General features: G+C 45.8%; 31 protein-coding genes, 2 long non-coding RNA genes, 3 other non-coding genes and 1 pseudogene across 215 annotated transcripts; 22 read left to right on the top strand and 15 right to left on the bottom strand.

Annotated features, from left to right (window-relative positions):
• Positions 1-1,250: 1,250 nt before the first annotated feature.
• On the top strand, positions 1,251-36,822 carry AGBL2 (AGBL carboxypeptidase 2). Of its 3 annotated transcripts, XM_026511904.4 has the most exons (18): positions 1,251-1,733; positions 1,917-2,049; positions 2,317-2,380; positions 3,430-3,564; positions 7,598-7,651; positions 8,341-8,520; positions 13,692-13,799; positions 14,913-15,066; positions 16,990-17,772; positions 21,016-21,172; positions 23,133-23,259; positions 23,863-23,963; positions 24,991-25,121; positions 28,603-28,669; positions 30,649-30,771; positions 31,258-31,365; positions 34,297-34,380; positions 36,100-36,822. In XM_026511904.4, the coding sequence occupies exons 2-18, from the start codon at positions 2,014-2,016 to the stop codon at positions 36,271-36,273; spliced, it is 2,586 nt and encodes an 861-aa protein (XP_026367689.2). In that variant the 5' UTR covers positions 1,251-1,733; positions 1,917-2,013; the 3' UTR covers positions 36,274-36,822. The 3 variants fall into 3 exon arrangements, with proteins under 3 accessions (XP_026367689.2, XP_026367690.2, XP_026367691.2); XM_026511905.4 differs by lacking the exon at positions 7,598-7,651; XM_026511906.4 differs by lacking the exon at positions 31,258-31,365 and having other exon boundaries at positions 1,258-1,733.
• A 492-nt stretch (positions 36,823-37,314) lies between these two features.
• Positions 37,315-37,416, bottom strand: LOC113265136 (U6 spliceosomal RNA). The gene has a single exon (XR_003319929.1). It is a non-coding gene; the product is annotated as a U6 spliceosomal RNA (small nuclear RNA).
• Positions 37,417-55,252: 17,836 nt separating this feature from the next.
• On the top strand, positions 55,253-90,175 carry MTCH2 (mitochondrial carrier 2). Of its 5 annotated transcripts, none has more exons than XM_026511907.4 (13): positions 55,254-55,432; positions 58,268-58,352; positions 58,511-58,617; positions 63,574-63,600; positions 63,949-64,011; positions 65,366-65,423; positions 65,670-65,721; positions 66,127-66,186; positions 67,467-67,560; positions 68,606-68,653; positions 69,384-69,451; positions 71,067-71,142; positions 72,945-74,459. In XM_026511907.4, exons 1-13 carry the CDS (start codon positions 55,346-55,348, stop codon positions 73,029-73,031), a joined length of 912 nt encoding a protein of 303 aa, XP_026367692.1. In that variant the 5' UTR covers positions 55,254-55,345; the 3' UTR covers positions 73,032-74,459. The 5 variants fall into 5 exon arrangements, with proteins under 5 accessions (XP_057173379.1, XP_026367692.1, XP_044244848.1 ...); XM_044388913.3 differs by lacking the exon at positions 72,945-74,459 and adding an exon at positions 89,980-90,175 and having other exon boundaries at positions 55,255-55,432; XM_057317395.1 differs by having other exon boundaries at positions 55,255-55,432; positions 71,067-74,459.
• C1QTNF4 (C1q and TNF related 4) lies at positions 90,155-95,622 on the top strand. 2 transcript variants are annotated; one of them, XM_057317394.1, is made up of 2 exons: positions 90,155-90,228; positions 90,313-95,622. In XM_057317394.1, exon 2 carries the CDS (start codon positions 94,408-94,410, stop codon positions 95,380-95,382), a length of 975 nt encoding a protein of 324 aa, XP_057173377.1. In that variant the 5' UTR covers positions 90,155-90,228; positions 90,313-94,407; the 3' UTR covers positions 95,383-95,622. The 2 variants fall into 2 exon arrangements, with proteins under 2 accessions (XP_057173377.1, XP_057173376.1); XM_057317393.1 differs by lacking the exon at positions 90,155-90,228 and having other exon boundaries at positions 91,776-92,017; positions 94,403-95,622.
• A 380-nt stretch (positions 95,623-96,002) lies between these two features.
• On the bottom strand, positions 96,003-98,910 carry FAM180B (family with sequence similarity 180 member B). 3 transcript variants are annotated; one of them, XM_026511911.4, is made up of 3 exons: positions 98,224-98,892; positions 97,328-97,398; positions 96,003-97,106 (listed from the first exon to the last, which is right to left on the bottom strand). In XM_026511911.4, the coding sequence occupies exons 1-3, from the start codon at positions 98,489-98,491 to the stop codon at positions 96,711-96,713; spliced, it is 735 nt and encodes a 244-aa protein (XP_026367696.2). In that variant the 5' UTR covers positions 98,492-98,892; the 3' UTR covers positions 96,003-96,710. The 3 variants fall into 3 exon arrangements, with proteins under 3 accessions (XP_026367696.2, XP_026367697.2, XP_044244850.1); XM_026511912.4 differs by lacking the exon at positions 97,328-97,398 and having other exon boundaries at positions 96,003-97,141; positions 98,224-98,910; XM_044388915.3 differs by lacking the exon at positions 97,328-97,398 and having other exon boundaries at positions 98,224-98,901.
• Positions 98,911-99,483: 573 nt separating this feature from the next.
• NDUFS3 (NADH:ubiquinone oxidoreductase core subunit S3) lies at positions 99,484-104,561 on the bottom strand. 3 transcript variants are annotated; one of them, XM_026511919.4, is made up of 7 exons: positions 104,431-104,561; positions 104,253-104,318; positions 102,828-102,925; positions 102,470-102,619; positions 101,277-101,402; positions 101,023-101,142; positions 99,484-99,729 (listed from the first exon to the last, which is right to left on the bottom strand). In XM_026511919.4, the coding sequence occupies exons 1-7, from the start codon at positions 104,495-104,497 to the stop codon at positions 99,562-99,564; spliced, it is 795 nt and encodes a 264-aa protein (XP_026367704.1). In that variant the 5' UTR covers positions 104,498-104,561; the 3' UTR covers positions 99,484-99,561. The 3 variants fall into 3 exon arrangements, with proteins under 3 accessions (XP_026367704.1, XP_048071316.1, XP_057173380.1); XM_048215359.2 differs by having other exon boundaries at positions 104,473-104,512; XM_057317397.1 differs by having other exon boundaries at positions 99,484-101,142; positions 104,431-104,551.
• On the top strand, positions 104,500-110,680 carry KBTBD4 (kelch repeat and BTB domain containing 4). Of its 5 annotated transcripts, none has more exons than XM_026511914.4 (4): positions 104,500-104,683; positions 105,610-106,227; positions 107,628-107,734; positions 108,194-110,680. In XM_026511914.4, exons 1-4 carry the CDS (start codon positions 104,506-104,508, stop codon positions 109,052-109,054), a joined length of 1,764 nt encoding a protein of 587 aa, XP_026367699.2. In that variant the 5' UTR covers positions 104,500-104,505; the 3' UTR covers positions 109,055-110,680. The 5 variants fall into 5 exon arrangements, with proteins under 5 accessions (XP_026367699.2, XP_026367703.1, XP_057173362.1 ...); XM_026511918.4 differs by having other exon boundaries at positions 104,605-104,767; positions 105,557-106,227; XM_057317379.1 differs by having other exon boundaries at positions 104,612-104,767; positions 105,614-106,227.
• PTPMT1 (protein tyrosine phosphatase mitochondrial 1) lies at positions 106,689-115,756 on the bottom strand. The gene is made up of 4 exons (XM_026511922.4): positions 115,335-115,756; positions 115,142-115,222; positions 112,712-112,903; positions 106,689-111,386 (listed from the first exon to the last, which is right to left on the bottom strand). Exons 1-4 carry the CDS (start codon positions 115,725-115,727, stop codon positions 111,228-111,230), a joined length of 825 nt encoding a protein of 274 aa, XP_026367707.1. The 5' UTR covers positions 115,728-115,756; the 3' UTR covers positions 106,689-111,227.
• Positions 115,663-122,298, top strand: LOC130544657 (uncharacterized). Its single transcript, XR_008961093.1, has 2 exons — positions 115,663-115,908; positions 118,456-122,298. It is a non-coding gene; the product is annotated as an uncharacterized LOC130544657 (long non-coding RNA).
• Positions 122,299-126,655: 4,357 nt separating this feature from the next.
• LOC123001758 (small kinetochore-associated protein-like) lies at positions 126,656-139,834 on the bottom strand (annotated as a pseudogene).
• On the top strand, positions 133,281-203,135 carry CELF1 (CUGBP Elav-like family member 1). Of its 17 annotated transcripts, XM_057317383.1 has the most exons (18): positions 134,385-134,544; positions 150,256-150,392; positions 170,074-170,113; positions 173,497-173,568; positions 174,832-174,983; positions 184,385-184,572; positions 186,144-186,226; positions 186,601-186,649; positions 189,553-189,687; positions 190,234-190,313; positions 190,643-190,804; positions 193,507-193,582; positions 195,055-195,183; positions 195,524-195,634; positions 196,390-196,575; positions 198,569-198,712; positions 199,169-199,335; positions 202,648-203,135. In XM_057317383.1, exons 5-17 carry the CDS (start codon positions 174,913-174,915, stop codon positions 199,294-199,296), a joined length of 1,542 nt encoding a protein of 513 aa, XP_057173366.1. In that variant the 5' UTR covers positions 134,385-134,544; positions 150,256-150,392; positions 170,074-170,113; positions 173,497-173,568; positions 174,832-174,912; the 3' UTR covers positions 199,297-199,335; positions 202,648-203,135. The 17 variants fall into 17 exon arrangements, with proteins under 17 accessions (XP_057173370.1, XP_057173363.1, XP_057173365.1 ...); XM_057317387.1 differs by lacking the exon at positions 150,256-150,392 and having other exon boundaries at positions 133,281-134,544; positions 193,519-193,582; XM_057317380.1 differs by lacking the exon at positions 150,256-150,392 and having other exon boundaries at positions 133,281-134,544.
• Positions 203,136-215,844: 12,709 nt separating this feature from the next.
• RAPSN (receptor associated protein of the synapse) lies at positions 215,845-224,836 on the top strand. Of its 2 annotated transcripts, XM_026511859.3 has the most exons (8): positions 215,849-216,403; positions 216,881-217,219; positions 221,440-221,598; positions 222,121-222,219; positions 222,296-222,418; positions 222,914-222,967; positions 223,936-224,135; positions 224,532-224,836. In XM_026511859.3, exons 1-8 carry the CDS (start codon positions 216,149-216,151, stop codon positions 224,602-224,604), a joined length of 1,302 nt encoding a protein of 433 aa, XP_026367644.1. In that variant the 5' UTR covers positions 215,849-216,148; the 3' UTR covers positions 224,605-224,836. The 2 variants fall into 2 exon arrangements, with proteins under 2 accessions (XP_044244858.1, XP_026367644.1); XM_044388923.3 differs by lacking the exon at positions 222,914-222,967 and having other exon boundaries at positions 215,845-216,403.
• A 1,071-nt stretch (positions 224,837-225,907) lies between these two features.
• On the top strand, positions 225,908-232,157 carry PSMC3 (proteasome 26S subunit, ATPase 3). Of its 2 annotated transcripts, XM_026511942.4 has the most exons (13): positions 225,908-225,971; positions 226,206-226,283; positions 226,536-226,619; positions 227,200-227,325; positions 227,753-227,857; positions 227,970-228,032; positions 228,295-228,432; positions 228,881-229,024; positions 229,141-229,289; positions 230,399-230,495; positions 230,718-230,863; positions 231,699-231,780; positions 231,976-232,157. In XM_026511942.4, the coding sequence occupies exons 1-13, from the start codon at positions 225,966-225,968 to the stop codon at positions 232,084-232,086; spliced, it is 1,329 nt and encodes a 442-aa protein (XP_026367727.2). In that variant the 5' UTR covers positions 225,908-225,965; the 3' UTR covers positions 232,087-232,157. The 2 variants fall into 2 exon arrangements, with proteins under 2 accessions (XP_026367727.2, XP_026367726.1); XM_026511941.4 differs by lacking the exon at positions 225,908-225,971 and having other exon boundaries at positions 226,157-226,283; positions 226,539-226,619.
• A 2,269-nt stretch (positions 232,158-234,426) lies between these two features.
• Positions 234,427-242,096, bottom strand: SLC39A13 (solute carrier family 39 member 13). 3 transcript variants are annotated; one of them, XM_026511945.4, is made up of 10 exons: positions 241,991-242,096; positions 240,220-240,528; positions 238,379-238,492; positions 237,969-238,093; positions 237,462-237,569; positions 237,257-237,346; positions 236,450-236,500; positions 236,044-236,176; positions 235,755-235,854; positions 234,427-235,645 (listed from the first exon to the last, which is right to left on the bottom strand). In XM_026511945.4, the coding sequence occupies exons 2-10, from the start codon at positions 240,518-240,520 to the stop codon at positions 235,570-235,572; spliced, it is 1,098 nt and encodes a 365-aa protein (XP_026367730.1). In that variant the 5' UTR covers positions 240,521-240,528; positions 241,991-242,096; the 3' UTR covers positions 234,427-235,569. The 3 variants fall into 3 exon arrangements, with proteins under 3 accessions (XP_026367730.1, XP_048071429.1, XP_048071448.1); XM_048215472.2 differs by having other exon boundaries at positions 235,755-236,176; XM_048215491.2 differs by lacking the exon at positions 234,427-235,645 and having other exon boundaries at positions 236,048-236,176.
• Positions 242,097-266,121: 24,025 nt separating this feature from the next.
• SPI1 (Spi-1 proto-oncogene) lies at positions 266,122-280,841 on the top strand. 2 transcript variants are annotated; one of them, XM_026511951.4, is made up of 5 exons: positions 266,122-266,361; positions 269,236-269,332; positions 278,502-278,689; positions 279,546-279,708; positions 280,120-280,841. In XM_026511951.4, the coding sequence occupies exons 1-5, from the start codon at positions 266,317-266,319 to the stop codon at positions 280,437-280,439; spliced, it is 813 nt and encodes a 270-aa protein (XP_026367736.1). In that variant the 5' UTR covers positions 266,122-266,316; the 3' UTR covers positions 280,440-280,841. The 2 variants fall into 2 exon arrangements, with proteins under 2 accessions (XP_026367736.1, XP_026367735.1); XM_026511950.4 differs by having other exon boundaries at positions 269,233-269,332.
• Positions 280,842-282,449: 1,608 nt separating this feature from the next.
• MYBPC3 (myosin binding protein C3) lies at positions 282,450-298,460 on the top strand. The gene is made up of 34 exons (XM_057317509.1): positions 282,450-282,540; positions 283,591-283,857; positions 284,328-284,441; positions 284,521-284,613; positions 284,702-284,850; positions 285,588-285,705; positions 286,199-286,247; positions 286,423-286,452; positions 286,614-286,667; positions 287,353-287,364; positions 287,589-287,752; positions 288,002-288,134; positions 288,381-288,383; positions 288,512-288,636; positions 288,739-288,844; positions 288,955-289,121; positions 289,478-289,643; positions 290,349-290,455; positions 290,548-290,577; positions 291,680-291,819; positions 292,084-292,164; positions 292,837-292,996; positions 293,303-293,407; positions 293,496-293,684; positions 294,793-294,927; positions 295,090-295,257; positions 295,959-296,047; positions 296,181-296,376; positions 296,487-296,626; positions 296,836-296,995; positions 297,109-297,245; positions 297,533-297,719; positions 297,960-297,997; positions 298,149-298,460. Exons 1-33 carry the CDS (start codon positions 282,516-282,518, stop codon positions 297,968-297,970), a joined length of 3,810 nt encoding a protein of 1,269 aa, XP_057173492.1. The 5' UTR covers positions 282,450-282,515; the 3' UTR covers positions 297,971-297,997; positions 298,149-298,460.
• A 1,267-nt stretch (positions 298,461-299,727) lies between these two features.
• On the bottom strand, positions 299,728-342,384 carry MADD (MAP kinase activating death domain). Of its 50 annotated transcripts, none has more exons than XM_026511961.4 (36): positions 341,074-342,384; positions 337,740-337,885; positions 336,319-336,915; positions 335,504-335,807; positions 334,963-335,094; positions 333,998-334,111; positions 333,244-333,324; positions 331,056-331,234; positions 330,533-330,768; positions 330,184-330,340; positions 328,898-329,001; positions 328,616-328,806; positions 327,969-328,222; positions 327,582-327,721; positions 326,685-326,786; positions 325,338-325,397; positions 324,875-324,977; positions 324,318-324,504; positions 324,071-324,221; positions 323,556-323,762; positions 321,772-321,825; positions 320,695-320,795; positions 320,042-320,125; positions 319,543-319,701; positions 316,657-316,765; positions 316,312-316,374; positions 315,960-316,080; positions 315,749-315,854; positions 313,733-313,843; positions 311,782-311,889; positions 305,768-305,932; positions 305,451-305,523; positions 305,206-305,312; positions 303,025-303,094; positions 301,069-301,115; positions 299,728-300,738 (listed from the first exon to the last, which is right to left on the bottom strand). In XM_026511961.4, the coding sequence occupies exons 2-36, from the start codon at positions 337,799-337,801 to the stop codon at positions 300,634-300,636; spliced, it is 4,944 nt and encodes a 1,647-aa protein (XP_026367746.2). In that variant the 5' UTR covers positions 337,802-337,885; positions 341,074-342,384; the 3' UTR covers positions 299,728-300,633. The 50 variants fall into 50 exon arrangements, with proteins under 50 accessions (XP_026367746.2, XP_044244861.2, XP_044244862.2 ...); XM_044388926.3 differs by having other exon boundaries at positions 320,045-320,125; XM_044388927.3 differs by having other exon boundaries at positions 320,054-320,125.
• Positions 342,385-342,488: 104 nt separating this feature from the next.
• Positions 342,489-349,886, bottom strand: NR1H3 (nuclear receptor subfamily 1 group H member 3). Of its 17 annotated transcripts, none has more exons than XM_026511963.4 (11): positions 349,462-349,562; positions 348,713-348,853; positions 348,169-348,249; positions 347,458-347,646; positions 346,801-347,119; positions 346,349-346,557; positions 346,063-346,242; positions 345,816-345,915; positions 343,296-343,409; positions 342,989-343,083; positions 342,489-342,791 (listed from the first exon to the last, which is right to left on the bottom strand). In XM_026511963.4, exons 3-11 carry the CDS (start codon positions 348,178-348,180, stop codon positions 342,645-342,647), a joined length of 1,365 nt encoding a protein of 454 aa, XP_026367748.1. In that variant the 5' UTR covers positions 348,181-348,249; positions 348,713-348,853; positions 349,462-349,562; the 3' UTR covers positions 342,489-342,644. The 17 variants fall into 17 exon arrangements, with proteins under 17 accessions (XP_026367748.1, XP_026367751.1, XP_026367754.2 ...); XM_026511966.4 differs by having other exon boundaries at positions 348,169-348,244; XM_026511969.4 differs by having other exon boundaries at positions 346,801-347,067; positions 349,462-349,561.
• Positions 349,887-352,489: 2,603 nt separating this feature from the next.
• On the top strand, positions 352,490-362,308 carry ACP2 (acid phosphatase 2, lysosomal). Its single transcript, XM_026511975.3, has 11 exons — positions 352,490-354,927; positions 355,521-355,616; positions 355,920-356,006; positions 357,054-357,206; positions 357,316-357,414; positions 357,496-357,585; positions 358,033-358,165; positions 358,935-359,017; positions 359,140-359,246; positions 359,366-359,541; positions 361,376-362,308. Exons 1-11 carry the CDS (start codon positions 354,814-354,816, stop codon positions 361,507-361,509), a joined length of 1,272 nt encoding a protein of 423 aa, XP_026367760.1. The 5' UTR covers positions 352,490-354,813; the 3' UTR covers positions 361,510-362,308.
• An 83-nt stretch (positions 362,309-362,391) lies between these two features.
• DDB2 (damage specific DNA binding protein 2) lies at positions 362,392-383,979 on the bottom strand. Of its 2 annotated transcripts, XM_026511974.4 has the most exons (10): positions 383,646-383,969; positions 382,361-382,494; positions 381,806-381,997; positions 367,238-367,383; positions 365,844-365,943; positions 365,535-365,712; positions 364,868-365,010; positions 363,313-363,477; positions 363,122-363,167; positions 362,392-362,812 (listed from the first exon to the last, which is right to left on the bottom strand). In XM_026511974.4, the coding sequence occupies exons 1-10, from the start codon at positions 383,770-383,772 to the stop codon at positions 362,763-362,765; spliced, it is 1,281 nt and encodes a 426-aa protein (XP_026367759.1). In that variant the 5' UTR covers positions 383,773-383,969; the 3' UTR covers positions 362,392-362,762. The 2 variants fall into 2 exon arrangements, with proteins under 2 accessions (XP_026367759.1, XP_044244910.1); XM_044388975.3 differs by having other exon boundaries at positions 362,392-363,477; positions 383,646-383,979.
• Positions 383,980-396,263: 12,284 nt separating this feature from the next.
• Positions 396,264-404,036, top strand: PACSIN3 (protein kinase C and casein kinase substrate in neurons 3). Of its 6 annotated transcripts, none has more exons than XM_026511980.4 (11): positions 396,264-396,362; positions 399,292-399,363; positions 399,620-399,709; positions 399,863-400,019; positions 400,763-400,998; positions 401,100-401,255; positions 401,837-402,012; positions 402,147-402,267; positions 402,427-402,563; positions 402,981-403,102; positions 403,498-404,036. In XM_026511980.4, exons 3-11 carry the CDS (start codon positions 399,656-399,658, stop codon positions 403,611-403,613), a joined length of 1,275 nt encoding a protein of 424 aa, XP_026367765.1. In that variant the 5' UTR covers positions 396,264-396,362; positions 399,292-399,363; positions 399,620-399,655; the 3' UTR covers positions 403,614-404,036. The 6 variants fall into 6 exon arrangements, with proteins under 6 accessions (XP_026367765.1, XP_026367767.1, XP_026367766.1 ...); XM_026511981.4 differs by lacking the exon at positions 396,264-396,362 and adding an exon at positions 396,797-397,037; XM_026511979.4 differs by lacking the exon at positions 396,264-396,362 and adding an exon at positions 397,079-397,340.
• Positions 404,037-404,517: 481 nt separating this feature from the next.
• ARFGAP2 (ADP ribosylation factor GTPase activating protein 2) lies at positions 404,518-415,293 on the top strand. 4 transcript variants are annotated; one of them, XM_026511976.4, is made up of 17 exons: positions 404,518-404,812; positions 404,980-405,098; positions 405,665-405,737; positions 406,256-406,387; positions 406,475-406,555; positions 407,396-407,477; positions 407,783-407,839; positions 408,543-408,584; positions 408,961-409,013; positions 409,476-409,612; positions 409,715-409,846; positions 411,650-411,778; positions 411,859-411,993; positions 412,990-413,116; positions 413,277-413,370; positions 413,491-413,609; positions 414,061-415,293. In XM_026511976.4, the coding sequence occupies exons 1-17, from the start codon at positions 404,741-404,743 to the stop codon at positions 414,079-414,081; spliced, it is 1,605 nt and encodes a 534-aa protein (XP_026367761.1). In that variant the 5' UTR covers positions 404,518-404,740; the 3' UTR covers positions 414,082-415,293. The 4 variants fall into 4 exon arrangements, with proteins under 4 accessions (XP_026367761.1, XP_026367762.1, XP_057173512.1 ...); XM_026511977.4 differs by lacking the exon at positions 408,543-408,584 and having other exon boundaries at positions 404,532-404,812; XM_057317529.1 differs by having other exon boundaries at positions 404,532-404,812; positions 413,491-415,293.
• On the bottom strand, positions 415,287-597,522 carry CSTPP1 (centriolar satellite-associated tubulin polyglutamylase complex regulator 1). 2 transcript variants are annotated; one of them, XM_057317532.1, is made up of 9 exons: positions 597,262-597,522; positions 554,374-554,476; positions 517,350-517,480; positions 437,980-438,064; positions 422,907-422,992; positions 421,114-421,309; positions 420,353-420,462; positions 417,722-417,785; positions 415,287-415,505 (listed from the first exon to the last, which is right to left on the bottom strand). In XM_057317532.1, the coding sequence occupies exons 1-9, from the start codon at positions 597,305-597,307 to the stop codon at positions 415,346-415,348; spliced, it is 981 nt and encodes a 326-aa protein (XP_057173515.1). In that variant the 5' UTR covers positions 597,308-597,522; the 3' UTR covers positions 415,287-415,345. The 2 variants fall into 2 exon arrangements, with proteins under 2 accessions (XP_057173515.1, XP_026367768.1); XM_026511983.4 differs by lacking the exon at positions 415,287-415,505 and adding an exon at positions 416,720-417,466.
• On the top strand, positions 485,759-485,862 carry LOC113265131 (U6 spliceosomal RNA). The gene has a single exon (XR_003319925.1). It is a non-coding gene; the product is annotated as a U6 spliceosomal RNA (small nuclear RNA).
• Positions 597,523-607,013: 9,491 nt separating the features above from the next.
• Positions 607,014-659,606, top strand: LRP4 (LDL receptor related protein 4). Its single transcript, XM_026511985.4, has 38 exons — positions 607,014-607,252; positions 620,420-620,566; positions 621,762-621,878; positions 622,141-622,254; positions 622,585-622,701; positions 623,043-623,171; positions 623,411-623,530; positions 623,940-624,065; positions 624,665-624,790; positions 624,982-625,116; positions 625,500-625,625; positions 625,984-626,214; positions 627,056-627,212; positions 628,215-628,432; positions 628,593-628,769; positions 629,168-629,290; positions 630,892-631,100; positions 631,274-631,355; positions 631,906-632,011; positions 632,878-633,079; positions 634,592-634,781; positions 634,869-635,000; positions 635,934-636,074; positions 636,393-636,479; positions 636,586-636,757; positions 637,416-637,578; positions 637,700-637,925; positions 638,287-638,590; positions 640,000-640,218; positions 640,384-640,518; positions 641,380-641,488; positions 642,909-643,053; positions 643,325-643,438; positions 644,104-644,239; positions 648,180-648,247; positions 648,770-648,857; positions 650,416-650,557; positions 653,051-659,606. Exons 1-38 carry the CDS (start codon positions 607,201-607,203, stop codon positions 653,381-653,383), a joined length of 5,718 nt encoding a protein of 1,905 aa, XP_026367770.1. The 5' UTR covers positions 607,014-607,200; the 3' UTR covers positions 653,384-659,606.
• A 3,123-nt stretch (positions 659,607-662,729) lies between these two features.
• CKAP5 (cytoskeleton associated protein 5) lies at positions 662,730-770,609 on the top strand. Of its 3 annotated transcripts, none has more exons than XM_026511986.4 (44): positions 662,730-662,818; positions 699,866-699,959; positions 700,671-700,864; positions 702,306-702,512; positions 706,390-706,561; positions 707,522-707,654; positions 707,898-707,998; positions 709,791-709,904; positions 715,041-715,145; positions 717,634-717,723; positions 717,837-718,001; positions 718,580-718,708; positions 719,268-719,450; positions 722,198-722,311; positions 722,858-722,968; positions 723,926-724,018; positions 726,669-726,854; positions 727,306-727,400; positions 729,835-729,892; positions 729,981-730,106; positions 730,877-731,016; positions 731,195-731,369; positions 731,971-732,084; positions 733,113-733,241; positions 743,345-743,539; positions 743,909-744,044; positions 745,354-745,442; positions 747,297-747,422; positions 748,637-748,786; positions 749,071-749,274; positions 749,484-749,619; positions 750,059-750,252; positions 751,196-751,368; positions 752,565-752,738; positions 752,959-753,079; positions 763,642-763,821; positions 764,317-764,504; positions 765,016-765,091; positions 765,793-765,981; positions 766,074-766,211; positions 766,671-766,754; positions 766,849-767,008; positions 769,661-769,812; positions 769,905-770,609. In XM_026511986.4, exons 2-44 carry the CDS (start codon positions 699,903-699,905, stop codon positions 770,148-770,150), a joined length of 6,102 nt encoding a protein of 2,033 aa, XP_026367771.2. In that variant the 5' UTR covers positions 662,730-662,818; positions 699,866-699,902; the 3' UTR covers positions 770,151-770,609. The 3 variants fall into 3 exon arrangements, with proteins under 3 accessions (XP_026367771.2, XP_026367772.2, XP_044244912.2); XM_026511987.4 differs by lacking the exon at positions 662,730-662,818 and adding an exon at positions 686,733-686,847; XM_044388977.3 differs by lacking the exon at positions 662,730-662,818 and adding an exon at positions 686,744-687,107.
• Positions 749,746-749,854, top strand: LOC113265144 (small nucleolar RNA SNORD67). Its single transcript, XR_003319935.1, has one exon. It is a non-coding gene; the product is annotated as a small nucleolar RNA SNORD67 (small nucleolar RNA).
• A 2,397-nt stretch (positions 770,610-773,006) lies between the features above and the next one.
• On the bottom strand, positions 773,007-794,776 carry F2 (coagulation factor II, thrombin). Of its 2 annotated transcripts, none has more exons than XM_026511988.2 (15): positions 794,673-794,776; positions 788,302-788,439; positions 787,761-787,927; positions 787,068-787,092; positions 786,796-786,846; positions 785,258-785,363; positions 785,021-785,157; positions 783,284-783,598; positions 782,839-782,964; positions 782,630-782,756; positions 782,055-782,222; positions 781,369-781,542; positions 780,985-781,166; positions 773,424-773,494; positions 773,007-773,272 (listed from the first exon to the last, which is right to left on the bottom strand). In XM_026511988.2, the coding sequence occupies exons 2-15, from the start codon at positions 788,378-788,380 to the stop codon at positions 773,129-773,131; spliced, it is 1,872 nt and encodes a 623-aa protein (XP_026367773.1). In that variant the 5' UTR covers positions 788,381-788,439; positions 794,673-794,776; the 3' UTR covers positions 773,007-773,128. The 2 variants fall into 2 exon arrangements, with proteins under 2 accessions (XP_026367773.1, XP_048072842.1); XM_048216885.1 differs by lacking the exon at positions 794,673-794,776 and adding an exon at positions 789,028-789,141.
• Positions 794,777-804,424: 9,648 nt separating this feature from the next.
• On the bottom strand, positions 804,425-808,830 carry ZNF408 (zinc finger protein 408). Its single transcript, XM_026511989.4, has 5 exons — positions 808,670-808,830; positions 808,094-808,371; positions 807,326-807,387; positions 806,841-807,100; positions 804,425-805,985 (listed from the first exon to the last, which is right to left on the bottom strand). Exons 1-5 carry the CDS (start codon positions 808,716-808,718, stop codon positions 804,475-804,477), a joined length of 2,160 nt encoding a protein of 719 aa, XP_026367774.2. The 5' UTR covers positions 808,719-808,830; the 3' UTR covers positions 804,425-804,474.
• Positions 808,831-809,082: 252 nt separating this feature from the next.
• ARHGAP1 (Rho GTPase activating protein 1) lies at positions 809,083-827,039 on the top strand. Of its 2 annotated transcripts, none has more exons than XM_026512004.4 (13): positions 809,083-809,223; positions 812,807-812,988; positions 813,209-813,304; positions 819,219-819,306; positions 822,428-822,559; positions 822,929-823,015; positions 823,221-823,319; positions 823,661-823,768; positions 823,851-823,927; positions 824,170-824,247; positions 824,703-824,831; positions 825,012-825,115; positions 825,248-827,039. In XM_026512004.4, the coding sequence occupies exons 2-13, from the start codon at positions 812,856-812,858 to the stop codon at positions 825,434-825,436; spliced, it is 1,320 nt and encodes a 439-aa protein (XP_026367789.1). In that variant the 5' UTR covers positions 809,083-809,223; positions 812,807-812,855; the 3' UTR covers positions 825,437-827,039. The 2 variants fall into 2 exon arrangements, with proteins under 2 accessions (XP_026367789.1, XP_057173193.1); XM_057317210.1 differs by lacking the exon at positions 809,083-809,223 and adding an exon at positions 809,461-809,472.
• A 2,377-nt stretch (positions 827,040-829,416) lies between these two features.
• Positions 829,417-880,285, bottom strand: ATG13 (autophagy related 13). 29 transcript variants are annotated; one of them, XM_044388978.3, is made up of 21 exons: positions 879,906-880,242; positions 879,397-879,512; positions 872,041-872,126; positions 866,620-866,674; positions 855,360-855,441; positions 854,321-854,401; positions 853,763-853,882; positions 851,540-851,586; positions 850,241-850,381; positions 845,204-845,244; positions 844,325-844,421; positions 843,881-843,979; positions 842,993-843,086; positions 839,533-839,631; positions 838,670-838,780; positions 838,126-838,262; positions 835,954-836,068; positions 835,259-835,336; positions 834,939-835,055; positions 834,264-834,392; positions 829,417-831,751 (listed from the first exon to the last, which is right to left on the bottom strand). In XM_044388978.3, the coding sequence occupies exons 5-21, from the start codon at positions 855,426-855,428 to the stop codon at positions 831,674-831,676; spliced, it is 1,653 nt and encodes a 550-aa protein (XP_044244913.1). In that variant the 5' UTR covers positions 855,429-855,441; positions 866,620-866,674; positions 872,041-872,126; positions 879,397-879,512; positions 879,906-880,242; the 3' UTR covers positions 829,417-831,673. The 29 variants fall into 29 exon arrangements, with proteins under 29 accessions (XP_044244913.1, XP_057173192.1, XP_048072876.1 ...); XM_057317209.1 differs by having other exon boundaries at positions 880,117-880,242; XM_048216919.2 differs by lacking the exon at positions 879,397-879,512.
• A 250-nt stretch (positions 880,286-880,535) lies between these two features.
• On the top strand, positions 880,536-890,251 carry HARBI1 (harbinger transposase derived 1). Its single transcript, XM_026512016.4, has 3 exons — positions 880,536-880,657; positions 881,614-882,432; positions 888,514-890,251. The coding sequence occupies exons 2-3, from the start codon at positions 881,763-881,765 to the stop codon at positions 888,888-888,890; spliced, it is 1,047 nt and encodes a 348-aa protein (XP_026367801.1). The 5' UTR covers positions 880,536-880,657; positions 881,614-881,762; the 3' UTR covers positions 888,891-890,251.
• A 6,412-nt stretch (positions 890,252-896,663) lies between these two features.
• On the top strand, positions 896,664-1,061,252 carry AMBRA1 (autophagy and beclin 1 regulator 1). 25 transcript variants are annotated; one of them, XM_048214001.2, is made up of 20 exons: positions 896,664-896,769; positions 923,952-924,205; positions 924,566-924,624; positions 925,128-925,311; positions 925,940-926,112; positions 927,038-927,104; positions 927,887-928,033; positions 928,304-929,340; positions 957,633-957,719; positions 961,778-961,957; positions 973,605-973,685; positions 974,099-974,199; positions 1,020,704-1,020,814; positions 1,031,098-1,031,286; positions 1,032,143-1,032,297; positions 1,045,973-1,046,112; positions 1,052,842-1,052,934; positions 1,054,246-1,054,439; positions 1,055,345-1,055,445; positions 1,059,687-1,061,252. In XM_048214001.2, exons 2-20 carry the CDS (start codon positions 924,071-924,073, stop codon positions 1,059,744-1,059,746), a joined length of 3,294 nt encoding a protein of 1,097 aa, XP_048069958.1. In that variant the 5' UTR covers positions 896,664-896,769; positions 923,952-924,070; the 3' UTR covers positions 1,059,747-1,061,252. The 25 variants fall into 25 exon arrangements, with proteins under 25 accessions (XP_048069958.1, XP_026367797.1, XP_026367794.1 ...); XM_026512012.4 differs by lacking the exon at positions 1,055,345-1,055,445 and adding an exon at positions 1,010,135-1,010,170; XM_026512009.4 differs by lacking the exon at positions 1,055,345-1,055,445 and adding an exon at positions 1,010,135-1,010,170 and having other exon boundaries at positions 927,887-928,147.
• Positions 1,061,253-1,065,193: 3,941 nt separating this feature from the next.
• CHRM4 (cholinergic receptor muscarinic 4) lies at positions 1,065,194-1,072,956 on the top strand. Its single transcript, XM_026512017.4, has 2 exons — positions 1,065,194-1,065,284; positions 1,070,369-1,072,956. The coding sequence occupies exon 2, from the start codon at positions 1,070,398-1,070,400 to the stop codon at positions 1,071,832-1,071,834; it is 1,437 nt and encodes a 478-aa protein (XP_026367802.1). The 5' UTR covers positions 1,065,194-1,065,284; positions 1,070,369-1,070,397; the 3' UTR covers positions 1,071,835-1,072,956.
• An 85-nt stretch (positions 1,072,957-1,073,041) lies between these two features.
• Positions 1,073,042-1,076,172, bottom strand: MDK (midkine). 4 transcript variants are annotated; one of them, XM_026512020.3, is made up of 5 exons: positions 1,075,741-1,076,068; positions 1,074,686-1,074,762; positions 1,074,371-1,074,538; positions 1,074,089-1,074,250; positions 1,073,042-1,073,398 (listed from the first exon to the last, which is right to left on the bottom strand). In XM_026512020.3, exons 2-5 carry the CDS (start codon positions 1,074,759-1,074,761, stop codon positions 1,073,373-1,073,375), a joined length of 432 nt encoding a protein of 143 aa, XP_026367805.1. In that variant the 5' UTR covers position 1,074,762; positions 1,075,741-1,076,068; the 3' UTR covers positions 1,073,042-1,073,372. The 4 variants fall into 4 exon arrangements, with proteins under 4 accessions (XP_026367805.1, XP_026367803.2, XP_044244928.1 ...); XM_026512018.4 differs by lacking the exon at positions 1,075,741-1,076,068 and adding an exon at positions 1,076,073-1,076,172 and having other exon boundaries at positions 1,073,066-1,073,398; XM_044388993.3 differs by lacking the exon at positions 1,075,741-1,076,068 and adding an exon at positions 1,075,539-1,075,717 and having other exon boundaries at positions 1,073,066-1,073,398.
• A 212-nt stretch (positions 1,076,173-1,076,384) lies between these two features.
• Positions 1,076,385-1,117,352, bottom strand: DGKZ (diacylglycerol kinase zeta). 10 transcript variants are annotated; one of them, XM_026512024.4, is made up of 32 exons: positions 1,094,062-1,094,220; positions 1,088,777-1,089,526; positions 1,088,323-1,088,431; positions 1,087,794-1,087,889; positions 1,087,397-1,087,474; positions 1,086,220-1,086,276; positions 1,085,729-1,085,797; positions 1,084,759-1,084,830; positions 1,084,534-1,084,650; positions 1,084,362-1,084,433; positions 1,084,003-1,084,098; positions 1,083,651-1,083,733; positions 1,083,490-1,083,550; positions 1,083,292-1,083,405; positions 1,083,052-1,083,192; positions 1,082,404-1,082,482; positions 1,082,173-1,082,228; positions 1,081,936-1,081,998; positions 1,081,765-1,081,838; positions 1,081,566-1,081,677; positions 1,081,010-1,081,209; positions 1,080,719-1,080,819; positions 1,080,537-1,080,616; positions 1,080,380-1,080,449; positions 1,080,196-1,080,236; positions 1,079,567-1,079,706; positions 1,078,724-1,078,755; positions 1,078,493-1,078,536; positions 1,077,922-1,078,042; positions 1,077,794-1,077,827; positions 1,077,472-1,077,571; positions 1,076,385-1,077,173 (listed from the first exon to the last, which is right to left on the bottom strand). In XM_026512024.4, the coding sequence occupies exons 2-32, from the start codon at positions 1,089,505-1,089,507 to the stop codon at positions 1,077,057-1,077,059; spliced, it is 3,360 nt and encodes a 1,119-aa protein (XP_026367809.2). In that variant the 5' UTR covers positions 1,089,508-1,089,526; positions 1,094,062-1,094,220; the 3' UTR covers positions 1,076,385-1,077,056. The 10 variants fall into 10 exon arrangements, with proteins under 10 accessions (XP_026367809.2, XP_048072250.1, XP_057173297.1 ...); XM_048216293.2 differs by having other exon boundaries at positions 1,087,397-1,087,471; XM_057317314.1 differs by lacking the exons at positions 1,088,777-1,089,526; positions 1,094,062-1,094,220 and adding an exon at positions 1,117,126-1,117,352 and having other exon boundaries at positions 1,087,397-1,087,471.
• Positions 1,108,695-1,113,984, top strand: LOC130544645 (uncharacterized). Its single transcript, XR_008961071.1, has 3 exons — positions 1,108,695-1,108,832; positions 1,110,288-1,110,343; positions 1,110,500-1,113,984. It is a non-coding gene; the product is annotated as an uncharacterized LOC130544645 (long non-coding RNA).
• Positions 1,117,353-1,118,783: the final 1,431 nt, after the last annotated feature.

Below are 1,118,783 nucleotides of genomic sequence, written 5' to 3'. Positions count from 1 at the left end.
AATAAAAGCTACCAACTAGCAATTAAAGCTTTTGCTTTAACTGCCTAGCAGTTTTCTAGACTTGTAGGAATTGCTGCAGAGCACCAGTACCTTTGTCACTCTTTTCTTTTTTTCTTTTTTTAGAAAGCAGAGTGAGCGAGAGAGAACGTGAGTGGAGGGGGGAGAGGCAGTGGGAGAGGGAGAAGCAGGGCACTGCATGGTGCTCTATCCCAGGACCCTGGAAACATGACCTGAGCTGAAGGCAGACGCCTAACCAACTGAGCCACCCAGGTGCCCCTCTCTGTTACTATGTTAAAAGAATGGAGCACTTTGAAGTCTGACAACTTGATGGTCATAATGTGTGGTTTCAGTTTCTTTGTAATTTTTCACATCTAGCTATGGGGTGGTGAGATACAAGGTCAAAGGAGAGGGGAAACCGCTCCCTTTGAGCAACACCTGACAGTTAACCTAAAGCTAAGAAGTGGCAAAGAAGTGGGTTTTTTAAAAGATTTAATTTTTAAAAAAGATTTTATTTGTCAGCGATTGCAAGCAGGGGGAGTGGCAGGCAGAGGGAGAAGCAGGCTCCCTCCTAGCAAGGAGCCTGATTTGGGACTCAATCCCAGGACCCTGGGATCATGACCTGAGTCAAAGGCAGACGTCTAAGGACTGAGCCACCCAAGAGTCCCAAGATTTGTTTGTTTTATTTATTTTTAATTTTTTTAAAAGATTTTATTTATTTGACAGAGACAGCCAGCGAGAGAGGGAACCCAAGCAGGGAGAGTGGGAGAGGAAGAAGCAGGCTCCTAGCGGAGGAGCCTGATGTGGGAGTCGATTCCACAACGCTGGGATCACGCCCTGAGCCGAAGGCAGACGCTTAAGGACTGCGCCCCCCAGGCGCCCCCCAAGATTTGTTTATTTTAAAGCACGAAAGGGAGGGGCAGAGGGAGAGAAAATCCTAAACATACTCCTCAGGGAGCCGGAGCAAAGGCAGGGCTTAATCTCACGACCTTGAGATCACGACCTGAGCCCAAGCCAAGAATCGGATGCTTAAGGAAGTTTGGGATATTTCTGAGGACCACTAACTGGCATTGTATTTATCAATACGATTTCGGTGCCCCAGAAGCTGGCCTGCAGCATCGTATGAAAGGAAGAATGGATGTGAGAAGTTGGAGGCGGGCCGCACCGGCCGACATTTCCCAGGGACCCACCCATGCCCCGGAGGCGGGGCCTCGCTCCCCGGAAGCGTCCGGCCGCCCTGCCCTCCCGCTTCCGCCTCTCGGTTGCTAGGCTACCGGGGCCCTAGCAGAAAGCGGTGGCAGGCGAGGGCCCGAAGCGTGTTCACTGCCGGCTGCGAGGCTTCTCTGCCGCCGCAGGCGCCGCACACAGCCCTGCTGCCCCAGACGGGCCGGGGAGCGGAGGCGCTCGCACCCTTCCCTCTGCCCTCCTAGGAAATCTCTACGCCCCCTCTCCGACTCTTCAGGGAAACTACCGCTCACCACCTTCCCCGGCACCAGAAAGCCCTGAACCCCTGAATTCCATTTTCAGCGCCCACTTTCTGGGCCCCTGACCTTTCTTTTTCTTACCTATTCTAAGGCAACTCCATCGGATCCCTCCACCCCCGTTTCTTTCACTTTCCTGTTGCGTCCTGGTGGTGGGCCTCTCCCTCCTCGGAGAGGGAAGCATGGGAGTTGCAAGGGTCCAGGCGCCTCTGGAGGCGTAGACTGGAAGACAAGCCGCCCTCCCTAATTCCTCAGGTGTGCCTCGGGGCCTCAGAGTGGGAACCAGGAGACAGGTGCTTGTGTGTTTGAGAGGCTGGATTGGCGGGGAAGAGGGAGCGCTGAGACAAGGTTTCTTTAAGTCGCGTGAGAGCAGCGCAGGTGGAGGAGGGTGCGGTGAAATCGGCAGTTTTTTTCAGTTGTCCTTTTCTGGTTTTTTAGTTTCTGTGTAATCAGCTGCCCTTTTGGAAATTGGGCAGGGGGTGTGGCTGGATGCCGGTGTCACTGACTTGTCTTCAGCGGACCATGCAGAAGTAACATGTTCCCAGCGTTGGAAACAGAGCTCAAGCAGGAGGTCGGTACACTCCCCTCTCGAGGAACTCCACAGAAATCCAATACTACTAGATCAGAAGGTATATTCTGGTGGCACCCTCTTCTGGCAGGAGATCTTGATCCTCAGGATAGAATAATTTGCATGAATGTCTTTCACTTGGTTTGTTTACAGAAGTCCTCAGAAACTCAAGAACTGTTGTCGTTTGCAACAATTCTTGTGTGCCTTTTGTTAAGAGTTCCGTGTTCTTTGAAAGGACTGTCCTGATTGATACGGCTTTTCCTTTCACAGTCTCTTCCTGATCCCTATGAAGACTTTATGTACCATCATCTTCAATACTATGGCTACTTTAAAGGTAATATCACATTCTTACCTAGCATCACCTTTCCTGCCTTCATGGAGTAAATGGTTAGGTTAACTGGAGTGTTACACTTGGATAAAGTAATGACAGATTTTTCTAGCACCATGAGGGAAAGATGAAAGAAAGTGAAACGTACTTCCTTTCCCCATCGATCTGCTATGTCACCTCTTTTGAGTGCCTGTGTGTACAAAGGTCTGTCTATCCTTGCATCAATACCACCCCCCTTTCTTAATTACACTATATGGCATTAAAATAGTCTTGATAATCTGGAAAGACATGTCCTCTATCTTGTTCTTCAGAAGTATCTTGGCTATTCTTGCCTTTGCCATGTAATTTTAGAATTAGCTTGTGATGTTTAAAAAATTGGGATTGCATTGCATCTACAGATCAAATTTCACAAGAAATGAAAGTTTTCCAATACTGGGTTCTGCAATCTCTTTTTTATTTTTATTTTTATTTGGGGGGGGTGTTCTGCAACCTATGAATATACTCTATTTCTTTGTTTACATAGAACTTGCTTAATGTCTCCCAATAAAGATTTATAATTGTTTCATGGAACTTCGTATTGTTATGCCACCATAAATGACGTCTCTTTATATTTTGATTTTCTAACTTTGTTCCTGGTATTTAGAAAGAAAATTGTTTCAATGTTGATTTTCTTTCTATCAACCTTATTAAACTTTCTTACTATTTCATTTTTAAAGTGATTCCTAATTTGTTGAAAACTGAATTTCCAGTTTGCCAGATTCAGCAGAGCCCTTAGGACAAAGCAGCTTTGGGCACCTTTCTCTTTCCACCCTACCATGCTGCTTCTCAAGTCTCTCTTCACTGTAAAATGGAGAAAATGATGCTTAACCCACGGAAACTGGAATATGAAAGCTCTTTGGAAAATGGGATGTATTCATTGTAAAGGCCTGTGGGGGTGATGGGTGGTAACAGAAGTAGCAGCAGTTTTGGTGGTAGTAGTGCTTTTGGTATTGACCTAGATGTTACAGGCGATGAACCCGGCTTCCAGCACCTTTAATTACGTTGTGTATTTATAGCTCAGAAAGGCAGTTTACCAAACTCAGCCACGCACCAGCATGTTTGGAAGAATAATCCTCGCTACCTGCTGAGTGGCTCTTTTGGGGAAAGAGAGGATGTGTTACCAGACCCGCTGCAAAAGGAGAAGCTACTGTGTGAGTAATGATCAGTGTGTGTGAAACCCAGAAACCTCACTGCCTGGAGACACTCCTTGGGGTATTTGGGAGACCATGGCCTAACACAGGAAAAGACAGAGGAACATACTTGGCCAGATTCTGACACCACTCAAAAATGTTATATCTAGATCCACTTGGATTATAGGTCTAAATTAAAATACTATACATTCCGGATTATTTTTCTTCAAATTGTTGGGAAATTTGTTAAAACTCTGTGGTCAAGAGTAGTGCATTGATTTTTACATAGTTTTGGCGGGTATATTTGTTCAGGCACTTTGTGTAAGAGTGGAGTAAATCAATTTCAGCTAGCTTAAGCAAAAATAATTTTTTAAAAATATTTTATTTATTTTAAGACAGGCAGAGAGGAGGAGGAGGAGCAGAGGAAGAGGGACAAGCAGACTCTCCACTGGGTGCAGAGTTCAAACAGTGCTTGATCCCACAACCCTGAGATCTTGATTTGAGCTGAAACTGGGAGTTGGACACTCAACTGACTGAGCCACCCAGGCAACCCCCCAAAAATAGTTTTTCAAAAGGATTTCACAGGTTCCTTCTGGAATCTAAGGGTAGGAGTGCAGTTGAAATTTCTCCCAAACATCAATTCACTTTTCCCTATATCCTCCCTGATCCCAGTTCAAGCTACCATCATTTCTTACTATTGAAAGAGCCTCAGTAATTGGTCTCCTGAATTCTTCTCTTGTTTCATGCTAACCCCTTTCAATCCATTTTCCACACAGCATTATTCTTTTTTATATGCAAATCTGATTGTGTCCTTTTTCTAGTTAAAACGTTTGAGTGACACAAAACCTAAAAGCTATAAAATACCATTAATAAAGTAAAATAACAAACTGAAAAAAAGTTTGTGACAAATACGTTAAAGGATTATTTTCTTTAACATGGTAGCTCTTACAAATCAATATGTGAAAGATGGCCAAATACAGCACGCCTGGGCAGCTCAGTTGGTTAAGCATCTGCCTTCAGCTCGGGTCATGCTCCCAGGGTCCTGGGATCCAGTGCCACATTGGGATGCTTGCTCTGCAGGGAGCCTGCTTCTCCCTCTACCTGCCACTCCCCTGCTTGTGCACGTGCGCTCTCTCTGACAAATAAATAAATAAAATCTAAAAAAAAAAAAAAAAAGAGATGGCCAAGTAAAAAATGGGCAAAAGACATGAGCAAGGCTTTCATAAAAACAAACACAGTCAGGGCATTTGGGTGGTTTAGTGGTTGGGTATCCAACTCTTGGTTTCAGCTTAGGTCATGATTTCATGGGTCATGGTTTTGAGCCCTGTATCAGGCTCCATGCTGGGTGGGGAGTCTGCTTGGGGTTCTCTCCCTCTGCCCCTTTTTGTACACACACGAGTACGCAAGTGGGAGCTCGCTCTCTCTCTAAAATAAATAAATATTTTTAAAAACCCACACAGTTAATAAGCTTATGAAAAGATGCTCAATTTCACCTCTAATTAAAGATATAAATCAAAATGTTAATGTACCATTTTTTTTAATTAATGGAATTTGGACAAAAAAACTTTTTTTTAATTACACCTAGTACATATAGGTCAGAGTATGGGGGAACACTCTCCTACACTGCTGTTAGGCCTGTGACTAGGCAGACTATTTTAGAAAGGCAATTTGTCAGTATCTGGGAAATTTAACACAGTGCATAACCCTTGATGCAGTAATTCCACTTTCAGATAGATGTTTGCTTACACCCTGGTGCCCTGAAGGCTCTTCCATTCTGCGTCCCAGAGCTTCTGGCAGGAAATAGAAAGGGAGGTGTTGAGCAAAGGAGACTCATCTGGGTAGGATCGCTTATGAGCCAGCTGATTGCCCCCCTTCCGTTTCCTCCTGCCACATTTACTGATGCTCAAGGTAATATTAATAAGAAACAATTGCCAGCCTCAATATCATAAACACCATGAAATTCAAAATCTGCTGATAGAGGTAACACAACAATGTGAATGAGTTTTAGTGTGTAATTGATAATAGGACTTCTTTAATTCCTGTTTTGACCATTGGCGTGAAGAAGACATTTTTCATCATCTTAGTAGCAAAGCATTTTTTTTTTTAAGATTTTATTTATTTGAGGGGCGCCTGGGTAGCGCAGTCGTTAAAGCGTCTGCCTTCGGCTCAGGGCGTGATCCCGGTGTACCGGGATCGAGTCCCACATCGGGCTCCTCTGCTATGAGCCTGCTTCTTCCTCTCCCACTCCCCCTGCTGTGTTCCCTCTCTCGCTGGCTGTCTCTCTGTCACATAAATAAATAAAATCTTTAAAAAAAAAAAAAAGATTTTATTTATTTGAGAGAGAGCAAGTGAGAGAGAATATGAGCTGAGGGAGGAGGAGCAGTGGGAGAGGGAGAAGCAGACTCTCGGCTGAGCAGGGAGCCTGATGCGGGGCTCGAACCCAGGACCCCAGGATTGTGACCTGAGTCGAAGCAGACGCTCAACCAACTGAGCCATCCATGCACCATGCAAAGCATTTTTTAAAAAAGATTTTATTTATTTTAGAGAGAGAGGACATGAGCAGGGGGAGGGGCAGAAGGAAAGGGAGAGAGAAAATCTCAAGCAGACTGTGTGCCCAGCATGGAGCCTGATGTGGGACTCAGTCCCACGACCCTGAGATCATGACCTGAGCCAAAATCAGGAATCCAGTGCTCAACCAAATGAGCCACCCAGGCACCCCAGCAAAGCACTTTTTAAAAAATATATTTTATTTATTTATTTGACAGAGAGAGACAGCCAGCGAGAGAGGGAACACAAGCAGGGGGAGTGGGAGAGGAAGAAGCAGGCTCCTAGCGGAGGAGCCTGATGTGGGGCTCGATCCCATAACGCCGGGATCAGGCCCTGAGCTGAAGGCAGACACTTAACCGCTGTGCCACCCAGGCGCCCCAGCAAAGCACTTTACAAAAAAAAAAGATTTATTTATTTATTTTAGAGAGGTAGAGAGAGAGAGCAAGAGCACGAGGGGCAGTAGGAGAGAGAGACTCATGCAGACTTCCCACTGATTGTGGAGACTGATCCTACAACCCTGAGATCGTGACCTGAGCCGAAATGAAGAGTCGAAGGCCTAACTGACTGAGACACCCAGGCACCCCACCAGTTTGTCTTCTTGCCAGCAGGTTCTGAGAGTACGTGTTTACTTACACCTGTGCCAAGATGAATGTGAAAACACATAAATGTTTTCCATGTCTGTTAGGTAAAAAACTAGTATCTCCTTGTCATACTGGTTTACCGTTCTTTATGAGTTAGACTGAGAAGCTTTACCATCTTTTCAAATGTTTATTGTCTCCTCACCCCATTAAACTAGGGAAAAGAGAGAGAAAAAATAGGGCTCTGAAATTTAAAAAAAAAAATTTTTTTTTTAAAGAAAGAAAAGGCAGGCATCTGGGTGGCTCACTTGGTTAATCCTCAGATTCTTGATTTTGACTTTTGATTTCAGCTGAGGTCATGATCTCAGGATTGTGAGATCAAGCCCCATCTTGGTCTCTGCCCTCAGTGTGGAGTTGGCTTTTCCCTCTCCCTCTGCTCCTCCCCCTCACCACACTCTCTCTCTCTCTCTAAAATAAATAAATAAATAAATAAAATCTTAAAAAAAAAAAAAGAAGGGAAGAGGGCGCCTGGGAGGCTCAGTAGGTTAAGCGTCTGCCTTCATGGTCCTAGGGTCCTGGGATCAAGTCCCGCCTCGGGCTCCCTGCTTAGCGGGGAGCCTACTTCTCCCTCTCCCTCTGTCCCCCCCTTCTCTCGCTCTCTCTCTCTCTCAAATAAATAAAATCTTAAGAAGGAAGGAAAAGAAAGAAAAAAGAAAGAAGAAAGAAAGAAAGAAAGAAAGAAAGAAAGAAAGAAAGAAAGAAAGAAAGAAAGAAAGAAAAAAGAAAAAAGGGGGTGGAGGGAAGGAGGAAGGGAAAATGGGGCCCTAACTGGGGGTTGGGGGGGCGGTGAAAGGGACACGGAAAGAGAGCAGAGAAAAGAAAGTCACAGATCCCTAGGACAAACCATGCCTCCTCCTTCCTCTTTCTAGGGCCCACCTGTCTCTCTTCAACGGTGCACAGACAGATAGAAGCTGTGAGCAGAGGTATTCCATGTCCTTTCAGACCCGAAAACGCAACACTGCTTTCTGGGAGGTGTCCTCACTCACTGCTGTCCCCACCAGATCTGGCGCTCACCTCACCCAGGGCCTTCCACCTTTCCTCCCCCTCGCCTTTCCTTTCTTCTCCTTCCTCTCATTTTCCTTCTTGTTCTCTTCCCTGGAAGCCTCTTTTCCTCCCTTTTTTCTCATTCTGTTTGCCAAGAGCTCATCTCTCCTGCCCTGCTTGCTCCTCTGCCCTCCCTTTGCTCCCCTCTTCATTGGTCTCTCTATCCTCCCAACCACTGCTTTTCGACCTTGAAAGTTAATTTCTAGATTGTTTCACTGTAGTTAATAAAGCCTTAGGTATTTTTCCTAAAATGCTCATGGCTGAAATGAAAGTTTCCTCTTTGGCCTCTAAGCAAAAATAATAGACATAATTTGATTTAAAAAACAAAAAATGTTCTTCGAGCTTTACGTCTAAATATTTAATAGACTACGCAGAATGTTAATGTAACTTTTCATAATTTCGATGTTGTTATCCTGGACTGAATCTTCTTTTTGAAGGAGACACGTGTGCGGGGTTGTGCCCCTGTGCTCATATCCTGACACTGTGCTTCACGTTGGTCGTCACAGGCGAGCAGTGAAGTCCCCAAGGAGGAAAAGCAAGCCATGCACTCCTTCCATTCTCTCTGCAGATTCCCTCATGCTTAGTTCACCACTTCTGAAGAGCAGACAACTTCTTCATGATGGCAAAGTAAACCCGTGTCTTCGAGAACCCCGGGATCTCTTTTCCTTCTTCTCCAGTGGCGGGCCGCTGCAGCCTCCCAGGTGGCCAGTAGAATGTGAGGTCATCAAGGAAAACCTTCATCACATCGGTAATGTGACTTATGTGTCCCGGTCGTGCTGTTCTGACAGACATTGTTATGAGAACTCGTGAAGTCCAGCGTAGTGAGTGAAGCACAAGGCAGGACAACACATATTAGCTCATCTCGAAATGATTAAGCCCTAGGAAACTGATACATACTGGTCACACTACTGTGTAAACTCAAATGCTTCTGAGGTTATTGGAATGAGAGGATATCTTTCTAGAGGCCAAAATATATCAATACTTAAATCTGTTTTCTAGTATTCCTGTCTCAATATTAATATGCTTGGTTGAGTTTTATGAGTTATATTTTTACCAGCCTCGGTATAACTGATGAACACTATATATACCAGGACATAGTGTTTATTGTTTTTAATTGGATTTTGAGTTCATTGGAGTTTTTTTCTGGGAATCGTGGAGACTGTTTTTGGGAGATTGCTGGTTATATCTTTGAGCTGTTGGTGGTGCAGATACAGCCTTTAGCGTTCATTAGATGAGACATCTCAGAAGTGGGTTCCATTGAAAAGTGGGGACTTTTCTAATGGCTGCAACAGTTGTGCTATCAAGCATTGTGTCTCTGTTTTAGACTGCTAGATAGACCACTGGATGTTTCTTACTTTCACACTTCCCTCTTTCAATATCCACTCAATATGTATGTATGAAGCCTCTAGCATATGGTAAGTACAGTTGGTGTTACAGATACAACGAGGAACAAGATGGAGACACCCAGAGTTCACGTACTGGTAGGGATGCTGAAGATATAACCAGGCAACTGCATAGAGTTCGGTCCCTCTGGGGATGCTTAACCTGAGCCTGGGAGGTTGGGGGGGTTTCCGAGGTCGGATGGTAAGTTACAGGTGATCCACCTGAGAGGGTCAAAGAAAGTATTCCAGTTAGAGGACATGGAAGAAGAGCGTGGCAAGTCTGGGCAACCAGGAAGCACTGAGCCTGAAAGACAAGAGCTGAAGCTGAAAGTATAAGAATGTGCTCAGTGTCTTCACTGGCACAGAACTGCGCTTCAGGTGTTTGGAAATGTGGGGGAGGGGTGGCGTTTTGAGTTGGCACAATAGCTGAGAAGTCCTAAGAGCATTTGTCCCTACCCTGTACGATTTTTAGATAAAAGTCCAAGTTGATCTGGATGAACAATAGGATTTTGCTATTCCTTATATAAACTAGGCAAAGCAAATTCCTGTGAGGGTTTTGGACTCAGTTCCAAGAGAGGATTGAAAAAGTGGGAAACTGGAATTTAAGAACCACATTATTGCAGTGGTAATCCACTAAAGCATGAGATTTTTTTTTTTTTAAGTAAGCTCTATGCCCAGCATGGGGCTTGAACTCACCACCCCAAGTTCAAGAGTTGTATGCTCTACTGAACGGAGCCAGCGAGGTGCCCCAGCATTAGATCTTTTAAAAAGCATTTGTTTTTAATTTCAAGGAAATTTAATAACAAGCACCTTATGGTTTCAACCAAATTGACAGCCTCATCACTCCCTATCACCTTAAAGACAAGAAATTAGCATTGTTTTATTACTGAGCTGTGTCTTTATTATTTTTTCTTTATTTTTTTTTTAAGTTCAGCCAATCAAAGGATAATATTAGAAGCAGTAAAGAACATTTTAAGCACAGACTTTGGAGTAATTCCAATGAGGTTCTGGGCGCAGATCCACCACCTACTTGCTGTATGACCTTGAGCTAGTTTTTTTTTTTTTTTAATTCAAGTTTATTTAAACTGAAAAAAGAGGGGCGTCTAGGTGGCTCAGTCAGCTCAGTGTCCGACTCTTGGTTTTGGCTCAGGTCATGATCTCAGGGTCATGGGGTTGATCCCCACATGAGGCTCTGTGCTCAGCAGGGAATCTGTTTGAGATTCTCTCTCTCCCTCTGCCCCTCCCCCCAATAATAAATAAATACATCTTTATTTTTTTTTTAAACTTTTTTTTTTTTAAAGATTTTGTTTATTTATTCGACAGAGATAGAGACAGCCAGCGAGAGAGGGAACACAAGCAGGGGGAGTGGGAGAGGAAGAAACAGGCTCATAGCGGAGGAGCCTGATGTGGGGCTCGATCCCATAATGCCGGGATCACGCCCTGAGCCGAAGGCAGACGCTTAACCGCTGTGCTACCCAGGCACCCCAATAAATACATCTTTAAACTGAAAAAACAAAACAATTTACCCATTTCTCCCACCCACCTCTGGCAACCACCAATGAGCTTGTTTTTTTGGTTTTGTTGTTTGTTTCTTTTTCTTTTCTTTTTTTTAAAGATTTTATTTATTTATTTGACAGAGAGAGAGACAGCCAGCGAGAGAGGGAACACAAGCAGGGGGAGTGGGAGAGGAAGAAGCAGGCTCCCAGCGCAGGAGCCTGATGCGGGGCTCGATCCCAGAACACCGGGATCAGGCCCTGAGCCAAAGGCAGACGCTTAACGACTGTGCCACCCAGGCGCCCCTGTTTGTTTCTTGACTCCAGTGTGTAAGAGAGATTATACAGTATTTGTCTTCCTCTGTCTGACTTATTTTACTTATCAAAATGTATGTCCTCAAGGTCTGTCCATGTTGTTACAAATGACAAGATTCCATTCTTTTATGACTGAATAATGTTTCATTATATATTTATACCACAATTTCCTTATCCATTCATTCATTGATGAACACTTAGGTTATTTCCATATCTTTGCTATTGTAAATAATGCTGCAGTGGGGGTATACTTATCTTTTTTTGAGTTAGCATTTTTGTTTTCTTCAGATCAATACCCACAAGTAGAATTGCTGGGTCATATGGTAGTTTAATTTTTAATTTTTCGAGGAACCTCCATACTATTTTTCTATAGTAGCTACACTGATTTACATTCCCACCAACACAAGGGTTTCCTTTTCTCCACACCCTCACTAACACTTGTTATTTCTAGTCCTTTTTTTTTATAAAAATTTTTTTATACATTTTTTTTTTCATTTAGTTTCTTTTTTTGATCTCAGGGTCATGAATTCGAGCCCTGTGTTGGGCTCCAGCATGGAGCCTACATTAAAAAAAAAAATCGGGGCTGCCTGGGTGGCTCAGTTGGTTAAACGTCTGCCTTCAGCTCAGATTATGATCCCAGAGTCCTAGGATCGAGCCCTGCATCAGGCTTCCCTCTCAGCAGCGAGCCTGCTTCTCCCTCTGCCTGCGGCTCCCCCTACTTGTGCACTCTCTCTTTCTCTCTCTGACAAATAAATATATAAAATCTTTTTTAAAAAATGAAAAAAAAAAATTCAAAAAGAATCAGGGACCAGGAAGTCTCCAGCTTTGTTCTTCTGTCAAGATTTCTTTGGCTATTCAGAGTCTTTATGGTTCCATAGAAATTTTAGGATTATTTGTTCTATTTCTGTGAAAAATGCCATTGGACATTTAAAAAATATTAATTCTTCCAATCCATGAGCATGGAATATCTTTTCACTATTTGTGTCTTCTTTAATTTCTTTCATTAATGTCTTACAGTTTTCAACATACAAGTCTTTCACCTCCTTGGTTAAATTTATTCCTAGGAATTTTATTCTTTTGATACAATTGTAAATGAGATAATTTCCTTAATTTCTTTCTGATAGTTCCTTACTAGTGTATAAACATGCAATATATGTTTCTGTATTGATTTTGTATCCTGCAACTTTACTGAATTTTTTTATTAGTTCTAACAGTTCTTTTTTTTTATCAAGTCTTTAGTGTTTTTTACATATAGTATCATGTCATCTGCAAATCTTAATGATTTGACAGTTTTACTTCTTCCTTTCCAATTTGGATGCCTTTTATTTCTTTTTCTTGCCTAATTGCTCTAGCAAGGACTTACAGTACTATGTTGAATAAAAGTGGCAAAAGTTGGCATATTTGCCTTGTTCCTGATTGTAGAAGAAAGGCTTTCAGCTTTTACATTTTGTTTTTAAGATTTTATTTATTTATTTATTTGTCAGAGGGAGAGAGAGATGTGGGACTTGATCCCAGGACCCTGGGATCATGACCTGAGCTGAAGGCAGATGCTTAACCAACTGAGCCACCTAGGCATCCCACAGCTTTTCACATTTGAGTATGATTTTAGCTGTGGACTTATCATATATGGCCTTTATTATGTTGAGGTTCCCTCTATACCCACTGTGTTGAGTTTTTATCACAAATGGATGTTGGATTTTGCCAAATGCTTTTTTTTTTTTTTTGCACCTATCAAAATGATTATATGATTTTTACCCTTCATTTTGTGAATATAGTGTATCACATTAACTAATTTGCAGAGGTTGAACCATCCTTGCATCCCTGGAATAAATCCCACTTGACCAGGTATATGATCCTTTTAATGTATTGTTGAATTTCAGTTGTGTCTTTATCTGCCCTTGGTGTTCAATGGCTACTATACTTAAAATGATATGAAAAGTTGCCTAAGTCCCATATAAGAAATCTTTTAGAATTGAATGTTAATGAAAAGTTTTGTTTCCTCTGAAATAATTGATATACTTGTTCCTCTATAGTAATAAAAAAGTACATAGCTAAACATATTTTCCTGACTTTAAAAAGAGGCTCGGCACATGTGGCTGGCTCAGTCAGTGGAGCATGCGACCCTTGATCCTGGAGTTGTGCATTCAAGGCCCATAATGGTTGTAGAGATTACTTAAAAATACAATCTTTAAAAAAAAGAAAAAGAAAAAGAAGCTCAGGGCCAAATTTTGAAGCGTTGTTATAGCAACTATATTGACCTTTCTGGCTTATTTTTAAGTCTTCTATTTGAAGTTTATACTTATGTTGTGTATGCTTTTTGTTTAAAAATCTCCTCATAGGGGCTCCTGGGTGGCTCAGTCGTTAAGCTTCTGCCTTCGCCTCAGGTCATGATCCCAGGGTCATGGGATCGAGCCCCACATCGAGCTCCCTGCTCGGTGGGGAGCCTGCTTCTCCCTCTCCCACTCCCCCTGCTTGTGTTCCCTCTCTCGCTGTCTCTCTCTCTGTCAAATAAATAAAATAAAATCTTAAAAAAATAAAATCTCCTCATAGTCTTTATGGAAAGAAGCAAGACATAATTAATTTACAAACAAATTGGAAACTTAGGGTGGGAATTTGGTTTGATTCAACCAAACTAGTCACTTGAATAATAATTATTATAATTGTATATTACTTTTGGATAAAAAACCTTTTATATTCTTATTTTGTGCTTTTTTATTGTTTTCTTTCAGAGTGGGTTCCACCTCAACCAGAATATTTCTATCAACCTACAGGAAATGAAAAGTTACCAGAAATTGTAGGAGAAGAAAAAGGCACAGTTGTCTATCAATTAGATTCAGGTATTGTTATTACACTGAACAGTTAATGATTAATCATGACAAAATTATAATAAATACATTTCTATAATATCGGTGGTTTTTAAAAATCTGTAGTTTAATGATAAATAAACTGTCTTTCCAGACCAACCGGAATGGGAATCCTGATATTCATGGCCAATCAGCTTTAAAATTTAATTGTTTTGGGGCGCCTGGGTGGCACAGCGGTTAAGCGTCTACCTTCGGCTCAGGGCGTGATCCCAGCATTATGGGATCTAGCCCCACATCAGGCTCCTCCGCTATGAGCCTGCTTCTTCCTCTCCCACTCCCCCTGCTTGTGTTCCCTCTCTCGCTGGCTGTCTCTATCTCTGTCAAATAAATAAATAAAATCTTTAAAAAAAATAAAATAAAATAAAATTTAACTGTTTTTTTAAAATGACAGTTTAAATAAATAAATAAATAAATAAATAAATAAATAAGATTTTTTTTAAAGTTGCAACCCCACTGAAAGGATAGAAAGAGGTGATTATAATCTAAATTTTGTTAAATAAAACAAACTTTATAATTTTTTTGTTTTAACATTACTTTAAAGATAAAATTTCAATCATAACCTTTTCTCTAATTACTACAATATTTTTTTTCCTTCTTAAGTTAATTCACCCATTCCAATTCTTCTCAAACTTCTGATTTTTTTTATGTTTAAATCTGGAAGGATATACCAAAAATATTATATGGCGTATACTTTCTCTTTTTTGTTTTCTCCTTTACCTTTTTTAAAATTAATAAATAGGTGCTATTTTTTTTTTAGAATTAAGATTGTAAATGTTTTCAGACGTTCTGTGTGGAATATCATTTGTTTGTCAACATGCTTTTAAATTAGAGCTTACGTGGGTACAAACACTATGTGTGAAGCCAAGGGCACAGCCATGCAGCAAAAGGAAATGCGCTATACCACCTTGAAGGTCTTTACAGAAATCTGATGTTTAAAATTAAAAATCTCAGCAAGGACGGTTGAAAATCTGAATATTCATTATTGTTAATCTAGAATGGCATCGGACACACAGAGTTCAGTAAATATTGGCTGGATGCATGGAGCCTAAGTGGAACGTGCCCTAAGTATGTCCGTCTCATCCGCAGTGCCCACTGAAGGTTCCTATTTCACCAGTTCCAGAGTGGGAGGCAAGCGAGGGATCATCAGGGAGCTTGCCGTCGCACTGCAGGGACCCGAGGATAATACTCTCCTGTTTGAGTCTAGGTTTGAGAGCGGGAATCTGCAAAAAGCCGTCAGAGTGTGAGTAACGGGAATTTCCCGAAGGGGGATAGCTGGAGTGACTGACCCATGTCTTCAGGAGTCACGCTAGGAGTCAGGAGTGTTTGGGGGAGCCTGGGTGGCGCAGTCGTTAAGCGTCTGCCTTCGGCTCAGGGCGTGATCACGGCGTTAGGGGATCGAGCCCCACATCGGGCTCCTCCGCTGGGAGCCTGCTGGGAGCCTGCTGGGAGCCTGCTGGGAGCCTGCTTCTTCCTCTCCCACTCCCCCTGCTTGTGTTCCCTCTCTCGCTGGTTGTCTCTCTGTCAAATAAATAAATAAAATCTTTAAAAAAAAAAAAAAAAAAGGAGTCAGGAGTGTTTTTGAAAAAGAGAGAGGTGGTGAGAAATGGTCATGAGGAGGAAGAAGAGTGGAATAATTGTGACTCATTTTCCCCCAGAGCAAAAATTTATCTACATTGTTTTTTCTGCTTGTCAAAGAAATTAGTGCTCATTTAAAATTTGTATTAATAGAGGCACCTGTCAGGCTCAGTCAGTAGAGCACATGACTCTTGATCTCGGGGTCATGAGTTCAAGCCCCACCTTGCGAGTAGCAATTACTTAAATAAATAAAACCCTTTAAACATTTTTTGTATTAATAAACATGCATAGCATTAAAAAAATGAAGTTCTATAGGGACGTCTGGGTGGCTCAGTCATTAAGCGTCTGCCTTTGGCTCAGGTCATGATCGGGGCATCCTGGGATCAAGCCCTGCATCAGGCTCCCTGCTCAGCAGGGAGCCTGCTTCTTCCTCTCCCACTCCCCCTCCTTGTGTTCCTTCTCCTGCTGTCTCTCTCTGTCAAACAAATAAATAAAATCTTTTTTTAAAAAAATGAAGTCCTGTAATCATACCTCTCCAGATACAGCAACTGTTAATAGTTCAGTATATATGCAATAATTTTCCCCCTCTTTCTGTGTATGTATAATATACAGAAATTATTTATTTATTATTTTTTAAAAGACTTTAGTTTATTTGACAGAGAGAGAGACAGAGAACACGCAGGTAGAGCAGCAGAAGGAGAGGGAGAAGCAGACTCCCTGCGGAGCAGAGAGTTGGATGCGGGGCTACATCCCAGGACCCTGGGATCATGACGTGAGCCGAAGGCAGACGCTTACCTGACTGAGCCACCCAGACCCCCCAGAAATTATTTATTTTTAAAAATAAGATAATGATATGCATACTGTTTTACAAATTGCTTTTTGCCACTTACTAAATTTTAGATGTTTTGCTATGGCAGTACCACAGATTTATCTAATTATTTTTAATAATTCGTATTATTCTTTTTCTTTTTAAAGATTTTATTTAGGGATGCCTGGGTGGCTCAGTTGTTTTATTTATTTGTCAGAGAGAGAGTGAGAGAGAGCATAAGTGGTGGGGGGAGGCGGCAGGCAGAGGGAGAAGGAGAAGCAGGTTCCCCGCTGAGCAAGGAGCCTGACAAGGGCTTGATTCCAGGTCCCCAGGATCACAACCCAAGCCCAAGGCAGATGCTTAACCAACTGAGCCACCCTAGTACCCCCCAAATAAACTTTATTTTTTTAAAAGATTTTATTTATTTATTTGACAGAGAGAGACAGCGAGAGAAGGAACACAAGCAGGGGGGAGTTGGAGAGGGAGAAGCAGGCTCCCTGCTGTGCAGGGAGCCTGATGCGGGGCTCGATCCCAGAACGCCCGGATCATGACTGAGCCACCCAGGAGCCCCCCAAATAAACTTTCTTTACCCAAATTTCTGTCAGCCTAATAGTATGAGTTGGGGAACTACGTAAATTAGAGAATTAAGGCTTGATATAGTTGACTTTCCTGTTGTAATATGATCTATTTTTGCCAGGGGGAAACAGCACTGTTTTGGACTTGTTTTTTGAGGGGGGGATGTGGGGTGACAGAGATACTCTTCTATTTTCTCCATTACAGAGATACCTATGAGTATGAACTCACCTTGCGAACTGACCTCTACACAAACAAACACACTCAGTGGTTTTATTTTCGTGTTCAGAACACTAGAAAAGATGCCACCTACCGCTTCACCATTGTCAACTTGCTAAAACCCAAGAGCCTTTATACCACAGGGATGAAGCCACTCATGTACTCCCAGTTGGATGCCGACACCCACAACATTGGCTGGAGGAGAGAAGGAAACGAAATCAGGTACTACAAGAACAACACGGGTGATGGGCAGCAGCCCTTTTACTGTCTCACGTGGACCATTCAGTTTCCACATGACCAGGACACTTGCTTCTTCGCACACTTCTACCCGTACACGTACACGGACTTGCAGTGCTACCTGCTGTCGGTGGCGAGCAACCCCGTCCAGTCTCAGTTCTGCAAACTCCGAACTTTGTGCAGGAGCCTAGCAGGAAACACCGTCTACCTGCTCACCATCACCAACCCATCCCGGACCCCGCAAGAGGCGGCGGCAAAGAAAGCTGTGGTCTTGAGCGCCCGAGTCCACCCTGGAGAAAGTAATGGCTCGTGGATCATGAAGGGCTTTTTGGACTTCATCCTTAGCAACTCCCCAGATGCCCAGCTCCTCAGAGATATCTTTGTCTTCAAAGTGGTTCCCATGTTAAATCCAGATGGAGTGATTGTGGGGAATTACCGGTGTTCACTGGCGGGAAGGGACTTGAACAGGCATTATAAAACCATTCTGAAGGAGTCTTTCCCTTGCATCTGGTACACCAGGAACATGATCAAAAGGTGAGTCCCTTTATCTGCTGATCTCCCTCCGAATGCTGTGAGCACCGTCTGATGGTGTGAGGGCCCTTCTCATGTAGGACTCAGGCGCGGCTTCGGAGACCATCTTTACTGCTCTGTTTGCAGTCATATGGGTGTGTCCAGTTTCAAACTTTTAAGTCCTGTTTTATTTTTTTATTTATTTGTTTACTTGAGAGAGAGCGAGCGAGCACAAGCAGGGGGAGAGGCAGAGGGAGAAGCAGGTTCCCCACCGAGCAGGGAGCCCAAAGTGGGGCTTGATCCCAGGACCCTGGGATCATGACCTGAGCCAAAGGCAGATGCTTAACCGACTGAGCCACGCAGGCACCCCAAGTCCTGTTTTATCTTTGGGTTGAAACTGAACATGCAACATTTCAGCTAGAGGCATTTCACTTAGAAGTGAAACAATGGCATAGAGAGTTCAGAAGTCAGAGAAGTTTATAGGCCTTTGGCATGATGCCTGTGTACCTAACAATTAGGCAGTGTTTGTGTAGAGGCAAGAGGTGGTACTCTCAGTGCTTTACACATGGGACCCATGTAGTCTTCACATTAACCATCTGATGCTGGCACAGTCAGTATCCCCAGTATGTAAATGGTGAGGAAATTAAGGTCCCAAAAGGTCAAGCAACTTGCCCAAGGTCATAGAGCTAAAAAGTGACAAGAGTAGATATTTGAACACAGGCTCTCGGGTCCCTGAGTCTGAGTTCTTTATTACCTCTTATATTGCCTCTTGTAAAGAGAGAATAGTAAATAAATCAGTTAATATTTTCCAAGCTTCCGGGGCGCCTGGGTGGCACAGCGGTTAAGCGTCTGCCTTCGGCTCAGGGTGTGATCCCGGTGTTCTGGGATCGAGCCCCACATCGGGCTCCTCCGCTATGAGCCTGCTTCTTCCTCTTCCACTCCCACTGCTTGTGTTCCCTCAATTGCTGGCTGTCTCTCTCTCTGTTAAATAAATAAATAAAATCTTAAAAAAATATATATATTTTCCAAGCTTCCGTGAAAGCAGTTGAAGGCTATGGTGTCATGGCACCCACCTTACCAGAAATGGAACCACAGCACGGAAGAATATGTGGACGGGCACGCCTCATCACCATATCTGCGTGAGAGGGTGGGAGTCGTGTGGGGCTGGCGGGCAAAATGGCTAAGAGCACGTGTTGGGGAGTCAGACAGGCCTGGCTTTGAGACCTAGTGTTACCACGGGCTGACTCTGTGACCTTGGAAGTGATTGTACCTCTCTGCGCTTCAGTTTTCCCGCCCGTCGAGTGCGGCTAAGCTCGCCTGCCTTGGGTGGTTAGCTGTGAGGATTAAATGAGAGGATCCATGTCATCTGTTTAGCGCGGTGCCCTGCACGTTGTAAGTGTGTGGCATTACTGTCCTCTTCCTATCATCATCATCATGGAGAAGGTGACCGTGTTTGCAAGACTGAGTACGTGCCTGGGTGAGGAGGAGATAGAGGAACTGAACCTTACAGAAACGGGCCCTGGAAAGTCAGGGACCCAGGCTTTCTTTCTCATTTTCATCCCGACTCTTATAGCCCCTCTACTTCGGTCCCTTTTTCCCCAGGGCTGCCCCAGGGTGGGCTTTCTTTTTTTTTTTTTAATGATTTTTTTATTATATTATGTTAGTCACCATACAGTACATCCCCGGTTTCCGATGTAAGGCTCGATGATTCATTAGTTGTGTATAACACCCAGTGCACCATGCAATACGTGCCCTCCTTACTACCCATCACCGGTCTATCCCATTCCCCCACCCCCCTCCCCTCTGAAGTCCTCAGTTTGTTTCTCATAGTCCATAGTCTCTCATGTTTCATTCCCCCTTCTGATTACCCCCCCTTTCTTTATCCCTTTCTTCCCCTACTGATCATCCTAGTTCTTATGTTCCATAGATGAGAGAAATCATATGATAGTTGTCTTTCTCTGCTTGACTTATTTCACTTAGCATTATCTCCTCCAGTGCCGTCCATGTTGTAGCAAATGTTGAGAACTCGTTCTTTCTGATAGCTGAGTAATATTCCATTGTATATATGGACCACAACTTCTTAATCCAGTCATCTGTTGAAGGGCATCTCGGCTCCTTCCACGATTTAGCTATTGTGGACATTGCTGCTATGAACATTGGGTGCATATGGCCCTTCTCTTCACTACGTCTGTATCTTTGGGGTAAATACCCAGTAGTGCAATGGCTGGATCATAGGGTAGCTCAATTTTTAACTTTTTAAGGGACCTCCACACTGTTTTCCAGAGTGGCTGTACCAACTTGCATTCCCACCAACAATGTAGGAGGGATCCCCTTTCTCCACATCCTCTTCAACAATTGTTGTTTCTTGCCTTGTCTATTTTTGCCATTCTAACTGGCGTAAGGTGGTATCTCAGTGTGGTTTTGATTTGAATTTCCTTGATGGCTAATGATTTTGAACATTTTTTCATGTGTCTGTTAGCCATTTGTATGTCTTCATTGGAAAAGTGTCTGTTCATATCTTCTGCCCATTTTTTGATTTGTTTATTTGTTTCTCGTGTATTGAGTTTGAGAAGTTCTTTGTAGATCTTGGATACCAGTCCTTTATCTGTAGTGTCATTTGCAAATATATTCTCCCATTCCGTGGGCTGCCTCTTAGTTTTTCTGACTGTTTCCTTGGCTGTGCAGAAACTTTTAATCTTGATGAAGTCCCATAAATTCATTTTATCTTTTGTTTCTCTTGCCTTTGGGGATGTGTCATGAAAAAGGTTGCTTTGGCCGATGTCGTAGAGGTTGTTGCCTATGTTCTCCTCTAGAATTTTGATAGATTCCTGTCTCACATTGAGGTCTTTCATCCATTTGGAGTTTATTTTTGTGTATGGTGTGAGATAGTGGTCAAGTTTCATTCTTTTGCATGTAGCTGTCCAATTTTCCCAGCACCATTTATTGAAGAGACTGTCTTTTTCAGGGTGGGCTTTCTTTCAGTAGATTTCCTCCACTTCCTTGTCAGCTTACACAAGGCCTATCCACCACCCCCCTCCACATCGGTGCATTTTCCTCTCAAGTCCCTCTGACTGGCAGGGGTGAGGAGTGCTGGTAGCATGTTTACAGCAGTGGCTGACAATGGGGATAGGGTCTTCTGAAGGGGTTGACATTTTCTTTAGAGGGACGGTAGCAACAGACATACTTACAGAAGAGACTGTAAAAGATCCTTGATTATCGTTATGCATTTGGATGGCCACTGAGTCCTTTGTTTGCCCCCCTCAATAGGCTTCTGGAAGAAAGGGAGGTTGTCTTGTATTGTGATTTCCATGGCCACAGCCGCAAAAATAATATCTTCTTGTATGGCTGTAACAGCAACGATCGCAAGTACTGGCTTCACGAGCGTGTGTTTCCTTTAATGTTAAGCAAAAACGCACCAGATAAGGTAAGCACATACGGTAATTTTCCATCCACTAAGGAAGAAAAGGACTCAGTGAATCCTATACGCCCTTTGCATCTCTTTTCATTGTCTTAGATAAATCCCAGCAACCTGGGCCTCAAGAATTTACTCTGGTTTTGTTTTTGTTTTGTTTTTACAATATAGTAACTCAACAGTTTTACACATTATTCAGTGCTCATCGCAATAAGTATACCCTTAATCCCCTTTATCTATTTCATAGGTCCTTCCACCCACCTCCCCTCTGGTAACCACCAGTTTGTTCTCTGTACTTAAGACTCTACTTTTCTGTTTGTCTCTTTTCTCTTTGACTGTTTTGTTTCTTAAATTCCACATATGAGTGAGATCATATGGTACTGGTCTTTCTCTATTTCACATAGCATTATACCTTCTAGATCCACCCATGTTGTTGCAAATGATAAGATAGCATTCGTTTTTATGGTTGAGTCATATTGTAGATATAGACCACAGCTTTATCCATTCATCTATTAATGGACACTTGGGTTGCTTCCACATCTTGGCTATTATAAGTAGTGCTGCAATTAACATATGGGTCCATATATCTTTTTGAATTAGTGTTTTTGTTTTCTTTGGGTCAATACCCAGTAGTGGAGTTACTGGATCATATGGTGATTCTATTTTTAATTTTTTGTGGAACCTCCATTTTGCTTTCCACAGTGGCTGCACCAGTTTGCATTCCTACCAACACTGCATGAGGTTTCCTTTTTCTCTACATCCTCGCCAAAAAAGACATCCTTTCTTGTCTTTGAGTCTAGCCATTCTGATGGGTGTAAGGTGATACCTCATTGTGGTTTTGATTTGTATTTCCCTGATGATGAGTGATGTTAAGGATCTTTTTATGTGTCTGTTGGCCATCTGGATGTCTTCTTTGGAAAGGGACTTCGAGAATTTAGGAAGGTGTGACTTTAAGAATCACTCTGTGTAGAGGGCACCTGGGACACTTTACTGACTGAGCCACCCAGGAGCCCCAGGGATCTCTTTCTTTAAATAAAATGACATCCAAATATGTGTCTTGTAAAAAATAATAATAAAAAATAAATTTTTTAAATGATATCCAAAACCCAGTATCTAAACCAATTAAAAGCAGAACTACCCTAATTGAAGACAGAGGGCTTGGGCTTGGAACCTTGCCCATTCTGCCTCTTTCAGTCCTTGTGGGAGGCTCCTCAATAGAACCCCTGGATCCCAAGGTGCATGACTTAAAAACCACTAGGTGGTGAGATACCTACCAACTGTAAAGCACTTTCAGCAGGATAAGATAGGTTGGGATGGGTGCCAAGTATATGTTACAAAGCCCAAGTAAGGAAAGAGGGTTGGGGTGGTCATAAAAGACAGTGGAGGATACTGAACTCCAAGCCGAGAACATTATGTAAGAGGGAGTGAGAATTCCAGGCAGAGATTACAGGGGTGAGGCATACCCGAATCCTAGATAGAGGATAAACCCAACTGGATCAAAAGGCTCAAGTTGGGGAGGGGTAGAAATAAACCTTAGAAAAGTCAGCTAGTGTCTTGAATGCCAAAGTAAGCCAGCATTCCCAAACAGGAGTTCAAGGCACCCTAGTCCTGCAAAATGTCCCGGGAAAGGTGGGGAAGGGAAAGAAAGGTCACGGGCAGTAAGAAACAGAATCTACTCTCTCCCCTTTGGAGACTCACAGTCTACGATAACACACTAAATGCTCTGAGAGGTCCTGCACAGGAAGTCTGTGTAATTTGGTTAGTCCTTTCTCCTCCTGACCAACATGACCACAGAACTCATTTTCTCCTCTGTAATACCTGTTAACATCCCGTAGAAGTACTATTTTATGGGACATACTTTAGGAAATGATATATAGACCCCCAGGAAACCATTCTTATATCGTATTAATGAATGTTAGGCATCGTATGTTTGCCAATTTATGTTTAACGGAGGGTTTGGGTTTCTCTTTAGTTCTCTTTTCATAGTTGTAACTTTAAGGTGCAAAAGTGCAAGGAAGGAACGGGCCGAGTTGTGATGTGGCGCATGGGGATCCTCAACAGCTACACCATGGAGTCAACCTTTGGGGGGTCCACCCTGGGTAAGCTCTCTTCTGTACGTCACAGGTCAGCACGACAAGGGGAAGGCAAGCAAAGCACTGAGGGCATGAAATCCCTTTGAATTCTGGAGAGATGATTGACCTAGAGGGTTTTCCCAACTGCGCCTTCTGCTGAATCTGACCAACCTACATAGGAGGGCGTAAAGTAGCGTAATACTTGACGGGACAGTATAGCGTAGTGGCTGCTCGGGACCTGGAATCAGGCAGATGTGGGTTTGACTTTCAGCCCCATTTACAAGTGGTTGATCCTCGCCGAGTTACTTAACTCTGTGAACCTCTTTTTTTTACCTGGCAATAACAGTAGTACCCGCCTTGTAGGTCCTGCCTAATGAGATATTGCATGTAAAGCCCTTGGCATAGCACCTACCACAGAGTAAAACTTCAGCAACTATGGCCATCACGATTGCAGACTTATTCATTGTCAAAGATTCTTCTGAACCAAACCAGAACTAGAGGGAGAAAGACTCTGTCCAGAAGCACAATATTCTAGAATCAGAGGTGGTGGTGTTTAGGAGATATTCATAAATTAGATTGCATTTGCTCATTAGGATTCAATAAGAAATGTTTACGGATTTTTTTTTTCAGGCAATAAAAGAGATACTCACTTTACCACTGAGGATCTAAAGTCCCTAGGTTACCATGTTTGTGACACCCTTCTGGATTTCTGTGATCCCGACCGAACCAAGGTAAAATGGGCTTTCAAGAAATGTGGTGATGCTACTGTGATCAGTTTCACATGGGTTCAAGGTCAGTTCAGTGAGATTATAGGTGGTCTTTATTTTCCTCCTAATATCATTCTGAAGTTTTTATTATCGATAGAAGTAAGAAAGCCCCCAGGCTGCACACTGTCCGTAAGTGGTAAGACCTCATAACTCCCCAAGAAGGTGGAAGCCTTCATGCCGACTATCTGTCAGCACACCTCTCCCTCACTTTGCTTTTCAGAAAAGCAAGAGTCCCTTCTCTTCTCCAAAACGAACCCTGCCCTTTGCGCACCTGCCAGCCCCCCACTCCATGGCCTCCCTAAGGTCATGCCTCATTCGTTCCTTCCTCCTTTTTCTGTGTCCTCCAGTTTTTTCATCTTACTTCTTCCTCTCAACGTGTCCTCTCAACACGTGTTCGCAGCTGCCCCTGTCCTGACTCATACACGGGTTTCCTTTGGTTTTGTTTCTCTAGCAGAGAGTCAGGACCGTATTTCTATTGCCCTTCATCGCTCAGCTTCTTAAAAGGGAGTCTGCGCTCCTGGGCTCGATCTAACTCCCCTCTCGTGCCCCCTCTCAGATGGCCCTGGGGACACTGATACAGACGGCTCTGGATGCAGCTGTTTAATAAAACATATTTAAAGGAGAATTCGAGCACAACATGGCCTGTTAAATCTCATCTGCTGTGGCCCAAAATCTGAACAACCCCATTCTAATATTTCCTTCCTTGCTATTCAAAAAAAATAAATCAGACCTTTGCATTATTTAAAAAGTTTATTATTGCCTGGAGCCAGGGAAAAGTGCCTAAAGCAGTGTTCACTTGCTGTTCTGCCTTACAGACAGTTACTACAGCTCATGTAATTTGTATGATAACATGTCCTTACTAGCAGAGGTGACAGCCCACTCATCTTTATGTCCCCAGCAATAAATAAAGTGCCTTTCAGCATATACCTAGTAAATATTTGATAAATAAATAAATGAATAATCAAAAATGTTCTTTTTTTCACTTCCACAGTTCATGCAGTGTTTAGCAGAGCTTAAAGAACTCTTACGAGAGGAGATCCATAAGAAATTCAATGAACTTGGACAAGATATGGATTTAGAAGGAAGTTGGAGTGACATCTCTTTGTCTGACATTGAATCCAGGTAACAAACTTCATTTCAAAAAAAAACCAGAGAAGTTCTGTATTTTTTAATTGTTTTTGTTTGCTCTGTTGTTTCATTGGTTTTGAACCTCAGGTGCAAAATACTGAATAAAGCATGGCACACTTAAATATATTTCATTTCTTCAGCAACGATGTATTGAGTACCTGTTCTTTGACGGCCTCATTTCTAGGTTAGGGAGATGGGCAGGCAGTATGTGTAGGGCCTTTAGGCAATTAATTGTAAAGCCTTTGTCTTTTACTCCATGGGAGGTGGAGAGCCTTTGGAAGGTTTTAAGTAGAGAAGTGTCATGTTCTGACTTGGGTTTTAGTTCAGTAGGAATATCCTGGCTGCTATGTGGAAAAGAGATCGTGAAGAGGAAAGGCGTAAGCAGGAAGATTCATTAGGAGGGTCTTGCAATGATACAGGTAAATACAGATGGTGGTCTAGACCTGAGTAGTGTAGTGGTTGAGGGTGTATGAATTGGTTGGATTCTAGATATATTTTGAAGTCTCAAACATTAGGATTTTCTTATGGATTGGATATGGAGCATAAGAGAAAGAGAATGAGTCCATAATTGGTTAGATGAAGTTGCCTTTTACGGAGATGGGGAAGATAAAGGGGGTGGAGAAGTTTAGGGGCACAATGAAGATCCGGAGGCTAGTGTTAGGCACGTTCAGTCTGAGATGTCTTTTAGACATCTAAATGGAGATGTTGGATGGGCAGTTGAATATATGAATCTGGAGTTCAGTGGAGAGGTCAAATAGGGTCATCATTGGATAGATGATATTTAAACTTGAGACTAGGGGTCCTGGGGTGTCTCAGTTGGTTAAGCATCTGACTCTTGGTTTTGGCTCAGGTCATGTTCTCAGGGTTATGAGATCAAGCCCCACATTGGGCTCCCTGCTCAGTGCGGAATCTGCTTGAGATTCTCTCCCTCTCCCTCTGGCCTTCCCCCCCTCCCACCTCCCCACTTGTGTGCACACACTTTCTCAAATAAATAAATAAAATATTTTTAAAAAATACAAAGATAAATAAACCTTAAGACTAGATGAGATCCCAAGGGACTAAGTGCAGATAGAGCAAAGAGGAGGTCCAAGTCTAAGCTGGATACCACAGGTCTAAGAGGTCACAGAGATAAGTAGGAGCCAGGAAGTGAGGTAAAAAGTCCAGGACCCCACAATGGCCTCCAGGCTATAGGATCTAGCCCCCCGATACCTTATAACCTCCACCCTCACCCTCTCACACACTGCTATAGCTACACTGGCCTCCTCACTCTTCTTCAGACTTGCCACACCCTCTTCTACCTCAGGGCCTTTGCACTAGCAGTCCCAGCTGCCTAGAATGCTCTTCCCCCAGACATCTACATGGCTCATTCCTCAGACCTCCTTCAGGTCTTTGTTTAAATGTCACCTCTTCCAATATGGCCTACCCCTGTTACTCTAATACTGCCACTTGCTTCCCAGCCTTTGCCTTCCTGCCATTCATTCCCTATCCCCCTGAGGTGCTCTACTTTTTCCCAAAGCCTTTGTCCTTAGATGTCATTTACATCTTTATTGTGTTTATTATGTATTGTCTGTTTCCGCCTATGAGGATATGGGTTCCACAAGGTCAGAGATCTTTATTTTGTTCATCTCTGTATCTCATGCACCTAGAACAGTACCCAGTCTATAGGGAGAGCTCAATACATATTTGTTGAATTAATGTAGGATCTCAGCCCCACCCTCGTAATCTCCACAAGTATTTTAGGAAGCCCCCAGGTGGGGGGTATCTCACAAGTGTGCAAGAACACCTTCTACTCCAGCTTACTGGCCAAGGTGCCCCAAGCCTGCCCCTGGCGGGCCTCAGTCAGGTTTCTGGGCTGGACATGGCAGTCCTCGGCCAGAGGTGGCGCTGTAGACTGCAGTGGACAGGCGAAGGGGCTGGCTGTCCCTCCTACTCTATGCGGCACATCGACATCTGGGCCCTGAAGCAGTTCTGCTGGCTGAGTTTCCCAAGCGTCTCCTTGGGAACCTTAAATCAGAGCGTCAGGCTAGGCAGTGTGCCCATTCACCAAGTTGCCTCCTCCACTCTCCCAGAATTCTCTGCCTCGCCCTCCGGGATCACTGCACGAACCACGCTTCACTCTCAGCCTCAACAACAGAATGCCCCTGCATGTCAGCCCATTAGGATAGAGCCCTGGGGAGTCAGCTCAGAAACAGGGAGACTGCATCCTAGCCGGCTCAGCGGGGGCGCTCTGATACATTCAGTGAAGAAGTATTGAAACCGGTTTGCCGGCGTCTGCATCAGGGAGCCAGCTATCACAAGCCTCCACGGGGCTCCACCTGTCCATTCTCACCATGACGCAGAAAAGCAGACTGAGTGTCCAAGCCCAGTTTGAGTGTGCCCTGGGTGTGCACCTACATGGTCTTCAGCATTTCCTGGGGCACACTGCATAGACTGCTTTTATCCTGTTTATTAAAGTCTTCTGTTATCTCCAAAAGGGACTTCAGAGGCTATTATCCAGTGGCCTCAAAGGCTACTCTTCAGACTAGAAAAGCCTTTCAAGAACAGGGAATTGGGAATTAGATCAGAGAAAAGAAGGCTTTCTTCCCGCTGTCTTACTGTGGGGTTCCTCATTGTGCACCAAAGGGAAGGAGGGGGAGCATGAACAGGATGAAAGGTGTGAGCAAAAGAATGGTTTGAAATGCCATCTTTTCCCAGGAGATCTGAGTTTTGTGCCTAAGACATTTTTTTATACATGGAGGCCATGTGGCAGAGCACAGCTCCCAGTTCCAGCCAGCCACCCCCCAGGAAAGGGGCAAACATAATGTGACACTTGAGCAATGGATGTGACAAAGGCAGCAAGGGTGGATTTTCTGAGCCCTTGTTCATCCTTGCCCCTGTAGGCAGGGGGCCGACAATTTGTGGGGGAAGACTTTCAATCAGGCTGGACACGCATCCACAACTTTTGAAGCAGGAATTGGGATATTGAAAGTAATACTCCTGGTCCTCGACCTACAGATTCCTTGTTATCAAATATGTTTCTGTATATATTCAACACAGTTTTAAAGAGTACCTGGTAGGATCCTTGCTGTCTGAACTGCTACTGGCCAGACAGGAATGAATGAAACAAATCCTGCTTTCAAACAAATCACAGTCCCCTGGTATTGTCCATGGCACACTAAGAATCTTCCAGCCTCTCACGGTCACTGCCGAGGGCAGCTTTGCCCAACTGGCCAGTATTTACTTTGCCACATGGATTGCAAACTCCTTGGGGTCAGGGGCTCTGCCATGTTCATCTCTGTGCTTGATGCACTGGCTGGCATGCGGTACATGTTCAGAATGAATGAATGAACGTGCTTGTCAAGAATTCTTAGTCATTGAAATGCAGGCACTGGGGGCAAGTAGCAGGCTGGATATCCTAATCCCATGCTGCTGGTCTGGTCAATGTTCCTAGACAGTAATAATGGTATTTCCTTTTCCTCTTTCCTTCTGGAAACAGCACCAGTGGTTCTGACAGTTCCCTCTCAGACGGTCTTCCTGTTCACCTACTGAACATAGCACATGAGGTAAGATGGTAGAGACTCTCACCCCCAGGAAGTAGCAGCCATAAGGAAAGTATGACCTTCCTGGATCATTTGGTGGAATGTTCCAGCTAAAATCTATAGAAAAGGGGCTCCTGGGTGGCTCAGTTGGTTAAGCATCTGCCTTCAGCTTAGGTCATGATCTCAGTGTCCTGGGATCAAGCCCCGAATTGGGCTCCCTGTTCCACGGGAGCCTGCTTCTCCCTCTACCTGCCCTGCCCCCTGCTTGTGCTCTCTCTCGTTCTCTCTCTGTCAAAATTAAAAAATAAAATATTTTTTAAAAATAAAATAAAATTTGTAGAAAATATAGCAATGGTATCCTAACATGTTACCCTGCCCTGGAGTCTTTCATTTTGTCCTTTATAACTTTCCTTTTAAAAACTAGGGGAAAATCTAAGGGAAAAAATGTGAGGACTCCATGTTTATTACAAAGTTTACTAAAATGAAAAAAGAAGTTTAACTTAAAGTGAAAACCATCTTAAGAGGTAGAGGTTGTTAAAAATGACCCATACTTATTTATTTATTTAAGATACTATTTTGGGGGGGTGCCTGGGTGGCTCAGTCGTTAAGCGTCTGCCTTCGGCTCAGGGCGTGATCCCGGCATTCTGGGATCGAGCCCTGCATCGGGTTCCTCTGCTGGGAGCCTGCTTCTTCCTCTCCCACTCCCCCTGCTTGTGTTCCCTCTCTCACTGGCTGTCTCTCTGTCAATAAATAAATAAAATCTTAAAAAAAAAATAAGGTACTATTTTTATACTTATATCTCTGTACCCCAACATGGGGCTCGAAATCACGACCCCAAGATCAAGAATTGCATGCTTCACCGACTGAGCCAGCCAGGCGCCCTGACCCATACGTTCTTAAAAAGTGTTTCTTTATTCACGTTGTTGTAGATAGTTTTTTATACTTTCATATATTAAGGGTTTTTTTCTTTTGACCCATCTTGTTCACAGACTTTTTCTTATATAGATGACATAAATCTTTAGAAACAACAAAATATTTGTTGTGGTTCCTTAGGCACATGATTTCCTGGTTGCATGAAGAAATATGTCCATCATAAGTTGAGCTTAAGGCTGTGTCAGGTGCAGCTCAGCCCAATCAGACTGGACCCTATAAGTTTTTCAGCTAGATTTACGACCACATCGGTATAAGCTTCAGCACACCATAGGTCCCTGGATAATTAGTCCCGAGATTCACTTGCTTAATTATTAAAGCCACCTTGTGGTAGTAGCCTAACTGAATCTTTTAAATTTTTTTAAAAATTTTTTCTTTTTTTTTTTTTTCAGATAGAGGGTGAATGCAGGCAGGGGGTTGAGGGGGAGGAGAGAGAGCCAGAGGTAGCGGAAGAGAGAGAGAATCTTAAGCAGTTAAGCTTAACTGACTGAACCACCTGGGCACCCCAGCCAAACTGATCTTTTTTTTTTTTTTTTTTAAGATTTTATTTATTTGAGAGAGAGAGAGAACATGAGCAGGTGGAGGGGCAGAGGGAGAGGGAGAAGGACAAGCAGACTCCCTGCCGAGCAGGGAGCCCAATGTGGGGCTCGATCCCAGGACCCTGAGATCATGACCTGAGCTGAAGGCAGATGCTTAACCAACTGAGGCACCCAGGCACCCCCAAACTGAATCTTTTAACAACACACCTCATAATCAATAGTGTTTGTACCTGACATTAGTGCCATAAGTAATCTGGTTTTATATTGTGAAACACAGATACTTGGCTATCGGTATAGTTGCCCCTTTGGTGGTATACCTGTAATAGTGGGATTTGGGGATGTTAAATGGGGAGTGGATTCTGCTACGGAGGTAACTCAGCTGTTTGTTCCCCAAACCAGCAGCAGTTCGGCACCATGGGGTCCACGTACTGGGTTAGCCATCGTGGCTTGAGTGTCGTGTGGAAGAGGGCTCCATGTGGGTGGGCGTACCTCTGGAATCCTCAATGACGACTTTCTCTGTGCTTTCTGGAATAGGTGAATCAAAAGAAGATGTATAAGAAGAGAAAAAAGAAGCCACTTCAGACGAGGAAACAGCGAAATGAACAGTATCAGAAAAATAGTTTGATGAGGGAGTTAAAGTTAATAGACGATGTCCCGGTAAGAAGGCCCTGTTGCCTACTTCTGCTCTGTGGTCAAAGAGCGTTCCATGGAGGGAGCAGGCCAAGGGGATAAAGTTTACTCTAAACCAGAAAGGGAATGTGGAATGGGGATAGAAGGAAGCTGTTTTGAGTTCAGAGCTCTTCCATGGGTCCTCTGGACATCTCTGAGCAGATCTCAGCCTCGGCCCACAGATTCTGTACTACACTCGGGCATGGGTTTTGACCATGGTGGTTACTGGAGAAGTGGTGGCTGGAGCCAGTCCAGACTTGCAGGGTAGCTGAGGTGTCAGGCCTCGTCCAGTATAAGGATGCCAGGCCCCTTTCCAGTCTCCTCCCAGCTGCCACCCCCATGCCATGCCCCCTGCTTCCTAATGACGAAAATGCTTTCAGACATGGAAGTTTTATTGTTGAGTGAATTGGGTCAATTATGACTAATTGCAATGGATCAATTAAAAAATATTCTCTTTGCACTCAATCCTTCCAGGAGAGGGCAGGGTTTGCTTCTACTCTGCAAAAACAGCCTACCTTTTTCAGAAATTCAGAGAATGCCAGTTCTTCCACAATGCGAAATGAAAACCCAAGGTTGAATGAGGTAGTAGTTTTGCTTGCCTTTTTTTTTTTTTTTAAACTCATTCATGGAAAATTTATCAAAACTTTTTTTGGTAATATATTTAAAGTGTACAATGTGGTATTTGATATATTTACACACCATGAGAGGGTTCCCACCGCTGAGTTTAATAACACATCTACCACCTGAAGTAGTTACTTTTTTTTTCTTTTCTTTCTTTCTTTCTTTCTTTCTTTCTTTCTTTCTTTCTTTCTTTCTTTCTTTCTTTCTTTTTTTGCTTCGTTTGGTTTTCTTAATGATTTTTTAAAATTAATACATAATGAATGTGTTATTTGTTTCAGGGGTACAGGTCTATGATTCATCAGTCTTACATAAGACCGAACGCTCACCACAACACAGACTCTCCCCAATACCCATCACCCAGCCACCACATCCCCCCACCCCCCTCCCTCTCCAGGAACCCTCAGTTTGTTTCCTAAGATTAAGAGTCTCTTATGGTTTGTCTCCTTCTCTGGTTTCGTCTTGTTTCACTTTTTCCTCTCTTTCCATATGATCCTCTGTCTTGTTTCTTAAATTCCGCATATCAGTGAGATCATATGATAATTGTCTTTCTCTGATTGACTTATTTCACTTAGCATAATACCCTCTAGTTCCATCTATGTGGTTGCAAATGGCAAGATTTCGTTTTTTGATGAATGCGTAATATTCCATTGTGTGTGTGTGTGTGTATATATATATATACCACTTCTTTATTCATTCATCTGTCGATGGACATCTGGGCTCTTTCCATAGTTTGGCTATTGACTTTTTTTTTCTTTAATGAAAGTTTATACCCTTTTACCATCTTCTCCCTATTTCTCCCACTCCCAGCAACGACCATTCTACTCTCCGTATCTATGAAGTTGACCTTTTTTTTAGGTTCCACACATAAGTGATACCATGCAGTATTTGTCTTTCTCTCTCTGGCTGCTTTCACTGAGCATAATGCCCTCCGGGTTCATCCATGTTGTCACAAATGGCAGGATTTCCTTCTTTTTAAAGACTCAACATTATTTGCAGGTGTTTTCTCGCATTCCATAGGTTTCCTTCTGATTCGGTTTGGGGGGGGCTGTTAAAAATTTTTTAAAAGTAAATTCTATCCCCACCATGGGGCTTGAACTCACAGTCACATGCTCTACCAACTGAGCCAGCCAGGCACTCTTACCTTTTGATTTTGTTGATTTCCTTTGCCGTGCAAAAGCTTTTTAGTTTGATCTAGTCCCACTTGTTTATTTTTGCTTTTGGTGTCAAATCCAAAAAAATCATTGCCAAGACCAATGTCAAGGAGCTTATCCTCTATGTTTTCTTCTAGGAGTTTTATGGTTTCAGGTCTTAAGTTTTTAATCCATTTTGAGTTGACTTTAATGTGTGGTACAAGATGGGGTATGGTTTCATTCTTTTGCATGTGGGTATCTAGTTTTTCTAATACCATTTATTGAAGAGACCATCTTTTCCCCATTGTATATGTTGACTCTTTTGTGAAAAATTAATGGATCGTATATGCATGAGTTTATTTCTGAGCTCTATCCTGTTCCATCTTTGACTCTTTGTTGCAGATTCTCTGATTTTTCCAATTAGCACGTCTCTTCCAGGCTGAAGAACACAATAGGCCTCTATCTGTGTCTCCCTCCTGTCAGTGCCACCAGGAGCAGGGGAACATTAAAATTACTGGGGACATTGACACTACTTTAGATTAGACTCTACTGAAGGCTGACAACCGATGCTGGTGATTTGTGATTTTATACCTAGAACATAAGAACAGGCTGCTGCATGGTCTGCCCATCCCTCCATTCAACAAATTGAACTGTGTAACCACTACATGCTACACCCTCTACTGCCGGAAATGCAACACTGAACAATGTGAGGGACCTTAGAGTCTACTGGGGGTTTTAATAAGGAAGCAGGAAATTACATCACAGAGTAGAATGAAGTAGGAGCACAGAGGAAAGGTGCCCAATCACATTTTAGTACTTTGGAACTGTGTGACTATAATATCCTTGTTTGGGGTTGGTTTTTTTTTTTTAAGATTTATTTATTTGAGATTGAGAGAGAGCAAGGGGAGGTGTAGAGGGAGAGGGAGAGAGAGAATCTCAAGCAGACTCTCTGCTGAGTGTGGAGCCCTATGTGGGCCTTGATCTCACGACCCTGAGATCATGACCTGAGCTGAAATCAAGAGTTGGATGCTCAACTGACTGAGCCACCCAGGTGCTCCTTTGGGGTTTTTTTATGTATAAAAATAAGTTTCGTGGGTGGCTTAGTCAGAAGAGCATGCCACTTTTGATCTCGGGGTCGTGAATTCAAGCCCCACGTTGGGTGTAGAGATTACTGAAAATAAAAAATAAACTTTAAAAAAATTTAAAAATAAGTTTTGATATAATAGTAGATAACTCTTAGTGGGTAGGGTGCAAAATAGGCCCTTCTCATACAAAATGCTGCCCTGTGGTTAGCAGTGATTTAACGTGGTCCCACTGTGTACTCTGAAGAACCCCACAGAGCACGGCCTGCACTGAGCGCCATTTGGTGTCTAGTGTGGCAGTGGCAAGAGCACAACTTTCAAGTCTGTCTTGAGTTCAAATTCCAGCCTCACTATCATTTTTCATAAGTTACTTAACCACTCTGGGACTCAGTTTCTGTATCTAAAATATTGGGGTAATAATACATACATCATAAACGTTGTTGAGAAAATTAGATGTGAAACTGTGTAAAGTACCTGGCTTTACCTGGTAGGCACTCTGAATATTAGTTCCCTACTTTTCTTCAAATTATTATTCATCTGTGTCTTGCCTGTCTTTCCGTGTGACAGTAGTGTAATGACTTATCATTCAGGAATAAAACACCCTCAGTGTCTATTCCGTGTAATCCCACTTGTGCAAGTGGAAACTATAGTGAGAATGTGTTCCTTTTTCTCCATCACAGCTCCATGGAAGAGACAAGGGCACCTCCCTGGACCCACCAAAAATGACCTCCTTGATTCCGACGAAGAGTAGAGAGAGAATGCAGGTATTTCATTCTACTGTGTATACATCTGTGCCAGCAGCTAATGTGATTTGGCTTTCAGGTGTGTGGCGTGATTTGGAGGGATGGTGATAGCAGTCCACAGTTTCACCTTCTAGGCTTTGCTCTGTCAGGTGAACGTCCAAGCCACCGACCACCAAGGAACACAGCCCACAGGGTGCCGCGGGATGGGAGGAAGCCCACCTGGAGCTAAGAGCTTGCCCTGGAGAATTGAGTTTCATTTTAGCACACAGGTGTTAGGCGGCTGGTATTTCGCAAGCCCATGGCAGCAGTTGAGGTCACGTGATAGTGAATAATGCAGCGGTTCTCAACCCTAGGAGATGTTAACAACACACCGGGGTGCCGCCATCGGTCGTGAGCTGTGCCTCACGTCCAGAGTTACCAGAGATCGTTCAGTACTGAGGTTTGTGAGTGATTTGCTTTTTTAAAGGAGTAAGTTAGAATGAGTTAGTATTTATCCCGCTAATACCATCTCTCTTGCTCATTTGCATTTTCTTTCTTGAGAAGGAGGAACAAGAGGTGGAGAAATAGCTAGCAAGCTGTCGTGTCAGATAGCCCTGGGGATGTCTATGGGAGGGTGCTGCTCGCATGCGTCCGGGGCGAGCAAAGATTGAGAACCACTGGACTAACGTGGGTATACTAGATAGAGAATGGACAGTTCTCCCAAGGGGAGGTCCCTCCGGTCTTCCCAAGGCTGTTGTTCGGGACTTCTCAGATCGGTGCTCCCGCTTACCCATCAGTATCTTATGGAGACCCTACGAGATGCGGGGCCCCTTGAGGACTGTAAGACATGACCCCTCCCTTAAAGCAACAACCCTCTAGGAGGAGTGACAAGATATAGTCCAATCACCATGGCATCACAGAGCCTGGAGAGCAGTGGGAAGACAGGTGTAGGTAAATTCAAATCAAAGAGGATTTTTGTCCCAAAAGGCAGGTGAGCCACGAACTGCCCCCTCTCCTCTGAGGCATTCACTGCAGGAGGTCTCCAGGTTGCTGAAGCCACATGCCACAGTTGGAACCTGCTAGTTAGGCCACAACATGTAACCAGGGAATCAGTTAAACCTGATGTAGCAGGTGAACGCCATCCAGGCTTTTACCTTTACTTCCAATTTCTTTTTTTTTTTTAAGTATTTTATTTGTTTAAGAGAGAGAGAGGAAGTAAGAGAGAGCACAAGCAGGGATGGGGCAGAGAGAGAAGCAGACTCCCACTGAGCAGGGAACCCAACATGGGGCTCAATCTCAGGACCCTGAGATCATGACCTGAGCCAAAGGCAGACGCTTAACCTACTGAGCCACCCAGGCATCCCCACCTTCCATTTTCTTACGATTTCTGGTGGAGCCTTTCTCTAGCAGAGACATAGGCATTTAACTTGCAGGCACAGTCAGATAAGCAGAGTCACAAACAGTGGGGCAGTCTCCTATCTTGATAGATCATATTCTCTTTGTGTAATGTCTCTAGAGAGCTTGTGAAATGCAGTCACTGAACTCAGGGCCATCAAGAACTTTCCTCCAGCTCTCTGGAGGCCTAGGCCAAATGCTTGATTCAGCTCTGCCCTGGAACCACATCAACTACTTTGTACTTTGGTATTTGGGGGAAAATGCAAATATTTCTCACTAACTCCTTGTAAAACCAACCCCAACCCTAACTGTAACTTTAGAAATTGCAACCTAAAGTGATTCAACTTTTATATCTTGTTTGCACAGACTGAGAAGCCAGGATTCACAGTGTCGTGCTCTCCAAAGAGAAGCACAAATCCCAGCCAAGAGCCGGTTCCAGATATGAAGCCAAACTGGTCCAGGAACAGATATCCTGCCACAAAGAGGGGCCGCGCCACCATGACACTGTACCCATCCCTGCACATATACACGTACCCATAGGCGGCCATGTTTTGGGTTAGACACACTTTGCAATGAGGGGAGTTGTGTGATCGGGAGTCGCGTTAACGCGCTGTACTGCGTTGTGTGTCCGTCGTGCGCTGACCTTACACTATGTGCTTACGTCTCGTGCCTGCCCTCACGACACATACCTCGTGAATTAGATGACTTTTTTCATGAAGTAAAATTTTATAATGTATAGAAAAGCTTCCTTTATCAGAAATTGAAGTGTGTGCTCATGAACCTACAGCACAGACGTACCTCATTTTAACCAATAGAAATTCTCTCTAAAATTATGTGCAAATCCATTTTAACAGCTCAAATTCTATTTTAAACATATTCTGGGAGTGCGCTTTGTTTAAAAAAAAAAGTCTTGCTTGAACGCTTTCTGGCAATGATCGGTCAGTCAGTGATTTATCAGCTGGCTCATGCTGAGGTGTTACCACAGCGAGAAAACAATTCACGTCTTAGCCGGAGTTTCGTATGACATATATTATGTTCAACACGGTTACATACATTTTTTAACCCACTGATTAAAATTCTTTCTCTCCAGCCAGTTGTTTCCTTTGATCGGTTAACTACATCACCTTATGTGAATGGGTGTTTTATATTTTTAGATCTCTCGCGAGCACCAAGCACAGCCTGTCGTGTCCACATGCCGGGGCCGTGTGGAACGGTCACTCTAGTTCATCCCAGGCCTCCTGCTTTCACTTTCCCCTCTGCCTGTCACCTTGGATTGAAAGTTTCCCGGTGTATTTTTCACGATCACTTGTAAACTCCTTCAGCCGCCACCACGACCTGGATGACTAATGATGAGAACCACATGGCAGCACAAATTTTAGTACAATTCCAGTGTCTGTGCCTTTTTTTTTTTAATTAATAGATTTTATTTTGAGAACAGTTTTAGATTTACAGAGAAATTGAGGACACAGGACAGAAAGTTCCCAAATACTGCCCACCCCACCCCATGCCTCACACACTGCGTGAGTCTTTTTCAAGGTGATGATACCTGCCTGAGCTCTTTTTTGTTTGTTCGGTTTGGTTTCTAATATGGAACGCGTCACGAATTTTCGTGTCTTCCTTCTGCAGGGGCCATGCTCATCTTCTATCTCTCTCTCCTTTAGTGTGTGTGCTGCCAAAGCCAGCCTCTGCCCTTCTATTCCATACCTTACACCCTAAACCCTAAACTCACACCCGAAAACTCCGCATTTTAAGTATCTAGAAAGCACATAGCCAAAACCCTACTTTTTGTCCCTAAGAAGAAACCCTCCAAGGACAAGTCCACAGTTAAACAACTGCTGAGGGCAAACCTTCGAAAGTTGTTTGGAAATACTTGTTTTTGCTTCAGATAATTTTAAAGAAAGTTTATAAAGAGCACCCCAGTATGATAATATTTTTGGGATCAAAAATCAGAATATGCAGGGGCACCTGGGTGGCTCAGTCAGTTAAGCCTCCAACTCTTGATTTCAGCTCAGGTCATGATGTCCACGTTGTGGGATCGAGCCCTGCATCGGGCTCTGTGCTCAGCAGAGTCTGCTTGTCCCTTTCCCTCTACTATTCTCCCTACTCATGTGCTCTATGTCTAAAATAAATTAAAAAATAAAATCTTAAAAAATAAAATAAGTTAATCTAAAAAAAATCAGAGTATGTGATCAGATTTCCCCCCAAACTTATATGAGATTTATTTTTCATAAAACATGCCTTTTTATATTCAACACTGAGATTTTATGGTCTGAGATGACTGGTAATAGTGAGTTGGTGACAATGTATAGAAAATAATCATAATATAGTTATTGTACTTCACTCATTAGACTATTTTGAGTGATGGCATGAAATTTTGGCTGCTAAAGCCATCAAGATCTGTGGGGTTATGATCAGATTTTTTAAAGTACTTTTTTTTAAAGATTTTATTTATTTATTTGACAGAAGTAGTAAGAAGGAACACAAGCAAGAGGAGTGTGAGAGGGAGAAGCAGGCTTCCCGCCGAGCAGGGAGCCCGATGTGGGGCTCGATCCCGGGACCCATGACCTGAGCCGAAGGCAGACGCTTAATGGCTGAGTCACCCAGGCACCCCTAAAGTACTTTAAAAAAAAAAAAAGATTTTAGGGGCGCCTGGGTGGCTCAGTTGTTAAGCGTCTGCCTTCGGCTCAGGGCGTGATCCCGGCGTTATGGGATCGAGCCCCACATCAGGCTCCTCCGCTGGGAGCCTGCTTCTTCCTCTCCCACTCCCCCTGCTTGTGTTTCCTCTCTCACTGGCTGTCTCTGTCTCTCAAATAAATAAATAAAATCTTAAAAAAAAAAAAAAAAAAGATTTTATTTATTTGAGAGAGAGAGAGCAGAGTGGGGAGAGGGGCAGAGCTGCAGAGGGGGAGGGAGAGGGAAAGGGAGAGAATCTCAAGCAGACTCCAAGCTCAGCACAGTGCCCAACACAGGGCTCGATCTCACAATCCTGAGATCATGACCTGAACCTCAATCAAGAGTCGGACGCTTAACCGATTGCGCCACCCAGGCGCCCCTGTAAGTACTTTTTGAAAGTAAAACCTTCCTGAGGTGGGGCAGGGAGGAAAGCTTCGTCAGATGTGGTTTGGACACTCAGATATTGAAGCGGCAAAAAGGAGAGAATCCATGCAGCCCAGGCACAGCTAGTAAGCTAGTCATTGCCAAAATGCGGTGCAGTTCAAGTTTGAGCCGGGCTCAGCTCACGGGCCTGCAGCAGAGCAGCTGTTTGTTTTCTCTAGAATAGAGTCAAGCTTTCCTGCTCCGATGATTAGGAAGAATTGCCCCACCCAGCATTTACATGCTGAGCCCCTGGTGCCTGTCATTTCCCATTGTGCTTTTCCTTTTTAAAAAAACATTTATTTGAGAGAGAGCACAAGCAGGGGGAGTGGCAGGCAGAGGGAGAAGCAGGCTCCCTGCAGAGCAGAGTTAGATGCAGGGCTCGAGCCTGGGACCTGAAGGCAGATGCTTCATGGACTGAGCCACCCAAGTGCCCCTCGTTGTGCTGTTGGTAGGAGGTTGCGAGGGTACCTCTAGCTGGAAACTTTAAAATGACAAACTAAGGGGCACCTTAGTGAAGCGTCTGCCTTCAGCTCAGGTCATGATCCCAGGATCCTGGGATACAGTCCCACATCGTTCTCCCTCTACCTCTGCCTCTCTCTCTGTCTCTCGTGAATAAATAAATAAAATCTTTAAATAAATAAAATGACAAGATCATTGATTCTGTGTGGACATACAAACCTCATTCTGCAGGACAAACAACGGAAGGCCTCTTGATCACTAAGAGTGAATCATGAGAACGGGAATCAGGGAAAAGTAGAAAAAAGAGCATTTTAGTCCGGTCAGAGGCCAAGACCAACTTAACATTCAACGGTTGTCAACAAAGGTTAGGGTGGGGGGCGGTGCCTGGCAGGTTCCATTGGTAGAGCAGTGACTCTTGACCTCAGGGTCATGAGTCTGAGCCCCACGTTGGGCACAGAGATTACTTAAAATATACACATATTTTTTTAAAGGGAAAAGGGAAAAATAATGGATTTCATACTCTGTTTTCTTTATAAATTAAATGCATAGTCACTGATAGCATTTTTTAAGATTCAAGACGGATTTCAGGTGAACATGTTTTCTTTCGAAGTCTTACTTTTGGGACCACGTGGTCACAACTGAGGTCCGGTGTCAGTACTCCTTTCTGTCTTTGGAGAAGTGACAACACCTCTTGAAAGCGGTAGAAACAAGTCCAAACAGGTAAGGTGATGACAGTAAGCATTCCCCTTAAGTTTCTGATGGAACATTAGATACAGGAACTCTCTATGGACATAGAGGCTCCTCGAAAAAAAAAAAAAAATTCTAGGTTTTTTGGTTTTTTTTTTTTTTCCATTTGTCATTTAAAAAATGCAAGAATTTTGGAGATCTCCCAGTACCTGGCCACTCTGATACTACCGGTGATCTCTGGTTTAGTTATGTTGTCACCAGTGTTGATCCCAGCTTTCAGCAAAAATACCATACAAAATGCTCTGCTTTACAGAAATAGAGCTGCTACTTCTGATTTTCCAGGCTGTTCTCAGACTAGTTCTGCTTTCAGTACCTAGAATAGCAGAGATGTTTCCAGAGCTCAGAGACTTGACACCTTCTGCGCAAGGATGCCTTTGAGGCCACAAAGCCTACTCCGTCCTTTAAACTACAAAGGCAAACTGTAAGGCATGGCTAGGTTTTGCCGAGCTACATTCCACCAGGGACCTTTCTGTCTATTTCTTAGTGGAATATTCCTGGGGATGATAAGCCCACCTCTGTTAGCGCTTGTGGAAGCCCAGCATCTTTGTCCCCTTTTCCTCACCTTGATGCTGCCTGATCTAATAAAAGGAAGCTCCAAATTAATTTTCCCCTTTAAGTGGGTTCCAACTTAACTTTGTGCAGCCGAGTCACATGGTCTTCAAGAAACAAGCTTCCTTGTGAAACTGGGCTCAGAAAAGCATTGTTTTAATTAGTACGTCTACAGACAAGGCTCTGGTGACAAAGCGTACACCACGTGTCCAGAGCAATGCTTGCCTTCATAAGAGTCAAAAGAAAGGAAGATCCCCAAGAATACAGAAAGAAATAACACTACTTGGAAATTCGGACTCCCTGGGATCCTACAGATCCATCCATCAGAAAGAATGCAAGAGCAGTGACTGTCTTGGGAACGTGGGAACGCCATTCCTGCCCCTGGGCTCCAAACCCATGTAGAAAAGCAGGACTCATCCTGCACTAACACAAACCAGTCGGGAAGACATCATGTTAGCTTCAGAACATGGTAGTGGGCTAGAGAGAGCCACCAACTTAACTTTAAAGCCCCTGAGTCTGAACCCCCCCCAGGGTGGTGGGGGAGGGGGTGCGGTTCCTTCACAGCTCTGGACCTGTTTCCCGCCTTTAAAAGTGAAGCTGATTTTCCCAATGAGATAATCTCCAAGGTCTCTCCTCATTTTTACAAAATCATATTTATTTGAACGCTTCTCACAGATGTTGATCAGACACTATTGTGCCTGAGACAGCCTCCCTCTTCAGCCCGGACCAGTGTGGTCTTCTCTCTCAGCCTCTGCTCCTTGGGGAAACAAAGGTTCTTTGGTTGCTCGAAGTCCAGCCCCTTCCATCTTGCCCCCAGCCAGATTTGGTCCAAGCCATCTCTCCTCCCAGTCCCTTGAACTGGCTACTCCTAGACCGTGGGATTCAGTGACCAGAAATTTTGCAGCCCAGCCTGAGCCCCAATCACTCTCCTTTCTCCCTCTTGGCTTCACTTCCTCCCCCATTCAGCCCAGACTGCAAGACACATATGTCAACCACTCTCTTGCCAGCACCCCGGAGTCCTCGCTCTCTGTCCTTCTGCCACATCCACCTGGTAGTTCCCCAATGTTGGATCAGTCTAGCCATCCCAACCATCTGTCTTCTCTACTCCTATACCCAGCCTGCCAAGATGGCTGCAGGAAAACATGCCCTCAAGTGAACTGGGGCCACTGCTCATGGATCCCCTCCGGCCTCTGAAATTAACTTCCTGCTTCTGAAACTGAAGTTCCCTCATTCTCCCCCTTGCAGGGCTATTTCACACCCCCTCTATTTCCTCAAGTGCTCTGCCCCTCCCTGTTACCATCACCCTGGCAGCAAACCACCTTGCTAGGAGGTGGTGGTGAAGAAGCCAGGTGCTGGTGGGGTGGCGGGCGGGGGGGTTGGAAGAGAAAGTCAAACAAGTTCTGAACTATCTTTAGTAGGTTTGTGTATGTGCTGGTATTAGCAAAAATGATTCTGAAACTCTTTAAGATATATGACTGAGCAAATGAATACATGAGTTGATGTTAAGAGTCGGGCTTCCCAATCTGGAAGAAGAAACACACACATATTTAATGGAGGGAAACAAGAAAAACCATGACAATGGATTGGAATTGGAGACATCAGTGTGGACTCATGATTTCTAGAATATGTATAGGTGAGTACATTTGTCTGTGTATAGACACATGTATGCATGTATATTCAGCTCTGTCTGCTAAAAGGGCCTAAAATCAATTCCACTCTATTAGCAATAAGCATATTTTGCCTGGAGATCTTGTTCTCTAATACCATTCCCACCTAAAAGCAATCAGTTTTTTTGAAGATTATTTATTTATTTGAGAGAGAGAGAGAGGGGTGGAGAAGGACAGAGAGAGGGAGAAAGAGTCTTAAGCAGACTCTGCACTGAGTGCAGAGCCCGATACAGGGCTCAATCCCAGGACCCTGAGATCATGACCTGAGCTGAAACCAAAGGTTGGATGCTTAACCATGCGAGCCACCCAGGTGCCCCCTAATCAGTGTTTTTTTTTTTTTTAGAGAAATGGCTGATTCCAGGGCTGGGGCATTGTAGATATGAGATGAGGAGCCTGGAACATTGTGTTATGCCAAAAAGTAAGAAAGTACTTAAAAAAAATAAAAGTAGGAGGTATGTCACAGGATATAGGAGCCAGCTTTGAAGGGGCTGCCAGCAGCCAAATCTGGGATATTAGCACCAAATGAATAAGGCATTAATAAATTATACCCCATTGAAAAAATCAGAATCAATGAGTTCGTGTCCTGAAAGAGGAGAGAAAAGAGGGCTCTTGCTCAAGTGGAATGACACCGAGAGCCAAACGGGGGGCCGGGGGAGTGGAAGGGGAGTGCTGGAGTTTTGTAGCCATCATGGTGAAATGGACAAGAATCATCCCTGGAGGCTAAATTTAGGAGGAAGCGTGATGAGGAGCAGGATGAGGTTTTCAAGTGTCCACTCGGGGCGCCTAGGTGACTCAGTTGGTTACGTGTCTGACTTCAGCTCAGGTCACAGTCTCAGGGTCCTCAGATCGAGCCCCACTCAACAGGGAGTTGGCTTCTCCCTCTCCCTCTGCCCCTCCCCCCAAACCCTCATGCTCTCGCGCCCCCCCCCCAAAGAAATAAAATCTAAAGTGTCCACTCGAATTGCTTATTAGTTGAAAGGGAAACAATGTTAACTCTGAAATGGAGAAATTGGACACACTTTGGCGGAGTGACCCCCGAGGGGCAGAGAGACATTCCGTGCCTTCTGATGTGATGCTTGAGAAGGATGCTTCACTTATGTAGTATTCCAGTCAGAAATGCATACCCTGAACCTGATCACGAAGAAACATAAGGCAAAGCCAACATAAGGAACATTCTACCAGAAAGAAGGATCTAGACTCTGGCCTCCGAATTCCTGGGTTCTAATGCCAGCTCCACGAGCTCTAGAACCATAGGAGAGTTACCCTCATGGACTCCATCTCCTCACCTATAGTCAGGATCATTACCAGGACCCACCTTTCAGGGGAGTTGGGAGGATGGGATGGGAAAGTGCACACAATATAGGGTGCCCTACGTACAGAACGCAATGGGGAATGCTTAGCCAGCCCGGCTCCTGCCCACCCTGGCTTCCTTCCCTTTGCTCTCAGAGAAAAACCGCTGCCCAGCTAGGGTTTAAGGCTAATTTTCAATTCCATCTCCCTCCTTATCTTCTCAAACTTTCTGCATTGCTTTATCCCTTCTTCTATTTGTCTCCCTCTTTACTAGCAACTTCCCTGAAGTCTAAAAGCATACCAAGCCTCTACCATCTTTAAAGAAAACACAAAACCGTCAACCCTTTCTTACCATCTCCACTGCCTCCCCTGCCCCAAAGCTCTCCCCTCCCTTCATAAAAACCACCACGGATTAGAGGCCGGCTCTGCGCCATGAACTTCACCCTACATGACAGATAGCCATGATACCCGTTTCACAGATGAGAAAGTTTGGGCCGAGAGAGGATTTGAACTTAGACCTGCCTCACACTAGAACTGTCCAGTTAGGTGGCCATGGGGCAACTGAAATGGGGCTGGTCCAAACTGAGATGTGCAGTAGGTATAAATACATACCAGATTTCAAAGACTTTGTACAAGAAAAAAACACCTCCTAAGTAAAAGATCTCATTGATGTTTTTATATTGATCACATGTTGAAATAATTTGGGGGATATTTCAGGTGAAATAAAATATATTATTAAAATTAACTTTTGGGGCGCCTGGGTGGCTCAGTCAGTTAAGCGTCTGACTTTGGCTCAGGTCATGATCTTGGGGTCTTGGGATCAAGCCCCACATCGGGCTCCCTGCTCAGCGGGGAGTTGGCTTCTCCCTCTCCCTCTGCCTCTGCTCCTCCCCCACACTCATCCTTTCTGTGTCTCTCTCTCAGATGAGTAGATAAAATCTTTTAAAAAAATTTTTTTAATTAACTTAACCTGTTTCTTTTTACTTTTCTAACGTGGCTACTAAAATATTGAAATTGTGTGGCTGGCATTATATTTCTATTGGACGAGCGCTGTTCTAGAATATTCATCTTGCCATGAAATATGACCTTTTGTCTTCTGCAATACCACTTAATCTCAGCTCCCGGAATGTACGCCAGTGTTCTGGGGCTTCTCCCTCTACACACCCTACCTGGGTGATCTCCACCTGCCCTCGACACCTGTATGCCATGATGATGCTGGGTCAGGCTTCTCCTACACCCAGGCCACTAGAAGCAATTGTCTCCCCTCCATCTCCATTTAGTTCCCTTCTGTACCTCAAAGGCAAAATGGCCAAAGTGAAATTATTCTGTTTTCATTTTCTTAAACCAGAGCCCTCTATACCCTCTATCTTGATAAGCAGTAACACCATTGTTGTTACCATGCTTATAACTTCTCCCTCCCCTGCACCTTCACGTCCAGTCAGAGACCACATCCAATGGACTCTGCCTCCTAAGTAAATCCAGAAAACCCTCCCATAACCTTTCTGAGAACTTCAGGTTATCGGTGTTATCCTAAACTATTCAATCTGGTCTCCCAGCCTCCAGTCTTTCAGATCCTGACCCTCCTTTCATAGAGTGGCCAAGGTGAGCCCATTATAAGGCAAATCTGGTCATGCTGGTCCCCTTGCAGGACACCTCTCTTCTGCGGGACAGCCCATCTCTGACATGGCCCTGCAGCCCCCTCAGCCTCCAGCTCTGGGTTCCGCTTCTTCCTTATGAACCTGGACATTAACGGCCTCTCGCTGCTCGCTCCATGCCCACTGCCTCCATGCCCACTTCCCAAACATCTGTCACTTTTCACGACTCAGCTCAGTTATATGTCAATTATATATCAATTTTTAAAAAAAGACTCGGGGGTGCCTGGGTGACTCAGTCAGTTAAGTGTCTGACTCCTGGTTTTGGCTCAGGTCATGATCTCAGGATCGTGAGATCAAGCCCTGCATTGGGCTCCGCACTCAGTGAAAAGTCTGCTAAGGTTTCTCTCTCCCTCTGCCCCTCCGCCACCCTCTGCTCTGTGACTCTCTCTAGCTGTCTCTCAAATAAATACATCAATCTTAAAAAAAGAAAAAAAGACTCAGTTGGGGAGCCTTGCTGGCTCAGTTGGAAAAGCATGCAACTCTTGATCTTGGGGTCATAGGTTTGAGCCCCATGTTGGGTGTAGACATTACCTAAATAAGTAAGTAAACTTAAAAAAAAAAGGGGGTGTGGGGGAATGGGATAGGCTGGTGATGGGTAGTAAGGAGGGCATATATTGCATGGTGCACTGGGTGTTATACACAACTAATGAATCATCGAGCCTTACGTCGGAAACCGGGGATGTACTGTATGGTGACTAACATAATATAATAAAAAATCATTAAAAAAAAAAAAAAAGACTCAGCTCAATACCAGCCCACTGTGCCGAACTGGTCTTGACTCTGCTTCCCAGACAGACCTCAGCAATCCTTCCTTCGCCTCTTACAGACGCCTACCTCGGCCTCTGGGCCACTTCCGTGTACCAGTTTGTGTACTTGGCTGTCTTTCTTAACCAGAAGGATTTCAACTACAGTGCGCAAGAGGGAGGGAAAAAACAACAACAAAACTCAAAGAAAATGCGACTATTGCTTCACAGAAATAAGTAGGGCAGATGTAGGTCTGCTCCAGGGCTGGTTTGTTTACTCGGAGGCTCACTGGCATCGTCAGGGATCCGGGCCTTACCGTCCTCCAGCTCTGCCACCTTTGGTGCCAACTTCGTCCAACGTTGTTGGCAGTATAGCAGTAGCAGGTCCAGCCAAACCACCGCACTTGACAATGCCCAGTGGAAGAGAACATTCTTCTTTTTCTTCTTTTTAAGAACCTTTTAATTTTGGAACAATTTTTGATGTATAGAAAAGTCACAGGGGCGCCTGCATGGCTCAGTCAGTGGAGCATGTGACCCTTGATCTCGGGGTTGTGAGTTTGAGCCCCAAGTTGGGTGTAGAGACAACTTAAAAATAACTTCTTTCTTTTTAAAGATTTTATTTATTTATTTATTTGAGAGAGAGAGTGAATGATCATGAGCAGGGGGAGGGGTAGAGAGAGAAGCCGACTCCCCAACTGAGCAGGGAGCCCGACACGGGGCTCAATCCCAGGACCCTGGGATCATGACCTGAGCTGAAGGAAGATGTTTAACCAACTGAGCCACCCAGGTGCCCTTAAAAATAAATTCTTAAAAAAAAAAAAATGTCACAAAGATAATAGAGTTCCCACATACCCCTCACTTGTCAGTTTCCCCTAATGTCATCATCTCCCATTACTGTGGCCACTTTTGTCAAAATCAGGAAAACATCAGTACATTACTATTAACTAAACCCCAGACTTTCTTCAGACTTCACCACTTTTTCCTTTAAAGTCCTTTTTCTTTCCCAGGATCCCATCCAGAACACCATATTGCATTTTGTCATCACGTCTCCTTAGCTTCCTCTTGTCTGTGACTATTTCCCAGACTTTCCTTATTTTTTCTTTTTAATGTGTGGTGAAGTTTACTTTGAAGATTAATCTATTTATTTGAGAGAGAGAGAGAGAAAAAGAGTGGGAGCAGGGGGGAGGGGCAGAGGGAGAGGGAGAAAATCTCAAGCAGACTCCCCACTGAGTACACAGCCCAACTTGGGGCTCCATCCCAAGACCCCAAGATCATGACCCAAGCCAAAACCAAGAGTTGGATGCCTAACTGACTGAGCCACCCAGGCACCCCTGGACTTTCCTTATTTTTCATGACTTTGCCAGTTTTGAGGCATACCAGTTAGGTATTTTGTAGAATGGTCCTCAAATTGGGTCTGATATGTTCCTCGTGATTTGACCGGAGTAACAGGCTTTTGGAAAGAATACCACAGAGAAGTGCCCTCTTCATCACGTTATAGAGGCTTTTAAAATTTTGTGGGCAGGTGTGGAGATCTACTTGTCTCATAGCCACCCAAGACAAACTTCATAGATAAGTTCCCTCATTAAACAGCCATCTACCAGCCCACAGTGTCCCCCCTCTTTCCTTGGTCTCTCCTCGCCCTCGGAATATGGGGGGCCGGTTTCAGATTTCACCTGGGAAGCCAACACCATATTACTAGGTCAAAACATAAAAACCATATGACCATCTCAAAAGATGCTAAAAAGCCTTGTGGTAATATTCAGCATTGATTTTGTATTTGTAAAAATAGCCACTAGAATAGAGGAAATGAATACTTTCTTAACATGATAAAATGTAACTTTTCGATTCAAAAACTAGCATCACGCTCACTGGGAAACACAAGAAGTATTCTCAGTAAAGTCAGGAACACAAGATATCCGCTGTTAGCATTGTTACTTAATATTGTTCTGGAGTTAATATCCAATTCAATTAAACAAATAAGCTAAAGAAATAAATATTTATTTCTAGAAAAGGGGGTAATAGTAAAATTAATATTTGCAGATGATATAATTCAATACTTGGAAAACCCATGAGAATCAGCTGAAAAACAACTACAAACAAAAAGAATTCAGCGATTCAGCCATATACAACTTTTATATACCAAAAAATTAAAATCTTTCATATATATAAGCAGCCAATTAGGAAATACAATGGAGTAAAAGACCCCATTTACAATAGCCATCTAAAACAATGTGACACTCGGGAAGCCTGGGTGGCTCAGTTGGCTGAGCTTCCGATTCTTGGTTTCGGCTCAGGTCATGGTTTCTGGGTCATGGGATCAAGCCCCAGGTCCGGCTCTGTGCTCAGCACGGAGTGTGCTTGAGAGATTCTCTCTCCCTCCCCCTCTACCCACCCCCGCCTTGTGCTTGCTCGCGCACTTTCTCTCTCTCAAATAAATAAAATCCAAAAAAAAAATGTGACACTTAACCAGAATGTGAAATCAGAAATATGAAATGTCCAAAAGAAGAAAAAAGTTAAATGCCAGGAACACAAAAGTGTTGACATATGGAAATATTCTTGTATGGGAAGACTAAATGTCATGAATATGTCAATTCTCTTTAACTTCAAATGCTAATTTCATGTGAATTTAAATTTCAAGCAAAAATACTAATTAAAAAATTTGCTAGGGCAAGCTTATTTTGAAGTTCAAGTGAAAAAATTGAAAAAGCTGGAAAATTCTGAAAGCAAAGAATAATGAGAGCCTGGCCCTACCAGATATTAAACCATAGCCTCCAATATTTGCAGTTGGTACTGGGTTATAAATGGATAGATAGATAGTGAACCAGAAAGTCCAGCAATAAGAAACAAAGCAGTTTAATGAAGGAAAACAGTTACAACCATTAGAAGGAAAGGAAAGGAAAGGAAAGGAAAGGAAAGGAAAGGAAAGGAAAGGAAAGGAAAGGAAAGGAAAGGAAAGGAAAGGGAGGGAGGAAGGGAGGGAGGGAGGAAAGGAGGAAGGGAAGAAGGGAGAAAAGGAGGAAGGTAGGGAGGGGAGGGAGGGAAAGGAGGGAGGGAGGAAGGAGGGAAAAGAGGGAGGGAGGGAGGGAAAGAAAGTCCAGCAATAGAACACAGTGCTTTAAAAATTGTATATAATTAAGGGCCACTTCAAATCAATGAGGAAGAATTCTTCATTAAGAGTTTTTGGTAGGGATGCCTGGGTGGCTCAGTTGGCTGAGTGTCTGACTCTTGATCTCAGCTCAGGTCTTGATCTCAGGATCATAAGTTTAAGCCCTGCACTGGGCTCCACACTAGGCATGGAGCTTACCTAAAATAAATTGTTTTAAAAAATCAAGTTTTGGGAACATGTAGATAGATATTTGGGGAGAAAATGAATATATACTAGAGTAAACTCCAGGTGAATCCAAAGTTTAGATATATAAAGTAAACCCATATAATACTTGGATAAACTATTAAGGAATTTAAAATATATAGAGAAGTCTCTATAAATATATGAGGGCTCTAAAAAGGATGTTTGAAACAAAATATGCTTAATATTCAAATTGTGCGTTCTTATGGTGTGTGTGTGTGTGTGATTGTGCTCCTGTCATTGTTAAGATTAGGTACACTGACACCAGGGTATTTCAGTCTCAGCACTGTAGACATCTGGGTCAAATAATTCTCTGTTGGGGAGCCTGGGGACTCAGTCGGTTAAGTGTCTGACCTTGATCTCAGCTCAGGTCTTGATCTCAGGTTTGTGAGTTCAAGCCCCCTGTTGGGCTCCATGCTGGGCGTGGAGCCTACTTTAAAAAAATTTTTTTTTAATAATAATTCTTTGTTGTGGTAAAAGGGACTTTACAGACATATTAAATTACTGATCTTGAGACAAAAAGGTTAAGCTGGGTTACCCGGGTGAGTCCTATAATCACCGGGAAGATCAGAGTCAGAAGAAGGAGCTGTGATGAAGGAAGAAGAGGCTGGATAGATGGAAGAAGGGGCCACGAGCCAAGGAACGCAGGCAGCCTCTAGAAGCCGGAAAAGGCAAAGAAATGGACTCTCCCCTGGAGCCTCTAGAAGCAATACAGCCTTGGCAACAGCCTGATTTAAGACTTATTTCAGACTTCTGACCTCCAGAACTGTAAGATAATAAATTTGAAAAAAAAATAAATAAATAAATTTGTGTCATTTCAAGCCACTAAGTTTGTGGTAAGACTTTATAGCAACAACAAGCAACGAATCCAGCACCAATACGTTACACAATAACTCTCATAGCAGCATTGCGGTAAGAAACGCGATACTGTTTTCCCCTGCCCAGTGGTCATTTGCCCTTTCTCCCCCTCAGCCTGCCCCTGGGGTCCAACAAGGTGTCATCACTTTCTCAGCCCCTCTCACAACTCCATTTGCCTTTCCTTTGATTTCAGCACCTCAATTTCCCTTTCAGGGAAACCGTGCCACTCAATCATGTACTTTGGGTGGGCTCCCCACTAGATATAATCTGCATTTCAGCTCTAAAGGAGGGCATGTGGCCTATGCCTCAGGAAAGCGCACATCCCAACCCTCCGATCACAATGAGCAGTTCAGGAATATGTATACAATCCAATCTAGGACAGCCCCCCGCCCCCGCCAGGATGTCTATTGGGCCTTTTGGGTTGAGAGTAGCTCCTCTGTCTGGTCTTAGGACTACAACAGTATAAGATGGAAGCTGGAGGAGACCTCCCCGAAGAGTGACCCTGTCTGGGAATAAAATCAACAAAGAAGAAATCAGAATTGAGAGATTAAAAGAAGCCCAGTCTGGGTAACATCCTCTAAAATCCTGGACGCAGCCATGCCTGAAGCCATCTACTTACAAAAGTCAATACATTCCATGGGGCGCCTGGGTGGCACAGCGGTTAAGCGTCTGCCTTCGGCTCAGGGCGTGATCCCGGCGTTGTGGGATCGAGCCCCACGTCAGGCTCCTCCGCTATGAGCCTGCTTCTTCCTCTCCCACTCCCCCTGCTTGTGTTCCCTCTCTCGCTGGCTGTCTATCTCTGTCAAATAAACAAAATCTTTAAAAAAAAAAAAAAGTCAATACATTCCCTTCCTCCCCCACGTGTCCACAACTTGCACATAGAAAGTCCTAATTATGGGATGCCTGGGTGGCTCAGTTGGTTAAGCGTCTCCCATGATCCGAGGGTCCTGGGATCAAGTGCCATGTAGGGCTGTCTGCCGGAAGCCTGCTTCTCCTTCTGCCTGTCGCTCCCCCTGCTGTGCTCTCTCACTCCCTCTTTCTCTCTCTGTCAAATAAATAAATAAAATCTTTAAAAAATTGAGTCGTTTTTTAAAAAATTAAAAAGGTATTTAAAAAAAAAAAGGAAGTCCTAATTAAGACAACTGATGACAGGTGCCTAGGTGGCTCAGACTGATAAAGGTCCCACTCTCGATTTCAGCTAAGGTCTCAGGGTAGTGAGATCCAGCCCCATGACAGGCTCTGGGCTCCATGCACAGCACCAGCTCTGCTTGCGATTGGCTCTCTCCCTCTCCTGCTGCGCCTCCGTGCCTCACACGTGCTCTCTCTCTCAAAAAAAAAAAAAAAAAAAGAAAGAAAGAAAGAAAGAAAGAGAAAATAGATGAGTATTTCAGCAGTTGGGACTAAGGCAATTTAGAAACATATGAGGAAGGACTATAAAATACAAAATCTCATCTATAATTAACTGAGGAACATGAAGGAACTCAGGAATAATAAGCAGGCTGGGCCTGGAAAGGAAACTGACACCCACTCTCTAGAAATTCCAGAGGTTTCCACTGGAATAATTATTCCAACAACTATGTATTGAGTGCCTAGTATGTGCTTGGTACTGTCGTAGGCACAGAGAATACTGAGGTGAACAAAAAAAAAGGACAAAATCCCTGCCCTCTTGGACATAATTCTAGAATGTTGGGGGCAGGGGAACAAATTTAAAAATTATATAGTACTTCGAAATGTGATAAAGGCTACAGAGAAAAATAAAGAAGGGGGAATAGGGAATGCCAGGTTGCTTTCGAAATTTTCACAATGAGCCAGTGAAGGAGGGCTTATTTATCCCAACTTCAGCACAAAGGGCTTACGTGATTTGCCCAAGGTTGTCACCTAGCAAGTGGCAGAATCAGAATTTTCTTTTTTAAAGATTTTATTTATTTATTTGACAGAGAGAGACAGGCAGCGAGAGAGGGAACACAAGCAGGGGGAGCGGGAGAGGAAGAAGCAGCCTCCTCAGCGGAGGAGCCTGATGCAGGGCTCGATCCCAGAACTCCAGGATCACGCCCTGAGCCGAAGGCAGATGCTTAACGACTGAGCCACCCAGGCGCCCCCAGAATCAGAATTTAAAAATGGCGGGGGGGAGGGGTTACATGACGTTTGATCTCTCTTGTAGGTTAGGCTGCCTCCCAGCCCAGGAGTCTGTTCACTGGCAAATCCACTCATCTTTCCCTGGGCTTCGTTATTATTATTGGCCTCTTAGTGGCTTTTGACATTCCTGAGCGTCCTTCCTTTTCCAAACCTTTTTCTTGACTTCAGGGACACTGCTGTTCTAGTTCTGTTTCCCTTCCCAATTAGTTCTGCCCCTTTTGACGTTTCTATTTTTCTTTTTTTTTCCCCAAAGGTTTTATTTATTTATTTATTTATTTATTTATTTATTTATTTATTTGAGAGAGAGAGAGAGAACACAAGCAGGAGGAGCAGTAGAGGGAGAGGGAAGAGCAGGCTCCCCACTGAGCAGGGAGCCCATTGTGGGGCTCCATCCCAGGACCCTGGGATCACGACCTGAGCAAAAGGCAGACGCTTAAACGACTGAGCCACCCAGGCACCCCTAAAGATTTTATTTTTAAGTAATTTCTACTCCCAACATGGGGCTCGAACTCACAACCCCGAGATCAAGAGTCACATGCTCCACTGACTGAGTCAGCCAGGCGCCGCCTGACTTTTTTATTCCTCTCACCACTTGAATATGGGTCACCAACTACAACTCCCCATATTGAACCCTATCGGGGAACACCACTCATTCAGATCATAGTCTTTGTGAGTTGCACAGTACACAGCTCAGGCAGATGCATGTAACAACCCTACACCTTTTGCCCTTCTCTTATCTATGCTACTAACTTCAGTTCCCTTTCTCCAGATTCTCCCAAAACTTTATGGGTAGCTTCTGCTTTGCACCGCTGGAGAATATGGTAGAGCAGCCTGCATCCCCCACCCACCATCCTTGCAAGAAGCTTTTTACCTCTCAGTGCCCTCAGGCGTCAGTGGGGCAGAGAGTGGATGTTTTCTTGGCACCACCAATGCACAAAACCTAGAACAAAGAGTGCCCTTGGTAGATGGTCTCTATTGGTAATTATTGTCTAGACACTATTGTTAGTTATCAATTGTATTGATGTCTAAATAATTTCTGGATTTAGTTAGAAGCAACTTGTAAGTTTCTTATAACTCTAAAAGCTACAATACACACACACACACACACACATATATATATATTTTTAAAGATTTTATTTATTTATTTGAAAGAGAGAGTAAGCACAAGCAGGGGGAAGGAGCAGTGGGAGAATCAGACCCCCCACTGAGCAGGGAGCCTGATGCAAGACTCCATCCCAAAGCCCGGGGATCATGACTTGAGCTGAAGCCAGACACTTAACTGACTGAGCCACCCACGCGCCCCTATAATTTAATATATTTTTGTGAGCCAAGCTGGGTAGGCATATTATTTCATTCAATCCACACAATTGTGTAGAATAGACATTACTATACTTATTTGTCTAAGAAAATTCAAAGAGGTCTTGTGACTGCCTACCATCACAGAGTTAATAACTAGTAGAAACGGAATTTAGACCAGGTCTACTGGCCTTCAAAGGCCATGCTCCTTCTGGCTTTATAAGCTGCCTCCCAGTACCACCTAGCACCATACTGTGTACAGGATAATAATAACTAAAACTATTTCAGGGGCTCCTGGGTGGCTCAGTCGGTTGAATGAACAACTATTGGTTTGGGCTCAGGTCATGATCTCAGGGTCCTAAGATGGAGCTTGGCATCAGGCTGTGCTCAGTGCAGGGTCGGCTGAAGATTCTCACCCTCCCTCTGCCCCTCCCCCCGGCTCATGCTTATTTTCTCTCTCTCTCTCTCAAAAAAAAAAAAACTATTTCAAAATACAGTTTTTAAAAAATCTTATCCTATACATAATTCCAATTGTCAGTCAATAATAAACCTGAGGAGCGCCTGGGTGACTTAGGTAAGTGTCCAACTCTTAATTTTGGCTTGTGTCATGATCTCTGGTGGTGAGATTGAGCCCTGCACCTGGCTCCCCACTCACCCCAGAGTCTGCTTGAGATTCTCTTCCTCTCCCTCTGTCCCTCTCCCTGCTCTCGCTCTCAAATAAATAAATACATAAATAACGCTGAAAAGTAGGTAGTAGTGTTCTCCTTAGATACAAAGACTGAATAATAGAAGATCAAATGTTTTTTGATTCATTTAGATACAAAGGAGAGCCAGGATCCAAATACAAGTCTCTAGGTACTTCATTCTCTGAGCCATGCTCTGCCTCCCTAAGTGTTGTTTGCTACAGAACATTTCAGCTGGGGGCTGAAGGGTTAAGGACAATGCCTTTTCCCTTTTGCCTTCACTAGCCTGTAGCTTCCAGGGCACTTTAGTATTTGTTCATTCGTGCAATATTTACTGAGCACCTAGTATGTGCCAGGTGCCGAATAGACAACAGTGAACAAAGGCTGTCCCAGTTGCTGAACTCACAGATCTTGCATTCTGGTGGAAGACACAAACAAATAATTTCAGACAATAAGTGCTACCGGACAATGTGGTAGGAAATAAGGGGGAGGTAAATTTAAATTGAGGTCAGAGAAGCCATTTCTGAGAAGGTGACATTAACTGAATGAATGAATAGCACCCCCCTGATTAATTAATTGCTCGATATCAGACTTAACTAGTTTTTGTTGGCCACTGAGTTGTTTAGGGTTCTGAATACCCTTATACCTTATGTTGCAGATGCCCAAAGGGCAATTGGTAGAGGCAAAGCATAACGGAGAACTCTGTTTCAATTCTTTCATTCCTCTGACCTTGCCTTTGCTGTCAGGGTCACACCCCCCATGACCACGCCCATTCTTCTCCTTCGGACGCTCCCGGCCTGCGCAAGCGCAAGAGAAACTGCCATTCCTAGTGGCGGGCGCGGATCCCACTATAGAACGCATGCGCACCCGGCCCGTAAGCCCCGCCCCGACCCCTGCTCTGGCTCGCGAGCGCCTGCCGTTTCTCGGGGCGGGGCGGTGGGCGAGGACGGGGCGGGGAGGCGCGCGCCGGTGCGTGCGTGCGCGCGCGCCGAGGGCGGGCCAGTGAAGCCGGCGGACCTGGCACGTGATCCGGGAGCGGCTCGGTCGCTTGGTGGCTCTGTCTTTCTGTCCGTCCGCGGGTGCCATCATGGCGGACGCGGCCAGTCAGGTGCTCCTGGGCTCCGGCCTCACCATCCTGTCCCAGCCGCTCATGTACGTGAAGGTGCTCATCCAGGTATGAGTCGTCGCCATCCCCATCCCCGCCCGGCGCCTCGTTGAGACGCCGCTGCCCTCGGCGCTTGGCGATCGGCTCCAGCCTTCCCGGGCCTTCAGTCCCCTGAGATGCTGCTCCTTCCCTGCTGCCCCTTCCTTCCCCTTAGGGACAGCTTCCACTGCCCGCGGCTCTTCTTCCCCTGCCCGTGGGCCTTCCCCGGTCTCGCCTCCCTGCTAAGCGGGGAGGCCCGATCCTTTCCCGGTAGCCAACTGCCGTCCTGCCCTGCCCGTCCTGGTGGCTCCTCTGAACTTTGTTTTTTCTTCCCTGAGGTTGGTCCTGGCCAGTTGCCACGACGAGCTTCCCAACCCTCCCCTCCTGCCCCTCTGAAATCAGCATTCACCACCTCCTCCGCCCCAAACACAAGACAGGAAATCTGTTAAAGACAAATTTGAAATTCGAGGGAGCCAACACTTTATTAGCTTTTTTTTTTTTTCCCCTTTCATTTTTACTTGCTACTGTTACTGCTGCTATTCTGTTCCGAAATTTTAGCACCAGATACCCAGGTAAACACAGGGAGCTCTTTCAGAAGTGGTAATGAAGTGGTTGCTGATTCAAATTTCGGAAGGATTCACTGAGCTCACTGAGCGCTCTCCAACAGCAGCCCCTGTGGCTCATGACAGTGAAAATCACATCTGTCTGAGCTGGAAATAGTTCCGATGAAAGAGTTCAAGCATTTGTGTTAGTTTCTGATTTGCTGTGAAATAATCTTTAAATGGCTATTTTATATTCACAGACAAGTAAGCCAGGTTTTAACTGATGATACACCCTTTGATAGTATTTTCAATTGCCTTTCTAGAATTCCCTGTGATGGGCGTGTCATTCATTTTTTTTTTAAATCTTTGTTGAAAGTTGACATAATTATGTCATGCATAGTACCAAGGAAGGAGCAGTTGTTAGAACCCCTGTCCTTGCGTGTCCTACCTTTCTGTCAGAAATATGCAAGACACTAGGGAGAGCCACATTTCTTATTCTTGAGTTGATGCTTCTCCAAAATGTTTTGCTTGGTTGACCCATTGGATTCAGATTCCATATGTAAAAGGCTGCTATAAAATAAATTATTTGAACTAAGAAGGAAGACTTTGATTGAAATGTGCTGTGATGTCTAAAACAGAATTGGCACATTTGTAGCTAGATCATGTCTTGAGGTGACATTTCACAGTAAATCTGACATGAGCCCATTACTCAGAACTTCTTCAGGAGGCAGGGTTTTCTAGTGACGTTTAGATCTCTTGCCTCAAAAATTCGAATATCCTTAACCCTGATTACACAACTTCTATGTGTTGCCAAGTGTCTTAAGAGTTTTGGTGTAATTTCCAAATACTGAGTTTTAAAAATAGTGATATGGTAATACTTTCAGGGAGCTCAGTCAGGAGTTATTTAATTGAACAGGTTAAGAATCACAGCAATAGCGGGTCAAAACCAAGTCCTATGGCATTCATTCGCTCACGTTTCCCTGTAGTACTATGAATGCTGAATATATTGTAAAAATAAAATGATACATTAACTCTAAAGTGGCCTTCATTAGGTTGTTAGTGACAATCTGCTTGTTTAACATGAATTTAGCTTATAATTATTTCCCACATGAATTATCCAGCTCTCTCTGCATTTGCCTTTTGAGTGTTTCATCTTGCTAGCCAAATGCAGAGTTGATGGTGGCTTAGTCTTCTGTTTTGTCCAAATACAAAAAGTGCGTTTGGGGCACCTGGCTGGCTCAGTGGGTATAAGGGTCTTTTGATCTCCCAGTTGTGAGTTCAAGCCCCACATTGGGTGTGGAGATTACTTTAAAAAAAAAAAAAAAAGTGTTAGAGGGGCATCTGGGTGGCTCAGTAAGGTGAGCGTCCCAATCTTGGTTTTGGCTCAGGTCGTGATCTCAGGGTTGTGAGATTGAGCCCTGCGTCGGGCTCCATGCTCAGCACCCAATCTGCTTGAGATTCTCCCTCTGTCCCTCTCTCCCACTCCCCACCCCAGCGCATGCACTCTTTCTCTTTCTCTAAGATAAACAAATAGAGGCACCTATGTGGCTCAGTCGTTAAGCATCTGCCTTCACCTCAGGTCAAGATCCCAGGGTCCTGGGATCCAGCCTCACATCAGGCTCCCTGCTCAGCGGGAAGCCTGCCTCTCCCTCTGCCTCTCCCTCTCCCTCTCCCCCTCCCCTTCCCTCTCCCCCTGCTTGTGTTCCCTCTCTCACTGTCCCTCTGTCAAATAAATAAAATCTTTAAAAAAAAAAAAAAAGAGAGAGAGAGAAACAAATCTTTTTTAGGGTTGCCTGGGTGGCTCAGTTGGTTTAGTATCTGCCTTCGGCTTAGGTCATGATCCCAGAGTTCTGGGATCAAGTCCCACATTCGGCTCCTTGCTCAGCGGGGAGCCTGCTTCTCCCTCTGCCTGCCACTCTTCCTGCTTGTGCTCGCATGCTCTCTCTCTGTCAAATAAATAGATAAAATCTTTTTTAAAAAATCTTTTTAAAAAAAGTGTTAGATTTTCTTTAGAAAATATTTTTGATACTCCTCAGTAAACTATAGCTTTCCTAACACAAAAGTTCCCTTATTTTATTTTCATTTTATATTAGTCTATCTCAGCTACATGGTTTACTTTGTAGAATTTGAACCAAAAGAAAGCTTGGAGTTTATTGAAACTAGTCTTATCAGTTGACAGAATAAGAAACTGACAAGGATAATACTTCTTCCTTGCCTTGGAAAACATACACTGCATTTTAACTGGTGTTAAAAATTATAACCTTGCAGCCAAGACATTGTGGGGAATGTTGCTTGGTATTGATATATTCTCTTGTTTTTAAAGGTGGGCTATGAGCCTCTTCCTCCAACGATAGGACGAAATATTTTTGGGCGGCAAGTATGTCAGCTTCCTGGTCTGTTTTGTTATGGTAAGTGTTTTTGATTTATTTGGAATTTGGAGACATTGAGGACAGCGATAGGTAGACAGGAGTTATGGAAAGAAGAGACACAGAAAGCCTGTTTACATGAAATTTCTATGTAACCATTTCTTTCAACTGGAATTTAAATCTCTGACTTGTGTTCTTAGCTCAGCACATTGCAAGCATCGATGGGAAGCGTGGGTTGTTCACAGGCTTAACTCCAAGACTGTGTTCAGGCGTCCTTGGAACTGTGGTCCATGGTAAAGTTTTACAGGTAAGAAAATCAAGTAATCTTCCCAAAGACTTAGATTGCCTTTTATGCAATCTTGTTCTACTGACCAAGAGCAATTTCAAAGATATATTTATGACCATGTCCTTTCTTGAAAGCATTTACTTCAAATACCCATTCTTAATTCTTTCCTGGGATGCAGGGGGAATTTGTATAAAATGAAGTGATAGATCTTGATCTGCAAGCCTTCTTCCTCGGAACCAGTCATTCTGAGCAGAAACACTTACTTGATCTCCTGTACAGCTCATTTTATTTCTTTGAAGGAGGAAGGAAGCTGATTGAAGCATACATATTTCTTTCTGAAGTTATTTTCCTTTTTTTTTTTTTAAGATTTTATTTATTTGAGAGAGAGAGACAGCATGAGTAGGGGGAGGAGGGAGAGGGAGGAGAAGTAGACTTCTTGCTGAGCAGGGAGCTGATGCAGGGTATGCAGGATTCCATCCCAGGACCCTAGGATCATGACTGAGCCACCCAGGCAGCCCTTTTCCTCTTATTTCTAACATTACTCCTCGTAAAATGTTCTCTGTTACAAACTTATTTTTTATGTATTTATTTTTTTAAATACTTTATTCATTTATTTATTTTTAAAGATTTTATTTATTTAACAGAGAGAGACACAGCGAGAGAGGGAACACAAGCAGGGGGAGTGGAAGAGGAAGAAGCAGGCTTCACACTGAGCAGGGAGCCCGATGTGAGGCTCGATCCCAGGATCCTGGGATCATGACCTGAGGTGAAGGCAGACGCTTAACGACTGAGCCACCCGGGTGCCCCTAAATACTTTATTCATTTTTAAAGTAAGCTCCACTCCCAACGTGGAGCTCGAACTTACAACCCTGAGATCACGAGTCGCATGCTCTATGGACTGAGCCTGCCAGGCACCCCGGAAACTTATTTAAAAGAAAAAAACAACCTAACAAGATGAACATAAAAGTCAGGATAGTGGTTATTTATGGGGAGGGAGAGGGTAAAAGGGACCATGCATGGTGCTCAGGGGTAATGGAAATGATTTTCCTTGACCTGAATCATGACTATATGGATATTTGCCTTTTCGTTATTTATTCCATTGTACATTTGTATTTTGTGCACTGTTTCTGCGAATGTGTTATGTTACATAAATTTGGGGGGGGGCCTTTTTTTTTAACCTCACCAAAGTGCACATCAGTTGCAGGTTAGTGGTTACTTTTGGGAAGTGGGGGAAGAGATGAGAGCTGGAACTTCGCTCTCTATTTCTGTGGCATTTTATTTTAAGAAGGCCAGAGATCTGACACAGTAAGGGCAAATGTTAACATGCTTAATCTTGGTGATGGATATGTAGGTGAATTATTAATTTTTCTTATGTTTGCAGTGTTTCATAAAATGTTTGTTAAAACATCAAGGTTACATTTCTTTCTTTCTCAGTGATCCTTTTGTTTTGCCATCTTTTTTTCACCTCAGACGCCAAAGCTAATGCTTCTGGTGGTGCTGGTTTCTCAGTTGTACGAATTACCATGTAGGTCAAACAGAATGACCCTTTATTATATTTATAAAGGTGTTATGAATACAAATTCTGTACCATTTAGAACAGTCCCTGGGAAGGTATTTAGCATAAGTGTGGTGGAGAATATAAAACGAAGGCATTTCTAGTTCAGTCTCCTACTGGCACCTAGGTATGTTACCCTCTGTGCTCTTAACTCTCAAGAAATGTCACGGTGTATACTAACCAAATTTATATAATATTATCAGCCTATGTAATACATCAGATATATTCCAAATGGTTACTAACTGCTTCTTTAAATAGTACTTGGCGCAATCCTTCATTTACTTTTGTAAGCTTTAACATTAACCCAGTTCTAATGTTTTATCACCGATGAGCATGTCTTAATTTTGTTAAACAGTTTCATGATCTCATTGGCTTAGTTTTTTTTAAGTTTTTATTGGAATTCCAGTCAGTTAACATACAGTATAATATTAGTTTCAGGTGTACAATATAGTGACTCAACACTTCCTTGCAACACCCTGAGCTCATCAGGACAGGTGCCCTCCTTCATCCCCATCACCTCTTTCATCCATCCCCCCACTCACCTCCCCTCTGGTAGCCATCAGTTTGTTCTCTCTGGTTAAGGGTCCGTTTCTTGGTTTGCCTCCCTCTGTCTTTTTTTTTTCCCTATGATCGTTTTGTTTCTTAAATTGCACATATAAGTGCTAATTGGCTTAGATTTTAAATTCTCTTCAGCCTTCCTTGATTTTTGAGTCGGAGATGTTCTTCAGTAGGTTCCTCACATGGAAGCTGTTTCACCCTTCAGTCATTTTGTTATTCTTTACGTTTACTTTTTTTTTTTTTTTTAAAGTAGGCTCTATGCCCAGCGTGGGGCTTTGTGGGGCTTGAACTCTCAAGCCCCATGACACCGAGATCAAGAGCTGTGTACTGTACACTTTACACTTACTCTTCTTGTCATGCCTGTGGGCCGAACGTGGAAACATGCAGGTGGCCCATGGGTCAGAGTAATGGAGTCTTGATGGGCCCATGCTTTTGGTGGGTTGATGACTTTTGTCCCCAGCCACACCATCCCCTGGGCTCAGTGAAAGTGTTGCCCTCACTTAAGTGAGCTTTACATGTGGAAAGGCAGCTGTCACCTAGTCAGCCAGCTTTGTGTATAGACTTAGAGCAAAAGTGAAAGTACTGCTTGAGAACAGGTTCCTTTACGTACAGGAAAAGCAAAATAAAGTCAGTTAAGCAGATACCCTGAATATGTGTTTCACATGTGGCCAGATCAATATAACGGGATTGTACTACACGTAGTATCAAAAGCAGCTTTATGCAGTCAGGGAGAAAGACCAGTTCGGGGTCGGTGAAATCGTTAGCCTTTATAAGAAAGAGTTCTGTATATCTGAACAAGAATGGAATTGAATTCTGTTCAGAATAATGTAGAAAGGACAGGTAGAAAATTTTATTAATGGGGTTAAAAAAAGCAAAGTCTAGAAATGAGTGAGAATTTTTAAATATGCCTGAAATTGAAACTATTAGAATTACTCTAACTAAAGACCTGGAATTTGACCCAAAAACATCATTTTGCTTAGTCTTGAAATTTCTTCTCTTCTGATTTTTTTAAAAATCTTTTTACAAAAGAAAATGTCTGTTTTTTTAATCTGGTATGACTAGCAGCTCTGTTGTCTGATTCTTTTATTTCACCTAGCCCATCTTCTGTTTTTGAAATACCCCACAAATTATATTTCCTCTGCCAATATAGTCTGAACTCTGGCAGTATTCAGTATTTTAGAAGAGAACAAAATCTCTCTTGCTTGTTTTAGAAACAGTCAGATACAAGCGGAAAAGTGAGGCGATTTGAGCTATTCGGACTTGGCACCAATTCTCTGTTCTTTTGTACGGTGGAAAGAGCCTTGCCCCAATTGGGTATTGGTACCATTTTTTTTAAGTGAGGTAAAATCAGTACATAACATTTTATGTTTCAGGTGCACAACATTAGAATTTGACATCTGTATTCATTTCAAAGTGATCTTCTGGTTACCATCCATCACCGTACATTTGACCCCCTCTCCCCATTTCACCCATCTTCCATTCCCTTTCCTTCTGGTAACCTGTTCTTCCTGTCCGTGAGTTTGGTTGGTTGATTGTTTAGAGTCCACATGTGAATGAAATCACAGCTTTTGTCTTTCTCTGATTTATTTCACTTAACTTGATACCCTCAAGGTCCACCCATGTTGTCACAAATGGCAAAATTTCTTTTTCTTTTTCTTTTTCTTTTTCTTTTTTTTATGGCTGAGCTGTATTCCATTGTGCGTTTATACCATGATTTCCTTATCCATTCGTCCATCGATGGCCATTTAGGTTGTTTCTGTATCTTGGCCATTGTGAAAAAATGCTGCTATAAACATCAGGGTGCGTATATTTTATCAAATTAGTGTTCATATTCTTCAGATGTGGAATAGCTGGATTTTATGGTAGTTCTATAAAAATTAAGTAATCTCTGCACAGGGCGCCTGGGTGGCTCAGTTGGTTAAGCGTCTGCCTTCTGCTCTGGTCATTGGGATCGAGCCCATGTCTGGCTCCTTGCTCGTGGGGAGCCTGCTTCTCTGTCTCCCTCTCCCTGCTGCTCCCCTTGTGTGTGCTTTCTCTGACTCTCTCTCTCTGTCAAAGAAATAAATAAAATCTTTTTAAAAAAAATCTCTGTGTACAACATGGGGCTTAAACTCACAGCCCCAAGATCAAGAGTCACATGCTCTACGAACTGCGCCAGCCAGGCACCCCGAGATAGTTCTCTTTGTAACTTTTTGAGGAACCTCCATACTCTTTTCCACAGTGGCTGCACTAGTTTACATTTCCAACAACAGTATCAGGGTTCATTTTTCTCCACATCCTCTCTAACACTTGTTACTTTTTGTCTTGGTGATAGCCAGTCTAAGTGGTGTGAGGTGCTATCTCATTGTGGCTTTGGTTTGCATTTCCCTGATGATGAGTGATGTTGAACATCTTTTCATTTGCCTGTTGGCCATCTGTAAATCTTCTGTGGAAAAATGTGTATTCAGAGTCTGCCCATTTTTTAATCAGGTTGTTTGGCATTGGTCCTGCTTTTTCATGAAAAAACCGTGAGACATAGTCTTAGTGCTAGGCTATGTTTTTACCAGCTTATTTCTGCTAAATGTGTATATGTCGTAAATAATGCCCTTGGATTTTTGTTTTGGTTTGTTTTCCTCTTTCTTCTTTTAGATAAGAATTTTCGTGAGCATTTGCTTGTTCCTCCATTTAACATTGCTATGTTAAACTTAGCAATAAGATCATCTTAGAGACATTTCTTTCTAATAGATTAATTAGAAATAGAAATTATTGGAGATATGCACCCAAAAAAAACCCCCAACTGTTTTATTCTCATTTTATATCTTCTCTCAGTGACACTTTGACGGCCCTAATCATCCTTTCTTTTTTTTTTTTTCTCTTCTTTGTAGCATTACCAGGAATGTGACAAGGTTGAGGTATGTTGGAGCTGATTTGTATGCATGGGCCCATTTCCCTTGCAAGTTGTCATTGCTCTTTGGTCCCCTTTTGGAGAAGGGACAAGCGGTCAGTTCTCCTTTCATCTCAGTGTTGGCATACAGGGCAGCCACCGGTTTGAATAGTTCTGTTTAAAACCGTCAAGATAGGGGTGCCTGCCTGGCTCAGTCGGTGGGGGGTGCAACTCTTGATCTTGGGGATATAGTTTCGAGCCCCACATTATGTGTAGAGATTACTTTAAAAAAATAGAACCTTTAAAAAAATAACAATAATAATAAATAAAAAATAAAACCATCAAGATACCTGTTTTCTTTCATTTTGATTTTCAGGATTTAGGCCCCGGAAATGTACAGAAAGAAGTCACACCTTCCTTCGACCAAGTTATCAAGGAGGTAAGAGACTGATTATGTGCTGTGCTGTTTCCCTAAATCACAGTGTATGCAGCGCAGCAGTTTGTAGAATCAGGATCATCAGGCCTGTGGTTTGGTGTTATTCCCAATGAAATTAGACCTTCAGTTTAATTTGGGCTTTTCTACATGTGAACCATAAAAAGAAGAAGAAAGCATTGCTTCCTATTTGGATTAGATGCATTTCAAGGAAACTAATTTTGTCCACTCCTTTCATCTTTAAAATTGAAGAGGTTTCTACTGCAAGTCTTCTGATAGACGTGTCCACCTCCGGCACAGTTGTGTTGAAGCAGTGGCCAGGCCCTTCGTGTGTGGGGTATTTTCTATCTGGAGGTGCTTTTACAACGTGGTTCCAACTTGGGATTCTTCCTCATACCCAATGCCCATTCCCTTCTTCTGCCATTGGAGTTTGTTTCACGCCTGACTTAATATTTATGGCTTTCAAAACTACTCTCTTATTTCTTAGTCTTTACATTGTTTATTTGTTTTTAGTGAGATCACAGTCTTCTGGTAAAGAAGAAGGATGATGCCTTCTAAAGTATGTAGTCCAAAAGAAGCAGGCCTAGATGTCAGATGAATCAACTTTGTTTTCTGTAAATTTTCTACTTTTATTTAAAAGTAGAGGTACATGGATTAATTACGTTTTTGTATTTTCTTAACTTGAGTTAACCCATCCTGGCCCAGAGGCTCTTCTCAGGACTATCATTAGTGTAGGGGCGAGTGATGTCTTCACTAGATGACTGAAGATCGTGTTTAAATGCATAAATGAATAACAGACCTGCTCTATTCACAACCTGTCTCCCCAGTGTTGGAATTTAATTTTCAACAGTTTTACTTCTTTACAGAGTCCTGGACAAGAAAGATAAACTAGGATAAATAGCACCTCTAAGATACTGCGCGGTTACAGGGTTGGGTGGAAAAACTAGTCAGGGTTGTTATGTTGGCACAGATTAAACAGAGCCTGATATTTGAATAACGTAGATCTCAGGATCTCTGAAATCACTCACAGTGAGAAAGCAACTTAAAAATCTAAATACCAGGCCTCATAGTTTTATTCCACCTTGGTTACTGTTTGCTAGTGACCCTCTTCGTCTTTTTTGGTTTTGTTTTTTTCAATCTGTAAAATTGAGAAGATAACAGAAATCTGCTTTGTACATCAGTTTTGAGGAGTAACCATAACAGAACATTGAAATCCGTGAGGAGAAAGTATGAGAGGGTGACTGTGTTATATTGTATCACGTGAATTCAGGGCAGGAGTGCTGTGTCGCCCACATTACTTCTCACAGGAATCTGAGTGTCGTTTATTTAGATTTCAGACGTGTGTGTTGATTGTTTCTAGACAACTCGAGAGATGATGGCCCGTTCTGCTGCTACCCTCATCACACATCCCTTCCACGGTAGGTTTACAGTTGGTAATTGGAATCTGGTTTGTGACCTCACTTTCATAGCATGCTCTCTCCTGACCACTTCGGTAGATACGGGAGTTCACTAAAGTGCCTGTGTGCGTGTTTTTTCTTTGCTTGCTTGTTTGGGCATTTATCCAGAGAGCAAAGTGTCTTTAGATGGAAAACTTTTTTTCTTTTGCAGGGCTATCAAAATTTATCTCGACGTAGTTTTAAAAATATTTTCTCTATGTTCTGCAGTGATCACTCTGAGATCTATGGTACAATTCATTGGCAGAGAATCCAAGTACTGGTAAGTGCTTTTGTTTTCCAGTATTCAGAGATCTGTTGAAGTGCTTTACGTTTTTATGTGCCTTAGAGTTTACAGAACAAATTGATAGATCATTCGATCTGCACAGAAATGAACCAAAAATGGTAAAATAGAAGAAAATGGCCCAGGCAGGTTTAGAAACCTACCCAGGATCTCAGAGTAAGTTGCAGAGCCACTGAAGCCAAAATTCACCCTGACTCCGTGTGACTACACCCTTAGGTGGTAACATCCCCATTCCTGTCTCTAAATGCAACTGTCGTTGAGTGAGGGTGGCAGAAAAGGGAGTGGGGTGTATAAGTTTCCTTGTCAAAAGCGTAATTGGACATTTTTTTTAATAGCTCCAAAATAATCGTCATGTATTTTTGCTTTTCCATCTTCTGTACCTAGTGGACTTTATGACTCCATAGTAACCATCTATCGTGAAGAGGGCATCCTAGGATTTTTTGCGTAAGTAAATTGTTGATTTACGTGTGCAATTATTTGTGGGAGTGGAAAGCTTTAACGAAAATCAGGACATGACTATTTAATCCTTAGAGAAGATGTACTCTCTGGGTTTACTTCGTGTGAAGCTCTATTAAAGCCCCTCTGACTTAAATTCTCTTGTAAAGATCCATAACTTTTGCTTCTGGACATCTGAAACATTGGATATTAGAGTTTTGTTTTTTGTTTTGGGGTTTTTTGTTTTGTTTTCAATTCTGTTAAAATTTTGTTGAATTCATTCCAAGTTTCTACCTTTATAGTAGGTTCCTACTGATGTACAGTGGATAAGCTGGGGAAACTTAATTTTTGAAAATGGGGAAATTATCTTCCTTATCCTGAGAGTCATACATTTTTGCAAAGCTGTATTCATTTCCTTGGGTTTCCTTTGGAAGAATTTAGACTACCACTCTCATTCTTCTGTTTAATAACAGAAACTAGAAATGGTCCTCTTTCATTTTCAGAGCGTTTCCATGTAACTGTTCTTATTTGAGCGTCATAGCCTGGGAGGGGGCGCCTGGTTCACTCAGTTGGTAGAGCATGTAGCTCTTGATCTCAGGGTTGTGAGTTCAAATCCCAGGTAGGGCATGGAGTCTACTTAAAAAGAAGAAAAAAGAATAAAAATAAATAAGTAAATCGTCTAGGAGACAGGATAGCTAGTACATTCTTATTTTAGAGTTTAGAAAAAGTTGGTGCTCTGGGAAGTTCACTTGCTACTGGTCACGCAGCTGATGAGTGATGGAGATGGCATTTGAACCCCGGACTTCAGTCTGTGGGGTGATATTCATCCCTCTGCTCCATGCTGCCTCACCTAAGCCACCTAGGCCCTGGGAATATGTTTTTTGAGGTCCCTCACCTATGTCTGGGCCATTCTCGTTTTGTGATTTTGTAGTCATTTTCGGCCCTATCATATTAGCCAAACCATATGTAAGTTTCTTCTCCAAAACAGGCACATTTTTGTCCCCCCTGCTCATAGTTATTTATAGTAAGGTGAGCCTTTAGGTATAGATTTGAGAGGGTATAGCTGGCCTGCATTTGAAAAATGGGAATGAAAGTCATTAGAGATTAACCTCAAGTACAGTTATATTAACTAGAATGGACTAGTTAGTGCTAGATTCTGGCATTCAGTGTCTTTTCAGTTCTCTCGAAGACTTTGAAATCTCTCTTTGAGAAGTGTTTGCATTGAGTGGATTATCTTTTTACTGATCACATTTCTTGGTTCTTCTTATTTTTGTTGTTTCTTCATGTAGGGGTCTTATTCCTCGCCTCCTAGGTGACATCATTTCTTTGTGGCTCTGTAACTCACTGGCCTACCTCGTCAATACCTATGCACTGGACAGTGGGGTAGGTGTGATCTGGATAAGATGTGCTGGTGCTGACTTTATTGTATTCACTGGGCGGCTTGGTTAGCTGTAAAGTAAGGTCGTGGGGCACCTGGCTGGCTCAGACAGTAGAGCACGTGACTCTTAATCTCAGGGTCCTGAGTTCAAACCCCAGGTTTGACATGGAACCTACTTAAAAAAAAAAAAAAAAAAAGATAAGGTGACACTTTGTTATATGTTTGCCAGACTCATCGTTATATGGCTAAACATTATTAGTCAAGTTTGCAAAGGCTAATGGGATGACCTGTACTATTTACCATAGAAAGATGCACCTAAAAAGTCCCTAGGTTATAGCTGAATAAGCCGGAGAAATCTACCCTGTCTCTGTGCTGCGAGGAGATCGCCTCTGTACTGATACGGATTTTCGAGGACACTCCGAAGCAGGACGGTTTTACAGTATATCAAGGGTATTTCATCTAATCTGAAAAGGACTCCTGGATTGGGCTTTTTAGAAACCTCAGCCTGGGAGGTTTTGAGAACTAGCCTGTCCTGGAAGCTGCGGGCCTCTCTGTAGAGAGGCAGCCCCGTAGCGTGGTGGGAAATAGAACACACAGAGGGAAGACTAAACCCGTGCAGTGCACTTCTGAGTACAGAGATGGGTCTGTGCAGCATCGGGCACCCAGCTGGGCGCGTACAGAGACAGTGACCTGTCCCTCGGATACACCGTAAATGTCATTTCCAGGGATTGGATTTCTAGGACATGGGAAAAGGTTACCAGTCTCACTGCTCCCCCCCACCCCAGTCCTGGGGCTGTTCTGTTTGTTCCTCAGCCACCGTAGTCTCGTGTGGATTTGTCTCTTCGTGTTGGATCAAGTTGATCATTTTGTCCACTGCCTTTTTATGCTCATTATCAGTATTTCATGTTCTCATCTTGAAATTAGTTTTCCAGCTGTCAGAGAAGCTAAAAATTTAGAGATAGAATAGATTGATATGGTTGGGGACAGTTCACTGCTAACATCATCTTAATTTTCTTACTCGTTCTAACACAGGCTTTCTTCCTGTTTTAGGTCTCCACCATGAGTGAAATGAAGAGTTATTCCCAGGCTGTCACAGGAGTGAGTTTTTTTAAATCCTCTTAACCTAGAGATAGATAGTTGTGTTTTGTTTCATTTTCTTCTAACTTTCACCTGGATCATGTGTTATCGCTGCTTTAGGACAACGAGATGTCTCAAAGGAGAGTCTCTTAAGTTTGTTAATGGTGGTCAGAGGTGTGACTAACCCAGAGTCCTTGCGTCACAGGAACGGCACTGACAAGCCCACATGGTTTGGTCTGTTTGGCTTTCGGTGGTGGGGGGCGTTTCTCCCCGCAGTGGTGCTCTCAGGTCTCAGGCCTGCTTCCCCCTGCGCCCTGCTGATCCTGCCCCAGGGAGGTTCACCCTCTTGAGTCGTGTGGAGTCTTCCAGGAGTTTACTTCTGAAGTAGCTTCCGTCGGCTTCGGAGGGACGCTCACGTTTGCCTCCTGTCTCCGTGGGTGTTTTGAAATGCTTCCTTGTATTTGATTGCGTTTGCCTTTTCTTCCGTTTCTTCTCCAGTTTACTTGAAAGAGGACTCAGTCACAATAAGAGACGCCTTCTGACCTTTTGTTAATTGTTGGATGCAGTGGTATGTTAGGAGGAGGCATCTCCAGGCTCAACAAAGTAATTTCGTCCTTCCTGAGATGCTGAGAAGGCACAGTCAGGGTTGGAGTATTGACCACGGTGGCACTAGGACTTGAAGGGAGAGAAAAAAAGAGACTGTGGATTCGGAATGACCTAATAACTTAGCCGTCTTTTTACCACTTTACAGTTTTTTGCGAGTATGTTGACCTATCCCTTTGTGCTTGTCTCTAATCTTATGGCTGTCAACAACTGTGGGTAAGTGCCTTGTATTTCTTTTTTTTTTTTTTAAGATTTTATTTTATTTATTTATTTGACAGAGAGAAACAGCCAGCGAGAGAGGGAACACAAGCAGGGGGAGTGGGAGATGAAGAAGCAGGCTCCCAGCGGAGGAGCCCTATGCAGGGCTCGATCCCAGAATGCCGGGATCACGCCCTGAGCTGAAGGCAGACGCTTAACGACTGAGCCACCCAGGCGCCCCAGTGCCTTGCATTTCTTCTCCTGGTAGTTGACTGCCTGTATGCCTGTAGGCAGAGCAGTCCAGGGAGAGTTGAGAAAGACAAGTACAGTTGATGCCATTAGTAGATTCCCTGAATTTTTTCTCTGCTCCACACACCAGCCATGGTATCAATTTATATTATAAGCAGCCCCCTCGTATCCTCTTTTAGGATAGAGACGGGCATAAGAAATATTTCTCAAGTACTTACAGATAGTGTACACCTGCCTGGAGTTCAGGCGGCATTGTGATCAGCTTAGTCTATTTCCACATCCTTCCTTTATTTTAAATCTTTATCCTCCTCTTCATGAAAGTTACAAAGGATTTGTCAGGGATGGAATGACCACCTGTACCTGTTTTTCCTATAGGGGCTGCATGGAGAAAGTAAGTTCTAAAGAAAGAAAAGTAGGAAATTTCGTCCATAGAAAGGTTCTTTTTTTCTCTTCGTCATGGACAGTTTCTTAACTTTCGCTATATTGGTTGGGAAGGGCGGAACGGCAGCAGACACCACTGATCTCCAGCTTCTCGATGCCAAGTGCCTGCACCTCACTGGGCAGACATTTTGCCTCGGGCTTTCATTCAGGACTGTTCGAGTACAGTCCCTGACACAGTGTGCCGTTAGACCTGTCATGGTTTTCAAACCAATGTCAAGCAGAGAGCTGTGTGGTGTTTTGAACACAGTTACCGTATTTCATGTCGCATTCTGTTTGTTTTGTGATTGGTAGGGCGGCGGCCACATTTTAGCCCAGAGCATACCTGAAGGATGAGTTGAATGTGTTACCACTCCTTACACATTTTTCGGGAGGAAATGATCGTAGGCTATGTCTGTGTAAAGCGTGTGGTCGCCGCGGGTTGATGCAGTGTCCCGTTTCAGTTCTTGAACACCACTTAGTTTTTGAATCCCCTTACTCCGTACTTTAACCCTGTAATTGCTATATTCTAGAATTATATTCATTCTCAAATTAAAAACCCAGATATTTTAGGAAATTCATAACTGGTTGAGTTTCTGTTTACTTGTTGTTTCAAAACCTAAATATGAGGGGCCCCTGGCTGGTTCATTTGGTAGATCATGCGACTCTTGATCTCAGGGTTGTAAGTTCGAGCCCCACAATGGGCGTAGAGATTACTTAACAACAACAACAACAAAGACCTAAGTATGAGGGAAGGAATTCCTTTGGATGCTTTTTCTTTTCCCTGCTCCAATATAATTTGTTCCATTAGAACTTAAATTGCCTCTTGGGGAACTTTTTAGGTAGGAGAATATTTTGACAAAGATTTATCAAACTCTTGAGCGAATGCTTTGGAAATGTTAATTTGAATAGCTCACCTCTCTCTCTCTCTCTCTTTTTTTTTTTTTTTTTTTTTTTTCTGATTCAGGCTTGCTGGTGGATCCCCTCCTTACTCCCCAGTATATACTTCTTGGATAGATTGCTGGTGCATGCTACAAAAAGAGGTACTTCTGTCTTATTCTCTCCTCTCCCCTCCCTCCCTCCTCACCTCCTCTCTCTCACACTTTATTTTATTTTGTTTTTGTTTGTTTTCTTAAATAATGTCTCTGGAATCCCAGGTTAATTTTTGTAGGTAACCCTTTAGTTACCAAGTAATGTACCCTTTATGTCACTCCAGCATAGCGGTAATGTGCTGCTTAGAAGTGTAAGGAGGGGTAATGGATTAAGAATCCCTAGATGTGACCTAGAAGCCACTTGAGTGATCACATTCAAATTATAAATAGGGTCTGGGTAGACACTTATCCTGGTTGTTAAAACGATGGCCTCAATTTCAGATTATTTTTTTCTAACGTCACCTCTTTTTGTAACTTCTCAGGATCTCCTTATATATTCCTGTGTTTTCCTCCAGTATAGTAGAGAGGAAACTGAGAAACAAGAGGTTGTTTATAACATTATTTGTCACAGTGATGATGTTGGAGCTGGTAGGTTTCTTCTTCTAGAGTCTTTTCAGAGGATGATTTTGTCCAGACTCCAATTTCTGCTTTGTTATCGCTGTGAGATATGTCCTCTGCAACCAAAAATTCTCAGTCTAGGTAAAGCTTTATCAGGAACCAAAATAATGGGTGGCTGTGTGCTAAATTTGACACAGGATCACATTAAATGGCCATCAGTTTAAAACTGTTTTTAAGTGGGAAGCACTTTTTCAAGGATTGTAGAAGATAGTGTATGAGGAATCTCTTCGTCACATTATATTATAGCACTAGTTACGCGTGCGAGAAAGACCTCTGTTCACAGAGCTCAGTCTTCCCCAGCTGAACTCCAAATGAGAAGGCCTAAGGGCTGCTGTAGTTGCCTTTGCTCAGCGTGCATGCCAGGCAAGCCCCTCTGTGAATCCAGCCTGGAACACTTGAATGATTTCCATACAGACCCAACGTGAACATTCTCGGTTTCATTTTGAGTCTTACACTCTATTGAGCAATCTCCTGTTGTGGTCCCCATTTAAAAGGAAAGACGGCCCTTCTTTCCTTACTTTCTAACTAACCCCCTACTGTAGCAAGAAAGCAGATAGAAAATGCAGTAGGGTATCAGACACCTTACCTGGGGAGTCGTCAGTCCTCTAAGTGCTTAGGACAATAGCAAATTTTGATGGGGTATCTACTGCATATCAGGCATCGTGCTGAAAGCCGCCTTTGTATCAGCTCCTATAATCCTCAGAATAACCATATGAGGGTAGGTACCATTATCGTCCCACATCACATCTGAAGAAACTGGGACTTCAAATCGTTAAATAACGCTGATTATATAACCCAAGGTTACACAGCCTGTATTTGTGAGAGCAGGATCTGTGTGCAGTCCAACTTCAGAGTCTGTTCAATTAAGCTTGCAACGTTATTACTCTAATTGTAAGATTTTATAAGTACTTCCTAGAGATCTGACCATTCCATTAAAAAGTAAATAAAAGCCAGCCCTTAGCGAGTGGTGGGACCATCTTAGCACTCTGTATGTATTGACTCTTATGATAACCTAGCTAGCAAGTGGCAGAGCCAGAATCCAGACTGGGAGTTCTGTCTAAATAAGAGAGCCTTGCCTTATCCATGTGGCAACATTGTAGTTAGTTTCCAGAAAGCTGGGCTGGAGTCAGAGTGCACACGCTGCTCCCGCTTTGTTGTGATAGCCCCAGTCCCGACCTGGCCCTTTAGTCACGTCTCCAGAAACATGTCCAGTTGCATCTCTCTACTGATTTGGACTGGCGGACCTCATGTTCACACTAGACTTTATTTGTTTTTATTTTATTTTTTTTTTCCAGGGAAATATGAGCCGAGGAAATAGCTTGTTTTTCCGGAAGGTCCCCTTTGGGAAGACTTATTGTTGTGACCTGAGAATGTTAATTTGAAGATGTGGGGCAGGGACAGTGACATTTCTATAGTCCCAGATGCACAGAATTATGGGAGAGAATGTTGATTTCTATACAGTGTGGCGCGCTTTTTTAATAATCATTTAATCTTGGGAAAATGGAGGTGTTTGGTGTCTGCCTTTTTTGTTCTTTTTATCAGCACTACATAATTTACCACTGATATTCCCCCTTTAGTTATTCTGAAATGGGACATTTTTGCTCCAGACTTGTTCTTTAAACAGGGTGGGAAAAAGTTGCGTTTTCCTGGAACATATAGGCAGGATGTCATGTGATTTGAGTCTTAATTTTAAGGCTTTGTAAAATGTAGAGTACATTCTCAAGAAGAAAGAGAGAATTCTATAAAACTTAAGAAACGTAATAAGGTAAACTATATGGGAGGTTATGAATTACCTTTTCTCTAGTAGACCCTAAAACCTCAGCATCCACCAGAATCTCCCTCCCATTATATGCTTCCAAGCACGTTTGATTAACCCTGTCTCTCGTCCACAATCCATTGCTAATGACCCTGGAAAATCTCTACACAGGGTATCTCCTCCTTCAGTCTCTTACTGCAAAGTAATAAATTATTGCCAACAGCAACAAAAAAGGAAAATTACAGAGAACAAACAAGATTTGGAAAGGAAGCATATTGGTTTCTTTTTCTCCCCAAAAGAAATTCTTGTCATATAAATATGAGAAGTGAATACTGCAGCAGTAGCCCTTCTCTAAGAGCTAAGTGTTGGCCAGTCCCTAAATTGTATCATTATACAGTTCTACGTGTATATAATATTTTCTGTACAAATTATCATAATCTTTTCTTCAGTTTTTAATTTTGCTTCTTTGTTGTTGCAGAAGGTAAGTAGTTTGCTTTTCCATCCTAGTGACGCCCTTGGAAAGTGTATTTAAAACTTCATACCTGGTAATGCACACTTAGGTCCACAGGGCACTTAGGATATTGACCACCTCGCATGTCATACCCTCAGGCATGTTAGCATTCATAGGAGGAAAAAAGCATTTTAGAAGGAAATCATTTCAACTCAAGCATAAAGTTCTGATTTACTCAGGCCTTTTAAAAGCAGGTTCAAATGCTCTAAGATGAGAAAGCATTTGGTTTCACTTGTTTAAATCCACTGGGATTTTGCCAAATGAGTAAGCACTTAATTTGCTGCTGCTCAGATTTCTCTATCAGAAGAGCAGCACCCATAATACTGGAGTGAGTCCCCCCCTCCCTCGGGATTTAGGAATACAGCCTGGAGCTCAGGAGCAGCCTACCTTGAAATGTCTTTGATGTCTCTTACTTTGTCTCAAAAAGTAATGTAAATTTTATATTCTATTCAATATTATCTGCATTTGTTTTAATATAAAAATGTTTTGCATTACCCACTTTTTTCCCCAAAAAATATCTTCAGTAAAGATGATCTAGGAAAATGTGCCATGTTCATTATCCTGTGGCTTCTCTGCTCATAGATAACTGCCTGTTCCTAGTCGAGCAGCTTATTGGACTGTAAGAACCAGTCTGCCACCAGAGGGCGCCAAGGCTTTGGTGTTTGCCTATGCAAGTTGGGCCATGGAAGAATCTTAGGAAGACCTGAACTGTCCAGTCAGTCAGACTTCCTTCAAGCTATAGATCCAATGAGGGTAGTATACCAGTGGTCCTCCGTAAAATTATATAGGCTGTTAACGTAATCAGACATCTAAAGTTTATTCAAGGGTTAAATGCATGTAGGTACTCTTTAAGATCCATCTGCAAGAAATAATGAACTGACTCCTGTGTAAATAAGAATGTAGATAAGGATCATTTGGTCAGTTGCACCTGTGGAACTGGGCAAGTGGTTTGCCTTGGCAGTGCTGAGCTGAGTTGTCAGGAAATAGTCCCCCAGGGAGTGTGATGGTCACTGAAACCTTGATTGAAGAAAAGAATCCGGGGGTTTCCTGCAACTTTTGGAGTGGCTGTAAAAATAGGGCATAAAAGCAGCCTTCGGGTGCAAGAAACTTTAAACATAGCCCTTTGTGGGGCTCCTGGGTGGCTCAGTCGGTTAAGCATCTGACTCTTGATCTCAGGGTTGGGAGTTTGAGGCCTGGGTTGGGCTCCACGCTGGGCATGGAGTGTGCTTAAAAAACAAAAACCGTAGCCCTACATTCCAACTTCTTACTGAACCTAAACACAACCTCGGCTTTACTATAATTTTCTACTCTAAAAATAGCCTCCTTTCCCACTCCGCATTGAGATTCTCCCTGTACAGTGAGATTCCATCCTAGTGCCATCTCTCTGTGAAGTCTCTCAGTCCTCCCGACCAGATGAGGTCCACCTTCAAACTCCACCCCCTTCCACGGCTTGTAATTACAGTACAGACTAGTCTGACAAAATGGAAACTGCATCTGTTACTGGACTTTTTCTGTTCAAGGCTTATGCAGCAGTGGCATTACTTCTCTCTGATCTGAACATCTCTGTGGGGGGGGGGGTCATATTTAGCCTTTTAAAAAAGCAGGCCCAACAAAACATCAGCCTTGCTGGGCTTTAGAGAAAAAGCTAGCCTGTCACATCGCAGTCCATGCAGCTGGTCACCTTAAGGTGCTGTGGCAGGTAAAAGGAGCAAGAAGAGAGAAAAAACATTGGGAAGGAATGAAAGTTATGACTGTCAGGCCTGTCGTGTAAGTTTTAGTTCTCAGACTCTTTGGTAAAGGAGGTATCCCCACTTCAGAAAGAAATTTTAGGAATAAGGAAAATTAGTAGTGCATTCAAAATTACAGTTAATTCCGAGCTGGATTCACATCTGAGTCTTTCAAATCCAAGGTATGTTTTCTGTTTCACAGAGGCTATGAAATGCGGAGAAAAAAAGTAGCCGCTGAACCAAATGATGAATAATTTAGCCATCTAAGCAAAAAGGCCCTGCATTTTGGTCAAAGCAGTGAAACCAAAGAACATGCCATCCACTGAGTAGAGTAGAATGGTCTTAAATCAGGACAGACCTGGTTCTTGCCTCTGCAGAACGACAAACAGGTGTAACAGCCAAAAGGAGAAATCGCCATTGCTTTTCCCGACCATTCTGATAGTTTATGCAGATGGCGGGCTGAGTTTTTGTACAGTGAGGATTCCTAGGAGTACCATCAGTCCATGTGTGTGGACTCCCTGCTACATTGTGGGGATGACATTTCTTGAAAGTGATTGACGTGTCAGCTCCTCTGATGGATTCTTCTAGAACATCCTTGCATATTGAATGGATTCATTCAGGCTGCCTCCCTAAGTGCCATAGTGATTTATATCTTCAGAGGTTTTGGTTTTTGTTTTTTAGATATAGACAAAGACGTGTTTTATCTCCTTTGCAGAGATTTTTAGGCTTACCTAAGGATGTCACATGTGACCTCTCATTTTATTTTTTTCTCCCTCTATTGATCCCTCATCTTGTTGTTTCTTCAGACAAGTGATCCAGAATCTTGCATTCTGGTTTTTGCTCTAGAGGGAAAGTTGTGAATGAAAGATTCTTCTGTCTCCGACCAAAAACTACCCTCTTTCAGAAAAATATCTTTGGCGGTAACAGCAATTAATTTTCTAAGGCAACCGAGAGTGTTTTCTTTCCAACCACCTCTGTGCATATAAATCAGCTTCCTCATCTGTTTGCTGCCTAAAGCGTTGTCTGGAGGGGCCCCTCACTAGGGGGCCTAGGGATGCATGTGTTTAGTCTCCCCAACAGGCCTTGCTAGTCTGCCATGATTGCATGGCCAGGAGACAGAATCTTGAAAAGCCCATTTTTCCTTGGTCTCATAAGTGAATTCCTCTGCAGGCCAGGCCCCAAATGTCCTGTCTGGGACCAGTTAGGCAGATTTTGCATTAAAACCACAAGTGTTCTGGAACCTGAAAAAGAATGTTTTCGGGTAGATGGAGATCGGTGCCATACACCAGAATGTGGGCGAACAAACAGTGCTTCAGAGAGTGGCAAGGGAGAGAGGGAGAGAAACAGAACTCTGACCCCGAGGTGCTATTCAAGATTCACCACCCTCCTGAGAGGGAGAGCAGGTCATGAAAGAAGCCCTACCCCTCCCAAAGTCCGCAACAGGACGGTGGGTGAGAATGTTTTCTAGCAGCACCAGCTCCTGCCTCACTAAGGCAGCCAGGAGAATGGACCCTTCTCGGGTAATGCCGCATTTTCATGGAAAAGCTATTAGGTATTGCAGTTTATTTCCAGAGTAGCATAAGGAGCCAGAGGTTGGATAAGGACACGAGAGAAAGTACCTACTTGCTTTCTATCCAGTCTGGGGCCCTGCCCTTCTGGCGTCAAAAGACTGGAGAGAATGTGCTTTGGCTGGAAACGAATAAGGTGGGTGAAAACGGAAAGAGCAGAGCTGCACCTCACTTCAGACTGCTCACCTCCCACTGGAACGCAGTATCGTGCTCCCTCCCCCCCCCACCAGGGGCCCGCATTTAGAGTCTGTAAATGGCAGCGCTCAGTTGTCAAGTGCGCAACCTGCACACAGTCCTAATGGGGGCCCCGGGGGACCAAAGGCGTGGAATAAATCCCGTCCCACGGGGCTGGCTGGGCAGCGAGGGAGGGGTGCAGCATGGCAAGGACATAAAAGCTAGGAATGTTGGGAGGATTAAATGGAACCATGTGTGGAACAGCAAAGCCTGGTCCGCGGAAAGAGCCCTCCCCGAATCTCCACACTCACTGCGGTGGCTCGTGCACAGCAGCACGCGCCCGCAGAAGCCGAAACCAAGCACCGTGGGACCCACCGGAGGGCACGCTCACATCCCGTCAGGGGAGCTCGGGGAAGGCTTCATGGAAGAGTGGCATTTGAGTTGGGCTTTGAAGGACAGCGAGGATCCTGGGAGCAATTTCCAGCTCTCACTTTGCAGCTCTGGCACTTAGCAGCCACGTGAACGTGGGCAAGTCGCTTGATCGTTTGGGGCGTTGGGCTCCTCATCTTGAGAAGGAGAATACTACTTTTCTTACTGGAGTGTTAAATTCAGCATAGTGCCTGAGGGGTACATTTGGTATTGGGAGCTGTTGTTACTTACGAATTAGAAGCGGGGGTCACCTGGCGAGTACAAACAGTACGGGCAAGGTCACGGAGGCAGCAGAGGTTAGAGTCAAGGACAAGGGAAATGGCATCTCCAGCCGTCCTAACGTCTTCTCAGAGCTGCACTTCTGCCATGTGATAAGCACCCAGAACAGGAACTAACACGTAGTACTGCGTAAGTATTTGTGCACTGAACGGACGTCCTTGACGATCCTCAGACTGAGTTACGTCTCAGCCCCTCTCCCCAAGCCTGCCTCAGTGGAACTTGCGTTCTCAATCTGGACTAAACCCTTCATTGTGGCCTGGTTTCCCAGACTAAAAACTCGAGATGACCTTGAGTCCTCTGTACCCCTCCCCCTACTTCTAAGAAGTCACAGCTGGATTCCCAGAAATGCCTCTTGACTTTGTCATCCCCGCACCCCCAGCGCCCGGGGGGCGTGTCTCTGCTCGGCAGCCGCCTTCTATCTCTTCTTCCCGCCACCAGTGCGGGCCAGGAGGCACGAGATAAGCTCGCCCGGGTCGTGGCGGACGCTACCCCTTTTCTCTGCCTGCACAGGCTTCCAGCAAGGCATCAAATGCTCGTTGTGACCCGGTTGCTTACGATTTCTTGCCATTTCATCCTTAAATCCTTAACTCTCTGCGCCCAAGCCAGTCCCAGTTCTCCTCCTACGACCTCCTCTGCGCTGCGCATTTGTACCTACCAGCAGCTGCTCTGTGTTCTCTTCCGCTGAAGCTTCGTGCCGGCCGAGCCAAGCTGAGAGACAGATATTTATAAGTACAAAGTGGGTGTAAACTTCTGCAGCCGCAAACGTTTTAAACAAGCCCCATCCCACCTCCCCTCCATTCGAACTTTGAAATTCCTGTCCACCTCCTCATCTGCCATCTCTTCCCAAAGCCTGGGAGTTCCTTCCCTCTTCATACGCCTGGGAACCTTGGTGGCTAAGAGCTGTGACCTGGGAAGACGTGTGGGAAATAGAAATTAATTCAGCATCTATAGACAAGTGCACATAGGAAAGGGTTTTGAGGTGACATAAATGTACCTACCACCTAATAATAGGTTATTTTTTCGGTGGCCTGTCTCATGTCCTGCCTATAGATCCATTAGCTCACACCCCATAAAACACCCTCATAAGCAAAATATTACCCCCATTTTACTGAGAAAAGTAAAGCTCAGAAGGGCTAAGTCACATCCCCAAAACTAGTAAGTGACAAGCCAGGATTCAGAGCTCGGTCTGCAAGTCTGAGAACTTCTAATAGTACGCCACACGCATGTATCAAGTCCTGCTTTTTTTTTTTTAAGATTTTATTTATTTATTTGACAGACAGCCAGCGAGAGAGGAAACACAAGCAGGGGGAGTGGAAGAGGAGGAAGCAGGCTCCCAGCAGAGGAGCCCAATGCGGGGCTTGATCCCAAAACGCCGGGATCATGCCCTGAGCCAAAGGCAGACGCTTAATGACTGAGCCACCCAGGCGCCCCTATTTTTTCTGCATTAAAATAGGGGAACAGACTTAAGAATTTAAACACAAAACTCCATGCAGAACTCGTGACTTTATAATAGCGAAAGGGTCAATGTCGCATGTTATGTTTGCATACTGAGAAACCCAACAAACTGGCTTAATTAAGAAAAGGAATTTATTGGCCCAAGTAACAAAAATGGCCAGTAGTTAATCCAGTAATTGGAACAAGGGCATCAGGAGTCCCACTGTTCTCATCCGTTCTGTCCATGGGCCTCTGCCTGGTTTCCCTCTCAGAAGGGCTCACTCAGTATAGCAGCAAGAGGCCAAATGGCAGCTCTACTCACATGACTTCTTAGAGCTTGTAATTCCAGAGAACAAGTTATCTCCCAAGGGAGCTCCAGTAAAAATTGCGTGGAGAACTGGCTTGAAACACATGGCAGTCATAAACCATTCAGCGTGTCTGGAGAACCCCGCGGCTCTACCGGCCAGACCGGAGTCACAGGCCCAGCCTGAAGGGGTCAGGATCCGGGGTCCACCCCATTGGAACCATAGACTTGGAGCTGGAGGGGCATGGCTCATCAGCGGAAGGTTCTCTGGGCAAAGACACTGCATCCAGGCCAAAAGAAAGAGTTTGAATAGAAAGGGAAGGAAAACAACGCGGTCCATCAAGAATGCATAACCTCTGAAAATCCGTGAACCGGAGATGAGCACAGGGGTCGATGAGAAACCTATGCGCTGGTGTGTCCATAGATCATCTCAGCCACCCCAGCAAACAGATACTATTCCCATTTTTTTTCAGGTGTGAAAAATTGAAGCTCAGATTGAAACAAGTTGCTAGGAAGGGGCAGAGCTAGAATTCAGCCCTAGATATGTTTGACTTCAAATCCTGCGTGCTTTCCATGGCAGCGCAGTGCCAGGCTGGGAGGAACAAGTCACAAGGAGCCTTTGGGTACGACTGATAGAGGAACACTTGGGAGCCACGGCCCTGGGGGAGTTCACTTCCGACTGTCCAGCCATGCCCTGAAGTCAGGATGACCCCAGGGTGGGAGGGTCACAGCCACAGCCCTGCACCGCTACCGGCTGAGCCACTGAGCAATGCTTGATGGGCATCAGTACGGTGTCCTCTCAGTGGGAAGAGAGCTACCAGGGAGCTGCTCCACATCCTTACTTCTGACCAAGGCAATGAATTACCTGGTGCTGTTGGTATCACAGGAGCCACAGGAGAAAGTTGGATCGAGAAGGAAGGGCCATGTGGGGGGGCATAGAATGAATGAATGAATAGTCCTAGAAAAGAAGTTGAAGGAATTAGAGAAAAGTTATGATCCCGTGTTTAGAGACCAACGTGGGAATGTGGCCTGAGAGGGATAGAAAGCTCTTAAAATGGAAAATGAGGACAGCCCATTTGCAGAAACCCTTGCACAGCGCAAGGCGGTGAGCTGAAGAAACCAGCGTGGCTCTACAGAAAGCCCTCTGACACTCGAACGTGAAAAGGCAGGCTATAAGACGTGGAAGGAAGGGAAGGAAGCCCTGGATAAACTGAGACTTGGAAAAGGTGCGACAGTACAAAGACACCTTTGGTTATGTGCAGAGCGTGAGGAATAGAGGATTCATTATATAGGGTTCCACTTGGGGGTGGGGGTGTCAGGTTAGCAGTCGCCAGAAAGCAAAATACTCAGCCCCGATTTGCTTCATTCTCCCGCAAGGAAGAGCATTTCTAAACTGGGTCGAGTAAAGCAAAACATGATTTAGAGGATATTGAAACTCCAAGTAGAAGATAGTAAGGGAAGACAACCTAAGCACCTAGCCATTTACAATGAGCTGCAAATCCCAAAGCATCGAAAAACCTTTGCAGAGAAGATCCTGGAATGCTTGCCGAGGTAGGTGAGAGAGCTGGGGAGAGAAAGAAAGGGGCCACAGAGCCTGAAGGCTGCTGATGTCCTGACACTGAGAAAAGTAGAAAAGGTAGATTCTGGAAACTCAAGGTGGGTATATTTGGGGTGAATTCCTCCCCCAAATTTATTCTAGCATATAATATTAAACTATGGGTTTGAGAACCCCTAGAAAAAGAATCAGTATCTTCACTAAGAGCAAGATAAGGTAGATGATAATACCAACAATAATTTACCATTTATTTGGATGGCCACTAGGAAAATTCCCTGAACATGGTGTGCCTCGTTTCCAGTTAGACATCAAATGTTTCCTGATTGAGGAGACAACTAGGGAAACGGTGATCTCAGAGACTGCCTGTCAAGTGGATTTATAGCCACATTCACCACCGTGCCCCTCTCCCCCCAGTTGGTGACTCACCGGATGCACATCTGGGGAGAAGTCTTAGAGTTCCATGCGCCCGACTCTGCATTCGGTCAGCTCAGTAGTTTCCCGTGCCTGCCACACTCACCATGTTTGCAGATGGCACTGCTATTGGGAGGGAAAGTGAACATTCAGATGTCAGAACCAAGCTTCTAAAATATCTTGAAACGGGGCTGAGAGCAACAGGATGAATGAACAACCAGTGGAAAGACTTGCATTTATTGTATCTATTTATTTTAGCTTAAAACAGTGCAATTTCATCATCTTACAGTTCTGTAGGCCAGAAGTCTGAAAACGGGTCTTACAGGGTTAAATTCCAGGTGTTGGCAAGGCTGCATTTCTTCTGGGGGCCCTCAGGGAGGTTTATGCCAATGCCCAGTCCAAGTTTCTGGAGGCTACTGTGTTCCTTGGCCTCTGGCTTGCTTCATCCATCCTCAAAACCAGCAGCGTAGCATTTTCCAGTCTTGGAAAGACCTGCATTTATATTTAATTCGATTTTTTTAACAAGCTGCACAAGCACAAGATGAAGGAAGTTTGGCTTGACAGTGGTGCCTGGGGGAAAGCCTGGGGGCTTTCCGCCGATGTTGGAACTGAAACCAGGAGGAATGGAGCAGCTACCAGAAAAGATGGTCGTTCTCCCCATCCCTTCTTATTGTAGGTGCAAAAGGGTGAGACTGAAAAGTTCGTCTCTTTCCCTATAACCATTCCTCTCCCCAGGGGGAATCAGCCTCCCGTTAAGGACTTACAGTAGACCCTCCAAGAGGTATTCTATGCACATAAAAGCAAATGCGTAACTTTTTAATGTAAATGATAGCATACTCTACACCTTGCTTTTTTTTTTTTAATTTAACAGTAAATCTTAAAGATTATTTTAGGTCCCTTATATGAAATAATTCCTCATTCTTTTATAAAGGGTGCATAATATTCTATTGTGTATATATATAGAGAGAGACAGAGATCAGAATTTATTCAGTGGGTCCTCTGTTTCTGGACATGTAGATTATTTTCAATATTCTGCTATTACAAACAATGCTGCAGTGAACAATGTCATTTCAGTCATATGTATCTGAGAAGCAGCTTTTCAAGAAGTGGAATCGCTGAGTCAGACAGTGTACGGTTTTCAGTTTGGAGGTATTGTCCCATTGCCCAGTTGTTCTAGTTGACTGTCCCACTAGCAAAGTATGAATGTGTTTTTCCGCCTCCTCACCAATAGAGCGTGTTATAAACCTTGGTGTTCTCTGACTGCTTGCGAGGTAAAAAAAATGATGGCATCGTATTATGATTTTCTTATTCTAATAGTTACTTGTATTTTCTTTTTTATTAACTGTTTATATCTTTTACCCATTTTTTACTGAGTTGTCTTTTTCTCAGAACTCTTTAAATATTAAAGAAATTTGCTGTTTGTGATATGAGTTACAAATGTTTTCCATTTTTTAGTTTGTCTTTTGATTTTTTTCTATAGGCTCCACACCCAGTGTGGTGACCAACGTGGGGCTTGAACTCGACCCTGAAATCAAGTCCTGAGCTGAGATCAAGAGTTAGATGCTTGACCAACTGAGCCACCCAGGTGCCCCTCTTTTGATTTTGTTTCTGGCCATTTTGCCATGTAAATATGTTTCTCTTTTAAGCTGTAGGAAAACATATCCATCATTTTTTTTTATGACTTCTGGATTTTATGTCATACTTCAGAGTTCTTCACTCTGAAAATTTTTTTTTAATTATCACTTGATTTCTTTCAGTACTTTTTAAAATTTTTACATTTAAATATGTGATCCATTTGTTATTTATTTTGGTATAAGACATGATGTACGGATCCAACTTCTCTTTTTTCCAAATGGCTACACATTGTTCCCATACAATTTATTGAATCATGTATCTTTTCTTCTCTGATTTAAAATCCCACTTTCAGGGGCACCTGGCTGGCTCAGTAGGTGGAGCTTGTGACTCTTGATCTTGGGTTATGGGTTCGAGCCCCATGTTGGGTGTAGAGATTACTGAAAAAATAAATAAGTAAACTTAAAATTCCACTTTTGTAGTATTCTAATACCAGTATGTATTTGGATCTAATACTGGTTTTTACATTCCATTCCACTGATCTACTTCTTTTGATACATTTGAAAGAAATTATAGTTTATTGATATTTTTAATTACATTTCAAATGAAAGCAATAGATTTGTTGGAAAAGTTAGGGAAATAAAAAAATTATACAGAGAAAATAAATATCATCCCTGAACCTACCAAAAATAACTAAATATTTTGGTGTTTATTCATCCAATCTTTTCCTGTGGAATTGTATTTTTTTTTACCCAACTGAGATGATACTATGTAAGTGTAATTTTCCATCCCCCAAATCTAGTGTGATCTCAATGCCCTAAGTGGAACCAGTGATCATCTTACCCAGACTGAATCCACCCCTCTTTTGCCATCCTCCCAGATACTGTGCAAGAGGTGGACTCTTCCAGCTCCTTCCTAACCCCCTCATTTTAGTCACCAACCCCTCTTATTTTCCCTTAGACTCACAGGCTCTAGGATTTCTAGTGAAATCCTCTCAATATACTCTTGAAGAAGACCAAGAGAGGGGAAAATAATCTGTAAAAGTTAGACTGCTTTTAACTGCAAGCAACAGAGAATCAACTCAAAATGGTTCAACCAAGAAGTGGATTTATCATCTCCCACAACGAGAGGTCCATAGGTAGGGTAAATCCAGAATGTGTTAACTCAGTGGCTCAGTGATATCATCAGGGACCATGATCCTTGCCATCTGTCCATTCTGTCATCCCCAGTGTATTAGCTTTTGTCCTCATGCTTTTCCCCACATGGTTGCAAGATGGTGGCAGTAGTCCAAGTGTCATCTTCTTGCACAACATTACAGAAAGCCCAGAAGAAGGCATTCCCCTTTCTAATCCCACATTGCTCAAAGCAGGAGCTGAGGGTAGTCCGGAAAGGTAGGAGAGCATTTTTGGTTGTCACAATGATTGAGGGACACTATTGGCCTCTAGTGGCCAGTAGCCAGGGATAGTAAGATGTTCTGTGATGTTTAGGACAGTTGATTAAGTGAAACATTAACTCTCATTCTTTACAACATTAATGCAGGTAAAAAGCAAAACCTCTTTTTCCATACAAAACAAGCTTCTTTGCATGGTTTCAATGTACACTGAATTTTCCAAGGATGTAACTTCCCTGTAAATTGGGGAAGAACTGTAATTTGTTTTGTTTACAATTTGACCAAGAGTTGTTCATGTTGGACATCATAATGGTATTGGGGCTTTGGACAGCACACCCCTGTATTGGCACGTGTTTGTCGCTGCTGCACTTGTGGGGAGTGTATGGAAGATTCTATACTTCTAGAAGTATAAACATCCATCTTATTTGGTATTCTAGTGTGGCAATGTGCAAGTTTTACATACTTTAAAACATTTTATTAAAATTACTTTCTTCTTTTCTCCTTTATATCACACTTGGAGCATTATATTGATTTTTTGAAACTATGTGTCAGTAGATTTCATTCTCTAGGAGTTTCATTTCAGTGTAGGAAAGGAGGCATTCCAAAATACTTGTAATAAAAGAAATTAGGTCAGACAGGATTGAGATCCACGGGCTAGGAGAATAAAGTCTAGACAGCTTATCCTGGCACTTAAAATCCTTCGTGATCAAATTCAAAACCCGTTTTTCTGGACCTGTCTCCCGGCAGCATCCCTGGCTTTCATACTTCAGCCACACCAAGATTATTCGTTTTTCAAACACACCAAGCAGTAGTCATAGCACATACTGAGTGCTTCCCGTATGCTCTGTGCTGAGTACTTCACATTGAGTATGTCTTTCAATGCTGTCGACAAGCCAGTGAGGCATAGATACGTTTCTTGTCCCCATTTCACAGGTGGGGAAACTGAGGTCACACAGTGATGGAGCTGGGATTCAAACCCAAGCAGTCTGATGCCAGTCACTGCTCTTTACCATGACTGTATTGCCTCCCAGGGGGATACCCCTGCTCCCTGTCCTTTCTGCCAGGCTGCCTTTCCCATCTCTTGCTACCTGTCAAGGTCTAGTGCAGCCTTCATGACTTCTTTAGGTGTCCATCTGTTCACTAACTCTTGCTGGACCCTTTCACTTGGAATTAACTTATTTTCCCAGTGCTTCCATTGCACTTTATCTGTGGTTTTTTACTATGGCTACTCTTTAAAAAAACGGAGGTGGCAGTGATAAATTGCTCTGTGCCACTCATGTCTCTCCCTGCCCCTTCCCCCAGCCGTCCCTCGGCTGGGTTGTGGGTTGTGTTTACATCCCCAGCTGTCCCCCTGCACAATCACTCCGGACTCTCCCGATCCGCCCACTGGCTCGCGCTGCACTGGGTAACACAAGCAAAGTGATTCAACCCCCACCCCACTGCTGCCATCACCACCACCACCACCACCACCACCACCACCACACACACACACACACACACATGCGCGCGCACGCACACTCACAATCAGAACGTTATCAAAAGACACTATTGTCAGAAACAGGGACCAGGATGCCATGGGGCCACAGGGATTCTCTCCCTTACCCACCTTGGTAGGACATACCTTTCCTTTCTTCTCTCCAGTCCTCTTTTCCACAGCTGTCACTCCCTGAGGTTCCTGCTGGCCATGGAGACCTAACCATTGTCTCCTGCCAGGGCCACTGCCACCATTGTGTTAGCTCAAGGAAGAGTGGGTTTTTTCCAGCCTCCTCCAATTGAAAGGCTGACATTCTCCCCCAAGGGTGTGTTGATCGTGGTGTCAACATGTATTCCATGGCCAAACATACGGGATTTGGGTCTCCGACAGTCTGGAGTTATTTGTACCTCCAGTTCCCTCTATCAACATGGGTCAGAGAATTTGCAACAGTAGCTCAGAGAATGAGTTTGGGGAGAATGGGTTTGGGGAGAAACTCAGTGACTGTCCTACATCTTCACCCCAGTTTTGACCCCCCAGTGTTACAACTATCTGCTGCTCCAATAACCCAAAAGGTATGGTTTAGAATGATCCTATCAGCATCCCTGGGTGGCTCAGTTGGTTAAGCATCTGCCTTTGGCTCAGGTCACGATTCTAGCTAGGGTCCTGGGATCGAGGCCACATCGCATGGAGCTCCCTGCTCAGTGGGGAGCCTGCTTCTCCCTCTCCCTCTGCTCCTCCCCGCTGCTTGTGTGCACTCTCTCTCTCTGTCAAATAAATAAATAAAATCTAAAAAAAAAAATCTGTTTTCTAAAAAAAAACCATAAAAATAATAAAACAATCCTTTCTATCCCTTGCCAGCCCGCCACACAGTTGCAGTCAGGGTGGCTGGGCGGGATATGGTCTTGAAGGCTTCCTCACGCTGCGAGCAGCTGATGCTGGAACCTCCACGGGGGTCAGGGCTGGCTTCCTGGGATGCAGCTTTTGCAGCTGCACGAGCCCCACCCTTCACAGGGCTCAGTGCCTCGTTGAATGCTCTATTGTAACCATTTACATTCTTAATTTTCGAACACGAGGCCCAGCATTTTCATCTTGCACCAGACCTTGCAAATCTGATAGCTGGTCCTGACCAGGGCTATTGGCCACCATGTCTTCACATATGGCCTTTCCATGTGGCCTGGGCTTTCTCACATCAAGAGAGTTTCGAGAGAGAGTGAGCGCCAGACAGAAGCTGTATTTCCCTTTATAACCCAATCCAAGAAGTCCTCTTAGGAGGGGAGTGGCAAGGTCACAATATAAAAAGAGCATGGGGGATGGGAGATACTGTCATAGCTGTCTTGGAAAATGCCATTTGCCACATCTGCTAAGAGCAGGTCACCTCCCCATCCAGGGCCTCAACTTCCCCATGTGCAGAAGAGGGCTGGGGGGGCTCTGTCCCCCCTGGGAAAAGGCCAAGGCGGAGCTGGGAACCTGATCCTCACAGGCGCCCCCAGCTTTCCCATTCTGGGGTCACTTACCAGGCACTGAGAGGAACTGGAGCTCTGGGTGATGGGGCTAGACCCCCCACCCAGAAGCTCTAAATGTCTGTTCCCCCGGAGGGCTGAAATCTCTGAGGAAGGCAGACTCCACGCCCTGACATCTGTTTCTCCTGCTGGCATCTCTGCTGGGCTAACAATTCCTCCTCTCTTATTTCTCCCTGGGGCATGTTGTTGTCTTTCTCATTAACTTCCCCTCAACTCCCAGCAAGGCCCCTAGACTCAGAGCTCTGCTAATTCCCCCGTAATCCACTGGCAAGCCAGGAAGCTAATTAAATTGTGAGCCTGTGCGGGAGCTCTCTCTGTCAGTCTCTGGATCTCTCCGGCTCTCTCCTGTCAGTCTCCTCCCTTGCTCTTCCTTTCTGACTAGCCCTGAGTGGTTTAGATTCATCAGCACACTGTCTTCTTGTGGGTCTCCCTGATGGCTCTTCTATCTCCTGTGTTTCAGCCGGAGTAATCTTAAAATACAGCTCTGAGTTCTGTCTCCTCTGCTGCAGGATCACCCGAGCCCCTTAGCCAGGCATTTAAGCGCATGTGCCTTACCTGCCCTAACTTCCAATCACAAACCCCTCCCTCCAGAACTGAGTCCTGGAAGGTCTCCCCCCAAGCCCTGTCTATGCCACCTCACACTTTTGCTCATATTCTTACCTTTGACGGGATCCCACCCCCTACTCTTCCATCTGTCAAATCCTTGCCATTATTTAAAAATAGCCTTCTCTGTGGGGCACCTGTCTGACCCAGTCAGTAGAGCAGCCGACTCTTGATCTCAGGGTAGTGAGTTCAAGCAGTGCGTTGAATGTAGAGCTTACCCAAAAAAAATTTTTTTAAAGAGCTAAATTAAAAAAGAAAAAAAGTAGCCCCCTCTGTGACCTCTTCCCTACACCCCCCCTCGACTACTGGTGGAATTCCTCCCTCCCTGAGCTCTCATAGCACTTACCAGCTCAGCTCCTGAGGCTGATCTCTTTCCACCTATTATGCTTCTTTCTATCCATGTCCAGCCACTTCCACTAAATGATTAGCTCCTTGAGGGCAGGGTTTCTAGGTCTTTTTCATCTCAGCTTTTTCCTGAGCACCTACTTAAGACTGTGCCTTAAAACCCTTCATTGGTGTTTCCTGGCCCAAGATGGCAGCTGGGGCTCCAGCCTTCATGTATACATTCCAGGAAGAGGGAAGAGAAAAAGAGAGGGCCTCCTAGCTGAGTTGGTCCCTTTCAAGCACTTTCTCTCCCAACAGCTTCTGTTCATGGAGTATGCCTAGCGGCAGGAGACTGGATACATTGTTTCCCTTCAAGCTCATGAGCCCAGCCCTTGTTTTACAGATGAAAATATAACCCAGAGAGGATCATAGAATTAGGGAGGCTGCTGAACGTAGTGGTTAAGGATCAGGTTTTGGAGCTAAACACACCTGGGTTTCAATGCCACCCCTCCCTGCATATAACCTCTTCATTCCTCATTTGTAAAATTGGGTTAATGGTAGCTACTTCAGGGGATGTTAAGAAAATTAAATAAGGTAACGAATGTGAAAAAGCACTTACCACAGTTTAAGACAGTTTTTGTTCATTGTCTTAGTTTGGGTTCCCCCAAAAGCACACTTTGAGACAAAGATCTGGGTGCAAGTGGTTTATTTAAAAGTTAATCCCATGAAGCAGGGTGAAGTAGTGGGGAAGTGAGACAAGGAAGGGAGAAAACCAAATAAAGCAAACAGAGAAGAGAGGGTTTTTCCCATGGGTGACTTTGACTCCATGATGGAGTCTCTCTGAGACTGGAACGTGTCTGGCAATTGAGGGCCTGAAACCGGGAGTGTTTACTCTCTAACTCTGGACCCTGCTTGCTTGGGGGTTCCCCTGGGGCTTTTAACTCTCCACTTGCAACCTGCCCCACACTCACCTCTCCAGCCAAAAAGGTCCCCGGAGAGATAGGGGAACCAAGCTCGGGAACTGTCAGCAGGTGACCTCCAGGTTGGCCTGGGGTGTTGGAAGGGGGCACTGATAGTACCTGCTACACTCAGTAAAAGTATATTAAAATTATTATTATGTTATAATCGCTGCACAACAAAGTCGGAGCAGACAGGAAGTACAACCTAGCCTGGGCTCTTTTCTCTGAATACTGTGCCCCCTCCTCCTTCCATTCTGGCACCCCCCGTACCCCCCCACTCCAGCCTGCCCTAGTCACCCACCAGCTCATGGCATTCTCTTTCTCCCTCTTTCTTTTCCAGTGGCCCCTAACGCAAACCCTGCTGCCGTCTGTCCCAGCCACCTGTCTCCCCGACCCTACTGCTCCAGTGAAATGGCTTTCAGCCTGAGCCAGGCCTCCACCAGGACTTAATGGTTTTGCCTGGAGAACCCTGCTTTCCTCCCTGCCCTCCCACCATTGGAATCACCTTCAAAAGTCACTTTCAAGATGGCAGCCCCACCCTTCTGATCCAGAAGAGTACCGATGTCCTAGAAGGGTTGTGGCTGACCAGGTCAGCATCCTGCCTTCCTCAGCCCTCCTGCCACATCCCTGCATGGCTCATCCCACCCTCACCCTGCTTCCTGCCTTCCCACAGGCCCGTGACCCAAGCTTTTGAAACCGGTGAAGGACACAGTTATGATCTAACCGGGGCTAGACAGGTACTTCACCCCAGGCCCCAAATACTCCCGAAATGCCAGTGTCCAGCCTGAAATGCCTCCATTCATTTCTTTCCATTGAGGCACATACTCATTCATCCTTCACCTAACACCCTGAAGAAAACTTCATGAGCCCATCATCATCAGCGCCTTCGTGAGGACTAACCTGCATCAGACTAACTGGGGTCACATAAGTTTTGAGAGTTCCAGAAGGAAAGCTCCAGAGGGCAGAGGGCTTCCCAGGGCGCCAGGTTTCTCTGGGTCCACACACAGGGTCTGTGGCAGAGCTGGGACCAGAGCGCAGGCCTTGTGCATCAACCAGGGGCAGATGGAGGGCACCAGCTCCTGGCAGCTGAGAGTAGGGCCCTTCTAGAGCCATGCACTCAGTCAACAGCTACTGAGTGCCAGGCAGATGGACACCTCCAATCTGTTGGAAGAGATCCCCACAGTTGTTGGGAGAGATTCTCCAGAGCTGCTGGGAGAGATACCCACAGCTGTTGGGAGAGAACAGCAGCCCTGATGAAGGGAGTCCAAGATGGCTCCGGGGGTCAAAACCCAGAGTGGAGACCATGGGGGGGCCTCTGATGAGTGCTGAGGTGGGAAGACAGCTGTTCTGGGCCCTGATGTCCGACTGGATCCTGCTACCCTAGCCCCAGCTAGGCAGGGTGTCAGTGTCCCTCGGCAACAGGCCCTCTGAGCTCTCCCAGTGTCTTTCTCAACCTTCTCCCTTCTTGTGGGCACTAGGGAAGCAGCCTGCTCAGCCAAAACTCAATCCTGCCCCCAGGATGCCCTTCCTTTGCATACCCTCCCCAGGGGGTCCAGGCTGACCCTCCAAGTCTGGGGGCTTGGTCTTCCTCCTTCCTTCCTAACCAACTACGGGAATTTTCAGATTCGGAGGCAAGGAACAAAAACTAGGTCACTTCAAGCTCTTTCTTTCCTGGTGACATTGACCCATTTATCCTTTTCTTCCCTCAAACCCCCTCCCCCGGTGCCACTTAGCCTGGACATCTGTCCCAGCCAAAATCTCACCTTCCACTGTCCTTGCCGCCCACGGGCTTGTCCAATCTGTGTGTTCTGCGGCAGTCCCCTCTCCTCAAACCCGGGAGGAGGCCTGTCTGGAGAGTGCCCTGGGCCACCCCCAGTTTGTCCTCTGCCTCAGGCCTCAGTTTCCCCGTCTGCTAACTTGGGTTGATGATGCGTGTTTCGTGGAGCCAAAGGATGAAGCTCCAGGGAGGTCACGCATGAGGAAGAGCCCAGGGCTCGGTGCAGCCTGCGCAGGGGCCTCCTCCGAGCGCTGCCCCTAGGCCCTGCGCGGCTCCCCTTCCTCCGCGCGCCCCTCCCTCTCCCTTCTCCTCCCCTCTCCCCCTTCCCGCCGCTCCCCTGCCGCTCCTCGCGCCGGTCAGCTCGCCTCGCTCTTCTGCTGTCTTCGTTCCCTGGCGCCTCGCCTCGCCGCCCCGCGCCCACCCCGGGGTCCCGGGGTCCCAGCGTCCCGCCGCCGCTGCCGCCGCCCCCGCCAGGCCGGGCCCCGCCGCAGCGCGGGCGGTCAGTGCGCAGCCCCGGCGCCCGCCCGGAGCCGGGAGCCGGGAGCCCGGAGCCGGATTGCGGGCTCGGAGAGGACCCGACCCGCCCGCCGCCCCCAGCCAGGTGAGGGCAGCTCAGGGGCGGAGAGCCAAGCTTTCTCCGCGTGGAAGCGGGGGCGGGCGACGGCGCGGGGGGATCGGGTTCCTTGTTCGCTGAAAGCAGGACCTGAGAGCTTGTTCATGAAAGAGGCTCAAGGGCTTTCACTCGGAAGGGATGGATGAAGGAAGGTTGGCATGGGGGCGGGGGGAGGGGGCGTCTAGGGTATCCCCTCCTGAGGGATTTCTTTTTTCAGGAGGAAGGATCAATTGACTTCTGTAAAAGGGTGGCTTATCTTTTGGGGAACATGAGGGGCTTTCAAGGTGGGAGAAGGTTCTGGCGAGGCTTGAAGGAGGGGGTAATTGGGGAGTGGGGTTTGGCGGGGAGCGGGGCTCTGAGACCCCCCCTTCGCCTGACATCGCGGCACCTCCCCCGTCGGTTCCGGGGCTCTGGGTCTGCCCAGGTCTCTGTGTCCCAGTTTTGTCTCTTTGAAGATGACTATTTTGAGCCTCACCTGGACAGAACTAGGAACAGCCATTTCTTCTCCTGGAGCTATGAGGCCCACCTGACACCATCTCACCTCTGACCTGTCCAGGGAAGGGGATTTAAGGAAGGATGGGGACTTAGGGATCTGGGAAATGGCAGTGCTGGGTGAGAAATGGGCAGAGGCTGGGTAGTGGACACACAGGAGGACCCTCTGGCCCTTGTGGGGTGTACCAGACTCTGCAGGGAGATTGCTGAAGGTAGGGTAGGCAGGTGCTCCTGAGGCAGGACCTGCCAGGGGGAGAAGCAGGGGCAGAGAGAGTTGAGATGTTCCCATACTCCCAGAAGGCAGAATGCTAGAGTTTTTGCTTGTTTTGCTGTTTTTATTTTTATTTATTTATTTATTGCTTTTTGCTTTCTTTCTCCTTCACTGTGGATCCCAAGATTCATTCCACTTATCTCCCCTCTTATTTTTGCAAAAAAGGGAAATCGAGGCTAAGGACAGGTTGGCTTGAAATATCTGTGTCTACGAGGGGAAAAGATGGTGGAGAAGAAGGCGTACCAAATCTGGAGTCAAAAGACCTTGGTTCAAGGTTGCCTCAGTGTGCATGATTACCTTAGGCCAAAATCCTTCCCTTGTTTGGGCCTGACTTTCTCATCTATAAAATGGGAGAGGGCCCACCTGTCTCACAGGTTTGCTGCCAGACCAGATGTGTCCAAAGAGCTTTATGAAAGGGAATAGTCAGGAGGTGCAATCTTCATCACTGTAGATGGGTCCCCTCCTTCCTCCCTGCCCTCATCAAGGCTCTGACTAGCCCATGGGGTGCCTTTGTAGGAATTACAAAAGGTCCCTCCTCCGGAGGGAGAGAAGGTTCAGCTGGGTTAGGGACTTGGGGTCTTTATTATGAAAATTAGAAGAAGGCACACTTTTCCCCAGGTGCAGCAGCTCCACACTGTAGGGCAAGGAGAATGTGGGCTAGATTCCAGTGCCCACCTACCCTACGGTGAATGTCCTTGTGGAGAATGCATCTGCCCCTGGCAGCTCTTCTCAGCAAGATCCCAGGGTGTTAAGAGACACAGAGCTACACACACTCCCAGGGTACTTCCCAGAGAAGCCCACATCCCAGGCTGTTGCCAGCTCATTTTCTCTCTTACTTTGTTTCCACTTCAGGATCTTTGGGTATTCAAGCCCCAAAGCCCAACCGTTCTGGCTTCTGTACTGCAGGAAGGGCCCCTGGGGAGTCCAGAGGTCCAGAGTGGTGGCTGACCCTTGTGGGTCAGAGGCCAGGAAAGGGGTCAATGAGCATCTGTTCCCTTTCCTGTCCATATGGGGACTGAAACAGTGGCCATCAGTACAGAGATGCCTGTACTGATGCCTGAGTGAGGGGCAGGCCAAGATCCGCAGAATAGCCACAGGAAAATTCAGCAAACCAGGCTGAAAGAAACTCAGAGAGGCCCTGGGGAGGGGGTAAACCCAGCTGACAGCCTATAGGCCCCTCCCACCAGAGCATTTCTGCTCTTATCTGTGGTACAGGTGTGTGAGCTTTCACTTGAGAAAGCGGTTCGTTTCTTACAAAAAAAGAGACTCACTGGCCTAATCTTCTGGTTCCCAAAGTGTGGTCCCTGGACCAGCAACATCTGCATTACCTGGAATTTGTTAGAAATGCAAATTCTCAAGCCCCATCCTAAATCAACCTAACGGAAACTCGGGGGGGGGGGGAGGGGCAACAATGTGTGTTCTAGCAAGCCCTCTATAGGACACTGAGACCCGCTGAAGCTTGAGAACCAAGGACCTAGTCCAAGTGTGTAGGAAGCCGAGTCCTAGTTGTGGGTCGGGGCAGGGCTGTGAAAATAACGCGTCTCCCAGTCTCGGAACTCTTGGCATTTGGGGGCTACCCCTGCACAAGCCTCCTCTCCTTCCCCTCCCAGGCACCATGCTGCTGCTGCTGCTGGGCCTGCTGGGCCCTGCCGCCTGCTGGGCCCTGGGGCCCTCTCCAGGCTCGTCGGAGCTGCGCTCGGCCTTCTCGGCGGCACGCACCACCCCCCTGGAGGGCACGTCGGAAATGGCGGTGACCTTCGACAAGGTGTACGTGAACATCGGCGGCGACTTCGACGCGGCCACAGGCCAGTTCCGCTGCCGCGTGCCCGGCGCCTACTTCTTCTCCTTCACGGCAGGCAAGGCCCCGCACAAGAGCCTGTCGGTGATGCTGGTGCGCAACCGCGACGAGGTGCAGGCGCTGGCCTTCGACGAGCAGCGGCGGCCCGGCGCGCGGCGCGCCGCCAGCCAGAGCGCCATGCTGCAGCTCGACTACGGCGACACGGTGTGGCTGCGGCTGCACGGCGCCCCGCAGTACGCACTCGGCGCCTCCGGCGCCACCTTCAGCGGCTACCTGGTGTACGCCGACGCCGACGCGCCTGCGCGCGGGCCGCCCGCGCCCCCCGAGCCGCGCTCGGCCTTCTCGGCGGCGCGCACGCGCAGCCTGGTGGGCTCGGACGCGGGCCCGGGGCCGCGGCACCGGCCACTGGCCTTCGACACGGAGCTCGTCAACATCGGCGGCGACTTCGACGCGGCGACTGGCGTGTTCCGCTGCCGCCTGCCGGGCGCCTACTTCTTCTCCTTCACGCTGGGCAAGCTGCCGCGCAAGACGCTGTCGGTGAAGCTGATGAAGAACCGCGACGAGGTGCAGGCCATGATTTACGACGACGGCGCGTCGCGGCGCCGCGAGATGCAGAGCCAGAGCGTGATGCTGGCGCTGCGGCGCGGCGACGCCGTCTGGCTGCTCAGCCACGACCACGACGGCTACGGCGCCTACAGCAACCACGGCAAGTACATCACCTTCTCCGGCTTCCTGGTGTACCCCGACCTCGCCCCCGCCGGCCCGCCGGGCCTCGGGCCCCCGGAGCTCTGAGCCCCGCCCGGGGAGAGGAGCCCGGGGGCGGCCCGGGGCGTGCATGCCGGGCCGAGGCCCGAGCGCCCCGCCGGCGCGAGCATGACGGCCCGCCCAGTGCGGCTGACTCTGCCAATAAAGTGGGCCTGCGTCGGCGCCTGTCTGCCTGGGGCCCTGCGCTCTGTCTGGTCTGCGCCGCTGTGGTCTCGGGCGGGGCGGGAAGGCACGGACTACTGCAGACCAGGGGATGGGGGTCGGAGGGCTGAGGGCAGGATTTGGTCAGGCCCTGGGAGGGCGAGGAGATGGGAATTTGATTGAATTGAACCCGACTCCCCAACCCCTTGCGGGACTCCCCTTCACGTTCCTTTCCAGTCAGACCCTCTAACTCCTTCCCACTGACGTACGACGTCACTTAGGGTCCAGCTGGTTCTTTCTTGTGGCAAGGGACCACACCCTGCTCCCTTTCTGGGGGTATGGGATTCAAGGAAACAGAATATTCCGTTTTCTAGCAGGGTGTGTGTGGGATGAGCCGTTGATACCTGGTTGCCCCAACTCTTGCCCTCCCAGGACAGGAAGGGTGATTCGCCCAGGGCAGGGGTTAAGCAACTTACTTTGGCATAAAAGGACACAGGCTGCAGGAGGCCAGAACAGAACATTTTATGGGACAGCTACACAGGATCAGGACTACACCAGCCAGACTCAGCTTCTTTCTCTGTCAGCCCCCTCGCAGCCTCACTTCCCCCTCTGAGGTGTTCATCTGAGGCTTGTTGAGATGGACTAAAAAACCTGCTCCCCCCCACCCCCGGCCAAAGAAAGGTAATGTTCTTCCACCTGCTTTGCTCCATTCCTCCAACAGACTAAACTAAAAATGTCCAGTCTGTTCTAATCCAGATGGGGAACTTGGGGCACAGGGACTCCAGAGCATTGGTTGGGATTTAAAAGGGGTATGTAAATGAGGACAGGGTACCGCACATGCACAAGGTTCCCATAGATTCCACAGGACTTGTCACAGACTGCCAGGGTAGGAGTTGGAGCGTCTGACTCGGCCTTCCTTGGGGGCATCTTTCTTTTCAGTATCTCTTGAACACACTTCTCAACCCCGACCCAACACACACCTGCAAGTCCTGCCTTTAGCTCTGTGCCTGCTGCCTGAGACCCAGGCTCTTAGCCTACCAGGGCTCAGGGAAGAAAATGGGGGAGGGGTAAACTGGGTTCCAGGGTACAATCCAAGCCTAGAAACCTGAACACAGTGGGAAGGACCACGTGTCAGATGGAAGCCACTGCCCAGGATGTGTCTGGCTTGGGCCATGAGTTGGGGGAGTGGTGGGTTGGCAGGTGAAAGGGGAGGGTCAGGGAAAGGGGTCAAGGATCAAGGCCCAGGGCCCCAAAGATGGAGGCTGCCCCTGAGGGCAGAAGCCCTTGCACAGGTCCCAGAGTGTTTCCTGTGCCAGCAGGGCGAAGACCTGGGCCCAGCGACCCCTCTCCTCAGCCTCACTAGCCTCATGGAGCCGGTAGACACAAGACAGGCCTGTGAGGAGCAGATGTTCAAAGTCCCAAGGGCTAAGAGGAGGCCCTTTCCGCAGGTCCTGGAACTGCCGCAGCCGCTGCTTAGCACCCTCCAAGTCACTGGGCACGTGGTGCTGCAGGAGGAGCCTGAGTCGGTGGCCTGGGCGTGTGGATGCCAGCTCCTCGTCCTGGATGTGCAGCTGCCCCATGACATCCAGCTCCAGCCCAGCCCAGAGCAGCTGCAAGGGGAGCCATGTAAGGGGTGGGCTGGAGCCTGGGGGGCAGGGCAGGGAGCAAGAGTCGGCGGGGGGGGGGGGGGGGCATAAGCAGGCAGTAGGACCCATGCTGGGTTGCCCCCTCCCACACGCATCAAGCCTAGCTTGAGACATCCCCCTTCCCAACCCTGAGCTTAGGGACCTCTGGACATTCCCTCCCCCATATCCCAGGCTGGAGAAAAGACCTCGAACATCACTTCCGGGGCCTCTGGCTCCTGCAGGCCACCTCCCACGCTGGTGCTGTCCATGGGCTGCCCTGGGGCAGCAGAAAGGAGTCAGGCCCTGGCAAACTCCACCCTGAACACCCCAGCCTCCCAGAAGTGCCCCTTAGCTGTGTGGTAGGGATGCCTAGAGGTTCTCTGTCTACAAAAGAGCAGGAATGCCATCCCATGTCCCCCTTCCCTTTACACACACATGCATGGTGACATTCACCCTCCCAGGCATAGGTCTTGTGATCCCCAAATCATCATCCCAAACCCAGATACCACCTCGGCAAATGTCCAGGACTCCTCCTTGAACTTCTGCAGTTCCCTTGGCAAAGAACTCCAGACCACTGGGTCACAAGACACTTCACTTCCCACTTCCCCTCCCTGTAATCATCTGGGACGATGTGACCTAAAACAGTGCCAGTGACTCTCCCCAAGGGTTGAGGACCCCTTTAGGAGGAAATTTACTCCTTCCTTGCTCCTCAGTAGTGATCACGCAGAAGGTGGGGAAGCAAGGCGAGGCAAGTTGTCTGCTGCAGCTTCCTTCATCGCACACTCTGGTGTGCTGCCCAGCCCTTAGAATGATGGTCCTGAGCCCAGGGCGGGTCCAGAGGTCCTGCTTTGCGTATCTAGAATAAGGCCACTGCCCACCTCTGTCCACGGCTGGCATTGAGGGCACTTGGGGCTACCTCCCTTCACTTGGACCTTTCTAGTTCCAGGGTTGGGGCCCAGACTATTACCCCTGCTGCATAGGTCAGTCTGGTACCATGCCCACAGTGCCTAGGCCATGCTAGGTTCAGATAGAACTAATTTTAACTGCTATCAGCCGGCAGCATTACTTGGCTCCCATCCACCCCACCCTAAAGCCCCGGTACCTGGATGGTGCTGGGTTGTAGTCACCCCAGGGAGAAGGCAAATGGCTACTATTAGCCAAGCCAGGAACTGCATCGTCCCAGCCATACCCCACCACGTCCTCTGAGTCTTCCTCTCCCCAGCTGCTCTCTGCTTCTGCATCCGCCCGCCACACACCACTGCTCCAACTTTCCACTGCAGGCTGCTCAGGCGTTCCCTACTTTGTGTGTCAGCCTTCAATGCTGAACAGGGAGGGGCTGGCTCTGACTTCCCAGGACCTTTCCATCCCATGGAAATGTGGAATCTTTAGTTGTTGGCAGTAGGAGCCTGGCTCCCTGCTTGTCAAGCCCTCAGCCTGTTCCTGTCCAGATGGGCGGGATGCTTGCTTACTAGAAAAATGGTGCTTGGTAGCCAACAGCTCTAGCTTGGCCCTCCTAAGAGGTACAAAAGAGCCCAGGCAGTAACACTACCTTACTACTTGTCCTCACCCCCAAAACATGCTGCAGCTGAACTCAGGCTCTAACACCCAGTCCAACCCAGCCCAGCCTCCAGGGAGCCCCTCAGCAGCCAAAAGCATCAGCTGCAAAACTTGGTTCTGGAACTGCAGTGGTTCTCCAACTACATGGTGTGCTGGCTGGGTGGTCCCACAGACCAGCAGAGCTGAACACTTCCAGCTCGGGGACTCAGACATCAGCCATACAGACCCTAGAGTCCTGTCACCTAGAAGACAGTTCTGTAGCTTCTAAGTATCTTTTGCGTCAGCCCTGGGACGGCCTTTGCTTGCTTACAACATTCTCAGCTCTGGCTGGAGTCTGGGAAGATTACCTTAGCCCAAGGGTGACGGGCTATTAGCTTGCAGGGAGCAGGATGCAGGGTTCAAGACTCAAAAATGAACTATGGCTCATGGAACCCTGTGGATGCTTGGTGGGTGGGGGTTTCCCTGGTTCCACCCAGACTCGGTCCATCAGCTGCCACCAGACAGTCTGCTGTGACAAGAGGCTTTCTCCTGCAGTTGCTGAGGGCCCTGCAGTTTTTAGGAGATGCCATGCCATACCCACCCTAAGCCCTGTGGACAGTGAGGACTTTCCATTTCAGCTCCAGAAACCCCCTCTCAGAAGTACATCCAGACCTGCAGGTCACCATGTCTGCAACTGTACTACTTAGTCCCATTAAAAGAGGCTCCTGGGTTGGTAGTCTCTTTAAGGAAGAGGGGAAAAATCCCTGCTGAATCTCCCCTCTCCCGAGTCACGCTTCACTTCTACCCACAAGCACACAAGACATGATTAGTCTAAGGATTTTATTTACAGGGATGCTCAGTTATAGATAAAGCGCTTTCTAGTATCCACATGCCTTCCCTGGAGCTACTTGGTTTCAGGTTTCTTGTCTCCGGCTTCAAGCTTGAGACTCTCAGGGGGCTGGCGATAGGCAGGGAAAGCCTCCCATGGGCTGTTCAGGTCAAACTTGCGGAACTCCTGGGCCAACTCCACTGGCTCAGCCACCACCCGCTTCACCTCATCGTCATAGCGTAACTGCAGAAGAGAAAGACAGGCTTAAGCACTGAGGAAGACCTTGTTCAGAGCTACTGAGCCGCTAAGGGGCCTACTTTCCCAAGGGCACGGGTGACTTCACCAACTCCATTACTTCTCTGTCCTTGAGTGCTTTTCCAGCCTCTGTCAGCAAGTCTCCACGCACATCAGTATTACCGATCAAGTCACAGCCCACCCTTAGTCCAAAATGGGCTGCCATCACTCAGCCAGGCTCCCCTGCTCACCATCCCCACATCATAAGCTCTGAGCTCCTTTTCCAGCACAGCTGACTTTGTTCACCCATCCACTCTCATAAGGAAATGGTAAGCATTGGCCCAGGATTAGGAAGCAAGTTAGTGGCTGAAAAGAGTGAACCTAAACTGCAAGCACTCAAGTTCAGACCATGTGGCTTTGGCATTACCGCTGTCAAGATGCAAGGCAGTAAATTTGGCATTGCTTTTCTTGGTGGGAGGATCAGCTGGATAAGGTAAAGACAAACAGGTGATGGGGTGAAGAGGCAAACCAGATAAGGGAGACAGTGAAAACAAGAAGAGGGAAGTAGCCCTAACCAGAAGTAGCTGGAGAAGCAAATGGGACCATGCACAAAACCCTGAGAAAACAGGCATATTTGGGTACTGAAGAGAAAGGGTGATTGACACTATCTCAACATTTCAAAAAAGTTACTTTGCTACGAAATCACACGTGTATGTATGCAATAGACCATTTTCCTGCTCACGAACACTCTGTAGCACAAGGATGGTAAAGCAAAGCACTGAAATTCTTCAGAAGGCCCTGCAGTCACAGGTTACTGATCCTGCCTTTGACCATTTTCAAGGGCTAACCGTTTAGTGTCTTTCCTGTCAGCTGCCTTCTCAGGGGTCCAGGGCAGGGTAAAATGGTCCTTCGCTTTTCCATCTTGTGGACAAAGTGTGTCCTCAAGGTTGCCTTGGTCATTGAAATGATCACTACGATAATGGCTAATGTCAACTGAGTATTTACAGGACACCAGGCTGTTTAAGCATACATCATTCGGCTCACTATAAATCTTATTAGTTAAGTACTATCGTTCCCATTTTGCAGCTGAGAAAAAAATCATGGAGAAATTAAGTAACAGGCCCCAGATTATAAAAGTGATGCTAGGATTTGAATCCGGAGCCTATGTTCTCCCCGCCCCACGCCTATGCTATTAAACCAACCACAGTACACAGATCCTATTTCCTGCCATGCCCAGGATATCCCAGGTTCCCTGCCAGTCTTTCCCTGAGGCTGCTGCCCCCGTTCCAAGGTTCCTCCTACCTCAACGTAGCCAGACAGGGGAAAGTCTTTCCGGAAAGGATGTCCCTCAAAGCCATAGTCTGTCAGGATCCTTCTTAGGTCAGGGTGGTTAGCAAAGAAGACTCCAAACATGTCCCAGATCTAGGAAAAAAGACGCCCTCAGGCAACTAGTCCATCATGGCCAACACAGGGGCGAGGATGCCCTGCATGCAACAGTTTCAACCAGTTCTGCAACTCTGGCCTAGAGGCAGGATCCACCATGTCCAGTAACTTACCTCCCTCTCATACCAGTTAGCAGCCTTATACACAGAAACCGTGGACTCAATGGGTGTCAGCTCATCTGTATAGGTCTTCACACGGATCCGAGAGTTGAAGCGCAGAGAAAGCAGGTTGTAAACAATCTAGGGAGAGCAGAGGGAGCTGGAGGACCAAGATGGACACAGGGTCTGGGTGGGAGTCCCTGAGTGAGAACATCAATGACGAGGATATAAGGTGGGTTAGGGTTCTACCTGTGAACATGTCTTCTGTCCTGAAGCTAACCTCAAGATCCTTCTGTATTTACGACTACTTCCGAAGGCCTAAGCCCTGCTATAGCTCAGCATATCAGCATGCTTGTCTTTGCTCATGCTATTCCCTTTGTCTGGGAGGACTCTGGACCCCCCTCTCCTAGCCCCAATCCTGACTGGGCTACTTCCTGGACTCTTGGTCATGCATGAAGATTCAGCACAAACATTCTCTCTCCCTTCAAAGCCTCCCAGACAGAACTGAGTTCTAGCATCTAACATCCCATGCATTGTGTTACCACAGTCAGATCTTTATGTGTCCTTCTCCCTCACTAGAGTTGGGGGGACTCCTTGAGGGCAGGTATTGGGTATTACTTCTCCCTTGATCCCAAGATCTGGCAAATAGATGATCAGTAAATATCAATAGCTAAACGTACTGAGAACATATCATGTGCTGGCAGTCTACCTCTACTATCTCACTTCACAACCACTCCATGAAGTAGGACAATTTTATGCTTATTTTGCACATAAGAAATCTAAAGCTTAGGGTGGGTTGATAGGTTAAACATCTGACTTTGGCTTGGGTCATGATCTCAGGGTCCTGGGATCAGGCTCCCCACTCAGCAGGGAGTCTGCTTCTCCCTCTCCCTCTGTCCCTACCCGTTTGTGCGTGTACGCTCTCTCTCAAATAAATAAGTAATCTTAAAAAAAAAAGAAAGAAAAAAATAAATCTTAAGCTTAGAAAGATTAAACAGAATGTCTGAAGTCACGTAGCCTATTAGTGGCAGAGCCAGGATTCAAACTTGAGGTTTGCTTGATCTGAGGCCTTAGTTTAACTGCTGTGTTGTACTGTTTGACCTGAACTAAAACTAAGGAGGCCTATGGTTCCCACTGGTAGCCTTCACCCTAAGACGTGTATGTCCCTTTTCTTTACCCACTAAATCTTCTCAAATTTCCTGACTGACCTCAAAACGATTCTGCCGAGTGGGGATGTCCACGGCTGTCAAGTCAGCCAAGGATTTGAACTGTGCATTGGTGTGATCCCTGAGGAAAGTCAGCACTGGGATGACTCCATCAGGATGGATACAGATCTCCAACTCATTGAAGCAAGACACCTGCAGACACGGAAAGGGAGAAAAGAAGGAACAAAGAGCTACTGAGAGAACAGCTAACTTCAGCTGGAGTCTCCTGGTTTAAGACAGAGAAAGAAGTCCAAGTGGGATAGAAGAGACTGGTTTCTCTGACACCAGGCTGCCTACTCCTACATGCCCTGAGAACATGTTCTTTCTTGACCCATGACCAAACAACAGTTGTGAATATTACCTGAACTTGTTGGACATACTTGGGCAGGATTTCAGCCACATACTCTCCAAAAGCTGAGAGCTGCTTGTGGGCCACATCATCCCGTGGTCTGACAGTGGCTGGAAGGAGAAGGCATATTTAACAAAGGAATGGAGAAGGCAGCAGCCACACCTGCATTCAGTCTCTTGGGCTCGCAAGGGGTGTTGTCTCCTGGCAGGGCTCCCTGCAGAACCTTGAAGAAGGTGAGGGTGGAGGGTTCCTCCTCCAGGAAAACTTAGGAAAAATGTCACCTACAGAGTCCACAAAGACTCTCCTTATTACTGCAATTGCGGTTATTTGCCTCTTCTCAAAGCTATTCGCTGGTTCTTCCTTCACAACGCCTGCATTTCTGCTAAAGCAGCATACATTTCAACTCTTTTACCAGACCAGGGACTCTTTAAGGGTGGGAACCAGAACTTTTGCTTCTCTGTACCTCCTTAGGCACCTGGCTCACAGCAGTTTCTCAAGCTAAGAACTTCAGGGCTGAAGAGCCCTCAAAGATTATCTAGTTGAAACCTTTTTGGGGGGGGGCGCCTAGGTGGTTCAGTTCGTTAAGTGTCTGCCTTTGGCTCAGGTCATGATCCCAGGGTTCTGGGATCAAGCCCCATGTCAGTCTCCCTGCTCAGCGGGGAACCTGCTTCTCCCTCTCCTCCCGCTCATGCTCTCTCTCTCTCTCTCTCTATCCGTGTTATCTCTCTCTCAAATAAATAAAACCTTAAACAAACAAAACCTTTTTTCCCCCCACTGATGAGGAAACTGAGGTCCAAAAGGAGAAAAAGCCAGGTCTCCTGACTCTCAATCCACTTACGTTGATTGTAATATATCTCCCTACACCCATTCATGCATCCCTCAATCACTGAGTACCCACACATCACAGGTTGCACACACCACGGCTAAGTGTTCTCTGCCTTTGGCAGCAGGCAAGCCTGCTGTGTCACTCACTAGTTCTGTGACTGTGGGCAAGTTACTTCTCTGAATTGTTTCCTAATCTATAGTAAGAGGATCACAATGCTATCTACCTCCTAAGATTGTTCTGAAGACTAAAAAAATCATTCACTATATCACTTAACAAGCTGCCTAGCACACAAGCAGCACTCAATATGAACTATCTTAACAGGCCTCTATGACTCAAGCATTGTTTCCCGCTCTCAAAGAGCTGACAGTTTAATCAGAGAGAAAAGGAATCATGGAAACGGACGAGAGGTAATCCATAACAGGGAGACATAAGGATACACAGAGAGCCCGATTCTGCTCGCAGAATGAGGCCCACTGCAGTCAGGTCTCCACAAGCCGAGATTTGCCAGAGGACACGGGGAAGGGCATCCCAGGCAAGGGCAAAGACCTGACGAAAAGAATGAAGGGTCCCCCGCCTGTAGTCCCGACAAAGGCGCGCACGCACATACTCACGGCGCGTATCGGCTGCGGCGCTTTCCCTCCTCACCGGCAGCAACGGCACCGAGGGTCGCCCGACCCCTGCACCGGAAGATAAAAAAAGACACAAGCGCAAGGTGAGGCTTGATGGGCTCTCTGCACTAAGCGCGCCTCCGCTCCCGCCCCGGGCCTCAGCCAGCTGCCTCCGGCTTACCCCTGGCCAGCGTCATGGACCCCACGAGCCCCCGCCACCAACCCCTAGCCGCCGCCGCCGCCGCCATGTTTCGGGATGCAACCAGGCACCCAAGGCGGGACCCACAGGACACGGACCCCCAAGGGCACGGACCGGAAGCGGAAGTGTGCGTCTGATTTTTCTTCCGGGCGGACGCGGGGCCGAAAGCAGTGGTTCCGGATTCTGGGCTTCGGAATGAAAGGAGGGCAGGCAGGCGAAAAACCGAGGCAAGGAGGTGGGGAAACCGCGAGGTGAACGTAGCCATAGTTTGGTGTAGCAGAGGCTGGAGAGAAGGCGAGGACCCTAGGGAACCGGACGGGTGAGAGGAGGGGAAGGGGCGGGGGTTCTGGGTTCCACATTCCACTCCCCTCCCCAGCTCCCAGAGCTAAGCTTTTGATCAGGGCCGGCGGGCGCCGGGAGGGGGCGTGGAGAGGAGCCGGGGGCAGGGTGTTGGGGGGAGGGGGAGAGAAGGGAGAGAGAAGGGTCGCCTAGCGACCGTTTCCTAGGCGACTCCGGGTGGAGCAGGGACACAGCTCCAGGCGATGGGCCTACTTATGCCCCGGGCTGGGGACGGCTGGGCTTCGTCTCGCGTTCTGGGACGGAGTCTTGGGAGTCGTTAGGGCGAACCGGGAAGTGTAGGGGAGAAGTAGAAAAGACAAAATGTGGGGCTAACAGATGTCCCAGGCCAAGCCTTATTTTGGAAGGTCTGAACTCCATGCGCGGGGGAAGAGGGACTTTGGCCACAAGAACGCGGGGGTCTATTTTGTCGGGTTCTGCTGCCCAGAGCCTCACTAGTTTTATGCCCAGTAGACATTTGGTTAGCAAGGCTTTTTGCCAGGCTTAAGATCATAGGCTTCCTCCAGTGCCTTGCTTTCACGTATTGGTCTAAATACCAAGCCTCTTGTTACATCATGGAAAGGTATATTTTTTTTCTTAGGGAAACACCGAGAGTAGGAAATTTCATTGATTTCATTAGGGTAGGAGTGCCACTGCGGGAGAATGAACTCAGCTTTGGTTTTAGGAGCGCTTCCGGGATGTCATTAGGACTAAGGCCAATCTCTGCTCACTTTGCTATCACTTTTACCTTCTCCCTCCCTGAATTGAACAGTTGGATTCATAGACTGTGGATTCCCCACTATTCAGGGTGGTGTTGCTTTGCAGACAGGTGGCAGAGAGAGAAGTTGGCTACCATGGAATCACCAGAGGAGCCCGGGGCATCCATGGATGAGAACTACTTTGTGAACTACACTTTCAAAGATAGGTCACACTCCGGCCGTGTGGCTCAGGGCATCATGAAACTGTGTCTGGAGGAAGAGCTCTTTGCTGATGTCACCATTTCGGTGGAAGGCCGGGAGTTTCAGCTCCACCGGCTGGTCCTCTCAGCTCAGAGCTGCTTTTTCCGGTCCATGTTCACTTCCAACCTGAAGGAGGCTCACAACCGAGTGATTGTACTGCAGGATGTCAGCGAATCTGTTTTCCAGCTCCTGGTTGATTACATCTACCACGGGACCGTGAAACTTCGAGCTGAAGAGCTGCAGGAAATTTATGAGGTGTCAGACATGTATCAGCTGACATCTCTCTTTGAGGAATGTTCTCGGTTTTTGGCCCGCACAGTGCAGGTGGGGGACTGCCTTCAGGTAATGTGGCTGGCAGATAGGCACAGTGATCCTGAGCTCTACACTGCTGCCAAACACTGTGCCAAGGCCCACCTGGCCCAGCTGCAGAGCACAGATGAATTTCTCCACCTGCCCCACCATCTACTCACTGATATCATTTCGGGTAAGTTGAGGGAGAGGGGCACATCATACTCAACTACTTAGGTATGATTAGTGGCGGTTCTAATTCAGGAGAAAGGAATCTTCAGGCTTCCTGGTATTAATTTACATTATTATTCCTGGTAGGGATTTAAATCCTTTTTGAGAGATTGAGGTGAGATTTAGCTGCTGTCATAGGCAGTCCCTTCCAGAGGAAGAACCCTGGAAAATAAAAGCAGTACTTTGCGACTTACAGTTAACCCTTGAACAACGTGGGGATGAAGAGTGACGTCCACATAGTCAAAATCCATGTATATTTTTGACTCTCCCAAAACTTCACAAATACCCTGCTATTGACCAGAAGCATTATCAATAATGTAAGAAATCCATTAACATGTATATTCTATGTTGAATGTATTATATACTGTGTTCTTTAAACTACAGAAAAGAAAATGTTATTAGGAAAATCATAAGGAAAAGAAAATACATTCACAATACTGTACTATATTTATTGAAAAAAACCCGCATATAAGTGCACCCACACATTTTAAACCCATCAACTATATACAAGTATTGAATCAAAAAAAAAAAAAAAAGCAGTGCTCACCCCCAAAAGGTAGTGAGGAGCTGTTTTGTGTATTAATGTTCTCATCTGTCTTGCACTTTGCCTGTACCTGTGGGACTGGTTACCTAAGTAAATTGATGATGAGTCAAGATATTTACCTAACAAACATTTTAAGTGATGGGCCAACTTTAGGTAACAATCCTGACCCTTGGGGGCGCCTGGTCTGCTCAGTCGGTGAGCCTTGTTCTCTTAGATTCAGCTCAGGTTCTGGTCTTGGTGTTGTGGGATCAAGCCCCATGTGGGGCTCCGCACTCAGCAGAGTGTGCTTGAGATTTTCTCTCCCTCTTCCTCCTCCCCCAACTCGTGCATTTGCGTGCGCACGCCCGCTCTCTCTTTCAAATAAATAAATCTTTTCTTTTTTTTTTTTAGATTTTATTTATTTATTTTAGAGAGAATGCATGCACGAGGCTTCAAGTGGGAAGGGGCAGAGGGGGAGGGAGTTTCAGCTGAAGCAGACTGCACTGAGCAGAGAGAGCCCCATGTAGGGCTCGATCCCATGACCACGAGATGATGACCTGAGCGAAAAGCAAGTGTCAGATGCTCAACCAAATGAGCCACCCAGGCGCCCAGTAAATAAATCTTTAAAAAACAAACAGAAAAAACAATCCTGACCCTGCCAGTGAGGTATGCAATTTAGGTTAATTTCTTACACACACACACACACACACACACACACACACACACACACACACACGATGGTAGTCTAAAAAGTGATTCATATCTTTAAAGGTACTGGCTCTAAATTTCTCTTTTAGATTGTTGGATTGCCATTGACCATGTCTTTCCTCTGACTGTCACAGATGGCGTTCCATGTTCCCAGAACCCAACAGAAGCAATAGAAGCCTGGATCAATTTCAATAAAGAAGAAAGGGAGGTTTTTGCAGAGTCACTCAGAACTAGCTTGAAGGTAAGGCAGATTTCTCTTTAGCGTTGGGACACCATAGTATCTATGCATTCCAGCTGTTGATCTGGCCTCTTTGATAGCTGGTGAATGAGTCATCTCTGACTCAAAGTTAAGAACTGGGGAGGAGGATGTGTGCATGAGCCCAGAAACCACTAGCCTCTGAGCTCCACAAAGTTCCTTGAGAGAACTACTGTCACCATTGCATTAATCCTAAGCACCTTTTTTCTAAAGCACCTTTTTTTCTAAAGCACCAGTTCGGGATGAGAGCAACAGATTCTCTGCCCCAGCTTAATGTCTGAAAGAAAGTGATTGAAGGACAGTCAGGATGGCACACAGTAACTCGAGGGAGGTAGGTTAGAGCAGGATGCAAGTGTGTGGTCCAGAACCTTAAGGGTAGGTGTCTCAGCTGAGCCTTAGCCTAGAACTGATAGATGTCATCTATGATTTTAATTTTGCCAATAGGAGATCGGGGAGAATGTGCACATTTACCTGATCGGGAAAGAGTCATCTCGTACCCACTCGTTGGCTGTGTCCTTACACTGTGCAGAAGATGACTCCATCAGTGTAAGTGGCCAAAACAGCTTGTGCCACCAGATCACTGCAGCCTGTAAGCATGGTGGAGACTTATACGTGGTGGGAGGGTCCATCCCACGGCGCATGTGGAAGTGCAACAATGCCACCGTGGACTGGGAATGGTGTGCACCTTTGCCCCGGGACCGGCTCCAGCACACCCTGGTGTCTGTGCCCGGGAAAGATGCTATATATTCACTGGGTGGCAAGACACTGCAGGATACCCTCTCCAATGCAGTTATCTATTATCGGGTAGGTGATAACGTCTGGACAGAGACAACCCAGCTAGAGGTGGCTGTGTCAGGGGCCGCTGGTGCCAACCTTAACGGGATCATCTATTTACTTGGGGGGGAGGAGAATGACCTGGACTTCTTTACCAAACCTTCCCGACTCATCCAGTGCTTTGACACAGAGACAGACAAATGCCATGTGAAGCCCTACGTTCTGCCCTTCGCAGGTCGCATGCACGCAGCTGTGCATAAGGATCTGGTGTTCATCGTGGCTGAAGGGGACTCCCTGGTGTGCTACAATCCCCTGCTAGACAGCTTTACCCGGCTTTGCCTTCCTGAGGCCTGGAGCTCTGCCCCATCCCTCTGGAAGATCGCCAGCTGTAACGGGAGCATCTATGTTTTTCGGGACCGATATAAAAAGGGGGATGCCAACACCTACAAGCTTGACCCTGCCACTTCAGCTGTAACTGTCACCAGAGGCATTAAGGTGCTACTTACTAATTTGCAGTTTGTGTTGGCCTAAGGCTGTGGGGGGAGAGCAGCTGACTTTTGCCCTTCCGTTTCCAGCACCTACCCATCCAAATTCGAAGTCTCTGGGGCCCCCATCAGAGGGGGCACATGTTGGAAAGGGCAGCACTACAGTCCTTCCTGCACCCATAGGGGTGTTCCATTGGGGCTTTTTAGACTGCTTCTGCTCATCTGGCTGCTCCAAGAGTAGGCCAGCCTGTCCTCTGCTGTCACCTGGGAGCCCCGTGCCTCACTGCAGACGGCCCGAGTAAGCCATCTCTCAGACCGTAGGCACATCCTCCTTTCATCCCCTCATCGGTGTTAAGTGGAAGCACCTCTGGTCCCAGGACAGAAGGAAAGATGCCCCCGCCTTCCTTTTTTCTATAACCTGCAAAGTGGCTAGTTGGTAATCTTCCCTCAAAGAAATAGGTGTTAAGAGTTTTCCTTCAGGCTTTGGTTGGGAGAATGGTCTAAGCTGAAGGTGTCCTTCACCAGCAAGCGCCGACTCTTGAATTCAGGACACCACGTCTCGTGTTTTCTCACTTCTCTGTCAGGAAATGAACACTTTGGGTTTTTTTGTTTGGTTGGTTGGTTTTTGTTTTTTGTTTTTCTTTTTTCCCTCAGGATACATGCTATTTATTTATCTATTTTAAATTTTTCTTTAGACTATATTGTTTCAGGGGTACAGGTCTGTGATTTATCAGTCTTACACAACACACAGTGCTCACTACAACACATACCCTCCCCAGTGTCCATCACCGGCCACCCTATCCCCCCACCCCCCTCCCCTCCAGCAACCCTCAGTTTGTTTCCTAAGATTAAGAGTCTCTTATGGTTTGTCTCCCTCTCTGCTTTTGTCGTTTCATTTTTTTCTCTCTTCCCCTTTGATCCCCTGCTTTCTTAAATTCCACATATCCGTGAGATCATATGATAATTCTTTTTCCGATTGACTTATTTTGCTTAGCATAATACCCTCTAGTTCCATCTACGTGGTTGCAAATGGCAAGATTTCATTTTCTGATGGCTGCGTAATATTCCATTGTGCATCTATATGTGTGTGTATGTATACATATACATACATATACATACACACACACACACACACACACACACCATTTTCTTTACCTATTCATCTGTCGATGGACACCTGGGCTCTTTCCATAGTTTGGCTATTGTGGACATTGGTGCTATAAACATTGGGGTGCAGATGCCCCTTTGGATCACTACATTTGTATCTTTGGGGTAAATACCCAGCAAACACTTTGTTTTTGGGGGGGGGTTGTTTTGTTTTTAAGATTTTATTTATTAGAGAGAGAGAGAATGAGTGGGGGGAGGGGCAGAGGGAGAAGAAGATTCGCCAAGGAGCAGGGAGCCCGATGCAGGACTCGATCCCAGGACTTTGGGATCATGACCTGAGCCAAAGGCAGACGCTTAACTGACCGAGCCACCCAGGAGCCCAACCCTTTGGTTTTATTTTTGGCTTACTCCAAGGACTAAGCCAGAAAGAAATAGAAAGTATTACTTCTGATTAATAGCAGAAACTTTTTTCAAATTTAAATATATAAGGTCTTTACTCTTTTAAAAGCCCTAAGGTAAGCCAAGAGATAGGAACTGTTCATACAAATAAAAGTTTTGGAAGGGATGTGTGTGTCTGTTTTGAATTCGAAAGGAGTGACTTGCTAAGGTAAATGGCTTATATACCAGCCACAATACTGATTGGATCCTGAACTTCCTTTTCTACATACAGGATCACTGCTCCAAAGGGGGAGGAGAGCCCCATGGGGCCAGTGAATTGGGAGTCTGACAGTGGCAAAGAGTCTGAGCTGAGATTTCTCCTCTCTTTTCCCAGTGTTAAATGTTTTTGAGTCGTGCTAAATATCATTAGGCACAGCGTTACATACACAATAGATTTCTTTGACCCAATTCGAGAAAACAAGGACCCTCATCCCATATCCCAGTGATATGAAGCCACATGAATTGAAGCCAGTGAATTGAAGCCACACTAAATCTCTCTAGGCATACAACAGTGTTACTTCAGGAAAGTAAAACAAGACAAAGGGAGCAAAATTATCCATTACTTAGCACATTGCTGCTCTGTCAAGTCTGGGCTTAAACCCCCTTGGTCCTGTTAAAACTATTTGATTCGGTAGCAAGCAAGGTTGTCTTGAGTTCTTTCTAATCTGTGTATTTCACGTCTGTGATGTGTGACCAGTCTTATCCTTTGCTGCCCCTGCAGTAATCTCCTTGTGGAACTCTTTGAGAACTTCCAACTGGCCAGATCTGATGTGGATGTGTGACCGGATCTTGGTGATGGCTCTTACAGCCTCCTCTGGACTCCAGTTGTACACCTGAAGTACAGGATTGGGAAATCAGAGAAAGAAAGGAGCAGGTGTTAAGGTGTCCTTGACCTAATAACAGGTGCTAATGGACTCTCAGAATTTCATTATTTTAAAAACTTCATCTGGCCGGGGGGGTGGGTGTTAAAAAACATGCCCCATATATTATAAACGGTGGGGGGAGGGGTACTATAACCCCCTCAGTCAACCAGTCCCACAATACTTTGCAGTAGGCTGAGGGGACATCAGTCTTTCTACCTAATTCTTGCTCTGCCAAACCCTGGAAAAAGAAGGTTGAACATGCAAAGCTGAGATCCTAATTCAAGCTTGCATAGGCCTATTAGATGTCCTCTGGGATCTGGGCTGTTGGTTATAAGTTTCCTGGAGAGAATATATGGTAGATGTTTTTATTCAGCTTGTCACCAGGGCACGGAAAACACTTTTTAGATTTAAGTAGGAGGGTTATCTTTGTGTTCTAAGGATACCTATTGGTTTAGAACTCAACAAAACCACGAAACTACAGATTGCAAGCCCAGCTGGGTCAATTCTCATTAAGTCCAAAATATCCTCCTGAGAACCCAGTTCCAGTAAATGGAGTCCTAATGATCAAAGCTTTAATACTGTTAAATCACATACCAGTCCACAGTAACTCAAAGCCAGGCCTGTTATCTCTACATTTCCTTTTTTCTTAAACTAACCACATAACTTAGTAAATGCTCTACAGGGGCCAGACAGGTAACAAAGATGAGTCAGGTTGGGAGCTGTGTAACAGGAAGTAATGGACTAGAGAGTATTTGCTTATAAATAGTTTTAAAAGCCTCACACCTGCCAATCATAAAGTAATAGACAAAATTCCATTGGATCCTCTGTTTCTAGAAATTAATGTTCTGAACTTTGATCTGAAATACTTCAAGAAATCTTGAGTCCTACAGAGCAGTAAGTGCCCAGCATTGTTATCTACGGTACTAGGTTTTCTGACATACTATTTATAAAAAATGCTTTTATTTTAGCCTTTTACTGGTGTTAGCATCCTTTGCAACTTCATTTTTTGAGTGCCTGTTGCAGGTAGTCAGTGCTTGACATACTTTCCATTCAAGCTTCATGACACATTTAGTTTGAGGATCAGAGAGGGAAAGCCACTTTGCCTAAGGTCACACAGCTGTTAGGTGGCAAAGCCAGAGGTCAGCCTATCTGCAAACTTCAGGTGCTTTCCACCTCCCAACAGCCTGAAATTGGAGACATGGCTCCTTCCAGGAAGGCCTTCCAGTAGACCAACCATGCTACTGAAGTTCTAGAAATAGGCTGTAAATAGACCAGTCCAGAAAGACCTTTCCTACCTGAATCAGATATGCTGCCACCATGGTGGCACTTCTGGAGCGCCCAGCCTTACAATGCACATAGACACACTGGCCCAGCGCCTGGTACTTGAGAGCAAACTGGACTCCTTTCTGGAGGTTAGCCAAGGTTGGGACTCCAGTCATGTCTACTGTACTGAGCCGCAGCTGCTCGACTCCTGCTTTCCTCCATTCCTGCAACCAGGTCCGGCAGCGTAAAAAAGAAAATGAAAAAAGCCTGACGTGAGTGGTAGGACTACAGGCTCCCAAGAGACAGCAAAACAACAAAGAAGCTTAGGGTTTACTACAATGTGAGTATACTGTTTACTATTTTCTAAACAAGAAACTTCTTACAGAGATGTCTTTTAAATGGCTGACCTGCATGGTTGGTCTTTCATCAAACAACAGCTGTGCTACTGAGTTAGAATCATGTTCAAGATTTAAAATGTTCTTAAAGTACCCTTTGGGTATTTGAATCTTTAGCTGCAAAATTAGCTGTATAAAATTGATCTACAAAAGTTGTGTAACTTTTTGCATAATCTTGGCACCCATGCAGTGACCCAGCTGCAGGGCTGGGCTACTATATTTTGCAAGAGCTTTCTATTTCTCTGTCTATAAGTCTCTTTGCCCCTTTTTTTTTTTGAGAGAGCACATGGTACAAAATAGAGTTACCATTTTAAAATTAAAACAACACACCTACCTTTGTTAATACATTATCACTTCAGAAGAAGAAAAGAATAAGCAATAGAAGAAATAAGGCCTCTGGCATATCAAGCAATTTTTTTTTTTTCCTTAAGAGTCCAGATAAGGTGGTACCTGGCTGGCTCAGTTGGTAGAGCATGCGACTTTTGATCTGGTTGTAAATTCAAGTCCCACCTTGGGTATAGATTACTTAAAAAGTAAAATCTTAAAAAAAAAAAAAAAAAAAAGACTCCAAATAGGCTCCAGCTAATGAGTGAAGGTGTTTCGCTGGAACCAAAGACTTCATGACTGAGTGAAGGTCAGTATTTTATACTGCTCATGAAACTAACAAAACCCCAGCAGTTTTGCAACGTGGAGCTTTGCATCAATTATGCCACAAATACCTAGGGAGTTTGCTAAATATTCAGATTCCTGGACCCCACCCTAAAGTTCCTAAGTCAGAATTTCTGGGGGGTGGTACCTAGGAATTGCTATTTTAACAAGACTGCCAGATAATATTTATGCTTATTAAAATGGGACAGCCACTGCCGTGGAGATTTTTCTCTAGGCTAGTTGGGTAATATAGCTGCATCGTACACGTGTCAATACCTCAGACCCAGAGATCGTGCACTTTTTGTGACTCTTTATTGCACAGGACTGACCACACTAGGGAACATTTAACATTTTGGCTAATAATTCCGGAGGCCTTGTAGCAAAGTACTCCGGGAAATCCAAGGAACTGTTATCCGTTTCTTAAAAACGTATGTATGTCATCACGAATGAATACATTTTAAATGTAAGTCCATTTCTAAGGTTACAAAAAAACCTACTCGTTGAAATAATAGCCTCTTCATCAGGTTATATCAGTACAGTAACGAAGAAAAATGAGTGTGTCGTGCTAATAGATGTCAACACAATAAAGACAGGGCGACATCATTATTTATTTGACATGGGGAGAGGAAGGAGAGAGACAATCTTAATCAGGCTCCACACCCAAAAGGGAGCCAGAGGTGGGGCTGATCTCAAGACCTGAGTCCCATGCTTAACTGACTTAGCCACCCAGGCGTTGCAGGGCGACATCTTTATATGAAGATAGTGCAATGTCTAATAACCGTTGCGGAGAGTTCCACAAACAAGCACTGAAACTTAATGAAAATTATGTTTGAGGTCTGAACTCTGTTATGACAATACTTTGGAGTTCCCCTTTATCGCTAACATATGAATAAAAATTCCCTCAAATCAATACCAAATGAAGCCTATGCAATTTTTCAAGGGGTTGTTTTATGATAAATTACTCCTGGAGACTGGGGGGTGGCCTTTCTTCTTAGAGTTTATAGGGTCTTCGTCTTGAATGCCTGAGGGAATGCTTGACAGTGCTCAGTGTTGCATGAATGAAATCAGCAAGCCATAGAAAAATTGCCTTTCGATTTGGTTACTGACTTAAGTTACGGAAATTAAGAATACATTTGTGCACAAAGAAGTAGACTTTGTCAATTCTTTAAAATGCCTTTCACCTCGGTTTCTCTTTCACAATTAGTTTCTACCTACAGCTACAGCCATTTAAGCTTAGAGGGCGGAACTGAAGAGGCAAAAAAGCCTGGGGCACGTGTCTCTGGGGCACGGTCACCTGCGGCTCCCTCTCCCCCAACCAATCCCCCAAGGCTGTCCCAGGCCCAGCCAGGGTGCCGAGGGGGCTGGCGGGCGCCCCTGCCCTTGTCCCTGACCCATGCCCCGCTCCCAGTCCGTCGTCACCTTTGCGGAGTTACACAGGAACCGCGTCTCATATTCCTCGTTCATGGTGATCACCCCGCGCACGTTCTCGTCCTCTACCAGCTGCCGAGGCAAAACGGGGCTCAGAAAGGGCCAACGAGGCGCGGGCGGCTCTCGCCGGCTCCCAGTCCCGCCGCGGACCGGCCTCCCGCCCGGCTCCCCCGCCACGGCTCACCCTGCGCGTCATGCCCCGCAGCGGCAGCGCACCCAGCAGCACCGTGGGGTCGATGCGGTGGTACCAGTCGCGGTGCGCCCGGCCCGGCACTTTCCCGCGGAACACGGTGTACAGCAGCGTCGGGTAGAAGAGCACCCGGGCCAGGCCGGCCTCCAGCAACGCGCCGGCCGCCATCCCGCCCCACCCGGCCTGGCGCAGCCGCGACCTGCCCACGCCCAGGCTCGAGGTCGGCGGCCGCGAGAGCCCCGAGGGCGACGGGGACGAGGGCTGCGAGTCTTCCGCCGCCTCGAATGAAGGCGACGCGGTCGGCGCGGGCCCCTGGGGCGCCGAGACGTCTGGCCCGGCGTCCGGGCGCTCGGCGGGAGAGCCCCGGGCCCCTGGGCCCCGCTGCATGGCTCGGGAGGAGGGGCCGCCGGCCTGGGGGAGGGACCAGGGATTCCCCGGCCGGCAAGTGGGACCCGGCGGTGGGAGGGCGCGTCCGCGGCCCGAGGCCTGCGACTCTGCGGCGTGTGAAACCGGGACGCCTGCCCGTGGCCGGCGGCCTCCCTCCCGAGGGAGGAGGCTGGGACCCCAGGTGAGGGGGGCCTCTGACCCTGCGAGTGGAACCGGGCCCCGGGCCGGGCCGAGGAAGGGCGGCCCTGGCCGCTCTTCCCAGTCCCCGGCCGGAAGGTGGGGGGCTGCGACCCAGGCGAGGGTGGGACCCCACAAACGTAAAGACTAGTCCAGGAAGAGACTCTGTGGTAGGGGCAGTCCTGAAGGGGACAGTTGAAGAATGGGCTTTGAGCTTTTAGGCGGCGGGGGGCTGGGGGGTGGCGGCGGAGAGGGCTAGCGGGGCACCTGGGTTGATATGGCCCTTCCCCCACCCTCCCCATCTGCCAGAACTCGTGCTCCCTCCTCCTGCCCAAACCCGGGTGTGTGTGTGTGTGTGTGTGTGTGTGTGTGTGTGTGTGTAAAGAAAAAATATATAAGTATATCTAATAAGTTATGGAAATATATTAAGAAAGTGTTGTGATAAGTGTAAATATAAAAACCACACCCTACAGAGAGGTAAGAGGAATTGTGATGCTGCTTCTTTACATTAAGTGGAACATGCATCTAGTGCTATTTATTTCTTTATTGGTACCTGATGCTCTTTAAAAAAGGTTTCTTTTCTCCTTGTAGAAGTCATAATACATACTTGGGGCGCCTGGCTGGCTCAGTGGGTGGAGCTCGCAACTCTTGATCGTGGGGTTGTGAGTTCAAACTCCACGTTGGGGTTAAAGTTTACTTAAGAAAAAGCTTAAGAAAAACTTAAGGAAAAAAAAGTCATAGGTACTCATCACAATTGGAAAATACAGTGAAGTAGAATTTGCTCTAATTACCCATAATTTCACCACTTCAGATACATTTCTTTTTTCCTCCAATTTCCTGTGTGCACCACTAGAAAACTTCTTTGTAACAACTTTATTGAGATATAACTCAACATACCATACAGTTCACCCATTTAAAGTGTACGATTCAATGGTTTTTTAGTATATTCAGAGTTGTGCAATCATCACAACCAATTTTGCTCATGTATTTAGAGAGAGCACGAGTGGGTGGAGGGGTAGATCTCATGATCCCGAGATCACCACCTGAGCAGAAACCAGGAATGGGACGCTTAACCAACTGAGCCACCCAGGCGCCCCACCACAAACGATTTTAGAACATTTCATTATTCCCTTGCCCCCAAATCCCATATCCCCTTACCCCCACCCCTAGGCAACCACTAATTTGTCTCATAGATTTGCCTGCTGGATGTTTCAAGTACATGGACTCCTACAATATGTGTCTTTTGTGTCTGGCTTCTCTCACTGAGCATGTTTTCACGGTTCATCCATGTTGTAGCACGTGTCACTACTGTGTTCGTCTAAGTAGGCACCACACCCAGCGTGGAGCCTCGAGGTGAGGTGGAGAGTCAGACGCTTAACCGACTGAGCTACCCAGGCACCCCACTACTGTATTTTTAAAAAATTGCCAAATAATATTCCGTTGTATGGATATATCACATTTTGTTTCCTCATTTATCAGTCAACAGACATTTGACTGTTTACACTTTTTGGCTATTTTGAATAATGCTGCCGTGAACATTCATACACAAGTTTTAGCGTGAACATATGTTTTCATTTCTCTTGGATATCTAAGAGTGGAGTTATTGGGTCATATGATAACACTATGTGGTCTATGTGTACCATTTTTAGAAAGTGTTGTAGGGGCACCTGGCTGGCTCAGTCAGTTGAGCGTGCAACTCTTGATCTTGGATTTGTGAGTTCAAGCCTCATGTTGGCTTTAGAGATTACTTAAAAATAAAATAAATTAAATCATTGTAATCATGTTGACAAAATTTTGTATCAATTTTTTCACAAAATGTGCCATGAGGACTTCCCATATTATTACATTGTCTTTACCATTTGGAATGAACCTAGTTACCACACCATAATGTGATCATTCTCCTGTTATTGGACATTCAGGATATTTCCAAATATTTTTTTATAATTCCAGCATGACATTTTTTTCTATATTTCTGTATTTTCCATATTTAGAATTACTTTATTAGGATAGATTCTTTTTTTTTAAAAGAAGATTTTGCTTATTTGACAGAATGCGTAAAGCGAGAGCACAAGCAAGGGGAGTAGCTGGCAGAGGGCGAGGGTGAAGCAGGCTCCGCACTCAGCAGGGAGACCAATGCAATGCCGGACTTGATCCCAGGATCCTGGGACTATGACCTGAGCCAAAGGCAGCTGCTTAACCGACTGAGCCACTCACGTGCCCCTATTAGGATAGGTTCCTAAAGTGGAATTACTATGTCAAAGAATCATTTACAATTTTTGCTTTACACAAAGTATATAACCTGGAAAATTCCATCCTTACCCCCAAACCCACTCTTCAGAAATACAAATTTTTATACACATATTTTTCCAACATTTTGTGACGAACATTTTCATGATAAAGTAACTGAATAACTGAATAAATTGAACCGGAAAAACCCATATAACCACCATCTAAATTCTACAATTAACACTTGGTTTTATCACATATTCACCTGTTAATCCGTTCTATTTTTTAAAAGATGTTTGTTTGTTTGTTTGTTTGTTTGTTTTAGAGAGAATCTTAAGCAGGCTCCACGCCCAGCCATGAACCGTCGCAGGGCTGGATCTCACAACCCTGAGATCATGACCTGAGCTGAAATCAAGAGTCAGACACTTAGTGGACTGAGCCACCCAGGAGCCCCTAAGATTTTATTTTTGTAAGTAACCTCTACACCCTACATGGGGCTTGAACTCACAACCCTGAGATCAAGAGTTGTATGCTCCAATGACTGATCTAGCCAAGTGCCCCATTCCATTCTATTTTTGATACACTTAAAGTCTATTTTGTAAAAATTGGCGCATTCTATATTTACTGTTGTGTCACCTGCTGTTTTACTCAACAATTTTCATAAATATTATGCCGTGTCACTGTAGATACGTATACATTTACTTTGTGCTTTTCAAAGCATTAGTATTCCAATATATGGATTTCTTTCTTTCTTTTTTTTTTTTTTTAAAGTAAACTCTACCCTCAATGTGGGGCTCAAACTCACAACCCAAGATCAAGAATTACATGCTCTATGGACTGAGCCAACCAGGAGCCCCCAATATATGGCTTCCAATTCAGTTGAAAACTATTTTAGAAGCCTGTATATTCCAGACAATGTTCTAGCACTTGGGATATGTCAGTGAATGGTATTCCTGTATGGACTGTATTTCGGGGCAACCAAATATCCCCAGTTGGTAAGGGAAATTTCTTCTTTACAGCAGACTTCCTGTTAATGAATGCGGAAGGAATAATAAAATTAGAAATTCAGTATTTTGTATTCCAGCTAGTAAATGTGAAAGAATGATAGAAACTCAGCATTTTGCATCCCTAGTCAAATAATGGATCCAGTCAATGGTCATCAGTGGACAAAAGCATTAGGTGAAACCCTGAAAGGAAACGTTACCTGGAGGAATTGGGCTGTAGCCACCCGAACCACTCACTGATTAATCCCCACATTGTTAAGAGCAGGACAAACTGCCATTATACATCTCCAGATGCTCATAGCCTCAGCCTCAAAAAGTCCAACCTGAATTTAAACAGGCCTCAAGATCTTGCTTTTTTCTTTTTTTTTAATGGCAACTCTTTATTTTTATTTCCATTTCACTAACTACTTAAGAGACTGAATATATTTTATTTTTACACACATGTATATGTCAAGTTTTTCTAATTAATTAATTTTTATGTGCATTTACATACTCTTTTATATTTGTAGTTTGATCATACACATGCACACACACTTGGGTCTTACATTGTTTATGCAGTGAACCCAAAATCTTTTCCTCATGCTCTTTGTTGTTGTTGTTTAATTCCAGTGTAGCTAACAGATTTATAAGGAGCTAACTTCTTTTTTTAAGATTTTTAAAATTTATTTATTTGACAGAGAGAGAGAGAGAGAAGCAGGCTTCCTGTTGAGCAGGGAGCCTGATGCAGGGGTGGATCCCCGGACCCTGGGGTCAAGACCTGAGCCGAAGGCAGACGTCTAACGACTGAGCCACCCAGGCGGCCGGGGCTAACTTTTCATTTCCAGCAAATATAGACGATAGAAGGATAAGTGAAATGTCATCACATGCAACAATAGACAAACCCAGAGCATAGATATCCTACAGGAACAGTTGACTCTGTTTCTGCAAGGCAAAAGCATGGGAAAAAAAAAACAAAACAAAAAGAAGAAGAATGGGAGAGCAGCTCTCAGATCAGGAGTCCTAGAGACATGGTAACCAGAAATTGTGTGTGGACAGCGTGGATCCTGAGTGAAACGAATCCGCTATTAAAGCCATGTTTTGGGGACACCGGGCCGGCTCAGTCAGAAGAGCACGGGACTCCTGATCTCGGGCTCATGAGTTTGAGCCCTACATTGGGGGTATAGATTACTTAAATAAAAATAAAACTTAAAAAAAAGTCATGTTTTTGAAATAATTGGAGACATTTGATTATGGACAGAGATAATACCAAAGAGTTATTGCTAACTTTGTTAATGTGGTCATGACATTGTTGCTGTGTAAGAAAATGCCTATAAATTTGCTTATTACATTCTTACTAAAGTATGTAGACATACGTGACATATAAGGGATTTGCATCAAAATACTGTACCAAGAAAAAAAGCAATTACACAAATATGCCAAAATATTAATCATTGTTTGAGTGATGTTCTGTGGGGAGTCATGATGCCCTTCGGCCTATTTTTAAAAATATTTCATAATAAAAATTAACCATGTACTTTTTACCATGTAAATGTATGCTTTATAAAATGGTAAATACAGCAACTAAGTCTTTAATGAGTTTTTCGTTGTAAGTTCAACCACATTGTTGTGTGTAGATATTGTTCATTAGTTTTTACTACCCTAATAATAATCCCTTATATGATTATACCGTTTATTTTTTATTTTTAATTTATTTTTATTTTTATTTCTTTAAAGATTTTATTTATTTATTTGACAGAGAGAGAGAGACAGCCAGCGAGAGAGGGAACACAAGCAGGGGGAGCGGGAGAGGAAGAAGCAGGCTCCCAGCGGAGGAGCCCGATGTGGGGCTCGATCCCATAACGCCGGGATCACGCCCTGAGCTGAAGGCAGACGCTTAACAACTGAGCCACCCAGGCGCCCCTATTTTTTATTTTTTTAAAGATTTTATTTATTTGAGGGAGAGAGAGTGCGAGTGAGGCAAGCAGGAGGGAGGGGCAGGAGGAGAGGGAGAAGCAGACTCCCTGCTGAGCAGGGAGCCCCACACGGGACTCGATCCAGGAGCCTGGGATCCTGACCTGGGCTGAAGGCAGATGCTTAACCAACTGAGCCCCCAGGTGCCCTATACTATCATTTATTTACCCATTCTCCTGTGATGGAAATTTAGGTTGGTGTCTGATTTTACTGATTAAGTGGTTTCAGCTTTTTTTTTTTTAAACAAGGAGTTTAGTAGTTTTTTTGGTTTATTTTTATTTATTTATTTTTTTAAGCAAGGAGTTGGCATGCCCGAGTGGCTCAGTTGGTTGAGCGTCTGCATTTGGCTCTGGTCATGATCTCAGGGTCCTGAGATCAAGTCCCATGTGGGGCTCCCTGCCCAGCGGGGAGTCTGCTTCTCCCTCTCACTCTGCCTCCTCTCCTCTGCTCATGCTCATGCTCTGTCTCTCTCTCTTAAATAAAATCTTTAAAAAAATAAAAAATAAAAAAATTAACAAGGAGTTTAGTGGGGTTTTTTGTATGTTTATTGATTTCAGCTTTTATGCAAACATTTTACTGTCATTCCCTCTACCCTGGTTTTGGCTTGCAGTTTCTGATTATAATAGTAACATATGCGTATTATAAATGCAAGCACTTCAAAATTATATATAAAAAGTGAGAGTTTCCAGTAATCTTACCTCTGAAGATAATATTTCAGTTAGATGTATATTCCCCCAGGGATTTTGGTTTTTTTCTTTTTAGAAACTTAACTGTCCACCAAAATTCTTTATCCACTTCTCTTACAATATCTGAGCTGTCATATGCTCAGTGTCCCTTGAAGTGGGAGGTGATACAGGACTCAGTCACCTCCAATGGAGTGTGAGAGGAAGTGATGTGTGCCAGCCTCAGGACCAGCAGGCCCCGTCCATAACTCCTCCACGAGTCTTCTTCACACTCTTTTTCTCCTCTTGGGGGCTAGAGTGGTGATGAAGATGGCAGGAATCATCTCAGCAGGAATGAGTTATACGTGGCAGAGTCCCCATTACTCTGGGTCACTAGGGGTACCTGGGTCGGTTAAGGATCTGCCTTCAGCTCGGTTTGTGATCTGGGGGTCCTGGGATGGGGAGTCAGCTTCTCCCTCTCCCTCCGCCCCTTCTCCCACTTGTGCTCTCTCTCTCGCTTACTTACTCTCTTTCTCAAATAAATAATAAAAATCTTTTTAAAATATCTGGGGTGCATGGTTGGCTCAGTCGGTTAGACGTCTGCCTTCAGCTCAGGTCATGGCCAGGGTCCTGGGATGGAGCCCTGCGTCCTGCTCCCTGCTCAGCGTGGAGTCGGCTCCTCTCTCTCCCTCTGCTCCCCCTTCCCTCGCTCGTGCTCTGTCTCTCTCTCTCAAATGAATAAATAAAATCTTTTTAAAAAATCTGGGCCACTAAATAATTACTTAAAGTAGAAGCTATCTCTCTTCATCCTCCCACTAACTGGGAACATCTTCCCCAATCTGTTGAGGCAGAGAGAACTAAGCTATTTTGTTTCAACTATTTACTTTAGGTCTAATTGTTTCAGCAGTTTGACGTATCCTACCTAATATAAGTGCATGTGTCAGTTGCAGTGTGAAGCCCAAATCTTTTTAAAAAATTATATCAAAATATACATGCTATAAAATATGCCATCTTGGGGCACCTGGGTGGCTCAGTCGGTTAAGGGCCTGACTTAGGCTCAGGTCGTGATCCCAGGACCCCCTGGGATCCAACCCCACATGGGGCTCCTTCCTCGGCAGGGAGCCTGCTTCTCCCTCTCCCTCTGCCTGCAGCTCCACCTGCTTGTGCTCTCTCTCTGACAAATAAATACATAAATACATAAATAAAATCTTAAAAAAATATGCCATCTTAACCATTTTTAATATACTGTTCATTGACATGAAGCACAATGACATTGTTGCCCAGCCATTACCATGGTCCATCTCCAGAACTTTTTTCAATTTCCCAAACTGAAACTTTGTACCTGTAAGACAACTCCCCATGGGGTGCCTGACTGCCTCAGTCCCTAGCGTGCATCTGATTTCTGATCTCAGAGCTGTGAGTTCAAGCTCCACATTGGGTGTAGAGATGACATAAAAAGTAAATTGATTAAGGGGCGCCTGGGTGGCTCAATCAGTTACCTTCAGCTCAGGTCATGATCTCCGGGTCCTGGGATGGAGCCCCACGCCGGCCCGGCTCCCTGCTCAGTGGGGAGTCTGCTTCTCCTTCTGCTCCTCCCCGCCCCCTACTCATGCTCTCCCTCAAATAAATAAATAAATAAATAAATAAATAAATAAATAAATAAAATATTTTTTTAAAAAGTAAAATAATTTAAAAAAAATAAATAAACAACTTCCGATACCACCGTCTATCCAGTCTCTGGCAACCACCGCTCCACTTTTTTCTTCTCTCTCTCTCTTTTTTACATTTTTAAATCTCCTTTTCTTTATTGAATTATAATCAATATACAGTGTTGTATTAGTTTCAGGTGTACAATATAAGGATTAAACAACTCTTTTATGATCAAACAATTCTATTCAGTGCTCATCATAGTGTACTGTTTTTTTTAAGATTTTATTTTTTATTTTTTAATTTCGGACTTTCTTTCTTTCTTTCTTTCTTTCTTTCTTTCTTTCTTTCTTTCTTTCTTTCTTTCTTTCTTTCTTTCTTTTCTTTCTTATTTGACACAGAGAGAGATAGCAAAAGAGGGAACACAAGCAGGAGGAGTGGGAGAGGGAGAAGCAGGCTTCCCGCTGAGCAGGGAGCCCGATGCGGGGCTCAATCCCAGGACCATGATCTGAGCCGAAGGCAGACACTTAATGACTGAGCCACCCAGGCGCCCCTTATGATTTTATTTTTAAGTAATCTTTATACCCAATGTGGGGCTCGAACTCACAACCCTGAGATCAAGAGTCACATGCTCCACTGACTGAGCCAGGCAGGCACCCCTCATCATCAATGTACTCTTAATCCCCTTTATCTATCTCACTTCTCTGTACCCCCCTTCCCTCTGGCAACCATCAGTTTGTTCTCTTTATTTAAGAGTCTGGTTGGGGTGCCTGGATGGCTCAGTCGTTAAGCGTCTGCCTTCGGCTCAGGTCATGATCCCAGGGTCCTGGGATCGAGCCCTGCATTGGGCTCCCTGCTCGACAGGGGGCCTGCTTCTCCCTCTCCCACTCCCCCTGCTTGTGTTCCCTCTCTGGCTGTGTCTCTCTCTGTCAAATAAATAAAATCTTAAAAAAAAAAAAAGAGTCTGGGTTTTTGTCTGTTTTTTCCTTTGTTCATTTATTTTGTCTCTTAAACTCCATATCTAAGTGCAGTCATATGGTATTTGTCTTTCTCTGACTGACTTATTTCACTTAGCATTATACCCTCTAGGGCCATCCATGCTGGGGCAGATGGTAAGATCTCATTCTTTTTTATGGCTGAATAATATTCCAGTATATGTATACCACATCTTCTTAATCCATTCATCTATGGATGGACACTCAGGTTGCTTCCATATCTTGGGTATTGTAAATAATGCTACAATAAATATAGGGGTGTATCTATCTTTTCAAATTAGTATTTTTGTTTACTTTGGGTAAATACCCAGTGCTGGAATTACTGGATCATATGGTGACTCTATTTTTAATTTTTTAAGGAACTTCCATGCTGTTTTCCAAAGAGACTGCACCAATTTGCCTTCCTACCAACAGTGCACGAGGGTCCCTTTTTCTCACCAACACTTGCTGTTTCTTGTGTTTTTTATTTTAGCCATTTTGTCAGGGGTGAGGTGATATCTCATTGTGGTTTTGATTTGCATTTCCCTGATGATGAGAGATAGTGAGCATCTTTTCATGTGTCTGTTGGCTGCCACCATTCTACTCTTTATTATTGGAATCTTAACTACTCTCGATACCTCATAAAGTGAAATCATGTAGCGTTTGTCCTTTTGTGACTGGCTTATTTCACTTTGGATAACATCCTCAAAGTTCATTCATGTTGTACCAGGTATCAGAATTTGCTTCCTTTTTAAGGCTGAATAGTATTCCACTGTACACACACACACACACACACACACCCTGTTAGGTCCAGAGATGACTTAAATAAATAAAAGAGTTGGGCAACAGCCAACCCAAGTGTCCATCAGTGGATGAACGGATAAGCAACATAAGTTTATTTATATAAGTAATCTCTCTACGCACCAGGGGTCTCAGACTCAAGCCCTGGAGTTCAAGAGTTGCACGCTCCTCTGACTGAGCCAGGCCAGCGCCCCTTGATGCCCAACTCTTAACTAGCTTGGGCAACATGGGTGATCTACATGATAAACCTCAGAAAGGGCAAGTAAGCAAGTGGCAACAATCCAGGGACTCAAGTGCCGTAAAGGCTTTTTGTCTCTCGCTATTCCTTCCCAGGCCCACATCTCCCCATATTTACCTCCTACAAAAAACTACCTCCCTTCCCTTAGTTGTTAACAGCATGGAAGATTTGAATATATATATGTTTTTCTTTCTTTCTCTCTCTCTCTTTCTTTCTTTCTTTCTTTCTTTCTTTCTTTCTTTAAGATTTTATTTATTTGACAGAGAGACACAGCGAGAGAGGGAGGGAACACAAGCAGGGGGAGTGGGAGAGGGAGAAGCAGGGAGCCCAAATGCGGCTGGATCCCAAGACCCTGGGATCACGCCCTGAGCTGAAGGCAGACGCTTAACGATTGAGCCACCCAGGTGCCCCTAAGGATTTTATTTTTATGTAATCTGTACACCTAGCATGGGGCTTGAACTCACAACCCCGAGATCAAGAGTCACATGCTCCACCGACTGAGCCAGCTAGGCGCCCCTAGATAGTTTTCTAATAGCTTTTGATAGACGAATGTGTAATAATTGTACTATCATTTTTTCATTTCTCAAAGTTATAATGTAAATAGTTACAGAATATTACTTTAAAAATTTTACGTTTTACAAATATATATAATATATATGTAAACAGAAGTGACTTAAATGAAAAGCTCCAAGGCACGCAGTTTCATTTAGGTATTATTACTATCTATACCTTCACTCCATTTATTAAGCTGCTTCAAGTTCATAAATTTACAATGAGGTAGAGCCCAACCAGGATGGGACAGAATTTGTCCCAAGTTAGAAGGGGAGTGCATGGCTCCTCAGTGACGGCTCTCCTAGAGCGCAGTGCTCTATCGCACGGTTCCAGTGTTCTTCCCACGTATCTGAATGGGACCTTCTGGATCCCCTGACTGTGGCTGGTTTTGTTTCCTGATTCTTACAAGCACCCTGTTGTTGCCTAGGACATTGATCCGAGCTCTCCTTGGGGCCCCTTCCATGCCCCTCAATTACACGTGCGTGAGATTTCAGGAGAGCTGAGCCTTTGGAAGGTTCGGAACGCTGGCTGAAAGGCGGCACCTCCGTGCCAGCATACACGATCCTGAATCCTACTGCAGAAACTGTTTCCTTCTGGGGATGGTGAATCCTAGATCATGGCCAACAAGCAGATGTTCTAAGTGGCTTCCTCTGAGACTTTCTCCCCAAGAGGGAGCCATCTGGCCACTTGCTTTTTATCACATTTCTAATAGCTGCTCCATTTCCTCAAGGGCTGTTTTAAAATCATTTACTTGACTGTTATGTAAAATCTGCTATTCAACGAACTGGGCCCTCTCCTCTTCTTTCATCTTCAACTTTACTTTCAGGTCCTGGAACTCCTCCATCTGTCTTTTGGCTGTTTCTTTAAAAAGCTTCAGCTCATCTTGCAAAGTTTCTAACAACAACATAGAGCCCATGGGATCCATGTGGATTCTTGCTCTGATGCCAGGGTCTCGCTGCCTAAATTGGGTTGGCGCCCTTGCCCAACTGTTGGCCTGCAGCAGCTCCAGCAGCCCCGCCTATTGGGTCGGGTCCTCCAGTTCTTCCTGAGTTTCAGTCAACTTCTGGGCAACTGCCCCCGGAAAGCCTCCAGGAGCTGGTTCTTAGGCTTGAGCTCCTCCTCTGATTCTGCTTACTCAGCGGTTCGCAGGGCATTCTGACCTTTCTCCTCATGGTGGTGTCTGCAGCTTCCACCTGCCCATTCTCTTGCTTCAGTTTGATGATTTTTTAAAAATATATTTTATTTATTTGAGAGAGAGAGAGCATGAGCGTGAGCAGGGGCAGAGGAAGGGGCAGAAGGACAAGCGAACTCCCTGCTGAGCCAGACTGGGGCTGTATCTTAGGACCCCAAGATCATGGCCTGAGCTGAAGTCAGACGCACATCTGTTTGATGATTTTTGTACCGTCATTCTTTGAACCTCCTGAATGAAGAAGTCTGGAAACATTGACTTCTTTGGACTTAACAGATCATAGGCTCCGAGAAGCGGTTCACATTTGTGGGCAGGGGGTGGGGGGGCGGGGTGGGGGGGAAGCACTGCTGAGCTTGGAGGGAGGCTGCAGAGCATACACTATCTTAACCATGCAGGTCATTGTAGAGGCCACACTGGCTGTCCCCCAGTGCCTGCTGCTCCTGCCCATGGCTCTGGTTGCTCTGGTTTCCAGATATTCCACAGCAACGACTGGTACCGTCATATCCGTAACCATTTCCCTATTGATGGATGGGGAACCCAGCTGGGTTGCACCTTTTTTTTTTTTAACCAATAATAAATAAAGTTGATTCCATGAGGGCAGAGACCTTGTCTATTCATGCCTATAACTCCATTGTCTAGCCCAGTGTCTGACATAGTTGGCATTAAGAAATACTAGTTGGCTGAAACAAAGAATGCAGCAGAAAACACCTTGTAAATGCTTTGCCTACTTAACATTTCTGAAGGAAGCATTTCTAGAAATACAACAGCCATATTAAAGGATATGTGCGTCTTTTTTACAGTTTTTTTGAGTATAATTGACATACATGAACTACACATATTTAAAGTATACACTTTAGGGGCGCCTGGATGGCTCAGTCGTTAAGCGTCTGCCTTCAGCTCAGGGTATGATCCCGGCATTCTGGGATCGAGCCCCGCATCGGGCTCCTCTGCTGGAAGCCTGCTTCTTCCCTTGCTTGTGTTCCCTCTCTCGCTGTCTCCCTCTGTCAAATAAATAAATAAAATCTTAAAAAAAAAAAAGTTACATGTGTGGAACACATCTTTAAAAAAATAAAATAAAGTATTCACTTTAGGGTCACCTGGCTGGCTCAGTCCGTGGAGCGTGTGACTCTTGATCTCAGGGTTGTGAGTTCCAGACCCATGCTGGGTGTAGAGATTTCTTAAAAAATGAAATCTTTTTAAAAAATTAATTTATTTTTATTTATTTTTAAAGATTTTATTTATTTATTTGAGAGAGAGCGAGAGAGAGCCCGTGAGCACGGGCAGGGGCAGAGGGAGAGGGAGAAGCAGACTCCCAGCTGAGCAGGGAGACCAACAGCAGGGCTTGATCCCGGGACCCCCAGATCATGACCTGAGCTGAAGGGAGACACTTAACTGACTGAGCCACCCAGGTACCCCAAATATTTTTTTAAATAAAATATACACTTTAATACATTTTGATATATGTATGTACTTACGAAACCATCACCGTAATGGAGATACTGTAATGTATCCATCACGCCCAAGTAAGTGTTCTCACATTCCTTTGCAACCCCTTCTCCCCCAAACCTCTTTACTCCCTCACCCTATTCCTCAGCAACCACTGATCCGCTATAGATTAATTAGCATTTTTTAGAATTTTATGTAGATAGACGTGAATGTTTTTAATTTTAACGACTATTGTTAGATTTCCCTCCAGTATGGCTGTCTGTGTATACACTGAGAGAGCCTGTTGCTCACGACTCATCAACTTTTTAAATTTAATTATTTAGTTTATCTCCCATTTGACAGTCCAAAAAATCCATATTGTTTTAATTTTAATATCTTTATTTATTTGTTAAGATTGAACTTTTTTTGTTTATTGGCCATTTGTATCCTCTCTGTGAATTGTATATTCATTTCCTTGTCCATTTGTCTAATAGGTTGTTTGTTGTTATTCTTCCTGGCCATAGAAAACATGCAAATTCCAAGTGCATGGTGTGATAAATTTCACATATTTATACATCCATGAGACCACCACTCAGACTAAGATGTAACACATTCCAATATTCCAGAAAGTTCTCTCCTACCCCCTTCCGTTCATAGTCAATCCCCTCTTCCTGGCAAAGATTACCTCTGTTCTGACATGTCTTATTATTTTTGCCTCTTCTCAAACTTCAATTAAATAGACTTATACAATATATGCTCTTTTTTTCTGACTAGCTTCGCTTAATAGTATGTCTGTGAGATTCATCCACGTTGTTACATATAGTAGCAGTTTCTTCCTTGTTATTGCTATATAAGTGGTCCATTATAAATATATTCTACAATTTACTTATCTATAATTTACAGTTTGGGTTATTATTTTTTGGGAGGTTATTATTAGTAAAAGTGCTACAAACAATTCTTTTTTTTTTTTTTAAGATTTTATTTATTTATTTGACAGAGATAGAGACAGCCAGCGAGAGAGGGAACACAAGCAGGGGGAGTGGGAGAGGAAGAAGCAGGCTCCCAGCGGAAGAGCCCGATGTGGGGCTCGATCCCGGATCGCCGGGATCACGCCCTGAGCCGGAGGCAGACGCTTAACGACTGTGCCACCCAGGCGCCCCTGCAAACAATTCTTTCTATACTCCTTTCTGTTGGGAATGGAATTACTGCATCATGGGGTATAAGTCCATTTAGTTGTTTGGGTTTAGTAGATACAGTCCAACAGTCTTCCAAAGTGATTGTACTAGTTTTTATTCCTAGTAGCAATACATGAGAGTTCAAAAAAAGAAAGCTTCCAGGCACCTGCCTTGCTCAGTTGGTGGAACATGTGACTCTTCATCTCAGGGTCATGAGTTCAAGCCTTGGGTGTGGAGGCTACTTGAAAAAAAGAACAGAGAAAAAAAGAAAAGAAAGGACAGAAAAGAAAAGGGAGGGAGGGAGGGAGGAAGGAAGGAAGGAAGGAAGGAAGGAAGGAAGGAAGGAAGCAAGCTTCACTGCAAATCTCAGTGGGAAAAGATGGTCTTTTCAAATGGTGATGGATCAACTGGATATCCACACAGAAGACAAAAGAAAAGAAACTTGACCCTTATCTCACACCATACACAAAAACAGCAGATGGCTCTTAGATCTAAGTGTGAAAGATTAAAACAGTAAAGGAGAAAATTTTCATGACCTGGGTAAACAAAGATCTCTCAAACAGAATACAGAAATCACTGACCATAAAATAAGGACCAAAAAACAGGGCCTTGGAAAAAAACAAAAACAAAAACAAAAAAATAGGGCCTTATTAGAATTAAAAATATTTTTCATCAAAAGAAACCATTAAGATGGTAAAGGCAAGCCACACTGGGAGAAGACATAAGCACTACACATATCCAACAAGGAGCTTGTATTCCAAAATGTAAAAAGAATTGGGGCACCTGGATGGCTCAGTCAGTTAAGTGATCTCACCTCAGGTCTTGATTTCATGGGTCTTGACAGGGTTGTGAGTTTGCTCACATTGGGTTCCACGCCAGGCATGGAGCCTACTTTAAAAAAAAAGGGTGTGTGTGTGTGTATGTGTGTGTGTGTGTATCCCCCTGCTCTCTCGCCGTCTCTCTGTCAAATAAATAAAATCTTAAAATTTTTATTTATTTATTTGACAGAGAGAAAGCACAAACAGGCGGAGCAGCAGGCAGAGAGAGGGAGAAGCAGACTCCCCGCTGAGCAGGGAGCCCAGTCCAGGGCTCGATCCCACGACCCTGGGATCATGACCTGAGCTGAAGGCTGACTTAACCCACTGAACCACCCAGGCACCCCTCTTTAAAGATTTTTTATTTTATTCTTTTTAAGAATTTAAGAATTCTTTTTAAGAAAAAACCTTACTCTTTTTATGATTTTGGTGTGACCATCTTCATCCACTCCCCCTCCCCCGTCAATAAATATTGTTGAATTCATTAATAAGCATATCTAGGTGCTCAGTATGAAAAAGGAGAATGAGTTGCTTAGCCTTCGGAAGCTCCCTGGAGCATACCCATGAGTTAGATGAAGGTAGGGATTGCAACCGTTTTCTTATTCTCTTGTCTCTCCAGGTTTTTTTTCTTTTCATGGGGTCTGACTTAGTAGATATTTCTTGAAAGGCAACCAGAAACTTTTCCCTATTTTATCTGCCTCTTGACTTAACAGCTCCCATTGGCAGAGAGGAAGGAACACTTGTTGCAGGGTACTAGTGTTACTCTTGCATCTAGTTACCAAGGAGGGCCATAGCCCATCAGCCCAAAGTGGTGGGTGGGTGGAGAGCCGGCATGATAATTATATGAAAAGCACAAATAGGCTCTTAGAACTTCAAAGGGCTTCGGGGCACAGACAAAATACTAAGCAGTCCAAATACAAAAAGCCTGAGATGCAAACAAGTATGAAAAGCTCCCTATTTCACTTAAAGATTTTATTTTTGAGTGATCTCTACACCCACCGTGGGGCTCAAACTTAAAACCCAGAGATAAGAGTCACAGACTCTACCAACTGAGCCAGCCAGGCGCCCCTCTTTCATTTGTTGCCTTCCAAATTGATTAAGATTTGTTTAAAATTAAATAACAAAACAAACAAGTAAATAAACAAATAAATAATTTTTAAAAAGGAGTGCCTGGTTGACTCAGTGGGTAGAGCATGTGATGAATGACGGGAGAGGGGGAGTGGATGAAGGTGGTCAGTTATAAGATAACTAAGTATTAAGGACGTAATATACAACATGCTGACTATAGTTAACACTGTGGTATGGTATATGGGAAAATTGTTAAAAGAGTAGATCCTAAGAGTTCTCACCACAAGGAAGAAAACGTTTGTTTGTTTTTTGTATCTATATGAGATGATGGATGTTAACTAAATTTATTGTGGTAACCATCTCACAGTATATGTAAGTCAAATTTAAAAACTAATATTTATTGAGCATCTATTCTGGGTAGGTGTTTTTCTAGGCCCTGAGGATGTAAAACAGACCAAGTCCGTATTCCTGTAGAGTGTACCATCTGAATGGGGTGGGTACAAATAAAGTAAGTAAAATAGGAAGTTCAAAATATACTCTGTTAGATGGTAATTAGTGCTTTGGATCAAAACAAAGCAGGAAAGGGGGATTAGAAGAATGGCTGTATGTGTGTGTGATTTTATTATTTCTGTCTTTGTGTGTGTGTGTAATTTTATTTTATTTATTTATTTTTTTTAAAAAAAGATCTTACTTCTTTATTTGAGAGAGAGAGCATAAGCAGAGGAGGGCCAAGAGGAAGAAGCAGACTCGGGAGCCTGACATGGGGCTGGATCCCATGTCCTGAAGACAGACGCTTACCTGACTGAGCCACCCAAGCACCTCTGTGTATGTGTAATTTTAAATGAGGTGGTCAGAGAAGGCTCAACTGAGAATGTGACATTTACCTCAAAACCTGAAGGAGGTAAGGAAGTGAGCCAGGTGTATATCTGGATGATTCTGCGGCCCACAAAGACAGTCTCTGTTTACAAAGTTTGTACAGGGGTGCCTGGGTGGCTCAGTTGTTAAGCGTCTGCCTTTGGCTCAGGACATGATCCTGGCATTATGGGATCGAGCCCCGCATCAGGCTTCTCTGCTGGAAGGCTGCTTTTTCCTCTCCCACTCCCCCTGCTTGTGTTCCCTCTCTCACTGGCTGTCTCTATCTCTGTCAAATAAATAAATAAAATCTTAAAAAAAAAAAAAACCCAACAACAAAGTTTGTACAATCTATGGCAGCTGGGAGACAAATATAAAATTAATCGTGGTAATGTATATGACAACATTCTATAAGTTGTAATGATTTACAAATATAGGATGTTTTCAGTAAATTATGCATATAATTACTAACAAGATCATAGATCAGCATTATAAATGTATATAAAATCATAAACTATATGGTACAATTAGGGAATATTATAATGCATAATTTAGGGGCTAATTGTTCCTGTCTGTATGGTACCAGAAAAACTGTGGTTAGTTACCCCCGCCCCCGGCCAAGGAAGAAAGAGGTGTTTCCAACACATGGGAAAACCCTTGAGGCTTCTGCTTGGGAGTGCCTTTATTTATTTATTTATTTATTTATTTATTTATTTCATAGAGAGCGCGTGCAAGCATGAGGGGGGGGGGTGTCAGAGGGAGAAGCAGACACCCTGCCCAGCAGGGAGCCTGATGTGGGGCTAAATTCCAGGACCCTGGGATCATGACCTGAGCTGAAGGCAGATGCTAACCAGCTGAGCCACCCAGGCAGCCCTATTTTTTATTTTTTTTGTGGTGAGGTAGGGTATAATCAGTATTTGTGGATACAGGAATTATTTGCTCTGGGAAGCCAGATGATGTTACAGAGAAATCATTTGCAAACCTATGAGTTAATTGCCTGTTGCTTGGGCCAAAAGGTCCCAGAACTAAGTTTTCTTTTTTTATGTGTATTTCACTGTCATGTAAGGTGTAGGACCTGCATTAGCCTTTCTAAACAAACAAAAAAACAACAAACAATTGTAGTTTGAATTCCACCTAGATCTTGGGATTCCTGAGTCATTCTTAAGGAAGTCTTTCAGGACCTAACCTGGGTTGTTTAAATGTTTTTTTTTTTTTTTTTCCCTGGGAAAAGTAGATTAAGGCTGGACAATCAGTGTCTTAATAAGAACCCCTATGAGCTTCCTGGCGCTGCAGGGATTTTCGCAAGGTTGTGTGTTCACACAGCGGATCATCCTGCTAGAAAGCACTCTTCTAACTCTGAAAGCTTGCAATATACACTCACGTTCCACGTCTCAGCAAAGAAGGAAGAAGGCCTGGATCCCATTGCTTGTCGGTTGGGGCAGAAGGAGGGTGTGTCATGTGCCTAAAGCTGGCCCAAGCACCATTCCATTCACTCATTCATTCATTCATTCATCAAATATTTTATTATGCGCCTAATTCAGTGCCAAACAGAGGTCCTCGCCCACCAAGTCATCCAGAACTCCTGTGGGTACGGTGCTCAGGGCCGAGAGCTTCAGATTCTCAGGCCAGGTCTTCCTACCCTTTCCATCAGTAGAGCTCCAGACAAAGAGATGCGCTCCTGCAGCTCCCCGGGCTGAGGGTTCCGCCCGCAGCCCCCGGGGCTTCGGCGCGGCTGCTTCTCCACTCCCCAGACCGAGGGGGCGCTGTAGCGCCGCGCGGTCCGCTCGCCCCTGCGCCGCTCTCCGCTCGGCTCGGCGCTGCGGGCGGCACCGCGGTGGTACGTTCCCTCTCACCGCCCTCCCCCTCCTCCTCCTCGGCCCTCCCTGCTGGTGGTAGGTGCCGGAAGTGCCGCCATTTTGGGGTGTTCTGCTTTGGCGGCAGCGGCAGCGGCGGCGGGACGCGGAGGCTCCCCCGAGACTCGGCCTCAGCAGCGAGGCGGCGGCGGCGGCTGCGGAGGCGCAGGCAGCAGCTGAGGCAGCGGTGGGCTCAGGTGCAGCCGCTGGTGAGTGGGGCGGCCGCGGGTTAACGGGCCGCGGGTGGGAGGGAGGGAGTGAGGGAGGGAAAGGAGGCAGAGGGAGGCGCCGCGGGGCGGGTCCGGTCCTGGCGGCCGCGGGTCACAGGGCCCTTCGGGCGCGGCCGCTCCTGGCTCCCCGCGCCCCGGGGGCAGGTCGGTGATCTCCCGCGTGTCGGGGCCCTCCGCTCCCTGGGTCCCGCCGCGCTAGTCCGGCGCGTGCCCCCGCGCCCAGGGAGACCCGCCCTCCTCGTGGCCTTGCCCCCTCTGCCCGCGCCCTTTGCCTTCACCCTCCGGGCCCCGAGGGCTTCGTTCCCTTCCCAGGGGTAGCTCCGTTCTCTTTTTTCCGGCCGCCGTGCCAGACCCAGGCTGTCTGCCCGGGACACCCCTTGCTTCCTCCTGATGTCCCACGTGTTCTTGGTGCCGACCCCTGGAGGGGGGCCCAGGACCCCTGCCTTTGTAGGGGGCAGCGCTTCCTCTCGAGAGCCCCCGGTTCCCCGCCCCAGATCCGCTAGGGCCTTGGCTCGCCCTCCCCCCACATCAGGTGCTCACCCAGTCGTGGCCTAGTAGCAGGGCTGGAATCTCGCACCCGAGAGCGCGGAGAGCACATTGAAGAGCTTTTTTCTCTAGGGACCCGGCTTTGGATTTAAAGCCGGTGGTGTCTTGGTTGCGGTCTTTGGGGCAGGGTGTTGTTTTAATTCTTAAGACTATAGCACAGGCTCCAAGGAGCTTCTCGTTGGTTCAGGCTCAGCCTCCTAGTTGAGGGGAGGGTGGTGAGATTTTGGTCGGAGCCTGTTTCAGCAAAATGGAATCTTTTTCTCTCCAGCAGAGTTAAAGCTGTGCTTGTATTACCCTCGAGTAGAAAGGCTGTATAACAGTTTTAAATAACGGCAGTGCTTTATAATGTCTGCAGTGTAAGAGGTTACAGATACTCAGCGAATCCTTTACAGGAACTTCATCTTTTAAAGGTCTTTTCGCTGTCTTTGATTCTTTGTAGATTGGAGAGGCTTTAATTGGATTCTTTTCACCTCTTCCACAAGTGTTGGGTCGGTTCTTTTCCTTAAGTGTGGCGTCTCTTAAAGTGCTATGCAAGTTCAGATTCTTTTTAACATTTCTTGGTGAGGAAGAAGGGTCTCCACATAGAAGCACACAGGGTTTCTTTCTGTTTTAACGTTAATGAGTCCACTCGGAAGATCGTGAAGTTACCATAGCAGGCATAAACTATTGCCAGAGTGCTCCCCCCATGCCAGTTTTTATACTTTTCTAGCTTTACTTACAGTGTGTGGTTTCTGATTATAAATTAGCCAAGATTGAAGCATTGCTGTTAGTAAAGCAAAGCTGGAGCTTTCAGCTGTTGCTTTAACCAGGAAGTTTGTGGTTCCCCCAGTGGTTTTTTCCTCTTGACTGTCCACCACCTGTTTCCATTAAGAATGGCTCTTGGCCCAGAGCATAGGTCTCAACTTTTCTCCAATCCTTCCTTCTTGCGCGTAGGGTTTTCTTATCCTAGATGGTATCTAGGCTTAAAATCCATTATCATGTGGGGCTATTAGAGATCAAATATCTTTTCCATCTTGCTTTTCAGATGAGGAAACTGAGGCCCCCAGAGGTTAAGTGACTTACTTGCCCAAAGTTACATAGCAAGTATTCTTAAAAGAGTCTCATCATAAATTAAAAAAAAAAAAATTAGGAGCAATAATGCAAATTGCCTTTTAAGATGTGGTGGAATGGAAAGGGCTCTGGGATTGAAGTTAAAAGGCCTGATGATTCTTGCTTTGTCAGTTGCTAGCTATACAACCTTGACCAAGTCACTTAACTGTTCTGAGCCTCAGTTTATTCTCATCTGCAAAATGCAGGGTATAGTGTCTTATCTCCTAGGGTGCTAATTCAGCTTACAGTGCAGTACGTGTGAAAGTGCCTGTGGTGTAAGAGGCAGACAGTGAGATTTTGAGCCAGAATGTTTATTTTTCTAAAGATTTCCACTTAATTTTCTTTTTTTTTTTTTTTAAGATTTTATTTATTTATTCGACAGAGATAGAGACAGCCACCGAGAGAGGGAACACAAGCAGGGGGAGTGGGAGAGGAAGAAGCAGGCTCATAGCGGAGGAGCCCGATGTGGGGCTCGATCCCAAAACGCCGGGATCACGCCCTGAGCCGAAGGCAGACGCTTAACCGCTGTGCCACCCAGGCGCCCCTCCACTTAATTTTCTTATCACAGAAGCTAGAGATTCATTATCAAAAATACGGAAAAGAAATGAAGAAACTCACCCTAGTCCCATCACTCAAGTGATTGTTAGTCCTTGGTCTTTATCTTGTCCTTTTTTTATACTAGACAGATGTTTATTATTTTACCAAAATAATACATTTATCCTACTCACAGTTTTGTGACGTGTTTTTAAGATTTAATAGTATATGATAGGCATGGTTTAACAAACACAGTTAATTAATTTTTTTTAAACACATTTTAAATGGTGCTGTGGATTTAATAGCTGCAGCACATGTGAGGTGGACCAGTGGAGGTCCGGCACAGGCACAGAAAAGTTGCTCTTTTACTTACTTATTTTTAAGATTTTTATTTATTTATTTATTTTAGAGAGCGAGAACACCTACGTGTGTGGGCAGGGGGAGGAACAGAGAGAAAGGGACAAGCGGGCTCCACTCTTGAGTGCAGAGCTGGATGCCGGGCTCAATCTCAGGATCCCAAGAGCCGGATGCTTAACCGACCAACCGACTGAGCCATCCAGGTGCCCCGGAAAAGTTGCTCTTTTAAACATTTGTTGGGATGAAAGAAAAGGAGGAAAGGAAGGGCAGAGACCTAACACTTATCATATGTCTACCATGTAAAAAAAAATCTTTTTTTTTAATAAAGATTTGGGCTGTCCTGCTAAATGTAGATGGTGAGTTCTGAATTCTGTCCCCCTTCCCATGATTGCCACTGCACTTTCTTTAACTTAATTTTCCTGTGAGACTGTACCAAATAAGATGAGGTTAGAAGGTGATGGTGTGGGGCGCCTGGGTGGCACAGCGGTTAAAGCATCTGCCTTCGGCTCAGGGCGTGATCCCCGCGTTCTGGGATCGGGCCCCACATCAGGCTCCTCCTCTATGAGCCTGCTTCTTCCTCTCCCACTCCCCCTGCTTGTGTTCCCTCTCTCGCTGGCTGTCTCTATCTCTGTCAGATAAATAAATAAAATCTTTAAAAAAAAAAAAAAAAAAAAGAAGGTGATGGTGTGCCTTGGGAAGGGAGAGAAGAGCTGTCACTTGGCCCTGGTGAAGAAGTTGCAGGAAGTAGGAGCATAGTCACCTCTGCTCAGGGCTCAGGGTACTTTGAACAAATTGCTCTTTTTAAGCTTACATGGAATCATAGGATTTGGGTAAGCTATTTCCTCAGCTTTTTTTTTTTTTTAACAGCTTTATTGAGATGTAATTCACATACCATACAGTTCAGTGGGTTTTAATCTATTACCTTATTAATTTTAAAAAATTGTGGTAAAGACAGCTCTTTCTGCCCATGGGTCCTGTCCCTTTGCTTTAATAAAACCACCTTTTCTGCACCCCCCAAATAAATAAATAACAAGTTGTGGTAAAATATATGTAACAAAAATTGTCCATTTAAACCATTTTTTATATTTGCATTTTTTTATAAAGATTTTATTTATTTGACAGAATTCAAGAGAGGACAAGCAGGGGGAGCGTCAGAGGGAGAGGGAGAAGCAGGCTTCCCACTGAGCGCGGAGCCTGATGCAGGGGCAGGACTGGATCGCAGGATCCTGGGATCATGACCTGAGCTGAAGGCAGACGCTTAAGCAACTGAGCCACCCAGGCCCCCGGATATATTTGCCTTTTTTAATGTAAAAAATACAACATAAAGCTTACTATTTTAACTATTTTTGAGTGTGTAGTTCTGTGGCATTAAGTGCGTTCCCAATGATGGGAAACATATCTTCAGAACTTTTTCCGTCTTGGAAATCTGAAGCTTTATACCCATTAAACAACAGCTCCCCTTTTCTTCCTCCCCCAACCCCTGGTAACCGCCAGTCTGTTTTCTGTTTCTATGAATTTAACTGTTTTTGGATACCTCATATAAGTGGAGTTATATAGTATTGGCTTTTTGTGACTGGCTTATTTCACTTACCATAATATCTTTAAGGTTCATCCGTGTTGTAGTATGTGACAGGATTTCCTTACTTTTAAAGGCTGAATAATACTGGGGGACCTGGCTGGCTCATAGGGCGGATCATGTGACTCTTAATCTTGAGGTCATGGGTTGGACCCCCATATTAGGTATAGAGATTACTTAAAAAAAAACCCAAAAAGCTGATTAATACTCTATTTTATGTATATACCACATTTTTTTAATCCATTCATCTGTTGATGGACACGAGTAGTTTCCACCTTTTGAGTGTTGTGATTAGTGCTGCTCTGAGTGTGCACATATCTCTTAGAGACCCTTCCTTCAGTTCTTATAATTGCCAGAATTGGGATTGCTGGATCATATAGTACTATTTTCAATTTTTTGAGGAACCTTCATACTGTTTTCCATAGTGGTTGCACTATTTTACAATCCCGCCAGCAGTGCACAAGAGTTCCAGTATCCACATCCTTGACAATATTTGTTTTTCTGTGTGTATGTGGTTAAGTAGTAGCCATCCTAATGGGGTGTGAGGTGATACTTTTTTAAGTTGAAGTATAGTTCATGTTCAATATTATTTTAGTTTCACGTGAATGATACGGTCATTGGACATTTATGCACATGACTTCATTGTGGTTTTGATTTGCATTTCTCTTATTAATAATTGAACACATTTTCATATGGTTGTTGGCTATTTGTATGTCATCTTTGCAGAAATATCTATCCAAGTCCTTTGCTCATTTTTGAAATCAGGTTATATGATTTTTTTGTTGAGCTATAGTTGTTTTATATATTGTGAGTATCGATCCTTGATCAGATATATGATGTGCAGACACTTTTGCCCGTGTCTTTTCAGTGTTGGTTTTGTCTTTTGTCTGTTTTTGCTTTCGTTGCCTATGCTTTTGGTGTCTTATCCAAGAAATCACTGCCAAGTCTAATGCCATGAAGTTTTTCCCCCATGTTTTCTTCTAGGAGTTTTATGGTTTTGGGTTTAGGTCATTTAAACTTTTTTCTTTTTTTTTTAAGAGTACAATTTAGTGGCATTGAGTACATTCACAATGTTATGCAGTCCTCATCTCCACTGTTTCTAATATGTTTTCTTCAATTGAAATAAAAATTCTGTAATCATTAAGCAATAACTCACCATTCCACCATCCTCCTGGCCCCTGGTAATCTCTAACTACTTTCAGTCTCTGTGAATTTGCCTATTTTAGGTATTTCACGTAACTGGAATCAGAATATTTGTCCTTTTGTGTCTGGATTATTTCAGTTAGCATGATGTTTTCAAGGTTCATCAGTGTTGTAGCATGTATCAGGATGTCATTCTTTTTTGTGGCTGAATTTCTCTGCTTTTTTGAGGTCAGGGATGTCCCTTTCATCCTTCTTTTTTTTTTTTTTTTTTAAAGATTTATTTGTTTATTTATTGAGAGAGTGCAGGAGAGAGCATGAGCAGAGGAAGGGGCAAAGGGGGAGAGAGAGAAATCTCAGGCAGTCTCCTGTCTGAAACAGAGCCTGATGCGGGGCTCAATCTCAAGATCCTGAGATCATGAACTGAGCGGAAACCAAGCGGTGGACGTTCAGCTGACTGAGCCATCCAGGCGCCCTAGGGATGTCTCTTTCATCTTGATACCTCACCCTCTCTTGGAGCTCTCTCATAAAGGCTGTTGAACTGATTAGAATTCATGCTCTTCATGTGGGTTGCCAGTCACAGGGGGATGTCCACTGACATATGCAAAACTCTCGAAATTCAAACATATCAGTGTGTGTAAAAGTCTATAATGGTAACCCAAGTCATAGTTATTGGCATCATTTCTAATCTAGTCTAATTATAATTTCCAATCTTTGAATGTACATCATTTTCAGAATATTTTGTTGTGTACAGAAAAAGTGTCACATGAAGGGAACAAGAGTAAAGAAAGAATAGGCACATTTCTGCCTTTGCTTCATAACTAGGTAGTGGTTTTGGTAGAGGCGTGGATTGATATCCAGGTATTCCATATTGTGTAGGGATAGGTTTTTTATAAACATGGCGTTTAATGGCCTAGTTAGAATAATTAATACTTTTAGGGTAAGAGCATTTTTAAGGTAATCATAAGGCTTCCTGGTCTGTTTCAGTATGAACAGAGCTATTCAGAGTATTCTCATGCACGAAAAGCTTTCTTTTTAAGATGAACTTCTGCTTGCTTTTTTTTTTGGAGGTTCATAACTGATTTTGATCTGCTTATCTACTTCTCTTTGCTTTTTGGACCTAGCCTCCTACTCCATTTTCCTCCTCTCCAGTTATTGAGGGAATTTTAATATTAGTCTTTGGGGTGTGGGATGAAGGAAGTTTTATTCAGTCAGACACTGTCCCAAAGAGCTATTACAGCCCTCACAGTACTTACGTCGGACTTTATTTAGTGTCAGGGAGGACGTACGTACATTTTCTTCGAACAACATGAAACCATTCTTTTGTTCAAAACTATTTTTTGATTCTTGGTTATTTTAAATAATAGAATGTATTATGAAATTTAAGTATTTCAGAAATATAATTTGAACCAGAGATTAAATCCAATGTAGTTTTTCTGAATGGGACTTCTTTTCTTTTTTTTTTTTAATTTTATTTGTTTTATTTATGTGAGAGAGTGAGAGAGTGCGCATGGGAGAAGGAGCAGAGGGAGAGGGACAAGCAGACTCTGCGCTGAGTGGAGCCTGATGCAGGGCGCTCAGGGCTCAAGCTCAGGACCCCGAGATCATGACCTGAGCCGAAATCAAGAGTCCACTTAACTGACAGAGCCAGCCAGGTGCCCTTTGAATGGGACTTCTCACAGCTGCCAAGGTTGATTGCTGTTGGTATAATCCTGTATTAACCTGCGCATTTCTTCCTAGAGGTGCTATGGCATGCTGAAATGGTCAAGTAAAATAGAAACAAGAACTCTCCCCATAATTGAGATTTGATCTTTGATTTTCTAGTCCTTAAAATGGAAACTTGTGACTTGAAAGAATGATGTTATTTGAATGGGATTTATAACCATATCCTGGGAGAGATAGGTGTGACTGCTGCAGTCAGTGAGCTTAAAAATTGGCACCTTCACTGTGTCACCTTTAACATTTCTGGGCCTGTTTTTCTTCCATCTTTAAAATGGAGATACCAACTTGGAATGGTAATGTGAGAATTAATGGAGATAACTAATGCTTAGCACTGAGCAGTGCCTGGTAAAGTGCTGATAATATTTCCTTTTTTCATCTGTAAAAATAGGCATATATTTATCTCATGAGTCAGTAACACAGTTCAACCAAATAAAACAACACAGTTAAAATGCCTAGCAGGGCCATACATAAACAGGCAGTAAGTTAGTGTTCATTTTGTTTCCCCTTTTGGGTGTATTTTGTTTCACATTTTCCTTTTTGCAGGCTTAAGGGATAAGATTGTTTCCTAAAGTCCAATTTGTGCATCTGAAATGTTTTGCTATACAGGGCATCCTTCCCCATAGAAGCTTTTAGCTCATTGTTCCCTCTGGAATACTTGGGTAATGTGGTTTCCTAGATTATCTTCACTGTATTTCTCACATGAGAGTCTCTTGATAGGAGTCTCATGTTCATAGAAAACTGAAAAATACAGGTGAGTATATTACTGGATTTGTAATAGGATCACCTGAGTCTCTTTCTAATTAGCTAACTAGTCTTAGGCATGGAGGGAGAGAGAGCAGGCTCTAGTATTTAGAGTAGTAATGTAGATGAAAGAGTTACTCAAAATCAGTTTAGTTGTTTGCTTTGTAAACTGTGTTGTAGGAAGAATCCTTGTTTGAGCTTTGTAATTTGCTAAAGACAGTTTACGGGATGAGTTCTTTGTAATTCTAACTTTGTCCTTGTAATAAAATTGGCTGTTAAAATGTCTCTATTATTTTTTTTTTAAAGATTTTATGTATTTGACACAGAGAATGGGCCAGTGAGAGCAAGTGAGAGAGAGCACAAGCAGAGGGAGGGGCAGAGAGAGAAGCAGGCTCCCTGCTGAGCAGGGAGCCACATGTAGGACTCGATCCCAGGATCCTGGGATCATGACCTGAGCTGAAGGTAGACACTTAACTGACTGAGCCACCCAGGCGCCCTTAAAATGTCTTTAAAGTAGAGGTTTCCTTACAGAATTAATCAGAACTGCTCTATAGTTATTTTTTAATCTCTGCTATGTTATGGAGGCCGTAAATATCAAAATTTTCTTGAGGCATTGAGGCATGGGTGTTTTTTTCCTTCAGAATGACCATTGTTTTACCTTTTTTTTTTTTTTTAAAGTAAGCTCTACACCTGATGTGGGGCTTGAACTTACAACCCCGAGAGAAGAGTCCCATCCTCTACTGACTGAGCCAGCCAGATGCCTCTGATTGTTTAAAAATTTTTATACAGAGACCATGACTTTTATAAATATGAAAAGTAACATTAAAATTAGACATTGTTCCCCCTCAACGGATGAGAAAGCCTAGTTAGGGGAGACTGAGTACTGCATAAGTTATTTCAGTATCTAAAATGATTGAAAGCACTTTAGTGCTTAGAATTTTGTGAAGTTCTGATGTAACCCTCTATCAGCTGACCTCCCCACTTTATGGGAAATGGACTCACTTTCAGAACAGCTTTTAGATTGTAACATTTTGATTTTTCTTTTCCTCCACTTAGAAAATAATGGCAGCATGTAAAGAAAAATGGTGAGTTCTAGTTTAGAGACTGCAGTGAGATCTGATGGATCTCACTTAATTTTAATATGCCGTTTTGGGATGTGTTCATAGGTGCAGAGTGGCCTTTGAAGGAACTGTTCACTAACTTTCCTTTTTTTTTTTTTTTTAAAGATTTTATTTATTTATTCAACAGAGATAGAGACAGCCAGCGAGAGAGGGAACACAAGCAGGGGGAGTGAGAGAGGAAGAAGCAGGCTCATAGTGGAGGAGCCTGATGTGGGGCTCGATCCCATAACGCCGGGATCACGCCCTGAGCCGAAGGCAGACGCTTAACTGCTGTGCCACCCAGGCGCCCCTGTTCACTAACTTTCTGACCTCCATGGACTGTCTACTCTTAACAGCTGTGTTCAGCTTTGACAAAATGGAGTTGAATATCACTTTTGCCCTATGTTGAAACTCTATTGAAACTTTATTTTCAAGTTGAGAAATGTCATTAGTTTGGGGATTATACAAAATGAAGTTTTTGGATTCCAAAGCTGTTTAATTTTATAGTGTTATACTTCTAATTTTGGAAGGTCAGTAGTTTCCATTTACATGACATTGCTACTCTTCAGCAGAAGAATCACTAAATTAGAAACTGTCACCACTTTCTCATTGTTCTTTTACCTTTTTGTTTCCTGTGAGATTGAAGCAAGCTCTTGCTGAGACTGTGGGAATGTGTGATATTTTGGCGATAATGTGGGTAACTAAGAGCCTACAGTGAGTAGACTGTCTTTTTTAACCCAATATTATTTGGACATCTGTTAAGTTTTTGCTAGTTTGTTTGTTTCTTTTTCTTTTTTTCTTTTTTTTGAAGATTTTTATTTATTTGACAGAGAGAGAGAGAGAGAGCGAGACAGGGAACACAAGCGGGGGGGAGTGGGAGAGGAAGAAGCAGGCTCCCAGCGGAGCAGAGGAGCCCGATGTGGGGCTCGATCCCAGGACTCTCGGATCACGCCCTGGGCCGAAGGCAGACGCCCAACGACTGAGCCACCCAGGCGCCTCTGCTAGTTTGTGTTTTGTACAGATAATTTACTGTAGGCTTTTCCCAGTTTCTTTGTGCTTGTAGCTCTTGTATGTGGAAAACATTCCTCTTTTTTGCTCCAGTCCCCTCCCCCACACTACCATTACATAGCTTGGCTACTGTTTCTTTCTCTCCTGCATGACTTCTGTCTGTGTGATGCTGCCAACTTACCTTGCTAAATTGGGTGGGATATTACTAGTGAGAAACACCTGTGCCTTCTATTGGCTGCCTGCCTGATTCTGAATGCTGCTGTCTGATCAAGAATCTTAGGGGTCTGGAGAGTGAAAGGAAGTGAGGGTAGTGGTGACAAGCAACTTGCAAATGTGTAATTGACATCTTCAGCTAGCTGGTTATTACTGCATATTGAAGCAGTACTGTTTTGTGATCATACAACCATTTTAAGCCTTATAGCAGGTTTTCAGCAAGGATGTTTCACTGGAGGTTGTTTATGTGATAGAAGACTATTCCTTAGGTCTGTATTTCTTAGATGGCTAACAGCAAGAGGAGCAGGCATTGCATTTTTCGTTTGTCAGCCCTTCCCTGCTCATGGTTAAATTTCTGTTTGTCATTTAGTGCACAGTTTCTCATGAAGCTTTTCCTGCCCATCCATTCTAATACTGTATCGTAGGATATTTAGTATTTTACTAGAGACTTTTTTTTTTCATTTCAGCAAGATTTTAAGCTTTTTTGAGCATGGAGATTCCTTGCTTAGTGTATTACATAACTTAAAAAAAATTTTTTTTAAAGATTTTATTAATTTGTCAGAGAGAGCACAAGCAGGGGAGTGGCAGGCAGAGGGAGAAGCAGGCGCCCCGCTGAGCAAGGAGCCCAGTGTGGGACACGATTCCAGGACCCCAGGATCATGACCTGAGCTGAAGGCCGGTGCTAAACCGACTGAGCCACTTTGGCATCTCCCCAGAAAAATTTTTTTAAAGTAAGCTCCAGGCCTAATGTGGGGCTTGAACTCACGACCCCAAGATCAAGAGTCACATGCTCTCCTGACTGAGCCAGCCAGGCACATCATGTATTATATAACATTTGAGGAGTAAGGCATACAGTCCCTACACTAATTATACTCTGACCTAGCCATTCTTTTAACAGCTTACTGGACCAGAGGTAGACGCCTGACTCAAGCTGGGCAAATCAGTTTCTCCTAGGAATTTGAGATTGTGACTGAGACTTAAGTCTTTTTTTTTTTTTTTTTTAAGATTTTATTTATTTACTTGAGAGAGAGAGAGAGAACACAAGCAGGGAGGAGAGGGAGAGGGAGCAGAGCCCCTGTTGAACAGGGAACCTGATGCAGGGCTCCATCCCAAAATCCTGGGATCATGACCTGAGTCGAAGGCGGAAGCTTAACTGACTGAGCCACCCAGGTGCCCTGAGATTTAAGTCTTTAGGGAACAAACAGATAACCTGAATTCGGAGAAGTTGAAACATATAAATTCACATGCACAGTCAAGTCCAAGCTAATCATATATCAGGAAGCAGTGAAGGCCAGTCTGCAAGGAGGGATAATTAAGTAGATTCATCCTGAAAGAAGTGTAGATGAGAAATGCACCTCTGGAGAGAGAGGCAGCCATCCACATGCAGACTAGAAACCTAGGTGTTTAAAGCCTTTCCAAAGTGTGGCCTGTTGTACTTTCTGCCTTTGGATTCTTTCAGATACTCCAGTATCCTTTCAATTAGTTCCATTTTTTTGCTTAGGCTAGCTTGAAGGTTTCTCTTAATTACAACCAAAAGCTTTGAAAAGAGTACAGAGCTCTAACATTTCTTAAATTCATTCGAATTTTAGAATAGTTAGGTCTAGGATCATGGCTCCTTAGAAGATTGCCCTTTGCCCCCAACAGGTGTCCCCCACCCCCCAGCTTCCCTTAGACTGCTTGAGGTCTTGGCTCCTCTGTCTGTAGTGTAGAATTTCACCTATGTTGTAGCTTTTGGTGTATAGAGCACTCTCTGGTGCTTTGCCAAGTCAAGATTGAGGTTTTGTTTTTACACGTTTTTAATGATTATTTGTTTAGTTTATTTAGTTTATTTCAGCATACGCAACTGATAATAAAATACTGCCATTTCAGGGAATCTTAAGGTGAGCCATCATTTTAAAAGAATTTTTTGTGAGGCATATGGATTAAGTTCTTCTTTTCTAGTTGAGTAACACATTTGTTTTAGTTCCTGATTGTTTCCTCTTAAGGAAAGTTGATGGACTTGAATGGAATACAATAATGTGAGTTGAATGGCAGTTGAGACTTTAAACAAAGGGTAATGGTGAGTGGCTGTGTGCCCAGTTGATGGAGTCTGTCTGGTCTCGGCTCAGTTAGTAACTTCATGAATGATCTGTAATAGGAGCATCACAGTGGTGTTTTTCTCTTTGAGAAATGTTAATGAGGGAGAGAGGGAAGTTCTGAGAAATATAGTTTAGGCTTCTAGTTTTTTTTCTTCCTATGATCATTTGATATTTAGTAAGTTGAAAGACTTTATTCCAGAAAAATGTGAAATTTCCCTGTAATACTTAGGAGCAGAAATTAAGAGACTAGAGCCAGCTTCTAAATGTGGGTTTGCATACAACCAGGAAGGAATGGATTTGCAGGGTAGAAAAAACTGGAAGACATTGTTTCACAGTGGAGGCCAACCTGATTGTTGTGACTGTGTACCTAACCAGTGTTAACCCTTCATGGAGTGCACATATGATATTGAGCTGAATGCTCTGCAGAGAGGAAGTTTTGTCCTTAGTGCTCAGTGATATTGGGCCCTTGTAACAAGTAGAGACTCAATAAGTATTTTTTAAATATTCCATGTCTTGTCGAATGGCACTTTAATGTTTTGAAACCATTCAGTACTGAGGAATAGGAAGAAAATCTTTTAAAATTGAAGTTCTAAGAATTTTATTTGTTCAAATCATTGTCTTTTGAAGATAATCAGTACTTCAAGAAGTTTTCTGAAAAAAATATAAGGAGCTTTCCATTGAAAGACATTAAGTTGGCTAAGATTTGTACTATAAAAGCCTTTGTGTACCTCTGTGATCTTGAAACCTCATATTGTATATTGCCTGGACAAAATCAGAAGGCTTCTAGACAACCCTGATTCTGGCTCTGTTTTCTCTAGCTCCAGAGAATAAGAAAAGGAGAATCTGATACTGCTGGCAGTCTGTGCTCTCTTGCTTTTCTGGGCCAAGACATGCATTTAAAAATAAAATCAAGGAAATTGTAAACCAGTAGTAAAAACGAGTAAAGCCCTCAGGAGTTTGCTTCCTCTCATGTCCTGTGGCCTGAGTCTCTCTTTTTTCAAGCCTTTAGGCTGGTATTAAACTAATGTGGCAAAACTGTGCTCTGGCTTTGTCCTTCTGTACTTCCCCTTTAAGATTTATGGGAAATAATCATGGAAAGACACGGTGTTTATTATGTATTTGTTTTATCATATACTATTTCTGTTTAATTCCCTCTGGATACATTTACAAGTGCAATAAAAATAAAAAGGCTGCAAACTTCTTTATTGAAATCAAGTGCTATTTTTATTTATTAATGTTCATTTGTCTGGTGTAACTTAGCTCTGGCCTAAGTAAGACCTAGAGAAAGACTGCATTCTGTTCCAGGAAGCGTACAACTTAGAAAAATGTTTTCTTTTGAATTCGGACTGCTTCAACTTCTGTGAACAAACCAGATCCACAGATCAGGTTTGTAAACGATCTGTTTTCTTAAGGTATCTTCTAACAGAATGGGTCTCAGGGGAAGCTGAGTGGCAGCACACATTTAGCTGGAAGTAGCACTTCATCTCCCTGACATACATCCCCTTTGTCCACGCACAGCAATTTTGGAGGCAGGCTTGGAATTTAAATGTACACTTCTCTGTTCTGGTCCAGTTTATCTTATTTAATCATCCATTTTATTTATTATATTTTGTATGTTTGATACATTTCTAATATAATCATGTAGAAACTTACTTTGGAGAACTCTGAAGTCTGGATAGGAAAAATTCTAAATACATTGTATGCAAAATGGTGATCTGGAAAGAAATAGCATACATAAGTCACTGAAACTATTGAGTTTGTATTTATTTGTTTTTATAAATGGGGGAAGGTTAAGACTTGAATATATTTCATCCTTTTGCAAGAGAGTCACTAAAACAGTTTCTGATATTTCTTCAGCATTGTATACTACATGATAATATTTGTTGAAGATAGCTTGCTGAAGAAAAAATTGAATCAGGCTTTCTGAATTGCCAGATCCAGAATATCAAAAAATGCTTTGGACAAAAAAAAAAAAAAAAGGAGGCCTGCTGGATCCACCCCCAGGAATCCTAGTGGGTCCCCATGGTAACAGCCTCCTTGCTTACAACTTGTCACTGTGTAACTGTCACTGGAGTTCAGAGAAAAGCCAGTATATCAAGAACTGTGTGGCATTAACTACTCCTTGATAAAATGCTGTTGCGCATTTGAAACGAGACAGAAATAGAAAGTTAAAGGTTTTAATTTCTGTGTTCCATTAATTAGATGCTTTAAAAAGCTGCCTAATTATGGTAAGGTGCAGCAGTGGGAAGGTGGTGGGTGGCCAAGGCAGGCATAGGAGGAAGCCATAGGCTCAAAAGGTTAAAATCTTGAGAGATTTTTCTTCTCTAATCCTTTCATTTTGCAAACGAGGGAAGTGAAATGCCTTACTTAGGTTCACATAGAAGCAGACGCAGGATTCCAGCCTAGGCCTTCTAATTTTCCATTATAATGTTCTGCTCTCTCTACTTACACCTTGCATTTACCGTGCCTCTACTTTTCATAAATGAAGTCTCAATTTCTGAGGTTAGGAAAGGACCTTAGAGGTTATGCAGAGAAACTTTCTACCCAGCAAAGGAGTCCCTACTGCACCATCTTGGGCAGGCAGCCTCTGCCTCTTCCCTCAGGTGGGGGTTATCTGTTTAGTTAGCAAGAACCCCACTGCCTGAGTTCAAAGAGAAGATAGTTTTACATGGGAAATTTTTAAGCTATATGCTTTATTTTTCTCCTCTAATAAAATAGTAATCGAAAATCAGACCTGAATGTTTTTCAATAGCCTCTTTCTCTCCATTTAAGTCATGCTTGTCAGTCATGACAAGATAGATAATTCTTTAAAAGAATTATGTCCTGCCTAAACCCTAGAACTTTGAAAAGGTAATGCCATATTTGGAACAAGCTAGTCTTCTAATGGGTGGGAGGGAAGAGATTGATTAATGTTATATTAGCTTAAAGTATTTTATAATGTGCTTAATAAGATGAAATTGATTGTAAGCTGGAGTATCAAAAGAGGCCTCAATATACTAAAAGCAAAAGCCAAATAGGCAAGTGGTTTTGTATTTTGTGGTGCATTTATGAATGCTTTTGTATAGAGTAGGTTCATTTACATAAAAGTGAGTTTTGGGTTCAAAACCAACATTATTTAGGCATTTATTAATCACATATGCCAAAAAAAGCACTTTTTGGTCTACTTTTTTGGATGTCCTGTTGCTCACTATGCCAGTCATCAAATGCCCTTGTCAGAGAGGGCTTCAGCTTTTTATTTCACTTTTCCTCTTTCAGACTTGCTTGAAAGGTAGTAATAGGTAAACATTTAAAATTAGAAGCTTCAGGGGCATCTGGCTGCCTCAGTCGGTGGAGCATGTGACTCTTGATCTTGGGGTCATGAGTTCAAGCACCACTTTGGGCATAGAGCCTACTTAAAAAAAATTATTAGACTGAGGTGTTTTTTTAATATATATACCTTTTAAGAAAAGCACATATGCATATTTTCTAAGATATACAGAAATGTTTTCAGTTTCTTATAACACAGATATTTTTTCCTCGAAGAATTTACCATACCTAAAAATGGAGAATTTGGCTCCAAGATTAACTTTTCTTTTTGTCTTACCAGAAAATTAAAGTGAAAATGCTGTTGGCAGTCTTTTGCTGTCTTGACTTCAACACAGTAGAGAATGCTATAATGAAAATGTGGCTGAGTTTTTAATATTCTGGAATTTCATGACCACCAGCACTTGTTGTGCAGCCAAGGTAATTAAGGTAATCAAATATTTTAGTCATTAGTAGGTATGGCCTGGCTCCGAAAGAACTCTCTAATGCTAGCTTTATCCCCCGTGCCCTTTTCCTTTTTATTCTAAAACATATTTATTACTTAGTTGTTGTGGCTCCTAATTTGACCAGTGAATTTTTGCATAAAAGTTCATTTGCGAAGTTTTTCTTGATTAGAAAATATGCCAAATTGTAGTGTAATGAAAGAAGTTGTTAGACTTCACATTGATGGGGGAGGGAGGAGAGAGACGGAGACAGGGGTGGGATGGAAGAAGAGAGAGATGGTTGTATCCTTACCATTTGGCAGACAAGGAAATTTGAGGTGTTAGTAACCTCACTGAGGAGAGTAACTTATTTGGGGCATGCAGCTATTAAGTGGTAGGACAGTGCGAGGCTGCCCGTCCACACTACAGATACTGTGCTCTTTTCCTGTACTTTTCTAGAATGCTTGTTGAGGCCCAGTCTCATAACAGTAATAATTTATTTGTAGCCACACCTTTTCATGTGGTAATATAATTTTTAACTATTAAATCAGTGATGTAAATTCAGTATCTCATTCTAGAAGTTCTTGGGTGGAAGAGTTAGGAAAGTAGGCACATCTATTAACTGCCCTGATGTAAGATATTTTTTGTGTACCTTAACTAAACTGTTCACCTGTTTTCCTATCAAAAAGTGGGAGTAATTTACCCGTAACAGAAGTGACATGGAAATCAGATTTTAAGGTAGGTAGCATTCATAGCATCCTCAAGTCTTCCAAAAGAAATGCATGGATCATAATAAAGTTCCTATTGGCAGATAGGTGCAGGTATCCCTCTCAGGGGTCATTTAATAGATCAGAAAACTGCATGTTACAGCTTTATTTGGTTCCCTGTGAGACATGATGTGACATTAAAGATTGTCATCTCCTCCCACCCCCCTTTTTAAAAATCAAGTCACTCTCTCCCAACTCTAATGCCCCACAGCCATCCTTTTGGCTCTGATAATTACTTCATAATTTTTTTTTTTAAGATTTACTTATTTATTTGAGAGAGAGAGAGAATGCAAGGGAGAGGGAGAAAGAGAATCTCAGACTCCCCACTGAGCACGGAGCTCTGTGTGAGGGCTCATCTCATGACCCTGAAATCATGATCTGAGCCAGAATCGAGTCTGGCGCTCAACCAACTGATCCACCCAGGTGCCCCAGAAAATTACTTCTTAATGCTAAGCAGCCATAGTCCATGAGCTCCTAGAAAAGAGAGAGAAAGAGAACCCCAGTCTTTCCAGGGGGCCTTTCAGTCAGTGCCATATTTACCAAGCAGTCTGTCTGGTCTATGACCATGTCCTCTTTTGTCTGGGCCCACATAAAAGAGTGTCCCAAATGCTATCTTGATATATGTCCTCACTAGCAATCTTGTTTTTTAAGCCTCCGTTTACAGGTTGATTCACAGTAGGGGAGTCATGTTCAGAAACTTTTTCCGATAGCCTGAATTTTCTTGTCTTTTATCTCTTTGCTTCTATTTATGTTCTTTGTACCTCTTCTTGAGCTTGCACCTTCTGCATAGTTGACTCTATTATATCATCTCTGGGGCTGCAGAATAAAGTTGGAAGATTTTAAAGTTAAAGTTCCCAGAATAATGTAGTCGCCCACATTGCACATATGTCACATTTTGAGTTTACTAGTTAAGCCTCTAAATATGTGCTTTATATACAGTATGTGCAGTGTGATGACTTACGTTGCCATGAGAACCTAAAAATTTTAGGCTTAAATTGTTCAGCAACAGACACACATTTTTCCCTTATTGTCTTAGAGGGAGGCTAATTTCTTCTTTTGTCTAATATACTTTTTACAAGTTGAGATATTAGGCAGCGGCCATTCTCACATATTGCCTCTTGCTAACAGGATGGGTAGCTTCTTTGATTGCCTATTATCAGTCTTCTTCACTGCAGTCTTCCATGCTCTAGTTTTTTTCCCTCTGTACTTGTCTCCTATTACTTTCTTTGCTACAGGATAGAATTGGAAGTAGGAAACTGGAGGCTTTACCTTTTAAAAAAGTGCAGCTGGTAAGAGGGGTTCGAACTATATAGTGGGATATCCCTAACACACCTGAGGAATTCTGGTCTCATGTGAGCCTCCTGAGATGAGCTATAGTGGTAACTTGCTTGAAATCCTTTTTTTTTTTTTTATAAGTATTGTAATATTAGTCTGTCATCTAAAAACAATTCAGGTTTAGTTTGAATTGGAATACGTTATTTTGTGTAATTTTTGGCCAGGGTAACTTGTTTATTCTTGACTGGGTTTAGTCATGAGGACTCCCTTTTTTTGGACCAGGAAGTACGAGAGGAGATAAAAGGATGTTTTAGGTGGAACAGACCGTATATTGTTTAGTCTTAAATCTGTAAATCTGTTTTGGATCATGGACCCCCTTTTGAAAATCTCGTCAAAAGTTACGGACCTATTTCCCTTATAAATAAATAAGTACAGTTGACCCTTGAACAATGCAGGGATTAGGAATGTGCTGACCCGGCATAGTAGAAAACCCGCTTACAACTTTTGATGTTCCAGAAACTTTACTAATAGCCTATTATTGACTAGGAAGCCTTACTGATAACATAAAGTTAACACATATTTTGTATATGTATTACATACTCAATTCTTACAATAAATAAACTAAACTGCAGAAAAAATGTTACTAAGAAAATCATAAGGAAGAGAAGATACATTTATAGTACTATGCTGTATCAAAATCAAGCAAGTGGATCTGTGCAGTTCAAACCCATGTTCAAGGTTCAACTATATATAAATACAATCTACATATATATGTAAAATTTTGCACATAATATAAGGGAGTTTATGGAATATCCATGAACTATCTGTGAATTCTGAATCCTTAGATATGGACTGCTGTACTGGTGTGGTACTATTTTTCATTTGAGGAAATGGGAAATGAGGAAGAAATTAGTAGCCCAAGGCCACACAATAGGTGTTTATAGCCATTTTGAGGTTGTACTGTAATCATCCTTGGTATATACAGTTGTGGTCTTTTGCATCGTGTTCTTTATTTTTACCTAGTTGCCTTCACATAAGTAACCTCGGTAAAGTACGTAATAGATAATTGAAGTTGTGCTCTTATCCAAAAAGTAGCATATTAATTCACAATAAGTTACTTTTTGGGAAATCAAAACAGGCTGCTCAGAAAAACTATATCTGGGGCGCCTGGATGGCTGAGTTGTTAAGTGTCTGCCTTTGGCTCAGGGCATGATCCCAGGGATCCTGCTTCTTCCTCTCCCACTCCCCCTGCTGTGTTCCCTCTCTCGCTGACTGTCTCTCTCTCTCTGTCAAATAAATAAAATTGAAAGAAAGAAAGAAAGAGAGAGAGAGAAAGAAAGAAAAGAAACACTAAATCTCTATAAACCACTATATGCAATTAAGAGATTTTTAATAAAATGTTGAATGCTTGCATGTCTGTGTTTTGTTGGACATGAAAAGTGCATCTACTGCTGGAATCCTGATGTGTTCTTCTCTTTTTCAGTTTATCAGACGGTGTGGACAAGGCTCTGCCTTGCACTAGGAGATCTAGGTAGTGGGATTGAGAAGTTTACTATCATTTAGCTTTCTTTGCTCATCATTACTACATTACCTACAAGGGGAAAAGAAAAAATGTCAAAATTCCAAATGGTTAGTTTGCTGACAAAATATATTAGAGCAGGTAATTATGGTGGATATGTTTTATCTTGAGAATGTGAAGAGTTTTAAGTTTCGGGGAAAGTGCCTTACTGGGGGGTTCCCTAGTGAATTTTTGTATTTATTCCCCATAAGCTTGGGCTCATGCACACATATATTATCAGACAGTTCAGTGATGGGGAAGGAACTAGGCAGGGCTCTGTTCTCTGGAGCTCTCCTTCATGGCTGACTGACTGGCAGTATTTTGTAATCAAAGATCTCAGAGTATATCAGCATCAACATTTTTTTTCTTTTGGGGGGGTGGGGAGTCAAGGGGCGGGGGGGGAGAGAGAATATCATCTTAAGCAGGCTCCATGCCCAGTGTGTAGCCCGACGCAGGGCTCAGTCTCATGGCCCTGAGATCATGACCTGAGCCAAAATCAAGAGTCGGACTTTTAACTGACTGAGCCACCCAGGCACCCCTTTTTTTTCTCCTTCTTTTAAAGGTGGTGTAAAATTCCCTCAAAAGGCTAGGCAGAGATTTCTGAGATAGAAGAATATGTTTCCTGAAAGTGTGATATGAGAGATGTTAGAGTGGATGCTGAGTTATGGTCTGAATTCATTTTTCTTTTTTTAGAATATATTTTCTCTGAAGTCGGCAAAAACTATACATTTTTTTTTAACTTTACATTTTTAAATTACAGACTCAAAGAATTTCAGGAATGGAGGGACCTTAGAAATCATACAGTTCAAATATTATAGCCTCATGTTTAAGATAATGATGGGTGCCCTTAGTGAGTGCTGGTAGGTGGGGCCTGTGGAGGAAGATCTAGGTCTGTCTGTCCTGTCTTTTTCTTAATTTGTATAGCGTTTATAGTTGGTACCCCACACTTTAGCACTAGTCAGATGCTATCAGCCCTTACTATCTCATGGGTTAGTCTTACCTCAGAACTAGATAGTAAGTGTTGGGAGTCAGTGATTACGATTGTTGTTTAACCTCTGTAATACTGAATATAGACAGTGCATGGTAAATACTCAGTTGATTCACTACGAGCTAAAGTATGGAATCATGGATCCAATCAGCCATGTATTTTTTTTTTTTTTAAAGATTTTATTTATTTATTTGACAGAGATAGAGACAGCTAGCGAGAGAGGGAACACAAGCAGGGGGAGTGGGAGAGGAAGAAGCAGGCTCATAGCAGAGGAGCCTGATGTGGGGCTCGATCCCAGAACGCCGGGATCACGCCCTGAGCCGAAGGCAGGCGCTTAACCGCTGTGCCACCCAGGCGCCCCAGCCATGTATTTTTTTAAATCTTGGGAGAGCTCACTCTGGCCAGAAATTGAGCTTTTCATACACTTTACATTGAGATAAATCTGAATGAATTGTTCAAAGCAATTTTTGGAAAATAAATATTTGGCTTCCAGTTATATAAACCAGCATCTTGGGAAATTATGTTTTTAAAATTACATCAGAGGGGCACGTGGGTGGCTCAGTCGGTTGAGTGTTTGACTCATGATTTTGGTTCAGGTCATGATCTTGGGGTCATGCGATCTAGCCCTGCATTGGGTTCCATGCCCCGTAAGGGAGTCTGCTTGAGTCTCTCCCTCTGCACCTCCCCCCTCTAAAATAAATAAATAAATATTTTTTAAAAATTACATCAGAGTTTAAGTTGTGTCATCTGCTGCCTCCCCCCCAAAGGGACCCCAAAACATAGTCTTAGAGTTGGAATGAGATCTTGATTCTGAAAACAGCAAAGGGCCAGTGAAGGTTAGGGTTGTTCACACAAATGGGGAATAACCCTTTTTTTCCATGTTCAGTTTCATAATTTAAATGATAAATTAAGCCTCACGGCTACTGCTGATCTGGTGAGAATCTGACCTAGTAAAGTTTTCACACTGTCTTTTCTGTTCCCGTGGCTGGGGGATTCTTGGTGTAAGTGACTGAGATTATTGGGAAGTTCCTTGACTGAAATAGAATCTCTCAATCCCTTCTTCAAGTACCAGCCTGTGTGTGTTTCTGGTTTTTGTCTGGAGCATGTGAACAGAATGCATGTGTGTGAGATAATTGGGCTTTTACTAATGGCCCCCTTTCAGCAACCATGTATGGGTAAAGCTGTTCGGGTCCCTGCTCCTCCCTCTCTGAGCTCGGAGCAGAATCTGTTCTGCTGAAGCTGCTGCTCCACTTTTCAGCTTTCTATATTTGTACAGCAGCAGCAGCAGGGGCAGCCCACTAGCTAGGCGCTGGGGCTGCCCTGTGCACCCATACTGGCTCAGGCCTGAGCAGGGCTTGCAGTTTGTGTTCTTGCGTGCGTCCGTCTGTCTGTCTGTGTACATTTCTGTGGAGGACTGAGGTTTTCAAGTGAAAGAGGTGATCCGTTTGTCTTTTCTGTTTTATCAGTTATAAATTGTAGAGAATGTTTCAGAATCTTGGGGATGGGGCAAGGAGGCAAACATATTTAAACCAAATATGTTTTAGGGAGGAAAGCCAAACTGGTAAATACAGGGTCAGAAATGGTCTTTGGGTTCTCTTAGAAACTGATCTTTTTTAAGAATTAGTAGTTTTTTGGGGCACCTGGGTGGCGCAGTCGTTAAGTGTCTGCCTATGGCTCAGGGCGTGATCCCAGCGTTCTGGGTTCGAGCCCCGCATCAGGCTCCTCGGCTGGTAGCCTGCTTCTTCCTCTCCTACTCCCCCTGCTTGTGTTCCCTCTCTCGCTGGCTGTCTCTCTTTCTGTCAAATAAATGAATACAATCTTAAAAAAAAAAAAAAGTGTTTTTTTTTTTTTTCCCTTTTATTTTTTACTGGTTACAAAGATCAGTTCTTAGGGGTGGAAATGAATTCCTTGTTTGGCACACAAATTTCCTGATACAAAGTCTGGGTAGAAAAGACTGAGACACCTCTACCTCCTTAAATGATTTTGTATACATCTTTTTGGAAGAGGGTGTAGTAAGGGCTAAGTCTCTTAACCTAGCCCTTTGCTGGGAAAGGAACTGTGGGAAGTGCCCTCTTGTTTTGGGCTTTGCAGCGAGCGCCCCATACTGTGTTGCGCGGATTCAGAGTGCTTTGTGAAGTGTGGCCTTATAGAGGGCTTGTAATGTTTTTTGGTGTCATGTCTATTTAAGGAATAGTAGGGGATGTGACATGTAGCCAGATTTCAGGCTATTTTCAAAGAGTATTGGGTTTGTTACTCTATTTTTAAAGGATCATTTTCTTGGTTTGTTATGAGATATTCTAATTAGGCAGAAATGAATTCCGCACTTTTGATCAACTTCAGTCTAAATTCAAGTTTGTTTCTTTGTTTTACACTTTCCTTTTACTCCCCTCCCCCCCCATGAGTCATACGCATGCAGAGTTGGGAATAGAACTTGTCAGCTGAGTAAGGATGAGACAGTTCTCTGCACATATTTGTTGCTGTGGCTGATGAAGGGAGAAAAGGAGTTTAAATGCTGGAGAAACACAGTTCACTGAGGCAGCTTTTTCCTGTGGCTGTGTGGTATGGTTGGAGAGTTCGTGTGACTATTTGCTGATAGATTCTGGCTTTGAATCACTTTGGAATCTGTTCAGTGACTTGTCCATTGTTGGCTTTGGGTGTATGTGTTTGTTTAGAGTTTGAGACCGGGTGCTGAGTCTCTGGTGGGTCCTGCATACTTAATGATTTTCTAAAATTCTGTAGAGTGTGGCTTTAAATTGGCTTCACCCTCCCCTTCTTGGCAACTCTTAGTGCCTGTCTCATTTTACTGTCCTAATGTTTTCCCATTTATACTATGAATCACTGTACACCCTCTGTAGGGGCTGTCATTGGAGATTAAAATCAGTGGCAGCTCTTTGATTTTACAGCTCAACCTGGGTAAAGGACACTGGCTAGCACGTCTCAATTCCTGCTTTCCTTTTGTTTTTGATATTTAAAAAAATATATGTATATGTAATTTCCCTGGTCTCATTTTATTTATATTTTTTTCGTTGTATGCATTTTGAAAGGGTCCACAATTTTTTTTTGTATGAGGGGGCTAATAAATGCTTACAAATAAATAAGTAAATGCGGTTAGAACAAGTGGTTCAGTATTTCCTAATGAAGGTTATACTTAACACTGGTTGCTAATAGGCCTAGTTGGAGGTTGAAGATGGGTCAGCCAGTCATTGCTTTCTTATCTATTCCCCCACCTTTTGTTTTTTTAAGGAGGCTCCGCCCCCAGCATGGAGCCCAATGTGGGGCTTGAACTCACCACCTCGAGATCAAGACCTGAGCTGTGAGCAAGAGTCAGACGCTTAACTGACTAAGCCACCCGGGCGTTCCAACACCCCACATTTTAATAAGAAATATTTCTGTAGAATCTTAGGTACTCCATTAGGTAAAGATAAAATCATTTTGTCAAAGAATAAAACTCTTGGGACTCATCCTTTTTACCACAGACACCAACTTTAGTGCCTGTGAATGACAGCAAGTGTTTATTGAGCACTTTGTGTGTGCCGGGCACTGTTCTAAATGCTTTATGTATATAAATCTGTTAATTCTAACAAACACCCTATAGGGTACTGTTATACAGCCATTTTCCAGGTGAGGAAACAGGTATGACAAAGTTAAACAATTTGTCCCTAGTTACCTGGCTAGCAAGCAGCAAAATTGGGATTAGAAAGTGGTGGTGGTGTGACTCCAGTGTCTGAGGATAGGGAATGTTATAAGGTAATACTTGTCTATTAATTTTAACATATATGGAATATTTGGAGTTATGAAATAGTCTAGCCCATCTTAATTTTAGAATTTCCTTACGAAGATGATTATGACTTTGGTTTTGCAGCTCGCCATCAACTAACTCATTTATTGATGATAAAACGCTGCAAGGCAAATAACAAGTTCATGGAGTATCCCCAGAATTACTAGTTTATCTCTGCTAGTGCCTGCCTGTTTACTGAAGATATTGGAAACAATTAACTTTAGCTTCTTTAACTCTTGTTACCTGCACTATACATTATCAGATGTCTTGATAGGAGGAGTATGAGAAGGGTGGAGTGGGCAGGTTTTGCCTCATCCATTAACTGTGATCTGTGTGAGTGTAACAGGGTAACGGAGTGAGTAATTTCAGTGGAGGATAGCAGAAATGTTACTCTTTCCTAGACGGTGTGCTTGAATAGCACAAAAATTTGAGTTAGGGAAATAGGAATCAGCTCTCCTGAGATGTTTTAGTCTCTCAAATTGATGGCAGATTTTCCCTTGGCATATGTGTTTTTCCTTGGATGTATGCTGTCCTATGCTTTTTGTTTCTTGTTCTTTTTTGTGTGTAGGTCCTGTCTTCTGAACAAGACTAAAAACTCGTTAAGGACAGGTATTGGGCTTTTTTTGTGACCTCTCTAGTTCTGAATATATAGGGGGTGTTTTCTGTATGCATTTTTGATTGATAGAGTTCCCAATTTATAAAGAGCTTGTTTTTGTAAAAATGAAGTGAAAGTACTGACAAGTTTAATTTTGTGGAACAGTGGGATTTTTTTTTTTTTTTAAGTGTTTGAAGGAGGTGAAGGAGATCATATAAATAGGTATTTAAATGTGAGGAGCACAGTTCAAGAGTGATGAAAGCATGATAATTGAAGTCACTTTTTAAAAAAGTGACAGTATTAAGGAGATATTTAGAATTTGCCCCAGGGCTGTGTATCCTTTGGGATAAATCAAGCTATGCCAAACATACTTCCTGATTGGCTGAAGCAAAGGTGTAAGTTTTGTACTTTCTGGCTTACAACCTAACTGTCTCAGAAAGCATCTCCACAAAGAAGTTGTTTTGTAGGATTATGATATTAAGAACAGAAAGATGAAATAAAGTTTCCTGGTATTCAACAAAACAAGATAAACTTCCTGAGACAAGACCATATGGAAGCATCCTGCTTGAGTGCCCATGTGTTTGGGGTGAGGTTGGGGCAGATGGTACAGGCAGGGTTCTTGGCTGCTTGGTCAAGGGTTTTGGAGATGATAGAAGTTAGATGCTAGGTACTGTGGAGGGGCTGTTGTATGTCGTGTGTATTGGGCATGTTTGCTTAAGAGGTGGAGTGAGCTCAGTGAAATGATATTGATGTGTTAGGTAGTGTGGGGGTAAGATTAGGGGAGAGGCTGACTTGGAATGATACCTGCAATTCGATCTTAACCTCCCTCAGAGATTAGGGGGAGAGAGAGACAAGATATGGTGTGAGAAACAAGATTCCAGATCCCTGGCCTCTTCTGTTCTCTAGAGTCTTCAAGTAAGATATTGCAGGACTGTAGGATTTTTCTATTTAAACTTGAAGCTGTTTTGATTCCTTTTTGAGATACTAGGCCAAAAGCTGTATTTATAGAACTTGTTTTGACATATTATCTCACCCTGTCCCTTGCCTTCCTTACTGGAAGCCAGCTAATGTTGCGCTCTGCCTGGCAGGAAAGGTTGATTGAAGAAAACGTACACATAGATATACAGCTGAGTGATTGAAAATAGCTCCAAACTTTGTAAATAGGCCAGCCATAAGGTTTGCAGTCCAAGCTGTGTGAACATCAGTGGAGTTGCTGGGATAATTTCAGATGGTGTAATGCCCTTACCCAACTCACATGAGGTGTGGATGCTGCTTCACCTGGACAATGGCTGTTTCCACACAAAAGTTTCAGGCAAGACAGGAAAAAATGCAAAACAAAGTGCTTGTTCTGGAATGGAGCTTGAGTTCGGATTTTTCTTTACCTTGTCCCTCATAATTTCAAGTTTTCTTTAACAGTGTGTGTGTGTGTGTGTGTGTGTGTGTGTGTGTAATAGGTAACATCCATATTCAGACAGTTCAGCCAATATTCCACTTCTGCAGCCTTGTTAACAGTTTCTTCTTTATCCTTACAGACCTGTTTTGTTCCTATACAAGCCATGCGTAATTCTTTTCTTATTATAGACTTATAATCTCGATCAGTCCTTAGTGTAGTGTATTGCAATTGCTTTCGTCTCTTTAATAGCTGCAGCATTCCATCTCAGTGTTATACTATAATTTATTTAACTAGCACCCAGCTGATGGACATGTGTGTTTCCGGTTTTTGCTATTTTAAACAATGTCTCATTAATGCCCCTTTGCATACTTTGTGTACATCAGATACAAGTGTATTTGAAAGCTGTATTTCTAGAATTGGAATAGCTGGATTGAAAGGGCATGTGCAGTTTTCAGTATTGATAAGATACTTGAGATCTTTTTTTATATTTTGCGATGGTATTATCCACTGAAGAGTGTTATTAGTGGACAGAAAGATCTTAATGCAATGACAGACTATCACCCCAGTTACTTGAATGAACATGTATGACCTGAAATGGAAAATTTAAGAAACCTTCTTTGGATAAGTTTAATTATCAAATCCAGCAATTGTTATTGTCAGAGAAGAGGCAGATTGCCCAGAGTAGGGAAGTCCAATATCTCTCTTACTCTGAGAATGTTTAGTTTCACCCATTTATGATCTCTGCCAATTAGAAAAACATTTGTGGTCTGTGGCTCATTCCGGCCTCTCTTAAAACAACTTAGATGGATATCATGAGACCATTTGGTCATCAGAATTATTTGCAAGTAGTTGTGATATCTGAAATTTAATAATCACCTCAGAAAATAAAAGCAAAGTAATATTTTGAACACCCCCCCCCATAAAAAAAACATTTTGCAAACTGACTTATTTTACCAAATAGAGTGCTGTGACTCCAGAAAGTACAAGCTTCCCTGGCTGGTGGTGGAACTTGGGTCACTTAATCTGTGCTCTTCACTTTGGTTCCCTTGTCTGAAAAATGGGAGTGAAAATCCTGAAGAATCTCTGAGTCCTCAGAAAAATAATTATGAAGTCATTTCCAGAAGGTTATGCATTATAGAAATGAATCTTTAGAGACATCAAGATTATAAGGTAATTTTAAAAGTAACTCTGACAGTGTTTTAGAAAAAAAAATTAGTCACATTCTGCCTACATGGTACTAACATATGGTGCAGCCCTGATGAGCCGCACAAGTGGGCTGAAATCAAAATGCATTTGGAGAGAGGAGCAGTAGTGACTCACTAGATGAGACAGATTTGGCCTTATGGCAGGGCAGGGAAACTAAGGCGGAACTGGTGGTCTTAGAACATGCCAAGTTTGAGCAAGTGATACATGAATATTATGGGAAAGTAGAATGACTGAACCCTTGTGTTTGGATTAGGTGCTTTGTCCAGGGTCTCAGTCCTTGTAGCTAGGCCCCGTCTGTGTTTGTAGAGCCCCTACTTCTGCACACAGTGGGGAATTTTTGCTGCCTCTGACTTCTGTGTGTATGGTTCCCTGTGTCTTTGAAGGTAGAAGCCACTAGGCAAATATTTAACATTGATATGCCTGGGGTTCAAACGAGAAAGATATATGGAAGAGTTAGCAGTTCTGCCCAAGGAAAGCTGCAGGCTAGCTTGACTACCATATGTAAATTGCTGCTGCTACATCCAGCAATTTGTTGCCCAGTACTGACAGTGCTGCCAAGGAAACAGGAGGAGCTAAAGGCAGAATGAGATTCCTACACCCCACTCCACCCCCCAATAGAGAGCTGTGTGGGGAAGAGAAGGGGAATACTTAATGGGGATTTGAGAATTACTTTGAGGTTATAGGTATTTTGGGATGATGTAGGAACAGAGATTTTTTGTTGTTGTTAGTGGGCTCCATACCCAGTGCAGAGCCCAGTGCAGGGCTTGAACTCATGACTCTGAGACCAAGACCTGAGCTGACACCAAGAGTCGGACACCTAACTGACTGAGCCACTGAGGTGCCCCAGGAACAGAGATTTTTAAGAATATATTTTGCATTCCCTATATGCCTCACCTGACCACCTCCAAAATGGGATGCTTCTTATTTGGATATGTATATAGGCATATGGAAAGATAACTAAACAGATGATGAGATGGCTGATCAGGATTTTTTTAAAAGGATTTATCTATTTTATTTTATTTTTTTTAAGCTTTGTGTTAGGGAGTGAGTGAGCACATGAGTGGGGCAAGGGGCAGAGGGAGAGAAGCAGACTCCCTGCTGAGAGCGTGGAGCCCAGCACCAGGCTTGATCCTAGGAGATCTTGACCCTAGGAGATCATGACTTGAGCCTCAAGACCTAAGCCAAAACCAAGGGTCAGGACGCTTAACTGAGCCACGCAGGCGCTGGGGGCAGAGGTGAGAGAGTCCCAAGCAGACTACCCAGTGAGAAGACTGACATGGGGCTCGATCCCACGACCCTAAGACCACGACCTTGAGACCACGACCTGAGCCGAAAGCAAGAGTAGGATGCTTAACCAACTGCACCACCCAGGCACCTAGAGATGGCAGATCAGGGAAAGGAAGAACCAATAGCCCAACTCATCCATCCCCATCCACCTTTAGTGTACCCAACTAAAGTGAAGAGTGTCAGAGGATTTAATGATTATGTTGGCTTTATGAAATAGGTTTTACATTTATTGGTTGTGACATAAAGGTAAGGATGCTGTTGGCAAAGTTAGTTAAGGCCAGTTGTGACTCTTGATTCTTAAATATGGGCTGTTCACAAGAAAATGTTTATAATTGTTAAGTGAGAAAAGTATGTTGTGCAGTGGTATATACAGTATGATCTGTAATTTGATAATGATTGTCTGTATTTGAGTATGTGTGCATAGAAAAAAGCCTGGTAGGGAATGAACCAAAATGTGGTTTTATGTAAAAATGAATAAATAGATAAAAAAACTTTAATTGAGGAAATAGAAAAGTTAAGGGAGAATAAATACTTAGTAAATATTACTTCTGTTAACAAAGGACTGCTCACAGTGTTGTTTTTACCCAAATGCCACAATTTAAAGTGGGCTAAAGAAGACTTTTTACTGAAAATTGCAAATATTTATGTGTAGCTATCTCAGTTTAAGAATATGTTAGTGTAAAATTTATAAATTAGAGCAGATAAGCTAGGGAACTCATTTCAACAGTTGAAGGTCTAGAGATATGTCATCTTTTTTTTTTTTTTTTTTGTAAGATTTTATTTATTTGTGAGAGAGAAAGCATAAGCAGAGGCAGCATCAGGCAGAGGGAGAGGGAGCAGCAGTCCCCCAGCTGAGCAAGAAGCCCAGTGCTGGGCTCGTGACCTGAGCCAAAGGCAGACGCTTAACCAGCTGAACCACCCAGGCGTCCCTAGTATGTGTCATCTTTATTCCAGGTACCCTGAAGATATATAAATAGAAAAGAGAAGGAAGGACTCGTTCCTTGTTCTCAAAATGGTAGCATTTGAAATCTTTTTCATTAACAAAAATTTAGAAATGAGGTTTACACATAGTTTCTCCCAGGTGTATCTCACATGTGGTAAGGACTGAACTAGAACTAGAGCTGTTTGAAATCAGTTTGGAGAAAATAGAATTAAGCTTTTAGATGATTTAGTGATAGTCTGGATTAATCTAGTACCATCTTGTAGTTTTATAGATCAGGAAACTGAGGCCCAGAAAAAAAGTGACTCACTCAGGGGCATGCAAATGGCATCAGATCTGGTCTTTAACATACTGTTTTGTTACCTTGCTGCAAGGAGAGTCAGAAGGGAACATTGTAACAGTAATTGTAAGGGCCTTAGAGAATCTGATGAATGCTGTGGATTCTCTCTTTAGGAAACCTCATGTGTCCATCTTCATGCAGGTTAGCAAAAAAATATCACAGGGTTCATAGACCTACTCCCTCTTCCCCAGAGTCCATGTGTGGGCTTTAAAGAGATGTGAGGGTCCCTCCCAGTCTTTTTTTTTTTTTTTTTTTTTTTTTTTAAGTAATCTCTACATCCAATGTGTGACTCCAGTTTACTCAAGAGTCGCATGATCTACCAACTGAGCCAGCCAGGTGCCCCCCAGTTCAAGAATCTTGATGAAAAAGGAAAAATTTTAAAATTGTTGCTGCGTTGCACAATAAAACTAATACTGAACTGTACACCTAAAAATGAGATGGTAACTTTTATGTACGTGTTTTTTACCACAAATTTTTTTTAAAGATTTTATTTATTTATTTGCCTGAGAGAGAGCTCATGTGTGCACACACAAGCGGGGGAGTGGCAGGTAGAGGGAGAAGCAGACTCCCTGCTGAGCAGGGAGCCCTGTTTGGTACTCCATCCCAGGACCCTGGGATCATGATCTCAGCTGAAGGCAGACGCTTAACTGACTGAGCCACCCAGGCGCCCCTGACCATAATTTCTTAAAGCTGGAAAAAAATTGTTACCACTAGGAAGTGCATACTGGCCATTGGAGAAGGAGTTGAGATTGAGATCTGTTTATAAATTTCTCTACTAGGGTCAGGAAAAGGAGCACACATTGATAACTCCATCAATAAAGAGTCAGAAGCACCACACCTAAGCCTGAATCACGGAAATGGTATCCACAAAACAAGTGTCAAAAGGGGGAAAAAAGATTTTTGTAGACCCCACAGAGGAAGTGTTATGTGTTATCCTTGCTAACTTAGGCCAGAACTAAGCCTGATGTAGTGCAGGACCTGGACTGTTCAACATCAAGCAAAATTACGATGGAAGGAGATGCTCTGAGAATGAGTGACTAGCAGGGAATCTACTGTATGCTCCAGTGTATCTCTTTAATCCACCTAACCACCTCAGTGTTACAGACGAGGGAAACAGTTTGATTTCTCTACAGTCATTGTCTTAGGTCCACCTCTTTGTTGCTGAGTGCTCTCGCACATTTTATTTCATTTAACGTTAGATTCTACCTACAGCTAGTCGTGATGCATGTTCCCATGATCCTAGATGAGAATCTGGTGGCAGTTGTTCCCCTGCTACAGGTTCCTAAGGAAGGTAGGTGGATTGGAGTATTAGGCAAACTCTGGATTTTAGCATGAGGCCCTCGTGCAGTTTCGCATCATGATGAGCTTGGCTAGTCAGGAAATCTTCCCATTTGATCTTTTTATTGGTTACTTGGCTTTCTAGGATATATGGGCGAGAGGACATGCAGATTCCCAATGCACTAAGCCCAAACTTTTTATTGAATCCACCATTTAATAGGAAAAAGAAAGAAGCAAGAGTATTGCAAAGCAGTCTAAAAGGTAACAGTTTTTAAAAGAGCACAGTTTTCGTAAGTAATTTCTGTTGTTTCTTTCCTCTTCCATTTAGAAATTTGTACAGTGGCTTGGTGTTGTATTCTGGGCATCCATTTGGTTCCTTTGGCGGTATGTAGTTAAGTCCTCTAATTTTACAGGTGAGGAAGCTGACATTTCGAAATACTGATGAGCTTGCCCAGAGTCACACATCTACTGATTAATGGCAGTAGGTTTTCACTACCCTTAATCGTATTTCTCTTGTAACGGTTGAATCTTTGGGTGTTTACCTACTTAGATTTGCCTTAGAAAAATGGTCAGACTCTGAGTCAACTTATGGTCCTCCATATTTAAACAGTCTTTTCTGTGGTTTGTGTGCGTGATCTTCCTTGTGGACAGTTTTAACCTGCGTCAGCTTTTCACTCAAGGGTCGAACTGCTTGACAATATATTCCAACTTCGTCATTGCCTGGATTTATGTGATCTTGAGACTTACTTCATTTGTGTCTTTTCTCATCTGTAAATGGAGATAGGCACCCAGAACACTACATGGCATAGAGTAAGTGTTCAAAAAATGTTAGCTCTTAAAATTATGGCTGTTTTATAAATGTCTGGACATTTGTCCCTACTTCATGTTGTGATAAGGTTTACATTTTTTTTTTTTTTAAGTAAGCTCTACGCTAATTGTGGGGCTTGAACCAGAGATCAAGAGTTGCGTCGTCTCTACCAGCTAAGCCAGTCAGGCACTGCAAAGTTTATAAATTTTAAATACTGTATTCTGTCATCTCAAGGATGCACATATTTATTACCATTGATGGCTTTGGAAATTTCTTGATTTCTGATAACCTATTGGATTCTAAAGATAGAAAAATCTGTTCAACTCAATAAAATAATAAAATTGGTGAATTATCTATTGTTTTGAATTGTCCAGGCCTATTTTCACATCTACCAGGAGACCTGGGGTTACGCTGAGCGCAGGAAAGGCAAAAGGTGGGGCCTGCCTTGCCCTCCTCTGTCTTCAACCTGAACAGCTTCACTTTTATGTTTAGGGGAGAAGCACTTCTGCCTTCAAAAACATTTGAAAGTCTCTAATCTGGATAGTTGTTAGAGTTCTTCATTAGCTCCCTGCCTTACACTTTTTCAAAGTATCGAGGGCATTTACTAACAGTTGTTAGTAAGAGTTGGTGAGTCGAACTCATGAGGCCAAGGTCATGAGTTCAGGCCTTAATGTAGGTCATTGAGCATTACTGTGCTTGGGACCAGCCCCTGTATCTAGAGTTTGTGATTCAGTGCATACTTTGTAAGATGTGCTGATGGTGAGTGAGTCAGTGGTCATCTTTCTGGGAAGGATGGTGTTTTGTCATTTACTCAACATACAGGCTCTGTAGGCCAACAGAAAACTCTGAGAAGTAAAAAAAAAAAAAAAAAAATTCATTACCTTGCCTATACTAAGGAAAGTGTGTAGGAGATGTGAGTGCTTTTGTATCAGAGAGGGAATGCTGTTCGTTAGCTCTTGCATCTTTTTTTTTTTTTAAGTGATCTCTACACCTAGTGTGGGGGCTCAAACTCACAACCCCGAGATCAAGAGTTGCATGCTTTACTGACTGAGCCTGCCAAGTGCCTCAGCTGTTGCATCTTTTTTTTTTTTTTAAGATTTTATTTATTTATTTGACGGAGAGAGAGGCAGCGAGAGAGGGAACACAGGCAGGGGGAGTGGGAGAGGGAGAAGCAGGCTTCCCGCAAAGCAGGGAGCCTGATGCAGGGCTTGATCCCAGAATGCGGGGATCGTGACCTGAGCGGAAGGCAGACGCTTAACTGAGCCACCCAGGCGCCCCTCAACTGTTGCATCTTTGAAACATGTTAAGATCATATAAATTCCAAAATATATTCCAAAATATTCCTTTATACATCCCAGTATGGTGGCTGAGAAAGGTGGAGATAACGTTAACAGAAGCAGACTTCTGTGGCGCTCCGAGGAAGTACAGGATAGATATGGTTCAGGCTTCCTCAGGGAGCGCATGCATTTTGTTTGGTTCCCTGCAGAAATGAAAGATGTGAAAAGCAAACCTAGAGCTTTTAGTTTCCATTCAGTTCTCCTCTCTCTCCAAAGCATCTGTTTTCTTACGGACCAGGCAACAAAATGTTCGAAAAACAAAAGTGGGAAGGCAAAGCTTTTAAAGAAAATACCTTCTTGTGTGTTAAGCTTAAGTGACAAGGGTCTGTGTGGAAGAAGACAGTGCTGATCCTGTGTGTCTGTGTGTGTGTGTGTGTGTGTGTGTGTGTGAATTTTCCTTTAAAAAAAGTCTTTGGTGACTTAGAAGTAGGATGATTAATACCTTACTTATGTGTTTGGTTTTTTAAATAATTCATTTTTCTCTTTCTCTTGGCTAGGCATTTAGGGTCTTCCTTAACCCCATTAGGGCTGCTGTGTTCTCTAGGACCTAGATATGTGTCCTTCACTCTTATACATTGGCCCTTCTTAATAATCCCAGGCCTCTTTTTTGCTCTCTGCTCCTGGAGATTCCCTAGCTAGCATGCAGTCTGAGTCTGGTCTCACAGCTTCATGCAGCAGCAGTGTTTCTCAACTGTTTCATGCACATTTCATACGACATTTTGGGAAACATGACTCTCTGGTCTTTTCTTTGCCCTTTACGTCTTCCAGAATAAAATGAACAAGTAGAAAATTAACTTACTCTCTACCCTCCAAGGTGTAACCACTATTCCAGAGCCCTCTCCACACACTGTCTCAGTAAAAGTTTGTATCTCCTGGATGGTGGTCACATTTCTCAAGAGAGACAGACCATGGGCTCTGCGGTTAGAATCCCTTATACAGATTATTTTAACATCCAATTCCCTAGAGAAGTGCCCACCTTAAATGGTGATAATGATACAGGATTAGGTGAGGTACTGTGAACTTAGTAAATGTTAAGTTCCTTTCCTCTTAATAACTTTTGATGACGTAGGCAGCTCCAAGTAAATACTTTCAGAAGTTTTTTTGTTTTGCCTTAAAATGATTGGAAGCATTACTACTTCATTAGCAGAATTGGAAACCAATTAGATCCATATGAAGAGTCAAGTACATAAGCACCTATTTTGTGTTAGGCAAGAAACATCTTTGTCTTCAGGAAGGGCAGGTGGAGGGTAGTGTCTCCTAGTTCTGGTTCTGGCTTTGTCTTTCAGAATTCTTACTTTCCAAAGTAGACTTCACCCTTGATGACTTCCAGTGACTCTTTGTCTTTAGCCTGGGCCAAACAGAAGTCCATCTGGCAGGGGGTGTAGAAGAAAGTTTGTGGAAATTTGGGCAGCTTTATAGAATCAGTCTTTACTTGCAAGATTGTTCGATAATGTTTAAAAATAAAACAAATCAGTTTTGTGGTTCCTCTGTTTGCTTTTAGCTTCAATTAACTTCCGCATCTTCTGATTTTTTTGTTGTTGTTGTTGTTTCAGTGGTTCACCACCGCCCTAGGGCCACTGAGATGCATTTACACAGGCAGGAACTTGGTTGCTTTTGAAGAGTTTTATGCCTGGCACCTACATATTCAGGAAGGTTGCTTTGGGGAAATAGCATGGTATTTCCATATTAACAACATGATCCTTGATTGCTAAAAGAATTATAAGGTTTTTAGCTCTATTATAGTTTCTCATCCAAAAGTAGATGCTAAAAATGACTTTTTTGGTGACCTAAATGTTCTGAAATTCAACCTCATAAGTTGTAATCATTGTTTTGCTATTTGTTGTGACATTTGGGGACAAGCCTGTATTAACTTTTCAGTATTTTCATTTCCCCATCTTTTACATTGATGGTGTTTTTAAGTTAACTTTGAGATATTAAATGCTATTTATATTTTAAGGTATTATGTACTTCAGAAATGGGAGAGGGAGGAGGTTTTTGGGTTTTTTGTTTTTGTTTTAATTCTCGGCCACGGTGACAAAAGGGGGCTTTTCTTAGGACAGAAGCTACATATCTGGAATTATGAGAAGTATAGGCATGGCCCACTTATTTTTCTTTCCTTGGTTTTTTAGAGTGAAGACATAGTCCAGAAAGGGAGGTGTAAAGCCACAGGTATGGGCTAACTGCTGGATGAGTGTGCTCTGTGGTCATCTCTTTAACCTTCTTGCATGAGGCCTGTTGTGCAGATTTGAAAACATTGCATTCAGAAAGGTGATGGCTTTTTTCCTACATTGTGGGATGTAATTTCCTGTTCCTAGGAAGCTAGAAATATTTTCTTGTTCTTTCTCACCTCTTTCTCCTTAGCTGTTTCCCAAGGCAGGCTTATCTGCCACTTGAATTAGCTGCTGCCTTGTTCTCATAGAGAGAGAGAGAGTGTGTGTGTAGCAAGTATTAGACACACAGCAGCTACCCAGCTAACTTTCTTTCCCCATTCTACTTTGTGCCTGAAAGACCCCGAGTAAACTAGAATAAGGATGAGGACAGAACTTCGTGGATTCCACACAAACATTACCCTCATGGAACCAGAATTTGTTCAACATACTGATTTTTTAATTGGCACTGGAGCTTAAATAAAGTTTAAACTTATATAGTATATTGTTACCAACTAAGAATTACCCTTAAGTTCCCAAACCAGTTTGGGATCTGAAAATATGACCTGATTTGAAGGGTGGTCACCATTTGACAGGACAGTTTATTAGGTCAGAGTTAGTTTCAGAAAGTCCAAGGGAGGCTCTGAGTTTATACTTTTGTTGACAGCACTAAGCACAGAAGAGTGTCTTTCTGCCAGTCCTTATCTTTCACAGTGATTGGGGGAGGAGGTAGTAGTGATTAAGGATATAGGGGGAGGAAGTGTAAAACTTTTTAGATTTCAAAAAAGTGGTAGGTGGGTTTCCTACCTTCAGCCTTGTCATAATCCTCTAAGTGTACCGTAAGTGATAATTTTTATAATCAAACCAATTTGAGGGGCGCCTGGGTGGCACAGCGGTTAAGCGTCTGCCTTCGGCTCAGGGCGTGATCCCGGCGTTATGGGATCGAGCCCCACATCAGGCTCCTCCGCTATGAGCCTGCTTCTTCCTCTCCCACTCCCCCTGCTTGTGTTCCCTCTCTCTCTGGCTGTCTCTCTCTCTGTCAAATAAATAAATAAAATCTTGAAAAAAAAAAAAAAACAGTTTGAATACAACAATGACTAAACTTAGTGCTTTTTGTCTCACATCGATTGTAGATTCGAAACAAAATTTAAAAAAGGTTTATTTGTTTATTTATTTATTTATTTATTTGAGAGAGAGAGCGTGGTGGGGGGGAACAAGGGGAAAGGAAGAGGGAATCTCAAGTGGACTCCATGCTAAATGCAGAGCCCTATGTGGCTGATCCCAGGACCTGGAGATAATGACTTGAGCAGAAACCAAGAGTCAGATACTTAATCTTCACTGAGCCACCCAGGTGCCCCAGAAGTATTCGATTTTTGAAGTGAAATTCAAGCCCATAAAGGTTTTAAGTTAAAATTTTAAGTTAGTCTGGTTGGTTATTTTCAAGTAGTATCAATTGCTTACTTCTTTTCTACATCCCTTCTGTCACTTAACTGCTAGAAGCTTTGGGGAGGAAATATCTAGTCCATTTAACTGTCTGAGGTGTCATAACTTCTCCCTAGATTATTACACTTTTCCTTACATAGACTGATGGTGCTTTTTAATGACATAGGTTCTCTTATAATTTGGCAGTAGGCTCTGATTTCCTCTATGCTCATATAAACAGACTTCACATTTTTGCCCTTTAAAACACATTTAGATTATTGGGGTAGAAGTATCAAATCCCATCACTTGTCATTGAACTCCCTGGTTCTGTCAGTCAAGATAGGCAGCCTGATGTTTGCATGTGCCATGTGGGCCTTTTTGCTCAACTATGCTTTTCTTGGCTCTTTCACTCTTCTGACAATACAACTGCTATGAGTTCTGGCATTTTTCTCTTCTAATCCAGTTTTTAAACTGTTTATTCCATTCTGATGTTCTAAATGCAGTGTGTGCTGTTCTTTAGAGGGTTTCCCTTATCTACCGATCAGTTTTAATGATTTTGCTTTTTAATGTTACAGCAGGCTGATTGCCCCTACCCTCTCACATCATTGAGCTTTTGAATTGCTGCCCTTAGAAAGGAAGTAGAGAATATTCAAGGCAAAGAAAACTAACACATACCATCAGGGAAAGAAGAGGAAACCATGAATGTAAATTCATAGTGAGAGGACAGATGGTAAACAGAGAGTGAGGGAAAATGAAAACCTGTTGCAGTGGACCCTTGGTTATAACCTTTCCTTCCATCTCTTTACTTCTAATGCATTCTTGGTGGGAAAAGCCTGGAATGTGTTTCTGATTAAGAGATTTAAAAAACAACTTATGGGCAGTTTTCTGTGAGTAACTGCTAATTCTACTTCTTAATTTTCCCTTAACATCTGCATTTTTTGTATTTGAATAATTGTTTTTATCATCACTTGACTTTTTAATCTTTCTCTAAAATTGTGACTTGTGATTAATTTCTGTGCTTTCTTTTCCCGCAAGCATGTTGAATTTAATTATACTGAGGTGACTCTCGTGACCTGCCTAAAAGAGAAGCGCCCTCCTTCATGTAATTACATTTCCATCTTTTAAGTTTTTAAAGCAGTCTTGTCTTATAAATCATAAAATGGATTTTAAAACCTTACTCTAAAACCAGTGCTTTTCAGCCTTTGGCTTGGAAAAAATTACTGTAAGGAGTGTGCATCCTTTCATACGCTCGCTGAGCAGTGCCTGGCTGCTCAGTAAAGTCTTCCCCATTAAGTACTCTCTTGTTATACATGTGATTCTGATTAAAATGGAAATGGAACTAGATATATTTTTAATGAATAGTAAAAGCGTAATAATAACCAGTGAGATTCCTTAAAATTTGTTGATTCCTTTTTAATGGAACCCTGAACTAAAAAAAACCAGAACCCTAATTTGGTTGTTGACCAACCTCACGAAGTTACTCCTTGGTCCTGATAGCTTCCTATAGGAAGAAGCATGTGATCAGCTCCAGGGTACATAGGAGAAACTAGGACAAACCTAACCAGTAACTTAACCAGTCCCAGCTACAGTTACTGTCCTCTGCCCGCCTGGCAGTCAGCACTTGGTGAACTGTGTGCTGTGTGTGCCCGTTGCAGTCTCCTCTCACTGCAGCCTGGTGGAGCGTCCCCCTAAGTAGGTGGAAGAGAGCTGCTGCAGCTTCTGTCTCTAAAGTAGTAGGTCAGAGGAGCCAGGGTCTCTGACAAAATAGAAAAACGGTTAGCTGCTGTTGTAGTTCTAACTTCTGGATGGTTTTGCCTGTTTATTAGAAGACACAGTTTCTACCTTCCATGGTCAGATGCAGACAGGGGTCAGGCGCTGTTAGGCTACAACACTTAGGCCTATGCAATGACATGTTGCCTTTCGTTATTTTTGTTTTTAAGTAACCCTATACGTTTAGGAGTTCATTTGTTTACCTCTTTACAGGCTGAACATAACTTCCTTTTTTCAAAATACCCTGTGTTGTGAACTGAGCTTGAGTGAAGTGAAATCTTTGAGGTAAGGCAATCCTAATGATAAAAATGGAAAGAAGGCCTGCGCAATTTGGGAGCCTTCAGAGATATAGTTTTAGAGTCACTGCCTAAATATTGAAATGCCACCATTTGTTGTTTGGAGGATGGGAAGCTAAATTGAGAACGGGAGCACCACATCTGCCTTGACTGCTAAGTATATCCATTTCTACTGCTCACCCATAATAGAATTTTTATGTGTGCGTTCATTAATCTAACCAGCATCAGTTTAAAGGAGGACGGAGAACAAAGAGACTTAGTTTACATTCCTCTGTCCTTCCTTACATATTCAAGTGTTTGCTGCTAGTGGACCCCCCTTCTTTCTCATTATTATCACTCTGGTTGTTTTTGTTTGTTTCTCTAGAAAGGTCAAACAACAGAAAAGACATTATTTCCTAGTACTCTTTTATCAAAAGGCAGAATATTATAATTTTTGCTTTTTAAATTTTCTGGTAAAATAAGATTCAGAGTAAGATTTTGCCTATCCCACCTAATGAAGATCACTGAAGCAGGGATTTTTAAAAAGTCCTTTACTCTGATGAGGAACCATTAGGGAGCACACTTTGCTCTCAGTACACCCACACCATTGAGAAGTCGGGGTTGGTCCAGTGCAGGTGGTAGTGTGTGAGCCCTTAAGTTTTTGGTGACTGGTTCTTCAGCCAGCTTGCCTCTGGCCTGCTTCTGATGGTCTGAACCATTTCCTTATGTGACTGTGCTGAGGTTGGTTTGGACCCAGCACTGTGTGCTCATTGCTGTCTTTGGCACATGGAAACTAAGTTTAAACCAAAGCCAACAACCCAGTTTTCCTTTCTAAAAACATTTTCAGACCACATGAGGTGAGCTTTCTTTTTTTTTTTTTTCCCTTAGCTGTTTTCTTTTGTTTTTGGTTTTTTTGCTTCAGGTAGTTTTAGGCTTTGGGGCCCCTCAAAACCTGATTTGCAGAAAGGAGTTTGGAGGATGTGAAACAAGTTTGTGTTTCTTCTGCTCTGTTAGCCACTGCTATCTTCATGGATCTGACACTCTATTTATCTGACAGTGCACTTAGTACTGCTTCGCCAGGGAAAATCACACAAACCCAGCCTGGCGCATCAGCACTTTCATTGTGTGCCGGGCTGAGCCTCCCTTCACATGCTCACATCCCCCTTTTAATCCAGTACTCCCTTTCCCCTCCCCAGTCCTGCCTGTTTCTGTGGCACTTATTGCTGGTTTCCCTGAGCTCCTGTTTCCACTTTGTGTTTTTTGTGGGGCCCAGGAAGCTAAAGCTGTGTGTATTTGTGGATCAGACAAGTGCAGCAAGTTAATATCATTGGCTTCTGAAGGGGAGAGTGAGGTGATGGCTGCGTTTAAGTTGGATTTCCTTCCAGAAATGATGGTGGATCATTGCTCTTTGAATTCCAGTCCTGTGTAAGTATTTTTGTTGTCTAATTTTTATCATAAGCAGAGGAACTGGGCTATTTTCTTTGTTATTTAATGAAACTGGTCCCTTTCCCTAAAAGAGGGAAGAAAAAATTGGGTGAGGAAGCCAAAGTCCACACTATTATTAGTTTCTATTGTAGTCTGATTCTGTCTCCTTAACTGCTGATGTCCTTGGGGCTGTAGCTAACTCTGCAGAAGGGTGTATTTGATATATGAGCAGCAACATCAACTCAAGTATGTTGGCTCCAATCCTTCAAGCTGTAGTGTTTTCCCATATGATAGATTCCAAGGTATTTTTTTTTTTTAACCTTAGCTTTACTGCTTTGCTTTGGGTATGCAATTTCAAATAATCTTGGGAAAGTTATTTATATCAAATTCTTAGACTCAGATCATAGAGGAGACTGGTTACTAGAGTGTATTTAGTAATGTATGCAGAATCCTGTATTGGCATCTAAACTGTAACCTTGGGCTCTGATTTTTTCCTAGTCTAATTGAAAATGCAACACAATACATGATTTCAGGGATGTCAGATTGACCCCCCCCCCAAAAAAAAGCAAAACCGGATCAATCTTGATTGGCAGTTTGCCCAAATTTTCAACATGGGGATGAGAAATCTAATCAGTGTGCAGACTGTTCAGGAAGCGACACTGCTGTTGTACACAGCTAAATTGCTAACCTGGCCCAGAGCTGTAGCTTCAGGGAACCTAAATTCTGCACCTTCGTAGAGAAGAACACATTTCTAACTCCTGATTTCAGTTACTTTAACCAGGCTTCAAAATATCTTGAAACCTCAAGCAGATGAGCTTTAGGTTATTCAAAGCCAGGAATATTAAATGGTAGAATAGTCCCTAGAAAACAGAGATCAGGCCTCCATTGGAAATCAGTTTACCTTGGTATTACGCATAACAGGTGTGGACAATAGCAGATTCTGAACAGTTCTCTGTGGAATAGTTTGGGGGACCTCAAAGTTAGCTGGCTTGCTCCTTTGAAATGGATGCTATGCCTTCTCTGTAGTGTCCAAACTAATGGTAATTTAGATGTGTCTATTTATGCATGTTCTTTACTGCTAAAATTTTATTTTAGCTTTAGATAACAGGTGAAATCACAATGAATGCCATCATAAAGACTTAATACATGATAGCAGTACTCCCGTGTACCAGATATGTCTCCTTAGAAATAGGACTTTGTGGCCCAGATTGTCTTTCATTGTAACAGTTTCTTTTTATGCTTTGCCACTGCCTTTGTTCAGTCCTCAGATACAGCATTTTTCCTCAGCCTGATTTCTCAGCTTTCACGAGGTTAGACTAGTTTAGTGTCCCATGAAATCTGGATCACAGACGCTGCATGAAAGTTACGTGGAATGTAGAAGTGCTGGTTCCTGGACCCATGCCCAGATATTCTTATGCTTAGAATAGGGCCTCAGAATCTCAAGCACACTCAAGTTTGAGAGCTGATGGACTGAATGCAGCTCATTCTGTTAGAGGCAATGGGGGAGGACTCCATCTCATCATTTTTTCCAAAGTGCATTTGCATCTGTTTTAGTCCTCCATCCTACAGAAACTTCGGGAAGTTAATTGGGCACAAGCTTTTGCCCCTGTTGTACAGATGAGAAACCCAATTGAGAGAGGCTGTAACTGACTTGCCTGAGGACAATTGGTGTCAGCCTTGAACCTAAAATCAAGTTTAATGATACCCTTTTTAAATTTTTGCCCCTAGACCAGGCTGCCTCAGGTGTCATTGAGCCAGGTACCCATCAGCTCCTATCATTATTACAAGTCCTCGGGCCCACGCCCCTGGGTACTATATGCCAAAACACCACAGAGTTGAGAAGAAGGAAGTTCTTGAATGCTATGTTCGCCACTTTTTTGTTGGATTCTCAGCCCTTCTTTTAACTCATACTCTATAGCAGGAGACTTGACATCAGTGGTTTTCTCTCTCAAGTGATTTTGTTGGGATGTAATCTAGCAGTGTATCTATTTCAAAATTTCTTTACAACAAAGAGGAGAAGAATGGCTGGTGGAGGTGTGGAAGCGTTGGGGGACCTGAACTGTAGTTCCTATTCTTAGTTTTAACAATGTCCTTGATTCAGCTCTGACCACTCTTCAGCTTCCCTGGTTCCTCTTACTTTGCTTGTACCCTAGGAGATGGGTGTTGTTCAGGAGTTGTAGCTCAGGCCCTTTTCTCTTGGCTTGCCCCTGGCTGAAGGGGGTACTGATGTCCTTCTCGGATTCTCAGATCTCTGTATTTATCCCCCAAATGTCCCCTGAGCTTCCCATGCAATAACAGTCTCCCAGATTGTCCATACTAGAACCCAAGAGTGATCAGTAACTTCTTTCTTTTTCCTCAACTTTTTCCTCATGGGATCTCCAGGTTCTAGTGAGTCCTGCCCCCAAATTTGTCAGCATTACCTGAGACTGGGCGCTAATCTTAGGAGCTAGTTTGTGTGGAAATCTCCATGTTTTCCCATTTTATTTCATCCTCTGTATTATTGCCAGGTGTCTTTTATTTTATTTTTTTTCTTTCTTAACATTTTTATTTATTTGACAGAGCACAAGCAGGGGGAGCAGCAGGCAGAGGGAGAGGGAGAAGCAGGCCCCCCTATGAGCAGAGAGCCCGACATGGGGCTGGATCCCAGGACGCTGGGATCATGACCTGAGCCTAAGGCAGACACTGAACCAACTGAGCCCCCTAGGCACCCCTGCCAGGTGTCTTTTAAAAGACAAATCTGATCACTTCCTTGTTTAAAAATCTTAGAATAAAGTCCAAGTCTGTCAGTATCACATGAAAAGCTCTTCACTAGGTCTCTCCAATCTATCTGTTTATTCGCATTGATTTTCTAATGTTTTCTCTTTTTTCTAATCTTCTAAAATGTTTGTGCACTCTTCCCTTGCTTTCTCAAGTCTTTCTCTACCTTTCTAATGCTGTTTCGCTCTCCTCTCTTTTTTCTGAGTTCTTACCATGTCCTCTTCATTACATGCTATACAGCAGTGTTTCCAGCCCCTCTGTCCATTCAGCTTAAATCCCTGCCCTCCCCCCTCAAAAGACAAAATTATCCTAGCTACTTTCTTTCACAGAACTTTTATATAATTGTGAAAGTATTTGTGGGGCATTATAGTTGTGTCCTTCCAGTTGTTCAGTGCCATTGTCTTCAGGGCAGTATTGCTCAGTCCCCTTTTATAGCCCCCTAAATGTGTGGTATCTTGCACGTAGTGGGAACTTGGGAAATACAGTTGAATGAATGATAAGCCCTGTGAGTTTTTTTTTAATAATTAAAGGTAGTTACTGAAATAAAGTCTCCAGACGTTATCTCCCTTCCTCAGAGAAGGCTGAAAACCTTTGCAAGCAGATTGTTGGCCTGTTCAGTTATTGAAAGGTGATTTAAAAACCTTTATTACTAGCTTTTTCTGGCCTAACACTCCAGCTAACAGGAAGATTTCCCTTTATCCAAATGGAAATTCTTCCATCCAGCATACATGTATTTTGTCTTGTTTGCACTAGAGAACAGCTGGTAAGTAATTCAGGCCAGTGTTTCTGGGTCCTTTCTGTTCTCATGTTCTTCTGTGCCATTTTCCACAGCACAGAGAGGGACCTCATTGGGGTGGGTGGGTGGCTGGAGATCTGGAAGCAGCAAATATTTATGCCCCTTGGGGAATTGGAAGGATTGGTAAGTATCTGAAATTTTTCTGTTTATATAATGAACAAATGGAGGTCAACAGGTAGTGAGAAGGGGTGAGAGAAAAAAAAATGACTAATGAAAGGTTTTGGAAATGAGTTTTAAAAATTTATTGAAGTATAATTGACATACAATATTATATTAGTTTGAGGTTTGCAACACAGTGATTTGACACTTGTATTGTTGTGAAATGGTCGTGACAATAAGCCTAATTACTATCCGTCACCTTGCAGAGTTAATACTTCTTATTTTTCTTTTTAAGATTTTATTCATTTGAGAGAGAGAGCACAAGCAGGGGTAGTGGCAGAGAGAGAGGTAGAAGCAGGCTCAAGCCCAACGTGGGCCTCCATCCCAGGAGACTGGGATCGTGACCTGAGCCCAAGGCAGACACTTAACTTTCTGAGCCACCGAGGCACCCCGAAGGGTTAATAGCTTTATTTACTATATTCCCATGCTGTACATCACATCCCCATGACTGACGTATTTTATAACTGGAAATTTGTACTTATTAATCCCATCTACCCATTTTGTTCCCCCCAGGGAAATAATTTTTAAACAGATATAAAGATGTAGTATTTTCCAGCCTTTTTGGCTACAGGGAACAGATACTCACTTGAGCTAGCATATATTCATATATTAAAGGGTTTTCTTGTAAGGACACACACAGACCGGACTGTAATGTAATCAGGAACTCTACAGCCGGAAGACCTGGAAGCTTCCATCTTTTTTTTTTTTTTTTTTTTAAGATTTTATTTATTTATTCGACAGAGATAGAGACAGCCAGCGAGAGCGGGAACACAAGCAGGGGGAGTGGGAGTGGAAGAAGCAGGCTCATAGTGGAGGAGCCTGATGTGGGGCTCGATCCCATAACGCCGGGATCACGCCCTGAGCCGAAGTCAGATGCTTAACCGCTATGCCACCCAGGCGCCCCTGGAAGCTCCCATCTTTCTGACCCTGGACACATGTTCTGCTCTTTCTGCATGTGCTGCTACTTCTGCTTTTCACCCACCTCATAACTGTGGGCACAGCATAGCTTTGCCTTGCCACTTACAGCCTGTCTTCTCACTCCTCTTGCTCTGTCTGTATGTGTCTCTCTCTCAAATTAAGATACAATTCACACAACATAAAATTTACCCTTTTAAAAGTGCACAGTTCAGTGACTTTTACTATATACACAAAGTTGTGCAGCTTGTCACCACTGTCCAATTCCAGAACACTTTTATCACCCCAAGAAGAAATCCTGTACCTATTAGCGGTCATCCTCCCCACCCCCAGTTCCCATTCCTAGGCACCTGCTAACCTGCTTTCTGTTTTTATAGATTGGTCTGGGTTCTGGAAATTTCACATAAATGAAATCACACAATGTGTAGCCTTTGGCGATTGGCTTCTTTCACTCGGCATCAGGTTTTCAACCTTCATCTATGTGGTAGCATGACCTCTGTGATCTCTTGCCACCACCCTTTTATCTTGTTAATTTATGCTGTCTCTAGTTGCAGCTTTCCCACTTCTGACTTTGCCACTGCGTATTCCTGTTAACAAGTTCCAGATTCTTTAGAGCAATGTTCTGTGCCATAGAACTTTCTATGATGATAAAAATGTTCTCTACCTCTGCTGTCATGTGCAGTAGCCACATGTGTCCAGTGGCTATTGACTTGCTCCGTGTAGTGGTAAGGAACTTGATTGGCCAGGCCTGTCTTTCTGTTTTAGGCACAGGTCTTAGTTTTCCGGCTAGCCAGTAGATCAGTTTGTTGGGTTAAGATCTACCCCCTGGTCTAGTTAGCTGGCGTCAAGGGATGGGAGAAAGGGACAGAATGTCAGTTCTGCCCCCCTGAGCTGGGCCTGGGGCCAGGAAGTTTTGAGAGAGAGAGAGAGAGAGGAGAAAGAACAGAGGGTTCAAGAATTCTGAACAAATGTGTGCTTTGAAAATAAAGCTTTTTGTTTTCTTTCTCCTGACTTTCTTCCAAATTGGTTCTTTGTTTTATTTTCCTGTGGCATGTTCCATGAAGAATCAGGGTAGACAAGGCAGCCTCTGGTCCTGATTTTTCATAATTTCTCATTTTTAATGATTTGCCAGTTGTTGCCAGAAGCAGAAATGTAAAAAGAGGTGGGTTGGTGCCGTGCCTCTCCCTTAATTAACACTTGGTGCTTCCTCATCGCTCTTCTTTCCTCACTGCTGGGAGCCCTGCTTTTCCTCTCTTCCATCCTGCTCTCAGGTCAGTACTTTCACAGAGGATAAGAATTTCCATAGACTTGCCTCTTGGGAATGACAGGGACAGTATAGGTACTTCTCCATGGGGCTGCTTAATTCATGGGTTCTTGAGTAGGCATAATAAATACCAATAATTTATGATCACTGACTCTGAAGAGCCTCTCCATCAATGGGGAGGTAAGGCACACATTTGAGAGTGCTTTTAGTGATACATAGAGTAAACGCCATCCATGGATGACATGGGGTCCTTGCCATATCACACTGAGAGCCTTGTCCCCAGGTGCCTTTTTCGTGCAGTGGTGACTTTTAACTGAAGACAGCATGCATACTGGAACTATGTATGGAAGGTTGAGGATGGAACATTGTTCTCCTCCGACACGGTAACAGTTGATACCCACATTTTCCTTATTCACTAACATATACCACATTTCACACAGTGTCTGGCCTGTATAACTAAGTGCCCAATATTTGTTAGAGGAAAGAATAAGTCAGTGAAAAATCTCCAGTTACCGGACGTCCATGGCATCTTCAACCTGGCCTGATAATTTGCTACACTCCAGAAGTGCTTCTCAGATTGGTGAAGGACAGTGTTCTATGCCTGCTGCCACCCAACTTAGAAACCACAATAAAAACAATTTAGTAGGAAAACAAGGCGTAAGCTTGCATTTTGAGTTTGTATCTTTTTATTATAACTCAATTGAATATATATAAAATTACTTAGCTCACTTGCTGTAAAAGTTTCTAAAGGGTTAAGTTTGAAGATTTCTCCTGGTCCTTAGGCACTTTGAATAGCACTGGTCTAGGGGATTCTTCTGGCTAATGAATTGGTATACATGGGGGAAAGGGTGATTCATGGAGTGGGTGGACATGAAGAAATGGAGAAGGATTTGGAGAGTAAAGAGAGAAGGGGAGGGCATTTGTCTAGAATGCCGAGTCTCCACTGTACTTTTGGATAAACCGTAATTCATATATATTGACTGTGCTTATGCTTTTGCACTAAGCTGTGATGTAGAAAATTTAGAAATGGCACACAAATGCAGAAGGAAGGGACAGACTGAGAGCTGTTGCCTCCAGTGTAATTACGAATTGATAAACCCCCACTATTTTTTAAAAGAGGTAAACATATAGATGGTTTTACCTGTAGGTAAACATATTCTGAGCACCATTTGGGTTCTCTGTTAACCCTCCCTAGAATAGAAATGTGATTAAAGACAGCAGCATTTTAATAAAATGATATTAAAGCTGGTAAATAAACTTGGAGGCAAGTTGTAGGGAGCGACAACCATTGTTTCATTAGTTATGGGGCTTTTTTTTTTTTTAACCAGAGTAGGATGATTTCTGTTAGAACATTGCGATTAAGCTTCTAAAAGTAACTGCAAGTGTGTTTTTACAGCAGCTTTCCGCACGAGGTTTTGAATTAGTAAAGGAAAGCCAATAAAACAATGTGTTTCAAAACACTTGGTCAAAAAAAGGGTATTGATCCTGTGAGAATCAAATAATCACAGAAGATAGTAGCTGCTCTTTTAATTTGTGAGCCCTCTTTGTACACAACATCCATTTTTATCAGGATTAGTTGCTTAAATTAAAGGGGGAATTATTAAGAACAAGAAATTGCGGGGCGCCTGGGTGGCACAGCGGTTAAACGTCTGCCTTCGGCTCAGGGCGTGATCCCGGCGTTGTGGGATCGAGCCCCACATCAGGCTCCTCTGCTATGAGCCTGCTTCTTCCTCTCCCACTCCCCCTGCTTGTGTTCCCTCTCTCGCTGGCTGTCTCTATCTCTGTCAAATAAATAAAATCTTAAAAAAAAAACACACAAGAAATTGCTCCGATACCACATCTCAGCGCTTCTTTGAACCATGTGCTGTATCAGGTGTGGCTGTAAGAATGAATAGCAAATAAAACAGTTTCTGCCTTCAAGGAGCTATGTCTAGTTGGGAGAGGTAGATATAGCCAAATGATGCTGAAAGGTGGTAAATACTATAACGAAGGTGGGAATTTAGTACTGCTTGAGCCCTGATGAGACTGACTAACCTGAAAGAGTATGGGAAACCTTCATAGACATCGTGACAAGAGTTGGTCTATATATGTCATTTGTCTTACACTTTTGATATTTAATGCTAGATTCAGGCAATGTGATGTGTGGTGTTCGGTTATAAGAAATTTAGGAGTTAACGGGGTGCCTGGGTGCCTCGGTCTGTTAAGCATCTGACTCTTGATTTCCGCTCAGGTCATGATCTTGGGGTAGTGGGATAGAGCCCTGAGTCGGGCTCCACGCTCAGTGGAGAGTCTGCTCGAATTTCTCCTATGCTCCTCCCTCTGCCTCTCCCCCTGAGCTTGTGTGCGTGTGTTCGCAAGAAAAATAGCATTTTATTTAGTGTTGATATTAGGACATGGCAAATTTGAATATTATTAAGTGATTTCTGGATTAAGTAGACACTCACAGAAAAGTTAACCATACTAGCTATTTGGAATTTGTTAGTGGTTGAGATGAATACTAAGAGTAAGATCTTGGGCAGTGGTAGGAGAAGGACTTTGATTCATTCTGAGTGGAGACATTTGTAGTCCAGGAAGGAATCTCCCTAGATTCTTGGCAGTGGGAGGGGTAAAAATGAAGATATTAAGTAGGAGCATTACAAGTTTGATGTGATAGGATTGTGACAGTTTAAAAGCAAAGCTTTTTTTGCCTTCTTCCCTCTTCCCACCCTCCCCTCCACCAAAGTGGGGCTCAAACTCACAACCCTGAGATCAAGAGTCATATGCTCTACTAACTGAGCCAGCCAGGAGCCCCAGGTCGACATTGCTTCACTCTTAGCTCAGGCCTTGGAAATCAAGGTCTTCTGTTCTACCATCTACTGAAAGAAAACTTTGTCATTGTATACATTGGGAGTCCTGAATCTTTATCCATAAACAATAGTCCCTTGTGATTTTTATGTACATTTTCAAAAGCTTTGTTAACTGTGCTTGAAAACTTGCATTAGAAACTTTACCTCCTCTTAAGTTCTTCTGAGAATTCTTTTTTTTTTTTTTTTTAAGATTTTATTTATTTATTTGACAGAGATAGAGACAGCCGGTGAGAGAGAGAACACAAGCAGGGGGAGTGGGAGAGGAAGAAGCAGGCTCATAGCGCAAGAGCCTGATGTGGGGCTCGATCCCATAACGCTGGGATCACGCCCTGAGCCGAAGGCAGACGCTTAACCGCTGTGCCACCCAGGTGCCCCATCTTCTGAGAATTCTTATGCTAGACAAGGAATGAATGATGCTTGGTTCCTTGGTTAAAACCCAGGATGTCCTAATCAGAATGTGACTTCAGTTTGGGATCTAATGGAAGTCATGGCTATGGGTGAAGGGGAGGACCAGGAAACTCTGGTATATTGAATGGCAGTAGTAAAGAGAAGTAGACTCTTCCCCCTACTATTTCAGGATGTAGTTGAAATGTTTAAAGGAAAGAAACATCCCACTGGAGAGCACCATGAATACATAATAGAAGCTGTATTTTGTTTCATGCAGCTCAAAGAAAATGAACGGCACCCTGGACCACCCAGATCAACCGGATCTTGATGCTATCAAGATGTTTGTGGGCCAGGTTCCGAGGACCTGGTCTGAGAAGGATTTGAGGGAACTCTTTGAACAGTATGGTGCTGTCTATGAAATCAATGTCCTAAGGGATAGGAGCCAAAACCCTCCTCAGAGCAAAGGTAAGGGCTTTGCGTTTTATAGGTAATTTCTGCCATGTGCTTGCTGTTTCTCATTGCCAGAATGCTCCTCTGGTCACATTCTAAAGGGAGGAAATATGTCCTTTTATAGTAGTTACATCTTCCAGTCCAAACACATTTAATGGCATAAAAATAAAAAGTTAAGGTGACATCATGAGGATAATTTGTAAATTGGATCGTAGGCGGTCCTTTGTGAGAGCTCTAAATTCAAGAGACAGACTCGTGAGTGTGTGTGTGTGTCTCTCTCTCTCTCTTTTTTTTTTTTAAATGTGAGTGTCTCTTGATCTTGGGAATGGAATGACAGAGTTGAAATCAACCAACCACATAAGGTTTTCTGTGGTATTTTGGCTAAACTAAGCTGAAAGAAAAACACTGTCCACACAGCACCGGTGATGTCTGTCAGTGTTACAGAGGCCTTGCAGGATGGCTTAGCAACCAGGAGGGACCTGTTTGTAGGTAACCTGTTTGTTGTAGCCTACAAGATGAATGGAAGAAAGGCTGAGCTACTTCCAGAAACACCTACCAGAGTAGAAGCTTTATGGAAGCAATGCCATTAGCTTTGCCCTGTACGCGCACATACAATATTCTTTTCCAAATAACCTGTTTCAGAATAATTTTCTGTGGAAGCTGTTTTCCAGTGCGGATGTGAGCAAGTAGGATTGTTATGTTTGAAGCCAGCTTAATAACAGAGGATCTAGAAGCAGAGAAATTATTTTCTTTTTGTGGCATAGTTAACCAAAAATATAAAGTAGTATAGTTTCTGAAAATGACTGGTGGTGTAACATGCAGTGATTTAGAATCTTAATTGCAGTGAGTTTGAAAGGAATCAATATTGTATCTCATGGGACTAGGAGCCCATATTTGCAAGACACACTTCTCCCCTCATTTCCCTAATAAAGATACAAAGCACAAAATCTGCAGATCTCTTCAGTCAGGGCCATGTGCTGTTAGAAGCTTAATTATATTTGATGAAAACCGAGGGTCCAAAAAAGATATTAAGAGTTTCTTGCTCTTTAGTCATTTTATAATTTAATAAGAGGTAATTATGTTTGAGGCATATGGTAGAAATTCGCTACAATGTAAGGAGTGATTTATTCTGAGAAAGAATGAGTTCCTGGTAGACTACAAGCTGCAAGAGTGCAGGGCCCCTCTCTTTTGTTTGTTTCCGGAGTGTCTTGCCCAGCACACCAACTGGTTCTCCAGCTAGGGTGGGTTGAATGGCATGGTACCATGACATTTGTAAGGGAAGTCATCTTTCCTAGAGAAGTTTAGAGGAGCAGCTAAAGAATTTTAGTAGAACTCAGAGACTATAACAATAAAGCAAATGCATAGAAAGTAAAGTAAGGTTTTTTTTCTGCTTTTCTCTCTCTCATTGTCTCGCCTCCTTTTCTCTCTCTCTCTCTCTCTCTCTCTCTCTCGGGAGGGGGGTTGCTAATTTTAATAAACCTAGCCTTCTCTTTGAAGTTCCAGTATGTCCATGGAGGCGGGAGTCCTCTAGGAATTATCTGCTTTCAAAGGACTGGTTTGATTTGGTGAACTTTTGTTTATTGCAGGGTGCTGTTTTGTTACGTTTTACACCCGCAAAGCTGCATTAGAAGCGCAGAATGCTCTTCACAACATGAAGGTCCTCCCAGGGGTAAGAAAGCTCCTACTAGTAAGTGGAACTGTGGTGGTTTTGACATATGGAACATACTTACACATGTCAGGCACACCCTGAAGACGATTTGGGGGAAAAGGTGACTGCCACAGGGATTGATAAAGCAGGACAAAAGGGAACATTTCAGAGAAGGTAGGCTGAAAGTGGTTTATTCTTTCTTAGCCAAGAGAATTTTGCCTTCTTGATGCACATTCTGTCTATTTTGATATTTTGGGAAGAAATGATCATGAGGCAGACATAAGGTCAGAGAGTACTCTTAAGGCTCTAGTTTCAGTATTTCCTTTAGAGTCCTCACTTATATTTCTGAATGCTTTCAGTGTGTCCCGTGATAAAATACATGTTTTCCTTTTCAGATGCATCATCCTATACAGATGAAACCTGCCGACAGTGAGAAGAACAATGGTAAGCAAGTGTGTAAAACCCTCCCCTTACAAGGTTTCTTCTAGTTTACTGTTCGTTCTGATGGCATCTGGATTGTATTTGCTTTAAGCAATCGTTTGTTTTTGTGTTGTTTTTAACTGACATCTAAATGACAAAATATTAAATTTGTCTCAGGTGTGCAACATCATGAGTCAGTACTTGTATATATTAGAAATGATCACCCTAGTATCTGTCACCGTACAAAGTTCTAAAATGTTTTTCTTTTCTTTTTTTTTTTTTTTAAAAGATTTTATTTATTTATTTGACAGAGCTAGAGACAGCCAGTGAGAGAGGGAACACAAGCAGGGGGAGCGGGAGAGGAAGAAGCAGGCTCATAGCAGAAGAGCCTGATGTGGGGCTCGATCCCATAATGCCGGGATCACGCCCTGAGCTGAAGGCAGACGCTTAACCGCTGTGCCACCCAGGCGCCCCTAAAAATGTTTTTCTTTTGATGAGAATTTTTAAGATCTACTTTCTAAGCAACTTTTAAATATGCAGTATAGTACTATTAACTGTAGTCACCGTGCTAAATTATTTTATAATGGGAAGTTTGCACCTTTTGATCCTTTTCGTCCTTTTTGTCCACTCCCTTATGCCTGACCTCTGGCAACCACCAGTCCTGTTCTGTACGTCTGTGAATTTGTGTGTGGGGGGTGGTGTTTGTTTCTTTTTCTTTTCTTTTCTCCTCTTTTCTTTTCTTTTCTTTTTTTTTTAAGGTTTTACATACAAGTGAGATCATATAGTATCTTTCTCTATGTGACTTACTTTGCTTAGCATAATGCCCTCAGCGTCCATCTCTGTTGTCACAAATGGCAAGATTCCATTCTTTTTTATGGTTGAATAATATCTGGGGTGTGTGTATGTGTGTACCTCACATCTTCTTTATCCATTCATCTGTCAGTAGACACTTAGGTGGTTTCCATCTCTTGGCTGTTGAAAATAAAGCTGCAGTGAACATGTGTGTGCAGCTTTTTTTTTTTTTTTTTTTTTACGATTTTATTTTTATGTAAATCTCTACGTCCAATGTGGGACTCGAACTCACAACCCCAAGATTGAGAGTTGCATGCTCCACTGACTCAGCCAGCCAGCGCCTTGGGTGTGCAGCTTTTGGAGTTAGTGTTCTCATTTTCTTCAGATAAATACCCAGAAGTGGAATTGCTGGATCATATGGTTAGCTCTCTCTTTAATTTTTTGAGGAACCTCTGTATTATTTTTTACAGTGGCTGCAACCATTTTATATTCCCACCAGTAGTACACAAGGGCTCTCTTCACATTCTCACCAACTCTTGTTATTTCTTGTCTTTTTTATTATAGCCATTCTGACAGGTGTGAGGTGATAACCTCATTGTGGTTTTGATTTCCATTTCCCTGCTAATTAGTGATGTTGAGCATCTTTTCATACGCCTGATAGCCATCTGTATGTCTTTGGAAGAATATGTTCAGATCATCTGCCTATTTTTTAACCAGGTGTTTTGTTTCATTTGCTGTTGAGTTACATGACTTCTTTATATATTTTAGATATTAACCTGCAAATCAGATACACGATTTACAAATATTTTCTCCTATTCAGTAGGTTGCTTTTGCATTTTGTTGGTGGTTTTCTTTGTACAAGCTTTTTAGTTTGAGGTAGCCCACTTGTTTTTTTGCTTTTGATGTCTTTGTTTTTGTAGTCAGATCCAAAAATCATCTGTAAGATCCATATTAAGGAGCTTTACTACCTATGTTTTTAGGAGTTCTGTGGTTTTAGGTCTTTTCGGTTTTATGGTTTCAAGTCTAAGCCATTTTGAGTATGATATAAATAGTAGTCTAGTGCACTAAGTAATCTGTCATCTAAATTTTTTTTTTTCGGGGCACCTGGATGGCTCAGCTCGTTAAGCGTCTGCCTTCTGCTCAGGTCATGATCTCAGGATTCTGGGATCGAGCCCCGCGTCTGACTCCTTGCTCACTGGGGCGTCTGCTTCTCCCTTTCACTGTCCCTCTGTGCTTGCTTGTGCTCTCCCTCTCTCTCTCTCAAATAAATAAAATCTTTTTAAAGATTCTAATATGTTGGGGGGGAGAGAAAGAAACAGCATGAGCGGGGGGAGGGACAGGAGGAGAGGGAGAAGCAGACTGTGCGCTGAGCAGGGAGCCCGATGTGGGGCTTGATCCCAGGACCCTGGGATCATGACCTGAGTTGAAGGCAGACGCTTCACCGACTGAGCCACCCAGGTGCCCCTCAGTAAAATCTTAAAAAAAGAAAAAAATTTTTTTCTTTAAATATGGTAAATAATGAGATAAATGGAGTTGACAGGTAAACAGTGTAAGAATATTTTCGAGTAAACTGGGATGTCTTTGATCAATATAATTTCTTATGGACAGAAATGGGGGTGGGGGGATGGACAAGTTAAGAAGGAGAACTTCGTCCTCAGGAGAATAATCAGAAAAGGAAAGTGACAGTTAAACTCACTGAAAGGTGTGTTTTGTTTCTCTTGTCACATCAGTTACGTGTGAAAACTTGTCCTTTGGTACACTAGTACTGCTAGTAAGAACAAACTTCACTAAGTGCAAGATGCTGAGTGCTTTGCATTTAATACCTACAGCTACCTTTGAGATAAACACGGTTATCCCTGTTAATCAGAGGTGACGGTCATGGGATGGTTAAGTAACTTTCACAAGATCACAAAACTGCTGTATGTCATCTAAATGCTTCCAATTTTAGTTGTAAGGTACAACTGCTTATAAGAGGAGGTGCTAAATGATGAAAAAAATGTTTATCTTAGAATCCAAGTAATATGGTATAGAGGCGTAGAGCCAGGATTCAAACATAGACAGTCTGACTCCAGAGTCTGCGCTGCACTGCCTCTTGTAGTAGTAATGTTCAAGCCTTTTGTGTTTTACTCTCTTAGCAGTGGAAGACAGGAAACTGTTCATTGGTATGATTTCCAAGAAGTGCACTGAAAATGACATCCGAGTCATGTTCTCTTCATTTGGACAGATTGAAGAATGCCGGATATTACGGGGACCTGATGGCCTGAGCCGAGGTGGGTGCATTTTTAGCTTTTAAAGAGACTTAAATTTGGAGTCTCTTTTAGTTGGACCAGTGGAAACCAGTGATCCCTAGCCAACATGGCCTTGTCATGATGGAGAGGTTGGGCTTGGTGTTGAAATCTAGGTCCCATCACGGCTCCTCCTAGCAATTGATTCCATTAGAATTGTCCCAACCCCCTAAGGAGTCTACATTCTGCACTTCAGTTTCATGGGTTAAAATTGTCTATTTTTGTGCTTGGAGAGGTCCTTAATGCCAAAATGGAACACTTTCCTCTCAAGAGGAACTAGAGCATTGTGATTCCTCCTTTATCCCTTCATCAAGTACTTTCTTTCCTATTGTGCTTCCCTGGTTTTTCATGAAAGCACTTAACACTGTTGTGATGTATCTGTCTCCTCCACTAGATCTTAAACCCCCTGAAGGCAGGAACCATAACTGTATTGTTAGCATAGTACTTGGCACATAGTAGGTGCTCAGTAAATGTCTGTCAGCTAATTAATAAGCAAATGAATGAATGAGTTATTGACACTTCTCTTACCAGGTTGTGCATTTGTGACTTTTACAACAAGAGCCATGGCACAGACGGCTATCAAGGCAATGCACCAAGCACAGACCATGGAGGTAGGGAGCAGATGAATGAGAGGGAAAGTTGCTTAGCCTGAGAGTACTAGGACAGTTGGCCATCAAAGTTCTGCAGCATGTACAGCATCTGATTGCCCTAAAGGTCAAGCAGGCTAAACATCTTAAAGTTAAAAAATGATGTTCTCTTTGAAATTAACATATTAGAAGTAGCCCTTTTAAATTTGTCTTTCGCCACTTGTGTCTATCAGGAAGAGAGTCATTTGGCAGTGAATGAAATTAGAATGCATCCTGTGTGTCGCTACAAAGGAGGATTTTTTTCCTTCACATGGAAGGAGGAATTTGACCCTTTGGCTTTGGTGTTTTCATAGGGTTGCTCATCTCCCATGGTGGTAAAATTTGCTGATACGCAGAAGGACAAAGAACAGAAGAGAATGGCCCAGCAGCTCCAGCAGCAGATGCAGCAAATCAGCGCAGCATCTGTGTGGGGAAACCTTGCTGGTCTAAATACTCTTGGACCCCAGTATTTAGCAGTGAGTCTTTGTGGTTTGCTTTGTGCAGACTGTGCAAGCTCCCAGCTGTTTCTTCTTGTGCTGTCCCTAGCTAATAGATACAATGGCATTTACGACTTTAACATGTCCAATTTTTTCATGAAACTTCAGGCAGTGCAATATTCTTTAAGTTATGTTAGTATATCCGTGTCACCATCTCTCTTTCTTTCTCTCTCTCTTTCTCTCTCTCTCTTTTCGCATCACACATCTTGGGTTATAGCTTGAGACTTCCACTACTATTAAAGTGAAATCCTGATTCCCTGATATAAAGATTTAGCAATATCTCATATATACATCCCTGTCCTTTTAGTTTTTTGAAAAGAAAATCTTGAGGGAATCTTAACTACCAAATATCTTTCTCTGTAGTTCTTTCTCCCAGATGTAGAGGGCATCTTTAAAATACTTATTTGGGTCTTCCCTGAAGAGTATAATAAATGTTTCTTTCCACTGACTGAGAGGTCAAGATGTTGACATGGACATTATTGAATGAGTATTACAGGTGTATATTTGAGTTTACTGCATTGTAAATAGATAGATCCTTTAATTTGAGCTCTCTTTTGTTGAGTTTGAGTCATGTAGTCCAAAGGCTCCGGTTTGTTATTTAGATTTACTAGATCTATAATATATGTTACAAGGGATCATCACTGCTTTAACCCTTAGAAAAATAGACAGCACAACACACTTAAAACTATCTCATCTGTGAAGCTATCACTGAAGGAAAATCAGTGGTGAAACCTTAGATTTGTATGGACAGTCCCAAAAATATACACAGAAGGGTAATTATAGTCTTTCACTCCTTATCCTTTAAAACATTATTCCATACAGAAACAGAAGAAAGGCAATGATTTCTGTCCCTCAGTACTGAGTTTTGGCTAATTTGATGCCAGATATGGTCTTCACATTTCTAAAACATTAGAAGAAATCCCAGTTTTCCAGCTAGTATTTCTCTGAAGTCTCAAAAAGTGTAGATGGGAGGGTGCCTGGGTGGCTCAGTTGGTTAAGTGTCTGCCTTTGGCTCAGGTCATGATGCTGGAGTCCCAGGACTGAGTCCTGCATTGGGCACCCTGCTCAGCGGGGAGTATGCTTTTCCCTCTGACCCTTCCCCCTCTCATGCTCTCTCTCTCTCATTCTCTCTCAAATAAAATCTTAAAAAAAGATCATCACACACCATTTAAAAAAATGTAGATGGTTCGTATATCTCAACAGATTAAATTGTTTCTTAGTGCTAGAACGTTGCTTTTAAGTTCAGAAAATTCGGAGAGATTTTATTTTAGTCTTTTGCCAAAATGATAATATGTTGAAAATGATTTCCATGATATGCATTTGCTTTTCTTAGAGAGTTTTGAAGCTCTTTTTAGAGAAGACTCCCGTTTTTATTGCCATTGCTGTATCCAGCAGTGCATGATGGTACTTGTTGAGAGCTCTGGTCTGTTTTAGTTAGACATGATCCCTGCTCTCAGAGCTGTTCGCACTTAGGGAGGATGAAGGTGCCAAGTACAGTATGCACAGTCCACCAGTTGGAACGGAGCACATTGCCCAAGGTATTTCAGATAAAAATAAAGACGTGGGTGTATAAATGGTATATTATCATTAATTAGGAGGTTCTTTCTGGAATAGGAGGACTTTGAACCTGATCTCTTTTGGACTAGAGCAGTGGTTCTTAATTTTTGTGGGGTGTGGACCCCTCTGAGAGGTTGATAAAAATTATGTGCGTGCACATTTTCTTCATTCTATATCAGAGGTTTGTGGGCCTCCTGAAACCTGTGTGGACTAAAGGGGTTTATGTTGACAGAGGAACCAGGTCAGGTGTTTATGGGAATGAGCAACAGGTTGAATAAAGGATCCAGAAACAAGAGTATCAGTTGTCCATAGGAAAAGTGATTGGCTTTGAATGGAGCAAAGGTTTTCAGCAGGTTCGTTAGACAAAGGTTGCTGTATGTTAAGATAGAGAATAAGGTCCCGAAGATCTGTAAGCTCATGGACAGGCCCTCTTGTTTTATTTGTTAGGGGACAACGATTGAGAGAGACTATACACTGGACTGATCTGTCAGTCTGTGTCAATCATTTGGTCATCTGCAGCAGTGGAGACCAATTTGCGGGGGAGGAGATAAATGGGGCTGGGTGGATGTTTGGAGAGCGTGGAAAGACTGATTAGTCATGGGTCCATTGTGACCAGCAAAGAATGACTCCAAGAAATACCCTGAAATGGTTACAGTTGATATTTAAAATAGTTGTGTGAAGTAGAAATTGGGTATATAGATGGAAACAATCTGCAAAATAAGATGTGTGGCCCAGACTAAGGAGAACTTGGGAGAGAGGAACTAGAAGTGGCGGTCATCCATGTGCGGACGCTCATTGCAGTGGATTGCATAGCTGCTTGAGTTGAGCTTAGTTCTCTGCTCTCCTCCTGTCCTCTGCTGTGCTGCCTTCTGTTGCCCAGGGACTTGAGCCTGGCTCAGTACTCAGTGAATGTAGCTGTCTTCTGGGCCAGGGCTTTAGCTGTGTCGTACTGTCCTGTGCTGTCAGCAGCCTCATGTTTCTGTTGTGTTGGCTTGGGTTCTTGTCTTCAACTCTCTTCTCTCTGGGGGCCTCTGCACTCTCGCTTTGCTGTGCTGTAGAGTTATCCCAGATGCAGAACCAGCCCTCACTCTCACTCTTGTTCTGTTTTTTGGTGTAATGTCTAGCTTTATTTGCAGCTCCTTCAGCAGACTGCCTCCTCTGGGAACCTCAACACCCTGAGCAGCCTCCACCCAATGGGAGGTAAGTGTTTCGCTGCTGTGGAGGAGCAGCGGCAAGCAGGCCACCAGACCCAGCTAACAACAGTCTGAGAGTTTTGCACCGTTTGTACGGAAAACAGATGTTTTCCCGCTCATTACATAAACCTAACGTAAGATGAACATCCCAGGACTCACCTGCCTTGTCTCTGGAAGGTGGCTCTTCTAGTTGCTGATACAAGATTGCTCTGGGGTTGCCTGATGCTCCCCACCCCTTTAAGTCTCTGTTGAGGAGGAAGGTGGAGAAGAGCTGTTAGCACGACTATCTGAGGCCATTCTGATAAGGAGAAAATTGCAGGAACTCTTGTTTTCCCTAATAAAGTGACTTCCAGTGACTCTTTGAAGCCTAAGAAGGCATCCATGCAAATGGCTTACCCAGAAACTGCTAGAACCAAACAGTTAGTTTACCTCTGTGTCTTATACATGTTATTTCTTAGATGAGTTACCCTTGTTGCTATTAACGTGCACGGAAAACTTAATTGACAGATACCTGAGTTATGACAAACTGGGGCTCCACAGACAAACTTGAAGGTGGGGCTGTCAGACAAGTTAGTGGAGGTGGGGAGTGAAGCATTTCCAGAGCCCCCTGCCCCTTCTGCAATGGACTAAGGCTCTGCAAGTGCAGTTGAGAAAGGGGTAGTCTTAGGTGGACTGCGTTTTGCTGTTTGAGAAATCCTGATAGTGGTTCACTTTGTCTCAGGGACTTGGAGTTTGCTCTGTTTTGGGAAATTTGCTAGATTGTAAATCTGTGTTGTAGTTTAGTTTTTATTCTTGCTAACTCTTCCCCCCAACCACCACCAGCCGTGTGCTTTTATATCATCTAGTAAATGGTCTGCAACACAGTGTCAGTGCAGTTCAGATTTCTTGCTCCTTTTAACTGTTGCTTGGAGGTTTTTTTCCCTCGGTGTTTTTCTCTTCTCCTTCTGATGAATAATCTGCTCTTCAAGTGGTGGTTTTTCTTTAGTCTTTCTCCTGTTGCTTTCCTCACGTGCATCCTCCTGTGTCATTACCCCCTTGGCCACCTGGATCCTGCTGCATTTTCTGTCTGTCCACCTCCATCGGAAAGAGCAAATCCCCTATAAAGTATGAGTGAGGGGCTTAGATGCAGTTCCATTTTGTGCCACAAGTTTTGTCGTTTGTTCTCTTGGACACCTGGCTTTGTGGTAGACCACAGACCTTACCCTCTCTTGGTTTCCTGATTACCAGTCCCTGTTATGAATATTCACTTGGGGTGGCATGCTACTGGATTGGATATGTCTTCTCTGGAAGAAATGATGTCAAGGTTCTTAATGCGTTGAGTGATACCTGAGTCTTTTTAGAGCTTTGTAGTGTTGCTTGTAAGGCTTATCTAGAATAGTTCCTCTTTGGGACCAGCCTTCACCAGTGTGTGCTGTCATTGCTGGAACGGATACAAGGAACCCTTATGTGCTGGCTGATCTCTTGCTTTGGATATTGCAGGGTTAAATGCAATGCAGTTACAGAATTTGGCTGCTCTAGCCGCTGCAGCTAGTGCAGCTCAGAACACACCAAGTGGTACCAATGCTCTCACTACATCCAGCAGTCCCCTCAGCGTACTCACCAGTTCAGGTAAGTGTGCCGCTGGAACTAACATGCCCTTGTGTGCCTTGGGCAGAATCCCCAGAGAGGGGTCTATCATTCTGGAGAGTAGTGAACATCTATTTCCAAAGGGGTCAGACTATGAACAATTAATTTTCACATGTCATTTTCTGACTTAAAAGTAATCTCGTAATTTTTAGTTTGTTACAGCTGTCATTTGACTTTATGTCCTGTTGTGACAGTTATTGAAATCAGTAACTGAAAACCTCTTTATGAAGAGAATACTTTAGTATCAGTCTTGTGCTTTGGTTCTCGTTGACGCGCGAAGTAAGTGTTGGCTCGAGTTTAACACCCAGGTTTCTGATCACAGGGTCCTCACCGAGCTCTAGCAGCAGCAGCTCTGTCAACCCCATCGCCTCCCTTGGAGCCCTGCAGACATTAGCTGGAGCAACGGCAGGCCTCAATGTCAGCTCTTTGGCAGGTGAGGGACAGCCCCTGGATGTCATCAGGCCATTCGTTGTGCAGGTAGCACATTTTAAACAATCCTGGTAGGTCACCATTAGAACGAACAGGGTGGCCTGGTAAAATTAGAAATAATCACAAGATTTCAAGTCAGACCTGAGTTAAATCCCACCTCTGCCCCTTAACTAGCTGTAACGTAATACCACCTTTCTAAGGTCATTTTCTCATCTGCGAAGTGGGAAAAGAACACTTTGAGGGTTGTTAAGTAAATGAGAACATAGGTAAAGTGCTGAGCACATGGCTTAGTACAGCGTCAGGCATGGAGAATGTATTCAAATAAATATTCGCTGCTGTTTTGACGATAGGGTTTACCCCCATCTTGTCCTAGAACACACACTCCTTTAGCACCCAAACCTGGGATGCTTATCTTGCTGCATTCCAACTCTTGTGTGGGAAGGTGGCAGAAAAGTCAAAGAGAAAATGGAGCAGGTCATGTGTAAGTGGTGTCACTTCTCGCAGGGGTTGAGAAAAGACAATGGGGAGAGCCACACGTGGGTGTGGCATTTTTTCATGTTCCCATGAGGGATGCGGCCTGGGGAGTGTCCTAAGATCTGACCAGTCAGATTGGTGGTCCTCCTCAGGGCGGAGCTGAGAGAGAGAGAGAGAGAGAGGGAGAGAGAGAGAGAGAGGAAGAAAAGGGAGAACTTTGGAGTTTCTTTTTGGTGCCACTGGAGTCTTTGCAATGTGTTAACCCTGCTCTTCCCCACCACCAAGGGATGGCTGCATTAAATGGTGGCCTGGGGAGCAGTGGCCTTTCCAACGGCACCGGGAGCACCATGGAGGCCCTGACGCAGGCCTACTCGGGAATCCAGCAGTACGCTGCTGCAGCACTCCCCACTCTGTACAACCAGAACCTGTTGACACAGCAGAGTATCGGTGCTGCAGGAAGCCAGAAGGAAGGTGAGTAGAGAAGGGAGACTGCAGTTCGGGGTGGAGGCCGGGGGCGGGGGGGAGATTACACTACCCGCCACAGAGATGAAGGCAGGGCAAAGGCCAGGAGGACCATTCAAGCAGTCAGAGCGATTCCCTTTGGCAGTGTCAAAGGTAGACTGATAAGCTCTGTAAACTGTACTCTGCTTTTGGAACGTTCTCTGGATGTGGCTCAGATCAGAACCTATGTTTGCCCTCCTGTGATGAGGCTGCAGGTTTAGATGAAGAAACATACTGACCTTACTGTGTGACAGCATTTCATAGTCTTTTTTGTTGTTGTTAGGAAGTCATCTTTGTGGATTACAAATCTGTCAGAGGATATTTTCTGTCTGGGTGTCCCTTTTAAGCCTTCTTGTTTGGCATTTTCCTCATTTTCTAATCTCTGTTTTTCCTAATTGAGGACACACTGAAGGTGTCGGGACAGAAAGAGTTACGGCTCATGTATTGGTGAATTGGGAAGTGTTTGCTTTGACATAAATGATACTAAATTCAGGAGCGACTTTCTAGGCAGACGGAGGCCTGACAGTGGTTTGTATGAATACAGAGTCCTGTTGACACCTCTGTTCTCGTAGTTGACTGGATTTCTGTAGCCAGAAGCTGCACGGCTTAAGCACTAATGTGGGGGAAAGACATGTATCCTCTCTTGCCATGGCAACGAGGATTCCTGGTGTAGTGCGTCGTCACCTGCTCTGAATCAAGACGCTTCTGTGCCCTAGGATGCGGTAGTGGGGGAGCTGAACGAACTGAGGAGACAGACAATAAAGCAGGAAAAGCATCAGATGTTCCACATAGTGCTCCAAAGACTGATGAATGGGAAAGAGGGATGGAGTATGCCGGAGGCACAGCATTTTGTTTAGAATGGTCAGAGGTCTCTAATTTGACATTTAAGCAGAGTCCGGAGGAAGTAAGGAAGCGATGCATATATCTAGAGGAGGGAGAGTAATGGGGGCAGAGGAACACCAGGTGCAAAGGCCCTGAGGCAGCACTGTTCTGTCATATGTTTGGCAACAGCAGGGAGGCTGGGTGGCTGGAAAATGGCTGGACTTTAATTGTAATAAGGCTGCTTTGGTTAGAAAGTCATTGAGCATAAGTGGTTAGAAAAGGAAAGCATATTCTATTTTTGAGCTCAGTGTTAATCATAGGCACTTTTTAAAATGTAATTTCTTTTTATTGAGGTGCAGTTTACATAATGGTAAAATTCACCCTTTTGGGACTATATAGCTCTGTGAGCTTTAATGAACGCATACAGTCATGTAACCACGTTCACAGGTAGAGAATGTTTCCATCACCCCCGGAAATTCCCTCATGTCCCTTTGTAGTCATTCCCTACCCCCACCTCCTGCCTTGCAACTGCCAGTCTCTTTGCTGTCCCAGTAGTTTCTAGCACAGTTTTGAAACCTGTTTTGTTAGTAGTCTCTTTCTACCTCTTTTTCTGTGTTTCTGTACAAGCCTTTAGTCTCCGGTTTTATTGCACCACACAAGAGTCTGCCTACTTTATTGTCCCCGCACTCACTCCTCCCACAAGGTTGAATTCTGATACCCTCAGTGGGAAGGAGTCTGTTTCAGTGATTGCTCTTCAGTTTCCTGGTTTGTATTTGGAGAATCTTTAGTTCTCCAAATGAATCTGTTTGTTAGGACACAGACAGGTTCTGTTTTTTGTTTTTTAAGATTTATTTATTTGAGAGCGAGGGGGAGAGAGGCAGAGCAGAAGGAAGGGCAGAGGGAGGGAATCCTTAACCAGACTCCCTGCAAAGCTCATTGCGGAGCTCAATCCCAGGATCCTGAGATCATGACCTGAGCTGAAATCAAGAGTTGACTGCTTAACTGACTAAGCCACCAGGTGCCCCGGGATACAGACAGTTTTAACGCAGGTGGAAATGAGAAACAGTGGTGGGGGCGGGGGGGGGGGGAGTAGAGGGTAAGCTTGACACTGATGCCTTTTCCATCAATGGGTATTTTGAAGGTCCAGAGGGAGCCAACCTGTTCATCTACCACCTGCCCCAGGAGTTTGGAGATCAGGACCTGCTGCAGATGTTTATGCCCTTTGGGAATGTCGTGTCTGCCAAGGTTTTCATAGACAAGCAGACAAACCTGAGCAAGTGTTTTGGTATGTTGGCTTCTCTTCTGGGGTTGGAAGGGTTAAGTATCGTTAACCACTGAGAATGAGAAGGGGCTGACAGCAGCAAGAACTGGGTTTGAGTTTGGGTTACTATTTAACTTTGAGTTGGTCAGATAATATGACTTGTTGTTGAGCCTCAATTTTTTCATTTCTGTAGCAGGGATGATGGGTTTCTACCCACACTGTTGTTCCAGAGGTTTAAAAAAAAAATTATATATATATATATGGAAATAGCTTGGTCAAAAAACTTTAAAAGTGCCATATAGATGTCAGGTGGTACAGTCAGGAACCTAATTTATCTCATTTGATATAATTTCTGGACTTGTCCCTGCTGAGAAATTTGGGATTTCAACCTCTGCTCATAAGGTGTCTCCTGTGTAAGGAGGACTCAGAATCTCTTTGCCTCATCATGTCCCTCACCCAGGGTTCTGCTTGGACACACAGGTTTTGTAAGTTACGACAATCCTGTTTCGGCTCAAGCTGCCATCCAGTCCATGAACGGCTTTCAGATTGGCATGAAGCGGCTTAAAGTGCAGCTCAAACGTTCGAAGAATGACAGCAAGCCCTACTGAGCGTGCTCCCCTCTGAGACTGGAGTGAGAGGGTCTTCTGGTAAGTGGGGGAGGAGCACCCTTAATGATTCGAAGCCCTAAGGCTGTGTGTTGACAGCCCTGGACCCTGATCCCTGCCACTCTCGCAGGCACAGCTTGCCCTGAAGACTCGGCTACTGCCTTCTGTGGGAGTTTCGCTTCGTACAGAGGACGAGTTTGTGCTTTGGTTTCCAGTGTTTTACTTTGGAGTTTAGGTGCCATATCCTGAGTTTTTTTCTTTATTTAAAGTTTGCTGTGTTTGTAACCAGTGTGTGTTGAGAAGGACCAACATCAAACTGCCCTGGGGGAGGAGGGGGAATGGAGAAACATTAAAAAAGAAGATCAGAGCTTTCCCCAAACTACCCCAAGAGAGAGGACTGAGTGAAACCAAAAACCGACCCCAGAATCTACCTTAGCACAGGAGTGGGTGAAATGAGAACTGGCGCCCAAGAGCCTTGGGGGGCGGAGGCAGGGCTGCCTTTGGAGGTGAGGAGAGTTGACCCATAGCCAGCAGCCCCGGGAGCTGGAAACTGAAGCACCTTCCTGCCTGCCGAGTTCTTGCCACCTATGTTTCAGATTCTTGTGCAAGATTTCTGCTCCTCTTCCCAAGAAGGGGATGACAGTTCTCTGGGAATAAAGCACCTGTTAAATTAGCCTGACATATGCAAAAAGCAGGGAGACATCACCCGTTACTGGCTTTTCCAGCCACCCGTTGGTGTTGGATTAGCTCTGCCTGGCTGGTGGCTGGCTGTTAGGAAAAAGCAGCCAGTCAGAGAGGTCGTTTTTAGTTTATTTCAACACCACATGGCCCATTTCTAACAGGTCCCTTTTAAACAAGGCCTCTAGGGAAGACACTGTCTGGTTTCCTTCCTTGTAGTTGACCACAACAAAGAGTGTCACTTCCATCCCAAGGCACAGTTTCTCTTGAGGGTAAATCAAAGAAGGGCTTATAGAATCTAGCTGAAGGGGGCACCTCTCCTGAGCAGAGTGATCAAAAGCCATTGAATTAGGGGAGGAGGAGGAGCCTGCTTCTTGGTGTACCTGGATCAGAAGGTCTTTTTAAGCCAGAGTGCTGCATTTGTCAGTGGCCAGCACTTACTACTTAGGAGGATGAGAAATATACGCCTGCCTCCTTGGTTGAGGGGTCCCAGATGTAGTATTCCCCCCAAGGCCCCTCTTCTCACCCCTCCAGCCCCTTCTGCTCTTGGGGACAGAGGAGACAACAGGACGTTTACAGCCCCCATGTGGATTTAGTGTTCATTTACCTCAGTATTACCATGTTCATTTTCGTCCTCGTGCTTACAGTTAGCTCCCTGCTGCCTCATACAGGTCTTACTCTGGCTCTTGCCTGTGACCCACACAGCGTCTGGGCCCTGCCTCTGTTCCAAGAAATGCTGTGGGGGTGGAGAGCCAGAAAGGACGTGCTATGGGGAGTGTGCAGCTGGGCAGAGGTAGCCCTGTGGGATCTGACTCTTAGCCAAGGCCAGGGACTGGGTCCCTGGGATCTGAAACCTCACAAACATCAGTCCTGACCCCTAGCAGCAGAGATGAGATTAAAGGGGTTGGTTTGGTATTAAGTCAGTTGGGGGGCTCTCTCCTTGTCATGCTGTCCGTTTGGGTCACAGACAGGGATTGACCGTCTTGCTGTTGTACAGGTAGTTTGGTGGTGTTGGATTATCCCATTGAAGCAGGGACAGCTGTTCCCTTCTCATAGTGATATCTTGGGTCTGTTGTCCTCTTAAGAGACGTGAAACATACTTCTTAAGCTGAACCACGTAAACTTGAATTCCGCGCACTGGGAGAAATGTGTCCTGTGTTTCAAGGATAAAACTGTTCCAAAGGCTTCCAGGGTCATGATGGGATTTTTTAAATAAATGCAAAAAATAAAAATAAAAAAGAAAAAAGAAAAAAAGAAAAAAATGCTAGGTTGGGGAGGCGCTGTTCTGAATCCCAACCGGCTGGAACCAAGAATGTCGTTTCTATTTTTATAGAAGTTTTATACAGCTCCGGGGTGGAGAATATTTATTACCTAAATTATATCTCTGGAAAAGGCCAGGATTTTGTAGAATCCAGAATGTGATTGTTGTACACACAGGGTGCTGTGTATGATTGAAACTACTGACTCTCTGTGGCCCGTTTGCAGCCCAGCTAATAATCTGCCAGAGGGGAAGGAGTTAATGCTGTGAATTGGCAGAGGAGAGAGCTGTGCTCCCCAGGGTGCTGCCGGTGCTGCAGTGATAGCTGACCTTCTGTTCTGTCTTCCTCCTTGGCCATCGTGGGGTTTTCCAAAGCCCAGAATTCCACTCCCTTCCTACTTTCTCTCCCCTCCTCCTCCTTCCTCCATTTCACTATTATTTGTCCTGGGCTCTGGGACCTTATGAAACGCTTTTTCAAATAACATGAAAGGCAAAGGTGCAATCAGCCTGCCTTTGATAGCGGACCCAGAGGTTTCATACCTGCTTGTGGGTTCTCTTTTCTAAAAGGAGGGTGTGCCGCAGCAGAGCCCCGAGCTGCCATAGCAGCCAGCTGGTGAGACCAGGCACTTCTCTCTGCTCTCCTCTCCCCTGCCCAGTGAGTGAGCATAGGAGCACTGCCCTTGAGCACAGTTCTCTCCCCAGGCCAAAGATGGTTTGTGAAGAAGCTGCTCCCCTACAAGTCTCATGGTGTGGAAGGGTTCAGCTCGGAGAGTGGAGACTAGCAGTCAAGTCTTAATCCTTTTCTGTTGTGTGGGGGTTTCACTTACATAAATGTGTTTTCTGCCTATAGTTTTGTTTCTTACTTGGGTTTCATCATGAAATTGATTTGCCTTGAATGCAGCCAGACACTGTCTCCTGGGTCCCACATGAGTGGCCAGGGCCTGCATGGAAGCTAAGAGCTTGGATTTCTGGAAACAAAAGGCCATCCCCATAGAATTGAGGAGAAATCCTGGCCCTCTCCCCTAGAGAGTTTCCCCCACCCCAGCCATTGTCTTACACTTTGTTCTGGGTATGAGGAGGGGAGAGGCTGAAGCTCTGCTCCACCAGAGACCTATCTTCTTCTCCTCGCACTACGGACTTGTTTGGGCGCCTCAGGGGAAATCCAAGCCTTAGGTTCCCTTCTGTCTCTGGCGGTTGGATGTTTTCTTGGTGTCCTCCATGTCCTTTTTGACTTTTCCCTGTGTCCATTGTTAGCATGTGCAAAAGTTCCCTGTCATTACCCAGCCCCCGCCCCGCCCGCCTCCTCATTTCAGGGCTGTACACAGTGAGTGTTCCTCCTCTCTCTCTCTCTCTGTTTGGATGTATTGCTCTGTGTAACTCAGTGGGTCTCCCTCTTTCTGGTTTGTTTTTTTTTCTAGATTCCTGCCGTTTGTTCATCGTTGTGCCTAAAGCATGTCGATGTGGCGTCAAGTACATCGTCCAAATCCCTGTCTCTTCAGCTTCTCTGATGCTTGAACTCTCACCTTTGACCTTGTGTTGACCTTTGATGCTGACGTGTATTTTTATTATGTTTGTTTCTTTCTTTGTTATTTCTTTTTTCTTTTCCTTTTTTTTTCTTTTGTGCTGCCAAATTGGTTTTGCTAGAACGACTGCTGAAGGGGAAATATTTAAACTTGCATTTGAATATAAAAAAAATCTATTTTTCTAGAACTTCATAAGATAACCACTTGATTTTGTGATTCCAATTCTTTGTAACTGTCTTCAGAGCAGCCCTACTAGCACATACCGCGTGGTGTTTGTATTTCTGTGAACACACAGCCAGTCCGTTTCTAGGCTTTGTTTCTCTGTGTGCTTAGTTTTAAAGACAACTTTGAAGTAAACAATGAAATAAAAGATGTCACTAAAACCTTTGAGGCTCCTGAGCACATTTTGCTGATACAGTTTGTGGGGCTTGAGGAGACCGCATGTGTTCTTTTGTTTTTCTGAGTTCTCAACTGCAGAAAACACCTGAACCCCCTTTCCTTTTTGACCGCAGGCTGCAGTTTGGGCCCCAGCCAGCCGTTTTTCTTTTTCTTTTGTGGTTCTTCCCTGTAGTGACCCTGCAGGGAGCCTTCAGATCCCTCTGGCCCCTTCCCCTCAGCCCCGCTGTGCCCACCTCCATGCTTGTTCCTACAGTCTCCACAGCAAAATGTGATGCTTTGATTTTTGTTTTTGTATTGTTTTTGTGTTTTTGTTTTGAATTTTTTCCTTTCTTACTAAGATTATGCCCAGAAAAAACAAGTTTTGCATGTTTCCTGCTGTTTCTTCACACCTTCGTATATATCACCTTCACCTCTCTGTTTTCTATAGTTTGTGCAAAAACTGACCGATTTAAAAGGGTTTCAAAGAAGCTGTTTTAAATTGTTGTGGGGTTGATTATTTTTTTTCAAGATTGTATTGTTTTATTTTGAAGTGGCAACTTTCTCCTCTATTGCCCTTAGAGCGTTTGCCTGTGCACTTAGACTGTCACCTCATGTGGCCTCCAGGCCTTGGCGGCGGGGTGGGGGTGGGGGGCAGGAGGCTGGTTGCTCTGCTCAGAGATGGGTGGGAAGGGGGCCTGGAGAGGCTCGAGGAGCAGAGATAGAACCCAGAAGGTGGCTGTGGGGGTTGGGGTGGGGGGCGGGCAAGAGGTTTAGTGCATTAGGGGTAGCGAGTGCCCCTCAGCCCCAAAGAAGGAGGGTGCTCTTAACCACTCGGAGGGGGCCATCCATGCACTAAGCGGCAATATACCTGCCAGCGCTTTTCCTAGGTGACAAGCACAATACCACAGTCTTCACACTGTTTACAGCCCTGGGCACCAACTACCCCACACTGGCTCTTCACCACAGCTCTGCTCTTGCTTAGCTAGTGGGGTGGGGGTGAGGGCAGGGATTTCTTTTTTTTTTTTTTTTTTTTTTCCTCCTTCTCTTTTTTTTTTTTTTTTTTTTTTAATTGAGTGAAGAGCCAAATAGCTACTGTCCCTGGGTGCCAGGCAAGCCAGTTTCTTGGTTCCCTGAAGGGAACTTGCTCTCCTCTCTTGTGGCACCATCCAGCCTCAGGGTCTTAGGGACTTTTGAGTAAGAATGTGAATGGTGGAGGGAGAGGCCAGAGGAGACTAGAGGTCAGCAGGATGGATCTGTGGAGGTAAGAGGTTGCAGAGGGAGGAGCTTGTGATGGATTCCACCCAGACCTAAGCTGCTGGTGGGTGGGAGAGCTGGGAAGTAGGATTATCCAGGGAAGGGTGGAGAGGGGGTAGCCAAGGGACTGGGGGGGGGGAGGGGGGGTGGGGAAGGTAGAAGCACTGTTAGCATCATCCATGCAGGGGTTGCTGAAGGAAGGGATCCTGGCAGAATTTCTGCTCTGGGACCCACAGGTTGCCTAGTATTCTGCTTGAGGGCACTCTTACTAGGAAGAAAGGGCAGCCAAATGGAGACCCAGTGTATGGTAGGCTGCTTAATTTCCTGGAAGGGGTGATTGGGTGTAAAGAGGCCAGGAACCCCAGCCTGAGCAAGATTGCCGTGCACCCCACAGTCTGACTGCACAGAGCCGCCTCTGTTGGCAGAAGGCGCTGAGGCTCCCCTTCCTGTGTATTCAGAATCCGTGTTTGCCAATATATTTTGCTTTCAATTCCAAGAGGAGCTCTGGGAAAACCTGTGGATAAAACCAAATGCCAAACGTTGGATGTTGTTCCCTTTTCCTTTTCTCTCTCTGATTGTTTTAATTGTTCTGTGGTGGTTTTAATGGATTTGAGACCCTGGAGCGGCAGCTGCCTTTCTGATTTCCAGCTGCTTTTTGTGAATAATTTAAAAAGAAAAAAAAAAAAAGAAACTTTACATTTTGGAGACAAACCTGTGTGAGTTTTTTATTGGTACAAACGTTGTATTTAACACTAGGGGTTTTGTACAGTTTTTTGCCTTTTCTACTAGAAAACAATGTAAAGTGATTTCACAATGTGAAGAGAAAAAAAAATTGCCACTATGACCAAACGCACAGTCTGTTCTGCAGCAACAACGGGATTCAATCAACTCAAAAGTCGTGATTCAGCCGTAGAAATGCTTTTCCTTTACCTTGTTTGAGCTTTTCCTTTCTTTCCTGTTTTGATTTGCAAAAGAAAATGTCTTTTTTGTGTGAACTTGTGTTGTACTATGTAGAAAATTATGGATTTTACTTTAATGGTTTAAAAAAAAAAAAGGCAAGAAGAGCCTTTGTCGCTTTTCTGACCTGATCACAGAGTTTGTGTAGTGGATTAAAAAAGAAAAAAAATTGTTACAAGTTTGGAGCAAGGGAGTATGTGTTTAAAAGGAATCTCCTTCCTTTTTTGTGTGTTTTTCCTTTTGTCCCGATGGGGAACCTAAATCTGTTTTAATTGCACAGACACACGGACAAAAAGTCATTTTGTATCTGCCAAGTGTGGTACCTTCCTTTGTTTATTTGCTATTAAACTGTTTGAGAAGAACTGATGTTGTGTTCAGAGTTGTTACTGATTATCGGGGTGGTCATTGGGGTCCTTGGAGCTGGTGCGGGTTGGTGGCATCCCTGAGGAACGGGTGGGGATCCGGAGAAGGTTTCATTTTGGTGTGCCGGTTTCATGCAACCGAACTCACCTAAGCCTCCTGCAAGGACATAATTTCCCCCAGAAAACTACCTTCTGCTTCATCCTCCATTCTTCTGACAACGTCCCTGCTGACACAGGAGCACCTTCAGACTTCTTTGGCAACCTTAATTTTTGTGCTGCTTCCATTGCTAGTATAGGGGCTGCCATATTGCAGAATTGGCCAAACTTGTGGCTGCAAATCCCCTCTCGGGGCTGAGGAGTTTCTGTGCCGCAGGGGGGCAGTCTACCAGCACGGAGTCCCGGAGCAGGGCCTCTTCCTCTGTGGGCCTTCCATGCTCCACCCCAGAGTGGTTCAGCAGCTTCCCCCCCTCATCCTGAGCTCAGAACAAGGTCATAGAAGGGTATTTCTAAGATTAACTTTACTACTTACTAATTCTAGATCTGTCTCCAAGTGAAGGCCAACACCTGAGTCTCCTCAGGCACCCAAGAACTGCAGCTCAACCCTGGGCTGGGAGTCTAGAGGCTTGCAACCAGCACACGGGCTGTGGGGTGTGGGGTGTGGCCGGGTCTCAGCCTCCTCGGAGTCCCTCTTTGTGGGGTGCGTCTGGACGAGCATTTCTCAGTGGGAGTTGCACGGGGTACTAGCCCATGAAATGTTCTATGACGTAAGAGTTATTTGGGAATAGTGCTTCCTCATTTGCTTTCATTAAAAATAAGTTTAAAAGATAGGGATGCCTGGGTGGCTCAGTTGGTTAAGGGTCTGCCTTCAGCTCAGGTCATGATCCGGGCATCCTGGGATCGAGCCCTGCATCGGGCTCCCTGCTCAGCAGGGGAGTCTGTTTCTCCCTCTCTCTATCTCCGCTCATGCTCTCTCTTGCTAGCTCTCCCTCTCAAATAAAATCTTTAAAAAATTTTTAAAGTGAAAACTTTGTATTACTCTGTAGTAATTATCCTCGCTAATGTTCATTGTTTACCACAGTCCAAGTGCTATGGGAAACCCTTGATATATGTTACATGTTTTAATCTTTATAACATCCCTGGGAGGGAGCTACTCTTCCCGTCCCCATTTTGTAGATGAGCAAACTGAGGTTAAAAGAAATTGAGCTGGGGCGCCTGGGTGGTGCAGTCGGTTAAGCGTCCGACTCTTGGTTTCAGCTCAGGTTGTGACCTCAGAGTCTTGAGGTGAGGCCGGGCTCAGCGCTGAGTGTGCAGTCTGCCCGAGATTCCCTCTCCTTCCTCTGCCCTTCCCGCTGGTGTTCTCTCTCTCTCTCTCTCAAAATAAATAGTAAAAAAAAAAAAAAAGGAATGGTGTTGCCTATTAGAAAGTGGTGTGCACTGAGAATCAACCCAGGTCTGCCCACCTCCCAAGCCCTTTCTCTTAGGCACGACTGAGGGAAGTACTGCAGAAAAGCAAATAAACATGCTTCAGTTAACCTGTGTCTTCTCATCACACGATTGCACGGTGTCCTCCAGGCTCTAGTGAAGGGAAGCTGGGGGGCCTTCCGCTCTTGTGGCTCCCTCAGGGGGTGAACCGTTGCAGCCTGGCCCTCCTTAGAGCAGCTGTCTTGGTGTAGAAGGGATTTACTGGTAACTCCCTGCTCCCAGGTAGGTGGTCAGCACGGTCGATGAGGTTTCACTTCCCGTGAGGAGCGGGGTGCTTCCTGCATCATTCCTGCCACTCAGGTTGTTCCGTCATTCCTGTCCACTCAGGTCCACCACTATTCTTTACCTAATTGGTTTTTTTTCCATTGTGGCAAAATACAAAAATTTTTTTTAAAGATTTTATTTATTTATTCGACAGCGATAGAGACAGCCAGCGAGAGAGGGAACACAAGCAGGGGGAGTGGGAGAGGAAGAAGCAGGCTCATAGCGGAGGAGCCTGATGTGGGGCTCGATTCCAGAACGCTGGCATCACGCCCTGAGCCAAAGGCAGATGCTTAACGACTGCGCCACCCAGGTGCCCCCAAAATTTTCTTCTTAAACCGTTCGTAAGCAGGTAATTCAGTGGTATTCAGCACTTTTACAGTCTGGTAAATGGTGGCGTCAGTTACACCACCTGAGGTTTTAAACCAACTTGAAATGCACTTATTTCAACTTCACGTCATTCTGACCATTAATATTTATGAAATCACAAGTTTCATATTTTAATTGTTTTTAAATGTACATTATATGTGTTTAAGTACACATTAAACCACATAACCAACATATATGAAATGCCCATAAGGTGCCTTCTCAAAGAGGGCATTTCACACTCTGGGAAATGGGGCCAAGATGGAGAGTCGGGGGCTTTGAGGACTCCCTTCCTGACTCGTTTCCTCTGTGCGGACAGGGTGGTTGAACCTGAAGTGCTCTCCCATCTAGCAGATTCTCCTGTCACTCAAGATCAAGGTGGCAGATCTTGTCTTTAAGTCTTTGCTTTGGGACTCTTGCTCTCCGGAGGTAGAACTTGATATAAAAATAGAATGTGAAGTACAACTTCCATCTTTCAGTTTGACCTTGTACTTAGGCTTTTGTTTCTGTTTATAATTTACCAAAAAGAATATGCCCAAAGTACTGTTTTTAACCTTTTAAAAATGTAGGCTTGTGCACCTTTGTAATCATATAGCTTTGTCTGAAACTGTATTCCTTTTTGAAACCCACATGCGGTCACCTTTTATTTTTGAATAGATTCCTCAGCACCTAGTTATGGCCACACTCCTGGTTCCCGGGTCACCACAGAGGCAGCCCCTGTGTCGGCTTTCTTGGCCAGCACGCACCTCCCCCGACACTCCCAGGTCTTCCACACACTGTGTTCCCCTGAGCCTCTCAGTCCCTGATGAAGAAAGGCATCCAGAAGGAAATGAGATCAGGTTTGTGACTTCACCGCTGGGAATGTCACACAACTGTCAGCGCTGCCCTTCCAGGAGGGATCAGAGATGGCTGTTTCTTGCACCTTCTGCCTCTCTCAAGCATCTTCTTCTCTCTCAGGAGTCCTTTCCAGCCCCCACCATCTGGTGTTTAATTTCTTCTGCATACATTGACTTTCTCTTTTCCTGGTAAAGGCTTCAGCTCTAGGGACGGCTCTTGCTTTTTTAAATCAAAGAATCTTGGGAGGGAAAATGAAACACGGTTCAACTGGGAAGAGCCGTCCTGACATCCCTGCAGCCACGGCTGCAGGGCTTGAGGCCTGCCTGCATCCCCACTAACGCCCCCTCCACCCCCAAGGGGGTCCCACTGTCCTGAGGCCTCCTGATGAGGTTTTGGTGTTTTTAAACCCATACAATTGACCCACTCAAAGGGGACAAGTCCTTGGAGTTCAGTGTTGTGCAACCATCACCACAACCTAATTTTAGAACATTTTCTTCACCCCTCAAAGAAGCCCTGTACTCATTAGCAGTCACTCCCCTTCTCACCTCCCCCTCGTTCCCAGCCCCTGGCAACCGTGAATCTTTCTGCTCTAGAGATTTGCTTATTCTGGACCTGTCCTGTAAATGCGGTCGTAGAATATGTGCCTTTTGTTTCTGGCTTTCACTGAGCCTACCTCCCAAGGCATGTTCTTTCCTCCCCCTCCTTGAGAGCAGCTCACCGCGCTAGGCTTGTGCCACCTGCTGCTGCCGTTCCTGGTCCTGAGCCTGCCGCCTCGAAATCCAGCCACGTTCCTGCCGCCCCTGCCCCTTCGACTTCTGCAGCTCCTCCTCTTTACCCACTGCACGGCCGCCTCACCCTGCCTCTGGCTGCCTTCTGGACCTGCCTGCCCTGTCCAGTTCGACGAGCCACTAGCCACTGTAGCTGTGTAACTAAGAGTTTTCATTCCTCACTTTCACCACGAAGCCACATGTGACCGGGGGCTCCTGTACTGGACGGTGCAGGGCCTACAACATTTCCATCGTGGCAGTCACTTCAGTGGTCACGACTGTTCTAGATGTTACTCTGCATTAGGAAGACGAAATAGGGGCGCCTGGGTGGCTCAGTCGGTTAAGTGTCCGACTCCTGATCTGGACCCAGGTCTCCATGTCAGGGTGGTGAGTTCAAGCCCCGTGTTGGAGCTGTTCTCCTCGCCCGCCCCGCACCTGACAGCATGGGAAGGCAGAGACTGAGGCGCGGAGAAGCTGCAGTCCCTGTCATACAGCTGGGAGTAGGCGAGGGGGGTTTTTAAGCCAGGTCCGCCTGATTCCGACGTGCCCCTAGAGCATATTCCTTTGAGAGCGTCTAAGGTGGGCCCCGGGTTAAACTCCATCTCTGGAACGGAGCTTCATGAAGGCAGGGACCCTGCATGTCTGGTTCCTCGCCGGAGCCCCCGGGGCTGGCAGGTAACAAGTGTTCAGGAAACGTTTAACGAATCAATGAGCAGATGCCACAAAATGCTGGTGGTTTTGTTCAAGAGCCTCCTGATGTGCTTCCCTCTGCCCCACTACATTCGAGTTGGAGCTGGAAGTTTCCATCCATTCCAGAAGAAAGGGAGTAATTTCATAGCTCGTTATGGATTGCTCGCTAGTTCTCCGCAGGCCCTCAGTGGCCATGTAACAAGACAGCCAAGTCCCTTAGAGCGACTGCACAGGAATTCTAACACAGGTTCCAGGCAGTGGCCAGGCGTGCCGTCCCACCAGGAAATTGGTGCCAGCCCCTGCGTGGCCCTGGGCTGCTGGAGGGTCCCTTTGGCAGTCTGGGAACTCCCCAGAGAGGGGCAGCCACCTGCGGTCCTCCGGCCTTGAGAGTGCCGCTGACCCAGTCATCCCTGAGGTCAGGTGCGCCCAGAGGCTTACATAACACAATGACCTTTTACAAAATCATTTTAGGGCGCCTGGGTGGCACAGGCGGTTAAGCATCTGACTCTTGATTTCGGATCAGGTCATGATCCCAGGGTTGTGGGATCGAGTCCCACATTGCGCTCCCTGCTCAGCGGGGAGTCTGCTTCTCTCCCTCTCCTTCCGCCCCTGCCCCCCCCCCCCCCCCCCCCGCTCTCTCTAAAGCTTTAAAAAATCATTTTAGGGTTTGAGGGTTTTTTAAATGCAAAACAGTAATACAGTTCTGTAGAAGAGACTTCAGAGTAAGGCGGGAAAAGCTTTGTTCAGGAATCTCTTAATCTGGTTATCCCACCAGTCCCTGTGACCTTGGGCAAGTGACTTGTTCTGTCAGCCTCAAATTCCTCATCTGCCAAATGGAAGTGAAAACACCCACCCAGCAGAGCCGGGAAGATGAGAGATTGGCTCAGGGCCGCCCCTGGCAGACACTCGCTCAACTTGCTAACAACCCTAAGTATATAAAAGTTAAAAGTGAGCGTTTCCCCATCCCACAGCCCATTGATAACTGTTAAACAGATGGGGTAAGTATGCTTCCAGAATTTTTCTCTCTATAGACAAAAAATATGTACATATATAATTTCTGTTAATAAAAATGAGATCGTGCCATCATGTACAGAATATTCTGCATGCGTTTTTTCAGTTACTATGTCGCGGGCACCTTTCCATCTGGGTGTGGACACCGGGGTCGGCAGCTTTCATTTGAGAGGCTATATAGCATGTCATGGTTTCTTAACCACTTTCCTACTGGACATAGATTCTTTCTCGTTTTCCCACTATTATGGACAGTAAAAGCCAATTCCAGGAAGGTTCAGGAGGCCCATGATTGGAGCATTAGTTCAACGACTTGTTTTCAAAGCAAGGTCTTGTTTTATCTTTTCATTTGGTTTTCATAGAAACATTACCAGAGAGGTGATAACCCCATTTACAACCAGGAAAATGAATTTGTTGTGAGGACAAACTGCCCCAGGACCCCACGGCTCGTGGCAGAGGGGGCCTGGGACAGTCCCCTCGGGTTACGTTTGTCATGCTTTGGAATAGGGGCCGGGCAGGTGATGCAAGGGAGTGGAAGGAGTCCCATCTAAGATGACAAGTGACACTTGGCCTCAGTGTCAAGGCGACCACAGTGGGAGTGAGATGCGGTCTGCACCGTGCAGAATCCCAGGGCCCGGTGTGCCTGAGCCTCTGGTCTTCAGGAGAAGCACGAAATGCAGAGTTTTGTCTGAAGTCTCCCAAGTGACAGATGGAGCCCAACCGACGTGGAGCTCTTCAGCGCTCACATGCCAGATAGACACACAGAGACCCCTGCTTCAGGCCCAAACTTCAGATTTTCTACTTCTGATTAGAAAGCAGGGGTCTAACCTGTGAGGCCTGAGCTGGTGCCTGACACGACGGCACTTGGAAGAAGCCTCTGTGCCCCTGTGTCGTACCCCAGCCCCCCCGGGAAGTTAAGTGGCCCAGAAAAGACGGTTGGGTCTTGTGGTTGTCCTTCCAACTTCCAGGGGCCATTCGTCTGCCTCCACCTTAGCCTCCTTCGTATACAGTTCCTCCAGCCACCCTGACCACAGTCTTGGCCAAGGTTCCCAGGGAGCTTGTGTGTCAGGTAAAGATCACTGTGATTTCTGAAAATGGGTGTCCCATTCCCCTTTGCTTGTCTCCCTCTCCATCCTTTCTGGGACAGTGTCGTGGTTAAGAGTGGGACCCCTAAGTCACATCGCTCAGATCCAGTCCCCGCTCGGTCTCTAGCTGTGTGGTCTTGGGCAAGTCATGTTACTGCTCAGTGCCTCAGTTTCCTTATCTGTAAACTGGAGGAAATGCTTGGCTCAGAAAATGTTAGCTGTCATCTGTTGGTCTCTCACTTTGCCAGGGGCCGTGCAGGTGCTGGGGTACAAAGACAAACCACAGCACTTGCCTCAACGGAGCTTGACTTTGACATAAGTTTGTGCAGTAGTCAGCGAAGAAGGAGGAAACCTTTCTCCTGTAAAGTTTTCACGTTTTGAGATCATTTGAGTTCTCAGGTACCCAGAAGGCTCCCAGACTCCTTTGGGGCACGGATGCGGGCTGCCCGTGTCCTTCCCGCCAAGCTCCGGTCTGGACTATTGAGTGGAAGAGAATCTGCGAGCCCTTCAGCACTTTCCGTGTGGGCCCAGCTTACTTCCCCTCTGGAGGTTAACTTTCACCAAGGACCCACCCTCCCAGATGAGAGGAAGATCCCAGCCAACTCCCCTGCACCTCTCCCCCTCGCCCCCTCTCCCACCTTCCCGAGGTGAGGGTTCAAGAGCACTTCCCCTGGGGAGCCCTGATGGCCTTGCCTAGTCCCAGGGGTCTACTCCTAAATCCTCTCCACCTCTGCTGAGCTGTGACCCCGGGGCCTAGACCCCTGAGCTGGTGATGTGCCCCCTGCCCCAGATCGCCCTTCTCTGGACCTGCTCGGCTCACAGTAAACAGGAAGCCGTCTCTGCCCCCGGGGCTGGGGCAGGAACATGGCAGATAGGCTGTGAAGCCTGCAACAGTTGCTTTAAATTTCAAAAGTACTTTTGTTCCTCCCCTTTGGCCCATTCATTCCTTCAGCACGTTTATTGAGTAACCCCTGTGTGCCCGGCCTTGCCCTGGAAGTTGGTGAGACAGTCACTGCCCATCCGCCTGAGTAGGGGAAACAGATGTTAAGCAAATAACCTTATGGATGACCATAAAACTATAGAGAGAAGTCTTGTATCAGAATGGAATGTAATTCTGCATGAAAATATAATAAGCCGATTCACCCTAACTAGAAGGTCACTAGGCAGAATGCTGGGGTAGAGAGGAGGAAAAGAATCAAGAGGCACAAAGGCCCTGGGGCAAACAGGTTGGCCATTCTTCAGAAGGGGAACACAATAAAAACGAAAATAAGAAGATTTGTACACACATGTTCATAGCACTGTTAACTCTTTACAGCCAAAAAAGTGAAACAACCCCCAAATGTCCAGCAGCTAATGAACGGCTCAATAAAAGGGTAGGTCCCTGCAATGACTGCTACTCAGCCATCAAAAGGAATGAAGTACTGATTTACAGTATGGTTGAACCTTGAAAACATGAAGCGAAGTGAAAGAAGTCAGTCACCAAAGGCCACAGGTTGTATGATTGCATTTCTATGAAATGTCCAGAATAGAGAATTCCATGGAAAGCAGGTATGGGCCATGCGCTGTGTGAGTGCCGACGGGGCGCCAGACTGGCTCAGTGGAGCGAGTGGTTCTTGATCGCAGGGCCGTGAATTTGAGCCCCATGCTGGGTGTAAAGATTGCTTAAATAAATACACCTAAAAGACAAAACAAAGGGCCACAGACTGAGTGGCTTAAACAGTAGAAATTTATTTTCTCACAGTTCCAGAGGCCGGAAGTCAGAGATCAAGGTGTCCAGAGGGTGGATTCCTCCTGAGGCCTCTCTCCTTGGCTTGGAGATGGCTTGTGTCTTTCCTGTGTCTTTATTTGGTCTTACCTCGTCTGTGTCCTGATCTCATGACACTAGTCGTACTGGATTAGGGCCCACCCTCATGACCTCACTTTACCTCTTTACAGACGGGGTCTCCAAGTACATCCCATCTGGGGGTTAAAAAGTCAGCATATGAGCCTGGGTTCCTGAGTCGGTGAAGTGTCTGCCTTCGGCTCAGGACATGATCCTGGGGTCCTGGGATCAAGTCCCGCATCGGGCTCCCTGCTCAGCGTGGAGACTTCTTCTCCCTCTGCCTGCTGCTCCCCCTGCTTGTGTTCTCTCTCAAATAAATAAATAAAATCTTAAAAAAAAAAAAATACACATACCCACACACTTAGAGGAGTCTCTGAGGTTTTGAAAACAAAAACAAAAGAATTCAACTTACGAGCCTGGGCGCTCAGTCGGTTAAGCAGCTGACTCTTGATTTCAGCTCAGGTCATGATCTCAGGGTTGTGAGACAGAGCCCAGTGCACTAGGCTCCGTGCTCAGCAGGAGTCTGCTTGAGCTTCTCTCTCTCCCTCTTCCTCTGCCCCTCCTCGGGGTTCATGTGTGCACACTCACACACACACTCTGTCTCTCTCAAATAACTAAATAACTCTTAAAAAAAAAAAAAAAAGAATTGGGGCACCTGGGTGGCTCTGTTAAGTGTCTGCCTTTGGCTCAGCTCATGATCCTGGGGCCCTGGGATGGAGCCCTGCATCGGGCTCCCTGCTCAGTGGGGAGGGTGCTTCTCCCTCTGCCCCTCCCCTGCTCATTCTCTCCCTTTCTCTCTCTCTCTCAAATAAATTTTAAATATCTTTAAAAGGAGAATTCAACATATGAATCAGGGAGGACATCGCTTCAGCTATAACAGGAGGAATGGAGTGACTGCTTATCAGTATGGGGCTTCTTTTTGACGTGGTTAAAATGTTCTGGAATTAGTGGTGATCTATGCACAAATTTGTGAATGTACTCAAAACTCTGTCCACTCTGAAGGTATGAACTTTGCCTAGGGCAAGATTGAGCCTGGTGTGCAGAGAGGAAGGAGAAAAATGGGGGCGGGAGGAGACGAGCTGGTGGAGTTGGCGGGATCCCATTCCCTAGAGCCTCTCCACACTAGGAGCCCCCATATTTCAAGAGTTTGCTCCCTGCATAAGACGTTGCCCTTCTCCACAGTGTCTGGCATTAAAGCTCATTGTTAGGGACCCTTTCAAACTGGGATGGGGATTGGACTTGGGACACTTCTTAACCCTTCAGGGATCAGCTCCTGTCCCTGTGGGCAGTGTGCCAGGGAGCAGTCGGACACAGCTCGGGATGACCTCTTGCTGTTCTGTGTCCTCTTCAACTAGGAGGTCATTCGTTCTAACAATCCGCTGCGGGAGGTAGCAGTGCGCTCTTGCCCACAGTCACACGGCCCACACAGCTAGTAAATGGCAGAGTCAGCCTGGCTCCAGGGTCCACACTGTTCCCCACTACCCTATGCTGCCTCCAACAGCCCCCTGAGTCAGGGCTTACTAGCCTGTTGTTATCCTCATTTGACAGACGAGGAAGCTGAGGCGCAGAGAGGTGAGCGACTTGGCTTGGGAATGGTGGGGGCATGCCCACGGATAAGAGACCTCGGTGCCCAGTGGCCAGCGAATCCCAGAAACAAAGCCTGGGGGAGGGTAGGTCTAGGGGGAAGGTTATGATGGGGAGAGGCAGGGCTCAGGGCCGGCCACCTGCCTCGCTTCGTCCCCACTCCTCCAGGCCCTCAGCTCGTCCCTGGAGGCGGATCCTTGGCCAGGCTGCCGGGAGGGCCCGCACTGCCAGGGAGGTCGGGACCGGTGTCAGAGGCTCTGAAGGGACACCAAAGAGGGTGCCCGGGGCGCAGGGTGCCTGCATCCCTGGGAAGCCGCCTCCCAGCTTGGGGGTAGGTGCGGCAGAGGCCCGTGTGACACTGTGGCTGACATTCCTCAGCGGCCACGTGGCCCCAACTGGCAGGGACAGCTGCGGAGAGGGGCCGGACGAGCTTTGTTCTCAGGGTGGCGCCCGCTCTCCATCCAGGCCCTGCTCGGCTCCTGCCTCACGCTGCTCTCCTTCCTGGGGCTCCGTGGGCAGCTGGCATCGGGGTCCCCGCCATGAATGCCTAGAAGCCCAGAACCACCCCGGTCTCTCCATCCTTGGGCGGCTCGGGGCTCCAGAACGATGGGGCAGGACCAGACGAAGCAGCAGATCGAGAAGGGGCTCCAGCTGTACCAGTCTAACCAGACGGAGAAGGCACTGCACGTGTGGACGAAGGTGCTGGAGAAGAGCGCCGACCTCGTGGGGCGCTTCCGCGTGCTGGGCTGCCTGGTCACAGCGCACTCGGAGATGGGCCGCTACAAGGAGATGCTGAAGGTGGGCCCGGGCTTCGGACCCTCCCGCCTCTTCAGGCACCCCCCTGTCCCGCAGGCCAGCCGCCCAGCCCTGCGGGGCTCTGAGTCCAGTCTAAGGCCCTCGTGGCCTTGCTCTTCGCTCTGAGACTGAGCTTCTCAGCTGCAGGGTTCGGGAATCTCCAGGCCGAGTCTCGGAATCTAGGTTCAGCCTTCCTGTTTGCGCTGCCGAGTCGGAACCTGGGGGGGCATGAGCTCCAGCTCTGGGGCTGGGGGTAGGCGGGTGGGCGGGTGGTGCCGCTAGGGGTCGAAAGGTGAAGGCTATAGGTCTGAGTTTGGCTCCAGGCCTCTGACGCTTCTAGCCTATGGCTGCGAGCGGAGAACTCATCTGAGGCCTCGGCCGTGAGCGCTGGGTCCGAGGCCTGGGCGGCGAGGCAGGGAGGAGGCCCGGGTCCGAGGCTCGGAGTCCAGGCTGACCGCCCCGCCCCCACCCTCCGGGCAGTTCGCCGTGGTGCAGATCGACACCGCCCGGGAGCTGGAGGACGCGGACTTCCTTCTGGAGAGCTACCTGAACCTGGCGCGCAGCAACGAGAAGCTGTGTGAGTTCCACAAGACCATCTCCTACTGCAAGACCTGCCTCGGCCTGCCCGGCACCAGGGCAGGAGCCCAGCTCGGAGGTCAGGTCAGCCTGAGCATGGGCAATGCCTTCCTGGGCCTCAGCCTCTTCCAGAAGGCCCTGGAGAGCTTCGAGAAGGCCCTGCGCTATGCCCACAACAATGACGACGCCATGCTCGAGTGCCGCGTCTGCTGCAGCCTGGGCAGCTTCTATGCCCAGGTCAAGGTGGGCCTGGGCCCGGGGGCGGGCGGGGGAGGGTCCCCTGACACCCTCCTGCCAGCAGCGCTCCCCATTCAGGACCTTGCTCCGTCCTCCCACAGAGGAGAGTCTGAGAGGGAAGACTCACCCAGGAAGGTGGAGACTTCCCAGGAAGGGCAGGGCCAGAATTCAAACCTTGATTTGTCTGCCTTCCTGGGGGAATGGGAGGCTGGCTCTTGTGAGGACTGGCCATGAACCCGTACTGCCCCGTGTTTGCTATGTGGTCTTGGCTCCTCTCGTCTCTGAACCTTGGTAGGTACGTCTATAAAATGAGGGAGGATAGGGCCCACCTTCCAGCGCGGTCGTAAGGACTCGTTCGTCAAGTATTTATTGACTGTCCACTCTATGCCGGGCTCTGCGGGCTTGGGATGCAAGCAGGGAAAACAACAGCCAAGCCCCTGGCCTTGGGAAGCTTGCATTCTGGAAAAAGTCAAATAAACACAATCAGTAAGTCAATCATAGCACGCTAGAAAAGTGCTAAGGAGAAAGGAAGGCAGGAAAAGGGGGTGCGAAGTCCCGAGGACGGGGTGTCGCAATTCCAAATAGTGTGATTGGAAGGCCTCATAGAGGTGCTGTCAGTCTGATGACGGAAGCACATGAGAGGGTAAGCCATGCAGAAATCTGGCAAAAGCTTGAAAAAGAGACAACAGTTAAAGCAAAACCCTGCCCTGGATGAGGAGGGGGGCATAGCTGGCCTATTCCAGGGATGGGGGAGCCAGTATGGCCACGGCAGGTGTGTGAGAAGGAGGTAGGAGGTGGTGAGAACGAAGAGGTAAGCGGAGTGGGGTGGGGAGAAGGCAGATCGGGATGAACTGACAGAGCCAGTGACGATGACTTGTTTCTGGTCGAGTGTTTGTTCTCCTGGGACCCTGAGGCAGCCAGGCTACGCTTGGGCCATGGGGAATGTTGATGCCCGGCACAAAGTAGATGCTTGATAAATCTTGGGGTAAATGGGCGTATACATGCTGATGAATCAGAGGCGGAGTGCAAGAAAATGAGAGTCATCCAGGACGACACCGAGGATGTTTTCAGCAACCAGACGTAGGAAGAACCCACTCAGTGAGATTCGCTAGATGGGAGAGGGATGGGGTGTTTTAAAACCTTTTCTATTATGAAGACAATTACCCATACAGGAAAACTGAGAGAATAATATCATGAACCTCCATATCCCCACCACTTAGATTGAGCGATTATTAATATTATGCCATATGTGATTTACATATTTTTAACTGAAGTGTTGTGACATGAAATTATAGACATCGTGGTATTTTACCCCGAAGTAGTTCAGTATGTATCTCTGAAAGAAAAAAAAAAAGACATTTTCTTATATAAGGACACTTTCTTACATAATCACAATTATCTCTTGTATTTCTCCGCTTATCCTGAAAACACGCCTCTACCCTCGGCTTCAGTAAATTGGAACCCAAACGTGCACACCAGTAGGGGGCATTCTGTCTCCTCTAAGTCTCCTTCAGTAGAAGATGGCTCCCCTCCTCTTTGTTTTCCAGGATTTATCTAACAAGGCAGGCTGATTGCCCTGTAACAGGTTTCATTTCGTTGTCCCATTGCTTCCGCGAGGAGTCATGTGACTGGGTTTTGTTTTTGTTTGTTGGCCTGGAGCCAAGTGCAAGCTTTCCCCTCCCCTTTGCTCCCTGCGAACTGGAACTTAGTGACCTGGGAAGACTCGGGTCCCACCTCTTTGGTGAGACGACCGTGTCAGTGCCTCATCACATCCGATAGAGGGGGCGACAACCCCATCTCTCGGTTTTAGGGTTAGCGTTTTTTCCTTTCCTGACCAGCAGGTGAACTTGGGGGGGCGTGACGCTCCAGCCCCCTGTAGAAATTCAGCTCTGAGGCCCCAGTTTTCGTAATGGATTTAGCACCCAGTGATGTTTGTTGCCCCAATCAGTTCTCTTCTTCCAACTGTAAGGAAACGGCAATTTCCAACAACTTTCCTTCTACAGTTGTTGGCTGGATTTTTCTCTAAGGAAGAACTCTCCCCCATCACATGGGGCTGTTTGGGTCCTCTGAAATGCAGTTCCTACAGGAAAGACAGAATAAACACTTCTTCCTCTAGCTACCACTTTGATGATGAGGAGTTAAAGTCACAGCTGCCTTCCGTGATCATACGTATTTGTTTTGATTTCTTGGGGTGGAGTACTGTTATGAAACCCTGCATTTTTAAAAAAATAGTCAGTCTTCTTCAGTTAATTGCAATATTGTGCCTTGTGATGCTCAAATTATCTTGACTTTAGCTAATGGAATTCCTTTAATACGGCTCCTGTGTCCTTTTGGAGAGACCTTATTTAAACATTGAAAGCGTTCTTGTTTTCTGCAACGATGAACTGACCCAGGCTCATTTTGTATATTCCCTGCCCCAGACCTGGAATCAGCCATTTCTCTGGGCTCTTTTTGGTGGGAAATTGTATTAAAGACCAAATGTGGGTTCTCAAGGTGCTCATTGCTACTAGGTTGTGATGGCTTCTAAATCTTTTTAGTTGCCAAGACAACTGAAGTTTATGCTAATATTTGCAATTCAAATCTAATGTTTCAGGATTTTCCTTAATTTATTTTAATCTTGATTCTCTTTTTTCTTAGACTGAAAATGTTGGCTTTTAGCAACGTATTTACATATTTATTTTATCCTACAAAATACTTTCCAAAGACAATACCAATATTACTTAAAAAAAAAAAAAAAGACAACCGAAGGAAGTTTAAGATTTCTTTGCTGTTCTTTTGTCTTTATCAAATATCCCACTATGGATGAACTGTCCAAGGTCATACATTGAAATAATTATTTTTTTCTGTGTGGTTATATTACTGTATTGCAATATAATTCATTATAGTATAATGATATCTTATCGCATTATATTTTTATAGTATGTTGTATTATTATTTTATACTAATTCTATAATCAAACTTTTTATAATTAATTAATTATATTAATTTGATATTTTGCGGTTAGGGTCATTTATTTCCATTTTCTATTTTTAGGGTTTTTAAAAAAGTTAAATTAAAAAATTTTGAAGCAATAGAACATTTACATGGCTTCAGATTTTAAAATTATGTCACAAGGGGCACTGAGCTGGCTCCGTTGGTAGAGCGTGCGACTTTTGATCTCAGGGCTGTGAGGTCCTGCCCCATGTTGCATATAAAGATTACTTACATAAATAAAACTTAAAAAAAAGTACATAACAAAATTTGTGAGAAACAGGTTTTTATTGGAGTTCTTTTTGGTCATATTAACTTGGAGATGCTTGTTAGATACTAAGTGAAAGATACAGATTTTCTATGAGAAAGAACAGAGCAATGGGGCTATAGCTGAAGGGGACACGAGGTCAAAAGAAGGTTGTTTGATTTTGATTTTTTTTTTTTAATGAGGTAAGAAATGCCAGGATGTGTTTATACGCCAACAGGAATAATTGAGTCCGAAAGAGACGGGGGCTTTGTTCCAGCGCCCCTTGGGGGGACTCACATCTGTAGGAGCAGGGATTCCTCCTCCGGAGTGGCAGGCAGGAGGCAGAAAGGTCCGTCTTGAGGACTTGGTGGAGAAGGGAGTCCTCTCTGACTTTCTCCTGTTTTCCCTGTGGAGTATGAAGGAAGGTCATTAGCTGATAATGGACAGGTAGAAAGAGCATTTGGAGGTTTGAGGAGAAAGAAGGGGTGAAGGAATGATTTCATTGCCTCAGAGAGTCTGTCCCGATGTTCTTGGGAGCTCACTGTGCTGGCAATCAGTCACTGAGCCTTTGCTGAGCACCTGCTGCTGGGTACTGGGGGGCAAACACTAGTGGGGGGCCTGGTACCCCCTTTTGTGTGTCTCTGAAGATAAGGGGCCCAACTGGGACTAAGAAGAGAAGCCAACTGTATTTTTGTGCCCATTCATTCATTCATTCATTCATTCAACAAATACTCATTGTGCATCTACTAAGTGCCAAGAACTGTGCTAGGCTCTTGGGATGTTGAAACCTGATGAAAATCCCTACGTTCATGGAGCCCACACCTTTTCAGTGGCTGTTCCCTCTGCCCGGATCACTCTTTCCTGGGACACTTGCATGAATGAGTGAACACCAGCGGGGCCTAGGGGTTGACGGAGAAGCCAGGCAGGCCCTGGAGCCCTTGACTTAGGGGCAGCTCTGGCCATTCAGTGTGCCCCTTCTTGTCCCCCCTCCTCCCTGTGTCCCCCGCAGGACTACGAGAAAGCCCTGTTCTTTCCCTGCAAGGCCGCAGAGCTCGTTAGCGACTACGGCAAGGGCTGGAGCCTCAAGTACCGGGCCATGAGCCAGTACCACATGGCCGTGGCCTACCGCCTGCTGGGCCACCTGGGCAGCGCCATGGAGTGTTGTGAGGTGGGGCAGGAGGGAAGGCGGGCAGGCGGGGGGTGGCGGTGTGGGCTCGGGGGTCCTCCTTCCCCATCAGCCCGCTTAGGGCCCTGAGATTTGCCCTTGGCCCCCTTCTCCATGAGCCCCTGAAGGATGCATCAGTTCTGCCCACCTCCCTGCCCCAAACCTCACTCCCTTCCAGTCCATTCTCAGGGGAGGGGGCTTCCCTCTGCCCTCCCCCCACACACTCCCTCTGTGGGGACTCTAAATAGGAAGAGAGCCAGTCTCTGGAGCGCCACTGGCCTGGGTCCAAATCCTAGCGCTGCTACTTACTAGCCAGGTGCCCTTGATCAAGTCACTTCCGTCCACTTCCCTGGGTGTCGTGAGGCCTCAGTGGTTCCGTGTGGGGCCTCGGCATTGCGCTAAGTGTACTGCGCTCCGAGGACGCTGGCGGTCCCTGCGCTGCCCTGTCAGAGTGGCGCACTGAGTACTGACACCCCCGTGGTGGGGGGCAGATGGGAAGGCTGAGCGGCCCGCCTCCCTTCACAGGAATCTATGAAGATTGCTCTGCAGCACGGGGACCGGCCACTACAGGCGCTCTGCCTGCTCTGCTTTGCCGACATCCACCGGAGCCGCGGTGACCTGGAGGTGAGGTCCCTGGGGTGCGGAGGGAGGGGCTGCAGGCCTGGCCCAGTCTGACTGCACCCTTCCCCTGGCTGTGCAGACAGCCTTCCCCAGGTATGACTCCGCCATGAGCATCATGACAGAGATCGGGAACCGCCTGGGGCAGGTGCAGGTGCTGCTGGGCGTGGCCAAATGCTGGATAGCCAGGAAGGCGCTGGACAAGGTGAGGTCTCTCCCCAGGGCTCCCATTTGGGGCCGGTAGGTCAGCCAACAATCTGTGGGGCTGGTCCTGGGCAAGACTCGTGCAGACGTTTTGTCTAACATCAGCCTCACCGGAATCCCATGAGGTGAGTACACTCCAAGTCATCTTCCAGACTCAGAGAGGGCCCATGACGTGCCCAGACCCACGACTAGTAAAGGGCCAGAGCTGGGTTTGAACTCAGGATGCTTTAACGGCTTTCACGATTTCACAACACCCAGTGAGACAGGAATATGCTTCCCATTCTGTATCTGAGTAAACTAAGGCAGCAGGTAACTTGACCACACAGCTGTGTGACTGGGCTCCAGCCTCCTTTTGCTACCTTCACACACACGCAGGGTACCTGCCCGGCCATGCTGTCCTCCCCAGGCCCGCCCCTCCCGGCCCCTTCCTTTCCTGTGAGCCAAGGCCTCTGTCAGACAGCTGTGCCTGCAGCCCTGGCCTGTGCTTGCCTTCCAGGCTCTGGAAGCCATCGAGAAAGCCCAGGACCTGGCCGAGGAAGTGGGGAACAAGGTCAGACCTGATTCTATCTTCTGGGTCTGGAGTCAAGAGCCCAAGGTGGGATCTCGGGTGTGTGGGGAGGGCCGCCCTGAGCCTGCACATGCCCTGAGCCCTTCTGGACCTCCGGGAGCTGCCCCCACCCATTCCCAGACCCCGGCTGTTTCTCTTCTACCCACTGAGTGCTTTGGAGGGCAGGGCAAGAATTCCGTAGCTCCCAGGACATCAGAATTCCTCAGAGTTTCCTGATGGTCATTTAAACTCCCAACGGTGGGTTCACTCACTAAGAGCGGGGCACACACACGTTCTTCTAGGTATTGGTCCCAGTCCTCACTGTCTCCCTGCAAAGGGTGCACAGCGAGCCCCATTTTACAGTTAAGGAAACTGAGGCTCAGGGAGGTGCTCCAGGTCCCACACTTTGTACCTGGTCTGTCTTAACTCCAAAGCCCTTGTTCCTCCTGGAGTATGTGGCCTCTCAAATTCAATCATTGTATCCAAACCTTTAAAAGTTGAAAATAGGCTCAATGTTTCTTCTAGAAGAATACGAGTTTCTCTGGGATCCGGTGCACACCCCAACGAAAATGTCAAATTTCTTTGTTTTTGGATAGATTATAGCCACTCAATTTTACCCAAGTATCTCAGGTCAGTCAGAAATGCTGATGAGCTGTTGTATTTAATTAACAAAAACAGGAGAGCAAATTAATTATTATGGAGTCAATGCAGCAGATCTGGTCAATAAAATCCTTCAAAAACATGGGGTTCCCAGCTCCTTCTAGGGGTGAGGACCAGAGTCTACCTGTCTCACCTCCTCATTCTGCACGAGGGCAAACCAAGGCCCAGAGAGGGCGGGGCGTTTTTCCTAGGCCCATCGGCGAGGCAAGAACGCGGCTGGGACCAGACCCGGTGTGTCCTGACTGCCCGGCGGGCCCTCGGGGACAGCGTCTGGGGCTCTCCGTCCTGACTTGGCCTTTCCCCGGCCGCAGCTCAGCCAGCTCAAGCTGCACTGCCTGAGCGAGGGCGTCTACCGCAGCAAGGGGCTGCAGCGCGAGCTGCGCGCCCACGTCGTGCGCTTCCACGAGTGCGTGGAGGAGACCGAGCTCTACTGCGGCCTGTGCGGCGAGTCCATCGGCGAGAGGAACAGCCGGCTGCAGGCCCTGCCGTGCTCCCACATCTTCCACCTCAGGTGAGGGCGGCACCCGCGGTCTCTTTGGGGTACGCGGGCCTACGCACAACAGTAACAGCGAATGTAGCCTCTCTGCGTGCTAAACGTGTCCTAAAAGCTTCCCCCATAATAACTCATTGAATCCTCCCAGCAGCCCCATGAGCAGGCCATCATTCTTCTCCCCAAAGAGAAGTGAGCGAGGCCCCTCAAAGGCCATGGGATTCAGACACCCAGGGCCAGACCCGCCCTATGGGACAGAGTGCCAGGGGCAAGCAGGGCCCTGGGGAGGAGCCTGGGGGCCCTACCCTCTCCCTTGACACCTTCCCAGCTCCTGCAGGGGGGAGGGGAGGAGAGAGAGCCCAGGCCCAGGATGGAAGCCTGGGTTCAGTGAACGGACAGAGTCCTTTGCCTCCCAAGGTGCTTGCACAACAACGGGACACGGAGCTGCCCCAACTGCCGCCGCTCATCCATGAAGCCCGGCTTTGTGTGAGTCCCACCAGCCGTCGTGGGCTTCTGCCTCACGTCCCCCTGCTCCCCGTCCACCATCATGCTGCGCCCCCCCCCCCCCCCCATCGGCCCTGTTTACTCCTGGGGCAGCTGCCAGGGCCTCCTCCAACCTGTCAGGGCCCAGGGCCTGCCCACTGTTGCTCCTCCAGGCTCCGCTGCCCTCCCTGCCTCTTTGTACTTTGCTCTTTATAGAAAAATAAACTGTTTGTACCTGACTGCAGTGATTCTGACTCTTTTTTGCGTGTGCTGGGCAGCACAGACAGGACAGCTTCTTCCCCAACTGGTCTTCTTGACTCCTGTCAGGCGACTCTGACAAGTGTGAATTTGGGCTCAGCAGCTCCTGTGCTGACACTGACTCACTGAACAACCTTGGACAAGTCACTTAGCCTTTATGATCGTCGGCGCCCTTATCTAACACGGAGAAGGATAGGGGACCTGGCTGGCTCAGTGGGCAGAGCGTGCAGCTCTTGATTTTGGGGTTGTGAGTTCGAGCCCCACATTGGGCACAGAGCTTACTGAAAAGTAAATGAATAAATAAATAAAGTGGAGAATGATAATCCAAGCTGTCCACAGGGCAGGGCTGTTGAGAGGACGGAAGAAATGCTGTTACAGAATGGATTTGCCAGCCTGAGTGGGCAGCTGCAAATGCTGTTATTTAAAGAAATTTCTGCCTTCAACTGCTTTCAAGAAAACCACTAGTCAGATTCCCACCAAGTTTAGGGGTTATTTGCGAAGGCTTGACTGAAAATATATGCTATGTGGCTTACAAGAAGTTCATTTCAGGGGTGCCCTGGGTCTCTCCTCAGGCGTGAGCAGAGATCCTCCAGAGCAAGGGACACAGATACAACAAAAACGGGTCTCATATGATCCAGAGATCTGCCCTACTCCCTGAGATGACAAGAAACGATCACAGGTGCGAGTTCATAACGTCTTTAATTGTAGAGGCTGCTGTCAGCTCAGCTCTTCCCACGTGGGCAGTTCTGTGGCACCTGCGCAGAAGTTAGCAGCAGCGGCGATTTCTCTTTAAAACTGCTTGATGATTCTCTCTGGTAACCTTGGGCATGCCTTTTTTTGGCTCTCTGCACACTGCTGGCGTATGTTGTCTATGGTTTGGGAAGCAGAGCCACCTTGCGAATCCCCTGATTCCTAGCTGCCCCAGATTCTGAGGTCCAGTTTTCCCTTCCAAAGCGCCCTTTCAATTACTGGCCAGTTTAGGACTACATTTCCCAAGGGCCCTCGAGGTTCCCATCGCTTCTCCCTCCCCTTCCGGTTTTACATCCAGGCTCCGCCCATGGCACGCACCGACCAATAGTGCATCCACCTGTTGCGCCCCGCTTAAACAGGATGAAGGTGGTAACGTTTCAGGAGCGGTGGGGGAGTCGGGGGGCGGGTCCTGTGTCCCGGGCTTTGTCTTTTGAATCGGAGAAGCAGATTCGTTGCGGCAGTGGCGGCCTGAACTAATTCGGTCAAGAGTCAGGAATTGGAGAGCGAGTCCGCCACTGGTCAGGAGCAGACGTTCAGAAAGATAGGATTAATCTCTGGCTGAAGTTTCCGTCCAGTCCGATTTTCGGTCTTCTCCTTCAGGATATGAATCTGCTGCCGAAACTCAAGAGTCCAGTGACTCGGCAGGAGAAGATGGCGACCGTGTGGGATGAAGCTGAGGTGCGCTCTGGGAGAGTTGGGGGTCCTGGAGCCGGGTCCAGCGGGAAGATGCCTTTGGCGGGAGGGTAGGAAGTGGCTGGGGGTGGGGGTGTCAAGGTCTGGCCTGGTCCCGGGGTCGGGGCCGCTTGGGATGTGGGCAATAGTCTCGACTCCTTCATTTTGGTTTTATGGGCGGGGAAGCTGAGGCTGTGAGTGGACTCGGAGGATGCGGAATCCTTGACCTGAATTAAAACAAAATTTTTTTTTTAACAGCAGGATGGAATCGGGGAGGAGGTGCTCAAGATGTCCACAGAAGAGATTATCCAGCGCACACGGTTGCTGGACAGTGAGATCAAGGTGGGCTCACAGCCCCCGTGGCGGACAGCGAAGCCCCCACAGGACAGGCCCTGGAGATCCATCCCATTGGCTTCTTTCACGTTGTTCTCGGCCTTTGCAGGAAGACATAGGGCCCGCGGATTAGAAAAAGAGAAAAGAAAAGCCTTAAAAGGGACCCGAAGAGGGACAGGATGGTGGGAGGGCAGGTCGATTCATCAGACTGACTTTTCCAGTGAGGTCTTTAAATATTCCTCTTGAGAATCTTTCTTTTAGAAAGTCCCCATTTTTCAGATGAGGAAACAGAAGTTTTTACTGTGGTGAAGTACCCAGCCCTTAATTAGAAGCAGAAGCTAAAACGTATATTTGCTTGATTCAGAGCCCTGCTCTTTTCCCTCTGCTACAACTACTTCAGGGGGTTTCCAGACTGGCCGTTTTGACCTCTGCTGGATTTGGACACAGTCAGGTTCACCCTTCAGAGAGCCTTAGAGCTGAGCGAATGGATGTGGGAAGGTCCCCGGGCGGCCTGGGCCTCACCAATTACAGGGCCCTAGGATAAGCTGAGCCAAGGCTGAACATTCGCTTCCACTCGCCCTCATCCCAGATCATGAAGAGTGAAGTATTGCGAGTTACCCACGAACTCCAAGCCATGAAGGACAAGATCAAAGAGAACAGTGAGAAAATCAAAGTGAACAAGACCCTGCCATACCTTGTCTCCAATGTTATCGAGGTGTGTGTGTATGTGGAGGGGAAGAGAAAGGGTCAGCCAGGCTTGGAGGCAGCCTGTGATGGGGCCATTGAAAAAAAGAGCGGGTGAAAGTTTTGAGGCCCAAGTTGCATGTTAGAACTACACCTCCTGGGGCCCCCTCCCTAGTGTGCATTTCCAGGGTGCTATATATACTTGCTTGTAGATACTCTGAAAAGATCTCAGAAGCCACACATGTTTCCTCTTTACTTGGGAGGTAGAGAGCTCTTGGGGGGCAGAAAAGCACACCTGAAGGGATCTTATCAATCCCCTGGCTTATCAGCCACACATTTGCTGGGCCTGGGGCTAGTCTGAGAAGGGAGGTGGATTGTCTTGGTCTGGGAAGCACTAGGCTCTGAGGAGTTCAGAGGGCTGAGCAGGGCCTCTTGACCTGAGATACTTCCCTTCCCAGCTTCTAGATGTTGATCCCAATGACCAAGAAGAGGATGGTGCCAATATTGACCTGGATTCCCAGAGGAAGGGTAAATGTGCAGTGATCAAAACCTCTACACGACAGGTGAGGCTAGCTCAAGGATAGAACTAAGGAGGGTGAGGGGTGGATGTAGGACAGGACTAGGGACCTTTATTGAGGGCAGTAACAGAGACTGAACCTGGACTTTTTCCTACAGACATACTTCTTGCCTGTGATTGGGTTGGTGGATGCTGAAAAGCTAAAGCCAGGAGACTTGGTGGTGAGTGGTGTCCCTGAGCCTAGGCAGGGCTTTTCCAGTAAGGTTTCTCCCACTGACTAGTTGAGCCTCTGCCCCAGGCCCAGGTCACTGTCGGCCCTGAATCTTGGTAGAGTGGCCCTGGGAGTCTGAGCTCGTCAGCTTGCTCTTTGGTTCTTGTCTTTCCTAGTCCTGTATTTTCCTTTCACTTCAGACACCTGCCACCCAGCCAGTTAGTTTGGTCTTGAGCTGGGACCAATCTGAAGGCTTTGTGTTCTATCCCCAGGGTGTGAACAAAGACTCCTATCTGATCCTGGAGACCCTACCCACAGAGTATGACTCTCGGGTGAAGGCCATGGAGGTGGATGAGAGGCCCACAGAACAATACAGTGACATCGGAGGCCTGGACAAGCAGATTCAGGAGGTGAGGGAGACACTGGCTGCTAGTAGCAGCCTCTTCCGCCTTTTGTGTTTTTCTGCTTCATTGACCAGAGCATTTAACAGCCAACATGCCTCTTATCATAGTATCCCAGAGAGGTAAGGAGAGTGCCATGTCACAGTTTAGGAGACAGGTCCAGAGAGATTAAATGACTTCTCGAGGGTCACAGAAGGTTAGGACCAGAGCCAGGACTGGAACTCAGGCTCCTGGTTCTTACTCTGGTACCTTTCTACCATGTCCTGCTGTTCCTGGAGCAGCTGGAGCCAGCTTTGGTGGGAGTGAGCATTCTTCGTCCTTTTGGTGCAGGGGAAGGAGAGGCAATGTCCCTTACTTGGCGTTAGGAGGGTTGTGGGTTGGGGTTAAATTAATTAAGTGTCGGGCTGTAGGAGCCCTCCAGGCTTCACTCTCCTCACCCAGGACTTCTTCCTGGCAGCTGGTGGAGGCCATTGTCCTGCCAATGAACCACAAGGAGAAGTTTGAGAACTTGGGGATCCAGCCTCCAAAAGGGGTATTGATGTATGGCCCCCCAGGTACGGGGAAGACGCTGCTGGCCCGGGCCTGTGCCGCACAGACCAAGGTGAGTGCTTTGGGAGGGAATGAGGAAGTGGGCAGAAGCTAAAGCTCTACCAGGTGGGCTCAGAGGGACCTCTCTTGGTGCCTTTGGCCTGACTCATCACCGTGCCCCCTCGCCAGGCTACCTTCCTGAAGCTGGCTGGCCCCCAACTGGTGCAGATGTTCATCGGGGATGGTGCCAAGCTGGTCCGGGATGCTTTTGCTCTGGCCAAGGAGAAAGCTCCATCCATTATCTTCATTGATGAGCTGGATGCCATCGGCACTAAGCGGTAAGGGGGTGCTGAGTGCCACCAAGAGATTGTTCAGAATTCCAGCTGTCCCACCCTGTTCCCTCCTTCCCCTGGAAGAGTGACAGCTCTACTGTTGTGGTTCTACTTTCTGAATTTTGTTCTAACTTGCTTCCTTGCTTCTTTTCCCCTCACCATCCATTCTCCTCATGGCTGCCAGCATGTTCCTTTCATACCTGCTTGCTTCTCTCACGTGCACCCACACTCCCTCACACAAACATCCTACTTGAAACCCTTTGTGGGCCCCCATTGCTCCTTGGGATAAATGCTGGACTTACCACGGCCTGCCTGGTCCTGTGGGTGGCTGTCCCTGCTCCCCTCCACTTACTTCATCCTGGACCTGTCCCTGTCCCCACCTCTTCCCAGCATCCATTTGGTTTATTTAATTTTTTTTAAGATTTTTATTTATTTATTAAGGCCATTTATTTGAGAAAGAGAGACCAGTTGAACACATGTGCTTGAGGTGGGGGAGGGGCAGAGGGGGAAGGAGCGGAAAAGGGAAAGAATCCCAAGCAGACTGCACCCTGAGTGCAGAGCAGAAGGCGGGTCTTGACCTCATGCCCTTGAGATTATGACCTGAGCCAAAACCCAGGGCGCTTAACCATCTGTGTCACCCAGACTCCCCAGTATTCCTTTGGTTTACAGGTCCACTCTAATCCAAGTCCATCTGACCCTGGTGGGAGAGATTTTGCACCTGTTGTTCCTTTTCTAGAATGTATTTTTCCTGTTCTTTCTTGGTTGTTTGCCTAGCCTATGTGTTCTCAGCCTGAGGGATACTTGCACAGAGATGCCTGCCTGGCCTCCAGGGTCCCGTATTTCTAAGTTGTAGCTCAGTTTGCAGTGGCACATGCATTGGGGGATAGCCCAGGCAGTGGCTGGTTTTGCTCACTGTTTTATTCTCAGCCTGGCTGGTCCCAGGAGCCTCTCCAGTCTCTGACACCCGTTCTGTCAGTCCTGGGCTGGGGGCCCCAGGTTGAGCGAGACCTTTCCTTACCCTGGACATTTGGGTTAGGCTTCTGGTGGCTGGAGGAGGGGAAGGCTCTGCCTGAGTTGTGGCCTCACCAGTGTCTCGGGCCTCTTGTGTGCCCCAGCTTTGACAGCGAGAAGGCCGGAGACCGGGAAGTCCAGAGGACAATGTTGGAGCTGCTGAATCAACTGGATGGGTTCCAGCCCAACACTCAAGTAAAGGTGAGTATTGTCATCACAGGTGAAGAAAACGGAGCTTAGAGGGCAGGGCACCTTCTTGGTCACCCAGCTAGTGCAGCTAGAATTAGAATTGAGCTTGTCTTTAACACTCTTGCTGTTTGATCTGGACCCTGGGCTGCCTCTCTACCTGTCGCGGCCTTGACTGTTGTCTGTCTGGGAGCCGCGTCTTCCTCGGTTCACGTTGCTGCTTCTCCCCTTGCTCAGGTGATTGCAGCCACCAACAGGGTGGACATCCTGGACCCTGCACTGCTCCGCTCAGGCCGTCTGGACCGGAAGATTGAATTCCCGATGCCCAATGAGGAGGCCCGGGCCAGAATCATGCAGATCCACTCGCGCAAGATGAACGTCAGGTGAGCAAGGACGTGAGCAAGGCGCTGAGACCTGAAGGGGCAGCAGCAGAGCGGTCTCTGTGGTCTTTGTACTGAGTGTCCCCAGATGTCCGCCCACCCCTTCTCCCTTCCTGTTCACACAGAACTGTTCCACATGCCGGCCTCCGTTTCTCCCCAGAAGCCTGAGATAGAATCTTGCTGGGGTCCAGGCCCTGATTCTGGGTGCTCTGTTCCTGAGAATCACCCTGCCTCTTCCTCCCCCATGGTCTGAAGGTGCACAGGCCGGAGGCCCTCAGTTTCCTTGACTCCCCCACCCCCACAGATGAACACAGCCTAGTGTGGGTCTGGGGAATCCAGCCAGGGGCCAGATGGACTTGGATTCGGATCTGTGTGATCTCCAGTAGATGGTATTACCCGTCTAAGTCTGAGCTTTCTTGTCTGGTACTTGGGGATAGTGGCGCTGACCTCATGGGGTCATGGCACTGTCAGGGGGTTCTTGGCACATGAGACCAGGGCAGTTCTGTGCTGATGCAGGGCCTGCACTACTCCAGAGAGGGGTAGATAGCTGTTTTCTTGCTCCTCCGCCCCAAGCGGAATCAGTCCCTGCAAACTCAGGTGCAGATTTCTAGAAGGCTAGAGCTCAAGAGACACAAATAACCCGGTCTCAGCTTTGACCTACCTGTCCTCTGTCCTGTATCTCGTACTGACAAGAGAATAAGGGGTTTGCCGATGTCACAGGACGAGTGCACCTCGCTGCTTGATGGGGAGTATAGGGGGACATCATCTCCCGCCCCTCCCCATAACCATAAGTAACTGAGTCCTGTGGTGTCTGTCTCCCCTCCCCGCTGCCCCCCAGTCCCGATGTGAACTATGAGGAGCTGGCCCGCTGTACAGATGACTTCAATGGGGCCCAGTGCAAGGCCGTGTGTGTGGAGGCGGTGAGTGGTGGCATGGAGGAGTGGGTTACTTCATGCCTTCTTGCCCCCCTTCCCTGAACAGGATGGGGCGTTTGGCTAGTGGAGACTGCTGGGGGGAGGAGGCTCAGAAGGCCGAGGCCTCTGGGGGCTGAGGCCTCTGGGAGCCAGGCCAAGGGTGCGGGAAGGCACCCTAGAGCCTGTCTGTTCTGGGTGCAGGGCATGATCGCACTGCGCAGGGGCGCCACGGAACTCACACATGAGGACTACATGGAGGGCATCCTGGAGGTGCAGGCTAAGAAGAAGGCCAACCTGCAGTACTACGCCTAGGAGCTTGCCCACCACACCTGCTTCCTGGTCTGGTGCTGGTTAAAATTCATAATAAAAGATGGTTTCAGGTCCCTGCCACTGTCTGTTGCACCTTTCCAGGGCCCAGCTGGAAGAGTGGGGCCTGTGTGGGAGCCTCCCTCCCCAAGTGCTGCTGCCTGGAAACCCCCGAAACCACTGTGGGCCTCAAAGCAGTTGTCAGGCGGGGCCCTGCGGGAAGGATGAGCGCATGCTACAGCTGCTCCCTGGGGTCTTCTGGCCTCCCCTCACCGTACCTCTCCCAGCCCCGTCCGTGCTCCGTGCCCCACTCCTCTGCTTCAGAGGCCAGGGCCCTGCAGCTCCAGAACCAAGGCCCTGAATAGAAGCCAGCCTTTCCCCTTTCGCGTTTTGGTGCCCTCGTGCTTGTTTCCCTGTAAAGCCAGGCTCTGGGTCTTTGCTCCTTGAAATTCCTCCCCTTTCCTGGGACCTGAGCCTCCTGTTTCTCCACATGTACCCATTAGTGCTCTTGGCTCATTCCCTCCTGCTGAGAAATGAACCTTGAGCAAGAGCACTGAGAACCCTTCTAGGCCTAAACTTTGGTCACGGTGTGTTCTCCCCCGCCCCCCAGTTCCGCCGTCAGCCCCACTCCCCATCAGGCCCCATGTCCTGTCCGTTTCCTTGAGGATCTCGTTGGTCCTCTCTGTCTACTCAACCTTCCAGCTCCCCCACATCGTAGCCGGCCTCGTGTGGTTCACTGAGGGCTTGTTCTGGGCCCCAGGCCCAACGGATCTTGTGCAAAATTTGATCTAGTTATCTCAGAGCCCCCAACGGGACAGTCCCATTTCCTAGATGTGTGTGAGCAGCTGGGCCAGGATGCCTCTGAGGTGGCGTAGCTGGGTTTAAACCCCAGACAGGAAAGCACATCTGCTTTCCACTGTGCTCTTAGCTGCTTTGGTGGGCCCTGGAATGCCTTCCAGAGTAAGAACCCCTCAGAACTGTTGGCTCTTACTTGCTCCCTAGCAAAAGCTCCTCCACCCTGCTTTTCCGGCCCTCTCCCCGAGTGGACAGGCTCATGAGCTACTGACCGAGCCAGTCTATCTGGAGGGCTTGACTCCTGGCTAGCTTTCCAACGCTGGAGTCCTGTCCCCTCCAGGCCGCCTTCTAGAGTGTGCTGGTGCTCCCAGGGGTGATCCCCTTGGCAATCCTATTGACTTCCACTTCCTGCCCAAGGCGCGCTCCCAGCACAGCCTCCCAGGGCTTCTGGTTTCTGTCCCCTGGTTGGGGACAGACGGCTGGGGACAGACTCTGGTCGCTGTTGCTTCTGCATTTTGTTCCCTCTCCTGACCAGTCAGGGCATTCACCTCTTGGCCGTGGCACTGCAGTGAACCCACAGTCCCCTCCCCTCACACCCCACCAGCTTCCTCACTCATAAGTGAGGGCCTCACTGCCTCCCTGAGCAGGCTGAGTGCCGTGATGGCGTGTGTACCTGCCGCCCAAAGGGCTCAACACTGGTGGGAGCCCCAGTGTCACCAAGGAGAGGGTGGGGGCAGGTGAGACAGCTCGATTCCTTCCTCAGCGCGGTCAGGCCTGGGCTTCCAGGCCCTGGACTGTCACAGCCAGGTGGGGCGGCTCCCTTTTTGCTAACAAGCCAGTGGGTCAGAGCCAGGCCCTGCCCGCTGAGGATGCAGCCGACGGGCTTCACACACCTGATGCGGACTGCAGGGCGGCATAGACGGGGCTGTTCTCAGCCAGTGGGCTCCTGAAGGCTGTCCTGGTTGGTCCCTTTGGCTTGGAGAGCAGTGGGCCTCCACTATCCCTTTTCTGCTTTCTTGGGCTAACACTGTGGGGAAGCAGCACCCCCTGGTACTGAGGCTGCCTTCTCAGACATTCAAAGGAAGTGAGAATGTGTAGAGTAAGGACTGCATAATCTTTCTTTCTAATTTCATTGAAGCAAAGCTGGAAATGACTTTGGAAGGACCACCCTTCCTCCATTTACTCAGGGGACAGACTGGGGGAAAGCCCCTGGCTCTTACGTCTATAAAATGAGGACAACCACCTGGGGGGTGATGTCGGCTACGACGGCACAGTGCCAGGCTTGTGCAGGGCTGCAGAGCTAACACGCCAGGTAAAGCATGAATGGCTATGCCCTGTTCGACAAGCACTGCGAGGGTAACTGCTCAGAGAGGAGCATGAAGCAGAAGAGCTGGGGCGGGGGGGGGGGGGGCAGCTAGGGATGACGAGATGGGCGGGGTGGCCAGATGAGCTGGGAGGGGGGCCCACACAGCCACCAGCCTGGCTGGAGCAGGGGCGTCCAGAAAAGCCCTGCTTGACCATGGACAGTGCTGTGCAGAAGAGAGGAGCCAGTTTGTATATAATATTTATTTGCATCTTATCTATAGAATAGTTATTTACAGATAGAAACGGAACCACAGCGAAAGTGCTGTAAACCCATTCAGACCCTCTTGATGGCCGCTTCTCAGAACGTCCACGGTGGAGCAGCAGGCTGAGCCCGGCTGTGGAGTGGGCCAGCTGAGTACCTGGGTGTCAGCCAAGGGAAATAGCTGGGGATTATGGCTTCAGCATTCTCCCAGAGCACATTCCTGAGTGCTGACAACGCGGAGCCCTCACCACCCCCAGCCCAGCCTCAGCCGCAGTGGGACAGGAAAAAGGGCCTGGGCAGGGAGGGGCGGCCACGCCCACGCTCCCTGCCCCCAGGGTATCTCTGCCTGGACCCTGGACTGGCACGAGCATCCCTGAGCTGGACCCAGAGGCCTCTGTGGCCCAGGGCTGCTCACTGCCCTGCAGGCTGCTGCTTGGCAGCTGGACGTGGCAAAAGCTGCTGGCGCTGCCAGGGAGCATTTACTAGGGGAACAGGAGCCGGCCCAGAGCTGGCAGCCACGAGGAAAAGGTCTTGGAAAGCATCTCCCAGCTCCAGCCTGGGCTGGGTAGGACTGTCAGTGCTGAGTGGGCGAGGGGCTACACGAGCACCTGCCTCTTCTTTCTTTGGCCTTAGAACTGGCACAGGAAGGGCCAGGACAATGGACACAGCAGGAGAGAAGGCTCCCCAGCCTCAGCCCTCAGGCTGATGGGAAGGCCAGGAACCCCAAGACCCCAGAGGGAGACAGCTTTGGGCTCCCCGAAGCCCTGGGGCTGTTCTCACTCCCCCTGTGGTCTTGGGAAGAGGCCTCCACTTGGGACCGGGGCTGCTGTTCCTCACTGGCACGGCGCCAAGTGCAGGACGACGGGGTAAGGAGACAAGACCACAGCGCGGCTGGGGGAGACCCTGGCATCGGGCCCTGGGCCCAGCGCACGATCACAGTGTCGGTCTCACAAGTACCTCTGGTCACACGTGTGCACGCGCACATTCGCGCGTGCGCGCGCACACACACACACACCCCATCCTCTCATGTGGTCAGAGGTGCGCTCTCAGGCACTCTCCCTCTGCCTCACACACGGTCACAGAGTGAATCCGAGTCTCTTATTGCTGTGGGGGGGCGTCAGGGACGGTCAGTCCACGAAGAGCGAGAACAGCACCATCACCACGATGCCTGTGCAGAGCAGCAGCACTTGCTGCAGGGAGCGCCTGCGGGGACAGGGGCCAGGCCCGCGGGGGGGCTGAGCATGGCCTGGAGCCCAGAAGCCCTCCCCCCCCCCCCCCCAGCGCCGAGGGTGATAGGGGTGAGGGCGCTCACCACGGGTCATCTTCCTCCAGGAGGTCGGGCAGCACGTTCACCAGGGCAATGTAGAGGAAGCCGCCGGAGGTGAAGGGCAGGATCCAGGCCACGGTCTCCTCTGCGGTGGAAGGAGAGGTCCCAACTGGCTGGGAGGCCAGGGCAGCCGTGTGCACCGCACCTGCTCCCGCTCCCGCAGGGTAGGCTTTGGGCAGATCCTGGCCTGGACACCGGGGCGGGGCAGCTGTGCCCTCTGCCTGGGGCCCCTCCGCTGACCACCACCGGCCGCCACCACCCACCACGCCCGTACCTACTCCCTTGGGGGACTGCGTACAGATGGCGAAGCAGGCGCCCAGCAGGCCCCCCAGTGCCGTCGAGAGCTGCAGCTTGGCTGCGCTCCATCGGTCAAAGCCGGCCCGGAGCAGGATGGCAAAGTCGCCCACCTGAGGGGAGGTCCAGATGATCACTCTGGGCCCCAGGGGGTCAGGTACAGACCTGCACACTGCGCCAGCCCTGCTGCTGGCCCCCAGCCCGCATTCCCCCTCTCCCCCGGAGGATGGAGCACAGCGGAGAAGGTGACTGCAGCATGGTGGGCAGAGCCGCTCCAGGCCTCCAAACCCCAGCCCCCAAGGCTGCCACTGCTGGGCTTCCCACCCCAAATCCCTCTCCAAAGCCCCACGCCCACACTGCCGCCATGGAAACCCTCTGGCACGCACCTCGTGGGGGATCTCATGCAGGAGGATGGCCATGGTGGTCAGGAGCCCAATCTGCAGGGAAGGGAGTCTGTGGGGCTCTGGGCCGAGGGCCAGGCACCCACTTGTCCACTCAGTCTACAAATATTTACTCTGCTGGGTGCCCTGGCTGGACACCATTTGGCTACTAGAAATACAGCAGACAAGAAACCTGTCTTCACAGAGCTAACAGTCTGGGGGGGGGGGGTGAGGCTTGAATGAACACACAAGGAACCACAAGATCACACAGTGACAGGTGCTATGCTGCGGGGGAAGAGACGGACCGGGTGGCATGGGCAGGAGTGACAGGGGCCTCATTTAGATGAGGGCTCAGCAGAGGCCATGTCAGCTGAGGCCTGAAGGATAAGGAGCCAGGATTTCAAAGAGTGGGAGGAAGAACATTCCAGGCAGACAGAATAGTGTGACGTGGAGGCCGTGAGAGGGGAAAGAGCTAGGCCAGCTCAAGAGTAGGCAGACCACTAAATCAGAGAAGGCAGAGGGAAGAAGTGGGTGAGAAGCATCTAGAAGCAGGCAGGGCCCAAGCCTAGCAGCCTGGCAGAGGTCCGCAATCCCAACAAGGAGTGTTCGCAGTAAGAACAGACCAGGGGCTCAGACAAAAGGCGGCCACGTGCTGGAGCCCTCAGGGCTTGGATGAGGGTGTTGGTTGATGGAAGGAGTGGGGAAGTGCACAGACTGGAGACCTATTTTTGGAGGCAGAGCCAACTGGTCAACACAGGCACCATCATTCCCACCAGAAATGCCTGGGGTGCGCCTGTTCCAACCCCCACTCACCTTCTTGCTCACAAGGAAGCTGGCAGCTACAGCCAGCCCGTGAGCGAAGTTGTCTATGGTGTTGGCCAGCAGGTTGAGATAGCCACTGACCTGTGGGAGGGGAGAGGAAGCCAGCTGACCCAAGGGGCAGGGGTCAGCGGGCCTGCCAGTTTGGGGGCGGGGGGAAACAGCTGCAGGGCGAGGGGGCCCTGAGTGGGCCACTCACTTTGATGGTCTGGACCACGGCACTCACGCCGGGCTCTGCAGCCGTCTGGGCCAGAGAGTGGCCTCCACTGAGCGCGGCAGCAGCAGCAGCGGGGTCTTTGCTGGGGGCCTAGGGCCAGGAGAAGGAGGGAGAGGGAACATTAGATGTTCCCAGACTTGGCCAGGGTAGACACGGGAGGGGAGTGAGAGATGGAGAAACAGAGGAAGGAAACAGCCCTTTTGTCTAGCTAGACTTCTCTGCTATGTCCCCCAGACAATCAGCTGTGTCCCCTAGACTCAGCCGACCACCTTCCACACTGCTGTCACGCCAAGTCTATGAGAACAAGCCACAGCGGCGGCCAACGTCGTCATTCCCTGGATCTTCCCAGTTGGCCCAGCCTCCCAGAGCCCCGAGCGAATGCCCAAGAGACCGTCTTTTCAGGGCTCAACTCAGAATCTGGGCCTCCAGGCCCCGGCACCACCACATAACAGAGGCTGACCTATCCAGGCTCCGGGGCTTGGGGCTCACCTGGCTGGTCCCCTCCTTCTCCTTGCTGTCCAGGAACATCTTCTCCAATGCCAGAAAGGTCAGGAAGCCAGCAATGACCCACAGTCCCAGTTGCTGTTGCTGCTGCAGGCTCTGCCCTTCACCACCTGCAGGGGGCAGCACTGACAGGCCAGGCCAAGCCAGGGCCACAGAAGGGGGGGCCATTTGGAATGGGACCTAGTCAGGGGCAGTGACAGGGGAAGCGGGACAGGACTGCTGGTGGGGAAGGTGGGCCCTAGAGGCTCCCACAGGGGCCAGGGTGCTGGACCAGGACAAGTTCCTTGCCAGATGCCCAGATGCCCTCTCCCAGTCATTCTGGCGGAGCAGGCAGGCCTTGGGCGTGGGCACCAGCTCCCTCTGCCCTCCTGCCCCCTGACTGTGGCCTCACTCACCAGGGCTGGCACTGCATGTGTAGGCCCACGCCTCAGGCAGCAGGTGGAGAAACACATTGCCCAAAAGTCCCCCCAAGGCAAAGCTGAGCAGCTGCTTCAGGCGGCGGGCCCCAGCTACAAAAACGGAGAGGCAGAGATGCGGGCCTTGGGGGCTGACCTTTCAGAGCCCCTGGCCAGACCTCTGCCCCACCCAGCTTACTGGGCGCTGTGTTTTTCCAAACACACTGCAAGCCTCCAGAATGTTGGACTTGGCCTGCTGCCTTTCCTGGATCGCCCCCACTGCCCCAGGCCCAGCACTGGCTGGGTGCTCAGCAAGAAATACATCACACCTGCCGGACGACTGTGGAACCACTACTTCGTGGTTAAGAGACAGGACTCCGGAGCTCGACAGGTCCCAGCTCCACAACCCACCAGCTGGTGACCCTGGGCAGGTTACTTCTGGGACTCAGTTTCCCCATTTGTAAACTGGGGATGATTGTTATCTGATAGGGACCTTGTGGGAATTAAATAACAATACACATAGCAAGTGCTCTTTAAGTGGGAATTTCTCTTTTCTCAGCCATTGCTACTCTCAGAAAAGTGACAGAGAGAGATTTGGGGACTTCTGCAGACTTATAGCATCAAGAGTTGGAAGTACCCCAAAGGAGGCTTTCTCCAAACGCTGGGTTCGATAGAGAAACAGGCCCAGAGGGCAGAGGCTGCTTAGGGGAGTCGGGTGGGATCCCAGAGGAAATTGCTGCTTCCAGGCTGCGTGACCTCAGCCTGGTCAAAGAACTCCTCTGTGCCTTTGTTCCCCCATTTGTGAAATGGAGCTAAAAATCCCAGTCCCCCCTAGGCTGACCTCACAGGGGCACTCTAACAGGGGCTGAGATCATGCACAGGCCATAATAGCAGGGCCCCACGAGGGCTCTCTGTACAGCTGTGGCGCCAGCCCTCAGCCTGGCGTGGGGCACAGACGTGCTCATAACCGTCTGCTGAATGAACAGTTCCGGGCCTAGCAGGCAGCAGAAACCCCTGGAGCACGCATTTCCAACGGATTCCTGGAGCCAGGGTCCAGACCTACGTTGCACTCCTGGCTGGGGCAGCAGGCACCCGTGTTTTTAGCAGCGACCCATCTAGTCTTCTTTAGCTTTCATGACAACGTGTCATTTGTGCACGGACAGTGCACAGACGTGTCTGCGGCGCGAAAGGGGAGCCTCTGCCCCGGCCTGTGCCCCACCCGCCAGGTCCCCTCCCCAGAGGTGGCCCGCCCCCAGCCTCTCGTGTATTCCTGGGTAAGGCAGACCCACCGGCCCTCGGCCCTCGGTGGGAGGGCTCTTCTGCACTAAGGGAGAGGCAGAGCTCCGCTCGCCAGCACACGGCAGTGGCCAGTCCGGGGCTTGCTGCCCCTCCCCCCACACCGGGCACCCTGCTAAGTGCTCCACCGGTATGAGCTCCTCTCCTCTTCACAGTGGTACCTATGAGGTCGATACTAGTATAATCCCCATTTTTAAGGCTGGGAGCCTAAAGTTAGCAACTTGCCCGGGGCCACCAGCTGGTGAGCGGCGGAGCCAGGTGTGGAACGCAAGCGGCCTGGCACCCACGTTTCCATCCACAATCTATATTGTTTCTTGGTGAATGTTTGCTGGCTTTTATTCTTTCAGAATAAACAAATGCGCAAATGAACGAACAAATGAGCACGCGCACCCTGGTCTCACCAGGTGAGAAGTCAGGTGTGCTGTCCCTGTCCTCCACCCCAGACAGGCTGTATCCTGGGCCCTGGGCCCCCACTCTCCCGGGAAGAGCAGCATGATGTTCCCCATGCCACCGGCTGCCCTGGGCGCCAGAGGACGGTCACCTACCTTCTGAGCGCAGCATAGTCCCCATCTCCAGGGGAATCACGAGCAGTGGGAAGACCCCGCTGAGCCCCACCATGAGTGAGCCCAGGAGGGAGCAGATCCAGGTGTCCAGCCTCTCCCCGCTCAGCAGGGCCCCCCAGGATTCGCTTTCTTTGTTGTCCAGGCGACAGGCAGCTGCAGGCCCCCGGCTCCGGAGGGCCTGCTGGGAACCCCCAGCCCCTCCCAGGAGCTCTAGGGCAAGAGCAGTGAAGAAGAAGAGCCTTTGGCTCGCCATGCCACAGCCAGGGCAGGGACATCCAGGCATGCCACGCGCTGAAAAACACAAAGGCCTCTTACGTGAGCTGCCGCCCTTGGCTGCACACCTGCTTAGCAAACGTGGCATCTTAACCCTCCCCCCAGACAAGCGGCCATGGCATCCACTCTCCCGCCTGCCTTGCCCAGGGCCTCTGATGTGTCCAATGATGGGTGCACAGAGAAAAGGCACTCTACCCTTCCACACCAAGGACCACACATTTTTTCCTCCTGAGCCTGCTCCAGACAGTGTGTCAGCGTGTCTGCCTGAGGCTAAACTTTCCCTAATGATGGGGTGAGGCGCTGGCTGGGTTCCTTTCAGCCACCGGCAGGCCCAGCCCAGCCGGGTGTCTCGAGCTGCCAGGGGAGGCTCTGCCACCAGGATGTGCTCGAGTGAGGACACCCCAGGGGACTGAGGCTGCCGCTGTCTAGCCTGATGGGCAACACTGGACGGTGCAGGTGGGGCAAGAGAGCAGCGGAGCTAGGGCAGAACCATCAGAGCTTTGTCCTGGCAATGAGCCCACTGTCCCCAGGGCGCAGAGACAGACTGGAGGTAGAACCAAAGAGAAAGATCCTTCAGTCGGGAGCTGCCTCGCGGATGGGCAGTGCCCAGGCTTTGGGGACCTGCCCCGAACTCTGTGCTCTGCACCTGCAGCTTTTTGAGTGCGGGCAAGCCCTCGAAGCCCCTCTCTGGGCCTGTTTCCTCGTCTGTAGGATGAGAGAAGAACGGCCTCCCTCACAGGCTGCGAAGATGAGATGAGCTTCCTAAGGCAGGTGACGGTGCCTGGCAATGGAGGAGGCACGGGAAAGCCCTCCTTATATTGCATGAGGCCTGGGGCACCGGCAGCAGGAAGGTTCCCAGCCACCGGATCACAGGACGTGGATGTGAGTCAACCGACAGAGAAGTTCAATCTGGAAACTCGGGCATGAGGTTTAAATGTGGTCTGCCCTGCCTCATCTGGCCGTGACCTTGAGCCAGCGATGTCCCTGCCTCAGTTTCCTCATTCCCTGATGGAGGTGGGAGGGTGGAAAAGATGCCCGCATCCAGGGCCTCCAGGCCTTTACGGGAGACCCTGACGAAGCCCACCGGGGTTCCCTGGGGCCCAAAGGCAGGACTGGGCCAGTCCGGAGTTGGAGGCCACGGCAGGGGCACACGGAGGTGCGGGTCCTCAGTCTGGGGACAGGGGAACGGGGTACGGAGGGTGAGAGGGGAGAAGGAAAGGAAAAAGCAAGAGAAAGTCAGGAGTGAGAGAGCCAGAGAGTGGGAGACGGACGCGGAGGGGGGAAGCGAGGAAGCGATGGGCAGCGACGTGCGGGGCGACAGGGGAGACGAGGAGCCCAAGGAAGTTGAACTCCCCGGCTCTGGGCCAGAAGGGAGGCCAGAGGCCCGGGTCTGCCCGGGGCCGGCAGGGCCGGGCGTCGGGGGGATCGGCCGGGGCGTCCCGCCCGGGGCGCGGGCCCCCAGGGCCGGGCGGTCACTCACCGTGCGGCGGCGGCGGCGGCGCTCCGGGCGGCCCCGGCCATCCAGCAGCGGCGCCGCGCCCCGCCCCGGGTCGGCCCCGCCCGGCTCTGCCTCCCGGCCCCCAGCCCGGAGCCGCCCCCGGCGCGCGGCCACGTCACACGGGACCCGTCCGGAACCCGACGCGCCGCGCGCCGCGGGGTCGGGGGGGAGCGGCGGTCGCGGCGCGCTTCCGCCTCGCGGCCGTGGGGGACCCGGGAGGCCGGAGCACTTCCGCCCGGGCGGACGCTGGGCGGCGGGGAGGGCAGGGCGGAAATGGGAGCCCCAGGGGCAGGGCGCTCAGCCCGGCTGGGGAGGGCGGGGGCGGCGGCCCCGCAGGGACCGCGAGCGGCTGGGTGGCTGGGCTTGCGGGTCTGGCCGCCGCTTCCTCTCTCGGGCCGCAGTCCCGCCCGCGGCCGCACGGGGGCGCGCTCGGCCGCCAGCCGGAGCAGCCCCGAGCCCGGCCGGGGTCCGCTGGGTTCCTGGCTCGGGCGCTCCAGCTCTGAGTCAAACCGGCCTGGCTCCTCCATGAACAAGGGAAAGGGGAAGTGCCTGCCGCAGGGAGGGGCCTAGGCCCGGGAACCTCAGAAGAGGGAATTTTATTCTTACTCATCGAATTATTTTTATGCTTTGGTTTTTCACTGGGAACCTCAGGCCTTTGTCTCCAGGCCTTGTAACCCTTTGGGGTCCAATGCATGGTGTCTTGACACTGCTGCTCGGAACCCCAAACCTGGGGGAGCTCCCGTTTGTGCTTCCCTCACCAGGAGGAAACTAGGTCTGACCCCAGACTAAGGCAGCAAACGATAGCATTTTTACGGGACACTACTAGGAGCAGTTCACTCCACTGGCACTGTCTCGCTGAAGCCTTTTACCCCATTGAGGTGCGCACTGTTAGCCCAGGGCCACACAGTGGCGCGGATGACAGAGCCAGGTTTGAATCTGGGTGTCCCTGAACCCAGAGCATGTGATAGCACCTGTCACTTCTAGGGGGTGAGAGTCTGGCTTGGAGATTCCATTTTGCATCTTTCTCTGAGGATCAGGCGAGACTATAATATTCAGGACGGGGCATGTGGGGACTCGGGCAGAGATTGCCTTGGGATGGGGGTCTCCAAGCCTCTGACCCTCTCGTGTCTCCCATGGTAGCTCCCTTCAACTGTTCTGTGTTGCTCTCGCCTACTGAGGGCTCCGAGGGCACACTGGGCCCTCACATACTGCACCTGGTGCCCTGTTCCACTTCACACTCCGACGTCTGCCCTTCTTAGATGCCGCTCCCCAACTCCTTCCCGGTGGGATCAGCTTTCCTCTGAAAGCCTCTTGTCTGCCTCACCACACCAGGCCCATAGGTCTGCCAGAACGCCCTCCAGTGCCTGTCCCTAAGTTCTGAAGTGGAAGCCCTGGGTTGGTTTCTTTGCAAAGGGAGTAAGCCCATCAGGGATGCTGCTCTGGGATCTCAAAGATGCCACCCCCCCCCCCCAACCCTGTATGCAAATCACTCCATCGTATGCAAAGCACTTCACAATATACAAATGATTTCACAATAACACAGTCAGCATTCCTGCCTCTGGGGGGCTGAGGGCTGCTGGCCACCCACAAGAGGGTAGGCAAGACCCAGCCCGAAATGTCACTTTCTGCCTTCTCACTGTCCTTTCCTCTCACCTGGCCTGGAATTTCCACCATCAGATTCCCTAATGGAGTCAAGAAACAAACACATTGGTAAGCTCTAGAAGAGGACCTTGAGCAGGGAGGACCAGGTGAAAAGACATGGTGGGTGGCCTGATGTGTGGCTGTTAAGAACAGTGAATTAGGTCTGCCAGGGGCTTCCAGATAAAGATGAATGAGAGAGGGGCGCCTGAGTGGCACAGCGGTTAAGCGTCTGCCTTCGGCTCAGGGCGTGATCGTGGCGTTATGGGATCGAGCCCCATATCAGGCTCCTCTGCTATGAGCTTGCTTCTTCCTCTCCCACTCCCCCTGCTTGTGTTCCCTCTCTCGCTGGCTGTCTCTATCTCTGTCGAATAAATAAATAAAATCTTTAAAAAAAAAAAAGATGAATGAGAGAGAAAAGAAAGGTGTGGAAATGATTTATTTAATATCTATTTTTAAAAAGATCTTATTTATTTATTTGACAGAGAGCATAAGTAGGCAGGGGGTAGACAGAGAGAGAGGGAGAAGCAGGCTCCCCACTGAGCAGAGAGCCCGATGCGGGTCTCCATCCCAGGACCCTGAGATCATGACCTGAGCTGAAGGCAGACGCCCAACCGAGCCAACCAGGTGCCCGGATCTACTATTTTAAAATAATGACAAAAGGGGGGCACCTGGGTGGCTCAGTCAGTTGGGCGTTGGACTCTTGATCTCAGCTCTGGTCTTGATCTCAAGGTCGTAAGTTCAAGCCTTGTGTTGGGCTCCACGCTGGGCATGGGGCCTACTTAAAAAAATGACAAAAAAAACCTTAAGTACATGTGATTTTAGGTATCAGTATATGTAAGTCCATATATAATTGTGAATAAATAAAAAATATACATCATACATTGGGTGATAACATGTATTCCATGGTTGGGAGAGGAAAAAATTGTAAAGGAAAAATTTAAAACACATTAAAACATGTATATGATCACATTTATGCAATTATGTAAATTTATGTATATACATTTGTGTATGTATAAAATCTCGTGTGTGTGTGTGTGTGTGTGTGTGTGTGTGTGTGTTGTAGCCTCCAACTTTTTCATTAAGACTGTCAGATTCTGTACCAGATTCCTGGAGCAAATTATTTGACTTCCTAGGGCACCTGAGTGGCTCAGTAGGCTGAGTGTCTGACTGGGTTTCGGCTCAGGTCACAATCTCAAGATCGTGAGATTGAGCCCCTCGTTGGGCTCCATGCTCAGCTAAGAGTCTGTTTCAGATTTTTCCCCTCCCTCTCCCTTCCCCTCTACCCCTCCCCCTGCTCAAGCATGCACACGAGTGCGCACACTCTCTCTCGCTCTCAAATAAATAAATAAATCTCTTTAAAAAAATTGCTTGACTTCCTATGCCTCAGTTTCCTCATCTGTAAAATGGATTTGTGCATCAGATTGTTGTGAGGAATAAATGAATGAATACACATAGAGCATTTAGAACTGGGCCTGGCGTATGAGAAGTTCTACTTCAGGGTTAGATATTAGTATTATTTATACGTGTGAATACATGGGTATAAAGAAAATGTTACAGGGGCACCTGGGTGGCTCAGTTGGTTAAGCGTCCCAGTCCTGACTTCAGCTCAGGTCACAATCTCAGGGTCATGAGATCGCACCCTGCGTGGGGCTCTGCACCGGCTGTGGAGCCTGCTTAGGATGCTCTCTCCCTCACCCTCTTTCCCTCTGCCCCTCCCACCCGTCTAAAAAAAAAAAGAAAGAAAAAGAAAATGTTACAGCAATGAACAGATACCTTAGAGACAGCGGATGGGGACCATCCTCTTTCCTCTCCTTGCTGAACACAGATGAGCGTTTTCCAACACATTTATCAATCAGTTGGGAGGCCCCAGGGACATTCTGGTTCGAGGCACTGGGCAGAAAACCTTTAGCAGGGCACATGAGCCTAGACAGTGCGTGTATCTGAGTAGCTGGGAGGCATCTGACTGGGGTGTGCGGGCTGCAGACCCCGTTCTCTGACTTCACTGGGTCTGACTTTAACACATTCTTCCTGGCTCTGGTAACTTTAGTGGGGACTTTTTCAGCAACCATGTCTCAGCCCTCTATTTCCAGAAGGTAGGACTGGCCCTGGACCCGGGCCTGCTGGCGAGGCGGTGCCTGCTAGACCATCGTGGCCTAGCATTGTCAATGTTCTGACGACTTTCCCCTTCCTCTGGCCATGCAGAGCTAGGCGCTCTAGGCTGGGGGTTGATGCACATTTTCTCTGCTTCCAGAGTGTGGCCTTCTCCTTCTCAGGGCTTTTCGTGGGGTCCACAGGCTGGCAGCAACCTCTGTAGAAAGGCAGCTGAGGCTCAGGGCCCTGATCACCTTGCCCAAGGTCACAGCTGAAATGAGGCTGCTCTTAGAATGGACTTGGGCTCCACCCCTCCACACCAGACCTGCCCTGGGGAAGCCCTGACCTTAACCCTCTCTCAAGTCATTCTTCCCAGGTAGCCTTAGCTCCCTAGTGAGTTTCTGAGGTGCTTTCTCCCCCACATCCTGAGCCCCTGGCCGGAGAATGCCCCAGCAACGCCATAGCAACCGTTTCCCCGGCAGACCCTGTGCAGCCAAGCCTTACTACTTTCTGTCTGGCCTCTCTGCCTTTGTAACCCCCTTTACAACCCCCTCCACATCCCCTGGCAAGCCTGGCATGATCTTCCCCTTCTGCCATCTACTGATTGAAATCCAGCACGTTTACAAGGCTGCCCCTCCCTGAAGCTTTCGGGATCTGTCCAGGCTGAAGGCCTTCAGTGTTGTGTGCCTTTGGGGTTCCTAGCCCTGTCTCCTGCATGCACAGGCATTGCCCCCCACCCCTTGTGGGCTTCTGGAAAGAAAGACAAGCTCTTGCCTATACTGTGAATAAAAATCTGTCCAAATTAATTTAATGACTTTCTTTCCCCTTCGGGAACGCCATCTGGGCCTTTACAGGGCCCTCTTTTCCTTAATTTATGTGTTTATTGAGGTATTTGCTTACTTGTCACCCCTCCCCCATCCCATCTCCCTGTCTCCTTCCTGGGGGAACCTAAATTTTGTGATGATCAGTTTTTTTTTTTTCTTTTTTAATGAGGTGTTTTCTCCTATACCTGTATGCCCGGACAATATTGTTTGATTTGGCTTATTGCTTGCTTGCTGGATTCTTAAAGATTTTATTTTATTTTATTTTTTTAAAGATTTTTTATTTATTTGACAGAGATAGAGACAGCCAGCGAGAGAGGGAACACAAGCAGGGGGAGTGGGAGAGGAAGAAGCAGGCTCATAGCAGAGGAGCCTGATGTGGGGCTCGATCCCACAACGCCGGGATCACGCCCTGAGCTGAAGGCAGACGCTTAACCTCTGTGCCACCCAGGCGCCCCTAAAGATTTTATTTTTAAGTAATCTCTACATCCAATGTGGAGTTTGAACTTACAACCCCAAGATCGAGAGTCGCATGCTCCACTCTCCCAGGCACCGCTTGGCTCTTTTTAAAACTAAGGAAAATAAAAGTTGTTATAAGGTTCTCTTTTACATTATTCGGTGAGCTTTACAATGGTTTTCATATAAGACCTGCATAATTGTTAATAAGTTTGCTTTAAAGTCTCTTTTATTTTTGCTGATATTTTGAATAGGACAACTCCCATTACATTCTGGATGATTTATTGATAGCCCACAGGAAGGCAAATTATTTTTATGTATTCCTTTGATACCTAGTAAACGAACTACTTTTTTTTTTTTTTTTGCCGGTTCTCATAATTTCTCAGACTTACTCTTAAGTCTTTTGTCATCTCCTAATAACAAAAGTATTAGAAGGAAGGAACCAACATTGCTATTTGTAGAGATACGGTTTGGCTTGGTTTTGAACTTCACAGGAAGGGCAAGTGTTTGTTTTCTGGGACTGGCTTTTTCACTCAACAGTATGGTACTAAGATTCATTCATGTATTATGTGAAATTGGTTCATTTGCTTGCTTAACTGCTGAACCACGTGCGGCTGTGTGGACGAACCCCACTGAAATTTATTTACCCACGCTCTTGTTGGTGGACTTTTTGGGTTACTTCGAAACTTCTGCTATGAAGAACTGAGCGGCTCTGAACGTTCTTGCGCGTCTCTCGGAGCACCTGCCAAGGTCTCTCTTGATTTCACGCCTGGGGGGGTGCGGGGGTGGGGTGTGGATCTGCTGGGCCTCCGCTTTATAAGATAAGGCCAGATTGTTTTCTCTGGCGGTTACAGAGTTGCTGACTAGCAAGGCCCTGGAGATGGCGCGTCTCCACCTCTTCTCCAACACTTGGTGCTCTCCGGCTTGTTCATTTTTGCCCCCCAGGGGTGTCAAACGGCATCCCACCCTCGTCCGTCGCTGGGGTTCCTTCAACACCAACGAGCCTGAGCATCTCTCAGATGTTCACTGAACACGTGTGCTTCCTCTTCTGAAAAAATGCTGAAAAATGCCCGTTCATGTCTTCTACCAATTTTTCTGCCGGATTCCTTGTTTCTCGCCCGCCCTCCCCCCGTCGGACTTGCAAGAGTTCTTTATGTATTTCTGATGCTTAACCTTTGCCGGTTGCACGTGGCGGGCGTCTCCTCCCGTTTTTGTGGCTGGCTTTTCACTTTCTCCAAGGTGTCTCCACTTCTCTCCTCCCTCCCACATCTGTGCCAGGGACGCCCATGGGCGTCGGTAGTGAGCGCGTGCGTTTGGGGGGCTCGAGTCCCTCAGAGCCCCGCGCAGACCCACTCCGCCGCTCCTCCTGCTCCCGGGGCTTTCGGGGACCCGGCTCCTCTCCCCGCGCAGCTTCCCTCCCAGCCTCGGCAGGGGCGGCCCGGGGCGGCGGGCTGGAGGCAGGAGGCCGCCCCGTGCCGGTGCCCCCGCCCCCCCCCCCCGAGTTATTGATCACTTCCGGCTCCTCACCTGGGGGCCGGGCCCCTCTCCGCTCGGTCGGGCAGCGGCCCGCGGCAGCTCGGCGCTCCCTGGGGGCGGGCGCCGGGGGAGGGGCCCTCGGGCCGGCGCTCCGGAGGCGGGGGCGGGAGCCTGGCCTGCGGCGGGGGGCTGGGCTGGGGGGCGGAAGCTGCCCGAGCAGATAAGCGCCGAGGTGGGTCCTGCGGTGAGACAGTGCGGGACGCCGCCTCCTCCCCCTGCCTCCGCCGCGCCGACCCCGCACCCTCTGTTCCCCACTCCCCCCACGCCGGGCTCGGCATCCTGGGTGGAGACCGGGGTGGGTGGGGGGGAAGCCGTGGAGGGAGGGGCTCCGGCCTGCGCCTGCAGTTCCCACCTCAGTTATCTCAGCTGCAAAGTCGGGGTAGGAGGCTCCACTTATTCCACGGGGCTGTGGGAGACGGAACAAGCGCAGGCTGGTGAAAGCCCTCTGAGGATTGGAGCCTTTTGCAAAGGATGGGTGCCCGGAGCCCTTCTCATTGCCCCTGCTGTACCCGCCTGATGCCAGGCTTCATCCTCCTCGCATAGATGCGAAAGTGGGGGTCTCACATAAGGTCGCAAGGGCCGGGAGCACAATGCCTGGGGACAAAGCTAGGCTTGGTAGAGCCTGATGCTCATACAATTTGAGGTCCTCTTTAAGAAAAAGACTACGAAACCGCAATACAAGCTTGCTGAGGCCTCTCCCAGGGCCTTGGAAGGTGCCTAAACAAGAGAGAAGCTCAAGTCCGGCTTCTCCGCTGTGCTGCCTTAGCGGCAGGCCCCCTACAAGAACTTACACCCCTCCAGGGGAGAGAGTCAGACACCCATCATGGTTAAAGGGGAGGGTGGCCCCAAAGAATATGGCAGGGGAACCGCCTGGAGGTGTCCCTGCTGCCGCTGGTCCCAACCCCTTGCGTGTCCAGGAAGCCATCCGCAAGCCCAACCCAAGAGCAAGGGCAGTCAGGCATTTGGGGACCGCACCACAGCCGGGCAGGGCCATGCAGTCATGGTTGAACTTGTCACTCGGGGCCCCGACCCTGTGGGTTGGCAGTGGCAGAGAACAACAGTTCCTAGGAGAGAAGGAAGGGGGACCTCTCTGAAGCAGTATAAATGCGTCTGACTTGTAGTTACACAGGATTGGGGTTCAAGCCCCCGCCAGGCTGTGTGACCTTGGCACCTCAGATGCTTCATCTGTAAAATGGGAGTAATAATAATAGTACCAACCTGTCAGAGCTGTTGCGAAGCTACATGAGACCATGCATGAAGAGGGGCTGACCCTTGGCTTTTAGAAACACACTTCCCTTCTGTGAAATCTCCAGGCCAAAAGAGGCATTTTTCTCTCCATTTTAGGGTTAACTCCCTTACCCAGAGCTGAGATTTAAACCCATGAATTTCTGGCACCAATGCCTTGCTTCTGACTATCAGGGAACACTGCTCCCCTGGGGCTTTCTCCCCAGGGAGTGAGGTGCCTCTGCTAGGTGTGCCTGCGCAGGGCAGGGAGCCACGGAGAGCAGAGAGCTGCTCCCCTTTCTGGCTTTTATACTCTCTCTGTTCTCATGGGCACCCGAGGCTGAAATTTTTCCAACTCTGACATCCTACAACCTGGGCCAGGAGAAGCAAGAGACTCTGGAGATGGAGACAGGGCAGGGTAGCTGGGAAGAGCCCATGACACAGGGCCTGGGCAGGAGTGACACCCCAAAAGGCTCAAAGTCTTTTTCCAAACAGATGCTGCTTTGCCTCATGGTCTGTGCAGGATTTCCACCGGCTTAGCAGACAGAACTGAGTTCTCATCTCAGAGCTTCTCCTTTCTGGCCAGCTGACCTTCCTCCCCTCCCAGCCTCAGTTTTTCCATATTTGAAATGGGGGTAAGGAAGCCGCAGCTGTGAGGATCATGAGATGTTATGTGTATAAAGTGCCTTGTGGATGCCAGCCGTGGTTCAGACCAGTGTGGTTGTCTGCCGATGGAAGTGGGGTGTTGTGTGAGGGCAGGAGGTGTGGGAACAGCAGTGGGGAGTCCTGCCAAGGCAGGAGTTTGGGCCTCCAAGGTCTCTGTCACAGAGGGAGTGCCTTGGGGTAGGGCTGGGAACCCCAGCTCTCACACTCTCCCAGATCAGGACAGGTCAGAGAGAGGCCAGGGGCCCGGGGGGTGCAGAGAAGAGCAGGGAGCAGAGGTTCTCACCCCACCTCAGGCAGGTGAAAGGGAAAGGAGGGAGGAAGTGGGTGCTTCTGGGAGGAGATGGGAGTGGCGGCCACTGTGTGATGCAGGCCCCACCAGCACCCTGAGGCCCCATTCCATGACCTTCTTTGTCTTTCTTGGCAGAATTTCAAGGTAGGCATTTTCCAAGTAGGGAAACTGAGGGTGGGAGGTGAGGTCACTCGGCCAGGGTCACGCACTGCCTGCTGTCAGATCTGTCTGGCTCTGCAGCTCGGGCTCCCAGCAGTCACCGCGCTTTCTTATCTTATCTGCCTGACAAGGTTGTGAGTGAAGCAGCGTGATCTCAGAGGCTCAGAGAATCCGGACACTGCCACGCTCTCCGGTTAGCCCTGAGCTCCCGGCTGGCAGCTGTCTAGGAGACATCATCTGGAGACCCAGGGCTGAGGCTGAGGAGAATTTGCTCCCAGGGACAGCAGAGACCCCTGGAGGAAGGGAGTGAGCGCACCATCTCGGGAGGGCTTCAAGTGGAGGCATTCTGAGTGCCCATAGTGCACTCCAGTGGCTGAGGTGCTGGAGGAGGCTCTGCTGGGTATCTGGGGGCCTGGCTCATGGTGTCCCCAAAACTAGCTAAAATGCCTCTGAAATTCCTTGTTTTATCTTAAAAATTCATACAAATTTGTATCCTTCTTTTTAATATGTGAGCTCTCTTCCTGCCTTTAAAAAAAGTATTTTGGGGGGCGCCTGGGTGGCACAGCGGTTGAGCATCTGCCTTTGGCTCAGGGCGTGATCCTGGCGTTACGGGATCGAGCCCCGCATCAGGCTCCTCCGCTGGGAGCCTGCTTCTTCCTCTCCCACTCCCCCTGCTTGTGTTCCCTCTCTCGCTGGCTGTCTCTATCTCTGTCGAATAAATAAATAAAATCTTAAAAAAAAAAAAAAAGTATTTTGGGGGTGGGAGGAAAAATAAATTCCCCTCTCAGTCTCCATGGTGAGTGGACACTCCAGGAAGACGTGCCAGGTGCAAACAGTGGCCCCAGGCCCTGGGACCCTGGGTCTGGTTGGAGAGAGCGCAGGAGCTGAGTTGAGGTCAAGGCCCTGCCTGCTCTCACAGTCTAGGGCTTCCCCACCTCTGCTCTGTACTCCTGCCTCTTGCCTTGGCCCTCCTGTGTGCTCTCACAGACATCTGTCCAGCCAAGCCCAACTGTCCGCTAGGAATTCCCAGAATGCCCCACCCTGCCTTCATCCCCTTGATCCCTTTGTCCTGTCCGGAGGGTCACCACCCATCTTCAGCCCTCTCTGCTGGGCAGCCTGACCATTCATTCTCCAAACCAGCACACATGCCAGGGATTTCTGTGTCCATGAGGAGCAAACTGAGGACCCAACCCTTGAGGTACCTGGACCCAGGGTGTAGAGCGGGAGGTGTTGTTGGGCGCCCAGGAGGTCTCTGGGCAGGTGGGGTCCCTAGGCCTGAGGAGCACGTACCAGATCTGGGCCCTGGCCAGGGAGGCAGGAAGGAGGAGGGAAGGCCGTGGGGAGCCGGGGGCTGCTGCCTGGCAGGTCCCTGTGCCCAGGGTAGGGAAGTTTCTTATTTCTCCTGCTCTGACTTCCCCCTTTGATTTATTATAGCCATGAAATGCTCTGCTCTCTTCTCTTTTCCTTGCTGTCCACGGGGCTGGAGGAGCACAGGGCTCCCCAGGCACGGGGCCTCGGCATTGCCGCACTCCCATCTCCTTCCAAGGGTTGAGGCCAGGTGGCCAGAAATGGGAGGTGAGTCGGGACAGGCAGGGCGGGATGAGGAAGGGCCCAGGTCTCCTAAGGGCTAGCCTGGGCAGGACCCCAAGGGCCAGCATGGTCTCGGTTGGGAAGGGCTGGGGCTGGTCAGAGGGTGTGGCAGGTGTGGACTTGACAGCAGATGGCTCCCTGGGGTCGTGGGGGTGGCAGGATCTAGGCCAACTGCCTTAGCGGGGCTTGGGGATCAGGCCCTGTCAGGGTCTGAAGGCCAGGCACGGAGTCCTCCAGTGCCAATCAGCAGGTCAGAGAAATGGCTTCCTTATGACCCCTGACCCCATATTCTTATTTAATGATGGCCAAAGCAGGCCTAGCCTAGGCCAGCCTGGGCTTGGGCTGAGAATCCAGAGTAAGGCATGGGGCGTGAACCCTAGGAGACCCTGGGCTCCTCGAGGCCACAGCTGGACATTCACCCTGTGGCCTGGCCCAGGCAAGTGAGGGCTGGAGTCTTTCTGTCCGGTTCTTCGGGAGGCCTGGCGGCCAGAGCGTTTCTGCCCGCCACTGTGTGGTGCCTGTGGTAATGGGGCTGTTGGCGTTTTGCAATGGGCCGGGGGTGGGGAGGCTGCGCACACACGCTTCCTGTGGTGACTGGGCGCTTCCTGTTTTCTCAGGCGCCGGACTTGCTACTGCCGATGTGGAAACAGGGGCAGCTGCGGCCCCGGGGCGGCTCTGGGCACCCCGACCCTGCCCAGAGGGGCCTAAGTAGGCCTGCCATGCCAGGCCCCAGACCTGGGTGGTGGATGGCCTGAGGTGCCCCCCATGCCAGGTCCCCGTCCTTCCCATCCCCACAGCGTTCACCAAGTGGAAGGGGCCAGGCGGGGCCGTCACGCAAGGCCAAGCTGGGGCCCTGGGGTTCAGAGGTCCGGGGGTCAGAGCTCTAGGCGAGGAGTCGGGGCATGTAGTTTTGGTCTCAGCTCTGTCCTGTGCTCACTGAGTGCCTTTGGCCATCCCTGACCCACACCAGGCTTTGGCTTCCTCTTTCGTGTAGTGATTGTGGCACCCACGATCTAAAATCTCTCACCCATTTCTGCTCCCATTCTGACATCACGCTTGAATTTTATATTTCAAGAGCCTCTGCTTTGTGGACAGGCGAGCACTGAGGCTGGGACCCCCAGAGCAGGGCTTGGCATAGGGGACTTGGGGAGACTCGGGGGAAGGAAAGGGCATGCCAGGCAGGGGGCAGACTGCAACAAGGCTTGGAGGTGGGAAGGCCGGGACCGAGTTTGGGAGACAGGGTGTTGATGGGACAGCGAGTAGTAGGTGACAGGGTTGATCCGGGATGATTCAAAAGTGGGAGAAAGATTTTAGGAACCTCTTCATTCCTGCAAACCTTGGGAAGGAGATTGACAGCCCCCCCCACCACCACATTCTTAGAAGAAAGTGGTCTTTTGGAGGGTGGGGGTAGGGCCAGGGCTTCCTGCCCAAGAAGGGTGGGTACCCATGTGGGGTGACGTGGGAGGCTCAGGAGGGACCCATATCTTTCCTCCTCTGTCAGCTGCCACCATTAAGGCCAGGCCTCAGGAGCTGGCATTGCCCCCTTCCCGAACGCATCGTTTTGTTTTTGAGCACTGCGATTGCGAGAAGGGGAGGGGAGATGACTCTGCTTCTTGTTGAGTGTGCTGACAGCGCCTGACCTCTGGAGGAAGCGTTGCTTTGCAGGGAGGCCAAGGCATGAGCTCCTCGGGAATGACCAGTCCACTGACTGAGTTCAGACACCGTCTTGGTCTAGGAGGTTCTGAGACACCCACCTTGCAAGTAGAACCCCTAAACCTCAAGGCCTGGTCAACACAGAAAGCACAAGGACTTGTTCCGGCCAGGAAGGCCTTGGCGATCCCAAGACCCTGAAGGCCAGACTTGGGGGCCATCAGGCCAGCCTCGCCCCCACTATTCTGTCCCCTGCCTTGGTGCCCTGGGCCAACCCAAGTGCTGAGTCGGCGGCTCAGCAGCTGCTTCTGCCCACGGAGGCCCAGTTATAAATAAGCCCAGTGTGGCCAAGTCATCAAGTTCTGTCCCAGCTGCATTACCTCAGTGACCACAGGTTGGGGCTGCCCAGTGCTGGGCCCACCAAAGCTGCCCACCCAGGCGAAAAGCCAGGCCAGCCTCGATGCCTCCTGGGGTCGTAAGGTCCAGGCTTTGAGCATCTCCAGCTGCTCAGACCTGGGCCTCCCTGGACACAGGCCACAGGAGGGGCCGGGCCCATCCCGCCTGCACGGAGCCAGGCAGCTATTTACAAACCGAAACCGGGAGAAGTGAAGTGGCTGCGGCGACGTGGCTCCAGGCCCCCAGCCCCCACTCCCACTCCATCCCCATCCCCCTCTCCCCATGGCTTCCTCTTTCCTTCTCCACACAGCTCCCCAGCCTCCCGCTGCCCGGCCAGCTCTGTCTGGACAACCTGCAAATACCTCTCGGCGAGACCCCCCCAGCCCCACAGTGGCTGGCCAGCAGGGCCCCTTCTCCTCTTCACCACCCCCCCGGGACCCCGTGGGTCTGGACTCCTCAGAGCAGGCCCTCCCACCCGGACCCAGCCCACTCGGGCCTGCCCGAGGCACATTCCCACACTTCTCAGTTCCCCTTTGCGCTTGGAAAAGCTCCAACGCCAATGGCCGCCACCACGCTGCCTGTCCTTCCTGAGGATGGCCTCTCTGGGCGCCCTTCACCTCCACAGGAGCCGAGGAGACGGGGTGCTTCAGGGGGACTCAGAGGGCATATTTCTGGACAGGAGGACCCAGCCACTACTCTCCTTGAGCTGAGTTTCCGCTCAGTCTCTGGGCTGGTGTGGGGCACAGGCCCTCATGAGGGGCAGAACGAACCGGGACCGAGGGGCCCTGGGCCTGAGGAACCGGCAGGCTGGAGGGCCCTGCAGCAGGCGACTGCTCCCAGGAGAAAGGACAGGCAACAGAATCAACACTCATTACTAGTAACAAACTCCCTCACATTGGTGCAGAGTTTGAGTTTCCATCAGTCCGTTCTTTCTGTCCCCAGAAACAAGCCTATTCCACTGCCTCCGTCATTAAGTGGAACCCAAGGCCCAGAGGGGAAGCCACATGTGCAAGGCCACATAGCTAGAAAGTGTCTGGATTGAGATTCGAGACCTACCCCTTGTCTCCCTGACTGCTTCTTGCTCCATCTGGTACCCCAGTCGCCCTGGTGGCCGGACAGATGTCTCCCAGTGCTGTGACAAGGGCAGGAGGAGGGCCGGCCTGATGCTGGAGAGAGAAGCAGGCTCTGGAGGGCACGGTTGTCAGATGGCTACCTGTGGCCAGGCTGTCAGTGCCCAGGGCTCCTGCCCGGCTCTCGGGGAAGAGCGCCTGCCCCATTTCTTCTCTCCCACCAAGTCCCAGCTGAGGCAAAAGCCCTGGTCTGAGCCCCGCTGCCAGGGGCTCCTAACTTCTCTGAGCCTCGCGGTCCCCTTCTGTGGAATTGTCATTTCACAAACAGCAAGCCCCTACTCCGTGCCAGCTCTGTGCTGGGTGCAAGTTGTCTCTAAAGCTAGAATGTGGCCCCTGACCACAGTCCTCTGGAGAAGGCAGATCAGTTACAGAATCCTGAGAGCTCCCAGAAGGAAACTGAGGCCTTGGGACATGGAAAGGGAGAGATGTTGCTTCCTAGGGTGGGGAGGGGTATCACACGGGATGGGCCCTGAAGGACAGGAAAGAGTTCCCCAGAAAAAGCATGGGGGACAGACTCTCATGCTGAGTCACACCCCTATGCTTTGGTGCCAGCAGTTCCCACGGCCTGAGTGCCCTTCCTTCCTCTGGGCCTAGTGAACTCCTACCCATACCTCACGGCCCTTGGGCACACCATAGAATGGCCAGGCCTGGCCTGGTCTGGCGGCTCCTCACGTCCCTTTTCCCACCCAGGGCCTAAGCAGAGCCTGAGGCCAGGCGTCTTTGGTCACCAACACCCTCGCCAGCCCCACCCGGGCAGGCGTCTGCTCCCGGGCTCCAGCCCCCGCCGTCCCCTGCTCCGAAAAGCACCATTTCCCTTTTCTGGGTGACCACACGCCATGCACAGGGAATTTCCATCGCAGCCTGCGGAGCCTCTGATTCACTCAGGCCCCTCATGCAGTTAACTCCTTCCAGGCCCCATGCCCTCTGCTCTGCACCTTGGGCTGCCCACATCTCCACCGGAGACCCCAGGGCAGCCTCAAACCGGCTTTGGGTCTCACAGCTCAGAAGTTGAAGTTGCCCCCTACCACTACTGCCCTCAGGGCCCTCCCGTCATATGCACGGAGACCCTTCCCAAGGACTCATGGCACACACACTGGGCAGCTTTGGGCTGAGAGCGCGGACTTTGGGTTAAGACAAGCCTGGGTCCAATCCGGAGTCTGGCCCTCTCTGCCCTGTGACCTGGAAGAGTATCCGCTCTGAGCCCCATTTCTCATCTGTGAAATGGAGATCGTCCCTGTCCTACAACCTTGCTGTAAAGATCCAATGTGCTGGGCCCACGATGGTGGCTGTATAATTATGACTTTTTTCTTTTCAAAAGGCACCCTCACCCTATCACAGGGTCCCAGCTCCAGACCTGGGCCGCTTTTCTGTCCAGCTTTCTCTTCCTGAGAGCTGGTTGCTCACTCGGGGAGGGTGAGAGCCAAGTGCCAGTAGGGCTGAGGGGGGAGGGGCACGGCTATCTTGGGGCTCGGCCCCACCAGCTTCCCGGCTCCCCGCATTTCTGTTTTCCCAAGGAGGCTGTGGAGAGGAGCTGTGCTGGGATCGTGAGCCCTCAGGGACAGGGCTGAGCCTTCCTCCCTCTGGAGGGACGCCGGGCATGCACATTGCCCACGAACATCGTACTTGCTATCTCACTGAATTCTCACAACGCTGTGAGGTGCCAATTACTGCCCCCATTTTATAGATGGGGACACTGAGGCCCTGAGAAGTGACTTGCCCTCAGCCACACAGAGAATGAAAGACAGGGACAGGATTCATATCAAGGTCTCCAGAGCCATACTCCTAACCTCCACAGAGCTCAGTAAATGTGTGTGGAGGTCAGTGAGGGAAATGGGCACTACATGAACCCCTACTGTATACCAGGTAAAGACTTACACAGATTATCTCTTTCAGTCCTTTGAACAGTTCTGGGAAGTGGGTCTTGTTGATCCCTCTATAGAATTGAGTTGTTTGAACTTCCCTAAGGAGAAGGAACTTGCCCGGAGGTCACACAGCCAATCGTGGGGAAGGATTCAGGGGTACCCTAGATAGAAGAGGACAGTGGAAGGGGCTTCATGGAGGAGGGGGCCTATGCCTGGAGGGGAAGCCATCCTGTCCTCAGTGAGTGAGCAGGGCAGGGGTGGGGGGTGCTGCCCGCGGTGAGCAGAAGGAAGTCGCTGTGGGTGGCGGTGGGTTTGAGGTGCCGGAGGCTGAGTGATGTGGCCAGGAGGTGAGCTCCCAGTCTACAGCCCTGGTCAGCAGGAGACAGGGGTGAGGAGAGGTGGCCGAGATTCAGGCCTCGGAGGAGGTCGGGCTACTCTGGAAAGCTGTGCCTTTTGGCTGCTGGGGCTGGGGAGCTGGGGTGGGGGGGCTGGTGCAGAGTAAGAGGAGAGACTGAGGGGGCTGGGGAGAGATGGAGGTTAAGGAGAAGGGTGTGTCTGGGGGCACCCTGGAGGAGGAGAGCCCATGAGAGACTGAGGCCTTAGGGTGTGGAAGGGGTGGGCCTGTGAGCAAGGCCTGGGAGATTGAGAAAGAGGTTCTGGGAATGTTGAGTAGTGTCTTCTGGCTGGAGGTGGGGGTGGGGCTGGTCCGTGGGGGTGGGGCTGGTCCACGTGGGTGGGGGAGGGTGGAAAGGCGGGTGGACCCTGGGTGTTGGGGGTTCCGGCAAAGGCCTCAGAGCTTTGTACTGCAGCCTGTGGACCAGCAAGACCTAAGGAAGATTTTTAAGTAGGGAAATACCCAGGGGAGAAACTTGAGGTAGGGACAGTGGCCCCAGGGTCACTGCAGTCACCTCCCACCCACTCACCATCTGTATGTCCTTGGGTGCACCCCCCAGCCACCCTTGTCCATTCAGTAGCACCTGTAATAAACATCTGCCTCATAGGACTGAGTGAGGGTGGAACGAGTTAATGCGGGTAGACAGTAGGGGCTCAACATATGCTGGCTCTTTCCCCTTGCCTTTGTCACAGCCCACAAGCACTTTCGGAGCGCCTGCTCTGAGTAGGGGCTGGGGTCTCAGGCCGACCTGGGGTGAAGCCTCACCTGTACCGCAGATGGGCTGAGCCGGGATGTACGGGTCATGGGCCACTTCTGAGCCTCAGTGTTCTCATCTGTACCACGGGGATGGGACGGCACCAACTTCAGGTGCGAATGAGGGAGAATGCACCCTGCCTGCGGGGTCTCCTGGGTTTCACTCAGACTCAAAATGAAGTGTCACACAGGCTTTTCCCCTCAGGCCCTACCTGCCGGTAGCTTCTCTCCCCTCACCTCACACCAGCCCCCTGCTGCTCCTGGCTCGCACTTTGTGTGGCCTGGGGTCCCTGCCTGGAGCTCTTCTCCCAGATGTCTGCTTAGCTTGCTCCCTCACTTGCTTCCAGAGTTTGTTCAAATAGCCCCTTGTCTTCGAGGCCTGCCCAGCCCACTCTGCTCCTCACCGAGCTGGCCACTCTTTCCCAACAGCGCGCGTCCCCTTCTAACCTGCAGGGAAACACTCTCGAGTACGTGCTTATCCCTGTCTTTCCTGCTTGAGAACAAGCCCCACAAGGGCAGGAGTCTTGTTGGAGGTCCTCATGCACTAAAGAGCCAGCCCAGTGCTCTGACCAGAGCTGGGGAGCTCTGAGGGGCCCAAGCAACGCAGGCTGTGGCCCAAGGAGCCTCTCCCAGTGTCTCAACTGTGAGAGGAAGTTGCAAGACGGCCATTTCTGTACACGGGCTCGGCTCTTTTTGGTCAACTTTCCCAGCTGTGGGTCTGAGGCCTGAGTTTTCCCACAGACTCTGTCACCCCCCATAGGGACCAGTTGCTGGGAAAGCAGAGAGGGGGTGCCATTCCCTTCTCTTAGAGTTCTTTGGGGCTGAGGTTAAGGGGTCTGCGAGGTCAGGGGTCGTGTCCTCCTCTGTGGACTCAGCTTCTAGGACACAGCACCCACGTTTCCTGTTGCCTGTTTACCCTGAGATTGCAATAGTGCCCAGCCTACCCCCTCAACAGCCGCCCAGGCCAGTGAGGGCAAAGGGCTGCCTGGCTGTCCACTACCCAGGCCTCCCCAGCCTCCCTGTCACTCCACAGGGCTGCCCACTTGTCCAGTGGAGTGGGGAAACAGCAGTGTCACATGCTGCTGGTAGGAGAGTCAGTTGGTACAACTTTGATCAAGGGCAGTACGACAATATGTCTATCTCAAGATTTAAAATTCAGTACAACTAAAACTAATATAATAGTGTGAGTCAATTATAAGTCAAGAAAAAATACATCTCCTTTGACATCAAAGAAGGGAGTCAAAAATTCTTGTGCATCTACGTTATAAAATCCAAATAGATTATCTGGTCTTTCTTCTAATGAGTTAAGGTATGAGAGATATTTTTTTTTAAGATTTTATTTATTCATTTGAGAGAGAGAGAGGCAGAGAGAGCACAAGCAGGGGGAGAGGCAGATGGAGAGGGAGAAGCAGACTCCCTGCTGAGCTGGGAGCCCAACATGGGACTCGATTCCAGGACCTGAAGATCATGACCGGAGCCGAAGGCAGACGCCCAACCATCTGAGCCACAGAGATACCTCAGAGATAACATTTTCAACACTACTTATAATTTAAGGACTTTTAATTTCAATTTTAGGTAATTTCTTTTAAAAAGTTTTTTAAAAGATTTTTGTTTATTTATTTGACACAGAGAGAGTGAGCACAATCAGGGGGAGCGGCAGGCTGAGGGAGAGGGAGAAGCAGGGTCCTTGCTGAGCAGGGAGCCCAATGCTGGGTTCCATGCGGGGCTCCATGTGGGGCTCGGTCCCAGGACCCTGGGATCATGACCTGAGCTGAAGGCAGACGCTTAACCTACGGAGCCACCCAGTCTCCCTAATTTTAGGTAACTTCTGACACTATTTATTAGTGTCTCTAGGGAGGTCACAAGGGTTTTTCACTCAGCCTCTATTTAGTTGTGGTGACTTTCCAGTATCAGTCTCTTTAAAAAAATTTTTTTTAATTAAATGATTTTTTTCTTTAAAGAGTCTATCCATTTGGGGTGCCTGGGTGGCTCAGTCATTAAGCGTCTGCCTTCGGCTCAGGGCGTGATCCTGGCATTCTGGGATCGAGCCCCACATCAGGCTCCTCCACTGGGAGCCTGCTTCTCCCTCTCCCACTCCCCCTGCTTGTGTTCCCTCTCTTGCTGGCTGTCTCTCTCTGTCAAATAAATAAATAAAATCTTAAAAAAAAATAAAGAGTCTATCCATTTATTTGAGAGAGAGACAGAGAGGGAGAGAACGAGCAGGGCTGAGGGGGCAGAGGCAGAGGGAGAAACAGACTTCCCACTGAGCTCTGAGCCCAACACGGGCCTCGATCCCTAGGACCCCCAGATCATGACGCGAGCTGAAGTCAGACACTTAACCAACGGAGCCACCAGGCGCCCCTCCAGTACCAATCTCTTAACTGTCAAAATTAACCTTGAAAAATTAAATATAGAAAAAAGAGAATTTATAGCATTTTAATTTTCCTTCAAACATTTACTTCCAGAGGAATAGGTCTGTCCCCTACATTGTTTTCATTTAAAGCAGAAAAATATGTTTTGTTATTCGCTGTTGAAGGGTGCTTTTTTTAGAGACAAGCAAACATAAAAGCATGAGAAGAGACATCCTGAGCCAACATTACAAGTCCATCCAGCCCAGAAAACATGTAATTCAAATCTACCCTATATTCCCCTCTAGCTTCCCTAAAAAAAAAAAAAAAAAAAAAAAAAAAAAAAAAAAAAAAAAAATACTGCCTTTGACCCAGCATTTCAACTTTTGGTGAATTTCTCCTAGACATACACTTGCATATGTGTAAACTAGTAAATTTTATTGATTGTATTATGATTTGTAATAGCAAAAGACTGGAAACAACCTGAGTGTCCATCCCTGAGACGGTTTAAATAAATAGATTTTTAGACAATGGGATGAAATACAGCATTGAAAATGGACCACAGGCACATATATGTAGCAACCAGATGATGGGAAAAAGAAGTAAGACCCAAAAGAATATTTACACCATGATTCTTTTTATATGCAATTAAAATCTGTTATAATACAAACCAACTCTACAGATGTTTACATAAGTGGTAAAACTATAAGGAAAATACAGGAAATAATGACTGAAAAAGTGAGGATAGTGTTATTTCTAGAGAGAGGGAGAGATCTGAAAGCGGACATTTGGGGGACGCTTCTGGAATGCTGGATATCTTTTATTTCTTTTTTTTTTTTTTTTAAGATTTTATTTATTTATTTGACAGAGAGACAGCCAGCGAGAGAGGGAACACAAGCAGGGGGAGTGGGAGAGGAAGCAGCAGGCTCATAACGGAGGAGCCTGATGTGGGGCTCGATCCCATAACGCCGGGATCACACCCTGAGCTGAAGGCAGACGCTTAACCGCTGTGCCACCCAGGCGCCCCATGGATATCTTTTATTTCTTGACCTGGATGGTGGTTACAGAAGTGTTAGCTTTTTTTTTTTTTTTTAATCAGTTCCACACCCAGCGTAGAGCCCAATGAGGGCTTGAACTCACGACCCTGAAACTAAGACCTGAGCTGAAATCAAGAGTCAGTCAGATGCTTAACCAACTGAGCCACCCAGGGGCCCCAAGGGTTAGCTTTATAATTACTCCTTAAACTCTACAGAAATGTTTCGTGCACTCTTTTATATGAATGAGGCCCCTCATGATTTATAAATATCACTGTCTAGGGGCACCTGGCTGGCTCGGTCAGTGGAGCATGGCACTCTTGATCTCGGGATCATGAGTTCAAGACCCATGTCAGGGGTAGAGCCTACTTTAAAAATAGTCCATTCAAACAGTGGAATACCATACAGTGTTAAAAAGAACCAGACAGCTCTCTATGTCTGGGCATGGGAGAGATTTAAGGGAAAAATAGAACCAGAGGGAAGTGCAATGTGTTTGGTATGCTACCTTCTGTGTAAAATTTAAAAAATAATGTATTTGCCTTTATTTTCAAGTCTGCTCAGACTTCTCTAGAAAAATGCACAAGAAGTGGGTAATGGGGAGGGAGCCCGTGGAAGGGGAACCGGGCGGTCGTTTCCCTTTTCATGCCGTTGAGTTCTCTACCATATGCATATGTTACCTATTCAAAAAATAAAAATAAAATAATTTCAACAAATGGTTTTTTGCCTCTCAGTCCCTGGAGCTCCCAAGATTTTTTGTTTCCAATTCGTTTCTTACTGATGGACCCTCTCTGATCTCCCGTCCTCCGCTGCAGAGGGAGGAGGCTGCCCTGGCTTCTCTCTCCCTCCCCTTTGCCCTCCTCTTCCCCCACCATCCTTGCTTATTTTCTTCTATCACCTCTCTCTGCTCCCTTCCTTGACTCTTTCTCCCACTTTTTTTTTTCTCTTTTTCTTCCTCTCCAATCCCCCACACACCGCCTCCATCCACCTTGCCCTCTCTGTGCTTGGCTTCTCAGTCCTTTTCCTTCTTTCTTCTGCTTCCTTCCCTCTCCATAAGGACCCAGAAGGTAGATCTGATGCCCCAGCTCTCCACGCACACACTTGACTCTGGGCAAATCACTGACCTCTTGGGCCTCAGTTTAACAGATGGTTGTCTTGGTTACGTGAGATCACGAGGGTAGAAGCACCCAGGACAGTGCTGGGCACTCAGGAAAGTATTGCCCGGCCCCCCTTCCCCCCACTTTCAGAGCTCTTAGCTCTGGGTGGTGGGTTATCAGATTATCAGACCCTTCCTGCTGCTCTGAATTGCTCAGAATCTGGGTGCTAGGATTCCAAAGGCTTCGAATAACAGTGGTGGGTCCCTGGGGGTGTAAGGAATCGGGAAGAGCCCCCCCTCCGCCCCGTGCATTTTGGGAGGAAGGGAAGTGGAAGAAGGGTAGGGAGCGCTTGATGCTGTGTGGATGGCCACGGATACTCGTACTTACTGCACAGAGCGGGAGAGTCATTCCGCCCATGTTTAGAGATGGGCAGCCCTGGATCTTATTTGGGGGCTTCCAGATCCAGGTCCCTTGGGCTTGGCCAGATTTGGGATAATAGAATCTCTTTCTTTCGCTGGGGCCCCTGGAGACTTAGGCGGCAGGAACAGGTAGCTGACGGGGTGTGCTGCCTGCACCCACGGAGCTGAGAACCACCCTCCCTGCTTACCCTCGGCGCGGGCTCCACCCAGCCTCCTTGGCCGGATCTTCAAAGCTCTTTGCTTTCATGTCTTGTCCTGTTTCTTGTCACAGGATGGGGGCTCCCTGTTCCCTTGTTTTCTTGCACCTTCTTGCCTTTGCTCAGGCTGCTTTCTCAGCCAGATGTTCCCTTTTCCTTGCGTGTTTTCCTGCTGCGGACCCGACCGAATGAATTGTCCCCCTGTGCACCTAGCATCTCTCTCTTGTTCCCTCACCTCCTCGGAGACCATACTGTCTGTTTACATGTGTGTTCTCTTTGCAGGCCCGGGAATTCCTGGGGTCCCAGGACATGCCTCATTCCTATTTGTGTCCCCTTACCAGGCCCGGCCCATGGAAGACCTTCAATAAAAAGTTAGTGATTAAATGAATGAATTAATAGATAAATAAGCATATGAACAAACTAAACCAAGACAGGACTGACTGACTGACTGACTGAATGAATGAATGAATGAACGAACACATCAAGCAGGACCTGGGTCTCATGAAGTAGACCTACCCCACACACATGCAGTCAGCTGGGACATGGCCTTCTTGATGGGGAAGTGGGGAGCAGGGATGGAACTGATGCCAAGTCAGCCGCCTCTCCCCTACCCTTGGGGAGGGGCATTGGTCAGGTTCCTAGGGAGTCCTGAAGACTTGTGACCTGGGCCTCTTGGAGAGTCCCAAGTGCGGATGCAAAAAATCAGTGAAGATGGAAGTGAAATAGATCTGACAGTGAACCCAGACCCTGCCAATCCCTGGTCTTTGCTGCCAGTGGAGAAGTACTTGGGGGCCTGGGATTCCACGGACGGGAAGGAGGCAGGCTAGCTGAGCGGGAAGGGGGTGTAGAACAAAGAGTTAGACTACACACGGAAGGAAACTGAGTGCTCAAGTAGTTCTTCCGCAGAGGAGTGGATTCACCAGAGATCAATGGATCAAATAATGTCTCTATTCATCCCTGTCTTCCCGACTGGATCAGGAGCTCTCCGAAGGAAGGGATCTTGTCCAATACTTATTTTCCCAACACTCAGCATATGGCCTGGGGCTCAGTTAATATTGGCAAGATGCAGAGATGGATGAATGAATAGATGGGTGGATGGATAGGTGGATGGGTGGATGGATGGATGGATGGATGGGTGGGTGGGTAGATGGATGGGTGGGTGGATGGATGGGTGGATGGGTAGTTGGGTGGATGGATGGATGGATGGATAGATGGGTGGATGGATGGGTGGATGGGTGGTTGGGTGGATGGGTGGTTGGGTGGATGGGTGGATGGATGGGTGGATGGGTGGGTGGGTAGATGGATGGGTGGGTGGATGGATGGGTGGATGGGTGGTTGGGTGGATGGGTGGATGGATAGATGAGCCAATGGATGAACAGATTGAGAGCTGGATATACAGCGGGTAAACAGATGAAAATATAAAGTGATGGATCAATAACAGATGGATGGGATAATATACGAGCATATCGATGGCTAGATGGACAGGTAGATAAACAGATGAGTGGATGGATGGATGGACGGACAGATAAAGGGATGAATGAGTAGACAGCTAAATAAACTGATAAATAAATGAATGTATGGTTGGCTTGTTGGGTGAATAGGTGGATGGATAAAAAATGGGTAGTAAAATGAATGGATGGACTGACAAGAAATGTTTGTAAACTAGGAAGTCTAGATTGATATTCGGGCATTGGTAAGTGGTGGGGAAACTGGGAAATCTGATTGGAAATAGAGCCCCTGGGGATTTGGAAGAAGCAGTGGTACTCGGCAAACTGGGAGGGGAGGGTGTAAGAGCCCAGGACCTTCCTCAGGGGAAAGGGACGCTGCTGTGAAGGAACCCAGAGGGAGGGGAAGGTGGCACTGTGCTGAGCCCCAGGCTGGATAGAACGTAAGTGTCGGGGTACCCAGGACCCAGAAGAGCCAGGCCTGGTACTTTGCTAGATCAGAGCTCTCAGCCAGCCAGGCTGACCCCAGAAAGTGAAGGTCCCGAGAGGCCGCCCCTACCAGCTCTGCCCCCAAGCAAGTGACTGTTGGCCACACGGGGATCTCAAGAGCGGTGGGCATTTGTGGGCTTAGGGGGCCACAGCAGGGCCGGGGGGCAGCAATGGCCTCCCTGTGGTAGAGCTAGCCTTCTTCCGTCCCACTCTTTCTCCCTACCCCAGCCTCCAAGACCGCCCCTCACAGCTCCAGCTTCCTCTGGGCAGGGGGCCTGGCCCCCATGGCCTCCCAGGCCAGCCCCTTGGAGCACCACCTGCCCCAGCCGGGCCTGAGACTTCCTGTATGTAGTGCAAGAGATTTATGCAAACGGGCTGGGGCGGTGATGTCACCCCAAGGGGACTATCTCCCAGTGGCAGGCCCTTCGATAAAATCAGGAACTTGCGCTGGCCCTGCAATGTCAAGGGAGGGGGCTCACCCAGGGCTCCTGTAGCTCAGGGGGCAGGCCTGAGCCCTGCGCCCGCCCTGAGTTCGTCCAGCCCCTGACGGGGCGCCCCATCCTGAGGGGCTCCGCACTGGCCCCCATCGAGGCAGGGGACCTGACCGGCTCGGAGTTCGGCTGGATGTTACAGGCGTGCAAAATGGAAGGGTTTCCCCTCGTCCCCCCTGTGAGTACCGGGACTCCTCTACTAGCCTGACCCGCGGCCCTCAGACGACCGTCCGGCTGCCCACCACCCCGCCAGCCAGCCAGCTGCCCTCCTGGGCTTGCTATCAGTGGGAAGTTGGTGTTTCCTCCCTGGAGCTCCTGGCCTGAGACCCAGCGAGAGGGCCATTGGCTTCCTCGGAGCATGCCCTGGCGGGCTGAGGGCTGGGCCCATGGTGGGGCTGTGATCGGTGGGGCCTGAAGGGTTATTTATAGATGGGGCTCGGGTGGCAGGCCGAGCTCCTGGGCAGGGTGCTGGGCTGAGGATGGTGAGCGCGGCGGCTGAGACGTGGTGGAAGAGGAGATGGGGAGACTGGTGTGGGGGGAAGCGGGGGCCCCGGACAGTAAAGGCTTGAGGGCAGGAGGCAATAGGCCAGAGGTCTCACCCATGGCCCGGGTGCTCCTGGAGATGGAGGCTGGTTTATGTCTGGGTCCCCAGTGCCTGGTCTGGGGACCGGCACGGGGGACATGGTTGTTGACCCAAGGGTCTGGGTCTGGGGCTGGCAGGTCCCCAGGGGCTGGGCGGCAGCAAGAAGTAGAGCAGAGACCAGCGGGGCAGTTGGGCCATGGGCCATGGGGCAGGGAGGGGAGGGCAGGGCTGGAGCTGGGCCCAGCTTGGGCTGAGCTCAAGGGCGCTGGGGTAGGAGCCCGTAGAGAGGAGGCTGGAGTGAGGGCAGGGGCTGAGGGTGGGACGAGGACCAGGGCTGGAGGTGAAGCAGCAGGAGTCCCAGGGGAGCCCTGGCGGGGAAGGGCAGCAGGCCGGGGGCAGAGCCCCACTGCCCCTGCTCTCCGTGACAGTTGCAGCCTCAGGCAGGTGCAGACCTGGGCCCCTCAGAGAGGACCCCTCCCTCTCTCTTTCCCACCCCCATCCCCACTTGGCTGGGGTGGGGAGCCCTGGGGGAGCCGGGAAGGGTTTGGCAGGGCCTGCCCACCTGACTCAGCTTTCCCGGCCTGGAGGCAGCTCCCTTCCCCCGCCCCACCCCAGCCAGGCCTCAGAGCCCCGAGAGGCTCCCCAGGCCTGACATCCTGCTGCGGGGCTGCACGCTGGAGACCCAGGGCTGGGATCCCGGCCTTCTCAATGGCTGGACGGCCTTCTCACTGGCTGGACGCAGACAGCTCCCTCCAGCGCTCCAGACGGAGCCTTGTCCCGCCCTCCCGGTCCACCACGAAGAAGGTGGGGCAGGGGGCAGGCAGGGAGGGGATGGAGGTGGTCCCAGGAAGAGCCAAGTCTGCCTTAAGAAAACCACAGGCCCACAAGCTTGAACACATTGTCTCTGACGCTTGACCTTTCATTCCCTGGACTCCAGACGCAGCTAGGCAGGAGACACATCTTCTTGGGCTGCTACACCCAACCCCTTAGGGCTACTCCTGGGAAGGTGGGCTCCCAAGGCACCCTGGCACCCCCACCCAAGCCTGAGGGCCGGAGTAGCTGTTGTGCAATCACTGGGCACACACTGCGGGGGTGGGGAGAGGCCTGATGACTGTTGTGAAGACTGGGTGTGCTGTCCCTGTGCCTGCACCAGGACAGGGAGGAGTGAGGGGTGGAGGGGGAGGAGGGGGAGAGGAGGACAGGAAAGAGTGAGGGGGTGGAGGGAGAAGGAGGGGGAGAGGAGGACAGGGAGGAGTGAGGGGTTGGAGGGGGAGGACGGGGAAGAGTAGAGAAGAGGACGGGAAGAGTGAGGGTCTAGAGGGGGCAGAGGGGGAGAGGAGGACAGGAGAGAGTGGAGTGAGGGGGTGAAGGGGGGAGGAAGGGGAGAGGAGGACAGGGAGGAGTGAGGGGGTGGAGGGGAGGGGTAGAGAGGAGGACAGGGAGGAGTGAGGGGTTGAAAGGGGAGGAGGGGGAGGAGTAGAGAGGAGGAGAGGGAGGAGTGAGGGGCTGAAGGGGGAGGAAGAAGAGTGGAGGACAGGGAGGAGTAAGGGGTGGAGTGGGAGGAGGGGGAGAGGAGGACAGGGTGGGTGGGAGAATGAGAGGTGAGGGCAAGAGGGAAGGGAGGAAGAGAAGGGAGTGTCCCAGTGGGTGTGTCAGAAGGAGGATGGAGGAGGGAGAGTGAGAGGACCAAGGCTCTGGCTGGCCCATGGCCCCCAAGCCTGCCTGGTGACACAGTAGAGCCCATGAGTGTGAGCGGCCATTGGTCATCATGGGCCCCAAGCGTGCCTTGGGCCTGGAGAAAGGCTGTGGTGACAGTGGCAGGAGGACACGTTTGTGTGCCATGAGGATGGGTGTGCAAGCAGAACGTGAGTGGCCATGAGCCTGAAACACAGGTGCCTGAGGCAAGTGTGAGGAGACGTGTGTTCATTCAAGTGGCCGAGGGTGCCTACAGTGTGAGTGTACAACGGTGTGTGTGCATGTGACCACACGTGTGTGACTGTGAGTGACCCGTACAGTGAGTGTGGGCAGGCATGTGGGTGTGAGTTCATGTGTGGGAGTGTGGGTGTCATGGGGAATGTCTGGACGTTTGGAGGTGTAGGTGTATCCGTGTGAACTTGAGAGAGTTCGGGGAACTGGGGGTGCAGGTGTGAGAGGGAGTGACGCTTGAGGAGCCGCCGTGTAGGGGAGGGGGTGGAGGGAGGCCATGCTCTCCTCTCAGCCTGGGTTCTCTTTTGACCCCTGACCTTTGGAGTCCCTGTGAGCCCCTTTCTGCAGGAGCCAAGTCTCTTGCTCTCCTGGGTCCCCCTGTCCTCACTGTGGCCTCTCCCAGTTCCAGGCAGAGAGAGGGCTGTAGGCCTGACGCCGTCCCTCAGTGTGGGGGGGTAGTGTGGCCCCAACATTCCAGAGGCTGCCAACCTGGCTGGGGTTTTCCCGCCACCATCGAGTCCTGACAGCCTCCTCTCTCAGCAGCCATCAGAAGACCTGGTTCCCTATGACACGGACCTGTACCAGCGCCAAACGCACGAATATTACCCCTATCTCAGCAGTGATGGAGAGAGCCACAGCGGTGAGTCCTGGGCCCTCCCGCCCCCCACGCCCCAGCCTGCGGTCACTGAGCATCGTGGTGGGCCAAGGCCCGAGGTCAGCTTCGTCCCCATTTATCTTCTGGTCCAATCTGTGTGTCTTTTCACAAACAAGGAAGCCGAGGCTCAGGGCGCGAAGTGACTTGTACAAGGTCACTCAGCTGGTCAGGGGACCCCAGTCTGTTTGCTCCAGTCCGGTGGGCCTCTCCTGCTTTCCTCTCCTGCTCCCCCAGACCCCCTTCTTCCTCTCTGGCGTTGTCACCCCCTTCACCCAACATGAATTCCACATTGGTGCAGCTCCTGCTCCCTGCTGTGCTCTCAACCTCTCTTGCGAATTTCTCTGCTGTGGGGGCCTGCCCTGCACATTGTAGGATGTCCTGCGGCATCCCTGGCTTCCACCCATTAGATGCCGGAAATACCTCCAGTCACGACAACCAAAAATGTCTCGACATGTTGCCAAATGTCCCCTGGGGGACAGAATCCCCCCTATTTGAGAACTGCTCATTAAGGGGAAGGCTCTGAGGGCCCCTCATTCCGCAGGGGCTCAAACTCGGTTTGCTGGTGTGGGAGTGAGGTTGGAGCATGAGCCAGGGGTCCTTCCGTCTGAGTCTCACTGCCCATCCCAAGGCCCAGCCTCCACCCCGGAGCACATTCAGGGCCGGCGGGGACACACACTAGGGGCCTGGGACCTGGGCAGTGCACTGGGATAGGCCACGCAAAGGGTATCTTGGTATATGGGTGGGACACCCCTGAGGCACACTGAGAAGGCCTAGCGAATAGGTCTTCCTTGCGGGATTCTCCGGGAGTTCTGAAGTCTGGGCGGAGGACATGGGGGGTGTCTGCAGCCCCGGAGGGAGAGGCAGGCTGGGTGCCACTGCGGGAGAAGGCTTCACACCTGGGGGCCAGCCCCACCTGTAGCTCCATTCCTCAGGCGCATGCCTGGCCATGCCCCTCCCCCCCCATGGCACCTGCAGCGGGGCCCTCTGAGGACGCTCACATCTGGATGCCTGATCCTGCGAACTGTTGCACTGGGAACACAGCGCTGGCAACGATTATAAAGACCATACCTGGGAGCCACCGCTAGGGAGTAGGTGGGGGAGGAGCCTCGAGCGCGCGTGTGGGGACACAGAGACTTCTTTCAGAATCCCGGGGCTAGGAAGGTTTTAAAGCTCTTCTTTTTCATCCTTTCAAGCTAATTTATGGTTCTGCAAGCAATGCATCCTTCCTGGGGAAAAGCCGGACAATTTAGAGAGAGTCTCCCTCATCCATCTCTCTCCCCAGCGCCCCCAGCCAGGATCAAGGGCGGGTCTCCCTGACCTAGAGAGCAGCCCTTGGTGACCCTTGCACCTAGCAGTTCAGAACCGGAGAAGGTCCCTCCGCACTTGAAGACTGGCTCCCCCTGGTGGCTCCGGGCAGCAGGACAGCCAGGTCCCCGCAAATTCAGCATTGCCTGGGACTGCCCGTTTCCCTTCTGGCCTAACCTCCTCTCAGTTTCACTGGTGTTGGGGGCATTTCCTTTGGGCCTGTTACAGCCTCAGTTTCCCCTCCTGTAATAGGAGGGCGTGTGCATACATCTAGAAACCGGCTAGACCGGGGGCTGGGGATGATGGAGTGAGCACTTTGGAGAAAGCCTGTGCTTTCCTGGCCCAGTGCCCAGGCAGGTCCCTTGTATCTGGGCTGGGGCTCTAGGAATGACTCCTGATTAGACGCACCTGTTTTGGTCATTCCTCAATTGCTTCAGAGACTCCTCTGGCGTCCCCAGGTGGCCCGACTCCCACTCCCTGCACCCCTGCTCCCATCATTGCTAATCTGACCATCTGTGCTGACCTGTGCATCTGTTCTGTCCTTTCTTTATTTCTTTCTTTTTTTAAGATTTTATTTATTTATTTGAGAGAGAGAGCGCACGCGCGCAAGAGAGAGCATGTGCAGGGGGGAGGGGTAGAGGGAGAGGGAGAAACAGACTCCCCGCTGAGCAGGGAGCCGATGTGGGCAGGACACTGGGATCCTGACCTGAGCCAAAGGCAGACGCTTAACGGACTGAGCCATTCGGGCACCCTGTTCTGTCCTTTCCTAATACCTCTTGGAAGGTACTGTCTGAAGACTCAAGGGTAGAGACACCCCACGTTGCCCCACCACTTCCTGCATGTCCTCTGTGTCTACATTTTCAGGTGGCTGAAACTTACTAAAAAGGCGCTGGGGCTGGACCTGGGGCTGGTTCTGGCTCTGTCACTCACCAGTGTGTGACCTTTGAGCCAGCAAATGACAGCCTCTCCGAGCCCCTGGCCCCTCATATATGGAAGTGAGAGCATGGAAACACTTACCTCGTCACGTTGTGGCGATCTGCTGAGGTCAGGCGTGAGATGTGCGAGGTCCTGAGTCCAGGGCCCAGGGAGATTTCAGGGCCCAGTACGTTCGCGTAATGGCATCCCCCAGGGAGGAGAGAGGAAGCGGCTAGGAGAGTGGGAGAAGCCCAGAGGGCTCTGTACCAGATCCACTGCGTCAGTTCAACTGACTGAGGTGACAGGCAACCAACCAGCCTCCCACCCTTGCAGCCGCCCACTCATCCTTCCAACATGTATCTTCTTTCCACATGCCCACTCATCCCCCACTTGGCCACCCACCACATAGCTTCTGATTACATGCCGGGTGCCGGGCACTGTTCTAGACACTGGAGGGTCCATGATGAGTCAGACAAGGCCACGGCTCTCCGAGAGCTTCCATTCCGGTGAGGGAGGGGCCGGTAAACGGTCACATGAGCAGACACACAATAATAAGTCCTGTAAAAGGGAACGTCATGTAATGCAGATTGCTGATGTTGGGGCTGCCTTCCCTTGGGTGGTCACGGAAGGCCTCTGAGGAGGCTTGAGGTGGTAAGGACCGTGCACGCAAAGGAGAAAGATGGTCTAGGTGGAGAGAAGAGCAAGTGTCTGTTCTATTCCCGCAAAATGAATTGCGGCATCACGCTCTTCTGCAAGTGGCTTCTTTTTACTCAAGCCTACCATAGACATTTCTCCGTGACATACGCGGCACAGCAGAGGCGGAGAAAAGCTATTTTTCCAGTCTTCCTAGTCCAATGTTAAGTCAACGTACACGTGATGATTTGAAATGGAGACTTAGAACGTTGTCCATTTATTCATTCGTGGGCATTTCCCGAGCACCTTCTTTGTGCTAGGTGGAGAGGAATCTAGCTTGAATCTTCAATTTGAGATATTATCTAATGTTCTGTCTCGTTCTATTGAAGATGAGACTCTGCCTGTAGCCATTCAGAACACATACACACTCACACACACTCACACTCACACTTCACACATTCCAAAACGAATATACAACAACTTTTTTCCAGTTTCATGGACGTAACTGACGTACGACACTGTGTAGGTTTAAGGCGCACGGCGTAATGACCTGACGTACGTAGAGAGTGTGAAATGGTCACCACAGTAAATTCAGTTAATATCCTTTACCTCCTAGAGATACAAAACAAGATTTTCTCCTTGTAGAGAGAACTTTGAGGGTCAATCTGTTGACAGCTTTCAGATACACCATACGGCATTGTTAATTGCAGTCACCGCATTGTACATCGTGTCCCCAGTACTTATAACCGCAGTTTGTCCCTTTTGACCACGTTCCTCCAATTCCCCTGACCCCGACCCCAGCCTCTGGCAACCACAAATCTGATCTCCTCATCTCTAAGCTTGGGATATTTTTGTTTTTTAGATTCCACATACAAGTAAGATCATACAATATTTGTCTTTCTCTTAAGTAACTTATAAAATCAATATCTGCATTTTCCATTATTATGACCATGTGAAGATTTCTCAGCTGAGCCAAGTGGTATACTTTGATTACCTGTACTTTCTCGTCCCCGAGAAAGAGGACGCGGGGCCGGGTAGCAAGGAGATAGAGCCCTCGTTCTGGAGCCAGGCTGCTGAGGTTCACACCCCATCGTCCCGTTACTCTCTGCGGTGACCATGGGCAAGATATTTCACTGCTCTGTCTCAGCTTCATAATGGCACCCCCTTCTCAGGATTGCTCTAAAGATTGAGTGAGTCACTGTACATAAAATCCTTAGAATGGTGCCTGGCACACGATGAGTGCTACGTAATGTGGATGGGAGTGTCCTAAGAGAGGGTGTGTGGGAGGTAGTGTTTTGTTGTTTGCTTGTTCTCATGTCTTCATGGTTAACAGTAGTTTGGCCGTGTACAGAAATCTAGGTTGAAAACCACATTTTCCCTTAGACATTTGAAAGCATTTCTCTATCTTCTGCTTACTAGAGTTTTTTCTTTGAAGTTGGATGCCTTTTTATGTCCTCTTTTTTGAATGTAACCTTATTTTGTGTGTGTGTGTGTGTGTGTGTGTGTGTGTGTGTGTGTGTGTGTGTGTTTCTGCTTGTTTAGTTTCGTTTTGTCTCTGGAAGTTTTTAGTACCTTCTCTGAAAACTCGGTGGTTCCACTGAATAAGCTTTTTAAAAAAATCACTCTGGCGGCTGTGGGAAAATTGATAGAGTGGGGCCACGGTAAGAACAGGGCGTAGGCACTGGGAGGGGGCTCCTGGAATAATCCAGGCAAGAGATGACAGTGGCTTGGCCAAGGGTGGTAGTAGTAGAAACAGAAAGGAGTGGACAGACCAGGGTAGATTTTGAAAGTAGGGCTCATAAAATTTACTATTTATTCTTCTTATTTTTTAAAAAAAAAGATTTTATTTATTGGACAAAGAGAGAGAGCACAAGCAGGGGTGCATCAGGCAGAGGGAGAGGGAGAAGCAGGCTCCCCCGCTGAGCAAGGAGCCCATTGTAGGACTTGATCCCAGGACCCTGGGATCATGACCCGAGCCAAAGGCAGTCGCTTAACCAACTGAGCCAGCCAGGTGCCCCAATTCTTATTATTTTAAACTGTGGTAAAATACTCATAATATAAAATGGTGGTTCTATTTTTAATTTTTGAAGACCTCCATATTGTTTTCCACAGTGGCTGCCCCATTTTACATTCCCACCCACAGTGCAGAAGGGTTCCAATTTCTCCACATCCTCACCAACACTGGTTAGTTTCTGTTTTTTGATAGTAGCCATCGCAATGGGATGGGATAGGATTTGCTCTTTGTGAGGGGATTGGTGAAGGAACTAGAATTCCAAAGCATGACTCCTCACCATCCTTCCATCTTTCATCCTTTCCTACCACTGACCCTCTGCCCATCCCCCAGTGTATTCACACGCCCATCTAATGATCCACTCATTCACCTTTCCAATGGTCCTTCTCTTCACCTGTCAAACCCTCTAGCCCTCTCGCACGTACCTATCCAACTAATAAATATATACAAAGCATCTCTCGTACACCAGGCACATTGCTAGGTACTGTGGAATCAATAAAACACAAGTCCTACCAGATTTATTATTTTAACAGGGGAAATAACTAAAACTTTACTACTTAGGATACAAGGTAGAGACTAACAAGTGTGATGAAGCCTGGAGCTCCACACTCTCTGGACCTCTGTTTCCCTGATCTGAGCGATGGGCTAGGCTTCAGGAGCTCATGTCCTGTGGTCTCTGATTGCCTAAAGTTTTTTCTCAGCCCTTGTCTTCTTAATTCCTCATCTTCCTTCTCTGTCTTGATCTTACTTCTTCTCCCCCGGGGGGAGCCCTGGGCTGAAGGCTGGGATTTCTGCTCCAAGAAGATAAGGTCAGCTGAATGACACTTTAGGGCTTAAGTTTTATGTATGCGTGGGGTTGTTTGGAATATGATTTTGTTTTTGTCCTGGTGACCTACAAGTATTAGGGACACCAGAAATACTGAGTAAGAATAGGGACGGGTGGGTAGGACTTTGGTCCCAGATTGGGAGCTGGTTTAGAAGGCGGTAATGAGAGATCAGGATGAATGGGTTATTGCTGACTGGCTGGCTGATGGATGCGTGATGGCTGGGTGGATGGTGGCCGAGCGATGGATGGATGGAGGGCAGATGCCGAATACTGGGTGACAGACAGATGGACACAAGCAGGCAGCAAAGTCAGTGGCACCATGGGTCCTCATTAAAGCGTTCGTTAACGGGCTTGTCTCTCAGAAGTCGTACGGTGTAATGGTGGGAGTTCAGTCCCTGGAGGTAGATACAGGTGATTTTACCAATGCCTGCCTGTGGACAAGGGACTTAAGATCTTCGAGTCATAGTTTCCTCCTGTGCAAAAGAGCTTGTCATAGCTAAGGTGAGATGGAATGAGAAATGTGGTGTGAGTACTCAGCATAGTGTCTGGGACATAAAAATACACGTTAAAAGCTAACTTCTATTGATCGTTTGACCGAATGTTGATGGAGGCCCCCTGTGTGTTGGGTGGCCTAACAGGCTATGCAAAGGGGGGTCCAGAGCTCACTGCGGATATGCACGTGCCATCATATTCTTTTGAGGCGCAGCGTCGTGCTAAGGAGGCATATTGCGGGATGACCCAGGGAACCCAGTGATGGGTGAAGCAATGTATTCGCCAACAGTCTTCTAGAAATGAGGTCCAAAGAGCCCAGGAGTGCTGACTTTGGCACTCTGAAGGATTCCTTGTATTGCGTCCCTTCAGAGGGCCCCATATTTGGAACGTTTCTGCCTACCAGACAGTGTTTATTACATAATTGCCTGAGCACCCAAATCAAGGGTGAAGGCGAGGTTTCCGTTGGGCCTTTTGAAACCTTCGAGTCCCCTTTGCAGCTTTCAGGGGACCCTGGGGCAGAGTTTCAGAGTTTCAGTGAGCAAAGGAACCTCCTTAGGGCCTGTTAAACTCCAATTCTTAGGTCCCCTCTCAGTGATTCCCAGGGTCTCCAATGGGGGCCCCCAGAGCAACTCTGCAGAAGATGTCCTGAGACCCCCACAGGAAATGCTGGCCTCAGGCTGGGACCGCTAGAGTGAGCTCAGGGGTCTCATGTGGAGCTAGAACAGAGCGGGTGGGGGTAGGGCAGGAGGGAAAGAGAACAGTGGGGGTGCTGCACACATGCAGGGTCCTCCAAACCCTGGAAGTGGAGTGGGTTTGAGGGTGGGGGGTTGGTAGGCAGGATAAGGCATTCTGTCAGGATCTGGACAGCGCAACCTGGGTGGGCAAGGCGAAAATGGGAGGGGCCAGGAGTGGGGTCGGAGGGCGGATCTACCCCTAAAGAGGACCCCGGATTGGCTCACCAAATCCCGGAGCCCCCCAAAATGGCCTGTCTCTAAAGCACAGAGCCAACTCTCCCAGGCAGGTGGAAGGCTCTGGGTCCCGTTAACTCGCTGCAAGATGAAAGTACAAATGAAGTGTTGGTTTGTTTTCCCTTCAGATTTAGATAATTTCGTGGAGGAGAGTCGGAGAGAGTTCTCAGGAGGCTAGGATTTATTCATTCATTCATTTGTTCGCTCGTTCAGGAAGTTCGTTCAGTGGCTACTGTGTTTGGCACTGGGAGTAAGGGGAGAACAAAACCCGTCACTGTCCTCATGGGGCAATGCTGAGGCCCCAACTCTAGCCTCTGGGAGAAAGTGACAGCCAGGCCCCCAAAACGATTTCTCTGGGCCACTGACCCAGGTGGCAGGGAGCGGGAGGAAGAGGAGATAAACATGCATGAAGGTATCTGCCATTTGCTCAAGTGCTGATCTGGGTTCTTTAGAATGACACATTAGTACTAATAATGGGTAATGTTCATTGAATGGAATTTTGCGCCAGGTTCTATTCTAAGCACTTTGCAGGCATTAACTCGTTCAACCCGCACAAGACTGGGATGGTGTCATTATTAGCCCCATCTTACAGATGAGGAAACTGAGGCTTACAGACATGCAATGACCTGCCCAATGGCACATAGCGGTAAATGGCAGAGGTGGGATTTGAACCCAGCTCTGCCTGACTCTCAAATCATGTATTTTCTCTCCTCTGTGCCATGAAGCCTTGTAGAGGTGGGAGTGTGGGCTGGCTGGATTGTGGGTTCAGGTATTTCATGTGTGGACAGGACCTCTGTTAACTACCTGGTCAGGTCTCTGACTTTTAGATTGGGGAACTGGAGGCTCGGAGAGACAAAATGTCTTGTCCAGGGTCACACAGCAAAGCCACCACAGAGCAGTATTAGAAAGCAAGTCTTCTGAGAACTAGTCCAAAGCCAAAAAAACACATGTCATTGTTTTGGGGATGTGTGAGTAAATGAGTATATGCTTGTGTGAAAGAAAAAAAGAAAGACAGACAGACACACACCCACACACACACCCACGGGGCTGGTGATGGTCCCCATGTAGCATCCCAGAGATGCTGGCTTGGCCTACCATCTTGGACGCTCCCTCTTGGGTCACATGAGAAAATCCCTCTTGTCACTTTATCACCACATCTTCTTTTGGACCCCAGATTGTCCCCAGGAACTCCACAGACACGTGGCACGTTTTTTGTTTTGTCTTTTTCCTGGAAAAGATGTCCAGAGAAACCATGTCCTAGTTCCAAGACAGGGCTCCCGATGGCATGCGGCTGTTCCCCAAACTCGAATCCACCCCACCGCAGACTCTGAAAGCACCTAGGAGGGGGTTTCCAGCAAAACCCGTGTCCTGGCAGCCTGGCTGGGAGACAGAGACAGCCGCCCAGGGGCATGGCTTTGAAGGGGCAGCGCCCCGGGCCGGGACAGGCTCTGGTGTGTGAGGAATGTCAGCCGTGTGACTTCGCAATCACACCTTGGCCATGTGACAAGACCGTGTGCGTGTGACTGTGGCCTCAGGAACCAGTCTGTGGTTTCCAGGGGAGTGGAGGGCGGATCGGCATTCCCTGAGGGCCTCCTCTGGGGCTGGGAGTTTTTACCCATGTGAACCATTTGTATCCTCCCAGTAACTCTTATCCCCATCTTGTTAGTGAGTCCGCTGAGGCCGAAGAGGTCCGTGCATGTGCCTGCGGTCACACAGAGAGCACTGGCAGAGCCAGGATTCAGACCTACGGGTCTCGGCTCTGCCACGACCGGGGGCGCTAACTGCAGGCATGTTCTGCAGCCTGGCCGAGCCTCGGTGTTCTCATCTGGCAGATGGGGGTGGGAGCTAACGAGGTGGGCGTTGGGACATGCACGTCCCCTCGGAGCCCAGCCGGGTCTGTGATCGCAGCCCCCCACGGCCCGGCCTCGCGACATTTAGAGGTATGCCAACCTGCTCCCGCCCGAGCACCCGGGCTCACCCCGCACTGCCTGGCTGCCCCTGCAGACCATTACTGGGACTTCCACCCGCACCACGTGCACAGCGAGTTCGAGAGCTTCGCCGAGAACCACTTCACGGAGCTGCAGAGCGTGCAGCCCCCCCAGCTGCAGCAGCTCTACCGCCACATGGAGCTGGAGCAGATGCACGTGCTCGACACCCCCATGGCGCCCACCCACGCGGGCATCGGCCACCAGGTGCGTGCGGCCGCCGGGCCCGCGGGACCGGGCTGTGGTGAGGCGGGCGCTTCACAGGAAGCTGACACAGGCTCTTACTCAACTCGGCTTCCTGCCCCACAGCGCCAACGGCGGCCGGAGCCCCAACGGCTGCCTCCTGACCCTCCGACTGACCTCGTGACCCCACACCCCTTATCTGCCTTCGCCCGGCGATGGACAGAGCCCCGATAGTTCCCACCCTCCGCTGGTCCACCTGACCACGGTGGCCCCCCTGGCCCCCACTGCACCCCCCCATCCACTGGCCCCTTATGGACCCGGTATCTGAGTTGCTGGACACTGACCTCCACTGGCCTCCCTGTCTCCACTGACCCCCTTTATTGACCCTCCTCAGCCCCATGGACCCTAATCCCCATCAGTGACCTCTGTTAACCTCTACCACCCCTCACTGACCTCCACTGGCCCTTCCCTCTCTTCTCACCCACTTATGAAGCCCCATTCACTCCCTAACCCAACCTGTCGGTCCCTCTGCCGTGCCTCCCCGACCCCAGGAATGCCAGGCCATACGGCACCGCTGTGCATCTGGGGAAAGGGCGCCCTTTCCCCTGGCCACGCAGCCATGAACCAGGGGGCCCAGGGTGGGCCGGATTCCAGCAACCGCTGGCCCCCCTCAACCCACGCCCTGTGTGGAGTTCACCCTGCCTGACCCCTGTAACCTGACTGACCTCCAACTTCCCCAGCCTTCTCCCAGATCTTTGCCCCTTGCTGTCCTCCTCACCCTCCTTACTCCCTCTTCTCTTGCTAGGATGACCCCTACCCAGCAGCCCTGAGCTGTGAACTGGGCCTCACTGACCTCAACCCTCTTTCCCTGCCTTTCCAGGTCTCCTACCTACCCCGGATGTGCCTCCCATACCCCTCCCTGTCCCCGGCCCAGCCCAGCTCGGATGAGGAGGAAGGCGAGAGGCAGAGCCCCCCGCTGGAGGTGTCTGACGGGGAGGCCGACGGCCTGGAGCCGGGGCCTGGCCTCCTGCATGGGGAAACAGGTAGGGAGGCCCAGTCATCCGGCCCGGCCCCGACCCTGGCCATTACGTGCCCCCTGCACCCCAGCCAAGGCCACAGAAGTCATGCCACAGAGCTGAGTGTGTGTCCGGATCTGTGAGCGTGGGAACGTCAGCCCAAGTGTGCGCGGCCTCTGTGACCGTCTGTGCCCGTTCGTGTGTCGGTGAGCACACGCGCACGGGTGTGTTACAAACACGCACAGACAGCTCTGTGACGGGGCGTGGGAAGGTGTATGCACGTCCGTACCTCTGTGGGTTGCGTGTGAAGGGGTGTGAGCAGGTGTGAACGCCAGGGTCCCCGTAGACCACCCCTTCCCCCAGTCCTTCCCCAGTGACCGTCCCCCAGGGGGTCCCCATCAGGGAGAGGTAAGGACGCTGACCACCTCCCGCCCGCAGGCAGCAAAAAGAAGATCCGCCTCTACCAGTTCCTGCTGGACCTGCTGCGCAGCGGGGACATGAAGGACAGCATCTGGTGGGTGGACAAGGACAAGGGCACCTTCCAGTTCTCGTCCAAGCACAAGGAGGCGCTGGCCCACCGCTGGGGCATCCAGAAGGGGAACCGCAAGAAAATGACCTACCAGAAGATGGCCCGCGCCCTGCGCAACTACGGCAAGACGGGTGAGGTCAAGAAGGTCAAGAAGAAGCTCACCTACCAGTTCAGCGGGGAGGTGCTGGGCCGCGGGAGCCTGGCCGAGCGGCGCCACCCGCCCCACTGAGCCCAGGCCCGCAGAACCCACTGGGCCCGCCAGGCCTCCCCGCTGGCCATAGCATTAACCCCTCGCCCGGCCCGGACACAGGGAGGCAAGCTCCCAGGGGCCGGGGCAGGACTGTGGCGGGCCGGGCCTCGCCTCACCCGTCCACTCCCTCCTCCAAGCCCGCTACCCACACCCTTTCCTCGCCTCCCAGCGGGCCTCCGGCCCGGCTCCAGAGGGCCACCTGGGCGTCTGACCCCAGGGAGGGGTCGGCCTTGCTTAGTGCGACCCGGGGTGCTGCCTTGGAAGTTCGAAGTCACCACACTCGTGTACATTGAACCCTTCTTCTTAGGCGTCTGTCCCTTGCCACACCTCCTCCCCGTTAGCTTCCTCAAGGAAAAAAATTATTAAAGTTATTCTCGGTGAGTCCTCTCGTAGCACAGAGTCTCTTTTACAATTTTTTGTGCGTCTTGCCTGGGCGTCCCCGTCTGATCTCGTTTTTTCTCATTTGTCCATCGGGCATTTACTGAGGACGCCACTCAGTGCTGGACGCTGGGGACATCAGGACAACAGGACAAATGACACACGGTAGCTGACCCGGAGTTAGAGCTGGTGGGAGAACAAGTCCTTGGTCGTTCTTAGGAGAATAAATCATGAAAAAGCCCTTTCTGCCTGGTAAATGGGCTTTTTAGAAATGCCTCAAAGAGGCTTAAACTCTTGGTGACGGCTCCCGTGAGGATGAGAATAGGAAATTGTGGCCGCAACACTGGATTTTCTGGCTATTTATTACATGTCAGCCTTGAGAGGCGAAGTCTAATATCATCCCATTTTATAGACTGGGAAGCTGAGTCTTGGAGAGGTCAAATGATTTGTCCAAAGTCACACAGCTGGGTGAGGGGTGAACCGAATCCCGCCGCATGCGGGCTGCTAGGTGAGTGTGAGGCAGGAAGCCCCAAGTGTCTGGAGTGGGGTGCTGGTGAGCACGGACCCCACGTACATAGCGGCTTCTAGTCCGCAAGGGAGAAGCAGAAAAGGATGAGCCTGGAAGGCTCAAGCATCTTGCTTCCAAGATGTGGTGGAAGACAGCGGGGAGAGAGGAGACGTCCCCATGCAGCCGGCAGGCCTTAGGGAGCCCAGACTTGGGGGCCCTTAGCATCAGGGCAAATACCCCCAAACACCTCCTTGCCCCGAGGGCTAAACCGTGACCTCCCTTCTCAGGTCTCCAGGCCCCAGGAGAGGGTAAGTGGTGCTCAGTCCTCCTTAAAGAATGTTAAGGAGCAGGCAATACAGTTACAAGTAGTTGAAAAGCCCTGGGCAGGGCAGAGAAGAACGGATTGCGCGGTGGAAAGGAATGGGAAGTTTGGGCCACGTGGCAGTGCTTCCGGAGAGAATTCCTCCCTCTCGGCTGCGAGGGGCACCTGTTCCTGATAATGGATCTTGCTTGGAGAGAGTCACGGGTAATTTGCTTCTTTCTGTGCCTCCACCGAGGCCCTGATGTGCCAGGGTGGGGAGGGGGAGGGGCAGGGGGTGGGGAAAAGCAAAAGTTCATAGAGGAACAGTGTGTGAGGGGGTACAAAATATTCTGACAGTATTTCTTGTGTGAATCCTTGTTCCTTTGGCAAGAGCCAGCCCTCCCTCTGACTTCCACTTCGGGGTGTATTTAGAGATCTACCCCCTGCCCTCACCCGCAGGCCCTCCCAGCCCTTCCCCTTGGGGGGACACCAGCGCCCAGTATTGCCCTCTGCCCCCCTGGCTCTGGACTGAGCCCACCCAGGACTCCACTGCATGCGGCCAGCCCAGGGCCCTGCGAGCTCCAGTAGCAGGGGAATTGTTATCTAGCACTTTCTACGGACAGAAGCCATCACCTGGACTGGCGGGGGAAGGCACAGGAGCTAGCCGGGAACAACGTGGCCCTGCCATCTCCCCGGAGAGCCTCGCTCTCTGGAATTTGTCTATATTTAGCAGGTGGCTGGGCAGGAGGCAGATAAGAAATCCTGGGCAGGGGGAGGGCCCCTTATATAGCGGTGGGGGGACGGGTCCTGCTCAGATCCTCCTTGGGTGGCCTGTGTCTGCTCAGTTCCTGGTGTGACCTCTCTCAAGATGCCTGAGCCGGGGAAGAAACCAGGTAGCTCCCGGCCTGGGATTGGGGCTGGGTGTGGGGCAAGGAGGGCTGCGGCAGCTACAGTTGGGGGACAGGCCTCAGAGTGAGTTCCTGAGAGTGGGGGCTGTCTTCCAGGTCTTTTCTGATTCTCAGTTTCTCCCTTCCATGTTTCTGATAGAGTGAGGGCAAATCAGAGGATCCCCTCCCTGTCCCCATCCCATCTCTTCTGTAGCAAGATGAGGCCCAGGCTTGCCTTTTGGGAAAAAGCCGCCGCAGGCAGGAGCCCAAGTTGAGTCTAGACTTGAGTCCGTCTCACTAAATGCTCTTGAGCAGGCCCTTTCCCTCTCTGGGCCTCAGTTTCCCTATCTGTACAAGGAGGCGTTGGGTTGGTTCTCTCCAGCTGTGAGATTCTCTGCTTTTTGAGCCTGCCCCCTTCGTGGCCCCCAGACCAGGCGCGACTCCCACGTTGAGGCAATGCAGCCCCTCTGTTCTGGGAGATGATGTTCAAGAGGCCGCTGATCCTGGGCCAAGGGCAGAGAAAGTCACAGCCCAGGGACCTGGCTCTGGCCTGTGCTCTTACCAAGGTCGTGCAGGGCAGGGATCCAGCCCTCCAGCCCTCAGCCCCTCCCAGGCCAGCTTTATCTCAGTTGCTGATTCTCAGCCTAAGGCCCTTGGAGAACAAATTTAGCTACATTCTAGTAGGCGGAGTACCTGCCCCTTGCTAAGGGCCCCGAATGATGGAGGGGGGGGAGAGGGGGCTGGGCTTCTCCCAGCAGGGAGGTTGGGGTGTCCAGGGACACACCTAACAAAATTCTTGTGTGGAGGTTAGGAGCACAGCCCTGGCTATCCTGCCTCCTGGCTGTGTGATCTTAGATAAGTCACTTAACCTATCTGAGCCTCAGTGTCTTCATTGGAGAAATGGGCATAATAATTGCATCTACTTCACAGAGCCACCGGAGCATTAAATGAGGTGATGCATTAAAGTGCTTCTCACCATAGTTAGGAAGAGGGGCTGCAGGGGTGGGGTGCATGGGAAAGCCAGGGGCTCCTGCAGCCTCCATGGGCCTATCTCAGTCTCAGCCTTCAGCAAGAAGCCGAGGTCAGCGGAGGTGGCCGCCGGCAGCCCTGCTGTGTTTGAGGCCGAGACAGAGCGGTCAGGAGTCAAGGTGCGCTGGCAGCGGGGGGGCAGCGACATCAGCCCCAGTGACAAGTATGGCCTGGCAGCTGAGGGCACGAAACATACTCTGACCGTGCGGGACGTGGGCCCTGCCGACCAGGGGTCCTACGCAGTCATCGCCGGCTCCTCCAAGGTCAAGTTTGACCTCAAGGTCACAGAAGCAGGTAAGACCCTGGTCCACCTTCCCTGAGGTTTGAGCTTCTGGGGGCAGCCCTGCCGCCTCTCCATCGCCCAGGATGGAATGTCCCCATGTGCCTCCCTGGCCTATTCCAGCCATGGTGGAAGTAGGGGAAATTCAGGGATGACTAAGGCACAGGGCCGCCCTCCCTCTGGACACCCGCTCACAGATGGGGACTTGGCGGGCAGCTGTGTGTGCTGGCAGGGAAGCCCTGGTTGCTGGGGGTGTGGAGGGAGCCCCAGCCCAGCCTGGGGAAGGAGAGGAGGGGTGGAGCTCGGAGCTGCCGGGGCAGACCCGCCAGGACCAGGACGGGGGCACACCGGCTACAAGGGGGAGGAGAAGGCGAGATGCTCGCTGCTGATTTAGTCAGCCCACAGAGACTGAGGGGGACCAGGGACAAGAGGAGGGCTCTCTGGTGAGAAGCTGCTCCATAAGCCCGGGCCCTGCCCCTTCCAGAGAAGGCAGAGCCTGTGCCGAGCCCTGCTCCTGCCCCTGCTGAGGCTCCTGGGGCCCCCGGAGAAGCCCTGGCCTCAGCCACTGAGGAGAAAGGAGGCTCCCTGGGTCCCGAAGGTGAGAGGGGCGGTGCCGGGAGGGCCAGGGCCAGCGGATGGCGTGTCTCAGGGCAGGTCTCAAAGGCCTCCGCTCACAGGATCAACCTCAGCAGCCCCTGATGGCTCGGGTGCCCCGGAAGACCCCATTGGCCTCTTCGTGACGAGGCCCCAGGACGGCGAGGTGACCACAGGTGAGTGTGGGCTGCGGCGCCCGGGGGTGGGGTGGGGAAGGGGGCAGTAATGCGTGTCCCAAGCCCAGCCTGTCGCCCCTCTCTGTAGGTGGCAGCATCACCTTCTCGGCGCGTGTGGCCGGGGCCAGCCTCCTGAAACCGCCCACGGTCAAGTGGTTCAAAGGCAAGTGGGTGGACTTGAGCAGCAAAGTGGGCCAGCACCTGCAGCTGCATAATAGCTACGACCGGACAAGCAAGGTGGGGCCGCGGCGCGGGGCGGAAGGAGGGCGGGCGGAGCCCCTGCGGGGCCCCGGGGCACAGGGAGTCCTGAGCCTGAGGCACACGGAAGGTGGGAGGAAGAAACCTGGGGAGGCTGGGAAGCAGGGTGGGCGGCCAGGGGTGCTCGGGCAGACCCGTGGGCACTGGGGCGCTTGCAGGGTATGATCATCTCAAGGGGGCGTCATAAAGTGGGGAGGGGGTGTGGGCATCAGCCAATGAGAATGTAAAGCCCCTGGATAGATGTGTCTCAGAGCCCAAGCGGCCCGTCATTATACAGATGAGGATACCAAAGCTTGAGAGGTTATTTTTGCTGGTCTGAGGTCACTCAGAGCCAGGCCTCGAACCTGTGCTTTGACTCCCAGCTTCTGCTGCTCCTCCCACTCTTCCACAGTCCTGGCCCAGGCAAGTGGGCCTCCTGTAGGGCAGAGCCAACATGTTCAGTTGTGTGGGTTGTGCACTGCACCAAAGTGCCTCATCTTTAAGTGAATGTCATTTGCCCTGTAGGCATCACAGATTTATATTTTATCACCATCCTTTGCCAGCAGATGGCAGTCATGTGTCTTGAAAAGGGGCTCCTTTTTCTACACAAAACCCTCTGGGTTAACTAAATCCCGAGGGCTGAGAAGGGTGGTGGCCATTAGCCACCTCCAGCATCCTTTAGGAGTGAAGGGCCTCCCCTTCTGACCTCTGGTCTCCCCTGACACCACCTTCCACAGGTCTACCTGTTTGAGTTGCACATTACAGATGCCCAGGCTACCTTTGCGGGCGGCTACCGCTGTGAGGTGTCCACCAAGGACAAATTTGACAGCTGCAACTTCAATCTCACTGTCCACGGTGAGGGGAGCCTGGCGTCTGTCCTGGGCTCAGGGTCCCCATGGGTCCTGTCTCCCATGTCTGCCCCCATTTCCCAACATGAAGGAGGGTACCTGGTCCTCCCCAGAGAGCTGCTGACCCCATGCCCAGTGCTGCTCATGCAGGGCCATGAAAGGAACCCATGGAGGCTTCCAGGGTTGGGGTGGGATCCGACGGCCACGTCCAGCTCTCACCTGGGGTCTCAGTCATCGTGGTGTCCCAGGCTCCTGGCACAGGTGGACAGGTGAAGGGTGAGCTGAGAGCTGAGTGGGAGATCAGGCACCTCTAAGGGACTGGGGACCATCAACTACCCCATCAACCCCAGAAATGCTCAGAGTGTGGGGTGCCAGGATAGACGCCCACTCTTCCAGGTCATGGATGGGCAGGTGTGTGCTCCTCAGACGTCCCAGGGCCAGGCCTCTGGGATGGCTCCCCTGAAGCCCTTTCCTTGTCTCACCTCTCTCTCTGCGCCCAGAGGCCGTTGGTCCTGGAGACTTGGACCTCCGATCGGCATTCCGCCGCACGTGAGTGGCTCTCTCTCCTTAGGGCCTGGGGGAGGCCATCGCTGGGGTCTGAGACCGCTTGGGATCAGGGCTGGGAGTGATGTGGGGGGAAATGCGGGAACAGGGATGAAGCTGGTAGGGAAGGGGGAGAGCAAGCTCCCCTGGGCAGGTGAGGAACTTGTTCTAACCCCCACAGGAGCCTGGCTGGAAGTGGTCGGAGGATCAGGTACCCCTCTCCCAGCCCCTACCTGCCCAGTACGCAGACCCCGGGAGCCCCCTCCAGCCAGCGTCCCCTCCTCTACAGTACCTCTCCCCACTCCCACACCCACCCGCCAAGCCCATTCCAGCTGGCTCCACTGCAGCCTTACTGGGGGTCCCTCTCCACAGTGACAGCCATGAGGACGCTGGAACTCTGGACTTCAGCTCACTGCTGAAGAAGAGGTGAGCCCCTGGGTAGCAGCACCTGGGGCAGATGGTGACGCCCCATTTCAAATCCCGGCACTGCGGTATTCCGACTGTGCAGCCCCGAGCCGGTTCCTGACCTCTCTGAGCTAGTTTCCTTGTCAGACGGTTTAGTCCTGGTGTTGGGAAGAGGCAGAGGGCTCTGCAGACATATCCTGTGAACTCACATCCTCGCAGGGTCACCCACGGCCCCGACCCTTGAGTGTCTGATAGCTTAGCTCAGTAGGCTGCGGGGACGAGCGGGGAATTGCTCCCCCAGCCCTCCGACGACTCTGTGTGCTCTCCCTCTCTCTCCCGCACCCTGCGTCATGGCTGGTGCTGCGGCGGCCCAGAGAATAAGGCTTGCGGGCGGGTGCTTTGGGGCAGCAGGGCGCTGGTGGGCCCCTCTTGCCATCTCTGGTGAGAGACAGGGCTGGGAATCAGACGGACCTGGCTGTGGCTCCCCGCTGCCCAGGGCGTCTCTGAGCTCCGGGGTCTCCTGATACCCACCCGCCAGAGCTCAGGAGGAGCAAACAAGGCAATGTGTGCGGTGCAGTGTGACCGGAGTGGCGGGGGTGTGGGGGGAGGGAGGAGGCGAGGGCCCAGGGGCTGTGGCCCCGGCTCCGTGTGGGCAGGTGGCCCACGCCTCTAACGCTCCACCGCTTTTCTGCCCTGCCCCAAACAGCAGCTTCCGGAGGTGAGTGCCTGATGGAGCCCGCACCCCCCTTCCACCAGGACTCCCCCATGCTGAACCTTAAGTCCAATGCCAGCTCGAGCTGCGCCCCCAGAAGGAAAGGGACACGGGGGCGGGGGCAGCTCTGGCTCCTTGGTCCTGGGCCCCGGGAAGCCCCACCCCAGGCGAGGGCAGGGTGGGGGCCGCCGGGTGTCCCTCGAGGCCTCTCTGTGGGACTGTGGACGCAGGGACTCGAGGCTGGAGGCGCCAGCCGAGGAGGACGTGTGGGAGATCCTGCGGCAGGCGTCCCCGTCCGAGTACGAGCGCATCGCCTTCCAGCATGGCATCACGGACCTGCGTGGCATGCTCAAGAGGCTCAAGGGCATGAAGCGGGACGAGAAGAAGAGCACAGGTGAGCTGGTCCCTGCCGGGCAAGAGGAGAGGGCACGCTCGTATGCACACACGGGGGTGGGGGAGTCCAGCTTAGCCCCGAGACACACAGCAGAGACACGGAGAGAGAAAGGGGGGGCAGAGGGGGCGGTGGGAGGACACGGCTCTCTGGCACAGCCCCCGGCCACCACGGCCACCACCACGGCGGGTGTGAGCCTCCTGGGGGAGCAGGGGTGGCGGAGCAGTGGGGGGCAATGACGGTGGTGCTCAGCCTTTCAGAAGAAGCTGGAGCCGGCCTACCAGGTGAGCAAGGGCCACAAGATCCGGCTGACCGTGGAGCTGGCCGACCCCGACGCCGAGGTCAAGTGGCTCAAGAATGGACAAGAGATCCAGATGAGCGGCAGGTGCGGTGGGGTTGGGGGGTGGGAGCTGGCGCGGGGGCTTGGGGGCCCTGGAGGCTGTCCCGCCTGCCCTCCCTGCCTCTCACCGGCCCTGTTCTCTGTCTCTGCCCGCTTCCCGCCCCGTCTCTCCCTGTTTCCCTGTCTCCCGGTCTGATTTCCCATCTTCCCATTTCTGCCTCTGTTCTCGCTTTTTCCCTTCGTCTCGCTTCCTCTCATCGGGATGCTCCCGTGGCCCCTTCTGCTCCACAGCAAGTAAGGCTCAGCTCCTGGAGGGAGGGCTTGGGGTGGGGGTCTAGGGTCCCAACAGGGGTTTGGACGGGGCACCCAGGGCCCAGGAGGTGAGTGACGGCTCTCCCTCCACTCTCCGTGGCCCGGGGCAGGTACATCTTCGAGTCCGTGGGTGCCAAGCGCACGCTGACCATCAGCCAGTGCTCGCTGGCGGACGATGCGGCCTACCAGTGCGTGGTGGGCGGCGAGAAGTGCAGCACGGAGCTCTTCGTCAAAGGTGGGCCTGGACCAGGACTGGGGACCGGGGAGCCTGGGAGCCTGGGAGCCTGGGGAGCGGGGCTGCCGCGGACCAGGCTGTCACGTTCTCCCTCCTCGACAGAGCCGCCCGTGCTGATCACTCGGCCCCTGGAAGACCAGCAGGTGATGGTGGGACAGCGGGTGGAGTTCGAATGTGAAGTGTCCGAGGAGGGGGCCCAGGTCAAATGGTGAGTGCCAGCGGCGTGGGGGCATGGGCAGGGCAGGGGGGCGTGCAGCAGGCACCCCCGAAGGAGGCCACAAAGGAGGCCACGGCACTTACTGCCCGCCCGCCTGCCAGGCTGAAGGACGGGGTGGAGCTGACCAGGGAGGAGACCTTCAAATACCGGTTCAAGAAGGACGGCCAGAGACACCATCTGATCATCAACGAGGCGACGCTGGAGGACGCCGGGCACTACGCACTGCGCACCAGCGGGGGCCAGGCGCTGGCTGAGCTGATCGTGCAGGGTGAGGCCGCCCAGCCCCACGCCGCCCCCAGCCGTGTATGGGGACCAGGCCAAGCCAGGATGGAGGCCTATGTGACGTTGGGCCAGTCACTCTGACACCCGGAGCCTCACCTTGCTCATCCGTAGACCAGAGCTGCTGAGGCGGCCGCCTCCGAGGGCACTGGGAGGGTCAGATGGGCCTGGTTGGTGCCCCCCCACCTCGAGATTCCTCGTGTGCACTGTACTCTCATATGCACACACGCACAACACTCATGCACGCACACGTGTGTTTTCACACGCCCACGAGATTGCCACGGGGATTCGCGCCCACACCCGCACACACCCTCCCCAGCTCACTGGCGCTGCCCCGCCCCCCAGAGAAGAAGCTAGAGGTGTACCAGAGCATCGCGGACCTGACGGTGGGCGCAAAGGACCAGGCGGTGTTCAAGTGTGAGGTGTCCGATGAGAACGTGCGGGGCATGTGGCTGAAGAACGGGAAGGAGCTGGTGCCCGACAGCCGCATAAAGGTGTCCCACATTGGGCGGTGAGTGTGCGGGGCTCGGCCCCCGCGCAGAGGGTGTAGGCAGATGGGGGAGGGGGACACTGCGACAGAGACAGAGAGAGAGACAGAGGGAGAAGCAGAAAGGCAGAGACTGAGATAGAGACATACAGAGAGACAGGGAAAAACACAGAGACATAGAGAGAGACAGAGATGGACAGAAAGACAGACACGCAGACACACGAGACCAAGATAGACAAAGAGATAGAGACAGAGACAGAGAGACGGAAGCATACAGAAGGCAGTCCTGCAGAGGCAAAGGACAGAGATGGGGAAGGAGTGAGAGAGACAGACAGGCTGGGAGCCCCCTGGACCCCTGCCCCCAGCTCATGACCGGGGCAGGGCAGGAGGCCACCTGGAGGCCAGCCCTGGCCAGGGACCCTCACTCTCTCCTACTCTCTTACTCATGCCTCGAGCATCTGGGCTGGCCCGTGCTGGGCCCAAGGTCACAGAGATTAGTGACCAGCCCCTGCTCAGTCTCCAATGGCCCAGCCAAGGGGCACTCGTTCATTGTCTACCTCTGAAAACACGTGAGGGGCTGCAAAGTCAAAAACAGAGAAAGAACGCATTTAAAATACCAGACCTCCACTGAGCCAGGGCAGGGGCAAGGGCCCTTGGAACCCTGACTATGGTGAGGCTGCTGGGGGGCGGGTGGCCCAGGGGAGCCCCTGAGCCACCACTTCTCTGCAGGGTCCACAAACTGACCATTGACGACGTCACGCCTGCGGACGAGGCTGACTACAGCTTTGTGCCCGAAGGCTTTGCCTGCAACCTGTCGGCCAAGCTCCATTTCATGGGTGAGCTGGCACCCCGGCCGGGGTGGGGGCCCTGTTGCTGGGCTCTGCCTTTGCCCCCCGCCCCGTGCCACTTGCTCTTCCTTCTTTTGCAGAGGTCAAGATTGACTTTGTGCCCAGGCAGGGTGAGTGTCAGGACCTCTTCCTTGCGCCCCCCTCCACCCATGCCCCCCTCCAGTTCCAGACAGAGGGAAGAGCAAGGAACCTGGAGTGGGGACCCCAAGACCCAGCCCCAGCTCTACCACTCACAACCATGGGCCAATTATAAAAACCTATAGAAACCTCAGTTTCCTCATCTCGAAGGTGGGAATCCTGATAGGGCCTCCTCCATGGGGGGGGCAGGAAAGATGAGAAGATGTAAGACTTCATTATGAAATCTTTCTGGCTTTATTATTATTATTTTTTAATTATTTTTTTAGAGTGGGGCGGGGCAGAGGGAGAAGGAGAGAGAGAGTCTGAAGCAGGCTCCACAGCCAGCGCAGAGCCCGACTCGGGGCTCCATCTCACAACCATGAGATCATGACCTGAGCCAAAATCAAGAGTCGGATGCTTAGTGGACTGAGCAACCCAGGCGCCCCAAATCTTTCCTGCTTTTAGAAGTACCCATCCTGCTTGTAGATTAAACATCTGTTGGGCATTTTAGGACCCTTACTTCAGGAGAATAGTCCCGGCTGAGGCCCGCTCTAGGTCAGTGCTTTCCAAACTAAGTTCACTGAATAGGATATGCCATTTATAAAGGGTTCCACGGCAAAGTAAGTTTGGGAAACCCTGAACCCTTACTCCAGCTCTTGCGGATTCAGAAGGCGTGATAGCATGTCAAAGGCTCTAGAAAGTCCCAAGGTAAAGAAATGTGCTTAACTTTGATTAATCCAGGGTTTCCTACTTGATTTGGCCATGGAAACTTCTTTTTCTTTTTTCTGGCGGGACATTGGTGTTCCCCCTAAACACAGTGTGAGAAATGCTACAGGAGGCGACCCGGTGTTACCAGCCTCCCCGGGGACTTCCGGTGGGGGGATGGAATCGTTCGATTTTGCCTGCGGGCTGGTTGCTCAGACTACACAAGTGTCAGAACTTGTCAAGCCGTATGCTCAAATCCTGCATTTTATTGCGTGTACATTGCACCTCCGAGGGATTGAAAAACCACAACCAGGGACACATGCTCCTTCCTGTTTCTCCCCCTTCCCCTTTCTCTGACCTATGCCATCTCCCCTCCTCCCCCCGCACCAGAACCTCCCAAGATCCACCTGGACTGCCCAGGCCGCAAGCCAGACACCATTGTGGTTGTGGCTGGGAACAAGTTACGCCTGGATGTCCCTATCTCCGGGGACCCTGCTCCCACTGTGATTTGGCAGAAGACCATCACACAGGTACTGTGGATCCCCCTCCACTTGCCCATCTGTCAAATGGGTGCGTGGGACCAACGGGTGTTGGCGCCTATTCCCCACCCCAATGGGCACGGCCTACGGCTGGTCACTGGCTGGGAGTGCAGTCGCTCAGCTGGCTGGGAGGTGGGCAAAGGGGGCAGCAGAGTGGGGGTGGGCAAAGGGGGGACAGAGGGGCCTCTGGGCAGAGATTCCGCCCAGGCTGAGTCAGCCCCCGTCCCCCCTGCTTCCCTCCTGCTCTGTTCCCAGAAAAACAAGGTCCCAGCAGGGCCAGCCCCTGAGGCCCCGGGGGACGCAGGTGACAGTGACGAGTGGGTGTTCGACAGGAAGGTGAGTGAGGCTGATGGTGGGCTCGAGCTCGTTGGCCGTCTGTCATTTTCTGCCAACACGGTCTCACCCCTCAGTGAGGTCTCTGTGAAGGCGCCACGTCTGGCCAGCTGTGCTCCTGCCCTGCGCACGCTCTGTGGGACCCTCATGCCTCAAAGTCAGGCACAAGTCCCCTTCGCATTGCTGGGAGGCCCTCCTGACTGGGATGTTCTCTGGCTCCCGTCTTCCCGAGCCGACCTTCACTTTGTCCTCCTTCCCGACCGGGGAGTGGGTTTCCCTGTAAGACCAGCTGCCTGGGCACCACTCAGGGCAGCTTCTCCAGGCGCAGTCGGCTTCTCCGTCCACCTGAGGCCTTGCAGGATCCTCAGCTCTGTAAGGTCATGTGATTCCCATCAGCAGATACTACAACTGAGGCACAGAGAGAATAGGGGATCGCCTGAGGTTCCAAGACAAAGCGAGAGCGAGAGCCCGAGACCCTCGCCCCAGTGCTTTGCCCCCAGCAGGCACTAAATCGAGGTTTTGGACCAGGGCTCACATGAGTGGTTTCCACTCAGGCTGCGTTGGCTCCCTGGACGCTGCTCTGAGCTCTCTTCCTATCTCGGGCCATTGGAGAGGCTGTCAAAGCCTGTGGGGTCCGACTGGGGCCCTTCTCCCCAAGGTCCCCTTTCCCCCCAGCTGCTGTGTGAGACCGAGGGCCGGGTCCGCGTGGAGACCACCAAGGACCGCAGCATCTTCACTGTCGAGGGGGCAGAGAAGGAAGATGAGGGTGTCTACATTGTCACGGTGAAGAACCCCGTGGGCGAGGACCAGGTCAACCTCACGGTCAAGGTCATCGGTGAGGCTGGCTGGCCCAGGGCCAAGAGGGGAAGACAGAGGGTAACCAGGGAGGGCCCATCCATTCACTCGTTCAGTCATTGGACAAACGTCACAGGGCGTGCTCTCAGCTCTGTGGAGAGGATTGGGATTAGGGCCTGGGGTGAATATGGGCAGCGGGGAACCATAAAGCGTTGGTCACAGGCTGGTGACATGATCAGAGCCGAATTCTAGAAATGTCCGTGGGGCGGTGGAGGCGGGCTCTAGCTGTTGGTTGGGGTGGTGAAGGACCCACGCAGGGCTGATGTGGGTCCCCCCTCCCCCCCAGATGTGCCAGATGCCCCTGCAGCCCCCAAGATCAGTAACGTGGGTGAGGACTCCTGCACGGTGCAGTGGGAGCCACCTGCCTACGATGGTGGCCAGCCGGTCCTGGGTGAGTGGAGGGCACGGGCGTAGAGCCGAGGGCCAGGGTGCAGGTGTGACTGGGCCCCAGACCAGAGCTCCTGCCTTCCCTTCGTCAGGCTACATCTTGGAGCGCAAGAAGAAGAAGAGCTACCGATGGATGAGGCTGAACTTTGACCTGCTGCGGGAGCTGAGCCACGAGGCCCGGCGCATGATCGAGGGCGTGGTGTACGAGATGCGAGTCTACGCAGTCAACGCCATCGGCATGTCCCGGCCCAGCCCTGCCTCCCAGCCCTTCATGCCGATTGGTGAGGCTGCCTGGCCTGGCACTGCCCCACCCCGGCCCTGGCTGCTCTGCAGGTGGCCACCACACTGGCATTTACATCATGGTCCCCTTGAAACTTCAGTCGAGGATAATCCTCTTCATTTCACAGATGAAGAAAGTGGGGTTCCCAGAAGTTAAATGACTTGCTCAAGGTCACCTAGCTGGTAGGGGTGGAGCCGAGACTCACACCACTCTGACTGCTGGTGCCTCTCAGGCCTCACTTTCCACATCTATACAATGGGGATAATGACAATATCTGTTTTGTGGAACTGCTGTTAGGATGGCATACAGCAGGTGCTCAATAATGTTAATGGTCCCCTCTCCCCCACTCCCTTCAACCAGGGTTTGTCCTATATGGGACAGAGTGAGGGCACTGGCTGTCTGGGGGTCCAAGGGGCTTGGGGCCGTGGGAAGGACCCTGGACTGGACTTAGAGATGGAGAGGGCCATCCGGAGTCACGGCCTCCCCTGAAGCCTCTGTTTCTTCCTCTGTATCAGGGGGGCCGAGAGGGTGGAACGGACGCTGAGGGGGCAGTGAGGAAAGCTGTCCCTACCAGGAAGTGACAGTGGGAGGGGCAGCTGTCGGTGGCAGGGGAGGCACCCCCTTCTGGCCCCAGGACTGGGCACAGCTTGGGGAGATGGCAGCAAGGAGAGGGGGTGCCCGTGGGGAGAAGGCTCCAGGCCTCTCTCTTTAGGGACTGACTTCCAGTTTGCTTAACTCTTAGTCAACTCATCTAACCATGCAGCACCAGGAAATGCCCTGTTTTAGGCTAGTTTTTCCTTAAATGCTGCGTTTATAGCATTTCTTCTGTTGGCTGACAGAAGTGGCTCCTTGTAAGCATGTTCTTTCGGGCATCTTTTCCTATTTAGGGCTCTCTTCTGTGATTGCTGTTGTGGTTCGTTTGTTTTTAAACCTATCTAGAGACACGTCTTTTCACGGAGCTGAAATATTTCCAACAGGGCTTGGAAGCCAGATGACAGGGAAAGTGGCCCTGTGTGACCCGTGGCCGGTTGAGGGTCTGGGTCATGGCCTTTGGTTTGCCGGGTGGTGCAGGCCCACTCGGACCCCTCGCTGACTCCCCCTCTGCCTAGGCCCCCCGAGTGAGCCCACCCACCTGGCAGTGGAGGACGTGACCGACACCACCGTCTCCCTCAAGTGGCGGCCGCCGGAGCGCGTGGGAGCCGGAGGCCTGGACGGCTATAGCGTGGAGTACTGCCGGGAGGGCTGTGAGTGCCCCGGCCCGGCCCTGGGCCCTCACCCGGCACCCTCCTCTGAACCACCCTCCGGGCCAGGCACCTGTCACCCTGCTGGGCCCCAGACAGCCACGGGAGGGTGACCGCGGGGCGGGCTGTGGATGCTGACGCTGCCCGTGGGCGTCCCCCGACCAGGCTCGGAGTGGGTGGCTGCCCTGCCGGCGCTGATGGAGCGCACCTCCATGCTGGTGAAGGACCTGCCCACTGGGGCGCAGATGCTCTTCCGTGTGCGCGCCCACAACATGGCAGGGCCTGGAGCCCCCGTCACCACCAAGGAGCCTGTGACGGTGCAGGAGATACTGCGTGAGTGGCCCTTGTGCAGTCACAGGACAGACCTACCCCTGACACCCGGGCCCTTGGGGTCAGTGGAAGTGGGGACATCCAGGGAGGCCGTGCTGCAAAGAGGGACTAACACTGTGCAGGGACAGGAGGGTTGGAGCCTTTATTCATGCCCCGTGGCCAGGGCAAATATTGGGCTCCCTGTGGTTTTCTGGGACAGGGTTCTGGGAAGGGGAACATGTAGGTCATCACACCGTTGTCTTTCAGCTCTGTTCTATGAGCCTCTCAGTTCAACAGGTATTGTCTCTGTGCTCATGACTCGGCATCAGATTGGCCCATCTGGGATCCACTTCCCGTTCTTCTATTCCCAGCAAAGGATCAATCATGTAAAGATTAGTTCTCAAAGTGGAAGGAGGCAGCAGACTGGGGTGGAAACAGCCTGGGGGATAGGGTAGAGACCAAACCCTACATTTGCATCCTGGCCTGTGACTTGCTAGCTGTGTGACCTCGAACTAGTTGCTCACCGTCTCTGATCCCTGTCTCTTAGAGCGGTGTGATGAGGCAGGGGTGGGATTTTGTAGACCATCTGGGGCTGGGGCTGGGGGAGCTAAGGGAGGGGCATTTTCCTTAGCCCCAGCCTTTGGCCCCGCCTCTGGAGGGGAGGAGCTCTGGAGCTCCTTGGGGCGGAGCTTCCCCTTGCTGAGCTGCCCACTTGGCACCCACAGAGCGGCCACGGCTCCAGTTGCCCAGGCACCTACGCCAGACCATCCAGAGAAAGGTTGGGGAGCCCGTGAACCTCCTCATTCCTTTCCAGGTAGGGCTGGCCACCCTCCCTGTCCCCCAGTGTGTCATCTGTGCTTAGCGGGGAGATGTGTCTTGGGGCTGACCAGACCCTGAAATGCCACCCAGTCGTACCAGGCTCGGGGGTGAGCTGTCCCTCCCCACAGGGCAAGCCCCGGCCTCAGGTGACCTGGACCAAAGAAGGGCAGCCCCTGGCAGGCGAGGAGGTGAGCATCCGCAACAGCCCCACGGACACCATCCTGTTCATCCGTGCTGCTCGCCGTGCCCACTCTGGCACCTACCAGGTGATGCTGCGAATTGAGAACATGGAGGACAAGGCCACGCTGGTCCTGCAGATCGTGGGTGCGTGGCACGGGGGCCCCTCCTCTGGGATGCCTGGAGCCCCTGCAGAGGGTGGCGGGCCAGGTCAGGCTGTCAGGGGAGGCACGTTCAAGTGGGGCTCTCTCCTGCAGACAAGCCAAGCCCTCCCCAGGATATTCGGGTCATTGAAGCATGGGGTTTCAACGTGGCTCTGGAGTGGAAGGCACCCCAAGATGATGGCAACACAGAGATCTGGGGTTACACAGTACAGAAAGCCGACAAGAAGACCATGGTGAGCCTGGCGTTCTGGGCCCCCATATACACCCTCCCTAGGGCTAGGCAGACCTGGCCCCAGCTCCCTCCCCTGTCTTTAGAATGGGCCTGGCTCATCCTCCCTCTCTGACCTAGTTCCCTCCGCAGTTGGGGTGCAGACACCAGGGCTGCCCCGGGCAGATAGTAGGCCCAGCCCCCAGAGAGCCTCCCTTTCCTCCACACCCCCAGGAGTGGTTCACGGTCTTGGAGCATTACCGCCGCACTCACTGCGTGGTGTCAGAGCTCATCATTGGCAATGGCTACTACTTCCGGGTCTTCAGCCATAACATGGTGGGACCCAGTGACAAAGCCGCCACCACCAAGGAGCCGGTCTTTATCCCCAAACCAGGTGCTGTACCTTTACTCTCACCCCCAGGAGGAGATGGGGCAGGGAGGCGGTGGGAGCAGGGAGGGGACCTAGCGTGGGGTGGCACTCTTGGTACAAAGTCCTATCACCAACAGGCATCACGTATGAGCCACCCAACTATAAAGCCCTGGACTTCTCTGAGGCCCCGAGCTTCACCCGCCCCCTGGTGAACCGCTCAGTCATCGCTGGCTACAATGCTACCCTCTGCTGTGCTGTCCGGGGTAGCCCTAAGGTAGAGAGCTTGGGGCCCTGGGCCAGGCAGACTGAGGAGGCAGGGTTCAGAGCCTCCAACCTCCATCGGGCCTCTCCCCAGCCTCTCCCTGCGTTCTTTCCCTCGGGGGCTCAGGGCCAGGCTCCTCTCCCTGAAGAGGGCCTTGGCCGTCTCCATGGGCTCCCTGTTCATTCCCTGCTTGGGCATCGTGTGGACTCCAGTGGGAGCCACTAGAATAGAAACAGGTTCCCATGAGGTCTCTTGTCCACCTGAGATGGTCTCCCTTCCTCCCATTACCTGATCTACAGCCCAAGATTTCCTGGTTCAAGAACGGCCTGGATCTGAGGGCAGATGCCCGCTTCCGCATGTTCAGCAAGCAGGGAGTGTTGACCCTGGAGATTAGAAAGCCCTGCCCCTTTGATGGGGGCATCTATGTCTGTAGGGCCACCAACTTACAAGGCGAGGCACAGTGTGAGTGCCGCCTGGAAGTACGAGGTGAGGAGCCCATGGGACCCGGGGTGGTGGAGAAGGCAGGGAAGCAGCCGGGACTCTGCTGGCCTGGCCCACGCAGCTGCTCTGGCTGAAAAAGCAATGAGCCTGTCGTGTCGAATGTGGGTACTGGCTTCTGGGCTCTGCTGCCACAGCTGCCTCCTCGGCCTCCCAGGAGGCTGGGGGGACATGCAAGGCACTGGGAGGGGAAACACACATGTGGCATGGCCTCCTTCTCCCCTGCAGTGCCTCAGTGACCTGGCTGGCTCCCCGGAGATGGCCAGGTACGTACTCCAAGCCATCCCGACGCCCATGGCTCGTGTCAGAGTCCGAGCCCTGGCCTTTGGTTTGGGGGCAGCCATCAGGAAACGGAGGTGCAGGTAACTCTTCACAGGGTTTCGGTCCAGCGCATTCACAAGGGAACCTGTGTTACAGGTGCCGCAGGATGCCGGCCCGGGTCCCGGGAGCCTGGAAGGACGCTGGACGAGCCGCCTTCCCGCTGTTGGATGGGTGTGTGCAAGCGTGTATGCGGGGGCTGGGCTGGGGGAAGCATGAGTAGGGCAGCGCCGTTCAGATGAGCAGGCTTGGCGCTCTGCATAGACAGAACCGTCCGAGCTCCCCCTGGAAGCTCTCAGGTCTTTGGGAGAAGAAGTTGGTGGGCTCAGGAAATGGTGGCTGGGGACAGACCTTCCTGGCCTGCCACATCTTCTCAATGTGTAGGGGCAATAAAAGATGAGTGCAGTCACAGAGAGCTGGCTCTTCTTGTCCGGTGGGTTTGTTTTCACAAAAAGCACACAGAAATGTACTTGCCCTTCCGAGGCAGGTATTCTGTCTCCCAGGTGGGTTAAAGGAGGCTGAGAGTGGAATCCTAAATTCATAAAACACTAGAAGAACCCTCAGTCTTCCCCCACTGCGTATGCTCTTCCAATGAGGAAAGCGAGGGCCACTGATGGAGGGAAGTGTATCAGCAACAGAGCAGAAACCCCAGGCTCTCTCGCCTGGTCCTGTGTCCCCTGTACGGTCTTTGTCCTGGTAACCTGTGCCCACAGCAGCCTGGATGTGGGGCGGAGCCGAACTTCAGCGTGGGTCTGTGCCCATAAGGCCTGGAATGGAGATGCACCAGGCTGCCTTGGGGTCCAGTGCGCAACAAGCCCATGGCCCCTCCATACCCGTTTCCCAGTAGGAGAGGGCGGTCCTGTCCAGTACAAGATATTGGGAACCAGGGCCCTCCTCTGCTCTTCCTTCCCCCATGGGAGCCTAAATCCAGTCATCACTTTACTTTTGGGAAGAGCAAGCCAACAGGTCTCAGAGGTGCCCTAACAGAATGTGGATGGTCTTGGGGTGCGTGGGTGGCTCTTGGTTAAGTGTCTGACTCTTGACTTGGGCTCAGGTCAGGATCTCAGGGTCGTAAGATCAAGCCCTGCATGGGGCTCTGTGCTGGGCATGGAGCCCTCCAACCCTGCACAGCTCTCTTGAAAAAAACAAAAACACGGATGGTTTTTCTTGCCTAGGGAGTGCCTGAGGTTTCCCCATGGCACAGAAAAAAAAATTTCAGGAAGGCTGGTCCCAGGGTTGCTTCTGTCGGAGTTCTCCCCAACCCAAGGCACTGCTGGCCAAGAGCTCACAGCCCCTCTCTGGACCATGCCCGTGAGGGGCAAGGGAAGCCTTGGTTTTTCCTTCACTGCTACATGCCTCTCTGCTCAGGTGTCTTAGCTGGGTCTGGCTGCTTCCTCTGGTGGCCAGTTCTTAGCACAGCAGCCCCCTGCAGGGCTAGGGGGCAGAAGGCAGGAAGTCCCTCCCCTAACCTCTCCCTGGGAGCCCAGGAAGCCAGGTGAGGGGCCCTGCTGGGTCAGTGGGTGGGAGGCTGGGGGTTCAGCATGCCGGGACTCAGATGGGCATGATCTCATCTCTCTCCTTCTAGGCCTGAGGTGCCTTGGTCGAGTCCGGGGACAGCCTTCCTCAGGCCTGGGTGGAGAGGAGGCATCGTTAAATACAAGGCAGTTAGGAGCCCAAGGAGAGTTAAGGACGTTTATTTCACATTCACACATCTGTACATTTTCTATAAATAATGTAGAGCTGAACTATGTACAATCATCTCTTGCCCACTCCCAGGCCAAGGCCATCTCTCCCTTCTGGCACCCAGTGCCCGGAGATACTGCCTGCAGACACTGACCGCGTATACTGAACCTGGCCCTGCCCCACCTCACCCTGCTTCCTGCGCACAGTAGCCAGTGGTCTCCGGGACTCTCCCAGCCCAACCACTTTGCTCTCTCATGCCAAAGGCAAGCAGACCTTAGGGAAATTGCTGCTCAGCAAAGAGAAGCCCCTCGGCGCTGCCCCATGGCAGTGGTGGGGGCCGCGGCGGGCAGCAGCTACCAGCCTGGGAAATGCATAAGGAAGGAGGGAGGCTGCCACTCACCCTGCTGCCCGTGACTCTCCCTGCCTCTCCCTGCCCACCCCTCATCTGAGAGGATAGGCCCCAAGCTTCCCTCCCTCTGTACCGAGTGGAACTTCGCCCAGCACCCAGTCACACCGGATCCCAGAGGACGGAGAGCCAGAGTCCTGTACTGGAGGCTCAAAGTGCCAAGGACGAGCAACCACAACACGAATGTCTCTGGGACACGCAATGGTGGGCTCCTACTGTACTCAGAGTTCTCAGAAGCCACTGGCCCAAAAGACAGACAGACATCACTCTTGAGTCCTGAGGGGACAGTGAGCTGGTCTCCTGGGAGTGGAGAGGGAGCAGGGGGAGGAAACCGGCTGAGCCCTGTGACAGACACTGAGACACTCTGAGACACACAACTGTGAACCAACTAAGCCAAGGCGAGGGGCTTGCAGAGAACACATACGCAGCGTCGTGCCCTTGAGAACAGAAGACGCAAGGGCATCCTCTCCACTGGGGGGCTCTTAACCCCTCCCATCAGCTCGAGACGGGCCGGGGTGGGGTCCTGAGATCTTCCTCACTGCTATGAACTGCAGCCACATACGAGAAGAGACACAACACAGAGTAGCAGATCTCATGGGCCTAGAGGGGAGAGAAAAACCAGACGGATCAGATTCCTGAGAGTCCAACATCTCCGAGGGGAGATCTGCCCAGCAGGAAACTCTGCCCTCGGGAGGGGCTCAGGCCTCACAGCTGGCTGGTGGGACAGGGGATCTGTGTGTGTGTGTCTCTCCCAGGGCTGAAGACTCATTTCGGCTTCAGTTGAATCTGTGGCATCTAGACCACACTCAGCTCTCCAATCATCCCTAGTCCGCCTGACCCCATGCTCTCAGAGAGCCCGCCCCGCGCCGGTGTGAAGGTCCCCGGGGAGCCTGCGCAGACGGGCCTGCCGGGGCTGGGTGCCACACTCACCATTGGTGTCTTGTACTTGTGGCTCACCACTTCTTTAATTTCAGGAACTAAAACCGGACGGGCAAGAGACAAAACAGAAAGTTCAAAACTAAGAGCGATAGTGCCAGGCTCCCCCAGGCGGCAGCGCCCGGCACCGGGGTCCCCTTCCCCACGGTAGCCTGTCCCAGTGGCTGCAGCAGCTTACGCTCTGACAGCTCCTGCCCAGCCACTGCTGGACGAGAGGACACTGCCCCAGACTCCTCAGCCAGACCTGTGGGGTCTGTTGTGGCTCCCTGCTCGATGGCTGCGACACTAGCCGCTTCTGTGAGAGCCTCAGCATGGGCGCGGGCGGGCCTTTCACCGGCCTGCTCGCTGCTACTGTCCAGGGCCCCGAGGAGCTGCGGTGGGGCGTCCCCTCATGTTGGTCGGGTGAAGAGAGTTGTCTCTAGCCTGCGCCTCACCTTGCTGAGATGCCCGAGAACTCATCCCTGTCACCAGCCCGACACTCTGTTCATGTTAAGCATGGTTCCCTGTACTCCCAGCCCCTACGCAGAGGGTCCTTAGGCTGGATGAAGAAGTGGCATGATACTAAAACCCAGCAGACTTGTAAGCTTCCTTCCCTGAGTGGCAGGAGAGGCCCAGGCCTGCCTGTGTGAGGGAGAGCGTCAGAGGGCTCTGGAGCAGACACACCGAGCAGAAGACAGGCGAGTACAGCACCCGGGGAGGGAGGTGACAGGGAGCATCAGGCAAAATACACACATGTCCACAGCCCGGAATGCAAGACTAAGTCACCCCTGCTCCAGCCATGCAGGGGTTCTGCTTGGCCAGAGGAAGGAGGAAGGCCCCCCGGGGCTCAGCCATCCTGATGGCCCCTGGAGATGGGAGCAGAGGGGTGTGGCATCCCCCTGGGGGCCAGAAAAGGTAGGATGAGAGTTGGCCACACCTTCTTCTGACCCTGGGAGGTAGAATTCGGGGGACCCAGGGTTAACAGGGAATAAACTCATCATAGGCAGAGCAAGAAGCCCAGGTCCTTCTCCTGAGTTGAAAGATTCCCCCAAATATCTCTCTGGCAGAAGAGAGAAGGGAGCACACAGGGGAGAAAACTCAGAACCAGTGAGCCAGCACGAGTAGGGGGGGGGAGGCTGGGAGGAAGAGGGTGGGGAGAAAAGGGATGAGACAAACTGGCAATGTGAGCAGCTGGTCTGGTTGAAGGGAGCCCATCCCACCCGCGGCAGGGCCCAGGCGGGGCCTGGGGGGAGGCAGCACGAGCCGAGGTCACTTTACCTGCTGGAGAACGAAGGTTTTCATAGCAGCGATGAGGGGCACAAAAGAATGAAGCACAGACACAGCAGGAACTCAAAGCCCCGGGGTGAGAACCCACTATGCCACCGGTCAGCGTCAGGGCCACCAGTCAGCATCAGCGCCTGGCTGCGGGGACCAGCGACGACTGCCCTGCCTGCCTCTGAGGCCCACTAGGCTTCCTGCCCTCTAGCATGAGGCTGCCTGGACCACCGCACGCCCCTCCTCCAGCACAGGGGCCAGGCGGACACCTGGATGGCACTGGGGTGGCCGGATGGAGCACTGGGCTGCTGGGAGGAGCTCAGCAGGTGACATGAACACATCAGAGCTTGGAAACTGCCTGTCTGCTCTGCCCCAGAACTTTCTGACCACCAGCTGGCCAAGAAGGGAAGGTGGCGCCAGCTCACTGAGCCTCCGCAGGAGTGTCTCCGAACTCGAACCCTGGCTAAGGCTATCTGCTCTTCTGGGACCCATTCCCTAGAGGCCACTGTCTGGCTCTTCTTTCTTCCTCCTTCCCCTCGCTCATCGCGGGTTCCCTTTTCTTCCCTATCACTCCTAAGCCTCCTGACCTCTCTGCAGAGGTGGCTCTTCTCTCTGCCTCTAGTCCCTCCTCTGGAGCGCCGAGGTTTGAGTTACTGCCATGTGAGTCCAGACCTAAGAGCAAAATAGTGTAATTACCAAATTCCTCCAGGACAAAGACGCCTCGGACTGTATTGCACTTTTTAATGTGATTCAGCTCTATGAAAACCTGCAAGAGAGGGAGGGAGGGCGGGGTCAGGCCCAGAGGCTCTCCCCCTGCCCCACAACTGCCCGCTCTCCCAGCTACAGCCCCGCCCCCGCACAGAAGACCTAGTTCCCAGAGGGAGGGCCGGAGAATCCACACACACACAACTCAAAAGAGCTAAGAAGCGAAGACAGCAGAAAGGGCATGTACCTTCCGCTCCTGGCCGGAGGAGAAAGCATGGGAGAGAAATGAAGGCGTTAGTTTTAATGGTCAAACCCAACCCGAAGGCCCCTCTGCTGTCCTGGGCTGCCCGCCCATACCCTCTGCCCAGGGCAGCGCTTGGAGGACACGGTGCCCCGGGGGTCTCCCCGCTCAGCCCATCAGCTCTCCACCCTTCCATGCATCGTCCTCCGGCGCAGAGGGCTGGCACGGGCGCAAAGCTCCCCTCGGACTGTCCTTGGGGTGGGAGGTGTTCATATCTTCCTTGAAACAAAATCCAGGCTCTCCCAAGAAGCACACGGTGAGAGAATAACGGCTATCGCTTAGGAGCAACTACGAGAGTTCTACGAATCCTATTTGCAATCCTCACATCCACGTGGCCCAGTGTGCAGTACGACCCTCGTTTTATAGAGGAGGACACAGGATCAGAAAGTTTATCTGCCCATGAGTAACGAAGCTGGGCTCTGAATCCAAGCACATCCTGACTCCAAAGACCCGTCTGTTACTCCACCCTGCAGGACTCCACAAGCGGGTCCAGTGCTTCCTCAACTCCAACGGACTGCTCGTGGTGGAACACGGACCCCATGGCCATTCTCTTGTGATCAGTCGGGGCCTGACTCCCCATCTCTGCAGGATCTGTCTTCTAGGGCAAAGCCTTAAACTACCGACCAGCTTGTACAAATCCGTGGACTGGTCAGACACTGGGTTTGTCCAGAGAGGGGGACCCAGAAGGGGGCTGGCTGTTGTTTAACAAGATCTCCTCTTCGGAAGGTGAGGCATCAGGGGGAGCCATGGCACTAAAAGGCGGTCAGAAGCCTGCTCCCCAAGAAGTGCTGGCACCTTCGTGATCCAGAAAAGTATTTCAGTAAACCTCTCCTTGGGCTGACCCTAAGGTCTCAAGTATGCTATTTAATATATTAAAGTCACGGATAGTAAATACACTGCCCGAGCAGCTGTTTCCCATCACACCAAAGCTGCCTGGTCAGGTTCCTGAAAGAAGAAACTAAAATGGCGAGGGGAGGAAGAGAGGCACGGAGTCCAGAGGGTCACCTCCCCTCAGTGTCTGCTGCCTGGCCCGGGGCTGTGGCGCTCACACATTCAGACCTGGCTCACAGCCTCAAGGAGAGGAACCAGGACGTCAGGGGAGGGTAGGGAAGGCACTTGTGTGAAGAGTCAGAACTGGGAACGGACCTGAGATGATGCGCTGGCCTCAGAAAGGAATTAGCTTAAGGAATGTCCACTGAGAGGAAAAGTAACACTGTGTTAAAAGACCAAGAGAAAAAAAAAGTCAGCTCCTCTGGTGGAATCACAGTGAGAGAAGGATGTATTCTGAAGGGCTCCCCAGTCAAAAGAAGGGGATGGGGCCTGTGGGGCAGGGGACAGAGTGGGGACACTCAGAGGGATGAAAAGAATAGGAAGAAGAATCAGCAGGAAAAACAGGCAAATAAACACACATACTCTAGATAGGACAGACACACACACACACACACACACACACACGCAGACGCACACGCACACAAGCTTCACGCACACCGGAAACACGCGAGGAGATCAGCTGGTCTAGACTCTCAAAGCAAAACCACCAAGCAGAAGCACACCCTGGGAAGAGGGGAAGGCAGACACTGTGCGAAGAAGGGCCAAGTGAGACGCTCCCACTCACACTGTGCTGAGTCTAATGGACGGAGGCAGCCTAGCCACTGAGGCTCCCTCTCTTTCCCCGCCTCCCAGAGAGGCTCCCCACTGCACCTTCGCCAACGCACTGTGCCCCCCCGACTTCTCTCTCTGGTCCAGCTGCTCCCATCCTCCCACTAGGCCCGCAGGCTCACTGGGAAAGCACCGGGACCCGGAGACCGAGCCTGACTGCAGGTGGGACGGAACAACAGGGCCAGGCGGCCGGTGCTGCCGCTCACACCTACCTGGTTGTGCATGAACTTGAGACTGATCCCTTCTAGGGTGACCTGCAGCAAGCCACCCTCACCAGTCTTCATGTCCTGCACTGGGAACTCGCCACCTAGTTCAGGGCCTGTGGTGGGGGAGGAGGTCATCAGCTAATGGGGGAGGTGGGGAACCCCGTGCCTGACCTCCTTGTCAGGCCTCTGACACTCAGAGGACGGATGGAAACAAACAGAAGGCCTGGCTCGGGGAGTCCGTCCCTTCTCACCGGGTTTGATGCTCTGCTGTCGGGCAGCGGCTCGCTCCATGCTGTCCTTCACACAGTAGTACAGCTCCCGACACTGCAGCACCGGGGAGAGAGCTGTCCTGTCATCCAAGCCTTCCAGGGTCCCCCTGCTCGGCTCTCCACCCGCTGCCAAGCGCCGGGGCCGATGCCGGGGCACCGGACAGCTTTATGTGTCCCACACAACCGCCGGAGGCCAAAGTGGGGCTCTCGACATGGACTGTGGAATTCTAACTTCCTCGCAAGAAACTCAACACTTTGCCCTCAACACCCACCCTCCGCCCGGCAGAGCTCCTGGGTACCTTCTTAGTATAGAACTTGTTGAGCTGGGTCTCCGAGCCGTTTCGACGCCACAGGCACAACACCTTGGTCTTGGGGCAGTAGGTCATATTGATGAGCTTCTCATACCACCAGCGCTCGTACACCGTCCCGATGTTGCTACGTAACACCACGCAGTCATCGCACACCTGCAGGAGGGCACGGAGCGCTTCAGCGGTTCTTGTCGCTGCGTCTCCGTCAGCCCAGGCCACGCTACCCTGTCTCCCAGGCGGAAAGGATGGGGCAGCCGGTCCTGGGAGGCTCCCCGTGGCCAGCTTCTCCGCTCATGCTCACCGTCTTCCTTTGCTGGGGACACAAACACTGACCTGCTGGACCTACTGTCCACTAGGAGGTTTACTGCAAGAAAAGGAATCACTGAGAGGAGCTGCGAGCAGGGAAAGACGCACAATCAGTGTTTCTACTCTCACTTCAACCAGCGTCTATCACCTCTTACATGCTCTAGACATAAGAGGGTGACTCACGCCATGTGCCAACCTTAGGAATCATCTCTGTGGATGAGCGCAAGGGCAGGGGATTATGGCAGGCTTAACCAAGGAGAAAAAAATGGAACCAATGCATTTTCTAATGCTGGCTCAGCCCTAGTTCTGCATAAATCTTTTAAATAATTCATCACCTAAGTGACACATGGGCAATGCTTATTGCAAAAAATATATAATACAGGGTGATATAAATTAAAAGGCAAACTCCTCCTTCACATTCTCTTTTTAAAACTATAAGTCCTTTTAATTTATTTATTTATTTACTTACTTACTTAACTATTTAGAGAGTAAGCCTGTGTTCGCAGGCAAGTGAGCTTGAGTGGGGGGCGGGAAAGGGCAGAGGGAGGAGGGGAGAGAGGATCGTAAGCAGGCTTCACGTCTGGTGTGGAGCCCGATGTGGGGCTCCATCTCATGACCCTGAGATCATGACCTGAGCCAAAATCAAGAGTCAGACACTCAACTGACTGAGCCACCCAGGTGCCCCCTTCCCATTCTCTTCTTGTTCAATATTCTCCCTCTTAAGATCAGACTATGTTAGGTTTCTAGCTGTCCCATTACTTAGCTGTGTCACTTTGAACAAGGTGGACTGCATCTACATATGCTCATGTGCAGATTAAATAAGTCAATGTGCAAAGAATTCTTAGGACAAAGCCGGGCACATAGGAAGTACCCTAGAATTAGATGCTGTAACAACACTATAATTATAATATAAAAAATGTAACAAGGATATTATGACCCCATTGATGATTCTCAAGTCTTTCTCCATACAAGACCCATTGTCCTGAGCTCCTGAACCTCTCTCTATCTGGATGGCTCATGGCAGTGCTCTGATCTCATCATGTCCAAATCTGAAGTCAGCATGTCCTCCGGGGCAGATCCTCCTTCTGAGTCCCATAGTTGAGTAAATGGTATCGCCATTCACCCAGCTGCCCAAGCCAGAAATGAAGGAGTGATGCGAGACTCCTTCTTTTCCCTCTCACTACATCACTGAGTCTGTTTCACCTCAAATACCCCGGAACTCTCCCTTTCCTCCACTCTAGTCATTAATTTATACTTCTTTCAAGTCTAAGCTCAAAGGTCACTTTTTTTTTTTTTAAGATTTTATTTATTTATTTGACAGAGAGACAGCCAGCGAGAGAGGGAACACAAGCAGGGGGAGTGGGAGAGGGAGAAGCAGGCTCCCAGCGGAGGAGCCCGATGCGGGGCTCGATCCCAGGACTCCGGGATCACGCCCTGAGCCGAAGGCAGACACTCAACGACTGAGCCACCCAGGTGCCCCTCAAAGGTCACTTCTGAGGAGTCATCCACATCTCCGAGACCTTCTGCTATGTGCTCTCCTACCGCCTGCCCCCTGCGCATCTTCTCTCATAACGCTCATCATACTTTATGACACTTTGTTTCGTAAGCTGACTTCCCCAAGGGCCTGTCAACCCCATAAGGGCAACCGAGACCGTGTCTCCCTTAGTCACTGCTATAACCACATACCCAGCGCACCTTGGCATATACTACGTGCTCCATAAATATGAAGTGAACGAAAAAGGAACACACGAGACTACCAGGGTTAATCTACGACCTAAGAGTTATTGTGGTTCTGGGGCGCCTGGGTGGCACAGTGGTTAAGCGTCTGCCTTCGGCTCAGGGCGTGATCCCGGCGTTATGGGATCGAGCCCCACATCAGGCTCCTCCGCTATGAGCCTGCTTCTTCCTCTCCCACTCCTCCTGCTTGTGTTCCCTCTCTCGCTGGCTGTCTCTATCTCTGTCGAATAAATAAAATCTTAAAAAAAATAAGAGTTATTGTGGTTCTAAAAGCCTTACGGAGAACAAGGTCATAAAGCAGCTGAGCAGAACTCAGAATTCCAGCCCAAGTCTGACTCTAGTTTTTGAAAAATGAAAACTACTACCCCCACTTTCCATAATCTTTTAAGAACACCATGGCAAGGAGAGGAAAGGACAGGTATTTAAAACACATGATTTCTAGGCTAGAGAGATGACAGTAATAACGTACCATACTCGCCTCTGCTGCTGGGGGAGATATAAACTGCTACAGTCTTTGGGATGGCATTTGGCAGAATCTATAAAAACTTTAAATCTATATAAGCTTGATCCCGAAATTTCACACTAAGAATCTAGCCTATAGAAATTCTCATGCGAGGGGCACCTGTTGAGCGTCCGACTTCTGGTTTTGGCTCAGGTCATGAGCTCGTGGGTCGTGGGACTGAGCCCCGAGAAGGGCTCTGCACTCAGCGGGAGATGCCTGAAGATTCTTTCCCTCTGCCCCTCCCCCAGTGCACGCTTGCACACACTGCTCTCTCTCAAAATAGAAAAATAAATCTTAAAAAAAAAGAAATTCTCATGTGAGTGTGCAAAGACATATGGCCAAGTATACTCAATGAAGCAGTATTTTTTTAAAAAGTGGGAGGGACTAGTTGAATAACTTATGGTATACAACCATCTAACACCTAATGGCTAAAAAAACAAAACAAAACAAAATTAGTCATCCATTTAAAAAACAAAGACGGGGGGGGGCGCCTGGGTGGCACAGCGGTTAAGCGCCTGCCTTCGGCTCAGGGCGTGATCCCGGCGTTATGGGATCGAGCCCCACATCGGGCTCCTCTGCTGGGAGCCTGCTCTTCCTCTCCCACTCCCCCTGCTTGTGTTCCCTCTCTCGCTGGCTGTCTCTATCTCTGTAGAATAAATAAATAAAATCTTTAAAAAAATAAAAAATAAAAAAAAAAATAAATAAATAAAAAACAAAGACGGGGTGTCTGGCTGGCTCAGTTGGTGAAGCATGCAACTCTTGAGCTCAGGGTTGTGAGTTCGAGCCCCACATTGGGTATAAAGCTTACTTAACAAAAACAAAACAAAACAAAAAAAGAAAAAAGAAAAACCAGAGACAGATTTAGATAATATGTAGACATGGAAAGACGTGCGTCATAAATTAAATGAAAAAAATCAAATTATATAACAATATTTGTAGTTTGATACCACTTTCGTTAACACTGAAACAAAATTACATATAAGTAAATTGTATTTATAAAAATACGCATTTTCAAAAATCACACCAATCTCTTTAACGGTGGTTGCCTCTGAGACATAGCATTGGAAGGAAGTGAAGGGAAACTTATACTTTTTATTTCATTTACTTCTATAGAGTTTGAAACTTTTACATATAGTGTTCTACTTCTGTAATTTTTTATTATTTTTTTTTTCGAGAGAGCACGCATGCGTGCACAAACAGGGAGGGGCAGAGGGAGAGGGAGAATCTTAAGCAGGCTCCATGCCCAGTGTGCAGAGCCCAATGCAGGGCTCGAACTCAGGACCCTGAGATCATGACCTGAGCTGAAATCAAGAGTCAGACTCAACTGAGCCACCCAGGCACCCCGTCTACCTCTGTAATTAAAAAAAAAAAAAAAAGTAATAAAGAAGATTTTTAAAGGTCTTTGCAATCGCTCTCCCAGCGCTCCTGCAGCCAGCAGGCTGTGCAGAGACGAGAAAGGCGACGTCAGGCTAAGCGTAGTGAGTGTGGCAAACAGGGTGAGTGAGGTACGGTCTTATTTGGCGCTTTAAGGGAGAGGTAGCTACGAGGTGGTGGATCCACCCAAACTCCAGGGACTTCGTATGAGGCTCCCCTGGATGGTGGTGAGAGTAGTGCTATACTTCAAGGAATCTTCTGGATTTATTTTTTAAAATGGAAAAGGAAAGGGTGAGGATCACCCGCCACCTCTTTGTGGTGCAGATGTCCTAAGTCAGCCCTCAGCTCGAGGAGACACCTAGCCAAATTCTAGAACTTTATAGTGACATGAACATGACTCTCTTCGCAGCTACACCAACACACATGTTTCTGCTTCGGGGAAGAACCCCCACCCCATGTTTGATAAACCACTGGTTTAAAAAGCTGTGGATGTAAAAATCAAACTCAACTAAACCAAAAGGAAACAGAATACTTGTAAAATTATTTAATTTTACTACTTTATATAGGAGTTGTACTTGGTTCCTACAATTATGTAGAAGAGATTCATTTTAGAATTAAAAATACAGCAATAAAGAAATCATAGCCAATTTCCTTTACAATTCTGGAATAAGGAAGGATTTTTCTACTTATAACTCAAAATCTAGAAGCTATTTAAAAAAAAAAGACTAATTAATTGAACTATATAAAAGTAAAAAGATTCTGCCAAGGGCCGGAGGGAGGATTAAAAAAAAAAAAGTAAAAAAACTCTGCATGGCAAAAAAACCCCACGGCAAACTCAAAGGACTGATGAGGAACTTCACAGGGAACAGCTCAGACTGCCCACATCTAAACCCAGTGATCACTGGAGAGAGAGAGGTGGCCATATGGGGCAACAGGCAAGACACAGCACCACCCACGAAGCGTTCTTGTCAAAATACTGAATCTGAAACTCATCAAACCCCCAGACTGAACTACTAGTTTATCAAAAATACAAGTGGTAGAGAGACATGTTAACATCAAAGAGACGCAAACAGCAAAAAGTCTAGAATGTGAGATACTCCGTGGGGCATACTTCGTCAATGAAATAAATGGCAAAGTGGGAGGGGAACCATTATATGCTAAGAGACACTTCAGAGTCCCATCAGCCAAAGTTATCAATGTATTTTTTCTTTGGAGCATGACAGCACCTGGGAGCGCTTACAGAGTCTGTGCGTGTACGCAGGGAAGCAGATGCAGCCCCACGCACGGCAGCCTGTTCGCAACAGCACAAATGGGGAAGAAAACCAAGGGCACCTAGACACTGACTGAGTCAACTACGGCACAGCCACACCACGGAGCACTGTGCAGTTGTAAAAGGGATGAGAGCCAGAGGAAATACAGTGAATGACATCATAATGATGTCTGGTGACAGAAGGCGACCACACTTATCATGGTGAGCCCTGCATAATGTAGAGAATTGTTGAATCACTACGCTATACACTTCAAACTAATATAACATTGTACGTCAACTCTTCTTCAACTAAAGAAACATGAGAACCCTCTTTTTGTACTGACATAGAGATCTCCAGGATATGTTCAATGAGAAAAACAAGATACAGATCAGTGGTCATGACGTGCTACCTTTTTTTCTGTAGAAAAAAAGAAAAAGAACTTATGTTCATATTTTATCATGTTTGTATAAAATACCACTGGAAGATACAAAGGAAACCAATAGAGGTGGTTACCTATGGGAGGAAGGGGTGAGGGGGATAGGAAATTGAGAGGAAAGGGATAAGAAAGAGAGCAACACTTCCCAACGCCTACCATTTTAAGTTGTCCTGACTTACGGACAATGGGACAACATCATCCATTCAACGTATATTTAAAAGAAATGATGGTGAATCATCTATTATATTATTTGCATAAGAATCTGACAATTTAATGATAAATGGATCATGAAGATGAATGAGATTAAGTGGGAGAAATAGTCTGGTATCAGGTCTAGGAGTTCCCTGTGACTCTCAAATGTCCATTTGAGACATACCAACTAGCATGAACTAGCATTTACCTCCATGAAGAAGATATCTCCATTTGTGTCTGTCCCTGCATGTACCACAAATGTCTGCTTCTTCATGTGCCGGCTGCCACTGGACCGGATAGAGAGATCACGTCCATTCTGAGAAAAGAGAGATCTGTTACGGACATCCACGTATCTCTATCACAGAGCTTTCTGGGCCAAGAATTCCGCCCCCCACCCCCCACTTCAGCTATTGAAATCCTATCAGTTAACTTAGCACAGTGCCATCTGCTGGCCACAGGCCACAAGGGCCTGTGTTCTCAAACTTTTTGGTCTTAGGACTCTTATACCTCTTAAAAATTATTCATGACCCCCAAGAGCTTAGGTTTATGTGAATTATAGTTAGAGATATTTACCATATTAGAAATTAAAACTGAAAAAAATTAAATATTAATTCATTTTAAAGTAATTAATAATTCATTTATAATACACCAATTACATGGTAATATAAATATTTTTTTAATAACATGTTTCCCAAAACAACAAAAAAATGAGAAGACTGGCACTGTTTTACATTTTTTCACATGTTAGTCTTTAAAAAATAGTTGGATTCTTCATACCTGCTTCTGCATTCAATTCATTGTATTATGTTGCTTTGGAAGGTATATAAAGAAAATCTGGTCTCACAGATACGTATTTGGAAAAGGGAGGAGTATTTTAATAGCTTTTCCAGATAAATATGCGTATTTTTCTTTGGTAATTATACCAAAATCTGAGAAGTAAGTTTCTGATAGTTTGTTGCAACAATATGAAGTCTGAAAACCTATCAATGAACATTTTGTACTTTGTTACATGAAATCTGTCTGTCTGCCTTGCATTTTGAGTGGATCTTTACTCCTACTTGAATTTGTAACACCACACAATGGTCTTCTGTAAAATACTGGTTTAAGGAGTAATGCAGCTCTTCCAAATATTGGCCCATTTCATTACAGAATATCAAAAAATCACATTGATTAATATCAATCTCATTACAAAAGCCTTTAAACATCAGGAAGCTTGAAGCTTCAAAGTCTGCCAAATAAACACCCAACTCTGAATAACCACAGTTAGTCATTCTTCCAAGTAAAAATGATGTCCCATGGACAAAACTGACAGTTCACCTTGCAACTCAAACTGTTAAAATCGCTTTTCCTTGAAATAATCATCCTATTTTGGTTTACAGCACAAATACATCCTGTATATTTCTCATTTGGTCACATAAATTATTAAAAAGATGTATAATCAATTATCAGATTTAGTAAAATTGGTGATTTTAATGCTTTCATCAAGAATATTCAAAAGTGCAACTAATTTTCTTTCTCTATTTTAAACAGCAAGTGCACGCCAATGGCTCCTAGCATGGTTTAGCGCCAATGCCTTCACCGGGTGAAGATAACCAGCAGTTTTATCCATCACTGCTTTTGTACAATCAGTGCAAATGCCAACCCAGTAAAAAAAGGCAAACATTTTAGTACTATTATGAAAAGTTTCCAGCTCGTGGATCCTTAGGAGTCCACAGACCACATGCTGAAACAGCTGTAGCAGGATGGTTTTAATACAGAGAATCCGATCAGAGAACAGAAGGACTAAAGCCTCATCTAGACTCAAAGCCCTATTTTCATTTTTTTTTTTTAAGATTTTATTTATTTATGTGACAGAGAGACAGCCAGCGAGAGAGGGAACACGGCAGGGGAGTGGGAGAGGAAGAAGCAGGCTCCCAGCGGAGGAGCCCGATGTGGGACTCAATCCCGGAACGCCGGGATCACGCCCTGAGCCGAAGGCAGACGCTTAACGACTGCGCTACCCAGGCGCCCCAGCCCTATTTTCAAAACTGGGGGTCTTGAAGATATACAGGCCAAGCAATGACCCACGGGGAAGCCTCTGCATTAGGTGACAAGGCCCCAGCCTGGGAGGCGACAAGTGCAGTGTGAGGGGAGCCTAGGGGACGGCGCAACATGCTTACCAGGTTCGCTAGCTGATCAAGCACTTCGTTGATTTGCTGGCTGTACACAAGCCCAATATGGGACTTTCCCATTAGGCGCCTCACCTTCTTCCGGATGTCGTTCTTATTTACCTGGAAAGCCAAAATGGGATCTTAATGAGGGATCTGCTCTCCCTGCAACTGATGTAGAGGGAATGTACAGCAAGTTTCCTACCATTTGAGACAATTCTGAGTCCACATCACAGAATATGAGAGAAAACATTCAATTGTCTATTCTGCCAACAGGCTGGGAAGGAAAACCCTGGGTGTCCCTGGGTGGCTTCCGTAGAAACGTAGCTTTTAGAGCAGGTGTGGTTCAAGTGGACTGGGGCTCAAGGAGACACTTCTTCCCTATCCCCAACCAATACTGTAACATTCACCCCTGAAGGGGCCTTAGAACCCCTGGGGCTCCTCAGACTATAGTTCAGAAACGAGGCCTTAGAGTAGCGACATTCTGGCTCGGCTGTAGCAGAGGCACCTTCCTGGGGTTCAGGATCACCACCCTTTCCCAAACAGAGTTCTCTGGGACCCCTGCAGTTCAACAGAGAGCAGTGAACCTTACCACAGAAAAGAAACAAACTAAGTCAGCCTGTCAGGTGTTTTCTGCATCTGATCAACTAATCCCTTCTTACTTAGAGAGGCTGGGAAAACAGGAGGAGGAGACTCAGGGGCTTACTCTCAAAACAACTCTCTTCTACCCATCAGCCCCAAACTTCTGTTTCCCTTTCAAAGCAGGACTCATCTATTTGGTAACATACTTCTTCCATGGCCATAACAACCAAGTACAACCAAGTCAATCTAGAACCTACCATTAATTTTTTAACAAGTAGCTCTTTTTACGTCTATGGAAAACTCTATATGATAAAGGACTAGTGCTGAAAGATGAATTCTGACTATCCTTTCTAAGGTTTTAAAAACAAACACTTAAAACATTTTTAAAATTCATTGTATTCTGTAGGGAGTTCTACTGGCATCCTAGAACTACTGGGCAAAGGAAGCCCATTTAAAATTCAAAATAGGGGCGCCTGGGTGGCTCAGTCGGTTAAGCGTCTGCTTTCAGCTCAGGTCATGATCCCAGGGTCCTGGGACTGAGGCCCCCGTCAGTCTCCCAGCTCAGTGGGGAGTCTGCTTCTCCCTTTCTCTCTGCCCCTGCTCATGTTCTCTCCTCCTGCTCACATAAATAAAATCTTTAAAAATAAATAAAAAATAAAAATAAGATGAAACTCGGTAGAGTGTGCAACTTTAAAAACAATATTTATTCATTTTAAAGATTTATTCATTTATTTTTGAGAGAGAGGCAGCACGCAAGCGTGCATGGGCGGGGGCAGAGGGAGTAAGAGAAGCAGACTTCTCGCTGAGTGGGGAGCATGATGCAGGACTCGATCCTGAAACCAAGAGTCGGACGCTCAACCAACTGTGCCACCGAGGTGTTCCGAGTGTGCAACTCTTAATCTTGGGGTTGTGAGTTCAAGTCCCACGCTGGGTGTAGAGATTACTTAAAATTTTTTTTAATTTTTTATTTATTTTTTAAAAAATATTTTATTTATTTATTTGAGAGAGAGAGTGAGAGAGAGAGAGTGAGCACAAGCAAAGTGAGGGGCAGAGGGAGAAGCAGACTCTCCGCTGAGCAGGGAGCCTGATGCGAGGCTTGATCCTGGGACTCTGGGATCATGACCTGAGCTGAAGGCAGATGCTTAACTGACTGAGCCACCCAGGTGTCCCCCCCAAAAATTTTTTAAAATAACAAAATAAAATTCAAAATAAACAAATGGTATGGAATCACCAATCATCTTTACAACATTCCTTAGCACAACAGCCTGGCAGCTTCAGACAAATGGAGCACGTGTGAGCGGCAGAGAGACCCCACACTTTCAATCAGGAAGAGAGCCCTAGTAAGATGCTTGGCAGCTTCCCAACTGACCCAGAACTTAGGTCATGGGAACAAGCCTCGCCCTTCTGGCATCGGCAGAAGCTGGGCATAAGCAAAATCAACATTACCTTCATCAATAGCATGTAGGAGATGAGGTTGTGCAAAAGTGTGGCCAGCAAACGATCTTCATCATCCTCCAGGCGCTTCCGGTCATGTTCTCCCAGGGACAGGTACCTAAGCAGGAGACCAGCAACAAGTCGGTCCTCTGTGTGGGAGACCACAGAACTAACTTGGAAGAGGCTGAATTTGCATCTTCCAAGCGTTTACTAAGTGTCATACCTGTCGATCATTTCCTGGGGACCCTGGTCCATACCCATCCCTTCTCTCTCCAACATCACAGCATCTAAGAACGCATCTTCCCAGAACTGCATTTGGTCCCATAAAGTAGAACGTTCTTTGCCTGTGTGGAATAGAATTTTTCTAGGGGCTTATTTAATATATAAAGAATACAGCTGCCAAACCAAAGTAAAGAGTAAACTCTAGATAAAAGGGACAAATTCTAGGACAAAGCAAACGTGAGCCTCTCCACCCCAGAACTAACATTCCTGCCACCAGCCCCAGCTCCTCCAAGAGAGGCCCAGCCACTCCCAAGAAGGAGGGATGAACACAGCACACAAAGAAAGGTGGTTACTTATAGAAAAGGTCTCCATAGCCGCATCCTCTAACTGGTCCCACATCGATCCTTTGTCCCTTCCTGCCAATTTGTTAGCAGGAAGGACCATGGTAGCAAGAAAGGAAAGACAGACAGACAGAAAGACAGAGGCTGTTGATTAATACCAAAATCCAGTCTCTTCTAGTGCTCACCTACTGCTTTTTCCAGACCCAGTAAGTCGCCTTCTTCAGATATAAACACGCCCTCTAACATCAGCACTGAGATCAGCACAGAGCTAAGCAGCTACGTATTCAGTGCTACCCTCTTCCCCAGCTGAGTCCAGCTTTCTTCCAGTGCAAGAGGCCTTCCCAGTCTGTGTCTCACCTAGGAGTCCCTCGTAGAGATAGACCCGCTGGCTTACATCTTCAGACGAGCGAACTGGGCTGCCCACCAGCTTCTCCTTGACACTTGGCTTCAAGCTATGGGCTTTCCCCTACGAAGAAGAGGTGACAGGTCAGCTGCCCAAGGTACTGACGGACAAGGCAAAGTAAGCCGTGCAGCCCATTAAGAGGTCCACACACCCGTTACTCTCCGTTAGCAACATACACTCCAGCAGTCCTGCTTTTGCTACTCTGCTTGCCTCAAGGATTTGACCGGAAGTCAATCTGGAAGTGGTCCCCCACCCCACACTCAGTGCACTTGGGGTGGGGGACCACCCTGTCCGAGGTGTGTGGGGTAGGTGTGTGGGGTTGGGTGTCTTTATGATAATCACCTGTGACCAACAAAGAATAATCAGCCCCTAAAATGAAAGTAAGGTATTATCAATAAAGGTATCGAAGGTATTATCAATAAAGATGTTAAAAGGATTTAAGTTCCCTGGTTAGCTTTCTATAAAAGACCAACCCTAAAGGCCTTCGTTGGCCACCCTGTCGCAACCCTGTTGGGACCCCTCTCACTCTTGACGGCTTTTTCTGTGTTTTCATTTAATAAACTTCTATTGTTTTACTCAAGGAAAAAAAAAAGTCAATCTGATAATGCTGTTCTCTGTTACTGCCTCCTAAAACATGCAATCTTGTTTTCATTTTGCTTATCTCTACCCTTTAGTCTCTGTAAGACTATTCACTCTTAAAAATAAATCAGAGGCAAATCCTCTGTGGCAGCATAATGCAACAGAAAAAACACTGATTTTGAAGTCAGACTTATATAATATAATATCTACCTCGTAGGACCATTATGGGAATTAAATTAGAAAATACATATAAAGCACATGGTTGGTATTGGATAAATGTTAATTTCCTCTTTCCTACCATCTCTTAGAAATATCTGCCTCTTAGAAAAATCACTAACTTTACCTGCCATTTCTGCAATATTAGACTTTCTATTCATTCAAAAAAGATTTCAAGTGGGTAAGAGGCAAATTTCATGCCCATTTCACAACTCATGCAGCAGCATAAGCAGAGAAGCGACCAATCAAAGGTTATTAGGCAACACCTAATTAGTGTGTCTACACACCAGTCTCCAGGTTCACAGCCCAGTTCTTTGTTCAATGGACCATGCTGACTTAATATAACTTATTTCTTGCTAAAACAGCCTTTTTTTTTAAGCCACGAAATTTAAGTAATTGCTCTCAGCAACTCAACTGTACAAAAACAGCCCTTGCCCACCAGCACAGAACAAGTAAGAATTTGTCCCAGGAAGGTGCCAGGAAAGGCAGCACACAGCTGAATGGCTTCCTGCAAGACTGCTATCTCATAATGTCTATCTTAATGTCCAGAACGGAAGCACACTAGAAGGATTTAAAATACTCTCATTAAAATGGTCTATTTAGACTTAAGGAGAGCTAAGGTCCATTAACTTGAATGGTTCTGCTGACTCTCAATCCCATTCTCTACCTTTGCTCAGGGATGTCATTTGCTCTATTAGAAACACATACACAGAAAGCCCGAGGGTGGGAATGATCACCAGGGTTATACACTAGACTTCACTTAAATTTCATCTTCCATTCTCCCCACAAACCAAAGCTAAGGACTTATAAGCTCCTATAACAAATATCCATTCTCAGGGCTCCTGGGTGGCTCAGTCAGTTAAGCGTCTGCCTTTGGCTTAGGTCATGCTCCCAGGGTCCTGGGATCAAGCCCTGCATGAGGCTCCCTGCTCTGCAGGGGGGTCTGCTTCTCCCTCCCCCCACTCATGTTCTCTCTCTCTCACACACACTTTCTCTTACTCAAATAAAATCTTTTAAAAAAATTATTATAAATAAGAATATTCATTCTCAGCTCTGTCTAATCAAGTGACAAATGTATCAGAGTGCTTAATGTTGCATAAAGAGGCATGTATACGCCAAAAAGCAGTGTGTCTGAAGGCAAGGACTAAATGGAATTACTTTCATTTCAACCGATCACTGGCTTTTTGTAGGATGTAGGGCAAGTTCTTTTTTTCCTAAGGCTTTGTTCCTGTCACCTGTCAGAAGACATTAGTCACAGCAACATACTGAACTGCAAACTTCTTGAGAGTGAGAATGTCTTATTCACCCTCTTTCTTTAGTACAGAATATAGGACTTAGTAAATCACTTAATAAATATTTATCAGTGAAGGAAAGTATCAAATAACTGTTAGAAATATACAAAAATAAAATGCTATTTTAAAGTGCTATATAAATAGGGGCGCCTGGGTGGCTCAGTTGTTAAGCATCTGCCTTCAGCTCAGGTCATGATCCCAGGGTCCTGGGATAAAGCCCCACGTCGGGCTCCCTGCTCAGTGGGGAGCCTGCTTCTCCCTCTCCCGCTCCCCCTGCTTGTGCTCTCTCTGTCAAATAAATGTCTAAAAAAAAAAAAAAAAAAAAAAAAAAAAAAAAAAAAAAAAGTGCTATATAGAGCAGTGACCAGAATAAAACCAAACTATCCCACAGCAAGAGGCAGACTGATACAAAACGACAGCTGTCTTTGCCCTGGCATTGCCACAAAGGCACCTATCACCTCGTCTACTGTAAATATGGGGATAATTGCTACATAGGATTTGAAGCCCTGATCTGACTGGGCAGGGATTCCGACTCATCAGTGATTCAGGAGAGGGTCCTAAAAGCCCCAGATCATGGAGTAAAATCACTCTGAAAAAAGCCTTAAGAAACATTTTCTTTGAAGCCAAAGTTTTGGGGATAATCTATTCCTTACTTCCTCTTTTCCTTCTAATTGCCCCTAACATTTCCTTCTTTTCTAACCCATTCCCTCCCACGAAAGAAATGATCTCCTTCCGTTAGTAAACAAAACTTACGAAGATGGCGCTGGTAGCAGAGTTGGTCTCAATTTCACTATCGGACAAGGTGCCCCGAGAGCTTGCCAAGTGGGCGCTGCCCTCACCGCCTGGTCCATCACCTGCATTGCTGCTCAGGTCACTGTCTGCTCCAAGGGTCTCTCCAGAGCTATTACTCACCTGGAAAGGAAAGAGAGGTAGTAAGGGATATTCCCCAGTGAAGGGTTCCCAGAAATGCCCAGCTGTTAGAACTTTCTACTACAATTAAAAAAAAAAAAAAAAGCACTGAACTTCAACGGTGTGTCAGATAGCCTCTGGAAGTACCTTCTTTACAAGACGAGTAGCCCTGGGTAAAATCTCAGGGTCTGATCCCACGCACACAGACTATGCCAGGTGAACATCTCCACCGTGAGAACCAAGCTGACATGAGACTAAGAGCCTCCAAAGGAGAAAGCAGCCCCCTCTTCCAAGGGGGGACTCACACCCCACCCACCAAGATGCCAGTGTGGTGTTCCCCTACCACGGTGCTAACTTCAGAGTCCTGACTTGAGCTTCGGATCATAACAGCTGGACTCACAGCAATGACAGAGTCTGGATCAGTCCTCTGAAACGACACGGGGACTCAGATACATTAGAGGAGGTGTCCCCTCTACTCTCAGTTTCCCTAAGAAATACTGTATCTTCTTCCTTCTCCTCAACCCCTACCTACTATTATCATCCCTAAACAGGTCATGAGAAGTTTTTTTCATGAATATAAAATATACATGACTTGATGATGAAAAATAATAAACATTAAAGAAATACATGCTCGCTACAGAAAATACATGAAATAATAAGGAAACTAAAATAAATCATAACCCTACCACTAACATTAATCACTGTTTAGGTTTTACTATACTTCCTTTCAGTCTTTTCTACATACATTTTAAAAATTAAATGGGAATCATACTACATATAGCTTTGTAAAACATTTTCCCATGTCACTAGATTTTTGAAAACACAATCTTCAGTGGATACTAGTATCGTACTACGTAGACATATTACACTTATTTCATCATCTTCCCATCACTCGGCATGCATGTTGTTTTGGCATTGTCTTTTTTTTATAACTTAAAGAAGTATTCTGAGATAGCAAATTTAATGCTCGCAATTCTCAATATAGTTGTCACAAACCTGGGAACCAGATGTCAGGCTCACGCCACTGTCCGCACTGATCTGGGACTTCTTCTCCTCTGTCTCACCGAGGTCAAAGACGGGTTTGATTACTTCAGGCCCTGGGTAGGGGAAAACCTCTGTCACTCCATACACAAAGGCAAGGGGCAGGCTGGTGAAGGGAGTGGGAGAGCACACAGCCAGGTCCCAGACCTCAGCATGTCCCAGTCACCTTTCCAGGGACTGCCCCCACATCAGGCCCTACTGGAAGAAGTCCCCAGATGCCTTAAGAACCAAGTAGGACAAATTAAACCTGGTCTCAAGGGGTTCTGCAGCCATCTTCACAACCTGAGAAGATTCTCAGCAGATCATTCTAAAACAGAAAGTTCCATAAACAAATGTCTAAACCACATTCCCCTATACTCAGAGTTGGAGCTTCACTGGTGTGTGAAACCAATTAAGGGTCCCCAGGTCACTCAGTGCTTCCCCAACAAATGTGTCTAAAGGGGCTAGAAAAGGACAGGCCCAACGAGATACAGAAATACCAGCTGTTTCCGTGGACACTGACTACCTCAACCCTACACCTTTCTACACTTGAGATAAAAACCACCCTCGTTTTTTCCCCACCCACCCGCAATGGTATGGCAGAAGGACAGAATGACAGAAAGCAAGAAAGCGTGCCTAGGCAAGCCACCAGAGAGAGCTGGGAAGCTACAGACTCAACACGGAGGGACAGCAACCATCTCTGCCAACTGTGCCCACAGGCCTTCTAGTGGGTGAGGGAGATATCAGCCAATGAGGGGCACTGAAATAGGCAAACATTCTCCCCACCAACTCTGGAGCAATCGAGAACCAAGTTCTAAGGGACTTTACTCAGTAGACGCCCTGATTACAGCCTGATTGCTAGGAGGAGAGGGGGAAAGAAGCAGCCTACAAGTCACGTACCTGGGAGTCACATACCACCTACCTGCTCTCATTCCAAATACCCCCCAAGAGCAAATTTGGGGTGGGGCTGACAAAGGGAGCCTGCCCCAACTGGGCCTGGGGAGTTGGCAGGTATGGGAGATTTGGGAACGGGAAGGGGCATTTGTTCCTTACTCTGTTTTTCCAAAGCTTTTTGCTTTTTCACTTCCTGGTGCTTGTTCCACAATTCTACCCCAGATGCAATGTAAGCAGGAGAGAAAGACAGACAGAGTCAGAGGCTGGTCAGACAGAATGGAAACCCACCCACCCAAGCTGATTCAGTCTCAGGCACAGGATTACAAATCAAGAGATAAAAAGAGATCTTCTTTTCGGGGAGTTAAAAATCAAGAGATCTAATGCCTTCCCCCCACCCAACTAATGAACTAAAGACTCTAAATTCCTAACCCGAACCTGAAAGTGGTAGTAAAACGCTGCGGACATTGGCGGTGGGGCTGCCTTCACTCCAGCTCCCCCATTTTGGCATGAGGAAACTGGTCCTAACGAGGCTGGAGCACTTCGCTCGAGATCGTGTAGCTTAGGACCAGTTTAAACATCCACCACGCCATGCTCTCTCTGCCAAAGGAGCTGGGCAACGACAATTTTGAAAGATTCCAGACAAGACAGATGATCACCCCAAGCAGCCAAAGGGGTTCGGAAGCATGAGCACCAATCTATTTGATTTGCCGGGCTGGACAGAGGCCACTCCTGCAGGCAGTTTGCACCCCTCCTTGCCGTCACCAAAAAATCCAAGGCACCCTCACAACCAGTGTCTGCCCTGCCGAGCGACCCATTCTTAGCCAGTCACAGGGAAGAATGCTTCTTGTAAAGGTGACAGAGAACACGAAATGGTCAAGAATAAGAGGTAAAGAAGAGCGAATACTGATAGCATTCTTTCCCTGGAAGAACTTGAGAATCGATTTAATCCGATCTCCTCATTTCCCAGATGAAGAGACAGAGACCCTGATAGAGGAAGTGCTTTGCTCCAAGTCTCATTCCTAGCTGGAGGCAGATACGGGACTAAAACTCCAGGCCTTCCGACTTGCAGGCGGGGACTTTTTCTAGAACATCACATCAGGCAGGAGGAATGCAGGGTTGATCGCCTCTAGGACACTATTCTGCTGGCTAGAGAAGGGAAGCTCCCCAACGAAGGAATCTGGCGGCGCACCACCATTTATGGGAGCACAAGACAACTAATGTGTGGCAAAGAAGCATCCGTTAGAAGCATCCTGCCCACGGAAACAGGATCAGAAAAAGACAGACACAACCTCGATGACTCAAGGTCAAGTACAGAGGGAGTCAAGTGGAGGTGCCACCTGGAGCTCAGGAAGGCACTGCCTGAGCGGGAATGGAGACACACTCAACACAAACAAGCTCTTAATCAAGCCCAGTAAGGAAAGGGTTAAAGAAAAACTGATTCAGAAATCTATACCTTGAGGTCTGGAGCCCTGGGAAATGGGGTTGCTGGACACCCCCCCAAGAAGCAAATTTGAGGGCAGTGTCATGGTTGGATGAGAGTAAACTGGCCCAGACGATCATAATTTTATAGACCAAAGATGCATCTATAAACTTTCTTACAGCTTCCAGGAGCTCACATGGCTCTCCACAGTGTGAAGAAATCCAGATGTAAATAAAGACGGACCAGGAGTACAGGTCAGACTCCCTGCACTAAACCTCACTGGGCCTTCTAAGTAAAACTTCCACTCTTCCTCTAAGATGTCGGTGGGGGTGACTGTAAAGGAAGCATAAGGGATAAAGAAGTACAAAGAAATACCATCAGAAATGGATGCAGACCTATCTCCCTCTCTAGAAAGCAAAGCATGGGAAACAGAAAGGCAGGATTCTGGATGAACTGAAAGGAGGGAGAGGTATTTAAGAAGCCAGAACCCTCCCTCCACCACACCAAACACAGTGATACATACCAACGGATGCTACAAAGTTCTCTTCCTTTAAACTTCTGGTGTCTAGTTCTTTAGGACCCTTTCCTGCAGCACTTGGAGCCCGAGGTCCCAGCTGGGGAACTCTCAGCTGTGCCAAAGCCTTTGGGTCCCCCCGGCCGGCCAGGCCAGGATCCTTGCCAACTGGGGTATTTACACTCTCTGTTGGACTTCTCTTCCGCTTGTCTGGTTCTAGGGAAAGATCGAACAGAGGAAGAGGTCAAAAGAGACCGCGAGGGGGAATCGAGCTATCGGAGTGAGGCAGGAGAAGCAAGGCTACAGAAGGATGTAGAATGGAAGAAGTGCAAGGAAAGAAAAGTAGACATCTTATTTTTCGTGACAGAAAAGTACCCAGTACAAACGTGCATTAAAAAATAAAATCCCGAAGCCTGATGGGAAGCAGCTTGGCCCCGGGAAACTTGTGAAAGAACAAGTTCCCTTTCCTCGGAGATCAGTGGGAGAGTTGTGGACGGCGCCGGCCCAGCCGGTGTGATCCCTACCTTTACTATAGTAGTGGGTCTGGGCGATCTCCAGAAGCCCAAAGATGCTGGCCATGCCACCCAGACCCGCGTGGGCATAGGACTGCTCCAGGCTGAGTACCGTGCACTTGAGCAGGTCTAACATTCCCTTGTACACCTTTCGACTGATCTCCTGCAACAACGAGCCAGGGGCTAGAGTTGGCAAAACTGCCGTTGGTGTCTAGGTCCCTCTTCCAGCTGATTCCAGCTCCCCACCCCAGACACTGACCACGTCGGGGATGGCGTCCTGCCGGGCATCCTCCTCTGACTGCACTGTGCGGCTCAGCTTGCTCAGGACAAAGACTCGCAGCTGCTCGCTCTCCAGCAGCCGACGCACCTTCTTCATGTTGAGCCAGCCAACGCCCTGGCCATCCAACACACTGTGGACCACCTCCTTCAGGAACTGCTGGTTCTCACTACAGGGCCCACACACCACTTCTGTGGTCATCAGCTTCTTTGCAGAGCACCCACCCTTCACCAGACTCGGTGTTTGCCTCCAGGGGCGAAACACAAAGCCAAGTCTCCAGACGTCCAAGTCCCCTGCACCCCTAGCCCCCCACAAATGGCCTGGTTTGCCCGCGTACCCAGCACTGCGGTTTCGTTCTCCTCGCCGGCGTGGGCGACTACCGCTGCGTGGGCATTCAGTCAGAAAGGGCAGTGTGCGCAAGAACTGATTTCATCTACCCAACTGAGAGGTGCTCTCCCACTCCTGAGCATCCCTAAAGTGTGGTACAGGAACCGCTACCTCTATCGCAGAACTTTTGAAATAGCTCAGCCAGTTATTACCTAGAATTGCTGGATCGCCCCTGAGGTGATGGAGGCTCTCTTTTCACTGTTGGGCTGTGTTTAATAACAGATGACTTCTGGTCCACTAAGGCCCTCCTGTTTCCTATAGCCAGGAAGGTAGGAATGAGAGACATCACTACTGGGGTCGCGTAGCCTGCGTCAGCACCGCCCTGGGGAGCCACGGTCCACACCCATTCCCCAGAAGGGCTGGGTGAGGATGGCCCCGGGGCATCACGCAGAGGTAGAAACCAGCCATGGCAACGTGGAGGAAGTGGGGATGAGACTCAGGCCACTCCCCATGCAGCAGCAGCGCGTCCCATGGGCAAGCACGGGCGTCACGGGGGACGGGGCAAGGCAGGTCACTCAGGTGACACTGCTTGCTCCATGAGGAGGGTGGCCCTCAGGCAGGCACGGAAGATGCTAGGAAAAGAAAGATCATGCACAGCTCACGGGCAAGACCCACCTTCACCACTCCCGGGGCCGGCTTCAGTAACAATCTCCATTAGAGTATTTAGCCCAAATACTGGGACACAAAATACACAATTAGTAGGTGCACCGTGATACCACAACCCCTGTTCCCCTCAATGGAGCTGTAAGTCAGACAATCTGAGGACTCTCCCAAAGCTTAGTGCACATAACCTCAGTTCTCAGGCACCTCACGGCTGGAAGCCAAGAGATCAGGAAACCACCAAGGCGCTAGGAAAGACCGTCCTTAAGACTATGGTCTCTAAAAGCCAGGGGCAGGGTAAACGACACAAGGGACCTTCAGGTACTAAACAGGCACATGCATGAAAGAGGGACTGCTGGTTTTCACGAAACATCTAGCGCAGGGGTCCAGAGGGCCTGCCGGTGTGCAGGGAGCAGAGACCCATCTTGCAGATGCTGTCATGGGAAGTGGGGTGGGGGTGCGAGGATGGGAGGCGGATGGAAGTGAGAAGGGCAACAAATGACATGAAGCATCAGCATGCGATAAAGGCATTTCAACTGCTTCCGCCCCAACTGCATCAAATGAAGCCAGTGACCCTAACACCTGTCCACCCCTCAGCTATGGAGTCAGGCGTGGCTTCGTGCCACAGTGCTAGGTAACCCCTACACCACTAACTATTATGTCCCTTTGACCGCCTACCCTATGTTCCCATCCCTGCCAGAGAACACTCCTTCGATTCCCGGAGTTTTTAATCACTGGGGAGAGAAGTCCGTTAAAATATACACGGGGCTGCTTCTCACTATGCTTTCTACTGTAATTAAATATTTCATCCCAATATCTAGAGAAAACAAACGTCAGGAGAGTAAATTCCAAAGAGCCCTTTAGATTCTCAAATGAAAATTAAATAGGTCTTAGTTGCCCTTAGCTGTTCAATACTACCTGGCCCACCCACGGGGCCCATCGATGTGAAGCCAAAGGAAGGGGCTTCTTGGCTCTATAAACACCGCCAGGCTCTTCCAACAGTCCCCCAATGGGCCAGCTCCCTGGGATGGAGCTCCTCCTCTGCTCACGCAGCAGGAACCCGGCAGATGACCCGTGGCAGCTGATGGTCCCTGTGTTAATTACGGATCCCCCAGCAGCGGCAGTAATCTCACAGTTGCTCTTATCCTAAATGACATAACAGGGCCTTCTCTTCAGCTACGAAGGTCGTTTCCATCTGAAAACCAGTCAGGCCCATCATGTGCAATGAAAGCCATGAGAAGCGGCATGAGGGGCAACAGCCAGATCAAATGAGTCGTCATACACAGAGCTCCTGACAAGCACCCAGAGGCCTGAAATATCTCCCGGAGGATCCTGGTTCGGCGGAAGGAGGGCTGTAGTTACCTTTCAGACTGGGGAAGGGTGTGGTTTTCTCTCGGGCACCTTTGGTGGGCAGTGTGAGGTTTGAAAGACTGAAGCTCGTACTGTGGTTTCGATACAGGCTGCCTGTCAAGGGGAGGGCATGAGAGCAATGAGTTAAGAGCATAAAGAATCACAGCGGACGACTGTACCGTCATCTCCGTCATCCTCCTTTTCAAACATAATCCCAGTACCTCTGTACCCTACAAAGGGCCTAGTCTATAACGGAGGGCAACCACAGGGGCAACTGCCAGGATTGTTCAAAAGCCAGTAACAACTTCCTCTGACCACCTCCCATGTCTCTCATCAACTGCTAACTCAGCATGAAAGCTGACATTAATGCACTTTTAGTCAGAAGTTGGTGCTGTCCCTACCTGGCTTCTGAAAAAACTCACAATCATAATTATCCCCGATGTTGGCTTCTCTGGTCCCTGGTCCGTCCTCAATCTTTAACTGACACCACCCCTCATTTCCGGAAATATTCTCTAGGCACAAAAGTCAACCTCATATAGATTTCAAAGCACGTTCATGAAAAAGTCCTTCACCAGGCAAAGAAGGTTATTAGATACAGAACCCAAATCAAATTTGACCATTATATTTCCACAAAATATATGATGCTTAATACAATGACTATTTTTCAGTTGACCAGCTATCTTACCTGAGATAGACGGAAACCTCTAGGGATAAAGATAGCTACTACTCTGTCCCTGTCCTTTACTGACCTCCCTTGAAAATACCTCATTCACTGTCACCCAAACAACCTGGATTGGGGCTTGATAATGACAACCCAGCCCTACATCTGAAGTCCTAGGCAGCATCCACCATGGCCAGACCCTACTGCAGAGAAAATAGGACAGAGGCAGGAGAGCTGAAGGCACTTACTGGCAAAAGACATGATGCCCCCGAAGCCCTCGGTGCTGTTGTTGGAGACAGTGGAGGTGGGTGAGCTCGCTCGAGAGTCTGACTCTGCGTCTGAGTCGCTTGCCAGTTTCAAGCTGTTGGGCCGCAGCAGCTTTTGAGCCCTTGAATGCACAGTGGCACCTATGAGCCCAGGCAGGGGTACCTAGTCTTGGAAGTGTGGGCCTTATGCTACGCTGCCGTCACGGCTCCCTTCCCGCAACTTCTATATGCCTAGGTCAAAGCGCCACCTTGGGATGGTGCGCCACCAGAGCATTTGGACTTCTCCAACTTTCTGATTAGCCCTCACCCGGGGTCCACTGTAGTGAGGTCCTTCAGTCACCCATCTAGAAGGAATCCCCAGGCTCTCACCGATTGCCACTGACATGTTGGCTGAATCGGGGAGTGTAACTTTCCCCCTGCTCATCATCATCTTCCTCAGGGGGAAGGCCATACTGGGGCTCGAGGCATGGATTGTCATAGGTTCGCCGGCACACTGACCCCTCTCCAATTTCTGTCTGGCGCCTGTCCACGTTCGATTTGCCGATGCTGGCAGGCACGGTAGGGAGGGGCTTGGGGACGCCTACTGCCGCCTTATCATCAGCCTCCGTTGAGTCGGCAGGTTCCTAAAGGTCACATTAGATAAAAACTGCTCACCCAGTGCCCAGTGGTACCTTCCTGTGTTCTCAGTTTAGCAGGGCCTAGCCAGGCCTATCAGGTTCCCAACTCTCATCCTAAGGGAACGTGTGAGAAAAGATCTCTGTGACACCCCTGTTCTCTGTGCCCACAAACTATGCAAGGGGGATCTTAGGTAAGTCCTGAACAGAGCCCAAGGAGTTCCTTCTGGAGTCGAAACTGTATCTCCTAGGCTCTACACTAGGAGACCTATGGAGAGGAAGACAGGAAGAATGCGAAGAAAGAGGCAAATTAACAGCTTCAGCCTTGTCTGCCTAACAGAGGTATGGCCCACATCCCAAGTAACAGCTCTCACTTATCCACCCTTCCAAGTCCTCGCGTACAGAATTAGCTCCGTGGATGACGGTGCTGGGGCTACTGCTGGCGGTGGTGCTGGAGCTGGAGCGCAGTGGCGGGTTCTCCTGGGAGTTCTCACTGTCTGGGCCTGGCTCCTCTGATTCCTTCTGGTTCTGCAGCTCAGCAATCTCCACCTCACTGGCATCCCCCAGGGCCGCGTGTGTCAATGGATCCACACCTGCCAAAACCCAAGGTGGCACGTACAGACCACACGGTCCCAGAGACCATAAGCCTGCCCAGAGCCGATCAGTCTCCCCAAGTACACTTACTAGGAGTATCCCCATTGATGTCACATTTCATCATTTCACTGACAAAGTCACCGAGGGAGGAGTAAGAAGAGCTTGAGTCATCATAATCCATGCTGTCACTGCCACTGCAGAGTGAAGAGCATGAAAATAAAAACAAAAACAAAAACAAAAACAGAACAGAAGGAAGGGGCAGGCAGAAGAATCAGTGATCAGCATTAGGAAAAACAAAAAAGGAAAGACTCTCATACAGACACACACACACATTCACACACACACACACACACACACGTGCACACTAATGCACACACGCAGGAATACTACTCAGCCATAAAAAAGAATGAAAGCTTGCCATCTGCAACAACAACATGAGTACAGCCAGAGTATAATACTAAACAAAATAAGCCAGGGAAAGACAAATTCCACATGATTTCACCCATATGCAAAATTTAAGAAACAAAACAACCGAACAAAGGAAAAAAAAGAGACAAACCAAGAAAGGAACTCTTTTTTTTTTTTTTTCCATGATTTTCTTTATTTATTGACAGACATAGAATGAACACAGGCAGGGGGAGCAGCAGGCACAGGGAGAGGGAGAAGCAGACTCCCCACTGAGCAGGGAGCCCAACACGGGACTCGATCCCAGGACCCTGGGATCATGACCTGAGCCAAAGGCAGATGCTTAACCAACTGAGCTACCCAGGCGCCCAAAGAAAGAAATTCTTAATAATATAGAACAAACTGATGGCTACCAGACAGGAGGAGGGTGGAGTGGGGGATGAAATACGTGATAGGGATCAAAGAGTAAGTTTATCATGTTAAGCACTGACTAATGTGATTTGCTGAATCACTGTATTGTACACCTGAAACTGATATAACGCTATATGCTGACTACACTGAAATTAAAATAAAAACTTAAAAAAAAAAAGCGGGGGGAGCGCCTGGATGGCTTAGTCGGTTAAGTGTCCGACTCCTGATTTCAGCTTGGGTCATGACTTCAGGGCCGGGGATCAAGCTCCGTGTCGGTCTCTGAGCTTAGCAGAGTCTGCTTCTCTCCCTCTCCCTCTGCCCCTCTGTGTGCTCTTTCTCTCTCTCTCTCTCTAATAAATAAACCTTAAAAAAAAAAAACTTAAAAAAAAAAAAGAGGTACACACTTAACTCAAGATAACATAAGTAAACTAACACAAAACGACCCACCAGAATATAACCAAGGCTTCAAAGACTAACGTCTAAGTCCTAGAGACTTCGTCATTGGGCTCAGTCAGGGCTAGTGAGAGCCTCCTTACCTTCCAGAGCGGTTTGGTGCTCACCTGTCGTCCGTAGGGTCAGAGTCAGAGCCGCGCTCTGGCGGCACACTCAGAGCCTCAGCCAGCTGGGAGCTGCTGTCGTAGACGCGGTAACGGATGGGCTGCAGCTGGTGAGTGTACCACTTCGGCTTGTCGCCAATCAGCGCTGGATCAAACATGTCTACCCAAGAGAAAAAAGAACAGAGTTAGCAGCAAGGAGAAAAAAACAAGCAAAACATAAAAGAAAGATAGGAAAAGGTCTAAGGGGAAATAGGAATGGAAGGGGCAGGTCGCAGATGAGAAAAGGCAAAGGGAAGAGCCATCAGGGGACAAAGGCAGAAGGTGGGGCAGAGCAGGGGGCAGGTGCACTCACTGTTGTGAATTCGCTGGAAGGCATAGTTGGTGGGGTTAAGGATCCATTCTCCAAAGTACTCCACAGCCTGAGTCCTGGCCAGCTTCTCAGCAAAAGGAGTCTGCCGGGGACGTGAGGCTAGAAAGGAGCCAGCTTGAAAAGCTACCACAGGCCGAGGGAAGAGACGCAGGGTACGTGTGTGCATCTGAAAGCCCTGCAGCACGTTGGGGGAGTTGAAGAAACGGACCATGGCCACTCTGGGGAAGAAGGGGATGGTGAGATAAGCCGAGTCCCACACCCTGCACTGTAAGGATGGCTGCAATCCAAGGTCTCAGACCACCTCCCCAAGCCGTCACTTCACAGGCTTCCCACATCCACGGGAGAGGGATCTTAAACAATCATCAATCTCTTTTTTCACTCAAGGTCTAAAAGGCCTGAGAGTATGAGGAACAGTTCTCTTTGCTTTTACCAAGGTGGCAAATACAACTACTGAGAGCAGAACCCAGTTCAAGAGCTTGTGATCATCCAGTCAACTTGGTCGTACCTGGTTGCAACATCCACAGAATCCACATCATTGCCATAGATGAGTGGGTTGAATTCAGTGGAAGGTGTGGACTGCAGGTCATTAGAAGGCCTTCCCAAGAGAAGTGGGATCTCTTGGCCTTCATGGAATTTCTCCAGATTGAGGATGGGCTGGGTGTTGAGACTCATGCTGGCAAGGGCCTGTGGAACATCAAGAAATCCCCTATGGAACGCAGATTCCTGGGCAGCTAGCCAAGCTCATCTCCTAGGAAAGAGCCTTTGACATAAGAATCCAAATACTTTAACCTTTAGAAGATAATCTGAATTATGTAGCCTTTCAGTTTAAGTCAACCTGGCTCAAGGCAACTTGATAAAATCTAGACCCCAGAGCAAGAGTTTTCAAATTTATTTTAGCCATGAAATGTTGTTTCAGTTGAAGTCTATATGAAAATAGAAACAGCTGAAACACGTAAAAGTAAAGCTTCTCTGAAGGACATAAGGAACCCAGAACCTCACATGCTCAGTGTTCCCAGCCTAAATCCGCCCCTCAGAGGCTCCATGGGGCAGTTTGAAAACCACTGGTCTAGACCAGCACTGCTTCTTAGATATTAATGAGCACACAAGTCACCTGGGAATGTTGTTAAAATGCACACTGTGGTTCAATTTATCTGGGGTGATTCCGCACATTTAACAACCGCAGGCAATGGTAATGTTGCTGGTCCGTGGACCACACTTCAAGCAGCAGGGGTAAGAATACACGATTAATGAGCCCAGGGATTAACTCCTATGAACATTTAAAGTACAATTCTACATATAAACCTCTCCATATCATCAGTCATACTAAAGCAATCATCAAGAATGAAAACCCAGCAAAGGCAGGCAGAGAACTTTCTCAACTTGCAATTCTCCTCACCAGTCTCTGCAGTAACAAGACACCATATTACATCAGCAGGGATGAAGCAAGTGAGAGGGAGAGGGAGGCTACAGAATGACCCATTTAAACCCAAACAGATCTCTAGAGGTTCAGCTGAGCAACTCAGACAGCACGGAGATTCCTGAAGACCCTTCAAATGAGAACAAGGATTCCTAAAGAGAAATACAGAGCTATCTACTGGTGGTCCTGTATCACACACACAAAAGGGTGAAGGAATGGGGCCCTGTCATATTTTACCTTCAGGTACTGTGTTCAGCATGCAGAAGAGGAAGAAAATCAATCAATGAAAAATGTATTTAGGGACCACCCGGGTGGCTTAGTCATTAATTGTCTGCCTTCCGTTCGGGTCATGATCCCAGGGTCCTGGGATCGAGCCCCACATTGGGTTCATTGATCAGCAGGAAGCCTGCTTCCCCCTCTCCCACTCCCCCTGCTTGGGTTCCCTCTCTCGCTGTTTCTTGTTCTCTCTCTGTCAAATAAATAAATAAAATCTTTTTTAAAAAATGTATTTAAAGGATTACTCAAAGAGAGGAATTTTTTTTTTTTAAAGATTTTATTTATTTATTTGACAGGATAGAGACAGCCAGCAAGAGAGGGAACACAAGCAGGGGGAGTGGGAGAGGAAGAAGCAGGCTCATAGTGGAGGAGCCTGATGTGGGGCTTGATCCCATAACGCTGGGATCACGCCCTGAGCCGAAGGCAGACGCTTAACCGCTGTGCCACCCAGGCGCCCCAAAGAGGGGAATTCTTGAGGAAAGCATTCTACAGGGACCCAGAGATCAATTCAAGAGGAAAATAAAAAAGGAGTCAGATTGTCCAAATTACTAGCTCCTTCCTTACAAGACTGACAGAATGCTCTAAAGCCATAAAGAATGGTAGACATGAGGGGCGCCTGGGTAGCTCAGTCGGTTGAATGTCTGACTCTTAGTTTCGGCTCAGGTCATGATCTCAGGGTCATGGTATTGAGCCCCACGTCGGGGCGGCTCTGCACTCAGTGTGGAGTCTGCTTGAGAGTCTCTCCGTACTCCTCCCCCTTCCCGTGCACTCTCTTTCTTAAAACTAAATAAATCTTGAAAAAAAAAAAAAAAAAAACACCTAAACTAAAAGCCCTTTTTGAGATTCATCCTGACACCTAGAAATGGGACACACCTCTCCTTAGCTAAGAAAATCTATTCCCCTTGAAGACTGAAAGGAAAGTGGCTCTTACAACAGCTACAGCCTACAGGCTGCCCCAGAGTAGCTACTGCTCCCCTCATTTTCTTCACTCTTCACCCACCTGCTTCAAATGCTTTTTCAGCTCTAATGATTCCGGTTCCGGCAGGGTTGGTAGCACTTCTGCATTGGTGGGGGCAATCACCTACACCAGAAAAAGGATAAAAGGCATGACCTTAGAATTAATTGCTCAGGAGTTACTCTTCCATAAAAGTAAGTAACAAAACTAGTAAGTTGTATTCACAATATTTTCACCTATATGTGAACACATGTGTTATGGATACAGATACATATAAAATATGCACACATGCACCTAAAATGAAATACACCTCAATGTTACTGGTGACTAGCTCTACACGACAGGACTGCTGTCTTTATTTATTTCTTTATACTTACTTGTATTTTTAAAGTTTTACAATGAACACATATAAGGGTTCCTGCTGAAGTTTGAATGTATTCACACCACGGAATATTAATATAGATTTTAAGTCTAACAAAAAAGACGCTTTCTTGTTAAAAACGATACCCCAGGAAAACCATTAGGTGAGCTATACTGTATGTAGTGTTCCCACAATCACAACTGTCCTACTGCTCCTAGAGGCAGGGGAGCCCTTCTGGCAAAATTAAATCTTACACTCCTTTGAGTCCTAACCAAGGGCCTATTAAGCCAATTAAGTAAAAGCTAAGCATTTAAAAAAAATTGTTTCAATGAGTCACACAAGAGAAATCACCTAACCAAGGATCTTCCTGGGAATAATCTAGAAAAAGAAAACACAATCCTATTCTAGACTCTACAATCCCTCAGCCAAGAACCTCACCCTATTGCTGTCCAGATCCACCAGCCATACATCATCAGGCATTTTGAAGTCCAGTTTGTAGAGGAAAAAGCTGGCAGGGACCCCAATGATGTACGGAGTTGGAGCCAACAGCAGCTGTGGAAAGAAAAAAGAGGGTAAGAGACAAAAACTAAACCTATTTGATCACTTAGAGAATCAGGATCCTGGGGTGCCTGAGTGGCACAGCGGTTAAGCGTCTGCCTTCGGCTCAGGGTGTGATCCCGGCGTTATGGGATCAAGCCCCACATCAGGCTCCTCCGCTATGAGCCTGCTTCTTCCTCTCCCACTCCCCCTGCTTGTGTTCCCTGTCTCGCTGGCTGTCTCTGTCTCTGTCGAATAAATAAATTAAAAAAAAAAAAAGAATCAGGATACTTTTAGATAAGGAAATGCAGGTCCACAATCTCTTTTCCAAAACTCTTGAGGGTAGGTGTGTTTCAGTATTCACAATTTTTCAGATTTTAGAAGGGTAACAATGTATATTCTGTATATTATGTGACACCTGCAACAGTGTAGCCAACAGCCTATAATTATTAGCATTTACTTTTTTTTTTTTTAAGATTTTTCATTTATTCATTTGAGAGAGAGAGGGAGAGGGAGAGAGAGAGAGAGGGCTCGAGCAGGGACAGTGGCAGACAGAGGGAGAAGCAGGCCCGATGCAGGCCTCCATCCCAGGACCCCGCGATCATGACCAGAGCTGAAGGCGGATGCTTAACCGATTGAACCACCCAGGCGTCCCCAACATTTACTTTGATAAATAAAAACCATAAACAACATAGATTTTGCCATCAAATCAGTTCAAGTTAGGTCATGTTTTACAGACAAGTCAGTTATAATAAGGGATTGAAGATGAGTACTGATTTACAACTTCTGGTATTGATCATTCTCCCTCAGAGCTGGACAGAGCTGGAAGACAGAGGTGACAAAGCCAGAAAACATCTGAAACTCACCTGTTCTGCTGAGGCCATGCAGGTGGGCAGCAGCGGGATTACAGGAAACATATACTCCAGTGGGTAGATCATTGCCACAAATGCCATCACAGACATGGAGAGGGCATTGTAGTCTCGAGACTGTAGCACCACCTGCCGCAAGCCATACCACAGGTATCATTCAACAGCATAAATAAGGTTGCTGAGAAAACAGTTTCCAGAGCTGTAACTTAATTTCATTTCACCACGCCTAGGGCTCCATGAGCATAGCTTCCACAGTGATCTCTGCCCCTGTCTTACCTTCCCGGTTCTTGTTCCCCCAATTCCAGGACCACTCATTGGAATAGAAATACTGATATTTCCAGAGAATTAGGTCAGTCTAGTTAAGGATAATTCAACTGCGTGGCAAACCCTCTGAATACGTTCCTCTGAGAGTACCTTAATTCAACCCACACCTACGGGATACCTGCTGTATACCTGGCCTCATGTTACCTCCTAGGGACAAAAAGATGAAAAAGATGTAGTCCCTGTCTTTAAAGGTCTAGAAAGCTGGCTCTCTCACCTTGTGCTCTAACAGGATGCAGGTTAGCACCTGAAGACAGGCATCCACACCCAGAAGTTCCAAGGGAAGGTGCAGTGGGAAATCCACTAGGGTGAATCGAGAAGGGTCTGGAAGAGCGAAGGTCAGAGCTTGTTGGAGCTCCTGGGGTAGGACCTCGATGTCTACTCGCTTCTGCCCAGAGACGGGCACTGGGGAGCGCAGCAGTCGATATATCCAGGCCTCAATCTCTCGAAGGTCATGCAGAAGGGCACTTGACTTCTCCTCCACTAGCAATGATCCAGTAAAGATGCGCCACATAGTGTCCCTGAGGAGCAGACAGCAGGAAACAGACACATAAACACCAGGAGCTGATACCCCACTGCAACACAGTACAGTAACCATACAGTAAAAATGATCAAATTGGAAAAGCCTACTCTTTGGGCTCAGCTAGGACCAGAGTGTATATACAAGAGTAAGAACAAATGTAAAAATGTATACATAGCAGGACTTAACTGTCCCACCTGCCATGAAACATCGAACTCCAAACATTATTATGTTAGGAAGTCTGACTGCAGCAGTCTTTCCCTTAGGAAGGACTAATATGATATGCTTAAATAGGTGTATGAAGGACCTCAGGCTATTTTTTTAAATGATTTTTGTGGGTTTTTTTTTAAACAAAATTTATTCTTAAATGTACAACAGAATCTAAGACAAGACTTCATTCTAGCTATACGAAGTACCTCAGGCTTCAGAGGAAATTTCCTGCCCCTCATAGACCGGATATATGTCATCTCTAACTGCTTCCCTCTCTTCTGAGCGTCAGTGGCAAACCGTACCTTTGTAGGCCTCGAGGGAGGCCCAGTTTCTTGCCCAGCAGCCGCTCACTGCAGCAGTCCACCAGACGTTTGAGGGTGTACAGACATTCCCGGAAGGTGGAGAAGAAGGGATAGTGGCTGAGCACACACAAGGATGTCAGAGTACTATTGCGGGAACGGCTCCCCACCTTGGCTCGGGGTTTGCCCCGAGGAGACTGATTCACATCAGGGGCGGAGTCAGCACTGGGGGGCTGTAGGGACAAGCCACTCTCTGAGCTCTCAGTGCCAACCTCTTCTGAGGCACAAGTGGCACGGGGTCCTTCCTTCCCACGGGACCCTGCCCCACCTTCCCCCTTTTCCTTAGGCATACGCTTCTGGAAGGAGCGGTAGAAGTTAACACAGATGCCATAACGAGTGACCCCAGTGTCCTTGTCAGTGAGGGTGAAGACAAAAGAAGTGTCATCCCTCAGGCTCATGCGCCGCTGACGCACACTCAGACAGCCCTCGGGTTGGCAGAAGAACACCACGTCTGGGGGCAGGGGAAACTCCGCGTGGTCCTCCAATGGGTATCGCCGTAGTAATTCAGGAGTCTGGGCCACACTATCACTGCTCGGGTGCCTGAAGAACATAAAGACGAATTCAGCAGCTGAAGGGATAGGATGCCCTTTAAGATGTTAACCACAGTCCAGAAATAAAGCTCAAAATGCCATTTTGTCTTAAGTAACCTAACTGCAGGACCTTGGAAAACATGGGTGCGGCTTGCAACATTTAGCTAAATGAGGTCTGTACTGTCACGAAGATACCTATCTTGAAATGCAAGGAAAATTGCAGCAATAGAATTATTACTAATACCCTAAGATGATTAGCACTTTTTTTTTTTAAAGATTTTATTTATTTATTCGACAGAGATAGAGACAGCCAGCGAGAGAGGGAACACAAGCAGGGGGAGTGGGAGAGGAAGAAGCAGGCTCACAGCGGAGGAGCCTGATGTGGGGCTCGATCCCATAGCGCCAGGATCACGCCCTGAGCCGAAGGCAGATGCTTAACGACTGAGCCACCCAGGCGCCCCGATGATTAGCACTTTTGAAGGTATATTAGCTAATGAATTACCAACAGACTGTATGTAGGGAGAGAGAGAGAGAGAGAGCACAGCCTACTTTTCTTTACTAGAAAATCAGGAAACTGAGGTATACAGAGTATATTTGCACAAGAACACAAAGATGCTAGACAAGAGCAATTCTGCTCTGTCTCTCTTCCTCTGGGCCAATACTCTCAATCAACCTGACTGCTGTTTTCACTACTGGCATCAATACACCTGTCAAGGTAAAGTAATAGGGGAAGAGTGAGATATGTAAAATGATGTGGGTGTTGGTAAGGGGAATAATTACACATGTTGTGGTTATTGCAAATGACAAGACAAAAACCAGACTCTTCTTGGTTACCTGGCCCCTACGATCACTAGATAATCAAGTAACCGAGGACAGAGCTTCTTCTTTTGCACCATGGTTCCAATTCATCAGTTCATCTCAGAGAAACTTCAAGGCACCAGACAAGGAGTCAATGTTCCCAGGAGGAATTCTGATGTTATCTGCAAATTTAAGTCCAACAGGGAAAAAGTACTGATAAAATCCACTGCTATGTCCAAGGGACTCATCCCCCTCAGCTTTATTCCAGCCAGGGTCAGAGGTCAGAAGGGCTTCTGTTTTAGTCCTAAAGATGGGAGAACATGACACTTTTCCTAGTCTAGAGCTTGGTCTAGGCTTATGAAATCACAGAGTCAAGTGTTAAGAAGTAGGATAAATAATGGCTCACCTCCCCCATCCCTACAAAGCAGCCCGTTTCCAGCCTCACTCCTGGTGCTCTGTTTCAAAAAACAGACCCAGTTAGTCTCATCTGGACTCAGTTATTATGATAACAAAAACTAAGTCACTTTTAGGACAGCTCCAGGGTGGATCAGGATCAAACCAGACTCTAATCAGCACTAATCTATACTCCTACCTCTAGATGAAAACCTAATTATTTTCTGTTCCAACATTCTGCATTCAGCTTCATGTGAAACTACCATAAAAACTGTATACTTCATGCACTCAGACGATAACAACAGTGGGCTACTCTACCCTGTGCACTCTCAGATGAAAAATATCTATGCCCCAATTGCTTTGTCTAAACCATTTTTTTCCTCCCTCTTCAAGCAAGAAAGGGCCCCACTGGCTGACTGTTACTAGCTCTGCCCTTGGTGCTGAATCATAGTCTTTCTCCTTTATTTTACTCCCAGGACTGGAACCAGTGATACAATACACACAGATGAGACTTTGTCCTTGTACCTCTTATAAATTAAGAATTAGATGCAGAAACAACAGAACCTCTGCAAGGTCAGGGAGAGGTGCTCAGAGGAATTTCTAAACCATAGTCCAAAAAGTAGGAAAAGCTTACATGGTCTTAATTATAATTTATGTCCTCTTGAGTCTCCATACACGTCTCTAAGTAATATGTTTCACTCCATTACAAGGCTATCTTCAGTGTGTACAGGATTCTACCTCTGTACTCCACACATGGTCACACTAAGACCTCCTTCGCTATACACACAGATATTCCCATTACACTACATACACACACGCCACTCCCTTCTCGGCTGCTGCGTGCACTCCCACACCCAGACACGCATAATCCCTGTATGCTTAAGGTTCTATTTGATTTAGATAATGAGAAGTTCTATCTTTTTTCTTCCCTACTTAATAATACATAGGCTGCTCTGCAATACTCTCGAATCCTCAAAATACTGCTCCCTCCCTTCTGTTGCTGCCAATAGAGGACCTGCAGGTAATAGGATTCGGTATTGTCTCCATAGCGACTCTGGTGCCCAGGACTATTTATAGCATAGCCACAGCCCCTCCCCTGCTTGGTGACCGCACAGTGCTAGCAGCTGCTACTCCAGAGTCGGCCAAGGCCCATAACAATTCATTCTCCTTGAATCTAAAGACAACTCTTCCACTGACAGCATCTGCTAATTATTAGGTTATCTTTTCCCCCATCTATTTTTAGTTTATACTTTGTCCTAGCTCTGGATTTTGAGAGAGAGATCATCTATCCATACAACCGAAACCAAGTTTCTATGCATGCCATATACTCATTTCTAGGTATCACTACCACCCAAAAAGTCGTTTGGTTCTCTCCAGTGCCATAGAGTCGTGAGCAAACTGCAGAAGGTGGAGCACTGTTATAAAGTTGCTCTCTGCTCCTCCCAAGCAGAAATGAAAAGGGACATGGGTAAAAAGCATAATTCTTTAATTATATGGAAAATGCTTATAGTGAGAGCCAATGTACCTTAAAATAAAACAGAATTTACAGGGCCAGAGCTCAAGGCTAAGCCTAGAAATCTACGTTTACACTGAAAACTAAGAGCCCTTTTCTGCCAAAATCTCAACAATCACACCTGAAGTATCTTCTACCATATTAGGGCATCAGGCCTCTAGGCTTGGTGGGATCTCAGCCCTGCCACTGAGAATCATTTGATAAAACTCCAGTCATTATCATGCTCTACCATGTTCACCTCCCTCCAGAATCACAAAGACCCTGAGATCTTGTGATTGTTGAGCACTAGTGATAGGATAGATTTTTAGCCACACTTCATATCTCATTAACAGCCACTACCTCTGGTTATTCAGACTGCAGAGATGGGCTTTTATCCACATTCTCTCCCCTCCCCACAAAGACTAACATCACCTATAACTCACATCCTGTCTTCATATCAACCCAGACTCAGACTCTGCCTTCTGCCTCAACCATGTTTACTAATAGAGAGTCCCTGGTTCTCAGCTCCTATATTCCAAAGGCATCAAGCTCAAAACGCATACCTATCTGCTGAAGTCCTACTTCCCCATCCACTCCATCCAGACTCCGATTTAGAATCCACACACTTTTAAGTTCTCTGTGTCTTTTCAGCCTACAAATGGCCACGTTTAGCAACGCTTTGGATTAGTCCCTCGTTAGGGGCAGAATGTCATAGTAAAACCACAGGAACCGGAGAGCTAGATGACATCTTTGCTGACGTGAGCACAACAGAAGGCTCTCTCCCCTCCTACCCAGGCAGTGACCTTGCAAGCGCATCACCACAGACCCGTCAGCGTCGGGGAGAACGAGAGCAGTAAGACAGGCAATAGGCAGGGTTGGAGAAGAGGGGAGAACAGGAAGAGGAAGAATTTAGAGATACACGAGGATGGGGAGGGAAGCAGTTGCAGGAAAGATGAAATGGTATCTCGACTCTCCCAACAAGCCAGTTTTGAAACACCAAAAAAAATTTTTCCTTTTTCAAAAAAAACCAAACATGATCTCCAAACCGTGATCAAATATAAGGTGTGCACACGCGCGCGCGCACACGCGCGCTCGCGCGCACGCCAGGTGCTTATCCCGGCTCGGTCCCCGGCAGGACGCTCTGCCCGCCCCCTCACCTGCTGGACAGTTCTCCCCCGCCTACGCCCCGAACCAGCGGCACCCGCCAACCCGGCAGGAATCGAGCCCAGCCGCCGCGAGCCGAGCCCAGTCCGGCAGCCAGCACCTCTTCGCGGCTCCAAGCGCCCTCACTTCTAGCCCCGCCCCCTTTCCTATGGAGCCCCCCTTTCCCCTGCAGACCCCACGCTCCCCCCAAAACACTCCTTTAGGGCCTCTTCAGAGGCGGCTTCCCCCTAGAGCCCCAGTTTCCTCTCAGAGCCCGTTCCCCCCGGGGAAGCCCTGTCCCAAATATCCTTCCAGGACCCCCAGTGGCCCGGACCCTCCTACCTCCCGAGCTGTGAGGAACCGGCCAGGCCCAGCCAGACGGCCCCCAGCAGCGGAGCGTCGGAAGCTCCCCGGCGCCACCGCCGCTTCGAGCGCGCGCCAGTTCCGTGTCTGCACCGGGGGGCGCGTACCACTCGGAGTCGGTGAGGGAGGGGGAGGTTGAGGGGGCCGGGGCTGTACCACGCACCACAACGGGGGACAGGGCTGCACCAAGCCGAGCGCTGAAGGGTGGAGCCAACCTCGGGAGAAAGGCGGCTACGCACACACCTATCCGTGTGGGAGTGGGAAGGCGATGGGGCGCGCTGGGCCAGCCCAGCGCCAAGCGTGCCACGGGGAGGACCTAAAGGAATACCTTTTGTTTAGGTTGCACAAAGAGATTTTAATTTGACATGGTAGTTGAGCCCATTTCGACGAGATGTGTATTAATCTGGAAGCGACTTCTCAAGATAAAACTGCTTCTGAGACTTTCTGAGCGTCTCCCACACCTCATCCTTCCTCCCCCCGCTAGCGGCTTGGAAGTGCCCAGCAGCCTGGGCTGCAAAGCCGGCTGCCCCGGAGGTGGAGCCTACCAATTCAGGGACGGCGGGGGGGGACCGAGGGCGGAAGGCACGGCCGGCGTCTCACCTACACCGGAGCGCGCAGAACGAAGGGGGCGTGAACGGTGCCGCGGTGTCCACTGGGAACTGGAGTCCAGCCCTTCTAACAGGCCCAACCTACAACAAGGCAGCCTCCCCTTGGCCTCAGGGCATTTTTCTTCCCGTCCCACAGGGCCAGGAGCCCCAGATCACGGACTGTTCTGCCCTCTTTTTTTTTTTTTTTTTAGGTACCAACGGAAAACCCCGAGGCATTATGGGGACGCGCACGAAGACAGGTGCATGGCTGGGGTGTTAGTTCTGTAAATTTATCCACACTCCCCCTCTGAAAGACAACTGATCCCACCTGGATCATTAAACGGGAAAAGGGTATCTAAGTCTCATCATTTCATTTACCCTCATGGGACTAGTAAAAGGAGGTCCCCTCTCACTGCCAAGGCTGTCACTTGTGACTTGTCTCCCTCTTCTGCGTCTGGAGGCAGATCCTAAAAGACGGTTTCCTCCTCTGTGGCCGTGCCCCACCCCCAATCCAGAAATGGTTTCTCTCGTTCTATCTTTCCTTTTGGTCTCTCTGTACAAATAGCGCCAGACCTATCAGTGAGGCAGCCCCGAGGCATTTATGGCCAAGCCGCAGAGTGACAGTGGAGAATTTCTCTCGGGGCCCTGTGGGGAAAACAGGAAGTGGTGGAGGCAGGACTGGCAGGGCCCTGGAGAACCTTGTGCAAATTGGCCCCCAGATCCATCCATTTGGTTGGGGCTGTACAGTCTTCAAATGCAGCATAGTTTTAGCGGGACCCTCCACTGCCCAGTAGCCACAAACTCCCAGCCCTTTGACTCTCCTTTAATGCCACATGAGGATCTCCTTTGCCCAGCTCCCAGGAATGTTTGCCCTTCTCAGTCTGCTTCACCTCTAGGAAGCAGCCGGGCCCCTCAGTCTTCCAGCCCAGAAAACAGAAGATATTGAGGGATAGGGAAGAGCCGTCATTCGTGCACATCCCAGATCTCAGAGAGCAGCGGGGGAAGCTTTTTGTCCTGCAGGCGCAGTGCAAACACTTGCTCTGAATGGACACTACTCAGTGTCCGGAGGCTCACCAGTTTCATTAGCATCCGTGGGAACATCAGTCGGTCCTGGGGGAAGGACAGAGACAAGTACAGTTTTCATCTCACCCCCAGGGAAGGGGGCAAGGGTAGGGGAATTGTGGGAGAGGTAGAGAATTGTCTGCGAGATGTAGTCAGGGAAGGATTCTTGAAGGGAAAGTAGGTGTATCAGGGGATAAGCCTGTAGGGAGGAGGGAAAAGGGGGGGAGACTCATGGGGAGACTCACATGGGGGTGGTGGATGGAGACGTAGGCATGCAGGGCCTCCACATATGTGTGTTGCAGCTTTTCTACCTGGAGCTGGTCCTGCACGTTGGGCCGGTCTATAGGTCACCAACAGAGTTGAGGAGCAGGTCTGGCCAGGGTCTTATTTCCATACCCCAAATCACAACCCCCCAAAGAGGGATATGCCCCACCCAGCCTCTCCCAAAGTAGCAGAGCAAGGGCTTCCACTCCCATAATTCCCGCCCTATAGGGCCTGCAGCCCCCTTGGTGCAAATCTCTGGCTCATTTTCCCTCCTGCCCGTCCTCGCACCTGCAGAGAAGATGCTGATGGCAATGAGCAAAGCAAACTCGGCGTCGTTAAGCTGCAGCTCATTCATGGCTCTGGAGAACTCGAAGATGGGGTTGATGAACTCCACCTGCAACCCTGTGGAGGAAGAAGGGAGGCTGGGGCGTGCAGCACGGGCAGCAGGAACTTCCTTCTCTCCAACTCCTCAATTTAGGGGAACTGTAAGGAACGCCCTAAGAAGTCTCCAGGGCTCTGCTGGGTATCATCAGGCAAGTTTCTTAACCTTTCTAAGCCTCCTCTGTGAACTGGGAATCCCATCTGAACTTATAAGACTGTTGTGATTGTGAAATCATAAAGCAGACAAAGCATGTAGTGCTGTGCAAGGCACATAAGAGGTGCTGGATTCAATGATAATACCTGTTCCGCTGGAATCTCCAGGGCCCCACATTACTAGAAACAGAGGCAATGCTTGTTTTTGTTTACAAAGAAAAGTTTTTCACTGGCAATTGGCCTTACTTCTTTGAATACCAGAGATACATTTCATGTTTCACGTCCCAGCAGGAACATAGCAACGTGGTCAGGGGCATGGACTCTGGCATCACACTGCCTGGGTTTGAGTCCTGGCTGGACCTATTTATTAGGCTGTGTGACCCTGGGTAAGTTATTTACACTCTCTGGGCCTTGGTTTTTCCATCTGTGGAGATAGTAATAGTAGCTACCTCATAATGGGTCCTCAGAATGGTAACTACTATATAAGTGTTCATTAAATTAATGAATGAATAATAAAACTGAAAACATAGAACCAGTCTTCTTGCTGAGGAGGGTGAAGTTCAACAAACCATGGCCTACAGTCATGACATCTAAAGAACACTTCTCCGATCACAAAAATCTCCCGACCCCACCCCGTCCCCTAGGCTTTCTCAGATTTCTTTCAGCAGCCATCTGCTAGCGTTTCCATTCGAGGCTTCCTGATTAGTCACTTCCTGCACTTTCACCCCGATGTTTATCAAGTGTGTGTTGAGACAGTTGAGACATTTAATGGACAAGCGCCGTTACATAAAGCCTTTCTTGGTAAGGTGTTGAGCCGCAAAATGTGCTGAACGGCCTCTTTGTACGGAGAGGATGAGGAGGTTCTGGAATTGGGCCACGCGCCCTGCCCGGTCCTCTCATGCTCGCTAAACGCGCGCCTCCACTGCGATGGGTCCACATCCTGAGTCGTCCACCGCATGCGGCACACGGTAGTGGCTGCAGAGATGGACGGACACCTGACAAAAGACAGCCCCCGCTCCTCCTCCCCAAGACCTCACTGACAAAAAGAAATGAAAGGCAAACATGATGGCATCCAAAGTGCTTACACCAACGGATCGATAAACAGGGGCTGATTCAGACGGCACGAGTGCGCAAGTGCTGAAGGAACATCCAGACGCGAGAACGGCCAAGGGTTCAGAAAGGAGGGTGTTAGGAAGGAGGCAGCGACCATGCTTTGGGGAAGCATTTGGGGAACAGGCAGATAAAGAGAGCAGGGCTGGGCTTTGAAAGCTGGAGAAGGTCATCGAATTGCCCCATGAGATGCCTGCACACTCCAGCAGCACACGGGGCACTAAAGAAGGCGGGAGACGAGCTCTGCCACGCCCGAGAGTTTGAGGGAGGCCTTCCTAGAAAGCTCACTGGGGGGGCCTGTGTTGGAACAAGAGGCACATGTGCTGCTCTGTGTCACCAGAAACTAGAGAGGACTACGAGCTCTGCCCTGGAAACCAGGACCTACCAACCCCGAGAATGGAGTCATAGCCTCAGCCTTATTTCACAGACCCACTCCCACAACACCAACGTTACCAGCAATCGAATATGAGGAACGCAAGGCCACTTAGCCTGCAGGATGGGGTGTGAGGGTAGACAGGCAGCTGAGCCTACATGAGCAGTACCATGAGCGAATTCGTGGAAAAAACACTCCAGGTACAGCACGGGGATGGAAGTGTTCACTCTTATCTGAAAACTGCCCTAAAATTGCCATGTTTCAGCATGTTTTTAGCTTTAAGAAAAAACAACTGAAAAAGAGTGGTGGTGGTGGGGGAATCAGTCCCCATGATCCTTCAAGAGCACAGCCAAGTTCGTCAGTAAATACTAAAAGGCTTGGGGCAGCGGTTTTCAAGCTTTTTTTCTGAGCTGCGAAATCGTTTCTTCAAGCAAAACATTATGTAGAAGCACAATATTAAATGGAGTTTCTTGTTTGGCCAGAAAGAGGATGAAGGGCATTCCCGTGCTTCTCTGTTCCTCCTCTAAGGTGACACTTCTATGGAGCCCCACCCCCCTCAGGCTCCCTGAAACACTGAAAACCACCAGCCAAATGAAACAGAGGACAGGGGTCTCTTTGGAGCAGCTGAGAGAGGCCTATCACCACTCCAACTTTCTGTGTAGGACAAACAAGTGGAGCCTTCCCCATACAGCCGCCCAAACCCTGGGCCTGTGTCTCTGTAGTCACTATGAGCCCGATGGCAACAAGCATCTTTCCATCCAACCCAATCCTTTTTTGATCTCAGTTCTTACCTGCTTTGGCAAAGTCTTCCCGGTTATAACTGAAATCCTTGAGGAAGGTGATACTCTCACTGCCAGGGTTGTACCTCCGAGATGTCTCCAGAAGCATCACCTGCACACAGGTAGCAGACCTCAAACAGGGACTCGGAAGGCTGGTCTTGGCATGGGGCACCTTCGCTCCCCACCTGGCTGTCTGGAAGCCCCTGCCAGAGACAGTCCCGCCCTGGCTCTCCCTTCACCCCTCAGCCTTGCCAGCCACCTCGATCGCAGAGGTCTTCAGCAGGGCGATCTGATCCTCCCGGCTGAGCTGCAGGAAGCCAGGCAGCTGTTTGGCAAAATCAACGATCTCCTGCACGGAGACGATGGCCAGCTCGGTGAAGTGGGCAAAGCGCTGCTGACGGGCCTCCCGGCTCTGGGGATCTGGGGCCACAGGCCAAGGCTACCCAGCCGGGCAAGGACGGAAAGAACGAACTGCACTGAGTCAGCTAGCAAGAAGCCACCTGGGGCTCTGGGGACAGCCACCTCTCCCCAGTTCCCTCGGTTACCGTGACCCGAAGCCGGTCAGAGAACGAGCGTCTGTTACACTGCTGCTGGGCAGCCACCAGCTTCTCAATCATGCCCCGCTGCTCGGGGCTGAGCTGGGGCAGGACTTGGGGAGGTGAGGACACCCTGGGGGTCATGGACGTGGCCTGAGCCTGTTCCTCCTCTTGCCGCTTCAGTTTCTTCAGGCGGATCTGCTCTTCTGACAAGACACCTAAGGACAGGGTTGGACATGAGGAGGGGAGAAGAGGGGGAGGCAAGAAGCAGGGATGGGGCAGAGGGGTAGTTTGAGGCTCTAGAAAACCAGAGAGAACTGGGTAAAGTCAAGGAAGAGGTTTTAACCCCTACTTAGGGACCGGGTGGGAAGGCCCTGTAGACTCAGCTGCCTGTCTACCCTCACACCCCAGCAACCCTTTCCCATCAGCCTCTTCCCCCACTCCTGTCCCCAGACACTCACATTCTTCCCGCATGCCGGCCTGGCGGCATTTTCGAAGACGACACTCCTGGCACTTGCGACGCATGTAGGTGTCCATGGGGCAGTGGCCCCCACTGTGGCAGACATAGCGCGCCCCTTTGATGACACTGCGGCGGAAGAATCCCTTGCAGCCCTCACAGCTCAGCACGTTGTAGTGGAACCCGGAGGCCTTGTCTCCACACACACTGCACAGCTCGTTCCCCAGCATTTTGGGGGCTGGCCCCTTTTTCCGCTTTTGTGGACGGAGCTCTGGATACAGGGGAGGGCCTTCGTGTTCTTCTCCAAGGAAAAAGCTTGGTGCCTAGTTGGCCACAGCCCTGAGCACTCAGTGACCCTCATTCCCTTCTGTTACGAGAAAGCAGCTCTCATGCGCCAAGTGCCATTCTGTCCTAGGTACTGCCTGAGCCCTTTCTATGCATTGATCCTCGCAACCGTAACAGATAGGTACTGTTATTATTTCCATTTTACAGAAAAGAAAACTGAGGCTCAGAAAGGCCCAAGGCAGAGACAAAATTCACACTCAGATGACTCAGACCTAGTCGAATCCAAAGCCTTTGGACTTCACCATGATCTTATAAGGTAAATAGCCCTCCCAGATCCAGGGGGCCCCTACCTCCTCCAAACCCAACAGCTCCTCACCTGTAGACTCCGGAGGGGTATCCACCCCAGGGAACAGGACTGTGGGCTCTGCTGCCTCTGGCCCTGCCCCCAGAGAGCCCCCCACAGATTGGAGAGTGCTGGCTTCCTCCCTGAGGATGCACGCGTTGCCTCCCAGCGCCTGGCTGCCGGCATCTTGCGTATCTGGCTCCCACAGCTGCACTGCAGAGTCTGAGCCCCGAAAGAGAGGCACAAGGGGGTCTCAGGTCCCTCCCACGCACTTCCTCTGGTAAGTTACCTCTGGGAAGTTACCTCTGGGAAACTGCAAATTTATCTCTACCCCTAGAGGGCAGCAAAAGTTGGCTCAGCCTCCAGGACCCTGGGGTTTGTATGGGCTCTAGGGCTAGTCACTTGCAGTCCCCTGCACCTCAGTACCTTAGATGAGGATGTTAACCTTTGTCCCCTTGAGGGGCTGACTTGCATCCACTTCAGAGGTCAGACAGAACTCTTCAAAGCCAGTGCTGGTAAGCACTAGACAAGCCAACTCTCCCCAGCAGCAAGCTCACATTGAGAAGGACCAGCACCAGACCCAGCGTAGAGGCAGTCTGGGCAGAAGGAGGCAAGCGATACCAAGAACAACTCTGGACTGCTCTCCGGGGGATGGCAGAAGGCAAGTAGTGAAGGGGTCTGATTCCCGAGGGAGGAGAGGAGCTGGGACCTGAGCTCAGAGGAGAGGGCTGGAGTGAAGCTTACCAGGAGAAGCATCAGGCACAGGTGCCTCCAGCCACAAGGACATCTCTTCCTGGAGCCCTGGACATTACCAAGGGGGCTGTCCTGCGGGAATGACCCATGTTACAGTCTTCAGAACTGCGCTTTCTGGCCTCAGCAACCTTCTCATCCTGATCCTATGAGTACTAATATACCCGCTAACATTTACTTGCTATGTATGTATATATCAGCCTGTGCTAAAGGCTTTATATGCCTAACTCTTGATATGCCTATGGTGTCATGACTATTCTTAAGCCCATTTTATAGATGAGGAAACTGAGGATCAAAGAGATTTAGTAAATTGCCTATAGCCACACAGTTAGGCAATGGTAGAGCTAAGATTCCAACTCTGGTCTCTCTGACTCCAAAGTCTTAGCTTTGGCTAAGGTGGCCACCTTTTCTTCCCTAGGGACCCCTCCAGGCCATCACAGAGTGTTTGGGAACATCTGTCCAGCTTTTGTCAGAGCCCCTTCCCCTCCCCCCAGCCAAAGTTGGTCAGGACTAGGGTAGGGGATTGAGGATCACTCACCCAGTAAAACTCACTGCTTGTTAGATAACTTCACTGCTGTCACTTTCCAGGGACCCAGCACAAACCTCCTGCCTCCAGGAGTTGTTCCATTTCACAGCCAGGACCCCCACCTCCAGAACCCCTCAGGAATTATTCTGGGACCTAAATAGAATCCTGTTGCTGCCTGGGCTGCCATCACTATCATCATCCTTCACTTCACCCCAGAGACCCCTTTCTAAGATCTACAGGGTACCACCCCCTCCATCCCAGACTCACACACAGAGCCCCAGGCCAGTGCTGAGGAGCAGACCCACCGAATCCCCAGGCCACCAGACTTCCTGGCTGGGGTAGTCTCTGGACCCCCTTGCTGGGAGGGGAGGACGGAGCAATCCCCCGTCTGGAGGCCTCGCGCTGGCAGAGACGGAGCTGAGCAAGTGAGGGACCGGAGCCCCAGGGAAGTAATGTGGGGAAGGCTGAGGGGAGGGACTGCCAAGGGGTCGGGCCACTTCTCCTTCCTGCTAGGCAGACCGGAGACGACTGACCAGAGCCCTGGCTGCCGTTCCCCACACCCACGGGGCAGCTTCCCCACCATGTTGACTCCTCCCCAGCCCGCCCACCCCCTCAGCCCAGCCTCACCCCTGCCCCCCTGCCCCCAACCATGACAGTTGCATTTCCCTGTAGACCAGCCCAGTTCCACGTCTCTCCCCTTCCTCTCCTCACCCCAGTGGCTCTTAGCTGCTCTTACAGGACTGCCTCCCCGGCACCCCTACCCCAATCCCGGCAGCCTCCAGAGTCGGCATTCCCTCGGCTCCATAGACACCTCGTAGAGCAAAGGTCCCGGCACTGCCCAGAATTGCGACACTGAGCCCCAGCCTGCCTTCCCAGCCTCCCTCCTCCTCCCCTGTCTCTGGGAGGGGGCCAAAAAGCACTCCCTACTCACCCCAGGCCTCAGCCAAACTAGTGTAACTCCAGGGGTGGAGAGGCAGGTGCTTATCCTTCAGGGAGTCTCCGAGTGAGTGTCGAGTGCGGTACACTGCAGGGGACCACTGAGATGCGAAGAGGCCAGGAGAGAGGAGCTATGGCAGGTCTCGGCTGAGGGTAGGGGCAGAGATGGCGGGTGACCCAGGTGCCAGCCCAGGATGGACCTGGGAAAGTCTGCAGGTTCTCACATCTGGGAACAGTTCCATCTGAAGTGATGGTAGGTTCTATTCAGCATCTACTGAGACTATAGCCATAGCCGTCCTGCCCTGTTGCCTGGAACGTGAGAAGGGAGACACCATGTTTTATTGATTTTATCTCCCCTGTAGCCTACGGAACAGGGCCTAGCACAGAGCGGGCAACAGAGTAGGTACTATTCTCCTGTTTGATAAATGAATAGGTGAGCAAGAAAAATAATACGATCCTCTTCTACACCTGTTAACTCTAGTCCATTTCATTTCATCATGTTGATTTAGCTCCTGAGCTCTGGGCCTGGCCTTGCCTCTGCCTCTTAGTATCTGTGTGATCTTGATTAGATAAGTTACATAATGTCTCTGAACCTGTTTCCCTACCTTTAAAACAGGGATGATAATAATAATGGTTTTTGCCACATAAGGTTGTCATGAGAAGTAAACAACGTATCACACAGCTCAATGTGTGGCACAAAGTAAGTGTTCACGAAATGGTAGCAGTTTTCATTCACCTCTCAATCCTTTCATCTGGAGGTCTTCCCATCACCTCCAGTCTGTACACTGTTAACCTTCCAGTGCTTGTTTCCATATACAAACCCTACACTATCTCTTTTGGTCCTTAAAGCAGCCCCAAGAGGGAGGGAGGGTCAATAACAGGAGCACCATTTCACAGAGAGCACTGAGCTCATGGGAGAGCCTCTTCCAAGACCACACACAATTAGTGACCAAGCTGGGATCAGAATCCAGATGTCCTCACTTTAGTCCCTGTGCTCTTTCTTTCTCCTGTGTCAGAATCCAGGAATACTCTCGTCTGTTGTCTCTCAGGTCTGCTGGACCAGAGAAGCACAAAGACGGAAGAAGCTAGGGCTGGAGGGCTGCAGTGGGAGAGACAGAGAGCCCTGGGGATGCTTCGGTCCAGATGTGGGAGGCGAGGAGCTGAGGTTACTGCTGGTCGTTCACCCCCTGCCCTGCTCCCAGTTTCCTGCTCCCAGGCTCTTCCTGTTTTGCTGTGAACTCCAGTTCCCATGGGCCCCACATTAAAGGACAGAAGGACAGAGGGCCAGGGCAGGCAGCCAGAGGGATTGAAACAGATGAACAGGGCACCAGGGAAGAGAGGGAAAAGGGAAAGAGTGGACAGAGGGTGTGGAGGAACAGGATGGGAGAAGGACAGAGAAAGCAGAAACAGAGAAGGAGCGTGGTGAGAGATGGGAGGAAGCACAGGGTGGGGCAGGGGAACAGGAGGGGGTTGGAGAGCAGAGACTTGAGAAGACAGCAGGCTGCATGGTGTTGCAAAATCCACCCATGTATTCACTTTCACATTCCAGAAAAGCCCCTCTGACACCCCCCCATCTCAAAGTTCTGCCTGCGTTTTAGCTCTTGTTCCCTCTTATTACAAGGTCATCCCCTCATAAGGCCACCACCCTTGTCTGAGCATCTCTGAGTCACGAGCACAAGGCTCTCCATTCCTCTTGCATGGGTTCCTTTCCCGATTTTCACAAGGCCCCAGCTGTCCTGGGAAAGTAGACACCAGGGACTCCAACCCCTGGGAAACTGCAACCATCCTGTCCCAGCACCCACACCATCCATCCAGTTCCCCCCTCCACCTTTCCCCACCCCCAGAAGCATCAGCATAGAAGTACAGCCAGAGATGTCACTGCAACACCTGGTTATAAGGAACGTGGGATGTAACGTGGTCTGGGGCTTGATGACCTATCTTCTGGGAGTTGGAAAATACCTCTCTCATCTACCCCTGATCCTTAGCTCCCTCTCCTGACACCTTAGTCTCCTTGCAGCTGAGGACCCACAGCCACACATGAGCCCCATCTGGAGCCCTCCTGACCCAGGCTAGCACCAGTTGCTCAACAAACAGGTCAGGGCACCATCTCTTCCAAGCCAGGGAGTCAGTTCGCTTTATCTCAAGTAGAGAAGGAAGAAGCATCAGCAGTGCTTTACTGCCAGAGCGACCCCTCAGGTTACAGGGATTCAGGAGCCCCCCCGCCACCATGAAAAGGGAAAGGGAGAGGAAAACTGGAGAAGACCAAAACCTGTTGGCACTATCTCCACAGAGTTTTTGCAGACCAACCACTAGGACTTCTCTCCCAAACAAGAGCAAGTAGTCACATGATCAGCAGCTGGGGTCACATGTCTCACTTTGCCAGACCCACTACCCACAGAATGGTCCCACCAGCCCACAGGTGTTAGATGCAAAGCTTCCCAGCGCCATAGGGCCTTTCCTAGGTTTCTTTGGCTCCTAGGGGATCCTAGAATCTTTGGGGATCTTCCAGGTCATATTTGTGACCACCTAGGCTTTTCCTTGCAGCAAGGGGAAACTTGAAGCAAAAACAGAGGAGCATTCACCATTTCACAGTCATATATACAACTTGGTAATTCCCCTGACAGTACTCCCAATTCCTGTCAAGCAGGCCACAAGGTACGGTCTGCAGGAACAGACTGGGGAAACTGGTTCTTGCTCCCTCCTTCACCATTCTGGAAAGATGCAGAGTGTGGAGGTCATCCTGTAGGGCACCCAAACAACTCCTGCCCAACCTCCAGTCACGAGATAGAGAAGAACCCAGGAATTTCTGCTTCCCAGGCCTATGAGTTGTGATGACATACCAGGCAAAAAGGAAAAAAAGTCACATTTATTACTACATATATTTATCTTTGCATGTGTTATTTTATTCATCCTCATGTATAACCCTAGGAGATAGTTACTAGCAAGCGGGCAAATATCAAATTTGAATACAGGTATAACGGACTCAAAAGTTCAAACTCAAAAAAAACAAAAAAACCACCTCACTCCATAACACAAAACTGTCTCCCTAGATGGAAAAAATGGCTAACTCACCAGGATTTAGATTTGCTTCTGACAACACAGGGTGGAACAGTGGTTTCTAAACCTGGCCTCATTTTCAGAGATTCTGATTTATTTGATCAGGGGTAAGCCCTGTATTTATCTTCTATCTATCTATCTATCTATCTATCTATCTATCTACCTAGTTCTTTGCATCTGTAGTTAGGAACCAAGGTATGGAGAGCACAGAATCATCTGGTAGAAAATATGCAGAAGCTGGGGGTCAAGAAGCCAGGGTTTAGCTCTTGGTTCTACCATGTACTTGTGATACACCCTTCCTGGATTTGTTTCTCCCTACAGAAATGAAATAATATCTGCTCCATCAATCCCTCCTACATAGGATACTTGCAGGCACAAAGGATATAGACATACTTTAGCAAGTGGGAAGAAAAGCAAAAGATGAATTTGTTCTACTCCCCAAAATTTAGTGGGCCCAAGATTTACATTCTGAAATCACAAAGGTCTGGCTACATTGCAAGAAGACTAAGGGATATATTAAAAGAAACATTCAAGAACTCCCACTAACATAAAGAATTTTGCCCATTAGTTGTGCCCCATTCAACCCCACCAATATGAAAAGGTTTCTGTTGTCAGAAATCTCTATTCAAAGTATTTGGGAGCCACGAAATATGGTTTAGCAAAGCAGTTTGAGTAGCCCGCAAGAAGTAGCCTATTATAAAGACTAATTGGGAATCAGAAAACTTGAGTTTTAAACCCTTCTCCTAAACTCTGTGACCTTGGACAAGTTCCTCTCTCTGGCTTTGTTTCCTTATCCTTTAAAGTAAGGGGACTAGGTTAGATTGGGGATTCAGAGATGCTGACTTATGAAAACTACTGACATTCTTCATGAACCTCTTGAGATTATATGCAAAACTCCATTTGTGTGTGTGGACATTTTTCCGGAAGACAGGGGGGTAAATCTTCATCTGATTCATAAAGGTCCTTGTGACTAAGTAAGATTAAGAACTATTCGACTACCTATCCTTCAGCTCTCAGTTTCTATTCACTCTTCCGTAACAGCTCTGTAAGGTATATATAAATAATTGGATCTGAAGTCCTAGGGCAAAATTATGACCCTGCTTTCTCCCATATAGTTCTTATCAAGTTTTATTTCTCCAACTATCTGAGATGATTTTGCTTCCAGTGGGCAGATCTGAATCAAAGCATCCCAAGGGCCTGTGATCCTGGAGCTGTGAGTCACACCAAGCTCAGTCACAAAGCCATGAAGCCAAATTGGCAGCACCTGGATGCTAATGACCAATGCCTAGAGGGCCTCTAACTACTCTCACTTCCCCTTATCCCTATATATCCCCGCACAGGTCTGAAATTCCTCCCTATGGATTCACTGCTTTGGTTTCGCAAAGTGTGAACATACTCTGCAACCCACTCGTTTCGGAGGGAGCATGACACCTTGCAAGACATTCAAAACTCGGAAGTGGAAGGATGGGAGGGTAGGGAAGGGACTGGAAGGGAAAGTGAGAGGTCTTCTGGAGCTTTGCTCAAAGGCACGAGCTGTAGGCTACACTGGGACCAACCTCAAGGGCACAGGGAGTCCAAAGAACTGTTGACACGCTGTGCCCTGCATCAAACGGGGCCTCCCCCGGGGAACAGAGCCAGGGCTAAGGCTCAAATTCCACCAGAAAGGCAGGGCCGTGGTGAGGGGCGTCCTACACTTCCCAACCCTCGCCTCAACTCAGCAGAGGCTCCGGCTCTCTGAGCTAAGGCCCGGCAGCACCCCGGCCCGAGGGGGCGCTCGCTCTCCCATCCAATGTCCGGCCCACAGCAGGCGCCACCTTGTTACTGGGTCTCCGTGGCAGAGGCCAACCTGAACTCGGTTTTGTCTTTACAAAGACGAGGTCTTCAGCATCTTCTGCCGCGCGAGGTTGCACTACACTCCCACGCTCCTCCGCCGCGGCCACATCGCGAGCCTGCTACACGCATTCCCTTCCAAATTCTGCCTTCTCCCACCATCTCTGCGCCTCCTTTAGCAAGATGGCGGCAAAGGCACTTCCGGCGTGTGTCCTTACCGGTGCGTCCGGGCGGCAGCTGGAGGTGCTACGCAGCGGGTTCCAGCCTTTTTGCAGCAGTCTCTAGCGGTGATGGCGGGCAGACAGTTTTCGTGGAGTGGGGCGGCTCTTCTCCAGCTCCTTCTTGGCGTGAACCTGATAGTGATGCCCCCCACCCAGGCCCGGAGTCTGCGCTTCGTTACTTTGGTAATGAGAGGTGGGGTGGCCCAAGGGCTCGCCAGAGCTGGAAGGGCACAGGCCTGCTGTTGGAGGGAGGGGCGGGGCTTGTGCTGGGGTCGGGGTCTTTGATGGATCAGGAGCCGGTTTAAGGGGAGACGACTGCCCTGGAGGGCTGGGGGCCTGGTTCGGAATTGATGTGGAGCCCGACTTATTTTGGGGGGTGGCGGGGTGTACGTAGTTCTATATCAGGGCATAGGTCGGGTGAATCTGTCTTGGGACATGGATGTTATAGAACTAACGGTCAAGAGACTCACCCTTCACTCTTAAGCCTTTGGTGATTTTCCCTGCATTTCCCCCACCACCTGCATTGCTTTCATTTCCGTTTTCCTTTTCCACCTGTATCTTTGGCTTTGCCTATGGTCTCCAGTGGTGTTGGTTGGACAAATTAGAATCCCTGGAACCGTTCAAAGTTACTATTTCTGAGTTGGGGGTCTTTTGCAGTGGGCAGAGTTAAGGCTTCACAGAAGGAATAGGGCTTCCCTTCCTAAAAGGGCAGAGGTGGGCTCTGTGTCCCTATCGAGGAACCTTCTGACCTGTAGGCAAACCATTTGTTTCCTCAGCTGTACCGACATGGAGACCGTTCACCAGTGAAGACATATCCCAAGGACCCCTATCAGGAAGACGAGTGGCCTCAGGGGTTTGGTCAACTAACCAAGGTGGGTCAGAAGCCAGCCCCCACTCCGGATGTGCTGTGGAATGAGTGACCTCGAGAGCAGGCTACAGAACTTGGGAGCCCCACCATACTGTCATTTCCCCTGTGGGTGCTGACTTTGCCCAGATTTCTTAACCTTACTTTCCTCTGTGCCTAGGACAGGTGTCATACACAATCGGCCCCTTAATTAACCCCAGATTAACCCACTCCTCCTTCCAGCCAGGGGAAATTTGGAAAGCAACAGTGCCTAAGCCCTGTGGGACTTGCGAGCTGTCCCTTCCCTGGTAACCCTTGGGTGTGCCCACAGGAGGGGATGCGGCAGCATTGGGAGCTGGGCCAGGCTCTGCGGCAGCGCTACCACGGCTTTCTCAACACCTCCTACCACCGGCAAGAGGTAAGGCTGGGAGCTCAAGAGGCAAGGGGAATGGAACCTGCTGTTCTCACCCTCTGCCCTCAGGGAGCCTGGGGCACTCTGGCCTCCTTGCATGCATTTTTGGTTACACCTACAGGTCAAGACATCCAAGAGCTGTGTAGGACAGTCCTAGAGGCCAAGTTGCCCCTCCTTGACTTGGAAAGGGCAAAATGGATCAAGCATCCAAGCTCAGACTTAAGGGCCTGGCAGAGTCTTTTCTGATTCTGTGAAATGACCTGGATTTTCCATCCAAGATGCTTACTGAGTACCTACTAAGGGCAAAGCACTGTGCTAACACTTTGCATTAATGGTGCACCACACAGATATGATCTCTGTCTTCGTGGAGCTTAGAATGTAGTGGGAGTGACAGATGATAAGACTCCCAGGGCCAAGAGATAAAAGAGCAGGGATCACATGTAGAGAAGGCGTGTCAGGGAAGATTGGCAAGTGTTCCAGCTCCTTGAAGCCCTCTACCCCAGGGATGGGGATGGCTGTTCCTCTGGTTACCACTGTTGGCCACAGGCATCTCAAGAGTCTCTCAGTGGTATTGTTCCCTTGAGGGCCAGCTCTATCCTGGTCTTGCCCTTCCCCACTGCTTCCTCCTCCTTTTGCACAAGCAATTATCTCTGTTCCTTATTTCCTCTCCCTGATCTCTAAGCCATTTCATAAAGGGGTGTGTGTTGTTGGAGACAGTTTCTGCCCTCAAGGACCCCGATGTTGATAGGGAGATAGGCGTTGTTAGAAAACGGGACAGAACTGACAGCCTTAGTGACTAAGCACTTGGGACTGGGAGGGCATTTGAACTAGAGCCATTCCTCCAGGAGTTCTTCACAGAGTGGTGACAGTTAGCCCCTAACTGAGTGTTTGGGCCTTTGCTGAGAAGAGGGACAAGGAAGGTCAGATTGGGGGAGAGGGCCACAATTTGCTGGGTAACAATCAAGAACAGGTTCTCCCCCTATAGTCCCACCCAGGGGCCAAAGCTCCCCCGCCCCACCCCCAGAGGTGAGACTGGTGTTGTAATCTCTGCAGGTTTACGTGCGAAGCACAGACTTTGACCGTACTCTCATGAGTGCTGAGGCCAACCTGGCTGGACTCTTCCCTCCCAACGGGATGCAGCGTTTCAACCCAAATATCTCTTGGCAACCTATCCCCGTCCACACTGTGCCCATCGCTGAGGATAGGGTAAGACTGGCGAGCCCTTCCCTGGAGGCGGTAAGAGGGACGACTCTGGCCGTGAGCCTGTTGATCCCCAACTCCTTCTCTGCCTCTGTTTCCCCCCTTCGGTCTACAGCTGCTGAAGTTCCCGTTGGGCCCATGTCCCCGTTACGAGCAGCTGCAGAACGAGACCCGACAGACACCAGAGTATCAGAATGAGAGTATTCAGAATGCAGTGAGTGGGGCTGAGGTGGAGGTCACCACACTGGTCCTTTCCCCCAGGGCAATGCTGATCCCCTTGATCCATTTTTCATAGCAATTTCTGGATATGGTGGCCAACAAGACAGGGCTTACAGACGTGACACTGGAGACCGTCTGGAATGTCTATGACACACTCTTCTGTGAGGTGAGCCCACCTAGGGTCCCCGGTATGGCCCTTCTTCCCTCGCACCTCCACAGGCCCAGGTGACCAGGACAAGTAGCATACAATGCCTGGACACCACTCCCACGGGGAGGTCCAGGCAAGCCGCTTCTTGTGAAACAAAGGAATTTCCCTCACGGGTGAAAAAGAACCTCAGAGTGGGAAATGGTTTATTACATGTCAGCAGTTCTTGCCCCTCTCCACCCAGAACTCTCATGGTACCCGACTCCGTTCTGCTGAGTCACGCTTTTCGTGCCTGAGCTTCCTTTCCTGTGTCCTGTCCACCATGTCTCCTGGTTCCAGTCCCTCAGCCTCATGTCTCCTCTCCCTCCCTCACACACACACAGGCACCTTCCCGCTGGGGAGGAGAGCTGTCCCCGGAGAGGCTCTGGCCTAGGCCTGGGGAGCTAACCTGCCCGCTGCGCTACACAGCAAACACACGGGCTGGTCCTGCCGCCCTGGGCCTCACCCCAAACCATGCAGCGTCTGAGCCGGCTAAAGGACTTCAGCTTCCGCTTCCTCTTCGGGATCTACGAGCAGGCGGAGAAGGCCCGGCTTCAGGGGGGTGAGTGACAAGAGCTGCGCGTCACTCCCCTCCTCAGGACCCTTCAGCATTAAAAATCTGCTCTGGAGGGCTTCTCACACACTTCCCTCTCCAGCTGTAGTGCTCTCTGCCCCTTCACAACCGGACCTCCCGCTAGCCACTGACGTCTTCCCAGTTCCTCCAAATGCTTAGCTCCTCTGTCACTGTAGAATGACCACGGTCAAGTTTGTGTGCTTCTTTTCTACCATTCATATTCTCAAGTGTCAGCCATGTCAGAAGACTCTCTGTCTCCTTCAGTGAATACCTATCTCCAGAGAATCACCGGGGGTCACTTTGCAAGAAAGCTGAGAGTAACACAGATGCCAGTTTCTTGATGCGAGCACCCAAGGGAGGGCCGGCTGGCACCGCTGCCCGAGCCCGCACGTGGCAGAGCTCGCATACGCAGCCGCCATCTTGTGTGTTCTGAAGCAACCTTAAGTTTACATTTGTTCCAGTCTGGAGTAATTGTTTGGCTATGGGCAGGGCCTTGCAGCTCATTTTTAAATGGGCAGGTCTCTGTATCTGTGTGGAAATACGGATATCTCATTTTATCTTGCTTCCCTCTGTAAATGTGAAAGCTCTTAGAGAACAGGGGTGCCGAGAGCTTCCTGCATGGTTCCCATGCCCCTAAGAAGAGTTCCCCATGCAGGTGATCAGACTCAGGACTAGCAGAGGGTGAAGGGGCACAGATAGGTCTGCTCAGAGACAGGGGTAGGTGGCGCCACTGACACTGGGGACTCTTCTCCTTCAGGCGTCCTGCTGGCTCAGATACGGAAGAACCTGACCCTGATGGCAACCTCTTCCCAGCTCCCTAAGCTGCTGGTTTACTCTGCGGTAAGCTCCCGTAGTCCCCAGCATGCTGACGTCAAGCGAGGAGCTGGATTTCCTCTCTCTTCAGCGCCGGTATGGGGGCCAGGGGGTGAGCAGGGCTGATGGGGAGCTCCCCTCTCTTACAGCATGATACCACCCTGGTCGCTCTGCAAATGGCACTGGACGTCTACAATGGGGAACAGGCCCCGTACGCCTCCTGCCACATATTTGAACTGTACCAGGAAGATAACGGGTGAGTGCAGCTCCCAGTCCGCCCTCTGGAGGGGCACTCGTGTGGTCACTGTGGGCAGCCCAGTGGCTCAGTTACAGGCCTGCTGAGCCGCTTCCATCTCGTCTCCTCTCAACCCTTAGGAATTTCTCAGTGGAGATGTACTTTCGGAATGAGAGTAATAAGGCTCCCTGGCCACTGGTCCTGCCTGGCTGCCCTCACCGCTGCCCACTGCAGGACTTCCTTCACCTCACAGAGCCCATCGTGCCCAAGGATTGGCAGCAGGAGTGCCAGCTGGCAAGCGGCCCCGCGGACACAGGTGAGCTGCTGCCTGCCTCTGCGAGGAACATCCCAGAACAACTTTCAGTTCCCACAGGTCTCCAGAGAGCTGCTGTACCTCTCACCCCTATCGCCCTCTGACTCATTTCCCTAGATGGTTCACTTCCCCACCCTGAGACCATTCCTCACCTTCTCCCTCCTCGTTCTCAGGCGATGGCCTCCCTTCTCATATCACTGAGGAAAAAAGTGGTGTCCAGGAGCGTACGGGTTCATCCTCCCACCAGCAGGTCTTCCAGCTTACTTGCTGGTATAAGCCACTTCCTAAGGCCAAGCTCTCCGCAGATGCTCCGGGTCCATCTCTTCTCCCTTCCACAGGGACTTGCGGGGCCTCAGTGTTTCCTGTTTACTGGGTCAGTCCCATCTTGAAAGCGTAAGGAAGACCCGTCAGGGCCCCATCTTCCTCCAGCCACCGCTCCGTTTCTGTTCCCTGTGAAAGTGGAATCCTTTGCCTAGACTCTGGTTTCAACTTTCTCAGTGCCCATTCTGTCAGACTCATGCTACACAGCCTTGTGTCACCTTCTCCAGGGAAGCCACTTTCATAAAGGACCAGTGCTTCCTATCAAAGCCTGACTGGTTCTTAGCTTCTCGCATCTCTTAGTGGCATGATATAATCGACCCTTCCTTCTTTAGACACTTTTTTGGCTTCTCTGGTTTTTCTTCGACTTATAGGTTGCTCCCTTACTGGCTTTTTCTGCCCACTAAACAATGGATGGCCTAGGTCTTATCCTCGCCCTTCCCCATCTGTGCCCACGCCCAAGGCGGTCCCATCCAGCCTCATGGCTTCACATACTGCCTCCATGCAAGGTCCCATCCTTTGACGACTCAGGTTCGTGACCTTTTCTCTGAGCTACAGACTCACATATCCAACTGCTAACTTGAGGTCTCTCCAAATTGATACGTCTGAAACCAAACACTCTTACTCCTAAATCCTTTCTTCCTCCAGGCTTGCCCATCTTAGCAAGTGCCACATTAGTTACCTGCTTGAATACTGTGACCCTATGAGTCATCTTGAATACCATCTTTCTCAGACCCCACATCCAGTCCACTAGCGGATCCTATCAGCTTGACCTTTAAAATATATCCTCTTGGGGCACCTGGGTGGCTCAGTCGGTTAAGTGTCTGCCTTCAGCTCAGGTCATGATCCCAGGGTGCTGGGATTGAGCCCCACATTGGGCTCTCTGCTCAGTGGAGAGTCTGCTTCTCACTTTCCTTCTGCCTGCCTCTCTCCTCTCTCTCTCTCTGTCAAATAAAATCTTTAAAAAAAAAAAAAAAAAAAAAAAAATATATATATATATATATATATATATATATATATCAGTTTACATCAATACCCTTCTCAAAATCTTCCAGCGGCTTCCCATGACATTTAGAACGAAATCCAAGTTCTTCCCCATGGCCTTCCAGGCGCTTCTTGTCTGATCCTCTGCTCTGGTCTGCCCCTCACTCACTCTGCTATAGTGATCCTGATTTCGTAGCTGATCCTAGAATTTGCCAAATTTATTCCCACGTTAGGGTCTTTTATACTTGCTTCCTGTCTACCCACATGCTCCGCCCTTGCCCCAAGACCCTCTTCTCTCAGATTCAAGTGTCTCAGTGACTCCAGGTCTCTAGTCAATTGTCCCTTCCTCAGTGATTCCTTCCCGACTGGCCTACCTTTCCATCCTTTTCTCTTTGCTTTGCTTTTCTTTAGAGCATCTGTCACTAACTTGTGTATGTCTCCGTTGGAAGAGCACCTGGTGTGTGGTAGACAGTCAGATATTTGCCCGATGAACACTGATATGCCCTTTCTCTCCCCCTCCCCGTCCCGTGCCCAGAGGTGATCGTGGCCTTGGCTGTATGTGGCTCCATCCTCTTCCTCCTCATAGTGCTGCTCCTCACCGTCCTTTTCCGGATGCAGGCCCAGCCTCCTGGCTACCGCCACGTCGCAGATGGGGAAGATCACGCCTGACAACCACTCAGCCCCCTTCCCTCTGCCTCCTAGGGGAGGTGGGCTGGGCTCTTGCTCCTGACTGTTGCTGCTCCCCAGCCCATGGACAGGAGACCCTGGGTTGGCCTCCCTCTGATAACCCCAACCTAGATGAACAAGTGGGACTCGGCTTGGCCTGTGGCACCTATCACTCAGCATTCACGTGCCTCCCTGTTCACTAAGTACTGTGTTGGACTTGGGCTTTCTCCAGACAAGATTTGCCTCCACCATGCTTACTAAGGACCAGGAGTGTAGACAAGTATTCAAGTTTCACTCAGGACCTGGGATTGAAAAACTGAAGGACTTAGTGCTTGATCTGCCTCAGCCCCGCCGATCAAGCCTTGCCCTCTCTTGCAGCCCGCAGTCTTTGCAGACAGTTCAGAGGACACAGTCTTGCCTCTCAGTGCTTATTTTAGTGGGAAAAACTGCACAACATTGGGGGTACAGACACCGGCCACCAAGGAACCGAATCGCCCAGAGGTCAGCCAGCCAAGTTTTCCTTTGTCCCCCTGAAGCCACCATTAGAGTCAGACATAATGCTTCAGGCATCTCTGTCACCCTGCAGTTGGAGCAGGTCAGAAGGGTGTTTGGACCGGGGAAGGAGCAGGGGGTGGGGGAAGGGGCGTGAGTTATGGTACAGTCATGACACTACAATCCCTCTCAGCTAGTCTGGGGTCTCCACGGACCAGAGGCAAATGCAGGTTGTGAGCTGGACAGCTTGTGACTGTGGTCCAGAATAGGGCTAAGGCAGCTGCCAGAGAATGAAAGTTCTAGACTCTTAGCACTGTTTCTGTGCCTTTTCTTCATTTGGGGGCCCCAAGGAGCCCTTTGACCAGGTCAGTGCTGGAAGATCCACTCAGCAGCTCAGTTGGGTATGGTTTTATTAGCCACGTCAATAGTGAGCACAAACTGAAAACCACTACCTGACCACTCTGTCACTGCACGTCAGAGAATGGAAAAGTACCTTGGCTCCAGGACAAGCTTGGCTCCAGGCTAGACAGAGCAGGGACCCTTGGGGCACCTGGCGCACCAACCCTGGAGAAGTTTCTGGAGCTAAGCCCAGAGCAGTAACATGCCAGTGTCCCAGTCCCACAGTGTCCCATGCCACAGTGTCCCTGCTCCAACCCTAAGACTTGGATACCTTTGGCCCTTTAACACACAGCCGCCTCTTCTCACAGGATTTGTTCCCAGGCGGCGCCAAGCTCTGGCTTGGCCCACACCTTCATTAATGTCTCTCATGTCCGCCTTCCAGCTTCCTCCTGGCTCCAAATGAGAATGTGATAACCTAGGAGGAGTGAGACCAGTCTGACTTGGACCTTCCATGATCAGTCTCTGAGAATTTGGGGGGCTGGCCCAGGGAACCTAGGACTTGGTCAGGAAATACCAGGAAACAGGACAGCAGCCAGGCATTGTCACGACCAAGACAAGGCAAGAGGCATGGAGGGCCTAGGCCAAAGAGTCCACTGTCTCCTGGAAATCTTTACTGACTCCTACCCTGGGGTGACTGGCAGGGCTAAGCTGAGGGGGGCCTGCACTCAACCTGGGGGAGTAGGGTAGGGCTTGGCCAATCTGAGATACAGCCTGCTTCACTCACCCATCACAGAGGCCAGCGTGTCCCCCATGGAATTGAACTCATTGAGCTGCAGAGACAAGGGCATAAGCATCAGGAGGAGGTGAGGTATTGGGAGAAGCGCACGTGAGGACTAATTTCTGGTCATTTTTGGTCAGTGAAGGTAGGTTGAAGCCCTGCTTCCTCCCATCATTATTTGAGGGCCCAAACCTCACCGAAATGATACCAGAAGATTCTGGGTCATAGAGCTGATACATCATCTTCCCTGAGTTTCCATCAAACACATCAATGGTCCTTAATTCATGGGGTGTACAGCTTTTGAAATTAGGATCTGGGTACCGGCCCACGACAATGAGGTTGTACCGAGGATGCCAGGTTGCCTAGGAGATGGAGAGTTATCATGAGAGTAAATGCGGAGTGCTATCAAGAGGGACATCAAAAGTATTCTTTGCCACTCACAACTGTTAATACAATTGCCAGCAATTTAATAATGGAGATAAGACCCACACGAAACTACAAGAACAGCTTTCAAGTGCTTACGCATCCACCATCCCAAATTTTTAATCCCAAATTGGCCTCTCTGGACCTTGGGACACCTTCTTTTGTGTTTCCTGAGATCATACCAAGTGATAAATGTTTTAACATCAGCTTGACCCAGACATTAATCAAAGAGGTAAGCCTACAACCAAGCAAAAAGTCTCTGGTAACCAAACCAAATAGGATATAAATTCTGAAGTAATCCCACTACTGCTCCTCCTCCATCAACGCGAATGAAGAGTTGAGCAGAAAATGGCTAGTGGCCAAGAAAGGGAAGGAAACCTATGTTGCCAAATTACCGCCCTCAACAAATCTGGCAGTTGGAGTGACAGAATCACATGGGGTTTTCCTAAGAAATCGCAAGGAAGTGTTGAAGGAGGAAAGACATGGTTAGCAGGAAGGACAGAGTGGTACGTGCCATGGCTTGGAAATAAGTCACAAGTCTCGCCTGGGCAGCTGGAAATTGTCCTGGCTGAATACAAAGTGGGAGATGACACATGGATCAGTGGGAGCCAACCAGTGAGGAACCCTTGTTCTTAAGAGCTTGGATTTGATTTGAGGTATGTGGGAGCCACTTTAAGATTAAATGATCACTGCTGACGTGGTACTTCCCAGGCACTGGACATGTGTTTTAAGTGTACGGATTCTTCCAACAACCCTGCCTGTCAGATACTGTCATTTGCTTTTTGGAGATAAGGAAACATCAAAATTCAAGCGGCTTACCCAAGGACTCTAACTGGGGGTGTCGGCCTGCCTGAAGCTGGTGCCCCCACCACTATGCTGTGTTGATGAAAGTACAGGCATGAAACCCAGAGGTCTGAAAAGGGGCTGCGGTGTTAGAAAAAGAACAGAAACCGGGAGAGCAGAGGAACGGGCAGAGTTGAGGCTGCCTGGGGCGTGGGCAGGAAGGAATCTGAAGACTTAAAGACTGTCAGCCTTGGGGGCTGAGGTCAGCTGGGGGGCCAGCAGCACACACAGGTAACTGGAGGTGAGGGCAGAACAGCTGGGAGGTGGGCTGGGACGAGGAAGAGAGCTCATAGGAGACAAAGAAAATACAGCACAGTGGGATTGCAGAAGGGGGACAGAAGTTGCAGAGAGTGCCCGGAGAGAAGAGACAGCTTCGTGTGGGTGCAGGATGAGATCTGGGATTAGGGATTCCTGATCCGGCCTCTCCCAACCTCGGGTAGACCCGGTCCGTCCAAGTGATCACAGTTCCCTGCCTCCCTCACTTACCTTGATGGGCGTCAGGTGCTGGAAGTGGCGGTGAGGGTGTGGGATCAGGCTCGGGGGGCAGTCCCACTGGGAGGCCGAATAAACCCGGAGCTCACTCTTCTGGTCAGTGGTCAGGAGCTGGGCTCCATCAGGACTAAAACAAGCTGGCAAGTGAAAAGCCCCAGAGCTGAAGGAAACCCAGGCCCTTGTTATCCTGGCTGCCACAGGCCCTCTCCTGCAGGGGCACCCTCTCTCCCACTCCTCTCTAGATGGGGGTGGAAGGGAGGAGGTGAATCTGGACTCTGAACAAAAACATTCTAGAAACTTGGGGCGCCGGGGTGGCTCAGTCGGTTAAGCTGCTGACTCTTGATTTCGGCTTGGCTGGGTTCGTGATCTTAGCATCCTCTCTCATCGGGAAGTCTGCTTGTCCCTCTCCCTTTGCCCCTCCCCCTGCTTGTGCTCTCTCTCAAAAAAATAAAATAAATCTTAAAAAAAAAAAAAGCACCACCATTCTGGAAACTTAGCAGCTGTTGGAGGCAGCTAGAATCAGAAAGTTTCCAAGACATCCACTTGGCCGATGCTCTTAGGGTAGAGGTTTAACCTAGCAGCTTCTGAACTTTGAGGGAAAACGCCAGAAGCGGTTGGACAGGCAGGGTCTGCAGGAAGGGTGAGGTCTGGTATATCACACCTGCATTGACAGGATGGCTATGCGGCAGCGAGTGGAGGAAGCTGGATTTCCCTCTAACCTGGCGCAGGTCCCAGATTTTCACTGTTTGGTCTACGGAGGCTGTGGCCAGGAACCAATCACAGCATGGGTTCAAGGCCACGTGGGTCACTTTCTTTTTGTGCATTCTCAGATTCCAAAGCTGCAGAGAAGGGCTCCCTTCAGGTGGGGCGCAGGGAGGCCGGGGCAGGGGGGTGGGGTGGGGGGGGGTGGGTGGTGGTGGATGGGGGGGTGAGGGAGAGAAAGGGAGGACCTGGGCTCCAGAGAACGCACCTCCCTGCCATCCATGTTCAGCAGGATCACGTGCCCCACATTGTCTCCCGTGACCACCATTCGGCTTCTGGCAGACACATCCAGACTGCAAAACCAGAAGCTGGAGGGAGAAACTGCTGTAAGATTCTTGGGGACAGAGGCAAGGTCCATTCAGTCACTGTTGCAGCTCCAGTGTCTAATCAGTATTTGCTGAGGGAATAACTGTCTCGCCACAGACTCCCAGCGAGGATCCCTCAGACTTGTCTACTGTCCGACAGAGGGGATGGGGCTGACGGGCTCAGAAAAATGTCCAGTTACTCAGCTAGTAAGGGTCCTTGAAGCAGCCACGGCTCTGAGCCATGAGGCAAATCCCCAGGCTAGCCTGCCCCTACAGCCCTGGGTTCTGAGGAAGACCTGCTTATTGCCCTCTCTCTTCACTCTCTACCCTTTGGGCCAAAGGAGATGACAAACCCAACGGGGACTGCCCAGTTCTGTTCCGCAGATCTGGTGACAAAGGAACTTCTGCCCCCTTCTGAGCATTTAGGGGAAAAAAGCATACACAACTTTAGAAGCATACACAACTTTAGGAGCTCTGTCTTGCTCTTTTGTCTCTCAGACGACTTGAGGACGAAGGGGTTGGGTTGCTTCAGGGAATCCTAAAACCTGGCCAGGAGAGCTCAGATTCATATTTTTTTCTCCTAAACACTCAAATCCTTGCTACAGTGCTTACAAATCCCCTACAAATGTCTTTCAGAGGGAGGGTTTCTTGTGGAAGAATGACATGGAACTGAGTCTATCCCGTCTCCTGCCCTGACCTCAGTGGGGCCGCCCAGGAATAACATCCAATGCCAGTTAGACCCCCCACACCCTGGATTCTTCAGAGAACAGTAGGAGTCAGGTCTCTGCCTAGACATCCAAGGGGCGAGCATTTTGTCATGTCTCCAGCCCCTTGCTTTTGGGGTGTCCCACGTGCTCTGTGGACTCGACTCTCTCCCTTTAGGCTTCCTTCCATCAGTGAACTGGTTGCGACATTACACCCCAGTGACGTAGGGAACGAAATTTTAAATTCATAGCTCCTGCTCCAACCTTCCAGTGGCTTTCCAGGCCAATGCCATGTTGATGACTGAGAATCCAGGTCTAGTCTAATACAGGAGTGCCTCACAGTAAGAGCAGAAGCCCCTACCTCGCTGGGAAGAGCGGAGGTTCTAGACCACCTCACTGAAGCAGTAACACCCCCGGAATGCAGGAGGAACAGCTCCGGAAGCTCTCAGACAGAGAGGGGAGGCTGGGAAGTGGCTACCACCTCACAGTTCTTCCCCGTGCCAGGTTTGGGGAACACACGTGAGGTCTGGATGCTCTCACCAGAACTACGCCGAGAGCCCAGAAGCCCTTTCCCTCCTAGTGAGGTTACTCACTTGCAGGTGCCTGAGCTGGTAAAAACTCGGAGCGTGTTGCCTTTAAAGTCTTGCAGCCTAGTTGTTCCCTCCATTGAGGAGGTGAAAAACTGGTTGGTATCAAGAGGGTTAAACTTCAGCCCAGTGATGCTCCCTCCAGCTCCAATCTAACACAAGGAAGAGAAAAGCCAGTGAGTGATGACGGCCCAGGCGGAGGACGAGGCCTCGGTACACGGACTCCACCGACCAGAGCCAGGCAGGCCGCAGGTGCAGCCAGGCTAGCCGAGGGGCCCGACACGGGGATGCGCTCCATGACGCTCCCTCTTACTTAAGACTTTAGTTTTAATGGCGTGGGTAAAAAATTAACATACGGTACATGTGGCTGTTTTTAGAATACAGTTCTATGAATTTGAACACACGGTAGAGATTTGAATAGCCACCACCCAAATGAGGACGGAGAACAGTTCCATCCCCTCAAAAAACTCCCTGTGCTCTCCCGTCGGTCACACCCCCTCCCCACCTGTAACCCCCGGGCACAGTGGTTCTGTTCGCCATCATTCTGCTGTGGCCTTGCCTTGAATAGAGTCACAGAAGCAAATCCTACAGTACGCGTCCTTTTGCGACTGGCTGCGTTCACCTCACTCAGCATAATGGCCCTGAGATGCAGCCAAGTTGCTGTGTATACCCTCATTAAGTGCTTATGAAACTCTACAGCTTCCAGAGCTCCTTCTCCACTTCCCATGCTGCCGCTATCCCAGCCTTACAGACTACAGGGCCTCTGACCCAGCGTCCACTTAGCTCACTCCACATGCTCACTGGCACGTCCGTCCCCCGTACAAAGCATTCTAACTGGTGCCCGTGGTCTGCCCAACCCTTGCTGCCGGGATCATTGTCTGCTCCCAACAGCTGAGTCCTGTGCTCACCGAGGCTTTGCGGTGAGCTGTTCTTAAACCCATTTATGCCCATTGTACTTTTTGTTGTAATTATGTGATTTAATTAAACATGTCACTTAATTACATGTCGTTTATTAACCGTGTCATTAAAAATTTAAACTTTAAACATTTCAACGAAACATTTAAGCATTTACTTAAACATGTAATTTAATTAAACACAGGAACTACGTGCAGAAAGGAAGACCACAGTTATTTCTATAGGAGCCATGTTGAATACTTGGAAAAACTAGGTAAAAATGAATTGTTAAAAATGATAATTGTCAAATTAAGCATGGGTGAGATACTTATAAACACTTAAGAAGTGGGAAATAATAACAATTCAAAAAGAATCTGCAATCGGATTGCTTCACAACTGCCTTTAAATTATGTCTCCATGGGGCACCTGGGTAGCTCAGCTAGGTGTCTGACTCTTGATTTCGGATCAGGTCATGATCGCATGGGTTGTGGGATCAAGCCCTGTGATGGGCTCTGTGCTCAGTGGGGAGTCTGCTTGGGATTCTCTCCCTGCGCCCCATTTGTGCAGTCTGTCTCTCTCTCTCTCAAATGAATAAAGAAAATCTTTTAAAAAGATTTATTTTTTTTTAAGTGGGAGGAGAGGCAGAGGGAGAGGGAGAAGCAGACGCCCCACTGAAGAGGGAGTCCGACACAGGGCTTGATCCCAGGACCCGGAGATGGTGATCTGAGCCGAAGGCGGATGCTTATTAACCATCTGAGCCACCCAGGTGCCCCAATAAATAAATCTTTAAAAAAATTATGTCTCCACTTTCAGGGAAGGGGAAACTAGACCCTATAAAGAAGACGTTATGGGTGTGATTTATGTAAGACCAGGTGAGCCCTAATCAGTGAACGGTTTCTCCCAGAAAAGGACTGGTCTTATGTCAGAACATTAGTAATAAACACATATATAAACATTTTAAGTTAAAATGCATGTGTGTTCTTCTTCTAGTAAGGGTAGACTTCAGTAGTTATGAACAACTCTGAGAAGGAAGAACAACAGGTCAAAGTATGATAAAGAAATAAATTGGAGCTTCCAATCCCAGAGATGGTGGTTAGCTCGTATTGGGCCAGCCCTCTGTTGAGCACTAGAAAAGGGAAACAAAATCGTATCTTTAAAGAAAAGTTTTTGAAGTCAATGGAGAGCTATGAAGGCACCAGGGACTTGAAGACCGACATCCTAGAGAGAGAAGCAGAAAGGTAGGCCTGACTTTTGGATGCTGCTTTTCCCCTCCAGGCCTATGCAGCCCAGAAAGCTGTGGCTTTGAAGCAGAGGAACCGAACTGCAGAGACGCTGAATGGAAAGCGGTGGGTGGCTTCAAGGCTGAGAAGCCGGGCTGAGGTCTTGCCAGTCTCGCAGGGCAAAGGGGGCAGAACTAGACTTCTGACCTGCCAAGGAGGGAAGGTGTTGGAAGAAATCTAGCTTTTACTTAGGATCCCTGACATGCTAGAGATAAGAACAAACTGGAAAGAGCCTGACCCCAACAAAGACTGAAGTCCAGATTCAAAACATTTCTTTTTTCTTTTTTTTAAGATTTTATTTACTTGACACAGAGAGAGAACAAGCAGGAGGAGCGACAGGCAGAGGGAGAATTAGGCTCCCCGCTGAGCAGAGAGCCTGATGTGAGGCTCAATCCCAGGACCCCGGGATCAGGGGATCACGACCTGAGCTGAAGACAGATGCTTAACCGACTGAGCCACCCAAGCGCATCCAGATTCAAATCATTCCAGTCTCATTGGACGAAGATGATCTCATTCCATCCTACCCGCCTGTCAGAGGGGAAAAAAATGGTCTCTGGAGGAAAATACCACCACTCAAAACTCCAAATTACCTCTACAAGTTTTCATATGCAATATTTGGCATTAAATCTAAAATCACCCAGCATATCAGAAGATAAGACCAAAACCAAAAACTAAGAGGAAAAAACAATAGTTGAAAGACATAGGAGATCTAGATATTAGAGCTATTAGATACAGGCTTTAAAATAATTGTGATTAATATACATTAAAATAAACAGAACTGGGGCGTCTGAGTGGCTCTAGTTGGTTAAGCGTCTGCCTTTGGCTCAGGTCATGGTCGTGGGGTGCTGGGATTGAGCCCCACATTGGGTTCCCTGCTCATTGGGGAGTCTGTTTCTCCCTCTCCCTGTGCCCCTCCTCCCACTTGTACTTCCCCCCAACTCTCTCAAATAAATAAGTACATTCTTTTTTAAAAAAACAGACCTAGGGTCACCTGGGTGGCTCAGTGGTTAAACGTCTGCCTTTGGCTCAGGTCATGATCCCAGGGTGCTGGGACTGAGCCCTGCATTGGGCTCCCTGCTCTGTGGGGAGCCTTCTTCTCTCTCTCCCACTCCCTGTGCTTGTGTTCCCTCTCTCGCTGTCTCTCTCTGTCAAATAGATACATAAATAATCTTTAAAAAAATAAAAATTAAGAAAAATAGACCTAATTTAAAAATGGACAAAGGATTTGAACAGTTTTCCAAAGACATGCAAATGGCCACGAGCTCATGAGAAGATGTTCAACGTCATTAGTCATCAGACATACCATTTCGCACCCACTCAGAGGGTGATGATAAAAAAGATGGACAATAACAAGTGGTGACAAGACAACCCCTGAAATGGAAGAAAATACTTGCAAACTAGATCTGATAAGAAGTTAATATCAAAAATATATGAGGAGGGGGCGCCTGGGTGGCACAGCGGTTAAGCATCTGCCTTCGGCTCAGGGCGTGATCCCGGCGTTCTGGGATCGAGCCCCACATCAGGCTCCTCCGCTGGGAGCCTGCTTCTTCCTCTCCCACTCCCCCTGCTTGTGTTCCCCCTCTCACTGGCTGTCTCTGTCAAATATATAAATAAAATCTTTAAAAATATATATATGAGGAACTCAATAGCAAAAAACAAACAAAAAACCCCCAAATAACCTAATTAAAAACTGGTCAAAGGACCTCAGTTGACCTTTCTCCAAAGAAGACATACAAATGCCCAACTGATATATGCAAAGGTGCTCAACGTCACTAATCCTGACCCCAGGGAAATGCAAATCAAAACCACAATGAGCTATCACCTTACACTTGTTAGAATGGCTATTATTAAAACAACAAAAGATAACAGGTGTTAACAAGGGTGTGGAGAAAAAGGTACTCTTGTACTCTGTTGATGGGAATGTAAATAGGTTGAGGCACTGTGGAGAACAGTATGGCGGTTCCTTGGAAAATTTAGAAAGACCACATGATCCATTAATCCCATTTGTGGGTATATAGCCAAAGGGAAAAAAAAAAAAATGAACTTCTCACTGTGTTATCTTCCCTCCTGTGTTCACTGTAGCTATTCCCAACAGCCAAGGTAGGAAAACCACCTCAGTGTCTGTCGACAGATGAAGGAATAAAAAAAATGTAGTACGTATATATGATGAAATATTAGAGAGCCTTTAAATAGAAGGAAATCCTGGCATTTGTGACAACCGGGATGCAGTTATGCTAAGTGAGCTAGGTCGGACTCAGACAAATACTGCAAGATCTCACTTTATGTGGAATCTACAGATGGGGAATTCATGAAAGCCGAGAGTAGGATAGTGGTTGCCAGCTGCTTGGGGATGAAGGAGATGGGAGATGTGGGTCAAAGGGTGCAAAGCGTCAATTATGCAGGATGAGTAAGTTCCAGAGATCAATGTACAGCACGGTGACCATAGTTAATACTGTATTGTATATTTGAAATCTACTAAGAGAGTTGATCTTAAGTGTTCTCAGAACACACAAGGTAATATGTGACGTGATGAATGTTAATTAGCTTGACTGTAGTAATCATTTGCAATGTACCTGTGTTAAAATTCATACTGTATGCTTTAAATATGTGCAACGTTTATTTGTCAGTTATACCTCAATAAAGCTGGAAAAGAACACAAGCATTGTTAAGGATATGGAAAAGTTGAAGCCCTCCGACATTGCTGGTGGGAATGTGAAACGGAGTAGTCGCTCTGGAAAATGGCTTGGCAGTTTCTCAAAAGCTTAAACATAAGGTTACCATATGTTCCAGCGATTCCACTCCTAGACGTATACCCGAGAGAACAGAATATGTATGTTCACGTGAAAACTTGTACACAAATATTCATAGAAGCATCCCCAGTGAAAGAAGGGTAAAGATCAATGACTCAAAACATGCATCTCAAGGGGTTGTGAAAGTAACAGGAAAAGAAAGTAGGAGACGGTGGGTGACTCAGTAGGTTAAGAATCTGACTCTTGATTTCATCTGGGGTCATGATCTCAGGGTTGTGGGATTGAACTCCGTGTTAGGCTCTGCACTCAGAGTGGAGTCTGCTTGTCCCTCTCCCTCTTCTTCTCCCCCTGCTCTCTCTCTCTCTCTCCCTCTCTAAAATAAACAAAATCTTTTTTAAAAAGTAGAAAAAAAGAACAGAAATTAATGAAACAGAAAACAAATATAATGTGAGAGAATTAAAAACAAAAGTTGGGGGGTGCCCAGCTGGCTCAGTCAGTAGACCACACGACTCTTGATCTTCAGGGTCGTGAGTTCAAGGCCCACGTTGGGCAGGAAAACTACTTAAAAAAAAAAAGTCGGTTCAACGAAAAGACTAATAAAATTGATAAATCCCTGGTGGAACTGACCAAATGGAAGTCACCAATAACCAATATGATAGATCAAAAAAGGGACATCAATATAAATCCTAGACATCTTAAACAATTATTAAGAGGATATAATAAGCAATCTTATGCCAATAAATTTGAAAACTTAGATGAACTGGGCAAATTCCTTAGAAAAATACAAACTTGCTAAACTGACAGAAGATGAAAGAAAATCAGAATAGTCTGATATCTACTAAAGACACTGTATTCACAACTAAAAACTTTCTTTCAGAGTAAATTCCAGATCCTGGTAGTTTCACTGCTGAATATACTAAACATTTAAGGAAGAAATAATATCAGTCTTTTTTTTTAACTTTGTTTTCCAACTATCTCAAAGTCTTAGAAAAGTTGCAAAAATTATACAAGCACTGCTTTTCTGTAAAAAAAAAAAAAAAAAAGCTTTTCTGGAATCATTTGATAATAAACTGCCAACATGATGTCCCATCACCCTCAAATACTCTACTGTGTATTTCCTCCAAGAACATGCTCCTATGTAACCACAATAAGACCATCAAAACTTAGGGGCATCTAAAGTAGTTCAAACTCATAGAAACAGGAAGTATAATTGTGGTTGCCAAGGGCTGAGGGAAGGGGGAAATGAGGAACTTATTCGGTGGGCACACAGTCTCAGTTTTAGAGGATGAAAAAGTTCTACAGTTCTGCTCTACCATAATATGAATACAGTTAACACTACCATACACTTAAAGATGGTTCAGTGATAAGTGTTATGGGCTTTTACCTCAATTTTTAAGAGGCAATAGTACTTGCTAGAGATAGAATTGGAAAGGTTAAGAAAAGGGGGGGGGGTGAGAAAATTTAAATGAAAAATTCAAATATAATAAACTAAAACAAACATACAAAAATTACTCAGTGTAGGGGCGCCTGAGTGGCCCAGTCGGTTAAGTGTCTGCCTTCAGTTCAGGTCATGACCTCAGGGTCCTGGGATGGAGCCCTGCAGCAGGTTGGCTGCCTGCTCAGCGGGGAGTCTGCTTCTCCTTCTCGCTCTGCCCCTCCCCACAACTCATGCTCTCCCTCAAATAAATAAAATCTTTTTTTTTAAATCAATCAGTGTAACATCACATTAGCAGAATAAAGGGGAAAAACCATATGCTGATCTCAAGAGATACAAAAAAGGTATCTGATGAAATCTGATTATCATTCATGATAAGAACTTCTGGTAATTTATTTAGAAGTAAAAGGGGAACTTCCATAGTTTGATAAAGGATATTCAAAAACAGACAAGTTTTAAAACACAAACAAGCACCTATGTATATACCTAAGAGAAATGAAAACAGTTTTCAAACAAAAACTTGTACATGAACATTCACAGCTGTTGTATTCATAATAGCAAAAGGTGGAAACAACCCAAACGTCCATCCGCAGATGAATGGATAAATAAAATGTGGCATATCCATATGACGGATTATTATTCAGCTCTAAAAAGGGATGGAATACTGAGACATGCTACAGCATGGATGAGACTTGAAAACATTATGCTAAACGAAAGAAGGCAGACCCAAAAGGACAAATATTGTGTGATTCCATTTATACGAGGTACCTAGAATAGTCAAATTCATAGAGACAGAAGGCAGATTAGTGGATCTAGGGGAGGGTAATAGAAAGTCATTGTTTATGGGTACAGAGTTTTATTTTGGGAAGATGAAAAGGTTTGTCAGATGATTGGTGGCGACAGTTGCACAATGTGAATGTACTTAATTGTACACTTGAAATGGCTAAAATGGGGGGATGCCTGGCTGGCTTAGTTGGAAGAGCATGCAACTCTTGATCTCAGGGTTGTGCGTTCGAGCCCCATGTTGAATGTAGAGATTACTAAACAACAACAAAAGACCCTTAAAAATGGCTAAAATGGTAAATTTTATGTTAGGTATAGTTTACCACAATAAAAAGTAGAAGAAATCGTACTTAATGATCAAATATGAAAGCCTTCTATGGTCAAGAACAAGACAAGCACGTCTGCTATACTTAATATTCAACAATATACTGGAGGTCTTTGCCAATAGAATAAGGCAAAAAAAGAAGTATAAGAATAAAGAAAGAAATTAGGGGCGCCTGGGTGGCACAACGGTTAAGCGTCTGCCTTTGGCTCAGGGCATGATCCCGGCGTTATGGGATCGAGCCCCACATCAGGCTCCTCCGCTATGAGCCTGCTTCTTCCTCTCCCACTCCCCCTGCTTGTGTTCCCTCTCTCGCTGGCTGTCTCTATCTCTGTCGAATAAATAAATAAAATCTTAAAAAAAAAAAGAATAAAGAAAGAAATTAAATTCTCATTATTTGTCGATGACAAGATTGTGTAGGAAAAAATTTTAAATCCTCGGAAAAACTATTAAAATTAGTAAGTGTGGATTTCTGCTTCCAACCATGATGGAGAGTCTTCTTCTCCTGCCTTAAACAAGTAAATAAATGTATAAGATACGTGAACTAGATTCTCAGACACTGGACAACAGGCAGCACAAGACAGGAGGGAAATAAAGGAGTTAGCCCTGCAATTGCCCCAACATAACTGCTTGGAGAGAGTACTCAGGCTGCAAGACAGGAAGGAACCACACAGCCTAGCAATCTCACTGAGCTGAGGAAACAAGAGTTTTAGGAAAGCCAACATAGCAAGAATTGGGCAAAATGCTGGGGAGGAGAGAGACACACAGAAGGAGCATTCTGGAGATTTTCCCAAGGGTTCCCTCAAATCTTTGAGGGAAGTATTAATGTATAAATGTGTCTGAGGAAACCACCCAAGACTGGGGGATAGGGGCAGGGAGAAACGCCATAAAAAAGTAGGGGAGAAATCCTCAGAACAATCTGTATTCTCAATGTCCAGGAAGAAAAGACTTAATATACAAAACATCAAGTCCTCAGAAGGGTATTGCCTCAGGGTGAGGACAGCTTGTATCTATAGGCTGCCTTGAACTCATGCTAACTGGGGTAGATTGAATAATGGTCCCCAAGATGTCTATGCCTTAATCCATGGACCCTGTGAATAATACGACAGATGACAAAAGGAACTTTACATACGTGGTTAAGTTAAGGATCTTGAGATGGGAAAATTATCCTGGATTATCTGGGTGGGAGAGATATAATCAAAATCAAAATGGTCTTCATTAAGAGGAACACAGGAGGAGTCAGTCAGAAGAGAAGGTGATGTGATGACAGAAACAGAAATTGGAGTGATGCACTTTGAAGACAGAAGAAGCAGCCATTGGGGCGCCTGGGGGGCGCAGCGGTTAAGCGTCTGCCTTCGGCTCAGGGCGTGATCCCGGCATTATGGGATCGAGCCCCACATCAGGCTCTTCCATTATGAGCCTGCTTCTTCCTCTCCCACTCCCCCTGCTTGTGTTCCCTCTCTCGCTGGCTGTCTCTATCTCTGTCAAATGAATAAACAAAATCTTTAAAAAAAAAAGAAGAAGAAGAAGCAGCAGCCATTGCCCAGGAATTCAGATGGTCACAAGAAGGTGAGGAAAGGAAGGAAACAGATTCTCCCCTCAGAACCTTGAGAAAGAACCAGCCCTGCCAACACCTTGACCTTAGCCCAGAAAAAATTATTTCAGACTTCTGACCTCCAGATCTCACCGTAAGAGAATAAAATTGTGTTGTTTTAAGACAGCAAGTCCATGGTAATTTGTTATAGAGGCAATAGGAAACGAATATAGTAACTATATTAACAAAGCTTAAAAGCGAGCCTTGAAGGTCTCAAACTGATTATAAGTAACTGCTTCCCAGAACAAAGCCCAACAGTATGTAAAAGAATACAACACAATCCAACATCCAACAATGTAAAATTCACAATGTCTAGCATCCAATGAGAAATTACCAGGCATGCAAAGAAGCAGGAAAATAGAACTCATAACCAGAAGAAAACTAAATGAATAGAAACACCCTCAGAAGTGACACAGATGATAGAATTAACAAAAACATTAAAATAACTATTATGAACATACTCTGTACGGTCAAGAAAGTAGAGGACGTAGTGAACATGAAAAAAGAAATGGAAGATATTGGGGCGCCCAGGTGGCCCAGTCAGTTAAGCATCTGCCTTTGGCTCAGGCCATGATCCTGGGGTCCTGGGATCGAGTCCCACATCGGGCTCCTTGCTCAGCAGGGGGCCAGCTTCTCCCTCTGCCGCTCCCCCTGCTTGTGCACACGCACTCCCTCTCTCTCCATCAAATAAATAAATAAAATCTTTTTAAAAAAAAGGAATGGAAAAGATTTAAAAAGGCCCGAATCAAACTTCTAGAGATGATATACGGTATCCAAAAAAAACCCCTAAACATCTAATACAGATTAGATAATGCAGAAAATCAGTGAACATGAGAGACAGCAATAGAAGCTATGCAAAATAAAATGAACAGTTTATCAGTGACCTGTAGGGCAATACCTAGGAGCCTAACATATATATAATTGGAGTCCCAGAAAATAAAGAGGGGGGAGAAAGTACTTGAATAAATGATGGCCTAAAATTTTCCAAATTTGATGACAAACCCATAGAGCCAAGAGATACAATGAACCCCAAAGAGGAGAAACATAGACAAATCACAATCATTTTTAAAGCAGCCAGAAGACAAAAAGAAAAGAAAAATAATGTAAAGAGGAACGTAAGAATGAGAAAAGACTTTGCATCAGAAATCATCTCTAAAGTAGTAAAAGCAAGAAAACAAAAACAAAAGCCCGTGAACGTAGAATACCTAGTAAAAATATCTTTTCCCCTAAAAAAGGCAAACAAACAAAAATGTATCACCAAACAACCTACATTATAAGAAATGTTAAAGGAAATTCTTCAGGCAGAAGGAAAATGTTACAAAAAGGAAATCTAGGGGCTTCTGGGTGGTTCAGTTAGTTAAGCGTCTGCCTTCAGCTCAGGTCATGGTCTCTGGGTCCCGGATCGAGCCCCACATTGGGCTCCCTGCTCAGCGGGGAGTCTGCTTCTATCTCTCCCTCTACCTGCCACTCCCCCTGCTTGTGCTCTCTCTCTCTCTCTCTCTCTGCCCCTCCCCACTGCTTGTGCTCCCTCTCTCAAATAAATAAATAAAATCTTAAAAAAAAAAAAAAAGGAGGGGTGCCTGGGTGGCGCAGTCGTTGGGCGTCTGCCTTAGGCTCAGGGCGTGATCCCGGCGTTATGGGATCGAGCCCCACATCAGGCTCCTCCACTGGGAGCCTGCTTCTTCCTCTCCCACTCCCCCTGCTTGTGTTCCCTCTCTCGCTGGCTGTCTCTGTCAAATAAAAATAAATAAAATCTTTAAAAAAATAAAAAGGAAATCTAGATCACACAAAAGAATGAAAACCACTGGAAATGGCAAATATGTAAATATTAAAGTTTTTCTTCTCATTTAAAAAAATCCTTAAAAAATACCTACTCTATAACCCAGTCATTCCACAACTAGGTACTTACTCAAGAAAAATGAAAACATATATCCACACAAAGCTTGTACATAAATGTTCATAATAGCTTTATTTTTATCTGGAAAAAATCCAAATCATCTTCTGCAGGTGAATGGATAAATTGTGGTACATTGATATAATGGAACACTACTGAGAAAGGAAAAAAAAAACCCTACTCATACACGTATAAATGTAGGTGAATCTCAAATAATTATAGAGTGGAAGCCAGGGGGGAAGAAAAGAGTATATATTGTGCTATGTCATTTATATAAAAGTCTAGAAAATGCGAATTAACCAATAGGGGTAGAAAGCAGATCTATGGTTTTCAAAGGTACGGATGGGTGGACTACAAAGGAAACTTTGGGGCTGAAAAAAAGACACAAACAGCCCATATTGAGAATGTGAGGGGAGGTATCACTAAAGATCACGTAGACATTAACAGGACAGTAAGGAAATACCATGAACGAATTCATGTCACAAAACTCAGCAACTTAGTTAAAATGGACAAATTCCTTGAAAGACAAACTACCAAGCTCATTCACAAGAAACAGAGAACCTAAACTACCCCATAGCTATGAAAGATATTGAATACATAGTTAACTTCCCAACAAAGAAAACTCCAGTCCTAAAACTATGACAAAAATCTTAAGGAAGAGATAGTATCAATTCTACACAAATAATTCCAGAAAATACAAGAGGTAGGAATACCTCCTAACTCTTTTTATGAGGTCTGCATTACCCTGATACCGAAGGCATTACAAAAACAAAGGGATAGGATATTTTCAGTGGTCATCTGGTATATGATTTTAAATGAGAATACCTGACATAATAAGCAAAAGACAACAGATTCTAGGGTAGAATATTTAATCATCTAAGCAGAAGTATGGGTGTGTGTAATAGTGTATACACACAGAGAAAGATCCCCAAATGGAGATTTCAAGTCATCTTTATTCTCTATGCTTTTCTCTGTATTGTTTGAAATTCTTATAAGCATGGATCATTTTACAATAAGAGAAAAACCAAGTTATCTTCATTTTGAAAATGTCATACGTGTTTCCTTGCCAAAGGCCTGCAAGATGTAAAGATCAGAGCCAAGGTCAGAGGACTAAAGAAGTAACAAAATGAGGGGTGCCTGGCTGGCTCAGTCAGTGGAGCATGTGACTCTTGATTTCGGGTCGTGAGTTCAGGCCCCACATTGGGTATGGAGCCCACTTAAGAAATAAAAAAAAAATTAAAAATTAAAAAAAGAAGTAGCAAAATGAGGCTCCTTCAGTCCCTGTTCTGAAATCAACTTTCTGTTAGTATCTGGGAGTAAAAACAGATAGCTCTCCAGACCACCATAGCCTTCCTCTGCTCCTGTCTAGCCTCCTGCTAGTCAGAAAGTTAGAAGCTCAGCTCAATCTCCGAGACGGTGTGAGAGGAAATGTCCCTCAAAGGCGCATTATACTAAAGAGTGGTATAAACCAAAAGGCAGCCTCAGCCTGGCACAAGTTGAAAGCAGATGTCTTTCCCTTTTTGGTCAGGAGGCTCTTCCCCTAGGACACCCTTAGGCTACTTCTTAAATTTCTCTATTCCCATGTCCTAGATTCCTAGGGAAAAAAAAACAACAAAAAACAAAACCAAAAAACAAGTCTCTTCCTGTCTGAGCTCTGGGTTTTGACTTCAATTTAGAACTGCCCCTTCTGGTGGTCACCTGTCTCACCGGCTGGGCAGGAAGCCGAGCTCTGTCCAAAGCATTTTCCCTGGCTGCCTTTCTTCTGGCTTCAAGCACCTGTGTTCTTGAACACCCATCTCATCTCAAGCCTGTCTAACCTGGCCTTTTCTGCTGGGCTGCTTTGGGTTCACCCTTGGCCTCATCTATCTCTTCTGTTCCACTTCTGGGTATATGCCCCAAAGAACTGAAAGCAGGGACTTGAAGAGCTATCTGCACCTCCAAGTCCGTAGCAGCATTGTTTACAATAGCCAAAAAGGTGGAAGGAGCCCAAGTGTCCATCAGCAGATGAACGGAGAAGCAAAATGTGGCAGATGCATCAAGTGGAGTATTACTCAGCCTTAAAAAGGAAATTCTGACACCTGCTACAACACGGAGGAACCTAGAGGACGTTATGCAAAGTGAAATAAGCCAAAGGATAAATATGGTATGATTCCACTAATGCAAGATACTCATGAGAGTGTCAAAATCATCAAGACAGAAAGTAGACTGGTGGTTGCCAAGGATGGGGAGACAGCAGTCAGTGTTTAGCGTGTGCAGGGTTTCACTTCTGCAAGATGGAATTCTGGACACTAGCGACACGAGAACCCCAGGGTACTTAATGCTGCTGAACTGCTCACTTATAAATGGTCAGGATGTACATTTTAGGTGTATTTCATCACCATCTTTAAAAATCAGAACACTTCATGTAAAAAAATTAGGACTTCAGGCTTCATTTGAGCAAATCAGTCTGATACCGTCATGGGACCTAGATTCTTCCATGTCGGCCGTCTCCAGTTTACTACTGACACCACCCCCCATCATTTTTTTTCCTGTTTGGCTTCGTTAAGCATGTGAGTTTGTGGCTTCTGCTCTAAACCCAGAGCCTCACTTTTTACAGTACGACCCTCCACTATCAGCCCCCTGCTGGGCTAACTACAGGTCTTCTCTTTGCTGGAGGGGGCGACATCCTCACCCCTCAGCAACTGGTGATAAATACTACCCATCCCTAAAAAACGCTATGCCAAGCTTTGCCCCAAACACACGCTGCCTTTCCTTTTTCTCTCCATTTACCTAATTATTGCTCTTCCTCGCTCCCCACTCACCCATGAGCCTTCTCTGTTGACTCCAACTCACCAGAGGTTCTTCCTTCTCTCACGTTTTGTAGCATTTAGCATCGGTACTGCCAATTATCTTGCATGTATACGTCCCATCTACCCAGTTACACTTCAAGGCCCTCACTCATCCAACAAACATAAAGCAGCTACTCTAGGCCAAACATTGTTGTAGGCACTGAGGATACGGTGGGGACCCGAAAGACAAGGTCCCTCTCATCATGGAGCTTGTTTTCCAAAGACATTTGTATGGGCACAGACATACAAATGAGTAAAACATTTTGGGTACTGAAAAACATTGTGGGGAGAGGGGAGCAAAGCAGGGTAAGGGGATAGGGAGTGAACGAGGGAAGCAGAGGCTCCTTTAGACAGAGTGGTCAGTGAAAGCTGTTTGAAGTATATTCAGCCAAGACCTGAATGGTAAGAGGGAGTCAGCCGTGAGAAAACCATGGGAAAGAGTACCCCAGTCAAAGAGAAGAGCAAGTGGAAAGACCCCGTTTAAGGGATAGAAACAGCTAGTGTGGCAACAGCATAGGAAGTGAGGAAAGAGAGTAGTAGAAGACGAGGCCAGGGGTTAAGAAGAGGCTCAGATTCTGTTTTATGTGATAACTTACAAGAGAGTGATCAATATTTTATGCCTTCTAATGTGTTAAGGGCTGGCACTCAAGGAAGATTTGAGTAGCATTACCATTTACTTGTTTGAAAATACCCAGTTCCTTCTGATCCCAATCATCTCCTCGTTCCTGGATAACTTTTCATTCCTTCAACAAACACTTCTTCAGCACTATTGACTGGCCCAGGGAACTGCTCACCCCTTTAATGAAGGTGGGTTTGTCCTTTATGCCAAAGTTCCAGAGCATGATATCTCCCCCTTTGGAACCCACAGCCAGGGTGCTGGGGTGAGTTGGGTGCCATGCCAAGGATGTGGCCCTCCTGTCAAAGGGGGCAGCCTTTTGGAATATCCGGTAAGAAGCCAGAGAGTGCAGAAAGGCCTGCTGGAGACCCTGACACAGAGGAAAAAAAAGAATTAAGTTGAATTAAAACCCAAGTCCTGGGCAAATTGCCAATCTCTGTCTCCTCCATAGACGAGCTCTAGGGCCAAGTCCTCCCACCAAGGGAAAACTAACTGCCTGGCTCTATGCATGAACTCATCCTGGAAAGCAAGGGGGCAGAGTGCCTTCCAGATGAGACCTTTGCGGCCTGAGACTTCTACCTGGCTGAATGCCCAGTAGGTCAGTCACCAAGGTAGAGGTGATCTGACCATGTCGACAACTGACTGACCCAACCCAGCATCTAAATTGAGAACATCCCAGTAGTGAAAAGGTACCAGGCAACCCCCTGAGCACTTCAGCCAGGAACCGCCTCACCTGTTGCAGCGATGGCCAGGCAGCGTTGCCCAGCTTATGCTGGTGGAGGGCCCTGACGATGCTGTATGATGGCGGGACCTGCAGGCTAGCCAACCCCGCCCAAAGGCAGCCCGAGTCAAATCTTCTGCTAGAACCTGCCAAGCAGAACAGACACATATTTTCCTCTCTCTTCTCACGCACGGAAGAGCTTCCTGCTGAAATCTCAGAAAGAAAGCCTTGTTTTTCATGCGCCATAGGCAATCTCTCCCATTACCTCCTAAGGCCTTTCCAGGGTCTGCTCACTCTCACCCAGCACAAGAAATAAATAGTGAGTAGGGGTTCAGCCCCTTGCCCCAAACACTCCCCAAAATAGTAATTCTGAAGTGAAACTAAATATGAAATCATATGAAACCAAACCCTTGCAGGGTTTCTGAGCACGAAGCCAAAGAGACACGCAGGAATAAAGTTTACGCAGAACTTTTCCCAGTGGCTTGGAAAATTCATACTAGGGTTGGGTGGCAACTTAAAATTACATATGATACACAATAAAAGGATTTTAGGATAGCACAGTAGAAGTGGCCTGGGGAAAGAAGTATCTTTAAATCCTGTATTACTATAATGTAGAGGTGACCAGTTGTTGGCCCTGAGTCCAATCTGTTCTTTCGGAAACCAGCAGGATCCAGAGGGTCTGGAATGGCTCTACATCAGCTAAGTCGCTTTTGGAGAGGTGGATACACTTGGAATAGAAATAAAGATGTATTTGAGGACCTGGTCTCTATGAATCTGGCCTCTTGACAACCCATTCCTTCTTCTTTTGGACAAAAAGCGCTTCATCAACAACCCCCTGCTCCAGTCTTCAGTGTTCCCCCACGCTCCTTATCGCCCCAGGTTCAAGCCCCAATAAACCGCAGAGAATGAATTTTCTAAGGAAGGAAATTGAGGGTTCTTACAGCGGAAACCAAGAACACACAGCTAGCAACCATGACTATCGAAATTCAGCACACACACCACCAGGCAAGGTAGGATTATTTTAAGCAGTCCTCCGTGTGTAAAAATCCTGGTACAAACAAGGAATTTGAAGGTCCGTTGTGTGTTATGTAATGGAGCTCATCTGCCTCTTCCCGTCACCTGAGAGGGGTTAAGCCCAAGCTCTATGATGTCAAAGGACCTGCAGAAAAATGCACAGCCCGAGGCATCCGAAACTTGGGACAGCCTCGAGAAACCAGTAGCACCCATCCCCCACTCCAGCCTCCTGCGTGAGAACCCCAAAAGGCGGAATTATTAAAGCAGCAGGCGCAGGCAGTACCGGGGCCCTTCACACAGAGCTTCTTGGCCTCGGGCTCCAGCTCCCGGGGGCTTCTGCTCCTCTTGCTCTTGGGGCGCACAGACACCTCGGGGGTCTTCTGGGTTTCTGGGCGTTTCCTAGGAGCCATCGCGTCCTCCGTGCGAAAGGGTACTATGCCCTATGCCGAGATCGTGGAGGCAAGATTGTGAAGCCTCTGGGGAGAAACAAGGCGGGGACCAGGGAACTAAGCCAACTTCCCGCCAAACAGCCTCACCGCTTTCAATCTGGCTTCTAGCTCTGGCCCCGCCCCGCTCGGAGAGGCCCCGCCCCTCCCGCGGAGGCTGGGGCACGGGAGGGGAGGAGCTCCTGGGCTCCCTAGGGAAACAGGATCGCGCCTACGTGCTGGGCCAGCTTGTGCCCGTCAGCTGATCTGCCAGAAATAAAGATGGCCGCCAACGCTAGGCCACCCAACTTGAAGCCCCTTCAGAATCGGCGCTGCCCGGCCTGTGCGGGTCCGTGAGACCAGGTGCCAATCAAGGCTCTGGCTCCGCCTCCTCTGACTTTTAATTGGCGATCCCGCCCTCTCGGGCTTTAGGATTGGCTGGTTCTGGAGATAGGCAGCTTTGTAGAAAGCTGGCCACCTCCCTGCGGTGAAAATCAAACTCTTCCCGCCAGCCAGCTTTGCCATAGGTGTCGAGTACTTCTGTATGCCCAGCTCCCCCGAATCTCAGTTTCTCTGTGCAGAGTGGTTGAAACTTGAAGCTCTTAAATACGGTTTCCCCAAACCTGCTGAGTGTCCCGCCTAGGGAGTAATGATGAGCTGGAGGACAGGCAGGCTAACCCGTCTTAGAGGTCTTGTGCCCTGATTTAAGCCAGAGGCCAAGGCATTGACTCTCATAGGTAACTCTCTACCCGGCCCCAGAGGAGACAGTTCGGATGTACCCTGCTTTCTGCGACAAGCCAGACAGGAGCTGCGGCTAGTGGAGGACTGCTGGGCCTTTCCTTCTATCCGCTAAACTCCGTCCCAGGAGCTATGGAAGGGCGAGAGGAGACAACAATGCATTAACGGTAGGTCCCGCACTAACGGACAGGTAGTGACAGAAGACATTTCCAGAAATAACTCTTGGGAAGAAATGAATGCTCCAAAAGAAAAATTCAAGCATGGTTTCTTGATGGGAAGATGGAAAGATAAGGTCAGAGTGTTAGGGGAAAGGCAAGCCTGTGGCTTCTCCCCTGCTGGCTTGTAGCTGTGTTTTCAGAGCTGTGTCACAGAAGCGGCCTTGCCCCCTTTACTCAGACCTGCCATTAGTTTCACTCGTCAAGGTTCTCAGTTCTAGGGGGATGCCGAAATGTAAGAAATGACCTAGGAAGGCTTATAACCTACAGAGCAGAGAAGAAAAATACACGTGAAACTAGTCAAACCATTCCAGAGAGAAGGCGGTTGAATACTAAATTGTGGTATGCTGGCCAAGACTTTTAGATGCATTCAAAAAAGATAATTCAATGGAGAAAGAAGTATTTAGGAAAGCCTCACGGGGAAGATGGGATTTTGTGGAGTTCAAATTGAATTTAAGTAGGTTTGGCTGAAGGACGGAGAAGAAGATCCTAGGCAGGAGAAGAGCTTGGTAAAAGTTAGGAATGGGTATGAGTTATGAGAAAGAGAGAGGCAGGCCCTGGCATCTGGACACTGGCCTGGTAAATCAGTTAGACCTTGGTGTTCTGTCGAAATAAACAATTGCACAAAACAACACCAGACAAGGCCACTCTGTGACCATGATCGATCAAGACAACAACATGATCACTCATGTCTGAACACAGGCAGAAGTAAGAATATTGTCCAAACCACAAAAATAACCAAATATCGCCCTATTAGTTTGGCTAAAATAAAAGCAGCTTCTTTGCCAATCACGGCTTTAACTTTGCTTTTGCTTCATTCCTCCCACCTTGTGGATAAGATTTATTATCATAGAATCACCCCCATTTCCTGACAACCTCCAATCCAGAGCAATGCCCCGCTTTCCTGAACCCTTATGCAAATCATCCAACACAAACCAAATCCTACAAGTCCCTCCTAACACCTTCTTACAGAGATGTTCCACCATATGCAGTCTCTGCTGCATCGAGCGGTAAACCCCAAGTTCAACTACAGGGATGTTCTTGATGCTGTTTGATTGGAGGCATTGACATTTATGAGTAGGGTAGGAGGCAGCTTGAAGAGGAGAAAGTTCGTCATATTGATGATCTGTTCCGAGAGGCCAGATGGACGGGGAGGTTGAATGTCAGGCAGAATTCAAATTTCATTCATTCTACTGACATTTATCAAAACTTACTCTGTTCCTGGCACTATTCCAGCAAAAAAGAATGCTGAAATGACAAATGCTCTTTGCCCCCATGGAGTGTGCTTTTTATGGTGGGAAAGACAGGTAATCAATCCTATAGCTACAATTGGGCGTGATGAGGTTAGCGAGAGAGGAAGCATTGGGTTCAGGCAGGGCTGGGGGTGGGCACGGAAAGAGGACGCTAACTCAATGTGGAGTAGCCTTAAAAAGGAACAGTATCAGGGGTGCCTGGGTGGCTCGGTCGTTAAGCGTCTGCCTTCGGCTCAGCTCATGATGGGATCGAGCCCCGCATCGGGCTCCCTGCTCAGTGGAAAGCCTGCTTCTCCCTCTCCCACTCCCCTTGCTGGTGTTCCCTCTCTCGCTGTGTCTCTCTCTGTCCAATAAATAAATAAAGTCTTAAAAAAAAAAAAAGGAACAGTGTCAAAGAGGTTTTCCCAGAGAAGGGGCCCACTTAAGGTGAATCTTTTTTTTTTTTTTTTTAAAGATTTTATTTATTTATTTGACAGAGATAGAGACAGCCAGTGAGAGAGGGAACACAAGCAGGGGGAGTGGGAGAGGAAGAAGCAGGCTCATAGCGGAGAAGCCTGATGTGGGGCTCGATCCCATAACGCCGGGATCACGCCCTGAGCCGAAGGCAGACGCTTAACCGCTGTGCCACCCAGGCGCCCCATACTTAAGGTGAATCTTGAGAGATAGAAGGGGTGGGGGAAAATATTCCAGGCAGAGAGAGTCGGAAATGGGAAGGCAGGGATGCAATAATAAGCCGTGATGGATTCATGAGCAGAGGAAATGTCCTGCTTAACTCCAGGATTTCCCAGAATCTGTTTTTAGGATTGGGAGGTTCTCCATGGTGAATTAAAACAAAACCAAAACAAATACACGTGAGTAGTGGACACCCGCCTTGAACATGCCAGGAAAGTGTTTTGTTTCAGGTTGTGATTTGCAGCATTCTTACCCTGGGTTTTGCTGTGTTTCACCACGAAACAACAGTCTAGGGACTTAATGTCATCCATTCCCATCTGATGAACCATCAGGGGCAGGTGAACAAAAGTATTTAATACATATTTTTTGATCCGCTAATCTGATAGGGAAGTGAATGGTGCAGCCTGGCTCTGGTTTCCTGCCACCGCGAGCCTGTGCTATGAAGCCCTGTGTATAAATGTTTTGGTCTTATCTGTGACACTACCTTTGACATAAGGCATCACATGGCAATTCATTCGAAAGCTGCTGGTGACAGCAAACGAAGGTCTCGTGTTCACACTGGAAGCCGGGCACGACCCACGAGCATGACCCTAAATAATGCCAGTTTCTTTGATCTGCAAAACAATATGTGGCTTACGTGTTTTCTGGAACAAAGAGTATGGCACAGTGGCAAGAGCATTGTTCTTAGATGATGTCTCTTGGGTTCCTCCTTTCACTTTTAAGTTTCGTCATCACAAAGTCAAGAGGAGGTACTCAGTGGTCTTTTGCCCAGTTTTAAAATCTGGGATCTTGTGAGCTGCTGTTAAAGCAGCAGAAACCAGTGCCTGCTTTCCACTCTGGCCTCCCTGTGGGAAATTTCCATGTAGTAGGAATCATTTCTCTGGTGCAGGCCGGTACATGACTGATTCTGATCGAGCCGTCTATGGGTCCAAAAGCTCTGCTGAGTCTGCAGAACCATCTATAATCCACGAGGATGGTGTGTGCAGGCTTCCCACGCTGTTACTGCTTCCAGTGATTTGCAAATGACAGCCTCAAGGATTCTGCAGAGCTTGCAGGGAGCTGAAGTTTAAATTCCTCCTCAAGGATCAGAAAGACCTGAATACAGCCTCCAACGTCCTTGTTCCTTGGCCTCTCCAATACATCGTTCAGTGCCCAAATAGAATAAATTCTGGAATGGTGCTAAAGGAAAGCATGGCTCCCACCCTCTAGGGAATAGCATCCATTTTCAAAAATATAATTTGGGATAGCTTTGGAAGTGTCAGACAGTGGTGTAAATACCAAAAAAAAAAAAAAAAAAAAAAAAAAAAAAAAAAAAAAAAAACCACCCCCCAAACCCCACTTTCTGTCTTCACTGTGGGGCATAAGGCACCATCCACACTCTAAATCAATATCATGTCATGCGAAACCGTAGGTGCGGGATGCCAGGTAACTTCCCTAGGCAGCCAGATTTGCAGGGCAACTGTCAGGGTGCTGAGATAGTCTGTGTGAAAGTACTCTGCATGCTGTAAAGTGTTCTACAAATAGCAGTTGTTATGTACTCTCCTGGCAATATGCTATTGACCGATAAGCTCTGAAAGGGGTGGTGAAGAAGCTTCTTTGCCATCCTCAGGAGTTCGCACCAGGCAGGTAGCCATCATGGGGAGAGCGGGGCCCAGAGAATCGGAGAGCAGGGGTTTGAATTCTGGCAGTGCCTTCCACTCCCTGTCTTCCAAAGACTCTCAAAATCCCCAGTGGCAGAAATAAAAATGCTTCTGTCTGTGTTAGAGCCAAGCCGGTTGCCTATGGGGGGATGAATCACATGCTCGTGGGACCGGGGGAACTGCATTTATATTCCCCTTACATTCCCATCCTCCCACTCCAGTCTCCACTGCCCCGCTTTTGGCTCCTGTCCCAACTAGGACATGGACGCTCCTGGAGCATGTGACAGAAAACTGGCCCAAGGAACCGCAGCGAAGTTTCTCTCTGTAGAGGAAAGCAGGGGGCTGCTTGGGTAGCTGTGGTTCTTTCTGGTGAAGCCAATGGCCTGGAGGAGGCTATCTTGGTCCAAATCCACTCACATCCTCCCCAACACTTCAGACTTTCAGGGCGCATCCCCGCAGACACATTTACTGTACATTCCCCTTCGTGCTTGGCTTTCCCTGTGACATAAGGCCCCGGAGTCTGAGAGCTTTGTCATAATTATAGGTTGCCTAGAAGACCAGGCCACATTTGTGTTGGCAGCATGGAGGCGGCTCATCTATTCTGCAAAGAGGCACGTTAGCGAAACTGGACGAAGAACATCTCTGAAAGGCAGCCTGCTTTTTTAAGTTCATGTCGTATTTTACTAAATTTCCGAGGCTGACAGCTGTGGCCTCCTCCACGCTGGTGTGGTGGGTTGAGTCGTGGTCCCTGAAAAGAGAAATCCATATGCTAATTCCCAGAACCTGTGAATTATCTAGAAAAAAGGATCTTTGTAGGTGTAGTTAAGGAGGAGATCATCCTGGATTATCCCGGTAGGTCTTAAATCCAGTGGTAAGTATCTTTGTAAGAGCAAGGCAGAGATAATAGAACATTGTGTGTCGATCACACTTCAATTAAAGACAACAACAGCCGCAAACGGTAGCATGATGTGTTGAGTTGTGGAGTCACGGTATTGCACACCTGCAATTAATGTAACATTGTGTGTGAGCTATACTTCAAAACAAAACAAAACAAAAAAAACCCAGTGAGGCAGAAGGCGAGTGAGACCCAGACAGACACACAGACACACAGAGAAGACAACATGAAGATGGAGGCAGAGATGGGAGTGATACAGCTACGTGCCAAAGATTGCCAGATTGCTGGCGGCCACCAGAAGCTAGGAGAAGGGCAAGGAAAGCGGAGACCCCAGAGCCTGGGGACGGATGGCATGGCCTTGCCGATGCTTTGATTTTGGATTTCCGGTCTCTGGAACTCTAAGAGGAAGACATTTCCGTTGTTCTGAGACACCTAGTCCGGGGTGCTTTGTTAGCCCCAGGAAACCAACACACCCAGTCTCAGCCGCGAGTGCGCTGAGAGAGAGAGAGAGAACACAGGCAGGGGGAACAGCAGGCAGAGGGAGAAGGAGAAGCAGGCTCCCCGCTGAGCAGGGAGCCCGATGTGGACCTCCATCCCAGGACCCAGAGACCATGACCTGAGCCGAAGGCAGACGGTTTAATGAATGGGGCTCCCAGGCACCCCTCTTTGAGCAAATCTTAATACCTCTCTGAGTCTGTTCCCTCCTTTGGAAACTGGGAAGAATTAGGCCTGCTGGCTAGGGTTGTCGCAAGGCTTGGGTACCAAAGGGCCGAACGCAATGTCTGCTGTGCTGCAGACACTCCATACATGTGCACCCCCGTGTCCGCCGTCACCCGCCTTGGCCTGCCTCACCTCAGCCACAGAGCTCCCAGCCTGCGGTCAAGTTGCATGGTTTTGCTACCTTCCTCTGGCTCGCGGGTGATGTCCGGCCCCGCCTTCTTGACACACCCACTTGGACATCTCAGCGTCTCAACCTACGATATCCAAAAGAGAAGTCTTGACTTTCCGCTCTTCTCCTGCCTTTTTCACATCTCCACCGCCTGGGTAAGTGGCACTTCTGTGCCGAGACTCAAGGTAAACACCCGTGAGGCATCTCTATTTGTTTTATGTTTAAACTTTTCCCTTGGACAGAATTTCAGACTTAGAGTTGAGAAAAGGTTACAAAGAATTTCCATATACTCGTCCCTAATTTCCTGAATGTAACATCAGATATGAGTACAATACAATGATCAAGAGGAGAGAATTATGGATTTCGCGGCTGGCTCAGTCGGTGGAGCATGGGACTCTTGATCTCAGGGGTCATGAGCTCAAGCCCCATGTTGGGTACAGAGCTTACTTAAAAAAAAAAAAGATGAGAAAATCAGTACTAATGATACTATTATCTAATCTACAAACTTTATTCAAATTTTGCCAAGTACCCCAGTCCTGTCCTTCTCTGGTCCAGAATCCAATCCAAGATCACAGGTTGAGATTCATTTTGAAATGTACCTTTCCCTTACCATCCACATTCAACCGATCCGCAAGTTCTACCGATTCCTTCCCCCGGGTACTTCTTCAGTCCCCGTCCTGAGCAGCTGCACCGTGACCAGCCTAGAATAAGCCCCTGTCCCTGGTGCCTGGATGACTGAAGGGACCTCCTAAATGGTCTGCCTCTTTTTGTCTCCCTCTAATACAGGGGCCACGTGGTTTTTGGGTAAGGGGCTTGATAGCCAACATTTTAGGCTTTTCTGGCCCTGTGATCCCCACCCCAAGCGCTCCACTCTGCTGTTAGACAGCCATAGCCATAGATAATACGTAAACAAGTTGAGTGTTACTGTGTTCCAATAAAACTTTATGGACACTGATATTTGTCCTTAAAACCTTCACACATCACCAAATCTTCTTCTGATTCCTTTCAACCGTTTAAAAATGTGAAAAGCATTCTTCGCTCGTGGGCCATCCAGCCTACTGTTTGCTGGTGCCCTGTTCTGATCCGTCCCTCACACAACCTCCAGAAAGACACTTGGTCACTCCTCTGCTTGAATTCTGCACTCAGAATAAAACAAAGCCTGCAGTGTTTGGGTGCTGCCCGCCTCTCTGACCTCACCCTCGACCTCTCAGTCTCTCCTTCACCACGCCCTACTCACTCCACCTTCTTTCCCAGGAGGTCGAGTTCCCATTTCTGGGCCTTTGCACATGTTAGTCCTTTCATGTGGAATGCTCTCTCCCAGGTTCCCTCTTTACCCAGCTTATTTCCATTTGTCTTTGGGGTCTCTTGGGCTGTTTTGGGGTAGAGAAGCTGAGACTTCCTGAAAGAGATCTTCTCTGACCCTCCCCTCATTGAAATTATGCTCCCCCTATTCTCTCATAGCACTATATCTTAAATGTTTTTTTCTTTAGAACTCTTACCACGATTTGTAACTACGTATGCAGGCCTTTATTTGGTTTGAGTGGAAAACCCCACAAAGCCAAGGGGCGTGTCTGCTTTGTTTACATTGCGGACCAAGCACCCAGCCTGGTGTCTGGCATCATGGGTGTTCCTTGAAAGTCAGCTAAATAAATGGAACCTCTTTGGCCAATCAGGAGGCCCCCAGGGGACTTTAGAGAAGGGCCCAAATGAACCAGGGCAGGCTTCCTGAACAGAACCCTTCGCCTACTGAGCTGATACCTGGGCTGGGCCCTGGCAGCTCAGGGCACCTTCCAAAGAATCTGCCCCGGGGAAATTCCTGACCCTGGAGAAGCCTGCTATGCCTTTTGACTCTAATGCCATCCATCTGCTGTTCTTCCTGCCCAGAATAGCTTCCCCCACTGAGGGTAGCCCCTCTCAAGAACTCTGACCAGTTTTTCTACCTGGGGTTGCCTGAGATCTTAACAAAAACATAGCCATTGAACCAGAATACTTTACTCAGCTGTCCGTCAGGAATGCTGGGGCAATGTCCAGAGGCCACAAAGAGTAACACAGCAGCCTTCCAAAAAGACAGCCAGCCTGCAGCCCTCTCTGCCTGCTCTCCTCGGCGTCTTCTCAGGGCTGCGTGCCAGACTTCTTCAGAGAAATCTCCTCTAGCCCCTCCCTCAGGCTCTTCCTACTGCCTGTAGGATAAAGTCCGAACTCCTCAGCCCACCTCGCAAATCTTCACTATTCCATCTCAACTCATTTCCAGCTTCATCTTCCGTCTGCCTCCACCCCATCCTGAACTCAATATTCTAGGTAGTCTAGATCGGAACCGCCCAATACAATTGCCACGAGCCACATGTGGCTGTTAAAATTTTAATTAAAATTAAATTAACTTAAAAATTCAGTTCCTAACTACAAGTGTGAAATAGCCACAGGTGACTAGTGGTTACTGTACTGGGCAGTGCGGCTATAGAACATTTCCACCATTGCAGAAAATTCCATGTGGACAGCCCTGTGTTAGACAATAAGACCCACTCATGATTTCCTTTTTTTTTTTTTTAAGATTTTATTTATTTATTTGACAGAGAGAGAGAGAGAGACAGCCAGCGAGAGAGGGAACACAAGCAGGGGCAGTGGGAGAGGAAGAAGCAGGCTCCCAGCAGAGCAGGGAGCCTGATGCAGGGCTTGATCCCAGGACTCTGGGATCACGCCCTGAGCCGAAGGCAGACACTTCACAACTGAGCCACCCAGGTGCCCCCACTCATGATTTCCTAAAAACTCTTTATTATACACTTTGCATATAAGTACATGCTCATTGCTAATTTTCTAACACTAGAAATCTCTTTTACCAATTCTAGACCTCTCCCTAGAGATAGCCACCAAAGTGAGCTTGGTATCTAGTCTCTGAAGATTTTGTGTGTTCTGCATTTTGTCTTTTTCATTCGGCAGGGTCTTGGAGCTCTTCATATAAGAACACATCTCGGGGCGCCTGGGTGGTGCAGTTGGTTAAGTGTCCCACTCTTGGTTTTGACTCAGGTCATGATCTCAGGGTCATGAGATCGAGCCCTGACTTGGGCTCTGCACTCAGCCTCTGCCCCTCCCCCTGCTCTAAAATAAATAAATCAATCTACAAAAAAAAAAAAAAAAAAAAAAAAAGAACACATGTCTATCTACCTTGTGCTTCAGAGTTAGCCATAGTATGAATGAACTCTAGGTTATTCAATCTTTTTTTTTTTTTTCTTTCCTACACTTTGGTGTTTATCGTTATTTCCAAATCTCTGGTGTATATACAGGATTTTTTAAGTGGCCACATTGGTGGGCCACTCTGAGGGGTAGGGCTTGGGCCCCACCACCCTGTCCCTGGAGGGAGTTCCTGGGCCGGGGCCTCTCGACACTGTCTGACCTATGAACCTCGGTGACAGGCCAACCAGCAGGCTCTTGATGGATGTTTGCTTCCAGTTTTCCCTTACTGCAAACAATACCGCATGCAAGCCTCCTTGTACCCTTTTCTGCACTTCTACACATGTTTGTCTAGGGTAGGTTCCAAAAAGCAAAATTGCTGGATCACCAAGTCATATGCTAACACCTCTGGGGCTTGGCACACCCTGGTGCTCAGGCCTGCAATGCCTCTCCACATGACTAATTCCTGCTCATCAAGCCCAATCACGTGTCATCCCCTGGTGAAGGGTGGTCTCTTCCAGCTCTGTTTCCCAAAGTACTTCCTACCCACACTGTATCATTAACCTACACTTAAGACTGTGCCTTATTTATCTTGTATTCTCAATACCTAGCAGAGGGCTTAGCATAGAACAAAAATTCAAATGATTTCTCGACTGGTTGACCGAATGAATAAATAAACAAATAAAGGTACAGTGGTTAGGACATTCCAGAAACTCAAGGTGAGCAAGTCTGTGAGTGCTGTGGGCTTAGGCTTTGGACCAATGTGCCAGCTGGTGCCCTGAGCCAGGCTGCCTCTCGGTTTCTGTCTATCCAGCCTCTGACCTCGGGCATCTCATCTTGAACCCTGTTCGAGTTCAGGATTGTGCGGATGGAGCCGTATGGGTGTGTAGGGGCTCTCTGGCCGCAAAGTGCAGAAATCTGAGCCCTGGGGACAGCACTAGCAGGGGGTTAGTTTTCCAAAGGCGGCTCTGTCTCCTTTCACCTTTGAAACAGCTCCGTATGCTCTGGGTTTTAGTTTTTTTTTCCCTATGGTACCTTAAGGGCAATTAAAATCAGCTGCAGTATTTCTGCTTTCTACCTCCAGATTGAAATCTAAGAGAAGCCAGATGCTTTCCAATCCATATCCCCTTCTCCTTGTGATCTGAGGAACAGCCCTGTTTCCTGAATCTCTCTCTGGCCTGGCTTTCCCAGATGCCAGTCTGGCTTGCAGCCTTTGTTTTTAATGGGGTTTTAATAGGCGGTTCCTGCAATTAATTTCATTCTTGTGTTTTCACACTTTCTGTCTAGGTGCCTAAAGGCCCCCGGGCACTAGGTGGGATGTTAACTGATTTAAAATAATACAGAACAGTATAGCTGTCATTGTAGATTAGCCCAGCTCCTCTCATTTACAGCTTTTACAATCAGTAATTAGCTGGGGCACACGGTCCATTTGGGAGGTCAGCTGGGTCACCTGTCATGTTTCATAGAGGTAGAAACAGAAATATGGAAAAAAAGGGACTTTTTCATGCCCCAACAGAGACTGGGCGTTGAATCTGGTTTCAGAAGCCACATCCTGCTGGGTACACACCCTATGAGCAGCCAAGGCCAGGATCCACTACGCAGGTAGGATTTGCCAAACGCGGTGCGTCCTGGATGTCCAGTTTCACCCTCCCACTAGGACTGTGGAGCAGCCCAGTCCTCAGCAGCCAATACTATCACCTGAAATTACCCTCATTCATTCTCTCAGGGCCCTTTTCCATTGTATGAGCGGATTTATCTGCATAAAGACCGCATCAACGATTCCTCTCGGATTCAGAAACATACTTTTGCTATTTTTAAAGTTGCAATTTAAAAATCCGCGCACACGCACTCACACTCCTCAGGGAGTGGTGGTGGGGCGGGGAGTGGGGACGAAGAGTACGTGCTGGGGAGAGAACAGCTTGGCTCTTGGCTTCCCAGAGCGCCACGCCGTCCCCCTGGGGGCGCACTCCTCGGAGCACGCTGGGGCTCTCCAATTCCCTGCGAATTTGCGCCATCAGGACCCTCCGAGCGCCGGGGGCGTTAGACCCTGCTAACCCGCTCCCCTTCTCTCCTGCCAGGCCGAGGGCTCGGTGGTCGGGTCTCCCGGCCCAGGAGGGATCGGGAGGGACGGAGAGGCCAAGCAGGTGGCGATTAGGTCAGCCTCGGAACATTCTTGGACCGCTCCAGTGGATAAAAATAACAGACAGGCAGACTGCGAAAAATCCCAGGGTGGGGGCAAAGAGGGTGAGGGAGAAGGGATTTATTAAGGGTGGGGTGGCAGCGTGGCGATCTGGAAAAATCTGCCAAAGCTGATGAATGACAAAGCGGGTGGAGGGACGAAGGGATTTAAGAATGAATCGTGGTACAAAATCTGGGAATAAGAACACTGAGGGGGAGGAGCTCCTGACTTTTTGCCCCACCCCCACCGCGTGTCCCACGCAGTCCTCAGAATGCGCCTCGAGATTGGCAGAAAGGGCTGTGCATGGAAAGGGCACGGCTTTGGAATCCGGGTCTTGCCCGACTACAGATCTTTTGCAAGCTGCCTAAGGTCTCTGGGCCTCAGTTTCCGCATCTGTACAATGGGAATCCTAATGCTTAAAAGGGGGTGGATGTGAGCCTCGCCGGAACTAACTTATAAAAAGATGTGCTTGGCAAAAAAATGTTAAGGCAGCGTAGCCCCCACCCCCCACCCCCACCCCGGCCAAGGCCTCCCTCCAAGGGGTATCCAGGCAGGCCCAATCCCTTCCCGCTTCCACCGGTCTCCCAGGCTCTGCAAAGGCCGGAGCGGCAAAGCCGTAATCCGACTCCCTTTTGCGGCGCGGCGCCACCCTGGGGAGCGGGCCCTGGCGCTTCTCCTGTTGGAGCCGATACCCCACGGCCCGCGCTCCGGGAGCCGCGGGTCGCGGAGATGTCTGCAGCCCCTGCGCCTCAGCCTCTGGCGGGTGGGGTTGGGGCCGCTGCGGCGAGGAGAGGGCGGGGCCGGGGGCCGGGCTTCCCGGGGGAGGGCCGGGCGCGCTCCGGGAGGCGGCGGCCCCGGCCCGGGAGCGGCAGGACTCCGGCCGGAGCGTGGCCGGACCCCCACCCGCCGAGACGCCCAGGAAGAACGCGGTGAGTGCTGCCGGGACGCGAACCGCGGGGAGGCGGCAGCGGGAGCCGCGAGTCGATCCCGCTCTCTTCTCCCGCTCCTGAAGTTTGCAATGGGACCGACTCCCGCCCTGGGCGCCCCCGGCTACCCCACTCAGCGCGAGGACGGGAAGAGCTGCCGCCGAGCCGAGCCGAGGGGGTGTCTCATCCGCTGAGCCACGCACCCCGCGATTTCCAGGCCCGAGGAGGAGAAGGGGGCGTCGGGGCTGGAGGGCCACACCATCTCATAGGGCTCCTCAAAGGCCCCCAAACGCCCCGGGCACCCCTCGCTCTTTGCAAAGAGCCCTAATTTCTGGGCCGCTGCCCCGGGTCACCTTCTGGAGTCCACGGCCGGGTTGGCCCAGGCAGGGTGCGCCCCCTCCCCTCAGCGGTGAGCGGCTGGCCCCACCCCCGCCGAGACCAAGTTCAACAAGTTTGTCCAAAAAGTCCTAGAGCCTCCATGGCTGGGCCTGGCCCGGCCGCTCCGCGTGGGCTCCACCGGCTCCGAGTTGTGCAGCTCCGGACCGGCAGGAGGGCCGGTCGAAGGGCGCCGTCCATAAGGGTTGCGGCCAGAGACGGGCAGCCACTGGGCTCCGAGGTTTGGTGTGGAGGCTCCGGGTTTGGAGTGCGTCATCAGGGAGCAGGCACCTCAGGCGGCAGGTCGGGTTTCCAAAAGTGCCCCTTTGTTATGCCCCTCCCTCGCCCTGCCTCCTCCCCTTCCCTGCGCCACCCCTTCCCCCACCCTCTGGGCCGGCTCTGGCTGCTGGTTCCAACCACTCTAGCCTAGGCACCTCTCTCTGGACCAATGGGCCGCCCGCAACTGTACCTCCACATCCTAGGGCTGCCGGACGGCCGGGAGGGGCCGCTGGCAGAAGCCCCTGGGCGCAGCCTGTGACTCAGGAGGACGGGCAGGGCAGGATGGCAGTGCTCCCTCCCAGGGGCATGCCCCCAGCTTCTGGGAAGGTGGGGGCTGGTCTGCGCGGAGTGGGGGTGGAGGGGTACCTACTTGCCTTAGGTAGGGAGAGTGGGTTCTTCCCTGCGTCTCAGGACTTTCTGCTTTGGCCCAGGCAGCTCTGAGGAGACCCTGCCAAGCCCCCGCAGACTTCTGCAGGCCCAGTAGGTACTGGGCTACCTGGGCTTCCCAGCATTAATTATCTGCCTTCCGGGCTCTTGCCTGTGGCAGAGTGTGTTCTGGGGACCAGAACTGGGTCTCTGCTGAAGTCAGGAGGCATAGGGTGCTTCTCATGGCATGCAGGCCCCACCCCCATAGCTCGATCCAGCCAGGGCTGTGGGTCCTGGCTGTGCCTGGGACTCGGGCTTGTGTTTGCTCTGGGAGGCCGGAGGGAGCAGTGCCAGCCTTGCACACACAGCTTGCTCTGTTCTGGGGCCAGAGAAAGGGAACGGGTGGGGGGCAGCTCTCCCGGGAGCCAGAGCCAGAGCCTGGAGGCTGGAGCAGGCAGGGGGCCCAGGCCCCTGGATGCCTGACTGGGACAGCTCCGAAGGCCCTGTGATTTACAGCTGCAGTCCTGTTTCTCTCCATCTGGTTGGCAAGTCCTTTCTGGGTAAATGGGGCAGACTCAAGGGGCAGCAAGGGGAAGTGCTGAGGAGCCTGGGGGCCAGCCGTTCTGTCCCTCTCCTGCTCTGTACCCAGGCCCTTCCGCTGCACGCCACAGCTCTCTCTCTAGCTCAGGGCTGGATCCCACCTAGACAAGCTTTCTCACAGCTGCCACAGCCAGCAGGTTTCCTGGTCCTTAGGTGGGTGTCATTTGTTTCTTCATTCAGCTACCAACTCCAGTGCCCGAAGAAATACAAATTGGACCCTCTCTGTCAAAGACTGGGGACAGATCCTCTCCTGTTAGTGACGATCCATTGGAATATATAATATATAGCCTGATGGAGGGCTCACAAGGGGCTGTGTGAATGGAGTCCGGGAGACTCTGGAGAAGATGCCTCAGTTTGAGTTTTGAAGGATGGATAGTGGCTTGTCGGTTTGGAGGGGAGCAGTGTGATAGAGCCCTGCTTTGGGGGCAGCGGGCATGTACTCTGTCCTCCTGGGCTCGGCGGTGTCCCTTGGGCTTGCTCAGAGGAGGAAGCGGTTTCCTTCTAGGGGCTTGAGTTAGTGCTAGGGACAGCTGAGCTGCCGCCAAGAGGCAGGAGGGGAGTGGCCGCGTGCCACTGTGTCCTCTAGCCTCTGGGGTGGTGGCTCTGGGGTTGGAATCTGCCTTGCCCTCCTCTACGGTTCTGGAGCACACTCTTAAAATTGGCTGATGGCCTGTCTGACTCCCCCATGCTGCCCAGACTCTGGGCTCTTTGAGGGCGGGGCTGAGTTACTCATTACCCAGGGAGGCTTGTGGGACCTCACTGGATGCTGTGGAACAGGATGAATGTCCCTTGCGACTGTCAGGCCCCTCGCGCTTCTTGCTCATTGCCTGGTGTGAGTCTGAGACCAGCCCTGGCACAGAAGACCAGGAGGCGCCGCCTTACCAGGGAGCCGAGGCTTCCTTAGGGGAGGGCAGTAAAATACACTTGTTCAGCTTCTTGGCCAAGATCGGACTCAGGCCTCCTGGCTCCCAGTCTGTTCTTGTGGGCAAAGGGAGTCACTGGAGTGTGGCCGGGTATCCTCCGACTCTGCCTGGTCTGGTAAAGGGTGGTCTTGTTGTTCGGGGAAAGGCAACAGGGCCCGGCGTGGGCAGGTATCCTCCCCTCTCATCTGTAGTGTGGAAGGGGGGCAGCGGGGCCCTCTGCCCACCACCCACCCCCGCCCGCCACCTAATCCCCAGCTGGATCCTGTGACCCGCCTGGCATTCTCCTGGCTGGAATCCGGCGCTTCTGACAGCAGTTGCTATATCGGGGGGCCGGGCACCGCCCTAGACGCTCTAGGTCCCCGCCCTCACCCCCGCCTTGCTTTTGTCAGCCTCAAGGCAGAACCACAGCGGCAGCTTTGAGAGTTGGACATCAGGTCCCTGAAGTGATCTCTAGGGCCCAGGTAGGTGGAATGAGGCTGGGTCAGGGAGGGGATGGGCAGACTCAGGGCCCAAGGAGAAGCTCTGAAGTGGCCATCCTTTCCCCTATCCCAGCCCCTCCCGGTGCCTTCCAGACTCCCACCTGTGGAGTCCTAGCTCTGACAGTTCCTTGGATGGTGGGGATAGCAGTGGGGACAAAGTCCAGGGATAGGAGAGGATCTTTTCCTCTCCCCAAAAGTGTGTATCTGGCTTCCCTTCTTACCTCTCTGCCCTCCACAGCCCCCATCCGCCACCATTCCGTGCTGCAGGGACACCATGGCTCCAGAGGAAGACGCTGGAGGGGAGGCCCTGGAGGGCAGTTTCTGGGAGGTGAGCAGCTGGGTCCTAGGTTTGGGGGTGGCACTGAAATGCCCCCCACCCCCCCGGGCCCAGCCACCTGTCCAGGAGAGGAGCCTAGCTGTCAGCCCTAGCCCTGGAGGGGTCTTCTCCCCGGTGACACCGCCTTTCTCCTGTCCGCCCCAGGCTGGTAACTATAGGCGGACCGTGCAGCGGGTGGAGGATGGGCATCGGCTATGCGGGGACCTGGTCAGCTGCTTCCAGGAGCGTGCCCGCATCGAGAAGGCCTATGCCCAGCAGCTGGCTGATTGGGCCCGCAAGTGGCGGGGCACCGTGGAAAAGGGTGAGCCAGCGCTTGGGCCTCGCCGGGAGCAGAGGGCTGTTGAGGGTGGGGAGATCAGGGGAGGCAGCTTCTTTTTTGTACCTCTTACGGGAAGTTTGAGGATTCCGTGTATGCCTTCCCTTTGAAGAGGGAAGAGCTTCCTGGTTATTCTTACAGTTGTTAAGAATAACCTAGCTGTTAAGAGTTTGCAAAGTATGGTCATGAGTTATTTTGATGTTTCTAACAGCGCTATGATGGAGAGGGTCCTGTTCTACCCATTTTCTAGAGGAGAGTCCGGAAGTTCAGAGAGGCTAGGTGACTTGTCTGAAGTCACACAGCTAGAAAGCTGAAACTTGAACCTAGGCCTTTTGACTCAGGAGCTGGGGATCTTTCCATCCTAACAAGCTCGTTCTTCCCTCTGAAGCATAGAGTGTAGTGGGTGATGCCACAGATTTGGGTTTGAGTCTCAGCTGTAGTGTTTTGGGCAATTAACTTGTAGCTATAATGCTTTGGGTAATTAGCTTCCCTTTTCTGGACTGCTGTTTTTCGCCTGTTGAATGTTGATCGTGACACTGTTTTCATGGTGGTGGATAAGGATTCAGTGAAATCTCGTATATCCATAAGTAGCTGCTGACATCTTTGTGGTTCATCTTTGCATCCCCTGCTGCGGGCCTGGCACCCAGGGCAGCACCCTGGGGTGGGGGGTGGGTGGGCTCATTTCTGGCCATGTCCCTGGCCTGGTCCCAGCCCATCCCTCCCCGCAGGCCCCCAGTACGGCACGCTGGAAAAGGCCTGGCACGCCTTCTTCACGGCAGCCGAGAGGCTGAGCGCGCTGCACCTGGAGGTGCGGGAGAAGCTGCAGGGGCAGGACAGTGAGCGGGTGCGCTCCTGGCAGCGGGGGGCCTTCCACCGGCCTGTGCTGGGTGGCTTCCGCGAGAGCCGGGCTGCCGAGGACGGCTTCCGTAAGGCCCAGAAGCCCTGGCTCAAGAGGCTGAAGGAGGTGAGCCTGGGAGGGATGGGTCCCTTCCGGAATCTGCCCCGGGGCTGGAGCGGGCTGGGGCTTGGCGTTGCAGGGTCCACATTGGTCACCGTGCGTGCCAGGTGGAGGCTTCCAAGAAGAGCTACCATGCAGCACGGAAGGAGGAGAAGACAGCCCAGACTCGGGAGAGCCATGCAAAGGCCGACAGCACCGTCTCCCAGGAGCAGCTGCGCAAACTGCAGGAGCGGGTGGAACGTTGCGCCAAGGAGGCCGAGAAGGTACTGGGTGGTGGTGGGAACGCCTCTCCCAGGCCCAGCACTCGTAACGCTCTCATCCTCATGGGACACCCGCTCTCTAGATCATCGTTTAAAAGAGAAGCCAGAGAAAAGCTGATGCTTTACCCAGGGGAAGAAATGGTTCAGTTTCAGACTTGGGGAGGATCTTAGCAGTTGAGGAGACCTTCCAGCTCCTTTCCCTCCGCTGTGTCTCCCTGCCAACCCCGGCCAGGACAAGCTCTCACGTTGCCTGCTCTACCAGAGCACCCTGTCCTCCAGCTCTGCATAGCTGCTTCTCATTTTCTACCTCCTCCATGAAGTCTTTTCTGATTTCTCCCACCCGCTCCCTCGAGGTGGACCTCATTTCACGCTCCATCTTCACTCACCAGCCTCTGTGACTCTGTGCCCAAGTGTCCCCTCCCCTGTTTGGCTCCTGGGCTTTTGGTGGGCAGGAGCTGGTCTGCGGCCTGATTGCGGCTGGGGCCTGGCCCAGGGTCTCGTCCGTAGCTGTGCTGCGCAAATACTAGCGGTGTCCTAAGTGGGTGAAGGTCTGGTCCTCACCGGGCCCCTCCTCGCCCACCCAGATGAAAACCCACTACGAGCAGACGCTGGCCGAGCTGCACCGCTACACCCCGCGCTACATGGAAGACATGGAGCAGGCCTTTGAGACCTGTCAGGCCGCGGAGCGCCAGCGCTTGCGCTTCTTCAAGGAGATGCTGCTGACCTTACACCAGCACCTCGACCTCTCCAGCAGTGAGAGGTACGGCCTGTGAGGCGGGCGTGGAGGTCGGGGGTAATGCTGGGTCTGCTCCATCTCTGGCCAGGCGGAATGACTTTGGGGGGGGCGACTGGGGCCCAGGGTTCCCCAGGTTGAGGTTGTGCCTTGGGCCACAGGTTCCATGAACTGCACCGAGACCTGCATCAGAGCATCGAGGCGGCCAGCGATGAAGAGGATCTGCACTGGTGGCGCAGTACCCACGGGCCCGGCATGGCCATGAACTGGCCGCAGTTCGAGGTCAGTGTTCTGGGCCGGCTGGCGCTGGGAGGTGCGGTGGGCTCAGCCTGGACCTCAGGAGGGAGGCTAGGGCTTGGGATGGAATAGGTGAAGGTCTGAATGGCTCTGGCTGCCACCACAGCCTGCAGCCCAGCCTGACCCTAAGCACTGTCCCCACAGGAGTGGTCCTTGGATACACAGAGGACAATTAGCAGGAAGGAGAAGGGTGGCCGGAGCCCTGATGAGGTTACTCTGACCAGCATCGTGCCCACAAGAGATGGCGCTGCACCCCCACCCCAGTCCCCGGGGTCCCCAGGGTGAGAGCCAGAAACCTGGCTGTGGGAAGGAAAGAGCTCTGCCCCCCACCCTGCCCTCTTTCCCTCTGTCTCCTTCCCTTCATTCCCCTTACACCTGAAGTGGGTTGAAACTTGGTGCCAGGAACCTTAGGACCTACTTAGTAGTTGTCATGATGCCAGTGTTCATGGTGGTTTAGCTTTGCCAGGCGGTTCCCACATTCGCGCTCATCTACTGCTCACGTCAGCCCTGGGTGGCGGGAAGCATGCCAAGCTCACGGGCATGCGTGGCAGAGGTCAGACTAGGATCTTTCAGTTCTTTCCCACCTGCCTTTCCCAGGGTTCTTCCAGAGGGCGAGCCCTTGGCCCTGGGTCCTAGGCTCTCTTGCTCAAGGTGGTCCTCATGCCCTGAGCCCGCTGCCTTCTGTCTCCCCTCTCTAGTGGTGGGCATGATGAGGAGTGGTCCGATGAGGACAATCCCCGGAAGGCTGCCCCTGGGGTGCGGGTGCGGGCGCTCTATGACTATGCCGGCCAGGAAGCTGATGAGCTGAGCTTCCGAGCAGGTACCCAGGGACCCCTTTCCTGTTCCTTTCCAGGCTTCAGCTACCCCCTCCCCTCCTTTACAGCCTGAGCAGGGGTGTGGAAAAGGGAAGCCTGATGCCTATTTCCCAAGGGCCAGTTGTCTGATCTTAAAGGCTGCTCTGGGTCCAGCCCCCAGGAGTCGGAGTGTCTGCTCTGAGCCCTCCCCTCCCTCTCAGAGTCACCAGCTGGGGCCTGCTTGATGCATTCAGGGTCTGGGGGTGGGGTGGCTTGCTGACTGTGACCTCTCTTTGCCTGAGGCATGTCTCTTCTCCTAGCTGGGTTCTCCTACTAACCCCCTCCTCCTCAGTCCTTGACCCAGTTGCAGGATCAGGGCTGGGAGAGGGCAATGGGCAGTGACGAATCCCCTTTCCCCCAGGGGAGGAGCTGCTGAAGATGAGCGAGGAGGATGAGCAGGGCTGGTGCCAGGGCCAGCTGCAGAGTGGCCGCATTGGTCTGTACCCTGCCAATTACGTGGAATGTGTGGGGGCCTGACCTCCCGTGACAGCCCTTCTGCAGCGTTTCTCCACCCTGCATCAGAGCCCAGCTTCTCATGGACAGCCGGACCCGAGGGCCCTGGACCATGGTGCCCCTGCTGCCCTTCTGTCCACTGAGGAGGGAGGAAGTCCTGGGATCCAGGGAGGGGAGAGGCCTGCATCTAGGAAGGGACTGGTAGGGCAGGGTCAACTGAGGCTAGGCTGAGGGGAAGATGGGGAGGTCAGGAAGTGACAGAAGGGCTCAAGGGTGCCAGGGCCTCTCCAGGAATGGGTGGGTCTCCCCAGGAGCTGCGGACCCAGTTCCTGGTCTCAGTGTTTTGAGGTTCCTGGGGTGGTCTTGGGGTGAGTGTAGTTCTGGGCTAGCAGCACTCTCTTGTGGTTTGTTCTGGTGTGTATTAAACTTGGAAGAAAAAAAAGCACTGTCAGGCGTGAGTGCATCTTTTCTGATAATCCACCCTCACCAGGCTGCAGAGGGCATCTGGAGGGAGGCACCGAGTGGGGAGGTCTGTGGGCCTAGAGTGTGTTATGGGCAAAGGTTTGCCAGCTTGGTATCTGCTCTGGGGATCTTAATCTGGGGTGGGAGGTACTCAAGATTGGGCTTGGTGTGAGCCCGCCGAGGTTGGAGGCTGGGTACTGAGTTCTGGGATGGACGGGAGCCCAGCCGGTTTGTCTTCCTGTTCATGCCGGTGGGACCAGGAGTGCTTGGTAGAACTGTTCATCATTACTCATCCCTCGGGAACTGGCCCCAGCTGAGGCCCCCGGCCACCTGCCCCGGGCCTCGCAGCCCTGGCCTTCTGGGAGGTCGCGCCACCTGCCGGGGGTGGCGGGGAGTCCGGGCGGCGCTCGCGCGAGGTTTGGGTCCGCCGGTGAGCCGTCGCTCCGCCCTGGCTGCGGATTGGCCCCGGCGAGGTGCGGCGTGGATCCTGCGACCATCGTGGAGTCCCGGGCTGCCGCCGTCAGCGCTCCGGTTCCGCCGGCGGCTCATTGGTCCAGATCGGGACAAATCGCCCCACCCCTCGGCTGCCGAGGGCGCTGGTGGCGCTGATCCGGTGTCCCGCCTTCCCGGCCGCGGATTGGCCCGCAACAGGACCCGTCGGTCGCGCTGGTGTCTGGGAAGGAGAGAAAATGGCGGCGGAACCGAGCAAGACCGAAATCCAGACTCTTTTCAAGCGGCTTCGCGGGATTCCGACCAATAAGGTGCGCGAGCGGGAGGCGTGTGGGGTCCGGCGCTGGTGGAGACGGATTCTGTCTCCCTTGGGGCCTGAGGGAGGGAGAGAGGCGGACGTGGGCTGTTTCCTTGGCGTGTCTTCGCCCGGCCTCGACTCGGGGCCCCTGACCATTGGCTCATCGCCTCCTCCACCCAGGCCTGCTTCGACTGTGGCGCCAAGAATCCGAGTTGGGCCAGCATCACGTATGGTGTTTTCTTGTGCATTGACTGTTCTGGGGTGCACCGCTCCCTGGGCGTCCATCTCAGCTTCATCAGGTGGGGTCTTCTTGCGGCTGCTGTGCTGCTTCCCGGCTGGGGCTATGGGCTCATCAAGGGAGAGTGGCTGTCTCAACTGGACCACTTGGCCCGGGAGGGGTCCGGTGGTCGCCCGTGGGAGGGAGCCGCCTGTGTGGGCCCTTTGCCACACAGCCGGTTTGTGTCTGCCTATAGGTTAACATTGCCTTCTTTCCTGTTGGTTAAACTTGACACTGTGAGTATTAGTTTCAGGGGAAAAGTTAGCTGCATTGACCTTGTTGCTGATCTTTTTGGTCGAGTATGTCTGGAATGAGACTATGACCGTCCTTAAGGGGAAAGACAAATCCAAGCTTGAGTGCTTGAGAATTCGATCTCTTTTTGGATCTCAACAATAATTAGTAGTGTTTTGACCAGATAATTGAAGAGCAAATCTTTTACAGACCAGGTAGAGTGGAGGAAATAGGGTGGTGGCTGATTAATGTTTCCTGGGTGCCTACTGCAGCCCGAGGCCAAATGACAGGTATGGGTCTGCCAGGGAAGCGTCTCCTGATATCTGCTGGTGGGTGACATGCAGCCCTTGCACGCAGGTCCACAGAGTTGGATTTCAATTGGAACTGGTTCCAGCTGAGGTGTATGCAGGTCGGCGGAAATGCCAATGCGGTAAAGCTCCTTCTTACCATCCTCCCCACCCCCATTCTTCTGCCTGGGTACACTAATTTTACAGTGTCTTCCTAGGAGGCCCTGTCTTTCCTCTTTTCAGAGGATTTTCTGGTCTTTAGCAACACTGTACACTATTATCTAAACTTGGAAATTGGTTTTTCTTAAATGGGCTTCGGATTCAAACTAAACTGGACAGAGGTTCTTGGGGAAAGGCTAAAGGAGTTGGGGCCTCCACATTCATTCAGATCTTGTGAGCCTGGATGAGGATGGGCACCATGAGGATGGCATGCTATCTTCAGGCAGGGTTGAGTGAGGGCTGAGGGCCAGTCAGTCATAGCAGAGGATGGGAGGCCGTTTTTTTTGCAGGTGTTTCTGAGGATCTTTACCTCTGTGAAAAAAACTGCTGGTGTCAGTAGGTTGTATTTATCATGTATAAATAATAACCGGCTGTTACAAGGGGATGCCTCTTTTGCCCTGGGCAATCACCTGTAGCATGCTCGCTCTTCCTGGCTCTCCAGACAGCTTTCTTCCGCCAACACGGATGTACGGCCAGTGATGCCAACACCAAATATAATAGCCGAGCCGCCCAGATGTACCGGGAAAAGATCCGGCAGCTGGGGAGTGCAGCCTTGGCTAGGCATGGTACTGACGTAAGTGCCTGTTCCCCGGGGCTAAGGTAGTGGGGTGAGTGGGAATATTCAGAGCCCTGTGTTTCAAGGGTGTCTTCTTCCTTCTAGCTTTGGATAGACAATATGAGTAGTGCTCCCAGTCACTCCCCAGAGAAGAAGGACTCTGATTTCTTCACGGAACACACTCAAGTGAGTGCCCACAAGGAAAGTTTCACATGATTGTTGCTGGCAGGTGGCCTGCTTACCAGGCCAAGGCCTGTGATCATGTGGCTTGGAGTCCATTCACCTTGGTATGAGACCTCAGCCAGGGAATGTTTATGTCCCACTACTGGGTAGACCCAGGGGTTTCCTCCTCCTATGAGTAGGTGTGCAGTGTGGCCCTCCTTAGGAACGGACGCCTATACACTGGGATAGTAGGGAGGAGGAGAAGCAGCTTCTTGAGAGCTCAAGAGGTGTCAGGAGCTCCAGGCAACTTTTCCTGGATTCTTTTCCCATGAGAAGGGTACTGTGGTTAGGGACAATGAAAGGGTTCCCTCCCCAGCAACGCGCCTCTGGCAGGAGGTTTCCTGTCTGCTGGAACTGGGTGCTGAAGTCAGACTTTTAGTTTGAATTCCTTCTCCTCTCCGTAGCATTTCTACGATGGTGGCCAAGTCACTTAACCTGTCAAATCCTGTGTCTCTAAAAGGGCTACCGCTACCTCACAGGGTTTGTCATGATCATTAAGGGTATTTCTATGTGAAAAGCCTTTAGACTTGTGCTTGGCAGGTGGTAATAGTTGTTCGTTGTTGTGAAATTAGGGGAATGAGCTCTGGCTCAGAGTAAGTAGCGGAGGGGTGGAGGTGGCTGCGAATTCCCTGTTTCTTTCTTCCATCGTCAGTAGCAGCTATCCTTTTACTCACTAGCCTCCGGTCTTCTTTTCTCATGGGCTTGCAGGAGTGTCTCATACCCACAAGGTACCTGTGGGTTCTTGGCGCTCCTTGCCAGTAGGAGCGGCTCATCCAAGCTTCTGTGATCTGGCTTCTTTTTCAGCCCCCTGCCTGGAAAGTACCAGTCCCCGACCCAGCAGAGAACCAGCAGCTAGCCCCTTCTACAGAGATCAGTAGCCTGGCACGTGAGTTCAGTCCAGATTTCAACCAGGTGCCCTGGTGTTGGTAGAGGACTTGGGGCTAGGAAGGGGACACCTGGCCAAGGGGATTGGAGTGTGTGTGTGTGTGTGGCGGGGGGGGGGGGTTCCTATATTTCTCGGTGGGCTAGGATTCATTTCAATCCCTTGGAAAAAGTGGTGGGCATTCCTTTTATCTTTTGGTGGCCTCAGCAGGCTGAAGAAAGCCAGTCCTTCCTACTCATCCCATCACTTAAGGGGAAGTCGCTGCAAGCTTTGTTCCTTGTACCTAACTCCTACCATTGCATCCACAGAGCCGGAGCACGGCCCCAACATGGACCTGCTTGGTACCTCACCCAAAGCCTCTCTGGGTCAGTATGCCACCTGGCAGGTGCAGACTCACTGGGAGAGGGTGGGCCTGCAGGGCTCTTTTCAGGTCTGCTCTTGCCTGGTCACGTGGACTGAGGCCCCAGGAGACTGAGCATCTGACCTCTCTGGAGTCAGGACTGGGATTGAGTTTATGACTGCAGAATTAACTGCAAGAACTTTAGAACCAGGCCCTTGGAATTGATAAACCTGGTAGCTGGTAGCAGACCCCCAAGGCCTGGGGTCTGCCTCTGAATGTGGAGCTGGGTCTAGCCAAAGGGTGGGGAGGCCAATATGAGACAGGACACCTAACCCTGGAGTCTGTGGCAAGATTGGCCTTTCTGGTCTATTTCATGGGATGGGGGTACAGCTTTCACAGCTGGAGGCAACACTGTCCTTTCTCAGCCTATCTCTGGCCTTTTAGTTCTTTTTTTCTTTTCTTTTTTTTCACTTTCCTTAGTGTTCTTTAGTTTTGATTCAGCATTAGAACTGTGTGTTTGCTGACCTTGGTTGTTCTGTTGACCCTTGGGGGTTGGGGCAGGAAGCTAGTAGAATGACTGTAAAACTGAGCCCATGCAAAGGATGGCATGGCTTGGTCTAAAGTGAAGCTCTTTAGAGGCCTCTGGGAATAACTTTGGCCTCTGGGCTTGGGAGCTATATGGAGGCTCTGGGGTGGGCCCCTTGTTAGCCATAAGTCTTTCTCTCTAGAGTCCATGTGTCTGTCACCTAAAGGGGTCCTCCCTGCCAGAGGTAACCAACCGCTGCTTGGGCAGCCCAGCCCCTTGCATGTCAGCTCCCTGCTGTAGGAGCTGAGGCTGGTATTTAACATCTGCCCCCTGCCTAGTAGTCTTCGTGTTGGTTCAGGGACTGTGATGGTCTCTGGTGCTTTGGGTCTAGGTTCTTGTCTTAGTCTGCTGGGAGTCAGGAGCCTCGCCTAACCATGTCTGTCTTTGGCTTGGACGCTGCCAATGCCATTGGTTGGAACTGGTGGGTGGCAGCCTTGCCTTCCTCTGCCTGAAGCTGTTCTTTGTGGAAGCTCTTGCCAAGAAGCTGCATGATATGGAATGAGCCGCTGCCGCTGACCTTCCTTTGTCTCCACTCATGCCCTATCCTCTTTCTCACACAGAACTGAGAACCTCCCTCATCGGCAAGAAGAAGCCGGCAGCAGCTAAGAAAGGGGTAGGTGGAGGGAGGCAGTATGGTAATGGTTAGGAGCTGGGTATCGGGCAGCCTGGATGCCCCCTTTGACCCTGCCACTTACTGGCTCTGTGACTTTGGCAAAGGTACTTTTCTGAACCCTGTCTATGAAAGGGCTGTCAAGATGCCTGTCTTTAAGGGGCTCCTGGGAAGAGTCAGTGCGATTATGTACACCGAGGGCCTGGCACAGCCCGGTCCTGGTCAGCATTGCCTGCTGTTTGCAGGCCCGAACCCCTGCTGGCATTGTGTGAGCCACCTCATGCCCAGCTCCAGCAGAACCACTCTTCTCCCTCTTGACCATGCTGGTTGGGCTCCCTATTTTTTACCCTAAACGTTAAGAAGGAATGCTTCCTTTGGGGGTGTGGCTAGAGGATCCGTACTTGGGAGGGAACAGAAGACACTGTGGCTGTTGGTAAGGCCCCCATCCCATCATTCTCCTCCCAGCTGGGTGCCAAGAAAGGCCTAGGGGCCCAGAAGGTGAGCAGTCAGAGCTTCAGTGAGATCGAGCGGCAGGCCCAGGTGGCAGAGAAGCTCCGTGAGCAGCAGGCAGCTGATGCCAAGAAGCAGGCCGAGGAGTCCATGTGAGTGTTTGCCCAAGGGGCCCCGGCTCACGTGGGGTTGGGTGGGCAGGTAGGACAGGTCAGGATGTGAGCTGGCCTCCTGACAGGTTTATTCCTTTCAAGGGTTGCTTCTATGCGCCTGGCCTACCAGGAGCTCCAGATTGACCGGAAGAAGGAGGAGAAGAAGCTACAGAATCTGGAAGGGAAGAAGCGAGAACAGGCGGAGAGGTTGGGCATGGGCTTGGTGTCCCGCAGGTGAGACTCAGCTCTGGGGTGTGGCAGGGAAATGCCAGTGTTCTCCTGGGAGCCGCTGCGGATTCCTCCCAGCAGCTTGGGTTTTGAGGCTTAGTCTTCCTCCGAGGCTGAACAGATAGATAGATGGCTTTGCTCATTGTCTTAAAGTGCCGAGTATAGTGCTTGTCACAGAGTAGGTATGGGCTCACCGTGTTTGTTAAATGAAAGAAACATAGTATTGGGTGCTTTCTCGAGCTACTCAAGAGGGTAGGCTGCTGTTGCTCAATGGGGGTGCTAACCACACTTTGGTGGGACAGTTCTTTATCTTTTAAGATCTCCCTGAGAATTGCAAGACTCTCAGCATCCCTAATCCTTGTCCACTAAATGTCACTGCTGCCAGGCACGCCAACACCCAGAAATGCCCCTAGAACAAATGCCCTTTGGCATTGACAGTGTCCTTCCTGTTTCAGGACTACTGCGCTTATGTTGCCATGGTTTTCTTGAAAACAAAACAAGGACTGCAGACCGGTTCTCTTACGTATTTTGTTTGCTCTACACTAAGAGCTTCCCTCTAGAGATTTCAGTAACACTCGCCTCTTGAACTCTCTTAAAAACCAGAATATTGGACAACACCAGGTCCTGGGGTTGCTGTCTGGATTCCTGGTGAGAAGAGGCAGAGTTGGGCAGGTGGTACTAACTCTTGATGCCTCGCTTTCCTCCTCGGTCACTCTCCACAGAGGCATCTTAAGGGTTCATTTCACTAAACTTATTACAGAATATCTACAGCTTTTAGCTGGCAGAACCCTAAAGAGTGAATATTTTATGGTAGGGTTTTAAATAGGGTAGGCTGGGTTTAAGTTAAAGTTTCTACTGCCCCACGAAAAAGAACCAACCAGCTGAAAAAATTGTTCAGGCGCTTTCACCCAGTAATTCCTGTGACCGAAACAGGGAAAGGGAGGAGACCTAAAGTCCTTTCTGCGATTAAAATGTGATGTTCCCCCGATTAGCTGTGGGTTACACAAGTAGCACATGGACGGAAATGGAGTTGCTTAAATCTGGCTGGCACGTGTTCTGAAAAGATTCAGCAGAAACAGCCAGCCTTATCAATTCTTTCAGAGAAATAGAGGAGAAAGGCCCAAAATATTGAATTTGGAATCAATAGTTCTCTATGTTCAAACTCTAGTTGTGCCAGTTACGAGATCTGTGGGCTTTAGGCAAGTTGCTGCATTGCTCGGAGTTCATTTTCTCACCTGTAAAAATACCTAGTCCTACCTCCTGCGCGGGACTGCCATAGTCAGTGAGGCCACGGCGGAGCTCGCTAGCCCGCTGTAGCCAGGGTTGCTGTCCAGTATTCCGGTTTTTAAGAGACATCAAAACTCTAGAATTCCTGCTTTGATACCATCAGACTCCTTTCCCTGGTTCTGGGGTATTTTGTATCTTTTCCATGTGAAAGTGTCCGTCTTGGCAAAGGTTATGGCTCCCGGTGCAGCAAGTCTGTAGAGTTGTTTTTAAGGACCAAGAGCACTACCATTTGGTGCACATCATTATTAAAATAAGAGGCAAACGAACAGTCCTTTGCCAGGGAAGCCCTGCTTTGAGAAAACAAAGCTGATGTGCTGACAGTTGTGGGGTGCTCTGGCTCCGCGGGGCTCCCGGCACTCCCTGCAGGGTCTGGCCCAGCCCTGGGCGCAGGCCCAGGGAGAAGGCTCTGGGTGGGGCCGGGTGAGAGAGAACCCCGAGCTCTGCCAGCAGCGGGGCATCGTCTCTGGTGCGGCGACACCACTGCTCACAGCCGCTCTCGGGCGGCTCTGCTTGTTTCCACAGCTCCGTGTCTCACTCGGTGCTGTCTGAGATGCAGGTGATCGAGCAGGAAACCCCTGTGAGCGCAAAGTCCTCCCGCTCGCAGCTCGACTTGTTTGATGATGTTGGTACTTTCGCCTCGGGACCCCCAAAGTAAGGCTGTTGTTGGGGGTGCAGACTTGGCCACCGTGCTCCTCATCAAGGTTTTCTAAGCTCCTGTGCTGTCTCACCAGGTACAAGGACAACCCCTTCTCCTTGGGGGAAAGTTTTGGTTCCCGCTGGGATACGGATGCCACCTGGGGTATGGACCGGTTGGAGGAGAAGGAGCCAGAAGTGACCATCTCAAGCATCCGGCCTATTTCAGAAAGGTGGAGTGGGCTAGGGCAGCACGGTCCGGCAGGATTTTCCTGGCACGGGAACATTCTGTGTACCTGCCCTGTCCAGTGTGGCGGCCACTAAGTCTGTGCCTCCTGAGCTCTCCACATGTGGCCGGTGCAGCTGAGGGACTGGAGCTTTAATTTCGTATTAGTAAGTGTAGCCACACGCGGCTGGTGGCTGTCAGACGAGGTGGTGCGGGCATCGGCTTTGGGTTGAGCTGCGCCTTATCGTCACGGAAGGTGTAGCAGCCGCTTTGTTCGAGGTCTGTTTCTCTGGCAGGAGGGGCCTGATTTCATGCTCCAGTCCTGACCACCCAGGAGTTATGTGTCTCTGGTCACCTTGTTACTTGTTTGTTTTTTTTTTTTAAAGCTCATTTTATGTTAATCTGGGCAATATTCAACTGATAAATGACCGAATCATTTGTGAAATGGGGACATAAGTAATGACTTCACACAGTCCCTGGAAGGATTAAATGTAACGAAACTTAGAAAGCACCTAGCCCAGGGTCTGTGCATGTCGGCGGGAGGTAGGAGTGACTGACACTTTTACATCCACACTGGGATGCTTTTGAGAGTGAAAATGCCAGGAGAGTAGATACGAATTCAGGCAGGCAGAGACCTATGGTCACCCTAGTGTTAGTCCAGTTGTCACTTGGAGGAGACCGGCCGTAGTGATGTTCTGACACCCTAGACTTTGCTGAAGCTCTAGAGGTTTGGCACGGGAGACTAGGCCCCTCGAGACCATGTGTCTGCGCTCCCTGGTGGAGGCACTGTAAGCTCTCTGGTGCCCGGATTTGGTGGGGAGGAGAGGGGCCTCGTCCAGGGAAGAGGGTCTATGAGTCCCAGAGCCATAGCCAGACGGGGCCGTAGCGAGCCGCCCCAGAAGGCCGCTGGCACTTTTCTCAGGCTCTGTTAGTAACGGGGTTGGTACTACTAGGCTCTGATAGTAATGGGAAGGATCAGAGGTATCCCACACCCACCCCTCAGAGTCACAAACAGAAGGGAGGTGGAAAGCCGGAGCTCAGGCCTCGAGTCCAGTGAAGCGCGCCAGAAATTCGCAGGAGCCAAAGCCATCTCATCGGACATGTTCTTCGGGCGGGAGGTGGACGCAGAGGTAAGGAGAGTTGTCCGTCCTGAGCCTGGAGGCAGCAGGTGGCGTGGGGGCTTCCTCCTTGCCACTGCTTTGGGCTTTAGCACCAGGGTGTCTCGGCTGATAAGGAGTGTTTGAGTCGTCGGCCAAGAGATCCCCAGGCATTCCCCTTTCTTCACCACAGCATGAAGCCCGGTCTCGCCTCCAGCAGCTGTCGGGTAGTAGTGCCATCAGCTCTTCTGACCTCTTCGGGGACGTGGATGGAGCTCATGGAGCAGGTAGGGCCGCGAGGGTAAGGTGCACACTGGCACACGGCCTGTGAGCAGAGCTGGAAGACCCCGTGGGCTGGGAGGGGCTGCCCACAGGGCTCTGAGCCCCCCTTTCCCTTGCTGTTACAGGTAGCGTATCACTGGGCAATGTGCTCCCCACAGCTGACATTGCCCAGTTTAAGCAGGGTGTCAAGTCTGTGGCTGGGAAGATGGCTGTGCTGGCCAACGGAGTGATGAATTCTTTGCAGGTGAGGCTGGGCCTCTTTGGCCTGGGGCAGGAGGGTAAAGCAGTAGAGAGTAGTCATTGGAGGCTGGCCTTCACCACTTCAGGCACTGCTACTGGCTAGCTTCCGAGCCCGAAAGAGAGCTTTTTCTTTTCCTGGAAGGGCCGCTTCTTTCCTTCGAGCTGGGTGCCGGGGCTGGGCCGCTCCCTAAGAGGATGCCATGTCTGCACTGATTTCTCCAGTCTTGTCACCTTCCCTCTCTTTCTCCTTCCTCCCTGGCTTCACGATTGGGCAGGGCTTCCCCCTTGGGATCTGGCCACAACCCCTTCCCTGAGTCATAACAACATGTAAAACTATGTCTGCTATAGTGAGATTGAAGCCCGATTCCCCGGAGTACCCCAGTCCTGCAGGGGTGTGGTGGGGGTTGCTGCTGCAGGTGAGAGACTTGACTTTGTGTTTTCTCCCCCATGTCCAGGATCGCTATGGTTCCTACTGATCCGGGCGCCATGGCTCAAGCATATGGTGGCAACAGCAGCAAAACCCCCATGACTTCAAGGCCAGGGGCGCTTGTCTTGTGGAAGCTGGGGAGGAATTGTTACTTTATATGTGTTGTGTGTGAGTGGGGTGGCCTTTGAGGATCTCGGGTAAGGGGGATGGGCGGTTCTAGCCTTGACCTCTGCCCGTAGACTGAGCCCTGTATTCTCCTCCCCTCACGGCCCCTGGCCCGTGTGCTAGATTACTGTCCTCTGATCCTGCCCCCCAAGCTGCTGCTCCCTTGTCCTGCCGCACTGGGAGCGAGGGGAGGAGTTCCCTCAGGTGGGCTGCTTCTGGGTCCAGCCTTTCCCCAAGTAGGGAAAGTGAGACGTATCAGGCTTTTTTGCCAGCTCTAGGATCCTTCCAGGTTGGCTGGGGCTTGGCCCCCGTCCTCTGGAACCCGTGGGCAGGTCTGGAAAGAGTTGTGCTGTAGACCAGCCCCCGGAGGGGGGGAGGCTCTGGACTTGCTGCTGTTGCTGCTCCTGTGGCGGCCTCTGGGTGCCGGGAGATGGCAGGGGAGGGGAAGCGCCTTCGTCTGGGCCTTACTAAGGGCTAGAAACTTTACCCGGTACCTAAAGGTTTCATTTGGGATCAGACTGGAGGCCCGAGTGATCTTCTCCTGTCTCACCACCCCTTTTTACAGTGATCACTTGAGGGATACTTCTGAGTGTCTCGGAGTCCTTCCATACCATCCATTGTGGAGCACAGGACCCTCTGTCCCTTCATCCCCTGCTTGGTGGCCATGGTGGGTCTCATCTGTCCTAGGCCCTGCTCTGGATGCTGTGAGTGTAATGCTGGCCAAGGAAGCAGAGGACATGAGGGACAGAAACAGGCTCTTGGGGCTCAACTTTCTTCTGTATCATCCTGGGCTTGGGGGGGGGCCCTGGACAGCACCCCCCAGTGAGAGCTTGACCCACCTACAGAGTTGCAGGCCTCGCCGCCAGGCCACGCACTGTGTCATCCTTGGTGCCATCTCCCCCTGCTGTGCCGCCAGTCTGGGCCCACCCTGCCCACTGTGGGGTGGGGGTAGGGCTCCGAAGCAACACAGACCATTCTTCCCTTGTCCCCCCCCCCCCCCCCCAGAGGGACTTGACTTTCTTTCTGGACTGTTTGTATTGAAACAGAGTGGTGTCAAATAAAGCCTTGACAGGGCCGTGGGCCGCTGTTGGTCTGAGTGAAGTGTCCTTTCTGGATCCTGCCTCCCTGCCCAGTGTAGGCCCCTGGCCTCACTCTCTGGGCTCCCACCGATACGGGTAGGGCGATGACGCTGAAGCTGAGGCCATGCTCTCCGGGGCCTCCAGCGTGTCTCTTCTCTGAAAGCCGAAGGCCCCTGGCTCCTCGGCCCTGTGCTGCCGCGAGGTCCGGTGTAGCCTCGACCTCACCACCCTGTTGCACGCGGAGGAAAGAGCTGGTATTAGTTGGCCCTTTCGCTCCTCCAGTGAGCCATACTGCTGTGGGCAGGCGAGCAACCTAGCAGCCCTGTACCTCATCCCAGTAGGAGGCTTGACTGGGGTGTGTTTCTCAGGGGAGTTTAAGGACAAATGAAATCTGCAGCCTTAATGGAAGCCTTTTAAATACAAAAAGAAAGGATGTGTGTGTGTAGAATTCCCTAGCTTGGTTAACCTTTTCCCCCAGTAGGGGCTCCTGGAATATATTTGCCACCTTCGGGGTCCTCAGGGTACAGGGGCCAACCACTGGTCTGGGAGATGTATGATTAGAAAGAGGCAGAGGGGCCGCGGGACTCTAAGCCATTGATTTCCAAAGTGTGGGTCTGGGCCTTCCAGCTCTGGAATCATCTGGAGTGTTCATACTGCAGATTTCTGTGCCCACCCCTCCAAGCCAGAACTTGGTCAGTTGTGTAGTAAACTAGCTCCCCAGGTGATTCGGATGCCCCCCAGGATCTCCACCCTGCTGTCAGTCAGCCAGAGGCTGGAGATGGTGGTGGGCCTGGAGAGTTCACAGGACTTGCAGCTTCCAGGCCCGGCCTGGCTCTGCAGGGCTTTGGGAGCCCGTTCCTGAAACTATTCCAGGGGACGCTGGTCTGGGCAGAGAGGAGCCCAGGAAAATGGGTGTGCCCAGTGTGGTGACCCCCACCTTAGAAGGCAGCCTGTTCTGCTTGGGTCCCTGGGGGGCTTTTACTTTCTGGACAACCGCTGGCCAACTCAAGGAAGTTGACCACCGGTCCTTACCTTCCTCCAGTCTTGGCTGGAAGCTTGTCTTCCTCAGGCCCGTCATTCACAGCTGCATCCCCACTGCCCCAACCCGGAGCTTAGCAAACATTTAATGAAACTCTGGCTAGAAAAGACTGCAGTGCTAACCCTTTGGGGCCAGGGTCTTTAGAGTTAGGGGAACCTGGCCTTGAACCCTCTGAACTTGTTTTCTGAAGGCTCATTCCAGCTGAAAGCGCCTTTGAAAGCCTGCTGTCCTGTGCAGGAGGGGAGTCCCTCTTGGCGCATTTTCTGAGGTTGGTCTCCAGGCTTGAGTGGTCCCCTGGCCCCTACCTCCCAGTCCTGCCAGAAAAGTTGGGACTCAGCACCAAAAACACAAACTCTCCCCTTCCCTTTACGCCCTCCTCCGTCTAGTGGCTTTTGATTCACCACTTACCAGATACAAGGGACTTTATTCATTTAACATATTGAACTGTTAGACACAGAGGGGACTTGGAGCAGTTTTTGAAAGTGGACTTGTCTTCTTGCCTACCCTTCATCCTATCATGCTAGTGGCTCTTCCTCCAGCAGAAGGCCACTGGGTTTATGTCCACCCTATATTTGCACCACAGGCGTCGCCCTTGACCATGCAAGGCCCTGCACCGTTATTCATGGTCTCCTCTTCCTAGAATTACTGTGAGGAGATCACCCTTACGTGGTGGGGACTGTCAGCAAGTCACCTTCCTGATGGCCTCCGCTCAGTCTGCTGTCAGCTTGGGGCCTGACTAAAGTGCAGAGGCTGACAGGGCCAAGGAGAGTAGGCTGTTACTTTCCAGAGTCACTGCTTGACTTGGCTGATGATACCGGAACCCCTCTGGCTGGTCTTTGGGCTTGGCCTGTTATTCAGGCTTTTCACCAGCAGAGGGCAGCATGGCACAGGAGTGGGGGAGGAGGTTGGGTGGGAGTCCCAAGGGCCGGGTGGGAGCTGGATACAGGGGCGATGTGGACAGGACCCTTCAGATGCCTCAAGTCTCGGACTCGTCCGTCTCTTCAGTGGAGCCATCACTCTCTGCATCCACCTTGCGGGCGTGATGAAGGGGTCTCCAGGGAGAGCCAACCCGGGGAGGGGTCCGGGAAGGCAGGCAGCTGGCCTCTGGATTGGCAGGGGCCGAGTTGACCAGGCCTGGAACCTGGGCCAGCCTGAAGGAGGGAAGAAGCCCAGAGGGCAGCTAGATGCCTCCTGTCTAGAGACCAGGACCTCCATGTTCACTCTTGCATTTGGATGAAACCACGGGCTGTATTCCCAAAGGACTCGAAGAGAGGCTACCTCAGGCCTCTGCTGGAGCCCAAACCCTTCCCTGACTGACAATCGCGTGACCCACAACAGGGCACTGTCATGTCCAAGGGACGCATGGCCTTCCCCACAAGGGGGCAGCGTCACCCCCCAACACTTACAGCCGTTCCAGCTCCTCGTCCATGGCTGGGTCGTGCATCAGGTCCCCTTTGTCAGGCAAAGCTCCTATGAGATAATTGGGGGGCACAAACTTAATCTGAGCGTCTTTCAGGCAGGCTCGTCAGACAGCCGCATCCCCAGCAGATGCCACCATGCCCCTCACCTTCACGTCTACCTGCTCTGCTGACCCTGGGAGGGCTCACCTGAAAGATCAGAGAAAGGGCTCTTTCTAAAAAAAAAAGTTTTGAGTACAGTGGACACACAATGTTCTATTAGTTTCAGGGGTACAACATAGTGGTTCACCATCTTTATATGTTACACCGTGCTCACCATCTGTCACCGTAAGACACTATTACAATGTCATGGATGATAATCTCTACGCTGTGCCTTTTATTCCCATGACTTGTTCATGGGGAAGAGCTCTTAAGAGAAGTTTTAAGAGGACTGTTATGGGGGCAGGAAGTTGTGGCTACTGCTAGATAAATTCAGTGAACTCATGCCTACCCTCTTCAGCTTGGGGTAGGATCCACAGCTATGAGACATCCCCACACCTCAAGGTCACTGCACACACAGGGTGATCTCCTTCCAAGACTGGGTGGAGGGTTGTAGGCTGGTGTGGGCTTGGGGGGTTCAGTTCCTTCCTTGAGGCCCCAGATACTGGGAGCCAGACACATAGAGTATGTCCACTTATCCCCCAAATCAGAAATTATCCAGTTTTGTGCCCCCCCCCAAATCAGAGGGAGCCAACTTTGGAGACAGTATGGTCAAAAATGCTGTCTCAGCTCCTCAGAGACTCTCTGAGGGGCGAGAAGAGCAGGCTGGGGCAGAATTAGACCCAACTCTTCTTCAGGGCAGGAGCCGCCAGGAGGGCAGCTGCCTCATCCCTGTGGCAGCAACTCTCTCTGAGCTGGTTTCCTCAGCTATAAACCAAAGGAAGTCATGCTGCGATACTGGGGAAAGGTGAGAGGAGACCCTCCTGGATTCTCCCTGGAGTTGTCAACAGTGGAGAGAAGGCGGAGCCGAAGTCTGCAGATAGGATTCTCACCAGCAGATTGTGACGGAAAAGGCTCGCTGGTGGTCAGAATGTGGATCTGGCAGCTAACAGTGCTGGTCTCTAGAAAGCCGCGATCTTAAACTTACCCATCTGGCTCTAGTTCAATTCCCTACTTTTCCAAAGTTTTTTCAGATGGTGCCTCCTGGCCCCTTTGGTCTTAGTGGTTTTCAAACTGCATTCCATGGAGCCCTCTCCTTTCGTGTGTGTGAGTGTCTGTGTGAGTGCCTTGAGGACTAAGGGAAAGGACAGCCCCTCTCCACAACTGGCTGCACCCCAAGTATCTCCAGGTCTCTATTCCATACCCTGGAGATGCGGGTGAGGGCAGAGGCTCCATCTCCCACTCCACCCAGCAGTCATGCTTGGTCAAAGCGGTGGACGCAGTGATCGCCCTTTTTAAAGGCCCTGGAAAAGTGAGGGCATGAGGTTGTCCAGGCTCTGACCCTATGCTAGTTAGCTTTTCCTTTTCCTTCCTGTGGGCTGACTGGTGGAAAGGAAGGGAGGGCGGTGAGTTACCGAGGTGTGAAAGGAAACCTAAGCCAGTCTCCACCCACTGCCCCCTTAACTCCTGACTTCTGGCTCCTATTTGCCTTTCTACTCTGGTCCAACCAGTGACCTTGGCGACACTTATTGAGGGGTCCCTAGACATGTGCATACCCCAACCATCAGTTCAGAATAAGGAGGTTGCTAGGCAGCATCGTGCCTCAGTGGGCCTCAGTCAGTCCTGCTGGGGCTGGCGCTCTTGGGTGCATTCCCAGCGCGCTTTGTATCGTGAAAGATCTATGGCAACTTGGCCTACTATGGTTGGCATTTAAAGAATGTTAAATTTCCTTCCCTTGACCTCCTTCTCTCAACTGGGGGAAGGCTATGTGTTCTTTGGGACTCGGGAACCTGGGGCCTCAAGCACACCTGGATACCTCTGGAAGAGGGAGACGAATAACAAGCCCTCCAGCTCTGCTGGATGGTGGCCTAGTGGCTCTTCCCTTGGGAGAGCAGCAGGTGTGAGAGGGAGAAGAGCGGGGTGGGTGGAGAAGGCCAACCAGAGGAAGAAACGACAGACAGGAAAAACTGGGCCAGTGCAGGCCTCTCCCCTCATTTTTCACTCCTTTTCAGATTAATCAGTTTTCTTTTTTTTTTTCCAGCTGGGAATAAAGGCTGCCTTGGACACACCTTTGCCCTGCTTACAAATGGGATTCAGGTCTCTTTGATACATAATCTCCAAAGCCACTGAGTAAATAGCCCTGTGTCTGCCGAGCCTGCAGGCCACTCCCCGAAGCAGGGCTGGGGATTCTGTGGGGAGGCAGTGGGCACACCCCTGTCACCAAGAGGCTGCTTCATGTTGGGGCAGGGCCTTGGGTGGGGAAGGTTGTCCCTTCCCCCCAGAGTGTGAGAGGCCTAAGCCAGCACGGTCTTTGTTGTGCACGTTCTGGCTCCCTAGACCTCCGAGTCTGACCGTGAGAAGTCACAGTGGGGATGGTGATGCCCCCTCCTCCATGGGACCCTGTCTGCCAACAGCAGCTGCCTCCTACGTGGCTTTGTGCTGGAGGAGAGGGGAGGCTAGCCGTGGCCAGCTCTGGCTTACCTAGGGCTTGGTTGATTCCATGATGCTTTGAAAGAGCCACAAGGAATCCATAGAAGGTCAGTCTCTGAACGTTGCTTAGTACCTCCTTGACAAGTGCTGGGGGGGGACAGCTGGAAGGGAGAGTACAGAAGCCAGCTTCAAAGACCAGCAAGTCTGAGTGCCATCTTTTCATCCAGTCCTTCGCCTTAGGAGGGTGCCCAAAGCCAGGACTGAGGAACCCTGTCTGCCCCAGGGGGCCCTAGACCCTGGGAGAGCATGGCAGAGCTCCAGAAGTAAGGCATTGACGGGGGACAGAAAGGTCTGGTATGTTCGCTAACCGGTGCTTTCAATTGGGTAGTGGGAGGAAGGGAATGGCGAAAAGGCAATGGGCGGCAGCCTGGCGTTGGAGGAAATGCAAACGGGCTGCTCTGTCTCTAAGGAGACCTTGTGCTGCACTGGACAGCTTCGCCCTCCCTTTCTGTCGAGTGAATTCTTTGTACAGTGAATGTTTTCCCCTTCTCTCTAAAAAGCCAAGGCCAATCTATCTCCTGGCAAGGAGAAGGGGGCCAAGCTGGTCATCTACAGCTGGTCTTACCACATGGAAGCATCCTCCCTAAGGAAGCCCCCTGGGAAGCCTTCCCATCAGCCACAGCCTGGTCTGGGCAGATGGCACCGTGCTTATTCAGCCGTCGAGGGCCCCGGGAGCCGTGGACCAATCAGAACATCTGTTCCAGAGCCAGCAGCCCAGTCCCCGGGGCTGAGGTGGGGCCTCCATTTCTCACCTGTACTTGTGCCGGTCACACAAGTTCTCCAGGCACTGGGAGAACAGCGAGGCCTCCACTCCCTCCAGCATGCTAGCCTCGCCCAAGGGAGGCCGCTGGCGGTGCTGCCCGCTGGATGACGTTGGCACAATCACGGTATTGGGGTTCTTGCCTGCCAACAGGTCCTGATAGATGGCGGCCACACTCTCCAGGAACTCTGCATAGTGTGATGGGGAAGGGGCACGGGTCAGGCAAGAAGGACACATGGGGTCCCTTGGCCGCATCCTCCCTTCTCTGTTAGCTCAGCACCCCACCAGCCTCAGTGCTCAGTGCATGGCGGCCTGGGAGCAGAAGCCCTCGACCTCATGGGACCAGTGCCCTCGGGAGCGGTGACACCACCGTGTGTGTTTCCACTCCAGCACCTCCTAGCCCAGGCAGATGCCCTATTCCCTACTTTCCGAGCACCCTGTACTCCTTTGTGTTTTGGGTATTTGCTGTGCCTTTTTGCTGGAGTGGAAGATTCTGAACAAAGGCAGGGGTCGTGCCTCGCCCCTCTTCCTGCCCCGTTATCTAGCACAGTGCTGGGCACACGTTAAGTGTTAGAAATATTTTTTAGAGCGTGAACGTGTGCACACTTGCACTGGTGAGCCCCATCTCACTTGTGAGGCCACCTGCCTCCCTGCCTCAAGAAAGCGTGGTGGAAGGCCAGCATGGAAGAGAAAGCCTCAAGTTGCTAACTTATTACATGTTTGAAAGGCAGGAGGGGAAGTTTCTCCCAGACGTAGCTGCTCCCTCTCCAGGGCCCAGGAGCTTCAGAGAAATGGGAAATAGATGCCTGCAGCCGCTAAGAGCAGGTGGCAAGACCCCAGGCTCCACCCCTGCCGGACCAGGCCCTTGTGCTGCCATCAAGAAAACAGAATGTGGTGCCTGACAAAGGCCAAGGCTGGCTGGGGTCACCAGTTGGCAGGGAGGCCACGTCCAGGCTCCAAGGACAGCCTTCTGTTTACTGGAAGAGCCCATTTTAAACAAGTCTGTTTATGGACATAGTCAGCAATTTCTGACCCTAGCATTCCGTCTGTTGCTGTGTGCACGGTGTGAGCTGCTGTGCATTTGTATTTATGCGTCTATTTCTGTTACACCTGATTCCAGAAGGAATTTCAGGACATAGCCAGTGTGTATGGGGAGCAGCACAGGCGGGTGAGATAGGGCTGGTGTCTGCTTAGGAAAAGCTGTGTGGGTGGGAAAATGTGTGCCCACACACATGAGCCGGGGCCGAGGGAGACCCCTCTGATGGCAGTAAGAGCGCTGTGTGGCCAGGAGCCCCGGCTTTGGAGCGAGCCCTCTGTTCAGGTCTGGGCTCCACCATTAATCAGCTCTGCGACTTGGGCTCCTTGTGTCTCAGCGGGTCTCTGAGAGGACCTATCGCCTAGGGCTGTCGGAAGCACTAAAGTCAGTGCTATGCCTGGCACACACAGTGAGTACTGGACACACCGTGGGCGTGTCGTGTGTGTTACAGCAGCGTGCATGGCTCTAGTGACTGTCCCTATCACTTAGATGGATTTGCCGCGCGCTGGCTGGAAGCGCCATGGCTTTCGTTGTCTCGAGAAGGCTGAGGGAGTCAGCTGTCAGACCGAATCTTGTGACCAGCAGTGGGAACGAGACATCCTGTCTGTGACCCATGGTGAAGCACGCCACCGAAGGCAGTGGGGGTGGGGGGAATGTGCGTGCCAGGCAGCAGATGGAAAGGACGCCGGGGCAGGACAGGCAGACATGCCCCTGACAGGAGCCCACATGGGACCCTGGAAGGCTCTCACCTGAGTAGTAAAACTGGATCTGGAAGGCAAAAAGGAAGTCTGAAAAAGACATCAAGCAGTCCATGGCGTCATCCATGAGCACAATCCTGAGGGAGAAAGAGGGAGAAAACGTGAGAGAACGTGTGGGGGGGGGGAGGGTGGGGGGGGGCTAGGGAGCATGTCAGTGAGCTGTTTGTGGGGCTCCAGTCTTTTGGGGACAGCAAGACATTTGGGAGAGGGAATCCCAAAGGCCAGCTCCTCCAGTCACCTCACTTCTCCATCAGTGGGACTCTGCCACCAAGCTGCACGACCAAGGACAGGCTCCCAGTTCAGTCTCGGTGGCACCAGCTAGTGGATGGAGCGTGGGGGTGGGCAGCAAGGACAGGGTGCAACTGTAATGCGGCCAAGATTTCTTTTCATATACTCAGCAGCAAATCCTTTCATCCTGCAGCGAGGACCATTTAGTTCAGAATAAATACAGCCGAGCAGAAAAGGCAAAAAGAACAGCCAGGAAGCTTAAAGAGGTCTTGGCAAGTGGCACTGAGATTTAATAAGCTACCAAGGGCCCAGACGACTACAGGCACCTCCGTCCTGGGACACGGACGGCAGACAAGGGAAGAGGGTACCGAGCTACTGGGGACTCTGCCCTTGACAGGGTCTGAGACACACCCCATCTTGTGTCGCCATGGCGGCTGTGCCCCTCCTTGCTGTCTGCTCCCACAAGCGGACCACCCCCTGCGAGGCCCTCCCACCTCAGGAAGAAAGCCATCTGATGACTGAATGGATCAGACCAAGGCCATGTTCACACTCTGCTCAGGGCCTCGTGCAGGAGGGCACAGGAAGGGAAGGAAATTAGCACTTGCTGGGCTCTATCCAGGTCCCAGGCAGGGCGCCAAAATTAGCTACTGAAGGGGAGCGGGGCCCCCAATCTGTTTCTGACTGGCCCTCCTGGCTTTGTCTTTCCTGTTTGGCAAAATTGTTTTATTCTGCTCTCTCGTGTATTTTTTGAAATCTCTCTTTACCTCCTTGTGTCAGAGGGTCCCCGAACAGGCACCTGGATCGGCTCCAGAGAGAGCCGACCCTGCACACCTCTGGGGGGCGGCGTTCGAGAGAGGAGAGCGGCAGGCGCCCCTGCAGTTGTGCGAGGCAGCCAGCGCTGCTTTCAGAGCTCCCCGAAGAGAGAGAGCGCCCCTCCATCCAGTCTCTAGTCGTAGTAATGGCAACGACAGGAACGGCTGACGTGCACTGAGTACCTACTTCCTGGCAGGCACGGTGCGAGGCATTTAATATAGCGGATTTGATCCCACAACATTCCTGTGAGGTAGGTCTTGCAATTATGTACATTTTGCATGTGAAGGGACTAAGTCTCAGAGAAGTTGGATTGCCAAGACCGCCTAGCTGGGGAGTTTGCTCTTCTCCACAGGCCATGGTACTTCCATTAGGCCACACGGCCTCTTTTAATTATTATCATTATTTTTAAAGATTTTATTTATTTATTTGACAGAGATAGAGACAGCCAGCGAGAGAGGGAACACAAGCAGAGGGAGTGGAAGGGGAAGAAGCAGGCTCATGGCAGAGGAGCCCAATGTGGGGCTCGATCCCACAATGCCGGGATCACGCCCTGAGCTGAAGGCAGACGCTTAACCGCTGTGCCACCCAGGCGCCCCTCTTTTAATTATTTTTTAAAAAGATTTTTATTTATTTGAGAGAGAGAATGTGCACAAGAGGGGGAAAGGCAGAGGGAGAGTGAGAAGTAGACTCCCCACTGAGCAGGGAGCCTGATGTGGGGCTCGATCCTGAGCTGAAGGCAGACGCTTAAGCGACTGAGCCACCCAGGTGCCCCTCACACTGCCTCTCTTAAAATAAAGATACAGAATATAAACACTAACATTTTATTTTGTAATCTATGTGGCTAATTTATTTTCTTTCTTTTCACCTATATTTTAAGGCCTTAACATTTCTCATGTATCTCTGGGGGAAGAAAAACATCTGCCCCAGATTTGAACGTTAAAATTTCCGCTGGAAAAAATTCAAGGCCAGAAGCAATGCTACTGATGGCCACATGGGGGCATCCTGGTCTCTCCATCAGTGGCTCCCGGGACCAACATAGACCAGGTAGTTGCCCCCATTTCTCCTAACCCAAGAGAACCCAGGCAGGCAAAAAGGAAGAGAGAGGGCACAAAGCCCAGATTGTGATATCTGGATGGGGAGGGAGAGGCGACAGAGGGCAGAGAGAAGGCAGGTGGGGCAGACTGCGGTTAGCAAAGACACCCAAACTACAGAGGAAGAGAGAGCTCTCCCAGAGCACTCGGGGGTCGAGCCACCTCAAAGCTTTCCCAGGCGCAAGTAGAGAAGAAAAAGGTCTCTGCGGAGGGAAGCCAGTGACCTTTCCTTCCTGCCCTACTCCCAGGACAGCTAAGAACCCGAATGGCCTGAAGTTAATTACTAGGGAAGAGCACTGGGCTGAGAACGTCCCCAAGCAGGAAACCACGAAGGGGAGCCAGAGCCTTTGAAGATGTTACTTGGCTTCTCTTCTTTATCATCAACCTGGACCCAGTGCTCCTGTTTACAGCAATGACCTCCATGTACCGTTTCTTTCTTTATTTCTTCATTTATATTGCAATACAATTCAAATGCCATAAAATTCCCCCTTAAAAGCGTACAATTTTTTTTTAGTATATTCACGAAGTTGTGCAACCATCACCATTGTCTAATTCCAGAAGTTGTAATTCTTGCTAATCAGCATGCTCCCGAGACGGGCGCTGCCATACCAGGGCTTTGAAGCCAATTGCCATAAGCATCTTCCTCTCGCAGCCGCAGAGAGGACTAGACGCTGCAAACAGGGCCCGCCCTTCCAGTCAGACCTGGCCTGCAGCCTCTGTCGGGGCCATTCTTTACTGTGGACATTAGCAGCCTCTTTTAAGATGCGCAGCTGGGGAAGGGGGCAGCCGTTGGAGGGCAGGAGACCCACCGCACAAGTGTGGCAGGCTCCGCGGGCAGGGCGGCTCGTTGGCTGAAAGGTGGGAGAGATCAGCAGGGTGGTTGGGGGAGGCAGACCGTGACATGAGGGGCATGTGCCTGGAAGCCAGCAGCATGCGTGCAAAGGACAGAGGGTTTTTTTGTTTTTTGTTTTTTTTTTAAAGATTTCACTCATTTATTTGACAGAGAGAGACAGCCAGCGAGACAGGGAACACAAGCAGGGGGAGTGGGAGAGGAAGAAGCAGGCTCCCAGCAGAGCAGGGAGCCCAACGCAGGGCTCAATCCCATCACGCCCTGAGCCGAAGGCAGACGCTTAACACTGAGCCACCCAGGCGTCCCACGGAGGGGTTTTCTTGGCTGCCAACTGGATCTTAGCTCTCAGGAACAGCCCGAGACCTATTCTGCTCAGCCCGAGACCTGAAGTCCTGCAGGCCTCCTGGAAATGCCCTCCCTTGCCCGCCCCACAGCAATCAATCACCAGGTCCCAGCCATCCCACTCTAGCATGGTTCTCGAACCTGCCCACTGCTCTCCACACAGCCACCTCCGCTGCCCACCTCTGCGTCTTTCTTGTGCGCCCCTGGATGACCTCCTGCCCAGCTTCCCGCAACGACTCTAGCCTCCTTCTAGTGGACTCTCCACGCTGAGGTCACAAAAACTTTTTTCAATGTGATTTTGACCACTTTACAACTCTGTTTAAAGCCCTTCACGGGCTTCCCGTTGACCTCAGAACAGAATTCCCATTCTTACTCTGGCTTATGAGCCCACATGCTCCGGCTCCCTGCCTCCCTTCATCCCTCTAGACACAGTGGAGGCCACAGGCAGCCTCCCCCACTGTGTTCCAGTCACACTGACCCTTAACAATCTTTCCAATGCTCCCTCCTTCCTCGTGCTTTTCAGACCAGCTGGTCCCCCCACCTGAAACGCTCCCCACCCTTCCTGCCACCCTCCTCCCCTGACTCCTACTCCTTCTTCGCATCGTAGCCTACAGAGCACGTCCTTGGGAAGCTTTCTCCACTCCACACTAGAAGTAGGCCTCCCTGCTACCAGCTTCCGCAGTTCCCTGTGACCTCCTCATCCTGTTCACGTCTGTCTTTGCCCCAGGAGTATAAGATCCATCAGGTGCCACCTCTGTCTCTCAGCTTGTGGCTTGACTTCAGGGTCTGGCATGTGCAGGGCACATAGTAGGTGCTCACTAAGTATTTGTTGAATGAAGGAAAGCATGAATAAATGCATGAGAGGGGCCACGTACTGTGGCCCCTTTCTTCTCCCCTGGCTGGCTGACATCTGGGTACTCCGTTCAGGTCTGGACAGTGCATTTAAGAGAAACAAACTAGAGTCATGGAATAGGGGTAGTGAGTCACAAACCACGACATCAGACGAATGACTGCATTTAGATCCTTCAGCTTAGAAGAAAACACTAAGGAGGAGGAAGTGTGGGCTGAGACCTGACTCTTCTTTTTTGCGGGGGGAGAGGGGTGGGCAGAGGGAGAGAGAATCACAAGCAGGTCTCCATGACCCTGAGATCATGACCCGAGCCGAAATCAAGAGTCAGATGCCCAGGCGCCCCATGACCTGACTCCTGAAGACCTGCCTCTGAGGACGATGTAAGAGCGATCTAGAGTCTGGCTCCAGAAGTCCTTCAGCCTGCTCAGCTCTGTGGCTAGGCTGCTCTGTGAGGGCGTGAGATGCCTCCAGCTAGAGTGATTTAAGCAGAAGCCTCGTGCTTCCCAAAAGCATGGAGGGGCTTCTTCCAGCTCCGACAGAGTGTGCTGTCCCAAGAGTGGGACAGACGGACAGCTTCTCTGTTAGTGCCGGCTCTGCCATTTGCTGTTCGAAGGGCCTGTGGCTGCAGAAATGTCTGAAAGACCTACAGAGAGAAGCTTTTAGAAACGTTACATGTCCCACTGTCCATCTCCAAACGAATGCCTGGACCCATGAAAGTTCTGGGTATCTGGCAGTGGAATCTTGGCAGAAGTGTGGGGAAAGGCACGGGTCTGTCTTTGCCTTTGGTGACAGGGACAACCCTGGGCTGTAGGCCCTGCATCCCACAGGCAGCTCCTTCATCCTGGACTCACACTTGTCACCACTCCTAGAGGGCGCAGCAAGGAATCTCTTGGAAATGAGGTCATCCACATGTGTGTTTTCTAGTCGATGGCAGTTGGCTCCGCACCCCTTGCTGCCAGAGGCCCCCTGCTAACGAGCCAGCTGCTTCTGACACCTGGAGGAGCCCGGCGGCCACTGCTGTGAGGTGCAGCCAACAGGGAGCCGTGGCCAACAAGAGTCCGTATGTATCCATTGGATCATGGAAGGATCCTTGCAGGCGATGCCGCAGGCGTGGATAGAGGGGCTGTAGGAGAGACGTCAAGGCAGTCAGTTCAGGTTGGCTCTGAGCAGAACCGTGTGGGGGTTGGAGTCCGGGGCAGGCAACCTTCTGGAATGAAGAAAGGACACTCGGCAGGGTCGGAGCTAACCTTGAGGGGGCCGGCCCCTCTCTCCCTCCTTTGCCCAATTCCAGCAGCTGGGACGGGCTGGCTGGCCGGGGGTTAAGTGGGCGCCGAGGAAGCAACAGCTTTCAGTCTGAACCTACAGGCTTGCCAACTTTCTATTCACGCCACGGGTCAGTGTCCCCGGACTCACGGCTGCCGGGCGCTCTGCGTTGCCAGCAGCCCGGGGATCGGATGCCAGTCCACTGCTCCCTGGCCATGTCGTCGTGTCTCTCTGCACTTCAGTGTCCTCGTCTGAAGAGAGGAGATGATCACAGTTCCAATTTCATAGGATTCTGGTGAAAAGTCCACATGACGATGCACTGTGTTTAGAGTATAATGAACACTTAAAACAAGCGTGAGTTGCTATCAATAAGTGTATTCTAGTTGGCTGAAGGTGCTGGAATAGCTCAAAATAGCAAGTAAAAATAGAGCTCAGAGGAAGTGAGTGCTACCAGCACCCAGCCACGCGGAGGCTCTCGGGCGGAAGCCAACTATCTAGTTTCGAGCCCACTTTGGGGGGAAGCCAGCCCTCAGCCGGGGCCGGAAAGAAGAGCCACCTTCCTTGACAGCACCTCTTTTGGGAGGTCGGACGACTGGGGTCTTTCATGGGTGAAGCGAGTCCCCAGGTGTGCTGGGACTCAGCGTGCAGCTCGGCGGGCTGTGCTTTTGTACCCCCGAGTGAGGGTAAAACCACGCGGTGGCACCTTCAGTGAGGGGGCGGGGGGAGAAGCTGCTGCGGAAGTTGCCTGGGACGCTTCCTTAGGGTTGCCCCTCTTCTGGACTGTGGGGGTGCACCCTCATGCTGCGCAAGCTGCCGCAAGTCCAGACCCGCAGAGCAGCTTGGGACGTCCGGGTCATTGCTCTCGCCTGGCTCCAGCCTGCCCCTCTAGGGTACCCCAGACCCGAGCTGCCCTGCAGAGCCTAAGCAGCTTGATCCAGAGAGTGCTGACAAGCAAACAACAATGGCTAATACTCATTAGGGGCTCACTGTGTCAGTAAGGAACATGCATCCGTCATTTCCTTTCCTTCTCATATTAATCCTATGAGGTGAGCTCAAGGAATATCTTCATGGAGAACACACAGGTTCAGAAAGATTCAGAAACTTGGCCGAGGTCACAGGTAGAAATGCAAGAACGGTCATTCAGACACAGGTCTCCCTGACTCTAATCACAGCCACACCCGGAAAGAACAGAGGCTCTGTGGTCTCTAGCGGCAGTAATACCGGGGGCGCTGTCCCTTCTCCCACTCTTGGAGATTGTTCGCAGTGTTGAGTACCCGCCCCCGAAGCGCTCAGAAGCTGAGGCCTCATGCTGCTTCTCCCTGCACAGAGCCCAAGGCCCTAGCACAGCCATTTAAACCCCATTGTCCCGCCCCTCCCGAGAAGCCTGACAGCGGGGCACCAACTGTTTCTTGCTCTTAGGATAAACACCAAATCCCGTGCATGGCCTCGTGAGACCCTCATTTCCTCTTTTGGTCCCCAAAGTTCTCAAACTCCAGAACCACTGGCTTCTCGAAGCTCCTCTAGGTCATCGCTGGTGAGAGCCTGGCGTCTTTTCCGGGATGTTTATTTCCCTTCGGCTCCTCTTCTTGCCCATCGCTCTCTACCTCCATCCTAACCATCCTTTTTGTTGTAAATGAAATATTTAAAACTTCAGAAAATGAGTCAGAACAATATAAGAAACTCCTGTGGACCCCTAGCCAACTTCATCAAACCTTACCATTTTGCCATCCTTGCTTCAATTGGGAAAAGCTTTGTAAAAGATTACACACACTGTTCAGGCCACCTCTGCACCGCTCCCTCATCCCTTCTTCCTCCAGGAGCACCATGGAAACCTGGGGGTTGAGCATCCCTCTGCATGTTTTTTATACCATCATAAGTCACACAAATGCCTCTATTCTTAAAACGTTGTCTGCTCTGTTTTGCTTGTTTTCAAACTCTATCATTTTGGAACTTGGTATTCTGAGACATATCAGTGTTGACGCATGTATTTCTACCTGCACCCATTTCCATGTTGTACAGCATCGAGCAGTATGAAGATACCGCGCTTTGTTCTTTCTTCTGCCGAGGGGCTGCAGAGCACTCCGACGGTAGCTCTCGCCAACAAGGCTGCGTATTTCCTTATAACCAGGGATAGCTGTGAACTAGGCAGGGAGCCTGACACCGGGCTCGATCCCAGGACCCTGGGACCATGACCTGAGCCGAAGGCAGACGCTTCACTGACTGAGCCACCCAGGCAGCCCTACTTGTGAACTTTTTTAGATTTGCCTAAATGGCCTCAAGGTGATGGTACCAATTTATACTCCTGCCAGCACTTCATGAGAGTTCTGCAGCCTCACCAATGCCCTTGTTATCAGACTTTAAATTTTTTTGCCATTTGATGTGAAGAAGGATCTTGATTTAATTGGCATTTCCCTGATTTCCTAGTGAGTTTGGGCATGAAAACACGCCCATATGCTTATTAGCTATTAGGGGTTTCCATGTATTGCCTGCTCAGATCCTTGGACTATTTTTCTACTAAGGTTCTTCATCTTTTCCTTATTGATTTGTAGGAGTTCTTCATAACATTTTTTTTAGACTAACAAGTCTGCAGACCAATCTGTTGTTAGTTATATGCATAAAAATCTTCTAGTCTCTGGCTTCTCTTTCAACTTTGAGTATGCTATCTTTGGTTGAACAGAAAATTTTAATTAAAAAAAAAGATTTATTTATTTCAGAGAGAGAGAGAGAAAGACAGCGAGCAGGGGGAGGGCAGAGGGAGAGAATATCCAACCAGACTCCCCGCTGAGCAGAGAGCCCCAACCTCAGGACCTGAGATCATGACCTGAACCAAAAGCAAGAGTCTGATGCTTACCTGACTGAGCCACCCAGCTGCCCCTTGGCTTTTTGTATCTTAAGGAATTCATTTGCTACCTGCTAGCCATAAATATATTTTCCTCTCTTCTAAGAGTATTACAGTTTTGCCTTTCACACGTAGGTCTGTCATCTATGCGAAACTGACTTCCGAATAGGATATGCAGTAGGACTCTAACTTCATTTTTTCCTGTGTGAGTAACCAATTGCCCCATCAATGTGTATTGAATCATCCTTTTCCCTACTGCTCTGCAATATTACCTTTTTAAATATCACATTTTTATAAATCTGGGGGTCTGCTCTGGCCTGTCTGCTATGATGCGTTCGTCTGTCCTTACTCTAGGACCATACTATCTTAGTTAGGATGGCCTTGTTCGTAACCAAGTCTTGACAGCTGTTAGGGTGTGTTCATCTCTAACTAATCGTTTAGGCCCCAAACTCAACATCTCTTCCTCATAGAAAAGCCTTTCATGGTTCCCCGGGTTAGGGCTGGTCTCCTGTTTGTTCCTATAGCACTTGGCACTTCCTTCATTTAACGTCTGGGCTCTATCAGTCTGTAGGTTCCTTGAGGGGCAGAACGACATCTAATTTCCTTACCATTAGCCTCTCCACAAGCATAACGACAGGCACATAAGAGGCACTTATAGGGGCGCCTGGGTGGCACAGCGGTTAAGCGTCTGCCTTTGGCTCAGGGCGTGATCCCGGCGTTATGGGATCGAGCCCCACATCAGGCTCCTCCGCTATGAGCCTGCTTCTTCCTCTCCCACTCCCCCTGTTTGTGTTCCCTCTCTCGCTGGCTGTCTCTATCTCTGTCGAATAAATAAATAAAATTAAAAAAAAAATAAGAGGCACTTCTAAATATTGGGTGAATGAAATAATGGAGAAGGAAAGGATGGTCTGTTTTGGCAAAAGACCTTTTGGGGTGAGCTGGGGAAGAGATCTAGGAAGAAAGATATTGCCAGGGAGAGGCATAAAGAAAGACACTAAGAAAGCATAAAGCTGACTCCTCAGTGCAAGGCGTGAAGTCTGGCAGATACTAGATGCTCAGGAAACATTTGAAAAATGAATGCGGGAATCCATTCACTCGTTATAATTTTTTGAGGGCCGTGTGACAGGCATTTTACATGCATTATTTCATTAAATCCTAAAAACAACTTTATGGGACAGGTGTTATCATTATTTCCATTTTACAGATGAAGAAACTGAGGCTTAGGGAAATTGCTCAGTGTCGCAGGCCAGTAAGTGAAGGAATTGGGATTGGAGTCCAGGGCTGTCTGGCTCCAGCGCTTGAGTCCTTCACCATTAGGTATCTGGCCTGTGTGACACAGGGGCCAGGTGAAAAGTGACCCTCTTAAATGGGGGTGAGTTGTTATGTCTAAAACCAGATTCCTTAGGAACTTGGGTGTTTTCGAAGCACTGTCTGTATTTAGCACATAACCATGATAAAAGAGGTTTTCCCCGATTAAACATGTATTATTCACTAGGGAATCGGGCCTTCAGTGAGGGGGAAGTGAGTTAAATCGTGTTTTAGATGACAAGAGAGAGAAGAAAATGTAATTCCTTTGGATACAATCAATTCTAAAATGCCAGGATGAGACTGAGTCAGTACTTCTCCCAGCGTCGTCCCAGACCGTCAGCATCACCCAGGAAGCTTTGGGAACGATGAATTGTGGATCCCCACCTCGGATCCACCAAACTCTGGGGATGGAGTGCGCCATCTGGGGTTTAGTAAGCCTTGCAGGTGACCCCGTGTCACGTGTGCCTTGAATGGGCTACAGGTGTGATAGTCCTCTGGGCCCAGGAGGGAGGAGGCCAGAGCCTGCAGGCTCATCACGGGCAGCTCCATCTTTACTGAATTTTGTTATGTGTATATTATTTTCTGAGTGTTCTGAAGTGCAAAAAGGCCAGAAATAACTGCCTTAGGGAGCTGAGGAACTTCTCATTTATTTTTTAAAAATCTGATAATAATGCCAACATTACTTTAACAGCAAGAAACTATTATATATTGAACATCTACAATGTGCTAAACTATATATATATAAAACAAAATTATATATATTATATATCATATTATATATAATATATGCATATTGTTATATATATTATATATACATTTATATGTATAATTTTGTTGTTGTTGAAACTTACACCACCCTATGAGTTAGTTACTATTATTCCCTATTTTACAGATAAGGAAACAAGGCTCAGAGAAGTTATGAGACAGCCTCAAGGTCACCCAGTTAGTAGCACACCGGTGGCATGGACCCCCAAGTCTCTCCAAGGCCGTGATGCTTGTGCTCTTACAGGTCAGGGTTAGTACTACCACTTCTAACCCTGAAAGTTTACTCTGTGCTAGGCATTACTTTAAGCACATTGCATACTTCTTTAATTACTACAACTATTATTATTTCCATTTGACAAATGAGGAGACTGAGGCTCAAAAACTTACATAACTTTCTTAAGGGCAAAAGCTGGTAAACTGTGAAACCGGGATTTGAACTCAAGAAGTCTGGCTCCAATTGCATGCTCCTCACCTTCAGGACAGCCTCCCAGTGCAGGGAGGATGGAGATGGAGATTGAAGGATGAAACTACTCACTGACCCCATGGCTGTGGGAATACGTGAGGAGGAGGGCATCTGTGGCTAGGCCCGTCGTGCAGCCCGTTTGCTGTCTTTCCTCTCCTGTGCTTCCCGCGCACACCTGCTGCCCCAGGGCCGGGTCACGGAGCTTGCAGACCCTCCGTCAGACACATGTGGAGACGCCATGCCCCCGAACAGGCTCTGGTGTGCAGCTGCCTGTGGGTGACATTCTTCTCTGCACACGTCATCACAGACATGAGCCTCCTTCTGCGGCCTGTCCCCAGACCTCAGGGCCCTGAATAGTCAGCCCAGCCACGAGACGGGAGAGTGCAATGCCTCTTCTAGCAATAGTAATGGCTTTGGAGGCCTGACCACCCCCCATTGTGATTTTGATCAGAAGCCTGATCTTGTGTGTGAGGAAGCTGCGATCTTGACCTTCAGGACAAAATAGGAAAGGCTTAAACAATTAGAGAACACTTTCAGGGACATATACAATTTTTTTCTATACACACACCAGCTGGAGTGGAGTGGGTAAAGAACGGCTTTGGGGAAGCGGGTTGACACAGAAGCCAGAAACACAGGGAGCCAACAAACTTCCCCCAGTTCTGAATTCAGGTCCAATTTCCTAGCCAGTATCCCAAGGATTGCCCTAGGCCCTTCTGTTGTTTATACTTGCATTCCCAGAATCCCCTCACACAGCTACTGACAAAGATTGGCTACAGGGCTTCTTCCTACTCAAATGGAGAGGTCTGAATTTTCTATCACCCAGTAAGCATCTTGGTGAGAAGGGGATAAGCCTCATTTCTAGCCACAGCTAGGGGAATATCACTCCAGAAGTTGGTTGGTATCAATAATTGTAAGAATCCGTGAACTGGAGAAGACTATGTTACTTCTATTCTAATCTCGAGGGCTTATACATACCAGATTGTTCGGAAGGGGATGGGAGATGGGCGGGGCAAGTGCCAAACTGTGGCTGTGGGGGGTTGAATATCGTCCAAAAGGTCGCCCTCATTAACTTGCCACCCACCTTTCAGAAAAGGAGGACAGAAACCAAGGGGAGATGTCACAGAGTGGTGGCAGGCAGTGACTGGAGCCCAAGTGATCCTCTTCCAAGCCCAATGTTCAGCTCCTTGAGGGGCAGGAACTGTATCTGCTCATCACTGCACCCCCAGTGTAGCATCGGAGCTCCTGGTGCGAAATCGGCACTCAGGAAACGATGTAATGAACTACTGACACCTAATATGACATGGCTGAACCCTGAAAACAGGATGCTAAGTGAGACAGACTAGTCCACAAAGGACCACATAGTGTATGACTGGATTTATTTTAAAGCTCTAGAATAGGCAAATTTATAGAGACAGAAAGCGGATGAGTGTTTGCCCAGGGCTGGGGACGAGGGAGGGGTTGGGGAATAATGGCTAAGGAGTGCAGGATCTCTTCTGGGGGTAATTAAAATGTTCTAAAATGGACTGTGGTGATGGATATGAATATCTTCAGTGAATATACTAAAAGCCATTGAATTTTATACTCTAAATGGGTGAACGATGTGGTATCTGAATTGTGTCCCAAAAAGCTGTGAAAAATTTGTGATGAATATATAAGTGAATGAACAAATGAACATAGGACACAGTTGCTGATTTTGTTCCTAGAGTTACGGACTACTAGCACCATGTAAAGTCTCTGACAAGGGGTATCATTCGTATGTTCGTTCAATCGGAGACACTCACAGGGTGTGTAGCGTGCATCTAGGTACTGTGCTGAGCGACACGGGTCCAGCGGCGAACAAGACTGATACGGATCCTGCCTGAGCTCATGGAGCGCACACGCTCACACTCACTGTTTCTTTTCTCCTTTTCTCTAGGAGTTCTTTAGTTAGAGATCACAGTTGATTTTTATCATTCAGCTATGTAGAAATCATAGTACGATCTTTAAGAGTACCAAGTTTCCCCCCAAAATTTTGGGTCTGAATCTTCCTTGAAATGATCTGACCCCAGGGGGAGCTATCATTGGAAATCTCAAGGTAGCTCTACTTGACTGCTTTTACTTATTTATTTATTTTTTAAAGATTTTATTTATTTATTTGACAGAGAGAGAGAGAGAACGCAAGCACACAAGCAGAGGGAGCAGCAGGCAGAGGCAGAGGGAGAAGCAGGCTCCCCACTGAGTAGGCAGCCCGATGTGGGGCTCCATCCCAGGACTCTGGGATCATGACCTGAGCCGAAGGCAGATGCTTCACCGACTGAGCCACCCAGGTGCCCTTACTTGGCTGCTTTTAAATTACAAGAGATAATCTCCCAGATTTTATTTTCAACTATGGGGGGGGGAATATAAATCTCCTTTGGATAGCAGGCAAGTTAAAATGATAAGACTTACACGCAGTTTTTACCAGTGGCCAACTGCCCCTGGAAGAGGTAAGTATCCACTGAAGAATGAAGGGAAAAAGATTTTGGGGTGCGTGATCACTAAACAAGTTGTGCACATGACCCGCAAAGTCAGTGCATGAGCGGCGAACTGCAGAACAGCCCAGCCCAGTGGGAGGCTGGTGTCCGCTGCCGGCAGCAGAGCGCTTCCCACCTCTTTAGCTGGCGGAGGAGCTGGCTGGCTCGTTTCAGAAGGACTGAGGTGGTTCTAGGGGCAGTGCCGCCGATGCAGCTGTGGTTTCAGTGAGTCGAACCACGACGCAGAAATGACTTCACAACACGAGCAGGTAGGAGTGTGAGGAGGTTAAGAGCAAAGTCTCTGGGTTCAGGCAGCCTTGGGTTCAAGTCATGCCTCTGTTCCTTACAAGCTATCAGTAAATTCAGGCCACATACTTGACCTCTTTGAGCCTCTGCTTCCTGTTTTGTTTTTTTTAATTGAGTTATATCAGTTTCCTCTTTAGTAAAATAGGAAGATAACAGTTTTTATAGGATTGAGATAATTAAAGTAAATGAATGTAAATGAAACAACGAAGGTAAATGCATATATTATGATTTAGGTAAGATGGGTATTTAAAAAAGTATTATTAAGACTACTTTTTTAGGGGCGCCTGGGTGGCACAGGGGTTAAGCGTCTGCCTTCGGCTCAGGGCGTGATCCCGGTGTTATGGGATCGAGCCCCACATCAGGCTCCTCTGCTATGAGCCTGCTTCTTCCTCTCCCACTCCCCCTGCTTGTGCTCCCTCTCTCGCTGGCTGTCTCTATCTCTGTCGAATAAATAAATAAAATCTTTAAATAAATAAAAAAAGACTTTACTTTTTTAGAGCAGTTTTAGATTCACAGCAAAATGGAGGGGGAGGTGCAAAGATTTCCCATCTGCTCCCTGCCCCCATCACGCCAGCCTCCTCCATTGTCAACATCCCGCAAGGCACCAGAGTGGACGTTTGTTACAGCCAATGGACCTACACTGTCGCATCATTGTCAGCCGCAGTCTGTACTTTACCCTTCACTCCTGCTGCTCTGTATTCTATAGCTTTGGACAAATGTATAAGGACACGTATCCGTCACAAATAGTACAATACAGAGCATTTTCCTAAAAACTCTCTTTTCTGGCAATTTCAGACAACGCAATTTTTGAAATCCTTCCATTTGCCACCTTAGCTCAAATTCCGTGTTAAGGAAAAGTTAACGAAGGCCTAGTCCAACGACCTCATTTGGTTAAAAATGTGAATGACTGTGAAACCAAACCCAGAAATTAGGGGCTTCTAAACTATTTCTGCCAAGTCTTCCTGGTTCGGAACTAATCTTGAAAACCTTCTTTTAGCAGAAATCATACGATTTATCCTTCCCTCAGATGGACCTTATCGCCTTCTTGTCTTCCCAGTCTCCAGCCTCAATCTGCTCCTTCACTGGTCGCTGCCAACTCTTGTCCCTTCTCTTCTCAGAATGTCCTCTAGAGGCTTCTGTGTGTGTGAGTGTGTGTGTGTGTGTGTGTGTGTGTGTGTTTGCCTCTTCATCTCACCACCCCTCAACTCTATCTGCAGACCCGAAGGCTCCCCACAGAAACCACAAAGGATCATTTGGCTTCCCTTTGGAAATGGCAGAAAGTGAGTATTGTGATTTGGGGCGAATCCTAAATAGACCCCCCTCCAAATGCCAGTTTCTCCCTAATGGTTTTTTATTCTTCCTAATGGTTTGTTTGTTTGTATACATTTCAGGTTTCTCTAAGGAGCCCTGGCGCACTGAGGGCTGAGCTGGCTTCTAGAGCCCAGGGGACATACCTGGCTGCTTTCTGAGTGAGCTCCAGCGGGAAATCCGGGCACAGCAATTGCAGCAAACAGTGATACTCTCTCATGGTCAGCAAATCTGAAGATGAAATGGAGAGGAACACATTAGATCTCCGTGTGGGGAAAGCACTGTTCTCTCTTTGGCCAATTCCTGGGTTTCAGACCTCGTTTCGATAGAGCCGCTCTTACAAAGGTAAGTCAGTGCTATGGGTGAGCTAGCCGCTAACCTCTGGGGGTGAGATTCTAAGATCACTGTTCCTACAAAGTTTTCCTGGGTGGAAGGTACCCAGCTACAACATTTTGGCTAAAGGGGCTTCACTGGTTTGAAAAGTGGTTGGGCGAGAAGGGAACAAGAGGGGTACCCTGATCAGCCTTCTTGGTTTGGTTTTCTTTGTGTATGAAAATCCGCAAGAACGAGTCGTTTCAAAGCGGGTTAAATCTGCTGAAATTCTCTGGCATGGTACCATTCACCACAACATGCCCAAAGACCATCCGCAGAATATCTGGAAGCACTCCTAAGGCAAACTCAGTCTTGCATATATGGAGAAGAATACATCATAGCAACCCGCAGACCTTATTACTCTGTCATCCGGGATTGCACACGAATCTAGTCATTCTGTTACAGGAAGCCAAGACAAATGTTCAAGATACACAGTCAAGGCAACCAAATGATTCCTGACATACAGAAGCAGCGCTCTGGGAGAGATGAGCCAGGATGAGGCTCTGTTCGCCCATCAGAAAACCCAGAGAGACAAATCTCGGGATCCCGAGGGAGAGGAGATACACTGATGTGTAAAGGTTGTTTTGCTACTGCATGGACAAAAGCCAAAAGGCTTTAGATCGGCCAGGCGGCAGCAATCCACAAGTATTCTGTATACCAAAGCATTTCACATATGGAAGGAAAAGCTAATGGTAAAGCAAGCGCAGGCAACCTGGAAGCCATCCTAACTGGGAGAATGAGTGAGAGAAGGGAATCCAGAGGGCATGGCCACATTTGGGGAATGAAGATGATGATCACAGGCACTTGGTTTCTTTGGACCTAAGTTAGCCCAAGCCACAGGAATCCAGATCTCCTGCCCTGCTAGTTTGGTTGATGCTTTTCCAAGATAAAAACCCCAAATCTCCAGGGAGAGGCCTGGGCTCCTACTACTTTTTCATCAAAGCTCAATTCAAGGTGGGGGTAGAGAGTTAGACTAACCACACGGCCAAAGTCAGGGACACCAAAGCAACAGACTCAGCGTCGATGTGGGTCAAAGGATCAAGATGGCTTTTGCGGCCTTCGTCTTGGCCACAATGGGGTGTGCACTTTCCTCTCCTCACTTGCCTGACCTCGGGCACAGCCTAGTCGGAGGTTTTGTTCTTCAAAGGACGGAGGAAGAGCCACTCATGGTCTCAGAGATTTGAGGTAAGGGGCAGGAAAGGTGAAGGGAGGGGAGAAAAGCTATTGAGTCTAATGGGTTCCCACATTATTCTCACTCCAGAACTCCCTGTATAAAGAGGAGGGATTTCTGGCAGGAAGTAAATTCAGACATACCTTGGAGATACTGTGGGTTTGGTTCAGATCCCCACAATAAAGCAAATATCTCAATAAAGTGAATCAAATGAATTTTTTGGTTTTCCAGTACATGTAAAAGTTATGGTTACACTAAACCATAGTCTACTAAGTGTGCAATAGCATTATGCGTTAAAAAAAAAAAAAAGGACACACCTTAACTTAAACATACTTTATTGCTAAAAAATGCTAACCATCATCTGAGCTTCCAGCAAGTTGTAATCACTGATCACAGATCACCATAACGATAAGGAGAAGGTTTGAAATATTTTGAGAATTACCAAAACATGGCACAGAGACATGAAGTGAGCAAATGCTCTTGGAAAAATGGTGCTGATCAACTTGCTCAATGCCAGGTTGCCACAAACCTTCAATGTGTAAAAAATGCAATGTCGGAGAAGCACAAATGTGCTGCAAAGGAAGGTTCTATCTTTGAATTGTCAGTGCTTTCCTAGGTTAAGGTATGGCGGACGTATCTGATACCATTCTTGGGGGTCCAAATGTTTCACAGAAATCCATATTTGTCCCCCCAAATTACCTACAAGATATCCTTGGGAAGATAAACTGGTAAAGGAAAATGAGAAGCCCAGAGAACTATTTAACTCTCATATTTAACCAAGAAAGACAAGGTTGGGCATCAATCTCAGCCTCCTGGTTTCCAGACCCTCAGCTCTCTCTAGTTTCTTGATGATATTATAACTCATGTACTTCAAATACTTGCTTCCAAGGACAGAAGAATGATTTATAAAGATTATTCTGTATTTCTCTAATGAACAACAGCTCTTGGAAAAACTAAATACATCAGAATAACAGAATGCACCCTGTTCACCACTTCTAGAACTTGAATTTCCTAATGTAAAATGAGGAAGATAGATAAATAGATGAATGAAAATCCAGGCAAATAGAGAACTTTTGCCAACTTCATCACGGAAGACAGTTCTTTTCTTTTTTTAAGATTTTATTTATTTATTTGAGAGAGAGAGCACGAGTGGGAGGCAGAGGCAGAGGGAGAGGGAGAAGCAGACTCCATGCTGAGCAGAGAGCCCTGCTTGGGCCTTGATCCCAGGATCCTGAGATCATGACTGGTGCCGAAGGCAGACACTTAACCGACTGAGTCACCCAGGTGTCCCAAAGACAGCAGTTCTACTTCTATTCATGTAATGGCTGGATAATATCAAGGCTACATCATTTTGAGGGAGAGGCATCTGCTACTTGGAGACACTCCTCAGTTGTGTAGTGGGTATTTGGGAGAATGGTGAGTGATAAAACTTGTTCCCAAATCAGAACATCGATGAGCAAATAGGAGCTGTCCCCATCCTGCCCCTCAGGCTAGGGTTCAAATCTCAGCTCTGCAATTCCATGGTTATGCAACCTTGGGCAAATTGCTCAATCTCTGTAAATCTTGGTTTCTCGTCTGTAAAATGGGAATGATGATGCTTACCTTTCAGGGTTGAAGTCAAGATTAAAAGAGATGATGTCTAAAGTAGTTAGCAGAATGTCTAGAACATAGTAACACCAAACAATGGGGGATATTTTAGTTCTGTTATTAAATCCTGGGGGCAAAGATGGGAGAGAAGAAAAGGAAGGTGTTCTTTGCTGAGTTTAAATGCTTAAACACCAGGAGTGGTCTGCCTTGAGAATTCTCTGTCAGGTTGCCTAAGCCAAATCTGCTTGGTTTTTTAAAATTTTTTTTATTTTTTTTAAAGATTTTAAAAAATTTATTCATTTGGGAGAGAGAGAGCGCACCAGCAGGGGGAAGGTCAGAGGGAGAGAGAGAAGCAGACTGCCCACAGAGCAGGGCTTGGTCTCAGGACGCCGGGACCACGACCCAAGCCCAAAGCAGATGCCCAACCAACTGAACTACCCAGGCACCCTTGAACCAAATCTGTTTTTATATACTCTTTTGCAGTATTCATTTGTTTACTATTACCATGGGCCTCCTCAGCTCCGGGCACTGTGTCACAGCAACGAACAAGCCAGCAGTCTCCCCAGCTCCTGAGGCTTACACTCAGACCCTAGTTAACCCTAAATGCCTACTTTGGGCCCTCTAAGAGCTCTCCAAGATCTCAAAGGCCCTTCAGGCAACCCTTTGTGCCTCAGGAACAACGGTAATGAGACTGAATAGTTGCGGAGCCTTGAATGAGCTCACTTAACCTTCACAACAACCTTATGAAGGAGACTCCATTATTCCCAGTCCCGCTTCACAGATAAGGACATGGAGGCTTAGAGAGATGAAATACAGTTGGCCCTTGAACAATGTGGGGTTAGGGACACCGACTCCCTGTGCAGGCAAAAATCCCTGTATAACTTTTGACTCCCCCCAAAACTTAACTACTGATAGCCTGCTGTCGACTAGAAGCCTTACTGCTAACAACCAACTTACATTTTTGTATGTATTCATATACTGTATTCTTACAACAAAGTGAGCTAAAGAAAATGATATTAAGACAATCATAAGGAGAAAATACATTTACAGTACTGTATTGAAAAAAAAATCCACACACAAAGGAACCTGTGCAGTTCAAACCCATGTTGTTCAAGGGTCACTGTCATCTATCTGGTGAGTGAGAAAAGAAGGGTCCAGAGTCTGGGGACAGGAAGGGAACATGGTTTCCCAGAGCAAAAGCCTAGGCTGGGAGGGAAAGATCGGGGTGTGAGAGCTGAGTGGGCTTAATACTGACAGGCAACATTTTCTGAGCACTTACTACAGGCCAGGCACTGTTCTTGCGAGGGTTTTCCTATGTCGTCTCATTTAATCTTCACTATGCTTAGCCCATTTCACAGACACAAAAACCTCAGGTCGTGGATGCTTAAGAGGTAGAAGTGGAATTCAAACTCAGGGGGTCTGGCTCCAGCGTTTACCCAACCTACATTCTCAGCACCTTGATCTTATCAGCCGTAATGTGTGAAGGCTTAAGAGCTTGTTTTTCCCTCCAAACAAACTGCAGGAACTAAATAGCTCCAGGTGAACTGGATCAAGGAGACAATTCAAGTGAACTGGGATTTTTTCATGTAAGAAATTTAGTCTGAAAGGTTCTAATTACTGTCAACAGGAAAGACTGTAGCACCAGCAGCAAAGCCAGCGCTGGGCCAGAGGCCACGGGAGGGTGGGGGGCTGAGTGCACCTGTGCTGCTGGTGGGGCCGCCATTTCCCAGCCCCGCCCACCTGCCCCCTGCTCTTCCTCCTGGCAGGTTCAGGGAAGCTAAGCGGTATGTACCAACAGATGCCTTCTCCGAAGGAGTCCCACTTCCCCAACTCGGAAAGCTTCAGCCAGCAGGTCCTGAAAGCTCCAAGGCAAAGGCACAAGAAGGCTTTGGTGTAAGATCAAAATGAGAACACTCTCCACAGATTGGTGCCTTTCTTTCTGTGGGTGGTCAGAGCTGTTAAACTTTCTTATTCTCCACATTGTAATAGTCCCATTGACTATGTGCCTGGCTCTGGACCAGAGGTATTTATGTCCTTGATCCTCTCCTTTCCAGACACAGTACGGTGTAGCACCGTGGCTCGTAGCATGGACTTCAGAGTTATCCTGCCAGGATCCAAATCCAAACTTTGCCACTGACTTCAGATTACTTGGCCTTTAAGCTCTCTGTGCCTCGGTTTCCCCACCTATAAAATGAGGATAATGATAAAACTATATCATGGTAGTACTTTTTTTAAATAAAGATTTTATTTATTTGTCAGAGAGAGCACAAGCAGAGGGAGTGGCAGGCTCCTGCTCAGCAACGAGCAGTTAATTACCTTTTCAAGGAAACAGAGCCAGTCAGAGGAGGGAGAATGGTGATTCAGACCTAAGCCTGTCTAGCTCCAAAGGTCCTTCAAGTACTACTCCAGCAGGTGGGATCCAGCTGGTTTGTGGACGACTTCTGATGGTAGGACTGTTCACACCAGCTGACTGACAGACTTTCTATCGAAGAGAAACATGCAGATACCCTCCAGGTGGGCCACATTAAATTGCACAGGGCAGCTGTATTAGTGCAGAGCCCAGACTTTGTAACCGGACGACCTGGCTTCAAAGCCCAGCTCCACTAGTTAACCACCAGTATGATTTGGACAAGTTACACAATTTCTGTGAACCTCGATTTCCTGTTCTTAGAAATGTGAATAACCACAGTGTTGTAAAAATCAAATAAGGCAATTTATAATTTTAAACACGTTTTAAAAGTAACCTCTACCCCCAATGTGAGGCTCGAATGCACAACCCCAAGTTCAAGAGTCACATGCGCTACTGGCTGAGGCAGCCGGGCGCCCAAGGCAGTTGAAACAGAAGGCACTTTTCTGAAAAAATTTTCGAAGTGCTCAATAAATGGTTGGATTATTTTATAATTATTAACTGATTAAAACTTGAAGTCCTGAAATTAAGGAATCGTTAGACTTAACTTAAAGCCCTTAGCACAAGGCCTGGCACATTGTAGTAAACACTCGTTAGAGGAATGAATGAATAAAAACATGCATGACATAGTGACCCAGAGGAACATTCAGAGGGACCAATTTCTGGTCACTGTGAGTACACAGATGGGAACTCTCCAGGACAGGAGGCATGTCTACAAATTTAGGGACGTGAGGAGATGCTAGGAGCTGTAAAGTGCTGAAAATGGGAAATGTCTGTTCGGTAGGTACCACAACTCTCGGCGAACACACTACATCCTGGCAGGCGGATGATATTCCATGGGCTTGCTGACTCCTAGCACCTTCTTATCAAGTGCTCAAACCAGTCAGCTTGCATATTTGTTTTCATAGGAATATATCACCAATTTTATCATGAAAATCAGAGGAAGCCTAGAGTTTACTTCATATTAACTCACTTTACCACTGTTACAACTCTAGTTAATGTAGTTTTCAGGATAACCAGCCCTGGCTCAGAATATTCTTTTGTTGGTTATCTCCACCCTAACCCTAGAGGGTAATAGGTGAGGTTGTTTTGGCAAAGAAAATGAATCTAATCGAAATTAACTGGTGCCCAATAATCAGGGCTAACTTGTTCTCACCTCCTTCTTTCTTGGAAAAGAAGGATGAAGATCTTCTCTTGTCTTCTCTACATCTGGTCTGCCTTCTCGCTGTGGAAACTCCTGTCTCTGAAGCTCCGTGGGGGCAGCTTAGTCATCTCTACATCCTCCTTGAAGACCACCATGTGTGCCCACACATTTGCTCAGAAGAACTGTGGTTGTAGACTCAGATGCCTCTGCCCTTCCTGAGAAATGGTGCCTTTTCCAGGGTCAGAGTGGTGTCATTCAAGACCAGTGGAAGAGTGCCAGACAGAAGGAACTAGGGCCATATCTTTGTCCCTTACTCAGAGAAAGCCTTTCCCAAAGCTGAAATCAAGCGTTTTTAGTCTGAAAGGATGGGGGATGAAGAGGGGTTTAGTCTGAATTTATTTGTGTGAGTGCCTGCATGTTAATGGCTGGGGGAGCTTGTGCCAGGACAAGAGCTAGAGATAATGAAATGCTACCAAGCCATGGGGAATCCCAGTGGACTGAACAACCCCTAGTTGGTTGGCTGCATAATCGCAATGGGAGGCCACAGAGGCCAGAGGACACCACAGCCCATGAGTGGACTCTCCAATTTTCAGTTGCAATTGTTTTTATGTTCTTTTATGCAGGGCTTGTGAATGCTCATTCTAAATGGCACTCACCCTCAGCCAGCCTGCTCTGCCAAGAGATGCTCGGAAGGACATGGATAGTTTGGGGCATGACCACACCGCCCCTTCCTACCCCCAGCACCCTGAGGCTTTGGGACCAGTCCGCAGCTGAGTAAATACTTGTCAGTGCTACTCTGTGGGGGGGGGGAGGGAGTGAGGGAGAGTGGAGAGGAGAGGAGAGGAAGGAGGCAAGACTAAGACTATCTGACAGCTTCACTCTCCATGTAGCGTGTGGTCCCACAAGTCACAGGAAGATAGCTAACAACCTAGAGCCATGTTCCCGTCAAGCAAAGCCCCAGAAGAAGAGCTGGCTGTGTTCTTAAATTTTGACTTTTTTTTGATGGCACTGTTGTTTTATATTATGAATGGAGGGAAATGATCATTAGTTCACCGAAAGGGAAATGTTTTTACGAAAGGAATGAGAGGCACTGGCTTCCATCGACACCTATCGGGTAAAGTAGCTGGGCTGTTATTAACACTGTCCTTTGCCACCCCATTACTCCCCAGAGCACGTTTAGTGCGTTTAAATGGGGGCAGAAAGCCAGATTCTTTCCTTCTTTCTTAAGACTAAGCCCAACACCAAGGGACTCTTTCTGTTTGACCAGTAGATGCATTCTAGGCAAAGTATTAAATCAAACATAGTGACAATTACATGACAATTTTGAGAAAGAACAAAAGAGACTCCCCAGGAATTGTTTATATTATCAAAGATTTAAAGAAATGTGAGCATTTCTAATCAGGGTCTGAAAATTCTTCCACAGGGATTGTGGTTGGCACATCACGGCCGTCTGCTCTGGTGGTTAGGGTAAACCTGGGCCATCCCTAGCTCCCACCATGGGACTGAACCAGAGGTCTGCTCTGATCTGATAAGAAGTGCCCACAACACGTTAGACCCTCTCTTCTGTCTATCACGATGGAGCTGTTGGGAGTTCGAGGACCAAGGCAAGGCATGGTCCTAGGGAGGACGCCGTCTTCGACAGCTTTGAGGACATGAACCACAGTGGGCTGCGCATGGCCAGGGCGGGCAGCCATATGGCATTGTGGAAGGAGGCACCAGTGCCAGGAGAAACGAAAGCCTCTCTCCAGCAGCAACAGGGCTGGCCACTCTGGCACGAGCACAGTCTCCTGACAATTTATTGAGGAAATGGGAGGCAGCTTTGGACACCAAACTGTGCGGCAGGATCTTGGCACCATAAGCTCTCGGAGGCCCCAGCAGCTTATCAGGGAAGCTATTTCAAGCCTAGTATCTGCACCCATTCACATCTTAATTAGAGACCAGCAAGGCCAGCTCTACCAGGTGTTGCTACTTTACGTTTCTGTTGGAAACAGGAAGATGGGAAGTGCTCCCTGAAACAGAGACTTCAGAGCCAAGGTGTAATTCTCACGCAGGAGGAAGCAAGTGCTGTCTCAAACACCTGTGACCCAAACCTGTTCTGAGCTGAATGGAAATGGTTAAAGAGGCACAAGAGGTGAGGTGGGGATGGCACTTCGGTCCCTCCTCATGGTAACTGGAGGTGACAGGAAACGTCCTGCCCTCTCAATGGTGGTGTATCTGGAAAACCTCACTCAGTCTTTGAAAAAGAGGCAGTATTTTAAATTTCCTTACATGGGTTTTTATGACCAGAATGAGGGTTTTCGTGTTGTTTTGAAAGGGGAAATGTCTGTTCTCCCACGGACACATGTTATGACATAGAGAAAAGAATTCAGCCTGAGCTCTGCAAAGAACTAAGCCCATCACACTGGGTATAACTCTTCTGGGCCTCCATTTTCTCGCTTTTAAATAAGAAAGATGTAGTATGTGAGGGTTGAAAAAAATTTAAAACAGATCAAAATTTTTTCAGTGGAAGTCTTATAAGGAAACTCAATGTATAATGCAGATAGAAACAAAGCCTTTAAAAAAAGATTTTATTTATGTATTTGAGAGGGAGAGAGCATGAGGGGGGTGGGGTGGGGGGCAGAGGCAGAGGGAGAAGTAGACTTCCCACTGAGCAGGGAGCTCAACGTGGGGCTCAATCTCAGGACCCTGGGATCATGACCTGAGCTGAAGGCTTAACCCATTAAGTCAACCAGGTGCCCCAAACAAACCCTTTCTTACCCAACCTTCTCCTCACCTGGCCTAGAGGTGCAAGGGATGAAGTGGCTGGGAGAGAAGGCCTGAGAAGCCCTGGCTCTAACCCCTAAGTGGGTCTTACCCACTCACCCCTAAGTGCCTGTGTAAGTAGTGCAGCCTCCCGGATCGGTCAACCAGGATCCGAATCCCAGGTCTTCAGCTAACTAGCCATGTGACACTTAGAGCAAGCCACTTAGAAATAAGAGTGACTATTAATACTACAGCCAATGATAACAGTGGGCACAATGCTGATACTAATCGTGAAGACTTTTTGAGAAGATTAAAATAGATGATTAAAAAAAGAGAGACTGGGGACGCCTGGGTGGCTCAGTCGGTGAAGCGTCTGCCTTTGGCTCAGGTCATGATCTTGGGGTCGTGGGATCGAGTCCCGCATCGGGCTCCTTGCTCTTAAAAAAAAAAAGACTGCTAGCTACGCTGGTGGTAAGCATAGCATAATGTACAGAAATGTCAAATCACTATGTTGTACGCCTGCAACTAATGTCACATTGTGTGTCAACGATATGCAAATACGAATAATTAAAAAGAGAGATAGTAAATTTAAAGTGCTAGTATATGGCCCAGGGTAAGTATTCGGTAAACAGTACCTGCTCTTGTTATCACTCTCCTGCTTTTGAGGCACACAGGTGGGATGGCACCTGCGTAACAAAAGGCACAATTCATCCAAGGCCTCCAGCTCCAGCCAGTGGGCGGCTAAAACAATCGTATTCCTTATCTCGTGTTTATTTGATCTTGCCTTTGTTCTTATTGGTGAGAGAATAACAGACTTCCTGCCTGAAGGCAGGTGCACACCACTTTTCTTGAGAGTCCGTGCACTGCCAATCCTCTATCATCTCAGACTGAAAGCACTGATGAGTCATATTTATAGAGAGACTGCATAATCATGAAAACCATTTTCATACGCATTATCACTTTTGATCCCCATAAGAACCTTGAGAGGCGGGGAGAGGAAAATGGTATTGTTCCCATTTTTATAAACAAGGGAAATGAGCCTCAGTGAGGGACAAAATCGCCAAGTAAATGGTAGAGCCAGGGTCTAAGCAAGCCTTCTCTTTCCAGGTCAAGGCCTCTTTCCACTACATGGGCCGGTTCCTTATGATGCCCTTTCTTTCTTGCTTTATGGACAATGGGAACTTGGTCTGCTTTTATGTCTTCTGTGGAGGAAGAACAGCCAGCACAGTGAATTCCATAATGAGAACGCAGTAAATGTTAGCTGCAGCTGCTGTTATTGTTAGTATTACTGTTAATATTTAAATCTGCTACCAGATAGTTCACCTCTTTCTCTCACCCTTCTCCTAGGCTGGCTCCTAGGGTCAGATGTGGTCTCCCTAGCTCCCAGATTCCTTGCTGCCCCCAAAACAAAATGACAGACTCTTTCTATTTTAGGTGACTTGCTGCTAATCTCTATAAGAAAATAGAGAAGGGAACAACGAAAATAATAAACATTTGAAGCCTTTACAGGCCTGTATCTGCAATTTTAACAGGACTGAACACAGATTAGCAAGAGAAAAGTATATTTAATGTACACACAGAAATGCTTCCAACTACCTTTTTCCTTTCCCATTTAAAATCAGGCTGACGGGATGCCTGGGTGGCTCAGTTGGTTAAGCGTCTGCCTTCGGCTCAGGTCATGATCCCAGGGTCCTGGGGTCCAGCTCTCTGCTTGGTGGGGAGTCTGCTTCTCCCTCTCCCTTCACCCCTCCCCCCCAGCTCGTGCTCTCTCTCTCCTATAAATAAATAAGTACATAAATAAATAAATGAATGAATAAATAAATAAAATCTTTTAAAAAGTCAGGCTGACAGTTGGGATGGAATTTTGTTAATATTAATTAATATTATTATTTTTAGGTAATCTCTACACCCAACGTGGATCTTGAACTCATGACCCTGAGATCAAGAGTCACACGCTCTACTGACTGAGCCAGCCAGGTGCCCCTGGGATGGAATTTTAAAAAGCTATCAGCAAAACTGATGACTTGTCTGAGAAAGCAAGCCACAGAAAACAAAAAACCAACAAAAGTATTTCTCTGGGCTTTCCACTGTCCAAAGTAGCCATAGAATAAATAGGAAGTGGAACAGATTATGCATTTGATTTGCTTAAAATGCATTTTCCTTCTCTTCTAAATAAATATAAAAAGAAGCAGTGGCTAACAGAGTTACTCACTAAGAGCAAGTTGAACCAAGACAGACTAAAAATAAAAAAAACAATCTAAGTCCCCGGTTCTCAACGATCGTGTGAGTAGGGGAAGGCTGTTGCCAGCATGTAGGCGTATTTATAAAGACCACAGCCTGTTCTCTCGTCAGAATCCACTAACTTCCACCAATGATGACGGATTTATGGCTACCCATCAACTAAAAAAATAGACTTAAGAAACAAAAACAGAAGAAACCAGAAAGAGGGCTGGATATAGATAAACACATACATCTCTTCAGATGAATCCACCTTTGTCTTTCCTGCTGTTTTCTGTCTTTTGTGGGCATATATAATGTACCCTATCTATAATTATATGTATATGTGTGGCTACGAGAAAGACGCAGCTAGAGACAGAAGAGTGCCTGACTTTTTTTGGGACTGGAAATGGCACTGGGATGGGAAAGGAAATTGACGTTAGCAGTTACTGTTCCTTAAAGCCATCAGCTTTGTTTTTCAAAGTATGGTTTTCCTGGTACAAGATTCTTTGCCTGTAATGTGAGTGAATCACTCATCTTATTTTAATAAAAATGTGAACCAAATGATAGTGGCTCTGCATCCTGGGAAAGGACACAATGGTCAGGCTTTCTGAACCCTGATCCTTATCTCTCAGTGGGACTGGCAGGCATACAGAAAGAAAAGAAAAAGATGAAAAATATTCCAGTGGCATCAAAGGATGGACCCACCCAATTTCTTCCATGCACGACTATTCTAAAAGACAAAGTCTGGTCTTACTCACAGGGGTCTGGACAAGGTGCCTGGTTTCCTCATGGGTGGGTGGCCTTCAACTGGACACCAGCTCCTTGGGTCTCAGTTTCCTCTTCTGCCATGCCTCATGTATAAGTGATCAGGGTCGATCGGACTAAGTTAAATAGACTTCAAAGTATTTAAGATTGTATACCCTTTTGACCTTTTGAATTTTGTCACCTTCACGGCACCTGGGTGGCTCAGTCAGTTAAGTGGCCAGCTCTTGATTTCAGCTCAGGTCATGATCTCAGGGTCCTGGGATCGAGCCCCTTGTTGGGCTCTGTGCTTAGCCAGGGTGTCTGCTTGTGGATTCTCTCTCTCCACTCCCTCCACCCCTTCCCGGCTCACGCATGTGCGCGAGCACACACACACACACACACACACTCTCTCTCTCTCTCTCTCTCTAAAATAAATAAATAGGGGAGCCCGGGTGGCTCCAATGGTTAAGTGTCTGCCTTCGGCTCAGGTCATGATCTCCAGGTCCTGAGATCAGGCCCCATATCAGGCTCCTGACTCAGCAGGGAGTATGCTTTTCCCTCTACCTCTGCCTTCCCCCCACCCCCCTGCCCTGTCCTCCCCTCAGTGCTCTCTCTCTCTATCTCAAATGAATAAATAAAATCTTAAAAATAAATAAATCTTTGAATTTGGTCACCTTCATGTATAACCCACTTGAAAAATTAAGAGAACAAAAGTATAAGCCCTGGGAAGGCATCAAAGAGTCTTTAAAAAAGCATAACAATTCAGGATTATTTTTAAAAGTGTGAACTGTCTCAGTAATCCTCAGGGTTCTATTTGAGTCTAAGATTCTAGGATTCTTTCATTGTAATTCTCTGTGGTTGAGGCAGGGGCACAAAGAACAGGTAGGGCATGATGTGAATACAGGTAGCATGGAACTTGCTAGAGGAGTGGGAATGTCTGCGTCCATGTTATCGCATTCTAGTGTAGCACGTGTGGTAGCTAAGAACATGAGGTTTGGAATTAAGACGGGCCTGGGTTCAAAATGCCTCTATTATTTCCTAGGTGTGTGGCATGGGCAAAATTCTCTGAGCTCCAGTGTTTCATCTATACAACTGGATAACACTTCCTCTTTCTCAGACTCTGTACGATGGGGACCCCTGCTATTGGTCCCACTGCATCTCCTTCGACTCATTTCTTGCTCAGACCATTCCAGCCACACTGGCTTTGTATTCCTTGAAAATGTCAAGCATGCTCATGTCTCAGGCTTTCATATCCTCTCCCTTCTGCCCCGAATCCCTGTAGAGCTCTTTCCTCCTTCAGGTCTCTGCTCAAATGCCATTATACAATAGTAAGGCCACCTCTGGCCATAGTATTTAAAACAGCAGAGCTCCCCCTACTCCCTGTCTCATTTTCCTGCTTGATTTTTCTCCATAGTACCTATTGCTCTATGATCTACTGAATATTTTTTAACTATATTACTTGTCTCCCTACTAGAATGTAAGCTCCAGGAAGGCAAAGAATTTGCCTCCTTTATCACTGTTGGTTCTCAATAAATAACTGTTCGAGGAGCAAGACTGCTCTGATAATTAAGGGAGCTACTGCTTATGAAGTTCTTCACACTCACTGTCTGAGACGGAAATCGGCTGGCAGATTTTGTTTGGTTCGAACTGTATTTTTTTCCCCAGATTTGTTTTGTTTTTATTATTAATTAATTAATTTATTTATTTTAGAGACAGAGAGAGAGTGTTTGGGGAGGGGAGGAGGAGCAGAGGGAAAGGAGGGAGAGGGACAAGCAGACTCCGCACTGAGCATGGAGCCTGACCTGGGGCTCAAACTCACGACCTCGAGATCATGACCTGAGCTGAAATCAAGAGTCAGGCACTTTGATTGAGACATCCAGGTGCCCCTGAACTGTATTTTTTTTTTTTTATTTGGGGCTAAAACATTAGAAAAGTCAAGACATTTCCTACAATACAATCTAGATTCCAGATATCTCTCTTCTAAAAAATCAGAGGACCAGGGGCGCCTGGGTGGCTCAGTTGTTAAGTGTCTGCCTTCGGCTCAGGTCATGATCCCAGAGTTCTGGGCTCGAGCCCCGCATCGGGCTCCCTGCTCGGCGGGAAGCCTGCTTCTCCCTCTCCCACTCCCCCTGCTTGTGTTCCCTCTCTCGCTGCCTCTCTCTCTCTGTCAAATAAATAAATAATATCTTAAAAAAAAAGCAGAGGACCTGCAATAATGGGCCAGCATTCGTGCATGGTCACAACGGGCTGGGGCTGAGACAGAGGCTGCCCTTGTAAGTCGGCCATGGACCTCCTGCAGTGCACTTAATGACCCCCATGCTTCTGACATTACCTGTCTGGTTATTGCTGGCACCTGAATTTTCAACCCCAGATGTAGAATTTCTCTGGAGAAGCATTTACAATAAAGATTTAATTCATGTGACTAAATGAGTTTAAAATGAAAATATATAAACTTAGATGACCTCATAACGTTAGGGGAAAGAGCAAAATAAAAATTGTTGTGTGCCGTATGATCACATCTTTGCTTTAAAAGAAAACAAAAGGAAATAAATTTGCATAGGATAAAGAATGGAATATACCAAAGTGTTAATAATGATGGTCAACTCTACATTTGGGGATTATGGGTGCTTTGTGTTTTCTTACAATCAAAAGAATAAATAAATAAATCGTCCCCCAGATTTAGGGTATGAAAACTATATCTCAATAAACTGGTGGAAGGAAGGAAGGAAGAGAAGGAGGCAGGAAGAGAGGAAGGAAGGGAGCCACCTAGAGAAATGGTCCACGTGGCACCTTCCTTCAGAAATTGATTTCCATGTCCCCATTCTCAGTGGTTCTGTGTTTTGTCTACAATGAAAAGAGGGTGCAAAGCTGATCCTCACATTTTATAATCCTTTATATGCTTCTGGATCTTATTATAATGCCCTTGTTCCTTCTTTATATATGCTCACAGTTCAGGCTCACTGCGGGCACAGTGAAGTTATACATCCCTTCAAATGAGAACAGGGGAGAGAGGAAAAACACTTATCAAAGTCAAAGCTAAAACTGATTAGTTACAGTACCAATAACATCTTATTTTTCTGATTTTTAGTGATATTTATCGATGGTGTTCCTTCCTTTCCACAGCCCAAGATGATCCTCTGTTTCTTCCTGGGAACAATGTGGCTGAGCAGAAGGGAAGGCTGGGGAGACTCGGAGCCCTGCCTTGGCTCGCTGGACTGCCTCACTGGAGCAAGCTACTTACTCTTTAGGCCTTAGTTTCTTCATCTGTAGAATGGAGATAACCATCAAGGGTCTACTTGAGAGCAAGAAGGCCAGATCCAGGATCCTGTGATTCCCAAGGCCCTTTTAAGTTGTGAAGCAGCAGAATGGACTAACTTTCAGTGCTGAGAACAAGAATGGTTTCTCCAGGGGTCTGTAGCCTGCAGGATCGGATTTAATGTATCTAAAACTTAACTAATAGACGACCTCAACTATCTAAATACCAATAAGTCTCTAAGTCTCAAAACAGATGTCACAAAGTTCTCACACACTGAGCTCATGTGGGCAACTTACAGGCTTCCGAGATAAGCTCTGATTAGACTCACAGGTTTAATACACTTGGCCATCTATTTTCTAAGTGCAGCATGGACCAGACACAGTAAACTGGGGGAGGAAAAGGAACTATAATAAGCAGGTGGAAGGACAGCAGTGAGAAAGTAGGCATTCACAGCATGATAGGAACACAAAAGCGGGAAAAAATATTTTAAATGCAATCTGGATGCATTTAGGGTACACTTCAACAAACTCTAAAGGCAATGGTGTTTCCCAGCATAATACTACTTTATATTCATTAAGATGATACTTAGGTGCCAAGATAAATTATATTTAAGAATGCAGGGAAAGGTATTATATGTATATTTAAATATATTTTGAAAAGATTTCAATGTAAATTATATTCAAAACAAAAAAAAATTGTTACCCAAACTTTAATTATAAAGCAGTAGGCTATGAAACTGTAAAACTCTTCCGAGATTTTCTATATTTACTGTCTCTAAGCTATTTATTTATCATTTCTTATACACTGTGCACTGCCTCCTGGTGTTGGTTATGTGTTTTTAAGCCACTTTCCTGTACACTCTTCATCTCATCTAAGTCCTCATAACAGTCCTATTGGATAAACATTGTTGTTCTCTTTTTACTTGCAGACCACAGGGAGGTTAAGTCACTTCCCCAGTTACATAACTAGTGAGAGCATGTTCAGGCTTTGAACCAATGGGTCTCCCTGAATCCAAAGCATGTGCTTTTAAGCATCTCACAACTTATCAATGGTCTGATTATGATACATGGTCTGTTTGTCCCATCGCCACCAACACACCGAGTCTTGAGAATAAGGGCTTGGGATGCCTGGTAAAGCATCTGCCTTTGGCTCAGGTCATGATCCCAGGGTCCTGGGATCGAGCCCTGTGTCGGGCTCCCCACTCCGGGAGCCTGCTTCTCCCTCTCTCTCTGCCTGTCGCTCCCCCTGCTCATGATCTCTCTCTCTCTCTGTCAAATGGGTAAATAAAATCTTAAAAAAAACAAACAAACTTAGAGAGAGAGAGTAAGGACTTGATTTTATTTGCTTTTCTATGCCACAGGGACTGGTACATAGTGGCACTCAAAAAATGTCCAACGGATTTTATCTTTAGGTCTCCCTATGTAGATTCCAAACCTTAAAGGCAATATAGTGTATCCCAGTGTTTTTCCAAGTATGAGTCATGGATCGTCTGTATCCCAGGCCTACAGAATCCGAATCCGAATCCGAATCCTCAGGGTCAGGGTATGTGAACCTGTGTTTAAACAAACAGCTCGGGTGACTCTTAAAGTTTGAGAACTATTGACCTAGTGGTTGAAAGAACATTCTTTGGAGTTAGTCAATCCCAGCTCCACTACTTCCTAGCTGAATGATCTGGGGCAAGTTAGTTATTTCAATTCTTTGAGCTTCAATTCCATCATCTTTAAATGGGGATAACATAGAGTACCTGGGTGGCTCAGTCAGTTAAGCATCTGCCTTCGGCTCAGGTCATGATCCTGGAGTCTCAGGATTGAGTCCTGCATCAGGCTTCTTGCTCAACTGGGAGTCTGCTTCTCCCTCTGAACTTCCCCCCCCTCATGCTTTCTCTCGCCCACTCTCTCTCTAAAATAAATAAATAAAATCTTTTTTAAAAATGGGGATAACATAAACACCTACCTCACAGGGTCTTTGAGGGATAAAGTTCATTCATTCACCAGGAATTATGGAGCATCTACTGTGTGCCAGATATGGTTTTTTAGGTGTTTAGGGTACACAGGGAACAAACAGACAAACTCCTTGCCCTCATGAAGCCTACCTCAAATTAGAGAAGACAGACAATAAATGATAAACACAACAAACAAAGATAGTATATATTAAGTTAGTGATACCTATAACGGAAAAAAGTAGAGTAGAGCAGATCAAATAGGGAGTGTGACGTGGCAGTGGTGGTACGAGTTTATTCCAGTTTTTTTTAAAATAATTTCTATGTCCATGGGGCGCCTGGGTGGCTCAGTTGTTAAGCGTCTGCCTTCGGCTCAGGGCGTGATCGCAGGGTCCTGGGATCAAGCCCCACATCAGGCTCCTCCGCTGGGAGCCTGCCTCTTCCTCTCCCACTCCCCCTGCTTGTGTTCCCTCTCTCACCAGCTGTCTCTCTCTGTCAAATAAATAAATAAAATCTTAAAAAAAATAATTTCTATGTCCAACGTGGGGCTTGAACTCATAACCTCAAGATCAAGAATCACATGCTCTATTGACAGAGCCAGCCAGCTGCCCCTTCAATTTTACAGAGAATAATCTAGGTAGGTTTCATGGAGAAGGTAAGACCTAGACAAAGATTTGAAGGAGGTTCAGAAGTAACCTAGACAGACATCTAAGGGAAGAAGGGAAGAACATTCCAAGCAGAGGAAACAGCCACTACAGAGGCCTCTTAAGGAAGGTGCATGTCTATTGGGAAAGAGGAACAGCACAGAAGCCAGTGTAACTGCAGCCAAGAGAACGAGGGAGAGAGGAATAAGAGATGTGGTTAGACAAATACCTGGGGCCAGTTCATGTATTGGTGTTTAGGCTACAAGTAAAGATTAAACAAGACAGTCATGTTAAACGTTTAGAACAATATATAGCACATAGTAAACATTTATTTTTTAAAAAGCTTTATTTATTTATTTTAGAGAGAGAGAGAACACACACACACACACACACACACACACACACGAGTGGGGGGAGGGGTGGAGGGAGAGAATTTTCAAGCAGACTCCCTGCTGAGCAGGCAGCATGGGTCATGAGATCGTGACCTGAGCTGAAACCAAGAGTCGGACACTTAACCGACTGAGCCACCCAGGCGCCCCTAGCACATAGTAAACATTTAACAGATGGTATCCACATCTGTATTTACATCAATATCTTCTGGTCCCTAAGCAGAGCTAGGCTGGAAGGTCAGGCTACAGGGACTATAGCACGTTTTATGTACTTTGGTGGGGTTATAGAGTCCGTCAACATTTCCCAAAGTATGGGAATCAAATAGATCAAAGGTGATCCCCAGCAGCAAGTAGAGTTGGTTAATTCTCTGCAGGTGTGCAGAAAACTGAACTAACAGAGACACACAAAGTCAACACAGCATCAGTAAAAGATGGAAAGAGTGGGTGTGGATGGGGTGGGCTTGGCTAAAGGCTGAAACCAACAGAAGAGTCATTAGTAACGTAAGAGAAAAAGTAGTGGAGCGTGGAAGCATCACCTACAGCAGTTGAAACATATGCTAATATCAATGAGACCACAAAGTCATGAGAATAATGACTACAAACTGCTGGGGAGTAAGCCAGGGAGCCCAGCAACATGAATACACTTGTACGGGGGGAGAAGACAAATTAAGAGATTCAGGCAAAACTATCCCCTTTCGTGGTGGAGGTTCTTTAATCTTTAATCTCTCTCTCTTGACACTAGGCACCGATCTTGCCCCAACAAGACAAAGGATAACTTCTGAGGAGCTAATACTTCTTGTTTGGGCGAAGGACCTCTGAGGAGATGAGCGCCATGTGCCTGTCAGGCTAAAAGGACAAGTCTTCTCAGTCATCTTGTCTCATAACTGGGCAGGTCAGATCTAAGACACACCTACCCAAACTCCATGGCTCTCCTAACAAAAAGAACTGCAGGGCTCTGGAGCCGTGCAGAAGAATGTGGTCTCTTTGGGACCTGGAGGCAAGCAAGAATGTAAGGAAGGCTGGATCAAGATACCCAGACTGGGCTTTAAATTGCTTTAAATTGTTGAGCCAGGGGCACCTGGGTGGCTCAGTTGGGCAAGCATCTGCCTTCAGCTCAGGTCATGATCCCAGGGTCCTGGGATTGAGCCCCTCATCACATCGGGCTCCTTGCTCAGCAGGGAGCCTGCTTCTCCCTCTGTCTGCTGCTCCCCCTGCTTGTGCTCTCTCTCTCTCTCTGACAAATAAATAAATAAAATCCTAAAAAAAATAAATAAATTGTTGGGCCAGTTTCTTCTGCCACCTGCCCTACGAAAGCGACACCAGGCACTGTCCAGTGGAAATCTGGAAGTGGGCATCCTTTGCGGCCTCCATTATGCTAGCTTGGCAAGGAAGAGTGTAGTATTTGGTCTCCATGACCCTGACTTAACCGACTCAAGAGGGAACAGTTTCCTCTGAGTCAGAAGAAATGAAGAGTGACTCAATTTATGTGATCTTTGACTCAATACATTCAATTTATAATTAAAAACATTATCAAAACCAGTATGAGAAACCTTGTATTTTTATTCCATTCCTCAAACCATTTGTCTATCTGCGTCTACCATCTTCTGAGAACAACCACATATTTGGGGAGTTGGGGAGATTTTTTTTTTAAGATTTTATTTATTCATTTGACAGAGAGAGAGAGCACACAAGCAGGGGGAGCAGCAGGCAGAGGGAGAGGGAGAAACAGACTCCTTGCTGAGCAAGGAGCCCGATGTGGGACTCGATCCCAGGACCCCGGGATCTTGACCTGAGCCAAAGACAGACGCTTCACCGACTGAGCCACCCAAGCGCCCGAATTGGGGAGTTCTTAATGGCTCCATTCTTACCTATCTATTGGTTAATAAATATTAAGTGCCAACTGTATTCCAAGGGCCATGCTAGGTTCTGTGGGAAGAGCAACGGATGAGAGAGACAAAAAATCCCAATTTTCAGGGAACTTATATTCTAGTATGTGTGTGTGGGTGGAGAGGTAGACAGTGAACAAGGAGATGAATAAAATACTTGCAGAAAGTGATCAGGGCAACGACATGCGCAACACAGGGGTGGTGTGACACGGAGTGACTGAGGGTGGGACGTTAGACAGGGTGGTCAAGGGTAACCTCTTCCGGAAGCCGCCAGTTGAGCTGAGACCTCACCGGAGGAGAAGGAGTCAGACATGCACGGCATCCAGCAAAGGCAGACAGGACGCAGCAGCTAGTGTTTTGCTTGTCACCTGCCTAGTCTGCACACAAATGCTGTTTCTCTGTCACTGGCATGTTACAATCTGCGAAAGAAATTGCTCTGTGAGGCCGGGGAAAGGAATAATAAATATTGAATGAAATGGAATTTCAAGGCGCACCGATGACTGGACACACATACTGGCACTGGCGGGGCGGGGAGCAGAGGCAGGTACTCTGATCCCAGAGGGGAGGTAAGGGAGGGGCTGCAGAAACTGCTTGCCACCCCCCCACCCCCCACCTGCGTCCCTGCATCTCACTACCACCGTTAATGGGCCGAGCAGTCCGTGTGAATGACCGCAGGACGTTCAAATCGCAGTGAGGTTTCACACAACATCATTTCAAGTCAGCAACTGACAGGATTTAGCACTCTGTGTCTGGCAGCAACCAGCAGTGAAACAGAGAGAATTCCACTGGATTATCCAAAGCATCTGACCCGCAAATGAGGAGTGAGGAGCACATTTTTTTAAAAACAACTCCTGAATGGTGCAGTGAGCCAATTCGACATTGAACAGAGACACACAAATATCCAGCCGCCTCTGAGGCAAAAGGTCAGTTTCTTGAGCTTGCCCCTGTTCTTCAGAATCCAAGTTCTTGATCTATGCTCAGTGCCTCATTTCCCTAGCCAAAGGGGTGGATGTGAAGTAGAGCTGGGCCGGACGGGCTGCTCAACGGCAACGCTCTGTGTCTGACTCCAGAGGAACATTACAGCTGGAGGGGAGGACAGCAAGGTCAGTGCCGGAGGAAGAGCGTGCCGTCAGAAACGCAGGCCACGACTCCTACAGATAAGTTCTGATGGGCTGGTTTTCAGCTGAAGAAGCTGGTATTTGCAGCCAGGGCTGCAAAGCCCACCTCAGACCCCAGGTTTGCGACGAGGGGACAGAAAGCAGGAAAGACGCATATTTCCATGTAACAAGAAATGGACAGTGCTCAACTGCCCCCGCCTTGCGGGTCTCTGAACTTTCTCTTTCTAATTCTCCTGCCCAAGCCCCAAGACCCCCCACGCCTCATCCTTCTCTCTTCCAAGCCCTCTCACACAGCTGTTAGGTAAGATTTACTAGATGGAATGTGTTTGCAAAATCTGTTTTGTTCATTGGAACATGTTTATCTAGAAAGAAAGAAAAAAACCTGTCCCTCCTCACTATTTACTTTTTGGTGACTGCCTTCTGGGATTTGGAACTGGATAAACAGATGGACTTCGTGGAAGGATTCAGGCGGAACGCCAGGGTGTGTATATAGATCTTGGTCTCAGTATATATATGGCAAATAGGCCTCACCACACAGCTGTGCTGGTTGTGGAGGGAAGTGAGGGGACAGTAATTTCTGGATGAGAGGACTCCCATTGCTCCAAGGTGTACCTCCTTGGGGAAACTTTGGGCTGAGGGATGCCAGATGGTTTCTAGAGTTCTAAGCCCAGATATATGACCCCAATTTCATCTTCTGGCCTTTGGCTGTGGTGATTAAGAGGTTTGCCAGATTCAAAGCTATTGCTTATGATATGTACTGGATTGTACGATATACATATACGGGCGCCTGTAATGCGCCGGGTGTTGCGCTGTCTACAGTGATTAGCGAGCTTCGTGCACTTTGCAATATGCTGGCTGCCTCTCTGTTAAAGGCATGCCTACAAGGGGTGTGGTTGTGGGGGGGGGTGTATGTGTGTGTCTGCCCACAGAAGTTGTGGAAGGCCTGAAGTACAATATTTTCCAGGCCACAGGAAAAGTATAACTGCCAGAGGGAACAGGGGACAGAGATCACTCATGTGACAGCATGCTGCTGCTGAAAGGGGGTTGGGAGGGGTGGTAAAGAAGCAGTTTCCCTCCGAATTGTTTGACCTACTCCAATATAAATCTCTACTGCAGGGAGTAGTAGTGGAGGAAGTCTGTTTTTCATAATTCAATAAATTTCAATTCCAAGGTTTGAAGAAACTTCATTACATTTCAGGGGAGTCTTCTGGAAGGGCCAAAAAAAAAAAAAAAAAAAAAACTTCCTTCACTTCACAGAATAGGGTGCAGGTGGATGTTTTCTTCCTTCCTGGAAAAATTCCTTTAAACAGTCATGAAAATAAAAGATGACAGTGCTGCCCAAACAGAGAACTGGTGCCAAACAGAGCCAGCGAAAACAAAAACAAAACCCCCTAAAATCCTCCAAGCCCCAAACAGAAAAACTCCCTGGGGACACAGCGGACTGTGTTCATTAGCTTCAGGTAGCTTAAAGACGAGAACATTCAATAATTAGACTCTACCAGACCAAGGTGCTGTAGGTAATGGGACCTCAACAAGACAGAACAAAAGATCCCGTTTCTAACAAAGGTTCTGCAGCCCTCTATACTGCAGTGAGCAGTGAGCGTGCGGGACGCTGCCCAGGAAATGAAAGGACTCAATCGTTCCTCTTCAGTGAGCGGAGCCCAGAAGGAGTGTTCCAGGGCGCTCTCACAAACACTCTTTAATAATCCCATCCAGAGCCTTTGATTCAAGGAACATGCTGAAGAATAAACAGCCTATTAATCTGAGTTTTCTGGTGTGCCTGAGTATACAAAGCAGCAATGAACTAACCCCTTGGCTCTCGCAAACACCCCCGACTGCAGCCATCCGCTGCTCCCCTGCGCAGCCCGGCCCCTCCTCTCCACTGCTGCATGCAGTCTGTCCCTGGAAAAGCCTCAGGGTCTGGGGGCCCTGATGGTTTCAACTAAGGATGCCCAGGCCAACCCAGGGTGCAAGGAACTGGAAACAGCGCATCCTTGTTTGGCCATAGCGGCCTACCCATGTGACTTCAGGCTCCAATGAGAACTGTGTGGTGGTGTGACTGGGTGAGGAGACAAAGTCATCAGTCTGCCTCTTTCTGAGCCAAGTTGACAGCCACAGGCCTGGGAAAGGAAGGCCCGGTTTCAATTGCTTCCCAGTCTTGGTTACCTTGGTGGCAGGAAGGGCTCCTGCATGGGTGGGCTTTGGGTGCCATTCTGCGGAAACATTCCTGGGCGTTTTGCCTAAGTAAAAATTACCAAGTAAGGTCCCTGAGTTTTCAGGGAGGAAAGGAGAAGAAAGATAGTGGCTGTTTCAGGCTCAAATCCTTTCACTATGAGTTGTTCTTTAAATAAACAATCAGGTGTAACTTGTGTGATGACAACCATTTGGTGAAGCATCAGGTTCTCCTTCCGCCCCCAGTGAAATCATAGATAAAGAAGCAGATAGGATGAACTTTAAGTAGGAAGCCAGAGTTCAGTGGCTGAAACTGTGATTGAGGCTGGGATCATAGGCTCAAACCAGCCACGAGAGCCAGGCAGCTTCTCTGTGCTGCAGTCACTGACCTCACACAAGGTGTGTGCTTAATCACAGAAGGAACTGGCCTGACAAGGTGGATAATTGGTATCATTGCTACCCAACAGACACACACACACACACACACACACACACACACACACACACAAAACCTCAAAGCACATATCCCACTGACTCCAAATTTATATACAAAGGAAAACACATCTAGTGAAAGTTTCCTTGCAAAAAATAATTTCAAAGAGGTTCTTTGATTCTTGAACAATTAATTTTTAAATCCCCTGATTCTACTTTCAGAGAACGACTTTGTGTTTGGTCTCTCGAACTGGAGAAGAAAGGGCACGCAAATTACAAAAGAGAAGGAACAGCACGAAAGCTCACACACTTGGCGGGAGTGAGTCTGAGACAGCACAGAATGCAGTGGTTAAGAGCGTGGGCCCTGCAGTCAGGCGGATCGAGGCGGGTCACTTGCCACCTGTGTGATCTTAGACAGGTTACATAAAAGCAAGGAGCTTCAACTTCCTCACCGATGAAATGAATTCACCGTCACGGGATTAGTGTGAGGATCATACAACGTATCAGAAATGTTCAGTGCAGCCTGGGACGCATGGAGTGCTCAATGGATGATAACTGTACTTACTACTCTGAATCTTCTAAAAATAGGCACAGGAATCAAACATGGCTCCGTGAAGGACCTGACTGGCAGTTGGCACATGAGCTACATGAAATGGGAGTTTTCCCTCTCCTTACGAGGCTGGGCTTAGAAGGTCTCCAGATCTTTCCTCAGTGCACTGGCAACGAGAGTTTGAGTTTCACGGGGTGACTGATGAAAGAGCAATGAGAGATGGAATGCTAGGACTCTGGGGACCTCAGTTTGACTTGGGAGCTGCAGATTGACCTGGAGTCTTCCCCCCAGAGCCTGGCTTAGCAGATACAGCCTCCTTCCTCTAGGCTTCCACCTGTTGAGACAAACAGATGTAATCTGAACACAAGAGGGGCCTTGCAAGCACAGATCTGGTGTCAGACAGCCTTTCTCTGCGGCATTCCTGGGGTTATAAAATGACACACATTCCAACAGGCTGAATCTAACCCTTCTTGCCCTGTAACTGGGGGCCTTAGGAAACCCCTTCTTGTGGTTAGAGCCATCAGTACCTCCCTCCGAGGCTGTGAGGTGGACTTCATTAATATTGATGAGCTGCAGCTCGTTAACCTCATTTGATGTTTATTTACAACCATTCTTCTCATATGCTAATGAGTGACACTGGGCTCTTCAGATAGAAAGGAGAGAACAGGACCCTCTCTGCCAGCATCTCCTTGGCAAACTCCTGTCCCTTGAAACAGAAGTTTGCACAGAGGGACTGATGCCAAATGGAGGGAATGCAGCAGAGAGGACAAACTGATGTGAAAAGAATGTCTGCAATGTGATGGGGGAGAGAGAAGCCCAGCTGCTGGGGCCACGGTGTGACTGAGGTTTGGTTACACCCACCCAGAGGGTAACAAAGAGAAGTTGAAGGGCGGGGATCTGAGGAACTATGAAGGGGGCAATATGTTAGATTTTGGAATTGGGTAGGGGGTGGAGATGAGTGGGCCCATTGGGTGTCAGTGGGCTTGAAGGCCTCTCTCTAACTCATTTAATTTTCTTCTATGATCTTAAGAAATCAATGAACAGGGAATTGGGGTAGATTTCTGTAAGGCAGTTAAATGCCACGGCAACTAATGCTTAGCAATGCTTGGCTTGGACAAAGAGTACTGCCCATTGTCCAGAGCGCCACTGGGAAATGGGTAAGGAGGGAGAAATAATCACTGTTTCTTTTCCCCGTAAGTCATGGTTGTGTCTATTAAAGAACAGGATGATTAAGCAAAGAAGAGTCAGAGACTGGGGGAAAATACATATTTTTTAAGTATGGTCATTCTACTGTTTTAGGGCTGCTGAGCCTAATGGGACACAGGATCTCTTCCAAATTTCACGGTACATAGCAAGTCAATTTTGGGTTGTCCCATCCATTCAAAAGCTATGAAAGGACTATATGACATATGAGGGGATGGAGGGGAAACTATTTCAGAGATATAATTGCTTCTTAATATCAGCAGCAACATCAAACTTAAAATTTCTTAAATACTGAAATGCCAATTCCCACTGTATTCCTTATCTTCCGGCTTTGCACTTTACATTACTGTTTAGACAATTATTTCCTTCCTGCCTGTGGGGTCCACACCCTCTCCTTTCTCCCGATCTGGATTTTTTGGTGAAGTACGTTGAAGATCATTCTTACCCTTGATGTGCCTTTCTGTAAGGCTAAAGAAGCAGGAGAAAAAAGGAATCTCTTACCCTAAAGATTTAACCACATTTATTTAAGTACAAAGTATTGGTTCTAACAGGTAGATTTTATGTTTGAGTTGTCTGTCTGAGATCATTATCCCTTAGGGTATAAATTTCATCTCTTTCAAGTTTTGTATGAACTTGGTTGCTGTGGGACTGAAGGAATCAATAGCAATCTGCATTCAACCTGGCAATCTGCAGCTCACCTATGTTTAGGGACAAACATGTCTGGAAGAGTAATTGACTATAGCAGTGTTTCTCAACCCTTTTTTCCTCCATTTTGTGCCCTTCCCCTCTTCCTCCCCCCCCCCCCGCCCCCCTGCCTTCATAGATATTTTTCCCAACTGTCCACCCCTCATGAAATTTCCTCTCAAAATATTTGCCCCCTTGGGGGCAATACTGTTACCATTGAAAATGCATGTTCTAGAGACTTTTTAGAAGTATATCATCTGACTTAGTGTGTCTGGGTTTGAACCTAACATTCTCCCAAAGTGAACCATCAAACACAATTACACCTCTGTTCTGATTTTGAAAAAAGAAAGAAAGAAAAAAAGGACATTTTTGTGCCCATCTAGTGATAGTTCTTCCAAAGAAGAGATCAAAATCCTTTTTTTTCACACTGGACCTGATCTAGCCACAGAATAAATGGCTTACTTTTTGGCAGCAGATTAGCTTTTTACAATAGTTCTATTTGAGTGCGGGAAGAGGTAATAGATTGTCAGGTCCCCTAGGGACCCCCAAATAGTTCACTCTCCTAAAAGTCAACAATATATTCCCTTGTAAGAGTAGAATTAAGTTCATTATCTCATTAAATTTCTCCCGAACTCCAGAGGAAGATAGTGACTGGCATCGCTATTCCCCTTTTACAAGCAAAGAAATAATGACATGAGCAATTAAGTAGTTTAATTTAGGTCACAGGGGCTGAAGTTTCTTCATATAAATATCTGAGCTGTCATACGAGGTTACTCTGAGGATTTCTAGACCCTATGTCTTCTGGTTCCCACTTCCTAGGACCATGGCGTTGTGCTAGGGAAATGATTATAAAAGCTGTTCTGCCTCCGCCAGCCACTTTTCTCCATCTGACAGCAGAAAAGCAGAAGAAGGTGCCAACAGATAAGAACTGGGAGAAATGAAGTGACCTCAGGCTACTGTCCTAAAGGTTTGTTTCACAAATGGCTTACGCAGCATAGAACACCGCACAGGGAGGCACACAAGGTTTTTCTTTTCTAAGATGAATACCACCATCTTTACAGGGTTCAAATGAGATGTATTAAACCATGATGCACTCAGAAGATGCAAAGACCCAAGTCAAGACCTCACACAAGCAGTATTCAAGTAACATGAGAAATTCACATTTTATTTAACATCATGGAAACTGACCACGTCTTAGAACTATCTATACTTAAAACTCACCATAAGCGAGTGGGAATTAGTGGCTGGCAAACCAAATAAAAAATACTATCTACAGAGCTCTCCTCTGTAAACTGGCTTCAGGATCATTTAATTCTCCCAATTAAATCAGTGTTAAAATTCCCTCAGAACAAAATAAACTTATTTGTTCTAAAGAGTAAGAGAATTCAAGAGATGACTTGTCTATCTCATGCCTTCAAGTAGATCTGTACATAATCTATTCCTCATAAACAGACTCGATTCTACTAAAAACGAAACAAAGAACTTCAGAGAAGGGTATTCTGCAATAGTACTTAGGAACTCAGCCTGACATTAAATAACATCATCTCTAATAAATTTACCCTCATGTGATATCAGTCCTTCACACTGCGATAGAAGTTAGTTTCTTTTTTGTTTGAAGAGATGGAGATGAGCTAATTAAGGGTTAAAGCCTTTAAACTTTAATTCAGAACGCTCAGAGCCAAAAGATACACCCTAGATCGACGCAAACACATTAAGGCAAAGATCAAAGTATATGCATTTAGTTCAACTAGCTTCTGACACAGAAATGTTATGCTAGCGTTTCTGTTGCTATAAGCCAGAACAAATTTCCTTGAGAAAAGGCAAAAAAAAAACAAAACAAAAAAAAAAAACCCACAAGAACAAAACAAAACAAAACAAAACAAAACAAAACAAAACAAAAAACCCAAACAAACAACACTTCACAGTTTGTCTCAAAGAAAATGAAGCTTGGACTAAAACAGAAACTAGAAGATACAGGTATGAAATCAAAAGATTGACACCTGTGTTACAGAAGAGGCTTTTTTTTTAGAGAGATTTTATTTATTTGACAGAGAGAGAGAGACAGCCAGGGAGAGAGGGAACACAAGCAGGGGGAGTGGGAGAGGAAGAAGCAGGCTCCCAGCGGAGGAGCCTGATGTGGGGCTCGATCCCAGAACTCTGGGATCATGACCTGAGCCGAAGGCAGACACTTAACGACTGAGCCACCCAGGCGCCCCCAGAAGAGGCATTTAAATTTAGAAAAGCCATTTCCTACTGGATGCCATAAATCAGGAACAAAGTGGGGGGTGGGGCAAGTGCTTTAGAGTCTTGGACATCATGGGGCGCCTGGGTAGCTCAGGGAACTAAACCGAAAATCCTCCAGCCTGGACTAGGTGAGCGGAGAAAGAGAGCCCCACCCAAACCAGCCTTCACATTGGTTGCAGCAGCTGTCAATGAACTGGAAAGGGCAGTGAGCAGAAATGAGTATGACCATGCTCCAATCTTGATTTGTGAATGTCAGCAGCGTTTGTCTATCTTGTTCTACCAACATAACTAGTTAAAGAAACAATCCTAGATTCAGGAAAAGGCTAATCTTTTTCATTGGCAGGTGACCAAAGAAAACATTCTCCAACGAGCAGTATAAAGCAATAAAAACAAGACTGTACTTATCAAACATTTTTATCTGAAGTGCTCAAAACATTTGCCAATATTATACCCAGTTCCCACTTCCCCTTCACCGCGTTCCCCCCAGCTGTGGGAGGAAAAACAACCTTTTGGAGGAAGGATGTCTCCTCTGCACATTGATGCAAGTGTGAATACAACTTTAGGAAAAGAACCTCCCAAAGAGGGTGTGGGTGGGGATTCTCCAGGGAGCCAGATCCTCCAAGCACCCCGGTAAGAGCTTTGCTCCACCACTTCAAAGGCAGTGTGGTGAAGCTTCTCTTGGCAGCCATAGATGCTGCCAGGAAGAGCCATTCTTCATTTGGGCCAGGGTCCAAAAGGGAGAATTCAGAAGGAAGAGTAAGAAGGCATTTTCCCATCCAGATGTAAGTAAGGAAGCAGACCCACTGACTCATTAATCCTGTTTTCTAGAGATGGTATTATTATCCTGGTTTTATGCTTAATGAACAGTAGTGTGGAAAGCTGCTTAAGATAATTTGCTCGAAGTGACAAAGTAGGTCTCTGACAAAGAGCAGGATAGACTCCAGGGGTCAACTTCAAACAGTGATAGATGTAGGTTATCAGAAGAGCCCTTAGAGGTTTGAAGACTAAAAGTGAGAACACTTTTTTTTTCTTTTAATAGAGAACTGGAATAGGTAGGAAGATCTATTAGACCAATATACACAGTACAGTAGTCCAACTGCAGGGGAATAGATACAAAAAGCAATATTACAATGCGAGGTTTAAGTAAGCAACAGGTAGTACTATTTGTTCCATCGTTTTGCACAAAACACATAATTAGGTGCTGTCATACTATATTACTGATGGGTCAGACATACTGTCAGTGAAAGTGGTGCTTATGTTACAGATAGTTGGCCTTTAAAGCTCGAGAAATACGGTTAAAATAAACAAAACAATCATTTCCTTTGCTCCATATTGCAAGTGGTGGGTCTTTCCTGGGCACAGACATCTGAAGTCCTACTCTAGACAGGATGCAGAGACTTTTTCCCCAGAGTAATATGCTGGGCACTGAAGTTCCTTGTTTCATTGGGACATCTAGGAGAAGCCAAAAAGAGCCTCATTTAGGTATTAAATTCTTGTGGATAAGATGATTTGAAATGTCAAATTTGCGATGGCTTGAAGTAGATGCCTTTTATAAAAATTCACTAGAAAGTCCTAATTCCTCTTTAACTTCGGAACCATGTTAATTGTAATCTTATTTTTTTCTGCTGGGCCTTGATACTGCAGAAAAAGCTTAGAATAATATAACTGAGGGGCGCCTGGGTGGCACAGCGGTTAAGCGTCTGCCTTCGGCTCAGGGCGTGATCCCGGCGTTATGGGATCAAGCCCCACATCGGTCTCCTCTGCTGGGAGCCTGCTTCTTCCTCTCCCACTCCCCTGCTGTGTTCCCTCTCTCACTGGCTGTCTCTATCTCTGCCAAATAAATAAAATCTTAAAAAAAAAAAAAAGAATAATATAACTGAGAGCAGATTTTCAAAAAGATTCTTTTTAATTTTTATGAGAAAATCAGATTGAATATCAACTAATCAGTAACCATTTTGAATGAATAGATTTTATAATGAACACGTAGGTCATGATAAAAATAATTAGGACAAAAGGAATCTCCACAATTCCATGAAACCAGTTTATAAATTGCTTGAGATAAATCTAGTAAAACTGAATGTGACCTTGGCTTGTCATAGCAAGGCACCCAATTAATGTTTGCTTCCCTTCACCCAGACTCATGCCTCCAGGCAAGACAGCAATTAAACTTTCCTTAAAAATCCATTATCTGTCCAATTTTATGAGGCACCTAGGATAGGCAAATTCATAGAAACAGAAAGTAGAATAGAAGTTACCAGGGGCTAGCGGTGGGGTAGGGAGAAATGGGGAGTTATTGTTTAATAGGCACAGAGTTTCAGTTTGGGATGATGAAGACCTTCTGGAAACGGATAGTGGTGATGGTTGCACAATATTATGAATGTACACTGAGTTGTACATTTATCAGTGATTAAAACGATAAATTTATTATGTATATTTTACCCCAATTTAAAAAACGATCTGTTTTGTTTTAAAAAATATCCAGATAAAGGGCTCTCCAATCATTCCTTTATAATATCATGGTCTAGAATGTTCTCCAAATTAATCTGTTCATCAGACTCACTTGAGGTGCTTATTAAAGTTATAGACACCCCAGACTGGCTATTTGGGAACTACTGGGTCCTAAGGTAGGCTCATGAAATCATGGTTGGATGCTGTCTGTGCTGGGGTACAGTGTTGCCAATTCAAGAAGCTTACTAACCCTTAGACTTCTTCCCCTGTCTGTGTTTTCTTTTGTTTTTTCAATTTTTTTTATTGTGGTAAAATACATAAAACAAAAAATTTACCATCTAAATCATTTTTTAAAAAGATTTTATTTACTTATTTGAGAGAGAGAGGGTATGAGTGGGAGGGGGGCGGAGGGGCATAGGGAGAGGGACAAGCAGACTCCCCCACTGAGCAGGAAGCCTGATGTGGGGCTAAATCCCAGGACCCTGAGATCATGACCTGAGCCAAAGGCAGATGTTTAACTGACCGAGCCACCGAGGCACCACCATCTTAATCATTTTCAAGTATACAATTCAGTGGTATTAAGTACATTCACCCTGTCATGCAACCTTCACCACCATCCATCTCCACAGCTTTTTTCATCTTGCCAAACTGAAACTCTATACCCATTAAACAATAACCTCCCATTCCCACCTTGGCCCTGGCGACCACCATTCTACTTGCTGTCTTTATGATTATGACTTTTTTTTAATAAAAGATTTTTTTTTTTTTGACAGAGAGAGAGACAGCCAGCGAGAGAGGGAACACAAACAGGGGGAGTGGGAGAGGAAGAAGCAGGCTTCCAGCGTAGGAGCCTGATGTGGGGCTCGATCCTGGAATGCCGGGATCATGCCCTGAGCCGAAGGCAGACGCTTAACGGCTGAGCCACCCAGGTGCCCCTGATTATGACTTTCTATTCAAATACTTCATCTAAGTGGAATTATATAGTATTTGTCTTTTTGAGACTGGCTTATTTCACTCAGCAGGATGTCCTCAGGGTTCATCTATGTTGTAGCATATGTCAGAATTTCCTTTGTTTTTAAGGCTGAATAAAATCCCATCTTATGTATATACCACATTTTGCTTATTCACTGATCCGCTGATAGACACTTGGGTTACTTCCATGTTTTAGCTACTGTGAATAATGCTGCTATGAACATGGGTGTGCAGATATCTCTTTGAGACCCTGCTTTCAGTTCTTTTGAATATATACCCAGAGGTGGAACTGCTGACTTATTACCTGATAATTCTACTATCAATCTTCTGAGGAACCACCATACCCTCTCCATAGTATCTGTACGATTTTACAATCCCAACAGCGCCCAGGGTTCCAGTTTATCCACATCCTTGCCGACACTTGTTACGTTCTGCTGTTGTTGTTGTTAACAGTAGCCATCCTAATGGGTTTGAGGTGGTATCTCATTGGTTTGGGTTTCCATTTCCCTAATGATCAGCGATGCTAAGCATCTTTTCATTGCATCCTTTCATTTCATTCATGGCTGACTGCTGATTTGTAGATGTTCTTAGGAGAAATGTCTGTTCAAGTCCTTTGCCCATTTTTTAACTGGATTGTTTGTTTTTTTGTGTGTTGTTGAGGTCCTTGTGTTTTAATAGTTGCCAGGTTTAATTTACCTAGAAAAGGGTCTGGTTTGAACCTCTGATATAGAAGTCATTTTTGAGAGATAGCATGTTACTGTTCAATGACAGTTCAACAATTATTAAGAGTCCTCTCAGTACCAGACATTGGGCTAGACATTAGGATTACAGAATTCAATAAGGCGTGGTCTCTGTGCTCAAAGAACTTAAAGTCTAATGCAGAAGACAAACAACTGATTTCAAAACATGTTGATAGTGTAATGACAGGGAGCTTAGAACATACAGGACAAAAGTTAAAAATTGAGCTACCCTATGATCCAGCCATTGCACTACTGGGTGTTTACCCCAAAGATACAGACGTAGTGAAGAGAAGGGCCATATGCACCCCAATGTTCATAGCAGCATTGTCCACAATAGCTAAATTGTGGAAGGAGCCGAGATGCCCTTCAACAGATGACTGGATTAAGAAGTTGTGGTCCATATATACAATGGAATATTACTCAGCTATCAGAAAGAACGAATTCTCAACATTTGCTGCAACATGGACGGCACTGGAGGAGATAATGCTAAGTGAAATAAGTCAAGCAGAGAAAGACAAATAGCATATGATTTCTCTCATCTATGGAACATAAGAACTAGGATGATCGGTAGGGGAAGAAAGGGATAAAGAAAGGGGGGGTAATCAGAAGGGGGAATGAACCATGAAAGACTATGGACTATGAGAAACAAACTGAGGGCCTCAGAGGGGAGGGGGGTGGGGGATTGGGATAGACCAGTGATGGGTAGTAAGGAGGGCATGTATTGCATGGTGCATTGGGTGTTATACGCAACTAATGAAGCATCGAACTTTACATCGGAATCCGGGGATGTACTGTATGGTGACTAACACAATATAATAAAAAATCATAAAAAAAAAAAAAAAAGAACATACAGGACAAGGTTTAGCCCACTTGGTAGGCCGAAGTAGAGGGATGCTGGAGGAAGGGATTCCAGAGAAGGTGCTACCTGCAATGATCACTGGTGTGGGGTTTAGCCAGGTGAAAAGATGGGGCGGTAGTGCTAGAGGCAAAGCCTAGACAAAGGCATCCCAATGGGAAACAACACGTGAGATGAGGGGAACTACCAGAACTTGAGTTCAGTAAAACTGAAGGGTAGATTTCAAGGCAAGGGGTTGCTGGAAATGAGGTTGAAGAGGGAGGCAGAAATCAGGTCACAGAAAGCCTTATGTGCTTCATTCTAAGATGATTTTAAGTAAAAGAAGAATAGCGACACAGTTAGATTTTCTTCGTATATAAATCACTTGACTCCAAAGGGAGCAAAATGGATGGGAGAGACTGTAAAGGTGCAAGTAAGACCTGGGGTAATGATAATGGGAATCAAAGGGAAAGGTCAGGGATCCAAGAACTATTCTGAAGGTAGGATTACTGGGACTTTTTAGCTGACTACATGTGAAGGGGGAGAGGAAAGGAGGTGTCTAGAATAATAAGAGTATAATTCTGGGAACTGATATGGGGAACCCAAGAGAAGAAGCAGATCCAACGGTGAGGGTGAGGAGTTCTGTTTCTGACATGTTGAAATGAGGTAACTGTCAGACACACAAGTAGAGATGTATGAGACCGATAAATCCTGGATGTATGGGGCTGGTGCTCAGGAGGTGTTCAGGGCTAGAAATATAGACTTAGGAGTCATTTGCCTAACATGGTGGGAAAAGTCAAAAGAGACAAGACTGCCCAGGAACTATGTGTAGTGAGAAAAGTAATAAGCCAAGTATGGAATCTTGGGAAGTTCCAACATTTAAGCTGAGGAACAAGGGACAATGGGAAGGATTGGTCAGAGAAGGAGGAAAGAAGAGGTAGTGGCAAGGGTATAACTTAGAAGCCAAACAGAACCAGTTTTAGAATTTCTTCTCCACTACTTCTTGTATGTCCTTGAACAAGTTAGTTGTGAGCCTCAGTTTTCCTGTCTATTATATAGGGAAAATACAGTAGTCCCCCCTTATTTGCATGGGATACATTCCAGGACCCCCAGTGGATGCCTGAAACTGGGGGTACTACTGAACTCTATATATGGTTTTTCCTATACATGCATATCTATGGTAAAGTTTAATTTATAAATTAGGACAGTAAGAGATCAGCAATAATTAATAATAAAATGGAACAATTATGACAATAAACTGTAACAAAAGTTATGTGAATGTGGTCTCTCTCTCGCAAAGTATCTTATTATACTATAGTCACCCTTCTTTTTGTCAGGATGTGAAATGAGAAAATGCCTACACGGCAAGATGATAAAATGCAGTGCAGGGAGGAGAACGACAGGGCAGTGATACAGTGTCGGGCTACTACTGACCTTCTGACCACCTGTTAGGAAGAGGATCCTCTGCTTCTGGGTCCCTGTGGGTTGTGGGCAACTGAAACTGTGGGAAGCAAAACCGCACCTACGGGGCACTACTGTATGCTTTGCACACTGCGATGAGGGTTAAGTGTGATACCGTATGAACTATAACTTTCACAAGTGCCTTTCACGATGACTACCTCACTGTAGGCACGCAGTAGATGTTATTTCCTTTTTTTGTTAGTCTGGCCCTTTTATGTTCCTTTCCCTGTAAGTAACAGGAAGTAGGGTATCCTTAGTTGTTATGTAGTTTTGAGCTTCACCAAGGGTCAAATTGGAGACAGCCTGGTCTCTGCCAATCTACAGTTACCCTAAACTGAAGCCACAAAGATGCAAAAACTTCAGGTTTGTAATAGTACTCTCCATGTCCATATAATACTGCTCTTCTTGTGTGTTATTTCTGTTTTTCCAGGACCCGAGTCCTTGGGAGCTGCTCTGCAATGAAAAAAGTGAGCAAATAATAGCATATCTGAAATGAGCCAGGAGGAACTCATAGCTGTTAGAGGGGACAGCAGGTTCACTTTTGGCTCAAGGAAGATAGGGGAGTTCTGTATACGGTAGGTGGTGAAAAGGCGCTGGAATGTCCCAAAACACTAAAATTAGAAAAGAAAAATTCTTCACGACTCAAAGATTAGTTTAGTAGAGCTTTTTTTTTTTTTTTAAATTTATTGGAAGCTAAAACATGTATTACATCACCCTGGCAGGCCTGTTTTTAATGATCTGTAAGCTTCAATGAAGCAAGTATCATTTAAGGCTTTGAAGGGAGAGAAAAAAGGGTGTTTCAGGTCCCTCAAACAATTTACTGCTCCAGTATTTCTAATAATCATGTGAGTATTTCTCCTTTTGACGGGAGAGCAAAGGAAAACAGAAACCTGTGGAAACTGGAGTTGGACAAGAGAACAAAGTTCATAGATGAAATCTTGTCTAATATTGGCAGCTGAAACGAGACTCACCCCTTACGGCCTTTAAAAAACTGATCCAGCACAGTCCCTTTTGTTCCCCTTTGAGGTTTCTAAGTGTCACAAAAGGCTCTTCAGGCTGATCTAAACAATCATGGGAAAGTTCTTTCAGGAAAAAGATGCAATGGTACTGCACTTTGTCATGGTCATGCCATTGGTAGGCCATTTCCCCTCACAGATGTATTTCTCTAATTAGAGGGATGAGCTGAAGACAAGCAATTTTTAAGTCAATCAATACAATTAAAATATCTCCAAATAACACAATAGTTTTAGTTCTGTGATAATTACCTTCCTCTGTTCCAAAACGGAACTCTTTCTACTATCAGTGTATGGTTAAAAAAGATGACCCCCAGGAACCTCTGACATAGTGCCTGACATACAGCAGGCACTCAATAAATACTTGCTGAATGAAAGAATGAATACATAGAGCAAAACAAACATCTTCTCTTTACGGCCTCTGTTCTTTTTGTATTAATCTGAGGCTACTTTAGCTTCTTGAGAACCACATCGTCCTGCTGTTCAAGACTCAATTCAAGTCTCTTGTAGTTGTATCGCCAAGGTGCATGTTATCATGCCTCTTTTTCTTTCTTTCTTTTTTTTTTTTTTAAATGATTTTTTATTATATTATGTTAGTCACCATACAGTACATCCCCGGTTTCCGATGTAAGGCTCGATGATTCATTAGTTGTGTACATGCCTCTTTTTCTTGACCCATTTTTTCAGTTGGGTGTTTTAAAATTTTTTTGTATTTATTATTTTGTATTTTCCCATTTTAGTTGTAAAATGAGCCTATTGCCCAAGCCTGGAACCCGTCTAACTGGAACATAGAGGTAAGAGTTACATACAAACAACAACAGATTAGCTTCTCAGTTCCCTTGGCACCCTCTAAGTCACCTTTCATGACACTCATTATACTCGTGTTACTTATTCATTCACTCATTTATTTATTCGACAAATATTTACTAAGTCTCAATGTGTGTCAGGCACCATTCTCAACACGGAGGATATAGCAATGAACAAAAGGGACCGAAATCCCCACCCCTGTGGTGTTTACATGTGAGTGCAGGGAAGGTCAGGCAAAACAAGAAAAACATGTCATGAAAAACAAAATAGTAGAGGGTTTATTCCAGATTACAAGAAACTAAAGAGATGTTACCAAGTACAATGTGTAAACCTTGATTCTACCCTGGGTCAGAAAACAAACAGCTAAATATATTTGAGAACAATTGGGGAAATTATAATTTGCACTGGATGTTAGATTATGTTATAGAATTGTTGTTCTTTTTTGGGTTTTTTAGAGGTGGGGAGGGGCAGAGGGAGACAGAGAGAGAATCTTAAGCAGGCTCCACACCGGGGTCGATCTCACCATCCCGAGATCATGACCTGAGCCAAAATCAAGTGTTGGACACTTAACTGAGCCACCCAGGGGCCCCTGTTGTTCATTTTCCTAAACGTGATAATAACATCAGGGTTATGCAGGATAATAGCAGAATTCCCTTACTTCTAGAAATATGTCAGGGTAAGGTGTCAGGGTTCCTGTAACTTAGTTTCAAATGATCTATCTATCATCTATCTATCTATCTATCTATCTATCTATCTATCTATCCTCTATCGTGCACAAACACAACAAAATGTTAGTGTTTGGTGAATCCAGGTAAAGGGCATACAGGTGCCTTTATAATACTCTCATAACTTTTTTGTAGGTTTGAAAATTTTTATAATAAGGAGTGGTAGGAGTGGGGGAAACCTATTGCACTTCCAGTCAGAGATGTGGGTCATGATTAATTAGTTTTGACTCTTGTTCTTCAACATTTTTCTTTAAGTGTGTTAATCCCTCATCTGGAAAGATCTCCTTTCATTGTATACCTAGTAACACTTTCCCTTTTCCACTGCAGCCATAGGAAAGGCTGGGATATGGGATAGCCACAGGATATTCTCTCAAAATATCTCTTTGCTATGACTTTGTTAAATTAACATTTAATAGGTGGAGCACAGGATGCTAGATGGTGAGTCTTGGTTCAACAGTAGACCACAAGAGAAACTGAAATAGATATGTTTATTTCCAACAGGTCCTGGAAGAAGACAAAGCACACCTTGAGGGGCCACATGGGGAGGTCAAGGCAGGGTGCAGAGAGAGAGAGTGACAACATGCCTGGAACCTGGGACAACATGCCTTTATTAGGGTCTGTGGGTGGCGTGCTTTGAGGTTTCCAGGCTAAGGCTGGATTGGTCAATTCAAACCAAAAGAGTGAGGCTTTAGTGAGCTCCACGGGGGTCTTATTTAAGGGGCGCACAAGGGAAGGCGCTGGGACGTGGGGAAGACTGTGGATCACAAGGGTTGTTAGGGAAGTCCTATCAGGAACTCAACTGCCAGTGACTCTGCCAGCTGTTATCTAGAGCATTCGCTTGCCTGGGGGGACTAGTGTCAGTTTAAGGTCCCTGCGGGCCAAACAAAATGGAGGCTGAGGCCGCGAAACCTGTAGCAGCTTAGCTCAATTCTCTATACTCTTCCTTCAACTTGATCTGAAATACTGCTTTTACATATACGTTATTCACACACTTTATAGTTGCATTCAGGAAAGTAATAAAATAATTACAAAGTGCAGGAAAAACACAAGGACAAAGTATGAAGCAAATCAGCCACCAAGCCAGTAATATGGGGTGTATATTAGATTCCTATGGCTGCTGTAACAAATGACCACAAACTCAGTGGCTTGAAACAACTGAGATTTATTCCCTTAACAATTCTGGAGGCCATAGATCCAACATGTGTCTTCCAGAGCTAACCAAGGGGTCAACAAGGCTGGTTCCTTCTGAAGGTTCTAGAGGAGACTGTTGCCCTGGCTTTTCCATCTTCTAGAGACTGTTCTCATTCCTTGGCTTGTGGCCCTGTCCTCCCCCTGCTTTTGGCTTTCACGTTGCTTTTTTCCTTTTCTATTATCAAACCTTGTCTGCCTCTTACAAGGACACTTGTGATTATATTATCCAGGATAATCTCCTCCATCTCAAGATACTTTACTTAATCCTACCTGCAAAGTTCTTCTCGCCATATAAAATGACATTCATAGGTTCCAGGGCTTAGGAACTGGATATCTTTGGGTGCTGTGCCATTATTCAGTTTACACAGGGTGAGAGAAAAAACAAAGGGTCATACAAATAGGAAATAAAGGAGCGGATCCTCACTTATTCTTTTGAAAATAAACTGGAAGGTACAATATCATTCCTCCTTAGAAAGGGTATTCCTCATCACCGTAAACACTTAGACTAAGTAAACCTGGGTGGAGGTTTTCAGACCTCACTTTCCTTTTGGCTCTACCACTGACTATTTAAACAATGTCAGACAAATCATTTATCTGCTATGCTTCAATTTCCTTGTCTTTAAACCAGATATAATAATATTTACTCAAATGGTGGTTGAGAAGATTCAATATTGTAATGCATGAAAAGATTTAACACAGTTCCTAACACATTTAAATGATGGTTGTTATTATAATTATTTAATTATTCACAGAACAGGATGCACAACCTTCACGATGCTAAATCAGTACATAGTATTTCCAGAAGCCTCTCGTGACCCCTACTTCTATGTGCATTTCATAGAATAAGTAAAGCTTACTCAAATGTCAACATTTTTTTCCAATTTTAAGCATATTTGACAGAAGTATCTCTAAACTGTATCACAAACTACCTTGTCTTACCAAAAAGATAATAGTGAACATAGTTACCTTTTGCTTAATCATTCTGGCTTAACATTATGAATATAGCTTATTGTCCTGGAACATAATAGAAAGATATCCTCAAAGAGCAAAAAGATTAATAAAATCATTTATTTGTTCCCTATATGGTAAATGACCTTAAAATACTGCTTTTAATATGGATTTTCTCTTCACTGTCTGGATCTCTAGTGACTCTCTTTTCTGATAACATTTATCATGATTGTTGGTTTGTAGCTGTGATATTGTGATTTACAAAAAGTATATTTTTGGTCATTGGGATGAACAAAATATATTTCTCATATATATTTGGTCTTCGGGCACAGTTCCTGTCTCACAGCTCCCAAAACCCTTGGAATTTCCGAAGTGTCAAGAGTGATAAAAGTGTCTTTTGTTTGTGAATGAGGTGGCTTTTGAAAGCATGTAAGGATGTGGTTGCCAGAACCAACCTTGTGACTAGGGGGTTGGAACTTTCAGTCCCATCCCCCTACTGCTGGGGAGGGGAGAGGGCCTGGAGATAGAGTTCAATTGCCAAACGCCAATGATTTAATCAACCATGCCTATGTAATGAAGCCTTCATAGAAACCCAAAAGGATGGGGTTCTGAGAGTTTCTGGGTTGGTGAACACGTGGAGATTTGGGGAGAGTGGTGCAGTTGGAGAGAGCATGGAATCCCAGTGCCCTTTCCCCATAGCTTGTCTTATGTATCTCTTCCAACGGGCTGTTCCGGAGCTATTTCCTTTTATAATAAACCTGTAGTCTATTAAGTAAAATGCTTGTCTGAGTTCTGTGAGCTGCCCTAGCAAATTACTCAAACCTGAGGAAGAAGTCCTGGGAACCACAGATTTATAGTTAATTGGTCAGAAGTACAGATAACAACCTGGGCTTGCCATTGGCACCTTCAGAAGTAAGGTGGTGGGGGGCAGGCTTGTAGGCCAGAACCTTTATCCTCTGGAATCAGATGCTATCTCCAGGTTGATAGTATCAGGATTGAGGTGCATTAAGCTGAATTCTTGGACACCCTGCTGGTGTCTAAAAACTGCTTGGTGTGGTGTGGGAAGCCACTCCCCTATATTGGAATTGGGTCCAGGAACCTAATTTAGTGGCTATGGCTAGCAATACTTTAGACCACTTTCACTTTTTTTAAAATCTGCAATTGATGACCTGATCAGTATTGAAGGTTATGCATTTATAAGAAGCTCCCTGTGAAACTCTTAGGAGACTTACTGCCTTGCCTATGAAAACACATATAAACTTTGTAAACACTGGCTCTTCAGGGACCGTTTTTACTCACTTTCAAATTAGTGGCTATGTTTTGAACACCTTAGAAGTTTGATCACTATGTTGGTAAGATATTAAAGAAAGTTCAACCATGTCAGACACTAGCCTGAGGATCTGTCTAATGTTTAATGCAAATCAAAACACTAGGAAAAAAACCACTAGAAAATTAATCAGTTTAAGGTGTGACAGTATCTTCTATTTAATGATCTTATCTTCCCAAAGTGACCCATTAAATTACTCTGTCCACCTGGAGTTGGAGAGTTCTTATGTTTTTGTTTACAATGAACATCAGACAATCCTTGAGGCTAATGATGGACATTCTATACCCGTATGTATACAAATGTATACATAAACAGAGGAAATCTAGATTACCCAGTGATTTAGCCATATTAATTCTTGCTTTGACATTTTTACTGTCAACATTAACTCTCCTGCTTAATTGAGCCCTTTGTTGATAAAATACTTTTTTGTTTGTTGGTTTATATCTTCCCCAAATTGCTCGTTGCCCTCAGGGAAGGCATGTGAACAGCAAGTCTTATCTTTGCTGTAGACTGGGGCCTCTCTGTAAGTTTTAGCTGTGGCCCATTCTTAAATGGAAAGGAGAGCAGGACACTCAGAAAGACAAGCTCATACATTACACAATTAAAATTCAATGAATACTCAGATGAGCCATTACCTACATTTAAGTATAAAATCCTTAATAAAACCAAACAAAATCAATTTTTGGATTAACTGTCATTCAAGTTATCCATGTCACCGGTATTTTCAGGTTGACTATGCATTTTAGGTACGCCCATTAAGTATTACTAAATTGTATTTTTATTAATTGTATTAATGCAATGTAGTCCATTCATTTTAATTTACAAAACACATGTAATGAATTAGAGTGATATATGATGCTTCTTTCTCTATATTTTCCAGGAATCTGAAGAACCATGAGATTTTCTTGTCCTGCTCATGATGGCTTTACAGTAAAGAGCACACGCATTAGATATATACTAATAACAGTATAATAATAAGTGCCATTTACGGGGTACCTACTAAGTGTTAAGCACTGTATAGAGTACTTTTTATATTGTAGTGGTTTTAAGATATGTCAAAAAAATCTCCTGATACTCCCCTCTCTTCAAAAGGTGGATCCTAATTCCCTTCCCCTTCAGTATGTGCTAAACTGAGTGATTCACTTCTAAGGAACAGAATAAAACCAAAGTGACAGTATGTGACTTCAGAGACTAGGTCATAAAAGGTACTGTGGCTTCCTGCTTACTCTCGCTCTCTCTCTCTGAGATCACTTTTTTTTGAGGAAGCCACTGCCATAATCATGAGGAATATGAACTACCAAGGCCTCCTGACAACAGTACTACAAGTGAGTTTAGGAGTCCCATTCAAGCCTTCAGATGATGGCAGCCCCAACCTAAGTCTTGATTTCAAGCTTACAAGGGACCTTGAGCCAGAACCATCCAAGTAAGTTGTTCCCACGTTCCTGATACTTAGAAACTGTGTCAAATAATGTTTACTGTGTTAAGCCTCTAAGGTTTGGGGTCATTTATGACATAGCAATAGATAACTAATACATACACATACGTATATATTTTTATTCTCACAACCACCACGGGATAAGTGGTATTCTGAGGAAACTAAGGCTTAGGTGGTTACTTAACTTACTCAAGGCCACACAGGTTTTGGTTGCAGACCCATGATACCATGCCCATATTTGCTCCACTGTATTATACTATCTCTTTTCACGTCCTGTTTCTTTCAGGCAGCTTATCAGCTATCTCTCCCCAACTTTGATTAGCTTGCCGTCAATGCTCTCATTCAAAAAAATGGCTAAGGACATAGTCCAGAATTACACTTCTGGAGATGTCCCTTTAGGATGATATAAACCCATTAATTGGCACATTTTTGGTATGATTGTTCAACCAATTATTTATTATCCATCCTATATTCCTTCTGGTATTCACAAGGATATCGCAGAGATGTTGTCAACATCCTGCTGAAATTCAAATAAACTAAATGAATATAATAAATATAGCCATACTAAGTACAGATTCCTCCCAATTTACCAGTCTAGTAATCCCTTTAGAAAGGGAATAAGTTTGCATTGACTATTTCATTTCCTCCTCCTTCAGTATTATGGACATTACCATCATGCATTACTACTCCCATCACCTCACAATTATCACTGATTTTGATAAATAAGTAACCATTTTAGATACACTATTTGGTTTAAACCTCAGGACTACCCTATGAAGTAGGTTGTTCTCTTATTACTTCTACTTTACAAATAGGGAAATTTGGCTTATAGAAATTAAATAACTTGCCCAATGTCATTTTACTAAGAGGTGAAAGAGCTGGGGTTGAAAGCAGGCCTTCCTTACCCACCAAGTGTGGGCTTTCTTTCTTTCCCTTTCCCCACTTTTCTTCTCTCCTCTCCTCCTGTCCCCTCGTCCTCTCGCCCTACTTCTTCTTCAATAAATTCTGATAGGTTTACAGTTATCACAGCTTCCTTTCCTGAATATCTACAGATACTTATTTGTTTAATAGTTGAAGAATATCACCCAAGATAGATATCAAGGTCACCAACCTTCAGTCTGCTGAAATGACCTTCTGAATATTGGTTCCCTGACTCCAATCTTTGGAGCTTCTCTGCGCCCCACCCCTCCATAATAGGCACAATTTCCACTTTCTAAAGAATGCCAGCAGTGGTTCAGCCAGCTTATCTACTAGGTCTCTGTACTCTGGAATGTAAATTAGTTCCAGAAACTTGAGTTCATTTAAAGCAGTTAGGTGATCTCCTACAATCCCAGTCATGTTTGATTTCATTCCCTGGAACTACAGTTCATTTTATCTTTTTCAGTCCAAACAGCATCCTCTTTAGGGATCCCTGGGTGGCTCAGTTAGTTAACGTCTGCCTTCAGCTCAGGTCATGATCCCAGGGTCCTGGGATGGAGTCCCTCATCGGGCTCCTTACTGAGCAGGGAGCCTTTTTCTCCCTCGGCCTGCTGCTCCCCCTGCTTGTGCTCTCTCTCTCTTTCTCTCTCTCTCTGACAAATAAATAAATAAAACCTTTAAAAAAAAAAAAACCCAAACAAACAGCATCCTCTTTGAGAAGACTAAATCAAAATAGAAGGTGAATGCTGTTTTTTTTTCATTCATTAATAGTATACCATCCACATAGCCTTCATTGTTCTTTTTGCTACAGTGTAATTTTTAAAAGTTTTATTTATTTAAGAAACCTCTACATCCAATGTGGGGCTCCAGCTCAAGACCCTGAGATCAAGAGTTGCACACTCCTCTGACTGAGCCAGCCCAGCACCCTGCTGCAATGTAATTTTTTAATAAGGAAGACTTTTATATATGCACCTCTATGTTCATTGCAACATTAAAAAAAATTTTTTTTAAAGATTTTTATTGATTTATTTGACAGAGAGAGCCAGCGAGAGAGGGAACACAAGCAGGGGGAGTGGGAGAGGAAGAAGCAGGCTCCCAGCGGAGGAGCCCGACGTGGGGCTCGATCCCATAACGCCGGATTCACGCCCTGAGCTGAAGGCAGACGCTTAACGACTGAGCCACCCAGGCGCCCCAACATTTTTAAATTTTTTATTTAAAGTCAATTAATTAACATATAATGTATTACTGGTTTCAGAGGTAGAGGTCAGTGATTCATCAATCTTAAATAATACCTAGTGCTCATTACATCACATGCCTTCCTTAATGTCTATCACCCTGTTACTCCATCCTCCCACTCACCTCCCCTATTGCAACATTATTTATAATAGCCAAGATGTGAAAGCAACTTGTCTATTGATAAATGCATGGATAAAGATGTGATATGTATATATATACGTATCATACAGATATATAATGGAATATTACACAGCCATAAAAAGGATGGGATCTTGCCTTTTGCAACAACATGGATGGACCTAGATGGTATTATGCAAAGTGAAATAAGTCAGACTGAGAAAGGCAAATGCTGTATAATTTTGCTCATATGTGGAATTTAAAAAACAAAACAAATTAAAAAACAAACAAAAGACAGAATCAGATCTATAAATACAGAGAACAAACTGATGGTTGCCAGAAGGGAGAGAGGCGGGGAGATGGGAAAAAAGGGTGAAGGGAAGTGGGAAATACAGGTCTCCAGTTAGGTAATGAATAAATCATGGGAATAAAATGTATATCATAGAATACAGTCAATTATATTGTATAGTTGTATGGTGACAGATAATAAACTCACTTGTAGTGGGCCTAGCAAAACATAGAGAGATGTTGAATCACTCTGTTGTATACTTGAAACTAATGTAACACGTGTGTCCACTGTACTCAAATAAAAAATTAAAATAAAAAAATTAAAAGGAAGACTTTTTATTTTTTAAAAAAGATATTATTTATTTATATAAGAGAGAGCATGAGTGCGTGGGTCTCAGTTCCAGGACCCTGAGATCATGACCTGAACCGAAGTCAGATACTTAACCTACTGAGTCACCCAGGCGCCCCAAAGGAAGACTTTATATTGTCTTCAGTATTCTAGTCTCTTATTTCCCCCTTAATTTAATACAATTCAGTAAATATTCATTTATACATGCTTTGATCCAGGCACTTGGCTAGATGCTAGGAACAAAGAAGTAAGCAAAACAGATAAATGCTCTTATGGAGCTTATAGTCCAATAAGAAAGGCAGATTTTAAGCTAACAATTGTATGTATGAGAAGTGTCAGGAAAAGAGTGTATAAGAAGCATATTAAGCCTAATTAAAAAGTTCAAGTCTTCTTGGGAAAAAAGGCACTTAAAAAATATAACCAATCATATATAAACTCTTTCAAGAAAGACAGGAGGCAATATTTCCAAACTCATTTTATGAGGCCAGAATAATCCTGACTCTCAAACTTACAAGAAAACTGTAGCCTAAAATATCTCATGCAGATAGATAAAAAAAATCATTAACAAAATGTTAGTTAAAAGAATCCAATGAAATATGAAAATGATAATAAATCATGACTAAGGTGGATTTACCCACATGAACAAGTACAGAAGAGAAAAATCATATATCACTCAATAGATTCAGAAAAATAATAAAAAATTAAGTACCAATTCACAATAAAAATTCTCACCAACAAAGAATAAAAGTAAACTTCTTCAACCCTAATAAAGGGCATCCATGAAAAACCTATTTAATTCTAAAGACTGAAAACTTTCTGGCCAAAGCAAGGTTATCTGCTCTTACCACTTCTATTTAATATTGTAATGAGGTCCTACTCTGTGCAATAAAGAAAGGAAAAAGAAAGACCCCTACCGAGATTGGAAAGGAAGAAGTAAAACTTTCTCTATTTGCATGTGACATGATTTTGCAAGCAGAAAATTCTAAGGAATCTACAAAGAAACTATGAGAACTAATAAGTGAATTTAACAAAGTCACAGGATACAAGTGGAATATACAAAAAGCAATTATATTTCTACAGTCATGCAATGAAAAATTGGTAAAGAAAAAAACTTTAAACAATAACATTCTTTATAATATTATAACAAAACATCAAGTATTTAGGGATAAATTCAATAAAATGTGTAAGATCTATATACTAAACACTATGATGCATTGCTGAGGTAAATACAAGAAGACCTAAGGAAAAACGTACTATGTCCATGGATTGGAAGATTCAATATTATGAAGTTGACAATTCTCCCCAAATTGATCTACAGTCTTCAAATCTCAATCAAAGTCTTCTCAGGATTTCTTTTCTTTTCTTTCCTTCTGTCTGTCTGTCTTGTAGAAATTGCCAAGTTTATCCTAAAAGTTACATGGAAATGCAAGGGACCTCTAAAGACCAAAACAATCATGGAAAAGCAAAAGCTGAAGTGTATACACTACCTTACTATAAAGCTAAAGTAATCAAGACTAAAGTTTAACAAGTAGATCAAGAGAACAGAATAGAGAATCTAGAAATGCACTCACACATATAAAGTCAATTGATATATATATATATATATATATCTTTTTTTAACAAAAGAGCCAAAACAATTGAGTGGGAAAAGTAAAGTCTTTTCAACAAATGGTGCTGGAACAAGCAACTAGCTATCCAGATGGTACAAAAAAGAACCTTGACCTCAACCTCAAACCACCCACAAAAATTGATTCAAGATGGATTATAGACCTGAATATAAAAGCTAGATTTCTAATGCTTTTAGAAGAAAATGTAGAGTAATAGTGTCACAAACTTAGGGTAGGCAAAGATTTTTAAAAACTGGACCCAGAAGGCACTAACCATAAAAGAAAAAATTGATCAAATGGACTTTAAAAACTTCTGCTCAGTGAAAGACACCATTAAGGGAAAAAAACAAGCCAAAGAATGGTAGAAATATTTGCAACATGCATATCTGACTTGCAACCAGAATACATAAAGAACTCCTACCATTCAGTAATTAAAACAACCCACCCAAAACTGAGCAAAAGATTTCAAAAGGCACCTCACAAAGAAAATGGCCAATAAAGAATTAAAAAGTGTTAAACATCATTAATCATCAGGGAAATGCAAATTAAAACCACAATGAGATACCACTTCATACTCATTAGAAAAGCTAAAGTTTAAAAGTCTGTGCTCACTTTAGCAACACATATATTAAAATTGGTATGATACAGAGATTAGCATGGCCCCTGTGCAAGAATGATAGGCAAATCTGTGAAGTGTTCCATATTTTTAAAAATAACCTTATAGTGATAATCACTTCACAACATATGCATATATGAAATCATCACATTGTACATCTTAAATTTAAACAATGTTACATGTCAATTATATCTCAATGAAGCTAAGGGAGAAAAGACGACTGAAAACACCAAATGTTAGCAAGGACGTGTTAACAATAGGGATTTTTCAGACATTGTTGGTAGGGATGTAAAACAATACAACCATTCTGGAAAAAGTCTGCCAGCAATTCCACCCTTAGATATTTATCCAAGAGAAATAAAAACATATGTCCACAAAGTTCAGCATCCTTTCATGAAAAAACTCAGAACAGATTAGGTATAGAAGGGAATGTACTTCAACAAAATCAAGGCCATTTATGGCCCACAGCTAACATACTCAATGGTGAAAGACTGAAGACTCTCCCTCTAAGATCAGGAACAAGACCATGCCTTTTCAACTATATAGTATTGGAAGTCCTAGCCAGAGAAATTAGGCAAGAAAAAGAAATGGAAGCCATTCAAATTGGAAAGGAAGAAGTAAAATCGTCTCTGTTTGTAGATGATATCACCTTATATAGAAAATCTTTTTTAAAAAATCCATCGAGGGGCACCTGGATAGCTCAGTTGGTTAAGTGTCTGCCTTCAGCTCAGGTCATGATCTCCTGGGATAGAGCCCGCCTCAGGCTCCCTGCTCAGTGGGGAGTCTGCTTCTCCCTCTCCCTCTCCCTCCACCCCTGCTCATGTGTACTCTCTCTCTTGCTTGTTCACCCTCTCTCTCAAATAAATTAAAATCTTTTAAAAAATTGAAAAATTAAAAAATCCATCAAAAAACTGTTAGAACTAATAAATGAATTCAGTTAAGTTGCAAGACACAAATCAATATATAAAAATCAGTTGCATTTTTATACACTAACAACAGACTATTTGAAAAAGAAATAAAACAATCCCATTTACAATAGTATCAAACACAATAAAATACTTTGGAATAAATTTAATCAAAGAAGTGAAAAATCTGTACACTGAAAACTGTAAGACTTTGATGAAAAAAATTGAAGAAGACACAAACAAATGGAAAGATACCTGTGTTCATGAATTGGAAGAATTAATACTGTTAAAATGTTCCTACTCCTCAAAGCTATCTATAGATTCAATGTAATCTCTATCAGCATTCCAATGGAATTTTTCACAGCAATACAAAAAAAAATCCTTAAATTCATATGAAACCACAAAAGACCCTGAATACCTAACTCAATCCTAAGAAAGAACAGAGCAGGAGATATCACACTTCCTGATTTCAAACTATATTACAAATCTATAACATAATCAAAACAGTATGGTACTGGCATAAAAAAATTTACACAGACTAATAAAACAGAATCGAGAGCCTAGAAATAAACCCATGTATAGTATAGTGAACTAATATTTGACAAGAGAGCCAACAACACTCTATGGAGAAAGAACAGTCTCTCCATTAAATGGTGCTGAGAAAACAGGATATTCAGGCAAAAGAATGAAATTGGACCCCTGCCTTACACCACTTACCAAAGTTAACTTGAAATGGATTAAGAACTTGTATGTAAGAACTGAAGCTATAAAACTCCTGGAAGAAAACATAGGGGAAAAGCTTCTTGACATTGGTCTTGGCAATGATTTTTTTAGATGTGATACCGAAAGCACAAGGAACAAAAGCAAAGATAAATAAGTGGGACTACATCAAACTCAAAGCTTCTGCTCAGCAAAAGAAATGGTCAACAAAATGAAAAGGTAACCTACAGAATGAGAAAAAATATTTGTAAACCATATATCTGATAAGTCATCAATATCCAAAATACATAAGGAACTCCTACAACTTAAGAGCAAAACAGCCCAAATAACCCAATTTAAAAATGGGCAGAGGACCTGAATAGATATTTTCCCAAAGAAAAGATATTAACGGCCAACAGATACATGAAAAGATGGTCAACATCACTAATTATCAGGGAAATGCAAATCAAAACCACAATGAGATATCACCTCACATCTATAAAAATTATTTAAAAAAAAGAGGTAACAAATGTCAGCAGAATGTGGAGCAAAGGAAACCCTTGTGTTAGGGAGAATGTAAACTGGTACAGTCATTCTGGAAAACAGTATGAAGTTCCTCAAAAAGTTAAAAATAGAACTCCCATACAATCCAGCAATCCCATATTTGGGTATATATCCATAGGAAATGAAATCACTGTCTCAAAGACATATATGCACTCCCGTGTTCATTACAGCATTATCCACAATAGACTAGTCAGGAACAACCTCAGTGTTCATGTATGAATGGATAAAGAAAATACAGTATATGTGTATAGTGGAATACAATTCAGCTATAAAAGAAAAGAAAATCCTGCCTTCTACAGAAATGTGGATGGACCTTGAAGGCATTATACTAAGTGAAATAGGTCAGAGAGAGAAAGACAAACACTGTATGAGCTCAAATTATATATGGAATCTAAAAATCCAAACTCATTGAAATAGCGAGTAGAATGGAGGTTGCCAAGAATGGGGTTGGTAGAAATGGGGAGATGTTGGTCAAAGGCTACAAACTTCTAGTTATAAGATGAATAAGTTCTGGGGACATAATGACTCTACTTAACAATACTGTATTATATACTTGAGAGTTGCTAAGAGAGTATATCTTAAATGTTTTCACCACCAAAAACAACAACAACAAATCCCCCACAAAAAACCCAGGTAATTATGTGAGGTAATAGAGGTGCTAACTAACCTTACTGTGATAATCATTTTGCAATATACATATGTATCAAATCATCACTTTGTATACCTTAAGCTTCTATAATGTGCCATGTATATCACAACAAAGCTGGGGGAAAATGTGCACAAAAAGACTTGTAGACAAATGTCATTAGAAACTTTATTCATAGTACCCAAAAACCACATAATGCACATGTCACCTAACAGGTGAACAAAAACAAATTGTGCTATATTCATATAATGGAATACTACTCAGTAATTAAAAGGAACAAATGTGCTGGTACATAACACAATGTAGATGAACATTTCTCCAAAGAAGATACACAAATGACCAATACGCACATGAAAAGATGCTTAACATCGTTAGTCATCAGATAAATATAAAAAGCATAATGAGATACCACTTCATACTCACTAGGATGCCTATAATAAAAAGGAAAGATAATATCAAGTGTTGGCAAGAATGTGGAGAAACTATAACCCATGCATTGCTGGTGGGAATGTAAAATGATGCAGCTACTTTGGAAAACAGGCAGTTCCTCACAAAGTTACACACAGAATTACCATATGACCCAACATCCCACTCCTAGGTATATACCCAAGAGAAGTGAAAACATATGTTCACACGAAAACTTGAATGCAGATGTTCACTGCGGCATTATTCATAACAGCCAAAAAGTAGAAACAACCCAGCTGTCTGTCTATGGATGAGTGGATAAACAAATGTGGGACACCCATATGATGGAATATTATTTGGCCATAGAAAAGGAATGAGGTCTGCACTCGATACATACTACACATGGATGAACCTTGAAACCATTATTTTAAGTGAAAGAAACCAGACACAGAAGCCCACATATTGTATGATTCCATCTATACGAAATGTCCAGAATAGGCAAATCCAAAGAGACAGAAAGTAAAGTAGGGGCTACAAGTAGGTGGGTGGGGGGAAAGTAGCAGGTAATTAGTAATTAGTTACTGCTAATAAGTATGGGATTTTTTGGGTGGTGGGGGGAGTTGGTGATGAAAATGTTCTATCTAAAATTGATTGTGGTGATGGTTGCACAACTGTGTATGAATACACTAAATACCACTGAACCGTACATTTCAAGTAGGTGAATTTTGGGGCATCTGGTTGGCTCAGTCCATAGAGCATGATACTCTCAATCTCAAAATTGTGAGTTCAAGCCCCACATTGGGCATGGAGTCTACTTTAAAAAAAATAAAAAATAGGGGCACCTGGGGTGCCTGGGTGGCACAGTGGGTTAAGTGTCTGACTCTTGGTTTTGGCTCACATTGTGATCTCAGGGTCATGAAATCAAGCCTGGCATCAGGCTCCGCACTCAGCATGGAGTCTGCTTCAGATTCTCTCTCCCTCTCCCTCTTCCCCTCCCACTTGTGCTCTCTCACGCACTCTAAAAGAAAGGAAGGAAGGAAGGAAGGAAGGAAGGAAGGAAGGAAGGAAGGAAGGAAGGGAGGAGGAAGGAAGAAAGAAAGAAGTGAATTTTATGGCATTCAGTTATATCTCAAGCTATTTTTTTTAAAGATTTTATTTATTTATTTGACAGAGGTAGAGACAGCCAGCGAGAGAGGGAACCCAAGCAGGGGGAGTGGGAGAGGAAGAAGCATGCTCATAGCGGAGGAGCCTGATGCGGGGCTCGATCCCAGAACGCCGGGATCACGCCCTGAGCCAAAGGCAGACGCTTAACGACTGTGCCACCCAGGCGCCCCCTCAAGCTATTTAAAAAAATTTTTTTTAAAGAACCATTTATACAATCCTTTTCTGTGAGTTTTCTGTTCATTTCCTTCATGAAATTTTCTACAGAATTTTTAGTATTTCTTTTTCTTTTATTCATTTATTTGAAAGAGAGAGAGAGCATGAGCAGAGGGGAGGGTCAGAGGGAGAGGGAGATTCCACACTGAGCAGCGAGCCGGACTCGTGACTCGATCCCAGGACCCTGGAATCATGACCTGAGCCAAAGGCAGATTCTTAACGGGCTGAGCCACCCAGGCACATGAATTTTTAGTATTTCTATAACTGATTTTTAGGGACTCTGTATGTAAGGATATTAGCCTTTCATCTGTAATATAAGTTGCAAATATCTCTTCCTGTTTGTTGTTAATCTTTTGTTCTTATTTATAGGGCTTTTTTGTCCTTTTTTTATCTAACGAAATACATCAATAGTTTCTTTTATGACTTCCAGGTTTTTTGTCATTCATATTTAGAAAGGCTTTTCTCTCTGTGAGATTATAAAAACATTTTCCTGTGGTTTCTTTGAGTATATTTATGGTTTCAATTTTCACATAGAAATTTTTGATCCATCTGGAATTTATTTTCATGTAAGGTGTGAGGAAGGAGTCCAACTTTTTAGAAGATGGCTACTAGTTGTGCTCATTCATTTAAAATGCCCTACCTCCTCCAACACAGGGTAGTACCATTTTCATATTTGGGTCAATTTAGGGGCTTCTCCATTCTGGTCCATTGATTTTTACTTTTCTATTCATGTGCCAATAATGAATGTTTGTATAGAATAGTGATGAAGAGCATATATTGGAGCCAACTTTCTGAGTTTAAATTTAACCTCTGCAACTTACTGGCTCTGTGAGTTTCAGCAAGTTCATCGTAATGGGCTGTTGTGAGGATTAAATGAATTATTTTATATATATAGCGCTTCGAACAGTACCTGGGACATAGTGTTTTATGTTAGCTATTTTATTAATAAAATTTTATAGCCTTATAATAGATTCTAAATCTGGTAGAGCTAGTGCCCCATTATTTCTTTTCTTTCTCAGGATATTCCTGGTTATTCTGGTCTATTTAGTTGTTCTGTATAATCTTTACAATCAGCTTGTCTCAACAAAATAAGGAAACAAGCAAAATAAAATCCTGTTTTTACTGAGATCGTGCTAATTATAGATTAAATTAGGAGCACTGACAGCTTTATGATTTTTAAGTCTTCCTTTCCAAGAACACAGTATGCCTTTCCATATGCCCAAGTCTTCTTTTAGGTTCTTCAGTAGTGTTTTAAAGTCTTCTACATATAGTCTTGTATATTCTTGTTGGGTTTATTGCTAGGTATTTTATCTTCTCTTGCTATTATTAAAAGGGACTTTTCTTCTCATCTGAATATATAAAGGCTATTGTTTTTATTTTTACTTTTTTTATAAAGATTTCTATTTATTTGTTTGTCAGAGAGAGAGAGAGAGAGAGAGAAAGAATGAGCATACAAGCAGGGGGAGATGCAGGCAGAGGGAGAAGCAGGCTCCCTGCTGAGGAAGGAGCCGTCTCAGGACTCAATTCTGAGACCCTGGGATCATGACCCAAGCCAAAGTCAGAGGGTTAACTGACTGAGCCACCCAGGTGTCCCAAGGCTATTATTTTTAAATAAATCATTGGTTTTAGTATGTTCTGTCTAATTGCCTTGCTGAAGTTTCATACCTTTTGTAATAGATTTCAACTTATCTGGGGCTTTCCAGTTTAAGTATTTGTGTCACTTACAAATGATGTAATTTTCCTTTTCCTTTAAAATTTTTATCTCTCTTATGTCTTTTTCCTGCCTAATAGTATTGACTGAAATAGTCAGAAAACTGAAAATAATGGTAGGAAACAGTAAAGAGTGAAACTGTTTTTATAATTACATCTAGAACTCCTATTTCATATTTCCTCCTTTTGAGATGAAGATACATGAAGGCAAATAAAAGATGTAAATTTTCAAAGAAGAAAAAAATAAATAAAATGAGATTTAAAAAGAATTTTTGATGTAAGAATTTAGAAAAAGCTCCTACATTTAAAAAAAAAGGCCATACAAATGTAACTCAGCATTATCTATACTGTGTAAAAACACTCATGAATAAAAAAATATTAGACCAAGGAGAGAGAGACCTCAGGAGAAACCAAACTTGCTGACACCTTGATTTAGACTTCTAGCCTGAAGACTGTGAGAAAATAAATTTCTGTTGTTTAAGCTAAAAAAAAAAAAAAAAAAACCACCAAAAACAAAACCAAAAAAACCCAAGACAAACAAACAAAAAACCCCACTAGGAATAACAGCAAGTATATAAATGGTGAGTGCTGTCAGTAGTGGGTTTGGAGGTGATTATTATTCTGCTTCATTACACCTTTCTGTACTACTACATTTCTACAATAAGCAAGTATTTCTTTAATGATCAGAAAAACATAAACAGAAGAAAAAGAATTAATCAAGTATACTGCTTTTTGGCTGAATGTGACTTTGGGCTTAGGGCTTGACATTTGAAATCCCTATCACCATGCTCTCCTAACTCAGTCCAGTCTTGTGATCTACATCAAAAATGCTTTATCTTTATCTTCCATCTGGCTAGGTAGTCTACGGTCTAATCCCATGATGATGTCACTTCTCTTCTGCTCTTCTTTTATCTGAATCCAGATGTTCTCGAACATGCTCCCACCCTCAGATTTGTGACTAGATACACATGCAGCTATAGATCTTTTTGATACCAAACTGCTTTGCTTCTCTTAAGTCTCTTAAATATATTTCTTTTTCCTTGCCCATGATTCTTCCCACAAGACCTCTGAATGACCCACAGATGGAAGTATCCCACAGGCAAATCTGCTCTTGACTACTCCTGAGCATTAACTCTCCTTGAGCAAGCATAGTTCTCAAGTTTTTGAACCCTGGGATGTCTCCTAAGACACTCCAAGGAAACCCTCTCCAGCCAAGATGATGACTAATACAACTTTTGGAGATACAGCGTTCTTGGAGGAAGTCCAGAAACCATATTGATTGGCTTTATTACAAATTCATACTATCTAACCTCAACTGGATGCTCATGGCTACTGGGTAATCCTTTTAGTCATCTCCTTCTGACTTTGTGTTGCATTCCTTACAACAGCTGCTCCAGACATTTTCCATTCTCAAATTTCCAAACTAACCCTTTGCCCCAACTCCCAACTCTAAGTAGATATTTTACTGAGAAGATCGAAGTCATCTGATTTCTTAGACCTTCAATTTCCTTCCCCCATGCCTTAATATTTCTTTTTGTCTTCAGTTAATCCTCACCTCTTCCTTCCCTTTCTCAGAGAAAGAATCTTTCCTATTTCTTACTGAGATTAATCTCTCCACCTGTGCTCCTGAGTCCATGTTCTTTCCCTTTCTCTGGGACCTTGCTCTATCAATTATCCCCTTACATTTGCATCTTTAATCTTGCCTTTACCATTAACTCCTTGTTATCTACCTGCACATGTTTAAGTGATCCCTTAATCTAAAAAATCTTTCAAAGACTACTTGCTAAAGCTTTCTTCTTTTTTTTTCAAAGCCGAATTTCTCAGAAGGCTGTGCTGTATTCATTATTCCCCTCTTTCTCACCACCCATTCATTCACTCAGTAATCCTCTCAGCGTTGCTTCCATCATTCAACTAAACTATTCTCTTGAAAGTTATGGATGATCACTCAATCACCATAGATTTGAAGGATCTTTTCTTAGTTCTCCACCTGTGACAACTGATACCCTTGCCCAACTTTTCCTTGGAACTCTCCTCCTTGGTTTCTACAAGGTCGTATTATGCTTTTTCTTTTCATACATTCTGATTGTTTCTTCCCTGATTCTTCTCCTCCTCTTTTTTTTTTAAGATTTCATTTATTTGTTTGACAGAGAGAGAAAGAGAGAGAACAAGCAGGGAGAGCGGCAGGCAGAGGGAGAGGGAGAAGCAGGCTCCCCACTGAGCAGAGACCCTGATGTGGGGCTCAATCCCAGGACCCTGGGATCATGACCTGAGCCGAAGGCAGACACTTAATGGACTGAGCCACCCAGGCACACCAAAATAAAATTTGGAGGTCACTTTAGATAGCTTTTCAATTTATTGAGCAATGCCAATTTAGTTAGAAATTCTCAATTCTCAGCATTTCGCATTTCTTTCCTTTTTTTTTTAAGATTTTAAAAACCTATTTATTTGAAAGAGAGAGAGAGAGCAAGCACATGAGCGGGGGTGGGAAAGTGGGGAGAGGCAGAAGCAGACTCCCCGCTGAGCAGGGAGCCCGATGTAGGGCTTGATCCAGGAACCCTGAGATCATGACCTGAACCAAAGGCAGATACTTAACGGACTAAGCCGCCCAGGCGGCCCTCTCACCCTTTAAATATAAGAATCTCCCAAAGTTCTTCTCTTATCCCCCTCTATCACTACACTTTCATTCCTCAGTGATCTCATCCATTCACATGATTTAACTACTGACCATATTTCCTCTTCCAATCTCTGTATCAGTATTGAATCCCCCATGACAAGTTCATTTGAAAGGTGTGCTGGCTTTTCAAACTCAGTTGACTCTGAAATCAAACTACAGCAGTAACCCTTTTAACTAACTCCACTTATTCTGTTTTTCATTTTTCATTTTTTAATAATATGCTTATGCTGCTCTTTCTCGATTTTTAAGTTTTAGACATTATCTTTGGACTCTTAGCTGAAGAGGGCAGTTATCTTTTTTACCACCTACACACACTTCCCATCTTCCAGTCTAATATTTAGTACCAACATTAGCTTAAAATATTCAGTACTTATATTCTTATGCTATATAAATATTATTCATAACCAAGCTGCAAAGTCTCATACAACTTTTCGTTTTTCTTGGAATAATTGCCACTTTCTTTGTTTGCTTGGAGTTTCTAAGTATTAAACACTACTTTAAAAAAAAAAAGATTTTATTTATTTATTTGACAGAGAGAGAGGCAGCAAGAGAGGGAACACAAGCGGGGGGAGTGGGAGAGGAAGAAGCAGACTTCCCACCAAGCAGGGAGCCCGATGCCGGGCTCGATCCCAGAACGCTGGGATCATGACCTGAGCCGAAGGCAGACACTTAATGGACTGAGCCACCCAGGCGCCCCTACTTATTATTATTTTTTTTAATTAAAGATTTTATTTTCAAGTAATCTTTATACCCAACGCAGGGTTCACATTCACAACCCAAATAAAGATTTATTTCTTTAACTGAAGTATTCATCTCTAACTCTCTAACCGAATGTAATCTAACACAACAGGCTTTTTAAATAGATCTATTTATTTATTTGAGAGAGAGAGCGCAGCTGCGAGGGGTAGAGGGAGAAAAGAATCTTAAGCAGACTCTGTGCTTAGTGCAGAGCCCTACGTGGGGCTCAATCTCATGACCCTGAGATCACGACCTGAGCTAAAACCAAGAGCCAGACGCTTAATCGCCTGGGGCACCCAGGTGTCCCTAACACAAGTTTTATCAGTTCTATTTTTTATATTCTTGTACACATTCCTCTAGGAGTTTTCTGCTGCTCCAGTTTGAATTGGCTGTTTTCTAGCTCTTCCGCACAAATGGTTGTCTGGGACTAGCCTTCATTATTATCCTAAGACTTCTCTTAAACTCTCTCCTGTGTTGTTGGATCCCTTGTTTCTAGATCCCATAATTTCATCTTTTTAGATTTATTCCCATTTTTTGAGAAAAGACATTCTCCAGTAGTTTCATGAGAAAAGCTGTATGGGAGTTAAAATTTATAAGCTCTTGCCTATCTAAAAATCTACATTCTATCTCATAATTGATTGATAATTTGGCTTGGTGCAGGATTCTAGGTCAGAAATAATCTTCCCCTACAATTCTGAAAATATTGCTTTATTGATTTTTTAGCTTCCAGTGTTGCTATTGAGAAGGCTGATGGCATTCTAATTCTTCTGTTTTCTTTTTTTTCAATGTTATACTCCTGGACTGGGTCTCTAAGTTTCTTGTATCATTTCTCTTACTTTCCATTTTTTTGGGCCTCTTCTGGGCAATTTCCTCAACTTTGCCTTTCAGCCCTTCTATTGAATTTTTTTCTTTTTCTTTTCTTTTTAGAGGGAGGAGGGGCAGACAGAGAAGGAGAGAATCCCAAGCAAGCTCCATGCCCAGCGCAGAGCCCCACTCGAGGCTCAATCTCACAACCCCCAGATCACGACCTGCGACAAAATCAAGAGTCGGACGCTTAACCGACTGAGCCACCCAGGAGCTCCTGAATTTTTTATTTCTGGTATTCTAATTTCTAAGAACTCTTTTTTGTTCTTCTTCTTCTTTTTTTTAATAGCAGGCTAGTCTTATTGAATGGATCCAGTATCATCTCTTTTTTCCCCCCTGAGGATATTAACAATAGCTTTCTTAAAGTTTTCTTTTCCTCGTATTGTCACCACTTCTTCTGAGTTTCCTCCTCCTCTGCCCTGTCAGTTTTGTCTTGGCTTCTGACTATCATGTTCGAGACTTCCTCCACATGACTGGTGATCTTTGAGTATGTCCATCCATATTTAGAGTGAGATATTAAAAAGCTGGTTATCTCATTGGATGGAGCTTGTTAACATTGATCTTTACTGTACAATGAACAGGTTGAGACCTGGTCATTTCACAGTGGAACTCCTAAACATCAGATTCATGGGGACTTTTTCTGGGTTTACTTTAGTTTCTCCAGAAAATATTCGAGACTTATGTTTGGAGGGGATCCATTTGGCAGCCAGCATTCTGAGAGCTAAGCAAAGGCAGGGAACAGGGCATCAATATTTGGCATAGAGAGACTGTCTTAATCTCCTTGTTTTCATTAAACTATTTCATCTCTGCTCTGAGTCCCTCATTTCTGAGTTGAGAGTTCCTCCAGTTTAGTTTCTCCAAACTCCTAATGGATTCAAAAGGGCATGACCTTGATGCTTGATGAAGGGGAGAGGATCTGGGGATCTAACTGCTCCATATAAAGGCTTTCAAAAAATTTTCTTGTTTTTAGCTTTCCCCATACCCCCAATTTCAGAGTACCTGTCACTTCCAATTCCTGACCCCTAGACCTCTGTGGCACAAACTGACACCTTTCCCTTTTGTAAGTAGTTAGTCACCAGCTTTCTGTGCTAAATTAGTTCCTACTTAGCCATCTGCTGTCCAGCTTCTAAAATTTAGTTGACACCTGTCTCTTACTGTAATCTCTTCTCTTGTTCTTTTTGTCCTTTTGGCTTTCTATCTTTCTTACCCTTTATTATAATTTTAGTGTGTTCTACAGAGAGAGAAAATAAACATGCATATTTGGCCTGACACTTTCTACTAGTCATCTATAACAGTTTACTTACATGTCTATTTTCTCTCCAACTAGATTATGAACTCCTTAAAAAGAGAACTATATGCTCCTTATCCTTTCAGTCCCAGGACCTAGAGTAATAACCTGGCACAGAGGGCACATTCAACAAATACTGCTGAGTGAATGAAGAGATGAATGAATGAGTTCTCTGCATACCTTTCATCACCTCACACAGTGCTTTGAACACTGAAAGCATTTAATAAATACATGAATTCAAAAAGGAAAGCCTTATGATTGACATTTTGTATTTAAAATTTCAAATATATGGTTCTCAGAAAAACTTGTTTGCATGATAATAAATACAGTTTACATAGCTACAGTATTTAGGGTGTATGCTACAAATTTAATGTAATCGTGCTAACCAAGTAACTACTGAAGTGAATCCTGACTTCATTGTTTGGAAAAGTCTCAATCTTAACGTCCTTTTCAAAAATAAACTTTTGTTTTTGTTTTGGCCCCATCCTTCATGTCCTACTTTTTTATTTTTTTTTTAATAGAAGAAGAAAGGGATAGAAATATATTAATCACCAATTAAAAGACTATACAAAAGCCACTGGCTGAATTGAGAACAAGCTTCTGGACAGAGATGAGAGAATTACAGAGTGCTCATACTGAGGTCTTCCATCTTCAATACACTAACATAATGAAATGCAGCCATAGCTTTTATATCACTTTAGGTCAATATTCAGAATAATTATATTTACTTTTCTAGGATCTGCTTTTTAAAATGCTCAAGTATAGGGCACCTGGGTGGCTCAGTCAGTTGAGCATCTGACTTTGATTTCAGCTCAGGTCATGATCTCAGGGTCGTGAGCTGGAGCCCTGTGAAGGGTTCTGAGCTTGGTAGGGAGTCTGCTAGGGATTCTCCCTCTCCTTCAGCCCCTCCCCCTGCTTGTGCGTGCGCATGCTCTCTCTCTCTCAAATACATAACTAAATAAATAAATAAATCTTTAAAAATAAAATAAAATGCTCAAGTATACTATAGATTCAAATAAAGGCAGCTTATTGAATAAGCTTGGTAAGACAGCAAATTTCTCTACCACAAATAATATTTGCTTGTTACTCTAGATAAGCTGGTTTCCTCACCGTCTTTTCAAATACCATTATCACTTCAGTGCTCACATGGCCTAAAATGCCCTCTTCCCTTCTCCTAGTCAAATTCGGCCATCTCTCAAGGTCCAACCTGAGCCTCCTCACTTCAATAAAAGCTCCCATGTGACCTCCTCTTCCTGGGGACCTGTGGCACTTCTTTGAACCACATATCCTGACACCTGGTTACACTCTGTAACACTCTTGAGTCATCTTCCCAACTAGATTGTATGCATCTTGGCAGCAAGGCCACAGCTTTCTTTTCTATATCTCATAACTCCTAGTACTAATTTGGGCAAATAGCAGCTGCTCAAACAAAACTAACTTTCTTTCTTTCTTTCTTTCTTTCTTTCTTTCTTTCTTTCTTTCTTTCTTCCTTTCTTCCTTTCTTTCTTTTCTTTTCTTTCTTTCTTTCTTTCTCTCAAGATTTTATTTATTTATTTGAGAGAGAAAGTGGGTGAGAGAGAGAGAGCATGAGTGGGGGGAGGGGCAGAGGGAGAGGGATAAGCAGACTTCCCACTAAGTGGGGAGCCTAACATGGGGCTGGATCCCAGGACCCTGGGATCATGACCTAAACCAAAGTCAGACACTTAACGATTGAGCCACACAGGCACCCCCAAATTTTCTTTTTTTTCAAAATAAAAATAGTTTCATTTTTATTGTGATTGTGAAAATGTTGCATAATCATTATTAAAAAACCTCAAACAATATAGAAAGTGTGAAGAGAAAAGTAACATGCCAGCACTGAGAGAAAACCACTAATAACATTTTGGTAAACCTCTTTCCAAACATTTTGGTATGCATATAAACATGCACAGACATAAGATATATATAATTTTATATAAATGGTATTACACCATTCTGCTGTTCTGCAACCTGAGACAATAAATGTCGATATTTCAGTATTACTTCCTTGTCCATCATTGCCTCCTGAGTTTTATTTTAAAAGTAGAAATGTGCTTCTAAGGAATTATCGGCCAATTAGCATGACAAATAAGGTTGTGAACACTGGAATTAGGTATTTTTCAGACTACTAATTCTTTTGTCGGCAGACCCACTGTGATTATGTGACTAAATTCATCTACTTGTTCGTATTTTAAGATATCGGTCACCTGGTAAATGTCTTCATGGATTACCCATTAATCTTTGTATGTTTTGTTACACATCTTTCCTGAGATTTCAATTAGCTAGTACATTCTTACATTCTTCCTGCAAGTGATTAGAGGTGATGATAAATACTTTCCGGTATCAGTTTCGTCCCACTTGCACGGCCTCTTAGCACTAAAAGACTTTTAAATGATAGTGGTGATGGCAGAACCTACTTTATAATTTGTTCATGCAAAATCCATTAATACTGGGTTTTGAGAGAGAATAATTTAAAGCTCTGAAGGTCCTCTTTGGTTCCTATGTATCTAGAAAAACAGCACGCAACCCATGAAGCTCCTTCTCATCAATCTCCGTGCCAGATGAGAATTTCCAGAACTGTTTTTGAAATCAGGGCAAGGAGAAAAGAACAGGGCAGGGAATCCTTGGCTGCAAGAGCTGGCTTCAAAGAATTCAGTGTGCTGGGAGCAGCGGCCAAGTGGGCGCGACTAACTGCACCCTTGCACCAAAGCCAGAGAACAAAGATGAAGGGTGAGGAAATGAAGGAGATTCTTGAAGTGACTTCCCAGGAGGAATCTCAGATCGGCCACACCCAGTCCCTTCATCTTGGTAAATAACTCAGCAAAACTGCAAATGGGCTGAGCAGCGTCCCTGCGGGAGCCTCTCCCACAGAGGGGGGATTTCTTCCTTACTGCTGCTACATGCAACTTCCCAGACCCGCGCTTGCCTGCAGGGGAAGTGTGTGCTCTCCCCAAGTCGTGGCATGTTTATCAGATGAACAAACAAACAGCAAATAGCTCTTGGAGGGTTTTCCCTGTTTCCTGGCAGCAGAAGGACGGCAGCTGTTGTATGGTTAAATGGGGGATTTAGCCTTTTTAATACAGTTTTAGAAGTTTGTAGTAGAAACCTTCCTTTCTGTCCCTATCTGATGGTTAAATTGAAATCTGAACTGTTTCTTCCAAGACATTTCCAAGCTGATCTTATTGGAAATGGACTGCAAATAAGCATGGCCCATCTAATGATCCAGCAGGCATTCATGAATTTATTCACCCAGCATTTAAAGCATCCAAAACAAGCAAAGGCACTGACTGAGGATTCAGAGATAAAATATGCTGTCTCTGCCATCAAGGGAGTTAACGATGATACTTATCACAATGACACAAGCAGCTGGCATTGAGGGAGCGGTTATTATGTGCCAAGATCACTAACTGTTTTTATCTGTGATCTCACTGAGTTTTCACAACTTTGAAGTAGTATACTCTCCATTTTACAGATGAGAAAATGAAGGCCTGGAAAAAGTAACATGACCATGGTCGCACAGCTGTATCTAATAAAAGTCCACCCGAACCTAGGGCCACCTAACTCTAAAAAGGCTTTCTCTTTAGTGCTTCATGTGAAGCTTGACACTACAAATTTATAATCTAGATCGGGATGTAAGAAAGACAAAAAAATCCCTTTCTTCTTGACTCCACATGATATCTTAGCAAAGAGATTCTACGTTTGCAATAACTACACGTAAGATATGCTAGAGTAAGTGCCAGAAGAGAGATCATTTTTGAGTGGAGGTCACGGAGGGCCAGGAGGAGAGGATGTGATAATCACAAGGACTTTTAGATGTGCTACTTGAGCCGGGGCTACGTGAGAATGGGCAGGAATGGGACAGACATGCAAGAAAGTTCCACACCGAAAAGCAAAACAACGATGTGCAAGGGGAAAAGCACAGGAGTGTTTGGGGGAAAGTGAGTGTCTGTGTGGTTAGAGTCTAGGCTATGCGTAGGAGTGTAGTGGTTGGAAAGGCTGAGGTTAGATCAGGAGTGGCCTACAATGTAAGGTAATGGAATTCCTTATTTCCTTAGTAGGCAATACAGAACCATGGACATTCTAAGCAGGGATGGACAAGCCCAGAGCTGTGCTGTAGAGAATTATATTTATAAAAGATTTTGCAGTAAGTAGTTCTCAAGCTTCAATGGTTATCAGGATCACCTGCAGAGCTTTTAAAATGAGTGCGCCCCACAAAAACTTCCAGAGCCACAGGAACTCTCATAAACTGCACTTAAATGTGGAGAATGATACAATTACTTTGGAAACCTGGGAACATGTGCTAAAGCTGAACACACACATTCCCAGCAATTTCACTCCTAAGTACATACCTAACAGAAATCTATATACCAAGAGACATAAAAAAGTACGCTTACAGCAACATTGTTTGTACCAGCCCCACACTGAAAACAATCCAAATGCCACCTATGGTAGGGCGGATAAACTGTGGTTTATACACAAAATGGAAGTCCGTATAACAACGATAAAGAACTGCAGCTAAGCCCAACAACAAATGAGAAATATAACATTGAGCAAAAGAAGCCAGACGCTGACTACATGCTCTATGATTCTAGCAATGGAGAGTTCAAAATCAGGCCCATAAAGGTTATGGTGATAAAAATGAGACTAATGATACCCTAGAGGAGATTAATGACTGGAAGCGGGCCTGGGAGAGGCGTCTGCAGTGTTGGTAATGTTCTCTATCTGGATGAATATTCTATGAGTATGTTTATTTTGTAGAAATCCATGGTGCTGTATGTTTATTACTTTGCATGTTTCTCTACATATGTTATACTGCAAAACATTTTTTTACTTAAAACTTTTCAAAAAGAAAAAAATGGCATAGGCCCCAACCCAAAAGATTCTGATTAAATCAGTCTGGGACGTGGCCTTGGCATCACTATTTTTTTTAAAGTTCCGTAAGTGAACTTGATATGCAAGTAGGGTTGAAAACCACTGAGGGAGAGCAAGGACTGGAGCAAAGAAGAAGTTCAAAAGTTATTCAATGTTTCCCACACTTGAGAGATAATAAGAATCACCTGAAATGCTTGCAAAAAAAGAAAAAAGAAAAGAAAAAAAGAAAGCCCGAGGTCCCTCCCTTGCTGACTGATTTAGTAGGTTGGAGATGGGCTCAAGGAATCTGTCTTTTTGACAACCTCTCCAGTGCTGGGTTAATGAGGCCCACCTCTCCGATTAATTAGGGTTCTAAATTAGGGTGGTGGCAGTGGGAATGAAGAGCAGGTTATGCCAAGCAACATAAAACCGGAAAAGATTAAATTTTCAACACTACTTTTACTTGCTTTTATATACTGCCAACTTGAAATCCACCAAAACAACCAAATTTGAGTACGGTTTATTAAATTGACATCCTTAACCTAAGGTGGTTTTATTTTGATTCATAGTGTGTAAGTTTAAATTAGTCATTTACTTTTGTTTCTAACAGAGCCACGAAATCAGGAGGTTTCAGAAGCCTAAGGCACACCATTCTGTTTTCTGGTACATCTACTTTAGAGAATGGGCTTAATAACATCTCATAGTACAGTCTCACTTCAGCCTAACTTTAAAAAATCCTTGGTTATATTTTCAAAGGACTTCTAAATTATGTTTATTATGCCCTTCAAAGCATGAACTATGTAGTAAAGCAAGTACTGTGCTTCCCCGAATGACAAGAATCATGATTTTTAAATTTTAAATAAAAGATGGAATAACCATATTTTTTTTCTCTTGAAAACAGGTAAAATGGAACTTAAAGAATTTGTAGCTACCTTTCCTCCGTCTGTAAAGCAATGAAAGAAGATCACAGACAAATGCAATACATTTTTATACCTTAACTTCTTTGATCACATTTTAGGCTTTCGGGGAATCACTCATTGATCTCAGAACTGAATGTCATATTTATGTTCATTTAGCATCAGAGCAGGAGCACTTGATGCTAACGGCAAGAGCACTTGACTGAGAGAATGACTGAATTTATCAACTGGCTGGGAGACATTGGGCCTCAGTTTTGGGGGGGGGGCTGATTTTTTTTATCAGTCTGATGCGGGAAGGGCTGAAGTACATCAATAGTTTTCTTTTTTTTTTTTTTTTTTAAAGATTTTATTTATTTATTCGACAGAGATAGAGACAGCCAGCGAGAGAGGGAACACAAGCAGGGGGAGTGGGAGAGGAAGAAGCAGGCTCATAGCGGAAGAGCCTGATGTGGGGCTCAATCCCATAACGCCGGGATCACGCCCTGAGCCGAAGGCAGATGCTTAACCGCTGTGCCACCCAGGCGCCCCCTGAAGTACATCAATAGTTTTCAAACCAGAAGACTAGAATTCTTCAGAGGCATTAATAAGGTTCTACAAATGTTTAATTTTAATATTTTTCTTATTAAAAACCTACCTTTATTTAAAATCTATGAAAAAAACAAAATGCACACTAAATCTTTCACATAGTAAATTTTATTATACAGACACAACCGACCTGCGCTTTCCCGTTAACGCACTGTGGAGCTCCTTCTGTTCCACAAATGTATATATGTGTTTGAACCTGTAAATGTGCCACTGATTAGAAAGCTTTTTATCTGCCTGCTTGTTTTCTTTTCTTTTTAATCCAGGACTATATTGACATAAAGACTGAGATTACATAAAATCTTTAAATTCTACTGGGTGAGAGTACAGATGTTAATAAGCCCTCCTCTTTCTTGCCTCTATAGGATGTGGTTATTGAACCAAAGTAGGTTTATTACTTTATTAAATGTTTGATAATTATAAAATAGAAGTCTTCAAGTGTTAAGATACTAAAGCAAAAATGTAGTCATGTCTGAACTGGGACTGGAAAAGCAATGGCGGAGATAATTTATGGAGTAGTGGATCATAAAAAGGCAGGGCACTAAAATGTCCTCAGATGCTGTGTAGATAAGCACGAGCAGTTAGAATTAGGGTTTTTCAAAACACTATAGGATAGATGTCATACAAATTGACACAGAATGTCAGTTTTATTAGCATAAGACTTAGATTGCAGACCTTTCAGAGTTATTTACAGAGATTTCAGTAGTGATACCAGAATTTATCCTTTTATACTAAAGTTTTATAACTGACATGAGGCAGTTGTCAGAACAATAGTCAAATGAAATCAACTGCTATTATTTCTACCTTAAATAAATTCATTAAATATAGGTTTATGAACTGGGAAATCTTGCTGATATTTTACATAATTCAAATAGCTCAATTAAGGCTTACAACACTGTCATACTTACAGCCTCAGATAAAATGTTAGTGATGAATCAAAACAGGATTTGGACTCAGCATGCAAAACAAAATTTTTCTGTGCTGAAACTATGAATAAAAAGATGGCCTTGGTATTAGTCTGCTTGAGCTGCCATAATACCACAGACTGGGTTGCTTCAACAACAGAAATTTATTTTCTCCCAGTTCTGGAGACTGGAAGTCCAAGATCAAGGAGCTAGCAGGGTCAGTGTCTGGGAGTATCTCTCTGTGGTTGCAGAAGGCCACCTGCTCACTGTGTCCCCACACGGCAAAGAGAGGACACAGGCTCTCTCTCTGGTGTCTCTTCTTGTAAGGACACTAATCCATTTGGATCAGGACCCTAATCTTATGACCTCATATAACCTAAATTACATCCTTATAGGCCCTACCTCCAAATACAGTCACCTTGGGGTTAGGGCTACAACATATGAATTTTGGGGCACATAATTCTTTCTATAGCAGCCTCTTAGGTATCTGATTTTTTAAAGAAATAACACCATAAATCAACTCATATATAATAAGACACATTTATTTTTCTCCAAACAATGAAGTTTTTAAACTAGCTAAGAAAATTATTGATTTCTCCAAAGCGATTATTCGTCAATTAGGAATGTGAGCAATTGTTAGTTACATTAGTTACTCGGCTTTGACACAACAATTTACTATCACTCCGTTTTTTAATATTTAGGCATATAACTAAACTAATTCAGTTTAACCGCCCCCAAATTGACTGGATGTCAAGATGTTAAAAACAAAGCTATAAGTATCTGCAGCTAATTATCTATGTGAATCACAACTTTCTTGACAAGCTTTTATCTCCAAACCGAATACTGGAAAGCTTTCCCCCAACATCAGGAATAAGACAAGGATGCCTGCTTTTGCCACTTCCCTTCAACACAGTACAGGAAGTTCTAACCAGAGCAATTAGATAAGAAAAAGAAATACAAGGCATCCAAGTTGGAAAGAAAACGGTAAAACTATCTCTATTTGAAGATGACATCATCTTCTATGTAGAAAACCTTAAAAATCTCTCTCTTTTACACACACACACACACACACACACATTATTACAACTAATAAATGAACTCTGAGAAGATGGAGGATACAAAATCAACATACAAAAATCAACTACATTTTCATAAGGTTGCTGTGAAAAATGTGAAAAGGAAATTAAGAAAAAAAGTTCCATTTACAATTATATGAAAAGACTAAAATACTTAGGAATAAATCTAACCACGGAGGTGAAAGACTTGCATAATGAAAGCTATAAAATACTGCTGAATGAAATTAAAGAAGACTTAAAAGAAAATCACAGGTCCAAAATGGTGTCACTTAAGTTAAGGTCCTAGGTCAGTAAACCAAGACTTAATACCTAATCTAACTGCAGTTTCAACCCCCCAGGAATGTAACTTTTGACTAGTCAATATGGGATTTACCTGGTGAGTAAGAGGAAGTTTACTGATAGACCTCTTCTAGTCCCCTTAGGAGGGTGACCCTTGCCTAAAACAGTGGATTCTTCACTAATAATTTCCTTTTTTCTGTTCCCTGTTTATCTTTAAAAACATTTCTTTTCCAGCAGTTCGATGAAACTCCCTTCTGCTTGCTAGATGGGATGCTGCCTGATTCATGGATCTTTTTTTTTTTTTTTAAAGATTTTATTTATTTTAGAGAGAGAAAGTACACAAAAATGAGGGGGGAGGGGCAGGGGGAGGGGCAGAGGCAGAGGGAGAGGGACAAGCAGACTCCTGCACTGAGCACAGAGCCAGACTAGAGGCTCAATCCCACGACCCTGAGATCATGACCTGAGCTGAAACCAAGAGTAGGATGCTCAACTGACTAAGTTACCCAGGTGCCCCTATGAATCTATTAATAAAGTCAATTAGATCTTTCAAATTTACTTGGTTGAGTTTTTGTTATTTAACAGAAGAATTAACATTATTAAGATGTCAATACTATCCAAAGAAATCTACAGATAAAACACAATCCCTATCAAAATCCCAACAAACTTTTTTACAGAAATAGAATAACTGATCCTTAAGTTCATATGGAATTGCAAGGGGCCCTGAATAGCCAGGACAATCTTGAAAAAGAAGAATGAAGTTGGAAGACACAAACTACCTAATTTCAAAATGTAATACAAAGCTACAGAACTTAAAACAGTTTGGTACCGGCATAAAGACAAATATATAGACCACTGGAATAGAATAGAGAGCCCAGAAACAAATCTTCACTTGTATGGTCAATTGGTTTTCAACAAGGGTACCCTTCATTGGGGGAAGGAATACTCAACAAGTCTTTCCAGCAAGTGGCGCTGGGGAAACTAGATACCCTCAGGCAAAAGAAGGAAGTTGACCCTTTTATACCTTACATAAAAACTAACTCAAAATGGATCATAGAAATACATAAAGAGCTCCCACAGCTCAACAACAAAAAAACAAACAACATTATTCAAAAATGGTCAAAGGACTTACACATTTCTCCAAAGAAGACATACAGATGGCCAACAGACACGTGAAAAGATGCTCAACATCATTCATCATTAGGGACATACAAATAAAAATCACAATGAAATATCACCTCATACCTGTCAAAATGGCTAAAATCAAAAACTCAAGAAACAAGTGTTGATGAGGATGTGGAGTAAAAGAACCCTTGTGCACTATTGTTGGGAATGCAAACTGGTGTAGCCACTGTGGAAGACAGTATTGCTGTTCCTCAAAAAACTAAAAATAGAACTGCCCTATGATCCAGTGATCACACCAATTGGTATATACCCCAAGAATACAAGAACACTAATTTGAAGGGATATATAAGCTCCTATGTTTATTACAGCATTATTTACAATAGTCAAACTATGGAAGCAACCCAAGTGTCCATCCATAGATGAATGGATAAAAAAGATGTGGTATATATCTACACACACACACACACACACACACACACACAGGAATATTATTCAGCCATAAAAAAAGAATGAAATCCTGCCATCTTCAATGGCAGAGCTAGAAAGTAGTATGCTAAACAAAGTAAGTCAGAGAAAGACAAATACCATACGATTTCACTTATATGTAGAATTTAAGAAACAAAACAAATGAGCAAAGAGGAAAAAAAAGAGAGAGACAAACTAGGACACAGACTCTTAATTATAGAGAGCAGATGGTTACCAGAGAGGAAGTAGTTGGAAGGATGAGGGAAACAGGTGAGGCCGATTAAGAGTACACTTTTCTTGCGGCGCCTGGGTGGCACAGCAGTTAAGCGCCTGCCTTCGGCTCAGGGCGTGATCCCCGCGTTATGGGATCGAGCCCCACATCAGGCTCCTCCGCTGTGAGCCTGCTTCTTCCTCTCCCACTCCCCCTGCTTGTGTTCCCTCTCTCGCTGGCTGTCTCTATCTCTGTCAAATAATAAAATAAAATCTTTAAAAAAAAAAAAAAGAGTACACTTTTCTTAATGAGCACTAAGTAATATATGGAACTGCTGAATCATTTTACTGTACAACTGAAACTAAAATAACACTGTATATTAACTACACTGGAATTAAAATAAATTTTTAAAAATGCAACTGGTAAAAACAAAACAAAACCAAAAAATCCGATAGCCAATAAGTACATGAAAAGATGTTCAACATCATTACTCACTGGGGACACACAAATCAAAACAATGAGATATGACTTCATAGCCATTTGGATGCCTTTTTATCAAAACAACAGGAAATAAGTGTTGTTGAGGCCCTGGAGAAATTGGAACCCTTGTGAATTTCTTGTAAGAATGCAAAATGGTGAAGCCACTATAGAAAACAGTATGGCAATTCCTTAAAAAGTTAAACATAGAATTATCATATGACACAGCAATTCTGTTCATAAGTATATGGCCAAGAATCAAAGACAGGGACTTACACAGATACTCGTACGTCCATGTTCATAGCAGTGCTATTCACAATAGCCAAAAGGTAGAAGCAACCCAAGTGTCTGTTGACAGATGAATGGATAAACAAACTATGATATGTACACACAATGGTTAGAAAAGAATGAAATTCTGACACACGCTACAACATGGATGAACTGTGAAAACATCATGCGTAGTGAAATAAACCAGATACAAAGGGACAAATATTGTGTAATTCCACCTATATGAGATACCTAGAATAGTCAAAGACATAGAGACAGAAAATAAAATACTGGTTATTTGGGGCTAGAGGATGGGGAAATGGGGAGTAATTTTTTAATGGGTAAAATGTTTCAGTTTGGGAAGATGAAAAAAATTAAGGAGATGAATGGTGGTGATGGCTGTACAACTATGTGAATGTAGTTAATGCCACTGAACTGTACATTTAAAAATGGTTGAAAAAAAAATGGTTGAAATGGGGGTGGCTGGGTGGCTCAGTAGGTTAAGCATCTGACTTTGACTCAGGTCATGATCTCAGGGTCCTGGGATTGAGCCCTGAATTGGGCTCCACACTCAGCAGGGAGTCTGCTTATCCCTCTCCATCTGACCCCCTCCCCACTCGTGCTCTCCCTCTTTCTCAAATAAATAAATAAAATCTTTTAAAAAAATAGTTAAAATGTTAAATTTTATGTCATTTATATTTTATCACCAAAAGAGATTTCTCTACTTAAAAAGTGGTTTGAATGGTAAATTTTATGTTAAGTATATTTTACCACAATCAAGCAATAAATATATTTTAAAACCTTAGTCCTAGTTTCAAGACAAGATGACTTCTAAGGTCCCTTTCAATTCTAAAATTTTTTGAGACATCAAGATATCAAGGGGAGGAGTGTCTGGGTGGCACAGCGGTTAAGCGTCTGCCTTCGGCTCAGGGCGTGATCCCGGCGTTCTGGGATCGAGTCCCACATCAGGCTCCTCCGCTATGAGCCTGCTTCTTCCTCTCCCACTCCCCCTGCTTGTGTTCCCTCTCTCGCTGGCTGTCTCTATCTCTGTCAAATAAATAAATAAAATCTTAAAAAAAAAAAAGATATCAAGGAGAAAAGAGAATCTGCTCAAGGAATAAGCTTCTGACTTCTCGTTCTGAAGTAAGAGTGTAACTTTACCTTTCAAGTGATTATAAATGGACCAAGAAGTTCTAGCAATGGTAGCAAACTCAAATGCCTACAGAGGCCAGGCAGGAAACGTAAGCAGATGAAGCAAGGCAGCTGGGGATGGTGGTAAATCTGAGGCCACCACACGCCCTGTCTAAAGGGAGCAGCTGTACCTCCGCCCTGGCAAACTGCCTCTCTATTGGAATGTGGGCATGGTATTTGGATGATTTTCCATTCTTTAAGTGAAATTGAATTGAGATTTTTATGCTAAATGTTGGCATCTAATTTTTAAAATTATTTTTTTTTTAATTTTTAATTTTTTTTTAAAAGTAGGCTCCACACCCAGTGCAGAGCCCAGAGCAGGGCTTGAACTCACCACCATGAGATCAAGACCTGAGCTGAGCTCCAGAGTCAGACGGTTAACCAACTGAGCCACCCAGGCACCCCTAAAAAAATTATTTTTAATGTTGCTAGCCAAAGAAAACATAACTGCAGGCCAAGGCACATGCAGTCAGCCAACTGCTAGATTGTGATTTCTTTCAGAGCATAAAGGCACGACACAGAATACAAAAGAAAAGGAGGTAGTACTAGTTAGATCCTCACCAATGGTTAAAGTTTGCATCCGGATCATGGGGCACGTGGGTGGTTCAGTCGGTTAAGTGTCCAACTCTTGATTTCAGCTCAGGTCATGATCTCAGAGTCCTGAGATCAGACTCAGTGCTGGGAATGGAGCCTGGTTAAGAATCTCTCTCTCCCGGGGCGCCTGGGTGGCACAGCGGTTAAGCAAGCATCTGCCTTCGGCTCAGGGCGTGATCCCGGCGTTGTGGGATCGAGCCCCACATCAGGCTCCTCTGCTATGAGCCTGATTCTTCCTCTCCCACTCCCCCTGCTTGTGTTCTCTCTCTCGCTGGCTGTCTCTATCTCTGTCGAATAAATAAATAAAAATCTTTAAAAAAAAAAAAAAAAGAATCTCTCTCTCCCTCTCCCTCTTCCTCTCCCCTTCCACGCTCTCTCCCTCAAAAATAAATAAATAAATAAATAAATAAATAAATAAAAATAAATAAATAAAGTTTGCATACAGACCATGATCTAAATCTTTTAATCCTTGTTTGGAAGCACCAGAAAGTACTGAATATTATTTTAATTAGGTGTCGATTGATATTGTATAGCTTTGAATGGGCCAGTTTTTAATGGGGCACTTTGAATGTGAAGTTTATGCCTTGTCTATAGTGGGTGATCAGTAAGGAGTAGCTACTATTATTTTAAATCAAATCCCTACACAAAATTGAAGAGTATAATGCTCTTTCGAAACCAACCCTACTCTCCAATATAAGAGATGATTTTAATATAATCCCTTCAATAATCACAGATTATTGAATAGTGATTGGGAAGTGGTAAGCCTTCATGTTAAATAACAAAAAAGAAATCATTTTCATATGTTAGGTGCTAAGAATATAGTTATTGGCAAAACAAGGTTCTTGCCCTCATCAAGCTTACAGTTTAATAAGGGAGATGGACATTAAGTAGAGTCATCCAGAAAACACTTAGCCAGAAACTGTAATAAATGGTATGACTAAAAATTACAGGATGATTTGCAAAAGAATAATGAAGGGATCTAATTCAGATGAGGAAGGGAGGGACAAAGAAGGTCTTTTAAGGAGCTGACCTTTAAACTAAGACTTAAAAGGATAAAGAGAGGTTAGCAACCTAAGGGTATTATGCATCGAGGGTGAGGAGGGCTGGGTAGGAGAGGAGGTGGTGACAAAAGCATTCCGGGAATGCTTGTGTGACAAGTGTGATAGCCCCAAATAACTGAAATAGACAAAAAAATAAAGGAACATTAAATAGAGGGAAAGATTCAAGTTACTGGAGGTAGTGAGGTAAAAGATTTGAGCCAACATCACACGTCAATGTTCTCCTTGGAGAAAAGGTTTCGAAGAAGGAAGCAAAGACGGAAAAAGAAAAAATTAGAATTGAGAAGAAATAAGTAAAATGGGAGACAGGGCCCAGGAACTGAAGGTTGAAGAAGTTGTTTATTGGCCACATCAGGTTTCTGGGACAAACGCGGAGCCATGGAGCTCTGGTGGGAGCAGGTATGGAGGACAGGCCAGAGGAAACCGCAGGACTGAAGAGATTATGTGGAAGGATTTTTGTTTGTTTGTTTAAAAAATGACAAAAGTAATAAACGCTCTTTAATATTTCAAACAAGACAGCCACCCACTCCTGAAGTAAGCACTGTTAATCCTCACAGAATGGTTTTTGGTGGTGAAGATTAGTGACAAGTAAAATCAGGGGGAAGTTTGAAGCAGCTGAACAGAGAAGTCAAACCGAAAGCTTTATTTCAGCCTAAATTGTCTGCATTCTCCCTTGAGATCACTTTAACCACCATAACATTAGGTATTTCAGGAAAAACAGTTTTTATCATATGATTATATAGACTGACTGCAAGTCTCTGATTCCTAGACTGTGATCTTCTTTCATAAGTGCAGGGATTTTTTTTTTTCAAATCTCTGATTATTAGACCACAAACTCCGTGAGAGCAGGAATTTCTGCTCCACTCACTGCTTTATCACTAGCAACTAATACATAAATGTTCGTTGAATGAATGAATATTCCTAGACTATGAAGACAAATCACAGTGAATTCAGAGTAAAACATAAAAGGTGAAAGAATTAAAAAAAAAAAAAGGAAAGGAAAAAGGAAGGGAGGGATGAAATTGGCAATACTTGAGATTCTGGCATTCATTCTTGACTCTTCTCTCCCACACTCCCACCCAATCAATCAGCAAGTCCTGTCAAACCAACCTTAAACAGCTCTTCATCTCCCTGCCACTACCTGTTCTGTTGTACTGACTCCTAACTGGTCCTACCACCTGCCTTCCATTCCATTTTCCATGCTTTTGCCAGTCTCATATGTGAAAATACCACACAAATTGGTAAGATTCAACTGACTGGCTGGGATGATGTTTCCTTCTTACATACTAAGCACCAGCCAAAATGAACTTCTTACGGTTTCCCACAGGAACCATGTTGTTTCATGTCATCATACTTTCAAAAAACTTGTTTATTCTTGTTAGAATGTACTCCTTACTTGCTAAACAGCTTTCTACCACTCCAAGTTCCATCCTGCCTATTCCATCATAGCCTTTCCTGACTTCTGCAGAAGAACTATTTCCTCCCTTGTACTATCACTGGATTCTATACATGGCTTTAATGATCACTTACACTCCGGGGAAACTATTCTAGACTACTCTACTGGAATGTGAGCTCCTTGAGGGCAATTATTGTCATTTACTCAGTTGTATTTCAAGCACCTCACACACTATCTGATGAAGAGCACATTAAAAAAATAATACTCCCCCTCGTCAGTTTTCTGGCTTCTTCGGCATTGGTGTTTTCACTTACTAGGTCTGTGACCTAGGACAAGTTCTTTAACTTTCTGAATCTGCTTCATTTTCTGTGAAAAAGTGATAATAAAAATATCTACCTAACACAAAGGATTGTTGTGAAGAAAAATTAGATATTTCACATATGAAGCAACTTCATAAATGCTAATTGCTATCATCATTATTTTCACTTTTGATATTACATTTTTTATGTCTAGAAATTCCATTTGGATCTTTTTAGTATCTTCCATTTATCTCCTAATCATAGTCATGTTTTCCTTTACATACTTGAGCATATTTATATGATTTAAAATAACTGTTTGAAGGCCCTTGTTAATAATTCTATTATCTCTGTCTTTTTTGGGTCTGTGTTTCTACAGATTGATTTTTCTCCGGGTTATGGGTCATATGTTCTTGCTTCTTTTAATGTCTGGTAATTTTTAACTGGATGCCAGACATTGTAGATTTTATGTTATTGAGTGCTAGATTTTTTTTTTTTTTTAAAGATTTTATTTATTTATTCGACAGAGATAGAGACAGCCAGCGAGAGAGGGAACACAAGCAGGGGGAGTGGGAGAGGAAGAAGCAGGCTCCCAGCGGAGGAGCCCGATGTGGGACTCGATCCCAGAACGCTGGGATCACGCCCCGAGCCGAAGGCAGACGCTTAACCGCTGCGCTACCCAGGTGCCCCTTGAGTGCTAGATTTTACTGAGTTCCTTTAAGGAGTGGTGAATTTTGTTCTGGCATACAGTTAAGTTATCTGCAGATAGACCTGTTGAATCCTTTTTGTTTTTTAAGCCACTGAGGTCTCTCTCCAGTGTCAATGCCCTATGTGCTTTGAGGTTTCTCCACTTTGGCTGGTAGAAGTATGAACTATTCCTAGCCCTGTGTATACTCCAGGAATTGTTTGGCCTACTGTTTTCTGGTGGTTCTTTTTCCAACCCACACATGTGCAGAGTTTGTAGCCAGAGACTCAAATACCCAGTTGCAGCTCTCTCGAGCTTACTAAGCAACTCCCTCCTCTTTGGTACTCTGCCCTGCAAATTCTGGCCACTGGGGCCTCCCTAAACCCCAATCTCTGCCTCCTCAACTCAGTAAGACTGCTGTGCTCTTTGGATCTCCTCTCCTGTACTGTTGCTTGGCAACTGCATCTCAGAGACCACAGCCCCAGATTAACTGTTGTTCAATGTCTGAAAGAGTTGTTTCAGATACATTGTCTGATTTTCTACTTGCTTATGGCAGGAGGACAATTCCCTAAGTAAGTACTTCTTCATTGGCAGAAGAGGAAGTAGCTCTCATTCTCTTATTAAATGAAATACACACACACACACACACACACACACACACACACACAAATATTTGTTCATTTGTAAAAGCACAAAGCTCAAAATTAAATTCTAACAAACTATAAAAATAAACTGTGGACAATAGCTTTTTTGAACCAATATCCCTAAACAGAAGTGAAGATTTGCTTCAGGGAATTTTAATCTTTGCCAGACTTGGAAAATTTAGATTAATCTTTCACACTGAAAGAAATACCAAAGTGAGAAGTTGAATTTTAAAGGCTTACTACATATGAATAGATCTTTTTGCTTCCAAGACTGTATAAAGTCGCCTAGATAGCAAGAGGTTCACTATAATCTTCATGAGGTTATTTGAATTTCAGACACAGGAAAATTAGCATCATTCAGTACTCAGTCATGCAGAAATGACATTGCTTCCTTATACTTGCTAAAAACTGGGATAAATGGTTTCTTGCCAGAAGGCATCAGGTCCTTAGTTTTCTACAGGTGGCTTCATTTTTAGATATGTTATGCTGGAACTCTGCTCTTCTTTTGCTGTTTCCCTGAAGACCTAGTTTCTTCTTGATAATGTTAAAATATGTACAAGATGTTCTAAGGAAGTCATCTGCAGAAGAACAATATAGTATCAGCTCCTCTGAGTAGGAGTCAGGTACGTGGCATTCTAATTGAAAAAAATGGGGCTTAATAAGTACTTTCTTTTGGAACTTTGCCTCTGAGTGTTTTTGCTTGTTCTGGATTAAAATTGGGAACTGACACACTCCAGGACTGAAACATGTTCTAAAGTTTCCTGGAAGAAACTGAGAATATATTAAAATGATTTAACCAAAGATTTTAGGATCACCTAGATGCAAATGTTGCATTTGGTCTTTAAGAAATCAGGAGCTGTCTGACTAAGAAGCCTAACAATAAATATCCAGCATAAAATCCAGGTCTTGTTTATGGCACAGGAAAAACAGGGAGACCTTGGAGCTGCTTCCTCTTAGCAGCTGGATGATTCACTGGCAGCTGCTACAAGAAAGGTAAAGAAACCTACATCTGCTCAGAGTCCAAATGCTATATGGATCCCTTGTGATAGTAAACAAATTCTGGAAGAGGCCCCACTTCTAAATCAGGAAAAGAATTAAGGAGATCTAAAGACTCTTTTCCATAGTTATCTCTATGTGCCTATTCCACAAAACCCAGGTCTAGCTATATGCACCATTCTTCAATATAGTGAGTATTCAATAAATATTTGCTGACTGACTAAGGGACTGGGAAAGGATTGGGAAAAACAGGTTCTGACGAAATACGACAAACTTTACCTATACACTCACAGCTCCCAGTTTTGTTTATGTAGAGACCGATGGGCTAGTTTCTCTTAGGTAGTTCACTTAAAATTGAGTCCACTTTGATTTTTCTCCACTAGTGCATATAGTCTATAAAGGAGACAATGCTATTCTCAGTATACTAAGTATTTCTGCTCAATTGTATAACTGAGATGGATAATCTCTTGAGTTACATGTCACAGAAGCATAGAAATAGCATATTAGCATATTAGTAAATCTGGGTTTGGCCCTTATTATTATCTCCACTACTGCAAATCTCCTAACTACGAGCTCTGCCTCCAGACTTAACCTCTAAGTCATTTCTTTTCTTTTTTTCTTTTAAAGATTTTATTTATTTATTTGACAGACAGTGAGAGAACACAAGCCAGAGGAGCCACAAAGGGAGAAGGAAAAGCAGACTCCCCACTGAGCAGGGAGCCCAACACAGGGCTCAATCCCAGGACCCCGAGATCATGACCTGAGCCGAAGGCAGATGCTTAACCAACTGAGCCACCCAGGTGCCCACCCTCTAAGCCATTTCTATACTGCCTTTCAAATGATCTTTCTAGAATCCAGATATCATCACACCATTCTTCTGAATAAAATCCTTTAACCTACAGAATAAAATCCAACTTCTTTTTTTATGGCAAAAATGGTCTTTCAGGACCTGACTCTGCTATTTCTCCACAGGTGCATCTCCCCTAATCCGCTTCACAAACTCTAACCATTGTGATCTTCTCAATATCTTATATATTCCAGATTCTTTTATGCTTCTACACCACAGCACATGCTCTACCTAGAATGTCCTTCTTTCCTTTATCCATGTAGATAACTCCTACTCTTTCTTCCCAAATTAGACCAGACAACCAGTTCTCAGGAGATTCTTCTCTAATCTATTTGCTCCCCTTTCTCTAACAATAGTGTCCCCATCCTACTCCCACCCTCCAATCCGGAATCTCCTTCTTTGTATTCATATTATTTCTTCAATCTGCTGCACGGTATTTTAATATTTGCCAAGAGCAAAAGCTCTGGAGCCAGATTGCCTGTATATGAATCCCACCCCAGCATTTGCTGTATGAACTTGTCAAGTTACTTAACCTCTCCGATCCCCAGTTTCATTAGTTATAAGATGGGGATGGGGAGAGCTATAGTGAAGAGTAAATGAATCACCACACATGAAGTGTTCAGAACTGCGCTTGGCTCCTAATAGATATCATTAGCGATGGTGCTGGTATTAGTAATGGTGGTAGTATCTGTGACACAAGACGACCGCTCCTCAAAAAGTAAGGGGTTCGTAGAGCCTCAAATAACATGTACTCAAACAGTATTTATAGGAACAAAAGAAAGAAGTTTGGAAGGAAGAAAGGAAGGCAAGAAAATAATTGGGGAAGACTTACCGCCATTTTTGCCCACAGTTCGGAAGCATTTCCAGAAGGCCCGTAAGAATGATGCCCTATTGTGAGGGGTGGCTTGGATGAAGCTGAATTCCCGAAAGAGAATGTGAGTTCCCTGACATACACTGTTAAAACTGCAAAGAGAAAAATCAAGGAATCATCATTAGAGGAAGAGATATGGAAGGCTGGAATCAGAATAAAAAATCAAGACCACACAGAACCATTGCCAAAAAGGAGGGAAAACTTTTTTCTTCAACAAAACTCTGAACCATAGATGAGACCAAGTCTTTCAATGAAGAAACCCGTTCATATAACCATATTCTCCTGAAAACTCTGAATCCAATTCCTCTGAGTGTTTCCTACCTCCCACATATATGCACTGAGGGAGTTTTAATCAGTCACAGGAGTATCTCAAATAGAGGGAAATCTTTCAATCTTTAACTGGATGACACTGGCATTTGTATCTTTTTGGAGAACATTTCTCCTTCTACCACATTTGGAATTGTGTTTCCTTAAAGATATTATTTCTGTACTCTCTATGACCTGAATCAGCTGCCGTAACGAAAAAATGGCTCATGGGGACATAACTGGATTGTCTGTTCCAGTTTGGGGTGATGGATACCTTTTTGACAATAACCTCAGAGGCAAAGCCATGTGCCAAAGGATACGAAAGGTTTCAAACAGAATATTAAGGCAAATAAGAGGAACAAGGGTAAAAAGTGGCCCCTGAATGAGAGTATGAAGCAAAGCCCCAGGGCCCAAGTGAGTCATTGTTTAAGCTGGGCCGGAGAAGGGGAAAAAATATACTCCATTGCCTTTGGGTTCTTCTGCCAAAGAAATAAAGGCTGTAGAGCCTGGCGTAATCTAAAAATGGAAATTCCACCAAAGAATAGGCAATTATCCAGTAATCATCACTACTAAAGACAGACTTCAGGTTCCAGAAAACTCTTAAATTCCCTGACAAGTAAATCATGAGTGGAAAATATGTTAATCTTTGTAGAGGAGCAGGCATTAAACTGAAGAAGGCAAAGCAATAGGGAGACAGTGGAAATTCCAAATGCCACTCTTCATTTGCTGACAATTTAAAGTGGGGGCAAAGCTGAATCTCTGAACCGAACAGGAAAACATTTCAGGAGTCATCTGTTCCATTTTCCTTTTCCCGGACCAAGTTCTGAGGGAAGCATCTAACCTGTCTTTAACATAGAGTATGTTATTACTTCAGATAAAATTAGCCTCTTCCTGTTAATATTAACAACACTGTATGAAAAAACAAATTATATATTCTTCTTCCCCCTGTGGAAAACTAGTGTAGAAATCAACTTCTGAGACACTATGAGGAAGCATGAGGAAAACATCTGGTAAAGAATTAGGTTAGAAGAGAAATTTTTAAAAAGCAACGAAAGTGTTAACCTAACCATGCAGTTTGCAATTCTGTTGTCTTGAGCAAAAGAAAATGAAAAATAAAGCAAATGAGCTGTTACAGGTAAATGGAGTAGGTCGCATTTCTAGCAAATGAAGTCTAAAATGATAACAATCTAGTTTAAATTTATGAAGCTATCCAGCAAAAAATTAGTCCCAAAGTATGCTTCCTACCCCCCATGGGAAAAAAGCTGGTGTCTAGGTCATAGTCTGGGCTGTAAAGAAACTAATACTAGTGAAATTATATCCTTAGTGTAGCTTTTTAAAAATAATTTTTTTAGGGGCACCTGGGTGGCTTAGTGGGTTGAATGTCTGGCTTTTGGTTTCAGCTCAGGTCATGATCGCAGAGCTGTGAGACTGAGCCCAGCACCAGGCTCCATGCTCAGCAGGGAGTCTGCTTGAGCCGCTCTCTCTCTCCCTCTCCCTCTGCCCCTCCTCCTCCCCTTTGCTCACTTGCTCTATCTCTCTGTCTAAAAATAAATAAATAAATCTTTTAAAATATATATTTTTATCTTTTTTGAAACTACAGAATAATTTATGCATTGAAGAATCTGGCTCATTGTACAGATAAGAATTTACATAAGAAGTTATAAAATAAGAATTTTAAAAAACAGGCCAAGGACATATAATATTGAATACAAAAAGATTTACAATTATATTTCCATTACTGTCTTAAGATAATCCCTACAAATAAAATTTAGCCGGTCAGTATGGAGATCATAATCACTTTACTTAAAGAGTTAATAGACAATATAATCAGTGAAAATTCTTTTAGATAAGAGGGCTGTAAAGAAAAAGCAGAAAATACAATACATTGCTCAAAGCCTTACTGTTTCTCCTCAACCTGAAATAACTTTTCCCTGCCTCCATCTGTTAAAATTCTATCCAGTTTTTCAGGACCATCTCGAATGCCGCATTTTGCATGTTTTTTCCTGATTCTATATTCATGCCCAATTCCCATCATTTATAACTTATAACTCTCCACCGGCACACACAATCTGCTGCCTTTGGAAAAAGTTACTGGACTTCTATCTCCTATAAGACTGTAAGTTCTATGGAGTAAGTAATTAGGTTGTATTCATCTTGGTCTCCACCACATTATCTAACACATAGTACATGCTACTCCATAAATGCCTTTGGTAGTTGATTTAGAAAGATTAGAAAGAACAGATAAGTAACACCAGGTAGAAAGTATCAGATTTATATTTGTAGTCAGCCACACTGGAAATACTGAAGGTCAACATTTTATAAACTTTTTAAAAGTCCAGGACTTTGGCCCGATATTTGCACTGTAATATTGCAATACCATCTTTGTTTTCATTAGTATTTTCCTGGCATGTCTTTTCCTATGCTTTTAATTTTAATCTTTCTGGGTCATTTTGTTTTAGATATTTCTCTTGTGAGTAGTATATAGTTGGATTTTGCTTTTTACCCAACCTTACAGTCTCTGTATTTTAATGAGTTTTAAAAAAATATTTGATTAATATTTGCCACCTTATTATGTCTTTTTCATGAATTGTCTTTGACTTGTTTTTCTTTTCCTGTTTTCTGTTGTGTTAGGAAGGTTTTTTCTTTCTTTTCTTTTTCTTTTTTTTTTTAAGATTCTATTTATTTTGAGAGAGAGAGAGAGCAGAGGGGAAGGGCAGAGACAGAGGGAGAGAATCTCAAGCAGACTCCACACTGAGAGCAGAGACCGAGGCGGGGCTCGATCTCAAGACCCTGAGATCATGACCTGAGCTGAAATCAAAAGTCAGACGCTCAACTGACTGAGCCCCCCAGGTGCCCCAATTTTTTTCTTTTTTAATTATTTTCTCCCCCCTCTGTCAGAGTGGAAGCTATGACAGAATCTATAACTTCTTAGAATTCCTCTTAAAAATCCAACACACATATTTAGCTACACAGTTTTATTTTTTTTTAACTGAAGTATAGTTGACATACAATGTTATATTAGTTTCAGATGTACAGCACAGGGCTTTCGACAATTCTATACATAATGCAGTGTTTACCACGATAAGTGTAGTCTCCATCTGTCACCATACAGAGTTATTATAGTATTATTGACTATATTCCCTACACTGTACTTTTCATCCCTGTGATGATAGTACCTCTTAATCCCCTCCACTCATTTTGCCCATCCCCCCCCCCTCTGGCAACCATCAGTTTGTTCTCTGTATTTATGAGACTGTTTCTGTTTGTGTATGTCATGAGCACACTATGAAGGTACACACATGAGTTACGTCTTTCCACACTGTCAGCTTTATTCAGTCATAAAGCAAGGTTAACATAATTATAAAGCAGGTTCAGGATTCCAAACTCAATGACATTTCACCACGTGATTAACTTGGCTTCTTACATGGCACACGAAGCAAAACAGAAGACCTAAGTCACACAACAAACAAGATAGCATGGAGGGGTAGGAGGTGAACGAACCAAACTCGAAGTCAGTGTGTGGGTGCACAGTTGAGATAAGACCTCACTCCGGTCCAGGTCAGCTCTTGGCACTTACTGTTTATTCTGTTATAAGCAGTGGAGGATCTCAGTTCTGTTCGGAGATCAATCAGGCAGAGCCTTCTGCAGTGGCTGCCTTTTTCAACTGCTCAGACCTCGAGGGGTCAGTGTCTAGAGAGTCTACAGTTTGCTGCAAAAAACCTCCCTTTTTAAAAGGGATTTAATCACTCTTGAGACCCTGCAGACTTCTAGTTATCAGTTCTGGGGTGCTGTCAGCTGGTACTGGTCTCAGTGCTATCTGACAGCTTCAGAACCCTTAACTACTTGCATCATTGCTTGACATAGGCCCCTGCTTGACATGAGTGACTCCATCTTACTCTCTACAGTATATGTGTGTTTGTTCATTTGTTTTGCTTTTTAGATTCCACATATAATTGAAATCATATGGTATTTGTTTTTCTCTGAGTTATTTCACTTAGTGTAATACCCTGTAGGTTCATCCCTGTTGTCAGAAACGACAAGATTTCCTTCTTTTTTTACGGCTGAGTAATAGTCCATTGTATATGTATACCACATCTTCTTTATCCATTCATCTATGGATGGACAGTTAGGTTGCTTCCATATCTTGGCTATTGTAAATAATGTTACAATAAACATGGATGCATATATCTTTTCAAATTAGTAGCTACACATTTTTTAAAATGTCAAGTCACTCATTACTTTTATTACTCTGCAAAGCAAGACAAGAACCAAAGCACACTCTAAATAACCCATGAGCACTTTTCTCATCTTCTGATATTATTTTCTAGATTTTGACTTCCAGCTTTTTAAATTAAAAACTTTTTTTAATACGGTAGAATGCTTATAATACTTATTATTTAAGCCATAGTATTTATCATTTTAAGTACTGTAAGTGTACAATTCAGTGCTTAAATACATTCACAATGCTGTTAACAATTATCATTATCTATTCACAGAACTTTATCATTATCCCCAACAAAAACCCTATATATATATTAAACAGTAATTCCCCCTTCCACTTTCCTCCCAAACTCTGGTAACCTCTATTTCACCCTCTGTCTCTATGCATTTGTCTATTCTAGGTACCTCTTAGAAGTGGAGATGTACAATATTTGCCCCTGTGTGTCTGGCTTCTTTCTTTTCTTTCTTTCTTTCTTTCTTTCTTTCTTTCTTTCTTTCTTTCTTTCTTTCTTTCTTTCTTTCTAGATTTTATTTATTTATTTATTTATTTATTTGAGAGAGAGAGAGAGAGAGAGAGAGAGAGAGAGCATGAACCCACAAACAGAGGGAGGGACAGAGAGGGAGGGAGAGGGAGAGAATCTCAAGCAAACTCCACACTGAGTGCGAAGCCCCATGTGGGGCTTGACCCTACAACCCTGAGACCATGACCTGAGCTGAAACTAAGAGTTTCACCCAACCACCCGAGCCACCCAGGCACTCCTGGCTTATTTCACTAAGTTTTTAGGTCCATCCATGTTGGGCTTACATCAAATTTTATTCCTTTTTAGGGATGAATAATATTCCATTGTATGTATATGCCCCATTTGTTTATTCATTCATCTGCTGATGAACACATGGGTTGTTTCTAGCTTTTGGCTATTATGAATAATGCTTCTATGAATGTTGGTATACAAATATCTCTTCTTCAAATAGTCTGCTTTCAATTCTTCTGGGTATATACCCAGAAGTGGAATTGCTGTGTCATATAGTAATTGTATATTTAAACTTTTGAGAAAAGACCAAACCGTATTCCCCAGTGGCTGCACCATTTTATCTTCTCACAGCAGTGCACAAGGGTTCTAATCCTCACCAGCACTATTCCTATTTTCCTATTTTTTTAATAGCCATGCTAGTAGGTGTAAAGTGGTATCTCGTTGTGGTTTTGATTTGCATTTCCCCAATGAGTAATGGTGTGCTGATCATCATTGCATGTACTGTGGACGTGCGTATATCTTCTTTGGAGCAATGCCTATTTAAGTCCCTTGCTCATTTTTTAGTAATTTTTTTGTTGTTGGGTTGGAGGAGTTCGTTATATATTCTGGATATGAATCCTTTATCAGATATATAATTTGAAAATGTCTTCTCTCATTCTGCAGGTTGTCTTCTTGCCTTCTTGATAGCACACTTTGATGAACAAAAAGTTCTTATTTTATCAATTTTTTTCTTTTGTTCCCTATGCTTTTGCTGTGATAACCATAAAATCACTGCCAATTATAATGCCATAAAGAAATTTGGTTGTTTTCTTCTCAGAGTTTTATAGTTTTAGCTCTTAAATTTAGGTCTTTGATCCATTTTAATTTTAATTTTAGTTTTTTTAAGATTTATTTATTTCAGAGAGAGTGAGCAGAGGGAGGGGCAGAGAGAGAGGGAGAGACAGAGTCCCTCAAGCAGACTGCCTGCTGAGTGTGGAGCCGGATGCAGAGCTAGATCCCAGGACCCTGATATCTTAACCTGAGCCAAAATCAAGAGCCGGCCGCTTAGCCAACTGAGCCACTCAGGTGCCCTGAGTTAACTTTTATACAAGGTATAAGGTATGTCAACTCCCTTCTTTTGCATGTGAATATCTAGTTTCCCCAGCACCACTTGCTGGAAAGACTTGTTGAATGGTCCTTTCCCCTATGAACAGCACCCTGGTTGAAAATCAATTGACCATACATACAAGGGTTTGTTTCTGGGCTCTCTATTCTATTCCAGTGGTCTATATATATCTGTCTTTATGCCAATACATACTGTTTTCAGTACTGTAGCTTTGTATTAAGTTTCAAAGTTAGGAAGTTGGAGTCTTCCAACTTCATTCTTTTTTAAGATTGTCCTGGCTTTCTGAAGTCCCTTGCAATTCCATGTGAATTTGAGGATCAGCTATTTGATTTTGGTGAAATTCTGTTGGAATTTCAGTAGAGATTGTGTTGAATTTGTAGATTTCTTTGGATAGTACTGACATCTTAACAATGTTAAAAGTCTTCCTACCCATAAACATGGGATGTCTTTCCCTTTACATAGGTCTTTTTAGATTTCATTTAGCAGGGTTTTGTAGTTTTCAGTGTGCAAATCTTTTACTTTCTTGGTTAAATTTATGCCTGGGATGCCTGGGTGACTCAGTTGGTTAAGTGTCCAACTCTTGATATTGGCTCAAGTCATGATCTCAGGGTGGTGGGATAGAGCCCCGCATCGGGCTCCACACTCAGTGCACAGTCTCCTTGAAAATCTCTCCCCCTCCCTCTGCCCCTCCCCCTCCTCATGTGTGCATGCACTTTCTCTCTCTAAAATAAATAAATAAATAAATAAATAAACAAATAAATAAATAAAATTTCAAAAAAATGTGTTCCTAAGTATTTAATTCTTTTAGATGCTATTATAAATACAATTGCTTTCTTAATTTCCTTTTGACTGTTGATTGCCAGTGTATAAAAACACGACTGACTGGGGACCCTGGGTGGCTCAGTCAGTTAGGCGTCTGCCTTTGGCTCAGGTCATGATCCCAGGGTCCTGGGATCAAGTCCCACATGGGGGAGCCTGCTTCTCCCTCTCCCTCTGTCCCTCCTCCTGCTTGTGCTCTCTTGTTCTCTCTCTCTCTCAAATAAATAAATAAAATCTTAAAAAAAAACACATAACTGATTTTTGTGTGTTGATTTGGTATCCTGCACCTTTGCTGAATAGGACTAGTAGCTTTTTTGTGGATTCTTTGGGATTTTCTATACATAGGATCATGCCATCTGCAAATAGTTTCACCTTTTCCTTTCCAATTTGGATGTGCCTTATTTCTTTTGACTTCTACCTTTTTAAATGTAAAAAATTACTCATTACTTTTAAAGTCAATAGTTAAGTTTATCAACATATCATATTAATTGTCATGTTCACTACTATTCTTCATTCTGTTCCTTCCCTCTTGGTTCAGTTATTTTCTTGCTAAAGTACAGCATCCTTTCAGACAGGTCCACGATCACTTATCACTTTGGACCTCTCTATTTTGGACTTGACAAATTTTTGGATTTTATAAAGGCAATATGTCGCACAAACCAGATGTGATATAGCACTACCAGTGGGGCTGGGGTAGCAGCCCATAGTCAAGCATATTAAAATTTCCACAGTGAAACATATATTTACATTAAAAAGAATAAACAAAGACCAAAGATAGCCTCATAGGGGCGCCTGGGTGGCGCAGTCGTTAAGCGTCTGCCTTCGGCTCAGGGTGTGATCCCAGCGTTCCGGATCGAGTCCCACATCGGGCTCCTCCACTGGGAGCTTGCTTCTTCCTCTCCCACTCCCCTTCTGTGTTCCCTCTCTCGCTGGCTATCTCTCTGTCACATAAATAAATAAAATCTTTAAAAAAAAAAAAAGATAGCCTCATAAACTAGTCCAGGTCAAGTTTGCTCCCAAATGAGTTTGCAGAAAACTCAGCAAAAACAACTTCAGGTTTTCTATGCTATTTTGATTTCAAATTGTGAACTTCTGAATATTCACAGACAACAGACCTGCTGTTTTCACAAAAGCCTGTGGGTGGTAAACGCTCTCAGTTTTCATTTTCTTGAAAATATCTTTATTTACCCTCTAGAGTAATGGCTTAACCAGGTGGAGAATTCTGGGTTGTCATTTATCTTCTCTCGGCACTTCAAAGATACTACTCCATTGTCATCTGGCATCTACACTGCTGTTGAGAGGCCATCTGTCAAGCTCCTGCCATTCCTTGAGGAGTTAATCATTCTTACCATTCATATAAGCTATTTTTTTTATTATTAATGTTCTGTGGATTCTACAATGTGTCTATCATGTAGGTATAGTTTTAGTTATCTTGCTCAACACTTTAATCTGACTTATGTCTTTCGTCTCAGAGAGTATCTTTTAAAATATTGCTTCACTGCCATCTTCTCTATCCATTTCTTCCCCTATTAGATGTACATTTTAGCCTGTCAGTGTCTCTTCTGTGTCCTTTCATAATTTGCATCTTTTAGCTTTGTGTTGTACTTAGTATTATCTTTCAAATTATGAGTTCTTTATTCTTTTTTGTCTGGTCTAAAGTTTATTCTCTCTGTTGAATTATTTATTTATGTTAATTTTTTAATGGCCATGTTTTAATGTTTCTTTTTTTAAGATTGATTGATTGATTGATTTTAAAGAGAGAGAGAGCAAGAGCACAAATGGGAGGGGCAGAGGGAGATGGAGAGAGGATCTCAAGCAGACTGCACTGAGTGTGGAGCATGACATGGGGCTTGATCTCACGACCTTGAGATCACGACCTGGGCCAAAACCAAGAGTTGGACACTTTACCAACTGCCCCACCCAGGAGCCCCTGTTGAATTTTTTAAAACATCGGTAACTTTTTTATTTCTAGAATGTTTAATTGGTGTTTTAAAGAATTTACATGGTTTTGTTTCTGCTTCCCAGTTTTTGTTCTCTATTTTTTCCCCTCAAGTTTTTATTTCAAAACCAGTTAGTTACCATACAGTGTAATATTAATTCAGGTTTAGAATTCAGTGATTCAACACTTATATACAACACTTGGTGCTCATCACAAGTGCTCTCCTTAAGCCCCATCACCCATCTGGCCCATCCACCCAACCCACCTCCCCTCTGGTAACCAGCAGTTTGTTCTCTATAGTTAAGAGTCTGTTTTATGGTTTGCCTCTGTCTCTCTTCCCCCCCCCCATGTTCATTTGTTTTGTTTCTTAAATTCCACATGAGTGAAGTCACATGGTACTTGTCTTTCTCTAACTTATTTCGTTTAGTATAGTGCACTCTAGCTCCATCTGCATCTTTGCAAGTGACAAGCTTTCATTCTTTTTTATGGCTGAATAAAAAAGTGTGTGTGTGTATGTGTGTGTGCGTGCACGTACATGTATATTACAACTTATTTATCCATTCATCAGTTGATGAACATTTGGGCTCTTTCCATATTTTGGTTATTATTGACAATGCTGCTATAAACATTGGGGTACATATATCCCTTCAAATTAGTATTTTTGTATCCTTTGGGTAAATACCTAGTAGTGGAATTGCTAGATCATAAGGTAGTTCTATTTTTAACTTTTTAAGGAACCTCCATATTGTTTTTTCCAGAGTGTCTGCACAAGTTTGTATTCCCACAAATGGTGTAAGAAGGTTCCCCTTTCTCTGCATACTCACCAATACTTGTTGTTTCCTGCATTATTAATTTTAGCCATTCTGACAGGTGTGAGGTGATATCTCATTGTAGTTTTGATTTGTATTTCCCGATGATGAGTGATGTTGAACATTTTTTTCATGTGTCTATTAGCCATCTGTATGCCTTACTTGGAAAAATGTCTATTTATGTCTTCTGCCCATTTTTTAGCTGGAGTATTTGTTTTTTGGGCAATAGAACAGATCAATGAAACCAGAAGATGAGACTTTGAAAAATTTAACAAAATTGATAAAGTCCTAGCCAGACTTGTCAAAGAGAAAAGAGAAAGGATCCAAATAAATAAAATCACAAATGTGAGAGGAGAAATCACAATCAACACCACAGAAATACAAACAATAATGAGAATATTATGAAAAACTATATGCCAACAAATTGGACAATGTGGAAGAAATGGATAAATTCCTAGAAACTTATAAATTACCAAACTAAAACAGGAAGAAATAGAAAACTTGAACACACTGATAACCAGCAAATAAATTGAATCTGTCATCAAAAATCTCCCAAGAAACCAAAGTCCAGGGCCAGATGACTTCAGAAGTGAATTCTACCAAACATTTAAAGAAGAGTTAATTCCTATTCTTCTTGAACTATTCCAAAGAATAGAAACTTCCAAATTCTTTCTATGAGGCCAGCATTACCCTGATAACAAAACCATATAAAGACTCCACTAAAAAAGAAAGCTACAGGGGCACCTGGGTGACTCAGTTAGTTAAGTGTGTGACTCTTGATTTTGGCTCAGGTTATGATCTCAGGGTCCTGAGATCGAACCCTGCATTGGGCTTAGCACTCAGTGGGGAGTCTGCTTGAGGATTCTCTCCCTCTTCTTCTGCACCTCCCCCCTGCATTCTCTCTCTCTCTGTCTCTCAAATAAATAAATAAATAAATAAATCTTTTAAAAAAAGAAGAAACTAAAGGTCAATACCTTTTTTTTTTTTTTTTAAGATTTTTTTTATTTATTTGACAGAGAGAGAGACAGCCAGCGAGAGAGGGAGCACAGGCAGGGGGAGTGGGAGATGAAGAAGCAGGCTCCCAGTGGAGGAGCCTGATGTGGGGCTCGATCCCAGGACCCTGGGATCACACCCTGAGCCGAAGGCAGATGCTTAATGACTGAGTCACCCAGGCGTCCCTAAAGGTCAATATCTCTGATGGATCCAAAGATTCTCAGTGAAATACTAGCAAATTAAATCCAACTGTACATTTAAAACAATCGTTCACCATGATCGAGTGGGATTTATTCCTGGGCTTCAAGGATAGTTCAATATTGCAAATCAGTCAACGTGATATACCACAATAAAAGAAAGGATAAGAACCATATGATACTTCCAATAAATGCAGAAAAAGCATTTGGCAAAGTACAACATACATTCATGATAAAAACCCTCAACAAAGTAGGGCTAGAGGGAACATACCTCATAATAAAGGCCATATACAAAAAACCCACAGCTAATGTCATCCTCAATGGGGAAAAACTGAGAGCTTTTCTTCTCTGGTCAGGAACAAGACAGGGACGTCCATTCTCACCGCTGTTATTTAACATAGTACTGGAAGTCCTAGTCTCAGCAATCAGAGAACACAAAGAAATAAAAGGCATCCAGATTGGCAAGGAAGAAGTCGAACTTTCACTATTTGCAGATGCCATGATACTCCATATAGAAAACCTGAAAGACTGCACCAAAAAATTGCTAGAACTGATACATGAATTCAGTAAAGTTGCAGGATACAAAATCAACATACGGAAATCTGTTGCATTTCTACGCACAAATAATGAAGCAGCAGTAAGAGAAATCCAGGAATCAATCCCATTTACAACCGCATCAAAACCTGTAAGATACTTAGGAATAAACCTAACCAAAAGGGCAAAAGATCTGTACTCACACAATGAAAGAAATTGAAGTGGACACAAAGTACTGAAAAACATTCCATGTTCATGGGTTGGAAGAACAAATACTGGGTTTATAAAAAGATTTTATTTATTTATTTATTTATTTATTTATTTATTTATTTGAGAGAGAGAGAGAGAGAGCAGGGGATGAGCAGAGGGGGAAGGACAGGGAGGGGGAAAGAATCCCAAGCAGACTCCATGCTGAGTGCAGAGCCCAACGCAAGCGCAGACCTCACTACCCTGAGATCATGACCTGAGCCCAAACCAAGAGTCAGATGCTTAACTGACTGAGCCACCCAGGTGCCCCTGGAAGAACAAATATTGTTAAAATGTCTATATTACCCAAAGCAATCTATACATTTAATGTAAACCCTATCAAAATACCAACAGTATTTTTCACAGAGCTAAAACAAACAATCTTAAAATTTGTATGGAACCACAAAAGATTCTGCATAGCCAAAGCAATCTTGAAAAAGAAAAGCAAAGCTGGAGGTATCACAATTCTGGACTTCAAGTTGTATTACAAAGCTGTAGTGATCAAGACAGTATGGTACTGTCACAAAAATAGATCGCTCAATAGAACAGAATAGAAACCCAGAAATGAACCCACACCTCTATGGTCAATTCAGCTTTGACAAAGCAGAGAAAAATATCCAATGGAAAAAAGACAATCTCTTCAACCAATGGTGTTGAGGAAACTGGACAGCAGCAACACGCAGAAGAATGAAACTGGACCGCTTTCTTACACCGTACACAAAAATAAATTCAAAATGGATTAAAGATCTAAAAGTGAGACAGGAAACCATTAAAATCCTAGAGGAGAACACAGGTAGTAAGCTCTGACATCAGCCATAGCAACTTCTTACTAAATATGTTACCAGAGGGAAGGGAAGCAGAAGCAAAAATAAACAACTGGGACTTCATAAAAAAAAAAGCTTCTGCACGGCAAAGGAAACAAACAACCAAACTGAAAGGCAACGCACAGAATGGGAGAAGATATTTGCAAATAACATATCTGACAAAGGGTTAGTATCCAAAATCTATAAAGAACTTATCCATAAAACTCAACACCCAAAACACAAATAATCCAGTTATTATCTTTTTTAAATGAAAACCATTCCTTTTTTATGTCCCTGAGGATCCTAAATTTTATTTCAAATTCAACTTAAAATAATTAATTAGTCTTATTTTCTCTAAATTTATATTTCAATTGTAGGGTTTATTGGCCCTTTCTTAGCATTAGTTGTTTTCATATATTTTGGAATTTCAGCGTGTAAATTCACCTTAAGTGGGAGGTTATCACTGTCTCCAGTTGCTTACTCCCTCAGTCTCTCCTGAGGACAGATCCTAGTCTCGGACAAGATCGTATATTGGGGGAATTAAGGCTCCATTCCTAATGATATCGGGACTATCACAGAGGCCGTCACCGAACCTTTGAGTAGCTCAGACCACTCAGTCCTGGTTGCAAGATTGTCTGCTTCCTTTCATAGACCCAAGTTTTATGTGAGCCATTTTCCAGGTAGCCATCATAATTAAAAAAAAAATCTCCTGCTCTGTGTGTGACACATTTAGTCTCTACTATTCCATGAGAAATGAGCTCTCAGTTTCCTATGCTTGCTTCTGAACCCAGAACACACAAGGCCTGTGGTTTTAGCCCCATTAGCATTTTGGTTTGTTTGGTTTCTCACCCATGGATGAGATGATTTTACAAAATGGCTACGTCCCTTAAATTTTCACACGTGTTTGTGAAGGATAAGAAAGCCAAAATCATAAACACTGTAAGCCATTATGACCAGAAATCCAAAACAAATTTTCTACCTGCATGAAAATGCACGTTTGCTACTTTTTCATTGTATTTAACTGAACTAAAAAGTTTTTTAATAGACATCTATCTTACCTCTAAAATTGAACAAAAATGTTCCTAAAAATACTTTAAAGGCCACACAGAAGTATACTATAATGTCTACCTCAAACAGATTTCTCCAAAACCAGTATTCAAATTTCATTGAGTAAATTCCTCCATTCTTTAAGTTTTTGGGTTTTTTCTCTTGAGATTTCAATTGTTTTGTATTTTAACATAATTTCAAATTTATAGAAAAGTTGCAAGAATAGCATAAAGGATTCCTGGGTACCCTTCACCTAGATTACTCATATGTGAATATTTTGTTACATTTACTCTCACTCAAACATTCTTTCTCAATCTCTCTCTCTCACACACACATATAAATATTACTGTTTTTCGGAACTGTTTAAGAGTAAGTTGTAAACATGATGCTCCTTTACCCCTAAATAACCATATATTTCCTAAAAAATTAGTTCTCTTATATGACCATAGTATAATGATCAAAATCAGAAAATTAAAATTGATACAATATTTTAATCTAATTTACAGGCCTTATTTTTTTTAATTAATTTTTTTTTTTGAGAGAGAGAGCACACGCAAATGGGGGGAGGAGCAGGAGGCAGAGGGGACTAGTAGACCCACGGTGGCGGGCGGCGGGGGGGCGGTTGCGGCACATGCAGCCAATCCCAGGACCCTGAGATCATAAGATCATGATCTGAACCAAAACAAGTCCGTTGCCTAATCGACTGAGCCACCCAGGTGCCCCTAATCTATAGGCCTTATGAAGAGTATTTCTAACCCCTGTTAAAGTATTTATTTAAAACTATGAGAAAAATTAAGTTGATGTTTCTTAAAAAACAAGAACAAAACGAAGATGCCTCCTAGAATCACTGTTATTTATTTATTTAGTAAGTAAGTAAGTAGGTTCTATACCCAATGTGGAGCTTGAGCTCATAACCCTGAAATCAAGAGTCCCACGCTCTACCAACTGAGCCAGCCAGGCGCACCAGACCGACTTCTATGTCCTTTTGACACATCCACGCAATTCTTGATCACTTCCTCACTTTTTGATAGAAAAAGATGTTCCAGTCCCATCTTGTTCCTTCCCTACCCAATCCTAGGGCCATTTCTCCAAGAAGCCCAAGCTGCTTTTATTAGAGGACTGTTTAAAAACCTGGGTAGATGCTGGATGTTCTCCAAATGTATCATTGCTTCTAGGCTCTCCCGGAGTCAGGGTCAAGACAAATGAAGGTTTATATATACACACTCTGCATGTGTGCATACATACACACACACACACCCCTAGATTCATTTCTATGTATCTAGCTATCTACATATATTAAAACCCATGCATACACTGATTCAATTCCAATGCTACAGGGTACATTCTAGTCTTTCCCCTTTTCACATCCGAAACTACTTCTCTAATTCTATAGTTGGTGTGATTGGGGAGTTAATGTTTAATGAGTACAGTTTCAGTTTGGGAAGATGAAGAAGTTCTAGAGATAGATGGTGGTGATAGTTGCAGAACAATGTGAGTGGACTTGATGCCACTTAAAAAATGGTTAAAATGGTTATTTTGTTATGTATATTTTGTTGTGTATATTTTACCATAAAAGGAAAAAAATTAAGATATTGGTATCAAATACCCAGTATATATATTTATAGGATTGTCTGATGGAACGAGTGATTGGAAACTATAATCAAAACATTTTTTTAGAGTGGTTCTGAAGAATGACCATGGCTTTGTTACAGGAAGAGTGGACCAAAGATAGCAGCATTGGTATCACTTAGGAGCCTGTTAGAAACCAGAATCTCAGGGCGCCTGGGTGGCGCAGTTGTTAAGCGTCTGCCTTCGGCTCAGAGAGTGATCCCAGCATTTTGGGGGTTCTAGGCTTCTCCCCTAGGAGCCTGCTTCTTCCTCTCCCACTCCCCCTGCTTGTGTTCCCTCTCTCGCTGGCTATCTCTCTCTGTCAAATAAATAAATAAAACCTTAAAAAAAAAGAAAAGAAAAAGAAACCAGAATCTCAGGCCCCATCCCAGACCTACTAAATCTGATTCTGCATCTTAACAAGACTCCAGGCGGTTCACAAGCACATTAAAGTTCAAGAAGCACTCCTCTGGGATAGATTCTGCCACTTCCTACTTTTGTGACTTTAGGCCAAGAGTTTCACCATTTTGTGCCTCAGTTATTCTTTGTCTATAAAATTGTGATAACAGGAATGAAAGCTGCCAAAGATGATTAAATATGATAATAATGCATGTTGTATAATGCCTGGCAAATTCAGGGACTATCAGCTATTATCATTACTTTGCTCAGTAGAAATCTGTGATGGTTGGTTTCAGGGGCTTTTCTAAAAATAGTAAACTTAGGAAGTCAATATTTTCCAGAGACGGTGGTTGGCTTTAGGAGATAATTGGGGAAAAGGATACATGGGAGATAACAGTTTTGGCCAAATATGAAGAAGGCTCAATACAGTAGAGTGGAGGTGTCACATTCAGTCACAATGGGGCAATGTTCTTGTTAAAGTATGGTGGGACCAGACAAAGGTTATTTACAAAATATAAATGAAATGGAAGCAGCTTTTAATGAGACAATGCTGTATTTTTAAGATATTTTGAAGCCTAAGTGGTGTTTTTCACATGTCTGAAATCCCGCGTGAGATAAAACCTTTCAGCTGAAATATCACTTATATTTTACTTACATGATCAAGGACCAGATAGGCTGTGGGAGTGAGGCGACAGAGTGTGAAATACTGACAAGGTGGGGAGACAAAAGGACAGCTACACAGGCCCCCGTGAATTGCTAGCACTTGGGCCCTGGCTCTCAGAAGATGTTGTTGAGTTGCTAACCTAATTTCTCTGGCAGGAGATCTTTCCTTGTCCCAGAAAAGACTTTTGGAGACAGAGAGGATTAAAAAAAATAATATTGTTAAGAAGTGAGGCTGCTGGGCTTGCACTTTACTAGCCGGAATCCCTTTATCTTTCTTGAGAGCCCCCCAGATCTCTTTTATTCTAGGTCAGTAATTTAACACTCTCAACTCTCAATTCAAAGCCTGTAATGACCTTGCTGTGCTGAATTATTAGCCCAGGATATAGAAAGAGAGAGAGAGGGAGGGGAAAAAAAAACCCTAAAAACAACAGAGGTCTTTTGATCAGAGCACCAAACTGCAGTTCGCTGTAACTCAAGCTGCCCATTCTTATATGGCAAGAATTAAGGACTCCCCCTGCCAGGCAGGACCCTATTAAAAGACAATAGCTGTTTGAAAAGGGTAAGCAAGTTGATATGGATATAATAGGCCACATATGGGGGCCCCTTTCTACTCTGAAATAAAGCTCCTTCTTAAGAGTTGTGAGCTGGGAAACCCAGCATTCAGTAAGGCAGGAGGAGGAGGTATAATACAAGAGAGTGAGTGGGTAGCCATGCAGAAATGCTTGAAGGTGCTTCAGGAAAAAGGGAAGAGGGCTTTGGGGAGCCTGCAGAGATGAGCATCAATCACTGAGGATAGAGGCTTTCAGAATGGCCAGGTGCTCTCTGGTCCCCAAGAGGTTTTTAGGGCCAGTGATGACAAAGATTTGGCTGGAACCAATATAGTGGTTAGTTTCTCTAATGGGTTAACAACAATGACAGCAAAGCTAGCAGGAGCATAGTAAGCTCTTGCCAGGAATGGTGGAGCTGGCAGAAAGTAATCCTTTCTGCCTTGTTTTATACAATCTAACATGTCAACATCCTAAACTGATTAATACCATCTAGTGCCACTATATGTTCTTACTACCTTTAGGATGGGATTAAAAAAAAAAAAAGCCCCGTAAAACAGAGACAGTGGACCCCAAAGAAACTGCCTCTTGCCTACAAACAGTACCCCTTCTCAGATATAGGGAGGTAACCACAGGACACAAGACTTCTTACTCTATTAGCTAATCTATGTTTGCTTATCTATCACCTAAACAGTCTGCTCATAAGCAGATGCTGCTTTTGAAGGATCCTAATCCACAACAGAACTTCCCAACCACTGTTTGAGCTACCTCTAAGATCTTGTTAGTATGTAACAAAACAAGGAATGATTTAAAGTGACTCGAAATATTTAAACACATTAATCTAGTTATCTATAACTAACTTCTGAATTCCCAAATCCCTAAGCAAAAATATCAGAGATATTTTTCTTTCCTCTACCACGCTTTGCTAACTGCCAAATGAACAGCTCTCCAGTTCCCATCCACTGCAAATAATGGGCTAGCTTGATGGAATTTACAACTAAAGAAAAAACCCAAGGGTTCTCTCTCTAACACTTGCTTGCTCCACTGAGTGGTCAACGGGGCACTAAACTGATCTTTAGCAAATTAAAGGGTTTTGCTGATTAAAGAGAAGGTCTGGATTCCTAAGAAAAAAATCCTGCATCACCACTTGGCTTCAGACTCCAAAAGAAACATATTATTTTTACAAAAGTCATTAGAGATAATTGTTTCCATAAAATATTGCAATTTTAAGTGACTTCCCAGTATGTAGACTCCTTCATTTAAGATGGGGTCACCCTATAGGAAAGGAAGGATGAGCAATGGAGAGCACCAAACACTATGCTGATGCCCCAATTTAAGACTTAGCATATGGCAACCATATTTTCGGAAGTTCAAATTGGGACACACAATCTAAAAAGTTTTTATCTGGTGTGTGGGTCACTCACAGGTGTGAGAAATAGCCTAAAGATTTTATAGATATCAGTATAATGGTTAGGTAAGTATGTTTAAATGCCATATTGACTGATAAATATTAAATGTCATATTATTTGGTAAATCTTGAAGGATATATACAGCCTATGTAATCTGAAAAATAAAAATTATACAGAACAGCATTATAGTATGATATAATTCATATAAAACTATATATCTGTGGGTGTGTATGTAAGTAGACAAGATGTTTGAAAGAATAGAGAAAATGAAGGAAAAAAAATTGGAGAAAATTTCTCAGAATGGAAAGGCATGAGTTCCCAGATTAAACAGATACTTATAAGCCTAGCACAATGAATGAATATGTGTGCACACCAAGGCACACACTGTAAAAAATCAGACTCTACTATCTTTCACTGGGGGCATGGCAAGATCACTTCGTAGAAGATCATGTAAGATAGGAGATATTGGTACAGCTGTCTTTGGAAAATATAATCAGCCACAGTTGCCCTCTGGTCACAACAATTTATACTTCTCCCAAATGCAAAATACACCCCCCACCGAAACCCCCAAAGTCTAACTCCATTTTTGCATTAACACAAACTCTAGGATGACATATAAATCGAGTCCAGGTACAGATGAAGTTCCTCAAGTGCAATTTCTTGGGTACAGCTCCTTGCATAATTCCTCACTCTAAACACCTGTAAACTAAAGAGACAAGTTATAGGCTCCCACACGTCCAGTATGTACAATGGTAACACGGTGATAGGATAACCACAATAAACTTCCATCCAAAAGGGGGAGAATGGGAGGCAATATAGCAACCGCTGGCTCATTACAATTCTGAAATCCATCCACCCACATGTCTCATTTCCTTGATTTGAGCCTAGTACCTCTCCCTGATAATGACTTTCCATGGTTTTTGACTCTGGGCTTTTGGTTTCATCTTCTGAATCATTCTTTCATTTCCATAAATCATAGTCTCAGTTTGCAGCTGAATAGCTTTCTCAGCTTGCTTCCTGCCCATAGAAGTCTAGGGACCACTTTTTATTTTATATTATTTATGTCTTCTTTAGCCCAAGCTAGCGGGGCTTCCATAAATACAATTCTCTTAAAAACAGTGGTTATGGTTTTTCTATTAACTTTATTGGGGTTTACTCCATTGGACAAAAGCTATAACCACAAACCTCTTTGAGACTGGCCCTTCCCTATTTGGTTTCCCTATGAGGCTTCTGTGGGACAACACTCTTTAGATCTTTAGGCCTCTTGTCTATCTGAAAGAATCTATGAGAAAATAAATAAATAAATAAATAAATAAATAAATAAATAAATAAATAGAGTCTATAAGTCTCCACCCAGAAATCTTGCTGAGGCTTTAACAAAGGGTTCATCTTTACCCCTGGGCCACATTTCTCTGCCAGCACTCTGGATTTGATCTTTGTTCTGAGGCACTTTCTTACTTTGAATACTTTCTGCTGCTTGGAAAGACTGTCCTGAGCTCTCTGTATTTCCTCTAAATTCTACATGAAAACAAAATAGTTCATTCTTTAGTTCATCTCTCTCACATTTTACTGTAGGTAGCTAGAAAAAGATAGGCAGCCCAGAACTCTCCACAGGTAGGATTGTCATACTCACTATGTAAATTTCCTATTTTTCACATTACCAAAAATGACAGTATTGCCAAACTTTCCGTCATTACATAACAAAGGTCCTCTTACCTCCAACTAACATTTTCCTCACTCTCTTTAAAGCCTTCATTGATAGTCTCCTTGAGGCCCATCAGACTTTCATTGTCAGTCTTTTCAAGGTCCTTCTGATTTCTGCCTGTTGCCTGGTCTCAAAGCCAATGACATTTGTTTTGGGTTTTTGTTACTGAAGCCCTTCATTCCCAGTAACAAATTTTGTTCCAATCATCTGTTGCTGCATAACAAACCATACTTAACTTAATGGCATAAAAAAATTTTTTTATTATACTCATGGATTGAGTATGTCAGGAATTATACAGAGTATAGAATAGATGGCTTGTGTCTACTCCATGATGTCTGGACCTGAATTGGGAAGACCCAAATGGCTGGGGCTGACTCAAATAGGTGTGGATAGAGGTATCTGGAAGCTTCTTCCCTCACATGTCAGACACCTAGGCTTGAAGACCAAATTCGTGGCTGAGCTTCTTACAGCTTAGCAACTGGTTAGTAAAAAGGGGTCTCCTGGGAGGCAATGTCTGAAAAGTGAGTTCCCTGAGACCAAGACACAATCTACATGGCCTTTTGTGACTTAGCCTTAGAAGTCATATAGTGTTGGTAGTGTGGGTGGCTCAGTTAGTTAAGTGTCTGATTCTTGATTTTGGCTCAGGTCGTGATCTCAGGGTTGTGAGACTAAGCCCCACACTGGGCTCTGTGCTGGGCGTGGAGCCTGCTTGAGATTCTCTCTCCCTTTGCCCCTCCTCCTACTTCTCTCCCCACCCCCCTCTCACACTCCCTCTCTGAAAAAAAAGGGGGGGGGCACCTGGGTGGCTCAGTCGTTGGGCGTCTGCCTTTGGCTCAGGTCATGATCCCAGGGTCCTGGGATAAAACACCGCATCTGGCTCCCTGCTCAGCGGGAAGCTGCTTCTCCCTCTCCCACTCCCCCTGCTTGTGTTTCCTCTCTCGCTGTCTCTCTCTCTATCAAATAAATAGATAAAATCTTTAAAAAAAATAAATAAAAGCAAAAAATATATTAAAAGTTCACATAGTGTGGGACACCTGGGTGGCACGGCGGTTAAGCGTCTGCCTTCGGCTCAGGGCGTGATCCCGGCGTTATGGGATCGAGCCCCACATCAGGCTCCTCTGCTATGAGCCTGCTTCTTCCTCTCCCACTCCCCGTGCTTGTGTTCCCTCTCTCGCTGGCTGTCTCTATCTCTGTCAAATAAATAAATAAAATCTTTAAAAAAAAAAAGTTCACATAGTGTTACTTCTATCACATTCACATTCAAGGGGAAAGGATATAGACTCTACTTCTCAAAGGCAAGAGTATCAAAGAATGTGAGGTCCTGTTTTAAAATGACTACTACACCAAAAACTAGGATGAAAGAAGACAAGAAATCCCAAGGGTATTGGTGAAAGTCCAGGGGATGCTTCTATAAGGCAGGCATAGGGAAAACATAACATAGATAAAGCAGGTCAGAAAATTCTGGGAGACATAACATAATAAAAAATTATTATTAAAAAAAAAGAAAATTCTGGGAGGGACTTCTTTAAGGAGATAAAACTGAGAGAGAATGAATACATACAAAAAAATATCAATGTACTTGATTCAGTCAGAGTCCTGGCAGGTAACAGATAATACATTTAAGAAGGGTAGCTGAGGAAAGTTGTAAAATGAGAATATTTACAAAGGTGTGGAAAAGGTTAAGGGAAAGTGGATTACCCCAGAGCTAGCAACAGTTAAGACCTGTTATGACCCCAGGCCTGAAGAGAGAAGTGGAGGGAGTGGCTTCTTGAATCTAGGAAGAATAGGGACCATCTAACAGAAGCTGTGACCTTCAGTAGAGGAACAGAGCCAACCTCAACCCACAGCAAACTGGTAGGGAGAGAATATATACCACAAGCTCACCCTGTCTCCTCCTGCCCTTCAATCTCCTGCTTTAACCCAAATGGGAAGCCACAGGGAAGGGAGTCTATGGATTAAAGTCCGTACAGATCAACCCCCCAGGGTAATGTGGAGAGTGGATCTGCAGGGGCCAATGGAAAATAAATAGCAAGTACTGAAAGGCAATTTATTCAGTTGGGTAGAGTTTGGAGGTAAATTGGTGATAAGTTTATAAAAATTAACCAAACAAGGGGAAAAAAGACAGTCTTGGGGGTGAGAAGATTGTGCAACTTAGTTCAAGTGTCAATACTCTTTATATAATTATAAAATATAAATAGTAAATATCGATATAACCAAAATCTTAATATATGTATATCGGGAGGTTGGGGAGTAAATCAAATTACGTATGTGTGGTACAATGTGTTAAATAGAAATAGGTTTGCATTTCACACAGTGGGAAGTCAAGAGATAATGCCTGAATTTGAAAAAAATGAAGTAGCAACATAAGCAAGTAATTTAGAGATACAGAAATAAATGCCAAACAAATCACTCTAAGAAGTTGAAAGTGGTTACCTGTGAGGAAAGGGAAATTAAATTGATTGTTGGGGTAATGCCTTTTTCTTTTTTTTTTAAACAATTCTTATAGAACTATTTTACTCTTTAAACTGCATGCATGTATAACTTCAATTTTAATAAATAAATAAATAATTTAGATAAAGAATATTCAGCTTAGGGGCGCCTGGGTGGCACAGCGGTTGAGCGTCTGCCTTCGGCTCACGGCGTGATCCCCACGTTATGGGATCGAGCCCCACATCAGGCTCCTCCGCTATGAGCCTGCTTCTTCCTCTCCCACTCCCCCTGCTTGTGTTCGCTCTCTCACTAGCTGTCTCTATCTCTGTCGAATAAATAAATAAAATCTTAAAAAAAAAAGAAAGAAAAAAAAGAATATTCAGCTTAGAGGGCCACCTGTTCTATGACACCCTTCCTGACCCCTCAAGCTTAATTAAGATATCCTTCCTCTGGACATTCTTATCACCTTGAACCTCTAGTTAGCTCAAACCACAAGTTATTTAATTATTGACTTATTTGTGAGTACGCTCAAGGTAGAGAGCATGGGGGGCGCCTGGGTGGCACAGCGGTTAAGCGTCTGCCTTCGGCTCAGGGCGTGATCCCGGCGTTATGGGATCGAGCCCCACATCAGGCTCCTCTGCTATGAGCCTGCTTCTTCCTCTCCCACTCCCCCTGCTTGTGTTCCCTCTCTTGCTGGCTGTCTCTATCTCTGTTGAAAAAATAAATAAAATCTTTAAAAAAAAAAAAAAAAGGTAGAGACCATGCTTTATTAATCATTGTTTCCCCAGCACCTGTCATAAACCCAGGCATATACGGGTGTGTAAGAAATATTTCCTGAGTTGAATAATCTTAGTCAATGGCACCAATACCATACCAGGCGTACAGAGTAGAAAATTTCCATGACCAAACTCTCTGTAACCCCTCACTTACATATTGTCCTGAGCTCTAGTACCTCACAACTATAGACAGGATGTTTGTGTCTCTTTCAAGTCATATATTGAAACCTAATTCCCCAATGTGATGGTATTTGGGGGTGGGGGCTCTGGGAGGTGATAAGGTTGGAGCCCTCATGAATGGGATTCTTGCCACTATGAAAGAGGCCCAGGAAAGGTCCCTTGGTCCTTCTGCCGTGTGAGTATACAACAAAAGGAAGGCCATCTATGAACCGAAAGTGGACTCTCCACAGACAAGGAATCTGTCAGAGCCTTGATCTTGGGCTTCCAGCCTCCAGAACTATGAGAAATAAATTTCTGTTATTTATAAGCCACCTAGTCCATGATGGTTTGTTACCACAGCTCGATTGGACTAAATGGACCTTTTGTCATTCTCTGAAAACACAAAACCTCTGTGCCCTTGCTCATGCTGTTCCTTTGGCTAGCAATACCCTTCCTGCTCAGTTCCCATTCTCTTATTATTCATCTTCTAAGGACCACTTGAAGTACTATTTCTTCCATGAAGCTTTCCTTAAAATTCATAGAATGAATCCTTCCTTTCACTTATCCCAAAACATGTTGTCTGAAATTCTAGTTGGCATGTATTTAATAGCATCCTAATAGTTATGCTTATGTCTGGTTTTCCCCTTGAGTTCATAAGTTCCTTGAGTTCAACTGGCTTATTCAGCTTATATCCTTCACTAGACTGGTACCCAATATAGTAGGTCCATACTATAGAATAACAGGGCTTTTCTGGTATGAAACTGCCATTATTTTTGCCTCCCATGAGACTGACAGTGAATCCCTCGAGGACCATGTCTGGCACAGATCGGCACATAGTAGGTACTTAGTAAGCAGTTAACAAATTTTAAAAATTAAAAGAAGACCAGACAATGAGTTTATTTTTTAGCCTTTACAAGGTGCTGTCTTTCATTTTGTCTTTCTTCTTATTTCAGCATAATTGAGCCTTCCACAAACTGGCCCTATCCTAATTACACATTTCCTGTTGCTTTTCAACATGTACTAGTCCTCCACAGGCCAAGTTAGACTCCTCTATGACCTCTTCCTGTGTATGATATTTTCTACTTTTGCTAATATAATTACATTCCTCCAAAACAAAAGTTCCAAAATACTTCCTCTTACAATAAAGGTAGAGTAGGTAATTTAGACTAAACTTTCTGGCTGAGAAAAACTAGATGAATTATTAAAAGCATCTGTTTGAAGTATCAGAGAGCCACTGAGGCAAATGAAGAATGACAAGGCCAAGTTATGAAAGGAGAATAAAACCCAAAGAGGTCAGCCTAGCATTTGGTGCCACTTTTCCCCATAAACAGAAATTCTAAATGGGAGAGTCCATGGATTGAATTCAACGGATCCACAAACTTGGATAGGAAAAAAATTACATCTTTAGTTTTACAAACCGTTAACTGAAATTTACTATTTCCTTCAGTTATGAATATAAACATAGTAGAATTAGCAGTACATGTGATTTTGTCAGTAATAGAAACCTCAGATATTTTCACATTAAAGTTGTCCCAAATATCTCACAGTATCATTTATACTCATCACCACTTCAAAAATAAGATATTATTACACCCTCTAATAGTTTCAGGAGCTTCTGCCAGTCCTGAAAGAGACAGCTGTTAGACTGTACAGGTAATAGTTTTGAATTAATGTTAAGTTCCTGAATTTTAAATGACTCTTAAGGCTCGGTGGTCAAAAAACTGGAGTTCAGGACCCACCCAGGCTGGGTAGAGGGACTGTGGTGTATCCCTAAGGCTCTGCTTGGCACCCTGAAAGACTATACCTAGAAATAGATCAGCCCTCCCTGATACTTAAGCCTAGCTTCAAATTATTTCAAGCCCTGATTGGATTGAGGTAATCCAGGATTGCTAGTGCTCAGGCCATCTGCCAGAAACAAATGTAAAACCTCTCTGAAGAAAGATAATAGCATTCTAGGCTTTACATTATCTCTATAATTCTTCATCTACAATGTATAACACTCAACTAAGGGAAAAAAGTATACTATAATTTAAGACAATGGAGTAAAGAGCTAAGAGACAGAATAGATAATAGACACAGACCACAAGGAATTCAGATTTTGAAGTATGGACTTTCAAATAACTATGCTTTACCATGTTCAAGAAAATGAAGAATAAGAATTAGTAGAGAAATCATACAAAAACAAAACGAAACAAAAACCTGAATGCATGCTCTACTGAGTGAGCTAGCCAGGTGCCCCATAATTATTGAATTATGAGGTTTCATTCTTGATCTTGGGGTTGTGAGATCAAGCCCTGTGTTGGGCTCTATGCTCAGTGTGGAGTCTGCTTGAGGTTCTCTCTCTCTCTCCCTCTCCCCCTCCTGCTTGTGCTCTCTCTCAAATAAATAAATAAATCTTTTTAAAAAAGTTAAATAATTGGAAAAGGCTATATACTGTATGATTCCAACTATATTACATCTGGAAAAGGCAAAACTATGAAGATAGTAAAAGGATCAGTGGTTGCTGGGAATTGGGTGGGAAGAAGGGATAAGCAGGGAGAACACATAATTTTTAGAGCAGTGAAAATACTCTGTATGATACCATAATGATGGTTATATGTCATTAGACATCTGTCCAAATCCATAGAATTTGCATTTTGGCAGCAGGGAATACATAGGAAAGCTCTACCTTCCTCTCAATTTTGCAGTCAACCTAAAACTACTCTAAAAAAAAAAAAAGTCTTTAAAAAACCAACCAAAAGGCATATTTAAGCTATATAAAATTTTCACAATAAACTATAGAAGTAAACCTTCTTTGCTATTGGAAATAAAAAAGAAAAACGGAGATGCACTATGGGAAGCAAGACTAAGAGAAGTATGAGAAACACTAGTAAACAAATCTTAAGGTTTTTCAAACTCGCTTTTAACATCCATGGTTTCCCCAGCTTGCAATTTCTTTTTTTCTCTCCTTTGTATTTAAAACAGACAGATTAAAAGTGTTATGGTAAGATACAAAAAATACAAAAGCAAAAATAAGACAATAATTGGAATTAAGAACTCAGTACATGGGTTTAACAGCAAATTACACAAAATGAAAGAATAGGTCAGAAAAAGAATCTAGAAGAAAGCATATAAGACAAAACGATGAAACATGCAGAAAAGTACATAAGAGAGGATACCATGAAAAAGTCTAAAGTTTGTGTAACTGGAATCCCAGAAGGAGTAAAGACAGTGGAACAGAAGCAAATCTGAAAAGCTAAAAATTGAGAACTTTCAAAAACTGATAAAAGACATCAAATTACAGGTTCAAGAAGTGCTAAGAACACAAAGGGGTTTAAATATAAAGAAAAACAAACCCAGGCATATTACAGTGAAACTACTAAAAACCAAAGACCAAAGAGAAATATCCAAAAAGTAGCCAGAAATAAGGACAGATTATTTTTCAAAGGTGTAAGAATGACTGATAGCTGACTTCTCAACAGAAACTGTGGAAACCAGAAGAAAAATGAAATAGTGTCTTCAAAGAACTAAAAGATAATAACTTAACTTATACCAGAAAAAACTACCCTTCAAAAATGAAGATGAAAATTCCAATAATGTCTATAGATAGTTAATAGTTTTCAATTAACTGATTTTCATAATTATACTATGGTTATAGAAGATGCTAACATTAATGGAAGTTGGGTGAAAGGCATTGCTGTTGTCGTTGTTGAAGTAGGCTCCACACCCAGCATGGAGCTCAATGCGGGGCTTGAACTCACAACCCCGAAATCAAGACCTGAGCTGAGATCAAGAGTCAGACGCTTAACTGACTGAGCCACCCGGGCACCCCCCAGGCTATTTTTACACCTTTTCTGTAAGTCTAAAATTATTACAAGAGAAAAAAAAAGCTAAAATACAGTTTCAGTATGAAAGCTAATGTCAGAACGGAAGCTCCACAGGTTGGGATTTCTTGTCTGTTTTGTCATTGCTGTATATGCCCTAGTGTCTAGAACACTGACTAACACACAGGCATTCAGTAAATATTTGTCGAATACACAAACAACAGCAGTAGTAGCTATCACTTATTCAACACTTAGTATCTATCGTAAGGAGAATGTCAACCACTTTACATGCATTATCCTTCCAACAATCATGTAACATGGAATTTTACATTTTATATATGTGTCGCCGTATTTTATAGATGAGGCTAAGCAACCTGCCTAAGATCACATATAGTAAATGGCAGCCCTCAAACAAAGATTTAACTCCAAAGTCTGTGTTGTTAACAACTATGCCACAGTACTTTCGTGTCACGTAAAAATATTTCTTTCTCGTTTGCTTATTCAAATTCTACTCACCTTTCCAGGTTGTATTAGTCAGTGTTGTTCAGAAAAACAGAACCAGTAGTAAATACGTACATACAGTTGACCCTTGAACAACACAGGTATGAATTTTGCAAGTCCACTTATGTACAGATTTTTTACAGTACAGTCCTATAAATGTATTTTCTCTTCTTCATGATTTTCTTAAAACATTTTCTTTTCTTGGGCTTACTTTATTATAAGAATATAATACATATAACATACAAAATACATGTTAATCAACTGTTTATGTTATCAACTGTTTAGGCTTCCGGTCAACAGTAGGCTGTTAGCAGTTAAGTGTTTGAAGGAGTCAAGAGTTATACATGGATTTTTTACTGTGTTGGGGATCAGTGTCCCTAACTGTGTGTTGTTCAAGGGTAAACTGTATCTACAAGAAGAGATTCAGCTTATGTGATTATGGAATTGGCTCATGTGATTATGGAGGCCAAGAAATCCAGTGATCTGCCATTTGCAATATGAAGAACCAGGAGAGTTGGTAGTATAATTCAATCCATGTTCTGTAAGCCTAAGAGCCCGGGCAGTCAGTGGTGTAAGTCCTACTCTGAGTCCAAAGGCCCAAGATTCAGAGGGCCAGTGATGTCAGTTCTAGCCCAAATTCAAAGGCACTGATATCTGAGGGTGGGAAATAATGGGTGCCCCAGCTAAAGCAAACAAAAACAAAAATAAAAACAAACCAAAAAAACACAAATTCACTCTCCCTCCACCTTTTTGTTCTAGCCAGGTCCTCAAGGAATTGGATGATGCCTACCCACATTAGTGAGGGTGGATCTTCTTTAAAGTCTATCAATTCAATCACTAATTTCTTCTGAAAACACCCTCACAGACATACTCAGAAATAGTGTTTTACCAGTTATCTGGGCATACCCTCACCTGGTCAAGATTACACATAAAATTAACCATCACATGAGTCAAGACACACTCCTCTATGATGCCTTATTTAACTTCTCTAGCACCCATTATTTCTCCTTATCCTCAGATCTCAGAGCACAATTTGATGCCATTATATAAGGTCTTGAATTATTAACAAAAATTAACAATTATTCTGTCTGTTAATCAATAAGCATTATCTCCTCAACCAAATTACATCCCCTTATAGACAAGTGACCATATCTTACAGCCACATATCTTGATATTTTGGTAAAGAGATAAGAAAAATATGTAGTTGGAAAAACCATGCCAAGAACAATATTTTGGGATGCTTTAGAGAGCAGGCCTATGGTTTAAGATTCTAAATGTCAACTTTGACTCGGAAAAAAGCTACCTTAAAAAGTTAGTTGTGTTTTGTTTTGTTTTTAGATTTTACTTATTTATTTATTCGAGAGAAGTAGGGAGAGGGAGAGAGAGAAAGAGAGTAGGGGGCAGAGGGAGAGGGAGAGAAAGAATCCCAAGCAGAGTCCACTCTGAACACAGCGGCCGATGCAGGGCTCGATCCCAGGACCCTGAGATCATGCCCTAAGCCGAAATCAGGAGTCTGATGCTTAAGTGACTGAGCCACCCAGGCACCCCAAAAATGGTTTTTACATCCAATTTTCTATAATACCCCTTTTTCCAGATGTCAAGTAAGTAGGTGTTCAGGGCATTTTGTACATAGCTGTACAATTCTCTGGTTAAAGCCCCTTGAGAGGGTATATATATTGCCTAGAAGGTGAAGTTTGAGAGTGTGCAGATGAACAATTATCCCCGCACTTGTAAACTGCAGCTTGTGTGGTGTAAATATTCTCTCCCTGCCTGGAGCTGCCTGTGTAACATTGTCTCTTTGGGCTCTGCGGTTTCTCAATACATTCCAACTCTTCGGAGGCTGGAGCTTGGCTCAGCGAGCACAGATAAACAGCTTCCTGCAGCAGGCTGCCAGTGTGAGGAGCAATGACCTCAGCAGAGAATGTCTGCTTTTCATTACCCTGAGCACATCGCCGTACGCTAGAGCTAAGAGTAGGAACAATACACATTGGATAGACTTGACTGGCTCAGGTCTCCCATTACACCTTGAATTTTTTAATCTTGGCAGCCAGGGAAAAGAGGGTATAGCCAGGAAGTGAGGAGATGGCTTATCGGTGGGAAAAGGAAAGACAAAAAAGCTTTCTTAGGCTATTCTCTGAATGAACTAAATGATGAGTCAAGTGGCTAACGCTAAATGGCTAATAGTCATGCAGGAAATTATCAACGTCTTTAATCTCCAAATAAGTACATAAAATGCAGAGTAAGCAAAAAGTGTTACAGAAAACAAGAGAGGGGCGCCTGGGTGGCACAGCGGTTAAGCGTCTGCCTTCGGCTCAGGGCGTGATCCCGGCGTTATGGGATCGAGCCCCACATCAGGCTCCTCTGCTATGGGCCTGCTTCTTCCTCTCCCACTCCCCCTGCTTGTGTTCCCTCTCTCGCTGGCTGTCTCTATCTCTGTCAAATAAATTAAAAAAAAAAAAAAATCTTAAAAAAAAAAAAGAAAACAAGAGAGACTACAAAGTCCTCAAAATCAAACTCTAATACCATTTAAAGAGAAAGAAGAGCAAGACTGCCACTTTCCAAGAGATCCACGAAGTAGGAGAGAAGAAAAAATCCCAGAAAACTGGAGCTAAACGGGAATGCGAATGAATTCTATATAGCCAGCCATTTTATACGTGTCATTTTATCTCATCTATACAACACTGTGATATAGGTATTATAATCCCTGGCAATGATCTTGACCTGGAAAATATAACACAAGGACATTAACAAAGACATTTGTTGTTGATGTCATTTAATGACAAAGGGATGAAATCAAGGCTGCTTCTGTGGCCACCTCGGAAACAGCATTACTGACTGTTGCAGCCCCAGAACTCAACAACCCTGGGCCAACATGTCCTAAAATAAATTTACATGCTCATGACATTTTCTAGTAAGATAGTTTCCACTGTGCTGGTCAAAATTGCATCTGATAGTTGAAGAAAGGAATCACAGTTATGGCCTCAGACAGGAAATTGGTTGGACATGACCCCTCTTGAGGGATCCTGAGAAACAATTTGTTTTGTGGGGAAGTCATCAACTGTAAAGATGCACCTGCCATGGGGCTGGAAGCTAAGAGACAGACAAACATCTCAGCAAATCATAATAACAGAGAGAAGCTTCATTTGACTTTCATTTCACTTTTCTCAGGGAAGAAGAATCTTTGTGTGGCTGCCAAAATCCTAACTGTCCCTCCTCCTTCCCCTCTATCCCCTCCACCCCCATCCCAGTTCATTAAAGACCTTCTGGTTAAAGGTGCCAGAATGTGTCATTCTTTCCTGCTCCTGTGCCAGGCCTGTGCTGCCAGCACCACAGATCTTCTAGGGTTCTGAGCAAATTATGGAAGAAATTAAAAACACCAATGAATTTAAACTGTTCTATTGTTGATGAAGTACAGTTTCTTAACTTCTGAGGAGCTATGTCACATTACTAATGGCACTACTGATCTGTTAATTCAGATTTGTGTGTGTCTACCTGATTGCCGGGGACATACACAGAGAATTATCAGAGCGGGAGAAGGAGAAGAAATATCAGTGCTTGGATTGGACCAAATAAAGATTCTTTATATTATTTATCGATTAAAATAAATCAAGTAATTTCTCTAAGGGGAAGTATTTTTGTGTAGAAAATTATACCTACATTTTATACTAGCTAGCTGTAAAATCTGCTCCCATGAAAACAGAAATAATATCACTGGTTCTTGAGAATACTTCAGCAAAGGATGGAGTTCCTTCATTTCCTCTTATTGAACAGTTTCACAACAGCTAAGTTTCTCTTAACTTGTAGAAGAGAGGGGAGGGGGAAGTGAGGTCTCTCCTGACAGGGAGAATCTGGGTCCAATTATTACTTCCACAACCTTTGACTCTGACTTCTAAATGAGTTAGGGGACCAGCGGGCTGTGAAATGGCTTCCTCAGTTACCAGGTCAAGTGCTGCTGGATGGTTTCCTATAATCAAAACACGAAGGGACTGAAGAAGAGAGATAGATTCTAAGCAAGTAAGCAGCTTCTTCCATCCTTGATGAACCTGGATTCTTAAGTTTCAAAACAGATTTTGGTGACTCTCAACTCACCACTATGTCTCCCTGAAGTACTTTTGCTTTGGATACCCCTAGTGACATAGAAAAGAACCAGAATCCTCTACAGATTTTTACAAATAGACAGAAGTGCCTGGGCCAATAACAGTGAGGACAGGATTGCTCTAGCTGAAGGCAAAATCTATTCCTGGCAATTATCTGAGTCTGTGAGAATCCGATGCTGACAATGAGAAATGGGTAATTTTCTGTTATAATGTGTCAACTCCAGCTAAGAACTGAACTATGGAAAAAAGATGGGGGGCAGGGCAGAGAGAAGCATTACCCTTTTGAAGAAGTCTATAATAGGATTAGTCACCATTACTTCACCAGAGCACATTTTGGCTCAATTTAACAGCAGTAAGTAGGGAAAACACGGAGCAGAAATGGCCCAGAGAAGTCTCAAGTCCATCCCTCATTCAAAGCTATGAGCCTGGAAATCAGTGAAGTCCTGATTTGTTCTGATGTGTCTCTCGTTGCTCTAAAACGGCTCCTCTGTTACCATGGGCACGAGAAGAACCCAAAACAACATTACTTAAATGCTGGATGATGGATAATCCTGAAACAATTTGCCAACTTTAGAACTGAAAGTTTACACCCTGATTGTTCTAGATTACTTAGGAGAGAAGTGGGTCATCTTTCATAGGGCTTAGAGCACCTGTTTAAAAAAAGAAAAAATAATACATATTTTAATGGTTTATTTTCTTTAGAGTTACATTTTAAGTGATTTAGGAATATACAACATTGGAACTTCCTTTTCTTCTCCAGGAGTGAATTAATGAAGTTCACGTTTCATGGATGTATTCTAATCAAAACAACAACAAAAAAAAGGGATTTGATGCTGGTAGCTTTTACTACAAGAGCATATTAAAAAAGGTATGCAAATTCCCAACTGAATTCTGATTATTAATATATATCAAGATATAATAATTAATGTTCTTTTTTTAAAAACTAAGATTTCAATCTTCATATTAATATATATAACAATATATATAACACAGGTAATTTTTATGTCTAATTATTTTATTACTTTCATTTATTATATATGAGCAATGCATAGGGAAACCAATTACTTGTAAGGCGGCTTTCCCTGATCACTGCCTATTAAGGTCATTCCATTCTGGATAGCAGCAAATAAAATCAATCATATTATCTTTTTTGGACACAGAAAGCTTAGGTAACAAAGGTGGACAAAAAGGTGAGTCACCTGAACAGAGATAACTTATTGGCTCTTTGATGGGATGAGTCAATCATCCCATGGGATAAGCCCTCAAATGCCATCTCCAAGGGGCCTTCCTGACTATCCTGTATATCACATTACCTTAGTTATTTCCTTATTATTTATTTTGTTATGGTTGTCAGCCGTGTAACCTTGGTAATATTACTTTTGTGTGACTGAATTTCCTAATGCATAAAATGAAGAGAATATTAATATCCCACCTCATGGTATTATGAGAATTAAGGATTTTTATTTATTTACTTATTTATTTTTTTAGAGAGAAGGAGAGAAAGAGCATATGCACATAAGGGGGCGAGGTGGCAGAGGGAGAGGGAGAGGAGAGAGAGTATCTCAAGCAGGCTCCACACCCAGTGCAGAGCTCGACATGGGACTTGATCTCACAACCCTGAGATCATGACCTGAGACGAAATCAAGAATCAGATGCTTAACCAACTGGGCCACCCTAGTGCCCCACTATTGTGAGAATTAAATAAGAGAATACATGCTATATGCCTAGAACAGTGCCTAGCACACAGCAAGTATTTATTAACTATTAGCTATTGTCATGAGTTTACTTGTTTATTGACTACCTCCCTCACTAAACCCTCACGTCCACGAGAATAACTACTTTATTTGTCTTGTTCACTACTCTATCTCCAGCCTACTATACATAGGCACATAGTAAGCACTCAAAAATAATTACTGAATGAATTCACGAGTGAATGCTGTCTTATATGCTCACATAGCCTTAAAATAAACCTCTATCAATGAAGGTATCTGTGTACTTGCAACCAAAACAGACATCACGGAAGTATCCCCAAGAAGCTAAAACCATCACTTAAAAAAAAAACTAAAACAAGATACTTGATCATAAGAAAGAGCCCTCCTGGGCTCACCAACCAAGACCACAGAGTATCATTCATTTCTATATTAGTACGTGGAGGTCAAGCTCCCTGATGCCACAGTGTTGTAACTATCAATTTAGCCTGTGAAGAATGGTTCCCAATCCTGATAGGAATTCTCAGATTTCAGCCTGTTTTTCTCTCATCATTATTTTCCAATGTCTTAAAAACCCACATTTCTCATTTTATCTTTACCACAAGAACCTGGTCACACTCTGCTGTGGTTTCTAAGTTATAGCTACTCTAGCCTCATTTTCTTGGATGTACTTCTTCAGAGGTCCTGACCCCATGCTGACACTTAGTCTATTCTTAGAGTGGCACCTCTAAATATTAATTCCTTTTACCTTCCACTGGTTGAAAGACAACATTCAGAGGTAGAGGTTGCATACAACATAAAAGAAAATCCTCTGGGATTTAGTATCCTTCTTTCAAGAGTGTCCAGAGGAATATGATCTAAAGAGCTCATAGTCTTGCAGACATACACACACAGTACAGCTTAGCTACTCATGTTTTGCAGCTTACCCAGATTTACTGGAACAATCATGGATTTGTTGGAAAACACCAACAACCAAGGAGTGACAGCACTGGTGAGGGGACATCAGACCCAGAGAAGAAAATCAGCAGGAAAGCCTTCCTTCCAAAAACAATTTCAAAAATTGCCTAAGATTATAGAGTGAGGACTTTTAAGAATAAGGAACTCTTCTTCCTAGGGCAGTGTCATTATGCTGCTATGAATCAACACAAAACTGAAACCTAAGAAGGAAGGATTTTCACTAGATAAATAAAATTCATAATTGAAGAAAATCAGGAGCTTCTACCTCAGGTCTCCTTGTCTACCAAATACTACTTTCAATTTCATCATATATCCATACCTTTCAAGTCTTTTTTGTTTGTTTGTTTGTTTTAAGATTTTGGAGCTTTGATGCCAGTTCATTTCTCAAAATAACTTGCCTTGGGCTAAGATGGCTTCTTAAAAGTCTCAGGTATGTGCCACTCACATACATTATGTAATTTTTAGTTTCCTGAGGACAAGAAACAGCTCACTTGGCAACCAGATTTCTATCAGCACTATGGAAAATTTTAAGATTTTTTTTCAACAGTGTATTGGTAGATAAAAGCTGCAGTTGATAGCATTCAGTAGGATTTTGAAACGGTTATAAATTTACTATTGGCTCTATAGAGTTCAGTATCAGTTATTTAGACCAGTTGTGTTCACTTTTGGAGTACTACATACATGGCATACAGCTTCTTATATGGCAGAATATAGAGCTTAATCAAAAAGAATCAAGAAAAAAGAGAGAAAAAGCAAGAGAGAGTCCTTATTACTAACAATAACAAGAGTAAATAGTGTGCAATAACTTAAAATATAGATAAGTTGTATATTCAACAAACATTCACCTAACATCTATTCTGTGCTGAACATCGGCCAGGCACTAGGAACACAAAGAGGAAGAGACAATGATGCCTGTCCTCAAGGAACCAGTGTGATAGGAAAGACTTATAAAGGAGTTGGAGGGTGGGGGAGGTAGAGTAAAATGAAAAAGAACCAGGAAGAAGCATTGCCCCCAGAAGAATCATATTTCACTTGGCAAGGAACCTCAAGAGTGCTGGTACAGATTAAATGGCCTAGAAACTTGACCCCTAGGCTTGTCAGTTCTGTAAGAGCAAGCAAGGCTATTCAATCTGAGTCTTTATTCCCTGCCCACCTCATTTGCTTCAGCCCACACCATGAGAACAAGTAAGATTCCTTCCCTGATCCTGCTTTAGAGGACTGGGAAAAGGGACAGGCTCTGCTCCTGGAGAGCCTTTTTTCCCCAGGGACTTAGACTTCCAATCCATAAGAAATCTAGATTTTATTTGCAAGACCCATAGCTTGGTAAAAAAGCTAGGGAGTCAGAATCCCCCTAACAGCAACCCAAGTTTAGGCCATTAGAACAGTTGTCTGATCTTTAAGGGAGCTCTGGAGCATAGAAGGGAAAAAATATGTTTTCAAATAGGGCAGACTGAGCTCATGATTCCCCTTGGATAGAAGCCTGTTAGGGTGCCCGGGTGACTCAGTCAGTTAAGTTTCTGCCTTCAGCTCAGGTCCTGATCCCAGGGTCCTGGGATTGAGCCCCATGTCAGGGCTCACTGCTCAGTGGGGAGTCTGTTTCTTCCCCCCTCCCTTTCCCCCCTCTCCACTCATGCTCACTCTCTCTCTCACTCTCTGTCTCTCTCAAATAAATAAGTAAAATCTTAAAAAAGAAGAAGAAGAAGAAGAAGAAGCAGCAGCAGCAGCAGCAGCCTGTTAGAGGCTATTCTTCCTTAGAATGTTCCCAATAAACATGAAAAAAAGGAAGGAGAATCCAAATGATTATGCAAATATGTGATGGCATTTTGGAAATAAAAATAACATGGTGTATTTCCTTAGTACACACTTTCATGAAGACCAAGGTGTTCAAAACAGATTCTTTCCGCCTAAGAACAGTTCTGTGATATTAAAAAAGCAGTAATCATTTTGACTTTTACACACTTCAAGCATGCTTTACAAAGAAACACAACGTGAAAGCTATTCGGCCTCTACAAGTACTCTAAAACCATTAGCTGATTGACAAAGCATCCTGTAGAAAGAAAACTGCAGAAGCAAATTATCCTACGCATTTCCATGAGAAAAGCCAGCTATGAAAAACATCGGCTAAAGGAACACTGACAACAGGAAATCAGAGTAAGTATTCTGAATAGTGGAGAAAATTAAAAATTATAGGAGGGACCTAAAGAAACAGATCTAACAGATCAATTAGTTCTTGAGCTACTATAGTCATGACCATCATGAGACTTATCACTGGACAAAACTAGCTGCACCAAAGGCATGTTCTGAAACATGCCTGGGCAGCCCTCAACTAACCTACCAGAACTAAGCATTCGCTGCACTACGTCATCAGCAATACCCTGCTCTCTTCTTCATGTATCTTGCCTGCTTCCAAGTGCCTCCTCTGGGCTCGCCCTATTGGCAAAATAGGTACTTACTATTCAGTGAAGAACCTGGCAATGCCGTACTGGCTAATATCTTCTTTATTCTCTAGCAGCTGGCACACTGCATCCTCCATGTATGTGAGGACATGTCGCTGGGCTAAAAAAAAAAAAAAGAATCAAGACAGAAAGACAAAGTGAGAGACAAAGAAAATAAAAGTCTTCCCAGTCCCAGTAGGAAGCCACTAAAGTCAATGAAGATGTTGGTTCTGCCCTAGGAAATGGACTGGAATAGACAAAGCAAATTTGCTGGCCCTAACTGAACTACAGTCCCCAGCGTAGAATGAAAGATAATGTAGAACATGACCTATCGTCATCTGATTGGCTATTATTATTAATATCAACCCTTCACTCTTCATTTCAGTGATGAGGGTGACGTTAATGAGGGTGAGTAGCTTTAGCACCACTTAGCTACATTTAGCCCCATTTAGCTACACCTGGGAATTCTTTTCTTTCTATCTCCTTCCACCCTCTTCCACTTCTGCATGTCTCAGAAACTTAACCCAGGGAGTTGTGATGCCATGCCTGAAGTGTGGATGATCTGCTTGCAAAGAAAATTCAACTCCTTAACAACAAAAAGAGTCATGGAAAAGTTTAAGGAAATTTAATGAAAATGTTAATGGTGCTATACGTTATTGGCCTTAGGACCGTGAAATCTATGTGGCTTGATTTACCAGAAATCACATTTTCTGCATTTGTTGTGACGGGAAAATGTGTGAATTAATCATGGGCTTGTAATAAGGGTGTATTAAAATTAGACCTTGGTTTGAATCATGGCTCTGCCTTTGGTACCTTAATCTTAGATAGTTATTTAATCTACACCTGTTTTCTTCTTTATCAGGTGTGGAAAGAAACATAATTTAGCTCTTTCTCAAAATATGGTCAATCAACTTCTTCATCTGAATCACCTGAGATACCCTGTTGAAACACAGATTTGTGATATGACACCATCCCAGACTTAGTCACCTTAAATTTCTACCCAATAATTCTTAAAAAAATTTTTCTTAGAAACTTTTAAATATAACATTGTATGCCATGTTTCAGATGCACAACACAGAGCTTTGACAATTCTACGTATTACTCAACGCTCATCACAGTAAGTGTAGTCACTATTTGTCACCATACAATGTTACTACAATATTATTGACTATATTCCCTATGCTGTACCTTTCATGGAACCCGGTAATTTTTAACACGTACACTTCGTGCTTCTTATGTCCCTGGAAGTTTAAGAATTACTGGTTTAGACCTTAGGCTTTGGAGTTCAGAGAGACTGTACTTCCATTCTCGGCCCTACCAATTCCTAGCTGTGTGACTATGAGCAAATGACTCTCCAAGCCTATTTCCTCACTGTAAAATGTGGATAATAATACTATTACTATTTATAATAATAATAGTAGTAGTTCCTACATCATAGGGTTATGAGAGTTGAATAAGATAATGCATGCAAAATACTATAGTCCCTGGTTTGCTTGATAACATAAATTCTTAAGAGCCTATCTCCAAGGTCTATTGGGGGTTTACTTCAATAAACAACATAGGCTAGAGCTTCCATTACAACAGGTGCTCAACAAATGCTTATTCCCTTTCCCTGAATTTTATTTTGAGGTACAACAATGGAATCCTGGCACACTTCACATAGAAACTTCCAATTCAGTATCTCCATTTACCATCCAAAAATTAAAAAACAAACAAACAAAAAACAAAACAACAACAACAACAACAACAAAAAACCCTTCTTCTGGAGCAGTAAGAACAAAAAAACCTCGTAAGTAATGAATACCTTGTCAAAAAGCAATTCCACAAAGTTGTTACCAAGATGGACATTTGTCTCTTTTATAGTTTCATCCCTCAGGAAAATATGGCGGAATTACCTAAAATTTATAAAAAATAGGTACTTCATGGGGCTCAGTTGGTTAAGCATCCAATTCTTGATTTCAGCACAGGTCATGATGTCAGGGCTGTGAGATCGAGCCCTGTGTCGGACTCTGCATTGGGCGTGGAGCCTGCTTGGGATTCTCTCTCCCTCTCCCTCTGCCCTTCCCCCACCCCTAAAAAAACAGGTACTTCAAAAAACCATTCCTGAAGTCCTGGCAATCTAGTGAAGCTTAAAAAGCAAGTTTATCTACCTAAGCTGTACTCAGGAGAGTCTTCATTTGACAATGGTGACCTAAGGTTTCACCATGTTTGCATGGGCCTAAAGTCCAGATGAATGACATGTTTACATTCTGTGACTTATTCTGTCAATACGAGTGCTTCCCAAAGCGAACAAGTATCAGTGCACTGCAAACATTCTAGTAGTCCCCCCCCCCCCAAAAAAAGAGGTGAAAATACAATCAGCACTTTGGAAACAGTTCATCCAACTGGAAAACTTTCTGCAAGAAATGGCCAAAACTGAGAGTGAAGAGATAACACATGCCAATTTCTGGTATTCATTGTTTTATACTTTTATATCAAAATGGGAAGAAAATGGCCAAACACATTAAAATCAGCGAAACTGTCACCTCTGTATTCTCCTTCCCTTCTTCTACCCACTTATCCTGGTCTTACAAAAAGATTCCTTGTGGGGCACCTGGGTGGCTCAGCTGGTTAAGCAACTGCCTTCCACTCAGGTCATGACCTGGGGTCCTGGGATCGAGCCCTGTGTTGGGCTCCCTGCTCAGCAGGAAGTCTACTTCTCCCTCTCTCTCTGCTCCCTACCCCTGCTCATGTGCTTTCTCTCTCTCAAATAAATAAAAATCTTAAAAAAAAAAAAGTTTCCTCCCTTGGACTAGATGGCTTTCTTTGACTTAGCTCTACCTAAGGCCACTACAGGATTGGAGTGTTTTGGATTTTTTGGATTTTGTTTTTGATTTGATGGTAGAAATGAAAGAGCTCTACTTAGTTGCAAATCCTGCTGCTTCTCCTCCCTGACTTCAGGGACTAAATGTCAATGTGAAGGCCCTTTAAAGGAGAAATATTTTCAGAGCAATTAGATTTAAAGTACTTTTGTCCTCCTGGGGGTGGGAAAGAGTAGAAATTTTCTGGAAAACGACTTTGCACCAAAAAAAGGTCGGGGTGTGGGGAGAGAAAGAAAGCAAGGAAGAAAGAAAAAGGACTATGTCTGTTTAACATTCATCTACCAATCTGATGTTTATAGATTTTAATAATATTACACATAATGATAACAATAATGGCACCAATTTGGAGCACCTGTGCAACTTGGTGAACAATATGCCAGATACTGTACTCATTGTCTTTTTTTTTTTTTTAAAGATTTTATTTATTTATACGACAGAGATAGAGACAGCCAGCGAGGAGGGAACACAAGCAGGGGGAGTGGGAGAGGAAGAAGCAGGCTCATAGCAGAGGAGCCTGATGTGGGGCTCAATCCCATAACGCCGGGATCACGCCCTGAGCCAAAGGCAGACGCTTAACCGCTGTGCCACCCAGGCGCCCATGGACTCATTGTCTTAACATGCATTATATTATTTAGTCTTCGCCACAATTCTTTGATATATACGTATATTGCGTACCTCCACTTTCCAAATGGGAGAACTGAGATTTATAGAACTAAAGTGGCTTGCTCAAGATCACCCAGACAAGCTAGTGAGAAGAAAAGCCAAGACTCAAACCAAGAACCCATGCTCCTGACGCTATACCACACTTCCTCGTCATTAACTCTTCGTGTAATCAGTTTTCCAGTAAATACGATCTTTATTTTACATAGAACACAAAGGCAGGGGCATATGTTGATAGTAAAATCATCTGAGAAATGTGGTCCATTCGTGTCTGTGTGAATGTGTGTGTGTGCGCACATGGGCGAGTCTTATCCCCACCTGCATAGGTGTGCATGCCAATCAGCATTTTGTGTGAAGTTAGAATTTTTCATAGAATTTCAAAGTTTCTTATAAAGAAGCACTCCACCACAAAGTATTCACCCCACCCCATTCCTCATTCACAATGTGGAAACAGAAAGCCCTGGTGCCCTTTTTATTTGTGGGTGAAGAGAAGCAGCTAAGAAGAGCCAGAAAGGGCAGGGGAAAGTTCCTTCCTGCAGAGAATTTCCCACAAGCCAAGTGTGAGGAGCTCTCTCTAACAGCTACTCTCTGGTGGTTTCCTTCACCTGCAGCTCTTATCAGTCCAATGTTCCGGAACTCTGTGGGCACCACCCAACCCTGGAAAATCCTTGCAGTTTATCAAACTTTAATGAGACAGAAGTTCAAAGCTCTTGTCTGGCAGTAAAACATGGAGAGTGTCGTTTTATAAAATTTTTAAATGCAAAGGAATAGGCTTTAATTTATGTGAATGATTAAAGAATAAAAACAGCACACCTGCACCCCCGAGGGCAAAGATATCTGGACACCTTAGCTGCCCTCCTTGGAAAAGAAAAAACGTTTCAGATTGACTTCTCTTCTGCTTTGCTGTGATTCCTACAACAAGCCCAGGATTAACTTTTCTAACATGTACCAATAAGGCTCTATTGTTCTGAAATCCACACAAAGGCCCGAGGTCCCTGTCTTGCTCAGATAACATCGCCTTAGATAAGCACTTGTAACTTCAACATGCACTGAAAAATCTAAGTGAAATATAAATAACACTGTATGATCATTATATGAACCTCTCAAATAAAGGCAATGTGGATCAGAAACTTCTTGGTTCTGTGTAATGGCCTCCTGCTGATTGCTTAACCTCTTTATACCACAGTCACTCTGCTATAAAATGGATATGATACTAGGAATGATATGTAATAAACTATTTCCTTGAAAATATTTGGTATATACAAAAAGTAACACATTAATGATTACATTATTACTGCTACTTACTGACCCTACAGATTAAAATGACACAGCAATTTTTTGCAACTGTGAAGAACATGGGCTCTGAAGTCAGGTTGACCTGGATTTGATTTCTAGCTCTGGCACTTACTAACGGTGTGACTTTAAGCAAGTTACCTAATCACTCTTCCCTTTTCTATAAAATTGGGGAATAGTATCTACCACCTAAGCTTGTAGTGAGAATTAAATAATGTATGTAAATAATCTTGGCATAGTGCTTGGCACATAGGTATGCAATAAATATTAGCGATAATTTTTATTATTGTTGTTATTACTACAGACATTGCAAAACTCAGAAGACAGTAGGTTTTCAACACTAATAAACCATCAAGCAACCAACTTACTATAGCCCCCCACTCACTTATTTAAAGTTCTGCTCATCCAACCAAAGATGTTTACAGATTATCTTCAAGGATTCCTGGGCTATATAAACTTTACACGTACAATAATATACATAAGCATATGCCCATTTCAGCTATAACCTTTAAAGGTATAGGAAGCATTCACTTATTAACTGCTAATTACTCAGAAGGCTCTAATTTACATGGGGAAAGTCCAGAACTATTTCTTTTTAACTCTCATCCCAAGCATAAATACCATCAAAGTATTAACTTGTTTGTTTTGCAATCAAATAAAGGGTCCCATTTGGAAATTATTGCTTGAGGGGTCTAGAATTTCCACCTACATTAATTAGCCCACTCATTTTATTATTATTATTTAATACAGAGTCCCTATACTAGAATAAACAAGTCTCACTAGAAAAATATTCACATGAATTACTACATGTGATATTAATAGACACATAGAAGAGCAACGGCAGTGTAAGTGAAAAGCATAGTATATACATATATTCAACTTTAAATCTGGCTTTTTCCTCCCTTGCCAGAGTCCTGAGACACAGTTCAGTCTTTGAAGCCTCTTGAAATTCAGATGCTGGCTGGCACAAATGTTGAATTAAATTAAGACTGTTCTCTGAGATAAGAAATGTAACCCTGTTAACCAAACAACTTGTCATGTAAACTGTTTAGAAGCTTCAAGTTCAAGATCATTTATAAATCACTAACAGGAATTGATTTGATTTGATCTTGTGAAGTACAAATAGATAGCTTACTGGTTTAAAAAGTTAATAGACCTCTAAAATTAATTATTTACATCCTCCATCTTTACTCGTATGTCCTGATCCAGGGATATGGCATGTTCTGGTGAAATATTTTATCACCCATAGAAGACCATCTTTGATCTTAGACCACACTAGACCAATTTCCTCTGACCAAAGGAGATGGGAAATGAGAAAAACCAGTACATGTAAATCCTTATACAACTCAATGAGGTAAGTAATAGACTTTTTTGAAGCTCAGAGAGGTTAAGGAACCTGCTAAAATCTTAATAAATGGCTAATCTAGGATTTAAACTTAGATTTTACTCCAAAGCCTATGCCCTTTCACTATAATCCATGACCTCTCAAAAACAAAAACAAAGGCAAAACATAATAAGAAACATCCAAAACCCTACAATATGTCCCATTTTATACTGTATTATCTAGAAATTACTGGCTATCCATGTAAATACCAAAAAAGAAGCTTAAATTGGTAAATCAGACAGTGATAAGTATTGATATGATCTTTAAATTGTAAAAAAAAAAAAGTTTATTTCTAACTACACATGTAATTATTTTTAAAGAATCAAACAGTACAGAAAAAGTTAAAAACCAATCCCAGTTCCCACTGGTAACAGTTGTCAATTTGGTATGCCTACTTTAAAAAATATAGAACTACATAACTTGCGAGCTTGGTTTAGTTTTATTTTTAAATAAATGACATATACTTTTTTTCTGAATCTTCCTTGTTTCACTCAGCCATGTCTGGAGATCTTTTATAAAATGATATGGAACCAACTTACCCTTCCAGTATTTCTCAGTGGGAAATATTTCTCTATTGATAAATATTTAGGCTGTTTCCATACTTTCATTATAATAAACTTGCTGTGTTGAACATTCTTATACATGTTTCCCTGTGCATATGTAGAAGAGTTTTTCTACGGAATTGGCATGCTGCAAGATGCACACATCTTCATGGGTTTTTTTCCAGTTTTGTTAAGAAATAATTGACAAACATCAACATATAAGTTTAAGGCATACAGCAGGACGGTTTGCTTTACATATATTGTGAAATGATTATCTCAATAGGTTCTGCTAACATTCACCATATAAATAAAATATAAAGAAAAGAAAGAAGAAAAGAAAAAACATTTTTCTCCTTGTGAGGAGAATTCTTAGGATTTACTCTCTTAACCACTTTCCCAATGTGCCATTCAGGAGTGGTAACCACAGTCACTATGCTATAGGTTACCTCCCCAGTACTCATTTATCTTATAACTGAAAATTCCCAGCCTGCCTCCCCACCACCTTCCTCTAGTTCCTTCTCCTCCTCTGCCTCTAGCAACCACATGTCTGATCTCTTCTTCAATGAGTTTGGGTTTTTGTTTGTTGTTTGTTTTTAGATCCCATTTATAAGTGAAATCATACAGTATCTTTCTCTGACTTATTTAACTTAGCATAATGCTTTCAAGATCCAACCATGTTGTTACAAATGGTAGGATTTCCTCATTTTTTTGCGGCTGGATAATATTCCATTACGTATACACACCACAACTTCTTTACCCATTCATTCATCGACGGGCACTTAGGTTGTTTCCATGTCTTGACTATTGTAAATGATGTTGCAGTGAACACTGGGGTGCAGAGCTCTTTTCAATGTAGTGTTTTCGTTTCCTTTGGATATATTCCCAGAACTGGAATTGCTGGATCATAGGGTAGTTCTATTTTTAATTTTTTGAGGATCCTCCATACTGTTTTCCAGAGTGGCTGCACCAGTTTACAATCCCACCAGCAGTGCCCAAGGGTTCCCTCTTCTCCACATCTTCATGTTTACTTAGATACACACAATTGCTTTACAAAGGGTTATTCCAATTACTCTCTTCCCAGTCATAAGAATATCTGTTTTCACTATCCTTGGTCTAAGACTTTGTAACTTTGCCAATTTAACAGCTATAAAATAGCTTTTCACTATTGTTTCAATTTTAGTCTTCTTAAGTACAAATAAAGTCAAGCATATTTTCATGTTTATTTGTATTTCTTCTGTGAATAATCTGCTAGTATCCTTTGCCCATTTTCCTCTCTGGTTCTTTTTTCTTCTCCTTGATTTGCAGTTTTTCTTCTAATTCTATATATTTTGCAAAAATATACATCTACCTTATGGCTTTTCTTTTCATTTGTTTGTGGTAACTTTCATTGTATAGACATCTTAACTTAAGATACAGTCAAAAGTATTTTACTGTGGCTTTTGTGCTTTGTGTGTTGTTCAGACAGGCCCTCTTTACTCCAAGTGTATAAACCTATTATCTTATATTTTTTTCTAGTATGATCTTGAAGTAATTGCATCCCTTACCAAATCACGAATTCATAATTAACATAGTGAGCATAATACAAAAAGAAATTTGAAACTTACAATAGAGAAAAATAAAGTAAAAGTGTTAAGCCCAAATCAGGCCTCTTCAAACATTAACTAGCTCCAAATATAAAACAGCTGTGTGTCAAGTTTAATTTTGGGCGCCCAGAAAAAATTGTTAAGTGAATCACACGTCACATATGAATATCCTGATAAACATCCTCGATATAAACGCAGGAGGCTTCCCTCCCTTAAAGCTCTTGATCATTACGGGGTTTGCTTTTTGGTAGTCAAACCTATAACTATAACAATAACAACAGCTAACATTTATTAAACTGTCTGTGCAAGACAGTCTTCTAAGCATTTCACGGGCATTAATTCATTTAATTCTCCCAAGAGAATTATGAGATTCTCATATGAAATGAAATGATGTACTTTTCTGTTATCTCCATTTTATGGATGAAAAAAAGGAAGACTCAAATATGTAATTTACCTTAATATTAGTGGTCTGGTGAGTAGCAGAGACAGGATTTGAATCCAGGCCTACGGTCAGGACTGCACTATACTGCAGCGCTTAAAGAGCTATGCCATGAGGCACCTGGGTGGCTCAGTCGGTTAAGCGTCTACCTTCAGCTCAGGTCATGATCCTGGGGTCCTGGGATTGAGTCCCCTGTTGGTTTCCCTGCTCAGCAGGGAGTCTGCCTCTCCCTATCCCTCTGCCCCTTCCCCCTGCTCACACGTGCAAGCTCACACTCTCTATCAAATAAATAAATAAAATCTTAAAAAAAAAAAAAAAAGAGCTATGCCACATGACATAGGCCAAGTGGAATTTTCTAAGGACGGAGCTACAAATTAAGGAACAATCTTTTACATTAATTCATTATAAAATAGACAAAACTTGGGGCGCCTGGGTGGCTCAGTCGTTAAGCGTCTGCCTTTGGCTCAGGGCGTGATCCCGGCATTCTGGGATCGAGCCCCACATCAGGCTCCTCTGCTGGAAGCCTGCTTCTTCCTCTCCCACTCCCCCTGCTTGTGTTCCCTCTCTCGCTGGCTGTCTCTCTCTCTGTCAAATAAATAAATAAAATCTTTAAAAAAAAAATAAAATGGACAAAACTAATACAATGCATTTGGGCATCTAAACCATCACATTGCTGCTGTATAGCTAGTCAAACTCGAATACTAAAAGACACACTGAGGGCAAAACAAAGCATTGCACATATGTTAACATCACCTGTGACAACCAGAAAACAAGAGGTCTCTAAAGATCTTTATGTAAAAGTGGAGGACAAAAAACTGAAGTCCACTTCCCTCAACCAATAGAGGTATTGTACAAGTTAGCAGCTGTGCAAAGCTGAGTGCTTTCACATTCAAACACCCTCTAGTTGGCCATTAATCCTTCCTTCTTCCCTTCTTCCTAAAACTGGTGATTTTTGATATTTTGGGGTTGTCAATTAAGGCCAACTACTTAAATCCTACTGCCTCAGTATTTCTAGTCTAAATATCATAATATAGAATTAGTAGGTTGAAGTCTTGTAATTTCAAGTGCCAGAAGCTACAGAAAAAAAAAAAAATTAAGGAGGCTTTTACAGAGATCCAAACTTAAAGCACTCCATTAGCTGACCATAACAAAACGTACTACCTGAATGTCAGAGAAATCTGAAGTGGCACTTACGTTTCCCACAGTTACAATCTATGGGACACATGGAGAACCCAAGTAATAATTGTCATGACAATAGCTTTGCAAAAACAGTTATTCATAGAGCAGCATTGTTATCAAACCAACTCCACAAACAGTCATAAAACTATTTTCCAGAAGGCACCACAGGTTAAATAAAACCCTATAAATTGACAAACATGGAGTAAATCAAGTGCCACTCATAATGTCATGTCAGGTAGGGAAGTATTAAAATTACAAGGCAAGGGGCGCCTGGGTGGCATAGTCAATTAAGTGTCTGACTCTTATTTTTCTTTTTAAGATTTTATTTATTTCTTTGACAGAGAGACAGTGAGAGAGGGAACACATGCAAGGGGAGTGGGAGAGGGAGAAGCAGGCTTCCCGCGGAGTAGGGGGCCCGATGCAGGGCTCGATCCTGAGCCAAAGGCAGACGCCTTAACGACTGAGCCAGCCAGGCACCCCAAAGTGTTGTCTGACTCTTGGTTCCACCTCAGGTTGTGATCTCAGGGTTGTGAGATCAAACCCCATGTCTGGCTCTGAGCTCAGCGTGGAGTTTGCTTGTGGTTCTCTCTCCTTCTTCCTCTGCCCCTCCCGCTGTGCTCTCTCTCTCTAAAATAAGTAAATAAATCTTTAAAAAAAAATTTTAAGCTACAAGGTGAAAATTAATTGGCTATATAGTCATTAAAAGTTGTAGCCTTTGGGGAAAGGAAAGGAAAATCCTTTACAAATTATTAGCAATTACATTTGGTGATATGCAATTAACTATGAATATACAGATTAGTGGTATTAATGCAACAAGGTACTAATGCAGTAACTTATCAATTACTTGTCATTTTATATAAATTTCACAAAAATTAACAACTCCTATAACACTAACAGGACCTCATTTGGTCTAATGGCAGAAAGATACAGAAATGAATTCTAATTTAAGGTAGCTGAAAACTCAAGGGCTTAGAATTCCTGATCCCCTCCCTTCTGTTTGATACTGCCTCTGTATGAAGGTGGGGATTCTCTTTCAAATATGAGTCTCACATGTCAAATCCCCACTCAGAACTATGTCTACACCCTGCTTATGGGATATTGCTGTAATAATGCCCAATAATCCCTTTGAGTTTCTATTTTTGTTATGAAAGTAAAGATGCTATTGTAGATATTTATAGATGCTCCAGAGGCCTAGGCCAAAGTGCACAAAAGTCATGGGGTGAATGACTGGAAGGGCATATGCTAGACCAGCCCTAATTTAGATTACACAGAAAACTCATGCCGACACTTACCATATCGTCTAAATCAATAGTGTCAAACGCCAAAATACCCTATAAAAATATACTTTGGGATCTGTTTTACCAGACCAACATAATTTTTGACTCCTCACTCACAGCTACGTTACAATGTCCAAGCCTACCTTTCCGTGCCAGGCTCAAGTCAAATGCCACCTTCTTCATGAAGCTTTTCCTGATTCTCTCCGACCTAGAAGCAATCTTCCTTTTCCTGAGCTCCCTAAACACCTATTTTAAATATCTCCAATGGCACATTCTACCTTGATACAGAGTTATTTCCGTTATACATGTGTTATCTTCTTTGTTAGACTTCGGACTCCTTACAGACTGTTACCATGACTCGCTTCTCTTTTATCCCCTTTAACACTCAGGACCATTCAGTGTCTTCCACATACCAGTCATTCAAATATTTACTGAATGAATACATAAACTGTATCACTATTTATACACTGTGGAGCTATTCTTTATTCAACCCAACCACTTCAGGATTGTGCCTCCCAGGTGGGAAACACTAAGTACCAAAACACATTCTGCTACAATATTAGGGTTCTTACAGGAAGCCACTTTTGTCCTGTTTTCAACCCCTCTTTCTGTTGCCTTTTTACTGTTCCTTCCCTCTAGTCCAATAAGAAAGCACTTGCTCCTTCCATTGTTACTAAGGGCCTCATTATGTTCAAGGTAAAGTGAAAAAATGCATTCGATGCAATTACCAGTTCCTCACAAATTTGGGGGCTACTTGTCATTTCAACATCCAAGACCTGAATAAAAGAAAGTCCAAATTCTTTTCACTCCTAAGAATGATTTTCTTTTTTCTTTTTAGACAAAATGGAAGCACACAGCACAGGAAGCAGTCCTCAGTAAGCCACCGTTCATAAACAGCTTTGCTGAAAGCGTAACAAAGGTTCTGTTGTGCTCTCACATGGCAGGGCCAGTAAGCAGCAGGGGCAGATGAACTCTTTACGAAACAAAGGTTCTGTCTTCATGCAAATGTTTGCATTAATAAAAAATGAAGAAAAAGATATAGAAAATGCAGGCTAGCTGGACATAATAGGTCTTGAAACGGGAGGTTTTTCACATTTTTCAGGCGGAGTCAGCAGGTCTTTTAAAAACTTTGTCGTTCTGAACATTTCACAGACATCACAAGAAAGACATGCAAATAACAGAAGCAAATCAAAGGACATCCCGCTGCTCTGCTGGCGCCTCCCTCGTCCCTGCCTGGTTTGTCATTTTCTGTTAACCCTAGTGCTGGCTGCTGTTTTGTTGAGGAATGGAGTCCCTAGCCCATGTGGCAGTCCATGTTCAGCCAGCTGGCCCCTGCACTGATGGCATTACAATGCAAGCCATGTACTACCACTCAGGGCCACGTGCTGCCAGGCAACAAGTCCAATGTGGGTTTTTTACACACCCGGCTGGCAAATCTGCATGGGAAAGAGCCTCTAAACTGACCACTTAATAAGATATCATCTCCTTGAGTGCGAGCATCACGGAGTAGTTCTCTGAAGATGCACTTACTGGGGCCCAGATACACAAAGTCTAAAACCTGTGAGGGGAGAGGTCTACCAAATACCTCCGATGTGCCAAGCACCGTATTATGTGCTCAACTGTATCTCCTTTTATCTTCACAACCACCATTTAAGGTAGATACTTACTAGCCCCATTTTCCAGCTGAGGAAACTGAGCCTTACAGAGGTTATAAACTTGCCCAAGGTCACACAGCCAATAATGGCAAGCCAAGACTCAAAATCGCCTGATGGCAAATTCTGTTTCTTTCTTTACATTTTTCTCACCCCTTACCTCTAGGTCTTGGGACTGACACCTAGCTGACTCTGAAAATATCACAATGACCATATTCACCCACTGCAAGGCCACTGCAGTGTCTCTCTTTCTCCATTTTAATCATTAAGAGTCTTTATCATTCATTTTTAAGAGTAAATGACTTTTTCTGTTAGGTTATGATAAGTATCTACTTAAAGCTGCAAATACTTTCTCACAGAAAAATGGATATGATTTGATATGCTGTGCATAATTTAGAGGATTTGAGAACCTCCTAAGGTTCATCTATAGCTCCCCTGAGAGTTTATGACCTACATGTTAAAAACAAAAACAAAACAAAACTCAGAACCCACATCTTTCTTCCCGGGAGCACATGGTGGGCTTTCTTTCATAACGATGGCCCATCAAATCCCTGACCCAAAAATTCCATTTCCTCCTCCATTTCCATTGAACACACTATTCCTCTTCAACAGGACTTGAAATCACTTAGGTCCTCCCACAGATTGTTCCACCGGCTTCTCTTGGTTGTACTAAACTTGGAACCAGTAGCCAATCACTTCATTACTATTCTCACCACTGTTCCTGAATTGCACAAGCTTAAGGAGTGGAAGAATTTTAAGATCATATCATTTAACTACTATCATTTTATAGATAAAGAAATTGAAGGGGCGCCTGGCTGTCTCACCGGGGCGTCTGGCTGGCTCAGTTGGAAGAGCATGCGACTCGATCTTGGGGTTGTGAGTTTGAGCCCCACATGGGGTGTAGAGATTACTTAAATAAATAAAACTAAAAAAAAAAAGAAATTGAAGTCTTTCCTCATTCTTTTCACTCTTGATTCAATGATGGAAAGTACTTGGGCTTGCTCAAATGAAGTTCTGAAGTTCTCCATACTTCCATCTATAACCACATTGCCAAAGTTTTTCTTTGTACAAAGCAAGCAAAATACGTCATGGCAAAACTAAATTATTTTCAAATATATTTTCATACTCCCTGAATGGACCCAACCTTCTAAATGGAATAGTCAAATTATATTATTCAGGCTTCTTTTATTCTACTGATAGTCTATTCAGGTCTCTGGTGCCAATCACAAAAATCCAGGAAAAATTATAAATAAATTTTTTCTTGAGCTATGATAAGTGATAAGTGATAATAGGTATTACAAAGAAAGTGTTATCTTTATTTAATATAATGGTTGGCTAGAAGATAATCTAAGTACTGATAATCAGACTACTGAATTATACTGAAACCTTAATTTGGAGACAACCAAAGGAGGCAAATTATTACATGCCTTTATGATAAAGCCAGAAAAAGAATTTATTTTAGAAAAAGTAAAGAAAGAGGTCATTTCAGAAAAAAAGAAATGGCAAAGCTCAGCAGTACTGGCAACTTGGGAGAACCAAAACATAATCATAACCTATATTTTTAAAAGAGTTGGTTCAGGGGCGCCTGGGTGGCTCAGTCAGAAGATCATGCAACTCTTGATCTCAGGGTTGTGAGTTCAAGTCCCACATTGGGTATAGAGATTACTTAAAAATAAAATCTTAAAAAAAAATAAAATAAAAGAGCTGGTTGAATAAAAGCAGTTGTCTACAGAGCATGGGAGAGGAAGAAGGGTAAATTGGGAGAGGGTGGAAACAATTCCTCTCAATGTATGCCTTATTATAATTTTTTGAACCTTTGTGTTACCCAGTCAATGCATATGCATATATGTACATTATATATATAATGCATATTAAGTATGCATACATAAGCATATATTAATACTGTGTATGTTCATAGTTAAAAAGCCTGCAGGTTGAGAAAATGTGGATCCTTTTTTTTTCTTTCTTTTGTTTTTGTTTTTTCTTTATTAAGTAAACTCTACCCCCAAAATGGGGGCTTGAACTCAGGACCTCGAGATCAAGAGTCATATGCACCACTGACTGAGCCAGTCAGGCACCCCAGAGGATTCTTTTCTTTTAATAGTATCTTTATTGAGATATAATTCACTTACCATAAAATCCACCCTTTTAACATGTACAATTCAACAGTTTTTAGTATACTCAAAGAGTCGTACAACCATCCCCACTACCTAAGTTTTTCATTTCTTCAACTCTCCAAAACAAGTACCCATTTGCAGTCAGTTCCTATGCCCTCTTCTCCCGGCCCCTGGAAACTATTCATCCCCTTTTTGTCTCCACTGATCTGCCTAGTCTGGACATTTTCTATAAATGAAATCATACAATATGGCCTCTTGTAACTGGCTTCTTTTACTCAGCATCACGTTTTTGAGGTTCATCTCAAGACTTCATTCTTTTTCTTACCGAATACATCTCATTCTATTGTTTATCCATCCATCAGTTGTATTCACCTTTTGGCTATTATGAACAATGTCGCTATGAATATTTGTGTACAGATTTTTGTGTGGACGTTTTTCATTCTCATGGGCATATATTTAAGAGTAGAAGTGCTGATCCTATGGTAACTATGTTTTATTGCCAAACTGTTTTCAAAAGTGGCTCCATCATTCTATAATTCAACCAGACATGTATGAGGGTGTAATTTCTCCACATCCTTGCCAATACTTGGTATTGCCCATCTTTTTTATTTTAGCCATCTTAGTGAGTTTGAATTGGTATCTCATGGCTTCAAAGCATTTCTTTGGTGATTAATAATATTCAGCACTTTTTCATGCATTTATTAGCCGTGTGTATGTCTTCTATTGAGAAAAGCCTATTCAAATTCTTTGCCTACTTTTTTTCTTTTTCTTAAGTAATTTTCTTTTTTTATTGTAATTTCCGTGTAGTTAACAAACGGTGAGTCAACACTTCCATATACCATCCTGTGCCCATTCAAAGTGCCCTCCTTAATCCCATCACCTATTTAGCCCATTCTTCCACCCTTCTATTTTCGAGGGTTTTTTCCTTTCTCATTTTTCTTTTCTCTTTTGTTTACTTAATATTATATTTTTTCAAAACTTTAATGTAGTACTTTGTTTTGACATTATAAATTTACTTATTTATTAATATAGGCTCCACACCCAGTGTGGGGTCTGAACTCACCATCCTGAGACCAAGAATCTCATGCTCTACCGACTGAGCCAGCCAGGTGCCCCTATAAATATTTCTTTATACAAACATTGCTGAAATAAAAATATGTCCCTAGAATTTTTAGTTTTCCTGGCCCAAATACTGTGCTATCTCCCTACTGGAGACAAATTCTCCTTGATTCCTTCCCTAATTCCTCCAATCTCCAGTGATCTTTTTTTCCTGAACTCCTATTACTTATCACATAGCATTTGATTGCACACTGACTCAGTGTGTCACACTAATTTCATCTGTTAGTGACATCAACTACATTACAATACAATTGAGGACATTCCTTTATTTTTTAATAATTATTTAATACCTAAGCATGGTCTTTGTCCTTGAGGAGCTTACCATCTATTTGGAGAAGCAGACATAAAAATTAACAACTATAATATAGTATAGTAATTGTTAAAAGGAGGTATGTAAAAAGTATAAAGAGTAAGAGTGGTTTTGTTGCCTTGGAGAAAGATTTTAAAAGAAGGAGGAATATTTAAGCTGAAAGAATTTACCATGTGAACAAGCAGAGGGAGGGTATTCAATAAAGACGTACCAGCACAGGCAGAAGGATGAAGATATTGGTTCATATGTGCATGGTGGATCTGAAAAACTAAAAATAGTTCAGTTTTGCTAAAACATAAGTCTAGATAGCATCATCATCATAAAGGGTCTTATAAGAAGCACAGATTTTGGGAAACCACTGAAGGATTTTGAGCAAGAAAGTGATCATCAGACTACTACTTCTGAAAGATTACTGTGGCAGCACTGCGGAAGAACTGGAGGGAGACACGCACAGATACAAGTACACAGATACAGACACAAGACAAGCAGTTGTAGAAAGAGTCCAGGCCAGAAATAACACAGTCCTGAATTAGGGAAGTAACAATGAGAATGACAGATCAAAACAAAAGAGGGATAACCAATACAAGATGGTAATTGATTGAATACGAAAAAAGATGAGAGGGAATTTGGGATGGTTTCTGTGTTCCTTTCTTGGGCATTTGGGAATATGACGGCCCCATTCACAAAGATCAACTACAGGAGGAAGAGTCTGTATTATATCCCCTATAGGTCTTTTGCAGTATAAACCATAGTGCTGAGCACGAACAGTCAATTTATTCTGTTGACCACCTGGCTGTATTGAAAAAAGACCACAGAGCCTTCTGCTTAATGATCTCAATTGGCCACTCTCCTAAAGTTGGTATCGATCGTCATGCATGGGCACCAGAAAATAAACTCTGGGCACAGGAACACTGGAGTGGACTAATTTATCCAGGAAATAAAATTAAATAGACACCGCCTATGTGAATGTAAGGGGTATATGTGTGTGTGCGTGCATGTGTTGGGGAGGAAAAGGGACGGCAATTCATAACAGAAGACATCCATGTATTTATATAATGTTGTGACAAAGACTGCTAGTTGCCAACCCCAGCAACTTCTTCCTCCTTAGAAATATACTCCAATTTTTATCTGGGCTCATGGCCACTGGCATAAAGATCATATTTTCTCATCTTCTTTTGTAGCTAGACTTTAGTCATGTGACTAAGCTATAAAATAAAAGCACAGTACTGTGTGGGTCTTCTAGAAAGTTCTTAAGTGGAACTGATTCAGCTGAAAGATGTCCTTCATTTACCCCAGAAGATAATGAGGAGGATAATAGAGAGCTCCTTCCGTCCCCATGGATCATGAGGTAAAAGATGGAATCTCTGGATAAGATGTTGGAGCAAAAAGATGGAAGCTTGAGCTGCTGATTATACCTTGGAGCATACATACCAACCATGGACTGCCTATCTTCAGACTTCTTTTCCACAAAAGAAAAATAATCTTCTACCTTGTTCAAACCATGTTATTTTAGTTTTTTTCTGCTGTATCCAGACAAATCTACTGTTAACATAAAGCATCTGTACATTTTCCCAAAAGTATAAATGAAGGGAGCAAGCTAACATACCCATAAGAATGCTCATTGGCCTATTTGTGGATCTAGGTTAGTGCGTGCTAAGATGGCATAGAGTGTTTCAGACACTATCCTAGCATTTGAAGAGATGTAATGTTATCTCAATGCTTATTATCATTCTTGTGAACAAGTAAGGTCTTAATGACTTTCAAAACTTGAACAGTAACATTGGTAACACCCCTGAAAGTTTACTAAATATTTTTACATACATTATCTCACTGAACCTTCCAACCAGCCTAGGAGTCAGATAAGGCTGGGATTATTATCACCATTTTACAAATGAGGAAATTGCCCAAGGTCACACAGCTTGTTAGTGGTAGGGCAAAAATTTGAACTTTAATCTCATGAGTGTAAATATTTTCCACTGAATCACAGAATTAGGATAATTTTTAGAGAAAATTAGAAAGCTTAAAATGACCACGATTATCTCAAAAATAAATGATATAAACATGATTGCAAAATAGACCACAAATCAATGTCTTGGTATTTCACAGAACTTACATAAAGACTTCCTAAAATTAATTTTTCCACTTATTAACTGAGGAAACATTCTGTCCAATTTTAGAACTGATGACAGCTCCATTTCCTTCTGAGATCCTGTATTTTGCACTAGAGAGAAGAGTGAAAAATAAGGGGCAGTGCATGAAGTAAGAGGTAGCAAAGGGGAAGCAGGATTTCTCTCTAATGACCACTTCTCTTTGGACAATGTAGTCAGATCCTATCCAGGTCCACCTGGTGGTGGTATAAGATGCTTCCACAGTGGCTTCCAGAAATCTCTCTTCAGAAAATTTATATGGCTAAGGGGCGCCTGAGTGGCACAGCGGTTAAGCATCTGCCTTCGGCTCAGGGCGTGATCCCGGTGTTATGGGATCGAGCCCCACATCAGGCTCCTCTGCTATGAGCCTGCTTCTTCCTCTCCAACTCCCCCTGCTTGTGTTCCCTCTCGCTGGCTGTCTCTATCTTTGTCGAATAAATAAATAAAATCTTTAAAAAAAAATTTATATGGCTCAAATAATCAGACTCATGAAGAAGTGAACTGACCTTCAGTCCAGCTCTTAAACAGTGAATTGATTCCAACCCCCTATTGCCATACTACAGAAAGGCATCCAGGCTCAATAGGCTAAGCAAGGTGGTCTCATTATATGAGACCTAGTTTCTTTTTTTTTTTTTTTTTAAGATTTATTTATTTATTTGAGAGAGAAAAAGAGAGAGAGAGAGTGCACATGAGTGGGGGAGAGGCAGAGGGAGAGAGTCTTTAAGCAGACTCCCTGCTGAGTGCAGAGCCTGATGCAGGCTCGATCTCACGAACCAGCCAAAACTAAGAGTTGGAAGCTTAACCGACTGAGCCACCCAGGTGCCCCAAGACCTAGTTTCTAATTCTTGTCCTACAGATGACTCCTTGAGGCATTATGCAAGGTATTTAACCCTTCAACTTCATTGTCTTCATGAGATTACGGGGGAGGAGGATACTCCCCAGAACTATCTAGAAGCCTGATTAAGCATAAGTAAACACTGTTTACATAATGTTTAATATACATGGATAAGGAGAATGAAATTACTGCTTTCTCTTCTATTTTTCTAAATTTTTACTCTGTTTTTCCAAAACAAAATGACCTAATAGAAAGCCTCATTAATAGATCTAGTTTGAGGAAAATGTTCAGCTAAGGAGAAGAATCTGAATGATAGAGGGAGAAGGAAAAGTAAAAGAACCTCTATTTTCAATTTCATTTTCTTGAGATTATAAAAGCATGGAGCTGATAGCAATCTTATTAGGTCATCTAGCTCAATCCTTTTTTAAATTAGAAGATCAATATGTTATTGAATTTTAAAACAGTACTTAAATACAGAATTCCTTTATCTTAAAATAGCAAGGATTTACATATCTCTGTGGTCCCTTCTCATCAGTGGATACACAGGTTTGTATTGGGGTCCCACTTTTCCAAAATATTTCATTTCATATGCTTTTTCACATATATATCAAGTCTTCTTGGGAATTATTTAGTGATATAATATTCTGTTCTACTAATCTATTTCAGTTTGCTTCTGGATTATTTCCAATTTTTTCTTAAAGATAATGTGGCTGTAAACATTTTTATACAAACAATTTCTTTTCTTTTTGAGTTACTTCCTTAGGATATATTCCCAGAAGTAAAGCTTTAGGATCAAAAGATATGCTCATTTTTATAGCTCTTGTTATGTATTGCCAAATTGCTTTCCAGAAAGACAGTACCACCTTCAAGATATGGAGACCAATTTCTCACAGACATCTCAGTACGAAGCTTTAACTTTAAACTAACTCAAAAGGGTCTTAATTTGCAAAACTTGAATTACTGGTGATCCTGAATATTTAGTTAGGTTATCTTTCCTCTTATACAGACTTTTAAAACTTAATTGTAAAGGCAACACATGAATGTAATAGAATACAGAAGGGCATAAAGTAAACAGTAAGGCTTTCTTACTTGTAAGCACTCTCTTAATGCAATTTGCCAGAGTATTCACTGTTAACAGATTGTTACACATCCTTCCAGAACTTCTATATGTGATCATACATATATTTGCAAATGTTCATAACATGTTTATAGAAATGTAGTCACACTGTACTCTGTAACTTATTTTTTCACTTAAAACTTTATGTACGTCTTTCCCTGTTAATGAATGTAACTCATTTTTTAATGGCTGTGTAGGAATATCTGTTATAGAATACTTATTATATCTATTAATTCATTAACCATTGCCTTATTGACGGGCATGAAGATTCACTCTAATTTTTTACTTTTAAAAAGGAGAGTGCACATGAACAAACCCTTAAATAATTTCCTTTGGTCACTTGTCCTGAAGGGACTTAGTTACCATAACACAAATTTGTACCATTTATTTCCTTTACATGTCATATATTAACTCTTAGTTATCATATTCATCGTGATTTTCCCTATCTTGTCACTCCTCTTTTATCTTTGCTATTTAGCCCATGAAAACTTAAAAAACAAATTCTATCTACACATCCATCAGCTCCCAAATATCTACTATTGGTTTATGTCATAAAACTATCTCAAGGGTAAGTATACTTGCTTATTTTCTCCTGGATATAAAAGTATTTTAACATTTTAATTCAACTAGAATTCATTGCACCCATAAAGTAGGAGGTGTGAATCTAAATTTATTCCTTCCACAGCCCTTCCAATTATCATCTAATAAATTTTTCATATTATCAGCTATACTTAGTGTGTCACAAATTACATGGATATGTACTTTGGCATCTATTTTTGAGAATATATAAAATCACACAGCATGCAGTCTTTTGTGCCTGGCTTCTTTCATTCAATACTATGTTTGTAAGGCTCATCCACAGAGCTGTGAGTAGTTGTTCATTAATTCTCGTTGCAGCATAATAGCCTTCTGTTGCCTATGCCACGATTTATTTATTAATTTTCTTATTGACAGCACTTTTTAAGTTTCCAGTTTGGGTCTAATACGAATGGTGTCACTATGAGCATTCTGGTGTGACCGTTTAGCAAACATACGTCTGCATTCAGTTGGTTCTGTGCCTGGGAGTAAATGACTGAGTCATAGGGGATGAATATGTTCAGTTTTAGTATAGACTGCCAAACAGTTTTCCAAAATATACCCATTTACACTCCCACAAGCATAAGAAAATTTTTCGACCATTTATAATTTGTGGTCCTATATTCATCTTTAAAAAAAATGTTCAGGTCTTAATATCCAATACTATAAAAAGTAATAGTAGTTTGGTGTGTCTGGCTGGCTCAGTCAGTACAGCACGCAACTCTTGACCTCAGGGTTGTGAGTTCAGGCCCCACATTGGCATAGAGTTAACTAACTAACTAACTAACTAACTAACAGTGGTTCTAGGAGGCATCTTTGTTTTGTTCTTGTTTTCAAGAAACAGAAATCTAATTTTTCTCATAGGTTTATTTTATTTATTTTTATTTATTTTTTAAGATTTTATTTATTTATTTATTTATTTATTTGACAGAGAGAGAGAGAGAGAGTACAAGCAGGGGGAGGAGAGGGAGAAGCAGGCTGCCGTCTGAGTAGGGAGCGGTCGATCCCAGGACCCTGAGATCATGACCTGAGTCAAAGGCAGATGCTTAACTGACTGAGCCACCCAGGTGCCACTTTTCTCATAGTTTTAAGTAAATAGAGGATAGAAATACTCTACTTTTAGTTGTTTGGGAATTTATCAAGGTTAGAAACTTCAAAAAATTAGATAATTAATTTTGAGTCTTAATATCTATTACTATCCTCTTAAGGGTATATCCAGTTATCACATTTAATAAATATTTCGGAAATTAGACTAGCATTGCATTTCTGGGGTACACATATGTCACACTATTTGCTAGAAATTTATTAAGGATCTTTCACACTTTTATTTATATCTTAAAATAGTTTATAGTTTCCTCTTTTAGGATTATCTTTGCCAGGTTTGAGGATCAATCAATACGTTATTGCCCCTTTAACTGAACTGGAAAAAATAATATTAGCTAATATTTATGGAGCTATTTCTATGTGCCAGGAACAGTTCTATGAGTTTTTATTCATTTAATCTTCATAACAGTCTTGGGGCACCTGGGTGGCTCAGTCAGTTAAGCAACTGACTCTTGATTTTGGCTCAGGTCATGATCTCAGGGTCATGAGATGGAGCCCCACTCAGGCTCCGCACTGGGTGTGGAGCCTGCTTAAGATTCTTTCTCTCCCTCTTCCTTTACCCTTCCCTCACCTCTCTCTTTCTCCCTCTATTAAAAAACAAAACAAAACAAAAAAAAACCTTTGTAAGTCTTATCACTATTCAATTTGCAAATTAGGAAACTGATAAAAAATAAAAATAAAACAAAACAAAAACAAATTGGGAAATTGAGCATAGAGAGGACAAGTAATTTGTCCAAGTTGACATAGCTACTGAGAAATATCAAATCAGGGGCACCTGGATGGCTCAGTCAGTTAAACATCTGCCTTCGGCTTGGGTCATGATCCTGGGGTCCTAGGATCGAGCCCCATGTCAGGCTCCCTGCCTGGCGGTGAGTCTGCTTCTCCCTCTCCCTCTCCCCCACCCCCCTGCTTGTGCATGTGAGCTTGTGCTCTCTCTCTCAAAAGCAAATAAATAAAAACTTAAAAAAAAAAAAAAAAGAAAAAGAAAAAGAGCCAGATACTTAACCTACTGAGCCACCCAGGCACCCCAATTCTTGGTCACTTTTAACAAGGATCACCTTGCCTCCAGTTTCCAATAACATATTTCTCATTTTCATCTGAGACTTCATCAGAATTGCCTTTTACCGTTCATATTTCTTTCAATATTTCCTATTTACTATCCAACATTCCCTTCATGGCTATGCATTCTCTAGGAAGATGGAGGCTTTCTCTCCAGGTCCCTTTTCTCTCTGGATCCTCACCAGAACTGCCTTTACCAGTTCCTTCACAGCAATATTGGCTTTCCCTAGCATGCCTCTCCAAACTCTTCCAGCCTATACCCACTACCCAGTTCCAAAGCTGCCTCCACATTATTAGGTATTTGTTATAGCAGCACCTGACTCCTTGGTACCAATTCTGTCTTAATCAGCTTGAGCTACTTTAAAAAACATCATAGACTGGGTGGCTTAAACAACATTTATTTCTCACATCTCTGGAGCTAGGAAGTGTAAATTTAAGATACTGGCAGATCTGCTGTCTGCTGAGGACCCTCCTCCTTTCTCCTGGTTTGCAGATGGCCATTTTCTTGTTATATCCTCACAGGGTGAAAAGAGAGATCAACTCTATTATGTCTCTTCTTATAATCCCATGATTAGGACTCCATCCTAAGGACCTAATTTACCTCACAAAGGTCCCACCACCAAATATCATCACATTGGGGATTTGGTTTCAATGTATGAATTTGGGGACAACACAAACTTTTTTTTTTTTTTTTTTTTTTTTTTTTGAGAGAGAGAGAGAGTGAACGCACACATACGAGCATGGGGTGAGGAAGAGGGAGAGAGAGAATCTTAGGCAGACTCCACACCCGGCACCTAGCCCAACGTGAGGCTCAATCTCATGACCCTAAGATCATGACCTGAGCTGAAATCAAGAGTCAGCCTTTTAAATGACTGAGCGACCCAGGTGCCCCACAACACAAACATTTAATCAATAGCAGAGCATAAGGAAACTTTTCAGGTGATGGTCTATATCCCAACTGCGGTAGTGATTACATGGCTATATTCACTTATTGAAACTTATTAAATTTTATCCTTAAAACTGGTCATTTTTATTGTATATAATTATATATCAATAAAGGTGACAAAAAGAAAGATCACAGTTTTTTTTCTTGGTTAATAACAAACTTTGTAATTTATGAATTATTTGTTCCTGAAAGTTGAGGCAAAATCACCAGCAAATTTGTTTGCTTATTTCTATTTTTATTATTTAGATCTATTTTTTATTTTCTTTGATTACTTTGTTCCTTTTCTAAGTTCTTTAAGTATTGACTTAAGTATCTTTTTAAATTAATTTAGATATTTATAACAATAATATTTCTTGGAAGTATTGCTTTGGTAAACATCTATAGATTTTAATTGCGCTAGGATTAAGAAACAGGTCATTATTTTTCAAATTTATTATCTGACCCGGTTGTAAAGGAAAGTAATTTTTTAAATATCCTTATGGTTAGGGACACCTGGCTGGCTTAGTTGGTGGAGCATGTAACTCTTGATCTCAGGGTTATGAATTCGAGCCCCTTTTTGGGTATAGAGATTACTTAAAAATAAAATCTATGGGGGTGCCTGGGTGGCACAGCGGTTAAGCGTCTGCCTTTGGCTCAGGGCGTGATCCTGGCATTATGGGATCGAGCCCCACATCAGGCTCCTCCGTTGTGAGCCTGCTTCTTCCTCTCCCACTCCCCCTGCTTGTGTTCCTTCTCTCGTTGGCTGTCTCTCTCTCTCTGTCAAATAAATAAATAAAATCTTTAAAAAAAATTTATAAATCATATATATGATAGGAGTCTAGTATCCAGAATATGTAAAGAATTGTTACAATTCAACAGTAAAATGACAACCCAATTAAAAATAGGCAATTCAGGGGTACCTGGGTAGCTCAGTCAGTTAAGTTTCTGCCTTTGGGAAAAAAAGAAAGTTTCTGCCTTTGGCTCAGGTCATGATCCTGGGGTCCTGGGATCGAGCCCCGCATTGGGCTCCCTGCTCAGTGGGGAGTCTGTTTTTCCCGCTCACTCCCCCTGCTTATTGTCTCTCTCTCTCAAATAAATAAATAAATAAATCTTTTTTTTTTTTAAAGGCAATTCATATAGATATTTCCCCAAAGAAGATACACCAATGGCCAACAAACACATAAAGAGATGATAAACATTGTCAGTAATCACAGAAATGCAAACCAAAACCTCAGTGAAATACCACCTGTGTGGCTCAGTCAGTTGAGCATCCAACTCTTGGTTTTGGCTCAGGTCACACTCTTGGGGTCATGGGATCAAGCCCCACATACGGCTCTGGGCTCAGCTCGGAGTGTGCTTGAGATTCTTTCCCTCTTCCTCTGTCCCTTCTCCCAGTCACATGTGTGCGTTCTCTCCCTCAAATAAATAAATAAAGTCTTTAAAAAAAAAAAGGAAATACCACCGCACATCTACTAGAATGACTATAATCAAAAAGTACAAATAATAACAAGTGTTGGAAATGATACAGAGAAAATGGAACCTTCATACATTACTGGTGGGTAAAAATGGACCAGATGCTTTGGAAAATAGTTTGGCAGTTCTTCAAAAAGTTAAACATAGAGTTACCATAGAAACCCAGCAATTCAGTCCTAGGTGTATATAAAAAAGGTTTTCAAACAAATACTTCTACACAGCTGTTCATAGTGGTATTATTCACAATATCCAAAAAGTAGAAATAATCCAAATGTCCATCAACTGATGAATGAATAAACAAAATGGGGTATATCCATGCTATCAAATATTATTCAGCCATGAACACAGGGAATGGGAAAATGGGGAAATGAAGAGTGACTGGTAATTGGTATGGAGTTTCTTTTTTTGGGATAATGAAAATGTTCTGCAATTAGACTGTGGTGGTGGTTGCACAATCTTGTGAATAGGCTAAAAAACACTGAATTGTATACTTTAAAAGGTGAATTTTATGATATGTCAGTTATATCTCAATAAAAGAAGACACAGACTCATTAAAACAAAGAGTTGAAGACAGCAGTAGATAAGAAATATTAAGAAAGCTTTAGAAGATGAAAATCAGGGAAACAAGAGACTAAAAGAAGCAAAAAATTAACTGGCTATATTAAGGAAAGGTGACAAGAAGCAAGCCTACCCATAATACCAGAAAAGTTTAGGAACTATAGGTACAAGTACCTGTGAAGGCATGCATGTAAATACAGGTAAACACAGAAGGTTAGTGTGATGGATTGAATGTTTATATCCCCCAAATACATGTGTTGAAATTCTAATCCACAGTTGTGACTGTAGTTAGAGTAAGGAAGTAATTAAGGGAAAAAGAGATCGGAAAGGTGGAACCCTGATCCAACAGGATTAGTGTCCTTTGAAGAAGAGACACTAGAAAGCTCCCCTCTACACACATGTATACACTGTAGCACATAGCAAAACGTACATAGCAAAAAGAGTCATCACCTGAAATCAAATCCTGCTGGACCTTGATCTTAGATTTTGCAGCCTGCAGGACTGTGAGAAAATAAATGTCTGTTGTTTAAGTTATGTGGCCTGTGATCTTTTGTGGTGGCAGCCCGAGCTAACTAATATAGTTGCGTGATAATTATACATAAGAAGCAGTTATATTTCTACATCCTATCCCTAACTTTGTGTATCAAAGTTACTGCCTTTCCTCCACCAGATATAAAATTAAAGGTTTATTCTCTATTAAGAAGCTGAATCATTAGGACTTTGAACATAGAAACACCAAGAACAGTTGAAGGCAGAGGGGCACTACTAAAAACAGAATGATTACATTAAGGGCTACATACTGATCTATAAGACCCTCCCCTGCTTAGCACCTGAATAGAAATCCAAAAAGCTCCAAAATCTCAAGGAAAGCTTCTTACATAAAAAACACATTAAAAAAAAAACAACAACACCAAACTAACAAATAAGGGGTGCCTGGGTGGCACAGTTGGGTTAGGCATCCAACTCTTGGTTTTGCCTCAGATGGTAACCTCAGGATCATGGGATTGAGCCCCACCATCAGGCTCTGTGCTTGGTTTGTGATTCTCTCTCCCTTTCCCTCTGCTCCTCCTGCTCGTGCTCTCTCTCTAAAATAAATAAATACATCTTAAAAAAGTAATAACAAATAAAAAAAGAAACTCAGGAGAAAAAAATGCAGGAGACACAGACACAACCAAAACAAACAAAAATACCACAATAGATAGGCAAGACAAAATCTTGTATTCATGAATTCAGAAAACAAAAAATAAGTAATTTAAAATATGATAGTAGATATTTTTAGAATTCAACAAGATTAGAAAGGTCAAAAATATTCACAACCAAAAAAAAAAAAAAAGGGAAAAGAAGAAAGGTAGGAAAATTAGAGCATGAATCCATAATGTCCAATGTCTGAGTAACAACAGTTCCAGAGACAGACATGAGAAAATATCAAACACATAATTCAATAAAACTTCTCAGAACTGAAACATGAATTTCCACACTGAAAGGGTCTCAAGACAATGAATGACAAAAGATCTGCAGCAATAGACATCTTTATGAAATATCACAAATCAAAATAGCATTAAATTTCTCAACAATCATATAAAAGCTTAAAAGGGAGAAATGCTTTAAAAATTCTAAGGAAAAATTATCTCCAACATAGAATTGTATACCCACACAAACCATCCATCAAATGTAAGGGTAGTATAAAAACAGTTTCATAGACACAGATCCCCCAAATTTTATTTTGCATGCACACTTTCCAGAAAGCTACTGGAGGATGCCACCTAACAAAAAGAAGGGGTGTATAAGGAAAAAGGAAAACACAGGCTTCAGGAAATACGGAATATAACTTGAGAGAGACAAGTAATATACATGATAAGGACAGAGGATTTAGAGAGCAACCACGCCAGATTGGAGTAGGACTACTTAGGTGAAGGAGTGCTCCAGGAGAGTTCTCTTGAAGAAAATAAACTGAAATTTAGAGAACACCTGATGTGTCTGCATAAACTGAGGGAAGACTGACCTTTTGGTTGCAGTTTAGGGATAAATTCGAGACAAATTTATAGAAAACCAACCAAACAAAAAACAAGGCAATTATCAACTCCAAGAAAAAGAAAAAAAATACTATGGAAAAAGGGGAAATGTAATCATAGTATATATATATACTACATGACACACACGCACACATATATACGTCATTTCCATAGTCATTATAAACACTGAATATTGACTTGACCAAAAATCGTAATTTTATTAGAAGGCTAGGAGAAAGGGGAGTTTTAGGGGATATAAAAGCACTGACTCCATCACAGAAAGTCAATAGGTCATTTCTAAAACTGAAAAAATCAAGAAGAGCAGCCTAGACATGCTATTTAAAAATATACGGGGGGAGAAAAAAGAGAGATGGTGAAAAAAACTGAAAATAGTCTCTTCTGAGGAGTGGGGCTTAGAGGTGAGAAGTTTTGGGGGTATGGTACTGCTCTGTTTTGTTAAAACTCTTTAGATCTATTTTACCAATAATATTCTGTAGCTAATAAAAAAAACATTAAATTAAAAAAAATATATGTGCTCCTTGGATCTGCCCTCTCCTTGCCCATTATTTGTAACATATTGTTTTCCTAACATTTTTTTCCTAAAATAGTTTTTCATTTGTTTCATCTAGTTACTACTTTGTAATGCTTTTTTTTTTTTTTTTTAAAGATTTTATTTATTTATTCGACAGAGATAGAGACAGCCAGCGAGAGAGGGAACACAAGCAGGGGGAGTGGGAGAGGAAGAAGCAGGCTCATAGCGGAAGAGCCTGATGTGGGGCTCGATCCCGGATCGCCGGGATCACGCCCTGAGCCAAAGGCAGACGCTTAACCGCTGTGCCACCCAGGCGCCCCATACTTTGTAATGCTTTTATATTTTTTCTTTCACCAATTTACATAGCCAACTTTGTTCTTGTTAATGTTCTTTGTTGCTTATTTTTTCCCCAATAGATTAATTTATGTGTCCTTACTTCAAATGTTTTAATGCTGCCAGATTTCTTGTATTTGTGCCTTTCTTCTTTCCCACAGCAACAAATACAAACTTTCTTTGCTGTCCTAAGTCTTTTACTTCTGTTTCTCTAAGAACAAAACCCTGAAAACCTGACTTCAAAGACAAAGAAGAGGTGGTCAGGTAAAGAATATCAACTTTCAGCTCTATTTCTTTTTTTTACTTTTATTTTATTTATTTATCGCAGGGGACGATCATGAGCAGGGGGGAGGGGCAGAGGGAGAAGCAGACTCCCCACTGATCAGGGAGCCCTTTGTGGGACTTGATCCCAGGACTCTGGGATCGCAACCCAAGCCAAAGGCAGACACTCAACCAACTGAGCCACCTGGGCACCCTCAGCTCTATTTCTAAGCTTAATTCTTCACCTTCCTTACTTTCCAACTCTGTTGGTCAAATACTCTCATTCTTTGTAGAGTCAGGGTTTTTTTCCTTTCTCTTTTTATTGAGATATAAGTGACATATAACATATTAGTTTCAGGTGTACAGCATAATGATCTGATATTTGTATGTATTATGAAATGATCACCACAATAATCTAGTTAACATACATCACCACACATAATTACAAATATTTTTCTTGTGATGACAACTTTTCAGCTCTCTCAGAAATTTTTAAATATACGATACAGTATTATTACCTATACTCACCATGTTGTACATTACATCCCCAAGACTTACTTATTGTGTAACTGGAAGTATGTACCTTTTTCCCACCTTCACCATTTTACTCACCCTCTCCCCCCTCAGTTAAAAATAAATTGAATCCAGTTTATTTTTAGATTCCACATATTAGTGAGATCATATGGTATTTGTCTTTCTCTATCTGCCTTATTTTAGCGTAATGTCCTCAAGGTCGATCCATGTTGTTGCAAATGACAGAATTTTCTTCTTTTTTTTTTGCTGAATAATCCTTGGGGGATCATTTTAAGAAGATCTTAATGGTCTCAAGACCATTCCCACCTCGACTGGGAATTTCTGCTGAGAAAAATGTTACCTATAAATGGCTTTCAAGTATAATAAAACATTTGTCTATACTAATTATAATAATGACATTGTATTATGTTTTATAAATATATAACTAAATATTTATCCATACTTGAAGATCAATAAATTTTTTTAGGACTCAAATATTTTCAAAGATCTCAAAACAGGGGCATCTGGGTGGCTCCATCATTAAGCGTCTGCCTTCGGCTCAGGGCGTGATCCCGGGGTCCGGGGATCGAGTCCCACATGGGGCTCCCTGCTCCACTGGGAGCCTGCTTCTTCCTCTCCCACTCCCCCTGCTTGTGTTCCCTCTCTCACTGGCTGTCTCTCTCTCTATATATAATATAGATTATAATAATAATAAATAAATAATAAATAAATAAAAATGAAATAAATAAATAAAATCTTTTTAAAATAAAATAAATACATTAAATAAATAAATAAATAAATAAATAAATAAATAAAATCTTTTTTAAAAAAAGATCTCAAAACAGTTTATAGATTAGGTACAATACCAATAATGCCTAACGGATAAATGTGGCCCTGGTTCCCACCTCCAAAATAACCTTGCATCTCTGCCCTTGATCCCAGAATTCCTTTCCACCTCTTCTGAAAACATATTCAGTTAATCATCCTTTCCTTCTGGACCTTCCCTCTCTCCTTCTACAATGGCTACCTTTCCTTCAGCCTATACACATATTCAAGTCTCTCTCATCTAAAAAATTACAAACAACAAACTCTACTCTTGCTATCACCCCCTCTCTGTTTCCTTCCCCAATCAACCAAACTTTGGGGAAAAAAAAATGCTGAGCCTACCTATTGTCCCAACTCCTTCACCCTTCCCATATACTCCTCCGTCCAGGAAAATCTGGCATCCTGCCACACTACTCTAATGAAACTTCTCACCTAAAGCCACTAACAACCTCCTTTGCAGCTCTTATCTTGTTTGACCTCTCTGAGGCAACTGATACCGCTGAACACTCCCTCCATATTGAAACTCACTCCACCTCCGGTTTCTGTGGCACCACCTTTTCCTTGTTCTCCTAAATCTTTTACCAATCACTCCAGTCTGGGAAGATCAATATCTTTATTTATTGTAAAATGAGCTCTCTAGAGACAAGATTTAGGTTCCTACAATGGGTCTCTAAGTCCCAATCAAAAAAAAAACCAAAAAAACAAAACCTGGCAGCAAAGTAACCACTAACACCCAGCAACCAACACAATTATAAAGAACTAAAACCCTGACGTTATATGAGTTCACTAACGTGTAGAAAGGGACTATTCTGATTAGTTGGAAATGTTTACAAAGGAAAGAGAGGTGATACAAGAGAAATGACATGAGACATAGAATTAAGAAAAAAAAAAAGAATGAGTAGAGAACAGGGATGGTGATGCACTTTGATTCTGAAAGGTGGAGATAGGGGAGAAAAAGTTAACCCTCCAGTACATCCATGCTTCACCTATGAATAAGCGTAATTAGTTACCAACAATACACCTCACTTTCAGTGGGAGAGACATCTCCACTGTAGATACCAGGTAGGTCAGATTATTGTTTGCATCCCCCCAAATCTGTGCTCCTATTCTTCTTGCACATGATTGTCTGGCTGAACTTCAATTCCCAGGCTTCTTTGCAATTAGCAGGGGCCTTATATTAATTTCTCATCTATGAAATGTGGGCATAAGGTGTTTGTAACTTCTGCCTTACATGTTTAAGAGGTGTTTATCCTGGAGTGCTTCCCTCCCCTTAGCTTTTTCTATTGGCTGCAAATGGCTACAACTAAGGCATCCTAGGAAATCTTGTGTCTCAAATCTTACAAAAATACCAACAACAGAAGAAGAGATGTCAGTGATAACTTTGTCATTAAAAAGTATAATCCTTGGGGTGCTTGGATGGCACAGTTGCTTAAGCATCTGACTCTTGGTTTTGGCTCAGGTCTGATCTCAGGGTCGTGGGATCAAGCCCCGCATCAGGATCCGCACTCAGCACAGAGTCTGCTTTCTCTCTCCCTCTCCCTCTGACCTTCTGCCCCTCGGCCCACTCCACTTTCCCTCTCCCTCTCTCTCGCAAATAAATAAATGTTTAAGAATATATATAAATTATTTTTTGGTGTCCCTTTTCGAAACATAACAATCAAAGCTGTTTTTATTACTCAGCTGAGTTTAAGAACTTTCCACTTGGGGAACCTGATGTCAGGTCTTTCAACAATAATTATTTTCTCTTAACTACTAGGAAATATGATAAGAAAAAGTTCACAAGGTGAGACAAATCAACTACTTCTTTTCCTTGTAAGTGTATTTCTCCTTTAGAAATATGAAATCGAAACCAAATATTTGCCGGAAAGGCAAAGGTCAAAACAGTCCCTATGCCCAGACATGGCAACGAAGATTAGCAAGACTCCATAGAGTATTCATAGGCATAACCTTGATGAGAAAAAAGGCAGGACCATTCTCCCTGAAGACCTAGCCTATTTTCTTCTACTTATAGATCTACAACTCTGTACCATGCCAATCCTTGAAGACAAGGCAGAAGGCCAACTGCACATGTAAGAATTTGTAAGTTAAGCATGCATCTAAATATCAGGTTTGGTGGACTACAGACTATCAAAAAAGACCATTTTAGGTCTTATTAAATAGTTAAGATACTTGTTATATATTAATTAATTCATCCTCTCAGCCCCCTGTGAGGTAGGTTTTATCAGCTCCCTTTGTTGGGGAAATTTGATCAAGGAGAATAATAACAGCATCTTCTATTTACAAAATACCTTCCTTATAAAGAGCTCCACGTGTTTATCTTCTCAATCTTCTAACATTCCTGTGAGGTAGGTGGTAATACTACCTTTTCCTTTCTTATAGGTAAGATGCTATGGCTCAAGGAGCTTGATGACCAACTCATGTGGTAGCCTGTATTTTATCCACTAACTAGAACATACTGCTTGGGGCTGACACTAGACCATGGATTCAAGTTTGAACTACACATAATTCAAAAGTGTCAAGCTTCTAGTTTTCTCTATAGCCATCCTTCAACACATCACATTCCAAAAAGGATTGGGGTCATGCTTGTTGTTTAAGCTCATGTGTGCACTGTTTGTAAAGCTTATTATCATTTCTCTAAATTGAACTATTTAAGGTTTGTCTAAATGCCCGAAAGCTAAATTATTTTTTGTTGACTGTCTGTGCACTAGCATTGTAAATGATGTCATCAGGAATGTACAAAACTCTTAGACAAAGCTGCAGGGCCAATAAAAGCAACCCACTTTGGGAAAAATGCATTTCTTCTTCTTCCTTTTTTTTTTTTTTTTTTTGAAGTAGGCATCACACAAAAAGATGACTCATTAAGCCCAAAAGAGTTGACTCCACCATGTGAGGGCTTCTTATGCAGCCCTCTACAAAGAGACCTGAGTGGCAGCATGAGGCCTCCTCTTCTCTGCATTTTCCTCCAGGCAGAATGTGCATTTGTGTGGCTACATACACAATTATAATCTCCCCTGAAAGGCAATTCCTTCCATATGACAGGCTGAACAGTGGCGTGAGTGCTAGCCTCATGTTGCCTGTGCAGTTAACATGCTGAAATTCCAGACACATTTAATCTCTCCTTTCTGAGAAACTAAGATGGAACAGAAGAAGTGAAGCTGGAAAAAACTGCACACAGAGAGAAAGGAGGCCAGCCCAAGCGCCCAAACTCACTTTCTCATGGGCTGAGCTTCTTTGTGTGTTGTCTACTTACGTGTCAATTTGCAGGACTTTGGGGCATGAGAACCATGGAGCCGAGTGGTTCTGGCAGCCTCTCCATCTGACAAGCAAAGCCAAAGACATGTGGCCTTTGGTACATTTCACGTTCAAAAGTGTTATTGTTTCAAACATGCCTATTTAAAAATATGGTATTTTCCTATTTAGCACGCGTTGTATGTTAAGTTGGCCACAGGAGGAGTTCTGCCACGTGATTAAAAAAAAAGAAAGAAAGAAAGAAAGAAAAGGCAATACCCTAATGCAGACCTGTCCCTGCCAGATACCTCTGTTTACTGGGGGCCAGCGCGGCTATCCCAGGTGAGAGAAGTCTGAATTTAACAAACACCTGATATGAAGGCCTGGGCACAAACAGATTTCTGAGATTACAGAAACTGAAGCTTGTGTTTTATCACAATTACCTGTAATCTCAGGGCCAGATAATAGTATTAACAAGACCTTGAGCTACACAATAGGACAGCTGGAAAAAGGCTCTTACTCTCCAAAGAATAGCGCTTTTAAAAAGCTAATTCAATGAAGAAAAAGAAAGGGCTCTGAAAGTGCCTTCTCAAACAATATTTACTTTTACCAGGTTCCTGCTAATCAAACAAAACTTAGTCAAAAGCTTTTATGAAAAATACATTTGATGATTTCAGCAGTAATTGCTTTGTTCAAAGAAAGGTGCTTAAGAGAAAACATAGCTAATGGGATCAGTAATTTGGTAAGTTCAGATGTGTTTGGGAAAATCCCTCCTCTCTTTGATAAATCATTAAAATTCTGCTCAGATAAATGTGTTTTGACTTGAAATTCCAATCATAGAATGAGCTATTTCCTAAGGCCCCTGGGGAAGTGGTGCAAGGGCAATCCCAACGCAGAGAACCCAGAGATTAGTTTGCAAGGGTAATTCCAGTCTTAATCAAAGCATATTACTCTGTCCAACTATAGGATGGGATCTCCTGGAGATGCCCAGAAAGTGTAGAAAATGTCCTTCCTTCTTAAAATACCTTTTATAAAAAAAAATGGGTTAAATCTTACTGTTATGTAGCCAAAAAAGCAGAAACTATGGCATCAAGCAGGAAACTATCCTTAGGTATAATTAGAATTTAAAACCAGAGGAATCCAGGGCAGATTTTAATCAGTCATCCTTTTTTTTCCATCCGTGGAAGGAGAAAAAAAAAAAAAAAATCTAGCGTCTCTCCGTAATAAGAATTCAGTAGCTATTTGTTGAACTGGATTTTTCTCTCCCTTTTTCAGAAAAAAAATTATTCTGCTACTTAAAGTAGACCATTCATTTAACAATCGAGCACTTAATTTGAGTCAAGCAGTGTGCTAGATTTTGGGAATACTGACAGAATAGGCCTGCCTTCATTGCTTACATTCTCGTAAGAAACAGACAATAAGCAAGTATACAAATAGATAAATAAGATAACTGTGATAAGTGCTAGCTAAGAAGGATATGAACAGGATGATGAACTAGAGATAAGTTAATGGATCATTTGTCTCTTTCGATCTACTACTATTACTTTTTAAAACTTTACGGACTCAGCCTCCTAATATTACTCATTTAGCAGACATGGTATTTGTGTGAGTAAAACTGATGCTCAACTTTTGGACAGCAGTTGGAGGAAAGATTTTAATATTAATTAAATACGTAAATGATGAGGTCAAAAATTTACAGAACAATTTTAAAACCCTAGAATAACACAGAAATCACCTACAAGTCAGTTACCTTGGAGAAATGGGGGTAGGTGAGGGTCCAGAACAACATGCCTTAGAATTCACTTGCTCTTTTTTCCCCAGTGAAAATATCACTTGCTCTCTCTTTTTTTCCCCGATAAAAATATATTTATTATATTTATTAAATAGCCTTCAGAATCCTTGGAAAGGCAGAAGAGACAGAGCCTAGGCCGAACTTCCAGGAACAACTCCTAGAGGCACATTCCAGAACTGGGCCGCCTAGGGAACTGCTGCCCTGCCTGTGACCGAGAAGCTGCCAACCAGACTGGGAAAGCACAAAGACAGCAGCGTGCATCGGGTTCACCCACTCTATAGCAACACTGGCTACACGGTCACTTTGTGTTGTTGTCATTTGTGAATATATCCCATCTCCTATGTATGGCATTAAGTTTCCCAGGAGGGACACTTTATATTCATGTCTTGCTATATAAAGAGACGGTATTCAGGAAAGAAGGAACAATTAGGAAGAAAAGAAAAGAAGGAGAATCGGGGGAAGAAGTAATGATCTTGTAAACATGCTCGTTACTATTTTAAAGTGACCAGCTTTATATATTATAAACCTAGTTTCCAAACATTCAGGAAGTCAGTGTAACATCTATAATGTTTTATTTCATATCTTTTCTGCAACAACCCGAGCACTTTAAAGTCCTAAGAGTACTTAAGGTAAACAGCAATGTTTCTTAGCATACAGTTGCGTTTGGAAGGTTCACTAATTATATTCAAACAAAAATAAGTTTTCTCATCAGGATTCAACCAAAAGCAACTAAATAAATAAGTAAATAAACAATTTAAAAAGTGTCTGGCAGTAAGACAAGTAAATATCATGTGCTTTGATATCAGCAAATATAAAAAATAGGATTAGTAACACTTAAGAGTCTTCTACGTAGAAAGAGTCCTATGTCAGAACTTCTGCCAAGGCTTGAAGAAATTATATTAACCTCAAGGCTGCAAGGGACTGTATCAGTGATTGTTGAATGTTGTCTTAGTCCAGATACTCTGAGAAACAGACACCAAGACAGGACTAGACATGCAAGAGATATACTGGAGGAAAAACCCACAGGGCAACCGTTGGGGTGGGGGGAGCTGTGGGAGGCTGGGATTGCTGACAGACCACAATGCAGGGTTGACCCTTTAAAGAGAGAGAAAGAGGGAAAGAGAGAGAGAGAGAGAGAATTTAGACAGCAATGCAATGGGAGTCCTCAAGCCAAACTCACCATCAAAAGAATCAGTCACGTATCTCCATAGAAGTGGGTCTGTCCTACCCAGCCATTGGCTGGAAGCAAACCGTGGGAAGCGTGACCTCATTGTGAACAAGGTGTTGGATTCAGAGCTGGAGTTGTACGTTAAGTATCCTCCCCTTCCCTCCCCATAGCAGGACAACTGAGAGAAACATTTTTATGGCTGTCACAGATGCATTATACACTTTTTTTAAAAAGTTCTCCCACTCCCTCTGTGCTCTCTCTCTCACAAATCAATAAATATAATCTTAAAAAAAAAAAAAAAAGAGGGGGGAGCCTGGGTTGCTCAGTCATTAAGCATTTGCCTTCAGCTCAGGTCACGATCACATCAGGGTCCTGGGATGGAGCTCTGGCGTTGGGCTCTCTGCTCAGCAGGGAGTCTGCTTCTCCCTCTCCCTCTCCCTCTGTGTTCTCTCTCTCTCTCTCAAAAAAATAAAATCTTAAAAAATAAAACAAAAATTAAAAAAATTAAAAAGTACAGTTATAATAGTTAATATTTATTGAGCACCTACCCCAGGTGCTCTAAAAGATATCTGTACAAAGTACAAAGATAACTTATCTTTTTTTTTAATGATTTTTTTTTAAGATTTTATTTATTTATTTGACAGAGAGAGAGACAGCCAGTGAGAGAGGGAACACAAGCAGGGGGAGTGGGAGAGGAAGAAGCAGGCTCCCAGTGGAGGAGCCTGATGTGGAGCTCAATCCCAGGACTCTGGGATCACGCCCTGAGCCGAAGGCAGAAGCTTAATGACTGAGCCACCCAGGTGCCCCAAAGATAACTTATCTTTGTACAAAGTACAAAGATAACTCATCTTTATATTCTCCTTTCACAATGTAGACACACTGTAGCAGCCATGCATTGCTCTAAATGTTTATATGTATGAATAAGTACTATTATTATCCACATTTTGCCCATAAGGAAACTAAAGCACAGAGAGGTTAAGTAACTTCTTCAAAATCACACAGCTACCCAAAGTACATAGATTAGTATCAATAAAACTTCCGAATGGTTTATTTTTAGAAGTTATGTTCCTCATTGCCTGCCTCTGTGAGATGAGTCCAATGGCAAGAGGGAACTGGAATTTTACTATTCCCTGATCCATCCTGATTCCTAGAATGCCCCCTCCTGGCAGAAATGTTAAATTAAACCTTAGGAGTCACCTGAACTTATTACAGGATTCATGCATAGGTCTATGCACTAGTTGGAGCCTCAATTTTGGAGTTGCTCAAGGTATTTATAGCATGGAGTTTTACAATATGGACTCTGTGGAGTCAGACTGCTGGATTAGAATTCTGCCTCCTTGACTTACTAACCATTTTTAAATATCTTTATGCTGCAGTTTCCTCATCTGTCAAATGGAGATAACAATTAAAATTATTGGGGCACCTTGGTGGCTTAGTAGGTTAAGCATCTGACTCTTGGTTTCAGCTCTGGTCGTGATCTCTGGGTCGTGGGACTGAGCCCCGCGTTGGGCTCCATGCTTAGTGTAGAGTCCACTCGTCCCTCTTCCTCTGCTCCTCCCTCTGCTTACACGTGCTCTCTCTCTCTCAAATAATAAAATATTTTTTTAATAAATAAAATATTTTAAGAATTTTATCTTCATGTGCATTAATATATGTAAAGCACTTAAAACGTTACCTGGTACATAGTAAGAGCTTAATTATTATTATCTTTTTTTAGTACCTAATTCTTAATTGTTGCTGTTAGCTGCTCACATTTGGGGTACCTGGTACCCTTAAACGAGATTATTCACATTCGATTTTAACATCTCTGTTTGTATTAAGTGTTTCGTTGTGAAAGCCAGGCTTACAATGATGAGTAAAATACAATTCCTGTTCTCAGGAAACTTATTTGCAACTAATGAACTGTTTAAGAGCTTCATTTCTAACAGGGAAGCAAGGATCACTGTTCTTTGCAGGCAAATAAGCATTTTGGTTTGTCTATTTGTCTTTTTGGTGGAGAGGGCAAAACAGGCTATGGAATCGACAAACCTGGGTTTGAATCCTGGCTTTGCTATGCATCATCACCTATGTGACTTTGTACAAATTAATTAGCCTTTCTAAGCTTTAGTTTCCTTATTTGTAAAATGAGATTATATTAATAACTACCAAATGAGACTAACGATACCTACTTTGTGTGGTGGTTGTGAAGAATAAATCAGATAAGGCACAGAGCTAAGTATATATGAAGTGCTTAAAAACTATAGCTTTACAAGACTATCCAACTTACTGTGATTCCTCTAAAAGTATAGCGTCCAAAGGAGAATGATCACCTCTGATTTCCTAGAGTTATCTATTATGCCAACCTAACACCAAACTTAGTGAGAATAAGCAGTTTCCATGGAAACAGAAGAGGTAACTTGGAGCGTGAGTGAAAGCATGCACCTCGCCAAATTAGGTGGAGTAAAAAATAAACCTCACACCCTCATGCTTATACTCAGGTCAGCACGTAGGTGGTGTGTTTTGCAAACCTGGGACCAGAACAGGCTGCCCTTCGGCTCTAGAGAGCTCTCCACACCCAACCAGATACACAAACACACCTCAGCCTCTGGCAGAAGCTTCCAATAAGTAGATTTCATAAGGCTGGAAATCTTTCAAGGGTTCTATACTTATTTCATCTCCTTACCAGACTCTCCTCTCTCTATTCAGCCCTCGGCATTGACACACTTTCTAGCATTACATTCTGATGACTGCAGGCATGAACATCATTGAGCTGATTCTGTAATGATGATCAGAAGATTCTAAGCCATTCCAGAGCATGATTACAGGTTTCTAATCCACAAAGTCAGCAAGGGAATGGGTCAGTTTACCCAACTGATGAAAGATTATTTTCTTCACTAATAGTCAAAAAGGCAAATATAAGGCTTGGCTAGCAGACAAAAAGGGAAATGTATAGATATTCATTGAATAGATATTCCTGTAATTTCCACCATAATACTAAAAAGAGGTCTTCTGACACACGTACCAAGGGGTACTCAGCTTTGGCTTTTCTGTTTCACTGAATATGTAGAGCCTTCCTGTCTCTGCAATTTTCTTTTCTCTAGATGTATTTTCTTCTCTAGACATATACATGTAAGTGACTTTATAAAAGAAAAAAAAAAAAAGAAAAGAAAAGACAAACCCTCTACAGGTATTTAAATTTTTAAAACCAGGAAATATTATATTAAATGAATCTATAAAGAGTGGTTTTCAATGGTCATTAAATTGAGGGTGAATACTTCAGAACAGCATCCTGTAAAAGAGACCAAACTGTAATGGTTGTTCTCAGCTAAAGACAAATGCATTTCGGCAGGGTTGTATGGTTTGATGAACTGTGAGGAAGCCAGTGAGTAGTATGACCCTGCTTTAGGGCAGTATGACTGTCCAGATGCTGAATGGGAAAAGGAGTTAAGAGACTCAAATATGCAACAGAGCCTGAAGAAGCACTTGCCCAAGGTTCAGACGTTAGGTGGACATTGAAGTTTTTGAATCAACTTGAGACTCTGATTTTGTTTGTAGATTCATTATCAGCATTACCACTGAATTAGTCTTCCTGAAAAAGCCACTAGGGAGAGACCACCAACTTCTATTCACCAAAGCAGTAGTATATTAAATATGCCAAGACTCTAAGGTATATTATTTAAACAACAAACACCCAAGGGACTGAACAATGGACTAGACTTTTCAAATATTTTATAGATTCATTGAGTATGGGGTGAATAAAATACACAAAATCTTCTGCAAACGTCTAGGCATTGCTAGACGTTGCTATTATTATTCACTCGATATAAAATTATCTGTGATATAACCATGCCCTTTTGACTAATTAATGGATGTGGCCAATTAATCTCTCTCTATATATATATGGACATATATGCACATATACACACATATATATATGTGTGTGTGTATATATGTCTATATATATATCCATATATATATATCCATATATATATATCCATATATATATCCATATATATCCATATATATATATATATATATATATATATACACCTCTTTCTATATATATGTATATTTTTAGAAAACTGAAAAGCCCTTAAGCTTGGTAAAAAAGATGCTCAATTGCACAAAAGAAATGTACATTAAATCTACCCTGGGACTAACTGCCACTTAACAAGTTGAAATCATTCAAAAATGTGATATATTTTGTTGGAAAGACTATGGGGAAGCAGGCAGTCTCACACTGCTGGTGGCAGTGTAAAATGGTACAACCTCTACAGAGGGTATTTGGTAATATCCAGCAATATTTAAAATGCATATTCCCTTGACCTACCAATTCTACTTTGTGAAATTTGTCTTTGCAGATATACTAGTAAAGGAACAAAATTGCAGGTTATTCAGTGGAGTATTTTTAGTGAAAGCAAAAGGCTAAAAATAACTTGTCTACCAATAGAGAATTGGTTAAATTATTTAAATACTATGTAGCTAAAAAAATTTTTTTTAAAGAAGGAAGCTTTCTAAGACTGTCGTCTCACTCTAAGATCCATCAAATGAGAAAAGCGTGCACTATATTTTCCCTTATGTACATAATAAACTAATCTGGAAGGATACACAGGAAACCAGTAATAGTGGTTACTACTGTGGCACTAAGGGTGGAGGAAAACTGGCAGATGGGGGGTTGGGAGGAGACTTCACTATAAACTTCTTTATATTTTTAATCCAATTTCCATAGTACCAATTAAAAATTTTAAACTAGAATTATTTTTCATTAAAAAATTTTTATAGTACGTCTCTACTGTTGAATATTATTCAGTGATAAAAAGAAATGAGCTATCGAGCCAGGAAAAGACATGGAGGGCCTTAAATGCATACTGCTAAGTAGAGAAGCCAGTCTGAAAAGGTTACATACTGTATGACTCCAACTGTATGACAGTCTGTAAAAGTAAAACTTCAGAGACTGTAAAAAAGATCAGTGGATGCCAAGGGTTGGGGGGCAGGAGGAAGGATGAATGGGTAGAGCACAGAGGATTTTTAGGACAGTGAAACTACTCTGCATGATACTATAATGGCAGATACATGACATGCAGTAGTCGAAACCCATAGAACTGTACAACACAAAGAGTGACCCCTAATGTAAAGCATGGCCTTCGTTAAGAATGTACCAATATTGATTCATCAATTGTAACAAATGTACTACATTAATGGCAGATGTTAATCATAGGGGAAACTGAATGGGGGGGGAGTAGATGGGAATGGCTCTATGACATCTGCTCAATTTTATGTAGACTTAAAATTGCTCTAGAAAATTAAAGCCTATGATTTTTTAAATATATGTGCATATATGTAGGCACACACACACACACACACACACACACATCCTCTTTTCACCCAGCAAAGGCCCTATATCTTGAAGGTGCTCAATAAAGTACTACATCTACTGCCTCAGTGGTCAAGAGCTCAATCTCTGGAGTGGGCAGATTAGCTTTGATTCTAGCTCTACCATTTTCTAGCTGTGTGGCCTTATTTATCCAAGTCACCTCTTCAGCCTCAGTTTCTCCGTCTGCAAAATGGAAGAAAAACACAGTATTTCTTCCCAGGGCTGTTGCGAAGATCAATTTTTTAAATGCACGTAAAATACTTAGCATTGTGCCTAATGTAAAAGAAATGCTCAAAAATGTTAGCGGCCGCTATAACGGTAAAGTGATTGTTCACAGAATGACTGTTTTGGCACTGCAGGTCCCAAGGTTACTCCACCACTAGCATGATCTATAATATTCCCAACGGGCCCCCAAATTCTCAACTCCAGTCTATCCCACTTTGAACACAATCCACATTGCCTGGGCCCGTACACTTCAGACGTCCTTTGACCCCCCAATGCTGTTTTCCCCCTGGCTCGGCCTTGCACGTCCAGGCCCCGGAACGCCCCCCCCCCCGCCCCCGCCTCTCCCTATTCCACCCCGACCCCGTTCCCGCTCAGCCCCCTCCCCGCCTCCTCCTCAGCCCCGGGCCTAATTGTCTGCACTTTTTTCCTTCTGCGAAGCTGAAGGAACTCCTACCCAGATACTCGTAGTCCGGTAGGGCTAGGCGCTCCGGACTCAGCATCCTTGGACCAGGGTAGCTTCCAAGCTCTAGCTCTCGGGCTTCCGGAACCCAGGTCGCCGGCTCTCTTCCGTTGCCATGGCAACCACGCGGCGGGAGGAGGCGGGAGGTGGAGGGGGTGTCACGCAAACAGTCTCCGTATCGCAACCCCAAGCTGGCCACACCGGTTCCGGGAGCCGTCGCTTCACGGCGGCCGGTGGAGGTTTCTCGAGGAGTTGGTTTGAGAGGAATTCGAGGTGGAGCGTTCTTTGCAGTCCCTCACATTTCGAAAAATTATTGTCAGCCTTCCGCAGCCGCAATTTCTGAATTTCATAACTACGATTCCTACTTTGTACAGCTGTTATCCTAACTCACAACAATAGCTTCCACCCCTAAATTCCCATGAACACTTAATGTCCCATGACCTATTTTTATCTCTTTATTATTTACTGTCTTAAATTGCTACCAAGTGCTTCTCACAGGCAGGCGTATGTTTTGGCTGCTCCTGGAGGTCAGGGATGTGTCTTTACTGCCCATGTCCAGGCTGGACACGCAGAAGGTGGTTGTTAAATCCTCTACGAGCTCATGGACGGTTCCTCTCAGAGTCCTCTTTATCTTTAGTCCCTCCTTCTACTCCTGCCCCTTACTATTTGATACCCTTCCCAAGTGTCTTTCTTTCCTCCTACCAAGACACTTCACCTCTCGAGGGGATGGAGTGCACAAACGAGGGCATTAATGGATTTTTTCCTTCATATGCCTTGTCTTTCAAGAAGGGAGAGTATTAATTGGTTTTTAACTTCCCAGATCTCCAGATATGTTTTTCTGTTTCTCCCCACTCCCAACAACAGGTTAGCGATCTGTAGTTCCTGTCACAGTTGCAACCTAATAGAAAAAGCCACTCTATCCTCACTTTTTAAGTTAGTTCCCACAAGGTGAGATTTTTGTGAAAAAGGAAGAACAAGAAAGAAGGAGGAAAGACAGGAAGGAAAAAAGAGAAATGGAAGGAAGGAAGGAAGGAAGGAAGGAAGGAAGGAAGGAAGGAAGGAAAGAAAAGTCATGCTGTCAGAGGAATGACTGTGAAACAAGTGGACCACCTACACTGGGAGGAAGGGGAAAGAGGAGCTTCTTCTCTTTGTGTCCATGGTCTATTCTTAGTCTTCTCCGGCAGGAGCTTCAAACCTCCTAATTCTCCCTTTCCCTTAAAATTGTATATGTCTTATTTCTAGGCTCCCGTGAGTCACTCTGAGTTTGGATGTGGTAAGGATAAAGGGACAGAGCCAAACTAGGAGAGGCATTTATCTTGAGGTAATGAATTTACTAATTTGGTATTTAATGTCGAGTCCTGCAAATTTGATAAAAATATTTGCTTTTTTCCTCCTTTTCTTTCTCCACCCTTGCCTCCCACCCCATTCCATTGCTGCTCATCTCCTGCCCGCCCCCCCCACCCCCACCCCAGTGCAGCTTGAGGGTATGGAAGTTTCATAAATTTCACACCTGTGGCTTATTACTATATTATTAATAAAGTAATAGGATAGTAATTATGAAAGACTACAATTTCATTTTATTTCCAAGCAACCTTAAGCTATTTGCAGATCATTTTATTTGTCCTCATAAAAACTTTCTAAGGCACTTCCTTTTTTTAAGCAGGGAAACTGAGGAACAGAACAGGTCAGGAAAATGACTTGTCTAGCATCATCCAGCCAATCTGTGGGAGAGCTAGAACTGGATCTCCGCTATCCCAACCTCCAGGCTAGTGGTCTGACCACTAAACCACACAGCCTCTTTTTTTAGGGTTTGTTGGCTTGGTTTTTATTTATTTATTTTTACTTTTGCTCTGCCCTGCCTGCAACTGGAAGCTCCCAGATAAAAGAAGAGAATTTCAAGTCCAGGCTGAACATTTGACATCCTCTTATTTGTGGAGCGTTATCCTGGGACTTGGAGGGTGCTGCTGCTGGGATCTGTGTGGTGGAGCTGGGAACCAGCCCCAAGAATATAGCTTTGTTTGGGCATTAACCCATTTGCGGTTATAATAATGATAAGTTTCAGCACCAGTGGCGCCCGACTGTTAATGACTCAAAGAAAGCTAAATAAGAACAAGATGTCATCTCTGGAGCAATTTGTAGCTTTTTCCTACAGCTCCATCCCTTCCATAAAAATCCTAAGGACCCATATATTTAAAGTCAGTCTTCCACTCTTAATGTCTTCAGTCTATTGAGGAAGAAAAGGGTAGGAGGTTGCTAGACTAAGGCTTCAAGAAAATTTGAGGTTGCACAGAAATAACAGGTAGCCTTACTGGTGTTGGAATTACTGACTGTTTACATTTTTCTTCTTTATACTTTTATATATTCTCAAAATTTTCTATAATGAGCATGTATTATAACTTGAAAACAATAAATGACTTAAAAGTCTTTAAAATATATATGTATATTTTAAGTAGTCTCCACACCCAGCCAGCATAGATTCCAACGCAGGGTTTAAACTCACAACCCTAAGCTCAAGACCTGAGCTGAGATCAAGAGTTGGATGCTTAACTGACTGAGCCACCCAGGAACCCCTCTTTAAAATATTTTTAAAGCAGAAGTGACGACCTTCCAGATAGTATTTGTTTTTCCCAAGAAGGAACAGCTACTTTTAGATTTCTCTTCTGCTGCAGGGTACGTGATAACAGATTTTGGCCACACCTCAGTGGCAGAGGAAACTTTTTAGTGAAATATACACAACATGGATCTTAAGAAGAGTGGAAATACACAAGCATTGCTAAAGACCGGGGTAATTGTGACCCTGTTGGATGTTAAGGAAAGAAAAAAAAAAAGCTTTCGATTTAGATAGGTTTTCAGATTCTTAAATTGTTATAACATATTTCTGAGAATGTTACCTAAACAAATAATCATCCAGGTAAACAACTAAGAAGAAAATGTCACAATCCTGAATATAAGCAAGTGATATGAAATTGATCAAAGCATAGGGAAGGCATGAGATGTTAAAGTCATTACTACAACATAAGGAACAGAAACATCAAGCTCAAAGCAATCAGAAAAACACCCACAAGAGAGGATATATGGAGGGGTGCCTGGGTGGCGCAGTCGTTAAGCGTCTGCCTTCGGCTCAGGGCGTGATCCCAGGCGTTCTGGGATCGAGCCCCACATCAGGCTTCTCCACTAGAAGCCTGCTTCTTCCTCTCCCACTCCCCCTGCTTGTGCTCCCTCTCTCACTGGCTGCTCTATATCTGCCAAATAAATAAATAAAAAATCTTAAAAAAAAAAAATGAGAGAGAGAGGATATATGGAGATGTCAGTTTATCACATTATAATTCCTAATTATAAGGAGAAAATTGATAGACATCTCTGGCTCTGCAAAGGACCTATGAAGAGACTTATAGGGAAGAAATTTCTCCCTGGAATTGTCTAGCTCCAGGAAAGCAAACGTGAAGGTACTAAATAGTTTTAAACTTCAAGGAAACAATAAGGAAAGAAAAAATGCGGGCTGAATTATTGCTACAAAATAGGTTCAAGAAACTAGGACAAGCTTTTATTGACTCATCAAGCAGAAAAGATGCTAAAGGCAAAGAAGCTACTAAGAAATGCAGGTCATGAAATTCAGGCTGAGCTCCTGGGCTCTTCTTAAAAGACTCATCTTCCATGAAAGCAAAGCAGACACTAAGTGTGATGCCAGTGTATGGGCTTAACATGTTTAAAGTGAAAAATGCTATCTACAGACAAGTCATTTTCAACCGCTGCAGGCCAACAACCCGGAGATTTGGGAGAATTTGCAAAGAAAAAAGAAATGTTCACAAACTCTCAGACAGTTAAAAATAACTAATGCATTACAAGAAAGTCGTTAAGAGGGCATGGCTTAAATTGAATGAGAGCTCAAAGGTGATTACAGACTTGTACCTTCTTGTTATATTATATTTTCAAATGCTGTAGAAAGAGTTGGGAATTATACTTTCATATAGTTTGAAAGGGAAACAGATTTTCTGATCCTTCTTGGTAGCCCACAAAAATTAGTTCTGCCTTCCTCTGTCCTCGAGTATGCACGTTGATAAGTATTTATGTCATTAAAAAAATTCTTTGAACTCTCCTACTAGATTGTGAGTTCCTTGAAGGCAGAGACAGCAGTCATTCATCTTTAAATTTCTAGTGCCTAACAGAATAAAGGCCTGTTAAATAGATTCTTTCCCCTCTGGATTAAAAACCTAGAAAATGAAGGCCATCCAATACTTATGATTTATGGTTGCCTCTAGGAACCAATTCATGAAATAAATTCATTAAACAAAAAGGCCAGCAAAATGCAAGACATCATTGAGAAGGGCATTAAAAAGCAAATAGAGGGGCGCCTGGCTGGCTCAGTTGGAAGAACATGCGACTCTTGATCTTGGGGTCATGAGTTCGAGCCCCATGTTGGGTGGAGATTACTTAAATAAATAAACTTTAAAAAAAAATCAAACAGAAAGCATTGGCATATCCTTCCTAGACCTAAATACTGTGTGTGAGAGATCACCGTATGTTAAGAAATGCCCAGAAAAAAAGCAACTAGCTCAACAAAAGGCCATACAGATAATGCTGCATGTGGACAAGCTAAGAGATTAGTTCAGGAGGATGAGAGGGAATATACGAGGAATCATTAAATAAACTTCAGATATGAATTGGAAGCTCCCAAACTTTAGAATCTTAGGACAAAAAGCTGCCGTCTCTGTGTCTATTTTTCCCCCAAGCCATCCCTAGATTGTTACAAGAGTTTATTGTTCTAAAACTCAAATCTGACCACGTTACTTCCTTACTTTAAAAGCGTTGCTGACTCACCATTACTAGGATGAAACAAAATTCCTAAACATGCAGACAATGTACATTCCTTCACAATCTGCTCCCAACCTACTCTTTCAGCCACCTTGCCAGTCACTCTTCCCTACGTACTTAATACTCCAGCCATACTTTCCTACTCATAATTCCCAAACGTACTGAGGTCTTTCCCACTGCCTTGCGTTGGTGTAAGTTCTTCTTTCTGCCTAGAATGTACCTCTCCCACATTTTCTGCCTAGTAAACTCTACGCATCCTATAAGACCTAGGCTAAATGGCATGACCTCAGGAAACTTTATCTAACTTTCCAAATAAAATAGGATAAAGGCGGTGAAGGAGAACAAGGCAACTTTAGGATGATAAGATGAGGTTTCTCTGACTCTGGGATGCTGAGCTGAGACCAGCCATGGAAGGGTCTGGAGAAACAGTATTCTAAGTAAAGAAGGCAGCTCATGCAAAAATTGGAAGAAATTGTAGCATGTTGCAGAGCTGAGAGAAAGCCAGTGTGGCCAGAGCAGAATGAATAAGGGGAGAAGTGGTCAAAGTAGCAGGCAGAGGCCAGGTCATTAAGGACTTTGAAGGCCACATGAGAAGTACAGATATTATTCCGAGTGCAATAGGAAACCATCAGAAGGTTTTAAGCCCAGTAAAGACATGACCTGATGTATGTTCCTTAAGAAGTCACTCAGGTTGCTGTACATAGAGAGAATGAATTATAAAAGGGCAAGTGTGGAAACAGATCACTTGCATAGATGCTTGGTTCGTGTTTGTTATTAAATGCGTGTTTATTCACTGATCCATTTGTTTATCCACCGTTCTAAATTTATCGTTGCTGCATATACTGAAATATTTGCTGCAAAGTCTCTACTTGCATATGCCAGATGTGTGAATATCAAGCTTTCAGGAGATAAAAATGTGCTTAGAAAGTCTCACTTTCCAGGGTGTGTGCCCCAAGTTAGGCCAGGAAATGGAATCAGCCATTGTACCCCAGACCCTATGTGAGTACAACTGCTAAACTGGAACATGAGAAGCATTGGCACTAGAAATGGTGGTGTGAAGGTTTGTGATTCAAGAAAATGCCAAGCAGACTCTTTCCTTATACTTTCCTTCCTCCCCCCCCCCATTCCCCTGTAGTAGCCCCCTGGACTTAGATAAAAGCATCCACTGCTAAACGTTAATGATACTTTCCCATAAATCCTCTGGACTCTTTCCTGGCTCAGGGTCTTTGCAAATGCTCTTCCTTCTGCCTCCACTTCCAGCCTGATGACTCTTACTCGGCTTAAGTGTCAGTGCCTCTGACAGACCTTCCTTGAATCCCCAAATCTAAATCAAGTCTCTCCTTTCATAGAACTCAGTACTTTTCCTTGAATGTCCCTATCATTTATAGCTTTAAATTCATTTGTGGGATCATTCTTTCAATGCCTCTGCATACCTGTGTCCCCTCCCAACCCTAACCATCAGACTGTAAGTTCCAGGAACCCAATATATCTGTTTACCACAGCCCCTACCTTGCCAGGAACATAATATGCCCTTAATAAATACTAAGTGAACAGATACTGGAAATAGGCCTCCCTAGGCGGAAGTGGCAGGTGTAGCCCTCCTTTAGCTACTTTAGCTGTGCTTTTTTCTTATTTTTCCTTCTACAGCTTTAAGAACTCTTTCCCTCTACTCACCCTGCATTAACAAGAAGGTGATTTTGGAGAGTAGATGGAGCAATTCTTTGCAGAGTCATGTTAATTTTTTTTTTTTTTAAGATTTATTTATTTGAGAGAGAGCATGAGTGGGAAAGGGAATCTCAAGCAGACTCTGTGCTGAGCTTGAAGCCTGACACGGGGCTCAACCTCACAACCCTGAGATCATGACCTGAGCCAAAATCGAGAGTCAGACGCTCAACCGACTGAGGCACCCAGTCTCCCCTCATGTTCTTAATCTTTTAAAGCAGGGTCTCTCAACCTCAGCACTATTAAAATGCAGGGTTGGATAATTCTTTGTTATATCATTCTTTGTGGGGAGGGATGTCCTGCTTATGGGAGGATGTTCGGCAGCATCCTTGGAGTCTATCCATTCATTGCCAAGAGCACCCCCTCTCAAAACTGTCTCCTGGGATTGCCCCATGTCTGCAAAATCACTCCTGATTGAGAACCACTGTTGTCTTTTTAAAAATATTTTATTTATTTATTTGTCAGAGAGAGAGAGAGAGAGAGCACAAGCAGGGGGAGCAGCAGGCAGAGGGAGAAGCAGTCTCCCCGCTGAGAAAGGAGCCCGATGAGGGACTCCATCCCAGGCCCTGAGCCGAAGGCAGACGCCCAACCGACGGAGTCACCCAGGCGTCCCTGAGAACCACTGTTTTAAAAAGTGTAAAACTTCAGGCCTTTTACTCTTTCGGATGAATGATATCTAGAAATTCAGGTTGTTGAATGATGCCTAAGTTATAAGAGAATTCTTCCAACCCAACTGAATCAAAATAGTGCCCATTTCTATCTGGTTTCTGTAGCACTCCCTGTGTTTCCTTTGAAAAGGCCATTAGTGATGGTCTAATTCAGGGCAATATTCTGATCTTGGAAACTCAGTTCCCTGGGCTGTCCTAGAAGGATGAAGGAAGGGGTGGTGTTTCTGAGGAAACTAATGCCTCTGAGACCCCTCTGGAATTGGCAGTCCCCTACAACTTTTCTAGGGGCATGTCCCAAAGGACAATAAAAGGGAGACAAACAGCCCATTCTGGCATGCTTTTCAGGATCTCTCGCTCCAAACAAGAAAGTCTGAGAGGCCTGGTAAAAATAAATATGGCTTAGCACTCCTGGCATAAGAGCAGTTTCTGACAGCCAAGACTTAACTCACCCTAGGGGGTGACCCAGGCAGGGACTATGCATGAAGTTCGTTTCTACCCATTGATATTCCCAATGACTCAGAGCAGCCAGGGATGGCTCTGTGCACCAGAACCGTGCTGAACCACGGAGGAGGAGGCCTTGGGATGCACACACAAAATGCAGTCTCTTGAGCCTGAGTCAGACAGGGACAGCCAGCCTCCCCCTTCCTCCTCAATCCCAGAAAAACAACATAAATCATGCCTTCTGGAAAGAAACCTATCCTTCGCATACAGATGTTTATAAATTCTTAATCCCCTGACATTGAAAGTATGGTGACTGCCTGTCCTGGATTTTTGGGGACAAATGTATTCATTATACCACATGTCCTTAGTTTTCATGTGGAAAAAAATATGGTCTCCAGAATCGTAAGATCTTTCTCAACAGGTCAGAAAGCATAAACGGCGTATATTGAAACCCTGAGACCAACCAAGGCCGCATCATGAACATTGTGGGGGTGGGGGAGATGGGTGTTAGAATCAGCTTCTACTTTTCACTTCAGTCTCCTTGGATTTTAGGCTAAGGTGACGTAGGTCATCAAGGTCGACTGTCTTTCCTAGGAGTACGATCACATAAACCTGACCTGACTCGACTGCCGCCTTCAGTCAGCAAGAAGAACTACACACAGAGAAAATGCCTCACTATTAGTTACCATGGTGATGCTGGTTGAACCACATTTCATCTGTGTAAAAATTTCAGGCAGAACAGTATAGAGAAATAGTGGCCAAAGGAATTAACATTTCACTTTGTTGTTGTTGTTGTTGCTGTTGCAAAGTTCATGTTAGCTTTGGTCAAAGATGATAATAATTTGAAGTGAAAGCCTTTGCAACACTGAAAACAAGCAACGATGAAACGTCCACCTAGCCATTGGAGAAATCCCCTAATATCCACTTTGCACTATACCAAATTGCTTTCCCCTCAGCTGACATGGAGCAATTGGGTCTTCCTGACACGATTTACGAGTACGAGGAAAGTGGCTTAATGAGATTGCAAAGATCCAAAGTCAGGGAATGTTGGCATCCCAGCTTGGAGGGGAAACTGGTAATCGGACCCTAAAGAAGTTGGGGGCTTGGACAAAAGTAACAAGACAAGATTCAAGCAAAAAACAAAATTAACTCATGTAATTAATACACTCTGGGGAGAGCAGAGACCATGAAGCTAAGACAAGAGAGGAGTTTCTAACTTTCTGCAGCAACAGGAAAGTTAAATACTGCTGTAAGGCCCTACAGACGGAAGCCTGGAGGAGACTCCGGTCTCTGGGAAAGCGCAACTACAAGTAAAGACTTACTTCCTTACCCCCTTCCTTCCTTGCCAGGATCAGAAGGTCAAAAAAGGTGAAGAGGGTAACAACGCTGATTTACAAAGACAGCGAGGAGGAACTATGTCTGGGTCAATTCTGGACGTCTGAGCTGGGGCGACAGGACCCAGACAAACACCTCAGGAAATGAGTAAATGAAAAGGGGAGGTCGTGGAATTATTTAGCCCTAGAACAGCGCTGCCTAGACTGGGGTGGGGGGTGGAGCAAGAAGAAAATCTCAGAAAAGGAATTTTGACAGTGAGAATGCTAGTTAAGATACAGCACTCCAGGCCCCCTGACGTCCCTTGTTTGATGTTAATAAAGACCTAGAGGATTATGCATTAGCAAGCCTTGCGTATTCTGAGACATCAATAAAGTCTGGACTTGGGGCTGGTAGGGGGGCCGGGGTCACGTCCAGGCGACCTGGGTCAGCCCGGGTACTCCTCTCTGGCGCGGAGGAGAGTGAGAGGGATCGAGAGTTGCCGCTGGGATAATGTTTTAAGTTAGGGACATTTGAGCAGTAGTAATGGGGACACGGAGGGGGGCTCTCTCGAGGACTAGGAATGTGGGGGCGGCCTGAAGAGGAGCGGGGCCAGCGCAGGAGGCGCTGGCGGGTGGGGGCCGGGGACCGGGGACCGGGGGGCGGGGGCCGAGGGCGGGAAGGGGCCGGCCCGGCGCTGGGGGCGGGACCAGGCGCGGTGGCGGTGGCGGGGGCTGCGGCGCGGGGGGCGGGGCGGCCTGGCCCGGGACACCCCCTCCCGGTCCCCTAGCGGGGCGGCTTCGGCTCCGGCAGCACTGGAGGCAGCAGCGGCCGTAGGGCGACTTGCGGGGCACGCCCGCCGCCGCGGACCGGGACGCTTCCCCTCCGGGACCCTCCGCCGACTCCCTCCGCCGCACCGTCCCGCGGGAGCCGGCGGGACCCCCGGCCGACAGGGAGCGCCGGCGGCGGCCGCAGCACCATGAGGCGGCCGTGGGGCGCGCTGCTGCTTGGCGCCCTGCTCTGCGCACACGGTAAGCGGCGCCGCCGTGCCCGCGCCGCCCGGCCCGCCGGGAAAGTTTGTCCGTGGGTCCGGCCGCTGCAGGACTCACCTCCCGAAAACCGGGCGGCGCGGGCTGGGGCCTGAGACCCCGCGCCCTCACTCCAAGCCGTAGCCCTGAGCGTGCGTGCCGGTGAGGAGCCGGAGCTCCCCCAGCTCTTCCAGCCCTAGAGGGGCGGCGGTGGAGGAGCTCCCCGGCTCGGCTCTGGGCCGGGCTCAGGAAGATCCGAGGCTCCCGCTCGCCTTCCCTCGCCTCTCTTTGAAGAACTGAGGGCTGCTTCCCTTTCAGGTTAAGACAGGGTCTCTGTGTCCTTGGTGCGAATGAATGTGTGCGAAGAAAGGGAGGCGGGGAAGGACGGTCGCGAAACCATAAATTGTAAAAAGCCCTCTTTGCAGGGACTGGGGGTCTCGGGCGGATGGCGGAGCGGGGCCCCCAGTGGAATTGGAATGCTGGGGTTCTGGGGATGCCTCTACTCGGGGAACAGTTCGTCGGACTCCAAACCTTGCTCGCACTGAGGGTCTTTGGGTACTGCTTGCTCGCAGCATCTCCCCTTAGTGGTGTTTTGGGTTCCCTCTCCTGGCTGCGACCAATCAGCTTCCTGCCCTGGATCCTTCCCGGTGGTGGGGGCGGGAGGGGGGGGAAACCGGGTTGGAAAAGAGGCAGAGGAGGGACACAGGGAAGAAACTGCTGGAAGGCTCCCGCAGATCCGACCTGGCCGGAGTAGTGGGACGGGGGGCGGGTTTCTCCGAACATCAGAAGGCAGCCTCCCGGTCGGAGCGGTGACCCTCGGGGGAGCTGGACGGATGGCAGCAGAACGGCTGCTTCATCTGCTCCTTATTAATAACTTGTTTGGTGCCCGTGCTGAACTGTTGTGTGTGATTGGGGCTCCAGTGGAATCTCTCCACAGCCGCCTAGCAGCGAGAGTGTACCCCGTGATTTAGCAGCTTCCTCTAGTTTGTGCCCAAAGATCAAAGAAGTTTGATCTTTGAACCCCAACCCTGTTCACCCGGGGGGAGATCCGAATCTTCGCGTTCCCGCAGCCCGGGTGAGGGGGTGGGGTTCGGAATGGAGGGGTCTCTAGACCCTGGCCTTGCTCGCACCGGTTCTTTCTTTAGCGTGCGGGAGCTCGTGTGGAAAGAGTGCCGATTTCGGAACTTGCCTGGCAGGGCGTGGAGATGCCTGGGCACTCGTTTTAAAGATTGGTTTACCTCCCAAATCCAAAACAGAGTTCTCGGGTCTGTTATTTAAACCGGCCGTGGGTTTAAACGCCTTTTTCCATGCCCTCTCTAACGCCGACTGAGCTCTTTTCTCTCCGCTCTCCGTTCTCCCTCTCCGCGTAGTAGCCTGGCGGAGCCACGTTCCTCCTCGCACTGCGCTCTCCCCCTCCCCGGCTCTCTCCTAGAAGGTTATTTGTAGCCTCTTTGGCGTGTCGGGACAGCGGCCCTACTGGGGTAGGAATGTAGCTGCTCTTCCCACCACATGGGCCCCTTAAAGGGACAGCTATGCTTTTTGGGGGGTTTCCCCCTTCGGGTTGCAGGAGAAGGGGATGGAACTTTCCTCTCGGCCCCCTGGAGGAAGTTTTGAAAAAGATCAAGGGAAATGGCACGGCACTGAGAAAAAAGAAAAAAAAAAAAAAAAAGGCTAAAACGGATACCAACAAAACCAGAGAAGAGATTGTCGCCTTCTACCCTAGAGATAGGGGAGCTGGAAGGTTCTGGGCTGACACTGGCCAAGAGGATTTTATTGCTCCAGAGCTGTCAAAACTGCATACACTACATCAGCACTGAGAATGGAGGTAGAAAATTGTATTTATTTAATGTTTCACAGAGAAAGGATGGGAGGGTTCTTGGTAACTCTTTTGGGTTTTTTTTAAGGATAAAAACTTTATTTTTTAAAAGATTTCATTTATTTATTTGAGAGAGAGAGCACAAGCAGGGGGAGGAGCAGAGACAGAGGGAGAAGCAGACTACGTCCTGAGCAGGAAGCCCCTCGCTGGGCTGTATCCCAGGACCCTGAGATGGTGACCTGAGCTGAAGGCAGACCCGTAACCGACTGAGCCACCCAGATGTCCTGAGGACAAAAAGTTTAATAGAAACTTCTGAGCATGGGAGATTTTCTGTGTGCATGTGTAAGGATATTCAGTGGCAGGAAGATCTAAACCTCCCCTAGCCTGATACTGAACCATCCATCCTTGGAGGTCTGGGGGAGGTTGGGGGATGTGGAGAGAGGACAGATTTTTGGTTCACCAAGGAGACTGAGCAGTTGCTCCACCAGAAATATCACCAAGAGGGTCCCTAACACGATGTTCCAGGGGCTCAGGGAGAAGACAGTGTTTTATAGTATGGATGCAATACAGTAAGGTTTAAGGTGCTTATTTGGATGCTGTTAGTCCTGTGGGCTTTTCCTAGAGCCTATGTGTTTGGCCTTAAACTACATGACACTCCAACCTTAAAGATTTTGTTAGGAAACTTGATTGCTGCTGATAGCCCTGGGTGTCTTTCTCCTGAGGGTTGAGGTGAGGCCTCAGATAGTTGACCACTGTTGGAAGAGTAGAAACTACGTTTGTCTTGGAGAACTCTTCCAGGTAAGCAAAAAGTTGAAAATTCTGCCCAGGTGCTTAGGTAGATAGAAGGCTATTTCTGAGGTTGAGTGCAAAAGAGTAGAGCTGAGACTGGTCTCCTTTCCATTTGGCTGTTGTCATGGTGCTTGGTTGACCTTGTCCCTGATCTTGTTGGACTTGTGAAAGATGCTTGGCTTGTCACTGATTTTGGATTTCCTCTTCTGTCCCCTGTTGAATATCAGATAACATCTTTGGAACTGGCACATGGTATTAAGAATGACAGGTGCAAGGGAACCAGTCTGGTTATGTCTGATACAGAGCACGTTGGGCATGTCCATCTTCTGGGCCAGCAAAGAACACAGAAGGTCACAGAGGACAGGGTATTTTATAGGTCTTTGCTCACTCTTTCTACTGATTGACTGCTGATCTTGATCACTAAGAAGAGGAAAAATAGGAAGGATTGGCTATGTTGCTTCTCTTTGAAGAGTAGATCAATATTAGGGGCTTCCTGGATAGGGAATTTGGGGGACGACTTTAAGAAGAAGACTTGTCTTCTTTTAATGATCGGGCACATCTCATAATTATGAGACGGTTCCATGCCCTTGGTCGAGTAAGTCTGTTAAAGCCTGTTCCAGCCACAATCTACATTCCTTGATGAAGCCTAGCCACAAGTTTTGCCACAGTTGCCTAGGCATGGGGCATCTGGGCCTCAGACTGTGTCTGAATTACCATCGCCTCTTCAGCAGGGTAAGTCCTTCTCCCCTTCTCAGCCTGGTGGGATTCCGTGTCCCAGGAAAGACTTCCCACTGACTGGTTGGCTGGCAGAGCCCGGGTTTGGCCCTATAAATAGCTCTGAAGAATGCCTGCGCTTGCTGCTCTCCATCCAGCTTAGAGCTGACAGGGTCAGGTTCTTTCACCCAGATACACTCAGGAGCATTCCCTAAATTGGGCTCTGCACCCATTCATTTGTTCGTTCATTCACCAAACACACATTTGCCAAGCACTAGTCTTAATCACCACGCACATAGCTCAGTGATTAAGCAGCACAGGCCTCCCTGGGTTTGAATCTCGGCCTCAGCACTTCTTGGTGACCGCGTGCAGAATGCCCAATCTCCCTGAACTTCAGGGTTCTTATCTGTAAATGGGGGGAGAGCTGGAATAGTAATAAATTCTCATGTAAGAATATTATAAAAATTAAATGAGATAATAGTACATTCAAACCATTCAACACAGACTATTCTGTTACTGCAGGCTTGGATAAATGTTAGCAGCTTGTTAGCAAGTTTGCAGGAGTCGATTAGAGATGGTTCTTACCTTTGGACTATGGGAGCCAGGTAAACAAATCATTATACTGTAGTGTCATGTGCTAAAATGGAAGGTCAGCCCTTCATTCATTTCAGCCCCTTCTTCCCACCCCCCACCTTGAAAATCTAATGAAACCTAAGCATAGTTCCCCTCCGGTCCACACTTCCAGAAAGGAGATCTGTTAAGCTATACCATGAGTCTAGGGAGCCCACACCACCTTAGTTCTCCTGGGAGAGATCCCAGGGTTTTCCTCTGGGAGCTTCCTTGTTAAAAGAAAGCTCTGTGGTCAGGGATGAGGCCAGGCATCTCACTCTAAGGTTGCCATGACCTGGGGTGAGAGGTGCTGGCTGAGGTCTCTTGTAGCTGGAACAGTTTAGAATTCCAAGCTCTCCCTCCCACTGGCCTGGGAAAGGAGTCAGGCCCCAGAGCTCATAAGGTAGTAATTGCCCCAATTTGGGGGCTGGGCCATTGCAGCGCTGCAGTCTTCCTTCATGACTACCGTCTTCAATCAGGAATCCTGTCAGTGTGCAGGGATAATTGATGTGAGTCTCAAGCCCATGACTCGCCCCCACCCCCAACCCCTCCACCCCAAAGTTTGACCCCTGTTGTCTCTTTGTTTCTTCCTTTTAAGTTGGTGCCAGTGATGTGATGTTTTTGGGGGCTGTGGAAAGTTGACCGTAACCAAGAGCAGCCGGTAAGAAGAGCTGATTTGCTGGCCTTCCTGGCGTTCGGTTGACTCCATTTTCTGGTCTGCATTTTTGATTTAGCAAGAAGCAAACATCTTAGGTACCCTTGGGCACCTCTTTACGCTCTTCCGAGCAAACTTCATTCTTTCACTGCACTTAGGCATTCCCAGAGCTGAGTGGATTGACTGTAAGCGTCCCTATCACTCATTCCCTGCTCATTCAGGTCAGAGTGAGGCAGGGCAGGGCTCTGCCTGACACCCAGCTGGGGAAAGCCTCACTGGGACTTGCTGCAAGCCCTGACTTGGCCTACGGGAGCTCCCCCCTCACCTCTGCGCAGAGCCAAGGATCTGAGCTAGGAGCAAAGCCGGAAACAAAAGACTGGGAGCAAACCTCCCATCTGGCTGGGAGGCAGTCGACACAAAGGTGCTGCTGCATAATTTATCAGCAGAGGTTTTCTGGGGCGGGGAGGCTCTGGGCTCAAGGCAGAGCCTTTTTGGAGGAGAGGGACCCTGCTCTTGTCTGGGTGTAGGCTCAGGCAGGTACTGAGTAGGTTACTGAGTAAGACACCTGATCAGCATGTGAAATAAAGCTTGGAGATCGTAAGTGCCTCTCCAAGCTCAGCAGCTCCATTTCCTGCCAGGCCTGCCCAGGCGGGGGAGGGGGGGTGAGGGAGGTGCTCCAAATGTTCCTTTGGTTGGCCCCAGCCTTGGGAGCCTGACTGCCACCACCTTTTGGGCATGAATGAGGACAAGAAATAGTTTCTATGTTGGGTCGACTACACCCTTCTGGTGACCAAATACAGACACGACGTTATAATATCCATAAGCCTAGCAAATAAGAAAGGGGAGTTCTCTCCTCTTTCCACTCCCCAACCCTACCACACCTCAGGCAGTTTAAACAAGAAGTTTCAACTACAGGTTCAGAGAGGCGGTAAAAGCAAATGGTTCTGAAATGCATCTCTTCCAAATAAGAATTTCTGCTCTTCTGGGAAGAATCGATGGTAACCATTTTTTGCATCACAAACTGGGATGTGTGGTCTAAATGATACAAAGGTACTTCTGGGGTAGTTAACGTTTTAAAACCTTTTGCTATCTCCCTGGCGCTGTGGTATTTATGGTGTGTTATCCCATTTACCCCTCACAGTGTCCTGATGAGGTAGGTACTGTTAGGTTCCTGTCTTACAGATAGGAAACTAAGGCTCAGAGCAGTTTATGTCATACAGCTAGTGAGAAACTGTCCCAGGATTTGAACCCAGAGCCTAAGTTGTTAAGCCTCTAACCCATACAACCCCTCAGTGTGGAATATTTTATATCCAAGCTATAACAAAAGATCTAAGTTGGGACTACCTATATTATATCTTAGATTGACTTCCCCTCTCTGTTTTTAGTCTTCATTTTCTCATGGATTCTCAGTGCATAAAGAATAACTTCTCCATGCTTTTGATGGAGGGAGGCTTTATTTATTTATTTATTTACGGGGGCAGAAGGAGAGGGAGAGAGAGAATCTTAAGCAGGCTCCATGCCCAGCATGAGCCCGACATCGGGCTCGATCTCATAACGCTGAGATCAGGACCTGAGCCGAAATCGAGAGTCAGACACTTAACGGACTTAGCCAGCCGCCCAGGCGCCCCAAAGGGAGGCTTTAAAAAGCTCCCAGGAGGAGAAATGAGGTTTCTTGCTCTCGTGAAGCCATGTATTACAGTGCGGACCTTGTGTTTTGAGAGGTAGGGGGAGAAGAAAGCAATATTTTGAGCAGCCCCTTATAGAGCACAGCCACATTCAAGCCCTGTTGGATTTGTGAAATCTGTTGACTCAGCTGCTGCGCAGAGTAAGTACACCTTTGAGGACCTGGGTGGGGACAGCCTAGTATCATAGCTACATTACTGGGTTGAGAGAGGATATATCTAGGTGAAGATGACGGGCTAATACCAACAACAGTAATACCTCCTTACTGGGTACTTCATAGGTATTATCTCATTTAAACGTCCCAGCAACCCTGTGAAAGAGGTACTATTATTACCCCCCTTTTACAATAGAGGAAGCTAATCCATTTCTGAATTGCTCTGTGATTTAGGTTCTGAATGCTCTTTTCTATGCTTGCCTCCTAGGAATTTGTTGATGATAAGCAAGGCAAGGGTAAAGGATACTATGGGCGTCGAGCTCCTCCAAAGAAAGGCACTGATGCAGGGCTCTCGCCACAGTACTCTCGTCCACCTCTTCCCGTGGTCATTCATGTCACCAGCTCAACTCAGGGGGTGGCACTGCAGCTTGGCCCACAGTTTGGTTTTTATTTTTATTTTTATTTATTTATTTTTTTAATAATGATTTTTTATTATATTATGTTACTCACCATACAGTACATCCCCGGTTTCCGATGTAAGGCTCGATGATTCATTAGTTGTGTATAACACCCAGTGCACCATGCAATACGTGCCCTCCTTACTACCCATCACCGGTCTATCCCATTCCCCCACCCCCCCACAGTTTGGTTTTTAGACACCTCGAGCCCTGAAATAGCGGGGCTTAATTGTGGGGTTGCTGGATAAGACAGTTGTGGGTGAGTCCAATTCTATCATAGTAATAGCAAGAGCTGTCGTTTACTGAGAGTCTAGTATGTGCCAGGCATTATGCTAAGTGCTTTTTATGAATTAACTAATTTAATTCTAATAATGTCCATGTGAGGTAGGGGCTGTGTTTATCCTGATTTTCCTGATGAGCAACTAAGGTATAAAGAGATTTAAATAACATGCCCAGGGGCAGACAGCCAGGAACTAGCTTCGTTTTGTTCCCATGCTCTTAACATTATGCTCTCCTGCCTCATTATTTAGAAGACTCATCATTACGAACTTCTTTTCCATGGTTAAGAGGGGCAAGAGAGAGGGGTGCCTGGGTGGCTTAGTCAGTTAAGCATCTGCTTTCAGCTCGGATCATGATCCCAGCCAGGGTCCTGGGATCGAGCCCCATGTCCAGCTCTCTGCTCAACGGGTAGCCTGCTTCTCTCTCTCCCTCTGCCTGCTGCTCCACCTGCTTGTGCTCTCTCTAGCTCTCTCTCTGTGTCAAATAAATAAAATCTTAAAAAAAAAAAAAAAGAGTGGCAAGAGAGAGCTGAACTTGACGGGACCAGTAATCATGAGTCTGAAGCTGCCCCTTACTGGGGCAGCCCACTAGGAGACGACTTCACCTGGCAGATTTCACACCAGGTGAGGCTGGCCTCTAGGGATTTAGGCACAGAAATAAGTTCAGTATCACAGCCTGCCAATCCAGCGAGCAAAAGGAACTCCTGTAGGAGAAGGGAGTGATCTTGAACTGGGTAGGACCAGGACACCACCTTAACAAGAAGATTCCTGTTTTCTTCAGTATAGATTAAGTAGGAAATAACTACTTTTATTTCTGATATTCTGAGCCTCTCTTTTCCTTTGACTCCAACTCACACAAGACTGTAGCTGAAGATATTATTCATTCCTTCATTTTACAAACTTGCATCAATCAACTACTACATACGAAGCATTGAACCGTGCACTGTGAATACAAGGACAAAACTCTGTCATACAGTTCCAACTGCCAGGAGGCTTATGGTCTGTTAAGTGAACGGTGATCCCACCATGGGCCAAATGCTACCGAAAGAGGAGGCACAGAGGGCCTCCAGAGCGGAGACCAGGGGCTTTCGGTTCATCTGGGGTTCATCTGGGACCACACGGGTCCCCGTGGGGCAGCATCAGGAAAGGGTGCACTTCCTGGCCTCCTTCTGCCCACCATTTACCTTTTTTGGTGTTAGTTCTGATGTTCTCTAAGCAAGCGCTGTCCTTTGAAACGGGCTGTTTGTAGGTGCCCAGGGTTCTCCCAATTCCAGGTGTCTCGTGGATGAGGCAAAATCCATTTCCAAGCGGCTCCTTGCTGCCACTCCTTTTAGTTATGTCAGTTTTGTCTTGTTCCAACGGGCATCCCTTTCAGTGAGAGACACTGACTGCGTAGGCTGCCCAAGAAGCTGAAATCAGTGGATTGGTCCCTTGATTGGCCTGGACGTAGTTTATTTCATTTCGCATAATTTATCCTCATTAAATAAGGTTAATATCCTCACCATTGCCACCAGTGGGCAGGAGGGGAGAGGAGAGCTTTGGTGTGTTACAAAGGCCCTTGTCTGATATGAGTGAGTGATGGTTCCTCCCTTTCCATTGTAATCCCTTCCCCGCTGGTAGCTGTCCTAACCCAGCACTCACGGGACACTCCTTAAGCCTTCTCATTCCTGGTTCAACTTGAAAAAGCTGCTCTGTAGCTGTGTATGGTCATGGTCCACCGTGGGCCTGTAAGTGACAGGTGCGGCCCCCCTTCAGCTAAGTGTTCTGTGGGATGGTAGAGAGCAGTGCCTCTCTAACCTTGAGTATGTGTCAGTGTCCTCTGGGAAGCTTGTTGCAAGTCCAGATTCTGAGATCACATTAGGAGAAGAATACTGGTCTAACGGTCGGAATGGGGCTGCCATCCTGGCTCTCCTACTTACTCCATGACCTTGGCCAAAGCAGATGACCTGACCTAGTAAGTGGGGACTGCAGTAACTACTTAGGGTTATTGTAATGATGAAAGAATGCCAGTGTGCATGCAAAAGTAGCTTGCAAACTCTAAAGAGTAACTGCAAAATATTATTATTTGTTGTCAGAGCCCTGTTCCTTTCTGGACCAACACAACACGGAGGCCCTAGTTCAAAGGGCTGGGGCTCCAGACTCTCCCTGCTTCACTACTTTACCTTAGGGCAAGAGACATTGGTCTTTAGTCTGAGCAGTAACCAGAAGAAGAGGTTACTGCTTAAGATCCACAAACTTACTGTGTATTTGTTAATGGAGAATGCGTAAAGGAGAGGGATCCAGGAGTCTCAGGGTTGTAAACTCCCCTTTTTGACCTCCCCTTTTTGGAAGTTCTCATAATAGCGATACCTGTCTTTGGGAGGCAGTGTAATTAAGTAATTAAGTGATTAAGAGCGGAGGCTCTGGGATCAATCTGCCTGGGTGTGAATGCTGGCTTCAATCCTTCTTTAGTACCTGTGTGACCTAGCAACAGACTTCACCTCACTGTGTCTCGGTGTCTTTAAGTATAAAGTGGTGACAATAATAGCAGTGTCACCTCCCCGGTTGTTGAGAGTAGTCAATGATGTAACATAAGAAAAGCACTTAGAAAAGCATCTGAAGGGCACCTGGTAAGTACATACTCAGTAAACGTGATGGTTGTATGATTATAAAGCTTTTGCCATGTGCTGGTCCTGTGCTAAGCAGATTACATGGATTCCCATTTTGTGGATGAGGAAACTGAGGTTCAAAGACCTTAATCAACTTGCTCAAAGTTGTAGAGTTGGTGGTAGAATCAGGACTTGAACTCCAGTCTCTCTGACTTCAGAATCTATGCTCTTTACTACGACATTCCACTACATCTGGTATACCACCAAATGGATGTTACCCTTCTTTCCTTCCAAAGAAAGCCGCAAAGAATTGGTGAAGTGGCTGAGGCAAGGGAGGCGAGGTATAAGCGGTGGGATTGTGGTTAACCTCCCAGGAAGACCCTACATGTCTTCCCAGGAAGAGCCCATTCACATGTATCCCCCAAAACCGGATGACTTACCTATCAAGGGTAGGGAACACTTTGGGGAGAGATCTTTTTGTTGTTGAATTGCTTTAGGTCAAGAAGGCCCAAGCCCCTGGAGGCTGAAGGGAGTGTGGCTGGCAAATAGCTTTCAAGGCCAAGAGCATAGCTGAGTACTCTAACTTACCACTTTCCAAAGTGAAGACTGAACGTGCCACCCGCCCTCATCCGTTTCCTTTCTTCACTCTTTTTGTTCAAAGGGGTTAAAAGCTGTCCTTTCTGATCATAGCCAGGACTTGCCTGAAAAGGCAGAATTCCACTTCCGGGGATCCCAGAGGGGCAGCGGTTGTCCAGAGAGCTGGCTTTTTGGAGTATAATGTGTCTGTTTACTGTAGGAAAGCCCAAGGCCAGGGTTTGCCTGATGGTGGCTGTCTGGCCTATGCATGCTGACATTCCCATGTTGCTCTGCCATGCAGGAAGTCGGGACTCTTCAGCCGCCTGTAACTAACTGCATGCCCACCCCATGGAATGCTTTGTTCCTGAAGTCTGCTGGGGGAAATCGGGACTTCTTTTATCATGTGCAGCCAAAGGCAGGGGGTGGGGCCCTAAAAAAAAAAAAAAAAAATCAACCGGGGACTGAAGGCTTCTCTACTTTCGGTATTTTTTTTAACTTGCACACAGCAGCACTGCTATACTGTTTTTCTTGCTCTCCTAATCCTGGTGCTTTGAGAAAAATTTTGCCCCTGCATCCGCAACAGTCCACGCCCCTGGCCTGTGGTCACTGAGCGTCGCGGTGGGCCAAGGCCCGAGATCAGCTTCATCCACGTTTCTCTTCTGGTCCAATCCGTGTGGCTTTTCACAAATGAGGAAACAGAGACTCAGGGAGCTAAGTGACATGTACAAGGTCACACAGCTGGTCAGGGGAACCCAGTCTGTCTGCTCCAGTCGGGTGGGCCTCTCCTGCTTTCCTCTCCTGATCCCCCAGCCGCCCCTTCTTCTTCTCTGACATTGTTACTCCCTTACCGTGAATTCCACATTGGTGTAGCCCCTGCTCTCTGCTGTGTTCTCAACCTCTCTTGACGTTTGGGGCTGGAGAATTTCTCTGTTGTGGGGGCCTGCCCTGCACGTTGTAGGATGTCCAGCGGCATCCCTGGCTTCCACCCATTAGATGCCGGAAGTACCTCCAGTCACGACAACCAAAAACGTGGTCACACGTTGCCAAGTGTCTCCCTGGGGGAAAACCATCCCTGGTTGAGAAGCACTGAGTTAGTCTTATCTTTGCTCTTCACCATTTCTCCCTGTGAAGGGGATCTGTATGCTGGGAAGCCCACTGAACGGAGTCCTTTGGAATATTTAGTCTCTGCTGTTTCATCCAACCAGAGTTCCTTGAAGCAGTGCCCACAGCTGTGATGAGCTGGTCACAGTACAAAAGTTGCTCAGGGTCTGAGTGAAAAAAGCCTCTTCCCTTCTCCGTGCTCTCAGAATAGGCCCAAGAGGATGGGACTGGGGCTGGGGCAGCCGGGTCTTCAGTGCTTCCCTGGGGAAGAAGCCTCTGTCCTGCACTTGCAGAGAGACCTGGACAGAGAAGAGCCCTGGGCTTGGAGTAAAACCTTCCTCCGAAGTGTAGAGATGCTGCACCTCTCAAAAGGATTCCTTTGGTTTCCATAGGAAACCCGGCATCTTTTCTAGGGCAGCTGATTCCCTTAGCTTGTGGAGCGGGAGGCCGAGGTCTCAGTTGAGAATCTGGTGAACTCTGTGGTCCTTTACTCCAGAAATGTACATTTTGCCTATAGTTTCAATGGTTCACTAATCCCAAATGTTGGCCATCCATCCATCCATCCATCCATCCATCCATCCATCTGCAGGTTAGGAATCCATGCTTTATGCTCACACTTTGGAGGTTCAAGTGGAGAGGGATGGCTTCAGGGCTCTCTCCTTGCTTTTGGAGGGGATAGCAGTGCACCCTTTCATTCTGTGCCCTAATTCCTTCCCTGTTCCAGCCCAGCCTGAGGGCAGGGCCCAGCTAAGGAGAGGAAGGGGAGAAGAAAGCGAGGGGGAGAGATGAGCAATGAGCGGTGGCCCCCTTCTTTCCCAGCTGCAGCAGCCCAGCGGGTTAGATGAATGCAGGGGAGGGGGGAGAGTGACCCTGGCAGAACCCTTTGTTCCAGCTGAGGCTGGAGCAGGGGCACTGAGCCATTCACACGCCATCCCAGAGCATCCTGCTGGGCACGCTGGGGAGGGGGCACAGCAGCCGGTCATGGGACTTGGCCAGGCAGATAGCTCCATGCTCAATAGGGAAGCCCAGCTGCGTGCTGCTGAGGCTGGGGGAGGGGGCTGCTTCTGCCATCCTTCCTCCGGGCTGTGGCCTGTCCCACAGACAGGAAGGCTCTGACTGGTCCCAGTCACTCTGCCCTGAGGTGGCCTTTGTCCCCTCCCCCTGGGGCCCTGCTTCTCCCGGTCACCCTCCTCAAAGGTGAGTTCTGACCTCTGACCAGGAGACTCAAAACCACCAGTGCTGCTTCCTGCTCCCCTGTGTGGATTCCTTATTCCAAAAGGGGCTCCGGCATTTTAATTCCACTATTTCTTGTCCTCCCTGGCCAACAACCAAGGGTGGGGTCCTGGCCGGAGACAAAAGCATCCATATTTCAACCTAGCTTTGGAGGGAAGGGTACTCAGTTTCTCTTTCTGCATCACCTTTTCTGTCCCCCTGCTCCTTTTCCCCAAGAGCACCGTCTCTCCGAGTGGCATCATTTATCTCCGGTCTCTTGGGGGTACTGGGCAAAAAACCTGGTCCTAGAGGGGGTACCTGGACTGCTTATGAATCCAGAGCCACAGTATCTTCTCAAGCATTTGTGCCTTGGAGCACGGGGGAAGGCATGATTGCATGCTCTCCATTTCCCTGTGGTATCACTGTGGCTCCCTGGGTGACAGTGCCCCTGGACTGGGCTCCTCTGCTTTACTCTCTCGAATGGGCTTTGGTTGGGCAGAAGCTGAGCCCTTCCTGGTTCCTTTCCCCTGTGCCCAGGCCTCGCCAACAGCCCCGAGTGTGCTTGTGGTCGGAGCCACTTCACGTGTGCGGTGAGTGCCCTCGGCGAGTGTACCTGCATCCCTGCGCAGTGGCAGTGTGACGGCGACAATGACTGCGGGGACCACAGCGATGAGGATGGCTGTAGTAAGCACCTCCCTCCCCCACCAGGCACCTCCAGCCCCCCCACCCCCATCCCAGGCAGTGGCAGGAAGCCGTAGGTAGAAGAAGGACGCAGGGATGAGGGTCTGAGGGAGTGTTCTGTGCACCGGCTGTGTCAGACCTAGCACGCTGGGCTCCTGTGAGGGTGACAGGTGTTGACAGATGGGAGGTGTCTTTACGATATATATGGCTCCAATCCTCCTGTCTTTACTGTATTTCCATGCGGCTATGACCAATAAACTGTGACAAGTGTGGAAGAAAACACCCTTGAAAACTGTAGGCAGTCTCTTTAAATAGATCTCTCTGTATTCATGTGAATATGTTTGTATATTTGTACTCCGTATTTGTGCATTTTTTAAATGTGCTTACTACATGCGGATGCAGATTATTTCTGTTTCTTATGCTGGTATTCTGTATAATCATATCTTTTTTAATAATAGGAACTTTGCAAGAAATCTTATAGTCCTTTTAAATCTTCCTCTCCCCTCGCATAGTAATGTCTGCACAACAGGCTGGGGCATCCTGCCTTGACCTCTAGCCCTATTGTGGCTGAGCCAGTTGTCTGGGGCACCTGCAGCACCTGTGTCTGAGGGTGGCTAATTAGTCTAATAAGATTGAAGCTACAACCTGGACCTTGTTAACCCCACCAGTGCAGCTAATTGTGATGATAAATGGCTCACTTTCATGTAGCACTGTCGTGTGCATTATCTCAAAAGACCGCGGTGAGCCAAGTATAATTACCCCCATTGTTACCATCAGAGAACCTATGGCTCAGAGAGGGTACCTGACTTGCTCAGTGTGAGAAGTAATGAGTTCTAGAACTGGAAATTGAGCCCAGATGGGTTAATCATCATTTAACAGGAGGAAAAGGAAAAAAAATACACCTCTTTTTCTTACTCATGTTTCCCTTACTGCTTTCTTAGTGGTTTGGGGTTCCTTGGGCTGCCCTGCCCTGTGAACCCCTCGTGGCCATTCCCTGAGAATACTCTGGAATACTCCGGCTTCTTAGCTGTGGTTTCTGCTTAGCTTCTCCATCAGCTGGGGGCAGGCTTGGGAGTCTGTGAGGAAGGACTGGGGAGACATGGGGGAAGGGGCCTTGGCCAAGGGCTTCCAGCCAAGGTGAGGCTGCCTCGGGAAGTATCCCACACTGAGTCTGTTGCCTTCTTTTCCCGGGACTCAGTGCTGCCCACCTGTTCTCCTCTTGACTTCCACTGTGACAATGGCAAGTGCATCCGGCGCTCCTGGGTGTGTGATGGGGACAACGACTGCGAGGACGACTCCGACGAGCAGGACTGTCGTGAGTGCCGGTGGCGCCAGGCGGGCTCCATCACGCTCTGCTGGGAAGGGATTTTTCAGTTGAAAAATGATTCCCCAGGTCCACATCACCTCCAGGGTCCTCAGCTCTTTGTCCCTCCTTTCACCTCCCCTCTTGGTTGGATGAGCCCAAGAGAGGGCCCCCTGCTTCAGATCCCTCGTGGCAGTGCTGGAGTAGCCTGACTGCCCTGTTCTGTGGGGCTTTCTGTTGGGCCTGCCGCAGCCTGACTGCTCTGTGCCCACAGCCCCCCGGGAGTGTGAGGAGGACGAGTTCCCCTGCCAGAACGGCTATTGCATCCGGAGCCTGTGGCACTGCGATGGGGACAACGACTGTGGTGACAACAGTGATGAGCAGTGTGGTAAGTGGAGTTCTGGGGGTGAGGGTGGGGCGAAGGCTGCGGTGGTCTGGCCTCCAGGAGAACGGGCAGCAGCGGCTCGAGCATCTGGAGCACCCAGAGGAAGGCAGAGGGGCAGAACGGTGCAGAAACCCCGGGAACTGTGGGACAGGAGCCCAAGGCCCAGTCTTTCCAGGGCCATGGCTCCCTCCCACCAGAGTCTGCACCGAATCTGTGATGTCTGGCAGGGACTGGGTCAGACCCGCAGGGGCAGCAAGGGTGGGCATTGGGGATAATCCAAGGAGGGCAGCCTGTAGGGCTCCTGCAGGATCCCTGTCCCGTTGCGTCCCCCAGACATGCGCAAATGCTCTGACAAGGAATTCCGCTGCAGTGACGGAAGCTGCATCGCTGAGCACTGGTACTGCGATGGTGACACCGACTGCAAAGATGGCTCTGACGAGGAGAGCTGTCGTGAGTGGCCCCAGAAACCAGGCTGGTGGGCTGGGCCGGGGCAGAGGGCTGCATCCCAGGGGCCGAGGGTCAAGCTGCAGAGTGCATGCGCAGTGGGACAGGAGGGCGGGCTCTTCAAGGACCGCACCTGCACCTGGGAGGCTGGGCTAGGGTGGAAGCGTGTTCCCCAGGTGTAGAGGGAGGGCTTGCTTCGGTCCACCAGCACACGGGAGTCTATCAGAGCTGTCTCAGATGAAACTCGCTTTCCTTGCCTGAACGTCTCACCCCTTGGAGGAGTCAGGGCCTCTGTCCTCTGTCCAGACCTGAGCGTATGCCCCTCCCTACCCCTGCATGCCTTCCAGCCTCAGCAGTGCCAGCACCCCCCTGCAACCTGGAGGAGTTCCAGTGTGCCTACGGCCGCTGCATCCTCGATATCTACCACTGTGACGGGGACGATGACTGTGGAGACTGGTCAGACGAGTCCGACTGCTGTGAGTGGTCTGGCCAGCAGGGTGGAGGAGGAGGGAGGGAGGCCAGGCCCAGAGGAACTTCTGGGGTGGTAAGACACAGGTGCCAGCTGGGGCAGGAGCTCCGGGGAGGAGTTTCTGGATTCCCTGCTCCCTGTTAGGCCGAGATGGAGGAGCCAGGTGCTGGGGCCGGGCTTTCTGATCTGCCCTGGACACTGTGTGCAGGGACTGGCTAGAGACAGGAGTCTGTCCTGTTTCCCCAGCCTCCCACCAGCCCTGCCGCTCAGGGGAGTTCATGTGTGACAGCGGCCTGTGCATCAACGCAGGCTGGCGCTGTGACGGCGATGCGGACTGTGATGACCAATCTGATGAGCGCAACTGCAGTGAGTGGGGGCAGGGCCAAGGTGCTGGGCCAGAGGTAGGGAAAGGGCTCATGGAGCCAAAGAGGCCACTGTCAGTAAAGACAGGTGGGACAGGACTGTCGTGGATGGTGGTGTAGGTTGGGCACAGCATAGAGGCGCTATGTCCAAAGGGATGCCAGTCACACCGTGGACGTATGCATTCTGTAATTACACAGGTTTATATATCCGTCCCGGCAGTTTTCTCGCGGCCACCACAAAGGCGTCTTGAGGAAAGGTTGTCTTTTTTTTCTGATTTGCACAAAGACGCTGTTCAGAACAACCGTGACGAGAGAGTGGCGTGGATGCTGGCTCGAAGTGCAGTTTGGGGCAGCAGGGTGGAGCCTTGGGCCACAATGGGGCCAGCCTTTCATGAGGCCTTTGCTTTGCCCAGCCACCTCCATGTGTACCGCGGAACAGTTCCGCTGCCGGTCGGGCCGCTGCGTCCGTCTGTCCTGGCGCTGTGATGGGGAGGACGACTGTGCAGACAACAGTGATGAAGAGAACTGTGAGAACACAGGTGGAGTCTCCCGGGGGTACCCCAGGCCCCTGGACCCGTGGTTGGGTTGGAGGACAGGGGTGGACGGACGGTGTCACCACTGCCGTTCCAGCTGGGCTGCAGGGATGCTTTCGTCAGATCTTGCCCACAGCCTGGGTTTTCCCTGCCCTTCTCAGTTACCAGTGTCAAATCCAGGTGCAGCTGTTAGCCTGCCCAGCCTTATGGCCTAGAACACGGCGTCAGCAGCATCTCACGTCTGACTCATACCCAGCCAGCCTGCCTGTTGCTCTGCCTAGTGAGCGGGGACTGTTCTCTGTGGCTCGCAGCCCCCACTGCCCTAGCCCTGCCCCAGGCTGCCGGACACATGGATGCACTCTCTCCTTCTGTCCCATGTCCCTCACCATCCCACTGTGGTGTCCTGGGGAGCGAACGAATGTAGACATCCAGCCAGCCCTGTCTGAGCTGCTTCCTGCCCTGGACCCCGACCCTCCCACCTTGAGTCTCATCTGTCTCCAGCTCGCCCTAGAAAATGACAGGCTCCCATCCCTTTGTTGACCCAAGCCTTGCCCTGCTGTGACCTGCCTCTCCCTCCAGCCCTGCTCTGCAACCCCCCTTTCTAGGAAGCCCCCAGTGTGCCTCGGACCAGTTCCTGTGCTGGAATGGACGCTGCATCGGGCAGAGGAAGCTGTGCAATGGGGTCAACGACTGTGGGGACAACAGTGATGAAAGCCCACAGCAGAACTGCCGTGAGTGTCCCCAGTGGGCGGGCCTGGCCCCTGGTCTGTGGCTGAACCCCACCCATGCGGTTCAAAGCGAATCCTCCCTAGGGATTCTTGCAGCCTCGGGAGCTGTTCTTCGTGGTCCAGGTGGAATGCCAAGTTGGCTGTCTGGGGGAGGATTCTGGGCTCAACTCCCATCTCTGGCTTGGCTGGCACAGGGCCCCGGACGGGTGAGGAGAACTGCAATGTTAACAACGGTGGCTGCGCCCAGAAGTGCCAGATGGTGCGGGGGGTGGTGCAGTGTACCTGCCACACAGGCTACCGGCTCACCGAAGATGGGCACATGTGCCAGGGTGAGCTGGGGCCTGCTTTGGAGCTGGGCAGGGGCAGCGGACAGACAGCTGTGCTTCCCCTGGGTCAGACATTTGACGGACGTGACCTCATTTCATCATCCCCCCTAGGAGGTGGCGATGGTCCTGTCTGTTTCACAGATGGGGAAACCAAAGCCCAGAAAGGTTAAGTAACTTACTGATGGCCACAGAGCCGGTGAGAGCAGAGTTGGGATTATAGCCCAGGTCTCCATGACCTTGAAGCCCTTTAACCACTTGTCGTATGGCCTTCCCACTAGGCCTAGAGAGTAGATGGCTATGTGGGCAGGGAAGTGACTAGTCAGCCTGGGAGTTGGGGTGGGAGGATGGCAGAACGGAGATCTCCTGACCCTGCCCGGTCCTCCCAGATGTGAATGAATGCGCGGAGGAGGGGTATTGCAGCCAGGGCTGCACCAACAGTGAAGGGGCCTTCCAGTGCTGGTGTGAAGCAGGCTATGAGCTCCGGCCCGACCGACGCAGCTGCAAGGCTCTGGGTAAGGGCTGTTGGCGTTCGCCTCGGTGGACAGAGGGCTGAGCCTGGAGACATCCAGGGACTCCAGTCCTTGGGGATTTGCTGAGAGGTAAAGAGAGTTTTCATCTCCGTAAAATGGAGCTGTGAGTTGTATTCCGAGCCCCAAGGAAATCTCTGCTGGGGCGGGGGGGGGGGGGGCGGTTATGGGAGACTAAGCTTCACAGGCTCCCGCTCTTCTAGTCCTGCTACCAGCAGCTCCGGACATGCTCTTAGGGGTAGGGGACCCCATCTGTCAGCTGAGGAGCTGGGGGTGCACACTGATGGGTGTCAGGGGCAGCTCTGGAGCCCAGTGGGGGCCCCATTTCTATGCCACGTCCCAGGGCCGGAGCCTGTGCTACTGTTCGCCAATCGCATCGACATCCGGCAGGTGCTGCCGCACCGCTCCGAGTACACGTTGCTGCTCAACAACCTGGAGAACGCCATTGCCCTGGATTTCCACCACCGGCGCGAGCTCGTCTTCTGGTCAGACGTTACCCTGGACCGCATCCTCCGTGCCAACCTCAATGGCAGCAATGTGGAGGAGGTGGTGTCCACAGGGCTCGAGAGCCCAGGTAGGGAATGAGGCCCTAGGGGGAAGGGCTGGGCCACACCGTGTGCAAAGCAGCGGTGGAAGGAACAGGATAGTGGCTTGTAAACCTTGGGCAGCAGAACATCTTTTTCTTCCAGTGAAATCTCGGATAGAATTCTAGTAGAGAAAATATGAATTTTATGGGTTCAGGTTTATGACATTTGCTCGTTAGGCGGGCTCAATAGCAATGAGTTGTTTTGACGAATGTAATCATTTGAAATCAGAGATTTATGGACAGCAGTTACAACTCGCTCAAAGTCTTAGCATTTGGTTCAGTTCAGAATTTTGTTTTGATTGGTTAGTATTAAGGATATTCTCCTCGACCCAGATACATACATCCAAATGTTTACAGATAAAAAAAACCCAAGAGCTTACTCTGTCAATCTCAGGCCATTCTACAAGCCAGTGAAGTGGGTTAGAATTTGGTATCAAGCACATTTGACTCATATGCTTATGGAACTTCTGAAGTACCTCTACAAAACTCTGAGCCACAGTTTGCAAACCCTTGAGCCAGTGCGGCGGGGGACCCTGGGCGTGGGTCAGGGAGCCAGGATTCAGGAAGTAGAATATGGTTGGCTGAGAAGAGGAAGTGCTTGACCTTGGACAGCTCCTTGACTTCTCTGTACCTCAATTTCTTCATCTTCGCGGGGATTCTAGTATCTAGCCCCCAGAGTTGTTGTGACGATCAAGTTAGTTAGTATACGTAACATGGTTCGAACAGCGCCTGACCCTAAACCTTCGTGAAAAGATGTTGCTCTTGTTACATTGGCACAGAGGAGCCATGGCTGAATCCCTGACACTTTCCTGCTGCCTCTTTCCATCAGGGGGCCTGGCTGTGGATTGGGTGCATGACAAACTCTATTGGACCGACTCGGGGACATCAAGGATTGAGGTGGCCAACCTGGACGGGGCCCATCGGAAGGTGTTGCTATGGCAAAACCTTGAGAAGCCCCGGGCTATTGCCCTGCACCCCATGGAGGGGTGAGTGAGCTGTGTCTCAAGCTCCCAAATCCCTCTTGCAACCTCTAGGGACAGTTCCCAGGCCACCTGGGCCAGATCTTCTTGGAGGGCCTCTTCACAGTGTGGCATTAACAGCATGGGCTCTGCTCCCAGACACGCTTGGATTTGAGTCCTGGCTCTGCAGTAAATGGCTCTATGACCTTGGGTCAGTCTATATCTCCACTCACTCACTTATAATTGGTGATAAAAAAAGCATACCTACCTCCTCGCCATGTGAAGATTAAAAGAGACTCGTTTTTTAAAATGGAGGTATAATTGACATATATAACCTTATATTAGTTTCAGATGTACAGCGTAATGATTCAATATTTGTATATATTGCAAAATGATCACTGCAATCTCATCAACATCCGTCAGCATACAACAGTCACAACAATTTTTTCTTGTGATGAGAACTTTTAAGATCTACTCTCTTAGCAACTTTCAAATAATACAGTACAGTGTGATTAACCATAGTCACTATGCCCTATGTTACATCCCCATGACTTACTCATTATATAACTAGAAGTTTGTACCTTTTGACTCCCTTCACCCATTTACCCACCCAAAACGAGATGCATTTTAAATGACATAATACACATTAGATCATTGCAGGCACTTAATATTTTTATTATTAGTTATAGTGTTGAGCCAATTAATAAAAATTAATAACTTTTGTTATTAGAAAAAAAGTTTCCTACAAGGGTTGGGATTTTTGTCTGCTCTGTTCACTGTTATACTCCTAATCCCTAAGAGACAGCCCTGTAGGAACTATTAAAAAAAAATTGTTAAATGAATAAATGCCCAGCTAGAGACATTTAAATTCAGACATTTAGAAAACACTCTGGGGGCTACACACAGAATGTGTCTCCTACCAGCTGGAGTTCCCCGGGTCAAATGGATAAAGGGCCCCGGTCTGATTATTATTCCTGTTACTACCTGCCTTCTGCTGCCTGTTTCTCAATTTCCTTTTGTCTCTTCTAGTACCATTTACTGGACAGACTGGGGCAACACCCCCCGCATTGAGGCCTCCAGCATGGATGGCTCTGGACGCCGCATCATTGCCGATACTCATCTCTTCTGGCCCAATGGCCTCACCATCGACTATGCTGGGCATCGTATGTACTGGGTGGATGCTAAGCACCATGTCATCGAGAGGGCCAATCTGGATGGGAGTCACCGCAAGGCTGTCATTAGCCAGGGTGAGGCCCTTTCTCCGTTCTCCTTCATCTCTCATCCTTCGTCCTCAGTCCCAGCCCCCAGGAGCCTTGGCAAAGGGTGAGATCTGTGAAGTTGCCAGGCCTGGGCCAGGAGCCCGTGGCAGGCTTTGTCTGGACTGAGGTCCTTCTGGACTTTCCCCAGGCCTCCCGCATCCCTTTGCCATCACCGTGTTTGAAGACAGCCTGTACTGGACAGATTGGCATACCAAGAGCATCAATAGTGCTAACAAATTCACTGGCAAGAACCAGGAGATCATTCGTAACAAACTCCATTTCCCCATGGACATCCACACCCTGCACCCCCAGCGCCAGCCTGCAGGTAAGAAACGACGCACCTGGTAGACCTCCAGTGCCTCTGAGACCCTTTCCTGCACCTGTCACAGCTGGCATTGTTTCTGGCAGGGAAATTTGCGGTTGGCACTGATACAGGCCAATTTCTCCCTCTGCTGGACATTTAGGGTACAACGCCGAGACTCAAGAAAATCGGCTTCACTGTCCCCGTTTGATTCATGCAAACATTTATAGACTATCTCTTCTGTCAGGGATTCACTGTGTTCACGGCTGGGGCAGATACCAAAAATAATGAGACATAGTTCCTCCTTCCAGGGAGCTCATACCCTGGCTAAACCCCTACTAACCCCCTACTCACTTGCCTTGGGGTGGACTCTGCCAAGCTTTGGTCTTTCCTGACCCTTTTGCTCTGGGCTCTTTGAACAGGGAAGAACCGCTGTGGGGACAACAATGGAGGCTGCACCCACCTGTGTCTGCCCAGTGGCCAGAACTACACCTGCGCCTGCCCCACCGGCTTCCGCAAGATCAGCAGCCACGCCTGTGCCCAGAGTAAGTGGGTCTGGGGCACCTGCCTCAGGGGATGTGCCTTGTGAAGGTGGGCAGAAGCAACAGGAGATAGGAATTCAGGGGGTTGCCTGTCATGGGGGAGAGCCAGGCTCCATAGATAGCCCCTGGAGAGGAAGAACTTAAGAGGCCGATGGCTCCCTTATCAAAGCTGAGGCCAGAGGCTCAGTGAGACCTCCCGGTTGAGTATTAATTCCTGCAACCAGGCTGGTGGATCATTTCACCAGGTAGGATGCTTTATCCATAGGCAGTGAGAGGGTTCCAGGCCCTTCTACAAAGCAGGGGTTTCTATCTCTTTACCTTTAGCTTCACCCTGTTAATGACTTCCTTTCAGCCCCTAAGCCAGAGAGCCAAGATTAGGACCTCTGGTGATGCTCTGTATGTGTAGACCCTGGATAAATACATGTCTAACGAGTGGGAGATAATGGGGTTCCCTGGTCGCTCCCTGAACTGCTGTTTTGGCTTCCTTTGAGCTTCTGCAGGGTCATTGCCTTGAGAGGGTAGCCCTGTATAGCTCAGAGTTGCAGGTGACTTTTCCTAAGAATAGTCCAGAGAAGGGTGATCCAGGAGTATGACGTGACCAGCAAGGGACTAGGGGTAATTCCTCACACATCAGCAGCTGCTCTTACTTACTGCTGTGTACTCGCTGACCCTCTTGTCCCTTGTTAAAACCAAATTTCTCTTGGGATCTGGGTCCTTTCCAGAGAGTGATATTAGGCAAACTATTTGGAGGAACAGGGGCTATTCGTTTAACACACCTCGATTGAGAACATACCTTCCTTGCATTCTTGTAAGTGCCCAGCTTTGTCCCTCTTGCCTCAGTGAGGTACAAGAGGTTTCCCCAGGACCTCCCCAAAGCTTAAAAGAAGACACTTGATGAAGCAAGGCAGGAAGTGCCTTCTCAATGCATACTGAGAAATATTCAGATAGACCATGGGGGTGGCCAGAGCTCCTTCTCTGGAGCCAGAGCTGAGTTCAAGTCCCAGCTCTGGTGCTTTGTAGCTGGGCGAAGCTGGGCAAGCTCCTTGACCTGCAGTCAGCCTCGTGGTTGCTAAGCTGGGAAATGAGAACAAGAATGACGTGAATCACAGAGAGTTGCTTTGAGAGTAAAGGCAAGAAGAGCACTGGGCTCAGGGCCTCGCAAGGAGTAAGTGCTCAGTAGTCATTGTTGGCTGACTTTGTGAGGAGAAGGGCACGTAGGGGGTGGAGCGGAGCCTCAGCCCTGAAGCAGGCACGGAAGGGAGCAGGGCCGGGTGGGGTGGATGGCCAGCCAGCCAGTGCAGCCAAAGGGGCTGAGCAAAAAGGAGAGCAAAGGAGGTGAAGCTGACAGATGCTTAAACAGGATGCACTTCTGGCCCCCCAGGAGAGTCTGTTTCCTAGTCCATTGACCCTAAAGTCTGAGTCTGTCAGCACGGGCGCCCAGTGCTCACAGGGGGCCTGAGGTGTGAAGAGTAGGGGACAAAGGGCACCAGATCCAAAGGGGACAAAGTGTGATTGAACCAGATGTCACACAGGTGAGCGTCTGTGTCTGTCACTGTGATTGGATTTAGAGCATTAAAAGAAGACCCCTTTCGGCCTTTGATCAGGTCTTGACAAGTTCCTGCTTTTTGCCCGAAGGATGGACATCCGTCGGATCAGCTTCGACACAGAGGACCTGTCCGACGATGTCATCCCACTGGCTGACGTGCGCAGTGCTGTGGCCCTTGACTGGGACTCGCGGGATGACCACGTGTACTGGACAGATGTCAGCACTGACACCATCAGCAGGGCCAAGTGGGATGGAACAGGACAGGAGGTAGGGCCCATCGAGGGCCCAGGCCCTCGGGGAAGGCAGAGACTCAGGGGCGGAATCCACCCTCTCCTGGGTCACGGCTTCCCATACCTGTGCCAACCTTGGGAAGTGGTACACTTGGGCCCCAGAGCTAGGTACAAGTCCAGTCGGTGATAACAGCTTTGCTTTCTGTCTAGGTGGTAGTGGATACCAGTTTGGAGAGTCCAGCAGGCCTAGCCATTGACTGGGTCACCAACAAGCTATACTGGACAGATGCAGGTATGTACGGGACAGCCATGGCCTGGCACTGTGGGCTTCTTCTTATTAAAATTCTAGCCTCAGATAGAAGGGACCTGGTGCCCCTCCTAGACCACTTGTCTCGGCCTTAGCTCTTGGTAGGTCAGAAGTGGTGGGACTGCTGTCAAGCTGAGGCTAGGTGCTCCTATCTAAGGGTTTGGCATGTGCCAATCAAATGGCAGCTACTGCTGCTGTGTTGCTGGTGTTCCAGAATGTTTTGAAGTATTTCAGAGAAGGAAACTATGCCCTGTGGTTTTCCTTCCATCACTGTCTTAATGAAACAGGCATTTTCTATGAGCCAGGTGAGTCTGGGAGGCAAGAGGAATGCCTTATACCAGAGCTACTCAAAGCGTGGTCCTTGGACCTGCAGCAGCATCTTCTCCAAATTCAGTTCACTCAGTATTGGTTGCACATCTATTATAAAATAGTTCTTGATCATCTGTTACATCCCAGGCTCTGTGCTGGGCATGGAAGGTAGTAGAGCGAAGGACCAAGAATAGAGTTGATATCTTTTCCCCTTACTTCTTGGTAGGCACAGACCGGATTGAGGTGGCCAACACAGATGGCAGCATGAGGACTGTGCTCATCTGGGAGAACCTTGATCGTCCCCGGGACATCGTGGTGGAACCCATGGGCGGGTGAGCACCTGTTCCTTTGGGACAAGCTCCACCTATCCCACAGTCCTGAGCTCTAGAGGGGAGTCTGGAGGTTAGAGAGGGTGGCCAGATCTTATGGGCACACCAGGGCAGCAAGGGCAGCTACAGAAACCACAGAGGGCACTCTGTCTCCCCAGTGGACAAGGAAGCCTTTTAAATTTTTTCATCTTTTTTTTTTTTTTTTTTTGGTCTACTAACAAAAGAGCTCCTTGTAAATCAACCAACCAACCAACCAACCAATAGGTTAATAAATCCGTAGTAAGTGATGACTCCCTATAGTCTCACTCTCCAACAATAACCGTTGCTAACAGTTAACAGTTGAGGGTATTTTCCCAGATTTTCTTTTACATACACATATATATATTTGGTGGTGGTGATGGTCGTTTTGGTTCTACCATAATGGCATACTGTTTTGTAACTTGCTTTTTTTTTTTTCCACTTAATTATATAGCCTGGATATCTTTCCACTCGATAATATAGAGCTATCTTGTTCTTCTTCATGGTTGTGCAGAATTCCATGAAATTTGTATACCATAATTACTTAACCCATCCAGTCAAGGAAACATTTCTTGCACCTCATTCTTCCCCTCTTTGTTTATCCCCATATAGGCCTTATTTGCCAAACACTCCTTGAGCCATTGTGCTCTGCCTTCATTAAAACCCTGGGGAACCTTTGAATAGTGATAGGATATATGAGACCTTCGGAGACAGCTTTGAGCCCAGGATGGGGCTGGGAGCTGAGGCAGGAGGCTGAGGCAACTAGTGCAAGCAGCTGACACCCTGGGCACCCCGAGTCCCCACAGGGTGTTCACTAGAAGGCTTGTAAGACCTTCCTTGCCTATGCCCAGGTACATGTATTGGACGGACTGGGGTGCAAGTCCCAAGATTGAACGAGCTGGCATGGATGCCTCCGGCCGCCAGGTCATCATCTCCTCCAATCTGACCTGGCCTAATGGATTAGCCATTGACTCTGGGTCCCAGCGGCTTTACTGGGCAGATGCTGGCATGAAGACGATTGAATTTGCTTGTCTGGACGGCAGCAAGAGGAAGGTAAGGGTGGTGCTAAAGCATCCTCCCGCAACTCTCACGGCCTCCGAGGCACCAGTCCCTGGCCGGCAGCTAGGAGGACTCAGGCGTGCTGGGACCAGCACGAGGTGTGTGCTGTTCCTTTGAGGCTGTGGCTGCCCTCCAGAGCCAAGGAGGGTAGACGGGGGATCGTTGCCTGATGATGAAGGGAAGCTAGGGATTTGTGTCGATTGCGGTGCACAGCCCTTCCTACTAACCGTCACAACTGACACTATCTAATCACCAATTGCCTACTGGACCTGTGATCGCTTTGTTTTTGCTCATTTATTCGTATAATTTCAAACCTGCAGAAAAGTTGTGAAAATTGTCAAATTGGTGTACCATTCTCTTTCTATCTACACACATGTGCACATACACACACACACACACACACACACGCATTATTTTTCTGAACCACCTGAGATTAAATTGGAAACATCCTGCCCTTGACCCCAAAATGTTTTGATTTCCTAAGAACGAGAACATTGACTTCAGTAACCACAGTGCAATGATCGAAGTCAAGAAATTTCATATCTTGGGGCGCCTGGGTGGCACAGCGGTTAAGCGTCTGCCTTCAGCTCAGGGCGTGATCCCGGCGTTCTGGGATCGAGCCCCACATCAGGCTCCTCCGCTATGAGCCTGCTTCTTCCTCTCCCACTCCCCCTGCTTGTGTTCCCTCTCTCGCTGGCTGTCTCTATCTCTGTCAAATAAATAAATAAAATAAAATAAAAAGAAATTTCATATCAATACATTACTGTCTAATTAACAGTCCATATTCAGTCTCACCACCAGTTGCCCCAATAAGGTCGTTTACAGCTTTTTTTTGCCCCTTTTTTCTTTCTTAGGCCAGGGTCCCATCTCAGATCACAATTGTGTTTAGTAATCATGTCTCTTTAACCTCTAATCTGGAATACTTCCTCATAATTATTTAACCCATCCAGTCAAGGAAATAAGTCCTTTCTATGTCTTTCTTGACCTTTATATTTTAAAAAATTAAACACCAGTTATTTTGTAGAACGTCCCTCAATCTGTCCGCTGTTTCCTTAGATTCAGATGATGTGTTTGGGGCAGGAGTACTACGTTAAATAAAGTCATGTCCTGCCAGTGTGTCTCATCAGCAGGGTTGATGTCAGCTTGTCCTTTTACAGTGATATTAACTTGGTGTGGTTAAGGTGGTGTCCACTGTGAAGTTGCTGTTTTTCCTTTTGTAATTAATAGATAATTTGCACAGAGATACTCTGAGGTTACGTAAATCATACATCATCTTTTACTATCATCACACAACCCTTGGAGCCAGGCACCATCACGGTCATATCCCAGACTGGCAGACCGAAGCTCAGAGAGACTTTATAACCAGCTCTTGCTCAAGGTCGCACAGCAAGGGGTAGTGGAGAAGCTGGATCCTGACTTCCCATGGGGAGGTGGCCCTATCTTGACCATTGCTCTGTACTGTCGAGCCTTGCTGGGGGATGACACGAGTGCCGGGGCCCCTGGCAGGTGCTGATTGGAAGCCAGCTCCCCCACCCCTTTGGGCTGACCCTGTATGGAGAGCGCATCTACTGGACTGACTGGCAGACCAAGAGCATACAGAGCGCTGACCGACTGACGGGGCTAGACCGGGAGACCCTGCAGGAGAACTTGGAGAACCTTATGGACATCCACGTCTTCCACCGCCGGCGGCCCCCAGGTGAGCAGCCCTCGGGCCGCTGTGGCTTCTCCTCGGCTTTCCTTTGCCATAGACCTCCCCATTGACCCCCTCCTCCTCCCTACCCAGTATCCACACCATGCGCTAGAGAGAACGGAGGCTGCAGCCATCTATGTCTTCGGTCCCCAAATCCAAGTGGCTTTAGTTGTACCTGCCCCACGGGCATCAACCTGATGCCTGATGGCAAGACCTGCTCACCAGGTAAGTTGGAACATCACACAGCCGGATAGCGCCTGTCCAGGAGGGCCAGGGGCTCTCTTCCTTCCCTGTAGGTGGACTCCAGGGTGGGCTGAGAAACAGTGGGTCCTGGTACTCTGAGAGGCATGGGAAAGACCAAGAAGTTTTAGAGAAAAGGAGAAGTCCAGGAAGAGGCCCAAGGGACCAAGTAGATGGGATCATAGGCAGAGTCTAACTGGTTCTTATGGGATCTCTATGCATATTAGAAAGATGCTCTTTTCTCAGATGCTTTGCTTTCATTGTTGGAAAATTGTCATAATACACTGATTCGGTTAGAACAAGTCACTTTAGTTCTATCTGCCCAAAGCTGGTATAATAAATATGAAAACATATGATCTCTCCAGTATCATGGTACCTCCCTTGGAAGTGGCACTTTGTGAGTGTACGACGTATGTGACAACCTCAATTGGACGGTCCCAGAAGCAGGGTCTGGCTGCCCAGATATTAGAAGTTGATGTTTTTCCCTAGGGGATGCTACGTGGCAGGCCGCATTTGAACCCTAACTTCCTTGGAAATTTGAGTGAGAAAGGATCTGTGAATGGGCCCTCCCCAGTTGTCGGGAAAACCCTCTTTCACTTTTTTAAACCTCACGGTAAAAGTTCCTTCAAAGTGAGTCACATCTATAATATTGACAAAGAGCTCTCATTTATGGCTGTGTGTCAGGCCCAGTGCTAAGTGCTTTCGGTACATGATCTCTTCTAATCCTACGGGGGACCCTGCTATTAGCTCCCATTCTACAGATGTTGAAGCTGAGGTTTGAACAATTTAAAGAACTTGTCGAGGAGCCAGTAGAAACTAACAGAGACGGGGCGTGCACTCCCATTTGCCTCACTCCAGATCCTCTCACTGGCTACGCTAGGGTGACTGGCCTCTTTCCTTTCGTCCCCACCTGGGCAGGCATGAACAGTTTCCTCATCTTCGCCAGGAGAATAGACATACGCATGGTCTCCTTGGACATCCCCTATTTTGCCGACGTGGTGGTACCTGTCAACATTACCATGAAGAACACCATTGCCATTGGAGTAGATCCCCAGGAAGGTCCGTGTGGCCCTCTGTCCCCGACCTACTGCAACTGCTGTTCTTCCTCTCCCACCACTTTGCTTCCTGCTTAGAGCCTGGGGCTCCCTGGGGCACAGCCCTGCCCCCGTCTCTGGGTAATGAGGGCATGGTTTGGGGTCTTGCTTCCATCTCTGCCTAGAAGTTTCCTGTTATGATATTTCTGTATCTCCCTTGATTGCCTCTGCTCAAGGGTAGAGGGCTCGCTGACCTGCCCTGGCGTCTCAGGGCATGAGTCAGCTATAGGTGTTCCTATGGGAGAGGCGAGGGTCGAGTCTGAGCCAAGCCTTCCCTTTCCAGGAAAGGTGTACTGGTCAGACAGTACACTGCACAGCATCAGCCGTGCCAATCTGGATGGCTCGCAGCATGAGGACATCATCACCACAGGTGGGCCTTGCTCCCAGCCCAGGGACCCCCTGTCTGGCTACAGAGCTGGGGAAACATCCCATCTGTTTTAAGGCAGGGGCCAGTGTGTGCTCTTGACTTCCTGCAGGGCTGCAAACCACAGATGGGCTCGCGGTCGATGCCATTGGCCGGAAAGTGTACTGGACGGACACGGGAACCAACCGGATTGAAGTGGGCAACTTGGATGGGTCCATGAGGAAAGTGTTGGTGTGGCAGAACCTTGACAGCCCGCGGGCCATTGTGCTGTACCATGAGATGGGGTGAGAGCCGGCTCTGTGGCTCTGGGCGGCGTGGTGGGCCAGCTCAGCTGGGGCTCCAGGGTGGGGGTGTGGAAGAGAACAACGAAGCACAAGCATGCCTCACAGGAACGCGGACACTGACCTCGCTGGAGCTGTCCCGCCCCTTCAGACTTCTCTCAGGCCGGGGGGGGGGGGGGGGGGCGGGTAGGACAATGTACCGGTAAAGGGCACCAGCCTTGGAGTCAGAAATCCAGGATTCGACATTCTTTACCATTTATTAGCTGTGTCTGTCACTTTGGGTCCCATTTTTAACCTCCGATCCTCGGCTTCCTCACCAGAAAGTGGAGGTGACGGTGAAAATGTATACCTCATGCTCTTATGAGGATTAAGTGAGAGAATCCATGGAAAATTCTTTTTAAAAAAAAAAATGTGGTAAAAACCCACGTAAAATTTGCCATCTGAACCATTTTTTAAGTATACAGCTCAGTAAAGTCTATTCATATGATGGTGAAACAGATCTTCAGAACCTTTTCGTCTTGCAAATCCGAAACTCTAGACCCATAAACAACAACTCCACTTTTTGCCTGAGATGCTTTTCACAGCGTTTGGCCTATGGTCAGTACTTCCAGTATATAGGAGCTATGGACGGACATAGCAGCGGGTATTTTTCCTGGCTCAGGTTCATGTACTGGACAGACTGGGGGGAGAACGCCAAGCTTGAGCGGTCTGGAATGGATGGTTCGGACCGGACTGTGCTCATCAGCAACAACTTAGGATGGCCCAATGGGCTGACTGTGGACAAGGCCAGCTCCCAACTGCTCTGGGCCGATGCCCACACTGAGGTGAGGGTCCTGCTCCTGTTGCTTCCCGGAAGCCTGGGAAGATGAGGGGGACTGTTCGGGAGCTCTACTCAGGGCTCCTCGTCTACTCATAGCCATACCCCACCCTCTCCTTCCTCCACAGCGAATTGAGGCTGCCGACCTGAATGGTGCCAGCCGGCACACGCTGGTGTCCCCCGTGCAGCACCCCTATGGCCTCACCCTGCTTGACTCCTATATCTACTGGACTGACTGGCAGACCCGGAGCATTCACCGTGCCGACAAGGGGACTGGCAGCAATGTCATCCTGGTGAGGTCCAACCTGCCGGGCCTCATGGACATCCAGGCCGTGGACCGGGCACAACCCCTGGGTGAGAGGACCCCTCAGGCTGTGAGCCAGAGATGGCTTTCTGGGGGTAGCTCAGTGTCAGGGATACGTCCGGAGCACAGAGATTCTTTTACAGTCTCAGAGACAAGGACCTCCCTAAGCCCCCTTCCTGGATCAGGCTGTGCTCCATCTGGGCATGGGCTGGGACTCCAACCACACGATGCTGTCCCCTTCAAAAGACCTCCTGAAGGGAGACACACCTGCTCCTTCTTCCTCATCCCTGCCAGGTACCAGATTCTGTCACTTAGAACAGCAGAGAACCAGGCACAAGAAACTAGGGCCTTTGTAAGATTCCCACAAGAATCCAGGCTGGGTGTCAAAGCTCATGCGTCTCTCCTCGCCAGGTTTTAACAAGTGTGGCTCCAGAAATGGCGGCTGCTCCCACCTCTGCTTGCCTCGGCCCTCGGGCTTCTCCTGCGCCTGCCCCACTGGCATCCAGCTGAAGCGAGATGGGAAGACCTGCGATCCCTCTCCCGAGACCTACCTGCTCTTCTCCAGCCGAGGCTCCATCCGGCGTATCTCGCTGGACACCAGCGACCACACAGATGTGCACATCCCTGTTCCCGAGCTAAACAATGTCATCTCCCTGGACTATGACAGTGTGGACGGGAAGGTCTATTACACAGATGTGTTCCTGGATGTTATCAGGTATGAACATCCCTGAAATTCCTGGAGAATGCGGACCTGTGTCCCATCCCTGATGGGGTGAGGTTATGGTCCGTGTTGATCTCTAAATAGACTGAGTGATTTGGTAGTTTGGATAGTGAGTTCCGATCCTGACTTACTTGCTTGTCGCTTACAATAGAGTTCAGGTTTGGGTTTTCTTTTGTTGTTATTGTTTATTTCTAGATTAATAGAAGCCCAGTATGTAAAACAAACAAACAGATAGTCAGGTTGGGGACCCGGAGCCTTTGCCCCACTATTGGGCCCTGTGAGAGCTCCAAGCATCCCCTAAGACTCATTGGTGAGTAGGCCATGTAGCTAAACTGTGTATCTGTATTATAATACAGGAGCCCTGGCCAAATGCCAAGGCTTGTGACTGTTTACAAGGTTGTGTTTTGCTGTTTTTAAAAATATTTTTGTTTTATTTTACTTTATTTTTTATTATTCTTTCCATTTTTTTATCCTATCGTAGCTGAGGAATGTGATGCCCTGCCACTATTTTGAGAGGTTTACCATGGCAGAGATTCTCATGTGAGAGGAAAGGGGTGTGCCCCTTTGTTCTCCCTGAAGGGCATATTAGAATCTCATGTTTGCAGAGCTGAGCCTGGGTGGCTCAGTTGATTAAGTGTCTGCCTTCGGCTGAGGTCATGATCCCGGGGTCCTGGGATCGAGTCCCACATCAGGCTCCCAGCTCAGCAGGGAGCCTGCTTCTCCCTCTCCTCCTCCCCCTTGCTTGTGTGCTTGCTCTCTCTCACAAAAATAAATAAAATCTTAAAAAAAAAAAAAAAACCAAAAAACAAGAACAGAAGAATCTCATGCTGGGAACAGGTAGGAATATGTAGTTTAGAGAAGTTCCCTAAGTGTTTGTGACATACCCCCGTCCTGTGGTTGAATTCCCCGGTGTAGGACTAATGTAAAAATACACAGGTAGATTTTGATGACTTTGACTTTCTTATAATTACCACCTAGCAATCCTTATCTCTTCCCTAAAGTACATGGGGAATTACTAACCTGTCTTCTGCAAGACATGGGCCCAGACACCTCCTACTTAGAGCAGGAAACACTCCGTCCTCCCAAGAATTTGCGCATTAATTCTGCTAATATTTTGAGTACCTACTGTGCAAGAGGCTGAGGAATGTACTGATAGATATGTGGTCTCTGCCCCTATGGGGCACTCTAGTAGGGATCTAATTCCAGGAAGATGGTTTAAAGGGGTTTCAGTCTATGGGTGACTGGCTGGCTTAGTTGGAGGACCACGTGATTCTTGATTTCAGGGTCATGAGTTTGAGCCCCACATCCGGTGTAGAAGTTACTTAAATAAATATACTTAAAAGTGGCATCCAGTCTATCTCTGATCAGTCGGTCAGTCATCCAACCCTGGGCTATTCCCTCAGGAGAGCAGATCTGAATGGCAGCAACATGGAGACAGTGATCGGGCGAGGGCTGAAGACCACCGATGGGCTGGCAGTAGACTGGGTGGCCAGGAATCTGTACTGGACAGACACGGGCCGAAATACCATTGAAGCATCAAGGCTAGATGGTTCCTGCCGCAAGGTGCTGATCAACAACAGCCTGGATGAGCCTCGGGCCATTGCCGTTTTCCCCCGGAAAGGGTAAGTTTATGGCCAGCAGAAGAGAGACCCAGGGAAGAAGGGCCTGATGAAGAGTCCCTTGGAAGATGCCTATGTACTAATGGTGTCAGCGTGTCCCCCGTATTCTCTCAGCCTCCGGGTGCCATCTTCCCGTGCCTTGGTGATGATGGCGGTGTTGTATCTCAGGTACCTCTTCTGGACAGACTGGGGCCACATTGCCAAGATTGAGCGAGCAAACTTGGACGGCTCAGAGCGGAAGGTCCTCATCAACACAGACTTGGGTTGGCCCAATGGCCTTACCCTGGACTATGACACCCGCAGGTGGGAACCCTGTCCCCGGAGCTTCCTGGAAATCAAGTGGGCAGAGGAAAGGATGGTTGAGATTCAGACAGTGAAAACAAAAATGTAGAAAGCTCCTTTGTAGATGAGGAGGAAAAAAGCAGTGAGAAGGATGAGGGGATGTATTCTTAGATCAAGGGTTGCTGAATCCAGCCCTCAATCCTTAGATGGATTTTGTTTGTGTGATTTACGTGTCTTTGATTTGAGTGTCTTTAGCAGAGCACATCCGCTGGCTGAACGACAGGTCCCTTGACTCCCTACCCGTTGGAGGCTGATTTTTTGCATTTGCTACTTTTCTGATCCCTTCACTCATTGGAATTTGCAACTCCTAGTCTAGATCGAAAATGCTAGATAGGGTGGGAGAAGAGGGTGAAAGGGGCTTTGAGGCAGTCAGCTTCCCTTTCTGCCCCCAGAAGAAGGGAAAGGAATCAAAGTCACTTGGAGAGTCGGGCTGGAGAAGAGGAATGCCTTCTTCCTTTAACCTCAGTGAAGTCCTTGTAGACTGAGATCTCTTCTTGAAGAGTGTTCATAAGAAGTTGGGCTTTGATTCTTGGGAAGGAGTCAAGGGTGATCAGGTTGCTGAAGATGAGCCTGGAGGGTGGCTCCTCTGAGGTCACGAGGCTCTCTACCCCACCCCAGACAGCTCTGGTCCCCCACTTGAGTCACCAACCTCTGCACTTCAGCTCTGGGGCTCACAGTGACCTCTCTCATCAAGGGTGCTTTTTGATGGCTCACAGCCCCTGCTGGTTCAGCTCAGGAGGAGGACAGATAGTTCCTTGGGGGAAAGGACTGGGCTTCTTGGCAAGCGTTTTGAGCAGCCACCTTCTCTCTTCCCCTTCCCAGGATCTATTGGGTAGATGCACATCTGGACCGGATTGAGAGCGCTGACCTCAATGGGAAGCTACGGCAGTCGTTAGTCAGTCATGTCTCCCACCCCTTTGCTCTCACTCAGGTACTGGCTCAGGAGAGAGATAACTAAACCTCCCTGATGGGGGAATGTTTCCTTGGGATTCCAAGTTAGCAGCCTCAACCCTGGTTGCTGCGGGAAAAGCATGCTACAGAGCTCATTGTAGGGGTGTTTCCTGTGCACTGAAGCGGGGCCACCATGTGTCTGCTAGTCCTGTCCCACCACTCCACCTTCTAGCACTTGAGGGAGGGGCTCACAAAGGTAGGTTCCTGGGCCCTGGGAGATAGAGGCTCTGCTTCATGAGTGGTGGGCCCAGGAATGTGCATTTTAACAGGTTCCCTAGTTGATTCTAACACTGTGTTTCCAACGCCTGAGCCCAGGCAGCTGGCTTAGTGGCAGGAGGGTGGAGTGGCTCCGAGCCAGAGTTTTGAGGCAGCCAGCCGGTTGCTATGTGTTTATTGAGCGCCTCTGATCTGCCAGCTCCGTGGGTTCGAGCTCTGCCTTGAGCAAGCGCCACTTTGGACAAGATACTGCACTTCTGTAAGCTTCACTTACCTGTAAAAGAAGTGAGTTGAATACTGGTGTGCTCCTGAAATGTACGCAAAGCGTCAGCACACTATCTGGCACTCAAGTGCGTGTTATTTTTAATCATTTTAATTCTCACCGGCTGTCATTTTTGAGTTCTAACCCTGTACGATAATTCGGGGAGGGGAAAAAGGAAGATCTGCCCAGCCTGGGGCCAAAACAGGGATTCTCAATCATTTAAAAATCTTTGTTCTTTTTTTTTTTTTTTTTTTTTTACAAATTTCCGTTTATCTGTATCATGCATCGTATCCTAACAGCCAATAAGATTTTGGCTCTACTTAATGATAGGCTCCCCCTACTCTGTACTCCAAATGTAAACTACAGGATGATATTGAATCATCCTTCCCTACCCCGGGTTGAGAATCTCAGGATCACTGCATTAGAAGGCAGCTTCCCCCAGATGTAACCAGAGGATTTGGGCCAGGGGTCTAAGTGAAGGGCCCAGTAGTGCCAGGACCTTAGAAGGACCCCTTGCCCCCAGGTTCCTCCTATTTGCTAGGGACAAGAACACATTTATTCATTGAGCCACACAGTCAGTTGACTGAGGATTAGGTGTTAGTGCTAGAAATTGAGAGAGAAATGAAATACATTTTTGTCCTTGAAGAACTTAGTCTTACATGACAGACATGTAAGCAAATGACCATAGAGTGTCAAGACTCACTTGCAAAAGGCGCAAACAGCATGGAGGAGTAAATTCTGTACGGATTGGGGGAGATGACCTGGACAGTGCCATATGGGGATGCACAGAAGTTGGCGTGCTGGATAAGAGACAAAGAGGGCATTTCAGCAGAGGGAGTGCACGTGCTGACGCACAAAAACTCTACTGGGGTCAGTAGAGTTGAATGATATTTACTCTTTATTGGGTTTTCCTGTTGAGTAGCAGGACAGATGGATCTACTGGACAGACTGGCAGACCAAGTCAATCCAGCGTGTCGACAAGTACTCAGGCCGGAACAAGGAGACAGTGTTGGCGAATGTGGAAGGGCTCATGGATATCATTGTGGTTTCTCCACAGCGACAGACAGGTGGGCCCCTGGGTCCTGAGCCTGCTTCCTTACCATCTTTGGGGTGGTTGGTCTCCCCAAAGACTCTTAATGACCGAAACAATTAGACTCACAGGAGAGCCTTTTGGTTCCCATTTTAAGCTCCTAGACCTTTTTCAGCCCCATGTGGTTATACCCCTCAACCCTACAGCCCCTAGGAGTGAGGTGCCCTAGAGCTCCTCCTCTCTGAGAAGTGTCAAATTGGGAGACCAGATTCTATCCCAAACCAGACATTCATCTGCTTTGCCTCTAGGGACCAATGCGTGTGGTGTGAACAACGGAGGCTGCACCCACCTCTGCTTTGCCAGGGCCTCGGATTTTGTGTGTGCCTGTCCTGATGAGCCAGATGACCGGCCCTGCTCCCTTGGTGAGTTGGACTGAACGGCCCCCTGGAACAGGAGAGCCCTTAGAGCAACAGGGCCTCAACTCTGTCCTGGGTGGTATCCCCTTCAGGGGGTGTTATAGCAAAGTGGCTAGGAACAATGAGTTTGAGCTTTGGAGTAGCACAGACCTTTGTTTGCCTGGCTTCTGGCATTTTCTAGAATGGAATTCAGGTATCTTGGTTCCCTGACCCCTGCTGTGGCCTGTGAATTACTGTCTTTTCCTGACCTTTGTGGACCAGCCATCCATCCAGAGCTATTAATATTGGAGCCCAAATCTATTTTATTTACAGTATGAAGAGCCTCTAATGAGGGTGCCTAGGATTAGGGCAGTTATAAGATTGCTTTGTCGAGTGTCCCAGGGTTGGGGCACCTGGGTGGCTCAGTTGGTTAAGCACTTGCCTTTGGCTCAGGTCATGATCTCAGGGTCCTGGGATCGAGCCCTACGTCTTGCCCCCTGCTCAGTGGGGAGTCTGCTTCTCATTCCTCCTCTCCCTCTACCCCTCTCCCCTAAGCTCATGTTCTCGGTCTCTTTCTCAAACAAAAATAAAATAAAATCTTAAAAAAAAAAAAGTGTCCCAGGGTACTACTCTTGGATCATATGTAGAGATTTGGGGCTCCAGGGTTTCACTCCAGTCCTTTTTCTCTCCAGTACCTGGTCTGGTGCCCCCAGCTCCCAGGGCTACCAGCCTAAGTGAAAGGAGCCCAGTGCTACCCAACACACTACCTACCACCTTGCGTTCCTCTACCACCCGGACCCGCACATCTTTGGAGGAGGTGGAAGGAAGGTAAGTATATTCAATGTGGAATTCAGGACTCCTTTTTTCAAATCACCATCCCCCACCAGCAGAAGACCACAGTCTTCGCTCAGCCATTCCAGCACATGGGAGGTAGAACACATCATTAGCCCCAGGCCCTGCTCTTTGGGACTGGAGATGATATTTCGACTTGTAGATTGTTGCAAGTGATTCTCTTTTTAGCTCTGAGGGCAAGATGCTTTAAGTGGAACTTTAGAGAGAAGTCACTCAGGAGGAGTTTCCTACGTGGCATTCCTCCTTCCTTTCTGTGACGTTTGTTCTCGTGTAACCTGTTTAGTATATGGTCTTGTCCTACAGTTTACTTAGAAGCCACCAAGTTATAGTGGTCTCTGGGCTGTGGCTTTATGACTTGGAACATCCTTAAGGATGTGATGGCATTAGCTTATAATAACCTCAAACACACATGCGTGTTGTACACGTGTGCGAGCACACATGCACACACACACACACACACACACACACACCCCTATCATTAAATAAGCAAGCATAACCATGAGCAGTTCCCAAATCAAGTATAAAATATTGTATTTAATTAAATTGATGGTACTATCAATTAAAGATGCATCCTGAGAGTTTCAACTGAAAAAAATGACCAGCATCAATTGTGAGATGCCATTGATTATAAGACACATTCCCGTTCCAGAGGTATTAGACGATAGAGCAATGTCCCCATCTTAAAGTCGATTGAATATGATGTTACAGGTGCCTGGGTGGCTCAGTTGGTTAAGCGACTGCCTTCGGCTCAGGTCATGATCCTACAGTCCCAGGATCGAGTCCCACATCAGGCTCCCTGCTCAGTGAGGAGTCTGCTTCTCCCTCTGACCCTTCCCCGTCTCGTGCACTCTCTCTCTCACTCTCTCTCTGAAATAAAATCTTAAAAAAATTAAAAATAAGCATGTTACATTCAATTTAAAGAAATTATTATGTTTTTTTATTTATACTTTGCAAAAAAAATAATCTGGAAATATAAGAATAAAGAAGAAATAAGTACCCATATATATTCTAAATATTTTTTATTTGATATATGCATAAATTGCAAAATGATTATCACAGTGAGTTTAGTTAACATCCATCACCACACATAGGTACAAATTATTTTTCTTGTGATGAGAACTTTTAAGATTTACTTTCTTAGCAACTTTCAAATGTAGAAAATATAGTATTGTTGACTATAGTCACTATGCTGTACGTTATTTTCCCAGGACTTACTTATCTCATAACTGGAAGTTTGCACATTTTGACCACCTTCACTCATTTTATCCATTCCTGCTACCTCCCACCTCTGGCAAACACCAATCTATGAGTTTGAGTTGGGTTTTTTTTCATATTCTACATATAAGTGACATTGCACAGTATTTGTCTTTTTCTGTCTGATTTATTTCACTCAGCGTAATGCCCTCAAGGTCTTTCCATGTAGTCACAAATGGCAGAATGTCCTTTTTTATGGCTGAATAATATTCCATTATATATTGGGGCACCTGGGTGGCTCAGTCGGTTGAGCATCTGACTCTCAATTTGGCTCAGGTCATAGTCTCAGGGTTGTGAGCTTGAGCCCCACGTTGGGCTCGATGCTCAGCTCAGAGTCTGCTTATTCCTTTCCCTCTGCTCCATCCCCCACTCACTCTTTCTCTCAAATAAATAAGTAATAAAATCTTGAAAAAAAGAAGGAAGGGAGGGAGGGAGGGAGGGAGGGAGGGAGGAAGGAAGGAAGGAAGGAAGGAAGGAAGGAAGGAAGGGAAATCCCATTATATGTATACCACATCTTCTTTATCCATTCATCCATCAGTGGATACTTAGGTTGTTTCCACAACTTGGCTATGGTAAATAATGCTGCAGTGAACGTGGGGGTGCAGCTATCTTTCCGAGATAGTGATTTAGTTTCTTATTGTTACTATTTTGATCTCTATCTTTCCAGACATTTTTCTATTAAGACATTTTTTTCCATCATAACATACTGGTTTCTTGTAGTATCAACTTTAGCTTAACAGATAATTAACGATTTCAGTTCTGAAAGCAGAAAGATAATAATGACCCCAAATGAGAACTCTAGACTCATGTCTTTAAAATTATAAAATTTGCATGGTGCCTGGGTGGCTCAGTCAGTAGAGCACGTGACTCTCGAGCTCAGGGTCCTGCATTCAAGCCCTACACTGGGTGTAGAGTTTACTTAAAAAAGAGGGGTGCCTGCATGGTTCGGTTTCACTCAGGTCATGATCTTGGGGTCCTGGGATTGAGCCCCACATTGGGCTCCCTGCTGAGAGGAGGGAGCCCCCGTCTCCTTCTGCCCTTCCCCTCTCCTTCTGCCCCTCCCCGACCCCCGCGCAGCACTCTCTCTCTCTCTCAAATAAATAAAATCTTAAAAAATAAATAAATAAAAAATAAATCAATAAAGTCTGAGAACTAGAATTGGGGCATTAAAAAATGAATAAAATAATATTATAAATTTTGCACATGATCAAATTCATTCTATTTGCCCCATTTTCTCTTTTTGGAAGTTGATTTAGAAAAGCAAACATCCAGCTATAAACATGTATCTTTCTCACTAACTTCTAAGTACTATCAATCACGATTAATCTGATTTTCTTTAAGATAATTTAGAAAACTTTTGAACCCTACTCAGATATTTTCTTACGTTCAGAGTCTATTTGAAGGCTATGTGTATCTTGGTTTCAAATGCTCTTGCAAATTACTTTTCTCTAGCCTTTTAGGAGATGCCTTTAATTGCCTGTTCATAACGTGCCACAAAGAAGTTACCTTCTTAGCATTTCAAGTTGGTTCTCTGAGCCCTCCCTCTGGATGTCTTGCATATTCCCTTGTGAAAGAATGGAGAGAAGAAAAACAATTTTTTTCAAGGTCCATTTAGACCTTGTGATACTCTGTATCCAATCAGAGGTTTGCTTGGCTGTAGCTTCTTCCAACTCATCCTGGTAGCTTAATAAATCCTACCATTGGTATCTTTAGTGCTCTGTCAGCCGACTTCCAGCTCACTTCGAAACCTGCTTCTCCTTTCTAGAGGAATCTTCTTTAAAGAGTATATATTTTAAAACCCATTTAAACATAGAGCGCCTGGGTGGCTCAGTCAGTTGAGCAGCCAACTCTTGATTTCCGCTCAGGTCATGATCTCAGGGTGGTGAGATTGAGTCCTGTGTGAACCCTGCGTCAGGCTCTGTGCTCAGCAGGGAATCTGCTTGGGAGTCTCTCATTCTCTCTCTTCCTCTCCCTCTGACCCCCCACCCCCGGTCAAATAAATAAATCTTTTTTTTAAAAACCATTTAAACATGACCTAGCATCTTAAAGACAGTAACTCAAACTGATTTCTCTATATTTCCTGGTCTATGCTTCTGATGTCTTCCATTAGGTACAATCAAATATCTGAAAGTCCAATTCAAATGCTTTTCCCCTTGTCCTTCCCAGGATTTTTTTTTTTTTAAGAAGTGTGGGGGGCGCCTGGGTGGCTCAGTCATTAAGCGTCTGTCTTTGGCTCAGGGCGTGATCCCAGGGTCCTGGGATTGAGCCCCGCATTAGGCTCCCTGCTCCTCTGGGAGCCTGCTTCTTCCTCTCCCACTCCCTCTGCTTGTGTTCCCTCTCTTGCTGGCTGTCTCTGTCAAATAAATAAATAAAATCTTTAAAAAAAAAGAAAGGGAGAGAGAGAGAGATTGGGGATGGGGTGGGTAGGGGCAGAGGCAGAGGGAGACAGAGAATCTTAAGCAGACTCCACACCCAGCACAGAGCCCAATGTGGGGCTTGATCTCACAACCCTGAGATCATGACCTACGCCGAAATCAAGAGTCAGATGCTTAACCGACCGAGCCCCCCAGGAGCCCCCCAGGACTTTCCCTCTTTCCTGGAGGAAGGCAGGATCTTTATCAAATACAAGTAGTCTTCATCTTCAATTTTCTCTGCCCCACAGATGCTCTGAAAAGGATGCCCAGCTGGGCCTCTGTGCACATTCCAATGAGGCCGTACCTGCTGCTCCAGGTGAGCCCTGAGTGCCCAGCTGTTTCGGAAAAGAAGATGTAAGGAATCAGAGTCTCCACTGATATCTTCCAGAACTTCCATGGGGACTCTCTGGGGTTGTTGAACCCATGTCTCAGAGTAGATCCATTGAAAAAATAACATTAGCTAGCTACTACTTATGGAGTGCTTTCCATATGCCGGCCATGTGTTAAGCTGTATGTATGTGTGTGCACATACACACGTGTGCATATATGCACATGTAGGTACACACTCAGATTTCACTGCCACCAGGCTATGAGCAATTTATTATTTACATTTAACGGATGAGAAAATTTAAGCGTCCTGCCCTAAGTCACATGGCTAGTAAGTAGGGGAATTAGGAATAGAGATGCTGGCAGGCTGATAGGTTTCTTCTCAGCCCCCTACCGCTACCCCTGTGGCCTCTACCCTGGCTGTCCTCAGATGCTGTGGCCTCCAACCCCTACCAAAGGAGGCCTCCGTCTTGTCATTGGTCCCCGCCTAGCGTCTCTCTGTTCCTCCTAGGGGAAGGACTTCACGTCAGCTACGTCATCGGTGGACTCCTCAGCATTCTGCTGATTTTGGTGGTGATTGCAGCTTTGATGCTGTACAGGTAACCTCAGCCTCATGGGGAGGGGGGCACATGTCCACTGGTCCTCATTTGCATACTGGTGACCTCTTGAAGCTCCACGTCTTGCTGACCCGACCTCTGACCACCCTCACTTCAAGATGGGTCCCGGGTCAGAGCAGCAGAAAGGAAGGGTAGGACCTGAATCCTGACTCTTCTTCGCCATTCACGGCCCGAGCAGTTTCCTCACGTTATGACCCAGCAGCCCTTGGGACTCTCTTTGCAGATGAGGAGGCTGAGGGCGTGGAGGGTATTACCCGAGGTCACACAGTAAGAGGCAACCTGGGACTGACGCTGGCCTCTCTGCTTTTCCGCTACTCTACTTCATTTCAAACCACGGAAGTTAGAAAGACTTTTCTCTTCCCATATCTATGGCCTCTACTACAATATTGTTTGACATATCATTGCTCAGTAGGGATCATCCCGGGAAGGTGGAGTGTGTCATTTTTCAGTTTAGAATCCTCTTTTTACGACCTTCTATGTATTTTCCCCGAATGCTTTAAAGACAGCTTGCAGAAAAAATACCAGCATTTGGCTATGCTGCTGTGGCCCCTGCTAACAGCAACAACAGTGCTAATAATAATAGTAACAGTGACAATTTAGTGAATACGTATCAGTGCCACACCAACAGTGGTCATACAAGTATTATTATCCCTCACTTTACGGATGAGGATTCTGAGGCTCACAAAGTTTAGATTACGTCCACCATGATCCCAGCTAGTAAGTAACAGACATGGGGTTGACACAGATCTGTCTTGACTCGGTATATTAGCTAGCTATCGCTGGAGAGCAAATTATTCCAAAACATAGCAACTTAAAATGACAACCATTTATTATCTCCCAGTTTTCGTGGGTCAGAAATCTGGATTCGGCTTAGCTGCGTGCCTCTGCCTCACGGTTCTCTTACAGGCTGCAGTCCAGATATCAGCCAGGGTTGTGGTCTTATCTCAAGGCTTGACTGGAGAGGGATCCCTTCCAAGCATGCTCCTGTAGCTGTTGGCAGGATTCAGTTCCTCACAGGCTGTTGGACTGAGGGTCTCAGTTCCTTGCTGGCTGTTGGCTGGAGGTCTCCCTCATCAGTTCCCTGCCTTGTGGGCCTTCCCAAAGGACAACTGACAACATGGCAGCTTGCTTCCCCAGAGCAAGCATAAGCGAGAATGAGGGTGGGAAAGCAACCACAAGTTTCTTTGGAACCTAATCTAGCATCCATCACTTCTGTATATTCTGTTCATCGGAAGTGAGTCCCCAGGGGCACCTGGCTGGCTCAGTCGGTGGAGCGTGTGACTTTTGATCTCGGGGTTATGGGTTCGAGCCCCACACTGGGTGTAGAGATTACTTGAAAATAAGACATTAAAAATAAAATAGAAAGAAGTGAGTCACCAGATACAGCCCACACTCAAGGGGCAGGGATTCAGAAGGTGTGGACGAGGCGGGGATGACTGGCGCCATCTTCGAGGCTACCTACCACATTTGGGTTACAACTTCCCCAGATAGCACCACTGTAAAGATCTGAACTAATTTCTCACCACCTTTCCTCCTAAAGACACAAAAAATCCAAGTTAACTGATCCTGGAATGGGGAACCTCACCTACAGCAACCCTTCCTACCGAACTTCCACTCAGGAAGTGAAAATTGAAGCAATCCCAAAACCAGCCATGTACAATCAACTGTGCTATAAGAAAGAGGTAAAAATTAAAACTTATATTCAAGGTGGCGTTTTGTTTTGTTTTTCGGAGGGGGGATGGATATGCTCCAGTTGTCTGAATGGATCAGTGAGGGATGCTGGGTAGCCCCCTCTATTTTGGAAGTTACAGTGAATGGAAGAACTGAATCTGACATGGGATTCTGGAGAGGTCTAGACTCTCTGAGGGACCAGCTTGAGGGACTTTAATGAGAGCAATCTGGTTAGTAAGCAGATTCCAGAAGGTCTAGGTCTGAAAGCATGTGCACCTCCCTGCCAGGAAATCTTTTCCCCAGCTCATAGGTTTTCCCCTTGTTGTCATCATTGCCCTGCAGAGAGGCTGCGCCCCTCTGAAACACCCCAGACTCCTAGACAACACCCCAAAAACCCGAGAGCTCCTGGACTCTCCCTTTTCTAACCTCTGATCCAAGCTGTTGGCTCTGATGGCTGGGAATGGCTGGGGTTCTTTTTTGCTATTCTTCCTCTTATCACAGAGTCTTAAGAGATTTCTCTAGAATTCTGAAGGTTTACATGCTTTTGCTCTCTTAATTCCTTTGTTGCTTCAGTGAAAATGTATGTGCTGAATGTTTAGGCCTAAAAAATAGTCCCATTTCCCCAAGGGACCTGTATCTGCAATTTCAGATTTTCCTAGTCTAATATGACTGCTGCTTTTTCCAAAATCCTATAACCTGTCAGCAGGAGTTATATCCCTTACGAAACCCTAAATGGTCTACTCACCTGGCCTGTCTAGCAGTCAGTGCTTGCCCTCACCTCTACGGGGCTCCCATGCATACTGAGTACATTTTACATAATGATCACATGCTTCCTGGATCCATGGGTTTCCATACTAAAGAAGCTTCCACCAGAAGCCAAAACACCACCTGCAGGGCTAGTTTGCAGTCTTAGGGATAGTAGAGCCCTCCTCAATTAGTATCTTTGAGAAAAAGACTCCTGAGTCTTAGGTTCCTAGAGTGTTAATAGAGTATTTGATGCCCCAGAGAAGAACCATCATAAGGGTCCTAGGTGAGACCTGAAAAGTGTGTGACCCCTTTCTTCTGTTGTGTGCTTTTCCTCAGCAGCTCTTTCACCCCTCTGACAGTCTTTCACCCTTTCTCTTCTGATTTCCTCCTGATTTCAGGTACCTGTTGAGGTGTGTTTGGAGAGGGAAGGGTGTCCCCCCCCACCCCGAATTGCCAGTGCCATGTCCCCTACCTCTTCCTAACCTACCCAGCAGCGTGTCTCTGCCATGAAGACACTGCATGGCTCCGTCTAATCTGATGCTAATTTCAGCTCGGAGGGTGTGCTGGGTGAACGGGTGTGGGGATGCGCGTGCACTTGCGTGCTTGTGTGCTGTCTGTCTCTGCTCTGTGGAGGGAGCTCCCACTCCTAGGGCCATCATCAAAGTCTCCTGTTTAATGTAGGGGTTCAGTCAGGAGAGCGTGCAACTCTTGATCTCAGGGTTGTGAGTTCGAGCCCCACACTGGATATCGAGATGACTCAAAAATAAAATCTTTTAAAAAAAATGTAGGGGCTCAGTTAAATATCTGTTGAGTTGTTACTAAAATAGAGGAACATTTGCAGAACTCTTGGCAGGAACGCCATTCCAGGACAGAAACTAAGCATGCCCCGTTTTCTCCTGGTATTGGTGGTATGTCCGTTGGTATCCCCCAGAAACCAGGAGTAAGCCTACCCTTTGAGAAATCCATAAAGGAAGAAGCCTGAGTAGAACTTAACGGCTGTCCTTGGAACAGTCCCAGGTTGCTTGGGAATGGCCCCAAGGCTCATGGGAGCAGAGCCAGAGTAACCCTCCCAAAAAGGTTATAGGTTACTGGACCCTAGTGGATTGACACTCAGAACCCAAATAAGAAGATTTTCTAGATTCCTCCTGCCTCCCACAAGTTTTTGCCTTAACAAAATTAGAAAGAAGAGAGTCAAGAATAAAAGAGCACAGTAGTAGTTTAAAATCCTAAATAAACACACATCGAATTATCTTTATCAGTTGCTTTTGATCATGTCCATCAGCACGATGTCCCATTAATAAACCACAGTAACAAGGTAACAACAACTAACATGAGTTAGTGTATCTTATGTGTCAAGCACCTACTAACTGTGGTCCATGTGTCTCCTCATTGAACCCTCACAGCAAGTGGTTATGAGGTGTGGATACTGTTGTTCTCCCCCACACCTCTGATGTGGAGACTGAGTTTAGAGATGCTAAGTAATTTGCCCAAGGTGACATAGCCAGTGAGTGGATGATGCAGGACTAGAAACCATGGTTCTCCCTCCTCCCTGTCTGAGAATAGTAATCATCATCCCAGCTGCTATTCTCCTTTTAGGCTGACTCATCTGTTTGCTCTGACCAAGTCTCCCCATTCGTTTGTGGGATCTTTATACTCCTCACACCTCCTCTCACCCCATCCACTTCCTTTTTCTGTTTACCATGAGATCCTTTCTGGAGAGCCAACCGACTGACCGTGTCTCCCACTCTCCACCCTAGGGCGGGTCTGACCATAACTACACTAAGGAGAAGATCAAGATCGTAGAGGGAATCTGCCTTCTCTCTGGGGATGATGCTGAGTGGGATGACCTCAAGCAACTACGCAGCTCACGGGGGGGCCTTCTGCGGGATCACGTATGCATGAAGACAGACACAGTGTCTATCCAGGCCAGCTCTGGCTCCCTGGATGACACGGAGACGGAGCAGCTGTTGCAGGAAGAGCAGTCTGAGTGTAGCAGCGTCCATACCGCAGCCACTCCTGAAAGACGGGGCTCTCTGCCAGACACAGGCTGGAAACATGAACGCAAGCTCTCCTCAGAGAGCCAGGTCTAAATGCCCATGGTCCCTTCCTTCCCTGCCCGCTCCTTCCCCTTTATGGACTTCCGGTCCCTGTGCTCACTTATACAACAGGCCCCCTTCCTATGTGCTCGTCCTTCTCCTCCACCTCCCACCCCATAACTGCTCCCGAGACCTCCACGGGAGCTGTTTCCATCTGAGTCCGTAACTACCTGTGCACAAGAAATGATGGTGCATCCCCCAAATTTCGACCTGGATCTTACCATGAACCTCACCTCTTGCACTCCATCCTGAGCCCCTGAAAGTAGGCTCAGTAATGATTCCTCATCAGTACACTCCACCTCCCCTTTCCCTGGTACCCTGCCCCACAAGAACTGATGATCCAAGACTTCACTCTTCCCCAGCAGAGCCGGCCTGGCCGCTTCTCTGAGAGAACTTGCCCATCAGGGGCTGGGGCAGGGGTCAAGGTTAAAGAGAGAGATGAAGGAAAGAGGCTGAGAGAGGAAGGAGGAGTAAGCCCAGCTGGTATGGGCATCTCGGAAGCCTCCAGCCTCAAGTGCATTGGTAATATGAGAAAGCTTTTAGGAATGTTTGGGCTGCATGTCCTGTCCATTGCTGGCAATGGATATTATTCTTGCCCTAAGAGCTACTGTTTTGTTTTGTTTTTTTTTTTCAGCTGCCAATATTGGTGAGATCTGGGTGTGGCTCAAGCTGTTCTTCCTCCTGCTAGAGTGTCTGGAAGCTTCTACCTTCCAATGACAGGGTCCTTATCGCATGGCAGCTGGCCAGTATGAATTCCCCTGCTGGTGCCACCACTGGCCTGTACCTTTTTGACTCTAAGTAACCAGGTTATGAGCAGGGGCTTAAGGAATGTGGGGCCCCGAGCGCTGAGTCTCTGCAAGGTCCAGCCAGTGCTGCCTAGACCAAAAGTAGCATATCACCTGGACCTTAATGTTCTGTCACTCTCTCCCCGCCCATTCTCTGGGATTCTAAGCATAGAGATCCTGAAACAACTTTTCAAAGAAGGGCCAGAAGTTTTCATCAATGGTCAGGAAGAGAGATTGGGTTATAGACTTGGGGCACACAGGGCCTCAAGGGAAGTATCCATGAGGTTGAACCTCTTGTGTTCTCTCTCAAGTGCTCAGGGATCTCAGGGATCTAAGTTGGTGGCCAGAGAACCTCCAGGGGTGGTGACGTTTCCATTCCAGCTCTCTTCCCAGCTAAGTAACTGACTTTCTAGGCTGTGATGCCATCACTTGGTTCATGCCCATTCACACAAAGAGCATGTGTCTCCTGCTAGGATCAGGGGAGTGGAGACTTTTTGTCTGCCCTAAACCTTCTATGTAGCCCCCCCCCCCCAATTTGCTTTTTCTGACTTAGCCTTGTGGTGGTGAGGAGGGGGTACGTCAAGACACAAAGTAGGGGGCAAGGAGTAGAAAGGGAGAACCACTGATGAAGCCCTCTCAGCCTAAGGCAGATCCAGAACCTTCCACCCAGGAATTGGAAGCAACAGGAGAGGACAACGGGGAATAGAGGTGAGGGCTTCTCGGGGAAGCTTCCTGATTGGAAACATCTTCAGTGGTTATCAGTATTGAGAAATCAGCTGCCACACATGTGAGTGAAAACAGAGAAGAGCAAAGCTTTTCTGGTAAGTTCTGAGGCTGCTAGAGACAGGTGCCAAGCCCTGAGCCCTGCTGGTAGTAGCCAACCCAGGTCTGGACCCACACAGAACAGCCTGGCCAGGCCTGCAAGTCTTTTCCAGTACACACACACAGTGGGAAAGGCGAGGTGCCACTTATGGGAGGAAAGGGAGACATTTCACACTTGACGGGGCAGTAAAAAAAAAAGGAGCACTTTGGGTCCTCAGACTCATGGTTGAGGATGGGGAGAAAGTAGGAAAGTGGCATTTTCTTGATTGGAAAGGGGGAAGGATCTTATTGCACTTGGGCTGTTCAGAATGTAGAAAAGACATATTTGAAGAAATATCTATTTGAGCACTGATTCACTATGTAAAAAGCAAAACCTCTCTGTCCTAAACTAATGGAAGTGATTCTCCCGAGCTCATGTGTAATGGTTTTAACGTTACTCACTGGAGAGATTGGACTTTCTGGAGTTATTTAACCACTATGTTCAGTATTTTAGGACTTTATAATAATTTAATATAAATTTAGCTTTTCTTAATCACCGTGCCTGGCTTGGAGTCATGACTAATCACTGCACCCGCTCTGTCTGGCAGACCCATGCTTTCGAAAACCTCCTTGTGACATCACATCTAAGTCCTTCGGGGATGTGGGACTGGTGAAGAGTCCTAAAAGGTGTGAGGTTCCTGGCTGGAGGTTCAGCTCATCCTGACAAGACAGGCCAAGACCAGAGTTCATTGGCTTGTGAAATCCTTATTTCCTCTAGAACAGGGATGGCGGATAGGTTTCCTCTCCAGTGCCAGCTCTGGTTGGTTGGTAGTGGCTGCCTGAGGTCCTGTTGAGACTCAACGGGGAAAGTGTCATGATTGTTAGTGACCTCTCCTTCAGGCACTGGAAGGAAGTGTCATGGCTTATATACCATGTATCTTCTACCTCTGTTCTAGGTCTATGAGGACCTCATTGTCCCAGAAGTTGGCTTTGGCTTGCCGTGATAGTCACCGGCAAGACTGTCTGATGTAGTAGGAAAAGGACGGGGGACAAGGAGGGTTCGTCACAGGCCCACATCTGCTACTAGCTCTTTTTGATCTTAGTCAAGCTTCATAGTTACTCTGACAATAGATCAAATCAACATTGATTCTTTTTATTTATTTTTTAAATTTTTTTCCTTTTATTTTTAAAAAGCTGCCTTCTTATAATTTATACACTACATCTCAAGGCTAGGACCGGGAGTTTGGGGATCCATTATCAGGTTCTTTGGACATGACACCTCTTCAATGATGATTGGGAATCATGGAAGTCTTGGTGCCAGATGTAGAATTGTATGCCAAGACTCAGTAGCTGATTTTCTAAACTGCAAGCCTTTTATAGAATAATGCTTCCACTAATTTCTTTATCTCTTGCTGGGGGCCAAGCCCTGCCCAAGCTTGATCCACAGAGCTTAGGATCTAGCAACAGCTTCCATCCCCCCCAACACCCCCCCCCCAAAAAAAGAAAGACTGAAGCTTCTTGTATTTAAATAACGAGAAATCTGCGGGTAATTTACAGTGCATAATTCTTCCAAATTTGGTGAGGGGTGTGTGTGCTAGAACAGAAACAAGTGGTATAGCTCAAGGACAACCATCCCCTTACTCCACAATTTTTTTTTTTTTAATTCAGGAAAAAGAGAGGAGGAAAAGAAGAGACAAGGAAAAAGAGAGGAAAAAGGACATTTTAAAAGCAATGAAATCCAGCTTAAAGCATGAACCTATATACCTGTAGAAAGTACCCTTTCCCAAAGGCTAGGGTTATGGGCCAGACCATGAACAGTGACCACGAGAGCTGGAAACTCAGGAATAACTTTTCAAATGAGAAGAAAAAATGAATGCATTGAGCACACACCATTTGCTCAAAAGACTGGGAGATGTTTCTGGGAGGACAAAGTTTGGCGAATGCATTTTGACACCTTGTGATCACATGAGCCAGTATAACCAGGTATTCAACCCTGCCTGAGCCATAAAAGTCTCGCTAACCTGGGACTGTCCTGTCACTTTAGGGTTAGGAAGTGGGAGAGGAAAAGGAGGCCTGGCCTGATGGCCCCGGTCTTGATAAGAATCTGGAGAGAGGGCAGATGATACTTCAGCAACAGTGTCAAGGACTTAGCACCCTGTTTTCAGGTTATGAACATGCTCTGGCTTTTACTTTCCTGATCAGTAAAATGAAAAGGTTGAGGCAGATGATTCCTAAGGTCATTTCTAGCCTGAAACTTGTTTGTATGTTCTTCCAAGAAATCTTGGGGATGAAACAAGAGTTGAGAATTCCTTGTCTGGTTCTCTGGATATAAAACCTGAAACTGATGAGTAGGGAGACGGTTGGTCAAATTCTAACATACTGGACATATTTTTACAAGCTAATTATGTTCAAAATATAGTCACTGACCTTATTTCTATATTGCATGAACAAACGATGGAACCTAAGATAAAAAAGATCTCTGTGGCCCATAGAGAGGTCTCCAAGGCATGAACTGAAGGTTTCACCAAGCCTAGTCCTACAGAAAACAAAGTCAGTACTGCAGAGGAACTTAGAAAAAGCATCTAGAGAGCTGAGGGTGCAGAAGGCTCTAAGTGTAATGCACTGAACTTCAAGAACATAGAGTAAACTTCAGTTATTTCTACTTATGGACATAGTGAAAAATGTAGGTGAGCCCTTTCCATGGCTAAGAAACAGTTTGTGAGTAGGTCTTGTCTTCATATGTGAAGGTGACTCAACTGATCCACTTAATAGGATGTGTGTCTGGGGGTGTTTCAGGCAGCCTTTGTTTTGTAACATTCCCTTACTTGCCCATTTATTTTCTCTCTAGATCATTCTCCCATTAAGTGGCTGGCAGAGACTAAACAGAGCTCAGCATAGGGAACAGAGTTTTATTTCCAGTCAAGGCTCCAACTCACAATTTTGGACTCCTCGACATGATGTTAAAACAGATCCAGACAGACTAATTAAGGGTCTGAGTTTAAACCCAAGGCTGGAGTTAGCCCCAAGCTACGCAATCTGCCTCTGTCATTTTACAAGACACAAACAGCCAAGAACTCTCACTTATCTTGTCCTTCTTAGTGGTTTTCCCTCCAGCCCCTAAAAGCCTGTTGACAGCCTGCTAATGAGGTCCCTATCTCTCCCTCTGCCTCCTTCCTCTTTGATGGGGCTGGTGTTTCTGTGGTCAGAGTTCTTGGATGGCCTGCATTTGGGGGGCTGTGGGAAAATGGGCTATGAGAAAAGGGTTATTCATTCATTTGATCACCTATTAAATGCAACCAGTGCAATCTGGGAGAGGCTTGGAGGCCAGGCAAGGCATGAAAACTCACAGCCACTTGAGACCTGTGTTAATGTCACCACTGCTCTCTCCAGGGAATAATGCACGAGGTACCTGGACTGAAAGTTGAAAGGAAGTGAGTCACGAAACTGCTCCTCTTAGTCTGCAAATATGGATCCATGTCCCATGGTAGAGAGTTGTTTCTCTCCCTGAATGTGGTTTGTGATTACGATGGGACGAGCACTTCCCCCACCCTTGCAGGCTTTTCAGAAATGCTCAGCACAGTTATTCAACGGCCGCAATGTTTGGCATTTGTTTCCTGCTTCCAGTTGCAATAATACAGTGTTCACCTTGATCTCTAATGCCTACAAGGGTTTCACTGCCCTGTTAATACCTTCCTTATGTAGAACTACTGAAGGCCCCTGGAATAAAGTAAGCACGCATCACTCTAATAAATACGTAGATAAAAGCTATTTGTTGATAACCGTGGACTGCAAAAGATGACTGGCCAAACATTTACTGAACAGCTACTATGGAGCAAGGTGTTATGTTAGGTTTCTACAAGGCCCTACAGGATCTGCCATTCCCTGCCCTACATTATCTATCAGACCTCATCTCATTCTACCCTCCTACTGCCAACTACTCTGCTTCAGCTGTGCTGGCCTCCCTGTTTCTCTAACCTAGAGGCATGCTCCCAACTTAGGGTCTTTGCAAAGCTGTGCCCCCTGGCTGGCACTTCCTTCCTGTAGATAAACTCATGGCTAACTCCTTCGCCTTCAAGTCTTTGCTTAAAGATAACCTCCTTAATGAAACCTACTCTGATCATCCTTTATAAAATTAATGTCTTTCTAACTCTACTTTCCAATCCCTTTTACTGTGTTTTATTCTTTTTTCTTTTCCCATTGCACATATTGTCTAATAACATACTATATAATTTATTTATGTGTTGATCGTCCATGCTTTTTCACTATAATGTGAGTACTATAAGAGAGGGGTGTGTGTGTGTGTGTGTGTCTGTGTATCTGTCGGTCTATTTTGTGCATTGGTTATCCCAAGTGCCTAGAACAGTCCCTGCACGTATTAGGTGTTCAAATATTTGTTGAATGAATGAACAAATAAAGGAATGGAATCAGACATCCAATGCCCACCTTCTAGTAGGGCTATACACATAAACCATATAAGACAAAACGGGATTTGCCGTCTCGTTCTAAAGCTCTCCAGGATCCAGACTCCATACATCCTTTATTGAGCAAATTCCACTTTACCATCACACTCTCCTTATAAATGTAATCTTCAATTTATTTCCCATAATATTTAAATAAAGTAAACATGCCAATAACCAATGACTGAAGAAGACTCTTTCTACATGTTCCTAACCCATTTCTCAAAAGTTACCGTGACCTTTTTGCTCTGCTTGGTTCTTTTCTCCTTCCCCTAACCTACGGATCTGTCCTCATGCCCTATCTTTTGGCTCTCCACTCTCCCACTCTGTGGTCTCATCCATTGTTAGGATTTCATCTTTTCTACACCTGTATCACTTGAGTCCTAATCTTTTCTCACAGTTCTCATCCTGTATTTCCTAGGCCTACTTAGATATTGTGCTTGAATGTGCCTACAAGTAAGCAGGGCTAAAACTAAATTCCTTGCCCTCCTCTTGAGACTGGCTTCTCCTGACTTTCTACTTCCATTTGGGCAATCACTGCCTCCCAAACCCTAGGCTCAAATCCAGTCATGCTCTTTGACTCATCTCCCTAAATGGGCCCCACCCTCACCTTTGCATCAAGTCGGTTGCTAAATCCTTCACACTTTCTTGAATCTGTTCTCAGCATTTCCACTGCTATCACCTCATAGCAGACTCCTACCTGGGCTTCTAACTCTAATCCATTTTAGAAAATCAAGCTAATTAGTTTTCCTAAAGTGCAATTCTGATTTTGTTGCTCTCTGGCTCAGAAACCTTCGACAGCTCCCTATCACCTACTTAAAGCTACAGATTCCTTACCTTGGTATTCAAGACCCTCCTAGAATATTCCTTTCTCTGTCAATCTTGTAGCCCACTATTCCCCAACATGTGCCCTGCTCTAAAATCAAACTCACAAGTTCAGTTCCCTACATATACTTTCTTGTTTCTGTGCCCTTGCTCCTACTTTTCTCGTTTACTAGACATTCTCTCTGCTTCTTCTATTCAAAACAAAACATGTCAATGGCAAAAAATTCATTTCCCTCCCTACCCACTCTCCTTGTTAAATAATTTCTTGAAATTCCAGAAATGTTCTAACCATTTTCAGGCATGCACACAAATACATATGCATTTATAATCATATATAATAAAATTATTCCATATATCCTTTTCTGCAAGTTGCCTTTTTTTTCAGTTAAATAAAATTTGCACCCTTTTTCTACACCGGTACCTACAGATTAACCACATTCTTTTTAACAGTTGCATAGTGTTCTATTGAGTGGATATACTGTAATTTATGTAAAAAGTTCCCTATGAATGGACATATAATTTCTAGGGTTTAGGGTTTTTTTGTTTGTGGGGTTTTCCCCCCTATCTTAAGAGTTGCTGCAGTGAATATCTTTGGGTATTTTTCTTTGCATACTTGCATAGATCTGTGGGACAAATTCCTAACATTGGCATTATCGGGCCAGAGATTATACACATTTTATTTATTTATTTATTTATTTATTTTTTTTTTTTAAAGATTTTATTTATTTATTCGACAGAGATAGAGACAGCCAGCGAGAGAGGGAACACAAGCAGGGGGAGTGGGAGAGGAAGAAGCAGGCTCATAGTGGAAGAGCCTGATGTGGGGCTCGATCCCACAATGCCGGGATCACGCCCTGAGCTGAAGGCAGACGCTTAACCGCTGTGCCACCCAGGCGCCCCTATTTATTTATTTTTTTAAGATTTTATTTTTAGGTAATCTCTACACCCAATGTGGGGCTTGAACTCACATTTCAGAGATTAAGAGTTGTACACTCTTCTGACTGAGCCGGCTAGGTGTCCCACATTTTACATTTTAATAACTGCTAAACCATCCTAAAAGTTTGCACCAATTACAGTCTTACCAACAGCGAGTTTGAATGTCTGTTTCTCAAAAAATGTTGGCCAACCAATGGTTGTCAAACTTTTTCATCTTTGCCAATTTGATAGATTAAAAAATAATTGTTTTATTACTTTTACCCATCTCCTCGCCATCGTTCAGTTTGTTGGTAATTACATATCTTTGAAATTCCAGATTAAAAGTCCATCCCTTTCACAGATCCTCTCTTAGCAAATTTCTTCCTTTGCTAAGTATCTACAGCTTTTACCTGGTTCTCATGCTGCTTTGAATTTTAGCGATTAGACTATATGTTTCATTCCTCTGACCACTGTAGTTTGCAAATTTCTTGGAAGTAAAGACTGGACCTTATTCATAGAAACATAGAATTTAGAGCTAAACGAGACTTTTCTTTTTTCTTTTTTCTTTTGTAAAGATTTTATTTATTCGACAGAGATAGAGACAGCCAGCGAGAGAGGGAACACAAGCAGGGGGAGTGGGAGAGGAAGAAGCAGGCTCCCAGCAGAGGAGCCTGATGTGGGGCTCGATCCCAGAACGCCAGGATCACGCCCTGAGCCGAAGGCAGTCGCTTAACGACTGAGCCACCCAGGCGCCCCGAGACTTTTCTTTTTTTAAGATTTTATTTTTAAATAATCTCTACACCCAACTGTGGGGTTGGAACATACAACTCTGAGATCAAGAGTTGCAAACTCTATTGACTGAATCAGCCAGGCGCCACACAACCCCCTCTTTTTAAAAAGATTTTATTTTTAGAGCTAAACAAGACTTTCAGAAATTAAATAAACCAAGCCTGTCGTTTCTATAAATAACAGGAGTATTAAGCATTTGCAGAATGCTTACTGTTCAAAGACCTTTCCTAGACATTAAATTAGTTATATTAAATCCTCACATTAGGCTTGTAAGAGAAACATTGTTACCCTGTTTTGAGGAAACCAAGATACAAATGATTTACTGAGAAAAGTGATTTACTTAGAGCGGGTCCAAGACCAGAATCCAGCATCCTGGGTCCACTCACTGCTCCTTCCACGATATCCCTGCTGCCTCTCTCGTTTCCCTCACGCACCTAGCTGAACAATCAATATTCGATGAATGAAGTGACTTTTTAAAAAATTGCCCGGTGTTGACAGTAGCTTGAATAGCTAAAATTAAATAAAGGAAACATGCTGGTGGCCAGGGATGCACAGCTCTCTACACATCTTTCGCCCTTCTTTGGGGGGCGGGGGCGGGGAGTGTCGTGGGCACCTTTTGCTCCAGCGACCCTATCGCGCCCCGAGCGGGCAGCGCCGGGTCTGAAGGAAGCACGGCTGTGCGCGGCCCCTTTAAAGCTGCGGGCGGCGCGTGCCCACAGTCCTTTCAAATGGACCAATAAACGGGCGATGGGCGGTCCGTCGAGAGCCAATAAACAACGAGGACACTGCGGGGTGTGCGGCGGCCCAAGCGGTTTCAAACGGCTTAGAGCAGGCCCCTCGGTTCTGACCCGGCGGAGGTGAGTGGCCGGTGGGCCCGACGTACCCATCTAGGCCTTCGGGTCCAAGCGTCGCGCGCGCCGGGGGGCCTTGAACCCCGGGCGGGGGGCCTCCGCGGAATCGCCCCTCCCTCGCCGCACGAACCCGGCGGGTCTGAGGCGGCGAAGCGGGGCGGAGGCCGGGGGACCCGCGGCTGGGAGGGCGGGGGGCGTGGGCGCTCGTGTGCGGCCGAAGCTGGGATCCGGGTGACCCGAGCGCGCCGCGGCGGGGTGCGGGCGGCAGCGTCGGGGGAATCCTGGCGGCGCAGGGCCGCGCCTGGCGGCTGTGGGTGTTCCGGGGCTGGGGCGGGGGCCCTGCGAGCCGGCCCTGCTACGGTGCCCCTCGCGTAATTGTCAAATGAATGAATGAGTGAATAAGAACCTAGGAGGGCTGTCGTGGTTGTGAAGGGCCCGGTCGTCTCGGAGCATGACAAGGACTGCGGTACCGGGGCCTGCCCGCGCACCTGTGTCCCTGCCGGCTTGCTGCGGTTTTAACAATTCCGATCATACCGCTCCGCCCTCACGCCGAGCTTTCTCTCTCAAAAGGTGTCAGTAGAGTTCAGGTATCTTTCCAGCTCTGAAGGGTTTCGCGGACCAATACAATAGCCACCAGTGTAGGTTAGCTTGAGCAGGCCCTGTTACTTTACGGTTCGGTAAGCGTAGATTTTTACTTTTTAGCTCTTACGATTCTTAGGCTGTTGAGATAGCTACCCTACAATCGTGGTAACTGTCAGGCAGGATTTAAATGCATCCTGTTTTGTTTCTGGGATAGGAAATAGTGAAAGCGATGTTGCCAGAGTGGCTACTGTGTGTTAGAAAATATATTCGTGTTGATGAATCCTAACAATGAGTTTTTCATTCAGCATCAATAGAGGGTAAAGTGGTTTTTGCAGAACTTGCCCCAAATTTATGCTTGGCTCAAATTCTCACGGGGAACTAAGGCATCAAATCTTGGCCCAGAAATGCTGCCTGTCTTATTTTATGCATAATTATAGTAATTGAAAACTCATTTTTAGAGAGGTGAACTCCTTCTTTCTCCATTTTCATCACCCTGAAAAGTCCTTCTTTGACCTAAAGAGCCAATGTATTAAGCTAACAATCTTTTTGAAACTTGTAAGAAGTGTAAAAGATTTGGACTTTTCTTAAGTGACTGGACAAACTGTAATGTTGTTTTTATAAAATTTAATGATATAGAGGTGAAATCAATTTATTTTGCAAGCATTAATTAAACTTAGTTGGTCAACCATGAGAAAAAAATTTTTACACAAGTTTCCTAAGTCTGTTCACTGGAGCACTGGCAAGCAAGGGATTCCATAACAATATATCTTATACTTTGTTACTTTCACTGTTTTGATCATCAGCTTTGAATTATGAACAATAGTACAGCCTACAACTGACAGGTCAATGTTAGCAGCAGAGCTTTTTCTTTTATTTATTTTTTTAATTTTTTAAATTTTTAAAAAGATTTTATTTGAGAGAGAGAGGGAATGAATGGGGGAGGGGAGGGACAGCAGGAGAGGGAGAAACAGGCTCCCTGCTGAGCAGGGAGTCTGATGTGGGGCTCCATCCCAGGACACTGAGATCATGACTGAGCCAAAGGCAGACGTTTAACTGACTGAGCCTAACTGACTGAGCCTACCAAGCGCCCCGCAGCAGAGCTTTTCAATTGCAATAAATTTGAGTACCTTAATATTATGAACACTGTTCTAGATTTTGAGGCGGTAATTAGAAATAATAAAAACATCTTTAACAAGGCCTTAGGATATTGCTTAAAATCTTGATGTGGGGGCGCCTGGGTGGCTCAGGCGTTAAGCGTCTGCCTTCGGCTCAGGGCATGATCCTGGAGTGTTGGGATCGAGCCCCACGTCAGGCTCTTCCTCTGGGAGCCTGCTTCTTCCTCTCCCACTCCCCCTGCTTGTGTTCCCTCTCTCGCTGGCTGTCTCTTTCTGTCAAATGAATAAATAAAACCTTTAAAAGTAAATAAATAAAATCTTGATGTGGAATGAAAACTTTTCTTTATTTTAAAGTAAAACCAGGCTCTTTTATGCTCCTTTGACTTAATGGAGTCTCGTTCATTCATTCAACACATTACTGAGATTGATGCCTACTGTGTGTTAAACACTGTTCTAGATTCTGGGAATATACCAGTGAACCAGAAAAAGACAAAGCTCCTGACCTAAGGGAGTTTGACAGTTTTATCTCTCAAACAATTTGCTGCAGCAAATTGTATTTTCTATAATCCCTCTGGCCCAGCTCTGGTCCTTGAACAAAATAAATACTCAAATACTTTTATTAGCAATAGCTAACATTTGTTGAATAGTCACTGGGTGCCAGATTTTATCTTTTAACCCTCACAGCTTTTTACAGATGAGGAAACTGAGTCTTTGAAAGGTTATGCAACTTATTCAAGATCGTACAACTAATAGAATCTGAATTTGAACCCAAGTTAGTCTGTCTCCAGGGCCTTTGTTTTTAGCCTATGGTTGTGCTGTATGAAGTAATGAGATCTGTTAAGGAGAATTCAGGAGCACTTTCTTGGTAGAATACTCCCTCTCCCTTTTTTCTTAACACTTCTAGCAGAGCCATGAGAAAATATGAATGATAGGCATGGTAGCTTTTAGACGGAAGATGGGGCAGTTCAAAATATATTATTTACTAGACAGCTGTTACTTTGGGGAAGATTCTGGGGGAGCATAGAATTGAGATCTTGATCTAATTACCACTGATGGATTCCTGTTGAGCAATGTTGGAGTGGTTTGAGATCCTTAAATGACTTGTATTTTTTTTTTTTTTAAAGATTTTATTTATTTATTTGACAGAGATAGAGACAGCCAGCGAGAGAGGGAACACAAGCAGAGGGAGTGGGAGAGGAAGAAGCAGGCTCATAGTGGAGGAGCCTGATGTGGGGCTTGATCCCATAACGCTGGGATCACGCCCTGAGCTGAAGGCAGACGCCTAACCGCTCTGCCACCCAGGCGCCCCCCTTAAATGACTTGTATTTTTACCTCAAGTTCACTTATCTCTTTCCTATCAGGGCAGTTACCCTCTTTATGTGAGATACCTCAAGCATGTTAAACTTATTCTTTTTTGGCCTTTACATTTGCTGTTCTCTTTGTGTACCAGCTCTACTCAGGTCTCAACTCAAATGTCATCTCCTTAAAACAGGCATTTTCTATGCTTCCAATTAGAGTAGCCTTCTAGGTCACTTTTGCCTCACTTTCCTTTTTTATTCACTTCATAGCATTTATCACTATCTGGTAGGTCATTTATTGTTTGGTTGTGTATTGTCTGATTTCCTTACAGAAAAAGAAAGCAGAGTACAGATTTTTTTTCCTTCTTTTACCTTTGAGGTTACCTCAGTGCTCAAGCAATGCTTGGAACAAAAAAGGTAGTCAAAAAATATTTGTTGAATAAAATTGGCCAAAACTGTCACAGTCTTCTCTATGTGATAAAGTGATAAAGACAGTAAGTATATAACCAGAGCTGGCTGTGTTACTGTGTCTTTAGATGTGAGCCGTATCTCAACAGACTAATTTGGAAAGTCTTCAACTAAGAAAACTGGAAAAAGGGTAGTTTTATGTTTGCGTCAGCTGGGAGGAAAGGTAGATTTGGCTTCCCCACTCCTGTTGCTGCTGTTGTTATTATTATTTATTTTTTAAGATTTTATTTTATTTTTTAAGTAGGCTTCACACCCAATGTGGGGATCGAACTCACAACCCTGAGATCAAGATTACATGCTCTACCAACTGAGCCACCAGGTGCCCCCTCTGTTGTTATTTTTTTATTTTTATTTTTTGAGGGAAAGAAAGGGCAGATGTGCACACTCACATGCAAGTGGTGGGGGACAAAGAGAGAATCCACACTCAGTGTGGAGCCTGCTGGGGCCTGCCACAGGGCTTGATCTCACGACCCTGAGATCATGAGCTGAGCCAAGATCAAGAGTTGGACACTTAACCAACTGAGCCACCCAGGTGCCCCCCCCCCCTTTTTTTAACTTTCTATTGAAATTTTTAGGGGTATTGGTCAAGATATTTTAGGGTGTCCCATTACTGGAATTCATCTGATGTTTTTCTCATGGTTAGACTGGGGTTATGTGTTTTGGAGAGGATGATGGCAAGAGAAAGTGCTAGTTTCATCATATCATATCAAGGATACATGCTATCAGTATGATTTATGACTGTTGATATTGACTTTGATCACCTGGCTGAGGTAATGTTTGTCAGGTTACTCCTCTATAAAGTAAATTTTTTTTCCGCATTCCATACTGTCCTCTTTAGAAAAACGTAACTGTGCTGCCTACATTTAAGGAATGAAGAGTTATGCTACCTGTTCTTTGGGGTAGAGTATCTACATAACTTATTTGGAATTCTTCTGCATGGGAAATTTGTCTCTAGTTCCTCATTTATTAATTTAGTCAAGTATTTACTTACATCAATATGGAATGAAGGATATCTATTTTATACTTTGTTATATTCCAATACTACTTTATTGCTCAGATTGTTCCAGCTTTGTCCTTTGGGAGCTCTTTTAGTTAACTCGTGCCCCTTTAACATACCGACATCAGTGTGTGTGTGTGTGTGTGTGTGTGTGTTTAATATAATCATTTTTTAACATTCCCCTACTTTCTGGCACTACAAGGTGCTCCATGCTCATCTCGTGTATTTCTTGTCACAGTGCTAAAATCAGCTATTTCTCCAAGGAGCTCTGCTTCCTTTTATTGAAGAATGGTATAAGAAACCAAGATTTGGGCACTAAGTGTTCTCATTGCTGCTTGCTTTCTTTTCTTTTTTTTAAGATTTTATTAATTTATTTGAGAGAGAGAGAGCACAAGCTGGTGAAGGGCAGAGGGAGAAGCAGACTCCCCACTGAGCAGGAAGCCAGATGCAGGACTCCACCTTAGGACTCCGGTATCATGACCTGAGCCGAAGGCAGATGCTTAACTGACTGAGCCACCCAGGCGCCCTCATTGCTGCTTTCTTTTAAGCCCTCTAAGCTAACGGAGCAGAGTTAGTTTTATACTAACTCTTGTATATAGACCTGTCTGTAAATATTTCTGTGTATAATCATCTGTAACTATATTTATTAAGTTAAACATGAGTTCTTACTGATACCTCCAATTCTAGTCCATTACCACATAGATCATTCTAGCCTTCTCCCCTTGCTGATCTGTGAATTTCCACATCAACAGTAGAAACCTGGCTTCCGCCATCCATTTACTTAGTTGTTCAATTCCAGTATACATCTATAGCAGCATCAGAGTTGTTAACCCATACTCTGATGGGAAACAACTTTATCAACAAAGTACAGTGCTTACGTACAGTTCCTTGTGCAGTTATTTTGTGTAATGTCCCTCCTTGAGTTTATCTGATATGTCTCTTGTTATTAGGCAAGAGTTACATGTTTATGGAAAGAATGCCACAGAATACTGTCATTTCATATCAGGATATGTGACATCAACATGATATCACCAATGATATTGATCTTGATCACTTGGTTAAGGTAGTGTTTGCCATGTTAATATCATGAGGTTACTATTTTTCCTTTTCTATACTGATTCTTTGGAAGTGAATCACTAAGTCTAGCCCACCCTCAGAGTGGGTGGGGGGCTTAAGTACCACTTAAGAGTATCTGCATTTATTATTTGAAATTTCGGAAGGAAGATTTGTCTCTTCTCCCCCAATTCATTTCTTTATTCAACCATTTCTCAATATCAGTATATCTATTTTGTACTTTTGGTTATAATTGGATTCTGTGTTACTTATTTTTTTGCTCAATTGTTCCAGCTTTGACCATTGGGAGATCTTTCATGTTTGCTCCTTTGTCCCTTTGACATGTCTCCATCCTTTTTTTCTTTTTCAGCATTTCCTTACTTTCTGGGTGCCCCAGACATTTTCCCTGGCCCAACCCTAGAATCAGTCATTTCTCCAAGGAGCCGTGGTTCCTTTTACTGGACAGTGATTTATAGAAACCAAGATCTCGGTGCTCTGTGTGCTCATTGCTGGGGGTGTCATTATATCTAGGCCCTCTCAGTGAACAGAGCTAAGTAATATATGTGTGTATGCTAACCCATGTATATGCATATACATACAATTGTTTCTGTATCTTTCTGTCTGTTTATTAAACTTAGTATGAATGCATACAGTTCTCTCCAACATTCAGAGGAAGCTTAGGTCCCAAACAGATGTCCTCTTTGTAACTTGCTTTTTACTGAGATCTAACTTTACCCCCCAATTAACACTTTTTAAGTGCCACAGAAAACATTGTTTTCCATGACTTGGTAACAGCAGTTATTTGACCTGGGATATGATCTTTGTTTAGAGATGCATTCAAAGCATAAATTCTGACTCAGCTGGAATGGTCAAATATTTTTGTCATAGCTATGGTGTCAGATAAGCCATGATGACCTCATGTCTCTTGACCTTGTCTCTTCAAACATGATTTTTGTTATTTTATGAAGAGATAAGAGACCTACTTCTTTGATCTCTTATTTTTTAGAGATTTGTTATTAATTAAAGTGATTTTTAGATCCTTTCTATAAAAATGAGAAAAAAATTGAGTAGTTTCAAGAATTTCTTGAAATGAAATTCATTCGTTTAATGTGGATGCGTATTTGTTTTGTATTGTTTTTTCATTTTTCAATCCTAAGACTTAAAGTAGCATTTTATGTATCTGAAAGTCAACGACCAGGAAATAAACCAAAAAAGGTTTTTCAGCAGCCTAAGTAGATATCACAGATTTTATTGGCTTCCCTCAAATAGATCCTATTCTCTCTTAGGCACAGTTTCAGCTTGCTTGGTTCTTTAAATCAAGAGCTAAAACTTAAAAAGGCAGCACTGCTACAAGCTAACTTAAAGTGTTAGCTTGATCAAAAGGATTGAGGAAGAAAAACTACAAAATGTAAAACATTAAAATTCAAAAAAGCCATATTGGAACCATTTAGATTTGGTGCAAGAGTCCCTCATACGTCTGTGGCAGTAATAGATTATCCTGAAAAGTTTAAATGATTATTAGTATACTAGAACATCTTACTCCCTAATCACTTTTGTTGTTTTATTTTTTTTTATTTATTCACAATGTTTTTTTTTAATTTTTTTATTTATTTATTTGACAGAGAGAGAGACAGCCAGCAAGAGAGGGAGCACAAGCAGGGGGAGTGGGAGAGGAAGAAGCAGGCTCCCAGCGGAGGAGCCCAATGTGGGGCTTGATCCCAGGATCCCAGGATCACACCCTGAGCCAAAGGCAGATGCCCCATGACTGAGCCACCCAGGTGCCCCCACAATGGTTTTTTTTTTTTAAATAATAATTTTATGTCCTTATCCACTTGTACTATGAAGTATCTAATTTGTAGATTTTAAGAATTTTTTTCAGTACTGTTATTCCACATTTTTCTTTTGGTTTTTTTTTTTTTAAAGATTTTATTTATTTATTCGACAGAGATAGAGACAGCCAGCGAGAGAGGAAACACAAGCAGGGGGAGTGGGAGAGGAAGAAGCAGGCTCATAGCAGAGGAGCCTGATGTGGGGCTTGATCCCATAACGCCAGGATCACGCCCTGAGCCGAAGGCAGACGCTTAACCGCTGTGCCACCCAGGCGCCCCAGTCTTTTTTTTTTTTTTTAATGTGCATTCTTTAAAAAAAAAAAAAATGTCTCATGAGGGGCACCTGGGTGGCACAGTCAGTTAAGCATCTGACTCTTGGTTTTGGCTCAGGTCATGATCTCAGGGTCTTGAGATTGAGTCCCACATTGGGCTCCACGCTCACTGAGAAGTCTGCTTGGGATTCTCTCTCCCTCTCCCTCTCCCTCTCCCTCGGCCCCTCCCACTCCCTTGGCCCCTCCCCTCCCACTTGGACATGCTTGCTTGTGCTCTCTCTCTCTCTCTCTCTCAAATAAATCAATGATTTTCTTTTTTTTTTTTAAGTCTCATGAGGGGCACCTGACTGGCTCAGTTGGTAGAGCATGTGACTCTTGATCTTGGGGTTGTGAGTTTGAGCCCCATGCTGGGTATGGAGGTTACTTGAAAATAAAATCTTAAAAAAAAAAAAAAATCTCGTGAAAGCCTCCTAGTCTAGAACTAGTATGAGTGCTTCATTTGGGAGTAAAGACCAAATCTCATATCAGAAATCTCTGTGCAGTAAATAAAACCGTTTTTTTATGCTTCTGAGGTACTTGCTTATTTTGAGCAATGTTTAATGTGGGAGATTCCTCCAGACAAAATATGGACAGTCCCTTTGAGTATTACAAAATGGCATTTACTTTTTAATAAATAGTAAATCTGCTTTCTATAGGATAAAAAGGAATAGATTATCTGTACACCCAAAGAAGCAGTTTGTTTTAAACCAGGGAAGACTTGTCTTTCTTGGTCCTGAGAGCTCTGTGCTAACTTAGGCCTTTCTTAGACCAGAAGACTGAAATACGGGTTAAAGTCTGAACTGAATCTAAAATCCCTGAATGACTGGGATGATACTTATAACAACACAATAATGGCAGTTACTGTTTCATGAGCGTTTGATAGTTGCCAGGCAATCTGTAGTACTCCTTTCTTGCATAAAGTCATGGGTTTGTATAATATGGCCCTTTTTAGCCCCTGTTTGGCCACTGGAGTTACAATTCTGTTTTTTACTTTTGCTTAGCTCTTTTGGGCTTTCACACACAAGCCTGTAACATTCTTTTTTTTTTTTTTTTTAAGATTTTATTTATTTATTCGACAGAGAGAGAGACAGCCAGCGAGAGAGGGAACACAAGCAGGGGGAGTGGGAGAGGAAGAAGCAGGCTCATAGCAGAGCAGCCTGATGTGGGGCTCGATCCCAGAACACCGGGATCACGCCCTGAGCCGAAGGCAGACGCTTAACCGCTGTGCCACCCAGGCGCCCCAAGCCTGTAACATTCTTTATTGTCCCCACTCATTATCCCTTTGCCTGGGCTAGTCCCTATTAATTTCCTTTAGTTCTCAGCCTTAATTACAGGCATACCTCAGAGATACTGCAGGTTCAATTCCAGACCACTGAATAAAGGAAATACCACAATAAAGTGAGTCAATTGAATTTTTTTGGTTTCCCAGTGTATATAAAAGTTATGTTTACACTACACTGTACTTTGTTAAGTGTGCAATAGCATTATGTCTAAAAAACCAATGTGTGTACCTTAAAATATATTGTGTGAGGCACCTGGGTGGCTCAGTCAATTAAGTGTCTGACTCTTGATATTGGCTCAGGTCATGGTCTCAGGGTCATGAGATTGAGCCCCACATCAGGCTCTATGCTGAGCATGGAGCCTGCTTAAGATTCTCTCCCTCTGCCCCCTCCCCCCCACTTGCTTGTGCATGCTCTCTCTCTAAAAATATATATGTTATATATATATAAAAAATATATATCAATATTTATCTATATGCTGACCATCACCTGAGCTTTCAGCGTTTGTAATCTTTTCGCTGGTAGAAGGTATTGCCTTGATGTTGATGGCTGCTAACTGATCAGGGTGATGGTTGCTGAAGGTGGAGTGGTTGTGGCAATTTGTTAAAATAAGACACCAGTGAAGTTTGCTGCATCGATGGATTCTTCGTTTCACAAACAATTTCTCTGTAGCTTGTGATGCTGTTTGATAGCATTTACCCACAGTAGAACTTCTTTAAAAATTGGAGTCAGCCTCTCAAACCCTGCTGCTGCTTTTTTTTTTTTTTAAGATTTTTTTTAGTTTATTTATTTGTCAGAGAGAGAGAGAGAGAGCACAAGCAGAGGGCAGTGGCAGGCAGAGGGAGAAGCAGGCTCCATGCCGAGCAAGGAGCCCGATGCAGGACTCGATCCCAGGACCCTGGGATCATGACCTGAGCTTAAGCAGATGCTTAACTGACTGAGCCACCCAGGCAACCCCCTGCTGCTGCTTTACCAACTAAGTTTATGTGATATTTCAAATCCTGTGCTGTCACTTCAGTAGTCTTCACAGCATCTTCACCAGGAGTAGATTCTGTCTCAAGAAATCACTTTCTTTGCTCATCCATCAGAAGCAATTCCTTTTCCATTAAAGTTTTATCATGAGATGGCAGCAGTTCAGCCACATATTCAGGCTCCACTTCAGATTCTAGTTCTCTTGCTGTTTCTACCACATCTGCAATTACTTCCTCCACTGAAGTCTAGAGCCCCTCAAAGTCCTCCACGAGAGCTGGAATCAGCTTCTTCCAAACTCCCGTTAATGTCGATATTGTGGCCTCTTCCCATGAGTCATGAATGTTCTTAATGGCACTTAAATGGTTTTCAATTGACTTTGCCCAGGTCTATCAGAGGAATCTCTATGGCAGCTACAGGCTTATGGCATGCATTTTATAAATAATAAAATTTAAAAGTCAAAGTTACTCCTTGATCTATGGGCTGCAGAATGGATGTTGTGTTCGCAGGCATGCAAAGATCATTAATCTTGTACATCTCCATCAGAGCTCTTAGGTGACTAGGTGCATTGTCAATGAACAGTAATATTTTGAAGATTTTATTTATTTGACGGAGCACAAGTAGGCAGAGGGGGAGAGAGAATCAGGCCCCCTGCTGAGCAGAGAGCCTGATGCGGGGCTCGATCCCAGGACCCTGGTATCATGACCCAAGCCAAAGGCAGACGCTTAACCGACTGACTCATCCAGGCACCCCTGAGCAGTAATATTTTGAAGTGAATCTTTTTTTTTTTTTTTTTTGCTGAGCAGTAGGTCTCAACAGCGGGCTTAAAACATTCAGTAAACTGTTAGAAACAGATGTGCTGTCATGCAGGCTTTGTTGGTTGGTTTATACAGGCAGAGTAGATTTAGCATAATTCTAAGGGTCCTAGTATTTTCAGAATGGTAAATATACATTGGCTTTAACTTAAAGTCACCCACTACGTTAACCCCTAACAGGAGAGTCACCCTGTCCTTTGAAGCCAGGCGTTGATTTCTCCTCTCTAGCTATGAAAGCCATAGGAGGCTTCATCTACATTGGAATCTGTTGTTTAGTGAGGCCACCTTCATTGGTATCTTAGCTAGATCTTGTGGATAACTTGCTGCAGCTTCTCCGTCAGCACTTGCTGCTTCACTTTGCACTTTGATGTTAGGGAGATTACTCTCCTTAAGCCTCATGAACCAGCCTCTGCTAGCTTCAGACTTTTCTGCAGCTTTACCTCTCTTCACAGAATTAATTGAAGAGACTCAGGGCCTTGCTCTCAGTTAGGCTTTGGCTTAAGAGAATGTTGTAACTGGTTCGATATTTTATCCAGACAACTAAAACTTTCTCCATATCAGCAGTAAGACTGTTTGCTTTCTTACCATTTCTGCATTCATTAGAGTAGCACTCTTAATTTTTTTCGAGAATTTTTCCTTTGCATTCATAACTTGGCTAGCTGGTATAAGAGGTCTAGCTTTTGGCTTATCTTAGCTTTGGACATGCCCTCCACACTAAGCTTAATCATTTCTAGCTTTTGATTTAAAGTGAGAAATGTGGGACACCTGGCTGGCTCAGTCAGTAGAGCATGCAGCTCTTGATCTCAGGGTCATGAGTTTGAGCCCCAGTTGGGCATAGAGCCTACTTAAAAAATAAGTAAAATATTAAAGTGAGAAACATGCAAGTTTTCTTTTCACTTAAACATTTAGAGGTCTTTGTAGGGTTGTTAATTGGCCTAATTTTGATATTGTTGTGTCTCAGAGAATAGGGAGGCCTGAGGAGAGAGAGAGAGAATAGGGAGGCTTGAAAGGCCAGTTGGTGGAGCAGTCAGAACCCAACAACCTTTATCGATTAAGTTTGCTGTCTTGCATGGGTATGGTTCATGGTGCCCCAAAACAATTACAAAAGTAATATCAAAGATCACCAATCAAAAAAAAAAGATTACTGATCACAGATCACCAAAACACTGATCATAACAGCACCGTAAGTTTGAAGCATTGTGAGATTGACCAAAATCTGACATAGACAGTGAGTAAATGCTATTGGGGAAATGGTGCCCATAGACTTGCCTGATGCAGGGTTGCCACAAACCTTCAATTTGTAAAAACCACAGTATCTGGAAACTGCAATAAAGTGAGGTATGCCTGTATCAATTTCTCGGGGAGACCTTCCCTGACCCGAGTCTAGATTAGGTGCCTCTGTTAAACCCTCATAGTAGCTGGCCCCTGGGCTACTATACTATTCAACCTATACTTAGCTCGTAGCTGAGTGCCTAACAGTAACCTCACATGATCCGACAAGCAAATGTACTTGTGGGGCAGGGGGAAAACGTGGATGTTAGGGGGGATTCCTAACATGTATAAAGCAAAATCTCATTTGATTTTTACAACATTTAGTTGAAACATCAGGCAAATTGCTTAATCTCTATGCCTCAGTTTCCTTGTCTGTAGAATGGAGATGATAATATTAACTTTAGAGTTTTAAGAATTTAAATGAGTCTGTACATGTGAAGTGCTTAGAATAGTGCCTGGCCCATAGGGAATGCTCCAGAAGTGTGTATTAAATAAGGAACCACATGAAGATCATACTGTTAGGACAGATGATGAAACTGAGGCTCAGCTAGTGTGTGACAAAGCAAGTCTTAGATCTAACTCCAGAGCCCAACATGGCAGGTTTAGATTGAATTTAATCTTGACTGGAGCTCTCTACAATCAGATTTATTGCAAACAACTGTTCTACTGCCATGGCTTTGCCAAAGTCAAAGATTCTAAAATTAAAATTACCCTCTTTCAATAGATTTTATAATAAAAATGGGTAACTAAGAAAACAGCGGCAAAACTCTCATAAAATTTTAAATCTGTTGCTGAGTGTTTTCACACTTTGAAAAAGGGCTTACTTCAGAATTCCATTAAATATATTTTTCTGACATATTTGAAATACACATTCAACATACAAAATTTTATTTATAAATAACTGAAGGAACACATTTATTATATATTTAAGACTTCTGTGGTTTGATGAAATGGCGCTATTTTAGGAATTATGTTAGAGTTCAAAGCACTCTGCTAGATGCTGGGGTAATAAATAAGATTCAGTTCCTTCTTTCAAAGGAGATGTGGTGCCCAAAAAATGTTAAGGGGGAGAAGTGAGGCTTAGTTTATGGGATGAGTATAGACAAAACCAGCTCCAAGTTTCCTAGCTGGAATTTTAAAGTTTTAGAGCTTTTAAAAACATTGAAACTTGTTTTTGTTTTTTGTTTTAAAAAGGAATGGCTAAGGGGCGCCTGGGTGGCACAGCAGTTAAGCGTCTGCCTTCGGCTCAGGGCGTGATCCTGGTGTTATGGGATCGAGCCCCACATCAGGCTCCTCCACTATGAGCCTGCTTCTTCCTCTCCCACTCCCCCTGCTTGGCTAGCTGTCTCTCTCGCTGGCTGTCTCTCTGTCGAATAAATAAAATCTTAAAAAAAAAAAAAAAAAAAAAGGAATGGCTAAGAGGGCTTCTGGGTGGCTCAGTTGGTTAAGTGTCCAACTCTTGGCTTTGGCTCAGGTCGTGATCCTCAAGGTCATGGGATTGAGCCCCACTCAGCATGGAGTCTGCTGTCCCTCTGCTCTGACTTCCGCTCTCTCTCTCTCTTTCTTAAATAAATCAAATCTTCAAAAAAAGAAAGAAAAGGAAAGGAAAGAAAGAAAGACAGACAGACAGGCAGGCTAGGTATTAAAGTGAAAAAGTAAAGTTCTTTGGCCAGCCCCTTAAACATACTTCTTAGAAGTAGTCATTGTTAACAGTTTTCTGTGGATCCTTCCAGAAAATTTATATGTGATTTCAAATATGTACAAAGTTGTATTCGTTTTCTATGGCTTCTGTAACAAATCACCACAAATCTGGTGGCTTTAAACAACAGAAATTTGCTCTTTCACAGTTCTGGAAGCCAGAAGTACACAGTTTAGGTCGGTCTTATGGGGACTAAAATCAAGGCAGGGCCATGTTCCTCCAGAGGCTCTTGGGGAGAATCCCTTCCTTGCCTCTTCTGGTGGTTGTTGGCATTCCTTAGTTTGTGTCACATCGCTTCAGCCTCTTCTAATCTTGCTCCTTCCTGCCTTTATGTGGCCTTCTCTGTGTGTGTTAAATTTCCCTCTCTTTCCCTATTAGAAGGATATATGTGATTGCACCTAGGGCCCATTCGGATAATCCAGGATAATCTCCCCAACTCAAGATCCTTAATTTAATCACATCTACAGCAACCCTTTTTCCAAATAAGGTGAAATTTACAAGCTCTAGGGATTAAAATCTAGCGTCTTTGAGGGTAGTTATCAGCCTACTACCAATGTGTACGTCCCCCTATATGGTTTTACTAAACACAGAAGTTAATTAGACTTCATATACTGTCTTACAATTTTCTTTTTAAAACTTAGTATTTCTTCCACATTAATACTTAGATATTTACTTTAGTCTTCATCATCTGTTTTAAAATAGCTACAGAGTACTTTGTTGAATGGATGAATGTCTCACTTTTTAAAAGTTGTAAAAATACACAATACACAAAACTTACCATTTTTAATTAAGTACATTTTAAATTAAGTACATTCACATTGTTGTGAAACAGATCTCCAGAACTTCTTTTCATCTTGCAAATGTGAGTCTGTACGTTCTCTTTCCCCCTTCTCCCAGCCCCTGATAACCATCATTCTACTCTGTTTCCATGAATTTTACTAGTTTAGATACTTCCTATAAGTGGAATCATACATACAGTATTTGTCTTTTTGTGACTGGTTTATTTCATTTAGTGTAATGTTCTCAAAGTTCATCCATATTGTAGCACGTAACAGGATTTCCTTCCTTTTTAAGGCTTGTATTCCATTGTATGTATATACTACATTTTGTTTATCCATTCATTCTTCAGTGGACATTCGTGTTGCTTCTACTTTTTGGGTGTTGTGAATAGTGCTGCTTTGAACATGGATGTACAAATCTTTTTGAGACCCAACTTTTAATTTTTTTGGATATGTATATGTATGTATGTACATATGTATACACACACTCAGAAGTGGGATTGCTGGATCACATAGTAATGTGGTATTGTATTTTTAATTTTTTTGAAAGACTTTATTTATTTGACAGAGCAAGAGAGCCACAAGCATGGGGAGCAGCAGAGGGAGAGGGAGAAGCAGGCTCCCCGCTGAGCAGGGAGCCCAAACTGGGGCTCCATCCCAGGACGCTGGGATCATGACCTGAGCCGAAGGCAGACGCTTAACTGACTGAGCCACCCAGGCACCCTATTTTAAATTATTTGAGCAATGTATCATTTTCCATAGCAGTTGAACCATTTTACAGTCCTACCAGTGGTGTGCTAGGATTCCTATTTCTCTACATTCTTGCCAATATTTATTTTAGTTTTTTTTTTATGTAGTAAGTGTCTTAATGAGTGGGAGTTGATAATCTCATTATAGTTTTGATTTGTATTTTTGATTTGTGTTTTTCTTTTTTTTTTCTTTCTTTTTTTTTTTTTTTTTTTGAAGATTTTATTTATTTATTTGACAGAGAGAGACAGCCAGAGAGGGAACATAAGCAAGGGGAGTGTGAGAGGCAGAAGCAGGCTTCCTGCCGAGCAGAGAGCCTGATGCGGGGCTCCATCCCAGGACCCTGGGATCATGACCTGAGCCAAAGGCAGACATTGAACGGCTGAGCCACCCAGGCGCCTCTTTCTTTCTTTCTTTCTTTCTTTCTTTCTTTCTTTCTTTCTTTCTTTCTTTCTTTCTCTCTCTCTCTCTCTCTCTCTCGAACACACAGGCTTGCAAGTGGGGTTGGAGGGGAGGGTCAGAGGGTGAGGACAACAGAATCTTAAGCAGGTTCCATGCTCAGTGTGGAACCCAACGTGGGGCTTGATTTCATGATCCTGAGATCGTGACCTGAGCAGAAATCAAGAGTTGGATGTTGGATGTTTACCCGACTGAGCCACCCAGGCACTTATTTATTTATTTATTTATTTATTTGAAAGAGCATGCAGGAGTGGAGGAGGGGGGAGGGCCAAAGGGAGAGAAAGAGAGAGAGAAATCCCAAGCAGTCTCCATGCCCAGTGCAGAGCTACAAGTGGGATTTGAGCTCACAATCCTGAGGTCATGACCTGAGCCAAAATCAAGAGTTGGACACTTACATCACTTAAGCCACCCAGGCACCCCTCGATTTGTAGTTTCCTGTTGATTAGTGATGTTGAGCATCTTCATATGCTGTTGGCCATTTGTTTATCAAACTTGGAGAACTGTCTATTTTAGTCTTTTGCCCATTTTTTAAAGTGGGTTATTTGGGTTGTTGTACAAGTTTTTTGTATATTCTGGTTATTAACCCCTTATCAGATATATGATTTGCAGATATTTTCTTCCATTCAGTAGGTTGCTTTTTTTTTTTTTTTTTGTAAAGTAGGCACTACGCTGAGTGTGGAGCCCAGTGCTGAGGTTGAACTCATGACCCTGAGATTAAGAGTTGATCGTTCAACTGACTGAGGCACCCAGGCGCCCCTGTAGGTTGCTTTTTTACTCTGTTGTGTCCTTTGATGCACAAAAGTTTGTACATTTGATGTAATCCCAATTGTCTTTTTTGCTTTTATTGCCTGTGCTTTGGGTGTCATATCTGAGAAATCATTGTCCATTTCAACGTCATGAAACTCTTTCCCTATGTTTTTCTTCTAGGAATTTTATAGTTTTATATCTTACACTTAGGTCTTTAATAATTTTGAGTTAATTTTTGTATATGGTATGAGATAAGAATCCAGCTTTGTTCTTTTGCATGTTGATGTCCAGTATTTCCAGCACCATTTAATAAGGAGACTTTTTTCCCCCTTGAGTGGTCTTGGCATCCTTGTCAAATAGATCTTTTGACACTGTATATGAGGGTTTATCTCTGGGTTCTCTATTCTGTTGGCCTGTTTGTCTGCATGCCAGTACCACACTGTTTTGATTACTGTAGCTTTGTAATATGTTTTGAAATCAGGATGTGTGAGTCCTCCAACGTTTTTCTTTTTCAAAGTAGTTTTGGCTATTCAGCGTCCCTTGAGATTCCATATGAATTTTAAGATGAACTTTTCTATTTCTGCAAAAAATTCTGTTGGGGGTTTGATAATAGGGATTGTGTTGAATCTTTTGGTAGTATGGACATCTTACAAAGTTTTTCAATCCATGGACATGAGATGTCTTTCCATTTATTTGTGTTTTCTTTCAGCATTGTTTTGTAGTTTTCAGTTTCACCTCCTGATTTAGGTTTATTTCTAACCAAATGGATTTTATTCTTTTTGATGGTATTATAAGTGGAGTTGTTTTCCTTCTTTTTGTTGAAGATTTATTTATGTATTTATTTGAGAGAGAGAGAGAGAGTGAGAGAGCACAAGTAGAGAGGAGAAGGAGAAGCAGGCTCCCCACTGAGCATGGAGCCCAACGCGGGGCTTGATCCCAGAACCCTGGGATCACGACCTGAGCCGAAGGCAGATGCCCAACCATCTGAGCCACCAGGCACCCCTGGAGTTGTTTTCTTAATTTTCAGATTGCTCATTGTTAGTGTATAGAAACACAACTGATTTTTGTGTGTTGACTTTGTATCCTGCAAGTTTGCTGAATATATTCCCACAATTTTCTTTTGTGAAATCTCTAGGGTTTTATACATACAAAAGTCTGTCATCTGCAGACAGAGATAATTTTACATCTTCCTTTCCAATTTAGATGCTGTTTATTTCTTTTTCTTGCCTAACTCCTTTGGCTGAAACTTTCAATATGAAATTGAATAGGAATGGCTAGAACAGCCATCTTTGCCTAGTTCCTGATCTTAGAGGAAAAGCTTTCAGTCGTTCACCATTGAGTATGATGTTAGCTATGGGCTTCTCTTAATGGCCTTTATTATGTTGAGATAGTTCCCTTATATTCCTAGTTTGAATGCTTTTATCATTGAGGGTGTTAAATCTTGGCAAATGCCTTTTATTGTGTCAGTTGAGATAATCATGTGGTTTTTGTTCTTTGTTCTTTTCTTTTTTTAAAGATTTTATTTATTTATTTGACAGAGAGAGACAGGGTGGAAGGGAACATAAGCAGGAGGAGTGGGAGAGGGAGAAGCAGGCTTCCCAAGAAGCAGGGAGGCCGAGGCGGAACTCAGTCACAGGACCCGGGGATCATGACCTGAGCAAAGGCAGATGCTTAACGACTGAGCCACCCAGGCGCCCCTTTGTTCTTTGTTCTTGTAATGAGTTATGGTGTACTATATTGGATGAATTTGGTATGTTGAACCATTCTTGCATTCCAGGAATAAATTCCACTTGGACATGGTGTATAATCTTTTTAATGTGCTGTTGGATTCAGTTTGCTAGTATTTTGAGGATTTTTACATCAGTATTTATCAGCAATATTGTTTTGTAGTTTTCTTACAGTGGCTTTGGCTTTCATATCATGGTAATTCTGGCCTCATAGAGTGAGTTTGGAAGTGTTCTCTTCAATTTTTTGGAAGAGTTTCAGGAGAATTGGTGTTAATTCTTCTTTAAATGCTTGGTAGAATTGTCCAGTGAAGCTGTCTCTCCTGGGTTGTTAATGTGTCACTTTTAAATACCCTTTAAATGATAGTTGATAGTAGTAGGATGTTCAGCTGAGTGTGGTGTCCCGAGTAGAGGCCATGGGAATGCCTGCTCTGACTATGATACTGACTTCTTGGTGCCACAAATTGTGTGCTTAGATGTGTGTGACTAGATGACTCAGAAACTCTCCTTCCCCATACTGTGCATATGGAGAAGGAAATACAGTTCATATTTCTGACTTCTTGAATCAGTGTTTTTAACCTTTACCACATTACTTTCTTTGCCAGGTGTAAGAGACTTATGATTGTGCTTTTTTTTTTTTTTTTAAGATTTTATTTATTTATTCGACAGAGATAGAGACAGCCAGCGAGAGAGGGAACACAGGCAGGGGGAGTGGGAGAGGAAGAAGCAGGCTCATAGCAGAGGAGCCTGATGTGGGGCTCGATCCCATAACGCCGGGATCACGCCCTGAGCCGAAGGCAGACGCTTAACCTCTGTGCCACTCAGGCGCCCCTATGATTGTGCTTTTTGAGTGTTTTGTGTGAATCTCTTCTTTTTGGCTTGGGGAGAAAATCTATTATTACCAGGGTGAGAGTACCTGGAGAAGCTCTCTCCTTTCTTAAAAAACCCACCCTCCCCCCCTTAAAAAAAATTAAAAAGAGAGTGCCTGGAAAAGGAAAATGATGGTAGAAGCTACATGCATGCAGACTGGTTTCAGATTATCACTACAACTGATAGCATTCCTTTGTAGTAATTTAACCAAAAACTGAAGAGAATGAGGTTATGAGATTTTACTACTGAAGTAGAAGCATTTTCCAAACATTTAACATTAGCTGCAGATGTTGTAGTACTGGAGAACTTGGAATTGCAGGCATGCTGTTTATCGTGTATAAATAGTGGTTGTGGAACATTGTCTCATAAAGTTTCAGAGGTGGGAGAGCTGTTGATACAAACCCCTTGTTTTATGCGGGACAACACTAAAGCTACCAAAGATTCTAATGACGCCCCTAAGGTTTCACAACTAGTTAATGGTAGAACAGAGATTTGGAGATTTTCTTCTTTCCAGCCCAGTGCACCTCTCAGATTGGGGGGGAAAAATTGCCTTCCTACACTTCTGCCTGAACACTGTGGTATATAACTTCTTAAATTATAAAATCCTACTAGCAAGAAGCAGAGCTTTTTTTTTTCTTTTATTTTTAAGTTCATGGATGTTATGTTCTAAATTTAATATCCTCCTTGTACTTTTCTTGTTTTCATTTTTATTTTTAGAGGCAGGGGGAAGGGCAGAGGGAGGGGGGAGACAGGGCCCAACACAGGACTCAATCTCACGACCTTGAGATCATGACCTGAGACCAAGAGTCAGTTATTTAACCGACTGAGCCATCCAGGTGCCCTTGTACTTTTCTTTTAAATTTAACCACAAACGTATGTTCCTAAACAGTATATTGTTTGGGTTTATGTAATAATATTGTATGTTCTTTAGTACCAGCTCCTCTCAGCATGGTTTGTGAAATCCATCTGTATTTTTGCTAATCGTTGTCTTCATTTGTTTTCATTGCTCTATAATATCTTTTCTGTGAATATACCACAGCTTATCCATTCTCCTGTCAATGGGTATTTTAATTGAAATATAATTCACATACCATAAAATTTATCCTTTTAACAGGTACATACAATTCAGTGGCTTTTTAGCATATTCACATAATTGTGCAATCATCACTATCTAATTCCAGAACATTTTTATCATTCCAACAAGAGATTTCATACCCATTAGTAGTCATTCCTCATTCCCCCTTTTTCTTTCTACCCACCCCTGCCCCTGGCAACCACTATTCTACTTTCCCTGTGGATTTGCCTAACCTGGGCATTTCATAGGTCAGAATCATCCAACATATGGCCGTTTGTGCCTGGCTTATTTCACTCAGCATGATGTGTTCGAGGTTAACCCATGTTGTAGCATATATGGCTATTTCAGTCCTTTTTATGGCTGAGTGATATTCCAGTGTGTGGGTATATCACATTTTGTTTACCCTTTCATCAATTGATGGATTTGGGGTTGTTTCCCATTTGGGGCTATTATGACTAATGCCGCTATTAACATTTATGTACGAGTTTTTGTGTGGACATAATGCTCAATTCTCTCGGTAATGGGTTGTTAATAGAAGCATTTTCCAAAATGGATATATACCAGTTTCTTCATGCTCATCAACAATGTATCAAAATTCCAGACCCCCTTTTTAAAGCATTTTTTTGTAATAGTGGACAAAGTATTTATGATAAGTTTTTAAATATTTTCTTGAAGCTTCCTTTTGCTTCCTAATCTAAAGAGAATTATACTTTTGATAAAGATGTTTAATATGATTGTTGATGCTGTGGATAAACTCATCTGAATGTTGGAAAACCAGTTCCACTGATAGATATATAATACATGCTTTGGTTTGTTCTGTTTACCAGGAGTACTTTTTGTTTGGCCTTGTAGCTTGTTGATCCAGATAAAATGACCAGATTTGACTCCTCATAGATGGGATTTGAAAGAGTAATTTTCACTGATATTTCTCTTTGAAAGTGTTATAAAGTAGCATTTAAGATTCATACCAAATGATCAGTGACTGGTTTGTAAATGGAAGAGTACTTTACAAACCATTAACACTAAATTGTGGAAAGAACTGGCTTTAATTCATAGGTGTAAAAGTACAGAGCCATACTAGAAATTAGTACTAAGTAATAATCGAGTTACGCTTGAACTCTCAGACGTTGCTGGTGGGGAGGAATGCAAATTGCTCATATAGCCATTTTGGAAAACAGTTTGACGATTACTTATAAAATTAAACATATACTTACCATACCACCCAGCATTCCCACTCCTGGCTATTTGCCCAGCAACGTTCATATAAAAATCTATAGCAGTTTTTTCCTAATTGTTAAAAGCTAGAAACAACCCACTTGTCCTTTAACTGGTAACATGGATGAACAAAATGTGTTAGATGATACAATGGAATATTACTCAACAATAAAGAGGAACAGATTACTGATTTGTGTAACAACATGGATGATCTCAATTGTATTATAAGTGAAAAAAGACTACACACTGTATGATTTTTTTTAAATGACATTGTGAAAAGAAAAAAAAAAAAAACCTGTAGGAACAGCATGCTGATCAGTGGTTGTGGGGAGTGTTGACTACAAAGGAGCACCAGGAAGAATTTTGGGCTGATGGAGATGTTCTTAATTGTGGTTATGGATTCTCTGTGTCTGCCAAAATCATAGAACTATGTACTAAAAAGAGTGAATTTTACTATATGTAAGTTATACCTCAGTAAACCTTACTTAAGAGCTCTCAGCTTGGGGAGTCTCTCCTCTTCTGTATATAATATTCATTAAACCATTTCCTTAAGTTTCTAAGTTGCCATGTTAAGTAGAAGACTACTGATTGATAATTTGTTTAATTATGAAGGTTTTACGTGTCCAGTTTGCTCTTTTCATGGTATAGTAAAGAAAAAGCAATAACCAAAATAAGATGGGCTATGTTTAGACTGATATTTGGTAAAATATCTAAGAATTATTCAGGAATATTTATATAAAATGTGCATTTGGGACAAAAGATATAAATCCCTATAATAATAATCTTGACCTCTGATGTCTGAGACGAGCTGTACAATTAGTGGATTATTTTTTCCTCTCTCTCTAAATTTTTAATTCACTAACAAGCACAGCACTGGGTATTATCCATTTGTGTGTGTGCATGCACACATATATTCACTGTGCTATGCTTTTTGACGGTTATCTAGACTCCTGTCTCAAAGAAAGTGTTGGTCCTAATTTTTGTGATAAATATTTATTATTAAGTATTCATTTTGTATCAAACTGGGAGAAAAGGATGATTAGGATACATTCTAGCCCTTGCCCTTGAGGTGCTCACAATCTAATGGGGAGGCTGATCTGCAAACCGTTACCCTCAGAGTAGTGTAATATGCTTCATGGGGATAAAACGAAAGGTCTTAATTACCTAATTCAAAACTATCATTCACAGTTAGATGCACTTTAAAATGAGACTTTCTTGGCAGTTCAAAATCACACTATTTCTTTTTTTTTTTTTTTTTAAGATTTTATTTATTTATTTGACAGAGAGAGAGACAGCCAGCAAAGAGGGAACACAAGCAGGCGGAGTGGGAGAGGAAGAAGCAGGCTCATAGTGGAGGAGCCTGATGTGGGGCTCGATCCCATAACGCCGGGATCACGCCCTGAGCCAAAGGCAAACGCTTAACCCCTGTGCCACCCAGGCGCCCCCCAAAATCACACTATTTCTTATCTGAATCTATTTCTCTTCCTGTCAGCCTGAACCTAGAATTCTCTAAGATCTTCTGAGACCTTGTAACCTCAGTCTGTTCCGTAGTAAACAGACCAGTCTTCATGCCTGTTCTTCAGAATCTATATTTCCGCTTGAACCCATGTTTGAGATGGAGAATGTTAGGGCACTTACAAATGGTCTTTCACGTCACTAAATTGATTCCCATACTTGTTTGGTGGTAGTTTAAGGCTTTGTAAGATGTGTTTATTCATCTAGATTAGGTGGAAGAATATAGGCTTGGTAAACACATAAATCTCTTTCCTGATGGTATGAGACACAAAATGCAGTCAAACCTTGTAAACTGAGATTGAGGAAAAATTGCTCCTATGAAAAGAAAATTAAAACTCATTGACAACCTATGTAGAGCTCAGAGACCATTACTTAACTCCCTGAGATAGTAATCCAGTTTCTAGTACAGTTTTCTCAAGAACTCTTCATATTAAATTGGATGGCTGCACATCACAAGTGTATTTGCATGTAAGATTTCTTTATCTACATAGACAAGTTGTGAATTCTTGGTCAGTTTTTTAATTCTTGTAACAATTCTTGGCACGTTTTGCTCGCGAGAATGAGAATGTTTTCCATTTCACTTCCTATTACCGTCCTACCCATCTTCTGTCATTGTCTGGGATTTCTCATGTGGAGAAGGAAGGCAGTAAAAGGGCAAGGTGAAGCAATGCAGGCTGCCAGAATTCCTTTCTGGGCCTTTCAGTTACCATTTGAAGAATACTAACTGCTCAAATTAATGGAATAAGCAGCTTACATAATGGGAGCTATGGATTTACCCTGATGCTTTGCCTATTGCCTGCAGCAATTTTTTTTCTTCCCTGGAGGAGGGATTAGGATTGTGATGGTAGGAACTGGTCATCTCCTTTGTTTCTGGAACATTGCCTGTGTTGCCACCAAAGAAGAGGCCCACCCAGCCGGGGTGGAGCCTTCCCAGTTGGTCCTTCATTTGCCTCATGCGTTGGAAACCCTGTGGGCTGGAAGAAGCACCCTGAGTCCTGCAGACCTCTGGGCGAAGGTGCGGCCCCTTTAAGCCTTGAGTGTGTGCCGGGAGGGGATTGAGGTGGGGCGGACACTCTGACAGCGAGCTCTGGGCCCCGCCCCCGGAGGAGGCGTTTCCCAGCGGCCCTCCGCACCAATGCCGCCGCGGCCCGCCGGGTATTCCTGCTGATTTTGCTCGGACCGTAGGGCCCCCCAGACCTCTCCCTGCTCAGGGAGCGTAAGTGTCAAACTGCGGGCGAGGGTCAAGCATCCTGTGCCCATGCCGGAAGTCCTGGTGGACAGTGCAGGGGACTTTCCTGGCCTATCAGAGGCTTAGGCTGCGAAAGAGCGTAAACAATGCCGGCTGCAGTGAGCTAAAGCCTGGGGCATCTGCTCTACTTCTGGGTGGTGACAGCAGCCCTAGGGTGCTTGTTTGGATTTGCAGTGGTTGAGCGGTGTCCACGACCCGGCTTTGCCCCAGCCTGGTTCCTACTTGGGGTGAGGAGAGGGTTGCTTTTACCCGAGTATATATAACCCCATTGAGCTGGATGGGTGGAGCTGGATCTCGTGTCCTGGGCCTTGGGTCCTTCGCCTGGGATTTGGAGACCTGGGTAGTTTAGGGATGAGTAAGCATTAGATTTTCAGCTACCGTGGTGCAGTTGAGCAGTAACTGTGGAAGTTGACCTAATTCACAGCCGGGTTTAGCTTTCCATCTCCCCAGAGGCCTGTGTTGGTGTGGGTACCCCTTTTGGAGACATTAACAGTGATCGATTACTAGGAAGAGTCTAGTTAGTCTTCAGTCTTCTGTCCTGCTGATATGAATAGCAGGATGTGTAAGAGACAGCTCAGAGACAGCTCTTTACCCCTTCCCCTTCAGAGGGAATTTGTGAGAGGCCACCATCCCAGGATGAGGGCAGCAAGCACACCCAAGTTTGCTGAGATAACCTGCTAGAGAAGCCATTCAGATTTCTGGCCTCCTGATAATGCAGAATAGTCCAGCAAGAGGTTAATACTTGTCCTTGTTAATGGGAATTACTGGAGGCAGTAAAGTTTTTTAAATTAGATGGAAGGGCTTGTCATTTTGTTACTGGTTACTTAGAGATGAGCTTTTGTCTGGCTTGGCCACCTTATAAAAATTTTAAATTTTCTATGACAGTTACATAATTGTTATGCTTCTTTAGTCCATTTGTCCTTTCGATACAAGGTTTGAGTAAAGCTTTCTGGGCTTGTATGTGTATTCTGTTTTATCCCTGTATTATAATAATTATTTTTGGGGGGTGAGTCTATTATTATACTTCAAAGGGGTTGCTTTTTGAGTGGGCAGAAATTTTCCTCAAACTTCCCTCACACTTATTCTGTGGTGTTGCAGTAGCATTTCCTTAGCCAGAAGTGAGAGTCCAGGAATGGTAATCAGATCCAGATCTCTTGTATTGTGATAGTGAAGAGCTTTTGTAGGTCAGGAGCTTGGGAATTAGCCATAAAATAGTTTCACTGCCACAGCTTCTTCCGAAGTAGAAAGCTAAAACAGTCTGTTCAGTAGCTGTGTAGTTATTCTTATAGACTGTCAAGTTACAGGAACTTAAAATAAAAAGATACTACACTTGGACCCATGAGTGGTGCGGTACGGCAGAGTTGGTGGACTAAGAGAAAGGAGATAGAGATTGTAGGCCCAGCTCTAACATTACTCATGACTTAATCTCTTGGTGCCTTACTTTTAGCTGGTTGATGAATGAGAAAATGCATAGATTGCTTGGGTCTGTATGTTATAATAATACATAATGCATACTTAATAGGTAATTTGTTACTTAATTAAATACTATACTGGAAAATCAGTTTGAAATTTATTCTAAGTTCTGCCTTTATGTATGACCTTGGAAACATTTCTTAACCTCTGGTCTAAAAATAATTACGTCTAAACCTTTTTCAGCAGTAGTGTGGACTGTATGGTATTTTGAGCTCTTTGGAAGATGTTTTAGATACAGCAATGTTATAAGATTATAATATTTCTGTAGAACAGATTTATTTTATCTGGCTTCCTTATCTTTTCCTCTGTTTCAGGCCAGGGTAAAGCCTCTGTGTATAATTTGAAAGTATGAACATTTGTAGTATGGACTAGATTGAATGAACCATAGTAAGCATCATATATAGTTCAAATTAATTTTATTAATGCATCTCTTTGTTGACAACTTTATTCACTCTTGAAGCATCAAACCTTGCTGTGTAATGACTTGGTTTCCCATGTCCGTGTTTATAAAATCCAGAATCGTCTGTTTAATCCTGGGGCTACATTTCCAACCACTTGAAGATCATATTTCTCAAGTCTAAAACCAAACTCATCATATTCCTCACCTCTTCTCTAGTCCCCCAAAATAAACAATCCAGAACTACTTCTGATATTTTTCTGTCATTAGCCCTACTGTTTTCCCAGTCACCTAGACTGGAGTCTCCTGCTAGACGACTTCTGCTCCCGCATCCTTACTTGCTAAGGCTTACTGATTTTACTTCTTTAATGTAACTCCCTTCAGTCCCCCTGCCCATCCTTTCCATTCCTAAGACCCCTCTGGCTCCAGTTTATCTTTGTCTTAGAGTACTGTGGTAATTTCCTATCAAGATTCTATTTTTCTCTCCCTTTCAATCCATTCTACCTAGATTTATCTTTCCGAAGTAGGTAGAATCATGTCATTGGCCTGCTTCAGTCATTAGCATCTTCTGCTGTTTAGCCTAATATTCAAGATTCTATATGATCTGACCCTAGTCTACTTCTTATCTTAGACTATAGTAAATGGAGCCATTCATTGTTCTCTGAACATGCTCTGTACTTTCCTATCTCCAAGACTTTGCCTTTCTTTTTTTCTCAGCCTAGAGTATCTCCTCTTCTACTTCAGTTTGTTTGTCTGCTTTTTTGAAAATCCGGCCTGTCATTCATCACTGAGTTCAGATGCCATCCTTTCTGTGAGATTTTCACTGACCATTCCTCACTCACTGGTGGTTAATCCTATTTCGAACTCCTCTAACTCTGATTTATGCCTTGCTCAAAGCACTGTCCACACATAATGTATTTTGTATTATGATTATTGGTTTAGACTTCTTACTTGTACCCCTGTGAACTTAGGTACATCATGGTTTGCCCATAGGGAAATTCAGTGAATGTGAATGCTTAAGGTAAAATTGAAATAGAGTAGTTCCTTATTATTAGACCTTGGTATTAGAAAGGACTCTAATCTGTGCAGCCAACCCATGCACATGTTAAATGATCATTAGCTTGAACAAATCATTCTTATCTTTCTTATCTCTTAAGGCCTTTTGTTAGTAAACTTTGTTTTTTGGTTTTTTTTTTAAAGCAGCATTTTTGTTTTGTTTCATTTTAAGATTTTATTTATTTATTTGAGAGAGAGAGAAAGAGCACAAGGAGGGAGAGGGAGAAGCAGGCTCCCTGCTTTACAGGGAGCCTGATGCAGGGCTTGATCCCAGGACCTTGGGATCATGACCTGAGCCGAAGGCAGACGCCTAACCAACTGAGCCACCCAGGCACCCCTAAAAAGCAGTTTTAATGAAATATAATTTACATATCACTCACCATTTAAAGTGTATAATTCAATGGCTTTTCTAGATTTGTGCAATCATCACCACAATTTTAAAACATTTTCATTACCCCAAAAAGAAATCCTATATTCCTTAGCTTTCACCCTTTTATTTATTTTTTATTTATTTATTTTTTTAAAGATTATTTATTTATTTATTTGACAGAGATAGACAGCCAGCGAGAGAGGGAACACAAGCAGGGGGAGTGGGAGAGGAAGAAGCAGGCTCCCAGCGGAGGAGCCCGATGATGTGGGACTTGATCCCAGAACGCCGGGATCACGCCCTGAGCCGAAGGCAGATGCCTAACAACTGCGCTACCCAGGCGCCCCTACTTAGCCTTCACCCTTTTAATTTCCCCAAACACTTCAGTCCTGGGCAAACACTGATCTACTTTCTGTGTCTTATAGACTTTCCCATTCTGGACATTTCATATGAATGGAATTATTTAATATGTAGTTCTTTGTAACTGGTTTCCTTTGGTATAATGTTTTCAAGATTGATCCGTGTTATAGCATTTACCAGTACTTCATTTCGTGTGTGTGTCTGTGTGTGTGTGTGCGTGTGTGTGTGTAGTAAAATACATACAACATAAAATTTACCATCTTAACCATTTTTAAGTGTGCAGGTCACTGGTATCAGGTACATTCATATGTTGTGGAACCGTCACCACCATCTACCTCCATAATTTTTTTCATTTTGGAAAACTGAAGCTTTATACTCCAGTCCACCCATTCACTGACAAGAACCGTTCTCCTTTATGTCTCTGATTTTGACTACCTCATTTAAGTGGAATCATACAGTATTTGTCTGTTTGTGGCTGGCTTATTTCATGTTAGCATAATGGCCTCAGGGTTCATCCAGGTTATAGCATATGTCAGAATTTCTTTTTAAGTCTAAATAATATTCCATTTTATGTGTATTCTACGTTTTAGCTATTGTGAATAATGTTGCTATGAAATGAACATGGGTATACAAATAATGTCTTTGAGACCCTGCTTTCAATTTTTTTGGGCATATACCAAGAAGTGGAATTGCTGGGTTATTTGGTAATTCTGTTTCTTATTTTTTGGGAAACTGCCATACTGTTTTCCACAGCAGCTGTACCATTTTACATTCTTTTTTTTTTTTTTAAGATTTTATTTATTTATTTGAGAGAATGAGCTGGTGAGAGCTAGCATAAGCAGCAGGGGGACTAAGAGAGGGAGAGGGAGAAGCAGACTCCCTGCTGAACAGGGAGCCTGATGCCGCCGTGGTCCCAGAACTCCAAGATCATGACCTGAGCCCAAGGCAGATGCTTAACCAACTGAGCCACCCAGGCACGCCCCCCCCCCCCCCCGTTTACATTCTTAAGAACAGGGTTCTTTACAAGGGTGTCAATTTCCCCACATCCTTGTCAACACTTGTTTTTTTGTTTTGTTTTGCTCCGTTTTGTTTTGATAGTAGCCATCTTAATAGGTGTGAGGTGATATCTTACAGTTTTGATATGCATTTCCATAATGATTAATAATGTTGAGCTTCTTGGGGCGCCTGGGTGGCACAGCGGTTAAAGCGTCTGCCTTCGGCTCAGGGTGTGATCCCGGTGTTCCGGGATCGAGCCCCACGTCAGGCTCCTCCTCTATGAGCCTGCTTCTTCCTCTCCCACTCCCCCTGCTTGTGTTTCCTCTCTCGCTGGCTGTCTCTATCTCTGTCAAATAAATAAATAAAATCTTTTAAAAAAAAACAATGTTGAGCTTCTCATGTGCTTATTGGACATTTGTAGATCTTCTTTGGAGAAGTGTCTAGTTAAGTCCTTTGCCCATTTTTTAATTGGGTTGCTTGTTGTTGAGTTTTAGGAGTTGGTTTTTTCTAGAGCGGGCTCAATCCCACGACCCCGAGATTATGACCTGAGACGAAATCAAGAGTCAAGCAGTTAACTGACTGAGCCACCCTGGCACCCCTTAGGAGTTCTTTATAGTACTTCATTTCTTGTTATTATTGAATAATATTTCATTGGTATGGATTTACCTTTTTTTTTTTTTAATCTGTTAATCAGTGGATGGACATTTGGGTAGTTCCCATTCTTCGGCTGTTGTGAATGTTAGTTTGGTTTCAGTTTGCTGTGTATATTGAAAACAGTACAACATTCCTCTAAAGAAAATATTTGGCATTTAACTTATGTGACTTTTCATGAAATTGTTACATTTTATTCTATATGTATTTCATTTTATACTGATTCTGAGGTTACTCTTCTTTACTTCCTGTATTTGTTCTGAAATGTTCCCAAGGCCTTTACTTTCCTTTGTGATAATGGGTAAAATTTGCAGATAGAGGCAAAGTTCAGCTTTCAAATAAGCGGTGACTTTAATGATCCCTTCTCCAAATGTTCTAGAATTATAGTCAAATTTAGAACTAATTTGAATTATAGCCATCATAGTTCACCATCCTTTTGCTTTTTATTAATCTCAAGGAAAGATTTTCTTTATCAGTTGGTAGAGCCATCTCAATGGAATGGGGTGGGGCGGGGTGGGGGGGGGAATGGGGTTGGATTGCATGAACAATTCCAAATTAAATTACAATTCAAACTGTAGTTATTCCCCTCTTATCCAAAGGCAGGTTAACAGTGTTTAAGGCCCAGTTGGGTAGTTAGACTTGATTATTTGGCAGCTGCTGATTCGGGATGATTCCCCCTTAAATTTTAAATTTTAATATCTAAATTATGTAAGTCCTTTTGGAGGCAGATAAACTTGTTTTTCATGTTATGCTCATTTACTCTTTATATTTTCTTTTCTTTTCTTTTTTTTTAAGATTTTGTTTATTTATTTGACAGAGAGAGAGTACAAGCAGGGGGAGAGGGAGTGGGAGAAGCAGGCTGATGAGGGGCTGGATTCCAGAATCCTAAGATCATGACCTGAGCCGAAGGCAGATGCTTAAACAGACTGAGCCACCCAGGCGCCCCTACTCTATATTTTCTTTCTTTTTTTCCCTCTATATTTTAACTGAATTAAATAATCACCAAAATAAATCTTATTATTTATAAAGTTTGAATAGTTTTCACTATAGATAATCTAGAAACCATATGTAGGTAAATTGTAAGAATTTCACCAAAGTAGGATTCAAGAAATCTCTCCTAGACCAGTCTCTCCCACTTAGGTGACCTTGGGTAAGACACTGAACCTCTGTTTCCTTATATGTAAAAAGAGGACAATTATATTTGCTTTATCCCATGTTGTTCTTTGTGATTTTTTGAGCATTGTGAGAATAGAGATTGAAAAAAAAAAGCTCTTGCTCAAGGGAGTCTTACAGTTTAGTAAGGAAGAGCTGCATAACTACAAATAATACAGAAATGAAAGAAAACCCAATGAAGTAATAAAATTGTGCTTGCATTTACATTGTAAAATACATAGAAGTGGTTAAATGTCTTCCTCACTAGATTCTCAAATAAGAAAATTATTGTAGAAATACTTATAAAATATGAAGTACTATTGAGATATATGATTGGTATTAACTGTTTTAAGTAGGGATTTTGGGACTAATGTAAATAGTGCCCTAAAGTCTTTGAACGTAAGGAGACTTCATGTGATCATAGAATTTGAAAGGTTGTAGACCAAGAGATTTTAACCTGGGATTATAAAATTCAGGGATTCTTTGAAATTGGAAGGAAAAATAATGGCATCTTTATTTTAACTAACCATGTAACTGAAATTTTAGCTCTTTCTTCCATTAAGAATGTAGACCATAAGTCACAATGTTAGAAGGATGCGTGTATTGTCACCAATAGAAATAATTTTCATAATCACATGATGTCATACAATATATCAAAATATTTTTGTTCATTAGAACTTCAAAATTATAGTAATTATTAAACCTGCTAGATTTTATTTAATGTATTAATGGAGAAATTAATATATTCACATTTTAAAGTAAATATTTTGATAACATTTGATTAATTATTTTAAAATAATTTGGCATAATCTTACGTATTTTATGCATTAAGAATTATTCTGGGGGTGCCTGGGTGGCTCAGTTGTTAAGCAACTGACCCTTGATTTCAGCTCAGGTCTTGGTCTCAAGGTCATGAATTTGAGCCCTATGTTGGGCTCCACACCTAGCTTTAAAAAAAGGCCTATACATTATGTGTAATATATTTTTATTTTGTTTCTTAAGATTTTATTTATAATTATTTGAGAGAGAGAGAGATAACGAGTAGGGGGGAAGGGTAGAGGGAGAAGCAGACTCCCCTCTGAGCTGGGAGCCTGACTTGGAAATTGATCCCAGGACCTTGAGATCATGACCTGAGCTGAAGGTAGACAGTTAACTGACTTGAGCCACCCAGGTGCCCCTATTTTACTTTCTTTCAAACATTTGACTTATGACTTGTGTTAATGAATATATCATTTTCAAACAACTGTTACGAGTAAAATGCTGACTAAATGCATTTTGGGGTATTTGTGTTTGTTCTTTTAATCCTATAGAATTAAAAAATAAAGTCAGTTGTAATTTAGAAATGAAGTAAGTATTTTCAAATTAGGAACGCCAAATACTGATAAATTGGTAAATTGCTAACATTTATTGAGTCCTTGCTAGATGCCAAGTACCTAGTCTAAGAGTTTTAGATGGACTAACTCCTTTAATCCCCACAACAACCCTGTGAGGTAGGGTTATCCCCTACCATTATCCCCACTTTACACACAAGCATGCTGAGGCAATATACATTTCCCTAAGTAATTTACACAGGGTCTCCTCTTAAGCGGTGGTTCTGAAGATACAGAATTCTTTTTTTTTTATTTAGATTTGCAGATAGAAATAGAAGGTAATAAAGTTTTCTCAAGTTTGATAAAACTGTTAGTGCTTTTTGGATTATTGTGGATTTTTGGTGTGGATTATTGTGTGCTTTTTGGATTATCCCCAGCAGACATTTATTGATCATTTTTTATGTTCCAGGCAGTGTGCATGATGGTGGATTGAGGGGTACATCTACCTGTGCTATAAATGCTGGTGTCATCTGAACTCTGTCCTGGACCTTCTTACTATGTACTCTTCCTCAGTGCTATGGTCCTTCCCCTTGGTTTTACTTACATTTATCTACTGATAACTTCTAAATTTTTATCTCCAGGCCAGATCTCTCTCTTGAGCTCCAGGCTTAAATCTCCAGATGCTGCACTCATCTACACTTGTGTGTGTCTCAAACAGCTTGTCCAAAACTTCATCTTCCTCCTTCTCTACATTCACTCTGTAAGAACATTCTTTAACACTCCTTATATCTCTAAAATCCATCCGTTTTCCTCTCTCTGCATTGCTACTATCCCTAGGTCCAGGCCTTTGATCTAGACCACTGTATTCTAACTGATTTCCTTCCATTGTTACTGCCTTCCAAACCATTCTTTACATTGCTTTTTTACATGTACAATATACAGTCTTCAAAAAATGCAAGTTTGATGGCATATGTAATGTTTATTACATTACATTACGTTAATGTAATATTTACAGTCCTTCAAAGTTTCATTTTACACTTGAGATTAAGTCCAAATTCCTTAACATTGCTCACAAGACCTTCCAAGGTTTGATCTTGACTACTTTCCAGCCTGACTTTACACCCCCTTACTTTCTGTGTTGCATTTTATACTTTAGCCTTGCTGAACTTGTTTCAGTTCCTCAAACCACTATAATAAAAGCAGTTAGAATAGGTGCTGTGGCAGCTTCTAAACTCTTATCTCCATTTCTGTACTTGTCTCGGATACGTTTGTGAACCATCACAAGTCTTTGGACCACATTTTGAGTAGCTTTGATCTATAGTACACACATGGATGAATTTTACAAATGAAATACTGAATGAAAAAAGGAAGTTATGGAAGACAACATACAGATAATATTTTTCTAAAGCTCACAATAAGCACAGTTAATTTTGTTGTTTAGGGATGTGTGACTGTGGCATAGAACTAAACGAACTTCAGGAAAGTGCTTATGTGGGAAGAAGGATGGGGTAGGAAAGATGTGCACAAGTGGAACAATATTAATGGTAGTGTTCTAATTTTTAGACTGGGTTTAGGTCATCGGGTCAATTTTATTGTAATGCTTCATAGCACATATTGTGTATATTTTCTTGTATATGTAAAAAACTAAATTCTAAAGTTAATATTAAAACAAATATGGGAGAAAATTAGTGGATAAGTCCTTTTTGTTCTTAGCATATCAATCCTTGAAGACAAACACAGACAGAGCAAAGAGTCCCCAGTCCCACATGTATAAACAAGCGCTGTATTCATTATTTCAATGGCTGGGCAAGTTTTGGTATGAAGCAAGCCTTTCCTTTAACTAGAAAGAAATAAGCCATAAACACCAATTTTTTAAAACTCAGGCAATAAAGTAGTAGAAGCCATTTCAGAAAGTATAACATAATGGCATCTAAATTTTATATGAGACTATTAGGTTGGATAACCTTTTTCTTCATGTTTTCTAAAAGCAACCAACAAGAAAAAAAGAAAAAGTATTGCAGTGAACTTAAAGAATACTGACAAATACTGACAGTTCACATTCTCTTGGTTGGAAAATGTTTTGAAAGCTTTCATTGAGTGTTTGTCTTTAAACAAAAACAAAAAACCCAGATGGGAGATTGCCTTTGCATCTCAGACTTGTGCCAAAAAAGTAACTTTGGAGGTTTTCAACCCAGGCTGCATGTTAAAATCACCTGAGAACTTAAAAAAAAAAAAAAAAAATTCTATTGAGATGAAATTCACATAACACAAAATTAACTCTTTTAAAGTGAACAGTTCAGTTGCATTTTGTATAGTCACAGTGTTGTGCCAGCACCACCTCTATCTAGTTTCAAAACATTTCCATCACACCACAGTAAAACTTCTTACGCATTAAGCATTTACTTCCTATTTCCCACTCTGTCAAACTCCTGGCAACCGCCGGTCTGCATTCTGTCTCTAAGGATTGATCTATTCTGGACATTTCATATAAATGGAATCCTGCAATACGGGACCTTTGCGTTTGACTTCTTTCACTTAGCAACATATTTATGAAGTTCATCTGTGTGGTAGCCTGTATCAGTATCATTCCCTTTTATGGCTGAATAATAGTCCATAGTAATTACATACCAGACTTTGTTTATTCATCTACTGATGGAAATTTGGGCTATTTATTGCCTCAGGTGAATAGTGCCGCTGTGAATATGTATGTACATGTACTTGTTGGAATACCTGTTTTCAATTCTTTGGGTATATACCCAGGAGTAGAATTGCAGAGCCTTTTGATAATTCTATGTTTAACTTTTTAAGGAAACACCAAATTGGTTTACATGGTAGCTGTACTTGGGGGACTACAAAAATACACAGATCTAATAATTTTTATTGTATTTTACAAGCATAATAATGTACAGTTACTTGAAATTTTTAAAAAAGATGGATCATTCACTAAAGAGTTTGAGAAGCACTGCATAGCTCAATCATTTAAATTGCTGTATAATATTGCACTCAATGAATATGCCACTATTCATTCACTTTCTGATGAACTTGTGAAGTGTTTTCAGCTTCTGGCTTTTATGAACAACATTGCTGTGAATATCTAGTGTTATAAGATCTTCTGGAAAAAAGTTGGCGTCAATTCCTAGGGTAAATACCTAGGAATGAAGTAGAATATGTACATCTTCAACAACTTGAGTAATGCTTTATACTTTATAAACTGTTATGCTATTTAATAATATTATTAATACTATTAGTAGTACTATTATTACTGTATACTGTACTACTTTATAAACTGCTGTACTATTTTATCTCCCACCATTGCTGCAGAATCTCTGTTAAGGTTTGATTCGTTCTCTAAAACACACTGCTATTGTTCTCAGGGTTCTGGGGGTTTTGGAGAGAAGTCTTAATGAAAATTCCACTTACTCTAATAAACTTAAGTCTTTGAGTGTACAGCTTTCCCTGGGATATTCCCTATGTTTTGATGGGAGGGAACAGATTGTAAAGAAAGAGGCATAGACTGAATCATGATGGGATTCCAGTTTTGTGTTTCAGGCAAGTTACATAAATTTTATGAGCCTAGTGTGTAAAGTGGAGAGAATATCTTTCTTTGATGTAGTTGTTGTTAGTACGAAGTGAATCAACATGTTTAAAAAAGTACTCCATACAACACCCGATTCATAGTAGACACCTTCAAAGTACATATTCATTAAACAAATATTTATTGAAGGCATATTTTATGTCAGACTGGGATGAGCAGGATCCCTTTTATATTATATATAATACTGAAAAATTGGAAACAATCTAAATGTCCAATGTTAAGATTGGTAATTTTGGTATATTTATAAAATGGAGTGCTATGTATCCTTTAAACATCATGTTCTCAAACATGGGAAAACATTTGTGGCTATATGAGAAAAAAATTATAGGGGCTTCTGGGTGGCTCAGTCGTTAAGTGTCTGCCTTCATCTCAGGGCATGATCCCAGGGTCCTGGGATCGAGCCCCGCATCTGACTCCCTGCTCAGCAGGGAACCTGCTTCTTCCTCTCCCACTCCCCCTGCTTGTGTTCCCTCTCTCGCTGGCTGTCTCTCTCTCTCTCTGTCAAATAAATAAAATCTTTTAAAAAAATTATAAGAGGATTATCCCTGTCTCTTTCATATAATTTATATATTGCATGTTCATTGAAAAAACTCTAGGGGCGCCTGGGTGGCACAGTTGGTTAAGCCTTGGACTCTTGGTTTGGGTTCAGATCCTGATCTCAGGGTTGTGAGATCCAGCTCTGCATCCAGCTCTCTGCTGAGCGCAGAGTCTATTGAAGTTTCTCTTTCCCTCTCTCTGCCCTCCCTCTGCCTCTCTCAAGTAAATAAATAAATCTTAAAAAGAAAAGAAAAGAAAAGAAACTCTGGAAGGATTCAAGTGGATATACACTTCAGTGTTCATCATGGTTAATAATTGGTGGTAAAATTATGTTTTAATACTTTCCTTCCTTATGTATTTTGTCTACCTTCCAGATTTTCTGCAGTTGACCTACATTACTTTTATAATCCAATAAAAAGGTATTATCTAAACGAATAGCATAAAGTTGTTAAAGGAATGTAAACCTAACTAAAAAATGATATAAAGTTTATGAAGGAATGGTTCATTCAGGGGTTTAATTTTTTTACTAGGTTATGTAATCATACTGTCTCGAGTCATATTTACCAGAAATAGAGAGCTGGGTAACACTGAGATTTTTCCATATTGATTATTTTCTAAAGGAATTTTAGGTTAACATTTGCATGTATGACTTTTCTTTGAAACTCTTTTCTTGCCCTTTTAAAGGCCAGGTAGCTCAGCTCTTCAGTTTTATCCTGGCTTTGTTATATACACCTAGGAAGTTGCCATTTCGAAAATATATGTGTCGTGTGTTTTTTTTTTTTTTAAGTTTTATTTATGTACGTAATCTCTACACCCAACGTGGGGCTTGAACTCACACCCCTGAGATTAACAGTCATATGTTCTACTGACTAAGCCAGCCAAGGCGCTCCTCATTTAGACTTTTTGGTTAACTTTTTTCTTTCACTTTTTAAATGTTCGATTAATAGAATTAAATGGGCATTCGACCAAAGAGTGAGCTTTTTTATTCTTATTGGTGCACGCGTGATAAAATAATAATCTCAGAAAAGTCATTTTGTCTACAAGACTGCTTGACTGCTAAACTTAACTAAGTACCATTTCTGTCTGACCAGGAATTACTCTTAATTCTGAGGAGAAACTGGAAGCACAATGGGAGATGACAGTGAGTGGATGAAATTGCCGGTTGATCAGAAATGTGAACACAAGGTAAGACTTTCCTGGAACTCAGATTTCGGTGTCATTGGCTTGTTTTGTCAGCACTTTACACTCTGTGGTACAGTATAGAGCTGCCTGGTGATTACACAATACAACTGAGAAACAACATGCTTTGGAGATTAGACAGTTTCAGTAGGATGATTTCTCATTTTTTTTTAAAGACTTTATTAGAGAGAGAGCGCGTATGCGCGCGCGTGCTCGAGTGAGTAAGGGGAGGGGCAGAGAGAGAGGGGGGGGGAGAATCTCAAGCAGATTCTTACTGATCGCAGAGCCTGACATGGGTCTCCATCTCACAACCCTGAGATCATGACCTGAACTGAAATCAGGAGTTGGATGGCCGCTTAACTGCCTTAGCCACCTAGGTGCCTGTGATATCTCATTTTTGAATCATTACATCTTTAATTGTAAGTTACGTATTATAAAAAAGGAAAAACTAATACTTGGATACAAAGTAGGATACATTTATAGTGGGTTGTTAGTAATTCTAGATGGCCTTGGAAGAATATTGCAAATATTGAACACTTACGAGAAAAAGTTTATAAGCTAATCTTTGAAAACTCTGAATTTCTTAAACCTTTTTGTTTCTAATCATGGGGTCCTTTATTCAAATTACCTGGTATAGGGTAGTCATCCCCCCACCCCATTAACAGTAGATAATAATATCATTAAATTGTGTTTTGTTTCAAAATACTTTTCTTTTAGCTCTGGAAAGCAAGGTTAAGTGGGTATGAAGAGGCCCTGAAGATCTTCCAGAAAATAAAGGATGAAAAGAGCCCAGAATGGTCCAAATTTTTAGGACTGATCAAAAAATTTGTGACTGATTCCAATGCAGTGGTTCAGTTGAAAGGATTAGAAGCTGCACTTGTTTATGTTGAAAATGCCCATGTAGCAGGAAAGTAAGTTGTTTCTTTCCAACTATTCTGGTAAAACCCTTGTCTGGTGCTGCATCGATTAATTTATGTATATTTGTGGATTGTTGTCCTTAGTTATTAGCACTTTTAGAAGATACTAATTTTCTTACTTTCGTAGCGCCTTGGTACTTGTTTTTAATTTGGTATTTATCTATTCTCAGAAATCTAAATGGTACATGTGATCTCTAAAGAGGAGCAAATTAGAAACAAAATCTTGAAAACCATACCTTAAGGTTTGATGAGCAAGTGAGTTTACTTTTGAGCCTTTTGTATGGAAATTAACTTTAAACCAGAGGGAAAATCTCTAGTAACTTTTAGAAGAAAGTTGAGGGTGTTAGCAAAGGAATTATCAGAATTTCACTGAAAAGCATTTGGGTATTACAAAAATCTCTTTCTACAAGGCTTCCCAACGAGGTGATCTGAGAAACACATCTTTCTCTCTGGTGATTAGGCATTTTTGTCTCTTAGGAGAGGTGTTGCTAACTAAACAACCTCTGTGACACCTGGCCAATTTGACTTGAGCTTCAGATGATCCAGGTTTTTAATCACCCACTCTCCCATACCTCAGACATCTGGTTTTCTAATGTTAGTCTTGATGTCATTGAAAGGAGCCCTCCATTAAAAAGGGGGGGGGACCTTCAACTTAATTGCACAAGAAATATATACTTGACTTGCTTCGAAGATCATACCAATAAAGACAATCATTAACCTGACAGTTCTGTTATCAGTTTCCCTTGCCATTAATGAGAACATGGCTTTTTTTAAAATTGCATTTTTCTTCTGATACCAGGAACTTTTTTGACAAATGCAGGTAGTCCCAACCCACTCTGATTTCTAATGGTACAGGTTTTATTTAATTTAGAAGAGACTCAAAGTAGTAAAGGTACTATAAAATCTTGCCAACGAATCAGGAGCAGCCTTTTGTTATTAAAGATACGTATCCATCCCCTCTGTGAAGAAATTCTCTTGTTCTAAGAAATGTTTAAAATGACCTTTTAAAAAAATTTCAAAACCAAGAACTCTGTAATCCTGTTTTTTTAAAAAATATATCTGTATGTATATCTATTTATCTGTCCATGCGTATAGAGAGATAAATCTGGAAGGATAAATACCAAATAGTTGAAAGTAGTTTTCTCTGGGTAATGGGATGTCAAGGGATTTTTGCTTTCTTATTTGAATTTTCTACATTTATAAAGAGAAGATATCGTTCTGTGTCACTGCCTGGTGTGACATGTCTTAAACTTTTATGGTTTATGTAAGTTTGTCTTTCATATTCTTGAACATAAATTTAAATAAAAGTAGAGACTCATTTACTTTATTTCTAAGCATTTTAAAAAGTATTTGTCATCCCCCCACCATCACCTTTTTCAGCTCTTTCTACTAAAGTGTGTTTCTGTGTGGTGGTGGTTTGTATTCTGTATTACAGAACCACAGGTGAAGTTGTGTCGGGTGTTGTGAGTAAAGTGTTCAACCAACCCAAAGCCAAAGCCAAGGAGCTAGGCATTGAGATTTGTCTAATGTACATAGAGATTGAGAAAGGAGAGGCTGTGCAAGAAGAGCTGCTAAAAGGCCTAGACAACAAGAACCCCAAGATCGTAGTGGCCTGCATAGAGACACTGAGGAAAGCCTTAAGGTAAGACTTGTTGCTTTAGTTCTGTGAACTAGATTATCTCAATTGAGTTTGAGTTCCTGGCTTAAACAGAAACGAAAACTGCTAGACTGGACTTGGCATGCCACGTCAACCAGGAAAATTGACCTGGGAAAGCTAAAGTCATTCCTCAAGTGTGGCGCTTTCTATTCAGTAATTTTAGCCTTCAAGTTGTGTTGCATAGTTATTTTGTCTAAATCCCCTTCTAATGAAGATGAGCAGGGGAGATTTCTGACCTGTTCTCAAATTAGGAATTGGCCTTTTCGTGGAAAAGCACTCCTCAGGATATTTAAAGCAGTCCTCTTGTTATCCTCAAGCATATTTATGTACTTTGAAATGTTGGCTAAACACTGTTTATTTGCTAAAGCAGACCTTTGATTAGATGCCTTTTTAGTAAAGTAGAAGTAAATGCTATATGCCTTTAAACAGAAGCCCAGCAATAGCAAATAGAAAATAACTTTGACTCTTATGCAATAAGTTATTTTCAACGCTAGAATCTCTTGTTTAGCAGTGAAGTTTTTCATGAATAAGATCTCTTTCAGGAACAAGTGGCTGTAATTTGCTATGGAAATCTGAATTAGACAAACCACTAGTTTGTTCTGATTTGGCAGTTCTTCTAATCTGATATCCTGTCCCCATTACTCTCCACATGAGAAACTTTAGAAAGCAGCTCTAGTGAAATCCTAAATGTGTGACCTATGGGAGTGAAGATCATCCCAACTCAGCTCTCTTGCGATTTTGTGTCTGACCTACTTCTTGGAGAAAATGCTGCCTTTGGTGTTTATCTAATGTGGAAATATCAAAATTCCTAAATTTTGTTAAATGATCCTCAATTTATAAGTCTTAAACTTTCACATTATCTTTTGCTTGGTTCATAAAGTTCTTTTATAAAATCTGACTTTCACTTAGGTTCTTGTGTAATAAATTTTTCCTCATTTCAAGCTTACTATGATATAGTAGGTGTTTTTTTATGAGCAGTAAATAGTGTGCTCAATCTGTCATCTTAGAAATTTATTGAATTGATTTGGTTATCAAGACTATGCTTATCTCGGGGTGCCTGGCTGGCTCAGTTGGTGGAGCATACGACTCTTGATTGATCTTGGGGTTTCGAGTTCAAGCCTCATGTTGGGTGTAGAGATTACTTAAAAATAAAATCTAAAAAAAAATTAAAGACTGTTTATCTCTGTAGATATGTTCTGTCCTTAGTAGTGGATCTCTTAATTTAAATATATATTATGCTATAATCAACCTTTACAGATTTTATTTATTTGAGAGAGAGAGAGCATGAGCAGGGGAAGGGGTAGAGGGTAGAAGGAGAATCAGACTCCCTCCTCAGCAGGGAGCCCAACGCGGGGCTCAGTCCCAGGACCCTGAGATCATGACCTGAGCCAAAGGCAGAGACAGACGCTTAACCTACTGAACCACTTAGGCACCCCTATAATATGCCTTTAAACTAGAAGTTTCTAATCCAGAATGCTGTAAACTCTGGTTATTTTACTTTTAAGCTAACTGGGAAAATTAAGTGTAGAAAAAGAGCAAGTTAGGTTTATCTTCTTCTGTCTTCCTTACAGATGTTGTAGTTTAGTTCCATCGCTCTGTGGTTGTTTATTTGTCCTAAGGCATCTCAGAATCTATAGTAGAATTAGATAGCTCTCTGGGACCTTCAAGAACCTTGAGGCCAAACTGTTCAATCCTAGGTTCCAGAACTTCCTCAAACTACTCACACTACCTGTGCTTGTGAGAGCTTCAGGAAATCAGAAATGTTTTGTGGCCCCTAAAGTAGGCTTCTAGAACCCATAGGGGGTTTGTTTTCTTCCTTCCTTCCTTCCTTCCTTCCTTCCTTCCTTCCTTTCTTTTTTTCTTTTCTTTTCTTTCTTTTTTAAATTTTATTTATTTATTTGAGAGAGACCAAGAGCGAGCTAGCACAAGTGGAGGGGGAGGGGCAGAGAGAGAGGGAGAAGCAGACTCTCCACTGAGCGGGGAGCCTGATTCAGGCCTCAATCCCAGGACCCTGAGATCATGACCCGAGCCAAAGGCAAATGCTTAACCTAACTGACTGAGCCATCCAGGCACCCCCATAGATGGTTTTCTGTAGTAATATGTTTAGTATCGCGATTAGGTTTTGTTTTGTTATCTGTTTTCCATGTGGACCTTTTCTGTAGGTTTTTCTTATATCTTTTGGTAGGCCAGGATAGCGAAACAAAAAAATCTAATGAAGCAAAACTGATAATGTAAAGGAAGACACTGAGATCCCAAATGTTAGTTTCTTTAGGCACGGTGCTGAGTGCCCTGTTTCATAACCCTAAGTTCTTATTTTTCCTTTGCCCTTAAAGGTCAACTGAGCCAAGTTAAAATGTTCTTTTCTATTAAAATAAAGGGGATTTTAAAGGAAATCTTGGCGAACATCTTGTTTATTTTATGTTATGTTATTTATATTAAGTATATAGATACATAACCATGTATCTTTTTAAATATCATTTCTGAAGGAGAGTATTGTTTGTCTCCTCTAACCAGTTGGAATATGTCAGTAGCTATTACTAAAAATGTTTGTTGCATTTGTGTACAGGAGATAAATTTATACACATTAGATTAATAATAATATAGTAGATAAATAAGTTGACCCTTGAACAACACAGGGGTTAGGGGTGCCAACCCCCATGCGGTCAAAAATCTGTGTATAAATTTTGACTTCCCCAAAACCTAACTACTAACAGCCTACTGTTTACTGGAAGCCTTAGCAATAACATAAACTGTCGATTAACATATTTTGTATATTATCTGTATTATATACTGTATTCTTATAAAGTAAGCTAGAGAGAAGAAAATGTTATTAAAATCATTAAGGAAGAGGGCCCCTGGGTGGCTCAGTCAGTTAAGCCTCTGCCTTCCGCTCAGGTCATGATCCCAGGGTCCTGGGATCGAGTCACATCTGCCTTCTGCTCAGCGGGGAGTCTGCTTCTCCCTCTCCCTCTGCCTGCCACTCCCCCTGCTTGTACTCTCTCTGTCTCTGTGTCAAATAAATAAAATCTTTTTAAAAAAAATCATAAAGAAGAGAAAATACATTTATAGTACTGTACTGTAAAACATCCACGTCTGAGAGGACCCACACAATTTGAACCTGTGATGTTCAAGGGCCAACTGTATATACATTCTACAGTATGTCGGTGTTGTTTCATAATTGAATCCCTCTTGCTACCGAATTAGTTATGCAGAAATGTTTGCAGTGACTCAGAAAGCTAAATTTGGCCAGTTAGGAACTTAAAAATATAAAATGTGACAAATATATAAGGTTAAATGTGCTACCTTTTTAAAAGAAGTCAGAAGGCAACTGTTTTCCCCATGCAAAACTGAAGCAAAGAGAGATTTAGGTTGCCTGGAGTTACAGGTGATAAGTTTTGAAGTCAGGAATGAAACACATGCTACCAGGATTAGTGAGCTGTCAAGTTGAGTGAACCACCGTAATCATAACAGCTATTAAAAACTTACTGCAAGTAGATTTCACTCATCTAAATATGTATAAGCTGATTTGTTTATGATTTTAAGCTTTTATATGTATATGTGTGTATATAAGATGTTACACCAGTTTGGTCCTTTGTAGATTTGAATTATCCCTAATCTGTTTACCTAGAAGGTTAGTTTTAAGAGTTTTATATTCTGGACCCTAGACATTAAATAACACTCTTAGAAGATTATTATCTAAACGTAGATGTTAGGAGCTCCTTTTTTTTTTCTGCCTTAAAAAATCTCAATTATTAGTATATAGGAAGTACAGAACTACGTTTGAGTGAATGAAGGGTAACACTACTCAAATATATTGCATGTTGACAAGTTGGGTTTTTTTTCCCCAATGTTTTACTTCTAGTGAATTTGGTTCCAAAATCATCTTGCTTAAACCAATTATCAAAGTGTTGCCAAAACTCTTTGAGTCTCGAGAAAAGGCTGTTCGAGATGAAGCAAAACTAATTGCTGTGGAGATTTACAGATGGATTCGGGATGCTCTGAGACCCCCATTACAAAATATAAACTCTGTCCAGGTGAGGCACAGGGTTTTTTGGTTGTCTTTGCATAAGACTGATATTGAAGGTATTTCCTTCCTGTTGTTGTTGATATTCTGTCCTTAGAAATAATTATTTTTCATTCTTTATTTTAATAATAATTTTTTATTATGTTATGTTAGTCACCATACAGTACATCCTTAGTTTTTGATGTGGTGTTCCATGATTCATTATATTTTTCATTCTTAATTTTGAAATCAGTTGATTTTTTTTTTTCTGAACATAACTGTCTCTAATTTTATGTTGTCCTCTTAAGTTAAATACCATGCATTCAGTGATTCCAGTATGTCAGTGTTGAGTCTATAGAAATGTAAAAGATCCCTTTATAATGCTGTTGGGTGGCAGTACTTAATATCTGTTTGTTCAGCATACATTTTATTTGTTTTTTATTATAATTGGCTTTAGAGACTTTATCTGATACAAATATATCTGAATTCATGAACTAATGAGTGTCCTAAAAAGTGGATTTTATTCTTTTTTCTAAGTGCTTAGTCATACATCTTCAGTAGTAAATATGTCAGTTTGGTTTATGTTACCAAATGTATATTTTATTTTATTTTTTAAAATTTAAATTCAGTTAATTAACATATAATGTGTTATTTGCTTCAGGGGTACAGGTCTGTGATTCATCAGTCTTATATAATACCCAATGCTCATTACACACATACCCTCCCCAGTGTCCATCACCCAGTTACCCTACCCCCACCCCTCCCTTTCAGCAACCCTCAGATTGTTTCCTAAGATTAAGAGTCTCTTACAGTTTGTCTCCTCTCTGGTTTCGTCTTGTTTCATTTTTTTTTCCAAATGTATACACTTTAAGTGTATCTTTTGTTTTTGCCCTGTTAGAATCACATAAATAAGAAATTGGGTTCTGATGTTAGTAAATATAAATGGTGACGATGTCGGTATGTTTTAAAAAATATTTTATGATATTTGTAGTTGAAAGAACTAGAAGAAGAATGGGTCAAATTGCCAACAGGTACCCCTAAACCAAGTCGATTTCTGCGTTCCCAACAAGAACTAGAAGCTAAATTGGAACAGCAACAGTCAGCTGGGGGCGATGCTGAGGGAGGTAAGCCCATTTTAAACACTGGTTTCTATGAAAATTAGCAAGAACAAGCCCTACTTCAAGAACCTATGTTTACTAGGCACATTTTGTAGGGCTGCCATTTAATACAATATCGGTTGTTTATAGCATTAATAATTGATTCCATCTATATCAAGATTTCATCAGAGTGGGAAAGGAGTGATAACTATTTGATAAGTAAAAACCTTCCATCCATTTTTAAGGTTTGTTTTGTTTTTCTCCTGGAAGGTGGTGACGATGGTGATGAGGTGCCACAAATAGATGCTTATGAGCTTTTGGAAGCAGTAGAAATTCTTTCCAAACTTCCCAAAGACTTTTATGACAAAATTGTAAGTAATGGTAACCTTCTTTCATTTATTTCATTTTAAATAATTCCTTGATTATAATCAGATTGTTCTACTGAGCCCTTTTCCTGGCACACCCCTTTGCACCCCGTATCTTCCTTAACAGAGTGAATCGGTTGCTTCTTTGTTCACATACTGCTGTGTATGTGTACCTACTCTAGCACTTTCTTTTAACATGTCTTGCCAAAACCCATAACATTATTCTTGACATCTCCTTTTTCCTCATTGTCCTCTGGTTTTACCTTTAAATATCTGTCAAATTCATCTCCTTTTCTCCGTCCCACTGCCACTACTTTGCCGCAGGGTTCCTTGACCTTGGCACTGTTGGCATTTCTTGCCAGATACTTCTTGGTTTTGGGGGGCTGTCCTGGGCGCTGTGGGATGTTTAGCAGCATCTCTGGAATTTACCCACCAGATACCAGTAATACCATTCCTCAAGTCTGACAATCAAAAATGTCTCCAGACTATGCTAAATGTACCCCAAGAAACACAGTTATCCCCAACTAAGAAACTTATCCCAACCACCACCGTCTCTTGCCCCATGTGCCGTGGTAGTCTTCTTGTAAGACTCCCTGTCTCTGCCCTTGTCTCCTTCCCATCACATTTCCCAATGTAATCAAGGCTATCATTTTTGAAAATAAAAATCTTCCCATATCATTGCCTCACTGAAATCCTTCCAGTGGCTTCCATGAGTTTAATATGATGTCTGAAGTCATTCTATGGCGATCGAGGCCACCTAAGGCACCTTTGAGGCCCCCTGCTTGCCTTGCAACCTTACCTTCTCTAATTGCTCTCCCTCCGTGCTCCTGTCATCCTGAACTTCTCCCAGTATCACGTGTGCTACACTCACCCCCGCCCCTCAAACTCTGGACCTTAACATATGCTGTTCTTTCTGTCTGTAACATTCTCCCGATCCATCCCATAATACTTCATCCTCTAGGTCTCACCTTAAGGATCATTTTTTAGGGGAGATCCTACCTGTCAGCCTAAAGTAGGTTAAGTCCTCTTGCTACCATACCAAAGCAGCTTGTACTTCTCTTTTCATAGTGGCCATGATTTAGTAGTTATTTATTGCAGATCTTGCTAGCTCTCTGCTGACAAGCTCCTTCAGTCCCCCATTAACTTCTGATTAAGAAATACTTGGTAAATTAAATCGTACTGTAATCTCCTCCAGGGTGGCAAGTTTGTCATCTTTGTTGTATCCCCAGTTCTTTCAAATAGTGGGTATGCAAAATTATTGAATGATTGCTTGATCTCTAGTGAAATATTTTCTGCTTTATGGCCATAAAACAAAACAATTAGCATTGTACCACAACCGTATAAAACTGATCTCCAGGATTAGAGCAGTTTTGGTTGTTGGTTATGTGATTGTCTTTTTCTGATCTTTTTAATGTTGTCAGTATGTAAATTTCTTTCTCCTATAGTTGTGCTACTATGACATATGCTAGAAACACTTTCTAGCAATGTTTTCTGTTAATACTTGCTTACTAACATTTAGTCGATGGCATCCCATTCTTTTACTTATAGAACTCTAGGGTTATGAAATGTTATGAAAGTACTTACTATGTATGAACAAAATTTTATATATATGAGCAAAACATTCTGATGGGCTGCACAGTTTGGCAGTTTTGTTTTTTTAACCAGCTTTAGAAAAAAGTTTCTGAAACAAAAACTAATTATGTATCTTTGAATTAGGAGCATGTGAGAAATAGACTTTTATTTTTTAATTTTTCCTCCTAGTTTCTGCTCTACAAGTGACTCATTCTGTGTCTTGCAGGAAGCAAAAAAATGGCAAGAGAGGAAAGAAGCTCTGGAGGCTGTAGAAGTTCTAGTGAAAAATCCCAAACTGGAAGCAGGCGATTATGCAGATTTAGTCAAAGCATTAAAGAAGGTAAGTGGGAAGAGTGTCAACACTGGTAACCTGACAACAGACCAGGCCTTTGAGTTTCTCGCCATCAGTCATCTTTTTTTATCACGACTACATTGCCATTTAAGGAACACTATCGGTGGTTTTCTAATTATAGGCATACCTTTGTAAAGGAGTGTTTAAAATGATTGTCCTAGGTTAGTTTGGAGGGATTGGTTTTCAGTCTTTATTTATTATCACTTTGCTTTATCCTGTCTGGTAGCATATGCAAACCTCAAGAAAGAGAGGGTCTTGGTGATGTAGAACAAAATATTCCAATTTTATAATTCTATAGGATGAACTGTTTAAATTGGCTCTATTTAATGGGACAGATGTTAAATATGAAGCATATCTTCCCATTAGATAGCAAATGATGCCACATTGTATATCTGCGTGTAAAGTGAAGGATGTGTGGCCATTATAAAGCAGGCAAGTGCTAAATAAGACAGAGATGCTTTTAGAACGTACTCCTTTGGAGTTGCTGCTGGTTGATAAATTTGTATGTAGTGGCTTTTCATAAAATTTGAAAGTATAGATCAAATATTGTGAATATAGTTATAGAGTTTAAGAACAAACTCCAAAGACATGTTCTTGAATAGAGAAGAGTTTAATTTGCTTCTTCAGCCTGAAATTACAGAGCATTAGAATGGTGGGGGGGAGGTTAATCTTTTATGATATGCACATGTAGGTACAGTAATTCTCATTATTTGTAGTAGGTATGTTCTGTAAAGTCACCACAACACTGAATTAGTGAATACTGAACCAGTTGCTCCTAAGGAAACATAGGGCTAGGGTCCTGCAACTCTTTGGTCTTGACATTTTCATCAGTCAGTCAATACATAACTTGTTTTATTTTATTTGAAAAGGTCTCATTTAATATATATTATTGATGCATTAGCATTGAACTCATGGCCAACAGCACTATAACTTCTGCCTGAACAAAGCTTATCTGACACACGTAATTTCTGTGTCAGACCTTTTTACACTTAGGAACAATAGACAGCATTTCAGCACTACACTTGGGGGCCATTTTAAACAGTGAAAGCACCAACAAAAATCACAAAAATGAAAAAAAAAAAAGAAAGAAAAAGAAATGCAGCACTAAACAGACCATGAAAAAGATACTTGTTTACAGTATGAGAGCTGAAAGAAGAAGGCAGAGTGTTGCTTTGTTCATTCTCAACTGGGAATGTGCACACCAGGCAACTCAGATTTTTTCACAGCTCTATGCTTGTCTGTGAATGACTAGGAGAGTGCTGCAAGTATCGATTTGGGGGTTATAAATAAATGTTAACAAGTAGGTGAATTCTCAAATATGGAATCAGTGAGTAAAGAGGATGGGCTATGTTTTCTCTTCGTCAGCTTCCCATGCTTTCCTCCAAGTGAGATTTGGAGGAATGATTTTTCCCAATCTTGTTTAGTCCTCAGTCTTCCAATCTTGAAGAGCCCCAAACTCAGGTAAGATTAATTAGAAGGGAATTGCCCATAGGGAAAAGATTTCACCAACCTGGAGTATGGGAGGAAAGAGAAAGGGTAGAAAGGCACTAAGAGAGGGAAATGGGATTCTAGTGGCATTGAGAACTTCAGATTCTCTCTAAATTCCAGCCTACAATTATTATCTGTAATCTTATTACTTGTCCCTGAATTCTCGGTGCCTCAGTTAAAAGCTTTTATTTTTTTCTTGTCTAATGATACAAATATTAATTGGTTCTCTACATGCATTTTCGTAGGATATTAGGTATTCAAATAAATACTGTTCTGTGATTTCCTTTGGCATTTGAATATAAATATATTCTCTCTATTTACAGAGAGGATCATGGATTTTATATTTGGGTAGACAAAGACAATAGATTTTTGTGAGAAACTTCTCCCTCTTCACATGGTGGAGTGGGGGGTGATCAAAGGCTTACAAACAAGTAAAAAGAAATTTAATTTTGCAGCTAAAATATTTAAAACAATGAGAAGTTAACTTCAGTTGTATAAATAAACCAGGAACAAGGCATTTAAAAAATGTTTATGTTTTACTTGCATGTAAACACGAACTTCATCTCCATATTGTGTTGACTTAACAGAGACATGTCAAAAATGGGGAAATGAGGAAATGGAAGAGAAGGAGACCGAATAGGCTACAGACCAATCCCTTATCCCTCCATAAATGGTCTCTTCTCTCTGTTGACTATATCAAGAAATCCCACTAAGCTCCCAATTTTTTTGCCTTATACAAGAAATGCCGAACTACTCATTTTGAAATTCCTTTCAGTATTCCTGAAATTAGTTCTTAAACTGTCTTCTTTCAAGTTGTCACATGACTTAGCATATTTTGTGGGCTTTCCTGTTTTCACAGGTTATAGTTCTTTCATTTATAAGATACTTTCTCCCCTACCCCTTACTCCACCTCCACCCCCCCACTAGCTTCTTTGACTTGGCTAATTACCTATGAATGCTGGTAGATATATATATATATTTACATCTTTAGATTAAGGTTTGGGTCTTCAAGGTATTTTATTATGCACGCTTGCTAACTTTTTTTGTAGTATTAACCTTTTTTTTCACTTGGTCTTTCTACATTTCCCCCTTTACTCCTTAGATTCATCATAGTTTTCTAAACATGGTGGATTTCATTGACTCTTGACTTTGTCAACAGAGTGTTTTTGTTTTGGTTACTATTAACCAGTAGCTTACATTATTAGTTTAAAATAAATACTAATTGATAATTAACAGCTGACCCTTGAACAACACAGGTTTGAATTGCATGGGTCAATTTACATGAGGATTTTTTTCAATAAGTAAAGAACAGTACTAGAAATGTATTTTCCTTGTGATTTTCTTAATAACATTTTCTTTCTCCAGCTTACTTTATCATAAGAATATAGAGTATAATACATATAACATACAAAATATGTGTTAATCAACTGTTTATGTTATCAGAAAGGCTTCTGTAGTAATTAAGTTTTGGGGGAGTCAAAAGTTATATGTTGATTTTCGACTGCACGGGGGTGTCAGTGCCCCTAACCCTCACATTGTTCAAGGATCAACTGTGCTTAAAATCATATTGTAGGCCTAGAGTTATGGGAGAAGTGATAGCACTTTTAATTATAAAATATTTCCCATTATTTAGGTTAAATTAACATTGTGAGCTAAAGCTTCCTTTCCCTAGTCTAGAACAGCGTCATGGAGATTTTCAAATCTGGAATGGAATCCCCCCCATATATATGCTATTTTTCTTAAAAATAAATAATTCTCCACCTTCCCCACTCCCCATTTCTCAATTTAGAACAACTTGTTTAATTAAACTTTGATGTTTGACAACGAGTGTTGAAGGCAGATAGGCCTGGTCCATAACTCACCTGTAAGTTCATTCAATCCTTTACCATCTTGAGCTATAATAGGGTCACAGGATCCTCTTCAAGATTTCCATCAGGACCATCAGTGTCTAGGGTTCAGCTCCTATTGATTATTGCTCTAATGGTGGATAGGGATTGATTGATGGTCTTTTCCTTTTGAGCTATATTAAAATACTGGTTGCAAATCCCATCCCAGATTCATTGAACTAAGATTTCTTCGAATGGGGTCTGGCATGTTTTCGATGACCATCCCTAGAATATACATTTATATGCTAAATATGAAGTCTAGCATCTAAATAATTCCTTTAAGTTCTTTTGGTTAAAAAAAGATAATCCAAACATTTATAAATGCCGATAGTGAGTTTAATACAGAACTGAATGGAAGCTTTTTCTCTATGGATTTATAGTAGTTAGGAATTTAACAAAATGTTTATTAGGACGCTGATCTTATCTTCTCATAAGAAAAACAAATTTGCCATAACATGAATTTACAGTGTGAATATGCTTTAGTAAAGAAAGCAAAAGCTTTGGAGTCAAAACAGAGCTGGGTTTAAATCACATCACATTTGCTAGCTCTGACCTTGAGCAAGTTAATCTATTTAATTTTTGAAATCTGCAAAATTTGATATTACCTAGTTTATAGGGTTTTGGTTGAAAAATTAAACAAAGTAAGGATTGTAAAGCACCTATAAAATTATGGCATCTAATTTGTTTTTCATAAATGTTAATCTTGCCTCTTAATCATTACTCCTTAGCACTGAGGGAGTGCATGTAGATGCCATCTAGAACTTCCTTGCATGCTATGCATTAGGGATTGTTTAATTCAGGGAATCTGGAAGGAAGCATTCTATTTATGGAATACAAGATCTTAGGGACTAAATAAAGTCTGAGATGGAATGGAAGCATTACTTCTACCCAGGAAAAGAGTATAGTGTGAAAGGAGGGTGGTGGCATAAATAATGCTGGAGGAAATTCTGCTAAGAGACTCTAAATGCACGCTTGAGGATCGTTAGGTATGTAAAATGGCAGCCGCAAGGCCAGAAGCTCCCTCAGAGGAATGGTTGCAATGGCATTTGCAACTTGGAGTCCCCATGGACTTCTTGGAGATACTTATACCAGTTTCTACTGGTGCTCTTTGGGTAGAAACGTTGGAGCTGTTGCCCTGTGGCATCTTTCCTCTGAGATCCACTGTCTTTTGGCTTTTCCTGGCCCAGAACAAAGTCAGCAGGCCTGCAGCTTCTCTTCCATTATCAGAGTCCCCTCCTGCAGAGTTGTGCGACTCTGACATCCTAGACTACCACTAATGGAAAGTTAGCTATTTGCAGTTGTGGTTTTATGTCTATGTTATCGGTAGAACTTTAAGGTAGGAGACTAAACAGGATGAAAGGACACCCTCAAATTTGATATTGTCAAGGAAGAATTTTCCTCTTTTGTAGGAAACAAAATTGGCTATCCGTTAGCATAACAGCTTGCCAGGGTTCTTTTAAGAATACATTTTCAGGGGCCCCTGGGTGGCACAGCGGTTAAGCGTCTGCCTTCGGCTCAGGGCGTGATCCTGGCGTTATGGGATCGAGCCCCACATCAGGCTCCTCTGCTATGAGCCTGCTTCTTCCTCTCCCACTCCCCCTGCTTGTGTTCCCTCTCTCGCTGGCTGTCTCTGCCCCTGTCGAATAAAAAAAAAAAAAAAATCTTAAAAAAAAAAAAAAGAATACATTTTCAGTTCCCTTCTCCAGAGTTGTGACTGTTTTTGTTTTCCTTTCTTCCCCCCTCTTTGTAGGTTGTTGGAAAGGACACCAATGTCATGTTGGTGGCTTTGGCAGCAAAATGTCTTACTGGCCTGGCTGTTGGGCTAAGGAAGAAATTTGGACAATATGCAGGACATGTGAGTAACACTCCTTTTTAGATACAGATCAGCATTACCACGAGTGTCAGGTTAGCTTGCTTTATGTTTTAAAACAGCTCTTTGGAATAGATCTCTATATATTGGACAAAGTGAATTTTTCACTAAGTTTTATTAATATTGAGCATAACCCCTTACAACATTTTAGTAAAGATGTCAGTTATAACTAAATTCATTAGCTTTATATAGGAAATTGGGTACATGGCCTAAACACTTAGTTGAGTTGATTTGCTTATTACTTATTTACTTACTAATATTTTGCTTTGTTCTTATAAGATTATATGCAGTATAACAGGATAAACTGAGACTTGTGATAACCACCCAGAGTGGTTATGAAAGTAGGAAAGGCAGTATAAAACCAGAAGGGAAGATGAATATATAAAATGTATATTATAGTGTTTTCTTATTCAAAAAATAATAATTTACTTATATACTTGAAACATTTTATATAGATTCCACTCTTGGTGGTATATCAGTTTAATTTATTCTAAGAAATGTGACTGGAGACATTGTGGAATATACTCTCTTCTTTGTGTAAATTTAGATGCACTCAAGTTTGGTAACAGTTTTAATAAATAGAGATGTTTTCTTTTACTGTGGCATTTGTCAATTGGCCTCTAAATATGGTCTGAATTACTTAGAATGGTGCAGCATTCTGAAATTGACTATACTAAACTTCAGGGTTGAACTTACTAGCCACTTGATTATTTGATTACCTAGAATGACTTTTGAGGCTCCTCATAGTTTGTAGTCATGTGTCAGTTTTATGTTGTGAAGTTAATGTCTAAGCTCAGTTATGGTATTTGGAGCTTGCTTACTCATAGCATTAAAAATAATTTCAGAGAACTTAACTGAAAAAAAAAAAAGACACTACCAAATAAAAATGAGTCATGACTAACTTGTTAGCAGGGAAATAAAAATATGGGTCCATAAAACCCTTAGACATGTAAATTATGAATTGGAATAAAACTATAAACAATATTTTATAGCAATAATACTTATTATGCAATACTTATATGTGTATGTGCAATCAGTGTGTTAATTAACTTTTGGTAAGTTTTATGTTACTTATTAGCATACTTTTTTTAAAAAGAATATACTTTTGTCTTAGTAATAACTTTTAACCCAGAAAACAATTTTTAAGTTACATTTTAATTTACTAAATCCTGGTCGATGCTTACCTGGCCCAGTTTGACTTCTGATTCTGGCTTTGTGACATTTTGTTATGTAGCTTAAAGTTACAGAGCTTATAGTTTAGAGTATCTCCCCATCCCCCTTAAAACTATTATACAGTATTTGATGTCAAGCATATTAATGGCTCAGGTTTATTTTCTTTAGCTATTTATAAGCTATCTTTTTCGTAAAATACATAAAAAAGTGAACTTTAGCTTTATAACCATTAAAAGATCTTGATTTTCAAGTTTATAATTAACTCCTAGTATTAAAAAGTCTTTTATATTTCTCCATGGAAACTGTGCTCCTTCTGGTCTCTGTCACTTCTGGGAAATCTTAAAAAAATTGTTTTGGATGCCTTTGAGCTTTGCTATATCTTTTGGGCCTTAAAAGACAACTTTAATTTGCCTGCTAGCACAGTGCCTGGCGCTCAATAGATATATTAGGTATTCAATAAATATTTTATGAATTGCAGATGATTTATAAGATAAAAATTATAAAAATTCCAACTTTATTGATCTAAACATAGTACTTGAATAAGAGGATATCCTTCTGATCAAAATTGCTATGATTTTTAGTTCTATTGCTTTTTCTTAGTGTAGTAAAGTGGGGGAGACATCCCAGTCTAGTGAAGTTTTTCAGAATCTTAGGTGGGGAAAAAAATTATATACTATACCTGTTCTCCCCTATCCTGAGTCCGCCTAGTTGAGAATCTTTTTGTCTAATAAGAGATGTTACTGATAGAAATGGTTATATGGGTGCATTAAGATGCAGATGCAGAAAAAGGGTTGAGAAGCACTGCTACCATGGTGCAGAATGGGAACCCTTAATTGTTCTGGCATAAGATCCTCGTGCCCTTCAAGAAAGCAGATGACTTTTTATCCATCTTGGATGTTCACTTTGTTTTGGTAGCACCAAACCTTGTTTAATAATGGCTTGATTGAGATATAACTTACATACGATAAAATTCACCCTCTTAAGGTGTCTAATTAAGTGGCTTTAATATATTCACAAGGTTGTAGAACTGTCACGACCCTCTAATTCCAGAACATTTTCATCACCCCCCAGAAAACCCCTCTACCCATCAGCAAGCACTCCCTACTGGCAGCCACTAATCTATTTCTGCCTGTGTGGACTTGACATTTCATGGAATCATTTAAATGGATCATATATATGTGGTCCTTTATGACTCGCTTCTTTGATGTGGCATATTTTCAAGGTTCATTCATGTGGCATGTCAGTACCTTGTTTGTTTTTGTTGCTGGCAAAATAATATTCCAGCTGTTCGATTTTACAGGTTGTGCCAACCATTTTGGAAAAATTCAAAGAGAAGAAGCCTCAAGTGGTACAAGCCCTGCAGGAGGCAATCGATGCCATCTTCCTCACTGTAAGGCCACAGCATGAGTTTGCACTTCGGTCTGAAGTAAATTTTGTCAGTGTAATATTTTGATTATTCTTACAGTTGAGAAAAGCTCAGTGACCATGCTTCCTTTTCTACAGACCACACTACAGAACATCAGTGAGGATGTTTTAGCAGTCATGGATAATAAAAATCCAACCATCAAGCAGCAGACATCGCTTTTCATTGCAAGAAGCTTCCGCCACTGCACTGCTTCTACTCTGCCAAAGAGCTTGCTAAAGCCCTTTTGTGCTGCTCTACTTAAGGTAAAGACTTCACTTTGGAATTGGGGAAATTTCTTATATATAAAAATCTTAGGGAAGATTTTTTTTCCATATTAATTATGAACGGGGACTGCTTGACTTTCAGATTTCAGTAGATTATGGTCTTTTAAGGAACAGATCCTCTGTAGCTTTGGAAACTGAATCCAAATTCTTGTACTCTGTGTTCCCATTCCCAAAGAAAAGTACAAGTTAGCTTTATGATTCCACTAACTGCTAAACATTTTGTTTCTTATTTGGCCCATATACTGGTGTTCTCCTGGATCTGGCCAAGCGCACAGGCGTACAATTTGGAGTCTTTGAAGATCATTTGCATATGAGGCGTTTTAAATAGAGAATAGGAGGAAAAGGAAGGACTTATTTGCTGAATGGATTACCAGAGGTTTCCTTAACCCAAAAAGAGTATGTGAAAGAGTAACTGTTAGTTGGCAAAAGGAAAGCTACACTTAGCTTCAGTAAACTGTAAAAAGCAAGTTCTTTATCAATAATCACCAGTCTGAATTAAAATTAATAATACCTAAACTATCTTTTATTAAGATCATTTTTCTTCTTCTGGGCCACAGCACATTAATGATTCTGCTCCTGAGGTCAGAGATGCTGCATTTGAAGCATTGGGTACTGCTTTGAAAGTGGTGGGGGAGAAAGCAGTAAATCCATTCTTAGCTGATGTGGACAAACTCAAGCTTGATAAGGTAGGTTAATGATAGATTATAATGAAATTGGACAACAATCCTATCTCTTTGTATTACAATTTTGTTTCGATTTTGTCTATTTCATGAAGACAAAAATGCTGATCAGCTTGTGAAAGTTCTTTCATTTGCCCCTGGTAGTTTAGGCCTAGAGTGTGAAAACACAGCTTCTGAGGGTTTAAATTTCATCTGAAGCTACAGCAGTGATATGAGTAGAAATAGCTTTCAAATTATAAAAAACAAACAATAAAAAACAAAAAAACCTGGGTGATCAGTCCATAGAGGAGGTAAAAAGAATGTTTTAAGATAAAATTGTTTCTAATATCTGGAAGATTACCTTTCTAAATATGAATGTTTTCTATCAAAAATATGGTTATTATATGTTTATTATAATTTTAATTTGTGTAGAAATAAAATGTAAGAAAGTGGATAATTTATTTTTGCTGAAAAGGAAACTTTCTGGATTCTCATATAGTTGTTTAGATGACTTATTAAGTACTGATACAGTGATTATATTTCAGAGCTTGGGCTTAATGATGTTCATCTTAATTTCATTCTCTAGATCAAAGAATGTTCGGAAAAGGTAGAGCTGGTACATGGTAAGAAAGCTGGACTAGCCGCTGATAAGAAGGAATTCAAGCCTGTTCCTGGAAGGACTGCCACTTCAGGGGCTGCAGGAGATAAGGACACAAAGGACATTTCAGCACCCAAACCAGGACCCTTAAAAAAGGCACCTGCTACTAAGGTTAATAGATGACTTGGAAAACATGGTTTAAAAGTTAGAATTTAGTAAGGCAGGATCTGAATCTCAGGTTCATGGTTGTCCTTCCAGTATGATTTCATTTGAGAAATGAACTCATTACCACATTGAAAATATAGCACAACATCCATCAGCAAGGAGTATTCCAACAATACATTTGGTTAAGTAAACTTTAATAGAGCTAAAAATGGTAATGAAGGTACAGGAGTGCATTTTGAGAGATCATAAAGTACCATTAAATAAAGAAAGTGTGGCAAGGCACCGAACATTAATAATGTCACCTTGGTCATTTTGCTCCTCATGTTGCTAAATCACAACACCAAGTCTACATACCAGTCACGGTCTTGTGCCTTTGTACAGGCGTAGAAAAGGGAAATGCCTAAAGGTGAATATGGCATTCTTTTAGAGAACACTTATCCTGTGGACTCTCTGAAGAATGAAATTATCTGCTATAGATGCAGAAAGTTTATTCCTTTCCCCACCCTAAACCCCAGCATGAAGTTAGGGAAGAGAACTGGTGTTTAATAAAGCATCACTTTGGGAAGTGCTTTACCTAAATAATCTCATTTAATCATCAAACAACTCTTGAAATAAGAATTTTGTGATTCCCGTTTTTCTGGAAAGGGAAAACAAGGCTCAGCAAGGTTAAATATTCTGCATATTTTCTTACAACTCACTCTGATATTTTTATTGTTCACTTGTTTGCTCTGTCACCCCACACCATATTGTAAACTTTAAAGGATAAAGATCTTGTCACTGCTCAGTCCCATATGCACAGACGAGTTTCTGGCAGACAGCAGGAACTGGGCACACATTTGGTGAATGGCTAGAGTTGCAGAACTGGGATTTGGACCCAGGTGTCTCTAACTACATTCTGTCTACTTTCATTCATATTATACGGTTTCTTCAGCATTCTCATGTGTGGTTGGGAGCCGTTCCCTTCTGTCTCACTTGCTGTTGCCTCTCTGGACAATGACCTAGGCACAGTACCTTAAGGCCTCTTATCTTGCTGAACCCTGCCAGGCTAGACAGCTTTCTCTTACAAAGAGTCCTTAAAAAAAAAAAAAAAGTGGGGGAGCAACCTGCTTTATTCTTCTTTTGAAAAGATTTATTACCAATATGCCTATTAATCGAGTAAACATATATATGTCTATAAAAATATGTATATATGTAGGAGATTTGTTAATTGAGGTACCTCTCTCTACAGAGAGTGCTAAAAGGATCCAGAAGAGTTGTTCTAGTTAGTCAAAGAGTATAAAATTTTCTATTTTTAGGGTCAGAAAATGAAATCTCTATCAGGTTGTTTTTATAAACCAGCAAAATTGTACTACAGATATGAGCTGGCAAGTATTGGAGGTCTTCATACGATTAAAAAACCCAGCATTTTCGTTTTGGCTAACTACACCTTAAAAGCTGAGATTATGTTCAAAATAACATTGGTTTCAGAGGTGGTCTGGATGTTGAAGACTAAGTTGACTCTCTGTTATTTTATCTTTCTTAGGTTTGGGGCGTAGTTTAATAAATATCCAAAATGGAAAGAAGGAATGATGTGAACAGTGATGTGTGTTACCATATTAACATTACTGCCATTGGCTGTGTGCCTTGTGATAAGCTGTGATTTTCTTGTGACCTTTCAAAACTGGAGTGATACACATTTAAATCAAGATATTTAAATAAAGAGAGTATTAGCAGATAGAAGCTAGTGGGTATAATAAAAAGTATGACCAACTGAAGTTTATTCCAGGATTGCAAGGATGGTTCAATATTAATATTCAAAAACTTAACTAAATTTAGAGATGAAAAGAAATCTAATTTCAGACACTGAAAAGGAATATAATAGATTTTGGCATATCTTCATGATAAAAAATTCTTAACCACATACTTTGACGTGGCTAAATATATAGAGAAAGATGTATCGACAGCAGTAGACCCAGCAAACCACAAGTCAGCATCATGCTTCATAGTGATGAAACACTAGTATTCCTGTGAAAGTGAGGAGTAAAACAGAGAATGCCTGCCAGTACCCTTATTGTTTAATAACGTTCTCCAGTTAGATAAAAGAATAAAGTAAAACTTGTGTTAATATGAGGAAGGAAAAGGCGGAGTTACCACTTGCAATCATATGGTCATATACTTGGGAAATTAAAGTAGGCCAGCTGAAGCACTGTCACAGCAATAAAAAGATTCATTTCTGTGGCCATCTTCAACACAGCTAGACCACTCGCTGGCATTGCCGTTAACAACCGCTCTAGTCCTTCAAAATTAGGTAGTTCTGCATTGAGTTAATAATATGTTTTCCTGTTATTGGGGTATCCGGTGGTGAGGTATTGGTTAGCTGCTAGAAGTTAGAAACTGTCCTTTACTAGTGTAAGAAAGATTTAGAGGTATTTAAGGGCATCAAATGTTAATTCTCAATCTGTAAATGTAGTATAATTCCAGTACATTTTCACTTCATTTATCTCTTTATCTCATTCTGAATTAGAGGTTCTTAATAATGGGGGTCTGCAGATTTCCCCATGAATGGTCTTCAGGAGGTCTGTCTGCCCTTGAACTCCCCTTGAAAGTGTTAAGTTCTGTGGGTACCAAAAATACCCTGTATTTTATTGGTTGAGTGGTCCTTCATTTTTAATCAAATTTTCAGAGCGTCTCTGGCCCAAAAAAGTTGAAAAACCACTGTTCTAAGTCCTAAGTGGTTTAGTGTAGTTTAGTTTTTGTTTTTTAATTGCTTTTAGGCTGGTGGGCCACCTAAGAAGGGGAAAACAGCTGCACCAGGAGGTGCAGGGAGCGCTGGAACCAAGAACAAGAAAGGATTGGAGACCAAAGAAATAGTGGAGCCGGAGCTCTCGGTCAGTATTCTGCAAGGTGCCTCAAACTCATAAAAGCGTGGAAGGTCAATTCCTACAAGATTTGAGATCTTTGTTTGCTGAGTTCTATAACATATAGTTAATCGATAATTTTTAGCTTATTAAAACTGTGCCTTGGATGAACTTCCCCTTTATTATAGTAGAATAGAAGCTTCAGATACTATCGCATACCTGTGGAGTGTTCATGTAGTTTGGCCTGGGGTATTTTTACATTCTTGTCATCTGTTTCCTTAAGCAGTTCTTTTTTTTTTTTTTTTTTTTTTTTTTTTTTTTTTTTTTTAATTTATTTATTTGAGATAGAGAGCATGTGAGAATGAGCATATTGCCAGGGCGGGGTGGGAGGGGGAAGAGGGAAGGAGAATCTTAAGCAGGCTCTGCGCTGAGTGTGAGCCCGACCCAAGACTCCTTTTCATGACCTTGAGATCACGGCCTGAGCTGATGAAACAGAGTTGGACACTTTAACCGACTGCACCACCCAGGTGTCCTCCCTTAAGCAATTCTTAATTTTAATGTTTTTGTATCTTACAGATAGAAGTATGTGAAGAAAAAGCTTCAGCTGTCCTTCCTGCTACCTGTATACAGCTTCTAGACAGCAGTAACTGGAAGGAAAGGCTGGCCTGTATGGAAGAGTTCCAAAAGGTAGATAGATGCATGGGGATGAGTTCAATGTGAAAGAACATTACATTATATAGAAGTGATGAAATTGACAAAGTGCTTGTGCTACTTGCTGTGTTTTATATCCATTGAACATGCTTTGGGGTGTTAACTAAAGATGGGGGGTTGGTTTTTTAGTAGCTCTGTAGTGTTTATCTTTCAATATCTGCTTTCTATGGCTTCTGTAAGCTCATAACTTAGTACTTAAGAAAAGTAGGTTTATTCTGAATTACAAGATTTAGATGAATTTTAATATCATGATATTTGCTCATTAACCTTACATTGTTACCATTAACCTAACCAAACAGGTCGCTCCACTTAAACCACCCGTCATCCATTTCTCTGTTTCATTCTTTGTTGTCATGATTCGTAAGAAGAACAGACATCATGACTTGGTATGAGAAGCTCCTTTCAGAAATCTGTATTGGAAAGGAGCATGGTAGCTCCTTTTGACATTTACTCTGATTCTAATCAGGAGGGTACATAGAAACCACAAGAGCACTGGGACTTGAGGCAGGAGACCTGGCTTTCAGTCCTGCATGTGCCAAGCATCAGGTTTAGACCTGAGTTTGTAAATCTTTGAAACTTAATACTTAACCACTTCTAACCTATATGTTTTTAGGAAAATCAGATAACTGACAATATGTATAAGCAGTTTCTCCCACACACTGAGCAAATGAAAACCGTTATGGTTACATGCCTTGGACCAAATTCTTTGTGAAATTCTGAAATGTAGGGTGGGTGTTGGGAAGAGTTTCAATGGTATTAATATAAAACAACTGTACATCAAATATCACCTTAAGAAACAAAGCTATCTAAGCTTCCTCTATAACCTTCCTTGTTTCCATTTCTCTTTTAAGTCACCTACTTGACTTTTTTATTTACCATTTTCCCTGGCTGATCATTAACCCCCTAACTTTCAGTCTGTTGTTTTACTTTAAGGCTGTTGAACTAATGGATCGAACTGAAATGCCATGCCAGGCATTAGTGAGGATGCTGGCCAAGAAACCTGGATGGAAAGAAACCAATTTTCAGGTAAGTTTAAATTGGGGATTTTAAGATCTTTCATTGAAGTAATTTCCAGCATATGGAGTGAGAGAGGTATAATTTTGGAAATGATTTTTAGCCTTTCTTAAAAAAATCACTCAACCCATGTGTCATATAACTTTAAATGTAAACAGTGGAGTGTGTGCATTTCAATTAAACACATCTTTGTGTAATTGGGAGTTTATATATATGGAAGTATCATCTATGTATAGTTTGTGTAATTTACGTATATGCATTTTTATCCTCATTAGTTAGGCCTAGAAGCCCCCTAATCTTCACATATGCAAGAGAGATATAAACAGGGAGAGAAGTTTCTTATTTGTCTGGATAAAAGATAAATGATCTTTAAATTGCCAATGAAAAATTGCCACATAGTTTAATGTATTAACTGATAATAGAGATGGAATTTAACAGTGGTGTTATTAGTATAAAAAGTAGGTGTAAGGGAAGGTATAAGAAAGTGATACAGGAAGGAAAAGGAGAAAAGTTTCTTTCTCCTCTAGATACTCATAGACCTTGTGGAAACAAAAGTTTGAAATATGTCAGGTTTATTTTTGGCATCCCGCTAGTCTCTTTTTTGCTTCTCTTCTGCCACCTCTTGTTCTCTCTTTAGGATCCTTGGCTTCCTCACACACTGTGTTCCCTGAGCACTGTTCCAGCACCTCAGCCATACCATCCAGCTCCACGAAGCCTTCCTCTGCTGGGAGGGTCTTACCCTGCCCTCCCCCCTACACGCCACTTGTAAAACCCCTCTTTGTGCAGCCTCTTAGGTGAAAAAGCATACCTGATTTGAGCTAATACCCTCCTATGTGTTAGATCCATAGCAAAGGATAATTTTATATATGTATTTTTCTTCAAAACAACTTTATTGAGCGTATAAAACCCACCATTCTGAAATGTACAATGTAGCAGTTCTTAGTGTATTTGCAGAGTTCTGCAACTCCTACCACTCTATAATTTTAGAATATTTTCATCACTCCAGAAAGAAACCCATACCCATCAGCAGTCACTCTCTTTCTCCGCAAATTTCTCCCCCTACCCCCTAGTCCCTGGGCAACTGTTACTCTACTTTCTGTCTCTATGGATTACTTCTCCTGGACATTTCATATAATGAAATTTCTTTTACTTAGCATAATATTTTCCGTGTTCACCTATATGGTAGCATGTATCAATTCTACATTCTTTTTTTTTTTTTTTTTTAAAGATTTTTTATTTATTTATGTGACAGAGATAGAGACAGCCAGCGAGAGAGGGAACACAAGCAGGGGGAGTAGGAGAGGAAGAAGCAGGCTCATAGCGGAGGAGCCTGATGTGGGGCTCGAACCCATAACGCCGGGATCACGCCCTGAGCCGAAGGCAGACGCTTAACCGCTGTGCCACCCAGGCGCCCCTCTACATTCTTTTTTATCACTAAATAATATTCCATTGTATGGCTATAGAACATTTTATTTACCTATTTATAAGTTGAAGGGAATTGGTGGTATTTCCACTTTTTGGCTATCTCTGTGAACATTCATCCACAAGTTTTTGTGTGAGCACATTTTTTTCTTTAAAGATTTATTTACTTACTTTAGAGAAAGAGGGAGAGCGTGTGTGAGCAGGGGGAGGGGGAAAGGGAGAGAGAGAATCCCAAGCAGATGCCCCACTGAGCATGGAGCCCAACACAGGGCTCGATCTCATGACCCTGAGATGACCTGAGCCGAAATTAAGAGTGGGACGCTCAGCCGGCTGAGCCACCCAGGTGCCCCTGTGTGAGCACATTTTTAATTCTCTTGGATATGCACCTAGAAGTAAAATTGCTGGGTCATATGGTAACTATGTTTAACTTTTTGAAGAACTTCCAAACGGTTTTCCAATGTGGCTTCACCATTTTATATTCATACCAGTAGTACAAGAGAATTCTAATTTCTGTACCTCCTCACCAACTCCTGTTATTTAAATATTCAAATAGGAGAAATATTGAAGGACAAAGAGGCTCCAGGAGCCATACATCTGCCGCCATCTTCTTCACATCATCTTCTTTTCACATCTTCTTCATTGTTCTGCTTAAAAATCTACAAGTTCTTTAAATCTGTCAAGTTCTGTTATGTGTGTGTGTCCATGAGGGTTATAGTTTTTTATGGGCAGCATTAGTGGGAACTCTTGAGTTATGCAGTTAGTTTGGTCATTTATTATGTATTTCAAGGTGTGTATTCAGTACTATATGCAAATAATTGTAAGAAGAGGAGAATAGAGAAACTAATTTTTTTCAGTTCATAAACTTCTCATGTACTAACATTGCTTGTTAATATTTTAAAACATTGAATTTGGTTTTTTTCTCTCTTGCTGTCAATTGCCTATTTTAATTGATAATAAGGATAAAAATTATTTTTCTTCTTTGTTTAAAATTGTCATTTTTAAGGGCATCTGGCCAGCTCAGTCGGTAGAGTGTGAGGTTCTTGATCCCAGGGTCACGAGTTTGAGCCCCATGTTGGATGTAGAGATTACTTAAAAAATAAATTAAGTAAATTAATAATATTGTCATTTTTAGTTTGGTCATGTTCTCAGTTGTCTCTGTTAAATCTTCAGGCTGCCATAAAAATCAGTAAATCGTGTCTTTAGCTTCCTCCTAACTTTATGACTCTTTATCCTTGTTCAGGTGATGCAGATGAAGCTTCACATAGTTGCTCTGATTGCACAGAAGGGGAATTTTTCCAAAACTTCTGCTCAGATTGTTTTGGATGGTCTCGTGGATAAGATTGGAGATGTGAAATGTGGGAACAATGCAAAAGAAGCTATGACAGCAATAGCTGAAGCCTGCATGTTGCCATGGACAGCTGAACAGGTTAGTGACAGAGCTCTCTCTCCCTAGCTTTTCCCAAATTTTAATTTAAGCTTAGTAATGAAACTGTAGTTCTTTTCTTCTCAAGTCAAACCATTTTTATAGCCTGCATTTTTATCTTTATCTCTAATAATATGCTGTTGCCTGATAATTAGAATTTATCTTGGCCAAGAATATTCTATTAAAAGATGAGAGTGATTTTCTCTTAAGACATTATAATTCAGAGTGATCACTAATGAAAGTTGTAAAGTCCAGAATGCTTTTAATACTACTGTCACTTACCTCATTTTCTTGTGTAAGTTAAATATGTCATTCCTAAGGCATTCTTGCAGTTCTATCAAGGTCGGAAAAACCATGCTTAATCCACTCCTGCCTTTATGCCATACTATATTTCTGTGAGAAATATGAGAAAAAACACATGCTTGTTTTTGTTTTTTCCCCTCTTTTGCTTCAGGTTATGTCAATGGCTTTCTCACAAAAGAATCCCAAGAATCAGTCAGAAACCCTGAATTGGCTATCAAATGCAATCAAAGAATTTGGTTTTTCTGGGTAAGTCAGAAAGAAATCAGGTACAAAATAATTAAATATTGTGCCTATCTCTAATTGGTGATTCTGTCTGCTGTAGCTATCTCTGCTATTTCTGAGACGCCAGGGCTGGGTCGACTAATTTACATAAAACAAAACTGCCTTTGTTCCTCAGAAGTCTGTATTGGCTCATGCTCCTGCATTTTCAGGTCCACTAACATTAGAGCTAAGTTATTTTTCCTTAAGTGTCAACTATCCCTCAGAAAAGCCATTTCCAAGGATTTCTAGTCAAATATATTTGGAAATTACTACATATGACCACATTTGTTTAGAGACCTATCATGCATGTTGATGAATTAAAGTCTCTCAAGGTCATGCAACAGAGAAGCTTGCCTGTTAACCCACTGTTTCCCAAACTTGTTTGAGTATTGAACACATTTCTTTATTTAACAAAATTTTATAGAGCTTACTTTATGCCAGGCACTTTTTTTTTTTTAAGATTTTATTTATTTGAGAGAAGAGATAGCAACAAAAATAGCGAAAGAGAGCAGGAATAGGGAGCCCGAACTGGGGCTCGATCCTAGGACCCCGGTCATGACCTAAACCAAAGACAGACACTTAATTGACTGAGCCACCCAGGTGCCTCTTGAAAACTCTTATTTAATGTACCATGTCAGATGTTTTAGTCATTTCAGGTTGGAGGGTATAGTCATCTTCTGTTATCTCATCTTGGCAAGAAGCCACCCAGGCGCCCCTATTGCCAGGCACTTTCTAAATAATAATTCATTTGATTTAATTCTCATAAAAACCATGTGAGGTATTGTTATTCCCACTTTATACATGTGGAAACTGGGGCACAGAGAGCTTGAGTAATCTGGCCAGGTCACAGTTCTAAAGTGGCAAAGCCAAGATTTGAATCCAGACATTCTGGTTCCAAGAGAAAATACTGTAACTGCTATACTATGTTGCCTTTCCCTGTGCTGTGCTGTTTTTTACAAAGTACCTCTTAAAATCTTTCAAAATGGTTTTCTAGGGGCGTCTGGGTGGCTCAGTCAGTTAAGCGTCTGACTTCGGCTCAAGTCATGATCTTAGGGTCCTGGGATCGAGCCCTACATCAGGCTCCTCGCTCCTCAGAGAGTATACTTGTCCCTCTGTCCCTCACCCTGCTTGTACTCTCTCTCCCTGTCTCAAATAAATAAAATCTTAAAAAAAAAATAGTTTTCTACATTCTACCAAATAAAGAAATACTGCTCTAGAAGTTGTCATTCAAGTGACATTCAAGCAAAGACACAATTGTGTGGAGGCACCTGGGTGGCTCAGTCAGTTAAGTGTCTGCCTCTGGGTCTCAGGTCATGGTCTCGGGGTTGTGAGATCAAGCTCAGTGTTGGGCTCCGTGCTCAGTGGGAGTCTGCTTGAGATTCTCACCTTCTCCCTCTGCCCCTCCCCATCATGCACACGCTTTCTCGCTCTCTGAAATAAAATAAATAAAATCTTAAAAATAAATAAAAATAGCAGGGAGTGATTGTTCTTCAGTAGGTAGTAGAGGGGAATGAGTTGGGGAGGTAGGGAGTGGGAAGAGATAATATGGGAGAAAGAACTGGGCCAGGTCACATTGGGCCTCAGAGTTTTGAGTAAGTTGGAATCCATTAGATGGTTTTAAGCAGAAGAGTAATAGGATCATTTGGACCATAGTCCGAATAGATAATGAAGATCAAAGAGACTAGTTAGTAAGCTATTGGAATACTCCTATCAAGAAAATATAGTGGTTTGGACATAGTTTGTAGAGATGGAAGTATTAGGACTCAGAATGTATTTGAGGGGCGTCTGGGTGGCTCAGTCGGTTAAGTGTCTGCCTTCGGCTCAGGTCATGATCCCAGCGTCCTGGGATCGATCCCAGAGTCAGGCTCCCTGCTCAGCGGGGAGCCTGCTTCTCCCTCTCCAGTTCCCCCTGCTTGTGTTCCCTCCCTCTCTGTCTCTCTCTGTCAATAAATAAATAAAATCTTTAAAAAAAAAAAAAGTATTTGAAAGATGTGAACAGGATACTGGGCATAGGAGAGAGAGGAGTCAAGGATGGCCTAAGCAAATGGAAGAATAATGTGGCTCTTTACTGAGGTAGGAAAGACTGGGAAGAACAGCATTTGGGTTTGGGGTGTGGACAGTCAGGAGTTTTGGTCGTGACAGATGTGGGACATCTGCTATACATTCAAATGGAAGTGTTATCAAAAGCTCTATGGATATATGAATCTAGAATTCAGAAGAGAGGTCAACACTGGGATTTAGGAGTAATGGGCATGTAGACAGTATTTAATATTCCCTGTGAGTGAGTGGAGAGAGAGAATAGGTGAGACTTGGGGACATAGCCAAAGGGAGCCAGGCCTGGAGTCTGGCTTTATAAAACTCTTGAGTATTTTGAGGGTTTCATTTATTTGTTTTTAATTCTAGGTGTTATTTCTTTCAGGCTGAATGTGAAAGCTTTCATTAGCAATGTGAAGACAGCTCTTGCTGCAACAAACCCAGTGAGTATATACCGCATATGTAGGAACATGGCAGCCGTCTTTGTGGTTCTGTTCACAGTTGCAAAGTTCTTTTTGTTCTGTCTGCCAGGCTGTAAGGACTTCGGCCATCACCCTGCTTGGTGTGATGTATCTGTATGTTGGTCCCTCTTTGCGAATGTTCTTTGAGGATGAGAAGCCTGCCCTTCTATCCCAGATAGATGCAGAATTTGAGAAGGTAAAGATTCCAAAAATGATACAGTCCATTGGTAGACTTGAGAATGCTCGTATTAGTTAAGTTTAAGCTTTTAATCCTTTAGAACGAAGAATATATATGTGTTTGCTTTTATATGCATGAAGTATCCCTGGGAAGAATTCATAAGAAATTGTTGGCTCCGAGGAGGACAGCTGGTTAGCTGTGATATAGGAAGGGAGATTTTCCTCTTTATGCCTCTTGTACCTTTGGAATTTCAAACATTTTTAATGTATTGCCTATTCAGAAAATATATCAGTATTTAAAATTGTTTTAAGTAAGAAAAGAAACTTGGCCTTCCTTGAATAAACTTTCTAATGAGAATTGCTGGGTTTGGGCAGACTTGCTCTGTATTTCTTGGGCATCCAAGTCAAAAGACAGCTTCATGATTGAAAAGTCAGATTCTAGTAGGTTCGTAGAAAAAATGCCTTTTGCCATATAGTTTCAAATTTGGAATGTAAGTAGGAATTAAAATATGTACTATGTAGGGGTCCCTGGGTGGCTCAGTCAGTTAAGCATCTGACTCTTGATTTCGGCTCAAGTCATGATCTCAGGGTTGTGAGATCCAGCTCTGTGTCGGGCTCTGTGCCAGATGTGGAGCCTGCTTAAGATTCTCTCTCCTTCTGCCCTATTTGGTGTGTAAATATTAAGTAGTATGAAGGAGTAGGAAAGTTTGACATAGGCCTGTTCTCTAACTTGTTTGCTCTCGTACCATTCATCAAGTTCATTAGCCTCGCTGATTTGTTTGTGTGTAGATGCAGGGACAGAGCCCACCCGCTCCAACCAGAGGGATTTCCAAGCACAGCATAAGTGGTACAGACGAAGGAGAAGATGGAGATGAACCAGATGAGGTGGGCACTGATGTTGTGGATCTTTTACCAAGGACAGAAATCAGGTAGGTTTGTTGCAAATGGTTTACTGAATTTATGAAGTGAATTTTTTTCTTTTTTTTTTTTTTGATAGTCGATTCTTAATAGTACCTTCTCTTCCCCATTCAAGAGTACTTCTGTAACATCATTATTTCTTTAGGAGTCTGGAATTAAGGATTAGGATTATATCTTCTGCTTTTTCAGTGATAAAATCACTTCAGAGTTGGTGTCTAAGATTGGTGACAAGAACTGGAAGATCAGGAAAGAAGGCCTAGATGAAGTGGCAGCTATTATCAATGAAGCAAAATTTATCCAGCCGAATATAGGTGAACTGCCAACTGCCTTGAAAGGTCGACTCAATGATTCAAATAAAATCTTGGTGCGTAGAACATATGCCTATTCTTTTTCTCTCCCTCCCCTCTTCCCTGTAAGAAGTTCCTTTTTAATAATCTTCACCTGCAAAAAAAAAAAAAAAAAGAGTGGTCACTTTATTTGCTTTGAACGAGAAATAACTGCCTTTAATTTCTTAAGTGTGCCTCAAGACAGGTTGGTAAACGGCAGGTTTATTAGTCAAATTTTCATGAATCTCAGATTTGCTTTTTGTAGGACTCTAATATTAAATATCCTTATATAAAACTGTTATATGTGTAAGCATGCTTAATTTCTAATTTTTAAATTTGGGTTTAGGGTCAGGATTTTCTTAAACTAGGCTTTACCTTACTTTAAATTTATAAAGCACTATCTTCTCTGGTCTAAAATTCTAATACTCCAGTGTTATGAACTAATGATAAAAGGAGAGGCCACTGACTGTAAATTATTCATAGGCTAATTGCAATAGCATCATAACCGACTGACTACCCTGGCTTTTAAGTAGGCCCAAAACTTCCTAGTGCATTGACTACTTAGCAGCGAACTTGGAAAACTTGGAACACAGCTTGCTCCCAGTTTCGGCATCAAGATGTTGGCTCTTTCCCACTCAGGTGCAGCAGACGTTGAATATCCTCCAGCAACTGGCAGTAGCCATGGGCCCAAACATCAAGCAGCACGTGAAGAACTTAGGCATCCCTATCATCACAGTCCTTGGAGACAGCAAGGTAAACCTGACTCCTGACCGCAACTTCCTTCTGGAATAGGCCAGCCACATTTTTGGGCTAAGAACAATTTTTACATGTGTGTGTAAGAGTACACTTAAACACTCTATAAACTTTGTAGGGACGAGAACATTAGGAGGAAAATAGTAAACATCTTTACCTCGCAGGCAGTGTGAAGGTGAAAAGTTATGTCACTAGCCTCGTGACCCTTAGAGAAGTTATTTATCTTCTTTGAGGTTGAGTTTCTTTATCTGTGAAATGTCATTCTTACAGAACTAAATCCGAATCTGTACCTAAGGTAGCTGTTAGTGTCTCATATAGGACGCACTCAGAAACTGTTGACTGTTGTGATTATGACATCATTGCTGTAAGTACTGTTAGGAAGAGTGAATACATTTATGAATTTCGGGGTCATGTATTTATTTTCTTCCCTGTTCTCCTGAGCCGCTGGAGCAGGATCTTCTAGTACTTCAGTTTCACCGTCTCAGAATCAGTCTCCTCGAGAGTTGCAAGCTTCTTATATTTAGCTCTAGACTGAATATGTGAATGTGTCTTTGTTCTTGTGCAATTCATTTAATGTGAGAAATTGGGGTATTTTAATATTTTTCATGTCAATAAGTCCTCATTCTATGAACTCAATATGAAAACATAAGTGTTCAGCCTATCTATTAGGAGTTCTCAACCCTGTATAGTTACATTCTTTATAAATAACCATGGATATAACAGCCCCCAGAGCTTCAGAAAACAAACTGAGTTTATTCCCCTTACATGATACTTTATGCCCAGTTCACGGTTTTTGCCTAATTTAACTGAATACAGGATCTTACAGTTGGAGTTTTATGTTTCTCCTTTACTTTGGATTTTTAGTACAACCATAGAACTAGATTCTGTGTCAGAGAAGTTGATTCCAAGTATGTTCATATGGACCTTAGAGAAACCTCCATTGTTCACGTTCCCAAGGCAACAAACTTTTTCACTCCCTACCTCCAAACCATAACTGATGTTATCTTTACTAATTCTCTCCCGTTTAGAACAATGTTCGGGCAGCTGCCCTAGCAACTGTGAATGCTTGGGCAGAACAGACAGGCATGAAGGAATGGCTGGAAGGAGAAGATCTTTCTGAAGAGCTCAAAAAGGAAAATCCTTTCTTGAGGCAAGAGGTAAGTACTACAAATATGCTGTGCTTTACTCGTGACTTTTACCTTCTTAGAGGTGTGGACCTACCTAATAAATATGCTTGTATGGATAGAATGAGTTTCATTATGAAACAGTTAGTGAAATGAAACCAAATTCCTAAAGCTTTTATACTCATGTACCTCTTTTTCTCCCCCCTTTCATATACTTTTTTAACAATAAAATTTTTTTTTAAGATTTATTTATTTGAGAGAGAGAGCACATGCACACGTGACTGAGGGGAGGGGCAGAGGGAGGAGGAGAGAATTCTCAGACTTCAGCTGAGCCAGGACCCAGAGGCGGGGCTTGATCCCAGGACCCTGAGATCGAGACCTGAGCCGAAATCAAGAGTATGTCACTCAATGAGCTGAGCCACACAGGTGGCTTACCTTAACAGTAAAATTGTTTAAAGGACTAGCCTATCTGTGAAATTTTCTCATTTCTTTAACTCTGAAATGGTAAAAGATTTTAATCAGAACATGAAAACAGAATTCAGCATTCAAAAATCCAGTATAATTCATTATACCAGCAGGCTAAAGAAGAAAAATCATATAATTGTGTCAGTTGACACAAATAAAGGATTTGAGAAAATCCAACATCTGTTCATGACAAAAACTCTGAGCAAGTTAGTAATAGAAGACAATTACCTCAGCTTAATAAAGACCACCTACAAAAAACCTCTACAGATAATGTCATACTTATCTGTAGAGTGGTGGAAGACTGGATGCTTTCCTCCTAAGATTGGGAACAATGTCCATTTTCACCACTGTTAATTAGCATAGTATGGGAAGTTCTAGTCACCGCAATGAGGCAAGAAAAAGAAATGAAAGACAATTGGAAAAAGAATAAGCAAAACCATCCCTAATGGCAGATGACATGGCTGTCTACATAGAAAATCCTAAGGAATCTACAAGTAAACTCCTAGAACTAATGAGTTCAGTAAGGTTGCAGGATACAAAATTAACACACACAAATCAATCACATTTCTTTATAATACAGTGGACATATAGAAATTGAAATTTAAAAAATACCATTTACAATTACTCCAAAAAAAATGAAATCCTTAGATGTGCACTTAGCAAAGCAAATACAGAATGTATATGTTGAAAATTACAGAATACTGATGAAAGAGTTCAAGGAAGACCCAAACAGATAGAGAGACATGCCATGGTTGTTGATAGGAAGACTCAACGTAGTAGAGATGTCAGTTCTTCCCAAATTGATCTGTAGGCTTAATGTAATTCCCATCAAAATTGCAGGATGTTTTTTTATAGCCAAAGACAGGCTTAGGATGTTTTTTTATAGCCAAAGACAGGCTTATTCTAAGATTTATATTCTAGCTAAAACAGTCTTGACAAAGAAGAAAAACATGGAAATAATCGCTCTACCAAATACTTATTATTAATATAATCAAGAAACTGACGTAGAGGTTGGGAAGCAGAGGACAGACCCAGGTCAGTGGGTCTGAAGAGAAACCTAGAAATAGACCCACACAAATACTATCAAGTAGTTTTTGACAAAGTTACCGAAGTAATTTAGTGTAGGAAGGTTAGCCTTTTCAACAGATGATTCTAGAGCCTTTGACATCCATAGATAAAACACTAAACCTCAACCTAAACCTTCCATCCTATGTAAACATTAACTCAAAATGGATCATTGACTTAAATGCAGAACATAAAACTATAGAACTTTTATTTTACTTATTTTTTCAAGGGGGGGTTTGAACTCAAGACCCTGAGATCAAGACCAGAGCTGAAATCAAGAGTTGGACACTTAACCAACTAAGCCACCCAGGCACCCCAAAACTATAGAACTTTTAAAGATAATATTGGTGAAAATCTTCAGGATATACAAATTCTTCAGGCAAAGAATTCTTAGACTTGACACCAAAACCACAATCCCATCAGTGGAAAAAATTGATAAACTGGACCTCATAAAAATTAAGAATTTTCACTCTGCAAAAGACCATGTGAAGATGATGAAAAGGCAGCTACACCACAGAAAAAAATATTTGCTAACTCAATATCTGATAACTATTATCTAAAACGTGAAGAATTCTCAAAACAGGGGGGAAAAAAGTCTAATTAAAGAATGGGCAAAAGATGGGGCACCTGGCTGGCTCAGTTGGTGGAGCGTATGACGCTTGATCTCAGGGTCATGAGTTGGAGTTCCGTGTTGGGCATAAAGCCTTCTTAAAAAACAAAACAAAAACGGGCAAAAGACATGAAGAGATGTTTCACTGAAGAGGATATGCATGTGGCAAATAAGCCCATAAAAGTTGTTCAGTGTTATTAGCCATAAGGGAAATGCTAATTAAAACTACAGTGACATATCACTCTACAGCTATCAGAATTACTGAAATAAAAAAATAGTTTTAACACCAAATGCTGGCAAGGATGTGGACGCTCTGTTGGAGGAAATGTAAAATGGTACAGCCACTCGAGGAAAGAATTGGGCAGTTTCTTATAAAACTAAACATGTAGAGGGCGCCTGGGTGGCTCAGTTAAGTGTCCCAAATCTTTTTTTTTTTTAATGTTTTTTTATTATATTATGTTAGTCACCATACAGTACATCCCTGGTTTCCGATGTAAAGTTCGATGATTCATTAGTTGCGTATAACACCCAGTGCACCATGCAATACGTGCCCTCCTTACTACCCATCACTGGTCTATCCCATTCCCCCACCCCCCTTCCCTCTGAGGCCCTCAGTTTGTTTCTCATAGTCCATAGTCTCTCATGGTTCATTCCCCCTTCTGATTACCCCCCCTTTCTTTATCCCTTTCTTCCCCTACTGATCTTCCTAGTTCTTATGTTCCATAGATGAGAGAAATTATATGATAATTGTCTTTCTCTGCTTGACTTATTTCACTTAGCATTATCTCCTCCAGTGCCGTCCATGTTGCAGCAAATGTTGAGAATTCGTTCTTTCTGATAGCTGAGTAATATTCCATTGTATATATGGACCACAACTTCTTAATCCAGTCATCTGTTGAAGGGCATCTCGGCTCCTTCCACAATTTAGCTATTGTGGACAATGCTGCTATGAACATTGGGGTGCATATGGCCCTTCTCTTCACTACGTCTGTATCTTTGGGGTAAACACCCAGTAGTGCAATGGCTGGGTCATAGGGTAGCTCAACTTTTAATTTTTTAAGGGACCTCCACACTGTTTTCCAGAGTGGCTGTACCAACTTGCATTCCCACCAATAATGTAGGAGGGATCCCCTTTCTCCACATCCTCTCCAACAATTGTTTCTTGCCTTGTCTATTTTTGCCATCCTAACTGGCGTAAGGTGGTATCTCAGTGTGGTTTTGATTTGAATTTCCTTGATGGCTAATGATTTTGAACATTTTTTCACGTGTCTGTTAGCCATTTGTATGTCTTCATTGGAAAAGTGTCTGTTCATATCTTCTGCCCATTTTTTGATTTATTTGTTTCTCGTGTATTGAGTTTGAGAAGTTCTTTGTAGATCTTGGATACCAGTCTTTTATCTGTAGTGTCATTTGCAAATATATTCTCCCATTCTGTGGGCTGCCTCTTAGTTTTTTTGACTGTTTCCTTGGCTGTGCAGGAGCTTTTTATCTTGATGAAGTCACATAAGTTCATTTTATCTTTTGTGTCTCTTGCCTTTGGAGATGTCATGAAAAAGGTTGCTTTGGCCGATGTCGTAGAGGTTGCTGCCTATGTTCTCCTCTAGAATTTTGATGGATTCCTGTCTCACATCGAGGTCTTTCGTCCATTTGGAGTTTATTTTTGTGTATGGTGTGAGAGATTGGTCAAGTTTCATTCTTTTGCATGTAGCTGTCCAATTTCCCCAGCACCATTTATTGAAGAGACTGTCTTTTTTCCACCAGATATTTGTCTTGCTTTATCAAAGATTAGTTGCCCAAAGAGCCAAGGGTCCATTTCTGGGTTCTCTATTCTGTTCCATTGGTCTGTGTATCTGTTTTTGTGCCAGTACCATGCTGTCTTTGTGATCACAGCTTTGTAGTACAGCTCCGAAATCTGGCATTGTGATGCCCCCAGCTTTGTTTTTCCTTTTCAACAGTTCCTTGGAGATTCGGGGCCTTTTCTGGTTCCATACAAATTTAAGGACTATTTGTTCCAGTTCTTTGAAAAATGTCCTCGGTATTTTGATCGGGATAGCATTGAAAGTGTAGATTGCTCTGGGTAACATGGACATTTTAACTATGTTAATTCTTCTGATCCATGAGCATGGAATATTTTTCCATCTTTTTGTGTCTTTCTCAATGTCTTTCAAGAGTGATTTATAGTTTCTAGAATATAGGTCCTTTACGTCTCTGGTTAAGTTAATTCCAAGGTAACGTATGGTTTTTGGTGCTATTGTAAATGGGATGGATTCCCTAATTTCTCTTTCTTCAGTCTCATTATTCGTGTATAGAAATGCAACTGATTTCTGAGCATTGATTTTGTATCCCGCCACGTTACTGAATTGCTCTATAACTTCTAATAGTTTGGGAGTGGATTCTTTTGGGTTTTCCATATAGAGTATCATGTCATCTGTGAAGAGAGACATTTTGACTTCTTCCTTGCCGATTTGGATACATTTTATCCCTTTTTGTTGTCTGATTGCTGTTGCAAGGACTTCTAGTACTGTGTTGAATAATAGTGGCGAGAGTGGGCATCCTTGTCGTGTTCCTGATCTTAAGGGAAAGGCTTCCAGCTTTTCCCCATTGAGAATGATATTTGCTGTAGGCTGTTCATAGATGGCTTTTATGAGATTGAGAAATGTACCCTCTATTCCTACACTCTGAAGGGTTTTAATCAGGAAAGGATGCTGTATTTTGTCAAATGCTTTTTCTGCATCAGTTGAGAGGATCATATGGTTCCTGAGACTTTTCTTGTTGATATGATGTATCACGCTGATCGATTTGCGAATGTTGAACCACGCTTGCATCCCAGGGATGAAACCCACTTGGTCATGATGGATAATCCTTTTAATGTACTGTTGGATTCAATTAGCCAGGATCTTGTTGAGGATTTTGGCGTCCATATTCATTAGGGAAATCAGTCTGTAATTCTCCTTTTTGATGGGGTCTTTGCCTGGTTTGGGGATCAAGGTAATATTGGCCTCATAGAATGAGTTTGGTAGCTTTCCTTCTGTTTCTATTTTTTGAAATAGCTTTAGGAGAATAGGTATTATTTCTTCTTTGAATATTTGGTAGAATTCCCCAGGAAAACCATCCGGTTTTGTTATTTGGAAGGTTGTTTATCACTGACTCAATCTCTTCATAATTAATTGGCCTGTTTAAGAAATCAGTTTCTTCCTGTTTCAGTCTTGGTAGTTTATAGGTTTCCAGGAAGGCCTCCATCTCTTCCAGATTGCTTAATTTATTGGCATATAGCTGTTGATAAAAGTTTCTAATAATCCTTCTAATTTCCTTGGTGTTGGTCGTGACCTCTCCTTTTTTCATTCATAATTTTATTAATTTGGGTCCTTTCTCTTTTCTTTTGGATAAGTCTTGCCAGTGGTCTGTCAATTTTATTGATTCTCTCAAAGAACCAGCTTCTAGTCCTGTTGATCTGCTCTACTGTACTTCTGGTTTCTAATTCATTGATTTCTGCTCTAATCTTGGTCAACTGTTTCCTCGTGAGTGGATCAGGCCTGTCCCTCTGTTGCTCTTCCAGCTTCTTGAGGTAAGAATATAAAAACTGCATTTTAGATTTTTCTGTTCTTTTGAGTGAGGCTTGGATGGCTATGTATTTCCCCCTTAGGACTGCCTTTGCAGTATCCCATAGGTTTTGGACCATTGTGTTTTCATACTCGTTGGTCTCCATAAATTGTTTAAATTGATTTTTGATTTCCTGGTTTATTGAGTCATTCCTGAGCAGGATGGTTCTTAGTCCCCAAGTGTTTGAGTTTCTTCCAAATTTTTCCTTGTAATTGAGTTCCAATTACAGAGCGTTGTGGTCTGAGAATATGCAGGGGATAATTTCAGTCTTTTGGTATCGGTTGAGACCTGTTTTGTGTCCCAGAGCATGGTCTATTCTTGAGAATGTTCCATGGGCATTAGAATAGAATGAGTATTCTTTGGTTCTGGGGTGTAGTGTTCTATATATATATCTATGAGGTCCAACTCATCGAGTATGACATTCAAAGCCTTTGATTCTTTGCTTAGTTTTTGCCAGGGTGTTCTGTCTATTTCTGATAGTGGGGTGTTGAGGTCCCCTACTATTAATGTATTTTTATCTATATGTCTCTTTATTCTGGTTAAGAGTTGGCTTGTGTATCTTGCTGCTCCCCTGTTGGGGGCATATATATTTATAATTGTCATATCCACTTGTTGGATACATCCTTTAAGAATAATATAGTGCCCTTCTGCGTCTCTAACTATAGTCTTTAGTTTGAAATCCAATCTATCTGTTATGAGAATTGCTACCCCAGCTTTCTTTTGAGGTCCATTTGCGTGAAAGATGGTACTCCATCCCTTTACTGTCAGTCTGAATGTATCTTTGGGTTCAAAATGAGTCTCTTGTAGACAGCAAATGGATGGGTCATTTCTTTTTATCCAATCTGCAACCCTGTGGCGATTATGGGAGCATTCAAGCCATTTACATTGAGAGTGATTATTGAGAGAGATGATTTTAATGATGCCATGTTGCCAGTAAAGTCTTTGTTTGTATAGGTTGTGACTTTTTGTTCTGTATCACTCTTGGGGCCTTTTTACCTTTATAGAACCCCCTTTAATATCTCCTGTAGGGCTGGTTTCGTGGTTACTAAATTGGTTAATGACTGGCGATTCTGGAAGGTTTTTATTTCTCCATCAATTCTGAATGACAGCCTTGCTGGATAAAGGATACTTGGCTGCATGTTTTTCTCTGAAAGAACTTTAAAAATGCCCCCTAGCCCATTCTCTCATTCCAGGTCTGTGTAGACAGGTCTGACGTAATTCTGATACCTTTGCCTTGGTACATGAGAAATTTCTTTGCCCTGGCCACTTTCAATACTGTATCCTTGGATCTAACATTTGCGAAATGCACTATTACGTGACGTGGCGTAGGTTTGTCATGGTTGAGCTTGGGAGGGGTCCTCTCTGCCTCTTGGACACGAATGTTTGTTTTCCTCACTAGATTAGGGAAGTTTTCAGCTACAATTTGTTCAAATATCTCTTCTAGACCTCTGTTTTTCTCCACCCCCTCGGGGATGCCGATGATTCTGACATTGGATCGTTTCATTGAGTCAGTAATCTCCTGTAACCTACATTTGTGGGCGTGGATTTTTTTAAGTCCAGCTTCTATTTTCGTTTTTTCTTCTACTAACCCATCCTCCAATTCGCTAATACATTTGTCTGCCTCAGTGATCCTGGCCGTCAGAGCCTCTAGTTTTGACTGCATTTGGCTCATAGAATTTTTAATTTCTGCCAGATTCGCTCTCATTTCCGCCCTTAGAGATTCTATATTCTCATTAACATTTTCGTTAATACTTTTTTCAAGTCTGCACATCATCTTGACCATTGTTACTCTGAATTCCATTTCTGATAATTTGGTTACATCCATATCCATTAGTTCTGTGGCAGAGGCCACAGACTCATTGTCTTTTCTTTGCTGGGGGGGACTTCTCCTTCTCGACATTCTGATGAGGAGAGGTTGCGGGGTTGTCCAGAGCCCAAATTATTGACCGGGACCCAGGCCGTACGCCCTTGTTTTATAGGGATCTTAGGGATGTGGGCTTCTTCTTTAAAGATTTTATTTATGTGGCAGAGAGACAGCCAGCGAGAGAGGGAACACAAGCAGGGGAGTGGGAGAGGAAGAAGCAGGCTCCCAGCGGAGGAGCCCGATGAGGGACTCCTTTCCGGAAAGCCGGGATCACGCCCTAAGCCGAAGACAGGCGCTCAATGACGGCGCCACCCAGGCGCCCGGGTTGTGGGCTTCTTGATTTTTCAGCCTGCCTTCTGTGTTCTGGGGGAGGGGCCTGCCGCGCCGATACTCAGGCAGCCCTGTTTGGGTAGAGTCTCCGTGTCCCCTGCGAGGGGGGATGGGGATGGGCACTCCCTGAGCCGGTATTTCCAGGCTTTTGTTCTCTGGCGGCTTTCCCTGGCAGTTTGCTGTGCCTCTTCTGAGAGTCAGAGCAGCAGTGGCCGAATTTCAGCCTCTGTCACAGAACAGAGGGATTGCGGCCTGTTCTCCACTGATGTTCTGGCCACTTTAACTCTGTTACTGTTGGTGCTGCCCAATCCTGCAGCGTCCCGGGATGTGCGCCCCACACCCGGCGTCCCAGCCCTCACTTCCAGGGCCGGCCCGTCTCTGTCCTTTGTGTTTCTAACGCCGCCAACCACCAGCTGCCCCCGCGCGCTCCAGAAGCTCCCGGTCTCAGTCTGTTTCCGGTGAGCACACCGGGTCCGGAGTTCCGTGAGAAGTCTCGTGGCGCGGGCTCCCGGCTCACATTCTTAGTCTACTGTCTCGGGGTGCCGGTCCGCGAGTCCGCCCGCTCCCCCGTGCAGGTGGCTACCGCTTCCCGGCGCCCGAACGCGGCGGCTCCCTCCCCCTTCCGTTTATCTTCCGATATCTGTGCGCGGTTTCATGGCTCCCCGCTTCGTACCTCAATACTCAGCGCTGGAGATGTTCATTTGTAGAGATCCAGATGTATCTTCCTGTGTCTCAGGCTGGTTCCGTGGATGTTCAGACTTGTCTGGTACCTATCCAGCTCGACTCGGGGGACCGGCTGAAAAAGTTGTCTCCTACTCCTCTGCCATCTTAACTCTCCCCTCAAGTGTCCCAAATCTTGATTTCAGCTCAGGTCATGATCTCAGGGACATGAGATTGAACTCTGTATTGGGCTCCGGGCTCAATGGGGAGTCTAGTTGGGATTCTCTCTCTCTCTCTCCCTGCCTCTCTGCTTCACCCCACGCCCACATGTGCTTGCCCTCTCTCTCTTTCAAAAAATAAATCTTTTTTTTAAAAAATCCCAAAACTGAATGTATAGTTACTATATGACCCAACAATTGTGATCTTGTGTATTTATTCCATAAAACTGAAAATTTATGTCTACATAAAAATCTGTACACAAATGTTCATAGCAGCTTCATTCATGATAATAAAAAACTAGGAAACAGCCTAGATATCCTTCAACAGGTGCAGGGTTAAACCAACTGTTGTATGTCCATACGGTAATACTATTTAGCAATAAAAGAGTCACTGATACGAGCAACAGTTGAGATAAATCTCCAAGGAATTATGTTGACTGGCAAAACCCAGCTCCAAACAATTACATACCATATGATTCCATTTGTGGAATATGTTTGAAATGACAAGATTTTAGAAATGGAGAACAGATTAGTAGTTACCAGGGATTGGAGTGGGAGAAGGGAGATGCCTGTGGTTATAGAGGAGGCAACATGAAGGATCCTTGCAGCGGAACTGTTTAAAATCTTGACTGGTGTCAGATGTAGTAATGTATGTGTGATAAAATCGTAGAACTAAATATACACACAGACACAAATGAGAACAGCAAAGCTGGGCAGTGTAAACAGGATCAGTGGATTGTATCAAAGTCAGTATCCTGGTTGTGATACTAGAGTGTAATTTTATAAGGTGCTATACTGTTAGAGGAAACTGAGTGCATGGGATTTCTATTTCCTATAACTCCATGTGACTACAATTGTCTCAGTGAAAACTTGAATTAAAAAATAAATACAGATATGAATTATTTGGGAGGAATAGAGAAAAACTGTCGATATAAGGCTGAAAACAGAAGTCCTGGTAGAACTTGTCCTCTCCTGATCAAATAAATGTTCTGCATCTTCTCTAGCTGAGTAATTCTTAGAATTTTTTTTTAAAAGATAAGTGAAAGGTTTTCATCTGTAAAATGCATTAAGAACTATTAAAGCTTTATAGTTTAATGCCCAAGTGTGGTCCAAAGAACCATGTCCTTATCTTAAAGAAAATTGTCGTCTTTGCATATATCATTTATATATAGCATTGTTCTTGAGCAGTGAAAAGTACTGATTTTATATTGGAAAGTTATAGTAACTAATTCAGTGTTTGGTACTAATGTAATCATTAAGCTTAAGACCATAAGTAATAACTTTCCACTTGAAGTGTGTAACCGGTCTTTATTTCTTTTGGCAGCTTCTGGGCTGGCTGGCTGAGAAACTACCGACTCTTCGTTCCACCCCCACAGACCTTATCCTTTGTGTTCCTCATCTCTACTCGTGCCTGGAGGATCGCAATGGAGATGTGCGGAAGAAGGCCCAGGATGCCTTGCCGTTCTTCATGATGCATCTGGGGTATGAGAAAATGGCCAAGGCTACCGGGAAACTAAAGGTACAACTTCTTGTGGTTGCTGCTGTTAAAAGCCATTAGAAAAATATTGAACATGAGTATATATAGGCAAGAGATCATATTATCTCCTAGGAGTTTCACTTGAAATCCCAACGAGAGCAAAAATATGTTGAACTCCCAAGAACCTGACTCTGCAGGGGCGAAAATTGTGACCTTCTAGAATGGTAGCTAATTTAGTATGACTTCATAATGTGTGTTACTTCTCTTGCACTGTGTGCCACCTCCCTTACTTCATAGGTATTTCAAAACTGGGAGCTCAGTGATGTGTTTGACAGCAGCTCTGTTAGTAAGCATAGTATGAGTGTACCATGTATGTGGCCTCTCACTTCTCCTATTATGTTGTCTCCTTAGCCAACTTCTAAAGATCAGGTATTGGCCATGCTAGAGAAAGCCAAAGCAAACATGCCAGCCAAGCCTGCTGCGTCTGCTAAAGCAACTTCCAAACCAGTGGGAGGGTCAGCTCCAGCCAAATTCCAGCCAGCTTCAGGTAACTCTATTTTGAGAGGGTTAAGGGAGAAGGAAGTAGCCCAGGGGAACTCTAAGAAGAAATCAAGCCTTCATTTCTTACCATATTTCCAAACAGCTTAGATCCTAGGCCCTCCCGCCTTCCTTCCTTCCCTCCCTCCCTCTTTACCCTTCTACCACAAACATTTGTCAGGTTTTATGCTAGGAATTGTGCTGAAGGTATGAAGATGCTTAATTTGGTTTCCAGTTTCAAAAAGTGGTTTCGGAATAGCACATTGAAATACTCCAGGAAGTGTGTTCCATCCTATTTTTAAGGTTTCCATATGTTTTCTGCTATTGGATATAATAGTTAGAGGGGGAACTGGGACCATCTAGTCTAATTCCCTTTATTAAGAGATGAGGAAACCCAAAAGATTAATTGACTGGCACGAGGACAGCCTGTCAGTGCCTAAACCAGCATAGAATTCCTCTTCCTCATTCCCAAATGAGTTCTTCTACTGCAGTGCCCGTTTGCTGATTCATTCTAATATTTACAAATCTTTTAGAGAGGACTCTTGATTTCATCACCCTAATGGTACAATTCCATCATTTATAAATAATACTCTAGTCTGTAACCACTTCTTCTCTAGACTTACTACTTAAATAAAATATTATTCTCTTTAGTGGGATAGAAACTGTTCATGCTATAGAGTTAGAAATTGTACATGTGTAAAACTATTGGTATCAAAGTATATTCACTTACAACATCTGTTGGGATCTTGCTACATGGTAAATACTGAGTACCAAAGATGACAGACTCTACCCTTAAGGAAGTATCAATCTAGGAAAAAAAGTTTGTTTGTTTGTTTGTTTGTTTAAAGATTTATTTATTTATTTATTTATTAGACAGCGAGAGACAGCCAGCGAGAGAGGAAACACAAGCAGGGGGAGTGGGAGAGGAAGAAGCAGGCTCCCAGTGGAGGAGCCTGATGTGGGGCTCGATCCCAGAACACCGGGATCGCACCCTGAGCGGAGGGCAGACGCTTAACGACTGTGCCACCCAGGCGCCCCGAAAAAGGTTTTTTTAACTGTTACGTAGAAAATAGTTTTAAAACTTCAACTTAACTATTGGCAAAGTATATGTAGATTTATTGAGTTATTTTCTTAGGGTTATACTTAAAAAGGAATTCAAGCAGGAAAAAAAGATTAGGAAAAAAATCTAATTGAAAATACTTTCTAAATTGACACATTTAAAACTGTAGGCTTTCTCATCAATATATATTTAACCTGCTCAGAATAAAGTGATATTAGTTAGAGTTTATATTTATAGTAGATGCCTTTTTTTCTCAAAGCACCTGTTGAAGATTCTGTTTCCAGCACTGTAGAAACCAAGCCTGATCCGAAGAAGGCCAAAGCTCTAGGAGTTTCCTCTAAAGCAAAGGTATGTTAACTGTGCATACTTAGATGTAGAATTGCTTTTCAGTGTGTTTTATACACCGAGTCATTCTATTAGGAAAGATCATATTATGTATGAAAGAACATTACTCTTTTTTTTTTTTTTAAGATTTATTTATTTATTTGAGAGAGAGAGAGAGAGGGAGCAAGCCCAAACCAGGGGAGGGGCAGAGGGAGCAAACCCTTAAGCAGACTCCCTGCTGAGCGCAGAGTCCCGGCGCAGGGCTCTATCTCATGGCCCATGAAATCACGACCAAGAGTCGGACACTCAACTGATTGAGCCACCAGGTGCCCCAGTACATTTATTATTATATGCTCACATAAAATGGGCACTCTGGCCATTCGTTTGAATATTTGTTATTTGTTTCCTTCCCTATGCCTGGTCCTTTAACACAGTGAGTTAATTTAAATAGATAATTATCTTCTAAACTGTCCGGTGAAGCTGTTCTTTTCCTGTCCTCCCCACTGTCCTCATCCCAAATTTAACAAGTGCTTATTTTAGTATTTTGATCACAAGTGCTTTGAAGTATTTTTGACTCTGTTCTTAATGCTGTAGTTTTTTTCCCCAGTCTTTTGCAGTTTACAAAGCAGTTTCACATAAATGATCTCATATTTGTTTTAACTGAATGACTTAAGTGTTTGAACTAGAAAGAAACTCTGGCCTACTAGAAATAATGGACTCTTGCTACATTTATATTAATAATTAATAATGGTTCCAGTTTTGAAATTCAAATATTACTTTAAATACATATTCTGAGTGTTCACTGTTTTCTTTCCGTCTGATACAAAGATTCAGAATCTTGGATTATTTTTCAAAACCACTCTTATAATTATTTAAAATGTTTCTACAAGTGTCTCTAGAAACAGATTGGCTATCATGTGATAGCGATACATTTTATATTCAGAGAAACAGAAAAGCTTTCTTGACTAAGACATGTGTAAACGCCATTCAAAATGTCATGAATATGGAAAGCTGTAAATGGTGTTGAAGATTTCAAGAAAGAAAGGAGCTGTCCAGGGGCGCCTGGGTGGCTCAGTCGGTTAAGCGGCTGCCTTTGGCTCAGGTCATGATCCCAGGGTCCTGGGATCGAGCCCCATGTCAGGCTCTCTGCTCACCAGGGAGCCTGTTTCTCCCTCTCCCTCTGTCTGCTACTCCCCCTGTTTGTGCCCTCTCTCTCTCTCCCTCCCTCTCTGTCAAATAAATAAAATCTTTAAAAAGAAAAGAAAAGAGCTATCCAGTAAAGAGTCTATGTCCCAGACCAATGATAAATAATAGAGTTTTTCCAACTACATTACATGCCAGTCCAAGTAACCCACAGTTACTTGAGAATGTATTTTTAAAAACATTTCTGGGGGCTCCTGGGTGGTTCAGTCAGTTGGGCATCTGACTCTTGATTTCGGCTCAGGTTGTGGTCTTGGTGTGAGATCGAGCCTTGGTTGGGCTCTGTGCTCAAAGCGCGGAGCCTGCTTTAAAGTTTCTGTCTCTCCCTCTCTCGCTCTCTCTCTCCACACCACCTCCACACCAGCTCACACTCCCTCTCTAAAAAAATTCTGGTGGGGTGACTGGGTGGCCTAATTGGTTTAGCATCTGACTCTTGATCTCAGCTGAGGCCTTAATCTCAGGGTCATGAGTTAAAGCCCCATGTTGGGCATAGAGTCTATTTCTGGAAATGTACAGAAAGATAGTATGTGCAAGATTCTGTGGCTCATCTGTTTCTTTCATGGGGAATGTAATATTGAGAGTGTTTGTTTTATAGAGAGCCCACTTACTGGGCAATAACATCACATTCCCAAGGGCTAGTAGCCTAGCTAACCAGTGTTCCCTGAACCTCGGCTGTAGAGCGCACAAGGAAAGAAAGTGCCCAGCAAAACCAGCTTAAAGGAGGATGAAGACAAATCTGGTCCTATTTTCATTGTTGTTCCAAATGGAAAAGAGCAAAGAATGAAAGATGAAAAAGGATTAAAGGTAAGGAAGGGACAAGAACCCTCAGGAGTTTTTTGTTTTCTTGTTTTGTTTTGTAATCAAGAATAATTTTACTGTCTGGAATTCATTTCATTGTGAAATACCTAATAATGAACTGAATCTTTTGCTTATAAATTATAGCTTTTTTTCTCTCAGGTTTAAGGGAACATTAGTTCCTACAAAGGAACTATAGGATGGAGCTATTGCCTATTCTTCCTCCAAATGGAAAGAAACAGAAGTTTGTTTATAATCAAAAAATGGAAAATATTCACTGATTTTTATCAATTACACATCTGTAGTGGGCTACTTATTTAATCCTTCTTGTACCTGATACCTCAAAAGATGGATCTGGTGACTGTATCTGTCTAAGTCAGCATTTCTCTTTTTATGTTCTTTTGGTATTATTAGGCAGTTAAATTTTTTTGTCAAAATATATACATTGTTTTAAAAAACAATTGAAGCAGTGTGAAAAGTGCAGAGTATAGTATTAAAAGCATGTCTCCCTCTAGTCTCCCCCCACAGGGAAGATATTATTACCGATGTTTTTATGTATTGCTTCAGACGTATGAATATTTCATACCATACAGTCATATGTATAAATCTAGAGCGCTTTTTACACACAGGGGAACATGCTGTACTCTTTGTTCTGTATTTTGCTTTTTTTCTTTAATGATGTTTGAAATACCCTAAAGGTCATTACATAACTGCATGCATATATCCATTCATTCTCTTTATCGGTACATCATGGTGTGTACCTTTCTTTATCCCCAACCCACAACATAAACATTTAGGTTGCTTCTAGTCATTTGCTATTATAAACTATTCTGTCGTAAGCCTCTTTGAATATAGGTACTTGTGCACATATGCAAATATATCTTTATTAAACTCCTACTAGAATGTATGCACATATTTAATTTTGATAGATATTACAAATTTTCCCTTTATGTACCAGTAACATACACCATGTTATACAATAATAGAGCATTGATTTTTCTAGTGAGAATTGCTGAATATTCTATTCGTAGAAGATGTTAAGAATTAAGCTTCCAGAAGTATGACTGCTTGATAATGCCTTTTGCATTCATATTTAATTACAAATTAATCTTGTCGGATTTTAAAATATCCTATTACATTGATGTCTGCAGCTGCTTTAAATAGAATTCTCTGCCTTATTTCAGTTGAACATCTTATAGTCCCTTTTCACTGTTGCTTTTCAGGTGCTGAAGTGGAATTTTACTACTCCACGGGATGAATACATTGAGCAACTAAAGACTCAGATGTCTAGCTGTGTGGCTAAGTGGTTACAAGATGAGATGTTTCACTCAGACTTTCAGCATCATAACAAAGCCCTTGCTGTCATGGTTGATGTAGGTTTGCGGTAGATAAATACACGCATAGCTCAGATCCATGAAAATACTGAACCTTGTGAAATAACCAGAAGTTAATGTGACTTGAGAAGGAACTAGAATACACCATGTCCTTTGGCTTTAGAGCTGTTGTATTATTTGATAGAATAAATGACTGTCATAATTTTAGGTCTTAAGTAGAATCTTAAAAATCGATTTTCTTCTTGGACTCTAGTAAAATCTATAATGTACTTACCTAAGAGAACTTAAATTTTTATACAGTCTTACTTGTCTTTTATTTTAAGCACTTGGAGAGTGAAAAAGAGGGCGTTATTGGTTGCCTGGATCTTATCTTAAAGTGGCTTACCCTGCGGTTTTTTGACACCAATACAAGCGTCCTGATGAAAGCCCTAGAATATTTAAAATTGCTCTTCACCCTGCTAAGTGAGGAGGAATATCATCTGACTGAGAATGAAGCATCTTCCTTCATCCCCTATCTCATCCTCAAGGTAGTGCATTGTTCTCACTCTAGAACACTGCCCAAGCTGCCAGCTGACCTCAGTTCCCATCCTTTATTCCCTCTCCCTTTTCCGGTTATTCTGTGATGATACCTTCCACCGCTCATTCCCGTGCCCTCGTTCTTGCAAGATGTGTGACGCATGGGAGGACCCTTTGCCACTCAGGAGCTGCCTCAGTTGTTATTTTCCTTGTCGACTAGGTTGGAGAACCAAAAGATGTCATTCGTAAAGATGTCCGTGCCATCCTGAACCGGATGTGCCTTGTCTACCCAGCCAGCAAGATGTTCCCCTTCATCATGGAAGGGACCAAATCCAAAAACTCTAAGCAAAGAGCAGGTGAGGCGACAGTTGAACCTGAGGCGCGAGTCTGTGCCACAGTGACCTCTAAACGAAATAGTCTGTAGATGAACCGAGGACATTTCTTCAGTGTCTGTGTGTCGAGTCCAAGCTTCCGATGTGAACTGTGAGAGTGATGAGTTGCACTCTGGTGGGGCACAGTATCGGTGATACGGGCACCACTCAGTACCACCCTGGTGACAAAATCAAGTGCACAGGGGCCATCTGACTCACAGGCATCCCTTTCTTCCAGGAGCACTTGCTGTAACACTATTATTTGTTGGTGTGTTTTATCAGAAGGCTGTAAACAAGGAAAAATTCTAGTTAGAGCCAGAATAAGAGTTTTGTCCTTCGTGTAGGTCAAGGAAAATGTATCTAGTAAAGATAGGTCTCTAAGCCGAATGCGTGTTGGGTCTCACTAACCTTTCTCCCCCATCAGAGTGCCTGGAAGAACTGGGGTGTCTGGTCGAGTCCTACGGCATGAATGTTTGCCAACCAACCCCAGGGAAAGCCTTAAAGGAGATAGCGATTCACATAGGAGACCGCGACAACGCTGTGCGCAACGCTGCCCTCAATACCATCGTCACCGTGTACAACGTACACGGGGATCAGGTGTTCAAACTCATTGGAACTGTGAGTGACTTTTCTCTGGACATTTTCAGCATGTTGTGAATTGTTAGGAGTCAGCTTTCATACCATCGCAACTCTAGCTAAGTTTTTACCACTTTTTTAAATAAACTCAACCCATCGGTGTGTTCTAGAGTCCAGATGAAGCCTTGAGGGATCTGATTGTTGTAGGACATTTATGCTATGTCTTACTGAAAACCAGATTTTCTTTTCTGCACCTTCTACTCATATGGTTTGCTTTAGAAACAAGAGCTGTTTTTGAATCATATCCTGAGCTAGTCTGGGATTTATATTCTGCCTAGAAAGCTGCTCTATAATTTTTAGTGCATTTAGTTTTTAGCGACCAAGTACTCACGTATATAACGTAGGTTCTGGTACCTGTCAGATGAGAAGAGCCACGAGCCACACTCTGCAGACCCACGGGTGATGCTTCTGATGCTGACTTTGAGCTGGCCACTCGTGGTTGCACCTCAGTCCTTCACTCCAGTGACCTCTGAGTATTACATGTATTTACGCAGTTTTATACATTTTTACCGGGATAGTCTGTTTACATCCTCACTACAGGTCAGTGAAGGAGATAAAGCAGATGGGAATTTTACAGATGATCAACAGGGAAGCTCTTTGCCTTTTGCTCACATAGTTAGTGCTGACACAGTAAACATGAGGAAGCGTCATTTAATCTTCGACCTTTTCATTTGTAGTTACTAATAGTCTTTCCTTTTGTATCCTTGCCTCCTTTCATAGATTCTCTTACCATAGCAGGTTTTAACAATAGTTGATTTTAAATGTAGCTAGTGTTTTGAAAATAAACTTAGCCCACATAGTAGGTTCTGCTTGCTTCAGTATGTCAACGGATATTGACTTTTGAGTCTTCCAGTTAGGTTTTTAATTCTCCTCATACTGTGGTAGAGGGGCATGCGAATAAATTCCTCGCGGCCTGTCTTTACAGCTCTCTGAAAAGGATATGAGCATGCTCGAGGAGAGGATTAAGCGTTCAGCAAAGAGGCCTTCGGCTGCCCCAGTGAAACAGGTGGAGGAGAAACCTCCGCGCACGCAGAGCGTAAACTCCAACGCCAGCATGCAGCGCAAGGGACCAGCCGAGGACATGTCCTCCAAACTCAAGTATGTAGATGGAGACGGTTGTCTAAGAACATCTCAGTGGTCTTTGCCTCGTGTGCTTAATGCTGATCCTGTAACATAGTCTTGAGTTCCTGTAGCCATTACCATGCATGCCAGAGTGTCTGGGGAAATGTCTTGTAGCCAGTGTTTAATCCTTCAGTCTTCATTGTCTTTGTCTTTGTCTCAAAACCACTTCTAAATAGTCTTGTGCCTTCTTTCACTGCTTTTCCGTGGACAGAATTATGTATCGCACTTATAGGATGTAAGTACTGCCTGCTAATTTCTCATTAGCAGGGCCCTTATATCTTTCTAACTTCTGACTTGGATTCATCCCCTCTGGAGGGTGATTGGTTTAGAGTTCATAACTCTAAACAGGTTAGAGGGTATCCATCAGTATCCCACGAATCAAGTCTTCCCCAGAAGTCCACTGGCTAGCAGAGGTGGCCACTCAATGTCATGTGGCGAAATTATTGGTTCACCTTTGTCCTTGTGTTATTCCTGGCCATGCTCAGGTTCCTGTTCTTCAGATAAAGCTAATAAGTGAAATGCATGCAACCCAGAATTGGCATAGGGACTCAAAATACTGCCTTCTGAGCAAGACAGCTCTATTCGGGACTATGTCCAATCTCTAATATTAACCAATTTGAATTTGGAAACTTTAGATGACTATTGCTTAGATGTAATGCTGGCCGTGACCTGTCAAGAGTGAATATTCCTAAAAAGAGGTGACTGACTGTCCCTCAAAGTCTAAAATGTACCGAATACTGCATGGAAGAATGCTTATGATTAGAAAACCTTAAACCCTGGTTAATTTGGCAGGAGAGAACCAGCCAGTCTATTTTTTTCTTAAATTTTTGCCCAAGTAGAGAGCTTTGAGTCAGTATATTTTTATTAATTATTTTCTTCCCCATCTGGAATAGCAGTGCAAGGTTTGTTGGATTTAGTGAACTAGAGAGAATACTTATAATTTGGAAGGTACTGTAAATAGAAGTTAAAATGATCCTCTGTAAGGGTGTCCGTGAACCAGTGTTGTTGCCCATTGAAGGCGCTTGCTTAGACTCAAGGACTTAAATCATTCAGGGGGTCTGAAACCAGAAGTTGAACATCTGTCTGGAAGCTTTGGGGAACCTGGCAGTGCAACTCTTGCTCTTTGGTTCAGAAGTCTCTTTAGTTCAAGAGCCTTCTTTTGCTTCCCTTAGCCAAGCCCGAAGCATGAGTGGGCATCCTGAGGCAGCCCAGATGGTGCGCCGAGAATTCCAGCTGGATCTAGATGAGATTGAGAATGACAATGGTACAGTTCGATGTGAAATGCCAGAGCTTGTTCAGCACAAACTGGATGACATTTTTGAACCGGTCCTTATTCCCGAACCCAAGTAAGTTAATCTCTTTCATATAAGTGTCAGCAGTGCATGCTCATGAGAGTGCATACGTGAAAAGAGCTTTCTGTGCAGTCAGAACTTTTTAGAACTGATTACTGTATGGCTGGTGACAGTTCTTTACTGAGATCTGGAGCTGGTGGAGAACTGCATAATTCCAATTCACTGGATGTCTTGTAACAAAGATTGAATTTTTTCCCTTTGCTCTGCTCTCTAGAGTCCGGGCTGTTTCTCCACACTTCGATGACATGCACAGTAATACAGCCTCCACAATCAATTTCATTATCTCCCAAGTAGCCAGTGGTGACATCAACACGAGTATCCAAGCTCTGACACAGGTAATGGGGGTGTGACCCATGACAGTGATTCCATTGGCAGGAGAGGCTGTATGAGTGGTGGCTGCATATGGGTCACAGAGTTAAAGGAGGTAGGCAGCATTCAGCACTGCCCTGATGAGAAAGTGCACAGGGACTGCTCAGTGTCACCACTTGCCTCCCAGGAGGTGGCTCTCATAGATCCTTGCTCTTCACGGCTGCAGTCATTCACCAGAGGCTGGAGATACAGCACTAAGTAGGGACCAAATCTCATGGAACTTACTTAGGTTTTAGTGGACAGAGAGAAATAAGTAAACAAGAAAATATCAGATAAGAGCAACTGCTGTGTAAATATAACTCAAATGGGGTGATCGGAGAGAGGAGCTGAATAGTTACTTCGATTGGAGATCAGGGATGCAAGCAAAGGGAAGCTAGTACCAAGTCTATAGGGTAGGAATGAGCTTGGATATTCAAGGAAACAGTTCAAGGCCCATGAGCCCAGAGCAGGGTGCGGAAGGGGGAGAATGGTACAGAATGAGATTTGAGAGGTGGACAGAGATCACATCGTGTAGACTTTTGAGAGCTTGTTTTTTGGAGGTTCTAGCAGGGGAGCGCAGCTGCTCGTATACCTTGACCGAAGAACGGTCCTCCTCTATTGGGGAAGGTCGTCCTCTTTGACCGAGCGCGCAACTTCGGGAGGGACGCACATGGAGCAGTGAGGGAGGAAGGGTGGACACCCGCCTAGCCAGCCAGATCAGCCGAATCAACCCTGGCAATCAATGGGGTGACAGATGTCGCAGCCAGATCGCCCTCACATCCCATGTAGACTTTTAAAGCCCCAGGGTAGGTTGTTTGGATTTTAAGTGTGATGGGAAACCATTAGAGAATTTTGAGCAAAGAAGCTGCGTGGATTTTTTTTTTTTTTTTAAGATTTTATTTATTAGAGAGAGGCAGCGAGAGAGGGAACACAAGCAGGGGGAGTGGGAGAGGAAGAAGCAGGCTCCCAGCAGAGCAGGGAGCCCGATGTGGGGCTTGATCCCAGGACTGTGGGATCACGCCCTGAATCAAAGGCAGACGCTTAACGACTGAGCCACCCAGGCGCCCCAAGAAGCTGCACATTTTTTACAAATCATTCTCTTTTTTTTTTTTTTTTAAGATTTTATTTATTTATTTGACAGAGATAGAGACAGCCAGCGAGAGAGGGAACACAAGCAGGGGGAGTGGGAGAGGAAGAAGCAGGCTCATACCGGAGGAGCCTGATGTGGGGCCCGATCCCGTAACGCCGGGATCACGCCCTGAGCCGAAGGCAGACGCTTAACCGCTGTGCCACCCAGGCGCCCCTACAAATCATTCTCTTCTTCTCCCCTTCCCTAGCAATCTAGTCCTAAAGCCAGTAAGTTGGTAGAGCAAGGTGTAGGCATCCACCCTGTGGCAAGGTGGTGGGGGTGGGGAAGGGTCTCAGAGCCCAAGTGTTGTGAGGGTGGTGTCCTACAAAAGGGCTGATGCAGAGTCAGGAGCCAGAGCCCAAGCAGATGAAGAGCATGTCGTGCAGGCGGCCTCTCCAGCATGATAGTAGGATCCCAGGCAGGCAAAGAGGATATCCACCTGTGTGGGAGGGGGCAGCATGCAGGTGGCTCAGAATGGGGAGTCAGAGCTGAAGCAGGAGAAGTAGGCACCTGCATGGGGAAGGACTGGGGGCAAAGATGGGAGATTGGTTACATACAAAGGGATTGGTCCAAGAAATATAAGGAAAATAGAAGCCACATTTCTCGTTCTTTTTTTTTTTTTAAGATTTTATTTATTTATTTGAGAAAGCATGAGCAGAGGCAGAGGGAGAGGGAGAAGCAGGCTCCCCACCGAGCAGGGAGCCCAACGCGGGGTTCGATCCCAGGCCTCCAGGATCATGACCTGAGCCAAAGGCAGGTGCTTAACCAACTGAGCTCCCGGGAGCCCCTGAAGCCATGTTTCTCACTGTAAGAAAAGAGCGCTACAAATATGAAAGGAAAGCAAAATAGAATGAACTCTGGTGTTGGACCAGAATTAGATTAGATGTGGCACTGTGAACTCAGTGGTTTTCAATACAGAGATGTAGAAGTAAATATCAGTGTAAATGCATGTATATGTGTGGTATAAATGTATGTTATAGATATACATGTATGTCCATAACATACATACATCCCCTAGTTCTTTTCATTGAGAGGACCTGAGAACAGCAATACCCCAACAACAAGCACCCCCAAATCTTGGCTTTTAAATACCATTTTCCACTAAAAGAGAATGAGGAAGAGGAGTAGATTCTAGGGCTGAATTAGAAAAAGTACAAAATAATCCTGGAATATCATATTGTACCAGACAGTAAGGATAGGCTCAAAGAATGATAGGGACATGTTAGAAGGACCCACTGGCCAACTAGAACAGACTCCCTCTGTTTCAACAGGGGACAGTTTGAGCATCGAAATCGACAATGATAGTAAACAAAGTATAACCCAATGAACTGAATAAAATTCAGGAAATTTATTCAGTAAAATTTAACAAAATAGGAAACCCCCAAGTGCATGCCCATATAAATTAAAAATTTGAAAAGAACTGAGATATTTACAGTTTCCTAGTACCTCCCCACAAAATACAAAGGACTAATATACAAAAAGTGACCAACAAATACAAAATACTTTGAGTAATTTGACAGTACAGAAGCTTAGCAGACACCACACTGACGTGCTCAAAGTGAGCGTCGCTAACGGGACGAGGTGAAGTCGTGCCATCTCGTAGGATCCAGTGAGAATTCAGCATCACTTTGCCGACATTCCTGATGTCATCTAGTCATGAAGAAACCTCAAACAAAAGCAAACTAAGGGATATTTTACAAATGTCAAGGTCAAGAAAATCAAGAAAGACTGGGGACTGCTCTAGACTGAAGAGAGACTAAGAGACATGACTAAACGCAGTGCATGATTCTGCACTGGCCTTTAGCTATGAAGAATGTGATCAGGACAATTGGAGAAGATGGAATGGAGCCTGAGGATTAGATGGTAATCGCGTCAATACTAATTTCCTGATTTTGTGTTGCCTCGTGAGTATGAAGGAGAATGTCCTTGTGACAGAGAAATACACAGTGAAGTGTGAGATCGGCATGGAGAATCACACTGACAACTTACTCTCAACTGATTCGGGATTTTATAAGTTCTTTTACAATACTTCTGACATTTCTATAATGTTTGAACTTTATTTTTACTGGAAAATGTCTCTCTGGCCACTCTCTCAAGACCAGATCTATTAGGAAGCTATGAGCGAAACTCATATGAAAGATAAGATCCCATGCACTAGGATTATCACAGTGGGGAGGAAGAAAAGTGGATTGTTCTAGGGTATCTTTCATAGGTAGCGTCCACAAGACTTGGAGACAGATGGGATGCAAAAAGTAAGGTAAGCAAAGAATCAAGAGTAACTCCTTGAATTTTGGCTTGAGCGCCCACGTGGATGGATGGTGGTGCTGAGAACGGGGAAGCTGGAGGAAGAGCAGTCTTGAGAAGTTGGAAATTAAGAGCTATATGTCTTTGCTGTGTTAAGTTTGAGCAGCCAGTTAGACATCTCCATGAAGACAGATGGCTGGAAATAGAAGAATTGGAAATCTTAGCACAAGATTTTTGCTACTGTTTGACAAATAGTCTCCTGCTACAGTTTTGACATTGGAGGGGACTCTAGAAAATAGTGACTTGAATGCATGCATTCCTGTTGCCTTTCTCTGTCAGCTTCAATCCAAACCCATCTGCCTTTTCTGAGCAGAATAGCTGCTGGGTCAGGTAGGTGGTATCTGAAGTATATACAAGTGTCAAGATCACAATACCAAAAATCCTGGAAAGAGATCTCTCTTCATCCGTGGAGACCAGCAGATCCCCTAAAGAAAGGACAACTGGTTTATATGAGTGTTAATAGAAGGACCTGGTGTTCTGCCTGGTCCCCCAGGGAACTACAGATTGCTAAACAAAAAGGCTGAATTCACTGTCTGAGGCTGGGAAGTCTCTAGCTTTTGTACCTCCAGAGACAGAAGAGCAGAAGTGCCTGCCCTTGGTGCCGTGCCATGTGACTGATAGATTGCCAGCTGACATACCACAAACTTAGAAGGGCAGAAACTGCTATGTCTCCCATTCCCAGATTGCCACAGTTGAGGATTTCCAAAAGGCAGACCCTGGAGTGAATGCTGACTAGGTAAAGAATAACGAACCACACCATAAGAGACCCAGTAACTGGGAAGAAGGATAGAACAAAATAATCAGAATGGGAATCTCCTAGCGCAATGAAACCGCTGGAGGAGACAAGATGACCACAGGGGAGGGGAGTAGGGTGTGGGAAGAGTACTTAAAGAGGATTTATTGTTACATATAAAGATTCTCTCTGGCAAAAAACAAATTAAAAAAAAACCCAAACACCATGGTTTTAGAATTTTAAAATTGAGTAGATGGTCTGAAGGGAGAGGATGATCGCTACAGAAACCAAATTAGTGGTCGAAAGACAAGGGTGACAAGACCATTCAGTGGGGAAAGGAGGGTCTTCTCAACAAATGATGCTGGGAAAATGGATATCCACATGCAAAAGAATGAAGTTGGACTCTTATGCTATATACAAAAATTAACTCAAAATGGATCAAAGACATAAATGTCATAGCTAATGCTATAAACTCTTAGGAGAAACGGGGCGAGGGGGTCTCCTTGCAGCAGTGGCAGCTTGAGAGCAGAGTATGAGTCATGGCAGGCCAAGCGTTTAGAAAGTTTCTTCCCCTCTCTGACTGAGTTTTAGTTGGAAGGAGTACAGCCAAAACTGCAACCAAAAGGAGACATTTTGCTTCCAGAAAAATCTCAAGGAAAACTATTACAAGCAATAGGAGTCTGTTGGATCAGGCTCTAAAGGAAAAAGAGATTCAACCAGTTAGTGTGAAAGTTGGAGATAAAGTTCTTCTTGTAGAATATGGAGGTACCTAAGTAGTTCTAGATGACAAGGATTATTTCTTTTTTCTTTTTTGAAGGTTTATTTGCGAGAGAGAGGGAGAGAGAGTAAGCAGGGGGAGGGGCAGAGGGAGAGGGAGAGAATCTCAAGCAGACTCCCCACTGAGTGCAGAGCCCTACAGAGCTCAGTCCCATGACTCCGAGATCATGACCTGAGCCAAGATCAAGAGTTGGAAGCTTGGGGCGCCTGGGTGGCACAGCGGTTAAGCGTCTGCCTTCGGCTCAGGGCGTGATCCCGGTGTTGTGGGATCGAGCCCATCAGGCTCCTCCGCTATGAGCCTGCTTCTTCCTCTCCCACTCCCCCTACTTGTGTTCCCTCTCTCGCTGGCTGTCTCTATCTCTGTCAAATAAATAAATAAAATCTGAAAAAAAAAAAAAAAGAGTTGGAAGCTTAACCAACTAAGCCATCGAGGCGCCCCAAGGACTATTTCTTATTTAGAGATGGTGACATCCTCAGAAAGTATGTAGACTAAAATAAATGATTAATAAAATGGCATCACGTAAAGCTGCCCATTCCAGTGAAGTTGCAAAATCTTTCATCAGGTAAATAATTTCCATGTCTCTCTTTTATAATAACCTAAAAAAAAAAAAAAAAAAACCCACCATAGGGGGAAATCTTCATGATATTGGATTTGGCAGTGAATTCTTGCATATGACACCAAAAGCAGTGGCAACAAAAGAAAAAATAATTAAATTGAACTTCATCAAAATTTGAAAGTTTTATGCATTAAAGGTCACTATCAAAAGAGTAAAAAGATATCCCACAGAATGAGAGAAAAAGATTTGCAAATTATATATGATAAGGAATCAATATCCAGAACACAGAAAGAACTCCTACAACTCAACCACAAAAAATAAAGAGAAATTGGGAAAGGACTTAAACTGACATTTCTCCAAAGAAGATATATAGATGGCCAGTAAGCACATGAAAAGTTGTTGGCCATTCTTAGTCATCAGGGAAATGCAGATCAAAACCACAATGAAATACCACTTCATACCCGTTAGGATTTTTTTTTCTGAAAATGCTAAATAGTGTTGGCAAGGATGTGGAGAAATGGGAACTTGTGTGCATTGCTCGTGAGGACATAAAGTGGTGCAACCACTATGGGAAACAGTCCTGTGGTTCCTCACAAAATTAAACATAGAATTACAATAAGATCCAGCAATTCCACTGCCAGAAAGCAGGGACCGAAATAGATAGTTGTGTACTGCTGTTGATGGCAGCACTCTTCACAACCGGCAAAAGGTGGAAAACAGCTAAAGGGTCCAACAACAGATGAGTAAACAAAATGTGGTGTGTAGGTACAATGGAATATTACTGAGCCATGAAGAGGAATGAAATTCTGATGTATGCTGTAACATGGATGAACCTTGAAAACATTATGCTACATACAATAAGACACAAAGGGACAAATTCTGTATGATTCCACATATATGAGGTATCTAGAATAGGCAAATCCATGGAGATAGAACGTAGAAGAGGTTACCAGGGCTAGGGGGACAGGGGCAGGGGGAGTTTTTTTTTTAATGGGTATGGAGTCTGTTTAGGATGATAATAAAGTTCTACTAGGAAGATCGGTAGGAGAAGAAAGGGATAAAGAAAGGGGGGGTAATCAGAAGGGGGAATGAAGCATGAGAGACTGTGGACTCGGAGAAACAAACTGAGGGCTTCAGAGGGGAGGGAGGTGGGGGAATGGGATAGGCTGGTGATGGGTAGTAAGGAGGGCACGTATTGCATGGTGCACTGGGTGTTATACACAACTAATGAATCATCGAACTTTACATCAAAAACCAGGGATGTACTGTATGGTGACTAACATAAAAAAATATTATTATAATAAAAAGGATGATAATAAAGTTCTAGAAATAGATGGTGGTGACAGTTGCATAACGATGTGAAGGTACTTAATGCCATTGCATTACATACTTCAAAATGGTTAAAATGGTGAGTTGTATTTTAACTATTATATATTATATTTACTATTATAAAATATGTATTTTTACTATTATGAGAAAATTAAGATAAAAATAAACCTTCAGTAGCAAAAATGTTTAAATAACTAGGAATAAATCAAGCATTTTATATGTTAAGACCTTTACCAAAAAGTTGAATGACATTAGAGAATTTCCAAATAAATGGAAGTATACTATGTTCGCAAAGTTTGGGGTTATCAGTTGCCAGTTCTCCTCAAGTTAACCTATACAAAGCCATTCTAATAAAAATATAGTTTTTCTGCAGTTGTGAAGCAGATTCTAATTATATGGGACATCAAAGGGCTTACAAATAGCAAAGTCAGTTTTTTAAAGACTTTTTAACAATGAAAACACAGTGGAGAGGGCTTATGTCACTAGGCATCAGCTATGACTACAGAGCCCCTGTAATTAAGATGGTGTAGTATTGGTCCAGACAAGCAGATTGACCATTGAGATGGAACAAAGAGCCCAGAAATAGACTCACATCTGTAGGAAACTTAACACAGAAAGACCTTAAAAATCACTTGGTAAAAGCTAGATCAATCAGTAAATGGTGCTAGGACTAGTTATTTTCCATGGGAACAACAGGTTGCTATTTCCTACATCAAAGTATATTTCAGATGGATTAAAGACCTAGATGTGAATAGGACATTTTTTACTTCACATTATGTAAGGATTTCTTTTTAAAATAGACACAAAAAACATAAAAGAAAAAATAGAGGGGCACCTGGGTGGCTCAGTTAAACATCTGCCTTTGGCTCGGGTCATGATCTCAGGGTCCTCTAAAATATTAGTAAACAATATAAGTCAGATTTGATTAATAGCTATGTAGAGAGAATTTTACAGTCTTTGAAAATATATTTTTCATATCTTAACAAATTCTATAGTAAAAGACATACTGACTAAATTCTTTAGTGGTAACCCAACAAATTTTTTAATGTCACAAAAAATATTGGCTACTTGGAAAAGTATGGAACACCCTCCTGACTAACCCTTTGACCCAAAAAAATTTTATTTATTATTTATTTATTTATTTATTTATTTATTTATTTATTTATTTAGAGAGAAGGAGGGAGTAAGAGTCGGGGGGATGCAGAAGGAGAGAATCCCAAGCAGACTCCCTACTGAGCCTACAGCCCAACTCGGGGCTCAGTCTCACAACCCTGAGATCATGACCTGAGCCAAAAGGAAGAGTCGGAGGCTAGACTGAGCCACCCAGGCGCCCCACCCCAAAACTCTTACTCGTGAATAGGAAAGCATTTTAAAACTCTACTGAAACTACTGAACTCAGAAAAATATATTGCCTGAAATGCATTTATTATTGAAGAAAGGCTAATATAAAGGAACTTAGTACTTATCAGAAATTTAAAAAATTAAGAAAAGAAATTTAAAAGTAGAAGATAAACTATAATTCATGAGATGGATTTTTAAAATAATAAATCTAAATTTGTTTCCTGTGAAACAAAATTATTTCCTTACTAGCCTGATTAGAGAACAAAAATGTAAGTGTCAGGAATGAGGAGGGAACCAACCATAGATAAGGAAGAGATTGAAAAAAAAAAATAAGACATGTAACCCTGTGGAAATATGAAACAATTGATCCCCCCCTAAATTTTTTTAGATAACTAGGGGATTTGGGGAGACCATAAAAAATAAGGAAACCCAGAACAAGACACCTTTGGTCATATAAAATTTTAAGATTTTAATCTAGAGAAATATATCATATACCATCAATAAACAATTATTATATTGTGGAATATATTTGTAACCCATATGACTAATAAAGGATTAATAGCTACAGGAAACATAGTTTTATGAACTCTTGAGAAAAGGCGAACCCAACGGAAAAATGACCAAAGGATGTGAATAGGCAAATCATGGAAGATCTCCAAACAGCCAAGCCAGTAAACACATGAGAAGAGGTCCAGGCCTCCTCTGCCACAAAATGCAAATTAATGTAATTATAAAATAGAACTTTTTGCCATCAGTGTGACAAAAGGTGAAAAGAGTAATAACACACAGCTGATAGATATTCTGGAACAAGAGAACTCATACATTAAATGTAGAAATGGGAATTAAATGTTAGTGCTTTTTTAAAGAAAACAGTACAGTAATATCTATTATGCCATTTAAAATGTATTCTTCAGACTAAAAAGTTATACTCCTGGGACACTTTATTTTAGAAATAAAAACACAAGTACGTGAGAATACTATATATACAGAGATGTTTATTGTAACATTATTTATAGTAAACAAAATAACCTAACTGGAAACACACTTATCAGTAAGGGAATGATTGAGTAAATTTTGCTCCATGCATACGTCAACTGTTAAACAGCCTTTAAAAATAGAGTTATTCTTTTTTTTTTAAATAGAGCTATTCTACTGGCCTTTGGGGATTTGCATAATTTTCTGTTAAGCTAGAAAAGCCAGGTGCAGAGATGTGTATGTACTATAATCCTCTGGTAGAATAAACAGCGCCCTAAACCTTGACCCCATTCATGTGTGCATGTGTGGTTGTATATGATTCTGTGAACGTGAAAGATGTTGACCAGGAGCTAATGTTAATTATCTTAGGAAAAAGAGTAAGCTTCCTCCTGAAAAAAAAAAAAAAAGTATTTTTTTATGGTGTCTGTGTTGAAGCAGCATTGTTAAATAGCCCCGGTTATATAAAATTGTGTGTGCTTATGGGGTATAACATGCATAGATCTAAATGAAAATAAGACCACTGGCTTCCTCAACACCAGGGGGCACTGTTCACACTGCAGTTTGTGTAAATGGTGCTCCCTGGAATTACGCAATAGGAGGATGCACGGGAGGATGGTCAGTGAAGACTGGCATGCTTGTCCGGGTGCTATTTTATGTAATCATAAAAGTAAAGATCTTTTGACACTAGTGAATGGGAAATGCATGCTTTCCCATAGTAGTACATTTACCATTAGTGACAGCCAATGGTCCAAACCAAAAAGAACACCAGGTCAGGATGTGGGAAACCTGAGTTTTGAGTTTGGACTAAGCAGTCTGAGCTTTCTGAGCTTCACTGTACTCGTCTCGTAAATGGAAATCTTACTACTTTTTAGAGCTGTTGGATGTTCAGATGAGATATAATAGGTATTAAAACACTTATCATCAATACATGAGACGTGTAAACATAGGGATTCCCTGATTTTCTAGATAGTGAACCTTTTTTTTTTAAAGATTTTCTTTGAGAGAGAGCAAGAGAGCACAAGTAAGGGGAGCAGAGGGAGAGGGAGAAGCAGGCTCTCTGCTGAGCAGAGGGCCTGATGCGGGGCTCGATCGCAGGACCCTAGGATCATGACCTGAGCCATAGGCAGCCACTTAACTGACTGAACCACTGAGATGCCCCTGATAGCGAAGCTTTTAGAATAGATCTGTGACTAATTCACCTAACAATATCTTGCTCAGTAAACATGTGCTGAATGTTTGAACCCCTAGGGACTAGTCATTTACATGTAAAGTGACTGGATTGCTTTCAAGGTAAGATATTATAAGTGCTTTGCAAATAAATATTACAGAGACATCCTTGTAGTGTTTTTCTGCTACTTAGAAGTGTGATGCTTGGAGACTATATCTTGGGGTTTTTGTTACCAGATCGATGAGGTCCTGAGACAGGAAGACAAAGCTGAAGCTATGTCCGGCCATATTGATCAGTTTCTGATAGCCACGTTCATGCAACTAAGACTCATCTACAACACGCATATGGCAGATGAGAAACTGGAGAAAGATGAGATCATCAAGCTGTACAGCTGTATCATTGGCAACATGATTTCGGTAAGGCTACCTCTCCAGAACGTAAGCTTCCCTTCAGTGTCTCATCCTGCCCTGGGTTCTAGAGCCTGAGTCAGTGTAGTTCCAGTGAGTCTGGCATCACTTACTGGGTTTTACTTGCAAGCTACTGTCTACTTTCATCGGATGTTGGGTAACACTGCAGCTTGCCTTATTGTTAGGGTACAAAATAGAATGCTTGCATTACTACCTAGAATTCCGCTTCCTGCCCATGTCTTCATTAGGCATGGTAGGCCCTGGCTGCGCTGTCACGGATAACAGCTCACACTGAAAGTACTTTCATAATAGGAAGGAAGGAAGCACGCCAGTTAATTTGGGCTATTTCTCGAGGTTTGAGGGAGTCTGGTGATTTTTCCCCCCTAATACTCTGAATTTTTTTTAATACAGTAAAATTGTTTACTAGAATGTGCCACCCACATTTATCTCCCTTGCTGTATACCCTGGGTTTCGTACCTCTCTAACACAAGTATGATTGGATAGCTGTTTCAGATAGAGAGCCTCGCCCGAGAGGCCTCCACTGGAGTACTGAAAGACCTGATGCATGGCCTCATCACCTTAATGCTAGACTCTCGAATTGAAGATCTAGAGGAAGGACAGCAGGTGATCCGCTCTGTGAACCTCTTGGTGGTGAAGGTGCTGGAGAAGTCAGACCAGACCAACATCCTGAGGTATAACTGTAATCTCACCATTAGAGCCTGGAGCAGCATCTCTTTTGTCCACCCATGGAAACCAGTCACTAGACCAATTATAACTTTAGGTTTGGCTAGTTAAGTTTATTTATTACTCTTCTCTTCCTCGTGAACCAAAAGTGTTCCAACCCGAGACAGCATTAAAACTATTAACAGCTCAGTAAGCCAGCCAGCCTAGTGCGTTTTCTAGAATAGGACTGTAGTGTTTGTTGGTTACCTCCCCCTTCATGTGCATTTCAGGCACATTTCTTTCTCAGCTACCAGTGACAATGAAAAGTAGAGTGAGTGAGGGGCGTTACCATTTATCAGGTGGTAACTGAGGAAGCTTAAAGGATTGATGTTTATTTTCTTCACAGCTGAATGTCAGGTAATCCATGAGCTCTCAGTTTATTAGATGGATACAGTTTACACTTGGCCTTTTCATTACTGATTTTAATTGGAATGCATATTTGAAACTTATTAATGCTATCATGTTGGGATTTTTTTCTAGTGCCCTACTTGTTTTGCTCCAAGACAGCCTGCTAGCAACAGCCAGTTCTCCAAAATTCTCAGAGCTTGTTATGAAGGTAAGTGGAAATAATTTGATCTCTTTCCTTTCAAAGGTGCAATACTTTGTTAAAGGGTGGGGAAAGGGGAGTTGAAAGTAAGACATAGACTTAAATCGACCAAGGCACACCTGAAAAATATACTTGGTCTCCAGTTTACACCCCAAGCTCAGGCCTAAACAGTTCTTGGCCTCAAACAGTGAAAAGGGAAAGACCAATTGTCCTAGAAGGAAAAGGCAGTTAGTTTGATGAGACAAATTTTATACCTTTTGGGGAAATAGATATGTATAACCCTATAATATTTTGGTCTCTTCAATGGAAGACCCCTAATGAACATTTCTGCACCATTATAATCCTGTTATTACACTGTAATAGAGTTTGTCTCCTTGGGTTAGATTTGGTTAAGCTGGATGAACGATCCTACTCTCAGAGCCCACGCCCAGTTCTCCACATCTCACTATTTAAGGCCCATCTCCAGGGAGTGGGAAGGAGGTGTGGGGATGATGACATGGATGGCTCGTCACACACTAACCAGTGATGTGCCTGAAGTGAGGGAAACTGTTCATGTTTTAGCAGCTGAACTCAAGACATGGTGATGTTCCACGCTTATGTCCCTGACCATCTTTCAGAAGTGACCCCAGAGCCTAGGGCAGGTGAATGGTGACAGGAATTCTCTTCATTCTTCAGCCACTCTTCCTATCTTTTGTTTCTTTTTTCAATAGTGTCTCTGGAGAATGGTTCGACTCTTGCCTGATACCATCAACAGCATTAATCTGGACAGAATTCTCCTGGACATACACATTTTCATGAAGGTCTTCCCCAAAGAGAAACTGAAGCAATGCAAAAGCGAATTTCCCATAAGGACTCTAAAGACGCTTTTACACACTTTATGCAAATTAAAAGGACCCAAGGTAAGTGAGAGCACAGCTGGTCCCTGAAGGAGCTTGAGGAGAACATCGTGGGTATGGCATTGCCACCATCTGAATGTGCCCGTCCCCCTCAGATCCTAGACCACCTAACAATGATTGACAACAAGAATGAGTCCGAGCTGGAGGCCCACCTCTGCCGGATGATGAAGCACAGCATGGACCAGACAGGGAGCAAGTCTGAGAAGGAAACGGAAAAGGGAGCGTCTCGGATAGTAAGTGTCCTGACTCGGAAGACTGACGGTGACGATCTTGTCGTAGGCGTGAGCGCTGGAGCCGCCTTCCTGCGGGTCTGCGGTGTGGGCTTGGGGGCTGGGTCCTGCCGCAGTGCTGTGCTGCGAGCCTTCCCACCCTGGAGTTTGCTTAGGTGAACTAGTTAGAACGGTGTGGCTGCCACACAGCTAAAGGTTGTCGGAGAAATCCACTGTGAGCTCTACTTAATTAGGAAGGAATGGGCCTGGTCCTTCCTCATCAAGTTTAGGTGAAAACCTGCGACTGGAGACATTCAGTGACCCAGAAAGTTGGGGTTTTCTGCAGCAGATACTGGTACTTCTGTTATCCCCAGGAACATACCAGTAAGGTCTGGATTTTGGGACCTCTTCGGTTCTTACCCAATTGTGGGTTCCTAATTAATAACTCAAGTCTAGCCAGTCCTTTGTGTCTTTCAATTGCAGGATGAAAAATCATCAAAGGCCAAAGTAAATGATTTCTTGGCTGAGATTTTTAAGAAGATCGGCTCTAAGGAGAACACTAAAGAGGTGAGAGGGGAAGGGGTGAGCCAGATGGGCGTCTGCTTGGTGGAAAAGGGCCACTGACTAATGTCTGCCCCTCTTCCTTTTTCTTGGTAACCAGGGCCTAGCAGAGTTATACGAATATAAGAAGAAATATTCAGATGCTGACATAGAACCATTTCTGAAAAATTCCTCCCAGTTCTTCCAGAGCTATGTTGAGAGAGGCCTCCGGGTGATTGAGATGGAGAGGGAGGGCAAAGGCCGTATTCCCGCATCTACAGGTATGGCTTCCTCCAGTGGCTGCAGGGATGAGCTCAAAATAGCTCCCCGCTCAGGAACTGGAGGTTTTGATTGGCTTAAATTTATACCTGTGCTCCTCGGTACCTAATGGTCACCAGTGATCTTCACATTGCTGCAGACAGTGGCCCACTGTGTCACCTGACTTGACCCATTGCCAGTGTTTGACAGGGGCAATGTTCTCTGCCCTTGAAACCATTTCTTCCCTGTGCTTTCAGGTGTCTGTACTCTCTTGGTCTCCTCCAGCCTGGCCTTCCTGGCCTCTTCCTTCTTGGCCTGATTCTTCCTCGCCCTGGACTCTTAATCTTGGTGTTCTCCAGGCTTCAGTCAGTAACCGTCTCTTCCTTCTTATTCTCATCCCCTTAACTAACTCGTGTATTCTCATCACTTGAGATTCCATTTACATGCCAGCGAGGCCCAGCGTTGTTTGGGTCCAGCTCAAACCTTCCTGATCCCAGTACCTACATCCTGCATGATGCCTCCACCTGAGTAATAGACATCAGCTAAACATGTCACATCCTAAACTCCAGATCTTCTTCCAAAACCTGCTCCATTAGCTTTCTTCTCTATCTCGGATGATGGCAGCTTTGTCCTTCTGGTTTGCTTAGCCCCAAAGGCTTTGAGTTGTGTCTTCCCCTCTGTCAGGAAGTCCTTTTGGCTCTGCCTGCAAACCACGCACAGATTCCTCACACACTTCTCAGGACCTTCGCTGCCACTGCGCTGGAGGGAATGTCATCGTCTCTCACCTGGTTTATGGCACTGTCCTCCTAGCTGAGCCCCTGCCTCCAGTGCTGCCTTCCCATCATCATCTCCACACATAGCGTCAAAACAACACTTCTGAAACTTCTTCCAAAGGCTCTCCCTTTCTCAGCAAAAGCAAAAGGCCTTACAGAGGTCTACAAGGTCCTGCACTGTAAGGCCCCCTGACACCTCTAGAGCCACACAGCTCCTGCTGCTCCCTCCGACTGCTGTTCCACTCCATCCCCCACCAGCCTCCTTGATGTTCTGGAATGCACCAGACATGCACCTGCTTGGGGCCTTTGCACCAGCTACTTCTTATATGTAGATTTTTCTTCCCCAAGGTAGCCTTGTAACTAGCTCTCTCTTCCTTCAGATCTTTGTTCAAAAGCCACTGTCTTAGTGAGACCTTTCTTAAAATTTGCAGCCTACACCCCACCCCTTGATCAAGCATATGGTATGCCCATGTAGCATGCCGTCCATATGTAGACATTCTGTTCGTCACACTTCAAGGAAAAGACTCTTAAAAGGTCTTGGAGAAGCATAATTGCAGGTGTTAAAAACAAAAGAAAAATAATTTAACACAATTGAAGCTTCAGCCCTGCAAGATACATGGTGAGAGAGAACATGACTAGAATCAAAACCACAAAGGAACACGGTTTTACAGGCAAATTCGAGACTGTAAGAATAGGAGTTTCAGGGAACTCACAAAGAAGTAAATGTGGGACAGACGTGCATGCTGTACTCTGCACAGCAAACAGGGGTCTTTCTTTTGGTTTAAGGCTCTTGACAGCTGTTTTCTATAACTGACACCTCCAGGGTCAAGATTCTCTTTATCTCTAGCTCCTGTAAACAGTAATTTGCAGACACTGGCGTTTTCACTGTGGGGAGAGTAACGTTTCAGGTTAACATTAGGCTGGATGAGCTTTCGTTCCTGTTGAGTGCCTCCCAAGTGCCGGGCAGCAGACAGACAGAAACCTGTGCTAGAATTTGAAATCCACAGGGCAGAGACAGACATGGAACAAATACTCACTGTATGGCAGGTCAGAGGTGGTCAGCGGACATATGATGGTTTGCCTGTTCGAGGTGGGGCCCCCTTTTTTCACTTCCAAAGTCCTTTCTGGTGACATCCAGCATTTGATTGATACTCGGGGCCTAAACAGCACAGGTGCAGCCCGAGCGTGTGACCCCACTGATGACACAGTGGCTGCACGTGGAGAGTGTTCAGACACCAGCCCTCACTACTGGCTCCCCTGTCCTTCCTCGGTCACTGGCCCCTGGTCAGTGCATTCTCCGCATGTTTACATTAAGGATTCCTTTTTTCCTATACAGTAACCTTTGGTGCTACTTTTCGGTTCTCCATGCTAGGTGACAGATGCGCCCATTCCTGCCCCTCTTTGGGGTGTGTGTTGGACACCTGCGTTTCTGCCTCCTCCCCATAATACACTGTCACCTTGAGCTCCTTGCTGTCTTGCCCGGTTTCAATAAGTACATCTCCCTGTGTATCAGCTGATCCAAACTTAGTCTAATTGTTGCTGACATTTCAAGTCCAGAGGTTCCTCAGCTGGACACCATAGCCTTAGGAGAGTACAGACTTTTGGACGGCCCAGGTCAGCAGTGGGATGACAGGCTCCCACCCCCTTCAGGTCCCAGGATGTGGGCGGACAGCCCGCCTTGCACTCTGCTCTTCTCTGTTCTTGAAGTTCTTGCTCAGCTTATCTTGTATATTCCGAGCATCCTTGATCACCAACTCCAGATGAGACTCTTGTGGATTTTTTAGTCTTTACAGTGGTGATATCCAAGCCCCAGATCGTTCCCTGTGGTGACAGATTAACCCCGGGCGGTCTAGAAGTGGGACGCGTGTATATTTGAGTGTCCTTTCCCCATTTCCCCTCCAGGCATCTCCCCGCAGACGGAGGTCACGTGTATGCCGGCTCCCACAAGCATGGTGTCCTCCATAGGGAACACAAACGGAGAGGAGGTGGGACCGTCTGTCTACCTGGAAAGGCTCAAAATCCTCCGCCAGCGCTGTGGTCTCGATAACACAAAGGTAGCGCTCCTTCCCTTCCATGCGGGGCAGGCCCCGGCCTGCTCTTCCCGAGCTGCAGACTCACCTGCCACTGTGTCTCCTTCTCTCCGCAGCAAGATGAGCGGCCCCCGCTGACCTCCCTGCTCTCCAAACCAGCAGTTCCCCCCGTCGCCTCGTCCACGGACATGCTGCACAGCAAACTCTCTCAGCTCCGGGAGTCCCGGGAGCAGCACCAGCACTCGGACCTGGATTCTAACCAGACGCACTCTTCAGGCACCATGACCACGTCCTCGTCCTCCACAGCGAACATCGACGACTTGAAAAAGAGACTGGAGAGAATAAAGAGCAGTCGCAAGTGAAGCCGCCCCGCCCCCCGCAGCTCTAGTTCACTGACCGCGGCGGCCTCCTGGTTGCAGGGGCTCGGCGGCCGGCGCACGGACTGGTGGGACGCGTCCCTGCGCGGGCCCGGGAGCGGCGGCCAGGGTTCGAGTCTCTGTCCATCCTCCGCTTCTCCGCCAACACCCTGCCTCGAGCAGACTGTCCGTGTCGTAGTTTAGTGTACAGACTTGTAAACAGCTGCCCTCCTCTCGGCTCCGACTAGTCTCCATAGCCTTTGTCTTTTATTTTTAACTGCTCATTTGTAAAGTCGTCCTGATCTTTCCTAGCTTTTCACTATTAGAAACTCTTTAATAGTTTTCCTTTGAGTTCGTGAGCTTCTCTCCCTGTAGCCCTGAAGGGTCACTGTATTCTGTATGAGTGCATGGCATGACACAACTAATTTAAGAGTCTTTTATAAATAAAGTTTGCATTAACTAGAATGGTCTCCCAAGATGCTCCATACCTGGGCAGCTCTTTCTGTCATGTGTCCTTGGGACCGGCGAGCCACCCAGCCAGGAAAGGTGAGCAAGTACCACTTGAGGAGCACCGCCCTGTCGGGGCGCACAGACTCGTGCTTCTAGCCTTTGGAGCAGGAGCAGCTCACCTTGCCTGCTTTCCGCTGCCAGCTCCCCGGGGGCAGAGCAGTCCCTGTCTTCCACATTTGGAGGTTCTGGTCCTGACTTCCCTCCCATCAGCACTGTGGTGCGGGAGCTCTCGGGCTTCCTGCCACTTTGCACGTGAGCTGGAGCCAGGACGGACTGGGCGGCAGTGCCTTCCACATGGGGACTGGATTTGGGGGCCTCCGACTGAAGGAGGATGGGGACGCTCAGGAGCTTCCCACCTGGTTTTCAGGGCCTGAGTCTAGACCCACAGCTGCTTCCCACACAGGCTGAGGACCGGAGAGTGAACAGAGGAGTCACCTCCAGAATAAATTTGCCGGGGTCTCCCTCCGCAGTCAGAAAAACTCATTAGTACCGAGAGGCTCTGGATTCAGATGGGCGACTTCCTGAGCAGCCACGAGGGTCAAGGAATTCTTCTAGACCATCTTTACCCAGCTGGTGCTCAAGAAATGAAAGGTTGACAGAAAGTGAATCCTCTGTTGATTCTGGTCGAGGTTTTCAGGTGACCCCTGTGCTGCCTGAAATCACACCTCCCCCCTCCCTTGTAGCGGGAACGCAGGAGTAGGCGTTCACTGGAAGGAAGATGGAGAGTTCGTTCACTGCTGGTCAGGACAACGCGTTGGGAAAGAGTGGCTGTGCTCCGGTCCGGAATTTGCAGGGGTTACCACTACGTTGAAGGGAAGCAGTCTTGAGAATGTGTGTCCTTGTTTCAAAAGCAGAGTTGGGATATTCTAATTCTTAATCCCTTCCCCTGCTTTGGTTGAAGCTCTGGGCTGCCAAGGTCCTGCAAACTCACTGAACTCCCAGTTTTTACCCTGCTTCCTGGTCAACCAGAACCAAATAACGAGGGCAAGGAGCTCAGTCCTAATTCTCTGTTCCTTGATGTACTGAAAAATGGGAAGGGAAAACAAAGGGGAGGGAAGAGGGCAAAAGTGCCTACCTTTGGTCCCTTCCTACTTTACACCATGAGGTTTAAAGATCTTAGCTGACAATTCGAAGCCAAGCATGGTAACCATGGCAGCGTCCATGCTCTTCCCCCACTTGACCCCTGAGCTCAGGGACGAGACTTCAGCATGGTCCTCCAGAGAATCATCTAGTGATCTGCATGCCACACCAGTTGAAACTCGGTGTCGTGCCTGTCGCGGCTGTGGTGCCCAGCTCCTGAGTCACAAATGCACTGGATAGAAGGAGCAGCAGGCCGCGGGGTAGCCGGAAAGTTGGTGGCACTCCACGGAACGGCAGCAGTGTGCCAGCCACACTCCAGACCGGTGACCTCTGCCAGCAGTGACCTTGAAGAATGTGCTGTGACGGGGCAGCTTTAAAGTCCCATTTCTTAGAAAAGCCAATTGCTCAAGTCTGTAACTACTATGGCAGTAGAAACTCCAGGAAGCAACCACCACACCAACGTGCTACTTGCAGGGGCCAGAGGAGGGAAGTCACAGAGGAACTTGGACCGCGCCACGCCGGAGTGAGAGTAAGAACAGTGGTGGCTAGTGGACTGCTTACTGGGTCCTGGGCATTCTGCTAAGTACATGCTGCAAATTACCAGATTTCTTCCTCACAACTGTGCTAGGTAAGGAATGTCCTCATATCCTGTATGTAAGGAAACAGTCTCGTGGAGGTCAATCAACTTGTCCATGGTTCTCCATGGGTATAGCCAGAATATGAATTGGCAGTCCTGATGCTGGGGCCCATACTCCTAGCCACCATATCCCACACTACTCCCAGATGAAGGCACTTAAAATACTGAGGCTCTGGGCGACATTAAATCTGATGTCATTTTAATGGTATGCAGAAGGATGTAGGGACTTATGAGGGAAGTCGGAGGTAAAGAGAAAGATACACCTACTTACCCCTCCTTGCTCTGGTCTGTTCCCCCTTCTCTGGTCCTGGGACGAGCACCTTACCACCCTCACAGCACAGCGACTGAAAGCACAGACTTCAGAATCTTGTTTCAAGTCCAACTTTAACCCTTCTCAGCTGTGTGACGTTGGACAAGATACTTCTAGTCTATCTCCTCACCTACCTCTTACGAGCATTAAATGAGGGAACCCATAAAGGCCCCGAGTCTGGAGCATTTTCAGTGCTCCACCCCTCAGGCCACCACCTCCCTCCCCATCACCCTGCATTCTAAGAGTGGTGGACTTGCTAAGTCCTGTTCATCCAGTCATGCTGGCTCTTTCTGAGCTGCCCACGAACAGCACTGGGAGCATGGAGGCTTGTTGACAGTCACTTTTATTGAGAACTATATAGTTTTAGGAACAAACCACAAAAATCATTCTGCTGCTGGACTGGTTTCTGTGATTCTGCAGTGAGGAGCCTAGAATGTGAGCAGCCTCCTAGCTTCCAGACTGATCAATGACCTTCTGTATCCACTTCTTCAGGCGGAACACGTGTGTGTAGAAGCCATATTTTCCATCCCTGTCACAGCCTTCACCCCATGAGACGATGCCCATTTGATACCAGCGGTTGTTAAAAGGGCTCTGAGGAAGAAACATGGGGTTTCCAGGAGGGTAAGTCCAAGGCATGACAGCAGTACCCTGTCAGGCAACTATTTCTGAAAACAGTCCCTCCTTACTCACCCCCGCTCCCAGAAGCTCTACCCACCAGCTCCTAGCCTTTAGTGATGCTTACCTTCATGACAAAGGGTCCCCCGCTGTCGCCTTCACAAGCATCCCCTCGTTTCCCTTCATTGGGCTTGAAACCTTGAGAGAGAACAGCAGTGCTTAGGCGCAGAGCTCACGCTCCCACCACTCCTCTAGAAGAGACCTAGCTGGTGAGTGTCCACTTGACCCTTTGTGGTCCTCCTTGGCTCCTCATTTTCTTACCCCCAATGTGCAATCCTTAAGCAACGCCTCTCAGCTCTATCTTCAACATACATCCCAACCCAGCCACTTTTCAGTGCTTCCACCCCAGTCACATCACATGTAGCTCTCCCTCGAACTAGTTTCCCGAATTCTACTCCCCCCCCCGCCCCGGTCAATCCCTTCGCTACCCAACAGGCAGAAGGACTTTAAAAAAAACATATGTTAGACCTACAGGTGGCTTGAGGATAACGGCAGTTGCCTTTATCCAAAATCTCCCCATATACCCTCTATAAACAATGTGGAACAACATGAAGAATAAAAGCTACACACACACACACACACAATCATCATCATGACTGGACTACAGAGAACACCCAAACCTCAAATCAATTTAATATATTTAACTGCATCTAATATTAACACTTATGTGGAGATGAGGCCATAAATATCTACTAGATAAAAGAACTGGGTGCAGTTGAATTGGAATCTTATAAATGACCCCAAATCTACAAAATGAATGACAACTAAAGAGATCCATACCAAGATACTATAGGGAAAAAAAAGACTGAAAAACACCTAAGCTCACAAAAATTCTCCCCCAAAACACAACCATGAAACAGAAGAAAACTATAACTGAAATTAAATTTCCTCAAGCCTCAATGTAACAAAATGCCTTGCATCAAAAATCCAAAAATTAAAAATAAATGGACAAAACAATAGGAAGAAATGCAAAGCAGAAAGGGATGGAAATGGAATTCAGACCAAAGAAGAAATCCGAATCTCTCAAAAAGAAAAATAAAACCATGGAACAAAACTAATACTTATTTAAAAAAAAAAACTAATATTTATTATATAATCCAAAAAAACTTCACAGAAATAAAATAAGATTGAAGGTGTATGTATGCCAAATGGAGCCACACTGGGCAGATGACAAAACCGACCTAAAACACCCCACTCTGAGACAGAGCCTAATAAAACCAAAGATGAAGGAAAAAGCCCTCTTGGCCTCCAAGCAAAAGAGACCAAATACCTTACAAGTTCCAAAGTATTAACACCAGCATCTGATTTTTCAAAAACAACATACAAAGTAAGCAACAACAAAGCCATAGTTTTTAAAAAATTAGAGGAAGGAAATGTAAGCCACGGATTATTTACATGCAGCCAAGCAGAGCTTAAGGAGTCAAGACTACAGAAAAACAATCGTAAACACATGAAAACAGGATATTCTACACCCATAGCCGTTGTTGAAGCATCTGCTAACGACAAGCTTCATCCAACCAAGAGATGGATGCTTCAGCAAAAGGACTGTCTGACAAGCAGAAAATAATGCACCCAAAAATCTCAAAGAAAATCTTGAAAGAGGAAAGTAAACTCCCTGAATGCTGTGTAGCCAACAGGTAGGAGTTAACAATGAAAAGAAAAAGAAGGAGCTAAGGGCATTTCAAAAAGGTAGAAGCCCAAAGACAATCATTAGAACAAAAATGCAAACCTTCCTAAATATATAAATTTAAAAACACGAAGAAAAAAATCGCATAGGAAGAAACGGAGCAAATGAAACATAATACATGTAATAATTACAAGATAATATGAATTAATCCTAATTCAGTCACATCAATAAATATGAATGGGCTTAACTCACCTAGTAAGAGAGGAAAAGATTTTTAAATTGCAAAAAGCAAGACGCAACTATTCTAGATGTAAGCGACAAAACGAAGCGATTCACAGAGGCTAAAAGTAATTGGATGGACGAAAGGATAGCAGGTTAATGGAAACGCACAGAGCAGCGATGGTGATCCTGAAATTGAGAGTAATTTAAAGAAGTACGCTTTTAATGCTAAAAGCCACAATTCACAATGAATAAATAACAGTTATGAATATCTGCACCAAACAGCACAGCAACCGCATTTCTCGAGACGAAGCGATTCAAGGAGACAAATACATTAACAGAATTTAACACAAACTCAGTATAAGACAGATCAAGGGACCTGAAAATAAATAAGGATATAAATGACCTAAACAGGGGGACGCCTGGCTGGCTCAGTCAGTGGAGCACGTGACTCTTGATCTTGGGGTTGTGAGTTCAAGCCCCATGTTGGATGTAGAGATTATTGAAAAATAAACTCTTTAAAAATAGATAAATAGGGACACCTGGGTGGCTCAGATGGTTAAGCGTCTACCTTCGGCTCAGGTCATGATCTCCAGGTCCTGAGATGGAGCCCCATATCATTCTCCCTCTCCCTCTGCCTCTCCCCCTGCTTGTGCTCTCTCTTTCTCTCTCAAATGGATAAACAAAATCTTTAAAAAAAATAGATAGTTAAATGACCTAGATAACAAGTCCTAAGGTACTTTTTTTTTTTTTATTTTGGTACTTTCTGGGTATATACCAAACTTTACACATGGATAATAGAGAACATAGTTACACACCTCTTATACACATGTAACAATCACAGAAATTGATCGAACAGCTCTTTCAAAAAAAAAATCAGTTCCATAAAGTAGAAATATTACAAACAATATTCTTCGAGCACAGTGCAGCAAAACTCAAAATTACTACCAAAATCAAAATATAAAAGGGCCCTCCAAGCTGGAAATTAAAAAAACCTATTAAACAACTCTTGGGTGAAAGAGGGATACAAACTGAAATTACAGAATTTTAAAAAATAATTATAATGAAAACACTGCATACTGTTTTCTGTGAACAGAGGAAAATGCATAGCCTTAATAAAAATTAAATAACAAAATTAACCAAATTGTCAGCTCAAAAAGCTAGAAAGAGAACAAAAAAGTAAAACAAAAGAAAGCATAAAGAAAAAACTTTTCAAGATAAAAGCAGAAATTAATGAGGTACAGAATTGAAAAGCATCAGGCCTAACTAAAAAGTCAAATTCCTAGTATCTGGTTTGCTTTTGGAACCACTAACTAATTTACTCAAGAAACACAAATATGTAAAATAAGGTGCTAAGGAGAAAAAAGTCACCATATATTGCAGTACTCTAGAAAGTTAAATATAGACAAACAAATGTGTAGACATTTCTCGTCCTTGACAAGAATGACTAAACATCAAAAAGATGTCAGTTCTCCCTAAATTAATTTATAAATTTAACACAATCCCAACAAAAATATCCATAAGCTTTTTTTTTAATGGAGCTAGATAAGTTGATACCAAAGTTCATATGGAAAAACAAACATGCAAGAATTGCCAGGAAAACACTAGAAAGAAAAACTGCAAAAAACAACAAACCCTACCAGACATTAAAACATACTCTAAAGCCTCTGTAATTAAAACAAGACAGTGCTTTAACAGAATAGACAACAGACCAGGAGAACCAAATAGAATATCTTCCAGTAGAAACAGACTTAAGTACAAATAGAAGCCTAGTATGTGAGAAATGTGACATCTCGAATCACTGGGGCAGTCGGTAAAGCACGCGATTCTTGATCCTGGGGTTGTGAGTTCAAGCCCTTTGTTCGGTGTAGAGATTACTTAAAAAAAAAAAAATCCGGGTTGCCTGGCTGGCTGGCTCACTCAGTGAAGCATGTGACTCTTGATCTCAGGGTTGTGGGTTTGAGCTCCATGTTGGGTATAGAAATTATTTAAAAATAAAATCTTAAAGTGGTGCCTGGGTGGCTCAGTCATTAAGCATCTGACTCTTAATCTTAGCTCAGGTCTTGATCTCAGGGTTGTAAGTTCAAGCTCTGTGTTGGGCACCATGCCTAGCGTGGAGCCTACTTAAAAATAAAAATATAAACAAAAACTTGGGGCGCCTGGGTGGATCCAACTCTTGTTTCAGTTCAGGTCGTGATCTCAGGGTCGTGGGATGGAGCCCCGCATTGGGCTCTGCACTCAGCATGGAGTCTGCTTGGGGTTCTCTCTCTCTCCCTCTCTCTGCCCCTCCCCTGTTCCTGCTCTGTCTCTAAAACAAATAAATCTTTCTTTAAAAAAAATAATGAATAAATAAAATATTTTTAAAAATCAAATCACCTGGGGCAAAGATGTAATTTTTTTTTAAATGGTGTAGGGACAGGGGGTTATCTATTTGGACAAAGTTAAATCCATACTTCACATCATACTGAGGAATAAATTCCAAATGACTCAGAGGTCTAAGTGTGGAAAAATGCAACTAAGTACTAGAAGAAAACATCAGAGAATTTCTCTATGACCTGGATACAAGGAAAGCTGTTCGAACTCTGTCAAAATCCAGATACAATAGAATAAAATATTAATAGATTGACTACCTAAAAATCTTTTGAATTAGAAATGGCAAAAGATTATAAAAGTTACAAAAATGAACTGGGAGAAAATGTTTGCAACATATATCACAAATACAGGCCTAATATCACTAATATATGAAGAACTCTTAATAAATGATGGGAAAGGGACAAAAAATGGGCCAAAAAATGGACAATTCTTTAAAAAATGCTGTAAAAGTGGTCCTCAAGCATCTGAAAAGATGTTCAATAGCAAAATATTGGCAACAATCTTAGATATCCCCCCACGGGAAATAGCCAAGTAAACTATAATACATCCACATAATGGGGCTATAAATTTTTTTTTAAGATTAAGGAAAAAGTCTGTAACCAGTATGGAGTGAATTTCCAGGATACATAAAGTGAAAAAAGCAAAATACAAAAGAATATCTACAGTATGCTACCCGAGGTGTAAAAAGGGGGAAATAAAATATATGTGTGTGTCTGCTCATTTGTGCAAAAAGAAATACAGGAAGAAAAAACACCACAAACTACCGAGACTGACTGACTACAGAGCCTGGTTGGAAATGGAGTAGAAAGGATTGGGGGGGGGGGGTGGCAAAAGGATAGAAAGGAAAAGAGAGGGCACTTTTCCAAGTGTACCTGTTTTAAAGGGCCTGAGTTTTGAACCATGTTAATACTCCAAAAAGAAATAAAAACTGAACAAAGTTGGGAGGGGAGACCCCAAATTGAATACAATCAGAAACAACTGAGCCTAACCGTATTTTAAATAAACAACACAGCAAAGGGGGGAAAAAACTAACCCAAGTTACTTTTGAACACAGCACGTCAACTATGTACGCACTAACGACAGCAATACCAGGAAGAAATGCTGAACACCAGTGAGTAGGACTGTTTCTCATGATGGATGGGTGATTCTGAGACAATGTGTTCTAGTATTGATCCAATAAGTTACTATATGATGAATAACAGGAGTCCAGTTTCTCACTGTCAACAGAGAGTCACAAATATGGAAAAGGAGAAGCTAAAATTAATCCTGCTGGATTGCAGTGGGAGATTTCAGATAGAGAAATTGATATATGACAGAAAGAAAAATTGATCTAGATGTCGCAGTATCCATCGTACACGTATTTTCTAGATCTGTCTCCTGAGAAGACGCAGAAGCAGTAACATCCCGGTAGCCTTGTGCACACGTAGCACCCAGATTGTGGTTTCTAAACACCATTCTCCACTAGCAGGAAAGTGGAGAACATTTTGCTGTGCCAATGTAAGCAAGTACTCAGGGAAGGACAGGGACATCAAAAGTCGCAGAAGCCAGGCTGAGGGGACTCCCACTGGCCAAACCTGGATAACTTGAATATCAAAATAAATGATGATAGTAGCAAATTATAACCCTTAGAATAAAGACCCGTGAGTCCACACTGATAGAATGAAAGAAAGGAGAGGTCTTCCTTCCGAAACCATAATAAACATAGAAGGAATGACAGAATTAGAAAATCACCATTTGGCAGCCCCCGGAGCTGGGAGAACAGTTTGAGAAACAGGATGAAGAGGGCCAAAGCTGCTACCAGCAAGATACTTATAAACAAAACCTCACAGTGAGAAACTTGCCAGGTGCAGACACCACCTTAACCAAGAGGTCAGAGTTAATCTCCCCAGTTATGGTGAGACATATGGACAAACGGACATCATGGGCCTTCCCTTAGAAGGACACAACCTCGCTTAGCCTGAATCTGATCACAAGGAAACCAAAACCTTAGACAAACCAACCTGAGGGCCAAGCGACAGGTTCACTGGGCTGCGCATTTATGAAATATATCAAAGTCATAGAAGACAAAAGGACTGACAACTACAGGCAATGTGTGATCCTGGACTGGATCCAGATGAGAACATTATTTCCCCCTTTGCTACAGAAGACATTAGTAAGTAGGACAACTAGAAAATACTGGAATAAGGTCTACAGATTACAGTATTGTATCATTAACTTCCTGATTTTAACAACTGCACTTGCTACGTGAGAACATTCTTGTTGTTTGGATAGACTCATGTATGTGGGTAACAAGGCATATGTACTGTTCACCCTCAAACAGCATGTGTCTACGGGTGTATATGTCAATAAACACAAACACACAAAGTCCAGTGAATCTGGATAATAGCATACAGGAACTCTTTACATTATTTTTGCAACTTTTCTGAGTCCAAAATTATACTAAGAAAAAAATTTTTAAAGTAAGCTCTATGCCCAACATGGGGCTTGAACTCATGACCCTGAGATCAAGAGTCCCATGCTCCACCAACAGAGCCAGCCAAGTGCCCCTATACTAAAAATTTTTAATTAAGTTAGACCATCTATTCACCTCCCCCGAAACCCTCCAACCTGCCTATCTCAATAAAAGCCAAAGTGACTCAAGACCCTAAAAGAACTGCCCATCCTCTGCCTGCCCACCTCCCTCCCCTCATCTACTCCTGCCCTGTGTTTACTGCACCCCAGCCACACCGGCCTCCCTGCTGCTCCTCAGACACCCTAAGCAGGATCCCACCCCAGGGCCCTGGCATCTGCTCTCCCTCACCCTGGAGTGTACTTGCCCTAGACTAGCTCACTTCTTCACTTCTAGTCTCTTCTCAGAGAGACCTTCTCTAGCCTTGTCCAACCACTCTATTTAGACTGTCCTGTCCCCATCTCTCTCTCTCTCCCTTTGTCTGCTCCGTTTTTCTTCCTGCTAGATTCTACATGTTTATGGACACTCCCTCCCAGGAAGGAAGTTCTGTGAGGACACAGGCATTGTGTTTGGGTCCTTGTGGTAAATACTGATCACAATAGGCATTCAATAAATATTTGATGAATGACTGAAGAACAAAGCTTTTCCCCTATCCACGGCCTCATGCTGCTATCTGGACTCACACAGATCGACAACTTAACCAGTGCCTAGCACCATGCCTAGCACCTTACTATATCTATTCTATCTTATTTAGCCCTCACACAACCCTATGGGACAGAGACTTGCATCTCCATTTTACAGAGGAAGAAACCGAGCCTCCAAGAGGTTATGCAACTTTGCCCAACGCAAAGTTGGCTTAGAAGTGACCAGATCCAGGACTTGAATAGGTCTGCACCCTTCACGTGTCTCAATCCACGCCCCCCCGCCCCCGCCCGGCTCAGACACACCCGGGGCACTTGCCAGCACAGAACATGTTGTCGGTGATGCGGATCCGAGTGGAGGCCTTGCACACCGGCCGCTCCACGATGGGGAGGTTCACCACCTGCAGGACGCTGGGCTGCACCTCTGTCACGCTGGACGTCCACATCTCCTTCAGGTTGCCCCAGCCGGTCACCCGTCCTTTGTATCCCGCGCGGAGCAGTCTTCAGGCGAAGGGAGAAGGACCTCATGAGAACCAACCCTTCCAGAAGTCCCCCCGGCCGCAACACTGTCCCTTGGAGACCAGAATCTCAAACACTGGTGCAAAAGAACTTCTGGGTTTACTCGGAGCCCCTGAGGCCTGGAGAGGGGAGTGTGCGCAAGGCCCAGAACCGAACCCAGCCCACGGCCTGTGCCCGCACCCACCTGACTGCGGTGTCCTTGTCAGGCAGGCACACGGGGTGGATGTAGTTGCTGAAGGCGATGGGCTTCTTGAGCCTCAGCAGGGCTATGTCACGGTCCAAGTTCTCCCTCCAGTTGTACCTGGGGTGGATGTAGATCTTTTCCAGCATGGAGATCTTCTCAATGCTTCGCTCATACCTGTGCAAACAGGGAGATGGGGAAGCTGTGAGCCACCTGGTGAGGGATAGCCAGTTCCCTGAGGAAAGAAACAGCCTGGCCTCAGGGTCCAGGAATTGGGGTGACCCTTGGGCCACCCGTGAGGGAAGAGGGCTGGCTCCTGCCCTGGCAGCATCTCCTGGCCTGAAGCTGCTCCAGGCTTTGGAGTCAAAGAGCCCCAGCAGGTGGGGGAGGAACGCAGGCCGGAGCCCTGGTCCAAACAGCCTCCATTCAGAGCTCACACCTGGGCTGCATGCTGGGGCCCGCAGAGGAGCTGGGGGTGGGCCAGGATTTCACTCTCTGCAAAGTCTTAATTTCTCTGTCCCTGGCTCCAAGCCTCAGTCCAGACATGGCCAAATGGACTTTCCAGCAGAGACCGCTGGGTTTTCTACCGTGGGACATGTAGAGACATATCCCCAGGCCCCAGAGCCCCTCACGGTTGCTCTGGAGGACTCTGACCTCCGCCAGACATCCACAGGCCCCCCATTCCGTACCTGGTGCGGGAGTGCTTGCCAATGCGCACCAGAAGATCATTCTCGGTGAAGTTCTTGTCCCAAGGTGGGTACAGGAGACAGTGGGCAGCAGTAAGGACCCAGCGGTCACTGATGAGGCTGGCCCCACAAAGCAGCTCCTGGGGACTCTTCCGGAAAAGCATCACCTGCCTGGGAGGGGGAGTGGGAAGCATGAAGAGCTAGGGGCTGCCCCTCCACCTGCCCTAAAGTAGAAAGTCCCAGGTCTAAGAACTGGACAGAGGTGCCTGCCGGGCCCAGACCCCAGCTTGGCCTGGCTGCACTGGCCGACTGGGGCCTCCACATAATAAGGAGGGGCTGCCTCCTGCTTTCTGCACCCCTCCCCAGCTTCTTGCACAGCCTGGCACAGCTCCGGGGTCAGAGAAACTGACTCAAGTAGGCAGACCTCTTAAGCGCTCTGGGCCTCAGCTTCCCTTCTGCGTGTGAGAAGCAATACCCCCAATCTCAGAGGGGTGCCGGCGGTCATCATCTGGGAAGCCCAGGCCTGTGAGGGAAGGGCAGCCCCGGCAGGGACTCCTGGGGCCGCCCCCACGACGCACCAGGGCGCGAGGCCAATCTCGGCGTCCCAACCCTCCACGACGCGCCCGTCGATGTAGGACTCCAGAAGCTCGTGTTCCGTTTTGTCCTTCACCAACGACTTCTCAAACAGAGGCCGCAGCCCACAGTCTGCACAGCAAGCCAGATGTGAGGGGCAGAGCTGTAACCCGCGCCCCGCGCCCCACGCCCCCCGACGCCACTGCTGCCTCACCTGCCTCCCCGGCGCCGAAAGTCTTCTCGTTGAAGAAGGGCTGGAACTCCTCGTCGCCGGTGCGTCCCTCGATGGCCGCGTCCGGGTCCTCGGCCAGCCCGTCGCCCACCTCTTCCACAGGCTCCTCTGAGGGAAGCAGGCACGGCTGGGGCCGGGCCAAGCCGGCCCGCGTCCAGCCCCCCTCACTCCCGCTCCCGGCTTCCCCAAGCCCCACAGGCAGCCCTGGAGGCCTCTGGGTGAGAACGCGGCGCAGGTGGCCTCACGAACTGGGCGTCGGGCCTGAGCTGGTTCAGCTGCGCTTGGGGCCAGGCCCGCCCGTCCGCCCGGAGTCGGGGCGGCAGCAGACTGCGCCCCCCAGCGGCGGGGCAGCCCCGCACCGGGGGAGAAGCTGATCGGCTCCGCCCCCAGGCCCCGCCCCCAGCCTCAGGCCCCCGCCCCGCCTCACCGCAGTAGTCCAGGTCGCAGTACTCGAAGCCACCGGGCCCCTCCGACACATAACACCACGCGCCCTCCTCGTCCCCGTCGGGGTTGCGGCAGAAATTCTCCACCAGCGGCACCGCAGGGTTGAAGTCCTGGTCCTTGCTCAGCGCCTTAGCCTGACTGCTGGCCCAGGCCAGGCAGGTGGACCCATGTGCGGTCACTGCCTGGCGACCCTGGTAGTACCGGCCACGCTCAGGGACGCAGTGCTCAGATGAAGGTGGCAGATTCACCGTGGGGCCTCTGGAGCGTGGGGTCAGCTGCACAGTGACGCCCCCCCCGCCTGGTGGGTGGGGAGGCAGGGGAGCAGAGTGGGTGGGGTGGGACCACACGCGGCCAGGGGGTCAGGGTTTGACTCCCTGCCTTGTCACCTTCTTCCTATGTGACCTCAGGTAACTTGACCTCTCTGAACCTCACTTTGCTTGCCTATAAAAGGGGTGACCGATACCATTCTTGCAGGGTTGTCGAGAGATTTAAACAAAATACGTGCTGTGTCTCGAGCATCGTGAGGCAGAGTTCGTAACTCGGTTTCGCCTCCTGGGCTATTTGTAATCTATTGGTAACGACTGCCTGGCGTTCTTACAGGAGTCTGTTTTTATAGGGCACAGCAGTCAAAGTAGCTGGGATGACTGAGGACCGCTACATGCACAGTCAATTTCAACTGGCCTGCAAAGTATTGGGGGTGGGCAGGCATGGTATATGGCAGCTGCTTTTGTTATCATCACTGGTAACTTGCTGTAAGACCAGTCTCAGGACCAAGTACTGGGTCCAACAGGGATGCACGAAGGACAAAGAACACCAACCCACAGTTGGTAGCTTGATTGCTGGCACTAATTCTTTACCGCTGCCTCCATCCACATCCTCTGCCCCTTGGTTTTATAGGCAAAGGTGTACTTCTCCACCTGCTGACTTCGGCCTTGGGCATGTGGCTCACCCTGGCCAATAGAACGCAGGCAGGATGGATGCCACAGTTCCGAGCCTAGGCCTCGGGACACATAGCGTTTTCTGAACAGTTTTTGACCTTTGCCATCGCCTTGGGAGATGGTGCCTTTCAGCCTCAGCCCCAGGATGAGGAATGTGGAGCAGACCAGGATCCCACCCCCACAAGGAGCCAAGTTCAGTGGGACCCCTGGCTAGAAGCAGACCCAGCAGCCAAGCCCAGCCTGCCTCAGTGGCCACCACAGACACAGGCAAGCACGGCTGCCATCAGCTCAGCTGCCCAGGCCAACCCTCAGACACAAGAAAAAAATGCGTGTTGGTGTATGCCCCTGAGCTTTTGTGGTTGTTGGTGATTTTGTGGGTTTTGCAGCATTATTGCGGCTAGAGCTCACTGACACATCATGAGAAAGAATAATGACAGCATCGTGCCGGGCTGGGCCACATGAGGTTTGCTCTGTGGTGCTCAGAAAAGGGCACGTGAATTGAAATGGTTAGGGAGGGCTTCCTGGAGGGAAGAGGGCCTCAAGCAGGAAGGAAAGCATATCTGGAATGAGCCACAGCCTGGGTCACAAGAAAGCAAAGACTGGGGAGGCGGGGAGGCCAGCTGTCTCTGGTCTCCTGCCTTCACTGGCCCACAGGCAAATATGTTATAAATGACTAACCCATGGTTGAAGGTAGTCAGGATTTGGCTTCCTGTCCCAGGCTGCCAGGCCCTGTGGAGACCCCTGAGCCTCGGCCATGGACTGCCTAGGCCTCCCCAGCTCACCGCAGACAGGGATGCTGCACTCCTCCCTCCTCACAGTGGGGTCTGTCGTATAGCACCAGGGCCCAGTGGTGCTGCCATCCGGGTTACGGCAGAAATTCTCCCGCAGGTCCGCCCCAGGGTGGGTGGTAGTGTTGATTCTGGAATGGGAAATTGCTCAGCAGAGGCCATACCCCCTGTCCAGTGTCTCCCAGCCCCATATTCTCAGCCCACTAGCCGACAGGCCAGCCCGTCACTCACTCAGGCTTATGTGGGTAGCGACTCCTCCAGAGCTGACACTCGATGCCTGACCGGGTGAAGCTCACGTTCCCTCGGTAATTCATACCCAGACCTTCAGCACAGCTACCTGCAGAGACCCCACCCCCGGTCTCTTACCCTGAGGCTCTGTCTGTCCACCTCCTCCAAGCTACTTCTGCTCCATGACCCTTGACCCGCATTTCCTCAGCTACCTCCTCTGTACCCAGCAGTGGGGTCTGTCGTATAGCACCAGGGCCCAGTGGTGCTGCCAGCAGGTCGCCAATCTATTTCACAGCACTCACCAAAGATTCCCTGAGTGCCTACCGTCCACGTGACAACCTGTGTCAGACCCTTTGCCAGGCACTAAGGACATAGTGATGACTAAGACATAGTCACAGTAGGTCCCTACCCTCAGGGAGCTGACAGTCAGTGGCTCTTCATGGCCAGTAAGATGACAAAGAAAACAAGGTCCTTCTGGTCTGTCCCTGGTCTACCCGTCCTGTTATCAGAGCTCCTCATGTCAGGGCCTTTGCACAAGCTTTTTCCTTCGCCTGGGCATGCTCTTCTGTTCACTCATCAGTGCATCCCACAAATCCAGGTGGAACTCTGCTTCTTCTTGGGGGTTGTCCCTGATCCTTCCAGCAAACTAAATGCTCCTTCTCCTGTCATGGTCTTGGCACCTGGAATGGAGCTTTTCCAGCAATCACATTGACATTTTGTGTTTTTGTTTCCCTATGAGATTGGGAGATCCTTCATTCTCTTAAAATCCCCAGCACACGACACAGTGCCTGGTACAGAGTAGGGGTGTAGTAAAATATCTGTTGAATAAGTTATTTAACAAATTAAAGTATGGGAGAAAAACACAAAAGTATGGCCAGTGGTTAAAGAGCTATTGTTAAGAGATGGGGTCTATTGTTACATTAAATGTGTATTCAGAAGCTCCTTGCAGACTCAGCAAGGTGATGGCATTTGAACTAGTCCTTGAAGGACAGGGAAATTTGCAGGAAATGGTCATAGTTGCTCCAGGGGAAGAGGCAATGAAAGCAAAGGCCAGGAAGGAGACACATCTTGTCATGTTCAGAGGAGTGCTCATGGTCAGAGTAGCTGGGGGTCTGGGCCCCTGGTTGGTGCAATGGGAGACAAGGCCGGAAGGGAAGGTTAAGGCCACAACCTGCCAAGTCTGCCAGGCTTAGAAGCCTGTGCTTTATTCTGGAGGCAATGGGGAGCCACACAAGGTTCTGAAGAATGAATGTGACATCATCAGGGCTCCGCCCTGGGAACACAGGAAGACCGACTGGCAGGGGCTCGAATGAAAATGAGGCCTTAAATGTGAATTCCTCATCCACTCATGCATTTGTTCCTCGAGCATGAATCATCTTCCTCCCTGCCGGGCACAGAGCCAGGGGCAAAGACATATCCTTGACCGCAGGGACAGAATGGCAAAGTCAGATGCTAGGCCCCAACTCCTAACCCACCCCACTCTGCTCTTCTCCCAAGCTGTCTGCTCACACCCTGACCCTACCCCTGCATCGGCTCCTCACCTTCCAGACATTCAGTGAGCTTTTCTCGAGGTTTCCTCACCGACTCACAAGCTGGAAAAGACCCAGAAACACTTTTGGGATTGGGGTAGGGACAGGAGGGGCTCAAGTAGAGGGTGGGTGGGACAAAGTGCAGAGACAAAGAGACGGAGAGACAGATGGAAGGAAGGAAGGAAAGGAGGGATGGATGGACCAGAAGATTCTCCAGAGTAGAACATTCTCTCACTGGGGTCCCCAGGACTCCCTTCTGGGAGCAAACCCTTCCCAGTGCTCACCTGTGTACTTGGTCCAGAATACATCCTGAAAAACAAGAGTGGGCATGAGGCTGTGGCATATCCCATTTCATTTCATTTTGCTTTTCAGTAGACTTTATGTTTCCTCCTCATACTTTCCTCTTTCCCTTACCCTGGTCATGCAGGGGGTAGGCTCTGGGGAGGTTTGTGGTAGTTTCTTACTTTATTTCCAGAAGCCCACGCCCACTGAGGAGAGACGTATTTGAGGAGAGAGGAGCCCCCAGCCAACCAAGACCAAAAGGGTTCCCATAGGTGGGCTAGATTGGAGAAGGGGGGCATGGGGCCCAGGCAGAGCCCTGAGGAAGGGAAGGGCTGCACAGAACTCCCTGAGGCCTCGCCAGAGTCCCACAGGAGCAGCATAGCTGAAGCTGAGAGGCCATGCGGGCCAGAGCCAGGGCCTCCAGAGACTCCAGTGCAGACAGACATCAGAAGACAGAGGAGCCCTCCAATGACCTGGGGCCTCACTAAGCTGCCAGACCTTGATATAAGCCCAGGTGTTGGGACCTCCAAGAATGGCTGAGGTCACTCACCTTGGCAGTGAAATGAGGCCCAGGAAGACATTAAGTTACCAACAGCTGAAGAGCTGAGACATCCTTTGCTCTTTTGTGGTCCTAGAGCTGGGCCCACCTGGAGGCCCATGCCGCCCCCCCACCCGGCACATAGCCCAACCCTCACCGTGGCGATGGAAGACTCCAGGGCCTCAAAGGCCTCTTCGTAGCTGCACTTCTCTTCCACACACTCTCGCTCCAGGTTCCCCTTGCGCAACTCCTCCAGGAAGCCACTGTTGGCGCGTCGGACCCGCTGGAGCAACGATAATGCTTGCTGAGGGGCCAGGAACACTGCTGTAGGAGGGGCGTGGGACAGTGGCCTCAATGAGCCAGGAGGTCTTGGCCATCGTGGGGGCAGAAAGCAAGCCTACCCTGCTCTGCTGGCTTCCGAGAGGGGACGCCTGGGATGGTGGCAGAACCCTAAAGGCTGCCGACGGTAGCCCACTAGCTCCCCTCCATTCACTGGATATCCCACTCCCCATATGGCAGGAGAGATGCAGTCACTGTACATCCAGACCTGAGCACCCAACTCCTTCCCCGAGCCCTATACTGTAGGCTCAGGCCCAGCTTGGCGTTGGCCCTGTTGTTCTCAGTCAATCCAGGAGACCCCGGCCCATGGGCCCATATCCCAGCCTGCCAGCCTGTCCCAGCCTCCAAGCCCCTCTTACCATGCTGGCTGTGCACAAGGCTAAACAGGACAGCTAGGGCCAGGCAGCCAGGTACCCACAGGCCTCGGATGTGCGCCATAGTGTATCAGCTCCTGGGACTCTGAGGACTTGTCCTGACCACTCTGGGTTAATGTTGAACTAACATGAAGAAATCAGCCAAGAGGGAGAGGTCAGCAGGTCAGGGCCATGGGACTAGTGTATAGATAGTCCGCCCCCACCATCCAGGAAGATAGGTCCTCTGGGGACCAGGGACAGATAGTCTGGGGGGGAAGTCACAAAGGAAAGGCCAGTGTAAGTAACCACCATCATCCAGCCCCTCCCTCCTTAGATGTGGGCCAGCTTGGGCTAGTGGTGTCACAAGATCTTCCTGAGGCTCCTACAATCCTAACACATGGTGATGGTTGCTTGGATCTCCGTGAGCCTCAGTTTCTTCATCTGTACAATGGGAACAGTACTTTGTTGTGAGGACTAAAGGAGATTATGAATTTAATGCCCGTGAAATGTAGTAAGTGCTTAACAATCAGTAGGTATATGGATATAAACCAATGGGGAGGTTGATGTAATCACAACACACAGAAGAAAGCAGAGACCAGGGTGCGGCCGGATGGAAGCTGCCTCCCAACCACTTTCCCATCCAGGAGCTGTGCAGGTGTGTCCGCGTGTGTGGCTGCTCAGGAGGAGGGGCCAAGGCCAGGGCCTTTGAGCCTCTGGTCTATTTTCTCTCACCTCCTAGGACCTGCTTCTGGCCCCAGAACGGGGACCAGTCCAAATCCTCGGGTCTCCTTGGCAGGCCCCCTCCCTCTCTTCCTGCCGATCTGTCCTGGGCCAGGCCTGGAGTGGCTGCTGGTCCTACCCTGCCCCTCGCCCAGCCTTGCTCCCATCCCTCCCCCATTTTCTGTTTGTATTCCACAAGGTAAATATTAGTCCTGGGTCTAATTAGGACAGAAGGACAAAGAGCAGGAACACCGGGAACACCCATTCCCATTTTGCCATCCTTCAGGCCCGGCCGTTCGGGTCTACACTGCCATCATGTAGAGTCTGGGAAGATCACAGGGCAGGGCCTGGTGCGAGCAGAGCAGGGAGAGTGTTCGCACAGAGCTGGGGCTCAGGACTCCCATGAATCAGCTTAATTCCCGGGTGGCCCAGTTCCTGTATCTCTATCTCTATCTATTCCTATTTTTCTATATATTTTTTAAACCAACGTTTAACTTACATTCTGTAATGCTAAAACAAATCCTAAGTGTTTAACTCACATTTTTATGCAAATGCCCATGTAACCACCACCAGACGAACATTTTTAGCCCCAAACAGACTCCTGCATCCCTAAGATCACCACTACTCTAACCACCATCACCCTAGACCAGTTTTGCCTATTTCTGAACTTCATAGAAATGGAAACCTACGGCATATACCTGTTTGTGTCTGGCTTCTCAGATTGTGTGTATCGTGTGTGTATAAGTGGTCCGTTCCTTTAAAAGCTGTGTGGTATCTCGTTGCAGAAATATTTATCCATGGGATACCTGTTGGTGGGCATGTGGATTAATTTCCTGTTTTGGCTATAATGAGTAGTGCCGCTACGAATAGTCATGTACAAGAGTGGATTTGCTGGGTCATAGGGCAGGCATACGTTTTGCCTCAGTCACTGACAAATGGCTATCCTGAGTGGTGGTACTAGCTTGCATCCCCACCAGCAATGCTAGAGAGTTCCAGTTGTTCAGATCTTTACCAACCCTCTTATTGTCCATTTTTTTAACATCCATCCTGATATACGTGCAAGTATCTCACTGTGGTTTTAATTCGGATTTCCTGTTCACTAAGGATGTTGAGCCTACTTTTTTTTTTTTTTTTGAGCAGGATAGTGAAAAGATCTCACCTCACTAATTTCTTAAAAAATTACATATTGAGAAAAGGGCTCCCAAGAAGTGGAGAGGAGAGGTGTGGCTTCATCCTTCCTGCTTCAAGACAGGTGATCCTCTTTTTCTGAGGACCAGCTCGTGGGCTGGTCCTCAGAAACAGGGAGTCCCTGTTGACTCCAATGGGGCCAGTGCTGAGTCAACCAAGGAAGGGAGAAAAGGCAAGAGCAGAGGGTGTTGGCCAGGAGAAGGACAAAACACACAACACATGGCACCTCTTTTACTGAGGGTTCAGGGCCCCCGTGTTCCCTCACTGTCAGAACTCCCCATTCCTACAGACAAGCATCATAGCATAAAAGAGAGCACTGGTTTAGGAGGCCAGCCTGGGTTTCACCACCTGTAAAATCAGAATTAGAACAACATTTGCCTCACAAGGCTGCTGTTGAAATACTCATACTGGCCTCTTTGCAGACTTGCTGAGCCCATGGCATGCTCATGCGCAGACATGACCACTAACAGGTAAATCTGGGGCCATGTCTTCCTCGAGCTGTTTGCAGACAATATTTGAAAGCAGAAAACTTTGGTTCTCTAGGCCCTGGGAAGATAACTGAAGCTTTCTGCTTAGATTTGGTTCCTGCTTTCCCAGACTCATGCCTGGATTTATGTGTTGGGGTGATGAATTCACACATCATGGTACCAGTGGCAAATCCAATTAGCAGGGAGAACTTTGCTGATGAGAACATCATTCTGAAGACTATGGGTCCTGGCATCTTGTCCATGACAAATGCTGGACCCATCCGAAATGGCTCCCAGTTTGTCATCTGCGTGGTTAAGACTGATGGGTTGGATGGCAAGCACGGGCTCTTTGGCAAGGAGAGAGACAGAATGAATACTGTGGGGGCGCCTGGGTAGCGCAGTCGTTAGGCTTCTGCCTTCAGCTCAGGGCTTGATCCCGGCATTCCGGGATCGAGCACCACATCGGGCTCCTCTGCTGGGAGCCTGCTTCTTCCTCTCCCACTCCCCTGCTGTGTTCCCTCTCTCACTGGCTGTCTATCTCTGTCAAATAAATAAAAAATCTTAAAAAAAAAAAAAAAAGAATGAATATTGTGAAAGCCATGGAGCTTTGGATCCAGGAAGGACAAGACCAGCAAGATCCTAGGCCATTCTGATTAATTTGGTTTTGTGTTTTATCTGATCTACACCATTCCTTTTGTCCCTATAGGAGCACCCCCAGCTCTCAAAGTTCGTAATCTTTGGGTTCTCACTTGCTGCAATTCTTAGGATTCCATATATCCCTGTCTCCCTCTGATCTAGTTGCATTCAGAGTTAAGTTTGTCATTATGAAGTAAATACTAAGCTACCCCTTCAAAGCATATTACAAAGTTTGTGAAGTATCACCATGCCTGCCACAAAGAAAGTACCCAGTAAGCACCACTTTTACATATGAAACTGGAAATATACAATGCTGCCTGTGAAGGGCTCTTCCTAAAATAATAAAACTGAATTAAATGAGCCTCTAGCTTTAATTACTAGTTTATAGGAAATACAGATGATAAAGGAATAAGTTAGCCACCACCACAAGGAATGACGGACATTCAGCAGAACAAATAGCCCCAGTCTGTCTGGCAAATTCATGACCTGGAAATAAATGGGGTGGGTTGGAGAGACTGTTCAGGATAAAAGAAACCAAGGAGAGGGACGCCTGGGTGGTTCGGTCGGTGAAGCGTCTGCCTTCAGCTCAGGTCACGATCCCAGGGTCCTGGGATCAAGTCCCGCATCAGGCTCCTTGATCGGGGGGAACCTTCTTCTCCCTCAGCCTGCTGCTCCCCCTGCTTGTGCTCTCGCTCTCTCTCCCTGTCTGACAAATAAATAAAATCTTAAAAAAAGAAAGAAAGAAAAGAAACCAAGGAGAGAACTAACACCCAAATGCACAAAAGGAATAGAAGTACCACAATTGATTTAGACTTTTGAACCGAAGAAGTATAAAATGATTTTTGGGGGGCAAACAAGAAACTGTAGATTAGATATTCAATGATATGAAAGAATTATTGTTAATTTGATAAGTGTCATAGGACACGTGGTTGTATCTTTTCAATCCTTACAAGTTATAACAGATTAAACAAGCATGGCAAAATGGTACCAATCATCAAATCTAGGTGGTGAGGTGATTGGGTACATCGTTCTTTTAAATTTTGTTTCAAAATTTTCACAATGACAAGTAAACCTAATTCCTTAATAAGTGGAGGCTGGTAATATTCAGTGGGTTAGAGCAACCTCCATGTTTTCTTGGGTGACAGGAGACCACACACACCTACCCCCTCCATTTTGCAAAGAGGATCAAGGGAGAGCATCCCCTCTGTGAAAGTGGCTCTGGAAGGCTCCAAGAGTTCTACTAGACCAGGGTGGCACCACCATGGATGAGCACCAATGGACCCAGCACATCCTTAGGCTTCAGGGTTCACTAAAAGCCCCCCAGCCTCCAGCAACTGTTCTTCTTAGAACCCTCTGAACCCAGTGGGCACCATGCAACTGAACACATCCTTCTTGCTTCTCACCCCAAACACATGCCTGCACACTTAAAGCGGATCGTATTTCCACTAAGCACAAGGTGATAATGAGAGGTTGCATTTCTCCCAACAAGTTGGCGTCAAACAAAATCATGGGTAAGGCCAATGCTATGTTGTAAAACGAAGCACTGTAATCACTGAAAACAGTAAAATTATGTTCCAGACAGAGAATTTCAGAAGGTCAGGTATCATTAAAACCAGACATTCTGAAGCCTAGGGCTCTGTACATATACTACAGAATGGCCTTGTCCGTTTGCATATTTAACCTCTCAAAAATTGCAAATTTAGGGGCACCTGGGTGGTTCAGTCGGTTAAGTGTCTGCTTCAGCTCAGGTCATGATCTTAGGGTCCTGGGATTGAGCCCTGCATTGGGCTCTGCTCAGCAGGGAGTCCGCTTCTCCCTCTCAATCTCCCTCTGTGCTCTCTCTCTCTTTCAAAGAAAGAAAGAAAATCTTTTAAAAAATTATAAATTTACCTTAAGAACAATTTTTTTTCTTTTTGGCTGAAATTATGTCTTTTGAGGTGGTTAATTATCTTGGTTTATTCCTCCATCTGATCAGCATTTAAAAATTAGTGAATTTCTGTCTCTCTCTCTGACAAATAAATAAATAAAATCTTTTAAATTCTTTTAAAAAATGAGTGAATTTCTATTTAATCAAAAGCTTTTAAAATATAGGATCCAGGGGCACCTGGGTAGCTCAGTCAGTTAAGCAGCTGAGTGTGCTTTTGCACACAAGGTGTCCGTTTGCCTTCAGCTCAGGTCATGATCCCAGGGTCCTGGGATTGAGCCCCTGCTCAGTGGGGAGTCTGCTTATCCCTCTCCCTCCCTCCCTCTCTCAAATAAATAAAATCTTAAAAGAAAAAAAAAAGGATTCATAAAAGAAAAAGTTAGCAAAAGGCCTCAACGATGGAGCTGAGATTGGGAAGCAGATTTGGTCCAACTCCCCCATGTCACTGGAAGGAAAGGGGATCTCCCAGATGGGGAGCTAACTGATCAAGGGTATAGAGTGTCGGGAATAAAGCTAGGACGAGGACTCAGACTCCTCTTCTCAGACTACTGCTTTTCCTCTCACATGACTTCCCTCCCCCGACATTCTGCTGGAGTACACCCTCACTGTTCTATGAAGCACACCCAGTGGACACGCACCCGAAGTATGAAACTATTGTGATGATGCTGACCTGCCCCAAACAAGCAACACCTATAGGAAACATGCAAGCACCTAAATCTTGTCTTCCAAGGAGGGCTGAATGCAATATCACTAATAACCAGCTACAATTTATTAACTGCTCACCAAGTGCCGGGTACATAGTACTGATGAGGTAGGTACCATAATTATCCCCATTTTACAGAAGAGGAAACTGAGGCAGAGAAAAGCCAAGTAAATTGGCTGAGTTTATGCAGTCAAGGGCAGAGCCACAAACCACACCTGAACCTGTCTAGAAATGGAACTCTGTACAATCCATGATGCTTAGCCTTGCTTACAGGTTCCTAAAAGTGATTCAAATATTATTCCATTGTAAGATTTTCTCATACTGTTAAAGTTGCAGATGAGAATAGGAGATTAGTTTGGTTCAGCAGCTGCAGACACGACACAGTTAAACCTGCCTCCAGGTTTAGGGTGTTCGGGAATATTTTCACAGCACCTTTGCCCTAGAGCAAGCAGCAGCATTCAAATTCAGTACTAAATGCACCACACTGTTAAAACTGACTTTATCTGGGAGAAAAAAAAAAAAAGTGACTTTATCCAGGGGCGGGGGAAAGAAGTAGGGAATAAAGGGACTTAACCATCAGGATGAATAAGAATCATTTTGACATCAGGGGAAAGCATTTCCTCAGTGAAAAAATTAGTCCAGTGATCAATCTTTTCAAGAATAGTCACTGCATTTTAACTGGAACACCACTAAATTAGGGGTCAGAAGACCTAGGCCCAGTCCTGGTTCTGCTACTCACTGGTCTCCAGCCTTGGCGGCGACTCCTCTCGAGGCGTCTGTGTCCTCCTCTGTAATACGGGGAGCTCGCACAGTGCCCTCTGATGCCCGCTCGCGTCTTAACCACAAGTGCTGGCAGAGCAAAGACTCCCAAACCACGTGCCTTTGGATTTGTTCGCTTTGATCTGACCCGCTCTGCATCACTTAGGGATAGCCTGAATGGAGAGAAAAGTTCTCCATCTGTGTGAGGGATAAAGCAAGGAGGTGTGAGCATCCCAGGTTTGGGCCTAAGGAGGATTGCGGGGTGTGGACAGGCCTCCCCAGCAACCCAAAGCATGCCCAACTTGCCTACACAGCTCTCTACCAAGTGATAAGTACGTCCTTCGCTGCACAGCTGGGGATCGTGTGATGAGAATGTCCCCAGGACACCTAAGAACACCAGGAGGACGCTGACTGCTAAGCAGTCAGGTGAGCTGGCACCACCCAGCCTGAAGCAGGAGCTGGAAGACAGGACCCACCAAGCCTCACGCAGGCTCCAAGAACCAGGGCTTGCTCACTCAAAACTAATATTAGAAGCTGTTTTTCAGGCTTTAGATGGTATGACCTTTCTCTCCATTGAGCACCACGATTTCCTGCTGTCCTCCCTCCTTGTGGACAATTTCAGAATGCTTTGTCAACAGGTTATTCGATTGGGTAGGTGCTGGGTCAATGTCAGGGGCAAAGCAGGAGACATGGGGCTGCCTGTGACGCTGTGATCAAGTGCTGGGAAGCCAGAGAACACCCCACGTTTCAGTGCTCACTCTGCCGGTTACTGGCTGGGTGATCTCGGCCAGCTACTTACCCGCTCCGACCCGTACTTCCCTCATCTGTGAAACGGGGGTCACTACACCTACTCTGCAGGACAGAAGGAATGAAGGAACAAGAAGCTAAGTTCTTCCTCTCTTGCTGCCTACTCCTCAAAGCAATTCAATCTGGCTTCCAACTGCCCTCACTCCACTCAGTGACTTCACAAACTGTAACCCTCTCAACAGCAGCGGACGTTCTTGCCCACTTCTTTGGTGAAACGCTCTTCTGCTTCTGTGACACATACTCGATGGGTTTTCTATTTTGTTGTATGCAGATTCCGTGACCCCTGCAGAGCTGCTGTCCTCTAAGTGAACCTGGAGGGCTGGGCCTTGTGGACCTTGGTCCGCCCCCTCCCTCTGCTCACCTCCCACCACCACAGCTTTGATGACCACCTAGCCACTAGTGCCTGTCCTGACTCTCCCTCTACAGCAGGCTTTTCTCCCCACACTCTGCCGACTTCTGACAGCCTGCTTGTGATCGCTACTGAAGGCGCTTCAAACTCGGTTCATCCCCAACCAGAATCCTGTCTCACTCCACCCCAGTGCCACTTCACTTGCTAACTCAGACACCAGGAGTCAGCTCTCCCTCCTTCCCTCAGTCCATGAATTCTGTCACTTCTCTCTCTGAGAATGTATCTGCCCCAAGTCACCACCACGGCCTACAGTCCCCAACCTGCCCTCATTTCTGTCCATCCAATGCCGTGGCCACTCTGCTCCTTGCTCTTGCTTGAACCTGCTGGACTTTGCCAGTACTGTTCCCTCTCCCTGGAATCCAGCTCCCACAGACATCAACGTGGCTCATCTTCTCCGTGGTTCGGGTCTCTGCTCCTGCTCATGTTATTAGAGGCCTTCCCTGACCACCCTCTGAAAAATCACGCTCCCCATTTTTTTTTTTTTTTTTTAATTAATAATGATTTTTTATTATATTATGTTAGTCACCATACAGTACATCCCCGGTTTTCGATGTAAGGCTCGATGATTCATTAGTTGTGTATAACACCCAGTGCACCATGCAATATGTGCCCTCCTTACTACCCATCACCGGTCTATCCCATTCCCCCACCCCCCTCCCCTCTGTAGCCCTCAGTTTGTTTCTCATAGTCCATAGTCTTTCATGTTTCATTCCCCCTTCTGATTACCCCCCCTTCCTTTATCCCTTTCTTCCCCTACTGATCATTCTAGTTCTTATGTTCCATAGATGAGAGAAATCATATGATAGTTGTCTTTCTCTGCTTGACTTATTTCACTAAGCATTATCTCCTCCAGTGCCGTCCATGTTGTAGCAAATGTTGAGAACTCATTCTTTCTGATTGCTGAGTAATATTCCATTGTATATATGGACCACAACTTCTTAATCCAGTCATCTGTTGCAGGGCATCTCGGCTCCTTCCACGATTTAGCTATTGTGGACATTGCTGCTATGAACATTGGGGTGCATATGGCCCTTCTCTTCACTACGTCTGTATCTTTGGGGTAAACACCCAGTAGCGCAATGGCTGGATCATAGGGTAGCTCAATTTTTAACTTTTTAAGGGACCTCCACACGGTTTTCCAGAGTGGCTGTACCAACTTGCATTCCCACCAACAATGTAGGAGGGATCCCCTTTCTCCACATCCTCTCCAACAATTGTTGTTTCTTGCCTTGTCTATTTTTGCCATTCTAACTGGCGTAAGGTGGTATCTCAGTGTGGTTTTGATTTGAATTTCCTTGATGGCTAATGATTTTGAACATTTTTTCATGTGTCTGTTAGCCATTTGTATGTCTTCATTGGAAAAGTGTCTGTTCATATCTTCTGCCCATTTTTTGATTTGTTTATTTGTTTCTCGTGTATTGAGTTTGAGAAGTTCTTTGTAGATCTTGGATACCAGTCCTTTATCTGTAGTGTCATTTGCAAATATATTCTCCCATTCCGTGGGCTGCCTCTTAGTTTTTCTGACTGTTTCCTTGGATGTGCAGAAACTTTTAATCTTGATGAAGTCCCATAAATTCATTTTATCTTTTGTTTCTCTTGCCTTTGGGGATGTGTCATGAAAAAGGTTGCTTTGGCTGATATCGTAGAGGTTGCTGCCTATGTTCTCCTCTAGAATTTTGATGGATTCCTGTCTCACATCGAGGTCTTTCATCCATTTGGAGTTTATTTTTGTGTATGGTGTGAGATAGTGGTCAAGTTTCATTCTTTTGCATGTAGCTGTCCAATTTTCCCAGCACCATTTATTGAAGAGACTGTCTTTTTCCCACCAGATGTTTTTTCCTGCTTTATCAAATATTAGTTGCCCAAAGAGCTGAGGGTCCATTTCTGGGCTCTCTATTCTGTTCCATTGGTCTATGTGTCTGTTTTTGTGCCAGTACCATGCTGTCTTTGTGATCACAGCTTTGTAGTACAGCTCGAAGTCCGGCATTGTGATACCCCCAGCTTTGTTTTTCCTTTTCAACAGTTCCTTGGAGATTCGGGGTCTTTTCTGGTTCCATACAAATTTAAGGACTATTTGTTCCAGTTCTTTGAAAAACGTTCTCGGTATTTTGATCGGGATAGCATTGAAAGTGTAGATTGCTCTGGGTAGCATGGACATTTTAACTATGTTAATTCTTCCGATCCATGAGCATGGAATATCTTTCCATCTTTTTATGTCTTCCTCAATGTCTTTTAAGAGTGATTTATAGTTTCTAGAATAAAGGTCCTTTACGTCTCTGGTTAAGTTAATTCCAAGGTAACGTATGGTTTTTGGTGCTATTGTAAATGGGATGGATTCCCTGATTTCTCTTTCTTCGTTCTCGTTATTCGTGTACAGAAATGCAACTGATTTCTGAGCATTGATTTTGTATCCCGCCACGTTACTGAATTGCTCTATAACTTCTAATAGTTTGGGAGTGGCTTCTTTTGGGTTTTCCATATAGAGTATCATGTCGTCTGCGAAGAGAGACATTTTGACTTCTTCTTTGCCGATTTGAATACCTTTGATCCCTTTTTGTTGTCTGATTGCTGTTGCAAGGACTTCTAGTACTATGTTGAATAATAGTGGCGAGAGTGGGCATCCTTGTCGTGTTCCTGATCTTAAGGGAAAGGCTTCCAGCTTTTCCCCATTGAGAATAATATTTGCAGTAGGCTTTTCATAGATGGCTTTTATGAGATTGAGAAATGTACCTTCTATTCCTACACTCTGAAGGGTTTTAATCAGGAAAGGATGCTGTATTTTGTCAAATGCTTTTTCGGCATCAATTGAGAGGATCATATGGTTCTTGAGTCTTTTCTTGTTGATATGATGTATCACGCTGATTGATTTGCGAATATTGAACCACGCTTGCATCCCAGGTATGAATCCCACTTGATCGTGGTGGATAATCCTTTTAATGAACTGTTGGATTCTATTAGCAAGTATCTTGTTGAGGATTTTGGCGTCCATATTCATTAGGGAAATCGGTCTGTAATTCTCCTTTTTGAGGGGGTCTTTGCCTGGTTTGGGGATCAAGGTAATATTGGCCTCATAGAATGAGTTTGGTAGCTTTCCTTCTGTTTCTATTTTTTGAAATAGCTTTAGGAGAATAGGTATTATTTCCTCTTTGAATGTTTGGTAGAATTCCCCAGGAAAACCATCCGGGCCTGGAGTTTTGTTATTTGGAAGGTTGTTTATCACTGACTCAATTTCTTCATAATTAATTGGCCTGTTTAAGAAATCAATTTCTTCCTTTTTCAATCTTGGTAGTTTATAGGTTTCCAGGAAGGATTCCATCTCTTCCAGATTGCTTAGTTTATTGGCATATAGCTGTTGATAAAAATTTCTAATAATCCTTCCAATTTCAGTGGTGTTCGTCGTGACCTCTCCTTTTTCATTCATAATTTTAATAATCTGGGTCCTTTCTCTTTTCTTTTGGATAAGTCTTGCCAGTGGTCTGTCAATTTTATTGATTCTCTCCAAGAACCAGCTTCTAGTCCTGTTGATCTGCTCTACTGTACTTCTGGTTTCTGCTTGATTGATTTCAGCTCTAATTTTGGTCAACTGCTTCCTCGTGCGTGGATTAGGCCTGTCCCTCTGTTGCTGTTCCAGCTTCTTGAGGTGAGAATATAAAAACTGCATTTTAGATTTTTCTATTCTTTTGAGTGAGGCTTGGATGGCTATGTATTTCCCCCTTAGGACTGCCTTTGCAGTATCCCATAGGTTTTGGACTGTTGTATTTTCATTCTCATTGGTCTCCATAAATTGTTTAATTTGATTTTTGATTTCCTGGTTTATCGAGTCATTCCTGAGCAGGATGGTTCTTAGTCTCCAAGTGTTTGAGTTTCTTCCAAATTTTTCCTTGTGGTTGAGTTCCAATTTCAGAGCGTTGTGGTCTGAGAATATGCAGGGGATAATTTCAATCTTTTGGTATCGGTTGAGACCTGTTTTGTGTCCCAGAACATGGTCTATTCTTGAAAATGTTCCATGGGCATTAGAATAGAATGAGTATTCTTTGGTTCTGGGGTGTAGTGTTCTATATATATCTAAGAGGTCCAACTCGTCGAGTGTGGCATTCAAAGCCTTTGATTCTTTGCTTAGTTTTTGCCAGGGTGTTCTGTCTATTTCTGAGAGTGGAGTGTTGAGGTCCCCTACTATTAATGTATTTTTATCTATATGTCTCTTTATTCTGGTTAAGAGTTGGCTTGTGTATCTTGCTGCTCCCCTGTTGGGGGCATATATATTTATAATTGTCATATCCACTTGTTGAATACTTCCTTTAAGAATAATATAGTGCCCTTCTGCATCTCTAACTATAGTCTGTAGTTTAAAATCCAATTTATCTGATATGAGAATTGCTACCCCAGCTTTCTTTTGAGGTCCATTTGCGTGAAAGATGGTACTCCATCCCCTTACTCTCAGTCTGAATGCATCTTTGGGTTCGAAATGAGTCTCTTGAAGACAGCAAATGGATGGGTCATTTCTTTTTATCCAATCTGCAACCCTGTGGCGTTTGAAACCAGAATTCAAACCATTAATGTTCAGGCTGAGTACTGAGAGATATGCTTTTAATTCTGCCATGTTGTCAGTAAAGTCTTTGTTTGTATTGGCTGTGACTTTCTGTTTTGTATCACTCTTGGGGCCTTTTTACTTTTATAGAACCCCCCGTAATACCTCCTGTAGGGCTGGTTTCGTGGTTACGAAATTGGCTAGTGACTGTCGATTCTGAAATGTCTTTATTTCTCCATCAATTCTGAATGACAGCCTTGCTGGATAAAGGATCCTTGGCTGCATGTTTTTCTCTGAAAGAGCTTTAAAAATGCTCCCCCAACCCTTTCTCTCATTCCAGGTCTGTGTAGACAGGTCTGATGTAATTCTGATGCCTTTGCCTTGGTACGTGAGAAATTTCTTTGCCCTGGCCGCTTTCAATACTGTTTCTTTGGATCTCATATTTGCGAATTGCACTATGACGTGACGTGGTGTAGGTCTGTCATGGTTGAGCTTGGGAGGGGTCCTCTCTGCCTCTTGGACACGAATTTTTGTTTCCCTTGCTAGATTAGGGAAGTTTTCAGCTACAATTTGTTCAAATATCTCTTCTAGACCTCTGTTTTTCTCCACCCCCTCAGGGATGCCGATGATTCTAACATTGGATCGTTTCGTTGAGTCAGTAATCTCCCGTAGCCAACATTCGTGGGCGTGGATTTTTTTAAGACCATCTTCTAATTTTATTTTTTCCTCTATTAACCCATCCTCCAATTCACTAACCCTTTCCTCCGCTTCCGTGACCCTGGCCGTCAGAGCCTCTAGTTTTGCCTGCATTTGGCTCATAGAATTTTTAATTTCTGTCAAATTCGCTCTCATTTCCGCCCTTAGGGATTGTATATTCTCAGTAATATTTTCCTGAATACTTTTTTCAAGTCTACTCATTATCTTGACCATTGTTACTCTGAATTCCATTTCTGATAATTTGGTTACATCCATATCCGTTACTTCTGTGGCAGAGGCCCCTGACTCACTGTCTTTTCTTTGCTGGGGGGGGCTTCTCCTTCTTGTCATTCTGATGAAGAGAGGTTGCGGGGTTTCCAGAGCCCAAAATTATTGACTGGGTCCCAGGCCGTGCCTCTTGTTTTATAGGGATCTTAGAGATGTGGGCTTCTTCTTTAAAGATTTTATTTATTTACTTATCTGAGAGAGGGAGACAGACAGTCAGCAAGAACGAAACAGAAGCAGGGGAGTGAGAGAGGAAGAAGCAGGCTCCCAGCGGAGGAGCCCGATGAGGGACTCCTTTCCGGAACGCCGGGATCACGCCCTAAGCCGAAGACAGGCGCTCAATGACGGCGCCACCCAGGCGCCTCCGGTTGTGGGCTTCTTGATTTTTCAGCCTGCCTTCTGTGTTCTGGGGGAGGGGCCTGCCGCGCCGATACTCAGGCAACCCTGTTTGGTTAGAGTCTCCGTGTCCCCTGCGAGGGAGGATGGGGATGGGCACTCTCTGAGCCGATATTTCCAGGCTTTTGTTCTCTGGCGGCTTTCCCTGGCGGCCGGCTATGCCTCTTCTGAGGGTCAGAGCAGCAGAGGCTGCATTGTCGCAGAACAGAGGGATTGCGGCCCGTTCTCCACTGATGTTCCGGCCACTTTAACTCTGTTACTGTTGGTGCTGCTCAACCCTGCGGCGTCCCGGGATGTGCGCACCAACTCGGCGACCCTGCCCTCACTTCCAGGGCCGGCGCGTCTCTGTCCTTTGTGTTTCTAATGCCGCCAGCCACCGGCCGCCCAGTCTCTGTCCTTTGTGTTTCTAATGCCGCCAGCCACCGGCCCGCGCGTCTCTGTCCTTTGTGTTTCTAATGCCGCCAGCCACCGGCCGCCCCGCGCGCTCCCGGGTCTCCCGGTCTCAGTCTATGCCCGGTGAGCACACCTCGATTCCGGAGTTTCGTGAGAAGCCTGGTGGCGCGCGCACCCGGTTCAGGGTCTCAGTCTGCTGTTTCGCGGGTGCCGACCGCGAGTCCGCCCGCTCCCCCGTGCAGGTGGCCCGCCAGCCGCCAGCCGCCCCGCGCGCGCTCCGGGAGTTCCCGGTCTCAGTCTGGATCCCGTGAGCACACCGGGATTCCGGTGTTCCGGGAGATGCCTGGTGGCGCGCGCGCGTTCACGGCTCACCGGTCTCAGTCCGCTCTCTCGCGGGTGCCCTCTGTGTGTCCCCCGCTCCCCCGTGCAGGTGGCTGCCGCTTCCCGGCGCCCAAACGCGGCGGCTCCCTCCCCCTTCCGTTTATCTTCCGATATCCGTGCACGGTTTACAGCTCCCCTCTTCGTACCTCAATACTCAGCACTGGAGATGTTCATTTGTAGAGATCCAGATGCATCATCCTGCGTCTCAGGCTGATTCCGTGGTTATTTAGGCTGGTCTGGTACCTATCCAGCTCGACTCAGGGGACCGGCTCCACGCTCCCCATTTTAACCTCTCCCCCTGCATGACTTTTTTTTCACTGCATTTACCATCATCCAACATGCCTTGTTTATTGTCTCTGCACACCAGGATGTGACTCTGGGAGAGCAGAGGCTGTTCCTACGCTATCTCCCTAACTAGCATGCTCACGTGCTGGATGAATGATTCCATTTCTCTGCATTTCTACTGCTATAACCCCATTCCTCACCGCCCTCGGCAGCCTCCTGATTTCCCCACAACCACGCATCGTCAGCCAATCCATCCTTTGGTGGTCTCTTCAAACACAAATCTAGTCAAGCCATTCCCCTTCTCAAAACTCCTTAAAGAGCTCCCCAGTGTTCTGAGAACAAAGCCCCAACTCCTGAAGCAAGGCCGGCATGACCCAGCCCCACCCCCTCCCGGGCTATCTGCCCCAGCCACATCCGTCTGTTGCTCACAGCCCCAGGACTCTCACATGCAGCTCTCTGTACCTCTGCCTTCTCATCCGTCCGATCATGGCTGAGATGCAGGGCTGCAGTGCCAGGGTTAACAGCCTTACTCCAGCATAAGACCGTGAAAGTTTGTCTAGGCTCTGCTACCTACCTTGTAGCTGCGCCGCCTTGAGCAGGACACTTCAAGCTGTTTCCTCATCCGTAAAACCAGGATACTACCACCACTGACCTCACAGGGCTGCTACGAAGATTATATAAACACGAAGAGCTGGTCCACAATAAGGGCTGAGTGTTATCATTATGAGTCCTTGGGGACACTGTCCCTGATGCCCCAGACCAAGCTAAACCATCCCATGCAACACATCCATGTAGCACTAGCTAGTGATCCTCTGCAAACTCTTGTCCAACACTTCCCGCCCTAGATCATGAACTCTGAAAAGGACATCACCTCTGTCTACCTCACAGCTGTGTCCCAGCATCCAGGGTGGCCCAGGCCTGCCACTGATGCAAAACCTATGTTCATTCCTTCCCTCAACTGGGCTGCCTTTGGCCAGGCCTTCAGAAGGTTCCAGATCTGTCCCTAGCTGCCTCTAGTGAGTATGGTGTCTATTGACACAGAAAGAAAACCAACCTCACATCCCTCAGATGGTGAGAAAGGCTGCCCAAGCCACCTACAGCCCAAGTTAGAGAGAACTGTGAGCTGTGAGCTGAGCTCAGCATCTGGTCTTTTTTTTTTTTTTTCCAGACTCTGGCCTTTTAATCCTCAAGTCACTACATTTGGTTCGAGACGGAATTGCCTGTCCCTCACGGGGCTTGGTGGGAGTGATGATCCCAGCTCTGAGCACCTGAGCAGGGCAGCAGAGCTGCCAGCTACCAGACTACCTCACTGGGGGGGGGGGGGTCACTTCCGCCACGTTTAGAAATAAGCACCTTGAGAAGTTCCTGGGGAAGTAAGCAGAACAAGCTCTAGTGGGAGTAAATAAAAAGTTCTTTAACCTAAACAGGTTTACCTTACAGTCTTGGGAAACAACGTGGTGGTCCATAACTAGGAAGGGAAACCCCTGACCTGCTTCTCAGAGTAGACTCGATTCCATCAGGCAACCCAAAGAGAAAGACGCAGACGCCCAGCAGCTAGAAAACGCTAGCTTTATATAGAACTCCCGTGTGGGGTGCGGGGGGTCAGGTGCCCGTCTCCACCTCCACCACTTCTGCCCAGGCACTAAAGGCCATGTCCTTATGGATGAGCACCAGGCTGGAGGTGGGGCCTGGCTCCTCAGGTATCACAAAGCACTTCTCCTGGCTCCCAGAAATGGTGACCTCAAAGACGTCCCGGGCTGGGGAGACGTCCTGTTCCCTGCAGGTGTCTAGCTCCGGCTCAGTCTGCAATAGTACCACAGTGGGCTCAGAAGCAGTGGGGGGCACACAGGGTGGGCTGGAGGGTGCCCCGGGCGGGTGACTGAGCTGGTGCCGCTTAAGGCTTTGGGGGAGGGTGTAGCCCATACCACAAGTGGCACAGCGGTATGGCTTGTCGGCTAGGTGGGATTTGAGGTGGCGCCTCAGCTTGGTAGCCAGCGTGTAAGCACGGCCACACTGGGGGCACGAGAAGGGCCTCTCCCCGGAGTGCAGACGCTCATGAGCACGCAGTGTATGTGGGTCTCGAAGGGCCTTCCCACACACAGGGCACAAGTAGGCCTCCCCAGTGTGAGAGATAAGATGGCGCCGCAGCTCGGGCAGCTGGGGAAAGGCATCAGCACAGTGCGGGCAGCGGTAAGGACGCTCCCCTGTGTGCAGCCGCAAGTGCCCACGCAGGTTGCCCCGCTGGCGGAATGCCCGTCCACAGTGTGGGCACAGGAAGGGCTTTTCCCCCGTGTGGAGCCGCATGTGGTTCCTCAGGGAGCCCTGGTTGGCCAGGGGCCGCCCACACACAGGGCAGGGGCACGGGGCAGGGGTAGCCGGCACCTGGTGGGTCTTGCGATGCAACCGCAGGGAGGGCCGGCGGGCAAAGGCCTTGCCGCACTGGTCACAAGCAAAGGGCCTGGCACCTGAATGTACCACCTGGTGCTCTTTGAGGTCTCGCCGGGTGCCGTAGGCCTTGTCGCACTGTGGGCAAGGAAAGGGCCGCACCCCACGGTGGCCCAGCATGTGGGCTTTGAAGCTCTCCTCTGAGCTATAGCTCTTGCCACACTCAGTGCAAAGGAAGGGTTTGTGGCCTGTGTGCACGAATGCGTGCTTCTTCAGGTGGCACAGCTGTAGGAAGGCCTTGCCACACTCCCCACACCGGTACCGCCGCCTCTGTTTCGGGGAGCTTCCTGCTGGGCCAGGAGGGCTCCGCAAGCGTGCAGGGAAGCCAAGCTGTTGCTGTTCTCCAGCCTGCTGGGCCCTGGGCTCCAAGATCTTGTCTCTGGGCGGGCACTGACCACTGGGGCCATGTAACTTCTTGACCATGTAAGCACGCAGCTGGTTGCTTCTGGAAGAAGATGAGCAACTGGCTCCATGCTGGGGAGCAGAGCCGCTCTGAGGTTCAGGCGGCATCTGTGTCTGGGGTGGGTCCTCCTCCTCCATGCTACCATCCTGAGGGAGCGGACCAACTGGTCGGCTCTCCTTGGAAAGCTGATCCTGGGCTTGGGGCTTAAGTCCAGGGCTTACCATAGTCTCTGCCTGGATGCTGGGGGGCGACTGGTGACCAGGATCTGCAAGGCAAGAGTGGGTGCTGGGGTTAGGAGAAACTGTAGCAGGTGGTAGCAATGGTGTCACCAAGAAATTTTAAGAATATGTGTCTACTCCTACTCAGCCCCTGAACTTCAGCAGGAGCAAGGACACCAATCTATTCCTTGGAACATGAACCACATGCTCTGCTTATCTTCGTGTCCGGTCTCAGGTGCCTCCTGGGGAAGCACTGTTGGGAACCATGGTGCTCCAAACCTCTGGACAGTCCCAGAGCAGGCTATCCCAGAGGCTCCTATTCTCCCTCTGGAGACACACACTTAGGCCACCACCTCCTCACTTTAGTTCATCTGAAAATAAAGGAACCTCCATCCCCACCCCAGTTGAAGAAACATAAGAAACTGGAAACCTTATACACAGCTTGTTGTCTTCATCAACATGACCCTACTATTCCAGAAAACTTACTCAGGAAGATAAAAGTTGCAAATATCGATACTGTTCATTCTAAGGAAAAGACCCATCACGCTGCAATAGAAAGCATCAAATGACAGGTTATACTCCCAAGACTCTTTGAGCCTCTTGCCTGAAAATTCTAGCCTTGGGTCCACAGATCCTCAACAAATATGCCATGATCCTTATTCAATCCTAATCAAGGATTGAATCCTAATCCCCTAATCCCCGCCCCCTTTCCACACTGAAAGACCTACCTTATACCACACTTCACAATTTTAATAAATATTCAGGCTTTACCCTTACCCCTCAGAAAACCTATTAAGACTCTGTAACGTTGTCCTTTATCTCCATGACCATAGCTTTGCTTTGTCTTATCCACAGGTGGTTTTGGTGATAATCTGGGAAGCCAGCATCTATTTGCCACATACCTGTCTGAGGTTCTGCCGCATCTTGGCCTGGGGAGTCTACCTCCTGCTGTATAACAGAGTCCACTTCTGTCACCACAGCCATGGCTGCCTCCTCTTCTAGCCGGGGCTGGGTGGGGCTCAGGCCCTCAGAGGGAGGCTGGGGCCACAGTAGCAACTCAGAGCCTGGCAGTAAAAGCCGGGACACCTGCAGATGGAGCTTCTCGCTGACCCGCACTAGGGCCACGTTCCCCTCACTTTCCAGCCTGCCCCGCTGCACCAAACTGCAAAGCAGAGGAAGAGCTAGTTCAGAAGACCCTCTTCAAGGGGCCCTCCCTTGAAGCCCCAGCTTCTGGGCAGTCTGAGTCCTAAAGACCCCATGCCTTTGGAACACTCACTGCAAAAAAATCACTGGGTGGGGAATTACAGTGGGCTTCCAGTTCCATCTCATGCCATGACAGAAAGCCTCAAAAAGGACCATGTTCACTACATACTCTCCTGTAACTTACCTGATCCAGCCTGAACTCTGCTCACAAGCACACACGTCTCCCCATGGGCCTAGTGACACGTCCTGAAATAAACCAATAAGAGTCCTTCTCCCATGTGTTTGGGGGGGGACCAGGGTGGGGGAAAAAAGGGATGTAACCTCTCCTGAGACAGATCTAATACGAAGCCCCTGGAAGGTTAACGGTCTCTGGTTCTGCCTCTATAGAACTGTGGTGTCTGATGTTTCATCAGAAAAGACCAAGAGACTATCCCCCTCACCTCCTTCCCACTGTGTGGAGAATTACTAAATTGAACACATTATTGCCTTCCAGTGAGTACCAGACCAAAAAAAAAAAAAAAAAAAAAAGGAGTAAGAGGTACATCATCACTTTACCTGCACTATTTCATCTCTTGCTCCAAATAGCTCTGGAAGATTAAAATATAAAGGAAATGGCCATCCCTTTCTCTTACAAATGAGTTGAATGAGACATATCATTTCAATAGGTAGGTGACAAAGCTGGGACTTGATTCCATGGCTTTTTAATCCTGACCACCTTTGCTCCTGACTTTCATCACTCCTGCCACTATACTAATCTAACTTTCAGCAACTTTCTGCACCTTGATTCCTTAACTACCGCAAGTGAGGGGAAGAGACAGTCCTGGAGAGAAGGGGCAAACTATCGCCTATCTCCTGAAACACCCTGCTGCTTCTAACTGAAGAGCTGTCCAGACATGGCTGAACCTCTTCCACAATTTCCGTCACGGGTTAGACAAGTCCTATCCTTCAATACCTCCTCCTGCCGTGGTTTCACTCCTTTATCCTTCGGCTCCGAGTCAGACTCCTCTTCCAGCGGCCCCCAGAGCAGTCCCGGCTGCAGGGGCTCCCCGACACACCAGACCCCTAAGCGCTGTTCCTCGGCGAGTGAAGGGCCAAGGGCCAAGCCCCGGGGGAGGCTCTTTAGAGCCAGGACGGCCCGGGTCGGCCCGGGCGGGAAGTCTCTGAGGCCCTGAGCACAGCCTTGTCCAGAAGGGCTCCATCCCAAGTCCGGGCCCAGGCGCGCGTCGGGGGCTGCAGGGAGACGGGGAGGCAGTGAGGGAAGAGATCGTGAGGGTGGGGACAGTGAGAGAGGAAACCGCAGATCCGGCTAGGACTTGGCAGTCTGAGGGATCTGTAAGGGCTCTAAGTGGGCCGTTCCGAGGCTTGAGGGCGTTCGAGGACTCTGAAGCCCCCAGAGACTTCTGAGGGGACCGGAGGAGAATCCCGGACCAGGGAAGAAAAGGGCTTGGGGTAGAGAGTTGACCAGGCAGGGAACGTGAGTTCTATCTAAGGCCAGGGCCGAAGGTCCGAGACACCGCAGGTCACTAACCGAACTGCAGTCTCTCGCCCCCGGAGAGCAGCTCCTCCGCCTTCTCCATCCCTCCAGAAAAGCCTCCTTCCGCCGGAAGTGAGCGTCTTCTTCTCCGCTCCTCCCGGAAACAGTCATTGCCTTCCAAATTTCCTGTCAGGAAAGAATGCTAAGAGACTCATCGGTGCACAGAACCGGGAGTGGGAATGCCGGCGAGGCAACACTCCATCCGAGAACAGTAGGAACCATAGGATTCCAGAGGACCACCAGGGACTCCAGCGTCAGAAAAAGCGGAACTACTTGTTCCAACCACCTGCTTTTGGGAGGGACGGGTCGGACACTTATGCTGTCCTCCCTCCCTCCCCCGCCCGCGCTTAGGCCGGCACGTGCAGGAAGTGGGCGGAGATCCTGGAAAGCCATATTTGGACCGGGCAGCGGACCGGAAGTGGGTTGGAGGTGTGGCGGAAGTGGTTGGAGAGCGAGGAGCCCGGGAGGAGGCGGTTCCCGTTCCACCGCGGAGCCGGATGTTTGCCGAGCTTTGACAGGCGTGGCAGAGGGAGCAGTGCCCGACCACGGTGAGCTGCAGGGCGCGGGGTCCTCCTGGGTGGTGGGGGGAGAAAAGGAAGGGACTAGACAAGTCACCGGAAGGGACAGGGTCCCGAGGGGGATGATCCGAGCGGATCCGAGGATGGGAGCAGGAGTGGGATGGGGCCTAGGAGCCTGGCTTTCCCATTGCAGGGATTCAGCCCCACTCCCAGGTCTGCAGTGACGGGACTTCGTCTCCTTCTCTGCTTTCCTCCTGCACCTCCCAGGGCAGAGTCCAGGTCAGATCGCAGTCATCGAGCAAGCCCGTGGGAAGGGGAAGTCTCTTTGATCCGATCTGGTGAAGCTCTAAGAACAAGAAATTGGGGGGAAGTATTCCAGCCTGCCACTAACTAGGCCACGCTTTCATCTGTATTTCTTAATCTCTGAAATGGGATAATTACACCCAGTACGGGTTTTGTAAACCATGAAGCTCTGGACAAACGCACTTGTAGTTGAAAGCCTTGCTGTTGTATCGTGGGATTTGCATTTTCGCAATTCTGGGGCCCCAACTAGGAGGGCAATCCCGGTGCCAGAGAATATGATTTCAACTTGTTATCTCAGCTCTTCATGAACATTAGGGGAGAGACTTTACTTTGTCTTCTTATGGGCCCTCTCTGAGCCTTCAGAATTACACGAATGACAGTCATTTAGAGAAGTGTTGAAGGATTGACCTGCATCAAAAGAGCACCTTATACAGACATAGGTTAAAATCTTGACTCTGCTATATGACCTACCTAAACAATTTGCTTATTTTTTTCTAGTCCTCACTTTCCTCAAAGAGTAAAATGGCTTAGTAGTATAAACCTCACTGGTGCTGTTGTGAAGTTAAAAGGTAATTTGTCTACTTTATGGTGCTGTATAGGCCCTCAACAAATACTGGTTCCCTTCTCCATTTAGGAGATGACTTCATTCATTCAGTCATTCAACAAATGACAGCATCTGTGTGCTGAATAGGTCAGGGATTCTTAAATGGATCCTCAGAGGGCCTGTGAACGCCTTAAAATTGCATAGATTTCATACATGTGCTGATTTTTCTTAGGGAACAACCCACAAATTTCATCAGAATTTCAGAGAAGTCCAGAGGTTAAAACCTCTGCCTAAAATGATTCTCAAATATTTTTGTATAAGTAGGTGTTTTACCTACGGAGAAGGGAAATACTAATCTCAAAGTAAGGAATATTTTGCATAGAGCGGAACAGGGTTTGTAGGTGACTCGAGTCTTAGGCGGCCAGGATACTTCATTTCCACCACTTTATATTAGAATTTCCCTGAGCCAGCTTCCCTCACCTTCCTCACTAAGGGGTAGCTAAACTTCAGGGCTCACAGAGGGAAGCAGCTGTGGGTTGGACGCCAGTCTGGCTGGGAGGTGGAAACAACTGTGATCAGTTTTGCTGGAAAAGGAGGTTATGGAATGGGGGAGGGGTCAGTTCTGGAAGAACGGACAAAATAGTGGCCGAATTACTGGAGAAGAGGTGGAGTTCAAGTTCAGCTCCCCTTTAGAGGGTGTCCCTCTCCTTCCCTCACATACTTCACCTCGCAGCTGTTCCTTCTAATCCTGTCGTTCACATTAGTGCACGTATTTTAGAATACTGGAGAGTTATGTTTCTGGGAGGAGCCTGTGCTTCTATAGATAAGGAAATTTAAGTCTAGTTAGGAAAAAGACTTGGCCAGCATCTTTGCAACTCACTGGCTCGAGCAGGACTATAATCCAGTTCTCCATATACCTCATCCCATGTCTTTTTCATTGCATCAGGCACCTACTATGTGCAGAAAGACTGCTTGGGGTAGCTGTGGCAGGGCTAATGGGAAGTTGGTGCCTGGGCAGTGACAGAAGAGAAGGCACGAAGAGAAGGCTCGGGCCTAACAGGTTCCTGTGAGCTGAGTTCTGTCCCTGTTACCCAGTGGAGTCCCCTTTTGGGGAATACTCGCAGCCATCTGGCTGAATGGGGGAAGGAGGCTGTAGATGAATCAGGAGTGGATTCCTCAAGACCTAGGGTTGCCTGCGTTGGAGGCTTGAAGGGGAAGGGGTGAGGTAGGGTGTGGGGCACAGCAGCACTCACTGGGAGAAGTGCATTCCCAAATAAGAGACAGTCATCTTTCTCTGTCCTCATGGAAGGGAATTATATTTTGGTGGTATGCAGCGGGAGTAGCAGATAAGGGTATAAGATAAGGGTAGCAGACAAGAGGCCAGAGGAAAGGAAGAGAAAGGTTTTTTGGTTTTTGGGTTTTGTTTTACGGCCATTAGGCTCTTTGGCTGCTTGGCTTTGGCTCAGGAGCTTGGAATGACTTTTGCCACTGAATCAGCGTGGTTTCCCTGGTAACAGGGTGGTTGTTGCTAGGCACAGGGAGCCGGTTTACCATCCAGAGTCCTCAGCTGTGAGGTGACGTATGCCGGAGGTTGTCATGTTGCCTCAGAGCCCAGAGGTGTTCAGGGTCTGGATCCTGGTTGGCAGTTCTCCCCTCCCTGGTCTTGTCTGTACTCTTTATCTGTCCTGCTGATTCTCCTCCCCATGCCTGGTCTTGTCTGTACTCTTTATCTGTCCTGCTGATTCTCTGACCATATATGTCATTTTTGGACTCCAGGAATGTAGTGGGCTTAGAGCAGCCTCTTCCCTGGGGCTGGACTGAGTGGATTGAATCCCCTCCCTGACGCACACGGTGAGTTTGGGACGCCAGGGGGATTGGCTTCACACAGCCACATCCTTACTGCCGGCCGCAGCCCTGAGCAAACCCAGCTTCGGAGTCAGCTCCTCTCCCTCTCAGTTGGCTGTAGCTGTGGGTCTGGTTTTCACCTCCTGTCACTCAGCTCTCTGGATGCCCTGGGCTTCCCCCTTTCCCGTCTGTGCTGTCCAGTCCTTGGGGCAGTGTGTTGACCTGTCCCACCTTGGAACTACATCAGGAACTCCCTGCGGATTAGAGTGGGCTTGGGGGCCCCCAGGAAGCTGCAGATTGCCTGCTATGATTGGCAGGCAGATTCCATCCCCTACTTCTTGCTCCTGGCCTGGGGCAAACCCAGCAGGGCACCCTGACCATGGCCTTTTTTCTGGGACCCTGTGGTCTCTGGCCGTCTCCTCTTCCCTAGGCCAAAAGTGAGAGGCGGAGTAGCCAGGGCCACAGTTAATCTTTTCACGAATGGGCTTTGGAACATCCCTGTACACCTTAGATGCTTGCAGCATCTCTCCTTTGTAACTGGGGGGCCTGGGAAGCTTCTGTGCATCTGTGCTCTGTGACCCCTGAGGAGAGGGGCGTGGCCTTCTACCCTCTGCAGCTGGGCCTTCTTAACTGTACCAGATGGGCAGTGGGCAGCACAGGGCCTGGCACGGCTCGTCCCTCGCCAGCTGGAGGACCTGAGGGCAGGCACTGAGCTGCGCCATCCTCTGCCCCAGCTGCCTTTCCTGGCAACACGCCTAAACTGTGGAGAACCCAGGGCGACATGGAGCTCTTGGCAAGGATGCGAAGTGTTGAGGAACAGAAACAGGGGAGGTTGGGGGAGGAACGAGTGAGAGCAGGAGGGCTTGCTGTAGCAGTTACAAGGGAAAAGAGGGTGTCCCTGACTTGCCACCCCCACCCCAGGTTTCTCTTCAGGTTCTGTGGAGTGAAGCTCTGGGGGACAGGCCCGGTCATGGACCCGCTTTCAGAGTTGCAGGATGACCTGACCTTGGAGGACACCAGCCAGGCTCTGAACCAGCTGAAGCTAGCCTCCATTGATGAGAAGAACTGGCCCTCGGATGAAATGCCCGACTTTCCCAAGTCAGGTGGGTGCTTCCGGATCTTGGGTGGCCCTGCGTGCCTTAGAAGGGGAGACTCCCTTCCTGTTGAAGGGAGACCCCAGGAGAGCAAGAGGAGGGCAAGCAGTCCAGCCCCAGGGTGAGGCTGGGGGCACAAGTCCTACTGGGGGGAGGACCAAAGAACACGAGTCTCGGGGAGAACACTGCCAGCCCCCAGGTAATCCCCTGACTTTGCGGTGTTCCTCAGATGACTCCAAAAGCAGCTCCCCGGAACCTGTTACACACCTGAAGTGGGATGACCCTTACTACGACATCGCCCGACACCAGATTGTGGAGGTGGCAGGTGAGCACACCCAGCCCTGCACCTCTTACCTCCCGCTCTGCCCTCCCGGCGTGAGGAAGCCTGCCCCTCATGCCGCAGGGCCAGGGACTGGGGGAGGGGTGGGGAGCCGCCCTGTTGTCTTACCCCTGACCCTGGGGCTCCTGAGCACGTGTACCATTTTTTAAAATCACAGACTTGATTGCGATGGCCACTTGGTCTCTTCACCGGCAACCACATCTGATCTCTGACCCCGTTGTCTCTGTTGGCTGATGGTGTGTGGGAGGCCGTGTGGCTTAGTGACTTTGAAACCAGAAAGCAGTTTGATTTCCAACTCTGCTCTCTGAACTCATTTCTTGCTCACAAGGTCGCTGAGAGGATTATAGTAGCGAATGTCTGTAAGGGCCTAGCTAAGAGCCAGAACGCACTTGGTCCCGAATAAGTGGCCATTAACCTCCCTTCCCTTTGCCCTGATGTCACCTTTTCCACCCCATCAGTTACTGGGGACCAGGGAGGTAGGTACCCGCTCCTTTTGGGGGAAACCCTACTTCCAAGGAAGTCTGGAATGACAGAGCCTCCTTCCAGAAGTTAGGGGCCCCAGGACCCTCTGGAGCGTCAGGTTTCTGGTAGATGCGCTACCATGCTGAGAGTGGGTATGGAGCCCCCCTTGGGTCTTGGCCTCAGTGAGCTCCCACTTTCTTGTTCGTAACACAGGACCCAGAGCAGGGGAGGTAGCAAGGATGTTGGTGACCGATTTCTGCCCTTAGAGTTCTACTACTACTAGAAGAGGAAATAGAGTGGTAGGATTCTTTGTCTTCTCCGTGATGGTTGGTCTGTCCTCACTGGTGTTGATGGCATGGCCCTGCTCTGAGGCACTGGGGTGAGCAAAGGAGGCCCATGGCCCTGGAGCCCAGTGGTGCTGGCTAAGGAGGCCCTGGAGGCATCTGGCCATGGGGAAGCCACAGGGAGCTTTATCTCTCCTGAATGCCGGGCTCAGAGAGGGATGGGGCAGTTGAAAGAGTTGCCCCCATTGTCAGAGGTGTTTCCATGGTGTTTGTGTTCCCGGTGCCTGCCCTGGTCTAAGGCAGAGGCCTTGGCTGTGGCTTCTTTCACCCCTGCAGAGGCAAGGTTGTGAGTTCTTTCCTGGCCTCATCCTCACCTGAGCGCAGGAGAGTCACCCAAAGGTTCAGAACTTTCTTCCCTCACTTCCAGAAATGGACCTGATTGGGACTTGGGGGTGGGTATCTGATGTGATGTAACTGTGCTCCTGACCTGTGTGGCCAAGACCCAAGGCGGAGCAGGGGGGACTCGCCCCCACCCTGGCACTGGGTGACCCCTTTCCCCACTGCAAACAGAGCTGCAACATGTTTCTGTTTCCCCAGGGTGTGATGAGCCTGAGGGGGCCCAGCCAGGTAGGTGTGTTCCTGGCTCTATGTGCTTGGCCTCTGGGCTGTGGATCAAGAAGGGCTGTTGGTGGAGGCCAAGTGGGGCCAGCTTAATTGCAGCCCCACTCCAGGGAGCTGGGAGCTGGTGGTACCTGGGAGCCGGAACTAGGATAGGGTTTACGGGAGGTTTGACAAGATGGTGCTGTGTGGGGACACATCCAGAGCCCAAAGGGAAAGGGGCTCCTGGGGACGGAGGGGCCGTGTCCCGTGGAGGAGGGGGCGGGGGGCTGGCTGGGAGCAACGGCCTGGCATTTAGTGCTGCCTCAGGGCCCCTCTGGTGGGGGTGTCGCCATGGCTGTGCCTCTCCGACTGCTGAGAAGAGTTTGGATTGGCGCCACTGGAGCAGGCGTCTTTTGACGGGACCGTGGTGATGTCCTTCCTGGGAGGCCAGTTTCCCGGCATCAGAAACTGGAGAAAGAGCCCATGTGGGAACGGAGGATGGGGATGGGGTTGATGTCCCCAGCTCCTTTGCAGCCCTGTGTTCTCCGTGCTGGTGGTAGCTGTCATGCTCCACAGTCAAATTTGACTCCGTTCGAGTGGGTTCTTTCCAGTGGTGTGCTGGTGAACGTTTAACAGTTCGCTCCGGAAAGGGGAAAAACAAGGCTATTATTTATTTGTAGCATTTGTAATTTCTGCCACAGCAGATTTCAAGCACCAGCATGATGTCAACTGGCTGCAGTATTCCTGACCAGTTAACAGTTTCTCAAACGCGTGAGCCGGCCCCAGCCCAGTGCCCCAGCCCCCACCTCCCATCCCCTGGGCCGGCTCGGCAGGTTGTGGGCGGGTGGCGGCTGGTCTGGCGGTTCCCAGAATGCCTGCTGGAGGACTGCACGTTGCTGATTAACACCCAGGCCACCCTGCGAGTGTTCCTGATTGGTATCCGGGGAATGCAGAGGCTCCCTTCTCAGGCGGCTTGCTCTTTTCCTGGTGCTTTCCACAAATGCCGCATCTTCTCAGCAAGCCCTCGCCCCCAGTGCCCTGGAGACACCAGTGCACCCAGCTCCTCTCCTTTTTGGCTCCAGGGCAGAAGTCTCCTCTCTTCTGAGGTCAGGAGGGAAGTTTCCAGCCTTCTCACACTTGCTTCGTGTAGCAATAGTTGCCCTGTCTGCTGGCAAATGCCAAGCCACCCAAGAACTTGAGCAGCGGGACTCCACTCCAGGGAGGGGAGGACAGCAACTAGGCCCTGGGGTCACCTGCATCTCGTTCCTTGCTTGTCTGAGAGTCTTGCCATCCAGCCCCTCACCAATCCCCCATTATGCCCCCATCCCCGTTCAACATAATCCACCAGGCATTTTTAAGCCCCATAGTCAGCATGGAGGATTCAGTGAAGAAAAACACACATTACTTCCTTCAGGGAGCAGACAGTCCAGGGAAGGGGTTCTTCGAACTGGTCAGAGTCCTCTTTGAGGGTATGCGCGATCTGGACCGCTTCTCCTAGGGTTTATGTCTATGTGTTTGTGGTATTCTTCATTTATCATCGTGGCCTTGACGGAGCCCTGGTTGAGAATGCAAAGTTTCCCATTTATGAGGTGTTGAGGCCAGCTGAGTGATGGTGCTCCGGGCCCCTGGCCCCTCACCTCAATTGCTTGCTTAACCAGTCACTAGCTCTTTAAATTCCAGAGCCCTGTGAGCTCAGACTTCCTGTCTTGCTTAAGCCTTCAAACCTGCCAGCCAGTGAGGGCTGCCTCCACGTTGCGGGGAGGATGAAAAGAATCTTTTGGAATGCCCCATGCTCCTCCCTGCATTTTCTCCTACATTCTGGGTCTTTCCTCTGCTTAGAGGGGAGTAGGCAGATGTCCCTCCCCTCACAGGCTCATGGCAGAAGGCCCAGGGGTTTCCGAGGTTCCAGATTATACATGAAGCTGGCTTGGCTAAACTGACCCTTTGTCCTTACTCCGCCAGTCTGCTCCTTCACCTGTCAGAGCCTATGGGAGGAGATCAGAACAGGCCTGAGAGCCACCTCCCTCTGCTGGAGGGAACCCAGTGCCTCAGGATCTAGGTGAGGGTGTGACAGAAAGCAGGTGGCATCTGGTCCTTCAAAATAGACTTGCTGCTGGATGAAGCTGCACTTTCTCGGGCCGGCTTGCAGAGGGTTCTCTGCTCATAAGTCGGGAGAACCTCTGTCCCAGGCTTTGGGAAACTGTCTAAAGCAGTCTCATAACCTAGATGTCATCGTGAGCAAACCCTGAAATAGAACCAGGCATGCTATGTAATGCCGACCGATGACTGTGCAGGCTTCCAACGTTTCTTGAATACCTGCCACATGCTGGGCTGTGGCCCAGCATTAGAGTTTCAAAGATGGATGAGACACAATTCCTGCTCACAAGCCAGTAGAGGGGACAGGCACATAAACAGTTCTACAGAAGAGTCAGAGTGTCACGACAGAGATGGGTGATAGTTCAAACTGGGAGCCCTGAAAAGGGGCAGCTAACGTATCTGGGGGAAGGAGGAGAGGACACAGGCTTCTGGGAGGAGATCACGCCTGGAACGAGTCTTAAGGATTCCAAGGAGTTATCCTGGAGGAGGGTTGCAGAATTGTCTTGAGAAGTTCTGTCTGGCAAGAGAAACAGCAGAGGCCCAAAGCTGTGTGGTGTGGACTGGGTTGCAAGCATGTCTGTGTCTGAAGTGTGCATGGTGGGAGCCTGGAGAGTCCTGTGAGTCATTCCAAAGAACATTTACAGGGTGGGGGGCCCAGGTTGTTTATCTGGGGTGGAGTTCAGGAGGAAAGGACGATTCAAGGCAGGAGAGTTGGGGGCAGGTAGGTGTTCATAATTCTCCAAGGCTAGAAGTTGGCGCAGTTTAGGATGGAAGAACAGAGCCTCTCTCTAGGCTGAGGGGGTGTTTTGGGTGGAGATGGGATGGTTGGAGGGGCTGATCTAGAGGTTGGACATGGTAGACTGCTGGCAGTGAGGTGCTAAATCAGGCCAAAGCACCGAGCCGTGTGCCAGCAGGGCCTAGGGCCATGCTGCCCACGTTCCAGAAGCCTCCTTCAGCCCCTCTAATGAGTCTTGCCCCAGCCCTGCAGAAAAGGGTCAGAGCCTTGGCAACCACTTTGAAAAAGTACTGACTCCTGGGTTAGGTCACTGACCAAGAAGAAGCATCAAGACCATGGTTTACTAAATATGGAGAAGGACACTCAGCAAGGCATTGGGGTGGTCCTTAATCCTCAGAGGTAGGTGGAGGACAGACTCCATGCATTTCATGGGTTGTATAAGTATTTTCATTTGTCTCTGAAGCAGTGGGGATTAGGCAGGTGTGGTTTGGTGCCGCTGGAGAGGCTGAAGGTAAAGATGTAGGGAGGGTTCCTGGGACGCGGGGGAGTGGGGACCGGGCCTTCTTCTCCTGGAGTTTTGTTTGGCGTCCCTGATCTGTGCCAACCCTGGAAGAACATCTCACCTTGGAGGGCAGTAAGCTCCCCGGCTTCTTGACAAAGCCAAATGGTCAGACCATCAAATAGTGACCAGTTTTGGACGAACACCCCTGAGTGATTACAGCCAAACAAGCATTTCCCCAAAGCATTACAAACTCCTCTGAACTCCATGTTCTTTAGAATATCCTTAATGAGAAAGGATATGGTTTTTAGAAATGTCCAGAAGTCAGTCAGAGCCAAGTGTGGTTAATGATCCTGGTAATAAAGTCGGAAAGTGCTGCTAGTGGTCAAAAACAAGACCTGACCACTAAGCACTCACTCTCATGTCCTCCGTGGCCTTGGACTTGCCCAGAAGGCAGCTTCAAGGAGTTTTCCAAGTACACGTTGCTCAGAGGGGGTGCTTCTGGAATGAGCATGGGCTTTAAGAGGATTATTCAGCAAGGTAACAATTGCTTTGGTGGGTGTGACTTTCCATTTTTTTTTTAGTTAACCATTTTAAAATGTATAATCGGCGCTATTTGGGACATTCACAGTGGGGTGCAGCCACTTCTATCTGGCCGCACAATTTCATCCATGCCCATGCCAGATTGCATAACCATCACCAGCCAATCCCTGATCTCCCCTCTTCCCAGCAACTGGCAACCACTACTGTGCTGTCTGTGTGGATTCACATACTCCAGATAACTCCTGTAAATGGAGTCATACAGTTCGTAGCCTTTGGGGTCTGGCTCCTTTCATTCCATCGTGTTCTCAAGGTCTGTTCACAATGTAGCGTGGATCAGTACTTCATTCCTTTTTATGGCCAATATCCCACTGCATGAACATACCACATTTTCTTTATCCATTCATGCATTGATGGCATGTGGGTGTTTCGCCAGGTGTGCCTTTTTACAAAGTCACGTTATTTTTTTAGACCCCAGCTCAGTACCCCGAGAGCAACCTGGCCTTCTTTCTTCAGTGACACACACTTGAGTGCAGACAGCTGCCTGGAGGTGGCTCTGCATCAGCCGCCCTGGCCCCTGTACTACGTGGCACAGGCCTCCAGGCCTGGCACCCCTCGGTTCCTCGCCCCACTTCTCTCCGTCGATCTTCCACTCACCACTCTATCTTTCTCCACACCTAGGAGATGATAAGTATGGGCGGAAGATCATTGTGTTTAGTGCCTGCCGAATGCCCCCGAGCCACCAGCTGGACCACAGCAAACTCCTGGGGTGAGTACCCATGGGGAAGGTGGTGGGACTGGCGCCCAGACCCCCCCCCCCAATTGCCTGATGCCGTTCTCCTTCCTGTCCCTTCCAGCCCAGAGGTACCAAGCCACCTCCCTCCACGCCTCCCCTCCCCTCCCAGGAGAGCTGTTTTTTTTACATTTGGGGGAGAGCACCGGGCTAGGAGTCGGACCTGGTCTCTAGTCCGGGAAACTGCAACCTTGGCAGGTGTCTTCATTTCTTTAAGCCACTTTTCCTTCACCGAGGGCATCAGAATGCAGCCCTCCTTCCTCATAGGACGGAGACTCTGTACACAAGCACACTCAAGTAAAATACCGTCCGCGTGTGAGCACTGCTGGTAATGATGCGTTGCTTCTGCTGTCCTTACAGTTCATCATTTGCAGCAATAATTAGTGTTATTTTGTGCCAAATTTGGTCCCAATGGCCTCTTTACCTGTCTGGGTTCTGTTAGCAAAAACATGTACTAGCTGTGGTTGGTCTAGAAATCTGATGCCAGTCCCAAAGCTGATTGAAAGCAGGAGTTTGACAAACCTGTTTTTTGTTTTTTTTTTTTAAGATTTTATTTATTTCAGAGAGAGAGAGAGAGCTGGGGTTGGGGGAGGAGCAGAGGGAGAAGGATAAGCAGACTCTGTGCCGAGCGCAGAGCCCGACCTGGGGCTCGATCTCATGACCTGAGCTGAAACCAAGAGTCAGGACACTTAACCGACTGCGCCATCCAGGCGCCCCTGACAGATGCTGTTCTGATAAGCGTTCGTTACTGAGCCACCAGCGGGTCCCCGGCCCTCGCAGGACCTCCATGGCGGCAGAGCCATGATGAACTTCTCCTAAGGCGCCTTCGTGCGGGTCCAGTTAGCACCTTGCACTTCTTTCCTGATCTCTTTAAAGCGACTGCACTGCCCATACCAGCTCTTCGGGATCCGGAATGGTTGTGTGTGTGTGTAGGGGGTGGGGAGGGGTCAGGGACAGGCCAAGTGTGTGGCCGCAGAAGGGGAAGGGCCTGAGTGCAGAGTCCGCAGTCCTGGTGAGCCAGGCCTGAGGCTCTCTGGCCTTGTGGGAGTTTTTTCTCAGGCTTTTGAAGCCCTTCTCCTATCTTCCCTCAGCCAGGCAGGCAGAGCCTTGTTGAGACCCATCATGCGGCACAGCGTGGAACAGGCCAGGGAGCTCAGCGGGAGGGTAGCTGAGTCACACACCCTACCCTTTGGTTTCACACGGCAACTGAGTTGGCAGGTGACAGACTCCTGGCCAGATAATAGTCTGAGTGGGAGGAAGTCAGAGGAAGGAGATGGGAAAGCACCCAGTTTTCAGGAGAGTTTGCTGAGTGAGTCCCCACCACTCGGGGCCTTCCTCTGACTTCTGGAAGCCGTCCGCCATCCATCCTGTCCGTCTTCCATCCCTTCCTGGCGGGGTCTCCCTGCCCCCACCCGGCCTGAGGGGCAGTGCTTCCCATGGGGATCAGTCCTATTATCGCTGCTTTGGCCTTTCTGGCTGCCCAGCCACCTGGGAAGGGGGGGGAGTTGAAAGAGAAAGTGCCTGAAGCTTGGATTCAGAAGCCCAGTTCAGCTTCACTGTGCCTCTTACTAGCTGTGTGTTTGGGGGCAGGTCTCTTCTGAACCCTATAAAAATAAGAATTGTGCCCACCTCACAGGGTTGTTGTGGGCATCAGGTGAGATAATACACGAAGTGCCATCTATACATTTGTACAATATTACAGATTTCGAGGATTTAGAAAAATGTAAGTAGCTGTAAAGAAAAAATACAGACAGTGATAAACAAAATCTCCCATGAACCTGCCATCCAGAGAGAAAAACTGTTAATACTTTCGTGTATTCACCTATTTTTTTCTATAATTTACACAGATCTTTGTATAGTCACCTCTGTATCTCACATCACGTTAACTTCTGAGCACTAAACACACTTCAAAGACATCTTCTAAAAACATGTTATTGGCGTACGTGTGTACGGAAGAGTGTATTGTGAGACTACTCGATGAATTTTCAGAAACGGAATACGCCCATCCACACCCACAGACCTCCCTTTGTTCTTCTAGCCGCTTCCCCAAAGGGTAACCACTCTCCTGACACCTCACCTCACAAATTGCTTCTGCCTGCAGAGACATCCTGTGAGGCCTTCTATTTATAGATGGCCTGTAATTTATTTAACCAATTCCCTGTTTGGGGACAGTTAGCTTGCTGCTCAGAAAAAAGTTTTTTTCCACTGTAAACCAGGCTGCAATGAACAGCCTTCTACAAAAATGCTTCTGTTCATTTCTGATTGTTTCTTTAGGATAACTTCCTGGGTATATTTTCACAGGGTCAAAGAGTATGAACATTTTTTAGCTTCTGATAAACATCACTTTATTGCCCTCCAAAAGGTCATAACGTCCAGCAAAAGATGAGTGTATTGTCACTACAGTTTTTACTACTTTATAGTTGCAGAATGCCATCTTTAATGTGACAGCTCTTTGCAAGCTGCAAAGTGCTCAGGGCGTACAAGGGCTAAACGACCGTGTAGCAGGATGGGCTGGAATCACAGTAAAAATCCAGCATTAGACACTTCACATGCCTGCCTGTGTGGTCAGCAGGGTGAAGTTAGGTCATCTCCAGGCTCCACCGCAAGCTGTGTGCCTCTGAATAAGCACTTCACCTCTCTGAGCCACACTGCCCTCATGTGTGAGAAGGGGATCATCTCAGCCCCAGCTGTTACAAGGAAGGCATGAGATAATGTATACAGAGTGCTTGGCAGACACTAAAAGCTAAATATTGGTGAATGGTGACTGTCGTCACCGTGATCGACTTGGGGCAGCCCCGCAGGGAGTGTTACTCCCATTTTTCTGCAGGTATGCGAGAGGGCCTCAGTTCAGGTCCTGGTCTCCTGGTTTCTAGCCAGGGCGGCTGTTCGCATTCTTCGTCCTCCACCCAGCCCAGCCATGACCCTGAACCTCCTCCCCGCTGTGGAATGGGTGATGATGCAGCCAGAGCAGGCAGTGCCCGAGAGAGGCTCGTGGGAAGGCAGAGGAGAGAGGCAGGAGACCCTTGGGGTGCCGGGTCATGTCTCCGGGGGCGCCTCCTGAATCGAAGATCGGCCTGAGTGGGCTTTGTTCTGGTAGGTACCTGAAGCACACACTGGACCAGTACGTGGAGAGCGACTACACGCTGCTGTACCTGCACCACGGCCTGACCAGCGACAACAAGCCCTCCCTCAGCTGGCTCCGCGATGCCTACCGCGAGTTTGACCGCAAGTGGGTCCAGGGGCCTGGGGGCAGGTGGCTGTGGAGCCCGCAGCTCTGCCAGGTTCTGGGCTGCCCTCTGCTTGCTCGGAAGCTTGGGGGTGGGGGGAGGCAGGGCCCCCCTCACCCCGGGTAAAAGCAAATAATCTGAAGTTGGAACATTCTGGGCTTAAATCCCAGTCTCTGTATTTCCTCCCTCTGTGACCTTTCTTGGTACTTCACCTCTCTGAGTCTCTGCTTCCTAATCTGTAAAATGGGACTGCCACGGCACTTCGCTCTCAGGCTTTCCCTGAGGACACAAATCAGAAAATGGACTCAGAGAACCTAGCTCTGTGCCTCTCCCACCACACCGGCTGCTGAGTTCCTGTTGTCTCTCTGCAGGTACAAGAAGAATATTAAGGCCCTGTACATCGTGCACCCCACCATGTTCATCAAGACCCTGCTCATCCTCTTTAAGCCCATCATCAGGTGAACGGGTTGGTGGGGAGGACAGCGGCCTCCCCAGGCTTCACTTTGAACTCTGAACCAGATACCTGAGGAGGCCAAGCACTCTGGGGACAGGCCATTGAGGGGCTCAGCCATTGTCTGATCTTGGGCGGCTGCTGAGGGGATGGTGGCAGCCTGCCGAAATGGGCCCACCCATGCCTACCCGTGCCCTTTATTCTGCCGGTAGCTTCAAGTTCGGGCAGAAGATCTTCTATGTGAATTACCTGAGCGAGCTGAGCGAGCACGTGAAGCTGGAGCAACTGGGGATCCCTCGCCAAGTGCTCAAGTGAGGCGGGGGCAGGGGCAGTGTGTGCCCGTCAGGCTTGCAAGGGGGGACGTGCCAGCCAAGGGGAGAGGGAGCCTCGAGAACCCCCGGATGAGCAGGGGAAGTGAAGGTAGTGGTGAAGAGCCCGAGCACGGGGGTGAAGAGCCCGAGCACGGGGCCGGAGAGCACAGGTTCGGATCCCGCCTCTGTCGCTTAAAGAGGTCGTGTGTAGAGCAGGGCTGCCAGGAGGCCCGAATGAAGTGACCACGTGCAGCAGCACAGGGAGTGCCTGACAGACAGGGGTTGCCAGGGTGACTATAAAGTCAGGTTGGCGGCCTGACCCTCCCATCTGCCTCCCCAAGGTATGACGACTTCCTCAAATCCACACAGAAGAGCCCTGCCACGGCCCCTAAGCCCATGCCACCACGGCCCCCTCTGCCCAACCAGCAGTTTGGGGTCTCGCTGCAGCAGTGAGTATGGGAGAGGTGGGCAGGCCTGGTGTGTGAGGGCTCCGGAGGGCGGCAGGCCCTGCTCACTGCCCGTTCCCAACAGCCTCCAGGAGAAGAACCCAGAGCAGGAGCCCGTTCCGCTTGTGCTTCGGGAGACCATAGCCTACCTGCAGGCCTACGGTGAGTGCCAAGGCTGCTCACTGGCCACAGGGCTTCCGGGATCTGCCCCTTCCCCTTCAGCCCCGACCCCAGGCCCCTCCTCAGCCCGGTCTCCCAGCTCCCCTCAGGAAGCTGCCAGGCAGGGCTGAGAGCCCCACGTGCATCAGCGTCCACACCGACCCTTCGTGGAGCCCCGAGACCAAGCGGGTCCAGGCATCTATAGGCCCCAGAGCCGAGACTCACCAGGCCCCACTGTTTCCCAGCTCTCACCACTGAGGGGATTTTCCGGAGGTCAGCCAACACCCAAGTCGTACGGGAAGTACAGCAGAAGTACAACATGGGTGAGTGGTTTGGGGGGTGTGCCCAGGCCCGCAGGGTCAGTACAGATCCTGGGGGCGGGAAGGGGAGGATAGGGGCATGTATGTGACTGCGAGGGGGCTTCTTTTCCTTCTGCTCCCCTGTAAACAAGGACCCCACATTCCATTCCCATCAGAGGTTCTGTGGCATTTGGTTTGATTGCATGGGTCCCGCTCCTGCCTGGCTGTCCCAGGCCTGTGGCCTCATCAGTCAGGTGCATTCAGAGACGAGGAATCACTGTAGTGTGTGCTGGGGGGCCCCATCCTACCCGGTCCCCTCATCACAGAGCAAGAAGGGAAGGCCTGTGTGAGAGGAGGCTCCACGGGAGGAGGGGGCTTATGCAGTGGCTGTGGGTAGTGGGGTCTGCTTGGCCTCCAGGACTCTAGATGGGCTGTCAGCCTCTAGGCTAGGCCCAGCTTGTCTCCACCCCCTCCCCCAGGGCTACCAGTGGACTTCGACCAGTACAATGATTTGCACCTGCCCGCGGTCATCCTCAAGACCTTCCTCCGGGAGCTTCCTGAGCCCCTGCTCACCTTTGACCTCTACCCCCACGTTGTGGGCTTCCTCAGTGAGTGCCCCTTTCTTCCCTCCCCAGCTCTGTGCTTTGTGTGCTGGGTTGGGGTCAGGGCTGGACTCAGAGCAGGCAGGTTTGGCCTGTCCTCCAAGGAAAGTCTGGGTGGGGTCTCCCCTCTGGCCTCATGTTGGCCCAGCCCTGGACTGCTGTGACCTGGGCCCTGGTTCCTTGCAGACATTGATGAGAGCCAGAGAGTGGAGGCGACGCTGCAGGTGCTCCGGACGCTGCCTGAGGAGAACTACCAGGTGCTTCGTTTCCTCATTGCCTTCCTGGTGCAGGTGAGACCGGGGCCTCAGCCTCTGCTGTTCACCTGGAGGAGTGCGGGAGGAGGAGCTGCCACTGCTGCCACTCCCAGGGATGGGAAGCAGGGTCTGTGGCTTCCTGCTGTAGCCCCCTGATTCCCTCCACAGATTTCTGCCCAATGTGACCAGAACAAGATGACCAACACTAACCTGGCTGTTGTCTTCGGCCCTAACCTACTGTGGGCCAAGGATGCTGCCATCACCCTCAAGGCCATTAATCCCATCAACACATTCACCAAGTTCCTTCTGGATCACCAAGGGGAGTTGTTCCCCAGCCCTGACTCCAGAGGGCTCTGAGCCCTGCCCTGCTGCCCCTTCTCGGAGAGCCCCAACTGGGACTCTTCCTCCCGGCTTCAGCCTTCTAGGAGCTTGGCGCCTATGAGGAAGGGCCCATGAGGCCCTGGGAGCTGGAAGCTGGGGCCAACCAACCGGGCAGCTCTTCCTCCCCTTCTGTCCAGCCCACCTCGCCAGCTCTGGAGGCCTCGCTGTAACCACGAAACATTTTTTTCGCCTTATACTTCTCACTGCCTCCTTGGATCCCTGGCTCTTTGCCAGGCTCTGCAGAGCTGGCCTTGGCTCTTCCAGCAGGAAAGACTGACCCCAGCAACTGCTTCCCCACTTTCTCCTGCCTCTCTTTTCCTGGCAACTGCAGATGCCTAAATCACTGCCAGCTGGGCTGGTAGCTGGGGCTGGTCCTCCCCTTCCTGGCTGCTGGGGAATAAGCAGCCGAGCTGAGCTGGCTTGGGCCTGCCCTACCACGGCACCTCCCTGCCTGGGCGAAGGTCTGTGTGCGAGCACCTGCTCTTGTCCTCCCCTCTAAAGCGTCAGCCTTGCGTGTTGACACGGCTAAGGACTGGCAAGGCCAGAGTCTGCTTCCTACTTCTGCCTCCTTCTCTTCCACACATCCTGGGTCAGCCCTTCTCAAGTGATACTGCCCCCAGGATGTTCCAGCCCCCTGGTTCTGCCAGGACTGGCAGCTTGGATGATAGGGCTGAGTCCCAGCATCCATTTGAAACAGACACTCCATTCCTACCCAAAAGCCTGCTGTGTCTGGTTGGGCCAGTGACAAGCAGTCTCAGCCCCCCATGCCTTGCCGCCCCTCCCTTCCCACTCACACAGATCCTCAGCCTAACCACTTATGGACAGGTCTGTGGTGGTGCCACACTGGTCCCTGCTGTGGCCAGAAGTGACTCGATGCCTCAGGATCTGTGGCTTCTTCCTCCAGCTAGTGACTCCTGGAGGGTCTGAGCAGAGACCTTGCTAATTAAGTCAACCCCTGCCTGGGGAGTTCTAGCAATGTCGGGCCCCAGGGCCCTGTCGTCTTTCAGAAAACCTGGACCCCGATGATTGGTACTTCTGATTCCAACTGTGTTCCTTAGAATTACATGCCTTCCTGGTGAACCCTGGGGACCCCACTTCCTGCAGCCTCGTCCCCTGGCAGCAGAGGGAAGTACCTGCATGGTGGCCCTGCCCCCCAGCCTTGGCCAGAGCCTGTACTGTGGGGGCCCTCACTGACCAGACCAGCCCCATCTGCGTGGTGGGTGTGGCCTGAGTCCTGACCTCACCGGGCTCTCTCCCCAGGATGCTAGCATGTCAGGACTCCCGGGGGCCTGGAGTGGCCGCTGGTTCCATGTTGGTCCCTGCATCTCTGGCCCAAGCCGGGCTTCTGCTTTCTGCCCTCCTTTGTGTATCAGGCATTGCGCACAGCCCCATTTACTGGGGAGCCTCGGAGATCTCTTGGGTCTTTTCTCCTGTCCCCCATCCCACTGGTCTGTACCTGGGGGGAGGGGGAGAGTACTGTGAATCAAGTGTTCACATTCACACTTAATGACTTCCTGGGCACCAATCATGTATTTCACCTTTGCACTTTTTGTATTTCAATAAAAAAGGAGATGGAAAACTGCCCACCTGGGTGTTAGGAAGCACGCCTGGAGGCTCAGAACGGGCGGGAAGTGTCTGGTTGTGGAGGCCAAGCAGGTGGGGCCTCAGGAAGTCCCCTCCCCAGTCCATCTGGCCCCGTCCTTCCATGTCTCGTTCCCTTGGGAGTGGGTGGGAAGCTGGCTTTCTGACGTTGTCCAGGCTTGTGTGAATGGTGACACCGCCACCCCACCCCCACGTTGTATGTGTGCAGCATCCCAATGGGCCACCAAGGGCGGTATCCCATGACCACGGCCTCTTCTGGCCCTGAACGGAGGATACTGTGGCGACAGCAGCATAGGCTTGAGTCCTGGTGCTATCACAACCTCCACCAGCTCCACTTGGTGACAGCCATATTGTCAGTCCACCTGAGATGGGGTCTTCATTTCTCTGAGGCTCCAAAGTGACACACACAGGACGTAACAGTGAGGGCCCAGTGGCGACCAGAATGACCGCGGTTGCACAGAGGAATGAGGAGATGGTCCCAAGCTTGTGTAGCAGCTAGGATTGGAAGCCTCCTGTGACCATTCACTTCTCCCCACCCTCCCCTCAGCCTGAGCGCCTTGGCTATTTCTACCTGCCACCCAGTCCCACCGAGGCTAGGAGAGCCAGTTTTCCTTCCCTCTCTTGAGTAGGTTTTGCTGTGCTTTAAAGATTAAGACGGTAAAATTTAAGTCATGTATTTTACCACAATTTAGAGACAAGTTTGTCACTGGGAGGGCAGGTCAGAATTTCACTTGACACAGTGGTCAAGGTCAAGTTGCACCTGTCTGCTGCCTGCCTGTTGATTGCAATCAGGTGATGGTGGCCTGGGTTGGCCCTGTTCTTTTTTTTCCTCCCTGCTCTCTCCCGCCAGGGGAGCCAGGCCAGAGCTGCAGGATCGAGCAGCGGTGTGAAGCCGGTGGTGACAAACACAGGCCCTGAGCTGCAGGGAGCCAGTCCTGTGGCACAAGTGGCCCTCACCCTGCTGGCCCCGGCAGAAGGCCCCAGCAGCCCCTCACTGGCTCTGCTCCGCTCTAACCTGGGTGACTGATTACAACAGAGGAGCAGTATCCCAGGGAAACTCTGAGAGGGAGCAGACCAGGAAAGCTGTTTACTCGGGTTGGGCTCCTGGCAGGGCCTCTGTGGAGTGACTCAAAAGCCAGTTTACCCCTGCCTTGGCAACAGCAGGTCTCTGGGGGCCAAGTGTCGGGAGATGCTTTAAAGGGGCAGGACACCACTGTGAGATGCGGGGCAAGTGAACACTTTGTTTTTGGGGGATCCCAGCTGAAGGTGAAGACACAAGGGACAGTCTCTTCACCATTTCTGACTCGGGTTGGGTGACTGTCCCAACTGGCTGCCCGGTCAGTTATCATGGCCATTGTCAGGTATACTTAACAAGCTAGGGCTCCCAGGGCCCACAAGTGCAGCAGTGGGCAGCCTCCTCCTTTTCAGCCCTAGCTTTGGGCTGAATCTAGAACTTTCTCACCGTTTTCTGCCCTGGCTTCAGCCTGAAGTGTGGGCAGGGAGGCAACCGCAGTTGCCCGTCTGCCAGGCAGTTAGTCCCTTACCTCTAGAACCACCTCTGCCTCTGGGACACCCCACCTCCCACTCCTGAGGCCCAGGTGGGCACAAGTTAGGATGCAGGAGCTAGCTTCACCACGGCTGAGAGGCTTGCCACAGAAGCCCCCAGGGGGCCAGGCAGGAATAATCCCCACGGGCTCTTCTGCTCGTCTTAGTGACTCCTCAGGGAGCACCCCAGGGCCTGGCTAGAGCTGTCTGGCAGATCAGGGCAGCTAAACACGCTTGACGGGCCCTTGACTTCCCGATACTTCACTCAGCCCCTTCCCCTCTGTCGGGTTTGCTCAGCCACAACTCCTTACCCTAGATTAGCAAACAGACACCGGCACCTGAGAGGCCCGCATTCCCTGTCCGCTCCTGCTGGAAACATGGCAGAACCCTGGCAGCAGTTTCTCCTGCCGAGCCAAAGGCTTCTGCCTCCAGGCTCAGTGGGCGGTGGTGCTGCACAGGGGGTAAAAACAGCTGATGACGATGGCCTACGTCTAAGGGAGTTTTTACTACGTGTGTTGACTTCACGCACAGTATCTCCTGACTATTCACATACACTCCCGAGATGGGAACGGTACAGCCGAGGAAAATGAGGCTCTAAGTTTTCTGACCAACCCAAGGTGGCACAGCTGCTAGGCGGCTGAGCCCGAAGACTCAAAACAGCCTGCCTGATTCCAAAGCCACATTCTGCACTTCACACCCACTGCTCTTCCTTCCACAGGGCGGGGGCGCTGTCAGTTACCAGGGCCTGCACAGAAGTGAGAGCGCACGCGCACGTTAGCATTTTAGATAACTGGCAGGACAGGAGGCTGTAAAGTACAGAAAAAATTTATTGGAAATCTCTCGAATACATTTTAAAGTATAGCTCAGTATTTCCAAACAAGGTGGGCTGGAGGAGGGGGAGGGACTCCGCCACCTGGAGATGGGTGACGGGTCCCAGCCCTGTCCTGGGGGGTGCTGCAGGCGTCAGTCTAGGGCTCATCCCTGTCAGTGTTCCGGGCCAAGGGGCAAGGGCCAGCCTTGACAGTTGCTCTGCTCCTCCCAGGCTCAGCTCAGGGCTCAGCCTCCCTGGCCTCTCACTGATTGAGTCCTAAAGGAAAGGCTGCTGCCTGCAAAGGCCAACAATCAGGAGTCAAAGAGGACACTGGCTAACAGGCCTTTCCGTGCTCGGCCTCAGAAGGACAGCGGCTGAGATACTGTGGCAGGATGTGGGGGCAGGGGTGATCGATAGTTTACCAGGGCTTCACCCTTCTCAGCCCTGGGGCCTGGGGGGTCAATCTGGATTGGTTTAGCGGGCTATGGGTATACTCTGGCCCACATAGGGCCAGCTGGACACCACTGCTGGGAATATTTCTTTGTGGCAGCAGAACACATGCAACAACAAGGGCAGGGCTCAGTCTACCTGAGACAGCCTCAGAGCCCACTCCAGCCCTCAGAGTTCAGCCTGATAGGTGGGAACAGTGTCACATGCACTTACTAACAAGCAAATTGAAGACCACCTGCTCCACTGCAGAACAGCTGCCGCCAATGAATAGCCCAGGTGGGCCAGGAGAAACGGGGCAGGGCTTGTTTCCCTTGGCCAGGACTACAGGTTAGGCTGAGGGAGGGACAGATGGTAGGTGGGTGAGATTAGGGATTAACTCAAGTAACAATACCTAAATGGTTAAGTCAATCATATGCCTAGCTCTGGTTTCTCAACAAGGAACAAATTCAGCTAGTAAACCTCAGGGCGGGGTGCAGACCCTGGGATTAAAGAAAGGTGGTGGCCAGGCCCAGGTGGAAAGAGGAAAAGGACCATAACCTAGCCCTGAGAAACAGGAACAAGTCCCCCCAGAAGGAGGGGCCCCTCTGGCCTTCCCTGGGCCACAGTGGGGCACATACAATGCATTCTATGTCAACTCTGGAGAGTTGTACACAGAGTTGTACGAATTCAGCACCCAAGACTTCCTGGGCTGCCAGAATGGAGTCAGTTACTCTGCAGAAGCTGGGAGAGATTCAAGGCTCTCACCAGGAAGATGTAGGAGTCTACAGTAAAGCCTGTCGTCAGTTTAAGTGCAGCGATTCTGGGAGGTTCCGCTGCCCTCAGCCAGCCCTATTCTTGGATCCCACCTTATATGGGAAGGAAGATCCTCAGAGCAGCAACCCAGAACCTAAGGAAGCCCTACTCCAGGAAGAGGCCCTCCACCTTCCCCAAGTGAAAACATCTAACCTCAAACATAGTTTCTCTATAAAATATCTGATTTCTCTGAAAGTAATAAATATTTATCGTGTTTTATAACCAAGGAGCAGCAACAGGGGGAGGAAGGAGAGAAAAAGAACCTTTGCTGTGACTCCCAATGAAAGAATCCTGGAGACCCAGGATTCTGTTTCCATGAAGCTGAGGTGCTGAGCACAGACAGCCACCAGGGCTGCTCAGACCCTCTGCTGAGAGATGGGCTGGCACAACCCGTAAGGGCGGGAATGGCTGACTCTGCAGTTCTCGCCAGTTTGGGCAGGAGGCCTGTCGTATTGCCAAAAGTATAGGCACAGGGGCAGAGAGAGGGGAGAGAGGAAGAAGACATCAAACCAAAGGGGACAAAAAAAGAGCCTGAAGGAGCCCTTCCTTCTTCCTCCCAGTTCTGTCTCCTTCCTCTTTCTGCCTCCACGCCAGGCTCTGGGCCGCCAGCTGGAATGTCAAGTGCTTGATGGTAACGGCAGGCCAGCAAGGGGCCAGCTGCAGGGCAGACCCAGGGCAGGGCGCCGGCAGGAGGAATGGGATGACAGCCATTGTGAAGCAGCTGCTGATGGGCGGTGTAAGCAGATGGCCCTGCCAAGGGCCCTTTTGTTATAAAGGGTCTTCCAATCTCCAAGGCCAGGGGGATGAGTCCTCTCAAATGCTATCACCGGGCTTGACTGCTGCCATGGAGTCTCCAGGAGGTGTGAGAACAGGGACTTCCAGGTCCCCATGGGGGAAACCAGCCTCTCCTCCACCTGGAGCAAGATGAGGGATGGGAGCAGCTGATGAGTGGGAGGTGCTGTCTCCTGGGGCCACAGAAAGGGGATGCTGCTGGTACCCAAGGACACCAACTTTTACTGCAGGGTTTCTACAAAGGCATCAAATTCTCGGACATTCTTCTCGTGCACAGCCAGCTTCTCTGGTAGTGAGTCCTGTACCAGGAGGGGAGAGAAGAGCTGCTTATTCAGGTAGAGTCCTGAAGAGGTAGCTAGCATGGGCAACCCCCCCCCCCCCCCGCCGTCCTGGCTGGAGAAGGGAGCACAGCACTGAGCTCAGAGCAGCAGTGCTGGCTGGAAGAGCAGGAGATGCAGGGCAGTGGGGCAGGCACCGCACAGAGGGCTTGTGTCCAGCAGGTTGTGTGGGGGCCTGGGGGCTCGGTAGAACAGCCGAGGGAATCCAAGTGGGCCACACACTTAACGAGCTAGAAAAGGAACGTGCCAATAACAGAATGACACAAAGAAGTTACCTTTGGCACAGATCAGACTGACCCAGGAATGAAACAGTAGGCTTAGCACGCTACGGATTAAGAGAAGTTTACGAGAATTCTTCATGATCTGTGCTGGGCAGCAGAATCCCTTGGGGGCACAGGCACAAGGCCGTCCCAGCCACGCTCCCAAGCCAGTCTGACTCAGCAGGTCTGTGGTGAGGCCTAAGAATTAGTATCTTTCCACCAGCTGAGGAAGGGGCGCGTTAGAAAGTTGAAAGTAAACAATAAGAGAAGAAAACAGAACATGAAGAGGTAAGTTTAACTGCCCTCGAGTAATCAGCTATTAATAAAAATCTGACCCTAATCAGGTGCTCTGTCTCCACTGCTGAATGAATGTGCCTCTGCAGAGATTTCCTGACTGGCATGACGTGCTGGGGAGAGGTGGGCCCTGTCCCGCCCCAGAACTGGCAGGTGGGCCAGATGCACTGGGAGCACCAGGGCAGCTGCAGGAGGCAGGGGCGACTGGCCACTCCTGGCTGCAGAGTCATTCTTAGAGCCTTTGCAGTCTAGTTTCTTCCAAGCACGTTTCCAGCCAGAAGCCAGGGAGCAGTGGCTAAAAGCCTAAAATCAGAAGACAGACTCCCTGGGATCAAAGCTGTGTGTTGGCAGCTCAGTGTGACCAGCAGCAAGTTATCTGTTTATGGTGCCGGTTTGCTCATCTGTAAACTGGGATAGTGAGAGAAGCTACCTCTTAGGATTGTTGAAAATTCACATAAAGCACTTAGAAAAATGCTTGGCACCTAGAAAGCCTTGATAAATGTTAATAATAATGCCACTGTTATAGTAATTACTGAGCATGTTTTTCTGTTTCGAGCAAATCAAGGGCAGATATTCCAAGAGTCCTAGTAAAGCCATTCCTCTAATGTTGATACAGGTGACATCCCACCTCAGGCAGAGGGACCTGACACCTTGTGGTGTTAGAGTAAGCAGCTAGTTAGGTTTTAACAGGATGCCTGGAGGCCAGCAGAGGGGGAGTAAGGGACAGCTAAGGGGGAGTAAGGGACAGCTATGGGAAAGTTAGAGGCCTGTCCTGGCCGGCCACACTCCAGAAACAGGGCCACAAGAAGCCAGATCAAACCAGACAGTCCGGGGGCGCCTGGGTGGCTCAGTCGTTAAGCGTCTGCCTTCGGCTCAGGTCATGATCCCAGGGTCCTGGGATCAAGCCCCGCTTTAGGCTCCCTGCTCAGCAGGAAGCCTGCTTCTCCCTCTCCCACTCCCCCTGCTTGTGTTCCCTCTCTCACTGTCTCTGTCAAATAAATAAAATCTTAAAAAAAACCCAAAAAAACCAAACCAGACAGGCCCAAGACAAAGAAGGCCCAAGACCCTGACCAAGTGAGGGAGAAAAGGCGTGAAAACCTACTCCCAAAGAAATCCTCTTTCCAAACAGTAACTATTCCCACCCTAGTTAACAACAGTCAATGAGACAGAGACCCAAACCCTGGGGTATACAGCTCCCCAACCTCACCCTCTCTCGAGTGTACTCTCAACAGAGTAAACTCTTCACCTGCACCGCTCAACCACGGCGTCTGGCCCATCTTTGAATTCTTTTCTGACGACAAGACTAAGAGCCTCTGGTGACATCTGGGGACAGGCTGGGTGGAGGCATAGGGCACCCGGAGTTTATAGCCGTGCAGCATGGTGCTCTGCCCTTTGGACACAGGAAATATACTAAGCAGAGATGCAGAGATTACAGTCAGTATCAGGACATCTGGCTAAACTCGAGAACTGTTGGTGGAATCAAGAATGAGCTCTCCGAGGAAAGAGCAAGAACGCCAATACTCAGGACCTCGCATTTCTTCTGCCCTGTACCACTGGCGTCTGCCTGACAAGCTGAACAGCTGAATGCAAGAGCTACTGGAGCAGCTTGGCTTTGTGGCAGCAGCAAGCAGAAGACCTGAGAACCGCAGGGATGGGAAATAATGGTGAGCGTGGACAGAAGGGGAGGAAGTCAATGCAAGCAACTTCGAGATAGTGACTGCCAGGCACAATGCAACCTCAAGTGTGATCAACAGAAGATAAGGATCTAAAGTGTCTCTTTCCTGTTAGAGAGAAGATGGGAGGTGTGGGAGCGGGGAGAGTAACACGAAGAAATTTCTAGGCCTTTGGAGCAGGAATGACCATTAGAAGAGGATAGGAGGTTGCAGCATGAGGTCTGGCGGGGGAAGGGGTTTCCATACCAAGTCCTCAGCCATGGACTGTGCCCCGATATCTATGGAGAGGCTGCTCAGCTGAGGGGGATTCTGAAATTCACGATAGAAGGTCCCCAGGTCCATTGGAAGAATGTCGTCTTTAGAAAAAGCCGGTTTCTTCAAAAACAAGACAGACTCAGTTTAGCTTGCCTTAGATCACAGAGGAAAACAAGGGAAGGAAGCTATGAACAATCCTCTTTCTAGTAATTATCAGAGAAAGGGTTTCTCCAGGTTCATCTTAGGGAGAGGAATCCCTACACCCTTCTCCTCTGGGAAGCTGAACTCTAGCCCTGGTGCAAACCAGGTGCTAAGGTTTATGTTCCCTTCCCTCAAACTCCTTTTCTTAGCAAAGGGCCATCCATTCAGGCAGGAATAGGGCCTAGATGGATACCACTGGCAAATCCTCATTTAGAGTTGAATTTTAACCAAAGACATGGCACAAAATGCCTTCTTGTTCATGGGCCTCCAAATGTGTTCCCAAACAGGGTGTGGGGGCAGGTTGCCCCCATGAACTGCACAGCCAGGTGCCCACCCGTCCCATCCCCTCTTGTCTGTAACCAGCCCATCTGATCCCTGTGAAGGAAGTCCTGTTCAAGTACCCTGGACGCTTCTAGTTTATTTCCCCTATGGCAGCAAAGGTCCAGGAAGGTGATGGCAACTTACGAAGTCAATCATGACAAAGTCATCGTGGGTATTGCCACTGCTGCCCCCACTGGAGCCATCCGAGTGCAGGCTGCCCTGGAGAGGAGATTCAGTCTCTGGGGAGTCCGGAGGATTCACCTGTTTCAGAACAAGGTGGAGGTAGGGGCTGGTTCCATACACTGGTGCAAGCTGCTCTTAATAGAAGATTTGTAAGGGACCCAATGCTGGCTGAAAATCTCTAAGTCCAGGAGCACGGCTAATAGTCTGTGGAGAACAGTGACTCGCCAAGGAAGACAACACACATAGCACCATCTGTCAACTTTAGTCAAAGGGCGACTCACCATGGGATCGGCATCCTCCAGCTCCAAATTCTTGGGAGCAAACATGGCAAAGGGTATGTCCAAACTGGTCAGGGTCACCTGAAGAGACACGGAAATTTCAGAGCCCACCCCAGCCCCAGCTTACAGGCTTCCTCAGAGGCAGCCAGCAGCCTGTCGGGCCAGCAGATTCGCACACCCAGGCTGACCACACTGTCCTCAGGTTCCCATCCTGCTGGAGAAGTCTGACTCTCCCCTGCCTCCCATCACACACCCACAACATAAACAGGGGTAGGGCCCCCCAGGACACTGGGAATCAGCTTTGGAGGCCTGACCCATAGTGACTGGGCAACAACTGCTCTGTGCTGGTAGAGCTGAGGAGGAACTTCTTATTTTGAGTAAGGCTGAGGCCCAGACACTTGAGTGCAAGGTGCCTGTACCAAACAGTGCCTAGTCTCCCTCTGCTATGGGAGGCTTATACCATCAGAGAACAAGAGCTGTGAACTTCTTCTGGAGGGCTGTCACAGGTGACTAACCCTCTTGCCAAAAAATTCATACATACACACACACACACACACACACACACACACACACACACACACACACAATTTTACATGCAATTTCAGGGGTCCCACAGACCCTAGGTGAAAAGCCCTGCCCTTAAGGCCTCACTCTAAAGGCTCAGACATTCTCACAGGTGGCAGTGCCAGAAAAATCACCTGGTTGATGGGCTTGTTGACAAAAGCCCCCACTTTGCGGACGAAGATGGTTTCCAAGACATCGTGGGGGGATGCCCGGCCCTCACTGCTGTTTGATACTGTTTCAGTATCCTCGCTGGAGAAGACAGACAGTGTTGGTACTCATTCTCAAACCACAGCAGAGCCTACATGGTTCCCCACAAACCCACCATTGGTGGGGCTACAGTCCAGGGCAGGAGTGCCCCCCTCCCCACTGACCGACCCACGTGGGAAATGGCAATACGGGGCTTGGCTGCTGCCCCTGTCACTCTGCCTTCAGATCTGACTGCAGAGAACTGCACTTCCAAGAGCAAATAAAAATGAGGCATCTGTGAATGAAATTCAGTGTTACAACTGTGTAAAGCTTACATTCAATTTCATCTGAAATACCATCGATAAGCATCAGGTACCAAGCATGTAGCAATCATACATACCGACAAGCAGTGCTCATAAACGACCATGATTTTAATAGTAATCTATGACCTAGGGAGACTCAAGCTTTACGCTTTTCTCTGCCTTGTTATGTTATCTAAAATTACCATAAGAAGGAATCATTTACAGTGTTTATACAGTACCGGGTTAAATTTAAACCTTACCTCACAAGGGGCAGTGTCATGATTCTAAGTTGAGAGTCCCAAATCTGGCTCTTTAGATAGCCAGAGCTTTCTCCGCCCATGACACATTGCCTCAGTTGAGGTCCTCTGTGCTCCATACCACGTTTCCTCTCCTTGCCCCCAATCAACCCTCTGTTCAGCAAGGTCTTTCAATGACACATTTCATTTGGCTGCCCACTTCCTCCCTCTCCAGCTCTCCAGACAGATGAGGAGACCTGGATGATGGGGGATAGGGGATGGGGTAGGGGGGGTGTACCTCGTGGCCGCCAGGCCAGTAGTCACAGCCCTAGCAGCAGCAGTGTTTAGGAAAGGTCCTCTGGCCAAAAGCAGGGGCTCAAGGTAGAGAGGAGGCCTGTGCTGTCTAAGTGGACTCTGGAAGCCAGCCAGCAGGAAGGACCAGCACTGAGGAAAGGCCTGAGCTCTGATGACCTGCTTTTAAGAACCGCTACCCCAAAGAGATAGGGTCCTCTATCTCTAGCTACTCCCAGGCATGCTCCAGGAGTCAAGGCTCAGAAAACTTTGGAGTGTAAAACGACTAACGGGATCTTCCTTTGATTATCTGACAGGGGGAGGGATAAAAGGATGGAAGTTTGGGAAGCCAGGACCGAAAGTAATTATTTTTCCTGATGGATGGCACAGGAAGGTCTTCCCAAATAATTTCCCTCCCACTGCTCCACCGTGGGAATGAAAAAAAATACCAAAAATTTCTATTATCCAAAAGTTCATTTGGGATGTGGTGGGGCAATCAACGTCATTATCTCTGGGGCCTTGCAGTCGAGGGAGGGCAGGGCGGGTCAGGACAGCCTCATCTTCCCACGGGAGAACTCCGAGCTAAGGGAAAGAGGAGCTCAGCCTGCGCCGGCCACTTTGTGAGCTACGTGCTGTCTGGCAAATCACTTAACCCTCTGAGATCCTCTCATCTTTGAAAAGGCGGTAACAGTGGCAATTTGTGCAGGGTAAGATTGTGAGAACTTTTATGCTCTACCTCATCAATGTCTTCGTAATTTGAAATTTATAGAATGTATCACTTCTGTAATCAGAAAAGACAAAGATTTTTTTAAATTTTTAATGAAGAAAACCAGTTGTTTCTAAAGAAGCTCCATGAGGTGCTAACACAGCAGAGAGAAAAAAACACAACAATCCTAACTACCACCACAGATCCACTGTGGCCCCACACTTGAGGGCTACAGCAAACCCTTCTGCTCTGGTCCTTAGCAAACACTGAGGACTGACTCCCAGCGAATAAATTTTGGGGTAAGAGGAAAAAAAAAATACACACACATCTGAAAGGCCCCTTCACTGGATGAGGGTGATAAGAAGTAGGCTCTGGCTGTTGGCTGTTAACAGCAAGCTGGGGGCAGCTTCCTTACATACCAGCTGCAATATGAGATTTTCAGGGAGAACTTTAAGAATCCCACATTTGGGGTTAAGTGCCAAGCCGGAAGCAATGCTGAAAGCGACTTTTCACGGACACCAGATAGGCACATGTGTCAGGGAGGATGGGCCCCTGGCCGCCTGAGCAGCCGGGCTGTGAACTCACCTGCTGGAAGGTGTGGCAGCACAGTGGGCCCCGTCAGACGGGGTGTAGGTTGCCAGTCTCTCCTGGTCAGCCTGGGCACCGTGGGCAGGCTGGTTGGGAGCAAGGGGTACCCCACCTTCCTTCCCAGGAACCATGAGCTTTGGGGGAAAATGGAAGAATACAGTGAATAATGGCAGTGTCAGGCAGGAGGGGAAACTTGGCCTAGTTTGATGGTAGCTGCCTCTGAGCTTTTCCACCACCAATGCTGCCACCAAATGGGCGGGAAACCTTGGATCTGTCTTCTCTGGGACTCAGCTAACGGGAGACATGACATACGTGGTAAGAACTAGAGAGGGAAAGGAAAGAGAGGGAGAAAACACTTGGAAGCTCTTCTTTCCTTTCTGAACTCTAGGAGGCCCTTCCTCCTGGAGTCACCTTGGTCCTCCAGAGAGCTTTGTTTCCGAGCACTTAGCATAATACCGGCATGTGAAGAGGCCCCTCAACTGCCTCAGGGCAGGGGAGGCAGCACAGGAACCCCCGGGGTTCTCCCCATCTTTAAAGATACCTGGTGAGGGTGTGTGGCGTTTAAGCCAGCAGCAAACACTACTGGGTAAGCCAGGTCAGCTGATCCAACGCCCAGGGCAGCAGGCTGATAGGAAAGGCGAGAGCTTGAGAGCTAAGCAAGAGAAAAACAAAGAGGGGCAGAAGAAAGGAGGAGGAAAAAATAGGCAATCCTAGAGTATGACTAATGATAAAGATCGTGGAGAGGTAAGGAATGAATCCCAGCCCACATCCTCACAGGGCAGGGGGCCTGACGTAAGGGTTAAAGACAGACCAGGCCATTACTCTGTGGCAAAGAAAGCAGAGACTTGTTTGCAGTGGGACTGACATTCCTAGCTCTGCAGCCTTCCAAAGGCCTCAAATGAGTTCCCTGCTCCCCGTTTTCCCAGGGGCTCAGCTAACTGTTGAGGTTTCCAGCCCAACGGACTAGCGAAGCACAAGCCCGGGCAGAACTTGCAGCCAAAGTCATTGGTTTTTCCCAGGTCATTCTATTTTCTCCTTTGTCCTTGAGGTCCCTTTGAAACAGAAGGCATCTTCCCTAATCACACCCTCCATCACCCCTGGGTATGGGAGGGTTCCTATTTATATTGAAAAAGAAAGAATACCACTCTTGGATTGTTTATTTGGAAATAAGATATAAATAACTCCATGTATTTTTTACATCAATGGTAGGAGGAGGGGCAAATGAACATCCTATTTTGGGCTGCTGTGCTATGGCTGCATCCTGTTAAAAATCAATTACCAAGCCTCAAATAACCCCCAGAACACTTGGGGACACTTAAATAGCTATACCCTGTACTTTATGTATAATTTTCAAAGAAAAAGATGCTGTCTGATTATATCCCCTTTTTCCCAGTATGGACTCACTTGATGGGAAAAGGCCAGTCCTGCCATGGGGACCCTCAGAGTGTCCGTCACCACAGGAGTAGGGGTCTGAAAATGTGCCTTTGTGACAGTAAACACACACTGTGCACAGATACACACAGAGACAGGAGAAACAAGAGAAGAAAACAGAAAGGGACTTCAGAAAGAAGTGAAAACAACTCTGGAAGGGAAGACAGCCACGGGGGCTGAACTGCACGCTGGAAGTCAGGGTGCGGCAGGGAGAGAGCAACATGGCTGCCTTCCTAGAAGAACAACTTGGAAGCGTCTGAAGAAGACACGTTTATCCCAGGGGGCTCCACTGCATGCTTGTCGCCCCGATGAGCAGGTGGAAAACAAAGCTGAGTCAAGCTGGTCTGACTTGGCAAAACAGGGAAACCCAAACCAAGCATTAGTGTGTCTTTAGTCAAAAGAGGCAGAAGGGTGTTAGAGAATGGCCTCCAGCAGCAAGGGCTTGAGAGCAGGTGCAAGGCATGCTGAGGATGACGATGCTGAGGTTACAATGCTAGACTAGAGACCTTTTCCTGGGGACCCACAATCTGCAAGGACAGGTTTAAACAACTGACATTTGTTGACTGGAACTTTATACGTTCAGGTCTGGCGTGCCTGGGTGGCTCAGTTGGTTAAGCATCTGACTTTGACCCAGGTCAAGATGTCAGGGTCGTGGGATCGAGCCCCGCGTTGGGCTCTGTGCCCAGTGGGGACCTCTGCCCCTCCCCCTGCTTATGCTATCTCTCTCAAATGAATAAAATCTTTAAAGAAAAAAAAAAGGCTCAGGTCCCCAGCTGCACACTTGACTACGCCATCTGAGGCAGGATGAATGGGTGTGTGTTTGTGTGCTCGTGCACACGCATCAGAGTGTGTGTGTGTCTTATAGCCCTGCATGGTGAAGGAGAACCTGATGCAGTAAAAGCTGGGGCACTTTAAAAACTCTTAGATCTCAAAGCTAATTATGATTATTTTGGGTCTTGCTGTTCTATCTTTAAGTCTGACCAATTAGCTAGTTAGTGCTTAGAACTGGAGGTTGGACCTGAATTACAGTAGCAGATTCAGGGTCACAACTATTTCTTGACTCGACTCTGCCCACATGACAAAATGGTCCGTATTTTGTTGGGAAAACAAACACCACATCATGCACTTATTGGGCTCTAGCAAAAAGCTCAAATAGAAGTTGTTGAACAATTATGCAATTCCCTAGGTTAAACCAAGGGAAGAAACTATTTCAATATTTATAGGAATGATGGGACTTGCTGGCAAATCATTTTCTCTTTCTGTTCTACCACTAAGGTTAAAAATGAATACTTCTGCACCAAACTGTCCCAGCCTCGACTAGAGGTACTAGAGGGTAGTGACAGGGCTCACCCATGGGATGCTCAGTGTTGATAAGATCTACTCTCAAACTGTGACAAGACACAGCAGGCAACTGATACCATGAGAAAGACAGGCTCCCCTCACACAGGTCAGCAAACTTTGTGCAAACAGGAGATGCAGGAACTACTTCCCCTTACTTTTGGGGCAGGTCAAATTTCCACTGTACTTGAGAAAGAACAAACTGATTTGTTACAGCCCAGCCTCACCATCCTCTTATCTCCCAAGTCACAACTTCATTTACTGTTTATGAATTTATCACTTATAAAACAAAATAGGGGCATGCGGGTGGCTCAGTCGGTTAAGTGTCTGCCTTCCGCTCAGGTCATGATCCCAGGGTCCCGGGACTGAATCCTACATCTGGCTCCCGGCTCAGCAGGGACTCTGCTTCTCTCTCTCCCTCTAAGCACCACCCTCCTCGGGCTCTCACTCACACTCTCTCAAATGAATAAATTAAAAATCTTTAAAAGAATTAAAAAATAAAACTTCAAAGAACATCAAACTTGGCATATTCATATTTTGATTATCTAAAAAATAATCTACTTGCACTAATGTGCTCTGGTAGGCTTTCCCCCTCTTTTTGGGTCAGTACTGTTCTATGTCAGTATGAGTGCCTGAAGCTGCCCCCTCCCAGAGCAATGGTGACACTCATGCCTACATACATTCATGGGGGGAGAGGAGTAACAGTTCCCACCCCCCACCCACCCAAACTGTCTAGGCAACTTTACAACAAGAACCTCCTTAACTCTAAATTGGGACAACAGTAATAATAGTGACCCATGGATTTTATAATTTCCTTCACACACATTAAGCTAGCTTTTTTTTTTTAAGCTAACTTTTGTGCCTAACTTCTGTTTTTGAAACAGATGAGAACCATAATTTTAATCCAGTATCTCCTAACAACTCAGAATGAAGTAAATTTAAATGTTTTCTTAATTAAAAAACAAAGAAAATAAAAAGTTATGGATAGTGAATTCATTTGTTGGGCTCCCAAAATAAGATGGTGAAAGGGGATAATCTGGGACTGGTTTAGAGGAACACAGAACTGAGTTAGGTCTGGAAGAAACTGTCTAATGTGGAAGTCAGAGCAGAGGGGAGTGATAGGGTGAGCAGGCAGCGCAGGGGGCTGCAGGCCATGAGGTGGGAGATGAATGACTTGGGATGGAAGGGGAGAAACGCGTCCTGAAATTCAGTCATCGGGCAACAAGCAACTCCTTAGGTGAAGCAGTCTTGGTGCCGTGTATATTATACAAAAAGGCCACACAGGTGGGTCTGCTTGGGAAGCTGGGAACCGTCTGGAGCCTGTGTTTCATTGAAACTGGGTTTGACACTGGAGACAGACTCAAGTGGAAAAGTTAATGGTTAAGAATGTTCAGATAAAGAATGCAGACAGCCAGAAATCTGTGTCAACTATGAAGAGAAACTGCACTGCTGGTTTCTTACTGGCATTCGATGCCAAATAATTATTGGTTCCTTTTGTGCTCCTTCCATTATTAGGAACCATATTTACCACTTCAAAAGTGAAGTAGCTACCAAATTAACAGGAGTAGGGTGAATACCTCTCTGGTATCAGAATGCATTTGGAATTCTCTGATTCATTTTCTAGGGAATTTTAAGATGTTTACAGGAATGTAAAGGTTACACGTAATTGCGTGGGTTAAGAATGCTACAGACTAGAAGGGTGCCTGGGTGGCTCAGTTGGTTAAGCGCCCGACTCTTGGTTCGGCTCAGGTCATGATCTCAGGGTCGTGAGATCGAGCCCTGTGTTGGGCTTCGCACTAAAAACAGAGTCCGCTTCAGACTCTCTCCCTCCCTCCTCTGCCCCTGATTGCACACACATGCGTGCGCTCTCAAATAAATAATAAAATCTTAAAAAAAAAAAAGGCATGGTTATAGACTAGAAACATTGCAGTACTACCTGCTGGATAAGAAGGCTTTCCCTCACCCCTCAAAACAACCCCCTGGAAACAATCACCACCACCACCACCACAAGAGACCGTATCTAAATTCCAACACCATTTCATGCCCATATGTGTACCAAATAACTACAGCCCCCCGAGAACCTGCTTCCCCCTACCTGAGATGGAGGGGAGGTGGAAAAAGAGGTGGTACACACTTCTTGAGAATCTTCCACAGAAGGATATGTTACTCCAGTGTCCTCACCAGCAGTTCTATGATGGGGGAAAAATAAATCATGAACTTTATGGTGATGGCAGTTGATTTCAGAAAGGATACAAAGGGAGGTTAGATAAGGATACAAGTTGTGACAAGAGCTGTTTCAGGCAGAGCTCATTGTGGCAAAAGAGGCATGTTGAGTCCTTGATAATGTCAAACACATCCAGAGAACAACATCCAGAGGTTGACCAAGGCTTTTATTTTTAATCCAAACACCCTACCTGACCTATGATTTGAGAATATTTTCTTAAGCCTGGCCACTGTTGGGACCAAAGAACTGTCAGCAATAGAGATGCAGTGAAACAAAAGTCTGGACTCCAAAGATGAACCTATCCAACTTCAAAAGTCCTTCACATAAAGGCAGTATCCTGATAAACATCTGTTCTGACCTTCATAGAATTCTGTTTTCTGGGATCCAGGCCTGAAGACATTTGATTCTAATCTATAACTAAACTGTGCCAATGGTGACCAGAAAGCCATTTAATCTGTGAAGGACATTCTGTTAATTACCGCCACTCTTGTAGTCTCTAAGCAAAATCAAATCGAAAGTCAAATCACTACTGTCAAGATCTAAGATGTCCAAGAATTTTCTGAGACAGTGTATATATTCCAAGGCCTGGTGTACCTTACAGGCAGCAGCAGGAAGGGAGGCTAACCACTCCATTTCTCTCCATGTGGGGTCTCCATCACTGCCCCCTGCCCACTGGTGAGTGCTGGTAAAGGTGCTCTATGTGTAAGATGAATGCTTCTCCCTAGCTGCAGTTTGGGAAAGCCCCTACACATTCCTCACCTGTAATTGCAGGGGTGCATGGGTGAGGAGCTGGGATAGGGACGGTCCACAAAGTGATCAATGATAATCCCCATGATAGGTGGGGTCCTCTCAAATTGCCTGTAATGCAATAAGCAGATTGCAATATTTGTTAGAATGCCTTGTCAGCCCCCCTGAAGTCTTCAGAGGACCCCTCACCTTATATCTATTGGCAGGATCCACTAGAGTCTTAACTGTTGCATCCCTAAATATAAACCACAACTCTACCCTGATAGCTCTGAGACACTCAGATTCTCCCATCTGGAAACGGGGCTCTCTCTCGAGTTTATTTTCCAGAAGGGGACTGATTTCAGCAATGGCAAAGCTGAACTGTAGGCTTAGCCACGGAGTTTGAGGGAAAAACAAACTTTAATATCTTGAATATCTTTGGAAGAGCTCTTTTGGATTCCAAGGCTCTTTCCTCACCTGGTAGACATAAATGCCAAGTTAATTCTGTAAGCACAAGAAAGAGTGATGGTGCCCACAGGGGTGCCTACTGTCCCAACACGAACTGTCTGGAAACCTAGGAGAAGAAATACATAATTAGCTTTTCCCCAGAGAACACTGACAGTGTTCTGGCTTTTCCTGAATCATTCAGCCTATCATATAATCTCTGGCGTTATCTACTCTGCACCGTGAGTGCAGCAGCCTCAATTTCATATATGTTTATGTGTGTGTATATATTTTTTCTTTTGATTTATTTTATATTGATCTAATATTGGAAGGGAAAACAGCATTCTATTTCCAGATAAACCTACCTTCAAAGAGGCAAAACAACTGTTAGTCCTAAAGTTTGAGCGAGTCCTAAACCAACCTGGCCCAAAAGTGTCACATGCCCAGTGAGACAGGAAAGGGGCCCTGGGGCTTTATCACACGAACCCCTCGGTTTATGCAGGTGCGGAAGTGACTGCACTTCTACTCATGCTGCCACCCAGAACTAAGTACAAAAAAGAGCCGGGTCTTGCAGGCGACGTTTCCAACACAGCTTTCCCGGTTTTCTTGATTTCATTTCCAATTTTTCAAAATTGCTTATGCTCATCAGAAACATTTACCATGCTCATTATAGAAAATTAGGAAAACAGACAATGGTATAAGGATAAGAAAGAATACTGAGTTACTAGAACTCTGGGGAAAATTATTTAGTCATTCCCTGGCAACTCTTTGGACCACCTACCTGTCTTTTCCTTACTTATATCATACATATTAAAATCACAAGCTACATATTATGACAGGCAGCATCCAAGCCCAAGTCTGAAGTCAGGAGGGCTCTTAACACTACAAATGCTTTTCAACCTTGATACATACCTTCTCCTAAGCCATTCAGCTGAACTTCCCCAAAATATATCCTTAGGAAAGAAAGAAAAAGAAAAAGAAATAAATGACTCTTTATTCTAAGGGCCTCTATAGCCAAAACAAATAAAACAAACCCTTCTTTTCTTATCTGCATGAAAACCTCTCCTAATGGAGCAACAGTGTTACTACTTCAATTAAGCTGCAGGCATAGGGATGTATATGGAAAGAATTGCTTAAGAAATAAGGAAAATAATAATTAAGTGGAGTCTGCGATTTTAGTTTCTTCGTCCTGCTCCTGCAATGTATTTTTAAAGTATACCTCCCGGGGAATAAAGAATCTAGAAATAAGATTGGCAAAAAGATCTCAAACCACTATTAGAAAGTCCTAGATTTTTTTTTTTTTGAGGTATGTGCAACATACAAGATTCTATTAGTTTCAGATGTATAACAACAAGATTCAATATTTGTTTATATTACAAATAGATCATCACAGTATGTCCAGTTAACATCCATCACCATACATACAGAATATTTTTTCTTGGGATTAGAACACTTAAGATCTCCTTTCTTAAGTGTAAGAGGAACCCTCTTACACTGTTGGTGGGAATGCAAACTGGTATAGCTGCTCTGGAGAACACTATGGAGGTTCCTCAAAAAGTTAAAAACAGAACTACCCTACAACCCAGCAACTGCACTACTAGGTATTTCATCCAAAGGATACAAAAATACTGATTTGAAGGGGCACATGCACCCCAATGTTTATAGCAGCAATATCAACAACAGACAAATTATGGAAAGAGCCCACATGTCCACCAGCTGATAAATGAATAAAGAAAGTGTGATATATATATTTCCATTATATATTCCACATATATATAATGGAACATTACTCAGCCATCAAAAACAATGAAATCTTGCCATTTGCCATAACGTGAATGGAACTAGAGTGTAATATGCTAAGTGAAAGAAGTCAGTCGGAGAAAGACAAATACCATGATTTCACTCATATGTGGAATTTAAGAAACAAAACAGACGAACATAGGGGAAGGGAAGGAAACATAAAAGAAGATAAAAACAGAGAGGGAGGCAAACCATAAGAGACTCTTAACTACAGAGAATACACTGAGGGTTGCTGGAGGGGAGGTGGGTGGGGGGATGGTTAAATGGGTGATGGGCATTAAGGAGGGCACTTGCTGTGATGAGCACTGGGTGTTATACGGCAACTTTCAAATATGCAATAGAAGGTACCAGATCTTGAGAGTGCTCTTCAATTAAGGGGAGCTCTCCATGCTTGTCACAAGTCATTCCAAAGTAAACTCGTTAAGAAATTCGAAAATCTTTTCCATTATAGAAGAATTACATAAGACTATTTATTCTGAAAATACAAAAATATAAGCACAGCAGAACCTTTCTCTGAGTTTCCCTGGGAAGGGCAGTCTCTATCAGCTACCAGGTCTGAATTACAAAACATTACAAACTACACTACAAAACATTATTATACTTTTCTAGTAATATGGTTAAAAATTAAACACATTCATGGCTTTGTTCAATTAAAAACTAAGCTCCAACAATGTTCAAAGCCCCATGGTTAGGTGTTAGGCATGAGATAAGAATAAGCTAGGGTTGGGATTCAGGATAAATCTGAAGCTGAGGTCTCACAAATGATAAGCTGGTATGAGAGAAAAGAAACGTATTTAATTCATGCACAGAAATGACAGACACCATGAAGCAGGGGTCAGCAAATTTTTGTTAAAAGGATCACATATTTAAGGCTTACAGGCATACAGTCTGAGCTTTGCTGAGCTTTGGCTTTACACGCCATACTACTCAGCTTTGCTGCTGTCCTGCAAAAGCAGCCACTGATGATACACAAATGAAGAGGGGTGGCTGTGTTCTAAAATAACTTCATTTAGGGGCACCTGGCTGGCTCAGTTTGAAGAGTGTGAGACTCTTTATCTCCAGGTCATGAGTTCGAGCCCCATGTTAAGTGTAGAGATTACTAAAAAAAATAAACTTAAAAAAATAATAAAATAAAATAACTTCATTTATAAAAACAAGCAGGTGGTCTGCTGGCCATAGTTTGCTGACTCCTGCCATAAAATAACACAATAAAAAGCTGCCAAAAGACATTTTGCTAGCAACCTTTGGTGGCTCAGTCAGTTGAGCATCCAGCTCTTGATTTCGGCTCAGGTCGTGATTTCGGGGTCCTGGAATCGAGCCCCACATCGGGCTCCCTGCACAGTGGGGAGTCTGCTTGTCTCTCTCTCCATCTCCCTCTGCCCTTCCCCTTGCTTGTGCTCTCTCAAATAAATAAATAAATCTTTTTTTTAAAAAAAAAGCTCAGTACTCATTTGAATATTGGTAATTGGTACAGTGCTTAAAATAACCTAGCTATCTAACCACCTTTTTGGCTCTATCCTTTATGCCATTCAGATGCTAAACAAAACAAAAGTTTTCTTCACAGACAGACGACAATTAACTTTAATTCAGTCTTAATGAACAACAAATTCAGAATGAATTTTTATAATGATGTAATTCTACAGTGACATGATTAAATCTTCAAGGCCAGGGGAAAAATGGTAATATAGCTTGAAAAAAAAAACCCAGAAGGCTATTCTTTAATGGTATAAGGCTAACTGTTAACCTGTTAACAACAGTATAGGGGTGCCTGGGTGGCTCAGTCGTTAAGTGTCTGCTTTCGACTCAGGTCATGATCCCAGGGTCCTGGGATCGAGCCTCACATGGGGCTCCCTGCTTGGCGGGGAGCATGCTTCTCCCTCTCCCTCTGCCCCTCCCCCTGGCTTGTGTACTCTCTCTCTCTCTGACAAATAAATAAATAAAATCTTAAAAAAAAAAACAACCCAAAAACAATAGTATAAAAAGGGGGAGGGGAGCCAAATCTACCTCCGAGATCACCTACTTCTCTATGGTTTAAACCATACTATTTGTATCCAAAAGTACTCCTAAATGATAAACAGTCAGCAATAAATACTGTGTTACTCCAGAGATACAGAATAAAGGAAAGCTTTAAACACTGGTAATGAAAGGACTAAGAGTCCTAGCTAACTAAGGTGATGACTAGTAGTGTAGTATGGCTACTTACAAAAGAACCAAAATGAAGGGGGCTTAGCATAGGTAAATGAGAAGCAAGAGTCAGAAGTGATCTTTTGTTATATTTCTTTTTTTTAAGATTTTATTTATTTATTTGTCAGAAAGAGAGAGTGAGTGCAAAAGTAGGGGAGGCAGCTGGCAGAGGGAGAAGCAGGCTTCCCGCCGAGCAAGAAGCCCTATGTGGGACTCGATCCCAGGACCCTGGCATCATAACCCGAGCTGAAGGCAGATGCTTAACCGACTGAGCCACCCAGGGGTCCATCTTCTGTTATATTTGAATAAAAGTCTAGTAATTTTCAAATGGAATACTCAACTTGAAACCTGACGACTATAGAGAGGACAACAAAAATTAAACTTGAAAAAATAAACACGGGTAGGGTTGCTAGCTTACTGCTAAGAAAATTAAAAGAATGACTTGATAACTATTCTAAGGTGGTAGATTGTTTCAACATAACTAGTTAAGTCTCTAATCCTTAGTCCTTTCATCCTGCTATACTAATTTCTCCTCACAATCAGTTCTATACATGTAAGCCAAAGGCTAAAACCAGTAGCTCATCACTAACAGGAAAAGAGTCTTGGGTGATTTGGGAACTCCTGGCTTTCCACGCTCTGCTCTCACACTTTCCTACTTATCCTCTATACCACCACTACGGTCCATCTGACAAACTGAGCACAACTCCTATCCCATCCCCACTTCTAGGCCTTGCCATCGTTGCACTCCCCACCTGGAATAATGATTCTCTCTCACTTCTACCAGCTGAAATTCTTTCTGCCTCAAAGTCTAGCTTGATTGCTACTTCCTCCAGAAAGTCTGTCTGGTTTCCCCCACCCAGAACAAACTTTCCCTCCCTGTGTTCTCCCAGTACTTTTCTCCTGATACTGCTATGTAGTTTTCCATGGTAATTGGTACAGTGCTTAAAATAACCTGGCTATCTAACTACCTTCTTGGCTGTATCCTTTATGCCATTCAGGTGCTAAGCAAAAGTTTTCTTCACAGATAGTAGACGACAATTAACTTGAATGCTTGAATGCTACTTTCATCACGAAGTATGTCTGGTTTCTCCCACCCAGAACAAACTTTCCCTCCCTGTGTTCTCCCAGTACTTTTCTCCTGATCCTGCTATGTAGTTTTCCAATCCTGCTTTTTATTATAATTATGCATGTGCCAAACTGTCTCCCACAACAGATTAGAAACACCTATAGGGTAGGGCCTCTGTATAGTTCTTCCTTGAGCCTAGCACAATGCTTGCATTAAAATGGCGCTCAAAAAATATGTGTTCAGGGGCGCCTGGGTAGCGCAGTCGTTAAAGCGTCTGCCTTCGGCTCAGGGCGTGATCCCGGCGTACCGGGATCGAGTCCCACATCGGGCTCCTCTGCTATGAGCCTGCTTCTTCCTCTCCCACTCCCCCTGCTGTGTTCCCTCTCTCGCTGGCTGTCTCTCTGACACATAAATAAATAAAATCTTAAAAAAAAAAAAAATGTGTTGAGGTGAACCACTCCAAGGAAAATATTCAAAGAATCACTGACGAGTTCTTTATATCCACAGACAACTAATCAAAAACAAACTGGATTAGTAGTCTGTTAGACAAGTTTTAATTTAACTCTGAACTATAGAGGGCTGTGGAATCTTCCCAGGACAGCCTGTTTAAAGTCTTTAGCTCCTTTTTCAGCTTTGAGATATCTATCAGTACAATCTCAAAATCCATTCCACAGGAATCATGACTGTGCACAGAACCAAAGGACAAAGAACCTGGTAGCTTTAGAAAGTTGAGGTTCACAAAGGAGGAGGGACAGACAATCATGGTAAAGCTATAGCATCAACTACCTACCAACCATCTGTCCAAAATTAATCACAGAATACCCGTACGCCAGTCAGACAATGTGCAAGGTGACAAGGCTAATGAGTGAATCAGGAAGGTGAGCACTATTGCTGTTTACCTGTACAATATGACATATTCATGCCCCTGTTTTCTGGAGAGTCTGTAAGCTGGTGTCACCCTAGTTATGGCAAGGAGGGACTTCAGCAGCAGCGACAGTCTGTTGTACACGGTGTAGGAAACTTTAATCTCTTTATCACACCTGAGGAGCACACAGACACTATCAGCATTCGCCTACTCAACTCACAGAAAACCAAGAACAGAAATGCAGCGGATATAGAAGTGTTAGTTATGTTCTGTCTAGTGACTGAGAGTCATCTATTAGCATTATTCATAAATTCTGATAGGATATAACCTGCTTTGCAGTCCACATAACACCGTTCACAGAATATTACAGTCAACAGAGATGAATAGAAACTGTATAAGATTAAATTTATCATGAAAACATGCTCTGAACTAAAGGTGTAATTAGAGTTCTTTGTCAGTTTATCAACAGATTATTAAGGTAAGCAAAAGTTTTACTTTTTTGTGCTCTAGAAACAGGCAGATACCAAAAGGCACCTACTCTATTTTTTCCTAGCTTTGAAGCTGTTATCTACGAAATAAAGCTACACACTTAAAAACAGTAATTCAACATTGCAATTATATTACTGAAGGTGCAAACAATCTCAATGTAGTATCTTATGAGCTGTCTACCTCTATACATCTAATAGGAAGTCTGGCGAAAAGTCTGTTTGGTACTAAAATTTTAGACTGTAACCTGGCAACTGCTTTGTACTTAGGAAAGTAAATAATGCCCACACCCCACGGATGACTTATTAAGATTTTCTTTTGATGTGTTGCTACTTCCTCCATTTTCCTATATACTGTTCTTGAAAACTGAAGCTTCAGGCAGGAAGTAAGCTAATCTGCCTTGAAGGAAGAAAACAGAGAAGGAAAATAACATGCATTTCCAATCTATGATCAACACAGCGTGTAAAAAGGAGTAGTGAAGGGAAATCATATTGGATGTCTGCCACACAGAAAACAGACAACACAGAGCAGTCATGTTACAAGAGCTCGCAAGGGATTTAATCAGAGAACTATCTGTACTCTGGGAAAACAACAAATCCTTTTCAGTCTTTTCTCTGCTCCTTTCCCTGTGGTGTCTAAGTTTCCCTGGACTGACCCTCCCGCTGAAGGTCATCTCTGTGCCTGGGCTGGAAGCCAAGCATGAAGCAAATTGTAGCAAAGACCTATTAGCTTTGTTAAGTGGGAAGAACACCCTCCATGACTGATAACAAAGCCCCACTTTTCACATGACGTCATCTGCTTTATCCTCAGCTATCACAACCACGGACCCTAAGACAAAAGCACTTACTTTTCATTCATTTCGAGACACCAAATTTCTAACTCCATGGAATCACCCTGTAGATGGGACAATTGAAAAATACTTCAGCTTTATTTGATTATTTATTTTATTATAATGCACTATACAGTCACTACAAAAATATTGGAAAATATAAAGAAAGAAAAAAAAATCAATTTATAAACCAATCAGCCACTTCAAGAAATTATGTGAGAGGCACCTGGGTGGTTTAGTCAGAAGAGCATGCAGCTCTCGGGGTCATGAGTTCAAGCACCACGTTGGGTGTAGACATTACTTAAATAAATAAATAAATAAATAAATAAATAAATAAAACTTAAAATTTCTTTTTTAAAATGTGAGCTTATACTGTTATTTTTATGACTTTTTCATTAATAAACACAACATGAAGTTTTTCTTATAATAAAATTCTACACCATTTTTAATGGCTGCATAGTATTCTACCATATGAGCACCATTTCATCCCATCAGTCCCCCCATATGTGGACATTTGGTTGTTTCTAATTTTTCACTACTACAAACAACATTGTCATAAATAGCCTTGAGATTAAAACTGTCCTCGCCCTAAATTAATTTCTTAAGACAAATTTCCAGAATTAGCATTATTAGATTAAAGAGTACTCATGCTTCTAAGACTTTTGCTATGGATATCCAAATTGCTCTTTAAAAAGACTAATACTTCAGATGATGGAGAGAGCCTTTCCCTCCAATTCTATAGGGGATATTTTTAGGTGACACCCACTGTTAAGGAATACCTTAACAAGCTCCTCACTTAAAAATCTTTTTAGCTGTGTAACGTCTTTAGCCAAACTGTTCAGTCTTTCTCTGGTACTGAGAACAGACTTAGTCTAGTGGGTGGGAAAGAAAAACAGAAACTAAAGCCAGAATCCTTCAACTCTGTAACATTCCTATGTGCCACTTAGTAAGAAGGATAGTCATACTTTTGAACACAAGTAACCTTATTACCAATCAACTGGAAGAGGGTTATTCTTTTAGATTTGGGAGTAAACTTGGGTTAGTTTGTGAAATACAGAACTTACTTGTTCTAGATCAAATTTAAATATGTATCCTTAATATATATCTTTTTCATCATACTGTCATTTTTAAAAGACGTGATAAATTTTGAATTCCCCCTGCTCCCCAAAATCCAGGAAGGATGAATAGCAGGAAGTATCCAAGACAAGTTGGTACAGTTTTTCTAGAACAATTGGAACATTTTATACTCAGATTCCACTTGGGAAAGGAAAGAGTTCTTCTAGGGATTCCTTTAGGACTCCCTATGGATCGCTAAGGAAAATAATTCATTGTATAAACTGGCAACACAACAAAGAAGAACAGGAAGCTTTGCTTTTTTGGGTGCTAAGGTTTCCATGGAGTAAGTATTGACATCATTCAACAAAATTCATCAAGACCATACTATGTGCCTTTCCAGGTACTGTGCTAGGCACAAGAGATGATTATTTATTTACATCCTGCCTCATTTCAAAAAGAATCTGAAGAACTACAACAATAAATAAGATGTGGCATAACTGCTGACCTCAAGAATAAAAGTGTAAAGTATGAACAGGAACATGTAATGATCGCCTACTGTAAGTTATGTTAGGCACTTTACAAATAAGGATTAAATGAAAAAATATAAAAACCCTTCAAGACTACAAAGTGTCATGTTAGTTTGGTGGTGTTGGTGGGGGTGGGGTTAAGTAATTTGGCCAAAGTCACTGAGCTGAGATCTGAACTTGGGTCTGTATAGCTCCAAACTCCAACTGCCTTTTACTATATCACACAGCTTCACCATCTTGTAGTGGAAATAAATTAATAAACTCACAAGTAACAATATCTTCCTTGATCCTGATGTGAAATAAGGTAAGTAAAAACACATCTAAAAAAATCACAGTACATCAAGTTATATTTTAGAAACAATGTAAACAAAGCACATGGTAAGTCTAAAGAAAGTACTTACCTCTCCCACTAGAAAGGGGGTGAATTTTCAAGAGCACATGAGTCTTGAAGGATGAGTAGAAACATTTCACATATAGTTGACATATAATAAGGACAAAAAGCCTATTCCAAGTGTTTGGGAGAGTAAATAGAAAAAGCATGACCTCCTCAGGGAACGCTAAGTTCAGAGTGGGAAGAGGCAGGAATGAGGCTGAGTTGGAACAGGGTGTGAAGAGCTTTGAGTGCCAAATGAAGACACCATCCTGGCCATCACCTTACCTCAGAAGTCTTGAGTGAGATCTCCACACACATCGATCTCCCGACAGCAGGCAACTGTCCTGCCAGTGCTTTTTTTGCTTCATGTGTAACCTCTGGGATGTCTTTGATTGCTAAATTGAACTAGAAGACAAAAGGGACTTTGTGTAAACACTCACAAGGAACATGATGGCAACATGAAACAGTGAGAGATGGTTATGCTGGGTAACGCAGGCATTGCTTTGAGTGATTAGGGACATTCATTCATTTCTCCCTTGCCAGAAAAGATATCCCACATCAAAGCCCCAAGACTCAGGCTGAAAGAGCTAATGACTTATTATAAAGATTAGTTAAAATGGTATTTTTCTAAAGACTAAGTTTTTCACTTTCTGCAGAAGAAGATGAGAATCAAATAAACCTAGGACTAACATTCGATGACAAACATACTTCAAGTGAATGGATCAAACGGAATTAGATATATTAATCTTATGATTTAGTAATACTATAAATAGTATTCTTTGTAATTGCACTATGTATGATTCCTTATGACAAACACGCCTTAACAAAAAACAGGAATTTTACCCAATCTGAACCCGTGGGGGATGAAGATGAACGAGTACAAATCTTCTCGCCAAGTCGAGCCTGGACAATCACTTGGACAGTCTAAAAAAAGCAAACAAACAAAAGATATCAAAGATGAACAGTCTTAAATTGATTTGACTCACAATCAGGGTTAACACCCTCTGAATGCAGGATTAAAAAGATGCCAATGATCATAACAACACTTTAGGAAAGGACAGGATTTTAAAATTCGAGAACATATTTTAAAAAAACCATGACACAAAAATAATACTGTAAATATTTCTGAGGGCATAATGTCAACTGATTGGATGAATTTTAGTTCAAGGCTTGGGATCTGTAATATTCTCACATGGCAGAAGGAAATTTGCACATGGTGGCTCTGACTTTCATAAAGAAACAAGTCCAACCGTAGGTTTAAATATTCACGGCCGTACACTTATGTAATCATAGTAGATTTAAACCAAGGATTCCACAATTATTCATATCACTTGGCCCATATGGCAAAAGTCTCCCAACTAATTTTACAACCAGAATCTACTGCATGGATTGTTTTTTACATGGCAAACATGAGAAGAAGGAGTGAGAGAGGTGGAAATGATTTTTAGATTTAAGAAAATGTAACTTCTAAGGCAGTTTTAATTCCTCATTTACCCAGAAGGGAACACTAAATGGAAGTTAGACATTTCAGAGTTAGTTGATGCTTTGGGAAAGATGCCCAAAATGCTGTCCATTCCAATCCACAGTCTTTGTTCCCATCCCAAGGGAACATACTGTGCCAATAACCTGGCATAATAGTTTGACATTTCTGCAAACAGCCTTGCAAAAAAAATTTTTTTTTGAACAAGTAGCTGTGGAAAATTGGAAGCTACTTTTTAGTTACACCCCCAGTACCGCCCCCAAACTTCACAGTTTGGTTTACAACAGACAGAAGTATCCCTTAAAATGGGCAAGCTGCAAGCTGTTATTCTATATTTCCAAAAACGGAGAAGCACGGAAGTTATTTCTAACAGTTCTGAGCTCAAGAGAATAGATACATTACCTTGAGGGCAAAAAATTTAATAAACTTGTCCAGGTCCTTTCTGTCCTGGGAATTGAGATCAGTTTCCATTGCCTATAGGAATCTAAAACAGGAAAAAAAAAAGTGTTGAAAAATGTGACTAATATTTTTTAAATTCAAAGCATACAGAGATGGTATAGTCTAGCTGTAAAAACAGTCATGTGGGAGGGAAAAAAATTTCCCCCTAAGATACCAAAGTGAAAAATATTAAGATACTATCTTTTGAGGAAAATAAATTCCTCACAAAGAACTAAAATCTAGGCTGTAAAATTTAATTCCCTCTCTGGAATGGAAATAAAAGAATTTCCTTAACACACACACACAAGAAAAGAACTAAAATCTAGGGACCTAAACAATGCATGAGGACAAGCCATTTTACCTGCATCTGAAACTTTAAGCTTTAAATATAACTTATCTATTAAAAAAAGTTCTACTACCCACCATACTGAGGACTAAATTTTAATAAGACAAAAACTCTGTTAAAACATAAAATGAGGGGCGCCTGGGTGGCTTAGTCGGTTAAGTGTCCGACTCTTGATTTAGGGTCAGGTCATGATCTCAGGGTGGTGAGACTGAGCCTTGTGTTGGGCTCCATGAGAGCTGGGAGACTGCTTGGGATTCTTTCTCCCTCTGCCCCTCCCTCTGGTCGCACACGCTCTTGCACTCTCTCTCTCTCAAATAAATAAAATCTTCAAAAAAAAACCAAAAAATGAAATCATTCGTATTCCTTTAGAAGGACACTAAATCAATTTAACTTTGGGGGGTTTATGGACCCCTTTTGAGAGTCTGATAACAAGACAAGTCCTTTCTCTAGAAAACTGCACATATGTAGAAATGTTTAGATGTAAACTTCAGGGGGTTCATGGACTTCATGGGGCAAATCATAGACCCTCAGGCTGAAATGGTTTTGAGACAGGGCTGGCATGAGGAAGAAAGCATTTAAGGAGAGAAGAACATGAACAAAGAGTATCAGCAACAGAGAGCAAAATGGATTTGGAACTATGAAGTATCCTAGTGTTTTTTGTTTTTTTAAAGATTTTATTTACTTATTTGACACAGGCAGCCAGCGAGAGAGGGAACACAAGCAGGGGGAGTGGGAGAGGAAGAAGCAGGCTCCCAGCGGAGGAGCCTGATGTGGGGCTCGATCCCATAACGCCGGGATCACGCCCTGAGCCGAAGGCAGACACTTAACGACTGCGCCACCCAGGCACCCCCGAAGTATCCTAGTTTTTATGAAGGACTGTGTATGGCTAGGGAAATAGTATGGCTGGTTGGGGCCAGATCATGAGAATCTTGAATGCAATGTGAGCCTGATCTGTACCCAATACAAAAGAAATGGGAACTCAAGACTTTTGAGGAAAGGAATTAACACAAACAGAGTGCTACCATCATCTGAATGGTGCTTTAGAAAGATGGCTTTGCTGGCTATTGTAGAACAGTTTTGAGTATGAAAAGCAGGGAGACCAGTTAAGTCCTTGGCAATAATGCAAGCTTGTGGTCAAGTTTGAAAATAGTGCGGATGGGAGATATTTTAAAAGAAGAACTGACGGGATGGAAGGACTAACTAAAAAAAGTTTAACAAGGTTTCAGTTAACAATAAACAGGAAGCTAGTTTTAAGGAAAGGTATAAACAGAAGAGAGTTGAAAACAGGAAATTTTAAAAATTGAGATATAATACCATACACAAAAATAAATTCAAAATGGATGAAAGACCTAAATGTGAAACAGGAAACCATCAAAATCCTAGAGAACACAGGCAACAACCTCTTTGACATCAGCCACAGCAACTTCTTACTAGTTACGTCTCCCAAGGTGAGGCACGGGAAACAAAAGCAAAGATGAATTGCTGGTGGGGCGCCTGGGTAGCGCAGTCGTTAAGCGTCTGCCTTCAGCTCAGGGCGTGATCCCGGCGTTCTGGGATAGAGCCCCACATCAGGCTCCTCTACTGGGAGCCTGCTTCTTCCTCTCCCACTCCCCCTGCTTGTGTTTCCTCTCTCACTGGCTGTCTCTCTGTTAAATAAATAAATAAAATCTTAAAAAAAAAAATGAACTACTCGGACTTCATTAAGATAAAAATCTGCACAACAGAAAAAATAAAAACTAAAAGGCAACCTACGGAATGGGAGAAGATATTTACAAATGACATATATGCAAAGGGTTAGTACCCAAAATCTATAAAGAACTTATCAAGCTCAACACTCAAAACACAAATAATCCAGCTAAGAAATGGGCAGAAGATACGAATAGACATTTTTCCAAAGAAGATACCGATGGCCAAAAGACACATGAAAAATTGCTCAACTTCACTCATCAAGGAAATATAAACCAAACCTACAATGACGTATCACCTCATACCTGTCAGAATGGCTAAAATCAACAACACAAAAAACAACAGGTGTTGGTGAGAATGTGGAGAAAGGGGAACCCTCTTACACTGTTGGTAGGAATGCAAATTGGTGCAGCCACTCTGGAAAACACTATGGAGGTTCCTCAAAAAGTTAAAAATAGATCTACCCTATAATTCAGCAATTGCACTACTAGGCGTTTACCCAAAGGATACAAAAATACTGATTCGAAGGAATACATGCACTCCAATGTTTACAGCAGCACTATCAACAATAGCCCAATTATGGAAAGAGCCCAAATGTCCATCAACAGATGGATAAAGAACTTGTGATGTACACACACACACACACACACACACACACACAATGGAATATTGCTCAGCCATCAAAAAGAATGAAATCTTGCGGGATGCCTGCGTGGCTCAGTCAGTTAAGTGTCTGCCTTTGGCTCAGGTCATGATCACAGGGTCCTGCTGGGATTGAGTCCCACATCAGGCTCCTTGCTCAAGGAGGACCCTGCTTCTCCCTCTCCCTCCCCATGCTGTGCTCTCTCTCTGACAAGAAAGAAAGAAAGAAAGAAAGAAAGAAAGAAAGAAAGAAAGAAAAAAGTCTTGCCATTTGCAATGATGTGGATGGAACTAGAGTGTATTAGGCTAAGTGAAATAAGTCAGTCAGAGAAAGACAAATACCATATGATTTCACTCATGTAGAATTTAAGAAATGAAACAGATGAACATGAGGGGAAAAAAAAGACAAAGACAAACCATAAAACAGAACTACAGAGAACAAACTGAGGGTTGCTAGAGGAGAAGTAGATGGGGGATGGGCTAAATGGGTGATGAGTATTAAAGAGGGCACTTGTGATGAGCACTGGGTGTTATATGTAAGTGATTAATCGCTAAATTCTACTCCTGAAGCTAATATTACACTATATGTTAACTAGAATTTAAATAAAAACGTAAAAGTACAAAAAACCCAAAAAATAAAAATAAATAAAAATGGGGTATAACTTACATGAAGTGAAATGCACAAATCCTGGGTGTACAGCTCAAAAAATATCTTGTTTTCATTTCTATTTCAATAGATATTTTGTTTGTCTACATCCATATAATCACAATTCAGATCGAGTTACAGAACATTTCCAATAATCCAGAGAGGTCCCTTGTGTCCCCTCAGTCAGTAAACCCACCAAAAAGTAATCATTCTTCTGACCTCTATCATCATAGATCAGTTTTATCTATTTTGACAAATCATTCCATTTATATAAATGGAATCAAACAGTACTAGCTCTTTTGTGGGTAGCTTCCTTTATTCAAGCCATGCCTGTGAAGATCATTTATAATGCTACATGTAGAAGTTTATTCTTTTTTTCATTGCTTATGTAGCACTCCACTTCATGAATAGACCACAAACTATAAATTCTAGGCAGATAAACATTTGGGTTGTTTCCTGTTTTCAGCTATTATATTTTTACACAAGTCTTTTGGTGGATATACACACTCCATGCCATCAGATGTAAACCCAGTGGTGTTAATGTTGGGTCACAAAGTATACATATTTAGTTTTAATAGACAGGGGCAGTTTTCCAGAATCTGTACCAATGAACACTCCCATCAGCAGTGTATGAGAGTTCCAGTTGCTCCACAGCTATACCACTACTTGGTGCTACTAATTCTTTAATTTTAGCCATCCTGGTAGAGGTGTGGTAGTAACTCGTTTAATCTGGATTAAACAATTAATGATTAAATTAGTGATTAAATGATCACTGAATTTCCCCTATTAGCACCTTTTCATATGTTTACTAGCTATTTGGAAATCCTCTTTAATGAAGTACTAGTTCAAGCCTTTTGCCCATTTAAAAAATTAGGTTATCTTTTTTTACTGAATTGTAGAAGTTTCTAAAACATATACAGTGGATTTAAGTACTTCGTTGGATATGCACTATAAATATCTTCTCCCAGTTTGTGTCTTGCCTTTCTTAAGACATCTGTTTCTTTTCATGAGAGTCTCAATATACTAACAGACAAAGGCCAGACTACTATATAAAAATAGAGCTCTGACCTACAACCTGCAGGAACCAGCCCAGGGAGGGAGCCAAACTAATATCCCCACTATCTAGCCCAAGAAGCCAACATACTATCTACAGCAACCAGTCAAGAAGTCTGACTATCTCTTGCAACTAACTAGCCCAGGAAGCCAAACAATAACCCTGTAAAAACTGACCCCAAACAGTCAAGACTTGTGTAATAACTGACAGGTCCCCTAATTTTTGTCCCTGCTTCCAACTTAGGACCAACCACAGAACGCCAAATACTTATCCCTAGACCACCACACAGGATGGGCCCACTTGTAGTTAGGCTGCCTACAGCTTTCCCATGCTAATAACCCCGAAGCAGGACATATCTGAAGTTTTCCCTTTCTTCCACTATAAAGTTTCCCACGGGTCTACCTGCCTTTGAGTCTCTGCCAACGCAAGTGATGGTGGCTCACTCCCCTGCTATGACAAGCTCTGATTAAATGGCCTTCACCTATTCTCATTTTGTGGTGTTTATTTCCACATTAAGGACAGCCTTACCGAGGTATAACTGATAATAAAAAATATATTGGAACTGTAAGACATGGTAAGTGTTTGTTTGTTTGTTTTAGATTTTATTTATTAGAGAGAGAGAACATGAGCCTGAGTGGGGGGGAGGAGCAGAGGGAGGACAAGCAAACTCCACGCTGAGCATGGAGCCCGACTTGGAGCTCAACCCTACAACCCTAATATCATGACCTGAGCCGAAATCAAGAGTTGGACGCTTAACCAACTGAGCCACCCAGTCGCCCCGATACGCGGTAAGTTTTGACATCTACTTGTAACTGTAAAACCATTACCACAAAACAGTGAACATACCTATCCCTGAGTTTTCTCATATTCCTTTGTGAATCCTTCCTTCCAGCACCTCCTCAACGCCCCATCCCTGGGCAACCACTACTATGCTTTCTATCACTATAGATGTCTATCTGCACTGTCTAGAGTTTTATATACATGAAATCAGTCAGTATGTACTCTTTGGCTTCTTTCACTTAGCATAATTATTTTGAGATTCATCCATATTGTGTTTTGTATTCACAGTTCATTTCTTTCTATTGCTGAGTAGTATCCTCTTAATGGAATCTTTTGATTAACAGAGGTTCTTAATTTTAATAAGTCAAATTTCTCAACTTTTTTTTAAGATTTTATTTTATTTATTTGACACAGAGAGAGACAGCCAGAGAGAGAGGGAACACAAGCAGGGGGAGTGGGAGAGGAAGAAGCAGGCTCCCAGCAGAGCAGCCTGATGTGGGGCTCTATCCCAGAATGCCGGGATCACGCCCTGAGCTGAAGGCAGACACTTAACGACTGAGCCACCCAGGCGCCCCTCTCAACTTTTTTTTAGCACTTCTTTGTGCTTTTGAAAAGTTTTTTGCTGATCTCAAAGTCATGAAAATCTTCTACGTTTTCTTCTAAAAATGTTATTGTTTACCTTTCATGTTTATATTCATGATCCAGCATAAATTAATTTTTCTGTGGTAGAAGTTTGGGATCGAGGTTCATTATTTTTTGACAATCAGTTCAGGTTATTTAGTAGGTTGAATTAGAAACACCAGAAGATCAATCTGAAAATATCCAATTTGTAACTAATGGAAAGGTTAAGACTGAGGTTAAAGTTGGAGAGAGCAGTAGATATTCTCCAAAAAGAAGGAATTGTTTAATAATGATAACAGTAGATGAAATCACCATGGAAGATAACAGGGAAATAACAAAGGCCCCAGGAAAATACTGACATAAAAGAAACATAAAGAGAAATGCCAGAGCTTATCAGAGAAATAGGAAAAAAGACTTCTGGGCAGTTATCACTGAAATTGAGAGGAAGTGAGTTTCAAGATTGAAGGGATGGTCAACAATATATAAATTCTTGTGGAGGAGGCAAAACTTTACCTCTACCCCCTCAGGTTTTCAGCTGAGCCTCTTTAATAAAAAGATTAACAAGAGGGGCGCCTGGGTGGCACAGCGGTTGAGCGTCTGCCTTCGGCTCAGGGCGTGATCCCGGCGTTATGGGATCGAGCCCCACATCAGGCTCCTCTGCTGTGAGCCTGCTTCTTCCTCTCCCACTCCCCCTGCTTGTGTTCCCTCTCTCGCTGGCTGTCTCTGTCTCTGTTAAATAAATAAATAAAATCTTTAAAAAAAAAAAAAGATTAACAAGAGAAAAACAGTTTATTAACACCTGCAGTGCACATCTCGTAAGAGAAACCTCAACAGAAAAATAGTTCAACAGTGTGCCTCAGAACTGTGGCTTATATGGGATCTTCAAAAAAGAATGATCAAGTTGTAGAGAAACGACAAGACAAAGGAAAGCAATTCTAGGCTTCCAAGGGTGGCAAACTGTGGGAAGGTAAATATATAGGAAGAAACTAATGGCGTAAGGTTGTTCGCAGATTCCACCCGGGCCTTCTCTGAGCTGGTAAGAGTCTGTCCCTAGGAAAAGGAGAGTTTATCTCACCTTCAGGCAGAAAAGCAGAAGGTGAAGAAAGGTTCTCCTGCATCTGCTGCTTAACTGCCTTCGGATCAAAATAATGTTTATGTCAAAGAGGCATATTTTGGAGTGACGCACTCTGGTTTCCTTCATTCTCAAGGTGAGAGAAGGCCGCTGGACTTGGCCTCGTGTTGCTAATGACCTTTGAGAGGATCACTTCTTAAGAGTGGAGCTGGTTCAGCTGGATTCTGAGAAGTTAGACAGGAAGAGACCTCAAGCTGCTGTGAAAAAGATGTTTTCTATAGCACAGGGCTACCTGAGCAAATTTATGGGGGAGGGGGGATAAACCAATAAAGGAGAAATAAAACACCTGAAAAGAAACGACTATGGGACTCATATGCCATAGTATAGAGTCCACTGTGATTAAGGACAGGTTAAAGCCTGAAGTGATCCAAATTATAAAGGACTTTATCTTTTGGAGCCTACCATTTATATGTTCCACAGCATTTGAAGCACACACCCACTTTCAGACCTTCCTAGCTTTAGTTAAAAAGAACAGGAACAAATGTTATGGTAAAAATAAAAAGCCTTTTAAAGGGTTAAATCACTCAAGGCCCTGAAGCAACCACAGTAACAGATCTGAGATAAGAACAGTGCTGGAGGATTGTACTGCCCTTATTTTATACTGAAGTGGGGAACTGTGTTCCCACCACCAGAACATCTACCAATGCAAACAATGACTCTTGTGACTTTTTGTACTGCGGTAAGCACTAAAAGGATTATGTAATTAGAGTTAGTTATTGAGCCAAAAGGGGTGAGCTCTCCACTGGGGAGAAAGTTATCTACAGCATCAGAGCTTGTTGTTCCCTTAAGGCCTAGCCTATCAAGCAGTTAATTCATTCTTTACAATATAAATGTTACATAAAGTTTACCCTATGCCTTCTTTTTGCAAAATTCCTTCTTTGAGTGTTCCAAGGACTTTAAAGGGAAATTTGGAACAAACACTAAAAAGAGATCTACAATTTTTCCCTTTTTTCTGCCCTTTACTAATACTAGCCAGTTACTAAATCCTTCAAGTTCTTGCTTATACAAAATCCTTTTGCAAGTGCTACATTTTCATTTCCAAAGAACCACCTTAATCCAGGTCTCATTTCTTATCTGGAAGAGACTCACTTGGTTAGTTACTCTATATTTGAAGGAGATCAGGATATGCCATCCCAAAATAAGCCACTTTGGCATAAAGATTATTTTAAGCTGAAGACATTTGAGATTCAACAGATGTAGAAAGAAACCTTCTTGGGCTTCCCTTATCTGACTAAAAGCAGAAACTTCTGAAAAATGAGGACAGCCATAAATTCCCATTTCAGGCTGGCATGTACTCCCAAGAGAGAGATCACAAGTCCCCACTCTGGGGGAGTTTCAAGGTCAGGAAGAAGATGGAAAGACCATTTGCAACTACCTAAACAAATATTATCACAAACTTTCTTATCTCCCATTTGTTCTCCTAAAGACTCATTTGTCTTTTCTAAAGAAACTGACTTGTTCTTCCCATAAAAGTCTTTTATCCAGGGCGCCTGGATGGCTTAGTGGGAACAGTGTACGACTCTTGGTCTCGGGGTTATGAATTTGAGCCCCATGTTGCATAGAGAGATTACAATCAATCAATCAATCAATCATTTTTTAAAAACCTTTTCTCCTAGGCCCCCTTCTCTTACTAAATTAGGCACTAAGTACAAATTCTAATCACCTGGGTTATTCATCACTGAGTACTCCTATGGTTGCTAGTCTCTAGTCAGTTTAAATTGCAGGCCCCCAGGTACTAAACATTAAGAATGTATAGGAAAAGTTTTCCTCAACACCTTCCTCTAGGTTACACTGTAAACCTTAGGCAAAATGCTAAAAGGTTACTGTTAAGTAAAGCCTTGTATCATTATATTACTCCTATGCTCCAGAAATTTTGACAAACTCTTGAGTCTGACCTTCAAGATTCCCCATACAAAGTCAGAAGGGAAAATAAGTGAAATTTTGAAAAGGTAATCAGAGGCTGCTAGCACTTTAAAGAAAGATCTTGGTCACTGAAATTACCAAATAAATCGTGATCCAGAATCAGTGTCCAGTCCTTGGATGTATATGCTCAAAAAACTAATTTTATTAGTCCAATCAAGGTTCTGAAGACAACTTCAGTTACAAGAGACAGTTTATATACCATAAATCCTATTTATTATTTGAAAAATAAAACTGCTAAGCAGACGGAAAGAGAAGCATCAAGTGATGAACATACTGCCTTTCCTAAAAGGTGGCCATTTTGTGAAACTAAAATTATTTCAGAAGGTTACCTGGTTATCATCCCACTATGAGGTTCATGTATCTTTCTCTACCTCAGGGGTAGGCAAATTGGGATTCCACCAACAAGGGTTTAGAGAGGGGTGCCTGGGTGGCTCAGCAGGTTAAGTGTCCAATTCTTTGTATCTGTGGGTCCTCAGATCAAGCCCTGCACCAGGCCCCACACCCAGTGGAGCCTGCTTGGGATTCTCCCTCTCACTCTGCCACTTCCCACCACCAACGCACTCACTCTCTCTCAAAAAAAAAAAAAAAAAAAAGCCTACAGAGGCTTCCTACCTGACAATGTATTTGGCTTTCTTTTCTTTAGACACTGCAGACCATGGCCTACATTAGTCATTGTCACCAACACATTATAACTGACTAAAAGCCCGTTTACATTAAAGGTGCAGATGCCCTGATAGGGTGGGTTTTAATGCACTGCATCAGCTGCCAGGGGATTGAGCCAAGTAGGGCTTTTAGGTTATCACTTAGTTCAAGTCAAGGCCATTTTACCTCTTAGCATTATAGTGTCTCAATAATGTTGCAAACTCTTCTGCAAACTTTTAAATTTCTTATCCCTTTCCTGATAATATGCTGAATATGTAAGTTAATCAGAGCTACTTACCACCTTCTTTATTAAATTTTTCACCCTAGGGACATAACCTAATTACTATGTATAATTTCAGATATTTACAAAAAATTCTATGTGGTTCCCACCAACATATATTTGATTAAATTTACCAAGTGTTACCTTCCATAAAATGGCTTAATTAGGTCAAAAATATATTTACACATCGTAATCCTCCCACAAATACTGCTGTCCCCTCATCAACACCTATTTTCCCCAGACTCATCACTTACAGCTTTTCCTGCTGAGAAATAACCTCAATTAAGGCCTTTCTTCAAGACTTACACAACATTTAACAACAAACATTTTTTAATGGGCTTTGAAGAGCAATTTCAATTCAACAACATTCTCTGCACATCATTTTCCTTTTCCCCCCCTTTTCTTAGAGAGTGAGAGAGGAGAGAGGAGGGAGGAAGGAGAGGGAGAGAATCTTAAGCAGGCTCCATGCCCACCAAGCAAGTGTGGAGCCTGCTACAGGGCTCGATCTCATCACCCTGAGATCATGGCCTGAGCCAAAATCAAGAGTTGGATGCTTAACTGACTGAGCCACCCAGATGCCTCCATCATTTTCATTAATAGAAAAGCATAACAACAAATAACTCTTTAAGGTTCCCAAAGTGTTTAGAACATATAGAGATTTATACCATACTAAACTATTTTTATAAACAGGTATTGAAAATATAATAAGTGAGGGGCGCCTGGGTGGCTCAGTCGTTAAGCATCTGTTTTCGGCTCAGGGCGTGATCCCAGCGTTATGGGATCGAGCCCCGCATCGGCTCTTCTGCTGGAAGCCTGCTTCTTCCTCTCCCACTCCCCCTGCTTGTCTTCTCGCTCTCTGGCTGTCTCTCTGTCAAATAAATAAATAATCTTAAAAAAAAAAAAAGAAAATATAAGTGAAATGTGGTATATATATATATATACACACACACAATGGAATATCATTCAACCTTAAAAAGGAAGGAAATTCTGACACATGCTACAACATGGATGAACTTTGAGGACATGCTGATAAGTGAAATAAGCATGTCACAAAAGGACAAATGCTGTATGACACCATTTATATGAGGTACTTAAGAGTGGTCAAATTATCACCATAAAGTATAATAGTGGTTGTCTGGAGCTGGGGGAGGAGAGAATGGGGAGTTAGTGCTTAACAGTACAGACTTTCAGTTTTACAAGATGAAAAAGTTATGGGGATGGGTGATGGGGATAGCAGCTGCATAACAATGTAGTACCACTTAACTATACACTTAAAAATGGTTAAGGTGGTAAATTTTATGTTATTTATATTTTAACGCAACAATGAAAGAGAATATGCCATTAAATAAATTCTCCTATTGTTATGTAGTAATGGATGTAGATAATCATCAACATCCAAATATTAGATAGAAGACTCTACATCACTGCTCCAGTGCAAAATATATAATCAACTAAGGGAAAAGCAGACTTACCTGGATAGGCAGGTTCTCTAGGTCTCTGACTTTCATACTGAAATGCTCATTTTAACTTTAAAAAAAAAATTGAGTTCTACTTAAATAGGTAGAAAAACATTTATCTCAACTATCTTCCCAATCCCCCATTAAGAGCAAAGAAATATAAAGGTTGTAAATAAAAGCAGAAAAGGGGGTGCCTCCATGGCTTAGTCAGTTAAGCATCTGCCTTTGGCTCAGGTCACGACCCCAGGGTCCTGGGACTAAGCCCCAAGTTGGGTTCCCTGCTCAGGAGAGAGTCTGCCACTCCCTCTGCTTCTGCTCTCTCTCTCTCAAATAAATAACATCTTCAAAAAAATAGTAGAAAAGAAAAGAAAAGAAAAGAAAAGAAAAGAAAAGAAAAGGCAGAAAAGGAGATAACAAATGAAAGATATCAACAAAATATTGGGGGGAAAAGTGAACAGACTGGTTAAAACATATAAAGGTTTCCATGCTTATGTTTATTTCTGCTCACTCCTAAAACATCATTAAAACCAAAGGGGGGGGCAGGGAATGGGGGAAGGGCTTAAAAAGCATACAGGGACCAAAAGAATGGGCATGGAGATAACGGCATCACAGTTCTGGGAAAACAGAAAACAGAAGGAACAGATAATTGAGCAGAGCAGAGCTGATATCCCAGCCAGCCATGGGAGAAAACCCTAAACAAAGCAAGCTCATTTGAACCTAAGAACCCAAGACAGGCTAAGGAATGAGAGTTACCAGATCTATCTCCTAAAAGCAGAATGGCAGATGGGAATGAAACAGGAAGATTATTTTATTAAAAATCCATAGAAGAAGCAGTCAGAACCTACTCTGGGTCCTACACCCCTTTCATAACCCCATTCAGGGCAAAACCGCTCTTCCTCCCTAACGTTCAACTTGTTGGAAACAATCAAAAAACATGCTAGACTTTAATGATCAGGTCTATATGAGGCACTCCGTTCTGAAGAAAAGATTCACAGCAGCCATACTCCCAGTTTTGAAGGGGGAAAAAACCACTTTATTGATATCATCAAAATCTAATAGAGGGGCGCCTGGGCATTTCAGTCAGTTGAGCATCTGCCTTCGGCTCAGGTCATGATCTCAGGGTCCTGGGATCAAACCTCATGTTGGGCTCTCCACTCAGCAGGGAGTCTGCTTTTCCATCTCCCTCTGCCTCCCACTCGTGCTCTCTCTCTCAAATAAATAAAATCTTTTAAAAAATCTAATGGAAACAGGAAGAAGAAAAGGGAAATTTGCATAGGTGAGGGCAATAGTAAGCAGTAAAGGAGAATAAGACAGAGTTGTAGCAAATCGGTACTTACAACATCCAACCTCATTAGCTGAACCTCCGCGGAGACAGCCAGGCTGGAGTCCCGACAGAGACACGGGTGGAGTGTCCTCCCCTCAGGTGAGACTTCCAAGTGAAAATCCCCATAAGGACTGTATTTATAGGGCAAATGACAGGATCTGAAGCTAAACACTTGTTCACCTACGTGCAGTTTGGAGCGAGCAGAATTCCTATGTTATCATGTCTTAACATCTTCAAGGAGCCTGGGCCATATGTGCTTGCCTCCCCTCCCAATTCCATTCTGGGGGGCCAGCCCAACCTGGAGCAGGAGGAGATGTAAGGCAAAATTTACAGCTCTTAGCGTCCAGACCAGAAGGGCCAGTTCTGACCTGGAGGCCAGCTAATGTCAACTAATCAGGCTCCCAAGGTCACTTATCCAGCGCAAGTCTCACAAACACTCTTTAGCCTGTCTGTGTATGTGCAGGTCGGGGTGGTTGGTTATGCAGGACAAAAATCATAGAAATCTCCATCCATACAGTACACACTCCCACTCCCATCTCTGGAGTCCTGTTCTTCACTTGGCTTGAAAAACACTGGCAGCTATGTTGGAGGCTTTCAGCAAATGACTGGTGACCCTTTGGCTGTCCCATTCACACTTGACCATGAGGCACCAAAAAGAGAGTAGAAACTCAGGGTATATGAGTAAGGCTGATAAACCAGTGGGGCTCAGAGGGTCATTGGGAACAAGCTGCTCCCCCTCCCCAAACTTTTTCAATTGAAAAAAAACCTCAAGTGTCAGTAAAGATTTTGCCCTCTGAAGACACTGAATTTCCCCCAAAGAAGGCTCCAAGAACCCTCGTTCTGCTGGGAACAAGTTTTCAATTCCTTTAGTATATACCAAGGAGTGTGACTGCTGGATCATGTGGTAAGAGTATGTTTAGTTTTGAGTAGGGGGATGGGTGAGATAAGTGAAGTGGATTAAGAGGTACAGACTTCCAGCTATAATATAAATAAGTCACAGCGATGAAAAGTACAGCATAGGAAATACTGTCAATAATACTATAATAACCTTGTATGTATAGCCATTTCACTGATGACATATGATGCTAAGTATCTTTTCATATGATTCTTTGCCATCTTTATATCTTTGGTGAGGTGTCTGTTAAGGTCTTTGGTCCACTTTTTTAATGGGGTTGCGTGTTTTTTTTAATTGTTGAGTTTTAAGAGATTTTTGTATATTTTGGGTCAGTCTTTCATCAGATGTGTGTCTTTTGTAAATATTTTCTTCCAGTCTGTGGCTTGTCCTCCAATTCTCTTGACAACTTCAGGTTTTTTGAAAAGCAATTTATATATGGAACTAATCTAATATTGAAAAGTCAACACTTCCATGGTATTTTAAGGATATTTATTAACCAAATTCAGTTGTTCTGAGTAACAACTCCTGGCATATTAACAATATTGCTTTCATACTTATGTAATGCTTATTTCTATTCCTGCAAACTACAAAATAGTAACCTCAAAAATTATTAAGGATTTTATAGGATATTTTGCCTACAATTAAAAAAATTACTGACAGATGCTCAGCACAAATGTTATTTTCAAGATTGATAAGAATTTAATGCAGTACCCTTAAACCACTTTTAGATTTTTTTGAGAGACAAAGTACACTTCCGCCAGAGAGAGAGAAAGAGAGAGAGAGAGAGAGAGAGAAAGGGGGGGAGGGGATGGGGGAGAGGGAGAGGAAGAGAGAATCTTAAGCAGGCTCCACGCCCAGTACAGAGCGAGGTGGGGCTCATCAGTCTCAGGACCTTGAGTTCATGACCTGAGCAGAAATCAAGAATCAGATGCTTAACCGACTGAGCCATCCAAGTGCCCCTCCATAAAGCACTTTTAAATTCATGTTTATCATGCAAGAATATGAGGTCTGGGGAGCACTGAAATTAAAACTCACAATTTTATATTTACTTTTCCAGCTAACAATGGAAGAGCAGAGACAATCTTTTCTTGCCAGTCATTTTTTCTATAACAAGGATTTTCACATTTTCCCCAACACTGGTTTCAGCGGCAGATGTACAATAAATGGGGGAAGATTAATATTTCTTTACAACAGATTGTTAAGTATTAAGTGTATATGGAATAAAAAAGTTATAAAAAATGACCATTTTGCAACTACTATGGAATAACTGACTCAAGAAAATCACCACAGAGGGGGATTCACCAGTAGATGAGAACCAGTGGGTGACAGTTTGATGGCAAATGGGATATTTACACAATCTTCCCACAGATTACTTATTACTTACAGAGAAGTCCGGTACATACAATCTTAAGAAAGTAATGAAAGAAACATAACAACAACTTAAAAACTGACATTACATTCCTCTTGATGTGATGTAGTAAGAAGGACCCATCACTTATGTAGCTTTCCTGCTAAAACTGCATAACTGAATCTAACCATGAAGAAGCAATTAGATGAGCTTAAACTAAAACAACATTTTACAAAATAATTGGCTTGTAGTCTTCAATGTCAATCTTATGAAAGACCACCAAAAAAAAAAAAAAAGCTGAAAAACTGTTTTAGAATAAAAGCAATTAAAGAGGTATAAAAACTAAATGCAATGCTTGATCATGGACTTTTAAAGATTTTATTTATTTATTTGAGAGAGAGCAAGCAAGCACAAGCCTGCACATGTGGGAGGAGGGGCAGAGGGAGAGAGAATCTCAAGCAGACTCTGCACTGAGCATGAAGCCTGATGCAGGCCTTGATCTCAAGACCCTAAGATCATGACCTGAGCTGAAGTCAAGAGTGGGCTGCTTAATTGACTGAGCCACCTAGGTACCCTAATCATGGACTTCTAAAAAAGTTTTATAGGGAAGCCTATCTTCAGTCGGTAGAGCATGCAACTCTTGATCTCAGGGTTTTTAGTTCAAGCCCTACATTGGGTTAAGATTATTTAAAAATACAATCTAAGTCGGTAGAGCATGCAACTCTTGATCTCAGGGTTTTTAGTTCAAGCCCTACATTGGGTTAAGATTATTTAAAAATACAATCTAAAATAAATAAATGAATAAATAAAATGTTAAAAAAGAAGTTGCTATAAAGAACAGTATTGAAACAACTGGTAACATTTGATACTGAATGTATACTTGGTAACATTTGGTACTGACTATATACTAGGTAGACTAGTAACTGTATACCAATGTTAAATTTCCTGAATTTGATACAATTACACTTTGGTCAATGGTCTTATTCTTAAGAAATATAAGTAACTTTTATCAAGGGTGCAGCAAAAAAAAAGGGGGGGAGAAATAATTATTACATTATATAGTGTATGACACAGAGACATATACTGTATGATAAGTAAAGCAATGTGGCAAAGCATGAACAATGTATGAATCTAAGTGAAGAGTATACGAGAGTACACTTGTAAAAGTCTTACAATTTTTCTGTAGATCTCATGGTTTTCAAAAAAAAATTCTAAATAAACAAACAAAATCAATTCTCATCAAATGGTCTATAATAGGGTAGAAAACTAACTTTCATCCAGCATAAAATTTTCTAAAATTAGGTCTATCTCCTTGTAGACCTATTTCAAATATAGTTTTTCAAACATCTGAATGACTGCTCTGGCTGTGCTTCCAAATTCCGTCACAGAAAATCCATGCCTTAAAGTAGGCAAAGACTTCAATGCACTGTGTCATGATACACAGGAGTATAAAATCTCTGGGGGGGACATCCAACAAGGTGGACTGAACTGATGTTGTTAGTCTACCCTCCTGCTACAAGCACATAAAAATGCAGAAAAATTATGACAATAAAAGGTTTTGACATACAACTGAACAAGAAATGTCAAGAAATCCCAGGCTCCAGAACAGGTAAGTCAATGCCATAGATGTAAGAGAAAAACTGATGCCAGGGAGCTGAGGCCTATGGGAAGCAATGTCAGGTGGTTCTTTTGGTTTTTGTTTGTTTGTTTGTTTTTTGTTTTAAAGTAGGCTCCATACCCAATGTTGGGCTTGACCTCACAACCCTGACATTGAGAGTCACACGCTCTACTGACTGAGCCAGCCAAGCGCCCCAAGGTCAGGTTCTCCTAATGAATATGAGAACAAGCATGGGGGTGGGAATATAGTACCTCAATCTTACAGGCAGGTAGAAACCCAGCGCTCTGCACAAAACCGTAGAACTAAGTGCTCCTTGATCACAGAGGCGAGAAGAATCCTAGAAAAGTAATAAAGAGGTTTGTCATCCTATCATGGCAAGGTTGGGAGGTGGGAAAATCACTCTCAAAACTTCAAAAGTATTGTCAGTAAAGTACCTAGACATAAGACCCAAAGTTACATTACCTACATGCAAGATAAGGAAATAAAAAGCCAAGAAATTAATCTAAAAACTGGTCCCAGAACAACTGTAACCCCTAGAAACAGGCAGAAGCAAGCCTGAAAGAGCCCTGGGAAAAGCTTTCAACAACCTTGGATTTTCAAGAGCCTGCTGCCAGACCACACTCACAACATTTCCTTCCAACTTTTAGCTAGATGAATTCATAATTTAAAATTTTACAAACTGGAGGCACCTGGCTGGCTCAGTCAGAAGAGCATGCAACTCTTGATCTCAAGGTTGTGAGTTCAAACTCCATGTTAGGGGTAGAGATTACTAAAAAAATTAACCAAACTTAAAAAAATAATTAAAAAATAAAAACTTAGAGACTGCACATAGAAATAAAACATCAGGGGCGCCTGGGTGGCACAGCGGTTGGGCGTCTGCCTTCGGCTCAGGGCGTGATCCCGGCGTTATGGGATCGAGCCCCACATCGGGCTCCTCCGTTGTGAGCCTGCTTCTTCCTCTCCCACTCCCACTCCCCCTGCTTGTGTTCCCTCTCTCGCTGGCTGTCTCTATCTCTGTCAAATAAATAAATAAAATCTTAAAAAAAAAAATAAAACATCAAAAATGCAAAAGAACAAGACAATATGAGAGACTACACATCTGAGATAAGAATGGGCAAGTTGAAAGAAAATATGCTTATTTGTGAACATGGCAAACATATGAAAGAGAAAGTTTATGGCAGCTGCAGAATGCGAAGGCCCAAATCATCAGGAGTCAGCACGACAGAATCACAGTTGTAAAGATCTGAGTAAAAGGTAGCAAGGAAAGGTAGTTTTGAAAACTACAGAGTGCACAGTATTGGGAATGGAGAGTAGCTTAGAAGGAAGGGGACAAAGACCTAGAGCTTTTGAACTGGGGAGGCACGGGTGATTTAGGATTTTTTTAAAAATCATTTTATATAGCTTTTTTTAAAAAAACTGAGATATAATTCACATATCATAAATTTGCCATTTTAAAGTATACAGATTTTTGCTTTTTAGTATATTCACAAAGATGCACAACGATCACATTTTCATTACACTAAAGTGGAATCCCACATTTGTTATCAGTCACTCTTTCCTTCCAGTACCTGGCCACCACTAATATGCTTTGTAGCTACGGACTTGCTTATTCTGGACATTTCATATAAAGGAAATTACGTAATCTTTTTGTGGTTTGTTTCTTTCACTAAGCATAAGGTTTTCAAGGTTCAATCTATGTTGTAGAAGGTCTCAGTACTTCATTCCTTTTTATGGCTAAATAATATTCCACTGTATGCCTACACCAAATTTTGTTTACTGATTCATCAGCTGATGAACATTTTAGCTGTCTCCACTTTTTGGCTATTATAAATAATACTGCTAAGAACATTCGTGTACAAGTTTTTGTGTTAACATATGTTCTCAATTCTTTATATATACTTACAAAGGGAATTACTGGGTCATATGGTAATTCAACATTTAACTTTTTGAGAAGCTGCCAAACTGTCTTCCAAAGCAGCCATACCATTTTACATTAGGTAATGGGTTGAATTTTAAGATTAGCACAGAAAATGAGGACAAAAGGGGTAGAGATGATAGATATTACATATAGGTCTTTCTTCTGTTCCTTTTCTCCAAGCATTTCCTTGTTCTTCACAGTCCATCTCTGTTCTTCCTTTCTATTTTTATCCATAATATATAACCCAGATAAATATGCTATTGCTGTATTAATTTTTTTTTAATTTACAAAACCAGTGGCTATTTTTTCTCTCAGAAAACAATTAAATGTAGTTGTAATTTGTACAATTTCAAGATAACTTTTTTAAAGTTTTTATTATGAAAAATTTTAAATATCACTCATCTTCAACAATGTGGGATAAGGTCTGTCCTTAGCCTTTGCCAGAAACACGTGTAATTTCTCTCTGGAATAAAATAATGTCACCCTAGGCTCCAAATTATCTCTACAATTTTTCATATACAATATCTGGCATATATTAAAATAAAGGCATTCATGGAGATAAACCCAAATGACCCAAATTTAAGATACAACAGACTTTAGAAGTATATTAATAATTAGACACATTCTTAAAAGTTATTATGCTTAATATGTTCAATTAAATAAAGCACAAAATTGAGGATTTTCACAGAGAACTAAACACTGTAAAAAGAACCTAGTAGAAATTCTACAACTAAAAAACAAAACGCTAAATTAAGAACTCAATGGTTGAGTCTAACAGCAGATTAGACCAGCAGGAGATAGAAATAGTGAACATGAATACAGGCCAAAAGAAAGTATCAGGAATGAAGTACAGAAAGGCAAAAGAATGGAAAATAAAGAAAAGTGTATGAAAGATACAAAGTGACCAATACTCTTGGATACTTTTGAGAGTGAAAGGGATGATTTAAGGTATTTAATCATACCACGACAACAGGTACAAAATGAAATATGTGGTTACCTGAGACACACGGACACAGGGAAAGGTCTAACATATGTGTAAGTGGAGTCTCAGAGGGAGAGGAGAAAGAATAGGGGAGAAGCAAAATTACGAAATACATAGCTGAGAATTTTCATGTAAAGGGGTAAAGAAAAATAAAGTGGGTAAGTATGGTCTTGCCAGATTACTAGGGAGTCATGGAAGTGAGCAAAAGAGGCTCTAAAAGATTAGTAGGGAGTCAATGCAGATTCTTCTTTAGATAAGATTTAGGGACATTAATTTGAATACAGAGAAGGGAGGATAAAGTAAAGGGACAAGAAGCAGAGAGACCAGCTAGGAAGTTACTTCAGCAGTCCAGAATGGGGGTCGGTGATACACTAGATTTAAGGTGACACAGACAACAAAGAAAAAAAAGGCAAAATTTCAAAGAAACGACTGAACAATTTGGCAGGACTATATAAAAATGACTCTAGATAATATCTCTGGTCCTTGAAACTGGGAAAAGTTAGGGGTGCTTGGGTGGCTCAGTCAGTTAAGTGTCTGACTCTTGATTTCGGCTCAGGTCTTGATCTCAGGGTTGTGAGTTCAAGCCCCTTATTGGGCTCCACAGTGGGCATGGAGTCTATTAAAAAAAAAAAAACTGGGAAAAGTTAACTAAAGTTTACTAAAAAAATAATCTCTGTTTTCCAGGGTTGGTTGGTTGGTTTGTTTGTTTCTTTCTTTCTTTCTCTTTTGAAAGATTTTATTAGAGATAGAGCAAGAGAGAGAGAGTGTGTGTGTGCACACAATTAGGCGGGGGCAGAGGGAGAGGGAGAAGCAGACTCTCCACCGAGTAAGGAGCCTGACATGAGGGTCAATCCCAGGACCCTGGGATCATGACCTGAGCCGAAGGCAGACACTTAACCGAATGAGCCACCCAGGTGCCCGTTTTCCAGTTTTTAACATAGAGTTCTTTAATGTTTTAGATGCAGAACGAAAAGCTCAATAGGGCAAATCAGGAACATTTAAGAAAAAAGAGTTAAGTACAAGTTTGAGTACAAACAGAACAAAACAGTAATTTCCCTACTTTCTAGACATTAGAGTCATTATTAAATTGTAGAGATCCTCTTTTCCATTGAGAAAGTTCTTTGTAGACAAATGAGTAACAGAACAGAAAGGTTTAAACAACTGAAACAGTCTTCCTACCTAAAGAGTCACAAAGAAAGTTTGAAAATAAAGAAATAAACATAGGTATACTCAGCTTTAAAAAAAAAAAAAAAGAGGAAGAAGAAAGAAAGAAAAGAAAAAGAAAGCAGAAGTAACAATATTTATAGCAGGATTCTAGGCCAAAAGTGATGAAATGAGATTAAAGGGGATATTGAGTAATGACAAAATGCTCTCAGAAAATATAATAGCCATAACCTTTATACATAAGTAATATAGCAATAAAATACATAAAGCAAAAATTCCTAGAGATACTAGAAGACCTTGATCAAACCAAAACTATACCTGAAGATTCAACATACTTCTTTGACAGCTCAAGTAGATGTAAACAAAAATACAGAGGAGCTGAATAAAAAAAACAAGTCTCTCTATATATAATGGTATACAGGGCAAGCCAATCTTTCTATACCTCAGATTCCTTTCTTATAAAATGTTGGTAAGTAATACCTACCTCATAGGGTTGTGGTGAGGATTAAATGAGATAGTTCCTGTAAAGAGTACTTGCTATATATGAGACCCTCAATAAAGGTCTTGTTATCTAACTTGACCTTTCACATTCTTCTATCAGGTTCAAGGAATGTAATAAATTAATTATGCTCTTGACTGTTAAAAAAAATTTCCAAGATGCTTTTGCCCATAATCCAATAAACTAGAAATATACAACAAAAAGTTAACCATGTATAAATTAAGAGCCTTTTAAAATAAACACTGAAATAAAAACCAAAGTTAGAATTATCTAGAAATTAACAAAACGCAGAATATCTGACAACAAAAAAATGAGATACAGCAAAAGGAGCATTCAGAAGACAATGTATAGCCTTAAATGACTTTATATATTTTTTAAAAATTTAAAAACTCAAGTATTCAATTTAAGAAACCAGAATAAAATAAACTGAAAGAAAATGGGAGGTGGGAATAAAGATAAAGCCACACTTAATTAACTACTTATTCCAAAGGATAAATAAGGCCAAATATTTATCTGGTCTCTTGAAAATTCCAACAGAAATAGATTCAGGAGTAAAAACACCATTAAACTTATATTTAAAAGAGGACATCTAAATCTCAGTAAGTATTTCTCAGTATAATCTCTCTCCTAATGATTTAATAGTTGTGGTCAATCCAGAAGGAATTGGAGGGGGCGGGGAACAAACAAACCTTAAGACTGGAGAGAATATAAAAGGATTTTTAACTCATATTTCCTTCACATTTGTATGAATCAAAAGTCTAAAGTGAAAGCAGCATTTTCCAAAATAACAGTATTAAGTTAGCACTTTTATAAATTCTTTATTTACCTTTATTTTATTAAGAAGATACTACCGACTGACAGTCAACTGTGCATGTTAACTGAGTTGTTTTTCGAAATAGTGGTGCCCTTCTCTTGTAACCAAGGACAAATGGGGAACACCACGAGGGCAAAACAAATTTTCTGTGCCACCTACACTGGCATTTAGAGGATTTCTCTAATAAACTGCCCCACAGCTTACAGTTAAAAACAACTATTTTAAATTAATTTCAAATACCTTTAAGGATTTAAAAACCTATTTAAAAGATTTAAAACTAATTTTACATTCCTGTAAGGATTTAAATCCTTTTAAGATTTAAAACCCAAACTGTAAGAAAAGTATGTTGACAGTCCTTGGGCAGAGAGGCCTAGACAATCTTCTCTGCATTCTTCCTGGCTGTACGCTCTTACCCTATCAGGGACTACTTAACAGTTTTTATTGGTCTCCACAACTTGACGGAGAGGAGGCAAGGACCAGCAACCCATGCACCCTCTCCTCTATTAAACCCACGCATGAAAATACGGTGCCTTACTCAGCTCAACACCCCAAATTGGAAATTACTTCCAAATCATCCACATATAAAATCTAAGTAAACTTTGTTCAAGAATTAAGTTTTAGGGAAAAAGATTAACTCTTAGTAAAGTACATGTATTTGAAGACTCTCAAGTCAACATACAAGCCATTAAAAAATAAGAAATAAAAGGAGAACTAAGTTGAATAATAAAGGGTCATAATGAGGAATTTTTTTAGGTATACTCTTGATTTTCTAATCTAAGCAGCACTCCAACGAATGTTATGAATATAATTATTCATCTCTTCCATAATAAAGTTAAGAATACTTTAAAAGGAAAAGAAATATTGAAAACTTAAGTTTCAGAGGTACCTGGATGGTGTAGTCGGTTAAGTACAGGACCCTTGGTTTCTGCTCAGGTCTGATCTCAGAGTTATGAGATCAAGCCCCAAGTCGCCCAGTGCTCACTGCCCAGTCGGCTTGGGACTCTTCCCCTCTGCTCCTCCCCACTGCGAGCATGCTTGCGCGCGCGCTCTCTCTCTCTCTCTCTCTCTCAAATAAATAAATAAATAAATAAATCTTAAAAAAATGAAATTTCTGGTGTTTTTAGGTATTGCTAAGATTAAATAACTTCTCTCCAGATAAAAATTCCAAAACAAACCTTCCACTCCCACTTGAGCAAAATATAAATGCAGAATATTGGGAATGCCCCTTATCAAGGGGGTACTTTTTCTGAATAGTCAAAATTATCTTGGAAAAAATCACTCATACAGTAAGACTTGGGTCTTTGAAAGCTCAAAAGTTAATGTCTTCTTTTTGCATTTAGGCTATAGGCACCCTGCTCTGAGTCATGGAAGTCATAAGCTAATACAGCTAAATCAGGGTGCATGGGGGCAGGAGAGACAACAGAAAAGATTTCTTGCCTCCACCTCCATACAGTGTAATTCCATTATGCATATATGGTAGGACTCCATTGTGTCCAGCTGATTCTTAGTCCTTAAATAAAAAAATGTAATATATGGAGTGTTTAGTAGCTCAAGATCTGCAGTTTTTGATTCATTTTTTAAATTCAATTTTAATTACCACTCTTAAGGGAAAAAATACAAATGCACGATAAGAACTTTTAAGTGTTAAGTACAATAACGGAAAACCCAGTGGTTTGCAATTTCGATGAAATGTGACTCTCAAAAGTTGCCATAGTCTTAACTTTATACCCAAAAGGGTACAATTTGAAAACAGTGCATGAATTAACTACATTCAGGTTGTTATATGGATCAGTACATTTGATGCTTCAGCACTTATTCATCATCCACTGTGCATTAAAAATATTAACTTAGGATTCCATTTCACAAGCATTTATGTCTGTTCAGCTGAAAAATGGAGTTGAAAACAAAATTTGTAATTCAGTTGGGGCCACAACAGCCACACATTAAAAGGACTAACATTCATAAAACACATGAAAACCTAGAAATTAATTTAGTGTAAAGAAAGGATCTGTTGTTTATTATTGCACATCTCCTACTGAAAGTGTTCAATAAATTCTACCATCTTAGGAGATGAGTTTTAAACTAGGTATGATCCAGCTTGCTCTTTCTAAAGGGAAAATACTAAAAGTGAAATGCTACGCTCAACTGACAAGGCAAACTGAGAATTGACTTGTAAAGTGAAAACGGAGATGGGTTAGTGATGAACCCAAAAAGGTGCTTAGCCACTTACCCAGAGATTTATTAAATGAGAATGGATTGCCGGTTTCCACAGGTCGTTCCACTGCCAGTAAGAAGATAGTCGTGAACCTTGGGTCCCTTTTTTCACTAGTCAACAGTCACCCTCACCTACACGCGGAGTACATATTCGGCACTCAGCAAGTTTGTTTTTGTTTTTGTTTTTTATTGTTGTTTTTCAACAAATCTTGATTGAATGAAAACCTACCTCACTCATATTGGTACCAACCCCGGAGTAATGGTCCCACAAATTACCTCCAAAAGCCTTACGACATAACCCAAAGAGCTGAGAAAGCAGAGACGAAAGCTTTGTGGATTTCCGTTAAGACTAGGGGCCATCGAGGGCCAATGGGGCCTACACCAACCCTTCCCGAAGCAAGCTCTGGGGACTACTGCGGCTACTCGGCTTAGTCCTCACAAGGAGGTACCCGGCAGGCCGCAGATCCATTGCCTCCCACCCGGGGGCGCTGAATGATCCGGGGGTATCCCCACTAAAGTGAGTACCTGCGAAGCTGCAACACAGAGAGTGGCTCGGGGCTCTCATTACGGAGGCCGGGGCCTGGGGCCGGCCAGCCGCGCCTCCTGGCTGAGGACTCTGCGCTCCGGAGCTGCAGTGACAGCAGGGGTCGCAGACAGATACCTCACGCCTCAGGAGGCTCGTGACTCGTTGGCCCCGGGTGTTTCCTCCCAGGACTACGCGAGTTGTCGCACTCACGTTGACTCGCGCTCTTCAAGAGTGTCCTCACAGCTCAAGCGATCACTCCTGCCTTAAGCCCAGCAGCCGGTCGCCTGCCGGCGCCGCCATCGTTAGTGTTTGTTTTCATCTGCTCGGATGAAGGCGGGGGGAGGAACAGGGCTATGGGGAAATACAGCTGCCTAATCTCATCCGCACTTTCGCTACAGTATGGACGCCTTATTTCATTTCTTTCCTCTTAATTCCCATAAAAGTTGATTTCCTTTCCATGTAAATCTTTCTCACCAATTTTTCCAAGTGTCTCAGAAGGAAAGAAGGGCGTAAAGACTGGGGGTCTTTGAAAGAGTGAGAAAGTTTGGGCCAAGTGTGGAATGTGCGCCGCCGAACCGCACGCCGCCGCGGAGGCGGCAGTGAGGACGCGGCGAGGGGAGGACGCTGACGCGAGGGGGCGGTGCCTATGGTGTGCGCTGTGGCGGCTAGTGCGCGGCCGCAGGTTCCAGTGGAGGGCCGACCCGGCTGGGTGGGTGGGGAGTGCTGCTGGTAACCCGGCAGCCGCGGAGAGGTGGGTGACGGACGTTGGCTGACTTTGAGTGGCCGGCGCAATCAGATTTCTAAGTATCATTTCTAAGGCACCTTTTAAAAGTGGCGGAGTCGCCTCCCGGCTCTAGCTCATCCAGCCTCTTTTGCGCCTTTCTTCCAACCTCTCTTGGCTTCCTGGCCTTCAGCCTCACGATTTGGATTTCGTGGGGAGAAGGGATAGCTTTAGACCACACGGTCTTTGTCCACCAGGCTGGGTTGCGGGCTGTTTTTTGCTCCCTTCTCTCTTACTAGACTGGTTTGAGCACCCGTCACGTCCCTCTCGTACTTATCAGATTCAGCACTTATCAGGTGGAGCCAGAAGGCTTGGGTAATGAAACCCGGAGTGACTAATCCGTGCCCTGAGTAAAGACTTCTGTCAGCCAGTTCGTGGCCTGTGTAGTTAGGAGCAGACCTCTTTTACTATATGGATAATTATGCTATCGCCTCCATTAGTTGTTTTTGTTTTTTTTTTAAGATTTTATTTTTAAGTAATCTCTACAACCAACATGGGGCTGGAACTTAAAACCCGGAGATCAAGAGATCCTCCCTGTAGTGACTGAGTCAGTCAGATGCCCCTCCTCTATTACTCTTTTGCTCTTCCCCGGTTCGAATGCCAAGCATTAAGTGAGCCACCAAAATCATCTCCCATTTTCTTTTCCTTCCTTCCTTCCTTCCTTCCTTCCTTCCTTCCTTCCATTCTTTTTACAAACTCTAGAGTGGAGGGAGCTGTCTGCTACATACAAAACAGCTCCCATTATCTTTCAAACCACCGCAAGCCTATTATGCATCCATGAGTTAGTGGAGAAAAACCCAGAGTTACAGGTATTGCACCTTTTGCTCGGACAGATTAGAAGTTTGAGAAAAGGAGCTGTTGTAGCCTTTGAATCACTTTAAAGTCTTTGGTCGGTTTCTAATGCTTTTTTCTTTTAACCTTTACAGAGAGAAGATTATAAATGCCAGAGCCATTTAACTGATGGTTAGCTGCTGAATTCTGACACTTCCTTAAATACCTTCTTGCACCAACATCTTCACTGGGAGGAATTCAGGAAAAGTAGCAGAGGGAAGGAGAGATCACATTTACATGTACCATGGCTATACCAATAACAGTGCTTGACTGTGATCTCTTGCTCTATGGCCGAGGTCACCGGACATTGGACCGTTTTAAGCTGGATGATGTGACTGATGAATATTTGATGTCCATGTATGGGTTTCCTCGACAGTTCATTTATTACTTGGTGGAGCTGTTGGGGGCGAGTCTTTCTAGACCTACTCAAAGATCCAGAGCTATTAGCCCAGAGACACAGATTCTTGCAGCACTGGGCTTCTATACTTCAGGTTCCTTCCAGACTCGGATGGGAGATGCTATTGGTATCAGTCAGGCATCTATGAGTCGATGTGTTGCCAATGTCACTGAAGCACTTGTGGAAAGAGCCACACAGTTCATTCGCTTTCCAGCTGATGAAGCCTCCGTGCAGGCTCTGAAGGATGAATTCTATGGGTTGGCAGGGATGCCAGGGGTGATAGGGGTGGTTGACTGTATCCATGTGGCAATCAAGGCACCAAATGCTGAAGACCTCTCCTATGTGAACCGCAAGGGTCTGCATTCTTTAAACTGCCTGATGGTGTGTGACATCAGAGGGGCACTAATGACTGTGGAGACCAGCTGGCCAGGCAGCCTACAGGACTATGCTGTGCTGCAGCAGTCTTCCCTCAATAGTCATTTTGAAGCCGGAATACACAAAGATAGCTGGCTGCTTGGTAAGTTTGCAGGTGCACATGCTTCATTTTGTAGCCATAGAAAAATAATGTAGCAGAGAAGAATGAAATTTGAGAATCTATAAACCTGAGTCTCTGTCCTGTTCTTTTTTCAAGGAGACCTCGGGTGAGAACTCTCTGAGCCTTAAGAAAAATTTTTTTAAAGATTTTATTTGACAGAGAGAGACACAGCGAAAGAGGGAACACAAGCAGGGGGAGTGGGAGAGGGACACGCAGGCCTCCCACTGAGCAGTGAGCCCAGTGCAGGGCTCGATCCCAGGACACTGAGTTGTTGCTTCGACATTCTGCCTTCTGAGCTGAAGGCAGATGCTTAACAATTGAGCCACCCAGGCACCCTGAGCCTTAATTTTTAAAGAAAATGAACACTTAAAAGACATTTATTAAAGTTTAAAAACAGTATTTGATCCAGAGCCTCACTTCTAAGGATTTATCTTGAGGCATATGTTCATAAATACGAACAGTGGTAATGCGAAATAAAATTACACTGCAGCATGTTTTGTAGTTGGAAACAAAAGCAACAATAACCCTACAAAAACATTCCCCTTAAATACAACTGAAATTCTTAATCAGAACAGATCTGGTTAAATATAATACATCCATACAACTGAGCCTTAATTTTTATCATGTGTAAAAAGTTAAAAATAATGCCAACAACAGTAATACCTATTGTTAGGATTAGGTAATATATATGAGAGTTCACTATAAAGTATTGTACAAATATAAGATTTTTGTCATTGGTTATTGTCACTATGATATCTATATGAAAATGATAACAGGGGCCCCTGGGTGGCCCAGTTGGTTAAGCATCTGCCTTTGGCTCAGGTCATGATCCTGGGTTCCTGGGATTCAGCCCCAAGTCAAGTCGGACTCCCTACTCAGCAGGGGGATCTGCTTTTCCCTTTCCCCACCCCCACCCCCAGCTTGTGCTCTGTCTCTAGCTTGCTCTCTCTCAAATAAATAAAAAGCTTAAAAAAAAAAAAAAAAAAGAATGCTAGCAGACAGTACCCTCACACAGTTCTTGAGGGAGCTCACTTCACAGATCTGCCCAAGTGCCATTGGGAAGCCTGACTTACTGATGTAAGTAGGACAAGAACCCATTCAAAATTGAGCAGTGAAAACCAGGGTAACTGCACAGCTGGGAGGAATATAGTTGGGTAACAGTGATAATATCCTTGAGCTTGGCAGCTTAGTTGTGTGTGTTTGTTTTATTTATTTTTTATTTTTTTATTTTTAAAGATTTTATTTATTTATTCGACAGAGATAGAGACAGCCAGCGAGAGAGGGAACACAAGCAGGGGGAGTGGGAGAGGAAGAAGCAGGCTCATAGCGGAGGAGCCTGATGTGGGGCTCGATTCCATAACGCCGGGATCACGCCCTGAGCAGAAGGCAGACGCTTAACCGCTATGCCACCCAGGCGCCCCTGTGTGTTTGTTTTAAAGCAGACTATTGTGTAAGCAACAGAACAAAGGTTATCTTCTATACGACGTATTATGTGAGAGATGAAAAGAAAAATGAAGGATTGGAAGACCTCTCTTTCAAAACCACTGATCATATCTACACTGCATGTGCTCATAACAGTATTTAACATGCAGTAGACGCTCAGGAATCATTTCTCCTTAATATTCTTTATTTCTCCCCTGTTCCAAGTGGGAGGAGACTGCTGTCACAATGATTGGTTTAGAGCTGCCCTCGTACTACGTGTGGTATCTTGGAACTCAGTGACTTTCTTGAGTTGTTGCTTTGACATTCTGCCTTCAGTGTACCCCCTTCTCTTTATCCTACTGGACCTTTTCCTTAATCCTACCTTGTGTGGGAGCTCCTGGTTGGCTCAGTCAGTTAGGCGTCTGCCTTCAGCTCGGGTCCTGATTCCAGGATCTTAAAAAAAAATCCTACCTTGTGCCTTTTTTGAACTTTCAAATTTCATTTTTTTGGACATTTTTTAATGTATTAAAAAAAAAGATTATTTGAGAGAGAGCACGCTCAAGAGAGAGAGTGTGCACAAGCAAGAGCACAGGGAGGAGCAGAGGGAGAGGGAGAAACAGACTCCCTGCTGAGCAGGGCTGCATCCCAGGCCCCTGGGATCATGACCTGAACTGAAACCAAGAGTGGGACACTTAACTGATTGAGCCACGAAGCTCATTTTTTAGGAAATGACTCTGGTACCTGACTGTAAAGCCAGCTAATACATGGTGAGCACTTAGAACTTGTCAGGCAATGTTGTAAGCAGTTTGCATTGGATTATTTCAGTTGTTAAAAAAACTCTTGAAGAGTTAAATGCTAATATCATCAACATTTTTATGGAGGAGGAAATTAAGGCACGGAATATCTAAGTCACTTGTGGTTAACTTTTATTAATTTTTTTAAAGATTTTTAAAAAAGATTTAATTTTTTCATTTTGAGAGAGAGAGAGAGCACAAGCAGGGGAAGAGGCATAGGGAGAAACAGACTCCCTGCTGAGCTGGGAGCGGGACGTGGGGCTCTATCCCAGGACCTGGAGATCATGGTCTGAGCTGAAGGCAGACACTTAACCATCTGAGCCACCCAGGCACCCCAAAGATTTTATTTATTTATTTGACAGAGAGAGCAGAGTGCCCAGGTAGGCAGAGCAGCAGGGAGAGGGAGAAGCAGGCTCCCTGCTGAGCAGAGAGCTGGATGCAGGGCTCAATCCCAGGACCCTGGGATCCTGACCTGAGCCGAAGGCAGACACGTAACCGACTGAGCCACCCAGGCGCCCCTGTGGTTAACTTTTTTAAAACTAGGTCAAGTGAAGGGCAATTCCTGGGATCTAGGCCCACATCGGGCTCCCTGCTTAGCAGGGAGCCTGCTTCTCTCTCTCTCTCTCTCTCTGCCCCTCCCCTCTGGTCATGCTCTCTGTCTTTCAAATAAATAAAAACAAATAATCTTTAAAAAACAAAACAAAAAAAGTAGGTCACATGAAGAATTGACTCTATTTGGCAAATAGTTCCTCTGTTAAGGACTTCAAGGTCATGTAGGAATTACTTATTCTTTTTTCCTTCACACCTTGGGACCCCAGATTTCAGTTGGAGATACGGCTTTAGTTTTTTGAGGTATTTACAGGACATAGTTGGAAATAAGGGAAAACTCTGACAAATTTTTTTTTTAGGTAGGCTCTACTCCATATGTGGGACTTAAACTCATGACAAGATCAAGAGTCACATGCTCTACTGACTGAGCCTGGCAGGCACCCCAACTCTGACAAATTTGTATATACTTTGCTGATTCCCCTCTTTACAGGAAGAGTGGAAGGGGGAGAGATGGATATGGTAACAACATTTAACAAATGTTTATTAAGGCCGTTTCAGTATCAGATTACATGCTAGGCACTAGGGATGGGAAAAGTATGCACGTGTGGAAATTGATTCCCTTAGTACTACTAGCAGTTCTATCATATACCCCTTGCAAAGCCTCCATGATCTCTAACAGGAAAACTAGTTTGAAGACCCCTGAGCTAGTATAGTGTTTCACACATTTTCTAGATCAAGAGAGTCATCTGGGGAATTTATTAAAAATATACATCACTGGGCCCCACTTCAAACTTTGGGAATGAGAATCTTCAAGGGAAGAATCTAGACATCCATTTTTAACAGTTGCCTCAAGTGATTTCGTACAAACAGATAAGTTTGGAAAACACTGGTATCTAAAGGATGTGTTGGATAATGGGATAATAATTTAGGGGAAGATTGGCAGGATTATGAGGATGACAAGATGTTAAAAAAGAGAAGATGGTTGGTCGTATCTTAACACCGTCAGATTTGTGGAATAGTTCTAAATTTACCAAATGTAAAATTGACTGTGATTCCCTTTGTTTTTTGTTTGTTTCTGTTTTGTTTTTGTTTTGTTTTTAGTATGAAATCATTTTTATAAAATTTAAAACCAAGAAGAACAATATTATATTGCTTAGATACAATATAAACAAATGCAGAGGTATAACAAACATTAAATTCAGTATAGTGTTTCCATCAAAGGAGGGATATATGGGAGCCTCTGAATCTTTTTAGCATATTTTTACCATAGGTGTCGTCCTTTCATGTCCTCATTCTCATCTGTCCCTTCAGAATTGCATTACTTTATTCCTCTTCTCTAAACCTACCTGCTCCTACAAAGCATTCAGCCTGAGTTCTTATTTCTTCAACTCTTGGCCTAGTCTTGTTAAGCAGCTTTGGGTAAGATCTGCCAGAATGTCTTGTGGATGACTGATCATGTAAGCAATTGTAATCTGTTTAGCAATTCTGATCCTAATCCCCTCCTGAGTGTCTGTTTTCCAGTGGTGCTTGGATTATAACCAGTTAATGACCCTGGGGCATGTTATAAAAGGTCTGCATTAACTAGCTTATCCTTTATGTCTCCCCATTTAAGGCTCATACTGTTTCTTAGAGAAATGTTTAACGAATACCATTTAGTATCTCTGTGCTTTGGCATTCATCGTAAATGTTTATCTTACTCTCTTACAGCATTACGCCATTGTTTTTGTGACTCTGAGTCTTACATGAGCATTTAGTGACTAGCTCCTTCTCCTTCCTTTGCCTGGTATATCACAGGACGGCTGACCGTTATTTTGATCTTCTCATTCATGAAATGACTTCGGTAATATCTTACCTGGCAGGGTTGGGACTGGATAATAAGAAATAATACTTTTGAAGTGCCTAGCACAGTGCCTGCTACATAGTAGGTATTCAATGAGTCACAGATACTATTTTCGTTATTATTTGCAGCATCAGTTTCTTAAATTCCGTATTTAGTAGGTGTGAATTCAACTAAAATAGTTTGTACTTGGGGGAAAAAAGTCAACTAAATGTAAAATTTGAAGATATTATGAGGCTTCTTAAATATTTAACACTATTCTGGTACATACAATTAATACAATGTTATATGTCAATTACGTACAAGTAAAAACATTAAAAAAATTTTTTTAATAAAGTTAATCCAGTTCTTAAAAATGTAAACTCCTGAAAGAAAGGAGTCCTGTATGTTTTGTAACAGTGCCTAAACTCTCTGAACAGTCCATAACTATTTACCAAAACTGATAGTGGATCAGGAACACAGCTATTATGAAAGTCGGTACTCCCAGAGCCTATTTGTCTCTGATTTCTAAGGGGTTGTGCCTCTGGGTGAGACATTTCATCTGCCAGCTGTAGTGAGTCAGGACAATGAAGCATCATAGAAACATTGTACTGTTGTAACAGGACATTGCATCCCAGTCTTGTGTTTTATTTTGTTCTTAACACTGCCCGAGATCATTCGACAAGGACGTCACCTTAGGAAAATGCCTTGTGTATATTATTTTAATTGACTTACTTGATTTCCTAATCACTATTACTATTTGTATCATTATATTTATGTTCTCTTTGTTAATGTGAAATTCTGCCAGTTCCTCTGTTACAAAGGCATGGTTCTAATGAATGTAATATCTAGGAACACCTGAGTTCTGATCTCTGCCACAGGTGTTGGGACTTTATCTTACTTAGCGCTGGGAGAATGAATGATTGTTTTCAATGAAATACTCTGAAATCCCTAGGTAGTGCTTTCAGACTTGACACTTAAATGGTAAAGTTAGAAATTTTCCTCACAAGTATTTTGAGCTCTCCTGGCAGAATTATTTTTTCTCTCTTGCACTTTTTCTCTTTGGAGATGTTGAAGATTGACTTGCTATATGATAGCTTTTACTAACCTTTTATTAAAGAACACTATCTCTGATTCAGAAAATCCAGGATTTTATTTCCTTCAGTGCCTTTACCTCCTTCCCACATTTTCAGGCTTGGCTTTTTTTTTTTTTTTTTTCTTCCTTTTTCTTTTTTAAGCTATCAGCCTTTTCCTCTGTTGGTTTTAACAAGGATATTTCTAGCCAAGACCTATGTCTTCCTGCTTGTGATCCTGGCATGCCTTCTTTTTACCACAACATTTCCCTCTTGGTTTTTCTGGGGTTCAGTGGCTCCAGAGTCTGTTGCATTTTCTTATCCATTCTCTGTTATATGTTCCTGGATTTTCCTTTCTGTTTGTATTCCAATTAGAATGATTTATGATTTCTTTGGACCTTCCCCACAGGTGACAGTTCCTTCTTTCTACGTACTTGGCTCATGACCCCCCTTCACATTCCTGAAACTCCCGCCGAATATCGCTATAATATGGCCCATTCTGCAACTCACAGTGTGATTGAGAAGACTTTCCGAACCCTCTGCTCCCGATTCCGCTGCCTGGATGGATCCAAGGGAGCACTGCAGTACTCACCAGAGAAGTCCAGCCACATTATCTTAGCTTGTTGTGTCCTCCACAACATCTCCCTGGAGCATGGGATGGATGTTTGGTCCTCTCCAATGACAGGACCCATGGAACAGCCCCCTGAAGAGTATGAGCACATGGAGTCCTTGGACCTAGAGGCTGACCGAATCCGCCAGGAGCTGATGCTCACTCATTTTAGCTAATGTGAAAGGTGTGGCGGGGAGGGAAACTTTCCAGAAGGAGTTGTGACAAACTTTCCCCTCGCCACCCCCTACAGAGTTCCATCATCTAGCATGACTGAGTATGTGGACATTTGTCACAAACTGACATTTAATCTGTGTGTTTTAGAAGGGTGTGGCTATGCCAAAATATCTTGATTCATTTGCAAATATATTAGCTAAACCAAAACCAAGCCAATAGTTCCCTGCTATCCACTGAACTCCAGGTTGAGCACCACTCATTTGAAAACCCACTAGTAGCAGACATTTATGATTGTGCCTGCAAAATCAAAGCAAAGGGGGAAATGGCACTCAGCCAGAATGTTTTTTATTTAATTATCTAGAGATTTCAAATGAAAACAATATTTGTCCTGAATTATTGGATAGGATTTTAGCTTTTCTACTTTGCTGTATATATAGGCATCATCTGAGGCAAGTGTAAAGAGCAAATTTGTTAGGGAATGGTCTTCTGACAAAAGTAAGTGGCTACTAATCTGAGTTTGCAGCTTTGTGTTTTTAAGAGGATGTTAGGGACAGCCTGAAGCCTCCATCTGTAGTCTTTCTGCAGTAGGTGGACTGTGACTTGGACCTGGTTTCTAGGGAGAACATCTGGACTCCAATCTCCTCTTTCCAACTTAGAGTAGGAGTTAGAGGCTAAATGGGTTTAAGAACCCAATCAGCTTAAAGAAGACAAGTCAAAAAAGATAAAATAGCAAGCTTACACTTTACAGATCTAAAGACCCTGATAGATTGATGGACAGCGGAGATTCACCCAGGTTTTGACAGCTCACATCTAAATAGATCGCATTTCTTATGCTCATGATGTTAGAATGTCTGTTTGGCCATTGTGCTTTGAAATTCCTTGAATATAAGGAAGATTTAGGGAATAGAGAAGGCATTGTGAAGTGGTGAAAAAGGAGGTAAAAAGAACTTAATTTCTTGGTGTGAAATGAATTTTGGTGTTAGACTTACTTGGATATCTTGTGTGCAAAATGATGGACAGAATTTCCCAGGAAATAAATAGTCCCCTACCAAGTCTTATTCTAAAATTATACTGATATAAAAATAACCTGATTGGAATAATGAAAGTGTGAATTAGGTTCACACTTTGGTGCCTTTGCTGGGACAAAAAAGAGACTTTCCTGAGGATTGTCTTGTTCCCAGTTTCTCATCAACTCACCATGTGATACTTCAGAATTGTCCTCTTGGATCATTTCCTACCTGCCTTTGGCAGTGTTAATCTGGTGATTTTCAAAGTAAAGAAATGAACAGCTGATGACAGAAGAAATTTGGAAATAAATTGAAGGTGACTCATCTCCGTGATTAAAAACAATTATGGATTATTATCTGCTGTTTATTTCTACTCCAAATGCTATTTCCCGTCATCATCCTACTCTATAAAGAGTGGGTCCATTTGGCAGGAGGTTGAGCTTCGTACGTACAATGACATCACGGAGATGAGACTGGACCATGAAGAGGTGCCTGTGAACGTTAGTTCTACTTACTGTGCAGCACAGGTGCCGTTACATATTTTTCCTTTGTAAAATCCAACCTGTGACCAAGCTTGCTTTGTCTCCCTCATGAGGCAATATTTTAACTCTCACAGTCTTTTCAGGTTTCCTGAAATGGGTATTTTTCCCTACAGAGTTTTGGTTCTATTGTGCATATCGCATGAGGAAAGGGTGACTGGCATCCGGGTTATCATAAGTGGCAAGGTGGAGTGTGAACTTCAAAAATGCCTGGCATTTTAGCCTGAAAAAACCTACCCTAAAGGAATAATTGGGGTTTTTCACAACCTAACTCACTGGCTGGTAACATGAAGCCTGAGTGGGAGGGACAGTCTTGGAGAGATTTCAAAAGCAATTTCAAGTCTATTACTTGCACATCAAAGATAATTTCTAAGTGCTGAACCGACTGAATATTGGCTGGCAGTGTTTTTCCCTGGGAGCATTTTATTTCCTAATAATTCCACAGAATAACTGTTCAAATCTGTTTCTTTAATCTCCATTCAATGTGAATTTTTACAGGCAAGGATTTTTTCAGTCCTTAGTTACAATTTCCCCAAAATGATCTAGGGGTGGGATCAGGGTCTGTACTTCCAAATTGCCAAAGGTTTGCTCCTAGGGGCTTTTTATAAGTGCTTGCGAAGTCTTCTCTTGAGGTCCTTGTTGTGGATTTTTAGTATCTCCCTGGTATAGTTTTGGGAAAGCGTCAAGGATTATGTCTGTCTTATGTAAGCTTCATCTTCCAGAGATGATGCCATCTGGTCAGCATAGGAGTTTTCCAGATTTGCCCTTGGATGTTTCAAGACAGCAAAGTCCCAAAATATACTAAGAGAGAAACCACAATATTGGGTCATCACTGGTTTACCAATTTCAAATTATACAACATAGAGATCTCAAACACATTCTTAGTTTAAAATGAACTGACCAGAGATGGAGCTCCTTTCCTGACCCTTGGACTGTAAAGGATATATAGCAAATTAATCTAAGTTTAGACTAATGGGGGTCTAATATAGTGAAGACATATGAGAGGTGGTGGGGAGAGGAGTAAAATAGAAGCTAGACAGATAACAGATGTACTGTGATTGTATCCTGACCTGAAATCATAAATTGAAAACAACTCAAGGACTGAACTTAGCAGTTGCTGTCCCTGGCAATGGAGGGGAAGTTAGGAGGAGGACAAGAAAATAAGAAATCAAGGAAACTTAACCATTGTGCATGCAATGTCCTCAGACCTGTATTGCTCTCTAGGTCCAGCCCAGATTTTACAAAATGGTGAGAAGAAGAGATAACAAAAGTAGAGTTCGTTGACTCTAAGAATGGCAATGCAGGAAAGAAGGGAAAGTACTAGCTGAATGCCAGGAACACTTCAACTTCAGTTCCCTAACACATCAAATTCACAGGCTTTTTTTTTTTTTTTTTTTAAATGACTACACTCTAAACCCCCTTAGTGATAATCAAATAGGAGTGATGAGACCTCTGGATACTGAAAGGAGCAAGGAAATTAGACCTTGAAATCATGTTAGTACATTAAACAACAACAACAAAAGCCCATTTAAAAGGAATCTCCATGTTTCCCACAAAACATTAAGGATCTATCATTCTGTTGATACTTTAACCATGAAAGGGATGATTTCTTTGTCATTCTAGAGTCTTGACATGTTCATACATTTCAATCCACTGATAAATTGCATCACTGAATATTTATCCTGTATAATTCCAAAGAAGGAAGCACCTCCTATAATTCTGTGAATGATTACATGTTCTGGGATCTCTCCCCTTCCCTGTGCTGCTTCTTCAAGATTTTATTTATTTATTTGACAGAGAGAGAGAGAGAGAGAGAGAGAGTGAGATAGGGAACACAAGCTGGGGGACTGGGAGCAGGAGAAGCAGTCTTCCCGCCAAGTGGGGAGCCTGATACGGGGCTCGATCCCAGGACCCTGGGATCATGACCTGAGCCGAAGGCAGACGTTTAACGACTGAGCCACTCAGGTGCCCTGTTACCTGTGCTGCTTCTATATCATTACCCTGCTTCAACTTTATCATCCAGCGCAAAGTGTGCACATTAACCCACAGTGCCATGAGACCAGGCTACAAAAGAACAGAACAGAATTGCAACAGCAAAATCTACAATTGGCTCATCATTTTGGCTGCTCAAGGCCCAATTCCTGTTCCTGGAATTCCTAATAAGATGACTCACGATACTGCTACAGAGTTCTTTCATCCTAGGTTCAGGCCCAATTTTACCACGCAGAGTGTAGTAGATGTTTCTTAAAGCCCAGAGAGCCAATATAAGGAAAAATTCCCCTTCTGTCCTTTTCCCTCCCTTCACCCTTCATCCCAGACAATTCCCCCATGTCTACATGTCCCAATCCTCTTTACCTGGCTTAGTCTTCGCAAGTTCCTTCCGTGTGATTGGCAGTGGCTAGGTCCATTCTTAGGGGTACCAACTGTCCTAGTTTACCCAGAGCTATTGCAGTGTTAGCACTGAGAGTTCTTTATCCTGGGAGACCCCTAGTCCTCAGCAAACTGGTACAGATGGTCACCCTACTTCAGGAGAAGCATCATCCTTCCTTCAAGGGGGTGGCTCCCCCAGGAGAATCCAATCAGAATATAATAATCAGTCATCCACATAAGAATGAATTATTGAGGGGCACCTGGGTGGCTCAGTTGGCTAAGCATCTGCCTTGGGCTCAGGTCGTGATCCCGGGGTCCTGAGATTGAGCCCACACTGGGCTCGATTTTTAGATGTTTCAAGACAGCAAAGTCCCAGGATATATTAAGAGAAAACCATAATATTGGGTCATCACTGGTTTACCAATTTCCAAATTATACAAAATAGAGACCTCATACATATTCTTAGTTTCTTAGCTTCTCCCTCTCCCCCTTGCTTGTGCTCTCTCTCTCTCTCACTCTCTCTCTCAAATAAACAAATAAAAAATCTTTAAAAACATAATGAATTATTAAATTGTAACATAAATATGTAAACATTAGTGATATATCCCAGTATGATCTTTCCTCTGCCCACCTGGTTTCTTTTTTTAAGTCTTCCTCCAGGGTGAGGAGATTCCTGTAGGTTTGAGGATTTTAATTCCTGATCTCTTGTGATCCACTCTTCTGTCCAAATTGACTCCCATAAGAGCAAGCAGTAGTTTACTGTCACACTGAAGCTTAAATCCACACTTGGAAAGCAACAATTCTGTAGAGAAATCTATCTATAGAGATGCAACTCTGCCTGTACAATAAGCCATATTTTCCTTGGTTTCACAGAGCAGTTTAGCCTCAGCTTCTCAAATATCTCCTTTTTCAGGTGATGATTTTAGATTTTTCTTAAAGGATTTTATCCATTTGTTTGATAGAGCGAGCATAAGCAGAAGGAACAGCAGAGGGAGAGGGTGAAGCAGGCTCCCTGCTCATCAGGGAGCCCAATGAGGGGCTCGATCCTAGGACCCTGGGACCATGACCCAAGCCAAAGGCAGGCACTTAACCAACTGAGCCACCCAGGTGCCCCTGATTTTAGATTTATATTTGCATAAACTTCGGGTGTTTCTCCCAAAATAAAACTCTCCAATTTTTGAAAGACTGAAAATTTCTTGTAGCCTTGAAATTAGTTTTTTTAGTTTTTCTCACTGAAATCAAGCTTTCAAAATAATGTTATTATTGGGGTCAAGTTTGAATGAGGGCTGTAGCTTTAGCTGCTTATGCCCCACAAGCCTTTCTAAGAAGGAAGCTTCTTTAAAACATGTATTCTGGAAATAGAAACTCAGCCCTGGATGACAGCAAAGGAAAGTCTATTTGCTGCTCCTCATCTGGCTTCAGGAATGTGGCAGAGACTGCTTATTTAGTTGGCGCTTTGTATTCTTTGGCCCCTGACTTTTAGAACTGCCCAGGATAAAGACTAATTCCCAGTTAGGTGTGGCTATGTGACTAAATTCTGGCCAGTGGAATATAAGTGGGAATGTCCTGTGCTATTTTCAAGATATGTCCTTATGGCGGGAGACATGCCTTTCTCCTTTCAGCTTCCTGCTGGTTGGAATGTAGACATGGTGGCTAGAGCTTAAACAGCTGTCTTGGACCTGAGATGAAAGCCACTTATTGAAGATGGCAGAGCAACAAGATGGAAGCCTGATCCCTGACTTCAAATGGCCACACCTTACCCTAGGCTGTGCATCTCTGGATTTCTTTCATATGACAGAGAAATAAATCTGTACCTTGCTTCCTTACTCTTTTTGTTTATGTGCAATAGCTCCTAATCATCAATAAAAAGGTTACAACTGCCTCTTTCCAAAAGCAGCAATACCTATTACACAGAAAATGTTTGGAAGCAACATGCATATCCAATAATGGGAAGCAAGGTCAGTATATCCTCTCAATGGAATATTGTGCAATTGATAAAAATAACAACTATTAAAGATTTAATAGGGAAATGATAAATGCAAAACAATAACACTGTTGTATCTCTGCTTAAACTTTAAAACATTATGTAGGATATTTCCAAGGACTGCATGGGAACATGAACAAATTAAAACTTTGTGATTTGGGGGGCTCCTGGGTGGCACAGCGGTTAAGCGTCTGCCTTTGGCTCAGGGCGTGATCCTGGCGTTGTGGGATCGAGCCCCACATCAGGCTCCTCCGCTATGAGCCTGCTTCTTCCTCTCCCACTCCCCCTGCCTGTGTTCCCTCTCTCACTGGCTGTCTCTATCTCTGTCAAATAAATAAATAATCTTAAAAATAAAATAAAATAAAACTTTGTGATTTGGAAGCAGAGTATTAAATTCTTTCTTTTTTTAAGACTTCTGTAAATATTGCTATAGCGCTTACTCATTTTTAAGTCCCTTAAAACATTAGTAGATGACAAAAGCAGTGTTTTGTCCTCATATTATGGATGCTGGTTTTATCCTGTATTATATATATGAATTGTCCCTTAAATATTGTTATGGACTTAAAGGAGGAGATTTTTAAAAAATTATAATAAATTGTAAATAAAGCTAATGTTGTAAGGATGTGGTCTTTTTATTTTTTAAGATTTTATTTATTTATTTGACAGAGAGAGAGAGCGTGAGCACAAGCAGGGGGAGGTGCAGAGGGAGAGGGAGAAGCAGGCTCCCAGCTGAGAGCTGAGCTGGGAGCCTGAGGCAGGAGGGAGGGCCTCTATCCCAGGACCCTGAGATCAGGACCTGAGCCAAAGGCAGGTGCTTAACAGATTGAGCCACCCAGGGTGCCCCAAGGATGTGGTCTTTCAGTTTGATTAGATTACATGCTCTTTAACGGCTGGGACTATCTTACTTATTTTTTATACCTCCACTGTTCAAGTCTCCTCCCTCCTTAGGAGGGGAATAGGGTAGACCCTATTATCACCACACCTGGTAATCCGTATTTGGAGTGATCTATGTGATTTATTGAACTGACCTAGGATGTAAGGATTAATCCACATTTGCGCTGAGCATATTAGTCTGTCTACTAAGAGACTTCAGAAAGAGCTATTGCTGTGAGGATGAAAATGTCATCTTTGTCAGGTTCTGACCCAAGGAGAATTTTGATCATTATGTAAGCACACCTGTGGTCCCAGTCCTTTGGAATAAAATTAAAAAGCATGTGTGTATTTTTTTTTCTTTTCCTGCCTTAAGTTCAGCCTACAAAACCCTGAATTTTCCCAGCTTCTCTTTGCTATGCTTTATGGGAGCTAAAGTGGAGCTTTAACAGCTATTACTCACTTTGTTTCTCAGTCTGGATTTTCTCTCATTGTCTCTGTCATATATATGTATATTTATATGTATATGTCATATATATGTATATGTATATATATTTATTTTCCTCACTGTCCGTGAGGAAACTAAGAGTCACACTTGCTCAGTTGGGATAGTGTTAGGAGTCCATACCGTAGTCGCGGAATTGCCAAGTGTTATTGTGCAATGAGTTGATCTTCAACACCCAAGAAAAACTCCAGTGCTCTCAACAACTTAGCTGGCAACCAACACAGAAAATGGCAGAAGCACCTACTTTACTCCACGGCTTATGATCTGGGTTTGTTTATTCATGCCTTGGACAGGAGTCGGACCTAGAGTTGGAGCTGAGCTGTTTTTCCGCGCTCGACTGCACTTCCTTGAACGATTGCTCGGGCGCTCTTCCTATGATGTCTGGGGCGTTCGTGTATTCGGTGATCTTTTGCGCCGTCTTCTTGCTTGATGTCTCCTGAGCGGCGGCGGCGCCGGGTCGAAGGCTGACTTATCCGCGAGGCCCCTCGCTCAGGCTGCTTTCTCCCGCTGGTCGGTAGAGCGGACCCTTTGCTTCCTTCCTGCCTCTTCCTGTCGGTGGCTGAGTCCCCCGCTAGGCTGCAGACGGAGCCCCCGCCCGCCTTGCAGGTAGGCCCGGGAGGAGCCTGGGAGGCCCGGCCGGGCATCCTTCCGCCGGCGGGTTGAGAAGACCTTGGCGCCGGCGGGTGGGCGGGCGGCTCGGCCGCCGAGACACGGCCGGAGGAGGAGCTACCCGGCTGCGTTCGGGGGCGCGGTCGAAGAGGCGGCGGGGAACTGAGGGAGAGGCCGGAAGGAGGGAGAGATGCTCGGGCTGCCTGCGCGGTTCGGTAGGGAGGGGATGTTGGGTCTAGAGCGGGTGTTGGCACCCCTAGTGTGGGGGGAATATCGCTTTCCAGGAACGGATAGAGCATTGCGCGTTTTGACCCTCCGTTTCTCCTCCCACTTCCCCACCCCCAAGGCTCTGGGTGTCATGACTCAATTACGCTGGGGACCCCCTCTGAGTCCGGCCTTTGAAGGGACCTTTGAGTAGGTGGAGGCAAGTGGAACATGGCCCCCTGGCTACTCTGAGCGAAGTGTCATGTTCTTGCTTTTTGAGGGTAGGGAAAGTGAGACTGAGTTCTGGTACTTGAGTTTTCCCCCATGTCCCCAACAGATCTTTAAATGCACCTTAAGTCGGGGTTTTGGGTTTGTGTGTGTGTGTGTGTGTGTGTGTGTGTGTGTGTTTGCCATTTACAAGTTCTTTTTTTATTTCTCTTTCTATTTACCTGTCACTTTATGCGCACAGTGACTTGTCGTTTGTGTTCCCTCCTACCTAGGAATACAGATTTTGTCACTGGTACTTCATAAGTAAAGAGACCATGCTGGTTTTGCTTGTCAAAGTCTGTATCATTTTCGTGAGAATAGCAATGACAATTCTGTTTCTTGATAGAAAATTTCTTTTGCTGTCCAGTTTGCTTTCTGGTTGATACTTATTTCTTCTCCTTCCCCTCAGCTTGTTCTCAGTGGAAATCTTCCAACTATGGTGTTTAAGTGGTTAATGTCCAACGGAGGATGGTCAAGATTTTGAAATCAGATATTTGTCTTGAGAATTTGCTTTCTAGGAAGAATCCAGAGGAAACCCAAGGAGTCCCTTTGGAACATTTTTATTATATTTGATTAGTGGTTTAGTTATGAATATACTTAACAGGTTGTGTGTAAGAATAATTCAAATATTGAGATATTTAAATAGAAAGTTAAAATTCCAGCAACTCTGTTGTGTTTTCCTTTTCTCTCCCAACTTGGAAACTTTGGGGACTAAGTGTTCTTACTCATTTTATTTTCATTGGATACAGTGTCACGATCCTAATTTGTGTAGCTTCTTTGTTGAAAAAAAAAAATGTATTCAGGCTAGAGGTCATTCTCTGTTGAATAAGTATTTCCATAGTATGTGAAATCAGTAGGATAGTGGTTTTAAGAGAAAACAGACTAAATTTCTAGTTCTTAGATGGAAACTATACAAATCTATTTTTTTTAACAATTTTAGAATTCTCATGAGTTTTGGAAAAATTATCATTCCTCTAATTTTTTTTTTGAGGTCAGTAATATTTAAATGTAGGGCCTTTGATCCTGAGTGATTTCCTAGTTATCAGGACCTCAGTACTTCCAGAAAGGGTTTAATGAAGAGCCACCAGACTGAAGAATCTACATTGGGAAGTTAGGGTAAGAATGTGTGGTCTCTGGAAAAGTTTTTACGGTAGAAGAGAAATTTATAACAGGAAAGAATTTAGAGAAGGAAGTGACATTATCTCCTGGGGATTGATTCTGCATAAAATTTGTAGTTAGTGTAGTGTTTCAGCAACTCCTAATTAATGCTAAATAATAGATGAAGTTTGCTATGAATGTCATAGAAAATGTTGGGAACATTTTGTTATGTTTCTGTAGGAAATAATTAGCAGAGGTTTAAGTTGGATTGAAGAAGACAGGAAATTTGGTTGTGGTGCTGGTGGTGGGGTTATAGGGATAGAGCTTCTAATCAGCTTCTACCCTGCTTTGTAATAGAAATTCACTCCACTGTTTACCTTTCTTGGTTACATCTTTTGCTGTTCTGTTGGTGTCAGATCAGGCTCTCTTTTGGATTTCCTTTCAGAAATTTATGGGTTCAGAATGTGACTTAATTGTTCTGTTTTCTCTTTTAGTGAGAAAGTTCTTGGGGTTTATTAAAGATGTGAACTTCTTTCAGTATCTTCTAGAACTTATCCTGGAAGGAGTTATGTCTGTCACTTGGAAAAGATTATATATCATTTGAAAACAATTGGTTATTTTTATTAACTGTAATAACTTCTTTTTATACTGTATAATTTTCAAAATATTTTTAACATGTTAGGAAACTTATGAAACTTTTATTTTTTTTTTTAAAGTAAGCTCCACATCCAATATGGGGCTTGAATTCATGACCCTGAGATCAAGAATTGCATTCTCTACTGGCTGAACTAGCCAGGTGCCCCAAAACTTTTATTTTTTGATCATGCTCTTTTCTGTTCCTTATTAATACTGAATCTAAACATTTATGATCTTCAAGGGTCTTCATGAATGTTGACAACTTATCTCACTATTCCCGTTTATCCTGCCCTGAAAGGAAGTAGAAAAAAAGTTTTGTTGTTAGCACACTGAGGTCTCTTTTTAATTTTTTTATTTTTTAAACAATTTTTTAAAAGATTTTATTTATTTGTTAGAGAGAAAGAGAGAGCACAGCAGGGCAAGCTGCAGGCAGAGGGAGAATCAGGCTCCCTGCTGAGCAAGGAACCTGACGTGGGACTCGGTCATGACCTGAGCGGAAGGCAGATGATTAACCGACTGAGCCACCCAGTTGTCCATTTTTTAATTCTTTTAAATTTATTTTTAAAGGTTTATGTATTTATTTGAGAGAGCGAGCGAGCTCATGTGCTCATGATGGGCGGCGGGGAGGGACAGAGGGAGAGGGAAAGAATCTCAAGGAGACTCCCTGCTGAGTGTGGAGTCCCACCACATGGGGCTTGAACTCACAACCCTGAGACCATGACCTGAGCCAAAACCAAGAGTTGGAAGCTCAAACTGACTTAGTCATCCAGGCGCCCCATGTCTCTTTTTTTAAAAGATGTGTCTGAGCCTTGATAGAGTTATTTTGGAATGGGATGCAGATCTTTTTGCCCAGTGGTTTGGTTTACCCAAAAAAACCCAAAACAAAACAAAACACAAAACCCTTAAGTTCTTTTAATCATAGTCATTCTCGTTTCTTTCTCCAATTGTTTCTCATAAACCCCGAGAGAACTTCCTGTTTCTTGTCATAATTTCTGTTTGTACAGAAGTACTATGGTACAACCTGTCCTGTGGTTTGGGGGTAATTTATATTTTATATTTGCAAACCCCTTCTCCCCCCAAGTTAATTAGATCTATTGTTTCCCTTTTTGCAAAGCTAAAATTAGTTACTGATAGATGAAAATTTTGTGATCAGTTATTGTCGGAATGTATTATATGCCCAGTAGTATATGGCAGTCTGCCAAAGTGATGTGGTGAGAAGAAAACAGATTAAGGAATCAGGAGACCTGGGTTTAAATCCTAGGTTTATGAGCTTCCTTCGCTGAGAAATCCTTTACAAATTATTTAAGGAGGCCATAGGACAGGTTACTGCCCTTTATTGGGCATTTACTTTGTCATGTTCTTCACGTGTATTATCTCATTCAGTACTCACAACAGTCATTTAAGTTAGATACTATTTTCCCCAGTGGATACTGAACTCAGAGAGAGAAAATTATTTGACCAAGATCACACAGCAAGTATGTAGCAGAGCTGGGATTTAAATCCAAGGCTTTGAATACTTTTATGAATCTGTATTTAAAGAATGGAAAAGAGAATACTTCTATCATAACACTTCTGTTGAGAAAAAGTACATGAAACTGCTTTAAAAAGATAAAGCGCTTTTCAGATATTAACTGCTATGCTGTCTTCCAACAATGATGAGTAGATGTAATCTAGGTTCTTGAACACCTTGCTTCTTTCAAGGTAGCATTATGCCTGACAGTCATGGAGGATAGAGGTGACAAACATTAAACCAGCACGGGAGGAGCTTACTAATATGTAGGTGGAAAGGAGTGAGTGCCTGGAAGTGCTAGTGAAAGACAAGTTTTAGGTGCTGCATGTTTATGAGGTGAGCCTGAGAATATTTACCCCCTCTCTTCCAGTTAGTCTTACCTGTGCATCTGTAGGTTAGTATCTTTTCCATCTTGTTCTCTGTCTCTTCTTGGGGTTGACAATCTCTACTTATCCACCCAAACTTTTTCCTTTCTTCTTTGAGTACTGTTCTTGTACTGTGTTGTTTCCTAAGGTACAGTATATTCCTCACAGACCTTTTGAAACTATTTCTTGATTGTGACTCTTTCCTTCCTCCCTCCCTCCCACCGTCCCTTCCTTCCTTTCAAAGATTTTATTTATTTATTTGAGAGAGAGAGAGAGCACAAGCACGGGAAGTGGCAGATGGAGTAGCAGGTTCCCCACTGAGCAGGGAGCCCAACACGGGGCTCGATCCCAGGACCCTGGGATCACGACTTGTGCCAAAGGCAGACACTTAACCCACTGAGCCACTCAGGTGCCCTGATTGTGACTCTTTTTCAACCCTTACCTTTTCAGACTTTTGTTCATCTAGCACATATTTATTGAATGCTCATTAGATGCTGGAATACAAAGGTAGACGTGAGTGTTCTTGCTCTTACCAAGTTTATTCCAGGGGGGAGCAGAGTTGACAAGGTACCTGATAAATATTGAAACTCAGGCTGTGTTCTGAAAGAAACAAATAGGGGCTGACAGAGAGATGGAGTGAGGAGGGCACTGGGTGTTCACGGGGATTAGAGTCTTCAGTTATGGCATCCTTATTCCCCTTAAAAAGTTGCAATCACCACATATCATGATTCAGTAGGTTAAGGTTTTCTTGCTGCCATCACAATGGAAGTCTTCATTTAAGATTGCTACATGTAGTATTTGTTACTTCTTGTATGGTGACACTGGGTTTGGCATAATAAAGGATGACTGTGACTTAGAAATGTGCAGCCTGCTTGCCTAATGAGTTTAATTTTTTACTTCTAATGTGACCTGAGTTTAATTGGTTCTCATTTATTAATTTTTTCCAAAATAAATGTTCTTTGAAAGTTGAGTTCAATGAATTTGAACATTGGATACATGCGTTCAGGTTTATTTGTATCAGGGACTGAGCTGAAGTTCTTGGCCTTATATGAGGGAAAGACTTAGAAGGAATGTCCTGAAATTGAGAGAGGGAATATGTAGGCTACTGCTGAGTATGTGCAAACAATAATACAATGTACAATATAATATATACAATACAATAATACAATCTTGTTTGGTACCTTTTTTCCAAGATATTACAAGTATTTTCTAGGTTTTTTTTTTTTTTTTTTTTTTTTTTTTTTACTATTGGAATTGTATTTCTATTCATAGAATCAAGTGAGGCAAATTTACCATTTCATGATTTCATCAATTGTTTATTTCTGCTTCCCAGGCTAGAATATATATTCATTCTTCTGTGAACCAAAATTACTTTGTCTTAGGTGTGTATGTTTATGATGTATTGAAACATTTGAAATTTTGCTGAGATGCACAGGATTAATATGCCTGCTTGATTTGTGGAGAGAATTGGAGTTGTTCAGTCTAGCTGACCAGTGAAAACAGGGTAGAAAAACATGTCCTCCCAGACTCTTGAATAACAGCCTAGTGGCACTGATTCTTGGAGTCAGGCAGTCTGAGTCCAAATCCCAGGGCCACTATTTACTAGCTCTGCAACTTGGGCAAGTTACTTAACCTCTCTGTGCCTTTCCTCATGTGTAGAATACCATACAGATGTGAGAATTGAATGAGTTAATATACTTAAAACATTTAGAACAGCAGATAGCGCTATATATGACAGCTGTTACCATTTTCAGTATTATTATTGTAGCACAATAAAGATTATATGTTCCCCAAAACAAGAACAAGCAATAGTGATGCTTAAATTGAAGTTTAGTGTCTTTAGAGAAAACTTGAATAGGGAATAAGAATTTAAAGCAGCATATTGTCCCTCCTTTCTCTCAACGTGCTTCAAATTAGAGGATGCATCTTTACTGGGAAAGAGAAACCTAGAAAGCAACCGTGTCTGAAAGAATTCCAAATAGAGAAATGGCAAAATTTTGAGGATTCTGTAATATGTGTGGTAAAACAGGCCAGAGCTATTTTAGGAACAGAGGAACATTTCTTTGCAAAACAGGTAGAAAAATTTTAGCATCTGAATTTTACCATCTATTTGAACTGTGATTGGTGCCTGAAGTATTTGGAAGAAGTTGACTTAAGGCACGGAAAAGAATGATATTTAGGGAAAAGTCAAAGCTACCACATCACCTTGGGTAAACTTCTGGAAGAGTGAACATATTTTATATATAGTGGTGAAAACTGGGAATCCAGTAGAGTTAGCTTTTTTATTGCTCTTGTCCCTATATGCCATTATAAATTGTGAGTGGCTTCAGTCTTTGCCTTAACTGTTTTTGTTTTCCTCTCTGAAGTCTCTGTAATATTCCTGCTCTGTCATTTTAAAAACCTATTTAGGGGCGCCTGGGTGGCTCAGTCGTTAAGTGTCTGCCTTCGGCTCAGGGTGTGATCCCGGGGTTCTGGGATCGAGCCCCACATCAGGCTTCTCCGCTGGGAGCCTGCTTCTTCCTCTCCCACTCCCCCTGCCTGTGTTCCCTCTCTCGCTGGCTCTCTCTCTGTCAAATAAATAAATAAAATCTTTAAAAAAAAAACTATTTAATGATTATAGTGGAGTCTTGTTTTTTTCATTCATCTATTCAATAAATGTTTATTGAATGTCCACCACTGTGGTGTTGTAGCTGCCATAGTAAGAGCTGATCAGAACCGGTGCTTATTGAAGTGCTTTGTGCCAGGTACTGTACCAAATGCTTTGTGTCATTGATTCTTTTTATTCTTAAAACAGTTTTATGGTGTAGGTACTTTTATTGTCCCCATTTCATAGACATGGAGGTTGTGGCACAGAGAGGTTAAGCAGTTTGCCCAAGGTCTTTGAGCTAGTTAGTGGCAGCACCAGGATTGGAATCCAAGCAGTCTGGCACCGTAGTCTCTTGCTCTTAATCCCTAAATTATATTGATTCTAAACTACTTTAAACAATTCTAAACTCTCTAAACTACTACCACTATACTAAGACTAGAGTGATAAAAATAGCCATTGTCCATGCCTTTATAGAGATTGTAGTCCAAAGGGGAGAGAAACCATAAATAAAAAATACACCAATAAGTGTATAATTGCGAAGTGTATCAAGCCCTATGATGGAAAAGTAAAAAAGAGATTATAGTAGGGAGCCTGAATTGTGTTGGAGCTTTGGGGAGGGTTTCTCTGAAGGAGTGATATTTAAGCAGAGATTAGAAGGATGAAAGGGGGAAGGCAGAGGGAATAGCATGTATGAAAGCCTTAAGGTGGGAAGGAATGCGGCACATTTGAGAAACTGAATGATTGGTGTGGCTGGAATACAGTGAGCAATACAGTGAGCAGTGGTGGGGGAGGAGAGGGGCATAGGGTGAGGATAGAGACATGGGCAGGACTGTGTTAAGGATTTTGGATTTTCTTCCTAAGTATAACTGGAAGCCTTGGAAGATTTTAAGTATGAGTGTTGTGACCTAATATATGATTTTTAAAAATTGCTCTGGCAACATTATGGAAAATAATAGAAAGTTGTGGAAAAAATTTTGGAAATTGTGGAAAATTTGGAAGAGAAGTGGGTGAAGTATGATAGTATGATGTTTTATTGTGGTCCAGGCAAAAGATGATCATGGCTTGGATTAGGCTCTAGGCAGTGGAGATGGAAGGAAGTAGAGTAAATAGACATTATTATTATTATTTTTAAGATTCAGTAGATAATTTAGAATTAGGACAGGCAGACTTAATGATGGATTGGATATGTGGGAGGAAGGAAGAGTCTAGTATGATTACCAAGTTTCTGGCATGAGCCTCTGGGTAGATGAAGTTGCCGTTTTTGAGATGGAAACATTTGAGAAGGAGCAGATTTTGACTAGAGTTGGGAAGTAGAATGAAGACCTCAACTTCAGTCATGCTGAATGTGAGCTGTCTGTTGAAAACATACAAGTGGAGACATCAAGCAAGGAGCCTTTGTGCGCTGCTGGAAGAGGCGCTGGCAGTAAATCTGGATGCTCTTGGTAGATAGGTGGTATTTACAGTCAAGGAAAATAGCCAAGATTACATAGAGGGAATGTATGTATAGACTAGCAGGAGGAGAGTGTTCCCGACCAAGCTCCAAGGAATTTGAGAGGAAATCTTAGGAACTGAGAGAGGAACGTGTTTCAAGAAGAAAGTGATTGCCTGTATTTTTTCGATTTAGCAACACAAAGATCATTCATGATCATAACAAGAGCAGTGTTGGAGGAATGTAGGGCCAGAAGCCACACTGAAGTGAATTTAAAAAATGGGAACCGAGGTGGGGGGGCACCTGGGTGGCTCAGTCTTTAAGCATCTGCTTTCGGCTCAGGGCGTGATCCCAGGGTCCTGGAATCGAGCCCTGCATCGGGCTCCCTGCTGTGCTGGGAGCCTGCTTCTTCCTCTCCCACTGCCCCTGCTTGTGTTCCCTCTCTCGCTGGCTGTTTCTCTCTCTGTCAAATAAATAAATAAAATCTTTAAAAAAAAAAAAAAGTGGGAAGGGAGGAAGTAGATAGAGATGGTCTCTATATTTTGGTAATTAGCATGTCTGTCTCCCCATAAGAAGTAATACTTTAAGAAGTAATATGACGATAGGAACAATACCTTTTTATTTTCTCCTTGGCAGCCTAGCATTGGTATATTGCCAGGAGGTTGGATTAAAGGAGAAAGAGGTTAAGGAATGAGGATAACTGCAAAATGGCAAAAGTAAAGATTCTTTATAGATGGTCTTTATATGTGGCCTTGGAATTTAAGGGTGTACATCCTTTTTAACTTTGCTATCATTAGCTTCTCTGTTTTCACCTCCCTACCTAATGCGTCTTTGTATTTTGGTATTACTGGCTTTTAAATTTCATTCCTTACCTTTATTTTTTCTTGTTGCTTTCCTGTGGCCATTGTTGCTATAGCTGATGTGCTTTGTATTTATCTCTCTATTCATTCACTTGTTTATTGGCTCTTACTGCCATATAGAGTACTGTATAACTGTGACTCTAGACTTTATTTTGATTTCTATTTTGTTTTTCACTTACATATTCTTTGCTTAGAGCCTAATAGGCTATACTGAGATAATATTAAACATTTTTGCTACCAGTCTACCTGGAATTTTATACAATGACTTTGCTGGGAAGGGCTAAGCATTTTGTGGGTATTGTCCCCATTAGTTCTTCTAGCATTCTTTTTTTTTTTTTTAATTTATTGAGGTAAAATTCACATAACACAAAATTAACCGTGTTATTTTTTAAATTTATTTTTATTATTTTTTAAAGATTTTATTTATTTATTTTAGAGAGAGCACACTCACTGACTAAGCCAGCCAGGCGCCCCACCAAAATTAACCATTTTAAAGTGAACAATTCAGTGATGTTTAGTACATTCACAGTGTTGTGAAACCACCACCTCTATCTAGTTACAAAACATTTTGATTATTCCAAAGTAAAACCTCTGCCCAGTTTATGCAGTTATTTTTTCATTTCCCTCCTTCCACCAGCCCTGGAAACCAGCAATCTGCATTCTGTATCTATGGATTGATCTATTCTAGCTATCATATAAATGTAATCGTAGGGGTGCCTGGGTGGCTCAGTGGTTAAGCATCAGCCTTTGGCTCAGGTCATGATCCCAGGGTCCTGGGATCAAGTCCCGCATCGGGCTCCCTGCTTTGCAAGCCTGCTTCTCCCTCTCCCTCTGCCTGCTGCTCCCCCTGCTGTGCTCTCTCTCTGTCAAATAAAAAAACAAACTCTTAAAAAAAATGGAATCATAACAGTACGTAACCTTTTGTGTATGTATATACCAATAATCTGTCATTTATTAATTGATGAACATGTGGACTCTTTCCACCTTTTGGATGTCATGAATAGAGCTACTGTAAACATGTATGAGTACTTGTTTTTGGTCGTTTTGGGTATCTGCATAGAAGTGCAATTGCAGGGCTATCTGGTAATGTATTATTGTTGTCATTCTTCCAAGACCATAGGATCAAGCCAACATCTGCTGCTTCCACAGAGTGTGTGATTTGAGAGTTGTTGGCTGGGCTTAGATTAAGATTGAGAATCTCTTTCCTTTATGTTTAACTTTTTGAGGAACTGAATTCTCCTAACATACTGGTTTTATTATTTGCATTTTACTGATGGGGTAATTGAGGTACAGCATCTGCATGGTCTTAACTTCCTATCTTCAGAGCAAGTCGGTGATGGAGCTGGGAATTTAAGACTCTTAATCATGTTCTTTGTCTAGCATGACCCATTTAAAGCCATGTTGCATTTACATGAAGCTTTTTAAAATGGGCTTCCTATATTTTATAATCTCTTGAAGGGATATTGTTCAGGTGGTATTAAGCAGATGTTCTTTTTCCATAGAAGACAAGAGGGAATATGTTTTAATTGCAGCAGAAGGGATATAGATTACAGATTAGAAAGAACTTCCTGACAAGATACTGGAATATTACCAAGGAAGGTTGTGAAATATCTTCTTCAAAGACTTAGTAACTGTCTTTCTAGGATGATTTAGGTGTGGGCTTGCTAAGAAATGAGGGAGGTGAGAAAGATGACTTGCTGAGGTTCCTGGTAACCCCAGGACATAGTTGTTTGATGGTTAATCAAAACAGTATCTTTGGCATTGTACTGAGTGTATTTTCATTTTCTTTATGAAGAAATAATCAATAGAGAGTAGGTAAATTGCTCAAGGTCTCCTGGTAAAATGGAAGATTAGCATTCTGAATCTTCTTGGCTCCGGGTTGAATGCTCAAGGTTGTGTTCTTTATCATGAACGAGTCTTTTCATGGCTGTGTGATGTATTATTGTTGTGATTCTTCCTAAACCATAGGGATCAAAGCCAACATCTGCAGCTTCCATAGAGTGTGTGATCTGAGAGTTGTTGGCTGGGTTTAGATTAGGACTGAGAATCTTTTCCTGTAAAAATTTGTTTGGTCTCCTGTTGTACATGTAGAAATGGGAACACATTATCAATAACAGACTAAGGTAATAGATTCTTAATAACTATTTAGGAAGGGCCGGGTTAAAATTGCTTAGGTGAAGGTGCATATCACATACGTGTATTTTTGTTGTGTAGTGCTTGGAGAAAAAGAAGCCCAGAAGATGGGCAAATGAACATTAGATTCTGTTGTAGAACATAAACATAAAAATAACTTATTAAATGCGGCATTAAGTTGCCAGTTTAAATGCTCAGCTCAGGGGTCCTTGGGTGGCTCAGTCAGTTGGGCATCTGCCTTCAGCTGGGGTTATGATCCCGGGGTCCTGGGATCGAGCCCCATATCGGGCTCCCTGCTCAGTGGGGAGCCTGCTTCTCTCTCTCCCTCTGCCCCTCCCTGCCCCTCTTGTGCTCTCTCTCAAATAAAAAAACAAAATTAAGAAAAACAAATAAATGCTCAGCTCAGGAAATGCCAAAGTTAAGGTACTGAGAACATTAATACATTCACCTGACACTCAGAGTTTACATTAGAGTACCTCATAAGGGATCTCTTGTCTATTATCAAAATCATGTTTTGAGGTCCATGGGTCATTGACTGACTGGGAAGCTAACCTGGGACGGGGTATTACCTTGGTAGGTAGGTAGGTTTAACGGATTTATTATTTTCATTTTAGTTGAGCTATAAGAACATTTACTTGTTCACTTCTCTGCTACCAAAAATAGCATTAGATATATTTATTGAGCTTTCTTGAATTGGCAACAACTATTACCTCTGTAGGATAAAAGAGAGGGGAGCCAACTTTTGAATACTTACCATGTACTGGGAATTTTGTATTTGTTCCTCCTTGTAATATTCATAACAAACCTATAAAGTGGGTGGTGATATCTCTGTTGTAAAGGACAGGAAAAAGTGAAACTTTTTCTTGCCAAAGGTTATACACATGGTGAATGGCAAAGCGGAGATGGAGAGTTAGAGTTTTCTGTTTTAAATTAGTGTTTTTCTTTTTTTATACTATCACTGCTTTTTAAAATTTGATTAATTTTTTTTAAAGTAGGCTTGGGCGCCTGATGGCTCTGTCAGTTGAGTGTCTGACTCTTGGTTTTGGCTCAGGTCATGATCTACCAGTCATGATCAGGCTCCACGCTCAGCCGGGAGTCTGCTTGAAGATTCTCTCCTTCTGCCCCTCCCCCTGCTTGCTCATGCACACCTGCCCACCCCATAAATAAATCTTTAATTAAAAAAAAAAAAAAGTAGGCTCCTTGCCCAACGTGGAACTTGAACTCACGACCCTGAGACCAAGAGTCGCATGTTCTATCAACTGAGTCACCAGGTGCCCCAAGTTAGTGTTTTTCAAACTGTGTTCTTTGGAGGTGCCTAAGGGGTGCCTGTGAGAGTCAGGAAGAGCTTTGGTTCTCCCACTGTGTTTAAACCAGAGTAGCTTAACTTCGATCTCTTAAATTTTAGTGTTTTCACGTAAGATTGCATTTGGAAAACGGGTATCTGCTTCTTAAAGAAAAGAAAGAAAACCTGGAAGACCACTGAGGAATCATGAAAGAAAATTAGTGAAAATAACCTGAAGATTGAAAAGATGGCTAAATTACATAGCTGCCAGTTAGGAAATTATGTCAAAATTTGAAGTGACTTGATGTCCCTGCCACATGCGCAGTGCAGTTATTCTGTCCTTGGGGAGTGTGGGATAGTGGGGAAAAGAGTGTGCACTCTAGAGTTGGAATTCTGGCTCAGCCCCTGGGGTAGCTGTGGGGTTCGGGATGCTTCTATAAACCTGGTGTGCACAAATATACAGTGGGGTGATAACACCTATCTTTCAAGAGTGGTTCTAAGGATCAGAAATAACATGCAAGGAAGCTAATGTGAGAGATTATCATTTGCTTTTGGATGGATAGCTGGATTCTTCAAACCCATAGCACTTTGTACTTCCTTGTGGGTAGTTCCTGCCACATTTTCAGTACGGAGGCTATATAGTTAAAGATACTGTGGTTGTAGACTCCTCACTAGATTGAAAGCTCTTCGAGGTTGGAGACCTATTCTGGTTTTTGTTTTGTTTTATTTAACCTCTCTGTCCCTGTCACCTATAATAGGGCTAGGCATATTGTATAGTTTCCCCAAAATATGCTAAATGGAAAAAAAAAAGTTGGCTCAGAGTCAGCAGACATATGTGGAAAATGGCATCTGCCTAAATACACGTGTTGAATTTATTGACTCGCTTCTGTTGGTGTGTGATAATGTAGAAGAACCTGATAAAGTGGGAAAAGCAGTTTTATAGCTTTGAACACCAATTTTATCATGTACTCACTGTTTAATCATGGGCAAGCAGTTTCACATTGAGCCAGGTTTTTGTCTGTAAAATGGGAGAGGAATAGAAGGGGGCTTTACTGATGGATTATATAAAACATTAGCATTCAGTAATAGTGGTAGTAGTTATTACAAAAATGGATGTCTTAAAAAATTATCAACAATACATTTTGCATTTCTCCTTGAAGGAGGAATATGTTTTCAGGAAGTTTGTTTGCTGTGTCTTGAGTATGTGGGAGAATTATCCCCTCTAGCAATTTTCTGCTGAAAAGAAATCTTTTAGCATTTCTTCCTCTCTGGGCCTACGGGATCTTCCATGGAGGAGGCATAGAGGGGGTTGCATTTGTGCAGTCTCTTTAGAATGCTACTTCTATATTGTACTCTCTTGTTCACTCTCACTAAATGTGGCTGACTCAGCTACTCTACATTAGCATGGTAAACATTTGTCAGATTTGTCCCGGTCAGAAAATATTCCATATCTGCCATTCTGCTTGGTGCTTAGAGATTTTTTTTTAAGCTCTCTCTGATACAGTGATAATAGGGGCAGTCGGTAGGTTGCAGGGTAATATGTAGTATACATAATCCCATTTTTTTTAAAGATTTTATTAATTTATTTGACAGAGAGAGATAGCCAGTGAGAGAGGGAACACAAGCAGGGGGAGTGGGAGAGGAAGATGCAAGCTCCCAGCGGAGAAGCCTGATGGCGCGGCTCGATCCCAGAACGCCGGGATCACGCCCTGAGCCGAAGGCAAACGCTTAACGACTGCGCCACCCAGGCGCCCCTTAATCCCATTTTGATACAGAAAAAACAAACAAACAAACCCTGCCAGTTGCCTATATGTTTATATAAGCAGTGAGTTTGCATAGTTAATCTCAGGAGGGTGGGAATGGGAGGGATCGGGAGGGAGATTGTGACCAGACTATCATTTTACCTGTTAAAAGGAGCACGTTACCTTTTTAATTTTTTAATTAACTTATTTATTTTTAGATTTTATTTATTATTTATTTGACAGAGCCATTGCATGAGAGAGCATGAGCAGGGGGGAGGGGCAGAGGAAGAGGGAGAAGCAGACTCTCTGCCGAGTGGGAAGCCCGATTTGGGACTCCATCTCAGGACCCTGGGATCATGACCTGAGCCGAAGGCAGACGCTTAACCGACTGAGCCCCCCCCTTTTAAACTTTTTAATTTGACATAATCGTAGATATACAGGCCATTATAAGAAATAATAGTGAGTGAGAGAGAGAGAGAAAGAGCATCATGTGTACCCTTTACCCAGCTTCCCCCAATGGTAACATCTTACGAAACCATAATACACTGTCACAACTGGGATATTGCCATTGATACAGTCAAGATACTGAACATGTCCATCACTACAAGGATCTCACCTGATGCCCTTTTATAGCCATGCCCACCCCCCAGATCACATGCGGTACACTTAACTCATTTACCTTGATTTCTGGTACTTTGCTCTAGAATCAAAACAATAACAATAATACTGTAGTTTTCCTTGTGTCTTTTATCTAATGATCTTCTCTCGCTATTATTTCTTACAACTGCATGTAGATCTCCAGTTATTTCAAAATAAAAAGTTTAATTTAAAATTATAAATATTAATTAACACAACACTCTCGGAGGCAAGTAATGGTTAGGTCTGGTGAAGTTAGTTCCTTTTATGGATAGGTAGGTTGAGGCACGGATGTCCTGGAATTTGCCTAAGGGTATAGCATGAGTCACTGTGTTCTGACTCAGATTCACTTGAATTTATTCATTTTCTCTCTCTTCTGAATCAACTGTTTATAATTATGATCTTCTAGATGTGAGGACACGAAAAGGAATTTTTTCTGTATCTGAGGTTTAATGCCTGTTCTATAGAAGCAGTGTGTATTGTGGCTAGAGCATGGACTTTGGCATCTGATCTAATTTTGAATCTTTCCTCCATGTGGGCAAATCATTTAACCTCTCTAAGCCTCAGTTTTGTGATTTGTGAATGGGGATAATGATAGCACCTATCTTCATAGTGTCATTGTGAGAAATAAACGAGATAAAGTATGGAAAAGTGGGTAGCACTGCCAGGTGTGTAGCAAATGTTCAATGAATGTTACATAAAAGTATTGCTTTAAATGTATGCTATATTCTGCCACTTGTGTTTATCAGCTGGCAATAATTCAATAAATATTGGGATTTTTCTGCCACATACTTACCAGGCTTTAAGATCACTGTTTACTTTTGGGATGTCTGCCTTCGGCTCAGGTCGTAATCCCAGGATCCTGGGATCAAGCCCAGTGTTGGGCTCCCTCCTTAGCGGGTTGTCTGCCCCCTCTCTCTGTCCTTTCCCCCGACTGTGTGCTCATTCTCACTCTCAAATAAATCAATAAAATCTTTTTTTTTTTTAAAGACCACTGTTTACTTTTGGGGTAAGGATACTTTCAAATTTAGTCATATATAATTACTTAAAAATAGGAAGTAATGTTGGATTATATTTATTACAATATTAATTTATATGAAAGTATTTGAAAATTTTTCCTGACTTATTCATATTTTCTCAGATTCATTCATAGAAAAATGGAAAGTGATTCTCAGCTATTGATTTCCTCCCTTAAATCTGCCCCCCAAAAAAGTTACTTTCCATATTTTTCTCCTAGTATATGAGTACTTGAAAGTATCCTCAATTTTTTTTTTATTTTTTAACTTTTTTTTTTTTTTAAGATTTTATTTATTTATTTGACAGAGATAGAGGCAGCCAGCGAGAGAGGGAACACAAGCAGGGGGAGTGGGAGAGGAAGAAGCAGGCTCATAGCGGAGGAGCCTGATGTGGGGCTCGATCCCATAACGCCGGGATCACGCCCTGAGCTGAAGGCAGACGCTTAACCGCTGTGCCACCCAGGCGCCCCTCCTCAATTTTTTTTTTAAAGATTAATTTATTTGAGAGAGAGAGAGAGAGAAGAAGTGCAGGGTGGGTGGGGAGGGACAAAGGGAAAGGGAGAGAGAATCCTCAAGCAGGCTCCTCACTGAGGGTGGGGCTTGATCCCAGGACCCTGAGATCATGACCTGAGCTGAAATCAGGAGCCAGCTGCCCAACCGCCCAACCAACTGAGCCACCCAGGTACCCTGAAAGTATCTTCAATTTTTAATTACAGAATCACATAAGCTTCTTGAGGGCAGGAATGTTCTTGTTCAGTATAGCATCCTCAGTGCCTAGAATAGTGCTGAGTACATAGTAGATGTTCAATAAATGTTTCTTGGCTATCATTACTTTTCTGTCCTTCTCCTCCCCTTAAGTGTTTTTTATTCAGAAAGTTGGGGAAATGGAATCCAGGTTCTACTCAAAGCTTAAAATGGCTAGGTTCTTAAATCCAGTGACTTATTTTGATTGGCTGAGAAATGTGATTGGCAAGATGGACGAGCAGCCGGACCTTTTAGCATAACAGCTCTACATTTAATAATTTGACTTCTTCTTTTCCTGAAGCCTTGAGGGAAATTTTTTCTTTCCCTATTCTAGTCAGCCAAGAACCTGACCTGGGCTGACTCTAACATTGGAGAACACTGAACACAGTATCTGCTGAGCCAGGGACTGGGAGTCAAGCTCTGTTCTGATACTATCTGAAGGAAAGCCTGAATTCAAATCCCGCTTTGGCTACCGACTCATTTTGCAAACCTAGATGCATTTCTTAACCTCTTCCAGGTTTTGTTTTTCTTAAATAATCTCATCTCAATAATCTCAGTAATCTCATCTGTTTTGGGCTTGTGAGGATTCTTGGGTTAATGTTCTCACAGCATTTTACAGTACTGTTGCTGTGGCTCCAGGGGTTTCCAGGAATACTGGGAGCAGTGTGTTACTCCTGGGAGGAGAGTTACAGTGTTCTTTTTCCCAAAGACTGTGCAGAAAACAGAAAGATGCCATCCTTCGTGATTTGAAATCGGCTCTACTTCAGCCTCCTGGTGTTGGTGGATGAAAGGTATGTTTTTGCCAAAGTCATTAGGCCTGTTTGCCTGGGGCAGCTGGGGTCAATTCCCAGTTCTAGAGTTAAGCTGTTTTTGCCTCTGTGAAATTTCTTCCATCAAAAGCTACTTTTTTTTTCTTTGCTTACTAATGGAAGATCTCTTGCCATTTTTGTGCATTTAAGGGTAGCCTTCTTGGCTTTTTGATTCTGTTGATAGCTTGGGACTTAAAAATTGAGCTTCAGTTTCTTCTTGGTTCTGTGGTTTCTTCTTTGCTCTTCCTTGTGTTTCCAGGGGTTCTCGTGTTCTCAGTGCACATCTTCCCCGGAATAGTTTGCAAATAAAACTTCATTTCTTTTTTCATTATCTTTCTGAGGTAAGTGGCAATAAGAAAGATTGTCAGTCTCAAATTTGGGACTTATGGCTTTCTGTTTCCAGGAGTGATCACACTTTGTGTTCGAGTACAAACTGCTGTGTTCCAGACATTAGGTTACATTGTTGTGAGTTACTTGAGGAAGCCCCAGTAAGCAAACTCTGTAGCAGAAAATCTAGTGTTTTTTCCTCCTCTTTATTGTAATAACGGTAATTAGAATTTAGTTTTGTGTCTTCAAAGCATTTCGTAAAGCTTGTTAGCCTATTCGTGAAAAATCCTGTAGAGGTATGTCCTTTTCTGAGTTATATGAAAAACATTGGGGGTGCTGGTGGATATGAGAACAAAAAAGAGGTCATATTGCTTGCTTATCTCTTGATAAACTTGGGCTGACCACCTTTGTACCAGGTACTCACTTCATTATTACCTCTTAGCCTGACTTTCTAGATGGAGACAATTGTATTTTGGAGTATTTGTAATTCTGAACATAAATGTTGTGCATATCTGCAGTAGGAATGCAGGTTCTAATTATTAGCATTTTATTTCTGGGCTTTTGGCTTTTTATAAAGGGTCTGTGTATAATTTTGATTGTATTGGTTTTGATTCTCTCAAGTTATTTGCTTCCAGTTTGTGAGGTGATTAATCAGAAGCACTCTCTGATTCTGCTTCGTGGCTCCTGTGATTTCCTTTGCACTGTCTCAGAACTGTGGGTGCCAGACTTCTTTGTGCATACTCCCATTTTTTGTGTACTGCCCTTATTGTTGGTTCTTAACTTGGCTTTTACTTCCAAAAGTAGTAAGTCTGCCTTGAATTTTTTGTAACCATTTCTTCTTTTTTTTTTTTTTTTTTTTTAAGATTTTATTTATTTATTCGACAGAGATAGAGACAGCCAGTGAGAAAGGGAACACAAGCAGGGGGAGCGGGAGAGGAAGAAGCAGGCTCATAGCTGAAGAGCCTGATGTGGGGCTCAATCCCATAACGCCGGGATCACGCCCTGAGCCGAAGGCAGGCGCTTAACCGCTATGCCACCCAGGCGCCCCTGTAACCATTTCTTCTAATATATTCCAAGGACATGATTCCTTTAAGGTACAAAAAGGGTGCTATTACTTTCAGTTTGTACATGGAGAAAAATGAAATTCAGCACCAGTGTGATTTGTAAAAGATTATGTAACAACTCAGTGGTAAAAATCAGTCATTGAAACTTCTTACCTCTTCATCTTATCTTTACCCATTAAATCATATCGCTTTTATATCTGGCACTTTGAAACCTGAAAGATATAGTATCTCATACTCCCATCCCTGCTCTCAGAATATCCATTGCTTTTGTACTTTGTTCTAAATATGCTGTCTTTCAAATATGAAGCTGCCAGGCCTGGAACTGACACATCATCCCTTCAGCCGCATTCTGTGGTCAAAATAAGTCACCAGGTCAGCCCGTATTCATGGGGTGAGAAATATGTTATCTCTTAGTGGGTGGGGCCGTACGGGAGGAAGGTAGGAAGGAATTGATGGCAGTTGTCTCCGGAGAGAATCTAGCACAGGATGGTAAACTAACTTGGAACTAACTCTGGCAGTGTAGGGAGGTCACTAGCACTGGCACCTGGATGAGAAAGGGTTGACATGAGACTATACGTGTAAGAGTCCCCTTCTTTTCTGAGATGTATTTATGTTGTAGTCCGTGTTTGACAAAAGAGTATGTACAGGTTTGACAGTATGCAGGATCACATCTTCTGCTGATTAAATTTTTCAAGATCTGTGTTCTCTCCTAGCAGCCAGACAGAAGTCAATGTACTGTGGCGTCTTATCTCTATTTCTTATTGAGAAGTAATTTTTCTTACTTCAATGGAGTTGGTAGTTTTGTAGGGTAAATACATAGTAGCTGAATTTTGTGATATACTCTCATATGGTACTTTATCAAATTCAATTATTTTTGGTCAAAGGGTTTATAGTCCTTTTTTCTCTCAAAAACTATGCATTGCTGTAAAGGAAGGAGTGAGAATTTTTTCATTTTTCCTAACTGTCATTCTTTCATTTCTTCTCCTTTGAGGAAATGAACATTACAAATATAAAGCAAGTGGATTTCCAGTTGATATTGTAAGACAGTGAAACATTTATTGAGGGCCTAATACATGTGAGGCTAGTAGATGACACAGAAGAGAGACCGAATAGGAGGTTGTATCTCAGGCACTATGGAGTTTTCTGTAGTAATTAAGTATCCAGATTCTGGAGCCAAACTGCCTGGGTTTGAATCCTGAATGCGCTACTGATTGTGTGACTTGTTCCCTGGGGACCTCATGAACCCTGTTGGAGGGGCCGTGAGGATTATAAATTAGTTACTTAATTTAAAGTGCTATGAACAGTGCCTGGGACGTGAAAAGCATTATGAAAGTGTTATATATTATTATTTTAAACATTACCTTGTGGCTTTTAAAAAATTTTTTTAAAGATGTCAATACTCAGATCTTTTATGTGAAATAGTTTGGAGACTGCTGCAGTGGATAGTTCCATTTTGCCTAGAAGAATTTGTATTTAATTTATCTGATGGTTTACAGGACTTCACGGCCTAAAATTTTTTATTTTTCTGACTGTTACTTTAATTTTAATCCTTCATTACAGAATGAAATTATTCTAGTACAAGCATTTGATTTCTAGAATAGGGAGTACTTTTCATTTGGTCAATCTTTTAATCCTCACGGCAACCCTATTATATATATACCATCAGTGGTCACATTTTATAGATGAGGAAACTGAAATGTATGGAGGTTAGGTAACTCTTCCAAGAAACCAAGAAACCTTCTTTTACCAAGAAAATGACAGAGCTGGGATTCATTCGGCCAGTCTGATTTCAGGGCCCATATACCACTATACTATGTTATCTCTTATCTAGAAATTAATGGATAGAAAAATATTTCTCTACCTAGATTTAACCACAGTTATCACTTTGGCATATTCTGGGATATCTTTTAGAAGTCCATACACAGCACATACACAATTCAGGTAATAGTTGATATTTTCCTGCTTCCAGGTGTGTTTGCCTTCAGAATGTGTTCCCTGTGTCTACCTGTTCTAGATTTGTGTTGCTTTGCTCCAAATTCTTTGCCCACCTCTAATCTCAGTCTTGTCTAGGAGTCAGGCAAGAGCTACATGGAGGCAGGTCTGGTCACTCACTGTGGTGCTCACATTTTGGACTTAGCTCTTATATAGTATTATTTGAAGTGTCTTAAAATGTTTTGTAAAAAGTCCTATTAATGAAAATAAAGCTGCCAATTGTAGAAAACTGTGTGTATTTCCACCCACATGGAGTTTCTAAAGAGTACTGGGCTACTTTTAGGCCTCTAATTAAAGGCTTGACATTCTGTCGCTAATTTTCCAGTTGTTGAGAGAGCTTTACTTATGCAAGTAATCCTACTAGATTTAGTATTTAAAGAACTATTTTTTTCTTTTAAAGAATTAACCTTGGTATGAATCCTCTATGTTATGGAATATATGTTAGTATTACATAATTGCTCTGACTCTTAGACTTCCTGCATGGTTAATGCAGTGGAGAGAGATGCAGTTACTCAAAGAAATGAGGTGATTGTACTCCGTTTTAACAGTCCCTTCCAGATCTGATAGTTTTCTGAGTCACACCCCTGGAATGCTACTGGAAGGGAAGATTTGGGATCTGAATTATTAGCCAGGTTGCAGATACAGTTCTGAGTTGTTGGTTCTGTTTTGTATTTTTTTTTTTAATATTTTTTAAATTTATTTGTCAAAGAGAGAGAGAGAGAGAAAACAAGCAGGAGAGCAGCAGGCAGAAGGAGAAGTAGGCTCCTCGCTGAGCGAGGAGCCCGATGTGGGACTCGATCCCAGGACCCTGGGATCACGACCTGAGTTGAAGGCAGACTTTTTTTTTTTTTTTAATGATTTTTTATTATGTTAGTCACCATACAGTACATCCCCGGTTTCCGATGTAAAGTTCGATGATTCATTAGTTGCGTATAACACGCAGTGCACCATGCAAAACATGCCCTCCTTACTACCCATCACCGGTCTATCCCATTCCCCCATCCCCCCCCCTGAGGTCCTCAGTTTGTTTCTCATAGTCCATAGTCTCTATGTTTCATTCCCCCGAAGGCAGACTTTTAACCACCCAGGTGTCCCTCTTCGTTCTGCTTTTTAATTCACTTTACTTGAGAGGTAGCTCAGATCTCATTTTATTATTATTATTATTTAGAGAGGGAGAGAAAGAGAGAGAGGGAGGGAGAAAGAGGGGGGAGAGGCAGAGGGGGAGAGAGAGAGAGGAAGAGAGAATCTTAAGCAGGCTCCACAGCCAGCGCAGAGCCCAATTCAGGGCTCGATCTCACAACCAGTGAGATCATGACCTGAGCCTGAATCAAGAGTCGGATGCTTAACTGACTGAGCCACCTAGGTGCCCCTCATTTAATTATTTTTGCCACAGAGATATACTTTATTTTCCTGAGTACTTTTTACTTTGTTGTCCGGTAATAGCCTTTGAAATGTTTCTTAGAAAAATCTGCTACTCTTGGGAATTGTTAGCATCTTGTGTCTCTGGGGTTTTAGTTGGCTGTATTGTTTGGTGAGGGAGACCATAGTGAACCCCAAAGAGGATTCAGTACTAATGACAACAGTAACAGCTATGATGTTGACACTCTACCACTCTTTCCCTATTGGAGCTTCACAGCGTCCTGATAAATAGATACTGCTGTTCCTGTTTTACAAAGAGGGAAACTAAGTCTCAAAGAAGTTAATAACTTGCCTGAAGTCCTCCAGGGAGAAGGTAGAGTAAAAAGGTCCTAGCATTAGAGGATCAAATTGCTAGGGGAAGCTGTAAATCTAACTTTTAGTTCCCACTGGGTTGTGGCATACTCCATAGGTGATTTTTATTAGTAGCTGTTAAATACACTTATGTCCTAGAATGAAGAAGAGAAAGACTTTAAAGGTGGTTTATCTTCCCATCTTTTTATCAGTCATGTTGGGGGCGTGGAACGTGTGGAAAGGGGCATTTGTTTTATGTACACATCTCAGTTGTGTCCTTCCGGTTCTCCTTGCATAAGGCTTTTGGTGACCGAGAATTGATTCTGGGGACTGTGTAATGGCATCACGAAGACTATTCTTGGCACCCTTTGTCTCAGTCTGCTTTAAGGGACAGATTGGGAAACTTGTTTCTTCCTCCTTTTTAAAAAGAGGAATGAAAAACACACTTGACTGGCACTTCCTCCTCAGCAACGGGCCTGTCTGACTTCAGTCTGATTTAGCTCCTTTTGTTCCTTATAGAGAACAAAGTAAAATCTCTTCTCAGGTAGCTGTGAGGAGTGTAAGTCCCTTATCCTTTCAAAGAAACAGAGCAAATATTTTTCTTCAGACAAAAGAGAGACTGTGCGATTGTTTTAGGCCCCTTTGACTTCCTGGTATCAGTCCAGTTTTCTCATTTGAACTTTTAGTGTGTTTAGGTCCTTGGGAATTGATGGACAGACTCTTCGGTAAGCCTGAGCTTGAGGTTTTTAGTTTTCTTGATAACTGAATCTTGGAACAGCTCTTTCCTCTTCCAATTCCTTTAGGAACTTTAGGTTGTGTCATAGTTTTCTGAATCATACGATGTTTGTGACCAATATTTCCTTCCTCTTGAGTTAGGTCAGGTCAGATTTTGTTTGTACTGCTGCTGTTTTCACTGTATGTTATAAGATTATAAATGGTTTAAATGTATTTCTGTGAAAGTACTCTTATGTCACACTCTTAAGACAAGCGACCCTCAAAACTCATTTTTTCTGAACTTCTCTGTATTAGGTAAAATAATTATGGGCTCAAAAAACAAATAAGACTCAATAAAGGGTTAAAGTGAACTCATGGGAACTGTATTTCTGGCACCTTCCTGGTTAGTAATTATTCAGCTGTGTGGCAGTTTCACTTCCAGACTTTTGGTGCTAAATCATGAATTGTCAGGGTCACCAAGTAGATTATTTCTTTCTAGTTATTTTGTCCTTAGTTTCTTCAGGTAGGCCTAGAGCATGTTGACATTTTCAGTGTGTACATATTTATTCCGTGCACTAATGAGGGATGAGAGCAGTACCATGAGGATACAGACCAGAGTTTGTTCCTTTGTCACTCCTTAGGGAACTTTGCTGTATGTGTCTAGGAACTTGGAATTGTGTCTTTCTGTAGAATTTTTCTGACTTTCTGCATTTTAATATGCCAGGGAGAAAACTCTTTTCAGCACAGGCTATAAATATTTTTCCTTCTGTCTGTATTTGGATACATCTAGTTGTGTACTTTTCAGATTGCAGCCATTTGTGAAATGTAAAGAGCCCATTGTTTCACTTTTTACAGTAAGCATTTATTACTTTTTAAATTAAAAAAGTGAAAAGAACACTGCCTTTTCTAATTATTAAATCCCTTATAGTCCTACCACCTAAAGACAACCATGGTTAATATTTATATTTCTTTTGTATCATTATTTTCTATATATATATATATATTTACAAAATTGGGATCATACTGTATATGTAATTTTGTATTTTGTTTTTTTCACTTAACAGGTATTTTTTTCACATCATTAAATTTTTAAAATAAATTTTGAATAGGTAATACATTTCAAAAATAAAAATGATACAAAATATTGAGAAGTCTTGCTTCCATCTTTGTCTCCATTCATCTTGTCCCTTCAGTCCCTAATGAATGACCATTTAATTTCTTCTCTTAGCCAAAAGGTAGCATTACTGTACATAGTGTTCTGTACCTTGCTTTTCCCCTCTCTTCATAATATTTTATCTTGGAGATCTCTTGTTATCAGTACCCAGAGACTCTTCCTTACCATAGATTAGTCATCTAGTCCCCCCCCTTTTTTAAAGATTTTATTTATTTATTTGACAGAAGAGAGAGAGACAGCCAGCTAGAGAGGGAACACAAGCAGGGGGAGTGGGAGAGGAAGAAGCAGGCTCCCAGCAGAGGAGCCCGATGTGGTGCTCGATCAGACCCTGAGCCGAAGGCAGACGCTTAACGACTGAGCCACCCAGGCACCCCGTCTAGTCCCCCTTTTACATAGACACTTGGGTTGTCCCCAGTTTTTGCTGTTACAAGCAATAAGACAGAAGTAGTAATTAAAGGGGGAAAAACCCCACTTACTCTGTTTCAGTTTGTAGGGCAAAGTTCTTTCCAAAGGAATGCCAGCTAATAAATGTAGAAGTAATGATGGCATTGGAAAATCAACATTTTTTCATTTTTAAATGACATAATTCAAGAAGGAACCATCAGTGACTGCTAAACTATTAAAAAGTTGAGAAGAAGCAGGATATTCACATGATGCCAAATATTAGCCACAGATTGCTAATCATAAAGGGGGGGCTATACCTTTATAAAGAGAGCTCTTTCAACTATAAACTCAACCAAGTAGTCATATTTTGCCAACTGATCACATAATTTACCAAGTCCCACTAAGTGGGACAGCCTGAGAACACGTGCCACCTGCTGTGCTACATCGTGAGGTACATACATAGCATCACCTGTGAGGCATTCTTGCTGGAAACACTCGACCTAAATCTAATCAGTGTTTTAGACCTAACCTTCTGTTTATAGGAAATGTAAGGGATAGAGAGGTGAGCTAAATGGCACTGTGAAGAAACAAACAGACAAAACTAAGATGTAAGTCATTCTCAAGTCACCTGTCCTGGGCTTTAAAAAAGCTTGTGTTGGGGCGCCTGGGTGACTCTTGAGTTCGGCTCAGGTCATGATCTTAGGGTCGTGAGATCGAGCCTTGTGCGTTGGGCTCTAAGATGAGGGTGGGCCTGCTTAAGATTCTCTTTCTCTTGGGGTGCCTAGGTGGCTTAGTCGTTGCGCATCTGCCTTCGGGTCAGGTCATGATATCTCGGTCCTGCAATCGAGCCCCGTATTGGGCTCCCTGCTCAGCGGGGAGCCTGTTTCTTCCTTTGCCTTCTGCTCCCCCTACTTGTGCTCTCTCTGTCAAATAAATAAATAAAATCTTAAAAAAAAAAAAAAAGATTCTCTCTCTTCCCCCTGCCACTCCCCCTCTTTAAAAAAAAAAAAAAAAGGTAAAACCAACCAAAGCAAAACTTGGAGGCCATTCTAGGGTAAAAGAGACTAAAGAGACACGACTGACATCCACATTCATTGCTTGAGTTTTGGTTGGATTCTGTTTTGTTTTTGTTTTTTTTTAAGCCAACTATTAAAGACATTTTTTAGACGGTTGGGGACATTTGAATGAGGACTGAGTATTAGATGATAATCAGTGCACTTACTGGTATTGTGGTTATGAAGTCAAATGTCCTTATTCCTAGCAGATGCACAGTGAGGTATATAGGGTTAAAGCATCTTGAAGCCTGATGAAATGTTCAGAAAAAAATGAAACACAACACAAATGTAGTGTTCTTAGAGCTAGATAAAGCAAATGTGACAAAATATTAACAATTCGTGAGTCTAAGTGGTGAATAGTATGTTTATTGTACTGTTTTTTCAACTTTTCTGCACATTTGAAATTTTTCATAACAGTTAAAGAAACAGTGCTATAGTGAATAACGTTTTACATGTATTTTTCTGAAATGCCGTTTTATGGGTTGCATATTCCATTGTATAGAGGAACCACAATTCTTTAATTGTTGCACGTGTGTATATTTTGCTGCTAGTTGACATTTTAGTTGATTTTTTATTTTGTGATAGTTCTATGCCCTTATGGCTTGTGGTGGATGAGAAAAGGGAACTTAATTCTTTTTCTTCTCTTTCATCCTCTCTGCTGCTCTGGAACTTTAGTGGAGAAGAGAAAGAGAGAGTGAGAAAGATACCCCAAAGTAGTCCTTATGCACGTGCTTTTAGGTAGGAGATAGAGTTGAAGCTACTGCATAAGAACCAGACTTTGGGGCGCCTGGGTGTAGCTCAGTCGGTTAAGCATCCGACTCTTGGTTTCGGTGCAGGTCATTATATCAGGGTTGTGAGAGAGAGCCCTGCATCGGACTCCACGCTAGGCATGGAGTCTGCTTAAGATTCTCTCTCTCCCTCTTCCTCTCTCCCACCACCCCTAAAAAAAAAAAAAAAGAACTAGAACTCAAGTTACAGCCTTTTAAAATCGGTTACCTTTTCTTTGGCTTAGAGGCTGCCCAATTGATAAGGAGGGGACTGGTGGCTAGGGAGGCAGTGTGGTGCAGAAGGGAGGGCAGGTGCTGTGTTGTCTTTTGTTTTTGACAGGTTTTTAGACCTTTTTATTAGTAACAGAAGTTCTTCCTGCCTGATAAAATAAGAGTAACTGCTTTAGAGAATGTTATATTCTTTAGATAAAAGGCTGAGCTACTTTTAGGGATGAGATGTTTTTGTTACCATATATGTTAACTACAATTTAAAAAAAAAACTTGAAAAAGGGTGAAATAGTTTTGGAAGAAAAGTTCTGGGGGAAGGGTCCTTCCTGAGAGAGTGTCATTAAATATGAAAAAAATACTTACCTCTTTGAGCTAGAATCATATTTGCAGTGGGAAGTTTCTCTGATTGCAGGAGATGTTCTTTGACTTTAACGTCCATCCTTTAGATTTCCATGAAGACAACTTACAAGGACCTGAATGGCCTCATTTTAGCTGCTTCAGCTTGTGGAGCTATTGCTCGCTCCTTCCCTTCCTGTGCCTGGTGTGACAGTGGCTACTGAGCGCCATGAAGGTTGTTCCAGAGAAGAATGCTGTCCGGATCCTCTGGGGGCGAGAACGGGGCACTCGGGCCTTTGGAGCTCAGCGGCTTCTGCAGGAGCTAGTGGAAGATAAAACTCGATGGATGAAATGGGAGGGCAAGGTAGGAAAAACAGATATTTTTGACATTGGATTTATAAGGGTGACAGCAGAATGGGGTTTTAGAATGGGCTAATTATGTATAGTTGGGATATAATTTATTTTGTGTGAGAGAATTGATTAACTTAATGGAGTTTTAAAAATAAATTTGGAAGAATTTATGGGCTAGAAATATCTTTTCCCTTTAGAGCTAGGCATTTTTCTTAAAGGTAATTTGGATTTCTTTCAACTTGTGGCTTGATCATTGTCTCCAGTTTTTCACCTTATACCGAATACTAATCTACAGTGGCTTGTGTGCTTTTGAGATAGAGTGGGCCATAGTTTATAAATAATGTATTTTAACTTTTTTTGGTTTGTTTTTCAGAGAGTAGAACTGCCAGATAGTCCACGCTCTACCTTCTTACTGGCCTTCAGCCCAGACAGGTACCTAGTGTTTATCTATAACTTCAGACTTGCTACAGCATTGCTTTCTGTATATTTGGCCTAGCTCTGTAACATCCCTAAGGGCCCTTTGAAGCTTTGCATGGACAGAGCTTTGCCAGTGTATCAGAAGGGGAAAGAAAGTAGATGAGCAGTGCTAGCCATAGAAATAATGGGAATAAGCAAAGAAAACAATGGACCTTGAGCATTGAAATTTGGAAAGTTTCTCAGTTACAATCCTTTGCCAGTGTGATATAGGCCACTGATGGCATGATAATTTTTCCAGCTGGAAAAAAATAGTCTCTAAGGGGGATGTGTGTCATTTGGGGACGGTGTGGAGAAGCCAAAGCTTTTAAAGATCAGAATACTTCTGTTGTTTGTAATGCCTAAGGTTTAGTTTTTCCACGCTGGGGTGGGGAATACTTGAAAGACAATTATCCAGAACTGATAAAGTTTGTTACCCTCCTACATGCTTCAGATTCATTTCCTACTCTTTGATTCCCTAGGACTCTGTTGGCCTCCACCCACGTGAACCATAATATCTATATTACGGAGGTGAAGACTGGCAAGTGTGTTCATTCCTTGATCGGACACCGCCGTACTCCGTGGTGTGTCACTTTTCATCCCACCATCTCAGGCCTTATTGCTTCTGGCTGCCTAGATGGGGAGGTCAGGATTTGGGATTTGCATGTAAGTATTTCTATTTCTTTGGTTCTAAGTGCAGAGAGTTGTTTACCAGTGAGTTCTTAACTGGACGAGAGACTAGCCAGGTTCTTAGGACTACATCTGGGTTAAGTGGTAGTCATTGCCTGCTTAAATAATGGGAAATCTAGTCCATATTCCTCCGTTCTAAGATGAACACCCTATTTAACTATTCTTCCATCTGCCCATTGTGATGTAGTACAGGAGGTTCTAAAATATGTTCAGGATAGGTGCCTTTTTTTTAGAGCAAGGATTGTACTATATTCTGATCATGATTGCCAAAGCAATATGCTTCTTGTCCTGAAAACTTGCTAGTGGGTTGTTGTGCACCATGTCATGCACCAAGCTTGCGTTTTCACAGGCTTCAGAAGCAGGAACTATGTGGATGCTCATTGCTTTGGATTGTAGGTGACTTGGAGAACTGAGCTGACAGTAACAATTTTCTGATAAATTGGTGACATTGCCAGATCACTGATTTTCTACATTTTACAGTGGACATATTTAAAGTAGGCCCTATAAGTGGTCATTTTACCTTAAATGGTCCTTTCTTGAAATTGACATCCCAGTCTGCTGCCAGTTTGTAACCTGAGAATATTTGGGATTGGTTCATTTATAGGGTGGCAGTGAAAGCTGGTTCACAGACAGCAACAATGCCATTGCTTCTCTGGCTTTCCACCCTACGGCTCAGCTCCTGTTGATTGCCACGGCCAACGAGATCCACTTCTGGGATTGGAGTCGGCGGGAGCCCTTTGCTGTGGTGAAGACAGCTAGCGAGATGGAACGGGTCCGGTGAGTGCTCTGTCCACCAGCGATGTCTGGCACAGGACTAACATGGCAGAGAACGTTTACATTTGCTGTCACATCAGGAAGCAGTTTGTCATACCTGTCCAGAGCAGGTGGTTATCTGTACAGCTCCTCCTGCTTTTTAAGCTGCTGGCCAATCAGTAGTTCATTTTAGCTGTTTCTGATTGGTCTCATCTTCTGGTCTCTGTAGACCAGGGTTTTTAGAATGTCTTTTAGGTTCAAGGCTATCTGGGTTTGGGGTAGGGCCCTTTTTTGGGAAACCTGAAAGGTGTTCAGGTGGAGACTAACTTGGTGGGTAGTTGCTAACATCAGTTATTTGTGTTTATCAAACTGGAAAATAGATATGTGAGTATATATCATATCTGCTAATTGATATTTAGCCCTCAAGATCAAAACACACATTGCCTGAATTAAAGTTGATGCATTGGTTTTCTTTGGTTCTCTTGGTATTGCAGTTGGTTATAAGAAAATTTTCTAGTCTCAGCCATGTCACTTGATGCCGAGACTGTTCATTGTCTCCAGAACTCCTGCTTCTTGCCAGTGTAGTTGCTTTGTGAGGGAAGAACTAACCCTGTGGCAGGGTATGGGAGTGTGCTATGCTTTACTGTTGGGATAGGCTCTTCGGTATGAGCAAGCGTGTGTTTAATGTAGCTGCTCCTTGGGACGGAAGCCTGGGTGCTGTTTGAAATTATTTTTGTAATACATATTCCCTTCTTCTGGCAAGTGTGAGGAGGTAACAAGAAGTATTGAGCCCTATTTAATCTCTTCAAAAGTTTTAAAAGTTTCTAGCATGGAATGGATACCTGGGTAATTCCACAGTTATCAGTAGTGATTACTATACATTTGAACACAGGCTTCCTCTTCTCAATTAACATCTGTGCATGTCTGTCTTTCTCTTTTGTGTTTTCAGTCTGGTGAGATTTGATCCTCTTGGACACTACTTACTCACAGCCATTGTTAACCCCTCTAATCAGCAGGTAAGTTAGTCAGCAGTTCCAACTCCATCTAAACTGGGAGTTGTTTTCTGAACTAGTGCTCCAATTCTGATTATATTGGACTTGTAATTTGTAATGCCCAAGTGTTTCTTTTCCAGTTGAGATTGAAAACTAGCTTCAGACTGAGTATTCAAAGTGCTAGCCATAGTCTTGACAGGGGGGTCAATTCCGAAACCCCCAAGGGGATCACCTTATTAGAAGTAAGCAGGCTGGGGGCGCCTGGGTGGCACAGTCGTTAAGCGTCTGCCTTTGGCTCAGGGTGTGATCCCAGCGTTCTGGGATCAAGCCCCACATCAGGTTCCTCCACTAGGAGCCTGCTTCTTCCTCTCCCTCTCCCCTGCTGTGTTCCCTCTCTTGCTGGCTGTCTCTGTCTCTGTCAAGTAAATAAATAAAATCTAAAAAAAAAAAAAAAAAAAAAAGTAAGCAGGCTGTGTTGGATAGCTTGTCATTTTCGTGCCTCTGGCTGGTTTACATTTTTGTTTCCCTCACTGCCTCCATGTCAGAGAGATGCACTTTGTAAAAGAATTGGTTTGCCCCCTGTACTCATTCAGAAATGTCGCTAGTTGGAAGTGAATAATTTAATTCCATATGACGGTCCTGAAGCTGAAGCCAGTTAGTCCTCAGTGCTTCAGGGTAGGGTTGTTGTCTCTCCATGAAGATTGTTTTCCTTGGATGGTTGTCAGTAGTTAGTTTTCCTTGATTTACTTGGAGGTTCTGCCTAACTGCCTCGCTCTACCCCTGCCCCACCTCGCTCCACATTGCAGGGTGATGACGAACCAGAGATCCCCATAGACGGCACAGAGTTATCCCACTACCGTCAGCGTGCCCTGCTGCAATCACAGCCAGTTCGCCGGACGCCTCTCCTCCACAATTTCCTGCACATGCTGTCCTCCCGCTCCTCTGGCATCCAGGTGGGAGAGCAAAGCACAGTGCAAGATTCTGCCACCCCCTCACCCCCACCGCCTCCCCCTCAGCCCTCCACGGAGCGCCCCAGGACTTCCGCTTACATCCGGCTCCGACAGCGGGTCAGTTACCCCACAGCTGAGTGCTGCCAGCACCTTGGGATCCTGTGCCTTTGCAGCCGCTGCTCTGGCACTCGAGTTCCTTCCCTCTTGCCTCACCAGGACAGTGTCCCCCCTGCTTCTGCCAGGGCTACTACCCCTTCCTTTTCTTTTGTACAGACCGAGCCCTTCCATCCCCCGGAGCAGGCCTCGTCAACGCAGCAGGACCAGGGCCTCCTGAACCGGCCGTCTGCCTTCAGTACAGTCCAGAGCAGCACTGCCGGCAACACGCTCCGCAACCTCAGTCTGGGTCCCACCCGTCGCTCTTTGGGAGGCCCTTTGTCCAGCCACCCTTCTAGGTATCACCGAGAAATAGCTCCTGGGCTGACAGGGTCTGAGTGGACCCGGACAGTGCTCAGTCTGAACTCCCGCTCTGAGGCAGAATCCATGCCTCCGCCCAGGACCAGTGCCTCTTCGGTGAGTTTGCTGTCTGTGCTGAGACAGCAGGAAGGTGGCTCTCAAGCGTCTGTGTACACTTCAGCCACAGAAGGGAGGGGTTTTCCAGCTTCAGGGTTGGCAGCTGAGTCAGATGGAGGAAGTGGCTCCAGCCAAAACAACTCAGGCAGCATTCGCCATGAGCTTCAGTGTGACCTGAGACGCTTCTTTCTGGAGTATGACCGGCTTCAGGAGCTGGACCACAGCCTGAATGGAGAAGCCCCCCAGACCCAACAGGCCCAGGAAATGCTCAATAACAACATTGAGTCTGAGAGGCCAGGCCCCTCCCACCAGCCCACCCCACACAGTAGTGAGAACAACTCCAACCTGTCCCGTGGCCACCTGAACCGCTGTCGTGCTTGCCACAATCTCCTGACCTTCAACAACGACACCCTGCGCTGGGAAAGAACCACACCCAACTACTCCTCTAGTGAGGCCAGCTCCTCCTGGCAGGTCCCCAGCACCTTCGAGGGCATGCCATCGAGTGGCAGCCAGCTGCCACCCCTTGAGCGGACTGAGGGCCAAACGCCCAGCTCCAGCAGGCTGGAGTTGAGCAGCTCTGCTAGTCCACAGGAGGAGAGGACTGTGGGGGTGGCCTTCAACCAGGAGACAGGCCATTGGGAAAGAATTTACACCCAGTCTAGCAGATCTGGAACTGTATCACAGGAGGCCTTACATCAGGATATGCCTGAGGAGAGCTCTGAGGAAGATTCACTCAGAAGGTAAGCAGGTGCTTTCTTGTCTTCTCCTACATCCCTTACTTTTCTCCTTACGTCTCTTCCTTCAGTCCTGTAGATGTTGTGGCTGGATCTGGAGTGTCTGGGACCCAGGCATCTGGTTCTGGTCGCCCTGGTGTCCATTGCATCTTCTTGGAAAATCTTGCTCTGGTGGTGGAGATAGAATGGGGCCTAACAGTATAAGTCACTTGGTTCTGCTAGCTCCTTTTCTGGCTAAGCTCCTGAGACCTTTAGCCTTAAAGGAGAACGTAGATCAGGTTAGAGGCACAAAGTCTACTAGAGCCATTGACTTCCTCTGCCCTGCTTTTTGACATTCTTGGAGGATTGTATCTGCAACACTAGTTATTGTGAAAAAAGAAAATGTTCCAGAGCGCTTAGGAATAAGTAGTAAAAGAGAACCCTGCTTGGTACAGATTAGCGTATTTGCTCTTTTTTCACTCGTGTCTCTTTGGACAACTGTGTTCACCTGTTAAACTCTATCTTTTGGAACATTGCAACTTGACGAAAGGGAAAAGAAAATTCTCTCTCAAGGAAAGGCCATATTTTTAGGGATACATATTTTTTGGATAGCAAATTAGTTGCTTAGTTAAGATTCTTTGAGGAGATCTTCCAGATGGACATTCACCTCAAGGTGGGGAAAAATAATAATTCATAGAAGGAAGGCCTCTCCATACTCAGATCAGCATCCCAGGCAACTCTTCTATGAAAGAAACAGAGTGGGTGTAGTTGACCGCCCACCGCATGTTCCATGTATGGCTGTGTGCGCATCTATCTTGATTTATTAGGGACTTCTTTCTGTAATTCTGTAAAGGTCACATCTAGCGTAATCACCAACTCCCAGAATATGCCTGTTGGATCCAAACAGCATATTGCTCTGCATTACATCCTCTGTTGAAGCAACTGAAATTTCTGACATAAGCTTCTAACAAGGGTTGGAATATGGATTGTGCACATAATGTACTTGTTATTTTGGGAGAATGCTTTAGAGAGTTACCCAGTTAATAAGTATTTGTTGAATGGTTTCAATATTTCCAGCACTGTGCTAGGCACTGTAGGGAATACAAAAGAAGTGTAATACCTGGTCTTTACCCACTGGGAGTGTTATTGTAGAGGCAGGACTTATTTACATGCAATTATATAAAAATGTAGATGACCCAAATGCTTCATTGTGTGGTACTGAGATAAATGCAGTCTCATTTCAGAGAAAGGGAAGTACCATCAAAGAATGCTGTACAAAATCAAGTCTTGAAAGATGGGTAGGATTTGGAAAGGGAAAGACCTTTTTATTTTAGGGGACCAGCACATTCTAGACAGGAAAGAACATGTTGAATGCAAGATAGTGGGTGGCTACTAGGGGCTGTTGCTAAGCGGAAGATAGGACACTTGGTTGGATATAAAAGTTAGACAAAATAATAGACGTTGTTACTATGCTCATATAATTGAGACCAGTTCTGGATTAACATCTCCTAAATTCCCAGTTTTGAAATATTTTGCCTTACATAACGGCCCATATTAGGAACCTGAGACTGTTACTTCTCTTTGTCAAGAGAGGTGGCAAGGTAGCAAGCACAGTGCCTGACACAGAGTAGGCATGCATGCAAAAAGTTTATGAAAGGTAGTTGTAAAAGAACTGTCTTCAGTTACTGCTCTAAAAGCCTCCCAGGACCTGTTTCCATAGTACCAGTGGGCTTCTCTGGTCAGTTAGCCTTTGTGCATTCTGTTGTAGCCGTACCTCTTCTGGTGTTGTTCTGAAATACCTGAGTGGTTTCAAGTAAACTCTGTTTGATAATAATTAGAGATACCAATTACTGAGGGCCTACTATGTGTTAGGTACTGTATCTTTGCATAATTATTTTTCATTTCCACCATAACTCTGCAAGGCAGGTATTAAATATCTCATGTTTGAGGAAAGTGAGGCTCAGAGAAGTTGAGTTTCTTGTTAAAGATCTGTAAGTAGTTTGCTGAGTGGGGATTTGATTCTGGTTTGTATAACTACAGATTTTTCTAAGCTGCCAACCATGGTATATTCCTTAGTGCGATACCTCATTTTTAGGTGAACCATTTTTATTAATTTTTAGTTTCTTTTAGTTTTTTATTATATTCTGATTTATGAAGATATTGTATCTTCAAACGTATAAAAATAAGAATGTATAATAAGTGAATTTTCGTATACCTGTCATCTGACTTTAAAAATTAACACTTGTCCAGCTTTCATTCATCTGTATCCCCTGTTCGCTCCCCTGACCCAGACATCATATAATTTCATCTGAAAATACTCTAATATGTTTCTCTAGAGCAATGCCATTCAATAAAACTTTCCACAATGATGTAAGTGTTCTGTATCTGTGCTGTCCAGTATGGTAGGCATTAGCCACATGTGGTTATTAAGCATTTGAAATGTGGCTAGTGTGAGCTGGGGGGCTACATGTACATTTTTAAATTTTAATTAAATATAAAAAGCCATATGTGATTAAAATATTAACACTTCTTAATAAAAGTAGACCGTTTAAAACCCAGAAATTATGTGTTTTAAATAAAAAGTTTAAACATTTAAAAATGTAGGCTGTAGTAAGTGAAATACCTTACCATCTTGCTGTCAACAATTGTGCATATATATTTTTTCTTTTAAAAATATACAAATAATACAAATAAATTTCATTGTAAAATACAATAGTTACATGATTTATGGATGAGCTAGTATGAGAGGTACTGTGGGGGCTGACAGCCTGCTCAAAAGTGAGGTACATTGTAAAATATTCCAAGTGCATAGCCTTTACAGAAGGGCCATCACTTCCTCATAATTTGAGTGGCTGCATTCTAGTGTAAAATACTAATACATATAGGTGCTAATCAGCATCTCCTGCCACCTTCAAAAAGGGACCTGATGTTCTCTAGCTGATGAGCCAGCCCTTGCTTGGATTTCCCCAGCAGGTGTCACTGTTGGGCTGTTGCTGCCGCTAGACTAGGCTGGCTGGCAGGAAAGGAAGGTGTCCTTATTGTGTGCCTAGTCTACTTGAAGGGAGAAGGTTTATTCTTTGGCCTTGTAGTAGGAGATAGACAAAAGAAGCATATTTTGATCTTCGATACTGCTGATTTAATTAATAGTGTTTGCAGATAGTGAGACTATTGAGCACAAGTGTGTATTTCAGTACAGCTCTATGTTGCTGAGCTGTGATAACCAGTTCACAGTTTGTCTCCTTTTGCCTGTAGGCAGTAGAGGGCAAGCTGCCTGTGTAGTCTTGACTCCAGCTTACAACTTAAAACTTGGGTGGCAGGCCTTTTCCTCACCACCAGAAACTTCTTCCTTTAAAAAAAAAAAAAGATTTTATTTATCCATTTGACAGAGAGAGGGAGAGAGAGCACAAGCAGGGGGAGCAGCAGGTGGAAGGAGAGGGAGAAGCAGGCACCCCACTGAGCAGGGAGCCTTATGTGGGGCTCTGTCCCGGGATCATGACCTGAGCCGAAGGCAGACTCTTAACCAACTGAGCCACTCAAGCGCCCCCAGAAACTTCTTTTTGGGTCTGACAGCCTAGGATCTAGCAGAAGATCAGGGTATTGTGGTTCCCTGCAGCTTTCAGCAGGAGTCCCTGTGGCTTCAAAAGGCTGCTATTAGGAAAAAGAAAATTATTTAAATGGCATCTTAAAACTGGAGAAAACCTTGAGTGTATTTAGTCTGGCCTCTTTTTTTTTTTTTTTAAGTAGATGAGAAAACTTACTTGAACAGAAATGACTTTTTAAGAGGTGCTTCTAACAACGGTGGGATTCAAACCCTTAGGTCCTAAAGAGGGTACTCTTTACTCCTCTTCATTTGAAATTAGTGCTTTCCCGTATTCAGTTTTCTCTATCAGAACCTCTGCTTATAGATCATGGTGGGGGCGGGGCGGTGGGTTCTTCAGTCAACTCTCTTTGTAAGAAATTGGAGGTCTGATAGATCATTTGTAATTATTATCTCTCTGTAGAAATGTAACAAACAATGTTTTTAGGGATACAGGAGAAACACTGTTTTAGTTATTTGCCCATAGAACTTCATTGATGAGTTTTGTTTTTTGTTTTTTTTTTCTGAAGTGATCCCAGTTTGGGAGTTCACTGTAAAAGTCCCAACAAATGGGAGATCACAAATCTGGGCCAAATCTTCCTCAACTAAATTATGTCTGTATTCCTTCTCCAGAAAGGTGACAAGGCCTTTCGTCTGAAGTATTTAATAAGATTGTGTTCTGAAAACTGATGTCTTTTGATCTGCACTTTTCGCTTATGATAAAAGAAGGTTGGGGAAATTTGGCCCAGAACGTTGAAGGTTAGAGTTGGAAGCCCTCATTTGATTTCTCAGTTTTTTTAGACTTTTATGAGGAAATTGCTTTGGAGTTGGAGCAGTCTGAAGCCTCTTGAGGCTTTGTGGGCCAGCTAACTTGTTTGATGCCTCAGCTCTAGTCACATGGGGATTTTCCAGGGAGCGCTCAGCAGAAACATCATTGATGGAAGAAAATAAATGGATATGTCTGCAGGGCTAGTCATAGGTCCACAAGAGGGAGAAGGTGACCTAGAAATTAGGAAAGCACCAGTCTTTTCAGCTTGATCATAATAAAGACAGGGGTCCATCTTTAGTAGCTTTGCCGCACCACTGACCTTACTGGATCTAAAGAGTTTATAAATATAAAATCACTTTCGGTTTCTTTGGATGGGAGTACACTCAACTTATTCAAAACATAAGACAGCTGTCCCCTTTTCCTTTGAGAAAACTTCCCCGAATGTCCCAAATAATCACTTTCTCTTTGTTGCTTGTACTAGAGGTAGGTGCTTACTTTTAATATTGTACCCGTGACAGAAAAGTATTTATTTCCCTTTCTGTCAGTGAGCCCCCTGAAGGCCGTGATCATGTCTATATTCTATTGTCCCTAGAATACTACTTGGCACATAGTAGGTGTTAAGCAAATATTAGTTGAATTCAACAAATGGAATTGAAATTACATCCCCTATGATTCATTATGCAGTATAAATTCTTTTGGGCTTAGTAAAAAAGAAAAAGACCCATTATTATGTCACATCCTTTAGTCTTCTAGGGAGTCATTGCCTTAATAATTTCTTGTTGAATAAGTGAAGTGGCATTATCTAGAGTTGTACATGGAAAACATCTTCTATAACTTGAGCTCAGGTGACCTAGTACTTGTTCCTCTGATATTTCACTGTTGTGCTGTTTCTAACTTGTGCATTGGTTGTCCTGAAGCCTTTAATAAGTCTTATTGCATCTGATCAGCTGTCCTTCATATTGGCTCCCACTGAAGACTCAGGACCTACATATTCCTTGAGTGCACCAGCATCATACAGCTTTCTCTCTCTCTCTCTTTTTTTTTTTTTTTTAAGTTTTTATTTTAATCATGCTTGTCATCACAAGTGCACTCCTTAATCCCAGTCACCCATTTCACCCATCCCCCTGCCCACCTCCCCTCTGGAAATCGTCAGTTTATTCTCTATAGTTAAGAGTCTTTTTCTTGGTTTGTCTCTTTCTCCCCCGCCCCACCTTTGCTCATTTGTTTTGTTTCTTAAATACCACTTATGAGTGAAATCATATGGTATTTTCTTTCTCTGAGTTATTTCACTTAGCATTATACTCTCTAGGTCCATCCATGTTGTTGCAGTTGGCAAGATTTCATTCTTTTTTATGGCTGAATAATATTCCAGTGCATATGTATACACCACATCTTTATCTGTTCATCCAACAAAGAGGTGCATGTATCCCTTTGAATTCGTATTTTTGTATTCTTTGGGTAAATACCCAGTAGCATGCTTGCTGGATCATCGGGTAGTTCTATTTTTAACTTTCTGAGGAACCTCCATTCTGTTTTCCAGAATGGCTGTACCAGTTTGCATTCCCACCAACAGTGCAAGAAGGTTCCTTTTTCTCCACATCCTCCCCAACACCTGTTGTTTTTTGTGTTGTTGGTTTCAGCCATTCTGACAGGTGTGAGGTGCTGTCTCATTGTAGTTTTGATTGCATTTCCCTGATGATGAGTGATAATGAGCATCTTTTCATGTGTCGGCCATCTGGATGTCTTCTACCCATTTTTAAATTGGATTATTTGTTTTTTGGGTGTTGAGTTTTGTATGTTCTTTATATATTTTGGATACTAATCTCTTATCAGATATGTCCTTTGCAAATATCTTCTCCCATTTGATAGGTTGCCCTTCAGTTTTGTAAATTGCTTGCTTCCTTGTGCAAAAAGCTTTTTATTTTGATGTAGTCCAATAGTTTTATTTTTGCTTTTGTTTCCCTTGCCTCAGGGGACCTATCTAGAAAAAAGTTGCTCTGGGTGATGTCAGAGAAATGACTGTCTTGCTTTCCTCTAGGATTTTTATGTATCAGGTCTCACATTTAGTTCTTTAATTCATTTTGAATTTATTTTTGTGTATGGTTTAAGAAAGTGGTCCAGTTTCATTCATTTGCATGTAGCTTTCCAGTTTTCCCAACACTGTTTGTTGAAGAGACTTTTTCCCATTGGATATTTTTTTCCTACTTTGTCAAAGATTAGTTAACTGCCCAGTTGTGGGTTTATTTCTGGATTTTCTATTCCGTTCTGTTGATAGATGTGTCTGTTTTCGTGCCAGTACCATACTGTTTTGATCACTACGGCTTTGTAGTATAACTTGAAGTCCGGAAACGTGCTGCCTCCAGCTTTTCTTTTCTTTTTCAAGATTGCTTTGGCTGTGCGGGATCTTTTGTGGTTCCATGCAGATTTTAGGATTGTTTGTTCTAGTTCTGTGAAAAATGCTGTTGGTATTTTATAGGGATTGCATTAAATGTGTAGAGTGCTTTGAGTAGTATAGACATTTTCACAGTATTTGTTTTTTAATCCATGAGCATGGGATGTCTTTCCATTTCTTTGTGTCATTTTCAGTTTCTTTCATCAGGGTTTTATAGTTTTCAGAGGACAAGTCTTTCACTTCTTTGGTTAGATTTATTCCTGGGTATCTTATTATTTGTGGTGCAGTTATAAATAGGATTGTTTTCTTAATTTCTCTTTCTACTGCTTCGTTACTGGTGTATAGAAATGCAACAGATTTCCATACGTTGATTTTGTATCCTGCGACTTTACTTAATTCATTTATCAATTCTAGCAGTTTTATGGTGGAGTCTTTTGGGTTTTCTACATATAGCATCATGTCATATGCAAATAGTGACAGTTTTACTTTTTCTTTACCAATTTGGATGCCTTTTATTTCTTTTTATTATCTGATTATTGTGGCTAGGACTTCCAGTGCCATATTGATTAAAAGTGGTGAGAATGGACATTCTTGTCTTGTTCCTGACCTTAGGGGAAAAGCCCTCTGTTTTTCCCCGTTGAAGATGATGTTCGCTGTGGTTTTTTCATATATGGCCTTTATTATGTTAAAGTATGTTCCCTCTAAACTTACTTTGTTGAGGGTTTTTATCATGAATGGATGTTGAACTTTGTCAGATGCTTTTTCTGCATCTGATGAAACGATCATATGGTTTTTATCCTTTCTTGTATTGATGTGATGTATCACGTTGATTGATTTGTGAATATTGAACCACCCTTGCAATCCAGGAACAAATCCCACTTGATCGTGGTGAATCATTTTTTTAATGTATTACTGGATTCAGTTTGCTAGTATTTTGTTGAGGATTTTTGCATCTGTGTTCATCAGACATATTGGCCAGACAGTGGCCTCTTGATACTGTTTTGTTGGTCTTTGGCTTGGCCTCTCATTGATATTAATACCTCTGCCAGTCACTGTTGTTTCTCCTTAAAGACTCTGCAGTCTTGGGGTCCCTGACTGGCTCAACTGAAAGAGCATGTGACTTTTGATCTCAGGAAGCTGAGTTTGAGTCCCACATTGGGTGTAGAGATTACTAAAAAAAAAAACTGATAAACTTAAAAAAACACACAAAAAAACTCTGCAGTCTCAATAATGGAATACTTGGTCTTAATAGAGTCCAAATTAGATGCAAGTAAGCCAAATTAAATGTGAAGGTTCTATTTCCCATTGGTGCTTTATGTTTGTTTCTGTGGAAGGCTTTCACTGAATCTGCTTAGAGTAGGGTGTTTCAAATTTGAGAAAGTGTGTGCTGTCATTTTTTTTCATTTTGGTGTCTGAGCATTATTAAAATTATCACAGTTTTTTAGTTTTGAGATGATTGGGTTTTTTTTGTTTTGTGTGTGTGTGTGTGTGGCAGAATCCTTTTAATTAAGAGAGAGTTTTGCTTTATCTCTAATTAATGCCCCTAAAAAATTGGTGGAATTGTTGTCTTTGGTATTCAAGTTACATTAAATCCTTCCTAACTTTTGAGTTCTTACTCAGAAGGTTGGCATTTGAGGACAAATAGGGAAGAAATCTCAACCAAGAGAAACTAATTTATGATATGACCAAATCATTGCTTGTTCTGGGAATAGAGAGAAGCAGGTATTGAGAAATAAAAAAGACAAAAATGATGGTGGGATAAGAAGCTTAGTTTTAAGAGACGTATAGGGGAAGCTGGGGGAAGGTAAACTCAGGCCTTAGAGGAGAGACTGAGGAGTATGGCTAGGGCTATCACGTGTGAGTGACGCTCTTACTATAATCCTGGGCATTAGGCTAGTGAAGTAATTACTCTGATTGACTGATTGATTGATTCATTCATTCGTTCATTCATTCGGTTAACAAATATTTACTAAGCACCCACTGTGTACCAGATACTGCTTAAGCACCAGCAGTAAATCTCTCATTCGAATGGGAGGAAGACAATAATCAAATAGATAAAATACCTAGCTAGTATGCCAGGTGATGATAAATTCTATGGAGAAGAGTATTTTAAAATGTAGGAGGTGCTGGGGGTAGAAGTTTGCAGTGTTAAAGAGGGGATCAGAGGAAGTCTGGGAAGGTGACATTGGAGCAGAGACCTCAAGGAAGTAAGAGAGTAAACTCTGTAAACATTGGGGGCAAGGGCATTCTGGAAGAGAGAAGGGCAAATGCAAAATCCCTGAGACACTTGGCCGGGGCATAGCAAAAGATGATGTGATAGAAGATGAAGGTAAAGAGGTAATGGGGAGAGGATTATGTGGGGCCTTCTAAGCCATTTAAGGGATTTTACCTCTTAGAGTGGTTTGGAAAGCCATCGGGAGCAGAGTAGCATGATCTTATATTTTTAAAGGATCACTGTGGCTGCTGATTGAGAATAGACTGAAGAGGCTCTGCTAAATATGGTAAATTAAAGTTAGGCAACATCACACGCTTTTAGATTCATTTGTGTCTTTAGACTGGTGAAAACCAGAAGGCGGGAGTCAGTGATTGTGTCAGAATTAGAAAGGCCTTAAATGTTTGGATGAAGAGTTGCTAAATAAATAAAGCAAGCAAGGCTCTTAGCAGGCAGTCTTATCTGCAACAAAGCCTTGACCCCTCCCCAACCATAATGACATGTTATTGAAACTTTGAGAAAGGGGGAGCCTCAAAAAGCTATAGTGAGCAAGAGATAATCAATGGAAATTTTGAGATGTCTTTTGTTTTCTGCTTACAAAACAAATACAGATTCATTTGTAAAAATTCATACATTACAGAAATGTGTGATATAGAATGTTTTCTGCAGTGCTAATCAGTTAACAATTTATGTGTTAACTCCAGAGGTTTTCTTTTTCTATGTAAATAAAAACACATTTTTTCTTTATTTATAAAAATGGGATCATAGTAAAGCTACTGTTTTGCCATTTATATATTTCACTTAATATGTTGTGGACATTTTTCCATGTTGGTGTATATAGATCTGTTGCATTCTTTTTGACAGTGGCATAGTATTCCAGCAATTGAATGCACTGTAATTGATTTAACCAGTGCCTTGTCAATAAAATCTGGATTGTTTCTGTTTTTTGCTTTTCACAGTCAGTGCTGTGTCATCTTTGTGTACTTGTGCAGGTGCTTCTAGAGGAGGATGAATTTTTTAGAAGTACAATTGCTGGGGCCAAAAAGTGTCAACATTGCTAATGGTAAATGGAATTAATTGTGTAGTGTTCATTATTACTAATTTAAGATATTTTCTATTTCCAGTTTTATTTCAATGAATATAATTTCATAGATTGGGACTCATAATCCTGGTTTGTTGTTGTTGTGTTTTTTTTTCCCTCCCATAGGGTTTTAAGTTTCTCAGTAGTAAATTCTCCTGCCACTGGGTTTTTCAGGAACCTTGTTCCTCAAAGTTAAAAAGGCCTTTTGTTTTCTTAATTCTAAATATCTGCCACTGGGGGATGTTCATATACTTCTCCAGCAGTCTTGTATGAGAGAGACATAACCTTGGTTCCATCTTTTTTTTTTTTTTTTTTTTTAAGATTTTATTTATTTGACAGAGATAGAGACAGCCAGCGAGAGAGGGAACACAAGCAGGGGGAGTGGGAGAGGAAGAAGCAGGCTCATAGTGGAGGAGCCTGATGTGGGGCTCAATCCCAGATCGCCGGGATCACGCCCTGAGCCGAAGGCAGACGCTTAACCGCTGTGCCACCCAGGCGCCCCACCTTGGTTCCATCTTTGACATTCACTTACTGGCTCTAGGCCACCTAGTCTTCAGGGTCTTGTTAAATGATTGGGAGAAACCAGGGATCTCTTGCCCTATCATAAGGCAGTAACATTAGGTATTTGACTTATTTGTCTTCAGGGGTAATTAGAAAACCCATTTCTTTCTTTGGCAATATGAGGGTGAGGGTAGTGTGGAAGAGAGGTACCAGTGTTAATCTTTTTCACCTTCACTGCTCACCTGCCCAACTAGGTCACTCAATATTTGAGCCTCTTTGAATTCTGAGCATGATCCCTGGTAATATCCTCTATATCAAAGGTTGGCAAACTTTTTCTGCGAAGGGCAAGATAGTGAATATTTCAGGCTTTGTAGGCCATACGGTCTCTGTTGCAAATATCGAACTCTGCCATGGTAGCATGAAAGCAGCCAGAGACAACATGTAAGTGAATGAGTGTGGCTCTGTTCCAATAAAATTTTATTTATAGACATAAATGCGATTTTCATACACTTTTCACGTGTCATGAAATAGTCTTCTTTTGATGCTTTTCAGCTATTTAAAAATATAAATACCATTTTTAGCTCGTGGGCTGTACAAAAATAGGCAGCAGGCCAGATTTGGCCCACAGGCCGCGGTTTGCCAATCCCTGCTTTATGTATACGTGATTTGGAAGAGAGTCAGGTGCTATAGTAATAGAAGGCATTATGATAATGAAGGCTCTGAAGAGGTAGGTAGGGGACTCCTGCACTGGTTCTCTCCTCTCTGCTTTGGACTAGATGTCCTAAGTATTGGCTCGTGTAAGAGTGTTTGCCGGTTAAGAGCAGGCATAAGCGCATAAAGAATTTCTAGTTTCCTCTCCTATCTGCCCTGAAGCAAGGTTTTCCAGCCTTGCTTGGTCTGTCTTGGGAATTGTTTGCAAGTGAGGAGGCTTGCCCTGGTGTGGGGGAGGGTGTGAGCCTCCAGGCCCAGCAGGCAGTGTGCTTGACAGGCAGCCCTTCTCCCACTGCAGGTCAAATTAGCACCTGTTAAGACTGATCTAAATTATCCCCCATCATCCCTCTCTCTGGGGCTGAATGGTGTAGAGCAGGCTGTGTGCTTTGTATACACACTGAGAACTTGAAAAGATGTAATCGCTTCTGTCAGCTCCGAGTGTTGGAGTGTTACAGGGACTACAGTGGGATCTATGTGTGTGCTGCAGATACACTGGGAGCAATTTCCCATGTACTCGTTCTTCCCCCTTCAGATCCCCTTCTCTACCATATCTGTTCACAGTAGCGCTGTAAAGGGTGCGTTGGAGGTTTTGCTAAGACAATAACACCAGGTGTATGGGGTTCTGTTTGCATAATATATTTTGCTTATTGTAATCGGTCCCCAGCTCATTAGAGCTATGCAGGTAGCTTCTCCTCCTCCTCTTGGATTTCTTATATATTTATAGGGAGGGGAGGATCCAGCACATCTTACTTCTCCTTTTGGGAGCACCCCAGACAACGTATTTGTGTGAGCAAATTTGGCTTTAGTGTGTGGGCCTGTAACATTAGTCCAGAGATTGCAAAATAACCTTCAGATATGTTTATTTGACCTTTACAGTGTTTCTAAAAATTTCAGTTTTTTTCCACATTAAGTCCAGATTTCTGGATTCTATTAAAAAAAAAAGAGGATCTGGCTTGTATTCCTCCATAATAACTAACAGTAGGAGTTGAGTAGTTATTGCCCCTTTAGTCAGAGTATGGAACTTTCTCTGTGCCCAGGTTGCACTGGGTTGTTATTTATGTTTCTTAATTTCAATTTCGTGTTGGTTACCTCTGCATTAGCTCAAGCAAAACGTGTTGGTTTTGTGTAGGGAAGTGGGTTGTTGTTGTTGTTGTTGTTTTATAAAAAGACTTTATTATTTGAGAGCGAGCAAGTGAACACGAGTGGGGAGTCAGAGGGAGAGGGAGAAGCAGACTGCCCGTTGAGCAGTGAGTCTGATTTGGGGCTCAATCCCAGGACCCCGAGATCATGACCTGAGCTGAAGGCAGATGCTTAACTGACCGAGCCACCCAGGCAACCCCCCTCCTTTTTTTTTTTTTTAAGTAGGCTCCATGCCCAACATGGGGCTTGAATTCACAACCCTGAGATTAAGGGTCACATCCTTTAACGACTGAGCCCGCCAAGTGCCGGGTGGGCAAGTGCCCTACCACTCAGCTTCACCTGGGGGAGGCACTGGGCATTGCACTGTCCTCTCCTCTACCCAACCCCTCCTGCCTAATTCATCCACAAGGGGTCCCCTGCTGGCTGTTGGTTGACATGCTGACAGCCCCCTCACCTGAGAAGCTGCCTGACTTTTTTAATAGCAACAATTAATAAACTCCTCCTCTGTTTCCAAAGAGGGAAAGTGGGGGTGCCAAGCTTATTTGCTGGCTGGGTCACACTTTAGTGAGCAGCTTTCTGTTATGTCAGGTTATGCAGTATGAAAGCAACCTTCCTTTGATGATGGACTATGTGAAATCTTGGAGAATGCCTGGACCTCTCCCTGTGAGCAGCATACTTTGGGTAGAGGGGTGGGTTCCAAGGAAAAGGCTGCTTGGGTGCCACCTGCCAGGAAATTAAAATCAAGTTAGAGCAGGAGTTAGAGCAGAAAATTGTAATAATAAAGGAATCAAAGGCTGAAAGCGTGACCTTGTCATAAAAAGAGAATCAATCACAGTTTAACATTGTGCCCTTCTCCTTTGCTGCATCAGAGGATATGAGTGTGACTCTTTTTACCTCTCTTACTTTTTTCCTCCCCTACACATGTTCCCATACATTTCTCAGTTTTTCTCTCTCTTCCTCCTGTCTCCCTTGGATCACTTCACCTGAGCAAGGTGGCTTTTATCCTTTGTTCTGCTGGCAAATGTGACCCCTCCCACTTTTTTGGTCTATTTTATTGTGATAAAAACCCATCAATTTACCCTTTTAATTTTTAAATGTACAGTATGGTTAAGTGTATACAGAGAGTTGGACAACAGATCTTTAGAACTTCTCTTTTTGCATGAGTGGAACACTATGCTCCTTGAACAATTTTCCATTCTCCCCACCCCCCATCCCTGGCAACTGCCATTCTATTTTCTTTTTCTCTAAGTTTGATTACTTTAGAAACCTCATGTAAGAGGAATCATGCAGTAGTTGTCTTTTTGTATTTGGCTTATTTCACTTAGTATAATGTCCTCAGGGTCCATCCATGTTGTAGCATACAACAGGATTTCCTTCTTTTTAAAGGCTGAATAATATTCCACTGTATATACATTTTCTTTATCCATTTATCTGTCAGTGGACATTTAGGTTGCTTCCACATCTTGTCTATTGTGAGTAATTCTGCAGTGAACATGGAAGGACAAATGTCTCTTTCAGATCTTGTTTTCAGTTCTTTTGCATATACACTCAGAAGGAAGATTGCTGGATCATATGGTAGTTCTATTTTTGATTTTTTTTGAGAAGCGTCTATACTGTTTTTCACAGTGGCTGCATCATCTTACAATCCCACCAGCAATGTGCCAGTGTTCCAATTTCTCTACATCCTCACCAACATTGTGATTTCCTGTTTTTTTTGGCAGTGCCCATCCTAATGGGCATGAGGTGGGTATCTCATTGTGCTTTGATTTGCATTTCCTGATGATGAGTGATGTTGAGGATCTTTTCATATGCTTGTTGTCCATTTGTAGATCTTTTTTTTTCCAAGATTTTTATTTATTTGAGAGTGAGAGAGAGAATGAGAGAGCACACAAACAGGGGGGAGGGGCAGAGGCATAGGGAGAAGCAAACTCCCTGCTGATCAGAGAGCTGATGTGGGCCTTAGAAAGCGCGTGTGCATGGGGGGGGGGGGGCGTAGAGGAAAAGGGAAAGAGAATCCCAAGTAGACTCCCTGCTGAGCATGGAGCCCAATGCAGAGCTTGAGATCATGACTTGAGCTGAAATCAAGAGTTGGACGCTCAACCAACTGAGCCACCCAGGCGCCCCCGTTTGTATATCTGCTTTGAATAAATGTCTGTTCAAGTCCTTTGCCCAGTTTTTAATTGGGTTATTTGTGGTTTTTTGGTTGTTAAATTATAGGAGTTCTTTATATATTCTGGATATTAACCCCTTATCTGGTAGTTTCCAGATATTTTCTCCTATTCAGATTGCCTTTTTACTCTTTTGATTGTTTCCTTTGCTGTGCATAAGTTTTTTAAGTTTCACACAGCCCCATTTGTCTTTGTTTTTGCTGCCTGTGCTTTTGGTATCGTATCTAAGGAATCATAGTTCCTTCTAGTGTCATAAAGCTTTCCCCTATGTTTTGTTGTTTTTTTCTTTTTGTTTGTTTTTCCCCCTATGGGTTTTTTTTTTTTTTTAAGATTTTATTTATTTATTTGACAGAGAGAGAGAGACAGCCAGTGAGAGAGGGAACACAAGCAGGGGGAGTGGGAGAGGAAGAAGCAGGCTCCCAGCAGAGGAGCCTGATGGGGGGCTCGAGCCCAGAACGCTGGGATCACGCCCTGAGCCAAAGGCAGACGCTTAACGACTGAGCCACCCAGGCGCCCCACCCCCCCTATGTTTTCTTCTGGGAGTTTTTATAGTTTCAGATCTTACATTTAGGTCTTTTTTTTTTTTTTAAGATTTTATTTATTTATTTGAGAGAGAGAGTGTACAAGCAGGCGGAAGGGGAAGAGGGAGAAGCAGATTCCCCGCTGAGCAGGGAGCCAACACAGGACTTGATCCCAAGACCCTGAGATCATGACCTGAGCCGAAGGCAAATGCTTAACTGACTGAGCCACCTAGGCACCTTTACATTTAGGTCTTTAATCCATTTAATTTCTATGTATGGTGTAAGGTAAGGGCCATCTTCATTCTTTTGCATGTGGATAGCCAGTTTTCCCAGTGCTATTTGTTGGAGAAACTATGGATTCTTCATTGTCTGTGTGGTCTTTTTTTTTTTTTTTTTTTTCTTTAAATAGGCTCCATGCCCTCTGTGGGGCTTGAACTCATGACCCTGAGATCAAGAGTCATAGGCTCTCCTGACTGAGCCAACCATGAGCCCCATCATTGTTTATGGAGTCTTGATACCTTCTGTCAAAGATCATTTGACCACATACACAAGGGTTTATATCTGGGCTCTCTGTTCTGTGTGCCTGCCTTTATACCAGTACCATACTGTTTTGATTACTGTAGCTTTGTAATATATTTTGATAAAAGGAAGTATCAGGTCTCTGGCTCTGTTTTGTTTTCTCAAGATTCTTTTGGCTATTGCACTGTAACTTTGAATAAAAACTTAAAAAAAAAAAGATTGTTTTGGCTGTTGGCCCTTTGAGATTCCATATGAATTTTGGGATTTTTTTTCTCTTTCTGTAAAAAATGTCAGTGGAATTTCGATAGAGATTGCATTGAATCTGTAGATTGCTTTGGGTAACGTGGACATTTTAACAATATTAAGTCGTCTGATTCCTGCACCCGGGATGTCCTATTTATTTGTGTTTTCTTTACTTTCTTTCAGCAGTGTTTTATAGTTTCAGTGTGCAAGTCTTTTATCTCTTTGGTTAAGTTTTTTTCTAAGTATTTTATTCTTTTTGATGCTGTTGTACATAGGACCATTTTCTTAATTTCCTTTTCAGCAGATGTAATCCTTTTAAAATTAAAACAAGAAGGAACTTTTTTTTCTTTAAATTTCTCCAATCTAGTGTCTTCCCAGAAGTCCAGCAGTCTTCTCTGCATGCTTTTCTGATTCCTTTCACACTTGTCTCTTATGAGTTCTCAGCAAGAATTAAGGCAGAAGCTTACTTCTGTTAGCTCCTTGAAGGCAAAGGAGCATTGTAATATTCATCCTAACAGAGTTGATGACTTTTTAGTCCATTATAGAGCCACTAAATTTGGCAGTTGTGTTAGATGGTATTGTTTTGGATATGACGAGGTCAGAGAGTTGGGGTAGATGACATGTAATCTGCATTTTTAACAAGCTCTCCAGGTGGTTTTGGTACATACTAAGTTAGAGAACACTATTTTATTTTATTTTTTTAAAGATTTTTTTTATTTAACAGAGAGAGAGACAGCCAGCAAGAGAGGGAACAGAGGCAGGGGGAGTGGGAGAGGAAGAAGCAGGCTCCAAGCGGAGGAGCCTGATGTGGGGCTCGATCCCAGGACTCTGGGATCACGCCCTGAGCCAAAGGCAGACACTTAACGACTGAGCCACCCAGGCGCCCCTGGAGAACACTATTTTAGACCACTTAGGAACTCTTTTAATCATTGCCATCACTCCCCCAGACCTCTGTAGTGTACTAAGATGCCTTGCATTATTCATCACCTTCTATTTTTCCTTTTGCTCTTGTCCTGTGTGATGCAATGTTGCTTTACCTCTCACAGTCTCCTTCTCTCTTCTTGTAATGTGTACTAATAGAAAGATACGGAGTTGAGCAACACTGGATTCAGTTTCTGGCTCTGTTGTGCAGCCTTGGGCAGTTAAGTAGCCTTTCTGAATGTCCGTTTTCTCAATTGGAAAATAATGTGAGGATTAAATGAAAATGAGTTAAGCACCGGTTGCTTTTGCAAGTTTAGATGCTCAAGAAATGCCTGCTTTTTTTCCTTTTGTCGTATTACCCTGCTCAAAATACAAAACAAAACAAAAACCTTTGCCATGACATATTGCCTGCAGATCTTTTTTTTTTTTTTTTTTAATCTGTTGGTATTATTTTGGGAGGTTCAGGCTTTATGGGGTATCTGTGAAATCTCATCATATAAAATTAGAATAAACCAAGTTCGTAAAAAAATGAGGTGTCTATAAAGGGTGGTAAGGAATGGTTATTGAGATAGAACTGGTTACTTCCATTAGTCACTTGGCGGTGGACACAGTGAAGTTCTATGTTAGGAAGTTCAATAATACAGAAAGTAGTTTGGCCCATAGCAAGAAAATGGAATATTATATTCCTTTTTCCTGAACTCTCTCTCTCTTTCTTTCTTTTTTTTTAAAGTAGGCTCCATGCCTAGCATTGAGCCTGACACGGGACTTAAAACTCATGACCCTGAGATTAAGACCTGAGCTGAGGTCAAGAGTCAGATGCTTAATGGACTGAACCACCTAGGCGCCCCTTTCTTGCATTCTTTTATAATGATTTGTGCAGAAGAAACCGGTCCTGCCTCATGGTAAGGGAGGGAGCATAAATAGCCTTAATTTCCCAAATTGTAGGACCACCTTTACATTAAGAGAGAGCCATCCAGGGCAGAAGTGTGTTTCAGAAAGATAGAGAGAGCCTGACAGGGATAGGGAGGAGAGTAGCAAGTCTTTCAAAATTGACATTGACATTTCTGACCAATACCAAGACCTTGTGCTTTGTATGCTGTGAGCAAGTTTGCGGTGAGTTTTATTGTTAAAGATCCAGATGTCTTGTTTGGTGTTTTATTTTGGTGGCCAAGGTTTCTTTGAGTACAGATGTGATTACTTCAGGCTTGTAATTAACTTCATGGACTTAGTTCTAATGCTGCTGTTGTGACTAGCTTGAAAGTTCTACAAGATCAGAAACTCTTTCATTCATTTGTTGATGTACAACAAACCACACAACGAAACGTAGTGATTTAAAACAAGTTTACTACCTTCCATTGTTCTTGGGTAGACAGGGCTCAGATGGAAAGTTCTTCTGTTGGTCTTGCTTGGGGTCTCTCTAGAGTCACCTGGAGGCTCAGTTGGGACAGCTAGGCCTCTCCCTCTTCCTGTAGTCTCAGGGACTCCTCTCTGCATGTGCCCTTTCCAGCCAACTAGCCAGACTTTTTACTTAGCAGCTTAAGGCTTCCCAAAGTGACAATTCCAAGAAGGAGGAAATGGAAGCTGTCAGTCCTCTTAAAGGCACAATTCCAAGAGGGAGGAATGGAAGCTGTCAGTTCTCTTAAAGGCACAGCTTGCTACGTTCTCTTGGTTAAAGCAAGAACAGACTGGTCTAGATTCAGTGTGGGAGGAGACCATACAAGGACAAGAATACTAAGTATGGTTCTCTAGGGTCCATTTTTGGTGACTACTATAGGAACCATGTCTATTCTATATACTAATATATACCCAATGGTTGACAATAAGTACTTGGGGATGTGAATCAGTGGTTGGATAGGCTAACAGATTGATTGGTGGACGACTGACTGACTGACTGCTCTTATCAGTTTGAGTGAGGTTCATGTGATTCTTGGGGTTCAGATACCCACCCATATTTATGCCTCTACGTACTCGTTCTTCTCGACACGTGTTTTCTTTCTGGGAAACCACCTTTTCAGGCATAGTGACGTGGGTGACCAGAGTGCATCATATTCCCTGCAGACACTTTGGGAGTTGTAATCCCAGGGAGAAAAGAATAATTGGTATTCATCGGACTGTATGGTGGCTACTATACTTTACATATGTTCTTACAGCAACCTTGTGGAATAGGGATTTCCCTTTAAATTTGGACATTGAAGATGATGGACATTCCCAAGGTCACATAGCTAGTAAGCGACACACGATGATGAATTTAAGCTGTATTCTCAGGGCGCCTGACTGGATTATTCTGAAGAGCATGCGACTCTTGATCTCAGGGTAGTGAGCCCCACATTGGGTGTAGAGATTCTTTAAATAAAAATAAATAAATAAGAAAAATAAACTTCATTCTCATTCTAAAGCTAAAGCACTGACTTGTGTCCTTTTTTAGTTATTCAGAGTTTCCCTTGGTGAGTCTTAGACCATTAAGATACATCAGAAGGTTTTTCAGTAGCAGCTAATAGTGTTAACATTTGGGGCTGGAGAATTCTTTGTTGTGGGAGTCTGTGCTATGCATTGTAGGATGTTGAGCAGTATCCCTGACCTTTATCCACTAGATGCCAGCGCACTCCCCCGACCCATTTGCAACAACTGTGTCTCCAGACTTTGCTGTATGTTTCCTGGGGGGATCCCCTCCCATGATTTGCTGTCCTTCAGTTTTGCTTTTTTTTAAATTACTTATCACGAGGAACTGCAGCGTCTTCAAACCACCTTATTCTTGTAATAGTTGTAATAGTAGTGCCTGGTTCTTTTTTCTTTCTTTTTTTTCCCCCAAGCACATGGAGCCCAAGGCAGGGCTTGAATTCACAGGGCTTGAATTCACGACCCTGGGATCAAGACCCAAATCGAGATAAAGAGTTGGATGTTTAACCAAGCCACCCAGGCACTCCTGCCTAGTTCTGATGGTCTTGAGTCATGACTTTCTCTCATTGCCTCTCTCCTCGTTTGCCTTGTCTTTTTGCTTTTGTCTGTGATTCCCCTATATGAGATGCAGCTGGACAAAGTGGTGTTTGTAAGGACTTTTTTACGCAGGTATCGATTTACCAGGCAATCAGATCTCTGGAATTACAAGCATTCGCGGCCGTGAAAAAAGACAATTTACATCTTCTAATTATGGTAGAAGGGGGAAAGGCATAATATTTAGTAAGCTGAGAATTAAATGGCTTCCAGGCTCTACAGAGTTAATCTTCAGGGTAGTGTTTGATTGACATGCTGGAGGACGTTAATGTGCAATTCTTTTGGGGAACGGGGGAGGAGAGTGGAAATTGCAGTTTCTCTACTAATTGTACTTTAGGTGTCATTTATGACAATTTCATGTTGTCTAGACAGAGGGAAATGGTGGAGAAATTATTCTAGTGGAGTCAAATGCGGAGTCCAAAAGGAATCAAGAAGGTTGCTGAAGTCAGGATCAGCGTGGAAGGGCAAGTAGTATACCCCCAGAGGCAAATCAGTGAAAATCAGATGTCAGTCACTAAGAGAAGCGGCTCAGGATGAACCCAGGATGTAAGAAAGTGATCGTACTCTGAGCTTTGTATTTGCTCAAGGGCTAACAGTGGATTGTTTGGGGGCCCAGCTGTAGTCTCTGCCCCTTGTCTATTTCTGTAGATTCCAGAAACCTCATTACTTGAACAGACATGAGCCAGGAAGGCACCCTGTTTGCCTGTGGTTAGTGAATGCTCCAGCCCACGGTGTATTCCTTTTTCCTCATTGTCTTGTAAGGCTTCATTTACTAGCTCTCTTTGCCCTCCTGATGTTGGCCCTAAGGTTTTGCTTCGTATTATTATATATAGTGTTTACAATATACCAGGGTCAGTGGCCTGTCATTTAAGAACAGACGGCCTTGGTCAAGGGTTTTTTAAATTTCAGGTTAGGAATAGAAATGTGAAAAGTCATCTATGAAGAAGTGCATGGGTTTGCTGTTATTGAAGCAGTAAATGATTCTACCCGATATATTCTTTGTAGAATTAGTTGGTATAGAGATAGCCTTTTTTAGAATTATCTATTTTTCTGAATAAAATTAGCTGAGAAATTAGGATTATTGGATTTTGTAAATCTCTTCTTGATTTAGGAGGAAATCAGTCAATTAGGATGTACTGCCTCTTAATTAAAATCTAAACCTGTATATTACAGCTGTTGCTTGTCTGGATATGCGTGAGTATCAGAACTAGCTGTGGAACTTGTCATCATTGATACACTCTTACTCATCCTTTGGTGAAAAGCCCCTGATCTAAATTTCTAATTAAAAAAAGGTCTGTGGTCTCTGAGCAGACCTTCCAAGTCTCCTAGAGAAAATGAATTTGGAGACAGAGTAAACATGTCCATGTAGATCACCTTGGGCCTTTGAGTTCAGATGCTGATGAAAAGTGAGCTTTTATTATAAATTGAAATTTTATAATTATAGTGTAATGTGTTGAAGATACACAAAAGCCAAGCATAGTGCCAATCATTTTATAATTGTATCAGAAATAACCACCTAGGACACCTCTGTGGCTCAGTTGGTTAAGCATCCAACTCTTGATCTCAGCTCAAGTCTTGATCTCAGGGTAGTAAGTTCAAGCTCTGCGTTGGGCTCCACGCTGGGCATAAAGCCTAATTAAAACAAACAAACAAAAAATCCACCTACGAGACAGTTAGCAGAGGGTCAGATATTCCCAGAAGGGTCCGGCTGACTTCTCAGGTAAGACTTTTGTATAACTAGATACACAATTGTATACCAATTATGAATTGTTTCCAGCTTTTCTCCTTTTGGTATCTGTGATTATGTTGTGCTCTGATGTTTTACCATCTGTCTCTTGCTGCACAAAGGCATTTAGGAATACGTTCATGTTTTGTGAAGACATTCTGGTGAAAGGCATTGTTTTGAGCCCCATGAATTGTTTATGCTTGATGATAGTAAAATAAGGCCGATCCATAGGACAGGCACTGTGAGCTCTTTCTATAGTATGTCTGTTTTTTCCTTGATGTTAGCCTTTTCACAGTGCCACCTTGCCTTGGTCTACCCCACAGCAGGGGCAGGAATTGCCTGCCAGGCTTCACTGGCAACAACATTGTGCTGTAAGTGCACCCCTAGAACTAGGGGGCCCTGCAGTGATCAGATGAGTGCCTATCGTTGGATAACTTAAATGATAATTGCCAGTGTGTGAAATGGGGAGGCTTGGATGCCTCCGCTTTAAAGCAGAGATGTCAATTTGGAAATCATAATAGAGGTGTCATTTCAGAACACACAATTATTTTTTACAAAGAATAAGGGCTTGTCATCTCCCAGCCCAGGCATGCGCCAAGGCAGAGATCGGGAGCTTGCAGAGCAAGATTCAAAAATGAAGAAGGCAGTAGTGCATCCAAGTTTCTTTGGCCTCCTGCCCCTCCATCCCCCTAAAAACATTGCCCTTTTTCCCCTGAGGTCTCTTTTAGCAATATACCATCCAGGAGCATCTGTGGTAGTTTCCCAGGCAAGTAGCCAGCCTCTGACTTTATGATTTAATAAGCCTCCCAGGGACCAGGCTGCACTGCATTTATCAGGGCAGCTATGTCAGCACTTTAACCTGAGCAGCTTAAGTGACCACAGGGATGAAGGGTGATGTAAGCAGTTTCTGAAGACCTTGTTCCTTCAGGAATTTTAGTGTGAGTTTTTGGACATCTATCAACCTTGTCTGAATGTCATGGGGTCAGTGAGGGGCAATCAGATATGTTTTCTTTCTTATTCTTCCAAATCTATGTAGGACTGCTGATTTATTCACAGGCTTTTATTGGTCTCCTATTACATGTTAATTAGGAGTTTTAATGGGGACAGAAAGATTACTTGGACCCAATACATGCTTTCATGTGGCTTGTAGTCCAGAAGCAGAGACAAAACATACTTATAGGTAACGATAGTACATGGTGACTTGGCAGAGGCCTTTTAAGAGAGGTTTCAAAATGCAGTGAGGTCTTTGGGAAGAGAGTGTGAACTTTTGGATGGAGGAGTCAGATGTTTGAGTTTTGAAGGATTTTTTAAGGCAGAAATTGGTAAAAGAACTTCCCAGAAAGAAGCGGTGGCCAACCTAAATACATGCTTCTCAGAGTGGCCTGGGATTCCTGAAGTCAAAACCATTTTTGTGATAATGCAGAGCCACTCTTTGTCTTTTTCACTCTTACTCTTCCACAAGTGTCCGTGGAGTTTTCGCTGTGTGACATGTAACAAGGTTATCACTCTGGTGGTTAATGGAATGTGTGCTTGTGTTAAGAATTTCTCAATTTTAGGGGCACCTGGGTGGCTCAGTCGTTAAGCATCTGCCTTCGGCTCAGGGCGTGATCCCGGTATTCTGGGATCGAGCCCCACATCGGGCTCCTCCGCTGGGAAGCCTGCTTCTTCCTCTCCCACTCCCCCTGCTTGTGTTCCCTCTCTCTCTGGCTGTCTCTCTGTCAAATAAATAAATAAAATCTTAAAAAAATTTTTTTCTGAATTTTAATTTCAAATGTAAATATTAATAGATAAAACCCATATAAAAGAAAGCTCTTTGAGGTCCTCACTAATTTTTAAGAGTGTTAAAGGAGTTCTGAGACCAAAAAGGTTGAAACCCACCAGGCTAGAGTGTATCATATATCCAGAAGAAATGTGAAATTCAGCTGCAGAGCATTGGAGCCAAGCTGAGGAATTTAGATTTTATTTTCTAGGCAGAAGGGAGCTATTAGTTTTGGGCTTGGCTCCCCTGAACTGAAATAGCAGATATCACCCAGCCATCAAAGCCAGGCTGGGAAATTACTCTTTAGGCATGGGGCATCAGTGGCATCTTGGGTTCTTGGAGCAGGCTTTACATATCATATAGGTCACAGAGTTCTGGTAATTGATTTTTCCCAGTGATTGGAGGAGGTTTAAACATATTTATTTGTTTTAGGATATTGATTTTTTTCTGTGATCTGACAACTAGTTAAAAGAATATTTTCAGGATATAATTGTTGAGTAAAGAAGAGTTGCCACCAGCTTACTCATTCTGTCTAGACATGTATAAAGGTGCCCAAACTTTCTGCTTCTCAACTCTGATATCCATTGGATTTGAAATGAAAGTTCTTTGAGATGACCCATCTCTTCTGCCTTGACAACTTTGTTCTTTCCCAGCGCTTTCTTCCACTATTTTTTTTTTTTATTGTTTTCCTAGTCATCAAAGGATATAGTGGATCTTAGGGAACCCACTTGCACATATTCAGAGTATTAATCAGGAAAGGAAGAAATAGCTGTAGTCATTTAAAATGTTAGGAATTTTAAATTGAATTGTGTTGCTTGAATTGTGTTGCTGTTGACTAATGATTTTATCAGGGTTTAATATTAATTTTTGTTGACTTACCCTAGTGTGTAATACTTTGATTTCATGTTTTTCTGTTCCGTTTCTTAGTGACTTCACTTTATCTTTCAAGGGATTTTATGTAAGCAAATATATTAGAGCAGGGGTGGGCAGATTTTTTTATGTAAAAGACCAGGTAGTGAGTATTTTAAGGCTGTTCCTGTCAGGATTAACTCTGCCTTGCCAGCCCAAAACAGCCATAGACAATATATAAATGAGTGGATGTGGCCATGTTTGAATATTTATAAATATTTATAAATTATTTATAAAAACAGGCAGCTGGCTTGGGGCCTGTAGTTTACCAAACCTGCCTTAGGGCACTAGGGCAACTTGCTATTTTAAGAAATCCTATTTAAGAAGTCAGTAATTCTTTTGAGAATGAAAAGTTTTCTTTTTAGTTTTCACTGCTTTACTTTTCAATTTTGTATATTGAATGTTTTTAATTTTTTTGAATGTTTTTAATTTTGAAATAATTTCAAACTGGCAGAAAAGTTGCAAAAATAGTGCAAAGAATTCCCATATACTCTTCACCCACATTCCCTAATTATTAGCATTTTACCACATTTGCTTTATCATTCTCTTCTTTTGCTCTATGTATGAGTATGATTATCTTTTTATATTTATGGTTTTTATGTTTATGTATTTGTGCTTATTCTTTTAAATGTATAGTTTTTATATTTATATGTTTGTGCTTATTCTTTCAAATGTTGGATTTTCTTAAAAGTAGGATATAGTTTAATAGAGCAGTGATCTTCAGACTTTAAAAAAATACTATTAGTGAAAGGCTTTTGAGCAATCTGTGTGTGTGTGTATTATATATTATGGTTATACATTATAAAAGTTCTGATATTTTCTTTCTGTTCTCCAGTGGATCAAAATAGCACAACCCCTGGTTATCTCACTTGGACACCACTGGTACAGAGAATGAACCAGGCAAACTTGCAAAGAAAGAGGGTTTTTTTGGTGTGTGTTTTTTTTCAAGGGCTTCAGTGACTCTTTAAAAACATTTCTGAATTGTGATTACAGGACAGAATGAAATGGTAGCTTCAAGCTTGAACAAGCTTGTCTGAGCCCTTCCTAAGTCCTGCCTTATTTCGCATTATTGAGTTGCATGATAGATGGTTAAGTCAAGTCACATTTGTGGTGGCCAGAGAAGAAGGCGCACAGCTGCCATCTCATCCCATTTTCTTATGTCATTTCTCCAGTGACGGCTGTTTGCAGGAAGCTGACTATAGGAGAGAAAGATCTCTCTTTGAGGAAGCTGACTATAGGAGAGAAAGATCTCTCTTTGAGGTTCCTAGGAGTGGTGGTGACATTACTCATCTGGTAGCTCTAGTTCTTTCTGTGTTCAACACCAATTGGAGAAGTCTTTTTTATTCCTTTAGATGGTACTTGTATTGTAACTGAAGAGAACTCAGTGTTAATCAGTGATGTGTGGGGGGGTGCTATTCATAGTAATTGGCTCTCCTGATTTTGTGTATTAGCAATTAAAATGCCATATATATATATATGGCTTATATATGGCTTGCTAGTCCACTGTGTTGCCTGGGGAGCATAAATGGTGCCAGCAGATTTTGTAGTAAGTAGGCACAAGGGATGCATGTTCCAAAAGAAACTCATCAGGGACTCCCCAGAGACAAAGCTTAACATTTTGGTTTTACCCTGATCTAAAGAAGTCTTTCTGATTAAGATAGGAAGTCAGGGTGGGAAGTAGACTTTGCAGGATTATAGAAAGGAATCATTAAAATTGAAAATTTCTAATCCAAACTCTTCTAGTTCAAGAATCTCCTTTACAGGATCCTTAAAAAGTCATCTCATCTCTCTAAATACTGACACTGCCTTAGCATAGTAGTAGGGGGTAGGGTAATACTGGCTTCCTAACTTATCACCATCATTTTCCAGGCAGAAGTACTTAAGAAAGATATATGTTGGTCACTCTGCAGGATGCTCCTTGCCAAAGGGCTCTGCTTACTAAGCAGCCATAACCTGATAGGGCTCAGTTATACTCAGGGCTAACTCCAGAGCCCTTTGGGATGGAATAAGCTTCTGGGTGTTCAGGGACGTCAGCTGCTCCCAGATCTTGCTTCCGTTCAACCCCTTCCCAATTCCTATAAAACTAATTAATTAGCAGTGGACAAGTATTTAAGATGGTATAAATGTCCTGAATAGATACTCTTATCAGAATTTCACTTTTCTTCTTTTTTCCAGTATAGGTACCTCTCACTACCCTTTCCTCTTACAAACATTCTGTAGTTCAAGACTCAAAGACATACCATTATTTTATGTGCCCTTAATGAAAGAAAAAATTCCTGCCAGTTAAACTGTGTCAGGGACGCCTGGATGGCTCAGTTAGTTAAGCATCTGCCTTGGGCTCAGGTCATGATCTCAGGGTCCTGGGATTCAGCCCCATGTCGGCCTCCCTGCTCACTGGGGAGTCTGCTTCTCCCTATCCCACGCCCCCCCCCCTCTCGTGCTCTCTCTCTCTCTCTCTCTCAAAAAAAAATGAATCTTCAAAAAAAAAAACCCCAACTGTGTCACATTATTATATGATGCATCCCAGTTTCAGACATATTTAAATGGGAGGGTATCTCTTACTACTGATGAGAAACAGCATTTGTGCTGCTGTCAACAGTGATATCATTGAAGAGCCCAGACCTGAGAGAGGTATTTTATTGCTTTCTTCTCTTCCTCATTGGTTACATTGTACTATTCTCTTCCTTCAGTGGCAGGACTACTTAAAGTGAATTGTGTGGGGAAGTATTAGGCCTTGGTTAGATAGAAAGCACCATTGAACAGTTGGTTGTCTTGGACAGGAAAGGTAGCAAGCCAGCTTGACAGGGCCTCTGCTGTATCTCTTTCCCAGGCTGTTAGGGGAAATGCTTTGGTGAGCCAGTTGCTAGGATAAAGTGACTGCACATGACTATACCTAAAGCCAGCTGGTTTTAATAACAGTGAATTGAATTAACTCAATTGGAAAAGATTGGTAGCTGCTGTCCTTATCCTGCAGATCTGCTTTAAAGAAGAGTCTGGCAGGGAGCTGGAGACCTGTTCCCGGGAGAGCCAGGCAAGATGCTGCTGGAGAGGAACAATATGCATTTCTTTCCGAGACCATTTCCTTTGAAACATGTTCTATGGCAGGAGCTTGATTGGCTGCCAAGGCACATTTGAGTCGGGAAGCAGTGTGGCAGACATGGCAAGCTGGGGGGTCCCTGGGCCACATTTATCAGATGTGTTTTAATTGGCCCTTGTACAAAGAGGGAAAAAAATGTTTTAGCTAAAATTTAACAGTCAGGAGATTTCATGGAAAAGTCTAGATTTCTGGCTTCCCTTAAAAAACAGGAAGAGCCAGTAATACTGAGCCCACATTCTAGGTTGGACTCACGGTGGAAACATACACACTTTTTACCTGCGTGGTGCCTGGAAAGTCCTACAGTATAGCATTGAGGTTTGAAGCATTTTGGAGTTGATCTTCTCTGGAGTCCTGGTGCTACCACTTAATAGCCTTGTGCACTGTGTCATATACTTAACTTTTAGGCCCAGTGTTCTCATGTTTGTATAGTAATGCCTATCTTGCCAGATTGTGGTGAGTTTTTAAGTAAGTAAATATATATGAAGTGTTTAGTATTTGCCTGGCACCAAAAAAGTGCTCAATAAAATGTGGGTGTATTGACATGATTAGTTGAACTTATGATTGGGTTAGATTATATAATTAAAGATTTTTGTCAGTTGTTAAGAGAGCCTGAGGAGTACTCCTTCTCACAAAAATGGTGTGGGCAGAGCAGAATGAGTAGAAGATAAGGGGATGTGGATTAGGATAACATGGAGAAACTAAACACCAAGATGCATGTTGGCACTCCATGAATCTCTCTGGGTATGCCTAATTTTCCCCTCCTGTGTTGATCCCAACCTCCTATTTGTCTGCTGGAGATAACTGCAAAGAGAAATAAGATCATGTCTCTGAAGCACTGTTCCTTTCTCATAGGAGAGCAGTATTCAGCATAATACAGTGGCCGTGTCCAGTGTGGGAGCTTTGTAGCTCATTTATTTACGTCTCTAAGTACTTAGTTTGTAGGAAGGGTGTGATCCCAGATAGCAGGTGTTAGCTAGCTACAAAGGGGGATATTATTTATCTCTCCCCCTATTTTTCCCTTATGAATGACCTCTGAGTTGGTAATTGACAGGGATTATTGCCATTTTTTTAATCTCTGCTAGGAGGCTGCTGGAGTCTTCCCTCATTTCATTATCCCGTTATGATGGAGCAGGATCCAGAGAGCACCCAATTTACCCAGACCCAGCGAGGTAAGGTCAAAGTGAGAAATGGCACTAGGTGGGGGGGAGGGGCTGCCCTTGGGGTTGCCAAGATGTTGGAAGCCCCATTCTGTGCCTCTCTGGTCCTGGTGCTCATTTACTCTTCAGTTACAGTTTTGAGACAGGTGGTTCAGGTGATTGGGAAGTGTTGCAGGTAAGTGAACAGAACCTCTGGTGGCAGAGGGTTGTGACTGAGCCCTTGTCCTTTGGGGCTCATTTCTGTAAGTGGGGCACTTAGAGAAGGGACCTGAAGAGGCCACTGGCAGAGTCACAGGGTATTCCTTTTTTGCTGATCAGGGAGGCTGTTGCCATTCAGATGGACAGCCAAAGGGGAAACAAGTTGTTATTAATAGGGAAATTACTTACAAATTAAAACTAACCAACTAACGAATAATCCTACTTGCTCTCGTTTGAGAGAGAATTTAGACTATCAAAAGGTAGAAGTCAAGCTCGTTCAGATGTTCAGTTTTTGGATGAGACCTAAAGGAAGAGATGACTGACAAAAGGGTATCTAAATAAAACAAATTGTCATTTTATTAAAGTGTTTACCTTACACCCATCAGAAGATATTTGATGAGTTCTTGAAGAGATTAAAACAGCACTTAGACACGTTCAGCGCCCACCCTTACCTGATACTGGTGACTGAGGACCAAGAATGGGGTGTTGAGTTGATGTACAACATTTATTTATAGTGAGCAGCCCTTTGGCGTTGTCACAGCCAGGCTTACTGATTCTGTTAATGACCTAAATAGGGCATAACCTTCCCGTTACTTAAGCAGTACCAGAGCGTATTGTGAGGCTTTGCCAAAAGAAAGAGTAATTTGTAATGGTGGGGTTGGCAAGTTAACAGATAGAGGTTAGATAAAGTTAAATGAACTTTACTTTAGATTAAGAATTTCAAGTATGGAAAGACCCAGAGACCAAGTTGATTCTAGGGATAGTGAGTGATTTCGTTGTTGCCACAGTTTTGTCATGATACTGAGCGTTCTTTCTGAGAGACTTAATGAAACGATTCCCCCATTACCCTCTTACTTCCTTTTCCATACCCCCGAAATGGCAGAACCAAGGATCAAGAAACATGGGGAGGCTGCTGAGATGATGATGACCGAACCAAGGAAGTTTGTTAGTCTCTGATCACACTTGAAAGTAGTAAGCCCTAAATAAGAGAAGGAGATTTTATGCATCAATCAGATTATTCTAAAACACTGAGAGGAGAATTTCTTGCTATAAAAGAGTTTCTTTTAGGACAGCAGTAGGAATCTCGTCCCCAGAATTTTTAGCCTGACAAAGTTTAACAGTGATCCTTAAAGACCATTATTTGTCCTCCTTTCATGTAATAAATCTTTTATTTACTCCCACTCAGATCTTTTTATCACAGAAAGTGTCATACTTTGTGGTGTTGCTATTTTTACATTTTCCCTCTGAACACAGAATAGGTTTTCTTTGGGGAGAAAGTATTCTTCCTTGAAGAAAACTTGCGGATTTAAACATTTAAAATTTTTTTCTTGGGACACTTGAGTTTGGTGATTATCCAGCTCTTCGGTAGGAGTATGACTGCTACCTCATTACTGGTTGTTTAATTTCTTTTTCCTCTTAGACTTCACCATACACAATACATATAGGTCAAAGCCTTTTTGGGACATTGCAGCATTCAGATCCTTAGCTTCCCTGGATACCTAAAAAGATGAGGCCAGGATGTACTTGTATTTGATAATTGTGCCAGGAATCCTTTTTTCTTTACCATCGATGCATAGTTTTGTCGCTTAGGGAATTCCTATCCTATAGTGAAATTAAACAATTGGGGTTACCTAGTGCTGAAATTGTGTCCTTACATAAAAGGGCAGTCTTTATTATTGTCCACATCAACATTCTTTCTACTTCTGTCACCAATAATATAATATAATTTTCCCATTAGTTAGGAATCAGCTGAGGAATGAGTGTACTTAGGGTTACTTTTCAGAATCAGTTCCAAAAAAAGAATCTTCATTCCGCTCTTGTAATGTTTTTTTACATTCTTTTCTAGTCTGATTCACTTGAGAATTTAACCATCAATGGTTGACTTCTAGAAGATTTCTGTATATTTAGTAGATGTAGGAATAACTCAAGAGTGCTGACTTCTGTCTCTTGAAAGTTTGGGATTCTTGATTCATCCTTGCAAGATGTATGGCAACAGGGGGCCAATGGATAATGAAAGCTCCAGACATTGAGACTTTTAAGAAATGATTCTTGTACTCTGATGATCTTGGCCAAGGCATCTGTGCATCCCTTGCCCACTTGCTGTATAATTTGGATTCAGGGATGCCAAATGCAGTATATTGTTCGATAACAAAGCCTTTTGAGTTCCAAAGATTGTCATTTGGCCTGCTCGGGAATTCCATGTGACGATTGGCCAGAAGGATACCACCTCTGATGACTGGCATTTCAGAGGTAGCCTTAGTTCCTGTAGCAAGGTGACCACAGAATCTCTTTGGCCTGAGTCAGTAGATTTACTGAGGATTTTCCCAGAAACTTTGTCCAGGGGTAATGAAAAGTCAGGCAGCAAGATTTTGTAAATACTTTTCCTATCATTGGATGTAACTGTTACTATTTCCATTCTCAAATCAGTTTTTCCAGATTTCCATTAAAAAGATGTATAAATGCTTTTTTCCTTGTATATTCAAATATTGTAGAAGTTAAGATTCCTGGGAATCCTCATTAGGATTGCTGTGTTTCCTTTTAATTTTTTGCAGAAATACATGTTTTTATATACATATTAGTATATGCATACCATTCTTCAGTTTTTCTCCCACTTAAATTTTTGTTTTAGAGGGTTTTTCTTGTGTGTATATAGGGATGACTTATTCTTTTTAATAACTACATAGTGTTTCTTTGTACGGATATAGTTTATTTAATCTGTTGGTAGGCATTTGGGATGTTTCCCAGTTTTTCACTAATGCTAACAACATATACAGATATATATACATATCTTTGTATCCTTGTGTTTTTCCATATGATAAAATTCCTAGTGGAATTGTTGAGTTAAAGTGTGTGCCTCAGGCAAGTTTTAAACCTGGAAATTTCTTAGTAATCCCCTTAATATTATATATAAAACGTTTTTCTATTATTGTTCTTCTCTCACTTTCTTAGTATGTAGCAGTGTTGTGAAAGATGGAGGAAAAACTTGAGAAAGAAAGGAATGTGATGAATTGTATGAGACACTAGATGTTTTCATGGAATATGAAGACACTAAGCCACAGTTGGAAGAATAGAGGTCTAGACTAATTATCCACTGAGAATAGCCATGGTAAGGGAGAAGAAAAAGGAATAACTGTTGCCTTCTGCTATTGCTTAGAGCCCGTGTAGCCTCTGATGCTGCATTGTAAGAAACAGAAAAATCTTTTTTTCCCTGTTAGGTTTTGTTTTCCTGAGTATATTTTACTCGCTTTTTCGATCCTGAATATTTTCTCTGTGTTACAAATATCTGTGAATAATCTGTAGATCTGAGAGGTTCAGAGAGCTCATTTTAGGGAGCTAGGACAAATCTGGAGCTTTGTGGATTTGTTGGAAAAGAAGGACTTCCTAGTGAAGATGGTACCTTCTTTAGTCATGCCCGGTTTGCCATCTCCTGGCCTCTTTCGTCCTGTGTAAAATGAAAGAAGAGCTGGCCTGTAGATGATTGCTGTGGTCTCTTTTCGTTTCTTCTATTTTGAGTGTGGATGATTGAAGAAGGCCGTGAATCTGTATGAAGGGCACCCTGAGAAGCTACGAGGGGTCCCTTAAGAAACTAAAAAGGAAGGTCCAGTGTTATCCACTTGGGAGGGGGCAGCTGTTGAGCAGATGATGACTGGTTAAACAGCTTCTTTGCCTTCTCTCAGAACAGAAACACTGGTGGTAGTCTGATAAGCATATTGTGCAGTACAGACCTCCTGGTGAGTTAAATGCCCTTTATTTTTCATGTCTCCGGAGTTTGCCTCAGCAGGGAGATGTCACGGGAGAGCTGGATTTACTGTCTTTCTCAGTATTCCCCACATTAGTGCTAGTTTGTGTTTGTCCATCTCTGTCTCTCTCAGATTATCTCCTGCTGCATACTACGCCCAGAGGATGATCCAGTATCTCTCACGGAGAGACAGTATTCGCCAGCGCTCCATGCGCTATCAGCAGAACCGTCTCCGTACTTCCACCTCCTCCTCTTCCTCAGACAACCAGGGCCCATCAGTAGAGGGAACCGACTTGGAGTTTGAGGACTTTGAGTAAGTACCTCCTCAGCTTGCTTTCTTCCCTGTCCTCCCAAGCTGTGTGTGCTTCCAAGTCGACCACTGTCCAAGCAGCAGTGGTTGACGTTTTTGCTTCAACCCCCTAAGTTTTTATTTATGAGTAATAGATGGGGTGAGGGAAACGGGGTTAAAAGGCTCAGGGCCCCCCCACCTCTGGCAGTTGTGCTGCTGATTCACTGGAGCCTGTGGGGAGAGACAGCCCACTGGCCGCAGGCCAGGCTGGAGAAGATGGCTGCCGCCCCGTAGGCAGCACTTTTATTTCTCTTTGGCATGAACAGCAGCTGTGGCAGGGCTTCTCATGGCCTGTCTTCATAATGTCAGGGAGACAGGATGCTTGGTATTTTTCCTCTTAAACAGAGTAGGTATAGAGATTAGAAATAACGAGAATACCCAGATTTTCCTAAAGACATTTCCTCTTATTACCCTTGAATCACCTGCTTGGAGGTCCTACTCCATTGCCTAAACTTTCTTCCTCCCCCCACCTCTCCCATAAGGATCCTTTGAAAGTTGCCTGTCAGATTAATGTGGTGGCTTGAGAGGTGATTCCTTGCTCTTCTGGTGTTTTTGAGAGGTTGATTGGAGGGCGGGGGTGAGCTAAAGGAGCAGGGTCAGCCCCACGCACAGGATGAAACACCTCCGTTTTACTGCTGTGTTTGAATTCTCTGACCTGCTGCTCCCGACCTTTGTAACCATTCACTGTGTTTCTTTCCATTCTGAAAGCTTTCCTGGCTTGTACCAAATTGGACATTTGGCCCTTGTTTTGATTCCTATATTTTGATATTCTCAAACACGCAAAACGAGTAAGAGAAAGAGGTGGTTAAGCCTTATTTTTTTTCTCCTTTTGTGTTGTAATAGGACAGCCTGTCAGTCATTTTCCTTTTTCTTCCCTCTCCATCTTGACATAGCCTGGTCAGGTCTGGGATGTTAAGAGTTCTTGCCTCCCCTTTGACCTTCCTCTTCCGTGAGCTGAATGGATAGTTCCCCAAGAGCCACCTTGCAATAGAGCTTTAAGATGCATTGGAGAAATCTTTTCTCTGCCAAAGACGACGAAGAAGGTGGAAACAACCTTTATACCAATTTGCCTTCCTGATATGATTCTTAAACACACTAGCACTTGTGTATTTGGAAGCAGAAGGCAGACTGAATGGGCGGTTCATTTGTCTGGGGAAGATGTAAACGTGCAAGAAAGGCAGGGATGCCTTGAAGCAGCTGTGGTGGCACTTGGAATAGGGTTGCTGGTCCTCTCTCATCGGCTGCCCTCTGGCTTCTAGCACGCGTCATTCTCCCTTCAGTCCACTCTTGGGGAAGGTGGATGCATATACTGGCTGTGAAGGGAAAGAGTCTCTACTCCCTTCGCCAGGCAACCCCCAGGAGTGAAATGTGTTCCCCTCAGGTTATTATTTTTCCAGCACCGGTGTCTATTCAGGGAAGCAGTTTCACATACACGCCAAGGCTGCTGGGACTTAGTACCGTTGAAAAGCCTCAGTAATCCTGGGGAGCTCTGGGAGTCAGTGCAGATTGATAGCGTCCCTCCATGCACGTTTGGAAGGCCGTGTTCTCTCTTTGCAGTGGAGGAACGTGGCGCTGATGCCTTTGAGCTGTATCTTGCCTCGTGACTTGTCCTTCACAATGGAGTGCTGGGTTAGTTTAAAATGTTCTGTTCTCATCTTACCCTCTCTTTCTTCTGCTACCACCTCCTCCCTCTCCCCTTCCTTCCCCCTCGATTTTCCTGTGTCAGACTGCCTCCTCCTTGTGCTCCCCACAGCCCACCTGCGCTCTCACCTCCCCCCTGGCTTCGGCACGACCTGAATTTACATTGCCTTCTTCACCTTTCCTGCACTGACTTACCATTGTTTCTCCCTAGGGGTCTTCCGTTGCTCCCTGGTTCGTAACAATGGGCTGATTTCTCTCATGCCCCTCTGAAAGTCCCTCACAGGGTGTTTGGCTTTCGTTTTGGGCCGATGCAGACTGTAACCTTGTTTTTAATAGCAGCTATGCATTAGTCACTTCAATATTAGTAGTCCAGGTCTCCTAGTGAAGGAAGTTGCTAGCTGGTTGATGCTGAGTTACTGTCTGTTCATTCTTGCTCTGTCTTTTTCCCTGCCCTCCTCCTTCCTGTTGTAAACTGAGTGCTGCTTGTGGTTGCTCCTCTTCTCTTAATTTCTAGGTGCTCTGAGGCGGGAGTGAGTGAGAAATGAGGGAATGTACCAGCCCATTTTAATTTCTCTGCCCAGTCCTTTTCCTTAGCTTTGATAACTAGAAGGAAAGTCAGAAGCTTGTACAGTCATAATTTATAGCTCTTTCAGGTACAGAGAAGCAAGTAAGTTAGACAGGGCCTGGAATCCTCTTAACACTTAGGGTACCATTAAGAGAGACTGTTCTACTGGTGTCCTCGCCTTCATAGTACATCATGCTCCTGCCTTTAACAGGCAGGATGCCTTCGACTTCTTCAGATCTCTTCCCATTTGCTAAGCCGGGGATCATTTTGCCATTCTCTATCTTGCCCGTCCAGGTGTATAGAGTTGCCAGATCCCATCTTTTTTGGTTCTTCTCCATCATTTATGAATGAAAGAGATCAGCTATAATATTTTTAATATATATACTAATTTATAACATACAAAACATTTGTATATATTAATATACTTTATATATATATTTAAAATCTTTTTTAATCCTTATAATATCCTAATGAGATATTTACTCCATTATAGTATTTTTTTTTAATGAGGATACAGAGACGACCAAAATTAGACATGTCTGAGATTCGAGAACAGGAGCAAACATATTTAGTATCTGGCTTTAATTGTCTTGCAGATTGATTGATTGGTTTAGAAAAAGATTTTATTTATTTATTTGACAGAGTGAGAGAGCACAATCAGGAGGAGCAGTAGAGGGAGAGGGAGAAGCAGACTCCCCGCTGAGTAGGGAGCCTGATGTGGGGCTCGATCCCAGAACCCTGGGTTCACGACCCGAGCCAAAGGCAGACGCTTAACCAACTGAGCCACCCAGGCGTCCCTGTCCTGCAGATTTAAAAACCTTTAAAAATGGTGGTGCCTGGGTGCCTCAGTTGGTTAAGCATCTGACTCTTGATTTCGGCTCAGGTCATGATCTCAGGTCTTGAGATCAAGCTCCATGGCAGGCTCTGCATTCAGCGGGGAGTTTGCTTGAGACTCTGTCACCCTCTGCCCCCCACCCCCCTGCATGCACTCTCTCTCACTCTCAAATAAATAGATAGATCTTTCAAAATAAATAAATAAAATAAAAACCTTATAAATGATGTAGAACCACATTTGAGCTCTTGCTCCCTGAATTTGCCGTGGAAGAAGACTATCTAGATTTATCTCTAGGGAAGGATAGCTTTGACGTTTGGTCAGCATCAGGTTAAACTTTCTGTTCTTTTGTGGTCTGGATTAATGACCATCTACCCAGGCAGGCGTCTTCTCCTGCCATTCATCTCTGTCTGTGGCCAGGATTGACACTGCAGGGTCCCTGTGTTTATCAAAATGCACAAACAGGACATCCAGAAACCCGCTGTCAGAAGGTGTGTCCTGAAGCTTTCAGCATCTGTCTTTGCGTAAAGATGTTCACAAGCAGGGTAAAGGTGTGGCTGCCCCTGACATTGCTGTCTGCCTGTTTTTGAGCCCAGACCACCTGCTAGAATGTAGAAAACAAATAAGCGTAAGGAAAAATGCCGTTTTAATTTTCACCGTCCTTTTGGAAAGAGAGGGAGGCTTTCCTGAAGCACAGTGGTTAAGTGCCGTGTCCCAGTAGTTGCGGAGGCCTGCACGAGAGGTCGTATGTGTCTGTTGTTCCTGTTATCCTCACCCCCTTCCTCACGTTGTCTCTTATTCTAAATGTAATTATAATCCCAGAATCATCCCCAGCTTATTCCTGCCCTCCTTGTGTCTTTTTGTAACTGCTTTGCCTTCCAAGGCAAAGAATACCCTGAGTCAATGACAGAACTAGAGAAACTTCAGATTGGATCAGTCACAAATATCTCCCCCATATATACCAGCCAGAGGGGAATTATATTCACTTCTTAAAATTGTTGCTAGCACAGAAGAGAGCAAGCTCTTCATTTACCGTTGTGACACTGGGCTGACTTTGGAAAAACATCTCAGTGAGATTTCTAGTCTTTCAGCCTTAACATGCAGTCACTTTAGGTCTGTTTTTTGTTTTGTTCATTCTTCTAATTTATCTGGTTGTGTTTGAATTTTTACCCAGAAATGTATATTGTGACCAAACAGGCAAAAACGTTTCACTGTATGACAGTCATTTCTAGGTGCCAGAGACGGGTTCTGGTTCCTTAGTTTGGCATGAAGTGTTGTGACAGATTTAACCACATACACGTACACAGCCTCATGCAGAAAGAGCTTCTCCTTTTATGGTCCCCATGCTAGACACCTTCTGGGAAGGAAGTTGTTAAAAGGCCTTTTTGGTATGTGATGTAGCTAAGGGTTCTCAAGGCTGTCACTCAGCTCTGCCGTCTGTTTGGGCTGGCGTAAGAAGTTGCTTGCCTTTAGTTCAGAATTTAATATTCTTCACCTGCCCTTTTGCTGTAACTGAAATTTAGTTGAGCCATGGCAAAGAAAATATGTTAAAACCGAATAATACTATTGTTATCATCTGCGTATAGGTGAAATCCTGGTAGCTTTGTGAGACTCATATATTTGCTTCAAGTTCTCGTGGCTAGGAATTCTGGTAGAGTGAAGCTACGTGTCCTTGGTAGTACTTGCTCCTGCTCTCTCTTCTGTGCCCAGAATTTCCAAGACTCCTGTGGGAGTCAGTGACTACTAATAATTTCTTGTAGCCAAGAAAGGGAAGGATAAATCTTTAGAGAGTGTTCTTGTCTACCTCATTTTGAAGAGGAGTTGCCTTTGTTCCTTTCTTTGACTTACAAACCATAGACTCTTTGATATTAGAAATACAAGAGAAATTCTAAGGAAACACACTTTAAAGTTATTCTCTTTATAGACTGGAACCTGCTAGAACAGTTGGGAATCAGGCATAGAAGAATAGAAGTAGTTCCTAAAGTAGGATGAGATAAGAAACTGTTCTCTTCCTTTTTATCAGAGAGTTTTAAATAATTTCACTTACTTGATTTTCATAGTGGTTGATTGTTTTTTTATAAGGTGGGTTTATAAAAGAGAAAGTTATATGTCTTAAAATAGGACTGTCACTCCTAGGTATACTTGGGAGAAAGACAAATAAATGCATATTCATAGAAACATGAAATAGTGTGGAATATTTTAGAAATCTCCTTGTTGATAAGTTTGGCTAGACCGTAAAGTTCAAGATATGTGGCAGGAGATGAGTCCCGAGAGTTAGGGTGTCACCAGATCTTTGGCGAGTCTTGTGTACCTTGCAAATGAGGTGAACTTTATCTTGTAGGTGAAGGAAGTCATTGAAGAGTTTTAGGCTATGAAATAACATGAGCAGATTTTTACATAATAACTAACAAGACAGACTGTAATAAAGTAGGACTAAAATACAGAGCAGCATTCTCTGAAGGGAAGAGAGTATTTGGGGAGATGTGAGGAGGCTCCCTGGGTTTTAGCTGTGTGGACAGACTGCATAGGACTTTGATGAATTGATGTGGAGGATGAAGGTGGGGAAGGAGATTCTAGGAAATTGAAAGGGAATAGCTTAAGCAAAAGCCCAGAGACAGAAGATTTACAGGGTTTGTTTGGGGGACCCTCAATAAATCTGTGGCTAGAGCTACAGTGTTTGTAATCCAAAAGAGAAGAGCCGAAAGGCCTGAACTGAGGGCCTGGAATGCCTGGCTGAAAAGCTTGGACTTTATTCTTACCTGGGGGCAGCCGTTACTGAAGACCTATTTGAGGCAGCTACCTTTGACGCATTAGTTAGGGTGACCTAAAGTGGCAGATATATGGAGGGATGCAGGAAAACCAGTTAGGAAGCAGTGGGTGAAATACAGGAGAAGACATTCGAGGACTGGGCGTTACGTGTTGGGCGTAAGAGGCCCGGTGTTTTCTAAAAGTGGAGCCAGTTTGTGAACGTTCCTGGGAAGTGAGCTGTGAGAGCTCAGCTGTCTCACTTCCTTCTCCAAATGAAATGTTGCCCGAGTCCTTTTCAACTCCTACTTGAGCCAGTTTTGAACTAAGTTGGTAAAACAGCAAGTGACTCCTGGAACAGCTGTGGTGGGAACTGGGATCACTTGTCAGTGCCTGCTGCCCCCATAGCCTGAGAACTCTTGTTTAGAGAATTGCCCTGGGTTCTGGTTTTGGCTGAGCCAAATTTGTCATTTGATTTTGGGCAAGTCCCTTTCCCACTGTAGGCCTCAGTGTCTGATCTGTAAAATCCGAGGGGATAATCTCTGAAGTTTAACCCTGAAGCGCTCAGCTCTTTGTGGGAGCTGACTACCTTAGATGAACTTCCCTTGTGTTCAGCAGAGGCAGAATAATGAAAAGTCTCAGAGAAGTGAGGAGACTTCCTGAGGATTAGGAACAGGATATCTGGCACCTGGAGAGCCCCACCATATTTCTAAAATATATGCCTACCTGAATTCTAGTTCTTTCCTGAGGATTTTGAGCCTATTGCTTAGAAATACAGACTACTGCTTGGCAACTTCAGAATTAGCATTCTTTCTGGGCAAGTAGCATACATACGAATATTTATTATGAGGAATGCTAGAAGAGAAAGAAAAGGGAATATGTATGGATTGTACTTGGGTATAGCATGGGAAAACACAGAAGGAAAGAAATAAGGGGGAAAGGAGGACATAACCACTTAGAGATATAGATTGGTATTTTTAACATAAAATGTACAATAGCAATATGGAATGTATGCAGGTGAAATTAAAGGTAGGATAAGGGAGGAGAGGAATTTGTAAATGGTAATTATCTTTTTCCTTAGGGAAAAAGTTAAGGCTCCACAGTTCCAAGAGACGTGTGCTCTTAGGTATCCCCTGTAAATGATACCCATGGACCCTGTGCCTTCCTCTCAGAAATCTAAGCCCTTACATGTGTGCACAGCCCTTGGCAGGAGAGACAGAGCCTTCGGTTTCTTACTAAGAGCACCCGGGTAAGGAAGGGACTTTTGCCATCCAGGGACAGGAATACCCAGCTAGGCCTTGTCTTGTCTGGAGATTGAGTAAAAACAGAAGAGCATAGGAAAACACTTATTTTTTTAATAGTCTAATTTTCAGCAAAGTCAACTGTGTATTGTCAAGAGGACAATGGCCTTTTGAGCTTTTTGCTGCAAGAGCTTCATTTATAAAGGCCGGAGTCAGAGCCGTTTGTCATGAGGAGTAATGACAACCTGCCTGTCTGGTCAGGATTCAGACAGCAATCTGTAGGTGTGTTTTTCATTCCTTTAAATTATAGCCTCTCTCTGAGGCAATTAATCCCAGGCATTTAGCAAGAGTTGCTGCTGTGCACCTCTTCCTTGTTCCAGAGATGCGTTTTCTTGTATTTGGCATTTGTCTTGGATGCCTTATTGTTTGAAGGGTATTTTTTTCCTTATAAAATCTTTTACAAGAAAATCTTATTTTCTTCCCCCTCTCCTTCCCAAATACCCCTCTGAGAGTTAATCAGAGATGCACAGAATTCAACAACTGGGAAAGCCATTAATAACTCCGCCAGCTTCTGTCCTGCTGGCTTAAAGGCAGCTTCTGGCTGATGAAATTGATGAGGATTTCTCTGGTGTTTCCCTGAAAAGCATTCTGGTGACCAAGAGTCCTCCTGTGAGGGAGGAGCAGTACCAGCATACTTGCATAGTCTGTTCCTTACTGACGTGGTTTGTTTGCTTTTTTTCCCCAAGTCCTTGGGAGAGGGCACATGCGGGCCGTGTTCCGTTAGGCCCCAGTACGTAGCACCTTCCACCGTCCCTAGGGTGAACGGTCTGTCTGGGTCTGCCTTTACCCCTGTCCATCTGGTAGATAGCCTCTGGTGCACTCACAGTCAGTCTCCGCCTCACTCACGTGGCCTCGTCCGGCCTGTGCAGCCTCGCCTCACACTGATCTTCTGTCAGCACTGAAGTGAGTGGCAGAGTCTGTGCGGCTTTGTAAATGCAGCATTATTTTAAGTACTTTTAAGTCCTTTGCCGTTTTCTTGGAACTCTTAGCACTCCTCCCTGTCCCCCTCTCCCGTTTCCCATCCCTGCTGCAGATGTGCTATGCACTGAAATTGGTTTCCTCGGCCGAACTCCTTACTTCTGAATCCTCCTTTCTTTCTAGACTACAGAATCTAGGGTCATGAGTTGTTCTTTTCACCTCTAGTTCACTTGGAGCCTTGCCTTTAGTCAGGGATTTTTGTGATCAGTACTAATGCGCAGAGCCTTTATCCCTCCTCTTGCCTCCCTTGTCCTGCGGTTAAACATTCTGGCCTTTGCCACCTTTCCCATTCCTGTTTTCAGGGTTTTTCCTGGAACAGTGTTTGAGCTGTTTTCTCCTAGATGTTCTTTGTTGTTCTCTCCTCTCACTGTGTGTTCACCACGTTCCACAGTTTTCTAATGGTTCTGAGGCCCGTGCTCTTATTCCTCTCCTTCTGTGCTAGAGTTCTCAATGCTTTTAATTTGAAGTCTTCTCTACATTTTATTGAGATGCCATTTAGCTCCTACTTCTCCATCATTTGTCAGGATGTTAAGCTGTGGACCAGCAGATAGATCTCCTCTCATATATAATGTCTTTCATGTTGCCAAATGTGACCATCAGTCTGAGACTTTGTTTGTGTCTGAGCCAGCTGATCTCATTTTATTTTCCTATATATCCTGCAGTAATCTCTGAATACTATAAAGCCATTATCTCTGGCCATGTTTTGTGTCCCCCCCCCCCTTTTTCAAATGGAAGGAGCAACTGAATCAGAAAGGAGTTGATTGGGTATGCTTGGATGGCTCAGTCGGTTAAGCATATGACTCTTGATTTAGGCTCAGGTCATGATCTCAGGGTCATGAGATCAAGCCCTGAGTTGGGCTCTGTGCTGAGTGTAGAGCCTGCTGAAGATTCTCTCTCTTCCTCTCTCCTACCCCACCCCTGCTTGTGCACTCTCTCTCTCAAAAAAAAAAAAAAAAGAAAAAAGGAAGGAAGGAGTTGTTGGGTTTTAATAACAATGAAAAGAGGCTTGTGAGTTATGTTGAAGGAGCCCAGATTTCCCCCAGCCCTGATGTGTTTGTCCATTTTTCTAAATTGTCTCCCTGTGTCCTTTCACCAAGCCCTGTGCCATCTTTGAGCGCTGGCAACTGCTGATCAGTGTGGTCTAGTGCACTGGCTTCTCCTTCCCTGCTCTTCAGCCCTGCTGACACCAGATAGAGTACTGTTTGTTGTCCAGGGGGAGAGGGATCTTTGGACTTTGCAGAAGCCAGTTGTCAGCTCCACAGTGTGACTGATTTGGGAAGGCCAGTTCTCTCTCAGAGCTATGGAGGAAGCACTCGCATTTATCCCGTGGTGCTCCTTTCTCTGATTTAGTTTCTGACCTTTTTGAGACTTAGGACCCTTTTTAACTTCAAAGTGTTTTCCAACTTTACTCATGGTAATTATACTTTTAGTGCCCATTGATAAGTAAAATATGCTGTTATGAAACGCTATCAAGAATTCATTTGTACTTTTTTTTAAAGATCTAATTATTTGAGAGAGAGAGTGAACACGAGTGAGCTTGGGGACGGGTAGAGGGAGAGGGAGACAGAGAATACGGGAATCTCAAGCAGACTCCCCACTGAGCTGGGAGCCTGACTCTGGGCTTGAGCTCACGACCTTGAGATCATGACCTGAGCTGCAATCAAGAGTTGGACACTCAACTGACTGAGCCACCCAGGCGCCCCTCATTTGTACTTTAAAGTTAATTGGTACTTTGATCAAAATTTGAAGCTACATATATTTGAAAAATAATAATATGCTTAATTTGAGAACTGTCTTACTTGTTTGATATTCACCTTTTCCTGTATGCATGGGGCTGGACTCCCCAGAGCTGTAGTCTACTGGTCAGGAACTTCTGATTTCATTGTTTTTTTAAATAATCTTTTTACTTTCCATATGGTCTCTCCTCTCTCTCTCTCTCTCTCTCTCTCTCTCTCTGTGTTTCTCTCTCTCTGTCTCTCAAATTGCCTCTCCCTTCATCTGTAGAGTTTCAAGACAAGGGGATATGATATGTTAAGGAAAAGAGTAGTATGCCTTCTCTTTTGGGAAAATAAAGAGCAAGTACTGACTTTTAATGGATCAGCTTCCAATATCTCTGATATTGATTTCTCTGTTAATGCTCAGCATCCAATCCCACCAAGATACAAAAACCTTCCTAGGCTTTCATTTCTGGCTTGTAAAGCTCCCAGTGGTCCATTTGAAAACTAAAGTATTGTCTTAACTTTGGTTCCAGGGCCAGTTCAAAGATGGTCTCATTAAGTTGAAGATAATCCAAAGGGAGAATTCAGCAAAAATACCAAATCAAGCTTTCAGAGGTTCATTTATTTTGTAGAGTTGGTTAAGCAGCTAATTAACTGCACTGTCCCGCCGGTGCCCTTTGGCTTTTTGTTCCTTTGATGTATTAGAAACTAAGCCACGTGAAGTCCCTGTCTTCTTGTAGGAGGCAGTGAAGTATAGTGGAAAGAGCTAGGGCTTCAGAATCAGATAGATATGCCTTAAATCCTGCCTCAGCCACTTACTAGTTGTGTGATCTTGGGCATTTGCCTTTCTGGTCCTTAGTTTCCATATCTGTAAAACAAAGCTGCTGATACCTCATGGGATAGTTAGAAGGATTAAATAGGAAACATATTAATAATCTTTATATTAGAACTTAATAGATATTTAATAAATGATGGTTATTACTCTTGCTTTGACAGACCATAAAGAAAACACCTAAACTTTTTTCTTTTTACTCAAATGCTTGGGATTGCATTGTCTAATACTCTTCATCCTTGCCAATTTTGCAGTCTCTAAAAAAGGGAGACTGCCTGGTCTTTTTCTTGTGTTGTTTTTGTTTCACTTTTCATGAGTGATTTGTTTTTTCCACGTCAAAGACCTAAACAGACTCATTTAGAGATAACCATTTGCTGAATGAAATTGATGGGGGAATTTTTTTCTTCCTTCAGGATTCCCCAAAGCCAAAGTTTCTCTGTATCTTTCAATCTAGAAAGAGAAGTTTATATATTTCCATTCCAGGTCCCTTGGAAGATCCAAACTTGACTCCAGTTTCAGATGCTGCAGGGTTCAGAGATCACCTTAACTCATGAAAAATCATCCTCCTTGTTACTGAACCATCAGAAAATGCTCATAAGGTGCCTGGGTGGCTCAGTTGGTGAAGTGTCTGCCTTCGGCTCAGGTCATGATCCCAGGGCTCTGGGATCGAGTCCTGCATCAGGCTCTCGCTCAGTGGGGAGCCTGCTTCTCCCTCTCCCTCTGCTGCTCCCTCTGCTTGTGCTCTCTCTCTCTGTCAAATAAATAAATAAAATCTTAAAAAAAAGAAAGAAAGAAAATGCTCATAAATCTTTTAGTTGAGGTACTCCAGAAATGTAGTATATTAATGTGCCATCCAAATTAGTAAGTAACCGGATGACTAACTTCTCTGGGATATTCACCTCAGTGTAGAAATTTTATTTGGGGGATGTTTGTCTTTTGGGCTGATGGCTGGTTCTGCTTTAGTGACTCTCTTATATGTAGTCTTTTTGTTTTCTCCAGGGACAATGGTGACAGATCCAGGCACCGAGCTCCACGCAATGCCCGGATGTCTGCACCTTCACTTGGACGCTTCGTTCCAAGGTAAGAACTAGGTAGTCAGCCTTTATGAGAGCCTGGAATTTCGTTTTTAAACCTACTTTCTGGACTTTGGATTCCATATCTGGAATTATTTCCTAGTGAGCCTGTAATCCAGCCCTGCCACCTAAAGACTTGACAGGAGCTGATTGGCCACAATGAAGAGAGATCGAAAAGTGGCCTGGGGAGTATCATATTCAAGATTAGAAACCCTGCGAAACTGCAGAAGAAAGATCAGGAAGGAGATACAAGTCTGTGGAAAGCCAAATTCTAGGAATTTTTACAATGTCCTGGGCTTCTGTGGATTCCTGAGTTTAGTGGATCCCTTAGCCTTGATTGTTGGGGGTTGGCGGATAGTATATCTCGTTTGTTTTTAGGTAGTCTTTCATAGATTTTTCATATGTGGTTCCTTCTTGTAGGCGTTTCTTGCTGCCTGAGTACTTGCCTTATGCGGGGATTTTTCATGAACGTGGACAGCCTGGCTTGGCTACTCACTCTTCTGTTAACAGGGTCCTGGCAGGTAAGGAAATGTTTCTTTGGATTTTGAAAAGTTGAATGGGCAGAGAGCCAGATAAAGGTTTCCCCTCCTTTACCTATGTTGATGTGGTGATATCTTGGCATCTGGCTGAAAACTCTGTTTTGAGGTCTTGTACCCAGTTCCTTACTTCAAGTCAGGAAACTAGAATGGAGCAAAGCTGTTTATCTCACCCATTCCCACTTCCTTCAAACATCCTTTTCTTTTTTTTAATTGTTTAAACTCTTTGTTTCTTAATCCAGCAATTAGATTCTAGCTATGCTTTTAATTGAATGATAAAGGTGTCTTGTTCATGTTTTGGTTGGTGAGATACTCATGAACCAGATCCTATGATTTAATTAGGAGCTTAATGCACACCTCTTCAACCCTTCGCTCATCTGCCAGTAGATGGAGTTTCCAGGCAATGTGGAATCTTCCAGGGAAGGAGGAGGAGGAGAAAGACCCGTAGGGCTCGCTTAGAAACCTCAGAAACAGAAAATGGGGTGGACAGGCCCAGCTGAGGCAGTTTTTATGGTGGCTGAATTGCTTAGTGACCAATGTTTTTGGCCTAAGCTACATGGTGTGACCAGGCTTTCAGATGCGGTATGTGCTGCTGCTTCTGGGCAGTGTCTAGAGAAAGAAACAAAGCAGAATTCTGGTTTTTATCTGACAAAGGTTATTTCCCCATCACATTCTTTCCTCTGCTTCCCCCTCACCTCCATGCCAACCTCTAAATTTATGTATGTGAAGGCATAAGAGGTATAAAAATCAGTCCACATTTAGGTGTGTCTTTAGTAAGCATCTATTAAAAATTTCTTAAAGAAATTATGTTTCGGAAAATCTGGGCCATGTGGTGGTTAAAGGTAGGAAGGGATCTGGGTGAGGCAGTAACACTGTCAGCCTGGGAGAATGTGATTTCTAACCAAGCTGTCATGACAGCTGGAAGGCCACAGGGTCTCTGGCCTCCCCTAGGTAGGACTATCTTTACTCAGTGTCAAGGCCTAGAAGACCTAGAGACCTCAGTGGTTTCTCTGCTAGCCACCAGACTCTTTGTCGGCCCAGCTTTGGCGGGGGAGCAGACTACATCTGGTCCCCTGACAACCTTGTCTGAGGGCCTCTGGCCCTAGTGGGTAAACAGACACCATGCCTTGGTGCCTCTCCATGCTTGGTCTTTATGTATGGCTTGGCTGATGGCATGTGGAAGCTCCTCACTGGCAGATAATCACTTGCTGCCAGGCAATACTACAGAGCTCTTCTCCACCCTTTGTTCCAGACATTTGCCTCCATCACCCCACACAGCACCTCCTCTTCCTCTACTGCTAGAAAAATCTCTGTTTCCTTGAGAAATTCCTTGGGAATAGCTCTATGTTTATTTCTTCCTTAGATTTAAGAACTCGACTGCCATTTCCTGTTTGCTACTTTATGCCCAGAGGTCTGACCCCCAAATGGCCCACTTTCACTTATGGATACTTTTGAATATAGGGGTTGTGTTCCAGAAGGCAGTTGTTAACAGATGTGAGCTCTACTGAGAAAAGTTCTCTAACAAAGAATGCTAAGTATCTCAAGGGGAGGGAAATCTAGATTCTCAGGAACCTCACTCTTGAATTAGATTAGCAGATGGTTTCCATTCACAGTTAAACCAGTTTCTTCTGTTTTCTCAAGATACATGTTACAGAGAACCTATTGGTCTTTTCATAAAGGCCCTCATCATTTATAGATACAGGTTTTCTCTGCTGTCCAAAAGTGGAGTGTTCCTACAAAACCTCTTGCAAGCCAAAATGACACAAAGCGAAGAAGCAATTACCATTAATTTATATGGAAAATTTTTTTAGTATACCCAAACCCCAAAAATAACCTCTCTTAGACTTTTCTGATACCTTAGGACACATATTGCTTGCACAAAATAAATTGAGATAAAGCACGGACGTGCTCACATACACAGTTCAAAGCTATGGCAGCTTGATGCTCAGAGCGCACGCTGCCTCTGTAACAGCTCACTGTAAAGCAAACGCTGAACGCTATTTTCACTTTTCGCCTTTCTTCATAAGAGTGAAAATCCTCTTCAGATTTCCTTCAGTTAGCGAAAACAAGGTACTAATGTAGGTCTTTTGTAAAAGTAAAGTGGTGTAACACAAACTTTCAAGAAGTGGGGGAGGGTGCCTGTGTTTGGATGTCCCTCCAGATTCTCTTGATAGCTGTATTACTTTTATTCGTCTCTTGAGAAAATTCCAAGAATAATGGCTACAACCAAAAAAAAAAAAAAAAAAGCCTAACATTTATTGAGCACTTGCTGTATACTAGAGAGTATTTTAAATACTTTTCCAGTTACATTTCATTTCTTTCTTGCAATAATCCTGCTATTACCTAATTAACAGTGGAGGAAACTAAAGCCCAGAAGGCTAACTTGCCCAGAGTGATACAGCTAGAAGTTGAGGAGCCAGAACAGAACCAGGCAGTGGGACGCCAAAGCTTCTTTTTTTTTTTTTTTTAAAGATTTATTTATTTATTTATTTGACAGAGATAGAGACAGCCAGCGAGAGAGGGAACACAAGCAGGGGGAGTGGGAGAGGAAGAAGCAGGCTCATAGTGGAGGAGCCTGACGTGGGGCTCGATCCCGTAACGCCGGGATCACGCCCTGAGCCGAAGGCAGACGCTTAACCGCTGTGCCACCCAGGCGCCCCAAGGGACGCCAAAGCTTCTTAGTCTGCCTCCCTACAGTTATTTTAAAGGACAAAGCATCAAAATAGCATGCTTCTTCTAGGACCTTGATCTAGAAGAAGATAAGAGCTCCCAGGGAACTTGGCTGATTTCCAGGGCTTTTCTTAATTTCATTAATTCCTCTGTTTTATGTATGTATGTATGTATTTTTTATTATTTTTTAAAAAGATTTTTATTTGTCAGAGAGAGAGGGATCGAGCACACAAGCAGAGGAAGCGGCAGGCAGAGGGAGAATAGGCTCCCTGCTGAGCAAGGAGCTCCATGCGGCACTGTATCCCAGGACCCTGGGATCATGAGCTGAACCAAAGGCAAACGCTTAACCGACTGAGCCATCCAGGCACCCCTAATTCCTCTGTTTTAAGTGATTTCTAGACATAGCCTTTTATGACCCAGTGGTGCTTGCTGAGGAAAATCATTATGTAGTAGCCCTTTTTTTGAGCCTTCTAGCCCTCATGGATGCAGATTTTTGCTTTTTATTAAACTTACTGTGATCATGTAATAGAGTTCCTGTAATAACGGCTCTTGGAGTGAAAGACAAATTAGCCTGTTAGCAGTAAGCACTCCCAGTTTTCCTGGAAAGGCAGTTTCATTGTGTGATTGGAATGAGGTGGTGATGGTCTCAAAACAATTATAGTCAACAGGTACTTATTCTGTAGCTATGTGGCAGGCACTGTTCTAGGCTACCAAAGTGAGTAAGACGCATGATTCCTGTCCTCCTATAGCTCAAAGTCTAGATGTTTGACCATACTTCAATCTGGCTGTTTGGTTCTTAGCTCCAAACATAAAGCCAAACCCTTTGTTTTTTGTTTCTTTTTTTAAATATATAAATATATATATATATATAAATATATATATATAAAATATATGTAAATATATTTAAAATAAAGATTTTATTTATTTATTTATTTGAGAGCGAGAGAGAGAAAGCATGAGCAGAGAGAGGGGCAGAGGGAGAAGTAGGCTCTTTCCCCACTGAGCAAGGAGCTTGATGCAGGGCTCGATCCCAGGACCCAGGGATCATGACCTGAGCCAAAGGCAGATGCTTAACCAACTGAGCCACCTAGGTGCCCCAAAGCTAAACACTTTGAAAGGTGAATTCCTTTTTGCAGGGGTGAAGTATACACACACCTGCAGTTTTTGGAGTTGTGACCAGTACTATGGTGGCAAATGAGTCTCCAGTGGACCGTAGCCAAAGCCATTCAGAGTCATCAACAAAAAATGGATTTGCAGAAAATTAAGATCCATTCTGCCCACTTCCTCCCACATGAGCATGAGAGTGATAATAGAAAACAGAAGCTACTACAGAGAAGTGTTTTGATTGCTAATTTTCATCTCTTCCTCTTTATCTTGGGCCTTCCCCACAATTCTGTAGGTTCCTGGTAGTCTCTAGGCACCCATCAACCCATGCCATGCCCCTTCTTTAACAACACAAATTCTGAACCTATAAAGAAATGTAAGTAAATTTAAAGCTACTGCATCTCTACCAGGTATATTTCTGAGGAAACACACACAAGCCTGGGGAGCTCCCCCTGCTGACTTTTTACTAGACAGCTCTAGCTCTGTGCAGTAACAGCCACTGATAATAAAGGACATAAAGTTAATGACTGCCTACTATAAGCCACGTGCTATCCTAAGTGCTTTCGCATATATTACCGCCTATAATCACTAATGGCAATCCTGTGAAGTAGATCGCGCATTTCCATTCTACAGGCAAGAAAACTGACATTCAGAGAAGTTAGGTCACTTGCCCAATATAACACAGTGAGAGGCAGACCTAGAACTTTAAAGCAGGTCTGTCTGCCTGACTCATAATCTTCTGTGCCGTGTTTTGCCTGAGTTCAAGTAGGGGGTATCTGCCAAAAGGTTGGTAAGCTTACAATATTTTTCTGCATGTTTGAGGCCTAATAAAAGTGAAATGAGAAGCCTTGGCATTTGACATCTTCCTGGTAATTACTAGAAGAACAAAAAACTTCTGAGGGATAGAGACCTGGGTAATGTAGGGTATTAGTTATATGTAGTGCCTAATCTTTTTGACTTTCATCCTAATGAGCATCTGTTCCCAGCAGATGTGGGCCTAATGTACTTAATTTAGTGTTTTGATTAAAATCAATGGCAAGTGTCAGGATTTTCTTGCTCCTTGCCACAGGTCATTGGGGCCTGGTTGAGTGTCCTGGGCTATAGATGGCTTTGTGCCCAGTCATCCTAATTTTTCTCTTATGATTTCTTCTTTGACCCACTAGATGTTTAGGAGTATGTTCTTCAGTTTTCCCATGTTTGTGAATTTCCCAAATTTCCTTCTGTTGTTGGTTTCTTATTTAATGTCACTATGGTGTATGATTTCAGTTATCTTAAATTTATTGAAACTTGTTTTATGGCTTAGCACATGGTCTGTCCTGGTGAATGTTACCTGTGTGCTTGAGAAGAATGTGTATTCTGTTATTGTTGCATGTAGTGTGCTGTAGATGTTGGGGAGATCTACTTGGTTGATGGTGTTTTCAAGTTTTGCATACCCTTGCTAATTTTTGGTCTAGCTGTCCTATCCTTTGTTAAGAGTGAGGTATTGAAACTTCCAGTTATTATTGCTGAATTGTGTATTTCTCCCGTTAGTTTTGTCAGGTTTTGCCTTATATATTTTGAGACCTTGTTGTTAGGTACATATATTTTTGTAGTTGTTATGCCTTCCAGATGAATTCAGCTTTTATCATTATAAAATGTCTCTAGCAATAGTGTCCTTAAATCTAGTTTTTCTTATATTAGTATAGCTACTCCAGCTCTTTTACAGCTGTTGATTGTGTGATATATATTTTTTCCATCCTTTTAATTTTTAACCTGTTTATTTCTTTGAATCTAAAGTAGGTCTCTTATAGAAAGCATATACAGGGGCGCCTCGGTGGCACAGCGGCTAAGCGTCTGCCTTCGGCTCAGGGCGTGATCCCGGAGTTCTGGGATCGAGCCCCACGTCAGGCTCTTCCTCTATGAGCCTGCTTCTTCCTCTCCCACTCCCCCTGCTTGTGTTCCCTCTCTCGCTGGCTGTCTCTCTCTCTGTCGAATAAATAAAATCTTTAAAAAAAAAAAAAAAAAAAAGAAAGCATATACAGTTGACCTTTGAACAATGCAGGGGTTGAGGGCACCAACCCCCATGTAGTTGAAAATCTGTGTATAACTTTTTACACCCCAAAAACATAGCTACTAATAGCCTACTGTTGACAAGAAGCTTTACCAATTATATAAACAGTCAATTAGCACATTATTTTGTGTATTGTAAGTATTATATACTGTATTCTTACAAGCCAGAGAAAAGAAAATGTTATTTAGTAAATCATAAGGAAGAGAAAATGCATTTGTAGTACTGTATTATATTTATCCAAAAAGCCACATCTTAAATGGACCTGTGCAGTTCAAACCTGTGTTGCTGATTTTTGTTTTTTATCCAGCCTGACGGTCTCTGTCTTTGCATTATTTAGTTCATTCATATTTAATGTTGTTGATATAGTTGGATTTTGTGTGTCATTTTGCTATTTCTTTTCTGTATTTCTAATGTCTTTTTTGTTCCTGTATTTCTCCTTTGCTGACTTCTTTTATATTAAGTGGATATCTTTTAATGTACCATTTTAATCTCTATTGATTTTTAAACTATCTTTTATCAGGATCTACTTCAGACTTATACAGACTTAATTCTGGTAGGATACAGAAACTTCGCTACACTATAATTCTATTCCCTTCTCTCTCCTTTGTGCTATTATTGTGCAGTGTTAGAATAATTGCTTTATGTAATCTCCTGTCCCAGGCATCCTTCTGTTTATTGCCTGTTGTGGGTAAGACAGAGCTACCTCTTTTGTAAGACTTTACTTTTCTTTTCCTTGTTAACTTTATTTTTGGTTGTCTTTTGCCTCTCTTAGATGTTCCCCATTTCCCTGGTACCTTAGAAAATTACTTTCAGGAGGCCTGTCTGGTCTAGCTTGGCTTTATAGGTAGGCATCTGGGGCCCTGGGCTTGTTGACTTTCAGGAATTAGTCTGATTTCTCAACCTGATATCATAGCTCTCTAATACAACAAATTGCCTAATCTATTAGATCTTTTCTTGAATTGGCAAATCTGGGAAGGATGAACAAGTATGTGTGAATATGGTTGAGGGCCATCATGGTATACTTAAATGAGTATGAACATAAATGAATAATACTTCTGGTGTTGGACCGTTTATCTCCATGGCTGGACCCTTTATCTCCATGGCTGGACCCTTTATCTCCGTGTCCTGTACCTCTCTGGTACCTAGTAGCCAGGCAAATAAAGTGAGTGACACATTCCAACTCAACATCAATTAAGATGGTTGTTTATAAACCCCAGATAAATGGACAATTAGTAGTGGCGGTACTAGCTGGTGCTCCTTTAATAATTAACCCAATTACCTTTCATTCTGCTCCAGTGATGAAAGTGAAGGCGATAAGGGGCTGGCTTGGTTGCCTGGGAAACAGAGAAGTAAATGCAACACTCCTTCCAGAGAACCCAGCCTTCCCAGACCGATACCTTATAGCACCCAGGACTTTTACTTACTTGGTGTCCTCCGGTCACTGGAGCATTGGGGTCCTCTCTACCCCAGCCTTTTACTGCATCTCCTTACACTGCTAGTGAGAAGTGTGCTTATTGAGAACCGGGGTCTTAGTTTCTAAGCTGAATTGCCTGTGCTGCTTCAGGCTTTTCCAGGGGAAAATACTGGGCTTTGCCAATGAACTTTCCTATACCTTTTATATTATGTGACTAAGTTTTTCTGTGCCTCTTTCTCTCCCCCAGGAAATTTCCTCTTGATCTTTCCCCACCTGTGCCCTTTCTGTACTGTCATTTTGAAGTAAGTGTATGTAGTGCTTCTCTAAATGCTTAGCATTTTCCAGGGCACTTTGGTTCTTATGAAAGAATTAAATGGTTCTGCCCTTAGGGAGTTGACAGTCTAGCCAGGGAGTGGCCTGATTTTCTATTTTGTTTTGGCCCTGCTACTAAAAATTTAATAATTCCCCTGGGACTTTAACTGCCAATTCTGATAGATTAGGTAAGGAGGATGCAGTTCAAACACCATGTGGCCTAAGGATTTATGTCTTTTGGTACAGTTTGAAGAAACTCTGACTGTGTCCCCATTTTTCTTTTGAATGGGTCTGTGAGATTGAGTAAGTGGGAGTTTGGGAAGGATAGCTGCCATTTATAGTATATAGTCTGCTTGGTAGGCAGTATAGCAAAATGTTTGAGTTTGGACTCCAGAGCCAGGCTATCTAGGTTCAAATATTCATTCTGCTATTTCCTAGCAGTGTGGTCTTGGTTAATTTATTTTACGTTTTGGGGGCCTCAGTTTCTTCATCTGTAAAATGGGCATAAGAATAGTTCTTAGTTTATAGGATTGTTTCAAGGATTGGATTAGTTAAATGAGTGCAATTAAATGAATGAAACACTTAGAATTGTATTTTTTGGTACACAACTATTCAGTAGGTGTTAGCGATTATCATTATTATGATTTTTATTATAAATTTTGGAGACCAGTATGAGTTAGAGCTATGCCAGTCTCCTCATTGATTATAACCTTGCTGATCTCTCACTGTTCTGTGTTCTCCCCAAATGGTGCTCTTCTTGGGTCCCAAGCAGGACTTTTTCCCCTTCTGCTGTGGTCAGTGAGTTGAAAAGTGTGGACCTTTTGTTCTGTGGCACCAACAGTTGGTAACTTGAGAGTCCTTGAGTTGATAATTTGACAGTCTAGTGTGTCATCTGTTACCTGTAGTCCTGTCCCTCAAGCAGGGAAGAATAGAAGAGTCACAAAATTTGCATAACAGACTATTATCTGCCCCCCCCACCGCCCCCACATCAGGACTTGTGTTGATAAAATGAGCATCTGCTCAGCAGACCGAATGTTTGCTTCTGTGTACCCATGACAACATGGGATTCTCAGAGTGTAGTTCCTGGACCAGTACCATCATTACCTGGAAAAGTGTTATAAATGCAAATTCTTGGGCCCTACCCCAGACTCACTGAATTGGAAACTCTGGTTGTAGGCCCCAGGAATTTGTGTTTTAAAGAGTCTTGTAGGTGATCATGATGTACTTTAAAATTTGAGAACTCACTAGGCTAGGGACTGATGCAGAGACAGAGGCATGGGAAGAGGTGAAGTGGTAATACCAGAAACCCAAGATACATTAGTGCTGGTGAGACCCTGTTGTATAACTGTGCTTCATCTGGAGCTGTTAATAATGCGAAGAATGAATGAATTCTTAAATACATACAGAGTAGTCAGCTGGTATATCAGCCATTTTGATTTGGTGAGCGTTTATTGAACTTCTGTTGTTTATATGGTACCGTGTTAGGTATCCAGATGCACAAGACATGATCTCTGCCCTCTAAAGCTTACCACCTACTAAGTTGGTATTATGCTAAATGCTAGACTAGGAGTATAAACAGAAAGCTGGCTGTGGGAGCTCAGTTCCTTACAGTATTTCTGCAGCAGAAAGTGAGAGGAATTGACCTATAACCTCTCTCCCAACTTCTTAACCAGTTTTCCACCTGCTCCTCTTCCTTCTCCCAAAAAGAGAAATGTTAGCGTCAGCATACCTGGATTGAGACCCCACTGTTTACGTGTACTTTAAGCTCTCTATATTCTGGGACTTCCCTAGACGTAGAGTGCTCTCAGAGTTTAAGTCCTGTGGTTGTGTACTCCTTAGAAATACTAGTCATTTTGAAGGTGCCAACCAAAGATGGGCTCTGATATTAAGTACTCACTGTAATGCCAGAACCTTTACTTCTCTCTTCTTAGGTTATGGTTGGTTTGTGCTTTGACATGTTTTACAACCCCTCAAAACAAATGATACAATATAGAAATCTACAGAGGAGATGTGAGGAAAGAAAAGGCTAAAATGTGAGGTCAAAGCCCATATTTTCTAGTGGAAGCAGTAGCCAGACACTCTCCACTTTATTTAAGATTAGAGATCTTCTACAGGCCCTGGAAAGACTTGGAACAATCCTTTTGCTGTCCCATCTACTTCATCAGTTTTACCCACATGGTCAGTATAAATGCTGGAAGCTAATAAACCACGCTAACCTTCCACCTCCTTCTTTTTAAAACTCTGAGCTCACATAAGCTTTTCTTTCTCTTTTTATGAGCTCAAGCAGCCTCATTTATTCCAAACTGGCTGGAAATGCCATGGAAGCTGGCAGACAGCACCTCTCACCCTCTTTACCAAAGTAGAGCCAACCTGTGGGTGTTAATTTCCTTTCTTGAACAACTGCTGATCCACAAGGCCAACTCTTCCCCAGGGTCCTTGTGCCACTCGACCGGAAGCCGAGAGCAAGCACGGGTGTCTTGGTATAAGCCATGATGTGGAAAGAGGCACCTGCAGGTGGGTGACCAGGGACCTTTTGGAGTGTGGAGACTCCCTGGAGGTGTTTCTTTTGGCCAGGAGTTAATTTTCACCCCAGAGCCAGATAGTTATCCTGTGATCACAGTTTTTCATTATTACAGGGCTACGAAGATTGGTCCCTGGGTATGTGCTAAGCCCAGTTCACTGCAGCTATATGCACCATGCAGAAGGGGCCCAGCTTCACTCCTGTTGTTTTGAGCAGCGGGACTATATTCTCTGGGAATGCCTGCCTGGCCATAAACTCATGATTTTTTACTCTTGAGGCTTATGACTGGTGAAGCACATGCCGGAAGTGTTTCTTCCTAAGCAGAGAATGTAACTAGTCTAGGCTACAAAGGAACAGAGGGAAAGGTGAACAGGAGGCAAAAGGTCAAAGTTCCCAGTGGGAACAAGGGTATTGTTCAGGAAGGTGAGGTATACTTTAAGCATGAGAGGGGGATATATCACTTATTTTCATAAATATATCTGACTAGGAAGGTAAATGTTCTCCAGAATCTGCTGTATTGCCAGTGACTGCTTTTGGTAGTACCTACTAGTTTTTTCAACAAGATTCTACCACAGTCTTTTTAATATAGTTTCCCTTGGACTGGTAACCTACGTGAAAAGACTGACATGGAAATATATGCACAGTGTCTCCCGCCTATTAAAGTTTTCCCTGGGCAAATATGCTAGCTGTAGCAGCACTGAAAATTGTCCAGCGTTACCCTGCATGCTGAACTGGCAAAAGGGTTGTGAAAAGAAAGAACGTGGTAAGTCAAGCTTAGATTTGACCATGAGCTAATATTAGATCACAGTTGCAAAATGTAATGGCTGTGGAATATGATGCTTCAAATGTGCTTTAAAAACAAAACAAACCAAAAAACCCAAGGGCAGTTACTATACGCCAAGTACTGTTCTAAGCACTTCTCACATATTCACTTAATCTTCACAACATTCTAGTGATGTCCTGTTACTACTCATTTTTGTAGATGAGGAAACTGAGGCATAGAAGGATTAAGTAATTCGCCCAAGACCACAGCTAGTACTTACAGGGTGGGAATTGGGGATGCAAGCAGTCTGGCTTTAGATGGGACTTTTCAAACAGAACCATCATGGGGTGTGGATGACTCCTTATTGGTAGAAAAACAGACTGAATTTTAAACTCTGGTCTTACTTTAAAGAGAACAAAAATAATTTGTTTGGTTCCTAAGACTGCTACTGAGGAGGGGGCTACAAATTCTGCTATATTCTTGTTGTAGCTCCTTTCCCCTAGAAAGGGGGCCCTGTGGAATTACATTCCCAAACAATGAATCCTGAAGAGGTAATTACACTGTTGCCATCCCATTGGGAAGAAGGCTGGGGCGGTGATTACATTCCAAAACAAAGCTGTTCGGGTATAATTGCACTGTGCTGCTCTTATCAGTCTGGGGAAGGCAGGCCTCTGGTCTCCATCCTCATTTGTTTTTGAGATGAAATCCGAATAGCATTCAATTAATAGGCAAGACCCAGGCACAGGGAAGTCAGCCAAAAGAGCCAAGAGGACATTAACTTGCTATTGCATTTTCCTTCTAAGTTTTCCAGACCTTTAAGTATCAGCAAATTTGAGGGTGAGCCCATTTGAGAAAATGTATTTGCTGTTAATGAAGGGTTGGAGACCCCTACTTAGAGGCTGTGCCCCAAAGTCCTCATTGGTCTTTATGCAAAGACGAGATAGTTGGGTAGCAGTGAAATTTCCCTCTTCTGTCAGCAGCTTTACTCTATCAAAAGATGACTGGCCCCTCCTTCAAATCTTTCTCTAAGACTTCTAACATATGTGTTTTTTCATGTATGTGGCTTCTAGTCACGGATCAAAAAGCTCCTCTATGGTTGTATTGAGATAATAAGGCTGACTTTTGTTAAATTTCAGCCATAATCTCTAGATCTGGCCTGGAAGAAGAAACAACACTAATTTAATTGTTTTGTGTTATGATTCAGAGAGCACAAAACAGCCAGTGGCCTCTTAGGCATGCTTGTTGAACTAGAGCAGAGAAGGGAGGAGGATGGATGTTATCCGGATGTGGGTTGCACAGACCCTTCAGAAGTGGCATTGCCTTGGGTGTCTGGCTGGCTCAGTTGGTAGAGCAGTGACTCTTGATCTCAGGGTTGTGAGTTTGAGCCCCACATTGGCTATAGAGATTACTTAAAAATAAAATCTTAGAAAAATTTTAAAGAGTGGTGTAGGCTTGGCCATTGCATCAGTTAGCCCTTCCTGCCCTACAAACCACCCCAAAATTTTTTGGCTTAAACCAGCATATATTTTTCTCGAAATTCTGTGGATTCAGTATGCAGTTTGTCTGGTCTGGGCTGACTTAGCTGCTGTTTGTGGTCAGTTGATGGCTTGGCTGGGTAGGTGTGGTCTTGATGTATAGGCAGAATAATGGCTTGCCAAAGATCTCCACATCCTAATTCCTAGAACCTGTGAGTATGTTATTTTCTGTGGCAACAGGAACTATGTAGATCTGATTGAAGTTACAGATTTTGAGGTGTGGGAAGGAATTATCTGTATGGACCCACCCATTCTAATCAAATGAGCCCTTAAAGGGGGAAAAGGCAGGATAGTCAAAGACATGCAATGATAGAAGATAGGAATAGCCCTCAGCTAACAAGAAGGAAACAAGGACCTCAGTCCTATAATTGCAGGGAACTGAATTCTGCCAGCAACCCAAATGAGCAAGGAAATAGATCATCCCCTAGAGCCTCCAGAAAGGAATACCATCCTGCTAACACCTTGATTTTAGCCCCATGAGACCCATATTGAATTTCTAACCTGCAGAACTGAAAGCCAGTAAATTTATATTAAGCCATTAAGTTTGTGGTAATTTCTAATGGTACCCATAGAAAACTAATATACAGATGGCTTCGTGGACGTATCTGGCAGTTGGAAGGCTGGTTAGCCTAAGCTGGGATGATTTATCTCTTTCCTGTTCACCAGTAAGTTAACTTATGCTTCTTCATGTAGAGTCTCAGGATTCCAAAGACAAATAAGAGAGGTCAGGCCTCAATGCGCAAGCACATTTCAAGGCTCTGGTTATGTCACTTTTGTTCCATCAGCTAAAGTAAGGCATGTGGCTAAGCCTAGAGTCAGAGAGGACCCTCTCCAAGGGCATGAATACAGGGAGGATTAACTCATTAAAGGTAATTACTGTAACATTGTACCACAACTAAGTAGATTTTTGAGATTTGTGGTAGCCTGGTAGCTCACTGTAAACAAATTGCTTTTTTTTTTTTTTAAGTGTGCTTACGTATACTTAAAGGTTTCAGCATATCAAGGGATATAGATGTATAGATTTGAAACTTCAGGAAACATCTTGGCTTAGATCATTAATTGGATTATTCAGAGAGACATGAATTTAGGAATTACATCCAAATAGGAAGCTGGATCCTGGTTTTCTAGACATAATGTTTCAAAGAAACTACCTTTTCTCTTTCTCTGGGTGTTTTCTGGGATGTAACCCTCTATTTCTGTGTGCTGGAGGGTGAAAAGATGTGCAGAAGAAACGTGTGGGTGGTTGGGCCCCTCGGGGCCACGTGTATTTCTGTGTAGGAGTAAGACTGGCAGAATTAACAGTACGAGCACTTACTAAATCGGCTGTCAGTGAACCCATACCTGTGGCATCATTTATAATCCGCAGCTCCTTTAACAGAGGCAAGTTGGAAGAAAAGTTCCTGAAAACTAAGGCAAGGGATCTTTGTGTGCCCAGTCACTGTAGCATGTTGTGCTTTTTTATACCAGCAGTTGGGAGAATCTAGAATTGAGTTCTCCTCAAGCATAGGAGTTAACTTTTGTTTGACTTTATTTATGAGACGTAAACAAAACAAAACACTACGTTATGGGCTCCGAATGTGACTGCATGGATTGGACCTCACGCATGTAGAGGCAAATCTCATATTCACCAGTGGTTCTTTTAGGACTTCCTTGATGTTCTTTCAGAGCCATCTCAATGACTAGTAGGATGTAGACTCTGCTGCGGGTGAGCCCTGGATTTTGTATTGGGCAGTTTTGTTCAAAATGGGACAGCCTATGCACAAGAGAGGTGTATGTATACTTACCGTTGGGAATTTTAGCTGGCTTTGATGAGATCATCCAGCTCAACAAGGCACCCAGTATGCTTACTAAGCATCTCTTTGCCCTGCCTCAAAGCTTAGCCAAGATTCAGGAAAGGACCATGAGGCAGAAAGGGAGCTGCTGGGGCGCCTGGGTGGCACAGCGTTTAAGCGTCTGCCTTCGGCTCAGGGCGTGATCCCAGTGTTGTGGGATCGAGCCCCACATCAGGCTCCTCTGCTATGAGCCTGCTTCTTCCTCTCCCACTCCCCCTGCTTGTGTTCCCTCTCTCGCTGGCTGTCTCTATCTCTGTCAAATAAATAAATAAAATCTTTAAAAAAAAAAATTTATAAATAAAAAAAAAAAAAAAAAGAAAGGGAGCTGCTGCCACAACTTGAAATGTACACGTGTGACCATGTTTGCTACTAGAAAGGGAAGAGAAGTGACATGCTCAGCTGAGCCTGGGATGGGGAAAATGCAGATTCCACTCCCAAGAGGAGAGGGAGCAGTGGTGTACCTTGGGAAGGAAGAACAGCACTAAGAAATGTACAGACTGTTTAAAGAGCTTATCTCTTACTGTCTGATAAGAGGCTCGAGTTTGTGGTGATGAGATCCAGCCAATATCCTTCTTTTCTTCTGCTTTTGCTCTTTGGGTCCCCTTCCCCCTCTATCTTTACATTTATCTCTTCATGAGTCACAGAATTTGAACTTGATATTCTTTAAGGTAAAATGAATACAGCTAACATAAGAGGTAATTGAGACCTTATAAAAGCCACAGACTGTTTCTTGGTCTAAATATTTTCATTGATTCTGCTGAAGTGAGGTGACTGGGGAAAAGTGGTAAAATGTGCTGTTGCTTATTAGGTAAACTAATTAAAACCGAAAATATCAATGTCAAGCTGAAATAAGTTTTTCAAACACCCAATTCCACCCTCGTGTTCTAGGTGAAAAGACTGCTGGGATAGCTTAGGAACACCTGCTCCGAAGAAGTTTCCAGCTATGCTCATCTTTGTCTTACCTCGGAAGAATTTTAAGGTCTTCTTGGGTAGAAGCAGCCAGCACCACGGGTTAGCTTGGGAATCTTTGGATACCTCTCTACCACTATTATTCAACCCAAGCCACCCCTGAAAATATGCCATCTAAATGAAAACAGTGAGCTTGCTCTGCTGGCAGCTTCCAGACTTGTCCCCACCTCACCCCACCCATTAAACAGTTGTCGCTGAGCCTCATTTATAGACTTTCTCAGGCTGCCACTTGGTACAAGTAACAGGAATTGGCCATAGAATTTGGAGATTGTTCATTCCCCTCAGCCTTCATGTGTACTTTTTGTCCCTCTCTACTCTTATTTCCAGGTACTCCGTCTTTTAAGTTTGGTTAGCATAGACTTACCAGTCTTTGTTTTCAGGCACTAGGTAGAGTTGTCTACCTTTTCCTTTATGTTACTAGTGTCTCTCCCAAGTGGGAGAGGGGCTTTTTTCAAAAAGGCTAATGCAGGGGCGCCTGGGTGGCTCATTTGGTTAAGCGTCTGCCTTCAGCTCAGGTCATGATCCCAGGGTGCTGGGATCGAGCCCCACATCGGGCTCCCAGCTCAGCAGGGAGCCTGCTTCTCGCTCTGCCTGCTGCTCCCTCTGCTTGTACTCTCTCTCTCTGTCAAATAAATAAAATCTCTAAAAATAAAACAAAACAAAACAACAACAAAAAGGTTAATGCAGCTTCTGGGGAGAGAGACTGTATGTGCTCTTTTCTGATACCCAACGAAAAGCTGTTAGAGTTTAGAAGTTCTGGGAAAAAAATAATCTTAGTTTTGGTATTTTGGGATATTCTTTATTTAAAGATGCCTGCTTTTGGAGCACCTGGCTGGTTTAGTCGGTAGAGCATGTGACTCTTGATCTTGGGGTTTGTGAGTTCAAGCCCCACATTGGGCACAGAGCTTACTTTAAAAAAAAAAAAAAAAAAAGATGCCTGCTTTCTTTGCCCTCATGTTGAAGGCCACTGTCTCCTATTCCACCTCCTTCCAGATCTGAGACCTTAGAATAAAAGTGAAAAGTAATGGTAAGAAATAATGGGATTTTTTTTTTAAGATTTTATTTATTTGAGAGAGAGAGAGAGCACAAGCAGGTAAGGGGCAGAGGCAGAGGCAGAGGGAGCAGCAGACTCCCCGCCGAGCAGGGAGCCCCGCGTGGGGTTGGATCCCAGGACCCTGAAACCATGACCTGAGCCGAAGGCAGATGCTTAACCATCTGAGCCAGCCAGGCACCCCAGAAGTTAGAGGATTCTTAATATCAAGAGCTAAGCAATGTTGGTCAGAATTTGACTATTTTACATCTTACAGTTCTACATGACTCATAATTTTTGTGTGGGGAGTAGAACTGAAACAAACTATCAAACTGGGTATGGCCCAAGGGCCTTGTCTCTGAAGGAAAATGAGAATTTTGAATCCTTAGGCCTTTTAATTGTGGCCAATTGAATTATGCTCAGATCTCCTCTTATATCTTTCCTTCATTGGACAGTTTGTGATGGGAGGGGCTTTTTTTTTTTTTTTTCTTTTTAAGTATTTATTAGAGAGCGTGAGAGCAGTGGGGAGGGGCAGAGGCAGAGGCAGAATCCGACTCCCCACTGAGCAGGGAGTCCGAGGGGCTTGATCCCAGGATCATGAGATCCTGACCTGAGCTGGAAGGCAGAAGCTTAACCCACTCAGTGGCGCCCCTAGGAGGGGCTTCTTTGTGTGATTAATAAACTCAGTCAAAGATTATTGTAAACAACTACAGGTGAGATTAAGGTACAGCTTACCTCCCAATGACATGGATGCCTCTTTTCTCCTTCTTCAACCTAGGACCTAGGCATTAAACTGTTGATTCTTTTACTTATGGTCTCCTTTGGCTTTGGTGTTCTTAAATGTTGAACATTAGGAAATCTCAAGGAGTCAAAAACCTTTGCTTTTGAGAAACCAAAGGTTTGAATTCTTTTAATCATGATTAATCCTTTGTATTCCAGATTATACCTAGCATTGAGCCCTGGAGGCTGCCTGCCACCTAGGTTGACTAGGATTGAAAATTAATCGGGTTACTGTTTCACTCTCAGAAGGATCTAATGTACTTGATTATTTATTTATTTTATTTATGCTGTTGATAATACTTTTTTCCCATTTAACAATGTATTCAGTCCACCTTGACTCATTTTCTCCTCTCCTCTTCTCCACGCACTCAGGTTGATCCTATGAGAACATAGTGTGGTCCCCTCCTCATGTTACAGATCTACGGAACATCTCAAGTTGAGCTTTAAAATTTCCATTTCTCAACTATATACTGTATTGCTTCTCTTCTGAACTTCCTTGACTTTTCTTTTTTCTTCACATCTTTCTGCTCTAAAGAGCATGTCCGGGATATCCTTAGAAAAAGGTAGATAGGGATTAGGTATCCTTAGTGAACCGGGACTGTATTTTTCTTCTTGAGCCTAGTCTTATCTGCTAGCCATGGGGAAAAATCTGAAATGAATATTAGTCCTTTGTAGGTTTCCCCCCACCTCTGTCCAACAGACAGTTTAGCTATACTAGAACAAAGGGTAGAATTTGGGGTAGAAATTAGAGTTTCTTTTTGTACATGAGAAGTGTGTGAATGGACCTATTCTATTCATATTGATCTTATATCTCAGAACAGTTATTCATTTATTCTCTTATTCATTGAAAACTATTTACCTCAGTGGTCCTGATATTTATTAACTTCATTATGAAATTAATCAACAGGGAAAAATAGCAAAACTGACTGATTTTACTACTCCATCCATTGCTATTCGAATGGATAATATAGTCTTGTTTTCACGTTTGTGTGTAATAAATTAAATGGAATATCGTTTTTGTTTTTTTTTTTGTTTTTTTTTTTAATAATGATTTTTTATTATATTATGTTAGTCACCATACAGTAGGTTTTCGATGTGGTTTTTGAGTGCTACTATGTGCTAGGTCCCATGCAAAGTGCTGGGAAATTTTCAACAGAAAAAAAGTTAAGTTAACTTAAGAATCCTTCAGGTTTAATTATTTTCCTACCTTTTCAGTACTTTGAATTACTGTTGTTACTCTGTGTCCAGAAGTACTAGATTTTAGGTGATTCCTACCCTTGATCATTACATCACTGTCACAATTTTCCCCACAAGTAACTGGAAAATAATTAGCTTTGTTCTATGACAAAGCTTTACCCAGAAGATGTCAATAGTTTATCCTAAAATGTGTTACAAAAATGCAAGCTATCACTTCTCTCGTTTTCCTTGTGTCTCTTCACCACATCTGAAGTTCCTGCCACTCAAACCAGGCTTCATTAGTCTCCTTTTCCTCAACAAGCTTTTTTGGCAAAGTGTAGTGTCTTTCCAGCTTTGGCTTCCTTAGATCAAGTTAGTCGTCTCTTCCTGGCTATCACAGAGGCTGTCATTCTGTTGTGATACAGGAGGATGTAGTCCTTAATGAGTGCCTTTGGCACTGTTTGTCAGTTGTTTACTTCCCCGTGATGTTGCATTAAAGTTTTAATTAACCACTGAATTTGAGTTGACTTCTTAGTTGAGGCAGCTTTCCTTTCCTGAAGGCAGGCTGACTTTTGTTGCATAGCCTAGCACACTGGCATGCCACCAAGTTTAGATCAGTGTATAAAATGCACATTTGCTAAAAACTTTTTTAAATTGTTGATTTAGGGACTGAGGAAGTCACATATGTGTTCTAGAGTAGGATACAAGTTGGTAGGAGCAAGAGGTAAGAGGCTGGTGCCAAAGGAAGAGCTTTTGTTTCCCAGAGCATGTGAGAAGTTAGCCTGGTGAGTAGGTGAGTGAACAGTCTGGGCTTGGGACAACAGTCTGCTCATTGACACAGTACCAAAGTCCACTAGATAGGCACCATGAGACATTGTCCTATTACAATAGTGACTGTGTTTTTATTATTACTGACTTGAGTATTGTTTTGAGTCTTTTTTTTTTTTTTTTAAGATTTTATTTATTTGACAGAGAGAGAGAGAGCACAAGTAGGGGGAGCAGCAGGCGGAGGGAGAGGGAGAAGCAGGCTCCTTGCTGAGCAGGGAGCCCAGTGCTGGGCTCAATCCCAGGACCCTGAGATCGTGACCTGAGGCAAAGGCAGATGCTTAACCGACTGAGCCACCCAGGCGCCCCTGTTTTGAGTCTTTTAATCCCTTCAAATATACTGCCCCAAAATATAGTACCCAGATGTATGTTGTAAACACAGAAAGACTTGGGAACTACTGATCTTGTGTGTTGGAAGCTGAACAAGAAGTTGACAGCCTGGCTGTTGTCATTCTGCCTTGTTCACTATATAATTTAAGTGAGTCATTTGGTCTCTTTGTCCACTTGACAGGAGAGGATGTCATGCTTACCTCCATGTTCCTTCTAGGGATTAAGTAGGAAAAAATGGCAAAGTACTCTAACTTCCTTTGGACAAGATATTATCTGAGGTCAAAAGGAATAAAAGTAGATCTATGCCTTAGCACTCAGGTTATTTAAAGTACTTAAACTACTTAAGACACACTGGGACTGCCAACTTTGGATGTTCTGGTGACAGGAACACCTCAATGCTAAGAGACAGGCTCAGGTGGCTGAAAAGGATCCATCTCCGCTTAAAAAAAGGAATCACTAGAGAACATCTGACTTGTGCTAGGCACCCTTGGGACATAAAATAAATACTTCTGGAACACAATAGAGGTGGTCACAGCCACAGTAAGGAGGGAGGTGGGGCCTGTCCAGGGTTTGTGCATCATCTTCTCAGGCTGAATGTAGTTTGTGACATGTCCTGACTATGCCTGGCTAATTATTATTTTGAACTCTTTTCCAAGAATTTAACATTAATCAAAGATCTTAGGCCATTTGTCACTCCTTTGTAAAAGTTAATGTGGTTGTGAAATGAAACCTCAAATATTGAAATAAAAAGTTATTCCTTAACCCCTTTGAAAGATTAAAAATGCCAACATAATCTTAAGGAAATAGCTGATAAAGTAAACTTTTATAACTGAATTTATTACTAGCTTGGGGAGAGGCCATATAGCTTAATAATAAGGGCAGCTGAATTCAGATTTCCTCTCACTTCTTACTAACAGGGTGACCATGGGAAAGTTGTTGAACTTATCAGAGCTTCAGTTTCCTCATCTGTAGAGTAGGGATTCAGTAACGCCATTCAGCGACTACCCTATTTATTTAAATTGCCAACCCGCCACCCCTTCCATTTTCCATTTCTCTTCCCTGTTGTGTAGTTCTCTGTGGTACTTGACATAATTTCACATGCTATGTGGTGAACTCATTTCTGTTATGTTTCTCCTCTTCCTCCTCCCAGAATGTAATTGCCATGAAGGCAGGAATTTTTGTCTGTTTTGTTTATTGTCTGGCAGGAAGTAGGTACTCAATAAGTATTTGTTTAATGAATAACCAGACTTCCTTTAAGGTAACTCTGAAGGTTTAATGAGACTCTTTCATTGAATGAGAACTTATCGTGACCCTTGGCACATAATAAGCGTTCAGAAAATGGTAGTAATTATGAAGTTTTCCTCAGAAGATAGTATAGGTCTTACTTATATAACTGATTAGTGTAAAAGTATTTTGCTACGTATTTTTTAAAAACGAATATAAGGGGCACCTGGGTGGCTCAGTCAGTTAAGCAGCTGCCTTTGGTTCAGGTCATGATCCCAGGGTCCGAGGATTGAGCCCCGAGTTGGACCCCTGCTCAGCGGAGAGTCTGCTTCTCCCTCTCCTTCCCCTGCTCCTGGTTATTCATTTTCTCTCTCAGATAAATAAAATCTTTTAAAAAAATTAAAATGTCTGCGTTATTTTCATTAAAGTGACAACTCGGAAAGCTGAAGAAGACAAAAGCAAACAGGAAAGGTGGGGCTGGTGGACAGGAAGAAAGGAAAGCTTTTCAAAGGGAAGTGATCAAAGGAACACTGTTTAAGAGAGGGCAGTTCTTGAAGAAGTTAAACACAGAGTTACCATAGGAACCAGCAGTTCCACTCCTAGGTATATAGCCAATACAACTGAGAACATATGTCCACACAAAAACTTGTACATCAGTGTTCATTATTCCTAACAAGTCACAGAGTGGAAACTGTTAAAATGTCCATCACCTAATAAACGGGTAAATAAAATGCGTTATATCCATACAATGGACTATCATACAGCCACAAAAAGAAATGAAGTACTGATCCATGCTACAACATGGATGAACACAGAAAGCATGATGCTAAGTGCAAGGAGCCACACACAAAAGGCCACATAGTGTATGATTCCATCTATAGGAAATGCCCAGGAGAGGCAAATCCAAAGACACAGAAAGTAGCTGCCAGGGACTGGGTAGGAACTGAGGAATAAGAAGTGACTGCTCATGCGTATGAGGTTTCTGTTTGGTCTGATGAAAATATTCTGGAATTACACAGTGATGATGGTTGCTCAACTCTGTGAGTAACTGAAGTGTATGCCTTGAAAGGGTGAATTCTACACGTGCGTTGTATCTCAGTTAATAAGAAAGAGACGAGGGGCGCCTGCGTGGCACAGCGGTTAAGCGCCTGCCTTCGGCTCAGGGCGTGAATCCGGCGTTATGGGATCGAGCCCCACATCAGGCTCCTCCGCTGTGAGCCTGCTTCTTCCTCTCCCGCTCCCCCTGCTTGTGTTCCCTCTCTCGCTGGCTGTCTCTATCTCTGTCAAATAAATAAATAAAATCTTTAAAAAAAAAAAAAAAAAAGAAAGAGAAGAGTTCAAAAAGAATGAATAGGGCCTAGGAGGAAGTCTCTGTTTTAGGAGCTACGTTACTGTAACAGAACAAAAAAGGTAAGAGACATCCATATTCTTATAGATGAAGTTGAGAGCAAATCAGTAGAACCAAAGTAAAGAGGAAATTTTAAAACACTGCTTCACTCAGCGTAACTATATGTTCTTCAAATATCTGTCCCAAGAATTTGAAGCAGCTCTAAAATCACCTTAGTACAGAAGAAAGAAAGGGTTTTGTGAGCTCTTAATTTAATTATATGCATTGAATGATACCAACGTATAAGAACTTAAACAAAATGCAAATTTTTACAACCTAAATTTCATCAATTAGGGAACCACAATTTGATCCCAAACCCTAAACATGCGGTTCACTTAGGAAAAACATGAATGCCCTACCCGCAGGGCACAGGACGGTGAGAAGTACCTAGGAGGCCCTCAGACATTTGTTGAATGAAGGCAGTTGGCTGAAAACCAGTGCTGCCTTCCGGGAGTGGTCTGTGAACTGTAAGAGCAATGCGTGGCAAAGGTGAGAAGACCGCGCAGGAAGCAGTGTGTGCTGGTAGTTATACAGACCAAGAAGGCCCATGCATCACTCGTAAGGAAAAGGAAGATGTAATCAAATGTTAGATTTAGTTGGTTTAGGCTTGTACTTCTACACATATAGTTGTAATATGTTTTAATTTAAAGTGCCCCAGGTAATAGGTTTGGGTGTATGTTAAATTCTCTAGCGCCTAACCCTTCCTCTCCACAAAAAAACATTGTTTTTATAACAGGATTTTTCTTATTACTTTGAATGTCTTTAGGAATCTAACCCTTGCATTGCAGCGAAATAGGCTGTGACAGAAGCACTGGGGACTCGAAATATGAAAAAAAAAAACCCAAGCCCCAACAAGGTTCCTGACTTGAGGGAGCTAATAACCTAGCAGGAGAGAGAAAATATGTACACAAATATGAGAAGGCAGGAAAAATATTGTAAATATACTGTACACCCTAAGTACAATGTGAAGATAAGTTTTCTTGACAGTAAAATCTAAGAGTAAGACAGAGCAACATATAGCAACACTTTTTTAAAGTTACAGTCATCTAATATCCATACCTTGCATTCTGGTATAACTGATCACTGTGATATATGTTCTTTTTTTTTTTTTTTTAAGATTTTATTTACTTATTTATTTAAGAGAGCATGAGTGGGGGTGGAGGGAGGTCAGGGGTGGGGAGCAGCAGAGGTAGAGGGAGAAGCAGACTCCCCACTGAGCAGGGAGTCCAACACGGGGCTCGATTCCAGGACCCTGAGATCATGATCTGAGCTGAAGGCAGATGCTTAACTGACTGAGCCACCCAGGCACTCCAATAACTGACATTTTATTAAATTCTTTTCACTTTGGATGGTCCACAGCCATCCTCTATTTAATGTGTCAAAAACCAAACTTTCTTTTTTATAACGTTCTTCCCCTCCCTGCTTTTGCTAATGCCGCCAACATTCTTCCTGACCCCAGGTGCTAGGCCTGTGAGTTTTTACAGATTTTTAAAAAGATGTTATTTATTTATTGGAGATAGAGTGTGTGCAGGTGCGGCACGAGAGCGCACAGGAGCTGGGGAGGGCAGAGGGAGAGGGAGAAGCAGGCTCTCTGCTGAGCAGGGAGCCCTGTGCGGGCTCAGTCCCAGGACACTGGGATCCTGACCTGAGCCGGAGGCAGACACTTAACCAGCTGAGCCACCCAGGCGCCCCTGGATTCTTACTTCTTACCAGCTCTGCCATATTCTGTTCTCCTGCTGTGTTGAGATGGCTCATCCCTGATGGAATCTCTCATTGTTCCTTCCTTTCTTGTCTCACTGTTCTAACCCTGGTTCTGTTAACTGGTGTTGCTCTGCTTATTGTTGTCCCACCTCTGAAATACTTGCCAGAGTACTCTTCATAAAATGTGACCAGACTGCTGGTAAACGTGAAGGAATGAACACCTGTTTTTATCTCTACCCTCTCCTAAATTCCCTCTAAAATGACAGTGAAGGAATTAGACAAAAATACATGCTCATTGTAGAAAGAGAAAGGGAAAGGGAGGGAGATGAGTAGTGAGTGACAAGAGTCTTTCTCCTGCAGAAGAAACAAAACTGTATGTGAAAGGAAATACAAGTTTACTATACTATTCCTGTATGTTGTGAATATTTATATAGTCCTAGTACTGTAAATAATTAACATTATTTAACCTAAAAATGTGTTATAGCTATTTTGGAAGGATGGGGGAGGAAAGAGGGTGGGAGAAATCATCTCCCATCATAGGAAGCCGGTAGATAATAGCCGAAATGGAAAATTTAGTGACAGTAGAAATATGACAGTTAATTATCAGAAGAAAAACAGCTGAAAGATTTGAAAAGTAATTGCTTCTGGAGAGCAGAAATCAGGGGAGAGGATGGGGCAAGAGGCTGCTATTTGACTTTATTAGTCTTGTAATATTCTTTAACTGTTTAAATTATGTGTATGTAGTGCTTTGATAAAAATTAAAATTTAAAAGCTATCCACTTTATAATTCCCTTACTCAAAAATTTCAGAGGATTTCTCTTTCCTGCTGCACTGACGACAAATTCCTTGTCTTTTTTCAGCCTGACTTTTATATTCTTCTTTATATGAGCCTTTGCTTCCACGGAACTGGTAATAGCCCTTGAACCCTGAATTGCCTTGAGCAGTGGCCTCTTTCTACCCTGAACCCTTCTCCTCTCCTAATTTCCAAATCCTGTCATTCCTTCCTTTAAGCCCAGCTCCTGTTTCCACCCTGAGTTTTCCAGATCTCCCCTCCTCAAGCCCAGTGACCCCTCCTAAGCAGCTCTAGCTCTAGTTGTCTGTACTACTCATTAGACACGTTGTCTTTTTCTTGTTTGTAATGTTTTTGATGTAAGTCTTATCTCTCCAAATGTATTATAGGCTCCAAGCAAGGAAGAAGGACATCTTATTACCATTTTATATACATCTTCCACAGTGCTATGTTTGATAGATACCTGTTTAATATTCAGTCCTCACTTAGCCATCAAAAAGCTTTCTGTTTTGAGATCACTGCTCTTTATTCTGGGCATGTCTCAAGACTCTGTACTTTGGTCTAAAAAATCTCTCTATCTTTGTCAGCCTTAGTGAGGTTGAAGGCCAAGGCGTTATCTCTTTGCCAGTGATACTGTCGTTGATTGGCACAGTGTGCTAGTCGTTTTATAGAACATAACATAGACAATCCCTCATCTCCCAAACCCTGTGGATATTTAAGCCTTTCATAAGTTTTGTATTATTTGAGAGAAATGATCATTTATCACCACCATCACCACTTCAGGGATTTATGAATCTTCTCTCTTTATACGCCCTTGCCTTATGATCCCCTGCACTGCAAAGAGCCAAGAAAAACAAAATAAACAAAGCCCTCTGCAATTTCCATTTTCTCTTGGCACTCAAAGAACAACCACCTGGCTTTACATGTGCCCTAGAAAGGCTTCATCAGTGATATGTCCTCTTCCAATGAACTAGCGCTCCAGTGTGACCTGAAACATTTAAGTCACTAGTTCTTAATCTTATAGAGGACAATGAGCTCTGTGAGAATGTATGTTTAAAAGCTTGGACTCTCCTCTCAGACTAAAAGGTGCACAGGTAGCTGTATTAAAGTGTACCCAGGATTTTGGTTTTATTCAGGTATGGTAAGGCCAAGATAGTTTGTTACTTTAAATTCCCAGAGTAAAGGGACACACCATACTGTGCAGGTGTGGGGGAAGTATGGTGGTCAGTCAGGAGGCAGAGGGAGGTGAGGAGAAAGTGTGAGCCAGAGCCTTTCTTGGGGTTTTCAGGAGGAATGGGTGAGGCAGAGCAGATGTGCTGAGTAAGTTTAGGATTAGGTAGCCTGAATAAGTTTGTCAGACTCTGGGCTGTGAGGTGGTCCCTGGTTGTCCATACCTGGGCCTGGGGTAGTTTAGGGCAGAGGAAATACTGGTTTGTTGTGTGAGAGTTTGATAAAGAAAGTGGTTGTCAGTATGGAAAGGGGTTCTCAGAATGGGCTCGGTTGGTTTGCATGCATGCAGGCAAGTTGTTTGCTGCTGTCTCCAGGAATTAGCTGGCCCAGGGAGGGGCAGTCCCTCAGTAGACAAGGCAACCAAGATGTCAAAGCACTATAAAATATAGAAAACAGAAGACACGATTAACATAATATTGTACAGACACAATTTTATTTGCTGTTTCAGTGGTCTTTTGACCTCCTGAAGCCCCATCTGTAGATCCCAGGTTTAAACTCAGCCTCGGGCTCTGCAGGCTCCATGCCTTTGAATACCGTATTTGAGTTGAGTTTTCCTCTTCATAAGAAGGTCTGTAGTTAATTATCTGTTAAACCTAGAGAATGTAGCAACTGCTCAATTTTTTATGGTAAAGCTTTTCTTTCTGCTTTCTTTTGACTTTTATACCAGGAGCTTTATTTGTGGGTATTTTATGCCAAGAGGGATAAGCCTGCATCCCTAATTGCTGCATCAAGTCTTTGCTCACAGGGCGTCCTGATGACATTTTAAATACATGGAAATTTTTGAATGCATGAAAACATCTAGTGCTGATTCTCTGCTGCATTTTTGCTCTGGCACCTGCTCCTCTCTTCTCGGAATCTATCTCATTGCCTAATTCTGTACATTGTCTCCAAACCTTTCATTAAGCATTGTTGGAAATTTTGCTTTTTAACCTCAGCATCCCTGCTTATCTTTTGAACAAAAACAGAACCATCTCTGACTACTAGGCATTTCCTCGAGTGAAAAGCTCCCCATCTTGCCTTTTCTGACTTTTCAGAGCATGAAATGGCTGTACTAATCCTGTTGGCCTTAAGGCAAGAGCCTTGCAGAGTCAGACAAAGGGGATGGCCTGCTCCCAGCTTGGATCTTCCAGAGGCCAGAGGCAGAAACTTTTTAACGTTATACCAATTTGCAGTAAAAAGTTTGCCCACCCCTGCTTTGTTTTGGCTGCAATTATGAAGGAAATAAATTCTTGGAGTGTGTCCTCTGCATATAACCATCAATTTCTTAGTGCCCTGACTACTATACTCTGTAGGTTTCCAGAGGTTGGGTGCTTTCCTAGAGTTTTAGCAATCGAACAAAAGGGGTTTTAGGAATTTGGGAAGTGTCCTTGTGCTGGTTGAGTCGATATTTCTCAAAGGCAAAGGTACTTTGGCTCCAAGTCAACGAATTGAGTTGCAACTATGTGCTTTGTACAAGGTGCTCCGTAGGGTACAAGGACTGAGAGGTGCTTAAATCTCTCAGAGGGATTTAAGATAGTCCTTACTGTTAAGGGACCAACAACCTAGTGGTGAGAGTCACACATGTTCAAGTACCCATTTGTGTCTGTATTTAATATGGAGTTACTGTATACCTTCTGTGGCAGCGCATCAAGATAGTTCATCTGAAGATGAGAAAATTGTTTGTGTCCTTCCCCTCAAAAGAATCCATTTTCAGTGTACTGTGGGGATTCAGGTTTGGGAAAGTTTTGAGTGGGTACAGAACAAGTGTGGTTGGTGTGTAGATTTCGAGTTGAACCTCTGGTAGACTGATTTTTTTTTTTGAGATTTTATTTATTTATTCGACGGAGATAGAGACAGCCAGCGAGAGAGAGAACACAAGCAGGGGGAGTGGGAGAGGAAGAAGCAGGCTCATAGCGGAGGAGCATGATGTGGGGCTCAATCCCATAACGCCGGGATCACGCCCTGAGCTGAAGGCAGACGCTTAACTGCTGTGCCACCCAGGCGCCCCTGGTGGACTGAATTTTATACCTATCCTCAAATGCAGTGAATAATGACAGAGAGTCCAGCCTGGACAGGAGGGCAGGCTGTGAGCAGAAGGAATATGTCAGAATAAGAGAAATTAAGCAAAATGCTTAGGGCTTCCAAAGAGACAATCATATCAGGTTAGTGAGATCAGAAAAGGCATCCCAGAAAAAAGGATTAAGAGAGTCCTTGAATAAGGCTAGGGGATCAGGGGATTTTAGTAAGCATTTATTAGAGGAGAGAGAAAGGAATCTACATGGTAGGAACAGTGTGAGCAAAAGTATAAAAGTGGGGATATATTTAAAACATATTTCCAAAATGATATGAATAACAAGCAATGGGAGATAAGCACAGAAAGGTAGGTGACAGACAGATTGCTGAGGGCCTTCAATAGCAAACCAAGGAATCTTGCTCGATTTAGGCAACGAGGAGCCATTAAAGCTTTTGAACAGGTGAGCAACACAGTCAAAACTCTGCTTTTAAGAATAATCTGGCATTGAAAGATGGATCAGAGCAAGAATAGTAGAAGGGAAGCTAGATTATTTTGTAAGGGACAGAGCCCATGGCTTAGTGTTAACTGCCAACATTATTTCACGTTACTCATACCCCAAGGGCCTTACAGGGAAGTCAGCATCTTATTATGCTTTCTTTATGATGACCAGCAACAGAGTCTTAAAAAGGTGTGTGTGCCACCGTGCTCACTGGCTTGCAGGCATCCCTGAAGTGTTAGGGCAGGTCCAGTGTTTTCTGAGCAATGCATATAAGCAGTTCTGGCAGAAAAGACAAGACTAAAACATATCTTAATTTCCTTCTGCTTTCCCTTGTGAAATATCTCTTTTTTAAAACTAAAATTTTGCCACGGGCCCCTTTCAGAAATTTATCTAACCTGGCATTAAAAGTAAACCTTTCTGGGGCACCTGGGTGGTGCAGTCGTTAAGCGTCTGCCTTCGGCTCAGGGCGTGATCCCGGTGTTATGGGATAGAGCCCCACATCAGGCTCCTCCGCTGTGAGCCTGCTTCTTCCTCTCCCACTCCCCCTGCTTGTGTTCCCTCTCTCACTGGCTGTCTCTATCTCTGTCAAATAAATAAATAAAATCTTTAAAAAAAAAAAGTAAACCTTTCAAGGTAAAATATTAGAAGGCATCGAGATGGTTTCTAAGAGAAAAGCTTGGGGCTGGGCATCTGTTTGTACATTTCATTGATGCAGACAGACTGCTCCTAGTGTGTACCCAGGAAGCCCGTGGCCTTAGAGCCTCTGCTTTGGTGAGGTACAAAGTTTGTGTGACCATCTGCCATTCATAGCTGCCTACTGGATTGTTTCACCAGTGTAGTAGGCTTTGCGTGGTAGAGACCTGATTCATCAAGTCTCAGGACATGTTTCTGTGAGCAAAATCTTTTATGTGAGGAATTCCAAGTAAATGAAATGTGGCCATCTCTGCCCACCTTTGGAATTTTGTGGGGCTCCATATCCCAAACTATTTCATTTCAGCCAATTACTGCCTAGCCCGTACCTTGTTGGGCAAGGATTAAGATTGTGGGAAAGCATTTAAAGGTCTTTCTTTTGTGTCCCTAGTTGCTTGTTTCTTGCTTGTTTACTTCCTCCCTTCTATCCCCTTTCTCCCTCCTTTCAACAGTGAGACACTTTAACACTCCAGAAATGCATAATACATATATACAGGCATGTATGTATATAGCAAGCATTTATCCACCCACAGCTGAGATTTAAGAGTTGTTAACCAGTTTGCCCTGTTTGCCTCAATTTTTAAAAATTAAATCATTGCAGATAAAGTTGAAGTTCCTTTGACTTCCTTAATTATATTTCCTGCTCTATATAGAGTCAACTCCTATCATGAATTTGGTTAAAATAATTGCAGTCTGTCTTTTATAACTTTTTTTTAAGACTTATTTTATTTATTTGAGAGAGAGGGCTCCCACGCAGGGGTGGGAGAGGCAGTGGGAGAGGGGGAGTCTCAAGCAGACTCTGCACTTTGCATACACGGAGCCCAGCTTCAGGCTTGATCTCACAACCCTGAGATCATGACCTGGACCGAAACCAAGAGTCAGATGCTTAACTGACTATGCCACCCAGGTGCCCCTATAACTTAATATATTAGTAAAATATCATTGTTTTTTGTGGTTTTTAAAAAAGTTATTTTTTTTAATTTATTTATTTAGAGAGAGAAAGAGAGTACGAGCAGGGGGAGAGGGAAAGGGAGAGAACCCCAAGCAGACTCTGCCGAGCTAGGAGCCCAATGTGTGGCTCGATCCGAGGACCATGAGATCGTGACCTGAGCCGAAAACAAGAGTTAGACTCTTAACCAACTGAGCCACCCAGGCACCCCTGTTTTGTGTTTTAAGAGTTGTATTTATATAAATGGTATCATACCACATGTGTCATTTTATAACTTTTGAAATTCAGTATTAATGTTTTTATCAATCCACATTGACAGTTTGATTAATTTGATTTGTTCCTTTTAATTGTTACATAGTATTTTATATTTATTTGTATGCATTTCCTTATCTATTCCTTTACTGATGAGCATTAAGTTTTCTAGATTTTTACTTTTATAGCATGCCTCAGACTTTTTTTTTTTTTAACATATCTCCTTGTGTATATGTGTGGCATTATCTCTAAGGTATTTATCCAGAGATGGAATTGTGCTGGCTTCTTTTTAGTCACATAGCACAGGTTATTTTGCTGAAAAAGACCTAACTTCTTTGATGTATGAAGAGCATCTCAGGGCACCATTCTGACAGGCACTCAGTGAAAATGGGAAACTCATGATTTGTGAACCTTATTGCAAACCCAGGACCAAGGAATTTTTCTCAGTCCTTCAACTAGTTAGCTTCATGGAACAGATAAATGTATGTGTTAAATTTGGGGATATTAAATAGCAAAATGTATAACTTTTTAATAGATAATTATAAAGGTAACTTATTACCCTTCCTGCCCTTTTAAAACCCGTAAAATAATAACATGTTCATTGTAAATAATTCAGATACTACCAAAATATGCTATAATATACTGTAAAAAGTTTAAACATCTCTTCATCTTATTCCTGGTTGGTTTGGAATGTATCTTTCAAAATTTTTTCTATGGACAAGCAAATACGTGTGTGTATTTACTCATCTATGTGGTTTTCTCCATTTTGTTTTTTAATAGAGATGAGATCCTACAGAATGATAGATAAGGACATCTTTCCCTGTCAGTACTTGCAGACTTTTTTTTAATGGCTGTGTGGTGTTCCATAGTGTGATTGACTATAGTCTCACTGTTCTTTTTTTTTTTTTTTTAAGATTATATTTATTTGAGAGAGAGTGTGAGCACAAGCAGGGGGAAAGGGGAGAGGGAGAAGAAGCAGACTCCCTGCTGAGGAGGGATTCCCAGGACCCCAGGATCTTGACCTGAGCCGAAGGCAGACGCTTAACTGACTGAGCCACCCAGGTGCCCCTAACTGTTCTCTTCTTGATGGATGTTTAGGTTTATTTACAATTAAAGACAAGCTCTTTTTACAAACTGTAGTTCCTTAGTCCCATTCTTGGGTGTATACATTGGAATGGAAATTCCCTTCCCAAATGATTTGGTTCTTCATAATTCAGCCTGTCCCCATAATAGATATAAGCAGTAAAAACTGACTAGGACATGTTTTCTCACTTGTAGAAGGAACAGTTTATAAGTCTGGCAATGACATTCCTTGCAGTTCCCATCAATGTTCCTCACCCTTGTGTATTTCGTGTTTGCTGTATGATATGACGATATCCTAAGTCCCATGACTGTACAGTATTTAAAATGAGAGTAAAAAGTTGATCCCTTCTGTCATCTTAAAAATGAAGGAGGGTTGTCCGGGTGTCTCAGTCAGTTAAGCATCTGACTCTTGGTTTCAGCTCAGGTCATGATCTCAGGGTCATGAGATCCAGCTCTGCAGTGTCGGGCTCTGTGCTGGGCATGCAGCCTGCTTAAGATTTTCTCTCTCCCTCTGCACCATTCCTTAAAAAAAAAAAAGGAAAAAGCATGCAGTACCAACTAAAAATTGATGGCTAAGTATACAGAGTTATAAACACTTGAACTCAGAGCAAACTTTATGTACTTAGGTAACCTAAAAGGTGACAAATGTTTTGTGTTATGCAAATGGCTAATATTGTGTGGGCAGAGATTTCTCTCTAATTCAGAAAAGGTTTCAGGAGGAGATAAGATTTTATTGAGGTTTACAGACTGGAAAGGCTAATTTGGATTATTGTTTAGCTTCCAGGTACATCCTTTTAGCTGTGTCTCAATATGGGGCTCGTTAATACTGCTTTTCCACTTTGTGCCTGGTATTAATGTCTGAACAGTGGATTTTTTTAAAAAAGATTTTTATTTATTTATTTGACAGAGAGAGAGAGACAGCCAGCGAGAAAGGGAACACAAGCAGGGGGAGTGGGAGAGGAAGAAGCAGGCTCATAGTGGAGGAGCCCGATGTGGGGCTCGATCCCATAACGCCGGGATCACGCCCTGAGCCGAAGGCAGACACTTAACGACTGAGCCACCCAGGCGCCCCTGAACAGCAGATTTTAATTAGAAACTATTTCGAATTCGCTATCTTCATGTGACAAGTGTTGATCTCCTAGGATCCCACAGCATATGCATGACTGTGTGGACTACTCAAGTTTCTGAGCAGTTTGTGGTTTGAAACAGACCCAGTCACCACACTTTCTCCCACATATTTTTGCTCCAGACTTTCTACTAGTTGGTGCCTGTTCTTTAAAATAAAGGTCTGAAATCTTTTTCCAGGATTTCAGGATCTAGAGGGAAATAGCCTGGCTGGGCCAGTAGAGCAGAGTGTCTTTTCAAATGTCTTAAATGATCTAGTTGCTAAGATTTTTGCCAGGCCCACTTTTAGCAGAATCAGGATGTAGTTTTTTACAGAATTCCAACCATCTTCTTACAAGTAACTGCCACAAGCATTAGGAATTGCTGACCTTTTCATCTTACTCTAAAAACCCAAGTCTTGTTACAAAAACCAGGTCTGCTGGGTGCTTTATTTCAGTGTCACAAGTCCCAAAATACACGATACTTCTTTTGGACCTACTTGTGGGAAACCTGTAAGATCGTCCACCTTTTAAAGGTTTCTCTCACTCCAAAGTGAATGTGAAGCTGATGCTCAGGGCTGAGTGTTCTACTCTGTAGTCCACTTTCTCATTGATTTTACCTTTGACTGCCAAGCCCCAGGGGATTTTTTGTTAGCCCTTGGAGCTTAGCCTTTCTGTCCCTGGCTCAGTAGTAATGTGGCAGTGGTTGCGGTGAAGTGGCAGCATGCTGCCCTTGGTGCTCCTAAGTCTCCTCTAAACTGAGTGAGCCAGACTTTGGATTAGAGAACTTTACCCCGGGGCGGGGAGGGGGGGGTTGCCTTCCCCTCAGGGAGCAGCCCTGGCCTCTTACACGTTGGCCCAGACTGACTCAGCTGGGTAATACTGTACCCTGAAATGTACAGGTGTGATTTGACAGGAGCTTTTCACCCTTTACAAACTGGGCTCCCTAATGAGAATGTAGGCTCATAGAGCAATAATTCACGTGTAGGTGGCCTGTAAGGAAAGTTTTAACAAAAGAGTTGGTTAAGAAGCTGATTTATTTTCTTGCTTTAACTCTTGTCATGTGCTGAGTGGGGGCGGAAGAGGAGGGGAGGGTGGGGAATGGCGCTGCTGAAAGCATTTATCTTCATTTCTGCCATCTCCCAGTGTTTATTACCCTGTGATCGACAGATGAGGAAAGCTGCCAGTCAAACCCACGTTCAGCACATTTCCATTTCCCTTCATTGCAGATTTTAGGCTTTTGAAATCTGCATCCTCTTTGCAGCATTAAAGGTCGTTTCCCTCCTGCTGCTGACAAGCCCAGGACCCTCTGGTCCAATTCTACTCACTTGTGCTTCCACCAAACAATAAAAGCTGCAGGAGTCTCAGCAATTTAAGACAAGTGATTGATGAGAGCCATTCAGTGTTTGAGTCAGTCATATGCTCTGTTCATCTTTCTCTCTCACCTCTTTCTCCCTCAGTCCTTCTCCCACCCTCCCCCCTCTCTCTGCCCATCCTCTTGCTGCTGAGCAACCCCTTGAGCAGCTCCATTGTGCATCAGTGAGAGGATGACAGCCTCCCCGACTTCTTTCCAGGCTTCTCTCAGGGACCTGCCTAAGCCAGTGTCCTCCCAGCAGCAGAGGTGGCGGGGTCCTGTAGTCAGTGCCAGGTTGTGGGGGTTGTGGAAGTGGAGGCAGAGTAATTCTTACTGCTCTTATCCCCCTGTATGTCTTCCGTCAGAGGTAGAGGCTTTGAGGAAATCCTGCCTGGTGGGAGTGAATGCTGGGTTTTTAACTTTTGTTTTTGTTTGGGGGTTGTTGGGGTTTTTTCTGCATTTCTCCTAAACTTTGTGGGTTTTGGAATGTTGTTCCTGATAATCTTTTAGTAGCATGTGTTCTTGTGAGCTTATTTGTTTTTGTCTTAAATAATGTTTGTGGGTGGAAGAAAGGTAATGATATTCATTTCTTTGAAAATGGATGTTCTGCTTTCATAATTACTTGTCCCAATTACATCATTAGTGTAAGTGTTAGATAATTGCTTCATTAGGAGATAGAGATTATATATATATATATATATATATATATATATATATATATATATATATATATATATATATAAAAGAAGGGCAGGTCTGCAGAATGGTGATGAAAATGGGCCTCAGCCTCTTCATCTACCCACACAGGAGCATCTTAGCTTGACTTCAGAGAGCTAGGAGGTACCAGTCACCCAGCCAACAGTCAAGATTAATCCTGGGTTTTGATACGATGGGAGGAAGGAGTGTGAGGACCTGGTGAAGAGCAACTTACTCTCTTTGCTTTAGGGTGGAATACAGTGCTGAACTCCAGATGACATTGGTACATTCAAGGCAATGTGATTGAATCATTGGTGATCCCTGGATCAGAAAGCAAAGTATCCTTACGGCAACTCTTCCACCTTTGGGCTTTTCTGAACAACACTAGTTATAGCGGCATGAGCCCTGTGATCTGTTTGACCCCTCCGAGTGGCTTTTTAAGGGAAAATGGCCATGTCCAGCCTAGAGGTTATCTGCTCCCATCAGAACTAACTGCTTCCTGTAGATTTGAGTATGCCCGGATTTCACCACCTTGTCTGTGAATGACTTCGGGTGCATGCTATCTAGTTATGCATCTCTACTTTAAAGCGCATGCTAAAACACACACCGTTACTGCATGCTTCCACTCACACGGGTTTCTAAAGTAGTCGAATTCATAGAAACAAAGGAGAATTTTGGTTACAGGGGCCGGGACGGGGTGGGTGGGGGGCAGGAAGGGGAGTTGTTTAATGGGTATAGAGTTTCATATTTGCAAGATGAAAAGTTTTGGAGATTTGTTTCACAACAGTGTGAATATACTTAAAATTGCTGAACTGGTTAAACTACTAAACACTACTGAACCACTTAAAAATAGTTAAGATGGTAAATTTATGTTAGGTGCTTTTTGTCACAGTTTTTTAAGAAATTAATACCAGTTTCTTTGTACCTCTTGCTCTGGATAGGAAGGCTCTATCCATTGCTCTGGCCCTAATGAATGTAAGATTAATATCTCTTCCTCTCTTCAGGTGTTATAAAACTTACTCTGCTGTGGTCACATAATCCTGGTTTGAATTGTTATTTTGAGAAAATTTTTGATGAAGCTGCGATGATATGTAGAAATAGTTCATAGCTATTTCTTTTCCCTTCCTTGCACACGTTCTGTATTCCAGGCCTTGCTGATTTCTTTGTTGAGTTCTCAGACTATGATTTGTTGTTTTGTTGGCTTCATCTAATGCCTTTGACCTCAACAATAAGGCATTGCCTTATCTTTCTTGGATCTGCCTCCAAAGTTCGTGATTTGTCTGTGGACTAATGCTACCCTTGTTTTTAAAGAGTAGGAGCTTTTAGAGCCTTTAGGAGTTTATTGGACAATAAAATTTTGTTGATTTAGGGGCCCAGTTCCTGCTAAGACCATGTGTAGTCATTGATATCTTTGTCTATAAAATGTTTACTCTTTGGCTTATGTTAAATACATTTCAAATTTATATTGTGTAGTGATTTATCTTGATCAGTTTAAGTGACCAATTAGAGCAGTTATTAAACAGCTTAAATCTGATAGACCACATACCTTACTCAGAACATTTCCTATATCAGAGTTATAGACATCTACATGATACCTGTTCATTTTTGTTTTTATAGAAAATGATGTCCCCTAATACTCTTTTTTTTTTTTATTTTAGCCTCAGGAAAAAGTGAAGACTTGGTTTCAGCTATAGGTAATATACTCAGAATTGAAAACCTGAAAACCTCTTTAAAAACCTACTTCTGGGGGCGCCTGGGTGGCTCAGTTGGTTAAATGTTTGCCTTCAGCTCAGGTCATGATCCCCGGGTCCTGGAATCAAGCCCCTGTCCAGCTCCCTGCTCATCAGGGAGCCTGTTTCTCCCTCTGCCTCTCCCTCTCCCTCTCCCTCCGCTGGTTCTCTCTTTCCCTCTCTCTCTCCCTCCCTCCCTCTCTCAAATAAATAAAATCTTAAAAAAAAAACAAAAAACACTTTTTCCTTCCACAGGAAATAGTTCTGTTTCCCTCAGACAGTTTTATGATTGCTAGGTTCCATGGAGTGTGTTTTCTATAAATAAAAACTATTATACAGCAGAACATTCTTTGGCCATAAAAAAGGATGAAGTACTGATACATGCTATAACATGGATGAACTTTGTAAACATGGTGCTAAATGAAAGAAGCCAGCCATAGTCACCTGTCGTATGTTTCTATTTAGATGAAATGTCCAGGGAAAGCAAAACTATAGAGACAGAAAATAGATTAGTGGTTGCCTCGGGCTAGGAGGGAGAGAGTGGGCCAGAGTGACTGCTAATGGGTGAGGTACTGGGGGGGCGGGGGGAGAAGGAGGAGGAGGATAAAAATGTCCTGAAATCAGATAGTAGTGATGGTCATTGTAAAAGATTGGTTTTGATAATGGTTGCACACTGGTGTTAATATACTAAAACCCCTTGCATTGTATACTTTAAGTAGGTGAATTGTATGGTACGTGGATTACATCTCATAAAGCTTTTATTTTTAAACAAACTATATATAGTTTGGTCATTTTCTTCAGTGTCAAAACTGTAAATGGGAATAAGAGAGACTTCTACTCTTGGCGGAAGTCTTGTTATCTGCCACCAGGGCCTCTTTCCAGGTCCCCAGGCTATAGAATAATTGACTATAGTCTTAGATGAGATTTTTTAAATGGTGATAAGATGACAAAGTGAGTATGACAAAGTGTTTAGTTATATTTCCTTCTTAAAGCAGATTTAAAGACTGCATTTGAATGAAGCTTTCTGGAAAGAAGAATAAGTGTTCTTCCTAGGATGCCATTCAGTATATACTTAGAGAGGAAGAATGCTTTTTATGTCCAAATAATCCCATGTTGTATTGCTCTAAGAATAATTATTTTTCATAGACAGAAACCAATTTATTAATTTACAAAGAGCTTAGACAGTCTGCAAGAAAAAACTTAACCGAACATAAAAATGCATGTAAGATGTGGGTAGGCACAGTACACACTAAAAAAAAATACAGTGAGCCAGTAAACAAAAGATACTCACCAGTACTTGAAATTATTAAATGCAAAAGGATACTGGAAATGGGATGCCATATTTTGCTTCCCAAATTGACTAAAATTTATATTGAGTAGTATTTTTTAGCAATAGCCCTATCAAGATATAACTCACATACCATATTGTTCACCTATTTAAAGTTCAGTGGTTTTTAATATATTCACAGAGTTCTGCGACCATTGCCACTATCTGTAGATTTCAGAACATTTTTATCACATTCCCATACCATTAGCAGTCACTTCTCCCTTCCCCCTTCCCTTCCCCTGCCTCCTCCAGCCCTAGGCAACCGCTAATCTACTTTTTGTCTTTATAGCTTTGCCTATTCTAGACATTTCATGTAAATGGAATCATACAATATGTGTTTTTTTGCGACTGGCTTTCTAAAAAGAATTTTGAAAAGTTGATAAATTGTTCAGTTGGACCTGCCCTGGAGTTTCTGGTCTCTATTCTACTGACAATTAGCAAGCTGGTTCTTGACTTCATATCACAACTAAGCAGAAGGATAGTAATTGTGTTTCCAGGCTGATGAGTCTGGGCCCCAGCCCCATTCTTCATTCTGTCTTCCCAGGAGCAGCACAGTCAGAGATGGCCGTTCTGAATTAGGCAGCCTCAAATGGAACAATTTTATAGGACTGAAATATAATTTAATCGTTTCCTTCTTTGTAACTTGCCCTTTTTTACCCTCCCGAATTAGCTTCTCTGATACATTTGCTAATGATTCCCATTGTTCCGTATTTTAACTGTACTGTTGAATCATACTTTTCACTTTCCTGCTCTTAGAACAGATCTTGGAGAGAGGCTAAAAGCTGTTTTTGAGAAAAGGTTTCTAATTCTCCTTTCCAAGCAACAGAACAGAGTCAGAGAAGCAGAGGCAGAGAGAGGCATGCAGGCTATCAGGTTTGGTAGAGCTCACCTACCACGTGATTGTGTCATGATTATTAAGATTTCATCCCTAGACACATTCCCAAGGCTTCCAGCCTACAAGTTGAAGACCCGATTGAGAGAATGAGACTTGGCAGCTTGGTTTTGCTGTTGTTCTCTGATGGTTGGCCAGGATCACTGGATTTAAGTTTCTTTTCCCCCTTGTTTTGTCTTTTGCTAGAATCATCCTTATTTAGTCTTGCTTTGAGGCACCAAGGAAAAACTCTGTGGTCGTATGATAGAGAGTGAACTGCTGTGACTGCCAGTATCCTTATAGACAGCTGCTGTTTCCACTGTCTCCTAGAACATGAGTGAGAGTCTGGGGCTCTTTATGTCTTTCTCTCTGTTTTTGTTTTTAATTAAAAAAAAATTTTTTTTTAAAGAGCAGTCTGAGGTCTACAGAAAAATTGAGTGGAAAGCACAGAGTTCCCGTATACCTCCTCCCACACACATACCCATTGACTGCCCCCCATCATCATTCTTCTCCAAAATGGTACATTTGTTATATACAATCCATGAACCAACACCAGCACACCATTATCACCCAAAGTCCATAGTTAACATTAAGTTTCATACTTAATGTTGTTAAGTTCTATGGACTTTGACAAATGTATGATGACATGTTTCTGCCATCATGGTATCCTACAAAATAGTTTCACTGCCCCCAAACATCTCTTTGGTACTACAACTATATAGCTCCCTCTCTCCCCCACAAACCGCTGGCAACCACTGATCTTTTTACTTTGTCCATAGCTTTTGGCTTTTCCATAATGACATAGTTAGAATCACACCATATATAACTTTTTGCTTCTTTTACTTAAATTTCCTCCATGTGTTTTCATGGCTTGATAGCTTGTTTCTTTTTAGAGCTGAATAATATTCCATTGTATGGTTGTACCACAGTTTATTTATCTATTCTCCTATTAAAGGACATCTCGGTTGCTTCCAAGTTTTGGCAGTTATGAATAAAGCTGCTATAAACATCTGTGTGTAGGTTTTTGTGTGACATATGCTTTCAGCTGATTTGAGTAAATACCAAGGAACATGATTTCTGGATCATATGGTTAAAAGTATGTTTAGTTTTGCAAAGAAACTGCCAAACTGTCTTCCAAAGCCGCTGTACCATTGCATTCCCACCAGCAAGGAATGAGAGTTCCTGTTGTTTTGCATCCTTTTCACCATTTGGTTTGATCAGTGTTTTGTATTTTAGCTATTCTAATAAGTGTGTAGTAGTTTCTCATTGTTATTTTATTTTGCAGTTCCCTAATGAGAAATGATGTTGAGCATCTTTTCATATGCTTATTTACCATCTGTGTATCTTCTTTGGTGAGGTGTCTGTTCAAACATTTTGCCAGTTTCAAATCAGGTGGTTTGTTATTGTCGAGTTTTAAGAGTTCTTTGTATATTTTAGATACTAGTCCTTTATTAGGTAAGTGTTTTGCAAAGATTTTTCTTCTGGTCTGTGGCTTGGCTTTTCATTCTCTTTTCATAGTCTCTTTCACCGAGCAGAAGCCTTTACTTTTTTTGTTTTTTTTTTAATTTTTTATTTATTTGAGAGAGCACAAGTGGTGTGGGGCGGGGGAGCAGAGGAGAGGAAGAGGGAGAAGCAGACTCCCCTCTGAGCAAGGAGCCCAGTGCGGGGCTCGATCCCAGGACTCTGGGATCATGACCTGAGCAGAAGGCAGACACTCAACTGAGTGAGCCACCCAGGTGCCCCAGAAGCTTTCAATTTTAATGAAGTCAACTTTGTCAATTTTTTCTTCCATGGTTTGTGCTTTTGGTGGGAAAGTCTTTGTCAAACCTAAGGTCACCTAGATTTTCTCTTATATTATCTCCTAAGAATGTTATAGTTTTGTGTTTTACATCCAGGTCTGTAATCCAGTTTGAGCTAATTTTTGTGAAAAGTACAAGATTTGTATCCAGGTTCATACTTTTGCATGTGGATGTCCAGTTGTTTCAGCACCATTTGTTGAAAAGACTGTCTTTGTCTATTGAATTGCTGTTGCACCTTTGTCACAGATCAGTTGACTGTATTTGTTTGGGTTTATTTGTTTTTTTTTTTGTTCTGCTCCATTGATTTATTTGTGTATTCTTTTGCCAGTGCCACACCATCTTCATTACTGTAGCTTTATAGTAAGTCTTGAAGTCAAGTAGTGTCAGTCCTCCAACTTTGTTCTTTCCTTGCATACTGTGTTGGCTACTCAGGATCTTTTGCCTTTCTAGATGAACTTCAGAATTTGTCAGTATTCATAAAGTAATGGGATTTTGATTGGGATTATGTTGAATCTGTAGATCCATTTGGGAAGAATTGACATCTTAACAGTATCGAGTCTTCCTATCCATGAACATGGAATATCTCTCCAATAAATATTGGAGATCTTTTGTGATTGCTTTCATTGGAGTTTTGTAGTTTTCATATATAGCTCTTATACGTATTTTTTTAGATTTGTACCTAAATATTTCTCTCTCTCTTTTGGGGGGGGGTGTCTAATGTAAATGGCATTGTATTTTTAACTTCTAATCCCAATTCTGATTATTCATTTGTTCATTGCTGGTATGTAGGAAAGCTATTGACTTTTTGTATCTTGCAATCTTGATATAATTGCTTAATAGTTCCAGGAGTTACTTTTATTATTCTTTGGGATTTTCTACATAGACAATCATGTCATCTGTGAACAAAAGACAGTTCTGTGTCTTCCTCTCCAATGTTTTGTTTCTTCCTCTCTAAGTTTTGTTTCTTACTCTTCCTTACTTTTCTTTTCTTATTGCATTAGGTAGGACTTCCAGTAAATGATGAAGAGGAGTAGTGAGAGGAAACATCCTTGCTTGTTCTCAGTCTTAGGGGAAAATCATATAGTTTCTGATCATTAAGTATGATGTTAGCTATAGAGTTTTTGTAGACATTTTCTATACAGTTGAGGTAGTTCTCCTCTCTTCCTAGTTTCCTGATAGTTTCTATCGTGAGTCGGTATTGGATTTTGTCACATGCTTTTTCTGCATCTATTGGTATGATTATGTGATTTTTCTTCTTTAACCCACTGATGTACTGTATTATATTTATTGATTTTCAAATGTTGAACCAGCCCTGCATACCTGGGATAAATCCCACTTGGTCATAGCATATAATTTTTAAAATATGTTACTGTATTTGACTTGCTGATATTTTGTTGAGGATTTTTGCTTCTGAGATATTATAGTTTTCCTTTCTTCACTGTCTTGGTCTGGTCTTGGTGTTGGGGCAATACTGGCCTTATAAAGTAAGTTAGGAAGTAGACCCACTTGTGTTTTCTGTAAGAAATTATAGAGATTTGACATAGTTTCTTCCTTAGATGTTTGATAGAATTTACCAGAGAACCCACTTGGGCCTGGTGCTTTCTGTTTGGAGACGTTTTAGGTTTTTTTTTAAAGTATCTATTTAGTTAGTTAGTTTTAGAGTGGAGGGGGAGGCAGAGGGAGAGAAGAGAGAGAATCTTAAGTAGACTCCCTGCTGAGCACAGAGCCTGATGCAGGGCTTCTGTCTCATGACCCTGAGATCATGATGTGAGCCGGAATCAAGAGTCAGATGCCTAACCAACTGAGCCACCTAGGCACCCCCTGTTCAGGGAGATTGTTAATGATTAATTCAACTTAATAGATATAGGCCTATTCAGGTTATCTATTTCTTCTTGTGTAAATTTGGGAGACTGTGTCTTTCAAGGAATTTGTCCATTTCTTCTAGATTAACAGATTGTTCATAGTAGTCTTTTATTATCCTTTTAGTGTCTGCACATCAGTAGTATGTCCCCTCTTTTATTTCTTATATTGATAATTTGTGGGCTCTTTTTTCTTCAGTTAGCTTGGCTAGAGGTTTATCAATTATATTGATCCTTCTAAAGAACTGGCTTTTGATTTTATTATTTTTTCTATAGATTTCCTGTTTTCAGTTTCATTGATTTCTTCTCTAATTTTTATTTTTTTCTTCTTACATTGAATTTAATTTGCTCTTTTTCTTATTTCCTAAGTTGGAATCTTAAATTATTGATTTTAGATCTTTCTTCTTTTCTAATAGATACATTCAGTGCAGTACATTTCCTTCTAAGCAGTGCTTTTGTTACATCCAACAAATTTTAATAAGTTATATTTTCATCTTCATTTAGTTCAAAATATTTTAAATTTTTTCTTGAGATGTCTTCTTGAGCCATGTGTTATTTAAAGTGTGTTGCTTAATCTCCAAATATTTGGGGATTTTCCAGTTATTTTTTTGCTACTAATTTCTAGTTTAATTGCCTGTCATCTGACAGCATACTTTGTATGATATCTATTCTTTTAAATGTGTTACAGTGGGTTTTGTGGCCCGGAATGTGATGTGTTCTGGCCTAGGCTGTTTTTTAAGGAGAAAGTTACTAAGGAGTCCAGGGCCTTGACATTTGACCTTAGTTCTAAAATTAAATGCATCTATCTCTTGGCCCTGGCACATAATTTGCACCAGTCTCTTATAAAAGGACCTATATCTATGACTTGTTGATTACAGAGCTATACCTATAGAGGAAAAGCATACAGAGATTGGAATAAATAATTAAAATAATTTTAATAGTAGTCATTTATTAGACACTTATTATTTGCTGTCACTTTACATTTACTGTTTCAATAAGTTCTAATGACCCTATAAATTGTAGGTATTATTTTTTTTAAGGTTTTATTTGAGAGAGAGAGAAAGAGGGAGAGAGAGAGCAAGCAGGAAGAGGGGCAGGGAGAGAGAGCATCTCAAGCAGACTCCATGCTGAGTGCAGAGCCTGATGCAGGGCTCAGTCTCACGACCCTGAGATCGTTGACTTGATCCAAAATCAAGAGTTGAATGCTCAACCATCTGAGTCACTCAGATGCCCCTGTAGGTGTTATTATTATACCCTTCTTACAGATAAGGAAACTGAGATTCAGAGAGATTAATTAAAGCAGTCACACTACAGTAGGTACTAGGTAGGAGGAGGTGTCAAAATCAGGTCTGTCTGATTCGGAAGCCTGTATTCTCGGACACCATACAAAAAACAAACTATAAGCCATAATATCCCAGTTCAGGCTAGCCTCTAATCCATGACAGAAATGGGAAACTAAGTTTGCTAAGGGAATATTTGTATAATGCTATGCCTTTGATTAGTTTCTTGCCAAAATCAGTATCACTAAGAGTTTGCATGCTGTTAGCAGTGGGCATTCTACTAGTGGTACTTCCTAAGTACGCCTATCTTGGAGTTAAAATGTAGGCTATATTTATTTAGCTTGGAGTTTTCTAACCAGGGATGATTTTGGTCCCCAGGGAACATTTGGCAGCGTTTAGAAACAATCTTGGTTGTCACAACTGGGTGAGGAGGTAGTGTGCCACTGGCATCTAGTGGGCAGAGGCCAGGGATTTTGCTAAACATCCTCCAAAAGCCCAAGACCAATCCCACGCCCTAAACAAAGAATTATCTGGCCCCAAATATCAGTAGTGGAAGTTGAGAAATCCTGAGTCTAGCTTGTTCCATCCCGTTATTACTGAGAAAACCTTGAGGCCTCAGAAATCTCTCTGCAGTCTCTCAGGATTTGGCTTCTGAGGCTAAGTGCCTCCTATGTAAATACTTTGTAGCTTAGTCCATTAACTCATTCTGGCACATTTCCTATACCTTCAGCTTAGTGGCCAGAGGCCTACTAAATGGTTGGGGCTTTTTAACAGGGTGATACTTTTTCTTCCTGATGTTTCCGAGAGACAGGCTCAGCTGGCTTGCAGCTCTTGCAGAAGAGAACCTGGTGACAATACGCTAATCTGTTGCTGGCATCTTTTGCTTCCTAATCTATGTTTACACGGCACTGAAAATCGACTCCCTGGTGCCAGGCTCCATTTCTCCTCAGCGCTCTGGCACCGTTGGCAGAGAACACCTCCCCAATCCCTTCCACACAGTGCTACCCATCCATGTTTATTACATTGCACAGCTGTTCTCCAGAAGACATTTCTGGAGGCATCGATGGCACAGGAGCTTCTGGAGCTGGGGGTTGGAGTCTTAATCATTGTGTTCCCAGTTGCAGATCCATAGCACTCTTTAAAGCATCTGGTATTTTCCTTAACTGTTTTCCTGATTGTAGTTCCCATCTTCTCCCCCAGATTTTAAGCTCCTAGAGTACGGAGTTTGTTTCTTCAGTTTATTTCCTACTCTCTTTTAGCAGCTAGCATTTCGTTCATCATCAACTGAGAAATCACCTTCTATTATTTTGTGTTTTATGCTTTCCTTTTAAAAGTTGGAGGACAGGATAAGGAACTACAATGGTGAGAAAGACTAGTCGTCAGAGGGAGATGTCGGCTATCTAGATAAATAAGCCAGGGCAACAATTCATAATCTCAATGATGTTGAGCCTGGATCACAGTGAAACTAAGTAATTCTTTCCAAGGAGGTGGTAGACCTTAGAACTAAAAAATGACTTTCATTATCAAGCGGGCCTAAAAACAAAAAGTTCCTATTAAGAAAGTCCTATATGTAGCTTACCCTCCTCATGACCCAGAAGAAGTTCAGCAAATGTTCTCAAATCAGGTGTAATTATTATAGAATATTCTATAAAGGTTAAAATTATTAAGAACATACATTTATTTACCTCATTTGAGTGATATGCCACAGGACCCTCAGTAGGAGTTTGAAGTCAGTGGGCTCATTGACAGCACCCCCGAATGCTGTCATTCTCAGGCCTTCAGGGAGATCATAACCATTTGGGCCTATGTCTTTGAATCTGTAAGATTTTAAAGAATAAATTGTGGTGGGGGGTATTGGTTTATCTAGAACCATATTCCTCAACCTTTACTGTAATTATTACGCTCCTAAGGAGATTTCATAGACAGTTTTTCCCTAATCATTCCCCCTGCCCATGAAATTTTAATATCACATATAGGTTGTATATCTGTCATATACTGCAGTATATTGGAGGTAAGCTGGATTGCACTAAGATTTCCCCATGAACCAGTTTTTGCCCCCATTAATGTTGAAGAGAGTCTTCTCATGTAATAGCTTGCTGCAACGGGAGAAGAGTGAGAAGAGTACTTTTCTGGCTCGTATGGAGAACATTTTCTCTCTGAACAACCTTTCTTGACCATTTGAGGAAAGAATAGGGAAAGACCAGGAATGGTAGAGCAATAAATCCAGCTTACCAAAAGGGGGAAAAAAACAAAACGGGTGACAGGACCCTTTTCAGTGATATGCAGAGGAGGAAGATGGTGATACTGAAGAATCTAGGTATAAAAATTGTCCATTGTTCCAAGGCTAGTAAGTTCTAACAAGTTCAGTTTCTTAAAGTAGGAGGTGATTTGCAGCAGAGAATACCATTTAGGTTGTCTAGCATACAACAGTGTTCTATTCTCCCAAGAGGGTTTGGCTCTGTCTGATCAAAAGGGTGGTTGTGTATGAAATGCACCTCGGAAGGAGGAGGAGGAAATGACATGTTCATGTAAATGAAATACAACTGCAAATTAAAGTGTCACCCTGTTAAAAAAAATCCATTTTTTATTTAATTGGTTACCAAGGAAAAAAATGTCATACAGAAGTGTATATCTCAGGGAAAGTTAAACCGTGAGATGTTTCAAGTGAATCCGGATTCAAGGAAGTTCTCATGGGGCGGAGTGGGGAGGGGTTTGTAAAATATTGCCTTAATAAAAATATTCTGATACTGAAAAGCCAGACTCATAAATTTCTGCTGTGTTACATGCCAGGGGTCCAGAAGAAATTAACAAACATGACTTCATTTGTTCTTTACCGTCTCTCTCTGTCCAATAAGCTATATACTGGCTGCCTCTTCCCTGGAGGAAGCCTCCTTTTGAGATGTTTTATTAGGAAGAAGGTCGTGTACAAAGGAGGAGATGCTTTCTCCCAAAGAGTGCTGCTTACTACAAAGACATCCAGGAATGAAATGCTTTTCTGTGTGGCTTTTCTGTGTTAATGTTGTCCTCCCATTTTTCACTCCCCCCACCTCGGCCCCCACACATTTTTATGAAACTCATCTGTCTCTTTAGACTGAGTCTACCAGACAGGACGTATACGGTACCTGCCACATTGTTGGCACTAAGGAGATGTTAAATAATCATGGGAGGGGCTGATGAATGGGATTATGTTTCCGGTAGAATTGTTCTTGAGATATGTCTGGTTTCTCTGTGAGATGGGGACTTGGCAGATGGTTCTTCCTCTTCCCCCTCTCCTGCTAATCCCAGTACATAGTGTTTAATGTTTGCAGAGGAAACATGGATAAAGACTATACTGTGCTCTCTTTGTCTTCTCCCCCACCAGGGGCAGTGATTGGTGATGGACAGTCTGCTGTGGCCAGTAACATTGCCAATACTACCTACCGGCTCCAGTGGTGGGACTTCACTAAGTTCGACCTCCCTGAAATCAGTAATGGTAAGCCAAAGTAGAGCTCGTACTGGTGGAAGGGGTATTTCTTACAGGTGAGCCTGAACTCAGAAACCCACAGAGCACTGGTGTTTTCATCATCTTGTTGAGCCACTGATTGCCCGGTACCATTTCTGCAGCTCTCCGTCAGTAATTCAGCAGACATGTTTTGAGCACCCACCCTGAGCAGCGACCCATGCTAGCTGTGGTGCTAGGAGCAGTGCCAAGATGGACACAGAGATGAAGTTGTCTCTCTTCTGGGGAGTTCACCAACTAGTAGCTCATTGTCCTAAGCCTCAATGTTTAAGTGGAACTGAGAAGCAGAGAAAGAGAATGGAGTGTAGGAACTGAGAACTAGTCCTTGTGCCCCTTGAAGAAAGACTATGATGATGTTAAACTCATTTATTAATCCCGAGCTGGATGGAACAAAGTGAGTGACATGGTTGGTATGTGATTTACAAACATGTCTCTCTGATAGTCCATTTTCCCAGCTTCCAGGGAAGTCTGCAGTCCGGTATCCCAGTTGTTCATCACAGCATTTTATTTTATTTTATTTCATTTTATTTTTCAAAGATTTTGTTTATTTAAGAGGGAGAGAGAGACAGTATGGGCGAGAGGGGCAGAGGGAGAGGGTGAGAGAGAGAATCTCAGACTCGTGCTGAGCGTGGAGTCTCAGTTCAGGGCTCGATCCCAGGACTCTGAGATCATGACCTGAGCTGAAACCAAGAGTTGGATGCTTAACCACCTGTGCCATCCAGGTGCCCCCCATCGCAGCATTTTAGACAACTTATTTCAGTTTCTATCTGATGAAGGACTTGCACGTTCCTAAGAAGTGGCAGTTCAGCTTCTGCTTGAATACTTAAAGCGATAGGTCACACTATCTGATGAGATGGCCTGATCCATCACTGATAAGCTCCTGTTATTGTTCCCTTGCTGTTATTTCCTCCCGTTGGTCCTGGTTCTACCTCTGAATCTCCATAACGTATGTCTATGATACCTCTTCTGATGATCCTCCAGCTGTTTGAAGATAAATTGTCATTTCCCTTTGAATCTTTCTTCTCAGGCCAGACTTCCTTCCTGAGATTCCTTTTACTGATCTGGTTTTCAAATACTTGACAGTTCTGTTCACCTTCCCCTTTGACTTTGGGGGCCCAGAACAGAGTAGAAAACTCCAGATGGTAGCTGTCCAGTACATAGCACAATGGTGGTTTGGACAGTTGTTAATTCAGCCTGAGATTTCAGCAGCTTTTCCTGAAGCCGCTTTTCAGTTTGTGGTCACTTCAAATTCCTGGATAATTATTAAGAAATTGAGGCTCTACCATTCTGTGTTAGTTTGTGCAGTTTGAATCTTTTAAAAACCAAAACAGGTTTGTATTTGCTTTTATTAAATTTTACCTTTATAGTATCAATTGCACTTCCTATGTCTTTTTGAACCTTGGATTCAGTCCTTTTCTCTTAGGCTTACATCACCTACTAATTTGATAAATACACTTTCTCTGTCTTCCTTTGGATACTAGGAAAAATGGTCGATCAGTCAGGACATTGTATGATGTTGCTGTGTGATGGGCCTTGTGTGATGTTGCTGTGGACTTCCTCTTTGTTGACTTTGGTTCCTGAATTAGCACCCTGGGCATGGTCCTCACAACTGAAGGCCACATTTTTTTTTTTTTTTTAATCTTGTCTGCAAGGTATTGTAAGAATTTGTCAGATGCCTTAAAATAATCAAGATATTCTCTATCCGTGCTATTTCCCGATATGCCAGTCTTGGTATTCTTATCAGACCATGAAAATGAGGCTAATTTTTCATGTCCTGATCTTAGTGAAACCACAGTAGCAATCATTTCTTTCTTTCTAAGTGCTTATAAGCCACATGTTCAATAATCTTTTCTTTAACTCTGCTGGGAACCAACTGCGATCTACTTTTTCCTTTATTGAATACCAGGTCTTCTTGTTCATCTCCAGATTTTTGCCAGATCTTCTTCTTTACCACAGTTTATTTCCAGTTATTTTATTTATATTGTTTACTTTGTTTTTTTAAATTATAATCTGAATACATTCACCATTCAAAAAATTTTATACTATAAAATAATAGACAGTGAAAAGTTTCCCAGCTCTGCTCCCAGCTATGGGCCACTCCTCCCCAGAGCAACCACAATTAGCAGTTTCTTATGTATCTTTTCAAGGATATTGTATGTGTGTATATATAGGTAAATGCAAATGTATATTTTTCCATCTTGTGTGTAACCCAGGTGGTAACATGTTATACACTCTTTTTTTCTGCACTTTGCTTTCTGTACTTTACAGTATATCTTGGTGATCTTTACATACCAGTATATAAAGAGTTTACTCTTTCTTTTTTAATGACTGCCTAGTATTCCATTGTCTAAGTGGAATCTCTGGGTTCCATTTTTTAATCAGTCATTTTTCAACCAGTCTTCCTCTGAGGAACTTTTAAATTGTTTTCAGTCTTTCCTATACAAAACATGTTGCAGTTTGTCATTTTGCACCTGTGCAAGATTATCTACAGGATAAATCCCTAGAAGTGGAATTGTAGTTAGGACGAGTACATACACCTGTGATTGGGTAGGTGCTGCTAAGTCACTGTCTCCAGGGGTTATGCCAATTTATACTCTTGCCTGCAGTTTATGAGAATGCCTGTTCCCCCTAAACTCTTGCTTGCAGAATGTGTCACCATATTTTTGGATATTTGCAAATCTGATAGGTAAAAAATAGTATGCAGGTATTTTAAATTTGTATTTCTCATATTACAAACCAGGTCGTGTGCCTCTTCATACACTTAGTTCATGTATCTTGTCTTTTCTTGACCTGTCCATGTGCTTTACCTATTTTTTATTGTGTTGCTGATCTTTTCCTTATCAGTTCTAGCTCTTTCTAAATCAGAAAATTAACTTACAATAGGAGTTTCCTGGTTGTCATTTTTCTTTTGACTTTGCTGAGGTTATTTTTGTCATAGAACTTATTTTAAGTAGTCAGAATTATCCAGCTTCCCATTTATGGTTCCCAGATTTTGTGTCATCGTTAGGAAAATCAGTTAATACTTTTATATTTTATTTTTTTTACCCTTATGTCTTAGATTCACTAGAAGTTTAACCTAGTCCCAAATAAGCAGAATATGATCCCACTTTTATCCCATATGGCTACTCATTTGTCCCAACCAGTTTATAGACTGATTGTCTATAAATCGTTTATAGACTAATTGCCCCCATTGATTTGGGATGTCACTTTGATCCTGTTTTTACTTTCCTGTGTATATTTAGATGTATTTCTAGACTGTCCATTCTGTCCTAGTGATCTGTTTGATTATTCATGTGAGAGTACCACAGGGGTTTAAGTTTTCAGGCATTGTGTTTTAGAATCTGGTAGGACTCCTCTCTTCTTGTCATTTTTTAAATCCAATTTTTCCTGTCTGCTCAAGCAGTTTTGTTTTCCTTTATGGACTTTAAAACTATTTTGCTTCTTCCCTTCACCCCCCTGAAAAAATCCCATTAATATAATTACTGAAGTCACATTAAATTTGTAAGTTAACTTAAGGAGATTAAATATCTTTATGGTTATGGAATCGAGTCCTGCATCGGGCTCCTTGCTCATCAGGGAGCCGGCTTCTCCCTCTGCCTGCCACTCCCCCTGCTTATGCTCTCTCTCTGTCTCACACACAAATAAATAAATTTAGAAAAAAAATTTTTTTTTTTTAGATTTTATTTATTTATTTGACAGAGAGACAGCCAGCGAGAGAGGGAACACAAGCAGGGGCAGTGGGAGAGGAAGAAGCAGGCTCCCAGTGAAGCAGGGAGCCTGATGCAGGGCTCGATCCCAGGACTGCGGGATCACACCCTGAGCCGAAGGCAGACGCTTAATGACTGAGCCACCCAGGCGCCCCTAAATAAAATCTTTTAAAAAAATAAAGTTTTCTTCATATAGTTCCTATACAGTTCTTTTTTTCAAAGATTTATTTATTTGAGAGAGAGAGCGTGCATGCATGTGAGCAGGAGGAGGGGCAGAAGGAGAGGGAGAGAATCCCAAGCAGACTCCCTGCTGAGCATGGAGCCAGACTTGGTGCTGGATCCCACCACCCCGAGATCATGACCTGAGCTGAAATCAAGACTTGGATGCTTAACCTACTGAGCCACCCAGGCACCCCTAGATCCTATACAGTTCTTAAGTTTACTGTTATAAGCTTATTTTTAAATCCTACTAATATCTTACTGAATTGTTTACTAATTGTAGCTGTTACTCAGGTAAATCTCCTGGGTGTTCTAGGTTTGTTATCTGTAAGTAATGATAATTTTACCTTCTCCATTCTAAGTTTCACATTCGTGATTTCTTTCTCTTGTGTATTTGCTTTGGCTGCCATCGAAACAGTGTTAAATCCTCATATTGCTCCTGATTTTAGTGGGAAAATTTCTTTTTCCCAGTACTTTTTTTTTTAAGTTTTATTTGTTTAATCTCTACACCCAGTGTGGGGCTTGAACTCATGACCCTGAGATCAGGAGTCACGTGCTTCTCTGACTGAGCTAGCCATGTGCCCCTAGCTTTTTCCCCAGTAAGCATATTGCCAGCTTTTAGGTTGAACTAGAGCTAGTTTATCATTTTAAGGAAGTCATCTTTTCCCATTTTGTTAAGAGTTTTTATCAAGAATGGATGTTGAATTTAGTCATGACTTTCCAGTATCTATGAAGATAATTGTGGGTTTTTTCCCTCTCCTTTGATCTAATAGTATAATCATTATATTGATAGATTCTGTAACATTGAACCGATCCTTATATTTCTTGACTAAAATCCACCTGTTCGTGGAGTATTCTTTAATGTAAAATTCCTTCCCTGTAGCTTGCTAAATAGACTTTTTTCACTGATGTTTTTAAGTGAGATGGCTCTGTCCAGACCTTTCTTTTTTATGAAATCTATGGGTTTTGGTATCAATGTTACTTTGCTTGTGTTATAAATGTAATTTGGAAGTTTTTCCTTTTTTTCTTTGGAAAAGTTTAAGAATTGGAATTATTTATACTTTTTATACTTTAAAGGTCTGGGCCTGGTGCATGCTTACTTGCTTGCTTGTTAGCTTGCTTGCTTTTGCATGCGTAGGGGGAGGTAGTTCTTTGATAACTTTCTCTGTCAACTGTCCTATGATGGTTAAACACGTGAACTCTTAAGCTACACTGTCTGGGTTCAAATCCCTGGTCAGCCGTCTTCTAGCAGTATGACCTTGGTTAGCTACTTAATCTCCACCTTAATTTCTTTTCTATAAAATGAGACTTGTAATAGTGCAAACCTCATAGGGTTGTTGTGAGAATTAAGTTAGTTAATAATGTTAGGCATTCTGAACAGTGCCTGACATAAGTAAATGGTCAGTAAGTGCTAGCTATTTTCAGCATGTCTTTTTCTAGAAAATTGCACCTTTGAGATGATTCTTTGAGAGTATGGCCATAACTCTATAAATTCCCACCTGCCCCGTCTTTACTACTCTGAGGTATGTAGTCTTCCTCTCTGGGAAGTGATGTTCATGTGAACAAGGTGTTGCTCTCACCCTGTTGCCTTATCTGTAATGGGCTTCCTGTCCTTCTCAAGCATGTCATTTCTGCCCAGTCGCAGATCATTTGCCTTGATAGAGAAGCAAAATACTCAGAATACAGGCATTGAATATGCTGCTAGCATAGCTTTGATGGCCTTTCTGGTTGTCCTTAACATGTTTTGTATAAGCCTCAACTTGTTCCAACTACAACTCCTTATAATCCTCCTTCTGTGTTTCTTCTTACATCTTTTGATCCTGACTCTTGTAAAACCTGAGTTGATCAGAGAGCATCATGTGCAACCAGATGGACTCGTTTGGCTCATGCATGGTATTAGAATTCTGCTTCTTAATAGGGCCCTATTTTTCTTAGAGTTTTGACCTTAGAAGAAAAACTGCATTCTGGGAGTTTAGGGCATATATGTCCAATGATAGCCATTGTTCCTTTCAATGGTATTACCCTCTAGAATGACAGTCGCTTTTATCTGAGTGTCCTGCCATTAGCTCTTAACTGTGTTTGCTGGTTGGTCTGAATAAAGTCTAGTTACGGTTGGCAGCTTCACTCTTGACAGATTCAGCTGTGAGAAAAGTAAGTAGGGAATCTCTTTTGCTGTAGGATTCATTTCTGAACACCACATACCTGTCAGTGAAGGGTAGCCTTTGGCTTTGGCACAGCCCATGCCTGGGAGCCACTGGTCTTGAGTTTTACTCATGTGTTCAGCAGCCATTATGTTTTTGGTCATCTGACTTACTTGAATTGTATTTAACTTTTTTCTGGAGTTAGGTTAAAGATTCTTGCCACATGTTTCTCTCAGTTGGGATGCAGCATTAATGAATTACTCTCTAAAGTTTAGAAGTTTATGAAAAGGCCTCACAGATGTAGATAATTCTGAATCCATTTTCATGAAAAAGTAGCTCATTGGGTTCATTCTGGTTTTTAAGAGTGAGCTCTTATAGGTAAAGAGCATTGGTCACTTGGGTGCACTGCCAGCACCAGCTTTCAGAAATCCAGCAGCTGAATGGTATAAGACAGACCATGCCCCAGGAGATATAGTGATTGGTGCCATTGGGGAGGACTTGTAGTGTCATCTGGATTACTGTGTAGGAGGTCTTATTCTGCAACTTGAGGGGCTCAGAGATAGCCGAAAGGAAATTTTCCTGCTGATTTAAACCCCTTCGAGTTTTCCAAATCAGTATCTAATGCATTTGCAAAAGTACTGCAACTGCTAATCGCTCCCATGGCCTCATCTGGCCAGCCAGCAACAGGCTACAAATCGATCTTTGTACAAGGTGTTTGTTTATAATTTATGGAGCTGATAGGAAGGCAGAGCCATCTGCTCCTCCAGGCATCAGTATTTCTAACCCCTCCCATTCCCTGCTAGGGCATTTTCACTTGGAAATCATTTATAATTAGGAGGAGATTACATTGCAGAGTCTGGAACATGGCTTCCTGCTGTCTTCTGCATCATTTTTTCTCTCCCTGGAGCTGCCCCCTGAAGCTCTTAAGCAGCTTTGATTTGAAAAATCCTTTCTTTCCTAACCTTTATTTCCATCCCGAGCTGCCCCATCACCCTTCCCCACATGTGATTTTGCCTGTAAGTGCAGGGAACGTTGCTGGAGCTACAGCTCAGGGATCAAGGACTGTTTGGTAAGGCAGCAGTTGTCAAGTGTGGTCCCAGACCAGCAGGATCAGAGACACCTGGGAACTTGTTAGAAATGCAAATTCTCAGACCTCACCCCAACATTTCGTGTTTTTAGTAAGCCTTCCAGGTGATTCTGCTGCATGCTAACACTTGAGAAGCAGTGTCGTAAGGCCAGGCAGGGAACAGAACAACGATTTCTAGTGGTGTGTGGGTTGCCAGTGTCTTAGTGGGTTGCCAGTGTCTTAGGCTTTATTTCACTTCACCTTTTTCTCTACCTGCTTACATTGTTGTTGAGTCCAAAAAGAGCGAGTTGTCCTTGTCATTAGTGCATTACTTTCCTGTGGCCCAAGAAAACAAGTAACAGGTCCAAGAAATCTCGTCCTGTGTAAATTAACTCATCAAAATTGCAGCTTTGTGAGGAGAAGCGGCAGAAGTGAATTGGAGCAGTGACCACTCACCGTTGTAACTGAACATTTCCATTTCCACGTGGGAAATTAATAGACAACGAGTGGCAAATGTAAGCTGCTAATTGGAACTTTGAAATAAAAATGAAATTGTAAACACACCACCCAGTGCTCGCAGAAACGAAGCTACCAAATCACCGTGTGCCTGCCACATCCCCTTCATTAGGGCAGGAGTGAAACCCTAGAGCACTAGCTGCACAGTTTCTGCAGTTAAACCTGCTGCCAGAGAAGCTCTGCTTGAATTTTCAGCCTTCTCTTTTCATTGGTCATCTGCATGTCTGTCTGTGTGCTCACCGCAATGACTGGGAGTGCTTTTGAAACTGGGTGGAGTTGGTGGGGAGGGGACGCAATTTGGGAGGTGGCCACTGATTTGGAATCATAATGTAGTAAACACAAACACAGTGGCTTGGATTGGAGGCTGACAAAATGATTTTTGTCTATACGCCCAGTTTTTCAGGGGCTTAGAGCCAAGCTTTCCAGAAAAAGGAAAACCTTACTTGTACTCTCCTTCCCACCCTGGCCCCGCTTAGGAATTAATCTGGCAGTAAGCAGTTAAATGCTTTTTTTACACTGGTGGTGAGTTTTATGGGTTACTGTAGGCTTCTATACGTTTGACGGAGTTGCATGTTAACACACACGAGTAAGATCTATGCAACAGCAAGATAGAAGAGCATACTTTCATAAAACACCCACCATGCATTTTTGAGACATTAAATATGGAATAAATGGTAATTGTGCAAAACTGTCTTAAAGTTTGGTGGTTAGTTTCAGTTGTCAGTTTCTTTTTATCTTTCTGAAGGTTGTACCAGCCTCAAGGTTAGAAAATCAAGATGGACTCATTCCTGACGCTTCCCTCGTTCCCTTCCCCCCCTTTTTTATGTATCCCCAACTGGAATCATGTGTCAATTCAGGGAAGAAGGAAAAGATTGTCATCTTTTTGGCACCAGGCTTGGGACCCTGACTAAGGAGCAGACGGTCTCAGTGCTAACTAGATAAATCTAGCCACACAGGGTGGAGCAGATGGTGGGTTGGAAGTTGAGCAGTACAGAGCCCTAATGGTGATAGCAGTGAATATTTGGATGTCATTATTTTATTAGTTAGCAAACAGAGCCATCCTTGTGGTCCCTTCTCGGTTTTGTGTGTAATGGTGCTGTAGGTGTCAGCCCCCGAGAGTTGGCACAGTAGCCTAATCAATGTGTTCTGATGTCTTTTTTGATCTACTTTGTCATCTTTGTGGCTTCATTAGCAACACACAGGGAACGGAGGATGAGTATAGAGTGTTAGAAATCTCTCTGAGTCCCTGAGCCCCTAAGCCTCAAGGCCCCAGAAAAACAATTCTTTGTTTTGTTTTCCTTAAAGTAATTTCCTGGGGAAACTTGCCCTTGATCTTCCAGGGCAAGCCTTTGGGCTTCCTGGAATAGATCACCTGGAATCTGATGAGGACAGCTGAGTTTGGCTTCTTTCTTTTCCCTTCCCTTCCTTGCCGTTTCTTTTTCTTTTTCTCTTTCTTTTGCTTTTCCTTTTCCTTTTTCTTTTTCTTTACCATAATGCATTTGACAGTGGACATCCAGGTAATCTCCAAATAAGAGAAGGACCAAAAGGTTTCTTTGCATGTACATTTGAAGTAGGTCTAAGTGAGACAAAGCCCAGAGGAGCTTGGTCCCTTTGGATGCATTGTGCTGTTCTGCTTGTGCCCATGGTTTGGGCATTGTGTTCCCAGGCTCACATCAAGGGTAAGCCACTTCCTCCTGTCAGGGAATTACACAGTGGGCTTCGGAGATTCGAATGAAAACCAAAACAAAGCGTGCAGGCACAGACCCAGTGCTGGCCAACATCTCCTTAGTCCTGTCATATGGAGCGGGATCTCCCCATCCCCACCAACACATTCTTCCACCACCCCCACCCCCACCCCACTCCCTTGAGCTGAGAGCCTGCTGCCTGGCTGATCCTGGGCTTAATTCTTAGTAGCTGCTAAGTACAGGCTGGGGCTGCCCCTGGATGTTTGCTTATGGTATGGATAAGAGCATAGTGAGAAATGAAGAGTTCCAGCCATCCCGCCACGGCTGGACTGTGTTTCTCTTTGTCCTCTCTTGTGGCATTAGGGATTCATATTAGCATGGAGCTGTCCAGAAGACTGAAGTCTCTAACTGTTCCATTTCTCTGAAGTGAGAAAATAAGACTTAACAAACTCATGAAATGACTTCCTTCTCCAAAGTCGCATAGCAGCTATGCGGCAAGACTCTCACCCCAGAGAAGCTTTACCTGGATCACCTTTCTGTTGGAATCAGTGGCTTTGCATTTTCGTTCATCTTAGTTTTGATCTTTTGGACAATAACAGCTGTTGAGTGGCTCTCTAGGACCAATTTTTAATAACTTTTTCCTTATCTCTCTCCAGTGATATTTCCTAAGTGTAGACTCAGCAGGTGGTTGTGATTGTGTTGACTATCTGTTGTTTCCTGTTAAAGTGGTAAAAGACACATCTCTTTCCTGTCTCTTGTGTTCCTTGTTCCATGACATTTTAGTTTGATTGACAAGGAGGCCTTTAGCAATTTTAGAGAGGGTTCAGGCCCTTTGAGAGGCCCCAAAATTTCTTGGCCCAGAATTTTTCACGCCATCCACTCCAAACTTTCTTACGCTCTTTTCTTTCTTTGTCTGCTGCAGCGTCCGTGAACGTGCTGGTGCAGAACTGCAAGATCTACAATGATGCCAGCTGTGACATTTCTGCAGATGGCCAGCTCCTGGCCGCTTTCATCCCTAGCAGCCAGAGGGGCTTTCCTGATGAAGGCATCCTGGCGGTGTACTCCTTGGCCCCCCATAACCTGGGTGAAATGCTCTACACCAAGCGATTTGGTAAGGGATAGGAAGCCCAACCTAGTGACAGAGGGACGCTGGTGCCCTGGCATGTGCATTCCTAGGTGAGGCACAGCTTAGGTAGGAGGAATGGTCATATCCTGCCCCTGCTTCCCTGCGGCACCGGCCAGAGGAAGATTGCTTTGCAGGAGTCCTGGCTGGTAGCATTGCAGAAGACTCTCAGAGTAATAGTCCTTCCTGCCATGATAGCATCACCAACACGCTCCTGTTGTGACGGCCACGGAGAAAGGAGGAGCGTTTGTCATGGCCTGGGGATGCGGGCACACTCAAACACTGTGAGGCAGTTTGGTATTGTGTATTAAAAGCCCCTAAAATGTATGTTCTCTTTGATCCAGCAGCCCCACTTCTAAGGAAATAATCAGAGAACTATACGAAGATTTATATACAAGGATGTTCATAGCAGTGTTACTTATCATAGAGAAAAATGTCAAACGGTGAAGAATTGCCTAAATAAATGATGGTGCACCAGAAGGGCAGAATACCATTTGGCCTTTAAAATGTTCTTATAGAAGAATATTTAATGGTGGAAAAATGGTCATTATGTATGAAATGGAAATAGTAGATTTCAAAGTAGTATTTACAGTATGGTGCCAGTTTTTTAAGATGTGGTGCTATGATGGGAATGGTTAGCATTTGTCAAGTACTTTCTGTATGTCATACATTGTACTCAATACTTGACATGCCTTCTCATTGTCCTCCTCGCTGCACTCCTATGAGAGAGCCCCTGGGTAACCAAAGATGCAAATTGGAAATAAAGAAAAGACTGAGAGGGAACATTATTTCCTTGTAATGGCAAGAACTCTGGGAAACGTCTCTCTGTTCTGTTGGCTCTCAGGTCCCAATGCCATTTCGGTGAGCCTGTCCCCAATGGGCCGATACGTAATGGTGGGCTTGGCCTCGAGGAGGATCCTGCTGCATCCCTCCACAGAGCACATGGTGGCCCAGGTCTTCAGGCTGCAACAGGCCCATGGTGGCGAGACCTCCATGAGGGTGAGTGCCATAGCTCGTGCCTGCGTTGTAGGGCAGCTCTCCAGACTTGGACAATGGTGTGACCTCCCAGCCCGGGCTAGAGGTAGCATGTTCGTAAGGAGTATGAAAGACTGCAGTCCAGCCCATCTGTGACCAGCAGACTTCACTTTTAGAAGCTCTGGACTGTTAAAAGGCAGGAGCTTTCTTACACCCTAGTTCCTGAGCCGAGCACCCCAGAGGCCTGGAAGCATCTTTGGATGAAGCCTGAACTGAATACCTCCTTACCTCAGTGTGAGACCTTTAGTCTGAAGATACATGAAGGACCCAATGAAATATTTATGCTTATTTAAAAAAAAAATTTTTTTTTTGAGGAAGCAAGCTATAAAAAGTGATATATGGTATACTATGAAGTGTTCTTTTCTATGGGTTGTAGTCATGGTGGAAGATGAGGCCTTTGGGTAGCTGCTATGCTCTTAATGGTCTCATCCATTTCATGAGTAGAGGAAGGTCCTATTGGGACCCTCTCTTGTCTGAGGTGGACCTCTCTTGTATTGCCTTAAAAGCCTCTGGGCATCGTGGGGTTAGTGGCCTTCTGGACTCAACCATACTGGTTTCTGAGTTCCCGTGGGAGCTCATTTGCTTTTGCCAAGGGGAATTGAGCATTTGAATGGTTCTCTAATTAGATGGTATTTAAGCTGTGTCTCAATCTAAGAACCTGTTAATTCCCTTAGCACTTTGTGTTGTGCCATTTATAGTTTTATGCACTTGTTTACGTGTTGTTTTGTGTTTTCTTTAGCTGAGTGGTGTGTATGTTTAATCTGCCCAGTTAGGTTCAGTGTAAGCTCCTTAGGGGCATATCCCCCAGGGCCCTTCATTTAGTGCGATGCATGTAGATGCTTGATGCCTGGAATGAAAGCATTTGTTTCAAACAAAAAGCTGGAGATGGGATCTGTTACGTAGAAAGTGGGTGGCCTAGCATGGAGGTTGCCAGCCTCTTCCTCCCATCTCCTACAGGGACCCCTCTATCTGACTCTACTGAGTCACTTTTCAAGCACCCTGAATTTCAGAAGGCCTCTTCTTGCCAGTGTGCCTTTTACCTCGCCTGCCCTCCTATCTCTCAAACCTGACTTCAACAACTCTTTCCCTTCTGCGGGACTTTTCTAAATCACTCCCTCCTTGGGCCACCACCCTACTTGGTTCCTCGAGCTCGTGTTAAAACTCATCACACCAGACTGCACTTACTTGTTTCCTTGTCATTCTCTTTTGGACTGTGGTGCTCCTCAAGAGTGAAGACCATATCTGTGCCATGTTTATGAAGTCCAAGTACCTAATAAGGAACCTGACATTTAGGAGAAGCTGAATGAATGGAAGAGAATCTCAAGAAAAGCGTCCTCCTTAGCATTTCTAGGTGATAACGAGCAGAACCAGTGATCGGTGACAGCATGTTCCACCAAGCCTCTGAAAGGGTAGAAACAGGCAGTCTGTGCTCTTGACATCATACTGACAGGAAAGTCCCAATTCTTGGATTCCAGATGACTTTGGAAGTGTCTGGTATTAGGTGCTTGGGAGAAGATATTATGGGAAGTTCACAGGCCTGTTTTCTTATCTAGATATTTGAGGATGGACATCGAGGTTTAGTTTAAATATTCTTATTTTGCTTCTTTTCAGCAGATTTGGATGGTTAAAGTACCTGGCGTCTGCCTTTCACTACCTAGAATCCTGGTCCCAACAGCTGTTCTTCTAAACCCTTCCTGCCTAATTGTGGAATAATTGTTTATAATCATTAAGAGACAGGATCTGATTTCGGCAACACTAATGGACATCTCCAGCCTCATCCGGAAGCCAGGGCTCCTGCCCAGCTCCTGGGCACAGCCTGCCAGTCCTCCATCGTAGCAAGGTTCCTCTTCCCCATAAGTAGCTAGAAACATCTGGCTAAGGGCAAACAGCTACAGGGCGGAAGCCAAGATGTTGTCACATATGGGGCCGGCAGCTCCGGGAATGCAGTTGGAGGAGTCTGCTGAGGAGATGTGGTAATCCATTGCTGTCCTGCTTGGGGGCTCAGGGCAGCTAGCCAGCTGCCGCATGCCTCGTGACAAGAGCTGTTTCTCAGGCCTCCTAGTGAGGCTTTTTTGATTCTCAGTAGGCACCATCTGCCACTTAGGGAACTGAAGTAACTAGAAAGCTCCCATTTGGGAAGTGTTCCTCTCACCCAGGAGATGGGATCCAGGCTTCTGAACAAGGTTTTGCTTACCCTGTGTCCACCGAGTCTCACTTTAAACCCCTGCGCTACAGAAAGGTTTCTGGTTTTCCAGGTCTTGGTTGCCCCTTACATCCAGAGGCACCAAAGCATTCAGCACATGTCCCCGAATTCAGTCATTGGTGGAGGGAAGACACCAGCTTTTTTGGATAGCTGTGCTGTACCACCGTTTAAGGCAAGAAGTGCCTTTTTGTCTGAGAACAGGGAGCGAGGGTTTAATGGGACAGTAGAGCATCTCCCTCTTTGCACAGGTAAGTATAGGTGGGTGTCTCCATCTGTAACGTCAAGTTCTGTCTTTGAAGCATTGAAGCAACGCTTTTGTGGGGGATGGGCCTGTCCTCACGCTTCTCTACCCAGAATTCCCCTTCATTTTAGTCTTACCTCTTGGAATTCACTATGGTAATATTCAGAGAGGTGAGCTTGTTGGACCAACAGACATTCCCAGGAGAATGTCCTCCAGAGCACTGACTGATCTTAATTCCTACTAAGTGACATCTCTGCCCAAGAGATGATCTGTTACCCAGTCCCATATGAAAACTCTTCTGAAAATGAATTGCTAATTGCTGGTTCACCTTGGTGCATTTATTCTAAGCGGTTCTTCAGACGTCTGGATTAGTGCTTCTCAAACTGTGCTCCTCGGACAACCTGCATTGGAACACACGAGGTCCTTGTCAGAAACAGACAGCACTTCAGGCCTAAAGAGCCCCATAAGAATGGGGCGGGAGGGGCACAGGTGTTTGTATTTGTAAAACAGGCTTTCCAGGTGATTCTGATACGCACTCGAGTTTGAGAACTGCTGTTCTTAATGACTGCTTTCTTCATCTGAGGTCTCTGCCCTCGGCCTCCTCAGCAAGGAAGAGACGCAGTCTCGGGTTTACTTGTGATTTTATGCGTGGTACTTTGACTCTTGGCTAATCTTGTTGCGGCCATGGCAGCCTTTGGGCTCCATTTTCCACCAGACTCTTACTTGGCTTTTTGGCTGTCTGTGCTTCACCTCCCATCTCTTCTCAGCTGTTGCTGCCTTCCAGGGCGCTCCCTTGAATGTCCATGTGCTGGATTCTGTTCTTCCCCCATGTTGAGCCATTTTAATTTTTACCCTTGTTTCTAGGATCAGGGTCCTTTCGATATTTCCCTTCTCTGCTTCTGAAGCTAGGCTCAGTCTTCCCAATTTTGGTATGATTGGCAAGTCTGGAAAAATAATACTCAGCACATATTTTATCTCCTCCTCCCCTCTGTCCATTCCAGGCTCCTCTAGGCTGGAGATGCTACTCTGCTTTGGGGTCTTATTTTCTGTCTGACTCCCTGGTTCTGGAACCAGGGAGGGCTTTTTGTTCATTTCTGTTTGGTTTTTTAAGTTAGGCATTTGGAGAATGCAGAGCTGAAGTTCTGCTGAATTCTCAAAACACTAAGCTGCCTGTGTGCCCTCTCTGCTTTCATTTTCTAATTGGAAGAAGGCATAATATTGTAACAGAAAACTGCAATTAATTTTCCAAAATAGTGGCAACTTGCACATTATAATAACTTTGGTTGTAACCAAGTGAAAGCATAATAACAAAAATATAAAATTACTAATGACACCAGAAATAGTCCTATACCAGACTGCTCTTCCACTTTTGTGTAAGTAATAATTGCTGTTTTACCTAAAGCAAAAGTCAGCAGCCGGGGGAAGGGGGCGCCGTGGGATTGGTTCTGGGGCATTTTGAGCTGGAAACCGAGAATAAGGACTAATGCTTTCAGCACAGGAATTAAAGTTCTGTCTGCTGTTTTTCCCAGATGCATAGACCATCCCCCCAACAGGTAGGGGATGTGGGTACATAAGTGGTTTAGTACTAACTGAAGCAGATCCTCACTGCATAATCCCTGCAGGTCCTAGAGGCAGTGGTTGCTTGGATCTCACCAGTGCTGCTTTGCCTTTCTCTCTGGTCATTTTATTGGCAGAATTGATGGATGAGGACACCGTCATCTGGCTTGGATGGAAGAAGCTCTAGGACAGAAAGCAATTAGCTCTCCTTTCTCTGTGGAACAGCATAGTGCTCTTTAAGGCAAAGCCTCAGATACTTAAGGGTCAATTTTATTGAAAGCTTTTTCTTTGTGGCTATGTGGTAAAACTGCATTCAAGTGTTGAGCAACTGTTACCTAGATAGATTGTTGGTTGGGAGGGGGTGTTGGAAAGAGAGCCAGCCCCTCTCTCCCTCACTCCCTCTCCCCTTTCCTTCTCCCTTCTCTCCCCTTTCTTCCCCAATCTTCCTCTTTTCTCGCTCTCTCTCTTCTTCTTCACTCCCCTCCTCCCCTACTTCTTTACCTTGAGAGTCCTGCTCTTCAGTGGTGGACTGTCCCCATTGTCCACCTTCTTCCTTTGGAGCTCTGACTCTAGAGATATGCATCCCCCTCATCCTCAAGCGATCCCAGGCATCGGGGAAGGAAAGGAGATTTGTTACCATTTTTTACAGACCTACGATCTTTTCAAAAGTAACTGGGCTGTAATTCTCAATATGTACTTCCCTGGGACCACATCAACATCATCAGAAGACTTAGTAGAAATTCAGATTCTTGGGGCGCCTGCGTGGCTCAGTCAGTTAAGTGTCTGCCTTCGGCTCAGGTCATGATCCCAGGGTTCTTGGATCAAGCCCCACATCGGGCTCCCTGCAGGGAGCCGGCTTCTCCCTCTCCCTCTGCCTGCTGCTGCCCTTGCTTATGTTCTCTCTCTGTCTCTCTGTCAAATAAATAAATCTTAAAAAAAAAAAAAAGAAAGAAAAAAGAAAAAAATTCAGATTCTCATCCTTACGTGAGACCGGCTGAATCAGAGGATCTAGGGGTGGGGCCCAGCCATCCTTGTTTTACCAAGCCCTCCCTGTGACTGTGCACACTCAGTAAAGATGGAAAACCAGCCATTGACTGCATGGGGATTCTATTTAGACCTCACCTGTCAGTGTAACTTTGTCCTTTTCTTTTTTGCTCTTACCCTGTCTCTGGAACCTCATCTGATTTACTTATATAGCTCCTATTAACCAGATGTTTCAGATATTTCCAGGAAGTTGAGAAATTGATGAGTATCTCCAAGACGCTAACATCCTAGTGATAGTATTTTAAGAACTAATGCCATGAGGCCTTTTTCCATTTCTGATTAAAATTCTTACCTGCCCACAGTTGACTTGACTTGAGCTCTTGACTGCGAGTCCATGCCTGCTTGCCTGCATGCTATAGAATACAGAGATGTTTCGGCTTAAAAAGTGAGAAATAGGGGCGCCTGGGTGGCTCAGTCGTTGAGTGTCTGCCTTTGGCTCGGGGCATGATCCCTGCATTATGGGATCAAGCCCCGCATCAGGTTCCTCCGCTGGGAGCCTGCTTCTTCCTCTCCCACTCCCCCTGCTTGTGTTCCCTCTCTCTCTGGCTGTCTCTCTCTGTCAAATAAATAAAATCTTAAAATAAACAAATAAATAAATAAAAAGTGAGAAATAGTATCTTTATCTTTCGTTCCAGGCCCTTCCCCATCTGAAGGAGTACTTCTGGAGTTCCCTTTTCCAACATGCCACTCACTGTTATCCTTTGTTGGGATACGTCACTATGATGCCCGTTAATGGATATCTTAGAGTCATCCTGATTATAAAGAAATATCAGTTGTCTTTCTGTCTTTTTATAGCCATTTTCTGTCATTTTTACAGCCATCTTCACAGAGCCCAGTGATGACTGATTATTGTTATAAGTTCATTAAAATGAACCACAGAAAAGGCTTGGTATCCAGAGTGTTCAGATTAGTCACAGCTAAATTGTAGCTTAGATCCTGGGGCAGGATGGGTGTCCAGCGCTGTCGGCACTGACCAGCATTTATGTAACTGACATGTACAGGCTCTTTGGGCCTGTCCTAGCTCCATTCTTCAGTATGTGATCTTCACTGTAGCCTCCTTGCCCTGAATTTAGCCTGTGACATAATCCATTCATCTCTACTTCTCTAGATTCTGAAAGTTTGATTTCCAAAATTGACCTAGAACTCCAGTTCAATCCAGAGTATTCTCCAGGAATCTAAGAGAATGAGCCTTTCTTAATCTTGTCTGGCCTTGGGAGTGGCAAAAACCAAAAATAAAGATATTTTATTTTTGTATCCTGGAAGGGTACTATTTCTTCAAGGGGAGATTGGGATAAAAGACAGACAGCTTTGTTGTCAGAAATGATTTACTCCTTCCCAAGATTTTGTCCTCATTAATTTTCTTAAAGCTGCCTGTCAGTTGATTAAAAGCTGCTTCCGCTGCAATTATCTTAAAGTTGACTTCTGAGATCTGGTACAAAGCATCTATCCTCAGAAAGTTCCTTTCTTCAGCACATTGCAGGAAAGGGGGAGGGAGTAGGGGAGAATTCAGGGGTGTCTCTGATGCAGTTTGTCAGAGAAGGGAGGGGACAAGATAAAACATTAAAAATAACAGTAGAGCTACAATTAGTTTAGGTGAATTTTTCCATGACAGATTCCTCTAGGGTAACTCTGATGATTTCTTTTCCCCCCATGGCCTCTTAGTAGAGCACAGCCCATTCTGTGCGTTATTCTTAACACTTAACAAAATTTTATTGAGCTTCTACTATGGGCCAGGTATTTTGTGAGGTCGGGGACTGCCGTGCATAAAGTGGACCTGGTCCCTGCTCTCTTGCCACTCAACTGGCTTTTTTTTTTTTTTTTAAGATTTTATTTATTTGACAGAGCGCCAAGTAGGGGGAGAGGGAGAAGGTGAAGCAGACTCCCCATTTGGGGCTCAATCCCAGGACCCTGGGATCATGACCTGAGCCGAAGGCAGACGCTTAACCGACTGAGCCAGCCAGGCACCCCCACAACTGGCTTCTCCACTGGTCTTTGCACTGCTGCATTCCCAGCCTTCACTGCATGTGGCACACAGGAGACACTCAGCATTTGCTCCAGGAACGTGTGTCCCTTTGATATCTTATGCGCTGTGTATTCCCTACACATGGATGAACACACACCCCTGCTCACCAGCACCATCAGTGTGTCTAGCACATGTCTTAGTGATGATAATTGAGTGAAAGTATCAAGGAGATAACCCTTATGAAAATACGGAGTGTCCTGCTCATTTCACTGTTGTGCCCAATATCAGTTTCTTGGGGTGCTAGTCCCAGCACTGAGACATGGTGAGAGATTCCCAGTAGATAGTTTCAAAAGCAAAAGGCAAAACGTTTTGTTTTCTCAGGAATTGGTAGGAGAACCAATTCTTGCATTTTGTAGAAGCTGAAAGTATATTAATGTATTTTAAGTATAAAATACAAAGCATTTTAATGTTCAACCATCCACAACACTCCTCTTCCAAAAATATATATCAACTAAAACACGTTGAATGTGTTGGAATATATTGAAAGACTCTCTTATCCAAGGTGCGTATCTAGAACAACTGCTCATTTAACCATTTCCTTTGAGATTTGTGAAGCCAAGGGAAGTTCAGGAACCTGTGCTGTGCACAGACATGTGGGAACAGGAGGAAGTAATTGTTTTGGGGGGGTTCTAGGAGTATTAAGTGCCTCAGTATTTCATTTAGCACCAAAGTAGGTCCTTCAGCTGAAGGAACCCCTCTGCTTTGATCTTAATGGCCTGAGATGGCCTTTGGAAAGCATCAAGCCAATTGAAAAATAAAATTCTTGTCCTCTGACTGTCTCTGTGGGATCTCTTCGAGAGGAGTAAGTGAATAAGACAGAGTTTACAGGTCTCAATAAATCACAAGAGGTTGGGTAGAAATGACTCCAAGGCAGCAGATTATCAATGGCAGCCAAGGGCAACACATTCCAAAAGTTAAGAAAAGGGGGTGCTTGGCTGGCTCAGCCCATAGAGCACGTGACTCTTGATCTTGAGGTCTTGAGTTCAAGCCCCACCTTGGGCCTAGAGCTTACTTTATTCATTTTTTTAAAGATTTATTTATTTGAGAGAGAGAGCAAATGAAAGAGAGCACAAGCTGGGGGAGGGGCAAAGGGAAAAGGAGAAACGGGCTTCCTTACTGAGCTGGGAGCCCGATGTGAGACTTGATCCTAGGACCCCAGGATCATGACCCGAGCTGAAGGCAGATGCCCAACTGACTGAGCCACCCAGGCGCCCTAGAGCTTACTTTAAAAAAGAAGACGAAGAAGAAGAAGAAGGAGCTATTGCTCTTCTTTTCTGTTGGAAGAACTTTGATTTGGACAAGGTGGTCTAGGCAGATTTGTTCCTGCTTCAGCTGAATAAAGGGGAGAGGTAGGTGAGCTGGTATTCTGATTCTTATTTTTATTTATTTATTTATTTTTAAGATTTTATTTATTAGAGAGAGAGAGAGAGAAAGCACAAGCAGGCAGAGGGGCAGAGGGAGAAGAAGAAAAAGACTCACCGCTGAGCAGGGAGCCCAATGCGGGGCTTGATCCCAGGGCCCTGAGATCACGACCCGAGCCGAAGGCAGACGCTTAACCCACTGAGCCACCCAGGAGCCCCTTATTTTTAAATGGTCACTTTAAAATCAACCTCCTACAAGTTCTAAATTCCTAAGTAGAATATAAAGAAGGCTTAGAGACAAGAAAAGAAATGGAAATTTCTGAAAAACAATCAAGATTTTCCTAGGGATGAAGAAACTTCAGTAATTCATGAATCTAAGCAAATCAGTAGCTCGAAAGGAAGAAAGGACGACCAGAGGCTCTTCCCTCTCCTGCTCTGAGAAGTGTGCATTTATTTCTCAGCCTCTGACAAGATGTGTAGCCATCCATCTCCAGTGGAAAGGTCAGCTGTCTCTTATCATCTGCTTTCCATTGATTTCTCCCTCTTCCCAGAGAGTTAATTTTCCTCTAGTAACCCTTCCTAAAAGCTTAAGGCCTCCCCTGATTTCCATCATTACCGAGAAGGCGTTTTTCCTCTTCACATTTCCTTTCTTCCTCACAGCCCCCTTGGCTTGCACCTTCTGTCTTGGCCCTTCCAGCCTCCATTTCCAGTTGTCCCCTTCCTACCACCAGCTTCCATTGTCTCAGTTAAAAGAGGAAAGATCTGCTGAGTGCACGCGACCTCTTGCCACCGTGGAGCCATTCCAGTTTTACAGATGAGATTCCCAAACCCAAACAAGATAGCCACAAAGTTTTTTCTTTCGGCTTCTTATCGGAGCTGATCTGAACAGTGCTGTTTGCTGCTTGGACTAATGGTCTAAGCTTTATTGATATGCAGGCGAAAAGAAAACATCTTGTTGAGGGCAGCAATACATTTTTCCTCTAAGTTTTGAAAGGGTGGAGAAGAAGGTTTCCTGCTGAGCAACTCTGGCGGCCTCTCATTCATTTCCTGTCCACCTCTAAACAAGAAACAAGACCCCTTTAGTTTTGGTATGGGAACTGTTTTCTTTTGCTCCTACTTGCTGTTAGAGTTTGAGGGATGGAAGGGCAAGGAGTACAAGAGATGGTCTTGGATCCCACAAGTAGAAGAAGCATTATCTTCTCCCACTCCCTTGGAACCGTAAAGATCTCGGCGACCTGACTCATTCCCTGGTGACGTGCTGAGACTGCACTGACTCTCCTTCTAGCATATTGATTCCAATTCCTTTCCTAGATGTTAGACAGAAATGAGAACAGTCTGCTTGGGGAGGGGGGTTGCTGTGAGCATTTGTCATCTACCAGGTAGCAGCTGAAGCCGAGACAGGTGAAACCAGGACTCTGTCAACACGAATCAGCAGCTGGGTTTTACATCCAGCCCCACAAAGGGTCTCCAGGTCCCGAGAACCATCCTCCAGTGTCATGGAACGTGGTGGTACAGCTTCATGGGGAAGAAGGGAAAGAAGGGTTTTTGGCAGGCCACCCAGCTTTGTCCTTGACGAGTGTTAAGGAAACCTTTACTTGAGATATATTTGGGGTGCCTTTTAGGGAAGGACAGAGCTGTCCCTTAACACAATCTCAGATCTTCTGTCTTGTCAGTGCCGATGAACCTTGAGATTACAGAACCAGAGCTGCTCCCCAAGCCGCTGGGTCGGAAAGACTGCTGCCCAAAACCCTAAATGGTGTGGGAGTAGCCAGAGCTACCGAACCTCCTGCCGCATTGGGAAACTAGTTGAGCAGATCCTTTTCTTGTCGCAGGGGCTGACTAATTGTGAGGAGTATACCCCCCTCAGTGAGGGTGCTTTGAGAGTTCCAGCCAGAGAATGGAGTAGAAACTACATCTCTGGGTGGTTCTGAAAATGGGCCAGCTTCTCATTCCCCCGGGCTCCTTTAGTTTCAGGCATGTGTGAAATCAGAAGTATTGGACTGGATGGCCACTCAGGGCTGTAAATCTGAGTCCTACCTATCCCACATCCTCTGTGCTCTCATTACCCACCCCCCCCCATATGTTTTGCTGTCTCCTCCCTCCTTCCCACCCCCACATTATAGTGTGATAAGCAAGCAAGTGCTTATCAGGAGTCCTGGAGGCTGCTGATCCTCACGTGGCATTTTCTGGCTTCCTGCCACAAAGCAGGATTTAGTCTAATACCCAAACGTTGGAAGAGATGGGCACTTGGGAGTTGCCCTTTCAACGGTGTTTAAGGCCTTGACAGGGTTCGGGGACCAGGGGGACTGCCATAGTCTGAGGACAAATCGATGCCCCATGACTACTATAGCCATGGAGCTTGTGAATGTCTGTGCGGCAGGGTATGGGGGTCTCAGCCTTTAATGACCTCCCCCCAGTCCATCTGACCTTGCCTCACCAGAGCTGGATCATCCGTCATACTGGTCTCTTGAGGGTTTTGTCTCCAGAGTAGGTTCTGGTACTTAGAAGCAAATTCACAGTATTTGCTTGTTAATTCCTCTGCAGCAACTGTAAAAGATAAATTTGTGACATGTGAGAGGTTCATTTGCTTCTTTACTGGTCTGGAACATTTCTAGGAGAGTTCTCTTAGCTTTTCTTTGAGACCTCCATCAAAAAACTCGGTACAACCTTAAAGCATCTGCTTTACTAACGGTGTTATCCCCCTTCTTGCAAGGCTGCTTTCTCCGCCCAGCTCCCTGCAGTTATGAATCATTGTGACTTTAGGTGAGACCCCCTTGTGAAGCTTTGTAGCGCTGCCACAGGCCAAAACCAAAGCTCCCCTCGTCCAACCCCCTGAGATTAACACATCCCTCAACCCTGGGTGTCCCCCCACTGCCACCTACCCTTGGGGCGAAGGAAAATTAAAAAGTCAGTGATTCTAGTCACAGTGGTTAGATCCCAGGCACTTTGTTCTCTGAGTGTATCTACCAACTCATATTTAACCATATAACCTATAGAGACAGAAATCATTTATTTCTCTTCTGGGAAGGAAAACGTCTGTGAGAAAGGGTAAAGGCACCACACCCCGTCCCCCGATTTGAAGGAAAAGGGTTGATTAGGTGCACAGGGCAAAGGCAGATATTGCCATTTCATGGAGAGTCTGTCTTTGAGGCTGGTAGAGAGTAGCAGTCGTAGCCGTAGGTTGAAGGTGCCTCCCAGATACGTCTAGGCAGGGAAGAGATGATCCGACGTCCAAGCAGCCAGGTTGTACATGACTAGTTTAGACATTCCTAAACTCCACTGGGCTCTTTTTTAGTAGTCTCCTCAGTTAGACCAAAGACTCTTGCTCATTCTTACATTTGGAGTTGAGTCAGAAAGGGAGGGTATAGGAGGTTCTTAAAGTAGCAGCCGTGGGGCAGTCTTACGCCTCAAAACAGAGCCAATTCCTTATTTGTAAGAGACCCATTCAACCTCAGGACCATAGCAGGGCCGTTCTGGCAGGGTGCCACTGGTGGCCCGGGCACATTTGTCAGCACCACAAAGCCTGGGAGATTCTTCACAACAGGATTCTCTGTGTATGTGTCAGTATGTTGAGTACTTGTGCTGTTTGCTCTCCTCTCCGTTTAGAGCCCGTCCTGGTGCAGGCCTTTCAGGTAGACACCCAAGACACGTGAACAAGCATTCCCACATCCGGGCCTTATCACGCCATTTGTGTACGTGCAGCAGACCCCTTAGCTCAATTTGTACTTCCTTTTTTTTCTTTTCTTTTTTTCTTTTTTCTTTAAATCTCTCATCAGGATAATTTGAAAAGTCATAATTATTATACCGCCCTAAATTCATTTTTGAGTATTACTTTCTAAACCACATCTCATGTGGTCTTCCATTTTTTTTCCTTCATTGGGGGGCAGGGAAAGGCAGATGTAGTTCATCCCTGTTTTATAGATTAAAACCTGAAGAGGCTGAAAGGGAAAACATTGACTAAAACTCCAATTTATAGATTCTTGGTTTCATGCTTTTCATAGATCCTAATGACCTTTTTTGAAGCCCCAGATGCAGATTCCTAGTAATGATCGTGACAGTTACCATCTATGAGCTTGCACTGTGCCAGGCGTTTTCTACACATCATGTCTTTTCATCTCTCCAATTATTTGGATGTTGGTGTGTGTCTCTTTTTTTTTAAGTAGGCTCCATGCCCAAAGTGGAGCCTAGTGTGGGGCTTGACCTCACGACCTTGAGCTGAGATCAAGAGTCAGATGCTTAACTGACTGAGCCACGGAGCTGCCCCAAGTGCTGTCTCTTTTTAAACTGAGATCTGGAAAAGTCGCTATTCTAGAGAAGTGATGTCAGGACTCCAACCCAGGGCTTTCTAACTCGAAAGAAAGTCCCCATCCCTCATTCTCCCACTGCCCTGCCCCTGTCTCTGACTAAAGTTGCTGTGGAATATTGTGCAGCTCAGTGGCCAGAGAGATTGGAGGCTCTCTTTCACCTCTGATTCAAACCCTAGCCACAGCTAAGCTGCCTCCTGAGAAAACAGTAGCTTTGGAAATAAGCCAACTATTGAAAGGGGACTCTCTCCCTTGGAGAAATGGAAACGATCTATTTAATGGTGATTTATATAAGCTAGAAAGGAATCACGTACCTATGTGTTCACGAGCCCCCTCTCCCCTGCTTCCTACATCTCAGTGCACCTTTTAGGTTTCCTTAACAATAGCAGTTTTAACATTGCTTTTAATTAGATGAATTAAGAATGTTCTCTGGTGTTATCACCCCCTCCCGCCCCCCTATCACCTTCAATTCCCCATTGCTGTGAGAGCTGTGATTTCCATGGTAACAGGACTCCCAGTTGAGGTTGGCTCTCACTGGTTTGTCTGGTCAGGGGAAAGTTAGGGGCAGGCCTTCCTGGTGAGTGGAGTTCTGACTGCCTTTCCAGAGGGCTGCCTTAAAACCATGAAATAAAAGGAGCTAAAAGGCTGTAAGGAGAGCATGAGCAAGCTTCCTGCAGAAAAAGTCCAGGTGTGCCCCTAGTCTTGCTCGAGAGAGTTCTAGCCTTCCTCCTAAAGTAAGAGGGCCCAGCCTCCCCCTGCTACCCCAGGTTCGCCAGTATGTGTAAGAGGCCTTTTTTCCTCCCTGTGGTTAACTTGCTTCCAGCCATAAAAGGGACTTTGTTATTCTCGGTAACAAATTGTTTCTCCTCGAATTCTCTTTTCTTCCCTCTTTTTTCCCCCACCCAGAGAGTTTTCAACGTCCTTTACCCCATGCCTGCCGACCAGCGGAGACATGTCAGCATCAACTCTGCCCGTTGGCTGCCCGAGCCAGGGCTTGGGCTGGCCTATGGTACCAACAAAGGAGACCTGGTGATCTGCCGACCAGAGTGAGTGGCCCAGGGTGGGTGGCACCATGGGCGGGAGGGGGTCATCCAGGCTGAGGACGGGAGTAACAGGCATCATCTGTGGGTCTGGCCGTGAGGTGGGGTCTTGTAGATGGGAAATCGAAGTTCTGCTAGAACCTGCCTCATTCTCTGCATCACTCCATAAAGGGCCCTATTCACTTAGGGTTGCTAGGGTTAGCTCTCCGTCCCAGAAATCTTCAAAAGCCTGGTTTAGTTGTTATGTCTTCTTAAATCTAAGGCAGTATTTTTTTCCTTTGTTTTCTCTTGTTCCCTGGTTCCCTAGTGATAGTAAAGTTTCCCTGCAGGCAAAAGCATAGATATCAAAGGTTCTTTTCCAAATGCTTTTTGAAAAATTCAACAGGTGGTCTTGGGTTTGTGTAAATGCCACAGACATAACTTAAGAAAAGAAATTGGAAATAGAGTATTGTTAAAGCCCTAATTTGTCAGGCCACTGATCTCTAGCAGCCTGGCTCTGTGTCCTGCCTGTTTTCCTTTCTGCTTGCGCTTCATAACAGTGAAGGCAGATTGAAAAGCTCCATTTAAAATCAAAATGCTTATTATCTGGTCTGGAAGTAATGGGTGGGTGGGGACAGGGAACCAAAGGACTTCTGTCATAGGTTCTGATGACACCCCTGCCCCTTCCCCTGGTGTTTTGGAGGATAGAGGTCTGTTCTTTCACTGGAGACCCTGGGAGTCAGCCAGGTCTGTCATCAATTTCCAGACCCAGCCAGGTGGGGTGCGTGAAGCTCTGTGCTTCAGTGAGGATCAGGCTGATTGCTGCGTGGGCCGCCGCAGGCTTCCAGCCGACTAAATGCCACTTCTGCCTCCAGGCCGTCCTAATGCTGTCCTTCACTTGGTGTGGAGTCTTCTCCAGGGGTGTTCTGCAGATCACAGAGCATGGTGTGACTGGTCTGGTAGGGTCTCTAGCTATTGGAAGTGTCTGCGTTGCCTTTTGATGGGGCCTTTGGTGATTTTTCCTAGGGTGTGTATTTGGGTCAGTTCTGGTGCCTGGTAGGTGACTGGTGACTGAGCTCTTGTCAGCTGAGCTGGGTCAGTGGCTCAGGAGAAAGGAAACCCAATTCTAAGGGCAGCTCTTTCATTCTATCCTGCATTTTTGGAGCCCTTCCCAAAGAGAGGCTGCCGTCAGAGACTGCGGTTCTGTCAGCCGCACTCTCCTCAGGCTCTGTGTCCAGAGGGCCCCTCTCACTAGCTCCTCAGTGCCTTTCCAGAAGCAAACCTGCCTCTTTGATGACTGTGCCACTGTTAGTCCTGGTGTGGGATCCGTCCATTTCTGCCTCCCCCTGGCCTGACCATAGTCCTGGGGTCAGTCTGCTCTGAACTCTTTCTTTTTCCCCAGAGCACATGAGACTGATTATCTTATCTCACCCTCTTAGGAGTTCATAAGAGGCCTCTGATGGCATCTTTTCCAAACTGGCACAGAATTCTGGACCATAATTTCATTCTTAACCAACACTGTAGTCACAGGCCTTTCTTTCCCTGTCTCTCCAAGACATTTCTCCTCAACGTTATTGTCTTATCTGTAGCTCCAGCCAAACTCCCAACCCCTAGCCTTGTAAGAGTGACCTGCTCTGACAGAGGCAGGATCTCTACCTCCAGTTCGTTGTGGTCCCACAAAGGCTTTTATGTCTGTAACCCCGGCCTCCACACTCGGTGTGAGTCACAGACACCTCAGCCAAACATGAAGCTGGCTTTGGCCTCTCTTCTCTCTTTTCTCCCCACATGTTGTCTTCAACATCCAGCATCAGCAGGCTGGAGCCATGCTGGACTGCCTGGGGAGTGTAGCTGCAGGAACCCAGGCCTCTTCCTCACCGAGCAAGGGGGCACTAGCATTGGACGCCACGAACAGTGGCCCACCTCACCCCAAGGTGTGTTGGCCCGAGAGAGAGCTAGCTTGGCCGGCCTGTGTGGGGTTGCTGTTTCTCTTGAATTCTTGGGTCATTCTGGCAAATGCCCCATGTCTTAGGGCTATATATTTGAGGGAACTATATAAATTAAGACAGACATGACTTTGTCCTAAGTTGTTCAGAGCTTCTCCACTTCTCAGTCCCCTTCATATCTGTGGTATTTGGCTTCAGTATTCAGGTAAAGACGGGAAGACTCACCCAGGCCTCCCAAAGGATCAGTGGCAGAATTAGGCTTCCTGACTTGCCAGTTTTGAGCTCTTTCCTACAGTTGGTTTTTTAACCTTTTTTCTATCATGAATAACTGTAAAATTCTGATGGAAACCATATACGCTCTTCCACAGAAAAATACACCACAAGAACACCCATATAATTTCATAGCTCCCTTAAGACCGCAGGTGAAGAATGCAGCTCTAGATCACTTTGAGGCATGTCAGCGGGCCAGGTGATTGACACAGAGGGAAATGAGAGAGGAGAAGCGAGAATGTTCATGTCTTTTGAACAGTCTGTGGTTGGTCTCTGGCCTAGAACAAGGAGAACAAACGAATAGGGCAGTAGGAGCTCGGGATTGTCGCCTCTCCGGTGGGCAGCTGCCTGAGGCTCAGCGCCCTTCCCCTTGTGACAGAGCTCCGGCACACCTGTTCCCCAGGGCATGGCAGCCGGCCGGCCAGGCCGGGGTTACAGCCCTCCCTCTGGAACAGGTGGTTGTCTGCCTTTGTCCACAGACACAGGCAGTGGCACCCGCTTTGTGCCCTCAGTCTGCCTCTTGATTTCTCCTCCATTGTCGTAGCTTCCACACTCTCTCCAAGCACAAAGACAGAGGTCACAAGCCCGTTGGGCATCTCTTGGTGGCACTAAAACCCCATTGACAGTAGAACAAGGCCTCAGGAAATACTCCCATCGCTCCAGGGCAAGAAATTCTGATGACAGGTGAAGAGATGAACAACTGGCCTCGTAGCCCATGTATGGAGCCATTAGGGTGGCTGATAGCCCGGTCACCCCACCCTTCCTAGCAGTGAGGCACTCCTTTCTCCTTGGCTTTGCTCCCCCACCCGCCACTCCTCCCAAGCTGCTGCTGTGCCTCTGGCTGACTGCCAGCCCAGCCAACACCCCCACCGATAACCATAGTGGGAGTGAAGTACCAGATTGATGTGAGGGGGTGCTTGCTCACTTCCGGCTTCATAGATCAGCCATACAAATGGCGGGGAGGTGTTGCTGGGAAGACCACCGCTTCACACAGTCAGCTCTGAAGACAGAATTGAGGGACTCATGCCAGAAGAAACTAGGCCAGGACTGTGGGGCATCTGGCCCCCCGGCTGAGTGTGGGACCCCTGACAAGGCCCTGGCTCTCTCCCTTAAGAGGAAGCTACCGCTGTAAACAGTGATTGCAGTCAAGCATCACTGACCAAGGAAGGTAAAGGCACAACCCTGAATCAAAAGGGGAGCTACAGAGACTTCATCTTTGCGGCTGTCCCACAAGAGCCAGGTGCCAACTTTTTCCCGCGTTGCAGAGATAGCGGGGCTAAATGCCTGTCCTTCTTTCCAAAGAGACAGCCATGTAAGTGATAGATGAAAGAAGAATGTTCTCAAAGGCAATATTCCCTAGAAGTTCAGGGGCGCCTGCCTGGCTGAGTCAGTGGAGCGTGCAGCTCTTGATCTCGGGGTTGTGAATTTGAGCCCCATGTTGGGTGTAGAGATTACTTAAAAATAAAATCTTAAAAAAAAAGTTGAGTTCAGAGCCATAATCTGCATGAGAGTGTGGTCGCCACTGAGAAAGCCAGGCCGGCTCCTAGCTATGTTCAGGGAGCCCAGAAGGTCCAACCTGTGAGGGAGTCACTGAGCCCAGCCCAGAAGCACAGCTTACAGATGCTGCTGAAGGAAGACCGGGATGAAGGGGAAGTCAGTCCCTTTGAAAAGGCTGACCGTGCTCGGCCTTCCCCTGCTTCCTCATCCCTTTGTGTGTTTGCCTGACTTCCAGGAAGAACCTGGAGCCAATGGTGACTCACTGATCCTTACTAAGACCCAAGGAGAAAGGAGATGGTTGAGAGCATTCTTCAGCTTGTAGACGGAAATCAGTGATACTGGCTATTGAAGTCTTGGAGTTTCAGTAGGGAGGGTGTCTTCAGCTCTGATCCTTGGTCCAGTACCTAGAATTTTAATCAAACTTTCAAAAATATGAGCTTGTTGTAGTCAGGGTGCTCTGACTGCAGAAAGTAGAGCACGTCCGGGCTCCCGTAGACTTGCTGGTGGGGGGCAGAAAGGATGGGGAGGCTGGAGCAGCACATCTGCCAGTCTCCGTTGTCTCTTTTGGCTTGGCCGTCGACCTCATCACTGAATGTCCCAGCTCTGCAGCTCTGAGCTGACGATGCATGCTGCCAGGTGGAAAGTGTTTGAGGGGACCCTTTGACCATCAGCATCACACTGACAGTCCCAGCCCAGAGAGTGGGCCTTCAGGTGGCCTGTCTTCTGAGACCAGAAGGAAGGTTCCTGGTCGTGCAGTGCATGGCTCAGTGTAGGTCTAGTGTGGACAGTTTGTTGTCACTAACCAGCCCTGGCTAGCAGGAATTACAGAGGAAGGATTTGGCAGGGCCCCAGATGGTACTGCCACCTGTCAATAAATCTTGACAAGTTTGTAAATCAGAGGCTCCCTGGCAGCTGGCTTCATATGGGGCCTCATGCAGCCAGGATTTGCTCAGCAAAAGCTGCAGTGATGGCTTTGTTTTTGGAGGCCTCTGCTGTCGCTCTCTGGCCATTTGCCTCTTCCCTCGTGAAAGGTCCTCTCCTTTCACCTGTGCCCTGCAGTGCCGCTGCTCTTCTCAGACAACACCCACAAAAATAGCTGAATGCTCTGAAGAGGAAGGAGCTGCTCCTTTTTAAAGGGATGGTCTGAAGAAGATCACACCAAATTCCCAGCCCTGCGGGCCCCCCGGCATAGCCAAGAGCAGTTAGACCAGAGCAGGGAAGGAAGAGCACCTGCATTTGGCTGCGGCTCTTTCCCTCCAAAGATGCTCATGTGCCCTCAGGTGAAGCCCAGTCCCCAGAATCTTCATGCCCTCGAGAGACAGATGAGGGGCTCTGGCTAGGCCTGTTCCCTCTCACCTGCAGTAGCATGGCCTCCTGACACATGGTCCCTCGTCGTCCAGGCCCTGTCAGGTGCCCATCCTGGCTAATCCCGATATCGCTCCCCCTGCAGCTGGCCTTTTCCTCGTGACCCACTGGCTTTGAGTTCTCTGCTCTTTGTTGAAGAAGTTCTGCCATTAAAGGAAGATGGCCAAGACCTCTAGGTAGAAGAGTTGGCTTTTGTCAGAGCTTGTCTTAGCTCGGGCAGCCATTGCAGAACACCACAGACGGGGGTCCTAACCAACGGAAATTTACATCCTCACAGTTCAGGAGGCTGGAAGTCTGAGAGCAGCAGCCGGCAGGGTGGGGTTCTGGTGAGGGCTGTCTTCTCACTGTGTCCTCACATGGTGAAGAAAGAGATCTCTTTCTTACTCTTCTTCTTCTTTCTGAGATTTTGTTTTTAAATAATCTCTACATCCAACATGGGGCTCACACTTTACAACCCCAAGATTAGGAGTTGCATGCCCCACTGACTGAGCCAGCCAGGTGCCCCACTTGCTTACTCCTCTTATAAAGCCTCAGTCCTTTTGGATTAGAGCCCCACCCTTACGGCCTCATTTAACCTTAATTACCTCCTAAAGACCCTCTCTCCAGCTGCAGTCACGCTGGGGGAGGGGGGTACAGTTCGGTCCGTGGCACAGCTCTTCAAGCACGTGTGCACGCCCCATCCCATTTAGGAGCAGAGCCGGTTGTTTTTAATATCTCTTAACAGTCTCCAAAAGGACCCCAGTTTTCTTTTTGTTTTTAAGTGAGGTCTGTGCCCAACGTGGGCCTCAAACTCACGACCCCGAGGTCAAGAGTCGCGTGCTCTGCGACGGAGCTGGCCAGGTGCCCCAGGGACACCAGAGTTCTGATGGGCTCAGACACGTCTTGCCCATCTCCTGTCCCCACCTTCACTAACAGCACCCCACGCTCAACCACGGTGACTGCTAGGTAACACCTCTTCCAAGAAGGAGTTCTTGAAAGCAAAGCAGTCTGTGTAACAGGACTGCTGCCCGGGGTGGCAGGTCACTGTAGAAACATGAGAAGCTACTGCTTCCCTTCTGGTAGTGGTGCCCATGTGAGATTCGAAGAAATGGCCTGATGGTCCATTACAGGGAAAGGAGGAAGCAGGGCAAGGTTGGCAGCGGGAGAACTGGACAGATAGAATGGTAAGGGGCCTCATTTTCCTATCTTCCTACCCCACGGCAGCAGGGAAGACCCAGTGGCAAGAGCCTGCACTTTCTCCGTTTTGGAGCATGAAGCCCATACTTTAGGCAGGGCTGTCTGTAGCACCCTGTCTCTCCAGGGCCTCCCCACCTCTCAGTTGCCATCTTAGCTCCTTTCTTTGTGTCTGCAGAACACTCATCCCACTGTTCACGTATGGGCTGGCTATTTTTCAGCTATCTCTTAGGCCCAAGGAGGAGCTGGTTAGGCATTGTTCAGAGGAAGAAAGAGGCTAAAAACCCACCACTACAGATAGTTGGGCTGTTGGAGAGTCATCTGCATTGCTCCAGTACTAAGCATCCTGGTGGGAATCTCTAGGCCTGCTCTCAGCTCAGCCCCATGAGAGACTACAGGGGGCTGCCGGGCCACAGTCCATAAAGCCCAGGAGGTGTGAGGAGTTCTGGCCATTCTCCCTCTAATGCTCTCCACCTTTTCTCCTCCACCTTTCCCAATGGATTTTCAGGGCCTTAAACTCTGGTGTTGAGTACTACTGGGACCAGCTCAACGAGACTGTCTTCACGGTCCACTCCGGCAGCAGGAGCAGTGAAAGGCCGGGGTGAGTTTGGGAAGGAGGAGGGCACAGCTGCTGGAGGCCTGTCCCCTTCTTCCTGTTCAGATGGGCTCTCAAGCAGTGCCCTCAGACTGCTCTGGGCTCTCTGGGCGCCTCCCCCCAGCCACAGCGGCTCCTCTTTGATCTGCTTCATGCATTGAGAGCTTTTGCAGCTTCATTTGAGAAAAGGATTCTATGACTAAGAAGGAGAATAAAACCTCTGCTCTTAGAGTCTTGATTGAGAACAAACTAGGACATCCTGTGGCCCTTTCCCATCCTGGCCGTGTGTCTGGGCACCCCGGGGTGGGGCGGGGAAGACAGAGCACTAGGCAGGGTGGTGTCTCTAGGAAGTGTGCTCATGGCCTAAGGAGAATCTGTGGACAGTGCGGCAGGTGGCCAGGGCCTCGGGGACCAAGTTGCTCAGAGCTGTAGCCCAGAGACAGACCCTCCCCAGGGTTCAGTTAGAGAGTAGAAACCTGGTACTGACCCTCTTATCACTTAATTTATTAATGTAGACTGAAACATTCTGACAGAAAGTGCTGGGTCAGTAGTACACCTCAGGCAATCACTGCTTCCTAGAGGAATTACAGGGCACAGCTAGAGGAACAGTCCCCAGAAGCAGCTAGAAATGAGTGGCTGGTGCCTGTCATGGAAGTCCTGGGTTCCCTCTGCTGCCAGCTCTCACTATCCCAAGGGGTCAGTGCCTGGGAAATGCCCAAGGGAAGAGGGGTGCTAGCTTTGGGCCTGGGCCTTACTCATAGGTCAGCTTGTGCTGCCTACCTTCAAGGGTCTGCTGCAGGAAGGCCCTGAAGGAGCCCAGAAGGGCTTTTCCTCTAAAGTGGAGATCCAGGGAAAATGCCAAGAATTTAAACTGAATGTTGTCGGCATATAGTTAGAAGGAAGAAAGCTAACAGAGGAAAGGTCCTTCTGCTGCTGCTCACCCTTTGTCCCACAGATGTCAGCTGGTGGCTTCCTGAATGTAAGTAAGAGTCATAAGGTCAGCCACCTCTACCTCCCCAAAAGGACACTCACTGCCTAAGGGAGTGACGGAACTAGCTGGTTTGCAGAATCGGGTGGTTCTGCAGCCTCCTCTCATTGTCCCCGAGCTTGGCCTGATCTGGAGGAGTTACCTGCCATCAGGGCGGGGGGGGGGGGGGGGGGGTGGCGGAGAGCTGCAGGAGCATAGGGCTTGTCTTTTGAGCCTGCAGGCTCTAATCCAGGGGGCTGTGCCCTGAGGATTGATGGGGAACAAGTGGAACTCTGTGAGGTGTGCTGTCCCAAGCCGTGCCTGACTTCCGTCTGCCTTTCTCTCCCTAGAACCAGCAGAGCTACATGGAGGACAGACAGAGACATGGGTCTGATGAATGCAATTGGGCTGCAGCCCCGGAACCCCACCACCTCCGTGACATCTCAGGGCACCCAAACTCTGGCCCTTCAGCTGCAGAATGCCGAAACACAGACGGAGAGGGAGATACAAGAGCCAGGGACAGCAGCTTCGGGTCCTGGTGAAGGTAAGAGTCACATAATTCTAGAGGGGAAATAGGACTGGGAGTCATCTGACCCCTCCCGGTCCCTTCATAGAGACAGGTGGTGCTGAGACAGGGCCCTCCCCTCTCCGAAGGAGCACCCTCTTACCTGCCTGGGGAATGTTCCCTGGTGGCGTGAGGAGCCTCCTCAGGCAGGAACAGCATTTCCCTGATCTGGGTCACTGTTTCCAGCAGGCTGAGCTGCTCTTACAGCTCTGCTCAGCTCCCACCAAGTCCCCTGACCTCTCTTCTATAAAACTTGGAGGACCCAGGCTGTTCTTCCAGAGAGAGCACGTAGGAAGTGGCCTAGATGGAAAAGACTGCAAGAGAGACTCCATGCTGCAGGCTCTTGTTCTGGGGACAAGCACGCCAGGCCTGGGCTTCCAGGACCAGCCCGCAGGGTAGCTTGTCAAGCCGCGACGACACCCGCGGCTCCTTCCATTCCGGCTGCAGCCGGCACACCACCAGGCCTTCCTTCACCTCCGGCAGGTGCAGCTCAGCCAGCCTCAGCCCTGGCTCTGTGCTGGCCTCGCACTTCTGAGAACCAATTAGCACTTCCCAGCGGCAGAGCTCGAGCCACTTTGGAGTCTGTCGGCAGCTGTGTTAAGCAGGTTGTTCTCACTCAGTCACTCTCCTTACCCCCCCCGCCCCGTCCCAGCCCCTTGCTGGTTGGAGCTTCAGACAAGCCAGACACACCTGCTTTAGGTCTGTGTTGAGCCATTTGCTCAAGAGCTGTGGTGTGCGGGAGGCAGAGTAACCCCATCCCCCAACACAGTGGCCGCTGTCACCACCACAGCTGGAGATTTTTTAAAAGTTGAGTCCTTTTTTTGGTCTGTGGCCCAGGCCGCGGCCCCGTCTGAGGCCCATGCCTCTTTGTTGGTTCTGGCCAGTTACAGAGACCAGCGCCTCACTCCCTTCCTGTCTCCTGGCCGCAGAGCAGAGCAGGTGGCGGAGGGCGAACTCTTCAGAGGCCGGAGGCGCTCTTCAGCAGGTATAGCCGTCTGGCACTGGAGCGCGGGCAGAGTGGGCTCGGGTCGCTTGCTGCATCTGCCTGGGGCCCTGGGACCTCTGCCTCGAGCTCTGGACCCCAGGCTTTCTCAGCATCGCGGTCCCTTTCAGAGAGCCCCTCACATAGAAGGGGAAAGGCGTGGGTTGTGGGGAGGTATGTCACTGGCCAGCGTCATCTCTCCTGGTGCCAGAGCCTTGTTCTCAGGTGCTTATCGCACTGGACCACCAGCCACTCCCGCCACTCTGGTAGCAAGGCAGGGGACCAGGAAGCAAGAATCTCCTTGGGCGCAGACGTGCTCTCTGGCCCACCTTCCTCATCTGGCAGGCAGGTGTCCCAGCTCTGCACACCGCCACCTCCACTCTGACCCCTCCCTCCTTTCACTTGGCTGACCCTTCTCCTGGGCTTAGCTAGAAGGTGGGGCCAGGGCGGGTACCACCTGCGCACCCATACACACCAGAGGCCCGGATGGATTAGTGGGGGAAACGGCTCCGCCTGACTAATTCACGTTCTGGGGCTGCGCCTCCCTTAGCCCTTTCCCCGTCAGCACAGAAGGGTTTCCAGGCTACTCTTCATTTTCTGACTCTATAAAAATTGTATTAAAGTCTTTTCAGCTCTTCCCAGGACTTCCAGGAAGAGCCCTCCACAGGGGGAGTTTGCAAGTGTGCGCTTTTTAGCTTGGCCACCTTCAAAGCTTCCCTACCCCGTCTCTCAGAAAAGGAAGGGAGCGTTCCGTGGGCTCGCTGTTTGCTCCCCACACTGATACAGTGCCTGCCTGGCATACAGTAGGCACTCAGGAAGTTCGTAGAATGAATGGATTGAGTGAAGGCAAAGGCCTACCCCTGAGCTTGGCTGCACCGCACTCCTCTCTGTCTCTGACCCTGGAGAAAGGTTGCTTGGGCCTCTTCTTGTCTGGTGAAGATGAGAGCCCTGCCGCCGTAGCCTGGGCCCCGTGCCAGAGAAAAACCAAATGTGGAAGGCGAGGGGCTAGAAGGCTGGAGTGTCCCCTGAGGGCAGGAAGGGCATATCCTCCTTCCACTCAGCCTGGCTTCCCTCTTCTGGGCAGTGAAAGCCCCAGAATTAAATGTAGTTACAGGGCATTATGGGAACTTGCTGATCCCATCCTAGCCTCTGCATCCAGAAAGCACCTTAGAACTTGCCAAGGAAAAGATGTCCTGTCAACACTAACTCAGTTTCCCATTTTTCAAAGATAAAGGCTCTTGCTAGGGAAGGAGACAGCAGAATTAACCTCTGTGGCCACCCCTGCTCCTAGAGCTAATAGCTTGAATCCCTGGCCACAGCTGCCTCTTCCCACAGGCTCCAGTGTGTTTTCTTCTTGAAAAATGTGCCAGTGCCTCCAGTGGCTCTTAGCCTTGGCTTGGAGTCCCCGAGAGAGAAGCACAGCTCACAGCTGTGTGAGGAAGCCATCCATGGGAATAAGTTTACTTCTTCCGTCTAGTCTCTTTTGAGCACTTGCCTAACACAGTATCAGTCATAAGGTACCATGAATCCAAAGGTATTGCAGAGAGAAGCAGATTCAGAGATGAAGCCATTGTCTCTTCCTTCAAAAGCAAGTCCAGAAAGGAGACAAATGCTTAAGTACTTCTCTAACAGCAGAGTGGTGACATGTGACCAGGTTTCACACACTACCTTAGTCTGGAGCACCTGTAATCAGCCTGGGAGCCCTTTAATTCAGCCACACATTCATGTGACAGACACCAAGTGCAAGACCATGCATTAGACACCAGACCGAAAGATAAATAAAACTTACTCTGAGACCTTTGGGGACTTCCAGCCCAGGAGGGAGATACCCCAGCCACAGATAATTGCACGGACGGATGGGGCACTGCGAGGGCTCGAAGGGAGCAGCCACTCCCGGCTGAGGTCCACAGAAGGCCAGGTGGGAGGGATGGTATTTACATTGACCTTGACATTCCCAGGGTGTCCCCAGCGTGTGTGAGCAGGGGCAGGCAGGCACACAGTGTGCCCCGTTGGCTTTGGTAAGGTTATTGGTGCAGGAAGGGAGGATGGTCAGGGAAGTGGCGAGGACCTTACCAGAGAGGGCCCTTAAATGTCAGGCTAAGGAGTCTTGACAACTTTGAGGACTCTTAGAGCTATGGGTTTTAGACGGATTATGGACTTAATTACAACTCAGCAAATCTGAGCTTAATTAGAATGGTAATAGCAGCAGCATGGAGGCTGGGTGGAAAGGGAAGAGGTAAGAAGCAAGAAGACCAGTCAAGAAATACAGCCACAGTCGGGGTGAGAGGTGGCAGAGGCCAGAGCCACGGGTGCAGCTGGAACGGGCAGGAGGGCCTCCCGGAGGACCTGGCTGTGGCACCGCCCATAGGGCCCCAAGGCAGCCCTGTCCTGCCCCTGGAAGTGAGCTTTTGTGAAAAGAGCTGATAGTTCATTAGGCACAGAGCCCAACGCAATGAGCTCCGATGCCAGCAGGCCTCGGGCCAGCCCCCCGCACATCCCAGACCCAGCTGGGGGGGCCCTCAGTGTGCAGAGTTCTTGGAAAGCAGCGGGGGTGGCGGCGAGCACAGAGAGGTCCCCGGGGCTCACAGGGTGGAAGCTGTGCTGGCACTGAGGCCCTAGTTGACCTTTCCTCTTACCCTCCGCCCCACTATTAGAAGGCTTTGCCCCCCTGAGAGAAGTGCTGAGAGCCCTTTGGAGTCTTTTCTTCTGCCCTGGGAGTTGGCACTGAGCTATCTGAGGGGGAAACAGGGAAGGGCAGCCACCTTAGGGGGTGGGGGTGAATGGGTAGCATTGATGGGGAGAAAAGGGGAGAAAAGCAAGCCGCAGGCAAGTAAGTGACAATTCAGGTGGAGTCCCCACTGCTTAGTGCTGAAGAGAACCGCCTGACGAAGGCCCATGGCCTGGGGCTGCTGGGCACTAACAAGGAGGGAAAGACCTAATGGGGCCTTAGACACGCGAAGCTGTGAAACTGGCTGGCTGGAAATCCAGCTCTAACAAGGCAAGCAGAGAAAAGGGACTGGACAGGGAGGGAGCAAAAAAAGTCTTACAAAAATAGCTGTTGACAATAAGTATCCAAAAAAAGAAAAACCCTCACCATCAGCGCCCCCAAATCTGCAAAATCCCAAACTGGCCAGCAAGTAGCTGAAGGAAATAAATTGATAGGTAGTGCCAGCCCTGGCAGCCTGGGGGCCTTGATTGTAGTTGCCCACTGGCTTGGGGCAGCCAGGGAACTGAGTACAGGCAGAGGGAGGGGCCCTCAGGACGGAACCCCACTCCTAGACCCCAGGTTAATCACCATAGCCGCCACCAAGTGCCCACCGTGCCCATTATCCCATTTCCTCGGCCCGGCACCGTGCAAGGTGGATGTTAAGGGACTTGTCCAAGGTCACACAGCTAGTGAGTGCAGAATGGATTTGAGCCAGAGCCGCCTCTGCTCCCACACAAGGGGAGTGGGAATGGCCAGGCCTTTGGGGAAGGAACAGAATCTTCTCTTCCCTCCCTGAAGATGTGGGCTGAAGCCTCAGGCCTGGGCAGTTGGCTGTCTCCAGGGAAGGATGAAGGTATCAGGCATCCAGCCCAACCCAAGGAGAACGGTAAATGGGAAACAGCTTGGGAAAGCTGGTGGTTTTGGAAAGACGAAGAGAGGAGACAGAATGCCTTCTAGGGAACAGTTAAAAATCTAGTCTTCCTCGTGGGCTTTTAGGAAGTAAACAGAATAACACTGAGAGAAGACAGCACAGCTTTGAAACGAGGCAGAGTGGACTATTTGCCTTTGGGCCACACGCTGTGGGTTGCCCTCTCTTTCCACAGACCAGGCAGCACGCCCTCTCTCTGGGCCGGGTCCCCCAGGTACCCGGTCAGGGAGAGGGCAAACAAAGCAAGCCATCTGTGTCCACCCTGGCCACGTTCGTTCATGTAGTGACTAGCTTGCCACTTGTGCCGGAAGGGTCGAAGCCAAATGCCTGCCTTCTTGTCCAGCTCTGCCTCTTAACTGGCTGAGTGGCCTTCTCCACCTTGTGCCATTCTCAGCCTCAGTTTCCCCACCAATAGAAGAGAAATGGGAATTATGACCCTTTGGGGAGTCTTGTCTAGCTTTCAAGTGTCTGATTCTCCGAAGGAGGGAATTGGACTCTTCTCGTTTCTGCTTTTGGCAGAGAATCCCCCATCTTCTCACGGTGGCCTGCCTGCCTCAGTGGCCCTGGTCAGCCACGAACTCCCTCTGTCCTTTGCTCCCTACCTTCCAGGCGAGGGCTCGGAGTCTGGTGCGAGCGGGGAAGACGCCCTCAGCAGGATCCAGCGGCTGATGGCGGAAGGGGGCATGACGGCCGTGGTGCAGCGGGAGCAGAGCACCACCATGGCCTCCATGGGCGGCTTCGGCAACAGCATCATTGTCAGCCACCGCATCCACCGCGGCTCCCAGACCGGCGCTGAGCCCACAGCTGCCCGCGCCTCCTCTCCCCGGCCCTCTGCCTCTCGGGGACTGCTCCCGGAGCCTGGGCAGCTGGCAGAGCGGGGCCTGAGCCCCCGGACAGCCTCCTGGGACCAGCCTGGCGCCCCCGCGCGGGAGCCGTCCCTGCCGCCTTCCTCCCCTGTCCCCGCCCCCCTCCCCGGCACCGAAGGACCAACCCTGCACTGCGACCTGACCAATAACAACCACCTTGCCGATGGCGGTGGCAGCGGCAGGGGGGAAGCTGCAGGCCCCAGCAGGGAGCCCCGGAACAGGTAGAGACACATGTGTGCACTGGTGCTTCCCCCTCGAACCGCTGAGCAGAAACCGGACCTCACAGCTGACTGGGAACTGTACACGCGGAAGAGCTGCGGGCTGCATCAGGGAACAGGAGCAAGAGGGTGGGGGGTCGAGTGAAGTCAGAGGCAGTGGGCTTGAGGCAGTCAAATGGGCAAGGCTTGCCTCAGGGGACTAGAACCTTCCAGGATCTGGAGCCCAGGGGAGCCATACTGCTGTGCTCTGTGTGAATGAAGGAGGAAGTGGGTATCCCTGACATGAACCCCCCTTTCTCGTGGAAACATGGCTTAAGAGACTCACCCCTGGGCAGAGAGCCCCAGAAGGGTGAACTGTCTTCCAGATCTGGGCCAAACCATCCGGGACAGTGGCCAGTGGGGCAGCTTTGCCCTCTCCCCCTGTTGCATGGGCAGAGCCACTAGGAGCCCAAGAGCAGGAGGAGCAGCCTGGCCCCCAGGAACCACCTCCATCTCTGAGCCTTCCAGAGCTTTAGCCTCTATCATCTTACCCCACAGAGACCACAGTCAGGGGTCAGGCCAGGCTCCCAGATTCCTGAAGATAGGGACTTCCTGCACTTACAAATGGGGGGACAACCGTGGAGTGAAGGGGGCAGCCTGCTTGCCTGATACAGGATGGGGTCAAGGGATGGTGGGCAGGTCCTCACTCAGGAGTGGGGGGTGTAGGCTGGCCAGCCCCCGGGGCTTGTCCACCAAGCTCCTCTCCCCCTGCCCCCCCCCCCTGGTCCCCAGAGCAGCACCTGTGGGTGGCAGTGTTATGTGAGCCCAGGCCAAAGCCAGCCCCAGGCTGGGGGAGGGGGTGAGACTCCAGGTCAGTGTGTGAGGTCTCGGTCTGTGACTTAAGGTGTTGCATGTGGAATCTTGAACTGTACGTGTAGTTTCTAGTGGAGAAATCAAGGCTCTGATTATTTTGTTTTTAGTATGAAAATGTGATTTCTTTTCTCTTTGTAACTCATCATAGAAACATTGTGGTGGGAGGAGAGGGGATAGTCTGACTGCTAATGAGGGAAACACCAAAGATCTACATCATTAAAATGATGACATGCCCCTCACCAGGCTCCTCTCTGTTTGTTTCCATGGAGGATGGAGGAGGGGGTGGTGATGGGGGGGCGGGGGGAGGGGGGTCATTGAACTAAGCGGGGCCCGGGTTCTGTCAGGCACTGTTTCTAGTGCTGCTGTCCTATGTGGGGAGCCCTGTCTGTTGCTTCAGCAGAAGAAGCCGGTCAGGTACGGGCCGCCACGTGTGCTTCATACCTGGTCTCTGTGCCCCGCGACCTCCTGCTTCCCCAGGCCCGCTAAGGATTGGGGCAGCCTTAACAGTGACAGGTGGGTAGGTAGGAATGACGGAAAGTCAATCATCCTGATTGCTTCCTACCCAGGACTGTGGGTCTGGAGTGAAGATGTGACTGTGGCCAAAAAGCTGGATCTTCTCTAGTCCCTGAAACCACCCATCATGGGTGTCTGCGCTGGCCAGGCAGGGAGCTTGGTCTTGTCTACAGGCATCCCTCAAAGATGCCCTTTGCTGGCTGCTCAGGCTCCCCCTTACTTTGTACCCTAATACAGTGGCTGAAGGGTCTGCTGTAGGCCCTCCTGTGGGTCACTTTGAGTTTCAAGCCAGTTAGAAAGTGGGAGAAGGATATTTGCCCCAACTCTTACGGAAGTATACAAGAAAAACAGATCCATCCCAGGGATTTTTGCCAGCAACAGCAATTTTTTTTCCTTTTTTAAAAGATTTTATTTATTAGAGAGGGAGCATGAGTTGGGGAGGGGGGTCGAGGGGCAGAGGGAGAGGGAGAGGTAGGCTCCCCGCTGAGCAGGGAGCCTGACACAGGGCTCCATCCCAGGACCCTGGGATCATGACCTGAACCAAAGGCAGACATCAATCAACTGAGCCACCAAAGGCAGACGCTCAATCGACTGAGCCCCAGCAACAGCTATTTCTTGACCATCTCTTGTGTGCCCGACTCTGTTCCAGATCCTCTGGGGTTTGTAGAATTACTGTCCCAACAGAGACAAAACCAAAAGATTAAATGGGCAAGCAAGTAATACAAAACAGTGTGTAGAGCTATTGCATAGTTATGAACACTAGAATTTTCTACAACATTATAAGAGTGAGTTCTGGACTAAGAGACACGTCAGCCAGCTGTGTGACCTTGGGCAAGCCACTTGCCTTTTCTCTGCTCTTTCTTTCTCGTAGTAGGATACAGGGCTGGTATTATGTAACCTCTTACAGAGTTACTTGGAACTCTGTAATTTCTAGTCATTCTAGGTCAGCACTGGAGTGGTTAGGGCCAGACTTCTTTGAAGAGGTGGGATTTGAACTACTCATTGAAGGACGGAAAGATTGCCCACCCCACTGCAATCCCTGCCATCCACCCACATACCCACTCCAACCCCCCCAGTGAGAGAAAGAATTCCTTGGTCTGACAGTAGGGTATGAATTTGTTGAGTCCAAACCATGTGCCAAGGACTCAATGTGTATTATCTCGAGCCTCATCACAGAAGCCCTCCAAGATGGATAGTGGTACTACCACCCCACCCCCCCGACCACACAACTAACTGAGCCAGGGTTTGAACCCAGATGAGAACCCAACTTACTCTGTTATTTTGGAAAACGGGATATGAAGAGGCTTTGTGGATGAGAGGATCCAAATTTGGTCCTGCCTGCCTTGCCTCTGCCCTGTCTGGCCAAGGATGAACCCAGCAGCTACCTCTCAAACCTTTTCTCCACATCAACCCCTTTCCTTCTTTTGAAAGCCCTTGCCTGGTGAATAGAAGCTCCCCTACTAGTAGTAAAGCCTCAGGACCCCTTGCCTGTCATAACAAGGTTGTGGGGTCAGCAAGGCAGAGCTTGGCAATCCCATTTGGAGATGAGGAATTCAGTTCGGAGGCGTTCTATAGACCCAAGTTGTCTATGAACCCAGTTGGGTCAAAGGCAGAGAGCAAAGATAAAACCGGGTACCCCAGTTCCCAACTCAGCTCTCCACAGTTCCATTGTTAGGTCTGGGATTGGAGGGGTCAACCCTACCCCATGGTAAGGATTTCAGGGAAACGAGGAACTTTGCCTGACAGTTTCTGGAAGAACTCAAGGCAGTGGTTGGAGAGATTTCTGATTTCAATGGCCTCCAGTCCTTAGCCTGGTTGTTTCCCCTGTTTGACTTTATAAGTGTCTGGCCTCCCCCTTTCCCCATTCCACAGGCACGCACACACCACAATTCCACCTTCCTAGGAACACCACCCTCTCCTGGACCCTAGGAGAGAGATGGCGAAGTGGAACAAGGGCAGAACTGTCATCCGATTGTCGTATGAACCAACTGAGCCCGTTTCCTCAACTGTGAAGTTGGGGCAAGAAGAGTAGCTTCTTTCCTCCTTGATTATGAGGCTTATGGGAGACCAGATCATTCACATAAAGGGCGATGGTTTCTCACTCAAAGCCTGAACAGCCAATTCCAGCTGCCCTGGGGAACACCCAACGACCTCCTCTCATTCAGCATGGAGAACTCCACACCAAAAGCCCAGCAGCTCTGGCTCTTGCCCCAGTTCCCGCCCCTTCTCTGGCAACTCCTGCTGCCTCCCCTCCACTACCTTACCCGCCTCCACCGCCCCCCTCACAGCCCCCCGCCCGGTCCTTGGGGGAGGGTGGAGGGGCGGGACCTGAGTTGTTTTTCCAAGAGAAGGAACCGGCGGTCTTAAGGTTAATCGGGTGTTTGCGCTCAAGAGTTTGGGGTGACAGGCCTCAGGGCCTGGGCGTGGGGGTGGGGTGGGGTGGCGAGTCCGACCCTGGCTGGCCCCAGGAAGGGTCCTGTCAGATGGAGGCAGAAACGCGGGTGCCTGGTACTGTGGAGAGGAGTCTACAAGGTCAGGGTCGAGGCGGAGCTCTCCGAGGTGCTGAAGCCTCCCGACTCGGTCCCGCGGACGCCCCAGCCGCGGACTCCCGGACCCTCCCGCTCCGCACAGGCAAGGCCCCAAGTCCCCAGGCCTCGACCCATGAGGTTCCCGGAGACCTCAAGAGACCGCTCGCCCTCTGGGGTCTCGTTCCGGGCTCCGCCCCGGGTGACCTTGGGCACTCAGCTTTCCTTCACTGGCATCAGTGAACTCGCCCTCCAGGCCGCGGCTGGCTGGGTGGCGCGTCCCATCCCGGGGCTCGAGAGAGGATGCGCACCCCTTCCCCGACCTGGAGATCGGGAGCCGGGAGCCGAGAGCCGGACGGCGGGGGTAGGGGGCCGGGCAGAGGTTGTGTGCGATGGGCGGGCTCCTCTCTCCCCGGCGGACTGTTGCCTGTCTTCTCTCTCCAACTCCTTCCTAGGCCCCGACGGCGCCCCTCTTCTCGGGCAGCCCGGCGGCCGACATGCGGCCCGGAGGCTGGAAACTGGCGGCCCTGGGCTCTCTGCCCCGACGGAACTGTGACGGCTGAGCCGACCCCACCCACCCGTAACCTCTTGTTTGGGTCAAACACTCGCGCCTCCGAGGTCCCACTGTGAGCGGGGCCATGTAGAGAGGGAAGTCCAGGCGGGGCGCGAGACCACCTCCAGAGCCCGGGTGCTTGGTCAGAGCGGAGGCGGAGAGCGCAGCCAGACGGGGCTGCCAGCTCCCTCCCCAGCCCGCGAGGGGGCGCCGCGTCCCCATGACAACGCGGACACCCCACCCCACCCCCCCACCCCAGCCTCCCGGGAGGGCAGCGCCCCCCGCTAAACCGTACTGCCAACCGTGGGCGGTGCCCCCACAGTGGCCGAGAGGGGAGCTGTCGGCCGGCTCTAGTGAGGGGCGCGCGTAGCTGGGGTCCCCGACGCCCCGGGTGGTGCCCCCTGCGCGTCGCAGTTGGGTGGCCGGCCCGGGGCGGGCGGCGCGGCCCCACCAGGATTGGCTGCTTCCCCGTGACATCACGCGGCTCGGGGAAAAGTGCGAGCGTGAGCGCGAGTCGAAGCCACAGCGCCGGGAGCTGCGGGCGGAGCAGGGGCCGCCCCTCGGCACCCCGTCCCCGCCCCCGGCCCGCGGCCCGGCCGCGCGCCCCGCCCGCTAGCCCGCGGGCCGCCCGCTGGTCCCGCCGTCTGTCAGGTGCGAGGGGACCGGGGCGGAGGTGTCTGGTAAGTGACTCCGCGGCGGCGCGGGGGCGGGGGGACTCGGTTGGGGGAGAAGGACGTGGGGCTCCAGACCCTCTGAGGCTCCCCGGAGGCGGGTCCCACTGGGACGGGGCCCAAGGCTCCTTGGGGGAAGAGCGCGGTGCTGGGAGCTGCACAGAGCCCGAGGGTGAGGGGCCCCGCTGGAAGAAAGACCCGGAGTCTCGGAAGCTTCTCCAGGTGCGCCTCTGGGAAGGAATGGACATTCAGGAGGTCGGGGGAGGGGTGCCCGCCCACAGCCCTCAAGGCGCCAGGGGCAGCCGTCGGGGGCGGGACCCTGCACTCCAGCCCTCCCACTGGCAGCTCTGGAGGGCTCCAGGCTCTGGAGCCCTAAGGAGCCTTTTTCCCGCCTGTCTCCCCGCCCCCCACCTCCGGTGCTGCCAGCCCACTCCTGTCCGTGAAGTCCTCCATCCGCGACCTTGAACCCCGACGGAAATACCCCTACCCTTTCCTGGCGCCCCTCCCCCACTCTAGGACTATACCCTGTTGTTGTCCAGGCTCCGGAGCCCGGGAGAGCGGGAGCCAAGCCCTGACCCAGTGGCAGAAGTGTCAGGCGCAATGTCGATGCCAAATCCCCTGAGCCCCTTTTCCCTCCTGTGAACTCTTGAGTCTCTTCTCCCGCCCCAGGGACGGATCCAGGGCCCACGGCCTTCCTGGAGCCCTAAAGTGAATGCAATGCCTAAGAACCAAGGACCCACACCCCAACCCCCTCCCCACGGCGTCCAGAGCACGCGCTCCCTTCTCGTCCGGAAAAGGGGGGGGCTCCAGAACCCGGGAAAGCACAGTGCCCACGCCCAGAGGCTGCAGGAACTGCGTGCTAGGGGGTTGGGGGGAGGGCGGGGCACCGGAGAGCCAGGGCCCCATCGACCAGGAAGGAGACCTGGCGGAGCCTCCCGATGAGCCCAATAATAACTCTGAACCCGGCCCTCGAGGTCCGCCCAGGCCCAGGGCTCGAGAAACCGGATGCCCACTCCAGCCGCTGGGGCCAGACTCCGGCGGGGTGCAGGGTTAGAAGTGTAGGAGGGGAAGAATCTTACACTCAACTGACCTAAGCCCCAGCTGGGCTTCCCCGTTTTGAGGGTGCTGCCGGTTCACTCCCGCGTTCAGTCTGGTCACCCTTTGGCCATAAGGCTCCGTGGGCACGCTGAGCTGAGCCAGGTGTCCTGTAAGGCCAGTGGGGCGACTCCAGCAGCGGCCCCTGGACAGAAGTCAGTCCCAGGCTGCGATTCCACACCGCAACGTTGGGGACCTAGACACCACTGGGCGCTGCCTGAGATGATGTCCCAAGGTCAGGGGGCCCGATGCAGTCCAGATTGTAGTCTGGCCGCGACCCTTCCCCACCCACAAGCGGAGCACGATCCAGACTCTGGCTCCAGACTCGATTTTCTCTGCGCTGAGACAGCGAAAGTCTGAGTTGAGTCTCCTGGCAGGGCCGTTTGGACCCGGGCAGGTCACCTACTGAGGGCCCTGAATTTGCTCCTGTGCACAAACTCACAGGTAACAGGCATACCCGAGTCGTGTGTATCCCCCAGGCCACAGCACCCCGGGGCCGCACACGCACGCACAAGCACGTGTCCACATGGCACTGGCCTGCTCACGCGCACACGGGCCCGCTGGTATCCAGGCGTGGCCGAGCGCGCACACACGCACATGCAGACAGCTACTCGCTTCTACTCGCGCTCCCCAGTAATCACACACAAACAGAACTCGCACTCGCCTTCCCGCCCACACGTTCCTCGGCGGGGCCGGGTGGAAACCGGGCGCCCTTAACTTTCCCACCACTGAACCCGCGCGGAGCCGAGGGCAGCTCCCGGGCAGGGGCCTGGCAAGGGGGTGGGGGGGAAACCACGTCCTTCCCCCTGGGAGGCCCTGCCCTGGAGCCTCCTCTGTGTTCTCGGTCGCGTTGGAGTTGGGGCCGGTGGCGAAGAGCAGCCGCCCGCCCGAAGTCCGGAGCTGACACCCAGGGCTCGACATTGCCATCTAGCGGTGTGCACAGCCCTGGGCAGCGGCTGCTTGCCTCCCCAGATCTCGGGCGGGCCTGGATGGCAGAGAAAGCATGGCTGCGGGGAAACCCGAGGGGTCCAGAAAGACGGTGGGGCAGGAGGCGGCGAGACACCATGCCTCACCCTTTCTGCCGCTGGCAGCTTCCCCTAGCGGACCCAAAGCGGGACTAAACCACCTGTCACCCCCTTGGAGACAAGATGTCCCCCATGGAGATAAGAGGTCCCTTCTCTTCTGGGAAAGCTAAGTGGGAGAGCCGGCAGGGAGTGGGTGGGGACCCTTAGTTCTTTGGTTTTGAGCAGTGGACAGCAGAGGCAGGAAATCAACCTGAGACAGGCTGAGATTGAGAAGGTGCCTCCTGGGTTCTAATCCTGCCCCCCCCTACACACTGGATGACTTTAGGCAAGTTAATTAACATGATCCTCATCTGTAAGAAGATACTAACATCAGTGAGATGGGGATATACTAACAGTACCTGCCTTATCAGGCTTCTGTAAGGATTAAACCAGATAATCTATATAAAAAGCTCAGAGGGATTCCTGACTCCTAGTTAACACTCAATAAACAAGGGCTATTATGTTTCTCATATTTGGCACCTCCAGCCCCATTCCCATCTCACTGGCCTGCGTCCTGGAGCTGAGAGGCTGAAGCAGGGCTTTCCTCGGAGCTGGGGGACAGATGCGTCTGGCCCACCCTGCACCTGCTTGCACCTGCCTGGGGGAGGGCGGCCTCTCCAAGCTGGCCGCTTTTGCCCTCCCAGCTCAGAGGGTGGCACCTGAAGCTCTCAAAGCGGAGACGGGCTGTCAGAGACCCCAGAGAGGGTGGTATTGAGTCTTTGCCCTTGACTCATGTGTGACCTTGGAGATGGCAACACCCCTCCTTGAGCGTCTCCTCCTGAGAACCACAGATTCGGACAAGTGAAAGTGAACTGCCAGGCCAGGAGGCTGGGGCTGTGTCTGCAGAGGCCAATGAGGGGGGTGGAGGCCAGGAATAGGCAGGGTGTCACCCCGGCACTTGCCTCCAGCCTCTGGTGCATTTTCATGCTGCAGATGGAAAGTTTAGTTGCTGATCCCCATAGCTTTTCCTGAGGGGTCCTGGGACCCAGCCCTATTTTGCAAATGAGAAAGAGAGGGGCCAGAAGGTGAGGTGGCTGGTGTAAAGCCAGGACCCTGCTGGCCTTGGAGCCTGGGCTGCTGGGTGAATGCTCCTTCCTCCACACTGGCTGCCTCTCCCTCTCTCTCTCTCTCTCTCTCACACACAGACGCTGTGTATACGACAGTGCGCGGGGCTGGCGGGGCTGGGATGGGGCCCGTGTGCGTGTGTGTAATGGTGCGCATGTTGGCGGGTGTGAAGGAGGCTGGGCTGAACGGCTGCCCTGGCACAGCGCGCTGGGCGTGGGCCTCTCTCACGTGTATGGGAGAGGAAGGCGGGGGAGAGATGAAGAGGAACCTGGGTGGGAGGGGGTGCAGGCTCAGGGGAGGGGCCGTGGGCTTGGGGGTCCCCGCTGGGGTGCCCTCGGTGTGTCCTGGTGGGCCAGGGGGTGCCCTTGGGCTGGCCGCAGGCTCCCCTGCAGCATTCCCCCTCTTCTCTCTGGGACACTCTGGGTCTCCTTTGGGTTCCCAGTCAGGCTGAGGGCTGGCCCCGGCCCCTTGGAAGCCATGTATCTTTCCTTGGCTGATAGGCCTTCTCTGACTCCTCCTGGTCCTCACTCAGCCCCTGACTGTGGACAGTCCCTACTGCCCCTGCACTGAGTGCTCCCCACCCCCACCCTGGGGCTGAGAGAGGGAGCTCGGGGGAGGGGATGCCACAGTGGTATGTACCTCCCTGGCCCCTCTACATGGCCCTCTCCTGGTCCTCAGGGGTTCCCCACCCCAGGCCACCCCTAGTCATCCCAGGATCCTTCCCCAAGGTGGCATCACTGGCTCCTGTGGCTCTTTGGGCCTCCCTCTGCCAGAACCCTTAGCTCTGGGACAGCAGCAGGACGTCAAGGACTCGTGGAGACTTGGGCGGGTTATTTAACATCTCTGTGCCTCAGTTTCCTCACCTGGAAATAGTGAAAAATAAAGGTTTCTACTTCACAGTCTTGTTGTGAGGAAGAAATTAATTAATACTGATAAAAAGTACAGAAAGTGCCGGACACTTAGTAGACAATAAGTGTTAGCTGCTAATATATATTCTTGCCAGTGTCCCCAGTGCCATCTGGAAGCATGGAGGACAGGTCCCTTGGTGATGTTTGGTTACAAAATGACGGAGGAGGTGAATGAACGCTTCTTTTTTTTTTTTTTTTTTTAAGATTTTATTTATTTATTTGACAGAGAGAGAGAGACAGCCAGCGAGAGAGGGAACACAAGCAGGGGGAGTGGGAGAGGAAGAAGCAGGTTCCCATCAGAGGAGCCCAATGTGGGGCTCGATCCCAGAACGCTGGGATCACACCGTGAGCCGAAGGCAGACGCTCAACGACTGAGCCACCCAGGCGCCCCTGAATGAACGCTTCTGACCAGAGCTACTCGGACCACTGAAGCCCCTCCCCATTGTATCTCTGGGCCCCGCACACACTGGCCTTCTGTCTGTGCCCCACACGTGCCCCAGGGCCTTTGCTCTGGCCATTGCCCCCGACTAAAACACCTCCGCGGCTCTTCACAAGGCTGCCTCCTTACCGTTGTCCAGTCCCCTCCTTGGAGAGGCCTTTACTGATCACCCAGCAAGGAAGCATCCCTGTCTGTCCTCTGACTCACTCACTATACCGTTGCCCTGCCTTGTCTTCCCTCTAGCCCTTTTTTTGTGGCTCACGTGTTCGTCTGTGTGCCCCAATCAGGCTGTAAGCTCCGTGAGGGTGGGGGCCGTGTGCGTCTCAATCACTTCTGTAACTCCTGCACCCAGATCGGTGCTTGCACACAGCAGGCGCTCACTACGTGACGAATGCGTGAAGAAATGGGCACGCGATGGGACAGAGTTCTCTGAGGCTCTGCAGGATGAATCCTCTGTCACCTCGAGTTACCCCTCTAAACCACTTCAACAGCTCACCCCTTCCTCTCTCCTTCCTCCTGCAGACGCGGCCCGCCCACCACTGCTCCCCAAAATGGCCAACTTCACACCAGTCAATGGCAGCTCCAGCAACCAGTCTGTACGCTTGGTCACATCAACCCATAACCGCTATGAGACAGTAGAGATGGTATTCATCGCCACGGTGACGGGCTCCTTGAGCCTGGTGACTGTCGTGGGCAACATCCTGGTGATGCTGTCTATCAAGGTCAACAGGCAGCTGCAGACAGTCAACAACTACTTCCTCTTCAGCCTGGCGTGCGCCGACCTCATCATAGGCGCTTTCTCCATGAACCTCTACACCGTGTACATCATCAAGGGCTACTGGCCCCTGGGCGCCGTGGTCTGTGACCTGTGGCTGGCCCTGGACTACGTGGTGAGCAACGCCTCTGTCATGAACCTTCTCATCATCAGCTTCGACCGGTACTTCTGCGTCACCAAGCCCCTCACCTACCCCGCCCGGCGCACCACCAAGATGGCGGGCCTCATGATCGCCGCCGCCTGGGTGCTGTCCTTCGTGCTCTGGGCGCCCGCCATCTTGTTCTGGCAGTTCGTGGTGGGCAAGCGGACGGTGCCGGACAACCAGTGCTTCATCCAGTTCCTGTCCAACCCCGCGGTGACCTTCGGCACGGCCATCGCGGCCTTCTACCTGCCCGTGGTCATCATGACGGTGCTCTACATCCACATCTCCCTGGCCAGTCGCAGCCGGGTGCACAAGCACCGGCCCGAAGGCCCCAAGGAGAAGAAGGCCAAGACCCTGGCCTTCCTCAAGAGCCCCCTGATGAAGCAGAGCCTCAAGAAGGCCCCGCCCGGGGAGGCGGCCCCGGAGGAGCTGCGCAACGGCAAGCTGGAGGAGGCCCCGCCCCCGGTGCTGCCGCCCCCGCCGCGCCCGGTGGCCGACAAGGACACGTCCAACGAATCCAGCTCCGGCAGCGCCACGCACAACACCAAGGAACGCCCACCCACGGAGCTGTCGACCACAGAGGCCACCACGCCGGCCCTGCCCGCCCCTCCCCTACAGCCTCGGGCCCTCAACCCCGCCTCCAAATGGTCCAAGATCCAGATTGTGACGAAGCAGACTGGCAATGAGTGTGTGACAGCCATCGAGATCGTTCCGGCCACGCCCGCTGGCATGCGTCCAGCGGCCAACGTGGCCCGCAAGTTCGCCAGCATTGCCCGCAACCAGGTGCGCAAGAAGCGGCAGATGGCGGCCCGGGAGCGCAAGGTGACGCGGACCATCTTTGCCATTCTGCTGGCCTTCATCCTCACCTGGACGCCCTACAACGTCATGGTCCTGGTGAACACCTTCTGCCAGAGCTGCATTCCCGACACAGTGTGGTCCATCGGCTACTGGCTCTGCTACGTCAACAGCACCATCAACCCCGCCTGCTACGCCCTCTGCAATGCCACCTTTAAAAAGACCTTCAGGCACCTGCTGCTGTGCCAGTATCGGAACATCGGCACTGCCAGGTAGGCAGGCGGGGTGCCACAGAAGGTGCTGGTGGTCACGTGTGTGCACTGAGCCATGTGGTCTCTCACGTGGCTGTCGGGGAGAGATCTGGAAGCATCTCTCCGTGTTCACGTTCACTGAAGAGAACTGAGGTCCCCAAGACCCCCGTGAGGCTCAGGAAGAAGCTCTGGCTGGATTCAGAGAGACCAGATCTCCGCTCAGGCTGAGGAGGGTCAGCCCCAGAAGCGTCTGAACCGAGACTTTCCGGCCCACCTCCGCTGCCCCGCCTCAGGGAGCTGGGAGGGACTGGCCTTTTGGGGCACCCACCCCACTGTGACCAACCAGCATGGCTGGAAGAATGGACAGCTGGAGGGGAGCAAAAGCCCAGGATCCCCTTGGGAGGAGCAAAGGAGCCGATGCTTGGGAAAGGAGGGGCAGGATAGGGTCCCCCCATTCTGCTGTAGTTGGTGCTTTCCCCCTGCTGCACCCCGCATGTAGGCCCAGCCCCTCCTCCCGGGTCCCATTCCAGGGGCAGAGCTCTCCCCTTGCTGCAGCTACTCGGCCAGGTGCTGGTTGGGTGGGCTAGCTGGCCAGGCACTGTGGGCTCTCAGGCACCCCCCACCCCCACCCCCGCCGCCAGCACTGTCCTGGTCACTGTCAGGACGGGGCAGCTGGGAGGTCAGGGTCTCACACTCAGGAACTGAGGTCTGCCTTCCTGTGGTCCCATGCTGAGCAGAGGCCCCCTCCCCCACTTCTGAAGAGCCACCCAGCAGGCTTCTGTAGTGTGAGAGAGGCTGAGAGAATGGGGGCAGACTCAACCCACACAGGATTCAGTGAGGGGGGCGGTGAAGCAGGCACGCAGCCCCCATCTCTTTTTTCCCAACGGATGGAACCTTCTATTGGTAGTGGGCTCTACCAAAAGACCTTTGCTTGAGAGTGGCTGAGATGAGGAGTGTCTGTTCTAGGGAGCCTTCTGGGTTCCCTCCCAGCCCTGGTGTGGCCCCTGGAAAGACCAGACTGACAGGCTCAGGGGACTGGATGGGGGCACCCTTTCAGGAGTCAGTAGGGGCCCTGGAAGCAATTTTCATAACCATTCTGCTTTTTCCATGAGCTCTGGGGAGCACTCACCGCCAAGCCCCCGGCCCCCTGAAAGCCACAGTCCCTACCGCCTTCCCTTTCCTTCACAAGTTCCTACCCCAACAAATTACCACAGCAAACTCCCTGGGTTGGGGCTTTTATATATTAAAGGAAAAGCTTTTATTGGGAAAAAAAAAAAGAAAAACCACGACGGTTTATTTATTTCTCAGTAATGGCATCTTTGTGGGGGAGAACAAAAAGGGGTACCGGGAATCACATCCCTCTCGGGCAGGAGGCTCAAGCTGTCCACAATCCCGTCCTACCCCATTTGGGACACTTGGGGGTGGGGGTGGAGGGATGAAAGGGAAGAAGCAGGGTATGATTGATAAAGCTAACGAGTAGACAAAAGGCACTGGTAGGTTAGATCTTGGGCCTGTGGGAGGGAGGGCACTGGCCCCGGGCTCCTTGGCATCCAGACCTGGCTGCTAGTCCTTTCCCTTCCCTTTCTTGGCTGTAAAACAAGCAAGAAATAACGTGTTAGCTGAGTTCAGGTGACCTAGTGGAGACCCCCATATATACATTAGGGAGAAAATCCTGCCCCCTAGTGGCTGCAGATCAGCTGACCCGGTAGCCCGTGGGAGAGCGCAGCCATATTGATGCCGGACCTGCCCCACACCAACTTCTGTACTTTCACTGAGGCTCGGAAAATCTTCAAGTTCTTGGTCCCCGCAGCCCTCAGCCTCCACCTGCTCACCTAACAATTGGGCTGGTTCACCTCTGCCCTGATGGCCTCTCTGGGCTGCTGTGAATCAGGTATGGGCTAAGGGATGGCGGGAGTGTGGACGGTGACGTCCTTCTGATACTAGAAACGACCCAAGCTGACCAAACGTTCCCTCTGGCAGGGGAGACGACAAAGCCAAGCCCTTCCAGGGCAACTCCCCGAATCCTAAGCAAAAGGCCCCAACAGAACAGAGCGAGCTTGTCCTTCCATTTGGGCCAGAAGGATTTAGTAACTCCTGAGCACCTTCTGTGGGCACCCTCAGTACCTGCCCACCTAAGGTATCTCCACAGACAGGAAAACCGAGGGCAGAGATGTCAAGAAGCCACCTGCCACAGCCCAAAACTTCAGGCTTAACCATGCCCTTTCACAGGTGGTGGCAGCCCCCACCTGTGACCCCACACCCTCCCCCACTGCCCTGACCTTTGGCCTTGGCTTTGGTCTTGGGGGTGCAGGGCTTGGTCACGCGGATGGTCTCCTGGCACTGGGCATTGTACCGCGCCTTCTTCAGGGTGCCTTGGCGGGCTTTGGTGCCCGTGCCCCCATCACACGCCCCCCAGCTCTCAAACTTGTACTTGCAGTCGGCTGGCGAGAGAGCGTCCCGGGTCAGACCTGGGCAGCCAGTGGCTGGAGGCCACAGACGTGCCCAGGTTTCGGCGAGGCCGTGCCCCGCCTCTCCTGCCCCCCACATGCGCCCCACCTCACCTCCAAACTCCTTCTTCCAGTTGCAAGGCACCCTGCACCGGATGCGCTGAGTCTGGGACCCACAGGTACCCTCGCGGAAACCCACGCCGCAGTCCTTGCTGCTGGGGGTGCAGGGCCCCCAGGTCCACTCCGCGCACTCGCTCCCCGGGCCGCCCTTCTTCACTTTGTCTAAGACGCACGGGGAACGGAGCTCAGACTCACTCGGGGACAGCTTCCTGGGGTCCTGGCCTCGGAACTCCGGCGGCCAGGCCCGAGGCGGCCGGCCTCACCGGCCCGTCTCTAGCCCTCCTTCAGTCCCCCACACCCCGTTATCACCTTTCTTTTTGGCCCCCGCGGAGGTGAGCGCCAGCAGGGTGAGGAGGGCGAGGAGGAGGAAGCCTCGGTGCTGCATCCTGCAGGGGAGAGGTCGGGTCAGAGCCCCCTGCCCGCCCCCTTCCCCACGGGGGGCCGCGCGCCCGCACGTCCCAGCCCCGTCCCCACTCTCCAGGCCCACGGGCCGCGGCGGCGGCGGCGGCGGGAGCGCTCTGGGGTTGGCCCCTCGTCGCTAGCCGGGGCGCACAGCCCGAGGCGTCTCCTTGGGGGCGGTCTGGAGCCCAGGACGCCGCTCAGACCCCCACCCCGCCTCCGGGCCTCGGGTCGCCTGGGGCCCAGCGGGCGAGGGGTCGAGGCCGCCGCCGCACGTCCGCCGGGGCCCTTGCGCGCTCACTCGCTCGCTGCCCGCGGTGCTGCGCTCCCTCCCGCGCCGGGCCCGTCCCGCTCCGGCCGCCGCGGCCCCTTTTGTCTCCAGAACCGGTCTGAGCCGGTCACATGGGCCCCCGCCCCCTCTCCGCCCCCCCACCCCCACCGGGGAAGGACCTGCCCCGCCCCCTCCCCCTCAAACCCGCGCCGCCCCCGGACCCCGACGTCCCCGCCTCCGCTCCCGCCCCGCGCCCCCGGCGCTTCTGCCCCGGCTTCCCGCCGCGGGTCCCCGCACCCCCCGTTCGCCCCGCGCGGGCCGTCCGCGCTCGGACGACGGGCTCTGCCGGTCCTCCATCTTCCGAGCCCGGGGTCTGCCGGCCCCAGGCCTCTGTCCTGCCCTGGCTACCCCGGCCTCTGCCGCAGCCCCAGCTTTCCGCCGCCGCCTCTGCCCCCACGGCGGGACCATTCTCTTTCCACGCTGGATGCTCGCCTTCCTTCCCGGGGAGGGAAGACTGGGAGGATGGCGACTGGGAGGGAGCTCGGAGCCCCGGGGGTGTCACGGATCCCGGCGCTCGGCGCGGGGCCCGCGTTCCGGCGTGTGTGCGGCTCCGTCCCCCGATGACTGTTTAACCCCGTCGAGGACCGGCCGTCTGCGCCCCCTTGGCTGCTGGGGAAGGAGCGCCAGCCCCCACCTCGGGTCGCTTCGCCGAGTGTGCAGGAAGCCGCTCTGCTCAGTGTTCGGGGAGCCCCAGAGAAAGCGCCTGGGCTCGGGGGACCCGGACGACGCCGCGCCCTTCAGGAGCGCAGGTTTTCGGGGGCGGGAGCTGGGGGAAGTTGGGGGAGGAGGAGGCCGCAGGCCTGGATTTGGTGAGGCTTGGTTGCTGACAAGAGCCGTCTGAGAAGTTCCAGACCCAGCCGAGGCGGCGGCTGCAAATGCCCACCCCTTCCAACCCTGGGGCCTCGGTATCGCCTCACCCGATCCCCTAAACAGCAAAGCAACGGAGGCCTGGGGGAGGGGGCTTACCCAAGGCCACAGGGCAAAGGGGCCAAAGAATCCAGGCCTCGCCCCCCGCCCCACCTCTCTTTCACTTTCATTGTTATCGTCCCTGCGGGAAGCGGGAAGCGAGAGGAAATCGGCTCCTCCCCCGGCCCCGCCGAGCCTTGCAGCCAGGCAGAGGTCAGGTCCCGGGCAGGCCCTGAGACCCCACCCCCAAACGGGAACCAGGACCCCCCCAGAAAAGGGTCTGGGCCCAGGTTGTCCAGTACCCCCCCCCACCCCCCGCCACCAGACCCCGCTACTTCTGGAAGACCTCCACCGCAAGAAAAGAAAAGCAGAAAGGAAAAAAATCCACTTTACTGAGTCACACCCAGCTGTAAACATGTCACCACGAGAGCCCCACTCCAACCCCCAAGCCACACAGTCGGCGGCGATGAAATGACTGGGTACACGGGGAGGGTCTCCGGGGGTCGGCGCCAAGCAGGGCAGCGGGCAGGCCAACGCAGCAGGCTCTGTGTTTCCGGGAGGAAGCCCTGGGAAGGGTGGGGTCAGGGCAGGAGAGAGGGCCCAAGCTGCCAGGAGGCTCCGAGTCTGGGCCCTAACGGACCAGGTGGCTTAGGCAGCCTTTTCCCGAAGGCTCCCAAGCCCCGCTGCCCTCCCCCTCTGCCCCTACGCCCCAGGGAGGGCACCCGCTGCAGTGAGGGTGAGGGCTGCCCTGAAGTGGTCCAGCCCCAGTCCCCCAAAGGCCTGCCCGGCCCAGTCCAGTTTCCTGTTCCCCCGTCAGCCCTGGGTCAGGCTGGGGCCTCAGGGGGACAGGTGAGATTCCCCCAGCTCCTCAGAGTCCAGCCCTAGGCCTGGGAGGCTCCTCAGGGGGCAGCACGGGGCTCCTTCCCTGGGGCCCGGGTCCCCCCGTGGTAGTCCGACTGGAATGTGGCAGTGCGGTGGGCCGATGAGGGGGCTCCTCCTCTGGCTGGCCCTGTCCCTCCAGCTGCCCTGGCCTTGGCCTCACAGCTACACGGCTGTCTCCTGGTCCTCCCGCTGGATCATCTGGTAGTGCTGCCGGTTCTCCAGGTAGGCAGCGAGCTCCGTGTCCTGGGCCTTCTCGGCCCGCTGCCGCGGAGTGTCGCCCTGGGTGAGGGGGGAGCTGCCATCAGTCCCGGGGCCTTAGGCAAGGGCAGGGGACCTTCCCTCCAGGTGGCCACTGAGGAAAGGAAAAGCTTCAAAGGACAGTTGTGGGCTCCCGCCCCAAAACACCCCCTCGCCACCGCAGGCTCAGGTTTCTGAGTCTGGACTCCGGTCGGTGCTGGCTGAAGGACAGCTTCCAGTCCTAAGAGGTGGCTCTCCGCCATGGCTCCCCGCTCCCAAGGGCCCGAGGCGGGGAAAGGGCCGCGCTGGGCCTGCGTGGACCCCCTGCTAGTCTGCTCACCTGCTGGTCTGTCTTCATGAGAGACGCCCCCGCCTCCACGATGTAGTGGCAGATGGTGCGCTGGCCCAGGGCGGCCGCCTGGTGCAGACAGGTCTCCCCGCTGTGGAAACAGGGGCTGGCTGTGGACCCCCATCCTGTCCTCAGGGCCCTCTTGTCTGTCTCCAGAGGGTGATCAGAGAGGGGAGCTCGGGGCTGTGGGGCAAGGGCTGGACGGATGCGGCCTGGAAGGGTTTCTAGGCTCTGACCAGCCAAGTGGGAGGGGCTGGATGAAGACGGGGCAGTTTCCAGGGTGACCAAGGTCTGGCACCAACGCCATACTCACTTCTCCTCCACAGCGTCAAGGATCTCTGGGGGGGCTGGAGGAGAGGGGAGGTGGCAGTCAGAGAAGCCTGGCAGCCTCCCCTCCTCCCACCATGGCCCTGGCCCAGGGACCCTAGTAGCACAGCTCACCGTGGTCCAGCAGATAGCGGACCACCTCCTTGCTACCCGTACTGACGGCATGGTGCAGGAGCGTGCGGCTCTGCTCGTCCCGGTGCATGAGGTCACCCCCAGCTCGGTGCAGCTCCTGGAGCTGAGGGCAGGAGGCAGAGCAGGGCTGGGGCTCCTCAGGGCCACCCTCCTGCCAGCCACGGAAATGTCCCCCAACTCACAGAGGCCGCAGACCTGACACTACTGTGCTCACACATCATGGCTCTGGGGCTCTTTCTGGAGTGTAGGGGAGAGACCCTGGGCTTCTGGACCCCCCAGGAGCCCTGACCACCAAGCCCTGGAGCCCGTGGTTTCTGTAAGACTCACTCCTTGCTGAGTACTGGGGACAGGCAGACTGTGCTAGGAAGCCTCTCTGAAAGGGACACTGTGAGCTGGACAGGGGCAAGGTGGAATGGGGCAATCACCATGGAGACCCCCCCAGAGGCCCAGACGATGGCAGGTGACAGACAGAGGACAGGCTCCCTCGACCCCACCCAGAGGCCCTGTCTGCCGGGGCCCTGCGGAGCGGAGAAGCCGGAGCCCTCGCTGGTACCTTACGGAAGTTGTTCCTCTTGGCAGCCTCAATCAGCTCTTCACCTGCACGGAACACCTGCCCATTACCCTCTGGGGCCGGGCCGGCCCTGTGTGGGTGCACAGACGCGCTGGGCAGAGGCGGGCGCCTGCCGGGCGGGGTGACCCCAGCAGCCCTGGCGGGTTGTGGCTGTGGGAGGCTGTGTGCGGGCTCCACCCCCACCTGGGACCAGGGAGAGGGGAGAGGCCTCACCTTTAGGGGGCGGTGCGTCCCCTGGCAGTGACCTGCAAGCAGAGCAGGATGAGACCGGACCCAGAGACAGCGGTCACCCTCCCCGCCCAACCAGGGGGCGCCCTGTGTTCTGTCAACAGTTTATTGAGTGCCCCCTACATAGCGAGCACTGTGTCGGGGCCAGCGAGACAGCGGCCAACAAGACGCACGGAGAGCTTGCTCTCACGGAGCTTACATTCTAGTCGGGGAGACAGACAAGTCCACAAATAAATAAGGCCTCCTCAGAGCGGGAAGGGCGACGAAGAACGCGAGACGGGGTGCTGTGATTTCACGGCAACGTCAGCCGGGGTTCCTGGGAAGCCTTCTCTGGGGAGGAAACTCCCAAGCTGAGGTCTGAGTGGAGCAGGTGAGGAACAGGGGACCTTTCCGGGGCAGCAGGGAAGTGCAGAGGCGGGCACACTTGAGGCCTTGAAGGGCCAGGAAGGGCACGTGAAGGGCCAGGAAGGGCACGGCACTGGGCAGTGGGGATGGAGGGGAGGTTGGAGGCCCAGGCTCAGGCTGCCATGCTCGGATGTTGGGGGACAGAGGACAGGACTGGCAGAGGAGAGGTCAGAGGGGGAGCCCAGGTCTCTGGCCAGTGCAGCAGGGTGGATGGTGACACTTCCCCGGGGGGACAAAGGGCTGGTCAGTTGGGCTTTGGCCAGGTTTGGTTCTCTGCCAGTGACTCAGCCAGGGAGGGGCCCGTGGGGACCCGCCGCTAGCTGGACACTGGACATGCATCTGGCGCCAAAGGCAGGACGGCAAGAGGTACAGGCTTGTAGGAGGGGTTTCGAGCCAGGGGGCTGGAGGAGACGCAGCACTCACCGGAGTGTGGGTGAGCAGGGGGAGGGGGGGAGAGGGGAAGTGGGGGTTGGGAGGTCAGGCCGGGCCGATGCCCCCAGCAGCTCAGGGTCCAAGATATAAATCTCGTCCTGTGCAATCTCAGTCACATAGTTGAGGTGTTCCTGTGGGTGGGGAGGCCAGGGGCCGAGAGTCAGGACCTTCCAGGGTAGCCGCTGGTGGGAGTGCAGGTGCAGCCAGGCCAGCAGCTCCGGACAAGCCTCTGCCAGGAGCCAGGAGCACGGATGCCGGCAGGCAGAAGCTGGGGCAGGGGCCCTGCCAGTCCCTCTTCCCCTTGCCTTCCTAGCTCCTTCCCACTGCTGAGCCTTTGCCTGGGACACCTAGCATCTGGCCAGAAGCGCCTTCACCTCTGTGCCTCACCGGCTGGCCCCTGTGCTCCGAGGCCCTCGCACCCACCCGGCCAGACTCTTCGGGGCACGCCAGCTCCCTCTGTCTGTGGGCAGCGTGCCTACACCCCACCCACGAGCACGAGCAGGCGTGCAGGCACCCAGTAGGACGACAGGTGAGCCCATCTGTGGAGGCACGAGACAAAAGCAGAGGGGCCCCCAGCGTGGCCCAGAAGCAGCAGTGGACGGAGGGCTGCGAGTGCTCACCTGAGCCCGGTCGATCCTGTAGAAGCGGCTGGCAGTGGTGGCTGTGAGGGAGGCGGACAGCTGTCTGAGGGGGCAGGAGGCCCTTATCCACGCCCAGATAGCCCGCCGCCCCACCAGGAGCCCTGCGGGAGGGGGCAGGACACAGCCCGGGGCCATCAGGAGCTGGTCCTTCGGGGCCACTCACCGTCTAGGAAACACCACTTGGGGGACAGTTTCTGGCAGGTGGGGGACTTGGCTCCAGCACCTTCGGGCTCCTGCCGAGAGAAGCCAAGGGCGGGAGTTGGCAGAGAACAGAAACTAGAGCGGGTGGGCCCAGGCAGGGCAGGCGCCCAACCCCTCACCTGCTGGAGCCTCTCGATGTGGGCACGGCAGAGTTCTAGGTCGCTGTCACCGGGGACCACCACGGTGCCCAGTGGCACAGCTGGCGGACAGAGCAGACCGTCAGCAGCTGGCCATCCCGTCCGCCACCCCCCCCACCGCCCTCAGCAGCTCCCCGCCACCCCCTGCCGCGCTTGGCACTCACAGGCCTCCTTGAGCTGCTCCTTGTCGTAATGCAGGGCCTCGTAGTCGTGCATGCTGACCCTGCTCACCTGGATCCGCAGCTGCTCGGGCACGGGCTGCTGGCTGAGGCACAGGCGGGAGGAGAGCGCTCGGGAAGGGTCCTCGGCCAGGCGCCAGACCTGGGGACCCTGCGCCGCCTCCCCAGGGCAGAGGGATTCGCAGCCCTCTCTCCAGCTGGGGAAACCGAGGCTCGAGAGAGGGGCAGAGTCTGGCCTCGGGCCCAGGGCAGGTGGTGGCCGGGAGGGGAACGTACTCGCTATGCAGGGGGGCGGTGCTGCGCCGCTTGGCCTTCTGCACCATGGTGGCCTGGTTGCGCAGGGCGATGCGGATGCGCGAGGCTGCGAGCTTGCAGGGCTCGCCATCCACCTGCACTGGGATGGCCTTGGACGTGGTGAGCACCACCTCTCGGCACTGCGTCAACCGCTCGCCGTGCCCGCCCACCTGCAGTGCCGCCTGTGGGTGCAGAAGGCTCAGGTCAGGAGCTGGGGCAGGGGCAGTGGGGCCCCAGCTCTGTTCCCCGCACGGATGCTGTGGCCAGGGAACAAGCGACAATAACCCCAACAGACAGCAGAGGGCGGATAAGACCTCAGTCAGAGAGGGGAGGGGAGAGCGGAGAGTGAGACCCTGGTCAGAGGAGGGCGGGAGTAAGGAAGGGAGAGACCCCAGCCAGGAGAAGAGCATGAATTCTCCCATCTTGGCCAGTGAAGGGAAGTCTTGTGATCCCCCCACCCTTCCATCTTGGGACAGTGCTCCTGGTCACTGTGGGGGCAGAACCAGGGCTCCAGGCAGGTCCATGTTGGCCCACTCACCAGGGACGTCATGGTAAAGCCAATGACCTCGAGGTAGCCATCGTCGTGCCGCTGGGGCTCAAAGTCGTGGTGCTCCCCAGGGTGGCCCCAGGGCATGGTGCCTGCGCAGTACCTGAGGGGAAGGCAACACAAGGGCCTTCAGAGGACAGTCGTGCAGGATGGAGACATCAGGGCACACACAGAGCCCTCCCCTCCTCACCTGGGGATATTCAGGAAAACAATGCACTGGGGTTTCAGGTCCTGAATCTTGGGGGTCAGGTCAGTTCCGTCACACTGCAGGCAGGCACAGGGGAGGGTGTAGGGTATATACCCGTGCCAAGGCAGCCTCCGCTGGGCCCACCCACTCTGCCTGCCAGCTTGGCCCACTTACCACCACTCGGATGTGCTTGGCCAAGTCCTTAGAACTGCCCATCAGGAAGTCAGAGAAGGCTGTCTGTGGGAGAGAGAGGGCGTAACCATCTGGCGACAGGGACTTTTTCTCACCACTTCTCGGCGGGGGTCCTGTGGCCTGGCAGACACAGGTGCGCAGGGGGCACAGGCGGTAGAATAGTGGGCATGGCAAGGGCGGGGCGGGGGGGAGGCAGTTGCTGGCAGACCCCAGACTCACCCCGGCATAGAACATCTTATTCCGGAAACGGCTGTTGAATTTCTCTGGGTTGGCCTCTGGGTGGCGACAAGAAACGGGACAGTCAGACATTCTGAACTTGCTGGGGCTCCCCAGGCGAGTGCTGGGCTCTGCTGGGGGTGGTGGGTGGGGGCAAATTCTGACCCTCTCGGGGACTCTCCTGTGTCCTTCCCTCCCAGCCTCCCGATGCTTTCTCAGCAAGTGGTTGCCTACCTCGAGACTCATGAAACTCCAGGGTGACGTGGGCATCAAAGCCCAGGCTGAAGTAGTTGTTGAAGACGTCCAGGGGCAGCTGGAAAAAGGTCAAGGGCCCAGCATGAGGGCTGGGCCTCACAGCCACTTTCCTGCTCGGACCTACTCCGTGGCAGGGGCCACCAGGCTGGCTTGACCCACGCAGTTTTGGAAGCCTTTCCCACAGTTAACGGGATCCACCAGAAAGCTCTTCCCCCTAGCCCACAGCCCGCCTCAGGCTCTGCCCACAGCTCCCGCGGGGCTCCTCCAAGTGCCCCGTATACAAAACACCCTGGGCCCTGCTGGCATTCTCTTCCCTGGCTTTCCAGCCCCCCGCCCCACACACTTCTTCCCGAAGTGCCATATTCTGTAGGGGCTCCATGAGAACGGGGACTTTGTTCTGCTGCTGCTTAAAATGGTGCCTGGCATGTGGTAGATATTCAGTAAATATCTGCCCAGTAACAGCGGGCTTATGCGGTACCACTGTTACCACTGTACAGGAGAGCCGAAAGTCTGCAGAAATGAAGAGATTTGTCCAAAGGCCCAGAACCGGCAAGTGGGAGAGAGGGCTTCCCCCTCCCCCCCAGCCCCGGATATCGGCTGCCCCCATCCTGGCCCTGGCCGACCTACCCGGTCAGTGGCGCCCTCCTCGCGCTCCTCTGGCCCCGCGTCGGGGTTGGGCTCGGCACGGAGGTCCCAGCGGTCTAGCTGCACCACATTCCCCTCCTCTACATGGGAGAGGATCTTGGACACGGGCTCATCCGTGTAGCCCTGGGGGGGCAAGGCAGGAACTGAGCCTCTCCTGGGGACAGGGGCCACCCCCAGCCGCACAGCCCATCCCCCACCCCGCTCCCCGCCTTGGGCTCTTACCCCACCCCAGTTGAGGGTACGGGCCAAGTCATTGCCAGTGCCCAGTGGCAGAATGGCAACGGGCGGCGGCGGCTTTAAGCGCAGCTGGTCCAGAGTGGAAAGGATCCAGCCGACCTGGAGGTGGCAGAGCAGAAGGGCAGGTCAGCCCAGCGGGGCAGGAGCAGACGCAGACGCAGGAGCAGAGGCAGGAGGACTCACCGTGCCGTCACCGCCACACGCCAGGATCCGCAGGTTGTGCACTTTGCGGTACATCTCCAGCCTGGAGTTAGGATGGGAACAGGGTCAGGGGATGTGGGCCTGACGGTCCGCGCCAGGCAAGCGCTCCCCACCGTCTCCGCAGAGCTCTGGCAAGTACTTACGCCTCCTTGGGCCCTCCCTGGCTCAGGTCAAAGACTTGTCGGGGGTTGAGATACCACAGGAAGGACTGGATGATCTTAGCGCCCTGCAGGGGACCGGGGGAGCCAGTCAGGGCCGTGGACTGACGTGGGGACAAGCACGTGAGAAGGACGAAGGACACGGCTGTGGGAACCGGGCCCAGCAAGGGGCGAGGGATGGAGACAGGCTTCGCTTTCCTCAGGATCTCTGGGCAAGAGGGACAGGGCAGAAGCCTGCAACGGAAGCTAGGAGCAGGTGCTGCGGAGGGGAGGGGTGCGGAGCTTGACCCCGCTCCTCCCCCGGAGGCCCCCCGCGGAGAGGGGAGGCTGTGCGTACCTGGTTGCCCCCACTCTTGGGGTTCACAAACACCAGCAGGGGCTTCATGAGGGGGGATGGCGTGGGCCTGATGATGAAGGGTCTCCAGCGGCCCTCCTTGGAGACACAGAGACTGTGAGGCTCTACCCTGGCTTGGCAGATCTTACCCCCATTCTCAGTGGTGCCCCCTCCCGTACCGCCTCCGGGGCAGACCTTAAGGGGGGCCTGGCCAGAGAGAGGCAACTTGAATCTGGCCCCCCACCTTCCTCAGGGGCCCAGAGCTCACCAAAGGCTGTATCGGCCCAGAGAGCTCAGTACTTCAAGAAACAGGCCCCTCTTTCCTGTTCCCCTCCAGCTGCCCACCCAGCCCCAAGACTAACCTCTGGCCCTTTCTTGCTAGATTTCCTCTTGAAGGATGCTCTCTTTTTCTTCTTGCTTGCCTTGAGGGTATTCTGCAAAGGAAGCAGGGGCATTGGTGACAAGGTGGGCGGGCTGGGGTGGCTGGCAGAGCCCGAGCGTGGAGGCGGCGCCACGGGTGCAGACAGGACTCACCTGGGGCCTGCGGGCACGGAGGATCCAGGTGGGTGGGATGACCACAGCAGCATGGACCCCCAGGGAGCACGGCTCCTCTATCTGCTGCAGCATGAAGCAGGACACCTTGCTGTGGTACTAGAGAGGAGGGGCCGCAGCTGAGCCGGGCCTGGGCCCAGGCGTGGGGGGCCCCCACCCAGTGCCACCCAGGGGACAGCCTCCGGGGGTGGGGCGAGCACCACTCACTGCCTGCTTGCACCAGGAGCAGCTGATGGCCACAATCTCCTTGCTGTGGAAGGTGAACTTCTGCTGGAAGCCCTAGGGTGGAGAGGGTGGTTGGGGCACCAGCAGCCGGGCCCAGAGCAGCAGGCCCAGCCCCTCTCCCGTGGCCAACCTCTCCCCACCCAGGGAAATTGAGCCCATTTTTAAAAACGGAAACAACTACAAAATAAGCCCCTGGAGCAGGGAGGCCTGCAATTCTCTGAAGCTAACCGCAAAGCAGTTGGGTGCACACGCTCGATCTGCCAGAAAGGGTCCACAGCTAACTCCTGCCAGTGGAGAGCCCCTTCCTGACCCCAGACCCCGAGGTCCCCCGGTATACACTTAGAGCACTTCACGCTTCTTAACGGCACCTGTCACGTTCATTCCCTTGTTCATTCCCCAGACATTTACCAAGGGCCTAGCTGTTTGCCTGACACTGTGCTCGGCACTGAAAGTGAGCAGAGGGAAGAGGGACAAGGCCCCGCCACCTGCTAGAGCCTGCGCTTACTGAGCGAAACAGAGCAGAAGCAGATAGGGAGGAAGTGACCGCCGCACTGTGGGCTGTGCTCAGGGAGACTGCCCGCAGTCTATCTTCAAGCCACATTCTCCTCCAGGAAGGCAGGGCCCTCACTCGCCCGCTCAGTGCTCGGCAGCCAACAGGGCTGAGCAAGCAAACGAGTGAGTCTCTACAATTCCCAGGGGCTCCCGCACGGCTTCAAGGCAGCTACACGGCACTAGAAGCGAACTTGCTTCCCTGCTCTCCTGCTCCGTCCAGAGACCTGGGTGTTTTGGGACTGACTGGGCACCTCAGCTAGGTTGGCAGTGACCCCGGGACTCTGCACGCAGGAGACGCCGTCAGCGGCGGGCAGTCACACTGGATGCACAGCCTGAGGCTCGGGGGGCCGCAGGGTCCGGGTCCAGCGGGTAGCAGCCTGGCCCCGGGGCAGAGCCTCACCTTCCCACAGTGCCGACACTTGCCATCCTGGCGCCGCCGGTGTACCCAGTGGTGCCGCACGAAGGTTGGCTGGAGGAGGAGGAGAGAATATCACTACAGCGAGGCCTGGAGAGGCGCAGCCCTGAGCGTGGCCTGCACCCCTCAATGTATGAACGTGCGGCGTGGGCTGCAGGAAGCTCTCTGCAGCAGCGTGTGTGAGGGCAGGGCGGCTGGAGACTTCTCTCCATGGCCTCGAGGTGGGGGCCGAGGCGCCAGCCAGGGGAGAAGAGAGAGGAGGCAAAAGAGGCAGGCAGGGCCTCACCTCCCATCTGCAGGCAGGGCCAGCCAAGCCTTCCCCATCGAGACCCTCTCAGAGCCTCAGCCCTGCATCTCCCTGGGCCCCAGAGCAGCCTCAAAGGGGCCAAGTCCCTGGTGGCACTCTGGAGACACTGTGGAGAAGTCCACTCAGGACACCCGGGGCCTCCTTACCCATAACTACCCTGGGCACTTACCTCACGGATGTTCCTGGAGCCTGATTCACGGAAGGACGGCTTACAGCGGAAATTTATCTGCGGAACATTGCAATGCCCACCCAAATGTCAGAACCTCCTTTCAGGGGGTCAGGCATCCAGCCACCTTCTCCAGGAAAGTGTCACTCAGTCATCCTCACAAGGCAGGGATAGCCCCAAATCGTCCCGGGAGCCCTCAGAATGTGAGACATCTCTGCTCAGAAGCCCTCCTGCACCCCTGCCTCCTCTCCACCAGCCAGAAGGACCCTTTCCTTCCTCTGTCGGTACCTGGGATGCGGGACACTGGGAGTTTTGTGTCCCCCTCCCCCACTAAAAGGCAGCATGCTTTACTCCTCCCAGATTTTCCCTTGCCCTCCAGTGCTCCCAGCCTAGGCACGTGCAGGCACCTGATCCTTGCTTGCACACTTGTGCTGGCTGGTCCCCAGAGACCATTAGCTCATTTGTGGAAACTGGTTTGATTTCCACCTTGTGTTCTGTAACGCCTGGGGCTGTGTTTGTTTCTCTTTTCCCAACTGTCCCTCCGTCAGCCTCAGCACAGTTGCGGGGAAACCTCACTCTAGGAGTCGGGCTGGGGCAAGTGGCCCACGTTAGCCTCGTTCATGCTATTCCTAGTCCTCCAGGCTTTCCCACGTGCTGACTGGGATTTCTGCTGCCTCCCACCCTCTGCCTGGACCTACCTCCCCAGTGTCCCCTCTACTTCCGTTTAGAAGCACGGGGCCCAGACATGACACCAGCTGTCGACACACTACGGACCACAGTCCTTAGGGAAAGGTCTCCAGAGCAGCAGTGTGTAATGGACAGAGCCAAGCTTCAGCAAGACAATGGCCCTTCTAAATGTGAACTTAGGTGCGGATAAAATGGTGTCTTGGCCGTCAGTCATGAATCCACCCCACTGACACAGTCAGTGAGCCTCACTCACTGCCAGGCTTGTTCTGGGCAATGGGGATAAGGCAGATAAAAAGTGGGGGGGGAGACAGGATTCAAATGCAGCCATTTCAGCTCCACGGTCTCTGGCTCTTCACCACCACGCAGGCTGGGACACTTTTGGCAAGTGACGCTTGTAACGTGAATATGCGTGCAGAGACGCACACGTGTGTGCACTCAGATGCCTTTGGCACCCAAAGGGGAGGGGCGGGAAAGGCTGAGCGCCCATCCTCACCTTCTCCAGCTGTTCGATGCAGGGAGTGTGCACCACGATCTTGCAGGCTGCACACTTTCTCCGGGACACGGATTTCTGCTGCAGAAAACGAAGAGAGGGCCCTGACGCACCAGGTAACTCCGTCCAGGATGCTGCCCCAGGGCAGGAAGAGAAATCCTTTCATGTGTCCCAGCACAGCTGCCCTGTGTGTTCACTGGGCATGCCCGGTCCTGGCATCTGAACACAGCCCCATTCCTCCTGCCCTCCGCAGGCAGCCCTCAGCAGGGGCGCTCAGGTGAGCTCTTGTTCCCACCTCCCCTCCGAAGGGCTACAGCTGTCGGGCCAGCAGAAGTCAGCCCACAGGCTTCTAGACTCGCTCCACCAGCAGGGGGCGGCATGCCACCCAGAGCTCACTCACCAGCATCTTAGCTACACAGTACTGCTCCCCAACATAGCAGAAGTCCCCGGACACGTTGGTCTCGAACCAGATGTGTTCCCCATACGTCGCGGACTCCTAGACCATGAGATGAGCACGGTCAGCACAAACCTGCTACCCAGCCCATCCGTCAGTTCCTGCCCTGCCCTACCAACTCACCTCTCTCCCAAGACAGACCGGCTCCGGCCCCACAATCTACTCTGCTCCATCCTGTTTCCCAACTGTCCCTGCTCTTTTTTATTTTTTTGAAGATTTAAAAACATTTTTTTTAAGTAACCCCCAAGATCAAGAGCCGCAGGCTCCACCAACAGAGCCAGCCGGGCACTCTTCCCACTGTCCCTGCTCTTGAGGGCTTGGCTCAAACATGGCCACCCCAGCAGGTCTGCCCTGCCCATGGGCTCCTCCCGCAGCTGCCCTCAGCACCTCCCTCCACCTCCAACCGCTCTGTGGTCCCAAGCCCAGCAGGGGCTGGTACCCACCTATCCCGCCCTCCCAGCACCCTGCCACTCACGCTCCAGTCCACAGTGCTCCGGACCTGCCGCTCTGGCTCACTGCACAGGGCCCCGGGAGTGGGTGGAGGGGGGGCCAGGTGCTGGAGGCCCGACTTGGTGATGGCTTTCCTGCAGAAAAGGAGACCGCTGAGGCCAGCTGAGCACCTGGTGACTCTGCTTCCTCCCCCCTTACCTGGGATCTCTGCCCTCACTGTGACTTCAACCCCTGGCCAAGACAGGGACTGCCATGAAGAGGGCAGGGGACACCCCACGGCAGCCTAGGACTCTGAGAGATTCTCTGCAGGAGACTTAGCCCTCCTCACAGCCCTTGTAGGATGCGCTGGCTTCCAGGCACTGTCTGGAGCTATTCCCAAAGGGGGGGGCCCTCAGGCCAGGCCGAGCCTGGAGGTCCTTCCTTCAGGCCCGCCCCCTTGGGGTCTGCATACTTGCCCTGCCGGCCGCAGCTATACCTACGCAAGCAGGGCACTCCAGGTCTGGGGTCCTGCCGACTTGCGCCGTAGGGCTACCTGACGCCTGCGGGACAGCGGGCGCACGCGGGCGGGCATCAGAGCGCCAGCTGCGGTGCCTGAGGCTCTTCGGCCCCCAGGGCTGGGGTGCTGGCCTGGAGGCCGCTGCTGGCTGAGGCGCCGATAGTAACCGTGTAGGCCCCAGAGGGCACGGTCATACACCACGTCAGCGGGGAGCAGGTGGGAGGAGGCTCGGCGCCGGCGCAGGCAGCGAAGCATGGGCACGAGGGTGCCCTGGTGTGAGGAGGGCCCTGGTCTCTTGGTGCCTGGCTGGGTGGCTCTCAATGCCGCAATGGTCACGTCCTCCTCCTGAGCGGACGACTCCTCATGCATGCCTATGAGCCCAGCCACCAGCAGGGGCGTGCCCAAAAGCTGCGGCCCAACAGCGGCAGGCTGGGGGGTGGGCACCTCATCCACGATGAAGCGGGGGTTGCAGGCTGGGGGCACAGTGCTGGAGCGCCGGCGGCTGGAGCCCCGGGCCCCCACCCCGCAGCTCAGGAGGCAGCCCTGGAGCTGTGCACTGGAGCGGCGCCGCTGTGCCAGTGAGGAGGAGGCCTGCCCGGCAGGGGAGCGGCGCCGGGCCTTGCCTGTGGGCAGCCCCACACTGCTGGGCCGCCGCTGCCCCTCCCCGGGGCCTGGCGCCTTCCGCTGGAAGCGTCTCCTAAAGAAGGTCTCCATGGCAGGGGCAGGTGGATGGCTGTTGGGCAGAGACCGGGAGCATCAGGGGCTGGGCCAGGCTATGGCCCATCCTGCGCCCAGAAGCCCAGTCACAGCCTCTGCCCTTGAGCAGAGAAGGGACACAGAGAAGGGACACAGAGAGGATGGGGGAGGGTCCATGGCCTCTGACCTCCAGAAACACGGTGTGTGAGGGTACCACGGAGTCCACAGGGGAGCCCACATTTACCACTGCTGGAAGCACTAACACCCTCCCCAGTCATACCCAATGCTGCCCCAGGAGTAACGGGTACAAGGGGCTCCCCGCTTCCCATGCGGCTCCCCTGTCCAGGCACCATAAACCACAAAGCCCTGGCCTTTGATTCCCTCAGCCTGAAGCTGATGGAAAAGGAAAAAAGGAAGCTGGAAGCCCGCAGCCCTGGGTTCCAGGTTGCAGTCAGGCGGCCTCTACAGACTGAGGGGCCAAGGATAAGCCTTTTCTTTTCCTCTCCTGGGGCCTCTGTTTGGCTACTCGGGGCAGCTTGGGTGTAGGTGTCCCCTCCTGGGACGTGGCACAAACTAAGCTACGAGAATACAACGAGGCCCTCTGAAAAGAAATTCAGTCTGGATAAGACCCCCAGACTCTCTCAGCCCCAGTGGTGGGCTGAGGCTGAGAGCGGCACTAGAAATGGAGAGGATCTGACTTCGGGATCAAAGGACCCTGGGGACCAAGGCCCTCAGGACTGGAGGAGAGCCGCACAGAGGGAGAGCCACCGCAGGCCTCATGCAGGAGGACGCTGTACGGGGAGAAACAAGAGGCCTGAGCCAAGAGAAAAGCCTTCCGGGTGCGTTCTGGGTGTGCGTCTCTACCTCTGAGGGGCTAAAAGAAAGAACTTTCTTGGTAGACTGCTCTGTCTTAGCCTTCTGCAGAGGCCCAGTCCGGATCTCCCATGTGTGAAAGTACCGGCTGACGGGTGATGTCTGAAAACCCTTCCAGCCCTCCTGCCAAGGGAGCCTGTGAACTGCACTTTGTCCGAGGCGCCAATGCTAGAAGCTCCAACTCTCCGCCCCAGACTGCCCTCCTGGAGGGAGGCAGGACCCACGCGGAGCACCCTTACTCAAACCATCCTCCCTTGACCTGTTCCTGAACACCGGCCCAGCTTCCTTCGCCAGCTCACCTGCCCCCGGCTGCCCTTTCTTCACAGGCTGCTGGGATTCCTGCACCCTCACTGCTTCCGAACAGTGGGGGAAGGGCAGGAAGCCTGGGAGGCTTGGGGGAAATGCCTCCAGAATGCCCAGGGATGCCTGTGCCCCGCCATCAGGTGATCTCCCGGGCCCTGGCAGCCACAGAGAGGTCTGAGCCACAGCCATGGGACATGTGCCTGGGGCCGACAAGAGAAACACGCCCACCTGCTGAGGGTCTGGCAGAAGTCAGGCATGGTGGGTGTGAGCCTTGGACAAACGGCGGTGGACGCTCGGCTTGAGCACTCAGGCCCGGGCTGCGTGCGTGTCTACTGCCTGCTTCTCCCACCACCCACTCACCCACTCTAATCTGCAACAAGCATGTGAGTCTGGGCTAGCAACGCCAGGCGGAAGCCCTGGATGGGTGTGGGGGTATTCAGGGAGAGGCACATGGGGCCAAGGTGTCCAAGCTCCTGTGATTGGCAGTGTGCCTGGGGAAGCAGTGCTCGAGACTGCCTGTTACAGTCCCCAGCCTCTGCAGGAGACAAGGCGAAAGGCAGGAGTTAAGCTCTGCGGGTAGGAGAACGGGCGAGGGCAGAGAGCTCTCGGCTTCCTACTAAAATCAATTATCATCACAGCTAACGTTTATTGAGTGCCCCCAATGAGCCAGGTACTCTGCTAAGCCCTTTACAAGCACACATATCATTTTATAAACCAGAGCAATGTGGAAGAATAGGTACTGCATCCTACCATGTTCCTGATGGGAAACTGAGGCACAAGGACGTACCTTGCCCGAAGTCCACAGCGAGTCAATGGGGAGCCAGTAATGGAACCCAAGTCTGCGTGAAGGCAAAGCCTGTACCCCAGAGCCTCAGTGGAGAGTAGGGTCTTTCCTTTGGGGCCATGGGACTGAGACTAAGGGGGGATGGCGCAGGGAGGGGAACCCTAATAAGAGCAACAACGGCCCCATTGACTGAACGCCTACGGCGAGACAGGCCCCAAGCTAAGTACTTTCATTTATCGTCTCACTTGATCCCGACCACAGCCCTGCGAGGCGGGTAGGATCAGCGGCTCCATTACAGAGACGAGGCCTGAACAGGGGCAGTACACGCCCCAGGTCACAAGGCCGGTCAGTGGCAGAACCCGGACCTGAACCCGGTCTGCCGGACTCCAGTCTGCTCCGCACCCAGGAAGAGAAGCCTGAAGGCCTGGCTGCCCACTGCTGCCCGGGCGCTGGCCTGCCAGCACTCCCCCAGGGTGTCAGCTTTCCCCGCCCGTCTGGTCAGGCCGCCCTGTGACAGCTGCCTGGCCTGGAGGAGATTAGTCACCCGGACACACCGCCTGATGCTAGTGTCACCCAGAAAACAAAAGGCCACAGTCAGTAGGGGGGAGGTGCTGCGGGCTCTCTGTGAGCAGTGATGAGGTCTGGGCCCTGCCCGCTGCCCCGGACCCACACTGACAAGAGTGGCCAGGAGGCAGGGGCCGCCTCACGACAGGGTGGCAGCTGACAGGTGCTCCCACAGCGCTCTGGGCCACACACTGAGGGGCAGCCCCAAGTCCAACCGTCCAGGAGTCTCATCGGCTGCCTGGCGGTGCAGTCACTGCGAGTGGGGAGCAAAGCAGGCTAGGCCAGGCCGGTGTTGGTGACCACGTGCAAAGCTGTCCCCACACGTGCCTCAGTTTCCTTGTTTGTCCAAGGAGGCTTCAAGACTGGCTGAATTGATATTTTATGACAAGTAGTCCTGCAAGGCCCCCATGCCTCTATCTCTATGTTCCCAATGCCCCCTCCCCCCAGGCCCCATGCTTCCTGCTCCTCTGGTCTCCATAGAAACCTCTGTCCTCTGGTCAGCAACAGCCTGATTCCAGACTTCCTATCTCTGCTGAGGCTTCTGCTGGGTCCAGTCAGAAGCCCCGCCTGACCTCAGGCCTGTCCCAGCCCTTCCCCACAGCACAGCCCTGAGCAGCAGTGTCGTCTCACCGCAATGTCTGCCATCTTCAGCAGACCACACGCTACGTGTAAAGGTCACTGGAGGCGGCCCCACAGGATTCTGACACCAACAGCAGAGCAAAACGGCTACTCCTCAGCCTTCTCATGGGGGACCCGAGGGAAGCTTGTCACACCCGAAGGGGACAGGATGAGAAAGGACTCAAGGGTTCCACGAACCTCCAGCTGGCTGTTGAGAGCCTAGGGAGGACAAAGGATGCTACAGGAGAGACACACATGGCGGCATCCAGCCATGTGCCCTCGATGAACAGCAGCGAGTGTGGCTAGGGGCAGCTGCCAGTGGGTGAGCAAGCATGAGCGCCCCAGCTTTGCTACTAGCTAGAAAGAACCAGACTCCTGGCCTCCCAGCCCAGACTATCTCACACCCTATGTTAGTTTCAAGTGGAAAAGCCCAAGGGCTTTGGAACCCTGCATCTGCCATTGCTTTCCCGGGTGTGGATCAACTAACCTTTCTGATCCTCAACTTTCTCCTCTGCAAAATGGGGATGATACCACCTAGTTCAGAAGGTTGGCATAAGGGAGGTTCTGATGAAGTACCTGATGATACCTGGCAGAGGGTAGGGGCATGGCAGGGCTTACACCTGCAGCAGACACAAGGCCATGTGGATCGTGCCATCTCCTGCGGTTTGTCTTTGCCCACGGCGGGAGTGCGAACCCAGAAAGGGAAGCAGGAGAACCTGGGGTGGCCACTACCCACCACATGAAGAATAGAGCCTGGCAGCCAGAGTCACCTGGGTATCTGTTCATGCTGTAAAAGATGCCCTCTGCCCCTCGTGCCAGGCGTGGCCCCCAGAGGTGCTCACACAGGACACCCCATGGGATGCAGCCAGGGTTCTCATTCCCGGCTGTGAGCAGGACCCTACATGACCCCCTCGTCAGGGAAGGCTGGGAATGGTGCACAGTGGCCCCATTTCCAGCAGGCCCACAGCAAGGGCCTGGAGCAGCCTCCCCAGGGGGATACTGGTCAGAAGCCACCTCTGGCTGCTCTGCTCCCACAGCCCGAAGGTCAGAGGGAAGGAGGTGGGGACAGCTGGAAGGGAGGCCTGCCTGGGGGCTGGTGAGACAGGGTCTCCACTCTCCCAAGGTCTTTACTTGCTTAGAGGAGCCTGCCCAAAACAAAACAAAGCGTAGCGGGGAGCAGGTGGGCCAGGGCTTCATGGGAGAGGCAGCCAGCAGGCCAGTAATGTTTACCTCCACGGAGTCTGGTGGGGGCAGGAGCCTAGCCTACCCTTTCCCTTCCCTTCTCTTTTCCATCAGCTTTAGAGCCTCATCCAGGAATGGTGGTGCCTGGGCCCACCCTGATCCGTTCCTCCCCAGACCCACCCAGACAGATACAGGAAGGAGGAAGCAGAAGGCAAGGAAGGGTTGGGGGGCGGGGAGTCCCTTTTGACCTGATCTGGAAGGCTGGGTGGCAGGCAGAAGGTGGGCGAGCGGGTGGGGCCTGGGGTCCCTGTGGGCAGGCGAGCCCGGGCTCTGGCTCCAGCTCCAGGCTGCCGGCCTCTGGCTGAGCAAGTCCTAGTTTGGAGAGCAAGCGGAGCTGCTGTGGCCGCTCCTCTGCCCCCTCCCCCTCGCCACCCTCCTCCCCCCAGCCTGAGACAGCCGTTATGAAAATAACCCGATTGGTAACCAACTGCACTTCCTCTCCCAGCGGCGGCTCCAGGCCCTGCAGCAAGCAGGCGGCCGGTGGGCGGGCGGGCACACGCGCACCAGTCCTGCCTCCTGGCTTCTTGTCCCGAAGTCCCCAGAGCCAGGCTGAGCAATAGACCGGTAGCCTTCCCTCCACCTGGCACCCAGTAGAGCACACACAGCTCCTGCCTTGGCTCCTGGAGGAGGCCTGGGGAGGCAGAAGTGGGGGGTGGGTCGCACCCCTTCTGGCCACCTAATGTCCTCTCATACCCACCAGACAGGTGTTCTGGGGTCTGGGGCAAGCGTGTGAGATAGCAATCACTGGCGCCCGTCAAAATAACCACAAAAACAGGTATCTGTCCAGTCTTTCACAACGTACAAAGCACTTTTTCACAAGCACTATCAGACGGGAGGCTTGTGATTCTCCTGCATGGGTGGTATTATTGTCCCAGCTAAACAATACGGCACCTGAGGCTCACAGAGGCCTGTGGCTGCCTGAGCGCAGAAGTGGCCGAGCTGGGACTGTCCATCCTGGGTCTCCTGGCCCTGCCAAGGGGGCCTGCCACAGATGCCCTGGCTTGTGTCCTGGAGAGGCCAGCCCATGTCACACCCATCCTGTTCAGAATGCCACCCCCCCGCCCCCGCCAGCTTACACTCCTGGCTCTCGGGTTGGGAGTGGCAGCTCTCAAACTTCCACGACCCTTCACACTCTTAAAAATTACTGAAGATCCCCGAAAGATTTTGTTGACAGGGGTAAGAGCTATATTGCTATTTACCATATTAGAAGTTGAGACTGAGAAATTTAAAAAATATTGACTCATCTAAAAATAATAAACTTGGGGCACCTGGGTGCCTCAGTTGGTTGAGCGTCTGCCTTTGGCTCAGGTCATGATCCCGGGGTCCTGGGATCGAGCCCCGCATCAGGCTCCCTGCTCATTGGGGAGTCTGCTTCTCCCTCTCCTCTCTGCTTGTGCTCTTGTATGCCCTCTCTCCCAAATAAATAAATAAAATCTTAAAAAAAAAAAAAAAGACAAAACCCCCCAATAAACTCATTATGTGTTAACATAAATAACACACTTCTCTTTTTTTAAAAAAAAAACTGTACTTTCTAAAAAAAATTAGCTAGAGGAGTGTCATTGTTTTAATTTTTGCAAATCTCTTTAATTTCTGGCTTAATAGAAGACAGCTGGATTCTCCTGTCTGCCTCTGCAGTCCATCTGCTGTGATATGTTGTTTTGGTTGAGTATGTGAAGAAAATCCTGCCTCATACTGACATGTAGTTAGAAGAGGAAAGAGTGTTTTAATAGCCTTTTCTGGCAATTATTGTTCTTTGCTACTCCATCAAAATATGACAAGTGGTAATTTCTTAAAGGTTAGTGGCTATGTGGAATCTGAAACCATATCAACGAACCTTTCACTGGTCTATCTCGCATTTTGAATTCTTCAAAATCAAGCACTGGAAAATATATTTTACTGAGTTATGCAGATCTTCCCAATGTTGACACATTTCCTTATACAAAATCAAAAAATCACACTTGCTAACACCACTACTGGTCTCATCAGAAAGTCCTGGGAAGCTGTCAGGCCCTAGACAGTGGATACACAGTTTCCAAAATTCTAATTTTTGCTTTTCAAAGGCTCAAATTTTATCATTAGCAACCAATACTGATACCGGTTTTGAAGTAACAAGCTCACTTCATTCATTTGTGAGAAAATGTCTGACAAATACTGAAGAGTTCTGTCTGTCAGGTGTTCTCTCAAGTTAAAACGGTGTTCCTTAAAAAACGTAACTAGGACAGCTTGCCACTGAGCAGCAAAACTGCCTTAACGTAGATTTCACACTTCTTCACACAGAATATTTGAAAAGATGTATACTCAAGGATCTGGTCTTTGTAAAATTAATACATTTTACTGCATTCTGATATTGTGAGCGTGAAGCATACAACAGCTGCTAGTTTATGGGGGGGCCACTGCCTTGGTTTGGGCTGAAGTTCCAGCCGCTTCACACCACCTTGTCTTTGCACCCTCAATACAAATGTTAACATGGTGAAAAGGGCATGAGCCAGGGCAGCTCTGAAAGTATTATTATGCAAATAGTTTTGACCGTACCAATCCTCTGAAAGGGTCTAGGGCACCCCTAGGACCATATTTTGGGAACCACCAGCTCAGAATGAATTCCAAATCCTCTGGCCTGGCAAATGTGGCTTCTGCGGTATGGCACGAACTCAGCCGCCTATGTCCTGACACAAACCCGTGGGCTCTGACCGAGCCATCCTACCCTGTCCCCCAATCTGGCCGTGCACACAGCACACCTTCTGCCTGGAATACTGGCCCCTTCCTACCTTGTACCAAATTCCCACCTGCTCACAGCTGCCCCAGCCAAGAATTCACCACTCCCACTAGTCACCTCACACCACCTACTTGGCTTCTCTGCCACTGGACCCCTGGGAGCCCTAATTCTTTCAAATCCATATGCCTTGTTCCTCCCACGCAGCCACCAGGCCACAAGCTCCTGGGGGCCAGGGCCCAGGTCTTGTGCATTCAGGCATGCCCAGCACAGTGCCTGGCAGTGAGTCCGGTGTTTACCACCAATCAGCTCAGGAGGAAGGAAAAGGGAATTCCGTGGGGGAGGGGCGAGAGCCGTAAGGGAAGAGAAGGGCTTCCTCCGCCTTGGGTACCGCACCCAAGGGCTGACCACAGGGCCCAGGCTGGCCCAGGCCACTTCTCTTTGTTGGGCACAAGGGGAGGGCAACAACCTTTGTTTTAGCAGCTACCCTCCCCTCCTCTCCAGAGGACCTGAAGAGTGACCAGCTGAGGCCCTCTTCGGGGCTAGGGGCCATGGCCCACTCCACACTCTCCATGGCTTTCCTTGTAAAACTTGGACAGCAGGACTTGGCAACATGAGGGTGGTGGGCAAGGAGGGGAGAGGAAGGGTGACTCAGATGCTTGGGGGGCTGGGCCCAGGCCCAAGCCCCCACTCTGAGCTCCTTGCTGAAGCACCCCCATCTCTCCTTCGTGTCCCGAGTCCTGCGAAGCCTGGGAGAAACGTCTTTGCGATGACTGACTGACTGACTCGTTCCTTTAGAGCCTCCCTCCAAGCCATCCCTGCACCGGCACCACAGCTCATTCTAGAGTGCCCGCTGCCCCCTGATTGGCTTTCCACTGTCAGCTGGGCAAAACGCAAAGCCCTGGGCCAGGACTGGCCTGGCCTGTCGGCCTCCTGGCCCATCTCTTCTGTACTTCCTTACATTTTATTTGACAGAAACACAACGTGCTCTGTGCCAGGCACTGTTCTAAGCATTTTACAAATTTAAACTCATTGAACGTCATAAAAATTATTAGCATTATTATCCCTGTTTTATAGGTGAGGAAACTGAGGCACAAAGGGATTGAATAACGTGCCTGTAGTCATACAGCTAGGAAGTGGCAAAGCGGGGACTCTAAGCCAGGAATCTGGTCCAGGTCCATGCTCGCACCCCTTCACTCCCCACCTCTGGACGGGGCTCTCTGTGCTCGTGTGTCTCTGGCAGCTGGTAGTCTATCTGGAATACCATTCCCTCTTCTGCTTAGTGACCTCTCTCATCTTTTTCCTCTTGTCTTTTCAGAGTTGGCTCAGACATTGGCTCTGCTGGAAAGTTCCTCCCAGCCCCCTCTCCCGGGGGGTTAGCTGCTCCCACGCTCAGGCCCTCTCTCGGTTATTCTCAGCCATCAGCGCTAGTTGGCGAGTCTGTATCCCCCACCAGACCGTGAGCCCCCGGGGACCATGAACTGCCCGTAATTGCATCCCCAGGGTCTAGAAGTGCCGGACGAGGACTGAAGAGTGAATGGAGGAAAAAGTGAATGGTCCAGGCTCTGCTGCATGGATGAAGCTGTGAGCAAAGAGCTTCGGGCACGCCAACCCAGAGGCCGGCCGGCTCCTGCGGCCTTCTTACCAGCACTGGGTGGACACGCTGCTGGTTTGGGCTGCGCTCTTGCATCTCAGAGGCACACACTGAAACCGATCCCTGATGGGGTTGCTGATATGTCTCCAAGTCTCCCAACCCCCTCCCGGACCCCCACGTCCTTCTTCCCTCATGGCTGAGACCTCTCGTTGCCTTCTCCTGTATCTGCAGCAGGCTCCCATTCCCCATCTGTGTGGAGCAGCATGCCCCCTCATCCCTCATTCAAAATTTAACTCCCTCTCTGAGCTTTCTGTCCATGTTGCTCCCTCCTCCATCCCCTAGAAGATCTTCTCTCTTCTGGGAATCGGCTGTCAACCCCTCCCCCCTCCAACTCCGCAGCCCTGCTTCCATGCACCACACACAGGGCCTCTTCCTGCCTTTGAGGCCAGCACTGTGTCTAAAATCTCTTGGAGAAGTTGCAGGAGACAAAGAGCTTCTGCGAGGATTTGGACTCAAAGGTCCAGAGGGGTTCTGTTCTGCCTCTGACCAGCTACAGGACCTCAAGTCAAGTCTCTCACCCTATCTGAGCCTCAATTTCCTCATCTGATACCTGGGGAATAACACCCACGCTGTCTTCCTCATGGGAGCTTGAGAGTTTGTTCATGGTAACCAATTCTACAGTTGACCAAAACTTTAAAGAAAGGAAATTAACTCCAGAGACCTAAAAATTAGGACAACCACTTTGGAGCATGGCTTGGCAATGACTATCTAAGGGGAAGATACACCACCCTGTAACCAAGCACCGGTGGGCTGAACGCAAGAGGACCGTGTACTGGAACAGTCTCTGAAGGACTGCTTCCAATGGAAGAGATGCTGCCAACAACCTAACTGTCCGCCAACAGGGTACTGGGCAAATAGGCTGTCATACAGCTACAAAAAGGACTGGTATACAGCAGTCAAAATGGGTACATCGAGGGGCGCCTGGGTGGCACAGCGGTTAAGCGTCTGCCTTCGGCTCAGGGCGTGATCCCGGCGTTATGGGATCGAGCCCCGCATCAGGCTCCTCTGCTATGAGCCTGCTTCTTCCTCTCCCACTCCCCCTGCTTGTGTTCCCTCTCTCACTGGCTGTCTCTATCTCTGTCGCATAAATAAATAAAATCTTTAAAAAAAAAAATGGGTACATCGAGCTCATGTCTCAAGATGGTTAAATCTCCAAAACGATAAGAAGGAAAAAACCTGAATTCAGAATATGTACAGTACACCATTTAAATCAAGTGCAAAGCCATACGGAACAGTCCTGTATGTTGCTGTGGAGAGACAGCTATGTAGGAAACATTTTTAAAAGGCATGAGAATACAAACACCAAAAAACAGGATTGTGGTTTCCTCTGCGGAGGGAAACAGGGGGCTTCTACCCCTATCTAAAGTAAATACAGCACGATGGTAAGATCGGACCAAACGAAGTGGTGGGTGTTACATGATTCTGTATGTTTTTGTTTTGTTTTCTTAAAGATTTTATTTATTTATACGACAGAGAGAGAGACAGCCAGCGAGAGAGTGAACACAAGCAGGGGGAGTGGGAGAGGAAGAAGCAGGCTCCCAGCGGAGAAGCCTGATGCGGGGCTCGGTCCCAGATCGCCGGGATCACGCCCTGAGCCGAAGGCAGACACTTAACCGCTGTGCCACCCAGGCGCCCCTGTATGTTTTTTTAATTGTAAAATCTTTTGTGTTTTTTAAAAGATTTTTAAAATAATTTTTAAGAAAGTCCCCTCAGAGGGAGAACAGTTCCCTGGGGTTGCCTTGGGTCTTCCGTGGATGGGTTTCAGCAGTGGCATGGAACCTCAACTGTGTTCCTTACACTGTCTCATAGTAGGAACCCCGTGTCTGTGGGGCCGGAAGGTCTCCCCCCAAAGGATGCCTTCCAGAGGAGGGTGAGCGGGCGGCAGGTTGTGTCAGTGGGGTGTCTGTGTGGGCTGGGGAGCAGGAACCAGCTTGCTCCCTTTCACAACCGCCCCCGCCTTAGTAAAATGTCAGCAAGCTGGGGAAGGGGGGGCGGAGAGCCAGGCAAGCTGTTAACCCGCGAGATGCTGATGCTGGGGCGTGGGTGGTGCAGGCCCAGGCTCCCAGACAGCTATTTTGGCATGTGCTGTGATCGGGCTCAGCCCTGGCAGGGGACAGGCCTCTACGTGGGAGCTCTGGACTGGCGCTCTGCCAGGAGCAAGGGGGAGGAGGTCTCTGAAAGGGAGGGAGAGGGCTCTGGGGCCCTTCCTCTCTCTTCAGACCTCTCACCGTGAGGCGCTCAGTACAAATGAGGCCCAGTGCACTGTGCTCTCCTCCCCAGCACCTCTCCTCAGGCCACAGGCCACAGGCCACCCGTGACCTCAGGGCGATATCAAGGGTTCCTCTGAACATGTCTCTTGAGTCTTCTGCAACCTGCACTTTGAAAGCAAGATAAAAGATCACAGACTTGCCCCTCCACTCCACACCCAGCCAGGGAGCCCATGACACCCTGCTAACAACCCATTCTCCCTCATAGTCTCATAGTCCCATGCCCAAGGGTACCTCCAGCCCAGCCTTGCTCTCCTGTGGGGTCCAGGAGCAGAACATCTCACGGGTCTCACTCTACTCCCACACAAGACAAAAATCTCTTCCATCTCACAGAGCACTCAAACCCCTTTTTAGGCTCTACCAGTTTGGGGATGGGAAACTAAAACAGAAAAGGGAGCTAGTAAGTCGGACGGACGGCCTGTGTTGTGAAAACATCCAGCGTGAGCTGTGAGATCCTGGGCCAGGCCCCTGTCCTCTTTGAGCCTTTCTTTCTCATGTGTAAAATGGGAATAAAACCAACTACGAGATTGTTCTAAGGATTACATGAAACGGACAGATTTACAGACTTCTGGCAACTGTTAACTGCCAGAGAAAGAGGAGCCTGCACATCGCACACCTGGATGCAGGGGAGTGTGGGGGAGGGTGGGCGTGCTCATGTCCTCAGCCTCCTGCTCCTCTCTCTGGGCCACAAAGCCCCCCGGTCTCACTCAAACCTGCTCTCCACCACCTAGCCAGGTCCCTGGTGTCTCAGCTGAGGAAGGGGGGCAAAAAGGAAAGAGGGGAGAATGACAGCTCCTCAAGGGCATGTGGCCACTGCTCTGGCCTACTCTCTTCCCACCCAAAACTATCCTCCTAGGCTCCCAGCCCTGACTAGAGCACCAGGCAGGTCCCACGCTGAGAACTCTGGGGGGTACCCTCAGGGTATCAGGGGCTCCACAAAGGAAACAGAGGAAGCAGTCCAGGGGAGCAAGAAAGGAGTGCTTGGCACCACCCAGAGATGTACCCACTAACCCTAGCTGCGAACAAGGGGAGCTGGTAAGCCCAGATGCAGGTGCAGCAGTGTCCCCTTCTTGCCCACACCGTCTCCCATGATGACTTACACAACTGCCCAGGTGGCGGCAGCAGCCCCAGGAGAGGCAGAGGGGGCAAGGAGGAGGACAGGTGGAGGGCAGGGTGGACGGTGCCAGACGAGGATTCCTCATGACACAAGGAAGGCTGCGGGGTCCTGAGTGTGGTACAAATTGACATGATACTGGAGTCAGGGGACTGGTGTTGGGATCCCAGAAAAGCCCCAACTAGCTGCAAGACCTTGGCCCAGTCAGGACCACATCCTGGGGCCTCAATCTTTAGGGAGGGGGAGGGGTTGGGCCAGGTGCTGTGGAAGCTCCCGCCCAGCCTGCCTTCTCCCTCCTTCTGATTGGCTCTGCCCTAGCAGTCAGAGTATCAGGTAACTGGCCTGTGGGAGATGTCTGTGGGTCCACCCACAGCAGGTGTTTGGTACAAGTGGACTAGCGGGAAGGGGAATCTCCCCTCCCAGCACCCTCTCCACAATGGTAGCTGTCGCCCCCCTGTGTCGCTCTAGCTATACTGCAAGGACAAGTTGCCCGTCAGCTTCTGGACCCTGAAACTCTCTCCAGCCTTTGTAGGGATATAGGGACCCAACCTCTGCTTCTAGAGCCCAGCACAGGCCAAGCCTCAGGGCCAGTGTGCCCACTCACTTCCTCCTCTGCTTGTGGGGATGACTGGTGAATCCTGGAAAGGACTCCAGGAAGCCAAGGAGGGCAGGTGTGATTCTCTTTCCCCAACCTCTAGCTGCCCAGGGCCTAGGCTTTCTCTGACTAGGGTCACTCAGTCCTTCCTCTGTCCTTGCCTGGGAGGATACCCACTCTCCTGCTCTCTTTTGCCAGCTGGGGCAGCACTATACCCTGAGATTTGACCTTTTTGGAGTACGGCACAGAGAGAAAATGACAAGAGTTGCCCATCCCCTCCCCTGACCTCTAAGCCAGAGACTGGCAGGCGTGTGGCAGCAGAGGAAGACGGGACAGTCCTATCCTAGTTCACAACCTCAGCTGGCTCCACGCTGGCACATGACATTGCGGGGGTGGGGGGTGGGGTAGCCGAATGGGGTAAACTGATGCACAGCTCAGCCACTGCGGTCCCTTTTTCTTCTCTAGCTGGCAGGAATCCAGGGACTCTGACTTGCACCTGGTCCTCTAGACACCTAGGCCACTCCCAGTTTTAGCCTGAGTAGGACAAACCATGCAAAGAGGCTCCTTTCCTCCCAGACAACCCGGCACGCAGACAGGGGTTCTCGACTCTGCAAGAGGCGTCCCTCACACGTGCCTCCCCAACCACTGCAGAAACCACCCCAGACTTCAGCTCAGGCAGCCCAGCGGGCACCCTCCACCAGTCTGGACTTCAGGCCCGTGCTCACTTGGAGCCATGTGGCATCACCTCTAAATGGGACCTATTGTCTCAAACTTGTTCCACAGGTGCATTTCCTGCCCTCTGGGAACTAGTGACTTTGAGCACTAAGGAAGGGCAGCGGTGGCAGAGCCAATGCTCAGACTCCCAGGGCCTCTGCAGGCCCGGGCTCCTTATGTCTAGGTGTGTGAAGCGCCAAGTAATTTCTGATGCCCCTGAGGTGCAAAACCAGTTAATCCACAAGCTGTGCGACCAGCCCAGGGTCAGGCTGCTGGGACCAGGCCAGAGGATAAGCGAATGCTCCCTCAGGATGGGCCCTGGAAGAACAGGAGACGGAGTCAATTTCCCTCCCACTTCTGACTGATCACCCCCTAGGCCAATAGGATCTGAAGGATAAGGACAGAGGAAAACCCATATGTCCTGGGATTAGGGCAGGGCCTATACCAACTCTTCCGGGAGGGGTTGATGGTTCCCAGCAAGGATCCCTGAGGTGGAAGGGAGCTGGGGGGATCATGACCCAGCTTTTTGTCTTGCTGCGCTAAAAGAGAAGAGATTCTTACTGTTCCCCAGATTCCAAGAGGGTGAAGCCAGTTGTGAGGGTCTAAGACATGCTTTAAGGAAAAACCTCTTTAAGGAAGATGCCAAAGAGGGTGCCATCCAGAGACTGTTCTACCTGCCCAGATTGGGGATGGCAAACGCGCGGCCCACGTACCACCACTACCCCTCCCAAGCCCACAGCAGAGTGCTGATTACAGAACTCAACCACCAAGCCAAGATCCGAATGCAGCTTCAGCAGCCACGACCAATCTATTTGTTATCTCTGGTTCTCCCTTCTAGCCACTGTCCATTCACTTATCAGGACCCGCAGCCCCAAGGTGTGAGGATGGGGTAAATGCAGAGAGTGGAAGCTCAACGAGAAGCAAGAGCCTGGTTACGGATGAACATGGAGCCTGAGGAAAAGATGGAGAGGAGGGGCTGGCTTCAGCGAGGGCACTGGGGACTTGCACCTGAAAATGGCAACCAGCAAACGTGGCTGGACGAGATTAAAAAAAAAAACAAAACCATACATTAAAGGGGCCGTGCCCAAAGCAAGTGTACTATTCCAAATGTCTGCCCCTACGCTCCAACCAAAGCAAGGGAGAGGGCGTCAGCCCCAGTGGGCATCTGATTCTCTGAGTTCCCAGGCCTGTCAGTAAGGTCTTTTCCCTCACTGCCCTCTCCCTGACTCTACTGGGTTTTCTGAATATATTCATTTCTGAATGCCCCACTGCCCCAGCACAGTGCTACTACGCAGACACTCCTTACACGCTCCCAGAGGTCGCTGTGGATTTTCTTCTCATTAAGCAGCCTATCAGATCACTTACCATCCCCAGAGTGATGTAATACTTTGGTCCTCAAACCTGGTAGCGTATTAGAAACACTTGCGAAGCTTAAAGAAAAAACACCCAGGCCCAATCTGCAGACCTGATGAGTCAGGCATGCTAAGGATAAGATCTAGGAATTTGAATTTCCTAAAGCTCCCTAGGTCACTGTGATGTTCTGTTCGGGAACCTGGTATAGAGAAAGGGTTTTGGACTAGAGTTCGAACGATCTCTCTCCCTCTTACTTGCTGTGTGACTCTACTTATCTCTTTGAGCCTGTGTTTTTCCTCATCTATAAAAATGGAAAAGTCACACCTATCCTGCTTAGAGAATTACGTAAAGGTATTTGTTGGTTCTCTTGCTTCTTGTTCTTCCCCCTGAACATGCCTCACGTTCATGCCACATGCACAAACCTGCGCCCTTCAGGAGGGGCACAGCCACAGGTCACAAGAGCCCAACACTTGGTACCCTGTGGGCAGGGACAGGAAGCCTCTGGTGGAGCCCCTCCCTCCCCCTCCGGAGCCTGTGAACACTGGAGGCTACATCCTGCAGAGCTGGGTGTAAACTGCTCCATCTTGTAGGGCTGTGGGTGACAAAACAGAGGTACTGGAAGCCTTGCTCCCTGCCCCGTTTAATATGACATTGAAGCTTGTGTGGCTTCACAATAGCTCACGGAGCTCCATCTGCCAGTGTGAGAATCCTGATCTCTGGGTGTGCTTGGTGACAAAGACACAAAGAACAGGGCCCTGGCCAGGGTAAGGCTGGCAGAGGGCATAGGTCAGCATTACAGGTTCGCCAACCCGCACAACAGGAGAAAACTGCCCACGTTAATGGTGGGTAAAGTCTACCCTGGGAAGGGTCAGGGCAAAGCTCGGGGAGGGGGTGTGCCGAATGCCACAAAGCCAGGGCAACTGAAGAAAAGTGAGAGGGAGGCCTTGGGCAGGCTCCAAGTGGTCAGAGTCCAGCCTGAGTTGGCTCTGGGGTCCTTAGCTGATTGGCTGCAAGCTCCCTGGCCACTGGAGAAGGGCAGGAGTCAGTCAGGAAAAAGCCCAAGGAGCCAGGTGGGGTACTCATGGGGCTCCACCTTCCCTCACCTTACACCAGGGCTGCATGGCAGGAAGCGACTCCCAGCCAATACTGGCACACATGCCATGAGCTGCCTGCACTCAATCTTTCCACACCCTCCCCCAGTTCCTCACCAGAGTCCTGGTCGACCCTGTCCCAGGCATAAGACGGTGACGTCTGGTGTGCCGGAGGAGGGGGCAGGAGGGAGCTTGAACAGCCAGCACAGACTCCAGACTGCAGCCCACCCCATCCCTCACCCAGCAAGAGCCGGATGGGGGTAGGGGGAGAAATGCCTACTGCCTAGCAGAGGTAGAGGTTGGGGGTCTCTCCGTTAATTAAGAGCAATACAGAACAGGTGGCCAGGCACACCCAACCTCAAGGAGAGGCTTAAAGTGATGAGCAGTTAGCTCAGCGACCAGTGCTCCTGGACAGCCATGTGTTGTGACAGTATTAACAGAGGCCATGTTCTGCAGATGCCATGCAGTGGTGGGAGGCGAACGGCCCCACCGAGGCGCGGGGGTGGGCGGGTGCCGTGAGCCCCCCCCAACCTCACTGCGGCCAGGGGACTCAGGGCCCCCTGCTCTCTCAGTGCCAAGAACCGGTGAGTGTCCCGTCATGGGGGCCCTACCTGCCGGTCCCACCCTGCAGGCAAGTTGGAATCTGACCCTGTCTCGGTACCACAGAGGAGGCGCGCTAAGCTGCCGGTGCCAGTGCCGGGACGCTGGGGGATGACCCCGACGCGGAGCCAACCCAAGACAGCCCGTACCGCCCGTACCCGGCGGAGACCTCCACTCGGTGTCAGTCCCGAGACGGCCGAGGGACGCCTCCCGGTGCCCGGCGCGGTATGCGCCCGGTGCCGCCGTGCCCACCCCGCTGCCGTCGCGCGCTCACCTGTGCCCGAAGAGACGCAGCCCTGGGAAGCGCCGCTTGTTGAGGCGCCGTGGCGCCTTGTCCGGCTCGGGACCGGCGTCGCGCTCGGAGCCGCTGGACGAGGCGGAGGCCGACTCCGAGTCGCTGCTCCGGGCCTCGGGGCTGCCGTCCCGCGGCTCCATCCGGCCCTAGCCCCGGCCGGCGGCGGGCCCGCGGGAGACGCCCATGCCGGGCCGGCGGCCGGGGCTCAGCACGCCGGCTCCGCGCCGCCTGCCGCGGCCATGGCGCGCCCTCGCTCCGCCCGCCCCGCGCCGCGCGCCCCCGCGCCCCACGCCCAGGTGCTCGGGAAGCGGCCGCCGCTCCAGGAAGTGCCGCCAGCCGCGGCCGCAGGACCCCGCATAGCTGGCCGGGCCGCTGCCTGCCCGCCGCCGAGCACGCCCCCTCGGCTGCGCGGCAGCACCGGCTCGCGGCGCCCTCTGCCGGCCGCCTGCCGCGCCGCCACCCGCCTCGGCAGCCAGGAGAGGGAGGGGCCCGGGAGGGGCGGGGCCCCGGAGGTCCCGCCTCCCCACCCCTAGGCAGGTCCTCCTGGATCCCAGTGTCTCTTTGGGGCCTCACACAGCCGCACTGAGCACACCCAGGCACACGCGATCGTCTCCTCCCCTTAGCCCCGCCCCGAACAACCTACACGCTCCCAAGTGAACACCCGCGAGGGCAGCTGTCACCACCTCTCTGCCACAGCCACACCTGCACAGACACCTCTCTTGCGCACCCTGTGCCCACTCCCAACCACTCATACAGTCTCCACCCTTACCCCCTTGGCTCTCCCAAATCACACCCCCAGGAACAGAAGTCATACGGTGTTCCCCATCCACCCAGAACAAACACGCCTCTCACACACACTTATGCTCACCCATTACTTGAACTAACACTTCCCACCCCAGCGTCACAATCAGATATATATACCAGGACCAAAGTCACTCAGTGACCCTACGCACACCAACAAAGAACATACACGTTTCTCATACAAATTCATCTCTCCTCAGCTCTTCACAGTTGTTTCCAACCCTTTTGCACACGCCTAACGTCGTGTTTTCCCAACACAATATCAACGGATCCTGTAGCTCTCTTACACTACAGGAGTCACCCGCACGCCTCTTACACACTCATATGTACACGTAAGGACCACACTCTCATTCACCAACACAGACACCCAGAGGGAACATACACACCTATCTCCTGCTCACAGATTCCCCCAGAACAGTGACATGTTGCCACGTCCCCCTTATGCATGTATCACCCACCCAGAAACATACCTCACAGACACACACACACAGCCCCAAAGGCAGCAGAGGTTGTCCCCCTCTAGAGATGAGGAAAGCAGTTGGAGCCAGAGCGGTCACCTGGGGGTGGCCCAGCCAGGACCCACGCTGGGAACCAGCCGCTGGGGCAGCCTCTGACCGCCACCCCTGCAGGGCTGACAAAGGGAGGCCAGGAACCTCCCAAACTCTGCCACCCTGGTGCCCACATCAGTTGCCCGCTGTTTCTGTTAGCACTCCTCTCTGCAAAGCCACATCCTGTGTCACCTTCACTTTCACCCTCTCCTCTGGGCTTCTGGCGGCCCGTTTTCCAGCCTTGCCCAGCCACATATAACCCATGCTCAGGGCTGTGACCTGTGGTCAAGCCTGTGGCTTTGAGAAATAGCCGGCACCCAGAAGCTCAGAACTTTCTCCCAGTGTCCTTCAAGGTTTCTGTGGACCTGGAGAAGGACTGACCAGGGAGGTGGGGCACCGGCCCTCCAGCCAGCAAAGGTGCCAGGGGGACCAGGAGGAGGGCCGTGAAATCCCCAAGTGGGCCTGACACTGTCCTCCTGGGGTGCACGGGTCCCTCTGAGGAAGTTTCCCAATGGTTCTGACACCAAGCTCTGTCTGAGGGAGGAGACCAGAGGCAGTTGGAGACCCCACAGAGTTTGCACACAGCCTTACAACACCCAGTACCACACTCCTGTGGGGGCTCTTCTTCCCAGATCCCCCTGCTGTTAGCTCCCTCAACCCAGCCTCCTGCCACACGGTCCCCCCAACAATTCAAACATCAGAACCCTCTCCCCCTGTCAAGAACCCCTTTGCCCTTGTCTGAGCCTCTGCGGAGCCACTGGACTACAGGACTACAAGCTCACATTTGCCACCACCCCCGCCCCAGAGAAAGGACTCAGAGAGGGCCAGAAGTCCCGTGCCCATTCCTGGGCCACCTCGAGTACCTACTGTGTCCGGGGGGCCTCGGTGGGGATCTGTGGCACGTCCCACGAGCGGTAGCGCCACATCTGCCTCAGTGCCCCCGGCCTTTCCCCTTCTTCTGTCCCCAGCGCCTCCGCGGGGCCCAGAGCTGTGGCCTCATCGCAGCCTCCCCCGGTACTGTGGCCAGCCCCTAGTACGCTCATCCTGCCCCTGCCCGGCGACTCTCTTCCTCTTTCGGCACTTCCTGACCGGGGGGCCCTGCAAGAGGCCGGCCGGCCGGCTGCCCCGCAAGAGGACGAAGGCCCCGTAGGCGCCTTCCGCTGGCTGGGGCAGGAGGCTGGTTGGGAAGAGGAGCTGCCTGCGAGGGCAGGAGGCAGGTGAGGACAAGCCCAGCCCAGCAGCCGGGAGACGGCCCGAGTCAGAGGCTGCCCGTCAACCGCCAGGCTTGCCTGGGCTGGAATCCGAACTTCGAGCTTCAGTCCGGCCTTCCTCTCTGCTCAGACTCTCTGTGATCTTCCCCTCTCGGTCCTGCTAAGATCTCCCACTTCATCACGACTATGTGGGTACACTGGGTGGGCAGTGGCCAGCCCCCACACACGCCTCTCTCTCCTTCACGCCTCTGCCAGCATCACAGGGCTGGGCGCACAGGACAGCACTGGAGGGGGAAGAGTAACCAGAACGGAGTCGGAAGATGTGGGCTCATGCCCTGTTTCTGCCACTTACTGGATCAGGTCAGAGAGGGTGACTTCTCTGAGTCACCTTCAATCCTTTCTGGAATAAGGTAGGATATAAACAGATAGACTGATGAATATATGTCAGGGAGCTTTTCTGAGCCTCAGTTTTCTTATCTGTAACATGGAAGGGGGGCAATAGTAATAATTGGGCTCATGGAGTTTAGTGAGGATTAAATAAGAGGACAAAGGGTTTGCAAATTAATTCATTCAGTAAGTATTTATTCAGTGCCTTCTATGAATCAAGTGCTATATTAGACTAGATAGCCCTGAGCGAGGAACCAGGGCTCCAACCTCACAGAGCTCAGATTCTAGTGCGGAAGACAACCAGGAAACAAATACTATATGAAATAATATCAGGAGTACTAAAGAGACCATGAAGCCAAAATGAAGGGGAAAGAGTTTGAGGAGGAGGAAAGAGTAGATCTCCTACCAGGGAAGACCTCTCTGAGGAGGTGACATTTGAGAACAGACCTAAATGAATCGAGAGAACAAATGACATGACTCTTTGGGAGAACAGCATTCTAGGTGGAAGGAACAGACACAGCAAAGGCCCTGAGTAAGGAATATACTCGATGGGTCTGAAAAATAGCAAAAAGCCCTGCTGGACTTTGAGGCCATTGTGAAGATTTAGTAAATAAATAGTAAAGCATACACTGACTCCTCGTTGTTAGGGTTGGTTCTGGGATGGAAATCGTCCCTTCCTCAAGCACTCTTTAATCACACTGTTCTGTAATTAGTTCTTGAGCTTTATACGTGTTTGTTACCCCAGAAAGGCTGTAAATCTCTCGAGGACAGAAATGGTGTCAGTTCAGTTCAGTTCAATAAACATTTACACTGCACAACTTGCAGACACAGGAATGTACACGATGCCATCCCAGCCCTCGGAAACCTCCATCTGGTGCTTTAGTTACCTTTGTGTCCCTCGTGACCGGAACATAATATTTCTCAATAAATATTTGTTTAATAAATTATGCTATGTCATGAATAACTAACACTCAGTCATGATAAAACAATGGTTAATATTTCTTGGACAGTTCTATGCCAGAAGCCTTTGGATCCTTACAATGACCCTATCCTGTTATTTTCCTCCTTTTACAGGTGGGGAAACTGAGGCCCAGAGCCACTAAGCTCATTTGTCCAAGGTCACCCAGCTGGTAAGTGGTAGAATTAAGAATCTCACCCCCAAGTCTGTATCCTTAAATAAGACATCCCTGCCTCTTTGGGGTTGAGACATAGCATAGTGATTACTCGGAGGCTCTCCCCCTTTACAGCAGCTCTCCCTCCAGCCCGTCATCTTTGAATTTCTCCAGGCAGGTCCTGTATGCTGTGGCCCATCAGAGACTCTGCCAGCCAGGCCAAGGCCTCTTTTAGAAGACGGCTTTGCGGGGCCATGTTCTCCTCTCCCAGAGATTCTGCAAGGAGCTGGAGCGGTTAAACAGAGGAAATGGGGCTGGGCTTGTTTCTGGCAGCTCCGGAGCAGCAGAGAGCAGGAAATGCGACTCCTGAAGGGGGAGGCGGACAGGCTGGAGGCTCCGAGAGGCAGAGCCGTCCTGACTGTGCGACCAGGAGCCCCTTAGGCTTGGGCTCCTCCAAGCTGCCAGCACTTTCCAGGTGGAGTTGGGAGGACAAGGCTGGAAGGGACAGGTGCACAGGGCTGGGGAGGATGCCCTTGACAGTTCCTAGGACAACATGTGCCAGCATTGGGGAGCAGGGGACCCCTCAAAATGCACCCAGATATGCACAGGAAGAGGAATCTGGGTAAGAAAATTATTCTGGGCTTTGTTGAGGCCCCAGAGGGTGAGGTGCTCTACTTTCAGTGGCCTGGATGAGCAAGTGGGAGCTGGGGAAAAGAAATGTACCAGGGCACGGAACGCTCAACCCACGATCTGGACAGCCTCTGCTCTCAAAACCAGCCCAGCCAGCCTCCTTGGCCTGACCTTCGAGGCTCCTTATGCTCTGGTTCCTGCTGCCTTTCTATTTTGCCTCTTTGTCCAGGCTTTCCCTGTGGATATTTTCGCTCAGCTCACACCATGCCAGTGCCCGCCTCACACTAGGTGCTCAATAAACATTGCTTCTCCTTTTTTCACACTTGTTTTAACATGCCACCCTCACCCCTGCCAATCCCTTCCGCCTTTGGTTGTCTCCTTGGCCTTTCTGCCCGTCAGGCTTGACCAATCAAAATCACCATGCTTCCAAACCCAGGCCCAAGAAGCAAAAGCGGGAAGGTGAAAAGAGTCCCAGACACAGAATCCACAGGTTCGAACTCAAGCCCTTTGTTGTGTGACTCTGGGCACATCACTTACCATCTCTGGGTTGGACCAGATGATTTCTAAAATCTCTCTGCTCTGATTCATTTGACTCTCCTTCCCAGCCTCCAGGAGTTTACTTATTCATTTGTATGACAAATATCTTATAAACACCTAAGTCTCGAGTGCCGCCCTAGAGCCAGCGTTCTCACCCACTGATTTATCTCTGACACTCACTTCTGTCCCCAGGGATATTCCTAGATCGTGCGGCCTTTTGTACACATCAGTCTTGTGTCCTTACAAGATTCTTGACCCCGGTGCTGCTCGTAGCTCCGTGCTGAGTGCACAGTGTGTGCTCAGTGACTTCCCATGGAAGTGGAGAGGTGCTGAATGTAGGTGCCCACCAACTGAGCAGAAGGAGGGAGGCTGGCTTCCCGTTTGCACTAGCGGCTGTGGTGAGACATGGGGAGCTTTCTGAATCTAAGTCCCTCCTCAGCCGCTAAGCCTGTCCTCCAGGCACCTGCCGAAGCCCTTGGGAGCCATCCAAAGCCCAACAGCACCTGCTGATCACTGGCTCTGCCCAGGTGCGGGGCCTCTGCCCCCACAGAGGAGACAGATGTACCTGAGTGGGGCTGCAGGTGCCACTGGCAAGTGACAGATGGAAATTTGATTAGACTCCTTCTGGGCAGCCTCATTAAAGTCATGTGCAGGAAGAAATCGGGAGGGGGGTCTGGGATCCTCCCCCACTGGGGCAAGAGAGCTGTGGGCCTAGCACTGGCAGCTCAAGGGCAGTCCCTCAATCCACGATCTCTCTTGGAAGCTGTCCCTGGGTACCTCCCAGGTCCCCAGGCTGGAGGCGAGCAGAGCCTGGGTGGTTCTTCCATTACTCTGGGTCAGCAGGATCTGCCCAAAGGAGCTCCCTCCCACCCCTGTTGTAGCCAAGCCCCCAGGACAGGATCAGCAGGCCTCCTGCCCTTCAAGCCTCCTACCCCTATCTATCAAGTCATAAGCCCCAGTTGCAGAAGCACCTTTCAGCCTTCTTGCCTCCTGTCCTACTACCCCCCTAGAGATAGGTGCGTTTAGAGCCAAAAGAAAAGATCCTTAAAGATGAAAGTCCAGGCCCTTGGAAGCCTGAGTAAAAAGGGCTTTGGAGTGAACTGCCCAGTAGCCCTCAAATCCCCGCCTACTCTGAACACTGCCTAGTCCTCCTTCTGCAAACATCTGTAGGCTGAGGACACGGATCACGCACAGTCCAGCTCAGCAGGAAGCCAAATCTCATCCTAATGCCTTCCCTACCCACTTTGTATATCCTTGATGTGTGCCAAAATAGGGTTGGAGAAGACCCTCTTTCTGGGATCCCAATCCCCGCACTGCTCTGGGCTCCACCTTTGAGTACTGCCCTCCATGGCCGTTGACTCCCTAGTCAGCAAGAACCTCAGGTTTCTGAGGGAAGGAAGGATCTCCAGGCTGGGCCTGGTCCCTGCCCTTCCCAAAGGAAGGAAAATAGATAGACCCCCCCAGCTTCCAGCTTCCTCTGGCAGCGGACCCCTCCTCCAGCTCTAGCTTAGCTCTCTGCCCCCGGTTTTTGCATTTTTAATTCAGGACAGAATGTGATCTCTTGCAGCTCCTTGCTTTATCCTGTTGCTATTTAAATTACAAATCGGCCCCATCTCCCTGTCACTCTGGGGTTATTTTTAGCTTCTGGTAAATAGCGGCAGGGAGAGCTGGATCAGGTGCCCCTCCCTTGAGGAGCTGTGTCCCTGCAGCCCCATGCCCACAGGAGGGCCTTCCCTGCCAGTTGGCGCCCCCAGTCGCTCCCCCCCAGCCCCTCTCTGGGGGTGGAGGGGGCAGGGGGAGGGCTGCAGTCTGGGACGTGCACCCACGCTCAGCCCTCGCTTAGTCTCTGTTCAACTCTGCCACTCCCAGGTCTTATTACCCATCCATCACTCAGGGCAGACCTCCTTCAGGGGCCTTCCTGGACACCCCCCGCCCCGCCCCGCCCCGCCCAGAGGTCCAGCTATAGAGGGCCAAAGATCTTCTAACTTGGGCCTCATCCTTGCTACAAGGCAGGAACTTTACATGTCTTATCTTCCTTAATCTTCCCAGCCCTGCTCCCGTGCGGTATTATTGCTCCTGTTTTCCATATGAGGAAACAGGGTCAGAGGGGAAAGTGACTCAACCGGCGAGGAAGGGCCCGGCTGGAATTAGAACCCAGGTCTCGCTGACCCCAAAGACTGCTTGCGTGTGCAGTGCCTGTCCCGGTGGAATGCGCGTGCCACTTTGCCCAACGCCCAGGTTGATTCCCAATGCCAGCCATCACTGTCTTGCCCGTGTGTTTGTCGCATCCCATCTATTGGGTCAGGGATGGGCAAACCACGGCCAATGGGCCATATCCGGCCTGCTGCCTGTTTTTGGGTGGCTGTGAGCTAAGAATGGTTTTTACAATTTTAAATGGTTGGGGAAAAAAGCAAAAGAATAATATTTGTGACAGTGGAAATGATATGAAATTTAAAGTTCAGGGTCTATAAATAAAGTTTTACTGGAATGCAGCCACGCTCATTCATTTACATATTGTCTGCGGCCATTTCTGCGCTACAATGACAGAGACTGTGGGACTTGCAAAGCCTAGGATATTTACTATTTGGCCCCATACCAATTCATACTTTTGGCGGGGGAAGGGACCATGCCCCACACTCATACAGCACCTGGCCCAGGGCCGGAACTATAGATGCAGGTGCTGGTCCTCCTTCAGGGTCCTGTTGGGGCCGCAGGAGCACCCAGCTCAGGGGAGCCCCCTGCCAGCCACACGCGAGTGATTCAGCTCACGTTACCTTTTCTCTCTCCTTCAGCTTCTTCACCGGTTTCTAGTGCTTCACTACCAAAATTACCTGGGAGGGTTTTTAAAGTTGAGCTGCTCAGGTCCAAGCCCGGACTACCTACAGCTGGGTCTCCAGGGCTAGGACTTTAAAGATCCCCAGGTGACCCGGTGTGGGAACCACTGGGCTTAGCTCCAGAGACCCCAGCTCTGCGTCTTCTGACCCTTTGAGAGCAAACCCAACGTTCCTGGTACCCCTCTGGCTTTTCCCAGGCTGGACGCTGCCCTCCAATGGTCTCTTGAGCCCAACCCTGAGCAGTCAGGACTTTCTCAAGTATAGGGGAGATAGCTTTCCTTCTTCAAGCCCAGATGCAGATACGAGAAGTTCCCCCACTCCCCTTGCCCACCAAGAGTCACTACTGGCACAGACCCACCATCTTTCCATCCACCTAAAGCAGCTGCCAAGGTTGCATCCAGCCCACAATGGGGCTGCGGGAACCTATTTCCCAGAAGCCATCACGTCCCTAAAAGCTTCTAGTGTCCTGCTGAAAGCCCCTGGCCTCACTTACGTCAGAGATAGCCAGGCCTCAATCCTGCTTCCGCTTCCACCCCTCGCCCTCAGACTTTTGTGCCCCCGCATTTCTGTCTAAAAGCCTTTTCTCTCTGTGAAGGGCTTTCAACTGCTTTTCTTAGCAACTCCTCACAGCGGGGTGGGAGGTTTATCTGCGCGCCAGAGCTGCATGGAACTGTGGCAGGCGGAGGATTGAAAAAGGCCACTGTGGGCCCGAGTCTTGCCGCCCCCATCCCCCCTCTCCACACCCCCCTGCGGCCTGTACAAGGAAGGGTGGCATCCGTCACCGGGACGTGCGGGACTGCAGCCACACGGGAGGGCTTAGCCAGAAACCCAGCTCATTCTGCTGGGGTCCCCCTGAGAAGCCCAGGGCTGTGCTTTTCCAGGGCCCTCTCCCAGGGGGGCTCTTGACTTGATGCCTTGTGCTGCTCTGGTCCTAAGATTGGGCTCCTAGCCTAACTGCGGGGTATGAGGAGATGGTGCCCTGTGTGATCTGTCCAGGGGTGACGGCTGGAGGCCCCCCTGGTGCTGTCTCCTGTAGCCCTCACACAGGGGACCTGGAGGTCTCCTGATCCCTTTACAGCTAGGGAGGAGCCACAGCTGGGTCACCCTGCATCCTTTGAGACTAGAGGCCTCAAGGTTGGGCTGTGGAGGGGTGTCCATTCAGGAACCACTCTGGGGGGATCCCAGCCCTTGGCACTGCTTCAGTGGGGAGGGGGCACACGCACGCACACGCACACACCCCATCTCAGCCCTTTCCTTATTCTCTGCTTCCAATCCTCTAAGCCTCAACCCCATTCCGGCCTCCTTTCCAGCTTCAGATGCTGTTTGTCCCCATTCCACAGCCAAGGAAAATCTTGGGGTCATCCCCTTATGTTACAGATGGAGAACTGAGGCTCAGAGACGGAGAGCTTGCCTAGCTCAAGCACATACAGCAAGTCCCCGGCAGAAGTGAGCTACAAGCCAGGTGTCTGGACTCCAAGACTAATATTTGTTCTAGGATTCTACATTCTATGCTCCATTCCCCGTCAGTCCCTGGTCCTCTCTCTTCCCCCAGAGGACTTTCAGGGGCTCTATTATCTGCAACCAGAAGGAAGGGGACGGATGATGACCTCCTCTCAGCCTGGCATCCTGGAAGACCTGGAAATGGAGCCCCCTGATTCCTTACATACCCTAGAAAGTGAAGGTAGAGCCCACGTGAACCCAACCTACTTCCTATTTATTCTGAGCATCTCACTTCATGGTGGTGATGTTTCCTCCCCTTCTCTTCCATTCTCCCTCAAGTGATGGAGGCCTAATGGTCTCACAGTCCACTCAAACCCTTCAAGCTCCCAGGGCTGGGCCAGTTTTATGAAACACCTTCCCAGAAGCCCCAGGGAGAAGCAGGGCAGCTTGAGACACACCTCAAGTCCCCAGGTTGTAAACAGACAGGAAACCTGTCTTCTCTAACAAGGCTGATGGCTTCAAGGACTCCAGATGCCTCAGTGTCCCCGCTGGACCCACCAGAGGAGGTCACTCTGGTCTAGGGGCTTTAGAGGGGCAGCAAGTCCAAGTTGAGGCTGTGGTCTGGGAGAGGAAGAGGAAGGGGAGGGCTGCCCCTGCCCTGCCTCCACCCACTCCTCAGACCCCTCCTCTGGGTAACTTACCCACTCTTGTTGGAGGGGCAGCCCTTCCTCACCCTATTCTAAGTCATAAATGTGGTCTCTGGGGCCCACTGCAGCAGATTCCTCCAGGAACCCCCCTGGGCAGGGATGGTAGGCCCAGGGAGGCTGGGGACATTTCACAGGCAGAAGATTTGGGATGCCAGTGAGGGGCTGTCAGGGCAAAGAGGTCCAGGAGGGGATTCCTGCTTCATCTCTAGGCAGCAGGGTCTCAGCCATGGTGGCCGAAAGCAACTTAGTCGCTTCTATGAGCCAGTGGTCAGCGCACAGGAAAGTTCAGGTAAGGCCTCTTGACTGAACGGGCGTCCCTCTTCCCCCGAAGAAGGGGCAGGGGCCATCTCCTGGCTCTCCTCAGCAGACAGACGTTTGTGAGGATCATGTCTCGCTTATTTCTCTCCTCTGCGCCTAGTACAGTGTCTGGTACTCAGCGTCAGGAATTCCATGTTGAACGAATAGAGAGGGGCTTCCAAAAGCGCCCTCTTCCCCTTGCACACGGAGAGCAGAGACCCCTTGGCAGTCATTTCTGAATCCCCAGGGCCTAGAGCAGCGCCAGGCAAGCAGCGGGGCCTCAACGAACGCCGATTGCAAAGGGGGGGGGGGTGGTCCCAAGCGTTGCGCTTCCCTCTGCCCCCGCTCTCCTTACCTGTAGGACACCTGCTTGCGTAGGTGCATCTGGCGGAACCGCTCCTCCACCGGGGGCACAGGGGCCATGCCCCGCGGTCCCTCGGGCCACGGCTGCGAGACCTCGGCCTCCTCCCCCCGCCGGCAGCGCCGCCGCACCACCTCCTCCTCGGCTGCCCGGCCGCCGCCAGCCCCGTCCCCGCGGGGCCCTCCGCCGCCCGGCCCCTCGGCCATCCCGCTGCTGTCCTCTTCCCGCGGCTCCTGCGGCCTTTCGGGCTTGCCCGCTAAAGTTCAGTCTCCCTTCCTCCTGGGCCCGGGGACGCGAGGCGGGGAGGAAGGGAGGGAAGCCCTGGGGCCCGCACGTCCCTCCCGACGCCGGGGCTCAGACGACGGGAGCAGCGATTTGCCCGGCGCCGCGCCTGGGGAAGGCTGGCGGGGATCCTCCCGCGCCCGGGGGGTCCTTGGTGGGTGTCGGGGTGCTGCGTTGTGCGCGCTGGGGCGCTCCCCGGACGGCTGGAGCCGGAGCCCGAGCCGAGCCGGAGCCCGGGCGGCAAGCGCGCTCCTGCAGCCGCCGCCACTGCCGCGCACCAGAGTGTCACCTTAGAGACACCCGCCAGCCCGCGGGGTCCGGGGGGGAGGGCGCCGCCCCGCCCAGCCAGCCGGCTCGGGGCGCGGAAGGAGCGATCCCGGCCCAGCCGGCGGCGGGCACGAACCCTGCCCCGGGCCGAGGCCGGGGGTGTGGGGCGCCCGCCAGAGCCTGCGCCACCTTCCCCGCACCCCGATTCTCGGCAGCTGCCAATCACCGCCCCGCCCGTCAATCAGCTGCTGTCAGCCCCCCCCCCCCCGCAGCCCTTGTCCCGCGCTTTCCGGCTCCGGCATTCGCCGTTGCCGCGGGCAGGTGGGGAGGGGGGTCGGGGGAGGTGACAGGAGCTGGCTTTAACCCTGTCAGCGCCACGAGAATTTAGAGACCCAATTAGATTTGGGAAAGGGTACAGTAAAGGGAAAATGCTCTGGGATGCATTAAATTCGGGGATGGGCCTGATCGCCGGTAACGCGGTCTCTAGGCCTAGCGCTCTTCCGGACGGTTTCGGGAGAGGGACTCCCAGCTGGGTGTGGGGGTGGGATGGAGAGCTTCCCGACCCTGGAGCCCAGAGGCCTCAAGGCCCAGCTAGCTTCCTATGATCTTACCCCTCTGAGGCTCTTGGGTCAGGGTCTTCCCGAAGGTTGAATCACCCTCCTGTGAGTTGAAGCTGATGGGAGAGGAGGGAACCAATTCAGAAAGGAAGGACTAGAGGTCTCCTTGGAGTCCATTTTGGACTCCCCCTCTACTTCCCCCTCCAAATACCATGGTTCCCCCTTGCATCCTCTCCTCTTGTCCTTGGGATGTTCATCATCTGAACCTCACATCTGGATGGGGATGGGACCCTGGTGAACTTGTCAGATATAACACCTTCTATTCAGCATCCCAGACTCATCTTTCTGAAGCCGGCCTTTGACCACAGCACTTACTCTCCCTCTGTGGAATTGAAGGTCTCCCTTTGCCTATACCGTTAGCCTGGCATTCAAGGCCTGCCTCCAGCTTCCCACATCCTATGCTCCAGTTTCATCTATTTCCTTCCACTCATCTGTGCTCCTTATTCTGGGAATTGGCGTCAGGCCTGTACAGCATTGTTCACCTGC

This window comes from Ursus arctos, unplaced genomic scaffold, assembly GCF_023065955.2.
Source record: "Ursus arctos isolate Adak ecotype North America unplaced genomic scaffold, UrsArc2.0 scaffold_23, whole genome shotgun sequence".
NCBI lineage: Eukaryota > Metazoa > Chordata > Mammalia > Carnivora > Ursidae > Ursus > Ursus arctos.
The sequence above is the reverse complement of the archived record's forward strand: the minus strand, read 5'-3'. Positions and strand labels throughout refer to the sequence as shown.

What these genes read in the sequence shown, in the direction of transcription:
- NDUFS3 (XM_057317397.1), bottom strand. Translation starts at nt 104,497, where the DNA reads ATGGCGGCGGCGGCGGCGGCTAGGGGTTGGTGGCGGGGGCTCGTGGGG. An exon ending in CGCCGCAGCCGATACGCGCC is followed by an intron (nt 102,926 to 104,252) that starts GTGAGTATGTGC and finishes TTCTCCTTCCAG; the next exon opens with CCACTGTCAGACCACGGGAT. An exon ending in AGTATGTCCAACAAGTTCAG is followed by an intron (nt 102,620 to 102,827) that starts GTAATATTCACA and finishes CCGTGTCTGCAG; the next exon opens with GTGTCTTGCTTCAATGAGTT.
- CELF1 (XM_057317386.1), top strand. Translation starts at nt 174,913, where the DNA reads ATGGCTGCGTTTAAGTTGGATTTCCTTCCAGAAATGATGGTGGATCAT. An exon ending in CGACAGTGAGAAGAACAATG is followed by an intron (nt 186,650 to 189,552) that starts GTAAGCAAGTGT and finishes TTACTCTCTTAG; the next exon opens with CAGTGGAAGACAGGAAACTG. An exon ending in ACCAAGCACAGACCATGGAG is followed by an intron (nt 190,314 to 190,642) that starts GTAGGGAGCAGA and finishes GTGTTTTCATAG; the next exon opens with GGTTGCTCATCTCCCATGGT.
- NR1H3 (XM_057317536.1), bottom strand. Translation starts at nt 349,491, where the DNA reads ATGCCGACTCTGGAGGCTGCCGGGATTGGG. An exon ending in CTGACCGGCTTCGGGTCACG is followed by an intron (nt 346,243 to 346,348) that starts GTAACCGAGGGA and finishes CCGGCTGGGTAG; the next exon opens with CCTTGGCCTGTGGCCCCAGA. An exon ending in GGAAGACTTTGCCAAAGCAG is followed by an intron (nt 343,410 to 345,815) that starts GTAAGAACTGAG and finishes CTTCCTCCACAG; the next exon opens with GGTTGCAGGTGGAGTTCATC.
- HARBI1 (XM_026512016.4), top strand. Translation starts at nt 881,763, where the DNA reads ATGGCTATACCAATAACAGTGCTTGACTGTGATCTCTTGCTCTATGGC. An exon ending in CAAAGATAGCTGGCTGCTTG is followed by an intron (nt 882,433 to 888,513) that starts GTAAGTTTGCAG and finishes CCTTCCCCACAG; the next exon opens with GTGACAGTTCCTTCTTTCTA.
- MDK (XM_026512018.4), bottom strand. Translation starts at nt 1,076,143, where the DNA reads ATGAAAGTGAAAGAGAGGTGGGGCGGGGGGCGAGGCCTGGATTCTTTG. An exon ending in CCTTTGCCCTGTGGCCTTGG is followed by an intron (nt 1,074,763 to 1,076,072) that starts GTAAGCCCCCTC and finishes TCTCCCCTGCAG; the next exon opens with GATGCAGCACCGAGGCTTCC. An exon ending in CGCGGGGGCCAAAAAGAAAG is followed by an intron (nt 1,074,539 to 1,074,685) that starts GTGATAACGGGG and finishes CGTGCGTCTTAG; the next exon opens with ACAAAGTGAAGAAGGGCGGC.
- SPI1 (XM_026511950.4), top strand. Translation starts at nt 266,317, where the DNA reads ATGTTACAGGCGTGCAAAATGGAAGGGTTTCCCCTCGTCCCCCCT. An exon ending in TGATGGAGAGAGCCACAGCG is followed by an intron (nt 269,333 to 278,501) that starts GTGAGTCCTGGG and finishes CTGCCCCTGCAG; the next exon opens with ACCATTACTGGGACTTCCAC. An exon ending in ACGCGGGCATCGGCCACCAG is followed by an intron (nt 278,690 to 279,545) that starts GTGCGTGCGGCC and finishes CTGCCTTTCCAG; the next exon opens with GTCTCCTACCTACCCCGGAT.
- ACP2 (XM_026511975.3), top strand. Translation starts at nt 354,814, where the DNA reads ATGGCGGGCAGACAGTTTTCGTGGAGTGGGGCGGCTCTTCTCCAGCTC. An exon ending in ATGACACACTCTTCTGTGAG is followed by an intron (nt 357,586 to 358,032) that starts GTGAGCCCACCT and finishes TGCGCTACACAG; the next exon opens with CAAACACACGGGCTGGTCCT. An exon ending in AAGCGGCCCCGCGGACACAG is followed by an intron (nt 359,542 to 361,375) that starts GTGAGCTGCTGC and finishes TCCCGTGCCCAG; the next exon opens with AGGTGATCGTGGCCTTGGCT.
- AGBL2 (XM_026511904.4), top strand. Translation starts at nt 2,014, where the DNA reads ATGTTCCCAGCGTTGGAAACAGAGCTCAAGCAGGAG. An exon ending in GTGATCCCGACCGAACCAAG is followed by an intron (nt 23,964 to 24,990) that starts GTAAAATGGGCT and finishes TCACTTCCACAG; the next exon opens with TTCATGCAGTGTTTAGCAGA. An exon ending in AGTTAATAGACGATGTCCCG is followed by an intron (nt 30,772 to 31,257) that starts GTAAGAAGGCCC and finishes CAATCCTTCCAG; the next exon opens with GAGAGGGCAGGGTTTGCTTC.
- F2 (XM_026511988.2), bottom strand. Translation starts at nt 788,380, where the DNA reads ATGGCGCACATCCGAGGCCTGTGGGTACCTGGCTGCCTGGCCCTAGCT. An exon ending in CTGCGACCTGGACTACTGCG is followed by an intron (nt 782,965 to 783,283) that starts GTGAGGCGGGGC and finishes TGCTTCCCTCAG; the next exon opens with AGGAGCCTGTGGAAGAGGTG. An exon ending in GAGATTGGCCTCGCGCCCTG is followed by an intron (nt 782,223 to 782,629) that starts GTGCGTCGTGGG and finishes TCCCCCTCCCAG; the next exon opens with GCAGGTGATGCTTTTCCGGA.
- DDB2 (XM_044388975.3), bottom strand. Translation starts at nt 383,772, where the DNA reads ATGGCTCCTAGGAAACGCCCAGAAACCCAGAAGACCCCCGAGGTGTCT. An exon ending in CCTGGCCATCGCTGCAACAG is followed by an intron (nt 381,998 to 382,360) that starts GTGAGGCGGTTC and finishes CCTCTGTGTCAG; the next exon opens with GGTCTCCAGCAGGCCTTTCT. An exon ending in AGCACCTGACGCCCATCAAG is followed by an intron (nt 363,478 to 364,867) that starts GTAAGTGAGGGA and finishes TCCATCTCCTAG; the next exon opens with GCAACCTGGCATCCTCGGTA.
- ATG13 (XM_044388987.3), bottom strand. Translation starts at nt 855,428, where the DNA reads ATGGAAACTGATCTCAATTCCCAGGACAGAAAGGACCTGGACAAGTTT. An exon ending in ACGCCACACACCCTCACCAG is followed by an intron (nt 838,263 to 838,669) that starts GTATCTTTAAAG and finishes TTTCCCCCAAAG; the next exon opens with CTCATGGTTCCTGGGAAGGA. An exon ending in GCTGCCACACCTTCCAGCAG is followed by an intron (nt 836,069 to 838,125) that starts GTGAGTTCACAG and finishes TGTCTTCTCCAG; the next exon opens with CGAGGATACTGAAACAGTAT.
- DGKZ (XM_026512022.4), bottom strand. Translation starts at nt 1,089,507, where the DNA reads ATGGAGACCTTCTTTAGGAGACGCTTCCAGCGGAAGGCGCCAGGCCCC. An exon ending in GCTCCTGGTGCAAGCAGGCA is followed by an intron (nt 1,084,651 to 1,084,758) that starts GTGAGTGGTGCT and finishes CCTCCTCTCTAG; the next exon opens with TACCACAGCAAGGTGTCCTG. An exon ending in TCCGTGCCCGCAGGCCCCAG is followed by an intron (nt 1,084,434 to 1,084,533) that starts GTGAGTCCTGTC and finishes CTTCCTTTGCAG; the next exon opens with AATACCCTCAAGGCAAGCAA.
- ARFGAP2 (XM_057317529.1), top strand. Translation starts at nt 404,741, where the DNA reads ATGGCGGCGGAACCGAGCAAGACCGAAATCCAGACTCTTTTCAAGCGG. An exon ending in AGGGGTCCTCCCTGCCAGAG is followed by an intron (nt 408,585 to 408,960) that starts GTAACCAACCGC and finishes TTTCTCACACAG; the next exon opens with AACTGAGAACCTCCCTCATC. An exon ending in AAGCAGGCCGAGGAGTCCAT is followed by an intron (nt 409,613 to 409,714) that starts GTGAGTGTTTGC and finishes ATTCCTTTCAAG; the next exon opens with GGTTGCTTCTATGCGCCTGG.
- PACSIN3 (XM_057317531.1), top strand. Translation starts at nt 398,743, where the DNA reads ATGCTGTGGAACAGGATGAATGTCCCTTGCGACTGTCAGGCCCCTCGC. An exon ending in GCGCCAAGGAGGCCGAGAAG is followed by an intron (nt 401,256 to 401,836) that starts GTACTGGGTGGT and finishes TCGCCCACCCAG; the next exon opens with ATGAAAACCCACTACGAGCA. An exon ending in GACCTCTCCAGCAGTGAGAG is followed by an intron (nt 402,013 to 402,146) that starts GTACGGCCTGTG and finishes CTTGGGCCACAG; the next exon opens with GTTCCATGAACTGCACCGAG.
- SLC39A13 (XM_048215472.2), bottom strand. Translation starts at nt 240,520, where the DNA reads ATGCCTGGATGTCCCTGCCCTGGCTGTGGCATGGCGAGCCAAAGGCTC. An exon ending in CACATGCAGTGCCAGCCCTG is followed by an intron (nt 238,094 to 238,378) that starts GTGAGTGAGGCC and finishes TGCCCCCTGCAG; the next exon opens with GTGGTGAAGGGCAGAGCCTG. An exon ending in AGAAGGAGGGGACCAGCCAG is followed by an intron (nt 237,570 to 237,968) that starts GTGAGCCCCAAG and finishes TCCTGGCCCTAG; the next exon opens with GCCCCCAGCAAAGACCCCGC.
- PTPMT1 (XM_026511922.4), bottom strand. Translation starts at nt 115,727, where the DNA reads ATGCAGCGGGGCCCAGGGGCCCGGGGCTCTCCCGCCGAGCGCCCGGAC. An exon ending in TGCGGGGCATGACGCGCAGG is followed by an intron (nt 115,223 to 115,334) that starts GTGAGCCGTGGC and finishes TTGCCTCGGCAG; the next exon opens with CTGGTAGAGGACGAGAACGT. An exon ending in TGGCAGCATATCTGATTCAG is followed by an intron (nt 111,387 to 112,711) that starts GTAGGAAAGGTC and finishes CCTGTACTTCAG; the next exon opens with GTGTACAACTGGAGTCCAGA.
- CKAP5 (XM_026511986.4), top strand. Translation starts at nt 699,903, where the DNA reads ATGGGAGATGACAGTGAGTGGATGAAATTGCCGGTTGATCAGAAATGT. An exon ending in CTCTTGCTGCAACAAACCCA is followed by an intron (nt 729,893 to 729,980) that starts GTGAGTATATAC and finishes TCTGTCTGCCAG; the next exon opens with GCTGTAAGGACTTCGGCCAT. An exon ending in GTCCTTATTCCCGAACCCAA is followed by an intron (nt 752,739 to 752,958) that starts GTAAGTTAATCT and finishes TCTGCTCTCTAG; the next exon opens with AGTCCGGGCTGTTTCTCCAC.
- MTCH2 (XM_057317395.1), top strand. Translation starts at nt 55,346, where the DNA reads ATGGCGGACGCGGCCAGTCAGGTGCTCCTGGGCTCCGGCCTCACCATC. An exon ending in TCCTGGTCTGTTTTGTTATG is followed by an intron (nt 58,353 to 58,510) that starts GTAAGTGTTTTT and finishes TTGTGTTCTTAG; the next exon opens with CTCAGCACATTGCAAGCATC. An exon ending in GGCATCCTAGGATTTTTTGC is followed by an intron (nt 66,187 to 67,466) that starts GTAAGTAAATTG and finishes TTCTTCATGTAG; the next exon opens with GGGTCTTATTCCTCGCCTCC.
- ZNF408 (XM_026511989.4), bottom strand. Translation starts at nt 808,718, where the DNA reads ATGGAGAAGGCGGAGGAGCTGCTCTCCGGGGGCGAGAGACTGCAGTTC. An exon ending in GGGCGAGAGACTGCAGTTCG is followed by an intron (nt 808,372 to 808,669) that starts GTTAGTGACCTG and finishes GTCTCCCTGCAG; the next exon opens with CCCCCGACGCGCGCCTGGGC. An exon ending in CAGAGTTCAGGCTGGATCAG is followed by an intron (nt 807,101 to 807,325) that starts GTAAGTTACAGG and finishes TCTGCTTTGCAG; the next exon opens with TTTGGTGCAGCGGGGCAGGC.
- PSMC3 (XM_026511942.4), top strand. An exon ending in TTGTCTCCAATGTTATCGAG is followed by an intron (nt 227,326 to 227,752) that starts GTGTGTGTGTAT and finishes TTCCCTTCCCAG; the next exon opens with CTTCTAGATGTTGATCCCAA. An exon ending in CCTGTGCCGCACAGACCAAG is followed by an intron (nt 229,025 to 229,140) that starts GTGAGTGCTTTG and finishes CCCCCTCGCCAG; the next exon opens with GCTACCTTCCTGAAGCTGGC.
- MYBPC3 (XM_057317509.1), top strand. Translation starts at nt 282,516, where the DNA reads ATGCCTGAGCCGGGGAAGAAACCAG. An exon ending in CCTCAAGGTCACAGAAGCAG is followed by an intron (nt 283,858 to 284,327) that starts GTAAGACCCTGG and finishes TGCCCCTTCCAG; the next exon opens with AGAAGGCAGAGCCTGTGCCG. An exon ending in AAGGTGTCCCACATTGGGCG is followed by an intron (nt 289,644 to 290,348) that starts GTGAGTGTGCGG and finishes ACTTCTCTGCAG; the next exon opens with GGTCCACAAACTGACCATTG.
- LRP4 (XM_026511985.4), top strand. Translation starts at nt 607,201, where the DNA reads ATGAGGCGGCCGTGGGGCGCGCTGCTGCTTGGCGCCCTGCTCTGCGCA. An exon ending in ACGCAGCTGCAAGGCTCTGG is followed by an intron (nt 625,626 to 625,983) that starts GTAAGGGCTGTT and finishes GCCACGTCCCAG; the next exon opens with GGCCGGAGCCTGTGCTACTG. An exon ending in TGAGGACATCATCACCACAG is followed by an intron (nt 636,480 to 636,585) that starts GTGGGCCTTGCT and finishes GACTTCCTGCAG; the next exon opens with GGCTGCAAACCACAGATGGG.
- CSTPP1 (XM_026511983.4), bottom strand. Translation starts at nt 597,307, where the DNA reads ATGCTGAGTCCGGAGCGCCTAGCCCTACCGGACTACGAGTATCTGG. An exon ending in TGTGACCGGCACAAGTACAG is followed by an intron (nt 420,463 to 421,113) that starts GTGAGAAATGGA and finishes TCTCCCTTCCAG; the next exon opens with CTGTCCCCCCCCAGCACTTG. An exon ending in TGGAATCAACCAAGCCCTAG is followed by an intron (nt 417,786 to 420,352) that starts GTAAGCCAGAGC and finishes ATTATCTCATAG; the next exon opens with GAGCTTTGCCTGACAAAGGG.
- CHRM4 (XM_026512017.4), top strand. Translation starts at nt 1,070,398, where the DNA reads ATGGCCAACTTCACACCAGTCAATGGCAGCTCCAGCAACCAGTCTGTA.
- AMBRA1 (XM_026512005.4), top strand. Translation starts at nt 924,071, where the DNA reads ATGAAGGTTGTTCCAGAGAAGAATGCTGTCCGGATCCTCTGGGGGCGA. An exon ending in TTAACCCCTCTAATCAGCAG is followed by an intron (nt 927,105 to 927,886) that starts GTAAGTTAGTCA and finishes TCCACATTGCAG; the next exon opens with GGTGATGACGAACCAGAGAT. An exon ending in GCTCTACACCAAGCGATTTG is followed by an intron (nt 1,031,287 to 1,032,142) that starts GTAAGGGATAGG and finishes GTTGGCTCTCAG; the next exon opens with GTCCCAATGCCATTTCGGTG.
- MADD (XM_026511961.4), bottom strand. Translation starts at nt 337,801, where the DNA reads ATGGTGCAAAAGAAGAAGCTCTGTCCTCGGTTACTTGATTATCTAGTG. An exon ending in TCTGACCCTACGGACGACAG is followed by an intron (nt 329,002 to 330,183) that starts GTGAGCACCAAA and finishes TTCACTCTGCAG; the next exon opens with TGGCAGTGACAGCATGGATT. An exon ending in GGGCATCATGTCTTTTGCCA is followed by an intron (nt 326,787 to 327,581) that starts GTAAGTGCCTTC and finishes TCCCCTTGACAG; the next exon opens with GCAGCCTGTATCGAAACCAC.
- FAM180B (XM_026511911.4), bottom strand. Translation starts at nt 98,491, where the DNA reads ATGGGATGGAAAGGTCCTGGGAAGTCAGAGCCAGCCCCTCCCTGTTCA. An exon ending in TACAACCCAGCACCATCCAG is followed by an intron (nt 97,399 to 98,223) that starts GTACCGGGGCTT and finishes CTGCTGCCCCAG; the next exon opens with GGCAGCCCATGGACAGCACC. An exon ending in CCCCGGAAGTGATGTTCGAG is followed by an intron (nt 97,107 to 97,327) that starts GTCTTTTCTCCA and finishes CTCCCCTTGCAG; the next exon opens with CTGCTCTGGGCTGGGCTGGA.
- KBTBD4 (XM_026511914.4), top strand. Translation starts at nt 104,506, where the DNA reads ATGCAACCAGGCACCCAAGGCGGGACCCACAGGACACGGACCCCCAAG. An exon ending in CGAAAAACCGAGGCAAGGAG is followed by an intron (nt 104,684 to 105,609) that starts GTGGGGAAACCG and finishes GTTGCTTTGCAG; the next exon opens with ACAGGTGGCAGAGAGAGAAG. An exon ending in CACTCAGAACTAGCTTGAAG is followed by an intron (nt 107,735 to 108,193) that starts GTAAGGCAGATT and finishes TTTTGCCAATAG; the next exon opens with GAGATCGGGGAGAATGTGCA.
- ARHGAP1 (XM_026512004.4), top strand. Translation starts at nt 812,856, where the DNA reads ATGGACCCGCTTTCAGAGTTGCAGGATGACCTGACCTTGGAGGACACC. An exon ending in TTTGGGGTCTCGCTGCAGCA is followed by an intron (nt 823,769 to 823,850) that starts GTGAGTATGGGA and finishes CGTTCCCAACAG; the next exon opens with CCTCCAGGAGAAGAACCCAG. An exon ending in CCACGTTGTGGGCTTCCTCA is followed by an intron (nt 824,832 to 825,011) that starts GTGAGTGCCCCT and finishes GGTTCCTTGCAG; the next exon opens with ACATTGATGAGAGCCAGAGA.
- C1QTNF4 (XM_057317394.1), top strand. Translation starts at nt 94,408, where the DNA reads ATGCTGCTGCTGCTGCTGGGCCTGCTGGGCCCTGCCGCCTGCTGGGCC.
- RAPSN (XM_026511859.3), top strand. Translation starts at nt 216,149, where the DNA reads ATGCCTAGAAGCCCAGAACCACCCCGGTCTCTCCATCCTTGGGCGGCT. An exon ending in GCTTCTATGCCCAGGTCAAG is followed by an intron (nt 217,220 to 221,439) that starts GTGGGCCTGGGC and finishes TGTCCCCCGCAG; the next exon opens with GACTACGAGAAAGCCCTGTT. An exon ending in GGAGCCGCGGTGACCTGGAG is followed by an intron (nt 222,220 to 222,295) that starts GTGAGGTCCCTG and finishes CTGGCTGTGCAG; the next exon opens with ACAGCCTTCCCCAGGTATGA.